The sequence below is a fragment of the Urocitellus parryii genome, chromosome 9 (assembly GCF_045843805.1).
Source record: "Urocitellus parryii isolate mUroPar1 chromosome 9, mUroPar1.hap1, whole genome shotgun sequence".
NCBI lineage: Eukaryota > Metazoa > Chordata > Mammalia > Rodentia > Sciuridae > Urocitellus > Urocitellus parryii.
The window spans coordinates 53,706,288-54,859,720 of NC_135539.1; the positions used below are offsets into that span (position 1 = coordinate 53,706,288).

General features: G+C 37.3%; 3 protein-coding genes, 1 non-coding gene and 5 pseudogenes across 45 annotated transcripts; 4 read left to right on the forward strand and 5 right to left on the reverse strand.

The window, feature by feature from the left end:
• Positions 1-60,491: 60,491 nt before the first annotated feature.
• Pard3 (par-3 family cell polarity regulator) lies at positions 60,492-717,185 on the reverse strand. 16 transcript variants are annotated; one of them, XM_077803010.1, is made up of 25 exons: positions 716,798-717,185; positions 604,572-604,673; positions 458,058-458,238; positions 412,969-413,147; positions 389,638-389,769; positions 338,521-338,612; positions 336,815-336,898; positions 324,664-324,789; positions 323,162-323,544; positions 318,584-318,723; positions 316,276-316,404; positions 313,882-313,920; positions 302,724-302,912; positions 301,816-301,986; positions 292,594-292,744; positions 285,955-286,144; positions 281,116-281,177; positions 279,941-279,985; positions 275,113-275,340; positions 259,763-259,994; positions 229,541-229,651; positions 215,205-215,447; positions 79,018-79,138; positions 69,272-69,399; positions 60,492-62,483 (listed from the first exon to the last, which is right to left on the reverse strand). In XM_077803010.1, exons 1-25 carry the CDS (start codon positions 716,915-716,917, stop codon positions 62,090-62,092), a joined length of 3,972 nt encoding a protein of 1,323 aa, XP_077659136.1. In that variant the 5' UTR covers positions 716,918-717,185; the 3' UTR covers positions 60,492-62,089. The 16 variants fall into 16 exon arrangements, with proteins under 16 accessions (XP_077659136.1, XP_077659129.1, XP_077659134.1 ...); XM_077803003.1 differs by having other exon boundaries at positions 281,026-281,177; XM_077803008.1 differs by having other exon boundaries at positions 292,585-292,744.
• Positions 717,186-772,431: 55,246 nt separating this feature from the next.
• LOC113177136 (mitochondrial calcium uniporter regulator 1 pseudogene) lies at positions 772,432-830,004 on the reverse strand (annotated as a pseudogene).
• A 34,018-nt stretch (positions 830,005-864,022) lies between these two features.
• On the reverse strand, positions 864,023-864,847 carry LOC144257042 (MAD2L1-binding protein pseudogene; annotated as a pseudogene).
• A 43,891-nt stretch (positions 864,848-908,738) lies between these two features.
• Positions 908,739-988,071, reverse strand: Cul2 (cullin 2). Of its 4 annotated transcripts, none has more exons than XM_026409118.2 (21): positions 987,918-988,071; positions 965,449-965,589; positions 961,974-962,076; positions 958,508-958,602; positions 950,940-951,045; positions 945,543-945,625; positions 938,471-938,567; positions 938,265-938,375; positions 934,348-934,510; positions 930,720-930,844; positions 929,122-929,229; positions 928,224-928,283; positions 927,203-927,331; positions 927,010-927,096; positions 926,086-926,238; positions 925,762-925,839; positions 919,930-919,996; positions 915,832-916,034; positions 915,073-915,174; positions 913,148-913,264; positions 908,740-911,596 (listed from the first exon to the last, which is right to left on the reverse strand). In XM_026409118.2, the coding sequence occupies exons 2-21, from the start codon at positions 965,565-965,567 to the stop codon at positions 911,465-911,467; spliced, it is 2,238 nt and encodes a 745-aa protein (XP_026264903.1). In that variant the 5' UTR covers positions 965,568-965,589; positions 987,918-988,071; the 3' UTR covers positions 908,740-911,464. The 4 variants fall into 4 exon arrangements, with proteins under 4 accessions (XP_026264905.1, XP_026264903.1, XP_026264902.1 ...); XM_026409117.2 differs by lacking the exon at positions 987,918-988,071 and adding an exon at positions 987,671-987,836; XM_026409119.2 differs by lacking the exon at positions 987,918-988,071 and adding an exon at positions 987,389-987,473.
• Positions 988,072-998,578: 10,507 nt separating this feature from the next.
• On the forward strand, positions 998,579-999,604 carry LOC113178783 (small ribosomal subunit protein uS2 pseudogene; annotated as a pseudogene).
• Positions 999,605-1,009,273: 9,669 nt separating this feature from the next.
• LOC144257043 (MAD2L1-binding protein pseudogene) lies at positions 1,009,274-1,010,098 on the forward strand (annotated as a pseudogene).
• A 19,909-nt stretch (positions 1,010,099-1,030,007) lies between these two features.
• On the reverse strand, positions 1,030,008-1,030,115 carry LOC113196987 (U6 spliceosomal RNA). Its single transcript, XR_003302638.1, has one exon. It is a non-coding gene; the product is annotated as a U6 spliceosomal RNA (small nuclear RNA).
• A 2,416-nt stretch (positions 1,030,116-1,032,531) lies between these two features.
• LOC113196984 (non-selective voltage-gated ion channel VDAC1-like) lies at positions 1,032,532-1,033,977 on the forward strand (annotated as a pseudogene).
• A 14,864-nt stretch (positions 1,033,978-1,048,841) lies between these two features.
• On the forward strand, positions 1,048,842-1,128,540 carry Crem (cAMP responsive element modulator). 24 transcript variants are annotated; one of them, XM_026409092.2, is made up of 11 exons: positions 1,048,853-1,049,059; positions 1,057,881-1,057,981; positions 1,068,837-1,068,960; positions 1,089,597-1,089,743; positions 1,092,587-1,092,684; positions 1,093,043-1,093,185; positions 1,102,673-1,102,861; positions 1,114,604-1,114,639; positions 1,118,898-1,119,054; positions 1,120,151-1,120,215; positions 1,123,731-1,123,818. In XM_026409092.2, the coding sequence occupies exons 2-10, from the start codon at positions 1,057,938-1,057,940 to the stop codon at positions 1,120,164-1,120,166; spliced, it is 954 nt and encodes a 317-aa protein (XP_026264877.2). In that variant the 5' UTR covers positions 1,048,853-1,049,059; positions 1,057,881-1,057,937; the 3' UTR covers positions 1,120,167-1,120,215; positions 1,123,731-1,123,818. The 24 variants fall into 24 exon arrangements, with proteins under 24 accessions (XP_026264883.2, XP_026264877.2, XP_026264878.2 ...); XM_026409093.2 differs by lacking the exon at positions 1,120,151-1,120,215 and adding an exon at positions 1,122,405-1,122,436 and having other exon boundaries at positions 1,048,854-1,049,059; XM_026409090.2 differs by lacking the exons at positions 1,120,151-1,120,215; positions 1,123,731-1,123,818 and adding an exon at positions 1,124,146-1,128,540 and having other exon boundaries at positions 1,048,854-1,049,059.
• The last annotated feature ends 24,893 nt before the right edge of the window (positions 1,128,541-1,153,433 follow it).

A 1,153,433-nucleotide genomic window follows, 5' to 3' on the forward strand; every position in this document is an offset into this window, starting at 1 on the left:
GGCCAAAGTGATACAATGGGCCTGATGATGGCCTAGCATGCTTGGCAGGTACCCTGGAGGCAGGTAGGAACCCTCAAAAGATTTTGCTATGGCAATGATGTGATTGCATCTGTGCTTTAGAAAAGCTAATCCTAACAGTTTATTATCTTACTGTTAATAAACTATAAGAAGCTGAATATCTGCTCCATCACCGTCAGTGCCAATCACACAAAAATGGCACCATAGCAGGGAAAGTTAAGGTGCCATAGAGGCACGTATTAAAAGGGCCTTATGATTTCACAACTAAGGCTGGCAGGGCGTGGGTCCTTCAGCTTGCTACTGAGCCCTGTAAGTACAGGTATGAGGAGTGTCATTTTCCCTCTCACTGCCTACCTATTGGCCCACAGCCCTGCCTTGTTCCTGTAGGCATTTTCAGGGATATTTTAAGGGAAGTTCTCTAGCTGGGGTTAATCAGACTAAAAGGAATTGATGGGGACACAGTAGCCCCCATCAGCTGAGCATCCTTGAGGGGGATGCTGGCCACAACCCACATCAGGGAAGCTGGACTGCATCCCTGCCTGCCGGGTCTCTTCTTCTCATAGAGCCACAGCCTCTTACCCCATCCCCTCCTCTCTCTCTGGGCCTTTGTGAGAGGCTGACTCCGGTGGGGAGCCCTCTTACTCCTGAGCTTCTCTCACTAGCCCTGCTCAGGTTGAGCTGTTGCCTTCTCCCATTAACTTTTTAAAAAATATCCAGAAAGTGGTTTTCTATTTCTCTGCTTTCTACTCCCCTTTCCCCTTCAAGAATAGTTCAACAGCTTTAATGAGGGAAAGGACAAAATGGAAAAAAGAAAGAAAAGAGAAAATGTGTATCATATTTCAAAAATATTATGCTATGGTAAAAAGATTTTTGAATGCTGTTGGGTTTTATTAATATATTTATTACATGCAGGAAATGCAGAATTCTTGAAATTCACCAAATATTTTCCTATGGGCTTTTAAACTTATCCAAGTCACCAAAGCCCCAGTATTAATAAACCAGTATATGTTAGTAAATCCATCTGAATCTTAATTAATACAGTTATATTGCCACACAGTTAAAACTTCATAGTCTTTATTACTATCATTCAACCAGCTGGCTGGTTCCTCCCCAACGACATCACTACTCTGAGTAATTGTGCATAGCAAATATTTTAGTAAATCATCTTTTTTTTCGTTTTTTGAAAAATAACTCAAGATACAGAGATAATTCAATTCATCTTTCATCTCTAAATCTTAATCCATTCTAAATATATTCATATCTCTTTTAAATAGTCTCTTCAGGCTCCTTAAGCTTTCTAATCATTTCTTACAAAAAAAAAATTGCTCGGTTCTAAATAACACCTCTCCTGGCAAGAATACCTGTTCCCATGAATTCTGTTCTGGACTCCTACCAACTCTGGAGGTCCCATCATTAGAAATGATGGACTGAGGCACCCCTGCAAGGATATAGACCCTTTCCACATCCCGAGGTACTAGATCTGTTGGTAAGGTCTCTTGGATGCTATAATATTCTCACACAACATATTTAGCCCCATGAGAAGATGCTAGAAGATTTTATTTCTGTCCTACTAGATGACATGACACACAATGTTGGAACAGGAGAACGATCCACCCACCAACAACACAAAAACTGTTTTATTTCAAAATATACTTAAAGCATAGCAGGGGAATTTTTTCATTTTTAGGTAGACCTTAACCACGGAGCCTCACTAAGTCTGGTAAGAACTTTACCAGGAGTAAAGAGAAGACAGTAAAGTGCTCTATTGGAGTTTCTTGTCTACACTAGTTTTTCTAAGTCTACTACATATGTTTTTGAAAAATTATCATTCTGATTGGTCATCTAATTTAAAAAAAAAATTTTCTGGTGATCAGAATTGAGTGGGAAGGATGCTTTTGACTCTGGTTCTATTTAATTCCCTTGGCTGGAATAAAGAAGAGTACCATATCTCTTAATATCATTTAGTACACTTGATTTTCACCTTATAGTATTATTTCCAAAATTATATATGAGTAGAGTAGTTGGTCATGAGGTATGGTAACAGGTAGGAAAGCCTTTAGTCACTTTGAAGCATTTTGTATGCACAAATGAGTGGGTGCTTCTGTGTGTGTGTGTGTGTGTGTGTGTGTGTGTCTGCATTCACATGAAGACCCTTTTGTTGCCTAATAGCTCATTATTAGTGACTCACTCACTTGAAATTAAAGCTAAGCTATGTATATATTGATTTTTGAAGAGTTTTTTTTATAAAGTAAACTTCTAACAATCCTAACTAATTAAATCATTCTTTCTTCAAGTACCAGAATTCTTTGGAATAGTATTTAAAAGTACAGCTTTCTGGATTCTATCCCAGACCTACAAAATCAGAATGTCTGATGGCAGAAGCTAAGGATCTGTGTTTTTAATGAATTAATCCTCAAGAAGTCTAAAGTCTGAGAGCCACTGGATTAAATATTAAATATTACCTATCCTAGCATGTATGATTTCTATGCATATGCATGCATGCGCGCGCACACACACACACACACACACACACTCACAAACTGTAGTCTCTCAAGGTTGTCTTCATGAAGATTTGCATTCAAAGCAACAGTCTGATGCCACAAGCCACAAAGAAACTCTTTTAGGACAGGTACCATAATAATGAAAGTGCCCAACTCTTACAGAATAATTTACCCCAAATAGATTCCTAATAATTTTCTTCAATCATCTCTCCTGCTCCTCAAATTTCCCTACTCTCAAGGAAAAGATAAAGATTATTAAAAATCCTTTCTCTTATGTATTAAAAAACAAAAGCAACAAAAGACATCTTTGGATAGTTGAAGATAAGTGAATATAGACTGTATATTAAGTGTTATTATAGTTAGGTATGATAGTGGTGTGGTTATATATGTAAACATCCTTAGTCTTGAGAGTTGGGTGATCTGAAGACAGAAAGTGTAATGATGTCTCCAAATTACTTTCAAATGTGTCAGAATAAAAGCATATATAGTGTATATGTATTCATATAAACATACATATATAAACAAGTTAATTTCAAATGGCTCAGAATAAAAGCATGCATATATAGTGTATATGTGTTCCTATATGCACATATAAACATACATATGTTTGTGTAGGAGAGAGAGAACAATTGTGACGAAATGCTAAAAATTGGTGAATCAAAAGTGTTTATTACATTTATCTTCTAGATTTTCTGTATACTTAAATTTTTAATAAAAAGTTGGGAAAATACATTTCTTTCTGTTTCTTTTCCTGTTCTCTCTTCACCTCTCATATCCTTTCCCACACCTCCCACCTCCCAGCTGGCAGTAACCATCACTTGTCTAACCACACTAGACACTTGTCACCACTAGCAGATTTGAGGGCATCACACTGCCCAGGGGTCCCTTGTAACCCGCAGGAGCTGGCAATGGGTTGCCAGATTCTACCCCCACCCCACTCCCAGGAGGATGACTTTCTGTTCTCTTCTTTCAAGAAATTCCAGCACACAATATTCTATACCTTGCAATAAATGAATATATTTACCAGTTAGTGTCCAACTAGCTGTTAACTAAAAAACTTTAAAGCATATAGTAATTCCAAAGACTGGAGAAATATAATCCAGTAGATAGTCCAGAGCACTCCCAGGTCCTATGCCAACATTAGCTAGATACATTAGTATATCTGACTTTTTTTTTATTCCTTGATGGGGAAGAAATTAGAAATAAGTATCAGAAACTAACAATGGCAGGAGAAATAAATGCCACTCAAAGATGTTCAAGTTCTAATACTTAGAATCTATGAATTTACCATTTATGGCAAAAGGAACTTTGAAGATGTGATTAAAGACCTTGGGATGGGATGTTCATCATGGATTATCTCAGTGAACAATACACGTAATCACAAGAAAGGAGGCAAGAAGATCAAAAGAGTAAGAAAAACATATGATGAGGAGAAGCAGAATTAGAGTGAGACTGTCACAAACCAAGGAGATGACAAATAACTGATTCTTCCCTGAGGTCTCCGGAAGGAACCAACTCTGACAACATCTTGATTTTAGATTTCTGATTCCAGAACTGTAAGAGAATAAGTTTGAATTTTTTAAGTCGCTAAGTTTGTGAAAATTTAATGGAATATTACTCAGCCTTAAATAAGAATGAAATTATGGCATTTGCTAGTAAATGGATGGAACTGGAGAATGTTATGCTAAGCAAAATAAGCCAATCCAAAAGAACCAGAGGCCAGATGTTTTCTCTGATATGCAGATGCTAATTCACAATAAGAGGGGAATAGTGGTATTTTGGACCAGGGAAGGGAGAGGAGGGGCCATGTGGATAGGAATGATAGTTGAATGATTTGGACATTATTACCCTATGTGCATATGATTACATAACCTACATCATGTACAACCAGAAGAATGAGAAGTTATTTTTCACTTATATATGGTGTGTCCAAATGCATTCTACTGTCATGTATAACTACTTATAACTAATAAAAAATTGTGAAAATTTGTTAAAAGGCAACAAGCAACTAATATGCCAACCTTGTAAATGTTAATTGTTTGGTTATACATCTGATACCAAACTGTAGCTCTTGTTTCACAGTGTAGTTTCCATATTCCTCACTCACTTCCATTTTTTGTATTTTTCTAAAACTTTGCATTAACAAATTCTATCAAGAACTGGTACAGGCTATAGAGGTGAATCTGAATACCCTAAACCCTACCTCTACAGAAGTCCAGACAGACTATCTGAGAGGGAAGAACTTCCTCAGCTCTCTCTTATATCAGGGCCACAAACTTGACTCAGTGTCTTGCTGTCTTTTCTGGCTTCCATCTGAAATCACCCCAGGCATCATGGAATGACAGAACCAGGGAAAACAGAGATTATTTTTCCACTGGGGCCCAAAGAGGTCAGTGGGAGGCAGTTTGATATAGTAAAGTCACATTTGAAATTAAATCCCAACTTTTCTATTGCCAGCTATAAATTCTAAGCTGTTATTTCACCTGAAAGTTAGAAATAGTAAAGTTTACTTACTAACTAGTCTTCTTGTGCGAATGAACTCAGACTATGAAACTTGGTAGCTATTAAAAGTATAGCTATTATGATTACAAGTGACTTTTCTATAGTCCATAAGGGTATGATATTATTGTTTAGAAAAAAAAAAAAAAAAAAACTTTGTCTCCCCTATTCCTCCACAATGGCATTCCAGTGTGCCAGACTACCTTGGAAATAGGGATCCTCATTGCCTTCTGTTCATCTGACTGCCCAAGACTGCCCTCAGTTCATTGAGTCAAACATTTGGTGGACACCAGCTGCATGATGCATGGTGGATAATTCCGACTGGGTGGGAGGAAGGACTTGGATGAGCAAAATAATGTCCCTTCCTCAAGAAAAGTCTATTTTAATGTGTCTAGACAAGAACAGAGTTGACATTTATGGTGCAAAATAAGTAGAAACCATTAAAGGGACAAAACAAGGTGCCATGGCCAGTTCACGGACAGATGAAAGGCTTCATATGGCTTCCCAAAGAAAGCGGGGATTTAAGTAGGCCCTGGAGATGGCAGGATGGTGACAGATGGTGGAGGGATGAGGAGTGTGTTATAGGAGGAAGGAGCATGAACATCTGGGGCCTACTCAGACACGGACAAGCAGTCTGTCACGGCTGGAATTTAGGGACACACTGGACAAGCTCATATCCACTTCAAATGTAAATGCCATTTCTCATCAGAATAGTTCTGCTTTGTTCTTTATGAGCAAAACAGGGCAAAGTGTTTAAATTAACATTCAGCCTCTTCTCAGGTATGGCCAACAAGTAAAAAATAACCCTGATTTTTTACTCTTATAAAAGGAATAGCTCAGGGGCTGGGGTTGTAGCTCAGGGGTAGAGTGCTTGCTTGCCTAGCACGTGTGAGGCACTGGGTTCGATCCTCAGTACCACATATAAATAAATAAATTAAATTAAGCTTTAAAAAAAGAATACTTTTTAAAAAAAAGGAATAGCTCAAACTGCTTCTCTTAGTAAACAATTTTAGAGCCAATGGGTTTCAATTAGCATGAGGAAAATCCAAAACAGATACTTTTGTGGCCAGAGGAAGTCTTCCCAAGGACCCCTTGGTGCAAAAGTTCTGGAGATCGAGTATACCAGTTTCTACAGGCAGCCTAGTTCCTGGCTTCTCAGTGCAGAAAATCAGAGAAACCAATTAGCATGAGTTAGGTGACTCTTGACTATGACAATCTGTGGCCAAAAAAAGATACCACGGACCCCATCAGGAAGTTTACGTGAAAGGGAGGGGTTGGTTCTGCACTGATGACCAGAACTCAGTCCAGAGCCTGAGGTTTATGTGAGAGATCTGATCCCATAAAAGCAGGGACATAATGCTCAAGGTTTCACTAGACCCAGCATGGCTAGACCAGCACAGCATTTTGCAATGAATTTCTGGGAATATGAGTGTGAACCAAATAGATAGTAATCTTGGTTCTCAGTTAATATGGGATACCTACTAAGGAATAATCAGGAGAGTCAGGCTGGGTGTTGCTTTCCCCTCCACAGAGGAGAAGCATCCAGTAGACAGTCAGGACTTTTGTTCCCAGTGTACTAAGCAATTGACCAGGTTCTCCAATTCTTTCTCTGCCTGTTATTTGGAAGTAGAGCTGAACTTTTAGGACTTACTAAATCCTCAAGATTCCTAGATAGAGAGGATGATGGGAATTTCTCAAGAGGAAAAGACTAGATAAAACATACTGGCAGGAAATGCCTAAACTTGGAGAAGTTACACGATGTTTATCACATTAGTCCCAACAGTCAAAAAACCCCTGCCATTTCCACAGAAATTCATATTTGAAAAGAAAATTTCAGTATGCCACGTTTATATGCATACCTGGGTCCCATGTGGCACATACCTTGGAAGGACTCTGGCTGGGTTGTGTGAGTGCTGAGCACCCTGGTTTTGGAATGCTGGTTGCAGAGGATATTGATAAGAAGAACTTGTTAAACATCTTTAAAATTTTTCCTGTAACAGGATCTATGTAGAACATATTAAATTCATAAGTGGAACCCTTGTCAATTTGTCTCATTTATATTCAATTCTAGATAAAGGTCCCTCTCCTCCACAGCTACTTGTCACATATTATTTTTTAATCAGATAATTTAACATCAAACTGGCATGCAAGAAAGCAGATGAATGTAACAGAGACCGGGCTAATTTCAGTGTTCTGAAGTTCAAGTCAGGGTGTTGGACTCGACATCTGGCTACGTCTTGGGACGCTCAAATTCTTGGAGATCAATAACCATCCTTTTTCACCAGACCTCTTCATCTCCAATCTGTCTCCCCAACTGTGCCACTTACCATGAACAGGAATGGGCTGGAGTTGTAGCTCAGTGGTAGAGGACTTACCAAACATGCAAAAGGTCCCGGATTCAATCCCCAGCACAGGGGGAAATAAGAAACGGTGAAAGGTAGCTTCTTAGACTCTTAGAGCAAAGTTTGAACATGGAGAAAGTCAAACCTTGTGATAACTCTACCTTGAAGGTCGATGCCAGAAGGAACGGTAGGAAAGCTGAGACAACGGCCCGGGGCTGCTGACCTAGGGGGTCATGTCTCCCATTTTGCCGGAGAGACACAGGCAGACAGCTGCTCCAGGCATGTTTGTGTATATGTAAATATTCATATACATACACTGAACTCTGAGCGCAGTCTGGCCATCTGCCACAAATGCAGGGCCTATCTCAACTATGCAGTCAGCGTCACAGATGGAGACAGGGCCAAGGCTGTGCAGCTCTGCCCCAGCTTAGACTCAGGCATGCAGACAATCCAGTACCAAATTTCTGAGCCTTGGAGGTTTTACCACCACACTATTACAATAAACAGAAAACACAATTCAAATTAAATCTAGTCTTATGGTTCCATTGTTCTAAGTGGGGAGGAGAAGCTCCAAAGCAGTTATTAACAAGACAAGGTTGAAGATGCCCAGACAATAGTTCATCCAGACCCCCTTTCTCTCTCTTGCCCAAAGCTGTTCTGTAAACTCAACCAATAACTCTCCCTCTTAGATCCAAATCAACAGCTCATTGAAAAAGTTCCTACTTCAAATCCCAGAGACAAAAGCGAATAGCCAAGCACAGTCCCAGATAAATCCTATTGTTCCTTCTCTTGCCCAGCCCCACCTTCCAGCCTCAAAGCATCGCTGTCTTAGCTTTTCTTTCATTGGATTCTCACCACTGCTGCCTTGTTTCCATAGAATCACAGAAGCCAAAGCTAAAAAAGACTTTGCATGATATTTCCCTTCACACAAACCCCCAAGGGCAAAATGTTACCAAACTCCTACTCTTACATGCACAACAGAGTTTTCTGCTGGGAGCTAGGCAGAGAGTCATCCACGATTCTCACATATGCATCAGAGAGAGCACTGGGTTGGCAAGTATACGATGGCTGCTGTAACATTTACTCCATCCAAAAGAACCTTCATCACTCTGTTTAGCTTTCATTTCCTGCTCAAGATTAGACACCTCAAGTTCATGTCTATTTCTAAGCACTCTCATGACATACTCTATCACTAATAAGGCTATGCACACCCAAACCAAGGAGCATTCAAAGAAATGGATAGGGCAAAAGACAGGCAAACTTCACAACTTAGTCTTGTCTGTGCCACAATGTGACCTTGGGAGAGGATTCAAGCTGTAGTGCCCCAGACCATCATATGCAAGCAAGAACATAATTGTTCAGAAGATGACTGGAATCCAGAGCATCTACTTTGGAAAGATGGCCTCTGATCTATCTCTCTCTCTCTCTCTCTCTCTCTCTCTCTCTCTCTCTCTCTCTCTCTCTTTGTTGGTACCAGGGATTGAACTCAGGGGCACTTAACCACTGAGACATATCTCTAGCCCTTTTTTTTTTTGAATTTTATTTAGAGACAGGGTCTTTTTTTTTCTTTCTTTTTTTTATTGTTGGTTGTTCAAAACATTACATAGTTCTTGATATATCATATTTCACATTTTGATTCAAGTGGGCAGCAGAATACAACAGACATGAGTATATCAATATGTAAATCAATGGAAGTGTAACTGATGTGATTCTGCAAGCTGTATACGGGGTAAAATAGAGACAGGGTCTTACTGAGTTGCTTAGCACCTCACCATTGCTGAAGCTGACTTTGAACTCACAATCGTCCTATCTCAGCCTCCTGAGCCGCTGGGATTACAGGCATGTGCCACCACTCCTGACTCACCTTCTCTGATTTCTATAGGTCCTCCCCCAAGACCAAAGAGTACCTACATTCTGTATTAATCTTTTGAGGTCTGCCTTGGCTGGTTAATGGGATCAATTGAATCATAAAGCAGTAATACAAGAATGTCAAGATTTAGTTACATGATCAAAGTTGCATAACACCTTCAATACCCTAACTTGAAAAATGTTATCTAATGAGAGAAAATTTAGGGCAGAGAGCGAACCGGGGAGAGAAATATTTAAGAACCAAAATGCAATGACAGTAAATAATCATAAACTATTTGGTGCATTCTCATAGTTAATCTTAAACAATAGAACTGGCGATATTTAATTGATTTTCCATAAGTCTTCATTTTATATCATTTTACTATCACAGTTGAGAATGGTAAGGCTCTAGGAAGTGGCACCCAATAAGCAGACAATAAGGACAAAAAATGTTCCTAGACCTTTCAATCTATCAGCCTAGAGATAGAGGTAAGTCATATGGCCAAGGACTAGTCCTTCTTGATGGACCAGTTCACAAGGCCAGCTTGGCCTCTGACCCTGTCCACCAACAGGGAGAATGTTTATACAAAAAAAAAAAAAAAACAAAAAAAAAACAGATCTTTAATCATTGGTTGTCTAATTTTGAGATAGTAGTAGTTTTCTTTCCACACTGTTCTGAAAATCAGCCCTGTTAAGAATCATGATCAGACTGTATTGATTACTTCTCCAAGCATCTCTTCAAGGGATTCTCTAGACACAGTTGACTGAGCTGACTTTAATTTAAGCACTTTGCTATCTACAGATTTATCAGTTTAGCTTTGTGAAAATTATGACATTAAGGACCTTGCTTCCCTAAGGAACTCTGAGCATCGATGTTCTTGATGTCCTATATTTCCCCAGCTTAAAGGAGGGCTCTGGGTAAGTCTGCCCCTCCTCTCCAGTTGAACACTGCATTGCCAGCACTTTTTCAATCATCATCCATACTGTCTTGCTGCCCAGGTTTCTTTCCCTGACAATCAATAACAGCACACAGTGACAGCTAAGATTATATACCCAACCCAACACCCTGCAACTCTATGGAGCAAATTTCCTGTCGACACAGAGGAGTGAAACATTTGAAGGAACCATATCCCCTTCCCACCTGATTTTTTAAATTTTTTTTAAATTTTTTTGGTTGACACATAGGTTTGAACATATTTATGGTGGACACTGTGATGCTTTGATTTATGTATATATTGGGCAATCATCAACTCAGTAAAATTAGCATATCTATCATTAATCTTTTATCATTCATTCCCTTATGGTGAGTGCATTCAAAATGCTATCTTTTAACTATTTTGAGATACACAGTGCTGTGGGGTTTTATTTTGTTTTGTTTTTCATGACTCCTATGACACTTCCAGAAAGGTCATCCCCGGGTGATGTACTCTGGACTGATTCTTTGATTCATTGACAGTGGGACAGTGGGAATTACAGGTACACAGAGGAAGTAGATTTTCAACCTCTTTATTTTGTTGAAACTATTTCCTCTCAGAGCATGAATGGAATTTTAAAAATGATATCTAAAGCACAGCAGGAAAATAATGTAAATCTAGTGGCAGGAAATTTTTCCCTCCAGGCACCATTCAAAAGCCAAACTCATTTAAGTGAAGTTCCAGGAGTTCAGAACAGTCGAGAGGGCTCTTGCTCTGCTTTGCCAGACTGCATCAGGGCCAGAGGCCGGAGTGCGTGGGGAAGATGAGCACCATGGAGCTGTGAGTCAGCCCTGGAGACACCCACTGAAAACAAGCACTCAGACTTCTCGAGATGAAATCTGGAGGCGTATGGAGGTGGATCTCGTGTTTCAGATGCTTTCAGAGTATTTTGTCATGTCATTTGTTCCATTAAGGTTTGTTTAAAAGAAAAAAATATAGAATCCAGGAAGCTAACGTCAACAACAGGAGGATTTTGTAAATACCATTCCTCCCACTTTGAGCTGCCTCGCCTACATCAACACTTACCCACACAGTCGGTAACGCTCTGAAGACATTATGTGAAAACGACAGTGCAAAGTTCTTATTATTTCAGGAAGCTTTTACCAAACATCTACTTTGATTTCACACTTATGAACGCAAGGAGCCATGACCAGGCTTTGAAGCGTGAGCCTTGTTCCAAAAAGAATGGAATGCATTGCCAAGAACCAGGGGTATGGGCAGCAAAGGAGAAAGGTAACCTGGGACAGTGACTTCTGTAAGACGCTGTCCCCCACTGATGGAGAAGTGGTCCTGCACCATGTGGGGCAGCTGGGCATGCTTAAATAACTCACCCAAGCAGAGTGGGGAATTTTTAATTTACAATAGAGGCAGATAGCCCTTTTAGAGACGGACGGTTGGGTTGTATTAAGACATCGGTAAACAGCCAGAGAGATGGAAAAGAGGTTGTTCTTTTTTTTTCTTCTTCTTCTTTTTTTAAACTGGAGATTGAACCCCGGGGGCACCTTGCAATTGGACTACATCCTCAACCCTTTTTTTAAAAAAATTGTTTTATTTTGAGAAAGGGTGCCATTAAGATGTGAGACAAATAGTAATCTTTAAGGTTTTGGTGTGTGTGTGTGTGTGTGTGTGTGTGTGTGTGTGAGAGAGAGAGAGAGAGATGCTGGAGATGGAATCTAGGGTCTCACATACACACTAAGCAAATGCTTTACCACTGAGCTACATCCCAAGCCCTGGGAATCTTTTAGGTGACCTCTAGATTGAAAAGGGGCTATGTTTTATTTTGTTTATTGTTTCTGTCCTGAAACCAAAAGGTTATAACCCTTTCCCACTGTGTCAGCTGGAGGCATTGAAGGTGGTGAACGTTTTGTAGACTTATTGGATGTTGGGTTTGGGAAGCAGAAGTGAAAAAGGAAGTAACAGAAGCAGGTTACTAATGCGATCCATGATGAACCCCTTGGCTGAGGAAGGAAACTCTGCCCCTGGGGCTCAGCTCAGAGGAGTCACAGAAAGGATGTTCCACCAGGACGCCAGCAGGAGCCTCCCTTTGTTGTGCTGGGACTTGTCCATCTTAGGCATGAAGTTGACGCCAGCTCAAGGTTGGGGCTGAGACAATCTTTTAAACTAAAGAAGAGACATATAATCCCAAACTTCCTAACTTGGTATGGCCCTTCAACTTTCTTTCCTTGCATAAACTGTTCAGTCCTAGAGCTGCTAGGTGGTAGCACAAAGGATAGAAAGAGGGAGCGTCTGTGCCCCCAGTGTGAAGAAGACAAAAAGGAGAAAGAGGACATCTGCTCAGAAGGTCACCTTCTAGGGATGTCAGAGCTCAGGCAAGGCAAGGTGGGTGTCCTCACAGAGGTGGCAGCAGCATGGTCCAACCCAGGGTGTTGGAGCCTGAGTGAGGGGAGGGGGTGTTTCTGTGGGCGTAGCTTTAATAGGCAATGGGTCGAATAAGCAAATATGCTGAGCACAATGGGATTCGTGTTTTCCACTGTTCAAAGAAGAGAGGTTACAAACTAGGAGAGGAGAGGAAACTAGAACTTCATGGTATTATATTCTGAAGATATTGCTATGATCCTTTGGGATTTTCAAAGCAAATAGATTAAAAGGTTTTAAAGCCAGATACAGATATAGAAATAAGTACAGAGGTAAACATGTGTGTATATGTGTCTATGTATTTGTGTCTGCATGTACATACCTCCTGCACACATCCCTGTTCACTGAGAAAGCTGCATTCCAAAAGCAATGAGGACGCCTAGCACCCAGGTATTAGCATCTAAAACTCTTCTTCTGAAAGGAACAGGGCTCCTTGAGGAAATGGATGATTCCATGATTCCAGGACAAGAAAAGTAATCATGAATTGAGAACATCTCATTATTCCAGAAAAGAATGAAGTCTTCAAATAATGACTTAGGACATATCAAGAGTCACAAATGACAGCTTGAAGGCTGCTGCTGGCCAAATCTAGGGCAATCAGGGAATCAAAATAATGTTAGAAATGAATCATATCAAGATTAAAAAAAACAATAAACATGAATCCATATGGATAAAATATGAATAGAAGTTCATATAGTAGCAAGATATTTACATAGTTTCTAACTATTCTGCTCAAAATGCTTATCAATTAAGAGTAAAAGAATAAACTCAGTGTAGAGGAGCCTGGCAGATGGGATCATCAGCTATCAAAGTAAACCTCACCATTGGTGGGACAAATGGAAGCTGTCCACTTCCTGGTAGGATGCACTGAGAGGAATACAATATCACCTCTGTAATACTCTGGACAAAAATATATAACAAAATCCTAATTGTGGGAATGCATAGAAAAAGCCAAGTTGAAGGATATCCTACACTTAACTGGCCTATAATCTTCAAAAATATCAAAGTCCTGAAATTCAAGCAAAGAATAAGAAACTCCTCCAGACTGAGACGAATGTGGTGTGACGACTAAATGTAGTGAGTGCTTCTGGATGAGATCCTTTTGCTATCCATGCTATTCTTGGGACAAGTGGAGGAAGTGGAATGAGGCCAGAGGTCTAGATTTCATAAATGTATTGTTTTGATATCATAACTTGGAGGAGTATATTATGGCTACATATAGGGGACATATGGAATATAATACAAACGACATGTTTTCTATGTAGGAAATACAAAGCAAAATATTCAGAAATCATGGGGCATGAGGTTGACAACTTGATCTCAAATGGTTCCACAAATAAAAAGAAGTACTTATTTGTGTAATGTTTCTGTGATTTTGAGATTGTTTCATATTTTCTCTAAAAGAAACTTGTAGGGAAGGTTCTTTTAGAGAAATTGGGATTTGGGCAAATTAATACAACAGTGAAACTTCTTGGATTATGATTCTAAACCCACAGGCATAACAAATTTCTAGGGTATTTTTTACAATCACACACTCATATATATGAAGAATCACCCCAATGTGGCTGCTGTCACTAGTTGAGCGGGCTCTAACAAGGAGATGTTGTGAGGTCACATGGGCCTATTGTTAAAACACAAGCAAAAGTTCTAAAGAAAATTGGGTGAGGCATTTGCTGTCTCTCACCATATTGATATGTGGCCTGAATAATACATAGGATGATAAGTCCCTTCGTAATCTATATGGTCAATTCAAAAAGTTATGTCAGCAGACTAGCAAGAGCTTAGTAAATCGCATCAATTATCACTACCATACACCAGAGGCTGTGCTCAGTGCTCCAAGTATGTTGTCCCAAATTTTCACAGCAACAATTGCGCTTCACCACCTATCAAGGGAGTTAGTGGTACCCCATCAGGGATAATAACCTGTCAACCTGAGGCTCACGAAAAATATGCAGTGATTTTCAGTGTCCCAAGGGTCAGAAAGAAATCCATTCTCCCATCAGAGCGCCTCTGCACTGAGCAAACTCATTGCAATATCAAGACACATTGCCACTATCCCACCTTGGAAAGGAAACAGGGTGTATTCTTCCTTTCCCTGCTAATGGCCTCTCCTATTTTTCTGCCAAGGATGTGGCTAGAAAAGAACAGCATTACGGTGACTACCATAGCACTGTGGGATCCTGAGTCATCCTGCCCGCCCAGGCTGAGAGCACTGGAAAGAGATGCATGCACTTTCCCTACCTGCCTAGGCAAGATGCCCTCTGCCTCCTTGACACCTTCTCCCTAACTCTTGGTATTAGTGAAGCCATTGCCTCAGATTCAGAGCCAGTGAGATTGGGTAGAAATTCAGTATCTCATCCTCACGTGGCTATTTTATCCTAATAACTAATGCTTGGGCATATAGAATATTCCTATAACATCTGAGCAGTGCTAGAAAACTAGATTAAATTGTTTTTCATTTTTTGAGTTGCACTATATTTTCATTAGGCCTTAGCAAATTTCCAAATGAAAATCCTTATAGACGCTGATCATTAGAAGTATGTAAACTGGTTAAAACTGGATTTCATCCCTTGTCCTTATGGTCTTATATGACAGACAAACAATCGCCCTTAACACAAGCAACAGTGCTTAGATAAGCTCAGGTATTGGAAGATACCATCAAGTAAGTAGGGGTAAGTAGTATAAGGGACTTTGTAGGCAGAGGAAAATAGCCAGAAATGCAAAGTTAATGAACTCAGGTGTGACAGACACTTCCTAGAGATGAATGCTTTGACCTATGCATGCAGTCCACAAATATTTATCAAGAATCTGCTCCGTATCAGGCACTGGTCTAGCCTCTGAGTATACAGAGATAAATATAACCAACAGGGGACAGGTGGAGTCCCTACCTCAAAGAAGATCAGCTCCAATGGGAAGTCAGGCAAGTCAACCAGTTTGCACCAATGGAGAATCAATTTCTCATTCACTCAACAAATGGTGATTTGTTCACGCAACAGTCAAAAGTCTGAGTGGATGCAGATTGAGAACATCTGGTTCTCCCAGCCCCAGCTTCATCCAGCTACTCAGCTTTTTAGCTGGATTACCAACCATGCCCACCTCCTCTGGTGTATGCAACAGAGAAAAGTGTGAAACTCTTCTTTTTTATCTCTAGATCAATACAGAAGTCAGGAGCTAACAATCATGAATTCTGTCTCAAAGAGGATCACAGAGATGCCAGACACCAGTCATGTAAAGCTCTGGAGTTGTTTGGGGTTACTAATTGAAAATCGGGCAGTCTCATTTACTTTGTATGAATACTAGCATCACCTAAATGGAAAGTTTGAACACCCTAGAAAGCAAAGCTAAGACTGGCCTTCCTTTTGCTATTTGAATAGAGTGAAACTCACCACCAGCTGGTTCCCAGGACCAATTAGCTGGCCAGCCTGTATTCTGTCTGAGAGTAGTGAAGCAGCTCTCAATGAATTCCACTATTTTTATGGCAAGGACAAACTTCTAGAGTTGTCTGGGATTTATTTCAGGCCCTCTTTATGATGGGAAAGTAAAGCCTCCCTATTTGTACAAGCCACTGCGTGTTTACAGAGGGATTCTAAACAGACTGCCAACTGGATAGCATGGCGCTGGCCTAGTTTTGAAGAGAATCTTAATTAGTAACACCAGCAAAAATCCCATTTGGACCAAAATTTCATGTTCCAAAAGTTGTCATCTCAACTCCCCTAAGGCTTATAGATGACTCTTTATTTCTGGAACAGTCTAGTGAAGAGGGAGTAAAAGAATCCAAAATCATATATTTATCTCATTATATCAGAGTAAAAAATTGCAAGAACTCCAAACTCACAAATTGGAGCATGAGAATGAGTCCATTATAAATACTGTTAATCCAGAGCCTTGGATTTCCTTGAGTGATCCTTCTTTGTTAGGAAAAAGTTGTATCAAGAGCCCTCATCTGGTTTTATCCAGAGCCTTCCGGCCACACAAGGTCAGGTCTCCAAAAGTGCCTATTCACCAGGAAATCTTGTTAAAATTCAGATTTGGATTCAGGAGGTCTAGGGTAGATCCTGAGAAGATGTATTTCTAAGAAGCTCCCTAGGGGTGCTGATGCTACTACTTCATGGACCACACTTTAAGAAGCAAGGGGATGATGGTGACCCTGGAAATTAGGCACCACCTCACTCAGAAGTTACTCTAAAACAAGTTAGGAAGAGGGTGTAATGCTGGAGAACAGTGATTAGATTGAGCAGCATGGAGGAGAACGCACTTTGCTTCATAGAGAACTTAGTGTATGCCTGGCCACTTCTAGCCGCTTATGAAAGATAGCAACAATTCCAAAGTTTTTTTCCCTTGTCCAGCTAAAATTGCTCAAGTCTTATGCAGCTGGATGATAGAGAATCCCATCTATGGCTTTATTCTATCCCATGTATAAATTTATTCGTGGTAATCTTACTTTTGGAATTTTTCTGGTATAGACTATCTGCTCAGGTTACTCTCCATCCAAGCTGGTCTTTAAGGAAGAGACCCTACCTATTCCTATTTAGCACTGCTTGTTATAAAACATCTAACTGACCTGCATATTGCTGCTTTCTCAGTCCTGAAAATGATAGAGATCTGGCTTTACAGGCTTTACACAGAAAGGGACACAACCCTCGTCCTCCTCCCCACATCTATTTATCTAACTAAAGGATGACACTGTTCGAGAAAATGTGTTTTCTTAGAGGAAGCAAGGAGTAAGAGAGGATTAATTAAAAACTAAATTATTAATCTTAAATTAAAAATAAATGTAGAAAAATAAAAATAATGAAACAATCATTTATTAGTATTTTTGATGGAAGAGTACAACATGAAATTAGTTTGGGGTTCTATTCCCATAGAGGACCATGAGGCATCTGCTTATTATCCCAATAATCCTAGCTGTGAGTAGATAGGCTTGTTGTGCAGTTAAAATAGAACTGCACTGCCAGTTGAGATGCCTCCTCCCTTGACATTTCAGTTCTTATTAAATCCATAAAATTCTTCCATGTGTGGGGAAGCTTGATGAGAATAGAAAACAGATCTAGACTCAAGATGAAATGTTCTGAATGCCATAAAACCTTGCTTCTCAAAGTGTAGTTTGGGGACCAGCAGCATTGGGATCACCTGGGAGCTTACTCCAAAGCAGAATCTCTGGCTCCACTCTGGACCTACTGAATCATAAACTGCATTTTAACAGATCTCCTGGCAATCTGTAAGTGCATTAATCTTTGAGAAACACTGCTGCAGGGTTCTAGCCCTTATGTAGTATGACTTTTTGGTACCTCTCGTTTGAGACAAATTTGTCTATTTGAGGATCCAGACCTAAAACTAAAATGAACTGACCACATAACTTGCAATTTCATCCTATAGTCCCTGAGAAGTAAGATTCAAGTATCCACTTTTCAGATAGGTGCTTCTTAAGAAAATCAGGGGTTTGAGCTGGGCATGGTGGCAAATGCCTGTAATCCCAGCATCTAGGGAGGCTAAGGCAGGAGGATCTCGAGTTCAAAGCCAGTCTCACCAACAGCAAGGTGCTAAGTTACTCAATGAGACCCGGTCTGTCAATAGAATACAAAATAGGGCTGGGGATGTCCCACACACATCCCACAGGGGTGGTGAGAATGGGGTTCCCCTCAGTGAAAAGGGATGACTGAGAAATAAAAGCTAAGAGAAATAAAATGGCGAAAAAACCCATAGAACACAGAAAGTAGTTTCAAAGCAGGGGCAGGACGGGCAAGCTGATCAGAAACATCCAGCTTCTGGCAAAATGGAGCCAATGCCTGCTTTATCAGGAAATATCAAAGAGATTCTACAGAATGTTCTTCTCCAAAAAAGGTTAAAGTTGGGCTGTTTAGTTTCACATGGGTTCCTCCCATTATGAGGAACCTTCTTAGTAGAGTGGAGGGAAAGGTCACATGCATTGGGCAGTCTATTGCCATGGGAGAGCCAATGTGTGAGGATGGCCTTAGGCCTGAGCCTAAACAACTCCATTTTAAAAAACTCCAGTTTGAAACCTTCAATCTCCCCAGGCACAACTAATGGAGCCCTCCAGTATGGCCCTCAGACAAGTCACTTTCCTCCACCCTGATAAACTCAAGAGTGAAGCCTCTGGCAGGCTGTCCTCCATGGATAAGAGGGAAAGGCAAAAAGATCAGGATGGGAACCACCAGACCAGATGTTTTAACCCCAGGGTAAATGATGTCAAATCTGGTGGCAGCTGATAACGATTTAAAGAGGGGTCAAAAGCCTCAAAATTTAGAATAATAATAGAGAAAATTAACACATTCAGCCAGTTGATACTGATGCACACAATTTGGAGAGTCTGATGAGGACCTGGACTGACATCTCATCACTTGTTATCGTTTGCCTGATCCTCTGCGTGGTCCTCACCACTCTCAAACTCTACAGCAGCATCTTGACCCTGGTGAGAGCTGCAACTTCTCCCTAATGACCTTCTCCTTGACCGGCTGTCAGCTGCACCCCAGGAGAAGCCTGCCTTGGTTCGGGACCTGAGCACCGCAGTCGGAGTGAGTGTGCATCTGCTGGACTTAAAGCCTAAGCTTGAGACTTTTGATCTGACACTTGAACTTAGTATGCAGAGGGAATGTCTGTCATTAACCTGTCATGATTAGGTGTGTTTGCAGTGCTTAGAGTTAATTAATCTAGAATTGTTTGCTGTGAATTAATTAATCTAGAATTGTTTGCAATGAATTGATTTTGTCTATTTGCAGTGCCTAGCATTAAGGATTGTCGTTTTTCTTGATTAAGAACCTATAGAATGAAATTGTATTGAGTGATTTGAGAGAATAAAGCATTGAAAATGGCAGAAGCATGTGGACATTCTTTATTTCTTCCCCTCAACTAAGTCACATCTTTTGCTCATTGTGACACATGGAAAGTTCCCAATGGCAGGCCTATCTCTCCCTGGCTTCCATGCCAAGAGAAGATCCTCCTGTGTTTCACAGATGGCTTCCCACAAGGATTGGCTCAGTGGTGAAGTGCCCCTGAGTTCAATTCCCAGTACCCTCCCCCTGAAAAAAAGAAAAAAAAATGAAGGGTTTGTTTTAATGTACATGGACATTTTCAATTGGCTTTAAAAACATTTCCTAGGATAGACTAAAATGTAGTCACAAATTCTATTACCTGAGCCATAGCCAAGGGGTATTTTTATTCCTTCATATTACATTTGTAGCATTGTGCACAAGATTTAGAGTATGGATTTTGTTCTGTGTCATGGAGCATTTTAGACAGCTTTCCATCTCTATGATCAAAATGCCTGACAAGAACAGTTCAGAGAAGAAAGAGTTTATTGGAGGTCTATGGTTTCAGAGGACTCAGTCCATAGATAACTGAATCCATTGCTCTGGGCTCAAGGTAAGGCAGCACATTATGGCAGAAGGGCCCAGTGGGAGAAAGCTGCTCATCTCATGGTGGGGTCAGGAGTCAGAGAAAAAGAGGGAGGGGGGTGGAGCCACAGAGAAAGTTAGCCCTTGCAGGGAACCCCGTGTCTCACCTCCTACAGTCACATCCCACCTGCCTACAGTTACCAGTGTCAGTCCATTCAAACTAGGAAGACTGACTAGGGTACAGCTCTCATAATCCAGTCATTTTACCTCCAAACATTCCTTCATTGACACCTGAGCTTTGAAGGGATACCTCATATCAAACCATAACATTCTACCCCTGGGTCCCCAAAGTTGATATCCATCTCACAATGCAAAATGCATTTAGTCTACCATCTCTAAGAGTCTCCAAAGTCCTTGCCCAAAAGTCCACACCTAAATTCTCATTTGAAACTCCAGACAAACCCTTGACTGTGAGTATGTAAAACTAAAAACAGGTTACATATATCCAATATACAATAGCACAGACTAAATATTTCCATTCCAAAAGGAAGAAACAGGGACATATATATATATATATTAAAAAAAAAAAGGATGAGACCCAAAGCAAGATCTAAACTCAGCTGGGCAAACATTTTTTGTAGCTCTACCTCCAGCATTGGGGAAAACAGTGTCAAAATATGATTTCCAAAGAACTTGGGCAGCTCCACCCTTTTGGTCTTAAAGATTGTTGTACACATGAACTCTCTTTTAGTCTTAGTCTTACTCTCTTCATAGTCAGCAGCTTTTCTCATCAGATGGTCCACATTTCTGGCATTTCTTAATTCTTGGGGTCTCTATTCAAGCTTCAGATTGACCTTCACAATTTTATATATCACTCTCTCAGAGGCAGTCCATAAGAAATATGATCCTACTACACTTCACCTGGCCTCCTAAGCCTTCCTTTGAAACCTTAGTGGGCACCTCCTGGACCCCTTTACTATAGCATCCTTCATTCCTGCAGAAACAGGAATATATGGATGATGCTAAAGTCTGCTATCAGATGTTACAGTTCTTGGGGCCCCTGGAATTATGGCTGCAGTGGCTTCTAGGTATCTGCATAGCTCAGCATAGCAAAATACTTTCCTAGAGCCTCATATAAGCAGGTTCCCCGTGATCTTTTCTCAAAGGAATATTTCCTTTTCTACACTGGAGACTGTGATGGTGTGGTCTTGCAAATTCCTGAGATGCCTTAAAGCCATCTTCCCAATTGTCTCTGTGTAAAGTGCTTAGCATCTCTTTAGGAGCTGTAATCTCTTTAAAAGGGAAGACTTTCTTGGCCCCAGTTTTATCTCTCTTTTTTTTTTTTTAATCTTTCAGGATTGTTTTCTGCTCCTGTTTCTCATGGCAAACCTGGCCAAAAGCTTCCATCAATATTCATGTGACCAGCTAAATACTGTGCTGCCTTGTAATTTCATCTACTAGTTTGATTAGTCCATCATCTTTAAATTCAGCCTCACTCAAAGTCTCAGGACATGAGCAAAATGTAGCCAAATTCTTTGCCAACATGTAACATGAATAGCCTCTAGCCCAATTCCCAATAGAAACCTTATTTTCCTCTGAAACTTCATAAGCTCAATTGATATACTGTCCTTCTGAGTTCCCACCAGACTCACTCTTAAGCTCCACTAAAATATTCCAAAGCTCTTCCAAATTTCTTCTACAAACCAGCTCCAAAGGTTTCTGAAACACAAAGTCGGATTAGTCACAGCAACAACTCCACTTCTGCTACCAATTTCTATGTTAGCCAATTTTGCATTACTGTGACCAAAATGCCTGACAAGAACAACTTAGAGGAGGAAAAGTTTATTTGGGGCTCACAGTTACAGATATGAGTCCATATATAGCCAACTCCATTGCTTTGGGCCCAAGTTGAGGCAAAACATCATGGCCAAAGGGCAAGGTGAAGGAAAGAGGCTCACTTCAAAGTGGCCAAGAAGTGGCAGTGGGTCTGTGAAGGAGCCACAAGGAATAGGAACAATTCAAGGTCATAATCCCAGTTACCCAACTTCTCTATCCATGCCAACTGCCTACCGTAACCACTCATTCCATCCATTCATACAAAGACAGACTGATTAGTTTGCAGCTCTCATAACCTAATCATTTCACCTCTAAACATTTCTGCATTAACACAGAAGCTTTTTTGTGGCACCTTTTATCCAAACGAGGGTAAAAAAAAATCCCTTTTCCACATGACTGTCTCTTGTTCCAATCATATTTCCTTCATGTTAACTATGACTAAAGCTCTTCTCATATTAGTAATTCTGCTACTCTGAACGGTGAATGCTAGTGAATTTATTTTGAGGAATGGTAAAGGGGAGTTACAGTCATAGGTTGCTGACATTTCAGTCAACAACAGACCACATGTATGTTGTTGTCCCTGTGAGGTTATAATGGGGGGAGGTATTAGGGAGTGAAATTGATCAAATTTTATTATTTTTTGCATGTACAAATATGCCACAATGAAACCCACTTTTCTGTATAATTAATATGCACCAATACAAATAAATCATAGGAGCTGAAAAATTTTTGTTATACAGTGACATCAAGGCTGTCTTAATGTTGCAGCACATGCATTACTCATGTGTTTTTGGTGACACAGGTGTAAAGATACTGTGCTGCTATTTGCATAAAAGTTTAGCACACACAATTATGTACTGTATGTACTTGTTAGTGACAATAAATGACTATTGTTTTATGTATTTCTTGTAATATACTTTTATCATTATTTTAAAGTTTATTCCTGCTTATGAAAAAGGTTAACTGGGAAATAGTATGCTGTGTTTTACTAGAATCAGCTATATATATCTTGTATTTACTGTAGCTCTTGATTGTATCATTTTCTCCTGTGCTTAATTTAATCTCCTATAGTTTGTTCATCATGACCCTAGAAGCAATAAGCACCAAGTGTGTGTGTGTGTGTGTGTGTGTGTGTGTATTTGTATATTTAGAAATAGGGCCAGCAAACACACACACACACACACACACACACACACACACACATCAGATAGTCTAAGTGTGTAATAGGCTATACCACCTATATTTGTGTAAGTATACTATGTGATGGTCAGGCAATGATGAAATCAATCACCTAATAACACATTTCTCAGAGTATATTCTTATTGTTAAGCAACACATAATCACATTTGAGTCAATCAATATGATAAAAGCAACTAAATTTTAAAATTAAGATTTGTGGGTTAAAATAAACTACTTTCTTGAAGATCTAATAAGACTGAAAGGAATCTGTAGCCCAGATAGGTAAGCAAACACAGAAACAATTTTGTCTTGAAAGCATTTGCCAATCTGGGAAAACGAGAATTTTCTTTATGATCAGTTTGTCATGGTGGAGGACACAATTTGTAATTCAATGTTTATAAAAGATGTGGTGACCCCAAAATAAACTGGCACCAAAAAGAGGTACAATCTAAAGATACAGTGAATGAAAATTAACCAAGCCTTTTTAAAGACTTTCACCCTGTTTTAGTCAGCTTTTCATTGTTGTGACTAAAAGATCTGACAAAAACAATTTTAAGAAAGAGAAGCTTATTTGAGGGGCTCACTGTTTTAGAGCAATCCACAGACAGCCAGGTTTATTCTTCATGTCTCCAGATGAGACAGAACAACATGGCGGAAGAGCATGACGTAGGGAAGCCCCTCATATGATGAGAAAGCAGAGAGAGAGACTCCACTTGCCAGATAAATAAATAAATATATTTATTAATTTATCCCAAAGCCATGCTCCCAATTCCACCTCCTCCAGCAGTACCCTACTACTTCAGTTTCCACCCTATTAGGGGATTAATTCACTGATTGAATTGAGACTCCCACAATCCAATCATCTCTCCTCTGAACCTTCTTGTATTGTCTCACATGTGAGCTTTGGGCAGACACCTCACATCCAAACCATAACACACACCTATTCATATTAATTACCTCAAGCCTTTCCTTTGGTTTAAGTGTCTGAGGCTAAAATCATTGAGAGAATAAAAAGGGTACAGACAAAAATTGTACAGTTAGACAGCTGACTTCTCAAAAGTAACACCAAAAGCTGAAATCCAATAGAAAATACCTTTCAGGTACTGAAAAAAAATATCATCAAAATTCAATGATGTGGCCTATACAATAATATTCAAAAAATGCAGGTAAAATAAAAATAAAGAGCTCATCTCTAGCTTAACCTCCACAAAAGGGAATTCTAAAGCAGCACCTATCAATCTTTCTGTAACAAAGTACCAAGATTTGGGTTTTATTTCATTTTGTTTTATTCTATTTCAATCTGTCAGACTTGGGCTTTTGGTTTACACGTTCTTCAACAAGTCAAGTACAATGATCAGCAACGTCCAATTGCTACCCAAGGTTGAGATTCTCATTCTCTGTACCTGTCTTGTTGAAGACTGGTAATGGTTTGCAGACTGAAAACTCCAGGTACCACACTCTCAGTGAAAATTTTAGAGGATGTACTTTAGACAAGGAGAAAATGATCCCATGAGGGTGGGCTCTGATAAGATAAATAGAATCAAGAAAGTGATCTTGTGAGGACCTGCTAGGAAGGCATATGAGAGTCAAGATGTACACAGGAATGGTTCACGTCTCCCTTTAAATCAAGTGAAACCAAGTTAGCTGAGGTGGTTCATTAAAGCAGTTTTGCAACCCAGCTTTATCTACGTGGCAAGAAGACTGAATCCCACTGCAAGAGAGAGAGAGAGAGAGAAAGGACTTTCCTTCTCTTTTTAAAATCAAATACATTGTGTAATGATGCACACATAGTCTTTTAGGGATTATTACATTTCCATGATGATATAGGTAATTGTGAAAATCCACTTGAGAAAATTGCCTCGGAAAAAAACTACCAAAACAAATTTAAAAATCAACTATATTTTCATCTCCAATACTAACATGAATAGCCAGCTAAAACAAACCAGGACTATAAGAATATAAGTTATAGAGTTCTTATGCAGAGAGCCAATAGGACATGACAGTATCAGGAGCAATGCTTCTATTTTGATTACTATCATAAATAATATTGTTACAATATAAAAGAAATAATTGCAACCCAGGTCTAGTATTCTTCAAAGTAATGAGGGCTTAAAAAGAAGAATCCCACTGCTAACTATTGAAAACTCTAGTCTACCAAAGAAATGAGAAAATGGCATTCAACTATTTCATGCCCTTTATATAAGAGTACCAATTAAAAAAATAGTATTTATATCCCATCTTTCTCTTCCCCCATCTGAACTCATTAATTTATTTATTTTCTTTTATTTTCATAAAGCACTGCTAGTGTTTAATTGTATATAGTTTTACAAAATGAATATTGTTTGTGCACAGATCTTTTTTTTACATAGAAATGGCATTGCATTGTATGTTTTGCAAATCTGAATGGATCTATATTTCATTGACTCAGAATTTCATGGAAATTAAATTGACTTTGGAAGCTAAATTTATATTTCCTCCCAGAATGGCTTTCCCTTGAATGACCCATGGCATACAGGCTAGATGTCCAGACTGATTTAAACACTCTGTGTAACAGAAATCTTAGCATCAGAAGGGACCCATTTCCTTGGCAGTGAAGTCAAAGCCATGAGAGATCTTTTTGTCCTTCAGAGCTAACATGCCCCCCTACGTGCTCCCCATTGCATTAACTCTGCACCCAGACCCACCACAGCATTGTGACAGAGTGGATGTCTTACCAGATGTCATGCTGTTATCTAATTCCCCAGGCTGAGATTTGGGAAGTGCATTTTTTAATACCTCCTTCCTGACCTCATCTTTATTAGCTTTACTTCCTTCGGGTCATGCCCCTATTCAGAAATCTTCCTTAGCAACTCAATTTTACCTTCTCTGCCTGGCTTCCGGTGCCACTTTTATCCTGGCCCGTACACCTCCCCCTCTTTTCTTTCCCTGCCCCCTTCTGCATACCTGTTGCTAAAACCAAGTGTTCTTTTCATTCTCTCACCTACGCACCTGGCCAGCTCCTGCCTTGGTGGCTCTGCTCACTTGCTATGTCTCCTCCAAGACCCAGGGCAATTTCCACTTCCTCAGTGAAAGGTTAAATACACACAGTGGGGAAGGAAAGTAGTCCATGGTGAAAAATAGCTGAGGAAAAGCAGTCCCAATATAGGAAGCTGAGTGTAATATATGTCCATGACGTTTCTCATTGGGAGGAAGAGCTTCCAACTTTAGTTCATTTAAGCTATAGAGGAATTTAATATAAGGCTAACATGTAGCTCATAGACTCTACAATGAAAACTAAAATGCAAACTTTGGAAATGGGCTGGAAGATAGAGAGCAGGGGACATGCCTCAGTACCCTAAGAATCTTCTCACTGGATGCACCAGGTTGACCAGCTGTAGAAGAAGATACTCAGTACAACGGCTGGATTCCAAGCCACAGAGGCATAGATGCTTTTAACTCTGATTCTTTCTTGGAGTCATTACCTCGGAGTTGATTCCCAGGAAGACCATGTGATTTATAGGCCTAGGCCTTCTATCTTTTTGCCAGGAAACAAGAAAAGGGAACAAGTGGTCCCTGAAACTTACTTTCCCAGAAGTGAGGTGCTGTGTCCCCTCAAGGCTCATTCAGCTGGAAGTTTGTGACTCTAAATAACCAGAAAACCAACATTGACTACAGGTAGCCAAAAAAATTAACTCATCTTTTTTTGCAATAGATCCACATTTTCCAGTCCAAATATTGGAAAACAATCTCAGTTCTCTTTAAAAATAACTTAAAATATTGCAAGAAGTTTCAGCAGCTTTGTGAGAATAGGAACTGTAGCCCATGCTTCTCTTGTGACTGTTGATGCTAGATCTGGGTGGGATGCATGGACATATCAATAAGCACAGGAAGCCTCCTTTGCCAAGATGGTTTAATGCATCAATTTTAATTTCCCAATTTGACCAAGGGAAGGCCTTCTGTCATTTCAGACTTCTTGCTTGATTCTTTCCAGGAAGCTAAACAATCAATTTTTTATTTTTATTTATTTTTTATGATATGGATTGAACCCAGGGCCCTATTCATGTTAAATACATGCTCTACAACTGAATTAAACAAACCTACCCAGCTAAACAATTAAGATTCATTTGCTGTTTCTATGAGGTCAAGTCTCAAGGCCATGCTGTGCACAGTTAAATGTCACTCTCAAGAGCACACCCAGCAATACCTCCTGCTGCCATTCATACAGAATTGGGATCCATTAAGGCCAAAGATGCATTGAGCTCTGAATTAGTCAATTCAAGTAGCTGTTATTCAAGAGCTAGTTTAGAAGAGGACTGGACCCTGGAACTAGGTATTCTCATGCAGCAAGGCAGCTTTAGGGAGCCAACTACGCAGCTGGAAGGTGGAGAGGAATGAAAGAAGGATAACATAGGGTATAGAGTCTATAACAAGAAAGTACAGGTAGGTCTCCAGCCAGTAGTCAGCTTTAGTCTCAACAGGTGAGAAGAGAGCCACTTGCTCAGCTCCCCTGAAAAGCACATTAACCCTATTCAGTATGACCATGTGCACAGGGAAAAGTCCATACTTTCCTACCAGTGTTGCGGCTAGGAGCAGGCAAATGAGATTTAGGTAGAAATCATTGGATGGGATTTGGGAGAAAGCCCCTCTATAGCTGCTGGCTATTTCCATTTTTCTTGTGTAGACTGTGGAATTAAGAGCTACGGTTCCCATAGCCATCTTATAATGTGAAAATCATCCTAAAGTAAGCCAAAGAGAAAGACAGGAGCACAGGTCCTCAATGACTGTGAAGCCATCATAGCAGTCTGGACAGCTTACCTCCAAGACTTTGGTATATGAGAGAATGAGCATGCATTTGGAATCTGTTAATCCACTAATCCTCGTTCATTCTATAGTCATAAATGAACATAGGGACAAGAGAGATTCAGAGGCCCAAGCTGGGGAGAAGTTGCAAATTCCAGGGAAGAAGGACAGTAGCAAGCTTTCACCTCCAGCCTGCCTGCAATGCCATCTCTCCCTCCAAGCTCCTGGGGGAACTGACCTGCCTGCCATGTTGCCCAGATGAAACTTTGTCCAGGAAGTGGATGACATCTGTTTCCAGAACTTGTATACAAAACCAGAACTGAGTTTCAGGAACAAATAAGATCATAGTTATCAGGACTAGATGTGGGCGTGTAGCTTTGGCATCAAGAAGTGACTTCAGATCACTCAAAAGACTTATAAGTCACTCAAAAACCTTCCATCAGTCTCCTCATTCCCTACTCCACAAAATCACCTTTCATTCTGACCAAATTATCCCCTGTAAGTCCCTCCTGCCAAGAAATCCTGGGATTGACTCTTAGAGCAATTGAATAGATCACTTTTTCCTGATATTCAAACCTCAAATCAAAGTGATAAAAATGCAGGAAATGGTTGAAGCTGTAGTACTCAGGCTTCTATATTATTTTGGTACCCTAGCACATGCTCTCCTGGTCCTTCTTATTCAGGCATTTTTTTCCAGACATGTGAAGCAACTACTAGTATCCTTTTCAGATGAAGATCAGCAGAGTTGCTGTGCTTGCCATCAAAGAACCCTGGCTATATAGACAAAATACTGCCTATGACTTCTGCTCAAAGGCGAGAAGAAAGGGGCTGGCTACAACTTTCATTTTTTTAAAAAACACAATTTTAATTCTGTTGCTAAAAGATTGTTTAAAGTCAATTCCTGAGCTACTTTCATGTTACTTATGGTGCATTTTTAACACTAAAATCAGCCTATCAAGGTGAGAAACAAAACATTAGCTGAGGTCTTGTACTAATCAACACCCTCAACTCAACCTGTGCCTGTATCTGATTTCTGAGTAAACAGATATGAACCCAGTCTTACAGCCCACCATGTGTGCATGCTACAAGATTGCCTGGCATACAATGCATGAACCTCGTGTCTCTAAAGTAAAAGAACACATTAATTTTATCAGAGCATTCAGAACTGGAATTATTTGCCAGCTTCACTCACCTCCCCCTAGAGATTTAGCCAAACAGTGTCGCTCGCTTGTGAAAAACAAAATAGAAAGCAATTACTATTAGGAATATTAAACTTTAATCTTAGCTTTTTAAATGACACTAAAGTCCTTTCTCCAAAGAGAACTTCAATCAGGTATTCACTCTTCACTACAAAAGAAACCAAGGGTACCTCTGTTGAGCAGGGATTATGAGATAAGGTCTATAATAGACAGCCAGCCCTATTGAGGTAACAATATTTCATTACTCTGCATCAAGCTAATGCACCATTATAATGATCTGATTATTAGGATAGTGGTTCATTCAGACTAATAGCCCACAAGAAATAAGCCTATAAAACAAAGCCGACTTTGGTTGTAGAAAGAGATAGCAGGCTACTGGGCCATGTCACAGACCTGGGGAGAGAATCTGGAATTCAGGATCACAAATCAAAGCTCCAGCACCCCATGAGGAAAATACGGGAAGACACTTCTATATTATGACACGCCTGTTGTGAGAAATGGCCTGATTGTCACTTGGGCACTGTGCTTCCTTCTCTTGACATCTGCATGGAATATTATCTCTAACGTTGCTCTACCCAACGTTCAATTAAAAAAGGGTTTCTTAGCAACCAAAACAATATTATCATGCAGCCCGGAGGAAAAGCACCAGATTCACAGAAAATCCAGCTTCCAAGTTCTGAATCAGGACTTCCAGCCAAACACATGCTCTGCCCTTGACTCAATGAGGTCTCCGCGGCCAGGGGCTTTCCTTGTTGGCCACTACATGGCTGGCACCACACTGTGGGTGGGTGGGTGTTGGGTGAGGTGCCGGAACTAGCACTGCAGAAGAGCTCCAGGCCCAGAAGTAACCAGGTGGGGGTGTAGGAGGTCCCCAGAAGGAGCCATCCCAGAAGGACCCACAGTACACTCACTGCCACAACACAATCTGCAGGGCCCAGATTGTCCCAGAAGAGACCCAGGCCTCCCTATGCTTCTTCTGTTTTTGAGAGCCCCTCCCTCTTAGTGCTGCTGCTACTGATTTAGTGGGTGTAACATGATGTCTTCGGAGCTTTGCTCTTCAGACAGCTTGAATTCCTCCTCCCTGTGAGCTGGCAGCCTCCATATCCCTGGGGAAAAACTTGCTGGGAATTTGGGAATGATGGTCTAGGAGGAGACACAAGGCCAGCTGAGGTTCTTCTGCACAAGGACTGGGGAGGCTCAGGCTGGTCTTTGCTGGTATAGAAAGAACTGAAATGCATCCCCATTTCGCTCCCTCCATCTGTCCCTCTACGCTTGAGCAGGGGCAGAATAGGACAAATGTGCTAGCTCTGGGACTCTTCTCTGAACCCCACATTTGGCAAGATATCCCTTTCATACACTTTCAAAACAACCTCTGCTTATTTTTATTTTCAATGTAACAGTACTGGCCATATGATTTAATATTAATATGACCAGAATTCCTGCTTGGGGGGATCTGCTCTTGCCTTATTCACAATTAACCCACAGAAAAGTCAATCTCTTGATCCATCAATGATATCTATCTTGAAAAAAATATGGAATTTGCTAATTAGATTTTTTTTTGAGAAATCCAAACTTTCAAAGGAAATCAAGATATTACCAACAACAATATTCAAAAGAATGCAAAGAGAATGCTCCCAGAACAGGGAGAGCATGATATATCGATTAAAAGGATGAAAGGAACTATGAGGTAGAGTCACAGCAACATCAAGTTCTAAAGAAGCATGAACTAAAAGGTATAAATCAGAAGGGTAACATGATGGTCCCATCCCAAAAGTCAGCTCAGAGTGCCAGACTCTTACTTGAATGATATCGCCATTACTCAGACTATTTGAGGAGATCTTCAGGGTCTGTCCTTCTCTTAGGTGTCTCCAAGCGTGGCACATTCTCCTTCGACAGTGGGTTGCTTTCACCCCAGTTATTTATTATTTTATTATTTATTATTTTCATCCCAGTTCTTATGCACATAGTTCGTGATTCAACCAGCTAAAGAAAATGACTAACTCAATCACTGGGCTTTGCTGAGGGCCATTACCAAGTAGGTATGACGCATTGTAATCCTTGCCAGTGTACCCCATGTTAAATGGACTTGCCTTGAAAATTTGCTGCGACCTTGCTTGTGTGTTTGAGAAAGGTGACCCTGCTCAATCACCAGGGTGGATCCAGGATTAGGGTGTATTCCTGCAGGAAGTATCTCCATCCTTGGGTTTAGGGCGTGACAATAGCAGTTTTAGGGAAATTGAGGTTGAAGATTATTGCTGCTGGGATTAGGGTGTTCCTGCTGCTTGTTCCCGTTGAGTTCTCGTGAGATTAAAACGGGATTTGGAAAAAGCCTCGTGGAGTAGGATTTGGGATCGGACATATTGGAATTGCCCCTGAACGTGTGTGGAGGTGGTGTGAGATGGGGAATAAAGAATTGCTGTTTGAACCTACAAAGCTGTGGTGCCTCCTGATTCTGGTGCCCCCCAAGACATCGGCAGGGCTTCAGTTTCCAGATCTGTGGGTCAAGGGTTTGAACAAGGACCTCATTGTGCTCTTCTCAAGTGCTCATATTGTGACACCATGATGTTCACCCATGCCTTTTTTCCTCTCTGTATCCAGACATGAAGAAATACAGGAACACATTGCATGATGATGAGATTCCCCCCCACACACATACCATGAGGCAAATCCTGGGAAAATTGATGAAAAAAAAACATAATCTTTAAGTCTTTAGATCATCTTTAGGGAAAAACATAATCTTTAAAAAACAATATCTTTAGAATGACAGTTATCCTGGCAATTTCTAAAGGATGATTTTGCTCCTTTTCTAAGTCCCTCCACCAACTCAACTTCTGGTCTTGATCCCTTCTGTCATATTCTTGTCATCTTCCAGCCAAGAGATGGTTGAGCTCCTTTCCCAAAGATCTCCCACTTGAGCTGTGGTATCCAAAGATACCTCACCATGGGACTTCGTGATTTCAAACATCAACTTTTGATTTTCTGATTTCCATTGTTAGATTATTTCCCAGAAGCCTAATCCCTGGAGACACATAGGTACAAATACAAGAACAAATTGAACTAAAAGTCTACAGAAAGAGCCAGGGGTCTGCAGGAAGAAGACCAACAAAAGTGATACAAATTGTTCTGAATAATTATGACAAGAGAAAGCAGAATAGCATCCCTGGTCCCACGCTTGGAAAACTTGGGTCCTATAAATGGACACCACCATGTTTTCTGGACAGACCCATCCAACATTCAGTGGGTTCTTAATCTTCTCTGGTGTTTGTAGCTCTACTGTTCAGGGCTGAAAATAAGGATGGGGATAAGATATAATATAACCTCCCCTGATTCAGAGGCATGATGTGGAGCACACCTTGGTTCTCTCAATTACCATGTTTTTCAATACAAAGTGTCAGAAAAAATTAGGTTAGAAATGTGGAGGGTTTTTTTTTTTTTATTTGTTTTTTGTTGATTTTTGAGACAGAACCTCACTATGTTGCCCAGGCTGACCTTGATCTCCCTTGATGTCCTGGCCTCAGGTGATCTTGCTGCCTCAGCCTCCCAAGTAGCTGGGACTACAAGGCTCACATCCAGCATGGTTAAAAAGGTTTCTGAGGAAAAGCTGGTCAAAGGGAAATGGCAGGAGTGCTTTATTTGCCTGTCTGGTCTGGTGGCTGCTGGAGCTTAATTATGCAGTTGAATCCAGGACAAAGCTAGGTGGGTGGCTGGCCAGCCTGAAGGGGGAAAATGCATAACGCAGGCTGTGGACATCACATGAACTGTTTGCAAAGAGCTTCTTTCTGAGAGATGCACACTTTGGAGGAGGATTTGGGCCCTGAAATGCGGATGGAATCAGCACCTCTCACAAGGAAAAATGATAAAGGAGAAGAGTGTGTAGTTAGCCGGCATCCCTAGGAAGCATTGTTAACAAAGGCAGCAGCCTGGGTTCTGACCTGAATAGCAGCATTGCCACCAGTCGGTCTCAGAGTGGCTTCACTGCCCCAGCTGCCATCCAGGTTGCTCTTGTTCTGAACACATCCAAGTTGAACTGAGAGGAAAGCCAAGTGACCTGGTGGTCTGAGCAGTGGAAGAGACTTGAAGATTTCTGGGACCCACTGACCAAGTCACTGAGCTCTTGGAACCTCCATTCCCTTCATTCTCTGTGGCAGACAAAAGATAAGGCTTTTATGAGGTTGTAGAGGAACTGGAACTTCCAGACATTGCTGGTGGGGATGGAAGATGGTGTGAGTACTTTGGAAAGAGCTTGGCAGTTGCTTACCATAAGATCCAGCCATTCCACTCCTGGGTATTTACCCAAGAGAAAAGGAAGCTGCTTTCATGCAACTTACGCTGAATGTTTATGACAGTTTTATTTGTAAGAGCTAACACCTGAAAATGTCCCCAAAGTCCATCATCAGATGAAAAAACAAATTATGGCATATCCACACTGTGGAACGGTACTCAGCCAAAAAGGAACAAACCACTAATACACAGTGATATGAATGAATTTCAAAACAAATATGCTGAGTGACAGAAGCCAAACTCCCCCCCGCAACCCCCCAAAATTGTACATACTATGTAATTTTCCTTATGCAAAGTTCTAGGAAATGAAGACTAATATGATTTGACAGAAAGTCTACCATTGGATAACTACAGATGGCACAGAAAGTAAAGAAGGATTATAAAGGCGTGTGAAGAAACTTGGGGGTGATGATTTCACAGATCTATACACATGTCAAACTTAACAATGATTAAGTGCAGTTTATCATATGCCAATTTGTTCTCGATAAGGCTGTTTTTCAAGTGTATGTATCTTTTACACTCTTCCTGGAATTGCCTCCTACTTATTAAGACTCAACTTAGGTTTCCATCACTTTCCCCATCACGCCCTTCCCTCCCCCCCACACACACCCTCTTCAGACCTCTCTGTTGTTCACCTGTCCCTCTCTAATGAGACCCATGAGCTTCTGTAGTACCTAAGGGTGCATGTGTTGGAAACAAGTATTTTTCCTCTCATCTCACACACCAATGAACTCAGAAGACTTCAGTGGCTTCAAAAGGTGTGGGCACCTCTTCTCTACCACCAAGCAAACCATTCTAGATCATGGTGAACACCAGCTGGGTGTCCTCTAACCCAATTCAGTTCTGATACTTTCTACCTAGTGACAGCATCAGATCCCAAAGGTTGAAGCCTCCGTTCCCTACAGACACTCCTAGATTCCAGTTACAAGCCCCAACTTGCCTTACCTGTACTTCTGCCCAATGAGGTGTAAATCATGGTTCCCACACACACCAGCCCAGTTTCAATTAATTTGTTCAAGTGCCTCATAAAACTCAGGCAAACACTTATTTTTACCTGCTTATTGTGAAAACTATTACAAAGGATGTGGATGAAGAGATGCTTAGGGTGAAGTGTGAGGGAAGGGCTTGGAGCTTCCATGCATCCTCTGGAACCCTCCAGGAACCTCCACGTGTTCAGCAATCTGGCAGCTCTTGCACCATGTCCTTTGGGGGTTTTGTTTTGTTTAAGATGAGGACTCTCTAGGTTGCCCAGGCTAGCCCTGAATTCCTGGGCTCAATTCATCTTTCTGCCTCAGCCTCTGACTAGCTGGGACTATAGATGCATGCTACCATACCATGTTAGGTTTTTGTGGAGGCTTCCTCCCATAGGCATGATTACTAATAGACTGAGACACAGCAAGACCTGTCTATTCAGTTTTCTATTGGTCTCTCTGTGAAGTCTTTTCTCCTCCAATGTACCAGTCAGAACCAGAACTCCTCGGAAATAGGAAGGGCCTTACGACCTACTATAGGACAAGGTAGTTCAGAACATTTCTTTTTTGCCAGCTCCAAGACAAAATGGCAGAGAAAAATTAGAGTTTCTGGTGTGTGTGTGTGTGTGTGTGTGTGTGTGTGCATGTGTGTTTGTGTGTATAATTTCATAGCAGGACACAATCTTTTAGTTGTGTCCTTGACACCTACCATGGTGTTGGGTACATAGATACTCAGAGTGTTTGTTGAATGAATGAATAAAAGAAAGAATTTGTAAATGTTTATTTTGCATCTTTTAAAACACTAGATTCTTAATAGGGCCATATATAAGTTTAACAGTGAATGAAGGAAGGTTGAATGGATGGAAGGATGGATGGATGAATGGATGGACATAGATGGATGGGAATCTATTGCCTGACCACACTTGAGCTTTCAATACCTAAGGCTACATTTCCCTTTTACCTAGAATGAGTTTCTGAAAACTGCCCTCAAACTCTTATCAACAGCCACAGTGCCCCAGGCCAGAAGCCCAGATTCTTTGCTTCCTCCATTCCAGTCATCCCCAGGTCCAGTCCACCCCAGAGTCCCAGCTCAATCTCTGTTGTGATATTGTTGAGTATGTTTTCCAGGCCTCCCCAGATGAACACTTCACCTGGAGAATGTTCTACTTTGTCATGGTGCTGCGTGGGGAAAAAAATGGAATAAATTATTCCAGTCTGATGCATTCTTTTCTAATAAACCCCAATTTCCCAAATTATAATTAAAAGGGAAATATTAGAGCACAAACAGCATTATATCATTGAATTGCTGTATTTGGTGGACTTTCCTCTCTAAATCCACATCAATAGGCAATTTAACAATAGAGGAAATCTCAATGGGAGTTCAACAGATGAAATTAACACAGCACACAGCTCTGGACTAAAATATTTCTTTACCCATGTAATTGCTTGCAGCCACCCTTGTGTAAAAGCCCCCATCAGATTACAGGATTTGTTGTATGTAAATTGAAGACTAAATGGTTGGTAGCACCTTTCAGCTCTGCAATGCTGGAAATGAGTTTTTTAATAGGAAATTAGATTAGTAATATTTTAGTCAACAAAAAATGTGGAAAAATTTTGCATAAAGATGAGAAAATTATTCACGCAAGATGACTTTTAGAATCAAGGGTGAACAAATGTTGAAATTTGTGAATGGTTATCCACAAAAGAATTTCTCTATACTTGTCCTGGCCAACATCCAGGGCAAGAAAAAAAAAAATGAATTTCCTCTTTTATCATAAGATTCTACGACAGTTAATGTTGTAGATAATGACAATACAGTCCTCTTCTCCACAATTGCCAACAGTTTATGTGTAACCTGGAAGGTTAAACTGGTTGCAAGGTAATAACTATGTCTCCTGCATCCTTATGTGGGCAGGGATGCTTCCTAAGAATTTTAGCACATGGCCCTTGGAAGGTGGGGAGTGGGAAGGACGGGATCTGAACTTCTAGCTCCAGTCAATGGCCCTGTATAAGTTCTAGAACCAGGACTAGGCAGGCCTCATCCACTCTTGTAGGCCAAAAGTAAAAGGGAATTTGATTCATATTCTCTCTCTCTCTCTCTCTCTCTCTCTCTCTCTCTCTCCCTTCCTCCCTCCCTCTTCCCACCCCTTTTCCCACCCAGTGTAAGTGGGCTATGTCTTAGTCCTTTTTGTTCTACTATAACAGAGTACCACAGATTTGTCAATAAGCAAACAGGCATTTCTGTTTATAAGCAACAGACATTTCTCATAGTTTTTGAGGCAGTTATAGTTCAAGATCAAGTTTCTAGCATCTACTTAGGGCCTCCTTACTGCATCATCTCATAGTGGAATTAGGAAGGTGGAAGGACAAAGATTGTGAGACCGCAAGAAGGGGCCAAAGTCCCTTTCCTTTTTTTTTTTTAATACATATATTTTTTTAGTTGTAGCTGGACACAATACCTTTATAATACATAATACCACTTGTATGTAGTGCTGAAGATCAAACCCAGAGCCTCACACATGCTAGCTAAGCGTATACTGCTGTGCCATGACTCCAGCCACCCCACCCCCCGCCAAAGTCCCTTTCATAACAAACCCACTCTGTAGATGCATAGCTCATTTCCATAATAGCAATGTTAATCTACTGATAAAGGAAGGACTCTCATGACCTAATCACCTCTTAAAGATCTAGCATCTCAACACTATTATATCGTGGATTTGGAATCAAACACATAAACTCTGGGGAACACTTAAACGATAGCAGCATGGGAATCCAGTAGAGGGTGCACATTCCCAGTGAGGCGAGACATAGAGCCAGATCCCAGAGACCCCAACTGCTGGACTAAGAAAGAAGAGGACCGAGGGATTCAATTTTAGAGAAAAAAGGATCCCATTGGCAAGGGCAAATCTAGTTGTTGTAATTTGTGGAACTCACATAATTAGGGGAGCTTAGTCACTTAGTGAAAGGAATAGAAAATTATGACTAACCCATTAACCACAAGGACTTGGAAGGGGCCTTCCAAGGGAAGGGCCCTGGAACTGAAGTTTCATGAACCACCCTTTGAATATGCCTGCGAAGAGGGAACAAACTGTCTATGAGCCTGCAGCCTATGGTCAGGAAGAAAACTATCCCAAGTGATACATTCTTTACTTCACCAAGGTTAAGGGATAAGAGTCGACAGCACTGGCATCATGGGTTGGTCCCCAAAAGAAACATAAAGCCAGCTGGAGGTGGCAGATAAAGTGTATGCTGCAGTCCTGCAGGAACTGAGCTGCACCCTCAAAAATGGTTCACAGAGCTGCACTGAGGGGCAGGAGAACATAGGCTCAAGCAGAATCAAGTGCCCAATGAGCCAGAGAAAGGATTGCAACTCTTTATGGATCTTTCTGCCTATGAACAAGGTTGAGATGACTGAAAAAGAGGGAGAAGTACCTGTTGGGGAAGCTCAAAGGAGAGGGAAATTTAGCAGAGAAAACCATGGATTTTACCACGCCACCATTGCATGCAGCTGGTTTCCTTCTGTCTTGGTTCAGTGTCTTATCTTGACATAGTTGAGAGCATTCACTCTATAAAGAGGCACACTGCCTCCACTTGAGGCACTGGCTCTACCACTAGCTTTTTCCCTTGGATAAATCTATAAAATATGTACAATAATGCCTTCATAAATATCAACTATTATTCTTATCCGTTCTTTTTAAGTGAAGATTTTGCAGATTGGTAGATATCAAATGAGTTGTATTTTAGCATCAACTGGGAGCACTCTTCTTTAAAAAAAAAAAAGTTTTATTGAAATATAACGTACAGAGAGGGAGGCAGCATTCTGTGTTGCTCAGTGACTTGGGACTCAAGTAGTGAGAATACTGCTTCTCTGCGAGCGATATTCCTGCTCCTGTGCAGGAATCATGGCCACTGTGATTCCACCCATCCAGGGCGTCAGAGTAGGTCTCCCAACTACTCACCTACGCAGGGCTACCAGGTATCCGAGAGGGACCATTAGTTCCCGTGCAGAATTTTCGGCCACCCACCTGAGCAGAAAGCACTGATGCCACTCCCACACAGGACGCCCAGCAGCTTCCCACGTGCAGGAACTCCAGCTGCCACACCTGTGGGGACCCCCATCTAACAATGTGGGGCTCCCCCAGTCACTGCCATCTTGGGACTCTGCAGCAGCAGAGGTAGTCCCCTATGCACAGTAGCCTGCCTGCACCCAAGAACTTCACACAGGCTCTGAATACAGACAACACAGCCACACACTGCACACCACAGAACTCCTCTCTGAACTCATTGTCCAACGCCCCAACCTGACCTGACACCCCATTGCTGAAAGCAGGCAACTCCATCTTGAGTGACCTTCATCACCATCCTCACTGGGGGGCAAATCCCAGTTTGGAACTCCAGCTGACCAGATACCCAGTTTTTAACTCCCCCCTCTCCCCAGCAGCCACTACCCTGGCACAGTGACACCCTGGTTACCTTTATCATCCTGAGGGTGGACATACAAGGTAACAACAGACTACCCCATCTATTGGATGAGAAGGGAAGCAGGAAAGATACTGATCTGCAACCAAAATAATCCCTGTGTCTTCCTTCAAGATTTTTTTCCCCTCTCCCTCTCCATTCTCCTGCCCTCAAATCCCCAAAATATATGAAACCAAGTACTTTGCATGAATTAGGATTTTGAGGACTGGGACATCTGAAAGTATATTACCATTGTGTTGTATATTCTCTTTTTTACCCCCACCAATTTCTACTATCTTAACATTTTTTATTTTTCTATCTGTGTTTGTTTTATGTACTCTATTATCTTCCCACTTACTTGTCTACCCAAAGTTACTTCCTCTCCTATCTCCTGCTACTAGTCTTCCTCTTTGGGTTTTTCTTTCACACTTCCTAAGATATAATAACTATATATCCTCAACTCCTACCTCCTCAGTATATTATCCTACTCCTCACCCCTGGTTCTTTGACCATCATCAGAAACTGTAAGCCCTTTTACAAATCTACTGAATATATTGTAGATAATAATTGAATTCACTATTTCTGTACACTGTGACCAAACACATCTTAATAACAAACATTTGTTTTTAAGGTGTACATTGTTTATATTGGGATTTTTAACATTGTCCTTCACCTCAAAGGAGAAGTATTGGATCCCTACATGGTCCCTATAAGCCTATAGGGTAAAAATGATAATGCCTCAGATCCACAGTGCTAGAAGGGAAGACACACAAGCAATATAAAAAGACAAGGGAAGAAAGTGCCCCAAACATCAAGATGCCACATTATTAGAATCCATGGCCAGCACAGCAGAAGAAATTACAGTGAAGGAATTCAGAATGTACATAATTAAATTGTTCTGCAAATTAAAGAATGATATAAGAGAGCAAATACATGTAGCCAAAGATCATATTGACAAAAAGCTATAAAAATAAATATAGAAAGCAAAAGATTACTTCAATAAGGAGATAGAGGTCTAAAAAAAAAAAAACCAGAAATCCTTGAAATGAAAGAAACAATAAACCTAATTAAAAATTCAATTGAAAGCATCACCAACAGATTAGACCACTTGGAAGACAAAATCTCAGACAATAAAGACAAAATATATATTTTGAAAAGAATGTAGACCACACAGTGAAAATGGTTAAAAAAAAAAACCCACAAAAACCCCACCAAAAAAACATGAGCAGAATGTTCAAACAATATGGGCTAGCATAAAAAGACCAAATTTAAGAGTTATTGGAATAGAGGAAGGCATATAATTCCAAACCAAAGGAATGAATAATCTATTTAATAAAATAATATCAGAAAAATTTTCCAAACATGAAGAATGAATTGGAAAATCAAATTCAAGAGGCTTACAGGATGCCAAATGTACAAAATCACAACAGATTCACACCAAGGCATATTATAATGAAAATGCCTTACAGAATAAAGAGAAAATTTTAAAAGCCATGAGAGAAAGGAATCAGATTACATATAGAAGGAATCAATTAAATTATGTGCAGATTTTTCAACCCAGACCCTGAAAGCTAGAAGATCATGGAACAACCTATATCAAGCTCTGAAAGAAAATGGATGCCAACCAAGAATCTTATATCCGGCAAAATTAAGCTTTATATTTGATGATGAAATAAAAACCTTCCATGATAAACAAAAGTCAAAAGAATTTACAACTCGAAAGTCTTCATTACAGAACATCCTGGGTGAAATATTCCATAAAGAAGAATTGACAAACAACAATGAGAATCAGCAAAGGAAGGTATTACTCTAAGAGAGAAACTAATCAAAGGAGAAACCAAGTCAAGTTAAATATCAAAACTAAACAAAAATGGCTGGGAATACAAATCATGTCTCAATAATAACTCTGAATATTAATGACCTAAACTCACCAATCAAAATACACAGACTGGCAGATAGGATTTTAAAAAAAGACTCAACAATATGCTTCCTCCAAGAGACTCATCTCATAGGAAAAGACAACCACAGACTGAAGGTGAAATGTTGGAAAAAATCATACCACTCAATTGGATTGCAGAAACAAGCAGGTGTTTCCATCCTCATGGAAAATAAAGTAGACTTTAAGCCAAAATTAATCAAAATAGATAAGGAACAATATTTTTCCTACTGCTTAAGGGAATCATTCATCAACAAGACATAACAATAATAAATTTATATGCCCCAAACAATGGAGCATCTAACAAACTCTTCAAACAAACTCTTCTCAAGTTCAAGAGTCAAACAGACCACAACACAATAATTATGGGTAATTTTAACGCACCTCTTTCACAACTGGAAAATTCTTCCAAACAAAAGATGAATAAAGAGACTATAGAACTCAATAAAACAATGAATATCTTAGACTTAACTGACATATATAGAATATTTTATCCATCAACAAGCAAATACACTTTCCTCTCAGCAGCATATGGGTCCTTTTCTAAAATAGACCATATATTATGCCACAAAGCAACTCTTGGCAAATATTAAAAAAAGTAGAGATACCTTGCATTCTATCAGACCATAAAGGAATAAAATTAGAAATCAATGATATAATAAAAAATAAAATACATTCCACACCTGGAGACTAAATAATATGCTACTGAATAAACAATGGGTTGCAAAAGACATCAAGGAGGAGATTAAATAATTCTTAGAGGTGAATGAGAACACAGATACAACATATCGAAATCTCTGGGACACTATGAAGGCAGTACTAAGAGGAAAGTTTATTGCATGGAATTCATTCCTTAAAAGAAAAAAAAGTCAACAAATAAATGACCTAATATTACATCTTAAAGTCCTAGAAAAAGAAGAACAAATCAACACCAACAGCAGTAGAAGACAGGATATAATTAAAATCAGAGCTAAAATCAGTAAAATTGAAACAAAAGAAACAATTGAAAAATTTGACAAAACCAAAAGTTGGTTCTTTGAAAAAGTAAATAAAATTGACAAACCCTTAGCCATGCCAATGAAGAGAAGGAGAGGGAAAACTCAAATTACTAACATATGTGATGAAAAAGGAAATATCACAACAGACACTGTAGAAATACAGAAGATAATTAGAAATCATTTTGAAAACTTCAATAGAAAATAATGAAGGCATTGACAAATTTCTAGAGTCATATGATTTGCCCAAATTGAATCAGGATGGTATATACATTTAAACAGAATACAAACAACAATAAGTGTTGGCAAGGATGTGGGGGAAAAGGCACACTCATACACTGCTGGTGGGACTGCAAAATGGTACAGCCAATATGGAAAGTAGTATAGAGATTTATTGGGAAACTTGGAATGGAATCACCATTTGACCCAGCTATCCCACTCCTTAGTCTATACCCAAAGGACTTAAAAATAGCATACTGCAGGGACACAGCCACATCAATATTTATTGCAGCACAATTCACAATAGTTCAACTGTGGAACCAAAGTAGATGCCCTTCAGTAGATGAATGGATTAAAAATGTGATATACACAATGGAAAATTATTCAGCAATAAAAGAGAATAAAATCATGGCATTTGCAGGTAAATGGATGGAGTTAGAGAATATAATGCTAAGTGAAGTTAGCCAATCCCCAAAATCCAAATGCCGAATATTTTCTCTGGTATAAGGAAGCTGATTCATAGTGGGTTGGGAGGGGGAGCATGGGAGGAATAGACAAACTCTAGATAGGGCAAAGGGGAGGGAAGGGAAGGGAGAGGGCAAGGGGATAAAAAGATGAATGAAATGAGATGGACATCATTACCCTAAGTACACTATGAAGACACAAATGATGTGATATACTTTGTATACAACCAGAGATATGAAAAATTGTGCTCTATGTGTGTAATATGAATTATATTGCATTCTGCTGTCATATATAACAAATTAGAATAAAAAATTTTAAAAAGAAATATAATGTACATATGGAAATCACACAGATCTCAGCTCTGCTGTTCACTGCACTAGTCTCCACTTACCTATTGTTAAGATTCTGACATTTCAGTTACTTTTACTCAACCATGATCCAAATATGTTAATATTTGTCTTGAGTCTTTCAACGGAAAGAGATCACATTCAATGTAACCTTTATTACAATATATTGTTATAATTGTTCTGCTATATTATTGGTTATTATTGTTGATCTCTTACTGTGCCTAATTTATAAGTGAAACTTTATCATGGGTGTGTATATACAGGGATAAGATCTGAGATGTGGCTCCTCAGACAATTTCATTATCATGCAACCATCATACAGTGGATTTCACAAACTAAGGAGGCTGCCATTGCCCTGTGTGGTATAATTTTTTGTGACCACTATAGTATAGTTGATTCAAGCTTGTTATGTTGGGCATGACTTAATGTAGGAAAAATACATAGTATATTCCAGATTTAGTACTCTCTGCAGTTTCAGGCATCTGCTGAGGTGTTAGAAAATATCCCTTGAGGATAAGAGAAGACCACTGGGACTACTATCCAGACCAAAACTAAAAATGTCGCCTCATGTGCAGAGCTAGAATCCTTCCAGAATTTCTGATAATAGACAATGTACTAGAATTCCCAGTACCAGGAGGCAGGGATGATGGGAAGCCATTTAGAAGTAGCCAATAACAAATCTTTCTTCAGTTGCCCATTTCTCACCTTCTAGGTCATATCTTAGGTGAAGGGAAGAGAAGTTCTGGATACCTGGGAGCTGCCCCAGCATAGCTTCTCCCTCATGGTTCAGCTGTCATACCTGGCACACCTTCTGGCCTGGTGACAGAAGGTACATGCGCTGAGCTGGGAATTTTGCATTCTGGCACTGCCTGTGTAGTGGGCAAGTTATTTCACCTCTCCCACTAGAGTCCTCCTCTGCAGCGTGAAGATAAGGCATGTCCTGAAGGGCTATGAGAAAAAAAATGAGTTGACATCTACATAATGTTTAATCAATAATGAGCATGCAATAATTTCATTTCCATCACCTCAGGCTTTGAGATATTTGTTTTCCCTCTGCCAAAAAGCATTGCCCTTCCTGTCCTCGTTTCTAAAATTTTTGGCTCTCCCAGTCCCCTAAAAATCTTCAAGACCTCTTCAAGACACCTCTCTCTCTCTCTCTCTCTCTCTCTCTCTCTCTCTCTCTCTCTCTCTCTCTCTCTCTCTTCTTTGTCTCACCTCGAAACTCACACTGCTTACCACCTTTCCCACACATCTCAACTCTAGAGTTACAGCCTTTTATTTTGGACTAATTGTTTCCTAATTCTTTCATGTTGGAGACGAATATCCTCCTAAACATTGGCTGTTTGAAAGAAGAAGCTGGGTCCAAGATATCTTTTGTATTTTTAAACATTTGGCACTGTGTTTGTCCCATAGTACTAGCCCTACACTTGCTGAGTTGATTTGAACAAATTCTCCTTCTTCAATCAGAATGAAATTGATTTGATCTTGTTGCCTTTCTGCACTGCTGTTAGGCAGGGAATCACGGGACTGACAAACTGACAGATTCCTAAAGAGTGTGGACTTGCTTTAAATTAATCAACAAGTCCAGAACACTGCAGAGAAGCCACCCAAGAGGTAAGCACAGAAAAAAAGTGCTCCATCAAAGAGCTCTGTGTGGTGAGCCGTCACCAGGCTAGCGAGGCCAGGGAGGGTTTTGTAGGAAGGAAATAGAAATTAAGGAATGAATAGGATTCAGGCAAGAAAAATGGCTGAGAGTGGGCACTAGGGAGGACTTTCAGTTCAGAATAATGTTGAAGAATCAGACAGGATTGCAGGATGCTTTGATAGGAGGGGACATAGGGATAGGACACAATGTGAGAAAAGGTGGAAAGATAAATTTGGTCATAGAAAGCTTCAAAGCAAAGCTAAGGAAGTTGTCATAAGCCATGAGAACCTTGAGCTACAGAATGATTTGACCATGTCAAGTCTGAGAAGGTTGGTCTGACTTCAGTGTTCAGCCCAAATAGGAAAATCCAGCTGTGACTGGCACTAAATGATTGAATGGTTGAAAAAGTCTCTCGGTCATAGGACAGCTATGTTCCTCGTCACCAGGAGCTCTCCAAGGTCAGCCCCGCTATGTTCCTCAGTCCCAGTGTACCAATCTGCTCATGGCCATCTCGTAGCTAGGCTTCACTTTCCATTCTTATTACAAAAGAAGCAAAACAAAAACAAAAGCAAGAAGGAGTCATTGGAGAGTTCTTACAACATCTGTGCAAGCTTTGTAACAGACAAATATTCTCTTACCTGGGACCGTATCCTCGCTGAGCTGCAGAATTAGGAAAATTAAAGAACGAATAGACTTAATAGGTTTTTTTTAGTGTGTCCCCCTAGACATTCCCCAACTGTTCCCCAGAGTATAGAATTAAATTACTCTAAAACACAATGGCTTCCTAAGAAACCAAAAAAAGAAAATCCTAATAATTTAAGGAACTTAGAGAAAATAAGCTTAAAAACAAATTATGACTTTGAAGTTATTTATGCAACAACCGCAGAAACATGTTGGGAAATTCCCTCAGAAGCTTAACAAATCTAAAAAGGAATCAAAGTAAATATTCTGATTATGTTCAACGAATCCTCAAGATGCAGCAGTATTATTGGTCATCAATGGATCTGGAGAGGTGGGTAGGCTCTCTTGGGAACAGGAAGTAAGGGCTCTGCTAGTGGAGTGAAAAGTCAAATCCATAATTCTGGAACCATTACTTGGTTTGGAGTCCCAGGCTGGACGAGGCTCTGAGCAAGTGATAAACTGGTAACCAAAGGATCCTACAGTTAGTCTATACACAAGGCTTCAGGCAGAAGAGAAGAGGGACAAGGAAGAGAAACAAGTAGACAGAGGATCGATGACATAGTGACTGTCTATCTAGGTTAGAGTTTCTGAGCATCCCTGTAAACAGCCTTCTAAGCTCTGTGGACAAAATGGAAATGTGATGAGATAATTTTTATAAAGGGATCTTTGGCAAATAACAACCAACATTTTGGACACACTTTATCAGTTAACCCACTTAACTCCCCATGAGGTAAATTTTAATACTGTTCTCATTGCACAGCTGGGGCTACTGAGGCTTGGAGGGGCTAAGGAACTCATTTAAGATCTCCCCGTAAATGGCAAAGCTGGGATTTAAACCCATAGCAGATGACTGCAGACTCCATGTCCTTAGATGCTGCACTAAACAATGTCACAAGCAAAGCTGAGAGCCATGTATCCAACTGAAGGGGTATAGGAGGGAAATTGAATCTCAGAGGGGCAATGAGGACATCAGGTTGTCATAGTCCTGGCATAGGCATTGGTGAATTCACAAAGGACACCAGCAACAGAGTCTGTAGACAGGAACAATGTGGGCCAGTGTGAAAAACCAGGAGGGAACTGAGAGGTCCCAGAGACATTGGGGGTTGGGAGTCTCCAACATGCATATGGCCTGGAAGAGACCATGAAAGAAGAGGACAGAACAAGAGAAGAAAAGAAGGCCCAGGAAAGATCCCATAGGAACAACAACATTTCAGGGATAAGGGAAAAGATCTCAAAATCAAAACCAAGATGGCAGGGATCAAAACTCCATCAACCTAAATTTTACTAATTTTGGGATAACTCCCCAATACAGTCAATCAATCAACAGCCTAATAGTAGCTGTCTTCTTAAGTTTTTCTACTTCAAATTCATCTCGATATCTCTTATAATTTGCTTTCTCTTTATTATTTTTTTTACAGGGGACGTCTTCAACTATTTTAAAAAGAAACAATACATGTTTGCTTTAAGCACAAAAAAATTAGAAAAACACTCTGGAGGAATAAAAAAATTTATTTTAAGTTTCTCTAACATTTCTTGCAAAGCATTCATTCAATAAACATTTATTGAGTGAGTACTTATTATGAGAAAAATCCAGGAGAAGCCAGATTAATTTCATGGTCAATTAATTTTGCAAAGTCAACCTATCTGAAGTGATGGATGTAGTGCCCTAGGTGCCATCTGGGGACAGCAAAGTGTGATTCCAGCAAGTCTAGAGTGCATCTGGAGAGATGCAGCTGAGGTATGTGATGAAACCAAAGGACGATGGAACACGGGTGACCTAAGAAAGACTTACATAGAACAGAGAGAAGACCAAAGCAAGAAATAAGCCTAAAACATAAGGCTAGGATTAGACAAATCCTTGAGTTTAACTGGGTGAGAAGATCAATATGGAGTATCTAAGCATCCTAATCCTGCCTCCAAGCTAACCTGAGAGGAAGGACATAGTCTGCATTAATGGGGTATTGGAAGGCTCCAACTATTTTTAAAAACTATTTTTAAACAATGGTCCAAATTTTCATCCAGATTTAAATGGCTCTGAGTTTTGTGGTATGTGGGTGAATCACTTTGTAATGTGTTCCACTACCTTTTTTGGGAATCTGACCTTCAGACTCACTGAAATGAGATTTAACAGTCCCTAAAAATCCTATTTTCCATGGTTTCACCTCCCCCATCACCGCCCACAGCTGATGATTCTATTATCACAGAAAGACCACAGTCATAGCAATATGAAGCAAATGGACTCAGAACAGATGCATGATGATTAAGTCAGAGAAAAAGAGGGCCAGGATTGTGGCTCATTGGTGGAGCTCTTGCACCAGGCCTTGGGTTCCATCCCCAGCACCACAAAAAGGAAAAAAAAATGGAGCTAGCATCTAAAAGGAAAATAGAAGAGTAAAGGATCCGTCAAAGTTATACAGTGGCAGCCATGAGAATGTACATTCTGGCAAGAGCTACTCCTTAACATAGAGATTTCTTTAATGTAGGCTATTAACCATGCCAGTCACCTTCGGCCCTTGTTCTCCTTCATAAGAAACTTTTAATCAGAGAGGGAATAGCATTTCCTACCCTTAAAGGGTGATCAATACTCACACTTGTGCCAAGAGGCCATCTGCCAAAACCAGCATTTTTGCCAGATCTCTCTGAGACTCAAAAGGAAAGTTGGCTCTCCTGAGCGGAACGTGAATCTCTGGTGGTGTCCTAATGGACAACAAGATTAAATAGTAATCATGTGGTTCTAGACTCCTCTTGTCATCTCAGGGTTCAGAGGTCAAAGAAAGTCCCGCCTCCCATTTCTCGTCCCATCTTACACGTCCAAAAAGGAACTGGGAAACTTATGTCCTAAAATTACCAGTAAGTTCTATGAGTTTGCTGTGTCTTGGGATCACCCTCAACTTGAATTCTAGTGAAAAATAGTCATCCTATGAACACCATCTGGAAAAATAGTGATGTGGGCTCAATACAAGGAGAGAGCTCTCAGGGCATCTCCACCCCGGAGAACATCTGTATTCTGGAGGAAGCTCTGATACTCCTCGCCCACTAGAGTCCCAATCTCCATCCTGGACATCAATCAGCAGCTACTGTAAGAGCCCTTATTTCTAGAATTTATAAAAGTTCAGCTTTTAAGCAATTCTTCTTTTCCTGATTAAACTTTAAAATCTTTCGATAAAGGCCAGTCAGAAAAGATCAGACCAAGAGTTCATCATCATTAGAGAAATTTTACTTGTTCTAGCTACTGAATTGATGATAAGGAAGGGCATGAGCAGAAATGTAAGTCTTTTGTTTCTGAACAAATCTAAAAGTTTAGAAAACTCCTTGGCCTCCTTTTTATTGGACCTGGATTTGTTGCAAAGGAAAAGAAAAAATGGAATTCTCTCAACCCTCTCTCAGAAATGCTCAATGATAAGTAGTTTTTTACCTTTCCTACACCTGTCTGGGTGGCAGTCTCGTTGACCTCAGTCTCACAGAAGAGGCTGAAATGAGCCTGAAACTCAGTTCCAGACCCTCTCAACCATCCATGGTCTCACAGCAGTTCTGTTACCTGGGGTTTAGTAGTTTGAGTGCAGATACACCTGTTGGTGCCCCTGCAGGCAAATCTGTTGATCCACTGTAAATCATCATATGGTGCTGGAACTCAGTTCCATCCTTATTCAACTATAATCTGAGAGCAATCTTACTTGCTCAGGAACCTGCCAAGCAATATACTTGTCCAGAACCTCCTACAGACTGAGGTCTCAGCTGTAGAATCTGTGACGAAGTATCAGCCCTCTTTTTAGCCATGGTATAAGTCCAGTACTACCTGCTGAGAGATGGACCCAATTATATAATGAGAACTTTCCCTGGGACTCAGAGGAAGTAACACCTATCTACACACATGATAATGGAACTGGTTTCTTTCAGTCAACAGAAACTGAAGAAGATCCTCACCCCATTACCAGGCCTAATGATGAAGGACTTGGAAGCAGTCCATTCACCCCACCCCAGGAACAGACAGGATTCATATTACTAAGCCCCTGGTAACAGGCCCACTAAACATGGACCCCATGCAGATCTAGCAGCAGCCACGTGACTGGGCTCCAGCCTCACTTGACCACAACCTTGGAAGCACGCCTCTATCTTTGATACTCCTTGCCCTCTAGAGTCCCAATCTCCATCCTGAACATCCACTTCTATGGAAGTGGGCCATGTGTGATGGTGCATGCCTGTAATCCCAACTACTCAGGAAGTTGAGGTAGGAGGATTTCACATTCAAGGACATCCTGAGCAACTTAAAGAGACCTCAAAACAAAAAGTTAAAAGGCAGGGATGTAGCTCAATGACAGAGCACTTGCCTAACATGGATGAGGCTTTGAGTTTTATTCTCAGTAACACACACACACATACACACACACACACACACACACACACACACACACACTCACACACATACACGGGGTGGGGAGGAAACTGGGAGTAGTATTGACTAATTTAAATGCACAGACACAAATGTGGCGACATAAGGAAAAGAAAGAATCAGGCAAACATGATAACCATCAAAGGAAACAAATGATGCTCCAGTAACTGATCTTCAAATAAGTGGAATTCTAGAAATGGTTTGAAAAGAATTCAAAATAATCATGTTAAGAAGCTCAGTGAGATAAAACACACACATACACACACATAAACAAATGAAATTAGGAAAACAATTCATGCATAAACTAAATTTAATAAGAAAGTTAATGCCATTTAAAAAAAAACAAAAGAAGAACCAAACAGAAATCCTGGAGCTGAAGAATACAATGACATACCTGAGAAATTCAATACAGAGTTTCTAGAGCAGACTCAATTATGCAGAAGGGATTAGTGACAATATCCCTGAAACTCAGTTCCAGACCCTCTCAACTGTGATCTGAGAGCAATCCTGCTCGCCTAGGTACCCACAGAGTCACTCCTGACTATACCCGGTAAGCAGGGTGGGGATGCATTAACTAATTTGGTTATTTAACCAGTCCACGACATATGCATATATCAAATCAAGATAAATAAATCACTAACCAACACTAACAACTTTCTGCTGAGCAAGTAGATTTGGAGGCTAATCAAAATAATTTTGATCAGTTATTTTGAACCCATTGACTCATAACTCAGAAAGACAAAGTTATTCTTCATAGAAGCCAGTGTAAACATTCAAGGACTTTGTCAATAACTTGGAGGCGGAGGAAACAGTGGGGGAAGCTGTTTCAGGTACAGAGTAGGCAGCTGAAATCACTGGGTTAGACAGTACTTACCTATGTTATGTCCTGCCACCCACCCCAATTATGTTCTAAATATCTAGACCAGGTGGGAAGGTGGTCCAGTCAAGAGGAAGTGATTAGGTCAGCATAAAATTGGTCTCAATTTCTCCTTTTCCCCCAGATTCTCAAACCCTCCTGGGGGCTTAGGAATTCAGTGTCCAGATTTACAACCACAAAGTCTCCACCTTCTCAGCCTCATCCTAGTTTGCTGAGTCATCATGAATGGTACCTCTTGGGCTTTCTTACCCATATTGGGCCTCTAGTGAGGGGAGACATCTTCCTTTACCCTCACTACAGCTTCTGACCATTGTGCCCTTGTCAAAACTCTCCTCCTCTGTGAATCTCACATCATCAGAAGATATCACTCACCACCTTCATCTTGTTATTGATACCATCAGATCACCCCTCCTGTTCTTCAGGGATTTTTGCACTGATTTAAGGGGTTCAACATCACTTTCACCAGTGCTACTCCTATCAATCATTTAGGATGATCCCACTGTTCATGTATCTTCAATACTCCTCAAATCTTTGCTTCTCTGTTCTTCAAGTGTCTGTATTCCTGTTACTTGTTCTTCCATGTACCTTAACCATTTGCTCCTAAGGTTACACTCTAGAACTTATTGTTACCAATACCTGTATCCCTTCCACAGCTCAGTTTCCACACTGCTGACTAGCTTCACTGCCCAGCCTTTGCAGGAGTGAGCCCTCAGGGAGGCCTGCTGTGTCACCCTGTAGAACAGACCATTGGCCCCAGCATCCATGTGCACTCACGTGCTTCCTCATTTCTGCTCTGCTCTGAGCAATGACACACAACTTGCTAGTGCACTATATTTTCCATTGACCTTGTTGTTTATTGCTTATCTCCTCCCAAGCCCCATTTCCCTGCAAAACACTCAAATATAAACTTTGTGCGACTTCTGCACTAATGTGCCCCAAGCTCCTCAAACATGCCTGTCCAAAAAAAAGAGCCTGACACACTTAAATACAGTGAACGGATGAATGAATAAATAACTGCTCCAGAGCCTGCAGCTCCCCACCTGCTGTCTCAATGTCTCTGCAGCTGGCTCCACCCCACTGGCCAAGCATTTCCCTTCCTGGTTCAGCCCAAGTCCCCCATAGCTGTCTCCACATGGTTGCTTCCATGGTTGGCTGAACTCCACTTCTGCACATTTCACCCTGTGGTTTTCTTCACGGTTGTGGCTGCTCCCTTCTCACCCCTCCCAAACACCAGCCACCCTGTCATGAAGGCACGAACTGAAGTCCCCCGTCCTCCACCAACTCATCCTGAATCACTCCAACTCAGGTGGCCTCCTTTTCCTGTTCTGATGTTAGACATTCTCCCACTGCACACAAAAGTCCTGAATGCCCAAGCAATGATTAAATGGTGTCATCATGTATGACGCAGCTCATGCCTAGCAGCAAGGGAAAGAACTAAAGGTACTAAAGTTTGTTTTTTTTTTTCTTTAAAAGCAAAATTTTAAAAGTATATTGACTTTGTTTACTTTAATGGAGATACAGCTAAACAAGTATCTACATATCCTAATCCAAACACTCAGTGATAACTTGTTAAAATTGGGGCTATTTCCTCCCTTTATTCATATGTGTGTATATGGATATATAATATATATTACATATATTATATAATATATGCACATAAATAATATATGCACATGCACATAAATACAACCACAATGTGGGTACAACTTTGTGTTGGTATCTTTTATTAAACATGTATTATGATTATTATATTTCTATGATAGTGGATTTATTCAAAAACATTAATTTTAATAACTATGATACACTACTACATTTCATATCATAATTTACTTAGCCATTTCCCAATTTTAGGATGTTTAATTTTAATTTCTCTCTTATAAACAATATCGTTTAATGCCTTTGGGCGTTAGTCTGTCCACCTTTTCGGTTTGATTCGCTAAAATCTTCTAAATGAAACCTCAGTTTTATAGGGCATACAGTTTCTGGGGTCTTGATATATTTCCAAATTCTTCTTAAGTTTTCAGAATCCTTCAAGAATCAGCTTACATGCCACTCCCCACCAACCTTCATGGTCCTCTGTGTTAATTATGTCCTCTCCCCCTATTATTCTCTCATAGCAACTTTGTTTTTAGAGTCCTGATCACAATTTACCACCTTGCATCTATTAGTGTGTTTATTTGGTGTATTAGTATGTTTATTCTTTGCCTTTGTTCTGTCATGTTCATGGGAACCTCAAGGTCTCTTTAGGTCACCACTGGATACCCAGTGACAAACATAGCATCTGTTATGTAATAGGCCCTTGATTAATTAATGAATGAACATGCGTATCATCAAGACACAAGGCAGGAAGCAGGTTTGGGAATTTGGGCTGCAGTGATAGATGACGTTACAGCACCTTGCTCCTGGGCTGAGGTGCCTGTGTTGCAAGATTCCTACTTCTTAGCACCTGAGAGGCAGGGAATGGTGAGAACTGAACCTCCTCTCAGAGACCACAGAACAGTACCTTGCCCTGAAACCCTGTTTCCTTTGGATATCAGAAGAAGCCCAAGGAATTCCCCTCATTAGGTCACTCTCAGAAAGTGGTCTCCCCTCCCTCAAGGCTTGGTATATCCCCCACCCTCTTCTTGCTCTAATAACATGCACAGCTTTTCCCAGGGTGGCTGTTTTTCACTCACACAATGCATATTTTGGGATTGGAAATAGGATAGGTGTCTTATTTCTTATTGACACTTCTGGGATATTATTTTTGCCTTCTCAATAAGCCCGCCCACACTCCTCCTTTGAAGCTTGTTAATTAGACTGTGTTATTTCACTCCTTGCTGCAATCCTCTATAGATTTCCACTCTGAAGATTCTAGCACCTGGATCACTGTCTTACACCTGTATTTGTTGTTGATGTTGATTTCAGTACGGTCATGGTTTGGATACGGGCCGTCCCCTCACAGCTCCTGTGTTCATGTCGAGAATATTCAGAGGTGAAGTGGTCAGATCATGAGAGCAGTAACATCATCAGTTTGAATGGACTAACTGGGTGGTGACTGGAGGAAGGTGGAGCCCTGTTGGAGAAGGTGGGTCACTGGGGGTGTGTCCTGGAAGGGATCCCTCCTTCCTCCATCATGCCCTTCCTTCGTGACGTTCTGCCTCCCTTGGGCCCAGAGCAATAGACTTGGCCCATCGTCTGAAACTGTGAGCCAAAATAAACCTTTCCTCCTTCCTCTAAGTTGTTCTTGTAGTTATTTTGGTCACAGCAGTGAAAACCTCGCTAACTCAGATCCTCATGAGGAAGATCCTCCTGACATATTAGCCTCGGTTCTTGGAGGGCTTCACCTCCATGGAGCTTGTCTTCCACTTCACGTCGACCACCATGAGCCAGGTCATGCCTGACAGTATCCTTCTCACCAATATTCCCTCCAGAATCTCTTCTTAGAGCACCCCACTAACTGCACCTCTAATCCCCCAACTCCAAGCATTCCTTGATGAACATTGTTTGGGGTCCTCACGTGACTCCTTTTCTCCTTTTCCCTTGACTTTTCATCATTATCGTAATAAACTCTCTGTTCCTCTCTTCCTCAGCCATACTCACCTGACAAAATAAATGCTAGGCGTGAGCCCATTTTTATTCTCTGAAAGTGGCAGGCATACAGTTACTCGGGCACCTGAGCTGTTCCTTCCTTCAGGCATGCTCTTGTTTCACATAGCCACGTGGATGCGTCCCCTCCTTCAGATTTCTGCTCAGTTGTGTCCCCGTCCACTCCACTTAGAGTGGCAGCTCCCTTGCTCCTTCTCATTGCCTATCCCTGAATCCTGCTCTGTTTTCTCCAGGCTGAGTGCCACCCTTTGGATGTTATACAGCGATGACCCATAGAATAAGGCCATGCTAGTCTCTAGCCTGTTCCCAGCACTTCACCCAGCACCAGACAGAGCGGGAGCGACAAATGAATGAATAAAGAAGAGATAACGATTTTTCCTGAAGCGACTCTGAATTCTACATTTTAAGTTTCAGTTCCTATAAAGAGGCTTCTTCTTGAAAAAAAAAAAAAATCAATATAGGCCCTTTCACAGCCTTACAATTAGCCTGAGTAGATCACACAAACAGGATATCCATGATTTCCAATTAATCCAGAGGGAACACCTAAAAGGATCTAAGATACACAGCTGAAGACACTAACATAGCATATGAAGTCACCAATCAGAGATTAGAAGTCCCTCATGAGCCATCCCCCTAATGCAGGGAGAGCACATTTCCTGGCTTACGGGAAGGAGAGCTGGAGTGAGGGGGAAGTGCCTCATTCAGCCAGATTAGTTATTGGAAACTAGTTTCCTGGGGTCAGCCAGTTCTCCCAGACGGTGAGAGTCTGTGGCTGTCTGGGATCTTCTCTAGGGGTGTGGGATCAGAGGAGATGGGCCCATAGCATCAGCTCTTGGCTTCTGCCTTCAACCCCTGCACTTCAAGGAGCAATGGAGGAGAAATCGCCTTGGCCAGCAGAGGATGGATACAACCCTCACCGCCAGCTGAAACAGAAGGTGAAGGAACCCCAGAGAACTTCCCCGGGAGGATCTTGGGTCTCTGAGCCATTCCAACTCTGCCCCATGCACGCTCAGAGTGACTCACTAGGCAACTGCCAGCATTTCTCTCTGATATCACAACTGTGTTTGATTAGGATCTTGAGTGAAATAAGCCACTCGCTTCATTGGGAATGTCTCAGAGCTAAAAGTTTCTTTCTATGCATAATTAATATTCTACCTCTTTGAAGATAAATTCTATCTATCCTACTTTGTAAATGGATCATTTCCCCTTGGCTATTCCTATGTCATGTCTTTACCAAAAGTAAAATAAAATACAAGGAAAAAAAGGAAAATGTAAAGAACAAATCTGCGCTAAAAATGATTTACATTTTTATTCCCAGTGTGAAAAGCTCAAGAATGTTTTTAATGCGTGTCCAGCTTGAAACCCGCTGCAAATGTCTTACAACATTTTGTAACAGGCTTTTCCCATCTGTGCTGAAAGCAGCTGATGATTTAATGCAAATTGTTATTGTTTCACAATCTCCCAACGATCTTTTCTATTTTGGATTAGCATTTGGGGTCTCGTTTGCATCTGCTTCAGAAATTCAACTGCTGGGATTGGCTTTTTGCTGTGGCCATTCTGTGTTCTACAGTATCCTACATCCTTCGTGTTTCAAGTTCTACTCATTTTTAAAAACATGTTTGCTATCTTCAATCTCATAAGACTCTTCATTTTCTCAACATTAAAACCTGGCTTTACTGCTCTCGGAGCCTTAAACAGTGAAGCAAAGGAGGTATGACATGAAGCACTGGTCACCAAGAGACTGTGGTGGTGTCTGCAAATCCCTATGAAAGCCTGGCATTGTCTATTTCAATAGACACTTTAAATATATGACACACTGTGCCTATGTGTGAATAAGTCATCATATGTGTATGTGTGTGTGTATATACACACACATATAATTTTTCAAGAGTATATAAATAGTATTGTGATGAATAGAATTTATTTTCATGGCATTACTAATTTCATAACTCTTTATACATTATGTTGTGCTTCTTGTCGCCATCAACAAAAAGCACGATTACCAACAAAAAAAGGAAATTAAAATTGTTACAACACAGTCTTTGATTTTGATAAAACCTTTGCATCTTGCATCGATCTCAGTGGTAGGTGACAGGAGAAAGGGTTTTGTGTTTTGACTGAGTAGCTCACAAAGTCCTGGAATCTCAGTTTTTTTAGGTGTAAAATTAGACTATGATTTCAACCTTCTTCCAAGTGTCTGGGGACTCAAAAAGGAAAGATGAGCATGTTTTGCAAATTATAAAAGGCTACATAAATAAAGAGACCACATAAAGGGAGAAAATAGAGGTGGCTTGTAGACTCCGTTTGTGGGTTCAGATTTTGTGGGAATGCTTTGGTTGTGTGGACCATAATGGGAGCTCCATGGGCTCCAGTGGAATGACAAGTCAAGCAAATAAAATTCAGAAAAGTCTGGATATGAAGTTCAAAGTCAGGACACGTGCAGGACAAATTGATTTTGAGGCTTCACAAGATGAGTTCAAAGGGTTGTTTTATTCCAAAATACCACACATTCATTGGCCAGCCCTAATCTGATCCATCTCTGGTTGTCCCCGATGTTTTTGCCCATTTCGTCTCAACATAAACAACCGTAATAAGTACGTTGCTGCTGACAACTAGAACTGAATAAAAGCAAGTCAGATATGAGCTGAACCCTGAAACCAGATCATTAGCCAAGGTCACGATTGGTTTAGAAATTTGTGTTGTTTTCCTTCCTGTCACTTGCCAGCAATATATGGCACTTTTCCCCCCTTGTAGTTTGCAGTCGGCTGGGCCCTGAGCCATGTGAGACTGTTTTTAATGGCAAAACCTTCAAAGTTCTACTTAAAATATTTGCATCATAAAATCCCTCCTGGAAGCCAAACTTCAGTTTCAGAAGGAGCCTTCTAGCAAGCAGCAGAACTTGCCTTCAGAGACAGAAGAAGAGTTCCTGCTAACAGCACCATCTTCCCGCAGCTGATCCCATCCAGGTTTGTGATACCCAGGGAGAATCAGATCATGTGATGCATCCACAGGGTCCAGGAGCACACTCCAAATGGCTTTTCTAAGCCAACTGCTGAGATGACTCAGCAGTTCATTGAGCAATTCAGAGAGAGTGTTTTTTTCACACATTTAATTGATCCTGAGAGCAAATAAGTGCTAAGAAAGAAAATGAGTAATTGTTCTACCTCACTGTGGGAAGACAAGTACTTTGTTTCTTACATTTTTCTCATGTCCAGTATTTGATAGATCCATATGGAGAGGGGCAGGCTAAAGCACATAAAGTTTGCTTTCAAAAACATTAAAATCAGAAAATAATCTCAGCAGCTCAGGAGGATCGAAAGTTCAAAGCCAGCCTCAGCAACCTAGCAAGGCCCTAAGCAACTCAGTGAGACCCTATCTCAAAAAAAATACAAAAAGGCTGGAATGTGGCTCAGTGGTTAAGTGCCGCTGGGTTCAATCCCTGGTACTGGGAAAAAAAAAAAATCAGAAAATCAAAACTGTTCATTTAAATCTTAACATGGGAAAGGAAAAAAAATGTTCTTAAGCAAAGGATGCCTAATCTTAAGGAATTCACAATGGACTCCTTTAAAAGTGAACTTCCTTACTATAGAATTTAGCCTAAAGAAATTAAATCTACTGACAAAGGCTACCCATAGATTTTTTTACTTTGTGGAATGGGATATGAATGCTGAGAAAGAAGGAGAGGAGGCGGCATAAATGCTGGCTGGGAAGATAATTGGAGATAAGAACTCATCTAATGGGAAAATAAGTTCTTTCTATGTGGAAGGCAACAGCAATCTTCCCTTTTACCCATGAGCTCTGAAGCAGAATATCAGTTTCTTGTTTTTAAAAAGGGAAAAAGAAAACTTACATTCAGAATTACAATCTTCATCCCCCACACATTTTTTTTTAAAAAAAGTCAATTTAATTCAACCAGCTTTTGTGATCTAATCATTACTCAGAGCTAAAGGTGGATTTCCATTAAAGCATCTCCGTCACTCTCACTTTCTGACCTGTGAACGCTCTTATTAGCTGCCTTATTAAGATGATATCCTGTCTCTGAAGTAAGAAAAGAAGATTATCTCCTTACCTGACATGTCATCACTGGAGTAATCTTTGTTCAAAATAAAGAAGAAAAAGAAAAGAAAAAAAAACAGAGCAATTAAATAGACATTTAAATTTATGGCACACTATGCTATCCAAAGGAGGATATTTATTGCTTATAGGTAGTTAGTATAACCTTACTAACTTATCCTTCCGTGATTAGTAACCAAAACCAGAGACATGTATGCTCTGTTTAATCTTAGTTTGTTTTTGACTTGGGGGTAACATCTGAGCCTAAAGGACTCAAGAGTTAAAACAGGAACATATTAAAATAGACAAATATGGAATTATAGATGTTCTTTACATATGACACCTACTGTATGGACAAATATGTGTACCTTCAAATAAAAACACTGGAGGAGGGGGACCAGTCTTGAGAGTGACCACCATATTTGGGTGGAGCAATAACATGGGCAGAGAATCCACTGTGACGCCTGGTCTCTCACTTGTGGCCACCTCCTTCTCAGACTCATTCTGGTGGACAATTACAAAGAACATTCTGAGAGAGTGGTCCGTCTGTTTAAAATTTCCACCTATTATCAAAAGGAATTTGGAATAATTGCCCCTACTTGACAAAAAAGACACACATTTATTTGGTTTGCTCTTTATGATTTGATATATTTGACTTTCTTGGTAGCAAATTGAGAAGCCCACATGCTAGTTTCCTCCAGTGGGACCGCTCTGCTAATTGGGGGATGCTTTGATCTCTGGGCTGCCTTTGTGCTTTTATTTTGGTACTGGGGGATTGAACCAATCACTGAGCCATATCCCCAGCCCTTTATATAGTTTATGTAGAGATAAGATCTTGCTGAGTTTGCTAAATTGCTGAGGCTGGCTTTAAATTCCTGTTCCTCCTGCCTCAGCCTCCCTAGCTGCTGGGATTACAACTCTGAGTTGCTTTTTGTTCTAACTAACTACAAAGAAAGAAATGAGGGGAAGTTTAAATATGATACCTATATTATTGTTATGGATTAGATGAGTAACTCCCATAGGTTCATGTGTTGAAGGCTTGGTCCCCAGGGCGGTGCTATTGGGAAGTTGTGGAATCTTTGAGAGGCAGAACCTAAGTGGTATGCCCTTGAAGTGGATCCCTTTCTTTGCTTTCTGGCTCTTGATGTGAACACCAGCTTCAACACATGCTCACACTCTGATGTCCTAATCAATGGGGTCACTCAATCTTTGACTTAAATCTCCAGTACTGTGAGCCAAAATAAACCTCTCTTTACTTCCTAAGGAGCCTGGGTTCAGTATTTCATTATGTGGTTGTGATGCTAGTACAGTTAGGCAATGCTGACTTTATAATTTATGCTTTTAATATAAATATTTATGGTCTTAATAGGCTACGAGTGCTAATAATGTCATAAAGGAACTATCTTTCCCAAGGAATATCTGAGTTACTCCACTTCCATCTCTAGCCAAGTGTGGCCCACCCACCTGCCTGCTTTTGTGGAATCAGGGCTTCTCTCTGAGGGTGCTGGGCAGAGGCCAGTGCACATCTGGCTTGTCCTCCTCAGGGACATGCTTTCCTAGGTGATCCCCTCAAGTCCTTGTGAAAGAAGGGTTCTGGACCCAGGAATCAGTTCATTTAGACAAGACTGATTGATTGATAGGGTATATTTTCACTCCTACACTGACTCATCTCTATTCCTACTTCTCTTCCCAGTGCGGCTCAAATTGTCAGTTTTAATTCACAAATCCCTTTGTGATTTGAGTCCCCACCACATTCTCTATTACCTCTCCTGCTCTGCTTCTCACTGTCAGTTGAGATAAATAGTCTGTGAGTTTTGGCATTTGCAATGGGCCTCCTGGTCAGTGAGAAAATTAACAAATCTGTCCATCTTCCCTTTTCCACTTTCCCACACCTGCCATGCACATCAGAGCCCAAAAGGTGACATTTTCTTGGCTTGCCACGCACCTCTTCTTACTAAAGGTGACAGGACTTTGATTTAGTGACAAGATGAGGGCTGCCATGAAAACTAACTGATGCTGGGGCACCCCCACAGACAGGGCATTTTGGATGAGTCCTTGCAAAGCGTGTCCTTAGGCTGGAAACCACATCTATGTTTGTGCAGAGACACACCTAGGGATGTACTGCCCTTTATGCTTTTGACACCCTGTACAAAGTATTAATGAACATCCATCTAAAAGAAGTAGTAAAACATTGTTTTGTGATCTGGAAAATAAGAACCACGTCAGTATAGGAAGGAGAGTAGAATTTGGACCTTTTTCTGGGCTTGCTATATGTGAGGCCAGAACTCACTGAAAATACCTGCCTTGCCAAAACAACCCCAAAAGGGCAAAGGGCAGCAATGGAAATATTACATAGCTTACTGCATAATTATTATTTTATTCTGTCCTCGCATCTTGGCTCCTTCAGTTCAGAATTCTTCAGGCTTCTTTATGTTGCCTGGGTCTTCCCAGTTGTCTATTAAGAAAGAACTTCTGTCTTTTCCATCTCTCTCTCTTTTCAGGTGTTCAAATAAGTAATCCATCATTCATTTCCATGTGTGCACACAAAAGACATAAGAAATTTTCTACTTTCGCTAAATATGAAAAAAATCACATCTGTTAATATACTTAAAAAAACAGCTGGGAGAGGTTCTACAGGAAAACTATAGACACCACAAACAACAGGAAGAAATATGCCTTTTATTAGAAGTCTCATATGTACAGGGAAAGCTGTTTCTCACAGCTCAGGGAAGGCTGTGAGAAAGAGCCACTGTCATCCAAGGTCACCGTGCTTACATTGGTAACACCATTTAAACATCGCTGCACATTATTAACAAATAGAACCATTACACAGAAATGCAAAAGAGACACAGGGACGTGTGGACACTTCACGTATTTTCTAAAAACAAGTCGACGCAAAAATACAATGTGCCAGTAAAAAAAAAGAATAGGCATATCAATACATGTCTTTTTTTCTTCTTCTTCTTTTTTGTTAATACACGTTATGCTGAGCTTTCATCTCAAGCTTTTTTCACATCGGGATTCGCAGGCACTTTAGCAACCCAGCCATGGTTTACAATACAGAACGTTCAGACCGACAGATGAAAACAGGGAGCAACCGAGGGCCTTGTGACCTGCACGTGCAATAAAGTATTGACATGAGAGCAATCTTTTGTTACTGTTTTGGGACACCATAATGTTCTCTGTGTAATGTGGAATGGCTTTTCCCTTATTTGTCTTTTATGTTTCATGGCAGAATTATTTAGAGACATGGTATCACCAGGCAGGGATACAGTATGTGGATATGCTAGACAAATATCAGTTCCAACCGACCTTAAGAACTACAGAGAGATCCATTTTTAGAATTCAAAAATGACCAACTGATTTATCTCTGTCCCACTCTATGCCCTTCCTTCCACACTGTCACAACAAAAACTAACTAAAATAATAATTGGGATGTACTGGCCCATACACCTCCTGGGAGAATTCTTTCTTCAGCTCCCCCTCCTCCCTCCACATGGTTCAGGGCAGGCCCAGTCCTTCCTCCACCCAGGTTACTCCCATGCCCCTCGTTCCCTTAGCAGAGCTGTGCCGACTCAACACGTGTCAGGGACATGACTGAACAAGTGTATTTATAAACACAAGACTAGAATCATCACTTTACTGGTAATGTTGAGTTATAAGGCAGTTACACAAGGACCCCCCTGATAACCAAATGGTGCTGGAATATGGCTTAGCTTCTTTAGTATATGATGACGGAACTTTCCTGATACAAGTTGCTGAGAAAGAGAAGGGAAACCCACACTGATTACAAAGCTCTATAAATGACTGTGCTGTGAAGTACTGGAAAGTCCCAGTTTCTGGTGTATGTCATCCACTGTCATCCACTAGAAACTGAGATATCCCCTCATAGCTAAGAGAATGTAGAGGGGAAAAAGAAGAATCAACACCTTCTTCAGCTTCATCTGTCACCCAAGTTGTATGGGACCGTAACAACAAAGCCATGGATATCTTATGCATTGGGCCAAAATTCCGGGTACTCCAGAGAGATGCAGAGGGTGTGGATGCCTCGAACAGATGATTGTCAGATGGTGGGAAATCCTTCCATGAAAGAACACTTGAGACATAGCGGCAAAGACATTAAGGCCTTCCATTTCTTTGCCCACACTGCTTAAAGGCACTGATACCAACAACAGAAATATTCCATAGTACCATCAAGGTTTTAAAAAACTCCCAAAATACAAGTCTTTGTATGAAAATGTCCTTTATTGCATGACATGAAGCATGTGTTCTCCTCGTGCTCAGGAATAGAAGGGCCGCCCCTTCTCAGGAGTTTGGAGTCTGTTCAGTCTGGCGACCTGAGAAGGCGACGGGGGCACATCTTGCCGGAAGGGCCCCTTAGGAGGGGCATAGTTGGGGTCCTGGACTTTCTTATACGAGTCATAGTTGCTGGGTCCCTCAGAAGGAGGCTGCTTCTTCATCTGCTGTTCTTTCCGCCGCTGCTCCTGGCGGAGGAGCTCCTGGGTCTCCAGCATGACCCTGGCGTTGAAACCGTGCCCTCCCAGGTAGCCGTTTCTGGAGCCTTGGTAGCTAGAGTACCTGGGGTTCTCCTTGGCACTCTGGAAACCTTCACCAGGTGGGTAGTTCTGTTCCCAGGAATCCTGGGAAACAGAACTGGCATTCTTCCTGCTTTGCCTAGAAAGCAAAGACCACAGGTTAGTGTGCAGGTTGAGAGAAGCGAGGAGAGGAAAGAAAGAGGAAGGAATGGGTGGAATCGATTATTTCCATGTTTCGACAAATTTTACCCTGTATGAATTGTGCACTAGACACCATGATAGGAGCTGGAGAATTCCAAGACCACTGTCCTCACTCAGCAAGCTCAGAGTCTCCAAAGAGTCAACAAACACAGGACAAGAGAGAGAAAAACAGATTTGGCAGCTATTTGGAAATAAGGGCTCTCCTCCTGCGTCTGGCGAGGTACTATCTGCTCTGCTTAGGGTAACAATATCTCCTGCAATTTAGACACATTGGCAAGGATGGGAGTATTAGAGATTTGGCAGCATCAACCATAGCAATAATTGCTGCTTGCTTTAGAACGTTACAATTCAATTCTAAACAAGCAAAACAAATATTTTACACAGCTGCCACCATAGTGCCAGAAATGCTAGCTAATATGAAGTGCATGTAATGGATTACCATATGAGTTCAGTTATGTAATATTTAAGTCTAAATTCCTTTGTGATTAAAAATGCAACAGGCAGCCCTTAAAGGCCCACTTTCAAGTTCTATATGTCAGCAACTGGCACTCTTCAGAGCATAAGCCCAGGGAGAGCCTGAAGCCTGAAGGGTAAGCACTATTTTCTTGCACACTTTGCCTTCACCAAGGGCCAGGGCAACCGACTTAACTCACTTTGTCACCCCAGGATTGAGAAATAAATCAGTCATCCAGAAATTTCAAATTTGAATCACTTCTACAATAAAGTTGCACATGATTTTCAGGAAACATTATTGTTTCGAAACATCTTTAATTTACTATCAAGTCCCAAGATGCTTTTATGAATTTACAATAAGATTGGCTATGATAAAGTGAAACAATTTTGCGCCAGGAAGGAAGACATGCCCTAATTTTTTGTCTTGAAAATGGAAGATGGGGGAAGAGACGATTGAGTACTAAACCAAAATATATTGCTCCATTTATCAATAAGAAAATCATTTGGCGACAGTATGCATGGCTCAGCCTTCTGCATCAACACACACAACATGGCTGAATGTTCAAAAAGACTCCTGCCTGTGGAAGGAAAATAAGGTCTGGGAAGCCACCGGGTTTCCCACAGGAATGGAGCAATTTGCATTTTTGAACATTTCAAACTGCCAGCAATATGGTTTGGGATGGAATCTGCCCATTTTCCATATGGCCTAAAATGTAGCTGGGGATGTTTTCAAAATGGAAAATGAACTTAATGTCCAGTACCACCTCTGGATCTAACTATGATTAATTAGACAGTCTACAGGAGAACTATCTGGCCCTCTTTTTGTGGGAGTCAGGCCATTTGTACAATCAGCCCAGGCAAGAATCCTTAGATTTGATGGAAGAGTTTACTTGCCTGAAGCACTGATTATCTTCACTTAAAAAGTCATAAATTAATCTGCCTAGAGACATGAATGATGGAAAGTGTCAGCAAGAAACCAGGGATTTGACATTAATCATGAAACTTTAATTAAAACAACGAACTTGTTACTGATATCTGAGCAACAAGGGGGGATTCCTTTATGAGTTGGTTATCAATTTAGAGATAATCAGAAATAGACTGTAGAAATTTCACCTCTTTTTCATTCCTGTCCTACTGAGACTCACGAATGCCCTTCCTTCCCAACTCCTGAGGCCTGGGGCGTCACTTTAGGGTGGCTGTGCACCACTGAGTTCAATTTTGGATCATCCCAGAAACATACAGTCTTGCTATATTTAAATGCATTGAGAATTCACTAAGGTTTGTTAGGGGTAGAAATTATGATGATGTGGGAGAATGAATTTCTCATAGCTAAAATTTTTCTTCAAATTAATCGGTATAGAGAAGGAAGCAAACTGCCCTGAGGTTTGAAAGAAAGTATACGGGGGAAATGCATAGACCCACATGTGTGCACATGTGCACGCACAACACCCACACAAACATACACCCAAACTCTCTCAGTAGGGAAGCTACTGTTATCAATAAGTTCTTGATTATGGAAAGGATGAACAATGAGTTGATTGAAGAGATCAAGAAAAGAAAGCAGGGCCTGGGGCTGGGGCTCAGCAGTAGCACACTTGCCTGGCATGTGTGAGGCACTGGGTTCTATTCTCAGCACCTCATATAAATAAATAAAAATAAATAAAGGTCTATCAACAACTAAAAAATATTTTTTTAAAAAAGGAAGCAGACACTAGGAGTTCCAACATTAGAAAACTAGACATTCAGGCACCAGGGCACAGGGGGAGAGTGGCTGAGGAACAGACAAAATGGGTTCAGATCCTAAAACTGCCATGTGTCAGCCACGTGATGCAGGGGAAGTTATGCTCTCTGGATCCAAGTTAGCTTGCCTGGTAAATGGGCATATCTGACCTTATAAAGTCATGGAGGGAAATAAATAAAATATCACCCATGTAAAGTGCTTAGAAAAGTGAATAATGTGCCTTTAGTACTGGAGAAGCAATTTGAACCCAAAGTTACTTTTCCTTTCAAGAGGTGGCTCTCAGTTTTAGGGGGCATCTTTTGGACCACAGTAAAAAGCTAAAAAACACTATTAATTTTCCCTTCTTTGGTCAGAAGTGTTGGGTAAAGATCATGGAGCAGAGAAAGTTACTGGAGAATAAGTAATGAGCCTGTAGTAAGGAAGGACAACTCCACACCACTTCCAGAGAGATCAGAAGAAGTCCTTGCTTGGAGACTGAGGTTATCCCTGCTGCCCCAGGATCCCTCAGCCAAAGGGGTCACGAGTGCCAACAGCAAAAAGCATCCATCTCCTTTCATCAGATTTCTTTACAACCAACACCTGGGTTTCTTGGGTCCCACAAAGAGCTCACTGGAGATTTTGGAATCCACTTCACACACATATCCTGGTTTGGCAATAATTACCTCCGCATGTTTACAATGACCTCCCATAAGGCCTGAAGCCCATTGTCATGGAGAGGACAGAAACCAAAGATCTAGAGACCTTAGGAAAGGACTTAGGAGGACAAGAAGGATGAAGAGAGAAAAAGAACAAAGCTGAAAAGCTTAACAAGCAGGCTGTAGATGTAACAAATGGGCCGGGGGTAGGGGGGACCTGTGAGGGCTCAGAGAGGCAGCTGGTGGGGAGGCATGCACAGCAGAGGCGTTCGGCAGACATGCAGCCGAGGCAAGGGAGAAAGAAAAGGAAACGGTGAGCAGGAAAAGAAAACAGGAGAAGTACTGAATCAAGGATCATAAGTGCCCTTCTATCATCGACCTTGCCTGCATGCACCTCTGCTCACTGTGACAGCTGCCTTCTGGGTACTAAGGTAAGGAACTAATTTAGGAATCAAAAAAAGGAAAACATCCTAGCCTGATTGAGAATTAAGTGTGGGGCCACTCAGGTCCCCTTTCCTCCCAAACTAGTGTTACCACCTGGCTAGTGTTTCTCATTGACATTTCAAAATGTGACTTGAATTCTGCCCATGGATTTCCTTAATTACAGTTAGAATTTACAAACTAGTCAGGCCCATATACATTCCTCTAATTCAAACCACCTTATCTAATGCAACTGATACCAAGACTTGACCATTTGTTTTACTTTATGTTCCACTTTGTAACTGTGTGTGTGTGTGTGTGTGTGTGTGTGTGTGTGTGTGTGAAATCTTTTTGGTTTCAAATGCCATACCAACTTGTTTAGACAAAACTCTGCTAATTGTCAACATCCGAAAGGCAGAGGTCAAGTGTCTCTGAAGAATAGCACATGTCAGAAACTTGGACTTGACCCAAGCTCATGTAGGTTGTTCCAAGTCCCCCTCTGACCTGCTGGTTGAGTCCTTCGCCTTCCTTCAGATGGCTGCGCCACACACAGCCTGCTTTAAGGGGTACTGCTCTGCAAGGAATGAAGCTGGGGTAGGGGGCTGCCCATTTCTTACCTTCCTCACAAATACCAGGATTCACACTGAGAAGTTATTCTCTAAAAGAAGAGAATTGAGAGAACATGATGCAGAAGGGCTCCCAGCCCCTTTTGCCAAAACTCACGTAACTATTTTGGGGATGTCTGCTTTTCTTCTATCTAAATAGAACACAATGACTAAAAATAGGGAGCTACAATTAGCCCAGAGGGAAAGTTTCTTTTTTATTGTGTGAAACTCTAAAAAGCAGTAGTACTAGTAATCACAGAAGCACCTCACATGTACATGTGTTTGGACATGTGAGCACTCCTACTAGTGCTGGGAGTGTGTGTGTGGCGGGGGGTGGTGAGGGACAAGGCAAGAAGGAAGAGGTGTGTGGAAGAGTGGGGTACATGGGTAGTAAAGGAGGGGTGAAGAGGGGTACAGCAGTGTAACTATGGTTGACAATCATTAACTGAATATTTCAGAGTAGCTAATAGGATTGTGAATGTTTCAAACATAAAGGATGTATGTACATCTGAGATGATACACAGGCCAGTTACCCTGCTCTGATCGTTGCACGTTACATACATGCATCAAGTGTCACCTTGTACACCATAAATATGTACAATTACTATGTGGTAATTAAAATGTTAATTAATTGAAAAAAAAACAGTGACGGGGGAAGAAGAAGACTTGAGTAACAGGCTCAGTTTTAGATTATAAGAGCTACTTTGGAATGGGGTCACTGACATTCTTCCTCTTCCCAGTCCTTAGATCCTAGTATCTCTCTTCTCTCCTACAGGGCCTGCTTTCCAGACCCTCCCCACCAGCATTCTCTCCTATCTCCTTTCCTTAGTTCTTTACATTTTTCTAGTTCTCCTTCCTTCTCATGAATACTCCTAAACACACCTGAACTATACGAAGCCAACATTTTACCCATCCAAACAAGAGCAAGGGCCCTGCAACTCCATTCACACAAGCCATGTGCCATGGCTCACTTATGTGGCTATAGAGTCAGGGCCACACCAAGTATGTCAGTTCATCCACAATATCGTGCCCACCTTTTCTCTTGAATACAAGCCAAACAAGTTGGGAGAAGGGAAACATTGTGCATGGTGTTTAGCATTTGATACAGTGGCCCCTTCCTCCATATTCTAAGCTCAGCAAAATACCCAGGGGAACTTTATACCTAATAACACCCTGTACTTGGGAACAAAAGCTCTTGGTAGCAAGGTGGGCCTTATAAAATAATGATTTAGGGCATGAGCAAGTTTGGGTTTATGGCAAAAGAACTTAGTTAGCTGTGTGAACTTGGGGGAAGTTACTACATTTCTCTGAGCTTTTTCCTTACAAAATAAGATGATTTCCAAAGACCTCTACAGAACTGAACTTCAATAACTCTTACCTAGAGTAGCCTAAGTGACTGCTGGTTGGTAATCTTCCTACTTAAAAAACAATTTATTGCTCAAAGGAGATAGAGCCTTACGGATTGAAAAAGAACAACTAAACAAGTCAGTTCTTGGTGGATGACACTTGTCCTGGTGGACACTTCCATTCATACCCATGCTCCCTTGGCTGACCCCTATCAATGTGAAGTCCCCCATGGTTGTTATGGTGATTGTTTAATATTTAAGGAGACTCATCATAGTAGAAATTGGAAAATGACTTTTACATGGTCAGTCAAGTACACACAGATAAACATCTGCCTCCTTTCAAAATTGTTTTCTTTAAATTCATAAAAGGCTACTTGACATCAATATGGCAACCGGATCTTTTGATACTCAAAATGTATTCGTCTCCTGGTTTTGAAACAGGACACCAAATGTGTATAACCATTGTGACTACACTAATGACTTGTTTGGGGAAGTTTGAGAAGTTGAATGTTTTTCCACACTTTTATTATTAACTATGTATTGCCTGGAAGAAATACTTCCATAGCTCTTAGTAGAAGTAATCAGTGGAAGTCAGTCTTGGGGACAAGTCACCTGAGAGCTTTCCAGTTATTTCACCGAGAACAGCTAGAGCATGGGTGTCTTTCCTGGGGAGCTCAGTACACAACCTTTCTTGGTTGTCATAGGCTAAGGAGTGGAACACCCCCACACAGGACTCTGTGTTTCCACACTGAGCAAAAGCAGGAATAGCAGGACCATAAGGGGTCTGGGACATGAGGGAATCTTCTGCTGCACTGTAAATGTTACATTTCTCCCCCTGGCTGATGGTTACATGAATGTGTAGAGAGGCAATGCTCATTTGCTGTACATTTAAGATCGATGCACTGAAAATATGTACTTCACTGAAAGCACATTACTCTTCAATTAAAAAGCTAACAAAATGCCTTTATATTCTTTTTTAATCATATTTTTGAATTTCAAAAACTAAAGGCATGTTTCAAGGAGCTAAAAAACAGAATATTAAACAAAAAACCTTCTATGAGTCTACTGATCACACAAAAGTTAAGTGAACAGAGCATTCATCCCCTTCTCTCTTTTTACCAAGCTCTAGCTGTATAATCCATTATTCATTCGAGTTACCTATGAGCCAAGCAAAAGAAGAGTTATCTTAACATTTTTCAGATGTTGGACATTTTTTTCTGCAGCCACAGGGAAAATGGCAGAGTCAACACTAGAACCCAGGTCAGGCCCCCCGAGCCCAGTGTTCCATGTATCATGCTGCTTCCCTTTTGGTTATGGAGTTGTTGGGTAAAAATGTAGGCATCTTCTGAAATGTGTTTCTTTCTAGTCTTGTCATATGCTAAGATATGCTCTCCCTGAGCTAAGCAACCATCCATTTACAATTTTTCTGTGACTGCAGAGGCAAGTTGGAGAAGCCAGTGCAATTTGGAAAGGAGTGTTTTTTACAAGGCCTGGTCAGACCTGAAGACCTAGCCACCAGTGCTTACCGAGGCAGGGAACTGTACTGGCGCTGGGCCTGCTGGAAGCTCTCACGTTCCTCTTGCCGCTGCCGCTGTGCCTGCACTTCTACGGACACAGAGTGCCTGCCACTCTGTGCTGCTGGCCGGGAGCTGGGCTGCAGGAGAAAAGCACAGTTCCTTACCAAGACCGGAACTACAACACACATCAAGTGACTGTTTACTCAATTGCACTTTTTTTTTTCTTTTTTGGCATTGGTGGGTATGAAAACCCAGACCATGCCTATGCCAGCAAGCATTCTATCACTGAACCGCACGCCAGCCCCCAATTTCAATTCTTATAAATTGTGTTAAGAAATATTTTGTAAATTCTGGGAATATTCTTCCCCCTCAAATGAAGTTTCTTTGAGAAAAGGGGCATGTAATTTCCCTTCAGAGCCCCCAGTACTTCATCTTAAATTGTGATTTTGGCTTCAGTACAGGTTTAAACTGGAGGAATCAATCCTGCTAATCTTCTCAATAAGGTTTGTGAAATACGGACATGAGATACTAGTTTACATCCCTTGTGGATACAGCAAGTACAGAAAAGTAAGTTGCTCAGAAGACTAGAAGATGATAATGCCAAAAAATAATAATTTGCTGCAGTAATTCACAAAAGTGGGAAAGTCCACATTTGAAAGTTGGCTGTTGTTAGGGTTTAGATATGGGCTGTGCCCCAAAAGCTTGTGTGTGAGACAATGCAAGAATGTTCAGAGGTGAAATGGTTGGACTCTAAGAGCCAATATCTAATCAGTGGATTAGTGCGTTGATGGATTAACCTGGTGGTAACTATAGGCAGATGGGGCATGGCTGGAGGAAGTAGGTCACTTGGAGTGTGCCTTTAGGGTTTATATTTTATGCCTAGGGAGCAGAGTGATCTTGCATACACATTCGCTTGCTCATCTCCCCCTGCCTTTCCTGGTTGCCATGTTCTAAGCTGCTTCCCTCTTCCATACCCTTCTTCCATGATGCTCTGCCTCACCTCAAACCCAAATCTATGGAGTCAGCTGCCTAACTGTGGACTGAACCTTTGAAACTGTGAGCCAAAATAAATTTTTCCTTTTCTAAATTGTTTCTGCCCTGGTCTTTTGGTCACAGCAACACAAAGGCTAACTAGAACAATTGTGCTGGTGAATTTGGGGGGTATTTATGTATATTCAGTCTTAGCAGTAGACAGCCATATAAATCATTCTCTCTTCACTACTAGAGGCTAGGACCTAAAGAGAGATTTTCAATTCTCCTGGTTTGGTTAGTTTGGTCATCAGGTCATCTTTTGATTGGTACTTCTCACCAAAATTGGATTATTCAATTGGCACTGTATTGTATAAATGGAGGCCCTGAGAATGTTTCCAGTTCTCACTGACACTTGTTAGCTTACCCTCCAGATCTGGCCTTTGGAAATGAAAGTAGCTCTGCTCCAAATCAAAGGTGATACCTCTAAGATAACAAAACACCCAGCAACGGTTTATCATTGCATCCAGGGCCACTGCCCTTAAGTCCTCCTTCCCGGCACTTGCTAACCTCTGTTCCCCCTTGTGTTGAGCAACATCATGCAACAGGCATATCTACATGAAGAACGTCTGCTAAGAACATGTTATTGATTTTCTTCTGGAGTTGAAAGCCAGTGGCAGACTTTGACTCAATAATAATTTTCTAAAATAACAAAATCTTAGTATTCATTTGGACAGTGGTTAAGATAACATGTCTCCTCTGGTTGGCTTTTGTCTGAAGAGAAATCAAACAGCATCTATTGTTCTCTTCCTGCCAGGCCAGCATTATCTTATTTGTTGATAAGCAATAATGAGGCAATATCCAGGACAAAAATTTCCAAGCATATGGGTATAGTCAGTGAGCATATTAAAAATATCCTGATACAAAAATAATGTGTGTAAAGATTAGGCTTTATAATACCCTGGTCTCTACTAGTCGATGTTTATAACCACACTCATTGGGACAAATGTGTGTTCAGAGACTCACTCCACAACTCTGTTCAAATAACACATTAGTGGTGCCTTCAGCAAGAAAAAACACTTCTCTGAGTGAGATTCTGCTTATGCAAACAAAGCATCAACCAGTTGTTCATCAACTCCATTAAAGGAGACAGACATTTACTTCCATTACTCTTGCTGAGACTCACCAAATAGGCTACCGAACTGCTTTGCTGTTCGTGGGGAGCCAAGGGAAGCTTGAGGGAAGCCACTGGACAGAGGGAAAGCAAAGCAAGAAAGCACTACACAGTTCCCATTACAACACAAAGAACCACATTTTCCTTTCCTTTTCACTCAGCGTAAGCCATCTACATGTGTCAAGCAGACTTGAAGGATATGGCATTCTGCAGCAGGATTTAGTAACCAGCTTTTTAAGCTCATGCTGTTCTGTGACACACTGCTTGCCGAGATGTGAAAAGAAAATGCAAGGTCTTGTAGAAATTTCAGGTGTATTTTTAAGCTGTTTCTCCAAGTAGTCTGAAATTTCTGTTCTGAGACAGAAAAAAAAAAAAATAACTTGAAGGGTTTTTGTTTCCTCAACTGTGTGTTTTCTGACACTGTTCAGCTCAAAGCCAGCTGCAAGCATCTTCTTGGATCCTGACGAATTCTAGTAATGAAATTATCAGCATTTGGGGCCCATAAACTTTAATTGAGTGAATGAATCTGGTATTAGCAAAATGACATATTTCATGCTACCATGCTTGATATCATGAAATATGAATATTAGTTTCATCATTAGTAATCTTATTCCATTTTTCTTTCCAGAGCATGCAAAGGGTAGGTTAGTTAAGATAATTACTGTTATCTTTATGAAACTCTAATAGGCCACACATTTCAAGGAAGATTGCATTCACAACCATCCCATAGCAGCAACTCAATAAAATCATTCTGGCAAGTTTTGTACTTGGCCTGAATTAAAAAAAAAAAAAAAGAGAGAGAGAGAGACCTCTCTATTCACAATTTCAATGAAGACCTCATAAGCATGTGAATTACGGGAAGTTTTACAATTGATAATCCTACTTTAAATACAGTGACTTCAGTTCCTATGGCAGAGACAAATTCATACATCTGAGTGCAAAAATCACAAAATTAAAGAAATAAACCTTACAAACTGCATATTTTCGAAGAAAGCACTATTGATGACTATAACACTAACGTAATAACTGCACACAGAAATGCATGTGTAGACACAATTGTGATAGTCCTGGGGATTCTTCAGACAATGAGGTGAGGCTCTGTTTTAGAAGTACAAATTACAAATAACCCAGGCCTTGTTTGTGATTGGATGGGTTATAAAAAATAATCTTATAAATAAGAAAAAAAATGTTAAGAATGCCAATTCCAGAATAACAGTGGAAGGTTTAAAACAGAAATAAATATGATTATTATATAGTACTCTGGAATCTCTTCATGCCTTATTTTTAAACCACAAGTAAAAAAATATTCATGTTGCCTTTGAAATAAGGGAGCTACAGAGTTTTTCACTATGATTATAAAGAGACAATATTTGAAATTTGAGAAGACTAGACAATTTTGGTATAACTTTGTGTAATAAATATCTTCCATGTAGTGTTTCATCGAGTTAAGTCACTAACTAAGCATCTCTCAACGAATTAAAATCATTCTTATTTTTCCAAAATAAAAATGGAAAATATAAAAATAAAAATACAAAACAAAATAGTTAATACACTAACGAATAAAAATAAATATAACAGTGCAAAGTTTCAGTACTAATTATATGTAGGTAACATTGTAAAACTCTTTTTTACAGCTTGCTATAGAAGTACATGTTCATAATAAAATCATTACTTGTTTACTAACATTTACATAAAATATTCAATAATCTTTAAAATAGCCAATTTTCTTCATCAAGAAAAATAGTGTATACATATGTGTATCTGTCTATATAGATACACAAATATAAATGATCACTTGGAGTTGATTTTCTATAAAATTATGAATAATAACAAATGTCCAAATTCACACATATGACTCAGGGCATATATACAAAACAAAATTATAGGCCGGCACAGTGGTGCACACCTGTAATCCCAGCGGCTTGGGAGGTGGAGGCAGGAGGATCGCAAGTTCAAAGCCAGCCTCAGCAATTTAGAGAGGCACTAAGCAACTCAGTGAGAACCTGTCTCTAATAAAATACAAAATAGGGCTGGGGATGTGGCTCAGTGGTGGAGTGCCCCTGAGTTCAATCCCTAGTACCCATCCAATAAATAAATAAATAAACAAATGATAAAATACAAAAAAGTTACTGTGCTTTGGATGTAAACCTATCATGAATGATTATGATGAGAATAGTTGATGATGAAAATAATAATAAATCATCAATGATATCCCTTTAAGATTGAGAATCCTTATTTTAGCAATCCCAATGTTTTGTGACTCTACTATGAATTTCATAATCTGATAAAATGTCAATTTAAAGATTTGGTACAGGGTAGAAATAATATTTATGCACCAAATCATGTAAAGGGTATAAACTATTTCCTTAAAAGTGATCATTAATAATAGTGGCAATTATTTTCTATGGTAGACTTCTTACAACGTTTAATCAAAACAATGTCCACTTCTGTCTATCTGCCCTGGTGTCTTAGCCCTCTGCCTCATCACAGCAATTAAATTGTTGTGGGTTCTGAATGTTGAAAATCTTAATTGCTATGGAGAACCTTAGCCATGGCTTAAAAATCTGCAGAGCATACCTATTTCCCTCATAGAGATTTTATATTTGCTCATTTGGGTTTTTGACACCATATTTGTCTTTTTCTCATCTTTCTCATTAGTGCTTGGGTCTATTTGATTTCCTCACCTTAATCAACAAGTATGTTGAAAATCAAAGAAAAACTCTACAGAACAAGCCAGGCACTCTAGGTCAGGTGCTAATGGCAGCCAAAGGCTCCTTCATGAGCTCCTGCCACCCTAACCTTCTGTGGTGGAATGACCTATGGGTCATGGGAGGTTTGGCTGGGGAAAGAGGTCATGGTGCTAAAAATAAAGGGGTCTACTTTGTAGAAGCATAGAGGCTCTCTCTATGGGCAAAGGGTACTCCTTTGCTAAAAGAATGGTTTCCTCCAGGTCTGTTTCTAAGGCAGGTGATTGCCACCCAGTTTGAGCTGGGGTCATGAAAGCAGAATTTTTTTGAGTCACAGTATGGAAGCCACTATGAAGAAATGACAGCAGATACCTTTCAAGTCTTAAAAAGGAGGAAAACAAAAGGAAGACCACAATTTTCTCAAATCCCTAGGCATAGAAAGGCAATCTAGGAGCATAGAGTGGCTGTTCACTGTAATTGGCTTGCCAATTAAAAGAGGCAAAACCCTAAAAGCGGTAAGAAGAGCTATTAAGGTCCAGGAAAATGGAGGAAAGTGCAGATTTTGTTATTTGTTTAAAACAAGGAAGAAAGCAAGCTTGGGGGAGAAGAGGATATTCATAGTGCAGAGTGTCAATTTTCTACCTGAAGGACTAAACTACTTTCACTACCAACCTGGGATGGAAAGGATTTAGCAATATAGCTATTAAAGGATCCATTATCCCATCTATCAATCGTCTCAGCCAGCAAGTTTTCTTGTGGGCAACACTCATATCTGCAAAGTTTTAACAGCATACTGTACTTATGTGTGTAGCCTGCAATTTAATTCTTTTAAAAGCAATGCTAAGTCCTGTCCATATCTGAACTATGTAATAATAGCCCTAACCTCAGCTATTGTTCCATTATCTTAAGACAGATTGAAAGCGACTTGCTGCTTTATTTAGATTGCACCTGGCACTATGTGAGGTAGAAGTTGCTTTTCCTTCTTCTTACTCAACTTGGGGGAGAATTGACTTCAATTATGGAGCTGAGGAAATTTTCTGGGCCCATGCTCATCTAAAGACTTTTTGTGCCACGGATCAGCTCCCTCAGGCCCAAACATTATTTTGAACAAAGGCCCATGAGCAGGTGCATTCCATACTGCTAGAGTTTGTACAGCCCTTTTTCAAAATAGATGAATTGAAAAGGGCTACTTGGATAAATTTTCTGCAGCATCCTACCCTGTATGTAAAGTAATTGGCTTGGATGTTTTTCTGTGTGACACATCTGGTTGCACTTTGTGTGTGGGCATTTCTAACAAGCATGACAATTTCGACTAATATGGTCTAAGTTGTACACACAGCTTGAAGATGAGTTTGTGGCTCCATAAGGCTAAAATGATTACAAACCATTCCAATGGGTGAGATCATGATCTCATCCTTTCCAAACACAGTGACCTTGCAAGGTCAGAAGACATACGGGAAGAGGAGAAAGGAGTCCAAGATACTCAAAGCTCATTTTGTAAAATGGCTAATAAAAACCATATACCAAATTACATTTGGAACTGAGCAGCTCTTACTAAGGTAACAATGAGAATTGGTATGAAAATTAATACACTAAGCAGAATTATAGTCACTTTAAGCTCATTTACATGATCAGTAGAATGGAAAGTCCACAGCAAGATCCCAATTGTTTAGATATGAAAAAAAGAAAAGAAAAAGAAAAGGTCAACTTCCGACCCACAATTTAGGAAATTATTCCTTTCCTAAGGTAATAAGCCTGTCATCCAAGTAATAATTCCCTGCTCACTCATTACAGGAAACAATAATATAAGCCAAGTTGTCTGTCTAAAAGTTCCAATGGTATTTTGATATACAAAAATTTGGCCTATGACCTTCAGTAGTTGAGTTTCCAAATGTACAAGATTATCTCAAATGTTTTCCCTAGAACAACTGCTCATATTAAATAGATAACATAAAATACAAGTGTCAATATATTCACTGCTCTTATTGAAAAGAATCTTATTTAAAAACTTCCAAAACACAGATTTTGAATGATTTTGACTTCTCCTAATGAAAAGCATTTCAGCAATGCTAAGAAGTAGGAAACCCTCATTTAGCCTGGAACTTGGAGGTTTTGTATGTGATACAATGTCACCAATCAGATACAAATTCATGAACCTTGGTTTCCAAAGATATGTCATTCTACTTCTCAAACTTAGGTATTCAAGATATATTCCAAGAAGGTTTCTTTCAAACTTTTCCTGTCTACCTAAAACTGGTTTGGGCCTCTCTCCTGTGTGTCTGTCCCATGCTTATGCAACATGCTCCTTCGATACTGTACAGTGTCCTTCTTTGTATCAGCTCTACTGTGGTGTTCTAAGGACAATCTTTCTTTCCTGTTCTTGTTCTTCTTATTAAGCATAATACTGAACCATGGTAAACCCTAATAAACTCGATGAATTAAATAATTTGTTTAAAAAAACAAATGTTGTAAAGATGCTGGTTGGAAATCCACACTCTCCAGTAGAATAAAATGGCCTAATGCTGCTCCCCTTGGTAGAGTATGGGAATGATAAGCCATTGTGTGTGTGTGTGTGACATCTGTTTCCACCTGCAGTTGCTGTTTTCTTCAGGTTGACAATATGCTCTTCATTCTTCTCAGTTCCTTTGTGCAAATATACATCATTAAGAACATATTTACCATATATCATTAAAAAAAATCCTGCTTTAAAAAAACTAGTGGGAGTAGTTGGAGTGGATTATATCAAATGACAGGAGGAGATGAAAACAATTCTGTCCTGTTGCTACCATGGAAATGACTTGATTTACTTAATCATCTAGAAAAATAAACTAAATGCCTTAGGAAAAAAAATACCACAAATAGCACTATTGTCAAAGAAGACAATTCGATATTTTCATTGATATTAGGCTTGCTAAACTTGTTTTATAACCTCCCCAAATAAGGCAAAGGATTGATTTCATGAGTTATTTTTACTCCAGGATGCTGTTTCCATATTGCCAGTGGCCTATTTTAAAGTCCCTTTTTCCTTACCTAAACTAAAGTGAATTCTTTCAACGTAGAACTACTTTCCTTCTTCTCCTTTCACCTCGAAATTAATCTTCCTCAACTCCACTATAATTATTAAATCCCTTAATCAGGAAACTTTATGGGTTTCTTGCTTTATGTAATTTATTGGTGATTTCAGGTTAGGACCAAAAGGATCTCAAGGACCATCCAGACTCTAGAACACTGTGCTTCTTAATGTTGGAGGCTTGCTAACATGCAGTTAGCAAGGCCCCACCCACAGAGGTTCTCATCTAATGGGTCTGAACCAGGGTTCGAGAGTGTGTGTTTCCAATGGGTTTCCAGGTAACAACTGAAGATCTGACCTATGGAGCACACTTCAAGAAGATCTGATCCTGACAGCAATTAACTAGCTCTGCAGCAGCCTCTGCATTCAACTAGCGGAGCTCTGCCTGTATCTGCTTTGCACACCCAGTTGCCTTTTTTCATATGATCACAGGGTCTAGTAACTATCCCTGCTCTAATCTTCCTGACTTAACAAATAAGAAAACTGAAGCCTGGAGGACTAGTGGATCAGTGTTCTGCTCTGGTACCATCCCTTTTCCAACTTTTAATCTAGCATCAAAGCCTCCTCCTACTTTTCTACCTTTAATCTCTACTTCCCTTCAAAATACCTAACCTTCAATTCTGCTTCAGCTGGATGGTTTATCCTTCTACAAATAAAATAGGATCATTTGTTTTTACTTCAAATCTTTTGCCCCTAGCTTCTCAAAAACTTAGTGTAATTAATTCTACTCCTGACACTTTATCCAAACTGGACTCATCAAATTTATTGGCACTAACCTCTGTTTCTGTAACATTCATGCACAAAAGACATGTCTTAGATCTCAACATTATCCAGAACTTTGGCACCTTCAAGATCTTGGAATCCAAAAATACACAGTGTTTTGACTATAACCTCCTAGATTTGAAAATCCCTAAATTTCCGATCACTCTTTCATACTCCCAAGCTCTCAGACAATCCTTCCTTGTCACCCTGCCTAGATTAGGTGATGCTGCACCAGTATCTCACCAGGACTCCAGAATGCCTTCCTTAACTTTCTGCCATGCCTATCTTACCACTCTCTATCAGAGAATTAATCTATAAATTTATTTTTCTTTATTCCCATTCCTCTAAGCATTTTTAGTCATGGTTATCTTACTAGGTTGATTGGACTGTAGAATATCCAGACCTGAATTTTTCTACCTGAATCAGCTTACTTATTTGTCTCTAACTGACTCACTCTCAAAAATCCTCATTATCTCAAACTCAAGTCTGCTCCAACACATCTATTCACAAAGATGCCATCATTTCTAGAATAAAACACAAGAAAAGGACACAGGTCTGGTATTGAGAAAAACATTTGAAATTTTGTTCTAGAAAGATCTCTCTGAAGGCTGTGCAGAGGATAGACTGGAATAGAGATGTAGACGGATAAATGAGAGTGATTTGACAATACTCAAGGGGGATGAGGGAGAATAAAGACTCAAGAATCATTATTAAACACTGTACTTTGTGCCTCACAGACACAAATAGAGATAAATGTGTTTAACTTAGTTTGGCTCTAATTCTGATGTTTCTATAGAAAAATATTTACTAAAGTTAATAAAAATACACAGTTGAGGGCATGAATATTTTTTCTATGTCTTGTCATAAGGCTAATTAAACCTATTATGCAATGGACAGATGGTGGAACAAGATATAAAATGAAATTAGCAATGATGAAACCCAGATGGAAATGAGGAAAACGTCAATATGTTAAAGGTCAAAGGAATTTGGCTCCATCTTGTCTCATTTCTTAAAGGACTGAGGTCATAGCTTTGGGTCCTTTACTGCAGGGAAGCTGTAGGACTTTCATTGTGCTGAAGAGCCACATACTAACCCATGGTTGTTCAAAGCTATAGGTGCGTCGCCGATCTTCCACATCTTCATCTTGCTTTGCCTGCTGAAATTCTTGCCGCAGACGCTGTATCCGATCATGGTTGCTTGGAGTTGATCGGTTGCTGGAAGAGACAAGGGGCAACAATGAACACCCATCAGAAATATGATCTGTGAACTGCAGTTGCTAGGGAAAATGGCAACTTGCTGTGAAAGGATGTTGTTTAAGAGGAAGTGAGTTTTTAAAACAGTATCTGGACATTTAAAATATGTTTTCATCTTGTTCTTAGGATTGGTGCTTATTGCACAGTTATTTCAGACAGATATCAAAGAGGATATATGGTATTTTTAGATATTCCCCCCCCCCCCCCCCCGCCCATTGATCTTTAAAAGCCTCATCTCCTTTCTGTAATCTGGTAAGGTGCTGGCAGTGAAGTGTTTTGGGAAAGGACATGGCATTAGGCAGCAGAGATACCAGGGTCCTGCTCTAGCTCCTCCCTTCTGATAAGAGTTTCTTGATGTGAAATGGAGATAATTTTGTTCTAGATATTATAGTTATCATAATAATCAAGTGAAATGACACCATAAAAGGTTTCCTCACAAATGTGCAGCACTCTTTTTTCATAATGCCATTATATAAAGTTCTTATTTATGAGTCATCAGAGGTCTATGAAAAAACACTACTCTCACAGCATAAATTAAAAAAAAACATTTAAAAGATGAGTTCAAGTGGTAGTTTAATTTAACCATTTAGTTAACAATTACACTTTCTGTTAGTACAGCATTGAATTTTGTTTTATACCTACAAAGAGTTTAGCTTGTAAGAGTAATATGGAAGGTAGTATTACACATACACACACGCACACACCCACACACATTTGCAAATGTGGAAACTGATAGCAGGTGGCTTGCTTGACTGAGGTCTCTCATTTGGCCAATAGAGAAAGTGGGACTACAATCCAGATTTTCTGGCTCCTAGTGTAGTTCCCACATCACTATGCCACATGTATTACTTAGTAAAACAAATGTCAGATTCCAAAGACCCCCTTTGCAAAATTATATGTCTTTAAAACAGTATTTTTGTATTAAAAAAAAACACAGCTCAATGACCAAAATTAAGTCAATCTTAAATCTCACAATACTTCTTGCCTATTCCATTCACTGAGACACTAGTCACACTCTGTCATGAATGCTATGAAAGCACACCAGGTATATTCTGGTATATTTCATACTTCATACTATGAAGTATGAAAACTTCATACTCCTTGAGGTCAAGAAAAAAGTTATATTTCTTCCAAACTGCTGGCAGAATTGGAAACTGCAAGCTATTGGGATGATCAGGGGGCTCTTCACTAAAAATATATTTCCCACAACTTTCTCAAAAGGACCCCTAAAGTTCAGAAAATAATGCCAAGAGTTAATAAATGGGATGGCATCAAATTAAAATATTTTGCACAGCAAAAGAAACATTTAAGAATGTGAAGAAAAAAACCTACAAAATGAAAGAAAATTTATGGCAGCCATACTTCTGAGAGAGGATTAATATCTAGAATATATAAAGAATGCAAAAAACTTCAGCGCCCCCTCGACAAACCCAATTAATAAATGGGCAAATGAATTAAACAGATGCTTCACAAAATAAAAAATACAATGGTGGAATGTGATAGACATCATTATCCAAAGTACATGTATGAAGACACGAATTGGGTGTCAAAATACTTTATATACAAACAGAGATATGAAAAATTGTGGTATATATGTGTAATAAGAATTGTAATGCATTCTGCTGTCACTTTTTTAAATTAATAAAAAAGAGAAAATACAAATGGCTTACAAATATTATAAAAAATGCTCAACATCTCTAGTAATTAGGAAAATGCAAATCAAAACTACACTGAGATTTTCTCACACAGAATGTCAGTCATCAAAAAAACAAAAAAGAAACGGTGGTATAAATAAATGGCAGAATATTACTCAGTATTAAGAGAGAAAAATGTCATGGCATTTGAAGATAAATGGATGGAGTTGGAGAATATCACGTTAAGTGAAATAAGCCAACCCCCGCAAAAAAGGCTGAATGTTTTCTCTGATAAGTAGACGCTAATCCATAATGTGGGGGGTGAGGGCATGGAATGAGTGGAGGAACTTTGGATCAGGCAAAGGGGAGAGAAAATAGGGGAGGGGGCATGGGGATAGGAAAGACAGTGGAATGAGATGGAAATCATTACCCTAGGTACATGTATGAAGACATGAATGGTGTAATTCTACTTTGTGTACAACCAGAGAAATGAAAAATTGTGCTCCATTTGTGTACTATGAACTGAAATGCATTCTTCTGTCATGTATAACAAATTAGAACAAATAAATAAATAATTAAAAAAAATAATACAAACAAAAATAAATGCCAGAGCCCAGTGTGGTAGTGCATGCCTGTATGTAATCCCAGTACATCGAAAGGTTGAGCCAGGAAGATCCAAAGTTCAAAGCCAGCCTCAGCAACTTAGGGAGGTTCTGTCTCAAAATAAAACAGGCTGGGATGTGGCTCACATTAGTGATTAAGCACCTCTGAGTTTAATCCCTGGTTAAAAAAAAAAAAAAAAGCCAGAAAGGATATAAAGAAAAAGGAACACTCATACACTGTTAGTGTGTTAGTGGGATTGTAAATTAGTACAATCACTGTAGAAGTCAGAATGGAGAGTCCTCAAAAACATGATGACATGGAGCCACCATGTGATCCAGCTATATTACGCCTCGGTATTTATCCTAGAGAATTAAAATCATGTTACTACAGTGATACATGCATACTCAGGTTTACAGCAGCACAATTCACAATAGTCAAACTATGGGACCAGTGTAGGTGTCCATCAATGGATGAATGGATAAAGAAAATGTGGTATATATACACAATGAAGTTTTATTCAGCCATAAAGAAAAATGAAATTATGTCATTTAGGGGAAAGTGAATAGCACTTGAGAACATTATGTTACATGAAATAAGCCAAACTCAGAAGGTTAAGAGTCATAAAAGGAAAAGAAAATTGGAGGAATCTCACAAAAATTGAAGGAAGATCAGTGGAGTACGGAAAAGAAAATACATTGCCCTGGTTACTTAGTGTTAAATATCTATGAGCTGCATACCCGCCTTGGTGATGTCAACATGTGAGAGGTAGCTTAGAAAGACAAAGTCTGTCATGGTACAGTTTATAAAATTCTCAGAGAGACTTATACCTACATATAACTCCACATATTTTGAAGGTTTAAAAATCTCAAATAGAAGGCTGGGGTTGGTGGCTGGCTCAGTGGTAGAGCACTGGTCTAGCATGTGTGAGGCACTAGGTTCAATCATCAGCACCACATAAAAATAAATAAATAAAATAAAGGTATTGTGTCCATCTAAAACTAAAAAAAAATTAAAAAAAATATATCAAATAGAAAATACGCACATGTAGGACTAGAATGTTAACATTATTCAAGACTATGAGATGGTCTTTGATCACTGAATCACTGAAGGTCCCAGTCTCCTTCATGATTTGCAGCGATTTCATTAGTACTTCTGGAATATCCTTTCAATTTATTCAATTTGATTATTTTCTCAGTCAATAAAAGCTTGTCCTCATCGGCAAATAGCTTGAGCTGATCTGCCTGAAAATGTTAAACGTTGAAATAGGTCTGAAAATGTGTGGTTTGACTGTGGAAGGCTTCGGCCCACACTGGGTATAGCTTCAAACTGTCCTCCACAATTTGGAGGCAGGCAGGTGGCAGGCGCTGGCTTTTTAAAAATGTGTGCAACATCTTATGCTGTTCCACATAATTTTTCAGTAATGGCTACCCAAGATAATGTCCAATCTATAGAGCTCCTTGCTCTCTATATGAAACTGTGGGGGGGGGGGGCATAAAGATGGTTAAATTCATAAGACAAAGAGAGGAGAAAGTGAGCATCCATTAATGCCACTGTCACCTTCCCAGCTGTGTCTTTTTTTGTTCCTAGCATACATCATAGCTCTTAATGGGAGGATGGCAGGAGGCTTAACTGACAAAGTATTTTACAATTCTAACCAGAAATATTTCTCTATTATTATCACCATGCAGCAAAGTCTTAATTCTACAATTTATTAGGTTCATGAAGTCTAAGCCATTGATGAAAACTGACCTCCTACTATTTGTAATTAGTGAAAATTCAATCTCCCAACAAAGGAAGTTGACCCAGTGTCCTCAATTTTAAATTATGGTGGCCTCAGTGGTTTTTAGAGTAAAAGACAAGCTCTCGAAGTCACTTTTGCCCTGATTTCCAAATCTGGGAAGCTAATGAGGCTTGTCCCCTCCTTTGCCTTTGCTCTCTTTCTTCCTATGCTTTAGAGAAAGCTGAGTGGCTGGCCTCAGACTAGCAAAGCCACTTTCAGGGTTGAAGTTGGAAAACAGGCTGCAATCGTTCATGATTGATGATGATTTCCAAAGACTGGAAGACTGTCAAGCATCCTTGGGGATCAGCAGTTGGCAGTCTGAAGGTGAAATCCTGGCTTCAAGAGATGAAACCTTTGCAATGGTTCAGTTCTGTTTCTCAGGCCAGTCTATAAAGGGCCAATAATTCAAATGTGGCCTTCTAAATCTCCTGGCGAGCTTTTCTGCCAAGAAAGCCAAAGGAAATTTTAAATATTCATTAGCAACAGGGACTGATCCCCCACATCCCAATCAACTTAGATTTAGGTTCAATGCCAATTTAAAATGCTATTTTTTTTGTATGAGCAATATAATAAAAAATACCACCTAAGTTGATCAGATGGATGAGTAAGACAATAAAACTCTTAATGAGGAGTCACTAAATCATTATTTCCAGATAGCATGCATGATCAGGATCTGAACAGAAATGATGAGGGGGCCTATACAGATGCTTTTGGGGCAAAGAGATACAAGAGACAGTATTAGTCCAATACAAAGCACTTAGCCACCTCTTACACATTGGTTTTTGTAGTTGAACTGGAACTGTGTGTGTGTGTGTGTGTGTGTGTGTGTGTGTGTGTGTGTGTTTTGGGGGGGCAGTGGAGAGAGAGAGAGAGAAAGAAGCATGCAAGCTTAAGAAGAAGTTAAGAAGACTGGTTTTGGTTCAGTAATGATCTGGGTTTTTTTTTTTTTTTCCTGATGAGGTTAATCAAGGGTCCCACACTACAGAGATTTCTAACCAAGCATGCACAGCACAATATGACCTTGAACAATATGGAGCTCAGATCTTTCCCATCCATAATTGCCACAGGGATTACACCTTGCCCTCTCAGAGACAGACCACAGTGTATGAGGCTTCATCACCTTCAGATGTGATGTAATGTTCTTCCTAAAGGCAGCTGAAAATACTCATTCATGCTAAATGTAGCAATGAACTATTTGCAGGTAAGCACTCGATCAGTCCTACACCTTGTTCCACAGGCATACTAATTCAAAACCCCCCAGGTATGGTGAGAACTGAAAATACACAACAGGGGTTCTCATGCATACACACTGTGTGTCTGAGGATCATTCAGGGAGCTTGTAAAAAAACCATAACTGATAGCTGAGGCTCACCTTTAGATATTCTGTTTTAGTCAGTTTAATACAGAGCTCAGGGTCCTGCATATATTCAGAAAATACTGCAGGTATATGGACACTACTGTGAAAAATGATGCCTGGAGACTTCGTAGTTAACAAAAATTCCAGTATCTTCATGGTAACTAGTTAACTAAAGAATGAAGGAGAATCTATAGCACTGGAAACACCCATGTATATTCTATGACAAATGGGGGTGATATGCCTGGTTTAGAGAGGGAGGTCCTTCGCTCCCATAGAGAGAAACTGGAGGGATGTGGGCTTGGTGTTGCTTTCCAATTTTTTAAAAAGAGAAGTGAGAAATATAGGTTTTCCCCAAATTTAAAATTGGATTTATTTTATTTTTTAATGCTAGGTAAGGCAAACAAAATTGTTCTCTTGGCAGCTAGCCTGCAACCTCTGCTTTATATTAGGCAGATTCTGTCTGTTTCATATATTGCTTTTCCAGGCTATTTACTTCCATTGCATCAAGATAAGGCCTGTGGTCCCCTAGTAACAATCCCCCAAATGAAATAGATTGGCCCTCAACATCCACGGGTTCTGCATCCTTGGATTCAACCACCCTAGGAAGGAAAAAATATTTGAAAACACATTGTGTTGTGTGCTGAATGTGTACAGCCATTTTTGGTATAATTATTCCCTAAGTAATATAATGTAACAACTATTTACACAGTATTTTCATTCTGTTAGGTATTAGAAGTACTATACAGATGATTTAAAGTACATGGGAAAGTATGTTGAAGTTATATACAAACACCACACCATTTTATGTAAGGAATTTCATCATCCAAAGACTTTGATATTTGAGGGAGTCCTGGAACCTGTGGATACTGAAGAACAAGTATATAAAAAAAACCTGACAACTGAGCATTGCCTTATAGACTTACAGCTCCTAAACTGTCCTTTCCCTCCAATTTGTCTAAAATGAACTTGGATATACTTTCTTGTGGGCTTGAGTTCTGGCCTATTTTTCAGAGGAGCATAAGCTAAGAGAGAGGAGTTTGTGATGTGACTGATTAATTCATTATGGATTAAAAATACTTCAACATTTGCATTTTTAATTATGCAAAAGAAATCTGGAAACCTGGAATCGAGGGCAGAGCTTTAAGACCCAGAAATCAAAGGAAGGGAGAATCAACCACTCATTTTATAAATAAGGAGGTACCATCTTGGTACGCTTTCCTTCCCATGGGGGGAAAAAATGAAAGAAAGTGAGATGGTAAACAGAAGGGAGGAAATGAATTGAGGCTGGTTTTCCATGCTGCTCAGAAGAGGGAGATGATTATAATGTCTGGTACAAAAGAAGAAAAGCTGCCAAAGGAGAGAGGAAGATAAATCTGCTCATATTTTGCCTTCTTTCATACCCTCTCTTTTTTTCCCCATTCTTCCAAATTCTATTAGTGAGTAAAAGAAATCAAATTCCACTTCCTGGCAGACTTTCTTGATCACTCCAGCCCACATTCAGATTTTCCTAACCATTCTTCTGCAATTGTTCTCTGGCCCAAATAGTGTCTCACAGTGTATATGACACTTTGCATGTGGGAGTAGTTTCCTCAAGTTTGTGCCATCATCCTAACCACTAACACGTATAAAATTTATCTCTCCCTTGCTTACAGCAGAGTAAATTGTTCAGCAATTATCTGGGATGGGTAGACTTTAAGGTGGTACCCAGGTGTTTGTTTTCTGGTGTTCCAACTTTCCGTAATCCCCTACCTTTCAGTGTGGACAGAACTCACATTTCCTTCTAAACAATGACAAGGGGCAATAATTATGGACTGGATGAGATTACATTTATGAAATCACAGAAGAACACGGCATCCACCTTGCACGTCTCTGTCCCCTTGTTGCTTCTGAGGACAGCTGCAAGGAATAGAATCCTGCCAACATCCACAGGAGCAAGAAGACTGGCACTTCCTTAGTATAGTATCCACTTGAGAACCCAACCTGGCTGACCACAGCCTGTTGACCAGGTTCTTTGGTAAAACTGAACTCATTGGCCCTGATGAGACCAATCAGCTCTCAGGAGGCTCAGGTAAGAATATGGGTATTTTCCTGCAGTGTGATGAAAATATACCTGATGACTAGGTTGTTTTTTTTTTTTTTTTTTTTTTGTAAAACAGACCTCAATAGCTCACTCCTACTTTCTCTTTCTGAAGGAGATTGAAGACCTGTTGGGATCTGCATCAAATACATAACCTAAAAGAAATTAGTCTAAGTTAAAAATTTGTTTTCCTTAGTCTGGAAGGGTCTAGGACTTAACAGACGCCCTTCAAATTACAGTTTTGCTATATACTTCCCAGGCCTAACAATTTACTCTTTGGACTACATACAAAATTTTTTTCTAAATGCTAGTGAATTTCACACCTGCACTTGGCATTCAATTACTGAAGATGTCGAAGAGGCACTATTCTTTTTTCAATTAAAAAATGCAAAAGTCAATCTCTACATTTTATGTAAGATCCTGAAAAAAATGATACCACATTCAAAAAGCATTTTTCTATTGATAGATTTCTATCACTCTGACAGGTATTCCATGCACACACTTGAGGGACAAATCATGCTAGAGCCATGTTAACTGTTAACCTCATTACATAAGAGATTTTTTTCCTCCTTCAAACGCCAGAGCTTCAAAGTCCTATGACTTGTGAAACATCATTATGGTCCATGTCATGGCACAATGAGAAAGAATATTGTAGGTCAAAGCTCCCAAAACTTGATTCATTTACCCACTATGATTCTATTTTCTTGAACCTTGACATTTTCAGGACTTGAAATCATCCTTAGATGATGATTCTATTGTTATATGAGGGTGCTGTGTTTTAGTCTACTTGTTTAATGGAAACATATTTCTTCATTGGCTTCTTTTGTAGTTACATAAATGGAAGGAATAAAGACCCTGACTATTATGTTAAAAACTAAATAAATAAATAGAAATAGAAAACACCATTACAAGAGTACCATTTTTGAAACATGTTCATTGGAGAAACTTTAGAGCAAATTTTCCTTCCTTGCCTAATTCACTAGTTCTTCTTGGGTCAAACTGTTCCATTCTTTGTCTCAATAGTACGACTAAAATTCAGCTATTTCATGGGCATTGAAAGCCAACATGGGAACTGGAGTCGGCAAAAAAGCGACACTGGGAGAAACAGATGTAGGGCAGACCTGTCAAGCAGCCTCAGTAACAGGCAGCCAGCAATGACCACCAGCGTCTCACATCATTAAGCAATGTCTTACTGTGATGTCATGCACGCATGTACAGAGTTGTAAGCCTTTCAAAACAGACAGATTGTCAGCATGATAAAGTGGATACAAACAAGTTCTTGAACAGGGATGACTAAAGTGTTGGGGGGAGAAATGTCACTGAACTAAAAAGGGATCCAAGCAGAACCACCAGGAATTGACACCATTCTGAGAGCAGAGGTAAACAACCTTCTTGCCATTAGATATTTTTCTATGCTGATTAGCAATTCCATAAAATATTCCTGATCTTGTAATCGCCAGATAAATAGTTCTCATCTACAGATGTCAGAACTAAGTTCTTAATTGCTGTAAATTAGTGAGCAAACACAGGTTTCTCATTAAACCCATTACACCCCGTATGTTAAAATGGAACACTGTCATTTGTTTTCCCTCCTGGCACTTGAATCAGGAGCATTCTTCCTACTCTCTACATATAAATGGTGAGGCAGAGAGAGATGGCAAGGGTTATGTGCGGCAGGTTCCTGTGCCTTGATGGTGTGCTTATTCTGGAGGAGACAGCAGTGAATTCATTGCCTAAATTTTAATGATGATCTGTATTGTGTCTCCACATCTTTGCTTCCTTAAGAAACTGTAAAGTGATGTCACCCCTCTCTGAAAACTTTTGCTTCTTTTGGAAGGAAGAATCACTTCCTTCCAGGTGCCTGCTCAAAGCATATGGGTTTGCCTCCTGTCACCTGTATAGTGAAGAAGCCTAAATTACTAAATTAAAAGGGAAGGGAAGGAACAGACTAAAACGATGCGGAAAAGCAAACTCTGAACTTTTCAAATTAGGTGAAGGTTAGACCAAGCTGGCCAGGAAGACCAGGGTCTCCACTATGGTTCCTTCTATCAGGCTTGGAAGATTTATGAGGAATGGAAGAAAATGTGGGAGGGTTAAATGAAGAAATGGATCAATTACCAAACTACAAATAAAAATAGCTCCTCTACACAAGGTTCATTAAATTTTATCAGCAAGTATCTTGGGGTTTTACACTCAAACCACAGGTCATAAATTCACAGTAAATCCCCCATATGTTCACCAAACACCTGAATTCAATTTCTCTTCTGTTTGTGAACTAGGAATGTGATGCTCAAATTAATTATGCATGCAAAGTTAGTTTCTAACAAGGGCAGCTTTTTTGTGATGCTGAAAGGGTATTTATAACATCTGATATTTTGGGATAGATCTTCTTCCATCTTCGCACTTTTACACTGGTATGTGAGTCTAAATTCCCTTTTCCAAATTTGAGCATTAAAACAGAATTCATAATTGGTAAATATCTTGTTATAATGTTTGTAATTTCTGTAAATAATCCAAGACATTTATGATATGGAACAAATTCTCTTAATGTTGACTTAAAGGTTTTAAGACAAATGTATCTCTAGATATGTACAAATCACCTTGAATTATAGAGAAAGCCTAAACTGAGGCTAAGTGGCTAAATTTATATGTGTCTATGTGTAGATGTGAAATTAGCTACTTAGGAAATATCATGTCATTTTCAGTTTATTTTCACAGTTTTACTCATCATGTGTAATATGAAAAGAATTATGAGAAACTTATGCAAATCCCAAAGGCACTCACTTTGCTCAGCTGATAAAATTCATTTCCAGATTCTGACACCCATGATTTGTTGTCCATTTCACACCAATTTCAGTGTAATAAATCATAACAAATTAAAAACATACAGCTATGTTCTCTGGGTTAAAAAGGTGGTTGCCAAAGCTGTTAATCCTGCATTTGCTTCTGATGTGATAGCTCCAGCTCTTGGGATGCTTTATGGATCACAGGGAGGTCACCTCTCCATCAGAAGGCCTCAGGACTAGATCTTGCTCCAAGTCCCTCTGTGGTCATTTGGTAACAGGCCTATCACTTTATAAGCAACAAAATCTCAGGAATGTACCCCTCACCCTATTTTATTACTATCATCACTCTTCCTTATTAGCTTGCAGTGGTCTCAGGCAGAAGTGAGAAAAATTTAGCTTTACTTTTCGAGGAGAATTCCTCTAGCTACGGAGCACATACATGCACAGACACACATAACTTCAGAATCCACAATAAATACATGGAGAAGGGCTTTCTATTGTGAACCGAGGCAGCTTTTCCTGGCTGGTTTCATAGAACTAATCCAAGCTAGTTCCTACCTACAAGGATTGCTAAATCTACATGCAGTCACACCTCCAATAAGGCTTTGCTTAAAACTTAGCATACAAGTTACATTTCTCAGACAGGATGTTTTGTTGGTTTTGTTTGTTTGTCTGTTTTAATAGATCTCACTATGTTTCCTGGGCTGGCCTTAAACTCACTCCCAAGGCTCAAGGGATCCTTCTGCCTCAGCCTCTCCAGTAAGCCAGGACTTGCAAACTGACAATATTTTAGAAAATTATCAATGCAAAACTAATTGTCCTAGTGTTTGTTGAAGAAACGATACTCTAATCAAACATTTTAGACAAATGTTCTTTGAAAGTCATGACAGTGCATGCGAAAGCCTAAAATCCCAGAGATTGTAGAAGGAGCTAGACTGAACTTCCTTGTCAGGTCCCTCTGAGGGAAATAGGCACAAGATAATAGCCAGAAGCAGAGTTCTGAGTCTCTGGTGTCTTCCTGACTCCCTAGCAGGCAACCCTGCATAGCTTTAAGCAAGTACATGATGAGAAAGAAAATGTTTTTTAGGTATACCATTGAATTTAAATGTATTTTAGAAAATACCTGTAAAATGTTGTTGCCTACCAGAAATCATGGATGCCATTTTTCTCTGTACAATGAAAAGTACACTTTTCATACATGTGTGATTTTCTTAAATTCTCTAATAAATGGCAAGGACATGTAAGGTATTCCAATGGGTTAGAGAACTGAAGAAAGTTTGGAGATTATTCCTTGAATAAAACCACTGGGATTACAAAGGTTACCGGTTGTGAACCACAGTGAAAAGCCTGTGCTTCAAACTAAAATATACATTTAGGTGTCTGAACAAAGCAAATGATATTCAAAATTATAAGTAAAAAACATGATGAACTAAAAAAGAGAGTAAAAAAATCAGGAATACATTATAAAACTTTGAACTAAAAAAAGCAATGGAAATTAAAGTGCAAAACCTGATGGATTTTGATGACAAAATGATTATCACATTATTTTTCATATTATAGAGGTTTTATCATACAAGCATAGAAACTAATTATAGAACCATTATTTTAATTCTTTAATCATGAAATGATTACATAGAATTCAAGGCTAACATTTTCTTTGTTTTTGCATTCTCTGTCTTTAATGACAGCATAATTGCAAAATGCTATACAATCCTAAACAATTTTTTTTGGCATAAGATAAAATTCCAATGCAATGCAGGGCTTAGTTCTAAATCGTGGCTAAATTGTATGCAGTTTTTCTGAAATGACTCAAAATGAAAAATAATGTAACAGGCGATAATCTGCCTATGTGTTTCATAATAGGCTAACACTTTGAGAACAAAAATAAAAGTAATGAAACATCTATTCATTAACTAGTTTTCTAAAATAACCAAAATGGATGTACCTAAATGACAAATTTGTATGTATTATGGTATTTAAACATTTTGAGGTTCATTAGAATACTTTCTTTGATTTAACTTCTATTTACCTTATGCTCTTGATTAACTTCATTATTATCAGTTAATAACTTTCTATATTTTATTTCTATTTCCAATTTGGCCATGTCCCAACTTACAAGGTATTTATCTGGATAGAAAGGATAAATGAAATAGAAATCTTTATCAGTTCAATCTCTCATTTCAGGCTTAGTTAAATTATTAGATGAAAAAACACAAACCACGTGACCAGAATGGTTTAAAATTATTGATATATTCTGAAAACTATAAAAGGTCTTACGTTTTTTCAAAATACTATAGGTATATATTCTGTGTTTTTAAATGATAAGAGGTTTAAAATAAAAGAATCTCTTGCTTTGTTTTATCTTGTCTCTATTACTGCCCAAACCCATAAAAAATGTTTAAGACTTTCAGCTTTTTTTCTGTGGTATTTCTTTTTACCTCAACCTGAGATGCTCAGAATGGATCAATCATAATTCCTGGTTTGTGATACACTCTCATCAATGATTCTTCCACAGCATCAATATGAATCTTTTACACAAAGAAATGCTAGGGAATTCAAAATAATCTGCATCTAACTGAATTCCTCTGTATTTAACTAAATATTTCTGAAAAATGTTCATACCATTATCTGCCTTATTCAAACGCATCTGTTGACTTCCTATTAAGGTAGATGAAGCATTAGCAATCCCAATCCCCACCTCCCACATCCTCTCATGTAATTACAGCATAACTTATCTGAATATGATTTTGCAGTGTTTATATTATTTATATAAATATTCTTCACTATTAATTCAAGTGGAGTACTATGATTACATTACTTTTCTTCTATAATGTTCTTGATTTTTTTTTGTTTAGTTTTCTTAAACTCTCTCTCTCATTTTTTTCCACACTCTGTAGCCTTGTAATACAAATTCCAGCAAGATAGAACCTATCTATTACAATTAGTTGATCATTTCTCAGTTTTTTCATGGAGGCCTCTGGCCTCAAGCACTCTTCATACACGGTCCAACATGGACTGGTTGCTCCCTGGTTCTCTATAGAACAGAAGTCCTGGCAACTCCCTTCATTATAATCCTGGAGATTATTAGAGGAAACATTTTGTAGCTTCCTAACATAGACCAATTCAAAGTAACACATTTAATGTGCTTATTATCCTTAAGATACATTTATTTTACCATCAATATTCATTGATAATTTGGATGCAGGTGAAAGGTATTGCTCCACCGTCTTCTTGCTTCCAATATTACTATGGAGAAACTTGATAATATTTTGATTCCCAACTTTTTATTACATACTTTTTATAAGATTGCCTCTTTTTTGCTATTTTGAAAATTTACAATGCCTTTCCTTTTTAATACACTGATTTTGCTGGGTGCAATGTAGGTCATCAATCTGGAATCTTATGTTATCCAGTTCTGGAAATTTTTCTTGTGCTATTTTTTTTAATACATCATAATCTCTGATCTCCTTTCTTAGAAAGCATATTAATGATATGCTGGACTTCCTAGAATTAACTTTTGATTTTCTTTTCTTTTCCTGCCTAATATAATGTGCTTTGTTCTATGTCTCATGTATTACTTTTGGGAAAATTTTCAACCTTATCTTTCAAGATTTCTATTGTTTTTTTTAAATCCTGTTATTGTATTTAATATTTTTGAGAGTTCATTCACATTTTTTAATAATCTTTTCATATAACTACCTGTTCATATTTGGTAACTGCAATACCATTTCTTATTTCACACTGGATATTGTTTTTTTAGTTCTTTAATTGTTTTCTTTTCCCCATGTTTTATATTTCTTTCAAGTTCCTTTTATTTTTTAAAAGTTCATTGTTTTAGATTCTGTCTTCCATATTATTAAGACTTGCCTCAAATGTTTAATTTGCTTGCCTGCCCTTATATATTTAAAAGTAAAGCACAAAAAAACAGATTAGTCATTGTGCATGAATGGGCCTCATGGAATGGTATTCATTGCTGCAGGAAGGTGGCTGAAGAAACACTTTTTTTTTTTTAGTTTGTTCTAATTAGTTGTACATGACAATAGAATGCACTTTGACACATCATACCTAAATGGAGTATAATTTCTCATTATTCTGGTTGTACATAATATAGAACCACACCAGTCTTATAGTCGTTTACGTACATAGGGTAATAATATCTGACTCATTCTCCTATCTTTTCTACCCCCATACCCCCTCCTCCTCTCCCTTCACTCTTCTCTACCTAAAGTGATTCTATTCTTCCCTAGCCCTACCCCCTAATTGTGAATTAGCATCCGCATATAAGAGAAAACATTCAGCCTTTGGTTTTGGGGGGAATTGGCTTATTTTGCTTAGCATAATATTCTCCAGCTCCATCATTTACCAGCAAATGCTATAATTTCATTCTTCTTTAAGGCTGAGTAATATTCAATTGTGTATATATACCACATTTTCTTTATTCATACACCTATTGAAGGATATCTACCTAGATTGGTTCCATGGTTTAGCTATTGTGAGTTGAGCTGCTATAAACATTGGTGTGGCTTTGTCACTGTAGTATGATGATTTTAAGTCCTTTGTGTATAAACTGAGTGGGATAGCTGGATCAAATGGGTGATTCCATTCCAAGTTTTCTGAGGAATCTCCATACTGCTTTCCATGATGGTTGCACCAATTTGTAGTCCCACCAGCAATGTATGAGTGTGCCTTTTTCCTGACCCCCCTTGCCAACATTATTATTGCTTGGATACTTGATAATTGCCATTCTGACTGGAGTGAGGTGAAATTTTAGAGTAGTTTTGATTTGCATTTCCCTAATTGCTAGAGATGTTGAATAATTTTTCATATATTTGTTGATAGATTGTATTTCTTCTTCTGTGAAGTATCTGTTCAGTTCATGTCAGAGTATGAGGTTCCTTCTTAGGAGCTCTTCAGTTTCTTCCCACAATCTGTGGTCTTGGGTATATACACTTGGTTCTTGACATTGTTGGGATCATTCCGACATCACATATTGAGTAAAGAAATATACCCATTTTTGTAAAAAAAAAATAATACTATATTTCTGTTTCTCATTCTCTTTGTTGCTTTGGCTTGAATTTCAAGAAAAAAAGAGAACAAAATATTTTTGGCCTACATTATCACTGGACTTTTTAGTTTGTGTTATTCTTAATTTTCAATTTTTTAGAATAAATCAGACATCATCTCAAGAATAAACTTAGAACATGGGTACTTTCAAAATTTTTAAGTATATGAAATATATAGATGTAAACAAAATGATGATAATTGTTGGTTATAATAACAGGATAATGTAAAAAAAAAACCCACAGTAACAGGATAATGTCCCAACTACCCAAAACACTTAGGGATGACTTTTATATTACTTTCATAGAACATATTTAGTTAACTTGAGGATTAAACTTTTAAAATATTGAATTTGTAATTTTCAAAGTTCCAAATATAAATATTATTTTTAAGATTTAGCCAAGTTCTTTAAACTTTTTCTCCTAAGCACATGTTCTGGCACTATACTCAAAATAGTTTTCCCTTCTTTGACATGTGATGAAACTTACAGTTTGTCCTTCAATGTTCACTATATAAGTTTACTCCAATTTTTAATCCTCTGTTTCAGAGTTTGCTGGCCTTCACTCTTAATTCTCCTGCCAAACAATGACCAGCTCCTATTGCGATGTCTTAAATTATCCCACTGATGATAGTGGTGAGAATGTTTCGCTGTTCTTCCCACAATGCAGTCCCTCCACAGCCACAGACGCAGGCTTTGAGGTTACAATCCAGATTCCAGCACATCCCACAAAACATAAAACTGATGCCATTTTCCCAGCAGATGCCAGCTTTCATGGCTAATACATGAGAACTGACATAAGCAAATTGAACCCCATAGAAAATCCTGAATAACCATGGTCTTCCAACAACCAGTTGATAATCTAAAAATTTACAAACAATCTTTTTTGTTTGAGTTTGAAAATATCTCTAGAAAGCAATAAATGTCTCTTCAATCTTGAAAAGGGGAATAATGAACATTATTGCATTTTAGAAAAACATTTTGAGGTTCTCATGACCTTTTGTTGTTATTGAGTACTCTGAGTGGAAAACAAGAACTGAGCTGAACCTCACTCTACTGCAGTCACAGGATGATGTCCAGAATCTCTTTTGCTTTCTCATTATTTTTCAGACAAACTCCCAGGAGCAACATTTTTACATGCATCTACTTCTCTCTTCTGAAACTATAATTTGCAAACGTAATGCTTATTGAGGGTTTGCTTGGTTCCTGGTTCCATGAGATTTTATTGAATTGTTGCTTAATATGTGATTTTAAAATTATATTGCAGCTAATTAAAATAAAGAAAATAAATCTTTGCTTCTTTTGTAGGCATGGAATTGGTGAATAATTTTTTGATTTCCCCCTTTAATTTGACTTTTTCCTCTCCCAAGTTCAGGGATTTTTTTTTCAAATTTCTAAAACAATAATAAATTGATATTGAATTCTAGACACAAATTATGTAAAATACGGATAAGATTCCTTTGACCTTTATAATTTACTTTATTCAGCTAATAATAGACATTTCTCTTTGTCTAAAATGTTGTTCAAAGTCTTTGATGATTTCCTTTTTAAAGAATAATTCTCAATTTAACATCATTACAGTTTTTAATAAAGATTTGTTTTTCTATTTACACATAGAATTTTGGATCTTTCTATTAGTAGGAAAGGGCTGGGGAAACAGGTAAAATAACTACCCAGCCAAAGTGCTTATGGAATCATGGGCAGGAAAGTCAAAGGTCACTGGAATTCAGGTTCACATTTCAAAAGGAGCCATTGTGCCTGAAGGCTCAGTAATGCTGGGGCAGTGCCAGCTTCCACCTGAGGACAGAGGAGAAAAGGCAAGGCATCTGCTAAAACTCAGTATGATCCTTCATCAGCAGATTATAATTCTGCCTCTCCTATATTTTATACCTTCAACTGATGTCCAAGTACTGGTGAGCGGGGAAGTTATGCCAAGACCAAATGGAACTAATTATGTGTTCAGTAGCATCAGAAGCCTAGAATGAACATGGAAGACACTGACATAAATATAGTCATAGCAGAGATTTAGATGTAAATATCACCAGTTTTCTACGCTAGGTACTGACACTAAAGAATGACTTTGGGACGTTGTGAGTTGCAAAAAGAAGACTTGGAAAATATAATGAAGTAGAATCTATGTTTGCCACAAGCCAGCCACCTGACACAAAGCTACACTGAGACTCAGAAGTCACAGGTCTCTGCAGAGACCGTTTTGTTTTGTCTTTTCTCATACTGTAATGTCTCTACAGACTGGCACTGATATTGTTTCATTTTGATATCATAATAGTGTCTCCCTGGATTTTGGCTGACATTTTGTTTTGACATTATGTTACAATAGACCTCCACTGACATTTCATTTTGTCACTGTAACACAGTTTCTATAGGTTTCTGCTACATTATTTTGTTTTGACATTAAAATGCCATCACCATGGTCTTGCCTCGACATTGTGTAGGAAGCTTTATGTGGAGGTTATGTGGCCCATGGAATAGATGGGCAAAATGGCATCATGCAGAGCATTTAATAAATTTGAAAATGTGTTTGATAAGCACAAATTTAAATGAAACATAAGGTTGGATTGGCAAAATTGTTTCCATCAAGTCCATTTTACCCCAATGTGGATTGAGTTAAGGTGTTAATTCTCCATCTCTCCAGTAAGCACTCAAGAACTTCAGAGAAGTAATCCTCCACCCCTCTCTGTTGTCAGAATTAAGTTATTTTAAAAATTAACGTGATATTATTTTTTGTGTGTGTTGTAAAACTGCAAGAAGTAGTTTTGAAGTTAATAATTACAACTTTCTACAATTATTATTGAAGAAACCATTGCTTATGACACATTTTGTGTATCTGTAAGAAGGAAAGAAAACGTCACTAATTCAAATGATGTTGATTATTAGAAGCCCCTCAAAACCAGAGATTTCAAATTATGAAAAAAGTGAATCTTATAAAAATATGAATCCCAAACTGAATTTTGCAGTTTTAGGTACAAATTACTTGGTAAATACCTTGAGAAGGATTCAAAACAGAATTCTTCCTTTCCTGGTAGACACCTTTCTCTTTTGTGTTTACAAAATTCTCTATGAACATTTTCTATTCATAATAAGGTCAAGAATACTGACTCTTGAGGCTGCATACTTCTATTTTGTATTAGTTTAAATCCTCAGAAAAATATTTTTACAATACAATGGTATATATTTAACTTTGACAAGGAAAAAACCCCAATATTATCATCATAATGTGAACCATTCTGTTTTGGTTTATAACCCTATATTTTAAAATGTTATTCCATTTGTTATATAATTTTTCTTCTAGAAATCTATATGTAAACAATTCTCCTAAAATTTAATGCCAGGGAAAATATTTCCATTTATCACACAAAGAATTGATGCTAAGAAGATTCATGAATCTTGCACAACCCTTCATTTGAAAATGGTTATAAAATCTCTCTGTTCAGGTATAAGTGCTAAAAATACTCCTACAATTTCCTGGCAGTAAAAGCATTACTATATGAGCTCATATATTTTCTTTTATCACAGATTAAGGATTTTATCGTGTCCTTTTTGACTTGGCTACTAGGAAACTCTGAATAAGTTTAATGCCCAATAATATAGTTTTTTTTCCCTACAATTTTTGTATCCTTTTAATATCATTTTAACAGGGCTTTGTTTGTTTGTTTGTTTTTTGTACCAGGGATTGAACTCAGGGCTACTCAATCACTGAGCCACATCTCCAGCCCTATTTTTTATTTTATTTAGAGACAGGGTCTCACTGAGTTGCTTAGCGCCAGAGTTTGCTGAGGCTGGCTCTCACTGCTTGAGGGTCACAATGCCATTCTGTTGAGTATGGAATATAAAGTCTATAGAATTGCTTTTCCTGCTTTGAGTTGTTTATTGTGATTCTTCTAGTAGAAATAAGAGCTGGCATCAGTGCAGTCCACAGGTCCATGGTGGCAGTTGGCATGTGGTTGGACAAGGCATACATAGGGCAGGGATCATGCTAGGACCAAAAAACTGTCCATGCCCTGCCTAATAGAAAACACGGACTTGGGGACACTTCCTCCAACTTTGCCCTCTCTCAGTAGGAAGCAGCTTGGAAATGTCATTGCCCATTTTCCATAGAAATAGAAAGTAGAAATTGACAGTAGAGAAGTGTAACAGTGGTTCACTTATGCTTTGAATATAGTCCTTATGGCTCTGCCACTGTGACTTATTTTTAAAAGGACATGTTTGTTTCTCTCTCTACAAGCACCTCCCTAATCTCTTTTCCTTCGTAATCTCAGGGAAAACAGGATTACCTTTCTTCTGCATCCTAGGCAGAGTTATCTGTCCTTGAGCACATACCGACCACAGGAATGAAGTAATTCAGACTTGGGGAAAGTACCAGAAGATCTCAGAAATCATCTCCCAAATTAACTAGTGAATTACAACTCAGGACAGAGAACAAGTGAAATGCAGCCTTTGAGTCACCTCCTTCAAAGCTCCCTGCTACTCATAATGGGTACAATCAGAGCCTCTGGGACAGGAGCAAAGCAATAAACCACCTTTTTCTTTTTTCTAAAAAAAAAAAAAAAAATAGTTGGCTTCATGTGTATGTGAACAATATTAGATGAGGTATTATGTAATCCAGTGCTGAGCACAGAGCAGGCCTTCATGAACACTGAATACCATGAAGATAATGACATCTAGGTAGAAGCAAAGAGGGGGTTGTTATAGACCCAGGACATAATTGACTCTGAAGTATAGTTCAGAGTATGTGTTTGTGTGTGCGAGCATGTGTGCCTGTGTGCGTAATTTAAGCCATAGAAATGGGTGAGCTCACAGAGAGGGAAAAAGTAGATATGAGAGGGGCTATACCATAAATCCAACCAACATTCTTCTACAGAAAGATCTGTTTTATTCTTTCAATAGTGGTTGTTCCAGTAATAGAGACAGAAAAAGGAAGACTAAATTGCTCATGAAGTGAGGATGCCATGGGTTGCAAGATGCACTGGGGTTGAGAGGAGTGTATAAGGTGACTGTGGGGCTCTGCCATGAGAAGTTCATGTCAGGGTATAACTGGAAGGTCTGGGCACAAACCTCCCTATCCCCTGCAGGCTGGGTGGCAGGGCTGTGACACCTTGGATGCTGGCAGGTGGTACCTACCTTGCTGTAGCAAGAAGAATCTACTCAGGATCTGTGAATCTAATTCCTTTCATGAGCACTAGGACTTCATTAGTTAAAATAAACTTTAAAGTAAAATTAAAAATTTGTTTAAACTAAATATGACAGCTGTGGTGTTTCATTGTCATGATTATCCTTTCCAAGTCCAAGTCTATGATTAATTTCTTATTTCTTTGTTAGATTTAGACCTGTTATCAACTATGCTCTTCATTGGCTCTATGGCTTGGCTAATTTTTCTCCTGAAAACAATAAATGGAATAATACAGGTAGCACCCCTCTTTTGACAAGGATTACAGTTCACTATATTCTCAGTATCTGTGTAAATGAAATTTATGTAGTTTCTAAGGGTCACTGACATTATTATAAAAATATCATTTTAAAAAAACCTAATTGCAGATCTTCAATTTATTTAACTACTTTGCAAAAAACAAATAAAGTAGCATCTTGATAATCTCCTTTTCCCCTACTTTACAATTTAATCTATGTTTGGAAGATCAAGATATTTGGCATTACAAAGATCAATCTTTTATCACACTCTTTATAAAACCTTATTCAAAAGCTTACACATGTGTGTATACCTCCAAATTTTCCACTTAAAACTTGAATTTAAGATATACATTTTTCTATGCATTTAGGAGCATTTATATTCATTTAGGAGATAGTCTTGTGACCACACTCAAATGCAATCCATAAATGGCCTTTGATGTAAGACATATTGTTCACATCTTGCCAAGTCACAGCTGATGTTATAAAAGGTTGAAATGCTTAAATTTAGAAAAATACAGGCATTTTCTACTTTTCACCACAATATATTCCTAGAAACCACATCATAAAGTGCATATTAAATTTTCCCATAGGAGCAAGATTATAATTGGAGGTTGTATTTCTCACCAAGGAATTGGCTCTCTGATATAGCAGCCATGGATCACATAGCAAAGATCTGTTAACTCTACATTTTTATAGTAATTTTAATAGTAAAAGTTAACTTCAAGTACCATAAAGTGGGCTTAAATATGTTCTCTTTATTACTTAAACAGGAGAATTCAAGGTTTTACAGTATATAAGGAATATACTTATATGTATCTATTTACATATGTATATACAGTATTAAGAACTTTTTAGAAATTTGGCATGAAATGAACATGCTAATAACCAAATATAATACTTTAAAACTTTTGGAACTTTTTTTAACCTAATGTGGCTTTGCAGAGAACTTAGATCAGATTTCTTTAAAAAGGAGGATATTTTCTAGGTACAATTTTACCCTGGAGACCCAAAGTACTTTTTTGTGTAATTTTTCATAGGATTTTAATTTTACTTTGGAAAACTTTTCTTATAGATAGTAGAGATTTTCAAAATATCATCCCATCAACTTTAGAACTAATCCAAAGTGATAGAGCCAGGAAATCACAGATTGTTCAACCAAGTGCCTGAGTGTGTGTTGATCTCTATTATGGCATTTCAGTCCTTTATTAAAATCTCATTTTTTTTGTAATTCAGCTTTTAAAAAAAGAATATTCAACTATGTCTCAGATAATTAAAAAAAAAAAAAAAAAAAGCTGGTACAACCTGTACTTGCACTGTTATGGTTTGGATATACGGTGTTTCCCCAAAGCTCCTGTATAAATGTCGGGAAATTCAGAGGTTAAGTGATTGAATTGTGAGAGCTATAACCTAATCAGCCCATCCTAGTTTGAATGGACTCTCTGGGTGGTAACAGAAGGCAGGTGAGCTATGGATGCAAGGAAGTGGGTCACTCAGGGAATGCCCTGGAAGGGTTCATTGACCCAGCAGCCTTTCCCCTTTCTCTCTCTCTGTTTCCTGTCTTCCATGAACAACAGAGCTGTGCTCCTCCATTATGCTCTTCCATCATGATGATCTGCCTCATCTTGGATGCTGAGCAATGGAGTCAGCCCACCATGGACTAAAACCTCTGAAATGGTGAACCAAAATAAACTGTTCTTCCTCTAAGTTGTTCTTTTCAGGTATTTTGGACACAGTGAGGAGAACCTAACACCTATTTGCTTTTCTGTCTTCTAGTTCAGTCAGTGGCTGTGAATAGTACTGCTCAGAGGTTTAAAGGGAGGAAAATGTAAGACGGAGGTGTTAATTACATGGTGTGAAATAGTTGACTGATGACTCAAACAGAAGTTGAGTCTAAAAAGTATACTCCATGATCATAGGACCACTGCTTTTAGAATTAAAGAACATCCATTCCAAGTATAAGGCAGCTCTGTGATCATCAGGACCAATACCCTTTACTTTGATGGTGAGGAAACTGAGGCCCAGAAAGAGCAAGTGACATTACACAGTTAACTAACTGGGCAATGGCAGAGGTGACACAATGCAGGTCCCTGCCCAGAGCTACTCCAGCTTGTTTCACACTAACACTCTATGCTAATGTCTGTCTTCCTGATGCATAGAACTTGGGGAGGTAAATTTCTCATCAGTGTCATACTTGGATTAGGGGAAATCTCCCTAACACACACACACACACACACACACACACACACACGTAAGAAGAAAAACTGACTTTGGCCATTTTAATTAAAATCCCTAAAACCAAGTTAAATTTATGTAATTTCATTGTTCAAACATATCTTTTATCAGTAGTTAGTTTAATTTTTTCAGGAAAGAGAAATTAAATATTCATCTAAGTCTAAAGAATTTATAACATCTATTCCATTCTCTTGCATGTGACTCCAGAAAAACCACCAAAGCAAATTTCTTTTTCCCCCTCACCCATCAACATAAATAAGACTTTTGCATGTTAAGGTATAACACTTATGGTATACCAAATGATGACACTATTTACAGTATCTGCTTTAAAAGGGCATAGCTCCTATTCCTATTTCAATTAAAGTCATTGTGCAATTATGCTTTCAAGAAACAATTAACAGAGGAAAAACCATTTCTCTTGTTCCAGCCCTCTTAAAATTGGGTAGTGAGTACCCTTTCATACCACCAGTGACATTGAAGTAATTATTTAATGTTAAGGTTCACTTCCTCGGGTGTAAATTTTGGTTTTAGTTGACACTAAAAAGAAACATCAATTTATTAGGAGATAAAACTTGTTCTCCAGTAATGGAGCAGCTTTATTCATAAATTTATTGCAGTTTAATGTTCTCACACATAAAGCAATTAGAATTTTCTGATGAACAGACTTGCCGCTGAAATGATGGTGTGTCTCGTGATGGAGATGACCTAGAAGATGTGAAAGTATAATGTGATATTTCCATGAAAAACTGGGCAGTAATGTAAAATAATAACAACGTGTGTTGGGGAAATGTAAGCAAACCTATCTCCTCAAAGAATTCAAGTGAAAAGAAAAACTGAAAAATTTTATCATCATGGTAATTTCTCTTAGCACCCATGTTATAAGTGTTCCTGGCAATGCCCTAACACTGGACGGAGCCTGCTTGGACTCCGAGCAAAGGGTGCTACAATCTCAGGTAGGCATCACCTGTTGTTCCCCATATACAAAGGACAGAGCTAAATGGGTGAGGGATTACAAGTATCCAATTGCTCATCACACTTGCCTGGTAGGAAACACAAGATTTTGTTTCATTCCAGACAGTGGCCTCATCTTCCACACGTCGCCTGTCATTTTTAATGGGAGGAAGAATGGATTATTTCTTTACACCCGCCCCCATCTTCTGCCCACAAGCAATATGCTTGCCATTGTAGTAACAACCTCCAGGTGTTGATACTTGTGGGATTTGGCTGAGAATGTTTTTTTCCTAGTTAATTTTGGGAGACTGAGACTAAAAAATGCTACAACATATTTCTGTAATTTGCAGCAACAATTTGGTAATTGTGATGTATTATGTACCTATTAAATGCCAAGCACTATGCAAATCTCTACAGAGATGAGAAAATGTTTCCTGTATTCAATGGTCAGAAAACATAATATGAGATAAAGTCTTAAAAGATAATGGATACGTGTGTGTGTGTGTGTGTGTGTGTGAGAGAGAGAGAGAGAGAGAGAGAGACAGAGAGAAAAGAAGAAGGAGGAGGAGGAGGAGGAGGAGGAGGAGGAGGAGGAGGAGGAGGAGGAGGAGGAGGAGGAGGAGGAGGAGGGTGGTGGGGACCATTTCTTAGGGGAATGGTGGAGACCAGACCAGATGCATTTTCATAGATTCTTTAAATTTGGGCTGGGCTTGAAGAGCAGAATTGGAATTTTTCAGGCCATGGAGGTCAGTCCATGTGAAGTAGGGCAGGACTGAGAGGCAGCATGTGGTCAGGGGACACTGGGCTGAGGTGTCTGACTCTAGATGACAGATGGAGCATATGTACATAGCCTCAACTCTCTTCTACAACCCAGCTAAAATGACCACAAAGAATAAAAGGTCTTAAAAATCACAAGAACAAAGTGAATAATAACAGAGGAGACCATAGCAAGTGAAAGATAAGATTTTAGAAGCCAGAGGGCTAATGGATGAGACAGCATGTTGGAAACTGGGGAAAGCCTAGCTTACATGTGGAATACACTAAAAGGCAAACTGCTGCTTCTGCAATACCCCAGAATGACTTGGGAGCGGAAGGCTCCAGGTCACTGAAGATGGTGGTAGCTCTCAGCAAAAATCTATCTTTGGCAATTTTGCTTTTCACAGTCCCACCCCCCCCCCACCACACACACCTTTTCATCTTCAAAAGCCTCAAATCCTTTAAAGATGCATGTATATATTTGTATATTATATATATTTTTTTCTTTTTTTTAGTTCCCCATGGCAGCAGCAACAGAGCCAATGAGAGCAGCTGAGTGAAGAAGTGGTGGCCACTGGTGGGTAAACAGAGACTCTGTGACATGTCAGCATTCTGGACATTATACTCAGGAGGAGGCATTGCCCATTCAAAATGTACAACCTGTGTCTTCAGTTGATTCCTAAAGCAGCATGATCTACATAGCTATTAAGCATACACCAAAGCTTCACCCAGACCTGGCAGTTGCTCCCTGCTCTTGTAATTTTGAGGCAGTAGTTTCAGTGGGAGAAGGGCAGGGCTCTGAAACACACATGACCTAGAGGCTATAGGTAAGTATTAAATTGAATGAATAAATTTCATAATTTTCTAAAGCAGGTATGTGTCCTGGTTTTTGCAGAACACCCTTAATTTCAAATCATCTCTGTTCATGAGCAGACTGCTCATGGGAAAAGCAAATGAGTAATTTTTAGTTCTTTAGTTGGTACAAAATGATCTTCACTTGGGTAAGGAGTTCAGAAGGAAGGGCTTTGTTGTAAATGTTCTCACAAGAAAACTCAGAGGTGATGCATGAGAGCTTCTGTTCAAGGTTCTGCATGAGAAGGTTTTTACTACTGGCCCCCACTCAGGTCATGGTGAGGAGCGCAGCTGCTAGCTGGCCCTGGCCGACTCCACATGGAGAAGTGGCCTCCCATAGCAATGGCAGAGCTCAACAGAGCCCCTGTTGTCTCCATGCTCTTCTGGTTAGACCAAACCACCACCCAGACACTTATTAAACTTCGTATATCTTTGCTTTACATGAATGGGAAGAATAGCTTCTGCATATTTAATCTCCTTACTATAAATACCTATGTGAAGAAAAAAGGTGACAATGAAGGCGCATCCCACTCAATTTATTCTTGTTGGCATTCTTTCAGAGGAAAAAAAAGGAGGGAAGAAAAAAAATACCAGCCCTTGAGTCTGAATGCAACATGAAAAACCCTGTGCTGAATCATGAACATGATTATTATATGAAAAGATTCAAACTGAATTTTAAAATCTCATATTACAGCTACTTATAAATCCTGTGAATAGTTGTGCCTGAATCTCAGCAAATTTACACAAGAACGTGCAGAGATTTTCAAACTTAGTGGGGAAGATAAGGGTAGTATGGAGTAGAAGATTCTAGTTTGGATAAGAGAAGGTCAGATCACCCACAGCCTCACCCTGGCTGAGTCAGAGGCACCTACTACCTGCACCAGCCCTGGAGCTCAACTGTCCTCAACTGTCCTCCCTGCATGGTGCCTTATGGCTATTTGTCTGCTGCTCTTTCTCTCTCTCTCTCTCTCTCTCTCTCTCTCTCTCTCTCTCTCTCTCATCAGGAAGTCAGCTTTTTGAGGGAAGGGAGCCTGTTGATAGTTATCTGATGCCAATGCCAGATAAATAGTTGATGAACTTGTTGAATGAATGAGAACCCAGGATCCATGCTGTCCAGTGATGTCTTTTCTCCTGTTTTCTTTTACTTTCTTGTATGAGTATTTATGGTCTGTGTCCACACTCCCAACACAGAACATCAAGAGGACATGTACAATATGTTCCCCATAACACCAGCCAGAAAGGATTCGCTATACTCGAATCTGCACATTTCACAACAAAACTGTTTTGTAATTATTCTAAGTTCATAATTCACATTTAAAATCCTATAGAGGATTCCCCACTATAATCACACACACTCAAATGAAGCACTTGCACATACATATAAATAAAACTGAAGCATATTATGAAATCAAAACTATATATCCAACTTAATATTTTCTAGTCTATTCTTCTACTATATTCTCCCCTCTTTTCTCTTTCTTGGGTGCTGGGTATTGAAGCTAGGGCCTCACACATATTAAGCACATGTTCTACCACTGAGTTATACCCTCAGTCTCCACATCCCTTTAAAAATTGCTGATGCCAATTTAAGATCATTTCAAAACCTGACAATGGGCAATAACCCCTGACTTAAAATTTGCTGCCACCTAAAAGTTGCCTCTCTCTCACTTAATTTCAACAAAGAACTAACATGATGCAAAAGCAAAAGAGACTATGGAAACCAATAATGTAGAAAACAACTTTTATGGAAGAAGTTAAAGAACACAAAATATTCTGGAAAAAAATCTCTCTTGGATTTCTTCTTTCTTTAGCATCTCCACTCTGTGGTTTTCTAGGGTACCTTCTGTGGTTTGATTCTCTACTCTCTCCCATTTCCCACCTTGTTAAGACAGGGGGGAAGCCCAACCATGAGGCAGACAGATCCCAGAGAAACAGTAAACTAGCCCGGGCTTAGGTCGTACCTTGGTCAGTTCAGGCTTCATTCTAAAAGGGCAGAGGAGGCCTCAGTGTTCGCTGAGACACTGTTCTGTGTACCACATTGTTATCAACTAGGAGAACAGGTCCCACGCTGACCAAGAGGTAAAGAGTGTGTATGTGCCAATTGGACCATCTTTCAAAAACACTATTCAACATGACTTTCTGCCACTACTGAAGTGTTCCATACTAGAATAATTCATTCTGGTTGCTCTAAGTGGCTACTGAGATCTTGACATGTGGCTATTTCAATTGAGGAACTGAATTTTTAATTTAATATTTAATGAATTGAAAGTTGAAGAGCTATGTGTAGCTAGTGGCTTCCATATTGGATGCCATGGCCCTTATATCTATACAAGATGGGTAGGAAAGTTGAGGTCAAAGACTTTGGGGCAGGTAGAAATGTGGAGATACAGATGCTGGCTATATCTTTTCATGAGATATCTCCAAGAATAAGTATTGAATTGTGACATTTTTATTCCATCCAAGAACAATGGAATTTCAAGCAAAACTGTTAAGTTTTTGTTTTTTTAATTGGTAGTAAGCAATACGTTTCAACCTGTGGTCAACAGTATTGTAAAGAGCTGTGTATTCTTTCTGGGGGAGAGGAGGCAAGAATATAGTTCATGGTAAGGTTTTGGAAAGTCCTATGTTCTTATTCTACTATATCACTTATTGGCTGTAAGAACTAGAGCAAGTTACAGATATTCTTTTGAGCTTCCACAGTGATTCAAAAGTTATTCTGAATAATAAATGAATTGGCATAAGGAAGAGAAGCACTTGGTGCTGTGGTTGAAGGTAGGTGCACATGGTAGTTATTCACACCACTCAGTTGTGTATGCATCCAGGCAGATGTGCAAATAACTCTCTCACTCTAGCTTAGGATAACTACCAACTAAATAACATAGGTCTATACAGGGCTGGCTTTATTCCTTTACATCTGTGTAATTCCTAGAAAAGAATGAGGTAATAAAAAATTGTGGGAAACAGAATAATTGGAACAGTAAATTTCCCAATTTCTTAAACCTAGGCAACTAGTAAATCTCAAAAGCCAGACTATGGTTGAACAAAATCAAAAGGTTTCTGAGCTATAAGACAGTTTCAACAAGATCCTTATTCATCTGTGTATTTACAACAAAAAGAGCTAACATAGCAATTTAGCTCCTATTTCTTATAACAGTTTTGAAAGGTGAGTCTTATTATGTCCATTTTATAGGTAGAGTGAGAGAAATGGAAAGGCTAAGTAACTTGTCCAAGATTATCAGATAGAAAGCAGAGCTAAAATTGTGTCAGGAGAGTACCCACTTTTAATCATTACACAATAACGCCTCTGTATGAGAAGTGGATTTATACAGAGTAGTTATCCTAACATGTTCACTGAGGAATCTGTGCTTAACATGATATAGCATATTCAATATCATCACGGGTACATTAGTAGAAATGAAAAATCATAGATGCCCAGGGAGAAAGTAGATAGAATCTTGAAAAAACAGATCAAGATATTTTAACAATCTGGAGTTATTTAATATAGGGGCAATCAATTCTTCATATCTTATTATGCCAAAGAAATACTCAGTGCAAATAAATGGCCTAGAACCACAAAGTATGGTTCAACTATCATTTGAATATGCTGCTGAAGAGGGCAGGGGCTCATTAAGTACTTAATTTCATACAGGGAAAGACTTTGGTTGCTAAAGGGAGTAAGCTTTGGTTTCTTGGAGATTTGCTCTATTGAACACATTCGCATTGTCATGCAGAGACTTTCATGAGTAATTGGGAGGTTGATCACAGTGTCTTCTGAGGGTTTATCCTCAAAACACAGTACACAACCTAGTGCAATCAGTAGGCACCAGCACAACAGAATTCAAAAGAATTGCAGTTTCAACACTGCTTTTGGATACATTTTTTTTAAGTGCTAAAATAATGGGCAATTGAGGCATTCTGAAATTAGATCTAACAAGGTGAATAATTGCTGAGCAAGTAGCACTACATTTTTACAGGCTGTTCTCAGACTAAGTAAGATGCAAAGATTGCCTTTAAGAGGTATAATCTTCTGTGATTGGTTTTGTTTGTATGTTCAAAACAGTTGCTTTCCAATGGGAAAAGCAAGAGAACAATGGTGCATACATCAGACTTCTTGCCAACAGGTAAACTTTGACCATTCACAGCATGCAGTTATTGACCAGCTAGAATAGAGGAAAGTGTGGCCATTAACTTACTGCCACACTCATCTGAAAAGGAGTGAATCGCCGTGAGACTTATTTCTAGTACACAAGCTCAACTGAGCAAGGACCTGGGAGGAAACTTAATCATCATGCGGCAGGTTGATTTTTAGGCCAGTGCGAACTAAGGAGAAGCATCACAGCTATGAGAGAGAATTCAGTTGGCATGAATTAGGGAGCCGTGTCAACTGAAATTCAGTGCCAAGTGGGTAAGGCATGGATGCCTTCAAACATGTCAACAATGTATGGCTCCAGGGAATGAGAAGATGCATGAGACATCTTACAGGAGTAGGAAACCCATGAGATTTTAAACATGTGTATGTGTGCCTGTGTACGTATACACATACAGTGCTATTTGCACTGCTTTTGGCAGTGTCTATTCTTCCACATGCAGGGCATAAAGTGATCACTACAATAGAAGCTCGCATTCCTGCCCTTACAGAGCAATTGTGCCAATACGAAATTAATTAAAATTGTGTTATGTGAAAGAAAAACAGGGTGTGACCTGAGGAGTTCAGCTTGAAGTCCTTTCTTGAATTGTGAGTGACTTCATGAAACAACTCCATTAAAAGTTGACTCCACGGGCTAAAGAAGCCCCATAAGCAAGGACAGTGCCACATACTTGACAAGAATATGAAAAGTCAGATTCATTATCCCAACTCTGGGGAAGCTGCTAAGATAAAAGCCACCAAGACAGGGGAATCTGAAATCCCACACTTTCAGAGCTAGAAATACTTCCCCTAAACAGCAAGTGGGTTCTGGGTGAAATCTCAACACATGTAAGCCCAGAACTAGCTTATATGGCTCAGGAATGATTTCATATCCCTCCTGATAACAAGTAAGGGGTGTGCTTTTCTCATTTCCATGAATTAATTTAAATGCTTTTGTGACTATCAGATAATTCAATTGGCTGTTTTTAAATTCGGAAAGGAAAAAAAAAAACTGACTTGTCACCCACTAGGCTAAAGACAGGGGATTAGGTCTGCTAAACAAAAATTATGGAAGTCCATGCTTCTGGACCAAACTCCTGTGGAAAGCCCCAGCAGACCAGACCAAGTCACTCATGCTAAATGCCATAATATCAAACAGCAACTTTTTTTTTCCTTTTTACTTTTTGTTAATTTGTTCTAATTCTAAATGAGAGTAGAATGCATTTGACACAACATATAAATGGAGCATAACTTCTCATTCTTCTAGTTGTATATGATGTAGATTGATGCAAGTCGTGTAATCACTTATGCACAGAGGGAATTAATGTCCGATTCATTCTACTATCATTCCTACCCCCAGATCCCCTTCTCTCCCTTCACTCCTCACTATCTAATCCAAAGTAACTCTATTCTTCCCTAGCCCCAACCCCTTATTGTGTGTTAGCATTCACATATCAGAAAGAATATTTGGCTTTGATTCTTCAGGATTGGCTTATTTCACTTAGCATGATATTTGCCAGTTCCATCCATTTACCAGCAAACGCCATAATTTCATTCTTCTTTAAGGCTGTGTAATATTTCATTGTGTATATGTACCACAACTATTTTATCCATGTTGAAGGGCTCCTAGGTTGGTTCCATAGTTTAGCTATTGTTGTGTTGAGTTGCTACAAACATTGATGTGGTATGTCACTGTAGTATGCTGATTTTAAGACCTTTGGGTACAAACCTAGGAGTGGAATGACTGGGTCAAATGGTGGTTCTAGTCCAAGTTTTCTGAGCAATCTCCACACTGTTTTCCATAATGGTTGTACCAATTTGCAGTCCCACCAACAATGTATACCTTTTTCCCCCACATCCTTGTCAACTTTATTATTGCTTGTATTCTCAGTAACGGCCATTCTGAGTGGAGTGAGATGGAATCTCAATGTAGTTTTGATTTGCATTTCTCTACTTGCAAGAGTTGAACATTTTTTTCATATGTTTGTCAAACTGCAACTTCAAGAAAGCAAATAGATCTCTGGGCCTGGGACTGTGGCTCAGTGGCAGAGTGCCTGCCTAGCATGTGTGAGGCACTGGGTTCGATCCTTAGCACCACATAAAAATAAACAGTTAAAATAAAGGTATGCTCTCCATACACAACTACCAAAAAAAAAAAAAAAAAAAAAGGAAAGGAAAGAAAAGAAAAAGAAAGCAAATAGATCTCAAAATAGACCAGTTATTTTTTTCTGAAAATAAGAGATTCTAGTCCACCTGAGTCAGTATAATAAGGCAATCCCTTCTGCCTCAGCCTTACAAAAAGGTAACCTAAAGTAACCTGATGTTAACCAATTAATTGTTTTTTCCTATTACTGTTTCCTTGTTCCCCTTTCACCAAGCCCATTGTTCTGCTATCGCCCCATGGGGAGCTCTCATTCTATTGTGGAGAATGGAGACTGGGATTCATAAATCACAAATCCAAGCCAATTAGATCTACAACTAAATTTGCTGTTACTTTATCTTTTGCAAGACCAACACCCTTGTTGGGATTTACAGTGCTCATAGCCCTGAGAGAGGGTGCATCTTCAGCTAGGGTGGTAAGTCTGGGGGAGAGGCCTGTACCCCTACCCCCTTTACAGACTAGATAAGGAACCAGATTAAGACTTCTTGGGTGAGGTAGTATACATATTGAAAGTAGAATTCAAAAAATATGAAGAAGGGGCATAATATTTAAAAAAAAAAAAAAAAAAGCACAGGCAAGAAGTGGTTAGATAAAAAAAGGAATGTCAGTTTGGCTAGGACTGAGCATGCCCAACTAGTCAACTAGTGAAGAAGAATTAGAAAAGTGGCAGAGGGGGTTATATTAGAAAGACACAGGGATAAAATAATTTACAATGGAATTAGGAACTGCTTGCAAATTTTTTTTTTTTTTTTTTTTTTAGTTTCAACTTTGTGAGCCTGTCTATTTTTCAACTATTCAACCCTACCTTTCACAGTGCAAAAGCAGCCACAGGCAAAGTAGGAATAAACAGACACTGTGGGGTCCATGGCCATAGCTTGTAAACCCCCTTATTAGAGGATTTCAGTAAGATCTGATCTGCTTCAGCACCACTGTGGGTGGGTGACTGGAATGGCAGAAGGAGAATCACGGATGCTTGGCAGCAGAGATTGTGGAGAAAGGAACCCAATGAGAATCATCAATACTCTGAAGTCATGGATTCTTATTACTCGTATCAAAGGGCTTGAAGAGAGTAAACACCTGTGGGAAACTGGTAACCAGGAACAATGTAACCAAACTGGTTAATATCCCATTTTTTTTTTTTAGTTTAAGAAATGGTTATTATTAGTTCACCAAGAATAACCATGGACAAAATGATGATGAATTAAAATACCACACATGTAGGTCACTTTGGGATACAATGAACAGCAAATCAGTACTATATCTTTTGCCAAAAGCAGAAAAACAAATAGTTGTTATGTAGAGGACTGGAAATTGAAAACGAAGAGACACCAAAAAAAGAAGAAAAGGAAGGGTCCATGGTTTTGGATCTACTTTGAAATATTAATGAGAAAACTTTTGTTCATCTCAAATGCTGGCTCTCTTCATTGAGCTGCTAACATTATTAAATACACTGAAGCCCGTCACCAGGTACTTCAGCAATGAGCAATTGCACGTAACTTCTGAATGCAACCTCCCTCACCATTCTTGTAATCTCTAGGAATTAACCCAAAATGGGCAATTTCAAGATATTTAGTATCATAAGAATACATTTATAACAAATACATGGTATACTATTTCTAAATATTCTAGAAAAGAATATTCTAAAGCTGTCAATAAAGAACAGCACTTGTTGAATTATTCTCTGCAATATCTGAGAATGCCAGACAGCAAGAAGCAAGGTCATCAGAAGAGGTCTGTGTGAACCCGACCAGCAATTTCTTTTTCTACTCTGGAAATACTGAAGCAAATTCCAATGACAACATTCATAGACAAACTTTAGAGCTATGGTAAAAAAGCGATTTGTAGTTCTATTCTGCATAAAGAATCCAAAACTATATTGTATATGAAGTGGGTCTGTTTTCAGTTTTCTTGGATGATTGTGTACTCACACATTTTTGTGAGTGCACAGTGTTCTGTATATTCATAGAACTTCTTTTAAAATTAAAAAGTCAAGCAGTAGCATTTCTGAATTCATTCATAGTAGTTATAAAGTTATTTACTGGAAAGGGTCTCAAGAATTCAACCGGCCTTGACCCTTGACCTCAGTCAACTGAATGAAAGATATTTAAAATAGATAATAGACTTTTTCCCCCTAAAGATTCTCTATGGCCTATTAGAAGTCCATCTTAAATATTTCACTAAGTTCCTTCTAAGATATAGGCTGGGCATATGTACATTATATATATTATATATATTACAGATATATATATATAATGTATCTCATTACAGATATATTATTATATATTACAGATATGTTATTATGTATTATATATACAGATATATATTATATACAATTTTATGTATATATATGAATATATATATGTATATGTATCCCTTTTTAAAAATTTAAACACATTTCTCCTAATTTGAGCCTTTAAAGTAATGAGGAAAATTTTTTCATACTCATTCTCCTAAGACTCTGTTTCTGAGAATATGAACTATCCAGTCCAGGACTCTATATCCAGTCTTCTCTCCCATAAGCTCACTAAATTTCAGTTCTTTTTTAACCTTCACAGGGAGCCTCTCATTCATCCCTTTAGTACTGTCCAACTTTCCATCTTTTCCACTTCCTTTTGTAATGCAGATGACACATTTTACTGTGGTCTTCTGTCATATATTCAGCAAGCCAGAATATTCTTATGTTAAAACCGAGGCAGTTAGAAATGTTAACTAAAATTTACTGAATATCTAGCATTTTGCAAGGTACTGTGGGGAGACAAGCTTTAAAGTACCCACAAAGGAAAACTGCTATTGTTCTTTCACAAGGATAACATCATTTTTTTGTGTGTGTCTATTATCACAACCTCCACTACTACCTGCCAGCATTCCCTCCTCTCCACTCCTACCCATTTTGGATGTTCAATGAAGACTTTGCTTCCTGAGTTATTCTCCTCTTGGATTACCAATGCCCCCCTCCATTGCCGTTGATTTATCTCAGCTTAATAACCTTTTCTGGGCCTTCCTAGTCAATCAAGTTATAAATACCAAATTCCATCTCCACTCTTCTATACCAGCATGCAGAGTCAATTACGCTGCCTCCCTCACCTCATGCTACCTTCTCAATACCCAGCAAATTGCCTTCCGAAGCTCTCTTGCATTCTCAGATGATTTCCTAACAGCTTAAGACAGTGAGTGACTTCTTGGTCTTCCTATATTTCTGAACAACAACAGCAAAAAAGACTCTGCTGGTTCTTTCCAACTAAAATATTATTTGTCCATGTTTATAAGCTGTTCCCAAAATTATTGCTCATCTTTTCTTTCTCTGATTGCTCTACCCATAGGCTAGTCCAGCCTATCAAGCCAATGACCATTTTTATAGAGAGTAATCATCATCCCCAGGTCTCCTAAAAACACAACTCCATTACTCAAATTGCCTTCTGGACATTTTCAACTGAATATGCTGACAATTTATTTTGGACATACACATATACAAAAATGAAGAGTCTTTTTTTTTTTTTTTTTTTTCCAAACCTTCCTCTACTTTCATTATCTCCTTAGTGGTTAATGATATTGTCATCCTGCCTTTTTAATTCTTTACCTAATCCCTCCCTCAAATTTGATGAATTTCAAAGTATGAAGTAGGAATAAGAGATCTCACTCTATTGATGATAAAATAGTAAGTTTTGAAAAAGTGGTTATATTGAGGGAAAATTAATTGGGAAAAAAAAAAAGAATTTCAGCAGTAAACCTTGTGTTCCAAAGTATGGACTTAAGTGTTGATGGATGTTGATTCTTCCCTGAGTATTGAAGCAAAATTACATCTGACTCCGACAGATGGAAACACTAGAATTCTTGCTTGCATTAAAAAGAGCTTAGAAAGCCTCAAGGACTCTAAGCCTTGGCTGGGACAGCCTGAGGCCCGTCCTTCCTCTAGGGAGAAAGTCCAATCGAAAAACACTATGCAAACACCCCACACAACACACACAGTACCCAATCTATAATCTTCCTTAAATATTTATTTTTTAAGAATATAAACTAAAACTCAACCTTAAAGATATTTCTAAGCAGGGTTTCCACTTCATTTCTAGTTAAGGAAGGATGGCTGGTATAATTCAATATTAACATTCTGAATATTCCATCTGAAACCATACACTCTGTTGGAGCCTCTGTTTGCAAAACAAAACTATCACACTAATTAAGAGAGTGATTTGTGAGTACAAATAAAATAAGCATGACCAATTTGTCCGGGCAGTAATGATGTAAACCTGGCATATCACTAAAGATTTACACCTGCTCTGGTGTCAGGCTCAGTTTTTCTGTTGTCTTTAAATCTGCTGCTTAAAGGCCTGTGTCTGTATGTCTGTCTGAAGCTATACCTGCCAAGAAAATCTCTCACTTACCCACAATGGCCAATTTTATATTGTTCACTAAAAATTCTTTATGTAGGACTTACCTCCTATATCTGGACTTACCTCCAAAAGGTTTAACTATAATAAAACATGTTCAGTCCAAAATCATGCTGACCACCCCAGGGACACTGCTGAGCATCAACCATCATCACCTGATTCTGCCAGCAGAATGTGATGGGCTAAGACTGGTGTGGGATGGGTGTGGGATGAGCCAATGCATGCTGTACCATGCACAGTGAGGCTCCCAGAGATGCCCTCTCATAAGTAACAGTCTACACTAGGAACAGTGCTGAGTGCTGCTCATGAAAAGGTGCTCCACAAATGACAAGACTTTTGCATTCTCTAAAGAAATTGGATACATTAAGACAAAAATATCTAGAGTCAGGAAACTATTCCGCCATGGTTAGTAGCACAAAATGCAAAACCAGCAATGTTCATGTAAATATAAAGAACATCAAAAATTAAAAGATACAGGTACGAAGTGTCTTTTAAGGGTAACTTTTCTTTCATGTATTGTAAACTAGTCTACCACCTTCATGCCGAATAACTTATTTATGCTTCATTGTGTCTCCAATATTGAAAGGTAGTTTTATAAGACTTATTTATTTCTAATTTGTTCATAATTTAATTATTTTTATAGCTACTTATTTATGTCCTTTGGTAAAATGACTGACTCTTGGTACTAATTGAAATGTCCACTGACCTTGTGTCCCCAAATCATGTACTACCATTAATAGAAAGGGTTGCCCTCTGGCCTCTGCTGCTCCCAGGGGTGCAGGAGTGTTATGTTGAAACATGGATCTTTCTGAGCAAAGGTCATGTCACTAGTCATGGATTGATGTGGGGGGGGGGGCGGGCGCTCGGAGTGTTTCTTCTCTTCTTTTTCTTAATGAAAAGCCTGAATGTTTGATAGAAGTGTAACATGTGAGCTAACTTTGTTTTATAGCTTTGGTGTTGGTAGCCAAAAGAGTTCTGAGATTTGTAGCTTAAATATTTTATTTAAAAATGCCTCCTCCAACAGAAATGTTAATAATTTAAAATCTGATAAACTTGACACTAAGTCTCGGGAATGGTTATTTGGTAATATTTTTGTATCTGATATGAAAGCTTAATAGATAAGCACCTTGATGCATACTTAGTTTAAAGGGTGCTTTTTCCCTGCAAAATTATATTAACATAAAATATGTCATAGTAAATACTAATTATAAAATAACTAAATTTTTAAATTTTTTTTCCTCTCATCTAGAGAACTGAGAACATGTTTGTGGGCAAAATCAACACATCTTAGCAAAGCTTGGTTTTGACGTTAAACCTTCAAGCCGACACGTTGCTAAGTGGTTCCATTTGGCCATATCCTTCCTAAGACATTGGGGAAGCTCCAGGACAGCCACGCACTTGGTAAGTCATTCTGAGGATGATGAGCCTGGCTCTGATTTGTCCTGACAGGCTCTCCCTGCGCAGGGTTCACTGGCTCTGAGGTAGTTACTGAAAAGAGCATCTATAATCAACAGCTGTGTCCTGATGTTTTGCCAATCTGTGCTCATAAAACATCATGTTTGGTAACACATTTCAAACAGTTTGCTTTTGTCTTTTCAACACCAAAATTCCCACTTCTGTATTTTCTTTCATCCAAGAATATCTAAATAGTTTGAGGACATTAATTATGCCATACAAAATCCTTTCACAGTAATTACTGATGTAACTGTTATCCTAATTATCTGTAATACCAACAAATCCACTTCCTATATTGGATTGCACCACGGAAATGGGCTTAATGGAACATGCTTTACCGCTGCTACCCAGGAATATCCACTGCCTTCTTGGTACACAGAGAGTTCTCAAAGGCACACTACAGAGTCCTCTCTGGCCCACATTAGGCTTTTGTATTTTGGTGCTGACCTTTTTTCTTCTAAAATGTTTCTTCTCTCTGCATACAGATGTTGCCTTCAGTAGGAATTAAGTTTACTGGTTACCTTTCTTGATCAGTTAAAAACTTGGGCTAGGTATGTACAGGGAAGACCGGCTGCTGGGCAATTTTATGGGCAGGCAATATAAAGGGGAATCCTACAGTCTTTACTTTCAGGAAGCTGGCAATTGCAGAGGTAGACCAAATATATAGGAATAAGTTCAGTTTCCCATCATGGTGACAAAAAAAGAAACAGAAAATAGCTTGGGAGGGTGGGGAGCAGGAGAGCAGGGGTGACAACGGAAGCTGGACAGTCTGGTGACAAACTTGGGTTGAAAGTTCAAGTCTTAGTTTTACTCACAAATATAATGAGAAACTTCTGAAAACCCCGAGGAGATGATACATGATCCAAGGGGTGGATAGAGGGGGGGGAAAAAAAAAAAAAAACCTCTGAGGTGGCCAGCTGTTCCTTTTCTCAACTGGGGACCAAATGCAAAAAAATGAGCATTTGGGGATTTAGATTAAAGAAAAAGAATACATTTGACAGCAAGACTTATTAAACAAATAATGAAACAGGTTACAGAAGGAAGCAATGAGAACATCATCTGTGAAACTCTTTAAACCCGGGATGTATTTTCAACAGCTTGAAGAATGGAGTGAGGGATGGAGCACGCTGGCCTCATAGAAACCACACCACATTAAGTTCCAGCAACTGCAGAAGGCTTCTTTGGATCCATCTGCTGGGGATTCACAGCGAGCTACCACACTCTCTCACACACAGCTTTCCATGGCCAGCGAAGAGGAAGGAGCCCAGGCTACGCATCAGAAAAGCAAGGTTAGGCTATTATAGGATGTGAACCTACCACATGGGATTCGTTTGCAAAAATCCCTAATAAACTGAATCCACAAGCTCAAGTTTGGCATTGGGAGATGTTTAGCTTTTCAGAGCTGTTTGGGGATACTTTAAAAGTCATGGGTTTATTCATTCAACGACTTTATTGAGTGGCTAATCTGAGTTATGTGGTAGGGATAAAGCGGCACAAAACAGAGTGGCTACCCTGGGGGAGGCAGGCATGCAAACAGTTCATTATATGCCAGAGTGATGAGTGTTAGGATAGAGGTGAGCCTGGAATGTGTGGGAAGCACAGATGGTGGACACTGATCTTGGACCAAGGGGCTCAGGGAAGGCTCCGGGAAGAGGCAGCTGATGATGGAGGAGGAGAAAAACTTTCCTTCCAGATAAAGGGTATGGCATGTTAAGGGCACTGCATGGCACAACACAAAAGAAGCATGAGAAAGCCTGATAGCAAGGGGGAAAACTGGCAAAATCACAATCTAGGCTGGAGTTGTATTTGCCTTCTAGTGCCAAGGTTGCTTTTTAAAATATTTAAGTAAGACCTTCAGCCTTGATTAGTGCATCTGTCATATGAATATGTATTTGCTGGCTTCCTGGAATAATGTGTTAGACATGGAATTCAAATGCCCTTTCATTTACCAATGGCTACTAAAAGCTGCAATCAAGCCACGTCGTCTTATTTAAACAAACTCACTATATTTAGGGATTGATGTCTAAACAGAAAACAGGATTAATTTGATCATTGTTTTCTTCCACCATAAACACTCACTCTTTATCCATGACATATATTCTCATATGTATAAACATACATTTATACATACTATCCATCAATCAAGAAAAGTTGTCAGGTTGAATGTCTTGATTGGACAAACAAGAATTCAAGCTTTACCAAAAAGCAAAAAGAAGCTTAATGATTTTTTTTAAAAAAAATTCTCTAGTTATGTATCAGCTCAAACTGAAACACTCAAAGTAAAAATAATCAAGGTTATTTTAATTCATCACCCATTCAGGCTTTCCCAGGATCCTGAGCAGCAGATAAGCCTCTCACCCTTTGTCAACAGTGCTCAGAGGCTAGCTAACACTAAATCTGGACAAGGTCTCACAAGGGCCAAAACCCAAAAATTTCAAAGTGATATGAGTACAATTTGTACAAGAAAGGGAGAGAGAAATGGTAACACTATGGCTATTGACAATGCTACATGATCTACAAATGCCCCTGTTTCTTTTCAATACAGGAATCTATATCATCATCCCACCTCACCTCTGCCAGAAATGTTTAAAAAAGAAGTGGATTGCACATAGCATCTGCCCAGACCTGACTCCAGATTCAGGGTCCTAAACTCAGACCACCCCAGCTTTCTACAGTCTGTCCATCCATCCACTTCCCTCCACTCTCTCTTCCCCAACTCTCTGCCCTTACGAAGGATTTACTAAAAGACTAAGATATTTTTGGACAGGCAATTGCTGTTGTAACACAACCTTCTCAAGGGTTAAGTGTAAATGAATCAGAAACATGTGGCTTAAATTTCCCACAAAATTGAATTCATATGGGCTTTGATATAAAAGAGAAAATAGCGTTTTTCCAAAATATGGCTTGAGTTTTGAAAACCTCCAAGTGCTGGGAAAATGGCTTAGGTATTCACGTAATTTTTAACTATGGGCAGAATCACTCATCTGTGATATGATAAAACTTCACCCTATGAAATCATGTGTCATGCTCAGAGAAAACTGCACATACAGAGATTAAACACCCACCTTCACAATTTTGTGAAAAGTTCCAACAGAACAAGATGAGAACAGTACACTGATACTTAGTGTGCCTAACAGAGACAAGTGATTCCTATAGTGGAATGAGCACATGTGTTATTTAGGGATCTTATGAAAAAGCAGATTCTGATTCTACAGGCCTGGATAGGATCTCAGATCCTGTATTTATAAAAAGCTCCCAAGTGGTACTGATACTGCTGGTTCATGGACCACACTTTCAGTAGCAAGGACTTAGGTCACCCATGTCACATGTCACAGCTTACTGCACAAGTCCCTCTATACTATGCTATATAGCTTCAAGTTTCCTGAGATTCCTATTTGTTTGGTGACCAAAAAATTCCAAGTAAAATTACACAAAAAGGAATTAAAATTTCCTGCTAAAAAGGTATAGATAATTGCTGTGAAATTTACATAACAATATCCACTGATTAGAAGTAATGAGTAATGCATTCATTATTACATATGAACAATGAGAAAACAAATAAGAAACAGTAAATATTCATCACTACCAGCTCTGCTACTACTTTATATTTTACTCCAACTGGGAATCCTTTCACGAAATCTTCCAAATCACTTCAGACATCAGAGTTATTGCCTGTTTTGAATTCAAGCACTTCTTTGTTTACCACATGACTAATTAGTTATGAATCGTCTAGTCCTGTTGCATGCATTAATTCTGCACATATGGATGCCTGGCTTTCACAAATAGATCTTAATCTCTGTGAGAGTGTGGATGGAGTCTTCTTCCTTTCCAATACCCCAAAGTCCCTCACCATGCTCTGAAATAAAGTGCATACCCCATATAATCATAGAGACTACTTACAAACCTCAGCTTCTAATATTTTAAGGCCCTACAAACAGCCAAACCCATTTCTACAGTGTTAGGACTCCTGCTGTTCAGGTTGTGATAAATCTAGTTATATTTGTGAACTGGGGTTACGGGGTGAAGGACAGGGACAGATGTCGGAACTGAGTAAGGAAACATCTAACATTCTGAGAAAATATTCACTACTTATCCACAAGGTCTGATAAAAAGCTTATAACTCCTTTCCTCCCCCACAGGGATTGAATGGGTCCATTTTTCATATATGCAACTTTACAGAAATCTTATTACAATGAAGAATGCTATTACTTTCTTCTTCGATAAACTACAAAAGCAACTTACTTTTATGAGTCACCCCCCCCACACACACACACACATACACCATGATGGTAAAACAAGAGCAAGTGTTTATCAAATTCTCCAACTTCCAAACCATCACTCTCACTTTTTTAACAGGGAGACATGTTTGATTGCCTTTCTAAGGGCAGGTCACTTCCAGCTTCTGGGAAACCAATTCACACACTCTGCCACTGAAGAGGCCACCCTGTCACTGCTGTTATGTTCCACATCAGAGCACCTGGCCAAACCTAACATAAAGGTCCTCTTTTTCACAGGCAAAGAGAGAAGGTCCACATGATGATGTGGCTGCAAGAATCCATGCTATCATCTCCTATCCCTGCTTTGAGTTTTCCCCCAGCTGAAGCGCCAAGACCATAGCCCAAGGGAGCGGCTCCCCTCACTAAAGGATAGGAAACATTTCCTCACATCAGTGAGGTATCCAATTGGTCACATAAGCAATTTCTGCTTCAAGTATTGAAGCCAGATTTAAAGTTAGGTAGTCAGTGTAGTTAGGTAAATCGGGTCTAATATCGAGTGAAATCTAAAATGGAGGCCATGCTGGGAATGACTCAGGGAAAACAGGACAACTCATGGAGTGTTAATAAAGTTCCGAAAAGGCCCTAGGCCAAAGTCCACCTGGAAGAAATGTTAATGAACATCCCCCAACAGATTCGAAGACAGCCCATCCCAAAGAAATGTTAATGAAGGGGCTGGAGATGTGGCTCAGTGGTAGCGCGCTGGCGTGCGTGCGGCCCGGGTTCGATCCTCAGCACCACATACCAACAAAGATGTTGTGTCCGCCGAGAACTAAAAAATAAATATTAAAAAATTCTCTCTCTCTCTCTCTCTCCTCTCTCTTTAAAAAAAAAAAAAAAAGAAAAAAAAAAAAAGAAATGTTAATGAAGCCCAGGATACAGCCCCCAACAGATTTGGAGATAGCTCATCCCAAAGAAGTGCTAATGAACAGCAAACTTGACTCGGAAATGACCAGATTACTCCTTTGTCCCAAACCCTTCCCACCTACATTACATCACCAAACCTATAAAAAGGAGAACACATTGTCCGCTAACTGGATTCCACCTTTTGGGTCCCCTTCTTCCTCCGGGAGAAGTCTTTTCTTCTGTCCTTTAATAAATTTCTAATTTCTACTCTGACCTTGCCTCGGCGTGCTTCTTTGGTGTTATTCTTCTGAAAAGACCCCCGTTTCCCTGTCCAAGGAGAATCACACAAAACACTGGCTGCAAAAAGCAAGAGGGATTTATTGGGGGACACAGGCGCCTGCGGGTGCCCAGCAGAACCTCAGCCGGAGCTTTGGTGAGCTGGCACACCGGGCTTGGGGATACAGAGATTTTTATAGGGTAAAGGGGCAGTTTTCATGCACGATAAACAATAGGTTTCTTATTGGTTAATTTTAAACCCAGCATATAGATTACCTAAAGGACAAAGTTGTTTTTCACTGTATGTTACTAAAAAAGAACCACATAAAAGCTACATATTTGCACTCTGGTCCTCCTGTTCCTGCTCATTCAGGCATGCCTAGGGACCTGGTCCTTTGTCCTTTCCCAACCGGTTACACCTAACTAATTATCTGAAAAATACCTCTGGTGCCTGCGTAGGTTTGTGACATGCCTTGGTGGTTTTGCAACTAGGCCTGATGTTGTTGGGCTGGGGTCTTTCACTTCAACATCGGGGAGCAAGAACTCGTCACCGGTCAACAGCGGTAACAGTATGCCATCAAACCTAAAGATTCTTCCCTAGCAAAATGTGCTCCAGCTCACATAGGGCCAATTGGAAACAAACTTAAATGCCATTTTTTTTTTCTACTGGGGCAGCTCAAAGCAGATTTTTAAAAGATGTTATTCTCACAAATCTGTTTCGGAAGAATTATTAACTATATGGATTAGTCCTGTGCTAGGCTGAGTTTCAGGATGGTGAAAATGTTTTTCCTTAATTTGACAAAAGAAATTTGCATTCTAGACACGAAAAAAGATGCATGCGTATAAGCCGTTAAGTAGTTTGCAGAGCCAAGGATGTTAACATGAGAAAAGTTACGAAGTAGGGTTGGGGGGTGTAGCTTAGTGATAGAGTTCTTGCCTAGCATGCACAAGGTCCATAGGGTTCAATCCCCAACACCAAAATGAGAGAGAGAGAGAGAGAGAGAGAGAGAGAGAGAGAGAGAGAGAGAGAGAAGAGAAATGTTATGAAATGGTACCTACTAAAAGAAAGAGATGCTTGGGTGACATGGTAAATTAATTAAATGTATAAAGAAAGAGAAGGGGGATGAATTTCTGGATCAAGGATGTGAAGTCAAGAAATCCTGATGTTTAGGGTACGGCAAGTCAACCTGGTTGCTGGTGTAAAAAAGAACAATTTCAGATAAAAACTTAGGTTTGTGGATAAGTGAGGAAATCATATCAGAGACCCCGGATGCTAAGCAGCAAGTGGGGATTTATCAAATAACGCTTTGCATAATCCTAAGACTCCACAGACATGCCTCAATATCTCAACAATTGATATTAAGAATAAATAAATGTAGTCACTTTGACCTTAAAATTAATACACACTAGTGAAAGAAAATTGTTTTGATTGGTGTAATATGTTTCACTTGATTTTAGCCAAAAAGCTGAGAAATGATGCATACTAAGTTTCTATATAGGATTTAATTAGGGAAAAAGAATGACATTGAAAATGTGAACTACTTTTTAAATTATTATAGGAAGGACAGCATCAAAGAATTTTATTTATAATAAATTTTCACTTTAAAATTAATTTAAAATTCATTGTATTTTTAAAACAATACAAATGCTTAATTTGACACTTGGAGTTCCTGGTATGTATAATGTGGAAGTTATTACTAGCATCATCATTATTAATTATATCAATCTGGCTGCATCTTGTAATATGATGAGAACTAATTAAATCGGAACATGTACCATTATGGGATTTAACTGCACATGGTAAAAAAGAATTGCTTAGTTTCCCCTAATCATGCATCCTTATATACACAAAATCCACATTAACTCAGTGGATAGTTAAGCATCAAGCAGGGACAGCAGATAATGTGCGTTTGTCCTTGATGACTCTAAAGAAAGATATTAATTTCAGTTTTACAGCTCATTCAGAAAATTGCCTTGATAACTTGGGAAAGCCCTGTGTATACTTTCTGCTTGTGTGTGTGCTTATACTTATATCTAAATCAAAAGAAACCACAACAGCCATAAAGGAAATTAAAAATAAACTTAAATATGCTTCCATAAGCCAATGCAGGGGCTCCAGAGACTTGATCGTAAACTTGCACACTTAAATTGTCTACATGAATTTTTGATTCAAAAAATGTAGTAAGCAATTTCATCATCACAATCACATAAAATAAAATATATTTTCACCTGGGGGAAATACTCCTTAAGCAAACGTAGGATATTTTATTTAGACATTCAAGGATCAAACAATTTATAATTCTGATCTCTAAGAAGCCTAATAAAGCCATTAATTTACTTGTATTAAAAGGAATATAGAGTGAATAATATGAGAGATAAAGAAAAAGGAGTTTAAAACAATCTATTTTATGGGATGATTGGGAATCTTGAAGTAAAATTGTATTAACAATTTAACTGTTAGGTCCCCAAATGTGATGTGCTCAACCCTCATATTGCTAAACAAAGCAGGTGTTTAAGTTCTTATATCATTTCATCATACTCCAACCACATTGTTCCTGTTACTGTATTAAGACAGTTTCCAAAAGGTCATTTTTGTCACTGAGCATTCTTCATATACTGGTTGAGAACTGTCCACAAATACATAGAAATAGAAGATCATTAAAATATTTAAAGGGGAATAAAGGGAAGAGAGGGAGAATGGGAAAGAGAGTAGAATAAATCAGACATAACTTTCCTATGTTCATATATGAATACACAACCAGTGTAAGTCCACATCATGTACAACCACAAGAATGGGAAATTATACTCTATGTATGTATGTCAAAATGCATTCTCTGTCATGTATATCTAAATAAAATAAAATATTTAGCTAGTGTTACTCTAAAATTTAATTTAATATTTTTGGACTGACTATAGTTATCATTGTAATTTGACTTAATTTTAAAATAAGGTGCTATTATTTCTAAAAAGGAGGCTATTATTGTGCTACTAAAATCTTATATGCTTATGGGCTGCTGTGACTGTTGCATCCTTTATTTGATTTATGAGAACCAAGAAAATAAAGAGTTGAACCCAATCTAATTTTAATTCTAATTAAAAATACCTGTGCTGCAATCAAATGACACTCATAGACTTCTAAGCCAAAAGGATACAAAAATGGGACTTTAAGTACACTGTTATTAAGAAAAATTGAAGACAGCATAAATGAAATGGAGAGAGAGCAGAGGAGATTAGATTGATGGAAATGCTTGTTAGTGAAAAATCCACTTGTTTATTGAGAGACAGTGGCAATTAGCCGATGGTAGAAGTGGATAATTTGTTTGTTTATTGTTTCCACTTTGAGCAAAGATTTTCTTACGTATTTCCAACCAAAATAATGGCCCCATTGGTATCACTGTTGTCTCTGGGGCAGCTCCTGCCACCTGTACCGTCAACCACATCCCCACTCCCTGATCCCAGGCTTGCCAATCATCCTTTTTAGCACCATTGGAGACTTTAGAAGAAGCCACAACTTCTAGGGTAAGGGACCTAGGTGTGACAAAGGCTGGTGCAATCAGATCAGAAAATGACTGCAATTAGAAAAAGACAAAGAAAAGCTAGCTTGCCAAGGGTAAACTGTGCTATGGGGAAGGGGCCAGTTTATCATAAAAATCCTAGATGGCCAAGCAACCGAATTCACAAGGCTTTCCCTGGTTACAGGATTGTCCCTGGGAGGTGAGTGATTTGCAATCGTGCATTTTTTTCCCCCTCTTTTAAATCCTTCCTTAATGTGCGAGTGTGCATGTGTGAAAGTGTGTTTGGGTGTTTGAACTGCATGATTTACCCTCTCATTGAAGGAACCTATGCTACTGTTTTGCTTTTATTATAAATATTAAAATCTAAGGGCTAGGGGTATAGATTGGTGGTAGAAGACTTGTCTGGCATGCAGAAGGCCCTGTGTTCTATCTCTAGCACAGCAAAAATAAAAATAAAAAGTAAGGCTGGTGTATGTGTGTGCACGCACACAAGCACCGAAGGCAAGAACCTAGCAAAATGATATATATTTAAAATACATTTCAAATAGCACCATAGCCCAGCTGACACTGAAGGTAGCAGAAAATAGCACAAGCCCTGCATGCATGCTGCCCTGACCCATCCCTCCTCACCTCCCGACACTGCTCCTGTGCTATTATTCTCTGCCTTGGTAATACACTTGGTCTAAACCTCTTTTGGAGATGAGATTTTCATTCATTATCGGAGGAAATAACATAAAAGATTAGAGAAATACTTCCCAAATCAATTTGACAAGTATGCCTCAATTAGATTTCAAAATGTTTAAGAAAGTATTTCTCTACCTTAGACAAAGTAATTTAAAAAAGAAAAAAGAAGGAAAAAAAAAAGTCATCCTTCATTCTCTCTGATTTGGTCTGCTCAGTGGGTTGCCTTCTTTTAAGCCTGACCTTTCCTTGATATCTACTTATTGTCCCCAAACCTCAACCCACTGGGCAATTAGAACGTAAGACCCACTTTCCGACCACCTCGTTTTAGCAGAATACAAGATCAAGGCCTTCCCTTGAAAGGGCAAGAAGCCCTGCCAGTCAGGGCACATCAGAGTCACTTTATACACTGATGTCTGCACCACACACATCCGCCCCTCCAGTTACCAGAGCAACACCAGCAAGTGAGGGTCTTTGCTTTCCTTGGCCCTCTCCAAGGATTCTGCTGCACACAGTCTTTCCTTCTCTGCTGGGGACTTGTATCCCTCAGCCACTCTAATTTCTTCAAATGTTTCTGACTTTACAAAGTTATTTGCACCAAGTCCTGAGACCTACTCTTAGAATAGAGCGTAAAGCATACACAGCAATGTCTGCAGATATATTTTCTACTGACTTACCATTAAAAAAATAAAACACATGTGAAAAGTTTTACATTTGACAAAAGGGAACAACACATTTGTGGCTGCAAATCTCTGAAAACCGTGCATTTATGGAGACAAAGGAGATAAAAGATGCACCATGAATAAGCTGAGCCTTCTCCAATAAAATGAACACTGACACCAATAAACTTTCCTCTAATATAATTACCTACAGCCAAGTTGGTTTCTTTTATTCATAAATCTAAGCTCAGCAAGTGGAAATCCTCAAATTTCAGCAGCAAAGGGGTGATTAAAATAAGTCAAGACGTTCTGGGACTAAGTCAGCTCAGCCCACAACCCGCTTTGCACTAGACCACAAAGATATGGGTGCCAATGTTTTCTTTTTCTTTCTTTCCTTTTTCTTTTTGGTATTGGGGATTGAACTCAGGGGTGCTCTACCACTGAACTACATGTCTGGACCTTTTTTATTTTTTATTTGTAGACACGGTGTCACTAAGTTGCTTAGGGCCTTCGCTAAGTTGCTGAGGCTGGCTTTGAACTTACCATCCTCCTGCCTCAGCCTCCCAAGCTGCTAAGATTACAGGTGTGCATCACCGTGCCTGGACTCTTTTTTTTTCTTCTTCTTCTTCTTTTTAAAGACATGATGGTAACTTTTAATGCCTTTGAATAAAAGAGAAACTCATGGGGATGGCATCTCTACCACTGATCTATGTCATTAAAAACTTCTCCTAAGGAAAAAGTGGGATAAGAAAGAAAACCTCACAGATGCTGCTCATGAAATGGCTTATACTGTCTTGACTTGCAATCCCGGTACAAAATAGACGGGTTCTGCCTCCACCTACACTTGTCATGAAAACACTGAACCTGTAGGCACAGAGGTTGGGATCTAAAGGGATGAGCATTTGCCAACTCTAAAATGAAAGCCTTGAGTGGAATGGGTGGGTGGGGGTGCGGAAATGCGTCGCTTAAAAAATATAATAATTTAAACTTCTCATAAGTTGCAGAATGCTTTCATAATTTTAACAAGAACCCAGTACATTACTGATGATGGAATTGTGATTCAAAGATATAAATAAATGGACATGGTTAGGATATGAGAAAAAAACAAGCATTAGCATCAGAATTGAAGGGCAGCTTCCTGAAGCTGGGCAGTGGCTAAAGGTATCTGCAATCTCATCCTGAAGTTCAGGCAAACACACTGTCTCTGCTGAAAAGGCCTCAGTCCCCCCCCCCCCCCCCCAGGAACTGAGGAAGGGAGAGAGAAATGCAAGGGGAAAACACCAAGGCAGGGAGAGGCGATGTCCACGTTGCTGCCGGCCCTTCCAGAACAGAACAGAAACAATACGTAGGGAATCATTGACAGCAAGCACCGACACACAGCAGAAAGTTTAGAGACTGCTTTAAAATTTATTGTAGGTCACAGGAGCCCAAAGTGGAAGTATCTATAAATAGCTCGGGGGGTCTGGCAAGATAGCCCTCTGGTGGAACATTTCGGCTGTGTGATTGCTGCCCCTTCTCCAAAGACATGTGGTGCATTGCCATTCCTCAGCTGGAGAAAACCTCTGCATGAGCAGAGCTCAGAGCGCAGAAAATGGTTTCCATCACCATGTGACAGGAGATACCTGAGCATTTCAGTGGAGGAAAAGCAAAGCTTCATATAAATCAACTCAACATGTAAACATACCACTTAAGTATTAATCAAAGTAATTATAGAAAAACAGTCCGGAAAATCTCTGTAACAATCCAAGATAAATAAATGTCCCTTCCTAAAAAGAAGCTCAGCACTCATTTGTTCATAACCTAACTTGACTTTGCTCACATAATTCATGCCCAATACCATGTGTTTGGCTGTATCTGTCTGCAATAAAGTTATCTAAGCTTCCAGCACGTCTACACAAAACACAAATTCAGGCTTAGAAGAGGAGAAGAGTTAAGTCCAAGGTAAAAAGCAATTAAAATAATCACAACATACATCAAACTGAAACACACATTACACTTTCAATAGAGTCTGGTTTTCAACACATAAAAGAGGAGGAAGGGCCCTCAGGCAGGGTAGCAGGTAGGCTGCAGACCAGACTTTGGTTACAACTCTCTATTAATACAGGGCAGCAGGAACTCATGCAGCTAGAAACATGTGAGGGGTTGGTCCCCAGTACCTGTGGGGGTGGAGATGTACCTTTGCTGAGGTAGAATGGGAAGAAGGGCTCTCTAAAGAGAAGGGAGCTGAGTCCCAAGTGACACAAGACCCACTATGAGAAAACACAACCCAGCAAGAAGAAACAGCCAATGCAAAGGCCCTGAGGCAACTACGAAGGTGCCTGTAGAACAGAAGGAAAGCCTCCGTGGCTAAAGCATTGTTAGCAATGGGAAGAATATCTAGCTCCCTGCTTGGTATTCTACACTGGCTACTTAAAAGTCACTTCCTTCCCATCTTCTGAGTTCTTTAGAATTGAAGGAAGGGCTAGGCTAAGTAACTCATGAGTATCACCTAGGTTCCTACATAGATTTTTTTTTTTTTCCCAATCAGGAAAGCAACTAACAAAGGTACTTATTAGCTGTGTGACCAGAGGTGAGTGACTTCACCTTTCTGAACCTAAGTGTAAAATAAGGATAATTACTAACATGTTGACTACTGTGCTGATGCCCACACACACACACACACACACAAAAAAAAAAAAAACCAACCAAACAAACAAACAAACAGGTGTGTAACATTATTCTACATATTATAAACACCCCTGGCTTCTACCAGTTTCTTTTAAAGGGCACTTTCTTGAGTAGATTTTGTTTTAACAGGTCATTCATTAACTTCTTGAGGTACTTCAAGCTCAAGTGCTAAAACCAATGACAACATCAGACCAATTATAAACACTGATCAGCCAGCTCTGAGCTCTTAACTCAGTGGGAAGCTATGATCCAATTAGCAAAAGTTTGGTTTGTATGTTGCCGTTCAAAAATACTTATCTGTATAATGTCCACTTTGCAAGTTAAAAAAACATTCATATGTTAAAATTCAGAGGGACATTTTCATTTCAAAATTTCTCCAAGCCTTGTCAAGTGCTGTAGAGAAAAATGAGCTATAAAATCTTAAATACTGCTTTCAAAACAAAAGGCAAACCCAACCAAGAGTCACATCACTATAATTTCTAATGGCTTATCAAAATGTGTTTAGAAATTACAATTTTCTAATGTTTGCAAAATTTGTTCCATCAAAAATCAGTTAATATAGCAGTCTACTATTACTCATACAACAACAGGTAACCCACCCTTCTTTTTGGAACCCGCTGACATCTGGTTACATGGCATTGTTCTGAAACTTCCTAATTCAGGAAGTTCCTGCAGGAAACATTGTGTTTGACCTCTATGCAAATGACTCTCCTCTCAGAATTTGCTACCAACGGTGCCTTTGAAAGCTCCCCAATGAAGGCATACCTCCACTTTTTAACATCAATACCTAGAGAAGTGAAAAGCTGCACAGTTGGAAACAAGATTAGTCCTCAGAGATGCCCCCAATTTGTGGCATTAGGGGTCAACTAAATGTGTCAGATAAGAATTTGGTGAATTTACTTCAGCTAGCACTGCTCTCCTTCTGAGGACACAGGGCTGATGAAAAGCCAGATGTTTTCAATCTGTAAAGCTTAACACTAGTGCACAGCAAAACCAGCTGGCAACAGCCTGAAAGAAAGTGTGTGTCTCTCTGGGAGGAGTCTGCAGCCCTGGCTTGTTTGATCTGTCACACACACCAGAGCTCTGCCCTTCCCGAGGCCATGCCTGTCCCTGTCCACACAGCCAGTTCAAGCAAAAACTTTTATCGGCAACAGGATCATCTCATTTTTTTCCTACAGTTCAAAACTGAAATGCACATTTTTTCCCCAAATAGATCTCTTCCTCTATATTAGTAAACATAAAAGTAACACGAAAATCATTTAACAAAAAAATATGTAACCATTGCATCTGACTTTGCAGTAAAGACATATATGCGTATGAATATAAAATACATCTCAGGAGTTCACATGCCATAAATTCCTATGACTTGGAAAGGGCCAGACTGAAGTTAGCTTTTGAACCAACTTAGAAAGGGTTGTCCAAATTACTCGAATTTTTGGAAAACTAGAAGTAATGGGAATCTATTTAGGGAAACAACTGGCTATAACCAACTTTCGATTGCTGCAAAAGTAACTCATCTGCCCCAGTTTGATACTGGCTAGAAGATCATGAGCAAATCTTGTCTATTCAGTAAAAGCTAACTCCCTCGATACCAATAACAAGTAGCACTTTGTTGGTCTAGCTTTAAATTACATTTCAGAGAGAGAGAGAGAGAGAGAGAGAGAGAGAGAGAGAGAGAGAGAGAGAGAGGGGGAGGGGGAGGGGGAGGGGAAGGAGAAAAAGAATCATGAATTCCTATAGTCCATTGATTAACAGGTCAGAATTAGTTTGACTTAACTTTGTGTAAATGGTTCTTCTATGCTGGGTCATTATTATTCTCTATGTATAGTGCATCTTTCTCATCATAAGAAATACAAATGCATAACATTTACTGGTAAATTACATCAACTTTGCAATAACAATCAGTAACCATAACACTTATGTCACATAAGCAGATGAGAGAAATGAAAATACTCATATGACATAGAAAGAAGAAAGAAAACAGACCTGAGCCACTAGACCATAAGCAGGGAATTGCTTTTCTCATGTATAGGTCTTTGAGGACAACCCTAAAGTCTGACAGGAAACAGGAATTCAAAACCCTGTACTTATCAATAGAATAGTGATTGATTAATAAATCAGTGAATGAATGAATCTTCGAATTAACTATTAAAACAGCAAAAGAAATACTGATTTCCAGTGTGGTTTGGCTGCTGCATGTCCTCATGAGAACAAGTGAATTGCGCTCAAATCTTTACTCTGGGGTTTCAGACCAATTTCAAGCAGAGCTTTGGAAATAAAAAAAGCAAACAATAGGCAAACAAATATCTCATAACAAATGCCTGGAATCACCAAAAAGAAACGAAATTGTTAGCTGATAGGCCTCCATCCACAGCCATAATATCCAGGTTTATTTCCCACACAGGCTGATCAACATTCTACCTTTGTTGTTCTTTCTCATAAAAATTCCACTCCACCCGCTCAGCTCCCAGGCCTGCAGTGTTCTCTAACTTGCATATCCACTCTGGCAAGAATCACTGGCCCTCCTTCACGATTAGTTACCAATGGCACCCCCTGGCTCATGGGGGTTCAGAGAATTAATTAATGTTTGCAAAGTGCTTGTAGATCCACAAGCCAAGGGGTATTATATAAATGCAAATTATTAGCATTATTCTGTTTGCAGAGGGGCAGACTGCCCAGAGCACTTATTCACGCCTTATAAGAAAAACCAAAGTCTCTTTAACTAGGTCTTCCTCTGTTAGAGGGATAGCCGATTTACAATCCCAGGTCACCAATGCCTGCACATCAGCCTATGTTTGGGGCCTCTGGAGCTTTCTTTTTCTTTTTCTTCTTCTTTTTTTTTTTTTTTTTTTTTCTTTTCTGAGCCACTAGACTTTTCCCTTAAGAAGCTATTTCGGTATTCTTTCTTCTTAAGTTCAAGGCCTGCAAAAGAGATCAGACCCAGACCCTACCAGTAAAAACAAATCTCATGTCCAGAAAGGAGCTTCACATCTCACTTTCTCAACTTTTGGAGGAGGCAAGACAGAAGTCTTGAATTTTTTTTTAGAAAGTTCACCTTGTACCTTGGTGGGACCCAGGAGGCTGCGAATTCCACTGAATTCCACTCTGAGTGATCACACTCAGCTCACCTCCAGGTCTCCTGCTGCTTCACTGCATGGAGTATTTACTGCCACTTCCTGCACTTGAAGGTTCTGCAGTCTTTCCTTTTCTGTTTAAACAAATGCTGTTTCACCTGCCATAGACCCTTTCTTGGGAAGGGAATAAAGGAGGAGTAGAGACAGGGACTATTACTTTTAGGACCTGGACCCTGGTTTATGTTGTTATGTAGATTGGATGAGCTATTAATATATCATGTTTACACAGGTCTTTTCTGCCTTTATCTGTTATTTTTCACTTTAAACCCAGGAAAGCAGCTAGGAGCTTATGTAAGCATTATTTTAGGTCTGGATCTGAAAATATTTGGGGGTAACTGCAGCCTTTGAGAACTCCATTCCTTCGTACTAAAGAACACTGTCTTTCGTATGTCATTAGTATTATACGATACTAGAAGCAAACTTATTTGTCATACAGATCTTCAAACATACCTAAATGGGTTAAATTTGTCTTCGTGTATATTAAAAACAGAGATAAGAATAAAAGATGGAAAGAGAAGAAAAGAAGAAATATTTTAAGGACTTCCTTTAATTACTGGAAGCTGAATGAATTGCTATACGCAACACAAACTTGGCATTTATCTTTAAGATATTTTACCTCTCCTATTTCAGTTCATGGACACTTAGTAACTTTGGTAGAAAGAGAACAGGACAGACAGTAACTAAAACTCTTAACCAGAGCTTCATCTCTCAATCAGTATAGTTACGAGCAACAATGACCAACCCCAGAGTACACAGCGAGATAAGGAGGAATCTCAAAATCAGAAAAGTAAAATAACATTTTATATTGTATATGACATGTATTAAACATCATATTGTGGAGTTTTACAGTTTAAGGCATGCTTTAAGTTTTGCCTCATTTAATACTCATGACCACCCCCAAGAATACATACAAATTATGTTTATTAATAGATAGGAAAACTTTTCTTCAAATGAGTGACATGTTCAAATCACCCAGCCACCCAAGAGGCACAGCCCAAACCTGGGCCCACGTAGCAGGCAGAACTTGGAGGAGGGTTCTCTCTCATCAACTCAAATGATGAGCAAGATGTGGGGCCATGAAAGGAGGGAAGAAATACAGAAGCAGTAGGAAGGAGGGGATGTTCAAGAAACTATGATACAACTTTCTCCAAATCTAACCAGAGTCTAGAATGTTCCATCAGAAAGATCTGCCTACACTATGATTCACATACAAAGGTTAGAATAGGAGTTGTTGGGCTGGGGTTGTGGCTCACGGGTAGAGCACTTGCTTCACACATGTGAGACACTGGGTTTGATTCTCAGCATTGCATATAAATAAATGAATAAAATAAAGGTCCATCAACAACTAAAAAAAAAAAAAAAAAAAAAAAAAAAAAAGAATAGGAGTTGTCCCCTAACTGTCTGACATTCAGACTTACTTCACTATGGTAAGATCCCCTAGACCACATTACTTTCTCTCTCCAAAAGCACCATTTTGGAAGAACGGTGGCCAGTCTTGGATTTTATGTCTTCTAGGTTCCCAATGAGCCCAGAGTGAGCCACTGCTCCCAGATGGCAGGTGACAGAACAGATGAAGGCAGAACAGACGAAGAGGGAGAATATAAGCAATGGCAAACTCAAAGGCCCACTTGAGATACCAATTGTGACTTGACTACCTCTCCTCCTTCCCTGGACACCAAGGGCCTACCAATCTGCATCCCCCCCCCCCCACTCCGTTTCAGACTCTCTCCTGACTTCTTCTTAATGGCTGTGATCCTACTTCCCCACCCTAACCCTCCCTGCAGAGCTGTGACTTCCTCTGCACAGCAGCAGGGCTTCATTTTTCTTGGTCTTCCGTGTAGAGCCAGACCTTCCAAAAATGCCTACTGAAATTAGCTCCTGCAGAATCCTGAGTTAGAATCCACCTTTCCTCTCTCCCACTGTTTAATGGATAGTATGAAGCTACTCAATGCTTAAGAATATCACCTTCTGGAAACATAACCCTGGGCCAGCTGTTAACAATGAGTTAAGAGTTTCAGTTTATGGCTATGTGAAGTTTTGGGTCCAAGCTTTGGGTGTCCCAGCAGTGCATGGTAGGAGTGGAGAGAGTTAAAAAACTGATCTTGAGGGGCTGTAGTTGTAGCTTAGCTGTAGAGCACTCGCCGTGTACACGTGAGGCACTGTGTTCAATTCCCAGCACCACATATAAATGAGCAAAATGAAATAAAGGACCATCAACAACTAAGAAAATATTTAAAAAAAAAAGAACTGATCCTGAAAGTCACTTAACATTTTACTATTTAGATATGCTTTGATAGCAGCACAAGGAGCAATACTAGGTGAGAAGGGTAACAAAACATCTCAATGCTAGCTGAAGGAGCTTCTACAATGACAATTCAGGGAACAGTCATTTGAAAATTCCATCTGTTATAATCACATCTAAAGCCCCAGCCCAAGACCCACACATTCCTGTCCCCTCCACAAGTACAACAAAAACAGATGCTTGGAAGCCCTGCTTTGGAACAAAGACAGGCTCATTCTTGGTAGGGATTATTTTCTTCAGTATCTTCTCTTATAGGAGAAAAGACAAAGTCAAACCACAATATTCATTGAGATATTGCCTAAGAGGACATAATAACAAAACTCATGCTGGAAAACCTTAGCACAAGGAAGTCTCAGAGCATGTACTACAACAGCAATCATTTGGGGAGCATACAAACTCAGCCCCTAAAATGCTTCACACTTTCATCTCCTTTCCTTGATTCTGGTCTACCCATGCTTTAAGGGTAAATTGACTGAGAAACATTCACTACACATTAGCAAACTGTTTTCCAACTGAATGGAAATTAATAAGTATTCCTTCTTTTTTGCAGGGCAAGGTTAATTATACTCTCCAAAGGAAAGGCACCATGCTTTGTTTTTAAGGCATTTAACTAAGTCACTTTAAATCAACTTAGTCAATCAAAGGTGCACAATACATTTTCTCTCTACTATGGCAATGAAAAACTTCCTGTCGCCCTTGCCAGAATGAGACAACAAGTTGGCTGGGTAAATATGGCTGAGAAAGGAATATGGAGCTGCAGATAATTAAAGTGCTTTAGACCACTCGCCAATTGATTTTGGTTGCTCAATTGAAATGTTCAGAATAAATCATGTGTTAGAATTATCTTCTGAAGTAAGAGCTGAGAGCATATTGATTAATAATTATTTGCACTAACAGACTCAACTAAGGCAATATCATCAATTACCTTAAAATTGGCTCAGATCAATCACAATAGAATCAGCTGAGTTTGAAGATTCATTGTCTTTTGCTTAGTATTTTTAGAGAGAGATCAACAAAGAAGCAAGACTCCTGAGTGGCAGTGCTGGCCTAGTTAGGATGACATGCAATGACTTCAGGATATTGTATTGACCTAGACCTTTTAACTGAGTAATGAGTCTCCCATGTTTCCGCACAGTGGGAGGTCTTCATGGTAAACAAATGCTTTCCACATATGATACAAGATAATGTGTACAGTCCAAGAAATGTACTGCTGTTGACAAAATACAAACCAGACCCTAAGGGCCAAAGAGCCAATGATGCCTGTGTGCACACACACATTTTACAGACACAGTGACATGTGTACATGTGCCCAAGATGTACTTGCAGAAGAGAAATAAGAGTACCCAGAAAATACAGCACCTGGTTTGTTTATTCAATTGAATGTTATTTTGAATAAAAAACACCAAACCAAAAGAGTTCAAGAGTTTGGGACTCCATCTTATACATGCATTTGGTACCAACTACCAAACAGTGATGACTAGTTAAAGTTAAAATTCCTCAATGCCCCAGAACATGCTTTACTCTCCAGCCACCAGGGTCACTCTAAGATACAAAACTGACCATGCGAATTTGCAGGGAAATGGATGGCATTAGAGCAGATTATGCTAAGTGAAGCTAGCCAATCCGTAAAAAACAAATGCCAAATGTCTTCTTTGATATAAGGGGAGTAACTAAGAACAGAGCAGGGAGGAAGAGCATGAGGAAAAGACTAACATTAAACAGAGACGAGTGGGGGGAGAGAAAGGGAGAGAGAAGGGAAACTGTATGGAAATGGAAGGAGACCCTCATTGTTACACAGAATTACATATAAGAGATGGTGAGGGGACAGGGGGAAAAAAAGGGAGAGAATTGAACAACAGCTGATGGGGTAGAGAGGGAAGATGGGAGGGAAGGGGGGGATAGTAGGTGATAGGAAAGGCAGCAGAATACAACAGTCACTAATATGGCATTATGGAAAAATGTGGATGTGTAACCGATGTGATTCTGCAACTTGTATTTGGGGTAAAAATGGGAGTTCATAACCCACTTGAATCAAATGTGTGAAAGATGATATGTCATGAGTTATGTAATGTTTTGAACAACCAATAAAAATATTCTCACATTTAAAAAAAAAAAAAACTGACCATGCCCCTCCTCCCCTGACACACTTCTTGGCAGATTCTGCAACCTGGTATGAGGGGCTTCTGCATGTCTCTCCAGTCCATCCTAAAGCACTTGGAGTGTGTGATCTATGGACTCCTAGGGATCTCCAATATCTGTTCTGAGGGTCCATGAGATCCAAAGTATTTTATAATAGTTCTAAGGCATCACTTGCCTTCTTCACTGGATTGACACTTGCACTGAGGTGCAAAGGCACGGAGGAAGAGTGGTGCAGCTGGCAATGTGGCACTAATCAGGGCAGTGAGAGGCACCAGACAATACTGGTGGCCAGTCCATTCATCCCCTCGGAATACTAGAGGAAAATAAATGCCAGTTTCATATAGGCACGTCTTGGATGAAGCAGTCAACATTAATTTTTATAAATTTGGCCCTGTTTACTAAGGACAATAATGTGCAAGAATATATTTCTTGTTTCTCAGGTGTGATGCTTGTCTCAGTTGGAAAAGCACTGGTATAATCAGGTTAAAAGCTGAAGTAGCTACTTTATTCTCAGAATACATTTTTTACTGAAAAAAAGAATTGTTAAAAAAAAAACCCTGTTATTCAGACATGGATATTCAAAAGGTATTGTTTTGAAAATGGACAAAGTGAGCCTTTCCCCTTGAGGAAAACTACTGGTTATATTTGTGTTACCAATGACAAAATTTAAGCTTCCGAGTGAAAATTAGAACTGTGAAAAACTTGTATCTACCACTGTGAGTCTGATTGCTTCCTAACAAAGAATTCTACTGTTGTTTCTTATTGTATAACAGAATGTATCATTGTCTGGAAGATTTGCGTAACTCATTGAAAACATGTTTTCCAAGTGACTGATACATGGCATAACTAAATCCTGAAGGGGTAAAATAACTGTGCAAGGTGCAAAAAGAGGTCATTCAATGGTTTTAAGGTAATAGCACGTCTATGATTTGAGAGGTCTTTGAATCCATAGGCCCATGGGTTAAAGGTTTGGTCTGAAGGGTGTTCCTATTGGGGGAATGTCCCCAAAAGGGGACCATGCAACTCCTGTCCCCTCCTCTTCCTCTTTGCTTGTGAGGTAAGTGGTTTGGCTTACCATGTGTTCTCTCCATAATGTGTTGCCTCAGCACTGGCCCAAAGCAAGGGGGCCATCGATTAAGGACTGGAACCTCCAAAAATGTGAACCGAAATGCCCTTCTTCTTTATAAATAGTTTCCTCAGGTATTTTATCATAGTGACAAGAAGCTGACTAACAGAACTATAAAAAGTTCATCCCTACGATGTCAGGTTTCACCTCATAACAGGATGTCAGCAACTACAATTTTTCAAGTTTTAGTGTTTAAAAAAAATCCACCATTTGTGTACATTGTCTTTGTATTCTTTAAACAAAATCATGCAATGAGCCAGATCGACTGCTGAAGCTGATATGAGAATCTGGCTGTCTTCGGTTAATAAGCCAGACATCAATAAGATCTCTAAAAGCATAAAGCAGTGTTCCTCTTCCCACTGTAATGTTTTAAAATTCAGAATTTATACAAAACCATATCACTGATAGTACTACATGAGTTTAGTATTGCTGATTTTGAAAGAATAAATAATTTTTTAAAAATTTCTCAGTTCAATTTCAAATATGGTAAATATTCATAGGTATCTCCCCAAATAATAAACAAAAAGCTCTTTGAGGCCCTGGGTAATTCTTAAGAGTATAAAGGGATCCTGAGAACAAAATGTCTTGAGAACCTTGTGTCGCTCTCTCTGGTCACTTGCTCACCTAACACCATCCTGCCTGAAGGGGCTCATGGCTTACTGGGGGACTTAGCAGGAAAGAACACTTTAGAGAACCCTGTGAGGAATGCTACAAACAGAGGCCTCCAGCGCAACAAAAGAGAACATGACAAATTCAGCCCAGGAGGGTGAGAGAAGGAGAAACTCTCCCAGGAGTAAGATAAGCAGGAATTTTCTAGGCAGAGGTAGAAGATAAGGGTGGGGAAGGAGTTCTTCAGGAAGAGAAAACTGTGTGCACAGGGATAAAAACAGAAATGGACCAGCATCTTACAGGTCCTATTGCTCAGGATATTGCATAGGATGTAGGGAGGAAAAGAGAGAGAGAGAGAGAGAGAGAGAGAGAGAGAGAGAGAGAGAGAGAGAGAGAATGTGTGTGTGTGTGTGTGTGTGTGTGTGTGTGTGTGTGTGTGTGTCCAGGTCATTTAATATTTTAAAAACATTTTAACGATGTGGCATCAGAAAGTCTTTGATCAGGAATGGGATGGAGATTGTGTTTTAAGAACTATTGCAATACATTTAGTTGAGAAAAGAGGTCTACACTATGATGTTGGATATTTGGAAGGAGAAGAGGGAAGACTGGGAATGGTCCAGTTTCTTGCAGTTCAGATGAAAGTGAATAATGGGATAATGTTGACTGCAGGACTTCCAGAAAAAAGACGGTCAGGTGGGCGGTGAGATGGACTTTGTTCTGTGAATACAGCAATCACTGAACCAACCAATCATGGGTCGAAAGCTGGCCCCTGAAGGTATCATGGAATCAGAGTGGGGAAAGGGCTCTAACAGACAGGAAAGTACTCAGGTTCCAAATGACAAGACTCTCCTGGACCAAGGAAACACCAGATGTGACCCTCCAGATCTCCAACCAGAACACACTTTTCGATTCATGATGCTACTTGGCTCATGTGCACTTCAGCCTCAGGCCTGGGGGAGCAGAGAACTGGGGCAGAAAGGGAGAAAAGAATGAAAGAAGACTGGCATGGATTCAAAAGGATTGCTGGTCCTGTTGAAGAGAAAGTGGGTCCAACCCTCCCACAGAAGAATGACACATTCAGCTTCACTTTCTTTCTTTCTTTCTTTTTAAATCAGCTTCACTTTCTAATTTCCTAAGCCAGACATGGGAATTTCAGATGAGGGGACTCAAATCTAAAAGGGAGTTGTGTGTGTTACATATGATCAAAGCGGTTTTATAATAATGAACTACTTTTAATCTCCAAAGACGTGAAATAAAAACTATGGCCTAAAGGAATACTATTCAGCCATAAAGAAAAATGACATTCTGTCATTTTCAGCAAAATAGATAGAACTAGAGATCCTTTGTTAAGCAAAATAAGCCAGACTCAGAAAGATAAGCGCCTAATGTTTTCTCTCTTAAAGTAAAAGCTAATTAAAGTCAACCTGAAAGTAGAATAATGATAACTAGAGACTGAGAAGGATACTGGGGGAAGAGGGGTATAAAAAGGGAGGGTAGATTTGATCAGTGCATGCATGTTGTGTAAGTGTGAGGGAATATACACTAAACTCCATTTATATGTAACAATTAAAATATGTAATTAAAAAATTATACCCCCACCTCTCCTGGAGCAAGTATTTTTGAAAACTAGAATAAGTGATTTTCCTGCTTGTTTTTCTGTCTATTCTTGAGGTTGCTGTGTTCCAAGGCAGAACAGCACCAATTTTATAAGATAGTTTATATCTTTTGAACACAGAAGTTATATTTTTTCACTAATTTGCCTGTTGCTCTATGATTTGCAACAGTCCTTCTATCTATTTAAACTGAAGTCTTCTAAGATCAAATTCTTTTCCTCTTCTGTCCCTGGCAGACCTGGAAGATGACAAATATTGCCCATTGGAATAAAGAAAGTGTCCAGTGTGACAGTAAGCCATAGGTTGGTGTTCTTTCTGTAGTGCCACAACATCTTCTTAGAGTCCAGGGAAAACAAGTTGGCTATGATCTGTGTATCTCCAGGTGTTGCAAAACTCATGAAAGGAGAGTACCACTTGGAGTTTGTATGAATGGGATAGAAATTGTGATCCCTATACCCAACTCCCCCTCACTCTCAAATGATCATGTCTGTCTCTCAAGTCTGTGTTGGAGGTAAAGCCATTGAAACAAGAATGCATTTTTATGGCAGCTAATTCTTAGGTTGAACCCAATTTTAAAGTTTAACTGAGCCAGTGCAAAGCTCCTAAAACTGATTTTTGAAGGAAATGGGAACATCGCTAAGGACAAGTCTTCCCTGAATTATACAAAACACCTTTTGAATTAAACAAGTAATTCTTTCCACTGAAGTATCTAATTTGAATTTAAATATTTCTTTACATGCTACCTTAATTAGATGCATGTTTCTCTCAGCATCTTAATTTTATGCATTTTACACTTCTAAGCAGCTTGCTAGTGAGGATTGCTTATTTGCATTCATTTACATACAATTTGCAAGAAATGTTGAAAAACCTAGAAAGGGAGAGATTGTAAATTCATGGATTTTTCCCTAAATAAAAATGTCAATTCTATGCGGAAATAAACAGTGGATTTTTTTCCCCCTTGCTTACCTATAGTACTTTCAAGACTACTTTTAATATTTGTATACACAAAGAGATCCATTTAATGAATGCTGGAATAGGAAGATTTTCCCCTGCAAGTTAATAACGAGGATGAAAAAGGTTCCAAACTTCTAACTGCTTTCTTAATAAGAAGATGAAACATCCTCAAGCAGATGATGCCTCCTGAAAAATATTATTTGAAAAGTGCATCTTCTCATACAATAAGGACATATTTGATCAATTCTGCTCTAAAGATTTATTCAATTTAAAACCTATTTCTTTTAGTGATGGGTAGTTTATTCTGTATGACTTTCACTCCAGTTAATTGGATTTTCTCCACATCCTTCTCTTCTCTTCTCTTGAGCTTGAATTTATATTCAGAGTAATTCTGGCCCATCTTTACAAGAGCTCAAAAGTAAAGTTGGAAGACCAGTTTGGGCTACTCTTTATGTGCGAAAATTCAGTTGGCTATTTTTCAAAGATAGAAGTAGTTGATACTTCCCTGGTTTTTAATGCTTTTATTTCTACTAATATCACAAAATCCAGGGTGTTCCTCTTCCTGTGACCTTGGTCTGAGCTCACAGAAAGATCTGGAAATAGATTTCTTGCTGCAGCTGTGGATGCAGGGATTGCAGGGAGGGAGCAAAATAGTGGAAAACTCTTAAACTATAAGTGCCTTCAATGTTAAAGTTTTATCTCCCTGATTTCATTGGGACATGGCAGGGAGCTCCACCACCCAGGCTTCATAAATAACCCCTGTACTTCCAGAAGGCTCTTCCCTCTGCATATTGAAAGTAATTTTCAGTTACGGCTCTCTGAGCTTTGTAGAAGAAAGCTGATTGTCCAAAATAAGACATACTAAGCAAAATTTGAGTTTTGACATTCTCCTAGCTACAGAGGAATGTTATCTGGCAGATGGAGTTTATCCCTGAAAAATAGATGAAAAGCCAGACGTGGAAGGTACCCATCCAGAGCAGCAAGGGGAGGTACAGGCACCACTGGTGAAGGGAGTCCTGACCCAGCAGGTTCCTGGAGCTGCCTGTGTGGTCCACTCCAGTCACCTGCCTTCCCCCCTTGCCTCAGTCCCTTGATGGAAAAACCAAGATCTCACAGAGAAAGCAAAAACAGATGCTGCACTGGAGATGATCTTCCAAAGTAAACAAATTAGGGAATTCATAGGTTAACTCTGGTCTCTGGACATCAGTTAGAACTGAGTTACCTAAAATAATTCAAGGAATTGCTACGAATATCCTGCAATATCCCTGAGATTTTTTTTTTCTACTTTTTTTTCAAGTCAACTCCTTTTCTTCCATTGTCAGGGAAGAATAATGTTAGGTGAATAATGAGGAGAAGGACTATGGATTGAAAATGAAATACATCTAAATTATTATCTGTGATCCCTGAAGGGGACCAATAGGATTGTAGGGGGAATACCATTTTTATTTAAATGCTTAAATGGATGGGTTGGGGATGTAGCTCCGTGGTAGAACACTTGCCCAGCACTCGGAAGGCTCTGGATTCAATCCCCAGCACCACAAAATATAAAAATAAAATAAATGCTTAAGAGTTTTTACAGTTTATTAGACACAGATTATTAAATAATAATGTGTTTATTAAGACACTATTTTACTGTCATTGTGAATTTATTTTTATAACAGATGACTGCATATATTAGGGAAAGTAAACACTAACAAACTTACCTTTTACTTAAAATTTCATCATATGCTTACATATCAATCAGATTTGCTAAATTTGGTCAAGCAAAATAATCCTCAACCCTGATTTTGTACCATCCTAAATTGTTTTTAAAAATCTCAAGATATCCTGAAGAAATTTCTCCATGTGAAGTTAACAGGAAAATAAATTGCTGTATTTCACAAATAGGCCAAACTATATTTCTTAAGGAAAAACAATATATATATATATATATATATATATATATATATAACACTTATCACTTAGAATAAGGAGCAAAACAGCTGGATACAATTAATTCTATATTTATGCTCTCTTACTTAAAATTTTATCTTATCTAATTGTAACCTTAAACTTTATTTTTGTGTGTGACCATTTTTGGACTTGGACAGATAATAGGATCCTCAGCACTGACAATGGGTTCACTTCACCACCCTGAGCCATGGGCTTGCTCTTTTATTCATTGTTCAAGCAGTGACTGACACTTATAACTAGAATTTCTCTGAATATAATGTATAATATGCACATTTATAGAATACCTGCTAAGAAAATGCAAACAAAAGTGCTAAAGTATTTACTGAAAGCATACAGCAACATGTTAGTTGTTTCTCAGGAAAAAAATCCTTCAAGACAGACATAAAGAATACATATCAAAAACATTTACAAGAATATCTCTGATGAACATTGATACAAAAATTCTTAATAAAATTCTGAAAAATCACATACAGAAACATATTAAAAAAAATAGTGCACCATGATCAAGTGGGATTCATTGTAGGCTTGCAAGGTTGGTTCAAATACAGAAATCAATAAATATAATTAATCACATCAGTAGCTTAAAGAACTATATGATTATATCCATTGATGTAGAAAAAGCATTTGACAAAATACAAAACTCTTTCATATTCAAAACACTAGAAAAACTAGGGATAGTAGGAACATACCTCAACATTGTAAAAGCGATCTATGCTAAACCCAAGACCAATATCATTCTAAATGGTGAAAAATTGGAAGCAGTGCCTCTAAAACTGCCAACAAGACAAGGATGCCCTCTTTTACCACTTTTATTCAACACAGTCCTTGAAACTCTAGCCAGAGCAATTAGACAGATAAAAAAAAATTAAAGGAATACAAATAGGAAAAGGAGATTTCAAACTATCATTATCTGCTGATGATATGATTCTATACTTAGAAGATCAAAAAAAATCCACCAGAAAACATCTAAAATTAATTAACGAATTCAGCAAAGTAGCAGGATATAAAATCAATACCCATAAATCAAATGCATTTCTATACATCAGTGAGAAATCCTCTGAAAGAGAAATTAGAAAAACTACTTCATTCACAAGAGCCTCAAGAAAAACAAAAACAAAAAACAGCATGGTATTGGCACCAAAATAGACATGTAGATCAATGGTACAGAATAGAGGAGACAAACCCACATAAATACAGTTATCTCATATTAGACAAAGGTGCCAGAAACATACATTGGAGATACAAATGGTGCTGGGAGAACTGGAAATTCATTTGCAGCAAAATGAAAATAAACTCCTATCTTTCACCATGCAAAAAACTCCACTCAAAGTGGATCAGGGACCTAGAAATTAGTTCAGAGACCCTGCACCTGATAGAAGAAAAAGTAGGCCCAATCTTCACCTTGTTGGATTAGGCCCTGACTTCCTTAACAAGACTCCTGAAGCACAGAAAATAAAATTAAGAATTAAAAAATGGAATGGATTCAAACTAAAAAGCTTCTTCTCAGCAAAAGAAATAATCAATGAGGTAAACAGAGAGCCTACATTTTGGGAGCAAATTTTTGCCACATGCATGTCAGATACAGCACTAATCTCCAGAATATATAAAAAACTAAAAAAAACTTAACACCAAAAAAACAAACAACCCAATCAATAAACTGGCTAAGGAGCTGAACAGATACTTCTCAGAAGAAGATATACATTTGATCAACAAATAGATAAAAAAATGTTCAACGTCTCTAGTAATTAGAGAAATGCAAATCAAAACTACTCTAAGATTTCATTTCACTCCAGTCAGAATGGCAGTTATCAAGAATACAGATGACAAAAAATGTTGGTGAGGATGTGGGGGAAAAGGCACACTCAGACATTGCTGGAGGGACTGAAAAGTGGTTCAACCCATCTGGAAAGCAGTATGGAGATTCCTTAGAAAACTTGGAATGGAACCATCATTTAACCCAACTATCCCACTTCTCAGTCTATATCTAAAGGACTTAAAATCAGCATACTATAGTAACACAGCCAAATCAATGTAAAGAGCAGCTCAATTCACAATAGCTAAACTGTGGAAGCAACCTAGATGCTCTTCAGTAGAGGAATGGATAAAGAAACTGTGATATATATGTGTGTGTGTGTGTACATATACACACACACACACACATATACACACACACATACACACACACACACAGTGGAATATTACTCAGCATTAAAAGAGAATAAAATTATGGCATTTGCAGGTAAATGGAAGGAGTTGGAGAATATCATGCTAAATCAAGTAAGCCAATCCCCCAAATCCAAAGGTCAAAAGGTCTCTCTTAAGTGGATGCTGATCCATAAATGGGGGTGGAGGGGAGAGAATGGGAAAAACGGAGGAACTTTGATTGGGTAAAGAGGAGGAAGGGATGGGGAAGGTGCACTGAGAGCAGGAAAGATGGTGGAATGAGATGGACATCATTATCCTAGGTACACGTATGACTGCACATATGGTGAGATGCTACATTATGTACAGAGAAATGAAAAGTTGTGCTGAAATTGTGTACAATGAATCAAAATGCATATCACTGTCATATACACCTAATTAAAATAAATTAATTAATTAAAGACATTTATAAGGTTTATTATATTGGACTGTATCAACAGGAGACACATTCACTATCCTTAATAAGAAAGGAACTATAGATTAGGAGACAAGATATATTTATGTAACTAAGAGTATATGGCATCATGCATTTCATGAGAAATGAGAAGGGACAGAATATGAGAGGAGACATTTAAAAATGCATGGAGTTGAGCCGGGTGTGGCGGCACACACCTGCCTGCAATCCCAGCGACTTGGGAGGCTGAGGCAGGATGATCACAAGTTCAAAGCCAGCCTCAGCAATTTAGCCAGGCCCTAAGCAACTACTGAGACCCTGTCTCAAAATAAAAAGTAAAAAGAGCTGGGAATGTGGGTCTGTAGTAAAGTGCCCCTGGGTTCAATCCCAGTTCCAAGAAGGAAAGGGAAAGGAGGAAAAGAGGAAAGGCAAGCTTGGAGTCATGTGAATGGGTACAAATATCCCAAACCAAATTTTCATAAGAGGTATATGATATCATCACATAGAATGGGACAGGTTCCATGTATACACACAAACATACATTTACATCACCCCATGCCATAAAACCCAGCCTCTAGGTAGGTATGAAAACTTGGGCAAGCTCATTAACCACCTGTTCACACCTTAGCTTCCTGATGTATCCAATGTGGACAACATTAGTAACCACAGAGCTGTTGAGGGAAATGTGAAACTGAAGCCAGTTAAAGGGCTTACACAGTGTCCGGAACATGGAATATGTGTATGATAAATATTAGTTATTATTCCCTCTCTTTTAGCCCAATGATTCACTTGTGTCATTTAATGTTCTCATAATGACTTTTTCTATCCCCTGAATCAGGTTCTTTGTTTTTGTTTTTGCTGGCCTGTGACCCTCCTTGTCTACAGTTTTCTAGAAGTGACCCAGACAGAGTTCAAAGTGTTTCCATGCTCTACAGGGTTATGCAATATGCAATGACTAACTACATCTCAGCTTTGTGACATAATACCTTTAAATAGAGTGCATTAAGTTGTACTTACTTAATACCATAACAAATCTAATTAAAGGGCACTATCATTGGAGAGTTAATTTTTAAAATCAACTTTATTAATATCTTGAAAGCTCCTCATATAATGCTGTGGTTCTTGTGGTGATGATAACTTTTAATACAACGCAGGGACGGCCCTACCTCTAATCGTAAAATAAACTAGTTTTCCAAGGAAGTTTAGAAATCTTTCTTTTACATTGATTCGCATGATAGCAGCATTTCTTTTACTTGCTTTTGACTTTTGTAGCAACTTTGAGTTACAAATATTTTTTTTTTCTTTTTGTTCTGACTATTAATGCACTTAAGAGGAAAGCCAGACCTAAAACCCATATCTGAGTCATTTCCCAAGGTGTGGCCCAAAACAAATTCTTGTTATCGATGTTACTGTGCAGCCTGAGCGTTGCTTGTCCATCTTATAGAATGATGGGGTGTGTCTTGAGGTAGGACCACATAATACTTTATTACTTTTTCCAACTAAACTCAGGAGATGAGGAAACATTCAGCCCCAAATCAAATTAATTTGAAGAGTGCAGTATCTTGAAACACTGTGTTCTATTCCTAATTAAAGTGTGTGTGCACATTCACAATAGCCAAGAAATGGGAACAACCTAAGTGTCTAGAAATTATGAATGAATAAAGAAAATGTGGTACCTACACCATGGAATGTTATTCTTGTTAGCCTTGAAAAAGAAGGAAATCCTGCCATTTTTGACAACATGAATAGAACTGGAGATCACTGTGTTAAGTGTAAGTCAAACACAGAGAGAATACAAAAATGTGAAATCTAAAAAAGTTGTTCTCAGAATCTGAAGCAGAATGGTGGCTTTCAGAGGCTGGAAAGAGCAGTGGGTAGTGTGGAATGTAGAAAGGTTGAACAATGGGTACTAAGTCACCGGAACAAGAAGTTCTGACATGCTATTGCACAGTGGGGGTGACTAGGGATAGCAATAATGCTCTGAACATTTCAAAGAGCTAGAAGAAAACATTTAAAATATTTTCACCATAAAGAAACCATAAATGCTTGAGGAGATAAATTTGTCTAACCTGATTTAAAAATTACACAATGTACATATGCATCAAAATATAAAATGGTTCCCCAATAATATGTATAAAAATTTTATTTTTGAGAAAGTATCACTTAAAAATTATTTTTTTCAGTCAGGCTCAGTGGCGCATGAATGTAATCCCAGTGGCTTGGGAGGCTGAGGCAGGAAGATCACAAGTTCAAAACTAGCCTTTGCAACTTTGCAAGGCCTAAGCAACATAGCAACACCCTGTCTCAAAAAAAGAAAAGAAGGGTGGGGGTGTGCTGAGGATGTGGCCCCTAGGCTATAATAATGACAATAATAATTTTTAAACAATGCGTACATGTGTGGTTCTGCAGGCATGTGCACACACACACACACACACACACATACATTGAACTCATCATTTAAAATAGTTTATTACAGTGACCAAATATCATCTATTCTTGTTTTTCAAGATTCAGTTGGCTTCTGAGTATAAACAGATGGTCATAATGTTTTAATTACTCAGTCTGAGGAACTGATTGGACCAGACCTGGAATTCAACCTTCAACCTTCTGGTTTTTGTCCCATCAGTTCTCAGTTCAGACTGAACACTCGGGACTGTATGTTGTTTTCCTCTCAGACCACCTGCCCACTCCCCCAAACAAACCTCCCATGAAAAACAACCTCCAAGTTTTTAGCACATGTTTGGAGCATGTCGGTCCTTCAACAATCTACATCATCAGTTTACATTTAATTACTCTGGGACATGCAAATGGCTCTAGCTCTTCTCCTGTGCTTAGACTAGGTGCATACTGAGTAACCTAGCAACTTCAGCCCTCCAGGTCACTTGAAAGTAGTAGTTTTAATGAGTTAACAAGATATGTGCTTGGATTCTCCATTCTATTTCACCGGGCTACTTTAGATCCTACTAGGATGTGAATCTGCTGTTGTTGAATAAAAAGAATAGAAGTGAGAAGTACTTTTGGACCTTGGCATTTATGACTCAGCTCCCAAGAGAACTCTGATAGCAGCAGAATTCTAGAAGATGGTGCAGAAATTAAAACTATTTTTTAAAAAAAAATTCTACAAGCCAGACAAATGCATTATTTCTAGTCAATTTTAAAATCACTTCAATTTTTGAGTCTTAAGGAATTACATTAAATTCAGATAATGTAACTAATAAAGAAGAAAAGGAAAATCAAACATAATCCTGGCAATTATGACTTTCACATTTTTTTTTCTTTTTTTCCTCTGCAAATAGTCAACATTTAATTAGTGACTCAGTAAAAGATTAGCTATATTTCAATAAGTTCCACTTGGGTAACACTTTAACTCAAATTAATGAAGAATCCAGAAAAAAATGCCCATTCAAAATTGCTGGCATATGAATATATGCATAAGGAGATATTGGAAGGACAGGCCTTGAAGGCTGTCAGTGGAATGTGGGGTCATTTTTCTTTTGTCCCTTATGCTTTTCTGCACTTTTAAATTTCTATAATGAACACTGTTCTTTTAATCACTTAAAAGTTAAAATTATTCTATTCTGACAGAAAATTTTCACTATCATTCAACTGAACCACAAATGCACCTTTCTATCCCTTTATACGTGATAAAATCGTGCAAGATAATCCCTTCAAAGGTGCCATAAAATAGGCAAATACAGAGGGACACGTAGTCAATTTAACCCCAGGCCTCACGTTTAATCAGGACAGGGATGAGAAGGCTGATGGCTGACGTGCAGGTCCCTGTTCCACAGTGGATGGGAATGTTCAAAGAAAGGACTGTCTTAAGCCTGAAGAAGTCATAGACATATTGCACAGGGAACTGAAGAAAGGTCCTTGCCAGAAACAGTGGCCTGAGAACCAAGAGGTAGGAATGAGTGCTCTAAGCTGATCCCAGTAGCTGGCTAATCCAGGCAGAGCCCAGAGTCAACAAGGCTAAGGTCATGGTTTCATTCAGGTGACCAGGAGCTTTGTACTACCCTGTAGCCATTGACAACACCTCAACCCTAGTTACCTGTTAGCAAGGACCAGCCTACTGTGTTAAGGCAACCTGAATAAAAACATAAATAGAATAGAGAAATTGATGTTTTAAACATTCACTTCCTACTAGGTGGGTAGCAAAAGAACAGCCCTCCTATTTTCAAGCATAGAAGTTTTCCCTTCTGGTTAATCAGGAGTAACTGGATCAAAAAGAAAGGGGAAATTTCCTAATTAGAGTAATTCCTTTTATTTTGCAGTGCTGGGGATAGAACCCAGGGCCTTGTGGATAATAGGCAAGTGTCCCACTGAGCTGCACGTCCAACCTTAGTGAGCTAAGGCTTTCTCCTAGGTTTTTGACAACAAAGACTATTGTTCAAATGTGAGCAGCAACTACCAGCCCAATAGCATGATAGCATGTTCATAAAAACTGGTCTAATGATTTCCGAAAATTGTGTTAATATTCTGGATTTGGTAGAGTCAAGAAAATCATCTAGACAGCCATGAATGAGACTGGTGAGTGAAGGCCATCATCAAAGGTGGATTTTTATAAATGAATTATCTTTGAGAGCTATGATCATGTGGATCTTTGTTACAAATCATGATCATAATGATAACTGGTCACATTAAGCAGCTTTGCATTCACTATCTCAGTTAATCCTGAAAACGACCCCATAAGATAGGAAATGATAGGATGAGCTTAGAGAGGAAAAGTATCTGATCTAATGTCACCCAGCTAATTAGAGGCAGGAAGAGAAAACCCCCAAGAGTGCTGACTCCCAGTGTCTCAATCAACCACACAAAAAAATGGGCATCTTGAACTTCCCACAGATGGTTAACTTATTTTAGAGATAGGCAATATTTGTGGCTGTTGCCACAAAGACTTAAGAGTTAAGAAATCCTCAGAGAGGCAAGAAATTCAAGTCAGAAACTGAACTGGTGGCAGCAGATGAGGTCTATCTGCCTGTTTGCCTGATCTCTACTTAAGGGGTCTTCATCCAAATCAGAAAAAAAATACACTGTTATGAGTATGCTGCACTTCCAACTCATGGCTTAGTACTTACTGAACCCTGAGAAGGCATCAACAGCACCTTGGTGTGAGTCCAACCACTCAGCTAGACATACAACGATGAATAAGGACGAGCTGGGAACCCAGAGTAGTGACAAGGGAAAGAAGAGACAAAGTATGAGTTACTAGGCCACTGGATCCTTCCCCACTAAGGATGCTGCTGCATTATGAAACAAAACTCACACACAGACGCTGAGGCGGAAAAATATAGCAGATGGTTTTTCACCTGGCTGTGATGGCCAACACAGGCATCTGTATGAATGTGGCTATTCCTACATCAGCCTCTGCCATTTCAGAAATAGGGTAGCTGCTGAACAAATTCTTTGGCAGTTCCTTGGCAGGCTCCCTGTCCCCTATTCTCTTTTCTCCCTCTGATGTGTTATGTGTGTGTGTGTGTGTGTGTGTGTGTGTGTGTGTGTATGTGTGCACATAATGTGTGTGCCTGTAGGTGCACCCAGGTGCACACACCTGCCAGATCACCTTCATAAATGGTATTGACTACCAGGAACATTTTGCTTGGAACTGAAAAGGTATGAGACTTAGAGAGACAACTGAGTTCCAATTCCTCTGTGTCCGTGTTGAGTCTTTTAACTTCTCATCTATCAAAAAAGAATGTGGACTCCTACTTTGGGGAGTTCTGAGGATGAAGGACAATGGAGCCTGCATGGAAAGCTGCACTAGATGAGTGCTATTCACTAATACAACTGTTAGCTGCTCCACATAAAATACTGAGCTATGGTTCAGTTTCCACAGTAAGAACCTTCTTGAAAGAAAACAAGTATTCTCCCATTATTTTTTAAAATATTTTTTAAATTGTTGATTTATTTTATTTGCTTATTTGCATGTGGTGCTGGGAATCGAACCCAGTGCCTCATACATGCTAGGCAAGCGCTCTACTGCTGAGCTACAACTCCAGCCCCTTCTCCCATTATTTAAAAATAAGATTTTGTAATGAGGTAGATCCTTAGCATAAATAAGAGTTTACTTAAATGTTCAAAAACCAAGAAGGAACACACTTACAAATTTCAAACAAATGAAAAGGCACTCCTAGGAAAGGAGCCTAGAATGATTTGGAGAAAGAAGTTCATCTTTTCAGAGTGCCGACAGTGACATCTTTTATAAGAGGGGACATGTTTTGAAATTTTAGTTTTAAATTAACATACATTGAAATCGACTTATTGTGGTTCAGAGTTCTGTGGGCTAAAATTCACAGAGCCATCCACCAAAGAGGGCCACCTTACTGTAGTTAAAAAAAAAATGAATTTTCACCTCTCAAGACATTTCTGTAACAACTACAGCAACAGACACACATCTTCCATCACAAGCACCCTGAGTAACCAAAGGGCAGAGCAAGGTTCTGTTTCACAAGCACTCACTGAGCACTTATTTCTGCTAATCACTGAGCTGGGTCCCAGGGAGACAGTGCTGAATGGCAAAATCCCCACTCTAGAGCACCATGGCTCTTGGAGAAAATTGTCAGAAAAACTTCCAAAATATTTGAAAGGCGCTTCGACCATATGCTTTACACATATCTTCAACTTCTTCCACATGAGAAATGAGAAAGAGCCTACTGTGATTGAAAGACACTCATTGGAAGGAAAAAGCAGCACTTCTAGTCCAAATATCACATTGCTTAAATAAAGAAGAAAAAAGAGATAGAGCTAAGTAACTTTACCACATTACACACAGGATCCAAAGCCATAGCAGGTGATCAAAACTATTTCCTCAACATCTCTGAAAACTCAGTAAGACAAACTTTCTTCTATTCCAAATGAAGTTTTTTCATCTATAGCACCACTTATTTGCATGGATGTGACAAATTACGTGGAAGAACCCATTCTTTATGAGTTTATCTCCAATTAAAAAAAAAAAAACAGAAGAAAATGGGACTAACTATGTGTTTCACATTATGTGTCTGTAGGTGCACCCAGGTGCACACAAATATTCTCATGGCAATATTTGAGGTATGATCCATGATCTATTCCCTCTACTGTGATTCACTTGAAAGACAAGTGGTTTAGATTCAGAAAAAAGTAAAATGTTAACCTCATTCGGTGACAATGGTCATGCCTGAGCTGGTTGTGACTGAGAGGTAAACATAATGCCTGGCATTCTGAAGGGCCACAGCTTGGATCCACTAAGCCCTGCATGTGAATACAAGTGGGCACAGCTAACTTTTGCTAACAACAAGTGTCCCTCTGCCCAGGCCCAATGCCAGCTGCAGCCTCAGTTATTCCCCCTGCCTATGCCAAGAAACATGACAGTTCAATTTCCAAGGTCATTTTATAGCACTCTGGAGTGTGAGTATACTACAAGAGAGCTCTGTGTCTACTTACTTCCACCAACACATGGAAAAGCAAAACACTTCAATCTGAACACCAACAACTGAAGAATAGAGGCAAAAATGGATTAATCACCAGCAGCTCATACTGAGAAATTCTCCCTCTAGACACAGACCAAATGAATGTCTGTTCTGAGGTCCGTAAAGCTACCAGCAACTCTTAGCCCTCTGCATTGTTCTACAAAGCTTCTGATGCAAACAGATCCAAATACTGAAGCAAGAGATGAGAACTTCTTGGAATCTACATGTTTGGGTTCTGCTGATGTACCAACGACCAGCTTTGCTACTGAAGAAACTACACTCCAGTTATGAAATAGGAATAACATAAAAACATTTTGTTCATATGCTAGAAAAGTTTGGAAAATATCTGGTCTCTCTTGAAGAAGGTTCTAAATGCCTCAAAGATGCTTTTTATCTTATGATTAAAGACCAAAAGCAGCTAGAGTATAGTTAATATTTGTAAATGAGAGGCCTAGTCTATCACTTGCTTCAAGGTTTCTGAATAGTAAATGTGTTGACTAAGTCTAGATCTTATTTAGAATATTGAAGGTATATGGAAAGTTAATCATAGCAACATTTATTGATAGTATTGATTTTAATGACAATAAACCCCTTTAAAAGTAAAACATATTACATTCCCAAAGAAATTTAAAAGAAGATATGAATTAATTTTCAAACTAATGTGGACATGAACCAGCCCAAGATTTTGAGCTCATGTCATATGGCCTCATATGCAAAAAATGTGTAACTTCAGAAGTAGAACAATTGTTATTTGACAAACTTTGGATTTGCTTCTCTTGTATCTAATTACAAGCCCATTAATTTTTATAATCATATTAAAGAACTCCAATAAAACTTTCAGTGACTCAAGGGAAAGGTAGTTTTAGATAGTCAACCATAATTAAGCAAAACGATTATACGTGCATCATTATGGCAAATGTAAGCTGTAATTTGAGTCTGGGGACAATCATCTTCAAAAAATTGGAAAACAACACTCTGCAAACCTTTGCATCATAAGCACATTTCATCAACAGCAGCCTCAGGGCTCTAGTGAAATCAATTATACTAAACAATGGAAAAAAAATCTTTGATTTTGTATTTCTTAACTAAGAGACATCTGATGCTGAAGTCATTGGAATTTTTAGGTGTGAATTAGCAGGAACTGAGTGAGATCTTTAACACCTGCTTGTTGAACTTGTCTATTCTGACTATATTTAGTCTGTTGCACTGATATCTGATCTCAGTTAAAAAGTATTCCTACACGGGCCTAATTCTCATAAAATGCAACACGGACCAGGTGTAATGAGGAAAACATTTTAACATACTAGAAAACAAATTTGTAAAGTATTCAAATCCTTCTGTACTATTTTTTTTTTTGAAGAAGAAGAAGAATACTCCCCCAACTGTATTCATATTACCGTGTTCAGTGTTCAGAAGTAAAGATGTGCCAGGTCAAAGCTGGGGTATGAAGAAGGACAAGAAAAGGAGGGCAGCAGAGACGGGCCTGTAGGAAGTGCAAGGACTCACCTCACCTCCTGATGCTGGTCCTGACAGCTCCTCACTTTTCTAACCACCTCTGGAGTCTAATTAAAGCAACAGACAGGGATTGTCCGACCTGTTTCCACCACAGCTACCTCAGGTGGTGGTAGGCAACACACCACGGCTAAGGTGTGTGCTCTAGATAGAGTCACCCTTTCCCCTGGAATTGGGCATCTGAGAACTGCTGCCATCAAAGTCCAGCAGCTAGGGGATGAAGACTAAATCTGAGGCGGGGGAGAGAGGCAGCCACAATGTGGCAGTAGGGTCAGACTGAAGAATTGATGATTTTAAAAGCCTTTCCACATGTTTGAAACTTGAATCAATCACATATATGATTGCAATGAACCCAACCTCTCCTGGGAGAGGAGGAAAAGGAGGAGAAGGGGAGGGTCTAGAAGCAGGTACCAAAGGTAGCTGTAGGCAAGGAGGGGCAAGAACCATGCTGAGTCCCTGCACTCAGACTGGGAGTGAAAAAGAACAGTGCTGCTTGAGGGCCCCTGTCAATTCATTTCATATCTTTATCATCTTGGGGTAGGAAGCTAAGATACAAGTCCCAGATGTCACTGGTTATTGGGAGAGTTTCAGCCAATGCAGCACTACCAGGAAACAAGTGGCATTTGCCTTATTTGCCCCCCCCCCCCTTTTTAATGTATCTCCTGCTGCTCCTGAGATTTGTTAGGCTCCTACTAGACATGGGTCTTGTCTCAGATGGTCAAAGAAAAACAGTATCCCTCACAATTCAAAAGAATCAGCACTGGACTCTGGATTACCTAGTTTCATCAAACAGTAGGCACCTGACTATTACCCTGTGCCCAGCTTTCAGTCCCTGACTGCTGGGGAAGGGGGTGCGAGTTTGTGTATGTGGTGAGTTGGGGTGTGGTCTCCCGGTCTACAATTTTACTAAGCTCCTAAAACACATTTCCCCCTTTTCTTTGTGCAGGGGCTCGTGGTTAGTTAAGACTCACTTTCCTGATTCTTTCCCATTCAAATAGTTTGTTTTGCAACTCTTGGGTGGGGAATGGAGGAAAAGTATAAAATAAACTTTAAAAATGAGGACAGTGTCAAGTGCTTTCAATAAGCAACCCTTATGCTGCATGCTGAGAGGGTGAATCTCCGAGTAAGTTAATTTAGTGTACATAAGCCAGGACAGAGAAAGTAAAACTCAAGTGGGGGTAGGGTGTTCCTGGTGAAAGCATTTGCAAGGGTGAGGTAGAACAACTGCCCTGTCCTCCTGAGGTCACTGCAGGCTGGGACACTATGGATCAAGTTTCACTGACTTCAGGACAAAGGAAGTCACATAAATAAGGCATAGAGTCAGTGAAGGGTTAAATACACACACTACACACACAACCCTTTTCTTTCACTGAGACATCCCCCTCCCTTTATAAATTCCTAAAACACACACCAATAAAGAGACATAGTAAACTTTATGGAAAGTCCCAACTGATATGCACCCAAAGAGTTTATTTTAAATTCCTTTATTCTAACTTTAAAGATAGCCAGTATGAATTTAGTTTTTAAGGTGATACAAATTCCCTTTAAGAATAGACATTGATGTTTTATAGAAAACTTAAAATCGCTGATTTTTTAAAGTGCCTCCTGTCCTTTTTCAGAAAGCAGAAATTTTTATATCAAAAGAGACTGTTATCTAACTTTTTGTAAGAGAAAAAAGTAATGAACTGTCTCTGGACAAAATATGCCTGAGAGTCTCATACAAAGAACACACCTTTCTAAATCTTCAAAGGTTGAATATTCTCTATGGTGTAAAACAATTGAAAGTACTTTTGCTAAAAAATGAGCAGCTTTAAGCCATAAATCAGCAGGATTGCCTTTTTTTTTTTTTGAGATATAACCATGAACACATGATTTACTTTTTTTTCTTCTATGTCTCTTATTTTTTAAAAAATTAGTTTCTGTCATGGGTACAAGTCAAATCAGGAATAATGAGCCATTCTCTAAAGTGCAAATAATAGCATTCATTAAAGAAGAAGTATTTTAGCAAAGAAAAGTAATTGACAATAAAGATGACGCATAAGTGAAGATTGTCTGCAGGTGGCCTGGATGTGGGAAGCAGAACCAAATTACAGAGGTTTTGCATGACTATTTATTCAGTTGTTCAATAAGAGAACAGCCATATGAGTGGCTTCTCAGCTAACATTACTAATGATATTCTTCTGTCTTCCACCTTCAAAAGGCTTGCCAGCACCACCAGGGGAATGTGAGGCTTTCAGTGCATTTTTAACAAGACTGTTTACTAATAAATCACACCTTACCGCAAAGGCACATCTATAGCCCAATTCATGCGAGTTTCATTTTCCACAGGGTTAAAAACCATAGGTGACCCAGGGAAGTGAGGAGCAAAGACGCCTGTGGGACAGTGGATACATGAAGGCACTTCTCTGGAATGGGAGCTGTGTGGCCAGCCATTGGTTCTCTGTGACACCAGGATGCTTCAACAGTGACTTTTTAACTTTAGAGCTTCATATACAAACCTCAAGGAGCCAATAGGCTGCTCTGTAGCAATCAGGGTGGAGACAAGCTCTCTGAGGACCTTTCAGACATTTGCAGTCATAGCTTTTGATATATTCAAAAATAATAACAATAAAAGGAGTCCCCAATATGAGATGTTTGAAATCTCCATAAAAACACATATTAGAAAATTGGCATAGTGATTCAGCCATGTCAATGTTTATAGCAGCTCAATTCACAATAGATAATAAACTATGGAACCAACCTGGGTGTCCTTCAATACACAAAGGGATAAAGAAAATGTGGTATATATATAAATGGATGGAGTTGGAGAATTTCATGCTAAGCGAAATAAGCCAATCCCAATAAAACCAAAGTCCAAATGTTTTCTCTAATTTGTGGATAACAGTGTGAATTCACAATAAGGAGGGGCACTAGGGCAGAATAGAGCCACCTTAGATTAGGTAGAGGGGAGTGAAGGGAGGGGAGGGGATATGGGGATAGGAAAGATAATAGAATGAGACAGACATTATTACTTTATGTATGTAAATGACTGCATGACCAGTGTGATTCTATGACACGTACAATCAGAAAAATGAGAAATTATACCCCCCTTTATGTATGACATATCAAAGTGTATAAATGTCTACTGTCATGTGTAACTAATTAAAATAAATTAAATTTTTTAAAAAAAACACATATCACCAAGAATTTACACACCAATTCTTTAAAGGTTAAGGAATAAACTTGTGTGTATTCACACACATGCACAAAATTATGGTTCATATGAAGAGTAATGTTATTTGAGAGTGAACTACATTTTTACATATGGTATTTTGGACAGAAAAAAAAAGTAAAACAAAACAAATTTAATCCTGTCACTTAAAATTAGCTGGGGTTGGGGAGGGGGAGACTTCAGATTTTCTTTCTTTCTATTTCAGTAACCTCAAAATCATATCCCTTTAAAACCCATTTCTTGGGTCAAAAGGTAAATGACATAGGAATGCACTAGCTGTTCTAATGAGAAATAAACTTCATTTCACAGGAAATATTTCATCCTCAAAAGTCTAACAGAATATTTAGTTGGAGGATTATTTGCTTATCAGGAGTCCAGAGGACTCCATATTATTTAACTTGCATTAATATCATGTTCTTAAGTATTCTAGAATGATAGAGGCAAGGTTGACATGGAGATGTCATCAGTGACAGTACTGGAGTTTGAGCGAGGTAGACCATTGCTCTGAGAAGCAAAGCACTATTCTGTTCTCCGTGAGATAACTGATATCAATTTTAACGTGTTGTGGGGAAAGTAGAAAATTAACAGCATTTATAAAAAGGGAAAATATTCCTCAGCTGAGATTTCCTAAACAAGAGTGAAAAAACTAGAGTCAGAAAGACACAGACTCAAATCCTGGTTCCAACATATAGTAGTAAGGGGATTTGCTCAATTGCTTCTCTATATGTTCTGAGTACTTCAAGTGGTATTTAAAAAAAAAAAAAAGTGTGCACCTCACAGGGATGCTGTGAAAACTGAGAAAATGCATGCAAATTCTTGCAAGAAAAGTATTTAATAAATATTATCTATTATTAGTTATCATTAACATTATTACTTTTATCACAAAATTGTAGGGATGATAAAACTGTATAAGATATTTATGGATCGAAATCTAAAATAGGCACTCAGTTTGATTATCATTCATATATAGACTTCACTTCAGTTACCAAAAATCCTCTCTAGCAGAGATTAGATTCACTGAATTTCCAACACATATTTTTCTAAAATTAGCTCCATATTGCAAGGGAACAAAGGTGTTCCAGAATTCTCGAATATCTAAATGACATTGTCTTTGTGCAATGTGTGTTCACTGTGAGACCAGGACTAAGAATTTCCCAACATATACAAACATACTTCAGTTACCATAAAAAATGTAAAAATGGGTCATGCATGCACCCAGGCTAGATGTTCTTATGTGTTTTAGGTGGTGAAAAGAAGTGGAATTAGAAAAGATGAGAAATAGTTGGGTTTCATTTCTTTCCTCTAATCATTAAGGCTATGATTTAATTCCTTTGTGACATGTTAACACAAATCAAGAACTGCTCTTGCATGGGTAAATTGCCCCTTGTAGTTTTCTCATGAATCCTGGACAAGGCATTGGATGGGACCCATGGATGGGAAGTCTATCTAGTAGGATTCTGTCCTCTGCCCTGGAGCCTGATCCCTCCTGTAGATCCAGAGCAGCTCCATTGTTTCTACCCTTGTACACACAAGAAGGAGAAGGATACACAGCAAAACAAAGTGAAAAAAAAAACATATTACTTTCTCTTGACTAACTTTATAGATATTAATTGCCACAAACTTGCTACCTGCAAAGATGCCTTTTGAAACAGGAGTGACTGCACCTCTTTGCTCCATCTGGAGGATATGCACCACATCATTGTGGTCACAGCCACAGCCTAGACCCATTTCTCAGGAAATGCAGTGGTCTGGGATGACCCCAAGCACTCGACTTCTGAGACAGCTAGACTTCAGGGAACCATGGCCATTTGAGAACAGGGACAAGTTTTTCCTGACTTCAGGTTTCAGCAGTGTGATGGTAAGAGGTTTGGTAGTCATCTGGTATGGTTCTCATTCCCCCCCCAATATGAGGAGAAGGTGACAGTACATTCTTTCCTGTCAGTCCAGGTGACAACTCCAAAGTAAAGGAAGAGAAGTTACATTTCTATGGGCTCAATGTGTGTGAGGCACATCTAGGTATTTCTGAGCATTATCTCAGTTAATCATACCTACTTCACTGAATTATCAGAAGAATTGAGAACAGATTAATACACAACCATCAGCCTGTGCTGGCACATTATTGGCACAGATAAATGTTCATTCTCCTCCCTTGACCCTTAAGTCTTAAATTTCTGTGAGGTCAGAGTCATCACCCTCAACCAAGAGATGGGGAAATGTGTCTCAGGTCATAGACATGGACTGAGAATGGCTCAGGCCTGGTTCTAGTCTATGTGGTCCCAAGGCCCAAGTGGGCCCTTTCCTCTCTGCTGAGTCACCTTTTTCAAAGTGTGTGCCTCCTCTTTAGGATCACAGTCACAACCCAGGAAAAAGATGTATACTTAAAATGCTCAGAATCTGGGAAAGTGTGTGTTCTGAGCAGAGGGCGACAAAGGCAAAACAGAAGACAGGTAAAAATGGGACAAAAGAACAGGATCCAAAGTTCTAGTTAGAAAATGGAGTACAGCTGTCTGTTTCTCCAAGGGTTTCCTTGTCCGTTAGTCCATTAGCATTTCTCCTTGATCACCCCAATGCTCTCTATGGGGATGCTGCACTGCTGCTTGTGGGCATATCTGCAAAATGTTACTTTAGAAGCTGGGCATGGCTCAGGGGTAGAGCACTTGCCTGGCATGCATGAGGGCCTTGGGTGTGATCCCCAGCACAACAAAGAGGGGGGCGGGGAAACACAAGAAACTGACATTGTTCAAGACTCTCTTGACTCTTCTCTCTTCCTGTAAGTCTTAGTTCTATATTTCACTCCCGTGGGTATTTCTGCCCACTCCTCCAGTCTTCATTCTTATATCTTTTATCTAAAACATGATCAAATCAGTATTATTCTAAATTTATTATCAGATGAGTCATGTTGAGGAAATCAACACTTATTATTACTCCTTTACCTACCCCCTGGCCTTCATTTCCTTATTTTCTCACAACTTATATATTCCCATATATATATTTAAAAATACCTCTAATAAAAACATTTGCTAAATTGAGGTCTTGTTATAACAGGTTCATTCTTCTGGACCTTGTGGTACCGACACCTCCCTAGACAGGCTTCTGTCCTTCACAGTTCTCTAACCTGATCCCTGCTGGTAATCTCTTCTAGCCCAAATGAGCATTATTATTTTGGTTTTTTGCTCCTTTTATCCCCACCAGTTTTGTTTCAATTATTCAAAAATCTGAAAACTCTGCCAGGTTTTGATGCTGTAGAGATCACTAGAAAAGGGATTCACTTAGTGAAAGTAACTCCCATATATGTTAAAAGGCAGACAAGACCAACACCTTGTCTGTTGTGTCCTTAGTTCCCCGCTGGGGCAAGAAGCAATGAGACAGTTGGTAGGAGAGTTCAGAGGAAGTGCTGGGTGGAGACTACTAGAAATAAGGCCGAGCTGCGGGATGAGAAAGCTCTGGACTGGCCTCATACTGTAAGATTATGAAATGCCTGGATATGACCCTGCATCCAATGACAGCAGTGTGGGGAGGTAAGGTCAATAGGAAATGTGATTAATGAATCTAGAGTGACCTGGTCAGAGATTCTCATATTGAAGATATTCGTGATTAAAGATCAGGAAAGGATGTTGGCCCTTCACCAACACTTGGCTAATCCTCAAGCTTGGAGGCAACAGTGTGGGAAAGGGCTTGGAAGCCCCTTCCTTTCAACACTTCTCTATGGCTCTCTTCAAATCATCTCAAGTAAATCTAAAACTTCCCTGGCATCTCTCTTCCTCCCACTATCATGGGCCTTTACAAAACCCTCCCAGGTCTTGTAGCAGATGAAGTCAACCTGACAACCATTCTCACTCCTTACATTCCACTTGTGCCTGGAAGACCTATTGGTCTAACCTGATTCAAGTTAGTGATTAAATCAACGTTTACTGAGGATTCTAGGTCTATAGCGCATCCTTTGCTTGTGTAGAGGAGGCAAAGATAAAAGAGAGGCTCTCAAAGAGTTCAAATCCTGTTGTAGAGATATGATGGATACATAAATAACAGGAATAAAGGGAAGTATAAATGACTGTGCAGGCCACTCAGAGGACAAGTCATAATCACTGTCATCCTTACAATAACATCCACAGAGATGAGCCAGGTGAAGCAAGATCATTTATGGGCAAAGACACAAGAGTCAGGTCTGCTAAGTGGGGCACCGAGGATCACATATCAGACCAGGGGTGGGACAGGTATGGGACCATACTATTGTAAACTCAGACGAGGCAGTGCCTGAACAAAAGCTTTGCAACCACAAAGCCCTATACAATGAGAGTTTGGAGTCTGGCACACATGAGAGTGGTCTGAGGGCAAGACACTTGGATCTTTTTTTTTTTTTATTGGTTGTTCAAAACATTACAAAGCTCTTGACATATCATATTTCATACATTTGATTCAAGTGGGTTATGAACTCCCATTTTTACCCCATATACAGATTGCAGAATCACTTCAGTTACACATCCACGTTTTTACATAATGCCATACTAGCTTGGATCTTTTGATTGTGGGATATTCATGTCATGTTCATTGGGTTCCTACTTTAGGTCAGGCTTTGTTCTAGGTACAAGGAATGCTGACAATGTATTCCATCTTTCGTGACTTTTCATCCAATGAGGACAAACCATTAACTTTTTCAATTTATTTCAATTTTTTTTAACAAGGCGACTTTTTATATTTTAATTCCTGTAGGTGGACTCCTTTGATAAGTAGAGTGCCTAAATGTATAGCTCTTCAGGGTCCACAAGCTCAGAGTGGGGGCATGTGTGTGATTTCAGAGAGCCATAGGAAGTTACTGCCATTATTAATCTGGCTATATGTGCCATTCTTATCAAAGAATGCATTCTTTCCTCACCATTGATGACAAGTTAAACTGACTACAAAGGCCTGTATGGTTTTAAGTTACGTGGCAAAGCCTGTTTTCTGAGTAGACAGGAGAGAAAAAATAGTTTTTAACTTTTCCATTTGGTCTTCCTTCCAGATGCTACCACTACTAGATAAAGTGGGAAAGAAAGTGTGGCTGTTCATATTGAGTTCTTCATTTTATAACAATTGCCTTAAAGTTTCAAAGGGAGGGGGCTTTAACAACTCAGAAAAGTATAACATCAGAAAGTAACATTTGAAGGTAATTAAAATTTTACAGAGTCAGGACTTTTCAGTAAAAGAAGACTATGGGAAGAATTTTTTTCAGCACCTCAAAAAGTCTAGGCCAACTGAAAAATCTCAAATGAACAGGTCTGGTTTCCTTTAAGGGTTAGACCCAGTGGGGAACTTCCTGTGCTAGTTTTGCTGAGGGGATGTCATGCTAGCATTAACTGTAATGGTCCGTTTTACTTATTAGGTCCTCCTCCTCTATTGGCATTCCAGGCACCTTGCATAAATCCTACAATAAAACCAATTAAAATCTCATTAAAAGATAAAACCTAAAACTATGCCAGTAAATGCTAAACACACTTTAAATACATCCATTTTGCATCACATTTGGAAGGTATGAAGTGGAAAAGAATGCTGTGACTATTGCAAAGCCAGATTGAGGGAGGTACCAATCTCAGGAGGTTAACTTGCAAAATACAATTAAATTAGTAAAATGTGCCCAGACTTGTCAAATTTCCAGATCTGGTTTCCATCACTACTGTATTTAAGGGATTTCCTAAGTTTTACGTGAAACTCTGTTTCTATCTATAATAAAGTAAGGGAGATATTTCTGAGATAAATGCGTATTGAAAAATACATAAAATGTCATGACAGGCAAGCTGAAATGTCACTTTCAAAAATCTATCCTTTTATCCAATTCTTAGCACATATGTTTCACCCGAAAGCATGGAATTTGCTCTGTGAACATCTTATGGGAATAAGGAGCTGCATTTTAAGCATGAAACTTAAGAACAACTTGTATGAACAGACCCAAAGAGCTGACCCATCAAGAATTTTGAAACATCGAACTCTATGGATTATAAAAATGCCTCTTGGTTACCCCCTTCAGAAGTGTATAAACATAGGCTCAACTTCGATCTTTTCTAAAATGTTTGAAGTTAAGAGGTAAGACTCTTCAAAGGGAAACTATATTTCCTTTACCTAAGAAAGTAACTAAAAAAAAAAAAAAGAAAAAAGAAAGAAAAAAATTACTTATAAAATTAAATGGATGTCTAGTAAAGAAGTGGGTGAGTAGGCATAGAAGGGAAATATATTTTGAAAAATACTGAAATACTTGTATCCAAAAATTCAAAATAATTGTCCCAGGTGGTGATATTTGTGTTTTTCATTTGTTTTTCTGTATTTGCCATTCTTTTTGCATTAAAGATATATTTAGTATTCTTAAAGATAATTGCCTTCTACAAACAAATCTTAGAGTATTAGATAGACAAGAAAAGGTAGTTGACTTAATTTACTTGATTGGTCCCACCTAAAAAAGAATACAAATATCCAAGTCAAATATTTGACTTTTTTCTTACATCAACTTCATTCCCTGGTTTGGGCGCAGCTGATAGTCTGAGATGGCTCCACACATTCTTGATATCCTGCCACCCGACTCAATATTTGTATGCAAATATTTAAGAAACATGCATGAAATTGAGCAAGTGGGATACACTACTTTAACAATAAGCATTCATAATGCTATTTGTATGACTACCTGCAGAGAATAACACTGAATTGATCTCTTTGGAAATTTTATAAATGGAACACTGTCAAATTTATAAGCAACATTTTAGACAGCAAATATGTTGCCTGGATTTTAGTGGTCTTAAACACTGCAAGCAGCTTACCCTTATCTCCGAGTGCCACTGCCTTCCTGGAGTAATTGATGCTTGGAGTCCCCAATTTCACATAAACCAGGCCACTGTGTTATTGTATACAGCCATCTGACTGCTGGCAGAGACAGGAAACTGCACGGAACCCAGATCAATAGACATGTCAACAGTAAGCTGCTTAATCTAATTCAGCCTATCTCATCTCAGGGCACAGAGTTTGCAATTTTGCTGTTGGGTCCCTCTGGCAGGAAATGGTTTGGAAAGTTTAGTCTTAAGAAGTTTAAGTGATATGCTTATCCTTCAACCTCTTGAATGTTTATTCAGCAGAATAGCTGCTTTAAATGCTTTATAAATGGCAGTAATGTAAACAAAGCACGTCTGATTTCCCCCACATGTGAAAACTATAATGGTGATTTCCTTGACTAAGGACATAGAGATTAACACAGCAGCCAATTACACTTTAGAGAACTCTGCTTTGGTCCACATGTCCTGAGCTAAAGGTATCTTTAAACTCTATTCTCACCCAATGGTGTCCATCTAAGAAAAAGGAACTCTTTTTCTTAAAATAAATATTTTTCTCTTCTTTAACTACATATTGGACAAATGACTTCTATAGTTATGAAACCTAAAATGATTACCCTTAAAAGCATCATTCTTCCTTAGATATTGTGGGAAATAAGAAATAGTGGGTTGGCATGGAAGATTACAGGCTGAGATCCGTAATGCTGCCCTTCCTAAGATATCACCATCTTGGGTGGGGATGAGCCAACCTCACTGTGCTCTCATGATCGCTCGCTCTCTCCCTCTCTTTTGCAGCAGAACTTGATACTACTCATCATCACTTGGAAGACAGTGAGTGTTAAGTACCTGATATTGCTCCCAGTATCAGTGCAAGTTGTCCTTCAGTTATTGAAAAAGGAAGGGGATCATATCACTTTCCACACTTGTAAAAACACTCCATTTCTACAAGTCTCCACACTTCCACAGCCTTTGCAAAGGACAAGTCATAATCACGGTCATCCTTACAATGACTTCCACAGACATGTGCCAGGTGAAGCAAGATCTTTTATGGGCAAAGACACAAGGGCCAGGTCTGCTAAGTGGGGCACTGAGGATCACATATCGGACCAGGGGTGGGACAGGTATGGGACCATACTATTGTTGTGGACCATACTGAAGGCAGTGCCTGAACAAAAGCTTTGCAACCACAAAGCCCTATACAATGAGGGTTTGGAGTCTGGCACACATGAGAGTGGTCTGAGGGCAAGACACTTGGATCTTTTGATTGTGGGATATTGATGTCATGTTCATTGGGTTCCTACTTTAGGTCAGGCTTGGTTCTATGTTAAGGTCTGTAAATAAGTCAAAAATAACACCTGGTATTTTGCCAGAGAAATGTTAGAGTTCGTAAACAAGTCTGGATGGTGCCTGGCAAAATGTCAGAGGGAGTGGTTTGAGAAGTAACAAAATCGAGCCATTAAGTGTGGAGATTCCTTATTGGTTGATTGATGTATCTAATTTATGCTAATTAAGATAAGCTGTGCAAAATGTATAAATAGCTCTGTTGCCCTACAATAAACGGCTCCTATTCCTGCTGCATCAATCTACAGAAGTTATTCGTCACCCCCTGGCTATTCTGCTGCAGCCGCCGCCCGGCAGTTCTAGGCACAAGGAATGCAACCATTACTGTTCTTCCATCTAGAACCCACAATTGTATAAAGAGAGAGGTCGAAAACAAACAGGTAAATAAATAATATCCCATTAGAATCTAATCTGGAAAATTCTATGGAACAGAAATGACTTGTTTGTCTTTTGATTCTTGGTCCAGGAGTTAGCATTAAGTATACACAGGTGTTCCATCATTGTTTCTTTTTTTCTTTTGGAACCAGGGATTGAACCCAGGAGCACTTAACCACTGAGCCACATCCCAGCCCTTTTAAAATATTTTTTTTTTTTCTAGAGACGGGGTCTTGCTGAGTTACCCAGTGCCTTGCTGAGTTGATGACACTGGCTTTGAACTTGGGGTCCTCCTGCCTCAGTCTCCTGAGCTGCTGGGATTACAGGTGTGTGCCACTGAGCCTGGCCATCACTGTTTGTTGAGTGGATAAATTACGGAATAGAACTGAAAATATCATGGGAAACTTTGGAGAAGGTACAAAGGGAGAAGAGCTAAGTTGAGAGAGAGGCTCAAGTGGGGTAGACATGGAGTGAAGATGAGGATGAGCAGAGGACACAAAGGATAGGAGATGCAGAACAGAGGGAGGGTGAAACACCGACTCTTTCTATAATCAGGGGCACCGGACGATGATAGACCGTAAGGATATTTTAAGACAATATCTGCTTTTGGAAATGAAATGAGGGCTCCTCTGTTGACTCTAAACTATATGAACATTTTTTTAAGGCAGGACCGTGAAGAAGTCACAGCCTATAGGGTCAGAAAGGAGAGTTCACAGAAGAGGAGAAGCATCCAGGGAATTGTCAAGCTGAAGACTGGACAGTGCAACTGGAGGAAACCAAGTTGGTGCTCAGTACTTGGAGAAGAGAGAAATAATAATTAGTGTTGTTCATGGGGTTTAAGAACAGTGCACTGAGGTCCACAGTGTGAACTGCAAAGGGAAAACGGGGGTGAAGAAAGGGACGTCAATTTCCCAATCTACTTCTAATCTTTGATTAGAAACTGACCAGTTAGTTCCCTAATCCTAGGCTTCAGGACCTTGTCCTATAGCTTATACTGATACAGGAGACAGCCGGCTGGGGAAAAAACAACTCATTAAATGATGAAACTCCTCCCGAGTTTTGTTTAATTTAATTGATGGGAGTCTGGATTTCACTATTCTAAAGAGATCCTTAACAAAAATCTCATGTTTAATCTCACTTTTTTTTTTATCTAACCAATATGGTGGCGAGAATTAACAATGACACGTTTTTCTACCTAACAGTAAGCACTCACAATAACATGGGATATAAGACACTAGAGATAACAAAAACTAAAGCATGAAAAAGAAATGGTCATTTTGAGTGGATGATCACAACCTCAAGTGATTCTTCTTTCGGCTCAAGAGTACATTAGTAGGAAGATTCATGAAGTAAGACTAGGAAACACAGGCCAGGAACCTGACAATAGAAACTGCATGAGCACAACGGGTCCTTGTACCCTCTAGCAACAGGCTCAGAAGTTGGTAATTAGCTCAAAGTCACAAGACTAGCAAGTGACAGAGACAAGATTCTGATTCTTATTCTGAAGGCTTTCCTACAGCAGCTTTAGGTTTTTCTGATACAGTTGCCTAAGTTACACACTGTATAATGTCATGACTAAGTGTTGGAATCACAGTGTCAATCTGTAATCACAGTAACAATTTTGTGGCAAACAGCATAAGTATCCTTTTCTAATACAATGCAGCAGAGAGGAATTGACATTTTCTGGAAAAGGTGGTTCCTTTTCTAACTAGTACAATAGTGCCATATTGACCAGTGGAGGCCCTGACTACAGTCTATCTAATTCTGAAGATTCAAAACAAACCCAGGGATAGATGGGGGAGCTAGGGTTCTTTAGATGGGGAAGCTAGGGTTCTTTCCCAGATTCTCATTGTACCTTGAATCTCAGGGAGTACACACTAAGGTCCATCATCAGCCAATACTGAATGAGCAGTTCAAATCATCACAGGATTGTAGGGATGGGCCAAAAGTAGTGACGGCATTTGCAGGTTCAGGGAAAAAAGGAGACCCCAGTTTAAATGATCCCATTAAAAAAAAAATCAAAGTCCACTGAAAGTTTACAAAGTTATAGTTCCCTTTTCAGTTGGGTCTGTCCATATAAAACATGAAAATCAAAAATGAAAGTCTAGTTGCCTTTCTTCTGGATTTCTAAAAACTTCATCCTCCCTTGTTCTTCAAGGTCAATCACAGGAGGTGATCCTAGGAGACCCAGGGCCCAGATGAGGTGGAGGGCACAGCAGGAGGAAATCTTCAAGGATACTTCCCCAGAAACAAAAATACCAGCCAACTCCATTAACAGAAATAAAATACAAATTCTAGGGGGAAAATGATTCCATTTATTGTGACATATATTCTTAATTAAAGACAAGGAAGGACCCCCAAAGAAATATGCCCCTGGCTCCCTCCCTTTATCTGGAAGAGGCACCCCTCCTAATTATGAAACAAAGCACACCTTCATTGCACCTGGTGATTTCCTATGCAATGGCACAGAATAGTGTTCAACAGGGATTGTTTTAATCGGGCTGGTAATGGGATCTGGGTGGAAAAAAAAATCTCCCTGTTAATTTAGCAGGCCTCCTGAGATGTTAAAATTCTAGTCTGCAGGTGTTTTAAAGTTCCTCACCAAGCATGACCCCAGCCTGCCCCCTAGTTTTGACAGTTGGTTTTAAATATCACCTCTAAGTCTCTTAGTCAATTTGTCCCCATCAAAAAATCACTTTGAGTTTCTTCATGCCTCTATGCCACTTTAAGTCTCTTCTGATTTGCTCAGTACTAACTAAAACATTATTAAATTAATAATTTGGCACTATAATGATCTATAAAATTTGAAAGCAAGCCTCTACAGAGTTTCAACCCTAAGATCTTTCCAATCAAAGGCAAGGCGACCTCCAATGGCCAGAATCGAGTGGAACAGCAGCTGTTGCATCTTGACCTTTTTGTTTAACGAATGCATCAGTCCCTGTAAGCGTAGTTAGATAAATGACTTGCAAATTAAAAGAAACATTTTTATGATTCACTGCAGTAGCTTGCTTTTTGGGATACAAGGTTAAAAGTGAACAGTAAACCTTTTAAGGTTATTGAAACTAAATTATTAACGCTGTGTTTCACCTTCTTTTTGTCCTCTCTATGGCATTCTTCCTGATTACTCACTGCAACTCCACTCCTACAAGTTGTAAATCAAATGAAAAATCTTTAAAGCACAAAAACAGCTGATTAAAATGTTCAACCACAGGGAACTACAGAGACTACAGGAGTGAAATCCTGTATTTAAATTCATATATATATATATATATATATATAAAGCTTCTGGTATCTTTTTTTTTAAAAAAAAAAAAAGATGTTGTGAAAATTATGCACTTTCATCTCCAGAAGTAACCAGAAGGAACAATCCCACTTTTGAAATCCATTTGCAACCTTCAAAATAATGAGTGTTTTCTCCACTGGGATCACACCTGGTGCTCAGCACCCAGAGTGCTTCTTACCTGGAGGGTTTTATGCAAAAGTGAACTGCTTCAAAGGGGGCTGGTGACTCTTAGAGAATGAAGTTTTCTTTCAGTCCTCTGATTAGAGGTTGAATAACAAAGGTCTGAAATTAGAATAGAGACCTATAATGTAATGGGGGGAAGGAATGCCAAATTCCACCTTCCCCATTTGGGCCTCCATCTCCTCAGCTGCAGAATGGACTGATGATACCTTCTTCGGTCATAACTGAATGCAGTTGGTTGAATGAAATATTCATTGGGTGACTCATACTTTATAAGATTTACAAAATGGTTCATAAAATTATGGTACTCTGATTCACAAAAGAGTTTAAATTACTTAAATATATCTGATGAACATTGCCTATTCAATCCTACCTCCGAGACTGTCACACTGACCCCTGGAGGGGAGCTACTTAAAGTGAGGAAAGGGATGGGAGCAGAAGCAGAGCCTTTGAGAGACAAGCTGGATGGTTCCAAAGGATCTGGTGGAAGGGCTGCCAAAGCAGTGCTATCTCAAGTATCTTCTCTTCCTGCAGTGATATTGGAAATATTACCCTGAGCAGGGCCAGTTCACACAGGGTCCCATGTTCAGAAGGATTCTGCAGCTTCTGTCTTGACAGGCTCACTAATTTATCCTGGAACTTGTGTAAGTGAAGTTTGATGGATCTTTGGAGCAATATCTAAATAGAGGGTATCCAGGTGAAGAACTAGTCCACGACGATCCTCTAGTACCCCATCTGTATTTTACCATCCTTGAAACCCCACCAGCACAAGATTCTGGCAGACCCAGGAAGCACAGGGGTTCAGTGGGAAGTGCCAAGAGATCAGAGAAGCCCCTCTTTCCATTCAAACCAGAACTTGTTTTGCTTTTTAACTGACAAGTAAAATTTACATGTATTTATAGTATACAACTAGATGCTCTGATATGTTTCACTATGAAATGACTAAATCAGGTTTTCAACACGTGCATTACCTTACATACTTTTGTCATTTCGTCATGGTGAGAATCCTGAAAATCTATACTCTTAGAAATCCACATGCTTTGAATGCAGAAAGCAGGCAATGGTATCTTAAGAAGCTTGAGTGGCCAAGGAGCCCAGAAACCTATCATATCCTTTCTTCCTTAAATTACATCCTTAAATTCACCAATCACTTATGTTAAATACAATGGCACAGAGAGAAAGAAAGAAAGAAGAAAGAAAGAAAGAAAGAAAGAAAGAAAGAAAGAAAGAAAGAAAGAGATAGATATATCAGGCTACCTCTAGTTCTTTTTCTTTTAATTCTTCATGACTCATCAGTAAGCCCAAAGTAGAGAGTATGGATAGGATGCACACATGAGAGACAAAAACAGCTGAGTTAGTTGTGTGTAGAGTTTCACCGTCCTGTTGACAATGGAAAAAAATATGCATGTGTGAACTATGAAATACAAATTATATTTCAGTGAGTCCACATGAGTTCAGTGTTCTTACTCTTGCTTTTAAAGCTGGCATCAGCATGGGTCACAACAATGCAAACGCACTTAACACCACTAAATTGTACACTTAAAGATGGATAAGATGGTAAATTTTGTTAAGTGTTTTTTACTACAAAAACAAACAAATTTGGCCTTGCACTATATAAAGATCAATGGTAAAATGTATGCTAACAGTTTACATTTTTAATGTTTTTTTCCCATAGAATAACATTTGATTGCAAATTGAAGACATCATGACAATTCAGAAAAAAAAAAACATAGAAGAAAGGAATAAGGTTTTGATTTTGGTATATTTAATGGCACTTTTCTTCTTGTGCTTTAAACAAGAGCCCAGCACTTTCAGTTTTCACTAAGCCTCCAAATACTTATAGCTGGCACTGACCATAGGCCAGTTATCTGAATGGAAGTCTTTGTCTCTGGTATGATCTTAGGAAAACTGAGGCATTCCCCAGAAGAATTAGGATTTGTGTCCTTTAGAGTCCTCTTACTAAGAACTGAAAGCTTAGGCCTCAAATGGAATACACTTTCAAGATTCAGGGGCCCTCAGTGTATGTGCCCTGCTGCTGTTGTAATAAATGAGAAAATACAGCAACAGCAGCAGCCTCCAGGCATCAACAGGCTGATAACACATTGAGAGAGGGAGAGATCCATCTGGTGGTGGTGAAGGGAGACTGTGGTTCCCACCTACCTAAAGGCTGCCCTAAGGCTGCAAGTATGCCCAGGTGCAGAAAGGGCTTGCCAGGGCCTCAGGACTGAACTAGAATGTAATTAAATTTCTACCTTTCAGAGGAGCATTTCTGCTCCAGCAGCCCTTCTGTGTCAGCTGCATCAGCCTCTAGAATCGCACTGCTCCTTCTGTATTCTGAATCACAGCACAATAAATTCAAGAAAGGAAGATGAACTAAAGCAAGCTTCCTAACCCCTGCTGCCTTTAGCCACCTGTAGCTGGGATGCTCTCCACTCCATCCTGTTCGGTTCTGCCCAGCTATCCTCAAACCTCTTTGAATGCTCTTGGTTTCTAGCACATGCCTGGAGTCTGCTGGGGCCTTTAAATAAATCATCTCAGGAGGAATCAAAATTGTCTTCTGTGCTTCAGAGGAGAAGCAAGTTCTGAGAGAACAAGTAGGATCATGGGAAGTTAGAGAGCAGGACCAGCCAGAAGCACATGGGGACTGCAGCCCATGCTTTCCCACCCACTCAGTATCGTGGGCCAGGGGAAACAACCAAGTGGATCTGGAACACAGTGTGTTCAGATGACATTGTCAAGACATATAAAAGGGGGACAGGTGGGAGAAAGAACGTTCTAGATAAGAAGAAACTGAAAAAGACAACACCAAATGCAATGCATAAATTCAAGTGGATCCTGGGTCAAAAACAAACTACACAATTAGGGGAACTTGAATATGGATTATAAGTTAGATGCTGATGAGTTGATATCAATCTATGGTTGGGTGAATTTTTTCTAAAACAAGAGGACACAGATGGGTTTCAAGAGACTACTGACCTCTTGAAGAGAAGAGGTGAGTGGAACTTGAGATAAAACTCAACTGTAGCCATAATATGTGATTGAATGAGAAATTTAAAGTATATAAAGTCATAGCAAATGACACCATATGAGGTCCAGGGAGAAATCATATGGATACAACATAATCAGTAAAATCATGTCAGCACAGAAATAGTTACAAAGACAGTAGTAATGACAGCCATCTATCACCAACTTCTGCACTAGGTAAGTCCATACAGCTTCCTTATATTTCTTGTTCAAACTTTATAACTGCTCTCTCTGTGAGACAGGTGTGAAGCACCATTGCTATGGGGTTCAGAGAAACTGTGCAATATATACAAGGACACACAGCTGGTGTATTAGGTACAGGATTCCTAACCAGGTCTGGGACCCAAATCCCAGCCTAATCATTTTTCTAAAGTGTATATTTTAAACTACATGAAAGGTGAGGTGATAAAGGTGGATATTAAAAAGCTTGTTCTTAAACCTTAAGCAGGTGCTTGATCCCTACTTTTGATATAATTCAAACTTCTGAGCAGGTCAGTCTCTGAGGGGACAAGTCTCATTCTGAAAGCCCCTGCCAAATCCTATAATCATCACTGCCCTTATCTTTCTGTCTCAAAACAACTAACATTAAGAGATTGACTTAAGAGCTTTTCATGAGACATAGTTAAGAAGATCAATAATCAAATACATTGCCCACTGAATCCTGCTCAAGGTGACAATATGGAAAGATTATTTCTCAGCTGGATTTAGGAAAATCTCACAAGATTTTTTGCACAGATACATGGGGTAATTGGGGCAATATTTCTTCTTCTTTCATCAATGTTTTAAACGTATTGAAATTCCCCCCCCCCCCCCCGGGAAGGGTCAGGTGTTGAATGGGGGAAAGAGAGAGGAAAATAAGTGTGTGTGTGTGCGTGTGTGTGTGTGTCTTCCACAGGGTACAGGGCACAGAGCTTTATACATATAAAATCCTCAATAAATATCTGCAGAAAATAGACCAGCCCTCTCCCACCTAAATATGTAAAGAAAGAAGCAAACTCCGGTGCAAAAAAACTTAAAATAAATCCCTAACGCACTGGTTGTTGTTGCACCTGTGGGGTCAAAAAACTTGTGACTCAGGTGCCACAACAGGAAGTGCATAGGGCAAAAGATGAAAAAAGGCACATCTCTGTGATCAATTGGGAACAATGAGACCTGTGGCAGGACAAAGTACAGAATGACTGGGAGTGAATAATGGAGATAGAGCAGGTTGCATGTCTGCTGTTGTCTGAGGGTTTGCAGGTTTTCTTAGATATGCTATTTCATTAGGACTGGAGCAGCTATCCATCACTGTGCTCATGTCCCATCAAATCACTGTCTCTTTTTGTGTCTATCTCAGAAAGCTACACAGCAGTTCTGCAGAAATCTGGGTACTGTCAGCTAGAATGATTTATTCCTTTGCATGAACAAGCTGGTTCCCTGGACTATTTTCATCATTTATTGTTACTGCAAATGTTAGTGTGTTTTAAATACTGAGGAAGAAAAACCAAAAAAAAAAAAAAAAAAAAAAAGGAGAGCAAGGAAGAGCGATCTTTAACGTTCACAGAGGTTGATATTTAATTACATGCAACCAGAATTATTTTAGGTCCTACTATATTTCAGCTGCTGAGAATTCAGGGATTAATAAGCTCATATTCCAAGAAGGGACACAGAAAAATGCATATCACTACATACAGGATTTCACACGCTAGGATAGACAAATGTACAAAGAAAGTGCAGGAGCAATGTCTGCACAGAGGATCTGAGAACCTCACAGAGACCTTATGGGTTTAAATACCCAAGACCAGTTTTGAGGGGCAAATGTATTCCCAGGAGTGTTGCCCATTTTGATTTAATTATGGGTTAAGACATCAACTTATGGGTTAAGATATGTAGAGGGGATAACTTTAGACCCTGACCTCAAACCTCACACAAAAATGATCTCAAAGTGGGCCACAGGATTGCATGGAAGAGTGAAAACTGTGAAACATCTGGAAAAAAATATAAGAGAAAAATTCTCAAGGCCTTAGGTAAGGGATAGAATTCTTAGATATGACACCAAAACCATAATCAAGAAAAAATAATTGCTAAACTGGATTTATGAAGAAAAATGTTTACAGTTCAAACAACTTCATTTTAAAAATTAACAAACAAGCTGGGCATGTTGGTGCACACCTGTAATCCTGGCCACTTAAATGGCCAAGTCAGGAGAATTACAAGTTCAAGGCCTGTCTGAGAAACCTAGTGAGATACCCACCCCCCCCAAAAAAAAATTAAAGGAAGGGATATAGCTCTGAACTAGAATACTTGCCTAGCATGTGTGAGGCAGTAGGTTAAATTCCCAGTTCTGGAAAAAAAAAGAAAAGAAAAAAAAGGGGAAGGGAAGTGAAGGGAAGAAATCAGGGAGGGAGGGAGGAAGGAAATGAAGCAAGCCACAGACTGGGAAAATATTGGAAAATCACATGTGTGTTAAAGGACTTGTATCCCTAATATGTAAAGGACTCTTACAATTCAATAATAAGAACATCAGTAACCTTATAAAAATACAGGCAACAGATAGTTTACCAAGAAACAAAAACTAAAAAGATATGCAAGTGGCCACTAAGCAAATGAAAATGTCATTAGTCACTGGGGGAATGTAAATCATGAGACACCACTTTATACCCACTCAGATACCTAAAATCGAAAAGACAGACAACAAACTGGGCATATGGTCCACACCTGTAGTCCTAGCTACTCAGAAGGTTGAGGCAGGAGGCTTGCTTGAGCCCAGGAGTTCAAGACCAGGCTGGCCAACATAGCAGATTCCCATCTCAAAAAACAAAAAGCAAACAAACAAATGACAATAACTAGTACTGGTAAGCATGTGAATAAATCGGAGCTCTCACATACTCCTGGTGGGATTGTAAAGTTGTGCAGCCACTTTGGGAAAAGGTAGGGCAGTTTCTGAAAAAGTTGAATATGAATTAAACATATAATCTGGCAACCCACTACTGGACAATGAAATGTGTGTTCACACAAAAACTTGTAGGCACAAGTTCATAACAGCATTAGTCATAAGAGCTCCAAACTGGAAAAAAAATCCAAATATCCATCATGAATAAATATAGAAAATACAGCATATCCCATAATAGAATACAATGAAGCAGTATAAAGGAAGGTTCTATTGTTAGATCTACAACATGAATGAATCATAAAAATCTTAGGCTAAGTTAAAGAATTCAAATGCAAAAAAAAAAAAAAATCATACATTCTGATGTTTCCATTTCTAAAAAAGGTCCATCCAGAAAAGGTAAATCCACAGAAGCAGGTAAGTGGTGGGGCTAGGGTAAGGTCTGGGACTGACTGCCAACACGTAGCACACACAGGGACCTCCTGGGGATGATAGAAATCTTGTGAAACTGACTAAAACTAAGAAATGACGTGTATGCTACCTAAGTTATACTTCAATAAATCTAATTTTAAAAATATTGGTTGGGGGGCTGGGGCTAGGGCTCACCGGTAGAATGCTTGCCTAGCATGCGCAAGGTGCTGGGTTCGATCCTCAGCACCACATATAAATAAATAGATAAATGAATAAATAAATGGCACCATGTCCAACTACAACTAAAAACATATTTAAAATAAAATACTGGTTGGGATGTAAACAGGGAGGAAAGAAGGATTTTTAGGCAGCACAATATTAAATAGCCTGGTACTCAAAAAAATTGTTTAAGCGAATGAATCAATAACTGAAAGAATGAACAGACCCATGCCCCCTAAACATGCTGATAACTGTCCTCAAGCATTTCAACTCTTTTCCTTGCTCTTTGCCATTCATATCTGTTTTTGTGGCAGGAGAGAACTCTAGGATGACTCTGAATTCTCTTCCTTTCTGCTTTTTATTTCTACAGCCACCTTAATTTGCCTGTGATTGTACTTATATCTAAATTACCCAAGTCCCCTGGTCTCTGTTTCTTATGACTGGGTGACTGACGCGGTCTACTAGCACTGTGCCCTTAACATTTTCCTCAAAACCTCCCGTAATTAGCTCCCTGTATCTTTTGCCTCAATCTCCAAGGCAGTGACTCCATTTCCACAAACACCCATGGTGAGTGGGCTCCCCAGCCACGGCTTCTCTGCATCAGCTCCATGACTGTTCTACACATAGGCGGCTGCTTAGTTCTGTGTAGCAGTTTATGTCTTTTCCTAATATGGCTGAAAGCTCTTCTTTTTAAAAATACCCCAGAACTAGGAAGCCCAAATGTGCCTCTTTCATGACATCGTTTTTGCTCCTATTTGTGTATCCCTTTGTGATTCTTCTATATTTGTGGGAGACAGTGTGTTTTAGCTCGACTAGATTAGAAACCTGAGTGCACAAACTATGCTCTGCCCTACATCTCTTATGCTTTCCATGTACCTTATCAATCTTTGCTGCTATTTTTATTGGGCAATGAATAAACAAATAAATGACCAAAGGAAAGAATGAATGAAGTGCTGGTGCAATAAAGGAATATTCCCTTTGTTTTATTCATCCAATCTGCACATTTTAATAAACTATCAAACATAAAAGTTTAAGTAGGACCTACTGATCCGCTAGCCCTTATTTGTCATTGGCAATCATCTGAACTCCTATTTGCATATGGGACACCATGGCTTTAGTTCATAATTATGCACTTGGTCAGATAGGAGGTGACACCCAACACTGAAATACATCAGTGTCAAATACAAACAACCTTTCCTTGCCCAGCTCTGGGTAGGACCTGAGCTAAGGAAACCATGTGGCCTTTTGGCTCTATTAAATACATAGAGCAACCACAAATCAAAGACTGTAACCAACAAGTGAACACATACAATAAAAGGAACATAAACCAACCCAGCCACAGAAACCAGGAAAGCCTCAGCATGTCGATTCCCTGAACGGAGAGAAATACACCAGGGCGCAGGCCAGACCTCAGCACCAGCTGGCACCAGACGCGCTCCGCTCCCTGTCTGTTTCTCCCTTCTCTTCTGTCCCCACCCTGGACTGCCACACAAAGCCAGTTTCTTTCTAAATTCACATTGGTAAGTCCAAGCATTTTGTTTACATTTGTCAAAAAGCAAAAGTAAAAAGACTTTTCAACGTAGCCAGTATGGAGGGTGTTTGCTTAAAGAGGTTGGTTTTCTATGCCTGGCAACCTCAGCTAGACACAGAATACAACCCTACACCAGCTCGGTTGTCTCCAAGTTATTTTTCCTCTAGTTGACCTAACACTGAAGATGTTCTCTTTGGGATTTTTACTACTCAATGCACACCAGTCACCTGGAAAGCAGGAACCCTTTTCTCTTCTCTCTAAAACAACAAGATTAGAAAGTGAAGAGGAAAAATGTATAAGCATAACTTTAACAAATAAAAACATGAGCTAGGGTGTGATTAGTGGTACAGCACTTGCCTAGCACGTGTGTGGCCCTGGATCCAATCTCCAATGCTGCAAAAGTGAAGGAACAAATGAATGAGTGAGTGAATAAATGAGTAAAATAAAATATCCTCCAAGGCTGCCTTCTATTCTTTGGTTATTTCGGCCGCATTCAAAAGGGGAAGCTCATATGCTGAAGTTTCTCAAATTAGATTCAGATATGTACACAAATACCTGACAAAATATCTTGAAATAAATGAAACCATATACTTTGCACTTATAGGATACACACACACACACACACACACACACACACATCTGTATATATACACGCACACAGACATGTGTGTTCCATGAATTGTGTTCCTTTTGCTTGATACACACTTCAGCATTATATCCTAAAAGACAACCAAAGAACTTATTCGTGAACTATACGAAGGGCCAACTTTGGGTTCCTGAACTATATTATTTCCAGAATTCACCCAAGCTGGAAATCTATTTGTTACTTTAGAAGGTCATAAAATTTCAATCAATTTTAGAATGTCAGGGCCGTCTGTGGCATATTCCAAAACTCAACATTCAAAGTGGCAGTTTGGCTTAACGAGGATCATCTTTCAGGCCATTCACTGACTCACACAGTTCTCACAGGGCAGAGATGCACAGAAAACTGGTCAGAGGCAAAAGCCTCCTCTTGAAAGTCTCCACCATCCACACTGAACAGCCACCCATTGTTTCCTGACATGGACAGACTTTGCTTTAAATCTTCATCATTTTCCTGAAGCTCTTTGGCTTGTTAATGCCCTGACCCTGCATCTGTGTGCAGAAGACAGCTAATGTGATCTGCTCCAACAATGCCGACTATTGGCAAGGAATATGAGCACACTCGGTGATGTCATTGAACTCATTAGGGATATATTTGACATTTTGGCCCAAGAGAACATACTTATTAAACACAACCTTAGTCAACAGCAGTGTGGTCTGTTGATAAGTAAAGTAAAACAATACATGCTTTGTCCTGCTATTAAAAAGAGTACTTTCACCAAGAAATAGGACTTCTGCTCTTATCTCTCTAATTATGGTAGCAAAGCAAACTGAAAGATAACTTATATACCAAGAGATAATAGTCCAAAATGTTCAGTGCTATGTTAGGCATTTTACAGAACTTTTCTAAAGGTCCAAATACTAACTGATAATTTAGCAAACAGTCCCATTCCCATGCCTGGCCCAAGAAGAGACAGGTGTAACTTCAACAGAGATATCACTAGAGAAAATGTCTTGGGGGTATACAGTAATATCTGAATTATGCTTTAGTCAAGATGAGATACAAGAAGACTGGCAAAGGCTTCTCAGGACTCCAATCACTTGCAATTTTATCACCCTCGTCAGTCAAGATGTCTGCCCTGAATATGACAGACAGAAAAGACAGCTTTAAAAGGTCATAGAAACACTTCTGAACTTTGGCATCACAGAGCAGACCTGCAAAGTCTAGGAAATCTACTAAAATGCTGCCCTGTGGGCTTCACTTCGGTACCTAAAAAAGGCAAACTACTTATCAGGACTCAACAGAAATAATGGTTGTTATCATCCAAGATTTTTCACACAAAATGACTTTTAGACTTGAGTGGAGTTTTCCTCATTTATAAAGCAGTGTGACTGAAGAAAGATGGATGAAAAAAAGCTGTCAAATAATGAATACTGTGAAATGTAAACAAAAACCTGATAAAGAAAATGACTTAGAAGAGTAGATGGGAACACTGATTTGTGGCAGGAATGTTGGACAGTTTTTCATTACTGTGACAAAATAGCTGGGATAATCAAAATAAAAGGAAGAAAGGTTTATTCTGGTATATTATTTTAGAGGTTTCAGCCCATGATTGCTTGGCCCTATTGCTCTGGGCCTGTGGCAGCGCAAACATCATGCAGGAGCATATAGAGGAGGAGACTTTCACTTCCTAGTGGCCAGGAGGCAAAAAGAGACAGATAGGAAGGGGCTGGCGTTCCTAAATCACCTTCTAGGTGACCTAACTGCCTCCCACAGGCCCAACCTCCTAAAAGTTCTACCACATCCCAATAGCACCACAGCTGGTGGCCAAGCCTATAGCATATGGGCCTCTGGGGGACACTTAACCAAACTGTCCTAGCAGGTACAGAGTGAACACTGAAAAAAAAAAAAAAAACTATCAGAACTCAAATAGATTTGTGTCAAATATTTATTCTCCACACACAAACACATACTTTTGTCCCTGAGCTCTAGGTAAGGCCCTGGCTAAGGAAACAATTTTGCCCTTATGTCTCCTTTGGACTCTTTGTGTCAGAATGTAAAGCCCTTGCCTCTTATGAACTCTTCAGCCTTCTACCCCAAGACAGGTAGCCAAATATCTTCAGGTGCCTAAACCCTTGAACATCACCTGCCTACATCTTACTGAAGAGTCTCTTGGTCTCTTGGCAACACTGGATACACAGACCATTCGCCTCCTTCCTGCCTTGCTTCCCACAGTACCACTCTGACTCCCCCTCCTCCATTCCTGCTCTCTCATCTCAGTTTCCTTGGCTCTTCCTCACTCTTGCACTGATATCTCAAGATCCCCAACACTGGGGACAATCCCATCTCTCTTTTTCATTCTCCCCATAGACAATATCCTCCCTTTCCACAAATTTTTGTTATTGTTTGTTTGGGGTGCCGGGGATTGAACTCAGGGGCACTCGACCACTGAGCCCCATCCCCAGCCTATTTTGTATTTTATTTAGAGACAGGGTCTCACTGAGCTGCTTAACATCTCACTGTTGCTGAGGCTACCTTTGAACTCAGGACCCTCCTGCCTCAGCTTCCCAAGTTGCTGGGATTATAGGCATGCACCACCACACCCAGGCCTTTCCACAGTTTTAACTGCCATCTGAATGCGGATGATTTCCACATTGATACCTCCTGTCTGCACTTCTCCCGTGTCTATCAGACTCACTCACCTGACCATTTGCTTGACATCTCAGACTCAACATGATTGAAGTTCAACACTTAGATTTTTTCCAACCCCATTCCTCTTAACTTCCCATTCTTAATAAACTATGCCACTATTCTGTTGTTCAAGCCAGAAGCTCTGAGCTAATTTTTTAAAAATTTCCTACTCAATACAATCAATCCATCAGCAGGCCCTTTTGGCTCTAGGTTCTAAATCTCTCCTAAATCTATGCATGTCTGTTTCTATCTCTAATCCACCCCCTGGTCCCAACTTCCATTATCTCATTTCTGAACTGCTGTCACAGCTCTTTCACAGGTTTTTCTGCATTTACTATTTCCCACAATGTGGGGGGTTTTATCTACTATCTCTCAACTCCAAAGCTGCCCTTTTATGCCTTGTGTTGCGGGAGCTGCTTTCTGAAGTTTTTATCTCTAAGTTACTTCTGTGGTATCTTTTTATTATACCAACACTTGGTAACAGAGCCCCTATATAAAATCCCACCTGTTTGAAATACCTAGGGTGGTTTCTGTTTTCCTGGCTGACATACCTACCTTATAATCTATTTCTATGCAGCAGCAATTGGGATGTTTCAGAATGATAAATCAAACTATGCTCACTATCTTAAAAGAACACTGTTATGCCTCCCCATGACACCTTGAATAAAATTTCATCTTGTTAGCTTTGCCTAGGTAGGTTTTACTTTCACATATGTCTCTGATTTCATTCCACACCACTAAACACATTGTAGCCAGACTGGCCTCCTAGTTTCTGGAACATGATAAACTTTCCCCTGCCTTTTCTTACTTCATATAGCTTTTTCTGCCTGGATGGCTCTTTCTTTCATTCCTTGCATGACTGAGTTCTTTGCATCTTTAGTACTCAGCCCAACTGTCATTTTTCAAAAACTCTTTTTCCCTAAATTATTTCAATACCCTAATTATGCTCTTATCATAATTTAAAAGTAAATATTTATTGATTTGATTTTTTAGTTAACTCCCATCCCCTGTTCTATAAAGGCAAAGAGTTTGTTAAACTCATTACTCTCAAGCTGCTGTAGTCACAACACTTGAGAAGCTGAGGTGGGAGAATAACTTGGTCTTGTGAGTTCACCAGACCAGAAAGAAAGAAAAAAGAAAGAAAGAAAGAAGAAAGGAGTATGTATGTATGTATGTGGTATGTATATGTACATACACTGCTCGGAGAAAAATTTAAAATACTCGCCCATTGTGAATTCTTTGGAAACACTATTTTATTTACTAACCTTTGTACTATTTGTGAAAGGTTTTTTTGGTTGTTATCTATTCAACCCAGTAATTTCTCTAAGGAACTCCATGAATCCGAAGGTAATTAAATTACTATTAATTTTTCATAGATTGTATAATTCAGACCACTAATTGAGTTAGGTTTTTCTCCTACTTAATATGAATATATTAAGTTTTACCACATTTTCTCCATCTTTCCCCCTAAAAGGTAAGATTACTAATCTATAGAACTATAAAAATTCCTTTAATTCCTAGGTTGGATTTCAAAATGAATTTTCCTGAAAATATAAAAGCTACTGTGTGCTGAGCCTGGGAAGGAGCAGTTGAGAGATGTGCAGCGAGCTCAGTGCTGCTGAGCATGAAGAACTGGCTGAAGGGCGGCAAGACACCACCATTCTCCCACAGTCCATTGCTTGACTTTTTGTATAACTTCATTCAAATCATTTGCCCTTTTCATATTCTCTCCTAGGCACAGATATTTTTGCAATGGATATGACATTATTTACAACTGGTCACTATCCAGGATAGTTCCCCCTCCCCAATTCTTCTATAAAGCTCCATATTAACTACCACTGCTGTTTAGTTACTGAAGTCTAATGACTGACATAAACAAACAAATGTGTCTATGTGGGTGTGACTGGCATGAAATCAGATCTTGCAGAGTTCTCACTTATGATATCCGCTTGTGGTCTTATTGGTCTGAATAGGAGTCAGTGATGCGTATTTACAGGAATGAAGGTTGCAATAATTGCTTTTACATGTCTTTGCATTTTCTATAGTATTAAATGATTTGATTTGTTTTAAAAATAAAAGTCTGACAATATCCAGTTCAATAAATTTTCCAGGTGAATTGCTTCCAAACATAATACCTCCCTTTGAAAGTATCCAAACATACAGCTGAGGGCGTAACTCAGTGATAGAGTATGTGCTTGGGATATGCAAGGCCCTGGGTTTGATTCAAAAAACTAAAAATAACAAACAAACAAATAAATAGGAAAAGTACTCATCTATGTAAGAACACACACAAACTCGTAAGTATCAATGAAGAGAGAGGATACCAAGAAAACCCTGCACAACTGAAGGGTATCACCAAGGCGCTTGCATCACTTCTGCCGCTGGTGAACACCAAATGCTGGAAGCAGAGTCAGAAAAGATGTGGGAGATGACACCCAATTTACCCACCTATTGAAGTATAAGGCCAGTGTGGGTCTGTGATGACTATTATTTGAGCAATCCAAGGAAACAGAGAGCACTTATTGAAAGGTTGATGACTAATTCCACAATCTACAGAGCCTGCTGTCCAGTGCCACTATATCAATCACAGAAAACCACATCTCTAATAATAGATATTGCTGGAGTTTGGATATGGAGTGTCCTCCAATGGCCAGTGTGTTAAGGGCTTGATCCTGAGCTTGGCGCTACAGGGAAGTAGTAGAAACTTCAAAGTGGTAGGAGGTCTTAAATCACTGAGGGCATGTCCTTGAAGAGGATAGTGAGTCCTCAGCCCCCTTTTCTTCTTCTTTTTTTTTTTATCATGTCCCTGCTATAAGGTAAGCTGCTTTGCTCCTCCACATGTTCCCTGTCACCTTAGGTTGTCTCACCACAGGCCCCAAAACAATGGGGCCAAATCTGCAAAACTGTGAGCCAAAAAATACCTGTTTTCATTATAAGTTGATTATCTCAGGTATTTGTTATAGTAATAGAAAACAAATTATCACAGATCATACACACACACACACACACACACACACACTCTTATGTGTGTGTATATATTTACGTTTCATATAAATATAAATATAAATATATATACAGAGTGAACACCAAAATATGAAAATTTATATATGTTTCCTATAAGTTGCATACAAGCCCATTAAGTGTCAACTTGTTTTGATTCTCCATTTCCTCCCCATTTCAATTTCCAGGGTTGCCTGATCAGGACCACTTTAACATCACTTTTAATAAAAGGTTTTCCACTATTATGATAAAGAATAGGTAATTTATTCAACTCTATCAGATAGAAGATTACACATAACAGTATATTTTTCTATAATGAGTGTATAATAAGTAACAACATGTTTTAATTATGAAAAAGATTCTTTCACTTTAAGAGAATTAGATCACATAGAATTTGATACTATTAGAATTAGAATTTGATACTATTGTTTTTTTCTGTTTGGTATTGTGAAAAATGGACCCTGACTGTCTCACAACCATAGTTCCCTGGAGGGGATGGACATAAACCCCTGCCAGCACTCCAAGACTGTAAATGTTAACAGTTGTCCAAGAATTTTAAAGCAATGCAAATTTAAAAAATGTTTTAGTGGGATTCAATAAGCAATAACATAGGGCTAATGACCTTCACTATTCTCTTATCACTAGTCAAATCTGCTCTCCAGTAGTGACTTCCACAATGCAAAATATTACTAGCATGTGTCTGATTCCTTTCATCAAGATGATGTCAGGTCAGGGCAAGAATTAAGGTTCTTAAAAGCATTTGATAACCAAGAATAATTAAGCTCCTGGAAAATACTATTCCCGATATTTATTAAGGTTGATATAAAAATAACATGGAATTAAATCCTGTGCAAAAAGAATTTTTAAATTCCTACTAAGAACAGAGAAGCTGTAACCGACAGATGCTGAGGTCAAGTCATCTACCCTCTTACAGCTAATACAAAACCTATTACAGCTCTCTGTGCACATTGCTGGGTTGTGAGAATGAGCATGTGTCTTTAAACTCTTAACCACAGATTAGAGGCTTGCTTCCTGAGGGTTTTTAGTTTCTTTTAAACAGATGGTCCAAAGTGAGGATGAAGGAAGTTGTTTTGATCCATTGTGTAGGTACAGAATGTTATCTTTGTTTTGTTTAAGCATTACACTGCCTAGAGTTAAATAATTGGGTGAAAATTTTCAGCTTCAACTTTGAAGCCAGAGCACACTGAGACAAAGTGTTTGATAATTTTTCTTACTGTATTTGCATAAATGTTTACTCTCTTGCAAATATGAATATAAATACAACTATTCTTAGTATTAAATAGTTATTTATGGGTTGGCATACTTCTATGAACATAATAAACATAAATAATCATGATAATCTTTTGTAGAAATGTTGCTGCTTAACAAAGTTTAACTCAAGATGGGGAGAAGTTGCCATGTGTAAGTTTCCATACAATATCTAAAACAGCTTTCAAAAGGCAGAAAGTAAATCTTCCTGACACATCTTTCAACTCTACAAACGATGAACACGTACAAGTGAATTTAACTCTGAAATTCTGATATACTCAAGCCATCAAGTTATGACATTATTCTGATATATGTTATAATCCCAAAATTACATTGTTAAAATAATAAGGCTCAAAGTAGTACTTCTCCATGCATATAGGATCGGAAATACAGAATGCTGTCTTTTTAAACTTAGCATTTGAATGCATTATTTTATATGCTTCTCCTGGCTTGGCTTCACACTGGTAAATGGTGTTTCATCAGCCCAAATGATTGGAAGGATGGCTCATGAATTTAGTTTATGAATACTGACACATTTCAACCCACAAATAGGGATGTAACACTGCATCAAAATGGAACTAAACGAGGAGAAAGCAGGCAGCAGCCAATAGGCAAATCTAGATGAACTGAACAAAGGCACTTAATTTAATAATGAAAACCACTCCAACTTACAGGGTACTGTGCTATACCTCTAGCCATTGAATTATTAAAATAAATGCATATTCAGATGTTTCCCAAAGATGCTTTCCTTCTCTTTCAGATTCAAAAGAATGCCTCTCTAATCCAATACAATTCTTTTCACTCTGCATTTCAGCAGCTGTCTTTCCTGATTTCTAATCAAAGCTGATGATAACTGGCTTTGGCAACAGACTGTAAAATCCCAAATGAGTAATTAAAGCCATAAATGTGCTCACTTCTTCCTCAAAACCCAGGGTGCATTTCATAGCCTAACACATTCAGGCTCAACAAGGCTCTCCTGGTTTTTTAATTTGGTCAGGATCTTTCATACATTTAGAAAGAAATGGCTGATGGTTTTGTGTTCACATTTCTCAATAACCAGTTCTACTTGAACAATACAAAGGTCAGAAGGGCTAACAAACTCCTGTCCCAAACCTCTCCCACACACATGTGACCAGGACAAAAAAACTGAAGGCCAACAATTGGTTTAGACTAAGAAAGAAATATATGGGGGAAAATGATATGTCATTTTAAGGTAAAAAAAAGTGAGAAAATAGTTTCAAAATAATTTTTTAAATGATTTTTTTTCCTCGGGCTGGGGATGTGGCTCAAGTGGTAACATGCTTGCCTGGCATGCGTGCTCCGGGGCACTGGGTTCTATCCTCAGCACCACATAAAAATAAAAATTAAAGATGTTGTGTCCACCAAAAACTGAAAAATCAATATTAAAAATTTTTTCTCTCTCTCTTTAAAAAAAAATGATTTTTTTCCATGAAAAAAAAAAAAAGGTTGTTCATACAGTTCTGAACACCTTAAAATATTCTCTGAGAAACAGTGGTAACTGAAGACATGGCCACTGTGAAGCTGCATTCACTTTGAAAATAAATGTTCTCTTCTAACCCACTCACCTCCTTCTGTACAAAAAGTTTGGGGCAATTCCTAAAATGGAGGGAAAATATAATAGATACACTCTGTCAACTTGACTAAAGCCTCAAAAGCATGTTGTCTAGAGCTCTTCAATGTACTGCGCAACCATGAATATAGATGCCTTTTAATATATATAACTTCAGAACAGAAACTTAACCTTGACACATTTTAAAAGAAGAATAAACTTTCATTGGAAATATAAGTATTAAAAAAAAAACAAAGCTTGGAAAAAAAAGTTCAACATTCTCTTAATATAATGAGACAAAGAGTCAAAATAACATCTATTTTAAATTAAATCAATGTGTTTTATTTAAGGTCATGTGTATTCTTAAAGAATATTGTTGAATTATCAACTCAACAACTTCTTTGGTCTACCATCATTCAGCATGTCTAGCAGTGACGAAGGTACTTCTGAAACAGCCTGGTGGAGATCAACACCAAAAACGGACAATTAACTGTTCCTGGAGAATTAAGGGGAAGGAGTAGCAAAAGTAAGACTGAGGGGTGAACTTCTATGAGACCCTCAGAGATCTCTTTTAAAACTAAAAAGGCAAAAACCTGAAGGTTTTTAAGGAGGGGTTCCTCTTAGGTAGAAATACTCTACCATTTTCAATAAAGTTATGCAAAAATGAAAAAAAAGTAATAAGTTATAATTTTATGGATAAGATAAAATTAAATATTTGAATTTGTAGGAAATAGGACAGGTCATAGACATTGTTCATAGTACATTTGAAGTTAACAAATGGAAGGAAATTAAAAAATATCAATAACAGCTGCTAGTCACTGAGCATATCTCTGTGACAGGCCAACTCCTATACTTTGTCATGCAATCCCATATAATTCCAGTAGACTGCATAGACAGCATAATTGTTCCCTTTTACAGACCAGAAAATTGAGAAAATAAATCCATAAAATGAAACATCAGGCAGCCATTTCTAAAAAATGATGCTTTTAGAAGAGAATACTGAAGAGCATGGAAAGATGTTACTGTCAGATTAAGTAAAAGGACATGGTTACTAAAGACTGATGTATATTCTGTTTTTGCTTTTCCATAAGTACAGACACATGAAGATTTGTGTGTGTTTGACTAATAATTATATCCCCAAAATGTTAATAATTATTATTTTGGAGTCGGATGATCCTTTCCTTTTCTGTTTTATAATTCTTGTACAAAAAAGTATAACTTTCCTGTAAAGACAATTTTAATGTTTAGTCAAAAGGTCATACTACTGATGGATCTTAATTCAGGGCTCATGGTTTCTAGAAGTATCTCCTTTACATATTAAGAAAGAGGAATTTTCCTGAATGTATGCAAAAAAAAGGTTAATAGCAAAATCTGAGAGTCTTTTCAATATAACTGCCTTGAGGCAAGGTGCAATTTTTGGATTTGGAGAAAGGAGGAGCTTTAACAAAAACCAGAGAGCACCAGCACAGTGAAGACAGAGCTCATTTTTGGTTCCGGATAGGGACATCTTCATGGTGGCAGACCCACAAGTCAATCCTCTGTGCCTGGCCCCCAGAGCAGGGCTTTCTGAGGAAAGGTAAATAGTCCCTCCAATCAGTCAGAGTTCAAAACTACACACAGAAGGAACCAGAGCAGGCAGCGGGAGCAAGCACATCCTTGAGTGTACAGCACTGATGGGATGAGGAGAAACAGAGCCCGTGTCCCACAAGCATCCACACATGCTAGAGTATCTGTGAAGCCTCTGCTGCTTGTAGGAATATTCAGGAGCTTCATCAGGACCCCTGGGGTCCCTGCTCTCACAGACATTAGAGGGAAAAGTGAAAAATAAAACATGAATGAAAAAGGCAATTGGAGGCAGGCATACTCATATGCAAAGAATTAAGGAAGGGTGATTATGGTAGAGAAGGTGTGGTGAAGGGGGATGGACATTCTGCTTCAGGCTGGATCTCAGGAAAGGCCACACTGAGGAAGCAACTTCAAGGGAGTCTGGATGATGGAAGGAAGCCACCCAAGTCAAGACCCAGGGCAGGGCCTCAGGCAGACCAATGACAAGAGCAAAGGCACCATGATGGGAAGACTCCTTTGGCCTGGCCCAGGAGCTTTGGGGAGGTGTGCATATGGCTGGCTGGGATAAACACCTGGAAGCATGATTGAGTCCAGAGCACATCAGGGAGACAGGCCTCACAAGAGGAGTAGCACAGGGGGCCTCCCGAGTGCAGGGAAGGGAAAAGGCAAGGGTAGGCCAATGACAAGAGAAAGAAAAAAAAAAGAACCAAAGAGAACAGAAAGCAGCTCTGAAATAGGGGAAGAAGGGAGCAAGCAAAGAGTGCGTACTCAGCACCAGGGAGCAAGGTCAGCGTGTCTAAGTCATAACTGCAAAGAACATCAAGATGTTTATCAAGAATCTGAAACAAACTACAAAAGAGCCAAGGGCAGCAGTTGGCCAGTGAGAGTAATAAGGGCATGGAATTCAGAAGGAGGAGAGGTCTCAACCTCAAGGCCACTGGAAATGGGCCTAGGCGCCTAGACATCCCAGGCCTGAGCACCCTTACCACGTTTCTCAATTAGAAGGGATTGGCAGTTGAACATTCAAATCATACTTGCATTGCTTAATCACAAGTAGCTGGACCTGTTTAACTTTCAGGTATATCTGGTTACAACGATCTATATGATACCTACTGAGTGTTTTCAGGAAAAAAACAAATCTAATTTTTAAGCCCACATAAGACCCTTAACTAGATGCCATTTGTAATACAGATTCCTAAATCCAGGAGTACTCGAATAACCAGCTGGCATGGCAAGGTGTCCCTGGTTTTTCAAAATGACTGTCATATACATCTTCTCACTTGAATTAGCTCACTTAATGTAATTCTAGAGGCCAAGGAAAAGGTCAACATGCAGGCATAATTATAAGTGGGATCTAAGACAATACGCTTTCACATATACGCTTTATTTGATCTGTGTATTTTCCTTCTGTAATTGGCAAACCCAGTTTGATGATCCCTGTTTACAAATTTGTAAAAAGGTTTCTGATAAAGTCAAGGGTACTGGACCCACAGACCCACAGTCTCCAGCTCCATGTCAGATACCACCATGACATCCTTCAAAAGAAAAAAAGATAAGGACACATAGCAGCTGCTCCCTCCCACCCAGGTGCTACTTCCATAACTTGAGGGACTACAAAATCAGGTTCCTTCCAGCTCTACCACATAGTGGAAAACTATAATTCTAAGTAAATTTTTATTAACCAAATTTAATGAAAATAAATATTTCATAGATAACAAAAAGCAACACTGCACCTGTCAAACCATCACTACTCCTCGATGCTGGAAACTGAGAAATGATTACCACTTTCAGGACCTTGTTAAAAAGTATGCACATTAAAAATAATTTACAGAATCAATTCTCCATTTGCAGCCACAGTTTAAGAAACAGAAAAATCCATTTGCATTTCTATCTTGTTAATTCCTGTGTTATGCTGGTGTTATTAATAACATAAAATATTTAAAATTTGTGTTACACATGGAGCCAATTATAATTATCTAGTGAGAAAACAATTTTATATTAAGAATCTAAAAATAATCTATTTTACCACTGCAACAGATCACACACATTATGAAATAAATTCTATCGCCAATTAATGTAACAGTGGTTCATCTACTGACAGTCCAACTTTGAAATGTTCTCACCAGCTGATACCCACATTCACAATATAATACCCAGAAGATACCAGATAGACACAAATCATTATTAAGCTTGTGCAATACATATTAAGTATATTGTCTAATATGTCACATTCAGGAATTACCTCCTTTTGTGTAGTCCATAATTTCATTACATTACATTCAAAATGAACTCCAGAGCTAGGGGTGTAGCTCAGTGTAATAAGTAAGAGCACTTACTTGGCATATGCAAGACCCTAAGTTCCATCCCTAGCACCAAAATAACAATAATTAGCAACTCTGAGAGGTCATCCAAAATTTTATGTGTTAAAACTGAATGCTTCTTCAAAGAAGAAACTACCCACTAAGTTCTGGATTTACTTATTAGGAATTTAGCTGCAATGCAATTAAATATATTTCTAAAACTGCCAGCAGTTACTATGACAAATGTTTTACTTATATTATCTCATTCATTCCAAACGATAACCCTAAAGAGATAGTGATTCTAATTATTAATTTTCATACAATTATCTAATTTACAAATGTAGGAAGAGAGATACTTATTATCACATTCACATAGTATTTCAGTTTAAGAGAGAAGAAATTTCTTATGCCAGTGTATTTCGAATTGTATGTGGTTGATTGGTTAAGACCAATAAATTGATAGACATGCTAATAAGCTTAATATTTGTTTCTACTACACCTCAACTTCAATATTATAGTACAGTAACAGGATGCTCCTTCAGACAATGTTTAATTACCAGTGCTTTTGCTTAGAATTTCAAACTAATTGGAATAGGACTTTGTTTAGTATAAACAGACATCTCAAAAGAAGCTGATTAAGGGATAACATGTTTCTTACTCAGGAAACATTTAAAGGAAATCAGCAAAATGTTGTGTCTAGTTAAACATAATGCCCAGTAGTGCCTGAATATCTACACAGGAAGAAAATATAGACAAGGGGAGAGAGCACTGAAGGGTTGCAAAATAATCTACATTCTTTGTTTCCTTTTGATACCTGTTCTTGAACACAGAAGTATCAGCAGAATAATACATCATGGTTACTGGCTCAAGAAATTTACCCAAAAAACCAAAATAAAACAACAATAACAATAGGCAAAAAACCAAAATAAAACAACAATAACAAAAAAGTTCCCCACAACCAACACCCCCACAACTTTATCAATTCTGGATCACAGTTATTTTTAAGGCAAGAAGTCCTACCAAACAATTACAGTGTATTAATAAATTTGTAAAGTGACTCTTCTGTTCCATGTCATTGAGATATTACTGCAAAGTTCTATATGCCAAATTTTTAATTGAATCATCTTTACATGCTGAGGTTATCTGCTATGGAAAGGGATCTTCTTAAATAAATATGTCTAAACACTATAAACTATTTTTTTAATTCATTAATCTTACATACCTACCTTTAAATGCTCCAAAATGTACAAAAGCATTTGGAGGATATAGGGCATGGTCATTAGGCTTACCTCCTTTAGTCCTTATCTCCTCTTAGGAGAACTCATCTGTTCATAGAGTGAGCCCTATGCATAAGGCTACATTCTAGCAGCAGTGTAGGTCCTAAAAACAACTCTCAAAGAATGCCTGGATGATTTTCCAACATTACTGAAGATGTCCAGAAGAATATGGGGTGAAAGTCCAAATTGTACAAAATGTGGAGGGGACACAGATATACAGATAGTATGTAACTATCACATGTAGACACTTAAGGGAGTCCTAGTAACATACAAAATGTTTTTGTATCCAAGGAAGAAGAAACTTTCATTGCAACTTGGTACAGAAGAGATATCATTTGGAGAATTAGCATTTTAACAATAGGATCAAGAGAGCTGCTGCAGGGCATTCCACACCAGTGAGAAGGCAGGAAAACACTTGACAGATTCTAGGATAGGAAGCAGCCTGCAGTGACTAGAGTTTTTTTTTTTTTTTCTTATTGGTTGTTCAAAACATTACAAAGCTCTTGACATATCATATTTCATACATTTTATTCAAGTGGGTTATGAACTCCCATTTTTACCCCGTATACAGATTGCAGAATCACATCGGTTACACATCCATGTTTTTACATAATGCCATACTAGTGACTCTACCTACCTTTCTTATCCTCTACTATCCCCCCACCCCTTCCCTCTCATCTTCTCTATGATGAGAAGAGATACAGAGCATTAAGACCATGGTAGTTCACTAGGATGAGTGTGCCACACTAGAGGTTTTGGACTTGATTTTGCACCTTGACAAGATACAGTAGCAGCACTCACCCCTTGCCAGATATAATACAGTAGCAGCACTCACATTTCCACACTCCTCCCAACCACCTGTGACCCATCTCACACAGCCCTGTCAGCAGCACCTTAGGTTGGGAGGAGTGTGGAAATGTGAGTGCTGCTACTGTATTATATCTGGCAAGGGGTGATACATTTCTGAATCAGAAAATGTAAAATAGATGGAGAAGAACTGATTGGAGAAACAGCATAGAAACAGAATCCATAAAACCTTACAATCAGATCTAGGGATTAAGGAAGGATGAGAAAAAAAAAAAAACACAAAAAACAAAAAACTAGGGAGGATGCTGGTAGGAACAGCAGAGAGGGCACATAGTGACAGTCATGGCCTTAATAATAAGGTCACTCCAGATCTGTTCCTGCTGAATTTGTCAGGATTCTCAGAGAGATACACAGGAAGTTGGGCTGGGAACTCAGGACTTCAGCTTGACAACAATGACCCTGGAAATCAGTTTGCATATAATTGATAATTGAAGACATGATAGGAAGAAAACTAAACAAGAGAGTAAGCACTTGAGATCCTGCAACCTGTAAGGGACAAAAGAACCCACACAAAAGTTGGTAGTCTGCAATGAAGACAGAGAGCATAAGGGACCAAGGAAGAAGGGGAACTTGTACTTCAAACGTGGACACAATCAGCTCGACTGACAAAAGGCTTTTAACAGAGATGGACGGAAACCAATTGTAAGGGGATTAAGGGTAAGAATCAGGTAATTGATGGAAGAAGTCTTTAGTACAACAATTATTCATAAGTATTTTGAACAATTTCTACTTCTGGCAATGAGGACAAGGGGGTCTTGAATTAACTTCCCACTGTAGGCAACTAGAAAACCAGACAAAATATAGGAAACAAATATTTTCAGACACTAGGGTCCAGGAAGACTAAAACCATAACCTCTGAAAAGGCAAACAAATGAGGTGACAGTTACCATCACCTGGGCTGTCTAGCACCTCAATACAAGAAGGGGAAGAGCAAACCTCACCACTGTCACAATGAGCTGAGGAGACCAAATTTTGAATTTGGGGGTGCTAAGGTGGTTAGAATTTTCAGACAAATAATTTGAGAGGAAGCATCTACAAGGAGAAAGAGCTCTGTAACTCTACACGGGTCCTCTTCAGTCCTTAAAAACTAATTTAGGCATGAATAAGGAAAAATCCCACAGGCCCAGGGAAGAGTGATTCTCGTGGAAAGAATAATTAGGAGCCAGCAGTAAGATGAACAATTGTGGGCATGCTTACAGTACCCAACTGGAGTAAGAGACTTCATTAAATATACCAGCTGAATACACTGGTATTCAGTAAAGAAAGGCCTCATCTTGGAAATGGGACTAATTAGGCCTTAGAATGAAGTCTATTCTGGGTCTGACCTGAAAGAAATTAAAACACAGTCTAAAAATAAGAAACACTCAACAATTAACTAACCTGCCTTCAACAACAGAAAATTCGTTGTTGATATCCAATAAAAAATTATTTGACATAAGAAGAAGGAGGAAAATGAGACTCCCATACAGGAGAAAAACCAGTCACTAGGAATAGATTCAGAAAGTATAGTGAGAGCTAGGAATGCAGCTCAGTGGTAGAGGAATAGCTTAATATGCACAAGGCAGAAAGGAAGAAAGGAGGGAGAGGAGGAGGTGGGAGGGACATAGGGAAGGGAAAGTACAGTGATGATGCAAACAGAGGAAAAGGCTCTAAAAAATATTCTTCAAGATAGGGATGGTGGTGCACACCTGTAATCCCAGCAGTTTGGGGGTGCTGAGGCAGGAGGATCGTGAATTCAAAGTCAGCCTCAGCAATTTAGCAAGGCCCCAAGCAACTCAGTAAGAACCAGTCACTAAATAAAATACAATAAAAAAAAAGGGTTTGGGTGTGGCTCAGTGGGTAAGTGTCCTTGTGTTGAATCCCCTGTGGGAAAAAAAAAAAAAAACAACTTCAAATACACAGTATATGCTAATGAATATGCTATGGTATGAATGTGGTTTGCTCCCTCCAAAATTCATATTTTAGTTTAATCACTGTTGTAAGGTATTAAGACAGTGAAATCTCAATCCAATTGAGATTTTCAGAGGAGGGCCTTTATGAGATGATTAGAATTAAGTAAGGTCATCAGATAAGCTCCCATGATTGAACCCTGGTGGCTTTGTAAGAAAAGAAAGACCAGTGAATGTTTTCACCAGTATGTGGAACCTAAAAAACAATAACAGTGGGGAAGGGAAAAAAAAAGAGAAGTTGGGTAGATTAGACAAAGGAGAACAAAAGGAAGCAGGGAGGACAGAAATAGGAAAGACAGTAGAATGAATCTAACATAATTTTCCTAGGTACATATATGAAAATACCTAAGTGAGACCTATCAGGATGCCCATCTGCAAGAATGAGGTCCTAATTAGAATAAGATACATACCTGTGCTTGTATGATTTTATAAAAATGAATTCTACTGTCATGTATAACTAAGAAGAACCAATAAAATAAAACTTAAACAACAACAACAACAACAAACGGATAAAGACCAGAAGAGAGAGACACACACACATACACAGACACCCATGGGTGTGCTCCCTGTCTCTTGCCATGTGATGCCCTGTACTACCTCAGGCCTCTGCCAGCAGGATGCCATCACCAGATGTATCCCCTCAACCTTGGACCTCTACAACAGTGAGCTGAAATAAACCTCTGTGATATTCCAGTAATAGAAAACTAAAATAGGATATAAAAGAAAAATGAATGGAAAGAGGAAAGGAAGATACAAATATCATGGTAATAAGGAGGCTTGGGATGGAATTAATACCTAAAAATCCATAGAAGATTTTGAAAGTTCTTTCATTCAAAGAAATGATCAGTGTTTGAGGTAACAGATATGCTAATTACTTAGAATTGATCATTACACATTGTATATATGTACCAAAGCACTACACTGTACCACATAAATAGGTATCATTATATACTGATTAAAAAATAAACAAAAAAAACCCAAAAGGAATTGATTAAATCAAAAGATGGGGACTGGGGTTGTAGCTCAGTGGTAGAGCATTTGCCTAGCACGTGTGAGGCACTGGGTTCGATTCTTAGTACCACATAATATATATATATATATATATATATATATATACACACACACACACACACACACACACACACATTGTGTCCATCCACAATAAAAAGAATATTTAAAAAAAAAAACAGTTAAGACCATTACACTATTTCATTACAATACACAGGCATTGGTGATATTTCAGCTCACAATAGTTTGTACTTTGGGTCCTGCATAAAAATGGGAAAATTTTTATCCTTTAAATCTTAACTGTTTTTTTTTAATGTTACTAATAAATATTACTAAGTTCCCATATTTTTTTACATTCTTCAAGAATTACAACTTAGTATAATGTAACCTACACTGTGTTCCCACAATTAACTGATTTGGGTAGTTTATAACATTTCAGGCATCCCCAACTACACCATGTATATTCCTTTCTAGATCATTTCACAAACTGGTTGCCTACAGTTCTTTGATGCTACAAATTTCCAATGACTGATGAAAGATAATCTGCACTTTATCCCTTAAGATGGGTGTTTATATTACCAAGAGCTTGGAAAATGGATCAATTCAAGATAAAACATTTTGCTAACAACTTTCATGGTTCACTGGCAGAGAAAAGAAGGCTTATTAGCTTGGCACTCTAGATATGGCCTTGTCCATATGGTAAAAAACATACCAGATTTTTAAAAAGTCAATCAAACCATTCTGGCCTAGCTATTAAAATAAACAGCATGGTCAATAAAACTGGTTGTGTTATTTAAGTCCGTCTGTTATTCTCCCAAAAGACTGGAAGAACATTGCCATCAGAGATCGTATCTGTACTTCTCTTTCAGCCCCACTAGCTTCTAGCACAGATCATGATGCATGGTTATAAAGAACATATTTTCTAAATAAAAAATCAGGACTTAGCGGACATATGGTCTAACAATGGGCCAAGAAAAAAATGGAAAATACAGATGACTATAACAAGGCTTACAGAGGTTAATCAACTTGCCAAACATCCAAGTTGAGTGGCAGTGCCAGGATCTGAATCCAAAGCCACAATGGCTGCACTAGTTCCTACTACTTACACACACATAGAACAAAGTCTAGAAGGAAAGTAAAGGCAGTTGGGAAGGTCACAAAGGTGAAGGACAAGTCCAATAAAGAAACATTTTTTATACTGTATCTTAAAATTTCTTTCAGAAACCCTACGGATTATCATAAACAAAATAAATAAATAAAATTTGTAAAACAAACAAACCCACACAAAGCAAGATAATTTTAATATGTAAGGATGAAGTGTTTATTTTACAGAAAGCACTAACAATAAATAAAGCATCCTTTTAATTCTCCATAGGTAGATATTTATATTTCTATTGATGGCTCCTTAATTTTTAAGACATGCTTCTGAAACAGAAATCTAGGACACGAGGGAGATTAGTATCAAGTTTTCTAGGAAATATTAAAAAGGGTCCAGACTGATGAATATATTTAGTCTTCTGAATATATATACTAAATTTTTAAGCTCACAGATTCTTATTTAGCATGCAGCAATTTCTATGTAGCATCAAAACAAGTATAACTAGTGATAGTTACTAATTCATACTTTATGCAAACTGCTCAACATGGCTGTAAAAGACAGGCTTATAGCATTTCCTAGTTAATCTGGAGAAAGTAAAAAAATATCTGTTTATTCATCCATTTTCTTTTTTCCCAGTGTCAGCATTAGCTAATCAGAATTTCAACCTATGCTGATGTGTTTCTAGGTTTAAGATTAGTTATTCCCAACAACTAAGATATATCTATGCTTTCAAAGAGAAGTAGTTGGAACTTTGTGTTCTAAGCAGTCCCAGCCAGATTTTCCCATCTGTATGGCTGTCACTGGTTCTGATTTGATCACTCATAAATAATCAATGGAGAGCTGAAGGAGAAGGGCTATTTTCTGCACAAGTGTCTTCATACTCTGAGGCCCACCTCCTAGCTTTTCTGTATCAGCATAAAGCTCCCTAGGTGGCAGCACCGCAGCCTGGGAAGACAGCCACTACCTGAGCTCAGGCAGGCAGGCTGCCTCTCAAGCAACAATAGGAGCATTCTGAAAATAAGGTATATGCACAGAGAGTGAGCTCAGCTCAGCTGCTGAGTATGCCACACACAAGATGCTTTGTTCTTCCCTGTTGATGGCATCGTCTAAGAATGTCTCCCAACTATTTACTTCCTGACTTGTATAAGGAGCAATCAGCCTTGACTCTCAGAACTTACGAAACCGAATATTTACATATTATTATTGACTGCTCACATGATGAAAGGAAACTTCCAAAACACAGATGTACACACATGCGCATATACACATGAGTTTTCTATAGCCTAAAATACTTAGCTTTAAGTACAGTTAAAAAAAAAAAAAGTTGGATCAATTAGCAGCCCTGTGAATGTTGGAAACATCTTAACAGTGTCTCAGCGATGAAAGAGGGTAACACAGAATGAGAAAAAGAAGAAAAGTTAAATTATGTCTGCAGTTGTAATGAATCAAAGCCCAGAAGGAGGTCTGCAAATCAGCAGGTTCTAATGAAATATTAAGGTAAGTGATTATTGATGAAAAATGAATAAGCCTTTTTGATTTCAGCAACCTTTAAATCACACCTAGCTAATTAAAACAACTCAAACGCATTCATTTATTCCTTAACGGGCATTTAGCTATCCTTGAGTATAATGAGATTTCACCTATGAAGCATGTAGGTAGTCCAATCCAGGCAAGTGGACAGAATGTGCTGAAAAAAGACACACACATAAAAGAGAAAATCTAGCCTATCTTCATATTTTATGCATCATTTCCAAACTGGGAATTTTTTTTAAAAAAATTAGAATGTTTCCTATTTAGCTACAAAAAGCATCAATAATCATGTACTAAATATTTATTAACATTCAGCTTTATTTTAATTGATTATCATATAATGGATGTATGGCATTTAAAATACTAATATTATGTAATTATATGGTAGTTTTAATTTAAATATCTCATAGAGCTATTTAAAAATGGCCTATCATCCCCACCCTACACTTCTAGGAAGGAAGCAATATATAGTTTCTCAAAAGATGGGAATTATCCACAGGTAGCATCACAGGCCATGGGAGAATCCAACCCCAGCATTTAGACTTGCAGCATTTCCACACACATTCTCTAATATCATAACCCTCATTCACCTTAGTCTCCTGTTTTGGGAATTGATATTAGGCTATTAAAGTTAAATCCTATACCAAATTACAAGGATTAAGTTGCTTCCTAATTACAGAAATTAATCAAATATCCACAGCAATGCACATTCGAGGACCAATAACTAATACAAAGAGCTGCATGCATTAACTGCAGCATCAAAATAAAATGAGCACCAAAATAAGCTGAGAAATCTAAAAGCAATTTTTACCTGTGAAAGACACTAAAAATAAGATATAGAATCAATACATATCATATACATAGAAAACAACACAGAAAACTCTTTAGCTTCTAAATGTCTTGAGAACCCCAGATATAGATGACGGTGGTGGTGGTAGTGGTGGTGGCGCAATAATGACAACAACTTATATTAGCCAACTTTCTGTCACTATGACAAAATACCTGAGATTACCGATGTGAAGGGAATGGTTTGGGCTCATGGTTTCGGAGGTTTCTATCCATAGTAACTTTTTCCTTTTGTTCTGGGCCTGTGGTGCCTCAACACGTCATGGTGAGAGTGTGTAGTAAAGAAGGAGGCCTACTTACCTCATGGCTTCCAGGTGGCAAGGAGAGAGACAGGAAGAGACTAGGGTTCCCATAGCACCTTCAAGGGCACTATCTTCCTTCTAAGGTTCCACTACCTCCTAGTGGCAGAACAGGCTGGTGACCAGGCCTTCAACACATGGGCCTTTGAGGAACATTCTAGATCAAAACTATAAAACAATTAAAACTTACTGACCTTCTCCTGTGTGTCAATAATATTTAAAGTGCCTTATATATAATCATTCATTTAATTCTTACAAAAACATCCCACTGGGGTAGGTACTATTATTATCCCCACTTTACAGACAACAATGAGTGAATGTTATGGTTTGGATGTGAGGTGGTGTCCCCCAAGAGCTCACATGTGAGACAATGCAAGAACATCCTGAGGTGAAATGATTGGGTTATGAGAACCTTAACATAATCAGTGAATCAATTCCCTGATAGAGATTAACTGAGTGGTAACTAAAGGTAGGTAGGATGTGTCTGGAAGAGACGGGTCACTAGGGGTGTGCCTTTGGGGTATACATTTGGTAAGCTGAGCTTAGTCTCTCCTCTGCTTCCTGATCATTATATGAGCTTCCTTCCTCAGCCACACTCTTCTGCCATGATGTTCTGCCTCACCTCAAGCCCCAAGAAATAGAACCAGCTCTCTATGGACTGATATTTCTGAAACCCATGAGACCCAAAATAAATTTTTCCACCTGAAAATTGTTCTTGTCAGGTCTTTTAGTCACAGCAGCAAAAACGCTGACTAAAATACAGTGGGATGTGAGCTCAGGCTGGCTGCAGAGCCTGTGCTTTTAACAATACCTATAGCATATCTCAGCATATGGTATGACATTATATCAAATCTCCCCTCAATTACGTGAGGTTTATGAACCTATAAAAATTATGAATTTTACTTAAAATAAGCAAAAGGGACTCTTTATTTATCTTTTTTAGGTCGCCCAGGTTGGCCTAAAACTTCTGTGGTCCAGTGATCTTCCTGCCTCAGCCTCCAAGCAGCTGGGATCACAGGCTTGTGCTATCACATCCATAAAAGAGACTTTACCAATTTAATGTTTATATTTTGCTAATAGAGATACCATATTCTTTTTCTAAAACAGGACTTCTCTACTTATAAACAGCTTGTAGTCTTCTTATCACACACTCTACCCCTAAACTATCCATGCTATGCTGAAAAGGAATTTGATTTTTTCATTTCTTAATTTATTTACACATACAAATATAAAGAGATGGAATGTAGCAGTGCACAAAATAGACAAAAATCCCCTTTAAAATGCAATTTCATTGTAATTGGAATGAAAAAAAATGTTCAAATGTGTTGTTATATACCATCTCATAATGTCAAACACTAGCGGGAAAAAGAAAGCAGGGAAGGTAGATACGGAGGCCCAGGAGGAGGCAGTTGCAATTTCAAATTATTTGCATCTTCTAATTTCAGCTAATGTCATTCACTACAAGGTGGCAGTGCCTGCCTGCGCCTGATGTTCTTCGGGGACAGAAGCAGCCCCCCCACCACCCCGAGGCAGCCAAGCTTGATTCAGGTGAGTGCCCCTGAGAAAGATACAGTTTCATGTCGAAGCAACTGTGACTTACTCTTTCCCAAGGGCTGAGCTCCTGTGACTCCCGGATGTGCAATGCCAACCAACTTGTCACCTGCCCCTACCTTATTCTCCCTGAAAAAAAAAAAAAAAAAAAAACCTTCCCAGCTGCCCCCCTTCCCACTATGGGCAGTGAAGGATTTCAAGCAGGGAGCCACACAGGAAAAGTCACCCTCATGGCCATGTGCAAGCACTGGCAGAGTCCAGAAAGGGTCAAGAGGGACATCAGGCCCTGAGAAAGGGTGCTGCCTGGTTCCATATGCTTCTCCTTACTGTGATGAGGAGATGGCAGGGCCCTTGCTTGCATCTGCCTCAGCCCTGGATCTTCCAACACAGCAGGGTTGATCACCAGTGCCTGCAGGAAGTATCCTCATTAATTTTACCATTATATCCACTCTCTGGGAACAGAGTCTCATCCAACCATGTGTACACATATGTGTGTCGCATTGGCATAGTCCCTTGACTTTCAAATATTTCCAAGAATGTACTAAATATCAAAGTTGGGAAATGGTGCTCTTATGCAATTGCTGTAAAGGAAGTTGCAGTAAACAAGCAGAGAACAATCTGCTCTTTTAAAAAATCAACTGAAATACTGTTTCAGTTATAAAGAAGATGGGATGCTGGATGCTATGGCTATTCATCAGGAAGGGTCACAGTATGCGTACATCCGGTTCTCCTTGATCTCATATAAAAGCTGGAGATCATGTAGGGGGTGGGGGGAAAAGACAATCCAAAGATGTGCTATTGTTTAAGAGAAACTGGGGTTGAATGTTTTAGATTGGTCCATTCAAGAGGGATTCATGGGAATCTCCCAGATGCAAATAAAATTCCTTAGAAATAATATTAGAAGGAAGATGCTGATGAAAGCACAGCTTTGACAGCTAAAATGGTCTAGTGAGGTAGTCTGTGTATTGTTGATGCTCAACAGATTCTGTAACTGACTCATGCAGTTAGCTCCATCTCTCCTGATGCTCCAGCAAAGCCTTCAGCAAATGGCATGTCATTCATAATCATGAAGGGCAAAAATAAGAATGTTAAATTCCTTATATCCCTTAAATGAAGCCGCATTAAACACAATATTCTGGCAGATTGACTTTGGAACTCTTGCACAAGGTTGTAATCACCACCCTCAGCTATGACTCATGGCACCTGAGGCCTAGGAGCAGGTTGCTACCTTACTGGGTCTGCAGCATCCTTCCATGGCCTGACTCTATCTCATCATCCTGTAGGCTTCAAAGCTCCACTCACCTAAAGGTTCAAGATAGCATGAGTATTTTTGGCTGGGTAGCCTTTAGTGGATGAAATCCCACAATTGTTTTCAAAGAATCATACTACTCAGAGAAAAGCCACAGAAGTTCCATAGTGACTTGCAGGGGTAGAAAGCATCTAGAAATTTTCACAGTTAAGAGTTTGCCATATTTAATATTCAGGTGCTATGGTTTGGATCAATGTCCCCCAAAGGCCTATGTGTTAAAGGCTCAGTACCCAGACCATGGAGCTATTAAGAGGTGGTGGAGATCTTCCAGACACTGGGGAATGTCCATTAAGGAGATATTAGGAACCCAGTACCTTTCTCTTCCTCTCCTATCTAACCATGAGGTGAATAGTTCTGCTATGCCATCAACTTCTACCATGAGGTTCTACTCCCACTCAGAGGTCTAAAAGCAATAAGTTCACCCAATCATGGACTAAAACCTCTAGAACTGTGAGCCAAAATAAACCTTTTTCTTCATAAATTGATTACTTCAGGTATTGGTTACAGTTACCAAAAGCTGACACTAAGAGTACATAAATCCAGCCTACTGCATGACCTATCAGTCAAAACTACGTACTGTGGTCCCTCACTGTCCCCTGCATATATCATATAGCTCTTACCCATTTAGGATGCAACTCAAGCATACCAGCTCTTAGAAATCCACCTGTCACCAACCTGAGTCAACCTTCTTAGTATCCTATTTGATTCATATTACTATATATGCAATATATTGCATGTAACCTAACACGTGACACAGAGTGGGAGAAACTTGGAAGGTGAGCAAGTCTTATTCATTTCTAACCCTAGCACCTATCACAATTCTTGGTACATGGATACCAACTGAAAAACTGCCAGTGAGGTGACCACAGAGGCTGCCGAACACACTAACAGATGTAAACTTTGGACTTGTTCAAAGAGTTTATGACCCTGAATATTCCACAGAGCTTAAACATACAAAGAGAGAGGACAAGGAGGAGGAAGAGGAGAATGGAGGAAAAGAATAATTAGAAATGATCTTTATTTATCTTCAATAAGCTTTAGTTTCTATTACAAAGTAGGTAATTTTTTAAAGCTATGCTAATAGGTTGCAAAAAAACTAAAATAAGATCCCCAACCCCCCATCTTCTTCTGCATCAGAATTACATAATTCTCTGGGATTTAAATAACAAAGTTTTGGTCTGAATTCATGCACATCCAGGAAACCCTTTGAACTGCTAAACTTCCTAAATTTAGCATTCATCATTACATCAAGGGAGTCTAAGGGGTGTGTAACTAATAATAATGTAAGACACAAGCTAATACAGAATTGATTTTAAAAATATTTATTTTATAGAAATGTACATTTCTACATAATATACCTTCATTTATTCTAACATTTGAGTCCATTTTATGTAATTTTAAATGCATCTTCAAATAATTACTATCTATATATAGAATACATGAATCATTTAGTTATTTTCTGCTCTGTAGCATGAAAGTTCATAATTTTTTCCCATTTCCATATACTTACTTGAGTCGGGGGAAAAAAAAAACCTAAGGATATCATAACCACTCCCTTGACTGGAAAAGAAAACAAATATCTTTTTAAATCAACTACTGTCTTTCCTTCACTTACACAAAATCAACCTATGGGATAAAGATGGAAGAAGAGATGAAGGGGAAAAAACAGAGAATAAACAAATAGTTATCCACACCAAGGACTTAGGGTGCCCAAGGAAAAGCTCTAGAACATCTGGGAAGTTAATTTAAAAATGGATTGTGGACTCAGGGCTTGATAAATTTTCCCAAGATGTCGAAAATGCATCTCACAACAGGGCTCTGTATAAATCCTCATGAATTTATATTAATAGTTGACTGATATTCCATCCTTATGTGGGAGCAAAAAAGAAAATAACACCAACATAAGATCACTAAATACCAGTAAGATTGGCACTTGGAGCCATGGGTTTGAACTGCCAAAGGGACAGGAAAACAAGACGGTTAGGACAAAATAAAAAAGATGAGACATTGTGCCAAACTGCAAATCAAGCAGGATCTCGGAGCTTCTGTTAGAGGTCAAAATCAAATGAAATATCAAGCAGCTCAATAAGATTTGGGCCACAGTGTGGCCAGCTCATTGTGAAAGACCTAAAAGTTCAGTGCCCCGTGAAGGCAAAGACATTAAAACAAAAATGAACATACTCTGCTGGGGGACTGTTTATCTGATAACCACCAAAGTCTAAAATAGTTTTGTTGTTTTTTTTTGTTTGTTTGTTTAGACCCATATTTCTGCAGAATATTTAAACTTTCCCTAAGGCTAAAATAAATATATAAATAAACAATCCCCATTACACATTACTTCTACAAACAAATTGTGGTTTCAGGCAATGTTAATCAACAAAAAGAATTAAACAAGAAGTCTTTAAAATTAGCCATGACCTTATTTATAGCTTCATTACTTTCACGATTTCATTTGTTGGGTTGTTATGTCACCTCGGCCTTTAATTTAATTGCTGCATCTCTAACTATATTAGAATAGCTTAATGAATGGTGGTTGCTTGTTTTTCCTCACCAAAATCTAACATTTGCAGAACTTATAACACCAGAAAGCTATTTAACTCACCCATGTATTTGGTGAAATTGGGTTTATATTTTTAAACTGATTCTCTGTTAGCAAAGCAGCATGTGAATCAATATGGCATAGTCTGATATAACTGAAGATAAGCCTGAAGAATAAAGTCTTAGGGGTCTAGACACCCTACACTGAAGGTTTAGATTGCATCTTGGAGACAATAAGCCACAAAATAATTTTTAAACAAGGGACTGTCGTGATCATATCTTATCTTACAAAACTCCAGGTCTTGGGTGAAGTAGGGATTTGTAGAAAACAAGAATGGAGACAGGAAAGAAGTTAGGAGACTCCTATTAGGATCCATGAGCAGTGCTATAGAAGGAAAGAAAAGATTTGGAAATTATTTAAAATGAAATACTTTTATCTTAGGCCATCATAGGTAGGGGTAGACTTCTGAAGAAGGGTTCTGGCCTGAGTGGAAGTATGAGTGATGAAAGCATTCACTGAGATTAGGCTGATGAAATGAGAGGGAGTTTAGGATAAAAAATAAGAAATGTAGGTCTAGATAGGTTGAGTTTGAATACCTGCAAGGCACAGGAAGATGTATTCCCAGCTGATGGTGCTAAGGAAATCTGGAAAGAAAGCACTGGGCTAAGTGCAGATCAGGCATGGCCAGAGCTTCCTGCTGGGGAGAACCTTAACCAAGAACAACATGAACAAAGTAGCAGAGATCTATAGCTATTTCCTTAGGAAAGCCAAAATTTAAGGGAACAGGTAGACTAGAGCCTCTACAGAGACTGTTAAAGAACACTCAGAACAAGAATGCAATTTTCATAGACAGTGATCCATGGATCAGAAATTGGGTCTTTAACAGACAACTAATCTGCCAGCATATTAACCTTAAACTTGCCAGCTTCCACAACTGTGAGAAATAAATTTCTGTTGATTATAAGCTTGATTTAAAAAAAAAAAAAGGTCAGAAAGGAAGATGGAAGCAAAAGAAACTAGCAGTGGAAACTGAGACGACAGTTTCAGGAATGACTTCCAGGAATGCCAGACTAATCCAGAATGGAAAGGACTCAAGTATTCACTGCATCAGGAATTTAGGAGGCCATGAGAAGCTGATATGCTGTGGGTGCTGTGACAAATTACAAACTTACTGCTTGAGGATGACACAAATAGATTATCTTATAGTTCTGAAGGCCAGAAGTCTGAAATGGGTTTCACTTGGCTAAAATCGAGGTGGTGGTTGGGGTGGAGGTGTGTGTTCTTTCTGGAGCCCCCAAGCCAATGCTTCCTTTATTCCAGCTTCTGGAAGCCATCTGAATCCCTTGTCTTGGAATCTTTACTTCAAAGCCAGCAGTGTAGCATCATGAAATCCTCTCTGGTTTGGACTCTCCTATCTCTCTCTTACTTATCACATCTGTTATGATTACATTGGGCAAATACGGAAATACATATGGGAAATGTCCCCATTTTAAGATCCTGAACTTAGCCAGCCATAGTGGCGGCACTCCAATAATCATAGAGGCTTGGGAGACTGAGACAGGGACTGCAGGTTCAAAGTGAGCCTCAGCAACTTAGCGAGGCCATAAGCAATTAAGCAAGACCCTGTCTCAAAATAAAAAATAAAAAGGACTGAGGATGTAACTCAATGGTTAAGCATCCCTGGGTTCAATCCTGATACCAAAAAAAAAAAAAAAAAATCCTGAACTTAACCTAATCTGCAACATCATTTTTGCCCTATGAAATAGCATATAGCATATTCACAGGTTCAGGAGATTAGGGTGTGGGCAGCTTTGGGGAGCAGTAGTATGCCTACCACACAGAATAAATGAGATATGGGAAAGAAGATAATAGCAGTCTGTATCAAACTAGATTTATTCTTTCAAAGAAGTTTGCCTTAGAAGTAAAGAGGGAAACTTGGGTAGAAAACAACTTGATAGTAAAAAGTGATTTAAAAAAATAAATTATGATTGACGTTAGCATATTTATTAGCTTCATGAAAACTTCACTGGAGAGACCAAAGCTAAATACAGCAGCTGATGAGAGGTACTGATGCAATACCCTCTTTGGAAGGGTAGGACTGGCATCCAGGAGATTGCTCACAGACCTGGCCTGGAAGGAGGGCCACTGATCTTCAGCAATGAGGAATGAGAAATATCAGGTGCAAATGTAGTTGGGTTATAGCTCTAGAGCATGTTGAAGAAAGTGACAAAGTTGGGAACATTTGCTGAGTTAGCCAAGGTCAGAAACATACAGATGGCAAAGGGCACTGAGATGGGCCCCAGCTGGATGGAGCACATGAATTAACAATGGCGCTAACCTGTAAAATGTACATTACAATGACATTTACTACCTTTGAAAATTACTTTCTCACATTTCAAGAAAAGCAGAGATAAATAATATTAAGTAAATGGAAGTAAAGTGGCATTTGACTTTTTGAATAGCAAATGCAACTTTGTTATATGACCCACCATTTTTAAAAGAGCAGATGTTTAATAATTGCCTGTACCTAAGAAAATTAGTTTTATTCTGTATTTTCCAGACTTACTTTTTGACACAACTGGATTCCAGTTTTAATAGGGGGAAAAACAAGTTCACAAAGGTCTTTTCTTTTAAAATTGGCATTTTCTCTGTAGTGGTAAAATGCATGCAAAAAGCATATGATTATGGTATTTATGTTTCCATTAAGGTGTCCTCAGCAAGCTAGGGGAGTATAGCCTACTATTTTCCTGCTATTTAGATTTATAGCAGCACAGTTCTTATTTTATTTCAATTATATTTGAGGACAATGCACTCCTGTAGGCAAATGATTGCATGGTGACAGTCAGCAAATGTCCATTAGAGCTGTCTTTTTGTGCAGTTTTAAACTACAGATTCTGGTATCTGGATATAAAAATACAAATTGCATGGTGTCCTCAAGTAAATAAAAAACATATTGACCAGAATTTCATCATGCCTTTGTTAGAATTCAAAGCATCCTAAACTTTCTAAATTGGAACTGTGATAACTTGTATGAAAAGAAATTCTTTGGTATTGAGACACACTGAAAAAAGTTTAGTGATAATATCACAGTTGCAAGATAATCCTTTAAATAAAACGATGACTGAATCACAGGTGAACAATTGACATCATGAATGCCAGGATAAAGTTTTGTCTATGAGGGTTATCACTGATTTCACAGCTTCACTGTTAACGGACTAAGGTCCGTTATTAAGATAAACTAACTCATATTGGAGCTCCAGATTTTTTTTTATCTCCCATTACCCCAAGAATCATGCTTTTCCAAGTTGGATGGATCAGCAGCAGCAGTGTCAACTGGGGTGCTTGTTTAAATGTGAGCTCACAGTTCTTAACCACATCAACTGAATCAAAATATCTAACATCTGTGAGAAGCATTTTGAGTAATTTGGTAGAATAACTCTAGGTTCTTTTATACACACTAAAATTTGAAAATGTACTGTTTGAGAATGCAGCCTAAGCTTTCTATTATTATAACAAATACCTGAGATAATATGCTTATAAAGAAAAAAAGTTTGTTTTGGTTCACTTTGGGAAGTTTAATTCACAGACAATTGGTGGAACAAAGCTGTTCACCTCATGGTAGCCAGGAATCAAAAAGAGAGAAGAGACCAGAGTCCCTCAATCCCTTGGACAGCATGTCCCCAAAGATTTAAGACCTTCTACTAGGCCCCAACTCTAAAGGTTCCACCACTTCCCAACAATGCCACAGGTTGGGACCAGGCCTTCAATATATTCAAACTATAGCACAGTCTTACAATTCTTAAGATCACAATTCCTGCTTGCCAGTCCCACCAGGAGCTAACCTGACATATAAGAAATGCCAAAAGTTTATATGAGGTTTGCAGTGATTCAAGTCTCCCTTTTTCTGGGTGCCCACAAGCTTAGAATCAGTAAGAATTCTGGGGTGGGGATAGAGTTCAAAGGTAGAGTGTTTGCCTAGCTTGCATGAAGTTCCAATTTCAATCTCCAACATTGAGGGGAAAAAAGAAAAGAAAAGAAAACGAACCATCCTAGAATCAGTAAGAATTAGTAAGAATTCCATGAAAGTAAAACATGAAGAACTTCAAAATTCTGTGAAAATACAAAATGAAGACCTTTACATTGTTAAAGGACAGACTGAAACGGACTGAGAGGCCCTGCTCTCAACACCACCATCCCTTACGCTCAGATAAGGCATTCTATAATACCCAGCATAAATACCCAGCATTCAATTTTAATATCCATACTAAAGCTGTAGAAGTAATCTGTCATGCCTCATGCTATATGCAGTAAGTCCTAAAAGAAAGGGAAATTTTTATGATATGATGAGATTCTGGGATAATATGTAGAGACCAAGCTATTTAATAAATGAAGTAATATCTAGAATTGTGTCCCCATACTTTTATGTTAAGTAATAAAGAATCAAACCTCACTTGATTAATTTCAATTTCATGCTTTACTTGTTTTCTGCATCTATCGATACTGTGCTTTCCTGAGAGTAAAAGACCATTTGCTAAGTAACAAGTGCAACAGCAGACCCTGGAATAGTGCTTATTATGAACAAGGCACAGTGCTGAGTGCTTTATATGCTATTAACAGGGTTAATCCTGCCCAAGCCTAACAAGGCAAGGACCATTATCCCCATCTTACAGATGAGGCAAGGGAAGCACAGTTTATACAACCAATGGCTCAAAACTCAGGCAAGTTGGCTCTATAGTTCATGCTAGTATATAACAGGTAACTGCCTCTGACTTTATAGCAGAATTGTCCATGGAGGTAGGAGCTGGCAGGGGATAAAGGTCTTCAAAAGTTAAGGAGGATATTTTCTAGAAGACCTTTTGTTAAGCCTCTACTTAAAATATCTTTAAGTAGAGGCTTAACAAAATAAAGGGCAGAATAGCTAACTGAGCAACATTGAAGAATTCTGCCCATTATTTAATTTCACAAAATATTAAAATCATTTGTCCAGGGGATAATTTTCCAATCTGCAAACAATCTTGATCAAAATATAATGATTCCTTTTGGGGGGCTCTTCTGTGCACAACTTATTATTATTCAGAATGGCATTTGGCTTCATGAAACAGAAACCTGATGGCAGGTTAACATACACAAGGAACAGGTGACAAGTCCAGAGTGACCATGCCAGGAATGCATGCTCAAGGGACCAGGCTGCCCCATTCTTCTTCCATGCAGCCTTCACCTTCAGGGTTGTAAACCCTCACTTGCAGCACCCACCCAGGATCCAAACAGAGAAGCGAAATGTTAAAGAGTAAGAACCGACTCAACACCTTTACGCTTTAAAAAAAAAAATTTTTTTTTAAGAGAGAGAGAGAGAGAGAGAGAGAGAATTTTTTTTAATATTTATTTTTTAGTTTTCGGCGGACACAAAATCTTTGTTTGTATGTGGTGCTGAGGATCAAACCTGGGCCGCACACAGGCCAGGTGAGCGTGCTACTGCTTGAGCCACATCCCCAGCCCTACGCTTTTTTTTTTTTTTTTGCAGTGCTAGGGAATGTACCATGGGCCTTGGATGTGCTAGCGAAGCACTCTACTGCTGCACTAAACCCCCAAGCTCAGCCCCATTCTAGTCAGGGAAAAAACTAGCTTTGTTGGAAGTTCCACCTCTATCTTTTGCTATCTTGAACAAAATTGGAATTTATTAAGCAAGGAAGAAGGGGATAAGAAGATAGCAGGCACGCAACCGGCAGTTCCTTCCTCAATGCATAGAGAGTATGGAAACAGCAGTGCATCCGCTGAGATGCAGTAACAAATAGGAAAGGCACTCATGTCTAAGAAATACAGGATTATGAATTATTTCCAATGATAAAATTTTGAGGTCTCTGATTAATAATCAGGATAAAGAAAAATACATCAGCTTTTTTGTGTGTGTGAGTGTAAGTCTAGTATTCATACAAAACACAGGAGAGGGTCTGCTTCTCTTTAGCTTCTCTTTATCCATCATGAAAAACCAAAATGTTGCCAAGGACACCAATAAAAAGTAACCAGGGCATCATGATTAAAGCATATGGTTATATACTAGTTGACATGTCAATAAACAGCACAAAAATATTTCTAGACATAATCTAATGCTATCCTATAAAAAGCTTCATAAATAATACATGGAAATTGAAAAAGATACCCCCATTTTGACATCAAATTCATAGCATTTAATTAATTATCTTTGGTTGCTTCCATGTAGAGCTACCAAATTCACATTTCTGACTATGAGATCCAAGAAAATGATTAAGAAAGAAAAATTATGAATTCTGCTTTCTTACTGAACAAAGAAAATCCAAGAAGAGATGCAGGCTACACTTCACGACTGTCAACTCTTTACACTGCCTACACTCCCACAAAACCCAAAAATCTGAATAGTAAAGTTGATCAGATACTGATTACAAATTTTGGTGACATTTAGTGATGATAGGAACTTGTACATTGTTCATACCAGAAATAATCTCTGAGAAGTTTCAAGTTTTGTATTTCCATTAGGATGATAAGTTAATGTAAGTGTCTTCTAGATATTTACGGGCATGTTATTTTATTGTCTGAATTTTAAGTTTACAAATATGAAGGCACCAAGAATTATACTACTTTCACTATCTCAACTTAATGATAATAGAGGCAAGCTAACTTCACATATAAACGATTCATCTCTGTGATGTGCAGACCAAAGATATTTGGACATGAACACTCAAAAGAACCCAGAATTTTGCAGTTCTTTTGATGATATGATGAACGCTTAGTTAGTACTTAGTTCATAGTGGTACATAAACACACTCAAATGAACTAACCATGTAGCAACCACTACCTTATTTATGATTTGTGCAAGAATTTAGATTATTTTTTAAAAATAGTATGGTCCCATTAATGCTGTTCATTTGAACATAATGGCTCTGCCATTTTGTTTGTATTTAATTTTGTAAAGACGTTTGGTTTTATAGTTGTATAATGGTTATAAACAGAAGGAATTTGGTCTTATCATATTTTTATACATATTTAAATAACATTATAATGAAAACATTCTAAACCAATGCTGCAGTATAAAGAGCTTGTCTTTCCTTTAAAAAGGAGTTTCTATACTACTCAAAATTGAGAAGCACTTTTCTACAGCTGGCTCTCTGACAGAAAAAGATGATGGGGATGATACCATTTTTTCCATACCAAGTTCATACTCAGGAATAGGTCAGTGAAGAAGTATTTCACAGGTAGCGTAGTTATCAACCTTGTGAATTAGTGATGTCACTCATTATCTAATGGGTATCTTATTCTCTGAAAAAAAAAATCAGAAAACCAAACCTAGGTTTCTGTAATTCTTTTTTGAAAAAATAATCTCTCTGAGTAAAGCTGGTGAGGATTGGATTATAGCGATGTCTAAGGTGTGATTTTGAATTATTCACAGGTGTAACTAATCCTTTTTTTCTGAGATGTTTTCCTGAGTAGACTTTTGATAGCAATTAGTTAGGAGGCTGCTTCAGTTTGGGGTTAGTGTGGTGCACAGCAGAAGTCATGGGAAGGGATGTTGTAGCCCAGAGTACAGGGGTTCTGAACATGGAAGCCCTTTAGAAAATGTGCAGAAATCTTCTGGCAGGATTCAGAGTCTTGCAGAACACTGGGGTTTAAAGCAATCACTTCTGATTATGAGTTGTTGGGAGATCCTTTCTGATTCTGGCTCTGGTCATGTGGGACTTCTGAGCTATGTAACTGCTCAAGCACATCCACTCTTTTTAACTAGATGTGGAAATGATGAATGCTTCTTCAATGACCAATAATACATCGATTAATGATTTTGAAGTTCCTCCCAAAGTTACAAACTGGCAATGTTACTGTTACTAGTGTCCTTTCTCCCAGGAAAACACTTTCAATGGGACATTAAAACCACCTTCAAATGCTGTTTGACCTTCTATAAGCAGCTTTCACAAATATGGCAGAAACAAGTAAAAAGCTTTTAAAGGAAATGTCACTGTTACTGATAATAACTTCATTCTTTGAGTCCTGGCACATCTGTGTTAGTTAATAAGCAGGTGAACCTTCTAGGTCATCCCAGTAGAGGGGTTTAAATAAACTAGAAGCCTCCTTATTCACTCATTATCTTCTACATAAAATAGATTTTCTAAGAAAAAATAAATATTGAAATTACAACATAAAAAGGAAACATCAGAACAATAATCTGATCAAAATTTCACATTAATATCTGCTTCTTCATTTACTGTTGCTTGTTTTGTTTTGTTTTTCCATTTGCTATTTTTTTTAAATGCTTCCTTCTGGGTTTGCCCAAGGTTTATATGTTGCATTTGCAAACCTCTATTAAAAAAAAAAAAGCTGGAAACAAATAACTGAAATAGACTTCTTACAAAACTGTATCAAACAAATTACACACATGCCACAGATAAAATAATTCTAGTGCCATCTTTTGTCTTGCAAGGGATCTTAAAGTATATCCCCAGGACCAGTGGTGCTAACATCAAACTTAGAATTTATAAGAAATGTCAATCCCTGGGCTCCACTCCAGACAAAATGCTAGCACTCAACCAATCAGTGCTTTAAGAAACCTTCAGGTGACCCTAAAGCTCATGAAGGTTTGGGAATCACTGATTTTTAAGTGAAACCATGTATAATGTACAGAGCCCAGCTCCCACACACAGCAACAATAATAACAAGGTGAGTGAAGTGTTTATGATAATACTATGCATATGTTTGACATAAAAGAAATGAGTATTATTTTCTTCATGAGCTAAAATCCATCTGGTGCTTGATTATACAAATGGAAGAATGGAAAAAGATCTGTTTAAAATTATGTCAGTTAAAACTTGAAATACACATGTATCCATTTGAAATAAACATACAGCCAACAGTACATAGACATTACTAAGGATATAACCAATAAATAACTGCCCAAAACATACAGATATTTGTAATTACATAACCAATACACACACACACACACACACAGACACACACACACACACACACACATATCTCCATAGAGTCAGTTAAATTTTTAAATAACTATAGGCATCAAATACAGTCAACATTGTACTCCTGTATGTTTTATTGGTAAATATAAATCAGACCTGTGCTATGTGACTGTTAATTACCAATTTCAAAACTGGCTCTGCTGTATTTCTCATTTACTAATTCTTTCATAATATAAAATTATGTTACCCAAAAAGGTGGCCCTTCTAAATCATAACTGGAACAAATCATGTCATTCTTCACCTAGTTAATTACCCTAACTGGAGCCTCTCCTAGCAATAAAAGCAAATATTGCTTAAGTAGAAGGGCCATAATTTCAAGTTTGCTTTTTATTTGAGTTATAAACTAAAGGTTGGTTCTTAGGCCTAAAACTGTTTGAAGAACAGGATGAAATATGTTGGAATCATTAGAAAAGCTATCAAAACCTCTTGCTGCTCTCTCCATTAGGCTTCGATTTGTGTAAATTCAATACTTTAGACACAACAGCTTTTAAAAAGCCATTAATAACAGGCAGTTCAGGTTTGAGGATTGATGAACAATCTACTCCCTTGTCAAAAACTATATAATAGCTGATTTGAAAGCAATACCAGGATCGCCCCTGGAGCCTACCTGTCTACAGGTGAAGGTTTGGAATTCCGCGGCTTCTTCACTTGAGCATACAAAGCATCCATCATGTGCCCTTCTCTTGGGCTCTGGGGCCTGGTGTTGAGAGCCAGAGAACCTTCATAAGAAGACATTCCCCCGTACATCAACTCGTCGTCACAGCCAAATGTGCGATGAAAATCTTGGATTTCAGCATAGTCACGTTCTCGAGCTTGTCGCTCCCTAAATTCTCGAGTTTTGGCTTGAATCCTGTAAAATTATAACAAAGATGAAATAAGAGAAACTATTCCGTCTCGAAAACCTACATACAGAAGCATTCACCAAAACATGTTGTAAAATACATTTTATCCTGTGCAGCTACCGGAAGAGCAGAGGTATTAAATGCTAAGTTATATATATTTTATATTGTCAAGTAATGTCATGTATGCTAAAAAATAATTTCAGATACTTTTTATTCACGTCAGTAAGAAACACTCATAATTTAAATCTTAGGTTTCCATTTTCATGTATTAACTAGCATTAAAAAATCATCGTGAACAAAGGGCCTCTGGCATCTACCTGCATAGTGTGAGGCATGACATGATTAAGGCAAGAATTGATTTTTTTTAAAAGTTACACATATACGCTATGTGAGTGTGTGTGTATTTTAAATAAGCATAAACATTAAACATACTACAGTTTAAACATGAATTCACACTGTTCATGTCACTAATAGCAAAAAGTGACTCCAGTTTAATGACAGCGGTATTGATTTCATGTGATATATACAGAACTAGAGAATTCTGAGTTTAAGGACAAGAAATACACATCCAGTCAAATTCTGAAATGAATTTGACTGCATTAAAATTAAAAAGCAGCCAGATGCAGTGGGACATGCCTGTAATGCTAGTGGCTCAGGAGGCTGAGGCAGGAGGATTGCAAGTTGAAAGCCAGCCTCAGCAACTTGGCAAGGCCCAAAACAACTTAGTTCTCACTGTCTCAAAATAAACAGGGCTTGGGATGTGGCTCAGTGGTCTGGCACCCTTGGGTTCAATCCCTGGTACCTAAATAAATAAATAAAAGTAGGCCTTATCTGACCACTTTTACTGAACATATATTCAATTTACTAAGATTTTATTAAATTATTTATTAAAGTATTTACAATACATTGATATAATTTATGCCATAAATGAATGTTAGTTACCTAAAAATAATTAGCTATCAGTAGAATTTTGATGATTTTTGATGGAAAAATATTTTTGTTGCACACTTACAAATTGAAATAATTATTTCAAAAACAGTAAAGTCTTGGAAAAGATGTGGGGAAAAGGGAACCTTTACATGCTATTGCTGGGAATGTAAATTTATCCAATTATCATGAAAAATATTATGAATGGTCTTCAGAACTCTAAAATTAGAACTATCTTATAGTTCAGCAATCCCACTGCTAGGTATATATCCAAAGGAAATGAAATCAGTATATCATAAAGACATCCGTACTTAAATGTTTATTGCAGTTCTATTCACAAGGGCCATAATAAGGAATTGACCTAAGTATTCAACAGTGGATGAACTGATAAATAAAATAGTGCATATATTCCCAGTGGAATACTATTCAACCACAAAAATGAATGAAATTCTGTCATTTGCAGCACCATGGATGAACCTGGAGAACATTATGTTAAATGATAGAAAAATACTGCATCATCTCACTCATATGTGGAAATGAGAAGTTAATCTCAAAGAAGTAATGAATAAAATAGTGGTTACCAGAAACTAGGAAGGAAAAGGAGGGATAGAGGTCAGTCAATAATTTGAAGTTATAATTAGAAAGGCAAAAAAACGTTTTAGTATTCTGTTGACTACTAGAGTGACTACAGTTAACAATGACATATTGTATATCTCAAAATAGATGTTCCCACCATAAAGAAATGACAATTGTTTGAGGAAATGGAAATCATAGTTAATCCTTCTTTAAGCTTTACACAATATTTACTTGTATCAAAACATTACATTGTATCCCATTACTATATAATGTGCTGCTGAAGGAAATCAAAGAATTTCTTAAAACAACAACAACAAAAAAGACTTGTAACTTTGTTCATGGATGGAAAGATTCTATGTGTAAGTCAATGTGCCTGAAACTGATAAAGGTTTAATGAAGATCCTATAAAAATCCAAGCAATATTTTTGTAGATATTGACAATATTATTTTAAAATCTATACTGGGTTGTGGTGTTGCTCAGTGATAGTGTGTGTGCTTAGTGTACACGAGAACCTGGTTTTGAGTCTCAGCACCACACAAAAAAAAAAAAAACAATAAAAATGAGATAAAATTAATATGGAAGGACAAAAGATAGAATAGTAAAACAATTGTGAAAAAGAACAAAGAAATGGAAGAAATCACGCTTCTAGAATGCAAGAGATAAAATACAGCTACTCTAATATAGACTGTATAATACTTTTAGAAGGACAGATGCATAGATCAGTGGAACAGAATAAAGAACCCAGAAGTTGACAACTATGGCCAACTAATTTCTCACCACCATGCAAAAACAATTCATTAGAATAAATGGATTTTTCAACAAATAGTAATGAAGCAATTGGATACCAATAGGGAGGGGGGAAATCCTGAAATTAAGTTTCACACTTTATGCAAAAATTAATTCAAAATAGATCATAGATTTACAGAGATCCTGCATCTAATAGAAGAAAAAGTAGGCCTTAATCACCATCATGTGGGATTAGGCTCCAATTTCCTAAATAAGACTCCTGTGGCACAAGAATTTAAATCAAGAATCAATAAATGGGATGGATTCAAACTAAAAAGTTTCTTCTCAGCAAAAGAAACAATCTGTGAGGTGAATAGAGAGCCTACATCTTGGGAGCAAATCTTTACCCCTCACACATCAGATAGAGCACTAATCTCTAGGGTATATAAAGAATTCAAAAAGCTAAGCACCAAAACAACAAGTAACCCAATCAATAAATGGGCCAAGAACCTGAAGAGACACTTCTCAGAAGATGATGTACAATCAATCAACAAATACATGAAAAATGTTCATCATCTCTAGCAATTAGAGAAATGCAAATCAAAACCACTCTAAGATTTCATCTCACTCCAGTCAGAATGGCAGCTATTATGAAGACAAACAACAAGTGTTGGCGAAGATGTGGGGAAAAAGGTGCACTTTTACACTGCTGGTGAAACTACAAATTGGTGCAGGCAATATGGAAAGCAGTAAGGAGATTTCATGGAAAATTGGGAATGGAACCACCATTTGACCCAGCTATCCCTCTCCTCCGTCTATACCCAAAGGACTTAAAAACAGCATACTACAGGGACCCAACCACTTCAATGTTTATAGCAACACAATTCACAATAGCTAAACTGGGGAACCAACCTAGGTGCCCTTCTGTAGATGAATGGATAAAAAAAAAATGTAGCATACATACACAATGGAATATTACTCAGCAATAAAAGAGAATAAAATCATGGCATTTGCAAGTAAATGGATGGAGTTAGATAAGATAATGCTAAGTGAAGTTAGCCAATCCCAAAAAACCAAATGCTGAATGTTTTCTTTGATATAAGGAGGCTGATTCATAATGGGATAGGGAGAGGGAGCATGGGAGAAATAGACGAACTCTAGATAGGGCAGAGGGGTGGGAGGGGAAAGGAGGGGGCATGGAGTTATTAATGATGGTGGAATGTGATGATCATTATTATCCAAAGTACAGGTATGAAGACACGAATTGGTGTGAATATACTGTGTATACAACCAGAGATATGAAAAATTGTGCTCTGTATGTGTAATAAGAATTGTAATGCATTCCACTGTCATATATAAATAAAAAAGAATTTAAAAAATTAATTACTTATGAATAATGACTTTATATTAGTTTGGTAAAACAATAAATAAAATAAAAATAGATCATAGGTTTAAATGTAAAACTACAAAAATTAATCAGGAAACATAGAATAATATCTTTAGGATCTAGTGTTTGGTGAAGAGTTCTTAGAAATGATACCAAAACTGCTATCCATAAAATAAGAAAATATATAAATTCAACATCACAAAAATTACAAACTCTTCTTCTGTGAAAAGTTCTATTTAGAAGATAGAGAGGTGCAAATGGGGAGAAGATATCCACAAATCACTTATCTCACAAAGTCTAAAAAATATTCATAATGCAACAATAGGAAAACAATCCATAGGCCAAAAATACAAAGGAAGATTTCACTGAAGAGGATATATAGCTGACAAATAAAGACACAGAAGAATGTTCACCATCACCTGCCATTAGGGAAATGCAAATTAAGACTACCATGAGCTACATTAGATACCTAGTAGATCAGTTAAACTAAAAAATAGTAAGCTGGGAATGGAACCACCATTTGACCCAACTATTCCCCTTCTCGGACTATACCCAAAAGACCTTAAAAGAGCATACAACAGGGACACAGCTACATCAATCTTCATAGCAGCACAATTCACAATAGCTAGACTGTGGAACCAACCCAGATGCCCTTCAATAGATGAATGGATAACAAAAAATGTGGCATTTATACACAATGGAATATTACTCAGCACTAAAAAATAACAAAATCATGGCATTTGCAGGGAAATGGATGGCATTAGAGCACATTATGCTAAGTGAAGCTAGCCAAACCCTAAAACACAAATGCAGAATGTCTTCTTTGATATAAGGGGGGGGGCGAGTCAAAACAGAGCAGGGAGAAAGAGCATGAGACAAATATTGCCATTAAATGTGGACGAGAGGTGCGTGGGAATGGGAGAGAGAAGGGGAATTGCATGGAAGATGGTAGGAGACCCTCATTGTTATGCAAAATTACATATAAGATGGTGTGAGGGGGAAGAAAAAAGCTAGAGAGAGAAATGTGTCACAGTAGATTGGGTAGAAAGAGGTGATGGGAGGGGAGGGGAGGGGAGGAGGGGGGGATAGGAAGGGTAGCACAATACAATAGACACTAGTATGGCTCTCTATATAAACGTGGCTATATAACCAATGTGATCCTGCAATCTGTACACGTGGAAAAATAAGATTATGTACCCCATTTGAATCAAATGTATGATATGTCAAGATCATTGTAATGTTTTGAGCAAATAATAAAAAAATAAAAAATAAATAAAAATTTAAAAAAATAATAAATAGTGACAATATCAAAGGTGGGCAAGGATAAAAGGAAACTAGGTCTCTCACACACTGCCATTAAATATTAAATAGTACAGCCACCCTGGAAAGCAGTTTGGTAGCTTCTTAAAAATTAAACACACTTAACATACTACCCAGCAATTGAACTTCTGGGTATTTATCCCAAAGAAAGAAAATTTATGTCCAAGAAAAAATCTGTACACAATTGTTCATAGCCATTTACTTCAAAATCAGAAATAACGGAGATATTGCACAACAGGCAAGAAAAAAAAAAAGAAAACTGGGGTTCATCTGTATCACAGAATATCACTCAATGTCAATTTCCTGGCTCTGACATATCCTTCAGTTAAATCAGTTGTAACGACTGGAGTTACTAGATGAAAGTACATAACACCTCACTGTACTATCTTTGCAACTTCCTATGAATCTAAAATAATTTTAAAATAGTTTTTTAATTCTAGAAAAGTGTCACATACTACTTATCTCCTTACACCTAGCTATCACCATTACTTCAGTCTTGATTTTCAAAATGTTGGACTCCGAGGGTCAAATTTCCCTAGTTTTTCTTATTTTGCAGCTATAAAATGAAAATACTTAAATTCACCTAGCCCAGTTTTGCTCAGCAGGCATCTAGTGACATTTAAGAAGGAGCTATTTGTGGTTGTACAGGATACCTAGCACAAAAGGGATTCCAGGCACACGTAATTAAGCAGTGTCCCTGAGCAATGGGGACAATCAAAAGTGTTTTTCATATTCCCAAAACTTTGGAGAAGAACCTTATTTCCTGAGTTGAGAACTAATGACTTCCTTAGATCAAGAGAATACTGGAAAATGAGAAATTTTTATCAGGAGATCCCAGATGCAAATAAACATAAGTCCCACGGACAGAATACACAAGAGAAATAGCAATTCAAAGTCTAATGTCAAATTTAGCTAAAATTATCAGAGCTTTTTTATTATACACTACTTACCTATTTAAGAGCAATTTTGATACAAATGCTATTATAAAAGTTATGTTATTATAAAAGCCAGTTATCACTAAATTCTAAACATCCATGATGGAAAGTCTACATTAAGTTGAGAGAGAGTTTTATTGTTTGCAACACACTGTCTTTTTGACTGGATTCAGTCAGGGGAGAAAAAAAAATAGCTAGCAGAAAGAAGGAAATTAGTTCTTTCTTTAACACAACAGGATATTAACTTGAAGCTCAATTCTCACTTATCCAACAACCCACTTTACGACTGTATTTGGTCATTATCAGAGAATCAGATAATCATAGGAAATATCCAGTGGTCCTCTTGAAGTTTGAGAACGTGATGAATTTTGATGGAAAAAAATTGATATAAACATCATTATATAAATATAAAGCCCAAATTTTTAAATTTGGAGAACCTTCCAAACCAAAGGAACGGGCTGGGACTGTGGCTCAGTGGTAGAGCACTTGCCTAGCATGTGTGAGGCACTGGGTTCTATTCTCAGCACCACATACAAACAAACAAACAAACAAAGGTATATCAACAACTAAAAAAATACTAAATAAAAAAAAAGGAGCTGGTTTAAGACTGATTTCTAAAGGACTAACCCTATTCAAATTTGTTAAAAGTGGAAATAATCCATTTGGAAGTACAGTACTCCTAGGAAGTTACCATAAAAAGAGAATGGGAACATAGTCTTCTCAAAGTAAGCACATTCCCAAATAATCTCCCCAAACGTCTTGTACCCCAGTTTAATTATATTACTGATGGTCCTGGATTTGAATGCTCTTCTTTTTCCAAACTACACACACATACACACACACACACACACATTCACTGGGGGTCAATTTCTAAGAAGTCATTATCTCCAAAGAAACACTCATCAGCCTGAGATATTATTCACAAAGCACAGCTCTTAATTGCTTTCTTTTACCCAAATTGAATCCAATGAACATCACAGTCCCACCTATACTACCTCCTAAAAACACTGATTTTTTTTTGTCTCTTTAAGCTTCAATAATACAAGAAATCATATTTTTATTGCTTACCTTGTCATCAACAATGTATTTTATCCCCAAGTTTTGAAGGCTGATCACAACATTCCTTTTAACTAACCCTGACAGTTTATGCTGGTCATGAAAACCTTAGCATAAAACTGTAGCATCCCTGTGATCCACCAAGGGAGGATTGCTACTGCAAAGGCTAATCCACCCAGTTACCAGCCTGAACTACAGTGCACTTCACAGTTCATTCTAAAAATGAATGCTAAAAAAAATTTGCTAAGCAAATGACAGAGAAAATCCAATTTTAAAAACTAGAAGTGTACTGTAGGTTTTGGGAGCAAAGTTAATAAAAGTCACTGATTTTCTTTATTATACTCTTCGATAGTTGAATGTCTTATTTATTACAAAGTAGACTTTGTAACACTACTAGCACTTCTTCTCATAGTGATTTGTTAGAAGTTGACCCCCCCACACAAATATTTTTCTGTGTAATTTGAAAAAAAAAGAGAACATTCAAATCTATATTATATATTTCATTCTTTGTGGAGAAACTTAGTTCAAAAAAAATAATATTTGGCTCAGGGGAAAAAATATTTTCAGTGTCCTAATAAAAATAGCATAGTATCTTAAGGAAACTTTAAAAAGAGATAGTATCTTGCAGTTGAGCTCCTAATGGTTCCAGATGGTCAATGCTATAAAAGGACACCCCCTCCATTCTTTTATTGTGACCCCAAGGTCACAAATTATCTCTAAGATGTAGGAGTCATTAGTTTTTCTCAACAGTCAGGTTGTTGTTCAGCATTATCCATTCCATTTATCTCAGACCAACCCTCCGCAATGACAGAAGAAACTGATTAGTCCAAAACTTAGCCAAAGAAATAAATGTCTATTGCTTTATGCATCCCAGTGAGTCCTTCCCAATTATAAACAAAAGAACTATTCTGAGGTTTAAATTAGTGCAAGCAGCTGTAAGAACTGACATTGATGGACAATAGCATATACTATTTCCCTATCCTTGAAATCTGAAGAAAAAAATTGAAACAACAATTAAAACGTTTTATCAAGACTTAAAAAATAGTGAAGAACTTATTATTTCAGTTTGTTATGTTGAAACATAAATATTCACACCTTTCCTTTTTGTAAAAAAAAAGTCTTTTCCATTATGATAATGAAATTGCCTTGAACCTGCATAGAAAATAATACACAAAATAATGTAATATACTAAATAAAGTAATAAGGTTAATTTCTTTCCTGCTGTCACTAAATTCATGCTAACAGTCTCTCTTCAGCTTGACATCAATTAATGATTTTAATTCCAGTCTCTTGTCACAGTGCTCACCACCCTTTTCTCTAATTAAAATGGATGATGCATGATGAAGATAAAACACACAAGACTTCTGTTCTTGTAACATTTCTATTCATTAGTATTTTTGCTTTTTACAATAAATGGCTTTTAGCACTAATTGCAGTAGACCAAAATGAAAAGAACTTTTTTATGACTACGAAGTATAGTCTTTACATATCCAGAAAAGGTAGGATGCATGGGAATCACAACTGCCTGATCAACTCTTCAGGATAGAAAAATCACTGTTGTACTAAAATTACTCAGTTAGATCACAAAATGCCTCTACCTCCAAAGATAGGAAGCTTCTTCAATAAAAGGTACATTTAAAAAAGAAATAAAGACTAGAACATATAGAAATTGGCCTTTAATTTATTTTATTTATATTTTTGGGGTGATGTAGACTGAACATCTTCCCATATTCAATCCCTGTACCATGGGGTCTGGGCAGTCTTTTTTCATTGTTGTTTTGGTACCAGGGATTGAACCCAGGGGAGCTTAACCACTGAGCCACATTCCCAGTCCTTTTTTATTTTGAGACAGGCTGTAACTAAATTGCTTGGGGCCTTGCCAAGTTGCTGAGGCTGGCTTTGATCTTGTGATCATTCTTCCTCAGCCACGAAAGCCACTGAGATTATAGGTGTCCACCACCATACCCAGAAAGGGATGGATAGTCTTTTAAGTGCTTGAATTCTTTAAAAATTATGATTGTGTTACTAGTAAGTAACACTGTGAATACCTTCTTTTATCTGTTTTTCAACTTTCACCATTGTATATTTTAAAACTGATATCATCTCATTAGTATTAATGATGCAATTTAACTTGTCCCCCCACCTACGATAATTTTGCTAAATCGGACATATTGTTGGAAACTAGACCTAGCCCCCAAACTGTAATCTTTAGGGAACATAACTGTTAACTCTGGGCCCACTGGTCTGCCGTTTGCAAAGCTCTGCAGTCATAGATTCACAACTCATTGTCTTACATATTTTCTTTTGGCACTGCTGGGCTAGAAGTGAGGGCCTTGTGCATGCAAGGCAGCGCTGTGCCACGAGCTACAACCCCAGCCTTTTGGTCAATTTTTAAAATGTTAACACATTAAATGTTTTCTCTTAATGAAGGTAAGGAAACAATGTCAAAATGAAATAAATGTTGGTAAAACTAGGAAGAGAGAATTCTAATGAATGGGAGCTGTATGCAGAATGCCAGAAAAACTTGCAAAATGACAAACCAAGAACTAGAAGTGTATCAGTTAAGGACACAGATAGCTCAACAGTCTAAGGCTAAAAACCCAAGGCTTCAAATGATGATTATAACATTGAATAATGGAGTTGAAAATACTTCTCATGACTGGGAGGATTTTATAAGAAATTCATTAACTTTTTCATATCTCCACTACAAGCATCAGAATCCTTGGAAATATTTCCAAGCACAACTTACTATATAGATATAGATATTAATATTGTAACAACTATAACTTTGCCAAATAAATATAAAATGTGAGCCAACTACCATTATAATACTCACTTAATAGAATGAATAACATATGACATAAATATTATATGAGAGTTCAGGAATTTGGCCAGAAATATAAGCTATAATTTCATCTTTCAGACTGTCTTTAATTCTTTCTGTCCTTATCTATCTATTCACATACACATTACCCTGTTCCAGAAAACATTCAACATGATTGTCTAAAAATACATAAAAACACAAAATAAATCAAACAGTAAATAGATGCCAACTTTTTAAAGTATATGTATATGGACATATGTATTTTATAAGAAGAAATCAGAGGAGCATACACAAATATTTAACTAGTGGTATGAATACAGATAAATTTTTTGTTTTCCTATTTTAAATTTATAAGTTTTCCCCCACAGTTTTTGTAGTTTTAGAATTATATTATCTTAGAACCAAGAGCTTTAAGCAGGGGAGAAGTACTTGGAAAAGAGAAAACTGAAAAAGAAAGATGAACAGTAATAAGATTCATGAATGCACAAAATAAAATCCATAAAGTAGAGGGGTGTCCCAACCCTAGCTTTAAACTATATCATAGCTCTATAAAAAAATCACCTCCAGTTTCTAGAGCCAGTTAGTGGAGTTGAGCTGGATAGGTTGAACCAGGAGCCACATCTGTACTTCACATCAGTATTTCCCCAGGAATCTAGGAATTCTGAATGATGTTAGTGTCCAAGAAGAGCAAAAAGGGGTGGAATGGGTGGATATCTTCTCTATTGGGTTGATGTCTTCTCTAAGTTGGGAGAATGATTCTCTATAACTGGTTTGGGGCTTTACAATACATATCAACTTAATGAGGATTTGAGAAATAATGAAATAAAGAAACATGAATAAATTGGTTTAACTGAGTATTTCTGAAACATATCTGTACACACTAAACACTACTGCTTAACCCTTTTTTTCTCCTGCTAAATACTGTTGGGGATGCCCTGTGTCACAATGTATATATCTAATGGTATTTATACTACCATTTACACATCAGTGGAGATATCATTGTAGCAAAACAGAAGGCCAAAGCATTACTACTGATACTTGGTCAACAGAGGAATCTATCATTGTGTTTCATAAAGGAAGCTAGGTAGACTTGAAGTTACAGAGATCATTTAATTGAACGTGTTCTATTATTTGGTTTTGAAGCTCAAACCGGGATGCTGCTGTCTCTAGGCATGCCTGAAAGATCAACCAGAAAAAGACTGAGCACTGCATTCGGGCCTTGCTTCCCATGTGCTAGCCTATGCTCAGTGGGCCCAATAGCATCTCTGAAAGGCTAGGTACCCAGGTTCAGGGCTCTCAACAGTAAATCAAAATAGCAAAACTCAAGACTATTTAACTTCACCCTTGGCATCACCCCAGATTCTCTCTTCTAAAGAAGAGAACTGGGTTGTGGGAGCTCAAGCTTGTGGCAGGCAGCCCTAGCAGAGCCAGCAAACAGACCCACTTGGGGATGTTTCTCATCCATGGCTTCCATTTGGACAGCATTTACTCAAAAACCAGGGTTGGCAGCAAGTGGAAGGAAGAGGAAGAAGTTAGTAAGAATGAAACCAAATTTAATCTTAGATCCAGGCTGAGAAGAATCTAGTTTACTTGCACCATCAGAATAAATCTTAACATTGTAGGAAAAACATTTTAAATCACACTCACCATCCTTTCAATTTTTCAATATTTATATCTTAAGTAATATTCAGGCTGCACAGATGTATGTGGGTGAAAAAAATATTTGTTTGTGGACATGTCATAACTCATAACTAAGGAATGTCAGGTTTTCTATTTTTATATGGAATCAGCCAAAATGATTTTTGGAACTCCAATAGTTACAGTGGAAAATAATGTTATAGGAAATATTTCACTGCCAGTAAGCAGAGGGAAAAGCTGTGATGAGAACTTAAGCAGAGGTTGATTTATTTTCATCTATTCCTCTAATCAAATGTTTCCTAAAGAAGCTGCAGTTTCCATTCTCAAATGGAGCATTCCATTGCCAATGTCAATAGAAGGAACAGAAGAGATGGCATACAAAGAAGAGACACCATACCAAAATGACAAACACACTCTATTTAGTGTACCCCGACAAGTCTCATGCATTCACTTGCTCTATTTCAAAATCCATGAGTTTAAACAAAACACACTTGTAAAAATTGTTGTTAAAGTACAAAGTCAAAGTGCAATAATTCTCTTAAATTATGATCCTAATTGATTTTTTTAATGGACTAGTCACTTGTTCCTTGACCCTAAAAGATTTTTACTCTAAGCCCCCTGTACACTGTAAATTCATTATGACCAACCTAGTTCCCAGAAGTATTGCATCATTAGAGGTACAGAGATGGAGATTAAAAGCAAAACTGAGAAGTGAATGGTGCCTTAGGCAAATTAATAATACAAGTGAAACCATTATGTAAAAATCATTGTTTGGCTGGAAAGATCTGACGATGCATTATGAAAGCATTTTGGGAAATGTTGATAGAACCGTGCATTGAAACCATAAGTCACCTTAAACTGCAAAGCAGGAATATTTAGATATGAAAAATGGTACAGGATTAATGAACCTATCCCCTTTGGCGGGTTTTAAGAGATGGAAAAAGTAGAATGGTTCTTTCTATTGCTCTGATTGCTCTAACTAAATATCATGCTTGCCTGTGGCTGAATCTGAGCATATACGTTTACCTGGTATGTTCTCTTTTTAGGCACAGGAATCTCTTTAGGAGAAAAGTTTATCTTCTGAGCAATTAAATGCCATACTGTGCATGCAAAGCAATACTATCCACTGTCCTAAAAATTTTGAGCTTATTAATAACTTTGGAAATCTCAAAATTCATGAGAACTAATGGAAGTCCTGATGAACAAGGCAACATGATTTTAAAAACTTGGGCTTGGGTTGTAGCTCAGTGGTAGAGTGCTCGCCTAGCATGCGTGAGGCACTGGGTTTGATCCTCAGCAACACATAAAAAATAAAATAAAGATATTATGTCCACCTAAAAATCTAAAAAATACATATTTAAAATAAAAAAACCCTAAAATTGGGGACTGAGATGTATAACTCAACAAGAATACTTGTATAGCGCACAGGAGTCCCTGCATTTCATTCTCAGCACTGCCAAAACCAAAAATAACTAAAAATAAAATTGTGGAATGAATCAGCAGAACAAACCCAGACTTACATCATAAAACTCCATGTTTTTCCTGTGTATATATTTTGAAAAGTTACACAGAATCAGAGTCATCATTCCACTCAGACAAAAATGAAACAAAAACACACATGCACAAAAAATGAGAACCAAAAAGCCTTAAGTGTATTGAAAAGATGGATAAAAATATCCAAACACTAATCTCCCTTTAAAGAAAACCATCCTGGGATAACATTTTGAGTTTGTTTCATTCATTGCTATAAGACTAAAAGCATCCTACCTCTAGAATTGTCAGAAAACATTGAATTTGACCTCAAGGTTGTGGGTTTAAAATCCTAGTTCTGGACAAGATTTAGCTTTATAAACTTGATAAAGGTACCAGAAACTCACTTAAACCCCAGATTATTCAAAGTAAAATAGACATAGTGTCCCTTGCTTTGGCCACTATGAACAGCAATCAAATACAATAGTACAAAGAGGAGTTCACTATGAACCTTGTAAACTCCAATAACAAAAGTGTAACATTGCTTTCTCATTCCCTGGAATTTTAATAAGGAAATCCTCATCAGTTTATAAAAGTAGTTTTCAAGTGGCTGTTTAAAGTAACTCTTAATTCACTTTACTGGTCTTTGGGTTCTCAACATGGAATGATCTAACAATAAACAACCATCTTTCTGGAAGATGGAAGAAAACATAAGTGGAAAATCAGCAAAAAATATGAAGATAGTGAAATAGAAGAATTAGGAAACAAATGTCTCATTGGAAAGAAAAAAATGTGAAAAACTAACAGCTCTGAATTCTTATTATGAATTAAGAGATTCAAAAGGAGATATAAAAATTCAAATTATTTTCAAATGAGTATTTCTTAAGTATTACTTTCATATAATGCATTCTCACAGTTCGTTGGGGCAGGATTTTCAACATTTTTTTTTGTATATTTAAAGCAATGATAAATTCAGTATTAATGTAGTCTCCTACCTCATAGGTAAAAGTTCTGAACTAAAACCACTGACATCCACTTTGGCTCAAATAAGGTTTTCTTTCTCTCTCTTTAAAAAACAACAACAAAACTTTCATTACAATACAGTCACCTCGTAACCATCAGTATTTAGATTGACACAGAAAATAAAATTAAATGCAAAATATTAACATTATAAAAAGAAAGCAGAAAGAAAGAAACAGAACCTCTTTCTAATGATGTTAAACAAAATAACTGAAGTCTACCTCTCCTGTTCCTGCTTCATTCGTATTCTCTCCTCTTCTGACGTAAAGGAGTCCTGTATTTTTATTTTACCCGTTTTCTCAATCTTGTCATCTTTCCGATGTTTGCCAAACCTGTTGGTAACAAAAAATTCTAACTTGTCAATATATACAAAATGAGTTTTCTTTCCTTTGTAAATAAAGACACATATTTAGAGAAATAACCCCTTCTTCAAAATGATGGCCCAAAATGTCTCTTGCCATCAGTATTAATAATTTTCAATCAGAATATCTTATTCTTTTTCAGTTAGAACATTCCAGAGAAAGCTCTTTTGGAAAATGGCCTCAGTATCCTTATTGTTTTTGGCAAAACAAAACCAAAAATGAGCAATAAGACATGCAGTTTTGCCTCACACAACAAACAATAACCCTAGAGGACCGAGTGCTTAAGTACCTCAGAGGGCAGAAGAGAAAAAAGATCTGCACTGGAATTCTATCTTCTGTCCTAAAAATTGTGAGCTTATTAATTTCTCTCAGGAATAAAGAATGATAATCCACAATCATCTATTTAATAATCTTTCCATAAACAACTATTCCTCTTTATTTTCTCAGCCTGGTTTATTGGAAACATTCATCACAGTTTAAAAACTGACAAACAAGGCCATGTTTGCAAGGTTTAAAGCAGAAAGGATAATTTACACTGCTATAATACTTTGAGCTTATTAAATTGAAAGCTTTCAGGCTTTCTCATCAAATGCTCTCCTAAGTCTGATGAAAAGCGATTGCTGAATGTGGCATCTTTGACTTAGAAATCTAGATCTGATCAAAAACAAATATAAAGAACAAACACATGATTGAAAAATGGCTCACAAGCTGCTATGGATGGATGCTCACCTCAAGACTCCTTAAGCAAACACTAACATTATTCTATTCTGGCATGCAAAGTTCCCAGAAACCTGAAGCTTGATATCAATTCTTTTTCTTGTTGTCATTTTTCCCTATAAGAGACCATGCAGCCTGTGATGCACGTTCTCTATGTCCTAAAAGTCCTAGTCATATGTAGAGAGCTACAGGCCACCTGATATTTCAAACCAGAAATCTTTTAGAATTATGCAACTAAGCATTTATAAATAAAATATATTGCATATTTCTATCTAAAGAGGAACCAGAAATCTATCTTATGGGGACAATAAAATATCATAAAAGAGAAGAAGAAAGGGATGTACCAAAAGTTAAGATAAAGAAGAAAAAAAAATATTTCAATTAACAACTTGGTTAATGGTATAGATCATTTTCTTATCAATATCAATCTGAGTTTAAATACTTCATTACACATGAAGTATCCATGAGAGTAACTTACATGGTAATTAAGGCTCCACTATGTTTGCAAAGAGGTTTATAAACAAGGAAGGAAACACTCTTAAAATGCTAAAATTAAAAAAAAAGTTAAAATACATCCACTACTATTCCTTTTAAGTCGAACACTATACTATTAAAAAAAAAAGAAACAGGCATCCAATTAACTTTATAAAGCAAACCTATCCTTAACATTTAATTTTGTTTGGAAACTAGAAAATCATTAATTACAAAAAAGAAAAGAAGAAAGAAAAAAAATCCCCAAGAACTTAAATCTAGAACGTAACCACTACTCACAAGGGATAAAATATATGCTGTGCTTTTAAAGCTAATAAATACACAGCATTAAAAAATAAAAGGCTTTGGCTTTTTTATCCATATATCAATAATGTCTCAGATTTAAGCAAAATGATGGACTTTATGAAATGAATGAGTAACATTCATTCATTCATTCATGAATAATTGAGGAATAATGAGCAAACAAACATTAAAAAACCTACACATCTCAGTAGGAGCCAATAACTAAAACACAATTTTCATTCATTTCACAAAAATTTATTGAGCATCTACTATGTTGTAAGGACTAATATTTAAGGCACTTATGCTATAAGCAGTAACAAAATACATTAAGTCCTAGCAACTGTGATAAAGCTTACATTGCAGTGTGTAGGCTAATTCATTTCAGATAGAGTGTTCAAAAATGACCTTTCTGACAAGATAATATTTCAGCAAAGATCTGAGTGAAGTAAGGGAACCAGCCATATTAGGAGAGAGAAGAGAGCAAGAGACCAAATGCAAAGGCTTCAAATCACATGAGTTTCTTTGAGGAACTACAAATAAAGAACATATAACAAATGGGATAGAGTCAAACTAAAAAGTTTTTTCTCAGCAAAAGAAATAATCTATGAGGTGAACAGGGAGCCTACATCCTGGGAGCAAATTTTTATCCCTCATACATCAGTTAGAGCACTAATCTGTAGGGTATATAAAGGACTCAACAAGCTAAGCACCAAAAAAAAAAAAAAAAAAAAAAAACAAAACCCTACAAATAATTCAATCAATAAATGGGCCAAGGACCTGAACAGACACTTCTCAGAAGAGGATACACAATCAATCAACAAATATATGAAAAAATGCTCAACATCTCTAAATCAGAGAAATGCAAATCAAAACTACTCTAAGATACCATCTCACTCCAGTAAGAATGGCAGCTGTTATGCATATAAACAACAAGTGCTGAAGAGGATGTGGGGGAAAAGGCACACTCATACACTGCTGGTGGGACTGCAAATCGGTGCAGCCAATATGGAAAGCAGTATGGAGATTCCTTGGAAATCTGGGAATGGAACCACCATTTGACCCAGCTATTCCTCTTCTTGGACTATACCTAAAGGATCTAAAAACAGGATACTACAGGGACACAACCACATCAAAGTTTATAGAAGCACAATTCATAATAGCTAAACTGTGGTGGCAACCTAGATGTCCTTCAGTAGATGAATGGATAAAAAAATGTGGCATTTATACACAATGGAATATTACTCAGCACTAAAAAATGAACAAAATCATGGCATTTGTAGGTAAATGGATGGTGTTAGAGAAGATTATGCTAAGTAAAGTTAGCCAATTCCAAAAAAACAAATGCTGAATGTTTTCTCTGATATAAGGGGAGAGATTCAAAGTGGGGTAGGGAGGGAGAGCATGGGAGGAAGATTACTTCTAGATAGGGAAGAGGGGTGGGAGGAAAGGGAGGGGGAAAGGGAATAGCAAGAATAGGGGAATGTGATAGTCATCATTATACAAAATATATGTAAGAAGATTTGAAGTTAATGTCAACATACCTTATATACAAACACAGATATGAAAAATTGTGGTATATATGTGTATTAAGAATTGTAATGCAAAAAAAGAGTAGATATATAATGGCATAATTTGGCATGAACAAACTTTATATACAGAGTTAAGAAAACTTGTGCTGTAAATGGGTAATAATGAGTGTAATACATTCCACTATTGTCATGTATGAAAAAAAAAAGAACATAGTAAAAGCTAAAGAGAAAAAGAGATGAGAGGAAATGAAGCAGGGCCCAGAGCACACAGGACTTTGAAGACCACATAGGAGGTGAGACCAAAAGGCACGGAAGATTTCCAAATACTGGAGTGACATGGGTGACATATTAGTGATACTGGAGCAGTGGGAAAAACACATTGTAAGTAAAAAAGAATAGTTAGGAAGGAAAAAGAGTTAGGAGGCTAAGGTTGTCAGTCGGGTGACAGTGGAGGAGACTTGCAGAAGTGTTTAGCTTCTGGATATATTTCAACAATAGCACTAACAGAATTTGCTGGTGGGGAGGCCAATGGTGTGAGGGAGAGGGAAGTCAGTAATGAAGCCTGGTTTATCTGAGGAACTGGAAGAAGGGAGTTAATATTCAGTGAGATATATGGGGCCTGAGAAAGAGAAGATTTGGTGGCCCAGAGGCACAGGTAATGTCATAGCAAAGATTCAAAGGACAGTGCCGAACTGGACCAATTGCTTTGAGTGACATCAGTCTGTACATGGCATGAAAAGCCATGGGATTCGGTTTTTATCCTTTCAATTCTGCAATGCTGAAGCGCCTGGATGTATAAAGTAGATTAATTTCTAACTTCTAGAAAAGTATAAGTTTAAATTTTAATATATTTACTTATGATTATATACTTCCAAAGGTTAATCATTTTAACCATTTAATTTTCCCATTCATGAATGTCCTTCAAATGATACATTGTGTCTACATTAACTCATTTTTTTTATAACATTGTGTTGGTTCACACTGTAAATTATATAAATTCAACCCTGCATCATATTTGAGAAATACTACGCAATAACACATAATGATACAGTATTCACTCTGTGCCAAAAGGCACAGTTTTATAAGAAGATAATGCATATCTGTTGAGCTAGTAATGCTGGGGGGAAATTGAGACAGACTGATTTTTGCATTTTTAAAATAGTACTTATTTATTTATTTTTGCAGTGCTTGTGGGTTGAATCCAGGGCCTCATGCATTGGTATATAAGTGCTCTTCCACTGAAATATACCCACAGCACATTTTCACATGTTTTAAAATGGCTTAGATATTTTCAGTCCAAACATTGAGTTCAATTAACCGTATCAAAATACTTTTTAAAAATGTTTTTGGTCCTGTTTTATGAAAGAAGTTTCAGTTTGTTCACCAAATCTCATGTATATAAATTCACTCTCTTAACTTTCAGCTTTTTATTTTATATACAAACAAACAAAAGGACAAAAAAAGAGGGAAATCCTGATTTACATTTAAGAATGCACTTTTTTTCTTATTTGTGTTTGGTAGCAAAATATTAATTTCCTATATCACCTCCTCATAATGAGAATAACTACTAGGTTATTTGTAAATTTGTAATCAAACTACTATAGAATAATTTCCTGTTTTTTTTAAATATTAGATTCAACATTAGTATATGAAAAAGTAAAAAAAAAAGTGTCGATAAAATGTTTATAGATTAACATTTGGACATTTCCCTTAATACCTGCTTTAGTTAATAAATTATGAGATTTCTTTAAGGCATACCATAAAATCATACCATTTATGATTGGGACAAAAATGGATCCCTCAGTTCTAATTTTCTTGATGGGATGAAATAAAGACTATAAGTAAAAAAAATACCTACTAATCATTCTAGAGCGCAAAAAAACAAAAATTAAAGTATCTGTACTTGCCAGCATATTCTACAGGTTTTTGTTTTGTTTTGTTGTTTTGGTTCTGCGGATTAACCCAGGGGTGCTTTACCCCTGAGCTACATCACTAGCCCTTTTTACTTTATTTTACAAAAGGGTCTCCCTCAGTTACTCAGGCTGGCTTCAAACTTGCAATCCTGAGTTGTTGGGATTGGAGGTGTGCACCAGGGCGCCCAGTTTACTGTTCCTTTGTAATCAGTGGTCGTTTAATTCTTCCTGAAAAGGCAGAGAGTGGTCACTGAAAAAAATGTCAGCCGCACAGATGCTTGCCAAGTTGGCTCCCCAGCTGAAATCAGTCATCAACCTCCCAAGATCAGCATTCAACAACAAGACGCTTAACAGCTTGGAAAGTATCAATTACTTGGATACTAATATCTTTTTAAAAGCCATGATGAATGAAAGTCAGCTGTTTTGTTTTTTAATAGAAAAGCAGATCTGGAAATAGACTGAGCTCATGGTAGGTCCAGGAAACAAACCCATTCTGAACAGAGAATGGGTGTTTTACTAACTGCCCCCGATGGACCCACTCAGATATCCCCAGGAAAAAATGCTACCACCCAACAGATGTGAGGTTAAGAGGTAGAGTGGCCACTGTCTCCAGTGCCTCAGGGAATCTGCTAGTCATGTTAACATGGGAAAATGCCTTTAAAAAAAAAAAAAGAGAGAGAGAGAGAAAAATGAAAGAGAAATATAGAGCTTGGAAAAACAAAAAAAGTTGATAGGAGAAAATTTGCTTTAGAGTTGACACCCTGGGGAAAATACATAGAAAAACACAAGCCAAAGTAACATTGAAGTCTCCTTCACAGGAAGATAGTGGGTGAGCCCCATTCAGAGCAGGACTTTAACAATTCTTAAACATTGGACTTTCCTCATAAAGGATTCAGCAACATTTACACTCCGCTAAAGTAATCTCAAAGTAATCTGCTAAATGGGTTTTACTATGACAGATTATAGATGAACTCAAGCCCACTTCTGACCAGTAGGAACATCAAACAAACAAAACCACCATGGGAGGTTGTGTCATGAAAACTTAACTACTGTTAAGAGTTTCATGGCTACTAAACCATTATTTTGGTTTTTAGTGAAGTAACATAATTCTCTCTGCAGTATAAACACTGCTGACAGATTTTACCATTTAAATTGTAATATTTTTACTGCCGATAAAATTAGAGGTCTTTAGAAAAAAATTGCAGTGAATGATGACACTTAGCATCCTGCTATGAATGGAATTAAAAAACCATAATTGTTTTTGTAATGAAGGGGCTTTTTCCAAATACAACATTCGAAAATATAATGTGGTAAAAAGAAAGTCTTAAAAATTTTTGGCCATGCTTAAAAATGGATAGACAAGATATCTAGAACAAAATCTTGTAGGATTTGAAGAATAATTTTAAAAACAAGATTTTCTTAAAAAAAAATCCCCACTGAGATGTCACTGAAATCTGGTAAAATGGATAGACAAGATATCTAGAACCAAATCTTGTAGGATTTGAAGAATAATTTTAAAAACAAGATTTTCTTAAAAAAAAAATCCCCACTGAGATGTCACTGAAATCTGGTATTCCCCACTGCTAATTATCACAGTCTTCAAGTCCAAGGTGGACTTTACTACATTGGTTGTCTGACTATTTACCCTAAGAAATCTGTAAGTTAAGTGACACTACTTCTCTGGGAAAGAGAACTTAAAATGGATGGAATATGAATTCAGTGTCAGCTATCAAAAGCCACTTGTACTCCTCGAGGCCAGACTCCCAAACTGGAGGAGTTAATGGAGGCATGGAATTCAATATTGTGTCCTGTATTTTGCCTGTCTTTTAAAAAAATGTATATTTATTTTTTAGTTGTAGTTGGACGCAATACCTTTTTTTATTTATTTTTATGTGGTGCTGAGGTTCGAAACCAGGGCCTCACACATGCTAGGCGAGTGTTCTACTGCTGAGCCACAACCCCAGCCCCTATGCCTGTCTTTTCTAAGTATTTGCATTACCACATGATTTATTCTATCACTTTTTCTCTCCAAGAATTCATTTTCTCTTTCTGGAATCTTCCAGTTATTTCTGGTGGATGCATGTGTTGTATAGCCATTGAATAACCTGTCTCTGAACACTGCCTTCAGTGATAATTCTTCCATTTGCCCTAAAGGTCCTCAAGAGATAATAGCTGCCCCATGAACCAGTCTCAAGATCCACTACAGCCAAATTATATACCCTGCACTATGCCTTTCTTGAATCCCAATCCAAGTCAAAGTAAAACCATGAGGGCTGGGGATGCAGCTCAGTGGTAGAGCATTTGTCTAGCCCTGGGTTCCATCCCCAGCACCAGAAAAAGAAAAACAAGAGCATGAGCGTTAAACCATTCCTCTGTTGTCCTTTAAGCCATACTTTTCAAAATCAAACAGCTTGTGACGCAAGTTTCTCTAGAAACCTTTCTTCAATTGATTCCAGTAATATCTTTCCCCACATTCTTGGTGTTTTAACTTCCCTCAACTTATCACTCTAGTCTAACACAATCGTGAACTGCTCAAGATTTTTCTCTCAAGAAAAAAAATCTTGCCATATATCTTTATAAATTCTCTTGTATTCTTGTCTATATGCACTGAATGGTTCTGGAAATAAAAAAATTAGAAATTAGTCTTCTAGAACAATGCATTATTTGACAGAAGAAACTGAGGCCACAGAGGTACTAGGAGCTTCCCAGTCATAATACAAGCTCAGACTAGAGTTTAGGTCTCCTCACAGGTGAATCTAAGCTTGAATACTCCTACAAGAAATCGAAATTCCAAGATCTATGAAGCTTACTTTGTGCAATTCCTACATAAGACATATAAGTGAGTAACTAATGAATGCTCTTTTGATTGCTCAATTACATTGAACTAAAATTTATTGAATTCCTATTATGTTCTTTATATCATTAATTACCAATCAGAATACGAGGGGGGTGTTGTAATCCTCCTGTCGAGCAGGGGAAGCCTGGGTCAAGAAGCACATGAGAATCTATTGATCTGTTAGATCACAGAACAAGTAAGTAATAAAGCCAGAATTCAGACTTAAGATTTTTACCCTACCTACTCACTTCAGAAGCTTATGAACCAAAGACACACTATGTTTTATGCTCAGAGCAGCTGTTTAATAAAATCTTTGTTTAAATAAATGTGGTAAGTTTCACGTTGCCTGTAGCATTTCAGTCAAGAGGACACTGCTCCTGAATGGAATTTGTCTATAAATACCAGGCATTTGAAGGCCAGGTCAAGAACTGCTCCTAATCCTTAGAAAGGACCATAATACTGCCCACACACCCATTCACAAGACATTGTCAACATTTCTAAATGCAAGGACCCTCCAAATGTTCAAATCACTTGTCCTGGTATATGCAAATGCTGTCAGGCAGTGGTAGAAGCATATCAAACTGCTCACATCCAGAGAGTAAAACGGCAAGGAGTGCACTTCAGCCATTTGTCTTTTGTAATGCTGTGCTCCTGGTTTCTGGCCATAGTTTTTAATACTTCAGTCTCCATTTTACAAATGAAATAAAGGGAAAAAATAAGTCACTTCTAATATGTCCTCCTGTGCAAGATCTTACATATTTTAGTGACATTTTAAGAAATCGCTGCCATGAAAGCGCACTGATTTGCTCAGCAGTAGATTGTGGCAACGCTGGATGAATCAGGGAAGAGGAGGCTGATTATGAAAAGCAGAAAGCTCCTATTTAGGCAAAAAAAAAAAAAAAGTCTTGGTAATCAACAATGATGAGAAGGGAGCCAGAGGAAAAAGGGGACATGACAACTTGATAGTGCTTTTTGTAAGATGGGGTGCAGTTTTGAGCTGGTAGAGTTTAGCAGGGGTTCCCTTTAAAAGGGAATTCACAAACTTGAGGATCATTATTTGTGTAATTTTCATCACTGCTAGTCTGATTAGATTTAATAAACCAAATTTGTGTTGCTTGGCATGGAGGGAAAAAGAAATGATTTTTTCTTTTTTTATCCAAGCCTTAGATGTGCAATGTACCCTTAATGGATAACATATCCTTTTCAGGAGTTCCATTAAATGTCCCTTTAAGCGTGCTCTTACCCTGGCATAGCCTTTGTTACCCCAATCAACCATGTGCTGATATACTTCGTAACCTGACACTTCGGAAATCCCAGAAGTATATGGAACAAGGAATATTAAAACAATAATTGAGAAATTGAAAATAGAGAGGGCAAAGGAAATTCAGCACAGAATCAACTTTGACTTTCTAAGAATCATTGTAAATTCCAAATATCCAAAAGAAGGAAAGAAACAAGAAGTCAGAGAATCAGAAAAACTTAAAAGGGGGAGATCACGCACAGTAATCCTTCCAAACACAAAGACAAATACACAAATGACTGAAATAATATTTGCAATCTATACTTGGAAGCATCCTAGTAAAATGAGTAGAAGCGTACTTTAATTATGATGTTGAAGCTTTTCAGGTATCCGTTTACAGATCACATGACATGATTTCTGGGGCAAATAAATTCCCTCTTTGTGAAAAGAGGTCAATTACTAATTACTGTTCTATACCAGGTTTTTATAAGGCTTGCCATACCTTACCATTTTTTCCAAATTATATCCACACAGGTAATCAAACCACACTAACCCCATAACCCCTAACATCCGAATGAGAATAACATGCAAATTATATTTTCTTTCTTCCCTAACTACACTGACTTTATTACAATATATACATACAAACAGATACACACACACATATACATTCATGTGTACTTACACACAGCAAAAACAACACATGATTCTGATTTTTTTTAAATGCTTAATTTGGAAATGAAATCAGCCATGTCCACTTAAAATGATTTGGAGAGTGCCTTTCATGCGACTCCTTCTCTGGATGCTTTACTTTACCACCATACTCCTAATTCTTGCTCTGTTCATTTTAATGCATTATTGTTTCATAATACAATACTACAAATTGCAAATTACATTTGGCTCAAGGAGTGATTATGAAAAATACTATCGCTGCTGCCTTTGCTCGAATAACTCTGATAATAATGAGAGATTGATTGAGCTCGAAGCAGCACAAGTGATGAGAAGGGTCAATTTGAGCATTTCTATTAAGCTTCTTTTGTTAAACCCAACACTTTGCCAGGTCAGAGGCAAATAATCATACCCTACATCTGGTTTCCATGGTTTTCCTTCTCCTAAGACATCAGAACAATTTAGTAAGTGGTCCTGCCCTGAAGGCAGTCCCCACAAGAAATGCTAATGAGACCCAAGTCACAAAAACACATCCATTTAAAAGGGCACTTGAAAGCAAAAAAAAAATTAATAATAATAATAAAAAAGGTAGAGTGATATTTTACTCCACACCTTTTTCTGTACGACAAAGAATAAGGAGTATTTAGTAACAAAGATAATCCTAATAATTCCCATTGCCATCTGCCTATCTGATACTCAAACCGGTATCCAGGTTCAAAAGGCTCATGACACTTCACAAATATATGCAAAAGGTAAGAGTATCTTTTTAAAATTTTCTAGTTAGGAATATTCACCCTCAGTTAAATAGGCACTGTGAATCAAATTACGTGTTTGAACTGCTGATACAAAAAGATATGTTAGTTGAAGCTGAAACACTTTCAAATGGCTTCTTACTCTTATATGTTTATAGAGCAGGCGAAAGTCACAAAGAAAGATAATATGGCCATTGAAGTTTCAACAGAAAAAAAAAGTCTCAGACTTTTCATATAGCTCCTGGAAACTTCGAAAGATGAAAACTTCCCCAAAGATCTCATTATCTATAAAGTTAAGATGTCAGTCAGCACTTTTTTTCTGTCTATTATAGGAAACAATTTCTGTTGATTCACATTTCTTAGAGAAGGCTCTCTACAGAGTAAATTAAGAGGTGAAGATTTTTGTTTTTTATAGTTAACTTGATTTGCATACTCAGATTCTACTTTTAGGAGCTGATATGCTTTCCAAGGCCCCAAAGGCCAATGCTGTGGCAAATTGGCAAGAACAGGTCCCCAAACCCAGGTGCAGATGCCCACTGTCTACTCAAATCACACCACCCTCTTAAAGAGCAAGGGAATATTTGGCTGAGAAACCTATGTCCTTGCAGCATGTCCTGGTCTTGGGACACCTGATGAGAGCAGCAGTTCTTCCCCAAGCCAGTTTCTACACTGTCCTGGTCTGTGCTTTCTCCTTACCAGGATGCATAATACTGGTTGTTACCAATGACTCAGCTGGGGTTAAGAACCCAGCTGGGAACTAAGATCCAGAATCCTGGCATGGTTCCAGGGATGGAGCAACAAGGGGTAAGAACAAGGAGATGTGTTTACTGCCTCATCTCCCACTAACATGCCCCTCACGTGAAAGGGAATGTGATATTCGACAAAATGTCAAACTACCACCTTCTTCCTTATTTGACTAAATTGCTTAACAAGTGTTCAAATATAGAACTTGTTGATCTGTGCACTGGCCTGGAATTCCAATCTCTGCCAAAGAAATTAAGTGATCTACAACAAACTAGACTGTAAATAACTTTGAAAGTGGGAAATAAAATTCTGACCTCCAAACATCCATCAAAATGCTTGGTATGCTATTCCTCAACACAGAATAACAGTTCACACTGCTAATAAATATGTGTGAAATGATCAGACATAAAAATACCAAAGCATTGGGGTAACATCTGAAGATCCACAACTCAGTTCCAAGTTATCCATATCAGCTGAGATTGGGCAGCAGTAGTTTGTCAACATTTGCACTACTGTAATTTGGGGCAAGATAATCCCATGCAAAGGCAGACTCTCTTATATATCAAAGAAATTTAGCAGCATCCATAGCTACTAGATTCCAATAGCACCCCTTCCATATTTATGGCAACCAAAGAAGTCACTAGACATTGACAAACACCCATAGGAGGCAAAATTCTGGAAACTGAGAAAGACTTGACTAGGATTTAAGACAATACGTTCATTATTTACAAAGAATAAGCTAAAGGGAGTGAAGAGACAGTAGTAGACATATAGATTTTACCCCTAAAAGATGCATATATTTCATGATTACTGCTAAATACTAAGGACGAAAGTCTCTTTGTATTGAAATTGTTAGAGTTGAATGCAGATGACCATCTAAATCTGAGGAGACAAGATTTGGCACTGAAACACAAAACATGATCTAGCATGCTGGAATATGAAATATTATGAGACGTATCCATAAGGTACCAAAGTCAGTCAGAACAATCAAAATACCATGATTAAGACCCAGCCACCCCAAATCAGAAAAACATGGGTTATAAATAGCACTACTAAATAAAAATAAAAATACTATCTATTTTTTAAAAAGTACTAACAATGATTAAAAGCTATTATGTTTGAAACCATACATAATGGACAGTATTCTCTAACAATAGTATTTATATATCCATCCTGTCTCCATTTCCAGGTAGCTACTCCAGGCTCCCTACATTTGGTAGATCATGACCATTTATGTGATAGATATAATGTTTGCCACCATGTGTGGTCTTTTCCCTGTCCTTTGTTTAAACCAAAATGATCTGTCCAGCAGTGGTTAGTTTTGCCTAACACAATGGAGTAAGGGTGGATGGCAAACTGGAGCTATGAGGTAGCTGTGGCTTCAGAGGCCTGAAGCCATGTTATAGGAACCATGAAGTAAAAAGAAGAATTCTTAGCAGTAGGTGATCCACAGCAGATTCTCTTAGTGCTAGCCAATATTTAATTTCCTCTTCCTCCTTCCATCAGAATCTTGATTTGGTTGGGCAAGAAGATACATCTCATTGAGATAAAATGACATTTTCCAGGCTCCACTGGAAACAGGAGCAAAAGATGGAAGACATTTGTCAAGAGCATAGACTTTATTTAGCCAGAATCCTGGGTTCACATCTTTTTTTTTTTTTTTATTTTTTAGTTCTCGGCGGACACAACATCTTTGTTGGTATGTGGTGCTGAGGATCGAACCCGGGTCGCACGCATACCAGGCGAGCGCGCTACAGCTTGAGCCACATCCCCAGCCCCTGGGTTCACATCTTTACCTCACCTCTTGGCAGCTCCATGACAAAACAGCTTTGTGACTCACTGGTTTAATCTCTTTCAGCCTCAGTTTACTCTTTGGTCAAATGCAACTATCCTTACAGGTGTATTGTGAGGATTAAATTAATTATACATCACTGTATGCTGGCACATACAAGCACTTAATAAATAGTATCAATTTTATTATGACTGTTACTCTTAAATTTCTTGTTCACAGAAATCGATAAGAAGGATTTACAGAATGAGGCTGACTTTTTTTCCCCATTCCTCCTCCTTCCTGCTGAGAATACTGACAAGATGGCTAGAGTTATAACCATGAAGTGACACTGAAGACAGAAATGTGTTAAGACAGTCATAGTTAAAGCAGCATTATTTGTAATAACCTAGTGTCCAAAGATGGATGAACTGAGAAACAAAATGTAGTGTATACATACCACAGATTATTCTTCAACCTTAAAAGGACATTCTAATGTGCTAAACATAAGATAGCATACTAAATGAAATCAACCAGTGACAAAAAGATAAATACTGTTTGATTTCCCTTTCATGAGGCAGCTAGAGTAGTCAAATTCATAGAGACAGAAAGTAAAATGGTGGTCTCCAGGGGTGGGAGAAGAGGGAAAAGGGGGGTCAGTTTTATGGGTACAGAGTATCACTTTTGCTAGATGAAAGAGTACAACAATGTGAACATACACATTTTAAAATGATTAAGATGACAAATATTATGCCAAGTGTATTTTACTACAATAACAAATATTGAAATATATATTAATGATGGTTGAATAAAAAGGAGGTAGCGACACTGATAACAATCCAAAATAAGAGAAATCCTAGTCTGCTTAAGTTGCAGTTTTGCCTGTTGGTGCTACAACTGAAATGCTCACAGATACAGTCATGGAGATAAGGAGACAAGGAGGAGTGTCTCTTTTCACATATTCGGCCTCCCAGTAAAAGAGAGCGTTTCTTTATAGCATCTCTGTAAATGATCCTATTTTCAGGTCACTACCTCACTGGCTCAGTCCCATAGTTCCTGGCAACTAATTTTCTCCTCAAGATGTTGCCCTAAAAGTCAACCTAGGGTGGCAAACAGAGGGCAGGGAAGAGCCAATAGCCTTCCAAGGGTGTAAGAGTGGAATTAATTGAAACAACTGAAAATAACCACCACTGTGAAACCCCATCTATTCAGCCCAGAGCTGCCCTTCCAGCTGACGAGCACTCTCAGTATTGAAGACAACAGGCCATGAGTCAGAAGCGATTTTCATTTTCTCCTCATTGTTGCTGATGCTATTTGGGTACTCACCATTTGATGAGTACAGACCACTGCCCACCCTTCTATTATCTTGGTTGTTAATAAGTGTTTTCTCTCTAATTAGGCACCCCATCAGCTGCATGGATACATAATGGTGGAATATAGTTCTAAAAGAAAACGTCCTTTTCCAATGCTGACTATACTAAATGGAAATGATATGAAAATTCTGCATTAGTGACTTACAGGACTTACATCTCACAAGAAAAATAATGTTCAAAGGAGTTCAAGCTGTCATTCTTAAGTAGACAGCTTGGTGAGTAAAAGAACTTTGAGAATATAAGACAGTAACATCTGAATAGATAAAATTATATTAGAAGGTAGAAACTTTTCAGAAGAGTTGCATAGGAAAAAACATAGTATGTTTCCTACTTGTTTATTAAAATTGAGAAGAAAGATCTAAAACCTTAGTAGAAACCCATTTAAAGACTACAATGTTATCTATTACCAAACAAGATAGTTACATTTTATAACTTTTCAAAAATAATGCAGTAGTTCATAATATTTTACTACTGGAAAATCAAAAGAAATCAAAATTGTGTCACAAAAAGAAATACATAAGAACTCTATTACTTGTATGCAAAACACATTTCCAGACAGAAAACTATTAAGATTTCCAATGTATCAAACAATAAAGTACATATACAGAGGATGATTTGTGAAATTAAAAATGCAAGTAGAAAATAATTAAAGGTGTTTAAAAAGTTTCATGTAGGAAGAACACACCCATGGAGCCCTTTAGAAAAAGCCAACAAGCTAAAATCATGAACATGTTCAATATACCAATTTGAACAGTATATAAAGCATCAATATTTTGAATATAGCAAGAACTCTACTATTCCCTTGGGCAGGATACAAAACATAAACACTGTGGCCATGAAAAAGAAAAATATCTGCAAATCATAGTTTATTATGACTTTTTGAGGTCCAATGAAAAGAAGCATTCATGAATCCTGAGAAAATAGTCTAAGAATGTAAGTACTGATTTGTATTTTTATTTATTACAGCACCAAGGATCAAACTCAGGGCCTTGTGCATGCTAGGTAAGTGCTCTACCACTGCGCCACACTCCCAGTCCCAGAACTCTGATTACATAGTGCTTAACTATCACGATTTTCCTTTTTTTTTTTTTTTTTTTTTTTTAGTACTAGGAATTGAACTCAGGGGAGCTCTACCACTTAGCTACATCTCCAAATCCCCAACCCTTTTTATTTTTCATTTTGAGATAGGGTCTCATTAAGTTTCTAAGAGTCTCACTAAGTTGCTGAGGCTGGCCTGGAATTTGCAATTCTCCTGCCTCAGCCTTCCAAGTTGCCAGGATCACAGGCTTATGCCACCATCATGGCACACTTTTTCAGAAATGGCTTTCAAAAAATATAAATCTAATATTGACACTTTGATGAAGCAAGGTATTTATCTGACCTAAATATTTTTGTTGTATAAACATGAGGGAAGTTCAGAACAATGCAGCTGACTTAGAGTCTAATGACATCAGGGCCCTTAACTTACACCTGCCACTGGGGAAGGGAAGGTCACATGCTGGACAATAGCACAATTGCTGACATAAAAGAGAAAAGAAAACAAAGAAAAAGGATAAATTACCTCACCCCTGAAAGTAAGACATGATCCACAGTCAACAAAACAAGTCATTACATTTATTTTTGCTACCAAGGTGTATTTTGGTAATAGTTCACTTGAAATATATTCTTTATAACCTAAGTTCTACAATCCTTCATCAAAATCTGCATTGGAATTAATATGCCATTTAAAATCTCATTTCTATTGCTCAAACAGTAATAGAAATTTGGCCCTGATTTTGTGTCTGTTTGTGTAGGAAATGTTGGGGGAAAAAAACTTTACTTCTTAAATTAATTAACTAGTATAAGATGTTCTTAACTTGGAACAAACATAGGCCTAAGAGACTGTCTACACTGGCACTGCAGAGAAACACTGACACTATTACTCAGCAGTGGGCAACCACTCAAAGCAGGCTCAGTGGCACCACTGACTAATCACTCCCACACAGCCAAGGCCAGGAGCAGGATTTGCGCTCTCAGCAGGAGTACTATTGACTACATCATCCTAGTAAAAAAAAAAACCCAAAACCAAAACCAGCACCCTTGTTCTAATGGCTGTTATAACCACACTCCTGGTTTTCCTCCTCTCTCTGCAACATCCACTCCTGTCACCATTGCCTCCCTCCACAGTCCCAATACCTGACCTGTACTGGCCCCCATATTTGTAGGGGCCTCATATTCATGGGCTTCACCTGCTATTCCTCCCTACTTCCCAGGCAGGTCCCTTCCATGCATACTGCTATGATTTCAAGAATCGCTTTATCTGTCTGGAGTCTCTCATCGACTCATCAGGCAACTCCATTTAGACCTATCACAGCCACAAGACTCACCCCGTCACCTTTGTTTCACACTGATCAGCCTCCAGTGTCTTCCAGTCAGTGTGTGACTATCCACCCAGTTGGTCAGGCCAAAACTGTGAGATTTCTTACTGTTCTTCTCCCTTGTTTCTCTTCCTACATTTAATTAAACAACCAAGTCTCCTGAATATCACTCTGTCCCTATGGCCACCATGTGTGGCCACAACTTGCAATAGCTACCTAACAGAATTCCCAGCCTTACCAGATTCCTGCCCTTTAGTTCACGCAGTGTGGTGAGGGGCATCTCTGAATTTTCGAAAAATTTATTATTTTATCAAGCTGTTCTCTTGAATGTTTAACCATGGTCCTTAGGATATATTCCTGGGTTATTTATGAAAAGCCATTCTGCCTCTCCAAGGTCACTAGATAATTTCCACCATCAAACTATTTTTGTTTTTTCAAATTGTCTGGTGGAACATGCTAAGACATAAAAATTGATTTGTTGGTACTCGCCTAGCATTTTTAAATCAATAAAGAATAACAGCAGCAAAAGTAGGTCGTATCTACCTAATGATTGCTCAGTACCAGCAGCAGTCCTAAAATGATTTTCTATGCTAATTCTAGGTTCAAAACAACTCTCAGAGGTAGTTGGTATGCATATTCTACTGAGATGAGTAAAGCACAAAGAGGTTAATCAATGTGTCCAAGATTCAAGGGTGACCATATAGCTGGGATTTTAACTCAAGCAATCTAACTTCAGAGTGCAAGCTCTTAACCACTATGCTACACTGCCTGTTAACAAAATACAACATAGTGCCTTACGTACAGAAGAGCAAGTATTCTGTGAAATTTTTATTTTAGTTACTGGTGTGTGTTGCACATTCACTAGGTTGCAAGGTAAGAACATTTTTCTTACTCTGCATAATATTTTTTTAAAAAAAGATTGAATCTCACTGATGTAAAATGCTCCTTTCTTTCAATATTTCCTTCAGAGAGAGAATTCAAAACATCTTTGGGAATCTCAGTTTTTAAGTCATTTTCTGGAAAGGAACAGTCTCTCTAGCCTGATCTAGGTCCACTTGCTGTAAGTTCTCAGAAGAATTTCCACATCCACCTTTCTCAAGTCTCCCTGGAGCAGGGCATGCTTATCAATAGACCAGTGCCTGTCACCTCTAACTAAATCCCTGACCCATGCCACAGTGCCCAGGATGCAGTGGGTCTACTTGTAGATATCTGTTGAATGTAAGAAGTGGTTTTACTTCCCACTTATTAAAAACATCACACACACTCTAAATCTAGGCTTAAAGAAAACAACAATAAATCCACCTGGCTCATCATTAAAAACAGTTTTTGCCAGGTGAGTGGTAAAATGCTCAGAATATATTTTACTGGCCAGGTGATTTTTTTTTTTTTTTTTTTTTTTTTTTTTTTTTTTTTTTTTTTGTGCAAGGCAGGCAAAATGTTCTGTGGATGCATCTATCTGCTGTACTTATTTCAGAGTCACATAGCACTACAGCTGACAGGGTGGGACAGAGAAGCAGGGAGTAGATGTACAATGAAGCTGATCTCTTAAGAAGCAATCAGAGCTGAAAGCCCAAACTTAGCCCTGCAACAGGTAGCTGGGCCTTTCCTGCCAGAAGCACGTATCTGGGTTATGCACTGAATCAGACAACACTTCACAAGCTAAAGGCTGCCTCAACTTCCCATCTGCAGCTTGTCTCTGCCAACTTGCAAAGGAGCAGTAAAAGTTAGTCTTTAATAAGACACTAATCAAGGGCTGAAATTTGATCGTTCATCAGTAGATTTACTGCTCATTTGCAAACATATATAACCTGAATGGGGAGGCACTTCAAGTCAACTTTATTAAAGGGCAATCACCTTACCCCTGCTGTGGCTAGGACAGCTCAGGTGGCAGCAGAGTATTCTGCATAAATGATCATCAATGCTTTGCCACTGCTTCAAGCAACAACAGGCAGCTGGTGCTGCTGTGCTCTTGAGAGAGTATCAAAGGAAAATCATCAGGCCCTCAAAGAACCGGTTCACACTTGGTCTAAAGTTTAATGTCTTAAAACTAACTCTTCCAGAATCAGCCTATGAGCTAAATTAGACATCATCATTTTCGTTTTCTCAAAGAAATGTTTTTTTAGCACTACATACAAAACTAAAATAAAAACTTTAAAGAAAGAAAGAAAACAAACTTGAAATGGTAGGGAATCTAAAGTTCAACTTGGGATGCTTTCCTAATGGTGAACATCAATGAGGAAAAGCAGGAATTCGCTTAAAAGTTTATTTTCCCTGCACAAAGCAGTTAGTGAAAACTTGAAAAAGCTAGTTTGAGGATGCCAGACAGATCTGAGGCAAGAGCCTTTCATCCCAACAGCTGAGGGGCAAAGCTGTGACTTGTGGGTGGTCAAGGATCAGGCAGTGTTGGGGTCTGGGCAGCACTGCCAGGACATGTTAAAGGTGGAGGGGAAGACGCTGGAAACCTCCAAGGCAATTGTCAAGCAGGTCATGACTAGAAACATTCTGAGGAAGTGACCTCACACTTATTTAATAGGGAAAAATAAAAGAGAGGGCTGTGGTGGTGCAAAATCTAGATTCAAGAAGTCACAGAATAAGAAAAGGATAAGTGAGATATGAAAACAGGAGAAGAGCAGTTATAGGACTGAATAAGGCCACCTTGAAAGAGTGGGAAGAGAGGCTTTTTTTTTTTTTTTTAATCATCATCATTAGTATTCCGGAGTAGGACCTCTGCTATCATATATAGTACGGTAAGTTAAGGGGAGGAGGGATATGGCAATTGGTAATTTCTGAACTAGTAATAAAATCCTTAAGAATAGTTTCCAGCCAGGCTCCATGGCACACAGCTGTAATGCCAACAGCTTGGGAAGCAGAGACAGGAAGGTGGCAAGTTCAAAGCCAGCCTCAGCAATTTAGCAAGGTCTAAGCAACTCAGTGAAACCCTGTCTCTAAAATACAGAAAAGGGCTGGAGATGTAAATCAGTGGTTAAATGTCCCTGAGTTCAATCCCCGATACCAAAAAACAATAATCTGGAAGAAGGGCTAGAGTGTAGTTCAGTGGTAGAGCACTTGTGTAGAATGCATGATGCTCTGGGTTCCACCCCAGCTCTGCAAAAATAAATAAATAAATAAATAAACAAACAAACAAACAAATAAATAAATAAATAAAAATAATTTGGGGGCGAGAAAGAACCACAGAAAGAGAAGGCTTCAGAATCAAAGTAGGAACAAAAAATAACTAACTTCACATATCTAAGATAACAATAAGAATCTGTTTCATCACAGCTTGCACAACAGCAGTGCCACATCCCCTGGAGACTTTCATAACAATCTTGGCTCCTGTAGATTTGGGGGAAGGGACCAAGAAGGCTCAGCGGGTTCTGCATAGTGCTCAGGAACCCAGCCCCAGAGTTTGACCAGTATTCAAATCCAATGTAGCTCTACCCTTCAGTTATGGTGTGACCTTGGTAAGTTAGTTCACTCTTTTTTAGATTCTTTATCCATAAAATAAGGCTAAAAATAGGACTTTGGAGGATTAAATGGATTATGAAAAATAATATTCTTAGCAGAGTGTCTACCGGTATTAACATGCAATGAATGCTTACTGTCAGATGTCGTAAGCTACATGAGGAATGCTTTTTCTTCTTAGGAGTCATTATGATCGCCACGTCACCCAACAAAATCAGAAGCGTGGGCTACAGAGTGATAATGGACAGAGCTATAAAATTAACTGGAAGGCTGGAATATAGTCAGTAGTTGAATCAGATTATTTCAAAATCTGTTACTGTGTACGAATAGAGAATGTAAAGTTTCTCTTTTCTAAAGACTAATACTGTTATGAGAGAAAGAGAATGTATGTTACAATATAAATATCATAAATGTTATGGAAGGAGAAACTAAGGAGGTGAGGTTGTCATCACCCTGTCAATCCACACTTCATTTAGGAGTGCGTCAGAAGATTCCAAGCCGCAGGAGGGGGCTGGCCCCACATGCCTCAGCAGACTGTGGATCCCAGGCCAGCAGGAGAAAGAGAAAGCTGTCGAGTGCCCCCTGTTGGTAAGGCAGAGGTGGCAGGTGAGCTGCCCATGCCTATGGCTTCAGAGCAGAGGAGGCCTTATACCAACTCACACTTTTACCAATGTTACTTAGAACTGAATCGGCAAGTCTGGGGTAGGGCCTGGATTCTTTCATTTATTTGGTTGTCAATGGACTTTTATTTTATTGATTTACTTATACGCAGTGCTGAGAATCAAACCTAGGGCCTCACACGTGCTAGGCAAGCGCTTTACCACTGAGCTACAACCCCAGCCCTGATTCTGCTTTTTGCCAGGCTCCCGGGTTCTGTCATGCTCCTGGTCTGCGGATGACCCTTTTCTAGGCTAAGGATGTATGAATTCATGGCCTGGCACTTTAAGGGCCATGAGGACTGGGATACATTTACACTGGCTTTCATGTCAACCATTGGCTGACAGATACTCTGAGGTGGGGTTATTTGCAGGCATTTCCAAGAAGCCCAGTCAGAGGAGCAGAGCTGCTTTCTAAGACTCCAGAGAGGCCCATGAATAAGTTCAAACCACCAGCATCTGCTGCACTTACTGGGTACTGATTATGCACCAGTCTGCGAGGGATAGAGCTGGGAAAAAGAAAAGGGATACCACTTGCTGCAGTTGTCAATTTAGTAGTAAACCAAGTAAGTGGACACATCATCTCTTACTAAGGGTAAATGAGAAAAATAATGTCCCAAAGTGTGAACACAATGGTGGCAGGGAGTGCAATTTGCAATTCTGGATTGATCCCCCTGATAAGCTGATACTTGAATAAAGATGTTAAAAATGACAGTGAACCCAGGGATATCTTAGAAAAGAATACTCCAGGTAGAGGTGTGAGCAAGGGCAAAGGCTCTAGTGGACTGGGCAGGTTCAGGGAAGAGGAGGCCAGTGTTGCCAGAGAAAGGCAGCAAATTAGAGGGTAGTGGGAATGGGGTCCGAAAGGGTGTGGTAGGGGGATCCTGTGGCTTGCAGCAGATGACTTAAGGTTTTCACTTTTAATCTGGGTGACTTGGAAGGCTTTGGGGAGTGGGGGTTGGAGAGAGGAGGGACACAGTGTGACTTTGGGCTATAGTGTTAAGAAATAGCTGGGGCCGGGGGAAGTGGGCAGTGGCAGCAGGGAGCACAGTTGAAGGGCTACTGACCAAACTGGGAAGAGAACAGGCTGGGGGCTTGGACTAAAATATTCCTACTTGCTGTATTAGGGGTTCTCCATTCCCCCTCTTCCAGTTAATATAGAGGGTTGTCCATTGTCATTTCCTGGCCCACATTTCTGATCTTTGTTGGATAATGTTGGTCATTAGCAGTCACTATGTCAGCAAGGTGGAGAGTAAAACATCCTAGGATTATAGACAGTGGTTGAAAACAGACCAAATGAGTTTTGCTTTTGTACATTGACAAAGCAAATATATGGTATAAGGAAAAAACAACAGTCAAGAATTATTCTAAGGTTTAACCAACTGAATAAGCAAGTCTGCTATTATCTGAGGCAGGAAAGATGAAAGAGAAAAATCTCAGGGACTATCCAGGACTGAGGTGGGTGTGCATAATGTTTCAGCTATCCGGTCAACATTCATGAGAATGTCAAGAAGATGACTAGTTTCAGAGATCCAGAGCTTGAAGAAGATACACAGGCAGGAGATGAGAACGTGGGAGTCATCTGCCTATAGACTGTATTTAGAGCCCTAAGGTTCTGTTTCTGAGCATATCAAAATTGTGCTATTGAGCAAAGAAGAGGAGGAGGGAACCAAAGATTGAGCAGAACATGAAACAGGATTACTCAGGAAGACCCAAATGGAGTGGGCAGGGAAGGAAAGGAATCCCCAGCAGAGGTATCCCAGGGAAGAAGAATGATCAACATAAGGAGCACATCTGTCAATGAAAGGAGGGGGAAGGACAGACACAGATTTGCCAATGCAGAGGCCATCAGAGACCTGGACAGGAGCAGGCTTTGTGGAGCAGAGACAGGATGAAGGACTCACTGAAGGGAGTTCAAGAGTGAATAAGAAAATAGAGCAAACAGAAAGGCACCCAAGGGTGTGCTGCGAAATGGAGGAGAGAAAATGAGATCATAATTGGAAGGGGAATTTTTTTTTCTCTACAAGGGGGAAAATAATGGTGGGGTGTAGGATGCTGTGGTTGATCCAGTGGCAAAGAGCAATCACTGATGATGAAGGAGAGTGAAGAAGGGATTGCTGAGGTAGAAACAAGGAAGAGGATCAGCAGGGCTTTCCGGGGCCTAGCGTTAGCTCAGAACATGGATTAAAAATAAAACAAAATACAAGAGGAAAGGTCAACAGCAGACACGGTTATGTCACTGTGATCTGAAATTTAATCTGATTTTACTCTCTTGTTTCTAAATTGGCTATTATTAAACATAGGTCAGAAGAAAACCACCCAACATTCAATTATGTCAGAGGTCACTCCCCCAGGGAATTCTGAAAAAGACTGAAAGGGTAAAATGATTACCTTTATATAATAATTTGTGGCTTGCTAAAAATATATTTTGGAATAATGTGTATTTGATCCATCATATTTAATGTAAAAAAGAGAGGGCCTCTAATGGTAACAAATAAAAACATTTAGAAAGAGTATCTCCATTATATGTCATGGTGAATGTCACTAGCTAAGCCTGTCTTCTAGTACATTTTTCAACGGTGTGATAGTATTTATTTACCCTATGTTATTAGAAACTGAATAGTCACTAGCCTTCAATTTTCACATCAATTGCAGGGAAATAAAAAAAGATTCCATTTCTACACAATCTGGAATTGAAATTGACTTAGCATCTCGGAACTGTCAAAAATTTCTTTTACGAAAAGGTTTGCTTTACAGAGACTATAAAGCAAGTGTCATCCTTGACACTTGCCTTCTATATTCACGCCACAGGCCTGAGGAAAAGAAACGTTAAAGAACGTCAGGAAAGGTCTTAGAAAGGCGCAGCCGTCATGCTCTGTGCATCCTCTGGCGTCCTTTGCAGTCAGTTTCCGTGCTCTAGATGTCAGGGGGTCTCTATTTAAAAGTGCTAACAAGGAAGAGCATACTTGAAAATATGATATCAGCTATCCCAGAACTTGTCTTTGCTATCAGGTCAGTCTGACACTTATTTTCCAGTGTTAGAAAAAAGGGTGTGTGTGTGTGTGGTGGGGGGGGACCTCCGTTTCGATTCAAATCAAAAGATGCATACATTAAGCCCTTGGGATTTACAAATTCAAAACATAGTCCAAGGAAACCTCCCAGGATGGGCATTTATCAAACAGAGCTATGCTTTGTCCAGGTAACAAATAAGAAGACAAATGAAATTATGCAAAATTTACTTAGAGTTCTTTCTTCATTACAAAGTACTGCCCTTTGGTTTCATTTAGAGAGGCAGAGTCTTCTATATGCTTATTTTAACTGCATTCCTGATATCCCCAGCAGATTGCATAGGATGCCATTCAATCTTACCAATGTGAAACTGGCCACATTAACCTACATGGAAATTAAATCCAAGTCATAAAGAACTCCAGGTCCTGATATTTCTGACATGAGCAAATGAGCAGATTCATGTGTATCTCCTTTGAATACAGGTGAGGTGAGGATTTTCCCCACCATGGAGTGGGATGAGGGTGGGACTGCAAACCACGGCCCAGTCTGAACCGAGTTAAATCCTTCTCACACACACTCAGCCCAATTCCATAAGACCCCTTATTAAATGGTTTTCTTTTTCACATTTATTTTTAATTAGGATGCTAACATTCTCAGGAAACAGAGCTAACTAGAAAGTCTTTGAAATCCCAAGGGGCCACGAATAATGGAGGGATTGTGAGTTACGGCTTCTTCCAAGGCAGGGAACTTTCTCCCACAGTAAGGGTAGTCTAAACTCCACCTACAGTAACTAGCCTTTGGATGTGAAATTGAAACACTTGGTCAGGCAGACTCTTTCCAGAAATATCCATAAAAGAGGGTGCACTTCATGACTTACAGTCTCAGCAGACCTTGGGATTACTATTTGCCAAAGTAGCTCTACTTTTATGCACTGGCAGAAGTTGCTGGTTCAGCCATCCCAGAACAAAGAGATTTATTTTCTCAACCCCTTGTTTTTTGTCTAAACTTTATAATGCATAGAGGGAATAAATTTGGTCAAAAAAGATGCCTTTAGACTGGACCATTTGGTCACTGATCTGTGTTCTCTTGCCTTTCAACCTGGATGGGTGACCTCTGCAACCCACATATCTCATTGCCTCTATTCTCTGCCTGTCTGTGTTCCCAAGCCACCATGTTACACAGGAAACCAAACCAGTGGTGATACTTTGAATAATCTTGAAAGCACTGGTTCTGACATCCAAATGGTGTATGCTGATGATTTCTGAATACGCCAGCAGCCAGGACTATGGTTTTCCACTAAGATATGATTTTAAGGGGCTGACTTAAAATACATAGGAAAAAAACTTGTCTCTGCCTTTTGAAGCAGTCATTTAAACCCCCAAGCTTGAAATCATGATAAAAAAGTTCCAAATTGATTAATATGGAAATTACCAAACCATCAAAACTGCTGATGTCGTAAACAAAATTCGTCAACAAAATTCATTGAAAGTAAATTTATTGTTTGTTTAAAAAAAAAACAACTGTGTAACACGTGCTGCTCATGACATTTTTGAATCTGGTTTGTTGTTCATCTCTTCTCAGGCTTCAGTTTGGCAAGGCTAAACGAGAAACACGGTACAGACACAGTTAGTAAGCACGAGTAAGGAAGCAAAAATAACACGTGTTTGCTATTCTCTCAAACCTGAGATGTGCCACCCAAATAGTAGTGAAGTTATAATACCTGAGCATGTTCCTTATATTCTGAAAATGATTACATCTTTAAAAGAGGTATATCTGATTTCAACCAAATGAGGTTTCAGACCAAGTTATCTATTTCCTCTTACAGAACTTAATAAAACAATGTGGCAGGGGCCAGGGGAATTATTTTGAATGTGTAACTGGAAGATTCTGTTTTAATGGTAATATTGCAACATTACTCTTGCTTTAGCTTCCCCCAGAAATCAGTTCTTAACTACTACATACAGACTACAGCAAGGAATAAAGCTGTAACATAGACAGGTTACTTCTAAGAACCTTCAGTTTCAGGGTACATGCAATTCTCTGACATTCAAATGATAATAGTTCCAATTTTATACCAAAGCAGTTTCAAATTGCACTTACTCCAAAGCTTTAAAAAAAAAAGCTCATAATTTTTAAAAAGTCTTAATATCTGAGAAGGCAGGATTTTATGATCATGTTGATCATTTCTATTTGGCGATGGAAACTAAGACCAAAACATGTGCTTAAAAATGCTCTAGCTTTCCTTTAAAAATGTACATTTAAATCATTATACCTATCTCCCTCATCTAAAATAAATATTGAGTTACCTCTTCACAGACAACCTCATACAATAGCAGAATTCTCAGAAATATTTTATAGTATGAAATTTGAATAGCCACACATCTGAGCCTCAAATATGTACAAAGACTCAAAATTCCAGACCTTCCCCTGCTCTACGGTTCACATGCAGACTGGTTGCATTCACAAGTTATGTTTACCCGTTTGTAAGCACACTCAGGTTTCTTAGATACAAAGCCAGTTTAATTAAGGCAATGGGAGTTCCTTGTGTGCCAAAGAAGATGCAATATGTACAAGGATAAATTAATACAAACATGCGTCCCTTTGCATTTGTTATTTGATTCCTTATATATTTAAATTTGTGATTTAAAACTTGCATTAAGGCAGCTTTTGCCCTTCATATACTCCATAATTTATACACAGAAGAAGGATTCATAGGAGTCACAACATTCTTTCCTAGAGCTATTTATCAATAATTAAGTTATTTTTGTGACTACCATTCAGTGTGTGAAATAGAAAACCATGCCATCTGTATATGCCAATGACTAAAAATACCTCCTCAATGGACCATTAACTTCCTTTAGTAAGTTTTTTAAAATATTGTCTTTCTGTTTGGCCCTCATTGTATTTAACAAAAAATGTCAGATAACCTGCAGAAGTAGGAACAGGGTGAGTGTGTGTGTGTGTGTGTGTGTGTGTACATGTGCATGCATGCATCTGTGTGTACATGCACATGATGAGAGAAACAGGATGGACAGTGGAGGAGTGAGCCTGGTTTTGAAGGAAAACATGACTTTGTCAAGCCGACTAAAAAGAAAAGGCTTATACACTGACACATTTATCTAGAAAGCTAGACTCCCAAAATCTAAAGCACCTAACACTTTTCTTTTTGTTATGTGAGCCACAAAAGAAAAACAATAATCACAGACACACCACTGCCTAGTCCCTGCCCAGCCCATCATAGCAGCACCTCTTATGAACTATAGAAAGAAACGTTCATGCATATACACATTTTGATTGAGCTATTTCAAAGCACCACTGTAAGAAAATCACATCCTATTCTCCTCAAAAGAACAAAGAGAAAGGAAGAAACTAATTTTAAAATTTTACTATCTTCGACTATGTTGTTTTAAAAAGAACAAAACATAAAAAGAATCAACTAGAGGGGTGGTCTCAAATAATCAGATCCAGGTATGAAAGACTGTTTAAAAATGTTTTTAACAATCTAACAACACTTAAATAGTAATGACATATAATAATGCTAGGAAGCCAGAACTGCAAGCCAACAAAAAAAGAAAGAAAAAAACTTCTTTTATGTTTAATAGATAATGCTCAATTCATTTTCAAGGAGCATAGTTTGGCAAACTTTAGTCCTACAGGGCTGAGGCTTGTGATCAGATAGAATGCAGTCACAAGCAAGGGTTCTAGACAAGACACTGGGACTCTGCTCAGTTCTTCCATTCCCCACCATGTGGCAGCATGCTGTTCTCCTGAGAGATCTAAGTTCTGTTTCCTAGAATTCATAGACTTCCCTGGTGTAAATCCTTTCTCCATGCTGATTTTAAGCTACCAGTATGTCATCACTGGACACAGTGCTGGGAAGAGCAGGACAGTAATCACCAGTGTGCAGTATTAACATATGCCCATACAGCAGGTGTAGATCATCTCAGAAGCTGGGATCATAGTATGGTAAAAGTAATTAGGAAATGATGAATTTTGAATATTAATTATTTCTGATTTTTATACGATCTACTTAATTTTAAATAAGGGTTAGGCTTAACAATGATTTGCAAAATTTATAAAAACTGCTCCCATAAATAAATGTGGGCTGACTTTAGCAAACCACTGATTCCAAGTATCCAGAGAAGTTTAGATATCTATGATTTTCTTACCAGCCATTGTTAAATACTGGAAAAATATTAGCCTCATGCATACTAGGCAAGCACTCTACCTCTGAGCCACAACCCCAGCCCAAGAGTAAACAGGTTTTTGAAGTTATAAATGGGTCAATTTTTTTTTTTTTTACTACAAGGCTGGCTTTCTTTACAGATTATAGGTAAAGTTTATGGATTTAGACCTAGAGAAAATATCATATAATGTTCTGCTGGCCATTTAAGAAAAAGAGGGTCAGGAAGTGTTCACCGTCCCTTTAAAACAATATACATTTTGCCCACAGCCTACTCCTCTGGCCCCAAATTGTAAGTCTACCATTGAAGTTGCAAATTGCAGACAAAGATGATTTATAATTAATGTAATCCCAAAAGACTGGAAGTTTGTTTACCCATTACATTATATCAAGTCCAGATAAATGTTGGTTGATGAATGAAAACTAACAAGCCATTAGTTTTCAATATGCCTTCAAGAGAGCCCTGGAAATGTGACTATGCTGCATTCTTACAGGAGGTTCCCTTCCATCTATTATTCTCTAATTTAAAGAAGACAGTAGCACAAATTCCTTAAATTTTAATTAATGGACAGCAGCCTTATGTCTGTGCATTGTATAGGTGCTAGTTTCTGAGCTGTCAGATTGCATATGTGGAAAGAAAAGCCCCCTGGCTAACACAGGAGCTGAAACAAAGTGGCAGTAAGAGCTATTTCATTCTGTAAATATTTTTGGACATGGAATATAATGAAGAAAGATGATTTGACTGAAAATGGATTTGGAAGGAGCAGTATATAAACAAGAAAAAGTCTAATGAAGAACGATGAAGATACCACTGCTCTGAATCTTCGGGGAGAGAAATGAATCCTATTTTAAACTAAAGATAATACTGTGAACAGGCTAGATTTTTGTTTAATGTGAATCTATAGTTTCCTTCTTCCATGCACTTGACTTAAATACATCTACAGAACACAACTGCTGTGTTGCCTAACCTTCCAGCTGAGCCCTGATTCCTCAACTTTCCAGACCTGACCTATCTATAACACCCTGAGTTATTGAGGTCAACCTAAGGATCGTAAATCAGAGAATTCCATGAAAATAAAAACTCTTGTTCACATTTTGCAATTAAAAACAAGTTAAAAGAATGTAGGATATCTACTTTTTGAAAAGTCAAGAGGCTGTGTTGTATGTTTTCAATTTTAAACCATCATCTTGATATGTTTAGGGCTTCAATTTATGGAACAATCGAGCAATCTTTATATTTAACATTAAATGCCTGAATATTATAAATCACCTTAGATGAACATTTATGGGGGAGTTTCAGTGAAACTTCTGAACAACTTGTCACTTTTATTGTATAGCAATGATTTGTAAAAAATGATATGCTAAGTAATCCTAGAGTATAATTTAGGGACACAAAAACAACTGTCAAGAAACAGGCAGAAACTACATTTAATGAAATCTTTACAGACTAAAGTAATAAGTATTAAATTAATCAACACAGCTTAATTGAAGCTCTATCTGTAACGTTTTTTTATTACACTTGTTATTAATGAACCTTTAAATGCTACCACTAACTTGAGCTCTGTGTTAAATTTAAATAATGAACCATTGTTCCCACACACAAAAAAAGAACAAACACTGCTTTAATAGCCCTTTGTTTCAATGGGCCTCTTCCTCTTGTACAGAGTGAAGACATAGAGGACTCCCTCTTTCTTCTCCAGGGTTATTTACATGGTTGGCAAGATATCAATGTTGAAGGCTGCTGAAATAACTAAAGCAAAATCCTTAAAAAAAATAGAAATGCAGCAGCTAAGACTGGAAATGATAAAAGAATTTCGGTTGACTTCAAAGATACTGTTTTCAAATCTGTGCTTCTTGTGTTTTTTATTTAAACCTGACAGTCATATACAGTCATGTGACACCTAACATTTTGGTAAACCACGGACCACACATAACAGCATATACCACATAGCCGAGCATGCGGTAGGCTATACCACATAAGTTCCAAGATGTTTGCACAATGATGAAACCACCACTTCTCAGAAGGTATCCTTACTGTTAAGTGGCACATGACTGTATATCTAAGGGTGCTCTGGTTGATGGTGGCAAAGACTTACCTGAACATGTCTCCCAAACCCTTCAGCATTCCCTTCTTGGCTTTCATTTTATCCTTTTCCTTTTCTCTATCTTTTTTCTTCTCTTTTCCAGTTTTATCCTTTTTCCTATCAGTCTTGTCCCCTTTTTCTTGGTTCCCATTCATTTGTCTCTCCAGAGAGTGCGAAGGCTGATCACTGGCTGTGGAAACTGATTCTCTCCCTGATCGTGAACTTTCTTCTGTGTCTTCTTCCACTGGACAGAAAAATAAAATAAAGATAAGGAATATGGTGAATACAGCCACAAAAATAAGTAGGCAAAAATGTTTGAGAACTTTACTTTCCCACATTTTCTACAGCAAAATGGTTTCGGCCCTCAGCTTAGATTGCAACACTATTTAATGTTGAGTAGAATTAGAAGGAAATATGGATTAGTCCCATGCACACATGTCTGTTACATATAGAGGACGCACCAATAGCAAGACAGAAACAGCTTCCTGGCTAGATAGCTAGATGGTTCTATATGCACAGTAACACCCTGGTTGCTACACAGCATGTAGCAGGGGAGGATTTCAACCCTCCTTATACAGCACAGACCTCTCAGGGTCTTTGCACTAATAGTGGAAAGAAAGAAAGAAAGAGAGAAAGAGAGAAAGAGAGAAAGAAAGAGAGAAAGAAAGAAAGAAAGAAAGGAAGGAAGGAAGGAAGGAAGGAAGGAAGGAAGGAAGGAAGGAAGGAAGAGAGAGAGAGAGAGAGAGAGAGAGAGAGAGAGAGAGAGAGAAAGAGAGAGAGAAAGAGAGAAAGAGAGAGAGAAAGAAAGAGAGAGAGAGAGAAAGAGAGAGAGAAAGAGAAAGAGAGAAAGAGAGAGAGAGAAAGAAAGAAAGAAAGAAAGAAAGAAAGAAAGAAAGAAAGAAAGAAAGAAAGAAAGGAAAGAAAGGAAAGAAAGGAAAGAAAGGAAAGAAAGTTTCCTTCCCCAAGTGCTTCCTTTCTTCTCAATTAAAGCAGTGTAGACACATCCTGGTCCTTCATTAATTTGGAAAAGCACACTATTGTTAGCACTGGATTTCTTTCCTCAGGCTTCCAAACAGTTCCATTTATGATTTCTGGACACCAAGGAGTGAATTTTTTGGTTCATAACAACCACAGATCCTCAAGGCCTCTGTAACATTTCTTTATATTGTTATTGCTAACATCATTAGTAAATGCTACTATATGTACTACAGGTTCTAATTCTCAATAATTTTGCATGGTTATCTGCATAAGGGCAGCTAAAAAGAAGGGGATGAAGCCATGAAAATCAATAAATCAATATCCCTCACTTCTTCATATTTTGCAGATAAAAGCTATAGTGATAACAATGTTCTTCTCTTTAGCCCATATTTTAAACATTTGAAACAAGGGCAGTTCAAACTTTTTACATTTGAAAAAAGTGGCAAATAACTGAAGTAGGTTCCTACCTACTGAAAGAACTTTAAGAATTTCTCTACCAATATGATTTGGGAAATGATATTGCCCAAATCATATTGTTATATTGTGTATATGTATGAGTATGTATGAATGAATATCACCATTATATATATATATATATATATATATATATATATATATATAATTATAATGCACCCATACAAGTATAAAATATGTGAAAAGCATAGATGCATATAGTAACAGTCATTCTCAGCAATCTTTTCTGAGATTGGCTGCCTAAGATTATTTTCTAAATACATTCAGAACTATGGCATCTTCATTACTTCTTGAATTCCAAGGTCATTTTTTTGCAGCATCAACAAATAAAGCACAACTCACTTTGAGTTTCTAATAACACAGAATTAAATAGGACAGTGAGGACTTTATCTCAAACTTTTGCAAGGACCTAACCTTAATATCTCATCAAGTGAAATTTGGTCTTGCCTTTCAACCAACCAAGGAGCACTTGAATTACCAAAACAAAGTATTAAGGGAATTGAACTAGCTAACATAGATCCAATATTTTTGTTTTCTGTTATTAAATCCTCACAAATCTAAGATTATCAGCTGATAGCACAGTCATGGCCAAGCAGTATAGTTTTGTTTTTTTTAAAAAGATGTGAGCTACTTTAGAATAACATAAAAAACAAAGGTGTACTATTCTTTTGCTTGACACATTTGGTTAAAAACATGAGCCAACATATTTTCTATCCCAGCAGGTCATGCCCTGTGTACAGCCAAAGAGTAAAAACATCACTGTGTCTAAATCTGGAAGGTTCTTTGGAGGTCATTTAAACCAACCTCTTTCATTTGGCAGCAGCACCTTCACAGTCTGGGACTACTGTATCTACTATGATATCACTGTACATTTGTACAGTGCAAGACCTTCATGCATTTCTTAGATCAACTCTGTGTGTGCCTGCTCAATTCCATGCTTCATACAGCATGTATTTGGGTGATCTATCATCCAGTCACTACACAGTCTGCCCAAAAGATAACTCCAGGAGTCAGCACTGCATTTCAAAAACCTGTTGCCAATCCCATGTGGACATTTAATGCTGTGACTTGTGGCTCTATTGACGAACTTATTCAGGAAGCTAGATCTAATGAGCACAGGACTATAGGCCAGCTATCTAACCCATATTGATGACTTTGGTCTTCCCTTATACTGGGGGATCTAATATGAGTCACCCTCCTCCAAAGGGCATGATGGCTGTTGGAAAATTTGCTTCTTTTCCTTTCTATCAATTACTATATAAAAAGTAATTGTGCAAGTTTGGCAGAGGAAGGCAGTTACTACTTTCAGATGGACCCAGTGAAAATACATACACTGAATTAAGGTAGTAATTATTTCTGGTATACACAGAGTAGGCAAAGAAAATCTTGGCCAATTGATCCAAGGGCTTGCCAATTATGTATAGTCTTTTCAAAGGGGAGTTCCCCCAAGAAAATTCAAATATACTTTAAGCAGGGTTGCAGCATCCTGCCTAATACCCTCAAGCTTGGCTGTGTTCTATTTGCCTACTGTCCACTACTTCAATCCTATTTGGGTATGACCCCCAAATTCAAAATAATTGACCAAATCACTATAAAGCTGAAAAACTGAGGCCTATTACTATACTCAAGTGAGCTAAATGTATGTCAGTCAATGTTCTATAACTCCTACAGAAAAGCCACCTTTTGCTTATATTCCTAGAGCTCTTTGTACAATTTTTTTATTATTGCACTTCTCATCTATGTCTGTTTCCCATTCTCCAGACTCTAGAAATGAGATCTAATAGGCAGACAGCAGCTGCAAATAAATGCCCATGGAAATAAAAAATGACTAGTAAAATCTGGACAGTGCCCTTTCCCAATGAAAGTTTTGTCAGATTTCTGAATATCATCATTTCTCTATCTTCAGGAAAATGCCCCCTCTCCCATAATCAAGCCTAACAAGGCTACCTCAACCCAACTACAGCAACACCAGGAACATCCATTGTAGGCAGTGAAATTCCAATTGGTTTCTGGTATATTTTTATGCTATTATTGTTAGTACTATACATATCCTCTAAAGGATTTTACAATCCTCTACAATGTCTGAAACTATAAACAAAAAAACGAGCTCAATAAATGTAAATGACTTAGTCTTCCACAGCAACCATTATCATAAATCATGAATGGAAGTATCAGTAGCGATTCTGTTAGTTTTCTGCCTAATAGTTTTGGCAGGAGTTCAAGGGGCATATGTCTGCTCTTGGCTCCCTAACAGAATAAATGCAGTGCCTTCACAACTCACTATATGCTGAAGTCATGTTTGTTGCCAATTCTTTTCATATTCACAATAATTTTCTGGTATATGTAATGCAACTTATTTCCTAAATTGGGTGAAATAGAAAAAGTATTAAATCATTTATTAACTTTGTGTTTTGTAACCACATTTTAAATGAAAACTCCTACCTCACTTTACTGCCTGAAGCAAGTGGACTGTTTAAAATGATACTTGCACATTTGAGGATTCTTTATGCTTGTTCTAATTTAGATAATACATTATCACAGAAACTCTACTGGGGGGGGGCATGTACTGATCTAACTAATTCCTATGAATGCCAACTAATTAAAAATATTTAGCAATATGGAGTTTCATATGTACAAACATAAGATGTTCTTTTATACTATCACATTATATATACTTCAAACTCAGATATTATTTGATAGAGAAAAATAAGAATCATTTACGTAAAACTACTCTGGCTTTTTAAAAGCTCAAATAAATTGGTTACATGCGTTTAATAAATATATATATATATATATATATATATATATTTAAAGTCACTAATAAGCTAGTCAGATTCTAAGTTTCAAAACCAATCTTTGTACATTTAATACTATCTTTATAATGAGGGCGATAAAATATTCTTATTCCCTTAAGTAGAAAAAAATATTCATGTAAACAATTTTTCAACTAAGAAAAGTACCAGTAATATATCCGCAGTAAATGACTTGATCTATTGTGTTCATACATTAAATTACAATGCAAGAACTAATCATAAACTTACATTTGGATAATTTACTATTTTAAATGCTATATATAAATTTTGATGTTTTCCACTTTAATTTTGTTCATCTTTACAGATTATTTGCTTTCCTTTTGCAGACACCATGAACAAAGAAAGATGATTATCTCCTTCCAAACAAATAGAAATGTCTATTTTTGACAACATTTCTGCCTGTTTTAACCTGCTCTGTGCACTGAACTCTCAGCTACTTTCCCATGTGATTACCTATAAAGACAGATATTTTCAAGTTTCTTTTTTTAAAGAAGGTAAAGTGTGAAGCTGCTTATTTCTCTTTCATGCAGTGCAGTCATTCTGCAATTAAGACATACCTAATTATCATGTTTTCAACAGATGCAAATCTAGCTCAATTAAAATTCTAGTCCATGTTACAAATTAAGCTACTCAATTCTGAAAGGTATCATGTTAGGACTGGGCCTCCAAGAAATTTGGAAAAGATTGGGCACTTAGGTATTAATGATTATGCAAAAAATGGTATTGGGTTTCAAGTGAAGTTCGACAGTTTCTTCCATCAATAGAATACATTTATCTAGTCATTCCAAATATTTTACTGTCAAAAAGTTGACTCCAAGCCATAGGGACATTAGAGAGTTCCCCCCATTGAGAAGTGATGCTATCGTTGATACTGTAATGATCTCTGTTGCTTATCCAAATGCATTTCTCCCTTTCTTCTTCCCAGTGGAACTCTGATTGAGTTCAGGACTGTGACATAGCTCCAGGAGTAAATTCATTAAATTTAAACTAACCAATGGATGTCATCCTCCTATGAACTTGTTAGTGCAAGGGTATTAGAACAAGATTGATCCCAGCAAACTAAATGAACATATTCTATGCTAGGAGCCACAACTTACTTCCTCAATTGGACAAGAAAGTAAAAAGTTCTTGACTGCTGAAATTACCAGGCCCATAGGTTAAATTAGGAATAGCAGAACAGAAGGGGCACAAAAATATTGGGTCTTTGATGACACTGCTGGAATATAAACCCTGATATGCCCAACTCTAAAACTCAGAAGACAATGCATTTCCTTACAGTTTAAGTTCACCTGAGTTAGCTGTGCTACTCAGTGCAGCTGGAAGCATCCTAATACGTACGCTGTCTAAATCAAACTTTAAAGCAATTGTGCAGTATCGACAGTTATTTATCATGAGTGTAAGATTTAGAAATTAATGTCATTTTAGGCAGTTCTGATAACTTTTCTAGATGGAAGTGAAATGTTCAATAGGCATAAACAAAAGAAATACAAAATTAAAATGATAATCTAACGTTATTTTTTACATACTACTCAACAGGTACTTTCCTCCGAGGACAAGGCATAAGGAAGCATCAGTAAATATTTGTTGAGTAAATGACCATATGAACAAAGAGCTGAAAATATGAAAAGCTATCTTTTTTTGCTCTCTATAAAGAAGTACCCTACGAATTTTAAAACTGTAATGGTAGAAACAGATTCTTTAGTAATTAACAATTTACATTGGAACACTAAAAACCAAGTGTGAAGACTCTGCACAGGATTACTCATAGTCCTCACAGGGTACCATTTTAAAATAAAATTCAAAGTGGATTAAATTAATAAGACATCAACAATGAAGATTTCAGTGAACTCAGAAAACCTCCTGAGCATCACCAACTTCTATCCATTAATGATAGGTAAATAACAATGTAATAAAAATCAATAAGAGTACACTGCAAAAGTCCTACATAGTAACTGAGCATGTTGGGTACATAAATATTATTTCTGCTTCTTATTTTAGTTGATTATTTTGACTTTGGAAAAGGAAGAAAGAAGTAGGAAATGAACAGCTAGTGATACAGATGGTGTCGAATAACAGGATCTGCTGTTCTGGACTCTGACTTTTAACACAGAATGTTGAGCTCTTGGCAAGGGAAACAGGTTTTTCTGAACGCCAAATGTAATAATGATAATAATGATAATAATAATAATAATAATAATAAGAAGAAGAAGAAGAAGAAGCAGCAGCAGCAGCAGCATGAAACATGAAAACTTGAGAACCTTTTATACTAATATTATGGGGTGGGAATAATAATTAATATGATGAAGAACCAAGTGTATAACCATGAAAGGAGATAGAGAAGGAAAAAATCAGTTGATATTTAGTAGGGCACTACAGAAGGAGTTTCAAAATAGGAGAAAAATTCAAATTCATGACCCCTAAGATGGTCTACTCTAATTTAGACTTGTTACATTTTATTTTTAACTTTTTTTTAGTTATACATGGGCACAATATCTTTATTTTTTTATTTATTTTTATGTGGTGCTGAGGATTGAACCCAGTGCCTCACATTTGCGAGGCAAGTGCTCCATCACTGAGCCACAATCCCAGCTCTGGACTTGAATTTTAAAATAATCTCTCATATATGTAATTTTGTATAACCCTGAGGGTCTCCTTCCATTTCCATGCAATTTCCCTTCTCTCTCCCTTTCCCTCCCATCTCTCCTCCTTGTTTAATGTTGGTCTTCTTCTCCTGCTCTTCTTCCCTAGTCTGTTCTTAGTTACTCTCCTTATATCAAAGAAGACATTTGGCATTTGTTTTTTAGGGCTTGGCTAGCTTCGCTTAGCATAATCTGCTCTAATGCCATCCATTTCCCACCAAATTCTATGATTTTGTCATTTTTTAATGCAGAGTAATACTCCCAATGGAAGTGTAACTGATGTGATTCTGCAAGCTGTATACGGGGTAAAATGGGAGTTCATAACCCACTTGAATCAAAATGTGAAATATGATATATCAAGAACTATGTAATGTTTTGAACAACCAACAATAAAAAAAATTAAAAAAAAATAATTTCTCAATACATATGGGTAGAGGGACAAAAACACTAGGATTGTTCTTCCAAAGGGTTTAAGACTTATTACTAAGCCACTTTTGTTCACTTTCACTCGGCATTGTAAACTTCTCTCTATTCCAGTCTCCCATATCAATTAGGTAGAAAGCTCCTAAAGGTAATGGTAGGATGTAACCTGTATCATTCCCCCCTTCCAACACAATGCTGCAGAACAGGAACAAGGAGGTCACACCCTTAGTTTTATGAATGCTTGCATATTTGCTTTTGGTTCCCAAATGATTTTTACATTTAAATGATGGTACACTGAGGATGTTTTCTGCCCAGTGGGACAATGTATAGTGGTATTTGAAAGCTTTCCTTTCAACAGTTGAGACCAAATGGAATGTTCATAATAATGAAAATGATGACACCCATAACTCTACTGCAATTGTCATTTAAAATTTTATTCTATGCAAGGAGTGGGTTTAAAGTCAACAAGACACAAAACATTATTTATTGTGTTAAAGAGATTCAGGTCCACTGATTAGAAACAAACAATATAAACACATACAGATATAATACAAAAGTGAACAGCTATCAATAATCCTACTTTGTTTTTTCCTTTTTGAGAAATCAGAATTCCTGTCTCCCTAAATCCCCAGTATTTTTTAATTACCATGAAATATAATTCATATTGGAGGATCTCCAGTCATTTCTTTATGTTAAAATACTTTAGCTGGGGCATAGCTCAGTGGAAGAGAACTGGCTGTGCATGAAAAAGGCCCTGGGTTTGATCCCAACCCCCCAAAACAAACAAAATCTCTATTTAAATAGTCTCAGATGCCACTTTATATAATCCAGGGTTTTAGAAAGTCAAGGGGAAACTAGATTGTTCAGGAAAAAGTGTAAAATGCACAGCGTTAAGGGATAGTGTAAACAGTGTAAAATGCACACAGAGGTGCTGAGGCCATGTACATGGGACTGTGAGAAGATCTACTTAGGAAGCGTGTGTGATGTGAGCAAGAAGGAGCCACCCTGCTGGAGGGATGGTGAGAATAAGTGTGCAATTACAGAGCTTCCTGAGCAAATACACAGGCAGGAGGACCAGTCAGGAAATCCTAACAATAACTTCAGATATTAAATAATGAGGGTTAAGGCTAGATTGAAAAGAAGGAGTAAAAATAGATTTCATGAGAAAAAATTAAGAATGCTTGGTAATGGAGTAGTTACACAGTGAGATAATAATTTCGACTTTCTGAGCCTGGAAGTGCTAATGAAAGAAATCACATCAGCATCATCCATCTTTATGGGTACGATGCTAAGTGTTTAAATGCAGTTTCTTCTTTTTCTCTTCCACTGCCAAGTATCATTACTTACCTAGATTATTCCATTACTATTATATAAGTGATCTTCTTGCCACCAACATTGCCACTTGCTTTCCCTTCCCCCAATAATCCATCCTCAAATCAATGGTCACCAAGTCATATTCTTTTACTTTAAATTCTTCAAAAGCTTTTAAAGGTTTTCAGGATAAAATGTAAACAATTTATATTAGGCTATGATCCGCTGTATACATACATCTTAAATCTCATTCCTCACTATGATCTCACAGGTACCATATACACCATCCTAAGAGAGCTTGGAACTACAGAAATCTAGAGATGGTCTCCATTCCACATGTTCTATATAGCCTCTCTTTACCCAGTTGAAGACTCTCAAACAGTAGTGCTGTACTGAAGCAATATCTCTCTGGGAAACCTTCTCCACATCTGCATCTACTTCCTTCTCCACCTGATGTCCACAAAGGCTGGGTGGGTGGCCCACCCTTTGATGCCATAACAACCATTACATTCAACCACACAGCTTACCAAGAGTTGGTTACCACTGGGTTGGATTGCTCCTGGACCCTCAGGAACTTACAGCCAAAATATCAGACTCTAGGTGCCCTGTCTCATTAATACATCCTTAAATACTTAAGTAGTTTTAGCATAATGGGATATCCCATTTGGAAGATTGCTCACATATTCTAGAAAACCACAGGAATGTAAACCAAAAAAGATGCATTCTAACTGTGATTTTGGTCAAATATTTAAATATTTTCCTCTAAATAAAAAAGGCTATAAATGAAGATTCTATAATTCACACACCTTAGATATAATTTTTCACTGCATTTCAGCTTAAGTTACTTTTAATCTGGAAAAAATATTAAGGAAGAGCTTTCACTACTTCATACACACACACGCAGGATGCATTCAGAAACTTCCTAAAAACAAAATCAAAGCTCCTTTTCTTAAATGGAAGGTAATGTTTAAAAATACAAGTTAGCATAAAATGATAGTATATATTATTCTTTTTTTTTTTTTTTTTTTTTTTTTGGTACTGGAGATTCAACGCAGGGGTAGTGGACCACTGAGACACATCCCAGCCCTATTTTGTATTTTATTTAAAGACAGATTCTCACTGAGTTGCTTAGTGCCTCCCTGTTGCTAAGGCTGGCTTTGAACTTGTGATTCTCCTGTCACAGCCTCCCGAGCCGCTGGGATTACAGGCATGTGCCACTGTACCCGGCCCTATATTACTTTTTCTTTCTTTTCTCTCTCTTTTTTTTTTTTTTTTTTTTTTTTTTTTTTAGCATTTCAGAACATTCAACTAACTGCTAAATGGATTAACTGAAGGGAGTAATTAATAAAGTGCTTTGACTTTGGAATGTATATCCTGAATTCTTTCATAGTAATTTTAATCTAAATGGATTCTGCTTTTGATAAAATTAGACTTAGTTTGTATTTTTTTTTCAAATATTTGATGACAAAAGGGGCAGCATACTGAGAAGTAAAAAAAAAAATCTTAAGTTATCAAATGCAATGTGCTATTATGTAGCTAATAAAACAACAAAATTCCCCTAGTAGTTCTCATATTACCTGATTTAATAATGTAAATTTAGTTTCTTCCAATCTCATATTGTAAGAATAAATTATGCATGTTTTAGAGAAATGCTTTTCTACCTCCTAAGAGAACTATATAAAAACAAGGCAAACTACTCGAAAGCAGTATGTCCATCTTTGCAAGACAAAGTTTTTCATATTTAAAGTTCTGAATATGACATATCTTAAAATCACTAGTTGCAATTAATAGGAGATATTTGGTTCTGTTTAATCAACTCAAATCCAAAAAGCTGTTACTAAGTTAATAACAGGGCTTATAGTTTCTGGCAATTTTTAATTATGAATAAAGAGATTTATTTTTTTAAAAAAAAGGAAACAAAGCAATGTTACTGCATGCATTTTCTTGGTAGCAACAGAACTGATTTATTGTGGGGGATACAGAAGCTGCTTGCTGAGAGCCAGGCTGGGCGTATAATTTGCATAGAAGAAGGAGTAGATTGTAGATGCCCTGACCTGTCAAACACAGGTAGGGCCTCAGAGATAATGGGTCCCAGAATACAAAGCTCCATCTCCATCCAGACAGACACACACAACATGGAGAGGCCAGATGGATTAAATGAGAGACACAAACGCTGGCTTCTGCCATCTCTGCAGGAAGAACGTAAGTGCTACAGAAGATGACAGATACCAGATACCACATGGATCCCGCCCCAGTCTCTTGGCCCCCAGTGTAGTGCCTCTGCCATGATTTCAACACTGTGGAAAAGAGGCAAGCCTGTTCAGAGCCATGAAATGCAGTCACTGGGGATGTGCTCGACCCAGTTGACAAGAACAATCAACCATGCCTCTGTGTGCATCTCTCTAGTAAAGACGAAACATACCAGTAGAAAACAAGAGACTGGATCAGTCTGGGACTTTCTGCTCCTCACCAACTGTCCTCCACTACCTGTTCGTAGCTTTTCGACAAGAGCCCACTCTCCAGGACAGATTTTGCAGGGTGCACTGCGTCCTTGAAGACGTCTGTCTAACCAAAAGACTCCTCAGACAATGGTCCTCTTTTCAGAACAGTGGTGATTTGGTGTTTTAATTTCAACAGGTGACCAGAACTGAATCACAGCACAGAACAAGAACCTTCTGGCCCAGTATCTCACAGAGGGCAAAAAGTGGAGGGCCCGTTGCTGAGGCATAGGACTGAAAAAGTGAGACTGCAAGAGCAGGGTCCAGTGATGGAAAGGGTACAGAGCAGGTGGCAAAAGCCTGAACAGACATGAAAATGATGGCACTTGGGAAAACAGAGGAGGAGCTAATGGAGCCAGCTGGCCTTGCTCACAACCCTGAGGCATAAAAGGCATTTTTGTCTCTCATCATCGTGACCACCAGCACTGAGGGCACACTTGATTATTTGTTTGCTTGTCTGTTTTTTTTTTTTTAACCTTTATTTATTTTTATGTGGTTTTGAGGATGGAACCCAGTACCTCACACGTGCGAGGCAAGTGCTCCACCACTGAGCCACAACTGCAGTCTCAGCTTGTCTGTTTTTAAGAAAGTTTGTTAAGATGGTGAAGGTCTTGTACATACAAGGCCCAGTGTAGGATACAACAGGTATAGTGAAATGTCACTGATGACCTATTACAACATATTGAAAGTCTTTTTCTGTCCCCCACATTTCTTGCACACCAGCAGCAGTTAGCCCAGAGCTTGCTCACTGATTTGACAGACATTCATGAAACCCTCTGATTTGACCAGCCCTGGGCCAGAGATTGCAGGATTATAACAGATCTCACAGAAGGTATGAGGGGTTATCAGGTAAGATATATGTAGACAAGAAAATGGGTATAGATAATCAGGGAACGTTAAATCTAGAAGCAACCTCAAAAACAATCTAAACTGCCTAAGTAAGAACTGGTTAAATTTTCTCCTAAAAACTGCAAACCACAGATTTTAAAATCTAAAATTTACAAAGAACTCTAATGCATAAAAGCAAACCAAAAGCAACTGTTAGGGCTGGGGTTGTGGCTCAGCAGTAGAGCACTCGCCTAGCATGTGAGAGGTGCTAGGTTAGATCCTCAGCACCACATAAAAGTAAGTAAAAAAAAAAAAAAAAAAAGCAACTGTTAAGGCAGAGGAGAGGTAATGGTAGGTAGTGGGATAAAGCTCAGGGCCTCCTCCACGCCCCCAAATTAGGAAGTACCTCTCCTGACCAGAGATCACATCACACAGTTTGAAAATCAGTGACCTTGTTGTCCAAATCTTCGGTTTTACAAATGAGGAAATTAAAGCTCAAGGGTTTAAGTAGTTTGACCCAAATCTCAACCTTGTTAGGACACTGTAGACTAGCATAGGATTCCTCTTTGAAATTCCTCATTCCACCTATTAATATATCAACATTATTAGCTGTAAATGAAATTTATAATAGTTGCTTTTTTGCTTGCCATATCTAAACAGCAGCAGACTGATCTGAGAATTAATATTAACAACAGGACTTGTGAAAAATACAGTATTTTGTGGCATGTTTTAGAGCATCTGCTACAGGTGTTTTTCTAGTTCTTATCCAGAAGTGCATGTTTGTCTATTTCCTCTTTTGTTTTTCATTTGGAGATAAGTAAATGAATGTTATTTCCATTAAGAATATGTTATTTAATCAAGGTGTGGTGGAGCACACCTGTAATTCTGGCAACTCAGAAGCCAGAGGCAGGAGAATCACAAGTTTAAGGCTAACCTCAGCAACCTAGTAGGCTCTAAGCAACTACCGAGGCCCTGTCTTAGAACAAAAAAAATTGAAAATGGATGTACATTCAGCTTGGTAGTTAAATAACCCTGAATTCAATCCCCATGATAAAAAAACAAAACAAATGCTATTTAACATTTTAAAAGAAAAGTATATATGCTGATAAAAGCAGTTGTCCATCCTAGTGGAAAACTCTGGAAGCTGTCCCTGTAGAATGAAGAACTGCTATGCATGAATGTCCTCCAAAGGTTCATTTATTAATGGCATGGTCCCCAAGGTGGTGCTATTGGGAGGTAGTAGAACCTTTGAGATATGGGACTGTATGAGGGTGTGCCATCAAGGGCAATTGTGAACTAATCTCTTGGTATCTTTCACCTTCAACAATCGTGATGTGAGCAGTTTGCTCCACTACACACTCCCCACCATTGACATGCAGCATCCTCACCAGAGGCTCACAGCACTAGGGCTACCTAATCTCAGACTGAAACCTCCAAAAATGAGAATTACATGACCCTTTTCTTTGTATGAGTTAAATGCATCAGGTGTTTCATCACAGTAATATGAAGCTGGCTAACACCAAAATGTAGCATGTATTCAATCTCCTATTTAAAATGAGTGACTTATGAGAAAACTGAACTTTATCAGGGATCTTAAATAACACTTTAGTCAGAACAAGAAAAAAGTTCAAAACCACATAAACTATACATGCTAAAATATAGCCAAAGTACTATATTTTTTATTAAGTTTAAACCCAGAAAAGACAAGTAAAATCTTTAAGTGTCAAGTAATACAGATTAATATGGCAAGAAATCATTAGAAAAAGAGAAAACTCAACAGGGTCAAAAGCTCTTATGACTCAGGATCTTGGAGACCAGAATTGGCAGCTAAAATAGGAAATATGTTCTTCATTTGGCAAGAATAGGCAGCATATATATGAAACTATTGGCTGATTATATTGAAAAAAAAATGTCCAGATTTAGATGAAGAATTAGGCAGAGGTGGGGAAAAATGCAGCAATCCTTTTCCTAAGTTTTATTTGCATGTAACAGTATGGCAGAAATATTCATCTTCCCAAACACTTTGTATGTTACAGGCAAAATTATATAATTTTGCTTTCAATCTCCTAAGAATGTGTTCTTTTTAATTTAAAATTATTTTTCCCCACTACAGTCTTACTTAGACATGTGTGATAAGAAATGGTTTACACAAATGTTAAAAAGAAAGTGATTTACAATCCATAAAAATTATCTCTACTCTCTGGAATAATTTTGGGCTTCAGGGCCTCCAACTTTTCTCTAAGAAAGAGTTAGATGGATAAAATCACATTTAACTTTAAGAAAAGTGAAATGTAAATTATTAGTATGAACAATATCAATTAATCAATAACTTTTACCGTTAAAAATGTCTAAGACCTTTCCCTTCTAAGTAAATACATTAGTAGAGTTAACCCATCATAAATGAAATGGTTATTTTTTTAAAATAAACGTTGAAAGATAAGTATAACTTGCATGAAGCATTTTTTTTTAAAAAATAAGCATTTTTTTTCCTCAGTAAAAAACCATCTCAATCAACTTGGCTTAAACTATCTTGTCATTTGGAAATACAAACACATATACAAATAAATTTTGCTAGTTTAGTTCAAGTAAAGCAATAGTAACAAAAATGTGCTTTCATTTTCATTTTCACTGGTACTATTACCTTATAGACACTATACAGCAGTTATTGTCAAACATTTGGGTCTGGAGATAACTTCAGACCCCTAAAAATCATTAAGAACTCCAAACAATTTTTTCTGTACGTGATTTATACCTACCAATATGTATTGGTGTAAAAATGAGACAGCTTTAGAATATAAATTTTTAAAAAGTTGGGTACAGTGGGGAAAACCTGTAATTCCAGCTTCTTGGGAAGCTAACGCAGGAGGATCATAAAGTTTTAGGCCAGACTTGGCAACTTAGGAAAATCCTGCCTCAAAATTAAGACATAAAACGGACTGGGGATATAGCTTAATGGTAAAGGGCTCTGGTTCAATCCCGAAAGCCAAAAAATAAAAATATTAAAAAACAAGAAATCAATTCATAGTAATCAAAATTACATTTTCACAAAAATAACTATGTTATTTAAAAGGAACCTGAGAACAATGCTGTTCTATATTTTTCTTCAAAATTTTCATTTTATCACCAACTGAAGAGAAATGATCCTATCTGACACTACATTCAGTCTAATGCAATATCACATGACATATGTCCCTAGAAAACCCCACTCCATACTTGAGAAAGAATGAGGGTAAAAGGGGAAATAATCATTTTTTTTTTTTATTATGAAAATAGTTTAGATCAGGGAGGTCACCTTGAAGAATGTTAGGAACCCCCAAGAGTTGCCTGAAGCACACTTTAAGATCCAGAGCTCTAAGGAGCCAATTGTAACTGGTATTCTTTAGCCATTATAAACTTACATGTCTCCATGCCTTCATCATCATCATCGATGGCAGGTTTATCATAAGACTTGTCAATAGCAGCTCTGAAGCTCTCATTGCATCCCCTTCCTCGGATTATGCGCGGCCGTGGGCGATGGAAAGGAATATCCCCATTCAAAGTCACCTCAGCTACTGCTGTCTGCAGACTCTCCAGTGAGCTTGACTTCTTCAGACCCAGGGAAGGTCCCACATCCCTGTTGGGGGAGCCTTGAAGATTCAAAAAAAACAAAATGTTAGTTAGAGGTAGGGGAATATTACATACCCAAATACCTATGCATTCTAGAAAACTTCTGGGATATAGGTCATTTTCAATGGTGAGCACTAGAATGTGAATGATAAAATAGTTAAATAAAGTAATCATTACTAATTTTCATTTTTCCCAAGTTTATATATTCAATTGTGGTTTTTTTTTCTGTATTTCCACTAGGGAACAGTCTAAGTTTCAAGTTTCCATTTTTATCTGAACAGATGAAATTTTTGTCAAATCATTTTGCTCCGGATAATATAAATAATCTAAACGAACCAGAATAACCAAGCATCTCATTTTAAAATTCAGAGGTTATAAAAAGGTCAAGAAACTGAGAGTAAGCTTTTAAACTCAACTGAAATCATTTTCTGGAAATATAAAGTCATTTACAGCAGAAGTTAAGACATTTATACCAATGAGCTTCGCTGAGACCCCTTCCCATGGATAAATGCAGATATACAACCCATCACCAATACAATTAGAACAATCTAGCACCAGGTAGAATTTATTAGAATTTTCCTAATACTAGAAAACAAGAATGTTCTAGTGAAAGCGCAGCCCACGATTGTAAAAGAAACAAATGGTGTGAGGGCTCTCTCTCAGAAATAGGGAAAAGAAGTGAGATCAGAGGGTTGGAAGTGAGTGCTTACATCTCCAGGCCTGGGAATACTACCTGTTTGAAAAACACGTGAGGGTCAGAAGGAAGATGACTTAGCAATTACCAAGAAAATTTCAGCAGGATGGCAGAGGAGAATTCAGGGAATTAACAATTTGGCTCTATTTCTTGAAGATCCAGGGCAGAAAGGCCTGAGATAATATCAATAGTACTCAGGCTTAGAAGGCAATCAGAACTGATTTCTTTAACCAGGTAAGACAGCCTCATCCATCACTGCCTGACCTGGCACTCAAAGGTAGACTAATTTAGCCTCTACATGGCTGAAACACCAGCTCTGCACCACCACCTGGGCAATCCAGGTTACAGAACTGGTTCTTCACTTATCCTGTTAAAAAGACAGATGAAAAAAAAGGGGAGGGGAGGAGAAATAAATAGTTTATCTCTACATGGGGTCATCAGACCATATGTTGATCAATAATTAAGGAGTAGCCTTGTCATGTTATTACCTCGAAGACAAATAGTTGTGACATGTGCTTTTCATAGCTCAGAGTATAATACAAAATGAAAATTAAATTGAGAGAATCAAATTGAGAATTCTCTTTTTTATCTTCATTTGTTTTATCTTTTACTTCATTTTCACAATGGTGTTAGTTGTTTCAAGTAAGAACAGATTGTTGAAAATGTAATAATATACAGAAAGGCAGACATGACTCTAATGATGAAATGATATTCTATATGTTATCATGCTTGGGAGAAAATGACGATATGTTTAGCTTTCCCAATACATCTTTGTATGTTTCACATGAATATTTCAAGGAGATCAATCTTACTTTTTATCTTCATAGCATTATAATTTTTGGCAAATACATTTTCTAAATTAATCATAAAAGTTATATCACAGCAAAGAAAATGAATTTTCTTCCAAAGAACTAAACAAAAGGTAAGAAATCAAGAAATATAATAAAGGGGTGAATCATATCTGCCAGAAATATTTACCTTTATATTTCCTAGAATTAGTATTTGGAAAATTTTTTTAAATAAATTATGCCTTTAAATTTTCATAATTTTCTGTCTGTATTTGGGTTCTATAAAACATGTATTAGGCAAATATTTGATGTTTTCTTGGATTCATCAAAGATGTGTACATATGAATGCATATGTGTGTATTTAGAGCTCTAAGATTTCATGTTATAGGCAAGGATTATCACAAAAATATCATTTACTAAAATATATTAAGTTTATGAGGTTGCAGTGAATGTACTCAAAGCAACAAAACTATAATAATGAACATAATAACTGGTATGAATATGTATTAAAATTGAGTGTCCCTCAGCATAAACACAGGAAAATCTGCAAAGAAAAATAATGGTGAAAGTAAAATTAAAAAAGCAATAAAAATTTTTAAGTGGGATTAGGAGTAGAGATCCATGGTATAGCATGTGCTTAGGATGCATGAGGCCCTGGGTTTAGTCCCTAGTACCCCCTCCCCCCAAAAATTTATCAGTGTGACTCAGAGTTTTACCTATTTAATTTTTTCCTTAAACTCATAACACTATGATACAAAATTTTAGCAAAGTGTTGATAATAGTAGATGGTTGATACTGAGTTTGTGGAAGGGAGGTCAATCAACTACCCTCTCTGCATTTATATATGATTGATATTCTTTCAAATAAACAGTTACATAAAAGATCAACTCTATAACGTGTCATTCTATGACAGAGACTGGCAAATCAAGGGACAACCCTGAAAAATTTCACTGGAATGCATGCGCACACCCATTTATTATTTCACTGTCTACAACTACTTTCATACCCTTGATCTGGGAATAAAGATCACAAGCATATTTTCTTCTCTAGATCTGTTTTGTTTTGTTTTGTTTGCATTCCTGTGGATCTAACTCAGGGCCTTGCACATGCTAGGCAAACACTATACCACGAGTTATATCCCAGCCTTAGATCTGTTTCTCTATTTCTACTTATTACTACCCCTCTTGCCAAAAATCAATGAAACAAAAACTCAAAAACAGTGACTAATGTCTTTTGCAAGGGTCAAAGGAAAATTGAATTCAGTTTTCATTAGGAAAGGCTTAGAACAAGACAGATGATCTATGCTAAAATGCAATTACAACTCTCCCCAAAACCCTTGGACAAGAATAAAAATCATGATAATCTTGAAAATTCAAATGAAATAAAGAAAGAAAAATAACTGAAAACATGTTACTAAAATTGGGTGGAAAGAATCCAGGTTAAAAGTTTTATTAATGTAGATCTAAAACCAATAGCCCAAAAGGCACTTTAATATCTATATAATAATTTTTTTGTCAAGATTTTCCAATTTACTTTGGTAGAAAAGATTGCAGATAGTAAAGAAAAATGTTCTTTTCATCTAGTATATAACATCTTAAAAGACAAGAAAAATATGCTTTGATCAGATTATAAAATTTGCCTATTCACTGGGAAAGTTACATAATGCTTTCAGTTAAAGTCTGGATATCATTATTTTAAAAATAACAATAAATTGTTCTTTTCCTTGTAGTAGCTTTGACCTGGTTACACTAAATATTTTCCCTATTTTACTTAATTGGCATAGTTTGCAAAATCATGTCCTTTAGCTGGAGCAGTTCAAAAGGGTCTCTTAGTAACATTAACGTAGACAAGGGCTACTTCTTTAAAAAACTAACAACTTTAAAAACTAATTTCCCATTTTACATATGTAAGCTATCAAATAATATTTTTCTTTAGTCCTGCTTTAAAATTTCAGTAAATTTTATACTTGATAAGAAAAATAACTAGTTAGTAAGGGCTGAGTTTATAATTAATTGCCTTGTAATACAGTTAATCTTATGATTTATTGAATGTAATTTTTATAATCTATCTTTTACTCTACAGAACATGATAACTCCAACTACGTCCACAATAATCTTTACATATGTATGTGGGATACACATTTTTTCAAGCAGGCTAAAACTAATTACTACTGCAGGTTAAAAGGTGAATTAAAGCTAATTAGTGCTAAGCGATGTAACTCAATTATCCTGGATCTAGAATAATTAAAACATGATTCCAACTTATAATAATGAAACACAAGTGCTCAATTGAACAAAGCACATTCCTTAAACTATATTTAAAGACTTTTCTCCACTTTTTTTTTTCATATAACAACATAAAATGTACAACATAAAACCCAGGTCAGTATAATCCACTATTTCTATGAAATGGTCTAGCAGTGTTTTTTATAAGCAATGAATTTAGAACAAGTTCACAAAGATATGGAGCCAATATGCATTATATTGTCTACTCCAATGCAAGTTAACTGTAAGTTAATCCAAACACCCAAAAAAGAACCAAGGTTTTCTTAGTGATCAAAGACAGCAACCATGTACAGTTTCCTGTAGTAAAAAATGTTTATATTGTAATGTTATCTTTCAAATAAAAATCAACACTTTGAAACTTGGATGTAACCTAGACATCACGTAAATTACTTAAAAACTTAACAGAGTCTACCATAGAGAACAAGTTTTCAGGATTTTGCTTTTTCTTAAATGAGGATAAAACATTCCTACACAATAATTAGAAAAATCTAGGAACTGGGTGTGGCGGCATATGAATATAAACCCCAGCTACTGAAGAAGTTAAGGATGAAGTTTGATTGAGCCCAGGAGTTCAACAGACTGTGGACCCCATCTCAAAAAATGAAGAAAATCTAGATTGTTTCTAACATTGTAAATGCACTACGTTGCATTTCCATTTAGTATGTATACCACTGATGAATCTATCCTAAGAGAAAATTTTTCCTTTATTATACAATTTGATTTCCCACAATGAAAACATCTGTGCAAGACTGGAATACTTATGTTTACATGCAATATGATTGGCAGCTCTATAATTGTGATAAGCTCCTTGGACCACTGTTTCTATGGCAACAGCCTAACTGTCCATTCTTACCTGCTTTCTGGTCATCCACTGTATTGAGTTTAGTCTCGTCAGCTACTGTTAAAAGGTAAATGTATAATGGTTAGCCCAGTTAGTCCCCACAGCCCAACATGCTTCAACCATTCCCAGATCTTTACAGTTAGGTGACAATTCTTAGGTAATATTTCATGCAAATAATATAAAACATCAAGCAAACATTCATAATCAAAAATTAAAGGAGAAAAAAAGCAGTGTCTCCATGCAATATGCCAGTCATTTCATTTCACAGACGTGTGTTATTTATATGTTAGCATATCATAATTAGCCAAGGCAATGCATCGCCAAATTTTTCTTATATGCATCTGATAAATTAATGCTTTTAGTCCTGAAGTGCAAACAGCCAGAGAATGGTATAAGGCACATTTGATTAACAATTTTTTTTAATCATTCACTTTACAAATTTAATTATTATTATTATTTTTGTGGATTTGGATTTAAAAAGAGACACTACCTGATTGGTGTCTGATTGAACAATTATTGTTATTTTCCTCCTCTCATTTGCTCCCATTACTTTTTACAATAAATATCCTCTCAAATTATTTTTATTAATTTGATTAAATGTCTTAATTCTCAAAACACAAAGAGGTTCTATTAAATAAACCTTAAAGGATAGCAATGAAAGGAAGATATCGTAAAGTACCAAATTCCAGACATGGATTGAGATAATGGTTTCTCTCCAAAATTTTTGTCTTCTGGTTAAAAATCCCACAACAAACCAAATATAATTTTAATGAAATTGTTTTTTAAATAGCCAAAAGTGTTAAAAACATTTCAGATTTAAAAATAAAGATATATGAATATAGCATGATATGCACATGTGCTTGTTTCCTTTCTCATAAGAAAACATATTAACATATTGCATATTATGAAAACATGCCACTTATGAGTAATACAGTTATCTCAAACTCAGAGGGAAACTAATTTTTGCCAAATTGCCACATTTCACATTTATTTTCTCTATTGCTCAAAAGTAAACAGACATGTGTTTGGGACTACCAATTTTATCCTGAAAGCATCTAAACCTTATTTAGATAAAGATTCATGGAGATTGTACTCACTACCTAAATCCATGCTTTTTGATTTTCGCGTTTTAACGAAATCCAATTGACTGGCATCTGAAAATTGCTTTGTGCGTTTTTCTGACATACTCTGGCGTCCAAATCCTTCCCGTTGAAAAGCAAGTACTGGATCAACATCTGGACTCAAAGAGCTGGTATGAAAAGAAAGATAAACATAAAAGTATTTACTAAAAATAGAAGACATCCAATTGAAGAAAAATTTATACATACTTTATGTGTGTACATGCAGGTATATGCATGTGATTTTGTGTGTTTGTGTGTGTGTGTGTGTGTGCGTGTATATATATATATATATATATATATATATATATATATATAATTTATCAAAACAATTTAAGATGAATGACACAAATGAAGTTTATTAATAAAACTGTGGCTGAATAGGTGGTGATGGAAATATACAAAATTAATTTAACATCCAGAGTCTATCTGTGAATTTTCTCCTTTACCTCTCTGTTTCTTCACTCTGTTTGACAAATCATTATTTCTAAGTGATTATTAACAAAGAAGGGATAAGTGCAGGCATGGTGGTACACACCTATAATCTTACAGGCTGGGCAGGAGGATTGCCAGTACGAAAACAACATGGCAATTTAGTAAAAGACTGTCTCAAAATAAAATTGAAAGGGCCGGAGTTGTAGCTCAGTGGTAAAGCAACCCTGGGTCTGATACCCAGAACCAAAAAAATTTTTAAAAAGACTAAGGGGTAGGTCAGTGGTAGAGCACTTGCCTAAGAAGCAAGATGCCTTTGGTTCAATTCCCCAGGACTGAAAAAATAAATAAAAGTAAAAATGAGCCCGATATTGGAAGGATTCAATATTTGAGAAAACCTGCCATATACTACATACATAGACTGACACACAAAAAAGTGGCCATATAAACTGTAACTGGATAAAAGTTCCAAAAAAGATGTGTCCTCATACTCTTTTCTGTCTTTATCATGTATTTCAGGAAAGGGGGATAAAAGAAAGGGAAAAAACCCCCACCTTTATGGGTGGTTTTATGAGGCTACTGTTCATCTGAAATAGTTAATCAACTAAAAATTCAACAGACCTCTATCAAAACATATCCTGATTAAAGTGTTGGATTGGGTAGACAAGGGTCAAAATAAGAAGCTAAGTTCATAAGTTCTACAAGTTCATAAGAAAAATACTGTGTAAACTTAAAGCATGAAACAGATGCTGTGGATGCACAGATGAGAGAATTAACAGTATATGAAGGAGTCAGGAAAAGCATAACTAAGTTTAGATGACATTTGATTTGGGTGGCACCAACTCAGTGGCTCAAATGGAGATGATAGGAAAGCATATGGCAAATCACTGGTAACAGGATATATTCCAAAGTGTTCTTCCAGCGGAAGTGGCTGGAGATGACATAGAATCACTCTCATGTGTAAAAATCTGTGAACATTTTAAAAAGCATCACCAGGTGTTCTGAGCACAGTTCATACCATGGGAATGTTTTTCCCCTTGTATGGACATGCTCAGTAAATAAATATACCAACTCTCCTTTATCAGGGTAGAGCCACCTTACCTATCTGGCCAGAGACCACTGCAATAGAACATACTGAGGATGGGAGGGGACCATTTCCATTAAGTCAGCTGAATTTATGATAGACTTCTATATGTTTCTGATGGAAGCAAGCTTCTCTAAGCCTTTATAGCTTTACAAGAATTGTCATTCATACTGGTGAAAGGGCAGTGTGATCTGGTTTGGCTGGAATCAAAAACATATTTGCTGTGCATAAAATGAGTTAGCTTTTAAAGGATAGCTAAACTGAAAGATGTGAAAAGTAGTGTACCAGAGAAAAATCTCTACCACTAGGTGAGGGACCATGAAGTTTTGAACCAATATGCCTTAATATGCTCAACAGGAGAACAGCTTCCTAACCATCTAATGAGATAATTGGGACTTAAGATGAAAGCCCTTTGTATACTACTGAGCACTGAAGAAAATAAGTTACTATTACCCAATGATGACTATCAATCTCAAATTATAAAGTAATGCAAATGATGGTGTTCAAAAAACCCACATAAAAGAATTGGACAATCTTTTCCACCAAACACAGAGAGGACCCAAGGGTGAAATACCGGGTATATGGGGCCCAGAATTTAAGGAAGTATTCACTTTTAAGGTCATAGAAGTATAGCATTAACATCTGACAGTGAGCCTTCCTTAAATTTTGCCTCCAGAGCACCTTTTTGCCTCATCCTACCTCGGGTGAAGGTATACAGAAAAGAGAAAATAAATCCCAGAGAGACTAGGAGTTTAGTCGAAGGCAAAAACAGTTTTGTTTCATAGTTTTGCAAAATACCATACTCAAGAAATGTCATTTTGTTGTCATTCTCCTCTAAAAAATTCCATTTTAAACACAATATCACATCCCCCCCCCCAAAAAAAAAACCTCTCAATAAATTTGATGCTCCAAGAAGAAGTAGGGTCGTTTATTTTGAAGTCCCGAGTGCCCCTTTACATCTATATACTCTGCTCTGGGATAGATGGCTCATAATTTCCAGAGTACAAAGAATTTACTCAAGAAACACAGTTTTAGAAATGTAAAATTAAAACTCACTATCCCTCAATTTTGTAGCATCAAATTGGAAATAATGTATTTCCAATAATAGTAGCTCTTTTATACTCTTTTATATACTGAAAGTAGATCTCTTCAATCATCCTGTACATGTTTAGCAAATCATTGAGTGGGGAAGGGTAATATTCAGAACACTTCAAAACCTGAACACCAAGAAGGCATCAAGCTTGTGGACGGAATGAATTTGAAATAGATTTTTAAAAGAAATTATTGGCAAAGATGTTTCAAAGAATTACAAATTATAGCTGCCCATGTTGCCTAATGTCCCCATAAAGTATATTTTCAACTAATTTTATATCCTCAAAGTTTATGTTGTAATTAAAAATAGAACTGCTGCTATGCCTTTTCCCCCCTTAAAAAACTATTACTGTTCCCTGAATTAATTGATGGATTGGGAAAAGCATATTTTATTAGGTTACAAATCAGAAGTTTAGCCATTTGACATATTTAGCCTTCTACAATTGTGAAATGAACTGTAAATATACACAATTCAAAATGTCAAATGAGTTTGTGAGTTAATAAGAGTCTTAAAATAACTAAATATTCTCAAACCATAACATAATTAATTGTTCCCTATCAATATATCCATTAAACTAATTTCAGACAAATAAACAGTATACTGCAATATTTAAATAGTTAGACTGCAGGACTGACAGATGATTCTTTGAAGAATGTAACCATATCCTGACCCCCAGTGTTATTAAAATTCCAGTTATTAATCCTGTCTTATTGCCCTTTTGTTTTCCTAACATTTTCATCAAAGATTAGGGAGATATTGTCAGACTGGAGAAGCTTACATTTTCTGCTGTGATGCAGAACAGCTGCCATTCTTGTTTGGATAACCCTTCATTCATATTCTTTCCTTTGCCCCACATTCCCCACAGCAAAATCACACCAGTCCTTACCATTTTTGCAAATCCCCCTTAGGGAAATCAATAACACAATCTATCCCTACACGTTATTTATTTCTGTTCATCAATGCAGTCCTTTATAAAGCCCCAAATAGATCTATTCCTATGACCACCCCCACAATTTCTCATCATGGTGGAGATTCAAAGGCTTTTGTCCCCAAGATGAATACCGCACAGATCTAAACCTTAACTCTCTCTGCTACTGCTCTCGCTTTCAGAAAGTGACATAAACTGCAGCAATGTAACAGCATCTGCACAGTTCAAATGGGTTTTTACTGTATATTGTAGTCACCCTCGCTATATTCAACCAAAAAAAACTCATTCAAAGCTAAGCTATTATGTAGGCTTAGCAGAGATCTATTTTTATATACTGTATTTTCAAAAAGAGAATTAAAAAAGAAAAAAAAAGCCAGAGATGAACTTTTCAAGGGCCCAACTAACAGGTGAAGTTATTCCAAGAGAACATCTGCAGAACTGACAGATGAATGAACTAGGTTTTTATGATTTCATCTGGTGAGTGGGAGAAGATGACTAGGGGAGTGGTTTGCCTTGTTAAAATCATTGCTAAAATGTAAACACAAATAATCAGTCCTCTGAATACCTTGAATCTGACATTTAATGTTGACTCAAGTCAGGGAAAGAGTAGGAAGTAGAAACTGCTAAGTAGTGAGGGAACAATGACACAACATTTAAATACAGTTTTACTTATGTGCTTATGAAAGATCCTAGAGAAATGGAAATAGGAAAATTCTGGTTTAATACTTCACAGGTTCATGCTAATGGTCTCTCCATCTTATGAGTTATCTCTAAGAGGGACTTTCCTTTTGCTTATTGATGTACTTAATTAACTACTAGGGATGTGGATTAAGGTACCCATCCACATTTGTGAGCCACACACTGGCTCAAAAATATCAAGTGCTTTCTTCTACTCTTAAAGATATGACAGAAAAAAATGGAATGAGAATTTCTCAAAAATTCCTGCTAAAAACAAAGGCAAAAGATTTTAAACAGTTTTGTAACTCTCTCCCCCTCATCTCTGGCATACATTAACTATTAGTTTTGCATCTAATTTCAGCAAATAAATTGGGGATTTGAATACAATTTATTTATTGTATAAGAATACAATGCCAACGTAACAGAAATCTAAAATATATAACAAAACATTGAAAGCAGATGAGTAGGGTTAGTTCTGCTGTTGTTTTAGCTAAATTACTAACTATAGTATTTGAAGGCTAAAATACCTGAGCAAGTTTACAGGTTAGCAGTATATAATCATTAAGAACATGAAAATTGAAAAAAAAGCTATAAAAAATAAATGAATTGGGCTCATTGATAAGCCATAGAAAATATAAAATAAAATGCAACCACAATTAACTAATGTTTTTCAACCCTGTACTACAAACTTACCAGTCAGCTGAATCACTGATTGCAGCCTTAACCCAGGTGCCAGCATCTGTCATGGTGAATCCCACTTCATCATGGGAGCTGGAAGAGGACTGGTCAGAAAGATGTGGAGGAAGCATGGGCAACCTGTCATCTTCTATAATGATAGTGTCATCTTGGGGCATATTCACAGTAGGGGACAACTGGTATTTACCTGTCCAATGGAAAAAGAAAAAGAAAAATTCTAACTGCTATGCCTATTCATTTTAATACTTTGCTAAATTAGAAAATGCCTAAACTTCCACATATCTGTTAAACCTGGTAGAACAAAATAGAATTTAGCACATTTATTCCTCATCAATGATTGTCAAACAGAAGCCTCAAATCTGTTATTACTTCAAACACCTCAGCTATGTAGCTCTGGGCACAGTATACAATTTATCTGGTTTTAAGTTACCTACAGCCAAAGATAATCATCAAAATGTCTTCTAATATGAAACTGCTATGCCTATACTAAGCTATGAAAAGTTCTTTGAAAATTTTTACCAGGAAATTTAGAGGAAAGCCCTATTAATGTACATCAATCATTCATCCATTCATTCATTGGACAACTACCCTGGGGAGGTACTATAAGACATAATCTCTTTCCAAAGAGTTCACAGGCAAATGAGGAGGAAGGCACTCAGCAGAAACTGGTGTGCGTGCCATGTCAAAGGTTCTGTGGCATTCACATGGCGTTGGTAATTGCCTTGGTAGCTGGGCATAGGGAGTGCTGGTGACCTCAACAAAAGTAAGCATCAGAGTTGGGTTTTTAATAATGAATATTATCTTTTCTGCCAGAAGAAATGATGGCATTTGTCTTTAAGCTCATAGTACATTCAGGTGATGCTTCAAAGGGAGTAAGCATAGAATCAAGGCTTGTGAGAAGGGAGGTGACAGACTGATGTTAAAGTTGGAATAAAAAAAAAAAAGGATCTGAAGACTCTGATTGCCTTTGAGGTTTTAAGGCCTTGACTATAGAACTGGTAAATTTTTATTTATTCAGTTAGGATACAATGTTCTTGGTAAGGAAAGACCTATAATTTTCTATACTGTCTAGTTTCTCATAGTACAATTTGCTCAGGTTCATGGATAAGCATTAACAGTCATTTACACGTCACAATCTTTATAAGGACAGAATTATGTTACAAGGGTCTGACTCTGGAATGATAAAGCTGGGGTCCAAATGATGTCATCTTTTTCCCCCAAAATCACCTACAGTTCTTGTAGGTTCTTCCTAAAATCTTACACCATGCTTCTTCTCAACAAGAACATATTGCCAAGGCTTTTGATCCACGTGGATACCATGGGAGAGGCTATATTCACAGTAATATCCTCGTGGCATGAAGTTCACAACCTGAGTTCTCAACAAAGGAAACAGCTCTGACAGTTTCTCTGTCCAACTCATAGCATAGAAAAGCTCTCATTTTAAGTTCAATTTCCAAATCAGCTATATTTGGGTTCCTATCCAAGTAAAATCCACCACCATTTTACACTGGGAGAACTTTCCTTTCATTAAAAATTATTGTTTTTACATAACACTACAGCAATGTATAGAGAGTTCAGTAACTTTAAAAGAAAACATCTAGGGCTGGGGCTGGGGCTCAGCACTAGCACACTTGCCAGGCATGTATGAGTCACTGGGTACTGCATATAAATAAATAAAATACAAAGAAAGAAAACATCCACAGAAATGTTGGGTGTGTTCTAGATAGGCTTAAAGGATTTTTTTTTTTTTTTGAGTACAAAATATATTTTTCGGGACACTTCTGCAAAGAAACAAACAAACAAAAAATTAAGCTGTATTTTTCCAGGACAACCCACAAAAGAAAACTTGCTAGAAATTTCAAATGCATTCATTATTTAGCATTGACTACTCTAGTATAGAAACACTACATGTTCATTGAAACCTCTACTTGGGCATCTTATCAAGAAAAACTTTCTACTTTGATTTCAAATGCACCAGTTTGTATTACTATAAAAACTGGCAGCTTTATATGAATGCTCATGATAAAAACATACATCAAATATAACATGTAATCATTTCCCTTTTTTGATTTCAAATAATTTATTTCTTCCTACACAAGATTTGGAATATAAGTATAGAAACCTGTTCACCAAAATACCATTTGTATGTATGTTAGGTAGGGCATTCTAGCACTATTAGTAAATTAGCAAAAGACTGTATCCTCCTCAAGATCTGTTTTTCTCTCTCAAAAGTATACAGAATTATAAAATGAGGTTTAACCTTGACCTACAATTAACACCAATGAGGCATTATCCACAACATTAAATACCATGTCTTCACTCAAGCATATTTTACTGAAGAAAATATGACAGAGTAATAATAATGCACATAGTTTTAAACACAAAAACTAAAATTCTTGCAAAGACACAGTATATCCTGAGTGATATCTAATAATTGATATGAAACATTGATTGGTTCATGTGATAATCCTATTTTCTAATGTTGTTTGGAATAGGAATATTGTACCTTAAATGATCCAAGATTTTTGACATACATAAATGCCAAGAACTATATAAAAAAATTGAAGTTTTTCTCTCACCCATGATTGTGGCGATTGATACTTAACAAGATTTGATTACTCATATTTTCCATTAATTTTTCACTTCTCAGCATGTTGGCTGGAAATAGATTTGGGATTTGGCTCCAAGAATCAATTGGAGTAGTGAACAACTAAGCCACTTAACTATACTTTCCACCAAGCTCCACCAAGATAACACCAAAATCTCTTAATTATGTTTACTAGTACTTGGCACATCCTGAGATTGAAATCTTATAAGAGTGACTTGAGAAGAATTCTATCTGTTTTTTGATGGAAAAAAGAAAACAAACATCCTTTGTCCTCAGCTAGTTAATCACCATGGACAAAAAAAGAAGTAAACCAGTCAATATCTTATAGAAGAGTGAAACAATGAGATACAAAATTATTGTTTACTAAACATTTATTCATTGGTAAATTTTACATGGAATGTAATATCATGAATGAGACTAGAAACAAATGAGATGAGGAAAATTATGCCAGTGATATGACAGATAACATCAATATCCCATTTTTCTATGTCAAATTTCTAACAAGGTGAAAATGTTTGAACAAAATTTCAACTCACCACAAATGTATGAATACAGACACAACTGAGATAACTTCTAAAAGAGATATAACAAATTTCTGCTTTGCTTTAAACAAAATTTGTTCAGATAAAAATGTTGAGGGAAAATTTAAGTTTTGATGCCCTCAAATATCAACTTGTACTGTATTTTATGGAGTAAACGTATTGGTTAAATTAACTATTCCTATTATTTCATTACTGTTATTAATTAAGAGGGTCCAAAAATTAGAAAACATTTTCAAGCCTCTTCAAAGGAAGAAATCCTATGTGGGCTCACTACAGGTTACTTCTTTTGATAGATATGCAAGTTTTGCTTTTAAAATCCATGACAGCAGGAATTCAGTAAAAACAGATGATATTTGGAGAAATCTAGCCTTTGGTCACAATTCATTTGTGACAAATATGGTACCCATGATCCAGAAAAGTATAAATCCAAATTTTGATTCAGAAACACAGAAACTGTACAGTTTTAGTTAAAAGTCAATTTCTTTGGTCCATAACTTCCTTGAGTTAGAGGATATGAAGGATGGATTACATAGTTTCTAAGGTTATTTCAAACATGAACTTCTTTAACTTTTAGATCACAATGGATGTGGGATGAAATAGATTCTAAAAACTAATGCTTTTACTTAAGGACTGGACACTTTTTAATTGATGTGAATAAGGAGTGAATGACATGAGTGTCACTCACAGTTACTGTGTGATCTCAGCATTCCCCCTGAGAGGGCTATTTTTAGAAAGCAGAAATAGCCAAAAACCAAATAAAACAAAAATCATCCTGGGATGTTGGGACTTAGTTCCTTTATCTGGCAAGTGAGAAAGTGTGTGACTGATGACATCCGACATCCCTCCAAGTGGAAAGTCTGCTCCATTTTTTTTTTTTTGGGGGGGGGGTGTTATTTTGTAGAAGCTTCTCTTCTGGGATGTGTTATCAAAGAAATAGATCACAAGGCCTCAAAACACTGGTCCAGTCTTACTTAGGGAATATTGTGTGTGAAAATTTGCCCTGTTCACATAAAATAATCAGTTCGTAATGTAATCCTCTGGAATTTCCATATAGCATTCTCTTCCTAGCATACCAGAAAATGCAGTAAATGGCATCATGTCCACAATGATCACAGAGGAGTGATTCTAAATGTACAGAAAACAACGATTAATTAAACAGGATCTGTGTGAGAAATTTCTATGCTCCTCGACACTGTGCAAACCAATAAATACCACTGTTATTAATGTAGGCTAATGGAAGGTCAGTGCTCTCATATTTATATATGGTGTCCTGTATTTTGGTATTTGGTTCCAAAGTAACATCTTTTACAAGATTTCTAACTTTGTGTGTTAAGCAACTTTAGGAATAGCATCTGAATCTTAGGGCCGATGACACTAGAACAAGAACAGGTAAAAGTCTGCCTAAGTCTCGAATACATAAAATGTAAGATAAATCAAATTAAGCATATACATGCTTCAGGGTAAAACTGCACAGGATCCCCACTTTCTAGTATAACATGTAAACAAATTGTCTTAAGGAAACATGTATATCACACATCAATTTGGCCTACCATCAAACAATAATAAATCTGTCACTCCCCAGCCAAAGGACATGTACAATATATCACCAGATACAGAACTAGGCTGTTAATTCTTGCCATAGGAAGGCATCTAGAATATAAGAACTCATTACATATCTAGCTGAGGGAAGGGGAAACAATGTCAACTAGAATGCAGGATGAAGAGGACTAACACAGTCACAGCTAAAAAAAAAAAAAAAAATCAGGGTGACAGACTACGGAGAAAACAAAAAATCCTCAACCCATATATACAGCATTTCCACAAGTCACTAGGTTAAAAATTTTGGGATATTTGTTTGATTTTTAAAAAGTTTTAGTTTTTCGCCTTCCTCTGAAGCATCAGGGATTGGAGGCAGGATGCAGGTTACAGGAACTGGTGGACCAATGGTCTGATTCAGTATGGCAAGTCCTATGTTCCTATAACAAAGGGGAAATTACAGCATATCACTTTGTATGCACACAGATCCAGGGATACATGCACACACACTCTTTCTCAAGGGATCTAAAATTTCATCAATAGAAAAGAATTCAACACGGATAAAGTTTTACACCAAAGCCAAGAAAGTATGGAAAAATCCAACTGCAGTGAAGAGAGTGATAATTAATAAGCAAAGAATACGTGTGATAAACTATGCACAAGGCCTTTCACCCAACTTTTGTTGGTGAAAAAAAAAGCATCCTGCCCTAAATTTCTCTTTTGACAAGCAGATAAACAGAAAATGCCAACAGAGTAAAACCAGAGACCTGGCATGTGTTAGCTCTACATGTACCAAGATAAGAAATCCAGAGTTTATTAGCAATTTTTCCAAATGAGAAAGCTAGAAGATTAGAGAAAGAACAACAGAAAATTCTACTAGTCATATATCAATAATCTTTTCTATTATGCCCAGTAGAAAGTTCTCCAAAGTTAGAGATTGTTTCTTACTCATCTTTGTATCTACAGCAAAAAGCAAATTCACAAAGTCTTGCCAATAGCAGGCTTTCCATAAACACCCACTGATGAACTCCACAAATTCTTATTTCAATGAAGTCTCATAATGGAAACTTAAAGTGTATTCAATCTGCATTAAATGTACTCAAAATGGTGTTAAATTTAGGTTTTAATTTTAAATGAGAGCCTTGCAAAATATACCAGTAAAACCAGTGTTTTCTGTCAGCTGTTGTTTTAATCAAACCATCACTTATGTTTTAAATTTGAAAAATCTTAGAAAACCAATCCCAAGATGAGCAATTCTGCAAATCCAACCACTCCTGTGGCAGAGAAAGTCTTTATTAACTGGATCTGTTAGTAGAAAGCTGAACTGCTGCAGAGCAAGTGCTAATAACCTCATTACCCACTGGGGGCCATGCAGACAGTATGGTGTTGAATTCAAACAAAGGATGCAGAAGACTAGTTATAGAATTTTGAGAATGAAGCTTTGAAAATGTAGAAATACAATTAAAAGATATGACTATCCTAATTAGTATAAACAAAATAAATATGAATATTTAATAAAGGTGCATAACCATATGTATACATATTTTTTCCTCTTCCTCTAAGCAGTGAATGACATATAACTTTTAAATCCTGTTGCCATACACCACTAAATTTTGACATTTTTAAAAATAGAGCTTCACTGGTTATCTCCAGCAAGCTAAGAATATCTTGATCCCTGAAGAACAACAACAACAACAAAAAAAAACATTTCTTTATGAACCTTTTCTTTTTCTTCTTTCCACATATTATGGGCTCTGAAACTCACTTAACAAATCGATGTATTGATTTACTCTTTTCACATTAATGCTTCCTGAATGATTATAATGAACCTGTTCTCTTTCCTCTTGGAAACATGGGTCTCCTTTACATTAATATTACATTAATAACCTCTCAGTGAACCAATGAAAGCATAAACATAAGATGAGATAAACAGAGTTTTACCTGACTCACCCATTATCCTACTGAGTGCAGCATTTCTTGTGGGTGATTCATCAAGTCCCTCGATCCCACTGTAGAGGGAATGGGAAATTCTTCGTTCTCTATCATCCAACACTGTTTCAATGGGCAGCTCAGATCCAGGGGGGCTCCCAGGTGACTTTAGCTATACAGAAAGCGGGGGCAAGGGAGAATCAGTCCTGGAGGCCCATTAGCAGCATGGGGGAATTATAACAACTTGCCCAAGGCCTGTATCCAACTGGGTACCAAATGAACTAGAACTTTTCACCCTGTACCAAAATAATTTGTGATGACAGCTCTGCCTAATGACCAACTTTCTGTGCCACTTTAGACAATGCCTCCCATGAAGTTCTGTCAGATTGTAACCACCAGAGAAAAAATATGTATATTAAAAGCTTTTTTTAAAAAATCTTATCTGGTTGCTTATTTTTTTCAATTTCACTGTTAGTATCTGTTGAAGTCAATTTAAGTTATAGTTTAATTCATAATTCCTTACTAAATGTTGTTCTGTAAAAGACATGCTTTATCAGAATAGAAGCTGGAGTTGGGATATAGTTTTATTACATACAGTATGTAAATATTTCTAACAATTAGCACACCTCTTTGCCTGTGTGCTGGTAGAATTATGAGCTCCTCCATTTTTCAGCGTAAGTGTTTTCAATAATATAATGAATCTAAATTTCTTCTAGTAGAAACTCAGAATAACCATTGTATCATCTTAGAATAATATTTAAATATGAAGTAGTAATAATTGAAATAAGCACTTTAACAGCATACAGAATAATATGGAAATAAAGACCAAATATTCTGGTAAAATACACAGATAAGAGTGTTTAACAAATATGCAATCTACTAAATGAGCAAAAAAATGCAGGTCAATTTCTATGATTACACATTAAAATAGTATGTGGCATTCCTTAAAACTGCTGTGTCTCTCAAGTCCAAATCTCCACATAAATAAGACATTTAGGTTAATAAGACCTTGAAACAACTCTGCTTCAAGGAAAAGCAAAGTACACTTAAATACAACTGTCACTAGTCATGCTCTGAGGTTAACTTCATGGACTAACTTCTTATGAGGCTTTGGTGCCAGTCAGACCAAGGAGGGTAGATGCAAGGCACAGGCAGGAACAGGGCACCAAGGCCAAGTGTGAGAAGCCCATACATTCGAAATGGATGAAACTGAAACTGTCTTGCTTTGTCTGAACAAATTATTATTTCTGTTAGAAGCTACGGTGTGTTTAATATAAATGAGATATTTAATGAAGTTCCAAATTGTAGATCTATCTCTCCCAGTTTGATAAGCACTGGGGAGATTTAACGCATTGAAGGGTCAACACAATTACAATTGGAGGCACGTCAACCTGCAGGAGAATAATAAACTTGCAGTGCTAGTGAATTAAATTCAATAAGGTTTAAATTGTGAAATGAGGATTTGTTCTATTAGGTTCTTTTTTTTTTAAAATTGCAGATTACAACTGACAGCTTTACTGAAGAGTAAATTAAATATTCAAGTTCTCTGATGTAAAGAAATAAAAGAACATTTTATGCAAAAAAAAAAAAAAAAAAAAAAAAACCAATGCCTAAATTCCAAGATACTCTAGAGAGGTAAAAACAAACAACAAATAAAACTAATATTCTATATATTTAAGGACAAGTGTGTTTTTTTTGAAAGTGTGAGGTTTTAAATGAGCACATACATTAAAGACATAGTTTAACATGACATAAATATATCCTCAATTTACTTAAAAAATAAATTTAATATAAATAAATATTAAACATAATACTAACTTTCTAAAAGATAAAATCTTTTAAAACCTCCTTCATTTAAGAAATATCAAAATATTCCAAGAAGGTATTAAAAAATTTTATAAAGCAAAATAATAATCTATTAAAAATAGTGAATCCAGGATTTCTAGACAAAAACAATCAGATGGCTGTTCCAAAGAATCATGCACTTGAACATTTTCATGGGAAAGATCTTACACCTCCCTACCTCAACCCATGTCTAATTTGCATCTGAAAAGACAGATTTAAATGAAGACATCAATAGTCTACTACATAAATATTTAACAGAACATACAATGCCTTTTAATTTCTGCAGTTAAAAAAAAAACTGATTGGGGTACACAGTGTTGTTTTAAATCTTCTGATGATTTTTTTTCCCTGCAAAAAAAATGACGTTCAGAAATAGAAATGTGTCAGGTGGCATAGCAGCAGCACAGAGGAGGTAAGGGCAGAATAACCACTCTCCAAGCTTGGTCTCCCATGCCCTAAAATCCTCATATTAAATTTAAGCTTAATGAGAAGAACCCATAGTAACCAGAACAGCACTTTTCATGACATTATCTCTTTGCTGCTTAAACTGTACACTTTTTCTCCACTCTAATTCAGTCCCAAGTAATAGCAGTAGTTGTTTTAACCTTCACCTCCATCCTTAGCAAGATTCTGTTAAAGAATATCTCTTAGCTCTAGGTTGCAACAAGATAACCCATATTGGTAGGAGGGTAGAGTGATAATGTTTTGCTAAAGTAATTTGGAAATTAAAAAGGTAGGTCAAAAAGTATCATATTTTTTTGGCTGTTTGACTAGGCATTTATTTCACTTTGTAGTCACTATCCCAATGGGGGAAAAATCAATATTTATCATAATATTATTTACAAAGGTATAAAAATTGAGAATAACCTTGAAATTTAAAAATAATGTAACTATGGTATGCTTTTGAAAATATATTAAAATCATATTACTTTTATAATCAGAAAATAATAAATGCTTTTTAATAACAAAAAAACTGGATATTGTCCAGTGACTATGCTTTTCATTATATACTTGACATATTCTCCTTTTCTTAAAAAAAGGAGAAATCTTGGTTTATTCTAAAGAAACTAATACAATTTCTGTAGGGTTTAGTAAAATCTCATTTTGATCTAATTATACATTAGTGGGTAAATGTCATTTTTCACATAAAGAAAATGTATCCTACCATCTCCACTATAAACACTGAAAAGCTGGCATAGGTATAGCCCTAATCCCCTTCAGCCAACCTAAAACTGGATCCTAGTTTGCAATGGGCAGGATCTTATTATTTGATATTCAGACTTTATGAGCATATTCTTTTCCATTTTATCCCCAATGCCTGGTAGAGATCAGGCACTGGCTGAATAATTTACTTAATAAATTCATTCCTCAGAAAAGTGTATAACTCAGATTTTCCTTAAAATGATATACTAGGTTACATGAAAGAAGACCTTTAAAACTGAGGACATAGCACAATGTTGAAATCAAATGACATTTAACCTAGATTACAATTATATGTGCTAGAAAATGCCAGCAACCAAAGGACAGGTAAACAAAAAGCAAAAAGTAAAAAGATAGGTTTTACTTTTGGGGAGTAGAGGGAGTTTTAAGACACAGTTTCAGGTTCTGCTTTCATGTAGGACAACATTTAACTTCCTCCACATTCCTATTGGCAACAGCAAGAAAGGTGAAACTCCCCAAGTCATTGTGCCTGTATGTTGTCGAACAAAAATTTAACTGATTCTGTCTGACACTAAAGCCCATGCTTTCCTTGTATGCTACTTCCCAATACAACTGGGATATAGATTGCCTGAACAACATGATGGATTAGATCTGCTCACCTATGTAAGAGGCATGGCTAACTTGCTTCTAAATTACTGTCAGTGTGTTGGCCTCGCAACCATTAAGCAAATCATTTGACCTCTCAGCATCTATTCCTAATTCATACAAAGAAGAGAACCATAAATGATACCTTAGGCCTTTTTCTATTCTAATACAGATTTCTAATTCTAAAAGGATCAAATCTAGAGAAAGAATTCCTTCTAATTCATTCTTATTCCTTGATGACTAAATCCCTCAATATGGGGTCTAACTCAAAAACTCACATGGTAATATTCCCTACCAGAACGTAGAGAAGGTTTACATAAAATCACTTCTAACAGAAACAATAAAATAACTGGAAGCTATGTTAAATTACAGTAATTTCTATAAATATTAATATCCTTAAGCTATTTAAAATCTGCATAATTTAATTCTCATACACGTTATTTTCAATATTAAAGGAATGATGTAAGGCATTTATTCCCAGCCTCCCCTATTTTATTTCATTCTTCAACAAATTTTTCCTTTGGGGTAAGCTATACAATTTTTCTTTTTTTGCTTTGTACATTCCAAAGCTGAAACAATGGAAAAGAATGTCAAGATTTAAAAATTCATTTCTAAAAAATTACAGCATCCTCCAGGAGCATACAACACAGGGAAGTCATTTCTATTTCTTTGAAAATAAACAATGATTGCTTTATGATTTTTTTTTTCAGTACAAGGAATTGAACCTAGGGCCTTGCACATGCTAAGAAAGTGGTTTTATCACTGAGCTACATCTACAGCCCTTTTTAATTGTATTTTGAGACAGGGTCTCCCTAAGTTGTCCAAGCTAACCTTGATTCAGCCTTCACAATTGCTGGAATTACAGGCATAAGCCACCACACTGGTATAAAATGTGTTTAAAGGTAGTTAAGGAAGAGCATGAGATCTAAGAAAGAAAACAAAGGAAATGTAGAATCTGCCAAAAATTCATTTTCTTACCTTGTTCAATGGTTATTTTAGAACTTTAGTCTCTAATACTAATTATGTTGTCTGTCTGTCTGTCTCTCTCTCTCTCTCTCTCTCTCTCTCTCTCTCTCTCTCTTTTGAAAAATGCAACCTTCCTGGGCTGTTACCATCATCATTCATTGACATGTTGGGCCCTAGACTGATATCCATGACAGATAGATCTGAACACAGTAGATGGACAACTTCCTGGCAGTCTCAGTATTAACAGTTCCAGTGAAAGAAACCATGATACGTGATAGGGTTGCTGGGCGAAGGTGAGTACACAGGGCTATGGAAATATTTGGGGAGAGAAAGCCAAAATCGAAAGGCTACATGAGTTTGAGAAAGGAGCGCAGAGGAGCTGCAGCAGACTGCACACAGGGAATGGAAGGGTACGGATTCTAGATCACTCACATCCTATGGGCGTGTGATGGGCTCACATCTCTCCTGCAGATGCAGGAGTTCCTGAAGGGATTTCAGTAGGGACTGGCAAGAGTATCTTGCTTTCTAGAAACATGTCCCTTACTGCAGTGCAAAGCATGAACTGAGGGAGACAGCCTGACTGTACAGAAACTTTCAGGGAAATACATGAGTGAGCTTGGGAAGATGATGGGCTCTGAATCCAAACAATGGCAGTGCAAATGGAGAAGAGTGGGCTGGGTAGAGAAAGATTCCCAAGGCCAAAGTGAGAGACACAGTGAAGGCACCTGAGAGCACGAGAGAGACCCCAGCTCTCTGGCTTCTATTCCTGAAGCAATGGCCATGCCTTTGGAATAAGGAACCTGAGAGACATACCAGTGAATATATCTGTGGGCAACTGAATGGAGGAATCTGGTGCTCCAAGAGAGTTTTAGGGGATTCATCACCAATCACCACTCGTCATAATCCCTTGATACCCACAGGGATACATGACCCTTGCACACACCAAACTCCAAGAAGGCTCAAGTCCTTTTGCATAAAGTGGCATAATATTTGTCTAGAACATTCTCCCATACACTTTAAATCCTTTCTATTTATAATAATGCATTATTTATGATAATGAAAACAATATAAATGTTATATAAAGAGTTGTTATACTGTATTGTTAGGGAATAATGACCAAAAAAAAAAGTCTGTACATGACCACTGCAGAGACAGTTGGTTGAATCCCTAGATGTGAAACCTATGAAGAGGGAGGGCCAACTGTGTAGGCAGTAACAGATGATCACGGAGTGGAGATTAGCAAGAGAGCAGGTAAAGCTGTGAGAAACAAAAAAACAAGAAGCAGGATAAAAGAACCCTTAAAGGAAAGAGAACAGACAGACTCCAGTAGTAGAACAATAGAGAGTGCAGGTAAGGAAACATTCTGAGAATAAAGTGATATTCCTGAAAGGTCAACAAAACAGATTGAGAAGTAGCATCTAGCATGATAGAAGTGCCGCATTGGGACTAATGTTAGTGGAATGCAGGTTTTTAAAATGAAACCTAGAGAGGAAAGTCAACAAATAAATTTAAAGAAAACATTAACATAATGTGCAACACTTTCATGTCTAAGGGAAAGAAAGATGCCCAAAGTACATAAGGTTTTCTTTTGCAAATTCTCATCTTATGTACCTGAAAGTATATAAACCCTTAAGGAAGAAACAATAAAATATCTTTCTGTGATATTCTTGTAGACTGGACTACATGGGTGACAAATATACCCGGAAGGGGAGAACTCAAACACGCTATTTTGGCTCAAGGTTTATTCGTGACATCAAGATGTCCTATGCTTATATCAATATTTATAGTAACATAATTTACACATACTCCTCCAGTGGTTCAGGGAGAAGGTTTTCCTAATGTAATATAAGCACAACAGCAGCAAAATCATGTCTTACGCCTTATGGGAAGCTGAATTGAGCTCTTCTGTCTTCATATAATTCTTTAGTTAAACCCTTTCAGTACAAAAGGCTTCTTGCTAGTATTACAAAGAAAGCACAGCACTCATGATAAGATTTTTTTGATATAATTGCTTTATAAGCTTACACTGTCCTAAGAAATAGTAATAACCAGCAATGTACGAAAATGATACCATAAGGAATATTGAATATTAAACTCTATTACTGTCTATTGCAGCTGTTCCCTTACTTAAATCATTTTCATTCACATAAATTCACACGCAGAAGTAAATGCAACACACAGATATTTCAATGGGATTCCAATTTCATGTGTTTTACAGGGCAACAGGGAATAAAATCAGTGCTTTTATCAAAATATTTTCAGGCTGGTGCAGGTTTGCTTCACTACTGTTTGGGGAACAATAGGGAATAATCTAAATGAGATTAAAGTAGAATGCTGATCTCCGGTTCATTTCTGACTTAAGTCCCCCCATAACATTCAATGTTGTCTGTCAAAGAAAATTTTGATGTGTCACCCATTTCAATATGTTTTTAAAGAGCCTAAAAAATTGATACACTGGCCAGAAAATACATGTTCGAGAGGTTATGAGGGGCAAGGGGGAGGGAAAAAAAGGGGAGAGAATTGAACAACAGCAGAGGAGGTAGAGAGGGAAGATGGGAGGGGAGGGGAGGGGAGGGGAGGGGGGATAGTAGGGGAGAGGAAAGGTAGCAGAATACAACAGTCACTAATATGCCATTAAGTAAAAATGTGAGTATGTAACAGATGTGATTCTGCAATCTGTATTTGGGATAAAAATGGGAGTTCAAAACCCAATTGAGTCAAACACATGAAAGATGATATATCATGAGCTCTGTAATGTTTTGAACAATCAATAAAAATTAAAAAAATTAAAAAATTAAAAAAAGAAATAACCACAACATTAAAAAAAAAGAAAATACATGTTAGATAAGAAAAGACACCGTCTATTTTATTTACGGCTGTTGTTTCTAGGATCTATTACATTTTCTGAACTATACTAGATGCTCAATAAACAGCTGTTGAATGAATGCTATTCTCTGGAATGTGAAAGGAAAAAGATCTAATAAGCCAAATTGTGTCTTATAAACATACTATTGACAATTTTTCATGTAGCACTTTGTTAATGATTTGGGAAACATTAAAAACTGTTATTCAAGAATAACAGTTCAAAGGGGCTAGGGTTGTAGCTCAGTGGTAAAATGTTTGCCTAGCATGTGTGAGGCCCTGGGTTCGATTCTCAGCACCACATATAAATAAATAAAATAAAGGTCCATTTACAACTAAAAGAAATATATGTCTTTTTTAAAAAAAAAATAACATTTCAGGAGGCTGGGATGTTGTTCAGTGGTAAAGTGCTTATCTATCATGTGTGAGATCCTAGGTTCAAACAGCAGCACTGAAAAATAAATATATATTTATATATTAAAATAACACCTATAGTACATGTTGGCTTATTTGGGGAAGCAGATGGTCAGGCCCTTCCAGAGAAGTGCCTATGTCTTTGTACTCACTCCTAATTCTATACTGCAGCACTTTTTTTCTCCCATTGGTGGAGATCAAACCCAGGATGCCAGGCATACTTGCAGCAAACACTGAACAGACTAAATCTGGGGGTTCCTTTTCTGAATTGGGAACAAATTCTTCCTGCTGAGAATGAAGAATGAAGAGCTACAACCCCCACTTCCTCAAACCTGTGTAGCCACAGACAACTAAATATCCACATGTGCATTTCCAATTTCTGGTCTCACTTCACTGTCTCTTCTTTAACAGTTCTGCTCACCTTCAGGGATTGCGAAGAGGGAACTTTTGGAGCCATAGATTTCTCCTATTTTCCTTCAAAACTGACTTTCAATTAAACCTAATTATCTACCATTTCGACTCCAATATTTCTGGAGCTCAGAGCACACTGTAGCCAAGCCTCTTTCACTCAGGGTAGTATTGATATCATCAGGTAACATATTTAGAACAAAAATTGGTATTAAGAAGCAAAAATCTTGGGCCGGGGATGTGGCTCAAGCGGTAGCGCGCTCGCCTGGCAGGTGCGGGGTGCTGGGTTCGATCCTCAGCACCACATACAAATAAAATAAAGGTGTTGTGTCCACCGAAAACTAAAAAATAAATATCAAAAAATTCTCTCTCTCTCTTTCTCTCAAAAAAATAAAACAAAACAAAACAAAACCCACAAATCTCTGAAAAAGCAGTCACTCAGGTGAAAAGGGGAAGCCGGGATAGGGCAGGGGCTCCCTCCACTGACAGAGGAACAACATGGGAGAAAACCAGACTATCTTATTTCATAAGAGGCATCCCATGTAAGATAAACAAGTGAATAAGCAGTTGTTTCCCTTCAGAGAAAGCAGTTGTATCACCACCTGGTAGAACTCAGCTTCAGAGAGCAGAAACTGTGGGCTTGGAGGAGTAAGGTGTGGCCCTGTTTTCCAGAAGAGAACTCTGCTGTCTCTAGGTGCCTCAGAGATAGTGTCATCGGGTGAGATAGAAACGGGAACATTACACTTAGAAATATTTTGATCACAATTAAGAAAACTAATCCCATTCTAATAACAAAACAATACAACTATAGCAAGCCAAGATAATGTACGGTCTTTTGAGGTAAGGTCCTGGAACCTGCCATTCTTTGTCCAATGTTAGGAAAGAAATGAGCCTTATTGTAGTTTCAGATACTAGCGCCTTTGGTGTTTTATATTTTTTTACCTCATTGCACTTGCTTATTCGCCTCGCCACAATAAGCTGGATCATTCCTCGTTTATTTCCTTCAGTGGACATCGACCTTCTTAGGGTTTCCATGGCATCTTGGTTTGTCTTGCCCAACAGGGATTCTCCATTTACTGCTATCAGTTGGTCATTCACCCGCAGCCTTCCATCCTGGGAAGAAAACAGGTAAAATAAGTGTGGTTAAATAGTCTGCTATAAAAGAAATTGCTTTCCCTTTAGTTAAAAAAAAAAAATTAAAATTAAACTAAAAATAGTGGGGGGTGGGGGCTTTAATCCTAGTGGATTATGCCCAATTGAACACTAGCATAATGAAGTCTAAGCAGCCATTGTAGCCTGGGTCTATTTCAATCATTTATACATTTGTAAATCAAGTCATTATCATAATCTGTTTACCAAAATAGCATACTAATTCAAAAGACACAAAGTGATTACTTTCTTGCTTCCAGAAACACCCATAGAGATTATTTACAACCCAAGACATGTAAAAGCTCCAGGCGATTAGACAATTGCAGAGAAGTGCCCCCTTACCAAACAGCCAGGAAATTTTCTCTGCGCTGAGAAATAGAACAAGTGACCCACAAGCAGGAGAGGGAAGGGGAAAAGATTAACCTTTACTATATGCCAGGACCTATGGTAAGTCTTTGCATAGATTATCATCACTTAAGCAGCATGATTATGGGTTGTAGATTCTGTGAGATTAAAAATGCAGAGTTGATATAGCATTAAGATTTCTCTTATTAGTTATTTGATCAGGAATGGGTTATTGTTAAAAAAAAATTTAAAAATCATTCAAAAACATCTGTTAACTGAATATACTTCCCACACAGGATAGGAATGAAACATTTTTGTTAGTGAGCATATACTTGATAAAGTTAACATATGCTTACTTTAGATGCTGCTCCACCATTAATAATGGACTTGACGAAGATTCCCAAATCTGCATGGTTCTCTTTGGACCGGTTACCTTTGACACTGACACCAAGACCAGCAGATCCTGAATCATTAAGTGGAACTTCAAATGTAAGAAATTCCCTGGTGCCATCAGGTGTGAGAACAATATCTTCATCTTCTGCTTTCTAATAGGAGACAAAATTGCATAGCATTATATTCAAGTGTCTCTTTCTCACCATTACTGTTTTAAAGATTGCTAATGAGCAGTTCTTTAACTGCAGACCCAATATTTCCACTAAAGCTCCATGACAAGATTCATGATAGCAGTGCATCTGCACCCCCTCCAGATGATTCCTGAAACCAGCTGCTAATATTTTCAGAAATACTTATTACAATATTAAAACAAACCTAAAGCAGATTCTGAGAAAAGGAAGTCGGGGGGCTGTGGAAAGACTGGAGGCATGGAGTTTCCTAGTGTTTTAAATTTATTTTATTAGCCTGTTTATATACTCTAAACCTCAAGAGAAAAACAGCAACAACAGAAGTAAAAATAAATAAATATAGTTCATTTGCTCCTTTTCTCTTTTTTGGCGGGGAAGGGGGACCAGTATCAGGGATTGAATTCGGGTGCACTCAACCATAGAGCCACATCCCTCTTTTCGTATTTTATTTAGAGACAGGGTCTCACTGAGTTGCTTGGCACCTGGCTTTTGCTGAAGCTGGCTTTGAACTCATGATCCTCCTGCCTCAGCCTTCAGAGCTGCTGGGATTACAGGCATGCGATATTGTGCCCAGCCACTTTTATCTTCATAATAGTAATTTGCAGTGTTATTAATAGCTCCATGTCCACAATGGTGTATCTTTTTTATTCACAACTATAATAAATCCTGATGACACAAAGTCAGCAGAAGAAAGAATTCAGGTTTAGAGACACTACAGAGTTTTAACCTTTGACACTCATGAGACAAAGTTTGCACCATGGGAAAAAGTTTGCACAATACTATATTATGAATACAGATGATGAATATTATCAGGAAATATTGTTTAATCGATTATTGTTTAATTAGTAATATATCAAGTATTAATTTCACAATCATAGTCACCAAGTACAAAAGACTTGAACCAAGTTCTTTCTTCATATAACTCCTCCTCCTCTATTCCCAATTTTGAAACATTTATTTAGTATCCAATTAGTCAATCAAACCAGATTTGCCAAATTGTAATAGAAAAATAGTAGGCCTATGATGGTACTTAGTATCATTTAGAAAGACTGATCTTTTAAACAGTTTTCAACTATACAATAAAAGTTATTAGAGAGAATGGAAAATGAATTGATATCACTCTTCTTTACATCTTACCAGATTTTTTAAATTTTCTAAGAATTAGGATCAATCTAATAATGACAAAATTATTTTTAATGGGAATTTGGAGATTTCACATGTAACTTCAGATTTGTTGATTAGATTAAATAATTTTTGGATGTACAGTACTTATCTGTAAGGATGTTTATATTATAATAAGCAATATTCTATTTTTAAATCTTCAAATCCTTAATAATGTCATTTGAAAAGTAATGTTTCTAATTTATTAATGTTTGATGTTAATATTTTATAGTAGGCCTTTTTCTTTTCTTTTCTGGTACTGGGGAATCAAACCACACACAACAGACAAGTGATCTATCACTGAGCCACATGCCCAGACTCCAGTAGTACAGTCCTTGTGCCATCTCAAAGGATTGCCTGACAGTAAGGGGAAGAGAGTTTTCAATAAAATAAGCACTATTGTTTTGAAAACATGAGTACTATGTAATTAAGAATGAAGAACAAGTTGAAAAGATACAGGACAATAGCAATACTACCTATGCAGAAGAACCACATTTCAGCATCAAAATCCAAAGCAAGCATAACCTGCTCATTAGAAAAGCTTTTGTAACTTTAAAATATTCCCTGAGAACAACTGTAACTCAAATAAAATCAATGTATTAGAAACAAAGATCAAATACTCACATGAAAATATCGATAACCTAGCAAACGTTTATTATACAGAAGTAGCTTTATATACATGTTTTGCTCTATAATCACAAAGGCACAATTTACTTTTTATTTCTAACCATACAGTTCAAAACCATGAAACAGTACTAAATAATGAATTTGTGTGAATGAATAGTGATACTTCAACTTAAAATCTACTATAAAAACACACCAAATGGGACTGGTGGTGAAGCTCAGTGGTAGACAGCTTGACAAAGGAAGGAAGGTGGGAAGGGAGGGACAGAGAAGGAGGAAGGAAACAAGTCATGTGCAAGCATGGGTTCCATCCCCTGACACACACGCAAAATACATAAATACATAAAAATGTTTAAGAGTAAAATATACCACAAAGGTAAATTTTGTACTTGAAACACAAAATAGCATTAATAGCTTCAAACACAACACTGTCCCCTTCTACTTGAAATTCAGAAGTAACTGGAACATAAATTTACTTTGTAAATCAGTATTTTTGTTTCTGAAAAAAAGCTGAAATTGAAAAGACAGAGAGTCCTTAGATGAACACACTCAAGGCTCATCATTTATGTTTACTTGCCTCAAATCTAAAAGGTTTTTAATTATCACTTACATATGTGGATCTTTTGTTCTTTTTTTCCCACATTTACTGATTTTGACATTTCCTTAACATTTTACAGAGGCTTAAAATTCTTATTTTCTTGTACTTTAAAAATAAAGACAAGGAGCTGACTAAATATATGAAGGAAAATTTTAATCAAGTTGGAATTATTTCCCAACTGCCTTACTCTGAACCCTTTTAAAAGATGACCACATAATGCATGGAGTAGTTTCATTTATTATGAAAACTGCAATATGAGAATAATCTTCTTTTTCAGCCCTCTTTATCAAGTCTTAAGTCATTATTATCATTAAAAATGTTAAAGTGAGACACTGTATGTTTCATTTGATATTTCATTATTAATCCATTTGGCTACCGGCATAAGACTGAAATTAATGCCAGCTTTTAGAACTTAATTCTCTGGCAGCAAAACACTAAAAATCTCCTCTGCAAAAGCCATCTGAAATGCTACGCTACTGAGAACTTTCACAATGTCATACTACTATAGGAATCTTTACCTTCCAAAATAAAGTAGAACCTAATTTTCTAGCACTTTGTTATTTCCATCCACATTACGTACTTTACCAACAGTTTCTTAAGCCAAGTTCTTTCTACAGACATGCAATATATGTGTTTTCCCTAATTTGCCCTTCAGTTTTTGTGTGTGGTCATATAAATCAAGCACATGTGCCATGGGTATCTCTCATGTACATACATGTAAGTATATCTTGAAAATTTGTGGGTTTTTTTGTTTGTTTGTTTTAGTTCTGTCAGTTCTTCTCTTGCCCACTTATTCACTGACATTTTTGCCTTTTAATTACCAGCAAACAAAGGGAATTTTTGCTAAGCATGTAAGAAACAGGGACTCTCCTGGGTGGACATTATGAATGCTATTTACTTTCCCACTATAGTCAGATAAGAAGAAAAATGTACATTCATGCCCACAGTGAGACTGAAAAATAATCACAACTGGCCTCCACCATGGCCCAGTGTTCCTTCTTTCACCAACAACAGACCTAATATCAGTAGGGACATAGCTGCCCAGAAGTGGCTCAGAGTGTATACTCAACCCACAGCACAAGCCCATCTGAAGAAAATGAAATGATAGTTGATTATGTAAAGAGACAGAAAAATAATCACATGAAATAATAACAATCACAAAAATAATCAATCACATGATCTTGCTTGATATACAAGGATTTTGATTACCATGATAGGAGGCAAAGAAATATGTTCCAAATACCATAAGACCATAAAAATACAGAAGTGACCACAGAATTTGATTTGAGGCTTTGCAAAGAAATAAATGACTCAGCAAATAATTTATCTCTCTTCTATAACTCCTTGATTTCTCTCTCAACATTAGCCCTTCTCCATTGTGGAAGTTTATCTGTAAAATATGGTATCCAACAATGTAGAAAGTGTGCTGAAGTGGGCACGTAACGTGATGTGCTGGTGAATGTGTAAAAGGTACACTGTGGAAGCCAATTTGATAATAAAAGCCTCTCTAGTTTATATGTTACCTAACCCCCAAAAAGGTTACTATTAATAATATAGCCTAAAAAACTGATCATCTACAAAGATTTATCAATGAGGATGATGAAATTATCATAGCTAAAAACTAAATAGACAACTTACATATATGGCACTAAGCAAATTCAGATATAACTACACAGTAGAATATCAATCAGCCATTAAACTATCTTACAAAAATATTTAGGGAAATTAAATGATATTTATGGCTAAGAAATTTTGTTTTACACTTTGAGTATTCATAATATCCAAGACATCACTATACTGATGGGGAAAATATATTCAGTTATTAATCAAAATGTTTACCCAATAAAGTATTTATCTAAAGAAATATCAGATAAACAAGCTGAGAGGCTTTCTTAAGGTAATTTTCTCTTTAAAATTTAAATTTTACTTAAAGTAATTTGCTCTTAAAAATAAAACACAAAGACAAACTGAACAAATTTTTTGTATTAGAGACTTAAGTGACATGAAAACTGAATGCATATATAATATAGTTATATAAAAAAAGTCCTTTGGGGCTAGAGCTGGGGCTCAGTGGTAGTGCACTTGCCTGGCATGTGTGAGGCACTGGGGTTGTTTCTCAACATCTCATATAAATAAATAAAGGTTCTATCAACAACTTAAAAAAAGTATATATATATTTTTTTGAAAAGTCCTTTTTCTTAAGACATACACTACACATAATCATTATGATTTCCTTAAAATCATGAAAATATCATTCTACTTTATTTTTTTTATTAGTTGCACATGACAATACAATGATCTTGACATATCACACATTTGAATCAAATGGGGTATAATTTCTCATTTTTCTGAGTGTACAGGTTGCAGAATCACATTGGTTATACAGACACGTATGTACATACAGTGTACATACTAGTGTCTATTTTATTCTGCTGTCCTTCGTAGCTATCCCCTCTTCTTCTCCCCTCTCCTCCCATCACTTCTCTCTACCCAATCTAATGTGACACATTTCTTTTTTTTTTCCCCTCACATCATCATACTGTATTTTCTATAAGATGAGGGTCTCTAATTTTGAAATAAGATTGTTTTAAAATAAGGTTGCAGCAAGATTTTAAGGACTTGAGATAGCACACATTTTATAAGCAACAACACTGATGCACAAAACCAAATCATTAAGGTCAACATGATTTGTGTATGTTAGTTTCTTCAACAGAATTAAGGGGCTAGGGTTCTGGCTCAGTGGTAGAACGCTTGCAGCGCACATGTAGGTACTCGGTTCAATCCTCAGCACCATATAAAAATAAATAAACAAAATTAAGGTATTGTGGCCATCTACAACTAAAAAAAAAGTTAAAAAGAATAAAATTAGAGTTTTTAATATTTCCATATACATTAACTATTATTAAAACTAATTCATATTATAAGCCTAAAAAATTGTTTAGTTTATAAACCTGAAGAGTTTTGGATGAAGAGGAATTGACTAACAAATTGATTCCCTAATGAGCATTCCTTTTGTCTGGCTCAACTGTTAACTTATGGTAGGATAAAACATGGTGGCCTATACTTGATCTACTGTAACTATTGTTAAATGAACCTATTAATGACCATGCTTACTGACTCCAAGCTCATTAGATTTCAAAATTGAGGCTATAAACTTTCTGATGTTACCCTATGAAGGTGTCCTCTGATCTTCAAAGAAGATCCCAAGGAATCCCTAATGTATTCCTGAGGTTTTTGTAGAAAAAGCCCAATAACTCATTTTAGAATGCATTTTGAATTCTTGAAATTCAAGTGTGTCATGCCTTATTTTTATGGTCTAGTATGGTCTCTAAACTGTATTATGTTTTAAAGTTCTACTTTTACCCAACATCACTCAATCTACTTAGCATACAACTGTAAGATTTTAGGGTCATCATTAAGAGTTCATGGGGTCAAACATTTTATAAACAGCAACACTGATGCACAAAACCAAATCATTGAAGTCAATATAATTTGTGTATGTTAGTTTCTTCAAAGGGGTCAAAGGAAGTATGTATTAATCTATTTGAAGCATGGGAAAGAATCTGATATTTTGGTAAGTTAAGGCCTCATAGCCAATAAATTCACATTATTGCGATGGTTAATTTTAGGTGACAATGTAAATGGTGTTTTGGATGAGAGTAACATTTAAAGCAATGAAATCTGAGTAGACTGCCCTCCATAATGGGATTGGGCATCATCGAGTCAGCTGAAGGCCTGAAAGGAACAGAAACACCAGCTTCTCTGGGCAAGAATTCTTCAGCAGACTGTCTTTTTCTTCATCTTACCATTGGCTCCCTTGCCTGCCTTAAGAGTGGAATCATATCATCTCCTCTCAAGTTTTCAGCCACTCAGCCCACTCTGCAAATGTGAACTTGCCAGCCTCCATAATGGCATGAGCCAATTTCATATAATCACTCACACACACACACACTCACACACACACACACACACACACACACACTCTCTCTCTCTCTCTCTCTCTCTCTCTCTCTCTCTCTCTCTCTCTCTCTCTCCCTGACCCTAAAACTCCCAAATAATAATATCAAGTCCAACCCAGATATCCATATGAATTCCATACCAAGTGAAAAATATATTCCCTACCAAGTGAATAAATTTCATAGACTTTCAAAAGCAAAGGAACTCATCCAAGACATGGAGCACGAGGCTTTGGGCCTTTGCTAAAGAATTCAGCTTTCTATCCAATTTGAATGGGTAACCTTAACAAGATTCTAATCTCCTACCCTCAGTAACTTGTCCATTGCTAGGAAGATATTCAGGAAATTTTTATCTTGGAAATTCAAAGGTCTACCAGACATTGACCCTATTCATCAAATCTTAATAATGTTTTACTTCTCAAACTAAATCAGTTGCAGGTAACTAACATAACTGATAAATTCACTGAACTTTTACTTGGCATAAATGCTGGAGCTAGGTATTATAGGGCATCTATTCTTGAGGTGCTTGAAATCACAAGGAAGTATAAAGGTTAAAGCAAGACAAAATCATTCTACAAATAAAAATAATAGAAACAAATATGATAAAGAATCAAAAAGGCAGATAACTCTACATCTGGTCTGGAAAAGCCATATGAAACAATAGGACTTTCAAGTTCCCATGGTCCATATGGACAGGCAAAGGAGAGAGGAGCACAAGTAAGGAGAGGGTATCTGCAAGGTCAGTCAACAAAGTGGGAAAGGACAAAAGTGACTGTGGATCAGTGAACAGAAATCACCAATATGGAGCCAATGTCTCAATAGAGTCTACATATAACCCATTCCTAATATAAAAAAAATTAAAAGAGATCTCTTCTCAACATAATGACTAATAAGATGTCACATAAACATGGAATTATTTTAACAAAATTCAATTGCATTTGTTGACATAACATGTGAAACTTATTACCTTAGACATAAGTATTTACTTATTTTTTTTTAATTCCACATACCAAATTGTTTCACAATAACCAATACTGAGGAGAAGTAAATTTTGCCTTGCAGATTCTAGAATAAGACAATATGAGTTTATTCCTGCTCCAAGATTTAGAGCATCCTAAATTTAATTCTTTTTTCTCCTGTTTTACAGAGGATAATAATACTAAGCCACAGACATAATAAAGATAAAATAACATAATGTACATAAAGAGCTTAGCACAAAAGGGAAAATCACAACAGATAAATGAATGTCAGTCATTAACGGCACTGTAATGTTACAAGCAATGTTCAAAACATGCAAGGGGTAACTAACTTCTTTTCTATGAGCCTGAATAAATCATATGTTACTCTAGACAACAATAATATACCTCATTCAAGAGAAAGACAGAGAGAAAAAAAAAAGATAACAAATCCACCACAGGTAACTTTCCTGTGGTTTAAAGAGGATAAACCATGTTTTCTTCCAAAATCAACCCCAAGGAATGAGAATTGGGAATTAAGACACAGATTTATTGTAAAATCATTGATATATTTGCCCCTCTCGCTAGGTTGGAGGGGTATAATTTAGGATTTCACTAACCTAGCCTCCAAAATAAAAGAAAACCAATAAAAAGAGTAAAGTTTTAACTTGGAGTTTTTCTTGAGTTCCACTATGTGTCAAGCATTGGCAATATTTTAAGTTCATGAAAAAGACTTTTGCCAGAAAAAGGTACAAAGAAAGGCAAAGATTCAGCCTCCACCAACATTAAATATTTTATAATTCAAAATGTTTTTGTATAGCCAGAGTTTAAAGAGAGACACAAATATAAAAGGACATATAAATTAAGAAGCAAAACTCTTTGTTGTAATTTAAAACTATGCTTTTGATTTAGTTTGGAAAACTTCTATTAGGAAAAAAGAGGTTTCCATTTACAATCAGAAGCCAGATACACACACATGTGCACCCTACTTATTTCTTTATCACAACTCCCTGTTACTCCGACATGCTATTAAGAACACAAAGGCTGGTAGATTGAACTGGCCCTTGAATCTCTTTTTCTTTTTGGTACCAGAGATTGAACCCGTAAGCACCTTACCATTGAACTACATTCCCAGCCCTTTGCATTTTGTTATTTTCAGGCAGGGTCTAAATTGCTGAGTGTCTCCCTAAATTACTAAGGCTGGCCTTAAACTTGTGATCCTCCTGCCTCAGACTCCTGATTCATTGGGATTACAGGATTCTTTGCAACCATACCTGGTGGTCCTCATATTTTAAGGAAGGATCACAGGGAGGATCTTTGTAAGATTCCAAATATTCAGATACTCAGAAAAACTGAGTCTGCCAAATTTTCAATATCATATGGCAAATCATCAGTTTCCTCAACAGGACTGACTACATGTTTTACACCATTATTTCCTATCTTAGAATGTTAGAGATGTTAAAATATGTTGATTATGTGGGAAGTCATTCTATTTCCCAAAAAGTTCTATGCTGCTAAGATAGAACCACAAAGGAATGGCACTTCACACAAGGATCACAATGGAAATACTTACGTCTTTAGCTTGCAACTGTTTTAGGATGTAGTTATTGATATACTGAAAAAAAGTGCATATATCTATCTATATACATATCTATATACATAGATAGATAGATCATTTTCTCTTGACACACGTGTAATCACATCCTGATAAACTCATTCTAATTTAAAATATCATCAGTCAAAAAATGCAATTAATACACCTAATCTACTACACATCATAACTTATTCTAGCCTACTTTAAATGTGTTCAAAATATTTACAATACCCTATATTTGGGCAAAGTCATCTTTAACACAAGACCTATTACATAAAATGTGCTGAATACTCCTGTAACTTATTGAATAATATGCTGAAAGTTAAAAAATGAATCGTTGGCACAGGTATGTTTTTTGCACAATTGTTAAATTGAAAAATACTAAGAACTCTCATAGGTGGTGTGTGTGTGTGTGTGTGTGTGTGTGTGTGTGTAATTTGTCAATTCATCATCCTTAGACAGGCATTCATTACACAAAGAAATTTTCATATACTTTCTTTCAAAAAAATGTCTAATACTTTTTTAGGTTAAAATTTATATGGAAGTGGGATTTACTTTCATGTACACCAAGAGGAAGAAATCTAACTTTTCAAAGTGAAAGGCAAGCTGGAGGTGTAGCTAAGTGGTAGAGCACGTGCTTAGCAGATACAAGGCTCTGGGTTCAATTTCCAGCACCAAAAAAGAAAATATTTAATTTTACAAAGTGACTGGCCAACTGTTATAAACACTAAGTAACACATATTTTACCACTAAAAGATGAAATGCCATCTTTAAGATACATGCACATCATATACATACCATGTTTGTTTTCATAATTGCCAATCTGTTTGAAATGATCTACTTGTATATTCCTATAGTGATACAAAGCTGATTTAAATCCTTGGCTTTATATTATACTCTGCCACAATTCTGTCTTTTCAAATAATATAAATTAATCTCATACTCCATTTTAGTCTTTATAAGCAATCTGTTCAATTTCCTCTCATCCCTAGCCTACATTCCCAATAGGCAATTACCACTATGGTTTTGACCTATTTGTTTCACAAACAAAAATGTAAGTCTATTACTTTTACAACCCAAATTTATCAATGTGTAATATTCTCAATGTGCTTTAGTGATTTAACTCTGAAGGTTGATTGTCATCCATTTTTAGAATAATTAAATATTCAAAAATAACATTCCATTTGTTTATTAATTCAAAGTTCCCTGCTTATAAATTTATACAAAATGTCAAACCTATTAATTACATTACTCAAATTCTTTAAAGTCTCACTTTTTTGCCTTATTTAACATGACAACTTTTGGAAAGATACGTTACCCTCTATTGATATGGTTTTGTTCAATTTTATATATATAACAGTTTGACAAAGATATATGGTTATGCTATGTTGTTTGATATAAAAAAGATCCTGATTGTTAGAATTTCTACACAATAATATTATATCTCAATATAATACTTCCTCTCTATTTGCCCCATGTACGTTATGGCAGAGACTTTACAGGACAATCCCAGCATTTCTGTGCTAGTGCTTCCTGCCAGCCTGAATCAGAATCCATCTTCTAAACATGACACAACTACATTTTCATTTTAATCTGAGTTGTCAGTACTTGAATTTTATTAAGAGAAATTTCCCCCTTTATAGTTATTATGACAACTGTGTTTAGCCCAATTGCTGACATATCATTTCAAATTTTATTCCTTAAATACATTTTTATTTTATTCACTTAGTTTTGCTTTACTCTAGCTTATTTTTTCAAGTTTTTTACCTTTTTTCCCATTTGATGGCAATACTTTGCATATCTATCCAACTACTAACCTCACCAAGTTGTAATGAGTAATAGGAAAGTAATCTCTCTTTTTTATTCCTATCTGACCAAAAATAATCTAAAGTATCCTCTATATAGGGTAGTAACCATGAATCATTTAAAAATAAGACCACTTTGGGAAAAAGGCAGGACAAGTTACTTCATGTTTAATTAGTAAGAAGTTAGTTCCATTTATCTTTCCAACATCTCTGCATCCTGCAAAAGACAAAGCTCTTACCGTTTCTTTTGGAATCTGCATCTGGCTTGGCTCTGCATTCTAGAAGAATCGAAGAAAAATATAAATACAGACTGACCAAAGCCATCTTCAACACACAGGGACACAAAGTTTTATTTTAATGGAAATTTTGCTGGTTCTTAAAATCTACCAACTAGATGAAGGGTGATTATATTATGGTTGATGGATTTCTCTGTCTCCCAAACTTTCATTGATATGTGTGGTGTTTGTGTGGGGGTTTTCAGAAACTTTTCTAAATATAACTTTTACTTGGTCATTCATAGAACATCATAAATGTATTACTTGCAGGAAAACAAATCTCACCAAAGTTCTTTCCTAATCATGGCACCGTTTCTAATTTTGGTTTTTAATTTTTTTCAACCAAATCTAGGTTTTAAGGTATTGGATCATTTCATAACTAGATAGATAAATCAGTCTGAACCACAGTCTGAACCACAACTTCATACTTTAAAATATTACACAGGGAATAAACACACTATTCTTTTCATCTAATATAGAGTACTTACAAGGTTGGTTCTTGGGGTAATATTTTCATTTATTTATTTTTTAAGGGCACAAACTAATACAAGTATTCAGACTAAGACCCGTAGAAGTGAAACACAGAAATCCTCAACAGAGGAAAAGAGTTGCACTAATTGGATTCAAAGATCAGCATTAAATGCACCCACCCACCCTTTAACTTAAGTTTTCAGAATTTTATTCTTTTAAATTGTGAAAGGCAGCTGCAACATACATAATGGACTGACTGAGGGCCTACTGGCTCGTTCCTTAATGAAAAGCTCACAAGCAATAAATTAAATAACCAAGGGGGGAAAAAAAAAACAACAAGAGGCAGCAGACGGGAAAAACAGAAGCCTGAAAGATCAAAATTGGACCAGAAGAACCTAAATAACCTTGGGCTGTCTATACGTTGGCACTCACTCTGAGAAGGCTGCTGAAGAGCAGTGTGGAAGCTTTGGCAATCTAATGATGCTAACTATCATGGCTTGGATACACCCAGGAAGAATTAAAGCTTCATCAAATCACATGGAAAGCTTAGTTGTTGTTTTGGTAAGTGCTCATTTACAATTTAATAGAGACATCTCCAGATTTAGGATCAGGTGGCATTTTAAGCACAAAATTGGATAACAGTGGGGGGAAAATGGAAAACTGAATTTAAATTGAGGAATAATGCATTAAACATTTTTAAATATAAAGAAGCTTTCATAATTTATTCAAAATCAACCTAAAACACAAGTGTTCACTTTTCAACCCCTATCACCATATGAAATTTCCACAAAAATCACAGAGAGTGTTAGGATCAAGGGATGCTAAATTAATGACTGAAAAGAAACTCTATTTTAAATAACTATTTATATGAATATATGTAATTCATATGGAAAACAAAAATATTTATTGATAATCAAAGAAAAATTTTGTCAACAATGATGCAACCACACATGAGTTATTATCTAAGAGAATTAGGTCTATATGATCAATTTGGAAACTGTACCTTAAAACCTTGCCAAATTTATACATAGTAATCTACCTTTAGATGAAATAACAAGCTAGCTGAAAAAGATGTCAAATATTCTTACCAGGTACAAACTGTTTTGAAACATTTAAAATACCACTTATGTTTGAAATAAAGCAATTTTCTCACCACATAAAAAGAAAAGGCAATTTCTCCAATTATATCATTTTATATATAACTGAAACATTGTACTTTTTGAAGAAGAAACATTCAGAACAATGTATATTTAATATATGGATTTCATTCATACCAATGCCATGTAAGTGTTTCTAATAGTTGAACTTCTTGATGTAAGCAGTGAAAAGTAAAGTAGATTTGTTCCAAACAAATGACTTTTTATTTCATTTATGTCATTACAAACAATGTGATCTTTTTGGTCAATAATAGCCCTGGAACTTATTGACAGCTAGGTCTTCTTATTTTCAGTAATTTTTTTCAAGAAACTCCTTTTCATATGTGACCATCTACATTTGGCTAAGCTACTAAGAAAATATGAAATTTTGTCATGTGCCGGGGAGAAGATGGCAAGCTTTTGATGACAGCCTTTGGAGTGACAGTTATGAGATCACTGATGTCTTTATTCAACTGGTTCATCTGAAAGTGAATAATGATAAATATTTGATGTCCTAGAAAATACCCCTACAATCTGTTTTTAAATATCCTAATGTTCACTATTGTGGATATCCATTTCCAAGTCAGAGTAGGGAAGGCAACAAAATGCTTATATTAAGTTAGGATAGAAAGAAATATAAAATAAAGAAATTCCTTGAAACTGTCTCCATAAACATTCACCATCAGGTAGCTAACCCAGATCCCTGGCTCATGTACATCAGAAATCTTTCATGTGTTCTAAATTTACACACCAGTTCCCTTGGGTGAAAGGCGTCTTCCTGGCGAAAGACCAGAAGGCTCACAGTCCCTTCCATCTTGGTGCTTCTTAACAGGGAAACAACTTCCTCTTGGGATTTGCCTGCTAAATCTACTCCATTTACCTAAAAACAAATAAAAAATTTTCAGTTGCAATTCTGTACAGATTGTTAACAGAAGACACATGTTCTAGAATTGACCATATTTGGTATAAAATATAACTCATTTCATGCTAAATTCTGCCATGACCTGGTTACCACTAAGCTTCTATGATTGAAAAAAAAAAAAAAAAAAAAAACCTAGGCCAGATATCTAGAAGAATGCTAGGAAGTAATGAATCTTTTAGTGCACATCAATAAAACAAAAGCTGCAAGCACTAGGAATTAACAAGTAACAAGTAATAAACGAAAACATCTAAAATGCCAAGTCAATACAAATCTTGACTTTGAACTGATTTTTTTTAAAGAATAGAAGTGGTTGGTTTTTTTATTTTTTATTTATTTATTTTTCGGTAGACACATATTTTTGTTTGTATGTGGTTCTGAGGATCGAACCCGGGTCGCTCGCATGCCAGGCGAGCACGATACCGCTTGAGCCACATCCTCAGCCCCTGAACTGATATTTTAATGATCTTGTGTATCACTGGTTTTCTCGTATTAAAATAAAACAGTATTACTCTGATAAGAAGTAGAAAAAATAAAAAATAGAAAATAATTTGGCATAAATATTTTAAGTTTCAAGAAAAAACATTATGCTTAAAATGTAAAACATCAAACATTACAGAAGAATCACTATAAGATAATGATAATTTTGAAATGGAAGTAATATTTCATCTCAATTGTTTCCCATGTTATAAGAAAATTCAAGTAGGAAAAAGTGAATTGGAATAACCCATTCTCCTAGAATTTCATTGATTTATCTCACATCAGTATTAGAAAGCACTTTATACTTGACAAAATAAGAACATGTTTCTTTTAAAATACTTTCATATTATTCATTTTGCCCCAAAATAATATTATTTATGGCAAATAAATATATTACTTAAATTTTAATATCAAATTTTTCCTGTTGTTAAAATATGTTTTGAAACTTGGCCCTTCCTACTAAAACCATTGTCTACAGCTCAATAGGACTAATTTTAAGGAATTGCTGGAAACAGATGATAATAAGTTCTAAGAAAACTGAAAATAAATCTAGATAAAAGAGAAAAAAATGAATCCATTAATATTTTTTCTTTGAAAGATTCCAAATATTCAGATACTCAGAAAAAACTGAGTCTGCCAAATTTTCACCATTACATGAATGCAACTATTAGATATCAGATTTCATACCAGTCTGGTGTGAAACATGCAAATATGAAGTTTCAGATTTAAGGCAAAGCTGACAGCTACAGAAAATCAAGTCTAACTCAGAATATATACAGCTTCCAGGCCATTCCAATTGCTCAAAAAGATAAGCAAAAGCTTTTGTAATGTTGTAAAGGTGAAGAAATTGTGAAAAAGAGAGACTTAAAAATAAAGTGATTATCAAGAAAGATAAGAAGCAAGATTGCAAGAGGGAAGAGGAGGAAGAAGGAAAAGCACAGAAGCTGGGGTGCAGCTCAGTGGAAGTGCTCTTGCCTAGCATGCAGCAGGCCCCAGATTCCATCTCCAGCAACACACACACACACACACACACGAAAGAACATTAGAATATGTTTTCTACAGAAAACACTAGGAAAAAACAGCCAATAAAGTATCCTGTTTCTTCATTTGTCCCTTCTTTTTTTTCCTACATGAACAAATATTTCCACAGACAGAAATTATATACATGTATATATTTCTAGGATGGCTTCAAAAACCAATGCACCAAAAAAACATGAAGTACAGGAAGAAAATTCTCAGAAACTGTTTTATTATTGGACTTTTGCATCTCACTTCATTCTCCACACTGCATTTCAAACTTGTTCCTTTCTTCAAGACACACTGATTTTATTTATGTATCTCTGCTCTGATTAAAAAGTAGATTACCAAAAAAAAAGCACAGCCATGCCAGACAGAACTATAAAGCCCTCCAGAAATACAAACTTATAGATATGGTACTTATACATAATAAAATATCACTTTATTTCCTAAACAAACTGTATGTATAACTCTATTAGATAAACTGAGAAAACCTGAGGTAGAAGAGAAATAAGTGGTTTGGGGATGCATACTTCTGCACAAATACATAATATCCATTTTATGAAAATACTTTACAAGTTGACTCTTGAAAACATAACTTTTCAGAAATGATGGAACACAGTACCTAGAAAATATCACTCACCTCTATGAGTCTATCTCCTGCCTTCAGTCTACCATCCTGAATGGCAGCCCCTCGGGGGAGGATGTTTTTCACATAAATTGGAGCCGAGCCACCTATTGTGACGTCTCGTGAAGTGATGCTGAATCCCAAACCTTCTGTACCTACACATGAAAGAAAATTTTAAAACTGAAATGAAGTATCTTGAATGTTACACATGTACACACTCATGTATACATATTTACATAAGGAGTTTTATTGTTCTCTACCTCATCTTAAAGATTTGTAATTTTCACAATGCCCAACATTTTTTCTAATACTTAAAAAGGTGTAATAATTTTTTTGAGGTAGACTACTATTATATTTTGTCACGTTAAATGACATTAAGGTTTAAATGCTTTACCTATCAAAAGTCACTCATCTAAAAAGAAATGGCAATCTTCTCAAAAACAGAGGAAGGTTTTAGCGTACAAATATGCTTGCTGAAAGCTTTCAAGTCCATCTTAAGTCTTTAAGTATCAAATAAATTAAATTGCTTTACAAGAACAAAAAAAAAAAAACTTCTGTGAAAACCCATGGTAGTTAAATAATCAAATATTATTGTGCAAGAATGATATTAAGAATTGAAAAGTAAAAGGTAGAAGCAAAGGAGAAAAAGAAAATGTTCAGTGAGATGAGAATAATGAAATGAGAAATATTTCTAGATACATGTAACAGATTCTCCTCAAATTCCAAGAACAACCACAAGAACAGCTATTTACTAAGAGAATGAACTGTATTACTTTTGTCAATTGGAAGAGAACTTAACAAAAGATTATATAGTTACCACGTATATTCCCTGCTCGCCCACTCCCGGCCACCAAAGGCAAATTATTCACTGAATAATTCACCTCAGACCATGGCCACCAAATCTAAAGTTCACCCTATAATGCTGAAAGGTACTAAAATTAATGAGGCATTTATAATTTAGTTTCTTGATTTCTATAATTCTCACTTCTTTAGCAGACTTTTTTTAATTTTTTGGTTTTAATTAGTTACACATGACAGTACAATGATTTTGACATATCAGACATTTGAATCAAATGGGGTATAATTTCTCATTATTCTGAGTGTACAGGTTGCAGAATCACATTGGTCATACAGTCATGTATATACATACAGCAATACTAGTGTCTTGACAAACAATCTTATATAAGTTCCATACAGGGTCTAAAAACGCTGTATGTCACGAGAATGACCATGCAATAAGCCAAAATGTGGCAAGAAAAAAAATCCTTGAACATAATGACAAACTTCTAATCAATCAGAATTTATTATAATAAAATTTTTTATAAAATAAAAATGAGTAATATCTAAGTATTTTTAAAACCTTAATTTGTAGGATATTAGTTTCATTTTCATAATATTAGAGAAAAATACTTGCTCATTATGAGAGTACAGTGCTCTGTAAACTTAAAAAATCTAGAGTACATTAATTTAATGCAACATTCAGTACAAAATTATAATAAAACGTATAACATTAACTGTTATAATGATGAGCAAATAGAAATGTGAGTTAAAGAAGAACCAAAGCATCAATAAATACTTGATTATACCAGTAACAATACCCATCATAAGTATTCTATAGTTAAAACAAAATATTCATTTACTTCTAGTCTGAAACCACATTAATGTGCCTAGACTGTTAATGTTTTAAGTCTTCAGTGCAGAAGATTTGAATGGCATATTGTCTATAAGAAATTTTCCTAATTATTCTGTTGGGACGTTTCCATATGTCCCTGTGCTTTCATAGAACTCTTAATGACATGCAGTAACATTTATTAAGAAAGAATTCTAAATTATTCTCCTTTTGCAATATTAATTTGTATGAACTATAAAGACTGACTGTTATATGAACCTCAATACTATTAAAATATCAGCAATAACCCCTAAATCTGTAAGCTAAAAGTTCACACAATGACCTTTAAAAGAAAGATAAATAGATATCAATTTTCATTTAGCAAAGCCAACAAAACATTTTGAACTGACTGAAACAGATTACTGACCTTCTCCTTTGACTTTATTAAAAAGCTAATTTCTCCAAAAGAGCAGGGTATTTGAGAATGCCAAATGGCAATAAATATTAAGAAATCATAATTATGGAAGCAAGTACATTGGGGCTATTATATTTTGTCATGTTAAATGACATAGTTCCAAAATTATGCCAAAGAGGCATCATCCTGAAGGCTCCTCTTTGTAGAACTAAGAATACCAGTTTTTAAATAATCGCTGTCACATGAAGCATACTAATTCACAATTGAACTGATATTAAAGTTTCAAACTAATGCATACAATGTATATATTAATATACTTTCTTACAAATGTTTAAAATGTTAACGGTAACAATAACTGATAAAAACATTAATTACAATAAAATCTTGTTAAATTCTCATAAAATCACTATAATTAAATTGTCTTTATTTAGTCCTAATCAAAGGCAATCAGTATCCTTCTTCCTATTTATGTATGGTAAACATAACTTATGTTTATGTAGAATATTTTAAGAATTGGCAGTTGCATAGGCAGTATGCACTTTTTGTTATACGTTCTCACAGTAAATTAAAATCAGGAGAAATCTATGAGGCTCTATATCATTTAGATTACTCAAGGTCAGAAAAATATTTAAAAGCAAACCACCATTTCCATTTTTCTTATATTGATTAAGCATACCATTTCTAAATTAGCTGTGTAGATGCAATCATATCTTTCTAAATGCTATTAAAATAAAACTACTAATTCCAGCCAAATAGTTCTCTTACTAGCAAATAGAATTTCACTTCATTAATAAAGTGCATATTATAACCACAATTTGTTAAGCCTACTGATTGTGGGAAAACTATAATTAACTAAATGAATATTCCTCCATCAATCTAAAAGAAAAACCATATTTATTAAACTAATACCTTTATGGCAATGGCCAACTAAGATACTCTACCTTTGTGGAGAGATTTCAGGTAGACTTTTATTTTTATACAACTCTATTTGTAGTTCTTGATAAGTTCTTGGTTAAAAACTAGTGCCTGTGATTTAAGTAGAGAAAAAATGAGGAAAGAGGATCTGATATTTCTTTCATTTGGGAATTAACAGTTAGAGAGGGTTTCTGCTGATAGGCTCTGTATTTGCAAGTGGTGCAGGCAAGCTGTCAACTCCTGATCTTGTCAACCAAGTATTTGGAGCTTGAAAATCAGTAACCAGAAATAAGGAACTTGTGGTTCACAAAAAGTTCAAAGAAAGAATATGACTTAGAAAGGAAATAGCAGTTGCAGAGCTTAAAACCTTGTAAATGCTACCCCAAATAGAAAGAAGATTGTCTGAATGTCAGGATATGGAAAACATTCGAGTAGGAATCTTCTGCCAACAGCCATATGACATGAGGAAATTACTCTATGGATTAATTTCCATCAAAGTTCAGGAGTTGGGTGAGCCCATAAAAATATTTTTTATAATGACACTATTTCAAAAGACATGCTTTTAAAATATATCAAAATCCTCTAATATAATGTTACATGAACAGCCAAAGTATCTCAGTGCTCTGTTTACCAGTTGAAAACCAGAAAGTGGAGTCCAGCAGTCTGCTCTGAGCTGTAGAGGCAGCAAACTGGAACAGCACATTCCCTATATACATGGATCCACCATCTATGGGAAAGGGAGACTTAAATGACAGTGTACAAACACAATTAGCAATACCTTTCACCTTAGGAAAGGGAAGCAATGAGTGGGCTTTGTGGCACAGGACTGCAAGCTCCAAACCAGTTGGGCACCTAAGAGAGATCCTGACTCAAAAAAAGGGTTGGGGATATAGTTCAGTGGTTGATCACTTACCTAGCATGCAAGAGCCTGAGTTTAATTCCCAAGAAGGAAGGAAGGAAGGAAGGAAGGAAGGAAGGAAGGAAGGAAGGAAGGAAGGAAGGAAGGAAGGAAGGAAGGAAGGAAGGAAGGAAGGGAGGAGAAGAGAGGGAAAGCAATGTAGTATTCTGGAAAAGCAAGAGACAAGAGACAAGACCTGACTTCTTGACAACCTACCACAAACAACTAACAGCCACAAACCAGTCACTCCCCATCTGGAACTGAAGTAGACAATCTCTAGAGGCTTCTTTGAGGGCCATATTTGCCAAAACAATCAAATTCTCACTTTGGTTTTGTTTGGGGGGTCATGCCCTGAAACATTTTCCACTCATTATCAAAAATTTTACTGCAATAGTACCTGATACCTTCTTCTCATAAACTTATATCATGAAGTCTTAATTTTTAAAATTTTACTTTTAATTTCTATATAGCATACGAATATGAAAAGCATAAAAATACAGCTTTTAATCCATTTAAAAAAATAAGGTTTTTGTTTTGTTTTTAATCTTTGTATATCAGTTCTTTCACATAGTACTAGGTTCAGATTCAAGGTGCTAGGCTGGGGATGTAGCTCCTTGTTATAACATTTTCTCAGCATATACAAGGCCTTGAGTTCTACCCGCAGCATTGGACAAAAATAACCAATCAACTCAAGATATTTGGATTAGTCAGTTGACTTTTAAAAGCAATTTCATAGAAAAATAAGATAGCTCATACCTTTCTTCAGCTGGATATTGAGCCTCTTGCCTACTTTTTTGGTGTTATAACCACTGCTTGCACTTGAGCTAAATACATTCTGTGGGGCCGGAGCTGGGGCTGAAGGTGGTTTTGCGGAGGGGTGTGCACTATGAGGTAGTCGTGGGTGAGCTTCTATCTGCTCAGGTGGGTGGCTCAGTCTGGGTGCTCTCTGCAGTGCATGAGGTCCAGCACTGTTCACACTCCTGTTATCAATATACTGGCTGTCGGGACTGAAGCGGCTTGAATAGTAATTGTTCTTCTCACTTTGGGAAAGTTGTTCATACTGCTCTTTATTTGCTGCAGGAACCACATGGAACCAAATGATGGGTGTACGCATGGCTTGGCGAAACATATGTTGTGCTCTGGGTTTGAGAAAGAATGGAAGATTAGCAAATTAAGACCAGCAGACTAGAAGATATTATGAGCTTAATTAAGTATACTAATTAAGCAATAAGAACTGACAGAGTGTTAAAACTGAAAAGCAAAATTCTGATAACCCATTTATTAACCAAGTTTGCAAGCTCTGATATAAGCAGAGCTATGTCTCCAAATATAAATTTGTCATTCTCTAAATAAAAATGGCAAAATTATCTATGATCATGGATAAAATACAATAGAATGCTCTCAACTGTAAATTATTAAACAAGTTTTAAGAACAACAGGGACATTCTAATTTTAATATTAATAGAAATCAAATGCAGCCTTCTCCCTAGGAGACAATCTATACAAATTGTAAAATTTATTAAATATTTCCCTAACAAAGAAGCCCTTTGAGTTTTCAGAGAAATAAATTTATAAATAAACTTGGGAAACCATAGAAAGCAACTACCTATTCATCAGTTATCAGCAAAATTAATTCAAGATTGTCTATGCAAGAAAATCTCAAGAACAAGAATTACCACCACCACCACCCCTGAAAAAGTGGGGGGGATGTATAGCTCAGTGATAGACTCCTCGTCTAAAATGTTCAAAGCCATGGTTCTTCTTCACTATTCTTCTGCTCACACATGCCCCTTTAACAGGAACTGGCCAACTTTTTGTTTTTAATTGAATAAGGTCCTCAGTCAGGAAAAAGGAAATGAAGACACAATATTGTGGTTCAAGGAAGCTTTTGTTTTATTTATATATATATAATTAAGGCATATTATGTGCAACCATTGAAAATGTAAATTAAAGGATAATACAGATGAGCACATTGCTGAGTTTCTCAAAAGGTGAAGAAGCAACAGAACTGTATCACTGTATAACCTAAACTGGGCTCAGATTATTCCAAGACCAGCTCTATCCGTCAGAGGTCATTCTGAAATATAGTCTAATAGTGTTAATTACCTCGAGTTTGGTTAAATTGTTAAAAGTTAGATGGTGGCAGAAAACAGGTGCAGTACACAGAGAATCTCAGACATGTTTGGAGCTTTTCAACTGACTATACTCCATCATGCCTAAAGCAGAAAAGGACCACAGTGCAGCCACCACACACTTACTGTTCAAATCTTCTATTCCGCAGATCACCATCATTAATCCTGACAATGCAATCATTCTCATGAAAAAGGTTTTCTTGTTCAGCTTTACCACCTTTCTCCAATCGTTTTACTAATAAACCCAGGGTTCTGGAACATTAAAGATGCAAATTATTACACATGTAATATTTCCACCATGCACAATGTCATATTACTTTAATGCTGATATCGTGTTTGAAAAACTCCCTTATAAAGGGTTGCACTAAGACATGATTAATACAAAGACAAAAATCAAAACAGTCAAAATGATGTGTAGAAATGCACCATTTCAATAAATACAAGAAATCGTTTTCTGGCTTATATTTCTGAAACAAGCTTCATACAATATAATCTTTATATTGTATGTTGAAAACTGCTTCAAACACAGCTTGCCTAATGGGTCGGAGGGTACCACAATGTGGAGCTAGATGAGCCCACATTTGTGCATGGCTTTCGTAGTTTTCTGTTTTAAGTCAGCTGATACACTGCTGATGGCAACCTCTGCCTTTCTGTTAAAAAAAAGATAACCAGGAACAGCTAACCTCATGGCACTAAAGGTTTCAGAAGGTAATAGGAAAGACTTTAGAAATAATAGATTCTCCATGCATGTCACTTGAATTTAATAGAATCTAATATTGTGAGTATCAGACCTGGTTAGGATTACCCAGTAAAGGAAGTAATTTGTTGCTAGTATTTCCACTTAAAGAGAAACAGAAAAAAGTCAGTAAGAGTTTCAAATAATGTCAGTCACTATTCGATGCTCTCAAATGTGCACTAAAACTTCAGATTAAAAGAAAAGTTTGAATGAACTTTCCAAGATGCAGATGGAGAAAAAAATAAAAATTATTAATATGCTTGCTCTAGGACAACTAACTTCTTAAATTACAGGACACTCAATATATCTCAGAATAAACAATAAACGCCTAAGATACAGAAGCAACAAGAATTTTAAACTAGTATGACTGCTATTTTTTATTTGGTAATTGGCATAAATTCTGTATCATGATTAAATACAGATTTTTAGGTGAACTTATTTTTGAGACTTTCTAAGTTTGCATTTTCTTTCATAATCCTCATTGAGGAGCAAAAAAAAAATGATATTAGAATTCAGAATCCATATATTTTAAAGTTAAGACGTCATAATTTCCAGTAACTTCTATATATTTATCAACAGAATAACAATTTGCAGGATTACGTATAGGCTTCCCACTAGAAATATACCCAAATAGTTACCTCCTTCTTCTATACTTAAGCAACAGGGATATCTTTCCTATGGCCCTTTATCTCATTCTCCTGTTATATATACAACTTATCTCTACTATTGCATTGCAAGCTACTAGAAGATCAAGAGATGGGATTCAGTAATATGCACTCAAGCACTTAGCTGGTAGTAAGGTCTGATAAATGACAACTGAATGAATGGATGATTGAGTTTAGCAGAGGCAAACAAGTCACATATTTCTAACAAGCGTTTTGTAAAATAGAATGTTAGTGATCAGAATTCAGATTCAGTGCTGTTTTCACTTATACTACAGATGCCACAGAATGGAAAGCAATTGAAGCAAAAGTCTCATTTCACTTGTTATTCTGTAGTTTAACCTTGTTTTTTTCATGAGTATTTATAAAATCATCAAGTTCATTCTAGTGCTTATCATTAAAGATAATAAAAGCCATTATACTAAGATCAATTCTACCAATTTACAAGAATATTCAAAAGAGGTAATCCTCAAATTCTCTTTTGTAATTCACCAGTGAAGTATTAGCATTTATTTGTGTTAGAATCTAAAAATATTAATGACTAGTAAAAATAAATAAATAAATCATGTAGGTGATTTTAGTTACCTTCTACTACATTGGATTTAAAATTGTAAAAATTATCACAACTCAAAGGTAAGAATAAAGTACAATGATTTACCTGCATGAGCAACTTAACTGTCTCAGTCCATATAAGGAAAAGTGAGATTCCATACCATAGGACACCAAAAATTAAGATATTAAAATATCATCATACCACAATCTAGTCATCCCTATTTTTTAACTTGTTTCTATCTTCAATTGCAGTGTTCTCACAGAGGAATCAAAGAAATTAATAACATATATCTATAATTTTGATGAATGGAAAAGATCTATGTAAGAAATCAAATTAAATCAGATACTGATACCACTGGAACATGAAAAACTCACTTGGCCTCTTGACTTTCAAAGCAGACATGAAAAGAACATCTTAAAGGTAAAGAGGCCTCAACTCTCTATAGGTAATCATAACATAGCCACACATGTGATGCAGCACACCTGTTGCTAAAAGCCACCTCTACAGACTTAGAACACCTTTTAAAGTGCAGGAATACAGTCCCTGAAATAAAAATGTACCGCACCAAGATTGACTCCAGTTGATTAGTTTTAATTGAGAAAAATCATAAGTAATTTTCTTATATGTTTCCATTTCTATAATCAAAAGTGACTACTAATAAATATGTTTTTAAGTACTCCAAAATATTTTGAGTAACCCAAAATAACTTACATAAAATTTCTAGGGAAATATATTTTGACTATAATTAATGACACTTGTTTAGTATTTAACTACTAATTTCCTAAAATTTGTGAATTTATATTCAATAGATCCTTTCAGTATTTATAACACTTTAAAACAGTGTGAATGCCTGGTGCACTGGTGCATGTCCTCAGTCCCAGGTACATTGGAGGTTTAAGTAGGAGACTTACTTGCACCTAGGCATCCGAGACCAGCATGGAAAATATGGCAAGATAAAAATCCCTAAATAACATCCGAGACCAGCATGGAAAATATGGCAAGATAAAAATCCCTAAATAACAAACTGAATAAATAAAACCAGGAAACTTAGAAATCTGCATTTTATTTCTACAAGTGACATCAATGTTCTTTTCAAATAAATAGGTCAATGGTTTGTGTTTATCTAGATATTGTTTTCCTATTAGTCACTCTAGAATAATAATCCTAAAGTAAAAAAGCATGCCATGTTTTGTGTATATAATAACTCTTTTCTTATATGGCCAAATGCATCACTAATCCAAATATAGAAAAGTGTTAAAAATCATAAATAAATACACTAGCACATTTCCAGGAAATATAATGGAAATTTATTAACCAAGACTTTAGAATCCAACATTATTATAATAGTTGCAAATAACTCAGAATCCTTTTACTCATCACTGGGGTTCATAGACATGATGGAGTGGGGAGGTGGCACAGGACAAAGAACTTCACCCTGAGTGACAGCAAATGATCAGGGAATCAAGGAACAGACTGAATTAAGGTGAAGTTAGTAGCCTGCTGATTTCTAAGTACTTGACCACACTATTAGAATCATTCTCTCAAAAAGAATGAATTAATTTAAAAAGTAAAGTGGTACAATCTGCAAAATTATCTCATTTGCTCCAATAGGTGAAAATGATTACAAAAGGAATAGAAATGAATGATGATTAAAAAAAAAAAACTCACGAGAAAATTGAACAGATAACAGCTAGACTGAGAAGGAAAAGAACTTCTAAGGGGGAAATCAAATGGAAATAGCAATAACACACATTCAGCTTCCCATAAAATGTGTGGGGGCAAGCATATAATATTTCTACTTCTATACCTATCACTTTAAACTTAAAGCTATATCAAAGGCACATTAAAAGCAAATTTTAGATATGTATTCTGCAAAATCAACCCAGCAACTGGTGTGTGTTCTAAAGCAGAGAATATTTACCATCTATGGTACAGCAGCTCCCACAACACTTTTATCATAGAGAGTCCCTGAAGTCAGCCAGGTTCTAAACCTTTGGGCATGTCTGCCCACTGGTAGAGAGAATTATTTTTGCTCTTGGTAGGTAGTGCCAGAGTTCCTTGTGGGGGCAACCATGTTCCATCAAAAGAAGAGACTACTGTATAAAAAGTAAAAAGGACTAGGCATGAGGCGTATGCCTATATAGCTCAGAAGGCTGAGGCAGGAGGATTGAAAGTTCAAAGCCAGTTTCAGTGACTTAGGGAGACCTTGTCTCAAAACAAAAAAATAAAAAGAGCTGGGATGTGGCTCAGTGGTTAAGTGCCCCAGGGTGCATTCCCTGGCGGATGGATGGATGGAAGGAAGGAAGGAAGGAAGGAAGGAAGGAAGGAAGGAAGGAAGGAAGGAAATTAATTGTGTATTTATTAATGCAGCTGGTCACTTTCATAAAGAAATAACTATAGAGATTAGGGATAGTTTAAAAAAAAATCCTACCACAATTCCCCTATAAGTCCAATGTAAACCCTACTCAGTTTATATGCTTTTCAAGCAAATGGATTTTTTTTTTTTCTGGTTACTCTCAAACATTCCTCATATTCTACTGTTTCCTACATCTTTTTCCATTCCAAATACTTTTCCTAAGCAAACAAACAAAAATAAGCAATTGTATAGGCATTTCTTTCAAGTCTTTCCTCACAGTTCTTGAACAATTCTCTTTAAAAAGTCAAAGTAAAACTATAGTCACAGAAAGCAAGCATTGAAAGGCTGCCTCTTTGTACATGATTTTGGATGCATAATTAGAAATTTAACTGCTTAGATTATATTAAGGATTGCACCACTACATTTTTACAAGGTTCATTAGCCTAATTATACACTTAATTAAAATAAACTCAGTCACACATGGTAACATTTTCAAATCTAAGTATAAATTACAACCAATGATAAAACTGAAAATAAGTAACAAATGTTTTATTGACATCTAAATTGGCTGAGTAAGTCTGAGTTTTGCTTTGATAATGTAAACTCCCACAACTGCCACCCAGCTGTATGGAAATGATCATAATTCATCTTAATAAAAGCTGACACAGTGTAAACACCACAACTGTAGTGAAGGCAGAGTATGAATGGGCAGAACAGGATCCCATCAAAAGAAATCTGTCACCTCCCAGAGTGCTGGGGTGGGCGGAGGGAGGGCAGCATTACCTACATGATCCCTGAAACCACAGCCAATGACAGAGCCCACTGCAACTCAAAAAAGTTTAAAGACAACTAAAATTAAACAAACAAATAAAAAATCTTTGGACTGAGGGTGTAACTTCGTGGTTACACAGAGTATTTGTCTAGCACCCATGAGGACGCCCTGGGAGAGGAGAAGAGAGGAAGGGAGAAAGGAAAGAGGAGGAGGAGGGGAGAAAGGAAGGAAATTAATTGTGTATTTATTAACGCAGCTGAGGGGAGGTTGGCAGAGGGGAGGAGGGAGGAGAAGAGAGATAAGCTTAATGGATGAGAAAAGGTAGTACCAAAAAAAAAAAAAAAAGGTAAATAAAAATGTAGAATTTCTAGCTGTACATGGTGGCACATAAATCTGTAAATTTATGTAAGTTCTGTAAATAGCCTGTAAATCTCAGCAACTCCAAAGGCAAGAGATTACAAGTTCCAGACAAGGCTGGGCAACATAGTGAGACCCTGTCTTAAAAAGGGCGGGAGATATAGCTCAGTTACCACTAAGGTTTTCTGTGTTCAATCCCCAAGTACCAATACAAACAACAGGAAGGGGGAGGGGGGAGATGGAGAATTCTACAGATTCAGGCAGAAATGATAGATACTATCACACTACATTCAAAAAAACGTAATTTATCTGAATGTAAACTTTTCTTTCTGAACCAACAGATTATTGTCCGTTATTATGCACAAACATTCTGACAAAAGACTATTGACCAATTGAATAAATTTAAATTGTATTTTTTCAAAAGCAATGAAATTAAGTACTCAAAGTTCAAGAGCATATTTATTCTGTGCTAATTCCATAAGGTTCACATTGACTCTAAGTCTTATTAACATATGTACCCAATTAACTAAACAAATGTGTATTCAGATTCTCAAATTTAAAATGGAACAATAAATTTTCTCTTAGGTTAATGATATGGGGAAAAAAATCATTTTCCACAATTGTGTAGACAAATCACTACCTCCCCAGACAACCAGAATACCAAGCAACATTGGAAAGAATTCTAAGGCATATAATGGAATGTTAAGTTGAAGATAAAATATATTCTCACGACTTAATCATTTTTATTAGCTGCCAATGCCACATACCTTTGTAAAATGAATTACATTTATTGTCTTATTTAAACCATACAGAAGTCATGATTCCCATCACTTCACATAGAGACTGAGGCTAAGTGAAGTTAACCTGATCATAGTATAAAGAAAGAGCTAGGTTACATCCAGGTATTCCAGCTGTTCCTAACAACCTCTCTGCAAATAACAATTGAATAACAATCAGGTAAATTATAATCTAGAGAGCCAAACTCATATTTTGCTGAAATAATTAAATAAATGAATCTCAAGATCTTTCAAAAAATTGTTTGTCCTACTCTTACAGAAAGAAGAACATTTGGGCTGGGGATATAGCTCAGTGGTAGGTCACTTGCAGAGCATTCATACAAAGCCCTAGCAACACAGGTTTGAAAAAAAGAACAGTAGCTTGAGGGAAACTTAATCATTTCATATGCCCAATATACCCTAAACAAACATATTTCAGTAACTTACTAGATAATTAATGTGCACTTACATTAATATAGAATACATTTTATATAGAACAAACATAGTAATACATACAGAATGCACATTTTCCAACAGGGTCATTTTTATTTCAACACAAAGCCCCCAAACATTACAAATATTCTCTTAGGTATATGAATTTAGGGGGGCTTAAGAGATAGGAGAATTTACAGACAATAATGTAAGTAGGCAATACGTAGGTGTAAGAGGGAGAAGTCATAAAAGAAACCTTAGCACATCAGTTAAAGAAGCTTTTCCTAAGGATGTGAATGCTTCATCTGATACTCTGAATATTAAGTTGAAAAAAAAACTTACTTGGAGAAAAAAAGTCAAAACCAGACAAATCTAAAGAGTACATAGGTTAAAAAATAATCATCATAAGAAGAGAAGTAATGAGAAATTAGACCAGTTGCCAACACAGGCCAATTGCAGAAAGTCAGAAACATACCCAGACCTACCCAGGCATATTTATACCCACAAGGATGCACCATCTCACCAGGCCCTGATGTTCTCCCTACATGAGAATTGGATCCTAGAAAGAATTATGTGAGCACATTTTACTAACTGGGAGATGGTGGATGGGTTTGTTTGTTTCTTTTTTCCTTTTTTTCTTGTGAATTCCTGAGAATAGGCAGGGGAAGGGAAAAATGTGCAAAATAACACCCCATTGCCACAAAAGGCTTTCTTGTCAACCAGTAAGTGAAACTGAAAAGAATTATGGATGGTTGCTTCCCCCAAATATAAATAGAAAACAGATAAGGGAGTTTTAAACATGACAAATAGTAGACTATAAACTCCAGGCCATCAGGCATTTTTGTTTATTTGATTCCCTCGGGCAAAGGCTGGCAAACTACAGTCCATGAGTCAAACCAGGCAGCACATGATTTTGTAAGAGAAGCTTTCCTGAAACACAGCCACACTCCTTTGTTAGTTTGTTTTGCTTGTTTTTGCAATACACGGGAATAAAAATCAGGAACTCGCAAATGCTATGCAAGTTCACTGTCACTTAATTATATTCCCAGCCCTTTTTATTTTTATTATCTTTTATTTTGAGTCAGGCCTGAGTTGCCCAGGCTGCCCTCAAACCTGATGAACCTCCTGCCTCAGCCTCCCCAGGAGTGGAATTACAGGTGTATGTGATTACTCCTGGTCATTTGTTTATATTTTGTCAATGATAGTGTTTAAACTACAATGAGTATGAGTAGTTGCAACAGAACCTCAGGGACTCGTGCCCCTGAGGGTCTCTTTATAGAAAATTTGTGAATTCCTGATCTGGGATATCCTCTGCACCAGAAATTATAATTGGTAGATACTAGATTTTTTTTAAAAAAAATCTGCTAAAATAAAATTAATAAACACAAACACATAATTACTATTTCCATAAGGAAAAAGTAATACCAAAAAGATTCTAAGTGCCACAGATTTAAATATCAAGATGAATGTATACAAATATCCACTACAGAAGAGATTCAGAGAATTAGTCTATACTGTATCTAAATATGTTGTAAACCTATTTGTTTCCATATGGGAAAAGATTTAGAATATGTACTATTAGTTAGATTGGAGTCCAAGTAAGACGAATAAAAGTCTCTGCAGGGTTATCTTCTAATACATTATGATTCAAATAATTTACTCTTTCCCACCCAATCATGCATACTTGTATACAGCATCTTCCTCATAGCGTATTTTTGGAATGACTTTTTCCAGAACAATGTCCCTGGAATAGGTCAAGTTCAATTGCTTCTCGGGGGGCTTGCACAGTGTGCTATATTCAATAGTTCTACTTTCTCTAAATCCCAATGACACTTAGCATGTATCTTTTTATATACATATCTCTCAATTAAGTCCCTTGAAACCAACTACAAAATTTTATAATTTTAATAGGTCAACTTCTATTTCAGCAAGCAATTTTCTCTTACTTTTTATAGACTTAATGATATATCATAATCATATTTCAATATCATTAGAAAGTCTCAAGAAAACTCACTAAATATTATTGAGGCCAGGATATGTCACTGTGGCTTTATTTTAAATCTAGTAATGTCAAAGCTAAAATGGATTCATTCATTCATGGGTTCATTCATTTCTTTGCCAAGTAAAAGTACTACTGAAAATCCTATGGTCCAATATCTATGAATAGGTCCTAGAAACAGAAAAGTATATAAAATAAAGCATGGTCTTCTACTAAAGGAAGTCACACTCATGTGTTTTAAATTTTCTGAATATAGAAGTATTTGTTATTTAAATGAGGTTACCTTTGCCACTTAAATCAGGGTGAAATGAAATGTTTGGTATGGAAGGAAACTTGATTTCAAGGATGTGAAACTGTGACTAAGGAGTTCTGGAGGGAGATGAGTTAATTGTTTTTAATAACGTGAAGGAAGATAACTAAAGAAAAACATCATCAAGCGGAATATGGTACTGTCACCATCTATAAGTATCAAGAGGCGGTCATCCAAGGAAGGATTGGAAGGTGACCTGATTGTCATTAATGTCCCAGATCAAATAGGCCTGGCAAGATCCTTCTTTAGAAAAACTTGATTATACATTTTCCAAAATAATAGCTAAGTGTCTTAAAAATTTTCTCTAATCTTGAGTTCACAATTTTAAATTACTATTTTCCTTAATTAGATGTGACATTCGAGGTAGTCTGGAGGGTGTTCCATTTTGCTTAAGACACATAATTCCAATTCTGAATTGTACCTTAGACTCCTTGACTTTGAAAGTCTAAATGGGAAAGCAATACTGATGTGTATTTATCACATGTATAAAAATAAGTATTCAGTAAGAGTTATTCAATTAGTTATGTCTCCAAAATTGAGAAGGCCCAAGAACGATTAGAATATTGCACCATGGAAGGTATTCATGGAAATTTCCACTTACGTACCATGAATATGTATCCTTGTATTCCCACTAGAGGTATATGCAATTTCTTCATGAGTTCCACTTAATTTCTTCCTTTCTGCTAGTCCGTACTGCTTAATTTGCCCTTGTAGCCACCATGGAGTTGATGCAGCTCCCTTTATAAGCTGTCATCACATTTAAAATTGTCATCCTCAACAAGCCAGCTTCAGTTACCAAATACAGACAATTCTTCCTCTCTCAGCTCACAGATCACTATTATATAACAGTATCAACATTTATCACATAATTATAATTGTGTGATTTCTCAGCTATCACTCCATCTAGACTGCAAATTTCCAGAGGAAAACTTTTTCCTATCCATCTTTGTCTCCTAGCACCTAATACAGGAATTATCACAATTTGAATGCTTGGAAACGATTCCAACTGAACTTGAGGAACCCACTTTGAAGCATTTCTGGGTGTATTTGGGATCAAGAAGATCAGTGTCTAGTAGTATGAGCAGCCTACCTGCTTCTCCTTCCCCATTGTCTACCCACCTCTGAAGAACCATGACTATCATGGTGGAAGTTTAAAGATGCAACACAAGACTTGAAAAAAAAAATTCTTCTCTGTTTCCATATAAAAATTGGTGATGCCTAAAAAGGGCATATAAAGAATGTGTTTTTCTTAAATAAGTTTTTGTCTATATATATAGAGAATCTGCACAAGATTTTCTTCATTAAGTGCCAAATTAATAGTAATTTTAAAAGGACTCAGCTATAGAAAAAAAATTTAGTTCTGCAAAGAGATATTCTACCACTTGAATATGTTCATTGAACCAAAACTGAACACCATGGTAACCAGCAACTAAAGGCCATCTTGGGTTCTGTTAAAGTCTTCCTATGAATTAATCTAATAGATGTATTTTCCTATCTTATTCCCCTTTTGCTTTAAGTTTTTCATATATTTATTTCATCCTAATATCATTTAATGTTGATGTAGTAAATATGTTTAAAATGATTTAAAAAATGACATGTTTGTAAAGGAAACACTGGTTTGAAGGTGGTATATGAACACTTTTAATTTCATTTGTTATGAGTTAAGTTTCACAGGCAGTTTAAGGCACATTACTATTGGGAAGCCATAATCCATTTTACCTGCTTACCTTTTTGTTTCCTATTCATGAAATATTTTTCAAGAAATTCTTGAGTTTTTAAAACATATTTTTTTAAAGGAAATAAAGACAAGGTCTACTTTGAAAACTAATGCTGTTTAACTGAAAGTTCTTTGAAGACATTTTATGCTCCTTTAGAGTTCAAAAATAAAAATAAAAGGAGGAAAAAAAATGAAAGCAATCACAACTCTGAATGTAATACAACTCAAAAATTCAAGGTGAATTTCAGGTACTAGTATAAAGCAGTAACATTCAAGATTCATTGTACTTCAGCATAGTTCTAAGAAAAACAGAGTTTCAGCTTTGAGGTATTCCATAAATCAGGTGCTTTACCAAAGGACTGAAATATGGACTTGCCAAAATTAATAACTTAAAAGAAAGGTGGTACGATTGCTCAGCTACTTACATTAAAAACATAAAGTACATATTTAATCATACTTCGTCTGTCTTTTAAAAGACACTAGATATGTATAATTCCTCGATCATGGAGTTGATTGTATCTAAGGCTCGGGGTTGGCAGTCTAAGCTCTTGGTCACTCAGCCACTTGTCTAGGTTCTCAGACACTGGTCTCAATATTCAGTTACTGGTCTCAGGCTACTTTCCAACTTCCCCTTTTCTCTCCCCATGAAAAGAAAGGGTAGATGAAAAACAAAAAAATAAGGTTAAAAGAATAAAAGAAATAAGGAATTAAAAATTAAGATGCCAAAAATTAACAAGGTAATCAATAGATAGGCAAATAAGAGAGACTGCAATAAAACTGCTAAGTTACACATGCATGGGATTAAGTTCCTGGGGAAGAATGCCATGCATTTCACTTGTCCAGAATGGATGCCCACCAAGCATTATTGCCAAAATCAATTCACACATTTGAATATATTAAAACCAAGATTATACAGGGTTTAATCAGGGGAAAAGAAAAAGGATCAGAATTAAGGAATCTCATGGGACACATGCAGCCTTTAAGGATGTGTCTTCTGTACCATAATGAAGTCTAGATTAACAAACACTGAACCATTTTGATATTCTGAATATTTGGAGATTAAAGTCAATAAAGGAGTTAGAAACCACAAGAAAGGGATAAATCTCCAGCATGCTTCATTTTCTAAAATTTCAAACTCACAGGGTATTTTAAAATTATCAAAGTCAGTAAAACTGTAGAACTAAATAATCATAAAGGCAAATTTAAAATTTATCATCACTCAATTGATCCAGATAATTTTTACTGCATGAATTTTTCCAGGTAAATGCTTTAAGATCTCCCACACTTTGCAACTCCAGGTGGAATTCTAACTAATGCCATCAATTCACAGCAAAGTCAAATGTTAGCTTAGATACGATGAACAATAAACTTATTATGATAATTTAAATGCACAATTTCTTCTTGTGCCTGTAAAACCTCTCTTCATTAGGCTAAGAGCTTTCTGTGATTAGGATACATAGGTATGAATGGAGCAGCAGTTGCCCCCAAGTGAAAATGTATTCTATTAAGCATATGTGAAGTCAACACCACTCCATATCTGAGCATAAATGAAGAAAAAAACAACACTTCACATTATGATTCAATTAAAAACCTCCAAGATACATTACCTGCCTCCTCGAGCACTGAAAGGCACTACATGGATTCCCAGAGGCCCTCCATCGTTGGGGACTTGTACGAGCTTTACCATATCACTGTGAGACAATGATGAATGAGGGAGCATGAACGTGTACTGTAAACAAACCAAACAAAACAAAACAAAAAAACCGCCACAACACAGACACACATAAACAACAACAGAAAACAAAACAAAAATCCCGCCAAGTACACAGGCATATACACACAAAATTGAGGATATAAGCATGGTGATGAAGGCCACGTCAAACAGCACATACCTGAACACTAGTCTGATGGCATGGAGGGAGAGCAATCATCAGAGATAACTACATTAAAAACAATACAGAACCATTTCTCTTGGACCATGCTCTTCCATATAATATAAACTCATGCTTTGCAAATCAAATCTTGAGACTTCCACTGAAAATTTTCCATCTGCATATCTATGTCATAGACTCTGAGGATTAGCTGAATAAACCTGCTGTATCCATACAGCACATGATAATTTACCAAGTACTCTGACATTTGTCTCATCTTTGATCCAGTGAGGTCAAGGATTTTGCCCCTGTGGGTGATCATCCAGAGGACAGTCCAATTGTCCTTCCTGCCCACTATTCTCTGAAATTTCAGTCACCATTTCTTAAATTTGTTATGAGAGAGCTTTCAAGTGTGGGTTTTATCTACTGATACTCTCTCTCTCTCAGAGACTGCTAACAATTTCCACACCTGTTTAATAAATGGCTAAGCAAATAAAAATGGTACAACTTAAATAAATTTCATTTATTTCAATTTATTATTTGTTCTAAAAAGAACTATGGCACAGAAAGTATGTCTCCAACGCAAATACTCTAAGTGCCAATTGTTGTACACTTAATCATAACCTGATCCTAGGGACTGCTTAATATCACTATTATCTTAGAATTCTACCTTGGAAAACCAAGAGAAAACAGAATTAAGATATAATATTAATGTCTACATCACCAACTTCACCCACATTGAAAGAAAGAAACCTACATGACTATCTTACCTGCTCTAAGATATTAAGGTTCTGAGAATATCTTCCATTTTTAACATGTCAATAATTACAATGATTACAATGTTATAATACTACTGGAAAATATTTTGTTCTTTTGTATTTAAAATCATGTTTAAAGTCCCTGATCTATGATCTTTAATCAAATGTCTTGAGACATTCTATTTCTTCAAATTAAAAATACATATATATGTGTATATATGCATATGTACATATATACATATATATACATACATACACAATAGTGACTAATGCTGATGTGATCCAACTAGTTTTTCATGTAAAGTATAGCCAATTTTTTTTAAGTTAACAAAGTTGAAGAACGAGTAACCAAAACACTGACAAAGCAATCTGAAAACAGAGCGTTTACAGTGCTGTTAACATGATGAACATTTTCAATCAAATACTATTTTAATGTTCTAACTTAATAGTATTTGCCACGGCATGAAACTCAGGACAGGTACATAAGAACTTCCATGCTACACTGCTTACATTACGTAATTAACTCAACAGATGAAAGATGTTCTTGGGAAAAACAAATCAAAGCAGGGTATGTTTCTTAACTAAGCACAAACATTCCGCATGCCATATGCTTTTGGAATACTTGCTGCAATTAATGATGCTACATGTATATAACAAATATAGTTAAAACCATCAGTAACTTACTCCAGAGAAAAGCTGGGTATATTCTCCAAACCAGTGTCAGCATGTCCAACTGGTTCCACACGGCTACTGTCTTCTTCCGTCCCATCCTCGTCCTGGAGGCAGCAAGGCACAAGAAAAGCACACTGTTAGGTTTATTTCCACAATGTGAAAGGAAGCAGGATAAAACCCTAGTCTCATAGTCAGTATGATCAAGTTAACTAGGTCTTTCCTCTAGGGAGAATGACCTTCAGTAAGATGGGTGTGAGTATGAGTTGAATTTTAAAGCAACAGCATCTGAAGTTAGCATGTCCCAGAAGATAAAAACTATACTTGAACTGGGATTGTGGCTCAGCGGTAGAGCACTTGCCTAGCCCTGGCGGAAACTGGGTTCGATCCTTAGCACCACATAAAAATAAAAGGCATTGTGTTGTGTCCATCTACACCTAAAAAATATATATATATATATATATATATATATATATATATATATATATATATATATAAACTATACTGCTAGGATAAGGAAATAAAACTGAACTTTAATGCCACTTATCTCATTATTTTAACTTCTCTTCTTTTGACATATGTTTGAGGAAATAATTATATATTACTACAATGTTATGGTATAAATAAATAAATGTGAGTGACACTGGGGATGCATGTTTAAAATTGTTTACAGATCAAAACATTTGAGACACCATAATCCACAAAGGTTAACAGCATCTTGAACCTGCCTAGGAACAGCATTTTGAATGTCAACACAAACTCCCAAAATGATGCTTTTCCATTGGGAGTGGGGGTGGGGAAGAGAGCTAACACAATTGTTTATAAACCAGACGTAAGACATAAAAATCTTTGAAGTCACTATTTGAGAGTCCCTCCTCTCCTAACTCAGCATGTCAACTGGAACATGTCGTAAGCAGAATCCCAGACATAAAATACTTCATCCTGAGAAATTTCACAAGAAGTTACCTTAGCCAATGGACTATCCTAGAGGTGTTCATAAAGACATTAACTTCTTAGCCATGAAGGATCATGTTTGTTTACATCTACATATCAAGCAAAAACCAATAGTAAAAAACAATCAGCATCCACCCCCACCATTTTTATTCCTCCTTCAAAAACGTTTTGTAAAAATAGGTTCCAGTGTGTTGCAGACATTGGATAAGGTATGCTGAAACTGAAAAAGGTGCATGTGGAATAAATGTGGTAGTTCACAAAAATGAATGAAATACCACCTAAAAATATTCCTTAATTTATAATGTTAGCCTTTGCCTCTTCATTAGAGAGTTTCACAAATACTTAAGTTGGTTTTTTCAAGTTGATAACATGCCTGATATCATGGTCTTGTTTACCAAATTATAATATTTGATATCATGGTCTTGTTTACCAAATTATAATAGTTTAAAAATATTCAGATCTCCAAACACAATGGTTAAAAGGCCCATGTGTATTTTACTTAGAATCCGCACTGTCTGGCACCTGTTAGACACTCTGTAAATATTTTCCTAATTAAGGCAAAAGCATCCCCAGGAATCTCTAGGGATGCCCCAAGGTAAGTACATAAAATTTATTTATTTATTTCTTGGATGTTTACAATTAAAATTGATGTTACAATTTGTTAGGGTTTCCTTTTCCTACTGTACAAATTCGGCAACAATGATTTTACTATAAACTTAGGAAATCACTTATATTATAAAAGAGTCTACCATTGAGAAAAATGTTAAATTTACCCAGGTATTTGAGAGATTCCTAGTAGAAATGCATATGCCATCAAGAGAGAGATCCATCAATAAAATGATAAGCGCTAGGGGTCAAGACACAATGCAGAAAATATACTAAATTTGGGCAGAATAATTCATAATATCCTATCGCCAATTCTACTGAGAATATACCAAAATAAGCAGCAGAATGTACTGAGCTTGTCGGTGAGCTGTAGAAGTGCTCCACGCATCCTGGATGGTGGTGTGCTGCATGGAGCCAGGCTACTTGAAGATTGATGATCTTGCGTTTTGAGAGGCTCTAATATGTACTTCTTAGTCATCTATCTCTCTTAAGCACCAGCACATACTACATCTCAAAGGTTAACAACATCTTGAACCTGCCTAGGAACAGCACTTTGAATGTAAACACAAACTCCCAAAATGATGCTTTTCCACTGGGAGTGGGGGTGGGGAAGAGAGCTAACATGATTGTTTATAAACCAGATGTAAGACATAAAATAATCTTACAAGACATTTTGTTTCGGGATTCATTAATAATTTAAGCCGCACTGAAATGCCACCAAGATGTATCACCAACTGAAACACCTATGTTGAAATGAAATGACCACATAAATGAAAAGCTCCCAACTACAGTGATAAACCAGTAACTGATAATTTACGCATTCATTGTTCCCACAGTGGCCATTACCAGACCCCCCAGAGCATGTAGAATATTATATCATCTGGCTGCATATGGTGTTCAGTTTGGATTGCAACATTGACTGCCCTGAGGCTGAGCTGCAGTTGCTGTGGGAACCACAGCTTAGAATTTCTCAACTTTTAGATGTGTAAATATCAGCTCCTATATGGTTTTATTTTGTTGTCTGGTACTTTCTTAAAGCTGTAACTGAACATAGTAACTTTTTGCAAGATTTATGCATTGAATTCCATTGTAAGCACAGCAAATGAAGCTCAGTTATTACATACCTTAAATCAATATTTAAGCACCACACTATTAATTTAGACAGTGTTAAAGAACTTCCATATGAAATAGTATACAATTTTTTGAGCCTAGAGTTCAGAGTCAGGCTCAATGGAGCACACCTGTGCTACTTAGGAGATTGAGACAGGAGGATCACAAGTTCCAGCCCAGCCTGGGCAACTTAGGGAGTCCGTTGTTTCAAAATTTAAAAAATAATAATTTTAGGAAAGAATTGGCAATATGGCCCACTCAGTGGTAGAGCACTTATCTAGCATGTGCAAGGCCTTAAGTTTGATCATCAACACTGGGGTAGTATTTCCCAATTTTATAGCCTTGGGCAAGTTATATGCCTTTTCTTTGTCTATCTCTTTTTCTGAAAAATGGGAACAATAAAAACTTATTCCTCTTGGGACTACTAAAAGAACTAGGTAAATCCAAGTCAAAAGTATGACATGGTGTCTGAGACACAGTAACTACTCAAATGAATGGCAATTTATAAATGCCACTGAAAACAGAAATGATTTAATACATGAAATATACCTTGATAAATATCTTAGGGTAATTATACACAAACAAAAGATGATCTCCCTCTTTTAAGGCAAAACATCTGTCTATAAGTGTTACCATTAATATATTATGTTATAATGTATACAGTACAATTAAACATATAATGTGTTACATTTAATATGCATATCCACCCCTATATACTGTGCCTTGCAAAAGAATTTAATAGAAATATACGGCATAATCAATTCAATTAGAAGTTTTTTCTAAAGTTGAAATTTGCATAACAAACTAATACATTTTGAGCTTTGCTATATATGAAATATTTACATTGTAAAATGTCTTTGGAATAGGAAAATAAGAAAAAGATAAATAAATGCTTATATAATCAAGTGAATGGCAAGAGGAGGAAAAAACTACAGGTTAGTGGTTAAGGAAATTTTTTAAGAGAAATTAAGATTTAAGAACTGTAAAACACCTCCAAAATATGTACAATTACTGTGCACCGTTTAAAAATATGAATAGAAAAAGAACTATGAAGATACAAAATTTTAGCCTCTTTGCAAGCTCATAAGTTAGCCTGATATATCTTCATGAATGCTGACAGGAGATACAAGACTCTTAGAACACAGACAAAAAGCTGATTGCTATTATTCCATTGGCCCAGGGTACCATCCTTACAGGCAGCATTTCTTCAAGCAAAATTTTTCAAAAGGCAAGGGGAAGTGGGCCTCAGGACTCTGCCACACACATCCCAGTGCCAGTGAAGACAAAGATAAAACTAATCTACAGTTTCTGCAATAGCCATCACTGAACTGCTTGCAGAACTTGCCAAAACTATGTGTCACTTGTATGCATTGTGAACTCACTTGTATGCATTGTGAACTATCTGCTGGTGTAGCGACTTGTGGTAGTGTTGGGGTATTTTTGCTGATGATGTCATCGGTGGTACAATTTTTCCAACAAGAGCCGTCAATTGGCTTGGTGTATCTTCCTCCCTTCTGCTTGTCATGACAAAGACCTCTCCACAGGTGTGGCTATATACTGGACCGGTAGTCAATGACAGGTAAGATCCAATTACAATGGTACCAACCTAAGACAGGAGGCTGATGCCCTGAGGTCAGCTCATCCGAAGACGGGTAAGGACCATATGTAGTATTGGACAACCTAAGGCAGGCACGGTCCCTAAGCCACATGCTTGTTGTTTAAACAGAGAGGGGGAGATGTTGAGAGCCACATCCAAAGGGGCCCCAGCAAACTTCCAGCTGCCAGCAAACTTCCAGCTGCCGGCTGATGATTGGCTCACAGCGGCTCCAGCAACATCAAGCTGATTGGCTCCTCTGCGGTGATGTTCATTGGGCTGTTTCCCCGCCCTTTAGACTACAAAGCTGATGATTGGCTTACAGCGGCCCCAGCAACATCTAGCTGATTGGCTCCTCTGCGGTGATGTTCATTGGGCTGTTTCCTTGCCCTTTCAGACCACGGAGCTGCTCATTGGGGGACTTCTTTGGCTCCGCCCACACGACCCAGCCAATCGACCTCAAGAGCAGGAGGATTGTGGGAGGTGGTGAGGCTTGTGTGGGTGAGAGGCATGTGGAAGCCGGTGGTGGCAGTTGGGCTCTGAGGGTTTTTTCCTGAGGAGCTGTTTTGTTTGGCATTTGTAGTTCTAAAAATAAAGTTAGTTTCTTTTGACAAGTGGCTCCTGAATTGTGCCCAGCCAGACTGCGGCAAACCTAGAGCTTATAAATCTCCAATCTTTTAAACAAACACTAAAGATGCTTGCTCACTGTGAAAGAGATGTTATGCCTGTGTTTCAAGGTTGGGTGCTATACAAAAATCAATGAAACAAGACGTGTGTTACCAAGTTAAGAAAACTATGGAGAATTATTTCCCAACAACATGTAATCTAAACACTGACAAATGATAACACTCAGATGACTAGTAAGTTTTATAAAACAAGGAATATCACTAATGAATGCTCTAGGATAACAATACCTTATTAATAGGAAGGAACAAATTCTACTAGATGAAAGAGCATACCTTCTATACTAAGGAGAAATGATTATTCAGTGTAGAACTAAATTTCTCAAACAGAACATAGTAATGTGAAAGTTGAAAAAGTAAAGTTTCAGAAATGTAATCTCTATTTACCATACGGATGAAGGGACAGCCCAAAGAAGCAGCAACTAGTTCAGATTAAAGCAGAAGATGGAGATATTAGGGAGGTCCATCTCCATCAGAAAAAAGAAATTAATAATTGAATAATATTCTTGAATATTTTGGAAATAATAGAAAACTTACAGTAGCCATAGAAAACTGTAAGGAAAAAAATTAAAAATTCTTATCAAGAAAACAAAACAAAATTTAAAAGTCAAATAAATTAACTTGAAGCACCACAAAAGAAAATGTGGAAAACAATAAGTTTAATCAAACTACTAGGTTATGTAGCGAGCAATTCTTACACTGCCATGGCAACATGACGCTGGCTAGTGAAGGAACTGTGTGTGTGTGTGTGTGTGTGTGTTGGTGATTGAACCCCAGGCCTTGCACAACATATATAAAGCATGTGCTTCACCACTGAGCTATACACCCAACCCTAAACTTAGACTTTTGCTTCAGCAATATTGAGAGAATGGAACCAGAAAAGTGAAAGTGGCATTAAAGGACCAATCTTCATCTCCAACAGGGCAAGGCAACAAATGTCAGTAAATCAGAAAAAGAATGACATACATATATTATTTTGTTTATTACATGGAAGGAGGGATCAGAAGAGGTCTGGGGAGAAGTCTACAAGATTGTGGAACAGTGTAGAGGAGTTGCTAGTTTTTATACTAAGCTTTTTAGTATGATTTCTCTATTTTTATTCTGAGGGCACATTTGAAATGCCTGCCAAGGAGTGGAGGGACTTTTTGGTTCCAACTAAACATCCAAGCTCTGGAGACTCTCACAGGCACCTGACATCAGATTTACTTTGAAGGATATAAGGTATGAAACAACTTGCCATCAAGGCAGCACCCTGCTCCTGTCCTAGGGACGTAAGTGCTCCCAGAATCTCTCAGAGCTGTTCAGCAATCATGCTGGTATAGATCCCCCAGTTGACAGAGCTCAAGTGCAGGGAAAGGAACTCACTCTATGTATTTCCAAGAGTTATCCTGGCTTAAACATCACATACTGTAGAAAAACCTGTATCTCTTGTAACACCATCACAATCAGAGCTGCTCAGATACAGACTCAATTTACTAATCAGAAATCACTTGTAGCATAAAAACAGCTATTAAACCTTTATTAGATTTCCAGAAAAAGGGAACCCGAAATAGCCAAATTTAAATTCTCATGCATAATACAATAAAGAAGGAGGAGTCCAAGTAGCCAAAGAAGAGAAAAGTATGAAATGTTAATAAGTTTGACCTAAGTCTGTTCCTATACTTAGGTGATAACATATGGCCAAAGGGGCCTCCAAATGTACTGAACAGCAGCCTAGCTTGCTGTGAAAAGCATGCTGCAACTAAACCTAGAAAGTATACCCTGATAACTAAGCAACTGAGCCTCAGCCAATCACTGAACACTGCCAAATTATGCCTAAAGACTGCAAAGAGAACTACACTAATCAGATAACCTCTATAGGTCTATACTTTGTTTTTCTATTTCTTATTATAAAAATAGCTCACTGGTAGGGCATTCTGAATATTCTATCTGGAAACTTATGCAGCCACAGGTGGTTCTAGGACTTTTTTGAGGGGATTGTATCACCTAGTCTATTTTTCTTTTAACAGAGAGAAAATGAACACTTGATGAGCCTAGATCAGAAGGGTAAGTTTTAGATCAGGTTAGATATGCCTGGTAGACAAGGGGAGATAAAAGTGTTATGTGACACTATTTTTTATAGGCTTCTAGTAAAACTTAACATTTCTTCCTTTATGCTAATAAAATAAAGGCTAAACCTCAACTGAAAAACATTTATAGTGCCAATAGATAATACATTTTTGAAATTACAAGTAAATAAAATTAATTTTCTGGTTCTATCAGTTCTCCCCTGTTTGAGTTCTAGATATTTGCCCACCTCATATTAAAAAAAAAAAAACAAACTAAGTAGATGCCATCCAAAGTTGTCCAAGTTAAAATTAGAACAGTTAAGATGTAAATTCCTCCTTCATCATTCACCATATAAAAATTACAAATGTTTACAAAACAAAGAAAACAAAACCACACTGTCTACCTCCCAGAAACATAAGGAAACCTAATCCAGAAAGTAATCATCTGCATATCCACATTCAAATTCATAGTTTCAGGGAACTAAATATTTTGAATAATTCTGCTGAAAGAAAAGCCTGTTATTTTAAGAAATAACATCATTTTAAAAGTGTTTTATAAAAAATAAAGTTATAAACCTTAGTTTTCTATTTATCTTTGATTTTTTTTGGGGGGGGAGGTGGGGCACCAGGGATTGAACTCAGGAGCACTCAAACACTGAGCCATATCATCAGCCCTATTTTGTATTTTATTAGAGACAGAGTCTCACTGAGTTGCTGAGCATCCTCTTTTGCTGAGGCAGGATTTGAATGTGCGATCCTCCCTTGTCGGTCTCATGAGCCACTGGGATTAGAGGCGTGTGCCACTGCGCCAGGCTTTTATCTTTCATTTTTATGCTTAGGTAGTACAAAAGGAAATGAAAGCTCTTGTGGTACTCTCATCAACAAATTTACAAATTTATTTTTCCTCAAGTGGTTTTATTACTATTAAGACAATAAAATATTTTAATTGTTTCCATTATATTGCTCCAAAAATGATTTACTAACTGGTCTTTTTCACACTTTGAGAGTACCTTGAAGATTTTCCTAACTGAATGAGAGACATGTTAACTATTCATAAGCCATAGTATCCTAGAGAAAATATTTATTTGGAGTTGACACATGAATTAAACCATTTTTCCTTTTGATTATATTGGGTAGAAAATAATTCCAGAGGGAATCTCTTTCCAAGTCTCTCAAGTATCACAAATAGAATTCCAGAAGGTGTTTGTGTTAATGTTGGAACTACTTGATTAATTGGCCAAATCACCAGGGAAAGTAATTTCCCATCATTCTTAGGAAACAATTGAAAACATATGGGGTGCGTGATCCTTCACAATTGAAAATGAAAAATCCAGAGCAACCTTCCAAAGGTATACAATGAGGAAATGTGTAATACAATTTTATTTCATGATCACTACATTCCATGAGTAGAGATATTCATTAAAAAAACCCTAATTTAAATACTTTTTAAGAATAGACAATACTAGATAATACAATGTTTTAAAATAAATATATCTTCTAGCAGAAGGAAATTAATAGTTGTTACGCTTTTAGACACAGTCCAGTTGGTGTAATATAAACTGTGCTCTACTGAACACAGCCTGGCACCAAATCATTTAGGATTATGTGAAGAATTATTCAGCACCTATGATGTTAATGTTGTGAGCTTCATCCTTGCATCTAGATTCCTAACATTCTCAAGCTAATATTGATCAAATGTAGTGTTTAACACAGTCCATGAAATTTTCATTTCCCAGAAAAATGAAATGTTTCCTGTCTTGAAACATAAACAACATGACTCCACACAACCAAAGGCAAGTGAAGTCTTTTAAAAGAACTGATGGTGCTGGTTTTTTAAAGCTATCTAACCACAGAGAACAACAAAAACCATGTATATTTTCACCAATTATATGCAGAATGGAATCTCAAAATTAAGTTCCAAAATGAAAGCCTGCTACTGGTTGATTATTAGGACTCAAGGGCCTGGAAGAATCGTATAGAATGATATCTAATGGATATTTACTTGGGTACTATAATCAATTTATTCACATTCTTCTTCCATTTTTGCCTGTGCCCAATAATACATGAAGGAAGATTTGCTTATGCACCCTTCAGGATTCCTCCACCACATACTAATGGTCCAGTGGTTATTGTTTAGGTAAAGTGGTTTAAATCAGACTAATCTGCTTAATTTCAGCTGTGGTTTGCTTATCAGAATAACACTTATTGGTTTTCCTTGAACATTAATGAAAAAATACTCTGATTCAAATTGTTGAAATGTATGGATGTTGTAATATGACCAGACTTGCCTTTCAGATAATAACATTCTGATCCTTATTGATGTGAAGTTTATTTTAGGGGTGAGATAATTAATAGAAGGATAAGTAAACTATACTTACCCTATTCAGAGGTCTATAAAGAGAATATATATAACTATTTTCATGCAAAATATCAATTTGTGCTTGGTTTGAATTTTTAATTAAATTTTACTTACTAAGGCTGAAACTAAAATAAAAGTTCCTTTTAAATCAATAATAAAATATCTGAGTTTTTTTTTTCCTACTACTAAGAACAAATCACTTCTTAAAAGGGCAAAATCTTATATAATCAATCCCAGCACCAAATATAAATACACACATATTAAACAAAAAATAAAAACAACTGCTGAATTGTATTGAGGATTTACCAGGTGCCAATTAGTTCTTTGGTCCTCAATTTAACCTCAATTTAATTCTCAACACAACTCTTAAAAATATTTCAATAGCCAAGTGCCGTGTCGCATGCCTGTAATCCCAGAGGCTGAGACAGGAGAATTGTGAGTTCAAAGCCAGCCTCAGCACAAATCGAGACACTAAGCAACTCAGTGAGACCCTGTCTCTAAATAAAATACAAAATAGGGCTGGGGATGTTGCTCAGTGGTTGAGTAGCCCTGAGTTCAATCCCTGGCACCAAAAAAAAAAAAAAAAATCAATAAACAGAACATATAGAACTTTTAAAGAGTTAGGTATGTCCAAATATGACTGACCCATGCAGCCATATGACAAGCTTTTGATGACTGTAGTATATTACAGTTTGGATAATAGAGCAGTGTTTTTGATCATTTACAATATTCCTTAACAACAACTACTGAACACTCTACATGAAATTGTGTTCATAAATGTACCAGACTCATGAGCCTGTGTACCCATGGACAACAGGCCCTATTCATATCTGCTATTCCCTATTCCTATCACTGAGCGCTAATTCCTTACTCTGAATACAGGTGAAAAGAACCTTATCTCTTAAGCTTGTTGTGATGGACACATGAATTTCACTATGTAAAAGCACCTTACATAAAAATTAAAATTTTTAAGGAAAAGAAGAAGATCTCTCTTTCTAACTATCCATCACAAACTGGATACACTACCTTGTTCCTCCACAATTCTCACAACAGGCGAGGAATTCTTTCAGGGAGAAAAATTAGACTTGGAATAATGTCCCTATTTCTCTGCAGTGACAAAGCTGAGATTTTGAAAACTGAATTAAGTTTTTTTTACCTTATTTACCCATGGAAGAGTAACCAAGAATTATTAAATATTAAATGTGATCCAAGCCGACTAGGTGGTATCAGGGCAATGATCTGTGATAAAATAAAATTTATATTGTAAAAGAAAAATTTAAATTCTAAATATACAGTAAATGTACTGACACATAACATGAGAATTCCTATTAAATGTCTGGGAATTTTCATTTTTAAAAAATGGTAAATAATAAGCACCAAGAGGAATTTCTTTTTTTTTTTTCTTTCTTTCTTTTTTGGTACCAGGAAGGGCTACTTGACCACTGAGCCACATTCCCAGGCCTATTTTGTATTTTATTTAGAGACAGGGTCTCACTGAGTTGCTTAGTGTCTCGATTTATGCTGAGGCTGGCTTTGAACTCAAATCCTCCTGTCTCAGCCTCCCAAGCCTCTGAGATTACAGGTGTGTGGCACCACACCTGGCAAGAGGTATTTCAAGGGACATGGCAGGACTACAAGTGACATTTACTATATCTTTGTAACTTAAAGCATTTTTACATTCAACATAAAATCTTTTAGAAATAGGGTGCCTTTTTATTGTTCCTTTATGGTATTTCTTTATTTTGTTTATAGTATTACAGATTGAACGCAGGGTGCTCTACCACTGACCACATCTCTGGCCCATTTTATTTTTTTATTTTGTGACAAGGTCATGCTAAATTGCTCAGGCTGGCTTCGAAATTACAATTCTCCTATCTCAGTATCCTAAGTAGCTAGGATGTGGCTATGCCCACCAATTTTTATTGTTCTTTTTTTTTTAATTAAAAAGCCTGCTGTATTCTTACAAAGTACTTCACACATATGTATCGCTGTTATAATTTCTCTGAAGTGACTTTGCTAACAATTGAGAACCTAGAAAGAAAAAGAGGACATTACAGGGAAGTACAACTTTGGGATTATTAGTGCTACCTGTGTGTTATATTTAGTTGAAACTAAAAATTCAGCACAGAGATTTTTAAATGATTAATTGTTTCAGTCTAGTATTCTGAATAGGAGAAAAGTTTACAAAGAGAAAAGACAGGCAGACTGGTAAGATGCCTTGTCAATTAATTAGATGACTAGAAGAAATTTCAATTAAACAGAATCGAAGAAAGAATGGAAGTGAGAGAAGAGTCACTACAAGGCAAGTTTACCACAGAACCTAACAAGGTGTCCAACAGAAACCAAGGTACTTGTTTTTATGCTATTTTCCTTGACAATAAATATGTATATTGTCATTACTAATTATGAAGGGCTCATTAAGAAAACAAGGGGAATTTTCTTTGTCCCAGAAGCCCTACATTTCATTATTTTGAACTGTTAATAACCAAATAAAGAGCAACACATGGGTCCTGTATCAAAATGTATTAATGTAAACATATATTAGAATTTACATTGGCTTATTATTTTCCAATGCAGTATTTTAATTTCACAAAGGCTGTATAGTCATTAACTTACTTGAAATCAATAAATGTCTTGGGTGAAGTAACCAGATTAAAAGAAACAAAAATTAAAAACCTTGCTTTACCTCTTTGTTGTAGTTGAATTCAATGATGCAAAAGCTAGTTGGTAGATTTCCAAGGGATTATATAATCTCTAATAAAATACAACCATTGTCTGTAGGATGCAAGATATATAGCAATGAGGATTTCTTTCAATTTTCATTTTTAAATTATGGTTTCAACAGTTTATCATAATATTAGTGATTAACATCACTAAAACTAATTAGTTATATATTATTGCCTTGTTCATAATTCCCAGAATTTGATATCATTGCGAAACAAAAATTAAAATATTGAATAAAAACAATAATTTAAAGTTTTAACCACATAATATATTTGTTGTGGCAGCTTCACATGGTGGATGTAAATAAGGACTTTGCATGTAGGATTTTGAAAAGTTAACTTGTTTGTGCCTCCCTTTACTCATTTATAAATGGTAAAGAATAAAAGTATTACACAATAAGGGGGGAAGGAAGAATAGAAGTTCAATGGATTTAGACAAAGAGGAGTGAAAGGAAGGGAAGGAGGATGGGAATAGAAAAGACAGTAGAGTGAATCGGACATAAATTTCCTAAGCTCACATATAAATAAATGACCAGTGGTCCATTTATGCTTTGAATATATTTCGGCTCTGCCCCTGCAACTTATTTTAAATGGACATGTTTTTTTTTTTCTCTTCCTCTCTCCCTTCTTCTTCCTAATCTCTCCCCTTCTCTAATATCAGGGAAAACAGGATTTCCTTTCTTCTCCATCCTAGGCAGAGTTATCTGGAATTGGGCACAAGCCCACCACAGGAACTAAGTAATTCAGACTTTGAGAACAGTACCAGAAAAATCTAAGAAATGACTATCTTCCAAATTGACAAGTGAATTACAACTCTGGACAGAGAACAGTTGGTATATAGTCTTTGATTCACCTTTTTAAAAACCCCTGTTCCCTGTAAGGGGCAGAATCACAGGCTCTCAAACTGGTGTCCCTGTGTTTCTCCCTTTGCTAGCAAAGCAATAAAAAATGACCCTCCCCCCACCTTCCTCAAAACCTTGTCCTCACTGTTGGATTGGCACCAGGGAGACAGACAGCGCTTTCAATAACAGTACCTCCTGCCACCTTCACCCCACACATTCCCCCTACAGCCTTCAACTATCTACTTTAAAGTGCAGAGATCTTTCTAAAGAAACATAGCCAAACAAAAACCAGTCTAGGGAAAAGACTATCCAGCAGAAGGAGTAACAGCTAGAATGTCCACCCCTTCCCACTCATCCTTGGTTGGTCTGTTCGCTTAGTTGTTTGAGTTTATGGTTTCTATTTGTTATTGTTGTTTGCTTGCCTGTATGTTTTTTAGTTTCAGGAACTGAACTCAGAGACACATAACCACTGAGTTTCATCCCCATCCCTTTCATTTTTTATTTTGAGACAGGGTCTCAATAAATTGCTTAAGGCCTTGCTAAGTAAACCAGGGCTGGCCTACAACTTGTGATCGATCCTCCTGCCTCAGCCTCTGGAAGGGCTGGATTTAAACATGTTCCACCATACCTGCCTTATGTATTCCTAGAATTCTTGAATCAGAAAAAATGAATTAAATGTTGGGAAATCATTTCATTAATTTTAATAACCATATCATTTGCTTTTGATTAAACAATTTGGCCTAATTATGTTGGTACTTTAGGTTTCCTCGGGTTTTTCCCTAGGGATATAATTAAATCTAGAATTTATAATTTGCAAACAGACCAAAAAAACTACAGCTCCTTTTATATAAAAGGTTTTCTTATCAATATGAACCAGAAAGAGATGCCTTCAGAGAAGGAGACTCATTATAATTTTTAGTAGCAAATGATTAAATAAATGGATATGGGACAAATTATATATAGAAAATAAAACAGACATCAGCTACTTTCATTTATAAAAGTAAAAGTTGTGAAATATTTATTTAGGTTACACTTAGGGATCAGATGTTTAATTCTTGAAATATTTACTCTTAAAATATTCAAATAAAGGAGGATTCAGATGTCTGCTTACTTGTTTTCCAAATGAGAGATCAGGTTGAACTGGACTAGTTACTAGTAACAGGAATATAACCTTACATAGTCAGGTTAAAAAAAAAAAAAAAAGAAGACGACTCTGTAACTGATAACCATTGAAAATGAATTTTATCGTATGAGAGAATATTTTTTAAACCCTTAACATCTATCCCAACTCCAGAGCATGGACATGTGTAATTGTGTATGAACAATGCGGGGTATCTTCATGTGAAGACAAAGGAAAGGAAAGTACATTCAGAAGCCTTTCACACTTTTCCTGTAAAGTCAGCCTGGTCTTTGTTATTCAGATTAGCTTTTCAAGGGCCAGAACTACCTTTTTTCCCCCTTATTTGAGAAACCTTTTGAATACTAAATACTAAATACTACTTCCTATTCAAAACCCTGAATTTGTCATTAGGCAATTTCTAAAATAAGTCTCATAGCTCTTTCATCCTGATTCTCCTTTATCTCTAATAGCCCCCAGTTGCCTGCTTCACAGATCTCTATCAGATTGTTGGGTTTCTTGGGCTTTGGCAGGTCCCTTGGACATTAAATGTAAAACAGAGACCTTCTATGGCCATAGCATTTGGGCTCTGTCCTCCCTCATGTTGAATATCCATTCTACAAATAGATTCTTTACAGAAATGTTATTGCAAAAGGAGGAAAAGTTTCTGACTATACATATTCTTTAGGATAGAAAGTCAGGTATTAAGAAAATTCCAACTTAAAAGAATCATTAAACCATATGAAAATGTGTGAGACTAGTAATTATATTGCCAAGGTCAAAGTAGTGAAGGCAAACATTTGACTAGGTTGAAGAAGACTTGAAGCTTCAGATCTCATTTTCTTCTGACAACTCAAAAGCAGTACCATTAAGGTACTAAACACATTTAGAATATAAGTACTTTATTGCGTCCAGGAAGAGTTAGTGCTAAAGTGGCAGATTTCTTCTCAACTCACTTAAAACTCCAAGATACTACTAGCAATAAAAAAGTCTCCAAATGACTCAGCCCTGCCTTCCTGATAGCACAAGGCAGAAAAGCTGATAGAAAAGTTAGAAAAGACCAATTTTAAACCATATCTTCAGGTTAAAATCCTAATGTCTCTAGAAAAGCAAAAACTAAGAAAGCATTAGGGAAAGTCACCTTTAAAGACTTTTACCCAATCACCAATCCACATCCCAACTCTTCCAGGTCTCATGCTGAGAGGTTTGAATGCAATTAACCAAGGTAGGCAGACATGAACATGCACATGCATTTGTAGTAATTCAAATGTATGATCCATCAGACAGGTGAAAGACAAAAATCTATTGTCAAAGTGGTGACCTAGGGGAATAACCACCACCTTCTGGAACACAAAGCAACAGCTTCTAGTAATTGGTGAGAAGATGTGATAAAATAGGAATATACTAATAAGTATCTAACAGACTCACCGAAAAAAAGTGAAAAGCCCTATTTATAGTGTTTGCTAATACCATGGCACAACTATTCCCATCCTGGTGGAGTTCACGCTACCTGTACGATGTCTTCCAAGCTGGAAGACATGCACAATCAGCTCTCATAAATGATGACTAAAGTGGTACTTGAGTACCGTTAGAAAAAAAACCATTCTGAGAAGACCAATAAATAAATGAAATCAACAATATAAGTGTGTATGCACTGTTGGCCAGATTATGGCTTAGTTGTGCTTTATATCACAAGTTATTCACATCTGAGATGTTTAAATGTTCTTTGAACTGAAAAATGGTACATATTACTCTTAAACTAAAAATAAACTATAATTGTATAAAGCCCAGGTAGAAAGACATTAGTGCCTCTGCTCACTGCTGGGGCACATTGGCAGGATCAAAGAAAGGTGCGCCTTATAGGACATAGCATTGGGTACAGAGCATGGCCTGTATTTCATCCCAACACAGTTAATCAGTAAGGTAGCTGAGAGCACAGAATTGCTTTTTGGTGTATGATTATACCTGGTAAATGCATACATTCTGGAGAAAGCATTTTATATTATCTTACAAATATTTAGGTTAAATACTTACAAGAAATAAATATGGATCAATTACCTCAGAGAGTAAAGATGGAGAGAAGACAGAAAACATTTATTAAGAGTAATAATGTATTAAAAGTCTTCTTGAAAGAACCAGGTACTATATATGTGCTATTCCTGCGCCAAGAAATAAAAAACAGAGAGATACAGCTTAGAATATTAAGTAACCCAATCTTTGTCAAACACCTATATATAGGTATACTAAACCCAATGCCCACACTGATTTGAGAATACAGTATGTAAAGAGAGAGGGCAAACATACACACTCTCACACCATGAGGTATAAACAGAAAACAGAGCTTACTAGGGATGATCTCTGAGAAAAGAAAGGAATGGAACACCCTATAATAGCCCAAACCTTATTAAGTCCCACAGGTCACCTTTGAATAGACTCAGCTAGACTAGATGCACCATGGAAAGCAGTCCAGAAGAGAGACCCACTTCCATGACATTTAACAAATTAATAAGGAGCACAAAGGGAGAAGTTGTAAAGAATATCACTTAAACAAGCTTTCTGGACAAAATATAGCCATGTTAGGAGGCAGCCTGCAGAAGAGAGAGGCTCTTCCAGTGAACAAACTTAGCTCTTTATGAAGCATTTACCTGGGGCTGGACTTTCCTTTGGGCATCTTTGAACCTACAACATCTAACTTAGATTCTGACTCCAGTGCTATAGTCAGAAGTATAATTCTCCAGAATGTGCTGAATAATTAAGGTAATAAGCTAATGTAAGATGAAAATGAAAACCTGAGCAGACAATGACAAATATTAGCACCAACATCCATTTTTTTGAGTACAGAATATAGAAGGTGGAACTATAAACAAATGAAATTGACTACACATAAATAACATTTGAGTTTTGTGATAATAGGTTCCTTAAATAAAGATGATAAATTGGAATTATGAATGTTTTAAATCAAGAGCTGAAATAGCCCCATTCACATAAGAATGAATCATTTTTGCAGTTTTAAAAGAAAACTGAAAAGAACGTGGATTACATAGAATTGCTTTTTATCAAAATCATTGGCATCATCATCATCGTCATCAGCGTATTATCATGGTAGGAACTGAACCCATGGTCTTGCACATGATAAACTACTCTACAACAGAGCTATGCCACAGTATATTCTTAAAATCTTTATTTTAAAAACCTTGAAACCAAATGAAAGTTGAACCAGCATACTCAAAACCATACACACTTCACCTATGATTATTGCTAAATTGCTGACATTTTGTCTCTTCTTTCCTGCATATTCCAGTTTGGAACCATTGAGATTAAATTGCCATGGAAATTCCTAAAGGTAAAGGGAAAGAATTATTTTCAAAAATGGAAAACAGAAGCTAAATTGTTTGAGTTTATTTTTATTCTGGGAAATCTGTTCTAAGAAAATGGTGGGTAGAGTTGTCTTAATGGCTTTAAATTACTGACTTCATGTATTCATGTTCAGTTTTTTTTTCTGATTTTTCAGCAATAGAGAAAAGAAATAGGGTGAAATAGCAAGAATTTAGAAATTTAGACCCAGAAATTCCACAGGTACTTTTCAATACTGAAGAAATGAAAATCAGTCTGGCTGAATAGATTACATTGTGATTTCATATAAATTTCTACCCAGGGAAATGACCAATGACCAGTCCAGAAGAGAAAACGTCTAGTGCCATATCAAGACAATTTCAAAGTAAAATTTTAGCAAATCTATAACTGTTTTCTACTAAAAGCATATTTTAAAAAGTGTTTTTACATTTATAAAAATAAATATATTCCACAGTTATTACTTTTCAAAGATTTGAATTTGGTAATACTGAAAAAAGCCATAATTCTACATGCTACAGGCATGAGTGGTGAAACTCAAGTAAAATTTTAAATCTCTACCATGAAACTCAAGACAATTAAGTGACATGGATGATATTTAATATACATTTTTAAAATTTTACACTTTATCCATGTTCCTGATGGAAATATGAAAAAACTTTTAAAGTGCTAGATTTGATCTTTCATCTCATAAATATGAGCAAATAAATTTAAAGTCTATTTATTTTCGATGATTATTGATCTTCAGAAAATTATTGTTATTTAAAAGTTTAGTACAATAGTTTTTATGAGTGACTACCTTCAAAACCACTGCACTTGACACAGATACCTCTGTCTAGTTATGTTCCACTGTCAGAGGACAACAACTCCTACCTTGACCCTTAAAGGTATACTGGAATTTGTAGGGGAAAAAAAAAACCCACTATATTCTATAAAATTAAAGGCATATTAAGATTTTAAAATTGGTCATCCGGTACACCATAAAATCTAGGGGTTCTAAAGGGAATGGGAAAAGTAAAAGAAAAAGAAAAACTTATTTAACTTTACCAAAGGCAAAAGAAACCAATCCACCTCAGTTCTAGAAGGCATGCAAGTCCATTTAAGAATTAAAAAAATTATAGGGAGTATTTCCCCATCATAAAGTTGTTTCTAAAAGATTTAACTAGAGCTAAAGTATATAGAATAAAATATTTTACACCTATAATTGTATTTTAAGTCCCCTCTTTGAAATTAATCATGATGACAATTTGGAAAACATCCCTCCAATTTCCTTTCATATACTCACGTGTAAGTTTTACAAGAATTTAAGCATATTATACCAATTATGTAAAACTTGTTCTTTTCACTTAATAACATGTCTTACAAATTTCTCAATATCTACTGGGCTATGTCCTTGGAAACACTTTATATTAAAGGTATTTTTAATTATTGTTAAACTATAGAAAAAAGTTTAATGTACATTCTCATTAGTCCTGATAAGGGTGAACATATATTTATAAGAAAATGATACCTCTTTCATTTTCTTTGAAACAAATTAAAGAACTTTTTTTGGTTTAAAAAACAGGGTGTCATTAAACCAATATAGTGAAGACAAACTTTTATTCCTACTTTGTTTTATTGATGATTGACTCTAATCAATAGAATTCAAACTTACAAACAGTTCATGGATGGGAAATGGCTGATGGAAACACAAAGATATCTAACATTTAACGGGATGAAATAATGACCAGATAGCTCAGACACCATGAGACCAGAGCTCAGTGAGCCTAACTGGATGTCTACATCCATGTGCATGATCCTCTTTCTTTTTGGCTTTACTTATTATGTAGCATTGTGGGCAATTACATAACTGAGCACAGCAATTCTTTATTTTGGACACAAGATGGTCATTGGCTGTCCCCAGTTTGGTAGATATTGGATATATACAACAATTCCTGTGTAACTGAATGGAGATATATGTGTGCATAAAAAGACACAGAACACAATGGTAATTTAGGTGTATTTATAACAAGTAGCATAAGTCCCATAACTTGGTCTGCTGTCTTAAACAATAATGTTCAAAAATATATACCTGATAGCATTTTTAATGTGAATGTTGATAATTATTAATCTATAATTTTAAGTAGTATAACACAATCTTTCCAAAATGATCCCAAGAAAAAGTTTAAACTGAACTAGATCTTGATCTCACAAATGTCTATGACAGTTGAAAAACAGACATTTATGGTTTTCTTGATTCAATTTAAAGGCATATGAATCACAACCCCTTAGGGTAAACATTGGGTCCAGTCTGATAAAGTGAAAAATATGATCAAAGTCATGAACCTTTTTCCTAGCAGCAAACTCATAAAACAATAAATCTTACATACAAATTTAGGGAGTTCTCATCTATCTATTCACTTCTTTATTCAATTACTGAATGCCTGCAATGTGCCAAGCACATCCCAGGTGCTTGGGATGTTGAATGAACAAAACAGAAAAGACTTATGCCCTCCTGAACTTTCCTTTTAATAGACAGGAAGAGAAAATATACAATAAATGCAATAATAAGTAAGAAAATTAAATAAAACTAAGAACTATTAAAATGAGAAAAGAAAAACAGGAATACTGAAGGTGGCAAAATCAGAGCTATAGCTGAGGTAGGAAGATAGTTATGAATAGAGGTTAAGGAAGGTCTCATCTCAGTGAGGAGCAACGATCTCACATGCTCAAGAAACTTCAGCAAGGGGTTGCCTCATAGAAAGCACACCCCTGGCAGAGGACCAGAGCAGACATCCTAAGGAACAAGTGAGCATGTTACTTATATTCAAAGAAAAGACCTCATATTAAAAGAACAGGTTTCCCAAAGGATTTCAGGTTATGAATAATCCGTCTTCGCCTACACAGAGTACAGTGGATAACACCATGGGTTGTAGAGGTAGAAACTCTTAGATCTGAAGCCAAGTTGAACTTACTGTGTAACCTTTAGACAGTTATATCACTTTTGGAAGCCTGAAGTTTCTCATCTAGAAAATGAGTGAAGTAATGCTAAGATATACTAATAGATTCTTTTTAAAGATAACAGGAGGAGTATAATAGAGTAAAATGTAAAAAATGATAATTTTGTTGGATATGAACTCAAAAGCATAGAGAACAAAAGCAAAATTAGATAAGATTGTAAACAATTAAAGCTTTTGCACAAAAAATAAGAGTGAAGAGACAAACTGAGGAAAGGGCAAATACTAGCAAACCATACATCTGATAAGGAGGTAATATCCAAAACATAGTTTAAAAAAAAAACTCAGATAACTTAATAGAAAGAAAAGGAATAATTCAGTTTTCAAAAGCAAGGGCCTGATAGGCATCTCCCAAAAGAAGATATAATAAATGGCCAACAGGTGCCTGTGTGTGTGTGTGTGTGTGTAAATAATTTAAATCAATATTCCTAATCATCTGAGAAATACAAATTAAAACCACAGTGAAATGTCACCTCCCACCAGTTAGAATGGCTATTTTCAAAAAGACAAAAGATAACTAATATTGGAAAGGATGTGGAATAACAATAACCTTACACAGTTGGTGAAAATGTAAATTAGCATAGCCATTACAGAAAACCATAAAGAGGTTCCTCAAAAAAATTAAAAATAGAACTCCCATATGCTCTTGCAATCCCATTACTGGATATATTTCTGAAAGAAATGAAATCAGTATGTCAAAGAGATATCTGCACTCCCATGTTCACTGAAACATTATTTGCAATAACCAAGCTACGCAGGCAACCTAAATGTCTATAAACAGATGAATGAAAAACAAAAATGTGGTGTATACAAATATAAGTACACTACTGATCAGCCCCAATAGTGAAGGAAATTTTTCATTTGCAACAACATAGATAAACCTGGAAGACACTGAATTAAGTGAAATAAGCCAGGCATAAAAAGACAAATATGCCAGGATCTCACTGTGGAATATAAAATAGACCCAAAAAAGTAGAGAAGACACTGAAGGAGGGGATAGTTTAGAAGGTATTAGACAAAGGATACAAATTTTAGTCAGGAGGAACATCTCAAAAGCTATTATACAATATAAAGATTATAGTTAACAACAATGTTATACTATTAAAACTGTTAAGAAAATAAACTACCAATATGAAAAACTGACATGATGTAATACTATGTTAATTAACTCAATTTACCCATTTAATACTATAAACATATTTCAAAATTACATGTATTTGTGACAAATTTAAACAAATTTTATTTATCCATTAAATAAAAATACGAAAAAAGTCCAAAAGTAATAGTAGTTGATCAATCAGTCAACAAATATATGAAAAAATGTTCAACATCCCTAGGAATTAGAGAAATGCAAATTAAAACTACACTGAGATTCCATATCACTCCAGTCAGAACAGCAATTATAAAGAATACAAGTACCGGGCTGGAGTTGTGGCTCAGCAGTAGCACATTTGCCTGGCATTCTCAGCAACACATATAAATCAATAAAATAAAAGTCTATCAACAACAACAACAAATCTTTTTAAAAAAAAAGGCGGGGGGGAGAATACAAGTACCAAGATCCAGGATGGTAGGCTAGAGGGAGGCTGCATTTCTTGTGGTTCAGCGACCTGGGATTGAAGCAGTGGGAATACTGTTTCTCATGAGTTATTAAGAAGATCCCTGAAAGCTGCTCCTGTGCAAGAATCCTGACCACTGTGCCTACCCAGGTCCCCTGGTCTTAGCATCTGCGCAGGACCCCCAGCCACCCATACACACAGTATACCCAGGCTCTGCTCCTGTGAGGGACCCCATCTACCAGCTCCTGTGGGCTCCCCCAGTTGCCTCCACCTTGGGACACTGCAACTGCTGCCATAGTCCCCTCCACATGGTACCCTGAACCTGGAGACACCAGGGTCTGGATGCAGCTGGCTGCCACAGCACTGAAAACCACTGAGCTGGATCTCTGAGCATGTTACCCAGTCACTACCCGCCTGCCCCAACACCCCAACCCTGCAAGTGGCCACCTCAATCTTGGGACACCTTTCTCGCCACCTTGGGTTGATCTCACTACCACCATCACCATCTTCAGTTGAGGAAACTCCCAGCCTAGGATACTGGCTGGGACCTAGAAGCAACATCAAGGTATCTGAGGTCCCCCAACTCCCCATCTCTCCCCCATCACCACTAACCCAGCACAGGGTTTGCAGCTAAGTGGCCCATCTGTAGCTAACAAAGCCTGGTCCTGATCTGCCTAAAACAAAACAGCTCTCCACGATAGGTGCACAGGCCCCAGAGTGCAGCCCACTCGACCTCTGGAAACACAGGTTCCTGATTGGGAAGTAGAAAGGGAGGGGGTGAGTGAGATACAGTTTAGAGACTAAATTAGAGACCAGGAACTTGTAAGGTCTACAGGCGAAATAAGAAGATAAGACCTGGTGCCCACATCACACAAGCAGGACCCAAAAGAGATTCTTAGGGTGCAGAGTTCCAATGGGACATGCAAGTACTATCCCTCTAAGAGTTTCACCTCCATGACCAAACTTCCCACCCTAATAGCCTTCACCATCCTGAGGGTGGATATACCAGCAAACAACAGATAACCTTTAGACAATGAAGACAAAATATATAATCTTGAAAATAAAGTTGACCACACAGTGAAGATGGTAAAAAACCATGAGCAGAACATCCAAGAAAGATGGGATAACATGAAAAGATGAAATTTAAGAATTATTGTAATAAAGGAATGAACAATTTATTCAATTTATTCAATGAAATAATCACATAAAATTTTCTGAACCTAAAGAATGAATTGGAAAATCAAATGTAAGAGGCTTACAAGACACCAAATGTACAAAATCACAACAAAACTACACCAAGGTACATTATAATGAAAATGCCTACCATACAGAATAAGAAAAGAATTTTAAAAGTCAGTAAAGAAAGGAATCAAATTACATATAGGGGGAAACCAATAGGATCTCCACATATTTCTCAATTCAGACCCTCAAAGCTAGAAAACCATGGAATAACATATACCAAGCTCTGAAAGAAAATGGATGCCAACCAAGAATCTTATATCCAGCAAAATTAAGCTTTAGATTTGATGGTAAAAATAAAAACCTTCCACAATAAACAAAAGTTAAAAGAATTTACAAATAGGAAGCCTGTACTACAAAACATCCTTAGCAAAATATTCCATGAGGAGGACATGAAAAACAATGAAAATCAGCAAAGGGAATTATTACACTGAAGGAAAAACCAGGAGAAACCAAACAAAGTGAAAAACCAAAAATAAAAAAAAAATTGACCTGGAATCCCATTCATGGCCTAAACTCATCAATCAAAAGATATAGACTGGTAGACTAGATTTTCAAAAAAAGACCCAACAATATTGCTGTCTTTAAGAGATTCATTTCATAGGAAAAGATATCCATAGACTGAAGGTGAATGATTGGGAAAAAAACATTCTACTCACATGTACTGCATAAACAAGCAGGGGTTTCCATCTTCATACCAAATAAAGTACACTTCAAGCCAAAGTTAATCAAAAGGGATAAAGAAGGACATTTTATACCACTTAATAGAACCAAACATCAACAAGACATAACAATCATTAAGTATATACACCCCAAACACTGGAGTATCTACATTCATCAAACAAACTCTTCTAATTTCAAGAGTCAAATAGACAAAAACACAATAATACTGGATGAATGTAACACACCTGTTTCACCACTGGATAGATCTTGCAAACAAAACTAAACAAATAAATTACAGAACTCAATAATATGATCAATAACTTAACAGACATATGTAGAATATTTTATCCATGCAGCACATGGATCCTTTTCTAAAATAGACCACATATCATGCCAAAAAACAACTCTCAGCAAATACAAAAACGTAGAGAACTACCCTGCATTCTATCTGATCATAATGTGATGAAATTTGAAATCAATGTTAAAATTCAAAATAGAAGCTACTCCAACACCTGGAGACTAAATATTATGCTATTGTAAGAACAATATTGCAGAAGACATCAGAGAGGAGATTAAAATATTCTTAGAGGTAAAGGAGAAGAATGATACAACATATCAAAACCCCTGGAACACTCTGAAGGCAGTACTAAGTAAGAGGAAAGTTCATCCCATGGAGTTCATTCCTTAAAAGAAGAAAAAGTCAACAAAGAAACAACCTAACATTACATCTCAAAACCCTAGAAAAAAAAAAAAAGAACAAATCAACACCAAAAGTAGTAGAAAATAGGGTACAATTAGAGCTGAAATCATTGAAATTGAAACAAAAGAAAGAATTTTAAAAATTGACAAAAAGAAAAGATGGTTCTTTGAATGAATGAATGAATAAATAAAACTTTAGCCACAGTAACGAAGAAAAGGAGAAAGAAAACTCAAATTACTTAAATCCATAATGAAAAAGGAAAAATCATGACGAACAATACAGAAATACAACAGACAATTAGAAACTATTTTGAAAATTTGGACTCCAGTAAAATAGAAAATCTTGAAGACAATGACAAATTTCTAGAGACATATGATTTACCCAAACTGAATCAGGATGACATACACAATTTAATCAGATAAATTTCAAAAAAAGAATTAGAAGATGCTATCAAAAGCCTACCAACCAAGAAAAGCCCAGGACCAGACGGATTCACAGCTGAGTTCTACAAGACCCTCAAAGAAGAACTAATACCAATACTCCTCAATTATTCCATGATGTAGAAAAAGGGGGAACATTTCCTAACTCATTCTATGAGGCCAATATCACCCTGATTCCAAAACCAGACAAAGACACATCAAGGAAAAAAACTTCAGACAAATAACTCTAATGAACATTGATTCAAAAATTCTCAAAAAATTCTGGAAAACTGAATACAAAAACATATTTAAAAGATAGTACACCACGATCAAGTGGGGTTCATCCCAGGGATGCCAGGTTAGTTCAACGTATGGAAATCAATAAATTAATCTATCAATAGACTTAAAGAATCATATGATCATCTCAATAGATGCAGAAAAAGCATTCAACAAAACACAGCACCCCTTCATTTTCAAAACACTAACAAACTAGGGATAATAGGAACATATCTCAACATGGTAAAAGCTACTTATGCTAAGCCCAAGGCCAACATCATTCATTCTAAATGGAGAAAACTTGAAACCATTCTGCCTAAAAACTGCAATAAGACAAGTATGCCCTCTTTCATCACTTCTATTTAATATAGTCCTTGAAACTTTTTAGTTAGAGTAATGAGACAGATGAAAGAAATTAAAGGGATATGAATAGGAAAGGAAGAACTCAAACTATTACTATTTTCCAATGACTTGATTCTATACATGGAGGATCTAAAAATTCCACCGGAAAACTTCTAGAACTAATAATCGAATTCAGTAAAGTAGCAAGATATAAAACTAATACCCATAAATCAAAGGCATTTCTGTACCTCAGTGATGAATCTTTTGAAAGATAAATTAGATAAATTAGGCCATTTACAATAGCCTAAAAAAAAAATACTTGGGAATCAACTTAACAAAAGAGGCGAAAATCCTCTACAATGAAAACTATACAGAACGCTAAAGAATTAAAGAAGACCTTAGAAGATGGAAAGATCTCCCCTGTTCTTGGATAGGCAGGATTAATATTGTCAAATTGAGCATGCTACTAAAAGCACTATATAGATTTAATGCAATTCCAATCAAAAATACCAATGACATTCCTCATAGAAATAGAAAAAGCAAACATGAAATTCACTTGGAAAAAATGGAGACCCAGAATAGCTAAAGCAATCCTTAGCAAGAAGAGTTAAGTAGGTGGCATCACTATACCCAACCTTAAACTATTCTACAGACGAACAGTAATAAAAACAGCATGGTTTTGGCACCAAATAGACATGTAGACCAATGGTACAGAATAGGGGACACAGAGACAAATTCTCATAAACACATTTATCTCATACTAGACAAAGGCGCCAAAAACACACATTGGAGAAAAGACAGCCTCTTCTACAAACCATGCTGGAAAAATTGAAAATCCGTATGCAGCAAAATGAAATTAAGCCCCTACCTCACCATGCACAAAACTCAACTCAAAGGGGATCAAAGACCTAGGAATTACACCAGATACCCTGTACCTAAAGAAACAGTTGGCCCAAATCTCTATCATGTCGATTAGGCCCCTACTTCCTTAAGAAGACTCTAAAGCGCAAGAAATAAAATCAAGAATCAATAAATGGGATGGACTCTAACTAAAAAGCTTCTTCTCAGCAAAAGAAACAATCAGTGATATGAATAAAGAGCCTACAGAATGAGAGAAAAAAAATTTTACCTTTATTTTATTTATTTATTTTTATGTGGTGCTGAGGATTGAAAACCCAGAGCCTTGCATGTGCTAGGCAAGCACTCTACCTCTGAGCCACAACCCAGCCCCCCCCCCCCCCCGGAGCAAATTTTTGTCACACAGACACATCAGATAGAGCACTAATCTCCAGGATTTATAAAGAAACTTAAAAAAAATTAAACCAAATAAACCAATCATTAAATGGGATATGGAACTGAACAGACACTTCACAGAAGAAAGTATACAATTGAGCAACAAATATGTGAAAAAATGTTCAACATTTCTAGCAATTAGAGAGAGTAAATCAAAATTACTCAAAGATTTCATCTCACTCCAGTCAGAATGGCAGTTATTAAGAATACAGTAATAGGGCTGGGGATGTGGCTCAAGCGGTAGCACGCTCGCCTGGTATGCATGCGGCCCGGGTTCAATCCTCAGCACCACATACCAACAAAGATGTTGTGTCCGCCGAGAACTAAAAAATAAATATTAAAAATTCTCTCTCTCTCTCTCTCCTCTCTCACTCTCTCTTTAAAAAAAAAATGAATACAGTAATAATAAGTGTTGGCAAGGATGTGGGGGGGAAGTTGCACTCTTACATTGCTGGTGGAACTGCAAATTGTTGCAACCAATCTGGAAAGCAGTAATGATATTCCTTAGAAAACATGGAATGGAACCACCATTTGACCCAGCTACCCCACCCCTTGGTTCATACCCAAAGGACTTAAAAACAGCATACTACAGGGATGCAGCCACATCATTGTTTATAGCAGTACAATTCACAATAGCTAAAGTGTAGAGCCAACCTAGATGCCCTTCAATAGATGAATGGATAAAGAAACTGTGGTTTATATACACAATGGAATATTACTCAGTATTAAAAGAGAATAAAATCATGGCATTTGCAGGTAAATGGATGGAGTTGGAGAAATTCATCTTAAGTGAAGTAAGTCAATCCCAAAAAATCAAAGGCTTTATGTTTTCCCTGATAAGTGGATGCCGGGGAAATGGGGGGGGGGCATGGAGTGAAGGAATTTTGGATAGGGCAAAGGGGAGGGAGAAGGAAGGGACATGGGGGTAGGAAAGATGGTGAAATGAGATGGAAATAATTACCCTAGGTACCTGTATGAAGACATAAATGGTGTGACCTTATTTTGTATACAACAAGAGAAATGAAAAATTGTGCTCCATTTTTCTATAAATACTATGAATTGAAATGCATTCCACTGTTTTATAAAACAAGTTCAAACAAACTAACTAATTAATTAATTAATTAGAAAAAGAATACAGTGCCAATAAGTGTTGGCCAGGATGTGGAGAAGAAGTACACTTCTACATTGCTTGTAGGACTGCAAATTGGTGCAACCACTCTAGAAAGCAGTATGGAGATTCCTCAGAAAACTTAGAAAGGAACCACCATTTGACCCAGTTATCCCAGTCCTAGGCATATACCCAAAGGACTTGAAATCAGCATACTGTAGTGATGCAGCCACAACCATGTTTACAGCAGCTCAATTCATAATAGCTAAGCTATGGAACCAATCTAGGTATCCTTCAACAGATGAATGGATAAAGAAAATGCGGTTTACATATACAGTGAAATATTATTCAGACTTAAAGAAGAATGAAATAATGGCATTTGCCATCAAATGGATGGAACTGGAGACTACCATGTTGTGTGAAATAATCCAATCCCCAAAAAAACAAAGGCCATATGATCTCTCTGATATGTGGATGCTATGGAAAGGAAGGTATGGAAAGGAAGAATAGAAATTCACTGGATTAGATAAAGGGGAGTGAAGGGAAGAGAGATGAGATGGGTATAGAAAATGCAGTGGAATGAATCAGACATAACTTTCCTGTGTTAATATACAAACACACAACCAGTGTAACTCCCCATCATGTATTATCACAAGAATGGGAGGTTATTCTCTACGTATGTATAATATGTCAAACTATACTCTACTCTCAGGTATACTTTAAAAAAATGAATAAATAAATTAAAAAGAAAACATAAAAAAGAACTAGTTGTTCTTAATGGGCAAAAATTACACATATAGTTCCAAAATTCACATATATATAAACACATACACAACTGAATGTTGGGGTTAATAAAAAAAAAAGCCAGGCATGCTTTTACTATAATCAAAATTGCTTTTATGAGAATTGGAGTTTCAAGAAGTTAAGTTGAATTATGTAATAATTACCCAGGTTTTCTAGACCACCTTAAAAATCACAGTGGCGTTTTTCAACTCACACAACCATTATTAAAGTTCAAATATTAACAACCTGTTAAATTTATAATCACATAGGGAATTGAAAAGAAACCAGTGAACTCTGTTCAATTTTTATCTCCTTATTCATAGCAAGTCCCTAGGCAATATTATTCCAGCAAAAAGCAACTCACCACAGATTGAAGATTAACCCTTAAATTCCCTGCTCTTTTGAAGGTCATATGTATTTCTATATTTGCAAGTGTCATATACCATAAAGTACGATCATTTATACATTAACATTTTACCTGACAGCACCAATAAACTAGGAAAATAATAAGAGAAACTAAACACGGATGATGTAGAGTTCCGCCATCTCATTACACAGAGCCATGCATGTAAAGGATAAGAAATAAAATTACCAGCCATTTCATATATTCTATGAAACAAAAATAAAATGTTTCTTACCAGAAATTTTAATGTCTTGGGATAAAAATCAAGACCAATGTTATTTTATATATTCATAATAAACTGTGGAAAGAAATAGACAATAAAATGTATTCCAGTAACACAAAACTATTTAGGTCACTACAAACCAGAAGGGTCTTTGAAAGACTCCAGAAGGAACTAATCAAATATGAAGCATGATGAGGTTTGACTTATTATTGTAAGTAATTAAGGTTCTAACTTTAAATGAGCAAACAACCCTATCAAGTGAGCAATGGCTTCTTACCAAGAGTGGGCAACTGGGCAACAAATGCCCTGACATTTTAAAAAAACGAAACACACACATTGGTCTATTTATCTTAGCATTCCATGCTTTTTGCCTCAACCTTCTCCTCAACCCTTTAGAAACATGGTGCATATCCTTCCATTCTACTGAAATTGCCATAAGCCTTTTCAGTGTCTTATTCACAGAAAACCACATCTCAATTATGTTCAAGACCAGTCAAGTCTACCTCCTAATTTCTACCAAATTTCTTCTTCAATCTCCAATGCAGCAGCCTGAGTTAAGGACATTATTTCTAATCCTATTAATTTGACTTTCTCCCTTTTCAACCTACTCTTCTCAAACTAATTTTCACATGCTTTAATAGTAATGAAATCATTAATTCCTTCAGTACCCATGAGACAGATTTGACCCTTTTTATTCGTTCACCAACATTGTCTCTTAATGTTATAAATATACTCTTACAATCTGAACCCAGTTATAAAATCTACAGTCTTTATTGTTCACTCATGCATACTACACTCTCAACATCTGATTACCCACAAAGAAAAATCCATCTATTTTCATGGCTCTTTCTCCAGGATCCTACTAGTGCTTCAAGTCTCAAAGTGAACACCATCAACTTATCCAAGGAAGCCCTGAAGTTTATGGCAGAGTCCTCAAATGTCTGTCTGTGACATCCACTGGAATATTCACAAATGCCCTACATCCAATTCCACCACTTCATTGTAGGCACAAAGGATTCCAGTCCTCTGCTAGCCAAAAAGACTGTCACGTGTTTTAGAAAAGAGATAGCATTACTTTACCAAACAAAAATACCTGCAGTCAATACTAAAAAACGAATAAACAAGGCTTGGAACCAGACTCAATTGGTTTTAAATGATGAATTACTTGGAAGATACCATTATACAAGCAGTTCAGTAGAAGATGAGTTCCCCCATCCTCAAATGAGACTAAAAATGCTTACATCACTTACTTCAGATAATAAATATTGGTGTGTAGCACAAACCCCAGCACAAAGTAAACAATCAGCATATTAGGTTTCTTCTTTATTTATAACATTTTACATATACAGTTTTTAAAAATTAAATGAGCTCCATGCTTTGCATGTGTTTATTTGCTTACTTTCAATGCAATATCCTTGTGGAGAAAGTTGTTCTTATGTAGAAAGAGATAAGGAAACAAGAACAAAAGTATTACAGTGCTACCAAATCTACTTCTTCAAATTGAAAAGACAACTTAGAAACCAAAACTCTCTGATTGTTTTTAAAAGTCTAATTTAAAATCATTTCTCAATAACAATACACGTTAAGTTGAAACCTAAAATTATTCATAATGCTGGAAGCTGAAGCCCTAAAATTTAATGGTAAAATATTCACACTATTCAAAAGAATGTTCTTCTTTGTAAATTTTCCCCACTCTCAGTGTTGAGAATATAGCTGACTCTCAAAGAATTCGAGTTAAAATTCCTTATTGTGAAGAAGAGTAAAATGAGAGCTAGTCAAGATGTGTAGAGTTATGGAAAGGGGTTCAGATGAAATGGGAATTCTGTGGCAAAGTAAGAAGACACAAATCCCCCAGTCATCATGTTGAAACAAAGGAGAGGAGTGGAGATATGTTATGTCAACCAGAAAATGCTACAAAACGGGGAAAGCAGGTAGATTGGGGCTCCTGTGAGGTAGGCAGCTCCCCAAAAAATGGTTTCAAGTAAAAAACCACCCCCTAGTTTCTTTCTACCATTGTCACAACCTTTAAGATAGGAAGCCAAATTGGAGAAGACACTTTGCTGGCAACCCTGACCACAATTACTATACAATACCAAGAGATGAATACAAAACCTCATCTTCTGATTGCTTTACTGTTAAAAATACTTAAAAGTCTACAAATTGTTTATATTTGGATTATTAAAGTTTAGAACTGAAGGATTAAAAACTCACATTACAGTACAAATTAATTATTCAAAATACAGATGAAATTGACATTGCCTTTCACTATTTGGATGAAAGAAGACTGCAATATTTTCTTCTGCAGTCTTCTAGGAAAAGAGGTCAGAGCCAGCCATTGTGGAAAAAAAGGACCAGGAGAGGATTTTACAGCCAGTGATTTTGCAAATTCAAACTACTGATAGGGTTAAAGAAGGCAAGAACTAGTTGTAGTCTATATTATAAACTAAAGGAAGCCACACAAAAATACTGAAACTAAATGATTTTATGTAATTTGGCACAAACACACACAAACCAAAAAATATTAAATTAACTATGCAAAATATCAATGAAAATTTGCAAGCAATGCAAAATGGTGCACCCAAGAAAGGCCTCTAGCCTAGGCTGAAAGTAGAAAGGTAAAGAGTAACATTAGACAATATATATTTTTTTAATTTTATAATTTTTTAGACACTGAGTTTTATAAATTCTAGTGTTAATTTTCAAATCACAATAAAACATATATTTTAACATCCAAAGGAGTTTTAGCATAGAACTTGAAAAGGACTGTTACTCTGAATCAAAGAGAAAAAAAAAAAAAAACAGTGAAATCTCAGAAATTGGGAGTAAACATTTAAGTCTCGAGAATGCTAACTGAAACATTTACGACCTGAGATAGCAAATACAGTCATAGAATTGAGATGCCAGTTTTAAGTTTACTTCAATATAGATAACACTGGGAATTTAAATAAAAGATCAGCCTAGATGAGAAGCTTAGCGCCACAAGTTTAAAACGGGGAAAAAAAAAACAAAAACTGTTTCAGTTACACAAAGAAACTCAACCATAATGTTAGTACTTCTTGGTAAGCTAAAAGGAGACATTTAAGTTTTTACATTTCCAGAAGAGTAAGAGAATATGCTGTGTGGCATATTCTTGGCTAAATTTTTTCATCAATGGATTTTAGCCTTGTATATGACTATATGAAAAGCTTAATCATCTGCAACATGGAAATTAAAAAGATAATGCTGATCATATACTAAAACTTTCTTTTAGATATAGCAAATCATAACCTAGAATCTTTAATGAAAGAATAGAGTCTTATATACAATTTGCTTATCATACAATCCAACAAGGTCTTACATTCAAAGATAAGAAGCAAGTTTTCTATGTAATGATTGAAAACATGGAGCAACCACTACGAACAAGTAAATGACTGAGAACAATAAATTTTACATTAAGCTTAAATTAGTACATTATGGTAATTAAACTACTAACATTTATTAACAATTGAGCTATGTTATTTACCTAATCCTTCCCAAATTTATGAGACAGATTCTATCACCTATCATTTATAAAGAAGAAAATGGTAACAGGAAAAGACTCCATCACCATTGCCAAGGTCACACAGCTAAGGAATGCAAAAATCCTTTTTTGGAGTCAACAGCATAAGCTGTTACCACTATGGTAGGATTATTAAAGCTTGTAAAAAGTGTATTAGGAAGAAAGAGGGAATTTTCCCAATTACCCAAGTGAAGAAAAGGTGGCTAAAGAGGTCAAGATAATAAATGCCTCAGGCAGGAAATCAAACCAAAGCCTTTAGGTCATGAGCACATTACATCACTTGCTCCTAGGATGCTACACTTACAGGAAGCACCAGAACATCCTTGACTCCACAACAACCACACACATACACACACACACACATAAAAAAAAAAAAAAAACTATCTAGCAACTGTTCTTAGGATTATAAGGAATTGATATTTTTGAAAAGATTATTAATAGAAATGAGCTGCTTGGGTTTCCTTAAATTTTTACGATACTATTTTGGTTGTTGTTAAGGCACATTTTTGGAATGTTTGTCTCCTTAAGTGACCATTTCAACTCAGGTTCCAGTTCCTGCAGAATCTAGAGGTTAATAGCTTACTCAGAATTCCTGTTCATAAGTAGCATGCCAAGATCCAACTTTGTTCTGCATGACAAACAACCTTGATCCTTCCGCTCCTTCCACTTTTCAAGCTGAGTGCTGTTTCAGAACAAGTTCTAATACAGTATGATAAAAGACGAATTTAAACAACAAATGACACAAGGCCAATTCAAATGGTGGGGGGAGTCTATCATTCCAGGTATATCTGAGGAAGAGGAACAGCCTTTAACCGAAGGTACAGTGGTCCACTTACAGCATGGAATACATGAGATCAATGTAGAAGATGATGTCTAAAAAAGTAAAGTTGGAATGTAGATCACGGAGAACACAGAATATCAAGCTAATGAATCAGGGTACAGTGGTGAATTCCTTCATGCTTTTAAACTTGGTTAAGGTAACCAAATGGTGGTTTGTAAGATCAAGTGAATAAGAATATGTAGAATTGATTTTTAAAAGGAACATACGGTACAGAGAGACAATTACATCAGTTCAGTCATAAGGAATATGGCTAAAATGAGAACAGGTGCTATGAAAGTTGAAAGATGTGTACATATGCAAGAATGAAGGCAAAATATATGGCAACTGGCAATAGAAGAAATATGAAGAAGAAGAAAATGTATATTTGAAACTGAGGAGACACATGGTGGAATTGAAAGAAATAAGAAAATCATGGACCATCGTGGAATTTTCTAGGTCTGGAAAACATTTGAAAATAACTTATAATTTCACAAATGATGAGATATTTCTGCATACCAAGGCTGATATATATTGCACAACTTCATGGAAAACATTCACTCATGCTGAAACTGAGCTAGTACTCTGAGATAAGACTAGCCAGTACTTGAGGGTACACACAAGACTAAAGGGATGGGAAGAGAAACCAGCAGAAAAGAAATTCACCAATGAAATGCATAAGGCATCACATCTAAAGAAAGGACTCATATTTGGGCAAATAGAACAAAAAGACTTTTTGGCAATAATACAAGTGAGCTTAGAAAGAAAATGTCAGAGAAACCACAGAAGGATGTCACAGAGTCAAAGAGAGGTTTCAGCTACTTACTAATAGCAAAGGTAAACTGTTGATATATCTTAAAAGAAAACCATTAAAATAAAACTGTTTAAAAGAAAATAATTTTATCTTCAACATTTGTTCTGCATATTTCGCCGTTACAAAGGTATTTAAGAAATAAAACATAGGATTCATCCATTAATAAAAAAAATAAACAAAAGAAATAAAAGTTAATAGTTAAGTAATAACATATAATCCACCATAACTTACTGGCAGGTCAAAAGCCAAAACTTTTAAATTCAAAGTCATTATACTGAGCAACAGAAAATACATCAACTCCCTGCCTGTGTCATGTCCAACACTAGACAACTAATTTAGCAAAAAAAGTTTAACACACTGCTCACTGGAAAAATCTCTTTAAAATAATAAGTACATTATTCTTATTTGAATTGAGATCTATTTTTCTTGGCAAATCCACAAAAATATGTTTCTCTTTTTAAAAGTTCAGGACATTAATACCAAAGTCTCAGCCAAAGGTTTATGAAAGTATTATTGCATTGGGTCTGTTTATGATTAAAATACAAAGTTCTCAGGAAAATTAGTTCCCTCCAAGGACTTAAAACAGGAATAAGTCCAAAAGCCTAGATTTCTGCTGATATAATCAAACTAACATTCCTTGCTCTCCCCTCAAACTTTCTCTAGCTTAAGCTAGAGGGGAGTCTTAAACATTTAATGTAGAAAAATATATACTGTCTATGGAATAAGATATTTTCTTATCAAAATGTTTACTATTCAAATGTTTTAAGAAAAAAAATATTTTCCGATATACAAATTACAAGCAGATAGTCATTTACGATAATAAATGTATTCAATAAAACTATGGTTAGGCTGAGAAGCTCAAGTATAGGAAGGAGATCCAATGCCACCAGAAGTCTAGTCGTTCATTCATCCCTCAAAAAGGAAAGAAACAAATGAAGGCATCCTGGGGAATACAAATGGGTCCTGCCCTCAAAGAGAAAGACATGTAATTCAAATGAAATCTGGTAAGGGCCATGTTGGGAAAAATACTAAGACTCTACTGTGTGTTTTGGTTTTAGCAAAGACAGCATGTGGCTAAGCCTTAGGAGCTTAAGGAGACTGGTGTCAGAAATAATGGATGGCTGGAGGAGAGAAGAAAAGAAGGAGGTCCTCACAATCCTCTGAAATATGTTGCAGAAAGCCAGGAAGCTTGCTCTAAAGGCTTAGGAATTTCAGGAACTTTCTTAACATAACATGCTATTTCAATCCAAGTCACTGTGACTTCAAGCAGAAATTAAGCACATTAGTTCTTGGTGCTCCTAAAAATGGACAAAGCCCTGGAGTATAAAGTAGTGTTCTTTATCACACATCAAGGACTGCCATGGACAGTCAGATGACAGGGACGGTAGGCTATTACATGAAAGCTGATGGCAGTCTGAATATGGAAAGGAGAAATGGGGATGGAGAGGGATGAATGGACGAGGAAAAGAATCACCAGGGACAGAAGTACAGAGAAAAGGAATGAGAAAAGTAAAGATTAACAATCAGTGCTGCAAAAAGATGGAAGTGTTAGAATCCCAAGTGATGTTGTCTTTTTTTTTCTTTTTTTTTTATTGGTTGTTCACAACATTACAAAGCTCTTGACATATTTCATACTTTAGAATCAAGTGGGTTATGAACTCCCATTTTTACCCCAAATACAGATTGCAGAATCACATTGGTTACACATCCACATTTTTACATACTGCCATATTAGTGACTGTTGTAAGTGGTCTTTAGTAAAGAAAAATAAATTTTAAAAGCCTCAAGATAAAATAACAAGTTCACATGTGAGTGCTTACTCATGTTCACAGGGGCTTTACCCTAAGCTATTCAAATTATTTTTCTGTTTTTATGAGGTACAGCATTTAATAAATTACAGATAAAGATGTCTGAAAACATGGGTTATGGAATGGTAAAAGGTCTTTAAAAGGGAACACAGATTGCATTATCCTAGATACTTAAATGCATCTTTAGAAATTCCACATGTTATTCATATTTTACATAACACTCTCATTACGCATCTATATTTCAATGTTATAAATAACAGGGGAAAAATCTAAGGAGAAAAAGCACTGTCCTTATGGCCATTTCTGATATTTTCTTTTTTTTTTAACCACAAATGCCAACATCTTACCATATACATCAAAAAGGGAAAAAAAATTTAAATATCAAGAAAAATCTAAAATAAGGGGTTTCCCAAGTAAACCAATCAGTACATCTAGAGACAGGATTCTTATCATCCAGGACACTTCAATTAAGCTAATAAGTGATAGAACAATGGAAAAAAGAACAGAACACCTGGTCCTAATAGGTCATAAACTATAACAGAAAATAAACTGTCAGCAATCCTTCATTGATTGAAGGTGGCCAGAAATTAAACACTACTAATATCTATTTATCAAAAATTTCAAGCCCCCAATAGCACATTCCATCAATACCCATCTCATTTTCAAGATAAATTTTCTTCAACGAATCCCAACAATCAAGAACATTATAGCATATTTAAGATGACAAGAAGACTGCATTAGTTCCCACAATTTGAAATCGTTCATATGGTGGTTTCTATATTATTGTGTAACATACAATCCAAGGCATAATGGAAAAAGGTGTTAACCTAGAAATAAATTACAATAGTATGTCATCTTTGTGTATACCAAGGTACAAGAAAATTATTGGTTTTGTTCCTGTCGAATTCATGTATCCAAGTTATTGTAAGAATTATAAGCAGCAAATAGAAACCTAGCATATGAAGTGTAGTTCAGTGGTACAATATGAGCTTAGCATGCAAGAGGCCTAGGGTTCAAGACCCAATACCCCTTCCTTTAAAAAAAAAAATTGTTTTTAAAAAGAAGTATTTAATGAGCTAATGAGTCAGCTAAATGAGCAATGAAAACTCAAAAGCCTGTCCCAAACTCTTGATTTTCTTTAAGTGTTGTTTATTTAATGCGGAGAAGGGAATAGACTTGAACGGCCTGGGCTCATCACCGTAGATGTTATGATTTGGATATTAGCTTTCTCCCAAAACCTTACCTGTGAGGCAACACAAGGTTTAGAGGTTGAAATGATTGGGTTATGAGAGCCTTAATCAGTTAGTTAATCAATCAGTTAATTAATTCCCCATAGGGATTGACTGAGTGGTAACTATAGGCTGCTAGTGTGTACCTGGAAGAGGTGGGTCTCTGGTTTTGGGGAGGGGTGCCTTTGGGTATATATTTTGTTCTTGATGAGTTGCTCTCTCTGTTTCATAGTGTGATGTCTTAAGCTGCTGTCTTCTACCACACTCTTCCACCATGATGTTCAGCTTCCCCTTGAGCCCTGAGCAATGAAGCCACATGTCTATGTATGAGACCTATGAAACTGTGAGTCCCCAAATAAACTTTTCCTTCTAAAATTGTTCTTGTCAGGTCTTTTAGTCACAGCAGAAAAAAAAAAAAAAAGACTGACTAAAACAATAGAGAAAGCCCATTTACAGCCTATAAGTTGTCAATAGCCTCCTATATTAGGGAAATACTTTAGAAGCCTATCTGATTTGGTCAGTTGAGTGATAGTGATCAATACTGCATAGATAATCCTGTGGTAAGGTGATTTGATAGAGAGGATGGGATCTCTTGGGCATTACTAGGGAATGTAACTTGGTCCAGTGTCTATGAGGTCAGTCTGGAAACATCTATCAGTTATAAATGTATACATTCTTATACAATGCATTCTTTGTACATTTTTATACATTTATCTCAGATATAATACAAAAGGATACAAAAAAGGATTATCTATTGCAGTATTCTTTGAAACAGCAAATGACAGTAAACAACCTACATCTCCATCTGTAGATAACAGCCTATCTACACAAAGGAAAATTATAAAACTGTTTCAAAAATGGACACTTTTTATGTGTTCATTACAAAATATTACCAAGCTATATTAAACAAATAATAGCAACAGCACAGAAAATTATAAATGTTATCTATATCAGAATATAAAAAGAGAATATATTTTGTATTTCTTCTAAAAATTATGGTACCATTTCGAAAGGATTCACATATGGGAAAAAGAGTGGCTGAAAGAGCTGTGGGAGAGAAACTATTATTTTGTATATATATGTATAACGTTTGCTTTGGGAACTGTGTATTTATTTCCTATGCAAAAATCAAACACAATCTTAAAAATAAGAAATAATGTGATGAATTAATCACCATACAGTTCAATGTAACTCAGTATTCCATAGTCATAGGAAAGTCCTCTGATTCTAATTACTCATATCTCATAGGTGCCTAATTACCACTCAGAACAATAATGAACAAATACATACATGTCACCACTTAAAAAATAAAATGCTGTTGGTGGTGCATGCCTATAATCCCATCAACTGAGGCAGGAAGATCACAAGTTCAAGGCCAGCCTCAGCAAATGAGCAAGGCCCTATGCAACTTAGTGAAACTCTGTCACACAGTATAAAAAACAAGGCTGTAGGTGGGGCTCAGTGGGTTCAATCCACAGTAAAATAAATGAATAAATAAATAGATAAATAAATAAACACTCTTCATAGCCTGTATGAGATCATCTTCATAACAGAATCAATTCCATTAACTAAGAAACTTTTTGTACAATACCATAATAAATAATGAATAGTTTCTCTCTGAAAGCAATTTATAAAACTCAACATAATTTCCATATCAAAATATCATATGTAAAAAAAGCATACATAAAAAGAAGCTATACTCAAGGAATTCGATAAGAAAAAACAAACTAAAAAAACATATACACTATATACAACATTAAAGGTATATTAGAATTTATATTTATATTTTATAAATTGAACATTCAAGGGCCAGTAATCTGTTGTTTCCATAAAAAGAGAAAAAAATCATATCTAAAAGGAAATTTTTGCCATTTTGGAGTCCTAAACTGATAGTATAATTCATTTCCATCCTATTATATGAAAAGGCCTCCAAATTCTGAAAAAAAAAAAAAACTCACAGTAAAACGATATGGCATTTTCAGGAGACTATTAACTATATTACATTCAATTCAATTGTTTTTATATTATTTATCATAATCAAACAGTTTGCTCAAATATGTTTTCTAGTTACATAGAAACTTTATTTTCTGACAATTAAACATTTAAATATTTAATTAAATGTTTTAGAGCTTATAAAACTGACAACAATCTTGGGTTTATAATAATATGTTTTGGCCTTTTATTCTTTCTTGTGTCCCATAAAAACCTAATTTAAGTAGAAGCAACTCTTGCCCTTACAGACAGGTTTCCCAGAGCCATTGTGATCAACTATAATGCAGCAGAACTCATTGTGAGGCAGGGAGAAGACTGACTGTGCTCAGTCATTTTTTAACACTTAATCCATGCTCACTTTTGTAAGACATTCTCAAAGAGAATTCACAAGTGATCATCCTATGGATATGAAAGGCTGTGCTCTCTATCACATCAGGCTTTGTTTTTTTATGGCAGTGCTGGGAATCAAACCTAGGGCACAAACAGACTGGCAAATGTTCTACCACTAAGGAACCTCCCCTGCCAATGCCATCTAGTTTTTCAAAGTAGGAACATTGCTTTCCCTTGAAAGAACTTACATTTACCCATCATTTGTTGGTCCTTTAATCTGTAATAATTTCTCAATCTTCTTTTTCATCATATATAGATGCTGAGAAACAGCAATTTTGTGATCAAGTACCAACAATGCAATAATACTACTGAGTTAATAGATCTGCCAATGTCCATGTCTTAACATTTAGCAAGTTTTTGTTAATTTACCTATAATCTGAACTCTTTAGCTCATAATTAATGAAAGTCACACTATCGTACAGTATTTTGAAATAGTCAATTTAGCTAACTCCATAAAGAATCAACCAATAATACACAGTATCAGAAAAAGTGATGTCAGCCAGGCAGTACACACCCGCAATCCCACGTTTAAGGTCAGCCAGGGTAACTTAAAGAGATTGTATCTCAAAATAAAAGGAGGTCTAGGGGTATATGTCAGTGGTAGAAAACTTGCCTAGCATATATGAGGACCTATGTTCAGTCTCTAGAACTGCAAATAAACAAACAACAACAACAAAAATAATAATTAAAAAAAGGAAAGAAAGAAAAAGTGGAATCATTATAGGGACTTTTTCTTTTCAATTTATTCAAACATTTATGAAAGAAAGGAAGAAAGAGAGGCGGGGGAAGGGAGGAGAATAGAAAAGAAGGGCTTAGTATTTACAAACATCAAACAACAAACACTATTTTAGATCAACAAATGGATAGAAACAAAGACACATTGGAATTCATAAATGTTATAAAGAAAAGGATAGTGAGCAAAGACACAATAATGGAAGGCAGCAGGGATGTCATCCTCTTTCAAATGTGAGGATTAAGGAAGGTTCTTTCATGTGATCCTTTATATGAAAGATAAGAAGGAACCAAATCTGAGAATTATGAGGACAGCAAGCCAGGCTGAGGCAACAGTAGGAGAAAGGCTAGGAGAGGGAAAGGGGCGGAGTTAGTTGAATACATATTTTGCTGATTGGAAAGATCTAGCAGAGAGAGACAAAGATACTCATGACTAGGTAGTTGTCTATGAGTTTAATATAAGAACAGAGTCCAAAGTCTGAGAAGGATGGGAGACAGCACAGAAGTGAGGACACTAGCAGGTGAGAGATGAAGGAAGCCTCCTCCTGGAATGATTAAGTACAGTCCCAGCACCAAGAGGTGGACTTGATGGTGGGAATACAGGGATGTTTATACCCTCTTCTCAGTGGATTAGGAAGCTAAGTCATAGAGGCCCAGGTAATGAATGATTTTTAACAATTCAAGGGATTACCAATGCTTCTCCAAGAGTTTAACTTAATTCCAATAAATATCAACAATGCAATCCCATCTCACAATATGGAAATTATACTTCTTGAAGAAAAAGAGAAAAAAATGCTCATGCTCACAATCTTGTATAGTTTGATGTACTAAAAATAAAAATAAATAAATAAAAAATAAAGATTTCAAAAGTAACACGTACTGTAAAGGAGTAGAACCAATATTCGCTTGTGAAATGAAACCCAAAGGCCCATTCTAATTTTTCCCCAATACCAGCACGTGTGTGTTGTAGAAACAACATTTATTCCCAGTACTTTAACCTCTTTATAGTCTGTTCAGGTATTTCAAAAAACCCATCTAGGGCTGGGTGTATAGCTCAGTTGTAGAGAGTTTAACTAATATGCACAGCCTTTGGTCCCATCCCTAACATAGGGGCAAGGGAACAAAAAAAAAAAAAAAAAAGGAAAAGTGATCTACATTCTCAGCCATAACATTTGAGAAAAACATGAAAAACAGAAGAAAAAACAAAAAGACTTGTTGATATACAGAACCAATGAAAAATATTACAGGACATACTCACATAGATCACAGTGGAGATAAAGACATAAAACCAATGAACAAAATGTTTTATCCCTTAAAATAGGAACATTTTAGGACTACTTCATGTCCATGTTCAAGGTAGGTGGGAAAAGTCTGTGTAGCACTGAAGAAAAGTATATATACCTCGATCATAAAATCTGCAAATTAAAAATGGCTTATGAATGATTCAATTTCTACAAGCAGGCTGTAGGAAATAGGTAGTGAAAACAACATATTGTAGGCTAAAAATGTTAATGCAAGTTCTTTACCAGCATTTTTTAAAGAACAGCAGTTCTACTGTTCATGAAAGATAGAAATAAAACCCAAAATTTCAAAAGCAAATGACATACAGATGGGTGGGAATATAATATAAAGCAAGTATTCTTTCTACCATCATATTTAATCACACAACTCACAACAAAAATCTTTAAGACTGCCTGCAGTGAAAATATGAAAAGGCACCTGAAGGTCAGAGCTAAAAATGAAAATGCATCTTAATCCATAGAACAGGCTCTCAAATGTCTGATTCTAGCAGCAGTACTCACAGGCAAGGGAATCATCAGCTACTAACAGATTCCCCATGAAGGTTAATCCACGCACCACCCAAGATTTTTTTTTCACTCAGTAGAATTTCTGCCTCACTTCATTGCTGCTTGCAGGCTTCTAGAACCATAGGCCAACAAAGCAATAAATATGGTCAGCAATCAAGGGAAAGGAAAAAATAGATATGCAACCCTTCAACTGCATAATCCGTTCCAAAAGAAAATGAGTGACACTGGACCTCCTAACTCCTCTCCTCACTTATACTGCAAAGGAATCCATATGCATAACCAGTGGCCAAGTGGAAGCCTTCATAAGACACTTAGAATTCTTGAATAGTATCCTTACATTTAATCCTATTAAAACTACACATGGTTGCCAAAAACAAAAGGAAATATTTTAAAATGGATGCAGACTCAGAGATTAACACTAATGTCATTTTGGTGTCAGATTATGTTCTTCAGAAATGAACCAGAGATGATTTAAAAAGATTAAATTTTATTCTAATTCTGATAAGATGCCACAGAATCAAGAATCCAATTCTGAAAGGATGATGAGGGCATTAGAAATACGCCAGGGATGAAAATGAACCAGCACAGCATACCAAATGGTCCTTCCAATATGCAAGGAGAAAATAACATTTAAGAGAATCAAATCAGTCAGGGATGGGGATGGAACTCAGTGGTAGAGCTCTTGTCTAGCATGTGTGAGGCTGTAAGGAGTTCAATCCCCAGCAAAACGCGCACGCGCAGACACACACACACACACACACACACAAAATTAGTCAACACAAAACAGAGTTGCTGAGGTAAAACCATTAAACAGATTTTTACCTAAAATGAAAGACAGGAAGAAAAACAGCTTCTTAGAAGTCTCTACAGAAACTTGGTCTGCATTTCAACCTGTAATAAATCCATATCTGCCAAATTTATTTTTTCCATTTTGTACACAATGAAAATGAAGGTTGGGGAGTTTATTTTCCTTGGATACAGCCATACAGCCATTGATGTGAGGGCCAGAAAGCAAGACCCACTCATCGGAGGGGCAAGTTTCTAATACTGACACATGCTTCCCAGACTCCAGTGTCTTTTTGTCTGTAAATATGTGTAAGGGCAGAATGTTTCTTGTCTTTCTCAGGAGAAAATGCCAACTAAAGTGGCCCTCCCTGTGACCTGCAAGACTTCCCTAGGAAGTCAAGGGATCATTTCTAAAAAGATTGTCAACAGGGGACCCTACACTCCAGACCTGTTCTCCATTGATACTGTGGAGTCCATAATACTTGATAATAAAAGTAGGATATATATAAGGCTCATGGAAAATACATGCTACATCCTTTAGTCTTTATATATATTGTAACAGTAGTCACCCTATCATGGAAGCACAATAAAATAATCTGCTTTTGCATTAATATATCCAGGTAAGAAGACAATTCTTTCAAAAGGATGGTTTTGGTTTTATTTTTGGTGTTATTGTAAGAACAACTTTCTGTTATAAAACCTCTAGCTTTAATCATTAAAATTAAGTTTAATTTTAATATAATCTTGGAGATTTTTAGTTTCTACATTTGGTGCTTCTAGAGAAAAACACAATTATGTTTGCTTCTAAACAAATTTTGCAAAGGTTTTCAAATAATATTAAGAAATCTCCTTCCTATAAATATACAACTGTATGAATTTAGAATGAGAGGGCTTAGGTTATTTTAAACCAAATAATCAGAAGAGTCATTGCTTACTCAGTGCCCATGGATTAAAGAATAATCATAAAATGAACTACAATAATACACATTTCGATTACCCTTTGGCATAACCAGAACCTGACCTTGTTTCCCACAAATGACAGTAGACACTATGAAGTTCTGTTTCTACATCTGCATTTTGATTGCTCTCTGTTTAATGCTGTGACCATTGAGTTATTTTACTGGCCAGTCTGCAGCTATTGTAATCAGATTTCTAAATAAGCCATCTCCTGGTTCTATAATTAATAAAGTATGATCACTTTATAATACAGAAATCATCTTCTTTATATCATCTACATAGTTCTAGATCTGAGAAAGGGAGATTTCCCACCCCACCCCCTTATTCCAGAAACTCTAGTAAGTACTAGGGAAAGAAACAGGATGTTCCTATATAGGGAAAAAAAATTCAAGTGTGATGAATCACATGAAAACAGGAGCCACAGTCTGTCTGTCACCAACACTCACAAGTTCATAAGACAAAGTGAAAATAGGTAAAACCAAGGGCCAAAATTACTTATTGACTGGGCATGGAAGGAAATACATTTTTTAAATGCTTCCATAAAACCTGAATACACTAAAAAATGCTTTTTCACTATGTTTTAAATTTACTTTTGCCCTAAATATTTAAAAATTTGGTGTAAATAAAAATATAATAAAAAGCAAAAATAAAACAAATTTAGAGTAGCATGATTATAGGAATATAGCCATTATGTATCATGTCAATATTAATGACAACATCAAAATATTTGTGAAGGTTTAAGAAGTATCAGAATAAACATCTGTAAGTAGGTTATTCTGACAATAAAAAAGATAAGTATTCTCTAGCATTCTTCTCCATATACAAATATCTTGTATTTAAGATTTGGTTGTGGGCTGGGGATGTGGCTCAAGCAGTAGTATGCTCACCTAGCATGCGTGGGGCGCTGGGTTCAATCCTAAGCACCATATAAAAATAAAATAAAGATGTTGTGTCCACCGAAAACCAAAAAACAAATATTAAAAAATTGTCTCTCTCTCCCTCTCTCTCTCTCTCTTAAAAAAATTGCTTGTATTCTTTTTGTAATATCTAGGACTCTACAAGTTCAGGCTAACATAAAAACAGACACTATTCCCATCTGAGTCATTATCATTTCAAAAGGACTATATGATTAAAGGTCAGACATGTAAATACTCTGCATGAAAAATATAAAGTCAATGTGTCATAACTTGAACAAGTAACAAAGGTATATAAAATAACAAGGGGAAAAAAAAGGCATCGTGGGGACTGGGCCTGTAGCTCAGTGGTAGAGCATGCTTAGCATGCACAGTTCCTGGGTGGCAATCCCTGCACCCTCTTGTCATGGCTCTCAACTCCTGGCTTTGAGACCTTAAGATACAACCCTGGATGGTGGAATTTCTATTTGGCTGGCAAGGGGACAAATGTGAAAGTATTGAACATCTAAGTTTCCAGTGGAACAGTGTCCTCATCAAATATTCAAGATATTTTTCCACCTTCTGAATAATCTGCCAGTTAGATGAGGTTTTTCTTGATGGAAAGAACCCTAGAACATATTTTTCACTAAAGGTCAGGGCAGTCATTCTTCTCACTAAGTTTAAGTGGCAGTTAGAGGACCCCTTATACTTCCTTGCTATTTCTGCTAATTGGGTTCAGGACTGTTCACCAAGAGAAAGTAGTGAAATGGCAGGCTCCCAATTAGCCTATATTTTCCTTAAGATCATTCAATTTCAGGTCCTAAATACTTCCAATCATGTATTATAACGTTCCTGCCTCCTCTTTTGTAGAATTCATTAGTTTCAATAAAGTGTGAGGATACAAAACAAAATCAGCTTATGATCCATATCTGCCAATATTAAACTACAGTCCATGCAGAGTCAGGGAAATGGTAATGGTTAAAAGAATTCAAACTTCTTAAAACCTACTACCACATCAAAACTAAGAGTTCTATAGCTTTTTTTCTTTGTTTCCTCTGAGTCTCAGAATCAAAATTTCAGAAGCATGAAAAACTTTTTCAACAATCCATTTAGTTTTTCAGATCCTCAGTGTTTCCTCTGAGATCTTTCAGAGAAAGGAAGTCACAGACTGACAAACCAAAAGGATGTCCTTTGAAAGATAAACAGCCCTCTGCCTCTTGAGATGAATCTGATGTAGGACTGAGCTACAGGTGATTCTGAGCAAGGTGAGTTTGTCTCTGAAAAGCAGTACTGTTTCTGGAAACCATGCCATCTCGACCCCAAGTGCTTCCCAATACAGAGTTCTACTAAGACACACCATCTCCTTTTTGTTATAGAAGTGAAACCACCAATACCCTGACAGAAGGAAAGAAGCTTCAATATCCCCTTATGTAGGATCAGGTCCATGCCCCCAAAACAAGACACTCTGGGTTTCTGGAAGTGCCTTTGGCTCAGCATTCCAAAGCACCCATTGTCCTTTTCTCTCAGCTGTTTATTCCCATTGGCAAAGCTGATGTGATAACAACTGCCTTCAACAACAGAGATAATGAGAGACAAGCACTCTGGTAGGAAACAGAGCAAAACCAAAAGCACTGAAGGCATACAAAATCTAGAACTCTCTTGACCTCTCCAGTGTAGAGGCATAACTGAAAGGAGGGCAGCCATCAGTTCTGCCCTGGCAATCCCAAATTGTAAAGTCTGAGGGTTGATCATCATTCTTTTTTTTTTTTTTTTTAATTTTTAAGAATACAAAACATTATTTCTTCTGTGGGATGCAAACTTTTTTACTTGGGATGGCAAGAACTATGGAGGAAAAAAAGCCTCAAAATAGACATGGGGCCATTAAAGTCAGATGACTCATAGGGAATAGTTAACAAAATAAGCAAATTGCACTGACAGTATATAAAGTGGAACCAATAACTCTTCTTCTGTCCAAACAATAGTGCTTACTTCTGACAAAGAAATTTACTCTGAGCTTTGTTTTATTTTGTGTGTGTCTGTGTGTCTGTGTGTGTGTGTGGGGGGGGGGGGATTCTTGTCCTGTAAATAAATTTCACTCTAATTCTGCTGAAGAGAAATCACCAACTGCTTCTACTTTTCTAGGTATACAGTCTCATTCATACCGCATTTAATGAATGCATCATCTTTTTCTAAACTTAAGTCAAAGGAGATGGTTTAGGCCTAGGAATCAACCAGCTGATGTCATCTACATAGAATGAGGAGTACCCATTTTTCCAAAACCTACCTATCGTGAAACAAATATATCAAATAATGTCAACAGAAACAAATCAAGACTAAGTCTTGGGGGGGCGTTTTCTCAAAACAATCTTTTATGCTCCCCCCCCAAAAAAAAAACCATTTTATACTATAATTACAAAAAGAAACTGTACCACTTCCTTACAACAAATCTACAATTGTAACAGTAGATAGAAGTTATATCCTTATGGGGCTGGGGATGTGGCTCAAGCGGTAGCATGCTTGCCTAGCATGCATGGGGGCCCTGGGTTCGATCCTCAGCATCACACAAAAAAAATAAAAATAAAGATGTTATGTCCACCGGAAACTAAAAAATAAATATTTAAAAACTTTTCTCTCAAAAAAAAATTAGTTATATCCTTATAATTAAATGTAGTATCATTTTTAGAAAACCCTGAACTGTCAATCTTTGTATCCAAATATTTCAATTAAAATGTCATATTTAGCATATTTAGTTAATGCAGGTTGTCATTCAGTGTGCCTATACTGCCCTCCCTTCTTGATTTAACAGCCCCTTGATAATATTCAGTGATGACAAAGCCCCTTCCCTTAACTCCAGGGGGTTAAGCTCCAATAGTCTAAACCAACACTGGTATTTTACTCCTTTTGATTTAGAAGTGGGCAGAGAAGTAATGCAATTTTGGCTAACAAAACACTAAGGGGCATCTGTTGGGAGGCTGTGGGAAAGGCTTTCTTGCATTCAAAAAGAGCCACAAAGAGGACAAAGGCCTTGTTCCCCATCCTTTTTGAAAGATGTGATAGTTAGGGCTCTAGTAATAAAAGACAGTCAAGGTGGACTGGGGAGGGGCACCCTGGAAGGAGAATTCAGACCTTCCCTGAGGTTGCTGAGTTTTAAATATAGTCTTAGGAGGGCTTTCCCTCCCTCCAGACTTACTGTTGAACAAATAACAGTATCAGGAACTAGCAAATTCAACTATCCAAATCTTAAAAACATTTATTTTAAAGAAATACTGTAATAACAATTCATTTAAAAATCTGAAATTTTAAGAAATCAGTGTTTCCTAAGAAGAATCTCCATTTTTTAAAAAAAAATTGTTTAAAATTATTTCCATCTCAATATTGATATGCTAATACTTACTATATGATAGAAATGAGTACCTTTGCAATACCAAAAAGTGGTGTACAAGGAAAATTATCCTTTTTTGCTGGTTCATATTTGAATATTCCACAAAATTATTTTAGGTGGTTTGCACTATATGAAACACAAACTGAGAAAAAATATGTAAAATGCTTAGGATTTCTTTCAACTGATGTCATTAATCTAAACTGAAAACTGCTATTCTAATATTTAGGCAACACCAATTATTAATCATATAAAATTATTGAAATATTTAAACAATAAAACATTCTCCCACTGAGTGCTCACACAGTTTTACACCTATATGAACATTTTTAAAGAAAATAACTAATTAATCAAGGAACCACAAATGTTTGTATTTAGTGTAAAAACTATTAAAACATGTTCAACATCACTGAATATCATGGAATTGTCAATCAAAACCATGAGTTGTCACCTCCTACCTGGTTAGGACTACTGTTATCAAACAGTCAAAAGATACAAAGTGTTAATGAAGATATGAAGAAAAGGCAACCCTTGCACTCTGCCGTTAGGAATGTAAATTAGTACAGACACTGGGGCAAACAGCATGGATGCTCAAAGGTAAAAGCTGAACCACAATCTAATCCAACAATTCCACTTTATGGATATGTTCTAAAAGAAATAAAATTACCTCATTAAAAGCATATTTGTCCTTCCATTTCATAAAAGAATTATTCATAATAGCCAGGATATAGAAACAATTTAAGGATTCATCAGCAGAAAAATGGATAAAGAAAATCAGAGGTACACACAGGAATATTATTCAACCTTAATAAAGAAGAAATCCTGTAATTTGTGACAAGGATGAACATAGAGAACATTATACTCAGTGAAATAAGCTATACACAGAAAGACAAATACCACATAGTCTAACTGATATTTAAAAGTGAAATAGAACTCATATTACCAGGAGCTGGGCATGGAGGAAAATGTGAAATACTGGTCAAAGGGTACAAACTTTTAGTTATAAGACCAATGTAAAGCATCGTGAGTACAGTAAATAATAAGGCATTACAGAGTTGAAATTCTTTAAAAGAATACATTAAATGAAATGTTCTCATTTCACACATACACAACGCTATCCATGTGAGGTAACAGATTTATTAATCATCTTGATTGTGGTAATGACTTCACATTGTATGCATATATCAAAACATCACTTTGTACACCTTAAATATATACAGTTTTGTCAATTATGCCTCAATAATGGCTGGCAGAGACTTTTTTAAAAAACTATTACAATGACAAGGAAAACACTGGGATTCCCCACTATGAAGGAGAGAGGAAAGGAGGGGGCGGGAAGACAAAAGAAAAGGGCAAGAGAAAGGGGAAAGGAAGAAAAATATTATGACTCAATAAGAATCCAAGACATTAAAAACAATTAATTGGAAGAATTAGCTTACCAGGTAAATTCTTAGTCTTTCTAGGCAGCAGCACTTCTCAAATAGTGATATAACACTGTCTTGGTCAAGCTATTTCTCCCCCCACCTTTGGTGCTGGGATGAAACCCAGGACCTTGCAGGTGGTAAATATGCACTTTACCACCAAGCAGAATTTGTAGCCCTTTTTTTTAGCAAATGGTAAACAATTCAGACTTTGTGAATCATTAGGTGGTTGTTTCACAAAGTAAACTAGCCAAACTCTAAAAATCTGAATACTTAAAATAAGTCATTGACATTTATGAAGGGTGTGTTGGCTTGGATATGAGATGTTCCCCAAAAGCTCACTTGTGAGACAATGCAAGAAAGTTCAGAGAAGTGACTGCATTGTGAGTGTCTTAACCCAATCAGTGCATTAATCCCTTGATGAGATTAACTGGGTGGGAAGTAAAGGCAGGCGGGGTGTGGCTGGAGGGGAGATATATATATATATATATTTGGGGTATATATTTGTATCTGGCAAGTGGATACTCTGCTTCCTAACCATCATGTGAGCTGATACCCTTTGCCACACTCTTCTGCCATGATGTTCAGCTTCAGCTTGAACCATGAAGAATGGAGCCTGCTATCTATGGATTAAGACCTCTGAAATCATGAGCTCTCAAATAAACTTTTGCTCCTCTACAGTTGTTCTGGTTGGGTCCTTTTAGTCACAGCAGGAAAAAAAAAAAAAAAAAAAAAAAAAGCTGACTAAACCAAAGGTATAAGTGCCTAAACCTGCCTGACAAAAATAAACTAGATAACTAGATTCTAAAACAACACCATGGCATATATTCCTCTCATAAAGTGAAGTCAGGAATAATGAAAAGTTTTAATTTGCCTTTCAGATTCCTTGACTTACCGTCTAATGAAAAAGAGAAGAGCCTTGAAATTGTCCTCACTAACTGCATTATTCAATGCCAAATATCTGGGCTGCTGCAACATTACCAGCTGCAGTATTTCAGAAAATCTCCTGCAAATATTCACAGCTACTCAGAAGAAATCTTTGAGTAGCACAAGAATATTGTGCATTTAGTTTTAGATGGACTCAGACATAGAACCTACTACTTGAAACTTTGTTTTAAGTATGTATGAAATAGGATGTTGCACCAAGGATGCATGTAGAAGGAGGCTTTTATGTTACCTGTTCTTGCTTCTCCAACCACTTGTCCACCATTGGGTGACTGGCACTGAGAGATGAGCGAGCATTGTCTCTCTGGAATTGATTAGACCAGTTACTAGTATCCCGTGGGAGGCTTCTGTAGTTTTCATCTTTCTATTCAAAATGAAAAACAAAAAGGCATCTTGTGAAACACCAGACCAGAAGTAGTAGGAGAATGATTCCACATATTTAAAATATTTTTCCAAGTCTATACAAAGTAGCTGATTGAGAACATTACACCCACATTAGACCTCAAAAATGATGTAATGTGCTTAGGTCAGGGAAGTCTAATCTCTCTCTCTCTCTTTCTCTTTCTCTCTCTCTCTCTCTCTCTCTCTCTCTCTCTCTCACACACACACACACACACACACACACACACACACACACACCACACACAAAACACTTGTATATTTCATACTCCCACCTTACTCAATTTCCCCAGGCTGAGCAAGTCTATTTAAAAAGTTAAAAAGGAAAAAAATCTGTAAGCGAGACATTGATTATTTGTTAATAGTGCCATCTTCTCTTTTTACTCTTCTTTCTAACATCATAATTATATCGTGGGGTGTCTTCTACAATTTACCCAAAATGTTGACAATAAGGAAGGCTAATAGATTTGCTACTTTTGGGATCCTTGTAGTTTTGTAACTTTGGGTAAGAGATTTTAGATTCTCAGGGCTATTGTGTTATCTATTTCAGAAACTGTCAGGATTAACTAAAATATCAAGATAAGGTGAAAGCTATCACAAACCTGTCATTTTTAACAGACACATAATCACTCACTCTGACATGGTTATGATAAGCTATATCTTAACATAAATAAATATTTATTAACTAAGTTTTTAATATTCCTCAGAATAATCAAGTGCTACGGGATGACTCAAAGAGTAAATTATAAGAATTTATTTTGACTTTTGGGATTTAAAACTTAATTTTAATGTTCAGAAAAGAAATGACAAATCTAAGTAGAGAAACTGAATTTTGAGTTCACTAACTAAATCTAAATTATCTTCTATAAGAACAAATTTAAAATGTTACCTTTTGCTTAGCCCCTCTAGTCAAAGTAAGAGAAATATAATATTCTTCTTAATTTTGCTAAGAGCAGTCTGGCTATAAATATTATATATGCAATTGATTCTTATTCCTCATTCCTTAAACTATATAAGCACCACATACTATCAATTTTTTTAAGTGCAATAATACGATCTCATTGTATAACTCTTAGCTGTAGACCAGGTTACTCTTTTCTCTTTATGAGTTCTACTAGAGAATAAAACAAGTACAAATGAGTAGTCTTGGACCTATGTCAATACTATAACACATGAAAATAAAGAAACAAAAAATATACATTTACCAATATAAACTTTGATGTGAAACTTTTGGATTTTTTTTTTGAAGAATTAAACTGAAAAAACTAAAATCATTTTTAGATTGTGATAGTCCAACATTTGCAGCAAGTAGTTTTTATTAGAAAAAAAAATCTATAAAAAAGTTTACTAGTAAAATCAATAAATTTCTGGTCAGTGCAGCTTGTAATGGGACTGTAATGGGACATAAACACAAGCACAAGAAAATGCTGATAAGATTAAGGATGCTGGTCCAAGCTCAGGGATTAGAGCTGACCTTGCTTACAGGCATGGAAATGATAAGGAGCAAACATGCCCAAGTCTAAGGAAAGGAATGGAGCAAACAAAGAAACTGAGACTCACCACATGTCAAAATACTAAGAGCCTTTCCTGAAAATGCATGCTTCAGAATGAAGCAAAGGAAAAATTATTTTGCAGCATATTCCATAAATACACTGACAAGAACTTCAAATAAGCCACAAAGGATAGATAATCAGTGATAGAAACTTAAATGTCTACAAAGAGAAGAACAATTAGAAATAGGGTGAAATGCAATTTTTATGTAAGGGATATTAGAGTTTCCATTCACTAGGAACCTTCTTTTATTCATTTCCCATTTAAGATGATTATAACACCAACTCCTTGCTTAGAAATTAAATCATTAACAGAAGGTCTGAAAAACCTATCCTGTCTTTTCAGTAGGAAAGGTTTCAGAGAAACCAACAGTGCCAGGTGACAAGGGAAAGTTTTTTCTTTTCAGAAATGTGCCAAGTAATGGAGTAGAATAAATAATAGAATTAGAAAAATCAACTGTTTTTAATTCCTAATGGAATAATTAATTCAATTAATTATTGTTAAATGTTAGGTGAAAAGTTGATAGGGGATAGTAGGGGATAGGAAAGGTAGCAGAATACAACAGTTACTAATAGGGCATTATGTAAAATTGTGGATGTGTAACCGACGTGATTCTGCAATCTGCATTTGGGGTAAAAATTGGGAGTTCATAACCCACTTCAATCTAATGTATGAAATATGATATGTCAAGAGCTTTGTAATGTTGTGAACAACCAATAAAAAAAAGTTGATAGGGAATTGGATGTTTGCATAGTGATAAAATATCACTTGAAAAGGGAGAATACATACATCTTTAAAATAATAGATCTGGTTCTACTACCATCTCAATTTTTTCCCCTTTTGGAATTCTGTCTGCAGCTGGTACTCCTTTGCTCCTTCTGAGTCCCCATCCCTGTTCTTATTCCTAAAACGGGTCCTCAAGGTCTCTTTCTATGGACTGATCACTACTGTCTCCCTGGACAAGCTCAAAAAAAAAATGCATAATTTCAAAACCATCTATCCTGATAACACGGCACTGGTCACAAATACTAAATATTTTCCTAAATTCTCAGTATAAATTTACAATTGGAAGCCTCAAAGAAACATCAAACACAACAGATCCAAAATGAAACTCACCTCCTAGGTCAACTCATGCACCCTTTCCAAACATATTCGGAATCAAACTCAACTCCTTCCTTTATAATCACCATAGTTCATAAATCTTGTGGTTTCAATATTATTTTTTTAGATTTTATTTCTTGACCATAACTGCACTTCAGGATCAATGTATCATTCATGTGAAATGACAACAGTGGCCTTCCGACAGGACGTGGTCTCTAGCCCTAAAAAATAATGTTCTAGGCTGCTTCCTGGCTGAGAATTTTTCTCAAATATATGTTGGAACACGTGGCCTTTGTGGCAAACACTGTATAGAGACAGAGGAATTTTCAGGTGACTGTGCTTACACTGCCGCACTCTCCTCTTCACCTTCACTCACCCTGTTTATGAGCCAAGACGTCCAACAGCATTTCTTCTACCCAAATAGTTCACATTCTTCAAACCCCAGGTTCAAATGCTACTTTCACTAAAGAGCATTCCCCGATTCTCAACAGAACTAATCATGTCATGCTTTTTGTTACCTCTATATTCTAATTTTACTTTAATTATAGTTCTAACTTATAATTTAGCTAATTTTAAAAATTGCTATTTCCACTATTGCAGTGAAGGCTGGACAGAGATCACCATTCACCTTTAAACCCAAGCATTTAACACAGTGGCCTACACCAATGAGACAGCTTCTTTATTATTTTTAAGGTTTCCTATTTTACATGTTTTCAGAAAATTGGAATTTTAAAAGAACACTCTCATAAATTATTTCAAAAATTATTAAGGGAGCACTTTAAAGAGGTATCAATATAAACATGGATGAAAAGTACTTCCACTGAAATGTAATGATTGTATTTTGAGATTTATACTAAAAAATGTGTACCATTAATGTATGCATATTTCAATTTAATGTCACACCTACAGTATACAATGTCTTTGGAAAATGTGATTATTCCTAATTGCATATGAAAATAGTGTTATTTCTCCATTTAAGTCCATTATGCCATGTAGTTCATACAGTAAGGTACCATAGAATAATCAAAGTATGGAGATTATGGCTAAAGATTAAGGACCTATTTTTTGAGGCTTTTTTTTTTCAGTTGTTGATGGACCTTTCTTTTACTTATTTATATGTGACACCGAGAAAAGAACCCAGGGTCTCACACATGCTAGGCAAGTGCTCTACCATGAGCCACAACCCCAGCCAGGACCTGTCTTTTTTCACTACACTTGAAAAATTATTTAATTTTATAATTATATATCAACTTTGAAGAGTTAATGGATAAGAAAAGTAAAGCTGACATTAACTCCTCATAATAAAAGTTTTTATAATTTTTATAATGGGAAGTCATTAATGAATCCATATATTAATTCATGTGTACTAAAAATTCAGCAAATTATAGTAGAATAAATAATAGAATTAGAAAAATCAACTGTTTTTAATTCCTAATGGAATAATTAATTCAATTATTGTTAAATGTTAGGTGAAAAGTTGATAGGGAATTGGATGATAATAAATCATTATCAATTAAGTAAAAAATTTTGAATCTATATTTTTAGCAACTAAGCAACATATATATTATATTGTTGATAGCATCATTCAGGTCCTACTAGCATTTTAGCCATGTTCTCCCACACAGTCTCGATTAAAGTTTGAGTCAAGTGCTAACAAAAAATGTAGATCTGAAAAGCTATTATTCTGTATTTATGATCGGAATGGATAAACAAACATCATTTAATGCAATTTCTTTCTTGGGGGGCGGGGGTGAGGAGATGTGTAACCAGGGACTGAACTCAGGGGCACTCATTCACTGAGCCACATCCCCAGCCCTATTTTGCATTTCATTTAGAGACAAAGTTTCCCTGAGTTGCTCAGCACCTCACTTTTGCTGAGAATGGCTTTGAACTAGGAATCCTCCTGCTTCAGCCTCCCAAGCCCAGGGGATTACAGACATGTGCCACCATGCCTGGCTTTTTAATGCAATTCATCACAATATATACATAGATGTTTACTATTTTGCCATTAAAATGTATATAGTAGACTATTTTCAATTTGAAATTATTGCAGAGAAAATTTTAAAAATGGGTAGTATTAGTTATATCTATGCAAGACTACATGCAAACTCATTTATAAATCAGATTATAAAAATGTCAAAAATGTAAAATCAACCAATGTCAGTCCTCTATTTCATACCTTAAAAGAAGACCAAGCCATCAAATTGTATTATTCCTGTTCAGATTTTACAACATGATACAGCAATACTTATAATAAATTGGAGAATGCATTTTAAATCAATTTCATAACTTGAATAAATTAATGTCTCATTTCTGTATAGTAGTAAACATCAAAGCAAAAACAGCAATCTTTAGGCTTAAAATAAACTCTTATCAGTAATATCAATGTGAAAAATACTAATGATTAAAATTGCTAATGACAAGACATAATTTATTCCACTAAAGCCTGTACTTTAAAGATTTTATAAGAAAAATAACTATAAGGAATTACTCTCCTTGTTTATTTTTATGTTTTAAATTATTTTAATCTTCCATTTAAGAGGCTGCCCCAAGCATCCATTCAGTTGTGTGCTGGATGGGGGAAGACTTTCCCTCTTGCCAGAAAAAAACAGATGTTCCTGCTGTGATCAGGGATTTTCCTTATCATCTAAAATGTACTGCCACATCATCAGGTGTCAAAAAGCCAGCAAGCTGGGAAATGCATATTAATGTGTTGCTCCCTGGTAGCAGTTTCCTGGTTATAGAGTAAATCTGGACCAGGGTATTGAAAGTAAGTGTGCTTTCTCCCCCACACTTCTCCCCAAGCCAATTATAATTCAATAAAAAGAAATCACATAGAATCCAACCAATGCCTTGAGATAGAAGCTTATTCCTGGCATGCTCAGCTGAGACTTCAAGGCTTTATCTCCCAGAAACAGCTATTTAGCTGATGGTCAGATTTCTTGGCAAGTCTACATGCCAATGTTGCAAAATCAGAACTATTTCATGATTTTTGAAGAAGTAATGGACATTTCTATCTTACTATGCAGGAAACCCAACTACATTTCCACTTTGCTTCAGTGCAAAAATTCCAGACACCTTTCTAAAAATCATGAGGAATCACACCATATTTTCAAACACAAAACATTCAATGCATATAAATTTCACTTTTGCACCCTCTGTGCATCATATGGTTTCAAATATTCCCATGTGATGTTAAGATTTTAAATTTAAAACATGTTTTCAATGCTGCAATTGTGGTAAAAGAGAATTCAATTTTCCACTTTATCATTTCTTCAGGAAATGATACACAAAGAACAAAGGAAACTATTTTCAGGATATGTAACCTGAAATTATGAGACTACAGTAAAATTAGTAATTATGGCTTTGGATAATTTTTTTCTAAAAAAATTACATAAAGCTTGCTAAAATCATCAGTAATCACACTGTTGATTCAATGTAGCAGACTCTTTCCTCTCTTCATGGACAGAGTTTATCTATTGTGCCTCCTGATAGGTACAACTTAGTAAACAACACTAGGGATAAAGCATATAAGAAGACACCTATACAATGTTCTGTAAATAAAATTGTTTCTGACTTTCAAGTCATCCTCAAAAACAATGAGAGAAAGATGGGGTAGTAGAGAGAAGGGATGGAAGAGAGAGAGGGAAAGACGAATAAATTGATTTACACACCAAAAAAACAGGTTCAATTACCAACTTGTAAATGAATGCAGAAAGTTCTGTAGCCAATAACATATCTATTAAGACTTTATTTTTACTTTTTTTTTTTGGGGGGGGGGGTTACTGGGCACTGAAACCACATGGCTTTATCACTATGTCCCCACTCCTTTGAATTTTTATTTTGTGACAGGGTCTCACTAGGTTGCTTAAGCTGGCCTTGAATTTGTGGTCCTCATGCCTTGGCCTCCTGATTCATTGTGATTAAAAGTGTGCACCAGTACAAACCACAGACATTTTTTTTTAAGATTTTTTTTTAAGATGAACAAAATACCTTTACTTTATTTTTTTTATATATTTATGGTTTCATGTGGTGCTGAGAATCAAACCCAGTGCCTCACATGTTCGAGGCAAGCACTCTACCACTGAGCTATAATCCCAGCTCCCCCCACAAGACATTTTCTAAAACATAGAAACTAAGAATTTTCTCCCAAACACAGCATAGGTTTAGATTATATCCACAATGCTTTGGGACAAGAATTGTTTTCAAATTTCAGATTGTTTTTCAGATTTGGAAATATTTGCATATACAGAAGGAGATATATCTTGGGTATCAGACACACATCTAAAACCAAAATTCATTAATATACAACATTTACATGTAGTATGAAGGTAATTTTATAGAATATTTAAGCGTGCACAAAGAAAAACAGTTTTATGGTGTGGGATTTATCAACTGTTACATTGGGTTGATGCTCAAAAAAGTTTAGATTTTGAAGTATTTCAGATTGTGAATTTTCAGATTAGGGATTCTTGACCTGTATTCATCATCGCTTATGATAGATACATGGCTATATTGAAGCATACTAGTACCCCCCATCTGTGGCTTGGCTTTCTGAGGTTTTAGCTACCAGTCACCATGGTTCAAAATTGTGAAATGGAAAATTACAGGAAAAATTCATAAGTTCTGAACTGTACAACATTCACAAGAATGTGATGAAACTGTGCCCTCCCTACTCTCTTGCTCTTTCTAACCAGAAGTGGATCAAACATTTGTCCAGAGTATCCAGGCCCATTACTCAGTAGTCATCATGATTATCAAATCAACAGCAGCAGTATCACAGTGCTTATATTCAGGTATTAATTCTTATTTTACTTAATATTGTCCCCAAAATGCCAAAGTAGTAGCAATATGCAAAGAAAAGCTTTGAAGTGCCCATCATATAATCATATACATATATATATATTTTTTTAAAAGTATAAGTTCTCAACATACTAAGAAAGAAAATTGTATGCTGAGGTTGTTTTGTTCTTGCACTTGAAACTACAAAAGTTATATGCTAAGTGCTTAGTTAAGATAGAAAAAAAAACATTAAATTTAAAGGTTCACTACTACATAAAATTTTAGGCATCCACTGGGAGTCTTGAAGTATGCTCCTATGGATAAAGGGAATCTATAATAAACCCCCACAAAAAAGCATTATTTGACATCCCTGGTTGCTAATATACTATGTGAAATGCCTAATGTTGTTGACCTGAGGTCAGTTTTTTTCTCCGTTATCTGTAATCCCTTAAACAATATCCAGCACATAAATGAGAATAAACATTAGTACAAAAGTACATCCTACTTTCCTTTTTGATAACAGGTTGCCCTCCTATTCTTAATAACTACTAATGATAGTCAGGGAAGAAAGAAAGGAAATAATAGTGTTTATAAAACTGTGCCAACAAAACCATGATGAGACAAACAGGAAGTCCAGACACCCACACATTTTTGTCAAAATGACAACATTGTGAGGAATAGATACTTTGATAAACTTCAGTAGAGTGTGCAACAAGAGACAACAATGGCTTTAACTTTTCAAAAATTTAAAACACGAAATGGTCAAAATTCAGAAATTCTGAAGGTAAACCTTTGTCAAATGCTCAAATTTTAAGTAATAAATATTTTATTTTTAAATGTCTGTTAACTTTTTAACTGAGCTTACATTTTAAATAGGAATTAGTAACAAAAACTGAAAATAATTTATCCAAGTAAACTATTTACCTAACCAAATTAAAATGTAAAAAAATAAAACCTCTCAGCTTATACACATCAAATTTTATAATTTTTCCTTTAAAATTTTAAAGATATCATCCATAGTTGTTAAAACTCATTCTGGCCAGAAAATTCTGACCTACTGGCTCCCTACATGTGATGTGACACATGCTCAATAACTTACAGATTACACTGTTAATCTGAGTGAGAAACTCACAAATGACAAAGGTACACAAACAGAAATTTATGTACAAAAATGGAAGTACATGTCTGAGAATTACATTGAAGTTTGCAAACAAGTTTCCAGACACAGAGGAAACTCTTCAGGTTAATACTCTAACAAAACCAGACACATTTTTTGGCTTTAACTTACAATGTACAATTGGCCAGCAGCTTGTTAACAACTGCCAGATCACTCAAGAAAAATAACACCAAAAAGATGAATCTGCATCAGGCTATCCGTATAAAGAGATCCAGTGTGCTAAAAGGTTGGTCAAAATCTTTAGTGGAGATTCAAGTCAAATAAACATAAAAAGGAGACAACTCTCTCTAAAGTTTCTAGGTCTGTTCATAGAGCAGAAAAATGTGAAAGAAGAGAAAGAACAGCAAAAGAGGCTACTTTATCTAGGGTGCTGTATTTTGTCAAATGTTTTCTCTGCATTAATTGATATAATCATATGATTCTTCTCTTTAAGTCTATTAATGTGATGAATTACGTTTATTGATTTTTATGTTGAACTAACCTTGCATCCCTAGGGTGAACCCCACTTGATCATGGTGCATATATTTAAATATGTTTTTGTATGCAATTCGCCAAAATTTTGTTGAGAATTTTTGCATCTATGTTCATCAGGGATATTGGTCTGAAACTTTCTTTCTTTGATGTGTCTCTGGTTTTGGTATCAGGATGACACCAGACTCATAGCATGAGTTTGGAAGGGGTATCTCCATTTCTATTTCATGGAATAATTTGAGGAGTATTGTTATTAATTCTTCTTTGTATGTCTTGTAGAACTCAGCTGAGAATCCATAATGGTCCTGGGCTTTTCTTGATTGGTAGGTTTTGATGGCTTCTTCTATTTCTTTGACTGAAATTGATCTGCTTAAATTGTGTATGTACTCCTGGTTCAGTTTGGGTACATCATGTGCCTCTAGAAATTTGTTGGTGTTCTTTTTTCAAAGAACCATCTTTTTGTTTTGTCAATTTTTTAATTGTTTCCTTTGTTCCAATTTCAATGGTTTCAGCCCTGATTTTAATTATTTCCCATCTTCTACTACTTTTGGTGTTGATTTGTTCTTCTTTTTCTAGGGCTTTGAGATTAATATCAGCTCATTTATTTGTTAACTTATTCTTCTTTTAATGTATGAGCTTAATGGCAATGAACTTTACTCTTGGCACTGCCTTCATAGTATCCCAGAGATTTTGATATGTTATATTGGAGTTCTCATTTAACTTTAAGAATTTATCTCCTCCCTGATGTTTTCTGTTATCCATGCATCATTCAATAACATATTATGTAGTCTCCAGGTATTGGAGTAGCTTCTATTTTTTTTTATTTTATCATTGATTTCTAATTTCATTCCATTATGGTCAGATAGAATGAAAGGTAGTGTCTCTATTTTTGTTGTATTTGCTAAGACTTGCTTTGTGGCATAACATATGGTCTATTTTGAAGAAGGATCCATGTGTTGCTGAGAAAAAAAGTGTATTCGCTTGTTGATGGACAGAATATTCAGGCTACTTGTTTGAACAAATTTTCCTAATCCACTTCAAGAACTCAGAATACAATGAAAAATTTTACATGCAGAATTTTTTCCCCCTAGTACAGGGAATTAAGTCTGGCCCTTGTACATAATAGGCACATCCTCGACCTCTGAGCTATGCACCCAAGCCCTAGATGAAGTATCCTGAATCTGGAATAAAGAAGGCAAAGAATATCTAACTTAACCTGTTGCTGTCTCAAAGGGGAAATAGGAATCCAAAGAAGACCAGATGCTCTGCACAAATCAGCATGGATGTGCCTATCCATCTCCATGCCCAATTGCTAGTCAATTCCTGAGTAATGAGATATGCCATCTCTTCCCTCTCAAGGGTAATGATAGTAATTTCTGGTATCCATCCATTTGTAGAGATTGAACCCTCCCACAGAAAGTATCTCCTGAATTCTCTTATATAAAGTAAGGCACAGCAACTGAATAATCTTCAATCACATATTATATTTTTAGTACAGATGTTGGCTCACTGAGAAACACTACATAATCTTAAGAAAAAAATCATTAAAAGTAAAGGGGCTGGGGTTGTGACTCAATGGTAGAGCACTTGCCTTGCCTGTGTGAGATACTGGGTTTGATCCTCAACACCATATAAAAATAAATAAATAAAGATATTGTATCCATCTATATATATTTTTTTAAAAGTAAAGGGTCTGCTTTAAAAGTCTGGTAAATTACAATGATATTTTTCCAGGTATAACTGGAAAACTGCATGTTTTCTTTTATGAAAACATGCAGAAGTAGGTGAGGAGGAGAGAAGTTTAATTCTTTTCCAAACTCTACAAAAAATGTTTTCTCCCCATTGATGCTGAGGAACCAAAGAACATGACCAACAAGGAAACCGGGACAATGGAAGCTTTCATTTTATTTCTTGCATAGTCCTTCATAAAAACCAACATGGCTATTCAATTTTCCTAGAGCCAAAAGCATCCCATAATCAGCCAATGTCAGGAATAGAGAAAAAGAAGTCCTCCATTTTGACCTATACTCCTTTAGCTACATTTAGGAGATAAACTCACACACATACACACAAAACATTATTTCAGGTAGGATTAAATTTTGGGAAGCCTGATCTCTCATTTCTCTTTCTTATTCCTCCATTTTTAATTTAAATTTTTCTTTTCTTTTTTTTTTCTTTTTTTGAGATAAGATCTCACTATGTTACCCAGGCCAGTCTCAAACTCATGGGCTCAAGGCATTCACTGGCTTAAGCCTCCCAAGCATCTGACTACAGGCAGAAGTCACCTCACCTGGCATCATTTTTATTGCCCTGTGGTGCTAGAAATTGAACCCAGGACCTTAAGAGGCGAGGCAAGGGCTCTACTACTGAGTTCATTTCCAGTACCTGACTCAATTTCTTAAAGTACAAATAACATGAAGAGTACCATTTGACTAATATTGCTTGACTCTGAAAAAAAAAATGAAATCTGAAACAATTTAAAATCATTTTAGAAATAGTTTCTGACCTTGAAATATAAACACATTTCATTTTCTTTCAAAAACACATAGCCCTGTTGATCTCAAAACTAAAATTATAAGTAACAACAGATTTGCACCAAGACTGCCTTGCACAACACCAAGAGAAGAAGAGATTCTAGGGAATGAGGGACAGAAAGTAAAATAGCCATCTTCTTATCATTGTTATGTTTTGGATCTGGAAGGTCCCTCCCCGAAAGCACATTAATGTGCTGAAAGTTTAGTTCCCAATGCAACAAGGATCAGAGGTAGAACTTTTAGGAGTAATAAGGGCTATGAATTCATCCATTGATAGCTGAATGGACTACGAGAGCAGGTGGAAACTGCAGGAAGTTAGGGCACGTTTGGAGGAAGGAGGTCACTGGTGGTGTGCGCTTGTACACAACATCTTGTCTCTGGCCCATTCATAATTTTGTCTCTACCTCTTTCTCTGCCTCTCCCTGCTTTCCCACTGCCATGGTGTCCTGCTTCACTTTAGGCCCAGAGCAAGGGGGCTGGCTGACCAGGAACTGAGACCTCCAAAACTACATGCCAGAACAAATCTTTCCTCCTCTTGTTCTTAGCAGGTATTTTGGTTCATAATGATGAAAAGCTGACTAACACAATCATAAGTCTTTTATATTTATCTACCTATTTTTCAACTAAATCTGAAAAAGAATGTATCTCTATATGCATATGTAGGTAAGTGTGTATGTATAAATATTTTTCAAGAAGTTACTAAAATTTCTAAGTCAAAATATCTGTGTCATATGTAACTAGTCAGATAATATAAAATATTCGCACTTTCTTCTTAATATTTTCAAGCTTACCACGCCAAGACTTCAGTGAATCAGATGGATTCACAGAACTATTGGGAATTTCTATGGAAATTCCTAAACTCAATGTAAGGTACAAAGATAAGATACTTTTCCCCATAATTGCAAAACTGCCTCCTCAGGTAAACCATCTCTGTAGATGTATTTTGGACATTGCCTGTGGAACAAGAATAATGACTTTTCTAGAGAATTACAACTCTCCTTAGGAAGTATCTAGTGTTAAGAAACAGAAAGCACAAACTTCTAAAAAATTATGACGCTTGGGGGTGCAGGGTATATGTCAGTTGTAAAATGTTTACCTGACATACACAGGGTCCTGGACTCAAGGGCTATGGACTCTCAGCAAAAAAAAAAAAAAAAAAAAACAACCTAAAACAAAACAAAACAAAAAACCTCTCCCCCCTCCAATTCCATCAGAAGACAAAGCAACAAAGCATATTTTCTGAGCAGGATATTCAAGGAAATTATTTTTGCCCTAAATTATAACTAAAAATTAGAATTTTAGAAAATGTGATTCAGAGAATTTTTTAGTAGATCCTGTTGAAACCCGGCCCTCTCTGGAAAGCTTAATCTGATTAAAGCAGAAACATAACAGCTGCAGCATCAGGATGACCCACGAAAAATTGAAAGCCAGGAGAATGCAGCATGTTTAAAACCAGTGGGCAAGGGCTCGGCATGGAGTTCAGTGGTAGAGCACTTGTTTAGCATGCACAAGGTGCTGAGTTCCAGGACCAACATAGCTAATTACATAGAAAACAAACCAAGTGACCATTTCTTAGATTCAGTCTTATAACAGGAAAGGTACTAACCACAAATCAATAATTAATAAATCAGCTGAAAAACATATCTCATTTCCAAAGAAGGAAATACACATATAAGGGAATGATGAGGTGTGTTAGAAGGCTTGCAGAGACCAGCAGCTGAATCCTGGTTCCAGACATTCCAATTACCTGTGTATTAGAATCTCTGATTATTAGCACAAAATGGAAGTGATACAAACTAGTGTATAATGTTAGAGTCTTAAACAACTTAATTTAGAAGACAAAGTTTATATTTACAGAAAAATTTACAAAGATTGTACAGAGAGCTCCTGTAAACTCTTTACCCAACTTCCTTTCATAACCTATGGGTTATTTCTAAATACCAAGAAATTAACATTGGTATAATACATTTTTCCTCATTTCATTCACCAATGCTCTTGTTTTATACCAGAAACCAATCCTGGATTCCAAACTGCATTTAGTCACCAAGTTCTCCTAGCCCTTCTCTGGCCCTAATCAGCTTCTCAGTCTTCCCTTGTTTTTCTATGACCATGACACTCTCAGAGAAAACTAGTCAGGTATTAGGATGCCCCTCCATTTTGATCTGTCTGATAATTCCTCAAGATTAAACTATGTTGTGGGGTTTTGAGAGAGGGGGACATTGAGGTGAAGTGCCCATCTCATCACTTCCTACCAGGGGTACCTGATACCAACACAACTCCTCCCTGGTGATCTTGTGTTGTTCATCTGGTCATGGTGATCCTACTGTTCTTCTCCAGGACCAGGTCAGTATTTTTCACTTTGCATTTTCTATTCTTTGGAAATGAATCAGTAAGCAAAGCCAATCCTAAAGCCGAGAACAAAGCTCCAGCTTCTGGAGGCTAAAGTGGTGCACATATTACCTGAAATTCTTCTATAAAGAAATGTGTCCCTTCACTCCATTGATTTTCTAATCAATCATCAGCTCACATTAGTCCTTGGGTTATAATTCAATGGTATCACTATTTTGTTATTTCTAAGTTGTTGCTAGCATCATGCATAGGTTATCAAGAAGTCGGCTGAACATGTCATTTCTCAATAATGATAAAATTACAATAATAATTATTAGTATTGATATTAATGAGATTCAAATATTTCTATTTAAGAATAAGATTTCAAAATATAATACAGACTTGCAAAGGTTTTCAAAACATGTCAGATTTAAAAATAAATAAATGTTCTTTACTGTTCTACTCATATTTTTAATTTTCTTAACAGAAAGTTTTAGGGGTTTTAAAGCTTGACAAGGTATTTTATGTATTTTTTATTTTAAAATATTCAACCAAATAGACATTTGGCCATATGCAAACTCTGTAAATATATTGAGAGGTAACATAATTTATCTATTTATTTTAGTGTTATGAATCATACCCAGGGACTCACACATACTCGGCAAGTGCTTTACTACTAACATAAACCCCCAGCTCCAAGAACACAAAATGTAAAATTGGACAATCTGGGTTCATATTATAACAACTGGACTATTAGGTGAGTTATTTAAATTCCCTAAGGTTCTAATCATCAATAAACAATATAACAGGAATATCAACAGTACCTATGCTTTTGGAGAGTGGCTAAATGAAATGTAATATATAACACATCAACATAGCAAGCTGGAAATGGCAAGTACTCAAGACCATGTGGCTAACATTCCATGAAAATATCAAAGCCTCAAAAGGAGATGTAGTTTGGAGAGATGCTGCTATGACTTGAATTTGGCCCTATATCTCAGCTGAGGTCCATGTACTTCTAAAAGATTTGTCACCAAGGTAACACTGTTTGGAGGTTCTGTGTACCTCAAAGAGATGGGACCTAATGGGAAGTCCTGAGGTCTTTGGGACCCTGGACTCTTCTTGTCTCCCCACTTCCAAGCACATGGTTATGTGGTTTGCTCCACCACATCCTCCTCCACAATACACTATCCTCACTAGACACTAACAGCAATGGGGCCAGCTGAACTTGTACTGTCAACTTCAGAACCACAGCGCACGTAAATCTTAGTTCTTTCTTTTTGTGGTACTGGGGATTGAATCCAGGGCCTTGAGCAAGCAAGGCAAGTGTGCCACTACTGAGCTACATCCTGATCCCAATATTAGCACTTTAATAACTGCCTAAAGTATTTCATTTGAGTAATATAATACTAACTGGTATAAATGGAAAACATTTGCAACCTCTAACTTGCAAAAAACATTGATTGGAATGTATTCCTCCAAAGGAAGTCCAGGCACTGGGAATACATGCAAATTAAAATGAAGGACGCTCAAAACTAGAACAGCTATGATAGAAACACCAGGTGCTTCAGTATCAAGCAATACCATCTGATACTTTTCTTGTTCATGGCAGGAACTTAAGTGTCTAGATCTCACTTCATGATTCAGAAGGGAACTGATTATAAGCTAAATTATCAAAAATTAGAAAGAGAAATAAATTCTTAAAGGTGAAATAAGGCCAAAGTATTTTTTAAGTGTATAAAACCATGTGAATTTTTGATCAAAATAGTCAATGCTATGTCCTTGTCCTCACCTTTAAGAAAAACAGGTACAGCATAATCAATTTCCTTTTGTACTATATGTAACTTTGAGGAGGCTCAATAAAGATTCTGACTTTATTTTGGATTTATATTCCTGGGATGACGTGTGAACTCTAAAGATATCACATCCAGGTTTCAAATAAAATGTTTCTCAATAGAATGTTAGGATTTTAAAATTTTGAACACAAATTATAATATTTAAAGCACAGGAAGGCAAGTTATATTCCTAAATGTGGCCCAAAAATAGATAAGACTAGGTTATTAACAAATCAGGCTAGGTGAGCCTAGCACTTGAAGTAGGCCTATTGTTATAATGATTATAACCACCACTGACTGAAAGTCCAAAAACTCACTGTGTTCAATTTAAAGTCTTTTAATATGCAAAACAGAAGGATAAAATTTATAGTTTTAGAGACCTCTAACAGGAAATACAAATGTTACAGCAGAGTAGTCTAAGATCTAGGTCTCAGCTGGATCTCCCTTGAAGCTAATGCCGCAGAAAATTAAACACAGCTATAGGTCTGTCACAGAGGGAACATGTGGTTTTAAAGAACTATCTCAGCTCATCCTTTGGGATTTTGGATGGTTACTGTAACACTGGCAGCAATGCTCGGCTCACAAATAACCAAAAGATAGAGAATATTTTTCTCAATAGACAAGGGGTCAAGGGTATGAGTTTAAAACCAAAATTGTATTCTCAAACTTACCAACATGACAACTGGTATTATACACTAGACAAATAAATACTATGCAGAGACCAGGAAGCCAAGGAATTTTCAAAGGGGAAAGGGAGAAAAAAGGTAAAATGAAGAATTATTTTTTACTAAATAAGCAAACAAGTAAGAAGCTATTTACAAGCAACATGCAATTGGATTCCCTGTTATTTGTTAGTCTATTGTGTGCATATCAACAGCAAACTTTTTCTCACCCTCAGTAAAACAGAGTAGGCATTTTCTGGAGATGTTATGTGTATGAATTATCACTGGTGACCTCAGACGTGATACTGAGAATGGAGCATCTTGACCTTTTGTATTCAAGCGCACATGGAACTAAGTCAGGAAGTGGGCTGGTGGGATAGGAAGTGCAAAGTAACAGCATACAAAAGCACTGTTTATATCACACCTTCTACCTCAAAAATAATGTCCAATTCTAGTTTTGCATGGATGGGAATATTCGCTATTTTAAAGAGCTATCTTTTAACAAAAATTAAGAATAACTTAATTTTATTTGATTTTCACGTGAAAATGATAAATTTGTGCAATCCAAGTACAAGAAAAAGAGCAATGTCACAAAACCAAATAAATGCTCTAGATTCTGTTCTCCTATGATTGAAAAAAAAAATGCCCTGAAAATGAATCAAAATACTCATTTTACTCCTATTTGCAAGCACACTTCCATTTTAGCTATACCTGAGGTTATCACAAAAATGAGCTGTGGAATCAACAAAGAAGCTTCAAGGAAATATGGACACATTTCCTAAACTGGGTAATGAAATCTGTTCGTGTGTGTGTGTGTGTGTGTTTCCCTCTCATAAAAATCCATAGATAATTCTAATGCATATTCAAATACAGCCATCAAGCTATTTAGTAAGAAAGAAGGTTCTGGAACAGGAGTGGTACTGGTTTCTGCTTTGTTTTCTTCACACACATCTCTGAAGCCCCACCTCCAAAATGTCAGGACTTCTAATAATGCTTTATACCTCATAACTAGTTTATATTTTATTATTCATGAATTTATATGAAATAATTACCAATGGCTTTTATAAAATGTTCATCTCCTTGATCAAATAAGTCTACTCCAAGAATCTAGTCTAAGAAAATAGTCAGAGATGTCAACAGAAATTGATATATAAGGATATCCTCTGAAGGGCACTTCTAAAGGTTACTTATAAGAGCAAACAAAATTGGCAAAAATATAAATGTCAAACAAAAGAAAACCCACCAAATAAAGTTAATAAACAGCAACTATAAAAAGCTCAGTACATGATAGAATACTATTCCAGCTACCAATTTTTATGAGACATAGGAAAATTCTCTCAAAAAAAAATTAGGAAAATAAGCTGAAAGTCTAACCATACTGCTGGGTAATTCCTCATTGGCAGTTAAGGACTGCCAATATCTGTGTGGACTTACAGGGCTGGGTACCACAGAAGTGCTGAAGTTAGGACATCATAATGCCAACACCAGTCTTCTTCAAGATTTTGAATGAATTATTTGCTTCTCTTTACCTTTCATTATTTGGTAAACAAGAAGTGCAAGTTTTATTATTACCAGAAAGAAAATTTACTGGGGAACCTTAAAATGTACTGTAAGAAATGTTTATAAAAATAATTTTCTAGTCCAGAGCACTTGTCTAACATGTGTGAGGCTACTGTGTTCAAATCCCCAGCTGCACCAATTGTTTTTTCTAAACGTAGAGCCCACTTTTCTAAGAGAGAGGAAAGAAAAGATGACAGAGATGTAATTAAGAAAGCATCTCTTCCAAGAGGGTGCAGGTATCAGGAGATATTGGAAACACACCAAATACACCAAGCAACTAAAGCAAACAAAAATAATAAACCTGGGGAAACAAAAATATTCCAAGTTCTCTCATTGAGAAATTGGACAAAGGAAAAAAAAGAAAAGAAGCTAGTAATGCCAATGCAATATGTTTTCTTTCTTCCTCTTAATCAGGTAAGAATCTCTCTTGGAAAGTTGTCAACACAGTTTTTAAGTAGAATCTAAATCTACTTAGGTTTATTTTGTTTTTTTAAGGAAAGAGGATATATAATTTAGAAAAGCAACATCTGTCATTATTTAGGGGAAAGAAACAATGGCTTGTGACAAATGATCAGTAAAAATAATACAGAGTCTTTATCCTTGGAACTTCCCGGTGAGCTGGTTCTGCTAAGTGCCTCATTATGTCTTTTTTGATGAGACAAATCAAAGACTCCTCCACACACGATTTGGCCTCTTCAGTCACTGTGACACTGACTAAGGAAGACCAAAGAGGTGACAAAATGATTTAAGTATTCACAGTGACTAAAATAATAAATCTTGGGCTGGGGTTGCAGCTCAGTGATAGAGTGCTTACATAGCATGTGTGAGGCACTGGGTTCAATTCTCAGCACCGTATATAAATAAATTAATAAATAAAATAAAAGGTCCATCTACAATTAAAAAAAATACTAAACTTTGTTTCCAAAGACGAAATATTAAGCACACATAAAATCTCAAATGAAAATACAGCTTTCTAGCAAGATATTTTCCACAAAATGAAAGGAAACAGCAATGAGCAATAGAAAAGGTAGTCCACTCCAAAATGCTGGAAACAGGAATGAGCAAATATCCCAAAGAACTATAAGGAAAGCAAACTACCTGGACTCTATATCTTGCCCCCAAATAAAAGCATGAAAAAGTTTATCAAATCCACAAGCCCAGAGAACAACCCTTAGCCTCTCCAAGCTTGAGGCAGGCTTAGCACCATCCATCATCAAAGTCTGTTTATATCGCCTTTCAATTTTTTAGTGAAGTAAAATATTGTCACTATTTCAACTAGAAAGATTCTACTTCTCATTTTGTGGGGTAGAATCATAGGAGGGGGTTAGACACAATAGTTGTTCAAACATATCAGAATGGAACTTTCCTGCTCATGAATAAGAAATTTTATGAGATGGGTGCATTGTTCTGGAATTATTTGTTGTGCTTACACAATGTGGAAGAATATAAACCACATAACAATGTAGACAAGTTCTACACTGAACATTCGAGAATTTTCACTGATTTTAACCATTAAGGATCAACAAATCACAAGACTAAAAACATTTAACTAATTTATATGTATGAAAACCTAAACCACTACCAATTGACGAGAATTTATAACATCTTCAAATTACCCAGCGTAAGTAAGCTCTCGTGGACTCTACAGAAATAAATATACTTAATGCTTTGTGCCTAATCAGCAAGTATGCTTTCCTCCAACCTCCTTTCTGAATATTAAGAAGATGGAAAGTCTTTTTATAACTGAAAATAAGTGTTATGGTTTGGATACAAAGTGTTCCCTAAAGACGCCTGTGTTGAAGGCTTAGTCCCCAGTGCAACAGTGTTCAGAGGCAGGGCTCTTGGGAGGTGATTAGAAGATGAGGACTCTGACCTCATCAGTGGATTAATCCAGTAATAGAATAATAATTTGGCAGCATTATTTTGAGGTGGTGGAAACTGCAGGAGTTAAAGCCTAGTTGGAGAAAATAGGCCTCGGAGGACATTCCTTGGAAGAATATATCTTTTTGCTATGCCCATTCCCTTCTCCTCTTTCTCAATCTCCCTCTCTCCTTTCTTCCTTCCCTTTCTCCCTGTCTCTCACAAACAGACACACAAAATTCACTAACATTTAATACTGCTTGTTGCTGGGGTTTATAGTCATCGATAATTTCATTTGGTTCATCTTGACTACTTTCCAGTGTTTTACAATGACAGACTCACATTACTTAAAGCACAACCAGTGAGGTGGATGTGGATGATTGAAAGTGAGCATCTAAACCCTCCTCTCACTTTCCTCTGCTCAGAAGCTGGAAGGCAAAGCTCTATCTTTAGACTTTCCTGCAAGTGAGGGTCTGGACACAAACTGCACTCTACCTCCTCAGATTCAGAAGTATGAGATTTAATGGCAGTCATAAAAAGAAAGTTTCTTAGATGACAGCTTTTCTAGGTTCAGTCTCCAGTTTGCCAGGTAAGGAAAGGCAATGTTAGCACACCTGGAGACAGCATGTAGACCAGAGGAGGGCTGAAGCCCTGCCTCTTCATAGAGGCAGGCCAAATGTGCATTGCTCCAGTTTTCATTGTCTGTGATCTCTCCAGTGTTTTGTTAATAATAATAATAATAATAATAATAATAATAATAATAATAATAATAAAGTATTAATTCCATGCATGATCAAAATGTTTTATGTTAAAAATTGGTCTACACTTATACAGTGTTGGTGGTATTGTAAATTAGCACAACCACTAAATAAGTCAATATGGAGATTTCTCAAACGACTAGATATGGAACCATCATATAACACAGCTGTATCACCCATCAGTATTTACACTGTGTACGTATGTATATATCAGCACAATTCACAATAGTCAAACTATGCAACCAGCCTAGGGGTTCATAAACAGATGAATGGGTAAAGAAAATGCCATACACACAATGAAGTTTTATTCAGCCACAAAGAAAAAAGAAATTGTGTCATTTACAGGAAAATGAATGAACTATACACCATTATGTTAAGCAAAATGAGCCAGACTCAGAAGGTCAAAGGTTCTAAGTTTTTCTCTTATGTGGAAGCTAGAGAGGAAAAAGGAAAAGAAAGGTGGGGACAGGGATCTCATGAAAATCAAAGGGAGATCAGTAGAGGAGAGGGACAAGAGACGAGCACCTGGGGAGCAATACTGGCCAAATTATGCTGTCATATTGTGTGCATGTACAAATATGAAGCAACAAATCCCATTATTATGTTCAACTATCATGCATAAATTTTAAAAAATGTGGGAAGTTGAAAAAATTGGTCTGTTTGCTATAACTGAAATTGCTCATATACCAAAGATGTTGAATGAAAAAATAAATAAAACCATATTTACTATAATGTCATCCTTCAACTCATGAAAACAATATTGAAATTATTTTTTTAAATTGCAAACTTGAATTTTTTGTACATTTGTGAATCACATGTAAATTGGATCTATTCTAAACAAAAATTAGTATTATGAAACCAATTCAGAAATTGGATTCCCCTTCTTTGGATAGTCAACTGCATGACAGAGTCAGCTAAAATTTCTAGCTGATCTTAAAAAGAAAACAATTCAAAGTGGATCCTCATAGAATCTGTAAGAACAAAATATTTTGGGAGATTGACATTAACAGTAAAATCCTTAGTACAAAAAAATCAGAAACTAAAGTACACATTATTTTTCCTAGAACATTCTTCTCAGTTTCAACTTATATATTCCAGGTGTTTTCTCTTTTCTTTTTTTTTTTTTTTACTTGAACTAATAGAAAAGAATCTGTTGAAACACAAAACAAAATTAAATATTTAATAGGTATTTTTACACAGATGTAAAGGATAAATGAAGCAAATCTCAAACTATATCCATTTTGATATTAATGTGATTAATACGATTTCCATATTTCTCACAACTATGTTAAGTTACTGACAACATTGAAAAATATTTATTAAATCATTCAACAGATATTCATGGAGCATCCATTCAAGAGATTCAGCAGTGAAAACAATAAACATAACTTAAACCTCACTGGGTAAAGAAAAAGGCTACAGACATGCTTCTGTAGGAATAAAAAATAAACTTTTAATAGTAGACCACAGGTCTGGGGTTGTAGCTCACTGGTAGAGTGCTTTCCTTGCATGCATGAGGCACTAAGTTCAATCTTCAGCACCTCATAAAAAATAAGTAACTAAAATAAAGATATTGTGTCCATCTACAACCAAAAAAATATTTTAAAAAAGTAAATCACATGGACTAAAGTATATTTATTTGGACTAAATAAATTAGGTCAAAGACTCAAATAAATTAGGTCAAGGAAGCAAATTACATTGCCTGGACAGCTCACTTCCATCTAAAAGGGATATGGGGAAAAATGATCGATTCAGAATAAAGTACCACGAAGTCCACTTTCATCCTTAAAGTCCATAATGCTAAAACTGTTTCAATGTACCTTATAAGCCAATGTGAATATTTCCTTATATGAGGGTAAAATGTCCTTGTAAGGACAAACTTATAAAAAAACAAATAAAGGAGCTACCTATGTAGAGAAACGTGACCAAAGGCAAAAAGAGGAAAAGGATTTTACATGGTACACATTTCATGCTGAAATTTTTCCTTTTTCTATTCTTTAATTTTTTATTTATTTTATATTATTTGGTGCTGGGGATTGAACTCAAAGACACTTAACCAATGAGCTATATCCCTAACGCCCCATCCCATCCCACCTCACCCACTGCCTTTCCCCCCCCTTTTTCAGACAGGAACTTGCTAAGTTGTTGAGTCTGGCCTTGAACTTGCCATTCCTCCTGCCTCCGTCTCCCCAGAAGCTGGGATTACAGGTATGCACCAAAGCACCTGGTCAAAACTTTTCCTTTTTAACCATAAGAACACAATATCAAGGCAAAATATGGATACAAGGCTGGGGATGTAGCTCACTGGGAGAGCACTATCCTAAATAAAACATATATACTATACCCATCACTGAATTTTATCAGAAAATTCAAGCATGATACAAAATAGGTTGTCTGAACTTTGATGTGAAAGTCAATAATATAACCACAAATGGCCAGAGCAAGCAAGCCCTAGGAGCAAAAAGTCTACCCAACAAGACACTTATCATGGACACCAAGAAGACAAGAGATGCAAAGGTGGCAGCAAAAAAGGAGAGGTGGTTACCTTTCTGTCACAGGCTTTGGGACTACCAGCAGGGTTTTGCTTGAGGAAGCCAGCTGTTGTTGACCAGCGTGTAGGGTTTTTCCTTGAGGGCTCTTCGGAAGAAAAATTATTATCACTGACAGAAGTGGAGAGGCCAATTAAAGCTGGGTCACTGCTTCGTCGGACATGAAGAGGCATATCTAAAAACACAAATAAAAAAAAGCATTATGTTTAAAATGTGGATGCTGATGTCTAAAACTGTATGTTAAGATAAAGGTAATTAAATCTCAAAGATTGAAGAATAGAAGGTGGCTTCTTAAATAGCTCAGAATGGCAAATACAAATTCCACTCGTTCCTTTATTTTATTGATTTTTTTTATTTATTTATTTATTTATTTATTTATTTATTTATTTAGGGGCCAGGGATTAAACCACTGAGCCAAAGTGGTTTAGGAGTCTTGCTAAATTCTTAGGGTCTCACTAAATTGCTCAGGCTGGCTTTGAACTTGCAGTCTTCCTGCCTCAGCCTTCTGAGTCACTGGGATTACAGAAATGTGCCACCACACTCGGCTCCCTTGTTCCTATAAAACAGTTTATGGTGAAGAAGATGTGATACAGGGTCAGTTCTGAGATCTGCCAGAACGTGTATGTGGGCTTCTCCATCATTATCTGTGTGACTGTTGGTAGGATACCCCGTTCTCCTCTGCTTCTCATCTCTCTTTACTGTACTAACAATGAAATAATATACTTTATCCTAAAGGTACTTCAAGGACTAAATGAGCTAACAGTGCATGCATACCCAACAGAGAGGGCCAACAATGATTACTGTTTCTATATATTTCTAAATAACATATTATATAAATTATTAAAAGATCAAATCTAAGCAACTAAACAAATTGCATATAACCTACTTGTATCTCCTAAATAAAAAATACAAAATCTAGATAATATTTAGCTATTCTATTGAAGAATTTTATTAAATAAAATGCTTCCTTTTTTTAATAGCATAGTATCAGACAGTGTACAACACAAACATACTTGTTTACATTAAGATAAACAAAGTCCTGAAAGTACTATGTTAATATGCAGGAAGTGTTTTCTACTACTAGCATACACAGTTACATGAAAGATAGTATGTGAGCAACTGTATTCACATACAAGAGTTCACTTGCAACTGCTATAACAAAATCAATAACAAATTCAGGCAAACATGTATTAGTAGTCCTGAGAACATCTTGGCAGATAGGATCACTGATAGAGCAGAGCAGGAACAGAACTACAAACAGGAGAGAGAAGAATAAAGCAAATGAGTCTCATGCAGGTAGAATCAGAGCCAAAAGTCCTATTTGTCATCTGAGTGAGATCACTCAAAAACATAATAAACATAAGACACAAAATTCACATTAAATTATATTTCATCTATATCCAAAAAATAAAATACAAGTCTAATATTTATTTTTTTTAAATGAACTAACAAAATAGTTTTAATGACAAAGAAGTAAGCTCATCATTTACTCTATGAGAAAACATTTTGGAAACATTGGTGTGGATACAAACAATGGTGTGGACAAAAAGATCCTTGAAGATCAGACTATATATATACTTATAGGTTACATTTCAGTCATTGTAAATCCAAGAATCTCCAAATTAGAAATGATCAGAAAAAAAAACATAAGGATATCATACTCATACTGCATTTAACATTTGCTTATACATCAGGAGGATTTGCTAAAAATAATATAGCCTAAGCAACATTACCAGAAGAAAAAAATGAATATCACTGAATTAAAAATTGCCAGTGGTTATCTTAATGTACTAGGAGAAATACACACATGAAAATTATAGAGGAAAGTTTTGGGGTTTTAAGTATGTCTGACCTATGACAGCCACCACTGCTTATAATTTGCACCAAATTACATGCATACATTTATACATACATACACCAATAAGAACTATATTATTATAATAACTCTCAAAACAAATTAACAATCAAATGCATCTAAGAATCTGGGTGTGTTAATATTATAATACTCTTACAAGGAAAGTTCTCTGCTAGGAGGAAACAAAAATTATTCCCAGGATCACCAAATGAATTGTATAAGCTAAAAAGTAATCAAACAGGGCAGAGGACTAAAATACTCTCAACAATCACAATAGTTATCTAGATATGTGCTCTGTTGTTTTCCAGTTATATGGTTGCTATTTAGTTATTAAGCAACTCAGTACACTACTCTCCCTCCCCTTTCCCCTTCTTTCTTATTTCTGGTGTTTATGCCTAAAAGATGCACTATCAGTTCACAAGAAAAGGCCTTGAAAAATGATAAAGAGAAAAATGCAAATCAAAACCACTCTAAGATTTCATCTCACTTCAGTCAGAATGGCAGCTATTATGCATACAAACAACAATAAGTATTGGCGAGGATGTGGGGAAAAAGGTGCACTCATATATTGCTGGTGGGACTGCAAATTAGTGCAGCCAATATGGAAAGTAGTATGGAGATTTCTTGGAAAACTGGGAATGAAACCACCATTTGACCCAGCTGTCCGTCTCCTCGGTCTATACCCCAAGGATTTAAAAACAGCATACTACAGGGACACAGCCACATCAATGTTTATAGTAGTACAATTCACAATAGCTAATCTCTAGAACCAAAGTAGATGCCCTTCAATAGATGATTGGATAAAAAATGTAGCATATATACACAATGGAATATTACTCAGAATAAAAGAGAATAAAATCATGGCATTTGCAGGTAAATGGATGGAGTTAGAAAAGATAATGCTAAGTGAAGTTAGCCAATCCCACAAAACCAAATGTTGAATGTTTTCTTTGATATAAGGAGGCTGATTCACAGTGGGATAGGGAGAAGGAGCATGGGAGGAATAGACAAACACTAGATAGGGCAAAGGGTTGGAGGGGAACCGTAGGGGCAAGGGGTAATTAATGATGGTGGAATGTGATGACCATTACTATCCAAAGTACATGTATGAAGACACGAATTGGTGTGAATACACTATGTATACAACCAGAGATATGAAAAATTGTGCTGTATATATGTAATGAGAATTGTAATGCATTCTGCTGTCATATATAAATTTAAAAATTACATAAAAATGATACAGAGAACACTGATTGCACTAGTGCATACCTATTATCCCAGTGGCTAGGATGCTGAGGCAGGAGGATCTCAAGTTGAAAGCCAGCCTCAGCAACTTAGGAAGTCCCTGCCTCAAAAAAAAAAAAAAATAGATTTTTTTTTAAAGGGACTGGGGATGTGGCTCAGTGGTTAAGCACCCCTGGGTTCCATCCCTAGTACCAAAAGAGAAGTTTAAAAACAAAAATAGGTACAGACATAAGGACCACACAAAAATACATTCCAACCCCAAAATAAATTGAGGGGCTATACAATTTCATTGAACTTGGCCACAATAAAACAGCTTATTCCACTTGTGTTTATAAATGTCTTCAGGAGAATACATTGCATACATGATTTCAATTAGATGAATAATGAGGACCATCTCATCCTCTGAACAGGCAGAATTCTGTGTTAATCTGTTAATCTGAAATAGGTAAAAATAATTCTTATGTCTTCCCCTCTCTATATTTGTAACTTTCAAAAAAATTTGAAAATTTGGGGAAAGAGGGGGTCTCAGAAAGGAGGGAAGTTAGAACAGAGGCAGCAGACCCTATGGGCTATTTCTGCCAGGTGGATGATGGGGCACAGTGCCAGGACAGCATTTACATAAACTGCAATGGGAAGGATGCCCCAGGAGATATTCAATTATGCAGTCCTTTCTTTGAGTGCTTCATGCCTTAAACCATGTTTTCATTTCAGTGAAATTGTATAAAAAAATTAATAAGAATATAGTCTGGGTCTTTTCTTTGCACTAACTGAAATTCCTGTGCAATTTCAGGACCCACTCTTAGGTTTGCTTCCACTGTCAAATTCAGGAAGGTGTCTTAGATTGATTGCCAAGCTGACGAGAAAAGGACAGGACTCAATGAAAGAAGTAAACAATGTGTTCTTTCCAGAGGAATGCCAAGAAACATCATAATGACACTGGTACCCGGGGCTGCAAGAACTGAGTCATAAGCAGCCTAAGCCACTTCACACAGAAAGACTCCAATATTATGTTAAGTGAAAGAAACCAGGAACAGAAAGAGAAATGGCATAGGATCTCGCTGATAGGTGGATACTAAGTAAGCCAATCTCACTGGGGCAGAAAATAGAATAATGGGTACCAGAGTCTGGGCCTGCAAAGAGCCTTGGGGATGTGGAGAGGCAGTGGCCCATGGCAGTGAGACACACTAGGGAAAGGTTGGTGAATGGGAGGGGAAAGGAAGGGGAAAAGGGAGTAAAAAAGATGGTGGAATGAGATGGACATCATTACCGTAACTACATATATGATATTTATTATGAAGACACAAATGGTGTGAATATACTTTATATACAACCAGAGATATGAAAAATTGTGCTCTATATGTGTAATATGAATTATAATGCATTCTGCTGTCATATATAACAAATTGCAAAAAATAAAAATAAAAAAAGAATACTGTTACAGTAAGGAATAAGTTCTACTATTTGATAATATAGTAAGGTAGCTAATATCACACTGTACCCTCTAAATATGTACAACTACTGTGTTTCAATTAAATATAATTTTTAAAAAGCAACAGGTCCCAGCATGGATTTATGTTCATGCTGCCAAAGATTTCAACTCAGCAAGACATCATTGTCTCCTGTGATAGTACCCATTTGGAATCATATTGGTTTATAATTTCTTCTTGGTTTTATGATCCCATGAACGTTATATAAGGCATTTTTATCCAGTTTATTTATACATACACACACATACACACATTTAGCAACACTGTATTAGAACCAATTACCTGGAGGGATTTCAACTTTTTTAAAATAATTTATTTATGAACTCCCAATTCTACCCCAAATGCAGACTGCAGAATCATCATAACTCACTTCAATCTAATGTATGAAATATGATATGTCAAGAGCTTTGTAATGTTGTGAACAACCAATTAAAAATAATAATAATTTATTTAAATTAGTCTCTGCATTAGTCACAATGGAAAAAATATGTGATTAGCTTCACAGATAAGAAAGCTGGGTCTCAAAAAAAAAAAAATGATCTGAGTGGCCCAGGGTCACAGAACAATTTTCTTAGCCAATATTCCAGGCACCTGAGTCACTGCTCAGTCACAATACCAATCATGAAGTCATTTCTATTATTCTGCAATGCATTAGAAAACAAAATTTGTAACCATCTATGGAATAAATGCAAGTCTCGGTTTTACAGTTGGAAAGAATTTTATCGTCTTCAAAGCAGAATTTCATGCACTGCAAAATCATACACTGATTCAACTCAGTACCATTTCATCCTGAGGAATTGAAGAAATAGTACATTAACTACATACATAGATTGTCAGATAATGTAAAATAATAAAACATGCCCAAAAAAGAACAGACCTAGATTAATGATTCTCAAACTTTTATCTCAGGATCTTAACACACTGTAAACATTGAAGACCTCAAAAAGGTTTTGACTATGTAAGTTATAGCTAGTGGTATTGATCATTTTGTAAATAAAAATTAGGAAAAAATGAGTATTTATTTATTCACTCATTTTAAAGTAACAATTATAAACCCATTACATGTTAACATAAACAACATGAGTTTGTGAAAACTATTTTACAAAACAAAGCATATTTAATAAGGAGTATGCCACTGTTCTGCATTTTGGTTAATAGAAGACATCTGGAATCTTGTATCTGCTTTCACATTCAATCTGCTGCAGTATGGTAAAGTACATCAGTAAAAATATACTTCACAAATATGTACAAGAAGGAATAGTAATTTTAATATCTTTAGATAATCATAGATATTCTTTGATATCAAAATGATGAAGAATAGTTTCTCAGAGGTCAGTTGCAATATGTATATGACCTTTTTGTTATATTAAAATCTACTTATCTGTCTCACACACTAATGGGATCATATACTCATGAAAAATTCTGCAACATTATACATTTGGAAAATATTACGTATTGAGTTATGCCACTCTTCTAAATATTGATATATTTCTTTATACCAGAAAATCACAAATGCTAATATCTCTATCCCAATCTCATCAGAAGAGTGTTAAGTATTGGGAAACTGTCACGCTCACAATGAAATACAGGTTTCCAAAATCTGCTTTTCAGTAGAAAGTTCTAATTTTATCTTTGGAAACAAAGAATGTTAGTTGTTTGCCTTGTTTGACAGGCTCATGTCATTCATTTTCGAGAAATCTTCTGCCAGACCCTCTGTGCCTGAATAACCAGTTTTTCTGACTTCCTTTCAAACAAAGCCCAGTACCAAAATAAATAAATAAATAAATAAAAGTATTCATGAGAAAAAAGCTACCTCAAAATGCAACACAAACCAGCACAATAAATTCTTCAGGACAACTCCTGATCTTGAACAAGCAGCAGAAGTACTGGATGCCTACTCCCCACTTCGTAACATAAAAGGCTAAAAACCTGTGTACTCCAGACTCATGTGGAGAACCATTTCTGTTGTTTCATCAAGAACAGTGAATGGACATTTTTTCTTTTGTTAAACTGTGAGTGTGGGAGCGTGAATAATACATTTACTGCCACTGCCTTTATTGGTACCACGCAGTCTACAATTTACCACTCAGAGTCTAGGCAACACTGGTATAGATATGAACCCAATCAATAACACAGAGAGGTTCTCTCCCCCTCCATCCCCCACCACCCATCCCCACCCCCATCCCACCCCACCCCCACTAAGGATTAAATCAAAGGCCTTGTGCATGTTAGGCAAGTGCTCTAACACTGAGTTATACTATACTCCTGGACCCCAGAACATGTTTTAATGATACTCTGAAAAACAGTTTTGCCCTCAAAGCCTCACCGAAGTGATTTCCGTGATCCCTAATGGCCCACAGGACACACTAAGAATCGCTGTCCTAGACTTGTGATCCAGGCACATCAGTTCACCTCTCCAGGCCTTAGTCCTAATTTATAAAATCAAGAGGCTTCACTAACAGGTTTAGTAGATGCCTTTAATATTAAAAATGTGCATTTCCATGTATGTTTATACACTCCTCACCAGGACCACCCACCAAGCATCACCTTAACAGAACTAACTATTTGTGAACAATATATTTGAAAAAAATTTTAAAAGCATTTTGAAGCAGTACCAGCAGCCATTATCAAATATCCTTAAAGGTTAAAATATCATTAGCAATGGAGGAGAATAAAAATACACAAGGAGGGGGTATGGGTGTAGGGAAGACAGTGGAATGAGATGGACATCATTAGTACATGTATGAAGACATGAATTGTGTCTATCTCCTTTGCGTACAACCAGAGACTTAAAAACTTGTGCTCTATATGTGTATATGAACTGAATTGCATCTTTCTGTCATATATAACTAATTAGAATAAGTAAATAATTTTTTAAAAAGTCTTTTTGAATGACCGTTTTAAAGGAGGAGCACGTTATGATTTTTGAAACTTGCATGTACAATCAGATGTAGAAGAAGCCAATATAAAATGTCCATCTCTGCATCTAACATGGGCCTTTTTAACATCCAGAGGAGAATAAAAGCCAATTCACACAGCATGTGGATTAGGCATGGGGGATACCTGAGAAGTTTTAATTACTGTTTAATACTTAGTATGACCCTAAATAATTATCATGAGTAGATGCATAAGACCATGAATGATTCATTTAAGTAGAACTATATATCAGAGATAATTATAAGGGATATCTGGTCTACACTTCAGATTACAATGAAGCTGTATTTTACCTATGATGGATGAAAATCAACACTCAGCCTTTAATTTTTTAAGTGGTTCTGTTCATTTTACTAAACTTTAAGCATAAAACACCTTTTATTACAAAAAAAAAATACATAAGGTTTGTAGGAAGGGCACAGAAGCAGCCACAAACAGCATGTGGTCTTTGGACAAGCTGAATCTGATTTTAAGGAAAGAGATCACAATGAACATCTTATCAACAAATTAAATTAAAAAAACACAACTGTCTGTTCATGTGAAAGGGTTTCCATCTCTCACCATCCTGAAAAAATACAATATTGCATAAAGAATGAAATTTTACTGTGGCCTCAGAGGAATAAAATACAAATACAATATTCTCCCCTGTGATTTGCTAGATGATTCTGGGCCCTGTGGACTGTTTTAACACTACTAATAATCTGATGTCATTTGTGTCCGTTACAGTAATTAGAAATAATAGGAGCTTCTCACTTAAGGCAATTTGGTCATTATTATTGAAATTCTTCAACCACAATTTTAGGAAAATTAATTCATTTAAAAATATGATAATAAAACTTTCTAACTTTGCAATCTTCTGATTTATTTAATATATAGATGTTCAAAGTATATCTTCTGAAATATTAAAAAGAAAATTCAAAGATGACGATCTTCAATAATTAAGCTGCTGGATGAAGCTCAGAGGGACCGGTGCGATGTCACTGGGCCTGGGACAACAGTGGATGCTGTTTGATGTCTACACAGCTTTGAAGAGTGGATAAAACAGCAATAAACCCTCATCACACGATTTGAAATTCTCTGTGGCACTAATGCACTGTAAATATTGATTTGTCTCTCTAGATAACATGCTTTTTAAATAAGTGGAAGAAAGGGTAAATCTAATAATGAATTAGAGCAAATACTAAAAAGCAGACATATACATTTTTAAGTGTTAAATATCCTACCTCTACTTACCACCGTCTGGCCCAATGCTTCTCTTCTCTCATACTTCAGGTGATTTTTAAATTATTTAAGCACTCAAGGCAATGAACAAACCTTTTCCAAGAAGACAGGCATAAGCCGTCAAGGTGTTTAATCAAATCTAAAAATAATATGCAGTTACACGTGTTCGATTAGAACTTATGGTGCAAACAGCATAATTACTCTTCATGCAAATTTAAGACTGTCTACCCCATCTTCAGGGCAATTATACATTTCCTGAAGACACATCTCACCATGGGAAGAATCAAGTTATTAAAACACGCCATGGGGATTAAAACCTGTCATCAGGATTATAAAACTGGCCTTCCAATATATGTTGTCCCTTAAAAGTATTTGACTGATTCGAGTACATTCCTTGGAAGAAATCTGTGGCAGCCATGGTAGAAAATATTCTTTGAAAAGCAATGAATGAGGGCTGGAAATGAAGCTCAATGGTAAAAAGCTTGCTCAGCATGTCTGAGACCCTAAGTTCCATCCCACCATTTGGGGATGGGGGAGGATAAAAGTAAGGAAAAAAAGAGAAAAGCAACAAGGGAGAATATGAGTTTTATCACCCTATCATTGATTTTTCTTATGAGCAAGCAATAAATACAGAACACTATGGTCAGAAGGTGCCTTGGAGATAAATTGATAAGTCACCTTTACAGATGAGTACACCAAGGCCTAGATAAATAGCTTAGGGGCTGGGTCAAAGGTGACTCTGTTTTAGGATGTCCTAGTTGCATCTGGCACCTTTGTTAATTGATTCCTTATCCAGTACAATTTGGATTAGATCACAGTGCTCTCCAGGAAGAACAGATGTTACCAATTGACAAGATGCTGACCCTCCACTTGAGATAACAGGTGGTAGCTCATGAAGCTTAAAGAACATTTTTATACATAAGAGGATAGTTTCAGTGGTTCCGCTAAGCCTGGACACATATAAGGAGGTGAAAGTAAGTGAAGAAGAAAAAATAGAAACAAGTGTTCTAATGTCATATTGATGCTTCTGGTAGGGGGGCGGGGGACGGATTTTTTGAGACATACTAAACTTGTAGCATTAAGATTCTAATTTTGAAATTAACAATATATCCACCTTGACAAACCTTTTAAATGTTCATTGATTACGAATAAAAATGGGGAAACCTAAATAAGATCAGTGGCTTCTATCAATATTAATATTGGGACTGTGATTAAATACTACCATTTCTCAAAATCCTAACATTAAATGAAACATAAAAAATAAATTCTCTGTGTAATTTCTTACAACAGCTTGTAAACATGTGAAATTTATTTTAAATTTAAAAAAAAAAACCAAAGAGATAAAGAGAAAATCCCAAGTGAGATCTTCATCGTGAAGAGCTGCAGCAGTCCAAACCTCAGGTTGCTTTCTAACACTGTTTTCTGTACTGTTTTTCTCATAGACCAATGCTCAGCCCCTACACATAGTGGTGCCTGGCAGCCTCCCCACAATGATAGCTCCTTCACCAGGTTTCAGCATGGGAGGACCCAGGACTTCCCAACACAGAACACTCCTGTTGTCAAGAACCTAAGTGCCCTTCACAGCCACTTCAGGGAACAGTGTGACCTGTGCCCTACAGATGAGATCTAGTGTTACCATGCCAGCAGCCACAAGCTGGCCAACTGGGAAAGGAATGAGTAAAGAAAGTTTAAAGGAAGGATTGTTTATAAATATATGGCAGGACTAAGGACAGACATCAGGGATGACTCTCCTCTGCTCACAGAAGGCCAGGGGAGCTGTGGCTGTCCCTGGAGGTTCACAACTGCCCACAAACCACAGCCAGGGTTGTAGCCCAGCAATGAGAACCGCCTTTCTCCCTGGGCTCTCCCTCAGTGCCCTCTGCTGGTGCATTCCCTGGCCTGATGCAGGCAGTACAAGGGCAGCTTCTGGGGTACATGGGTCAGAGAAGAGTGGTTTTGGAAGAATCAAAAATGAACCATCCGCCTCAAAGATGCTAGTGCAATTCCTCTACATCTTTCTCCCACTGCACTTTGTTTCTACTTTTTTAATAGCATCAGCCAGTCATTCTGCTAGAAGGCTAGAAATTATGCTTTAAAATGGCCCAGTTTTCCCCACCTCAACACACACATACCCTGACAAAGCAGGAACATTTTTTGAAGTGACTAAAACACATTCATCAGTAACAAGAAACTTCACCATTGTTAAAGAGTGGTGTTGGGTGCAGAGCAGGCTGAACTGTGTTGTCTGCAGGGCAGGCTGAACAGATGTTGGCTGCAAGATAGCCCACGCACTCAAACCCCCCTCTATCTGGTCCTTTATCACCTGTTTGTGTCAAGTCCTGCTCAAGGCTGAGCACTCAACCCCCCTTGATCCAACAAGGCAGCTTGCAGACCCAGAGGCCCCATTAGATTTGGGCTATAAAAACTCCCTCCTGCCAGGCTCCTCTCTCTCTTGCTCTCTTTCTCTTGCTCTCTCTCTCTTGCTCTCTCTCTCTTGCTCTCTCTCTCTTGCTCTCTTTATCTTTCTTGTACGCGCTCTCTGTCTCTCTCTTGCTTTTGCTCTCTCACTGTTCATCTCTTCTTTCTCTCTCTCCCTCTCTTTCCTTCCTTCTTTTCTCTTTGTTGCACTGCTGCAATAAAGATCTTTTGGTTGCTCCGAGTGTTGTGGTCACTTTCCTTTCAAGTGGGGTGCAGTGGCACACACCTGTAATCTCAGCTACTCAGGAGGCTGAGGGAGAAGAATCACATCCCTGTCTTAAAAAAAAAAAAAAAATCAAGCGAAGAAAACAGTGGATAAGGTGTAAGGAAGAGGCATCTGGGATGAAAAGTCTTATTTCTTTTCCTGCTTCCTGGGTAAATGTGTATATGCAAATATCCAGTTGCTTTAAAAAATGTATACACTAATGAGTTATGTACATAAGAAACTAGTGTTCCCAAATCTTTTGCAAAGTTAGCCAAAGCTCAGAAGAAACAATTATGTCAGAATCCTGAGCACCTGCCTGGTTCATCAGGGAACACTCTGGCAGCCAGAAGAACACAAAGAAAGCAAGGGTTCACAAAGATGAGCTTCTCTCTTTTATCTAGTTACATCAAAGAAGTCTTATTAAGGAATTTGGTGCCTAACCCCACATGATGGAGATTAGGGCCTACTTTTTCTTCTATTAGACGCAGGGTCTCTGGTTTTATTCCTAAATCCTTGATCCATTTTGTGCATGGTGAGAGATAAGGGTTTAATTTAATTTTGTTGTACATGGATTTCCAGTTTTCCCAGCACCATTTGTTGAAGAGGCTATCTTTTCTCAAATGCATGTTTTTGGAACCTTTGTCTAATAAAAGATCATTGTTTGTTTGTAACAAGAGTACTACAAACCTACCCCTCTTTATCAATCCATGTTTTTGGGCACCATGTCCCCACATTTCTTAGAAGATACAATACAGACCTGGTCTCTGTGCTCATGGGGTTTTCAGTGCCCTGGAGCAGGCAGACAGATGATGCAGCCCTTCACAATGTGAGGATGGTGCTCTAGAAGTACAGTGGGTAAGGTGCAAGAGCACCCAAGAGCCAAGAGTGGCACCTCCTTGAAGATCATTAGCAAAGATTCAAGACAGAGGTGACAGCTACAATTTACCTATTATCCTTCACACTCTCCACTGTGTCCCCTATGTGAGCTTCTGATTACTTCCACATGAGCTCTTCCCCCCAGGCTGCCTATTCCTATCATGACAATTGCCACATACATCAAAGAATTTAGCATGCAACTCCTAGAGAACATTTTGCTTTCCATTGTCCTTAACTGTGCCCTTAACCAACACATGCTGCACCAGGGAAAAAGTGAGTCAAGAAAGTGAAATGTTCAAGTTTATGTAATTTTGGTTTTGTTATGGGTGCTGATGATAGTTTCTAGGCCAGTAAGATTGGGAAAAAGGGTGAGAACATGCAGTTAGAAGAAAGTGGAAGGGTAACGGAAAGATAAATCTAAGAGAATTAAGGGACACACAGGAAATTCAGTATGGTTAGAGTGTGGAGTTAAAACGTGATGGGAGAATGATTTTTTTAAAAAAAATGGAAATAGCCCTGAGTAATGCAACTCAGGGTCCTGTGAATTTAAGATTCTCAAATTCTAATGTGTATATGAACCACCAAATGATCAGTTTCCAGTGTTTCACTTGGTCTTGGGCAAAGAAGACCTGAAATTCAGAGTTTCAACATCCCAGTAATGTCAAGGGTGGTCTGAGCAGGGCTCATCGTGTTGAAAAATGTTTCTTGCTGAAATAAAGGAGCAGGACCTCATACTGCAGGTCATGAGCTCTTATCATTTTTCAGCTTGATTGACTCCAACCCTCCAGCCTTGGATCTCTCCAACTCATCCTCCAGGAAGTACACACAATACCTTTTTAAACCACAGATTGAAAATGTTCTAACTAAGAATTTTTGGTCTGGATGGGTCACAGTGCCATTAGATTAAGCCCTGAAGAACACCTCTACCCCATAGGCTCAGATCCAAATGGAATGCTTTAAAGCAAACAGGAGACAAAGGACTCCCAGGCATTCCTACACATTGGCCTTGTCACCCTGCTTCATCTCTCTAAGGACAGCTTGGTGGACCCCGCCCTAAGTCCAAGAGGTTCCAGCAGCAGCAGTGAAGTCATGTGTGTGCTAATTTCACTGGTTGGGACTGGTTCTTTCTTTCTGTCTCCCTTATTAAAATCTATCTCCAGCCCAAGAAATAGCAGTTTGAAATGTTTGTCAAAGTGTTGTTCTATAAATAGAGAAGAATGTGACTTTAATCTATCTCCATCCTTTTCACATTGATTATCTCACTAATACTATAAGAGCAATCTTTTAGCAAAGAAGAAACAATTACAAATATTGGATGGCTCAGGGGAAAGGAAGGAAGGAAGGAAGGAAGGAAGGAAGGAAGGAAGGAAGGAAGGAAGGAAGGAAGGAAGGAAGGAAGGAAGAGGGAGGGAGAGAAAGAGGGAAGATCTTCTGAGAAAGGACAAAGAATTGCTGCCTCAAATGCTGCTGAACTCTCTAGCCAGAAATCCTAACAAAGTCTTCTTTCTTTTTTTTTCTTAACCATTACTTTTTCACTATTGTCTTTCATGAAATAATGACCCCCCCTATGAGAATACTTGAGTAAAAGTCACTCTAAACTAATTTTCCATGTACAGCTTATATATATATATATATATATATATATATATATATATATACACATCTGTACAAATCCCTCAAATCACTTCCACTTTACCAGTTCAGTAAACAATCATATAATTAAATTTTTAAATTATCAATTTCATCTGACAAGCCATTTGTCTTTCAAAAACTGATATTAACTATTGATTTCACTGAAGATATTCTCTAAATGCTCAGTGCCCTCTCCTTTGACATTTGCCTTCTATTATGTTATTAAGGATTCAAGTACTTCACTAACTGCCAAGTTAATTTTCAATAAGCATTATTTTCAGATTCCTTTATTATTACAACCTTTTTTCCATACTACTATATAAGTGTAATATTATTCCCTTTCCTAAGTAGCAATTCACTTATTTCATTAGCTGGTTTTCTTTTATTTAACAATGTTCATTCTATTACCTCTAGATAGGGAAGAGAGGTGGGAGAGAAAGGGAGGGAGAAGGGGAATTGCATGGAAGATGGAAGGAGACCCTCATCATTATACAAAATATATGTATGATGATGTGAGGAAAAAAAAAAGGATTGTGTCACCTTAGATTGGGTAGAGAGAAGAGATGGGAGGGGAGGGGAGGGGAGGGGAGGGGAGGAGGGAAAGGAAGGACAGCAGAATAAAATAGACATTATTATTGCTCTGGGTATATACGTGACTGCATGACCAATGTGATTCTGCAACTTGTACATTCAGAAAAATGAGAAATTATATCCCATCTGATTCAAACGTATGATATGTCAAGGTCATTGTACTGTCATGTGTAACTAATTAAAACAAATAAAAAAAATTTAAGAAAAAACAATGCTCATTCCAAACTCCACTACTTGATTTTATAATTACTCCAAGAGAAAGTTGCTCTTTTCTTTTTGACTTTTGTTTATTTTTTCCAGTGCTTGCACATGTTGGACAAGTGCTCTACCACTGAGCTATACCCAAGCCCAAGTCTCTATTTTGTTTTGGTCATGCATGGACATCTGTTTCTCGAACATGAATCTTCATATACTACAAACGTTATGAGAAAGCATGAAGTCATCTGTTCAAGACAATTATCTACTGAGATTTGAGTATGTGCTAGGCACTCTTCTGTTGCTAGCATTCAAGAATCCCGCAAGGACTTTAGATTCTGAGAAGAGAGAAAGACAAAGGATAAACAAATAAGCACAGTCTGTCAGAAGCAATGAGTACTATAAAGAAAAGTGAAATAGATTTAAAGAATCAAGGGCTGCTGGTGACAAACTTATGTGACTCCATTTTTTGAGAAACCAGCCTCTACCTCAGAGCAAAGCCTGTCCAAGGAAGGGGGCATGACCCTTGTCTTTGGAAAAACCCACTGAGCACTCCTAGGCACATACCCACCCTGCTGAGTTGTTTATCTACAAATAACAGGAGAGGTGTGCTGTGCCAGGTGTCCCTGACTCAGACAGGCTAGGTGAGACCCCATAGCAACCCCCTAGCAACCACCAATCAGCATGAGACAGGGAAAATACCTGGGATGCCACCTCCCAGTTGTTTATGGTGGTTGACAACATGTTGGGAAACCTTGTAGTTCAGCAGGTACTCCTCTCATGGCTTAAACCAATCAGTCCAAACAACTGTACTAGCCAATCACCCCTACCCAACTTGTTCCTGCCAGTGAATGTGCTAATCATGTTTTAGAGTTGTTTTATGATTTTCCCGGCATGTGTGATGACTTTCTAAGAGATGCTATGATGTATGGGAAGTCCCTGCCTTCCCCAAAGAGTGTAAAAAACTGCTGCAAACCCTGGGCTCGGGGCCTCTCAGCATCACCAGTTGCTGTGTGTGCACGGAGGATGGAGCTAGCTCGCAATAAACACCTCTTTGCTGCTTACATCGATCTTGGTCTCTGGTGGTCTTTTAGGGGTCTCGAACTCGAGTATATCACTGGAAGTTGAAGAAATGCTATTTTATATATTTATTTTGTGACAGAAGCACTTTGAAAGCATTCAAATAGCTCATTATCAATTTTTCTGTCTTGAGTGTTCTGGTTACAGATTAATTCCTTATTATTGGGCCACGTACATACTGGCTATTAATAATACCATTTGGCACCAACTGGTTGCTCCAAGGCAGCAATAAGAATTCATGCTTCTGAAACATATGGCTACATGTCTGTTTATGTTACCTTTAAAGTGCAGAGATCTTTCATAGCTAATTTAATCCATTCATTCTCCTTAAGGGAAGAGTAATGGGCAAGTAAAAATATTAGGTCATTTATAATAAACCAATTAAGTCTGTAATCACTAACATTTATTGAGCATTTACTATGGTCATATATGCGCTAAGAACTTTAATGCACTGATAAATCCTCAGAACAAGGCTACAAAGTAGGTCATATTACTATTCCCATTTTATAGGTAGGGAAACAGTGTTACAGGAATAAGACAGTCTGGCTAAAGTTAACCTATTAGTAGCTGATAAAGACAAAAATCTAAGCCTCAGTAGGTGGGTCATAGAGAAGAAATCCTGGAATTCCAAGAACTTACAGAGAAGAACTCTAACTGGTTCACTCCTTTCTCACCAGTATCTGCCTTCATGGTCAGTGTACCCCAGCAATGCCATAAATGCACATGAGTTGAACTCACTCTGAAATTCAGAGGAGAAAAGAAATTCACTGCCCCTGAGCCAGTGACTTACCTGTGCTTGAACCTCTGTGATCATTCCGCATGTTTAAAGAAACCCAAGAAAAAAATTAAGAATCAGACAACTTCCCTCTAGATAAGACTGGCACACAAATGAGGTTTCTACTTTCATCATAATTTATCACATTATTAAGGGACTTTTATAAGGGAGAGGGGAGTGACACATTGAAGCAAGGAGACCTCATTGTATGTATGTGTAAAACTAAAAGCTTCATACTTCATAACTATGGCAAGAACACTGACTTGGATTAGCAGAAATGTGATAGATACCCATAATCTATACTTTTCACTATAATCCTGTAGAGTAGGCTTGTTTTCACCCAAAGAATCTTTTCTATCAAATGATTAGCCAGTTCAGGGTAAGAATGCCATCATACACTAAGCCTCAGGAAAGGTTCTCTCTGACCTACACCCCTCCTATTTGATCTTAACCAAAGGTGAGAAACTCAGGTCAGCATTACAGATCTCCCCTTCTCAGCTATACGCTTGTGTGTTCACACTTTGATCAACACCAATGGTTCTAAATAGTCACTAGTCATTAAAGTGATCTGGGAATATTTCATAAAAGACTAACCCTAAGGCTCTCACCAAGAAATACTAAAGATTTGGCCTCAGCTGAGGCCCGGGCATTATTTTTACAAGCTCCCTAGGTGGTTCCAATATGCAGCTAAGACTAGGAATCATGCTCTGGAGAAGAGCACTGCAAGTCACTTCACAGGGGATCTTGACAAGAACACAGATTCTGATTCAGTAGGTCCAGAGTGGAGCCTCAGATTCTGCTTTTCTAACTAGCCACCAAGACTACCCTATAGTAGCAAGACTCCAAGCAGTACTGTCCCATACCGTAGCCACTATCCATGCTGGCTATTAAAATTCAGGCTCTAGCTGGGTGCAGTGGCACAAGCCTGTAATCCATGTGACTCATGAGGCTGAAGCCAGAGTATCACAGGTTCAAAGACAGCCTCAGCAACTTAGCCAGAACCTAAGGGACTTAACCAGAACCTATCCCAAAATAAAAAATAAAATAGGTGGGGAGGAGTCAGTGGTAAAGCACCACTAGGTTCAATCCCCAGCACCTCCCCACCAAATTCAGGTTCTCACTCTCCTTCACCACATTTTAAGTCTTGACAGATACATAGGTTTAGCAATTAATGTATTATACAAATACACATCTCTTAAATGTTTTAAAGAATTTTGTAGAACACTGAACTCTGCTACATTGTAGTGAGATTAAACAAACATAATTTTTTACTCTCAATTTCATTCACTTTTACTCAAAAAGGAAAAGATCTAAGGCACTTTTATTACCTAAAACTTCAACTTGAAAAAAGTTTTCTAAAGGGAATAGTGTCTCTATTTATCAAATATAGGGTAAAACATCCTGCATTTCCTAACATCTCACTTAGTATTTTGTGAAATATTTTATGTTTATATTTGTATGTTTGGGAAATCATAATACATGTCCAGAATCCCCTAAGGAATTAAACAAATATCTATGTAAGGATTTTTTTTATTAAAGTACTATATTTGGAACTAATCCACTGTGACAACACAAATCCAATTGCAAATTTGTACACAAAACAAAATCCCAATAATAATAAAGAAAAATAATAACCCCACTATTCAGTATTTAAGGAAACCAAACAAATGCTTGGCTGCTTTTCAATTGAGGAGATAAAGCACTTTAATATTGATAAAACATTTCTAATATTTAAGTAGCACTTTTACAATTCTAAAGCCAAGAACTTTTCCCATAACTCTGCCAGTCTGACAACCAAGCAAACAAAATTCAACCCAATAACGGTTTCCTAGGCAACAAGCACAGACAGGGCCACTGGAAAAAATGAAATCAAGAAAAAGCATTTCAGCATTTCCAGTAGGCTTAAGAAACACATTCTAATTGTCCAAATGTCACAAAGACAACAATATTGAAAATCATTTCATTGGAAATGATTCAAAGCAGAATGCCATTTTCATTATAGCAAACAAGGTATGGAAAAATAGAAAAATTAGATTCCTTTCCTTTGCTCTGAATTAAGTAGGGGCAGTCATCAATCTTATTTGATTTTTAAAAAAGTATCTGTTAATGCAGATTTCTAATATGCCTCTTTTTTCCTTCTGCAAATGTGACCACACATTAACTCAACATAAAAAGAAGCGTCATCCAGGATACAGGACAGCACAAGATAATGTGGCTGGCAGTCATAGGGTGCAATGACAAGTTCAAGCACATTTAGGTCTTAATTCACATGGTAAACGACACATTTCAAAAAAAAAAAAAAAAACAGATTTAAAACAGGGCTTTGCTGTCCATATTCTTGCTTGGCTCCAGTTTCTTCATCTATAACAAGAAAGGCTTGGATTTAATCTTAAAAATTCTTTCAACATTTGATTTTTAGCAATAAAGTATGAAAGTGCTGTTTTTTTAAATTTGTTCTTTTTAAATGTACATGACATTAGAGTATATTTTGACATATTATAGAGTATAATTTATTCTAATTAGAATCCCATTCTTGCAGTTGTACTTGATATGGAATTTCACTGGTCATGTATTCATATATGAACATAGGAAAGTTATGTCTAATTCATTCTACCATCTTTAGTTTATAAATATTGCTAATAAAATAAATGCTATATTCTGTGGGAGAACAACCTTACATATGACTAAGTCACACTCCTGGCTGGGTGCTGAGGCGCTCAGTCACAGAAATGTGGCAGAGCTTTCCCCACCCTTCTTGGGTTCTAGGGTCGGTGTCTCATGCATGAGTGTGTCTTGCTACAGCCCCATGAGTGAAGCTATGCTCACCTGTTCCTTTGTAATATAATCCCTTGCCCTGTTTAGGATAGAATCTTCCATGGAAGTGCCTTGTGTGTGTCCCCTTCTCTTATTGTGCCCTTGGGTATGGCCTACCCAGGTGTCAGTCAACCTGCTGATGGTGGACATCATGAAGACAGATTCAGCCCCCTGAAACCTGACCCCTTGCCTCATTTGAATAGTTTCTCCTCAATAAAACGGGTCAGCGCATGCTCTCGAGCTCTCTCTCTTTCTGCGGACCCTTAAGGTCAGAGGAGCCCTCACATCGACCCCAAAGAAAAAGGTATTTGTGTCTCTTGTGTGGTTATTTCGTGCAGCCCAGTTAGCCCAGTTTAACTAGAGTGACCCCTGAGCCTTTTAGTCGTGATAACAGAAACCTGGAAATATTTCAAGTAATTCATAAACTTTTTCAATATAGGACCTAATTTTGATAGTTAACCTTTCTAAAGTAACACTGGAAATGTCCTACTATATGGCTAATAAAATTTCTAAATTTTATACCAACTTTTGTAACCACGATGGCATTTGTTCTTATAGCTATGTGAGGACATATTACTTGGATCAACACAAATGTGCTGGGTGCCTTTAATCTGTACTTTCACACAATATGCTACCAGAAACCTGTGAAATAGTCTATATTTTCACTCAAAGAACCTTTTCAGCCAAACACTTAGTCAATTTAGGAACTTAAGTCGAATTGATCGAGTAATTCAGTCAAAACTACAGGCAAATATTGCAAAAGCGTTCTTCTGATAATTCACCTCTCAATAATTGACAAATTAAGGGAATGAACTGCAAAATAGAGAGTCCAAGAAATAAACTGTTTACTGTTTTTTTCTACTATGTATATCCAACAGAGCAACATTAATATATTAAAATTCATTTCCCAGGCAATCACCTGCCTCGGAACGTCAGAGATCAATGTTAATGCCTGAGTGAATCAACAGCATGACTGGAGTGGCCTAGGGTATGTTGGCTGCATTTTTATATACTTCCGTTTGGATACAACTTCTTCTCATATAAAAGCTTGTGCAATTCAAAACATGCAATATTCCAGAAGAGGCTGATAATTCACAACAAAGTGAATTCCAATAATTAATAGCATATATGTTTGTAAATGCATTCTTGAAAATTAATTTCAATTCAATTGTATTCTCATTTTGTTTTTATCTTACTCTGTATTATCCTATCTCTGTATTTATCTTACTCTCTATATTTATCTTGCTCCTTATATTTGCATTAGTAGTTATTACTCAGAACAGAGTACATTAATGCAATTTGATAGGATAAGAAAACTTGTACATAATGCAAAATCAGCCCAAAGAAAATATAAACAATATGGACATTAAAATGAGGATTAAATCCTAAGAATCTCACTTGACTGATAAGATGAAATAAAATTACACGTGTATCTGCCAGGATTCTGACAAGGCATGTGTTTGGTCAGGAAGGCAGAGAATAGGAGAAATGTTAGAAGACTGATCTTTTTGCCCCCATTTCCTATTATGTGCCAGGAAGCAAATGCAAAGCTTTGGGAATCTAAATAATATGCAATAGATGGTTTGCAGATAGGTTAGATACAAATAAGAGTTTCTTCTCACTTGTCTTAGTTTTCCACTCCAGTTTATGTTTTCCTATTTCATTATTTCCTACTAATTGTTTTGACTTTTATTTCACCAAATGAAAGCACACACATTATTGGTTCTATACAGCATTAACTGTATATTTAACAAAGGATTGTAAGCTTTGATGTGTCAAAATCAGTGGGATACACACAACTGATTTACTTTAGCATATCAAGAATTTAGTGCTCAAAAAAGTACATGTTAATTAGAATTAATTTATTCCAAACCATAATCTTCCAGTTATACTTTGTACAGTTCACAACAGGCCAGGAACTAAATACTGCTCTTCTTTTATAAGGAAAAAAATATCTCAAAAAATTTTAAACCTTTGAAATCTCAGATTTCAAAAATATCTCATACACTCTAAAGCAAATGATGGGTAAAAATTATCATGACCCAAAGGGAGTATTTTTACAAAAGATTAAACAATGTTTTGACAAACCACACTCTTTTTGTGCTTGCATTTCTAAAAGGAGAAAACTGAAATTCCTACTGGGAAGTAGTAGTATTCAATATCTGTATAAATTAATCATAAGAATCATTAAGAACAAACTGGCTATTCGAAGGATTGGCTTCATGTCAAAACATATCTACTGAATTAAAATACTAAAAAAAACACATTAAATATTTTGATATGACAGCTAAATCACTAGAAAAGAGCAAACACCAAGAAAGAACACTTCTTTCACTTCCCATCACTGTGAAACTCACAGAGGCGAGTATACCACTTGGAGAGCAAGAGTACATGCCCTATCAGTTATTCTACAGCAGATTCCTGAAGGGGAAACCATCAAAAAGGGTTGGGAAGATAGAATGCCTCAATCCATGCCTATCTTTGAAATCCTAAATGTCTACAGGTATACCATGTCAAGAATAAGGTGAAATTTTAAAAAGCTTGATGGAATGGTAGAATCTACAAACTTTAATAAAGTCATAGTCAAATCTATTAGAATATTCTCTTTTCTTTTCTTCTTTACCCATTCCAGCCAATGTTTCAACAGATCTACCTTAAAAATTTCCCATTTCCTCCTTCACTGAATCATCCAAAAATTGTTTCAGGAACCACACCATTGGATTATCTGTGGTAACCAACTATTCAGTGTTTTCAATTAACTCAAAAGTACAATCCATCTGTTTAACACAAGGGATTTCTAGACTGAGCTGTACCACTACATGCAAGCAGATTATTAAATCTGCAGGAATTTTTGAAAAATGATGATTAAACAAACTCCTTTTTAAAAATTAAACTGCAGGTGGCACAGGCCTGCAATCTGGCTACTGGGAGACAGAGAATTGCAAGTTTGAGGCCAGCCTCGGCAATTTAGCAAAACCCTGTCTCAAAATTAAAAAATAATTAAACAGGAGAGGGGAGTAGCTCACTGATACAGCACTTATCTAGCATGCACAAGAACCTGGCTTCAATTCCCATTACCACAAAATATAATAAGATTTTTTAAAACTATATAAACTTCTAGCTAAGTAAATTATATTAAAATGATACTTGAAATCCTCACTTTCTAATTATTTTACTGTATTTTATTATATTGATACAGTTTGGATATGAGGTGTCCCCAAAAAACTAATGCAAGAATAATCAAAGGTGAAATAAATAGATTATGAGAGGATAATCTAACTGGTCCATCCTACTTTGGACATACTGAGTGGTAACTGTAATCAGATGGGGTGTTCCTGGAGGAGGTAGGTCACTGTAGGTGTGCCCTGACAGGGTGTATCTTCCCTATGGCTCCTCCACAACACCCTCTTTCCTGCTGCCATCAGGGGAGCTACATCCCTCTGTCATACCTTTCTCCAATGATATTATGCCTCACCTTGGGCCAAAAGCAATGGAGTAGGCCATCTATGGACTGAGACCTCTGATGTGCCCAAACACTCTTTTTCTCCTCTAAATTGTTCTTGTCATGTATTTTAGTTACAGTGGCACAAAAGCTAATTAAAACAATAACCTACGTTCATGATGCATCTACAGCATCTTTATGGTTGAAATACCATGTAATGGTGTGCTACCATTCCGCATTTAGTAACATTACCTTGGTAGCTTGAAACTGGACATGATAAGAATGTTTACACTGTAGAAAGGCCAAATGCTATCAAGCAGGTCATTGTGAACTTCAGAGAGATAGTTGTTAAACATTTACCAGCACACCAATGGATCTACAAAACCCAAATTCTATATGCACCTGAAGTCATAATATTAGACACCATGGAACTACTACATAGCAAACTTCTAGAACCAGGAAACATCTACTAGAGAAACTATTACCTGAGAAGTGGCCTAATTGATAAGAAAGGTCAGCCAGGTAGGCAATTAAGACAGAGAAGTTTAATAGGCAAAGGGAAACTAGGCAATTACAGCTAAGTAGGAACAATGCTCAGCCAAGAAACTCAAAAAAAAAAAAAAAAAAAAAGCCTCAGGTGCCAGTTGGGAGTAGAAATAGATAATGCTCAAAAGACAGACCCAAGATAATTCTCCCAAACTTTAACATATCATGCTAATATCAACTCTACTAAAAACACTGGAAGTCTACTAAGGGTTTGCAACCACTAAGATACAAGGAAGCAATGTGAATTATTAATCTCTCTTGACTAAGATAGAAAATGAGATGAAGCTTCATTTATAACAGGATGCAGAAAGACTGACCAAGGAGGCAGGCCAGGGACTCCAAATTTTCCTGAAAAATTTGAAGTTATTATTTTTTAAAGTGCTAGGAACTGAACCAAGATTGTGCACATACTTGTCAAATCCAGCACAAATTTACGTGAGTATGTAACACAAAGCATTCATATTTATTTAAATGCATGTTCAACTCTACTAATATAAATGTTATTAAACATATACAAGGAATGGGAAATTTTAAAATAGGAGATAATAAAGACATGTGAATTTCTAATTTTTTTCCCCACATTTCAATTGTTCTCCAGCCCACCTCACATACCCCTGGTGAGAACAGCTTTGAGAGATGAAATATAGAACCTAAATTCAACAGGAATTGATGAGGATTACATGGACTTGAAGCCAAACTCTAAGGGAAAAGGAAATCAGGAAAAAGTTCTTCAAAACGTGGCAATCCTGACTATGCCCCATATTCACTCACAGTTTGCCCACTGATGATATCACAATGGTCTGGAAAATTTTTCTGGCACTCAATTTCACCAGTGGCAAATATAGAATGTTAAGCAAAAAAAAAAAAAAAAAAAATGAGATGCCATTTCTTCTTCATTGTATGAGTTTAAAAAAAAAAATCACCGTGGCAACTCTTGTGTTCTGGCATTTTACTTGAGCCCAACAGAACTGCCCAACAATGCTTCTTATCAAATGCAAATATAGTGCACACAGAAGCACTGGTCTTTAATTTACTTAAAATGTCCATCAGAGTCCAAATAAAGGAAAAATGTAATTGTTATGAACAACACATGTTTATCAGTACCCTTGGAAAAATTCATCTCCAAATTACCAAAGGTATATTTGCTATACTGACAGATATCAGTTTAAAAACTGAAATTAAGAATCCAGAATGCTCGTAATTATAAGTTATATTTAGGCTTGAGCAAAATAAGAATAATGTATCCAAACAGTGGTCTGAATATTCTCTAAGAATTGAAGCCAAGGGTGTTGCTTAACCACTGAGCCACATCTCCAGCTTTTTGTTGTATTTTATTTAGAGACAGGGTCTCACTGATTTGCTAAGTGCCTTACTAAGTTTCTGAGGCTGGCTTTGAGCTCGAAATCCTCCTGCCTTAGCCTCCCAAGCCGATGGGATTACAGGTGTGCACCACTATACCTGGCTACTCTACCCTCTTAATGACACAAGACTATTTGAAAAAATAATTCTGGATACAGGGCATCAAATATGCAAGATGAGCACAGACTACACTATCATGACAAAAAGCAAAGATACTATTACCAACAGCCCTCAGGAGCCAACCTGGAGAGATCTCAGTACTCCAACTTGAGTGTGAAAATGACAACCTGAGCGTCAAGAAGAATAACACAAAACTTTGAAACAATAACTATATTAATATTTATGAAAACTTAATGAGAACTTTTTTTATTTAATGAAAAAAAAAAAGTGAAAAACTCAGGGGAGAAATATAGGCCTAGGAAAATCAACTTCTTATTCTGAATAAGGAACTGCAATTATGCATTTGACCTTTTTCTGTACAAACTGTACTTCTAAGTAACAAAATAGTTAATAATGAAAGTTTCTCTTTGTAAAAAATACTCCAATTAGTAAATAAAATATAAAATATCATGATGTTAAAATCATATAAAAGATCCACATAATAATGACCAATGGATGCTCATAAAATAATAAGAAACCACACTTTGTGCACCTCCTGAACAAACCCTACCTAGAGACACTATGATAGAAAAAATTAAAATCAAAATTGTACCAAGCCAAGGACGGGTTTTTAAGAAACACAGCGGATATAAGAAAGTGGCAGGGCTGAAGATGCAGCTCAGTCAGTAGTAGAGGGTGTACTTAGCACGCATGAAACTCTGGCTTCAATGCCTAACACTAAGGGGGAGGAGGGGATCATGGTAGGCTCTACAGGGTGGGTTCAACAAAATCCAATTGGGGTAAAACAATACAGTGGGAGCCGGGGATGGAGGGACAATTTCAATGAAGGAACTTCAAAAAGCAACAGAATTTCTCTCTTCTCATATATACACACACAGACACACACCAACATGTGGGCCTGTGTGAGGGAGATTTAAAGAAGGAAGAAATTTTAGAATAAAAGAAACTTAAGAGACATATCAACAAACACAAAGCCAAATACAAAACCACAATAAAAAAGACATCAGAAATGGTTTAATAATAACATTACATAGCATTAAGTATTGCATTTTGTTAAGCAGCATTGGACGATATAAAGTTTGATCTTTCAAAAACGTATATTAAAACATTCCAAGTCTGGCACATATGCCTGTATTCTGAGAAACTCAAGGAAACTGAGGCAAGAGGATTACAAGTTTGATTACAAGTTTCAGCAACTAAGAGACACCCAGTCATAAAACAAAATAAAACGGGCCAGGGACATAGCTAAGTGTTAGAATTCCCCTGGGTTAAACCATCAGTAATACAGTATGAAATTTGCTTCAAAAAATCAATTTGAAGAAGTTTATGAGATTACTGATGAAGTAAAAATAGACAAAAAATTGACAGTAGTTCGAACTGACAATTGGATAGAGGGTTTTATTATAGTACTTTTTTCAGCTTCGTATATATTTACATTTTTTCTATAATTAATAAAAATTGGCCTAGAGATGTAGCTCAGTGGTAGAGCACTTGCCTAGCACACATGCAGTTCTAGATTCCATTCCAGCAACAAAACAAACAAAACCTACAATGACCCAGCAATGTAGAAAATTATAAAGAAGAGTAGAAAATATGTAATGATATCAAATAATAAATAGTCTTTTCCCCTGTTAGTCTTGAATTTTTCAAACAGAAAGCTGTCAAAAGTCACATATTGGACTCTGGTTGTGGCTGAGTGGCAGAGTGCTCACCCAGCAAGTATCACGCACTGAGTTTGATCCTTGGCACTACATAAAAATAAATAAATAAGCCAGGTGTGATGGCTCACACCTGTAATCCCAGAGGCTCAGGAGACTAAGACAGGAGGATCTCAAGTTCAAAACCAGCTTCAGCTAAACAACTCAGTGAGTTGTTTAAATAAAAATAGAAATAGGGCTATTGGTCTCTAAATAAAAATAGAAAATAGGGCTGTGGGTGTGTCACAGTGCCCGAGTTCAATCCTCAGTATAAACAAACAAATAAACAAACAAAGGTACTGTGTACATCTACAACTAAAAATAATTTTTTTAAAGCCACATATTCACCATAATGATATATTCAATATTTTCTGTTTCACTGTGCCAAATTTATACACTACTCATGCCAGTGAGGTTTGGTGCTACTGAAAAGACGTATTAAATCAAGCTTCCTAAAATACTAAAAATGAGTAAAATGACTTAGATGCAACATTAAATTGAACAACATGATTAACATGTGCAGATGAAATTTGAACTTTGTTTACTTACGATTTTTTCTATATTTTTGTGATATATTTATACATTAATGGCTGGATTTATTGTCATATGTTAAAATATGTACATTACTTAGATGCACCTTGACGATTTTAAGAAAGATTAAGAACATTTGATGATAATCAACTTATGAATAAAAAGCAGTTGCATTTTGGTAGAACTTTCTGAAAAGTAATTTAAAGGGCAATGAAGCAATGAATTACTTACACTAAGTAAACTGTAAAGAAATGTGAAAAAAAATTTTTATAGTATAAACACATGTTTAAAAAGATAATGCTTATCAGTGAGATTAACAGATATGTAGACAGAAAAAAACAAAAATTTTCCAATGTGAGCATAAAAAATAGAAAGAAGCTCAAAACCATAGGAATTGACAGAAAATTATAAAAAGCAGTCAGATATAGATAAACTTCAGTATTTATTAGCTTCATGTGATTAATAACCTCCTTAAAAGTTGGTCTGGGACAAAAGGTGTATGTGTAATATGTATTTCAAGAACAGAATTCATAAAAGTATATCAAGAAAAAAAAATCCTGAGAATATTGCATATACTTAGAGATATACATTAATCCCATTGAGGGAACAAGAAAACAACCACCACCACGAGTCCCATGGGTTTTATAAACATTTTTCCTTCATATATGCCATTCATGTATTCATGTTTTGAAAATGTGAAGTTGAAAAGCCTACATGGATAATCAATTTTCAGTCAATACATAAGGATAATTATTTAGGCAGGAATATACAAAACTAACGCATGCATGAGCATGAGCATACACATACACACACACACACACACACACACACACACACATACCACTTTTGCAGACTCTGTTAGAACACCACTGTCCTACACTTGTATGAGACACATATCACCAATTTTGTTACCAATGAGGACAAAACATCATCTACTGCAGGTGAGTGAAAAAGAATAAAGGTCTGTAACAGCTTAAATTTCGGAAAATAAAATCAGTCCCTAGAAACTATTCAACTTGTTTTAAAAAAAAAAAACAAAGCATACCTTTACTTTTCTAAGTACATATTCTTTCTTTAAAGTCGTTGAAGAATATCCCCCAACTTTAAAACCAGATAAACCAAACTTCATTTCTGAAGCAATAATACCTATATTGAGATCTTCACAAAAGTGCAGCGACTTACTACACCTTGATAAGAAAAGAAGAACATGAAGAGCAATTATATGAAATGTGCTTTCCACAGATACATATAACCTTGGAGAATGTATAAAAAATAAAATTTATAAAAGTGTGTCCAGTGAAAAATATTGTGAAACATTTTTCTACTGTAAAAGAAAAAAAATTCTTCCATTTATTAAAGGAATTTGGTAAACTAAATTAAAAGATCAAGTCTACCTTTGAACCTGGATCTGTTGTTATTTTATTCAATATAGATAAATAGTCTTTGATCATGCTGCATTACCTAGAACCTGAATTTAATAGAATACACTGTCTACCCACCTAATCAACTCTGACCAGGCCATTCTTTATGCCATTACTCTTGATGCCGTTGCCAGCCAATGGGACTGGAAGGGAAGGGAACTGTAGTCTCAGAGGGAAAGCATTGAGCCAGTTGGCACAGAGATGATGAAGAAACAATTCTCTCCTTTCTTTCTTTGTGTTTAAATAGAGTCTCACTATTGCCCAGGCCTATCTGAAACTCCTGGTCTTAAGCAATCCTCCCACCTCACCTTCCCAAATAACTGGGACTACAGGCTTGTGCCACCAAACCCAGCTTGATTATACAAAAACTTACATAAATAAGTAGCTATAAAATAAAGGAAAATATAGGAATATAACAAACTAGAAAAGGGTGCTATGTGTAAGACAACTTTAACCCTTTAAAAGATCAGGATATGTCCAAGAAAACACTTTTTCCCAATCAAAAGAACAAAACAGAGTAATACATAAAGACCTTGAAGCGACTGTGTTCACAAGGCCCACCAGAACTACTCTTCAGTCATTTCTAAAGCCCGTTCAAAGCAGAATTATTAGAAACTTCTAAAATAGCATGAGAATAGCAATTGTTGCAGAGATTCATGAATGAAAATTACATCCAATACACAACTTAGTTAAGTTACAATAATATAAGTTACATCACCACAAAATAAGTTAAATTATTATATTAATGCTTACAAGTAAAACGAATCACAAGGAAAGATAGAAAGTGTAAATAAGAAAGAACTTGGCCCTGCTTAAGGATGTCCACATCCTAATCCATAGAGCTTGTCAACTTACATATCAAGATGGAATCCAGGGCCTCAAACATGCAAATCCAAATTACCAGAATCACTACTCTGGTATTTGGGGGCCATTATTAAGTAAAATAAGGTTTATCAAGTAAAATAAGGTTGATTGCAATAACAGAAGTCAACCAGGTAACTGAGATGACTACAAACTGACTAATGAGTGAATATCATATACAAAGTGGATACAGTGGAGATAAACTAAGGCAAAAACCTAAACATGAGATTATTCTTATGCTATAGAGAGAAATTTTACATCCCCTAAAAATCTTTTGTTGAAATCATAATTCCCATGATGATGGTATTGGGAGCTGGCCTTTCGGGAGGCACTACCTTCATGATTTAAACCAGAGATCTTATTTACACCTTCCACCAGGTAAAGAGGCAACAAAAAGAATATATCAATGAAAAACAGGATTTTATCAGACTCCAAAATTGCCAGCACTTTGTTCTTATGCTTCCAAGACTCCAAAACTGTGAGAAATAAATTTCTGCTACTAATGAGCTACCAAGTCTAAGCAGCCTGAACAGACCTAGACAATCAGATTATCTAATTGGACACAAAGTAACCATAAGAGTCCTGAAAATTAGAAGAGCAGAAGAAAAGAACTGGAGAGAGAGAAATGACCACAGAAGAGTCTAAGAGATGCAAGGTAGCTGATGTTGGAGATGGAAGGATCATGAGTGAAGAAATGTAAGTGGAAGCTTCTAGAATCCAGAAAAGGAAAGATATGGATTTTCTCAAAGCAATGAATGAATTAATACATGAATAAGGCAACCCTGAAGGAACCTAGATTTTAGCCCAGTGAGATTCATACCAGACACTGACTTATAGAGCTATAATAAATTCATGCAGTTTTAAGCCATTACATTTGTGGTAATTTGTTAGAGCATCAATAGGCTAATGCTTATATATAAACAGATACATACCTTCAGAATTTATGCACTCTGCTAGTCAAAATTGGGGCAGATAAATTAAGTTACAATAAGTTGGTTAAGAATATTCAAGAAATGCTAGGGTTGAACCAGCACCTTTTCTTGTTGGAGCACAGATAGCAAGCCCATGACATTTCTGCCCACCTGCTTGCTCTCCCTGACCGCCTGCCCACCTGCTCTCCCTGACCGCCTTATAAAGATTCATGATCCTCTCAAGCCTCATCCAAGGATCAGAGATCCATATTCAGAATTCAATGCTGACCTGTCCCAAGATTTTTAATTAATTGAGGATCTTGTTTCTGCTTCCCATTCCCAACCCTCTCATTCTGGTTAAAAAAGAATGAGTATTATCAAAACATTATTAGGGTAGATTTTCATATACAACTTAGGCAAACTAATCACCAGCTGGTTTTCTTATTCTAAGTCATAAATCTTCAGGCTGCAATGTCTCTGCCAAGCAAGAGGATATTCTTTTCCAATTCATTAACACAAATTCTATATTTAAAATAAATACTTCTTAAGCTGATTTAAATAACAAATTAACCCATGGATCAGCCATGGCCCCAACTGACATTTTAATTAAATGTGAGGATAAATTGCATAACCTAGCGCTACTCTAAAATGCCCTTTAGTTACTGTTTTCTCCCATATTATGGTTGTTCTGAGGCTTCTGTGACTGACCTGAATGTAGTTTTCCATCTTTAAACATGAGAATAATCTTTTAAAAATTATTTATTTTCCTAAAGTTATATGCTGCTTTCATAATCCTTCCACACATAACCTCACTAAATACCAGCTTCATGGGTGCATCCATACAAAAACACACTGTATGTATGTATGTATCTATGTACATACATGTATGCCTAACAATTACAGGAAACGACTGTAAAGACAAAAAGACATCTTGTGAAGAGCAGAGTGCATATAATGTTGTATGTCTATGTATGTGTTTAAATATATATTAGTGTATCGATGCTGTAACAAATAAATCACAAACTTAGAGGCTTCAACACACTCTTGTGATTACTGTATTTGTCCTTCACTCTGTAAGATAAAGTGGAAAAATAAAGAATGGCAGCAGCTGAATCCCTGGAACAGAGAGAAGATGTAGGGTGCAGAAAACATTCTATAACTGTGAAGAGAAATTAAAAAGAAAGGAAGTTTATGAAGTACATATATGGTATGATAGTACTTTTGTAAGACCCGTGGCTTATATTTATGAGATAAAGAGAACGAAATAGCAGATGAGGTAATCAAGTCATAGTCCTTTTTTTACAGTTTTATGAAAATTCTAGATTTTCATTAAGTTTAGATGCTTTCATATGTCAATATGGGGTAAATGTTGAAAGGAAGCATCAAATCTAAAACCACACACACACACACACACACACACACACACACACACACGGACCTATGTTTCTGAGAAGGTATTTTCATGAACTGTGATGAAGCATGTTCCTCGAGCACACATGCACATCTGCATTCACAAGGCAAAGAGTGTGAGCACACAACAGAGTCTTTAAGACACCTTCCTAAAAATAATAACCTTCTGATATGTAGGTGCTCAGTTCTTATGTGGAATATCCCACAAATGCCCATGTATTAAAGATTTGGTTGCCTGAATGTGGTGCCATTAGAAGGTGCTATTAGAACCTTGAGGAGGTAGGCCAGAAGAGGAAACTGAGATCATGAATACTCTTAATATTTGGGCCCTTTCTGATTCCTCTCTTTGCTTTCCAGTGGTCAGGAGGAGAGCAACTCTGCAGCCACAATGTACCAAGCTAACAAACACCCAAAGCAACAAAGCCAAATGACCGAACTAAAATCTCTGAAATCATGAGTCAAAATAAAACTTTCCTCTTATAAGATGACTATCTCAGGTAGTTGGCACAGTGATGGAAAACTGACTAACATACCTTGCAACAAACTGATAAATAATAATTGATTAATTGCTAATTTACAAATCAATATAAATGATTTGAGTAAATACAAAATAATACAGTGATTGAAAAAGTTGTTGTCCCCCCCCCCCTTTAAAATACAGCCCTTACAGGCTGGGTTGTAGCTCAGTGGTAAAATATAGCCCTTACAGAGATGGCTACTTGTATATTCCATAGAAAAGCCAGAGGAGGTTAAAACATCAAAGGCAGATTGACCAACACCTTGTTGTCTTTTGTGTAGTTTTCAGTCCTTCATCACTGGGACTGACAGAATGATTCTGAGATACAAAGCACATCTCCAGCCAGTCCAGCTGCCAAACAGAACTGAGAGTGCAAAGCCACTGCTGACATTAAAACCAATGAAGAAATAAATAAGCAAACATAGTCTCAAGAAGTAAACAAGAGATCTATATCAAGTGCAGCAAGACAAGAAGAAAGGATTTTATCTGTCAGGTTTTCATGCTGACACAATAATCCGCCATATGAGTCTCTCTGTGACATGCACTGACAGAAAAAAGGACCTAAGTACTTGGATGGAATAGAAGTGGAAAACAAAAAGAAACCTTGTTTGTTGACCATCATATAAACTCTATTGAAACAAATATTTTCAAAAACTTATTTTCTCTATATAACAAGATACTTCTTTTCACCATTTGGAAATGAGCTTCCTGGCTTTGATTTAAATTGTACTTTTTTAACGCAGTCACAGCTATACAGCCATTACAATTTTCTTCATTTGGTAGACAAGATAAAGTACCTGGGCATATCAGGCAGATAACCACACAAAGGCAAGGGTACAAGGCAAGATCTCGGAGTCAAGTAAACTGTGTAATCATCAAGGATAAAAAGTGAGGAAGGAAACTTTGATCAGGCAGTGGGGAAATCACTGGACAGAAAGAGTAAATCTATGAAACTGTTCCTAAGAAACCTAAGATTTTGTCAGGTTTTAAAAGATGTAGAGAGCTTTTTGCACAATTATCCAGTTCGACATGGTTTGGGTCCCATGCAAAAGCCACTTCTAGTGAAGTCTATAGCTCCATTTGTCCTTGTGTCACAAATCAAGGGTGTGGAGATAGACTACTGTTAGCACTAAACACCCACCAGGAAAACCATTCTAGAAGAGTGCCAGGGTGCTGTCCAGGGATCCCTTGTTACCTCGAGGCCATGTCTATGCCTGATTATATGGTGCAGAAATTCTCTAAAACATCATTTCCTCAGGCAAACGAATTGTCAGTCCCTATTAAGTATAAAATATCTTTTACATATGTGTTTAGATTTCTTTTAAAAATGTAAGTGCTTTGAGGTTGAGGTTGGGGATGTAGCTCAGTAGAAGAGTGTCCTGGGCCAAATGTTTACTATATTTAAAGAAATCAGGAAATACTGATGCCAGACAGAAAACAAAGGTATTTAGACCATGAGTTTTGGAAATGCCACAAATAAGTCAATAAAGGGGTTCTGATGTATATACATTGAGCGTTCATACATTTTTTGTATTACTTGCTCAACTTGACTGAAGATTGGAGCTGTGGCTATGCCTTAAGCATATCATTATTTTACATCATTGAGCCTCAAGTTTCAAATGATACAAACAGAGAAGGTGAACTGGGAAGTTTCCTAAGGGATCATGAACATTAACCAACGTAATGAAAATCTTTTACAAATGTCCTTTAAACCAGAGAATATACTGATGGCCTCAACGAGGAAAAGGCATGCACATGTCTAAATTTTCATGTGTTCAATGGGAAGAAAGGACTCCTGGGTAAAGTGAGCATATTTGACACAGTACATTGAAAAGACAATAATGTTACTTTGGAGTGTTCGAATGTAAAGACCACAGATGAAACGTTGCAGTCCACTGAAGCAAGTGATCACTTATATTTTATTAGTGTGTGTTAAAGCCCAATATCATTTATGTTCTGATGTGGAGAAAATATGTCCTATTCATTTTTTATTGATGAAACACTTGAAAAGGCAAGTTTAAAAATAATTTTACAATCTAAACCACCATATATTGACTGCTGCTTATTTAAATGGAAATCTGAAGAATAAAATATACATACTTGTGATATCAAACATCAGTGAAAAAAGGTTTAATTTGTGGTATTTAAATGTAGTGCTCTGGAACAAACAACTATGTTCACAGGCAGCGCTTCCTCGGCTAAACTGCCGTCACCTGACAGGCTGTCTTATCTGCCAAATTGCTCATTAGGTTTAGCAATTTTCACCTGCGCCTCCAGTTTATATTTCAGCAGGGAATAAACATCAGTCTGCTTTTACCATCTTCTGCAGTAAGCCTCCAACACCCTCACATCAGCACGGCACCCCTGCACCGCAATCCTCCAACCGCACTCACCTTGTGTTCATGCCATTATTTTTAAAATGTCAATTCAGCTTCCAGCTTTAGAAGCTAGCTTAAATAAAGCAGAAATGCAAGACAGAATATGCAAAGGAAGATCTATATTACAGTACTAAATTGGCTGACCAAGGATTTACTTAATTTTTTACTCAAAAAAAAGGAACATGTAAATCATATGAATTAATTTTTTTTAAGTGCTCATTTCAGAGACTATTGTAAATAGAACACAGGTGACAAGAGAGCAGAGAGAATTCCTCTTCCAACTGGATCTGACCCATCCAACCTTTGTTACAGGTCTGAAAGGAGAGTACTCCAATTTATAAATAAACAATAGAAGTAGCATGGCAACCAGAACAAAGAGGAAGCTGAGAGTACTACTCAGCTGCCTGCCCCCTCTACATTCCCAGATCCCTGCCAATGAGCACTGTGACATTCAGAGGCAGATCAATACAAAAAAGAGATACTTGGTGGGCAAAAAGCACCAAAGATATAAAACAAAATGTCTGCAACCCCATAAAACAACTTCTGATAGAATACTGTTTTTCATTTTGCAGAAGTAAAATATTCACCACCAACCCTGCAATTAGCTAGAAAATTACAATAATTACAGCAATTTTGTATCCCATCTCCAATCCAATTAATAGATATATGACCTTGTCAACATGTAATAATCAGATTGCATCTACAACAAAACTGGATGGGTTTTATATGCTGAATAGAACTTGCACAGTAAGAAGGTAATTATTTGAAATACTGAGAATACCATTTGTATGCCATGCTCTACTTCACAACTTAAAAGGAAATACAATAGGAATATTATTTCTTTTTTTCAATATATATTTAAATGAGAACTAAAAATTAATATTCTAATACCAGTTAATGTTGAAGGAACAGAACTACAAACCAAAGGTCTCAGATCTTCTTGAAAGATGAAATCAATCCATATGTTCTTGAGCAGAAAAAAAAAAAGAAATTATAAGACCAAAAAGTAAAAGAGATGTGAATTTATGATACAATACTTTTATAACAATCATTGGGATAGCTTTAAATTCTAATAGATAGGAAGTCAGAAAAATTACAAATTAGAAATGTATTGCAAGTGATGGATAAAAATTATTTTTAAAATTAATAAAGCTTATAAATGACTAAAATGTTAAAACACTTAAATGGTAACAAAATGAAATATAATAATCAAATACATAGCCCAAAAAATTTTAGCTATACTATTTCCAGAAATTTTGCCATCAATAGGGCATATGACACTTCCAAACAAACTTGAATCTTCCACTTGATCTTCTGGAGCTGATATTAAAAGACCAGAATTCTAAGATGAAAAAGAATCCTTCCAGAAGACTAAAATTAGGCCACCTATCCCCCCCAAATCTGACCTTTTGGTAAAGTCATGGAGAATTAAAAAAAGAAAAATAAAAAGAGGAAGGAAGGAAAGGAGGGAGGGAGAGAGGGAGGAGGGAGGAGGGGGGGAGGGAAGGGGAGGCAGGAAGGGAGGGGGAGGGAAGGGGGGAGGGAAGGGAGGGGGAGGGGGGAGGGAAGGGAGGGGGAGGGGGGAAGGGAGGGGGGAGGAAAGGGGGGGGAGGGGTGAGGGAAGGCGAGGGGTGGGGGGAGGGAAGGGAAGGGGAGGGGGAGGAGTGGGAAGGGAAGGGGAGGGGGGAGGGGGGAGGGAGGGGGGAGGGAAGAGAAGGGGAGGAGGGAGGGAAGGGGAGGGAAGAGGAGGGGAGGAGGGAGGGAAGGGGAGGGAAGAGGAGGGAAGGGAAGGGGGGAGGGGGGGAAGGGGAGAAAAGGGAAAGGGGAAGGGGGGAGGGAAGGGAAGGGGGGAGGGAAGGAGGGAATCTTAAAGTGAAAAAAATTACTTGAGTTAGACTCATAGATTTACACACAAACTCTGTACTCCTGATACATTAGGTTTCCCCAGCTCAAATGGTTTAATATTGAAAATACAAACATACCACAAGTGGCTAAAAATTGCACCATTCCCAATCAAGTGTCTACTGACCTAAAGAAAAGGCGATGAGGTATAAGCCTATTTTTTTCCTATAAATTCATGTTTCCCAGGGCAACATGTCCACTCTGCATGTGCCCAAAGCCCACAATATTTTTTAAGTGCACACAGCAAAGTTTTAATTCCTTTTAAAATCAGAAGAAAACAAAAGGAACTTTTAAAATTAAAAACAAAGTTTTCATTTTTTTCTCACCTCAGAAGAAAATAATTTGAGAGCCTACGATAATTTGTTAAATTAAATAACGAAATAAAGTCATACTGAATAGAATTTTATTACTGGTATTATTATGGCGGGAGACATCCATGAGAGCCAAAGTGCCCAGACTAGACCAAGAAAGTCATATGATGTCCTGGACAGGCTTTACCCTACTTTATAAAATGGGTGGGAGGGAATCTTATAATTATAAAACAACAAAGTAGGCATCACCTCTCCCAAATGGTGCAACTAATGAAGAGTAAAACCATAACAACTAACAGAATGATGAACAAAGCATATTTTGATATAATTGCCTTGAAGCAGAAAGGTGAGTATAATAGCAAACCTTCTGACACTTAACTTGAATCATTCATTCTTTTCAATAAAAATAAAGGACATCATAAGCCAAGTCGTTTGCCCATTAATACATCAACAATAATAACTTTCTGATGAAGGATTCCCAGTTGTTATTTAACATTTAACTTGGAGAGAATTAAAAGAATTGGGTAAAACTGCTAATAACACTCCATTTAATACCTAATTTTTTACCTGCTCCCAGCTTAAGAAGCATAAGGGAAAGCCAGATACAGCTAACCACCGTGCCCCTCTTCTGGTTTGCTCACCTAACTAACTCACACCAACAGTTTCCAATTGTGGAACCCTTTGCTTTTTTTCCCCATCCCTGGGATCTGGCCTCCTTACCTTAACAAGCTCTCAGTACAAAGCCTTTACATGGCCTCATTTGGAAGGTCTTCATTTATGTACACATCAAAAAAGCAAAACTTATTGCATATTTGTATGCTGATATTTGATCATATACTAATAATTATGCTCACATATTAAATTCAATTTTATATAAAATTTGAGCTAAATTTTAATTATTTTTTTAAAAGGAATATGAAGAGATCATCAATAAAAGATATTCAAGCCTGAGATATACTGGGTTAAAGTTTGGGATTATAGAAAAAGGAAGAAAAAAACTTTGAAGAGGAAAAGTAATAACTAAACTTTCAAAATATTAAAGAAGTGCCATATATAAGTGTGCATTCTTTAAAAATAACTATATAAAGATGATTTTAAACACATTCAAAAGTAGACAGAATGGTATACTAATTCAATGGAACTCATTCCATACCTAGGCTATTATGAAGAAAATTCCAGATACATTGTTTCAACCATAAAGAGCTCAATATATTTGCTAAAAGATAGTTCTTTTAAAATATAATTCCAGGGGCTGGGGATGTGGCTCAAGCGGTAGCGCACTCGCCTGGCATGCGTGGGGCACTGGGTTCAATCCTTGGCACCACATAAAAATAAATTAAAGATGTTGTATCCACCGAAAACTAAAAAATAAATATTAAAAATTCTCTTTCTCTCTCAAATATATATATACATTTATAAATTTATATATATATAAATTCCATCAACATTATTATACTCAAAGAAATAATAAGTCCTTAATAACAAATGCCAAATTAGCATTCAACTAATTAGCACATAAGTGCCATTTTTTTTTGTTTCATTTTAATCAGAATTTAAATAAGACCCACACATTATGATTATATGTGATGTCTCTTTAAGGTCCCTATAAATTTATAAGTTCCCTCTCTATGTCCTTCCCCTTCACCACTGATTTATTCAAGAACCTGGGTCATTTGTCTCAAATGGTTTCCCACAGTCTGGATGTGGCTGGTTAACATGTTTTCAGGACTCTGTATTTCCCATAAATTGGCAGTTGTATCTGGCTGTTTGATCAGATTCATGATTAATTTCTTTGTCAGGACTACTATATAGGAGGCATTGTGTTCTTCCATCAGGAGGCATGCAAGGATTAGTTGTCTTTCCATCTAGGTTGTTTTGTTTTGTTTTGTTTTAATGGTAGCAGCAATTGATGGGTCTTAGTCCACTTTATGCTACCACAGAATTCTACCTGAGAATTGTTAGTTTAATAAAGGACAGAAATTTTCCTCTTGGGTCTGGAGGCTGGAAAGTCCAAGATCTAGATGACAGCTTCTGATGTGGGTCTTCTTACCATATCCTCACATGGTAGAAGGCAGAAGAGCAAGAGAGGACAGAGGTCATATCTTCACTTGGCAGAGTGAAAAAGACAGATCTTACCTCTGAGTCCTTTTTATACTGACAATAAGCCATCATGAATTCAGATTCCTTATGATTTAAAGACTTCCCTTTAGATCCCACATGCTAACACTGTTGCATTGGTGATAAGTTTCTAATATTGGAAAGGCACGTTCAAACCCCATTAACAATCAATACCTAGAGTCATGATTTCATGAAGCAGTTGCAAAATAGTAATATTCAAATTTTACCATTACTTCTTCATTTATTACCTGGAACACTCATATAAAAATAAATTCCTTCTTAGATACTATTTTGTTATTCAGTGATATCATTAATATTGGAAATGCAGAATAGATAACTGATTCCTTTATCTGTTTTCTTAAAAATTTGATTCACTAGCATGCTTTACCTGGCTTGCTTGCATATTTATCAACATTATAAATGGGTGAATTTATTTCTATTACTATCCTTACTGATGTTCTAATTGTCCCATCTTTGGCCAGCAGACACTTAAAGTAGGCTCCTAGGTCCTCTGAGACAATCCCAGTAATATTCCATAACTTCATTATTTTCTGATATGATGGGATTATCTCATATCATCTTATACCTTTTCTGTCCAGAACTAAATTCAGCTATTTCTCCACCAAAGAGCTCTGATCTCTGCAAATGGCAAATGCTATTTCCAGAGCACTGAAAGAAAATGAAAAAGGCTTAGGTACTGGGCTGATCTTCAATTCTAGAATGTTTTAGTGAACACATGCCAAAATGGTCCTTCCTTCCACCTTCCTTGTTTTTAGAAATAAAACACAGCATGAATTCATTACAATATGCCCTATCGAAACTGAGGACTACTGGATTTTTGTTCATTCTCCTCTTTCATCTATACTAAGGATCCTGTGTCCACATTATTATCAGAAATGACAGAATTAGAATAGAAGTTAAGAATCCCTAACCTGAAAATCCCAAATTCTCCAAACTTTGAAAATTTTTCAATGCCAACATGATGCCAGAAGGGTAAAATTTCATACTTGACATCATGTGATGGGCCCCAGTCAAAATAAAGGTGCACTCAATTCACAATGCTAAATTGTGGATCTAACCTAGATACCCTTCAGTAGATGAATGGATAAAGAAAATGTGCTATATGTACACAATGGAATACTGCTCACCATTAAAAGAGAATAAAATCGGTATTTACAGGTTAAGTGGGTGGAGTTGGAGAATATAATGGTAAGTGAAGTAAACCAATCCCAAAAAACGAAATGCAGAATGTCTTCTCTGATATAAGGATGCTGACTCATAATGGTGATGAGGGTTGGGAAGATGGGGAGCATGGGATAGGGCAAAGGGGAGGGAAGGGAAGGTTAAGGATGGGAGTAGGAAAGATGGTGGAATGAGACAGACATCATTACCCTAAGTACATATATGAAAACACAAAGGGTGTGACTCTACATTGTGTTCAACCAGAGACATGTGCTCTATTTGTGTAATATGAATTGAATTCCATTCTGCTGTCATATATAACTAATTAGAATAAATTAAATAATAAAGGTGCACTAAAAATACTGTATAAAATTTCCTTCAGGCTATGTACAAAAGGTGTATATGCAACATTAAAAAAGTCATGTTTGGAATTGAGTCACATCATAAAGATATCTCATTATGTACATGCAAATATTCCAAAATACAAAAAAAAAAATCCTATGCAAAACACTTGTGATCGCAAGCATTTCAGATAAGGAATACTCAATTTATACTAAACCCCTTATTTACTTTATCCCATAATGTCCACCCATCAATCAAATTAACAATGCCTACATAATCAACAACAACCAGTTTTAGGGTTCCTGTTTGTTCAGTAGTTCTTCACCACCACCCCTTGATATACATCTTTCTTTAGTTATACAAATTACTGTATTATAAAGTGATTAAAAATAGTTACTCCTGTATGTTTGGGTCGCCAATTGGAAACATATTTATGTTGGGATGTTTCACATTTGATTCTCATATTAAGAATGATTCCTTATTAAAATATTATTATGAATAATCACTAATATTAATTATTAACTTGTTGTAAAACTTAAAATGTGATCAATTCATAGCTGTGTAAGATATAATGTGGTTTCAAAATCAGAAGTAAAAAACAAGGTAGTATAACTCTAGGTTGAATTTCATCTCTTCCATCCTATTCTCTCCTTTGCCCAAAGGTATGTTTTTTTTACTCAACTTTATTGTATCCTAAGTACCCTTAGGGATTAAACCCAGGGGTGCTTAACCACTGATTTACATCTCCATCCCCTTTTGATTTTATGGTGAGACAGATCTTGAATAGCTGCAGAAGCTCCTCTTGAACTCAGGATCCTCCTGCATCAGCCTCCAGAGTAGCTTGACTTTCAGGGTGCACAACTGTTCCTGGCCATGTATCGTTTTTATATCAACAGACTTTTCTATATGGCTTGTTTTATTTACTCTCTCATTTGCTAAAATACAATTTTTTTGCATTTAGGAAATTTATATTTTTGTTATGATAATCACATGTATACTAATATTTTTGTATGACACTACCATAGGCTATTTTTTTAAATTGTCCATTAGTTATTCGCTAACAGTAGTACTGGTATTGGCTAAAAAATATCACATCATTGTCCTACACTTATACAGTACTTTACAGAATAGTAAAGCACATTCAATATACTGGATTTCAATATACTGGATTCAATAGTTTTTCAATAAAATTTCAGGTAACTGCAATTTCGGTTATTAAGATGATTCATTTAATTCGAGGTTTCTAAGCTGTAATCTATACTGACATTTGGGTTGGGCAGTTTTTTGCATGATGACTGTTCTGTGTTTGTAAGATGTTTAGCAGCACTCTTGTCCTTTACTAGCTGTCAGTAGCATCCCCTCCTCAACCAACTGTGAAGATGAAAAAATATCTCTGAATACTGTCCAATATTCCTTGGAGTTTCAAAAGCTGCTACCAGTTGAGAACCACTGATTTAACTAAACCAGAATTCTTGTTTAAAAAAAAACTCAAGGGCAAATTAATAGCAACTTCAAAGAAAACAGAGATAATAATCCTATTTATTAAACCCAAACTTAATATTCACTATTTTATGGAGGAAGAATTACACCCTACATACCCTCTGCAGCATCCAGTGATTCTTTGTGAAACAAAGGGATGACTGAATTCGCTCACTGGATGATACAGAATAGTTATCACTCTTTCTTTAAGGCAAAAAAAAAAAAAAAAAAAAAAAGCTTTTATTAATCATGCCCCCAATTGATTTTTCCTCAAACAGATTTTTACTATTGTTGGCTTCTTTATTTTCAAATCTGTAAATAAGAAAGCCAACATATTTCCTTGATGGAAAGCCCTACGCTTCATTAACTCAACTCTGGCCACTTTCAGCATAACACAATGCCTGGCAAGCATACAGACAAAATCATGCTTCCTGTTTGAATCTCAATATATTTTATGAGAAATCATCTTAATAAATAGATGACATGTGTCACGGGTAACTTTTACATAGTCATGAGCCTTGTATATGGTACATGCTTAACATATACATACCCGGTGCCAGCCAAGGCCATAAAATCTAAACAACCTTAGCATAAAAAAATAAAAAATAAAAATCAGAGCCAGAAAATGAGATCTGCATATTATCCCACTGATGGCTGGAAGACAACACATATGTTTGAAACATAACTTCTTTTTCCCAATAAAAACAAGATAAAAGAGATATTTCAGTCAAAAATAGTGTTTAAATTTTAACTCACAGGGCCAGCCAAATGCAGGTGTTTGTGAGAAATGTTGAGGAGTCCAGAGAAGACAAAAGATAAAAGTTGATAGAAAGTACACCATTCACATTTTTAACATGAATATAAATTTACCATTCTGCCAACATTTTCTTTACAATGCAGCTAAATAAAAGGTGCATGTTGCTTTAGAAAACACATACATACAAAACTATAAACATAATCCAACAAAAAGCCCTATATTTAATTATATATATTAAGGTACAATTGCTCAAATTAGGACACTGTTTTCCAAAATTTAGGTACCTCAATACTGGTAGTATTATTTAATGAGAAAAAAAATATTTTTAATCACATCTAGAAAATCTACTTTTTATACAAAAGTTAATTCCAAGCAGATATCCACTTAATACTGAGCTAGTTTCTAATTTGAAAAAACTTGAAGAGCCTGGGAACCACCTCACATCACTTTGGATACTATGCATGACATTTTCCTTGCCTATAACAATGCCTGAAGTAAATCCAACATGATTTTTTTTTAAGTGTATATCCTTAGAGTAATCAAATGTCATTGCCACAAAATTAGTTTAAAACATACTCGCTTATACATGTGCACAAACAAACCAAAATCTTCTGCATATAAAAAAAAATATTCAAGATGGGTGTGGTGGTATATATCTATAATCCCAGCTACTCAGGAGGATGAGGAAGGAGGATAGCTTGAACTCCTGAGTTTGAGACCAGCCTAGGCAATGGAAGAGGAGGAGGGGGAAGAGGGGGAGAGGGGGAGGGAGAGGGGGAGGGAGAGGGGGAAGGAGAGGGAGAGGGGGAGGGAGAGGGGAAGGGAGAGGAGAAGGGGGAGGGGAAGGGGGAGGGGAAGGGGGAGGGGAAGGGGGAGGGGAAGGGGGAGGGGGAGGGGGAGGGAGAGGGGGAGGGAGAAGGGGAGGGAGAGGGGGAGGGGGAAGAGAAGACTGGGAAGGAACTTGGGAAGGGAAGGAAAGAAAATTTAACTAAACCAACTTAACTAACAACAGCTGTTCTACTTCAAGGTCTCTTACAAACACTAATTATGCCAGGGTCTCATCTGTTACAGAAAATATGAAGAAATTGTAGGAAGTGGTTAACATGAATCTGCATCCAGACAGAACCCTATAGTGCATCAATTAGATTCATCATCTTGCAATATACTTCTGGATCCCTACATATCTTTATGGTAATCACAGCATATTTTTTCATAATTTCTGATGGACTATCAGAAATTGATAGTCCTATTATCCCAATATACATTATTTTTTCAGTCCTAAGTATTGAACCCCAGAGCCCAGTTCCATGTTAGGCACACACTCTACTCCTGAGTTACACTCCAAATCCTCATGTATAGCCTCAAGGATCAATGGAAGCAAAAGTAGTTTATAAACATCTAGAAGTAATTGCTAAAATGGTATAACCCGACATCAATGCAAAAGTGAGAATAAGGTTGAAATTCAGGAGATTAAATCAAGTATCCTAAGTATTATTTACTTATATTCTCTATGCAAGCAACATAGTGTATATGTATGTATGTGTGTATGTGTGTGTGTGTGTGTGCGTGTATTCATTCCACCTAAATGAAGATTCACTGAAGACTATCAGTAAACACATGCAAGACCAAAATGTTCCACTTAAAAAAACTGAAGTGTTTACACACAGAGGTATCTAAAAGATAAATGAGCTTCAAAATTATAAATGTCTTGAAATGGGCCTTCCTATACTTTATAACTCCTCAACTATAAGATTTTACAATAAGAAACATGAAATGCTATTTCTAGAAAAAGCCTCCTGAGTATACCTTCTAGAAATGGTTAACAGAATTTTCCAAACAAATGTCTGGAAGTGGAATACTCTAGGTCACAGGATTCATAGCACAAGTTCTCTGTTCCTAACCTTCCTTTCCTTGAGGTGTGCTCCAATTGCAGAACCCTGCAAATTCTAAATTCCAGACTTCTAAAGATAACTTTGGTCTCTTCTTCCCTAGTTCATCACGTAAAGTTCAAGTATCATAAGTAAGAGTTGTAACCAAGCTGATTGTGAATCAATGGTGCTGTGTTTTATTTCAGTGAGAAACCCTTCAATGACTTCTATCCATACTAGTTAATTCAGATGACATATATATAGAAAGAAAAATCCAGGTAATTTTACTTCTTCCATTATCCTTATTTAGCTTTTGTGAGCAATAAAAAGTTTACTAGTCTAAAGTAAAGTAATCCCAGTCTATTAAAATATAAAGAGTTGCTTGCTGATCTTGCAAAAGACATTGGCCCAGGTTCTAAACTTAATCAACTGCTGATAAAAACAGATAATGAATTCCATTCACGGGAGCATGGATGGATAACAAAAGTTGGCATCCCTGTAAATTAAGATGAAATGTGTAGAGAGAACGAAGAACTTTCACTTACTTGCTCGGAGGACTGAAGGTGTAACCTCAATTTCACTTGTTGCTTGATAAGGCTGAAAGGCTGAAACACTGTTGGTACCAAGCTCACTACCAAACACCTCTGGACTCTGGGTACCTGTGGAACTAGCACTGGTGCCATCACCTCCATGATGTGGATCTTGTTCATCAAACACAGCTACCAGCTAGAAAAGAAAGGCAAATTTGCATGTATAAATAAAGGCATTTAAATTACTGCCAAAATGTTATCTTATTTTAACATAAATTCACAGTGGAAAAATACTGACATTAATGCACCCGGGGAAGTTATGTTTTAGAAAGCAAAACCCCTCAAAAATAGTGTTTTCCTTAAGCTTACAGCTTTACTTCTACAGTTCTAATTTGTACATTTCATATCCAAATTTCTATGGATCAAATATATGAAAACAGGTTGGTATCAGAGAATCCTAACTCAAGGATGGATTTAGTAATTTGTTTGTTTGTTTGTTTGTTTTAACACAGCTTACACTGTTACATGGAAAGGAAAAATGTGTATATGAGAGTGTGTGTGTGTATAAATGTGTACACACAGCAAGAAGGGAACTTAAAAACTATGCATGACTGCTCATTTCTATGCTAAAAAAAATGTAGGATAAAAGAGAAATAATAAAATGAGTTACCTACAAGCAGTAAGTAGGGATATGGTAGAAAGAAAGGAAACATGGGAATAGGCGATGGCAACAATGAGGAATTGATATTTTTATTTTTCTGGGTCTTTTTTCTGTAGACCACTGAAGCTCGGAACCATGATAATGATTCAATTACTTACAACAGAAGTGAAAATTTTAAACAAACCAGGATGCCAATGTGAGGTGAGGAGAACAGGGAGAATTGAAAATGTCTCACAAACAAATGAAACCAACCACGTACAAATGATCATACATTAAGTGGGACAGGAAAGAAAAGAACAACTAGCTAAATGTAGGAAAACCATTTGCATTGTTTAATGTAAAGCTAAGACGAAATGAACTGTCACACAAATACTATATTCTTGCTAGTAAATTTGCTTCTGACAAGGATATGATTTAGAGATTTTGCTACTGTACACAAACACACCTACCACGAATGAATGAGTATATTTCGGGAAACAAAAACCAACATTTTGATGATCAGAAACCAAAGTTACAAACAAGCAAAAGTTAACTCCGTGGTATTATCTGGAAGCAGAAGCCCATGGAGGTAGTGGTGGTTGGGGACAGGGGGTGTTTTTTTTTTTTTTTTTCTTTTTCCTGGTTTTATGGGGATTGAACCCAAAACTTTGTGCATGCTAGGCTACAGCCCCAGTCCTTTTTTTTTTTTTAATTTTGAGATATTGTTTCATATAAGTTACCTAGAGGGGCCTCAAATTTGTAATCCTCATGCTTCAGTCTTCTGAGTAGCTGGAATTATAGGTGTGCACTACAATATTTAGCTCAAACTCATGGTTTTTACAAATAGGCGCAGTCATTTGTCACTTACAAAGGGGCACATTCCAAGCAATGCATCACTGGATGACTGTCATTGTGCAAACATCCTGGAATGTACATACATAAGGCCTAGCATGGTATAGACCAATGTATCCAAATGGCTTCTGATGCTATCAAGAGAGATGGTAAACTCTAGAAGTAAAGGCTGATGCTACAGGGCATACTGCTTTACAAGAACCTTTATTTTTAATAAGGAGCATACTCTAAAATAAAGATAAAAATCACACATGTCCAAACTTATAAGTTGCTTACTATCAAGTATCACATGCTATAAATAATTGTATGTATACTTTTACACAACAGGCAGCACAGGAGGGTTGTTTACATAAGCATCATCACAAACATGTGAATAATGTCTTGTGCTACAACATCACCAGGCAATCAGATATTTTCAGCTCCAGTGTCATCTAATGGAACCACCATCATCTATGTACTCCCTTGTTGACTGAGATGTCATAATGAGAAGCAGGACTATAGTTAGGTAGAGACATGCATAGATAAGTATAGGCAAATATTGAATGCATGTTTGAGTATGCAAATACATATTTCCTGACTGTTCACTCAAAGGTCCTGAAAGCAATGACTTCACAGTACCAACAAATATATTTAATACCCAGATCTTTGTATCTGATATCATTCTCCAATAAATTAACCAGGGCTTCTTGGAAAAATGGCTGATTTTATGACTGAAGGCAAGGATAATACATGATGAGCTGGAACACCCTGTGATATTGAGAGTAAAGAAGTATTCAAAGTGATGGAGGCACAAAAAAGAAAAGAGGTGACAACCTAAAGGTGATCAAAGCTGACACAACTTATTATAAATACCTATGTTCACACTGATTAAAAAATCCAAAGAAGTAAACTAAACATGCATGATTCCATAATGACTTACGAAACAAATGGCAGAGAATGAACATATGATCTCTATATAATATTCCAAATAGTAAAGATAATGGAATAATGGAATGAGAAGTCATCATTAGGCAATTTCCATAGGAATAATTGTTTTATGTAAGATCTACAAATGGATGCTAAAGTTAATGGGTAAGAAAATGATGAGAAATAAGATATTTGCATATCTCAGAATGTCTCCCCATCAGATATATATTAACTAAAAGGGGGGAAATCTTTTCAGTGGAGAAACTTTGCAATAGCACTTGAAGATATAAGAGATGTCAGTATCATGTTCTATCGGATAACATGCACTAGGAAGGATAATGACTTTTGAAGTTCCTATTTCTGCCAAAAATGTTTACCTTCAATTTAATTATGAAACATTAGACAAAACCAAGTTAAAGGACATTCCACAAAATAAATAAAATGCTTTCAGATTGTAAGTCATAACAGTCAAAGAATGATAAAATTATTTAATTTGGAGACAGGAAAAATGAGAACTACATGCAGTATGATCCTATCCTTGAATGGATCCAGAAGTAGAAAAAGGATGTCAATTCTAAAAAAAATGGCAAAATTATTTAAATTAACTCCACAGGTTAGGTGACAGTATTGATGCAAAGTTATTTTACTGTTTTGATTATCATATAAGATGAAAATTTTAGAGGTAAATGAAGCAACTTGTATGGAAATACTCTATTTTTCCTACTTTTCTGAAATTTAAAATGATTTCAAAATAAAATTTTTAAATGTAACTCTGTACGTTGATCTCAAAATAAAAGTTTTGGTGGCCAAAAAAATTATGAAAATAAAATATATTCTTTTTCATCTTATGACAAATACAGTTCTCAAAAGAATAATGAATTTCTTAAAATGAACAACAATAGCCATCACATTGGTCATTCACCTACAATCCTGGTTCTAGTAATGGAGAAGCTTAACATTCCAAAGAAAAGTAAACCAATGACAGCCAAAATGAACCACCCATTTCTGTCTTGAATTCAAGCTTTTTTTTTTTTAATGCCAATAGCCCTGACTATTTTTCTCTCTAAAGCATAGTAAATTTATAAAATATGAACAGTAATTATAATTACAAACCTCATTACATAGTTTTGTCACTTTGAACAAATCCTATTTCCATGAATGCTTACATATTATTAATCAATTCATGAAACAAAGAAAGCCATTATAACGTCATAGAGACACGTAGACAAATAGGAAGTTCAGAACCCTTCTGCAGTACAGTATATAATTAGCTGATTAAACAATTCAGCAGGAGGTTAAGTGGTAAGGAAAAAGCACAGCAGAATGACTACTTGGCTACTCAACCTTATAATGAGCAACGTAAGTGGGAAAAGAAATCCATAAGTTATTTAAAAAAAAAAAAATGGAAAGATGTTTGTATGCATATACCAGTTTCCTTATACACTAATAAAACCAATGTGACATTGACTGACAGTTGTCTTTCTGTAGTAGAAGCCCAGACTTTCCATTAGATCTGGGATCAGCAATTTCTTCCTGAAAAAGGTCAGAGAGCAAATATTTTCAGACATGTGGTCTCTATCATCTCTGTCAGAGCTATTCTAGTTTTCCATGATAGCATGAAAGCAGTCAGAAACAACAAATGAGTGTGGATATGTTTAAATAAAATTTTATTTATAAAGTTAGACAGCAAAACAAGATTGTAGGACACAAGGTGCTGGGGTTGTGGCTCACTGGTAGAGTGCTTGCCTGGCATGTGTGAGGCACTGGGTTCAATACTCAGTACCATGCATAAATAAATAAATAAAATAAAGGTCCATTGACAAATTTAAAAAAAAATTAAAAAGATTGCAGACTACAACTTGTTGACCCTCCACTAGATTGTCTATTTTTCTAGGAACACTCAACTTTAAACCAAGTACCTTTGCAATCCAGATAAGCTAACAGTATCTACTTCAGACTCTTCAACAGGTTTTACGATTTCTATGCATGATTTTAATATTATTATATTCTTCACAAGGTGTTTGGCTTAATATGCATTTTGAAGATATTAAGTTTTGACATTTTGGTGCATAATAGGAAGCAAATGAAATTCAAGTTTGTTATTAACTTTCCACAATGATATCTTCTCTCAAGAATCAAGTCCTTTTTGCAAACTGAAAATGGAAAAGGAAAATTACAAAGAACAAGTCTTTAAATGCCAAACATGATGGAAGAGCTTATACATGTATATTAATTTCAATAATTATCTCCAGCATTTTTAGAAAACACAAGGATTATGAAATCTGGACTGTGTCATGAACAAATGCTGCTTGAATTTCAGTGGCAGAATCACAGTTGGTGATTTGCAATATGCCAATAACAGACAATTTTACAGTTTTCTTTTAAACCAAAATTTAAGTGCCAGGTGCAGATATGAAGTAATTTTGTGTTAAATTAGGAAGGATGTATAATTTTAGAAAATCTACTCTATAAGAATACATATAGTAATGCAGCAAAAGAAAACGGGACCTTCACAAAAACATCACATATTAAAAGTATCTATTATGTCCTTCAAAAAGTAAAGGAAATGTCTTTTAAATTTCTGAAACACAACCCAACTCCACTTTTAACAGATGGAATCTTCACTGCTGTCCATGAAATAGATCATTTTTGAAAGTTCATTTTTAAATTTTCAATAGTTATTACTTAAGTCTCCCTTCTCTTCTATTCATCCATTAAGTCTCCATGAGAAAAAGACAAGATGAATTTGGATAATACCTGCAATAACTTCAACATTAAAAAAAAAAACTGATCATTGACACACATATCCTCCTTACTTCAGGACAAGTCATTTTAACTCTGAAACATCAAAACTTTCCAACAGAAAACCTGACCTGTTATATAAGTATCACACATAAATGCTTACAAACAATTTGGCTATAATGTGGCCCCTTTAATGTATAAAATTATAACCTGAAAGCCCACAATTGGATATATCAAAGTGGATAAAAGTAGAGAATTTGGAGTCAGCTGTGTTTTTACCAGCTCTGACCTTGTTTATTAAATGGCTGTTCATGAATTCACTGGTCTCTGTAATATCTCCAAGCCTTTCCTTATCTGGAAAAAGGGTGGCAGTTGTCCTAGGGCAGAACAATGGTTTTCCACCAAAGGTAGCCATGTCCAAATTGCTAGAATCAGTTAATATTACCTTCCATGTTGTAATGGGCATTATGGATGGGATTCAGATTAAGGACCTTAAAATGGAGAGATAGTTTATCCTGGATAAATTGGTGAGCCCCATCTAATCACATAAGTGTGAAATTGGTGAGCCTTCCCTGGCTGTGGCCAAGGAGAGATGTGATGGTAGTCAGGGAAATACTGCGTTGCTGGCTTTCAAGATCAATGAAGGGACCCAGGAGTCAAGGCATGTAAACAATATAGCTTCTCCTCCAGAAAGTTACATGGCTCTGCTAATATGATTTTCCCCCAGTGAGACCCATGTCAGACTTCTGCCATCTAGTTAGTAAGTTAGTAAACTTACATTGTCTTAAGATATTTGTTTGTGATAATTCCGTGTAGCAAAAAAAAGAAAACTAATAGTGGCCATGCCTACCGTGACAAAGAGACAAGGCATATCAACTGTCTGAACACAACGTCACCAATAATTAGTTTTCCTTTTTTAAGGCATCACACTAATAAATTCGAAAAGTGAAGGATAAGTGCCAGAAAATGCTTTATGCAACATCTAACCATGGAACAGAATTCTTTTGCACATGCCCCCTCCTAAGTGCCTTCAATTTCACTTTACAGAAAAACTAAGAGTCAGAAAGACTAATTTAAACAGAGTTTAAGTAAGTACAGATTGGAAATCAAGTCTCTTGACTTCAAACATCCTATTTACACCAATGTACCTTCCTGTGGATTATCTACTACATGAATAGCACTGGGAAGCTGCCAAGTATGATCACCTGTAAGTCTACGAATAGGATTCTATTCATTCTTGACTAACCAAAAGTAATAACCTATCTTGCAAATCAATGTCATTTTGATGTCACTATCTAAAATGCTTCTTAATATATTTGAATTGGGATAATTGTGAACAATTTCACAATGGTGGTATCATCACTCAGTCTTAATCAGAAAGCTCAAAAGAATGTTCAATTTCTGTCTTCCTACAGGAAAATGTCAAGCAATTTAGGTCAAATGGTTATCTTGAAGACTTTTAGAGGCAGAGACACCTTTTCATTGCCATACCTCGTGAGCATACTTTCTGTGTTCCCACCATTTTCTTCATGTACAGGTTGAACATATCCAGAGGAAAGTTAATTATGATGGATCACAAAACTGTTTGTCAGATCTTCAATATTAATACACAGAACTTTTTGACTATGAAGTAAAAGACATAGTTCTTTAGAAAGACATTACATTATTCACCCCATGGAAGGACCAAATTATGTGGAACAATATTAAAACTCAGAAGGAGCTTGAAGATGCCCTAAAGCCTTCTCTTCATCTGAGGAAGACCGTGCAACCTCAATATGTAAAGCAAATTATTTTTATCATAACAAAGTCAAAAAGGAACATAAAACAGAAAGTGCCCCTCTGGGTAGTGGCAGGCAGATTTCATGGGCAGATCTCACAATGAGATAACAACACAAAGAAAATCCAACAGGAATGGGAAAGCTATAGCACATTGCAACAAGTTGTTAAAACTTAAGAATAGAAATCATGGAGGTACATGTATTTTAAATTTGAAGTGAAACTGTTCCATAATGAATAATTCTGAAATATCAATATTCCAGAAGTTGCTTTTCCTTCCCACAGGATAATCTATGGATTACTATAATTAGAATCACACATATCAGTAACTTTAAGATTTTCTGCCTTTGCACTGAGGGATTTTTTTAAATGAAAAATTAGATCAATATTTGGGCTCCCCTTTACCAATATTTTAGTTTTAAACTTTTTTCATTTATAGCTATCTCCCATAAAGCATGCTTGATAACCTGTGGCTCTAAAGGAAAACTCAGCAGGCATTAAAATGCTTACATTAGTTAGCACTGCGTTATCCAATGCAAGGAAGGAATGTAATGAGAAATAAATCTTTAACTGTGCCATTTTAAACAATACATATCATGTAGGAAAGGGCAAGACATTTCCATTTCTTCCTGATAAACTCAGGAGACTGCCATGAAAACTAACTGTAAATGATCAAAAGTCACCATCCACAGAGCTAAGAGCATCCTTTAAGAAGGTAGTATATTTCTTCATCACAGATGCCTGAAAAGATATTCTTCTCCATCTTCAAATTACAGTGAAAGATATTCACCTATGATACTTCCCAGCCCTGATGCTTATACATTTCAGAGTTGAGATTTAATTTTGCTATCCCTCAGGGTGACTCACACTATCACCCACTGAGCCTTCAGACTAATTAGATTCCCAATTTAAGAGTTATGTTCAACTAATAGCCTTGAGTATGTCAACCACAAACCACAATGAAAATATGCAAATGAATACAGCCATAAGCTAGCTGACCCAATTGCCACATATAATGTAAACCCATCTTACAAGGGCCACTATTCCATTTGTACCTATGCATGAGGTTATAACTAGATTATACTACTGTTTAAGTGATAATAAAAAGCAGGATAATATAGAAAGATAGAGAAAATTTATTCTGAAATTGACTAATAATATATAGAAAGGTAGACTCCAAATTGGAGAAGATGATAATGATTGTAATTTTTTATCAGGAACACATGCATATTTCCCTCAGGGACCACAAGAATAGGAAATAAGCACATGAACCTCAAAAGTAAATGTAATGATATAATAACTAATTATTTTATAGACATGAAAAAAGGAACTATAAAATCAATTTGTAAGCTTTCTGATGACTGAGCCTACTTTAATGACATAGAGACAATGCTAAATCCTTAATCATTCTCTGAGCCTTACTTGCTATCATGGTTCATTAAAAACTCATTTAAAGAGAATTAGCGTTTTAGTGGACGAGTAAGCAAAACAATAGTAAAAGAATATACTTGAGCCAATGATGTTCTGTAATAGTAGGAATACAAGTTATGCCAATAAAATCTAACTCACAAAAGGAGAGTCTCAAGCTTGCCATTGAAAAACTTCAATGCTACACATGCAAGATTAACTCTGTGCTTCATCAGCATGTTAAGAATTAAGTACATTTTAGCTGATTTTAAAAAAATGGAACATAGAAGAGAACTAAAAAAAAAAATAGCAAAAGCACACTAAAATAGCACTTTTCCTACTAGCTAAGATATAGCAGAGTAGCAACGAGTTAGGAATCTTTTCCCTGAACTGCATCATGAGACCTCACCCTTTCCTGCCTCCATCTCAGTTCCACGCTTTCAGATTTTGGAGGCAGCAGCTCCTCTGCTCCTGGACACCCAAGAAACCTTCCAACATATATCCCATCTAACAGCAAGTAGCACCTGGAACTACAAGCCAACAACATGGTGTTTAAAACCTATAGACAATTTTGCCTGACAATTAATAATGTGTTACGTGTATTGGGGAATAGCCGCAATAATAAATGGTAGATAAGAAAATTCCTGAAGACTAACTCCTTTGGTTAAAAGAAAAAAAAAATCTATTAAAGTCAAACAATCCAAAACCACAGATATATGTACACACACACACACACACACATGCCTGTCACCCCACCTGCCTTCTCAATGTCTTATTCTAAACTGCAACCAAAAGACACAATACCAATGCTAGAGATACAGCGCAGTGGTAGTGCAGTTGTCTTCCATGTGTTTGGCTCTGAGTTCAATTCCCAGTATGGAAAACACACAAACACACAACCAAAATCTTCAGCACCAATCATGATGTTACCTGAACTTCAAGAAACAAGTATAGGTGAAGTAATACTTGCACCTTGTTGCTAAATTGAATGAGTCACCTGCTCACTTTATCACAGGTCCCTGTCAACATCCTAAATTCTTTCCCATCCCTGACCAGCAGACCCAAGGGATGAGAAGCTGTTGGTGGGATTACTCTATCCAGAAACAGTCCTACAGTTACCACCATGCAGGAACACAACCCAATAGCTTTCTTGCTTATGAGATTTCTGCCAACATCTGTTGAGTTCACCAAATGAAATTTGAACTCCTTAGTAAGGAAGGCCTTTTTTAGTCTCTTTATATTTTAAGCAAAGCTGAAAATCTGAAGTCATGACCTGTTTCACTGTCCTAGAAACCTTTGAGATGAAACTTTAGAAATGTAGAGAGAAAACTGAGTCTCCAAAGGAAAAAATCTCCATGTTGGAACAGGGAATGTGCACCTTGTAGTCAGCCTGTGAGTCACACAGAGGAGCCAAAAGGGGTAAGAGCAAAAAAGTATTCAAATACCCATAAATTACTTTGTAACTTTCTGTTTCCTGTAAGTTTTCTGAAATGTAGCAAGGCACGAACACAACGTCAATAGAGAGCATTTAAAACCTACTACATCCTTAAATACTTTTCTGCAACATAGTCAAAAGCCTATAAGAGTACAGATCTTCCTCAGACACCTTATGGTGATACTTTGTCTTGATACCCTCATGTCACCCTCAAATACTTCTATGAAACCAGCAATGGTAGGTAGCAGACAGACATGATCAGTAGGGACATGAAGTTCAAGGGATAGTTCTATAAAGTGGGCCTGCATGCTGGTTTTTAAGTAATTTTTTAAAAAGTAATTTACCCAAGGTCATGTTTTGGCTTAAGTTAATAGGTATGCAACATTTCTTAACAACCTGTTTTACACAGGGCTATTCTTTCTAGGTCAAAAATTTAAGACTCTTCCCTGTTGTCTCTGTCCAGTTTTTATCAGGTATCTTTAGAAACACAAGTAAAATTAGCCTAAAAGATTCATGACATAACACCATCTCTGAGGAGTTAGACACTTTCATACTGTCCTTAATATTTCCATCACCAACTTCACTGTTGATCATGTTTCTAAAAAGAAAAAAGAAAGAAAGAAAAAGGCATCTCTAAAGTTTATTATCAGTTAAATTTGGTGAACTAAAATACTTTATTTTTTGGCAATCAGTAGTAAAAAAAAAAAAAAAAAAAAAAAAAAAAAAAAAAAAACTTTCCTTCCTAAAATAGAAATTCGAAATTTGAAGGATCATTTCCTTAGTTCTAAATTTTGCAAATTATGTTTAAAATTAAGAAAACTTGGCTATGGCTTCAATCAATCAAGAAAGTTGCTAAGCAATTTGCACCCAGCCACAAAAAAACAACTCCACACAATGTTAGTACTACAGAGGATGCAACAGAAGTAAGCAAACCATTATCTCTGGCATTTAAAGACAAGATAATATTTCCAATCCAAAGAACTAGGCTTGTTTCCAAGGCAACCTGCCATGTGTATAGGGGACTCACTTGAGAGTCATTAATCCCTTTAACTGCTGACTTCACAATTTGAACAAGAACCCCACTGGTAACTAGTTTCCATCTAAAAGCATCAACAGAAAAAATGAGTTTAACTGATTTAACAGAAAAAAAGAATTCAAAGGACTCTGTTAAGACATGGGGGTGGGGGATGCTGGGGGTTAAAAGAAAAAAGTAACATAAGATGAAAAAAGTAGAGCTGAGTGTTGCTACTTAAACAGTAATTTATTTTCAAATTAAGATGCATCAAAGCCACTAGTTTTGTTCACTTAAAGTTCTGACTGGCAGTTCAGTTTTAAATGATGCATAATAAAGTCAGTATTCATTCTGACAACCACAAGCCAATACTAGCAAAAGATCAAAGTTCAATCAATTTGTTTTGTAAAATATAAACCCAACATTACAAAATGACTTTCAGTGTAATTTGCATGCAAAAAGAGTGTGATTTTTAAATATCCACCAGGGGCACAGATAAAAAACTTCAAACATATTCTGGCTCCTTTTTTACTATACTCATTATTCCAATACCTTCTACAAAGGAGAAACAACAGTGTCCTTGACATTAGCCTAAATTATCTTCAGCATGCAATACAATACTGATTAAATTAAGCTCATTTTAATCAGCTGGCAGGTTTATTCAAAAACTAAATAAATAATAAAACTCTTTTATCAACTCTTCATTAGTATAACCTGTTTAGCAATGTTTCTAAAAGTAAACACAGAACAAATACTAATTGTGTTATCAATCCCCTCCCTGACCACATTTGATAGGTTTAAAAGAAAAGAGAGAAACCCTCAAAAGTTAAACATTTCCCCCAATCCAAAGAACACTTTAAATACTGAAATTAAATGCAAATTTTTTGAAAGGTAAATATCAGTGCTATCTAATGCACATAGCTAAACACAAGAATTTGGAAACTTTGAAATTTAAAGGAAATATATTCTGAGGAAAGTCAAAGTCTCTATTCAAAGTTTCTCACACAAAATATCCAGACAGGTGACCTGAACAGGAAGTGAAGTCATTTCATCCTGTGATTACCAGTACATTCTACCCAAAAAAATCACCATAAGGCTGAGAGTTGACTCACCAGCTGTGTGACCCTAGACAGTTTCTTCAACTCTCTGGGGTCAGTTCTGTAGAAATGCTGCCTATGTTGTATCATTTAAGGATAACAAGTTTTTCCAAATATTTCTTTCAAGTACTTAATAAATGATAGCTATTATTATTTAACATATATTATTTAACACCCTAGGGTGCAGCCTTAATTCAAGGCAAATACACATAACTGCCCGATGTCTGTAGTTAGGTGTGGTTGACAGTATAGATTTAATTAATCTGAGGTGGAGCATGTATAGAAATTAGGACCAAAGTTTGAATAAAGCTAAGATTTCAGGTTTCTCTTCCTTCAATTCCACTATCAAAGAAATCTGAAAACCAGCAAAAGAATATAAGTTAAGGAAATATGATTTCACAGAGACTAGAAAAAGGAAAGTATCATGGGTATAGTTATGAGTAAATAATTAAATACCCAAGAAGGTACATTAGCACTTTCTCATAAGAGATTGTGTGTGTGTGTGTGTGTGTGTGTGTGTGTCTCCATATATATAATTATTTTAGCACTGTCTCTACTTCAGATTTCACAGCAGTGCTAAAATAATTTTAATCACAGCAGATGAATATAAAAGCAACAAAAATAAAAAATTTTGTCCAACAATGTATAAAAAATAAACATTCAAATATTTGTTCAAGTAACACTGAGGAGACAAATTCATCTTTACAATATTCTTGTCTTAATGGATGAAAATTCTGTAAACAGTTCTTGATTTTCTTGTGAAAGACTTTATTTCATCTTGGTATTCTGACCTGCATTCCTGTCCCACAGAAGCCCCAATAAATAAATACTTGATTAAGATCATTTATCATACCTACTTTGCAATCCCTTTGAAAGGTGAAAGCAAGTAAATATAAGCAAATAATGTACAACAAATCCTCTGGACATCACTCCCTCACCTCACCCCTCCAAAGGGAGACTCAGGAAATCAAGCTCTTTTCAAAGCTGCAGGAAAAGAGAATTGTAGAATGCACCATAGTCCAAGGAATGATAACAACCAAACACAACATAATCCTCTATTTTTCAACACTCTAAGTAAAAATTCAGCTCTTATTACTCTCTGTCAACAAAGTAGGTATGAAAGAGGCTAAGCCTACACTCTCAGGAAACCATAGACAAATGCAAAACAGACAGCTCATGTTCTTGCAACTCCCCCCTCTCTTTCCTGTGATTCCACCTTTCCTCTAGTTCTCATTTCTGATTACCAAACTTTGCACAAGCTTATAAGACAATGATTCATTACCTATTCCATTTATTCCTTTATTCATGCCTTGTGCCAGGAACTATGAAAATGCTGGAATAGACCACATTGATAGTTTTTAAAAGATATAAATGTACAGAGGTATTTAAATCTAGATATACTGCCAGCAGATTCAAGATCCCATCTCTTAAGAATAAAAACTATATTTTCTAACATTCAGTAAATACCAATAAACTTTTATTATTTTATCATATCATTATAACATCACAATATTACATATTAGAGCGTAAATCTCTCCAAAATAAACTATAAATCTATTTTCTCACTGAAGTGTCTCTTCTAGATTTTCTACTCCATCTTCTCATTTTACTAAGTAAACGTCCAAAGGCAAATCTCATAATTAAGCAATATTCAAGCAGTCTACAACATTTAGAAGAGACTCATCAATATTAGATATCTGAATACTTTAAATGTGATTAAAATAAGAAGAGCAATAGTAGCAATACTAACAATCATAACGATATTAATTGCTGTAGCTAACACTTCTTCCAACTGCTATGGTTAGGCCTTTTATATATTGTTTTATTCTCAAAATAAAGATGGCTACCATCTTACCTATTTTATACCAAAGAAAACTGAAAACTTGAAAGTGTAAGTTAGTTCACCATGGTCTACCACCCCAAGGTCAGAAGTGCCCTAGTGCACCTCTGCCAAAAGTTCTGCACATAACCGCCATGTAACACTGTCAACAATGTCCAGCACAGAACCACAACAAGGTCAATAGGATGACTGTTAAGGATGGGTGTGTCCCAGAAAAGTCAAGTTTTCATACAAAGCAAGATCTAAAAAGAACAAGGAATGAGATAGGGAGATAATCTCCCCAAAATACACTGTCACTCCTCTGATTAACTCGGTATGCCCCAAACACCTATATCCACCAGAAATGGTCAAATAGCCATGAAAGTCACAAAGCACCTCTTTTTGGATGAGCGCTTCTCTTTCAAAGTTGAGGTGGAGAGGGAGAGAACTATAGTGAGGGGGTGTCCTGGGAATGTTCCTCATCTGAGCAGAGGTCTAATATTCCAGGTGCTACCTTAGAGGCAGGCCCGCAGAGACTAAGGTATCCCTTGTGTTGTGGTTTGAACAATGAATGTTCCCCAAAGGCCATGTGAACAGGCTGGGTCCCCAGGTGGTGCTGTTGGGAGGTAACGGAACCATTAAGGAAAGGAGCCCTGTGGGAAGCTTTAAGTCATTGGGAATATGCCCCAGAAATGGCTTGTGGGACCCTGGTTTCCTCCACGCCCCCATCCTCACATGTCCTGGCCAAGAGGTTGAGAGATTTTACTCTGTCACTCTCTACCACCATGATATACTGCCATGCCACAGGCCCCAAAGCAACAGAACCATGGAATGTAACCTCCAAAACTATTAGCCTTTTGTCTTTATTAGCCAATTGTCACAGAAATATAGTGTCATGATGGAAAGCTGACTAACCCAGAATCTGAGCAAAAAAGGGTCTAAGTCAGAACTAAAAACAAAAGGAACTACTTTTTCATTCCTCCTATTACTTCAAAACCTAGTCGATCCTGAATTGAGTTACGTAATATATAAACTAAATAAGGCAAAAATGCAAAAAAAAAAAAAAAAAAAGATTCAAAAGACAAGGAAGACAATGATGAGAAGTGAGTAACCATGGTGGTAGAAGATCAGAAACAAAGAGCCCCTTCCCAAAGCCAAGGAGGAGACACAGGGTGTTCACAGAACCAAAGTCAACTAACCCAGTCTATGCCTGGATCAGGATCCCCACTTCTCATCAATAATACTATCTTTGAAACCTTAGAAAATGCAGATAATGACCCAGAATCTGGGAACTACTGAGACAATAAAATTGCTCTTCCACACAAGTAAAGAGGAATGATAACAAATGTAAACAAAAGTCAATGCTGAGACATTTTAAAATTTTTATGTGTTTAAATACTAACATAAAAATAAAGGAAATAGAAACACAAAAATTGTCTGATTAGACAATTAACATCAATTGTCCCGTAAACAATCTCATGTAAACAAACCATTAATAAGCAGCTGCCTTTCCTTGTGTGAAAAGAACATTATTTATAAATTGCTGCCACCTAAAAACTGACCTGATTCAATTCTGTCAGGCAGTGAAGTACACTTAGGTAAGTGGCAAACGAGAAGGGGAAAAACTCATCACAAACTGTGACACCTCATTCTAAGTGTAACAAATGCACAAAACAGAATCCTGCACAATGAGTGTGTGAAACCTTTATATGTAATACTTTTCACCAAGAAATGCCTAAGGCTGAATTAGACTTCGATGTAATGTGGTTAAAATATTTGGTAATTAGTTTCCTTTTATAAAAACAAAATATCAATGAAAACCCCAAAAAACTATTAAGTGAGAATTTGTGAAATATTCCCTTTGGAGCCTAAAAAAACACACAAGAGAATAAAGAAATCACCTAGCACAGATGCGCACACCTTGGGAAGAACCGGTTCAATTGCTACCACCCCCTAACATTTCGCTTCCTTTCTGGACGCCACAAGCAGCTAAAGTCCTTCAGAGATGACAAACAAGAGAGGAGTATAAAGATGAGGGTAATGACTGGTGAGAACCTATCAGAAGCTCTCTCAATCACAGTAACTGAAAGAAGCTTTTAAAGACATAGACGCCAATATGCCAAGTAGTTGAAGAAATGTATTTCTACCGCTGGGTTTATTATTCAGAGGTAGTGCTAAGCTTCATGCCACTCTCTCCTGTGAGCTCAGGAGCTCAACCTGTGATTTCATGGCCTCTTTATGGTCAGGGGTTGGCAGCATACATCAAACACAGAAGCTATAGAAAGGCTGTAGTGAGAAAGGAAGAACTGAATAAACTGGAGTGGAGCACTGGAGGGGCACCAGGCAGACTTGGCAGAAAGAAAGCAACTTGGATTGAGTTTTGAAGGTGAAGGAAGTCAAAGGAGTGGGAGTTTTCCAAGAGGAAGAACCTGTACAAATTCAGGGGTGAGCACTTTTCCTGCAGGGATCTCCTACCTTTGCTACAGGTAGGAGGGCATGCCAAGTTTCTATTCCTCTCCATAATGAAAAAGCAAACACAGAGATTCTCTAGACATAGAATATAAACTTGATTTGTAAACAGTGATAAAGGACAGTAACAATTCCAAAGTCAAATATCTGTAAAAACCAGGGTTTCCCCCCACCCCCAGAAGTTTATAAAATAAACATTTGGAGGCAGAACCAAGCCTGCACTGATGCTAGATTATTTATATGTACTTACTCAGTGAATAATCACATGTGTTGCTGCAGAAATATCAATGTTTTGATTAAAGAGATCTGCCTCAGATGTCCATCACAAGAGGTGTTATATTTTATGACACATATTCCATTTTATCTTTCTGAAATCTGAACAGTTTGGACTCTGACATCTGACCATAGTGATTTTAGGTAAGGTGTTACAGTGCTCTTGATTGTATACTTCAGCTAGTGAGGTGTAGCTTGCAAGGACTCAGAGTTAAACTTTCAGAAATTCTGACACTAGTTTTTAATAGACTAATTATTATAGGTTAAATTATATAAACTTACAATTAAATGAATTAAAATCAAAGGTGACAAATATATAAAAGTCAACACTTCCTTATTACTTTATTTCATTTTACTATGATATATGGTCTTGAATTTATGTGTGCCTATTGTATCTGTATGGAAGAAATATTATATATTTACATATTATATATACTATATATATAGTACATGATGATGTGTTGCCCAACTCCAACTCACACTAGAGTACAAACCCATTCCTAAATTGGAAACATTAAGCTTAAACATAGAGTCACCATAGCTACTTTTTCTAGCTAAGATCACATAGCCTTAAATTAAAATATAAGTACGATTTTAGCTGGGCTGGGTGGTGCGCATCTGTAATCCCAAAAGCTCAGGAGGTTGAGGCAGGAGGATTTCAAGTTCAAAGTCAGCCTCAGCAACTTGGTGATGCCTTAGGCAACTTAGCAAGTCACTATCTCTAAAATAAAATATTTTAAAAGGAATGCAGACGTGTTGCTATGGTTAAGCACCCCTGGGTTGAATACCTGGTGTCAATTGTAAAATTTTGAAACACAATTTTAAAATTAAAAATTTCATTAAAAAAATTAAATAATCCAAACATCCCATGCCAATGTAAAAAGTGGACATGATTTTAAGAAAATAAAATTAATGTTTATTTTTCCAACACATTATTTAATAAGGCATGTGGAGGATTTCTTATCTACTGGCTAAGGAAACCCCTTTATCCTGTACATAACTATGGTATAATGGACATTTCACACATGGTATTTATATAAGAAACACAAATGCAAAGAGAAAGCCAGGGCTTCCAGCACTTAAGCTTCTAACACTATAAATGCTTCCTTTATAAAAATGAAAATTTAAATCTCCCTAATCTGCAATATAGGATTCCAAAACCATCTGCACCAACATCCAATCTATATTCCTAAAGGACAACAAAATTCTCTCACTCTATGAGCGCTCTAGAGATAGATTCAGAATTCACAGAAAACTTCAACCTGAATCTTGAACAAATCCCTGAAGCCAGAGAGGCCACACCTCTTCATGCTGACAGCATAACCTCCAGCTCCTAAACAAAGGCAGCCACATGTTTCTGCCACACCAGTGACAATGTGTCTTGTGTGTTACACCTCGGATCACAGGGAAAAGGGCACCAAGCAGTTCTGGGCCTCCAGCCAGCTGTGTTTCAGAATCATCACTTACTTGTGTGAGGCATCCCTGGTAAGCACAGAAGTCATATCCTGCCATTCTGGCATGCCTCACTTTAACAAAATCCAGAGAGATTGAACCAGTGATCTCTACCCCACAGCAACCTTAAAAAAATACTAAGTGCCATGGGGGCCACCCTGTCCAGAAATATATTCTTGGGATGATTTTTAAATAAAATGACACAGGATAGACAAAATGGAACAAAATAAAATAGAAAATATCAATGTACGTTTTTAAGTAGGGTGGCTACTCGTTGGAGGGAGGACTGTACAAGCACAGGCATTTAGTCTAGGGCAGTGGCTCTCAGTCAGGAGGTATCTACCCAAGGAGACATTAACAATGACCAAGACACATTTATTTTTTTTATTGGTTGTTCACAACATTACAGAGTTCTTGACATATCATAATGCATACATTAGATTCAAGTGGGTTATGAACTCCCATTTTTACCCCAAATACTGATTGCAGAATCACATTGGTTACACATCCACGTTTTTACATAATGCCCTATTAGTAACTGTTGTATTCTGCTACCTTTCCTATCCTCTACTATCCCCCCTCCCCTCCCCTCCCATCTTCTCTCTCTACCCCATCTACTGTAATTCATTTCTCTCCCTTGTTTATTTTCCCTTTCCCCTCACAACCTCTTATGTGTAGTTTTGTATAACAATGAGGGTCTCCTTCCATTTCCATGCAATTTCCCTTTTCTCTCCCTTTCCCTCCCACCTCATGTCTCTGTTTAATGTTAATCTTTTCTTCCTGCTCTTCCTCCCTGCTCTGTTCTTAGTTACTCTCATTATATCAAAGAAGACATTTGGTATTTGTTTTTTAGGGATTGGCTAGCTTCACTAAGCATAATCTGCTCTAGTGCCATCCATTTCCCTGCAAATTCCATGATTTTGTCATTTTTTAGTGCTGTGTAATACTCCATGGTGTATAAATGCCACATTTTGTGTATCCATTCATCTATTGAAGGGCATCTGGGTTGGTTCCACAGTCTAGCAATTGTGAAGTGTGCTGCTATGAACATCGATGTGGCAGTATCCCTGTAGTACACTCTTTTAAGGTCTTCAGGGAATAGTCTGAGAAGGGCAATAGCTGGGTCAAATGGTGGTTCCATTCCCAGCTTTCCCAGGAATCTCCATACTGCTTTCCAAATTGGCCGCACCAGTTTGCAGTCCCACCAGAAATGTACAAGAGTACCCTTTTCCCCACATCCTCACCAGCACGTGTTGTGGTTTGACTTCATAGTGGCTGTCAATCTTACTGGAGTGAGATGGTATCTTAGGGTGGTTTTGATTTGCATTTCTCTGACTGCTAGAGATGCTGAGCATTTTTTCATGTACTTGTTGATTGATTGTATGTCCTCCTCTGAGAAGTGTCTGTTCAGGTCTTTGGACCATTTGTTGATAGTTCTTTGTATACTCTGGATATTAGGGCTCTATCTGAAGTGTGAGGAGTAAAAATTTGTTCCCAGGATGTAGGCTCCCTATTTACCTCTCTTATTGTTTCTCTTGCTGAGAAAAAACTTTTTAGTTTAAGTAAGTCCCATTTGTTGATTCTTGTTGTTAACTCTTGTGCTATGGGTGTCCTATTAAGGAATTTGGAGCCTGACCCCACAATATGTAGATCGGAGCCAACTTTTTCTTCTATCAGACGCAGAGTCTCTGATTTGATATCAAGCTCCTTGATCCACTTTGAGTTAACTTTTGTGCATAGCGAGAGGAGGGGATTCAGTTTCATTTTTGTTGCATATGGATTTCCAGTTTTCCCAGCACCATTTGTTGAAGATGCTATCCTTCCTCCATTGCATGCTTTTAGCTCCGTTATCAAATATAAGATAGTTGTAGCTTTGTGGATTAGTCTCTGTGTCCTCTATTCTGTACCATTGGTCCACCCGCCTGTTTTGGTACCAGTACCATGCTGGTTTTGTCACTATTGCTCTGTAATATAGTTTGAAATCTGGTATCGCTATACCGCCTGATTCACACTTCCTGCTTAGAATTGCTTTTGCGATTCTGGGTCTTTTATTTTTCCATATGAATTTCATGATTGCTTTATCTATTTCTATAAGAAATGCCGTTGGGATTTTGATTGGCATTGCATTAAACCTATAAAGAGCTTTTGGTAATATCGCCATTTTTGATGATGTTAGTTCTGCCTATCCATGAACAGGTTATATTTTTCCATCTTCTAAGATCTTCTTCTACTTCTCTTTTTAGAGTTCTGTAGTTTTCATTGTATAAATATTTCACCTCTTTTGTTAGGTTGATTCCCAAGTATTTTATTTTTTTGAGGATATTGTGAATGGAGTGTTTTTTCCTCATTTCTGTTTCAGAAGTTTTGTCGCTGATATACAGAAATGCCTTTGATTTATGCGTGTTGATTTTATATCCTGCCACTTTGCTGAATTCATTTATTAGTTCTAGTAGTTTTTTTTGTAGACCCTTTTGGGTCTTCTAGGTATAAAATCATATCATCTGCAAATAGTGATAATTTAAGTTCTTCTTTTCCTATTTTTATGCCTTTAATTTCTTTCGTCTGTCTAATTGCTCTGGCCGGTGTTTCGAGAACTATATTGAATAGAAGTGGTGATAGAGGGCATCCCTGTCTTGTTCCAGATTTTAGAGGGAATGCCTTCAATTTTTCTCCATTCAGAATGATGCTAGCCTGAGGCTTAGCATAGATAGCTTTTACAATGGACCAAGACACATTTAGCTGTCAGAATTGGAGGAGGACTGACATCTCATTGGTACATGTCAGGCAAGCTGCAAAACATTCTACATTGTACATGATGGTCTCAGACAACAAACAATCACCCAGCCCAAATCTCCTTACTGCAGAAACTGACCCCATACTTCTGCCTACTTGTCATTCCTGTAGAACATATATGAATTTGAAGTAGATTATCTTAAGTGGAGTATACTAATATTTAAAAAGTAAATAACAGGTTCTCTATGGGAAATGCCAAAACTATTGTAAAGTATTTTTTCCTAATTATAAAAATAATGGATGCTGATGTCAGAGAATTGTGAAATCAAAAAATAAAGAAATAAAGCATTTTATTATATAGGAAGGAGAATGGTACAATCATTTGTAAATCTTTTGCCAGAAAGTGATAAATTCCTGGGATATACATTCCGATTTTCAAAGTTCTTTAGACTTCACAACTTTTGAATAACATGAATAATAGGACTCTCACTTTTCTCATCAAAGCATAACAAAGAGTTAGATGTTAGAATTAATTCAAGAACATCCTAAAATTTAAGCTGATAAATTAAAAAGAGAAGACCAGAAAGAAGAAACCACCAAACAAGGAAAAGACACAAACCTACTTATGATTCATCACAAATGTATATTCAAACCACAATGTAACAAAGATCTGAGTCAGCTAAACCAGTGTGCACCCTGTTTAAGGCAAGGCCACTCTGATAGAAAACCACAAAGTGGTGAAGGCTTAACCATCAATAAGCTTCTCTTTGTTTTCCAAACTGTTAAAAAAAAAAATACCCAATAGTAGAACAAAATATGAAGTTGTAAGTTAAGAGTGTTTTCAAAAATATTTTTAATCACAGTCTGATAAATTTTAGTCATTATATTTAAAAGAAGTCTAATTGCTTGCCAAAGAAAAGTGGAGATGCACATTGTCACTAATGAGATTTCAGAGGCATGTGAATTATTTCAGAAGCAGCAGCTAGTATCCTAGGATACATTTTTTTTGCTCATCATTTGCATTAAATAGAAGTTTTATCAGAAGGCCAATTAATAGTCAATTTAATAGCTTTGTGGAAAGAGTACTAAATTAAGTGTGTCAACACCATATATTCACTATCTGCCCCTGTCTTGCACTCATCAAGAAAATTACATGAAGCTCAATTCTCACAGATAGCAGATCCCTAGCATTTCACAACAATACTTGGATGTTTTAAACATCTGGTAGAAATGGTGCCATTAAAAATAGCATAGTCCCTGCAAGTCTTTCACAGGGAACTAAAAAATAATTAACTAAAGTTCATAGTCTAATATTTTTTTTAATTCTGAGGGAAAAAATGAATTGAAGTGAACTAGGTGCACTAGAAACATACAGAATATCCATGTCCGAGGAAAACAACTTTCATTTAACAACTGTCATTAGAATTAATCCAAAAGTCGATGTATGTGCAACAAATTCTATGTATGTATAGTCAAATTTTTCAAAAATATAGATCATTCTAGCCATAAAATAACTAAGTAATTCTAGTTCTACATCTCTTTTACTCAAAACATTCAGCCTTGACTGCTAGAGGAAAATGGCACTACAGGATATCAAGTTTATCTACCACCTGGTATCAAGTTTGACCATCTTAAATTTTCCAGAATTGAAAGAAAAGGGTTATGTAACTTCCTGATTCAAAATAGGCCAGTAACACTAGTATTACCTGGATATTTGTTAGAAATGCAAATATTCATATCCCATTCAAGACCTTGCTGCATCAGACAAAAATATGGAACTGGGTCTAGAAATCTGTAATGCAAACTCAAGTTTGGAGAACAGTGCCCTTAACTTTTTTGGATAACAACATGAAGATGAAAAGGATCAGAACAAAGAATAACAAGAATTCTTTTAAAGACTTACTGTATTGAACAACAATCTACACTTTATCTAATTTAGTTATTATAATATTGCTATGATGTAGGATCTACTTTTCTCATTTGCAGTGCAGCAATTCTGGCTCAGTGATATTAAGTACCTAAGCCCAAACACACTAAGAGGCAGGGTAAAGCCCAAGTTCGCAAGTAACCACAATTCCATGCGCACAGGCAAGAAGCATTCCCCCATACACTGTGTTCTCATAATACTGAGTCCATGCATGCATTATATCACCAAAGATTTTAGGAAATGATGGGTTTTGTTAGGACATAGCTTCCGACCTCTATTACATGTGCATCAGCAACCCACAAGCACTGATGCTATCCCCCTTTCAGAAATGGGCAGGGTGCTAATGGTCATTTGATCCCTCTTTCACTAGGTCTTTATTTAAATAATTACCTCACTAAAAATAACTTACATATAGCTCACCTTGCCATCCTTGCAATCTGACCACCTGGTGCAAAATAAAGGAAAATTTTCCACAATTGATTCATCCCAAACCTAAAACTCAATACCCACAACCCAAGGGTCCAGACAGGAGAAGGAGAACTTCAGCTTTCTGGGTTTAGGGTTTTTAAAGTGGCATCTCTTAAAATTCATGGAAATCAGAGGTGTTAGGGCCAAACACCACCAGTGCCCAACTCATTTAACAAAAGAGATAAATATATATATATGAACAAGATGTCAGTAAAAACCTATTAACAGGGCTAAGAGTATACTCCAGTGGTAAGCTCATGCTTAGCATGCACAAGGCTCTACTTCTGTACCCAGCACAAGTAGGGGGAAAGAATCTGTCAACATTCATGCTGAAAGGAAAAATATTTATAATTGTTTTGTTTAAAAATTGTTTTAAATACATAAACTTAAATCAGTTTACTGTCACATTGTTTAAAAGCTATCTAGGCACTACAAGTATATATATATCCATAGGCAAGCAAAGAAGAGCAAAAAGATAGTGTTATGGTTTAGATGGAAGATGTCCACAAAAGCTCATATGAGAGACAATACAAGAAAGTTAAGAGGAAAAATGAGTGGGTTATGAAAGTTAACCAAATAAGTGCATTAATTCCCTGATAGGGATGAACTGAGCAGTGACTACAGGCAGGAAGTGTGTGTGGCTGGAGGAGGCGGGTTAATGGGGTTGTACCCTTGAAGTTTATATTTGTCTGTGGGGGGAACACTGTCTCTGCTTCCGGATGTGATATCCTAGGCTGCTTTCCTAGGCCACCCTCTCCCACCATGATGGCTTGCCTCACCTCGTGCCCCAGGGAATGGAGTTGGCCATCTATATGGACTGAGGCCTCTCAAATCATGAGCCCCCAAAAGAAATGTTTCCTCTTCTAATTGTTCTTCTCAGGTCTTTTGGTCATGGCAGTAAAAAAAGCTGACTAAATCAGATAAGCAGGAAAATATTAGCATATGAAATATTTTGATTTCAGGGGGTACAGTTTCTCCTTTGCATTTTTTTCTGGTTTTCAGTTCTTCACATTATAACATGTTTTGTTTTGTTTTTGTATAAAGGTATATTTATAATGAAATCAGAAAAATACAATAAAACATTGTTTGAAGACCTAGCAAATTATCAACATATAATAAATGTTGATACTAAAGTAATGATGAAAAGTTGTTTTAAAGTTTGACACATCCTGATGGAACTACTGAAAAACACCGACTATACTAGTTGAATATATTTATGTACACAGAAAAATAAGCACTATGTAGGTCACAGTAATTACCAATATCCACCTCCTCAACAGGTTTCAAGGCTCCTCTGGGAGTAAATACACAGTTTTTCTTTTCATTGGAATTAACTGGGCTGTCTTTAGTCTTCTTTCACGTTGCTGTAGATATTTAATGTGTTCTTTGGGCTCAATACAATGAACAAGCAAATTAGCTGTTCAGATCAACCTAAAGGGACCCTTGACAGCCAGATAAACATCCCTATTACTGTCAGAACACAAATGAAATAATCGAAAAAAACAAGGAATTGTTAGTCCATTGTCCAGCTTTCAACATACAAGAGCAAGAACTATTTAAATGTTTAGCTTACGCTAACAAGTTATTTTCATAAAATTCAGTTTTTCAATATTTGATAATAACAACAAAAATTTTCGAGCCCACAATGGCTAATGAAACTTTTAAATCATCATGGATATTAATGGAATGTGTGATATTATTGAACAATTCAGAAAAAAACTCAAGGGGAGGCTCCATTGTCAGCCTATTCCCATTATCAAGTCAACCAAATGAACAGTAATTTAGAAGAGGAAATATTTAAAAACATGATTTAACTCTGTTTATTTTATTTATTAAAACACCACCATTTAAAAAGAGAATAGTACAAATTTAAAGTCCAAATCACAGAATTTTTTACAATACATTTTAAACATGATATAAATAAACTTCCACAATCATGCCACATCATTTTCCCCTTTGGGAAGACTGTAAATGTTACATGTACCATTTATATTAAATAATTATCGCAGTGCATGTATAAAACATAGGGATTACCAAAAAAATCATCCAGAGATTTATTACATTGAGAAATACAGCTTTTAAGCTCTATAAGGAAATCACATGTTTAGCTCTTAACATTACATAGAAATAATAACCAAAGATTGAGAGAAAGAACAGAAGAGATTGGGTGTGTTCCCATTACTGAGAGCTTCCCTCTTCTTTAAATACCAAGTAGCAACTCAAAAATTAAAATATTGATCAATGATAATAGAAGAAATACACTGTGCAGACTGGAAAAACCTATTTGGCGTACTGATTATGCTTAAAAATAGCTAATTAACCAGAACATTTTGATCATCAGTTCTAGTAACCACTGAAAAATATATTTTTTTAGCCCACATAAGTTCTCAACATTAAAAAAAAAATCTGCCATGATTTCATAAATGTTGTTGTGCTTCTCTGAGCTTTAAAAGATAACCAGATGGTGACAAACAAGATACACAATGGTGCTGGCATCCTTAAGCAACTAAATTTCTACTGATCAAGCACACAGTCCTTCCATTTCATTTTTTAGGTTATGACAGTTGTTGGGATTGTACTTTTAAAAATTTACATAGAGCCAAGAATATTTACTAACCCTAGAAACTAAGTTTTCTATATGCCATAAGTAGTCTTTTTCCTCATTTGTCCATCTTATTTCCTATAGAAATTTCTCCACTATTGAAAACAGAATGAAATCCACTATCCAAATAGCATTAAAATTGTACCTGAAGAAGTAGTCACTTCACGAGTGTGGTTGATGAACTCCTTCCTCAATACTTTTAACACAGAGAATGCCATTCTCCAGACTCCAAGAGACCAATGGCAAGAACTAGAGTAAGCCACTAATGAGGCAGCCTTTGACTGATATTACTTAGGTGAATATTTTGAACAAAACTGTCAGTCACCTCCTACAAGTTTTCCTTTGGTCTCTGTCACATCCCAAACCCAAACCCTGCTCATCACTCTCAAAACGAGGAAACTTTCTATTACTAGAAGAGAAATGATCCAGGTACACTTGTTCTTAGACCTTGTTTCAGCTAGTTCAAATAATCAAACAGTGACTGCCAAGCATCTCCAAAGAGGATGAGCAGGAGCAAGAAAGCTCAACTGCAACCATCAAGTAAATCTCAGCAGGGTTACATTTTTTTGTGTGTTTTAGCTGATATTCTCCAACAACAGAAAACTTGATCCAATGTATGTGTGTGTGTGTGTGTTTCCTCCACAGACTACCTGTGATATCTTTTAAATACAGATACTTTGGAAATTGCTTGAAAAGGTGCTTTTCCCCACATGGGAGATACTCCAAATTAGAAATCCTGTTGGGATGTTGATAATTGTTTTAATAGAACCTAGGTGGCTATCTAACTTGAGGGACCTGATCTTATATAATCTTATTAAAGAACAGACAACAATCTATATTTTAAATAATATTGTTTCACTGAAGATGTTAAATTTCATGATAACCCTCAGAGTCTAAAGTCAATAATTAATAAAATATTATCTTAAACACATAGCTTTTATCTTCACTTTGCAGAGGTGAGAATCTCTTATCTTCTGAAGCCTACAAAATAGCTCACAATATAAGTTAAGAAAGATATATGATAAAATTAGTTTCCAAATATTGTCAAAAGCAAGTCAATCCTTCACCCTACCCATACAACTTTGTTCTTTCATCACAGTGGTTAATAATATCAACAAGATATTTATAACATCTTATTATAAATGATGAGGAACCCAGGGTCCTCATCACTAAACTTACACATTGGTTGCAGTTGTATTTAAGGAACTTTGTTATTGTTTTTTAAAAGATTCTACCGTCCTCAAAGAAATATAAAGTTCATTGAAATTTAATTTCAAAAAGTAAAATCACTGTGTATCTTTCTTTTGATCAGGCATGCTCCTCTACTTTCTCTCTCTGTAGATAAGGTGGGCTAAGGTTCTCTGACCTCTCCTCTGTTAAAAATTCTATTTTTTGTTTGTTTGTTTTGCAGTGCTGAAGCTTGAACCCAGGGTCTTCATGCACACTAGGCAAGCACTCTCTCACTAACTCCAGGCCTATAAAAGATTCTCATGCAGAGACTGGATAGAACAGAACTAAGTCCCAAGCCAGTCCATAGTTAGGCTTCTTGTCTCTGACCATATCCAGAAAGCTCCACAAGCTAGCTGGGCCTCAACCATCCATGATTACATAAGCATACCCCAATCAATAAGAATTACATTATCAATAATTCATGTTGCCATTAACCTAATAATAAGGTGAGAGCTCTCCTGGACTCTCTTACATGTAGGCCAACGTGGTTAAAAGAAAATCCCACAGGTTCTGTGAAACAACTCATGGTTCATTTCTTGATAACTTAAACAAACAGCTGCAGCAGCTGCACGTTCTGAGTATAGTTGGATGCATACGAGCACTCTGAAAAAACCAGTCCTTGCCCATCACCCAGCAAGCATATCATTGCCAATACTCACCACCTTTGATGTACATGGACCAAATCCACCTACAAAAACTGAAGCCTACCTTTCAAAAAAAAAAAACCTATATTACAGTGCAATATACATTTCAAGGAAATCATGTTCACAGAAGCTTAAGAAAAACAAATCTCCCTCCTGGGGGTTTATGATATTTTACAGGCACTCCATATTTGGAGATAATTAGGATTTGTTTTTTACCCAAGACAAAAAAGAAACTTTGTTATGCTCTTTGAACTATTAGTTTAAAAATAAAACAGCAGGAGTATGATATTAAAAGTTTTCACTTCAAAAACAGGATGTTTTTCATTATTTAAACAATCTACTCACTCTTCACTTATTTATTATTCTTAAAGACAACATGTCTGCACAATCCCAGTCTAAAACATCTCATGGACAATGTCCTGCATTACACATGCCCTTCACTTTAGAATGCCAATAAGGATTCCACTGCTGCATGTCAATTTAATGTCATAAATACTAGGGAAATTGTATCATGTTTACCTAACTCTCCTGAGCCCCAGCTATAGAAATATGTTAGAATTATCTTCTTCAAAATGCATGCAAAAAAAGATTGAAACTGAATAAGATAGAATTGTAAATGAAAACCCATATAAATCATGACATATGGCTTCATGATTAATAATTGGATGTGAAATTTCAAAGTCACAAAACTTTGCACATAGACATATCAAAGAGGGCAAGAAGAAATGTTCATGTGCTACACACAGCTAACGAGTTTGGTTCTTCCAGAGAGCATGATGGGATGACAGGAGAAACAGACACCAATATCAACAGAACCACCACCACCCCCACCGGGTCCATCCCATGGAACTTGTTGATGCTCAGAAAATGAAAACTTCAAACTCAGGCACTTCAGCAGGGTGAGTGCTACGAACTGATGGATACTAGGTAAACCTCAGAAGAAGTATCTCTCTCTGACCTTTTCCTGCCTTTCTTTCTCCTGCTCTACTTTTTTTCCCAAGGGCAGACATAGAAACCAGAATTTCTTTTTCTCCAAGGTGGGTTATAGAAATTTGAAGCCCCCCCCCACCAGCAAGTCCAGCCATAATCCAAGAAATATTCCTCTTTCCTCACCCTTTCTGTGTAAGAGCTGGCCACGAAGAAATTCTCTCACCTCCCTAGTCAGATAGCAGATCATACGAACCTCATTCCACAAGGGGCCTGCCCTATCCCAGGAAGAAAGAATGATAAAAAGAGACCAAGAAGAACATGGGCAGATGACACTTGCTGAGTTTCCACATTCAGTTCTAATACCATTTCTTTTTTGTCCTGTAAGATTTCTATATGACTGTCCATTCTTCTTTGCACATAAATATGAAAATGGACACTCTTCCCCCAAGTCTTTGAGTCTTCATTTCAAAAGGTTCCCAAATCACATAAAAATTTGATTAAATAAATCTGTTACACTCTTCTCTGGTTAACTTCTTTGTTACATGAGTGTCAGCCATGACCCTAATGATGGGAAAGAAAGGTATCTAACTTTTCTTCCCCTAAAAGCTCAATAATTTTGTAAACAACACGATGGCATAACCAATCAAAATACCTTGAAAGTTGCACATAATATGTATAAAAATAGTCACTTAACCCACTGAGCATATTCATTCACTCAAAGGGACACAAACAACAGTATTTAGTAGGCTCTTTCAGTGCTAAAGAGACTAGAAGTTCATCGCCCCACCTTCATTTTCTATTGCTCCAACCCTAAACTTGAGGCATATCAAAAGATCTGAGCAACTGTGCTACTACATTTGCACACATATTTTTAAAACAAAATATTATAGAGAGGGAATTTCTGGGAGCAATGTTCTGTTGGTGTGGGAGGCCTCCTCCTCCTTCTCCTCTACTCCTGACAATGACCAAACACAAACATCAAGGCAAAATTATCCATGTAGGAGGAACAATAGCAGTTAAGGTGGGTGAGAGCCTCCCGCAGCAAGTACCTGAAAGATAGTGGATGAGCCTGAGAGCAATGGCAAAGAGGGTAAGAAATGCCTGCGTTCTGAGGCAGAAGTAAGCAAATGTTCTATCTGAGGCTTTGGTCATGCAAGGATATGTGAACATAGAACCTCTGGTAGCTAACTGGGCCTAAAATTGAGACTGGAGCCCAGTACCCATGTGCTGTAGGATCACACACTTCCTTGGTGTTTCTATAAGACCCACAAACTGACCCATATGGCACTTGCAAGGGCATATTCCTGTTTCAGCAGCCAAGAGAAACAGCCCCAGTAAGTCTCACTTTACTGCCTGGACCTAACCAATAAACTTTCAACCTACAACCCTATGTAAAATGTCAACCAATCAGGAATGGGCATAGTGGTATCCCTCATTTACATAAAACTGACCACACTTTTAACCCTCATCTCCTTAAGCAGCCTGGAATGGGAATCTGGAGGGACTGTAAAACAACCTCTTTTTCCTTCCCGAGTGCACTTTTGATTTTTACCCACTTTTGTACCAAAGGCTACCTCTCTTTCTAATTTACAAGCTTTTTTAAAAAAACTAAAACCTCCCCTCATCTTGAATTCTTTTCTAGAGAATTTCGTTGACAGATGAAATGTCAGCACAAGATGTACCCTTGGGTATAGCCATGTGTAAAGAGAGGTCAATCCAGTTTGCTTTGCAAAGACTCCACCAAGCTGAGCCACCAATACCACAGGCACAAGGAACTATGGCCTCACAGCAAAAGCTGCCAGGATCAGCCAAAATGTTTTGAAGAGGCAAGAGTCAACTATGTAACAGTAAGCTTTTACTGTCACGCTTAGTTTATATGTTTTGACCCTGCCACACACAAAAAAATAATTGATCCAGGCTTTAGGGGGAAAAATACCGTATAATAATATATATTCAAACTGAGTTTTGGGCAGCACTGTTTCTAAAACATCAATAACCACATTCCAGACTCAAGTGTTTCAAAAGCTATATCAAATTTCAAAGAAAATAATTACATAAATATAACTTTAATTCCAAAGAATCAAATATTTTAACAATTACCAGGGACTGATTTTTAGTAGTAAATGAACTAAAAAATAAAAGTCATTTAAAGGGTTGGGTTGTGGCTCAGCAGTAGAGCACTTGCCTGGCATGTGCGAGGCCCTGGGTTCGATCCTCAGCACCACATTAAAAAAATAAAGGTATTGTTTACAACAACTAAAAAATAAATATTAAAGAAAGCATTTAAAATATTATTTTAACTAGCATTAAAATATAAAGGTAAAATCTATCGAAGGTCAATGTCAATGCTGACTTGAAGCCACTATGCCATTAGATAAAGCAGCCCACTTCACTCAAACACTCCATAAAACAATAAACATGATACAGGCCAACAATTGTACTACATAATTGTATTGTACAGTGGATTCAAATGCATTCTGTGTGACATCCTGGTAAGGATTCAGGAAAATGGCAGCAAATCAGTGTCAACCTAAAGAACCTGGGAAATAGTCTTCTCGACTTCAATTCTCAGGAGCCAGATTCACAGCCATTAAAATGCCCAGGCTGGGGCTACAGTGATTTCCAAAGATGACTCCTGGATAAGAACCACTGAAGGGACTTGTTAAAAAGACTTTTTCCACCATTTACTGAACTTGAGTGCTCAGAGAGGGAACCCAAGAAGACATACAAGAAAATGTCCTGTGAATTGTCTTACATAGAGAGAATATAAGGCATTTCAAAGTCTTTCAATCACAATGGAATTAGTGCAACCAAGTGGAGGAATAACTATAAAAATGGTGTACTGGACAAATGACAAATCTCAGGAAAACCACAAAGAGGAAGGGAGGCTAGATAAACAGATGAATATAAAGGGAAGCTTGGTTAGTGGAGCATGCTCAATGTGTTGACATGCAGTTTTGATGGAACATGCTAAGAATAACATAGTATAAGGAAAGAAAAACCAGAACGAAGATAAAGGCATGAAGAAAATAAAAGCAAGATACAAAAGCTGACGTTAATCAAATATTGGGGTCTTAGAAGAAAAGGTTTTATTTTGTTGTTTAACCTCACAGACCAAATGAGCTGCAAAACATAAGTAAGCCAAATTTTCTTCAAAAGAACAATAAGACTCTATCAAATCTGCTGTGGCTAACTGAGTGGTTCACATCCTAAGATTCTGGTAAGGTAAATACTAAAAGTGTGTACTGCTGTTTTATGTATTTTACTACTTGACTGGTGATGCATTTTATACACAAATGCCAGCAATTCCAGGCCAGGATACAAAAATTTATTGTGGATGTGCTTTAAGTTAATGTTGATTCCAACAGTTTACCATCCATCAACTATTCTAGGGCCAATTAGCACCTTAAAAAAATTGTGTGTAAATATTTGAAAAACATGTTAGCAATTAAAGGGAGGAAATATTCCACATTAAAATCAGGAAGAGACTTTAGGTTAAATGCTAAAAGGTAGCTGCATTCTCAAAACCCTGAGTTTTCACAGCATAACACAGAACGGCATATGCATTCTAAAATAAAAATACAACATGTAAAATCCTATTTAAAATTCAGTAAAAGCCAATTATTATTTACTGCTTTCAGAGCTAATAGGTCCTCTAATTGAATATAAGAGGTTTTAAACTTGGTGCATCATTAACTTATACTCCAAGTTACTAATGAAGTGTTGACAAACGTTTTCAGTGTACTAAGAACTTGAAAGATTGAATTCTTTGTACTAACTTTTAATGACTGCCTTTTTGAAGCAATAGGAAAGTTAGAGTGTCCAACATATGGCTTTAAAGCAAGTTTTATTCTTAATCTAAAGGGGAGAGTATAACATAAAGGCTGGATTTCCTTAACCCTAATGGCTAAAATGGAACTAATACAAACTGAAAGAAATTGGACACAAGTTACAATTAAGGCAATGGAAACACAATAGCCTTTCATTGGGAATCGGAATCTCACATTGGGGTATAGTTTTTTAAATACTGACCTTTAAAATTGGAACAAAAATTATTAATAAGAGGAATTAATGAGAAAAGTAGCTAATAGCATTCAATCATGGAAAGAAACCTATGAAACTGACGGTAAGATATTTAGATGACATTCAGTCCAATGTTTAAGAATGTGTTAACTGGTTGAAAGTAAAGAGATTTCCTTTTTTAATAGTAGTGATTCCAGGGCTGGGAAGAGAGCAGTCAGAACAGAGAGGATTGTAGAAGCCACAGAACTCTACTGTATGATATTATGATTGTGTCCTTTTAAATATGTCCAAATCCACTGAATGCACAACACCAAAACTGAACCCTAACATAAACTATGGGCTGGGTGAAAATGATGAGTCAATGTAGGTGTATCCACTGTATCCAATGGGATATGGATGATAGGGAAGGCTGTGCACAGGTGGCTGCAAAGAATATATGAGAAATCTGTAGTTTCTGCTCAGTTTTGCTATGCACCTAAAATTAGTCCAAAAAAAATCTATTCAAAAGAACAACAAATAGAACAATAATTCAAATGTTAGCTTTAAGACATGAACTATGTGTTCCCATTCTATTTCAGACAGAACAATGCTGCTACTTTTCTACTTGAAGAAAATGAGTAAAAGTTTTTCTTTCATTTTAAAATTTTGTTAGAAGAAAAAAATCTTTGATACTGCATGCATGGGAAAATGATCCGCTCAAAGAATGTAAATCAGAAATAATTGAGGAAAAAAAGGAGAAAATTTATAGGACATAGAATCATGAATATTTTCATCTTTGCTTTAATGGTTAGAAAGCATGGAATCAAGTGGATTGTGTAACTTCCCTATATGGATGCTTATCTTATGTTGTTATTTTATTCTCCTTACTGTTTCTTGTCCCTTTAATATTTTAGTCTTATAATTTTCTCAAAGGTCACTCAGTTCATTCAGGTTTTGCCACTCTCTCCCATTTTCTGGCAAATACCCCCCCACACACACACACACACACACCCCTACAGACCTAGAACCAATCCAAGGAGTGGGCCCCTGGATAGACAGGTTTTCTATATAGCTCTAGCCCCTTCGTCTATGAGCCACAGTCATCATCACTGTCACCACCCCTCCTAGCCACCACTGATGATATTAGGGTCACTTGTTTTAAGCTAGACCAACTGTTAGTCTCTCCCCCGATAACTTGGAAGTGGAACTGAATGACAGATTGCTATTTGTAGAATATTTGTAGTCTCAGAGTTTCTAATGTCTTCAAGAGGATTCTGTTAATTTCCTAGACTGATTGAGAAAAAAAAAAAACCTACAGTACCATTATAACATTTTTTTTTCCTTTTTGTTCTGAAGCTAAGTTGATTTGGCTTTGTAATGTGGAACACATAAAAATTAACCAAATAGTCTCTAACATCCTGTGTGTGGCAAGGATTTAATGTAAACAACTGTGTTGCTTCTCTTCGATCCCTTTAAGAGAAGCAAGATGAATAAAGTGGGAAAAGTCATTTTTTCTGCCTGTGCCTGACCCAATCATGAAACTCAAGGTTAACTAGTCCTCCCTTACAATCCCTTTCCTTCCCCTAGTCCATGGTCCCTCACTGTGCTAAATCCAACACCGTAATTATCTATAAAAAGGTGTTCCTGGTTCACAGACTGTGTACATTCTCACACCGAAACTTCCTGGACACATGGATCCACCTAACCCTATCAAACTAGGTGGCACTTCTTCCTTTAAATGCCCCTGTGTGGTAAAGGAAAGTAAAACTGGCAATTACACATGGGGCTTCTTGCCAGACAATATCAACTCTAGGGTCCACTTTTCTACACCCTTGCCAAAGAAGTTCTCTGTTACTATGTGTGTTTCCTCTCTGAGTGTACTGGTTGCAGGAGAGAAAAACACATTATAACCAACTAAACTACTTATAAAGGACTGTGCTTTATTTATTTTAAGTTCAGTGCTTAACACATCATATAGAATATGGTATATACCCCCCAAATAATTATTAAATAGTAACTTGAAAATATAGAACATGTGATAGTATTAATTTTACTTTTATTATGATTACTATAAATATTTTGACAGATAAAAGATGCTTTTGATGTTACTGGTTGCATATGCAATAACTACAAACACACTCCTCTGTAGAAGATGCCAAACACCTCTCAGCTCCTTTGATTAAAATACTGTCGTGATATCTCCCCTTGCTAAATCCCAATGACTCTACTAGCATTGCTATTTTAGAGGCTTATTTATGATTTACCTTATTCCAAAACTAATTTGAATAGATGCTTTAAGAAAGTTTCTGGTAGCTACAGTCTTTAGTAGAAATTCTGCTCTGTTGGATTACCCAATGTATTAACAATAGAATGACAAGAAAGAATTACAGTCAACTAACATAATTGCTTTACTCTTTAGAATAACTTTCAAGTAATATCATTTCAACTAAAATCCTCAAGTCATTCATAACATGGGAATGAATTTCATCTCCTTTCTGACTACCCCTTTGCCTCCTACATGCTAAATTTGCAAGAGGTTGAATGTACTCTATTCCTCAGAGAATCTCAGTGTCTTAGCTTCCATTTCATAATGACCCCCTTCTCAAAATATATAATGCTTGCTTGTGTGTGCATGTACACTACAGAAGAAATCCAGCACCTTTTGCATACACTTTAGGCCCCCTAAAACTTAGCTACATCCCTAACCCATATAATTCTTTCAAACCAATATATTTGCCATTTTTTCTACCTGGGATACACACTCTTAGAATTGAAAGCTATATTCTTCCCTCGTTCCCCCCCCCAAAAAAAATTAGCTTTAAATCCACCTTCTTTTTAATATTTTTAAGCCCCTTTAAGAAAATTCCCTCTTTTTAATTCCACTGTACTTCTGCATGTCTTTTTAACATTGGTATCACATTCTGCAATATATTTTAGCTAATTGTACACACATCTTACAAGAGCTCAATTTCACTGAATTGATCTTATTGGCAAAGTAGTAGTTTTCATTGATCTAAGGTTTTTAAAAAGACTTGTCAGATAATTGTTATAAAATTGTTATAGTTTCTAAAACTCATGCCTTTGGTGGAATGTCTTGGCTTCTTACTTGTAACTATTAAGGACCTGGAATTACTCATGCATGTTTAGGTAAAGGTCATTAATAAACACTGCAAAAGTGGCCAGTGATGTTTTGTTTTTAAAAGTCCAATTTAATTTTAAACAGTAAGCATCTAGCTCTTTCACGATATCTTTGAAAGCAATGATGTAATATTGAGACAAGAATTCCACCCGAGTTGCCTTAGTTAAGTTAGCAGACAGAAGAACAGAAACACCAACAAAAGAGAAACCAAGATTGCTACCTTTTAAAATTCCAGCAAACAGAGCTATCTTATGTGAATGCCCACTCAACAATGCCACAGCTTCTTCCTCTGTAAATCATTATTTCAAACTTTAATAAATAGAGTTACTCACTCAACAGAAAGACACACAATAAATAATAAAAAGAATGACTCCCTGGACAGTGCTATAACTTGACCTTACCAACTGAATGAGAATAGAAGTGGCCATAGCAACAAAAAGGCACTTCAGAGGCTTACTCTGCAATCACTTGTCAAGTGAAGATGACAATGGGCAATATTTAAGACGATCCTAGCACCTGAACTGAGATTGCTCCTTTTACACAGGGCCAGGCACTAAAAATGAGTCAGTGGGTGCAGAATGATTTTGTTGTTGTTACTGTTTGATTATTTTTTAACACTAAATCTAAAAGTACCATCTTTCTAACCCTAAATATATTTATAAACCAAAACTTATATATCCATAGGTTTTCATATGTATATTTTCACATATACATATATATATTCATATGTATATTTAAGCATGTGATATATAACTTTCAACATTAATCCTAATCCTAACCATAAATCTACTGCTAAAATGAATCCTGACCCTAATGGTAGCCATACCCCTAACCCTAAATATATTTATATATTTATGTATCAAAAAATTTATATCAATATAGCTTTTCATATGTATATTAATGTGCGTTGATATTTGTCTTATAACACTAAACCCTGATTTTAACCCTAATTCTAAACCTAACTCTTTAAAAAACCACTAAATCTAAATGTAAAATAATCCAAATTTTAAATATAACTAATACCTAAATTGGTAAATCCATATAGGTTTTAATATATATTTTCACATATATATATATATATATATTAATGTGCATTGATACTTATCTTTTAACCTTCAGACTAACCCTAAAATTACCCCTAACCCTAATTGTAACTGCACTCCTAACTATACACAATTCAAAATACAAAACTATATATATTGGGGATGGGGTTGTGGCTCATGGTAGAGTGCTCACCTACCAGCATGAGGCACTGGGTTCAATCCTTAGCACGACATAAAAATAAAATATATATATAGAGAGAGAGTGTCCACCTAAAACTAAAAAAATAAAGATTTTTTTTAAAAACTATATATATGTATATAGGTTTGATTTTATGTAGATCTTACAAGTTTAAGTACAGTCTGCCATAGATCAAGTACCTTAATTATTATCATCATGATAATCATTATATCTTACTCCACATACAATTAAGAGAATCTTTCAAAAAATTATAAATCATAGGCTTCTCAGGAAACCACTTAAATTTAAAGACTTGAATTTAAAAAAAAAAAACATAGCCAACTATGATTGGTGAAGAAAGAATGAAAGCCAAAGAGTTTTATGATAGTATTTTCCTTGACTTTACAATCCTGACTTTATCATACTCTGAACATTTCAATAGGTTATCTGCACATATCAATAATATTTCTTAAACCCAGTTGTCTGTTGTTCAAGACTTGGCTATATAGAAAAAGTTAATGATATTCCAGATACCAATATCATTACAAGGCTCAAAGCGATACAATCATGGAATGGAACCACTGAAATCATGAGCCAGAATATACCTTTTTCCTTATTAAGTTGGTAATCTCAGGTAATCTCAGGTAGGTGACAGAAAGCTGACTAACAACATATGGAAGTCATGTTAAAAGGTCATTTCCTCACTAGAAAGTCAATATGTCAATCATTGGAAGGGTAACTGATGTGATACAGCAATCTGTATACGGGGTAAAAGCGGGAGTTCATAACCCACTTGAATCAAACCGTGTAATATGATGTATTAAGAACTATGTAATGTTATGAACGACCAATAAAAAAAAAAAAAGTAGGGGGCTGGGTATGTGGCTCAGAGGTAGAGCGCTCGCCTAGCATGCTTGAGGCACTGGGTTCAATCTCCAACACCACATAAAAATAAAATAAAGATATTGTGTCCACCTAAAACTAAAATATAAATATTTTTTTAAAAAACAAAAAAAGATTAAAAAAAATAATAAAAGGTCATTTCCTACATCAGATTTTCACTTGTGAAGCACAACTGGAATGATGAACTTGAGTCCTGCATTTTCTCCCTTAAGACAGGCAAAGTAGATATTTTAATATATGTTAATACCCTTCCTAACTTTTAAAGAGTTTCAAGGGATGGCATCCTCAAGGGCATGATAATGAAAAGCGGACATGCGCCTCATATGATGTCAAAAGAAATAAAAACTATCCACTAAGTAAAAATACTTTCAGTTTTTGGTTCCTCCATACTCTGCGTATTTGCAATTAAATGTTCATAAATGGTTCTACTATTAACAATAGTCCCTGTATCTGAAAGACAGTATCAACAGACACAAGAATTATATTTTAAAAACTCCATTGGAGACAAAGTCTTTTCAAGAATGGGAGCTTGTATCCTATAACTTAAGAAGAGAAAGTGGTCAGAGAAAAAGCAGAAAGCAAATCATGTCCACTAAGTTCATTTTAAATCTCTCTCTTTTGATACAATGATGTTAAATAAATTATGATCAAGTTTTCATGACCTACAAAGGATGGCTAGTAGAGTGTCAGTACCTCATTTTGATCTGCTGATGTATTTGGAAGTAAGTCATCATTTTCATGCAAAGATAATAGAATTTTAATTCATATTATTCTCAATAGTTTCCCTCAGGGCATATATTCAGAAGAGAACTTCCTCAAACCACTATTTGGGATATGGTTTTTTTTACTTTTTAATTTATATTTTTGTGCTAGCAAGTGAACCCAGGGCCTCATATAGGCAAAGCACACCTTCTTGCACTGAGCTACACCCTAGTCCCTGGGGTAAGAATTTACAGAATGAATGAACGAATGATTGATTGATTCTGGTTCTAAGGGCAGTTGCCACTGCTGTTTAACACTCAGTGTACAAAAGCTAAGTTCTAATTTGAGAAAGCAGGAGGGGACCAAAAAGATTGATTATTTTGTTTAGTGCAAATAGTTTGGTTAGTTGGTTCAGTGCTACAATCAAACCCAGGGCCTCACACATGGTAGGAAAGTGTTCTTCCACTGAGCTATACCCTCAGTCCTAACTCCTAATATTTGAGGTGTATTACGCCCTGTCGCCAATTTTAGCCAGATGAGGTGTAAGGAAGAATAGCAAGAAAATCAGAAGTTCTTTGCAATCCCTTTACTATCATAATCCCAAACTTTTTTATTCTGTAGAAATTAACTTACTCCAATCTTATAATACAGTCTTCATGGTGGCAATAACAATCTTATTTTGCTAGAGGTTTATCAATTGCACTGCATTTTTCTTCTCAATCCCAATATTTGATTTGTCAGTTTCAGTTTCCTTACATAAAACTATTGAGTAAAACCAAATAAGAAGTGTGCTATAATTTGCATTTGGAGTATCCCTCAAAGGCCCAGGTGTTAAAGGCTTGGTCATCAGCTAGGTGCTACTGTAAGGTGGTAGAACTTTTAAGAGGTGGGGTCTAGGAGGAGGTCTTCAGGTCATTATTGGGAGTGTACTCTTAAAGATAATTATGAGACAGGTTTCCTGCTTTTTCTCTTTTACACACCTCACCCATGAAGTGAGCAGCTAACTCCACCTTGCATTCCTGCCATAATGTACTGCCTGGTGAAATGCTCAAAGCAATAGAGCCTATCAATCATGGAATGGAACCACTGAAATCATGAGCCAGAATATATCTTTTTCCTTATTAAGTTGGTAATCTCAGGTATTTGTGATAGGTAACAGAAAGCTAACAACATATGGAAGTCATGTTAAGTCATTTCCTACATCAGATTTTTACTAGTGAAGCACAACTAGAATGATGAACTTAAGTCCTGCATTTTCTCCCTTAGGACAGGCATCCGTGGTCTCACCCCTTGCATGGCATTGGCAGCAGCAAGCCCATGCAAACTTTTATTTTATAAATTCATTAAAGTTATCTGTCTTCTGTTTCATGTCAGAATTGTATGGAAGAATTCCTATGTTTATGTTTTTAAAGTTGCTATCATTTCTAGAAGAATTAAAACTAATTTTTTAACTAATTTTTTATGCAAAAGATAAATATTTTCAAAAGTGTCAACTCAAAAAAAATCTCTTTTTCTAAATCTATGAAAAACAGTTAACTCATTTCAATATATATCAATCATTCTTCTTTTAAAGACAACCATATTTTATGTCATCATTCTTCAAGTCACCTAAATTATAAAGGCAATAATATTTTAAATATAGATAAAACTAGAGAACTTTTCTGGTATCTAGTTTAATATCTTGAAATTATTATTTCAAATGTGTTTTAGAATGAGTTGATGGAAGCACAGGGCTAAATTGAAGTTCTTCCATATTAATGCAAAAGATCTAATGAAGCATTTCACAAATCCTACATCCCATTTATATTTAGTAAACAAGTTAATTCATTAGGAAAAATGTTGATAATGACAATATGGAACACTGTATCTTGGATATAGAATCTATTCACACATAAAAATTCTAATCCACAAAAATAACTAAGGTATGTATCAGTGCTTCAATAACATAAGATTAAGAGTATCATCTAATATCCTGGTGCTTAATGGGAATAAGAAATTGTGTGCTATAATGAGAAAAGCAGGACATTGGAGGATGACATATCTGTCAACGGTTACTTATTCTATCACTTTGTGCTAATGACTCTCTCTACCCATGAAATGAAGTTTATGATTTCTGCCCCTGAAGGGTTTTTATGAATAGAAATTATACATACCTAATTTTTGTTTCAAAAAAAATATCAACTATTACCTGGAACGAAGGTTATATGTACACAAAGGTTGAGATATATATAAAACTAATCTCCAAAAATATAAATGTAAATGATACAACAGATAATTTTAGTTATCTCAGTATCCGTTCCACCTTCCTTCCTCACTAATATACTGTAACTTTTTTCAGGTGTCTATTTTGCCCTGCCTGACCATGTGACACATTTTATTCCATTTTCAGGATTCTCTAAGAAAAAAACAAGAGACTCCAATGTAGCCCACAATTCTTTAAGCCAAGGAGAATGGTTTCTAGAGTGGCTGGGGAATACATGATGAGTTGCTACAACTTTCATGATTCTGAGAAACGCCAGCCTAGATGCTGAGGATGATAGAGAGGAAAGAGAAACAGAGTCTAGCCATTGATAACACTGTTGACTTACACAATTAACACACAGCCCCAGATTCACCCTATTTTCTGATTATGAAAACTGCATAGCCTGTTATTTGAATGTCTTTTAGATGAGGTTTCTGATACTTGCATGTAGGTTGACATAGTAGACAAATAAGATGTTCTTTTTCTGTAAGAATACATAAACATTTTTATTTTCTCAGTCTATATTTGCAAGTCAATGTCATTTTACTGTATTTAAAGAATAAAATAACCATTGCTTTTCTAAAATTCACTGTAACTCAATTCTTAGAACTTTGTTAGATACCTCTCTTACCCTCAATTTAGAGATGGGTAAAGTGAGGCTCAGAAAAGCCAAGGAACTTGCCCAAGTGCAAAGAACTATTCAGTTACAGAGCCAAGATTGAGCTCAGGCAGCTGTCTTAAAGCCCACACATGATGTTAAGCAATATTGTCTAACCAGTGTGGTTTCGATGATCAGTGATATTAATTGCTGTCCAAAATTCCAAGATAATTTATTGTCCAATTATACCCAATTATGAAAGCTAGTTTAATTATATTAAGACAGTTCTTCATCTGGTCACTACTAAAGACCATATGGACAGATAAAATGCATAATATTAAAAGAATAAAGCAAACCTAATAAACAACTTGCTCTTTAACAACTATATGCTTTAGGTCACTTATTTCCAATTCTTAAAATCAAATTTTAAAAAAGTGATTTTAATTTGCAGGATGACTAGAAACAATTTCTTCATATAATAGGCTGTTACTTTGTAGCATTCACTTTTCAAACCAGAAAGAATGGTGGCCTCTCCTTTTAGATTCTGTGGAAACTTACAACTTCAATCAGATCACCAAGCTTTTTATTTGGGGTGGTGGGGAGTTCCCAAAAAAATGAAGAGTTCCAATTAGTCCTAATTTGTCACAGTTTCAAAATTCAAGAAACAAACAAACAAAAGTCATAATTCAACTGTTTTTCTATCTTATCAAAAGGAAAAATATGCCCTTTTTTTCAATAAGTAAATATAGTCTAATGAACTGATCTATGGCAATCCGACTCAATATATTCCAAAGTTACAATATATTCTCAAGTTACCTCTATGATATTGCAGAGAGAGGTTCTTCTTACCATGTAGGGACTGGGGATAAGTTAACTATGCTTTGTGATGGGGCTGAAGAATGAGAGGCCCCATTACCATTACAATGCATAATGAAATCTATTTTGCAAAATACCTTCAACTAGTCTTTTTCCCAGAGGTTGAAAGACATAGCATATGCATTCTTGTAAGTGATGAGAAAACATGAAGCACCTCTGTGAGACATTTCCATATGGGTCACTAAAAGCATCTGTAAAGACAGGCATGCATCCCTTTAGAGGCTTAATCTTCCAGTGAAACACAGGTTTTGACTAATTCCAAAAACAGATTAAAATACTTAAGGACTAGATCACAATCGTGACTTGGTCCTTTCTGACCTGTAAGTGCAAAGATATCCTGAGGGGAAGGAAGCCAGGTGGACACTCAGAGGAGCAATGATCAAGTGTATGGTAAATACATTATCCAAGAAATGAAAGAACATCTGACCAACAGTGGTAAAGAAAGTGGTGCAAAACGGATTGAGACATTTCATCTGTTTTGTACCCCACAAAAGCAGATTTTGAATCTAAGTTGTAACAATACACTTGACAAACATATTTATTTGCTTTTACAATAGAAAATATAAATAAAAGTCCCATGATAGCATTTTAAAGTATTCTATCTAGATATTAATTAAACAATTAATCACAGTATTTTTACAATTGGCACCATTCCTTTCTGCAGCAAGCCAAATCCATCACAGGATGATGATCTGATTGCTTTTAAAGCCAATGTTACTTTAAGATAAGAATAGATAGTTAAATTTCCTTTTATTAAAACTTTTTTGAATGTACTATTTTGAGGGGCAAAAGTTTTTTTAAAAAAAATCTAAAACTGTTAAAATACTTACAGGATTTTGTAATTATATATCTTAAGAAACAATTTAACTTTTCTAAATAGTCACTTTCTCCATCAAATCTCAGGCATAAAGAGTAGTATTGACTAGTTAAGAAAGATTGCTACACAGGAAACTAATAACAGGAAATGTAATTTATAGCTGTTAGTAGAGTGCACTACAAAAAAAAAAAAAAGAAAGAAAAAAGAAAAACACGAGGTTAATGAGATCTTATTGAGAGCCAACCTTTCCTGACAGAATTGCTAGGTAATTTGCATTAGAGGAAAAGATTTTCAATGAAGTGTTGATATCAACACGTATACTTCTACTATATTGTACAATAGTAAATGTTCTAAAAATTAAATACTAATCCATGACAGAATTTTTTAAATGTCAGCACATTCATTTCAAAAATAATGCTAAAGAACTGAGACCATTTCAAATAAAAATGTTATCTACATATATACATGAAGGTTTGCTAGAGTATAAATAATGTTTTATCAATATTATAAAAAATTTCAATCACCAAGTCATTTCTTAGATACAGAGCTTAGAAAAAAATCTGTTCTTGGCCAACATTTTCTTTTTACATTGGTTTGATTTAACATTAAATGAGCCGGTCTATTCAGAATTTCCACCCAGAGTTTTACAAATCATTAGTTAACAAGAACAAAGAGATACAAACATCAGTTATGCACTTTGACAATTTAATCTAATTTTAAAATTTTCAGTGGCTTTTAAAGTAGTAATGGTATTATTCATTTAAACAATAAGATAAAAATAGGAAGATCAGAAACCAGCAGCTACAGCTGGACATTAAGCTATCACTATTTTACCAAAAAGCCTTGTACAATAGATTTGACATTAACATTTTCAAATTTATGCCCCAGCCATCTGTCCTCTAAATCACGTGATACGTGTAATTATTGTAGGCTCTAGCTACCAAACACAATCAGTTTACCATAAGGCACATGTTACAGAGTTCTTATCCAACAAAAATATAATCAAGTTTATCTACTTAGGAACTACTGACAGGTGGATTATGAAGGAAGAAAACCACTGTCTTCTTGTCATTCTGGACTGCTCTTCCTATGGGGTCATCAAAATATACTGCTGTCTCATCTCTCCCTGCCAATAACCAGCGATAACCATCATATTTGTAGTGAACAGTAAAGGAGTTTTAGTAACCGCTTCAAAAAAATGCAATTTTTATGCTGCTGAGAATATCATAGATCTTTTTAAAAGTTTTATCACAATTCAGCCAAATGAAGTGATTATTACAAATGTGAATGATGTTCTCCAACCCATGGATCCAGCACTCAACCAGCCTTGTAGGAATGTATCCTTTTGTTTTGCATTACTATAACAAAGTATCTGAGAGAATCAATTTAAAAAGAAGAAATGTTTATTTTCTGATCAGTCTCAGAGATTTCAGTGGAAAGCCAGGGGAACCCATTGCTTTTCAACCCATGGGAGGATACTCTCAAATATCACTAGATGGAGCAATTGGTGGAGCAAGCTGCTCATGCTCAAGCAGCTGGGAAACAAAAAGAGACAGGATGGGCTAGTGACCCAATATCACTATTGAGGATACACCCCCAATAACCTAACTTCTTCTCATTACTTCCCACCTCTTAAAGGTTCCACAACCTTCCAATGCTGCCAAGCTGGGCACCAATCCTTTAACACATGCACCTTTTTGGAACATTTCGATCCAAAGTATAGCGTCACTATTGGCAAATGAGACCTTTACCCTTTAAAACTCCTTAATTCATTATGATCTTAAATATGTTTGTTATAAATCAAACCTTGGTCATTTTGTAAAGAGAAAAGAAAGAAAAGTTGTCTGTCTGATAATCATATCCTACACCCAACAAATCATATTTTAAAAGAATAGACGAACTTAGATAGGGCAGAGAGGTTGGAGGGGAAGGGAAGGGGCATGGGGTTAGAAATGATAGTGGAATGTGATGATCATTATTAGCGGAAGTACAGGTATGAAGACATGAATGGGTGTGAATATACTTTGTATACAACCAGAGATATGAAAAATTGTGCTCTGTATGTGTAATAAGAATTGTAATGCATTCCGCTGTCATATACAAATAAATAAAAAGAATTCATAAAAATAAAATCATGTGGATTTTATTTTTTAAAAAAAGATACTTTTCATTTCCAAAAATAACAAAATTGAATTCTAAGTATAATGATTTACATAGAGCCGTGCAGCTAAGAGTGGCAGAGCTAGCGAGGTGACCCATTCTGTTCTCAGAAGCAGCAATTTTTAAGTTCAAGAACACAGGAGTCAAACTGCCAACAACTAAAATTCTGGTCTAGGAGCTTGTTCACTGTTTGATAAATTAACCTCTTTGCACTTCAATTCCCTCAACTGTAAAAGGATACCCTCAAATGTCAATTGCCCAATTCCTTTTCCTAAAGTTTTTCTGTAAAAGTATTGAATAAAAACTATTACAACCAATACAGACTAAATTACATTTACAATATACATTATTATGCCCAAACAAAAATGTTAAGGAAAGCATTCAAAAACAAAAAGTGACTGAGGGTATTAATATTCAAATATACTCCTCACATTTTCCATTTTCAACTTTCTACTTTAAAAAGTGTGGGTATGCATGTTTTGTTTTGTTTTTGGTGCAGGGGATTGAACCCAGTTCCTTGTGCATGTTAAACACCTGCTCTACCATCAAGCTATGCCTTCAGCCTCTAAAATAATTTTAATGTCAGATAAACAGTATTTTATAAAGAATTATCTAAAGAATAGCTATAGTTTACCTCATAAGAAAATCACTATAAAGCTCTTCAGAGTAAGCAAAGATAGTAACACAAAATCAGCCAATTACAAAATAACAACAACAACAAAAAAGGTACTGGGCTAATATTTAAACATAAACATACAGAAGCTGCAGAGAAAGGAAAAAATTATTCTGTAGAATAATGGCAGCTCAGAGAGGAACTAATCTTATTACAACAAGAAAATTTACACAGGATATTTAATTTGAATGCAATTTTTAAATATTTTTAAATTATAAGATAAATTTTCACAAAATAAAGTTGAAATGTGTTTTGATGTTAAGTCACAGTATTTAAAAAAAAAAAAAAAGTCCACAACGAGGCATGGTGACGTACACCTATATTCTGGCTTATGTCAGGAGACTGAGACAGGAGGATCACTAAGACCATTCTGAGCACCTTAGCAAGACCCTGTCTCAAAATAAAAGATGAAAAGGACTGGGGATATAGTTCACCAGTAGAGCACCTTCCTCGCATGCATAAGGCCATGGGGTCCCTCAACATAAGTCACAATGACTAAATGGAACCAAACCTTTTTGAAAAATTTCACCTCATCAGAAAAAAATGATAAAACTAAGGTACCCATAGTTGTCTGAGGATTAAGTGACCATTAGTTAAGCAAGTCTTTCCCTCTCACTCAGGCAACTAGAAACAATAGATTAGATTATAAATATTTCCCAGTTGATCACTAAAGGCTTTATATATTGCTAAATAAAAATAGGAGTAGGTGCCTGGCATGGTGGTGCATGCCTGTGATCCTAGGAGCTCAGGAGGTTGAGGCAGAAGGATCATAAGTTCAAAGACAGCCTCAACAACTTAGGGAGGTGCTTAGCAACTCAGTGAGATCCTGTCTCTAAATACAATAATTTTTTTAAAAAAGGGCTGGGATGTGGCTCAGTGGTTAAGCACCCCTGTGTTCAATCATCAGTAACAGAAAAAAAAAAAAAAAAGAGTAGGAAATTCCAATGATACCAACAGATTTTTCTTATTCCCTCGAAGCAAACACAAATAATAAGCTTAGATGAATTTTTCTGTTTTAAATAGAAAGCACATGTATCTAGTCCTATAGTAAAAATTTTAAGTTGTGAATTCCAAAATTTGTTTATTCTCCTAGTTACTGCCAAAATACTAAAAAGCATATTCAATTTTGTACCTGTTATTTTGTAAACACAATAAATGTATTGTTTTAAACACTTCTTGGCAATGTCTCTCTTCTTAGTAATGAAGATGGTATACAAAGGACAAACCAGTAAAAATGAAGATGTCATGTTATTTTTTTCAACATTTAAATAATTATTGCATTTCTGTTTGTGAGAAGGCATACTAATGTGTTCTTACACCAGGGAAATGTGAATTCAAATTGGCACTTTTCTTTTGATATCAAAATGCTCATCTCTGGGATTCAGTGAAAGTTAGCAACACAGGGGAGGTTTTTAATGTTTCATCCTAATGCCTCAATGAGCAAAGAGCATTGCTGAGCTCAGCCTGCCACCTGGGAACCAAGAGTTGGGGTTATTCTTTCCAGTTTAGACTGAAATTTTGATCATCTGGGAACCCTGACACTGAGAACTCCACAGTGTTTATGTGGGTTGTACCCATCAATATTACCGACATATTAGAAATTAAACTGGGGAAAATTTAAAGCATGAAAATAGAGAAACACGCATTGTCATAAGCACAATGTTAGACAGATACCACCATACAACAGGTAAATTCTAGAAAAATTCACTGTGAGCTGAGCTCTAGAGAGAACAAAAGGGAAAAGACCAATAATATCTTGGCAATATTATGAAAATAGCTGTCACCTCGAGAACACCTAAAAGGGTACTGAGAACCCCCAGATGACCCCAGACCTCACCAAGAAAACCACAGTGCAGTGACCATTAGCTATTAAAAAAAAAAGACTTTCCTACATCAATCAGCAGCAGAAGTACCTATAGTCCTATTTATAACAGGGTTAAAATAAAATATTCTAATTTTGGCAAAGACTTATAATTAGAATAATAAACTTCCTCTGTGTATGCGTGTGTGTGATGCTGGGGACTAAACCTAGAGCCATGAACTACACTATGCAAGCATTCTACCACTGAGTGACATTGGCAGCACAAATTTCCCCTTCTTGAGTGACTAGCATAACACTCATTTAATGATACAAATAGGATGATGGTACTAATAAGATGATGGTGACAATGACAAACAGCAACTAACTTTTCATTTCACACTCATTATAGGTCAAGCATTGTTCTAAACCTTTTACATATATAATTCATTTCTTCTTCATAACACTGTGAGGTAGGATTAAGCATTATAAATCAGCTACTATAACATAAACAGTCACAAAGCTTCCTATTCAGCACAAGGGAGAAAAGTAGCAATAATTCTAATGAGCAAAAGCAAAAATCTTATATAAGTGGGAAATAAAGCAAGTGACACACCCAAAACAATAAGCCAAACAGATGAAATGTAAATTTCTGATGAAGAAAGCAATGACTGATTCAATTAAGAATGCTGATGGCCCTCGTAGGGTTCAACCAACAATTCAAGTTTTTAGTACACTAGGTAGTGAAATTACTCACTCACTTAAATGCAGGAATTCATATATATACCAATTTGACGTGTTTCACTTGCATGAAGTTAACTAGTTAGGTAAGCAAAAATATTTGTTTAAAAAAAAAAGTTACCTAACAGGAAAAAAAAAATAATGTTAGGAGTCCAGATTTAGTGAGAGAATGCAAACAATGTTATTATACTCTATCCAGTGAGAAATTATTTGCTAGAGTTGCCCAAGCAACTATAATTTCTGCAAAGAAAAAAAACAATTCTCAAATTATGATAAATATGAACATTTGGAATTCTGAATTACTAGAGCAAACAACTGCTAACTTTAAATGCTTCCTGCAATTTTTTTGATATCTAAAAAATATTACTCACTGCTGTACATAAGAAACAGGTAGATTACTAACAAGACTAATAATTCCAGGAATTATTCCAGGAACGTGACTTAAAAACAGCACAATGAGTTAAGATAATTCATTTGGCAGTGACGGAGTTAGTTTTTCACTCTCTGCTTTTACACAAGACTTCATGAACTGATTTTTTCCCTCTTTTAAAAGAGTGAGAAAGAGATAAATAAAATCTAACTACTAGTTGCAGTATTAAAAGTAAAAGATGATAAAGCCAAGTGAAGTAAAATACCAGCTCCCAGGGAGGCTAAGGCAGGAAAATTGGAAGTTTAACACCAGGTCAGCCTGGACAACATAAAGAAATCCTATTTCAAAAAAAAAGGAAATGATTGGTGCACACCTGTAATCCCAGCAGCTTGGGAGGCTGAGGCAGGAAGATCATGAATTTTTAAAAAGCCTCAGCAAAAAGCAATGCACTAAGCAACTCAGTGAGAGACACCTTATCTCTAAATAAAATACAAAAAAGGGCTGGTGATGTGACTCAGTGGTCTAGTACCTCTAAGAGTTCAATCCCTAATACCATCCTCCCAAAAAAGGAAATAATAATGGAAGTTTTCTAATTTATAAAATGAGGCAATATAATATTAAGTGTCCTCTGGTGACAGAATTTAAGTGTGCGTGTGTGTGTGTGTGTGTGTGTGTGTAAAGAAGTCATTTAACATCATCTATATTAAATAACATATTGAGACAAGGGGGGAACATTATATAATACCCTGGTATTTCAAATTTGGGAGATTTAAATTATTCTCTGTACTTAATATCAAGAATTTCAAGGATATATCATAAGTGGCTCAGAAGGAAGTCACAAAGTCAAATTCAACTCCTTTTTTTTTTTTTTTTTTTTGCCTATAGGCAGTATTTTGGCATGGTCAGGGTATTTATTTTCTAGCTTAGTCATATCTGAGCATTTGGGTATTTGGGTATAATCTAATACATCCTATAATGTTAATGTTATATACTAATATATTCTATAAGAATCCAGACAGTTTCATTTTCTGTTTACATAACAATTTATTATATTTATAGGCAGATTATATGTTGTATGAATTTTATTTCACAACACCTGAAAGAAGGGTTATGAGATATTTATTGCCAAAAGGGATTATTGGAACTAAGTGTTAAAATTTGCTACTTAAAAAAGGCAAAAGTTCTTAATTATCTTAATTGTATGAGAGCTTCCTACATTTCTGCCCCAAATTCACAGTTTTATTCATAGAGATGCACAGTCTTCCAAGACCCTGAACTGACTATCACCAGATGGAGACCATCCTCCACAATTCCTTGTAAGTCCTCTGGGCCTTTGGCCTCACAATGCAGCCCGACCTGCTCATCAGTGGTCCTACTACAAGAAGGCTGGAAATCCTCATCGCCTAGGAATCAAAGACAAATTCAAATTTCAAACTCATGTGACTCCAACATAGGAACACACTCTGGTGAAAAAGGAATGTAATAGAACCAAAAGCTCATCAAAAACAGTATTCAGGCATCATTCAAGACATTTTGTTTCCTAGAGAGAAAAATGAAACAGTTGAGCCCAAATAGCCCCAAGACTTTCTTGGGCTTTATTAAATGGTGGCCCCATGAATGAAGTGTTTATGTCAGTCCTATCTTTAGGCAGGGAATCACAGAATAAAGTCTTAACAACTCCTTCTCCCACCTCAGAACAAATACTCTTAGGAAAGAACAGTGATACCCCTGGAGGACCTCTACACAATTTGGAATAAGAAACATTTTCAAACATTGTCAGCAACAAATGCCATAATAGCCAAGTTCCTAGAAAGCCTTTCAGAGCCACCTGCCTGCTGTTAATATCCAAAACAGTCTCTAGAATATACTTCTTTACACACAAACATTCATAAAATGGAAAAGACTGTCTAAATGCATGTTAAGAGAAATTAAATAAAACACAATTCTGAGGATGCACAAATTCTTACTAAATCAGATTTCATATTCTGTAATATTTAAGACATAGTATAAGGCTTCTTATACTATGTCTTAAATATTATAGAATGGGGAATGAGAACCAGGAGTCTACAGAAAACTCTCTTTACTTCATATATAGTCTGTGTCAAGGTATTTGCTATAGTGACCCAAGGCTTACTAACTCACTATCTTTGTCTTCTACTCAATAGAAATATGAAAAGAGCAAGCCAGGGAATGTGCATTGCTTTTTCAGTCTCTGCAGATTATTTTTATGCATAGTACTGAATAAATAAAAACAAGTATTACAAGTGTTTGACATAGGAGCTAAAGGTAAGAAGGATTCTTTGGACTCTCAACCCATCGATTTCAATGGGGGCATTTATAAAATATGACTAAAGCCAGTGTGCTTAGGGGTCTGCAGAAGACCAAATTAAGATGCAAAACAAAATAATATAGTTTTAATATAGTTTGCTTGTCTCTGGCCTCTCTTCCTCACCCCCAATTCTACTTATCACTACCTCCAAGAAGTATTGTGTGTAATTTTATCTCATCAACAGTGTTCTCTATTTCTTTCAGCCTTTAAGAGCTACTGACAGCCAAATCAAATCTTTAAAAATGAATTCAAGTCCAGTTAAGTCATCCTTAGAAACACATTATATTCATTTCTTTACATTTTAGAAAAAGAAACTTTTAAAGAGGACAATTTGACAAGAATGGGGGGGGGCACTTTTTTGACAATATAAAATTATAGATAACCAGATGGCAGCTGGTTTTCATGTCACCCCTCTCCTGGCCCCTAATTTAGTGTGTCACCCCCCTGACTGCACTAATCAGAACTCTACTAAAGGAGATAGCTGTGTGAATTTACCAGAAACCAAACAAATCTCTACAGCAATAGTCTCCAAAACCCAAAGATAATCCTGTAGGCTGACCAGTGTCAAGATCTGAATACTAAAACACACCATTCCAAATTTAGATACTGCTATGATATTTTTAGTTACAGTGGAATATGTCACTGTACAGTTCTTCTGCATCTAATGCATAAAAATGAAAGGAAATCTAGTTCTCAACCTCATACTTCCACTAAAACAACTTGCAATCAATTAATGTTGTCAGCAGCAAAACTCAATTTTCTCCCCTGCGTGTGGAGGTAAACGTACAGAACAGATTGATAATTCCCGTTGAGAATGTGGCTAAGTGTTTCTAAGCAACCTTGCTCCATCATCTTCCCTGACAAAAACAAGGGAAAGAGTTTGAACTGCAGGCTGATGGAGCTTTGAATACTAATGATGAGGCAAAGAGGAATGGTTCATTACTGACTTCGAGGAGAGGAACCAAGAGCAGCTTCTAGCTGTAAATAAATTCTAATTAAAACTTGGTATGCAGTTCATACATCTGGACCTAATCCTACATATGGAATTCCTTTAGTACTGTCCATTCGTGTGAGATGAGCTCATTAATACACCTGTGTATAGTTAGTTTAGCAAAAGATTCATGTGTGTTTTCTGGAAATTACCTGGGAGGGGGGGAAAAATCTTCCAAACATGTCCATTGATTTGCTGTGGAATTTGTTAAATCCTCTTAAGCACATTTAGACTGACAACATTCTTAAATTAGCATCTCTGCCCAAGAGACCTTGCACTGAACTACTCAACAACCCCAATCAAATTGAACCTTTCAAAGGGCTGGGCACACCTCTGAAGGCAACACAGCACAGTCCAGTGAATCCAATTTGAATGAGAATCAAGAATGCTTCTCTCTTCACATCCCTGTCCTTCTGACGAAAATACATCATTCTAGTAAGAGGTGTATCAGGACTCCTTTGTAAAATGAAAATGAAAAATGTTTTTTCCAATAAAAACTCCACAGGACTACTAAAAAAATAATATTTTTCTTTAAATTTTAACTCAGATCTTTATGTTATTTATAGAAAGAAAACATTTATTTATCTAATGTATGGATTGATAGCTGAATAAACTTATGCTAAGCAAAATAAGCCAACCCCCACACCCCACACCCCCCCCTCCCAGCAAAAAAACAAAGGCTGAATGTTTTATCTGATATGCAAATACTAATTCATAATAAGGGGCAGGGGCACTAGGGAAAAACAGAGATGCTTTACGCAGAGGGGAGTGAAGGGGGCATGGAGGTAGGAAGAGTAGTAGAATGAATCAGATATTATTACCCTGTGTGCATATATGATTACACAATTGGGATGATTCTACATCATGTACAACCAGAAGAATGAGAATTTATACACCATTTATGTATGATGTGTCAAAATGCATTCTACTGTCACCTATAACTAACTAAAACAAATTAAAAAAAAATACAACATCATCTCAGACAACTTCAACTACTGTTCAATAAAATGCTACAAGAATAAGAAGATTTCCAAAATCTTATTCTGGGAAACTTCCTTAACTGAATCATATCCTGAGTCCACTGAAAATTGTGGGTTTTTGTTTTTTGTTTTTTTAAACAAGCTTCAAAAATACCCCAAGCATTACCTGGGTAAATCTTCATTTCTTATTATAAGAATTCTTAAAACATGCCAGTTTTCTTAAAACAAATGATAAGGTGTCCCCATGTTAAGGAATAATGAAATTACTGAAGAATAATTTTTAAAATAGCAGGAGCAATTGAAGTTCATCAAGAACACACAATGTTCATAATATACATACTATGCTTATTGTTTACACACATTATCTCATTTAAACTGATATTTCCAAGGTAAATTCTATAAGCTCATTTAACATGAGGAAACTAGGGCTCAAGGCAGCCACACAGAACACTTTGTGGAGCCAGGATTCAAACTCAGATTATCTAGACAGCCTGTGCCCTTACCAACCCACACTCAAGGTTTCTAACTTCTCAAAAAAATGATGGATCTCAGAGATAACTCATACAGCCTACATTTCTAAGACAAACTGTATTACAAGTTCCCTGATCACACACACTAACCAGATGTTTATGTGGATAAAATTATAAAAATTTCCCCTAAATCAGTTTAGGTTGAACTTACATATTTGTATAGAGAGAAAGGTAAGGGATAAGACAGGCTCAGCAGATAAAATGTTAGGAGATCTGCTTGTTCAACAACTACAGCAACATCCTTCTCAGTGAACTCTAGTAACTTTAGTCATCCTCTCTCAAAAGGGTGGGTACTCCAGTTCTGACATCAGGTGAGTCCATCTGCAATTTTGTCTCCCCCTACCACCTGTACCACACACCCTACATGACCTTGGTTTCCACCTCTGTGAAATGGGTGATCTGCACAGGAGATTTTTCAAAGATAACATGGAAACATATACATAAGGAATTCTTTGGCAAACAGCACTAAATAATATCTACCATTTACTCTACAGAAAATACATTTTAATGCTGTAATTAAAACATTCTTACTAGAATCTCACAAAGCACTTTAATCTGTGGAAAACCATAAAATGAGATTTCTTTTATTATTAAAGATTGTGCATGTTCCCCCAACTTTTAACTAACCTTGGTCATCATCTCTAAAACATATTCCCATCACTTGGTTATCTCCCATATTGTCATGGTTTGGATGGATATAAGGTTATCCCCTAAAAGCTCATGTGCAAGACAATGCAATTTTTTTCCAGAGGCAAAATGATTAGATTATGAGAGGTATAATCTGAAGGATAGATTAACCCACTTGAATGGATTAAATGGGTGTGGCTGTGGACAGGTAGGGAGTGGCTGGATGAAGTAGGTCCCTGGAGGTGTGTCTTTGGGGTTTATATTTTCTCTAGTGGGCAGAGCTCTCCCTCTCTCTCTTCTTTCTGGCTGTCATGTTCTGAGCTGTCTCCTCTGCCAAGCCCTTCTTCCGTCATGATGTTCTGCCTCACCCTGGATCCAGAGGTCAGGAGTCTGCTAAACATTAACTGGACCTCTGAAACTGTGAGCCAAAATAAACTTTGCACCCTCTAAGTTGTTGTTCTCAGGTATTATGATCAGAGGGTGGAAAAGCTCACTAAAGCATTATGTTCATCAACTTGAAATTGTGATCAACACAGGGTCTATAATGATGCACACCAGAATTCAAAGAGCACACAAAGACTGCACAACATGCTCAGGACAGGTCCCACTGCTTCAGAATAGTGAAGGCTACCAGTGAAATGAAACGTGCCCTATTTGAATACAAATAAAATTTAATGTTACCCAGAAGGTTGATAGAATTATTTGCTGAACTCACAAACTATCTCCTTCAACCCTCCTTGTCTGACTTCAGTGACCTAACACATTTATCATTTGATTTCTAACAGAAAATGTATAACATGGTTAGGGTATGGAGTAATATTTTTTTTGTTTCCGCTTCTTTTTCCCTCAGAAAATATAGGTATCATAACAGAAATTAGCTTACACATGCCTGAACTCATAATAAACATCCAATGCCAAACATTTCTGATTTAAGTTCTTTTTAAAGCTAATTGGGGTGGGGATGTAGCTCAGTGGCACAGGTCTTATACAGGAAGCACCAGGCCCTGGATTCCATCCCCAGCATAATAATAATAATGATGATGATAATAATGATGGTCATGTAGCATTCTTTTAATAAAATACAACATTTTAAACATAAATTAATAATTATTTGAGATTCTGAGGAAAGTAGGTCTTAGAATTTTTTTTTTAGATTATTAGAAAAAGAAGCCATTATACAGAATTATAGAATTTTGGAAGTAAACGCTGGTATGGTGGCATACTACTATAATCCCAGTGACTTGGGTGGCTGATGCAGGAGGATCACAAGTTCAAGGTCAGTCTGAGCAAGTTAAGGAGACTCTGTCTCAAAGTAAAAAGACCTGGTGACATAGCTTAGTGGTCCAGCACCCTTTGGTTTAATCCCCAGGGTTAGGGGTGGGTGGATTTGGGAAATAGAAGAAAACAGAATTTTAATTCAACCCTTTGTTTTAAATGTCAAGATGCTGAGAAAGACACAGCAGGGCTGGGGGTGGCTCAGCAGTACAGTGCTTGTCTGGCATGTGGGAAGCCATGGGTTCCATCCCCAGCACTGAAAAAAAAAAAAAAAAAAAAAAAAAGACAGCAAGAAATTACTTCAAAGACACAGCAATTCGTCCAATTTCAAACATCACAAATCTCAAATTAAGCCTGGGTTCTGTGAGAAATCAGAACTCGTTATCACCTGGAATAGACTTGAACCACCACCCTTGCTGGAGGAACTGTGTGAGAGGCAGTGGTATAAGGGAGGAATTCTGCCAGATATGGATAAGAAACAAAATCTCACAATAACAATCTTACTGGCAATCCCTACCGTGCCTGGAAACTACTATTTAGCATGCCTGACAACTGAGACATGCATGAGTTGATTCAGCGGCTAACTAAAGGCATTCTTTATATCACAGCAAGCTGTTTTCACATTAGCTCTGCAACTAAAAGAATATAAAGAATAGAAAGCTGGTATCAACTATTTAAAAATTTACACCAAGAACCAAGGAATTCCCCGGTAGAAATATAAAGACTTGATGGAAGTTTCATTATGTGAATTTATTGCCAATTCAGTCGTCTTAACAAGTTGTGCTATAAAACATATTGTCCTCTGCTGTTCCCAATAACATTTGAAAGAAACAATAACTTTCTTAAGACGGTTGCTGGAATGTTCTTGCACTTTCTAAAGCCAAATCTGAGTCCCTTAAAGAAATGGTGAATTGGAAGCCTGCCCATTGTTCTCCAAGCAAGTTTCTTTTTCTTTGGAGGGGGTGGGTACTGGAGATGTAACCAGAGTGCTTTACCACTGAGCTACATTGCCAGCCCCAGCCATGCCCCCCCCCTTTTTGGATACAGGCTTTCTAATTTGATGTGGCTGGCCTTAAACTTGCAGTCCTCCTATCTAAGCCTCCTGAGTCACTAGGATTGCAGGTATGCACCACTCCACCCAGCTCTAAGCAACTATTAATTCCACTGAAGAATGGGGCAAGGGGTCCACATTAAAAAAAAAAAAAAGTTCTAGCTGCAAAATTACATGTATTTCCTCCTGAAGACTTGAAGGTAATATTGGAAATTAGAAACAGAACAGAAACCTGGTGTGAGGATTACTGGTCAGAAAATGATTTTTTTTTTTTTTTTGAGAACCATCATGCTCTCCAATACCTTATCTAAATGAATGGGGGGTATATATACATGCATACATACACACATGTGTAGAGTCATATAAACATGCACACACACAAATACAAAAAAAAGAAAGAGAAGGTTGTAAATTTACAGAGAAAGGGGGATAATAGGTCACAAGATCCTAACCATTGTAACTGATTGGTAGTAGAGCACAAAAAGATATAAAGCATAGTCACTGCTGATCTGTTGTGAAATGCACTATGTGTGACAGATGGAGAAGTGCCTACAGCAACATCTATTCTGCTCTTCTGTTTTGGTAAGGACCTGATTTTTACATGAACAATCACATGTTTACCTTGAAGCAAGCAGTCTTCTCATTAGTCCTAAAACTAAAATAAGATAAAAGCTGGAGTGCTGTGTAGTACTTCATAAAAGCATCTTAAAAGGGAAAACACATGACCTTCACCCTTCTTTTCTGCTGCCTGGAATGTGAACATGATGGCAGAAGCTGAGGTGCCACCTTGGACCATGAGATAATGTGCTAAGGCTGACACTGCAGTGAGACAGGTATTGAGTTCTCTAACACTGGGGCTATGACACATAATAGCCCTGGACTGCCAACTACTTGACTTCTTTTATAACAGAGAAAAATTAACTTCTAACATGTTTAAGCTACTGCTCTGATGATGAGTTGGGGACTGTGGGGTTGTACACCATCATATTTAATCTTAATGAATAAAGTGAAAAATGTACCAAAATTCCCATATAAATGATAAATATAACTATGACAAGAAAGATATGCACATCTTAGTTTCTAATGCTAAGAAACTTAAATACAGTTTTAGCATAACCCAGGAAAACAATGAATCACTGAGAAGAAAAAATAAATTTGTCCTTACAAAGCGGATATCCAGGTGTTCTGTGGGAAAAAAAAAATAGACATTCATGAAAGCAGCTACTCTAAGTAACAGAATCAGATAAACACATGCTCCCTGCTTTCATTGTTATCTTTAGGGTTCTTTGTTTGTTTGTTTGTTTTTTGGGTTTTTGTTTTGTTTTGTTTTGCTTTTCGAAACCTTTGGAGAAATGAGGGAGGGAGATTACTACTCTCATCACTTCAGGTGTGATTTTTATTATTTAGAATTCTTGCCTCTTCTTTTCCCACCTTCTCAAATATTCCACCAAACAGTTAATTAGCTCAACCTTCAAAATTGAGGAAGTGGAACTCAATCAATCTGCTTTTAGAGTTAAGAAATAGATATTAAAAAACATAATTAGGAAAGCTTATCTTCCAGAGGTCATCACACAGATGAAATATGAAAATATATGTGGATCCACTTTGTAAATACGAAAGTGCAATACAAATGATATTAGTATTGATTCTATATTAAAATAATCAAGATAGGAAAACAGTCCATTTTCCCTCCCAGAAGCAGGATATGCTTTCTAATTTTCTGTCTCTTTAATGTTCCAAAATCTTCTACAAAACTGATGTCTACTAGAAAAAAAAAAATCAAAGTAAATTAGGTACTAAGTTTCATTTCTTCATCTCCACCTATTTGATTCATATCAATAATGCTATAATTGCCAGATATTACTCATTTGGAATCTTTGGTATACAGAAATCACAGTATCAAAAGTTCTTAGTAGCACTCATTATAAAACCCTGGCATGTTCTACTGGTTTTTTGAAGCTATTTTTTCTTCTTGGTCTAAACCCAAGCAAAACGATGTATACATGTGTAACTCTTGAGTCAAAAGGGCATTCCATCATTACTGCTTTGGAGACTGAAACCTTATTTTCTTCTTTGTTCACACAGACGATACGTATCCCTTATAGATATCTAAAATGAAGAATGAACACTGATTCATTGATTGTGATATTGTCTTATAATACCTCAATGCAAAGATCTTTCTAATATATTAAGGAAGAAAGAGCTCTGGCATGGAGCAAAGACCCATGGGTTTGATTCCATTTCATCTGCTTACAATCTAGAACATTTGTTAGAACACTGCACAAGTCAACAGGGACAATAACTCTGATGAAGTGCATCCAGATGCTAGTTCCATGGCACCACTTCATCTCTACTCAAGCAGCTATGGTCAGTCCCTTGAGGAAAAGAGATAAGTGGCATTCAATTAATCAAAAGGCTGAGTCTCCTAATAATTCACATGAAAATAAATATCACCTGACTCAACTAATTTTTCACGCGTCCCTACAACATGCCTATTTTTTCTTTATTTTTGTCAATTGAAAGACATGTATCTTTCAAAGAGTTCCATTACTGCAGCAGAAGTTCTTGTTTGCTCAATCCTAATTCCATCTAATAATGGCTGGTAATTGAAATAATTGAATGGACAAGATGTATAATAGTATCCCAAAATGACTTCTTGATATTCTTTCATTATATGAACTGAAAATCTTTAGGCTAATTGTACTTCCAAGTTCATATCTAATTCATGAAATAACCAAATGTCATTTTACTACCATCTCCCAAAACAGTTACCTGCTCATTAGATTCCCCCCTCATCCCATTGATTTGATTTCTCCCTGGATACATTAGTAATCTTTTTGCAAAGACATCTTTTCCTTTTTTATTTTTTTATTATAGTAAACTCGCACGTATGACCCCATTGCTTCCTTCTAACACTCATGAAAAACAAAAGATTACCATTATCTGTAATCTCATTAATATACAGCTTAGCTAATTCTTGCAGATCATTAAAGAAAATATACACATTATCCTGTGGTTTTCTTCAATTTGATATGCTTTCAATAATCACTATCTCTTGGACAGTTTATTACACATTTACCATTTTTTAATCCAATTCAGTTAATTTGGCACGTAAGATTTCAAAAATACTGCTGTCTCAAAATCATGATATCTAACCACTATTGCGTTTTTTAATCAAGTAATTCTATAAAGCTATCAAGAAAAGCAATCAGGTTTTTGTATGATGATTAGTACTTTAAAGTCTTTAGTCCTGCTTCCATTATCTTATAGATGTTTACACATTCTTGTTAATGTTTATTTCATCAGTCTATTAGGAATTAAACTAATAGACTGGATGCTAATTTTATCTTTGAAAAAAACAACCTACTAACTTTCGCCTGTCGATTCTTTACTATTTCTATACTAAGGGCCACCAATTTTTATCATTTTTCTTTTTTTGGCAAAACTCTGGAAGTCAACAGACAGTACCAACTCTGTGAGAAGACAGAAGATGAGCATGGTAGGTGGGTATGATTTCAGAAGTACTGGGCACACATTCTGCCTATGAAATGGTTCTACCCTCAGTTCTGAAGGCTTTTGCCTTTTATAAATTCCATGTTTCAATTTGTATGAATTTGTAAAAGGTACGAAACAGCTAAGTTTGCAGCTTGTATAAAATGGCAGAGAGGTGCTTATATTTGCATAAACCAACTTTAGACAGACACACACACACATACAAAAACTTACAATATTGATTGCTTCCAAGAAAAGAAACCAAATGACAATAAAATACTGTTGTCACTTATACCACTTAAATTTTGAACCATGTGAACAGTACTTATTCAAAATGCAGGTTGGAATTCCAGACCTAGAGTTTCAAAATATTTTCATTGATTTTTTTTCAAAACTATCTCCCTAAGATCCCGTATTTGAATGTCTATGAGAGGAAAATAGATTAGTCACAAAGTACTGCAAATTACTTCATAGCCTCAACAGAAGGCTATAGAAATAGGACACCTGGAAAACAAGAATATGGGAAATAATGTAAAAAGTACCAACGTTAGGGAACAGACAGATGTGAAAGGTGGAAATACAAGGTTAAGAGAATAATTCTATAAAATGGGCCCACTGTGCTGATCCCCACATACTTTCTTTTCCAAGAAGCAATTTACCTGCAGCCCTGCCTGACCTAAGTAGACAAGATATGTCACATTCCTCAGCAAACTTCCAATTAACTGCAGGAGAAATGCAGGCCCAAAATAATATTGATGAGAGAAACCCAAGTTACCCTGAAGGAGGAGACTTTTGTGACGAGATTCTGGGACTCTGAGAGATAAGAATAGTTCCTCCTAATCATAAAATCTGTAATAATGTATGGTTATGAGTCCAGTTAGAACTAGTCAGCATGGGTCAAAGTGACCTATAGTTGCCATGATAGTGGGGACTTGAAAGTCTGATGTCACTCGAGAGTCAAGAGGTGGACCTGGGTGGACTCTCTGGAAACTTCTCTGGTATCCTCAATAAAACTGGAGTGCAGGAGAGGCAAGTTGTCCCTCTCCTCTCTGAGAGGACCCACTCTCTCCCTTGAGAGTTTCTCATTTCCCTTCTCCCGATCCCTTCAATAAACTCATTCCTATTCCTCTGAGTGAGATGCTTGAATCTTTCTGACTTGATGGCAAGAATCAGGGTTTGTAGTTTGTGGGAAGGCCCCAGCTCTATAACACCAAGAATCTAAAAGAAGTAATGACCCTATGGAAAGCTGATCATTTTCTTTGAATGATTACTTGATTAAAGGAACTTAGTATCAAGGATTTGGAAAAGGACCAAGAGGCAATCTGGTAGGATAAGTAGGAATAGACCTCAGGCCACTTTCATCGTACCTCAGTTCTGGAGCTAACCTTATATGAAAAATCATTTTCTTGGCTCGCAGAATTACATATCTGCATAGTTCCCTTAATGTAAAGGGGGCTGCAGTGGAGTCAAGTAGCAGAAAGTAGAGGAATGAAAGGCAACTCTGAAGATGTACACTCAGTACATCAGGGAATTGGAAGCTGCTTTTGCTAAAAGCACTGACTCTGCACTTGGGCTGCAGGTACCCCATGGGTAACTAAAAGCAGGTTAAAAGCTTGGTATATCTGCCTTTATTTTATATCTGTGTCCTCTACTACCTCAAATTCTGAGTCAGACTCCTGTTGGGCTCTACATGTAGACATGTTAATGACTTGAGGAATGTCTGCCTAAATTCTGGTAATATAAGGTTGATTAACCCTAAATTTACCTTCCCCTTCTCATTCCCCTTCAAGGCTGAAGGCACCAGATAAGAGCAACTGAAGTATTTTCAAGATCTGCAGGGACATAAAATAAACAGACAAGTCAACTGCTTTTACAGGACCCTGTACCAGACACCCTCAGTGACACCCAGACATCACCAATCATTTCCCTTAACCTTCTAAGTCCAGAAAGCCCAGTAGGCAGATCACCTGAATGCCTACCCCCTAAGCATGAAAATTACCATGATGGAAACTGACCACTTCCTGTCAGCAGGGGAAATGAGAACCAAATTACCCCTCAAGTGATAATGACTTCTCCAGAACCCAATAGAACCAGACCTAAGATAACAATTAACCAGATCATCGTTTGACCAACACTGCTCAATTATGCTTGTCCATGCCCTCAGTTCTTCCCCCTCTTTAAACCCAGAGCTCATGTTAGTACCCCTGAAGACAAGGTTGAGGATGCTTGGTTCCCACCTGTCTTCCCAGTATGGCTGTAGTAAATTTGAAATTCCTTTCCTGCTTCACTATTATGGTTTCCTATGTGTCATTTAGGGCAAGTGGCCATACATGGTTTGTGTTGGGACTCCCAAGGTCAGACCTGTGGCCTAGGATTCTGCCAAGAAGAGTGTGGTTTTTGTATGGATCAGTTAATCAATTCACATGTATGTATAACTCAAGCATTTACAATCAAATGATGATGATGATGATGATGATTTAGAATGAATGTTGCTAAAAAATAGAATGAACATTGTTCCCAGGGTTAAACAGTATTTAAAAGTATGCAGACAGTGTTGCACTCCTGTAATCCCAGCAGCTCTGGAGAGTAAGGAAAGAGGATCACAAGCTCAAAGTCAGCCTCAGCAACTTAGCAAGACCCTGACTCAAAAAAACATAAAAAGGGATTGGGTTGTGGCTCAGTGGTTAAACATCACTGGGTTCAATTCCCGGCACCAAAAAGTAAAAAAAATTTAAAAAGTAGGCAAGGCATAATGTTATATCAAGGACAAAAGAAAATAATCATCACTGGGCAGAAGAATTTATGTGTCAGGGCCTAAACTCCTTTGAACCTTTCCAAAGGAAAGACAAGTAACATAATCACTGGTGTTGCTGGTAATATTCTGTGTTTTATACACAACGATACTTAGAATCCTATCAGAGAGAACTTGCTTTAGCAACACTTCCTGCATCCCCACATTCTAAGAGTTTTGTAGATGATCTAACACAATGCAAGACCATGGCTCCTTAGAAGTAAAAGGATGTTATCATTGGCAATAAAAGTAATCTTCAGTGTGAGTAAGTCCCTGAGATCATTTCCATTAGCACTCTGACACTTAGCTCAGGGTTGGCTCTATGAGCAACATCACCAGTGTGCTTCATTTAGAGCTCTGCTATTGCTGCCTCAAAGTTCTTAATCATTCCAAGCTAGAAACCCACATTTTCATTCTGCACTGGGACTTACAAATTGTCCCTGCTTCTCAAGGTGCGGTCTAAGGACCAGCAATATCAGTATCAACTGGGAATATGTTAGAAATACAGGTTCTCAGGCTCCACCCAAGACTTACAGAATTGAAATCTTAATAAGATCCCTAGGATACTACCATACATTATAAATTCAGAGAAACATTGTTTTACTGGAAATAATTCTACATTAAATTATAAAATTCCTTTAAAAAACATGCTGTGGAGATACATGACAAATGGTGCAAAAATCAAGCAAGTGAAATTAAAAATAACTAACATAAGTGAAGAATTCCACTTTATAGAAATCAGCATGAGAACTTTGGTTAAACAGGGCTGCTACCCTTCCCTTAAACTCATGCTTCAAGAGCTTCATAATCACTTTAAAAGATGAGTAGCACTGTCATGAGCTGAACTATGCAACCCATATTTATATGTTGAAGGGCTTGCTAACCACCAGTACCTCAGAATGTGATATATTTGGAAATAGAACCTTCAAAAAGATAATTAAGTTAAAATTAAGTCAGTCATGATCCAATACGACTAGTCTCCTTTTTAAGAAGGCATTTGACCTGCACAGTGGTGCACGCCTGTAATCCCAGCCACTCCAAAGGCTAAGGCAGGTGGATCTCAAGTTTGGTGCTAGCCTCAGCAACTGAGCAAGGCCCAAAGCAACTTAGAAAGACCCTGTCTCAAAAGAAAAAGAAAAAGGACTGGGGATATAGCTCAGTGATAGAGCATCCTGAGTTCATCACAGTACCAAAAACAAATAAACAAAAAAAATAAAGAAAACAAGAAATTTGGACAGAGACAGGTACAAAGAGAAGACCATGTGAGAACACAGGAAGAAGGTAGCCAATTCCAAGACAAAGAGACAGGCCTCAGAAGAAACCAATCCTGCCAACACCATGATCTTGAACTTCCAGCCTCCCGAATTGTGAGAAAATACATTTCTTTTGTTTAAGTCGTCTAGTCTATGGTATTTTGTCACAGAAGTCCTAACCTGAAGAAGGTTAAAAAAAAAAAAAAAAAAGAATGTTCTGACCTAACTAATACAGATACATTTCCAAAACAAGCTACGTACATCAAAAACACAGCTTCTTCCTCTTTCTGACAGCATTCAATTCACAATTCTATTAGTGGTGGGAAAAGGAAATAATTAAATGTTCCTTTTAGAAAATTCTCCAATTGGCCTTACATCCAAATACTCAAGTGATTCTATGAATAGGATACATGTAGAATAATATACAGCACTTATTCATAATTCCCATGGCTACACACAATAGAATTTGCAAGTTAAAAGGATGAAGGAGAATAACAAGGTAATCATCTTGTCATGACCCAAGACTGACCTGACTCCTATTTTTACTACTTGTACAAAGATGGTAAATATCAGTGAACCAGAATCATTTCATAAATGCCAAATCCCATTCTTACTCTGGGTGTTTCACTAACACGGATACAATTAGACCTGTATGAAAAGCGATCTCAACAGAGTTCATTCTCAAGTCTCTTCTCTGTCACTACACTGGTCAGTGTGCCACATGAGCCAGGGGCACATCTGTGAGTGGTAACTGAGGACTATTCACCAATCACTCTGTAAATCTAATTTAAAATCAGTGCTAAAGGAAGAGCAAGACTCAGAATGTCAACTCAATAAATCCTAGAAATTATGACAAATGTGACTTTGCATTTATTTGCTTTTCAGAATATATGTGGTGTTCTGACTGACTGATTCTTCTTTTGTTTTCTCCTTTTTTCCGATTGTTCCCCTTGGAGAGAAAGGAGAGGGAAAAAACACACCAACGTTTACTTGAAAATTCCAGTAGTGAACAAAAATATTTGATTGCATATTCACTGCTTCAGAGTGCAGTTCTGCTACTTATTATTTTTAAATTGGGAGTAGGAGGAGGAATTGGAAACCCTTTTAAGGAAGAGCAAGGAAAACACTAGCTCTTATTTTTTGTGTGCAAAGGAGAAGCTGCATTCATGACTGCCTTTTTCTCTTGCCATCAGCTATCCAGTAAGGGTCAAGTTTAGAACACCCTTACTGGTTTGCAAAGAGACTCACAACCAAAATGGTTCCTGAAAGCAGACACTATCGATGGACATATCCAAAAAGTCTAGCTGTGTTCCTTACAACATTTCCTATGAAAATCCTGATTCCTTAAAATGTATGAAAGTAGCCAAGTGTGGTCGTGCACACCTGTCATACTAGCAATTCAGGAAACTGAGGCAAAGAGGATCACAAGTTCCACACCAGTCTCAGCAACTTAGTGAGACTGTGCCTCAAAATAAAAATAAAAAGAGATGGGGGATATAGCTCATTGGTAGAGCACCACTGGGTTAACACTCCAGTACCACAAATAAAAGAGAATATTTCAAAAACTCAGCCTCTAGAAATTGTGGTCATTCATTAAATCCCCCATCTTCCACCATCTGCCCCAACAAACCTAATCAACACCTGGAAACTATTGCCTCTGGTCCAGAGATGGGTCTGTGTAGGCAGGGCCAGGAAGGAACAAGAGAAAATAATTCCCCCCACACAATTCTGTCCCTACCCAGAGCCCCCATCCCTAGTCACAAGGACCAGTTTGTTCCCAAATCCCTACTGCTCCCTCCTCACCACACTCCACAGCTATCAACCACCTCCTGTGGTAGAATAGACATTTTTTGAGCCTGCACTTTCTTCTGAACAATAAATCATCTTACTTTATGTGTGTTGGATCAAAGGCTCTCCATATCCAGCACTCAGCCAGTGTTTGTAATTACCAAATGTGGTCCTTCTGTTTTTCTATTAAACAGGGGGGTGGGGTAGTGAAAGGAGATGAGGAAATGGAGCAGAGTTACCTTTTCATTCATTGGTTTGTTCTCTCTCTGGACCAACATTTGATTGTCCACCGTATGTCAAACATCATTCTACATACAGGGCACACACCAGTGAGCAGAAAAACACCCTATTCTCCTGAGCTCATGCTATATAATAAAGTATCACAGACAGTAAAATAAGAATTAAAAGATAACAACATGACGGGGAGTGTCTCCTTGATCAAGGAACACTTCTCTGGGAGTCAAAGACTGAAGACAAGCTCAAGACCAGGACAGCTCACCATTTTAAATTTGGGAGAAGAACAGTCCCAGCAGGGACACAAAATAAGGGAAAGGCCCTAACCTGGAAATAAAGTTAGTGGGCTCAAAGAACAAAAAGATACTCCAAGTGGCTAAAGTGTTGGTGGGTACGGTATTATTGGTGCAAGATAAGCTGGTGGGAGAGGACAGAGCAGGAGTTTCTGTAGTATTTATTTTTTAGTCGTAGTTGGACACAATACCTTTATTTCATTAATTTATTTTTATGTGGTGCTGAGGATCAAACCCAGGGCCTCGTACACACTAGGCCAGCGCTCTACCGCTGAGCCACAACCCCAGCCCGAGTTTCTGTATTCTTTGTTACCAAGCTTAAAACCTTAATGTATCTGCTTCAGGGATAAGATAATATTGTCATGAGAACCAAATACTGTCCTACACACAACAGCAGATCCAAGTAAGCTACGATGAATGGTAAGAGCCAGCAGAGAAGCCCCTGCATCACTGTACCAGGGGAGAGATTTGTGAAGACTCAGGACACAGAACGGTTGGGCTTGACAATGTATTCCAGAGAACACCATCATTCGAAAGTTCTTCACTCCCAGATTCCAAAACTTCCCTTCCCAGCCTGTAGTCCTACCTCAGACTCAAACTTCAAACCATCCATTGAATTAAGAAGAAATTATTTATGGTAAATTCAAAAAGCTCTTCACAATACTGGCCCAACTTTCATTTCCAGACTCATCGGTGCATTCCAATGTATGATACACTCATTATTTGTTAACAGTACCCAAAACTTACCTGGGAAACTCTTATTGATATAATAAATTCTACTACAATAGGAGATGAAACTTCCCTACTCTGAGTCATCCGGAAGTTTGATGTTATAAGTTAGGACATGGGTAAAGAATAATGCTAGAACGCGTTCTATTTCACTAGCATCCCATCACACTGCTCCACACACACTGTCTTGACAAGGAGGAGCCAATGCTCTGAAAGCCCACTCTCTTCTAGGCTTAGAATTTCACTGGTTTAATCTAACTCTCACGATTCAATCACTCTCTCCCCTGTGCCTGGCACTGCTCAGACCCTACTGATGCAAATGTAAACAAAGTGAAAGACAAAGGGAAGTTTCACAGTATTGTAACTTAAAAAAAAAAAAAAACAGTGAAAACAGCACAGGTTATGTTATCAATGTGAGTTACAGGCAGAAATGCTATGGGGTAGACATTTGGAGATAATAAGAGACTTACAAAGGAGGAGATTAATATTTGCATGAGACAAGTTCATGGTACAAGTACTCCAAAGCACAATTCTGAAAATGCTTGACAATAAAACAAGGGGTGAGGGATGATGGGGTTGAACCTAGGGCCTCAAAGATGCTAAGCAGAAACTTTAACAGTGACCTAAACCCCCAGCTACTATCTAAAGGTTTTTAAAATTTCAAAAAATATTTCTTAAGTACTACTTTAAACGAGGTACATAAAACAATGAATGAGCTAAAATGACAGATACAAATAAACCATACTAATATTCACCATCCATAGAGTTAATATATATTTTATAATGGGGAATGTGTATCATTTCTAATCACCTATTTAGATTAACTAGCGTGTGGGTGGGGAGTGGGGTGGGGGTTTGTGTGCACACACACACCTGCCAGTACTACAACCCATAAATCACTGAGTATCTCAGAGCTATTAGAAAACATTAATTCAATTCCTCAAGCTAAATTACATTTCACAATTTCCATCAATGGACTTGAATAGAACCTTGAGATGATTAATGTTTTATCAGAGATTACCCAGACAAGGGAACAGAGAGCCTGCCATTTCGAATTTAGAATGTTAGTTCAGTACCACTGAGTAAGTGAAGACCTGAGCTACCATTCCTCCGAGCGTTATTATTTAAATGTAGTAGTAAAAACTTGAAAAAGTTTAACTTATTTACGAATTCATTTCTGACAGTTTCGACTTGATATTGTTCTCTTGCTAGAAACCAAGAAACCAGAGAGTTTTGAGAAGCCTCAGAAATCTCACGGTTAAAAAGATGGATAATGCTTGTATGATCTGGACTCCAGAGAGGAACATTATTGGCACATGGTTTTACAAGCCCCTGCTACTCAGCTATTTAAAGCTAAACCATTCTTCATGGATTTACATGTATTAGAGCCTACAATTATGACTTATGCCTTTTCCAAATGCTCAAATGATAGCTTCCTTTTGCACCTCAGAGAGCAAAGAAAAGGTTTATTACTTTAACAGTCAATTGCATGCCCTAAGGACAATACAGAGCACAGAGGACATGTTATGCTAGTAGAAACTTTCTACTCAATCAAACCATGCCACTGGAAGGACCCAGCATGCATGTCATCAATTTATAAAAACAGTATTTTGAAGCAACTCACAATTTACACTTAATTTAATGAAAATTACTTTCAAGCTTGTGTCTCCATCTACTAGAAAACCTAAGTAAAAATGTATACAGTCATTTCTGTGATAAAGAAGTGAACTAACTGGGCTTCTCCAGGGTTTTTCCTTAGCTCTATGATCCATTTACACAAATATCCACATCACCAATTCCTGTAGAAAAAGCTCTTCCTCTTTCTCCCTGGACTTTGCAGGAGACCAGAAAAACTCAAGAATGAGTGAGTGAGTGAGTGATCCCAGGAGTTATAAAGACAGGATTATCCTCCCATGAAGTCCTTTTGAAAGCAGATGGGATAATGAAGAGAAAGGGGGCTTTAAAATAAGCAGGTCTCTAAAAGTTGGGAATATGATAAAGGAAAGAGGAAGGTAAGGGCTTCTGGATTTCTTATGAAGTAATCGCAGAGAGCAGCAGGGTTGCACTAGCAATTTTTAATATATTATCTAAATCTTAACTAAATCTGGAGAGAGATTGCTGAAGAGACTAGGGGTCTAACCAGCTTTAGACTCATAAATAGGAAATTGCTCCCAGCTGTAGAGTTTAAATAAAGGGAGGGGAAATTTTACAGACCCAGAGCCAAAGACATTCCAAGGATCTGTTCTATCAAAGACAGTGAAAACCCCCAGAAAGCTCTAGGATCATAACAGGAGGGTAAAGGAACAGGTCCTGGGGTGTTAAGGTGGAGCAAGGAACACGTCAGTAGCTGTTGGGTATTATCAGGCGAACATGAGAACAAGAACAGCTAGGAAAGATCTGGTGTTCTCCACAGCCTGGATTTGTGGTGACAGGTGGACAAGGGTGACAAAAGCTGATTAGAACCCAATATCCTAAAAGGCACAACTTCCCCTATCTACTGTGTACCTACACTACTACTGATTTTTTGTAATTTTTTTTTCTTTTGGCCTGTGTGGGGTGTGTGCGTTTTCTACAGTGGGGGCTGGTAGCAATGGGAATGGAATCCAGGGCCTCCCACATGCTAAACAAGCACTGTACCACTCAACGATACCCCCAGCCCTTCTGTTTATATTTAAATGATGCATCATACTGCAACATATAACGTGTTCATATATTTATACTTAGCATTTTTTGTTTATAATTGTCCCCAGTAAGTTTTATGGAGACAAATCTTTTTTAGAAAAACAAAGTTCACATTTCCATCAGTTAAAACATTGTTTCTGAGGGAAAACAAGTCTTAGAATTATCCTAATTCTCTATGAGTGGGAAGATGAAGTGGGAGTGATCTGTGTGCACATAGAGAAGAGAAGACAAAGCGTGTGGGAGTGGGGAACAGGAAGTACCTGTCTCTCCAAAGTCCCACTACCCCTTATTTTTTCTTTGGTGAGCTGGGCTGGGCACTGCTTTCTCCAGAAACATGAGACCTGACTGTACTTCAACTAAATGATTAAATCTTAAATATCTGCTCTTGGGGGAAAAAAACACCTATCTAATTTCTGGGTATCACTGGGTACCAACTATTATTTGCTCGCTAATGACTCCAAAGTAGTATGTCCATCTCCTCAAACAACTATCAAACCACAACCCAAGAGAATGGAGATCACTTTTCCCCTGAAAATTCAGACATTCTTCTGAAGTTCGTAAGTAATAACTATTACTCATAAATGTCTATCCCTACAAATTGAAGAAAAATCCTTAGCTAGGAAATGCAGAATGCATTTATTTTTGCAAACATTCATATTATCAACTTAATTTAGTGAAAACCAGAAGAAATTCTAATAGGTTCTGAAGAGCTACAAGGATTTCTGAAGTTAACACTGAATGAAAGTGACACTTGATAAATAACACCTAACAAAAAGAAGAACACAAAGATACAATTACAAAAAATACATTACAAATATGGGGAAAGAGTACTTTTAAATATGAATAAAATACTGGAATTTAGAATCAGCCAGATGTCAGTTTCAAATTTCAGCTTCATCACAAGGAATTGTCCACCCTAAAATAATATAGTCTCATATTCAAAGCTAAAAATAGAATATTCATTTATGTGACATTGTAAGTTTTCAGAGCACTTTGAGAATTAAACATATTTACTTTGCTTTTTAAACATTTTTTATTAATATTTAATCTGATACTATAAAAGGATTAATGGAGTACTTACTATGGGATGTTTTGATGCATGTTTAAATCAAATGGAACATATCTATTTCTGTAAACATTTATCATTTCTTTATGATTAAAACATTTAAAATCCTTTTTCTAGCTTTTTGAAATGTACCATACATCATTGTTATATACAGTCTCTCTACTGTAGCACACCAGAGCTTCTTACTTCTATCTTACTGTAACTTAGAGCCCACTGATGAACCGTTACCCATCCTCCTCTCCCTACCTTATTTTTTTTTTTAAGTAAGGAAGGAGAAAATGTTTATAAATAAGGTTTTCCCAAGACATTTGTTAAACTGAAGTATTATCAGACATGTTTCAATTTATACATGGACTTGTCCTCAGGAGTAACCTGTGTCTGCCCATCACCAAATATACTTGAAAACTGTGAAACTAACTTGCAGAGACAGTAGAGGCCATCAATAAGTACTGCAGGTATCAACAGCAAAGAGTTATGAACAGCATCTAATTTAGGCAACAACTGATGACATAATTTTCCCCCTTGGGGAATTGAATCCAGAGGCACTTTACCAATGAGTTATATCCCCAATCCTTTTTTTAATATTTTATTTTGAGATAGGGTCTCACTAAGTTGCTTAGAGCCTTGCAAAATTGCTGAGACTGGCCTCGAACTTGCAATCCTCCTGGCTCGGCCTCCAGAAGTCTCTGGGATTACAGGTGTACACTGCCACACGCTACTGGATAAGGATTTTAAATTACAAATGTGAACACTTCCCAGGGCACAACGCACTGGAAGCCAAAGCTCCTTCACATGGCATTAAAGAAAGACCTTCTAGGATCCAGCTTGATTCCGCCCCCTATCCACCTTCACTTTTGTAATCCAGAGCTGCTTACTAACTTGACACTCACTGACCCAGAAGTATGGCATAGCCTCTGCAAAGCAGGTAGCACTTCCTCTACCAGGACTATCTCAGTCCTCCTCTGGCAGCTACACTGACTCCATGAATAAAAAAGTCAAGGCTGAAAGCTTCCCCAACTCACCACCATCATGAGCATCCCTCCCTCCCACACTCTTCCAGACAAAACAAAACCCACACACAAAAACACAGAAGATGTGTTTCTGCCATCAACATTACATCCTAGGGACAACTCCATCATAACTCTTAGAGTGAGTATGACTTGGAATTATCATCAAGGTACCCTAATCCCCTCCCAGATGCTAAAACACATTAGGATTTAACAGATAACTAACCTTCACTTGAGCCAGATCTGATGCCATTGGTCATTCTGGGATCCAAAATGATTAAATCATTCAGCATAAAAATATTGACATAAAGCTAAAAGATACAACTCAGTGGAAGACCACATGCTTACATGCTGGAGGCCCTGGGTTCAATCCCTACCCCCACCCCCAAAATTCATGTTTGAAGCCCTGGGTTTGATTCTTTTTAAAAAATTTTAACTGAAATAAGTCAGTTATACATATTTGGAGGCTGGACATGGTGGTGCCTGCCTGTAATCCCAGCAGATGGAAAGCTGAGGCAGGCAGATCCCAAGTTCAAAGCCAGCTTCAGCACTTATCAAGGCTCTAAGCAACTAATCAAGACCCTCTCTGAAAATAAAATATAACAAGGGCTGGGGATGTAGGTTGGTAGTTAAGCCTCTCTAGGTTAAATCCCCAGTACCATCCCCCCTCAATGTGTGTGTGTGTGTGTGTGTGTGTGTGTGTGTGTGTGTGTTTGGACAGTAAGTACCCAACCAATTGTTGGAAGGTTACGCCTGAACAGGCATTAATGACTAGAATCTAGATTTTCAGCACGAAACTAAAAAACCTAACCCCTCCTAAGTCTCAAGAGACATGTCAAACTGGGAATATTAATTGTTATCCTTAAGTCTCTGCATGAACCAAGTCTACATAAAACTAAACTTTGAAACTTATCCTATGGCCTCTGTAAATTAATATTAGAAAAAAAGAGCCAGCAATTGAAAGACAGAAAATATTTACTGCAATATTGAGGGCATGTACATGTACACATGCTAAGCATATGCATCAAGCCCAATACTAGGCACTTTGCACAGATTATCTCATTTTACTTTAATAATCTTAATCACCTTATGTGGTATTACTTTTCTAATGTAGGTCCAGAACTTAAAATCACAGATAGTAAGGCCAAAATTCAGCTGAGGTCTACAAACCTTCAAAATTCATTCTTTTCATTATAACATATTTATGAAAACACAATTAAAATCATGCTTTGACTTTACTATAGCATAACTTAATTTTTCTTTTAAAATAAAGCCCTTCTTGGAACTTTAAAATCTGGTAGACAGTATCTACAAAGACATCTGTGTGTTTTTTGTTTTTAATGGACACTGAGGATCAAATCCAGGGTTTCATAGATGCCAGACAAGCAGTCTACCACTGAGCTATACACCCAGCCCAAAAAAGCCTTGATTCTTTTAATGGTGGGAAACTGAATGCTCTCTCCTAGGTTCCTGAATAAGACAAAGACACAAATGCTATCATCACAGTGTATAACATTACACTAAGCTCCTAACCAGTGGGATATGGTATAAAGAAGAAATAAAATTGATAAAGATTAAAAAGGAAGAAGGAAACATGGAGAAGGTCTAAAATGGGAAGGGAGGGTGGAATCAGTAATATCCAGTGTTAGGCATGCTGTGAAAAAAGGAATACCCATGTATCAATCAGAATACTGGAGCAGAATATATAGAGGAGATATATTCAGGAGAGGAGATGAAACTAAAGACTAGGAAAAAGGGAGAGGCTGCCCCAGATACAGGCAAAAGTGACATACTGAAGAAGATTTTAGAACAATTTGAAAAGACAGGAAAATTATTCTTTTATTATCACCATGCACTAACAATTACAAACAATGTCAATGATTTAAGGTGAGGGGAGGGGGACTCCTCCCAGAAAGAATGTTTTCATTGGTCTAAATTCAAAATTATTATTATGGCTCTCCTGTTAAGTTTTAATTTCAGTTGTGTTTAAAATACAACTCAGCAGGCCAGGGTTGTGGCTCATTGGTAGAGCACTTGCCTAGCATGCATGAGGCACTGGGACCCCAGCACCACATAAAAAAAAAATTAAATAAAATAAAGGTACTGTGTCCATCTACAACTTTAAAAAAAAACATTAAAAAAAATAAAATACAACCCAGCATGTTTTATTGGCTTGCACTTTATTGAACACTCTTTTTCACATGGATTTTCAGAAAAATCCAACTACAGAGTTATGCTACCCCACCATGGGCCACTACTACAGCTACATAGATTTATTTGGAGAAAGTTCCTAACCATTCGTAATCATTCAAAATTTCCCTGCACAGTTTCCTTCTCCCATTCCTGTGGTATACCTAGTCCTTCAGTCTTATAGTAGACTTGAATTTTAAAATAAGATGATTATAAGAATAAAGAAATAACTTATTTCCATTATGTCACTCTATGTGGACCATTTGTTCACTTAGACTTACAATTTTTCTACTATGAAGACATCATTTAAAACTCACTAAAATTATCCCCCCTCCAAAAAAAAAAAGAAATTATTTAGAATTTGTTCCTTTATGTGAAAGAAAACTTTTGAAATTCTTTGATATATTTTTTTTTAATTTTTTTATTAGCAACACAAGACATTACATTACAATGATCTTGGCAATTTATACATTTGAATCACTGGGGTATAATTTCTCATTTTTCTAATTGTACAGATTGCAGAATCACACTGGTCATAGAGTAACCTATATACATACAGCAATCATAATGTTTTTTTTTAACTTCTGAAAGTGATAGGAAAAAAAAAGCATTGTTCCTACTGTCAGTATAACTAATTAGAACAAATTTTAAAATTAGAGGGGAAAAAAGCAGTGCTCTTTGTTAATTTTAAACAAATTGACAAATCTGGCTTCAATGTCCACTGGATATGAATGTATAGCAAAGTCAATGATAAATTTGGAGAAGGCTCAGAAACAGAAAGCAAAATGTAATTGTTCATTTCTGTGACAGAATAATATACAGGTTTACATTTTTCACTTTAGAAAAAAGAGAAAATAAATGTAATTAAAAAATAGCATTCCACTTCTTTTTTCCTTCTTTGTACTATAAAATTTATTTTATTTTTTAATTTTTTGACAAGATTAAATATTGAGATTCATTCAAGGAAAACTTTCATTGAATCCATTTTCTGGTAATTGCAAATATGTAATTTCTGGTAATTACAAATATGTGCTTCCTGTCATCATTATTAATAAAAATAATTTTGTTATATAGTAGAGTGGTATAAAAATAATCTACACTGAGTGTCAAATACATCAAGTAAGCCTCTGATGTGAAATAACCCCCAGATTCAAAGCAATGTACATCCATTAGCACTAAAATGGATTAGTTAAATTGTGGCATAATAATATAACAGAATACTAAACAAAAAGAATTACTGCTACACCCAGCAACACAGATGAATCTTCCAGACATAATGATGAGTAAAAAAATTCAATAATAATAGTACATAATGTATGGTTCTACTTATATGAAGTTCAAGAAAAAAAAAAAAAGACTTAATCCACAGCAATGAATTGAAAGATGGGAGGCACACAAGTAAGCCTTCCCAGACACAGGAAATGTTCTATATCTTAAAATCTGAGTGGCAGCTATACGGGTTTATAGATATATACAAATTTTCCCAAGTCTTCACTTGGAATTATTACCAAGTCTTAGATGTGAATTATTTAAAAGACCTTCTCAACTAATTACATATGCTCATTATTAACAGAAAGCAGCAATGAGGTTCAAAAAATGTAAAATACGTCTCCAAGATCATTAGAACTTTAAAAAAAAAGTTAGATATACTTAAGAGTAGCTGACAAATAGTGCTGGAGATTTTAAATTTCAAAATGTGATTATATTCTCCTTTAAGGTGATGGCTTGTTTGAGAGAGATGAGTGGAAAGAAGTACAGTCAAGTATTAAGAGTAGTGAGTGGCTATTAAAATTAAGTACAGTATATGGAACCTGAGGGAGTACATCAGAAAAATAAATGCTGTGCTTTGAAAATCATTCATTGCTGGCAGGGTCTCAAGATTGATCCCAGAACGAAGCAATAGTGCCTTGGTGGGCTGCAAGTTTAAATTAGAAAGGACCACCTGCCTAGTGCTCTGCAGCTCTGGTGTTAATAAAGTTACATCCTTGTTTCCCCTAAAGAGCTCTTCTTTGTCCTCGATGGCATGGTGCCCTTGGCAGAGAAGACTCAACACATTCCAAGAGCCCCAGTCTTTGCCCCATGACAATATTAACTTGCCTGGGTTTAATCTGCAGAGATGGTCTCTTCTGCCCAATTTCCTCCAAAATAATACAAAAGGAAGGCAAATGGTAAATGAACACACTGAATAGCAGCTACTCCATTCAGAATGAAGGGTTTCACCCTAGGTTTGGGAAAAGAGGCTCCCAAGTCAATCAGAGTTCAAAACACAGAATGGAACCTTAATTAGCAAAGCAATTAGCAAAGAGGGGGACTGAAACAACTCACTTCTTTGCCACCACCTTTGTAACCAGAAGCATGTAACACCATGAGAGGTTGCATTATTCATTATAGCATATCAAATATTTAGTTAGAAGGAGCAGAGGATATAGGAAAATAGACAAAACATACCAGACAACATAATGCATATGTAGGGCAGTCACGGGGAAAAGAGAAAAAAAGGTGGGCAGATGGTAGGTTAGTTTGGGCCACTGCCCTAAATATAATGAAAGAAGGGGGTGGGGAGCATGGAGGAGCCCCAAAAGTCATCATCACAAGTATTTCTGGCCATTAACCTGGGGGGAGGTGGGGAGAGTGCAGACACTAAAAAGGAGGAAGATGACCCCCCAATCTAAATAGAAACCATAATGAAGAGTATGCACAGTATAGCAAAAGTGACCATCACCCCCAATTTGGTGGAAACTAGAATAAGGAGCATGCACAACACAGTAAAAAGCAGCCCCCAGCTGGGCGTGGTGGCAAGTGCCTATAATCCCAGCAGCTTGGGAAGCTGAGGCAGGAGGATCAAGAGTTCAAAGCCAGCCTCAGCAACTTAGTGAGGCACTTAGCAACTCAGGGAGCCCTTGTCTCCAAATAAAATATTTTTAAAAGGCTGGGCATGTGGCTCAGTGGTTAAGCGTCCCTGGGTTCAATCCGTGGTATCAAAAAAAAAAAAAAAAAGCAGTCCTCAGTACAACACAGGGCACATGATCCAGAAAAAACATGCCATAAGTTCTACCCCAAAGTTCGCTCCTGCTCCTTTTCTCAGGTTTCCCATATCCTAAATAATCCAACACCCCAAACAAGCCAACAACTCTTCATCCTTGGGGAACCTGGGAATTTTCATCAGGAGCCCACAAAACGTCCTGACTTGTGTGACTCAATAAAGTTCCTTTCTGCTAGACTCGAAACCTCTCTGGAAGTTTCTACTGCTTTACATGGGAGACAAGGACTCTCTAACCCTAGGGCTCACCCAACCAAGGGGGATGTTACACAAGGAACTATCCAACTTCTAGGCCAGTCCCTCTATAACCAAATCCTAGGAAATAGTGTTGATGGTCAAAGGTGACTTTAGTCCCAAATGCCTTCAAGAAAAAGAAATTCAAAAACCATTGTAAACTCAAGTTCTGTTAAGAAGCCACATCTATATTTAAGATCCTGAAGACTGACCTTGGCTGAGTAGAACATCTTGACTGTGGAGAGTAGAAATGAATGTTGGAGCTCAAGGGTAAAAGTTACCTTGAACTGTCTGAGGTTCTTTCATGGCCATTTACTTTAAACCTGTGTATCTGACCTAATATTCTCTAATTAGGCAAGTCTCAGAATGTTATGGCTAAGTTAGCACACCTCTAGACTTCACCAACCCTACAGCTAAGGATGCAATAAAATAACATCTGAAACCAATGAGCAAGATTTCCCCATTTTGCCATCAATACCTACCTAATGACTCTACTAATGTAATTATTTAATGCACTGATTTATGATTTTCTCTGTTTGATAGGTTACAGTTCATATAACCTCTTCCAGGACAAAACATGTCATTTGGTGTAACTTGAATCTGTGTTCCCAAGCCACTGTCACTAACATCTGGCTCAACTATTTTCATATTGCCATTAATGCAGAGTCATTATTTTAGGTCATGCTCCTTAGAATCTTTCCAGAAACGTACAACCTTAAAAATTCTAATAATTGGATCCTCTTTATTTCACTAAAGGGATTCCAAGCAAAGAACAAATGTCCAAATTAAATATATTTGGGAAAGGGATTATCAAACTGTAATACTCAAGTAATTTCTTGTTCCCAGTTTCCATAGGAGAAAGAAATCTACATCTGCATGTAGGTATGTAAAGGTATGTGATCACGGTACAGGGAGGAGGTAGGCCAAGAACTTAAACTTAGGCAGTGGAGCAGAAAAAGGAGGAGGAGAACAATGAGTCTGGAAGCCAGGAAAAATCACACCTGATTCAATTCAATGTCCCAGGATTTCTTGATGTTGGTTAATTTCTCATGGGTCTTAGGAGACATAGAAGCATAGAAGTGTAAGCCCTGGCCAAGACCTAACACAACTCTGGCATGTAAGGGCTTGTTTGGATTTGTAGTTAGCTGCACTGTGTTTGTGGTGAGAGGTGAAGCTAAGAATTGTAGTTCAGCCTCAATCCTAACCTTTGGAGGCCCATCTCAGTTCCTAGAAAAGTAGTATCCAGTTTCCTTCATTTTACAGATTTCAAAACTGGCAGAGCTTTACCCAGTCCCACCCAGAAAGTCATTACATTTAAACCATTAAAACTTACACTATTTTATAGATAAATGCACAACACATGCAAGCTGTATTTGCAAACAACCCTCCAGGGTACGCACAAATGTGCTAAAAACAGCAACATTTCATAGTCATATCAAAATAAAAAGATGACAGCATTTCCAAGATGAGGCTGAAGCGATGGGTTTCATGCCAACAATAGGAATTCTTAATATGTAACAGCTAGAAGAACAGTTGAATAATTAAGAAACTTCTTGGGAGAGTGGGAGGGGAAATAATGTGAGTGGAGAATTAATAGACTAATGAAAGGGATATTCTGTGTTTTGTACAAATTTTGAACACAAATTCCAGATGACAGTTACCCTTGGCAATATCTGTTTTTAATGATCCAAACGTATGGGGAAAAGTAGAAGGTTAAGTCCATTTTTTGGCAACTGCCAGACATTTCTATGTGTCATGTGACACTCCTCAGAGCTCATTCTGCTGTCTGAGGAGGGCCATGGAATAAACACCAAGGAAAGTTATGACTCAAAGACCTAGAACAATTAGAATCAAAGTCAGTCTCTCTAAAGTCTGTTCTCTAGCATCAGAATTAAGAACCACAGCTCTGTGGGGAACATTTAGGTATTTTTCTTTCATTTATTTGACATTAAGAGCACAGGGTTTGGGGAGGTTAGATACCCAGGCCCTCGCTAGCACAGAGCCCCAGGTATGCTTTTTAAAGCTCTGCTGCCAATGTCTTGACATTCCTCAGTTTTGAACCAAGTGCCCTGCACATTCATTGGGTATCATGCCCACAAATCATGCAGCTGGGCCTGAGTAAGAGCCTCATTTGTTCGTATCACTCACTCGTCTCCTTGGGCACTAATCAGGATCTACCATAAACTGAGGTGTGGAGCCTCTCTACAGTACACAGCCAGCACCAGCTCCTATAGAAATCAGAGCAGGAGATTTCAGGTTGCTCTTATTTCCATGCTAATAAAACATAGTAGAATTTTAAATACACAGTTTCCCACATTCATTGTTCTACTATTCCCCCTGATTTGCCCCAATACCCAGACCTCCCTCCAAAAATTTTTGTATTAATAAAAGATAACATAAAAACTTGGGGAAATTGAAATCATTGTCTTTTCCACCATTAAAAATAAATAAATAAACATGAACACTATTCTCCTTCAGCCGATCTCTGTTGTACATGGAAGAAAATTGAATCAACTCTGATGTCTGTTGATTCTCTTTGAATATACTTGACAACCCTGATCAATTACTGCACCAAAAGCACCTTCAAATGTAAAAATAAAAAAAATAAATAAATAAAATCTGTGCCACTCAACCTGTAAAAACCCCAGAGATGCCAGGTGAATAAATGACTCATAAGGAAACTAAGTTTGGACTCAAGGTAGTATTTTAAAATGATAGAGAAAATATTTCCAAAACTAACCATTTTGGTTTAAATTTGGAATGCTGGGCACATTTTCAACTCTATGGTTAATATATAATATAAAAATCCAGCATTGATTCTATTGAATTCTAATGAATCAATAGAATCACACAATATTGAAACAAGATTCCACTGAGCATGGTAGAGCACTCTTGTAATCCCAGTTACTCAGAAGTGTAAGTTTGAGGATGGCAAGTTGAGGCCAGCCTGAGCAACTTAGCAAGACTGTCTCAAAATAAAAAATAAGAAGGGCTGGGGATGCAGCTCAGTGGTAAAGAGCCACTGTTTTCAATCCCAGTACTATCAAATTTTAAAAAATAAAAATAAAAGCTTCATATACTAATAGCAGTAGCCAATACATAAAGATAAGCTTTATGGATTGAACACGACAAACTTTGAAGGGCCCCAAGAACAAATGAGCACAGCAGTTTGCATGGTGATCTTCAACAAACGGAAAATTCAAGCAATGCAAGGCAAATGACAGATTTCTGAATACTGTCAGGACCTTATAAACACTAAAACACGCTCCTAAGATCATACAAGAGTCCTAAAAAAAAAAAAAAAAAAAAAGAACCAGTTAGTGAAGGAGCATGAGAAGAGATCAAGGACTTGAACACTATTTTCTCTCTCTCTCCACAGTGTTTCTAAAAGTATGAGTATTATCAGAAAGTTATGAAGTGCTAGGCAATGGACTATGAGAGTAGAAAATTCATTTGACATTCCCTTTCAAAAAGCCAGACAACCTTCTTCAGAATTATTATTATTTTTATTAAGAGTAGTGAAGTTTCTATGTAGTGGAAGTACACCAAACTCGTAGAATCCTGAAAATGCAGAGGCTGCCAATTAATGGTTTTATAAAACAGAACCTTATCCAAAGGGTCCTCTGATTGACACTGATTACATATGACCAATTCACCAAAATCTTTCCAGTCTCTAATAGTACATTCCTATACTTTCCAAAGTGCATTCTCTTGGCAACTGGAAATAGTATTAAATATATCAATGAGGGCATATGGCAAGAAGCATGAGGTATTAAACTACCCTAAATCTCAAAAAAATAATCCAGGCATCTGCCAAACTATCAGGGAATGTGAAAATTACTGTCTCTCCTCAATTAGGAAGCCATGGTTGTGACTATTACAACTCTTTCCTTATCCTAACAAGTGCTCTGATAATACTTACTAACAGAAATTGTCGTTCAACTATGCTACTACTAATTATGCTCAAAAGAAGTGACAGAAATAGGCAGCCTCATCAAAAATTGGTCAGGCAATATGGAAACAGAACACTCTTCAAACAGCTAAATCATTATGCAGAAAATATTAACAGAAATCTAGCCTTAGAGGACACTAAGAGGATGATCAAATAAGCCAGAAATTATTACATGTGGAAGTGTATTAATTATCAAGGAAAGAAAAAAACAACCATGCTGGTGCAAAGAACAAGTACAAATAAAATTCTTAGGAACCAATATGATCATGGGTAAACTCTATTCATACTAGAATATATTAGGCATGTTAGCAGTGGGTTGTTGTTTTTTTAAGTAATGTCACTAGTGGTGCTTCATTTTATTTTGATTCATAATCTTTATTAGTTATGAGCAAAATTAAACTGCTGAATACTATATATGACTGATTGACTAGCAGACACACTGTAAATTTTATAAAGCATGCCCCCCTCAACAAAAAAGAAAAACTATCCATAGCTTTTGATTATGGAAAATATACAATGCAAACTGAATTGGCCAGGGGTGTGTGCACATGAAGATGTATGTGCTTGTATTGATGACAAAGTTGCGAATTTTATGTGCAGAATTGTATAAGCAAAGTAACACCAAGAAAAATACATTCAGTGTCAATGAAAATTGGAGGCATTCATTTATTTTTTAAAAAGATCTCATTGCTGAAAATATTCTAGTCCAGTCAATTTAAGAGAGCTAAAATCTGTCCATTTTCATGATGCTTGCCAACTCAATCCCCAAAACCGAAAAAAAAAAAAAAAAGAAAAAAAATCACATTCCTAAAATTAGGCAGAATAAGAGCTGGTTTACCCTGACATTCATTAATGTCTCAATGCTTGCATAAAGCAAAACCTTGTGGTGGCTATATTAATTATAGCTATCAGAGGTATTTTACACTAGGTAGTTATTTATAAACACACATGAATAAATGGTTTCCATTACAATTTTGTACCTGTAGTAAGACATTACATAACCTTCCCTAACAACTAAATTCATTTACTTTTAAAACATTGGTAACCCTCAATCTAAAAATAGAGAGGAAATAAGTCAGCCAAAGGTGAAGTTTTTCTAGAAATACAAAACATTTTACAGGAAAACATAACCTTATAAGGCATTACCTACTCACACATTACCTGAACAAAACCAGAAGACAGAACAGATGAAATAACAAACATTAAAAGGAATACAGTCTACTCATGTACGGAGAAAAGCAAGAAAAAAGAAACTTGAGGAAGTAATTTCAGGGTTTCCTAACACCTTTTCAAATTTAATTTCAAATATAGCCATAAAAGCTAACTCAGCAACTAATTTTAGAATTCCTTCCTTCTAATAAGGCAAATCAGAATATAATTAAAGAAAAAAATCTGAATTTTTGAGTAAGCACATGAATTCCACCACTCTAAGTACCCATACACAATTTTTCACAATGAAATAGGTTTTCTTTTATAAATATTTTTTAGTTGTAGATTGGTATAATACCTTTTATTTATTTATTCATTGTATGCGATGCTAAGGACTGAACCCAGTGCCTCACACTTGCTAGGCAAGCACTCTATCACTCTACAAACCCAGCTCCTGAAGCAGGTTTTTTAAAAAACTAGAAACTGATACATTTATTTTAATTTCTATACATGGAGACAGAAAAACAAACCTAATATGTTTAGAATCAAATAGTTCAAATATAGTATGAATCTTTAAACATAGTATATAATCCATAGACAAATATAACTATAGGCTAGAAATATGTGAAGATAACTGTATTTATATGCCCAAGTGGTCTAAATCTGGGTTTAAGATGTATATATATAAAATGTATATAAATATATATTTAATAAGTACATCATTAACAAATACATCATTTTCCATGTATATCCAAAATTCTTAAATACGCATGATTCTCCATTAAACATAAATTTATCCCATAAAAGAATACACTCATAATTTTTTAAAAATTAAAAAGCCTACCACAATGAAGGGCAAACCTCTTGTTTCTGGCTCCCTTTTAAAAATGATCATCATGGATCTCTAAAATGGTGATTATGGATCTATGACAATGACAATAAATGAGAACCTCTAGGATGAAAGTTGTCCATGTACTGTCATCTTAGGTGTTTTATACAATCCTTAGGTGTTTTATACAATCTTGGAGAAGGCAGGTGAAACTTTGATGATTAATTTCCTTCATTGGAAATGTGAAGCAACAACTTCTCCCCCAGAGGGCAGCAGTGAGGTTTCATGCAATAAGGAAGGGAGAAGGCTTCTTAATGCTGTGTGAGTGGTACTAGACAATGAACCAAACTGTTATTGCTAGACATCATAGCAATAAAGCCAAGTGGGTTACTATTCTCATTCTGGGGAAAATGAGAATATGAGAACTTGAAGGGATGTGTCTGTGAAATGACTCAGCAAATGTGGACTGCAAAACAGATGAAACAGATGATAAAGTACTTGAATAGCCTATCAAGTATAAGAGTTAATACTTACTAAAAGCTAAGTTTAAGTAATTTTTTTTTGGTAAAAGGACGTAATTCTCCAAGCTGCTACATAAAATCTAAACCAACACACATGAACATGAATTAAGCAAAGCTACTAACTGCACAAATATTAATAAATTATCATTTCTACTTAAAAAGTCCAACATACAAAATAAGATTTTCCTCTAAATTTAAAGGCAAGCTCAGAACCAGCCTACAATTGCTCAATCATTTCAAGTTATTTTAAAGTATTAACATAAGTGTATTTTTACACTTTTATAAAGACATAATGAAGTGAACAATAAATCAAGAAAGCAACCTCTGGCCTCCTGATTAATGTGTGTGTGCACAGGCTATTGACTACCTGCTTTCTTTTAGGTTCCGCTCTCAGTTTCACCTTTTTTAGGTGTAATTTGTAAAACGCATGGATATATAAATCTTATTTTCATTAGAAAGCAGCCCCAAACATTTCTATGACTTGAAATTTGAGCTCAACAACATCTATGCAATTACAAAATATATCTTCTAGAAATAATAGAGCTATGTATCATAAATACATACCAGCAGCACAATGTTAAAATCATTAAGTTTTATCTAATTACCATCCACTCTCTGAAATGCACATGGTCCGACTTACAATGAATCATAATTATCCAATCACACAGCATAGCACCACACAGCATCAAGAGGATTAGCAAATGTGTGGCCTCCCTATTCTTTCTACCTATTGTAAGAGCAGAAAGAAAATTCAGACAATATGGCACCACAGGAAAAGGGCAAACAAATTCATTTCCTGTTGAATTAAAAAAGGGTTTAAAAGATAAAGTTTCTGTCCAATATTCTCTGAAGGTCACCTTCCAAGCTTCTGAGTGTATGAAGGAAACCATTTAGGGACAACGTGCAAAAACCACTTTGCATCTTTTTCGGACCACGTTGTTAATTAGTATTTTAAATTTGATTTTTAAAGTGATACAGTATTACAAGCTGTGAATTTATAATGCCAACCTCTACTAGTCACTAGATCCTTTCATGAACTAACTTATTCAAGTTACTAAAACTATAGCAATCACTAAAACTATAATGCTCAGCTGTCCTTATAGGTGAAGCTTATAAACACAAAAATACAAGGACATGTATACCCATGCACATGTGTTTCTCTGCCTGATGTAGTTTTCAAGGGAAAATAGCAAAGTTCAAGGAAAGGAAAAAAGAAATATTTTCCTGTTTAAAAAAAAAAATCCTCCTTGAAAAAACGGATCATGATATTTTAAGTCAACCAGCATAGAGAAGTCATTTGCACCTGTGACCTCTCTCCTTTCATCCCACTACGTGGAACAGAAGAATAATTCTCTCAGAGGCAGGAATGAGAACCTCTAGGAAATTATTTCAAAGCTGGTTCTGAAGAACAGCTGAGGATCTGGAGTCCCCAAATTTGGGAATGCCAAGAAGCTCTCTAATAATGAACAGTCAGAAGGCAGAAGAAAAAGGGAATAAAAATACGAATTTAAAACAAAATCATGGTAAGACAAAAAAAAAAGTATCCTATTTAAGAGTAACAAAACTGATTAGGAATAATAGAGTTTATTAACAAGTTATATAGGGCATTTCTTTCTTTAAATCATACTCTACATTTCTAACATATATTTAAAATACTTTTAACACTGGTTGATGTTTTCCTTAACTTCCTAAATAAAAAAATGCCTTTTAAAGTATATGTCAATGTGTCTATAAGTAACTTATCAATTTGTTCCACAAGATCATTTAGCTTCTCAAACAGAAAGCAAAGCACATTGCGCTGGGGAGGGGAGTGGCCAGCTTTCACAGAAGAGGTTTTGTAAATCCAATTCACAAAAGGGACAGCCACCTTCAAAAAATAAAGGACCAAACTCCAGGGACTCAGAGAAAATCAAGGTTATAGATTTTAACTGTTTTGTTAAGAAGTTTTTAATCTTTTTAGGTTAGTAAGTCTATAAGTTTCTTAGTAAAACTGAGAGAGAAAATAAGAAATGAAAATTGGTCTAAAAATTTTTAAAGGAAAACATTTTAAAGTATTAGCCATATCCCCTATACTATATTCGCTGGCGGAAAAATGTACATTATTACAACCAAAGACCCTACAAAACTCTACCTTCTAGACTAAAACTCAGAGCTAAATAAATACATAAATGAGCCCAAATTCTCTGCTATGTCCTCTAAAACTTAAGTTTCCTAATCTTTATTTAAAATATTTCAGAAGTTAACACAAACTTTTATTAAGCATCCAATGATGTTCAACTAACAATGCCTATCAATAAAGAATCAGAATGTATGTTTACCTAAGACCTTCCCACATCAGAAGATACACAGGTTTCCAATTCCTTAGAAATTTGTTACCTTTACTTGAAATTATCTCCTGTAAAACCAGAAATATATCCCTTTCATGCCACTTAAAATAGCTTTTCTCAACTTTCAGTCACATTTTGCACCAGTGAAGCCAGCATGTTAGGAAACTTCCATAACAGTGACAAAGCAAAGTCACAATTAGTGTTAAAATGAGAAAGTGTCAAAAGCATTCTGGTAAATGTCTATGGATCATTGTAAAAGAAAATAGATCCATCCCCCACAACCACCCCCCCCCAAAAAAAGAGTAGATCTAAAATGAACCAAATGTGTTTTTAAATCAGCAAATAAATAGATGAAACACTTACAAAACCTCCCATGTCTTTTTAACAATGACATCCTTCCTAATTTACTGTTTTCAACTGGATCTCCACAATATCAAACTCAACACATCTAAGATTACATCCATTTTCACCTACTCCATGTCTGTGTTTGGTAGAAGCATCTGTTTCTCTCACCCACTGGAACCTACGCACCTCCAGAATCAGTGACACCATTCGAACCTCAATGCTAGGGTCATGGTTAAGGTCAACTACAGTGTGATCCCAGCCTCCTTTATGGTTTCACTGCTACCATTTCCCTAAGGCTTCCTCATTGTTACCAAGCACACTTCATCATTCCTATAACTTTGCATTCACTCTCACCCCCACCACAGCCCCTCACTGAATGTTCTAGTCCGCCAATACATTCCTAGAATGTATTCAACTCAACTCCACCACCTCCTGGAAAGCTATGCTGTTCTCTCCAACTACAAACATGACCCTGGCACCTATAATGTTTATTGACACTTGAATATTGAATGAATGAATGAATGAATAATTTAAGTACCTGAATTTTATTGTATAGGTTTATAACATATTTGCCAACTTTTTTTTTTTAATTTTTCTTTAACCACCACCACAACATTGAGAATACCCGAGAGCAAGCAGGCATCTCCTCTTACACACTGCTGAATTCCTCCCCTGTGACTCACACATTGTTAGGAAAACTGAAGATGCTCAAGTCATGGAGTCTCAAAACATAAAGAGCATTTGAGAATCTTCTGGTTTAACTACCCATTAAAAACTTTGAAAAACTTCCTGACACTGGACCCCCAGTACTGTGAAGGACAGATCTACTTCTGTTTCTGGACAATATCAGAATGAACTCTTAGGTTCACCTCTCTCCCTTCAGGTATGTTTAACAAAAACTTTCTGAACACCCACTGTGAACCACTACCCCTACAGCAGGCACTAGGAATATAAAGAACACACACCCCACAAGCCCTTCCCCCTTAGCTGGCCCCATTCTCATGGAATTAAAAATAAGTAGAAAATACATTCAGATACCCACCCATGCTATACATCCCAGTTCACACAGCAATAATGTAAGATATAACCTTGCCTCCCCGCGGTCATCTGGCTTTCTGCTCCCAAATGCCTCCAATTTATTCAAGAAAACATCACCTGCCTCCCTAACAACCCAGATCTGAATCTCATTCCATTCAAAGCCAAAGCAGTTGAACTCATGGCCATCTGTGATACCAGATTCCACTCATATTTTCATGCTTTTTTCCCAGTAGGCCCAAACTCACTGTCAATGGAAAGCAAGTTTTCATGATGTAGAAATTATCTCTTCCTACACTCCTCATGTGAACCAGAAGGAGAACAAATTGTGCAAACAAAATATTTCATAGAACTATAATCTGTTTTTTTTTTTTTTTTAATCCTTATCCTTTAATTTGGAATGTCTGCCTTTGGGGTGGGCAGAGGCATGGGACCAGGGATTGAACCCATGTGTGCTTAACCACTGACCCACATTCCCAGCCCATTTTATTTTTTTATTTTAAAACAGGGGCTCCCTAAATTGCTTAAGGCCTCGCTAAGTTGCTGAGGCTGGCTTTGAACTTGGCGATTCCCCTGCCTCAGCCTCCCAAGTCACTGGAATTACAGACATGCACCACTGCGCCTGGCAACATATGGCATTTCTTATTAAAAAAGAATTGAAGAAAATAATGAGGGAGTTTAGTGAATAAAACAATAACCCAAACTGGGACCAAGTATCACATCAACCTTAAATCCAATTAGGTTCTGTACTTCTGATCTGCTTACACACAATCCGTTTAAACCCTCCTACAGAAAAGTTCACCTTGCAATAACTATACTGATTCCAAGGTAGGGAATTCTGGATTCAAAGTTGAATTACTAACAACGAGCCAGTTTTAACTCCTTATGAAAACTGCCTATGACAAGAACCCATCCCTTAAAGGAGGGGTGGGGGGTGAGTTGGAGGACAAAAATCAAAACAAAATAAACAAACAAAAAACATAAACACCCATCAACATCAACATCTTGCCACACAACTGGAGCACCTGAAACTTTGATCACAGATACCTGAGCTTATTGTACAGAACGGTAAATATTTACCACACTGGGCCAGGATAGAGCCTCAGCCCCCTTCAGCACTGATCAATCAAAAAGAAACCCTTGAACAGAGATGGCAGGAGAAGCCTGTGCTATTCTAAGGTTCACACAGAAATAGATTTAATCTGACAGGACATATGAATGAATAAGTATTTCCCAACATTTAACATGAGAAGATGACACATTTGTATAATCCTAGCATTTCAAGAACATTCTTGAAAAATCCTAAGACATGAATAGAATTGAATAGGACCTTCCCCTTCACATCTCTTATAACAATCAATACATTCATTATCTAAACACTACACTTTTCTAAAGAAGCATGTACATTATTCTCTAGTAGTTTTCATGAAAAACTATCCTAATGAACACAAAGGCCATCATATTACAGAGAGATTTTAAAATATTTTTAAACATCAATTTTCTCTTAATTTTGACCACAATATTATAACTGAAAAGAAATTGTGTATCTGAACATATTTTCATTTACAATGCATGCTGATAAAATAAGTACTCAAAACAGCTCAAGGAATATCACATTCTATGCAGGTTGAAGAAAAAGACTTAAACAATACATGAATATCAGGTATTTATTTAATAAGTATTTAATTTTCCCACATTTCTTAAAATTTGGTAGAAGAACCAGGTATTCCTAAAGAAGGCCATTCTGAAACTTGCTTTCCAACAGAGAATTTTATAGAAACCAAATCAAGAATACATTACATCTGACCACATTCCTTGCTTAAACAGAAAATAGAACATTTTTTCATTTTGTTTTGTTTGGGGCAGTCATGGGGACTGAGCCCAGAGAAGCTCTGCCACTGAACTACCTTCTCAGCCCATTTTATTTTTTAATTTTGAGACAGGGTATTGCTACGTGGCCCAGGTTTGCCTGGAACTTGCAGGCCTCCTGCTTAGCCTCCCAAGTTGCTGAGATTATAGGCATGCACCACACACGTACCTGGATAGAAAACAGAACTCTTCTAAACAAGGCAATATTCCATGTCTATTAGACACATATAGAAAGAAAGGAACAGTTACAGAACTTAATTTGGAAAATATTCTAGGAAACGATCATCAGTCTAAGACATAAGGTTACTTTAGCCAATTTCTACATTTCACATAAATTTTACATAAATATTAATTTTGAATTACAGACTGTTGCTGGTTTAAATTAAAACCCAAAGCCTAAAGATGTCATGGTTAGATTGCTGGGCACAGTGGTGCCCCCCTCAATCCCACCGGCTCAAGAGGCTAGGGCAGGAGGATCATTGAGTTCAAAGCCATCCAACAACAGTGAGGCACTAAACAACTCAGTGAGACCCTGTCTCTAAATAAATTACAAAATAGGGCTGGGGATGTGGCTTAGTGGTTGGGTACCCCTGAGTTCAATCCCTGATACAAAAAAAAGATATCATGAATTAAGAAAGAAAAGAATATCAAATAAGCAAATTACACATCTGAAATTAAGTGTTTCCTTCTTTTAAAGTTTCTGAAAATACTTAGAATTTTGCCTTAAAATATAGCCATTTCCATTGTAGTAAGAGAATAAATTAGGTAATGCTTGTCATAAGATAACCTTTTCTTCCCTTTATGCTAGGGTAAGGAAAAAAAGTTACTTCAGAGCTCAAAATGAGTTTTTATTTGTAAGCAAGGTATCAATTACAAGTAGGCTGATCAGGGTACACAAACATGCTGAATACAGTAGGGTTGAATGAATTTACTGGACAAACTTCAGTCAGTTGCTTTCAGTTTCTTTCACAAAAACCAGAAGGTTTGGGGACAACCAATCTATTTCTAGGACAAAATGTAGAGAGAACAGTATGGGAGGTGTCTAAAGTAATCAAGCAGTTTGACAAACATGTTTTGGGCTTTCTTTTTTAGTGCATAGACACAACCCATGTTAATATTATTGCTTATAATCCCCCTGAAATGTGGTGAGTGTGAACAGGGCCTTTTCAGGCATTTCTCAGGCATTTCTGTTCTTCCTGACAAATGGACTGTGGTATTTTCCTCTCTTCTGGGCTCTGCAGCCATGCATGAGAGGTTTAAGTTTGCAGGTCACACATGAAACTTCAGTGCTTCTGGCCCCTGAAGGCACAGTAACAAAAGTGATGAAATAGCAAAAATCCATCCTGAGAGTGTGCTACAAAGACACACAAAAGCATATGGAAATATAAATTGGGCTTCAACAGCCTGAAAGTGAAAATTGATACTTTTCACGCGGCTGTGTCGTTAACACATAGAGTAGAAGCCCACGAACACAACCAAAGGCTGTTCCCATGTGTGAAGGAAATGCACACGGTTCACCGTCTGACAACATCTATTGATAGCAGACCTGTCTTCTCCAGGCGCGGTTATTTATGCACATTAGATGTGCATTACTTAGCACACTGCTCAATCGAAATGGGAATCTTCTACACATCTTTTAATAGGCCAAACTCTTTCCCCACAAAATGCCCATGTTCAGTTGTATATAATTTAATCTTCAATGTTAATTGAAAATAAGGCTTCTGAATTTCTTCAAAACCAGAGCGTTTTCTCGTCTTAACGAAATAAGTGGTTAAAAGGAAGACTATGAGGCACTTTCCAGAGTTAATCAAAATTAGGTTTTGTTTTTGTTTTTTTAAATCCACCACACCCCACTATCCCACCCAGGCCCAGGGCCAAGGACCCAAGTCAGGGCTTTGCACATGCTAGGCAAGCACTCTGCCACTGAGCTAAATCACCAACCCTTAAATAAAATTTTTTTTAGCTCAGTTCATCTTAACAAAAGTAATAATCCAATCCACTCATCAACTCCCAAAATCCACACTTTACCTTTAGACAGGTCTGTTTAACAATCTTAGCCCAAACTCATCTGTCCTGTTGCACTGGGCCCTCCAATGTATGCTATCTGAACCACTGAACTTGCAAATGGATGATGATGATGATGATGATGATGATGATGATGATGATGATGATGATAGCAGTGCGCACAGAACAACACTTTTGTCAGCTTTTCTTTCATCTCCCAAAGAGACTATGCAGTCCTGTGGCAAATAACTGTTCCGTGAGTATTTATATCTCCAACAGCAATGTTTTTTCCTTCTAGTTCTGAGGAAATGTGTGTGAAGAGTTTAAAGGCCCTTTTTGTTAGGAAAGTGGAAGTTGGAATATAAGCTGCAGCTTGTACATATTAAGCATGATACTCTGAATCTCGTCCCACAGCTGTGAAGGAAGAACTTTTTGAAAGGAAACTGGGTAGAAACCACAAAGAAAAGGAACTGTTGTGGCTAGGAACAGAGTCTTCTCAGGCAGATTTATTTCTGTTCAAAGCCACTAAATCAGATAGTTACTGTCATGGGTCCAAAGCAGTGACAGAGGGAGCTATGTCAGCACAGTATCAGGTGAGGCATCTGAGATGTCGCAGATCCTTGGTGCACCAGTGTAGCCACCAAGGTCCCATGACAGGCACTGAGCCCAGAAGGTCCCACCTCAGACAGGCAGACTTAGCAGACTTAGGCAGACTTCTCACACTCCCTCCTCCAGCCTCCCTGCAGGCCAGATGTTAGCAAGGGCTGGAGGGCTGACAGCCTGCTCTCTGAGAAGTAGGTACATGAAGAGACCCAGCTCTGGGTCTTAGCTGGCTGTCTGTCACCCAGGTGAAGGCTAAGCAGTGCTGCTGTCCACAGCACCATGACCCAGGGAAGCCAGGCAATGCTCCAAGGCACATGCAGATAGAGATCCCTCTTGGGAGGCAGTTTCCCAGAAACAACCTGGGCTGTACTTCTAAAGAAAGGCTTCCCAGGGCTCAGGCCTGTGGCATGGTCAACAAGCACATGCCCAGAATTCTGAGCTGAAAACACAAGAGACCTATGAAAGGTAACTTTCTCGCAGAATCATCCTCAGCCCTGGGCATGCTCAACCATTAAGATTCCAGGGTGCCTTATTGCCTATTATGGAATTTGGTCCATGGTCCCTGATGTTCTCAGAGTCCAGAACATATAAAGAGAAAAAAATCTCTGAGTATGCCTTGTGGATTCTCGGACCACAGCCTAGTCTCATACATGTTCTGACTATAGAAGAAAGAGCTTTGAAAAACACCACCCTTAGGCAAGTGATAGTGTACAGTGAGTCCTCTTGGAGGCACACACAGATCTTATGAGCAAGGCAGGCAGGAATTACTTTCATCAGACAATAAGCCCAGATAACGGAGATCAGAAAGGAGCTTATACCAAACATGTACTGAGCATCAACTACGTACCCCGCACACTTCTTGATGGGCATGTGTTGCTGGTAAGTTTCCCCCAACTCAGCATGAGTCTTCCACTGTGACCCCTACTGGGTACAGACCCCTCATAGATACCTGTGCTGGTGTCCTAGAGAGTCATACACAGATGGTCTTAGTCTAAGCACCCAAGTTGACACAACAGAGGTGGGAAAATACAAGTTTAGCTATTTCCCATTAATGAAATCTGAGTGGAGGATTTAACTTGATACTGATATTCAATATTCATTCTTAGGTACATTAATTAATTGAGTGAAATGGTGGGTGTACTGGTAATCCTTTGGAAATAACTTGCTATCTTTATATGTGTATACCTTCCCATGTCTGTGTGTGTGTGTGTGTGTAAAGATCCTTTGTCTGTCTGTAGCCCATTCTTCTTTCTGATTCTTTTCTCCCTCTCTCTCAGAATAAAGTTTGCTCTCTCAAATCTCTCTTTTTGGGGAGGATGAGGAACAGGTACAGAAACAACAACAATGAAAATGTAATTAGATCTGGTTCTGAGATTAACTCCACAATTAATTTTGGCAGTACACAGTGTAAAAGCACTCACCGGGCACGTAGTTAATCTGTTATGACTAACATGCAAAATTAAGAGTGAAATTCAGACTGGTTTGAGGGCCCTCCCTTGTATTTGGATACAAACATCTGGCAATTAGTCAAGTAAATGACAAAACACACAAGCAGAACATGGATGTGATCTTCAGGTCTAACGCATGTGCATAACTTCAAGGTAACCTTTCAAAAGCCGTCCCTTCTTTCTGACCACATCCAAAAAATGAAACTGTGTACATCCAAAGTGCGGGGTTATAACCACTGAAATCCACACCTTTGCCCTTTTCTAAAGCCCAAGCAATCAAGTTCCAGAATTTCTAGGCTCAGAGAACAACAGGTTGCCTTCTCTTGGCCATATTTTTATAAGAAAAGACTCCACTTTTGAAGCCAAGCATCCTTCTGAATTATACTGAGATATCCATCTACTGTGGAGTGAAATGTGCCCCCTCCCCCAAAACAAAAGAGACAGAGAAATCCTAATCCCCAGTATGTCAGAATACAATCTTATTTGCAGACAGAACCTTAACATGGGTAATTAAATTAAAATGAAGTCATTAGAGTGAACCTGAATGCAATATGCCTGATGTCCGTATGAGAAAGGAAAAATTGAACACAAAGACAGGCAGGAAATGATGTGAAGACACACGGGGAGAATGTTAAAGTGAACCTGGAACCTGGCTAAGTATCTACAAGGCTGGGCTACCAGAAGCTAGGGAGGGGAATGGGACAGATCTGCCCTTGTCTCCTGGGATTTGCATGGTTAATTCGGAGGAGGTGATGCACAACAAAAGCAGGACATTCATCCACACTTCTCAGGAACATTGTCCAAGGTCCAGCAACTTTTGTTCCCAACTCTCTCATTTTCCTGTTGAAAGTTCTGCCCAGAAGACACACAGAGTTTTCATTTACTGGTGATGAGATGGGATGACACATTGATGTGTGCGACATTCAAGTACATAGTCTATTGTCTCTATATTCTAGAGTGTACAAGTCACCAAACACCAGGGACTGGGAAATTTGTTTCCATATTAAACAAAACTAGACTGGGAAAACTCCATGTAAATATGTTCTTTTATGCAACATTTATTAAATATCTGTTAGGTTTGAACTAGATCAAGGGTTGGTAAAAAAAAAAAAAAAAATTCTAAAGAGCCAGATAGTAGGTCTTTTGGACTGTGAGAGCCATGTAGCCTCCCCTCTAACTAGTGAACAATGCCCAGTGTTGTGCTAGCGAGAAGCAGCCACTAACAACCCACAAATGAATAAGTGAGGCTCTGCTCCAATACCAGGGCTGTTTCTGCCCCCAATTTAGAAGATGGGGAGATGAGGCAGCCCTACCCATCCACAGTTTCATATAGTCTTCACCTAGGAGACACAGGAATCAGAAAGCAAAGGGCTTTGACAGAACCAATGGGTGTCACCAAGGAGAGAGAAATGAGTGCACCTGTGTTCTAAGCCAACACAATTTGGGGAAGTGAAACAATGAAAAGCTGGAGAACAATTTCCACCAAGGAAGGAAGGAAGGAAGGAATGGAGGAATGGAGGGAGGGAGGGAGGGAGGGAGCAAGGAGAAAGTAAAGCACAAGAAAGAAAAAATGAATCCCAGACAGGAGTGGTTCACAAGACATCTGTCAATGTTACAGATGACACGAATGTTACAGGTGACACAAATATAAAACTTGACTACATCCTTCAAATATGATTTAAAAAAAAAAATCCCCATGAAAAGCCAAATAGCATACATGTAGGTAAAAGAATAGGTCTTTAAACCATCCCCCAAAAGGGAGAGGGGAGAGTGCTAAATCCCACCTTCACCACGAGCTCTACCAGTCATCTAATATTGCAGAGTTATGAGGTGAGAATAATGTGCCCGACTGGTGCAGGAATGAAAAGTCCCTGGGCAGAAACACACGCTCCATCCACCAGTACACTGCGGACATCTATTTAACAAGCCCGAGTGTGATTTACTGCCCCTGACTCTCATATTAAACATTTTCAATATCTTTTAGCAGTTTGATAAAACCTGTTAAAATTAAATTCCAACCACAATTCACTCATCCACACCTTAGGAGGCAAAGGTTACACTAATGTGATCTCTCTTTATAGCCCCTGCCAAAGGACAGGGGAGTTCCCTCAGTCTGTGTGTATAAAAGTAGTAATCCAAAGGCACAAGGGGCATTTCCCCCCTTAATTTATAAATGTGTATACACACATACATACACACCACACACACACACACACATTAAGATCAACAAACAGATTGGGAAACGGGTTCTGTTGGTCAGAGTATCACCTACAACAAAGCCAAAAAGATCTCTTCCAATTTGATGAATGGAAAACTCACAGAGGGAACTTCAGCCACACATTCCGTATGTATGTACACAGATTGTCTGAAATTAATATTCACTGCATTATTTGGGACCCACTAAAAAGAGACCACCCAGGCAGTTCAAATGCTTGTGATGAAACACTTTATCCCATTGTCATAACCCTCTGTTTAGTGTCTTGTTTAAAACAATAAGCACCAAAATATTCAAGAACCTGAACTTTATTAGATGTTGAAATAATTTTTTGAATAATTTGTCATCTTCATGAGGTCAGTGGTTCATAGTGCTTCTTTATTCACCAAGCAGATGCTATAGCTAGAGTATATTTAGATATGGAATATACTTAGCATATATGGATATTTAGACAAACACTAATGTTTAACATAACAAAATAAAACCTGAGAATGCGTGCAGCTATCCCTCAATGTGGTCAGTTGAACTTGTCCTATACTACTCACATCAATGACCGGCTCTTACATAAGTTAGCTAAACTTGAAGTGGGAGAGGAGTTCTTAAAGTTGGATAAGCACTGATACTCCAGGATTGTACAAATGTTTCAACTGCATGTAGACCTTGGTTTCTTCAACATGGAACTGGTCCCTTGCTCACCAAAACTGGAGAAATAGATTACCTCTGCCTACATCACCAGCCATATCTGATTTCATGGAAGTCTGAACTACAGTCAAAACCCCCTGCCCACATGTGGCGAATGTCCTATTATAAGAAGACACCTAATTCACCTCCAGGTTTCCAACCTACAAATGATCATGACCAACCATGGCCACAAGAATAGGCCTGGATATCCCACTCCACATTCATCCTCTGCCCTTGGATGTGCACTCGCACACACACAGCATGAATCTGTGAATGGAGACGTTTATTTTCCAACATTACAAATCCACAAGTCATCATAGCTGCTCAAGTGATCACTGAGGCAAAATGCTCATGTGATCAACTTTCCAATTCTACCCTCTCAGCCACTTCTTTCCCGTCCTACAACCATAAATCCAACATTTTCCCTCTAAATTTGGTACAAAAACATAATCACACATGGCCTGAAAAGGTATCTGATGTCAAGGTCATGTATCAATTGGGTTAAGTTGAGAGGCAAGGGGCAAGTGTAGAAAAACCATTCTCAAACTTTGCTCTTGGGAGAAGGGAACAGTGATTGGAGGTGAGGGGGGAGAGCCTCATTTTTCATCATTGTGGTTGTGAAGGTCTTGACCTCACTTTCTCACTCACTGCTTATGCTACGCCTAGAGCATCACGGGAACTACCAAAATGCAGAGAACAATCCTATTGTTCTGATTTCATATAATGAGGCTGGTATTTGCCTTAAAATAATCAGACAATTATATTAACATCAACATGAGAGACCTAAAAATCCACAGTACTCAAAAGAAAGAAGGAAGGGAGGGAGGAAGAGAGGGAAGAAAGGAAGGAAAGAAGGAATGAATGAACAAACTAATTCCTCTATTAAGACCAGGTATCCTCGTGCCCCCTTCTGTGGACCATCCCCAGATTCCATCCGCCATGCTAACAGGGTTCTCACCACCGTCACATCACATCAAAACACGGAATAAGGGGGCTGTCTTTCTCCAAAATGCTTTAGGCCCATTTAGAACAAAGGAATTAGCCTTGATTTTTAAGGGGTTGGCAGCAAACAAAAGTAAATAAAGCGGGGGTATGAATAGTTTAACATAGATGATCACAGATCCAGCTGCCAACGCGCACTTCTGTGCCTTTTACACCAGGTAGATGAAATTCAGAAATGCTGCTTTTAGACAAATTTAGAAAGCGGTTCACTGAAAGAAAATGTATATTTTGAAAATGAAAAGCTTACGCAGTCGAAAGCTAATTAAACTGATTATATACAAATTGCTGTCAGCATAAAGTATTAGGAAACAGACCTAGTAAGTTATAATTTTATAACAGCATTTATAATACTCCTATTGATTCAAATATAAAGAATCAACTATAATTTTCATAGAGATACTTCTAATGCATTGCTTGTTTTTACTTCCATTAAGTCAAAATGGTAAGGTGAAAACACCATTGGCCACTGATGGGGGAGACCAGGTGGAGGTTTAGGGCACAGGCCAGGTTGCTTGCCCTATAAAAGAGTACTTTCACTCCCTGAAGTTCTCCTGATTTGAAGCTCAGGTTTGACATTTTTGAAGAGCAGGCGTCACTGCCTATCTTAACTTTTAACTCCATCTTCAGCTGCTTCTGCCTCTCTAGTCTCAGCTCGGACCCTCTGACCAGACCCCTTCTTATTAAAAAGGCAGTGGGTGACAAGCTCAGACACTCAAAAGCTATAAAATATGAGGAACAGGTGATGTTAGAAGATGAAACTCTTTCCCTAAAGGATGTAGAACTGCACCAAGCACCGAAAATAGGAAGTGGAATGGGGAGTCCCTGGGAATATCTCCAAAGCAGCTTGTTTTGGAACCAAAAAAAAAAAAAAAAAAAATAGGGGAGTTGTGAGAAATTATCCCCTAATTACTAAGGAGCTGTTAACAGATGAAGTCAATCTATATTTGCTGATGCGGAAACATATCCAAGATATATTGGCAGAACAGTATGTATAGCAGGAAGCCATTTGTGTGTGGGTGTGCTTAAAATGCTCATATATGTGCAGAAAATTTCTGGAAGGATGGAGGGGGGGAAAAAAGATAATTGTGTTTTGCTTTTAGGGGAGGGAATGGGAGTAGTATTCAGGACAATTTTATTTATTTTCCACTTAACAAAGTTTTTCTAGTTTCTTTTTCCATAAGCATATACCACTGTTACAATTAAAGAAGAAATACACAGACTGTAAAGGAACAGAAGAATTGAGAGTGGGGGCATCTGCAAGGTTTTTACGAGTTGTTCTGTTTAATAAGGAGGAAAGAAAGAAACAAAAATAGGGCCAAAAGTGCTCGCACATGCACAATGCATAATTGAGGGCAAAAACACCTCCAAACAAAACATGAAGACAGACTTTTGCTTTGCAGGCACCCTAAAAAATTGGTCTTTCAAATATACCATGGATTGAATGGAAGCCACCCAGTACCATTTCCTGAATTGGGAGCCTTTTCAATTTATTGGGTGAGTTCTAGTTAAGACTAAAGCCGTACTGCCGCAAACAGAAGCCATCAAAAAGCAAAGAGGTGACATCCTGAATAAGAATGAGGTGAGGGAAAGCTAGGATGGTATTACTAAAGGCAAAGACTGAGGCCTGGAAAACAATGGTACTTTAATGTCTAATGTCCATTTGAAGAAGGTGTTTCTCCACCAGATCCCCAAACAGTAACTGCAGTCTCAGGGCAAGCCTGGACGCTTTCACAATGTAACCACTGAAAACACTGCTTAGGGGGAGTTGGGGTTGTAGCACTCACCTAGCACATGCAAAGCACTGGGTTTTAGGATCACATAAGAAAAAAATTAATAAAATAAAGGTATTGTATCCATCTACAACTAAAAAAAATTAAAAAAAAAAAGAAAGAAATGAAACACTGCTCAAAACAGAAGAACTGAGGCCCAAGGAAGAGACGTGATCGCTCAAGCTTAGGCACTGTGGACTAATTAAAGCCTTCTCCCTTATAGCTGCTTTCACAAGACCATATAGCCTGTACTGGGGTTATATTTACACAGAAAACCTACAGAGTACTGCAAATTGTGGCAGCCAGAAAGTATTAGTAAGTCCACTTCTGCTAAGATGAACTTCTGGCCCCCTTTCGGAGGGAAAGGTGCCAGATATGACCCACAGTTGAGGGTCAGGCATTTTTGTATTTTAATTCCTCTTTTTCCCAGCATGAGAAATTTGTTTAACCTTTCTACATGTCCTGAGTCACCTCAAAGGTAAAACAACAGTCGCAGTGGTAGACAGTCCCTATTTGATATGGTGAAGAGAACTGAGTGAGATAATGGAGAATAACAACTGGTAAACTCAAAAGTTATGTCACCTATAATTCTGAACACTTCAATCTCCTTTATGTCAGTCAACTAACATGTGGAAATTTTTAAAATTCTTATTCTTTCTATCAATTCAATCCTACAGGATGATGTATCGGATATTATGCTGATCTTTGATACATACAACAGCACCAAATTTGCACATTCACTGAGTTGACAGTACACAGATTAGCAGGCAGAGTCTGAGAAGATTCTGGCACCATCCAAAAACACATAGCTGAAGTATACAGACAATGAACCTATGCACACCTAACCACACCACATCCCCTGGGGGGAATTTGGTTCTAATAGTGATCAGAATCACTCTTCCTAATTTTATTTTCCTTCTTAAAAGGAAAAAAGGAAAGAAAGAAAAACCTCCAGTTGTTTTCCTTCCTCTACCTGAGTAATAAATGCATGCCTTTGCTTTTCTTGAAAGCCTGCATCGGTTTCAGTCAAACCCACAATCAGCCCCAGCTCCCTGAACATCTATATACAAACCCTGTACTCCACTCCAACAAGACTTGGCAACTCCATTTTTTTAAAACACTCTTCTGCCTTAACCTCTACATCACCACAAGTTATCCAAACCCACGCTGGCCCAGACAAGACTCCACGTGTGCCCCACTTCTCCATCAAGGCTGGTGGCCAACACCTCTCCTCCTACTGGCCACCACATTGCCAGTCTCTGGCATTCATTCACTGGTAGCATCAGCTGATGAGAGGCTATGAAAGTATAAGACAAGTTAACTGTGACAGTCACTATATAAGAGTCTGTGTCACACAGGAGCCTGAAAAGTAAGTATCAAAAATACCCCAAGTCAAAGTCATAGTGATGTTGAAGATAATAATGTGCCAGTTCCCATCAAGTCTAATGTTGTCAGCCAATTAGTAAAATGAATCAATTTACTTCCTAATGGGTTTTGTCTCTGTGTTAATTTGCCTGTTTTCTAGAGATGAGGATCTGTACATAAAAAGGTGGAGCAGGGTGATGTGGCTGATATGAAAGATCTGACTGCTGTGAGGGACAAGGCAGGAGGGGCGCAATGCAGCAGGAGCATCAGTGCATGTTTGGTGGAAACTAAGCTAAACAAGAAAACGTAGAAGGGCAAGGAATTTTGCAGTTGTTCATAATATAAAAACCTAGTAGACAAATGTCTACTTTGCCTTATCCATGCAAAACTCCATACTAAGCAGTAAGAAAGTTGAAAATAAGGCATGGAGCATAAAAGAAAGGAACTTAAAATCTAGAAGATTATCTGAGACACCAGCCACACAACTGATACAAAAATAAGTCTAAGAATATAGTTACATACTGTAGTACGGATTTGCAACATCAATAATTAAATGGTCCAGTTTTGTGCCTGCTTTATTTCCAGAAATCAATAGGTAAAATAAACCTGTTAGCCAGGACTCAATCAGCTGCTATGAATACAGGTTCTTGCAGGATGGATAAAATAATCCATATGTCTTTATTTGCAATTATTTTTCATTCTTTTCAAAAACAAAGATGAAGCCAGAACGTAAGGTCTCTCCCAACTAACTCTTCAAATTTCTACGCCTTCAAGGGATATAAAATTTTTTTAAAAGCTCCCCTGTATCAAAGGCCTGCCACACATATTTTGAAAGTTCTACAATGAGAAACGTCCATTTACATTATAGCTCAACCCATCCACAAGTGTTAGTTTTAATTACAAGTGATCCGCGTATCAGGCCTTGCCTTGGAGACCAGTCACGGGGGCGCTGAGAATTTCCCAGATTGTATATTTGAATTCACTACAATGCTTTGTCACTGGGGGTTTAGGCGTTCAGTAATAATGTGCTTTGTTCTCAAAAGTGGCCCCCACACCTGCCAACTAAAAGGAAAGCCAAGGGCAGTCTTGTGGGATGATATGCAATCATGCTGCCCCCTAGTGGCAGCTTCTGAGAGTATCTCTAAAGAAGAACGCAGTGGGTGGGTACAAAACAGGAAGGAGACAAGATATCTGACAAGAGTGTAAGAAGAGGAGGAAGAAAAAAAAATACTTAAACAGAAGTTAACCTGAGGAAGAAAAAACAAAGCGATCTCCTCTAAAAATTCAATGGTATTCTGGTATTTCGTGGACATTAAATAATCAAATCTGCAGGCATGAAATACAGGCAAACATCACGTATGTATAAAAACATCTGCACTCTGCTTATAATTTTTACATAAAGAAAAGCTGAGGCAAAACTGCATCTGTATCTATAAATGTACATATATGCATATACAAGCTAATTGCACCCCACCACACTTTCACTCAAGAAAACAGTGACAATTCAAAGTCCACAGAATACAGCAGCTGTGTTAGTCTGGTAGACAAAGAACACAGAAAGATAATTTGGACATTGTGGGGAGGATAAAAAGGGAGAGTGGACCTAATTAGGTTGTGTGAGTCTCCATTTAAAATACAACCATTTTCCAGGTTTCAGAGAAGGTAAAGAAATATCTGGAATTTCAGAAAAAAAAAATTCAACATGAAGATACCAATAAGGAACTACCTGCCTTTCCTTTAAGTTACACATTAACCTCATTTCTAAAATTTAAGTCTCCCCCCCACACACACACACACAAAACACAGTCATAAATAGTTAAGATTTCCTTTAGAAAACTCAAACCAAATCCATGGAAAGGAGCACAGCAGGGAATCAAGCCATGCTCTAATAATAGTCCCCACATTAGGATAAACTACACTAAGGAGCTATTCAGTACATCTAGGCAGCAAGAAAGGGTGGTAACTTTTAAGATACCTGACAAATGCTATTTTGACACCTGTAATAACTTTAATGGCAACATTCTAAACTAAAATCCATTTTCACATCACACAGACTAATTTTCTCTGGAAAGTATGCAGGCAGGGACTTACTCATTAGCCAGCAGCAGCACTTAATCACAAACTCGCAGTGACCTCTGCTGGACAGTCCACAAATCACCCCCTTACAACAAGAAGACTGTTGCTGTCCATTCTGGGTAAAAGAAAACAGCTCAACTATTAATCCTTACTATAGTCTCCTCCACGTGTTAGAAAAACCACATGAATGCGGATGCTCTTGGGTGGTTTGCTTTGATTTGGAAATCAGTTATGAATTGTGTTCAATCATCCACAAACATCTTTTGTCTCCGTTACTACTTATAAGATATATAGTTCTCCCTCAAGGGAAAATAAAATTAAGTTCTTTAACAATTCTGAGAAATATAAAACATAAAGTATGGTTAGATGAGGTTATTTCAAAGGTTATTTCTAATTAGGCCCGGGATCCTCATGACATTAGCATAATATCTCAAATGTTCTCTTCTCTCAAATTCACCCTATTCTATAAAGCAAGGAATGCAGGTGGATAAAAATGATAGCATGAGAAATATGGTATGTATTTTGGCCACCACACTGTGTAAAAGAAGAAGCAGGGAGCAGTAGCACATGTCTGTAATCCCAGCAACTCAGGAGTTTCTAAGCAACTTAGTAAGACCCTGTCTCAAAATAAAACATAAAATGGGCCAGGGATATAGCTTAATGGTAAAGTGCCTCTGGGTTCAATCCCAAGTACCAAAAAAGAAAAACCAAACAAAACATAAGAAAAAAATATACATAACACTTGTTTTCAAACAAAAAGGAATAGAGTATTTCATGCACTTGGAGCATATCCCCAATAGGTTGAGTGCTGAGGTAAGAATCAGCTCTCAGTTTTACCCTTGGTAGTAGTCTTAGGCCTCAACTTACTTACCTATGAAACAGGGATAAGTAGAGTTAGCATGTACTTAAGTAGAGTTGCTATGTACTTATGTAATGCATCCAGCTCATAGTTTATGCTCAATAAACACGTTTTGGGGGGCTGAGGTTGTAGCTCAGTGGTAGAGCACTTGCCTAGCATGAGGCACTGGGTTCGATCCTCAGCACCATATAAAAACAAATCAAATAAAGGTATTATGTCCATATATAAATAAATAATGTTTTATGCATACATTCACATACATTGAATGGACATTGCCTCTATAAAACCTTCCAAGTTTCTATACTAAGAGCAGACGTAAATCCCAACCTCTTGGACGGGCAGCCTCAGCATTCCTCAGTACAATTTAAGAAAGAACAAGCAGGCTATAGCAACTAAGATAGACGGCTTCTTGAGACAATGAGGGTCCCACAGAACCTGAGCAGCACTTCTGCCTCACCCCAGGACTGGGAGGTTGCAGAGATCATCCCTATAAGAGGAAAGAGCCTAAGTGCCCACAGATGTCCTCGGTGGAAGATTTCAGCGTTCCATGAAACTTGGAACTCAGCATCATAGACACCTTTAAAAAGGTATTTTTAGGAAGGACAATTTGACAACATCTGTCCAAATTTAAAATGCATACTCCTTTGGACTCATCAATTTCACGACCAGTTAGGAATTTGTGGCATATATTCAAAAAAGCTTAAGTGCAGTACTACTTTTTATGGAAAGAGAGGGAAGGAATGTGGAATATCAATGAACATGGAAGGTGGACCCAGTGTGCATGCCTGCAAGCCTGTGGCTTGGGAGGCTGAGGCAGGAGGATCAAGAGTTTAAAGCCAGCCACATCAACTTAGTGAGGCTCTACTACGCAACTTGGCGAGACCTGTCTCTAAATAAAATATTTAAAAAGGTCTGGGGATATGGCTCAGTGGTTAAGCGCCCCCTGGGGTTCAATCCCAGGAACCAATAAATAAATGAACATGGAATACTTTTTGATCATTAAAAAGAATGGAATGGGTCTAACAAAAGCTCATTGAGAGAGACCCAAATTATATGCTACATTTAAGAAGGAAAAATGATCTAAAACTAAACATACAGCTTCTCTATACCATTAAAATTTCTGGAAAAATACACACTAAAAAATAGTATTTGTGATTAATTCCGAGGAGTGAAATGGTGGGAGATAGTAGAGCACCTCTAATTTATTCCTTACATTCTTCTGTAATCTATGACTTATTTACCATGAACATGCTTTATTATTAAAAAATAACTCCAATCATAAAATCTAACAGTGTTAAACACACATCCAACGAGGTCAATGAGCAACTGAAATTTAGCCAGGTCTTTTTCCAGGCACATGGCACTGAGATCCAGGAGAAACCTTGCAGAGGCTGATGGGGGTTTATTTGTGGCCTTTCTTTGGTTCTTCAGCAGAAAGGCACAATTCTTCCTGCACTACCTTCTGCAAGGATGGAACCTAAAACTATTTTGAGCTCTGCATTCCACTTTAATCTTTCCCTTAACAACTGCCTTTACTGGAATATTAGAATAACACTCTCTATATGGAAACCTCTGGGCCTCTGGCTCTCCTTAGGGTGTGCTTAGGAATCAGGAGCACACCTAGTCAGAGACGCCTGATGGTCACTAAGCACAAGATTCCTGCCTCCCAAGACCTCTCGCCAATCTTCTCCAACACACTACACTTCAAAGACCCACAGCCTGGCATAGTCAGGTCCCGCGGGTATCCACATCCTTCCCCACACAGGTCGAGAGGCCACACACAGGGCTAGATAAGCATGGATGTAGTCCCTTGCCTGGAAGCCTGTCCCTTGGTCTACAAAGGAAGGTGACACACCACTTACTGGGAGGCATGTGCCTCACAGCACAGCTCAATGGCCAACTGAACACCAACCCTGTGTACTAGTAAATAAATGTGTGTGAGGGGTTGAGAGGGGAGTGAGGAGAAGCAGGATTGGTGGAATGCTTCGATGAAACGGGATAGAGGAGGTCTCGCCTACCAGGAGCAGTGATTTCCTTGGCTGTCAAGGACACACAACACCTCTCTCACAGGGCTGTGGGATTACGTGGGCTCCTCACTTTCATAGCCAAATTCTACTCTTGTGAATTCAAGATATTGAATTCCTCACCTCCCACTTGCTCAGCACCCCTCGGCATATCCCGCCCCCCCCTCCAGCTTAACGATCTGGTTCTCCATGAAGCTCTCATTCACCCACAAGTTGAGGACTTCCAGGTTCTCTTCCCCTTCCCACCTCCGGCAATGAGCACCAAATCTGATGACCTATGCAACATTGTAGGTCAAATGCCACACAGCACCCCCACCTAGTATGCCCCAAATTTGGCCTGTGATTGCCTCCTCCTGCACAAACCTCTTCTCCTTCTCTGCTGTCCCAGCTAGAAACCTGGAAAACGGCTTTGACACCCTTCTCTCCCACATCTCCTGTAGTGAGCTCTCTGTAGGACGCCAAATCCATCTCCTGAACATCATCTCTCAAATCCGCCTGCTCTTCCCTCTTCCCACTGCCAGTCACAGTGACCTTCATGTCCCTCCCACATTCTGCAAAAGTGTCTTCATTGACTCCAGGACCCCAGAGAGCCACATTATCTAATCAGAACACAAATCTGATCATTCTCCAGTAAGTCCCTCAATGGCTTCCCATTGCTCTTATGACTGATTATGAACCCTTCAAAGGCCTAGAAGGGCCTCTGCTGAAATGTTACCTCATCAGAAAACAGACTCCCTCTGCCTCTCTAAGGCCATACTCCACATCTCCAGTCACTCTGTCCTGCCCTGTCATACATATGGTCACACATTCCTGCCTGACAAACTATGCATCTACCTCTGTGGACCATCCACCACAAAATCCAAAAGCACAAACGTGCTCAGTTGGATAGGTCTGGCAGTCACTCAAATGTCAGATGCTGTACCTTGAGCCCTCTCTTCTTTCTCCAATACTTCTGGCCTTCTCCTCTGCTGCAGGACTGGCCCCCACTTCCCCTCGGCTAGGTACCCCTCACAGGCTTCCTTTATTGTCCTTTACTTGGCAAACTCCTTCCATTTCTTTGGCTTAAAAGTTACCACTGGGTCCAGGCACAGTGGCCACACAGCACCCCCATTACATGTCTATAATCCCAGCAGCTCAGGAGGCTGAGGCAGGAGGTCATGAGTTCAAAGCCAGACTCAGCAACTTCACAAGGCCCCTAAGTAACTTAATTGTCTCCTAATTTAAAAATTGAAAAAGGGGCTGAAGATGTGGCTCAGTGGTTAAGCAACCCTGGGTTCAATCCCCAGTACCAAATAAATAAATGTCAGCACTGGGAAGTCTTACCTGACCATCCCCCACTACCCACAAGATAAAATCAAGTGTCCTTGTATGTGCCCTGATAGTTTGACTTCAGCTCCAAATTCTAAGATTTAGTGATGTTCACCATGTGAATGCCATCAGGGGTCCTGAGTGCTGGTGTTTACTCCCACCCACATCTCATGCAGAAAAGGAGCTCTAGAAACACATGTCCAGTAAAAGTGTGTGTATAGCACAGTGCCTATAGGGTCTAAATACACCAAAGCATCCATTACTAAAAGAAATTCAAAATAAATGAATAAAATAGGCACAAAGGCCTTCTCTAATACTGTTAATATTTTTGACATTTACAGATAGAGTACCACTGGAATTCCTTTAATTCATGGCACCACATTTTATAATAGCATAATTTCTTGAGTAAATCTAAAAGAGAATTATGAAACACACAAAAGTAAAAGGCTCCATAGAGGGTCATGTGTGTGCGCATGTATGTACAGAAACACATACTTTTTGGATTTCTATTGCATTTACTGCCTGAATAATTTTTTTAGACTGCAAAACTTACTGCAAAACCATGCATGGTTGAGTGGCTACTGAACGCTGAAAACAAAATAACAAAGAAAAGACAATAAACAGAATTCAAAACCATTTCTCCTTGTCTTTTGGGTCTTCGAGAGTCAAAGCTGCCAGATAGCCACATCCTTGTGCCTAAGACTTAAGCCCAGGGGAGACATCTGCCCTGCAGCCGGAAACTGATATAACCGAGAGGGACCCAAAGGACATAAAGTCTTTACCCAGCTCAGTGGGATTTTTCCAAGCTTAATATTTTAAAACTGCTTCACACAAGCAGCAGCTAAATCCCAAGGGCCAGCTCTGCACTTCAGCAATTCTCTCACTGCTATGACAAGTGTGCAGGCCTCGTCTAGGGTGCCCCAGTGTAGCTGGCGCTGGCTGACGTGGCCCACGTGGGGCAAGGCAGCAGAAGAGGGGAGTCAGTCGCAAGGTTCCAGGCATGTAAAGTACGTCAGGCACCACCAGTACACATGGAATCCTGGAATTCTTTCTGGCAGCCTATTTAAGAACAAATCTACAGAATAAGGGCAAAAGCTCTGCCCCTTGACAATTGGACTTCAGCTTCTCAAGGCTGTCGTTTAGGGGTATGACAACAACTATGCAGAGTCCTTACATTTGGTCACATTAAATCTTCTCTGAGTGATGGGGGCTTAGACATTCATTCAGCATACAAATTCTCAGTGATGGGGACATTAGAATTCAATTCTTTATGCAGTTTGTGAATTTATTTGCTGACTAAACTGAGGGTAAAACTGCATTTTAAATGAGCAAACGAAAGCTTGCACATCACACTGTTTCTTATGGTACCAGGATACTCACCTAATTTCCAAAAGGGGAACCTATTATGATCAGACCAACAGACAAAAAGGGTTTATAAATAAATGACATGAAATGAGGAACGAGATCTTGGGATTCTAGACTCAACACTACTGCTAAAAGCAAGTAAGTAATCTTCCATGGGCATATGCTTTTTCTGGGGCATTAAAAAACTAAGTTTAAGGAAAGTAAAAAAGATAGGGGAGGTTACCAGCTAATAAACAAAAATCATTATTATTATTATTGATGTGTTCTAATTGTTCCCTGTTTTATATTTTGATACTACTTTATTAATAAGAATAAAACTTTAGGTTTAAAACATCAAAACAAAAAAGAAAACCTCTTTAAATTGATTGCTCTCTGGAGAAGTACTAGAACCATACTGAACTTTGATAAAAGTTTACGGTAGGGTAACTAGAACTTACCCACCACCCCGCAACAGGGCCAAAACATAATTTTTCATGAAAGAGGCAAGTTAGAAATACTAAGTATGTGGTTATAATATCTAGATGCTTACAGGCAAAAACTAAATATATTTTTTCCTAAATAAAAATCATCAATAATTTGTTTTTAGGTTAGTACAGATGAGTGACTACAATTAGCTAAACATTTTTCTTTTTTTTTTTTTGTAACCATAATTAAGTCCAAGTACATGAAAAACAGACTCTTCTCCCTCATGAATAGTTTAGAAAATAATATACTACTGAAATTTTGCCCTAAAGCCTTCTCTGCTGTCCAAATAATTTCCCAACTGCATTTCAAATTAAACTCTTAAGTTTTCATCTTGTCCCCTAGGGTGTTCCTCTGCATTACAACATATTTTAATATGTTTAAATGATAGTGATGCTATAAAGTGTTGTTTCTCATTGAAAATGGTCATTAATATCACTTCATACCTCAGAGAGCAGAACAGTAATTTGGCAATAAAACAAAGTACGATCATCATCCACTAATAACCTGAGAGAGATGTCCTGCTAAGACTTCATTTCTGTGATGGTATATTCTTCACATGAGCATACTCTGGTCATTATTTAGATTGGAACACTTCCCCCTATCACATCTCTAATTCAATAATTTCATAATTTTATATAATTACTTTCCCCAAAATTTCCATACACCTCTCGAGATCCTCTTCAACATGAGAGCCATACAACTCATACTTGGGTATTCATTTTTCAGAAATGTGAAGGTATTTGCTCTCAACTCAGCAGCAAGCTTTACTAATTAATTACTCTTTCATCTTTTACAGGGAACCAGGGGAGGGAGAAACACTGAGGATAAAACCCAGGAGATCACTATTGCCAAGCATGTACTCTACCATGGAGCTACATGTCCAGCCCTAGTTACTTGATGGCTAGTGCTAAGAAGAAGGAAGGGACACTAAATTGTTTACAATATGACAAGAAGGCTTCTGACACCTAAAACTTCATTTTGTTTGTACCTAAACACCGCATCCTGACATTCTGAAGAACAATTCATCATTCCTCCCTCCTGTGAATAACCTCATACGGTCATTTACTCTAACAAATAGGAAGCTGGGATGTGCATCTCATGAGGCACTGGCTTGTCATTCACTGTTGTACCTCACATCTGGAAGAGCATGGCTGCAGGCATTCAATATGCATTAACTAAAAGAAGAATGGGTGAGGCCTGGCACAGTGATACACACCTGAAATTCCAGAGGATCAAAGCCAGCCTCAGCAAAAGCAAGGCATTAAGCAACTCAGAGAGACTCTGTCTCTAAATAAAATACAAAATAGGGTTGGGGATGTGGCTCAGTGGTTGAGTGTCCCCTGAGTTCAATCCCTGGTACCAAAAAATAAAATAAAAAAGAATGGGTGAATTTTGTAAGGAAATGCCTGCCAGGTGAAGCTTTTGCCAACTCAGCCATCCTACAAATAGTCACCAAAACCCTAAATTATTTTTTGCATTTTAACACATAAATAGTATCAGGGAAGTAAAAATGCAAACTTTAAAGACTTTTTTCATCAAGCTCACAAAAGCAGATCTATACTGACAAAAACATTAAAAATTCTGATAGGGAATATATTCTAAAAGGTCGTTTTTTTCTTGATGCAGTCAACAAACCAGACTGGACTGGTAGCCCTAATTACCTTATTTTCCCATTAAAATGAAGAGTCTTCCTTTCTATCTTCTAATCAATGTCAACTATTGCTAAGACCTAAGATAAATCCTAGGATGAGTCAGTTTTTGTAAATATTTGGTCAAGAAATGATAAACACATTTGGAAATCTGCTTTGTAGTATTTGGAGGGGGAGTATGGGGTGAGGTGGGTTGCATGTAAGCACTGGTTCATGGACCTAAAATAAAACCTGAAAGACCAATGTCAAACAGTCCGCTTCAGTGGGATTCCTGATCTTTCACTATTATTCTCTGTACATGCAGATATGTGCCAGTTCCAGATAGAAACCCAATATGCAAATTATGTCTAAAATACTCATGAATACATCTGTTTATAAACAGAAATACTTTCTTCAGCCTAATGTTGCCATGTGGCAGACACATGGATCTGAGGACTGCATTTGATTTATATAAACAGACCAAAACTTCATGTAATGCTATATCATCTTAAAACGCATATGTGAACCCAAGATTAAAACCTATAAAGTCAAGTTGAACTGCAGAGTGACTGTAATAAATGCAACAACATTAAGTCAGCTTCAAAGAAATTCTTGAAAGAAACTCCAAAAACTTTCATGAATGTTTTATAGTTTATTTTTAATATTGATGTATTTCATCTTAAAACCAATGCCAAGAGCTGTTGTGAATGGTTCCTCTTTTCATGTTGGTGATGCTGTCAGGAGTCTTTGATAAGACCAAAAAATACCTTGTGACACTGTGAGATCTAAACAATATCAAACAAATGTGGAAATAAATGTCCCCACAAGTGATACTTTTGAAGACACCCAACTATCCCAGATGGCCTATCATTTAGCATTTCCTAGATGGACCAAGATTTCCTGCTGCTCTTTAGGGAATGGCCAGGGCATACTTATTATTGTCACTTACAAAAAAATCCTCCAAAAGTAAGAAACCATCAACATCAGTTTTAAATATGGATGCAGAGCTATGTATGCTAATCATTAAATGGACCAAGTTCAGAAGACTTTTAAACTTCAAGTGATTTACAGTCCCCAACAAGTCACATCCAATAGAAACAATACAAGTACTAATGAAAAGCCAGGCACTGCATGAACATATATTTGTATTTGCACATGAATTGCAAGATTGAAAATACCAAGTGTGTCTTGTGAGATGATGAATGGGAGTGTGCAGCAGGAGCTCCATGCCTGAGCAGGAGAGAACTGTAAAGATGGCCTTTGTTTTTCAAGTTGCCACAATGGTTAGAGAAAGAAAGCTGAGTCTTTAGGTTTTACTCTTAGAAATCATCCATAGAGTCAATTCATTATGGTGTATGTTACTAGTTATTATGGAATGTGTTAGTCAGTAGGCAAAAAAGAAAACTAAAACAGAAAAGTGTAGATGATAAGCCCGCTTGATTACACCTTGGATGTACTTGACCTTGTGGTGGCTAAGTAGCTCCAACTGCACACCCACCGAGCCTGTGAGGAATTATGTGTGTATAGGAATGCAAGAGATCATGGAATGAATATATATATATGGATAACATGTTTCTGACCTCACTTTCACAAAAATCAGACTTTTGCTGCATATAGAAAAAAAATAATGTAGGCAAATACTTCCCATGTGTTCTTTCTTGTTGATCTAAGATCATGTGCCATTAAAACCAGGGTCTTTCCCTTACTCCTGAGCACTAATATCCCCTGATACTCCTCCCCAAAAAAAAGGGCCCATAACCAGCTCTGCCCAGAGGAATTCTCCTCACAAACAGTTCTACCACCCACACTTTGGGGAACTACTGAGAGAAAAGTAGCCCGCATGCACAGAAAGAAATTGGAAAGAGACTAAGAGTAGTGATTGGTAAAGACAGAAGTAGTGGTGGTCCACCAACCTCAGGCAGGGCACTGCCCAACTGGAGGCTGACACAGCCACACCCAGCATGATGAGTCTTCAAGGTACCATTGAAAACCATCTGGGTGCAACTAATTCTTAATTCTTCCTCAGCATCTACCTGCTCTACAAAGCTGAGGTATCACATGGGACTCCTCACCCTGGGCATCTGACTCTCCAGATTCTGGGGCTGGCACTTAATTGAGATCACCATTCTGGATAGGGACATGTGACATAACAAAGCCAAAGAACATGTTGTCTAGAGCCATCACACTCCCCTGAAGACTGACCTTCAACAACTAGTACCCTAACACTGATGGGAGATTACTGAAGGCACAGCCAACAGGTTGACTTCTGTGAACAATATTAATGGTGTGCTGATAGGAGACCTGGGTTTTAGAAAAACTGTGCACGGTTAGTTACTTGAGGCTCTTTTTGTTCTGGATAATCAGGATTTAGGGAAGAGGGCAAAACAAAGTGCACAGACTGGGCTCTTGCTTCCTGTTGGCCTTTTAGATTTCTGCGTAACTTTTTTTCTTCCTCAGAAAGGTCTAAGTGAAATCCTCTCATTTTTATTGCACCATGCAGTCACCCTCCTTGAAAATTTCAGAATGCAATCACATCACTGATTAATGGCCATCCCTAACTACTAAGGAAGGACTTCCACAGAGCAGACACAGTATCAGTTCTTGCTACCAATCAATCATGTCTACAACAGTGCCCAACATGCAGGACTGGCATTTTTCCCCCAGTTCTCATTAGGTCCCCACACAAGCTGGCTGTGACTTGTGCAAACACTCATCTCCCTCATGCATGATTTTGAGACAGTCTATTTTGCTGGTCCCTTACTGGCCACCAAGGAACATGCCAACAGAGTGAATGGCTTCAGACTGATAGCTGAGAAGAATAAAGTAACGCCCCAAAAGCTTAATGCCTTTCTGTGTTCAGCATCCTGTTTCCCTAAGGGGTTGGTTTTCACATTCTTCCAAAGGTGAGCACTAGATCCTGGAAAACCAAGAACACACAACACTGATAAGTTTTGCTGAACGACCACATGGATGTTGAAGCCATTGCAAGAGACACGATAGAAATATTGTGTCGCAAAAATGGTCAGTGTTCTAGTAACAGAAGTTTCAAAACAGATGAATCAAGCCTCACATAACTATACACATACTAAAATGCATGTCTAAGGACTAGTTTGTGCCTCACTCACATGGAGCAAGGAGACGTTGGATCCAAGTGCACCAAGAGTCTCCCTAAAAGAACCCAAATTGAAAGATGGCAGACAAACTCCAGAGAATGCAAATATGTCAATGAAATCTTACTATAACCATAATCCAACAACCATGCAAATCTTCAGTTACTAGGAGGAGCATATATATAAAAGTAACAAATAGCATTAGTGAGTTAGACACAGAAATTTGCATTTCAAATAAAAGTTGGTAGCTAAAGCAAATGAAAAAGATGAGGTGAGGAAGCATTGAAACAGAAATGTTCATTTAAGTGGCCAACCTCAGAGCTGTAAAGGAAGTAACAATTGTGCCCTTCTCTCCCCACCCAAAAAAATCACACAGTTAAGAGAAAATATACTGTGTTAACTCATATCATTTTAAAGGAAGAGAAAGATTTGGAAGGGTTTGTATAAATATTAGTCATCAATAAAAAATGGCATTTGTTGCTATTATAAGTAAGGATTTCTTTCTTTAAGGGGGAACAAATTGTGCTCAAATACGGAAATGGAGACAATATTGGTAGTAGTACTAAACAAAAACATCTTGGTTTCAGATGTTTTGATGTGAAATAGTTAATGTCCTTCTGAGGTCATTTATTCCACTTGATGACCTTTTACTCAACAAAGATGAACCTCCGAGGCTTCTTCCTCCACATCCAATAATACGCCTTCCTCAGTCCCAAGCAGAGATGTGATCACCATATTTAAGAAATGGAAAAATCAGCTGAGAATGGTGGAACAATCCTGTAATCCCAAATATTCAGGAAGCTGAGGCAGGAGAATCACAAGTTGAGGGCCAGCCTCAGCAACTTAGCAAGGCTCTGTCTCAAAATAAAAAGGGTTGGGATATAGTTTGGTGGTAAACCACCCCTGGGTTAAATCCCCAGTACAAAAAACAAAAAGAAAGAAAAAAAAAACTGGGAAATCTTTTTTTTTTCCTTGTTTAAACAAAATTTTCCCTCCTTTGAAAATGCTCCCACAAAGAAATATGAAAATTTTCCTTGTGCCTGAGACATTACCTAATCCTGATGAATAGAAGTTTTGGGAAAGTAAGAAGGAAGGGACTCAGATCAACATGACTTTAAGAAAAATACATTTGAACACTGGGTTTCTGACCTGGGCCATTCCAGAGGACCATGAGACAGCCTTGTGTCCATAAGATGCCTAGTCCATAAAGAAGATTCTGTTGCTCTGGCTTACATTACCTGGAGATGCAATTATATATAGGAAGCAAAAAGAAGTGAAATCTAGAAGAGAAACGTCGCCCATGTGCACAGACACATAAGCCCAATTACAGCATAGTGATTAGAAATTTCTTCACATTAACACAGAGGCACGAGTTAACAGAACAATTCACACCTTGTCTTTATTAATTGCTTTAATATTAAACTGACAACTTTTATAAAAATATGGATGTGAATGCATGGCTCTAATGGGGATTAGGTGAGGATAAACACATTTGGTGCCTGTATACTTGTGAAAAATAGTTCAAAGAAATAACATAAAGATAACTTCATTGCTGGCTTCTGGGAAAGTATCTTGCAAATACAAAAATCGATGATTCAAATTCCTAACATGTATGGAGTAATATCGTATTCCAAACAATGATTTCACCCTACCCCAGCCCCATGCTACATGCATTATTATCACCATTTTACAAATGCGCTGAGAAGCTGAATAACTTTTCCACCACACAATCAATAAACAGCAAGGCTAGATATTGAACTCAAACAAATGAATTCAAACTCTGTGCTCCAGGGTCCATAATGCACTATCTGCCTTTCTATGGAAAAAATATCCATGACTTTCTCCAGTAAAGCACAAGATCAACCAATGAACACAAAAACAGCAGCCGGGTCCCAGAACAACTCCTTTATTGCTGAGTCATATCAAAGTCCATACCAAATCCAATCACAAAATCTACTTCTCTCTTATTTCTCTGTTTCCCTTACCCCACTGGCCCTATCAGCACATGGTACTCTAAAACTCAAGTCTAATGCCTGGCTTTCAAGAGTTTCCATTTTTATGGCTCTTCCCAACCCATTTTCTAATAAAGATACTCTGTTGTATATGAGTATTGCCCTATAATAAGAACCATTAAATCCAGCACTTAAAAATTACCTCCTGGGCCAGGGTTGTAGCTCAGTGTAGAGTGCTTGCCTAGCATGTACGAGGCACTGGGTTCAAGCCTCGGCACCACATAAAAATAAATAAAATAAAGGTATTATATCTGTCTACTTTGAAAAAAAATTATCCTGTATTCTTTCCTATTACAAAAACAGAAGAGCACAGTATAAATTCTTTTTCTAGAGACTGAAACTCTCCCCAACATTGATGAGCATATTAACAACTTTTACCATCCCTCAGAATCTCTGGGAGACTAATTCCAGGACCCCTTATACTATCAAAATTGACCAGTGCTTAAGTCCCATATATAAAATAGCATAGTATTTGCATAGAACCTACACACATTCTCCCGTATACTTTAACTTATTTTATGTAGTACTGGGGATCGTGCATGCTATGCAAGCATTCTACCAGTAAGTGATAATGCCCAACTCCCTCCCCTATACTTCAAATCGTACTACATTACCTGGAATACCTTATAAGACAATGTAAATGTTAGATAAATAGTTGTTGTACCGTATAGCTTAAATGACAATAACAAGAAAGGAAAGTTCCTGTATGTTCAGACAGATGCAATTTTTTTTCCAGAATACTTTTGATCCTTGGTTGACTCTGTGAACATAGAATCCATGGATACAGAGGATCAACAATATTTGAGATCCAAACCCATTAAGAAAACAGCCATTTCCCTTACACAACTAAGGAATTTTTATGTGCTTTAACATGCTCACTCTGCAGTCTCACCTGTATTACAATGGTGATTTGAAGATGGGGGTGTTCAAAAGACAAGTAAACTTAGCCCCATATTCAACCCTTATAAATTTCTAAAACATGAAGTTGGAATTGTACATAAGAAATACATACATGCATGTGCGCGCGCACGCACACACACACACACACACACACATCTTTTATAGGGCTAAATCATAGACTTTTTTACAATGCACAGTGTTTATCCATATATATTTGTAGCTTATGAGTTCACATTGATTTCTTCGTGCGTCATATTTGTAAAAGACATTAGGAATTGCTCTAGTTTGTGTTTCTCAAGATCACATGGGAGGTGGGGATGGAGCACGTACACAACGTCACCACCAGTCGGCAGAAACAAACAGAATGCAGAATGAGAGTAAACAAAAGTAGAACTCTGAAAAAAAGTGGCCCTTTTCACTTTTTTGAGGGTTAAACTATAAGCTGTTTAACCAAGAGCCTATGAATGACAATACAGAGAGCAGACACAAGGAGGAGCCACTGGGACCATCTTAAATGGTCCAGATTAGTTCTAAAGACTAGAAATTTGGGTTTTAGAACTTAAAATTCCATAAAGACAATCCACAAGAACAGGAATGAACCACGGTTTGGAACAACAAGAGATACAGTGAGAAGATCATAAAAGAGGAAGAGAAATAGAAATTCCTTATGCTCCTCAGAACTGATTTTTAAAAACAGATTTTTTAATTATAGCCTTCAATGTGAACTCAGAATCTAATACTTGAGAAGGATGGCTTGGAAACAGAACTCTCACATATCAGCAGAATGTCAAAAAAAATTTTTTCTGGTATACAAATTGGAGGTTGAAGAAAAAAGTATAATACAAGCATAAATTTTAAAAATTCCCTTCCTTTATCAAATTTATTTACCACCACTGCCTTTCAGAAGCTACAAGAATCACAACATTAACACAGTGACGATTAATCCATTCTCTGTTCTCTACATGGGATTCTTCTCAGACTCTCCTACTTTGTATTTTATTTTCAACCTTCAAGATGAGAGAACCATCTGGAACACATTCCATTCCAATATTTTCTTGAGACTCCAATAACTGACCTTAATTCCAGGAAATGTTATATGATAAATATATTGTCAGTAAAGATTTTAAATATTGCTAGTAAAGATGTAATTATAGATGCTCAAGTTTTCATACTATTGAAGCACATTAATTAAAACTTGGCACAGGGGAAGGAAATCAGGGGACAAATGAAAAGGAGGATGACGTGTATTTCATATTGAGTGTAGCATAATTATTACCTCTTTTTGATAAAGATGTCGGGAAGAAGGCACGAGCGCTGTGCATGTAATCACTTTAATCATCCTTCAATACAAAAGAACCAATCCATCAAAATCCAAAGGGATTTGCTTATTGTTATGCTTTTAGAGAGCTCACCAGGTATTTCCAAATGCTTCCTAATGACAATAATTAAACATCTGGTAATAGTGACCTACTTGTGGCTGCCTAACTTCCTTGGATAGTCTTTTCCATTAATTATGTACATGCTGGGAATTGAGAGAGAATTTACATTATGAATAATAACTCAAGACCACAGGAGAAGTCAGAAACCGACAGGAGCCACTCCCTGCTGTCCCCACAGCTATCTGTATTAGGGCCTTGTTAGCACACTTGGATCTGGGAACAGATGCTATATAAAAATTGCAAAAGCACTAAGCTAAGGCATGCATGCAAGCTCAATGTAAATATGTTGGAAAGAAGAAGCCTTTTATTAAACATTCAAAACTGTTTGGCGGGGGTGGCAAGCTGTCACATTTTCTACATTTCTGTACAGAATTATTTGTATGCAAACTTTGACCCAAAACTTTCGTAGTAATGGCCAGATCTAGTACAGACTTGGCAAGAGCACAAATAAGAAAAGGCCAGATTAAGTACACATATACTTTCAGGGACATAGCTGTACATACCTATAATCCCAGGGACTCAGGAGGCTGAGGCAGGAGAATTTCAAGTTCCAGACCAGCCTGGGCAACTTAGCAAAAACCTCTCTCAAGAAAAAATTAAAATGGCAGAGAAGGTAGGTCAAAAGCAGAGCACACCTGGGTTCAATTCCCAGCACCAAAGGAAAACAACACACACACACACACACAATCTACAAACACCATTTCAGTACCTTAAATTAGGGTGAAAAAAAAAGATGACAGAAAAATAGGAACTGAGACAAAGATGTCTATGGGAGTCTGAAAATCATTTGGTTATGAATCTTTGTCAAAAAAAAAAAAACCAGTCCACTTGGATCTCATTAAAATCAAATGATAGCCATTTATTCTAATTGGATCTGCATCTGCCCCCAAAGCCACAAGATTTTACTAATTAACACATCGCTGCTCCTACTTGCTTTTCAGACTGCATTTTAACTTTTCTGGAGCTCAAAACAAGTAGAGGCATTATCAAAAATTTTAAAGACTTTTTAGGTTTTATACCATTTGGTATAAAAACATGAAAATAAGTACTAGTACTCAACACTTACGAAGTATTTTTAAATTACAATATTACTTAGAATATATTTATCAAAATTTTTTTATAATCTAATTTTCTCAAACCTGAGTATCATTTAATATACACCAGAAGTTCTAGTATAGGGAAAATTGAAAACACAACTGAGAAATTAATCTAAGGAACAGGGTAAACAGGTGAATTGTGGAGGAGCTACACCCCTAGACCCAAGTAAAAGCTGAGTTACCAGAACCTAGAAGCCTGGTCAGGTCCTTGGAGATGGTGCTGCATGCTGAGCTGTGTGGGGAGCCTAGCAGAATTTGATGGAGCTGGGGTATCACTCAGGGAGGGTAGGTGTCAACTCCTCCAAAGGGGACCTGAGGAGGCTGCCAGAAAAAAACGATTGACAACTAGAATCAGCTGACACTTCCCAGTCATTGCTGGGTAGTGCTGAAATGAATAGCAAGCAAATAAAAAGTGCCATGCCCTCTTTCCTGCCTTCTAGACTCCCTCTAGTGCCCCCTGATGGGGATAACTGACAACACAGATGTCCTTGGGAAGCACAGCACAGAAGGCTGGCTGTGCCTAGAAGTAACAACTTCATCCTGCTGCATTATCACTGGGTCTCAATGTCCTCATCCAAGCAACACGAGAAACAACAGAACATATCCCAGAGTGGTGAACCTCAAGTGCATTAAATTGTGTAATTTTAAAATCCACATAATTTGATAATTGTGCCTGCCACAAAACATAAGCAATGTAAAATCTAGAATAACATTTTGGAACAAAGTATTTTCAAAGAAGCTTAAAAAGATGTATATAACCATGCACAGGGCTGCTGAACCCACAGAGGTTTAAGGGAGTGGCACCTCTGGAATTTTATAATATAGATATTTTTCCAAGTATTTCTTACTTAATTCCTACAATTTTGTTGGTTAGAATTTACCTACAAAGTCCATCTTACTGGTAAAATTAATTCACTAAAAGAGCACACACACACACCAGCTGGCGTGGTGTTCACACTAAGGAACCTGATTCTAAAAGCAAAGGACCCAGACCTGCACCCCCTGCCAGGCTCAACCTCCAACAAGCTTTGGGAGACAGAGCATATCACACAAGTCATCTGGCCCTGAGCTTCTTCTACTAAAAAGTGAGGCCAGATGAAATTATTCCTGAAGTTTCTGCTACTCTTTAAAATAATAATTATGATTATGAAAAATCTTTTTAGTTTTTTATGCTGTAATTTTCTAAGCTTGCACAAAAGTAGAGATTGTTTAATGAATTCCTATGCATCTCTCATCCAGCTGCAATAATTATCAATATTTTGCCAATATTATTTCAATCCTTTACTTTTGGGTGGGAAAATTGGTATATTTTAAAGTACCACTTACTATGCTATAGCACTCAGAGGCCCATTCATGGTGGGGGTGAGGGGGAGGGTTACTAGGGATAGAATACAAGGGCACTTAACCACGAAGCTATTTTCATGGTCCTTTTTTTTTTTTTTGAAACAGGTCTCACTAAATTGCTGAGAGTCTCACTAAGTTCCTGGGCTGACCTTGAACTTGTGATCCTCCTGCCTTAGCCTCCCTTATCTCCAGAATGATAGGCTTGAGACACCTCGCCCCTCAAAAAGCCTTTTCTTAACTACTCACACATTAAGCTAGATGATACATAGTAACATTTCAATCAACATATAATAGTTTAAGAGTAAAGGCACATTACTAATACTTTTGTTTAAAGGGTAAGTCTGAATCACTTTTGAGTCCCCCTATGAGTCAATCTACAATTTTAACTTAAAAGTATGGTAAAAATGACTCTCATCTCCACTCAGAATAACACTGTTAAATTTTTAATTCATATGTCACTGCATGACTCAGTAAAGCTTTAACTTACTTTTCTTCTCCATGTAGTCTCTAAAATATGTGTCTAGTTAGAATCTTAATAACAGAGTCATGCCACCTACAGGCTATAAAATGCAAACTCAAGGGCTTTAGGTAGATATTATATTAAAATCAGCACAACCATATTGCTTCAACACAGGCATGTTTTTCCCTGGAAAGTGTCCATTCAAAGATTATTTACGCTAGCCACAAACAAGTAACATTCAAAGATTATTTACATTAACCACAAACAGGAGGAATGTAAAACCTAGAATAACATTTTTTAGAACATAAAATATTTTCCAAGAAGCTTAAATAGATGTACATAACCATGCACAGGGCTGCTGAACCCACAGAGATTTAAGGGAGTGGCACCTCTGAACCTGGTGAGGGCACAACCTGCTGGTCATATATACAGCAGACCCGAATACGCCGCTGTTGAACACATTACAAAACTGAGCTAAATGAAGATGCATTTAAGAATAAAATGTGTTTGTCATGTGCTCACTGACTCAAACACACACCAATCCACACCATGGACAGACAATCCTCAGGGATATAAAGTGTGGGTTCAGCAACCATTCGGCATTTCTTGACTGAAATTGCCAACACCAAACCCAATCAGAGCCAAATATGATAGCAATTCCTATAAAGCAAGGCATTTGGTAGGAAAGTAACTCAAGAGAAGCTGGGCTCAGCTGTTTCCATGCTAGAAAATAAGTATATGACAAATAAAAAGTGTGCTTTATTACAAATTTTTAAACATTTTTTTGGTCATGTACCACCAATTTGTCCCTCATATCTGACGCTTGCATTAAGGGGTGGGATCTATTGAGCTAATAAACTAACTTTAAAAAACTGAACTGATGACAGACATCCTTTCTCACATTAAATTTGCCATTTACATGCAACAAAAAAAGCTAAGATCATGATTAATTGGACTGGTTGAGATAATATGAGCACGTTCTGTAACAGAGAGGCTTTTCAGCTTTTTACATAACATAGCCCTTCGGGACATAGTGGGAATCTCAAGTAAAAAGCTTTCTTTTTAATTGAAACTATAATTACTCCACCTGAGAAACAAGATGTATTTCATGTACCAAACATGCTGACAAAACTAATCTGTAACTAATAAAGAACAGTTGAGTATGCAAAAAGACCTACTTTCAAATATCCTGCAACAAAGTTAGGGACCCGAGATTTTCATAGATTGCAAATGCCAAACTCTTTAACTGAACAGGTCCTCTACTCCCACTCAAATGCGCTTTTTATGGTAGGAAACTGGGTTGGCTAACCACCACTTTTGTGGCCTCAAGAAGTTAGTCAATATAAAGAAAAATGCTAGCACAGAAATAGGAGTGAGTGCGTCTGTATGCGTGTGTGTATCATCACTCTACTGCTGAGCTACATCCCAACCAGCAAATACAATTTTTTTTTGCACTTCATAATCAAGCAGCACGCTATTACAATATCATGATCTTCTTTGCATCAAGGGGGAAAGAAGAAACAATGAATATGATCTATTTATTCATCTACAGGCAGAATCCGGCCCAGATTATGATTGATAAACCTTCATCCCTATTCAATGATCTAGAATGAAACATAACAACAGAGACCAAAGTCGTGTATCACACAGCTTAAGAAAACAACCTTTCTGGGAGGGTCTCCAGGACAGTGAAGTGAGATAACACAGAAAAGCAGCTTCAACTTCAGATAAACCCTTCAGAGTGGAAGGTGGGGCATTTTGTCCAATTAGCATTGTATCAGGTTGATTTGAAGGCCTCTGAGGGGCAGAGAGCTGTTTCCACACTTTACTGGAGTTGTGTTTGTCAGGGGAATAGAAACTTTGTCTAGGCTCACTTTCTTTAAAAGGGGGACTCAAAAAGTGCCTCAGCTGGCATCTCACAGTGGCAGAAACAAACTGTTGTCCCTTGAATCAGTTTTCCTCACTCTCAAATGGTTCCCTTTCTCTATTTCCAAGCATCTGATATGAGGACAGATTGATGACACAGAAGCACACTGAATGCAGCAGGTGACTCTCTACTGATGCCCTCCCATGCCTGAGAGTTCCAGAAGTTCTTCATTCTTCCACACAATCATAAACTTCCCAATTTCCACATGCCTTCCAAAAAGAGCTCTTCCTTCTAATACATTTGGGATTCTCAATGTCTGTATCAATACAAAATGCAATTGAAAGCTTTTACTTAACCAAATTAGTGGTGGCTGCTGTCATTTCAGACCCAAGCAAACAAGTTCCTCTAAGTTCAACACCTTCCTCTAATTCCCTTCTGAGTTCCTCAACACTCCAACCTACTCCTCTGCAATAACTTACACAGAATTTGTAGACATACAGAACTGCTTCATGAATTATATAAGTGTATATATGTGTATGTGTGCAATACATGTATATGTGCATATATATATACACACTCACTAAGGGAGAAAATATGAATGCCCAAAATTTTAAATGAGCACATTTTTAGGAAAGAAGTCCTACTAAGGGTAATAGTTTTAAGGAAAATGGCTTTTTTCCTAAATTATTAAAAAAAAAAAAACTTTCTTGTACCTAAAATATTCTGTAAGACTTATTGATGACTGAGATTTCCAGAATCTGCTTATCAAAAGAGGTATAGCAATTCAAATAAGCTAAGAGATAATTATACTGCAAAAGAGATTCTCATGAACCACATAAATTTCAATTGCTAAATAAAAGTCAATCCTTCAAAAAAAATCTCACTTTAACTATAGAAGGAACAATGGGCATTAATGATGTAGTAAAATTCTAGAATGGATAGTATACATAGTATACAATACAGACTTAACTATGTGGTTAATCAAGTAGCAAGAAAAGGCTTATTCCTGCTAGTATACATTCACTTCATGATACAATACCAAAATATCTAAGAATCTCAGTTTTTCTAAATATAAACTCAAAACTCAGTATTTCCATTAGACTCTAGGTGGCACTATAGGAATTACTCAGCAAAAATCTCCAAAAGCTGAAGACTTAAAGTTTTAAACATGGCCATTTGGACCTAATTTGGAACCAGACCTTGATTTGTACTCTGAACTCTCTATTTCCCCTCTGTCCACCCCCAGCTATTCCAGATTTTTTGAAACCATTCTAAACCTAATCTGTAGGTTAGCCCATAAAATGACCATTGTCACATAGGTAGAAAATTTGATTTGGAAATTAAAACACCAAAATGAACAAATCGTCATGGAGAAATCTAGGGAGCTGATAGAAGCAATATTAAAATTAAAATAATGCTGAGAGGTCAAAAATAAGAATTCTACTTCTAAACTCGAAGTGACATTCCACAGTGCTTCATAAAACACATTTATCAAAACTGAAAGCAACTCAGAGGCTGGTGGTGATAAGATCAACAAATGGATCCCTGCAATGATATTCACTATGGCTAGACCAAGAGTCAGACAGTCATTTGAGGCTACAATGCTGTCACTTTATTCATCACTGAGCCAGGAGAACACTTTGCAAACAAAAGATATTTTTATTCATTTTCATTTCAGTGCTTTTGGCAGTGAAAATGCATACTGATTTAAGACAATTTTTGTTTCTGACCATATTTGAGAACTATTTGCAGCAGATGATTCTAAGCATTCAAGTATTCATCTAGGGTAGCACAGGATAAACTTATCCTTCCAATCCAGTCCAATGGAACAACTCCAGATTGACACTCAAATGCCAGCTCAAATAGGCATGTAAAGACCAGCTACTATAGCTAACATTTGCTCATTTTAAAATTCCTCAGGAAATACTAATGACACTGATTAATTTTGTTAAAATTAACACATAATCATAAGCACTATAATCATTTATGAGGGCTAAGGGAGAAAATACTCGATGTTTTAATATTCTAACATCATATAAAACAGAGTGAGGAGGAGGGAATTTTCTGAAAACCAAACAAGGAAGGAGCTTCAATATACACTAATAGTACCAAGTCTCTTCCTCATCCCTTAATTTCCGGGAGGGTCTGAAGAGAGAGATGGATTTTTCAGGTGGCTTGCAATGCCTAAAATGGAAAGATGAGCAAAAGAGTAACCAACAGCTACTTGTTGCAGATAAAATGTAGTAAAACAGCTCAGCCACAGTATTTGATTCCTCACCTACAAGAACTACAAATGAAACAATGTAGATTTGAGAACAGTATCTCAACAAACCTCATCAGAAAAACTCATTTTCTACCAGTATAAAAATACCTTTCCCTATAAAAGCTTTCTCTTTCCATTACAGTACTGTCTCTAAGGGGATTTTGTAGGTGCTCACTACCTGATGTGATGTAGCCTGCTTCACATAAGTAACTCCATCACTGTTAGGAGGAAGATTTGAACTAGGCCAGTGTCTATCACAGCTCATATCCATTTGAGTAGGTTAAAGAGAGTTCAAATGCCAGGAAGAGCTGAGAGAGAGGGAGATGAAAAACAGACAATTCTCTTCCTCCAAACCTGGCTTTATAGGATTTCATTATTCTGACTTCCATGATCTAAAAACCTTCAAGATAACTAGAAGAGAGCACTCTAAAACCTTCTTAGTAAACTTATAATTAATTTTCATGAATATGCCAAGGAAAAACAAATTAGGACCTTTCTTCAAGCAAATACTGACTCATTTCCACACATTTCATCCACTCATTCCCCTAATACCTGAGTGCTTCCTCTGTGCCAGGCATTGTTGGAGGTGGTGGGAATAGAGCAGGGACTACAGCAGATGAAAACAGAAGACAGAAAATACAGTGAAATCTGTAACTGCTAAAAAAAAAAATTACACATTGCAACAGAGGAGGAGATGATAAGTAGCTTGCAACTAATAAAAAAGAACTTCACACACACCCATTTTCCTACATTTAGGTGGTTTGGGAGTTCCAAGTATCGAGATCAAAATGTGATTTCTAAACAAAATTTTATCTAAGGTATCTGACACCTCAGGTGGTCTTCCAACTTAGATACAAAACATACCCCAAAACCATTTATGAAAAGTCGGTTTTTAATCTGATGACAAAAGTAAAATCTCACAATCAAGAATTAAAAAATAGATGCTATATGACAAAGTGACACATATATCCACCTTGAAGAAATATACTGAAGAGTCATCCAAAGTCATATAACCAGAGACTGACTACCATTAACAAAACCATGCTTTATGTCAGAGGGGCTAAGAGATTCCTAATTAGTCACCAGGTTACAGACTTCAACAATGACTTTTTAATTTCAACCCAAAGGAAAGTAGCTTGCCTGTGCTAATAATAATAATGACGGTCGATAAAGTCCATTTTTGGCATGGACCCTAAAGAGCAAGGAGTGAATGGCTAGTCTCCCATCTCCCCTACCCCCTGTAGATGCTTCTTCACTTGCCTCAAAGCACAAAGACGCCTTAATAACAGCTAACACAGAAACACCGGGCAACTCACAAAGGGCTCACCAAACACCACTGGCTTCCAGGAGGTGATATTCACAGGTCTTAGCTCCATATGCTCCTTATTCCCAGGAGTGAACATAGAAAATATGCTTAATTGCCACTGTGGGTTTTTGGGGGGTTTTGTTGTTGTTGTTGTTTGTTTCTTTCATGAATCAATCACTAAATAGTTCTATTATCTTCAACAAGCCAAGTATCAGCATCAAGTATCACCTGACTTCTCCAGGCTGTTTTTTACCTGGCAATGTTCAGTGGTTTAGGCCAGACTCACTTAGGGGTCTTTGACTACACCGCCCTTTCCATCAATAGAAAAGAATCTGATTCAGCAAGCCCTGAGTCTTCTTTGGGAATCTGGGTGGTAGGGCATCTGTGTGCACAGCTGAGTGTCTGTAAGCCTGTGGCTCAGCTAATAGTTAAGAATCCCTAGATCAGAGCTGAGGGTACGTGTAGCTCAATGGTAGAGTACATGCTTAGCATGCACAAGGTCCTGGGGTTGATTCCCATTACCAACATAATGGAAAAGAAACCTTTAAGAAAATTCCCTAGATTAAATGACATCAAAAACCAAAATTAAGCTACAAAAAAAATCTGATCCAACACCACGTGAACAAGCTCAATCCCTACCCTTGATCAAAGAACTTTGTTCAGTGTTTGTTGGGTTTATACTTTTTAACTTTATTTTTAACAGAGAAAAACAGTGAGAAAACAGAGAACATTAACAACCTAAAGTTCTGAGTATCTCAACCTCACAAAAAAGACAAGAATGTGACCAGGAGTGATGGTGTATGCCTATAATCCCGGTTACTATAGAGATTGAGGCAGGAGGGTCTTGAGTTTAAGGCCAGCCTAGATAACTTAGCAAGACCCTGTCTCATATAAAAAATAAAAAGAGCTGGAGTGTAGCTCCCTTGGGTTCAATCCTTAGTAACAAAAACAAACAAAAAAATTAGTAGTTTTAGACAGGCATGGTGGCAGGTGTCTGTGGTCCTAACACTCAAGTTCCCTTGAGTTCAGGAGCTGGAGACCAGATTGGACAATATAGCAAGACCTCATCTCCATAAAGGAAAAAGTAATAAAAATAAAAATAGTTTTACAGGCCTAGTGACACATACCTATAATCCACCTATGCTGAGGATAAGGCAGAAGGATCTTGAGTTCAAGGTCAGCAAGACTCTATCTTTAAAAGAAGGGAAAAAAATCAGCAGGTGCAGGGGTACATGCAGCTGAGGCAGGAGGATCGGGAGTTCAAAGCCAGCCTCAGCAGAAGTGAGGCGCTAAGCAACTCAGTGAGACCCTGTCTCTAAATAAAATACAAAAATAAGGCTGAGGATGTGGCTTAGTGACCAAGTATTCCTGAATTCAATCCCTGGTACCCCCTCCCCCCCAAAAAAAAAGAAGAAAAAAGAAAAACCCCCAATTAATAATATTGTTTTTGTTTCATTTGTTTTTGTGGTACTAGGGACTTATCTCATAGGCACTTAACAATAAATCACATCTCCAGCCCTTTTTATTTTAAGACAGGGGTCTCACTAAGTTGCTTGGGTCCTTGTTAAATTGCTGAGGCTGGCCTTGAACTTGCGCTCCTCCTATAGGCATGTGCTACTGTGCACATACCCCAAGGAATAGTTTTGAGTCAGAGAACTCAAAAGCATATACAGATATTCAAACTATCTAAAATGCCAATTTGGGTAGGGAAAATAAAAGCATACATGTGAGTAAAACTTTAAAGAGGATAAACTTAAAGCTTCCTTCCTTAAGTAATATATTAATCTCTTCTACAATGTTCAAAGCTTATTTAAAAAAAAATAATAGTTTTAAGGTTGTTTGACTTCAAATCTGGGTGTGGTGTGGTACTCCTGTAGTTCCAGTACTTGGAAGGTTGAGGTAGGGTGATCACTTAAGCTCAGGAATTCAAGAGCAGCCTGGGAAACAGTGAGATTCCATCTCAAAGACTAAATAAAATATAGCAGAATAAAAATCTTTACCATATGAATCCCAGTAAGGCATATTTCAAACTCTAGAAGAAAATTAAAATCAAGAAAAATGCTATGGATCTATTGTTACCATATAATGTTATAAAATCAACTTAAACATTGGGGTTAAGTAGAAACTAAAACAAGCTGAAAGAGCTTGATTAAACTGTGTTCAACACTCATTTTATGTTTAAATGCTTCCCAGAATAAGATTATATATATTTTCAAAACCCAGAGAACTGACTCTTCTAAGAGTTAATGTCACTGTCCCGTCTATTACAAAGATTGGCATTTACTGCATAGTCTGCACTTCTGTAAGAATTCAGAAGTGGTATTCTTAAGGTGAAAAAGAACATCAAGAATTTAAAAAACATTTTTCACAACTCCTAAACATACAAGTCTAAAATCTACATATCAGGGATAAATCCTGAATTTGGTTACATATTATCTATGCATAGTTTTCTCTCTTACCTGCCCTTACAATCAAGTACCAAACTGAAAACTCTAAAGCACAAATTAACATAAATTGCAGTGCAGTTAGTTCACAACCAAAAAAAGGTAAACAAAAAATTTACCACCAGCTGAGCACTCATTCATGCTAACCAAGCACTACATGTAACCGTGTGGCATGCTCAAACATTTTTTAATTTTATAAAAACAGTTCCTCGTTGCAATCATGGTTTGCCAGCTCTTCATCACATACATCGTATTCCCTATTCAATCAACTGCATTAAGTCCACTTTGTTTTAAAACCGGGTATGGTGGCACACACCTGTTATCCCAGTGACATGGGAGAAATACAAATTGGAGGTCAGCCTCAAAAACTAAAGGAGATCCTCAGCAACTCAGTGAGAACCTGCCACAAAATACCAAATAAAAAAGGCTAGGATGTAGCTCAGTAGCTTTAGGGAAAAAGGGGGAAAAAAACAACTTTTTTAAATTTATAGATGACAGCAGAATGTATTATAATTCTTATATACATATAGAGCACAATTTTTCATATCTCTGGTTGTATACAAATCATATTCACACCAATTCGTGTCTTCATACATGTACTTTGGATAATACTGATCATCACATTTCACCATCATTTGTAACCTTATGCCCCCTCCCTTCCCCTCTAACCCCTCTGCCCTATCTAGCCAATACCAAAAAACCAAATGCCGAAAACTTTTGTTTTAATAAGCACTTTCCTTGTAGCTTGCAGAAGAACCACAGCCTTTCAAAAAATTATACTGATCCTCAAAACTACAAGACCTAAGATAATTTTGTTTTGTTTTTCTTAATTAAAAACATCAAAGATTCCATATTGGTCCTCCTAAACTTTGGAAACCAGGAAGCCTGCTTTAGTTAGTATTAGGATGTGGCAAAATTTCTATCTGGAGTAACAGATATGGAATAAGAGTAGAGCTGGAAGACTTTCTTGCTTGATTAAACTGTGCTCAACACTCATAGTTTTGTTTAATTTTATCCTCTCTCTCACCTATACATATTTTCATTTTCCATTAATATCTACATCTTCAATGCTCTGGAATATTCTATTCTTAAACCTCAAGTTATCTCAGCCTTTAACATGGTTTTCATTTCAGACCAAACCATCTTAAATAAAGAAATGTCAGTGGAGAACTGGAAGCTCAATTAATGCCCGACACACTACACAATATTTCCCTAAAAATAACAAGTGAGCCTACTTCACTCCAAACTGAAAACCTACAGTATGTTTCTAGTTTGTGCTTTAAACTAATATTTTAAGTACTGTGATATATACATTTTCATCTGATTACATAAGGTCTAGCTAAATATTTAACAAATCAGAAGCTATCCTTGAAAATATGAACTGCATTTAAATTTAGGAACTTCTCGCTAATTGGTAAAAAAAAAACTCAAAACTTGAGTACTCTTGTTAACAAGAGTAACAAGAAATTAAGGTCTATATTTTAGTATTAAACTTATAGAGAACACATTTCACCATGAGCGCCAGCTGGTCCCCAGGCTGGCCAGGCAATTTCATGCCCTTATGCATTTACCTACACCATCTCTTCCACACCTCCCAAAGGATTGTTCATGAAATACCAGCCCCCAGATGGCCTGTGAAGTCAGTGGCCACTGGTCAAATAAGTTTTAGAAAAACTGCACCTCTTTTTTTCTCATGGAGCCCCCTTAAGCTCTAACATGTACTCTAATCAGGAAGTCTAACCTTGTTCAATCCTTTATTAAGATATTTGTGAAACACATCTTGGATACTCCATCCTATTAGGTGAGTGGTGATGTGTGTGATATCAGTTAGTCCTTCATCTTGTTGGCTTCTAAACTGATAAATATTTAATACTATTCTCTCCAAGATACAATATAAATCTTTTTCTAATTTTATTAATTCCTCTTGTCACAAAGTTAGATGACTTTGCAAAACTTAACCAAGAGCATTTTGGGTATGAGGGGATAAAACCATGTTTCTCCTTTAGGTCTGTGTGGCATTAGTAGCCAACACTGCCTTTTCTATTATGATTAGGAAACAACTCTGATAATGAAGGGGGGGGTAGGAATCACTTTTGCTGGTTACCTACACTTACACGTTCTACTTTTTATTTAGGAATCTAATATATTCTCTCTTTTTATGGGGGCAGGGGGTGAACCTAGATTACAACCACTTTATGAAACAGAAGGTGTATATTCCTAACTCATTAGATATTCTTAACAAGTAATTTTCTAACACAGCGCTTAAACAGAACATATGTGTTTTAGTATTTATGATAAAATTGCACTTCAAATTATCCTAGACATATCAGCATTTGCTCATTAACAAGAGTGGCATTGTCAACTGTGGAGAAAATGACTGGTATAAAAATATAACTCTGTGTATACAAAACTAAATCCCAATTAACTATAATTTTTGCATGCCATTTTTCATTATACATGGACGATTATAAAATAGAACACCTAACTGTTATCTTCACATGTAACAGAAATGACGAACCTCTAGATTATTTAAATATTACTTAAATGTAAAATCCATCCAATTTCCTTTACTTCTTACCTTTTGTCTCAGTGGGGTTTAAAAACTATTACCTTAAGGCCCTGCAAGATAAAGGTAGTATTATTTTGAGATCTGTGAGTTCTATGTACACTTCCTTTAAAAGCAAGATTTTAACAGAAAAACTATACTTCTAACTTACAGTGTTTAAAATCTTTTTTTTTTTTAAGCATCAAACTTTCTGAGTTAACACTGTTATTCCACTGTTATTTTATTTTGTTTTGGTACTAAGGATGAAATCCAACAGGGATCTACTACTGAACTACATTCCAGCCCTTTATATTTTTTTATTTTGAGACAAGGTCTTGCTAAGTTGATGAGGGTCTCACTAAATTTCTGAGGCTGGCCTCAAATTTGCAATCCTCCTGCCTCAACCTACCATGTATCTGGGATTACAAGTGTGTGTCACTGCACTATTGTTCCACTGTGAAGAAACCTTGTCAGCATATATGACTATGCAGGCTTCTTCTACATCTAGACTGTGATTTCCTGTATAATGGAGATGTAGAAGTCAGCACACATACAGATCTGTGTATCTATACACAGATAAGGAATTGCAATCTAAGTATCAAATGCCTTGAGTTCTGGCTCATGCATATATCCTGATGTATGAATATAAACCATTTATTTCAGAAGAGTCATGTTCTGGTTTTGCCGAGGTAGGAATTTCAATCCTACTCACTATAACTGAATTCCCTACTTAATGAGTCCAACAAACTGCAAAATAGATGATATTTCAGTTTCCTTAGTTTCCCTTTCCCCTCCCCCTGCTCCATTTAATACATGATCTCATTTCTCTTGACAAGTCTCTGAGGGATGATTATACACTGGTTCTAACTACATCTCCTTCCCCCAGGGAAAGTATACAAAACAATGATTTTGAACTTATGGTTTCTATGGAAATTTTTCCTCAAAGTGATGCACAAAACTGAAATTATATGTTGCTTAAATGTCACATGTGCTGGCTTGTAGGAGAGAACAATGATCTAAAAAGGGGGTGATTCCTACTTGAGGAAAAAAAATGACGTTTATCTTTTTCATCAGCATTACATACTGCCATAAAGTCAGTGACCTAGGAACTTTGCACAGGACAAGCTCTTCACCTATACCACCAATATCCCCATGCATCCTCCCAAAAGCCACATCTCATTTTAAGGTGAAGAACTGATAACACTTTAAAGAAGAGCTTGGAACTCGAAAATTTAAAAGCATGTTTACAAGAGCTGAACACCATCATTATTATTACCACCAATAGAATTAAAAGCAATTAAAAGCAGTTTAGGGTAGGAAGTTAGAAATGCTTCACAGAATTTAATTAAACAAATTGGATTCTGGCACAGAACTGCAGTTCAACAACCTCTTTTCAAAACGATGCCACAGACTCCTTAAGGACAAACAAGGCACTCACATTTAAACTCTCGTGTGTCAAATACCAACACACAAAAGGCTTCTACCTTCAGCTTCAAGTATAGTTTTGAACTTGTTGCTTTTTCAAAAGGGAAAAGATTTTGCCAACTGAATCAACAACAATGCATTCAGGCATTATCTTAATTTCCTTATTCATCTCTGATATTACTTTCTAGAACTCTACATAGAAGTTTGGATTTCATAAAAGCAGGTTTTACTACATGCTTTTGCTCAAGTTACATTAATCTGAACACAACATTTTCACACTGAAATAAATCAGAATTGCTGGCAGGTATGGTGGCACATGCCTACAATCCTAACAGCTCCAGAGGTTAAGACAGAAGAGAGCAACTTAGTGAGGCCCTGTCTCAAAAAAAAAAAAAAAAAAAATAGAAAGGATTAGGGATATAGTTCAATGGTGAATTGTTTCTGGGTTAAATTCCTAGTACCAAAAATAAAAATAAATAAATAAATAAATAAATAAATAAATAAATAAAATCAGGATTGTTGGAGAATTTTTAAGCAGCAAGCATCTATTATGGTTGTGATTTTTCCTAGAGGAAATACATCATTTATAAAGTGATCAGATATTTGGTCTATCTCAGACTTTATTTCCAATAAACATGTCAAGGTTCTCTGTGATAATAAGGAAAATGAGGGGGAAAAGACTAAAACTACTGAAGATGTAGCCGACATGCAAGAACCAAAATAAATGTAGCATTGATACGTAGTCATGTTGTGGCTACTTCTCTATAACATTAAGAGAGAGAGATTCCCAAAACAAATATCATTCATAAACTAGCTAAAATCTGTATCACTTGTTTGAGCTGAATTTTAATTACTAGAAGAAGACGGTTCAGAATCATTTATCTATAATATTGAAAACACAATTCTATTCTATCAAAAGACCACTGGGAGGCATACATAAACCATGGCACTTACCCAAAAATAAACTAAGGGGGGCGGGGGAATCACATTTGTGTGTGAGATTATTTTTATTATAACCTACTATTTGTGCTTAATAACTACAAAGTATCTCCAAAGTAACATTAAGAAAAGAAATATAATTTTTTAAAGATAAACTTTAGATTGTCTTAGCAGCCTAAAATTTCTATATTCTGCACATAAATAAAGCAAATAGCAAGAAAGCATAGCCACACTCACTTTCTACCATTTTCATTCAATAGCTTCAAAGAATTCTTTAGGAAATATAAACTCCAATCCTAGGGAACAATATTCTTGTTAAATGTATATAAACACTAATTTGCTTTTATTCTAACACTTTATTTCTGCCTAAAAGTCAAGCTTAACCTTTTAGTCTGGATAACAAAGTTCTTCATTAAAACCGTGTTTTATTAGAACACTGTATACTAGTAATCAAAATCTTCTAACATGACAGATGCTAATATTGAGAAATGTGTAACATCCTTGTGATAATGATTAAATATATTTACACAAATGAATACTGAATTTCTACAGATTAGTAGCACAGAAAATATGATTTTAAAGCTATAACATGTTCAAATTTCAAGAAACTTTTTCAAAAGAGTATTATATAATAAATATGAAGAACAGTATTACATTCAACTTTAAAGCGGTCAGAAATTTCTGTACCAACCTGCCTTTTGCTGATTTCTGATGTGGCTTTTTTGAGATTCAAGGACCTTGAAAACCTCAGTGCCTTCACGGAGTCCTTCCTAGAGACACCAGAGAAAGAGTAATACCTTCCTGCAGGCTTCCTCTTCACCCTGTCTGCCATCTTGACCCATCAGAAAGGTGACATCCACAATGTCCCAGATTTCAAAACTAACTACAAAGTAAAATAATCCCCTCCTCAAACTATACAGCCTATGTTTTGCCCCGTCCTCAGATAAGGATAACAACTTAAGAATAGGCAGGAAATAGAAGACAGAGCCCATTCCACAGAAGTAATTCTAAATGGACAACATAGCCTTTGCATATGGCAACATCAGCTCCAGGCTCTCTACAGAGACCAGGTTCAGGCTCTTCGGCACCAAATTAAAACAACCTTCACCAGTTAAACAGGCCTGGAGTAGTTTGTCAAGAGTAAAACAGGGTGTAGCAACACGCCTTCTAGTCAGTGGGGTGTGAATAAATACATCAGGTTCAAAGAGGTTTCTTTAACTCATTCCTTGTCAAAACAGAGAGCAGGCCAGTAGGTTCCAAGATAGATCCAATCGCAACTACTTGAAAACAGTAGTCCTTTTAGCATGGCTATGAAAACAGTAGTCCTCTTAGCATGGCTATTAAGTTAAGCTCTGTGTACAATTTTGAGGGGGGGGTGCGGGGGAGCGGGTGCTAGGGATCCCAGGAGCCCTCTACCACTAAGTTATTTTCCCAGTTCTTCTTTGTTTGTTTGTTTGTTTGTTATTTTGAGACAGGGTCTTGCTAAGTTGCTGAGGCTGGCTTTGAACTTGCAATCCTCCTAGCTGTGTGTACGCTATCTTCCTCCAGCAAATGAGAAATTGGATGATCAGATACTCAAACACACAGGTTTTACTCAGAAAAAAATGAAGTACTAAGCATTATTCATTAGGAATCTAGGATACCCTTCATCTGTATCAGAAATGGGAGGAAGGGTGTTGTTACACCCTTTCCAAAAGCAACAAGAATACCTTATCTCAGATCTAGATGAACTGATGCTGAGTAAGTGAAGAATATTTAACAAATAAGACTTGAAGGCTGGGAGTACAGCACAGTGGTAGAGTGCTTGCCTCCCACATGTGAGGGCTGAGTGCCATCCCAGCACCATCAAAAAAATAAAAAATAATTTTTTTTTTGCTTTGTTTTGGTTTTATTTGTTTAAAAGTCATGAGAAAGCCAAGAGCTGTGGGCCATGCCAGTCATCCCAGTGACTCACAAGGAAGATCACAAGTTCCAGACTAATCTCAGCAGCTTAGCAAGACCTTGTCCAAAGGTGGCAGGGCGGGGGGGGGGGGGAGAAAATGTAGAAATATATCACAACAAAATATTGGATTTTATGAATATTTACAATACAATTAATTCTATTCATAATACAGCCACATAAAACTCAATACTTTAGGAAACATTCAAGTCTAACCCAAAGATTGAAAGGAAATACATTCAAGGTAACATTTTCTTAATTTAGCTATTAATCCTGAATATTCAGTCGTCAACAAGAGATATACAATTATTTTAAAAACACATATCAATCATTAAAGAAACTATATAACTGAAAAAACTACATAACCAAACATCAGCTTGTACCAGAAATACAAAACTGATGGATAATACAAACATAGAATATTTAAAGATGACAGTGTTTAACAAAGAGGCATATACTGCAGCACTGCTCCAAGTGTGGTCCCTGTCTACAAGGAAGTACAGAAACAGTAATCTTTTGGAAACACAGCAATTTGACAGAGTAATATTATATCTGTTGATTCTAATAATAGATGCAATAAAAGTATGCGAAACACAAGCCAACTTTTCCGAGCAATTCTTTTGCGTTGTATTTAAGAACAGTATTGCTATGCCACAGATTGGAAAAAGGAAACAAAGCTAAACTTTCACAAAGGTGGTGAAAGATGTAGTTATCAGTTGTTTTCTCTGAAGGCAGAACATTTAAGACTGCCTTTCTGGGAGGAAGGGATCGCAGACCTAGTTGTGGTGAATAGAAAGAATTTTTCTTCTGAAAGCTAACCAGAGCATACCTCCTAATATTTCCAGTCTGAATATTCCCAACTAAATATGGAACATTTCTTGCTTTAAAAGCACTTGGAATTAAATTATGCTATGAAAAAATAGAAGCAAGACATAGCCTCATCATTAAGGGACAAAACTGTTGTAGCTGAAAATATTTTGTCAGTAACGTCATCTTCCTGTTTTACAATGAATCCCTAAAGGTAAATGTTCTCTAGTGACATCCATATTGCAAGGCCTGCTTGGAATGGAATATATGCTCAATAAACAGGCACCAGCTAAGTTAAAGAAAATGATGCTGCTATGGAAATGCAAATTCAGCTTCAATTCCATAGCAGCATCATTTTCTTTATATCTCATGTTCCTGGCAACTGAGATATCGCTGACACCACACATTAGTGCTAAATAACAAATACCTGAGAATACATGTTCATCATCTGACTGGTCATTTGGAAGGAAGTATCTCATAAATGTTTTGCAAGAAAATAAGTCAAGCTGTAAGCAACACACTGAGATACAAAGAACTTCAGGATTCTGAAATACAGGGTTATGGACTCTATGATTCCCCCACTCTAGGTCAATTTCCACATTTAAACTATGTGCTTTTAACTTAGCAAGGGCCTACGCCCTATGATGTGGCTCAGTGGTGAAGCACCCTTGAATTCAATCCCCAGTACCCTCCTCCCCACAAAAAAAGGATGTATGTATGTGTACACACACACAGTGTGCTTTTAATATACTAAATGAACTCTTCCTGACTGTTGGTCAAGTGCTTGCCACTCTAACATTAACTGGTTGTTAAGTCATAAATTTCTAGTGGCTTTACTGAATGTGATTTTCAGAACATAGTTTAAAAATACCATTGCTACTGTCAAGTTTGAGGTATAGCCTCTCTTATTTCTTCACAGTATTTCAAATTCAGGTCTTTTTTATTTTGTTTCCCAAAAATCTAGATTCATCTTACTCTCATTCATATATTTTGAGATAGGAGAATATTTTATCTATATTTCCTAATTAAATGTATTCATTCATATTTCCTTCACAGTCAAGGGCTAATCAAGGGTGTGGACCATCAGAAGAACCAAAAAAGATTATTAAATTGGAATGACTGCAATTTTTTGCCACATGGAAATGCTATTTGTCACATGCCTATAAATACCATGTATTTTATATGGTTGTGATTTCCAAACTCTTGTCTCCAACTCTAATCTCTCCCTTGGTCATCAGATTCATATGTCCAATTACCTACTTGACATCTCTATCAGGTGTCTCACCAGTATTTCAAAACCAGCTAAATGTACCAATAGAAGGCTTGACCTGACTTTGAATCCTTTCTCTCCTCCTTCAATTTTCTTCATTCAAGTCAATGGAACCTCTAAATTCCCTTCTCCATTTCTTCTGCTTCAGACTCAAAAAAGTCATCTTTAATCCCTTGACTTCTCTCATTCCTCACAGTCTGAAATTCTGGAAATTTCAATTCAAAACATATCTCAACTCCACACATTCTTCCCCAAACTCTACTCTGGTCTCAGCCACCATCATGTCTTTACAAGTCTTGTTCCCCTCTCTTGCCCATCATCTCACAACAAGCTTCTGAAAATGTCATTGATGATATCACCCCACAGTTTGATGGCTCGGTGGCTTTTTATTGAATTTACTATAAAAATCATCAAAATCCTCAAAATAGTCTCTGATGTCTTCCCTACTGTAAATTCTGCCTACTCTCCACCCCGACTCCTTCCTCTCTCCCATTGCTCACTGCATCCAGTCACACTGATTTCCTTGTGACCCATAAACACTTCAACCCTTCTTCCACTTCAGGGTTTCATACCTGCTGTTCCCTCTGCCCATAGAGCTCTGCCCCAGCTGTTACCAGAACTGGCTCCTTCCATTCCAAACTCCAGCCCACCTGTCTACTCCTGTGACGGGTCCTTTCCAACTACGGCAAAGTGTCACCTGCCCCTCTATCATCTATCACATCCCACTCTCACTTCATTCCTAGTACAAAAATCTCTGTGAATCAGAAAATACCCTGATGCTGCTCACTAGCTCATCCTCAGCACCTCTCACTATTTCTCAAATATATTAAGGACTGAGTAAGTTTTTATTAAGTGAATGTTGGAAGAATAGAAGGAAAGACCAAATTTGAAAGCCCTGCTTAATCTTTGCTCAAACTCTGTAATAAAAAAGGCTGGGGATGTGGCTCAGTGGTGAAGCATAATGTAACTTGTCCTACAATTATACATGACATTAAGCTCTTGACATTTTAACAAATGTCATATAAAAAGACATAGAAATATATAGCTAAAAATACACTTTTTTACTAGCCAAGCTAGCTTCTTTCTCCAACCTTACTCAATAATTAGAATGTTTATTATTTAGGGCCAGGAAAAACCCCAAAGAAGTGGAAATAGACCTGAAAACCTGGGAAACACATTTTTTTAAATGGGGTCACTACAATCTGTGTTACCTTAATATAAGGTATGAGCATAACCTACTACATTTGACACTGGTGGTGGCAGTGACAGTGACAGTGACTGCCAATGACAACAGCAATTAACCTTTCCTAGGCCCTTAATTTTGCAGAGATGATGCTAAAACATTAACAGGATTAATCTTCAATTTAAAACAACCTCACAAGGTAGGTACAATCATTTCCCATTGACATATGGGAAAATTAAGGCTAGAGAGGTTCAGTCATCTTCCCAGGCTCATTAAGAAGTCATAGAACCAGAATTCAAATGCAGACAGTGAGGCTCCAGATTCCACAGCACAAGAAGCTCATGGCTTATGAAGCTACACCAAAGCCAAGTGCAGCAAACCAAGTTACCACACCTATGATTAATATAACTGAAAATGCAAGAGAGACTCTGTCCCTTACTTTACCTGACTGACTGGGCATCCTAGACAAGCAATGCTTACCACTTTCCTAGGTAGGCTGAGGGCCAGTCAATACTGCACAGGCTGTGCCCAACTGCAGAGCCCGTACTGCTTATGAGGGATCTTTACCCTTCTTGCCACTTGGCCGCCTACCAGATTCTCTATCACTACCACCTGCACAAAACGAAGAACCGTGGGCAAACCAGTACCCATAAATGTTTACTTTTTCTTTTTTTTTTTTTAGAGAGAGAGTGAGAGAGTGAGAGAGTGAGAGAGTGAGAGAGTGAGAGAGAGAGAGAGAGAGAGAGAGAGAGAGAGAATTTTTAATATTTATTTTTTAGTTCTCGGCAGACACAACATCTTTGTTGGTATGTGGTGCTGAGGATCGAACCCGGGCCGCACGCATGCCAGGTGAGCGCGCTACCGCCTGAGCCACATCCCCAGCCCCCGCATAAATGTTTAAATGTTGGGAAATAATATTTTTAAGTTAATTAGCTATTCAATATTCCACTTGACAGTTAATTTAAACATTCTCTTCTTTAGAGTCTCACTAAAATAATAAATTCACTCAGAAGGAAATTAATTAAGTCATCTAGTTACTGAACTCTATTTATACAAATTATTTCAATTCCAAGTTATCAAACTTTTAAAATCATTCCTTCCCTATGCCAATTTCAAACTAAAGTTAAAATTTTTAAAGTTTCTATTATAAGCTATATTTAGAATTGTCTAATGCTTTCTTCATATTGAGATTAGACAGAAGCAAAATTATTTAAATGTTTTTAAATTAGAAGTAAAAAAAAAAATCCTCAGTTAGTCATATACCCTACCCTCAGAGAAGACGACTACTGATATTTTTTGTTCTGTCCCTTCAAACTTTTTGATACATAATTATTTCTACTAAAATTAGTCTGTGTCTTTATGCTGTTTTAATAGATTTGCATCTGATTCTCTAAATTATCTATGCTTCAGTCCCCACCTGACACTTCCAAGGCATTCAAACTCATGAAAGTTAACACTTAACCCTGACCCACCACCCCAACACGGTCAACTTAACCCCACAATCCAACCTCCATGGCCTCTTGCCTCCCCATCCACTGTAACTCATTCTTCACAGGGCTGCTAGGAACATGTTTCTCAAATGATAATCTGAGGGCTAGGGTTTATAGCTCAGTTGGTAGAATCTTGCCTCGAATGCACACAGCCCTAGGTTCGATCCCTAGCACCACCATCACCACCCCCAAAAAAAGTTAATCTGATCACATGACACTACATACATCTCCACTCATCTATCCTTAACATGACCACTTTCGACTTGATCATTCCTCCATCCCACCCCAAAGGCCAACCTTGCTTTAACCTGTGTTTGGTCAGGGTACTTTGCTATATCTTTTATAGGACCATTCCTTTTGTTCAAAATCTGATTATAATTATGCATTTAATTTTTGTAACTGTTCAATTCTTCCTTTCCCAATAGATAACTATGCCCAAGAAAACAGGAACCACATGTACTTTTATTTGACTTTGTATAGCAGCATTTCACACAATGCATGGTATGTAACAGATGATTATTAAACTGGCTGAATTAACTAAAAATTAACTAGTGTTATATAACAATGTCTTAATAACATTATTATGTCTTAATTGTTATTGTTGAAGCACTCTGGTTTTAAAAAATTCTCAATCTTTTTCAAGAAAGAGTTGATACTTAGTTTTTCGTTTTATTTTGTATTGTTTTGTTTTTGTTTGGTACCAGGAATTGAACCCAGGGATACTTAACCACTGAGCCACATCACCATCCCTTCTTATATTTTATTTGAAGACAGGGTCTTGCTAAGTTGCTTAGGGCCTCACTAAATTGCTGAGGCTGGCTTTGAACTTGCAATCCTTCTACCTCAGCCTCCCAAACTGCTGGGATTACAGGATTATACCACCAAGCCCAGCCAACACTTAGCTTTGATTCAACAATGAAGCTAGGTTTTATTTTATCTTATCTTATCTTAGTGGGGTGTTGGGGATGGAACTCAGGGACACTTTACCACTGAGCTACACGCCAGCTGTTTTTCATTCTCATTTTGAGACAGGGTCTTACTAAGTTGCTGAGGCTACCCTTTGATTTTTGATCCTCCTGCCTCAGCCTTCCAAGCATCTGGGATTGACAGGCATGCCTCATAACACCTGGCTGAAACTAGGTTTTTGTCTATTTAATCTCAAATATTCATCAGGCGGCAAGAGACTGTATATGTATGCATAAATAAATTACTCCTTTTGTTTAAGGAAACAAAAAATACATGTGTAAGTATTTCCCTATAGTGTTTTCTGTAAATAGGGAAGGTTCATGATGAGACATGCCTGCAGAAAACACTGTTGCTTTAAAATGTACATTTTCCCAAAACCAAAAGATAAAGATGTCTGCATTTACTTCATTTAAGGGAAAACAAGGCATAGGCATTCCTTGATATTAGACCATGCCTGATCTACCTAAACAGCAAAAGATAATGTGCTGGTCTTAAGTAATATCCTAGGCAGACATCATAATTCATAGAAATTTATAGAAATGAGGCCAGAACTTGCGTAAAGAAAAAGCACTTGATGTAAATTATTTATACTAAAACATTCTAAGGCAGATCACAACCTGATGCATGTGATTTCTATCATCATCTTATATTTCAAAACAACAAGCATCTGATGCCACATCCTAACAGAAATTATACATTTCTCTGGGAGCCCCGTTTAGCAGTACAACCATGCCTTTTTCACATGCAAATTAATTTCACATGTTTAGTAACAACTAAAATAATCCATTTAACTAAAATGAGGACACCTTAGTTATTTGGGTTATGACTGCTTTACATTAAACACATAATTTACTTGCATTACATAAATGTGAACACAATTATTATACATTTGTAACCAGAAGTTCTCCCTCATTCAAGCATGTGCTTTGCTTTATTTTACAGCTTGGCAGTTCTGAGGAAGGTATTAAAAAGTAGAAAAGGAGAGCCTTCAAAGAAATTAACAGTAGTGTCACTATAAACAGTTAAATCTCACTATCATTTATGCAGCAATCCATTCCATAACAAAGTCATTTATTAAGATTCTTAGATCTCATTTCATCATCCCCAAATAAGTTCATTTTAATAGTCCTTAATAGAGATACAAAAAATATGTTCTGGCCGGGCACATTTGCACATGCCTGTGATACTAGTGACTTGAGAGGTTGAGGGAGGAGAACTGCAAGTTCAAGGCCAGCCTCAGCAACTTGGTGAAAAAAAGGCTAGAGATATGGCTCAGTGGTAAAGCCCCAGGGTTAAATTTCCAGTAACTTAAAAAAAAAAAAAAAAAAAGTTCTGCATTCTCTTCTACAAATTGTACAGATACTGTCCTCAGCATACAAACAACAGAGGGCTTCCATCCATCCACATTAGCAATATCAATAATTAGGGACAGAATCTATTAAGCTTTTTAGAGTATGCATATAGAGATGTTTTCCACCTATAATAAGGGTACCTCCTACCATCACCTTGTTGAACACTTTTTTTAATGAATTATGACAAAACAAGCAAAATTATGATTTATATATGGAATAAAAAATAGCATTTACAAATTCTTCAAATTAAAACATGTTCCTTACCTGAAAGTTCTGCCATTTGTCTACTTCAAAAGCAAAATTTATCATAATACATTTTGGAAATTTCAATATATATGTCTGGAGCGTTAATTTTTTTTCCTTTTTGTTTTATTTTTAACACTGAGGTAATTTTATTAATACATAACGCACCAAAACTACATCAGTTTATAGGTCAAAAAGCTATGGCAGGGGCGGGGTTAAAACACCTCTGCTTGAGCTTTTCCCCAACCCTTGGAAACCATTGCTCACCCACATACCTCTTAACAGTCTTCTAAAGAAACAGCCAGACTTCCGGGAAGAGCCTGGACTCTGACAAACACCCACAAGGAATAGACAATGATCTCCATCACAACTTTTTGCCCTGTCTGGACTCCAATACAAATGCACATACTCTTCAAAGTGGGTTTAATTGCCACTCAATTCAATCCTTCTTTCACCAAGCACAAAAAACAGGCAGTGGAAGACATTGCACAAGGTCACCATCAAACCAGAACACACCTGACATCATCCTTGGTCACAACAGAATTACATCCAAGTATGACGAAAGGAATGCTTGATCAAACATCTTAAATCACCTTTAGCACCAAAGATACAAAAGAGGAGACAATAATATGTACAAGAGAAAGACTTTCTTCTTGCCCACACAAAAGTACACTTCCCTCAAATCTAAGCACATGGCCAATTACTCCTGAAGTCTTTGATTACGCCCCTTACAATCGGTCTCAAGCAATTGTCATGCAGAAAGAACTGATTCTCAAATGTGTATTTGATGATGTATTTAGAAATTCCTGAATTTACTGTCACAGAGGGAACAAAAGGAGTGGCCTGGACCCATTCATGACAATATAAGACAGGTTCTGAAATAATAGTGAAGACCAAACCAGAAAGACAATCAGACAAAAACAATTCAAAAAGTAGCTCTTTCTCTCATAACAAAAGCATCACAGTTGGCCTAAATGGTGCTGAGGACAGCACAAAACTCTTTTTAGTTTTTCATAATCTGGCAAAATGTTAATTGAGAAAAAAGAGAATTGGACATTAGAGGTGAAAAAGACACCATGAAAGCCCGAATACTCTCCTGCTCTGAGGTCCCCGTGGGAAAGTAGCATTGTGGAGAAGGGACAAACAAAACAAGGTACTCAGCTATGGCCAAAGTAGATGAAGAAAATTCTCTGCCTTAGAAAATCAAACCTATTCCAAGAACCCAAGACAACCCATGTTCAACTAATACCATGTTCAACAAATCTAAATACAACCTAGAAAATGAAATTGTATGGGCACAAAAAGCACTTTCTCAAGGCTCTCTGTACTGACCTCTAATAATGAAAGGATAATGCAGAAAATTATGACTAAATTCTTCAATTTTCCTTTGCTATCATTTGAAATGTCATTTCTTGATCCTAATGTGTCCCCTGTAAAAAAAGAACTTTTCATATTACAAATTCATGGTGATCAGACATGAAATTGGCACCATTAGGAGAATTTTCCCCACAAAAGACATGATTTCAGAGTTCAGTGACCCTATATATGAGAAGGGAAGAATTGCAAAATGCAGCTGCCAGAGATCCTACCTCCCCAGGCTGGGTATCTTCATTTTAAACATACATCCAGAGGGCTCAAAATATGGTGCATTTTTTGAGGAACTGTATTATGTAGATGAAGTATAATGTTTTTGTTTTGATGAAAAGCAAAACAGGTGTCAAGATTTTTACTCACAGTAGCTGCCAAAAATAATTGAAAACACTCCAGGATGATTAAACAGAATCAAATTTCAGAGCCATATAAAACAAGCATATAGCATACCACATCACACAATCTCTGGGTTTGAATAATGCATCCAACAATACTGTCAATCTTGGCACTCTGATTTTGAACTGTTAATTTTATTTACATATGTATTTTACAGTTACAATTTAAAATGAATCCTTAACCTAGGAAATCATTGAAAAAATTGAAATTACTTTCACATAAGTATTTCAGAATAAAACACCAATTTAAAAGCTACTTCAGCCTTTTGTACATTGTACTCTGGCATTTTTTATATAGAAACTGATTTCCATCAGCATGATATAAAATTGTCCAAAAAAGTATATCACTTATTAATGGTTAAAACCATTTTTTCCCTCCGGTTAAAGCGCTTTGTTGTTGTTCTTCATTTTGTTTTTCTTTGTTTATTTTTGTAGTACTAGAGATGGAACACAAGGGCACTCCACCACTGAGGTACATCCCTGACCCATTTTTTTACTTTGAGACAGTCTCAGGCTGGCCTGAAAATTGCAATCCACCTGCCTCAGCCTCCTAAGCAGCTGGGATTACAGATGTGCACTGCTGCTGAACTATTTTTATATAAGAAATAACAAAAGGGAAAGGAGAAGGCAAAAAGGAGGGAAGAAGCGGGAAAGAAGAGGAGAGGGAGAGGAAAGAAAAGAGAAGTCAGAGGGAGAAGAGGAGGATAATGAAGGAAAGAGCAATACGACATCAGTTCACCTCTTTCAAACATGATGGTTGGGAAAGGGCAACTGTATAAATTTATCAAAAATCCCTGTAATCACTGTAAGCTTTAGAACAGAACCACAACAAAGTTGACTATAATTTAAGTCTCTAGATGGTACTCTTCATGTGGCTCACAGAAACATTGGAGAGTTACCCTATCACTGACTAAATGAAAAGCCTCAAAAGGAGAAAAGGCACCGAAAAAAGAAAAACAGTATCCATCATACATATGCAAACAGTTCTGCAGTTTTTGACACAGTGTCCGGGCCCACAATAGCTGTAATGGGACAAATTCCTCTATGGCAGGTGCTAGTGAATCAAATATTCCTGAATTTATGTAATATCTCTATCTGAAATCTTTTGTTTTCTTTGAGATTTCAGGAAAGCATGTAAGATTTCTGCAGACTCTGAGCAGGCATGTTGCTAATTGTTAGAAACACAGGAGTGAGCAAGATCCAATAGCTGGGCTCACCTACTCACAGACCAGTGAACAAATGGATGAAGAGAGGATGAAAATAGAGGGATGGTGATTAGAAAGTGTCCTGGAAGGAATCAGAATGAGCATCCTGAGGATTTTGCCATCTTTCCACCTCCTTACATAACCTAGCTGGTGTAACATCCCATGCTATGACAGTGATGTTTCATGAGGAAGCACATCTATCAGGCAGCAACCTCAATACAGCTGTCATAATACAACTGTTTATGTGGCCGTGAGCCCTTCTGCAATCTCAGTTCAAGTCAAACATGAAAGATGATATGGCTAAAGAACCCTACAAGCCTGCCCAAGTCTCATCACCTCATTACAAAAAAAAAGAATTTGCTGACTTCTATATGCAGAGCCAGACATCCTGAACAAATTATTAAAACCTTGAGAGTTGTCATTCCTCCTTCTCACTCCTTCCAAGAGTACAGGAAGGGGGAAAAAAGTGAGGGAGGAGGCATGCGAGTTAGTGCTAAGGAGCAATGGGCATCTAAATTCATGATACCAAAATAGAATACATGAAGATAGTGTTCTAGTACAGAGAAAAACCTGAGCAATGATGGAAAAAGGGGCAGCTTTCTGAGAGCCATCACACCACAAGGGAGGGTGCCCAAGATGTGCTTGCTCAGGCTAGCTATTGGGATGGACCATCTCTGGGCCAACACTGGGACAGAAGTCTAAGGTTTTGTATATCCTGCACTGAAACACAGTCATAATGATAAGCACAAGTTGACAAGGAAGGGGTACTGAGGTTAATGTCTGATAGATGTACTAGCACAGCAACCTTTTTGATAATATTTCAATTTTAAAAGTTGTATTTTATAAATTCCAAACTGAAGTCCTGGATATTGAGAAAATCATTACATCCTGGCATTCACGGTAGTGAAGATTGTGGAAGATAATTACATAGCAAAATATACTAGAGTGGATGAGACAAATGATATTTAAACCAAAAAAAAAATGTATTTAAAACAGAAAGGAAAGTGCTCTCAACTACCCACACTCTCCCCAGTCCCCAAACAATACATTCTGAGCAGATTTCCCTGGACTTGAACTCACTCTGTCTTTATCATCTGCTACATCACAGAGGATGTCATCCAGGTCTAGAATTCCTCCATCTCCATGTTCCAAGCGATGCACCTGTATCCAGTAGCTTGGATCCTAGACAAAAGAACATAAATATTGAAGTAACAAGTTAGCAAAACCAAAAGGGAATTCAACAATTTAAACTGTGATAACTGCCTGCCCACTAAAGGAAGCCAACTATATCAACAAAACTGTAACTGAATAAAAATTAAGGTAGCTCCCTATGTTTCATATTGAGTTAATTTTTCTTTTATTTTATTATAGTCACTCATGCATTCTTTTCCTCTTGGCTCAGATGTTGATTTACTACATAAATGGCAAAAAAAAATAAAAATAAAAAAACAGCAAAATTTGCTGCATAGGAAATATTGCTTCTCTAAAGTAGATTAGGTTTCCCATTTTCCAGTATATGCATTACTTATTAATCTACTCAATGCAACCTACAAAACTATATAATAACCAGCAGCATATATTATTTGTCTGAAAAACTCTCATATTTGCTAATCTGCATAAAATAGTTCACACATCCTGGTGCCTCAAAGTTCCCCTTACAAACTGGTCTGAAGATACTGAGGAGAGGAGCTGTGAACAAAGCAGTCTCAGAACAATGCATGGTTGGAGACTATGTTGATAAAGGTAAAATTATACACACATGTATATGTGCAGGTTAAAATACTTAACACACCCACCCCAAAATGTGCAGTGGTTATCACTAAGAAGTAGGATTTGGCAAAAAGGAACATTTTAAATTTTATAAACTCCTACATGGTAAATATTTTTAAAACCATAACGCTCTTCTTTTCAAATTATTTGAGGAAGAAACATAGTTGGCTTTAAACTTCCACAACCATTCTTATTTATGTACTCAACTGGAAATACACTAACTTGTGTTCTGCCACTAGCTACTGCTTTCCTGGCAACATAGGATTGCTATCAAAAAGTTCTATCAACACTGTTTTGTTTTGTTTTTCCAAATCTAAGAAGGCAAATTTGTTACAGCTCTTTCTTGAAGAAAAAGTGGGAAAAAGATAAAACATTAATGATAGTCAAAATATAGATTCCTCCCAGATCTATGGATTAAGACCCTCCAGGGGTAATGCCACTAAATTCAGATTCTTAAGATCCTCTTCTAGTGAACCTCTCATGAAGGTGTGCCTAAGAACCACTAAAATGGAACACTTCTTACTTTTAAAATGCAGAATTACCAATCCTTGTCACTTTTTAACCAGCACAGCAAACAGCTCAAATGTAATACCATAAAAAGTACTATGCAAATAACCTTCAGTTACTACACCCTCACTTATCTGGACCCCTATAAAAGGAATCAATCATCCACAACACCAAGAGTAACACACACACACACACACACACACACACACACACACAGAGTCATCCTCTTCATCTGTGGGGCTTCTTTAATCGCACGTGTATTCCCTGATTTCAATATCACACAGAAAGTCCTTAGGAACCCACTACTATTCTTGCTCCAGAATTCATCATTTCTGTATTTGTTGAACTGGGGGAGGGGGAGGAGGAGAGAGGGGAGTAGAGGAGAGGAAGGAGGAGGAGGAGGAGAAGAAGCCCCAAAACAAACTATATTCCTAGTTCCTAGTTTTCCACACCAAATGGTATTAACTTTCCAAAGGGAAAACTGGAAGTAACTAATATCCTGGGAGTGAACAAGGAAATGGTGTCTCTTAGCCATCATTCCCTGGCCATTCTGAACAGGTCTCCCTACATCCCACCAAGCAAGCTTTTTTGGGCACTAACTAACTTGAATATCAATTTTCATTTCTATAAGTAAGAAAACTGTTTTTTTAGCTTCCTAAACCACCTTACTCTCCATCTGAAATTATTACCTGCAGGCTTTCTATAATGTTTGTAGCTACCCCTTCAATATAAATTCCCACCTAAAGAGTTTCTCAGTCCCACAACTTCATCCTTCAGAACCTGCTGCACTCCAGCATCTCCCCTTTCACAGGCTGCATTAAGCCCTTCGGGTCTGTGATCTCTACACAGTGCCCAGGACCTCCAATGTCTGGGTCCTACCTGATCCTCCAGGCTGGCCCACAAGTCTCAACCACCCAGTCTCCTCAGGCATCCTATTCTCCAAGAGCTGTTCCTGACTATCCCACTCCTTAGACAGACTAGAAGTTTAGCTCCAGCCCACTATTAATGTTTCCAAAAATCTTAACAGTCTGCAAAACAGTTGTCAGATGTCAACTTTAAACCTTTAAAAGCTCTTTAATGCTTTATTTTTATGCATGCTAAAATAACAGCAGAAAATTTCTGCTGAAACTCTTGTTACTATACCAGTTCTCTGATTCTCTTGACTGCAACATGTGTTAAAGAACTGTCTATCCTTGTCTCAGATTTATCCGCTCCCCAAATCCCATTTAATCAGGCTTCCTGCCCACCACACTCACACAACTATCCAAGTCACCAATAGTCTCCACATTGCTAAATTGCAATGAACCTTTCTCAATCCTGATTATACTTTATAAGCAGAATTTAATATCAGAGATTATCTCCTACTCTTTGAAATGCCCTATAAATTTGGTTTATAATGCTCCCACTAGCTGATCAAGGCTTTTTAATTTTGAGATTTAACTGTTGACTCCTGCCCCTGGAGGGGTCCTGATTCAACAGCCAGCTAGGCCAGATGACACTGACAGCATCACACCAAGCTCTCTCAGGCTGATGCTAACTAAATGCCACTCCATAAATACACACTCAAGGAAAGTGACTTTTTGCTGAGAGGGAATGAGGAGAGCATCAGTAATCCTAACAAATCATACTACATTAAGAAAAGCAGATGTGAGCGGGCTATACAAAAATGATTTCCTCCTACCAGAGTATAAAAACCAGGAAGGATATTTTTGCCACTGAAAAATAACTCCCTGGAAAGTTTTAATCTCTTGGGAGATTTTAAGTGGCAGCTTTCATCAACACATTTCTCTTCAATAAACAGAGGACTTGCAGCATATTCAAGGAAACAGTCAAGCACCCACGTGGAGAAAAACTGAATTTTATCTATTTATTCTACTTTGCTGCAGTTTACATTAAAAAGTTTGAAGAGTAATAATAAAAATCAGGCCAGACGTGGTGGTGTGTGCTTGTAATTCCAGCAGCTGGAGAGGCTGAGACAGAAGAATCACAGGTTCAAAACCAGCCTCAGCAGAAGCAAAGTGCTAAACAACTCAGTGAGACCCTGTCTCTAAATAAAATAAAAAATAAGATTGGAGATGTGGCTCAGTGGTTGAGTGTCCCTGAGTTCAATGCCTGATACCAATTTAAAAAAAAAAAAAAAGTAAAAACTCATTGGTGTCCTGTCTACAGAAAATTAGAAATGTGATTGAACAAAAAATGATACAGCACTTTATATACTACTAAAAACACTAACTATACAGGTCACTTGATTAAAAAAAATAAAGAAATGTGACATAACTGTGGATTTAAAAAAATTAAAAACAACCCAGTATCTTGGTTATGATATGTTCATTTAAATAATGAAAGATTTAGACTCTCACAATAAAGCAGGGAGAGGTAGCACAGGAAGCAGTCCCAGCGACTCAAGAGGCTCTGGCAGGATTGCTTGAGCCCAGAACTCCAGGGGTGATCCTGGATACACAGAAAGACCCAATCTCAGTGAGGCACATTTGACCCAAAGATGGGTGGAAGCCTGGAGAAGTCTGGAGATCAAGCCATATGAAGAATTACTGCTTCTTATCCGGATAAAGAACATAGCCAAGATCTGGCCTAGTCCTTGAGAAACAGGGGTGTGAGGGAATACCTCTAAGTCTCAGCTAGAATATAAGCAGAGGTAACTTTTAAAAAATGCAAGCTCCAAGAAATATAGATGCTTATTCTATTCTGGTACATGGTAAGAGAAGACAACACAGGCAAAACCCTAACGAAAGACTGATTCCTATTCGGCCTTCCAGAAATCTCTCAAATTCTATTAAGAGCATCATCAGGGGTGGGGTTATAGCTCAGTGGTAAAGCACTTGCCTGGCATGTGTGAGGCACTGGATTCTATTATGGATTTTATTTATCCATAAAAATGGATAAATAAAAATAAAGGTATTGTGTCCATCTACAAGTAAAAAAAAAAAATTTTAAAGAGCATCATCCTGTTATACAGCAAGTTAATGAGCTTTGTGAGCTATGACTGGTAAAAGAAATAGCTCCTTCGCATCTAATGCTTGAAAACATTTCAAGAGAAATATTCTCCTCACTTTACTGCCTCTTCTCCTTCAAAAGCTTTGCTCTCCATCATAGATTTTGAAGATGGGACTTTTGAAACAGTAAGTTTCTTCTATCTTCCTTCAAAGTTGGCCTTGAATAAAACATATTCTCCTATCAATTTTATTTCAAATATTTCTGGAGCAACAAGTATTGTAGACTATCATGCACCTCCCCACCTCCCAAACAGTACTGGTGCCAGCCAGTAAAAGTTGTCAGAAATAAACAGTTATCAGATAAAACATAAACAAGTAGATCATGATCTGTCACAAGAAAAACAGACCCACAGATGCTTCATAACCTCCAAGGGGGAAAGGGTTAGAAAAGACTTGTGAGGGGTGTTTCTGCAGCAGAACTGAATTCTGACAGACGAGGAGGTTGAAGGAAGGCGAACCTAAGACATTCTGAGGAGGATGAAGAGCAAAACCAGGCCTGGAGGAGAGGCAGAGTTTATCAGAAAACTGAGGACACAGAAACCAGCTAAGAGACAAAAATGAAGGGTGAAAACATCACATCATATAGTGCACAGTTATTCTGATTTCCTCCCAATCACCCACTGAAACTACAAGGGGAGGAGGTTGTTGCGGGTTATTTTTCAAGCCATAATCCTACGAAGACAAAGAGAACAAAAGAAAACAAGCACAACAGTTTTTGGAAGCCAGGAAGCAAGCAGGTAGCCCAGTGGTAACATCCTTAGCAGAAGTGACAAAGTGAATCTGAACATGGTTCTGGGAAAAACAAGGAGGTAATATGACCTCCTCCCCCGCCGATTTTCTATGAACTGAAATTGGGAGAACCAAATGCACCAGAACACAGCAAAGAAGACAGGAGGAGAAACAGAACTGGCTAAAATTGTGTTTGAGCTGCAATTTAAGCCCCAGTTACCCTGAGACTCCACTCAGCACAGTAGCTGTCCCCCCCCTCCCCTTCTCCTGGCAGATCACTGAAGGCTAATTTTCTGGAGGTTAAAACAGTTGGTGGGGACTGGGAAATTCAAGGCAGAGCGATTGTAGAGGTTCCATAATGAAGATGGGAGGAGATAACTAAAGGCTTATGTACCAAAGGCTGAAAACCTAGCCTTCTGCTTCCACTTGTCCCCAGAATGCAGGCAGCTGAGTTGATGCTACCCAAGCAAGAGGTTGGTAGAGCCTTCCTGGACTTCTAACCATCCAAAGAAGAAAAGTCAGAGGATGTGGCCTAGCCCAGTGACTCTGCTATGAAACTCCCAGTGTGAGCCCTTGACTGAACTCAGTGTTCCCAAGTTACACTAGTGTCCCTTATATCAGAGCCAACACCCAAGACACAGACTTCTGAGTGAAGGCCCATGGATGGAAGAGAGGCCAAAACAAACAGGAAAGAGAACTTGGCAACCAGAGACTACATAAGCAGAAGATGATACTGAGAAGATGCTCCTCTGATGGTCCCCTGAGTTCAGACAGGAGTGCATTTAGGTTGCAGAGTGGGAGGAGGAGAGAGGGAGGGAGGGAGGGAGGGAAGGGAGGGAAGGAAAGAAGGAAGGAGAAAGTATTCTGAAAACTAAAAACAAAAAAAGAAAAGCATTTGAAAACTCAATACTAAAAATGAAAAACTAAACAGGAGAGCTGAGGACTTGAAAATATTTCCCACAGAATGAATTCAAAAAGAAAACAAAGGATAATAACCCAGAATATCTATCAAGTAAATCAAACAGCTCAATAAGTTGTAGAAAAAGAAAACTGGGAAAACAGAAAAATAACAACAGCAACAAAAAAAAAATCATCATTACCCAGAATGATGTGTTTCCTCATTGAAAAGTTCCACAGAAAACCTCATACAACTTATGAAAACATACATATACCAACGTACATCAGAACACAGTAGACAAAGAGGAAAACAGTTACATTGAAGGGATAAAGAATCAAATGGGTTGGAATTTCTCAAGAACAACACTGGAATCCAGATGATAAGGTTCCACTGACTTTGAAATTCCTAAAAGAAATCGTTCTTATCCTAGAATCCAATACCTTGACCAACTATCAGTAAAGTATGAAGATAGAGGGGTATTTTTAGAAATGCAATGTCTAAGAAAATTTTACCTTCTTTGTAAATTTCTCTGGAAAGTACTAGAAAACGTGTTCCAACAAAACAAGAAATAAACCACAAATAGAATGGCCTGGCCTATGAAACAGAAGGCATAAGACAGAAGAGAACTCCCAGTACAGTGGTGCCAGCTGGTGAAGCTGACCCAAAATGTCAGCTGTGAACCAGGAGTAGAAAAAGTGACCAGTCTAGACCAGAGCAGGCCAGAAGCTCCAGGTGTGAAGACTCCAACATTGCGTGGAAAGAGACCCTAAAGTAACTAAGCATACCAACTGCTACACAACAGCTTGTAGCACTGGGGTTGGGTTTGTTGTACATTTATAGAAGACTAACCAAAGGAATAAACATCATTCTTTTCATGAAAAAAAAAAATTTGTGACGAAAAAGTAATCAAGGAATAGTAATTATGGCATAGCTCGGCCATAAGCAGCTTCAAAAAATGAAAAAAATCATGTGAATACTGAATATTTTATCTCATCGAGATCATAACTACATTTGGAAGAAAGTGGAATAATAAGTGTGTATGACAGAATAGAGAAGTATCCAAGAAGTAGCTTTTTGTGAGAGAGTGGAGACAAAGCACACACATGGGGCAGTATAACAGGGTTAAGACTTCTAATCAACAGATGCAGACAAAAACAAAAACAAAGAAACAAAACAAGCCATTTATATAGAAATGTGGCAGTGGTTATCAAAAGAACCCGCTGGAAAAGCAACCTCTGTTGGCAAAGGCACAGTTCTTTCTCATGACAATCCTAGCAGCACCAAGGTACTACATACCTACATGATGCTGAGAACCAAAAAGTCTACAGGAAAGAGTTTGGAAAATTCCATTAAATTATAAATAACGATGGCACACAGCTAAGGGGTTAGCATCCATCAATCCTTTTACATTACATAATTATGTTGAAGTTTCTGTTAATAATAGAACAGACAACATTTCATTATTAAAAAGACAATGGAAGAGCACAATCAAAAGGAATTGTATTCATTCTAGATTCTCCCAGTAACTCACACTTCAATTTATGATGTAAACCAAAAATAAAACAGTTCAAACATGTTCTAAAGTTGTTTTTTAAACGGATGAAACATTGGCATTACAAGGCAGACAGGATCCACGTGACTTTGCCTGATTTAATCAGCTCCGTTAAAAAAAGAAAAAGAAAAGTCTTTTAATACAAACTCAGACATACGACTCATTTCCAACTTTGTTGCAATAACACTGTTCAACAGTGAACACACTTTTGTTGTCTTCTCCATAAAGGTAGAAAACACAGGTGATCGGATGTCATATCTGATATCCAAGTATAACAAAACAACCTGGATCAGCACCAGGGAGTGACTAATATAGAATACATGCATGCCTGGCCCCCACTTCTCTACCCCAAGCCACACCCAACGCCGACACCTCACCACCACAACACAGCACACAGCTAACCACAAACCTGCTGCCTCCACTGAAGGGTGGATGCCTTCATTTAGTATGCCAATCAAAAAGAGAAAAAGGCAACAGGAAACCAAAGGTGAAGTCCAAGTTCAAGGAAATAACTTTCTGGTGTTTTATTCCATTAAAACTAGCTCACAATCTCTCACAGAGTCACACAGGATCCTAGGAGTAAGTGATATCAAGCCATTGTCGACTTCTGGTGCTCACATAACTTCCACAACAACACAGAAAATTCACAAATGCCCTCAAATCCCTTCTTTATATATAAATGGAGGGAACAGCCCAGATCACAGGGTTAGTTTGGAATGGAGCCAAAGCAGGAAAGAGACACAGTAACCACCAGTAAGACTATCTGCATGTGTTGTACAATTTTTAAAATACACTCATGTTCACTCTCCAAATCAGGGGAGGGTTTATAATCCCTATTTTCAGATAAGAAACTGAAGACTTGGAGAATATGATACTGACAAGAGGTCACAACCAATAAGTGCTCCAATCTACACGGGTTGATTTATTTCTCAGCACTTTCTCACACTGACAATGAGGATTTTCAATCCATAGCATCAGAGTTAATTGAATTCTCTCCACCAACTTCTTTACATTTTAATAGAGTACACAAAGAGGAGCACTATAAAATATTTATTTTAATAAAAAGGTTTGTGCTATTTTTTTAAAAAATCAAGTTTGAAAAACCACACACCTAAATATTCTGTTACATGTTCTAATCTCATCCATGATTTAAAGCAGTGGTGCTCAAAGTAGGAGTCCAGTTCTGTGCATCAGCATTACCTGAGACCCTCAGAAATCCCAAAGCTGGGGCTCCAACCTGGTTCCAACAGAGTCAAAATTTCTTGAGGCAGGACCCAGAGATCTGCATTTAAACAAGACTTCCCAGTGATTCTGATGCATGCTAAAAGTTTGAAGTCCAGTTATATAGAACTGGGAAGGGAGCAGCACTTTGTGTTTCTTCTACATATTATGTTTTAGTCCATAGATACATGTTATTACCCAGACTTTTAAAATCAAACAGATGTTAGCTATTACGTCTTAAAAATGGTTACCATGAACACACAAATATATATTTGTCTCCTGTAATAAACACAGAAATTTCAGTATCCATGCCAAATAGTCTTTTTCATAGTTGTTTCAATCCTAAACCCCAGACAAAGGATTGTAAAAATCCACATTTTTAGACCAGGGCCCTCCCAACATTCTACCTCAAATATCTACTCACTTCCCATGGCGCCTCACTTTGGGAGCTGCCTAAGACCTCAGTAGCTTCTTTTAAAAGCCTGCCAGGAAATTTTTCTACAATGAAGGAAAGGACGCCCATTTAGAAATAACTTACAACTGGACAATATTTTTATCAAATCCAATTTTACTCCAAAATTATTAAGCTAGATCCTAGTCTTCCTTATTTTCCCTCTAAAACCAGCTTCCAATGTCTTCATTTTCTTTTTCCTCCTTCCAATGTCATCTTTATTCCTCCTGGCAGCCACAGGAATCCTCCTCTAATCTAAACTAATCAGGCAAAAACTACTGACAATATATAGACACACAAAGGAATAGGAAACCAAGGTAAATGACACCCCAGGGAAACGGTCAGACAAAATCAAGAACGAAAGGTTTTTGGGTTTTGTTTTTACGATAAAAGTAACGTGGTCTTTTTAAAACAACAGAGTCTACTTCATCTGATAGCTAAATAAAATAAAGGATCCTAGAACAGATCCTGCATCTAGAGAGAACAAAAGTTGTGAAAAAGGATAACTTAAGACATTTGTCCTATTAAGTAACAGAATCATAACTGGAAAATTCCTGAATGTGATCATTATGCTCAGGTTATATAAAAAGAATACTCTTAAATGGAGAAAATATACACTGAAGTATTTAGGTGGTGAGAAATGTCCTGATATCTAGATTGGTCTCAAATGGTCCATCACATACAAAAAAAAGCAAGTAGTATCACTATTAATAATGCATGTTTATGTGTTTATATAGATAGGAAGGAAGTTGATGTCCTAAGATGTTAAAAGTTAGTTCATTTTCTAGTTTCTAGACTTGAAAATTCTCAAAAAGAAAAGTCTACTATTTAAAAATAACTGGAAGGGCAAATGTAGTCATGCATGCTTATAATCTCAGCGGCTCAGGAGCATCACAAGTTCAAAGCCAGCCTCAGTAAGTAAACGAGGCTCTTAGTGACTTAGTGAGACCCTATCTCAAAATAAAAAATAAAAAGGGCTGGGGATGTGACTCAGTAGTTAAGTGCCCTGGGTTCAATCCCTGGTACTGATATTAATGTTAATAATATGGGGCTGGGATTGTGGCTCAGTGACTGAGCGCTTGCCTTGTACATGTGAGGCCCTGGGTTTGATCCTCAGCACCACATAAAAAAAATAAATAAAAATTAAAAAGAATTTTAAATGTCCTCATTTGCTATTTAAAAATATGATGATAATAATAATAATAATAATAAACTAAAATAACTGGAGAACTGTTATGGATCAAAGAGGTGAAAGAGGCATGACAAAAGTCAAGGTATGAGTCTTGACTGGATCCTTATTGGGGTCATATAAAAAAAAGGCAATATAAAAGACATCTTGGGGATAGTGTGGATATTTTTAATATGGACTCAATATTAGGTGATTCTAGGAAATCATTCTTAATTTTCCCAGTTGTGATAATAGTTTTGTGGATACTTAAGGAATACATTCTATTCTACTCTTACGAGATAAATTCTATTGATGAAGTATGATGGTATCTCTACTTATTTTAAAATAACTCACAGTCTCTCTTTCTATATGCACCCACACATACACATACATATACACATAAAAACATATGAATAAATATCATATGAAGTACAACCAGGAAAATGCAAAGAATTCCAAGTGTTTTAAACAGAGGGAAGCAAATATAAGGAATTAGTGACTAAGATGGAAGAAAACAGGAGACTCCAAACAGATAAGCAGTAGCAGGAAGCCACTACCACCCCGACCCTGCAGGGCTAAAGGGAGGTGGCAGTAGAGTCCAGGGCCAGGGTGCCACAACAGAAGCTGACCCAGAGGGCACACAGCTGAACCTTGTACGATTCTCTCAGCTACTACTGAGTTTTCATAAGAAATTGGAAAGCAGATTAATTTTAAACAAACTAAATAACCAACATCCATGAGAACACAGGAAGACAGCATTCCCACATACTGCTCTTGGGCACTAATTATCACACACATTGGGGTGAGGATGGTGGGGAGAATGATTTTTTTTTCTTTTTGCAGTGCTGTGGATTGAACCCAGGGCTTTGTGCACAACAGACAAGCACTCTATGCACTGAGCTACACTTCCAGCCCATCGCCAGGGAGGGGAGATCTGGTATCATGCAATTTTTTTTAAAAAGCCTAAAATTATACATATCCATTAACCTAGTAATTTAAAATGTGGAGAAAGGTAAAAGATCAGTAAATCAGATCTTTTGATATATAATACATAATAGGAAAACAGCTATACATGTAAAAATGAGAAATGGGTTGAGCACATTCAATCAATGAAATACTAAATAGCAATTCAAAAAATGGTATTCATGGGATACTATATAAGGCATCATCTCATTTTTAGTTCAAAGAAAGTGTACTATGGATTGGAAGTGCTTGTCTGTATTTTCTGACTTTCCATATTAAATTTATATGATTTTTGCTCACCTTAAATAACTCATTCCTTCATCTTTTGTTCTCAATAATATAATTACTCTCCAACTCATCTTCCCACTTCAAGAATCCTATCCTTTAATCCTGGCCTGCATCTAGTTACCATATAAATTGTCACAAAATACCCTTTTATCATGTCACTGTCCTGTAATATGGGTCATTTCCAGTGACTCACTACATTCTAAAGGTCAAAGTCCAATGTCCATACCCAAGCACTCAAAAAACGCTTTCCAAGCCTGCCTTTCAGGGTTCCCAAAATCAGTCTCTCCATCCTCCCAGTCAGGCCTCAGTTGCTACCCTGTCATATATGAATCTTTGTTCTGTTACTGATAAACCCCAAGCACCCAGAATAGTGTTTAAGACAAAGTAGATGCTTAATAAATATCAGCTAAGTGATTAACTATTTTTTAAAAAAGAGAGAGGGAGTGAGTGAGAGAGAGAGAGAATTTTTAATATTTATTTTTTAGTTTTCAGCTGACACAATATCTTTGTTTGTATGTGGTGCTGAGGATCGAACCCGGGCCACACACATTCCAGGCGAGCGTGCTACTGCTTGAGCCACATCCCCAGCCCCAAAGTGATTAATTCTTATGTTTCTTATTCATTCTCTTCCACACATCTACAATGATTTCATTCTCACAACTTAAAGCTATCCCAATTATATGCATTTTTTCTAAGTTTAGTTCAAAAAAAAAACCTACTCCCTCAGTAAAATGTGCCCTAGTGCTAACCTGCTTATCTAGACCACAGATCTGTCACTGAATAGTCTATTTCCTTGTATATGTGTGGTGGTTTTTTCTCATTTCCCAACACACACACACACACAGAGATAAAAATCCCCAAAGTCAGGGGCCATCTTTAGTTTGTTCTTTTTTTAAAAAAAAAATAGCACAGAACAAAGAACAAAACACTGTGTTGTATAAATTGTGTGTGCTACAAAAAAATATATAAAAATAATCACCCTATTGGGCAAAGGAAAGAATTTACTACACAAGCTCTTCTCAGAGAACTTAATCAACAAACACAGGCTTGTACTCTCCTAACTGCCAAAAGAAACGACATGGACATGCTGTGCTGTGTCAAAATCAATGCCTCCCCATTCCCCCTTCATACTCTGCCTCTTCAAGCTGGCTCAGGAAATGTTGTGTGATTGTTCTAGCTGACATTCCAGAAAACAGTTAAGATGAAGGGAAAGAAAACATCCAGATATCTTCCCGTTGCAATCAGGAGTGGACACTGCAGTGGGAACACCTTCATTCTCATCCACAGAGGTGAGTCCCAGCCTGAGTGGCCGGGAGCTCCAAGCAGATGTGAGTTGACACCTGAATTGTGCCCATATCCCTGGAGAAGAACAAGAAAAACCATCCCACCTTAGCCAAGCAAGCTCCCCTCCTCTAGTCCTGGCAAATGGAATAAGATGCAAGGATGTAGGAGGCAGCCTGAGTGAATCAAAGCCTTCACTGAAGGAAGGAAATACCTGAGGTACTAGATATGCAATATACCAAGCATAGTCCTGTTTAAAAAAAAAAAAAAAAAAAGTGAACCTAAAGGTTGGCCTACTCCAGAGCTCAAAATTTCTCTCTGTAAGCTTTGCAACCATCAGTACCTTGAAAGAAGACAGCTGCCAATGTGCTCCCTCCCACCCCAAAGCATTGCTTCATATGTACTCTGTGAAGTCCAGCAGTGGGGCTACCAAGTATCAAACACTTCTGTGCCACTCCTTTCACAAGTGACCTTTTTTTTTTTCCCCAACAATCCTGTAAGGTAAATGCCTTTAGCTCCATTTTCTACATGGAGGAAACTTGAATTCTCTGAGATGTAACTAAAGCTGAAGAGCAAAACAAGGGGTGCTTAGGCTCCGATGTTACTGCAATGTATCTTTACTGCCAATATCTTTAAAATGTGCTACGGCCTCTTCCAGGACCATCTAAGCAGTTTGCCATGTGGAAGGGAGAAACTGAAGCATCAACCAAGATAAAAGACTTAAAAATGAGAATAGAACAAAAGGAGAATGAAAATAGTCCCACCCAGCAGGTAATATACTTGACTAACTTCAATATGGGAAAGGAATGCTTTACACCTGTCAAAGATAAATAGATTGAAGAAACATTAATTCCGGTCACGTTCCAGGCAGCAATGGATTCACAGTTGTAGAAAAAAACAATCATAAACATAAAAAAGGGGCAGGGAAACCTCAAAGTAGAAACTCATCTGTACCTTTGGAACCAACAGTATCCATGCAGTCAAGATAATAACTCCTATACTGCATGACACATTTTAAAGCTAACGAAAATGTTAACTGTTTCATATGTATACATGTGTGTGTATGTGTGTATATATAACCATATCTGTACATATATACATGAAATAATACAAGGAGATCCTTAAAGTTACTCATTCAATGTAACATAAGAAAAACCTACCCTCACATATTTACTCTCCAACTAGCAAATAAGAAAGAGAAGCTGACACCAAAAGGAATTCTTCTGACCTGGAAAGAAAACCTCACTGAAATATGATAAATTCTAAATGGCTTTGAATTCTAAAACAAAAATTTGACTTCAAAGCAGCTCCCATCACCCACTGACATTACTTAATCCAAAAACCACCGCTTGATTTTTTCCTATTTAAAAAAAAAAAAATTCTCTCAAATTACTTAACCATACAGGAATAATTCCTTATACTTGGCTATACTAAACATGACTGAATCAGAAGAAATATTTCTAAGCCAATTAAGAAGAAAATTTGGACAGAGATCTTTTCACCTACCTCTGACTTCCTCTTTGTAAGTCTGGGCAAACAGTCATCCAGTTGTACCTTGTGACCCCTGAACTGAAACCCAGTGCAGCCCACGCTGCAAGGGTTCCGGGATAGAGTCCCACAGCACCACATCATCAGGACACCAGACAGCAGTGCTCCAAGAGTGGCTTAGACCACAGCCACTTAGAAGGGTGGAGGGGGCCTAGGCCCAATGTCTCCTCTGACTGCTTTTGCCAGAGGTGGGGCTCCCTTCTCCTCCCAGGATACTCCTACCTGGATTCAAGGGAGGAATCCATGATGGTATCTTCAAAAGATTTGCCTAAGACCAGAGGGAGCTCTGGAATCTGATTACCTTGGATATCTTACAGGCAAGGACCATGCATCAGCTTTGGGGACAGATTTTCAGCAGGGGCAGAGTGATAAAGTTTCAATGGGTGTGTATATCCCTATATATACACCAAGACATGAGCTACTCACTCGGGCCATGGGCTTTTCCTGTTACACAAATCCACTTGCTGGTTATAGCCAGCCTCACCTCTTCACTTGCAGGACTCTCCCACATTCCAATTCCAGCACACCTCTCTCTCTCTCTTCTGACATCAGTCTTCAATCGCACTTTATCTCATGCCTAATCTCTCCACAGCATTTCAAATAATGTCTTGAAAATGTGCACATTTTATAATTTGTCACCATGACAAGTCTGTAGATAACAATATTCACTCATTCAGCAAATATTTATGGAACATCCATGGTACAGCAGTTGCTGGACTGGATGAGGGTTCACAGCAGCTATGATCCCCAGCCTCTGGAGTCTCCAGTCTAGCATATGGAACAGCAGGAACTCTTATCTTAAACAAGGCCCACGGCACCCCACAGCATTCACTGGTAGATGTTACTGGTTATCTCAAGCCAAAGATCAATTAGAATTCCTTTACTAATTATTTGTTTCCAGATTTGTTGGTGCTTAGATACTCTTGAAAGACTTAATGTGACTCAAACTTTTTCTGGTCCCACCTGGTCAGATTCCAACAGGACATTCATTTGAAATGAGAATTTTTTTAAGTAGGGACTCTAAGATACTTTACAAAATCTACATAAAGTTTATATATGTTAAATTCCTAATTCCTTAATGACATGACTAGTTCTGTTCCTATAAAATTTCCCCTCATAAGCTAGTTGAAATTTAGTTACCAACACCTTCAATTTATTCCTTCAAAGAAATTATGCTATGTAGTATCTCAGAAAAAAAGACATGAAGCAACACAATCTAAGCAAACAGAAAACACAGCACAAACACAACTTGCTGCACTATTAAAATTCCATAGGATACTAAAAAATAAAGTTTCTGATAAAATCCTTGCATGGAAGCAAAGAAGAAACAAATTAGCTATATGGAAACTCAAGAAAAATATAATTACACAACTAGTAATTAGGGAAATGGACTATCTCAAACAACAATAAAACTTGTAACTATAAAATTATCAGATGGGGAGGGGACAAAAGAGGAGCAAAACTAGTTTGTGAAGCTTCACAAACACAAGGAGTGGATGCAACAAGAAACTCAGGCTCTGATGACAAGAACATCTTGTGGGCGGCTGTCCTATCAGTAGCCACCAAAAAAAAAAAAAAAAAAAAAGCAATAAAATGATTCTACATGATTAATGACATTGCACAAGTCATTTCCTCTCTGGGCATTCAAAGCCTTTTGTGTAAAAATGAAGAGATTGGATTAGCTCTGATATCCTTATATTGTTCTACCACTCTATGATGATACAGTGTGAAAATTAAACACACTCCAGGCAGTTTTTCCCCTAAGGATAAATAAGATAAGAATTCCAGCCAGGTGCAATGGCACACACCTGTAATTAAGAAGAAGAAAATTTGGACAGAGAACTTTGCATGTACTTCTGATTTCCTGGCTCAGAAGGCTGAGGCAGGAGGATTACAGGTTTGAGGCTACCCTCAAAACTTAGCGAGACACTAAGCAACTTAGCAAGACTCTATCTAAAATTAAAAAAAAATAAAAGGGACTAGGGATATGTCTCAGTGGTTAAGCACCACTGGATTCAATCCCCAATACAAAAAAAAAAAGACAAAATTCCTACCAACACATAATTTGATCCTGAAAACAACTCATAAAACAAAATTAAAACTACCCTAACTTTCCCTTTAACATTCTATTAAACATCCATGTCCTTGCAGCAGCAGAATTCCAAACTGTGTACAGACCACCTGCCTGGAACAGCTCTCCAAACCTGAGAGTTGGGTGCTGCCAAAATGGAATACCACACTAGGGAGCAGGGCTGAGGCCCATTCACATGACTGGAAAAGATGCCTCCTAGCAAGAATAGACAAACATACAGAAGAGCCACACAAAGGCTACTAATGACAGAACACATTTCTATAGCACTTACTATGCCCTGAACAACAACTGGGAATAACAGGATGGCATGTACACAGCACTGGTCAATCAAGAACTCAATACTCATGGGGAAGGGGGTATAGCTCAGTGGTAGAGCACCTCTTTAGCATGCACAAGGCCCTGGGTGACAGCTCCAGCACTCTCACACACACACACACACACACTCACACTCTCTCTCTCTCTCTCTCTCTCTCTCTCTCTCTCTCTCTCTGTCTCTCTCTCACACACACACACACACACACACACACACACACACACACCCCAGTCTAAAAGTAACTGCATTGTAAATACAGGGAGATATGGAGAATATAATCAAGTCAATAATGATGCTCCTGTTCTCTAAGATTTTAAAATCAATTTTGGGAAGCAAGCCATAGGTATGTGAAAGTTCACTAACAATACCCCATTATAAAATTTAAATACCAGTCGAGTGGTACAAGAATTAGAAAAATGTGGAAAACACTGAAGACAAAGAACATTTCATAAAGGAATTATCATTTCATTTTAATCCAGGGGAATCTCAAAACAAAGGTGAGGAGGTTAAATATATTTATGGCATGCATGAACGACCAGGAATTGAACCTAAAAGCTATACACAATGCACATCTTCAGCACATGAACTTTATTCTCAGCACATGAATCTCCTTCCTTCCCTCTCCCCACCCTATCCCTGCTCCCTGCCCCAAGGTGACATGTTGCACTGAGCTGGCAGAGGACAGGATTCCTGCCAGAGGTAGACTAGGGTGAAGCCCTTCTCAGGCCTGTGTAACCATGGCTGATGCTCAAGGTCTAACCTTGATACCATCACTAAGTGCCACATCTGTCCTAAACAAGTACTACACAAGGTAATTTGCCAGCAACAAAAGCAGCTAATGTGAACCCAAAATCTGTGGTCTGAAAAGAGACCCAAAATCAAACCTTTCTGTAATTCTAAAAATTTAAAGATTGCTTGATTGCCTTAGGTTTGCATTCTCCCCACTCCTTTTTTTTTTTTTAAGTTAAATCTTTCAGGTTAAAATTCTCATCCCTCAAATTCGCTAATAGTTCCTTAAAACATTCCCTTAGTGTAATGCAGAAGCTCTTCCTGTTTATCAAAAGACTAAAATAAATGGCAGGTCAACAAGACTAGACAAGGAAAACATAAAACTTGTTTGACAACTGCGGCCACAAGTATGTTCCTATGAGTGCAAGAGAAATTACCACCCACCTTTTTGTTAGACCTGATCAGGTCCATGCAGGGCTTCCGATGCAACCCTGCATCCCCGCCCCACAGCCTTTCCCGACAAAGCAAAGATATTTGAAACCAACTTGGAATTTGAACCATGAATTCATTAAGTTCAAGACTTTCAGCTTTCACATCACAGCTGAGTAATGTATATTATGCGTATGATTTAATTACCATGAAATCAGCATGAGATACAATACTAGAGCCCATTCCTACTGAAAATCTATGATGCCAAACCACTGACAGCACAAATCCATTGGAGCTGAGATGAGTATTTGTTTTGATGCAAAGCTTCCAGCCTGTTCTGGTGGGGACCTGCCCCACAGTCACCTGACATTCCTGCAAAAACTTGTCTCTCTTTTTTTTGACTGGGAACACAAGGAATGGGATTGGCACCAATATTTCAGCTCATGGCATGTTAGGAAACAACTTCTCCCTCAAGTAAATAAGCCTAATGCATATTCCTGACACTCCTTTACTGTTGTTATGTTTTGCTTTTTCTTACTTTAAAAAACTCTGCCTTGGAAATAATGCCATCTTGCTTTGCGCATCAAGACTTTCTAGACTCATCTAAAATAAAATTATGATAAAGATATATGTCAGGGCATATACCACTGAAATCAGGAAAACATTCCCAAATTATTTAATAAATCTAAGTCCACCATAATTAAAATAAAACAGTTGCCTTTAAGAACTATTCTTCCCGGGCTGGGGTTCTGGCTCAAGTGATAGAGTATTCGCCTAGCACGTGTGAGACACTGAGTTCAATCCTCAGCACCACATAAAAATAAAATAAAAATATTGTAACCACCTAAAACTAAAAAATAAATATTAAAAAAAGAACTATTCTTCCCAATAAAAAGCCACAATGCTATGACAAAATTGAAGAAAACACTTTTCAGGCTAATGAGAGGGCACCCGGAAGAAGTTTATGCTGTATTATACCAGAGAAGCAATAGATATACCTTGAGAATGCTGATTAGTTTATTAAAAATGCTGATTAGTTTATTCTAAATCTGTACCACATATTCAAAGTGCCCTTGAGGGAATGGAAGTGTAGCTCAGTGGTAGAGCACTTGCCCAGCATGCAGGGGGCTACAGATCAGATCCCCAGCACCAAAAAAAAAAAAAAAAAAAAAGAAAAAGAAAAAGAAAAAAGCAGAAATGAAACAAAACAAAAACAATATACCCTTGAAAAAGCTTACTTAAAGGAATATGATATTAGGCAATACCACACTCTGCAGAGACCCATGGCAACCAAAATAAATCAATTTCAGAGTTGAGGAGAGTGCATTCTAAAAATAGCAGAATTCTACTCTTCAAATTAAGTTGTTCCTTCCCTACAACCCCATCCTGTGTTAGAAAAGAATTCAACAATTCCAGAAAGAACAGGGTATAAGGGAAACCATGTGAAAAGAAGAGAAACAATGGAGCCTTACCCCTCAGGAATGTTTAAACTTCACAAGGGGCCTACTTGGGCAGCCTGTGAGGACTGTGAAGGAAAATGACCCTTCTCCAATGCCCCAGCAGCAGATGGGCACCCTCCCTCCCCACTCCCAAGAGAATGCTTTGAGCTGGACCAGGTCTGTGGGGAGGGCATCAAGATACTCCTTCAAGGTACCTGCCATCCATGAGTGATGAGCTAAGTGACCAGCAACATCAAGGTCCCCACAGGATACTCAGGGATAGCCCTACAATCCCACATCTCAAATCACAAGCCGATAGCTGTTGGATTCCAAGCTTTCAGCAATTATGATAAGACTAGAGAAGAAAGCCAGACTTCTAATAAGTGAGTAGTTTAGATGTCTGGTAAAAGATACAAATCAAGCAGTAAGTATCACTATAAATCTGAGTCCTATGAAAAGAATATATTTGGGGATTATACCAATATCTTCAATCAAGTATATAATAAATTCTAAATATGTCAATTCCAACACTAGAAGAAGAGTGGCTTTAATGGTTTTTGAATAGTAGTAAGCAGGAATTCACCCACAGCTATTCAGTCATTCACCCTTACAGTTTCTGCCAGACATCATCAATACAGAAAACCAAGTACCATTTACCTACTGCAAGGTTTAGTAGTAAACTGGCTCAAAGCTTCTGCACAAGGTCACTGTAAACACAGTCACAGAAAATTAAAAGAATGTGAAAGTTGTCAAAATCAAAATGGAGTCACTCAAGTCAAGCCTAGCTAAAAAAATAAAAAAATAAAATAAAGTAAAATAGCCAAGAGGTTATAAAGGAAGAATTCATATGCATGATTGCTTGATGGTAAAACTGAAAAAAGCCGGATGTGGTGACACTTGCCTGTAATCCCAGTGGCTCAGGAGGCTAAGGCAGGAGGGTCGCAAGCTCAAAGCTCACCTCAGTAACTAGGCAAGGCCATAAGCAACTTAGCGAGACCCTGTCTCAAAATAAAAAGGACTGGAGGTGTGGCTCAGTGGTATAGCATCCTGGGTTTAGACTCTGGTATTTAAAAAAAAAAAAAAAAAACAAGACTGAAATAATACAGTCTTATGCAAGGTTACTGTAATCTTTTACAAAAAGTACTACAAGAAAATCTGCCCAGAAACTGCTGTTCAGCTGAGACTGACGCTACCCTTAATATTAATCACTGTGGACAAATACTATTATTTCAAATTAATTGATACAGTCTTCATTGTTTTTGTCTTTAAAAATTTCCCCCTGCCCCAACCTCTTTGAATACACCTGCAGGTAACTATGCCATGTGTAATCCCTTGCCATGCTCTGCTTTGCCCAAATAAATATCAGTATCCTTCAGAAAATGTTGACTTTTGTTTGCACCCCGGCCAGACTGACAATAAATATCCATGAAGATGTTAGGGCAGTGAGGACTGAAGGCCAGGCCTAGCCAATCACATCAAGTGAGAGTGGGTTAATGAGAGATTTGATATTCAACAGGGTGTTCCCTCTGCTCAGCTCATCTAAAGCTTTAGGGTGGAACTCATCAGCCTCTCACTTCCTGTGCAAAGGAGCCCCACAGGTCTTCTATGCTTTAAAAGCTACTTGAGGCCTCAAACTCAAAAACTTTTAACTTCATATCCTTTGCCTCCTGCAGATGGAAAATCACAAAGCATTTTTAAACCACTTTCCAAGACAATCTTCTGTACAAAGTGTGGCTGAGAGCAGGATATTCTCACCTGCCAAATGCATATACTGACTTGGCGGGGTAGAGGGCACCTTTGGTTTAAATATATCCAATAAAACTTTAAAAGGAGGGAGTGGAGGTTCACTGAATTGGACAGGACTGAGTTGGGGGGAAAGGAGGAGAATGGGAATGGGAAAGAAAGTAGAATGAATTGAATATTACTTTCCTATTTCATCTATGAGTATATGACCAGTATAACTCCACATCATGTAGAACCACAAAAATGAGAAGTTATACTCCATGTACGTATGATATGTCCAAATACATTATACTGTCCTGTATAACTTAAAATAATTCAAAAATTAAAAATTAAAAACCTTTTAAAAGAAAAAAATCATCACTGAAAATTGAACACATGAGTACACACACACCAGTGAAATCATTATGCTTATTGTGCTTTATGGTTGCTTTTTTGCCTGTAAAGGAACATGGAACCTTTGGCTTCTATTACTGACTCTCCAAGTTTTAAAGTCTGTGCCAGTCTCAGGTAAGTTCATAAACTTCCTTCTGCTCAGATTACTCATTATTTCAAACAATGTTTTACAAATCAAAATGTATTAGATACCAATTATATCATAGTAATTAATCTTAGCTTTATTATGTCAGAAAAGTTTAAAAACTTTCTATATCCCACATCTTGGGCGAAAAAATAAAACCCAACCACCTCATAAATTTTGCATCATCCTAGTACATCGTGTTTAAAATAAGCTCAAATATCGATCTGAGTGATGCAGCGGAGGCCTGCAGGTCTGCAGGCTTGACCACCCTGCAGGGACACAAGACAAGGACGGGCAGCTTCCTCAGGGACTATCTACAGATCTCAGGCAGGCTCCTCCCACACTGGGCCAGGCAGAAGAAAGCCCCTGGACTGGAGTTAGGAGACAGAGCTCCCTCTAAGTTCACTCCCACTTAAGTACTTTGGTGACAGGTCTCTCTCTGCTGTTAAAACACAGAGCTGCCAGCAGAGTGCACTCTGCCAGCACAAGCACACAGCTCCCAATTCTGCAGTGGGAAATGGGAGTTCCTCACTGCATCAAGGCAAAAACAGCACTCTTAATGGAAACTCCACGTCCAGCGCTGGAAGAGTGTAGTTAGAAATAAGAATAAACACAAGAAAACAAACAGGCTCTGAGGATGATACAAAATGAATCTGATATGGTTTTAAATATTTTCCTAGTTAATATTTTTTAAAATTTTATACATACACATATATTAGTTGTCAATGGATTATTTATTTATTTATTTATTTACTTACTTACTTACTTACTTTATTTATTTATTGTGCTGAGAATAGAACCCACTGTCTCACATGCCAGGCAAGCCCTCGACCACGGAGCACAACTCCAGCCTGTACAAAAGTGTGGCTGAGAGCAGGATGTTTAATATTACCATTTGCCAAATGCATATACTGACTTTTTAAAGGGTGGGAAAAAACTCAACTCAGTACAATACAAACTGTATCATGATCTATGACCTTCTCTCTGAAATTAAAACAGCCTTTCTAATCATGCTTATTTTTAAAAGTGTAAAGCATCCACTGTCTTGTAACAATGGAGACAGCACTGTTGCTTATTTGCCTTCAGTTCTCTTACATGATCAAAGTTCTGTTTGTTTGAGTGGGGAAAAGGATTGTTTTGCAGTGCCAGGGACTAAACACGGGGCCTCCTGCATATGGAGCAAGTGTTCTGCCACTGAGCTACACTCCCCCTGCTCTGTTTTTTTAAGGCTCATAAACTTCTAAGTTTGCTAGTAAAAACAAAGTCATAAATTTGCTAGTAAATTTCTAAAATTGCCAGAAAAAAATAAATTATATATATAATGGGCTGCCATATTCCTAATCCCCGTAAAAAATATTTGAAATAATTTGATTATCATCACTATAAACAGTATATAGAACCACAGAAAATACTATAGTCAGAGTATATATTTATTAGTTAAATAGCCAGTTTATTCTAAACCCAGGAATCAAAAAACTGGCCATCAGGGGCTAGGGGTGTGGCTCAGTGGTAGAGCGCTTGCCTAGCATGTGTGAGGCACTGGGTTCGAATCTCAGCACCACATATAAATAAATAAAATAGAAGTCCGTTGAAAACCAAAAAATAAGAAAAATATTTTTTTAAAAAACTGGCTTATCACCCTGTAAATTTGTATAAGTATTATTTGCCAGTTAAAACTAAAATAAGAGAACTGACCTTGAGATACTTTCCATAACAACTCCCTCACATCACAGAGCCTACTGGATGATATAATCCAAGAGACAAAGACAGGCTGTGGAAAAAATATCCAAAGCAGTAGAAATGCCAGAGCTTCTATAATCAGCTTCATGAGCTACGTGGCTTCCGTTAACCATGAGTATAAAGGAAGTATTAGCTCATTCAACACAAGCAATAAATCCAAAAGAAGAGTGCAAGCTCTGAACCAGCTGGAACAAATTACTTGACCCCTTTTCTGCCTTAGTTTCCATATCTGAGAAATACAGGAGTACTTAACTCACAGTTGTTAAAAGTATTAGATGAACCAAAAATCTTTAAAAGTATTTCAAATAATTCATGGCATTTAGTCACTGCTCAAAAAGTACTGGGTGCTATTATATGAGCCAGGATTTAAAAAGAAAGAAGTCTCTACCCCTCACCTGGGTGGACTAGTGTAACAGATTGCAAAATTCTCTCTTTGGGGGAGGTATCGGGGGACATAGGAGCACATGAATACCAAGTTCCAATCTCTTTCAAAGGCACTGAGGGTATGCACTGATAGATCTCAATCCTGGCTGCATTGGAAACACCTAGGAAGCTTATTAACTAGCTACCAACCACACCACCCAGACTCACTTAATTAGAAATTCAGGTAAGGCTAATGGGCAACCAGCCTTGGGAGTTCCACTGCCTAACCCAGGATTATAACTGAATAACAAGTTTCTGTGCATGTAGGCAAATTCTTTAGTAAGCTAAGCAGTATTTGCTTGATATGGACGAATTCTACTATCTTGTGAGTGCACTTGTGGTTAAAAAAAATTTAAAAAAAAAACCTATATGCTCAGGTAGCAAATAAATGTAGTACTAAGCATAAAATTCTCTAGATTGGAATTTGGTTGCAATTGCTTCTAGCCTTAAGACTCTGTATAGATAATCAATTAGCACCTCATGGATTTCTGCCTAAAATATCTTAATCACCAACACATACCATTTGACTTCCTCAAGCTTTCAACTATGACTATTTTTACTCTTAGATGAGAGCAGAGTTAATGATTTCCAAAAACAATAACTCTTCTCTCCCCTTTGTTCAGCGAAGGCCAGTATCACCTCTTTATATTCTCCTCCCTGAACACGGACCTGCCAGGGACTTCTCAAGCCACACTGTCTCACAGTCCCCTGTTGCCAGAACTTCCCCACTTTTCTGCGGACTGGGAATCAACTCTAGCTTCCACCCTGCCACTAATAAGTTGGGTGAGCTTGAGCAATGAATTGTCCCTGGTCCCTTCCGCTGTGAAGTAAAGGGGAGCCCTGTACTCTTAATATTATACTGGCCTTTGAGAGCACAAAAATCACACCACTTATTCCACTTCACAAAGTGTGCAGGGTGGGTTATTCCATCATTCTAAGAAGCATAAGTAAATACCTTGGCACCAGAGTCACAAGCTCATAATCCTATAGGAGCCAAAGGAGAAAATGAAAGGGGCAGGATGGATGGGTGGGTTCCTGCAAACTGGAGAGCACAAACCACATCTAAGGAGAGCAGCTGCTATGGGCATGCTCTTGCCTGAGCTCCCCAGACCTTGGGAAGGGCTGTCTGTATGTTCTAATGTCTTCTGCAGCATCTTGTCAGTTCTTCAGGCTGGCCATGACAGACGACATAAAGACAATGCTGTGCAACCCACCTCTGGGAAGGCATGGCAATCCTTACAAGACCCCAGGTCAATCAGTCCTTCCAGACTGCTTAAACACAAAAAAGAACTATCACCTCATATTTTGGAAAGGGATCGAAGTTCATTTAAATTAGGCAAGTCTGAACACAACAACAAGAGAGATTGCTGTGCATTTTTTAATTAATAAAAATCAAAATTTCTATACATGATGATTTATGAGTACTTTGAAGCCTTTAAGATTTTCTTTCTGCCCCTGCCTTTCCTCTCTGTATGCCCAATCCTACATATACTGTTACCAGAATACAATGCTTCCAACCCTGTTGTGAAACCCTCTCCTGTTTGAGTATTTGACTTGTGACAAAAGTTTTCAACCCAACACACACACACACACACACACACACACACACACACACACACCCCTTCTAATCTCTCCAGCCATGTGCACTATCATTTTTACTGGGCACAGGCCCTTGTGGCACCTAAAATCTGAAATGGGAAGTTCAACAATGTTAGCCATGAAACAACACAAGACCCTTGCAATGCTTTCTGGATCAAAGACCAAGTATAATATGTCTGCTCCATTAGATCCCAAGCATTTCAACACTGAATAGTATGTAGAATGGATCTATAGGTAAGAAAAGTGCAAAGTAAAAGCCCTTCCTTCTCCATTTTTCTCAGTGAAGAACTTATAATAAAACAATTTTTAGAAAACACTCTCAAGTTTAGGCTCTTGAAAATTTAATGAAATTACATAGTGCTTCAAATACATATAAACATGCCTCAGAAAACCTGACCATTTAACAGCAAATAAAATGTCTAAAGATTCCGACACTTAATAAATATCATTTCTGAATATTTTCATAGACTAGAAAAATAGTCATATTATCAGCCACTCATTACCCACATCCTAAATCTTTCCACAGACTGCAATGACATAGTACTACTTTAGAAAAAGCAGCAAACTTCTCTTTAATCCTGAAATGTGTCCTAACAGATGAGCAATGAAAGCACAGAAATTTGGACCAAGTACCTATCCACCTTAAAATGACATGCTTCCATTTGTCCTAATGCTACTGATCAGCTTACAGTAAGTATGGCTCATTGTTACCTATTCCTAAGTATTCTCCTTTAAGGTGATATCAATTGCAAACTCAAGTAAACAGTTTTTATTGCCCAGCAGAATAAACCATTTCTATGCTTGTCTTTTCTTTTTTATTACCTGGAGGTAACAATTTCAAAATCCAAAATTTCATGAGTACATTAATTTCAGAAATAGCTTGCCATATTTAATGCAACATCCTGGTTTCTCACATCAGGCAAAATTCTTGAATTATCCTCATACACAATCCTTAAAATGCTGACAACAGTCTACTTTTTTAACATATAAAGCAATTTTTAAATCATTATGAGAATCTCATGTATTCAACATGGAAAATGGAAGCTAAACATCTCTAAATATTATAACTTATCATAGATTAGTTTATTGTGGCAAACCCTTCTAACAACTAAGTGCCCAAAAAGTTTCCACTTAATTAAAAATACACTAAGGAAGTTACACACAACAAATTAACTTTATTATGTAGTGGACAACTCCTAGAGAAGCCGGAAAGTAATCTGACAGCAGTCCAAGTAGCTCATTGTGCTTCACTCCTGGCTGCTATGTACTCCCTGAGATCCATCCCCAGGGACAGATTAAATGTAAAAGGATGGGGGAAAGAAGGAAAAATCCTTCCAATAAAAACCACATCCAAAAATCCCCCTAACCCCTTCTCCTACCAGAACTAGAGGCTGTCCAATATATGTTTTGGAGAATATTAATATGTTTTATAGCCTGAATAAGAACTAAAGAGTAATTCATAAAGAATTTTAGTGTGTTCCTTAAAATGATCAATAAAGTAATTTCTTAGGGCTATATCCTGACCTAAGATAAGTTATCACTGATAGAATATCTCAGAACAAAACTATAGTTATATTACAAATACTTTTAAAATCCTTCTGACAGCTGTACCAGCTTGAATCTTTTAGAAATCATGCCCTTCTAGATAAATAAATATGCAGATGTAGAAATCCTAGACTGTTCAAACTGAGAACTTCTGAACCTGGAAAATATATGCAACTATATCAAAAGCCAAAGAAAATTTTAGGTGACCAAATTTTCCCCAAAATATAGGAAATATTTTAAGACTTTCAACTATGCAGTTAAATAATTCAAAGACTAATTGAAATTCAATTTTTAAAAAATGTTTGTAGTTGTAGATGGATAGAATGCCTGTGTGTGTGTGTGTGTGTGTGTGTGTGTGTGTGTGCGCGCGCGCGCAGTGCCTCACACAGGCTAGGCAAGTGTTGTGCCACTGAGCTATAGCCCCAGCCCTGAAATTCAGTTTTCACAGAAGTGCTTCTTTTTTGTCTTTTTTTCATCCTAATGTGTGCTAAATAAGATTTGATTAATTGTTAATTGTTAATTTTGGTTATAGTATGATCTGACATGATCTTAAATCTATCACAATCTGCTACGAGGAAAGTGTTTTGTGTCTGTTGTTTTAAATCCAACATCTAGAGATGAGTGAAATGTGGTTAGTCAATAGTCTCATAAAACAAAACTTAATTCATGTTGCCAAGTAGTTGTATTGATTTGGTAGAGTCCCTGGCTGGTCTAAATTCTGTAAGAGAACACGATGATAACTTGGGTCCTAACTATGCCAGGGTGTTTCAAACCACAAGCCTCCCTCCAGCTATAAAATGTTAAGACAGAACAGGCTCAAGGCATCAAATTTTAGTATTTGTTTTCATAGGAAAATGTGCTGTGGATAAATCGTCATTTCACAAAACTGTCTGAGTTCATCAGACAGTGAAATTATCATCTCCAGAAGCTGTATATGTTACACAAAAAAAACTAATGCTGGAAATTTAAATTTTAGTAAGAAATCATATTCCCATCATTTTTGGAGCCGCCCAAAGCATGCTAGTGAGTTGACAATTTGAGAAAGGAACCAATTAGTAACCTTCCTTTCAGAAACTACAGACACCTCCCTGTTGCACTATTCAGACTTTGCAATCAATTACACCTGGGAGGGGGCACCACAGAACCCCTTCCACATAAAAAGCACAAGCAAAGCCTATATCACTCCCATAACTCAGCCTGGCAAGAGATGCCATCTTGTTCTCAATCGAACACTCACCAAAATAAATCATACACTAGGCCATAAAGCAAGTATCAAAAAATTTTGAAAGGTAGGAAAAAAACAGTGTAAGTTCCTGGACCACAGAATCAAATTATACTTTGATAATAAAAAGGCTGGGTAAATATCCAAGTGTTTGGATATTTGAAAAATAAAGAATTTACTTCTAAATAACCCATCAGTAAAATAACTCACAAGGGATTAGAAACATTTTGAACTGACAATAAAATCTCTATATATCATAATTTATGGATTGCAGCTAAAGTCAGATGGGAAATTTGTAGCTCTATATTAGAAAAGGGGGACAAAACAATTATCTATCACCCCCCCCCAAAAAAAAAGGCAAGCAAAATAAACCAAAGTAAGTAGAAACAGGAAAACAATAAGCTTAAATGGGAAATAAATCAAACAAAATGAATAAATGAAGGATATTAAACAAGCTGGGTACAGTGGCTCAGGCCTATAAGCCCAGTGAATCAGGAGGCTGAGGCAGGAGGATCACAAGTTCAAGGATAGCTTCAGCAAGCTAGTGAGACCCTGTTTTATTTTATAACAAAATTAAAAAGATTGGGGATGTAGTTTAGTGGTAAAACGCCCTGGGTTCAATTCCCAGTACCAAAAAAAAACAAAAAAAAAAAAAACCATAAACAAGCCAAAAGCTGGGTCCTTGAAAATTGATAAGCCTCTTTGCTAAACTAATTAAGAAAGAAGAAAACTCACAAACTGTAACATTAAGAATGCAATAGGGACATCAGTACAAATTAGATATTAAAAGGATAATAATGGGACACTACATGCAAGTTTATGCTGAAAAAAATCTGACAACTTAAATGAAATGAACCAATTCCTTGGAAGGCAGAAATTACTAAAATCAATAGGTAGGTGATGATATAGAAAATCTGAATGACCCCCGTCTATGTTTACATATACACTTGTAACTTAAAACTTTTTCACCAAGAAAACTCCAGGTAAGATGGCTTTGTTATTACAAAGAACTAATACCAATTTTACATGAACTCTTTTGAGAACTAGGAGGGAATCCTTAACTTATTTTAAATGGACAGCACAAACCTGATGGTTAGTTGGTCCCTTGTGAACACAAGCACAAAATCCTTAACAATATATTATAAAATTAAATCCAGCAATATATAAAAAGAAGCAGTGGGCATTAAAAAGCATCCTGTCTACAACCAAAACTCTCCCTCTCAAAATCCAAAAGAATAAATTAAGCCAGGTGCAGTGGTGCATGCCTATAATCCCGGCAGGAGACTGGGTAAGGAGGATCCCAGGTTGCTTGGAAACTGGCCTCAGCAACTTAGTGAGGCTCTAAGCAATCTAGAGAGACCCTGTCTCAAAAAAAAAAAAAAAAAGGTAAAAATAAAAAGGGCTAGGGATGTGACTCAGTGGTTAAGTGCTCTTGGGTTTAATCCCTGGAAGAAAGGGAGGAAAGGGAGGAGGGAGGAGAGAGGGAGGGTGGGAGGGAGAGAGGGAATGTGGGAGGGAAGAAGGGAGGGAGAGGGCTAGAGAGAGGGAAGAGAGGAAGAATAAATTAACTATCTGCAAATTACAAGAACTGAGTTTGTAGACTGAAAAGTTTTCATTACTTTATACTACTGTACTATACAACTGCAAATTTTCATAACGCAGGATTATTTTTTAATAATAATCTAGGTCAGGAGTGCAAAAATTAATTTTAAAAATAAGATGAAGCCAAAGGCAGTATTCTAAATACACAAGAAGACACCATGAGGTCTTTCACTGTGGGCAGATGTAAATCACAGATGCTGTGAAAATTCTGGCAACCTCAAGGAGGAGGGGATTCCTTTTAATGAGCATACACAAATAACAAGAAAGCCACAACTATTTCTATTACCAAAAAGAAATTTCTCCTGTGCATTCTCAAGGAGAGTGCTGGGTGAGACACAGTACACCTTCTCCTCAAAGCTGTTCTTTTTTAAAAAAATTTTAATTTAGTTATTATTTATATTTTATATATATATTTTTTGTGGGGTAGGGAATTGAACCCAGGGGTGTTCTACCAGTCCTTTTTATTTTCTTTTGAGACAGGGTCTCATTATGTTGTCCAGACTGACCTGGAACTCATGATCCTCTTGCCTCAGCCTCCCAAGTAGCTGGGATTACAGGAGGGTGCCCATTGTGCCTGGCCTCAAAGCTGTTCTTTAATAAATCCAGCTTTGAGTTTAAAAGGTATGCTTATTTTAAGGTCTCTCAATTAAAAAGAAGTGGCTTACTGCCAATAGCAGTGGAGGCAGGAGAAGCAGCCCAAGATCTGGTCTGGTTATACACCTTTATTAGTGTAAATTACATAACTTTGTTCCCCAAAGTTAAGAATTTTGCAACTGTAAGTTTTCAAAAATAGGCAGTCTCCACATGTTAAAGATATTTGTATCACCATGGATGTATACATGATTATTAAGTCATCATTACAAGCATCTACAGAATACACTTTAGGCTATTTATGTTTTGTCTCTGCTTAACATGGTCTTTTGACTCAGAAAAAAATGTCAAACTATGAAATTATGACTGATCATCTCTTCAGAATCCTCCTACAAAGCAGATCTGTATTTTAAATTGCAATGTGAAAAATGTATGTGAAGAAAACATATTCTGGTATGAGATCCTCAGTTGCCCTATGAACTTCAGTCAACTCTTGTTTGCAGAGCTATTCTTTGACAGTCTTTTATATTAGTCTTTCATACTAATCATTGACATGACAGCTGCCAAAAGTACACTTACTGCTCTAGTGACAACTGAAGGAGGTGCTGAGCAGATGTCACGTTTGCCTGAACTACTGTTCCCTGTCTGTTTGTAAGCAACAAAAACCTGTATGTTCTACAAAATTAAGGTTCTTCACAAGATCACACCACCTTTTAGAACATGAAAGAATATAACATAATAATCTGCCATCAAAATCACTTAAAAGAGACTGCAAAGATACTGGAGATCATCACTAACAGCTGAAAAAAATTAAGGCTCAAAAATCAAATAGTAATTCTTTTCAAAATCAAATTGCAGTTAGATATCAAGACCCAAAGTTTCCATCTCCTATCTCCAAGTTCAAATATTTTTTTCCTTAGCATTCCATGCACATCTTGTCCAAATCTTTTCTTAAGTTAAACTACAAGAAAAGTAAACACTGTAATGAATTTGCAAATATTTGCAAGAAGGGAGCAAAGAAGTAAGCCTATTAAATTCATTGAGACAGGATAATGGAAAACGACCAGAAGGCTCAGTTTTTTCAGCATCTTAGAATTGACTAGTCAAGAGTAAAAAGAAGAAGAAAAATAACTTTGCATGAACAACAACAACAAAAAATAGTTATTCACAAAATTGATCATACTAATCTTTCCTTGAAAAATATAAGACAGCAGGGTATTTTTCCTGTCTCTAATTTTAAAAGACCTCCTGCAGAAGAGCTATTATAGGAAACATTACATACCATTGTTAAGATATGCAATCTTTGAAAATGTTACAACTACAGAACTGTCACAATAACATTAACAAAATTATAGTCCAGCCTGCAATATAGTCCATGCTTATCTTCTCAAACAAATGCACAAGTAGTAAAATAGAGTGCATTCTAGGTTGCACAACCCTCTTTACCTCCCCCAGGACAAAATGTCTTTGAAGTCTCTTGGAGTATCTTGATTCTGTTTTTTATTTTAGTTGTAGATGGACACAATAACTTGTGTTATAACCCTGGAGTAAACCCAGTGCCTCACACATGCTGGGCAAGCGCTAGCATGAGCTGAGCCACAACCCCAGCCCTTGATTCTGTTTTTTAAATGCATATAAAAATCTACATTTTAATCCATAATATTTGCCTTATTAAATCAAACCTGAGCTCTACCACCAAGCCACAACCCCAGCCCTTGATTCTGTTTTTATAATGCATATAAAAATCCACATTTTAATCCATAATATTTGTCTTATTAAACCAAACCTGAGCTGGGCACAGTGACATATGTTTGTAACTCATTGACACTGGAGGTTGAGGCAGGAGAATGGCAAGTTGGAGGCCAACCTCGGCAACTCAGCAAGACCCTCAGCAACTTAGTGAATCTCAGTCTCAAAATAAAAAGAGTTATTATTATCATTATAATCATCATCAAAAGGGCTGGGGATATGGCCCAGTGATAAAGGGCCCAGGTCCAAATCCCACATACAACAACAACAATGAAGCTAAGCCTTCAGATCAATGGACAACCATCCTTGACAATCCCACAGCTCCCCCTGCAGTCCTCATACCCAGTGGGAGGCACATCATTAATGGCTACTACAGATATAGACAATGTGCCTGAGAAAACCAGCAACTTTCAGCACCAGGCAGAGAAGGAGCAGTTTCTCCATGAAAACCCTGATCCAGTGGCTCCTCCCACCTCTACCTATCTCCTGCTCTCTAGAGGAAAGGAGGTGACACTACAAGAATGGAGTCTGGGCCAAGGTCAGGCAACCAAACATGAAATGTCTCAAGAAAAACACAGAGGCTGGGTAATATACCTCCATCAACTGCAAACACAGAAGTTTCACTGTTAAAACGAAACATTTGCTTCTCTCAGACTTTATACCAAAGTTCAAAGATAACACCATTAATCACCATGCACAAAAGAATGACTAACTAGGTCATGACTAACCGGTCATTTCCTCAATGGATACAGGGAGCTGAATTTTTCCAATACCACTGACAGGGACTATTAATACTGAAAATCCCATTACAATCACTTTTTAAAGGACTCTTTCTTATTAAGATAAAATTTAGGGTAGAAATATAATATTTTCTTTACGACTCATTATCTAAGTTTTTTGTTTGTTTATTTTGTGGGAGGCAGTTACTGGGAATTGAACCTAGGGGTACTTAACCACCAAATCCCATCCCCAGTCCTTTTTATTTTTTATTTTGAGACAGGGTCTCTCTAAGTTGCTTAGGGCTTCACTAATTTGCTGAGACTCTCAATTTGCCATCCTCCTGTCACAGCCTCCCAATCCACCAGGCTTACAGGTGTGTGTACCAGAGGGCCCAGCCACAAAAATCCTAAGATTAATGCAAACATATTTCCATGCTCTCATTAATAAGAAAAATAACTCAGGTCCAAAACAAAATAGTGACAAGCATGATCAGAGATTTTTATCAGGACTTTGTCCCTATAAACAAACTCAAACATAATATAAACCACCTTTCTCAAAATTCCTACTATAAAGCTAACAAAAAGAATAAATGATGGCTCTGTAAATTAAAGCTGTTTTCTTATTCCCCACTAATATAATGAGCCCCATAAATAACAAAATAATCATGTATTCATTCAAAATGTGTAAAGTGAAAGTAAATCACATATTTTTCTTTAAAAGAAATGGAGCATGCTGTATGGAAACATAACACAGCACCCCATTAATATGTACCATTTTTATTTGTTATGTACTGGTTAAAAATAAATTAAGAAATGCGAAAATAGATGAAATAAAAATAGATTTTCTAGAACAATTTTTTAAATAAAATAAAGTCACAGAAAATGAACTATACAACAAAATGTTTTCTAATCTCTATGTTTTAGAAAGTTACAATTTTTTAGGGTACAAAGAAAATCCTTTCAAAAACTTTTTTTCATAACAAAAAACATCTTATTTTCAAATTCCCCCAAAGTAAACACAGTATATTAATCAAGGTACTTTATGAAGTCACCCTGCAGGATAATGCACTTCTGCACTTAAAGATCTGTCAAACTCCCACCAGTGAAGAGTTGCCCATGTAAGAAATTTATGGGGCACCTCCATTACAAAAACAGACACAAAACAAAAGCTTCAAATGCTCTGTTAAAAGTAATTGGCTCTCCATTTGAGAGACAGAAGGGAAGTGGGGGGAAAAAATCAGATTCCTACCTTACCAAATACAAAACCAATTACAGATGAATTTGGGGGGTGGGGGGCGGGAGAGAGAATGTGTGTGTGTGTGTGTGTGTGTGTGTGTGTGTGTGTGTGTGTGTGTATTTTGTTACTGGGAATTGAACCCAGGGACACTTTGCCATTGAGCTACATCTTCTGCTCTTTTTATTTTTAATTTTGAGATAGGGTCTTACTAAGTTGTTTAAGTCCTAAGTTGCTGAGGCAGGCCTCAAACTTGTGATCCTCCTGCCTCAACCTCCTGAGACACTGGGATTACAGGCATGAGCCACCATGCCTGGCAAAAATAGATTCTTAATGTTCATTTCCATTTAAGTGTTAGATTTAAAATCAGAGAATATTTTTGCAATCTGAGGGAAGACTTTATTAGTTAAAACCCAAAAGCCAGAAAGTTCAAAATGTCTAAATGGAATATGGCATATATGACTAATCAACATGTATTACAAAGTTATTATTATAAAAAGCTTAAAAGAAAAACAAACCAAAAGAAAATGTGAATAGAAATTTTTATAAAACAGATATGAGAAAATGGCAAAGCTCACCAGTATGCTAAGGGAAATTAAACTAATGATGAAATTTTTTTATCTTATGCAATTGACCAAAATAATAATAATAATAATAATAATAATAATAATAACCTAGTATTCACAGAAAGCAAAGAGATAACTTCTCTTTTTCAGTGCAATTTGTATCTAATAAAATACAAGATGTACATTTCCTTTGCCCTAAGCTACTCATCTATACCCTATAAATTTCCAAGTACATGAATAGATCTGTAAAGATGCTGTAGCATCAGTTATTTTTAGTAGAATATTAGAAAAAATATTAACCACTATCATTAGAGCAGTTGTTATATAAGTTAAGATACTTATACCATGAGACATAGTGGTCTCCCCTTAACTACAGTTTTGCTTTCTATAATTTCAGTGACTAAGGTCAATCACAGCCCAATAATATTAATATTTGTCTTGAGTCTTTCAAGAGACAAACCACATTCACAAAATGTTTATTACAATATATTGTTATAATCATTTTATTCCATTATTTTTTTACTGTGCCTAATTTATAAGTTAAATATCATCATAGGTATGTATGTATAAGAAAAAAACATAGCATAGTCATTCCTCAGTATCCTCGGGGATATGTTCCAGGACTCCCTACGGATACCCAAATCTGTAGGTGCTCCAGTCCTTATATGAATTGGCATGGTATTTGCTTATCACCTCCATGCATATGCAATGTATTTTTCAAATATTTTTTTCATCCATGACTGGCTGAATTCACAGACACGGAGGCCCTGGATACAGAGGGACAACTGTACATACAGGGCTCAGTGTTATCTGTTGTTTCAGGCATCCACCAGGGTCTCAGAATGATTCCCCTGGGGATGGGGAAGTGATGTATTATGGGATATAGAGTGATGATGACAAGACTTCTCACGAGATGCAAACTGAAATCCAGACTCAGTCTGTCATTGAATTCCAGCATAACTAACCACAATCTAAATTCTCTGCCTCATCTCTCATTCTTCCTCCTCAAGTGATCTGTTGCAACACAATAAATCTGTTTGCCAGCCCGGTAAATTGGCTTATGCTTTAAGCATTCCAAATCCCTGACTTCATCAAAAATGCCCATCAAAGTGCTATATAGTCTTAAGAGAAGTTTCAAAGATTCTCATAAGAAAATAAACATATGGAATTATGTATTCAGAAAATTTTTGATCGCACCTTTTATAATAGAAAAATTAAAGCAATTAATCCCTTTTAAAAATTGCTATGTTGAAGAGCACTTTTGCCCACAATTTTTTTCCTTTCCTTCTTTTGTGGTGCTGTGGATCAAAATCATAGTCATGCTCATAAAAGACAAGTACTCTACCACTGAGCTACATCCTCAGCCTTCCTATAAGCATCTAGCAAGGCAATTGCTAGATTAACATCAAATTTTAAAAGAAATACTTTATGAATGGCATACAATCCAACTGTGTAATAAGCACTTTTTCTGGAGTGATAAAAATTTCACTGATAAAGTCTATGTGTGTTTTTCCAAGTACTTGAAAGAGCAATTAAGACTTTAAAAAAATCATACCCCAAATTGAGTCCTTTTGAGAAGAAAGGCCTAGAAAATGAGGAATCCAGGAAAATCACTTTTATCTTTTCCTTCCTTCTCTTAAAAAAAAAATACAATTTTCAAAGGGGAAAAATTCTATCCAACAGTTCTACTACATGTACACTCAAATATTTTCAATTCTTTTCCCTAATATCCGCTTTCTTCACTAAGGAAATATTCCATTGACTTGAAACATTTTTCTCCCAATGCTTTGTTTTAAAACTATTTGAATTATACAGAAAAGGCCTATACTATTAACACCCATGTATCCACTATCTAGATTCTACACTACAGTTTGCCACATGCTTTATCATAAGGTCTATTCGTCAATCTCTCTCCACTCACTATTCCATTTTTTTTTAATATTTAGTTTTTAGTTGTAGTTGGACACAAATACCTATTTTTTTATACATTTCAAAGTGAGTTGCACTTTACCCCTAAATCCCTTCAGCACACACAACATTAATGAGAGATCAATATTTGAAACACTTGTGTTTTTGTTCAGGCATGTTTTCTTCCTTTTAACCATAACCAGAGTTAAAACACTCTCCATGGGAAAAACCAAAACAAGCTGCTGTCCTTGGATACCCTGGGTCAACAACTTCTCACACAGAGGAGCTGCTCCCCAGAGGCCATCTCAGCCCCCCAACCTCTCATCCAGCCACATGGACCTGCTAGCAAACAATCAGTGCAAGGGCCCCCACCAGGGCATGGCACACCAAGATGTTAGATGGACCACATCTTGCCCATCATTAGCTTTCATCATTCCCGTGACACTTACATAATTTAATATTATAATTTTCGGTGTGTATGTCTTATCTTCTCAAGAAGGTTGCTACCTTCTAAACTGTAGGGACCATTCTCTACAGTACTAAAGCATAAAGAATTGTTTTAATTCAATAATAAGCCTTAAAATTAAGGCCCAATGTTGTGTGTTGCCCTGATACCTGGGAAATGACCTAAAATGCAAGTTTCCCCTACCCATTCTGATAAGGTCCCCAAACCAGAAAGCCCTCCTTGTTACTGTAACCAGCACAGCTCCTGTTTGTCCTCCAGTAGCACCCTTTAGTTCCCTGATATCCCACAGAATTATTTAAACAAGCTAATCACACCCTCTTGAAGGAACTAGGGGTCACTCCAACCTTGTCACACTGCAAAAACTGCTTCTCACATCCTGCTTGCTCACTCTGTTTCTGGGTGCATGGTAGCCCCACGAGACATGCATTTGTCTCCTCCCAGGCTGTGAATACACCTGACAGACAGATAAACTGTCAAGTTCTTCTCTCTGGTATCAGGTGTCATGTGTTCAGCCATCCCCATAATACCAACAGGGTAAAAAGGAAATGATCAAAATAAGACATTCGTTTTAATTAACACATATATGATGATTGAAGAAAAAAAAGATGACTATTAATAACTGCAACAAAAGACAATTTTTTAAAAACTTACCAAACAGAGAAATAGGAAGCTATGATGATTTTTCTTTAGTCACTAGATAATGAATATAGAATTCCAGCCTTTTGGGAGCTGGGGATGTGGCTCAAGGGGTACTGCGCTTGCCTGGCATGCACGGGGCACTGGGTTCGATCCTCAGTACCACATAAAAATAGAATAGAGATGTTGTGTCCACCAAAAACTAATAGGTGTTAAAATTTCCTCTCTCAAAAAAAAAAAAAAAAAAAAAGAATTCCAGCCTTTACAAAAAATATCCTGCTGGTGTTTCAGACTCAACATAACCAAGTAGAAGCCTCCTTGAACATTCCTGTCCTGCTGAGATACCACACCACATCCACATCCATGCAGCCAGACTTAGGCCAACTCTTGAGATGAAAGACCTGGGTTTTCCTATTCAACACAGTAGCCCAGCACACATAACTGGGGCTAGCACAAACTGTATGTCTGTGAAATAAATAGAGAAATAGTGTCCTTTGAAAGATAGCTTCAATTTTCTGAACCTCCAAATACTCATAAAATATATTTGGTTAAATTCCGTTTAGAAGTTTGTTTGGTTTTTGTTTGGGGTTTTTTGTTTTGTTGGTCATTAACAGAGCAAGTTATAACAGAAAGGAGAAACAGACTGCTTAGATAAGTAATTCTGCCCAGTTTTCTATATTTACAAAATAGTGACAAAGTACTCAGAAGAAAGATTTACTTTAGAAGTTCCAAAAGGTGGGAAGAAACAAATCTCACTGGTCTCTCCCTGTTTAGACTATCCATAATTCCAGGTAAATCATCATGAAGATCTAGCCACAAAAATATGAATGGTGGGAAAGGGGAAAGAGAGAGAGAAGGGGTAGATGGCATTGACCTGGTCTCAAGAATTCATTACACTGTGTGTTTATTTTTGTGGTTAAGCTAACAATTATGAGGTCAAAGGTATCTCACTCATACAATTTGCCTTTCATATTTTAACAGAAGCCAAAGTTTATTCTGTGATTATGTGGTCAGGCAAGGAGGATTGCCCACTTCTGCACTAACATCCGTCCAAAGCTAAAAACTCTTTTGAAGGTTCCTGGACACATACTGCATCAAAGGTTGCCCCCCCCCCCCCCGCAATGGGAAAGATGACTGCCATACATTACTAAGGAGCACTTGTCCTAGGACCACAGAGGTGAAAATCACATCACTCTCTCAAAAAGTGTATATTTGGAGGAGGCCCAACCAGGATACTATAGTTTGAATGTTTGCATCCTCTTCAAGGTTTAGGTTAAAATGTCATCCCCAATGCAATAGTATTAAGGGCCTTCAGGAAGGGATCTATGCCTTATAAAAGTTGCCACCAAAACTAAACCCTTTTGCTCTTCTACCTTTCACCATGTGAGGAGGCAGCAATTATCCACCAAAGCCCTCACCTTGGACTTCTAGCTTCCAGAACTATGAGAAGTTTCTATTGTTTATAAATTATGTAGTCTCCAATATTTTGTTATAGCTGCATAAATGGCCTGAGACACACAGTAAAGCAGCATGATACACATCTGGGAAGAGAAGGACATGATGGGCCACAGCAGGGCCTGGGACAAAGGGAGGTTCACAGAACAGCAACTAAGATGGACTGCCTAGAGCTGGGGATGTATTAGGCAAAGGCTCAGAAAGAAGGTGAGACAGGACATAGATGTCTTGATGGATAGGCCAGGACTCTGAACTTTATCCTAAAAGCCATGGATCTTACTACAGCCAATGAATTCAAGTATTTCCTATTCTATGACCTGTAAAATGTTTTACATAAAAACTGCACCCAAAAAATTGCACCATGATGTCTCAATATATATATATATTTTTTTTTTTTTAGTTTGTTTTAGTTTTTTGGCGGACACAACATCTTTGTATGTGGTGCTGAGGATCGAACCCGGGCCGCATGCATGCCAGGCAAGTGCGCTACCACTTGAGCCACATCCCCAGCCCTTTTAGTGCCAGTTTTAACCCAGTAAGGAACACAACCTCTTCTTTCCCTGCTCTTGCCTCACTGCCCACCCCCAACACACACACACACACACACACACACACACACACACACACATATACACCTAACTACCCTAAGTGATACATAAATCTAAATTTTAAGGAAAATACTTTTAATTGTTAGCTGGAGGGAATGACCAGGCTATTATAAGTACCACTGATCCTGAGAAAGCTAGTATTAGACCCATCTGACCAAATTGAATAAATAATCCCATTTTTAACAAGCTCTTGAAACTGCTATGTATTCAATATCTCATTAAAACGGAAGAAAGCCTATTGCCACTTTATACAAAGTATTGCTAACTTTATTTGTGAAGTGTTTAAACTACACAGTAGTATAAAACATGAAATCAAAGAAGAACAAGTAGGGATACTCAGTGAATTAACCGTTAATTCATATGCTTGAATAAATATTTACAAATGGAAATGAAGAAACACTACAGCTAGGAGAAGATAACTGACCTCCCCTGTCACTCCCTTAAACAAAATTACCAAACATGGGAATGTATGTAAAAATTTCATTAAAATTGACAACTAAATGTAATATCGTACCTTTGACTGAAATATGCAATACAAAGAGAATATTAATGGGAAAAGTGGTAAAAAACAAATACAGTCTGTAGTTTAAAGTAACTCACCAAGACTGGTTCCTTCTTTGACAAATATACCATAATAATGTGAGATATGAACATGGAGAACTGAGCAAGAGGATACTCTCTCCCTGATACCTTTACAACTTTTCCATGAATCTAAAATTATTCCAAAGTAAAGTTTATTTTTTAAATGCAGTTAATAAATACTACATCAAAGGTTATTCAAAGAAGGAGAAATGGATCAATAATTTCAAGTACTACTGAGCATGCACCTATAGTCCTAGTCCCAGTTACTTGGATGCTGAGGCAGGAAGATCACTTGAGACAAGGAGTTCAGGGGTAGCTTAGACAACAACCAGAGCCTGCCTCAGGAAAAAAAAAAAAAAACACATATACAGGCAAAGGATCTAGTACAATACATATCCACTGGACTTCCACTAATTCATATGCTGAAATCCCATGAGTATTGGGAGAGAGAGGAGGGGAGTAATTCACCAGAACTTGTGCTGTAGAGCTGCACAAGGCTTCTGAAGCTCTCTTTGATCTCAGAAGCTCAGGATGCCCTTGATAAACACTACTCTGTACCACAGCCACCAGAGACTGCCTTACAGGCATCTTCTTCCACTGCCACCAATCACCACATCCAACCTCAGTGATGCTCCTGAGAGGTTCTAAATCAGAAAATCCTGGCAGCTTTCCCTGAAGTTAGGAATGCATCTTAAACCACTGATTTAACACAATGTTTAATGCAGTGGGGGAAGGGAACAGAAAGTCTATATAAGATTCTACACCTACAGCATCTCTGTACACACAGTACAGGATACTTCCTGAAGGACAGTGGGAAATACTCTACCTTTTTTCAGAGAAACAGAAAATGATAAGTCACAAAGAAAGAGGGACAGGAGTTGGGAGACAATGAGAACCACAGGGTTTGGCCTCTTATACTTGCCCAGGAAGTAACTCTGGTAAGTTCCCAGAGAAGCAACTTAGAAAGGATGAAAGATATCAGATGACTTTAGAGAAAGAAAACACAACTCAGCTGGTAAGAGCTGCCTCCAAAACCAGACCCACCCCTAAGGGGAGAAGAAAGAAAACATGAAACCCTTCAAGAGGGAAGAGACAGGTTCCCACCTCCCTGCCTCTTCCCAGGCTACTACCAGTGCAAGTCAGGGCTAGGAGTCAGAGAAGGAGACAGCTACCAGCTGAGATGGTTCTAAGAGCACTCCTAGATTCTGAGATAGGAGTTCATTCAAGGACACAAAGATACTCTGAAAGCAAAAGTTTAAAAAAAAAAAAATGCAGCAGTGGATCTGGTCTCCCAGTAAAACATTCATCCTTAGGATCAGCCCCTTTCATGACTTCAGTACTCAGAGCTACCAACCTTTTGAATCACTGAAAGTAGCCAAAGACAACTTTCTTTGTCAATTTGCCAGTTACAGCAAAATGATTTCTGTCATTTATCACTGACAGGACTGCAAAAAGCATGTTCAGAACTGAGTTGTTCTTTTAGATCCTGCCCACCTCCCAATCTCACACCTCCCCACTGCTTCTTCTACCTGCCAGGTCTCCTCCATTTTCATCCCAGTATGTTTCAAAATGCACACACACACCCACAGCCTCTTTATACTGTAGGAACAACTAATTATGTTTCCTCCCCTCTTCTTGTGATTCAAAGATTCAATCTTTATTTGAAACAAAAAAAAAAGAAAATTTCAGAGCCAGACTTCACAGAATAAAAAAAAAATCAATTAAGTCTACTAATTAATTATAGCAAGTAGGATAAACAGTGATCTAAAATATTTTTTAATGTGAAACTTGACTTTCAAATATCTTTGCATCAACAATATGTTGGGCACATGACATTGTTTCTCAAAATCATTAACTGAAGCTCAACTTTCCATTTTTTTAATATTTTTTAACTTATAGATGTACACAATAACATTTATTTATTTATTTATTTATTTATTTACTTATTTACTTACTTATTTATGCAGTGCTGAGAATCAAACCCAGGCCTCACATGTGCTAGGCAAGCACTCTACCACTGAGCTACAACCCCAGCCCAAGTTCAACTTTCTTAACATACCTGGAATTTATTTACCCCCAATTATTATTATTGTTTTTAAAGCCTCTTAAAAGAATATAATGGCTTAACTGAACTGGTCTATTTCCATATAAGCAGATCAACAGGTCAATACTACATTTCCCACATACAATACAATGTTAAACTTAGAAATAAGTTATTATTGCCTATGGAAAGGCCATAGGTTTTTATAGGACAAAACAACAACAACAACAACAAAAGCTAGGTTTTTATAGGGCAAATATTTATTTTTATTTTTTAAATTTTAAAAGAAAACCTTTAATTAAGGGAATGGTTAATTCCTGTTGGAGTTTATGGACACCAACAATTCTAAAAGTTTCAGAGAGTACCAAATATGCCTGAAAACCTACCAAAAAAAAAGTGGCAGCAACTTGTAAAAATGGGCACAAGCACCTGCAATAAAAAAAAAAAAAAACACCCAAATGTCAGCATAGAATCCCTTTCCATGCTGGTCAGTGCCTCTTGGATACCCATTTCCTTGGGTCAGGAGATTCTGGAATCATAATTACTCCTTATCATGAATGTATTCAATAGGCTCTCCATTTAACTGAGAAATTTCTCATATTCTAGCAGAAGCCAATGAAGCACATACAATACAGAGAAGTTAGCATAAGTTGGCCAAAACACTTCAATTCCCAAAAAAAAAAAAAAAAAAAGATACTGCTTTTTGTTTGTGAACTAACAGGATGACTCATAAGTTTTTGAAAGCACTAGAATGTACAATATAACAGTGAGGCAAAGTCATAACAAGCAGGTTCAATAACAAGAGTAGCAATTAAATATTTCCATCATATCTTCCCTAACAAACCTTGGAGGATAAAAACTCATGTGTTATCTGCATTTTATTGATGGACAGGGAGAGAATCCAAGAGACTAACTGGATCTACTACTACAGCAGATATTCTCCTGATCCCCAATTTTTAGGTGTGATTAACTCTAAACAACATTACTCCCACGAGTGGTCTCCATCTCATAGATCCTACGGTTCAATTTCTTTACTTCTTTTCAGTTACCATGTTCATAAAATTTCTTGGTAGTAATGCTATATCATAAGATCAAAGATTATCACTTTGACCTAAAAAAAAAAAAAACAGAGATTTCATAGATGATGTAATAATGAGCTGCCTTTCCTCTATCTAATGCAGAGTGGTCCAACCACATCACTCCATCACTGAGTATACAGAGGAGATCACAGGACATGTACAGAGTTTCAACACTGCTTACTACTAGAAGGGCAACTGGCAAGAAGAGACTGCATTTCTGCCTTTCCTACTACTTACAAATTTACTATTACTTTTTAAAATCAATTTTTCGGAGGAAGAAAGGAAACGATACAAGCTGGCCCCTCTGTGTCTTCAGTGAAGACCCTAAACCAGCAATAAGGAACAGCAAACTACAATCATCAGAAAAAGTATCCTTCACTGAAAGCAGGAGCTTTAGAGTCCTGTAGTCTTGGGTGCCAAGTCTCCCTCAATTATTTAATAATATCACATGTTTCAATTTCTTTTTGCAAGTAATGAAGATAAGATCTAATTCACTGGGTTATAAAGTTGTATGATGAAGGACTAGGATTATGTGTGAGACCAATTAGATATTTGATTAAATGTTATCATCATCTTCTCATTACTAACTTTTCCATTATATCTTCCCCCAATCAAAAAATCCCTGTGAATGTCTAGGTCCCATGACAACATGTGCATAGAAAGCACCAAAGTCCCGGCAGAATTCCTTACTAGGCCACAGTGCTTGGCTGCTGCTGTCTTCACTTCCACATGAGCAGTTTTCTAAGGAACCAGGTACACAGAATGAGCCCACACCACTACTCTTCTTGTCTGCTTTAGACCAGCTTCCTGGATACATATGAAGAATACACAACTGAATATAAAATAAATCTATCCTAATAGGACCCCAACTTAAATCAGCGCCCGACACAGAGGCCCATACTTCACACTCATCTGTCAAAATGAATTGAAACCTACATGAAATTTCAGGCCCTACAATCTCCTGCCAATTAATGTAGAGCAAAGAACCACAAAAATCAAGTAGTCAAACTCTCCCTGTATCAAAAATTCACTTTCTCTGAGCCACATAGACAACCTAATGAGCTTTGACAGATTTTTACATACAGCACTGACTGTTATTGGGCATCAGAAGTTGAAGTGATTGCTCCATTTACATGAAGAGTCAAACTGCATATCAGCTGTCTAGAATCAGTGCCAAAGTATCAGGAGGAAAAAGGGAAACTGGGAGGCTGTGCAAGCCACGTGAATGCCCCAGGACTGCTCTCGGCCATTGTGCCCAGGTAGAGCATGGCAGCCCCTCCCACTGCTGCCCTTTCCCTGCCATATATAGCAGTGCTGGAGCGCTGGCATAGATTCCCTTGGCGTGCATGGCTGCCTGTAAAATTGTTCAGAGTAACAGCATGTCTCTGCTAGTTGAAGGGATCCCCAGACACTCTGAACCCATCCAAGAAGCAACAAACAGCCGAGCCTGGCCAATCCAGATGACTGACAGAACAGCAGAAACCGCAGCTGTTCAGACTGCTCAATGCAAACCTCATTCCTGCATCTCACTCGGGTCTAATTACTCTCCATGATATCACTTAGAAATAACAATAATAAATAGCATAACAACTTAATTTTATAGTTAAAAGTCAATAAGCCAGTCAGCTTTGTCTCCTAACATTACCTATAGTAGGGGAAGATTTGCAAATCTTGGCATATTTACTCTGACATATTCCAATTTTAAAACACATTCACCAATAGAGAACAGAATGGTGGGTAGCAGAGGTTGGGGTGGTTAAGCAGGAGGGGCAGGAAGAGAAATGCTGGTCAGAAGATAACTACAGTTAGATAGAAGAAATATACTTGAAGAGAGCTATTGTACAGCAATTTGATACAGCAAATGACGACATACTGTATCCTTGAAAAACATAAAGAGAAAGGATAGTATATGCTAAAGCCACAAAAATTACATGGGAAAACACATTTGTTAATAAGCTAGATTTAACATTCCAAAATGTACAATGCTGTTGGTTTTTAAATAAAATATTAAAATAAATAAAACACAGTCACCATTAAGAGTAATTCAAGGGCTGGAGTTGTGGCTCAGCGGTAGAGTGCTCGCCTCGAACATGCGAGACCCTGGGTTCGATTCTCAGCACCACATAAAAATAAATGAATAAAATAAAGGTATTGTGTCCAATTACAACTAAAAGACAAATATTTAAAAAGGAATTCAATAGCTAGGATATTAATTTACTATCTCAAAAGTAATAAGATTTTTTTAAAGTTAATTCAATACTTGGCTATTTATGATCTAACATTCAGGACTAAAAAAAAACTAAAAGAAATCTTTTTACCCCAAGGGAAGAGACTCTGCTCATTTTCTTGGTCAGTCTTAAAGTTCTATTCTGTTCTTTCTTTCTTTTTTTTTTTTTGTGGGGGTGGGGTGGGCGGGAGGTGTGTGTGTGTTGGGGGGGGGGGGGTTCTAAAGTGGATACTTTGGAACCCAGGGTCTTGCACAGCTAGGCAAGCACTCAGGCACTGAACTACATCCCCAGCCCTAACAGCTCTGTTTTTATGTTAGGTTTTTACAACTGCCATCACACAGCCACCAATAAAATGAGCATAAATAGGCATCCACTTACCAGCATTGTCACTGAAATCTCTCATTTAAACATCCAGATTTCTTGGCTTTGATTAACTACTTTATAATGGCAAATTGCAAACAATGTTAGCATGTACAAGGCAGCAACTGCAGGGCCCAAAATTTAATGAGGTGCCAAATTTTTGAGTAATCATGAGAGTTTAATAATTGGAAAAAAATTAATGAAAAAATTCCTAGATAAAGAAATTGTCATATTTTTAAATAAAAACCAGATGATTTGAGTGCTCTAATAAGAGGAGTAATGAGAAAACTTCTTTCTCAATATTCATCATAATCACAAGCCACAAAGCTCCCCAGAGACCTAAAGGGCTTCTATGGACTTTAGACTAGTGTTCACTTCGTGCTCAGGAGCCTCAGACTAGAGACTCAGCTACCCCTGACCCTGCCTCTTGATCTTCACCTTTTGAATAGGGTCTCATCCAATCTCCCAAGGGAGCACTACCCTCACTTCTGTCTTTCACCTCCAGATGCAGAAAGAGCTAGAGAAACTTCCAGGCACCCAGTTTGTGGCCTAACCCTAGAAAATTAACAATCTCACTGTTTTACAATATCATTGTTTTACAATATCATTGTTTTACAATGAGAAATTCTCATTGTTTTACAAATGAGAAAAACAAGACTAAAAAGGTAAATTTAGGAAATGAATACAAACACTTTGGGCCCACCAATTATTTGTGTAAAGGCCAGGACAATATCTCAGATATCCTACCCTAGAGTTGCAAACATGGACAGCAATCCTCTGGTGAACAGTCACACAAGGGGACATGTGATATGGACTTGCCTTCTATTTCTACTTTTAAAAATTTTTAGTTATGCAATTGTGTGATAGTTACTAACCATTAACAATTTCTTTGTAATATGTTCGTCTCATTTGTCCCCTCAGGATTTTAATTCTTTAGAAATCAAAACAAGAGCAACAACAAAAGTAATACTCTTCAATGTAAAGGATTTCTAACAGTATTATTTGTCCTCCTCTAGAAAAAATAGCCTTGAAACTTCATGCATGCATTTAAAAAATAATAATAAAGTATTTTAACACGCCATAAATCATGGTAAATGACCATGTCACAATACAATTTTAAAAACTAGATAACTAGAACTGGGGTATAGTCTGTGGTGTGGTATAAAGCCCTTGCTTAGCATGTGCAGGATCTCGGATCAATTCCCACCTCCACCAAAAGGGGAAAAAAAATAATGATAGATAACTAAATAATCTTCCTTCTTCTTCTCCTTCTTTTCCTTCCATACCTAACACTTGCAATTTGGGGTACTTATTACCAATGGTACAAATACTCTTCTTGTGCCAATATGGCCTTAAAGTGACCAATACATTTCTTCAAATTCCAAAATTTTTCCTTTTTTACAATTTCCCATTATAAAAAATAAATGGAAATGCAGTACTTTTTTAAAAAATTGATATGATGCAATTGATAGTCCCATTTTATAAAGATTTACAATTGCCAATCCAAGGCCTTTGCTAAAGTCTTTTCTTAGCTTGAGTGATCTTGTGTGACCTATTATTCCTCTAATAAGCTTACCTTTAGCATACAACATCTCTCATAGAGGGACAGGTAATAGAACCTGAATTCTCAGAATTAAGAGAAATCACAGGTCCTCTCTCCCTAAAAAATATAATCTCCAATAGGTGGTCCCCTTACCTCACAGCCAGAAACCACATCCTTCCCTCCCAGGCAGCAACCCTGCCTCTCTTACTTACATGCTCTAAGCAACTGTGCAAACTACTTAACCTCAGCAGCCTTCTAGCAAAATGCATTCGATATCACCCACTTTATAGGGGCAATGTGAAATCAAATCAAGCATACAAAACCTATACACTGTGATACAGTTGGACAATAAAGGGTGTCAATCCTGTAACAGCCTGTCAAAAACGTGCTTATACAACGCACTTCTCCAAGTATCTCTGTGCTAAACATTCACAAGAAATGAGACAAATCACAGGTGCATAAACTTTGTATAATACTGTAAAATTAAGGAGTCATAAAACACTCTGTACTTACATTAATAAACTTCATGGAAAAAAATCATAATATTCCTTTCACAGACTAGAGGAAGGCTTTTATCTTCCCCACACAGACAAAATGATCTAACTAATATGGGTAAACTTACTGAGCTCATATTAAGCAAAAGAAGCTGTGTAATAGTTCTTAGAAAACAACCAAGAAACAAGGGCACCTCTAAGAATAACTCTACTGCCTAATTTCTTAAAAGTATCCAAAGTATTGAGGGCATATTTTTATTTTTTTTAAATCATGGAAGTCAAATATCCCAAGTTTAGTTTCCTAAGTACTTGTGCAAATATGCCCATAAATAGCCCCAAAGTTTAGCAAGCTTCATTTAGTGTAGAAAAAAGCAATTAAAAGCATTTATAATAAAAACTGTCAACTTCATTGATTTAATCTTTTCATTTGTTGGGGGGGGAGTGTCCCAAACATTGAACTCGGGGCCCTTTACCCTTGAACCACATCCCCAGGTAGCTGGGATTACAGGCATGCACCAATACTCCAGTTAATTTAACCATTTTTAGTTGCAAAAATAATAGTAATAAATAAAAGGAACTGAAATGAATTTTCTATGTTAAGTTTCTAGGAATCTTCTCTAAGAAACAGGAATTAGTCTCTAACATGTCAACATTGAAATTAATTTCTAAAAGACTAATCAATTTCTATGACACTTATACTAAAAGGGAGCCATGTCTTCTAAATAGATGAATAATCTTTTAGAGGTATCCAGGCAGGACACTTCAACTTCTACTTGGATGCCTAGGGTATGTGCCTCAGGGACACTGTTTTGATCTGTGGGCCCTTTTTTTTTTTTTTTTATTGTTGGTAGTTCAAAACATTACACAGTTCTTAATATATCATATTTCACAGTTTGATTCAAGTGGGTTATGAACTCCCATTTTTACCCAGTATACAGATTGCTGTATCACATCAGTTACACTTCCATTGATTTACATATTGCCATTCTAGTGTCTGATGTATTCTGCTGTCTATCCTATTCTCTACTATCCCCCCTCCCCTCCCCTCCCCTCCCCTCCCCTCCCCTCTTCTCTCTCTACCCCCTCTACTGTAAATCATTTCTTGTGGGCCCTTTGTGCAGGGATTGAAGGTAGAAAAAGTAACCCTGGTTTCTGCTCTGTGTTAGCTCTCTGCCACTGTTGTAAAATACCTAAGATAATCAACTATGGAGGAAAAATTTATTTTGGCTCATGGTTCAGGAGTTTCAGTCAGTTCATGATGGCTTGGCCCTGTTGTTTCGGGTTTGTGGCAATCCAGTACACCATGCTAGGAAAAGTGTCATAGAGGAGACAATGACTGTGAAGCAAAGAGAGAGACAGGAAGGGCATGCCCCAAATTACCTCAATTACTCCCACTAGGCCCCCCTTCTAAAGTTTCTTCCCCCTTTCAATAACACCCAGGCTGTGACCAAGCCTGCAATACAGGCCTTTGGAGGACCTCCAGGATCCAAACTACAGCATACGCCTATATGCCACTTTGTTGAAACTTTGCTTATCACAGAAACCACATATCTTCAACAGAAGAGAATTTGGGGCTTCTTCTATTGTTAAGATTATAAAGGATAGAAATTTCTTACTGGAAATGTTTCTATTTAGGCAGTTTACTGGGGTTTTTAGTTTTGTTTTTCCTTAACTTAAAAAAAAATCAGGAAAGATAACTAGGAATATCATCTAAAAACTGATTCTAAAGCAGCTAGGGTGACCATGGCTACAGAAAGCCAAGAGAAGATCCTAGAGAAAGGAAGTATCTCTGGTGAAGATTAATGTGATAATCCCTTTTCCACTTGGAAATTCTTCTTTAGACTCTACCAGCCGAAAAGGTACAGGGCTTTGTATTTTAATATGGAAGGCCACTTTTTACTGACACATAATAATTATATATTTTATGGGTACAATGTAATGGTTTGATACATATATACGATGTGTAATGATGTGTAATAATCAAGTCAGTGTAAATAGCATATCCATCTCTCCAAACATTTACCATTTATTTATTAAATGTTCAAGGCACTCTCTGAAGAAGAGGAGGAGGAGGAGGAGGGGAGGAGGAGGGGGAGGAGGAGGGGGGAGGAGAAAATTTGGAGCTGAGAATGCAAAGTTGAATCCTCATTATAGTAATTTTTAGTGCCACCTTATGAATATCTCAACTAAAAATGAAATTTTTCATTTTGAAATACACACTGAGCTTCAAGGGATTTCCACAATGCCAAGCCCATTTGCCTCAGTTTGACACCCGGAGAGGCAGCATTATGGTTTGTTCATCATACTGACCTCCTTTTCAAGCGTTCAATTAGTCAAAGGTTCCATGACTAACAATGATTTAAAAACCACTTGTGAAAGGTGTTGAAACATGTTCACAATATAGTGAGTGAGAGAACACAAGTTACAAAAACAGATTTTACAGGATGGCTGTATGGCAGACACTGCAACTAACTAACTCAATATCCTTTCCCAACTCTCTCTGTCCCTGGGTGTCCTTGCCTAACGTGGCTGGAAAAGCAAAAATCTCCTACTCTCTGTTCCAGACTCCCTTTGTGGCTGGGCATGGCCACATGACAGTTTCCTGACCAATGAGACCTACAGCAAAGTCAGCTATAGAGCAGGGATGGAGCACAGGAATTAATAAAGGGTGCCACAAACATCCTCTCTCCTGTACTGTACATCATGGAAAATGATATCATAGAAAATATGGGACACAGGACCAGTGGGTCAGCTACATGAAGGCTAGAATCCACACCTCTCAGCCACCAGCACCCCTCCGTGTTGCAATACTTAGAAAGCCCTGCCCTCAGCCATATCCGCACCCTTTCCTTCCATCTCTCTCTTCTATGCAATACTCCACACCTCAAATAGTACAGATTTGCCCTAAACCCTGTGTGTGATAGTTCACCTGTATCAAATTCTTCAGGCAATAATATTTTCCCCTCTTCCCACTCTCTCTACCATCAAAACTCTAGCTCACCTCCTTCACAACTCTAGCTGAAAAATCACAATGAGCAGAAATTCCATTCATTATTATTAATATAGACCTGAGCACCTACTCTGTGCCTGACCCTGTTTTAGGTGCAGGGACCAGAGCAATGAAGGCAGATGATGTTGCAATAACAATATTAGTGATTCACAGCACAAGATAACATTCAGGCTTCTACTACAGTAATCACTAAGAATTTTCCCTTTATTTATATACATAAACCTCCTATGTTACAGGCATTTCACAAAAGGATGTTATATTCCTTATCTTCATAGAACACATTAGATAACTAATTATACATCAGGCTGAACTTATTAAATACTAACTGACTCAACAGATAACACCATGGCATTAAGTGTAACCTATCCATCAGGACTCACTTTAATTTGCTTTATTAGATTTTTATATACTCTTCAAAATAAAATAAACTATTCTCTTACCTACTCCCTTGTACTTTTAATTTATATTCTCTTTATTTCCAAAATCATACATATAATAGTTCTGTGTTCTTATGGTATACCCCATCTTACACCAAATACATTATAATATAACATGGCATACAGTCAATTGGATGCTTACTAACACTACTATTTTATATCATTATTCTGAAATGGCTAGCCAATGCAATTCAACAGAGAAGAAACTGTTTAAATACAGAGAGGAGACAAAGTTGTTATTATTTTTACATAATAAAATTACATACCTGGAAAACCCAAGATGTTAACTTGAATTTTTATATAACTAAGGAATTATTAGTTTTAAATTTTACAAAATGAAAGTTATAAAAGTAGTTGTTTTCTATAAGCTATAACTAATTTTAAAATATAATGAGAGGGGCTGGAGTTGTGGCTAAGTGGTAGAGTGCTCGCCTAGCATGCATGAGGCACTGGGTTCCATCCTCAGCACCACATAAATGTAAAATAAATATATTGTGTCCACCTAAAACTTAAAAAATAAATATAAAAATATATATACATAATGAGAAAAACTTGACAATAATGATCAAAAGGTTAGATGCCCAGGGGGAAAAAATGTACAGAACTTACATGATGAATAACACTTTAAAATTCCAAAGAGTAACACTCCTCAAAAAAAAAAGAAAGAAAAAAAAAGGCTAAGTAAAAGAAAAGTTAACATATATGGGTTGATTATTCCTAATCCAAAATGCTTGAGATGATAAATATTTTATTTTCTAATATTTGCATATACATAATGAAGTTTCTCAGGGATGAGACCAAAGGTCACACAGGAAATTCATTTATGTTCCTTATATACCTTCCACACTTAACCAGAAGGTAATCTTACATAAACCTGTCTTTTTTTTATATTTTTTTTAGCTGTAAATAAACACAATATTTTCATTTTATTTATTTATTTACTTATGTGTCTGAGGTGCTGAGAATCGAATCCGGGGCCTCACATGTACAAGGAAAACATTCTTACCACTGAGCTACAATGCCAGCCCCAGTGCACTTGTTTTTTGACTGGGATCTATCACATGAGTTTAGATGCAGAACCTTCCACCATGGTATCATAATCAGCACTCAAAAGACCTCAGGCTCTAGATAATTTTGGAGTAGGAAGACTCAATCTGTATTCTTGGATATGTGAATTTTTTTCTTGGACAGTCAGAATTAACAATTTAATAGTCAATTGTCTCCTAAAATAATGCATAAATACAATGCAGCCCCAATTAATTGTGCAGGATCTCTATTTTATTTTCATAGCAAAATGGGTCTAAGAGTTATAATTCTAAAAATTAAAAACAGAAAATTTGAAAACAATATGGAAACAAAAAGCAGTACAGAGAAGCTTTATCTGAACTAAAAATCATTCAGAATTGAGAGGAGAAAAAGTGGAACACAGAAGTACTATAGTGGCAAACATACTTTAATTTATGGAAAATATGGAATTTCAAGCAAAATAAGAAAGGAGTAATTACTCTTTTTAAATTTTTTTTTAGTTATAGATGGACACAATCTTTATTTATATTTATTTATTTTTAAAAATTTGTTTTGTTTTAGTTCTAGTTGGACATAATGCCTTTATTTTATTTTTATGTGGTGCCAAGGATCGAACCCAGGGCCTCACCCATGCAAGGCAAGTGCTCTACCACTGAGCTACAACCCTAGCCCAGGAGTGATTACTTTAAAATAAAATGGCCCAGAAATTTTGTTTCTAGAAAGCTACAGACATACTTATAGTGGCATGAACATTAAGATTATATCTTCTTTCTATCAGTATCTGCCTCTGCCCCTCCCCCTCTCTTTTTCTCTCTTCATATGCGCCCCTAAAAGCATAGAAAACTGGGAAGCTATAGAAGTCCCAATTAACATGGCATATATTCAGGAAAAAATTAGGGCAAGGAATCTTATTTTTTCTCTGAATTGAGTAAGGTTTCTGTTTATACACTTATAAAGTCAATTTGAATTATTCTTGATAGTGACATAGTAATCATTTTACTTTTTCTATTTCTTTTTTTTTTTTTTTTTTTTTTTTTTTGCAGGGGTGGGGTAGAATAAGGGGTGCTAGGGATTGAACCTAGGAGTATTTTACCACTGAACCACCTCCCTAGCCCTTTTATTTATATATTTTTTTTTATTTTGAGACAAGGTCTCGCTAAGATGCTTAAGGCCTCACTAAATTGCTGAGGCTGGCTTTGAAATTGCGATCCTCCTGCCTCAGCAGTCTCCCAAGCTTCTGAGATTATAGGCATTTATATTCTTTTACACTGTAAATGGGTCTGGAGGGCATGCAGAGAAGCACATATTTTGCCCTCATACAAAATCAAGTTCAAAACCCAACGCTTATATGCACCATTTGTCTGATATCAGGGAAACTGCTATCTTGACTCAATCTACCCCTTCACTTCCAAAATGAGAATTATACCCTCTCACTGAGTTGTTATAAGTGTCAAATACAGTAAAAATAGTCCAAAACCAAGCCTAGAATTACCTAATAAATGGAAGTAGTTGCTGTACTGATGCCAACTATGATCAAAATCACAGTAATATCCCACATTTGCAAGGTACTGTGTACTTACAACAAGACAGGAAGGTAACACTAGTTATACATCTGAGACATGTAGTTTTTCTAATTTGTTAATCTAATGCTTTTCCCAGTAAATGTCATTTCATTCATATTTTCTTGCAGAATAACAGCTTATTTTTATAGGAGATTTTTATGTGGGATGAGAAAAACCCAGTGCTTAATTTGCTTATAAAAAACATCATGTACTAGTGAATCAAGCCGAGCAAGGAGAACAACTCACCTTGTAGTCTCACTAAAAGAAGTGGGTGATCAAGAAACTTTTTTCTAGGTAGCAGAATACAACAATTACTAATAGGGCATTACGTAAAATTGTGGATGTGTAACCGACGTGATTCTGCAATCTGCATTTGGGGTAAAATTGGGAGTTCATAACCCATTTCAATCTAATGTATGAAATATGATATGTCAAGAGCTTTGTAATGTTGTGAACAACCAATAAAAAAAGAAAACAAAAAAGAAACTTTTTTCTATTCCCAGGTCAAACCTTAGCAAGAAAACTTGAAAATAACTTATTCAAGTCCACATGCTATGCAGACACCATCATCAATTTGGCAGTAAACAGACCCTGCTATATCACTAACAGAAGTCAGTCCTATGTGTTATTTATGGGGTTTTTTAAAAACGTCATTTAGCCATAGCAAAACCTAATGTTCTTGTTAAAAAATAAAAAGGTGAAGCTAAGTCAGAGCTGACTGATAATAACAGTAATATGACATTTTTTAAAATTTTTTTTAGTTGTAGATCTTTATTTTATTTATTCATTTGTATGTGGTGCTGAGGAACAAACCCAGTGCCTCATGCGTGCTAGGCAAGTGCTCTACCACTGAGCCACAACCCCAGCCCCAACAGTCATGACATTTTAAGAGTTTGATGTGGTCAAATAAAATTGCCCACCTGAAACACTATCTCAATTCAGTGAGAATCTCTTTATGAAATGTTGGAACATAATGCAAGTGCCAGACTCTACACATTACGACTTAGAATGGACTTACACTTGACCTTAAGAAATGGGATGCTGTTGTCTGCCATACCACCAAACTGAAAACACTGGAATCCGATGATCTCCAGAGGCTGTGGCAGGCTTTGTGGTTATTATCTCCATTTGCAGAGCCAGGGATTGCCTGAGAACACCTCTGTCAAAAGCTTTTGTTTCCAAAAATAAAAAATTAAAATATTAAAAATAAAAGCCTCTTTATACTAGACCAAACATTTCATAGATTGGTCTCAAATCAGAGTGAAAATTCTTTTCTTTTTCCACAACTACCTAATTTTCCATCATGAGATGTTTTATAATGGAAAAAAAAAAAGCAAGAGCATCAGGTAAAGACTTCAATGCACTTCAGGATCCTCTCTGCCTGTGGCTGTTTCCAGCCCCAAAGGATCAGAATCAGTCCTCACAGATCCTCACAGTATCCACAAAGCACTATGGTTCTCTAACTCGGGCTGCGTTTGTACAGTCTCCCCCCTTCACAAAGGACCTAATGAGGAACGGAACTAGATAGCACCCTATTCACAACCCAAGGAAAAATAAGCCAAGAGCCCAAGATACCCTTGGAGAAGCTGGCAGAAGCTTCTAGGCAACCTCTAAGAACAGGCAAACTGGTGCCAACCATGACCCCATCAAGTGACACACACATCTGACTGACTGAACACACCAGTTAACTTTACCTTTAAAGTCCAAAGTGAGATCAGATCGCCACAAAAGCAGTCTTGGAATGTAGCCATTTAAAGTCAAAGGCACAAATATTTCTGAAGACCTTACCACATGGTTAACAATTACAAAAAGTAACTGGTGCCCTAGTGAGTAAAGCAATTTTATAATTTATTGCTACCTCTCAAATCACCTGCTAGGATAAAAATAAATATTTAGCTATTTATCAGTTAGAATATCCTCCCAGCAACCCATCTCTGTAGGATATGGCAGAGGGTTGTGTGTATTCTGGGCATTCAGAAGTTTGGCAATAAAATCCAAGAGGATAGGAAAGGCAGCAGAATACAACAGACACTAGTATGGCAATATGTAAAACAGTGGATGTGGAACCGATATAATTCTGCAATCTGTATACGGGGTAAAAATGGGAGTTCATAACCCACTTGAATCAAAGTGTGAAATATGATATGTCAAGAACTATGTAATGTTTTGAACAACCAACAATAAAAATTTTAAAAAAAAATCCAAGAGGACATTTGCATCAAATCCTCTTCTGTCTCTAGACCAGTAAATCCATCCCACAAAGAAAAGCAGAGACTCATTACAGGAAGAGAGCCAGTCATGGAAAAGCAGGACCAAGAAAGCCATCTCAAAGTGCCTAGGGCAGAGAAAAAACAGCAGAAAGAGTACAAGGCAGAAGAAATAAACTAAAATAGAAGCAAATGGTTCTGGTCTAATATACTGTAAAATTTACCTGACAACAGGAGTACTTGTGAGGCCAAGAGCATGCTAACAAAATGAAAACAGTCACACATACAAAGAAAATTTTGAACAGTGGCTTCCCCTGAATAACATTTATATATGGAAAAAGCCGAAAAAAGTCATCACAGGTCTGTCAGCATATGGAATTTATTATGCTACTAGATCATTGATTTATTGAAAAATATAAAAGCATATGTTTATAGTAACAGTAAAAACTCTTCCAAGTATTAAGTGGCTTTTTTCTACAACTCCTACTTCAGGTAACAGCTTTTACCTATCTTGTCCCTTACTTTCTAAAATAGCAAGTTCCTTGAAAACAAGGACCATAATTTATATTTATCTATTATGTATATAGCTATGTGTCCACACATGACTGACTCAAATGCTTTATTAGTAAAGAATATTCTGTTGCAATAAGGCTGTCCTTTTCATATTACACATCCACTTGTTCAAAGTCAATGATTCTCTATCTTCTAACATCTATAAATTCTAGGCTTCTCTAAACAAAATGGACAGGCTGAGCTCAAATCATACTAACTCCCAAAAACTACTTGAGACTGTATTAGATTATAGTTCCCAGACACAAACAACCCATCAAAAATAATTCTTATAGAGGCCGGGGTGATAGCTCAATGGTAGAGTGCTTGTCCAGCATGTGTGAGGCACTGGGTTCTATTCTCAGTATCACATATAAATAAATAAAATAAAGATCCATTGACAACTAAAAAATTATTTTTTAAACAATAAATAATAATAATTCTTATATCAAAGGTGGCAGAAATAAGACTAAGAGTTAAACTTAACAGCAAAGACCTATACTTTTGACTTCAAAGACAAGGACAATATACCAGAAACCCTTAGAGTAGTTTTGATTTGCATTTATCTAATTGCTATTTTTTCATGTATTTGTTGATTGATTGTATATCATATTCTGAGAAGTGTTTATTCAGTTCCTTGGCCCATTTATTGATTAGGTTATTTGTTGTTTTGTTTTTTTTTTTTTTGGTGCTTAGCTTTTTGAGTACTTTATATACCCTAGAGATTAGTGCTCTATCTGCTGTGTGAGGGGTAAAAATTTTCTCCCAAGGTATAGGCTCTCTATTCACCTCTCAGATTGTTTCTTTTGCCAAGAAGAAACTTTTTGGTTTGAATCCATCACATTTATTGATTCTTGATTTTAATTTTTGTGCTATAGGAATCTTATTAAGGTAGTTGAAGTCTCAGGTAGTTGGCTCACCTGGTAACATGTGAGGTCATCACTGAGGAGTTGGTCTGTGCATGGTGCTACTGAGATGTGGACCTATGTCTTTGGAGATAACAACCTAAAATGGACTCTGAAGTCAGCATCTGTTTCTTGGTGGTTTCTTTTTTTAATGAAATGATTTCCAAAAACAGTTTATGGTTGAGGATTTGGGCAAGCAAAGAACTGACATTAACACTAGAATTGAGATGAGGGATGGGTAAAAGAAAATATCACATCCTAAAAATATACAACACACTCTTTTATATTTTCCTGATCAACTAATGACAGAACTAAAATAATGTTACAAACAAGCCAACAGGAGGGGCTGGGGTTGTGGCTCAGTGGTAGAGCACTCACCTAACACATGCAAGGCACTAGGTTCAATCCTCAGCACCACATAAAAATAAATAAATAAATAAAGGTATTGTGTTCAACCACAACTAAAAAAAAAAAAAATTAAAGACTACAGGAGAATTACTAATCTCAAAGCTCACCACAGCTGTGCTGTCCAACCTCAAACATGACAGTAACTGGGAAATGTATTCACAGGCCCTCTTGTTCTCTTCTGGGAAACTGAGGTTTCCCTACAATCTTGGAGATAATCAAGGTTCCTTATTCTGATTCAAGTGGAAGCACCTAACTCACAAGATGTTAATAAGCAAAACCAGCATAGGAACTGGGGTACTCACCTGGATTAGTATCACTATATAGGTAAGCAGTTCTCCTTGCTTAACCTTTCCTCTCTCAAAAAAAAAAAAAATGTTTTTTAAAACACTTTGTGTCCACTGGAATAGAAAATGTGTACAGTGCAAAAACTTCTAACTTCTGGTAAAGTCAGTCTAAAAATATAAATGGAAACACTGTTAACAGATCCTCATATATTGCTTTCTGCTCCTAACATTTTATTCTTCTTGTCTTTCTTAGTTATGTTTGGTTTTTGTACTGGGGATTGAACCCAGGGGCACTTTACCACTGAGCTACACCCCTAGTCCTTTTTATCCTCGAAATTACAATCCTCCTGTCTCAGCTTCCCTAGTTGCTGGGATTACAGGCAAGCACCTCTGCATCTGGTTATAAATTTATAAATTTCAGTTTAAATTTTAGACTTCTATTATAAAAGGTACTGTTATTCCCCTAAAACGAGGGTTCTAAAAAAGACAAATGACATAATGTTGTGAATATCTGTGGAAGAAAAATTATTTAATTCATTTTGCATGTACAATGGTTTTTTATCCAAAGTTGATTTTGAAGCCTGTGTTGCCATTTTGAATCCTTTATTATCAGCTTTCACCTATCTAAAATAAATGTTTCCAGGATATCTGCATGACAGATTCAAATACAGTGATCAGGACTAAACTTCAAGCTGGGCATGGTAGCTCACTGTACCTAATAATGATCCTGTTAACTTTTAAGCAACACATTTTTTCTGACAACTGTTCTAAAATACAGGGTAAATGATGCCTCATTTTGTTCTTGCATTGGAAAATTTTTGCTGATGGAACTTCACTCTTCTATTCTAAAATTGTCCCCTCTTCTAAAACAAATCTGGTTTTTAGACATGAAACTTTTAGGTATAAAATTTAATTTCCAAAACCAACTTCCTTACTACCAACCTTTGATCTTTACTCTAAAAGTACAGTCCTGACACCTTTGTAAGCACTCCATGTTTTTATTGTGTTCTCCAATATCTGCCTAAACCATGAAATGCTAGAAAATGCTACAATTATCTATATGAGCCACTCCAACAGAACCTTACACAATCAGGGATCAATGTTGACATTTCCAGGCTAGCAAGTATCAGCTGAGAAAGAGAGAGTTTTAAAATCACACCAAATTTTTGGAGAACCTATCCATTTCCACACACCATGTTAGAGGTTCTTTCCTATATTCTTATTAACCTTCAACAACTTCAAGAAAAGTAGTACTCTTCCCGATTCACAGATTGGGAAACCCAGGTTTGCAGAGATTTAAACAATTTCTCCACAGTTCAGCAAGTTCCCGCTTCACCATGCTGCACCCCATGACAAACTGCAGGAGGGTAGCTTTGAAATGCAGGATATTCACAGACAAGCAAGTGAATTGTGATTCGAGGAGTCACAGTTTCACCTTCTATTTCCTTCTTCCTCTATCATGTCATGCTTTCTTAGAACTGCACCTAATAATGAGTCATTCTCTAGTTCAAGCACTCCAATACTGCAGACCTTTAACTCACAGTGTGATAAGTAAATGCGTCCAAATCCTGAAGCATTAGTTTGGATTAACTTCACTGTGGCTCATATACAGGAGAAAAGAAAATTCCCAAGAACAGCTCCTACCTACAACACAAGAATTAGAGGAATCCCAGCCCTTCCCCTTAAAGGGCACACCTTGAAGCTCCTAAAATTTAAGCTGATAATGGGTGACAAGGAAGGCTTAACTACACTGGAAATTTCCCACTGTACAAATTCTTAAGGGTGTGACGGAAACAGCTAAGAGGAGTCATGATAGAAGGTTGTGTCAGAATAGGTTATGAAAACAAAAGCTAACCAGAGACTGATTTTTGATACCTAATGCTGCTCAAGAAAAATAAGGGGGGAGGAGTATACAATCATAATCACTGAAGATAAATGAAAACTAACATGCATGAAAAAGAGGCAATAATTATGACTGTGTCCATTAATCAAAACCCAAGGCTGAGACTAGATATAACTGAGCATTGACTATCAAAGACAACTATTCATTTTAAATAGGGATCCAAAGAAATATACAACATCATAGAAAACTAGCACAGAACAGGTTTGGCAGATTTTAGTTAGACTTTTAAATCTCTAAACTGGGACTTAAATAGTCCTATCACCTTTTGGGGGATGGGGGTGATAAATTGAAACAACAAATGCTAAGTGTCTACTAGATACAATGTACTCTTCAAAACTGTTTCACAGGTGGCCCCACTACAGTAGACTATCACATCTTGATTATACATCAACCACAATATTTATGCCAGCAAGTGTCATCTAGTCTCAGCAAAGGGGAAAAAAAACTTCTAGAACTTCCACTCTGAACATCTCATGTAGCAATCAAACCTTCCAATTTAAAATAAGTGGAAGAGGACAAACAAAAATTAATAATCTAAGAAAGAGAACTGAGAGTTTATTTAGGGCAGCCAATTCAACAGTGCCTCACCCAAGACCAAGGCAAAAAAAAAAAAAAAAAAAAATTAGCAAAACAACATGTTAAGCTTAAAGATTTCAGCCAGTATAATGTTTTAAGGTGAAAACTAATATTAAAGATTAATGATTAAGTGAACCCTAATAGCAATTCACAAGTCACTTTATTTCACACATGAAATAAAAGAGAAAACTAAATCTTAGAGTTCAATTTTGAATATAGTAAAAAGCTCTAAATTATACAGCTGAACTTCTGTTTTCCCTCTACTTTAAAGATCAGGTTAGACAATTCACAATAGCCAAACTATGGAGCCAACCTAGATGTCCATCAATGGATGAAAGGATAAAGAAAATGTGGTGTATATAAACAATGGAGTTTTATAAAGAAAAATAAAATTATGTCATTTGCAGGAAAATGGATGGAACTAGAGACCATTATGTTAAAGGAAATAAGCCAAACTCAGAAGTTCAAGGATTATATGTTTCCTCTCATATGCAAAAGCTATAGAGGAAAAAGTAACAGAAAGGTAGGAACAGATGTCATGGAAATCAAAGAGAAATCAGTAGAGGAAAGGGACCAGGCAGTGGGAGATGGGTAGGGAGAGGGAAGTGCTGGGAAGTGATATTGGTCAACTATATTGTTATATTGTGTGCATGTATGAATATATAACAACAAATCCCATCACTGTGTATAACTATAATGCACCAATTTTTAAAAATGTAGAAAAACCTGCAAAAAAATCCAATTCAAATCAGAAAAAAATTAAAAGGCAAAAAAAATAAAGATCAGATTAGAACATTTATAAATTTTTAAAAAAAACTATTTTCCTTCAGGTGGAATTTCTTTATTCATTTTTGTAAACATAACTGCACTCATCAAAATCTTCACATTGCTATTAGAATTGTGGTTTTCAATAAATTAATTCCAATTTTTAAATACTCTGCTATATAACAACGAAAGTGATGAGATGTTGCTCCCAAATTAGGTTATAAAATGCATGTAGATTCGTTTTAGGTGCTCACTGGCTCTCTCTCAAATACCAGCTTCATATGGTTAGGGGCTGAGGCCTCCTGCCAACTGTCACTGAGTGAGCTTGGAAGCAAATTCCCCAAGTTCACTGAAGCCTGGAACAACTACAACCTCTCAAGATGTACTGAGCCAGGGAGATTCCACTCAGCCACACCTGAAGTCCTGGACCACAGAAACTATGAGTCAATAAAAGTCCGGGGTTTGTATTATTAAACCACCAAGTTTGGGGTTGTTATACCACAACTGATAAATTATATGAATTAGAAAAAGAGATAAACAATTTGCTGCTGATTTTTATATATGAGCCTGTCATAGAAGACATAAGATTATTTGGGCAGAAGTTTCAACAACAACAAAACAAAAAAATGATAAAGCACAGATGTATTCAAGTATCTATACTCATTAAAAACAAAAAGAACCCCAGAAATATTACACATATTCTGATACCTAGTTTAGTTTTCTAAAAGAATAAAATGGATTTGTTAGCTTTACAAATCTAAGAAATTATCAGTGAAACACCAAAGAAATATAGCCAAATTATAAAATTCCTGAGAGACTTCCAATGGCAAATAATGGCATGTTTCTTCTACTAATACAATGAAATATTTCAGCATCCATCCCTTGACACCTGAAATGAGAACATCACCCTGGAGAATCATGTTAAGTGAAGACAAATGCCTTCCTTCACTTATCTCTTTGTAATATTTTATGTTCTTCTCCCAAGAAAGGTCGATGACTTTCTATTTAAAAAACACAATGACACCCGAAGGAACAAAGGGCTGCCATCAGAATTACACACAACATGATAACAAACTAGCAAGGAAGATGTCTCCAGGATGAGTCCTGAAGTACTTCCACACTCAGCAGCTTCATATACACTGTATAAGAACCAATGACTTGTATTCCTATTAACATATACATGACATGTACACACCCACAAAAGAGCATTCAATTTCACTTAAGGCTATTCTGACTTACCAATTTACACCCATACTTCTACTAATATTGAAACAAGTATGTCCTTGAAAAAAAAATAAGACTGGAAATTTCTAATGTTTCAAAACTGAAAGTTACCCTGTTCACCCCTATAACAGGTTCCATTCCCAAAATTCCTGAACACTTATCACCCTATTTTACTGAACTTTTTACTTTTTAAGGGATTCTTTTCATCTACATAATCTGCCATAGTTGATAGAAACTCTTATATTCCACAAAACAGCTCCTGAAATATTAGAGACTGGGGGCAGAGAAAAAATGCTTTTGTTGTTGATGATAAACCCTAGTTGTTCATGCTGAAGCTGGCAAGAATTTGCACTTTGCAGCAGAGACAAGCAATAAAGATGACTTCTAGAGTTTTCACATGCAGAAAAAACAGCCAACCAATCAGCTACTCCTACTACCTGTTACTTTGCAAATACAATCTATACATGAGGCATATTACATTTTTAAGAATAAGAAATCATGTACATTAGAATATCAATGTTATCACATGGTTTTAAAAAAAAAAAAAAACCTCCAACATGAGCACTAAGGAACAGATTTCATCAGGATATATATTTATCCCCCCTATACCAATCAGTTCTCAAAGAGGATGGTATCAGTCTCTCAAAAGCATTTTGGAAACTTTGCATCACAATGGTTAGAGGACACTTCTCCATTTAGAGGCAGAGATGAGGAAATGCTAGACATTCTGCAATGGAAGAAATTGTCTTCAACTTCTGAGAGTCAGAGAGTTCCAAACCCTCAGTAAGTAATTTGTTTATCATTTTCTGATCTGTGAATACATAAACACAAAGTATATTTGCACAGTCTTAATCACACTAAATATTTCAAGAATGCAGTCTCTGTGTAAATTGACAGAAGACTGCCTGGAACCTCCTAAGAGATGGCAGCTGTTTTGGAGGGACCCATGACTACAGCAGTGCCACTGGTGGTACTGAGCAGCCAATGCCACATGCCATCAGTGAAGCATCCTATTCCTACGACCACTGGGGGAAGCCACCAGAAGGTTTTGCACTCTCACAATTATTGCAACTTCCTGTGAAATTATATCTCAAATTTAAAAGTAAAAAGTTAAAAGAGACATTTGTGTCTGACCCTGACCTTTTATCAGCCTTAAAATGTCTAACACTGCTGGCCCCTATTCATTCCAATTCAACAAGATCAAAGTAATCTTATAACCAATAGCCCATCCCTAATCCAATCCACACAAAACAGAGCTGTGTCTAGCCAAAGGCCACCTACATATTCAGGAGATGAGCTATTTCTATATGAGAACACCCATCTCCTGACTCCCAAGTCAACACTTTCACCAGAATACAGACTGAATGCTCCTCTGCCTCCCTGTTTACTGTGAACTATTCCTAGACTACAGTTTTCAGAGAGAACATTCTTTTCAAAATTTAAATAAATTCCTCTGACTTCATCTACTCCTAACCACATATTTATAAGATCTACATATGTCAAAAGAATAACCTCACTGAATTTTGACTTTCAATTCACATGGCCATCAGCAATAACTAGACTTTGGTTCCTACCCACTTTTCATTCTATGGTACATAAAGAAAATGAAATATATACAGCACAGCACCCTGGGGCTATTCAGACCTGGCCTCACTGAGGACTAAGGAGGATTATCATCCTGCATGCTTTTGAGGAAGCTATGAGCTACCCTAACATTAGCCATATAGCATCCCAGGTTCTAAAGTCTCAAGAAACCTACCAGAAATGCCTTTATCAATAAAAGTCTATCAGCAAGACCTTCAGGAAACAAGCAACCTAGAATTCCTCTGAAATGTGTGAAATCCATCTAAACCCAGGTTGCTCATTAAATACAAAATTTCCTAATACATAATCATGGTATATGTTACAGCCAACCTATCTACTTCAGCCAGCAAATGCAATCTCCTTCAGTGAAAAATAGTGGTTGAAAAATATAAAGTAAAAGCTTTATAAGCATCCTTATCTTTGACTGATACAGAAGAATTTGTAGGAGGAAAATATGATAGCTTTTCTGGGACTTACTTTAAAATAATACAGCAGGGGCAAAGGGTAGAGAGGGACAGATTTAAAAAAAAAAAAAACTAGCCATGTATTTCTGGTGATATTGCTAAAGCTAAAGCTAAGTGATAAGTACCAGAGGGCTCATTGTATTCTCTAGTTATCCCTGTTTAAATATTTCCATAATGAAAAGTTACCCCTCCCCCCCCCAAAAAAAAATAGCTCAGTGTGTGTGAAAGGCAGCAGGTTAAGAGCTAAATGGTGCTGCTGATGGAAAGAAAATGAGGCAAAACAGGTTGGGAGTGGGAGCAGAATTCCCTCCTGAGTGCTGGCTCTGAACCACACTTTTCTGAAACAGGGCACTTCTAGATGAGTACCTTGCTGTCTTGTGCTTCTCGTTAGCCTAGCACACAGTACTCAAAGTGCTATGTGATGAAAACTCATTTATCTTCATAAATAGCCTTCATTGTCAATAACGGTGTACATGTCACCTTCCAATAAATTGCTGAGTTTAGAAGAGCTGGGTTAGGTCTCACAGTTCTTAGTACCACCACAGCAGGAAAACTACACATTCGCCAGTTGTTAGGCTTTAACATCCTCTATACCTTTGGTACGATAAGGCTAAAAGTAAACCATGTGTATGGAGGGCTTAGGATATAGCTCAGTGGTAGAGCACTTGCTTAGCATACAGAAGGTCCTGGGTTAATCCGCAGGACAACACACACAAAATTAATATATATTATCAAAGGAAAAAAAAAACACATCTGCCCGGAGCGGGGGCTCAAATTCAAGGGACTGGTTTTCCAATACCTTTTAAGAGTGAAATCTCAAATCTAAACAATATGTCCCACGTCAGTGTTAGCTACATCCCAGGTAGCAGCAAGTCCAAGAGAAAGCAAGCCAAACCAGTCAACAACACATGGGTTTGAGCAGAGCACTTCTTAAGATCTGGATTTTTTCCAGTAGTGAGAGCCTTATTCCTCAAAGGACCAGCCCTTATTCCTCAAAAGAAGATATCTTAACAATATTAATAAAAGCAGCTAACATTTTTATAGTGATTACGAAACAGGAAGCATTATCAGAACTCTTCATCTACTAACTCGTATAACCCTCACTCAACCTTAAAAGTACCATTTTATATAACTACACACACACACACACACACACACACACACACACACACACAATTTAGGAAATGTGCTTGAAGGTTACACAGGGTCCAAGTGGCACAGCTGAATTTCAGACCCAGGCAGCCTGTGTGCTCTGAATCACTCTACCAATGACACCAATCAACAGACAATCTGAAGAATCAAATTATCTTTCATCAAAATCACCCTTTTCTTATAATAATTTATGTTAATAATTTATGTCAATATATTATGTTAATGCTGTATCAATAATGAATCACCAGTTACCTAGTCAACTGAGATATTGTATTTGAATCAGCATAAAGCATTATGGATTAACCAATACAGAATTGTGTTTTATTAGTCATATTTTATCAGATTTCTTTGTAAGAGTCTTTGTAGTTACATATTCGGGAGGGGGGAATCACCCAAAGCTAAAACAAGCAGGTCAGGAGTGGGTATTTGCCAAGGGAAACACTTCAAGGTACAAGAGCAGATTTAAAATGCTCTGATCCAACAAGGACATCTGTTCTGCCATAAGCAACCATCTGCTTCATATCCCAGACAGCAAAACATTTCAATAGGAAGTGTCAAATCTGACTCCTAAACAGGAAACAATTACCTACATTTGCTACCAGCCCCAAAGCTGATTAGAAACTCCTGGGGCAAAAGTTAATGGAAAAATCACAGTACAGGTACTCATTCTAATGAGACTGGTTATTGGCCAAGATTCCTACCAGTTGTGATATCTTATATATTTATTTTTTTAAAAAATTGAGATGTAAGGGCTGGGGATGTGGCTCAAGCGGTAGCACGCTCGCCTGGCATGCGTGCGGCCCAGGTTCGATCCTTAGCACCACATAGAAACAAAGATGTTGTGTCCGCAGAAAACTAAAAAATAAATATTAAAAAAATTCTCTCTCTCTCTCTCTCTCTCTCTCTCTCTCTTTAAAAAAAAAATTGAGATGTAAGATGAGAGATGTCAAAAAGATTTTCAGAAGGGAAAAAATAGAAGTGTGGGAAACAAAGACCTTTGAGTAAAAGATTCAGTGGCTTTTCAGGTGCCTAAGCATCAACACTGGGCCAGGGACTGTGGTGAGTGAAAACAGTGGGATCCAAAGTGGCCTACAGTAAAAGACAACTACACACAAGGCTAAAATGCAAGAATATATAACATTCTTTAAAATGACTTCCACAGATTCAAAAGATCATGCACTAGAGCCAGGAAAGGTTTTGTGAAGGACACTAGCAATTGAGTTGGGTCTTAAAGACCTACATTTCCTCAGGTGTGAAAGGAGGCCCTGCAGCAAATCCCTAACCAAGAAGCAGTAAGACCTGGGGTGTGCTTACAGTATAACTCAGAGATGCTCGGAGAAAGCAGCATAGGGCACAATGAAGACAGGGTCAAACAAATGTCTGCAGTTGTGTCCCATGGAGCTAACCCAAGGAACATATATAGTCAGAACTTAGTATGAGCCGGATCTTTGGGGATTGGGGATAAACTAGAAAAACCAACAGAGTGCTTATCATCAAGCTTGAATTCTAGCAGAAAGAAAGAATCAAACTTGTGAGATAATTTTCAGTTAGTGAGAAGCACAACAAAGAAAACAAGATAAAGAGCCAGAGAGGGACAGGTGGATCACTACCTTAGCTAGCACAGCAGATGGTTAATGCTGCTCCTTCATTAACTAATCTTTTTTCTTTTGAAAGGTGTGTTCAGGACAGGGTCAGGGAGAGGAACATAGCTATGGAGGCATAAGTAATTAAACAGGCCCTCGAAGAGAGCTCCAGAACACCAAGCAACACAGACGACTCTGATCTCAGTGTTTTTTTGTTGTTGTTGTTTTTGTTTTTTAATTCAGGCCCATTGACTGTGCTAAAAAGAGTCTACTTACAAAATGATCCCTTGTTAACACAAGGAGCAGAAAGATCTTGCAGTTCTCCTTGGGTTTGGGGTGACAAACAGGTCCCCATTCTGTTTTTGTTGCAACGCAAAATGCTGCTGAATGCCAATACAGCAATATATCCCAGAATCCCACCCCCAGCAAAGCTCCAGGAAGCAGAAGGCAACAGGAGGCTTCTTTTACTTACATTTTTTTCTCTATCCACATTATTTTATAGGTGCATCATAGTTGCACATAATGATGGGATTTGTTGTTACAGATTTCTATATGCACACAATATAACAATGTAATTTGGCCAATATTATTTCCCGCCTCCCTCTCCTCCTCCTGTTCCAAGGTCCCTTTCCTCCACTTATCTCCCTTTCATTATTCCCACGCCCCCTCCACCTTTATTTCCCCTTTTCCTCCTTAGCTTCAACACATCAGAAAAAAAATATGGCCCTTGACCACCTGAGGTTGGCTTATTTCACTTAACATAATAGTCTCTAGTTCTATCCATTTTCTTGAAAAAGACATATTCATTACAATTTATAAGCAAAAACTTTAAAATATTAAGTAGATAAAGGTAGAATGAATCCTGTACTTTTTATGCAATGTTGATATGCCATTTAGACTATAATATCACAGCCTTTCTAAAAAGCAATATGGTAACATTGTTTCTTCTGACACAATAATTCCTCTTTTGGAATCTAAAGATACAATTAGATACTCAGATAGGTACTTAAATATAAATAAGTTACCTATAGTGTTGTTTTAAGAACAAATGAAATAAACTTTACATAAATATATCCACTATATCTTTACAAAGAAATATGTAGCCATTAAGAATGTCAAAGATAATATTAACCAGGTGCCAAGGGTGTGGCTCAGTGGTATAGATAGCACTTGCCTAACATGCCGAAAGCCCATCCCCACCATCACCAAAAAATATCTATCTATATATAAAATATAAGGAAACATTTATGTTTTTAAAAAGCAGAAATTATTGTACTTAATGTGATCTCCAAATTCATAAGAATAGATTTTTAATAGATGAAAATATAATGTCAAAAGATAAGACCAATCTCTATAAAATGCATTAATTCATCTTTAAAAACATGCACTTTTAAAATTTTTTCTTCTCTGAAACTATCAATCTAGTCTCCTTATGTAGTTTTATCACTTAACTGAATTTAAGTACTCTAAGGCTAATCTAAGGTCCAAGTTTTCCATACCTAAGCCCTAGAACAGTGACTCAACAGTCAGCGTTTCAGGCAGAGTGAAAAGGGGAAAGGAAACCTGACTTGCCCTGGCTCACTTTTATTCTCTCAACGCTGGATAGTGGAGCCAGGCACATGGCTGGGTCCCTGGCTCCCAGCCCTGGTGTAAGCCCTACACACATGCCACCACCTGCTGAACATAATCAGGGTGTGGCTCCACCCTGGGCATGGTGACAGCAGTCTGATAGGGTGTGATTCCCTAAGTACAAACAGGTAAATATCTAGTTCCCAGCGCTGAACTCCGATTCATTGTCATGCTCCTGAATGTGCCCACTTTACTGTTCCACACACCTGAGAACACTCTAATCATCGCCTCCCCTTTCCATAAATTCTTCTGACTGCTGCCTCCTGCCAAAACTAAATTCCATTAACCACCCCATTTCAACCTCAAACTGAGATGACCCTCAGCAAATCTTCATTTTCCACATGATCAAGCTGGTCCACATCACGTTTTGCAGCTTTGTGTACAGAAGTTGAGGGCACTGATGAATCTCAGTAGTTCTGGAAGCTGGATGCTGGTGGACTTCAATGACATTGAATGCCACCAAAACAGACCCTTCCTAGGTCCATCTGCCATCATGGCCTCAGCTTGCTCACCAAATTTGTTATAACTCAGTTACCCACCAAGTTCTCACCATGATACTGCCTTCAAGGGGCTTAACTGAAAGCCTTAGAAGACTGCATGCCAAATTTAGCATCACCTAACAATGCAGCGAAGCCAGCATTCATTCTGCTCCCTTCCCATCATACTCAAATTCATAGCTTCAGTTCTATACAAGCCTGTCTTCTTTAAACGGGAGACCAACATGGTCCACCTCTTCCTACCCTCCAAAACATCAACTACTTTTCAATCAGATCTCACCTCAACAGTCACCTTCATAATTACTATGGGTTCTGCATTCATGTATTCTGCTGCTGTTTCAAGGACAGCCTGAGTCCATCGCATGACTAATCTTTACTGAGCACCTGAATGCTCTTCACAACACTGTATAAGTGCTCTGGAATAATCACCTAAGGCTTTCTACAAGTATTAAGGGATGGAAGTCAGCAGGTCATCAATGTCCTTTCTCTTGTTCTCCACCAGTTACTTCACCTTTCATTCTCAAATATAACATAGTGGGGGGAGGACAGGGATGCACAACAGTTATCTACCTCTCTCAAAGAGTAGTTTGTTTGCAATTAATTACAGCAATGACAAGAGTTTTCATTTTAATCCACAAAAACCCACTCCCAACCACTTTTTAAAAAGTGATGGGGGGGGGTATGTGGGTGTGTATGTAAGAGGAAGAGAGGGGGAGATGGGGGGAGAGAGAGAGAATCCATTTTTTAATAGATACTGAACATATACCACTGGGGTACAAGATGAATAGAAGCCTTGCTCTATGGAGTTCATGGTCTGACAACAATACAAATTATTAAAAGTATTTATAATAACACATTACAGTGTAAGTACATGGGAAAGGCTAGGGGACCACTAAAGAATAATAGAGCCAGCTAAGTGAGAAAAAGAACAGGCATGTACATAAAGAAAGGGAAGGAGAAAAGGAGGGATTGGGGGAGAGCGGGTTAAGTAGAAAAGGCTTCTTAACCAGTAATTAGGGAAATCAACTGGAAAAAAAAAAACAGCAATACAGAATATAAAATTGGTCGCTTCTCCATTAAATTATCTCAACTCTAAGAAAATTATACAAATGAACTGGCCTCAATTTTTTTGTCAGTTGTCTCGTATTAAAAATAGAACAATACTTTTAGCACTTGCATACCATGAAAAATCAACTCAAAGATCGCTTTAAAAAAAAATAGGTTATGCATTCAGAGTCATTAACTCTGGCAGACTGATTATTGAAAATTCTAAAGAAGTACATCACACAAAAAATCTTTAGTATATTTTTTGTGTGTAAAACCACAGTGTTATTCACTTCTACATTGTAATCAAATTCAAACACACACATGCACACACAATTATACCCATTCCACACTTGAGAGAATGCTAATTTTCTTTCACTTGTCTTCTAATTAACCTGTAGATGCTTGCTTTAACAGTCACAATTGCTACCATTTATTTTCAAAAACACTAGTATGTCCCACTTGCCCTAGTACATCCACTTCCTAGATTGACAACATCATTTACATTTGAAATTGATTGTGAGCCCTAAGTGCCTTTTTATCGCATCTTCCAGCTGCTCAGTTTCTGAGGCTCTCAGGAATTCCTAAGTGATATTAATTCAAAATGTCAGGAGGGGTATCCCCAACTCTATTCCACCCTTACCACCAAACCAGCTTTATCTTGTTAAAATACAACCCCAATCACTTAATCCTCCTGCTCAAAAATTTTCAATGGCTCCAATTAATTTATAAATTAAGTCTTTGCTAATGGCCCTATATTCAAGAATCTCTATTACATGATGACTGTCATTTTCCAGCCTTATCTTCCACCTGCCACCTATATCATCCAATCAAATACTTCCTGCTCCTCAAACACAAGTCTTCTCCTCTCTACATCTCCCTATACTATTGCAGTCAACATGCCCACACATCTGTTATTCTCTGAAGATCTACTCTGTGCCATCTCCCAAAGTCTTTCCTGGTTATGGCCAATCTGTGAGCATTTCCCATACCTTTGAAATGCAAAAACATTTTCTATCTCTGATGAAAATTATCCCTTTCTGCTGACATTCTTAGCATCCCTACACCATTATTATACCTCTAGCCCTTAGCTGTCCTGATAACCCCTTGAAAACAGAACTTTGAGACCTGACTCTTCTCAGCATCCTCCACTAACCTTCCTGCACATAAAGAACTACCTGGATGGGATTAAGTAAATTTCACTATGATTTTTTCCTTGAGTTTTCCAAGGAAGAGGCAATAGGAAAAAGGGAGCCATGGACAGTTTTGAGCAGGCAAATCATGTGACTGGCGCTACACTGTAAGAGAATCGAGTGACCTGGCAGAGTAGAAAGCAGAAGGCTTGTTGTCAAGATTTGCCTGTGACTTTCCAGAAGAGCTTGCAAAGAGGAAGGGATGACTTGTAAGTCTGAGGTGCAGGGGGCACTTGGCTGAATGATGTAGGCAGCAGGTGGGAAATAAGGGACCCGGGAATCTAATATACAATTGTTGCTTTGAAGAGTAAATTAGTAATGGCAAATAAATTGCTTCTCAAGTTCCAGTTCCAATCTCCTAGTGGTGATCATAAGCCATGGCAGAGCGACTGCAGGAAGAGAACTTGTGACATGTTTTCTCAGTATACACTGTGTGACTCCTGAGGCCCCACACATGCCATATCTGGACCCTGTGTTCTTTAAAGTATAACATCATTGTATGTGATGAGGTTCTAGTGATGCTCCTCTGGGAAATAAAGCCCTAGAAACCTATGAGATTGTTCTGCAGTGGAGCTGGAGGGCACCTCTAGGAGGAAAAAAGAGGAGGAAGAGGGAGGCATTGACCAAATATTAAAAGTCATCATTTTAAAAACATGTAAGCACTCATGATTTCCACTAGGAAACTACACCAAAATTAAACTAGTCATGTTTTTTAAAAACGTACACTCCTTTGATTAAAATGTTCCGGCCTTTGAAAGCAAACATGGAAGAGTGCCCATCCCAAGTCTGCTTGACACAGTGGTTACAGCATGAAAGTAGCTGACACAGCCTAGAACATGGCTCTGCCCATCCCAGCTTTTGGACTCCACATTGATCAGCCTCCCCATTGCATCTTCTGAGAACAATAATAATCAGACCTACCAGACAGGACTGCTATGAGATTAAAGGAGTCGTATGACTAACACAGTGCCTGGCACATGGGATGTGCACAATTAAATTACCACTATTATTATCACCATTATCAAGATTACCATGTAATTAGCAGAGTATTTCTGTTGGCATGTTGTTAGTACAAAAAAAAAAAAAACAATGTTTTTAAAACAGAAAATACACAAAACTGAGAAAGAAAAATAGCATCAGTCGGTCCTGACCATGTAAGTCCTGCAATCAATCACTTGCAGGCTTTTTTTCAGTGTCTGCTTTTGAGGCCAGACAAGAAACCATTTTTTCCTCTTTTTTAATTTTCGGAGTGCATCTCATTAAGAAATAGATGCTTAGGCAAAGGCACACACATGTTCAGGCCAGTGCATCTGAAAAGAACCCATCTGGTAGAAATGAACAACCTGTCCTTTTAGGTAGAAACAAAGGAGTTTTTAACAGAGTGAGCTCAGATCTTGTTTTATGGAACGTCCCAGGAAGACAGCAAATTAAAATATTATTTCCTAACAGCCCACCAGGATAAGCCAATGAGGGTTGGACACACGTGGAAATAACTTCAAATAAGTCCTCTGCAATGGTCAGAAGTCATGGTTCCCTTTAAGAAAGGGAAATGCCATGGAAGTTCTTCCAAGTGGAAGGCAGGACTGACCATATTCAACCCAATTGACTAACAAAATACAAGGATACATAATCAAAGGAATGTACATTTTTAAATGTAACAACTCCATAATGCTTGGTTTGTTCTGCAAAAAAATATACTAAAAACCCATGCTCAACTCACATTGCAAATTATAATGCCTTGGCACAAAACAGTCCCATCTAAGCTGAGTAAGTACAGTTGGATGTAACCACCAACAGATCTTGCACAAGTGCACAAGACCACGTTTGAAGCCCACATTCCCAAGGTATCTAATCTCTGTGAAACCCTACAGTGTTGTGGTAAATTTTTCACATTTGCAATTGAAGCATTTGGTAAAGTAGTCATGGGCAAAGGCTGGGCCATCTGTGTCAATCTGCAGCTATTGATGCTGATAGAACTGGGGTGCAGGGAATATTTTCACTACACTGAACAATGGATACGCATATGTTATATATATGGTTTTGTTGTTGTTAAGGGTAGACACACATGACTTGAGCAAGTATCTATGCAAAACAGCCAAGACTAACATAACTACACTAGATCCTTTTTCTTTTTAAATTTTTTTTTGTAGTTGTAGATGGACAGAATGTCTTTATTTAATTTGTTCATTTTTATGTGGTGCTAAGGATCCAACCCAGTGTCTCACACTTGCATGGCAAGTGTTCTGCCAGTAAGCTATAGTCCCAGCCCACTACTCTAGATCTTTAAGCAAAGGAAATCACATGAAAGTTGGCAACAATAAAAGCCATTTCCTGAGAGACTGTGATGTTAAAAAAGGAACAGGAAATAATTTTAGAACTTAAAACATTTGTTTTGATGTTCATAAATGGACCTAACAACTCCTCATATCAGAGACATAGCTCATTTCAAAATATATATATATCCATAAGAATGTTCAATATAGTAAAAAGCAGAAATGAATTGAGTTAATAAGACTAGCCTTTTTTAAGGCAGACTACCAATACTTTAAGTGTAAATTGCCTTAAAAAATAGCAATAAACACAGCGAGACTTTTCAAAAAGCACAGGCAACACAAAAATAGATCGTGGAAAGGAGACTAATTTAATGCTTAGTTGACCTGTTTTCTGAAATCAATTTTCTATTTCTCCCTTTATTTAAAATTCCTATTTATAAACATTTCTCAAAAACAGAAAGGTGCCAGGCTCAGTGACACATGCCTGTAATCCCAGTGGCTCAGGAGGCTGAGACAAGAGAATCCTGAGTTCAAAGCCAGTCTCAGCAAAAGCAAGGTGCTTAGCAACTCAGTGAGACCCTATCTCTAAATAAAATATAAAATAGGGCTGGGGATGTGGCTCAGTGATTGAGTGCCCCTGAGTTCAATCCCCCATATCAAAAAAAAAAAAAAAAAAAAAAAAAAGTGTGGTGGTACACACCATAATCCGAGCTATTAGGGAGGTTGAGGCAAGAGGATCACAAGTTCTAAGCAAACAAGCCTGGGGCCACTTAGTGAGGTCCTGCCTCATAATAAAATTTTAAAAGGACTGGGATTAAAGCTCAGTGGTAAAGCACTTGCCTAGCATATGGGAAGCCCTGGGTTCAATTACTAGCATCTCAAAAAAAATAAAATAAAAGTAAATTTAAAACTTAAAAAAATTAATCTTAACAAGATATAATCAGGAGCCAACCTCTAAAAGAGAGAAAATTTCATTCTTTACCCATGTCTACCCTCTTAAGAAGCTATAATGACTTTTGTTTCAAGTCATTTGGCACCAAAAAATGATACATATTTATGATTAAAATTTCACTAAACTAATCCCAATATTTCTCACAGGATATTGTATTCCACTGTGCTATTATGATTCAAACTAAAAGGAGGCCACTTTTTTTTTTTAAACTCTTAAAATAAAGCCTGCTAATTTTATAGGGGCTACTCTGAATCTTGGTTTGCTGAAAGTCACTTGGAAACACACTGTATTTTACAGCCAATATTAAGTAGCATGTGTTCCTGAATGTTAGAAAGTATCAGTATGCAAATGGAGCAAAGATTCTTATTTTTTTTAATATTTGTTTAGCTGTCAGCGTACCTTTATTTATTTATATGTGGTGCTGAGAATTGAAGCCAGTGCTTCACAAATGATAGGCAAGTGCTCTGCTTCTGAACCACAACCCCAGCCCCAAGATTCTTATTTTGATAAGTAAAACTTGCAAAAAATAATAATAATATTTCTGCAGTGCAAACTGGAGTTTGGGAGAGGTCTTACTTTTGATATTTCAGCAATATGGAAAACACAGAGCAAACACAATCTGCTGTCACAGCAGAATGAAAATCACACTGAAAACCAAGAACACGAATTTCAAAGTATGTAACGCAAGTAGAGAAATACCTCCTCCAGAGCCTTGCTGCTCTAAGGTGTTTAACAGTACAAGGGCAGAGCAATCACCTGGGAACCTACTTGAAATCTGTACCGTCAGGACCCCATCCAAGGCCTGCTGAATCAGAATCTACATTTTTTGCAGTATCCCCAGGGTACTTTAAGAAGCACTGCTCTAGGACAGTATAGCATAAACAAAACATACAAAAAATTCCAATGAAATAGTAACAGAAAAACAGTTAATAACCATGCCTGCCCAATGTGGCAGTGATAAAACACCAACATCTTTACTACAATATTCAAATGACCAAGTTTGCACACCAAAAACTGAATTTGCTTTATGATTTCAAATTAGGGCTGTCTTTAGAAAATTAAGACATGGGATAACCATAAAAAGTATGATAACATAATATAACACTTTTAAGTTTCAGGGAATTTGCAGGTTAAGTCCACAATTACAGATAAGGAAATAGATGTGCAAAGTTACATGGATGATTGCTGAACTGGAATTTTGTGTTACGACTAATTCTTTGTAACAAAAATGAAGCTCAGATTCTTACTAGATCACAGATCTATCCATCACTGTATGGTGATTTTTCAAAGGAACATTGATCATGATTGAACATGATTCAAAGGAACTTTGAATGGCTTAAAATCTTTAGGGTTGGGTTGGAGGTGGAGCACAGTGGCAGGGCAGTTATTGCCCAGCTTGCACAAGATTCTGGGTTCTGAGCCCAGCACCACAAACAATAATAATAATACATTTAAAAAAAAAAAATCTTAAGGGATTTTGTGCCCTTTTCTCAGGAAGGGGAAAATGGGGTTGGGGAGGGTCTGAGGGTATAATTCGGTGGCACAGAGCTTGCCTAACAGGAGGAAGGCAACAAGTTCCATCCCTTGCACAAAAAAGAATGGGAAATGCTAGAGACAAAAACACAGCTAAGGTCTCAGGTTAGCTGAAGACAGTCCCTACAATGAGGAAAGATCCCAGCACAAGAGCTATATTTTGAATCCTTTTATAATGACAGTTCCAGTAAGAGATCAATAAAAACATTGGGAGTAAACAGTGAGAGGCTGAGCCTGCAAGAAAAAGAATTTCTTCTGAATTAGTACCAAAACCCACCCAAATCAACTAAAGATTGCTTAACTATTTCTTTTCTTGATGAAGGGGGGAAAAGAAAAGATCCCTCACTGGCAATCTTTTTTCTATCAAGTGGCATATTTACAAGGTGAGTGTGCCCCTCACTAATTTTAAAACTTTGGTCTTATGACAATTATTGCAGTCTATAAGCAACCTTTGTTAATGTGATTTTCTAAAATTCCTCTGAAATACACAAATGCTAGGGTCATTGCATATCTCTAAGTACTCCACAAAGTGCCTGGTACCTAGTAAATGATCAACAAATATTTGCTGAATGTAAGAATGAGTTTCCATTCTTTCATTTGCCATACAGAAGGACTACAGTAAGAATCCATGCCCCCCCGCCAAAAAATGGAAAGAATCAACTCTAAGCAGAACTTAGCTCTTCCTCCATTTCTTTTCCAATTCCTCAAAAAGCACATTTCATTCACTAATGAGAATCTTTAGTAGAATTAAACTTAAATGAAAAAAGTGTCACTACACTAGGAATGACCAGCATGCCTGCCCACTCCAGTAACACACCTCAAACACAAAGGAAAATGCACTACTGACTGATGTTTCATACTGTGGTTCTTCAATCAAAGAGAAAAGGGGAGGGAAGCTATCAATAGTCTCCAAATATTTTTTTAATCAAAAGAATTTTCTCTATAAAGTACATTGAAATTTCCTCTAAGGAGGAAAATATGTACAGATTTTTTAAAATGATTAAAATATTTATTCCAAAGCTCTTAAGGAAAAAAAATCTATTTCTACATGGTTCTACAGCTTGTGTTTCTCAATAGAGCAAGCAAGGCTGCAAATCAATACCTTTGTAAACACAGACACACTCAGCAGATGGAATCTGAGCTTTAAAATATGGCTTTAACATGTTACTTTACCAAGATTAGTTCTCATTTATTCCAAGGCATCTAGGAAAGCTATATCCATTTACACAGCAAACGGACGGTTAGCAGAACCAGCGGCACAACAAAAGCTGACACATCCCCTTGGATTAAAAACAGTCATCCCAGCATCTCATTTTCATCCTTCCATAGCCGTATCTAATTCTTTAATGTTCTCTTTACCTTGATGGAGATTTTAATTATGGATAATAAGAAACAGAAAATACATCTATAAGCTTTCTTCCCCTCTATGAATAACATTTTGGGTATTAGTTATAACATGTTTTAACACTGTTCTGATCATAGTGCTCATTTAATTTTGTACCTTTTTTCACTCAGCTATAGCCTTTACATCCATTTAATGGCTGTATGTTATTTCTTCTAATGGATAAACTATGACTTGATTAACCATGTTCTGGTTTTTGGATCTTAAAGTTCTTCTGATTGTTTCAGAAATTAGATAATGCTGAAGTGAATATCCTTACCCATAATTTCAATTTCCTAGGGATAAAGACTATCCCAAAGAACATCATGACGAAGGACTGAAACAAAGGGCATGAACATTTCTGTAGTTTAATAATCTTGCCAAATTGCTTTTCAAAGGAGATGTACAAGTCTACACAATGTTGCCAGCAATGTCCAAATGCACCAGGTCACTGTGACTTTGCAGCGTTGGGGTATGTGAATCATTTTTGCTTTTGCCAATTTAATAAAGGATAATATTTTCATTTTTAGATATACTAGGTTTATTTCACATTTTTTCTGTGGTTTTCTCTAGTTAATGTTCTTTGTAAATTGCCTATTTGAATCCTTTGGGCAAGCATCCATTGGGCTCTTAATGTTCTTCTCATAAATTTGATTGAGACCAAGTACTCTGCATTTTCAATTAGAAGTTTTCATATTAGAATAATAACACAGACTTAATTTTAACACTAACCAGCTGAATAAATGTTCAGAAGTAAACCAACTGCTACTCCCATCTCTGGAAATATCCTTCACTTTAAACCTGTGGTTCTCCAAATTATTTAACACAGATCATACTTCTTACCCATTACTACTTTCCAATGGAGAAACCCCAGGAATAAAAATGGATGGTCATCATATAAATAGGAGAAATACATATGTGTTTAAAAGCAGGATCACAGACAGCTCATATGTGAACAGCAAAGGGAAGCTGGCTTCAATTCCTGTTATTAGAAGTATAACCCTGGGGGCTGGATTGTGGCTCAGAGGTACAGCGCTTGCCTAGCACATGCGAGGCCGTGGGTTCGATCCTCAGCACCACATTAAAATAAATAAATAAATAAAACAAAGGTATTGTGTCCAACTACAACTAAAAAATAAATATTAAAAAAAGTATAACCCCAAAACCCTATTGATAATAATATGTCCTTTACCAAGGAGCTACAAACTGCAGAGTCACCTCTTACACAGGCTTCACTTCTAAAATGAAGGCAAAGATTGAGACAAAATTATCCTTGAAAATTAACTAAGTGGCCCAGACAGTAAGTACATGTGGTTTTTCAAGTACTATACTCTTTCACAGAACCCAATACTACCAGTTTCCCTGCAGTGCTGGACGAGATTACTGTGAAGAAGTGTGATCTGGGTTAAATAATTTGGGGGTTGAGGGGGGTGGATACAAGAAATGGGCCTGGCCTGTGTTCCGGGATTGTTGGGGGAGGGGATGGATACACACACACACACACACACACACACACACAGTGCTAATTATTTTAAGAAAACATTTATAGTTGAATTAGCATGAGTTAAATCATTTATAGGTGAATCAGCATGAGTTAAATGCATAAGACACAGTGTAACTGCAAACTGATAAAGTCAAAAGAATTTATAATTTAAAAGCAAAACAACGGCAGCAATCAAAAACCACAACCAACTCAAGACCACACTGTGCCCTGACAAAACATCCTTCTCACAATTTATCTGAATTAAAACCACCTGCAAGTATGTATCTGCCATTGCTTTGCAACCTTGCCAAGTACTAAGTAGCATTTTACTTCAGAACACTGAATCCAAATCATCAATATAATGTAACAACACACTCATTTTTTCCTTTACAGGCACCAAATTTCAGTAACTCGGTATTTTACTTAGTTTTTTGTTTCTTTGTTCAATGAAGTGTGTATGAAAGAGAAGAAACCTAGAGGCAATTTGCCGCAGCACTTCAGGATTCTCAGTAATTGTGCTTTGAAGACAAGTGTCAATTGGATAAAGAAATCTTAAAAATCTTCATGGAAAAGTGGGAATCTTAGCAAAATCCCAAATACATTTGATTCGGAGATTTGTACAACATGAAAAGGAGCATCTGTCAATGATCTATGACAGAGAAATTGCTCAATACACAACATGCTCTAAATTTATATACCACTAAACCAAGATTCACTGCTAAAAAGAACAAAACTCTTTACAGGACCAAGACTGGGCAGGCAAGAAGAAGGTAAGGTACCCTTTGTTCAAAAAAAGAGAAGTTGTACATGCATATGAGAGCAGGAAGAAATCTGGGTGCAAATAAGAGGGAAGTGATATAGAAGCAGCTATGCCATAAAAGTCTGCTACTTACTGTCCAGAGAAACCAAAATATGGAGGGAATTTTACACAAAACCAAAATGTGAGGATGCATTATTCTAAAATTTAAACAGCATGTCATGAGAACTCTTGATCTGCCTCTAAAGTAGCAATAGGATTCTCTACCATCCTCAACTGCATTCTTTTTTAATTAATCATTTTGTTCTTTCGCAAAAGCAAGATAGGCTCACTGTAGACATTTTGGAGAAGCATGAAGCAAATAAATCTCATCCATGATGCTGACCAAAAAAAGCATTGATCTGTCAGGTAACTGAAAACCCTGAAAGAAGGTGAGAATATAATTTCAGAACTAGTACTAACAAGACAAGGGAATAATAAAGCCAACAAGACACCATCTCTGAACTCCAAAGAACTTATTTTGAGAAGTTTAAGGGGGAAAAAAATACTATGTACCTACAAGAGGTTACTGCTTCTGTGGCTCTGGAGACACTGAAATACAACTATCTGAGAAAGAAAAAGAAAGCATCATTCAAGGCAATTAATCTGACTGGGGAACTCGGTTTTTAAACCAATAGATCTGAGAACATGAGAGGCAGGCACATGGCCAAGGAGGAAACAAAATGGGTAGATCCACAAGAACTTTGTCAGGAAGATAAACCCTAGAATTAGCCAAAGCTCACCAACATTTTTTTGTTATTGTTGTTTTTAGTAAGTAGAGGAGTAAAAGAAAGTTTTGAGCTATATTTGGAGTAAGGAAGACATAAGCTGCAGTGTGGAGAATGTTGCTACTATTATATCAGTTTTTCTTGCTCTCTTACAGTAGAAGAATCTTTCAGCTAGAGAAGGAACAATTATGTGAGCAGAAAATTAAAAGCCTCCACCCCCACAAAAAAAAAAAATCAAGAAAAAGTTTTCCAAATGCTCTCAGTAATCTTGTGTCATCCCCCCACTTTCAAACCTCTGAAGACTCCCTATTGTCCAAGGAAACAGGAATTCCTCTCTGTGCATCAATAAGCCCCCACACAGTCAGTCCCTTAACCCTCTTCACTCCACCATCTCATCCCTCTTTTCCTGCAGGACTCTTCCAAATCTACCCCAAAAGAAAAAATTCTCTGGATGGTCTGCCAACTGCCATCAACCTTGGAAGAGTTAAGAAGGCCTTCCCTGTGTCCCCAAGTCACATCATGCATGCATCTTCTAGCCCAATTTCCACTTGTGCTAACATTATCTACATGGATCTCTCTCAAACTGGGGCTAGGTAGGGCACCCTTCATCCCTGCCACCAGGAATACAACAGGAGATGCTCATTAAGCACTGGTTAATTAATCAACTAGTGACTGAGTCCCTAAGGAATGATCCTAAAAATAGGAAGCTAGAAAATTAAGACTGTACTCTCTTGCCCAAAGATGTGGGTTGGAAAGAGACTGTGCTGAGTTATCACAACATACATGGCTCTGAGTTAGAGTTCTATACACCAACACACCTTTAATGTGAGAGAGAGAAAAAAAAAAAAAAACATGCACAACTCAGCTCCTGTGTAATTTGAGGCCCCAGGGGTAAGAAATGGTTGCACACCCCATGTTTACAAGTCTGCAAAGCTTACTCCTTCTCCATCTTACCAAGCTGGAGGAAGGAAAATCAGGCAGGGAGAAAAGGAAGAAAAGAAAGAGATCCCAGTGAAATCTGTGATGAACAGCAACAGAGAGAGCCCCTGTTACCTGCCTTGGGATCACTAGGACCAGGTTCATGAATCTAGCCTTCATGAACTTTTAATATGACTTTTAATATGTCTTTTATTCATGTCTTTTAATATGACTACCAAATGTCAACCAAGTATTTTCAACAGTTTCTCAAAATGCAATATTAGGTGGTAGAACAGAGAACTAGATGGCAAATATCCTTGTGTGTTCTACTAATCAAAGCCAAACTCAAAAACTTTTTAAAAAAATTAATAAAGCAACTTTTCAACTTGAAGATGAAAGTACCTTCATTATAAACCCCTACCTGAAATAAAGCTCACTCAACTCAAAGTCTATGTGTATGGCTTTGAGCAACATATTTAAGCTTGTGCTGTCTCAAGGTATTCATCGGTAAATAGGGGAATTAGGAAGAAACAAGAAAAAAAGACCAGTGATTTCTAAAACTGATTCTCAATCTGTTGACTAAGCCAAGGACAGATATAAAGCTCAAATCCACTTAAGTGGTAAATGTTATAAATAATTTGGAGCAAGGAAAAAAGAAGCTGCAATATAAAGCTCAACCTCATCTTTGGTGCTTAGCTTCAATAGTTGGATATCATGAATGAAGGGGAACAGACTTGGTCTGTGTTGCTAAATGGCAAACAACCTGAATTAGCCCAGGTAAAAATGCAGCAAAAGTCAGACCAAGAGAGCATTTTCTAATAATAACTGTTAATCCTTAGAGCTAGCTACTTTGAGAAGTGCAGAGTATGTGTCCATAGATATTGCCCTCAGCAAAGATAGGGCAGTGAAAATACTTTCACACTGTTCAGAAAGTCTACACGTTTAAAAGGTAACTCGAATTGTTTTCAACTCTAAATTCTATTTTATCGATTATATGGGCTATGAGACTGTAAGCTGAACTGATGTAAACAACAAGTCATGTTTTAAATGACAGAGCTTATTGTTTAAAAGAATTGGTGTGACTGGGTTTTCTCTTAGTATGTATGTGTTTTAAATACATGTCATTTCATCTATTTTGTTTCCTTAAAATAAGGTAGCATTTTTGTTCACAAAGGAATGATAAATAGCAGCTAACTGAAAAGTTGTCCATCTCCAACTTAGAAAAATCTGGTATGCTACAGCATGCATAGTATATTTAATTCACTTTAATATGTATAAAGTTATAGTTACCATTCATATGAAATTAAGCAATTATACACCAAGATATCTCCAGCTTCTGAATTTTCTACAGGAACTAAATTTCCAGCTTTTATGAAATGAGATGTATTATGAACTAACCTGGATGGAACAGGTAGGAGAAGACATGCTCTATAATATTTCAATACCATGTGATGGAAAACTCCAAGTGCACAGAGAAAATCAACATGGCTCTCTTGCTGTGTATTTCAGGGAGATGTGTTCACTTCAGAGAAAGTTCTACACACAGGCATGGAGATGCTCAGAAATGAACAAAGGATGACATCAATGCCTCCGAGTTGGATCTAAAATCAACTGTGACACTCTCCCATTACCACCATACTCTCCCACTTCCTTCTTCCATCATCTTCTATCCCCAGAAGATGCCTTACACCTGTTGGTAATACCCATGGAAACTATTATGAAGCTCACTGTAATTCTTCATCTTTTGTACAAATAGTTTCAAAGTTACTGAGACTTATTTTATGAAATATATTATTTTGCCCTTGATGAAACTAACCTTGAAAATCAATCACCAAATACTTTCCTGATTTTTCATATCTTCCCCCAAACCTGAATGCTTTTAATAATGGAGTTGGGGCTACAATTTGTGAGGTACTTTGAGAGTATTTGGCATAAGTCCAAATACAGCAGATCTTTTGGGAATTTAGTTCAACAGTCTTCTCAAAACATTTTTGGAATGATGAGGAATATAAAATAACAATTTACATAATAAGGTGCATAAACACTTCTCTTGAACTATTAATAAACTTTTTGGCAATATTTTCTGAGGATAAACATCTAATTATTACAAGTCTATAATCAAAAAGATGTCATATGAGTACTCCACTAAGGAATTATTTCTTGGAGGTCATCAGGACTCACAATAGGAGGAAATCCTTCTCTGCTGTTAAAACTCTACTGGGATTCATTAATAAAATCATTGTGAAGTAGAAACTTAAGTCTTTGGTCTCATGCCTATTTTATCCCCAGGGACAACAGCACACCCCTTCTTTTCTCCTGCCAGAGATTTTACAGAAATTGTACTTTTAAGAAAATAAAAGGAGGGAGAGCTATCATCCCAAATTGCTGTTATTTTCCTGTTCTGCTTCTCTTGGTAAAACAAGACTTCTAAACTAACAAAGAACAATAATCAGTGCAGATGTAAGATACAATACACTGTAATAAGGAAATACTGAAAAGTACCACTCACAGGATCACACATAAAAAAAAAAGAGCTGAAACTCAATGTTAAGACTAAATTGCAAGATATTATTTCACATAGCTATAACAGGAAACAGAAAAGCAACTTGGGATTTCCTATATTTGAAGGGATGTATTTCCATTAACTTTGTACTTTTCTTGAACTTGGGGTAGGAGATCACACTCCCACCCCACACTTCTCAGTTTAGGCTTAGTATCCAAATAGAGCTCTGCATCTTTGGGGACTTGGGACATCCCTCCCCCAAGCCTTCTGGAGTACCCACATGTGTAGATGCTCATGTGAACATAAATCAAGGAATCTGGATGACGTGCAGCATTTCCCTGAGCCTCTGAGGCTGCAGATGTTGCTCTCGGGGTAAAAGACATGTCCCTATGTGGAAGGCAGCTGTGGTATTTCACTTGCCCCTCTGACCCGGACCCATGCAGTCCTCCGATGAGCTATAGTGCTTGCTAGGGGAACTGGTATTTCCTGTCTACTCCTCAGTTACTTCCCATTCTTTTTTATTAGTTTCTGGTGGTTCTGCATATGGGAAAATAAAGCAGAATAAAGACATCTACTAGATTTCAGCTTTTTAAACAGCCAATGCTTGATTTAAAATCACAATTAAACTTGAAAAAAAACTTATAAAACCAACAGTTTCCTAGGCTTTTAGGAAAAGGTTAGTATAACTGTATAACAGTGTTAAAAGAGAGTTGGATCTGATTCTCCAAATACACAGTGCTTTTTCCCATAAGACATTTAACTTCAATTATCTGTTCTTGAATTCAGGTGAGGATTCTGAAAGAGAAATAAGTTAACAATTTCAACTGTATAGCTCTCAGCACTAAATGTACTATACATAAAATGTAAAAGATATGAAACATCACCCCTGACCTAAAATTCACAGTTCTGTGGGGTAAAGGAAAAAAAAAAAAAAGCCAAACATCCAAACCAATGAAAGAACCCTGTGCTTTATTAGATAATCCAGAACTGAGCTTCATGGACCAGGCAATCTCAAACATGGAGACAGCCATGGAGATGTTTTTGAACTTTTTAGACAAAACTGTAAATATAATTAATGAAAATTTCCCTTCAGACTGAAAGTAGTGTTCTGAAAAGCTAGTACCTAAATCTGGTAACCACTAAGAAATTGTGATACAATTGATTGCTATGCTTTTTAGATATTTGTGTATCTATAAATAGAACAGAGTGGGGGAAATGCTCCTTAATTCAGTTAACCGTAAGTATTTTTTTCCCCTTTAAATATCATGCTAACTGGCTTCTGGATCCAACTGCTGATATCAGGACAAGAGAAGTCACCAACCAATCTGGAAAGCAGTATGGAACCACCATTTGACCCAGTTATCCCACTCCTTGGTTTATACCCAAAGGACTTAAAAACAGCATACTACAGTGACACAGCCACATCAATATAGTAGCACAATTCACAACACCTAACTTGTGACAACCAACCTAGATGCCCTTCAATAGATAAATGGATAAAGAAACTGTGGTATATATACACAATGGAATATTACTCAGCATTAAAACAGAATAAAAATATAGCATTTGCAGGTGAATGGACAATATTATGCCAAGTGAAGTAAGCCAGTCCCAAAAAACCAAAGGCTGAATGTCTTCTCTGATATGTGGATGCTATTCCATAACGGGAGAGCATGGGAGGAATGGAGGAACTTTAGATAGGCAAAGGGGAGGGAGGGGAAAGGAGGAGGCATGGAGTAGGAAAGATGGTGGAATGAGATGGACATCATTACCCTAAGTACATGTATGAAGACACAAATGGTATTACTCTACTTTGTGTACAACCAGAAAAATGAAAATTTGTGCTCTAATGTGTACTATGAATTGAAATGCATTCTACTGTCATGTATAACAAATTAATTTTTTTAATTTAAAAAGAGAATTACCAACGAATTATAGGCATACTTAAGGAGAACATGTAACATAAGCACATTTTGATCATGCAATGTGAGAAGAGCTGCACTTGTGCTCAAGAATTCTAAAATTTTAACTTTTAAAAGAGCAGCAGGAGAACTCAGTCTCCTCCATTGGCTGTCAGAATACAGTTTAAGAAAGGTTACCTATAGAATCTGGATGAAGAACTAAAACACCCTTGGAGGGAGCCAGATGTGCTCAACCAAACTTGGGGCATACAAAAATCTTCATTGAAGGACTCTCCATCTTTCATAATCTCAAAATATTGAAATCAACTCTGCATCCATTCTTTTTAAATAACTTACATTCTCACAATGCCATTTAAACATTTTAAGAGCTATCCTTTTAGGCAGACAAGAAGACTTGCAATGCTAGGAATTATTTCCTCTACACATAAAACCTTACTGCCTTTACCCAGCAATTTACAAAGGTTAATTTCCCCCCTCTAAACACCAGCTTTACTTAAAGTAAGCATACACAATCAAATACTAGGAAAAGTTTTTTGTTGTTGTTTCTGTTGTTTTTATGGTATTGGGGATTAAACCCAGAGCTACACTGAGCTACAACCCCAGCCTCTTTTATTTTATTTTGACACATGGTATAGCTAAGTACCTCAGGCTGGCCTTGAACTTACAATCCTCCTGCCTTAGCCCCTGGAGTTGCTGGAACTGGAAGCATAAGCCATAATGCCTGACTAGCTAGGAAAGGTTCTAAACCTTTTGCAATTTAAAACACTTTAAGACACCTTTGTGTCATTTGTTGAATGAAGTTGAATTTATTTTCATTTATTTTAATCCAGGGTATAATAGATAAAAAGCATTCATTTGGGAGTATAACATACTGAATGATGCAAATTCCATCTAGAAATTTGGTGTCTAAATAATCTCTCTGAAGCACATGTAATTTTTAAATATTTCTGATTGACTTTTATTATTTGGAATATTTTTGCCTCACAATATATTTTATTATTTAAGCATAACTCTTCTAGCATATTTAAAATAAAAATGAATGATTATATAATTTTAATTCATCACAAAAATATTACCAATCACATTATAAAAATTTTAGAGAGAAAAAAAAAGGGGAGAACCACCCATAATTCCATCACTATCGGTTTAGCATGTTTTCAAATCATTTAATTCATTCCTTTAATTATTTGGAAACATGCTGCATATAACACATACATCTTACAACTAATTTTGGAAACTGCTACATTTTTACAACTACGATTCTATTCCTCCAAAAAAACTCAATAGTACTTTAAGCTATACAATATAAATGGCAATATTTTATAAGAAAGGTAACTGAAGCCCACTCTCTGTGTAATGGCAGGAGAAAAAGGCCCTGAGTATTTTAGGATTTTCCTTTTACCCAGTGAAAATGGAATACTAACAAAAGAGTACAGCTCATGAAGATGAGCTTTCTCCTGGTACTTTCAAACATACTTTTTAAAAAATTTTCTCCTCTGTTCTTTTCCCATCTCTTTATTTCTTCTAATCTTGTGAAATTTTAGGAAAGCAAATTAAATTTTCCTAGGCTATCAAGTGAGAACATAACTGTCATTTGGCACAAAGTCTTTTTTAGAAGCTTTACTAAAGTAATATTTCTAGCATTCATTTCTATTTTCACCCCTTAATATACTTTTTGAAAAGTGAGTACCAGAAATCCAATCACCACCTAAGTTTCATCTTGCCTTAGAACTATTGGAAATGGTTAAAGTGGACATTGGAATTTGTTTAAACTAATTTATAGGAACAAATATGAAACTGACTGCCTGACTCCAGATGCTACAGAAAAAAATTATATACACTGAATACTACACAGGGGAAATAATGGCTAGTGCTTCCTTTAGGAATGCCTGTTAATCTTTCAGTGCACATAGCAAAGCTATCTGGGATGTTAGACTATATCTTTATCTAAACATACAAATGAATGATTTTATCCTTTTGAAAATGCATGGTTTTTCAAGTCTCAAATGAACTCCATCTCTAAAAACCTGCATGTTTCACATAGTTAGGTTTTATGCAACCCCAGATATATAAATTCATGATTTTCTCTTTATCTCCTTAATTTTCTTAATATGTATATTTTCAGTTATAGATAGGCACAATATCTTTATTTTATTTATTTATTTTACGTGGTACTGAGGATCAAACCCAGTGTCTCACAAGTGTGAAGCAAGCGCTTTACCACTGAGCTACAACCCCAGCCCCATCTCCTTAATTTTGCACTTGGAAATTCATAGTCTTACAGAAGGATAATCTTCAAGTATTTTATACATCATACATGTTTTTAAAAGGAAAAAAAAAGTGTCTTTCCTGCATTTTCTCCTCCCTGAACATTCTCCTCCTCTTTATTATCATTTGCATTGGTATTCAGTATTGTATGTAGTATGCAGTGAAGTGATTTCATTAGACAGAGGTAGATGTAGCAGTAAAACCACATTTGAAATACAGAACCCTGAGGATATTCTAAGCAAAAGGAAAAGTTCACCTGGCCAATTCATCTCTCCAAGCTTTGCCTGGGATTTTGTGAAAGTTTATATTGCAAACATTCTCAACTAAAGAGCCTACTGCCAATGTATGCTCCTAGAATATCCACAAGTTATTTTACTCTAAAGATGACTTTGTCAATCATTCTGTGTTCTGACCAAAGCTCTGACCCATAACCATTCTATAAGTGACCAAGTGATGATATTATGCTAGTCCAAATAAATGAAGAAAGATATTCCACTGGTTTGTGAAAATAAGATTTACAGCAGCATAGATCCTACAAGGGAAATGACAAGCAGGTTACTAGGGAAGGAGAAAAGTCTCCTAACATCCTGAAAGGTGTTATAAACATCACTGCCACCAAGGAGGACTGGCCAAGAATTTTATGAATGGCAGATGTAACTAACTATAGTCAGAAACATCTCATTATACCTGGGTATTACAAAGGAATGGAGCATGTCTGCCACTCTATGACAGAGAACAGATTTCCATGAGATCCACACTGATCCAATCACTAAACAACCACTTAATATCTATCCATTCCTGATACTGCTTGGTACAGGCCTTTTAGAAACTCAAAATTTCATTTTAGGATCCTGCATATTTCTTATTCAATATGTACATATAGATTAGTTTTTAGAACTCTAGAAATAGTATGTGGAACTCAACGAAAAAGCAACTAATACATCATGATTTTAGATAGATCAAACACCAAAAACTATTACATACTGTTGTAATGCTTTAAGAAAAAAAAACTCTGGGGTTGTGGCTCAGTGGTAGGTAGAGCATTCACCTGCATGCATAAGGTCCTGGGTTCGATCCTCAGCACCACATAAAAATAAATAAGTAAAATAAAGGTACTGTGTCCAACTAAAAAATAAATATTACAAAAAAGAAAAAAAATACTCTCTAAACCAAGTAGTCAAAAGATTAACACCACATCTAGCTCACAGTCACATACATAGAAAAGTACTAGGTCTTTCCCTCCTTTTTCAATCCCTGAAGATTTATCAAAAATCCCTGCAAATCTGTGGTGCATCTCAAGAATTCAAAGATAAAATCCAGTTCATATGAACAATATTGAACAAAGACAGACTAATGCAAACAATAGTTTCCAGATACATTCTTCACATATAACAGGATTTCAAAACACCCAAAAGAAAAGGGTGAGAAAATTTTATTCCAAAATGCAGATTATTAAGGAAAGATAAAAAACTGATCAGATAACCTGCTGGTGCTACTTACCTCAGCAAAAAGATGAGTAGCCAAATAAGATTTGCCAAAGAAAGTGCTAATAGCAAATGTTTTTTTACCCTGGTCTTAATGACAGTTAAGAACATTTAAAGAGCAATGTTGGAGAGCAAAACCTAGCATTTTTATATCTCATTAAAAATGGAAGAAATCAAGCTGGGGATACAGCTCAGTTGGTAGAGTGCTTGCCTTGCTTGCCCAAGGCCCTGGGTTCAATCCCCAGCAACACAAAAAAACAAACAAAAAAAAAAAGGAAAAAATTCTTTAAGACCTAAGAGTTATATGAAATACATATTTTTGTAGGTAAAGAAAATATATTTTATAGCCATCAATCAGTTTCGAAAAATGCCACCTAACACCCAAGGCACAGACACCAAAAATACTCATTTACAAGCACAATTGGGGCAGACAGAACTAAAGATTTCAGAAGACATGGGCAGCCATGAAGACAGATAGGAACTTATCTCAATGTCAGGAAACCCTTGAATTCCAAGTAACATTCTCAGGGAAGAAATTTGTCTTTAATATTAAACACTGATTTCAAAAAATTTTACATACAAACCAAGTGCAAAGCAGCACTTTGTGTGTCACCCTGAAATTGTAGGATAAGTTGATATAGTCACCTGTACCTACTAATCCATCACTCTGCTCCATGAACATGGTAGAATCTAAACATCACACATAAGATCAGCCAGCACACATCCAGCAGGTATGAACTGCCAACCCTGAACCAAACTCTAGTTGAGGTCCTTTAAATACACTGCAGTAACCTCTTACCCACCAGTGGATGGGTAAAACTGAGCATGGTACCAAACCCCACAAATTCTATGTTTTTTCCTATATGTTCTGCAGTATTGCCACAGAGTTCCAGAGTTAATCTGCCCTTCCATGTTTTATGCCCTGATGCCTCCTTTGTATCACTACTCTTGTGTTTTGGCACCATTAATATGTAAAATAAGGGTTACAAACTCTATGAAAACATAACAGTTGATCTGATAACCCTGATGGGTACTAAGTGACAGACAGGTAAGCAGCATATACAATAGTGTGCAGATGCTGGACAAAGGAATGATTTACACCCTTGATTAGGACACAGCAGAATTGCATAAGAGCTCATCACACTTTTCAGAACAGTATGCAATTTAAAACTTATACATTGCTTATTACTGGAATTTTTCCATGTAATATTTTGTATCACATTTGACCCCAGGTAACAGAAAATGTGGAAAGTAAAACCTTGGATGAGGAAGAACAACTGTACATCCTCATTCAATCTTTAAATACAAGTAGCCTCACTAACAGAGGATCAAAACAAGGCTGGGGACCTCACATCCCAAGCCCAGGAACTCACACCTTCAAAGCAGCAACAGCACTGTTACCATAAATGCAGGAAAATTTCCTGCAAAGGCAGAGTGCAACTCCCCGGGGTACAATCTCCCCAAGTGCAGACTCAGTATACACTGGTGCAGCCCTGCTACAAGCAAACAACATGGATGTGTAAACAGAGAATCTTAAAACGTTCATGACTTCCCAAATATTTTATGTCAGAAAACCTAATTTAAAGTAAGCAATCAAAATTGTGGACCAAATTTTATATAAAAGGGCTGGGGATGTGGCTCAAGCGGTAGCACGCTCGCCTGGCATGCGTGCGGCCAGGGTTCAATCCTCAGCACCACATACAAACAAAGATGTTGTGTCCGCCGAAAACTAAAAAAAATAAATATTAAAAATTCTCTCTCTTTCTCTCGAAAAAAAAATTTATATAAAAATCATGATAACATTTTTAAATGATGAAAAATGAGAAAATAAACTGAATTTCATGTAACAGCCCAATAGGTAAATATTTATATGTCCATTTAATGCAATGTAACACACTGCCTTTTAAAATCATTACAAAAAGTTTTTGAGGAGATAGGAAAATGCTAATTATTAAGTAATAAGGAGGAAAGAAATGTATATTCATTCACCCTGGTTTTAACTATCTGAAAATGCATTTGTGGCTTGAGGGTATAGTTCAGGGGTACAGTGTGTGCTTAGCATGTGCAAGACTAAGAAATGCATCTACACAAAAACCTAAGCTTAAAAAGAAACAGGCTGGGTGTGGGGGCACTTGGCTGTGATCCCAGTGGCTGAAAAGGCTGAAGCAGGAAGATCCCAAGTTCAACACCAGCCTCAGCAACTTAGTGAGACCCTGTCTCAAAATAACAAAAAATAAAAAGTAGTGGTGGAGGCTGAGGCTGTAGCTCATTTGAGGTCCTGGGTTCGATCCTCAGCACCTCATAAAGATAAATAAATAAAATGAAGGTATTGTGTCCATTTATAACTACAAAAAATATTTTTTAAAAAAATACTAGGCATGTGGCTCAATGGTTAAGCATCCTTGGATTCAATCACTGGTATCAAAAAAAAAAAAAAAAGAAAAGACACAGTACTCTTAAATCTTATATTTTTATGAGTTTTAAGATTATCAGTCATTTATCAGCTTCTTAAAATAATATATATTTCCAAAATTTCCTACAAAATGTATTTCCTATTACATATAATTAATATTTAACACTTTTCCCCATAACATCCAGTATACTCACTTGAACCAGTGTCTTTGTAGCACAATCCTGAGCTCCAGGGCACTGAATCGGAAACTATAAAGACATTCCATCTGCAGGAGCACACTGTCTGAAACACTGTGCAGCTTTGAGTTGGCAGAAAACTTGTCATATTCCTGCTTAATTATTGATAAACCTGGAAATTGCCTCCTTTATTAAAGACTATGTGTTTTCATAGGCAACAACAACACACAGCCTGTACCCTGTGTGTGCACTTTCTATACTGCAATGGAATTACTTGTGGTACTCTCATTCAAAAGACAAAATACAATAAACTAAATTGTAGAGTGTATTTGTTTAAATAAAACATGTTCACACATTGTCTTCCACTTCTCCACCAGCACTAATTTACCAGTCAGATCCCTACAGAGGCATGCACAGTAATGATGCTGATGCACAAACAAGGTGGAGTAAAGATGCTGAAATTATTTCACTGGCAATAGCACAGAGTACCAACTAAAAGTGACATATAATGGAAACTTAGTAGCTTTGTCTTCCCTCTTGATAAGGCTAGCAAGCCTGACATTGTCCTGATTTAATATCTCACCCTTGGTATACTGACCACTGACCTTGGTACACTGACCATCACAGCCAAACCTGCAGAAGAACCAGCATTCATGCAATGAATGCAATGATGCTGGCAAATGAGTTGGAGACCAAGAAAAGAAAAAGAGTACATAGCCGCTAAAAAATGAAGCAAGAAAAATCAAGTTACAACTGAGTTACTCAAAGAGAGTGAAAAACTGGAAAATTTCTAACAATTTTTTTAAAATACTGCAGTAAATAAATCCCAATATGAATTATTGTTTAAATATTTTTAGTTGTAGTTAGACACAATACCTTTATTTTATTTATTTATTTTCATGTGGTGCTGAGAATTGAACACAGAGCCTCGCACATGCCAGGCGAGCACTCTACTGCTGAGCCACAATCTCAGCCCCACCAATATGAATTTTTTAAAGATTTACTGACCCATACAAAAACTGACTGCATTTCTTTAATCCATGGCATTACAGAAAAGTACCTGAAAGACAACCTGTAACCACAAAATAAATTCCAAGCCTTTCATCAAAACCTGGCATCAGTTTGGTAATAATTATCCCTTCTATCCCAAACTCCCACAAGCACAAACATACATGGATGTACATACATGGACAGATGCACAGATGTACATACACATGGACACACAGATAAGGACATGCACACACTCGGATACACACATAGACAGACAGACAGACTTTGATTGATAACCTGAAAGCATCACAAAATTCTTATAACTTCACTTGGAGAAAACAATGCAAGCCAAAGCTAACCCTTTTCTAAAATGCTTATTTCTCTGTTTAGTTAGGCAATGCAAAATACATTTTTTCCCTATTACAACCACTCCTAAATCTAGCCAGACAGACGTAAGCATTGTGTAATGTCCTATGCCACCTGAGTGAGAAGCACAGAAATTGCTACCTGTCACCACAGAGCAGCAGCTACAGAGGAAGTCATCAGCCTACTCAAACCACCCACTAAATCAAGGCAACCCCAAGAGTCACAGGCAGAACCAGCTGGCCTGAATACCCCTGCAGGCTCCACTGCATTGCGGGCAATTGGCAATCCTAGGTTTACACAGCTCCCAAGACTCTAAGCCTGCTGCCAGTGACAGCATTAAGCCCACAGGACAGCAGCACCACAAAGGATCCATCCAAGCCCACTACAGGCGAAGCATCACCACACAGTCTGGGTCAGGCACTCTTCCTCAGGAAGCTGTGGTCTAAGCCAATGCTGCAATGCTGAGCTCTGATTTAAACAGCAAGTCTTAAAAAAAAAAAGTGCTTCAGCCTTCTTGGGAAGAGATAATAATGAGGGAAACATGTGGAGGTAGGAAAGTCAGCACACGACTAATGCCCATCCCTAAACCCTGCACCTTCTCAAGGAACCAGAAGGGTTAGGTTATATGGTCTAATCAAGAACCTGTAAGCTCTAAAATGCTGTCCCCGGGCTACATATGGACTTCTTTCTATGATGCCTGCTATTAGAACTTCACTCTAATTTTTCTTGAACTTCTCTTAAGATGTTCCCCCAAGATGAAGTTACAGGAAGTTATAAATATGCTCAACTATTGGGCACAAATTTCTTGCTCCACCTGATACTTGGAGTGATAAAGCCAGTGATGACAGAATTGACTCCATGGTGTCTTCCCAGTTTTTACAAGAAAGTGGCACGAAGATCAATACTTCAAGCATCCAGCTCAATTCAAATATTCTTTTCATGAATATAGCAGCACCTGTCCTTCCATAATCAACACATCACAGGGTCCACTCTGCAGAGTATATCTACCCCAGCAGCACAACCTCAAACCTTAACATTCATTCAGGTTTAACTACAAAAGACAAAAAAAAAAAAAAAAAAAAATATATATATATATATATATATATATATATATATATATATATATAAAAAATATAAAATATTATCAAATCAAAGTCCATATATATATAAAAGTAGGCCCAAATCTCCATCATGTTGGATTAGGCCCCAACTTTCTTATTAAGACTCCTATAGTGCAAGAATTAAAATCAAGAATCAATAAATGGGATGAATTCAAACTAAAAACTCCTTCTCGGCAAAAGAAACAATGAGGTGAATTGAGAGCCTACATCTTGGGAGCAAATTTTTACCACTCACACTCTATCTATCACATAGAGCACTATCTATCAGATATCTATCTATCAGATATCTATTAGATAGAGATTATACTAATCTCTAGGGTATATAAAGAGCTCAAAAAGTTAAACACCCCCCCCCAAAAAAAAAGCCCAATCAATAAATAGGCCAAGGACCTGAACAGACACTTCTCAGAAGATGATATACAATCAATTAACAAATATATGAAAAATGTTCATCATCTCTAGCAGTTAGAGAAATGCAAATCAAAACTACTCTAAGGGGCTGAGGTTGCGGCTCAGAGGTAAAACACTCGCCTAGCATATGTGGGGCACTGGGTTCAATCCTCAGCACCACATAAATATAAAATAAAGATATTGTGTCCAGGGCTGGGGATGTGGCTCAAGCGGTAGCACGCTCGCCTGGCATGCGTGCGGCCTGGGTTCGATCCTCAGCACCACATACAAACAAAGATATTGTGTTCACCTATAACTATAAAATAAACATTTTTAAAAAAAACACTCTAAGATTTCATCTCACACCAGTCAGAATTGCAGCTAGTATGAATACAAACAACAGTAAGTGTTGTCGAGGATGTGGGGGAAAAGGCACACTCACATACTGGTGAGTGGGACTGCAAATTGGTACAGCCAATATGGAAAGCAGTATGGGGATTCCTTGGAAAGCTGGGAATGGAACCACCATTTGACCCAGCTATCCCACTTCTTGGTCTATACCCAAAGGACTTAAAAACAGCAGACTACAGGGACACAGCCACATTAATGTTTATAGTAGCACAATTCACAATAGCTTAAAATAGCTTAACTGTGGAACCAATCTATATGCCCTTCAGTAAATGAATGGGTAGAAAATGTGGTATATATACACAATGGAATATTACACAGCAATAAAAGAGAATAAAATCAAGGCATTTGCAGATAAATAGATGGAGTTGGAGAATATAATGCTAAGTGAAGTTAGCCAATCCCAAAAAACCAATGCTGAATGTTTTCTCTGATATAAGGAGGCTGACTCATAATGGGGCTGAGGGGGAACATGGGAGGATTAGATAAACTCTAGAAAGGGCAAAGGGGTGGGAGGGGAAGGGAGAGGGCATGGGGGTAAAAAAGATGGTGAAATGAGATGGATATCATTACCCTAAGTACATGTATGAAGACACAAATGGTGTGAATATACTTTATGTATAACCAGAGATATGAAAAATAGTGCTCTATATGTGTAATATGAATTGTAATGCATTCTGCTGTCATATATAACAAATTAGAATAAAAAATTTAAAATAAATAAAAGACAAAATATATAAAAAATTATGTAAAATATTATCAAAGTTCATATATATATATACATATATATATATATATATATATACATATATATATATAGAGAGAGAGAGAGAGAGAGAGAGAGAGAGAGAGAGACACACACACACACACACACACACACACACACAGAATGTGCGTTTGTTTGGGTTTTGGCTCCACAAAGTCAGAGGAATATTTATTAATAAATTAACTACAGCAGTAGTCATAAACTCTGCAATTTTTAAATACCCTGTTTTTCCACAAAGGATACAATTCATCTGCTTTTATCTATTTATGGACAAGTCATCAGCACCTGTAACTTGCATATTCACCCATAATTTTTATGGTGACATGTGAGCCCTGTAAATCCAGAAAGTCAAGCCATGGTTGTCAGCAGTACGATCTGGAGTACTCTTTGGATTTTTTTAATGAAGATGGGCTGCTAGGATGAGCACCCCCACCAAAAGAGAAACATTTAGGAAATCCTTCTTGATAGTATCAGCTTATTCTCCCTTAAAAGTTCATCCAGTGTTCATTATTTACAACTAATGTAACATGTAATAACACAGTTCAAACTACTGAGGCAACTTCCTTTCAAAAAGTACATGTTTGCTGAGTGATTCTTTATATCCCTTTAATTCATATCTATTTTTGAATCTCTCTAGGCTGTGGGTGGAGAGTCAGGGAAGGCTCCATCTGGGCTCTGCCTGGAGCCATAGCAAGGATAGGCTGGTGTGGGCTCCAGCAACAGCACTTGGTGCAGTTGCTTAGAGAAGCCTGGGGTCAGAACAGACTGGCTGTAATCCACTTCTGTCAGGGGCAGAGAAGGGGCACCTGTCCTGGAGGCAACCAGGAGTCTCTGAAGCTTTCTGATCAAAAAGCACAGCTCAGACAGCAGCACAGATGAACAAATGTAAGAACCAAAATGAGAGGGAAAACAAAGAATACACCAAGCCTTCGAACAAGTACAAAGGCAAGGGGACCAAGGGACATGACACAACTTTGGGTAAATGGTAAATAATGTAAAATATTATCAGATCAAAGTCAATGTTCACTATTTTCCAGAATCATATCTGAGAAAGGCAGATTCATACCCTAATTCTAATCAGTTTGACAGTGTTGCAAGAGCTGCCTTCTAAATACCGCTCATTAGTGGACTGGTGGAATCACTGCACCCCCTCCTGTGTGTGTGAACTCAGGGATACTATGGCTTACTTACCTCGCAGGACATTCCCATAAAGGAACCACGAGTGGCTCAACCACTTTGAACCTCTTGGAAGAAGATGCCACATAAACCTAAGGTGTTATTATCATTATCTCTCTCCACCATATAGCCTGGGAAAGTTGTCAGATCCTTGGGCTCATGAAATAGGAGCACAAATTACTTCTTTGGTTTGTCAACTTCAAAAGTTCAGGATATATATTTTATTTCCCCTCCTTGGATCAAAAAAAGTAAAATTTTATAACATGATACATAACGATGTCCAATGTTACATGCAGTATATGCACATGGACAAATGTATGCATACACACACACCCTATCAAAATAAGGGCCACAAGTTCTTTAACAATCCTGACATTGAAAAGTACAGTCCATGCCCCATCTCCTTGAATATGGGCACACCTGATGACTGAAAAGGTAAACGGGCTGAGACTATAGTTCAGTGGTAGAGTGCTTGCCTAGCATGTGTGAAGACCCAGGGTTCTATTCCCCAGCACTTTAAAAAATAAAAAATAAAAGCTAATTTGGTAAACAGAATACTAGGACAATAATGCTTCCAGATCTAAGTCCTATGAGAGCAGCAATTTTCACAGCCTGACTCTGAGGATGTAAGAAATCCTAAACATGAAGACATTCGACTACCCTGAGACCTGCATGTTGTAGCCACCACATGCAGATGCTCCAGTCAACAGTCCCCAGCTGAGCCCCAACTCTGGTCACCCCACCAACATCAGATATGTGAATCTGGTCATCTTGGACCCTCCAGACCAAGTCATCTGTCAGCATAGTACCAAGTAACTCCAAGTTCAGCAAAAGAAAAACCAAGCTGAGCCATGCCCAAATGCCTAACCCACAAAACCAGGAGATCATATTAAACAGGTGTTGATTTAAGCCATTAACTTGTGGATTTATTATTCAACAATATCTAAATACACATTAATTTTAAACAACATTTTTACTAATCAATTTACAGTTAAGTTCTGTTTGAAACTGAAAGAGAAGAAAAAAAATTTTATGTGGGCATTACTGACACATTATCCATTTAACTAAAGTAGTTTCCACCAGTTCTTTAAAATTCCATACTAGCATATTCTTATAGCTACAGCATATTTGAAGATAATATTTTTAAACTGCACTTTGCAGCTCTGAAAGTACTCTTAAGGAAATTATGTCCTGTTTTAATCACCTCTCAGCAGTCATGCCACAAATACCTTGAGCTCCGTGCTAGGTTCTCCACTTGCTAAGTACACACAGCACTGCGGAAGCACCCAGGGAAGGAGAACTAGATGACACAAGAGATTTCCAGAGTGGTAGCCACCAGCTGCTCTGGTAACATTTACAGATCTAACTAAAAATACAGATTCTGATACATAGGATCTAGGATGGGGTCCAAAATTTAGATCCCAAATTTCTAACAAGTTTTACAGAAAGGCCAATTCTGCTGCTCCACAGACTGCATCTAAATAACAAGGTGTTCTGACAGCTGGCTGAGTCTCCTCAACCCCCACCGACTTAAAGGTCATCCCAAAGAACACTTCTTCCCTAAACCCATAAGCCATTCAAGTAAACCCAAGTCAGAAAAAAACCTGTTCTTCTTCTATGGGTACTATGCACTCTTTCTTGTGGAACTGCAAGGACCACATCAGTGTGTCACAATATCATAATTCACAGTGCAGGCTCTGTAGTCCCAGGAGTCTTCATGTGAAGGTCAAGCCGTACATCAGATGCCCAAGATTCCTCATCTGTGAACTCAGAACTGCATTATTACCAACACTCCATCAGATGAACACACACACACATAAAGTACTGAACCACAACATGTAGCTTTTTTGGTTATTATGGTTATTTTTTTGGTTATTATGATAACCAAACCACTGCCTTAATAGTGATGGTATTACAATTTCCTAACACCACTGTCTTCATGTTCTCCTCCTACCTCTCTGAAACTCCTTTTCAAAAACTGGGGCTGAGAAAATACGATAGGTATCACTGTTAAGTGCACTTTCTCAATAGCACCCCAAGTTGATTGGCTGATAAATAATGTCCCTGATACAGCATCTTTGGTGCAAGAGTTTTTGATTATCCATTATCAATCCTGACCTAAAAACCTTTCCAAAACCAAGAACAAAGACTGAGTTGGTAATACAAAGACCCTGAATCCATAAAGACAGCAGTTTCCCTTCCCATGGGTGAAAAGGACCACCCAGAACCAAAATCCCACCTATCAGAACAGATTAAGATCTGTCTAATATCCCCTCACCCCAGTTATTTCTCCACAGTTTTGTTACAAAATGCTTCAGTATTCTGAAAGTTTTTGAAAGCACCATTCATCACTTTCATTAGCAAAGCACAAAAACAAAGAGGAAGTTGTAAAGGGATGGAATATACATAAATTCCAATCTCCTGTGCTATGCTCTCTCTCCCTCTCTTTCATGTCCTGTATGAAACTGAAGCTTAGAGTTTCAAATGCACTCCTATGAATCAATGTTTACAAACACACACTAGACAGGATCAGAGTCAAAATATGAACATTGCACAACTGGATAAACTTCATTATTTTAATCACTACTTAGCAACTTTCCAAAATACATCTGGGGAGAGAGAGGAAGTATTATGTTAATTAATAAAATGTTTAAGGTCCTTGGAGAGAGAAAAACAACTTTCCATATTGTGGTATGAAAAAGATGAATGAAAAGAGGTGGTCCTCTTGAATATGAAGCCAGAATGTTGATAATTTCGCAAGCATAACATAACAACACTGCCTGCCAGCCCAGAACCTGAACAGGCCTTCAAGATACCACTCCCTATTTAGTATGATAAATAGGTCAACTTTTGGGTGAAGTATTCAGGTGACTGGCAACGGGTGCATTTAGCTGGACTAAAGTATTAAAAGTGGCATCAATCTGTCAGCCCTTACAACTAAGTACCTTGGCAAAAGACATTCTGTGTTCCTATACTACTGATTTAGCTGCCTAAAATCACCAGCTTAGGATGTAGAGAAAAAGTAAAGAAGGGTTATGGGCACATAAATTATAGAGGACTATATAATAAAGGATTACAGAAGTCACAAAAGTGTCTGCTTCCCCATTTTATAACTCAGATGGTCTCCTTAAGCTCCACAGTAATCTCAGAACTACTACCAGTAAATAAATGCTAAAGGTCTTTAAAACCCTGTGCATATTATAAATACATTGTATTTGCAGTTCCTAGTTTTATTTTTTCCTCATTTTAAAGGATTTTTTAATGGAAAATGTGAAATCAATGCTTTTAAAAATACTTCAAATACAACAAATATTAATTCTCTTGCATCTGTATTATTTTAATTAATAAGATGTTTAAGGTTCTTGGAGTGTAGCAGCTGCAGTTATTTTAGAAAGTAATAGAACTAAACAGAAAACCCCACATAAGGTATGACAGCTCAGTGGTATAGTGCTTGCCTAGCATGTACAGGCCACTAGGTTCCATCCCTGGCCCCACAAAAACAAGGAAAACCTAAACAGCCAAAATGGAAGGGCAAATATAATTCTTAATCTGTGAAAGCAGCAGGCTTAAATATTAAGTGATCTGAACATTCTTGGACCTAGAATTTTCTTTTTTCCAAATGATCTATTAATACCACTGGAATTCCTACAGTACTTAAACAAGAAAAAAATGATCCTTCAGCTGGGTGCAGTTGCACATGTCTGTAATCACAGCAGCTCAGAAGGCTGAGACAGAAGGATCACAAGTTCAAAGCCAGCCTTGCTTGGCAACCTACCGAAACCCTATCTCAAAACAAAAATTTAAAAGGGCTGGGAATGAAGATCAGTGGTTAAGCAGACCTGGGTTCAATCCCTGCTTAAAAAAAAAAAAAAGTGACCCTTTAACAGATCATCTAGAAAAATACCATTTGATATCATAAATCAAGTAAGAACTAGGTTAACTTATAAATTAGCCTTAATTGTGCTTAATTTGTATTTAAAACTTAAAGAGAAAGAGACACTGACTGAGAATATGTTTTATAACATGGGCACTGCACTGTCTACATTATATCTCTTAACCTGGACCTGTGTGTGTGGCTCAATGATCGAGCACTTGTCTAACACACATAAGGCCCTAGGATCCCATCCTTAGCACTGCAAAAAAGAAAAAAAAAGTCACAATCTTCATGGAAAGGAAAAATAACAGCAAAGGAAAAATAACCTCCCCAATTATATCAGGGAAAACTATGGCTCACAGGCTTGTGAGATCTTCCGAAACTCAAAACACCAGAGGTCAAAACCAAAAATGGAAAAAGCTCTTCCTTTATGAACATCTTTGAAGCATCTAAGTCAATGTCACCAGGATTTTATAAAGTTGTAGAAGGAAGTCTGAGTGATTTTCTAAGGAAGACAGTTTTTGCCAGACAACTTCCCACAGCTTCTGCCATTCTAAGGTGGATGAGAGGAAACAATTTAGGAAAGCTTGTTCAAGTGATCCTCACTCTCTGGTAACCATGCTTGACAAAAAGAAAAAAACACAGTACAGCTAACATCTACTCCATCTGATTTCCTACAAAGCCTCCTCTTGTTCTCTCTGAACCCTGACAGTATGCCTATGGGGTAGGTGGCATCAGAGGCCAAGGCTCCTTCTGAATCCTGGTCTATTGTGCACTCAGGTGTACCTGCCCCCTAGACGAAAAACACCCACCACTGAACTTTCCACTTTCAGTTTGTTTGTTTGTTTGTTTTTTAAACAAACATTTGTGTTTTGAGCAGTGGGTCATAAAAAACAACAAAAAAAGAAAACATAAAACTGACCCCATCACTGAAAGTTTATTAGCATTTCAGGTTTCCTTGGGGAAAAAAAAATCATAATAGGATGTGCCTTTATAACTTAATATAAACTCTTTTTGCATTCTTCAGTGGTAAAAATGTTGAAGTGCCACCATCTTCCAGACATGACCGTTCAAATAGTTATCAATCCAAATGATGTACTTGCACTCATGGATCCTCTTGATGAGTCAAAAAGATTTTTTGTTTTTTGGTTTTTTTCTGAGCTCCAATCAAGGTACCAAATCCTATATTTAACTTTAATGGATTTAGTGATTAGTCATATCCTGTGTGATAGTACACAATGAACCAATATCCTGTACATTTTACCTTCTCCTTCTTACTCTAATAACAGAAATCTCAGTTTAGAGTATAACCCTGAAGGGCAGGAACCTGGCCAACCATCATTCACACATGACTTTGCATATTAGGTTTCAGAATTATTATAAATTACACATTTTAAAGACTTTTGTGGTATGAAAAAAAAAATTTCCTGGAAGGCTCTATTTTTAAAATTTTGGATTCTAATACTGGTTTTAAAAATGAAAATTAAAGCACAAACATGAAAAGACTTTTCCATTTTTTTATTTATACATAAAAGGAATAGACCAAAAAAAAACATTCTTACATCAACCACCAACACAAAAATAACACTTTGTTTCTAATACGTTAATACAACAAATTTTTTAATACAACAAATTTTAATTAGCCATTTTCATTGGGTGGGGGGAAATACAGTGATTTTCTTAGTGTTGGAAAAGGGAACATTGATTTTTTAGTTTAAGCTATCTCAGAGGCCTTTGCAAAAATATAATCCCTATGATATGGTTTTCTTTTTTCTTTTTCTTTTTTTTTTTTTAGAGAGAGAGAGAGAGAGAGAGAGAGAATTTTTTAATATTTATTTTTTTAGTTTTTGGCGGACACAACATCTTTGTATGTGGTGCTGAGAATAGAACCCGGGCCGCATGCATGCCAGGCGAGCGCGCTACCGCTTGAGCCACATCCCCAGCCCCTGTGATATGGTTTTCTAATCTAAAGAGATACAGTGCAATAACAAACATAGAAAATCCACATACACAGAAAATCTATCTGAGTTCAAAAAATATAATAGCAGTGTATGAATTATTAAAGAACACCAAGAGTGAGAAAGATAATATTGATTTGTCTCTAAAACCACTTCAAGATATACACCATAAAAATCCCAATGTCACAAATGTGTATGTATATGTACACATGTATCATACATAGAATATCATGCAGTACCAAACATTAGTCATAATTCACAAATAGTCTATCATTTCTGAGCATGTGATCTATCTTAAAAGAAACTACCTTGAAACATTAAGGAATTCCGAAGGACACCCTAGGCAAAATTTACCCTCTCAACAGCATGCAATTGATGGGAAGCAAATCCCCTCATTTCATACTAAGAGAAGCAAAATATTCTCACAGTATGGGTAAGCAGAGTAAGAGATTCAGTGCCCTGCTTTTACTCCTTTGAAAAACCATTGCTCGTCATGCATGCCTCGTGATCTCAGAGCACCTTAACCAACAATGAAGATCAAAAATGCTGGTATAGCTCAGGAGATTGACAGTGGAAGCACAGCCCAGCAGCTCTGAACATAAGATGAAGATGGGGGAAATGGAGGTTCACAGAGCTTTACCAATGCTCAAATCTACTGAAGGCCAAAAGGAAACACCAGAAAAGCTCTTCCATTATATACATCTTTGTGGCATTTTAATCAACATTCTATAATCAGCAATGGCAGCAATGGGTCTGAGTAGGAAGGGGAACAGGTGACCGACTGGTGAAGTCTTTCCATGGCGGGGGTGGGAGGCAGGGAGACACAGAGGCTGAGACAGCAACAGGATGGACTAACTATGCAGGCATAAGAAAGCAGGGTTTATACATTGTATGGAAAATTCCTAAAAATAGCTAGTTTTATTGGGGGTGTTTAAGTATCTCTGACACACAAACACATGTTGTTTTATGGGATTCTCAGAACAATAAAATATCTAAAAATGGACTTTAATTCACAGTGGCTTATGTAATCTATATTTATTGTGATATAATCATATACTAAAATTCACCCTTTTAAAGTATGAATGATTTTTTATTATATTCACTGACCTATGCAACTATGACTACTATCTAAATTTAGAACATTTTCTTCACCCTTAAAAGAAACATTAGCAGTCACTTTCTATCACCCAAGCCACTATTAGCAAATACTACTCTACTGTCTCTATAGATTTGCCCACTCTGGTCATTTATTAATGGACCCCTACAACATGTAGGTTCTTGGGACTGGCCTTGTTAACACAGCATAATGTTTTCAAAGTTCACCCATGTGGCAGCACGTATTAGTACTTCATTCTTTTTTAAGGCTGAGTGGTATATCACATTTTGTCGATACATCCGTCACTTGATGAACACTTAGACAGTTTTGTGCCATTGTGAACGATGCTATGAACATAGTACATGTACAAGTTTGTGCATAAACATATTTTCACTTCTCTTGTGTTTATGTTAAAGTTATGGTTTAAGAAGAAAAAAATAACTTACATTTTAAGTCACTTAGATATGAAGCTTAAATTTTAATTTGTAAATCCCAAAAGCAATTGATGGAGAAAGGGAAATAAGTGAGAGTCCTATTTCTTTAATGGCATAAACCACCTTAAGTTGGCACTCCAAACCCAAGACAGATTCATAAAAGGAAGTCATTTTTAAATAATATTTCCAAATGCAGAATTTTTTAAATAATAATTAAAAGACAAAATTAGTTTTCCACTTTTTTCCACTGAACTTTGCATTTCTTTTCATATAGGTTTGCTTTCCTATTTTCCATATAAGCCAGAAGAGGTACCAAAAATAGGTAAAAATCATATAAATTTCCTCTTGTTCCACTGCCACTGACCCTGGTTTCAGCTAGGAATGTTGAGTAAGTGGTGGAACACGAGGAAAGAATGCTGTGTGGGCCTAATAGGCCACTTCCACCTGATGGAAAAAGATCTATGGAAAGTACCTTCTGGCCCAATTTTACCTTTTTATTTCCATCTTTGGGGAAAGAGAGAGAGAGAGAGAGAGAGAGAGAGAGAGAGAGAGAGAGAGAGCGCGAGCGCGCGCGAGCGAGCCATTACCAACCTGGATCCAAATCTACAGGAGATAGAAACTTCCCAGGACACATGGAGGATCTGTCTGTGGGTTAGTGACCCATATGGGACTTTAAACATTACCTCCAACAACCAATTCCTCCACTGTGAGCCAAAATGTGCCTCACATCAGCCAGTTTCTCTCTGTGACTCTCAGATCCTAAACATTTCTATTTACTTTTGGTCCTAACCCAAGGTTCCCAACTGACAGAATTTGAGGCGCCACATCAAGTATAGGTATGTTGCAGGGCCAGATTCCCATACTGCCCTGGCCATTTGCCTTGAATCTAGCCCAGTGCAAACCCCAGGACTATGTTCTGCTTGGTCTGAAAAACAAACTGAACTCCTTCAAAATAACTTGACACAAAAGAGTACCTTCCAGGTATTCCAAATCTCACTAAATCTTAGTTCCAATTACAAGTTGTGCCAGTATGCCAAAAATACCAAATACTGAAGTCCTTAAAATGAGCAGGTGCAGATGACAGTTTCCTTAGTAGAAGTGTACTTTCTGTATGGGAGCATGTGTGATGTGTTTATTTTGAACTTCATATTTACTTACAGTTTATGATTACTAAGTGACAGACATTGGCTAGACTGAAGTGGAACCATCACATCAACCATTTCACCTGGAAGGAGTACAAGCCATAAAGCATGGTCATCTGAGCCAGCACAGGAGCTCTGGGATGTCCCCAGGAGATGCACAGAAGAGGGAGAGCCTCAAACAGCTTGAGATGCAGAAACAGCCTCCAGAGACGGCTGGTCTGCACTAAGCCTCAATGGATGCATGTAAAGAGAGAGCAAGCATCCCAAGAAGAACAGAAAATGCTAGAGTAGAGGCAGGAAAAGTTCATGCAAGTCCCAGTGGGTGGAGTGTGGAGTACATGGATTCTGGTGAAGAAGAGAATGGAAAGCAAGAGGGGCCCACTACAAGAGACAGGCTGTGCTAAGGCACAGGACCTAGCCAATGGCAGGAGGCAACACAAGGCACTAAAACATAAGAAAACAAGGTTTAAATTTTTGAAAGATCAGTCCTTTGACCATGTTCAGTTTCTCATTCCTTTTTGAGAGGACAGAAACTGTTAATAATAAAATTTCTTTCAATTTGCTATTTTTATGATTGCCTCTATTTCCCCTCAATCTCTACTGCAGTGGAACTATTTTCCTAAAGGTTTCAAGAACCTTGTAAATGTTAACAACATATGGTTATACATTTATTCATAGAAAAATTCCATACCAACCACCAGATTTTTCATAAAAATCAACTTATGTGACTGCAGTAATTAATAATCCCCCAAAAGAGAAGGCTCATTTTCAAAAGTTTCTTTCCATAAGCAGAGTTATTTTTTAAAATAACAACAAACTGCTCTAAAATAATTTTATAGAGACATGTTTGAGGGACAGAAGCAGTGGCGCAGAAATCAGAGGCACATATAATCAACAGGTAATAAAGCCATTAATGGCAACTTTCACATTCTCTTCCCTGTGGTCACAATCTATTCTTTTGATTGAGGTATTGTGTAGGCAAATAATATTGTACCTGTTCTTCAATTAAATTACACACCGTCTTTTTAAGCAAAGAGGAAAACTCAAGCAGGAATAGTAGGACACTTGGGAATGTTTTGCAGGAGTAAAGCCATTTAGTAGATGAAACATATTAGTGATTCAATTAGCCTTTACTAAATAGCTACTAGGGGCCAGAACACAGTATTGAAGAATTTCACATTCTTCATCCTGCTCAATATTCACATTAATCCTGCAAGGGAGCATCCCACTTTTGAGATGAGGAAAATGAGGCTCTACAGGGCAAGCTTGCCCAAGGTTAAATGGCTAATAAATGTGGATATACAACATACTTTATATACAAACAGAGATATGAAAATTTGTGGTATATATGTGCAATAAGAATTGTAATACCAAAAAAACACAATTTCTCATATCTTTGTATATAAAGTATGTCCACACCAATTCATGCCTGTATAAAGGCATCCATTGGCGTGGACATACTTTATATACAAAGATAAGATATGAAAAACTGTGCTGTATATGTGTAATAAGAATTGTAATGCATTCTGCTGTCGTGTATTTAAAAAAACTAAAATCAATTTAAAAGAAAAAAATGTAGATATCCAACACCTTTTCCTTAAGAAAGATGAGGGGAGAAGGGGAAAACAGTGAACAAGCAGGTCCCAGAAACTCCCTTCTCTCACTTTTGCCCCTCACTCACATGAAATATCCATGTAACATAGTCTCTTGTTCCCCTTTCTCAGTAACTCAGCAGCCAGTTAGCACCATGTCTTTGTACTCTCAACCCAACAGTTGCTCAAGTTGTCCTGGAAACTACTTGCTACCCTGCCCAAATACCTCAGTTATTCCAAATACCAGAGTCATTTCCGTACTAACAATTGTATAAAGTCCTAGTCTTGCCCTGGGATTGATTCACAGTCCTCTGATCATGACCAACTGTCTAACAAAAACTCTCCAAGGAGCCAAACTGCCCTCCATGCCCTTGGTTCACACTGTTCCCCTTCCTAGAATGCCTTCCCTTCTATTCTCAGAATGGCAGCAGGCACTCCAGATTCATACACCCAGCCCCTCTGCAGACCTACAAAACCAAAACCCACTAAGCAGGTGCTCTCTGAGGTTGCTCCACTGCTCAATTAGAAAACACTTCCCTAAATCAAGGACAACCTTCCTGCCCACCAAACCCAAAGCAAACCAAACCCTAGTGATTGAATGACACACCCTCTCACTCCAGAAAGGTGACTCCAACTTCCAAAATCCAGAAGCAAAACAACTATCCCATTCCACCCTGGGCCAATCGATCCTGCAACTCTGTTATTTATGATTTTATACATTCTTCTTATCTCTTCCTTTTGAGTGCAAAAGTTTAGTATTAAAATTCATATAGCATGATGTTTTATACATAGCAGCACTTCAGCAAATTCCACACTTTAGAGTTGGAACTCTTGCACCCTGTGTACACCAAGAATCATAAATGTGAGACCATATGCACAAGAACAGATATGTAAATAGTCAGTACCCTGACCCAAAGCACTCACATGAAATATCCATGCCTAGACAGCACCCTGCACAGAAGGTCTGAATGAAGGTTGGTGAATGAGGACAGAGAAACATTTTCACCCATCAGTTATCATGACCACAAAAATATATTTCTTTTTACCAGAGGCGGGGAAAATGTTACTTATGACTAAGTGTAAGGCTTCAAAAAACTGCTTATTGAGGACAACTCTTGGACTAAGTCATACCACTTTACTGCCCAGAAAAAAAAAAAATTGATTTGTTTAACTTGAAGAGAAACAGCTCATATGTACGTATATAATGCCAAAAAAAAAAAATTAGCTGAAGCATAACACAAAATGCTTACTTCAGAGAAAGGCTTGGTGAATTGGGATCTTTGGGGGAGGGAGGTTATACACAATAAACATGATCTGCCCACAATCCCCCCCCCCAACCCCAGAGAGAAGTTAATCTCACTACCACATGCCACCTAGCAATCTAAACACTACTTTACAACAACCCCGTTACTCACTTCTTCACAAAGGATTTGTCTTGTTCTATTAAACAGAATAGATAGAGAATAAAAGCTAAAACACAGTTAATGTGCTTTTGCTTCATTATTGCCTTATAAAGGATGGGGAAAGTGAGAAGATTAAGATCTTTAGTCTAACAATCCAAGAGGAAAAAATACAAATGAACTTAGAAGATACTCAGACCCTTGTAACATTTAAGAGTCAATACGCTCATGATCCAATGACTGAACCTTGTATAGTAAAGCCCATCTTAAAATTTACCTCCTGAGTTATATTTAAAGAGTTTTTTAAATTATTTTTATTAGTTATTGATGGACCTTTATTTATTTGTTTTTATGTGGTGCTGAGAATCAAACCCAGTGCCTCACACATGATAGGCAAGCACATTACCACTGAGCTACAACCCCAGCCCCACATTTAAAGAGTTTTAAAATAATTTTGGAAACCCCTGAATAATCTCTGACTCTCCCTCTCTTTTGTCTCCAACTGCAATGTCACAATCACCTTCCTTCCTTCTCTTCTCTACCAGGTCATCTCAGACTTACCCTTTACTTGTACCCCTTTTCTCTTAGTGCCCCTTCCACAGACTCCCTATGAAACAACCTCTTCTAATATTTAAGAGCAAGAACCAGATCTAACATCAAGGCCTCTCAACATCCCAAAGGCATCCTCTTCTTCTGTGATACCACAGCATGACAATCCACACCACTGTCTCTCTTCTCCTGGAGGACCATGGAGTCTCTTGTCCTAACCTTTAATAGTTCATTTTCCACACAGCAGCCAGTGGACTAAATGTCCACCACCCAAAACAGGATTTTAGACATGGTAAATGCTTAATTTATGTGGGCAGAACAAACTAATGATTCAATCAATCAACTACATTTGTATCCCCCAAACAAGCAATTCAACCAATGTACACTATGTACATGATGAAATATGACTAACTTTAAGCATGTAAAATTATCAAAGCAAAAGGAAATGCCTGTCACTTTCTCTCTGTTCAGGACCAGACACAGGCAGAGCATGTTATTGCATTTCTCTTTTCTTTCATAACTTAAAGTGTTGCTTTCCTTATTCATTTAGAACATTTAGATTTTAGATTATAAACTATCACAAACAATCCTTAAAAATGCCAAAGGTAAGGTTGGCAAGGGATTTGCCCCCTTATCTGCTTTACAAGATAAACAAGTGCCCAATTTCCATTAATTTTGTTTGATTGTCAAAAAGAGCTCAACCAACTGTAAGAAATATTTTACAACTGTTTTTTTTTTAAATCAACATCTTCCAACTTGTGTCAGGTTCCTAAACATCCCTTAAAGTTCTCTTTAAAATGCAAAAGTCATGCTGTTTTCCCAACAGATTACAAAAACGATAGTGTAATTTTTTTTTTCCTTAAGAGAAATTTGGAGGATGCCACCCTGAGCATCTTGCATACACTCGATTAGGCAGACAGGGCCATATTTCCCTGACCCGATGCCCCAAATCCCATAGGAACCAGGCCACTCCACTATAATAGACATGAAATAGCAAAATGAAAATGCTTTCTACTAAATATCACTATCACAAAGGAAATATCCTCAGGTGCTTGAGAGAAACTTCAGCGTGGGCTGTTGTCAAACACAGACAGTCGATAAAACAATTTAACAAAATGCCTTTTCACTTCTGACACATTGTACAAGAATGCAGTTAAGTGGAGACAATGTTATCACCCCACCAAGAAAAATGGAAATCTACTCGGCTCCGAAATCAGGCCCTGGCTCCGCAGCCCCGGCACCATATGGAAGTAGTTCTAGATAGGTAAAAAGCCGAGTTCCTGGCAGGAAAACTTTTAATTCAGTGACTGATTCCAGGCTTGAGCTTTTCTACGGAGCCCTGCACGGGGGTCTGTTCATCACCAAGACTCTGCTAACAATCGCCCTATGAGCTTGTGCGTCCGAGTGTCCCTCTCGGGGCCGCATCCCCACCCGGAACGGGCGACTTTCTCTTACCCCTGCAGCCCCCAAATCGCACCCGGCCACCCCAGAGCGGGATCGGCTAGAAGGAAAAGAAAGGTTCACTACAGTTCTCTACTCCGCCCGGAGGAAAGGAGGGTAAAGAAGGCACGAAGCCACGCACCGCCGTGTGTGGAATAATTAAACTCCTCTCACACCCAAAAAAGTTCCCTTTCCCCAGCCTTTGCCTCTGGGGCCTGGGAGCGGGAGAGGCCTGGGGCTGGATTTCAAGGGACCGCGGCAGAGCCGGGGCGGAGGCTTCTGGCCAGGCTCTCCCCGCGACCCCCGCGCACGGGGTTCGGGCTTCACTCCCTGCAGGCTCCAGGGCGCCTGTGGCCCGCCTGCACGGCACTGCCCTCCTCGCCCCGCGGTCCCACGGCCGGAGCTCCGAGGGGACCGGGGACTTCGTTCGGTGGGGACAGCGGGTCGCGACGCCGGGTCTGGCGTGGTCACTCAGCCGACCCAGCAGGCACGGAGAACTTTACCGCCCGCAGCCCGGGGCGGGGGGCGCCAGCGAGGCCCGGCCCGGCCGCCGCACTTTCCCTTTCCCCGCCTCCCTTCTGTCTCCCTCCTCCCGTTTCCAGGAAGCGCCATATTGATCCCGGCGCCTTCCCCCTCCTCCTCCTCCTCCTCCTCCTCCTCCTCCTGCCCCCAGCTGCCCTCCTCCTCCCGGCTTCCCCCGCCCCCCCGCGCCCGTGCGCCCCCGGCCCCTCACCTTGGCGATGGCCTTCCGGTAGCGGGTCACCGCTTGCTGGATGAGGCTGAAAACTTTCATGTGGCCGTCTCCGCACGGCACGACCACCCGGGTCCTCCCGAAGCACACGGTCACTTTCATGCCGCCGCCGCCGCGGGCTGGCCCGCGCCCCTCGCTGACCGCGGCGGGAGCGGCCCTGAGCCGGAGCGCCTGGACACTGGGCGCGGTGGGGCCGCTACACCGGCGCGCGGGCTGCTAGGGGCGCGGGCAGGCGGCTGCGCCGGGGGGCCGCTCGGCTACCATGCCCGGCCCGGCCCGACCGCCCTCGCCTAGCCGGAGGCTCCCCTCGCCTCTGCCCGCCCGGGCGCCCTCAGTCTCCGGCCACCTGTTCGGCGTCTCGGCGCGCTCGGCGGCGGCGGCGGCGGCGGCCCGGGGCTGTGTGGCGCTCGCGCTCACTCGGGCCGAGGGGGGAGGGGACGGCGGCGAGGGGAGGGGAGGGGAGGAGGAGGAGCAGGGCTGGGCACACAACACCGCGCACATGCGGCAGGGGGAGGCGCGGCCCGCTCCCGGCGCGGGGCGGGGCGCAAGGCCGCCCACTGCCCCCACCCGCCACCTCCCTTCCCGCAGCCGACGGCAGATAGACCCCTTAACCCTGCAGTCACTCCTGCTGGCGGCCTTTCGCCTCTACCGTCCCTTTTCCGGGGCGCCGCCGCAGAGGTGCGAGGCTGGGGCGCCTCCTTCCTCAACCCCGACCCCTGAGTTCTGGCACTGCGGTCTCCCCAGCCCCCCTCACTCTGCCCAGCACGCTGAGGGGCTGTGCTTGTCCCACTGAGCTCCGCCTTGGGGATGCCCTCTCAAAGTCCCTGAGGTCTCTACTGAGCTCCCGCCCCCAGCCTTTCTTTGTCACTTTTAATCCCCGTCCTCGGACTGGGGGGTTTCGAGTACAATCGCATCTGGAGAAAGCAGTTTGTACTCGGCGTAGCAGACCGAAAGAGCCAACACCTTTAAAGGTGTGGGCTTTAAAGCTCAGCAGTCACCAAGTCGCCCCCGGGAGGATAGGGATGGGGCTGGGTAGGGACGTTCCCCCTGAGATCTCTCTCCACCGGCCTGCCTGCCTCTTCCCAGCCCGCAGCTTGGCAGGGTTTTTGCACTGGCTTGCTTACTTGGCTGCAAGGCCAGGCAGCGGTTGTTCTGCGTTAAAAGCAAAAATTAATCGTTTCTTCTGGGGAGAGGTTGGTGAGGCTTCGACGATCCCGGCCTTTCTCCTGAGGCCATCATTTACCTTGAAGTTTCCTGTTGACCCCTGGGGTGAAACATCGTTTAAATATGTAGAACTTTTCCATCAGCAATTCATATAAATTTTTTTAAAGTCTGAGACATAGGCAACCCTAACGCAAATCTGAAAATAAATAAATAAATATATATATATATATATATATATATATATATAAAATGTGCTGGGGGATCGCTGTACAAGGGAATCCCCACGATGTGCAGGCGCTTAACACAAGCACTTAAACCCGCAACTCCGTATAGAGTTGGTTGCTTGCAGAATATGAGAAAAGAATATAGACCAAGTTAAGAAAAGAAGTTCATTGCTGTCTTAATTATGAGCTGTTGATTCCTAAATAACCATATGTCACTGTGTTTAAGAATGACAATTGAGGGGCTGGGGTTGTAGCCCAGTGGCAGTGTGCTTCCCTCAGCACCACATTTCAAAAACAAATAAAATGAAGGTATGGTGTCCATGTTTTTAAAAAAATGACAATTGACAATTATCAGTAAAGATTTATTGCCGACTCAAGTTTGTAATTTTTTAAAATAAATTCATTTGTGCTAGTTGTTTCTGGGATGTGTGATCACAACAAATCTCCCCATGAGCTCGAGAACTTCATCACTTACAGCTGGTGATCATTCATTCCTCCCACTCCACCTCCCACTTTAAAGTAAGGAAACAAGACAAAGAGGTTCGTCTGCTTTCCAGAATTCCTGCATTTTCCACTATCCCACACTGCCCTAGATAGAGCACACACTGTCATATAAAACATTGTACTTCCTCTCTCATCTCACTCTTATCAAGTATCCTAGCAAATCAGTGCAATGAATAGGTGCTGTAAACCATCATCCCCATCTTCCTCCAGGATACTAACCAAGAAATCACTTTTCCGGAGGCCACTGAGAAAGCTTGAGGCAGTCCAAGACAATCCAGGTTTCTCTTCCACACTGTCCTGGGAAATATTCATCATTCTCTTATTTGACTGCAACATTCAATATTTCTTTTTGTGTGTGTGTTTATGTTATGTTATTTTTTTAATTTTTATTTATTTTTTTAGTCATACATGACAGTAGAATGCATTTTGATATATAATACATACATGGAATGTACATACATCAATCATATTGTCTATTATATTCTGCTGCCCTTCCTATCCTCCCTACTCCTTATTTCTACTCAAGTTTGTAACAACTATGACAGCGATTCCTGCTGAGATCGTTTTAAATTAATAATTGGGTCAGCAACAATTATGGGGGCTGTTTCTGTTTTCATGCATGGGAGGGGATATACTAGCTTACAGTGGGCCTTCTCAAAAAAAAATTCTAATAGAAAAGTCAAGTTTCAGTAATAGCCATAGTACATCAGCACATAGCTAAATTCAGCTCTTACTCCATCCATTTACTTGTGCTTTAGACATGGTGTTCATTCTCATTCCAGTCTCAGTTTTACCAATTAAGTGAACCTGATGAGCTCCATCTCATAAATTATAAGGATTAGATAACATTAAAATACAGTCCATCACATGGGAGGGTATAGTATAACAGAGTCTAGTTATCATAAAGTAGGTAAAGGGTAACAAAGTCCAGGACAGAATAGCAGATGATGCTGGGACTAGGGATAGACAGGGGAAACTAGGGATAGACAGGGGAATGAGAAGCCCAAGGCTTGGAGAAATTCCTGGACAGATAAAGACCAGAGCTCATGACTCTCAGCTCTGTACTTATTCACACTAATTCAGTTTCACCTATAGTTAGTGAAGTACTTCCATATGGAAAACATGGAAAATATTACATAAAGATGAGTCAAAAAAGACAGCTTACACCAGGTGCAGTGGCACATGTCTATAATCCCAGCCTCTTGAGAGCCTGAGGCAGGAGAATCATGAGTTCAAAGCCAACCTCACCAACCATGAGGTGCTAAACAACTTAGTGAGACCCTGTCTCTAAATAAAATACAAAACAGGGCTGGGGATGTGGCTCATGGTCGAGTGCCCCTGAGTTCAATCCCTAAAAATTGACCCCCCCCCCCAAAAAAAAAAGACAGACTAGAGGTCAAAATAAGATAATTACTCCAATAACTGTATTTCAAGACATTAAATAGTAAGTGGCAGCAAAGTGTCTATGACACTTCTGGGAAGGGAGGCATGCCTGAATAAATGAGGTGAAAGTATATCATTTATTTACATCAATTCCTCTCACTATTCATTAATAAGGATTTGGACAGTTTTCCAAACATATGATCCCTAAGATTGATAATAATAGCATGTATTCAGTAAACCAGATAAAGCCTTATGGCTTTATTTAAATCTACCTAGTTAAGCTAGTGAAAGCATCCCCCTTGCTATTAATAATTGATGAAGAACTGCTGTTCTGTAATTTAAGATGCCAGACCCTTTTGTGTCTTGAGTCAGTTTCATAAAACTTCATGACAAATAATGAATCCACTTTTACCAATACATCCCTCAACTAATATCTGCCCATAAAGTTGGATTAGGGCCAGGCCACCTTTATGTCTATGAAATGTTCAGCTTGACCGAATTGCCTCTGGCCTGAGCTAAGTATAAAAGCAAGCCCAGTCCCAATGAGAAACAAAATTATCAAAGTCAAGGATCAAATGTTATGTAAATATTTTATAATGTGTTTACTTTCCTAAATTCTGCATATTTCTGGAAAGAAAAAAAATTATTACCCTTCTCTTCCTTATACTTCTGTTTTACAATTGATTGGTTCAGTTGGTTTTCAAGACCTCAGAGAGTTATGAGAATTAATTAGGGTTTAGCTGGGCTTTGGGTCTGTCTGCAAATGGACAGGTATGATCACATAGACTATAATTTAAACTATATCCAGCCACACTCATGGGCACCTTCAAATAAATACACACTCAATGTGTGTTAGGGACAGGATTGCATTACCAGAATTTCACCCTTAGAAAGTTAATACTAAATACAAAGAATACATGCAGACAAATATTTGAAATTCAGTCATACATTGAAGATTATATTTATCTCTGGGGCATTTCACACACCTATCAATGCCTACTCTTAGATTAAAGATCATGTTAAAGATCTCATATGCCTAGCCTCACACATAGTCTAATAGGAGAAGTGGGTAACTCATTTAATAAATACTTACATCCACTTATTTTATGTCAAATCCTGTACCACACATTGGGTTGGCTAAGTCCCTCCCTGAAGAGGTCCCCAATCTGGAAAAGATTTCAGAAGTGAACAGGCAGCAACTGAGAGTACAGTGTTACATATTAGAGATCCTGGTGATACCCAGGGAAAGTATTTACTTCTTCTGGTAAAGAGGAAAGGAAGAGGAGGAAATCTAACATTGTCCAAGAGAAATATAATGTGAACCACATTTATGATTTAATATTCTCATAGCCACAGGTGAAATTAATTTCAATAATATAGTTGATTTAACTCAATAGATACCACAAATTATTATCTCAGTATGTAATCAATTTTTTAAAAATATTAATGGGTCTTTTATATTCATTATTTTTTTTCACGTAAGTCCTCATGATCCTGTGTGGTTGATATCGCAGCACATCTCAATTTGGACCAGACCCATTTCCAAAGCTCAATAGCTACATGTGGCATCTGGCTAACATATTGGACCGCATAGCTCTGAAGAATGGGATTGCTGGTGACTTGAAGCCACACACACTGTCAAGGAACTGACTCACAAGTGGATTGAGCTCTTTGAGGACAGAGACTGTGTTAGTCACAGCCCTTCAGCAGAAGTTACCACAACATTGGACTCATTAAGCATTTGGTGAATGGATGAAGGAGTGAGTGCATGAGTGAATGAATGCAGAGGGTGCAAAGAAAGGTGGCTTCTTGACATAGATGTGCATGGTACACTACTACAGCTGTGTTTGGCATAAAATGCAAAAATTGAGGGACAAAAGAACTGCATTTAGGCTCAGTGCAGCTTCCCTGTTGTTGAGTAACATTAAACACAAATCAGGCATGAGCTCATGTGAATTGCATGTTGAGAGTAATGATCAACAAAGGAAAAGGAAACAAACAAGAAAGGAAGAGAATAAAAGAGAGGAGGACCCTTAATAATCCCCAACCTGCTGAAAGCAGTCAATAGACTGAAAAGTACAGGGAATGGTTTGATTAAAAACAGAAGTAAGGGGCTGGGAATGTGGTTCAAGCGGTAGCGCGTTTGCCTGGCATGTGCGGGGTGCTGGGTTCGATCCTCAACACCACATGAAAATAAAGATGTTGTGTCCACCAAAAAACTAAAAAATAAATATCAAAAAAATTCTCTCTCTCTCTCTCTCTCTCTCTCTCTCTCTCTCTCTCTCTCTCTCTTAAAAAAAAAAAAAAAACACAGAACTAAGGCTTGAGCTTGGTGGTAGAGCGCTTGCCTAGCATGCGTGAGGCACTGGGTTTGATCCTCAGCACCACATAAAAATAAACAAATAAAATAAAGGTATTCTGTTCATCTACAAAAATAAAAAATAAAATAAAAACAGAAGTAAATCGTCCAGGACCACAAATGCCCTGCCAGACTCCCTCAGCCCATCTCCTTTTCTCCTTATAGTCAATGCTTCTGATTTCAGTTCTTATCAGATGCAGTAGCACTCAGCAACTCCAGAGGCTGAGGCAGGAAGATAGCAAGTCTGAGGCCAGCCTTAGCAACTAAGTAAGGTTCTCAGCAGGGAGACCTTATCTCAAAACTTTAAAATAAATTAAAAGGGCTGGAGATGTAGATCAATGATAAAGCATCACTGGTTTCAATCCCCACTATCAAAAAAACTAAATTTTAGTTCTTTCAGGCTAATCTTTAAAGTAAATTTTAGTTCTTTCAGGCTAATCTTTGAGCACAAAGTTCAGAGTCAAGTTCTCTGACAAGGCCTACAGCACTGGCCTTTTATATTTCAGGTGAAACAGAGGTGTATGTAGATAGTGAGATTGCTGTGATTTAGGGAATTTCAGAGTTTGAACCAACATGCTCTGCTGGGGAGAAAGGCATTTTTCCTTCTCTCAAAAGTGGGCATGATTTTCCCAGGAATATAAATAACTGAAAGTCTAGAAAGATAGAAAGAAAACAAAAAGGGTGAAAATGAGGTGGAAATGGGAACAGGTGAAGGAAATAATTTTAAGTATTTCTAAATGCATAAAGAAATTAACTTCTCACCCAGGGACTCTTATTGCATGATTAAAAGAAAAAGGATGAAATGAATTCACATAAAGCTTCATACTAATGCTTAGATGAATCTCAGCTCTAAAGGTCTCTGATAAGGAGAGAGATATGAATAATCTTTGAAAGACCATTTAACGAATGTAGCCAAGCAGTTTCATTCAGTAATGAGAAAAAGAAAAAAAAGGTATTGAGGTTGATAATCACAAAAACATACTTTTGTGTTTGACCCTGTTGAGATTAAATGGAGGAAAATTTTAAACCCTGAAAAATCAGGATGAGCAAAGGGAAGGCTTTAATTAGAGTCAGAGTGGTAGAATTAAACAAAGTCCAAGCCATGGAGCCACAGGAGTTACCAGCCTGCAAGACCTCCCCATTACAACATGCCCTACCCTACCTCCAGCCCACCTGATACAGAAATGTCCTTTTGCCTATAGCTTAGAGTTCTCCAGAGCCAGGTCTGCTGATGTCAGAGGAAGCACATGGCTGTGAGTCTGCTTTCTAATAAAGTCCAGGCCGATGACCTTCTATGTAATAATTCTGATATGCTGAACCAGTGCACATCCAACCCTGCTGATCCCCCATACCTGATTTTAAATGACTGACACATCCTTCCTTCCTCCGTCAAGTTAATCTGTTAAGCTAGGAGTCCAAGCTCAAAATCTCTCTCTGGTACTTTGGAATTTCAGTGCCTAAGCAGAGGCAATGAATTGTTTGGGCTGTGGAGGTTTACTCGGGTGGAGCATGATGAAGTGGAGCTCCAGTCCTGGATACAGAACTCACAGAAGCAAGAAGTCATGTAACCACAAAACAATAACAACACGTCTCCCTTCCCTGGCCCAGACCTCCTCTCCCATGGGTTATTTTGTGGTCCAGACCATGTCATTTCTCTGCTCAAGAGTCCCGAGATGCTCCTCGCCCCATTCAGAGAAAAAAACCAAGTCGTAATCATTTACAAGGACCCATGTGATCCACCCTTCACTTCCAAAACTCTTCTACTCTTCTCTCTTATTCACTCCATCTCAGCAGCCCTAGTCTTTCTGCTGACCCTTAAATAGGCTGCATGGAATTTCACCTCAGGGCTTTTGCACTTGCTGCTCTTTATCCTAGAATGCTCTTCTTTCTGTCTCTGCTTGGCTTTTCCCCTCACTTCTTTCAGGCCCTGCCAAATGTCACTTTTGCATTTCCTAACCGCCCAACATAGAATAATAATAATTTCTCCCTGTTCCTCACTGTGCCCTTTGCTTTATTATTCTCCATGACACTTATCACTATTTGTTGAGGGCCACAGGCCGAGTTGGAATGACACCTGGCATTTTGCCAGAGGGAATGGTTGAAAGATGACACCAGCGAGCCATTGAGATGACGTATTCAGTTGTGTATTAGACCTTTGCTGCTCGGCAATAGGGCGGCTCTTGCTGCCTCCAGCAGGCGCCCGCTACTTTGGAGTTCCCATTGAGTTCTCTGGGGTTCCAAGAGAGTGGGCGCGGAGCCCGGGGGAGAGCTGGGAGAGTTCCTGGGGAGTGTGCGTGGAGTGCTGGTGGAGTTCGGGCAATAAAGTTTCCTGTTTGAACATACAAGTGCTTTGTGGCGGCTGGGTGACACTTGTGCCCAGCCAGACTGCGGCAACTATTGATATACTATATACTTATTGATCAATAGTTGCCTCTATCCCCAAAGAATGTAAACCTCCTGACAGCAGAGACTTTTATTTCATCTATCACTATTACTTCAGTGTCTATGATAGTGCTTAGTCCATAATAGGTGATCAGTACGTATTTGTTAAATAAATTTTGATCATTAATAACCTATAAAATACTTGTCACTTGGAGTAGTAGCCTTTGAGGTAGAAATTTCTGAAGTTATTTTTCCTTGTTGAATAGTTTTGAATGCCAACTGTGTGGTGTGTGTGTGTGTGTGTGTGTGTGTGTGTGTGCGCGCGCGCGAGCGTGCATAGCAATTGTCCATTTATTTCTCTTTTTTTTTTAAGAGAGAGAGAGACAGAATTTTTCTAATATTTATTCTTCAGTTTTCGGTGGACACAACATCTTTATTTTATGTGGTGCTGAGGATCGAACCCAGAGCCCCACGCATGCCAGGTGAGTGGGCTACTGCTTGAGCCACATCCCCAGCCCCAGCAATTGTCCATTTCATGCAGAGGTTGGACTAGCCAAATATGGACTACAGGTCAATCATGTCTACTGCTTGGTTTATTTTATTGTTTTTGTTTTAGTTTGGTTTGGTTCTGGGGATTGAACCCATTCTACCACTGAGCTACATCCACAGCTCTCTTTTAGATTTTTTTTTTTTTAAATTTTGAGGTGAGGTCTTATTAAGTTGCCAAGGATAGCTTCAAACTTGAGATCCTCCTATCTCAGTCTCCCAAATGGTTGGGGTTGCAGGTGTTTGCCACCACCCTGGGCTCCTACCACTTGTTTTTATATGGCCTGTGAACTTTGAAATTTTTCTCAACATTTTTGAATTCTTATAAAAAATGCAGCCAGAATAATATTTTGTGATGTAGAAGTTACATGAAATTCACATTTCGGTGTCCATAAATAAAGATTTATTGGAACACAGGCATGCTCATTCACTGCAAATTGTCTGCAGCTGCTTTTGTGCTTTATCAGCAGATATGCAGTTGCTACATAGACCACAAAATCTAAAATATTTACAATCTGACTATTTACAGCAGAAGTTCTCTGGCTTTTGCTTTAGAGAAATGCATGATGGTTAAAAGGTGATAAGCAGTGTAGAAAAGGAATATTTCTTTCTATTCTTGAAAATAAAAAGTATGTCTTGTCCTTGCACATTTGCCTCTCATTCTCCTGGGATCTTAACAGGCTAATGGCTCAGAGCTCCCATTTCTTGATCTATTGTAGTTGATATATCGAAAAGCAATTCCCAGTGAATTTCAGTCTTGTGTTACCCCCTCACCTCGTGTGCAGGCAGAACCTGTGCTGGCTCCTCATCAATAGAACATAGCATATGTGTGACAGGATGTCACTCTCTTGTATTTCATTCCACAAGACTCTGCCCCAGTAAACTAGAGAGAGACTCTGCAACTGGCCTTGAAGAATCAAAGTGCAAAGTTGAAAACTGTCTATGGAGAGAGGCATGTGACAGGGAACTGTGGGTGCCTATGGGACCTGAGGGCAGCTTTCCTGGATTGCAAGTGAAAAACCAGGACCCTCTGCCATACGGCCCTTGCGAAATGAATTTTGCCCACAACAAATCAGCTTGGCAAGAACTTCTTCCCTAATTGAGCCTCCAGATAATAGCACAGCCCTACAAATACCTTGAAGGCAGCCTGTGATACCCTAAGCATAGGACCCAGCTAAGCAGTGCTCAGGCTCCTGACCCACAGAAACTGAACTATTAAGTGGGTGTTGTTTTAAGCCACTAAACTCGTGGTCATGTGTTATATAACAGTAGAAAAAGAATCCGTATGTACAACAAAGTACTTGAACTAAATTTTTAAATACATTGAAATTCTAAGATTCCTCTTTAAACAATATGGACTGATGATTAAAGTCACCTAGGATGCTTATTACCAATACAGATTCCCTTCGAACTTCTGATTCAGCAGGTGTAGAGTGGGACCTAAAATTTGAGGGTGTTTGTTGGTTTTGCATTTTTGTTTGTTTGTTTGTTTGAAATCTGAATTTTAAACCGGCATCCAGCATGATTCTTATTATCACCAGGCAAATTGACTTCGTTGTCAAAAAATGGGAGGAGAGAAAGTCACCGTGGTCAGAAGCGAAGTGACCAAACCAGGTACAGTGGTGCACACCTGTAATCTCAGCTACTCAGGAGGCTGAGTCAGGAGGATTATAAGTTTGAGGCCAACCTGAACAACTGAGCAAGACTCTGTCTCAAAATAAAATGAAAAGATTTGGAGGTGTACCTCAGCAGGAGAGCACTCACCCAGCATGTGGTTAGACTCCCAAACAACCTTGGAGTAACTAGAAAGTGGACAGTGAGGGAAGATACTTTTTTTTTTTTAAAGAGAGAGAGAGAGAATTTTTTAATATTTATTTTTTAGTTTTTGGTGGACACAACATCTTTATTTTACTTTTATATGGTGCTGAGGATCGAACCCAGGGCCATGCGCGCCAGGCCAGGCGAGTGCGCTACCACTTGAGCCACATGCCTAGCCAGAGGGAAGATACTTTTGTATCAAACATATCATCCTGCTCTCAGGCCTCCATGCCAGGACTCAAGCTGTGTTGTCTGGTTAGAATACTCTTCCTTAATTACAAATATCTATTAATTCTCTGACATTACTTCCTCTGTGAAACTGTCATCAACATTGTACAGATACTTCTCCCACTGTTGTATTTGTTCATGCAATTCTATCATTTCTTCAACAAATATTTATTGAGTACCTATTATGTGCCAGGTGTGTTCTAAGCCCTCAGGATAAAGCCATGAACAAAATGAATAAGCAATCCCTTCCTTTACTTAGCTTATGTTGTAGTGTCTTGAACCAGGTTCTTATAATGAGTGTTGGTTTATAGTAATGGCCCCCTGCACCACCAGCACTGACATCAGCCAGGAACTTGTTGAAAATGCAAATTTTTCAGGGCACTCCATATGTACTGGATCAGAAACTCTGCAGCTCAGACCCAGCCCTCAGAAGTCTTCCTGGTGATTCTAACACACCCTAAAGAATGAGAAACACTACTTAACAGACATGCTCCTAATGGGACCCAAGATATTTTTAACTCAACACTCACCCCTAAAAAACAGTATTTTAAAAGTTTTTAATCCATATGTTGAATAAATTCTGTAATGGAAGGTTGAACTTGGGGTCATTCTTAGTGTAATGTGGGGCCCGGAGTACTGGAAAGCAAACCCAAAATAAATTACATGGTTCCTCTAGTTCTATGTAATTGAAATCAGGTTAAAATGAATGTCTAGAGAACACTTGACACTGAATAAAGTGTCTCCAAGGCCTCAAAGTGAGCATTGACTAAAACCTGAGAAGTGGCTGTGGGAGATGGGGAGTGCCCACCTCCTGGCTTAGGATTTACCAATGACCCTGACAGTCCACGCGTGTGTGCATATGCTCAGCTCTGCTTGCATCCTGTGTCCCTCCCATGTGGAACCAAGAACAGCTGTCTTTCTTCCCTATATCTAAGGGGGATTTTGAGGGAATTTGGGCAAAATACATTTCACCCAGTGAGAGCTGGCAACAGGAACACAATAACCTAGTCTTTTTGCAAAGCAGTGACAACCAGACAGGCCTTGTAGAAGTGGAGCATCCTTGGAAGTCAGTTGTGGAGATAAAAAGTGAAATGTATTTTGTGGAACCTGATGATGGTAGACATTTCCAGGCAAAAAAAATTCCCTTTTTATTAAGTAGTCAGTGAGGAGTCTTTGAAGTACAAATGCTCCTTGACTTACAATGGGGTTATGTCCCAATAAACCTCTCCTAAGTTGAAAATATCACAAGTTAGAATTGCATCTTAATACACCTACCCTACTTAAAATCATAGCTTGGTCTTGCCTACCTTAAACTTGCTCAGACAGCATACATTATCCTCCAGCAAATCATCTAACACAAAGCCTGTTTTAGGACTGGGGATATAGCTCAGCAGTAGAGTATTTGCCTAACAAGTGAGAAGATCTAGGTTCAAGCTCCAGCACTGGAAGAAGAAGGAGGAGGAAGAGGAGGAAGAGGAGGAGAAAAACCCCACATTCTAATAAAGGATTGATTATCTCCTGTAATTTGCTAAATACTGTAAAACATACTGCAGGGTATCATTTGTTTCCCCTTGTGATTGCATGATTGATTGGGAGCCAGGGCTTGCTGCTGCTGATGTCCAACATCTGAGAGAGGATTGCACCACATATTACTAGCCTGGGGAAAGATCCAAATTCAAAATTGGACTTTCGGTTTCCACTGACTGCATATCACTTTCACACCATGGTAAATCCAAAACATCTTATGCTGAACAAGTATGAAAGCCACAAAACTGGGATGGTGAAATGTCTAGTGTCTGCCTCCCTCCTCACCATCCTGGCAAATGGGAACTAGCAGAGATGGAAGGGGTCATACCCTGCATCTGGAGCTTGAAATATCAGGGCTCTAGCCTGAGTGGAGAGCTGCTTCCTACCCGTCCACCCCTCTGAGGAACTGTACCACCTGGGCCTCAGATTCATGCTCCTGCCCCTCCCTGCCCTGGCTACTGCCATAGCATTTCTACTGCACTGCTGCCGCTTGCCCCTCTAGGATCTGCCTGGGATATCCTGCTCCCCAAGCCCTAGGGAGAGTCCAGGACAGGCTCACTAACTCCCTTGCCATAGCCAAAGATCTGCGTGGCCATGCAATCTCCCAAGTCACTCAGAAGATTTCCAATGGGCCTAAAGCTGCCCAGTGTCAGCAGTGAGTGGATATGTGTAGGCTGCAGCACTGAAGCCAGCAGGGGTTTGTTTGTTGGCTGCCCCTTGCCCCTTGTCCTCCTCCTTTCTCTGCACTCTCTTCAGATACCTGGATCATAACCCTATATCCTGGTGCCTCAGCCATCTCTAAGCACCCCTTTTCCACTTCTGTGCAACCAGATTTCACATGCTTTGAAGAATTGCTTGTAGATCTTTGAATCTTTGGGGGCTGGGGGAAACATCCATCCATTCATTCAACTTTTATTGGACAATTAGTATTTTGCTAAGCACTATGTTAAACTATAGTGATAAAAAGATAAGATATAGTCTCTTCCCTCCAAACTATTTTCTTTTTAATAATAAGAAGGGAAGGGAAAAGGGTAAGAGATTGATGTCAAAGGCCATTATATTTGCCTTGGGAACACAAAGGCTAGAAAACTCTGAGGTCAGAGGTGGTCGGAGAAAGCTTCCAGATAAGGGTAATTTTTAAAATGGATGATTGGCAGCCAGCCACTTAGGAAATTATATGCCTAAACTAAGGTGGGTGAAGAGGGTGCAATGGAAATGGATTATGGACAGATCTGTGAATTTCTCTAAGAATCAAAAAGACTTTAAAATGACCAGCTATGGAGTAATACAAGAAAAAGAATTCAAAGGTAACTACAGCTCATGATTATAATATTGGAAAAATGAAGGGATCTTTGGTGTGAAAGTGATATGCATTCAGTAGAAACCGAACGTCAGTTTTACAAATATGTAACAACAAATCCCATCAGTATATACAACTATCATGCACCAATAAAAACAAATAATTTAAAAAATATATTAGTTTGAAGGTGAGACAAAGGTGTTAAACACATAAACATTCCTAAGTTTGAAGAGTAAGGTGGAGTACAGTTCAGAAGGGTAATTTTTGGGGGGATACCAGGGGTTGAACTCAGGGGCACTCAACCACTGAGCCACATCCCCAGCCCTATTTTGTACTTTACTTAGAGACAGGGTCTCACTGAGTTGCTTTGCACCTCACTTTTCCTGAAGTTGACTTTCGACTCACAATTCTCCTGTCTCAACCTCCAGAGCTGCTGGGATTACAGGCGTGCACCACTGCACCGGGCCAGAAGAGTACTTTTAATGTAGACTGTTCATATGGCTTTCTTATGTCTTGTTCACTAGAGTACCATGTGTAGTCTTTGACAGCTAAATATCCTTACAGTACAGTACTTTGTGTTGTGAAATGGAAATGAATGAGATTTAAAGCCAGAAGACCTGAATTTGAGCCTTCTCTCTGCTGGAAGGGTTGTTAGCCAAGTTAAGTAACCAACAATTATGATGTTCTATTTCTACATCTGCACAGTGTGAACAGTTCAAATGCATAACTCTCAGATTGCTGTAACAATCAAATGAGATAGTTAAAATGAAAATGTTTTATGCAGCGTAATGCACTCTACAAATATTAGCTATGATAATTGCTAATTTGTTTTTCAGCTTGCTCTCTTTATAAGATTTTACTTCTACTTTTGAACCATCAAAGATGATGGCTTTTTTCCCCCAATATTTTAGATGGGCACATTTATCAGCCTGGTTTTTCTGATTACAAAAGTAGCCATGTTCTGTTTACATAATTCAAACATAATGGAAATAGATAAGAGAAAAAGTGAACAACACCCATGTCCCCTCCCTTTAGAGAGATCCACTGTTTGGTGCCTCCTCTTTCTGCATATTGTACTTTGTTTATAAATTGAGTCTTTCCACAAAGCATAACAAAAGATGTACTAGAAACTTTATTTTTGTTTCCCTCCACCCCTTTAAACTATATTCAGTGGAGGAATTTTCCTCTGCTGAAAAACATGACAGTCCTCTTGATATTTTTGCTCTGGAGACTGTCCTGCATTCACAAAATACAGTGTCAAAACAGAAATTAGGCCCAAGATTTTATTTCATCAATCCAGTTTCGTTCAAAGCAAAGATGTTTTCCTTCCTTGATGGTGGCTATAGGCCTGGGCTAGAGAGCTGTGTGTTCATTAGGAGTGGTCTAGGAGAATATTCCCCAACAACTAAATATCCTTGTAGTACTGCACTGTTTGTCTCTTTAATCCTCTTTCCCACTTGCTCATTTGGCAAAGTCAAGGGGAATGGAGAAGAGAAGTGAGGGCAGAGAGGGTGACTTCCTTACTTGGCTACTGACTGTCAACTTCTGGAATAACAAATGCTTACAGTCAACACATCCTCTCCAAAATGTTTCTGAGGCATCTTGGAGGGTCCCTGCTAGACCCCAAGTCCTGGCTTATGCCTCTTTTTCACCCAGAGACAGCTCACTTCAGGCCTTGGGTCTCCAAGGATCCACTCCTAAGACTCTCACCGAAGAAGGCCCCAGGTACTCCCTAGGAATCCTTTTGGACTTAAAAGGGACTTGCAGTGACTAAAGACTGACTGTCCCTCCCTCTTGGCCCAGGATCTTTGAGAAACAGTCATGCACTCCTTATCCATGAATGTGGTCATCAATGAGAGCATAGCTCTCAAATGCAACCCTCCACTTTGCCCTTCCAGAGTCTTTTTAGCTCTCTCAGGTGTGAACCAGGTACCAGTCCATGGACCTACTAGCAAAGCTCTGTAAGTATGTGTCGATGCTCACCCTGTCTCAGACTCATGACTTCTTGGCCCCTCCTTCTCGTCAGCATAACTCTTTGTGTAAATTTCCTCAAAAAGCCCTCTGTCTCCAGTATGAGACAGAGTAAGAAGATTACAAGGTCCAGGGCCAATTTTTAGTATTTACTGTGAGGATCACTCTACCATTGCTTGTGTTACCCTCCATTTGGTATCTGATATCTCTCATATCTTGTTACAGTTGAAACTTAAGTTTTGATGGCCAACTCCATGTATTAAGATATGTGAATTCTGGGGTTGGAGACTTGGCTTAATGGTAGAGTGCTTGCCTAGCATGCATGAAGCCCAACCTAAGTTTGATACCCAGTACTGAAAGAAAAAGGAAAAAAAAAGAGAGAGAGAGAGAGAGAGAGAGATGTGCATTATAAGAGCCATGTAACTTTAAACTTTTTTAAAAATCTTTTTTTGTTGTAGATGGACATAATACCTTTATTTTTATTTATTTATTTTTATGTGGTGCTGAGGACCAAATTCAGTGCCTCACATGTGCTAAGCAAGTGTTCTACCACTGCACTACAACCCCAGCCCAACTTTAAACTTTTAATCATAGTTAGTGCATTTGAAAGAATTTCTGACCAAAAATATACCTACATTAAAAAAAAAACTACATGTGTAAATAGGACTTTCAAACAAAATGCTATATTATGGGTATGTAGCTTTAAAATTCTTTTTTTAAAACTTAATGTGTATTGGACATCTTATCAGTACAAATAGATTTATATAATAAATACAAATTGTGATAATCCACCTAGATAACACATAACCTATGAAGGTAAAGGAATTCTGTTGTATTTTAAGACTGCTCCTAGAACAGAACATTTTTCTAACCTAGTTTTTGGGCTTAATAGTAGCAATGAAGATGGTGGCTACAGGCTTGGGCTAGGGAGCTGTGTGTTCATTAGGAGTGGTCTAGGAGAATATTTCCTAACAACTAAATATCTTTGTGGCACTGCACTGTTTTTCAGAATGGAAAATATGGGATTTAAAGACAGAAGGGGCTGGAGTTGTGGCTCAGTGGCACAGTGCTTGCCTAGCATGGGTGAGGCACTGGGTTCAATTCTCAGCACCACATATAAATAAATAAATTAAAGGTCTATCAACAACTATTAAAACAACAACAACAACAAAAAGCCAGAAGACATGATTCAGTGGGGGAGCAGTGGTGGAAAGGGAGATTGGAGGTAGCATGACAGCATTCTCTTAAGGGCTATGATTACAAGAGCTGCCCCACACAGCTACGCCTTCATCCTTGAGGTGTACTCTGAACTTAATTATGGGATGGAGACTAAAGATGTAATCCTCTTACCTTTCCTCGGGTCCTAAATCCTTCTCATTATTATTTAATGGAACCAATACATCTTGGAAAAGCCCTTTTCTTCTTTAGGCCCTTTCAGTTTCCTTTCTTCCCATTTCAATGCTTGGGGTTGAGAAAGAGGATGGGGTGGAAATGACAATAATGGGGGTTAGTGCTGGAAGAGAAGGGAGGGTAGTATTCAAGAGAAATATGAAACATCAAGAGACCTAAATGGGGTGAAATGGGAAAGGAAGCAAGAAGAAATACTTTCTTTCAAAATTATTCTAGGGCTGGGGCTGGGGCTCAATGACAGGGCGCTTGCCTAGCATGCATGAGATATTGGGTTTGATCCTCAGCACCACATAAAAATAAAGAAATAAAATAAAGGTATTTTGTCCATCTACACCTACAAAAAAATTTTTTTAATCATTTTAATTGGGGGGGTTGTGACTCAGTGGTAGAGCACTTGCCTCTCACATGTGAGGTACTGGGTTTGATCCTTAGTATCACATGAAAATAAATAAATGAAATAAATGAAGATAGTGTGTCCATCTACAACTAAAATTTTTTTTAAATTAATCTTTCCTCCTCTATCTCTACTCCATTATTTCCAGTTAGGGTAAACAAAAATTACTATCAAGTTCAAAATTATATTGCTTGGGAAAGTTATATATATAATTTAAAGGTCACTGATGAAGTACCATTCATGATCATTATAGCATAATTTCTTGCATTGTGTTCATTCTCTATCCTGTGCAGCTCATTGATGTGCTAATAATTCATTAACAATCTCATTGTCAGGGGTTACAAAATCTACTGCAAATATGCACAAAATTCAATTGGTATCTCACAAAATAGGTTGGTTTTCATGGGGCCAATGTTGGGGATCTGATCTTGTTGCAGAGACATTGGACAGGCAAAACCTGTCAGCATTAGACTATTTAAACTAGAACAGAATTGGGTAGGGGTACTGGATTTGCATGCACAAGGCCCTGAGTTTGATCCCCAGCAATACATACATACATTAATACATACATAATACATACTTTAAAATAAAGAAGATGAGAAAACATAAAAGTGAGATATGAGATAGGTGCTTCAATGATTTGAACATCAAAAGATTAAGAAAGCCCCTGGGAAAACTGTTCAAGTTAGGGGATACTTCAAAAACACAATTCCTTTTATGATTACACTGTCAAGTCAACCATAAAGCAAAATCGATCATAAAACAAAAACTATGTGGTATAGTTTTGTCAGTAAAGTTCACTACCTTCCCAAATAAATAATTTGTGTATTTTTGGCTTATTCTAAGACTTTGTCCGTATTTATAGTGTAATATAACCTAATTCTTCTTAAACATAAATTAAAAATTTTTAAGTTTTTTTATATTTTTTAGTTTCATTTTTCCAGATAAAGTCCAAATATTTAATAATAATTAATTAACACAAAATTTTATTTCCTATTGGAGGTCAATTCCAGTAAAATCACTTTTTATTTTCAGGCCATGAGGGTCTCTTATATGGCATACAGGTAAAAAAGAGAAAACCACGTGGGCTGAGGATATAACTCAGTTGGTAAAGTTTTTGCCTCTCATGCACAAGGGCCTGGGTTCAATCCCCAGTACAACAACAAAAAAAAAAAAAAAAAGAAAGAAAGAAAGAAAGAAAGAAAAGCATATTTTTTAAGTTGAGCAAGGCTGAGGCAGGAGGATCATGAGTTTAAAGCCAGCCTCAGCAAAAGTGAGGTGTTAAACAACTCAGTGAGACCCTGTCTCTAAATAAAATACAAAATAGGGCTGGGGATGTGGATCAGTGGTAAGGTGCCTCTGAGTTCAATCCCTGGAACACACACATCCCTCCAAAAAAAAAAAAAAAAAGAAGGAAGAAAGCCTTTTTTAACCAAGTGTGCAGGCCACTTATGTTCTCACTCCTTGGAATTCTTCATTACCCAGATCAGAAGAAGCTCCACAGATCTTTGCTTTCACCACGATCAAGTGGGATTCATTCCAGGGATGCAAGGTTGGTTCAACATATAGAAATCAATAAATGCAATTCATCACATCAATAGACTTAAAGATAAGAATCATATGATCATCTCAATAGACGTAGAAAAAGCATTTGACAAAATACAGCACCCCTTTATGTTTAAAACACTAGAAAAATTAAGGATAACAGGAACATACTTCAACATCATAAAGGCTACAATTATCTTATATTAGACAAAGGTGCCAAAAACATGCATTGGAGAAAGGATAGCCTCTTCCACAAATGGTGCTGGGAAAACTGGAAATCCATATGCAAAACAATGAAACTAAACCCCTATCTCTCACCATGCACAAAACTCAACTCAGAATGGATCAAGGGCCTAGGAATAAAACCAGAGACCCTGCAACTAATAGAATAAAAAGTAGGCTTTAATCTCCATCATGTGGGATTAGGCCCCAATTTCCTTAATAAGACTCCTATAGTACAAGAATTAAAATCAAGAATCAATAAATGGGATGGATTTAAATTCAAAAGTCTCTTCTCAGCAAAAGAAACAATCTGTGAGGTGAATAGAGAGCCTACATCTTGGGAGAAAATCTTTACACTTTACACATAGCAGATAGAGCACTAATCTCTAGGGTATATAAAGAGCTCAAAAACCTAAGCACACACACACACACAAAAACAAATAACCCAATCAATAAATGGGCCAACAGACACTTCTCAGAAGAGGATATACAATCAATCAACAAATATATGAAAAAATGTTCATCATCTCTAGTAATTAGAGAAATGCAAATCAAAACTACTCTAAGATTTCATCTCACTCTTGTCAGAATGGCAGCTATTATGCATATAAATAACAATAAATATTGGTGAAGATGTGGGGAAAAAGGTACACTCATACACTGCTGGTGGGACTGGAAATTGGTGCAGCCAATATGGAAAGCAGTATGGAGATTTCTTGGAAAATTGGGAATGGAACCACCATTTGATCCAGCTATCCCTCTCCTCACTCTATACTCAAAGGACTTAAAAACAACATACTACAGGGACACAGCCACATCAATGTTTATAGCAGCACAATTCACAATTACTAAACTGTGGAACCACCTAGATGCCTTTCAATAGATTAATGAATGAAAAATGTGGCATATATACATGATGGAATATTACTCAGCAATAAAAGAGAGTAAAATCATGGTGTGGTAAATGGATGGAGTTGGAGGAGATAAAGCTAAGTGAAGTCAGCCAATCCTTAAAAACAAATGCCAAATGTTTTCTCTGATATAAGGAGGCTAATTCGTAGTGGGGTTGGGACAGGGAGTATGAGAGGAATAGATGAACTCTAGATAGGACATAGGGATGGGAGGGATGGGGGCATGGGGTTAGAAATGATGGTGGAATGTGGTAGATATTATTATCCAAAGTACATGCATGAACACATGAATTGGTGTGAATATACTTTGTATAAAACCAAAGATATGAAAAATTGTGCTCTATATGTGTAATAAGAATTGTAATGCATTCTGCTGTCATATATAAATTTAAAAAAAATTAATTTAAAAATATATGTAACATTTTTTTTTTAAAAAAGAATCTTTGCTGTCCTCAAACCCTTTTCATCACCCATGCAGCAGTACTATTATTGAGCATCTTTTCTGCACACCGGTCTTAGAGAATTATAAAGCAAATATAAAATAGTAAAAAACAAAAATAAAAATAAAAATAAATCCATGTTCCCAAGCAGATCATAATACAAACACATCCAGTTATTTGTGAACTCCAAAAAGAGAGTCTTGAGAAAATATAAATAACCTTAAACACAGCTTGCTAGAACTTGTCCTGAACAGATCAGATTTATTCTCAAAGGACTTTTTGTTTTCAGGCAAAGGCTGATATATAAAAATAGCACTTACATTAGCAATGGTAACTATTCCAGTCATGGAATAAAAAAATTAAATAATTCCAAACAGGAAATAAGTAAAGCAACTTCTAAATAGGACAGTATGACAGGTCCCAAATATCTTATCAACCATTAATATATAATTAAGCCAAAGTATTCTCTGGTAAGAGCCCAGGGTGGAGAGGCATTGGAATAAGGGCTTGTCAAACCCCAAGTCTGATCATCACTGGGCAAATGAAGCAATTTATCATTGACCAGTCTGGATTTGGATTCTACAACTGTCACTTAGCAATTCTGACAGTTAAAAATCTTTGAGTTTTGATAATTAAACTCAAAATTGCACTCTCAAAACCTCAACTTCTTTATTTTTAAAAATAAATTTGTACCTGCATGTTATCTCAGTGATAAATATATGAATACCTAAATTATACAAAGTACTTAATAAAATGTGGCTATTTCATCATTGTCATTATCTCTATTCATTGTGTTTATTTTATAAAATGACCTTGATTTTTTTCAAATTCAAAATTTTAATAATGATTTGTTGACAATAAATCAAATTCTATCTTTCTTATCTCCTGTTCTTTACTCGACAAAGTTGACTGCCAAATTTTTGTCAGTAGCTTCCTCTCTGTTGTTAGCATACAAACAAGTTCCAGAATCTTATATCTTGAACCAAAAACAAGAACAAAATACCTTCCCTTATTCCTACATCTCCTTCCATTTCTCCACTGCTTTTTTTTTTTTTTTTTTTAATCTTCTCCCTATCTCTCTGGCAACTCATCACCTTGGCTGAGTGTCTGTAATCTAAAATCAGCACATTTTGGAGAGTATCACAAGGATCTGCCCCATTTTCTGCTTTATCTTTCCTGGTTGCCTAGATCACCCCAACCAGCTACCTGGCCTTAAACATCATACATGTCTCCATCACTATGAGAGAGCCGGATAGGTGATAGGCTGAAGGGCATAGTGGCACAGCCTCTATCTTTCCTCTGAATCTCAGATTCCCATTTCTACTTGCCCACAAGACCCAGTCTCCTGGATGCAGGAAAGGTATTTGAAATCTCACACACCTAACAGAACCCAGATATGTTACCCTAACTTTCATTCCAGATTCATTCCTCTCAGAGGCTTCTGAATGTCAGTAAATGGAACCACTGTCTACCCAATTTCTCTGAGTCCTTCAGTCCCCTCACCCTTGGATTATACACTCCATTTGTAAAACTTACCCTATATCTGCTCAGTTCTCCCCATTTTTGTCTTCAGTAGATTGTGTTGCTCCTCTGTTTAAGACCCTTAGATGACTGCCCACAATCCTTAGAATAAAAACTTGCTTGGATCCTATGAGACCCTGTATGCTCTGGTCCTGCCTTCCACATTGACCCCGAATGCTCTTCTCCCCATCCTTCACTCCCTGCCACAATGGCCTCTTTTATCTTCCCCTGGCCTTCTTTGGGCCCCTGCACTTTCTATTCCATCCATCTGGAATGTTCTTTTTTTTTTTTTTTAAAGAGAGAGAGAGAATTTTTTAATATTTATTTTTTAGTTTTCGGTGGACACAATATCTTTATTTTATTTTTATGTGGTGCTGAGGATCGAACCCAGCGCCCTGCGCATGCCAGGTGAGCGTGCTACCGCTTGAGCCACATCCCCAGCCCTGGAATGTTCTTACTAATGATTTTCATGTGTCTGTTTACCATCAGCAGGTCTCAGCTCAGATGTCACAACTCAGACATGACTCCCCTGATCATTCAGTCTAAAGGAGCCCTCACTACTCTGTGTGATAACCTGTGTGAATTATATACTTTGTACATACATATTAATATTTGACATATTCTTGTTCATTGTCTCCTCTTAACAAGAATAAGGGGCCCACTGGAAATGTTTTGTTCACCATCTCCCATGCCCAGCACCAAGTAGACATTCAATATCATGTTTGTTCAATAGAAGAGTCCTGTAACAGTAAGTTGTTAAGAATCTGTGTCAGGTTAAATCCTTTAGAGATGATCAGCTCTCACATTTGAAATCTGTATTTCTTTTGGGATAGGAAGAAAGAAGTGTTGGTAATAATATTTCCTTTCATTTTAAGGGAGGACTCACTACAAATGCAGAGTAATTTTTGTATTATTTTTCTATCTTCCTTCCTTCTCCAAGATTTGAAGACTATTTAACTACAAAATCAAATAAATATAAATACAATGGAGAGCACAGGGGTTATTTTTTTTTTATAATCCTTATTGGTTTTTTTCCCCAAAACTGTCTTCTTTTGTCCTCTTGGGGATTGAACTCAGGGGCACCCAACCATTGAGCCACATCCCCAGCCCTATTTTGTATTTTATTTAGATACAGGGTCTCACTGAGTTTCTTAGTGCCTCACCATTGCTGAGGCTTGCTTTCAGCTGGTGAGTCTCCTGTCTCAGCCTCCCAAGCCACTGGGATTACGAGTGTGCACCACCATGCCTGGCTCAAACTGTCTACTCTGGAAAAGACAGAGAACTGTTCTATTGCATGCACCCACAAGCAACCATTGTGTATCTACTGTATACCAGGCATTGACCTACTGAAAAAGTAAAGACAAAGGTAAAACTGCTTGCCCTCAAAGAGCTCATTCTTTAATAAATAAAACAATGCAAAAACAGAGAGACTAGTTTTACTCCACAGTAGTCCTTGTAGTACTAGAAAGAGGACAGGATAACTCTGAAGTGCCAGGTAAGGGATGGAGTATCCAACTCAGCCTGAGAGGTTTCAGAAAGCCTCCCTGGAGGGATTAAAAGGTTGCCTCTGCAGGCATGAACCAGGCAAGGTGAACAGAGGATGTCCCGAGGAGGCTGGGAAGGGGGGGCACGCCATGCGGGGGACAGCAGGAGCTGTTCCAGTGCAAACAGTGTAGATTAAAGTCCATAGGAGGTGGATAAATAGAACTCTACAAGTAACAGAAAACAACCTGAACTGTTTGCATGCATTTGCTAGAGTTGCCATAAGAAAACACCACAGTCTAGGTGGATTCAACAACAGAAATTTGTTGTCTCATAGTTCCGAGGATGAAAGTCCAAGATTCCTTGTGAGGCCTCTTACTTTGGCTGATAAGTGGCCTTCTCCCTGTGTCTCCACATGGTCTTTCCTCCTAATCACCTTTCTTTATAAGGGCACTGGTCATATTACACCAGGACCCACACCTTAATTACGTTTTAAAGACACCATCTCCAAATAGTCATATTCTGGGTTATTGAGGCTTAGGATTTCAACATATGAACTTTGTGGGGGATCCAGTTCAGTTTATAACATTAGTAAACATAAAAGTGAAATTTAATATAAAGATACCAGGATGCTACATAGCAAGAATGCAGCTGAGCATGTGAAAAGTGACTATCTCATTGACTCTGCTTGTCTGACTGTCTCCATCTCTAAACCAGTGGTAGAAAACTTACCTAGTATGTATAAGGCCCTGGTTAATTCTCAGCACTGGACGAAAGAAAGATCTGCTTCTTTCTTTTATGTGATATATATATATAAATGTAAAGAATCATAACAGTGAAAGCTGGGCATAGTGGCTCATGCTTATAGTCCATGGGACCTTGGGAGGCTGCAATGCAGATTGCTTGAGCCCAGGAGTCAGGGCCGGCCCAGGCAACATAGGGAGAACTTGCCTTAAAAAAAAAAAAAGCAACAAACAAAAAAATAATCATAATTATAGCCATTTGTGTAACCCCTCTCTAAGAAACAGATACTTTTAGTGGCTTAGATACACTGTTTCTTTAAAATACTAAGTAAACTAAGAAACACTGTATCTCTAAGTAAGCCTTTTCTTTCAAGGGCTTCCACTCCTCCTCTTTCCTGAATTTCATGGCAATAGTCTTTTTTTTTTTTTTTAATTTTGATACTGAGGATTGAACCTGGGGCACTCTACCACTGAGTTACATTCCCAGGCAGGCCTTATTATTTTTATTTTGAGACAGGATTTTACTTTGCTGAGGCTGACCTCAAACTTGCAATTCTCCTGTTTCAGTCTCCCAAGTCACTGGGATTACAGGCATGCACCTCTACAGCCAGCCCTTCTTTTTCTTTTATTTTACCAGGTAAGAGCATAACCCAAGCAACATAGTTTTGCTTCTTTTATTTCATAGAAATTAAACTGTATAGTATATAGCACATGATTTGACTCTTTATTTATTCTAATTAGGTATATATGACAGCAGAATGCATTTTGATTCATTGTATGCAATTGTAGCACAACTTTTCATTTCTCTGGTTGTACACAATGTAGCATTGCACCATATGTGCAATCATACATATACTTAGGGTAATGATGTTCATCTCATTCTACCATCTTTCCTGCTCCTGTGCCTCCTTCCTTCCCTCCCCATCCCCTTTTCCCAATCACATTTCCTCCATTTTTCCCATGTCATGATTAAACTCTTCACCAAACATTGTACTATTGAGATTCAAGCATGCAGATGCATTTTCCTGTTCATTTTCCTGATGGGTAATATGCATGATCACTGTAGGACTATCTTGCCACCTATCTGTTCCACCATTTATGATCATTTGGGTTGTTTCCAGTACTCCACTGTTATGAACAAAGCTGTAATAAACCTCTTGTTCATGTCTCTGGGGGGACAAGTACTAGAATTACTCTAGAATACATTTCTTAGGAATTGAGATTCTTGACCATACATCACTCCATTAGTCACTGACAAATTATCTTTTAAACTGAAAACTTCCATTTCTCTACATTCTCTCCAACACATAATCTTATTAGACTTTAAAGTTTCTGGTTAGTGTGGGATAATATCTCATGAGTGGCTTTAAAGTTTATTGCTTAGATTACTGAATGAGATTGTACAACTTTTTATGTATTCATAGGCCACTTGTTTTTCCTTTTCTGTGAAGTATCATTTCAGGCTTTTTCTCATTTTTCTATTGTGTTGCTTTCTAATTGATGTGTTTCGTTAATAAAAGTATTTTGTATATTAATCAATCATTAATGATATATATTGCAAATGTCTTCTCCCAGTTTATGGTATTTGTTTGTTAGTATTTTCTCTCTCTCTCTCTCTCTCTCTCTCTCTCTCTCTCTCTCTCTCTCTCTCTCTCTTTTAATACTTTATTTTTTGGGTTGTAGTTGCACACAATACCCTTATTTTATTTATTTTTATGTGGTGCTGAGGATGAAACCCAGGGTCTCACATGTGCTAGGCAAGCACTCAACTGCTGAACCACATCCCCAGCACTATTTTTTTCTCTTTTAAGTCATCTTCTAACTAGCAGATTTTTTTTTAATTTTCAATGTAGCTGAATTTATTATCATTATTTTTTAAATTTAGTGCTTTCTATTTCTTGTTTAAAAAGTCTATACCTACCCCAAGGTCATAAGTACATTCTCCTAGTTGTCTTCTATTTTTTTTCATTGTTTCCCTCTTTAATTTAAGCCTTTAATTCATTTAGAACAGATTTTTTAAAAAATATTTTGGGCTGGGGATGTGGCTCAAGCGGTAGCATGCTTGCCTGGCATGCAAGGGGCACTGGGTTGGATCCTCAGCACCACATAAAAATAAAGATGTTGTGTCTACTGAAAAACTAAAAAATAAATATTAAAAAATTCTCTCTCTCTCTCTCTCTCTCTCTCTCTCTTTAAAAATAAAAAATAAAAATATTTTTAGTTGTAGATGGACACAATATCTTTATTTTATTTATTTATTTTTATGTGGTGTTGAGTATCAAACCAGTGCCTCACATGTGCGAGACAAGTGCTCTACCACTGAGACACAGCCACAGCCACAGCCATAGCCCCATTTAGAATAGATTTTTTAAATGTGAAGGAGCAATCCAATTCATTTTTTTTCCTTATGGGTGGGAAATTTGTTAAATAGCATTTATCAAATTTTCCATTACTTTTTCACTGACATGCAACACCTGCTAAGCCATGAATACATGTTTCATCTTTTCATTGATATGCTGTTGGGTTTTCTGTTCTATCCCATTGATGGGTCTAATCTTGTGCCAATACCAGCTAGCTGTCTTTATTACAATACCTTTGGACTACATTTTGATATAACAAATAATCTTCAGTAACTGTTAAAATAGTCTGCACATTTTGTTCTTCTTCATACATTTTAGGATAAATTTGTTTATTTCCAGACAGGAAAGGGTAGGAAATACTTTTTTGGATTTCAATTAAAAACAAATTGATCAGCCTAGAAACAATTATATTGAGTCTTTTCATCCATGAACAATATGCATCTCTCCATTTATCTAGTCCTTTCTTTTTGTCAATCTGCAATGTTTTAAAATGTTTTCATAACAAGCTTGCTCATTATGGAAGATTTTCCCCTGGTTAGTCTGCATTTTTGCTGCTACTACAAATGGTATCTTTTTCAAAATTACTTTTTCTAACTACTTCTGCTGATGCATAAAAGTGAAATTGGTATTTGTATATTGATTTTGTATGCAGCAACCTTGCCAATCTCTGATTGATTTTCATAACTTTTATAGATTCTTTTGAATTTTACATGTGCACAATCATAACATCAATAAGTAATATGTTTATTTCTTCCTTTCTAATCCATGTGGCTTTTATTTCTTTTCCTCTCTCGCTAGCAACGTCAGGCAAATATGGAATAGAAGGAGTGATGATGGACTTGTTTGTTTTGACCCTGATCTTGGAGAAAATGTTTTAAACCTTTCAAAATTAGGAATTTTTTCTAGAAGCAAGTTCCTTGCTACTCCTGGTTTACCAAGTATTTTTTATCATGAATGTATTTTGAATTTTAAAAATGCATTTTCTGCATCTATGCAGATGACCTTATGCTTTTTACCCTTTAATCTGTTAATGTGGTGAATACATTAATAAACTTTCTAGTATTAAAACACCCTTAGGGAAAAATCAACTTGCTCATATTTCATTTAGGAGTCTTGCATCCAGTTAGAGTAATATGAGCAATTTTCCTGTTTCATATTTTTTCTTTCTAGTTTTGATATCCACAAATTAATCAGAGAGAGTTCCTATTTTCTCTTTTCTCTAGAAAAGAACACTGTAAAATTAAAGTTATCTCTTCCTTAGCTTGGTATAGTAACACATTCTTGTAATCCTAGCAGTGTGGGAGACAGGGAGATCACAAGTTTGAAGCCAGCCTCCGCAACTTAGTGAGACCCTCTATCAAAATACAAAATAGGGGCTGGGGTTGTGGGTCAGCAGTAGAGCGCTTGCCTAGCACATGCAAGGCCCTGGGTTTGATCTTCAGCACCCACATAAAAATGAATAAATAAAATAAAGTTATTGTGTCCAACTACAACTAAAAAAATAAATATTAAAAATAAAAATAAAAAAATAAAAAGGACTGAGGATGTAGCTCAGTAATAAAACACCTTGGGTTCAATGGCCAGTACCAAAAAATAAGTAAATAAAAGATTTATGTTTTCCTTAAATGCTGGAAAGAAGGTGTCTCCTCTCTCTTCATTTGTCTTTCTTTGCTAACACTTCCCACTTCGGTACATGGTCTCCGCACAGTTGAAGTTAGCTCAGGAGCAAACGTGGGCAAAATGGGCCCACTTTCTCTTGAACTAATAATGCATTCCTGGCTGAGAGAGTACTATTAGAAATCTATCAAACAGATTATGGCCAGGTGAGATAAGGTGCACAACACAAATGAAGTACATGCCTCTAAGTACCTATCTCTATAGGTGTTGTGAGAGGTGAAACTGAAATCGCAGCAACCATACCCCAACTCCTATGCCACGTGAAGTAGCTTGGACTTCCTCTCATGGTGACATGGAGTTAGTGAAAGCTTTTCAGCAGTGACATAATGAGTCAAGTTGAGATTTTAAGAAATCAGAAAGAAGACAACAGTGGAAGTATGAAGAGCACTTCAGAGGTTGTTCCATATGCCAGGAAAGAGCCCATAAAAGTCTAGTAACATAAGATTATAGGGCAGATATGTGGGGGAACATAGAAGAAAAGTACTTGGCAATTGTAATAAGGAAGGCTTAAGATTTATTGGGTTTGGGCTGGAGTTGTGGCTCAGCGGTAAAGCGCTGGTCTAGTATGTGCGAGGCCCTGGATTCGATCCTCAGCTCCACACAAAAATAAAATAAAGGGGGAAGGTAGGGAGGATGGGGTAATGGTGGGATGTGATGTTCATTATTATCCAAAATACAGGTATGAAGACATGAATTGGCGTGAATATACTATGTATACAATCAAAGATAAGAAAAATTGTGTTCTATATATGTAATAATTGTAATGCATTTTGTTGTCATATATAAATAATAAATAAATAAAATAAAATAAAGGTATTGTGTCCAACTACAACTAAATAATAAAATATTTTTAAAAATTTTTTAAAAAGATTTATTGGGTTAAAAAAAGTGTGGGGGCTGGGTTGTGGCTCGGTGGTAGAGCACTTGCCTGGCACATGTGAGGCACTGGGTTTAATCCTCAGCACCACATAAAAATAAATTATAAAATAAAAAATAAAGGTATTGTGTCCATTTACAACTAAATTTTTTTAAGAGTGTGATGTGACATAATAAGAAATATACAATGAGTTTCTACTCCTGATTTCTTGTTTTTTAATTTTTTTTTTAGTTGTAGATGAACACTCAGTACCTTTATTTATTTTTATATGGTGCTGAGGATTGAACCCAGCGCCTCAACATATGAGGCAAGCACTTTACCACTGAGCTAAGCGTCAGACCCAATATTCCTGATTCTTAACACAGAGCCCCTAAAATCCTTGTAATTTCCCTGGTGAAGGGGTGACAGAAACATCCTCTGTTGTAATATTTGGTCTTAGTTCCCAGTGCTTGATACAAGGGCTTCTAAGACCTTTGGAATCTCCAGAGTGATGATTATCTTTTTGTATGTTAATGAGGTAAATGCTGGCTGGGGTCCCCTCAAAACTTCAAGATGGAGCTGGTTGCTGGAGCAACCTAACACTATGATTAGAGGATTATGACACTCAGCTCCTCTCCAGAGAGGGGAGATGAGCTGGAGATTGAGTTCAAGCACCAATGGCCAATGATTTAATCGAGCACGCCTATGTAATGGAGCCACCATAGAAATTCTAAATAATAGAATTCAGAGAGCTTCCAGTTTGGTAAATCCACCCAGGTGCCAAAGGGGTGGCACAGCCTAACTTCTCAGGGATGGAAGCTTCTACACTTATAACCCTCTGGACCTCTCTCTATGTACCTATTCATATGGCTATTCTTTTGGGTTCTTCATAACATCCTTTATAATAAACTAGTAATGTTGGGTAGAATGTTTCCCTGAGTTCTGTGAGCCATTTTAGCAAATTATCAAACACGAAGAGACAGCGTGATTATACCTGATTTGCATCAAGTGGATCAGAAGTATCTGACATCCTGAACTTGAAGTTTGAAATGGGGGCAATCTTATGGAACTGAACCCTTCACCCGTGGGTTCTGTTGACTGCTTCAGGTAGACAGTGTCAGAATTTAATTGAAACAAATTCTAGGTCACCAAGTTATAGTCTAGAGAGTTGGAGAATTTGTTGTTGATTTTTTTTAAAAATGGACACATTTATCAGAAGTATTGATAACGTACAAACAGTGTTTTCTTTTAGTGAGATGTGGAAGAGTCAAAGACATTCCCTCTGATTCTACATATGATGGCAGACAGTGTCCACACCTGAAAACTACTAAGGCAGAAACACCTTAAATTAAATAAAAACAAATAATATACACAATAAGTTAAATTTGTTTTCATCTATATAGAAGTAACCATTTGTACAGAATGGAAGGCCTTCCTTAACTTTTATCATCATGTTTTCTTTTGAGTAATCTTAATGGTGTCAATACTTCATATTTTAAGTTTGTAAAATATAATATCTATTCAACATAACCATATAGATTCATTTTCCCAGGAGTTTTTGAAAATAAATGAGAAGTACTGTGATCATATTACCATGGATCCCTTTTAAGAACTTTACTAAATTATTTCAGTCAGCTTAAAACTTGTGAATTATGGTATTAAAAATATATACTACTGCTGGGTGCTGTGGCAAACATCTATAATCTCAGTGACTTGGGAGGCTGAGGCAGGAAAGTTACAAGTTCAAGGCTAGCCTCAGGAATTAAGTGAAAAAAAGGGCTGGGGATATAGTTCAGTTGTCAGTGTCCTTGAGTTCAATGCCCAGTACAAATATATATAATTAAGGTTATATATATTTTGAGGTATTTATTTATTTGTTTCTTTGTTTGTTTGTTTGCTTTATGGACATGATACCTTTATTTTGTTTATTTATTCTTATGTGGTGCTGAGGATGGAACCCAGCGCCTCGTAGCACTAGGCGAGTGCTCTACAGCTAAGCCACAACCCTAGCCCATGGAGATATTTAATTTTTAATGATCAAAAATGAGCCCCTCAAAAAGGAGAAGCTGAAGCAGGCATGGTGGTGCACACCTGTAATCCCAGTACCTCTGGAGGCTGAGACAGGAGGATGGTGAGTTCAAAGACAGCCTCAGCAAAAGTGAGGCACTAAGCAATTTAGTGAGACCCTGTCTCTAAATAAAATACAAAACAGTGCTGGGGATGTGGCTCAGTGTTCAAGTGCTCCTGAGTTCTATCCTGGTACCAATAATAATAATAATAATAATAATAATAATAATAATAAATTAAAGATTAAACTGTAATAGTTTAACAAGAAAATTTAATGTAACTAAAACTTATGGATGTTGATAAGAATATATAAAAATATCTCCTTCCCCTAAGATATCTTGGGCCTTAGGCATATTTTTAGGAGTATACTTCAGAGGTACAGTGCTTGCCTAGCATATGCAAAACCCTGAGTCCCATCCCTAGCACTATGACAAGCAAAAAGAAAGATATCTGTATTTACAACATTTACAAAAAGAGAACTTTCTACAGTTGCACATAGAAACTGCTGAAGAAATTCCCCCTAAAGTTAGATATAAATATGCAACCAGGCATCGTGATTATTGTTGAAAAAGTTGAGCAGAAGATGAATTGCTTTCTCCTGGGAGAGATCCTTCTAAATTAGTATGAGTATGTAGGGTAACACTGGGTTTGGGGAGATGACAATTTCATGGTGTATTTTTTAAAAATATTTTCTTAGTTTAGATGGACATGTCTCTATTTTTATTTATTTGTTTTTATGTGGTGCTGAGGATCGAATCCAGGGCCCCATGCACGCAAGGCAATTGCTCTACCACTGAGCTACAACTGCAGCCCTCATGGTGTATTTTTCCACATATTCAAATCAGATTCAGATTTCACATTTTCATTGTGTGAGAAGCCTAGTCAAATGGAGAGATCATTCAAAAGAAAAGAGGCTTCGTCTAATTCCATGAGGATTGTTTCTAAACAATAGAGAATAAGGCAAATTATAATGCTGCATTTTCCATGCTAATCATGGAAAACATTTTTCAAAAGAAAAAACATTTAAAAAAGAGCTTAACAATGCAATTGTAACAGAAATGGTTTAACAAAGACACAATCTCTGAATTACACAGGGGAACTCTATGACTCTAAAATTATCGGGTTTTTTTCTTTTCTTTTTTCTTTTTTGGTACTGGGTATTTGATCCAGGGCTTTACCACTGACATATATCCCCAGCCCTTTTTATTTTATTTATTTATTTATTTTATTTCAAGACAAGGTTTTGCTAAGTTGCCCAGTCTGAATTTGAACTTGGCATCCTTCTGCCTCAGCCTCCCAAGACTGGAATTATAGGCATGCTCCACTGTGCCTGACTTTATAAGTTTTTGTTTGTTTGTTTTGTATGTGTGAGAAATTAGTGTAACTTACAAAAATTACTGCTATCTATGTTTGCTTTAATGTTATGTCTTCCCTCACTTCCAAGTGCCACTGGTTTGTAGGTAGAAGACCCTGAATATATAAAGATGGTCATATTCTCAGCAAAGTTTTACTGCCTCCTGCTGCCATCCTCTACAAAAGGAATAGCCAATTTTGGAGACTGGTGACAGCAGAAGTATGATTTTAATTAACTGGGGTAGGCATTAGGGTTAGGAGATGAGAGGACGGGAGCAGATGATGGAGGAGATAGCACACAGGAGGCCTCAATATGTAAAGTAATCCTGTGCTCACATTTAACTGAAAAACATTCATAACCCAATTCAACAGAAAGCAGGGCAAAACAAGATGTCTCTGATCTTCCTTGGCCTTAGAAGCAAACTTCAATGCATTCAATTTATCAGCAGTATCTTGAAATAAACAACAGCACAGCATAGGTTGCAATTTGCACCAAAACAATATGTTCTTATCCATGTCTGTACTGTTAAGCCTGTATTCCTGGAAACACAGCATTATTTACAAATGTCTAATTGTTCTAAAGAGATAAAATGGCCCTGAAGAATCATTAAGCCTACATAAAATTAAGGGTTAAGACTTATATTTATAATTTTTTGGCCTAGGAAATTTTGCTTCATAAAAGCTATTACTTAAAAATTGATACTTTGTATTATAGAATGATGAAAACTTGAGCATAAATATGTTATCAGTGAAAAATATCATAATTGCTTATATGGCCTTGTAAAAGAAAATGTAAATTTAATGAACTCCTGAAGGTAATATGTCCATTCTCTAGTTTTAACTTTTTAAAAATTTTTAATTAATTAGCTAATTAATTACAATTAGGTATATATGACAACAGAATGCATTTTGATTCATTGCAGCAAACTTTTCATTTCTCTGGATGTACATGATGCAGCATCTCACTATATGTGAAGTCATACATGCACCCAGGGTAATGATGTCCATCTCATTCCGCCATTTTTCCTGCCCCATGCCCCCTCTACAACCCTCCTTTAATCTTAAATTTTGTCCACATCAAAACTAATTCAAGGTCCTTTGGCACAAAACAATAGGGTTATTAAATAATGTGTTTTAAAAAGAGAAAATAATGGTTTTCTTTTGCTTCAATATGAAATAGTTTACCTGTTGAAAGAGTATTATGGGAAATTAAAAGTAGAGTGATCAAAAAGTGAACATGTGAAGTCTGAAGTCTAATTATGAAGAACTTGAGTATTGAGAAGTGGATTCTGAAGCCAGACTTCTACTCACAACCATGTGACCTTGGACAAGCTAATTAACTTTGCTGGGACTCGGTTTGCTCATCTGTAAAACAGGAACAATAATAAGTGCCTACCTCACAGGATTGTGATGAAGAGTAAATGGATCAACAAAACACGGAGAAAATTTCCTGGCAAAGTGCCAGCACGTGATTGTCCATACTTCATCCACTCCCCAGGCATTTAATGAGCATCTATATGTGTTCAGCACTGTTTTAGGTACTATCAATAACATCAGTGAACAGAATAGATTTGAGAAAAAAAAAAATCCTTACCCAGTGAAATTTACACTCAGTGAAGGGATTCTGGATGCATTTTGAAGGTAGAAACTCAGAAGGGGCCAGTTGCTATTATTATTATAAATGAGAAAAGAGCATGAAATACATGAAAGTAATCATGCACTGATATTTGTACTGATGTGGTGAAAATCACAAAGCATCTGAATTGAACTGGAGATGCATTCAGTTCCCATTTCTGCAACAAACTGAACACACTGGGAGCTGATGAGGACAGTTTGCTGAAATGCAAGAAATCCCACCACCATAAGCCCTCCTGGAGTGTCCTCAAGGCTCAGATCAAGGCTCAGATCACCTGGGTGCTTCATCTTTTTTTTTAATATTTATTTTTTAGTTGTAGTTGGATACACAACATCTTTATTTTATGTATTTATTTTTATGTGGGGTGCCGAAGATAGAACCCAGGGCCGCCTGCACACAACTGGAGCGCTCTACTGCTGAGCCACAACCCCAGCCCTGGGTTTCTCATCTTAAGTCTGCCTCTTTGAATCTCTGCCCTTGATATCATTTGCCTCATCCTGGGACTCATTCCGTGTTACTTCAGGTTACATCCAGCCACTTGACTATGTTTTTGTGTTTGGTTGTTTTTCTGCTGTTTCCTGGATTTCTGTCAGCAATCCAGCTTTACAAATTGCTTGGCTGAGATTTGTATTTGTCGTCTTCCTTTGAAACTGTGATTCACAGTATACACCCTTTAAACAGAATCCTCTCAGCCTGCAAGACTGAAAAGCTTGTTTTAAAAACAAATTGCAGAACAGGCTGTCTACCCAGGGCTTTCACGCAGCATGCTCAGATGGTCAGATATAATGAAGAGGGCACTTTCAAAATGCCTATTTTTTTTTTAATTAGCCAAAATGTTTTTAGATGCTGATCAGATGGTGATGTCACTTCACACCTCCAGGGTGCTCGAGACAAATCCAGTCAGCTGAGAAAACAAACTTCAAAATTAGGACTTAGTAAAGAAGAAAAGAATATGTTGATCATCTTCAAAGTAGTCTCAGGATTCAGTGAGTTATCTTTAACCTGAGCTTTCTGACTTATAAGAAAAGGTGATGAACACAGTAAATATAAGGATCATTGGTTCATATATATATATATTTTGGAGGTGGGGGATACTGGGGATTGAACTCAGAGGCACTCGACCACTGAGCCACATCCCCAGCTCTATTTTGTATTTTATTTAGAGACAGGGCCTCACTGAGTTGCTTAGTGCCTCACCAGCTGAGGCTTGGCTTTGAATTCTCGATCACCCTGCCTCAGCCTCCTGAGCTGCTGGGATTACGGGCGTGTGCCACCACACCTGGCTTATATATTTTTATCTCTAGACGGAAGTTATCTTTTCCTGTCCCACTCTCTCATATGCAAGAAGGGACAGTAATAGCATTTGTCTCTTGGTAATATTTTGGATTTAAATAAGATAATGTGGGTTAGGGGTGCAGCTCATTGCTAGAGCACTTGCCCAGCATGCATGCGGCCCTGGGTATGATCCCCAGGAGTGCCAAATTAAACAAACAAACAAATAATAAATAAAATGTATGTGGATATTAAATACTACACTCAGAACAGAGTCAACTTTCAAGAGATGCTAGCTATTATTTATTGTGTAGCCTAGGGTACTCACTGAAAGGGAAAATAGTATTATGTCTATGATCTGCCCACTATATTGTTACAAAAATCTTTAGCCTCTTGTCAGTGATTCCCAATCGTTCACAGAACCCTCCAGGGATGTCACAGGTCTGTTGGAGAAGAGAGTCCTCTTGCCTGCTACAAGGGAGCCATCATTTCCTTTTTCTGGTCCCTGAAACCATCTCAGATGACTCCCACTGACACTCCAACAGTGGACGTACATGACCCTCCTTCTCCAATCTGGGGCAAAGCTGCTCAGCTTGCTTCTCTGGCCTTCAGGTCCTCCTGAGGCCACCGGTATGTTCTTTCCTCCATCTGCCTGCCATGTGGTGTCTTAAGCAGACACAGGTAGATCGGGCCTTTCACTTTCAACATCTGTTCTATTCAGGGATCCAGCACAAGACTCTGGGAAAGGACATGGGCTAGACATTATAAGCTCACCTCTCCTCCTCTCTGAGGACCTTTTCTTTTGTCTTCCCTCTAATGACTTATTTACCTGGGGTTTCTCAGTCCTTAATGCAAATAGCTCCTGATGGATCTACCCAACCGGCCCTCCAAAGCCCTGGGTGGTTCAGATTTCCAAGCTGGGATCATACCTCAGTATTGGGGGAAGGTAGCAAAGATCCACAGTGGTGAAGAGTGAGGTGGACAAGTGGGCCCAGATCTAGCTTGCCTTTGTGGGGTTGTGTCAATTTGAACAGCTACTTCATCTTTCTGTGCCTCATCCCCCCCACCCCGCCCCACCCCACTTTAAGTGGGGCTAATTATACTCCCTTACAGGGTTGTAGGAAGGATTGAGTGAAATAAAGTGGGCAGCACACTCTTACCACTGTTGTTTTATTTATTGTTGCTTTCTCACCAAGATTCCCACAACCAAGGGAGCAACTTAAAATAGATGTCCCTCCAGTACCATTCTCTGCAAAATTGTCCTTCTTTTCTTGTCTTTATCACTATCACCATATCCTGCCACTTCTTGCCATATCCTGCCACTTCTTGCCCTCTTTTCCATATCTTCCATTGTTGTCTTCCTTCAGACCTTAACAGGGTCCCTGAAAACATTATAGCAGCATCCCAACTAGCATTCTTCCACACTGCAGAGGTGTAAAGACAGTCTACCAGTCACTCTTGCCTGCAGGAAAAGGCAAAAACACAACACCTTGGAAAGACATGAAAGACACTTCATAATCCCCAAACTTGAACCTCCAGACTCACCTTGCACCTCTCTGCCGCAGGGCTCCTTGCTTCTGTGTTCTGCACTGCCTTTAAATAAACCACCTCTCCTGCAGAAACCTTCCTCTGGCTCACCAATACCCCAGCTATGCAGTTTGTGAGTGATTTCATAAGCTTTGGGGGCTGACCCTTGGTGGTTTCACTTGGAAATTAATAGTCTCTTTCTAAGTTGAATACCAGTGCTGTGAGAAATCAACCTTCTATTCAGCTCTTAGAGACCTGGTTTGGGGGCTGGCACTACCCAGCAGAGAGATGGAAGATATCATGCTCTGGTCACCCCAAACTTCTCAACAATTGGCTCAGTAATCCAGAATCTTTGTTGACTATTAATTCTTTGTACATGTTCCCCACCCCACCATCAATCCTATTCCTAGACATTTTTATTTTTTATTTTGGAACAGGATCCCACTAAGTTGGTCCAGATAGCCTGGAACTTGCGATCCTTTTGTCTCAGCCTCCTAAATAGTTGGGATTACAGGTGCATACTACCACACCCAACTGTACACATTATACTGTCTTTCTAGAACATCACTGATATTTGTACAATTTCTCCCCTAACTTAGGGTCTCTAAATTAATAATCTTGTTTATCATTTTATGCCCAGTTCATAGTGAATGCTAAAGTGAGTTCTCAACAAATATTTGATGACTAAATGAAATGATAAAAGCTAGATGTTTTTGTTTTTCTTCTCCTTATGGATAAGTCACAGAGCCAAGATGTAGCATTCTGAGGAAGTAGAAAAGAGTACTTTTCCAAAGTACAAATTCCCAGAGATATAAAACAATTTCCCAGGCAAATCTAACTCTGGTAAACTGAATGATTACAAACTTTCTGTAGTTCTCTATCAGAATTTGTGTTAGGGGACCAGCTACTTTGGAGTCTTGGCAGGTCATTCTATAACATGATTCTACACTGCCTGGCCAACTCACTGGTTTACAACTGTAATGAACCTAACTAAGGCCTTAAAACAAACCTCTGGGAGAAGTGTGCAGAATACTTTTTAACTGTGGCCTTTCTTCAACAAAGTAAGAAAATCCAGAGAAAGAGGTTTTGAACTTCCAACACCAATGAAGAATATTAATGACAATATAATAATATCAAACATATTTAATCCTTAGAGTGAGGCAAGCATTGTGCTAAGTGCTTTATATGCATTAATTCATGAATCCCTAACAATGATGATGACATAAGATATAAATTCTATTATATTATTTTGGATGAACTGAGTCACTGGCACAGGATTTGATCCCATTCAGTCCCAGCTTCTAACCTAAAAAATCCAAATAGCATGAAGTCTTCAGAAATACAGTCTGAGAGCCTAAATTTTGACAAGACTGACTTCCCACAAAAACGCACAGGGAGATGGGCATCTGTGAGAATAGACAAATCATTCCAAGACCTCTGTGGTGTCTTTAGTAACCAGAAAAATGCAGGTCCATTTTTCAATAAAGCAGGTGGGAAGGTAAAGGCCAGTCTCTAGTACTTCCAGATTTGTCTGAGGGCCAGTCTGGGAAGACCACTGCAAGGATGGATCTCCCTAAATTGCCTTTTTTGGGCTGGGGTTGTAGCTCGGTGGCAGAGCGCTTGCCTTGAACATGTAAGGCACTATGTTTGATCCTCAGCACCACATAAAAATAAATAAACAATAAACTGTGCAAACTTGTGTAAATTTCAATTTAAATAAATAAATTGCCTGTTCCATGCCAGAGGGTCTGCTCAGAGAGCACCAGAATGCCCACTGTCCAAGTCGTACAACATACGTACATTGCATCTTTACATTCTTTCCTTTGGGGAAAAAAACCTTACTACCTGATTCTTCAATTCACACCTCCACTGACCTTTGCAAAAAGAAAGAAAAGAAAAAAGAAACATTCCCTACAATGATTCAGATTAGTAGAATCAGGTTTGGACTTAAGAGTCCTCATAAGGGACTAAGAATTCACACAAGCAAAGATGAAGACAAAACCTGAGTTTTGTGCAAGAAGGGGCAAAGGATGCTAATGGATTTAGGAGCTGAAATAATAAGAGCACCAACAGCTCCATCCTCTCAATTTTAATGCAATCTAAAGAGTTTTGGGGGTTCCACCCAGATCCAATTTTTCCCTTTGGATAAAGCCCAAAGAGGATTTAAATGCATGAAAAGCACAGATCCTTAATCACATTTTTCTCCTTTTTTTTTTTTTTTTCAGTGCTGGGGATGGAACTCAGGGACTTAGACAAGCTGGGCAAGCACTCTGCCACTGAGCTACATCCCCAGCCCTGCGCCCCACCACCACCCCTTGCACTGTCAGAGCTAAAAGAGCCACACTTAACTTGGTTTGGAGCTGCCTCTGGAACTGGCTTCCTTCTCACGGGTGTGGCAGGCTTTGCCTTCTGCACTTACATGTCCCAAGAGGCTTCGGCCTGCTCACTGAAATCCAAAGCCACACAATGTCAACACAGTAGTCCTGTGCAAATATTTGCTCCTGAGAAAATGTCTTCAATGCCTGCACAACCAATTTTCTAGCAGGCGGTGAGATGAATTGGAGAATTAATGCTTGCATTAAAAGAATTTCTTATGAGAGCCCAACAATTGCTGTGTTGCCTTGATCACAAAACAGACTTAATGGCCCTTTTCCTCCGCTCTTCCTCTCCACCCGGCTCTTTTAATAAAAAGCATTCTGAGTCTTTAGCTCTCTGTTGGCAAGGAGAATTAAATTGCTATTTGCCACCTGGTGTGGTCTTACTTAACATTTTTCCAAATTGCTCTTAAACTTCCCTTTGGAACTCTAAGTTTAAATAGAAGGAAGAAGAAAAAGGAATATGAGAGAAAAAAGATGCAAAGAAAAGTGAGGGAACTTGCACCCCAAATACTTTATTTTAATAGGCTGTAATCTGTTCCCTTTTCTTCTTCCTTATCTCATTCATCTCTTGAAGTTTTTTTTTTTTTTTACCCTCCAGAACTCAATCAAAGAAATACTTTTCTTCCCCTTGACAAAAATCATACTCAGACTCAAAATGGAGGGGTCTGGATGTTTTTTAATTGAATTTGATCCTAGAAGTTCTGGAATCCTGCCCATCATAACCCTGTTTTTTAAGTTTTCAGGGTTCTATTTTTCCTCTTACTTACTGAGCAAACATTTGATGAAAATCTATTCTCTCTTGGCACTGTATGCTGTATTCTTTTTTCAGTTTTCTGACTTATTTTCTTTGTAACTCAATTTTTAGCTACCAGGAGTGAGTAAAATCCTAAACTCCAATAATTTCCTCAGTTGAACAAAAGTCCATTCTTTTCATCCGTGAGATACTCTTCCTTCTGCAGCTTTTTGTAATATGAGGAATTTATAGTTAGCAAGAAGTTCTATGACTTTATCAAATAGCAAGTACTTCACTTCTGTTAAAATGAATTGTTTCAGAGAGTAGAACTCAGTCATCCTCAACAACCATGGAAAACGATGTTTCCATTTTAAATGGGGCTTGAAGACACTTTGGAAATGCTACTTCATGTGTTACAATAGAAGCTTGATGAAGCCTTAAACAAGAAACAAGGGGGAAAAAATCAGCTGACAAATCGTTAACAATTGCAGAGTCAATTTTAGGAATCCCTTGGGGGAATTCAAAACCTGAGAAAAAAAAGGTAAAAGGACACATAAATGAAAATAAATGACAATGAAGCACTGTACCGATAAAAGCTTCACTGATAGATTTCTAGTGAGAAGAAAGTATCTAGCCTTGAATATCATGGAGATAAAGTGCGGTTTCCAAAGGAAGAACAGGACAGGGCTTGGGGTGGGAAGGAACCTCTCTGCTGACATGTTTAAACCCATCCTGCTAAAGAGATGGTGAGAATTCAGATTGTTGAATTCAACTCAGAAGGAGCAGGTCTGTCTTAGTTGGGAATTAAGTGTCGACAGATGAAGCATCATTTCTGTCCTAACTGGGCAGATCAGTGTCCCTCTTACCAAAGACTGTTGAGACAGTAGGTGCTTGAGTGTCACGGAAAACTAGAGAAAAAGTATGAATGCTGTGAATCTAAGAGCTGCTTGGGGGCATTTGAGGCTGTAAGCAAGGAGCAGGAAATGTTAAAAAGGTAATTAACATCCGTATTCTGAATAGCAGCAGAGTACAGGTCAGAACAGATGGATTCAAACCATAAAAATAACCTGGGATAGTCTGTAGGTGGAAGAAAGAGCTCAACATATGTGAGCTATAAGGTACTGTAGTAAATGGTTCATTAGTGTTTCCTTTTCCATCAACATTTACTTTAACAGGGTAGGTTAAGCATTACTAAGAAGATGGCTCACATATTGTCATATAAATAAATAGTTTCTTTGAAAAAACTGTACTTGTAAATATAATGAATGGTGTATCCTGGCATATCTTCTCTCTACATCTGGAAATAAATCTAATCTCTGTCAGGAACTATCAATAAAATAGTGACAGCTGCCCACCAAAAAGCCACACAATAGGAATCTATGCGAAGTGTCACACTGTGAAAATCTCACCTTGTCTAAGTGGCACTTGGTAAAAGGTAGAGGACAAGCATCTGTCATTCTGGAAGCCAATCCAAAACGGGTTAGTGAAAATACAACAACAAAAACTCATGAGTTAAATCCACAGTTACATAAAGCCCAGTAGAAGCATTCATTTTCAAGACTAATTTCTGTACTGCCAAGAATTCACTGATGTGGTGGACATTCTTAATAACTAAATGCTGCATGATCTAGAAGCATTCTTAATAACTAAATGCTGCATGATCTTGAGTATTGAAGAAATGTGGAACAGAGAACAGGTAGGGTATTGAGAAGGGAGCATTAATTCAGTATCTTTTAGTCTTTTTTTTTGGGGGGGGGCAGGGGGGATACTAGGGATTGAACTCAGGACCACTCAACCACTGAACCACATCCACAGCCCTATTTTTGTTTTTTTGTTTGTTTGTTTGTTTGTTTGTTTTTAGAGACAGGGTCTTACTGAGTTGCTTAGCACCTTGCTTTTGCTGGGGCTGGCTTTGAATTTGGGATCCTCCTGCCTCAGCCTCCTGAACCGCTGGGATTACAGGTGTGTGCCGCCACACCCAGCTCTCATTTAGATTTTTTGCTGAAAGAAGTACTCCACAGGAGAATTTCGAGTCTCCCATAGGATAGCATGTTAAAAATAATAATAATTAGAAAAAAAATTTAGCTAGGTGTGGTTTCGCACTCTTGTAATCCCAGCTACTTGGGAGGCTAAGGCAGGAGGATAGTGAGCTCAAAGCCAGCCCTAGCAATGACAAGGTGATAAGCAATTCAGTGAGAACCTGTCTCTAAATAAAGTACAAAATAGGGCTGAGTATGTGGCTCAGTGGTTGAGTGCCCTTGAGTTCAATCCCTGGTGCCAAAAAAAAAACAAAAAACAAACTTTATTATAATGTAAGATAGTTATCTAACTGTGTTTGATCCTCCCTTCAAGTTAAACACTTAAAAGGATTTTTGAAATATAAGCATATGGGGGCCTGGGTATGTAGCTCAAAAGTAGAGCACTTGCCTACCACGCATGATGCTCTGGATTCCATCCCTGACATGGAGTGGGGAGAATGATATATGTATGTCTTGTCCTAAATGCTCTCCTTCACCATTGTTCCTAATTTCAGTGAAATTAATAAGATAATTAATGATTGTCAAGATACAAATTGAGAAATATGAAAACTAGGAGATTTTTATCTAGAAAAAGTTCCAAGGATTACAATAATTATATTAGCAATTAAGACTAGAGAAAGAATAAAAAAATAACGTTCATTAATTCTGACACTATTTCACTTTGTGGTTTGCACAGAGTTTCTCAAGGAGGTAATATTTCCTAAATTATGAAAAGGAGTTTGGTGACCAGAAGCAGAATGGGAAGATACTGTAGCAGGGAGCAGTATATGTAGAGGCACGGCCATGAGGAAAGTCCCTGGCACTCAGAGAGGGATTCCAGTCCTTGCTCTGTCTGCTGGGGACTCTGGCTCTTAAAGTGTGTGAGAGAGAAACAATAGATATTGTGGAAGAAGAAACTGAGGCTCAGAGAGTTCCTGTGATTTGGTCAAGGTCAAAAGTTGGTGACAGAGTAGAGCAGAGGGGCCACTGTATTCCCTCCTCCTCCCCACCTCACCCACACTCAAGGTCAACCAGAAGGGCATTGTGGGTGGTCACCTCTTCTATTTTTGTTACTATCATTATAATTTTTTCGAACCACACACAAAAACAAAATAGAACAAAACAAAACAAAACAAAAACCCAATAGAAGTTTATAAAGAGTGTGAGACAAGACTGAAAAGGATAAAAATGTGTTGAGTTTTTTTCCCCTGGCTTCAAACTTTTAAATTCATACCGACTCCATGGCAGTGAGACTGTATTATTTTGTATTTTCTGGGCAAAAGGAAAAGTAGACTCAGTTTGGTTTGGGTCAGAAAATGAATGTTGTTTAATTAGATTTTTACAATCCCTGGGTTCTACCCAAGGAACAGGCTGGGGTGAAAATCATAAAATCAGAAAATGGAGCTGGGGTTGTGGCTCAGTGGTAGAGCGCTGACCTAGCATGTGTGGGGCACTGGGTCTGATCCTCAGTACCACATAAAAGTAAATAAACAATAACAACAAAAAAAAAGTCACGGTGTCCACCTAAAATGAAAGAAAAATATTTTTAAAAACCAGAAAATGAGAATCAGGAAGTGGACAACAGTCAGTGACATATAATCAATTACATAATTTGTAGAATTATTGTTATCCACCCTCAGGATAAGAAAGGGGTAGTTTTATAGCCATGTTTGTACAATCTGTTGGCCTCTTTATTATTTTTTTAAAGTGTTTATAAAAGACGAAACACGACAATATATAATATATACCATCTCATAAACAGAGAGGCAAGATAAGAGTATGCATTTGTTGTTAGGAGGAAAAAAAAGCACTCCTCTTATTAAGAATTACAAAAGAAAGCAGCAAATGCTATTCCTATGGGGATAGAACAGACCAATCCCCAAGGATCTTTAGAGCTACTGAGAACAAAATGCCAGGTGGTGTCCTCGGGCTGCAGTCCTGGGGAGACAGCATCTCGGATGCTAACATTAAATCCCACTTAATGTAACAGATGGCATGATTTAGGTTACCTACTTAGGTCTGTGACTTTTTTTAAAATGCCATTTTTCAAACTTTAACAAGATGAACTTTTGGAGAAAAAAAGAAAAGTATTTTTCATTTCATTTTCAAGTCGAAGCATATGCACTTATAATGCAAATGAAGTCCAGAAGGTGGGAGAGCCCTAGACTGAACAGAACCCAAACTGTGGAAAGAGAATCCATTGGAGAAGCAGGATCCCTGCCCAGGTTTTTGACAAAGGAAAGGTATCTCAGAGAAGCTGGGTAGGACAACCAATGAAAATAAGCATAGAGAAAGGAATTTAGATAAACTAGTCAAGTGGAATTTGGGTTGAGACACCAAGGGAGAAGAGGATCCACAGGGAATACTAACCTCCTTCAGTATGAAAGGGTTTATTTAAACCCAGTTGATGTCATAATAATGCAATCACATCTTCAGCATAATTAATTGACAATCACAATCCAGAATCCACTTCTCATCACGACTGCTGCCACCTCCCTGATCCAAGCCACCTGCATTTCTCACCTAGATTGTTGTTCTAGCCCCCTGACTGACTTCCCTGTGTTTCCTTCAGACCAAGGTGTTCTAAAAATTTGTAAGAACACATGCCAGGTTCTAGCACCTCCTGGCTGAAGAACTACTCCCCTTTAGACTATTGCCAATAGAGCTTCCAGTATGACCCCATTACAGTGCATATCTGATTATGTGGCTCTTCTTACTCAGAGAAAAAGTCGGTCTTGACCGTGACCCCAAGGCCCTGCACATATTCTCCCATGACACTTCAACTCCTCATTCTGCTCCCTTTCTTGTTTCTCATCCAGCTCATTCCTAAGGCCTTTGCACATGCGATTTCCACTTCCTGAAGCATTCCTCTGTAAAATACAAGAACTATCCTGTAACTCCCTCAAGTCTTTTAAAAAATGTCACCTTCTCAGTTAGCCTTGCCAGGCCATTCTTAGTTAATGTTGAGACTACCTATGCTTAATTTCCTTACCCCTGTCCCCTGCTTTATTTTCCTCCATAGTTCTTGTTTTTAAATCCATTTGATTTATCCCCTTTACAACAGCACTTTCCACATAGTGGGTACTGTGTAGAGAGTTGTCAGGCTAATACATGATTGAATGAATGCATGCATGATGATGCTTCAAGGAAACATATTCCTAAAACTTCTTTCATGATCATGCTGTAGCGGTTAGGAAAGAGAGAGGATTACAGGAGCAGAAATGAGCCAGACTAATATAGACAGAATAAATTACACAAGAGTAAAGATCAGGATAATGTTTCTATTGGGAAAAAAAAAACTAGACATTCTTCAAAAGTAAATATTTTCTAAAGGAATGATAATATTTTAGAAGAATATTAAAAAGTATATTTTTTTTCTGCTAAGAGCTCATATAGAATAGGCTAAGGGGCTAGAGATATAGCTCACTGGGAGAGCGCTTCCCTAGCAAGCATAAGCTCTGGCTTACCATCCCCTGCACTGCAAATACATAAAATAAAACAGACTAAAATAATACAAAATAAACTTGGGAGAAACCAGGTCTTTTGAGCAGAGGCAGATGCAGATAGTCAGCAACGTTCCTACTTGCCCAGCCCCTGAGGACAGCAGCTTCTGGAGAATAAGGACAGACAGACATGTATTTATATAGCCAGCCGTGGGCAACATTGGGAAATCATAATAGAAGGCTTTATGCAGCCCTTCATGGTTTAAAGAGAACTTCTTTATATGCAATATTTCTTTTGATCCTCAAAGAAACACTATGAGGTGGGGAGGTACGAAAAACTGATTTTCAGAGAAAAATTTGACCTGGGTCAACACCCATCATCCACCACAGCCTGAGTCCAGCAGGGACCCCCTGCCTCCCTGCTCTACACTGTGCTCAGGACACCCCTTGCCCTCTGGCACGACTGTCTTTCCCAGAGCATATGGGGTTCTGGGCATCGGCTCCTTCCCCTGCCCATGGATCACTATACCTCATCATCATAAGTACTATTTACTGAGTGCTTTCTCCCACTCCCAGGAACTCTGCTAAGCTGTTTAGACAGGACTCCATTGAATCCTCCCAACAACTTTTCATAGCCCACAGATACTATTGTTCTCCCTCCTGGAGCAGGACACTGAGGTTGGGAGAAGTTCAACAGCTTGTTCAGGGTCACTCAGGCAGTAAGTGGCAGATCTAAGAGGCCCTCCAGGGACCTGCTCTATCTATTCTATCTCATCAACCCCAGGCCTTTCCTCTCCTATTAAAATTTACCTGTTTTCTTTATTCCACAGATATTTATTGAGCATCTTCTATTTTCCTGGGCACTACAGATATAGCATAGAATAAAATAGATAAAACAGATAATGTTCATGTCCTCATAGAGTTTACATTTTAATGAGGGGAAACTAAACAAACAAATACTATGTGTGTATATGTGTAAATATATAAGACAGGTGATTGATGATAAATACAGAGAAGAAAAACATAGAGCAGAATTAGGGTTAGGAGAACAAGAATGATGATTGGTGTTTTTCTATTTTTGGAGATGGGGAATCTCCCTACGTTGCTCCTGATCCCAAATTCCCAGGCTCAAGCGATCCTCCAGCCTCAGGCTCCTGGGTAGCTGGGACTACAAGTACTTGTCAGCACACCAACATGAAGAAGTTTGTTTGTTTGTTTGTTTTGGTGTTGAGGATTGAACCAAGGCTCTCTACACGCTAAGCATGAACTTTACTACACCTCCACCCTAAAATACTATTTTAGGTGGGAGTGGTCAAGGAATATACCCATTATGCATGTATTTATTTGTAGTGCTAGGAATTAAACTCGGGGCCTTGCTATATTCCCCATTCCTTGGTGGTGGTATTTAAGTAGAGATCTGCATAATGTTGCAAATCAATCAACTACCTAGGGTGGGCAGTGGAGTGGGAAGGGCAATCCAAGCAGAGGTCTCTAAATGCAAAAACCCTGAAGGTGTTCTGGAATCAGCAAGGTTTTTAAGGCCAAGAAGTGATGGGGGATGGGTGGCAAAGGATGAGTTCAAAAAGGTAACCAGAAATCTGTCCCTAGGCCCTAAAGCTTGATTAAAAACTTTATTTTATTATTTTTTTTTTCTTGAGAAGATAAGCAGGAGAGTTTTGATCAGACAGCAGTGCCTAGCCTGTGCTTCATTGAGATCTCTCTGGTGGATGAGCTGAAAAGAAACTATCGTGGACAGAGGTGGATACAGTTAGGGGGTGTTGAAATAGGCCAGGGTGGGAGAGCAGGACACTGAGTTTGAGGGGTGTTGCTGGAGAGAGGGAGAGCGGATGGGACAAGTGTTGATTTGGAAGGTAAAGCCAACCGGACTTATACTGGATTGAAGGTGGGGTGTGAGAGAAAAGGGAGTCCAGGAAGTCTTGGCAGAGTATCCATGCTGCTGGGAACATCAGTGCAACCTTAATAGCACAGTGGAACCACCTGGGAGAGAGACTCAGCTCTCTGACGCCCTCATCACACAGCTGTGAATTAGGAATCCAGAGGTGGCAGAATTAGTGAAGCTTTCCAGGTGTTTCCAATGTGCAGCCACTGCTGAATTCCACCGATGATGGAAGTGCTGTGGATTAAGATGGGGAAGACGGGGCGGGGAGCAGGTTGTGCCTCACTTCCTTGGGGTTTGTGTGGAGGTCCCCCTTAGAAATCTGATGAGAGCATCTGGCATGATGATGGATATGTCAATATGTGTGGTCTGCAGGTTTGTTTCCAGGATGGCAATTTAGCAGTTGTTCTTCTCTTCCTTCCTTCCTTCCTAGAATCCATGAGCACTTAACCACTGAGCCACATCTGCAGCCTTTTATTTAGAGACAGGGTCTCACTGAGTTGCTTAGGGCCTTGCTAAGTTACTGAGGCTGACCTTCGAATTCATGATCCTCCTGCCTCAGCCTCCGGAATTCCTGGGATGATAGGCGCAAACCACTGTGCCTGGCCCTAGCAGTTTACTGGAAGGACTTTAGACTAAGGTAAATCCTGATTCCCACAGCTGCCTGTGATCATTCTTTCAATCCTATTTCTTTCTTTCTTTTTAAATATTTTGTTTTAGTTGTAGTTGGACACAATACCTTTATTTTATTTTTATGTGGCGCTGAGGATAGAACCCAGTATCCTGCACGTGCTAGGTGAGCGCTCTACCGCTGAGCCACAACCCCAGCCCCTCGATCCTATTTCTCTAATAGAATTTGGCATCGACATTGCATTATATTTATTGGAGTTTATATCAATGGCCTCTTTGGGATCACTTGGCCAGAGAAAAAGGCTCTCAAAAGTTCCTCCCAAGCAAGAAACTTTTTTTGTTTGTTTGTTTTTTGTTCTGTTTGGTAAGAAATTATTATAGGTACAACTCCTGGGTATTGTTGGAGCCTGGAAATAGCCCAATTTGTATCTGCTCTGGGGGGGGGGCGATGATAGGTCAATTCTGGCCTAAATCATAGAACACAATCAGAAACAAATTTTAAATTCATTATTTAATTACTTATTTTCAGTATTGGGGGATTGAACACAAGACTTCTCTACCACTGAGCTACATTTCAAGCCCTTTTTAATTTTGAGACAGGATCTCACTAAGTTGCCCAGACTGGCCTTGTACTTGTAATCCTTGTACCTTGGCCTCCAGAGTAGCTAGGATTTCAGGCCTGTGCCACTGCACCTGGCTAGAAACAAATTTTAAATACTGCAAAAATGTAGAACAGCTAGAAACAAGATATGCTAGTAGAAACTATATGAAGACAGAATTAAACTCAGCATAAAGAACTCACTAGCAGTTAAAGCTTGGCCAAATGCTTGTGCAATATCAACAGCTAGAGAATCAATAAGGGACTTTGTAGTAGAGTTCAATTTTGATTAGAAGTAGGATGACCAAGGGTCCTGGTTTACCTGGATGTGGGACTTGCAGTGCTAAAGCTGGGAAAGCCCCAGAAAACTAAGCCAAATGAGTCATCCTCGTTGGAAGCTTGGTCCAAAGACTTTAGCAAAGACTAGTATATAGTAGGTGCTCAATAAACATCTTTTGAATGACTGAATGAGTCAAATTCTATGATTCTAGGAACTTTACCCACTTTTACTTTGTGAATAAAGTTTTTTGTTGTTGTTGTTTTGTTTTTGTGGAAGGTGGAGATTTAACCTTAAGGATAATTAGTTAAAATTAATAGAACCCATTTAAACTAGTTCAAGTTGAGACCATGCAAAGGTTACAAAGAATTCTCACAAATCAAAAATAGTAGCCAAAGTGGCACTCAACTGTTATCCCAGTGAACTCGAGTGGCTGACGCATGAGGACACCAAGTTCAACACCAACCCCAACAATTCAGCAAGACCCACAGAAACCCAGGGATATCCTGTCTCAAAATTTAAAAAATAATAATAAAAAATTAAAAATAAATAGGACTGAGAATGTAGTTCAGTGGTAAATTGGCCCTGGGTTTAATCTCTAGTACAAAGAGAGAGAGAGGGAAAAAAAGGCAAAGAGAGAGAGAGAAATAGGCAAGTCTTAGAGGACTAGAGCAGGTTTTATGAATCAGATATAACTTTCCTATGTTCATATATGAATACAAAAACAGTGAAACTCCTCATCATGTACAACCACAAGAATGGGACCCTAATTAGAATGTTATACTCCCTGTATGTATAATATGTCAAAACGAACTCCAATGTCATGTATATCTAAAAAGAACAAATGAAAGAATTTTTAAAATAATAAATTAAAAACATAAAAAGCTTCTCTCCCAGTTAGGAACGGCAGCCCATGCCTGTAATCCCAGCTGAGGCTGAGACAGAAGGACCACAAATTTAAAGCCAGCCTCAGCAATTTAGTGAGGTCCTAAAGGACTGGGGGTGTGGCTCAGTGGCTAAGCTCCCCTGGGTTTAATCTGCTCCCCCACAATCACCCCCCCCCCCCGCCAAAAAAAATCTTCCTACCTCCTCTTCTCTTCCTCCCTCTCTCTACCCCTCCCCTTTGCTTTGCCTTTCTCTTTACATCTGCTCTATTTGTCCCTTTAATCTCTATACAACTTCCCTTGCATTGGGCTCATAATGGCCAAACTCCAATATGTCTAAGCCCTAAAATTGGCATGACCTGTCCATTCATCACAGCGAATTAGCTCAAGTTAGTGATTTTTGTTTTTCTTTCTTATTCCCTCTCCTGCTACCTTCCTGGGGAGTGAATCCAGGTGTTCTACCTCCCTGGCCCTTTTTATTTTTTAATTTGAGATAGGATCTCCCTAAATTGCCCAGGTTGGCCTTGACTACCTGGTAATCCTCCTGCTTCAGTCTACCTACCCACTGGGATTACAAGCAATTATCAGGCTTTCAATTCCAAATTCCTGGGAAGAAGAAATCGGTGCTGGCGACTAGGGCGTCCACCTTTGTTAATCACCTGTGAGGGGAGGGAAAGGGTGAGGCAGGATCCTGCAGGTGTGGGCTTCCCTCTTGGACTGCAGGGGTTTCTTTACATTCAGGACAATGGTTACCTCTGGTGGGAAGGAAAGGGGAAAGGAACAAACAGGTGGCGTCCACTGCTTTTGTTTTTATTTCTTAAACTTTATGGAGATTTTCCTGGTGTTATATTTCTTTTTGTGCCGTTTTGAATGTCTTAGGCCTTCCTTAATTTTTTTTTCTAAAATAAAAAGAAGGTGCTCTTTTTTCAATTAAAAGAAAGAAAATTCCTATGCAATTACATGGATATAAACATGCACACATCCACCAACAATTGGCTTCTAATAGGATTGTTAGATATTAGGATTATTCTATGGTAATCCTTTGGTTCTTGAATTCTTGCCCTGGTTTACTGATCAACAGTTTCGTACAGGAATTGATGACTCATTCGTGTATTCAATAGATACTTATTGAATACCCACCATCTGCCAGGAGTGGTGAGAAGTCCTGGGTTTACAGGAAAAAGCAGAGAAACTGAAGTTTTAAAGCAGGCAGACAGCGATGCAGTTGGTAAATGCTTCATAGATGGAATTCTTTTTTTCTTCCCCTTTTTCAAATTCAAAAGGAGCTTCTATTTAAAAAGCTTTCTCACAGCTTCTATCCAGAAAAATCCTCAATTATTTGGGAGCAAATTGCCTTCAATCATTAAATTATCATTATTATCTTTTACAGTGCTGGGGATCAAAACCCAGGGCTTGGTACATGCTAGGCAAGCACTCTACCACTGAGCCATATCACCAGCCCCCCACATCCCCATTGTTGTTGTTGTTTTAATTTTTTTTTAGTTGTAGATGGACATAATCTTTTTTTTACATAATCTTTATTTTATTTATTTTTAGGTAGTGCTAAGGATCGAACCCAGTGCCTCACACATGCAAGGCAAGCGCTCTACCACTGAGCTACTACCCCAGCCCCACCCTCATTGTCTTTTGCTGGGAAGAATTATTTGGGTGGCCCTTTTGGTAATGGGAAGGTGAGTGGGGTGTTATTTTAGGGCAAGGAAATAAAGAGGCATTTGTATAGTGTGGCTCACTATTGGATTCTCTTCCTAATTTTCTCTTGATAATCAGAGGTAGGGAGAAGAGATAGGCTAATTGGGTAAGAGCCAACGACATTTCTGGGAAGAAATGGAAGGAGATCTTTAGTCTTTAAAATTGAAATGGCTTTAAGGAATCTGCTGATACAGTGCCAAGGTTCTTGAAGGGGAACCCATAATGAATGAAGGTGTCTCAGGCCTACCTCAGAAGCCAACCCTAAGAAGAGCAAGCATTCATCAGCAAGTGGCTTGTTAATCTAGTTCAAGGAGAGTCAGCTAAAGGAGTAGGGAAGCCAAGCAAGGATTTATTTTCAGGAAAGTTCCCAGAGAGTACCTTCAGCCCGATTTGACGGGGGGGAACTCTGACCTGTGTGTCACACCCCGGATTTGTCAGCACTTTGAAGTCAGAGAGAAAAGGACCACAAAACTGGTATAAGGGAATCCTAATGGATCTCAGCAGAACCCCATTATCAAATGCAACAACAACAACAAAAAAATGCAGGATGGTGAGTCAGTGGAGAGCTCCTTAGGGTCATGACCTGGGGTAGGTATAGGAAGTGGGCCTGGGAGTGTCTCAGACCAACCTGGAGCCAAGTCACCGTGACCTACCATCTTGGCGTGGTGAGTCCTCTTTGGAAACCACCATTGTTTAGGTCCTCATTTTGCCTAATAGAACTGGAAGCTCCAAATGGTGAGTTCTGGACTAACCAAGGTGATCTGGGACAGTGGACAAAGACCTATCACGGTATAAAGGGCTAGTTTTAACCACATGGGAAGAAATAACTGTTTAAAAATAGAATCAATACTTGATTCTGATCAGAGGCTCTGACTCTTATCAAAAATTTGGAATCAATACTGGCTTCTTAGAGATAAATAAATGCCTGAAGTGTTTGGGCAGTTTGATAGAAGGAGAAAACCCAAGACAAGAGCATCCTGGAAATCTGGCAGATGAACACTAGAGCCAGTTCTAACTTGAAGAATAAAGTGTTCTCCACTCATTTTCACCCCAAGCTGGTGTAGCAGGTCATTCCAGTTACAAGCAGAAATAGGAAGATTATTTCAAATTGTGATAAGTGCTATGACTAGAAAGCCCAGGTTATAGTGAGAGAGTATCAGAGCAAGCTGTGTGGAATTGGGAAAAGAAGGGGTCAGGGAAGCTGGTCTAAAACTACGGTACTTTTGCAGAAACTGAGGAACCCACTTGATGGGGGTGCAAAGAAATAATATGGGCAAAGGCCCAGAGGCAGGAAAACATTTCAAATACTCAAAATAGAACCTTGCTAGTCAGTATGCCTATGGTTCCAGCTGCTTTGGAGGATGAGGCAGGAGGATCATTTGAGCCTTTAAGTTGGAGACCAGTCTGGGCAACACAGCATGACTCTGTATCAAAACAAATGAACAAGCAAACAAATAAAAATAAATAAATAAATTCAGGATGATCCCAGAATAGTATGTGAGAAGGAAAAATGGTTCTGATGAGACTGGGGAGGACCTTGTGGGCAGTATCAAGGGTCTGGAATTTTGTTTTTTCACTCCTGGTTATGGGGATACATTGAAGGAATTATTGAGGAGAACTGGCCTGATAAAATCTACCTCTACCCTTTAGCTACTTCCCCTCCACCCCAGTACCGGTGATTGAAGCCAGGGCCTTGTGCATGCTAGGTAAGTGCTCTACACTGAGCTACATCCCCAGCCTCAAAACTACCCTTTAAAGGTAGATTGAAAAAAAAAAAAGATTTCACCTGAGCTCTTGTGAAGAAAATGAACTGGAGCCAGACAGACCTGAAGAGGAAAGGGAGAGGAAAGAACAGGGAGACGGTGGTCAAAAGGTACGAAGTTACCAGGAAATCAGCAGAGTTCTAATTGCACAGCAAGGTGACGAGTTAGCAATTTGGAGAATAGTTCATCAGTTTCTGGCATGAAATGTATTATATATTCCAAAATAACTAAAAGAAAGCTTTTTGAAGGCTCTTACCACCAAGAAATGACAAACGTATGAAGCAATGAATATTGTTAATTACCCTCATTTGTTCATGACATAACTTACACATGGGTAGAATCTTCCAATTGTATTCCATGAATATATATAATCATTATGTGTCAATAAAAACAATTTTTAAAAATTGGAAGCAATAATGAGTAAGGCCATCATATTGTGATCCAGTTACTTGGATTCAAGATCCAGTTCTGCCACCTAATAACTGTGTAATCATGGGCAAGTCACTTATACTCTCTATGCATTGGTTTGGTTTCACCATTTCCAAAGTAGAAACAGTAGTAGTACTCATTTGGTTCAGTTTTTATGAGACTTGAAAGATATGATTTAAATGCATTTTTATTCACGGTGTAAACCTGACACCTAGTAAATACCCCATAAATGTTGGCTGATTCATGGTTTATTGTTATGCTGTTGTTATCATTATTGTCTGTAAGAGGAGGTAGCTGTGGGTATTTTAGAAAGCAAATAAGAACCTCATCTTTCCCTTATGAGTTTGGAACCAAATGAGGAATAAGACACAGATGATAACAGATGATCATCTATTATATTTTATTGATACCTACTGTGTGCTATGAACAAAAGCAGATGAAAAACCTTGCATAGCTTATATTTTAACATGAGTAAAGAGGGAAAGGGATAAACATTTAAACAGAAATAAATGCTTCTGTTTAAATGTTTAGATAAATGTCACTCTAGTCCATTTTCCTCACAAGAGCCTGGGCAGATTTCTTTTCCTTTTTTTTTTTTTTTTTGTAATCTGCCTTTACAAAGTAGATTTTATCAGGTCAGTTCTCTGTGGTAATCCCTTTGATGTATCCCCCATGAGCCTAAGGGGGAAACAACATTTAAACAAAAATAAATGTTTAAATTAGTAAGTTATGTGGTACTTTAGAACACGGCTTTCATCTGCAGGCAAGACAATTTTCCTATTTCCCCCAATGAAATCAGTCACAGCCCATTATAAACCCCCACAATCCCTATTGCTTTAGGGGTAGATGTTCCTATAATTAACCCTATAGCAGAAGGAAAACCAGACCTGGTTGTCTTTTACTAAATCAACTTTCAACAAAATTAACCCTTTTAAAGTGTACAGATAGATTTATTTATTTATTTATTTATTTTAGTTGTAGTTGGACACAATACCTTTATTTTGTTTATTTGTATGTGGTGCTGAGGATGGAACCCAGTGCCTCATGCATGCAAGGCAAGTGTTCTACCACTGAGCCCCAGCCCCAGCCCCAGCCCCAGACAGATGAGTTTTGACAAGCTAATGCATCTGTGTGTCCACTACCACAATCAACACATGTAGAATATTTCTATTACTTCAGAAAGTTTCCTCATAATCTTTTTTGCTAAAAATCTCACTCCCCCACATACATAGGCAGCAGTGACAGATTAGTTTTGCCTCTTCTAGAATTTCTCATAACTGTAATTGTACAGTGTATACCCTTTCCTGTCTCATTACTATTACCATATTTTTAGGATAGATCCATGCTGTTTGTGCATTGGTTTTTCACATGGTATTACTGAGTAGTATTTCATTGTATGCGTACGATAGTACCCATTCACAGGAGTAAATTTCAGTTGTTTCCCATTTGGAGTTATTATGAATAAAGTTGCCAGTGTGAAAGTCTCTGTGGACATGTTATTATTCTTGGGTGAATTACTAGGAGTGGAATTACTAGGTCATAGTATAAGCACATTCTTTACTTTATCAGAAACTGATGAACTATTATCCAAATTGCTCATATCATATTTTGTGTCCCCATCAGCATTTCAAGGAGACACTCCCCACACTTGTTAACTTTTTTGGGAGGGTAGGGTACTAGGGATTGAACTCAAATGCACTTGGCCACAAACCACATTCCCAGCCCTACTTTTGTGTTTTATTTAAAGACAGTGTCTCACTGAGTTTCTTAGCACCTCGCTTTTGATGAGGCTATCTTTGGACTGGTGATCCTCCTGTCTCAGCCTCCCCAGCTGAAGATTACAGTTATGCCGCCCCCATGCCCAGCAGTTGTCAACTTTTGATTCTGTTTGTCTTTTTAATTTTAGCCATTATAGTGGGTATATAGTTTTCATTGTGCTTTAATTTGCATTTCTGGTGACTAATGATATTGAGCATCTTTTTGTGTACTTTTTACCATTACCATGTCAGTTGAAATATTTTAATAGATACTTTATCAGATCCACGGGAAATACAGTCCCAGAGTTACTACAAGGCAGGTAAATACAGACTGTTAAATATTTAATAGTATCATTTGTGCATTTATAGCTTGGTTTTGAAACTAGCAGCCTCACTTTCTATCTTCCTATCTGTCTGGGTGAGGTGTGTAATTCCACTATTTTTGTCCTTAATTTCATCGGCTTCCTTTTATTCAATGAATGCAATTCTTTCATTCTGCTCCTTTCTAGATTGAAGGCCAATTTGGTTTTTGTTCAGAATTTGATCATTCCATCCATTACTTGTTGATTTAATGATGTAATTCAAGTTTATTTTCTCATTTTCTGCTGAGAGGGTTGAAGTTCACTCTTCTCCAAAACGATGATATCTGACTTATCAGCTTATTTGCTTCTGTGGCCAAAAGACCTGACAAGAACAATTAGAGGAGGAAAAATTTATTTTGGGGCTTGTAGTTTCAGAGGTGTCCTTAGACAGCAAACTCCTTTCTTTGGGGTCTGAGGTAAGGCAGAATATCATGGCAGAAGCGTTTGGTGGAGGAAAGTGGACCAGGACATGGCATCAGGAAGCAGAGACCTCTCTTCACCACAGACAAAATATAAAACCCCAAAGCCCCAATGACCCACTTCCTTTAGCCATACCCTAACCTATCTACAGTTACCACCCAGTTAATCCCTACCAGGGGATTAATGCACTGTTTATAATGGGTAAAACTCTCATAACCCAATCATTTTACCTCTAAGATTTCTTGCATTGTCTCACACATGGGCTTTTGGGGGACACCTCAGAGCTAAACCATAACAATATCCTTCTTCACATTAGCAGTCTTAGACATTATTTGCTGAGGAGTGATCTGTCACAATTTGGTGACCGTGTCTTTTCAGACAATATTCATATTGGCTTCCATGATCCTGCCCAATGCAGACACCATGATTTTTTTCCTGCTGAGAAGTAAACCCATTTTCTTTGAGAAAGCACTCTATGGCATGAGTATCAAAGAAGAGATTCCTTTTCCCAAGAAGAGATGAGATCTCTCCTTTTGTGCCCCAGCTGCAGGAAACCAGCAGACAGGCTTACTCCTAACAAGTAGGGAAGGGATAGGAGCAGTCGGACTCAGGGTAGCAGCCTGTGCAGACTTTCTTGTCAGTATTCCCTAAAGACTACAGTAGAAGAGCTATTACATAGCATTTACATTGTACCAGGCATTATACATAATCTAGAGATAATTTAAAGTATATGGAAGGATGTGCATGGATTATATGCAAATATGATGCCATTTTGTATAGGGCACTTAAGCATCTACAAGTTTTGGTAGCCACAAGAGGTTCTAAAATCCAATCTCTTGCTGAGCATGGTGGCATATGCCTATAATCTCAGAGGCTCCAGAGGCTGAGACTGGAGGATTGCAAGTTCAAAAGCAGCCTCGGCAACTTAGGAGGCCCTAAGCAATTTAGCAAGACCCTGTCTCAAAATAAAACATAAAAATGCCTGGAATTGTGGCTCAGTGGTAAAGCAGCCCTGTGTTTAATTCCCTTTACCAAAAACAAGCAAACAAACAAACAAAAAAATCTCTCATGAATACTGAGGGATGATTAAACCTATAGGGTTTTGATATTCTACAAATTCAGGCATCTTGAGCATGAAGTTTCTGTATTTCCTGGTGTCTGGGAGCCAATCTCCCACAGATGCTGGGTTAGTACTTCAGTGCTATCTCTGGTTTCAGGCATCCACTGGGTCTTGGAACACATCCTCTATGGATAAGGGGGGACTACCAGACTGGAATGTATGAACAGAGCTTTCTGATAGGAGAGTAGTGACATTTGGTAGAGGAGCACAGTGAGCCCAAGTAGCCTTGCCTGCACTCTCCCTCACTTATCTCCTAGAAGAACTCCCATTGATTCAGCTCAGTAGGAAGCTGCAAGACAAGGGAGCCCTCCCAAGGCACAGAGCAATACGGGGCAAGAGCGTATCTATAGAAGCAGACAGAAGATAGACAGCACAGAAGGCATTTCCACTCTCAGGATCTATTAATCAGAGTCCCTGCCCATCCCTGTGGTCAGAATGTAAAGGGCACTTGTGACTAACCAGATCCAAAAGAAATGGGAGAGAGGCGATTCCCCAAGAAAGTGGTACTTGCAGACAAATACAATATATTCACTCAGAACCAAACCAAAATTCAACAAAAGAAAATCTAGAGTCAGGCACACCCTTGTCATCCCAGCAGCTTGGGAGGCAGAGGCGGGAGGATCACAGGTTCAAAGTGAGCCTGGGGATTTGGCTCAGTGATTAAGCACCCCTGGGTTCAATCTCCAGCACCACACACACACACACACACACACACACACACACACACACACACAAATGTCTAATCTTGCCAGGTGTGGTGGTGAATGCCTATAATCTCAGAGATTCAGGAGGCTGAGGCATTAGGATTGCAAGTTCAAGGCCTGCCTTAGCAACTTAGTGAGACTCTTAGCAATTTAATAAGACCCCTTAGCAATTTTATTTTTTGTTCTCAAAATATCTAAAAAGGACTGGCGATATGGCTCAGTGGTAAAGCACCCCAGTATCAAAAGAAAAGTCTAATCTTGTCCATTTTGATATCAAAACTTCAATCTAGATTTTGCTTCTCAGTATGATGGACTTGGATGCAAACAGATAAGCCCTCCTGCAAAAGACATCTATAAAACCTGAACATAATCCAAAAAGCAACTACCTGGATATACAAGAGAAGAAACAGAATTTGACAGACCTAGTGAGAGGTACAGATAAACTCCCATTTCTGTGGCTTTTTGCCTGGGGTTATGTGCGGTCCATGTAGCATGAAGAGCATTATTAATGGCATGTGTGGAAAAACCCACAAGTTTTCTAGCCTGGGGAATAAAAATAAAATAAAATAAAACCAGTGAGGAAGAAAAGTGAAGCCAGGATATCATGAATGCTGGGGAGAGTGGGAAGTTTCCAGAAAGGAGAAATGCAGAAATGGCTATTCAAGCAGTCTACTCATATCTCTGACAGACCCCTGGGCACAGGTATATGAGAAAGGTTTAAAGCAGCTCATCTAAAAAATATATATAAAATATAATCTGAAACCAAAGCTACCATTCATGAAAAAGTTTTCATACTGTTCCTTCTTGCTTTCAAAGGTGGGGGAAACCTCATTGGAGAAAAATAACAGAATCCAGAATCTCTACAATTTAACATGCTAATGTTGGTGACCAATCCAAACTTTCCTGTCAGATGAAGAATCAAGACAGTGGAACTCATTCTCAAGAAAAAAGAAAATCAGTTAAGGATATTAGGAACCCAAGTTAGAACTCACAGGCAGGATTTCAAACTGGATAGTACAATTATTGTCAATTTCAAAACAAGAAACCTGTTTTCAACAATAAAAACCTCAGCAGACAAACAGGGAATCTCATCAAAAACATAGAAAAAATTTTTTAACAAACTAAATGGGAATTTTGGAATAAAAATACAATTTCTGAAATAAAAATTTCACATGATAGACCACAAATGAACACAACAGAGGAAGATTAAATTAAATGCAAGTTAAGTCAATAAAAATTTTCAATGATGGATAATACAAAAAAAATTAAGCTTTGAGCAGAAACTTCAGAACTTATTACAGGATTTCAAATGAGCCAACATTTATGCAATTTATGGAATTCAGAAGAAGAAGAAGACAATGAGTAGAAGAAAAGTTAAAATAAAGGCCAAATTTTTCCAAACTTTGGTTGAAGATAGAACTTTGCAGATACAAAATGATAAGCAAACACTAACACAAAAAGATATATCAGATGCATATTGTTGAAAAAAGTATTTATTTATTTATTTGGACTGGATATTGAACCCAGGGTTTCTTTACTGCTGAGCCATATTCCCAATAATTTTTACTTAATATTTTGAGACATGGTCTCACTAAGTTGCTAAGGGCCTTGCTAAGTTACTGAGGCTGGCTTTGAGCTTTTGATCCACTTGCCTCAGCCTCACAAGATCCTGGGATTATAGGTGTGCAACACCACACCTGGCTGAAAAAAAAATTTTTTTAAAGAGTATTTTGAAAGCACCAAGGAGGAAATTAACTGCTGACTTCTCATTAGAAACTATGGAGATCAGGGGAAAATGGATGAACCTCTTTAAAGGGTTGAAAGACAAAATTTTCAACACTGAATCCAATGTGACAGCAGTAGTTGCTGATGTCCAGAGATGAGCAGAAAGGAACAACTACAAATGGACAGGAGGAAACATTTTTAGAATGAATCATTCTATATCTTAATTGTGATTAAGATTTTAAGTTTGTATATAATTAATGAAATTCATTAGACCAAGTTCCTTTTTAAATTTTTTTCAGTTGTATATGGACACAATTCCTTTATTTTTAAAATTTATTTTTATATGCCTCACATGTGCTAGGAGAGTGCTCTACCACTGAGCCACAACCCCAGCCCCCAAGTTCTTAAAATGGATGTTTTATATGTAAATAATTTTTTATGTTACAATCTACAGAAGAATGGAAAACAAAATAAACCTGCAACAGATCATTCAGTTAAAAGCTTTCTCTCCTCCCTCAGCATTTTGATTCAGTCTATGAAACCTGCATTGAAGATAGGAAAATAGTCTCTCTCTCTCTCTCTCTCTCTCTCTCTCTCTCTCTCTCTCTCTCTCTCTCTCTCCACACACACACACACACACACACACACACACACACTCACCTCCCTCCCTCTACTGGAGATCAAACTAAGAACCTTGTACATGCTAGGCAAATATGCTCTACCTCTAAACTGCCTCCCCAGCTGCCCCCTGCCCTTTTTTTTTTCCCCAATACTGGGGATTAAACTCAGGGGCACTCAACCACTGAGTCACATCCCCAGCCCTATTTTGTATTTTATTTAGAGACAGGGTCTCACTGAGTTGCTTAGCACCTCACTTTTGCTGAGGCTGGCTTTGAACTCATGATCCTCTTGTCTCAGCGTCCCGAGACACTGGGATTACAGGAATGTACCAATGCACCCGACCCTCAGCTCTTTCTTAAATTTTATTTTGAGACAGGATCTCACTAAGTTGCCCTGGCTCATCTCAAACTTGTGATTTTCCTGCCTTGGTCTCCCCAGCATCTGGGATGATCAGTGTGTGCCACCATGCCTGGTCAATGGTTTCTTTATTATATCTGGCAGCCATGTACAACAGAGCCATGAGCCTCTACCATGCCCTACTGCCATGATGTTCTGCCTTATCTTGGGCCTTGAACAATGTAGTTGTCCCACAGTGGACTAAAAACTCTGAAACTGTGGTTCAAAATATTTTTTTTCCTCTAAGCTATTCTTATCAAGTATTTTGGTCACAGGGATGAAAACCTTATTAACACAATCATACTTTAAATCACAAAGAAAACCTCGGTAAATTGCAAAATAGTAGATATAGCATAGGCAACATTCTCTGATCCCTCTGCAATAAGATGATAAATTAACTTTTAAAATCAGATAAAAATTCTCTTCCACCTGAAAGTTTAAAAAATTATATTAAGTGATTTTTTAAAACTTTTTCCTTTCTTTTTTTTTTTTTTCAGTACTGGGGATCAAACATAGAGCCTTGGGCATGCTAGACAAGTAATTTACCACTAAGCTACATTCCTGGTCCTTGAATTTTAATTTTTTAGAAGTCCCTTAACACCTAGATCGAAAATTAATATTAACTGGGCATGGTGGCACATGCCTGTAACCCCACCTTGGGAGGCTGAGGCAGGAGGATTGTGAGTTCAAAAGCCAGCCTCAGCAGTTTAGTGAGGAACTGAGCAATTCAATGAGACCCTGTCTCTAAATAAAATATTACAAAAGGCTGGGGATGTGCTTCAGTGGTTAATTGCCCCTGGGTTCAAACCCTGGTACCAAACAAACAAACAAACAAAACCCCCCCTAAATCATAGCATTTCTAAAAATGACAATAACAAAAACAGTAAACATCCTGCAAAATCATAATCTATGAGACAGTACTAAAATAACACTCAGTGGAAAGTTCATAGGTTTAAATATTTAAATAAGAAAAAATCAATCAAGCAAGCATCTACCGTAAAAAAGGAACAAGAAAACAAACTGAAGGAGAGTAGAAAGACTAAGTTAATGAAAACAAAAACAGAAATTTCTAGCTTGAGTTAGAAAAAAAAATAAGGAAGTAAGTAAGCTGGATATTTGAGTACAAAACAAGGAAATAGAAAAGTACTAGCTAACCTAATGATAAAGTAAAAAAAGTAGAAAATGCAAATATATAAAATAAAAAAAACAGAATAAAATAACCACAAGTTATATTAGATTAAAATAATCATGGGCTGGGGATATAGTTCAGTTGGTAGAGTACTTCCTCACATGCTTAAGGGCCTGGATTCAATCCCCAACACCACACACAAAAAAAATCATAATAAATGTTTTGCTTAACTTCATTAAAGTAAATTTGAGAACTTGGATGAAACAGATAATTTTCTTAGAAAATATAACATCAAAATTCACCTCCAGAAAAGAAAGAAAAACAAAACAGACTTATTTTCATACATAAAAAGAGAAAAAGTTGTCTGAGTCCCCTGAGATATGTCCATCTGGTTTCACAGGGAAATTCTAAGAAATCTTTAAAAGGCAGGTAGTATGCAATTCTGTTTAAATTGTTCCAAAGCTTAGAAAAGAGGGCTAGCTCTGGAATTATTTTCTGAAATATAACATTGATTTCCAAACCTGAGATGGTATACTTTAACAAAGAAAATTACAAATCAATCTTATTTATTAATGCAAAAATCATTTTTAAAAAACTCAAAAAATTAAATGTGAACTATTTGTGGATGCTTTTGTGGTCGATGTTTATAAAATGCAGCCTGATATAAAATTTTGATTCTGGACCAGTTACCTTAAGTGAACCTTGGGCCCTGGGTCCAGACATAATTCATGGTCACATTTCTCTACCAAGTGAGTGACCTACCACCAAGCCCTTAATGAAACTGCTCAGGGAGTGCATTCCCTTATAGATTGGTTCTTCACCAGGCATCACAAAGCCCCTCGCTCCTCCCATTGCCTCTTCTCCGCAGGTATCAGATAACTCAAGATAGTTCTGGCATCTTCTCACAAAACTAGGTGACTTCTAGTCCTCATTCATCGGTTTTCTTCTCTGACAGCCTATTTCGACAAACTAAATTTCCAATTTTCTATCATAGGTGATTTTTGCTTTCTGTTACTATACCATCATGCCTGAGATAATCACTTGGGGTTTATTTTGGCTTACAGTTTGGGAGGTTTCAGACCAAGATTGATTGGCCCCATTGTTTGGGGACCTGTGTTAAAGAAGCACATCACAGCTGGAATAAAACCATTCACTTCATCATGAACTAGGGAGCAAAAAGAGAAAGAGGAGGTGGGCTGGAGACTGACAATTTCCTTCAAGGGCACAGATCCACACTATAACAAACATCCTGTGAAACCATTCCAAGGTAACATATTTGTATTTTAATTGAGAGTTCCCTTAGTTTTTTTGGGGGGGCGGGGGAGGATTACCAGGGATTGAACTCAGGGGCACTCAACCACTAAACCACATCCCCAACCCTATTTTTGTATTTTATAAGAGACAGGATCTCACTGAATTGCTTAGCACTCGCTTTTGCTAAGGCCGGCTTTGAACTCGGGATCATCTTGCCTCAGCCTCCAGAGCTGCTGGTATTACAGGCGTAGGCCACTGTTCCTGGCGTAGTTTGGCTTTCAACTCTATTAAATGATTCAGATGTTTGGGGTATTATGACCTAATAAAAGGGAGGACATTTAAGGGGTTAGTAAGCATTTGATGTCTCTTGAATTACACAAGCATAAGTGACTTCTCCAACTTTAACAGGCAATCTAGCCTGTCAACACTGGGACTCAGATCCATTCAGTCTCTGGCCTTTCTGCCACTAGTTAGTTGTGCTATTTGTAAGATCAGCATATTCTTAGAAGCACCTCATCTGAATCGTGACTACCAGGTTCCCAGATCATACTTGCCCATCCAGTATTTCAAGGATTTCTCCCCCTTTCAGCTATACCTGATTGAGCAAGCACTTGTGATCCTTAGTCTCAGTGCTAGGAATTACTGTGTACCCCCCAGCCCTCTCACTGCCCTACACCTCTGTATAAGGTGTCCCATGGGTGATAAATGGAACCCAGAAGGTACAGCAGACAATCACTGCTTTGGAGAAACTTCCTCAAGCAGTTCTGTTTCAGGCTACTTTTGTTCTCGGGCTGGGTCTTAGCTTCATGAAAGTCCTGTCATTCCTGACCTCTGAGTACCTGACCACTGAATTCTCAGGCACCTGGTCAGCTCCTCCAGATAGTCTCAGAGTTCTGTCTTCCAGGGACAAGTATGGAAAGTGTTTGGATGCTCACCACCAGAGGATATTTGGATTTTTCACTGGTTGATTACAAATTATCTTATTCATCTTCCCTCTCACCAGGTCTGTGGCCTGTTATAATATAGCTCAGAGGCAAAGGGTAACTTGCATTAAAAGCAGGAAGGGGTAATTGGAAGGGCATAATTTCCTGGGGAAATTTCAGAGGAAAAAAATTGCTTTAAAGATAGAAACAAAGTAGGAAGCAAGGAATTGGGAGATTTTGTTATACAGCTGACTCTGACCTCTCCCTAGAAGCCAGCTTCACCAGGATTAAAGGAGAGAGGGTGTGATCTCAATCACTTCAGATGGCTCACAGAGGGCATGCTCAGACCTGCATGGCTTCCCTTGCCTGGGCTTGGCAGGTCACAGCAGTTACTGCTACTTGGACAGAAGGAGAGAGGCATACAAAATTTAAAGAAACAGGAGATGATCCTAGAAGTTCAATTTTTCAAAATATGAGCTAGGCATAAACTAGAGTTATAATATGATAGAAATATCTAGGGCTATGCTGGAGGCATATTTCATTTTTAAAACAACAGGAGACTTGCTTTGTTTCTGAGTTCTATATAGTCAAGGCTCAAATCACTTTTGTAACGAAATCCAAAGATACCTTAAGGTTGGACCTTAAGGTATATGCTCTACTTGTCCACATCTCATCAATACATTGATTGTTTATCAGAATTTAAGTCATAAGAACAAATATGACTAAAATGGATTTCATGCCATTGGAACATTGCAGGTCTGATTCACAAACATAAGGGTTTTCTGAGGGATAAAACTTATCTCCATAGAAATGTTTATGAAGAGTTGGCATCCTTGGCCTGATTTGTGAATGATTCTTCATCTTAACAAAACGCTGATGTTGAGGCTCCCGACTCTGATGGGCATGAGAGCCTGCCCTCTGGAGTCGGGCAGAAGCAGAGGTTCCAAACCATGACAAAGTCAGTTGCAGAGGTCAAGGCATGTCAGATGATACAGCCTGTGGGGGTGAGGGAGCCCTCAAAGGCAGATCTCATGCCCCTAAGATAGAATCAGAAGCCTCAGCAGGCTCCTAGGAGACTGGTGAAATTAAAGGGACTGAGATGTGGAATCAAAGGGACTGAGGGCCAAGTACAGTGACAAACACTGTAATCCCAGGAACTAAATAAGCTAAGGCAGGTCACAGTTCAAGGGACAGGTAAGTTCAAGGACAGCCCCCAGCAGCTTAGTGAGACCCTTTCTCAAAATAAAAAATAAAATGGGCTGGGGATGTAGCTCAGTGTTTGAGTGCCCCTGAGTTCAATCCACTGTACCATAGGATCCAGGGACTTTGTGTGGAAGTGGAACAGGTAAAGTCCACTGAGAGTATAAGGTAGACAGTAAGGCCACCAAAGCCAACTGCAGAAGTGTTAGTCTCTGCATGGCTACCTACTTCTCATTCTTCTGAACCAGGAGGGCACTGATTTTGCCACAGTGTCTACACATTTCCTCTAGGACCCATGAGAAAATCTCATTTTTTAAAGCCAATACTGATGTTTCATTCCCCTGGGCAGTGATTTATCTAGGGGTATCCCTATGGCCAAGTCTGTCCATGGGGAAGGAAAGTGAACTCTAAGAAACATTTTCTTATTCGTAAAAAGTGAAGGAATAATTTTTTTTTCCTTTTTTTTCCCTACCAGTGTTGCCATATCTGGATGTGAAGTTTGGACCTACAACAAACACTATCTTGTATAGATGAGGAAAAATTCATTTGCCATGAGGCTGAAAGAGAAGAAAGACGGAAAGTATAGGGCCCCTGATGGTCATGCAGAGCTACTGAATAGACAAACCCAAGGCTATCCTCTTCTTGGTAGGTGGGGAGCAGACTCCCTAATTGTTTTAGACGGTTAGATTGAGGATTTCTCTTACTTAAATCCAAAACCATCATAAACTGATGCATAAAGATAGGAAAGGGAAAGGAAGGAAGGGAGGAAGGAGGGAGGAAGGGAGAAAGGGAGGAGGCATCTTTGCAGAAACATTTGTAATACAGGTAATAGTCCAAACTTCTTTTTTTAAAATATTTTTTAGTTGTAGTTGGACATAATATCTTTATTTATTTTTATGTGGTTCTGAGGATCGAACCCAGTGCCTAGCAGATACTAGGCGAGCACTCTACCGCTGAGCCACAACCCCAGCCCCGCAACTTCTTACATAGATGTTTTAGTCCATTATCATGGGAAATGTAAGCCTGATATTCACTGAACTTTTTTTTACCTCTTTCAGCGATGTCTCCTATAGAATCAAGCATAAATAAGCATGAATAGGATAAATACCTTCTCAGAAGATTTTTCCTTGTCAATCAATCAATAGCTCTCTATTGGTCAAATAGTCAACATACAGGCTGCAAGGCAACAGCAAAACAAGAATTATTCCCTCTGAAAAGATGTTTTTCCCGTTGTTTTCAGCACCAATACACAGAAAGAATCAAGGAACTTCAAGGTTCACAGGGCTCTCATAGTTTATTTAAAGGTTTTCTGTCTATTTCTCACATCCTGAAACCCAAGCAGGGAAATTGTTTTAGCATCTTACAAGTCCTAGAGGGTGGGAGTGTAGCCCAGTGCTAAAGCACATGCTTAGAGTGAATAAGGCCCCAACTTCAATTCCCAGCACCACAAACATATCAGTAAACAAATAAATTAATAAAGTAACAAATAAAACCTTACAGTCCAGAAAAATAGAAGGCATCTTGAAATTACCATTCCAACTGTCCACTTATGTGGATCAATTCCACAAGATCATCTAACTTAGAACCAGAACCTAGGTCTTTTTTTTTTAATTTGTTCTTTTTAGTTACACATGACAGTAAAATGTATTTTGACATATTAGACACATATAGAGTATAACTTCTTATGGTTTTACATGATGTAGAATATACTGTTCATGTATTCATATATGAAAACTGGAAACTTATGTCTGATTCATTCTACTGTCTTTCCTATTCCATCCCCCTCCCTTCCCTTCATTTCCCTTTGTCTAAACCAAGGAACTTCTGTTCTACCCCCTCCCCTACCTTATTGTATTTTAGCATTCCACATTTCAGAGAGAACATTTGGCCTTTGTTTGGGGGGATTGGCTTATTTCACTTAGCATGATAGTCTCCAGTTCCATCAATTTACCTGCAAATGCCATAATTTCATTCTTCTTTAAGGCTGAGTAATATTACATTGTGTATATATATCACCTTTTTTATCCATTAATCCGTTGAAGGGCATTTAGGTTAATTCCATAGGTTAGCTATTGTAAATTGAGCTGCTATAAACATTGATGTAGCTGTATCACTATAGTGTGCTGATTTCAAGTCCTTTGGGTATGTGCTGAGGAGTGGGATAACTGGGTCAAATAGTGGTTCCATTCCAAGGTTTCTGAGGAATCTCTACACTGCTTTCCAGAGTGGTTGCACCAATATGCAGTCCCGTCAACAAAGGATGAGTATACCTTTCCCCCGTACATCCTCACCAACATTTATTGTTACATATATTCTTCTTTTCCTATTTTTATGCCTTTAATTTCTTTTGTCTGTCTAATTGCTCTGGCCAGTGTTTCGCGGACTATGTTGAACAGAAGTGGTGAGAGAGGGCATCCCTGTCTTGTACCAGATCTTAGAGGGAATGCCTTCAATTTTTCTCCATTCAGAATGATGCTGGCCTGTGGCTTATCATAGATAGCTTTTACAATGTTGAGGTATGATCCTGTTATCCCTAATTTTTCTAGCGTTTTGAACATAAAGGGATGCTGTACTTTGTAGAATGCTTTTTCTGCATCTATTGAGATGATCATATGGTTCTTATTTTTAAGTCTATTGATGTGGTGAATAACATTTATTGATTTCCATATATTAAACCAGCCTTGCATCCCAGGGATGAATCCTACTTGATCATGATGTATAATTTTTTTGATATGTATTTGAATCCGATTCGCCAGAATTTTATTGAGGATTTTTGCGTCAAGGTTCATTAGAGATATTGGTCTGTAGTTTTCCTTCTTTGAAGTGTCTTTGTCTGGTTTCGGAATCAGGGTGATGTTGGCCTCGTAGAATGAATTTGGAAGTTCTCCCTCTTTTTCTATTTCCTGAAATAGCTTGAAAAGTATTGGTGTTAGTTCCTCTTTAAAGGTTTTGTAAAACTCTGCTGTATACCCATCCGGTCCTGGGCTTTTCTTAGTTGGTAGTCTTTTGATGGTTTCTTCTATTTCCTCTATTGTTATTGGTCTGTTTAGGTTGTCTATATCCTCCTGGCTCAATCTGGGCAGATCATAGGACTCAAGGAATTTATCTATGCCTTCACTATCTTCTATTTTATTGGAGTATAAGGATTCAAAATAATTTCTGATTATCTTCTGTATTTCTGAAGTGTCTGTTGTGATATTGCCTTTTTCATCCCGTATGCTAGTAATTTGGGTTCTCTCTCTTCTTCTCTTTGTTAGCATGGCCAAGGGTCTGTCAATTTTATTTATTTTTTCAAAGAACCAACTTTTAGTTTTGTCAATTTTTTCAATTGTTTCTTTTGTTTCAATTTCATTAATTTCAGCTCTGATTTTAATAATTTCTTGCCTTCTACTTCTTTTGCTGTTGTTTTGCTCTTCTTTTTCTAGGATTTTGAGATGAAGTATGAGATCATTTATTTGTTGGTTTTTTCTTTTTTTGAGGAATGAACTCCAAGCAATGAATTTTCCTCTTAGAACTGCTTTCAATGTGTCCCATAGGTTCCGATATGTTGTGTCTGTGTTTTCATTTAACTCTAGGAAGTTTTTAATTTCCTCCTTGATGTCTTCTAAAACCCATTGATCACTCAGCAACCTATTGTTCATTCTCCAGGTGATGCTTGATTTTTCCTTTCTTCTTTTATCATTGATTTTCAGTTTCATTCCATTATGATCAGATAAGATGCATGGTATTATCTCTACCCCTTTGTATTGTCTAAGAGTTGCCCTGTGACATAGTATATGGTCTATTTTTGAGAAGGTTCCATGTGCTGCTGAGAAAAAAGTGTAGCTACTTGATGTTGGGTGGTATAGTCTATATATGTCAATTAAGTCTAGGTTGTTAATTGTGTTATTGAGTTCTATAGTTTCCTTATTTAACTTTTGTTTGGAAGATCTGTCCAGTGGTGAGAGAGGTGTGTTGAAGTCTCCCATGATTATTGTATGGTGGTCTATTAGACTCTTGAACTTGAGAAGAGTTTGCTTGATGAACACAGCTGCACCATTATTTGGGGCATATATATTTATGATTGTTATGTCTTGTTGGTGTATGGTTCCCTTGAGCAGTATGAAGTGTCCTTCTATATCCCTTTTGATTAGCTTTGGCTTGAAATCTATTTTATTAGATATGAGTATGGACACTCCTGCTTGTTTCCGCGGTCCATATGAGTGATATGATTTATCCCAACCTTTCACCTTCAGTCTATGTATATCTTTTCCTATCAGATGCGTCTCCTGTAGACAGCATATTGTTGGGTCTTGTTTTTTGATCCATTCTACTAGCCTGTGGCTCTTAATTGGTGAGTTTAAGCCATTAACATTTAGGGTTATTATTGAGATATGGTTTGTTCTTCTATCCATATTTGTTTATTGATGTTACTAAACCTGATTTGTTATCCTCTTTGACTACTTTCCCCCCTTTACTGTCCTACCTCCCATTGTTGGTTTTCAATGTTATTTTCCATTTCCTCTTCCTGTAATATTTTGCCAAGGATTTTTTGAAGAGATGGTTTTCTAGCTGCGAATTCTTTTAACTTTTGTTTATCGTGGAAGGTTTTAATTTCATCTTCTAACCTGAAGCTTAATTTCGCCGGATACAAGATTCTTGGTTGGAGCCCATTGTCTTTCAGTGTTTGAAATATGTTATTCCAGGATCTTCTAGCTTTCAGAGTCTGTGTTGAGAGATCAGCTGTTATCCTGATTGGTTTACCCCTAAATGTAATCTGCTTTCTTTCTCTTGCAGCTTTTAAAATTCTCTCCTTATTCTGTATGTTGGACATCTTCATTATAATGTGTCTAGGTGTGGATCTCTTATGATTTTGCACATTCGGCGTCCTGTAGGCTTCTAGGATTTGGGATTCTGTCTCATTCTTCAATTCTGGGAAGTTTTCTCGTATTATTTCACTGAATAGACTGTTTATTCCTTTGGAATGGAGCTCTGTGCCTTCCTGTATCCCAATGACTCTTAAATTTGGTCTTTTGATATTGTCCCATAATTCTTGGATGTTCTGCTCATGGTTTCTTAGCAGACTTGCTGAGCTGTCTATGTTCTTTTCCAGTTGAAATACTTTGTCTTCATTGTCTGATGTTCTCTCTTCTAAGTGATCTACTCTGCTGGTAGTATTCTCAATTGAGTTTTTAAGTTGGTTTATTGTTTCCTGCATTTCTAGAATTTCTATTTGTTTGTTTTTTATTACCTCTATCTCCCTGTGAAATTGATCTTTTACTTCCTGGATTTGTTTGTCAATGTGATCTTTCATTGTCTGATTTTGCTGTCTCATGTCTTCCTTGAGACTCCAGATCATCTGAAGCATATATATCCTGAACTCTTTATCTGATATTCCATCTGTTGCAGCTATTACCTCTTCTAAAGTTGAGTTGACCTGCATTGCTTGTGGTCCTTTCTTTCCTTGTCTTTTCATACTGCTCGCGTTTCTTTCTGCTTGGTGCAACTGTTGTGTTTTTGAAATTTACCCCCTATTTATTTATGTTGCTCTTGTATAGTTGAAAAGTCTCCCTTGCAGGTGCGGGTGGCGGCTGTGCCCCTACTCCAATTGGGGTGACGTGTCTACCACGCTGGCGTCTCTCTGGGCCTGTTCCGGGAGTGGAAGGCGGCTCTGCTCTGTCCCTATTCCAATTGGGGTGTCGTGACTACCATGCTGGCAGGTCGCTGGGCCTGTTCCGGGCGTGGGCGGTGGGCTTGGCTGGCGGGATTCCACCTAATGGCAGTCCCTAACCTCCCTGCTTGCTAATTAATGGCTTCTCTGAGGCGCCACGCCTTCTGTAGCTGCGGGGCAGGCCACGCGAATCAGTTGGCCTGGATCTCCGGGGTCCTGCTGCTGGCTGTTTTGATGTTGCAAGCTGTTGGAGAGTGGTGGTGTATCCTTCAGCTTTCCCGGATGGTGGCCGCTGACTGCCTGGATGGAGTGTCCGCTGTGGGGGATGGGATGGGACTGTACCGCTTCCTTCCCCTTCTGAGATCCCGTGCTCGGCCCAAGGGTCCGTGTGGGCTTGGCTGGCGGGATTCCACCTAATGGCAGTCCCTAACCTCCCTGCTTGCTAATTAATGGCTTCACTGAGGCGCCACGCCTTCTGTAGCTGCAGGGCAGGCCGTGCGAATCAGTTGGCCTGGATCTCCCGGGTCCTGCTGCAGGCTGTTGGGATCCCTGGCACTCTATCACTTTGATTTTTTCTGCTTGCCCCTCCCCCAGTGCTGGCTAGCCAGGTTTCGTTTTGGCCGCTTCTGGGAGGAGGGGTTGGAGGTCAGGTGTCTCTAGTTTCCCCCTAGTCTTTATGGAGGCTCAGCTTGATACTCCCTCTCCCAGCAAGCCTAGGAGAGATTTTATGCGAATTCCCGCTGTCTGGGGGGTGAGCTGAATGACACCAACCTGTTTTGATGGTGCACTCTGAAGGAGAGTGGCGGTGTATCCTTCAGCTTTACCGGATGGTGGCCGCTGACTGCCTCGGTGGAGTGTCTGCTGTGGGGGATGGGACTGTACCACTTCCTTCCCCTTCTGAGATCCCAGCTCGGCCCAAGGGTCCGTGTGGGCTTGGCTGGCGGGATTCCACCTAATGGTACATATATTCTTGATAATTGCCATTCTGACTGGAGTGAGATGGAATTTCAGTGTAGTTTTAATTTTCATTTCTCTAATTTCTAGAGATGTTGAATATTTTTTCATATATTTGTTGACCATTCATATTTCTTCTTCTATGAAGTGTCTGTTCAGTTCCTTTGCCCATTTATGATTGGGTTATTTGGTTTTATTTGGTGTTATGTTTTTTGAGTTTTTCATATATCCTAGAGATTAATGCAAAGATTTTCCTCCCATTCTATAGGTTCTCTCTTCACATTATTGTTTCCTTTGCTGTGAGGAAACGTTTTAGTCTGATACCATCCCATTTATGGATTCTTGATTTTACTTCTTGCGCTGTAAGAGTCTTGTTAAGGAATTCAGTTCCTAAACTGATATGATGGAGATTTGGGCCTACTTTTTCTTCTAGTAGGCGCAAGGTCTCTGATCTAATGCCTAGGTCCTTGATCCACTCAAAGTTGAGTTTTGTACAGGGTGAGAGATAGGGGTCTAATTTCATTTTATTACATATAGATTTCCAGTTTTCCCAGAACCATTGTTGAAGAGGCTATTTTTTTCTCCAGTGTATGTTTATGACAACTTTGTCTAGTATGAGATAATTGTATTTATGTGGGATTGTCTCTGTGTCTTCTATTCTATATCATTGGTCTTCATTTCTGTTTTTTGTGTCACTACCATGCCGTTTTTTGTTACTATGGTTCTGTAGTATAACTAAAAGTCTGGTATTGTGATGCTTCCTGCTTCACTTTTCTCACTGAGTATTACTTTGGCTATTCTGGGCCTCCTATTTTTCCAATTGAATTTTATGACTGCTTTTTCTATTTCAATGAAGAACATCACTGGAATTTTAATATGAGTTACATTAAATCTATGTAGAACTTTTATTAGTGGGGCCATTTTGACAATATTAATTCTGCCTATCCAAGACCATGGGAGATCTTTCCAAATTCTAAAGTCTTTCTTTAGTGTTCTATAATTTTCATTGTAGAGGTCTTTTGCCTCTTTTGTTAGGTTGACTCCCCAATTTTTTTTTGAGGCTATTGTGAATTGGATAGTTTTTCTAATTTCTTTTTCAGTTGATTCATCACTGATGCATAGGAACCCAATTGGTTTATGGGTGTTAATTTTATATCCTGCTACTTTGCTGAATTTATTTATGAGCTCTACAAGTTTTCTGGTGGAGTTTTTTTTGGGGGGGTCTTCTAAATATAGAATCATGTCATTGGCAAATAAGGATAGTTTGAATTCTTCTTTTTCTATTTGTATACGTTTAATTTCTTTCTTTGGTCTAATTGCTCTGGCTAGAATTTCAAAGTCTACGGTTTTGTTGTTGTTGTTGTTAGATAAAGCTTTCTTTTTATTTATTTATTTATCTTTATTTGTTCTAATTAGTTCTACATGACAGTAGAAAGCATTTTGGTACATCATACATAAATGGAATATAATTATTCATTCGTCCGGTTGTACGTGATGTTGAGTTACACTTCCTTGATCATTACCCTTCAGTGACAACTCATGATATTAATGTATTTATCTAATTAGTTTTTTTCTTTTACATTGCTTACATATTTTAATATGATCAAGAATAGTTTTCTGAAATTAATAGACATCACTGTATTTATTAATGAAATACTGAAGAAATGTTCACTATTACCCTTATTCAACATTATTTTGGGTGTCCCAGACAAGGGCTTATGTTAAATAGAAGTGGTGAAAGAGGGCATCCTTGTCTTGGCCCAGTATTTATTTATTTGTTTAGTGGTGCTAGGGATTGAACCCAGGGCCTTGTGCATGTGAGGCAAGCACTCTACCAACTGAGCTATATCCCCAGCCCTTGGTCTAGTTTTTAGAGACAGAACCTAGGTCTTCTGGTGTCAATCTGGTATTCTTGTTCATTTCATTTGCTGAAAATTTCTTTAAAAGAGTCAAAATAAAGCAAATCCTTCAAAAGGAAAAAAAAAAAAACCTCTACTTTTGTTGGTCCCCCATCTATATTTTGGATGTATTAAGCCTGTTATTGTTGTTGTTGTTTTGTTTTGTTTTTTTAAGCTTGTGTAGTTTTAACAATAAGTGTTGGCGAGGATGTGGGGAAAAAGGCACACTCACATTGCTGGTGGGACTGCAAATTGGTGCAGCCAATATGGAAAGCAGTATGGAGATTCCTTGGAAATCTGGGAATGGAACCACCATTTGACCCAGCTGTTCCTCTTCTCGGACTATACTCAAAGGATTTGAAAACAGCATATTATAGGGACACAGCCACATCAGTGTTTGGAGCAGGACAATTCACAATAGCTAAACTGTGGAACCAACCTAGATGCCCTTCAGTAGATGAATGAATTCTTAAAATGTGGTACACATTACATAATGAAATATTACTCAGCAATAAAAGAGAATAAAATCATGGCATTTGCAGGTAAATGAATGGAGTTGGAGAAGATAATGCTAAGTGAAGTTAGCCAATCCTCCAAAACCAAATGCCAAATGTTTTCTCTGATATAAGGAGGCTGATTCATAGTGGTGTTGGGAGGGGGGAGCATGGGAGGGATAGATGAACTCTAGATAGGGCTGAGGGGTGGGACGAGATGGGAGGGGGCATGGGGTTAGAAATGATGGTGGAATGTGGTGGACATCATATTCCAAAGTACATGTATGAGAACATGAATTGGTGTGAACATACTATTTTTTTAAGAATTTGCTTCTTTATTTAAATATTTTATTAGGTGTTGATAGACCTTTATTTATTTATATGTGGTGGTGAGAATCAAACCCAGTGCCTCACACATGCTAGGCAAGCACTCTGCCACTGAGCCACAACCCCAGTCTTGGTGTGAACATACTTTATATAATAACAGAGATATGAAAAATTGTGCTCTATATGTGTAATAAGAATTGTAATTCATTCCACTATCATGTATTTAAAAAATAAAATCAATTTTTAAAAAAAGCTTGTGTAGTTTTAACCAACATTGTTAATCATATTGCCATTGGAGTGCACCACCACAACAACTAACATGTCTTATTTCTATAATCAAATAGTTTCTGACCGACACCCTCATTCCTCTTATACCTTTAACTCATCTCTGTGCTCTTAGTTGCTTCAGGATCCAGGCTCCTGCAGCTGCAAGTGCTAAGCCTTTGAAGCTTGGAAGCAGGGTTCCTATGCATTTTGGAAGTCTAGTGAAGCCTATGGACTCCTTTCTCAGTGTTTTCAAGTGTAAAAACAAAAAGAATTGGATTACAAGCCTGGTGTGTAGCACTCGTCTGTAGTCCCAACTACTTGGGTGGCTGAAGTGGGAGGATCACTTGAGACCAGAAGTTAAGGTTGGGCAGCTTAAAATAAAAGTATAGTGTTACAAAATAAGCCCAATATGTGGAAATACATTTATGAAACTATTTGAGTTGTTATAAATAATAAGATCTAACCATAGGCTTAATGACTAACATAATTTCCAATGAGTGTAAATGGCAATTAGGTATATCTGCAAAAACTGCCATTTGCTATGAAAACACTTGTGATTTCTTTTGGTAATAAGGTCACAGATATTGCCATTACCACTGTGGTTTGCTGTCCGTATTCATAATTGAAGCAAAAGTTAAATTTTAGTTGGAAGCTATTGAAAATAAAATTAGGAGATTTTTCCATCCAACTTTATGGCCTCCTTAATTTCTATCCATAGACCTTCTTAGTCCATTCTTGCTGCTATAACAAAGTGCCTTAGACTGGGCTATTTATAAACAGTATATATTTACTGATCAACAGTTATGGAGGTTGGCAAGTTCAAACTCTGTATTTTGGTTGTAATTAAGGCTGCGTTCAAGGTGGCACTTCAAACACAGCTTCCTCCAGAGGGGAAGAATGCTGTGTTCTTATGTGACAAAAGTGACAAAAGGGGCTACTTGCCTCATATCCTTTTATAAGGTCACTAATCAGCTCACTTAATACTACCACATTGATCATTAAATGAATTTGTAGTAGAGAAATATGGACCACAGCACTTCCCAAGCATGCCACAGACCCTTAGGTGAAGAAGCTCTGTGAATCTAAAGACTTTTTTTCTGCCTTCCTGTCTTGCCCTTCCATTCTAGCAAGATAGCATTAATCCACGCATGAGGGTAGAGCCCCCATGACCCTATTGGAAAATAATACTGATATGTTTATAATATCACCTTTGCCCCAGGTTGTGAATGCAGCTGATCAAATTAGGGAAGACCTCCACAATAAAAGGGGGTTTCAGTAACAAAATTTTGTTCTGCATCATTGGGAGAATAAATCATTCATTTCCCTAGAGAGCCAAAGCAGAACCATCACTGCCCCTTCCCTCCTGTTGCCAGTGCTAGCAGAACTTCTGACAGGTTAAACACTTCTGGTTATATATGACAGATCCTTCCATTTTCCTTTAGAATAAAAAATATATATGAAGGGGCTGGGGCTGGGGCTCAGCAGTAGCGCACTTGCCTGGCATGTGTGAGGCACTGGGTTCAATTCTCAGCACCACATAAAAATAAATCAAATAAAGGTCTATCAACAACTAAAAAAAATATATTTTAAAAAATATACATGAAGTCACAAGGTTTTGGAGGAGACAGGAGTAGATAAAAGATTTGAACACCTATTTGAGAGCTAGGCAAAAGCTGATGCAGGACTGATAGCTAATATGGCTGCGAAAGAAGTTATGTCTGGTTAACAGTTTGGTTTGCAGGAGGACACTGAAGAGAGTACCAGTTCTTCTCATGGGACCTCTGAAGAGCTCAAGACCTGAAGACCATGAGATGGGAGGAGGAATCAGATTCTAACCCATGTGATTCTCACCCACTCACCATCCTCATCTCCCTAAGTGTCAAGGGAATGGAACGCTATTTGTTGGAGAAGATAATTAGAGAAAAAGCAAAGGTGGACCTTGGATTTGAACACAGGAATGTTAAGTGAAATTCTTTTAAGTTGACTCCTTTATTTCTTAATCTGCTTTCAGAATACCAGCAACATATACCGGGGTGGCAAGGGACTAAAGTATTCTCCTGATAAACTGAACAAACTCTAGGTGCTGAATTGGGGAGTGTCTCCAATGAAGAAACCACCTGTTCATCAGTTGACAAGCTTCACCGCCATACAAAGAGCTTCTAAAGAACTTTTGAGTCCCTCACTCGTTAGTGTAAATGGATGGATAGGCAAGGAGCACGAGAACATCTAAATCTCCCCCATGTGAGTTTTTTAAGGATTTAAATTTACCTACTATGTGCAGTATTTCTTAAGAATTAAGGATTGTCTTCCCAAATCAATAGAATAAATGAAAAAGAAAAATGACATGTGACCCGGGGAATAGGATCCAACATAAGAAGGCTGTAAGAAGTCAATTTAATTTCTATGAGGTCAGCTTTGTCCAGGCCAGTACAGTCTGAAATAGGAGGTTGAAAGGTTCTGGGAGGGAGATTTCCTACTGTGTTTGGGATGAAAAGCGTGGAAGGAATGGAATAAACAGATTAACGATTTACCTGACCATGTGGAAAATAATACTGAAATGTTTATAACATCTTAGATGAAATGTCATGGGCCAGGGCTGGGGTTGTGGCTCAGCAGTAGAGCACTCACCTAGCACGTGTGAGGCCCTGGGTTCGATCCTCAGCACCACATAAAAAAATAAATAAATAAAATAAAGATATTGTGTCAACTACAACTAAAAAAATATTTTAAAAAGGAAATGTCATGGGCCTTTTTATATTTCTATAACAAAATGCCTGACTGGATACTTTTGTAGAAAAGAGGGTTTTGTTTGGCATATGGTTGTAGGAGTTGAACCCAGCAAGCACTCTTCTACAGAGCTATAGCCCCAGCTCTTTTATTTATTTGTTTGTTTATTCATTTATTTATTTAGAAGCAGCTAGGTTTCCCAAGCTAGTCTCAAAGTTGTGCTCCTCCTGCCTCAGCCACTGAGTAGCTGGGATTTTGGCACACACTATCATATCTGGCCAGAAAAGAAGTTTATTTGGTGTATGGTTTTGGAAGCTGAAAGTCCAAGTGCCATCTGTTCAGTCTCTGGTGAGTGTAATTTGGTTCCATCTCCAAATAGTGGAGAAGCAGGAAGAAAAATTGGCTTTAGGCAGAAGGTGCACATGTGTGAACCAGGAGGCAAAAGACTGTGGAGGGACCAGGTTCATTCTTTTTCTAACAACCCACCCAGGGGAGCTAATCTGCTCCTGGGATTAATCCAGATCTGACCCACTCCAGGGAGACAACTTTAATCCATTCGTGAAGGTGGAGCTCTCATGACCTAATTACCTCCTGCTAGGCCGCACTTTCAAAGTTACACCACCTCCCCACCGCCCACACTGGGGAGGAGCAAGCTTCCAACATGTGAAGCTTTCAGGGGTGAGCCACATCCAAGCCATAGCAAAGCTTGTGGATCAAATTAAAATTAAGTTTATTTTTTAAAACATAGCAGAAAAGAGACAAAAAAAAAGTGATTTTTCTTTCCAGGGGAAAAAAATGGAAAATCTATAAGCCTAGTTATAGCACATTACATGACTCAGCATCAAACCATATTTTTAAGTCCTAATGATGCTAACCCTATTACTATAACTCTCTCTTAAGATAAAACTACATGGGTGCTATAGTTTGGATGTAGATAGTCTCCCAAAGGCCTCTGTGTTAAAAGCTTAGAACCTTACAGGTGGGTCCTAATAGGAGATCTTTAGGTTATTGGAGGTGTGCCCTGGACAAGCATAGAGGGACCCTAAACAATTCTTCTTGCTCTTTTGTTTCCTGGCCATAAAGTGAGTGGATTTGCTCCCCCAGAGGATTCTGCGTGATGAGCTGCTTCACCAAAGGCTTAAAAGTAACAGTGCCAGGAATCATGGGCCCAAACTTCCAAAACTGTAAGCCAAAATAAATCTTGCCTCTTTATAAATTGATTGCTTAGGTATTTGTTGGAGTAATAAAAAGCTAGTTAACACAATGGGAAGAAGAAAGAGGAGTGTGTTTTATAGTTAAATGCTCAGCTATCAGAATCAGAAGGCCACAGAAAATGTCCAAACTTGATTAGACTTAACAATAGGATAAATACACCATTTAGAGACATGAAGCTATGAACTAGAAGAGAGGATGGTAAAACCATAGTCAACAAATTTCCATAACCTAAAAGAAAGATATGGCCTTTGTTAATTAATGCAATGATCTGCTCATTGAACTGTGTTTGTATTTTTTGAGAAGACAGCTGATTCTGGATGAGGGATATGGACCTGAATTTAAATTTCCTATCCACCCAAAGAATAGATTTGTTTTGTTTTGGTATTGGAATTAAACCCAGGGGGTATTTCACACTGAATTTTATCCCCACTCCTTTTATGGGGGCAGGGGTCCTGGGGATTGAACTCAGGATCACTCAAGCACTGAACCATATTCCCAGCCCTATTTTGTATTTTATTTAGAGACAGGGTTTCACGGAGTTGCTTAATACTTCCCTTTTTCTGAAGCTGGCTTTGAACTCGAGATCCTTCTGTCTCGGCCTCCTGAGCCGCTGGGGTTTACAGGTGTGCGCCATCGCACCCAGCCCCACTCCTTTTTTAACACTTCTTTTTTTTTTAATCTGCTGTTGTTTATTTATTTATTAGTTTTTGTGGTGCTGAGGATCAAATCTAGGGCTTCATACACGCCAGGCATGTGCTCTACTACTAAGCCACATTCCCAGCCCCCCTACTCCTTTTTATTTTGAGACAGGGTTTTACTAAGTTTGTGAGAGTTCTTGCTAATCGTTGAGGCTGAGCCTGAATTTGTGATTCTCTTGCCTCCAGCTACAGAGTTGCTGAGATTAAAGGCATGTGCCACTGTGTTCAGCAAAATTGTATTTTTTTTAATATTTATTTTTTAGTTGTAGTTGAACACAATACCTTTATTTTATTTACTTATTTTTAGGTGGTGCTAAGGATTGAGCCCACAGCCTTGCATATGCTAGATGAGCGCTCTGCTGCTGAGCCATCTCTTTTCCCCCAGAGGACATCCACTAAGGCATTATTGATTGCTATTGGAAATATTAAGCAATATGAGGGTAAAAAGTAGCAACTGCTTTTGTTACCTATGTTATTTAATATGTTTAAATGATCCTGTAAGTCTGATGTCAGTCTCTATGGTTTATATATGAACAAACTCAAGTTCAAAAATATTAATCAGCTCTCAAGTTCACCCAGTCAGTAACCAGTCTAGGCCTGACTGTCTAGTTCTCCTATAAACACTGTGAAGATATTTTGAATAGAGAAAACTGGGAAAGTAATAAAATTAAAACAGGCTTATCATTTTTGTTTTTGCTTTCTTTTCCCCCTGGCAACATGAAAAAGAAATAGCTAGTAATCTCAGGCCTAATTCCCAAATCTGTCCCCCGAATGGGTTTGCGCAAACAGCAGGACCTAAAATAAATCTGATAAATAACAGCATGATGGGACAGGGTGGGAAGTACCCTGGCCTTATAAAATAATACTCTCCTCTGTTCCAGGAACATTACACATATCATGTCATCTCTATCAAGGGCAGGCTTTATTATATTCAGTTCATAAATAAGGAAATGAGAAAGTTCATTTCCCTAAAGTCATAGTGTACCTGAACTTGAATTTGAAGTCACCTTGTCTGTGGATCTAAGGCTTGGGCTTTCCACTTAATTTTAGTGTGCACATGTGCATGCTTAAGGGCCCATATTTACACTTGCATGAGTGCGTGCACTTGTGTGCCCACATATGTGTGTTTTCCAATTTCATGACTTTGGAAACATTCTTGTGTCAAGTCAGAATATGGAGTATAAGAAAATAGTTTTTTGTTTAAAAAAAAATAGGATGACAAAGTAGAGACCAAATTCTCATCGCCAAATCTTTGGCCCAACATGAACAGCTCTACCACCTACCACCACCCACTCTCCATCATCCCAGAAACCCTGAGCTCATTACCACAGATGCGTGAGGCAGAGGACAGAACCCTAACCCAGGCCAGGAGAAGAAACCGCTCCTGCACAGATCCCCAGCCGGGAGACGGCTGCCTCCATCCAACTAACTTTTTAAAAAATGAATCAGAGTTTCAGATGAAGCTTCTATAAAACTGTGGGCCACTCAGAGACTGCAAATTGCTAACAGATGTCTTTTTGGTCATAGTACAGTTACATTCCTGCCAAGGATAAAAATGAGAGGTTAGGAAACATAGATCGTGTTATTATCATGGAAGAAAAACCAGCCAATTAAACATTTATTTTTTTTCAGGTATATGAGACATGGATTTTGAAATCTCTAGCAAAAGAACCATATTTTTTTATAGCTGAAGAAGGACTTAGCTATTAGAGGTAAAGTCCTATGCATCTGAATTTTAAAATGGATTATAAATATACATTTATAACCTATCAGGGCAGGAGCATTTTAAACTTGATTTAAATATGCTATAGTCCATTCAAATGTATTTTACTGCTAAAATCTCATCAGAGTCTAAACCATTTACTTACTTGTTCTTATTTTATAATCATATACCATGAATTATAGGATTTCAGCTAAAAGGAAATTTGTATGTGTATGCACGTGCATGTAGTCTATAATTTTTGCTTTTGTGGATAATGAGTGGGGCTTTACATTGCATATTTTTACTAATCAGACTTAGAGTGTTGTTATCATACAGTTTCTATATCAAGTGTACTTACTATCATGGTTAAACACACCTAAAAATGACAATGGTCAATAATCTTTAAAATTGTTCAAGTGAGGTTGATTTGGGACAATCTTAATTTAACAATTAGTCTAACCAAATTGTCTTTCGTTTTATAATAAAAATTTATAATAAAGAACAGTTCATTATACAAGTTTTTTTTTTTTGGCCAGGCACAATAAATACAAAAAATCAAAAACATACATTTGCCAAATCAGATTCAAATATAGGGACAATAGCTAAAAATGTCTGTGACCTATAATGAAATTCATGTCCTCAATGTTCAACATTAAACTTAAACATTGTAATTTCAGAAATATCAATGAAGTTGTATTTTCTCTTTGTTGTTCAAATGTATATATTTTCTAGTGTCTTTATAATAGGAAACTATGAGGCTCATAAGGTCAGGGGAAACTGGCCATCTTCTTGAATAGTTAATGCAGCCAGAAGCCAGCACGCTCATAACACTTGTTTTTGTTTGGTTGCCTGTGGCCCCAAGCCATGGAAAATTGCAGAGTGGCCTGGGAACTTCTACAAATGAACTTTCTCTCCCCCCATGACTTTTTAATCCTGAGGTTTGGAGCTATTTGATGCCCCTCTCCATTCAATAATGCAACTGTCAGTCTCTGGGAACTAGATCTCTTGGAGAAAGTGGTTTTCTAGACCTTTAAGCCGTCTCAGCATAGTCCATTCCTCAAATTCACATTACACACCATCCCCTCTTTAGATGGATTTATTTATTCTTAGGTCGACTGTAGTAACTTAAAAAAAGAGCAGGGAGACTACAACCAATCAAGCAATCAGTCAATTAATCAGTGTTCACTGAGCATCTATCAAGTGTCCAACACTTGCTCTCTAAATATCATCTCTGGAAATGTAGATAGTTGAGCAGAAGAGAGGATCTACCACACCACCTTGAACAGAAATCAGTATTTGCTGGTTTCATGCCAACAGCTCAGGGATCTGGGGACAGAGCTCAGTGGTTTAGTGTGTGCTTAACACACACAGGCACTGACTTCAATCCCTAGCACCAAAACAAACAAATGATCACCCAAAAATAATGTGAAATATTGCCATGTGAAGAAGATATTCTGGGAGAGTGGAATGTTTAGAGAATGAGAATGAGTAGAGACAGCATGTCAAGAACAGCCACACCTAGCTGAATAAGGCATCCAGAGCCCACAGAGGGAGCTCTCCCTCTGCCCAGCCCAAACAGGGAGGCCCTCCTGCCCTTTCCATCCCTGCCAGCTGCCTGACCTCTCTGCTGTCCGCTCACCACTAGATCCCCAGGCCCACACTCCAGGCCTGTTCTAGCCAGAAAGGACTCTGGAAGCGCTGCCCTGTGCTACAAAGTGCTAGATCCACACGATGTCTGGATATGGGCCCTAGCAGAGGGACATCACACTTACCACCTTCTAGTAAAAGGGACAGATGAGAACACTGTTCTGATCCCTCAGTTCCCAAACTGTATTCCACCTACCGACTGAGGCTGTTTGGCTGACATTTAACTAACTCCTCAGATGGAATTCACGGGGACAGTGTTCAGGTGCTGTCTTCATTAACCACAGCCTGGAGATCTGGAAGTTCGGCTTCTCATTAGTACAGCCTCATCTCTGATGGCTGACCACCTGTCCTCTGTGAAGGGTTGGCTCCAAGAATAATTTGGAAGAGTGAAAAAGAAAATACATTTCCCTTGTTCATTAAAGGTGATCATCTCATAGTTTCTACTTTAATGTATTTTCAAATTAACCTCCATATGTCCAAATTATTCTAGCATGATAAAGAAATGCACAGGGAAAACATTACCTGGATTCTTAAAAAATCAATTTTGTTTACTATATTTCCCTGAGCATCTCTTCATAAATTAATGTACTATGTACAAAGAGTACCAACATTTTCAGAAAAGTCACCTACTAATGATGTCTTTTTTAAAAAATTTTTTAGATGTTGATGAACCTTTATTTTATTCATTTATTTATATATGGTGCTGAGACTCAAACCCAGGGCCTCACACATGCTAGGCAAGTGCTCTACCACTGAGCCACAACTCCAGCCCCTAATGATGTCTTAATGCCAGGATGAAAACTTGTTTTACTTTTCTTGATGAAAACATGTGGGAAAAATCTTCCTTATTTCTTAAGAGATTTTTTTTTTCTGCCCAGCTTCCCATGATGCAAACAACTTCCTGTTCCAGAGGCAAATTTCACACAATCAGTGCTTTTTCCATTACATTCTTTTACTTTTTCTTTTTTCTTCTTCTTCTCCTCCTCCTCCTCCTCCAGCCTCCCCTTCCTCCTCCTCCTCCTCCTCCTCCTCCTCCTCCTCCTCTTCTTCCTCCTCTCTTTCTTGGCACTGGGAATTGATCTCACGGATGCTGTACTGTGCTACATTCCCAGTCCTTTTATTTATTTATTTTTTTATTTTGAGACAGGTCTCACTAAACTGCTGAGGCTGGCCTCAAACCTGCAATTCTCCAGCCTCATTCTCCCCAGTTGCTGAGATTATTGGCATGCACCACCACACCTAGCTACATTGTTTTTTATAAATTGAAAAATAGGAATTGTATATATTTATGGTACATAACATGATGTTTTAGTAGCCATATATATTGTAGAATGATTAAATCAAGCTAATTAACATCCATTGCCTTACATCATTACCATTTTTTTCAATGTGGTGAGACATTCAAAATCTACTCTCAGCAATTTTCAAGTGTACAATATATTGTTATTAACTATAATAATTAATGCTTTCTGAAGAATACAAAAGAATATGAGCTGTCTCTACACATTCTTTTTCCATTCCCAAAACTAATTATTCATGGAAACAGGATATAACTGGTCCTTAGGGAACATTAAACATACAGCATGGAAAACTGTGCAGTAAAAGGTGAATGATAATAGAAGCAAAAGCTGAACTTCACATGATTTACATCTAGATTAATTGTCAAAACCATGAAAAAGACCTCAGAATTTTGGGGGTGCTCTATTTGTCTTGCTCCTGGAAAAGTGGGTCCTTGGGTGGTGAATTCATTTCTATATCAACATCTGACCACCTTACAAGGAGAGAAGAATTTGGAAGAAATAGCCTTTAAAGAAAATTGAAACTCAGAGGATAATAAAACAAGTTATCCCCTGTCACAAATGAATAGCAGGATTCCTGCACAGACAACAAAGACCTTTTACTCAGCAAATTTACCTACCAGGCAATAGTTCCAGATTCTTTTTTTTTTTTTGGCAGCAGGGGTAGGTGTTACAGGATTCTTTTTCTTTTTTATTGGCACATTATAATTATACATAGCAGTGGGATTTGTTATAATATATTCATATATGCACAGTATAATTTGATCAATTTCATTCCCCAATACCTCCCCTTTCACTTTCCTCCCTCCCCTTGGTCCTATTCTTCTATTCTACTGGTCTCTCTTCTATTTCTTTTTTTTTTTTTTTTAAAGATTATGAGACTCATATCATTCTTTTATTTTTTTATTTATTTTTTAGTTCTTGGCGGACACAACATCTTTGTTGGTATGTGGTGCTGAGGATCGAACCCGGGCCGCACGCATGCCAGGCGAGCGCGCTACCGCTGAGCCACATCCCCAGCCCCTCTTCTATTTCTTTTTAAATTTGTTCTAATTAGTTACACATGGCAGTGAAATGCATTTTGACAAATTGTACACAAATGAAGACAAGTAGGATTTTTTGATTTTCACTTAAATCTCAGAGTTTTTTAAAATAATGTTTTATCATTACTCTATGAGTTAGTGGATTTTTTTTTGTAGTTGTAGATGGATAGCATGCCTTTATTTTATTTGTTTATTTTTATGTGGAGCTAAGGATGGAGCCCAGTGCCTCGCACATGCTAGGCAAGCGCTCTGCCACTGAGCTGCAGCCCCAGCCCAATCTGAGATTTTTTAAGCTTGGCCTTGTTTTCTTTGTACCCTACAACTATGAGTCAAAATCTACTTACAGAGCAGATTGACATATTCTGAGTTTGGATACTGTAATATAAGAAAGAAAACAAGGACAGAATGACTTTTAAGTAATGAGCATCTGAGTTTATTAGTTCCATGTCAGATATGTCTAAAGATTGCCTCTGATGGCACAGTGTTGGTGTTTCTGAATGTTGAATTTCTTGATTTCAGTAACAGCTTGGATTGTTTCAAGTGCTTCTGACTCATTCCACGTGGTTGCCTGACATAAGCCCACACACCATTTGCTCAGAAATATGTCAAAGACCTAATCAACTGAGCCCTGACCTGAAAACCTGGGACTAGATTACCAAGAAACTCTTTGACTATTCTAGAAAAGAGAGTCTTTCTCTTTACCTTAGTTCCACCATCGTATGTTAATATGGAATTCTCTCTTAGTGGTTTGCAAATAGCTCTGGCAAGGTGTTATGTTTGTATGGTGCGCTCTGAGTTAATGTTGGGGATCTTTTATATTCTGAATGTTTAAATTTAATCCTAAAGGGTCTTAAAGGTAGGGTTAGTCCAAAGGTTTCTTTATCTCTCGTAACAGTCCTTTAAAGTCCAGTTCTTATCCCAGTAGATTCTTGGTGTCAAAGAGAAGCAAGGTGCAGGGAAGATATGTGTATGGATTGTGGAAGCAAACATCCTCAACGTTTTTCCCCTTGGGGATTGAACCCAGGGCCTTGTACGTGCTAGGTAAGCACTCTATCACTGAACTCAATCCCAAGCCCAGATGTCCACAATTCAAATCCCAGCACCATCCCTTTCCATCTATGTGTCCTTGGACAAGTTACCTTGTTCCTCTGTGTTTCCATTTCCTCATCCATACACACACTGATAAATGTCAGTGACAATCATGCATTATTTAAAGATTGAGAATATATTATTAGGCAAATACTTTGCTGTGTGAACATTCTACAGCATCCTTGCACAAACCTAGATGGTCTTGGTGTGGCCTCTTGCTGCAATGGAGAAACACAGTGCATACCAGGTTACATGAGGTCCATGTCACACAACATGCTGTTTTACAGTAAAGTTTTATTTTTATTAAGCCAAGAAAGCACACTTTAAAATAATGATCAAGTATAGTATAGTGGATACATAAGGCAATAACAGTCACTTATTGTCATTATAAAATATTATGTCTATATATAATTGAATGTGCTATATACTTCTCCAGGATGGGCAGGACAGGAGATTTGTTTACACCACCATCGCCACAAATGTGAGAATGTACTTCACTGTGACATTATTATGGCTACAATGCAGCTAGATGGAAGGAATTTTTCAGCTCCATGATAATCCCACAGGACCACTGTCACATATGCAGTCCATTATTAGTCAAAAAGTCATCCTGTGGTACAAGACAGAACTAAGGACAGTGCAGGGCACATTTTGAAAACATTCAGCATGTTTTCCAAACTAAGGAAGACACACAGCATAATCTCTGCTCCAGCACATCACCAAGACCTATAAAGAATAAATGTCCCCCATCAGTCATTGCAACTGTCTTTCTCTGTCATGAATGTTAATCCTCACACAACTTTTGTTTGATAGATAAGGAGTGGCAGCATGAGAATTGGAACTCAGGCTCATCTAACTCCTGATTCTGGACTCTCAATTACTTCTAAGCTCCCTTAAGTTATTCACTAAAATAAGTATATCTAGTTCTTTTAATCTGCATCTATTAGGCAAACTGTATGAGATTCTTGATATTTGACTATTTTTTTGCCCTTTTTGGGGAGTATGATTCATCCTAGTGGTTAAACCTTGCACCATTTAGAATCTAACCCACCAAGGGGTCTTAGAGGAAAAGGGTTTGTTCAGGACCTAGTTGTCACTAACCCCAAGACAGGAGGCTGTCTGACAGCCAGATCAGAGATGATGATGACCAGTATTGTTAGGTCTTGCTTTGCAAAGGCACCCTTTGAGTTGTGCTCAGCTGGACTCTGCAGCAGAGTTGGGGCTCAGTCTGAATAACTTAGGAGAAAAATTTTTTTTACTCTCTAAAAAACTGTGATTATTGTACTTAAACAGACTTGAGATCAAGCACCATCTTATTTGATATCCTATAAATAGTAATTGGCTCATTGTGGAAGCTTAATAAATATTTTAGAATTAGAAGAAAAGTCATAATAAGTCTCTTGTTTCTGGAAAACAAAAGAGCTCTCTGCCTTTTGCTGTCCTCCCTCCCAACCTTTGATCAGCTCTGCAAACGCCCAGATCCAAACAGCTCTGGCCAGGGCTGGCAGAGCCATGGGAAGGAGCTGTTACATCCCCATCCCCACCCCCCACCCCTGAAGACAGCCTGCACCCAGCCAGCCATTTTTCTCAAGGCAATGACCCTCCCACCACTCTTAACAAAGGAAGTAAATTTAATACCACCTTGGATAAGAATGACAGAAATACATTGTAAATCGATTACATAATTACAATGCTATTTCAGTCTTGTGATCAGATATTTGTTGAGCCTCCCATTTGAATACCAAGGTACAACAAATACAGCATGGCTTCTACCCTTGGGGACTTTGGGATCCACTCAGGGGCAGGTAGACGAGGGTGCATGCCACTCCTGAATATGAACTTGTGTGCACAATGATTCTGAGAGGGAGATCAGCGAGGCTGCTTCCGGTAGAACAGTATTTGGTTGAAGCATAAGGAGAGAACGATCTGGAAGGTGGTCAGAAAAGTGTGATGGAGGAACATGAGGCAGGGCGTGGAAGCAGGAAAGAGATGAGATGGGAGAGAAACATCTGTGTTGGGGAGCAGTGGGGTTGAGTACAGGGACATGTCAACATGAGCCTTTGCCAGGGAGAGCCTTGAGGTCCTTCCTGCAGGACAAGATGGATGTCTGCATTTGTATTGTGCATCTCTCAGAGCACCTTCCCCTATCTAAAAAAAAAAAAAAAAAAACAACTCTGACCTCACCTGAGGGCCTTTGCTGTCCCCATGGACAGGCAAGGACACTTAGCTGTAGACTTGTCCATAATCACACAGCTTTTAAGAGGCAGAGCCTGTGTAGGCTCAGACCCAGGTCTGACTCCAAATCCCACACTCTCTGTGTAAGACCCACTGCTTAGAGACCTGATAGTCCTTGTCTGACAGCTCGCTTGCCCATTCATAGTCTGGAAATAACACCAGCATATCTTAGGGCTGGGGCTATAGCTCAGGGGCAGAGCGCTTGCCTTGCATGGGTGAGGCACTGGGTTCCATCTTCAGTACCACATAAAAATAAATAAATAAAATAAAGAAGCATGCTGTCCATCTCCAACTACAAAAAAAAAAAAAACCACCATATCCTATATTTATTGACTTTCATCTAACTGTATGTTCTCCAGCATTGATCAAATTTCTCTGACTCAAGTTCAGGGATTTTATCTTTCCATGGAGCTAATTATGGAGCTTAATTATGGGTGACTGATATGAAAACCTTGAGGTTCTAACAGAGAGCCACTTCTGGGGAAAACTGTCTGGTACATGGTGGCCTCCCTGGAAAGGCAGTAGGGCCAGGGTGGGGGGCCACCCTCAGAAAGGAGTAGGTAAATGAAATGTCCACAATAGTACAGCAACTCTTGGAGGAAGGAAGCTTCCTACATTCCTGGACTTGAACCTTGCCTCAATTAGCAAGAGTTTTTACAGGCGCCATAGAAGCGTATTAACCTTGTGACCCCATGACCAGCTCAGAAGTGTGTTCCCTCCCCCACACTCCCTGCTTCTGTGGGCGACTGGCTTCATCCCTTAATACCCAACGTGACATGAAATATGTAAAACAGTAACCAAATCACTGACACCAGATGTGATGCCAAATGCTCAGCTCTACCCAAACAGCTGAATCGGGGCTGCCGGCCACACTCCAGCTTCCGGCCCTGGGAAACAAACAGCTCTGTAGGGGTCTGCTGGGGCTGAGGCTGCAGCTGTCACCTGGCAGCTCCACTCAGGGAGCCCTGCCTTTCTGGGCCTGCCAGGTTGTGGCTGTGAGGGACGGTGACCCCCAAGAGGTTCCCATTTCAGCTGCTGTCCTTTTGTGTTCTCAGTTGTTCTCCAGGGTTTGTAGCCTTCTGAGAGAACTCCACAGCTGCTCCAGAAAGGACCCCACACACGCTTTCTCCACGTTCCGTTTTGCTGAGAAGTCAGATCCACTCTCCAATCATCGCATCATCCATCTTATCAAGATACTAATGTATTTAAGAGGCTTCTTTGTCCCCTTAGATGTCACTAAATGCCCAGTGCACAGCAGTTACAGCTGTGTCATCTGGGCATCCTCCGCATTGTCCATCAGCCCCCAGAACGTGATGGAGTAGAGGCTTTGTTCACTCTGCACAGCTGCCTTTCCGTGACACATAGAAGGAGGTGCGTTGTCACCCGCGTCCCCCCCCCAGATGCACTGTAAGTGGCATTTGAGGGAGTTTGATGGAACAGTCGGAGTAAGTACTTGAATTTAATGAGATTCATTCTTCATTTGTTCCCACTCACTGCAAGATGGTTTTACATTTAACAGAATTATAACGCCATAACACTCCATTTTAATCACAGCCAATGGCAGCTGGCACCCCAATGCACAGCACCAACTTTTTGTTAATGATAAGCAATTCGCATATATTTAATCCCTATTGAAAGATAGGAGTACAGTAGTCATTTGGCTTGTCTGATTTAAACATTAGCAAGGCAATAGCAAGGGCCCAGTTGTCACCATCTACTATCCTTTGCTACTTCCCAGGTCCTAAGAGCCCTACAGACTTATAAAGCCCCATGGAACCTCAGGGAGCCTAAGCTTCTGAGAAGAGTCCAGAACTTTACTACTAATACTTTCACAAACAGACTTCTTACACTTGCATGTCCTTTGGAATCAAACCATGAATCAAACTATGGCAAGATACTTACAGGTAGAATATGAAGAGATTTCATTCATTCACTATCCATTCAATAAAAATTCAGATAATAGGTCTAGGGATGGAACTCAGTGGTAAAGCACTTACCTAGCATGTGCAAGGCTCTGGGTTTAATCCCCAGCAACCTCACCCCCACCCCCAGGGAAAAAAAAAAAGAAAGAAAGGAAGGAAATAATTCAGGTAATAATAAAGAAACAAAGTTGAGGAATATCTTAAGGCGATAAGAATCATGAAGAGACACCCATAAAGAAGAATGAGCCAGGGACATGGTAGTGCGTGCTTATAATCCCAGTGACCAGAAGACTGAGGCAAGAGGATCATATGTTTGAGGCCAGACTCAGCAATGTAGAGAGACCCTGTCTCAAAATAAAAAATAGGGGAAAAAAAGAGAGAGAGAAACGTCTAGAGATGTAACTCAGTGGCATCCTGGTTTAATCCACAATACCCCCCCCCCAAAAAAAAAAAAAAACTAAAAGGAATGAAATCATGTTATTTGTAGGTAAATGGGTGGAACCAGAAATTATCAAGCCAGACTCAGACAAAGATTGCATGCTTTCTCTCGTCTCTAGAATCTAGCAGGGTGAAAAAAAATGACATGAATGTAAAAGGGAAATTACTAGTGAAGAGAGAGGAGGAGATCAGGGGCAAAGGGAAAAGGAGGTGATAGATGAGTAATGAAGAGTAGAAATGATCCAAATATGTAATATTCATGTATGAATGTGACACAACGAAACCTTCTATTCTGTACAATTAATATGCACTGATTAAAAAAAAAAGAATTATGAAGGGGGCTGGAGTTATGGCTCAGTGGTAAAACACTTGCCTTCCACGTGTAGGGCACTGGTTTTGATCCTCAGCACCACATAAATAAATAAAATAAAGATATTGTGTCCATCTAAAAATTTAGAAAAAAAAAGAATCATGAAGAGAAATTAATTTTGGTCAAAGGAATATTGGAGACTAGAGATGTGGATCAATGGTCAGTATATGTGTAAGGGACAGGGACAGGGTTCAATCACAGCACAAAAAATTTTTAAAAATTAAAAAAAAAAGACTGTTGAAGCATGTTGCTTGCATGTTGTCTGGCTGATAGGAGGACACTGAGGAGAAGGTGGGATGCAGAACTAGCCACATTGATACTTGGAGGAAGTGTTCCATCAAAAAAGACAATCCCAGGGGTCCAAAGACAGGAACATGCTTGGAATGTTTGAGAAACAGCAAAGATGCTGGTAGTTGGAGTCGCAAGGAAGGGAAGATTATAAGAGAAAAGTTCAGAGAAAGATCAGGAGCCAAACGACATGGGTCTTGTAGCCAACACTAGGGTGTGGGCTATTGCTGCGCTGAATGAGAAGCCAATCGTGTTTTAAGCAGAAGAGAGACATTTCCTGATTAGGTTTTAATGGGCTTGCTCAGCTTCTGTGCTGTGAATAGACTATTGGGAGAAAGGGCAAAAATGGGAAGAGCTGTCAGGAGGTATATACGTCTGCTCAGGTGCCACAATAAGATACCAAGACTGGTAACTTAAACAACAGAAATGTATTTCCTTGGAGTTCTGAAGACTGAAAGTCCAATATCAAGGTCTTAGCGAGTTTGGTCTCCCCAAGGCCATTCTCCTTGGCATGTAGAGGGCCACCTTCTTTCTGTGTCCTCATGTGGCCTTTCCTCTGTGTGTTCTCACTCTTTGTGTCTCTTCCTCTTTTTATAAGGACAACAGTCCTACTGGATTGTGGCTCCATCCTTATAACCTTTAAAGGCCTCCTTATAGACCCCCATTTCCAAACAATCATTATGGATTAGGGGCATAACAGTTGAATTTTGGAAGGATACAATTCAGTCCATAACAGAAAAATCCCAGGAAGAGATGACCATGACATACCAAAGGAGATAGTGAGGAGCTGAATTTTGGCACTTTTTCTGAAGACCCAATGAGATGGAATTAAGTTTGTTTCAGATTTCATGACATCAAGAATGAATGGAGGGCTGGGCTTGTAGCTCAGTGGTAAACACTTGCCTAGCATGGGTGAGGCACAGGGTTCGATCCTCAGCACCACATAAAAACAAATAAATAAAATAAAGGTTAAATTCATTAAAAAATAGCTTGTATCTTTAAAAAAAAAGCATGAATGGAAAAAACACACAAAATTTTGAACACTGGAAAAAAGAAGAGAAGTTGGATGTATAGATGGTTTTTTGTTTAATATTCTGGTTTTTAGCTCCTTGAAACATGCCTGTAGTTTTTGAAATTCAAAAGTATAATTTAAAAAGAATATAAAGGCATTTTGTTAGCTTTTTTATTAAGAATATATAGTTCTTAAAGAACCATTTATTTTTTATCAATTTAATTATTTTTTATTTATATATGACAGCAGAATGCATTACAATCCTTATTACATATATAGAGCACGATTTTTCATATCTCTGGTAGTATACAAAGTATATTCACACCAATTCATGTCTTCATACATGTACTTTGGATAATGATGTCCATCACATTCCACCATCATTTCTAGCCCCATGCCCCTTCCCTTCACTTCCCATCCCTCTGCCCTATCTAGAATTCATCTATTCCTCCTATGCTCCCCCTCCCTACCCCACTATGAATCAGCTTCCTTATATCAGAGAAAACATTCGGCACTTGTTTTTTGGGGATTGGCTAACTTCACTTAGCATTATCTTCTTTGTTAGCTTTTTCGTTGAAGTATAATGTGCTTTCAGTGAAGTACATATTTTCAGTTCACAAATCTTAAATGTACAGCAAATGAGTTTTGCCTCTGTACACATTCATGTAACCACCAGCCAAGTGGAGAAATGTAACATTTACATTACACCAGAAGATTCTCTCATGCCCCAGCCCAAACAACAGCTCCCCAAAGGTAACCACTATTGACTCCAGCACCACAGATTACTTTTATTTATTCTTGAACTTCATGTAAATGGAATTAAGTGGTATGTTACTTTTGGTGTATATTTCACTTTTTTCACTCAACCATTATGTGTATGAGAATCATCCATGTTGCTGCATGCAGATGAAGTTCCTCCATTTTCATGGCTGAGTTATTATTTCATTATGTAAGTAGATCAAAATCTATTTTCCACATGGAGATTTGTGTTGGCTTTCATATTAAACTATTATGAATGTACTGATGTCCTTTCACTTATAATGGAGTTACACCCTGATAAGCCCATGATAAGATGAACATATACTAAGTCAAAAATGCATCCTATATACATAACCTACTGACCACCATAGCTTGGCAACACTGTCCACTGTATCAGTTGTTTACCCTTGCCTGGGAGCTGCAGATCATTGCTGCTGTCCAGCACCATGAGAGAGAACTGTACTACATATCACTAACAAGGAAAAAGATCAAATTTTAAAACTTAAAGTATGGTTTCTACTGAATGAGTATCTCTTTTGCACCATCCTAGGGTCAAAAAGTCATAAGTCAAATATCATTATAAGTCAGGGGGCATTTATAAGGATAATTGCAATAAACATTCCTATGTATGTCTTTGTTGGGCTCATTAGGAAAAATATTTCTTCCCAGCCAATATCAGAGAGTTCTCCCTGAAAAAAGTAGATGCTTTTCCTTTTTCCATTCAGGCTCCTGGTCAAAACAGACAAATAATTCAGGCATGATCACTTCCAGAGTTGTGCTGAATGAAGTCCATTCATACTGGTTCAGGAAAGACCATTGTTAAGCTTGAAGGAATTTGTCAATTGATTGAAAAGCACACAGATCATGTGAAAAGTTGATTTAGGAAAATTTTAGTTAAATCCAAAAAATAAATAAAAGAGGAGAGATGACTTCCAAACTCATTTGATGAGGCAACCAAAACTCTTGTTATGAAAGCCAAAGACATTACAAAAATACTACTGCCAATACACCTGATGACTATTTATACAAAAATCCTTAACAAAACTCCAGCAGACTGAATTCAACAGCACATTTAAAGAATTGTACAAAATAGCCAGGTGGGATATTTTCCTGGAATGCAAGTATGGTTCAACATATGAAAATCCATATACATATTTTTACATACGCACATGCACATACAAGCCAAATGAAGGGAAAAGAACTTATGATAAATTCCAATGATGCCTAAAAAACACTTGGGGAAAAAAATCCAACATCGTTTCATGATAACAACACTCAACAAACTAGGAATCAAAGAAAACCACTTCCAGTAGTCAACTACAGAAACAGAAGTAAAATGGGCATAGCAAGGGGATGGAAGAAAGGAAAACCAGAAGTTGTTAATGGCTGTAGAGTTTTAGTTTTGCAAGCTGAAAAGTTCTGGAGATTACTTGCACAAAAATGGGAATGTACTTAACCCCACTGAACTGTAAACTTAAAAATTACTTGTGTTATATTTTATGTTATATGTATTTTACCACAAATTTAAAATTTTTAATTATATGAATTATATTTAAAACAAAGGTAATAATCAAAGCTCATCACTTCCTAATTATTCTATTTTCTATGCTTTGATGTTGTTATATTTTCTTATATCCATATTATGGAAATACATGTAATAGTATGTGAGTGCACTTTGTAGGTTGAAATCACCATAGTAGTGGCAGCATTTATACCATGAAAATTGGCCAATACTGCAAATCAGAGTTTTATTTGATTTATTGTCAATGTTTAAGAAAGTGATAGGAGGGCTGGGGATGTGCTCAAGCATTAATGTGCTCAAGCATTAACGTGCTAGCTTGGCATGCGTGGGGCTCTGGGTTCGATCCTCAGCACCACATAAAAATAAAATAAAGATGTTGTGTCCACCAAAAACTGAAAAATAAATATTAAAAAAATTCTCTCTCTCTCTCTCTCTCTCTCTCTCTCTCTCTCTCTCTCTCTCTCTTAAAAAAAAAGAAAAGAAAGTGATAGGAATAAAAAGCAATGTCAATATCAAAAAAAATTTTTTTTTCAGTTTTCAAAAGCCATTATCCATTTCAGCAAATAGGTTGCTCAAGTTGTTGAATGAATGACTGAAGTTCTGGCATGTGTCTCCATTGTTTCACTTTCATCTGGCTTTTAAAGGAAAAGTAGCACTTCTGATGGTCCCACACCTATTTATCAGTTATAACCTATCAACACGGTGGTTTGACAGAAATCAAATGAAAGGCTTCTGCCAGAATTAGTGATTTGGAATTTATAGTAAAAATGGTAAATATTGAAAAAATTTGTCTATTTCACTATTAATAGTAAATTGTGTGCTACATACCCTTCTTTTCAGTAAGGTTTATAATAAACCACATACACAAAAACGGTTTTTCCCCAGAGAGTTTGTAACCAGTCCTTGACCAGCACACCCTGCTTACCCCTGTGCTGTGGTGTGGGAGTGGGATGAGGGCTAAGGCTGACCTATTTTGCTCTTCAGTGTCCTCTCTCAGGGACAGTGGTAAAGTCAGTGATAAAGTCTTGGTCTAGCATGCTCCAGGTCCTGAGTTCCATCCCCAGCACTGAAAAAAGGAAAATAAAATAAATAAAACAATGGCGTCTCCTTCTGAGACTCAGACTGCTCGTCTATAGAAAATAATGCATAATTATGGCTATGGTCACAAATGTTGCTTTCTCTCTTTGAGACACAAAGGACTTCCCCACTACTGCATCGAGCAGCTGGGATTACAGGCCTGCGCCACCGCGCCTGGGGGCCTGAACACATTCTTTGGGCAAACTTTCCAAGTTTAATAGATTTGCAACCTGCCCTCTTTTGAATACATGCATTGTAGGCACAAAGTTGTGGCAACCCCACTTTTCATAATTCTTGATCAGGAATAAGCTGAATAATGGAGCAATTCTGCTGGCCTATTTGTGGCCATGTGTGTGGCATGAAGCAGATTTGAATTCAACTAACTGTGGCTATTTTTTGGTTGCATGTGCATAAAGGAAACAAAGTGCCAATGTTACCATTTTCCTGACTTGGCCCATGTGGTGGTTGTCTAAGTTCTGAGTAACCTAGAGCAGCAAGGGTAATTCCAATGTTCAGGAATATTCAAGGCCAGCTTTGCCCCTCTACTTGTCCTGCCATTGAATCCTGCTACAGTTTTAGTACCAGGATCACCTCATTTGAAGATATATCAAAAGCAGTGTTATGGCTCATGTGTCTTAGGAATAGGCAACCAAGGAATGAAGTAGATCTACTATCTTCATTTTACCATGAAGGGACCTGAGGTAGATGGTGGTGATGACAATGATGACTAACAATTAAGCCCTCTTAATGGCTCCCAGAGAGGGGACCACCAGCCATCGGTGTCCAAGGTAAACAGGCTCTATCCTCATCTCCAGGGCCTTCTGTGGTCTCTGTTCCCAACCACCTCTCTGATCACATTGGCTCCATTTGTTAATTGATTAACTTCTAATAGGAAATAAATTTTTTGCCAAATGAATAAATAAGCAAAGCCTACGGAGTGATGAGGAAAACAGATATTAAACAATCACATAAATGAATATGATTACAACACGTGATAAAGGCTATCTCAATAAGGTAAAGCCTGTCTGGGGATTGGATGAGAGTGGGTAGGGACAAATTTCTGACATTTAAACTGAGACCTGAAGGATGAGAAACAGCTGGCCAGGCAAAGAATGTGGGGAAAGAGAGTCCTAGGCATGGGGGAACAGGATGTGCAAAGACCCTGAGGTAGGGAGGGCATGGTAAGTTGAGGAACCAGGAGGAGACTGCAGTGGCTCTAGTATGATTAATAGAGAGAGAGTGGCTCAAGAGGACACTGCATTTGTAGGAAGACAAGACATTAGGGCCTTGGTAATTGGTAAAGGGTTTGGGATTGCATTTTACACAAGGGGAATCTGTTGTTTTGAGGAGATTTTCATGATTAGATTTATTCTTGAATAGTTTTGAAAACCACTTATAGAGTAGATGGGGTGGAGTGGAGGGGAGAGGCCAAATGGCAGCCCAGTTAGCATGCTAATGGGATACTGCAGGCAAGAGATGATTTCTTGGACTCAAATTTTGGCTGTGGCTGGGGAACTGTAGTACAGCAAGCAGACGGGTATGACATGGATTTGGGAAATGGGACCAGTAGGACTGGTTAATGAACTGGAAAAGAGGGAGAGGAAAATGTTCAGAACAACTCCTACCATGACACCATGAGAACAATAGGATGACACAGAGGGCAAGTTGGGGAGGAGAGATAAGGAGCAGAATGTTACGACAGAATGTGCAGGAGACATGCAAGTCCAGGAGGCAGTTGTGTGAGCCTCGAGTTCAAGAAGGGACCTGGGAGCATATATTTGACTCTTGACATTATGCCAATGGCATCTGAAAATGATGAAGTAGACCTGGGAATGAGGGAGCTAGGAGAAGAGAAGTCAGCCTTGGAGGAAGCTGCCAACTCACAGACCAGGAGGAGCAGCCAAGAGGTAGAAGGCTGTCTCCATGGAAACAGAGGGAGGGAGGCTGAAGGGAAGGAGGGGTGAACAAGGAGGGAACACCTCTGCCGATGGACATCTAAGAGAAGGACATTTAAGAGGAGAGTGGAGAAGAGTCCATCCAATTTGGGGCAGTGTCTGTGACGTGGCTGGTGTGGAAATCCTATACAGAAGGGGGAAATGGTGGCAGTAGCCTCCATTTGTTTGTGAAGGGGAGGGCTGAAGCTGGAAGGAGAGTCTTTTAAAGATGGAAGATAATACTGGGCATTTGGAATGCTGAGGGAAGTTGTCAAGGATGCACTTAAGCCCAGGATGAGGGCCTGACTTATCTGTGAGAGCCTGCTCTAATCCCAGCCCTGTCACTAACGGATGTGATATCCTGGCCAAGGAGATGGAATCTGATTAAAGTGCCGCAGTACTGGGGCTTAGTGCTGTGGCAGGTGCACTGGTCACCAAGGCCTTAACCTCACATTTGACTTGTACTTCCCCCTCATCCCCTGCCCTCTCAGCTGCCAATTCCCATTTCCCATTTTCATTCTTTTCTTTTTTCTTTTTTTTTTTTTTTTGGAGAGTGGGGTGGGTACCCAGGATTGAACTCAGGGGCATTCAACCACTGAGCCACATCTCCAGCCCTAATTTGTATTCTATTTAGAGACAGAGTCTCACTGAGTGGCTTAGGACCTTGCTTCTGCTGAGGCTGGCTTTGAACTCATGATCCTCCTGCCTCCGCCTCACAAGCCACTGGGATTACAGGCATGTGCCACTGTGCCTGGCACAATTCCCATTTTCAATGTGTCTCATCAAAAGTACATTCCCTATCCCCCGGTTCCCTGCTGTCATCTTAAGCCTGGGTAATGTAAAAGCCTCCACAGGTCTCTAGGAGGCCTCTAATTTCTCTCCAAGCAGGCATGCTTCCTGCATCTAAAGCTCAGCTCCAATCACCTCACCAGTATAGCAATGAGAGGCACATCCTTTTGACTAAATTTCCCCATTTGTAAAAGTGGTAAGACACTAATATAGAAATCCTGAATTCAGCTGAAATATATGCATTATCTACTGCCAACAGGAAAAAAAAAACTAGCGTGTTAGTCAGCATTCTGTTGCTGGGTCAGAATCCCTAAGAAATCAACTTAAAAGAAGAAAAGATTTATTTTGGCTCACAGTTTCAGAGGTTTCATTCAAACCATGGCTGGTTGACTCTCTTGCTTTGGAGCCTGTTGTGAAGCAGAACATCATGGTGAGGAATCTGTGGTGGTAAAAAGCTGCTGACCTCATGGTGACTGGGAAACAAAGTAAGAGGGGAAAAAAAGAGGTTTGGGTCCCAATATTCCCTTGAAGGTACACCCCGAGTGACTTAACTTTTTCCCACCAGGTCCCACCTCCTGAGAATTCCATCTCGAGCTGATGACCAGACTTTTAGCACATGGGTCTTTGCATTACATTTAAGATCCAAATAACAGCTGGTAAATCTTTATGGTTGAAAGCAAACAACAGCAATAAAAACTAACTTAGCTCATTAGGAAAAGTATATCCCACAAGAATCTTGGCTTTTTATAAGATTTCAAGGAGAGGGCTGGGGATGTGGCTCAAGCGGTAGCGCGCTCGCCTGGCATGCGTGCGGCCCGGGTTCGATCCTCAGCACCACATACAAACAAAAGATGTTGTGTCCGCCAAGAACTAAAAAATAAATATTAAAAATTCTCTCTCTCTATCTCTCTCTCACCTCTCTCTCTCTCTTTAAAAAAAAAAAAAGAAAAAAAAAAAAAAGATTTCAAGGAGAAAGTGGGACCCTGACTGTTGGAATATCTGTTGAGAAAGAGTGAGAGAGGGAGAGAGAGAGGTTGAGACATAGATTATTGAAACTTTCAGAGGAAAATCTGCATCTCTTCCCATTTTTCCAGATCCTCCCTCTTGTTTATATACCCATGTCCTGTTTTGTTTTTCTTTCACACCAAATATTAAAAATGAACAGAGAGAGAAGAGAGATGATTCCATTCCCGAGGCTTCTGACATCTGTTTGTCACTTTGTTCTTCATGAGAACTGACCGGCTGACTCTAGATAGTTAGTTGTCAAGAAAAAGAGCCTAAGTTCCCCCACAGTTTCACCCAGCATGCAGTGAAGTAAAAGAGTTACCCAGGCCAAAGATGACAGTCCACTTCACCTAGGGGGATTGGCTGCAAATTAAACATTGTGGTGAATAGAGGATCCTTCTCTTAACAAAATATGTTGAATGGAAACCAATATTTAAATAACAGATCCATTTCTATGACAAAGTAATTAGTCTTTAAATTTTCAAAATGTTCTGCTCTTTTTATTTCTTTCCAGGGCTAGGGATGCAACTCAAGGCTTGGCATGTGCCAGAAAAGAGCTCTACCACTGAGTTACATTCCCAGCTTCAGGGGCTGCTCATGGAGTGCTGATGTCCTGTGCTCCAGAAGCAGGCCTGCCTGTGAACTGCCCATAGAGGGATGCGGGCAGCACGGTAAAGACCTGGGCTCAGTAGCACTGTGATCTAGAGAGCCCCTTTTGAAAACTTGAGCTGTGTGCTGTTTTCCATTTTCAGGACTTTGAAAATGTGCTCAGCATTTTTTACAGAAAACAGACAAGATGACTCCAGGCTATGAGTGATACCACTCGGGATAATTATTCCTAATGGCCTCTCAGATGCTTTGGGGCTTGTCCCAGACAATGCATTTAGTATGACTTATTACATCGTCAGCCACACACCAGAGTCTTCTTTAAAATGTAATTCTAGAGATAATTTTTCATCTAATTTAAATCATTTAAAGTGTTTAAGTAATAAACACTTTATTAAGAGGTAGGTAGCAATAACAATGTCCTGAAGAAATATGATAAGACCTTTTCAGTAGCTCAGCTGACATATGTTTATTTAGGGACATGAGTGATGGCAGCCATGTGCATGAAGAGTATTGGCATAACTGGTAACAGTAGTTGTAATAATAAGGCTACAATTTAATAATTTATCTTTTCATTAAAAAGATTTAAATAAAATAATTTAAAATTTAGATTAGATATATTTATATGTTTGTGCATATTTATATGAGGAGAAAAAGATGAATGTAAACCTAATTTTTAAAAAGTTGTCTGTCACTGGGTTAATATAGCAGATTGAGGACATGTTTCTTTGAGTGAAAAATGTAAATTCTGAATATCCAAGTTAAGGAATATAAAACTTTGTCCATCACAGACAAGATTTACACACACATACATATACTCTCCCTCTCTCTCTCTCTCTCTCTCTCTCTCTCTCTCTCTCTCTCTTCTGGTAAGGAGTATTAAAATGAGGCTCCATGTTTTTCTTTATATACTTCTAAAGTTTTATTATTTTTATCCTAGCCCTTATTTTTAAAAGGTGCTGTATATTTTGAAATAATGATTTTTTGTGTGTGTACTTGGGAGGCAACCCAGAGGCACCTAACAACTGTGCCACATTCCCAGCCCTTTTTTTATATTTTATTTAAAGATGAGGTCTTGCTAAATTGCTTTAGGGAGGGCCTCACTAAATTGGTGAGTCTGACTTTGAACTCTCAATCCTCCTGCCTCAGCCTCCAGAGCCTCTGGGATTACAGGCATGCACCAACCACTATGCCCAGCAATCATGAGATTTCAAAAGTGGCATTTTATATTTATCTTTTAAATTGAGATCATTTGATAAAGGAGTGGAAGACAAAAGAAATAAAGAAAAAGTGAGGAAAAAAGAATCTAAAGCAAAAATAAGGTTGATTGTGGAGTCTTTGAGCAACTTTGGAGAACATTTAGAAGAATTCTACAGCAATTTGAAAATTCAGTTATAAAATGTCCTTAACAATCAATGATTTAGAACCAACTTCTACAGAATCACATACAGGCCACTTTAGTTTTAGTCATTCTGGCAAATGTTTAAAGAAATATGTAACTCATATTTTGAGACTTAATTGGACTGAAAAGTAACACTGGTGTGTGTGGAATTCTGTGCTCATTGAATCAGAGTCTAAAACTGCTCAGGAGCGTGTGGCACTAGCGCTGCTGGCAGCCATCTTGCCGCCATCTGGAGTTTACAAATGAAGCCAACAGAGCTTCATCGTTTGCTCAAGTCATTTGAGACTATGAATCAAGTCAGACTGGATATTTCCATTATTTAAGTCAATTACCACTCCCCCCTTTTTGTGTGTGTTTAAATAAGTAAATAGTTCAGTTGTCCCATTGCCAAAAAGAAAGTGCCTTGACTTGTTGGCTTTAAGATGAATAGTCATATGCTATTCTGTGTTACATTTATGGTGTTCTTGTAAAGGTAAAGTGTACAGGCATCTCCCAAACACCACCACTTTTCTCCCCTCGGGAGTGACCTCGTGTTGCCCTCTTTCTCTCTCGACTCTGAGTCATCTCTAAGTACCTCTATCTCCCAGTGCATTGGACCACCCCATTCTCTTTATTCTTCAACACAGGCAAGGAACTTGAGGAGAACTGTATTCCTGTTACTGGTGTCCGGAGGCTATCATGAAAAAGGTGATAAATATTCAAGTCAGCCTGACTTGTCCCTATGGTGGATATTACTAATAAATCTTTCTCCTCCAGTGAACCTAGAAAGTTTTTTCATTTAGTGTTCCAGGGAAGCCATTATAAATTAATTATCAGGAACATGAAAATGAAAATTTATTGTCCACCCTTCATTTGGTTTAGATACCCACTGCATGGTGTCACAGACAGTCCTTATTAAGTGCCTTTCCCTTTGTGATTGGGACTCAGACCTTGATGACAACTCAATTCATCTACCAGCTCCAACCAGATAATTTATCAAGAGGTATCATCTGGGCTTGAGTCTAGAACCTCATTTCTCTCCTCTCTCTGGTCCTAGGAAGTATTGTTTTCTTGTTGCCCTATCCATTAGAGGAGCAATATTGTTGAGTCTGTGTGGCATGCCAGACAGTGGCGGTTTGCTCATTTTCTTTATATTTCAGCCCTATTCTAATGTACCTCCCTTTCTGAAGCTAGAATAGGAGAGGACATTTCACAAACTCCCAAGTAGCTAAGGTTCTGCATGAGAGTTAGATTCTGCTAATTAGATGAACATGCAAGACTTGGATTTAGAAAGGAGTTCAGTGGGAGGAAAGGCGGGGCGTGAGGGCTCCAACTTGTGGGGGTGCACTGTGGTTGAGTCAGGGTGCTTCTGCACCAGCAGTTCTGCCAGTTCAGCAGATGGCTTGCTGATGCTCCCCTGGCACCCACTGCTTGATTGTGGCCTTAGGGGCTGGAAGCTTAGCATAGAGTCTGCTTCTTCCATCCTCAAACCCTTCCTTCATCCATCCAATATCCTGTCATAAACCACTTTCAGCTTATACCACAATTAAAAGTGGTGGATGCAGGTTGCAGTCCTGGGACACTTCCCAACAACCTGTCCATTGGCCATTGATTCTTCCATCTGATATCGCCCCACTCTTACTAATCTGTTGACCTGCAAAGACTAAAAATGCTGATCCACACCAGATAATCTAGTTTTCAATAAATAAAAAACAAAATATGGGGATGGCTCAGTGATAGAGCACTTGCCTAGAAGGTACACTGCAATATATATATATACATATATATATATATATATATATATGTATATATATATATTCTTCTATATTAAATTTATCTCTAGCTACTGAAGACTTACCATATGTATATCTGAATATAGAAGAATACAGAGGGCTATTTAAGTGACTTATTTTGATTACTTCAGATAATTGTTTCTTTTAAAAATTGGAAAACTGCTAGATGCAGTAGCACATGCTTGTAATCCCAGTGGCTCTGGAGGCTGAGGCAGGAGGATTGCGAGTTAAAGCCAGCCTCAGCAAAAGCGAGGTGCCAAGCAACTCAGTGAGACCCTGTTTCTAAATAAAATATTAAATAGGTTTCTGGATATGGCTCAGTGGTTGAGTGCCCCTGAGTTCAATCCTGGGTACCAAAAAAAAAAGCAGGAAAATTAATTTGGAGCATAGGAAGAAAATTAAAATCATAAATATAATTTTAAATATCCATTAAAATGGCTCCTATGCATTCTAAATATTTCTGTTGAGAAATTTTTTTCTCACTGCATTTCTAACCGATATATGACCACTATCTCCCCTCAAACCATTCAGGAGATGCTAGTAGACATGATATCAGGATTTAGGAAGCATTATTTTCAGAGACAATGTTCTTAATTCATAAGACAACTTCAACATAATAAACACTCATTGATAGAAAGCCAGTGCTCTGAATGAGTTTAGTGAGAAGAGATGTTTTCTTCTGATAAACATTTTAAAAGGAGGATGAAGAGGAAGTGGGGAAAGTAGCTTTACCTAATAAACACCTTCCAAAGCCAAAGGGTCAAAGTCAGCATCAGCAGTGATAATGCCTGTGGATAGTTTGTACACTTGATGTGATGTGATGAGAACAGCACTTGACCTTCCTCCGCAAACCCATAACCCTAGCTTAATCATGAGAAAAACACACAAATCGCAGTAGAAGGGCATTCTACAGACACCTGGCTGTAGAAACCTTCCAGATCATTTAAAAAAAAAAAAAGGAAAGTCTGAACAACTGTCACAGTCAAGAGGAGTCTAAAGAGACACGAGGCGATATGTGGTGGTATCCTGATGGGATTCTGGGATAGAAAAAGGACTCTAGTTCAAAAATAAAAGACTCAGGAGCTGGAGGTGTAGCTCAGTGGCTGAGAACATGCTTAGTGTGCATGAAGCCCTGGGTTCAATTCCTCTCACCACAAACAAACAAATAAGAGGAAATCTGAGTATGGACTTTAGTTGATAATAATATGTCAATATTGGTTCATCATTTCTGACAAGTATCCCATCCTGAAATAAGATGGAATATTAGAGGAAATTGGGTATGAATTATATGGAACTTTCTGTACTGTCACCATAGTAATTTTGTAAATCTAAATTTCATCTAAATAAAAAGTACATTGAGAGGGAGAAAAGAGGCTTATAGCTGTTGCCATAAAAGAAAACTTAGCCAGAAGGTCAGGATAATCCAGTGCTTGAATGTCCAAACTTGGAGCAACTGGCTGTTTTCTTTCATTTCATTTTTGTAACTAAGACAAGCCTGAAGAAGATTGACGATGCCTTGAAAGTTTCCAAGGAGTATTTCAGTGATTTTGTAAAATGTAGCCATGGAATTCAGTTGCATTGCTCATTAATTCTGATGCACGGGTTGCTTGATGATAATGGTATATCCCAGTGTACTTTCCATCAATGTTTATGCCTATCAATCATGTTCTTTTATTTCTTTTATAATTATTGTCAGTAGGCTTTAAATGGAAATGTGCACACACAAAATTTTAATGGATAAAATAGCACATTGCCTCTCATAACATTTCTATGCACACTCAATGGAAACTGGAGGGATTGTATGAAGGTTTTCTCACTATGGTACCTTTTCAAAATTTGGCCAAGGAAAGTAACACTAACAGTATAATGAGGTACATATGCGTATTGTGCCTCATTGTGTGAAACCAGGACACAAGGACTCATAGATTTTGGGATTTTAATTCATTCAATAATCACAAAACACTAGAATCTTTATCATCTTAGTCTCTCCCCAACTCTCTAGACTTACAATGATGAAGACTGACCATATCTCTAAAGGCTTGTAGTAATGCACATAAAGAAATAAAAAAGGAAAATACTACTTTTATTCTACCTTGAAAAGGTACAATATTTCAAAACTTAAAAATTCTAGCCAGCAGTTGGGCACAGTAGCACATGCCTATAATCTGAGCGACTTGGAAGGCTGAGGCAGGAGGACTGCAAGTTCAAGATCAGCCTCAGCAACTCAGCTAGGCCCTAAACAACTTAGCAAGATCCTGTCTCAAAATAAAAAAAAAAAAGGACTGGGGATGTCAATGGTTAAGGACCACTGGGTTCAATCCCTAGCACTGTAAATAAATAAATAGTTAGATAGATAGTATGCCAGCACAAGACCCTGAGTTCAATCTCCAACACCACCACCAAAAAAAAAAAAAAAAAAAAAAAAAATTCCAGCCAGCAGAAACAGGATTGGGGAGACAGCTGGAATTTTTTTCCAGAAACTGTAGTTGGGGGAAAAAAAAAAAAACGCACTTGAAGACAAGGTCAGTCTGCAGCTGTTAGACCAGCCTTGCCGGAAATAGGATCAGCTAGAGTGCAGAGCATGAAAATCCATTAGGAATAGGGTCAGAAAAGAGGGAAGGAGCCAAGAAGGGACAGCCATCTATTTGATCTGTACTATTTGACAGAGCATGCTGGGCATGTTAGGTTCATTATCCCACAAGATCTATAAAATAGGTATCCTTTATGTCTTAGGAAACAAATGTATAGAGGTTAAGTTGAAAAGAATCAATTGCTCATAAGGGACAAAGCCAAGAATCCAACCTTGGTGCATTTGAGTCCAGTCTAAAACTAAAAGCTATATAATCCTTACCTTATTGGTGTGTACTGTGCTATGACCTGAATGTGGGTCCTCAGAAATCACAATAATAATTTGCTGTAAAGGATTTCTGTAACTTTTTTCAAGTACTTTTTCTATCTACAATTTTTATTTTTGTGCAGTTTGTACAGGGTGATGTCAATAGGCACTAACTACTAAACTGAATCCTACGTTTCCATCTCTGCCAACTCTCTTGTCCTAAAGCCTGAAGTCTCTAACGGGTCTTCTGGAGGCCTGAACATGGGTGAACTGATTTTTAAAGCAAGGCATTGAGCAAGATTCAGACAGTAATTACCTCCCAGGTAATTGCTCAACTCTTGTGTGGTGCCTCGCAAGCCCAGTCTCCAGATATATAGGTACGTGCAGAGTGAAGAGTCTTGACATGATGGGATCTGCCACTGCCTGTATAGACTCCTGCCACCCCAAAGGGGATGATTGGAAGATAACTGGATGGGCCATGCCAGAGTTTTGTGATCGCACATGGACACAGCCCTAGAGAGTTAGAACCAAAAGATCTTAACAGGCGCTGACATTTACACAAGATTGTTTTGAAAGTTTGGAATAAATCTATAGATAGAGCACTGAGAAACATGAATGTTAACTATGACTATGTAAAGTTGAACGTACCCTGCGAGGGAAAGGAGACGTAGAGAGAGATGGAACAAGGTCCTGTTTTGTTTCACAGAGGCCTTCTGAGCTGTTTGATATTTTAACCAGGTTGTATGCAACAAGATTAGGTACATACTAAAAGACATTTACAAATCATTTCTGACCCCCAGAGTTCAGTGGCAAAGGACAGAAAGCAACACTGGCTTTTAGCATATAAGGGATTGTATTTGAAGGTGCCGTATAAGCATTGATTATATGTTTTTCTTAATCCTTTCCTGCTATTTAAAGTTTAAATAATCAGCTGTTTACCAACCTGTCTCAGAAAGTTCTAAGGCAAGGTATAGTTATCAAGAGAAGCACTTCTGAAGGGTAAACTGGAATTACTCAGAATCAGACCTTGTAGTCAAGGGCTGGCAGGAGCCAAGTTCAGTGACCAGGCTCTCCATAACGAGTTCTCCACCAAATAGGGATATGGGGGTAGTGTAGATTTGTCACAACCTGCACTTATTTTTTGGCCTCACAGGATGAAGAAACCAGGAATAATTCCTATGTGGAAGCAAGCAGGTTCAGGGCAGACTCAGTTCAGCTGGACTGGTCAAGGTGCCTCTTGTGGACAGTTGGGTAGTCACCCCCCTCTTTGTTAGAATACTTTTTTTTTTTTAGAATACTTTTTATGACCTTAGATCATTTTAGATTTGTTTTGTAGAAGGCTTTTCCTGGAGAGGGAATTCTAAAGCAAAGATGTCAGAAGTGTCTGCAGGAGACGTTAGGACACAGTGTTCTAATAACAATTTTTGGCTGCAGCCTGTGAGCTGTCAGGCATCCTCCTGGGACTCAGGGTGAAGTTCCTGAACAGAGGAAGAAGCCCTGAAAGGACATTGCTAGCTGCAGGTATCCAGGGAAAGTGCTCGCCGCACACCCAAGAGGAGCACTGGGAAGACATCATACCTGCAGCTATAATTTTCCTTTTTCTTCAGGTGAATCCATGGGAGACTACTGAGACTGTTAGAAACCCATATGTTGTTTCTTTCTTTCTTTTTTGATAATTTTTTAAATATTTATTTTTTAGTTATAGTTGGACACAATATCTTTATTTTATTTATTTATTTTTATGTGGTGCTGAGGGCCTAGCACATGCTAGACGAGCACTCTACCGGTGAGCCACAACCCCAGCCCCCATACATTGTTTCTTCAAGGGCTATTCCAACAGCAGAAGAATGGATACTTCTCATGCTCCTTTGGAAGCCTTTTCAGTCATCAAATGGAAGGTAAAGGTTGAGTTTTTGTTTTCCAAAAGGAACTCAAGTATCTCAACTAATTTGTCTTTTTTATTTTTTGGATACTGAGAATTGAACTCAGGAGTACTCAACCACTGAGCCACATCCTCAGCCTATTTTGTATTTTATTTAGAGACAGGGTCTCACTGAGTTGCTTGGCGCCTCGCCTTTGCTGAGGCTGGCTTTGAAATCACCATCTTCCTGCCTCAGCCTCCTAAGCTGCTGGGATTACAGGTGTGCACCACCACGCCCAGCCTAATTTGTCTTTAAAAGCATCCTTTACTATGCCAACCTTTACTATTTAAAAATACTATTATAATGTTACTTTTTCCTTTAGGTTTATAAATGCAGAATTCAAAATGGTTTTTTCTTGATAGATTTTTTTTCCTACAATGAGGACTATGCAGTTCAGGGTGACCCTATGATTTAAGCTGTCTGGATTTAGTGAGCTGGGGGGCTACTTAAAAGAGAGATTATTCTTTTAAGAGCAAAAGTATTCACTTAAAGACACAGTTATGCCAACCAATATCAAAGAACACTTTAGTTCAAAAGATCATGCTTTCTCAAAAATGTAAAGAAAGAGTCATCCATTCAACAAATACTTATAGGGCACCACTCTGTGGCAGATGCTGTTTGCAGCCTGGGAATACAGTACAGAACCTATGCTTGCTTTCTTTTCTTTTTTCTTTTTCTTTTTTTTTTCAGTGCTGGGGGTGCAACCCAGAGCAACCCAGAGTCTCCCACTTTCTAGGCAAGCACTCTACCACTGAGCTACACCCCCAGCCTGTTCTCATATTCCAGTGGCAGAAGATAGTTAACAAACATTCAAGAAAACTATACACAATTACACAATGTTAAATGATAACAGAGCTGTGGAAGAAAGCAAAGCAGGGAAAGAGGTTATGTGTGTTGGTGAGTGGGGAGGTTGCAATTCCAAATAGGGTAGTCACGAAGGCTTCGCTGAGAGCATGACATTTGAGCCAAGACCTGAAACTGGGAGGAACACGGGCATGTGCAAATCTATACAAGGAACTACCTGAAGGCCAACGTGATAAGAATAGAACACGGGAAGACAGAGCCGTCAAGGTGGTGGCAACAGGTGGTAATGTGGGGACAGGGGAGCATAGACAGGGTGTACAGGACCCTGAAGTGCATTTCATAAGGACGGTGACTTTTCTCTGAGCAAAACGGGAAGCCAGTTCAAAGTGTTCTAGCACAGAAATGACACACAATCTGTTTTAGCATGGAAAACACTGCTCTGGCTGCTGTTTTGAGAATAAACTGGTGTTGGGAGTGGTATAATCCAAAGCAGGGAGAGCAGCCTGAAGGTTATTTCAACAAGCTAAGAAAGATCACAGCAGCTTGAATCATGTTGGTGATAAGTAATAGATAAAATCTGGGTGTATTTTGAAGACAGAGTCAACAGGATTTGCTGAGATTGAATGTAAGATGTGAAAGAAAACGGAGTCAAAGATGATGCTAAATGTTGGGTGGACTGTATTAGCTTGCACTGCCATAACAAAAGACCATTGACTCCATGATTTAAACAACAAAAATTTATTTTGCACTGTTCTGGATGCTGGGAAGTCCAGCAGGGTCTATTTCTGGTGAGATTTCTCTTTCTGATGTGCAGAGAATTATCCTCTTGTATCCTCATGTGATAAGAGAGAGCTCTAATGTCTCTTCCTACTTTATAAAGGATACCAGTACCACTTTTATCAGATCAAGTCTCCACTGTGATGACTTTTTTTTTTTTTTTAACTTAATCACCTCTTTAAAGGCCTTATCTCTAAATAAGGTCACTTGGGGGAGGTTAGGACTTCAACATATGCATCTCTGTGTGTTGAAGGAACACATACTTCAGTCTATAACAGCAACAAAATGAGAAGTTATGTGAGAAGTGAGTTTAGGGAGAAAGAGCAGGAGTTCCATGCTGGACACGTGAAATTTAAAATACTTGTTCAACAAGACAGTTGACCATAAAATTTGGAACGAAAGCAACAGTTTTACTTTTCTTGCCTCGAAATGTAAAACTGAGAGACATCAGCTCATTGGTGGCAAGGAGACTAAATGAGATCACCTAGTGAAGAGAAGAGGCCAATGGCTAGCCCTGAAGCACACCACAGGCAGTTTTGGAGTGAGGAGGAACAACACAGTGGACTTGAAAGGAGCAACCAGGGATGTAGAAAGACAACTAGGGGTGTGCAGCCTCCTAGAAGCCAATTTCTTTTTTTAGGGGGGGAGAGCATTACCAGGGATTGAACTCAGAGGCACTCAACCACTGAGCCACATCCCCAGCCCTATTTTGTATTTTGTTTAGAGTCAGGGTCTCACTGAGTTGCTTAGCGCCTTACCATTGCTGAGGCTGCCTTTGAACTCACAGTTCTCCTGCCTTAGCCTCCTGAGCCCCTGGGATTACAGGCATGTGCCACCATGCCTGACCCAGAAGCCAATTTCTGATAATTGTGTAAGGAAGAGGGGCTGATTGATTGTGCCAAGGGGTATAGATGGGTCAAGAAAGAGGACTGAGAAGTGAATCTCAAACTATCATCACGGTGGCAAAATACCTGAGAGAGTCAACTTATAAGACAGATGGTTTTATTTTGGCTCATAGTTTCAGAGGTTTCAGTCCATGGCCATGTGGCCCTTGTTGCCTCTGGGCCTATAGCAAGGAAGAACATCATGGTAGGAGCATGTAACAGAGGAAGATGTTCGCCTCATGGCAGCCAGGAAGCAAAGAGAGACCGGAAAGGTTCGGTGTCCCAGGACCCTCTTTAAAGGCACACCCCCAATAACCTAACCTCCTTCCACTAGGCCCACCTCTTATAGGTTTCACTATGTCCCGATAGCACCACAGAACCTTTGGGGGACACTCAAAATCCAAACTATGGTGTGTATATACTGCTCCTAAAGGTCATTGGGCAACTTGAAAATGGTAATTTCATCAGGGGCAAAGCCTGACTGGAGAAGGCTCTGGAGAGAATGGTATGAGGTACGTTGGAAATGGAGTCTATGTCAACATTTTCAGAGTTGTGCTACAAATGAAGGAGAGGAACGATGCAGTCACTGAATGAGCTTATGTGTTGTCTCATTACTGTGACTAAAATATCTGACAAGAACAACTTAAAGAAGGAAAAGTTTATTTTGGGCTCACGGCTTCAGAGGTTCAGTGCATGGTTGGTTAATTCCATTGCTCTGGGCCTGATGATGGAAGAGGATGGTGAAGGAAAGTTTCTCAGCTTATGTCAGCTTATTCTCAGCCAGGAAGAAGAGAGGAGGCAGGGTGGGGGAGAGAAAGGAACCAGGGACAAGACATAATCTCCAGGGGCACATCCCCTGTGACCTACCTCCTCTAGCCATGCCCCACTTGCCTAAGGTTACCACACAGTAGTCCATTCAAATTATTAATTCAAACGGATTAATCCACTGATGAGGTTGCAGCTCTCATAATCTAATCACTTCACCTCCAAACATTCCTGCATTACCTAACACATCACATGAGCTTTTCTGGGGACACATTGTATCCACATCATAACAACTCATGTGCCAAGGAGGAATTTTTTTGGTGAAGAAAAAAACACAACATGTTTACATGGGGGTAAATAAAAAGAGGGAAGAATGATATTGATAATTTACAATTTATTTTCTTTCTAGCTCATTAACTCATGTGTGTATGTGTGTGTGTGTGTGTATGTGTGTGTGTGTGTGTATGTGTGTGTGTATCTTGCTGGTGATTAAACCCTGGACCTCATGCTTGCTAGCTAAGTGCTATATCACTGAACTACACCCACAGCCTAAAAGTTTCACTTAAAATACTGAAACTTGTTTAAAACAGAACTTGGCAACTAACATCTTCATCCTAAGTATAACTTCCCTTCCACTCCTTTTGAATGATGGTTAACTTTCATGGAGTATTATCTGCCAGGGACCCTTCTGAATGCTCTACATCTATTAATTGACTTAATCCTCAAAACAACCCAGAAAAATATATCATATTATTGTCTTTATGTTATGGGTGCAGAAGCTGAGAGCAGTTTAGGTAATTGTCTAAGTTCATACAGAAAGACCTAAAACAGCTCAAGTAAGTTAGTTTCTGAAATTCATGGTCTTAATCATCATTGACTCAGGGAAGAAATGGCTTTTATTTTTCAGGTATTCATGTCCCAAATTGCTATTTGCTGTCTTTCAAGCCCCTCCATCCTTGTCACAGGATCAGCCTATGTTAGTGTCTCCCAGTAGTACTTCGATATCAGGGCCACATACTGATATGACTGATATACTACATAGTGATATACTACATACTGATATGACTGATATACTACATAGTGATATACTACACACTGATATGACTGATATACTACATAGTGATATACTACATACTGTTATGACTGATATACTACATAGTGATATACTACACACTGATATGACTGATATACTACATAGTGATATACTACACACTGATATGACTGATATACTACATAGTGATATACTACACACTGATATGACTGATATACTACATAGTGATATACTATATACTGATATGACTGATATACTACATAGTGATATACTACATACTGATATGACTGATATACTACATAGTGATATACTACATACTGATATGACTGATATACTACATAGTGATATACTACATACTGATATGACTGCTCTTTATTCAGAAATGTCCTTGTTGCCTACTCTTTTTTAACCAGAAGATCCAAATCGTTCTGAGCCTTTCTCACTGCAGTCTCTTCCCTATGTGATCTATGAATGAGGAAAACTAAATTTAGCCTTTCCCTTATGATCCCATACTATTCATATCTTGCTTCTGATACAAAACTTCAGTTATAAAAATTTCACCAAATACCAGGAAATATTTTCCCTGAAAGGCCTATCTTTCCTTCAGGATAAAGCATTTTAAAACACCCCAGCAGAACTTGAAAAGATGCCCCCTATTTGAGTGACTTCAGAGGCACAGGCAGCCAGGCACACACCTGCCCCGATCACAGGCCCACCACACAGCCTTGAAGAGGCTTTTCCCTCTCCCACCAAGGGCACTCGCTCTGAAGCCACCACCAAAGGCTGGCACACGGGTGCCGATGTTGTCAGTCCGCATCCGGGCCAACAGGGTTCCAGGAGAAGATAGGTCATATTGTGAAAGTAGCCATCATTTTAGTGCCTTGGACGTGATACTTCTTCCTCTGCTATTACTTCTGTATTCTGTTCATGGTGGTTTGTGATGCTGACCTCTCTCTCTCTCTCCCAGGATTCCAGTTGACAAAATCATGATACATTTGTTGGCCTTGATTCGGACGCCATCCAGCCCTCTGCAGCGAGCAGAGTTTCATTCCTCCTCGGTGAGCAGGGCCTCTTTTTTCCTGCCCTCTTAGGCACCAGAATCAGGACAGGATCAGCAGAAAGAACCGTGGGAGGAAACAAATATCCAGGGCCAGGTGGTCATAGATCGACCTCAGAATGGCTCAGGCTGACTCCCAAGGCCTAGTCCTGGCCCCCAGCCCGCGATGACAGAATCAGAATGGAAGGGGCAAGGACTAGCATCTCAATTCTCACCCTGGGTGATTCTAATACCAAGAAAGCTTTCTTCAAAGAAAACGGAAACCAGTGGTCTAGACTGTGCCTGAGGAGAAGTAAAAAGTAGGCTAGCCCACCCGCGGCCATTCCATCTCCAGAAGCAGCGAATGGGGTTCTTCTAAGCCATGCTCCTGGTTCTTGTAAGCCATGCTCCTCTTTCCCAAATCTGTGCTGGGTGTCTTGTATAGATATATGAAGTGCGCACATTTGAACACTTTTGCCATGTGATCTTAAAGCATAAAATGTTTCAAAATCATCTGGTTCAATCAGCTCTCTCAAGTCTTTCATGGAATGTGGTACCGTCTAAGTAAACACTAAAATTCAATCTGGCCCAATTCTCTATCATTTAACAGATGAGAGCTCTTGAGGCCAAGAAAATTATGTCACTTGCTTAGTCACTAAACCAACTAGTGGTGGAACCAGACCTAGGTTCCTAAAGATTTCTGCCTTCAGAGCTTTTTCTGATGTTCCAAACCAAAACAAACTTGACTGGTCAGGTTGTTGCCTATAGCTGGACTCACTCCAGGTGTGGCTTGCTCCTGCGGCTCGCTGAAAGAACTCTGGTATCACCATGGATGGCACCATTTATCAGATGTCCACCACATTACTTTATCTTGAGTGTTTTGCCTAGATGTTTCTTGATTTTCATCCCAGCTCTGCAAAGTTGGGTTATCTCTGTCTTACACGGGAAAGAAGGGAGGCTCAGAGGCAAAGTAAAAAGGTTAAGATCATATATGAGTGAATAGGGGAACTGAGAATGAGGCTAAGATTTCACTCACTCCAAGCCTGTGTTGATTCCACCACACGACGAAGCCCACAGATTAGCCAGTTTTCCATCAGTGTGACAAAATACCTGGGAAATACAACTTGAGGAAGAATTTATTTTGGCTCACAGTTTCAGAGGTTTCAGTCCATGGGCATCGGCTCCTTAGCTAGGTGCATGAGGTGAGCCAGAATTCAGGGTGGACAGGCATAGCAGAAAAAAGCTCATGGCACCCAGGAAACAGGGATCGGGTGGTGGGAGCATTGAGAACAAGAAATAGGGCCCCAAGAGCACACTTCACAAGAACCCACCTAGGTCCCACCTTCTCTAGTTTTCACCACTTACCAAAAAGCTCACTCAGCTTTGAATCCATCAATGAATTAATTCATTGAAGAGGTCAGAGCCCTGATGACCCAATTGAAGACAGAATTAGACAGGCAGTCCCTATAGATGGGTAAATCAAGTTAGGCCAATTTTGAGTGAATCCCAGGGAGTTGGAGACTGTCCCCTGAGGGATTGGAATGTTAATTCTTTCAGAACCCTTCCTCCACCCTCATAAAGAACCTGCAGTGCTCCAAACTGTTGCTCAGGTGAGCTGTCCCAGGAATTGTCCCTCCCTACAGGGAGCTATAAGGTTGTGAATTAATGTGTCCTGGGCTGCGCCATCCTGCCTTTCCCCCTTCAGCCCACCTGTTTCCCACATTTTGGCCATCCCAGGAGCATTCCTGGGCCTAGTCCTGGGCCTAGTCACATATACAGAAAGGACACCCATAGCCCAAGAGTTAATAACTAGAATCAACAAGTGGGACTCACTCAAACTAAGAAGTTTTTTCTCAGCAAGAGAAACAATAAGAGAGGTAAATAGGGAGCCTACATCCTGGGAACAAATTTTTACTCCTCACACTTCAGATAGAGCCCTAATATCCAGAGTATACAAAGAACTCAAAAAATTAGACAATAAGATAACAAATAACCCAATCAACAAATGGGCCAAGGACCTGAACAGACACTTCTCAGAGGAGGATATACAATCAATCAACAAGTACATGAAAAAATGCTCACCATCTCTAGCAGTCAGGGAAATGCAAATCAAAACCACCCTAAGATACCATCTCACTCCAGTAAGATTGGCAGCCATTATGAAGTCAAACAACAACAAGTGCTGGCGAGGATGTGGGGAAAAGGGTACTCTTGTACATTGCTGGTGGGACTGCAAATTGGTGCGGCCAATTTGGAAAGCAGTAATGGAGATTCCTGGGAAAGCTGAGAATGGAACCACCATTTGACCCAGCTATTGCCCTTCTCAGACTATTCCCTGAAGACCTTAAAAGAGCGTACTACAGGGATACTGCCACATCAATGTTCATAGCAGCACAATTCATAATAGCTAGACTGTGGAACCAACCCAGATGCCCTTCAATAGATGAATGGATTTAAAAAATGTGGCATTTATACACAATGGAGTATTATGCAGCACTAAAAAATGACAAAATCATGGAATTTTCAGGGAAATGGATGGCACTAGAGCAGATTATGCTAAGTGAAGCTAGCCAATCCCTAAAAAACAAATGCCAAATGTCTTATTTGATATAAAGAGAGCAACTAAGAACAGAGCAGGGAGGAAGAGCAGGAGGAAGAGACTAACATTAAACAGAGACATGAGGTGGGAGGGAAAGGGAGAGAAAAGGGAAATTGCATGGAAATGGAAGGAGACCCTCATTGTTATACAAAATTACATATAAGAGGTTGTGAGGGGAATGGGGAAAAAAACAAGGAGAGAAATGAATTGTAGTAGATGGGGTAGAGAGAGAAGATGGGAGGGGAGGGGAGGGGGGATAGTAGAGGATAGGAAAGGTAGCAGAATACCGCAGTCACTAATATGGCATCATGCAAAAATGTGGATGTGTAACCGATGTGATTCTGCAATCTGTATTTGGGGTAAAAATGGGAGTTCATAACCCACTTGAAACTAATGTATGAAATACGATATGTCAAGAGCTTTGTAATGTTTTGAACAACCAATAAAAAAAAATATATACGAAAGGAGAAAGATATGGGGGAAAGGCAGGAGAACAAAGGAAGCCTAGGACATATAAAAAGGGTTCACACCTCACTTCTTAGGATACCGCTATGGCCCCCTTCTCCCTCCCTGGAGAAGTCTATGTTACTCCTTTTTAAAATAAACCCTGCTTCATATGCTTGCCTCAGCGTGCTTCTCTAAGGTTCAAACTTCAACATGTGGGGAAGCAGGACTCGGCCGTATCACAATCATTTTCCCCAAAGCCCCACCCCTGAATATTGCTGCATTGGAGGCTAAGCTTTCAACCCACGAATCTTTAGGGGGCTTTTCAGATCCAAACTATAGCAACTTTCTAAGTCCAAGCTCAAGACTGAAGATGGGCATGGCCAAGTGCTAATGCCTTCATTTCCATGGAAGTCATGCCTAATGACAGTGCTTGTTTTAACCAGTTATCACAGTTTCTTTCCAGTGGGAAAACTTCACTTGGAAATGCAAATGAAGATGAGAAAGTTACTTAGTGAATATAAAAACAGAACAAAGGAAATCTGATATGCATAAAGAATACTCTTATCAAGTAGATAGCCTGTGAAACAGCAGCCTCCCCTGCCAAGCCTGCCCGAGGACTTGTGTCAGCCTGCTGGGCTAACTGTTCCAACACATTGCTGGAGTCACCTGGCAAACTCTTACCCTGATGCCTTCTCCTCTGTGACCACATTTCACAGCTGTGATTCAGTTTTCCTTCCCTAGTTGCATTCTAAACATGTCACAACACATGGCCTATTTTGCATTGGGTACACTTTTTAACAGAATCTGCACATCTCCAGACAACGGCTTGGAAACATTATCTCTGGGAAAGGACTAGCTTTTTAAATCCCAAAATGTAAATTATGCAAGTAAATCTCTGAGACTTCTCCGGGCCCTAGCCAAGGCCTGCAGGCCATCGCGTCTCATGGGCTCCATCTCTCACTGGATAAGTTCAACATGTAAAAATGGAGAGAATTGGTTCCATCAGGCAGCAAGGTGTCATTTATACAGTTATTGGTCAACACAGGATCCGACACTTCTGAGGATTTTCAGCCCACAGCATCACCTGTATGTCAGGTGAGATCTCAGATCTGATAACAAATGATACCTGTTTCACACTCAGCCTCACTGGCCCAGCACTTGTAGTTCACTCAACCTTTGGCTTCTTGGGCAAAGGGTTTTCTGCCCTCCTGAAAGTGAGCAGCTGCAGGTCCATGGCTAGAGTTTCTTCCCAGCACCAGAGAGAGAGAGAGAGAGAGAGAGAGAGAGAGAGAGAGAGAGAAAAGGCTTCTGAGATAAGGGAGCCTGGCACTGTTGGAGGGAGAGGGTTTGTGCACAGGGTGATTTGCTGCCTTTAATAGGAGAGTTCAGAATAGGTCTTACTGAGAAGTGAGATTTGAGCAAAGACCCAAAGGAGTTGAAATGAATGAACACAACAAATATCCTGAAGAGGAACATTTTAGGCTAAGGGAATGGCTGGAGAAAGATCCTGAGAGAGAAGCATGCCCAGAATGTTTGAGGACAGAGAAGGTTATATTGGCAGAGCAGAGTGATAATAGAACACACAGAGGGAGTGGTGGGAGGCTGAGTGTGGGCATGGCAACACTTCCTCGGCACCTTGGCTTCTGCTTAGAGTGAGAAGGGCTCTGAATGGGGACAGGGACCTGATCTGACTCAGATTCTGAAAGGAAGTGAGATTGAAAAAGGACCAAGGCAGATTGAGGGAATAGACCAATGCACAAACCCAGTGCCTCACTCACCCCAGGGTGGCACTTCTGGATATATTCCAAAGGCTGAGCCAAAAGCACTTCCCATAGAACATTACAAAATTCCAGAACTTTTGGCCTGAGCAATTGGAAGAATGGTGGTTGCCCTCAGTTAGACTAACAATAGTGTCAGAAAGTACTAATGTAGCATTATCTATACTCTTCCATAACAAAAGGAGGCAAGCCTGCTAAAGACACTTAGCTATATGAATCATTCTAAAGTGATATATTCTATATGAGCCAATATCACATTCATAGAGCAAACCATGAGGGCTTAAGCAGAAAAATTGGATCTAGAGGGTTTTTTGTTTGTTTGTTTGTGATACTGGAGATTGAACATAGAAGTATTTTTACCATTGAACTACATCTTTTTTTTTTTTTTTGAGACAGACTGCCCTCAAATTTGCAATTCTCCTATCTCACGCCTCCTGTGGAGTTGGAATTACAAATGTGTACCACCACACCCAGCCAAAATAAACCTTTTTTACATATATTTCATAATGCATACATGTGAATTATCATTATATATATAACCACTATATCACATATAATTATCTATATCTATACTTATATTTATCTCTTATTTATATGAAAGACGAAATATAGGATTCTTTTTTGTTTGTTTGTTTGTTTGTTTTTCTTTACCACTGAGCCACATCCCCAGCCTTTTGTGTAAATTTTATTTAGAGATAGGGTCTCACTGAGTTGCTTAGCACCTTGCTAAATAGTTGAAGCTGGCTTTGAACTCCTTATCCTCCTGTCTCAGCTTCCAGAGCCACTGGGATTACAAGTGTATGCCACCATACCCAGCAAGGATTCTTAAAGAAGTAATTTCTGGCTAGGCATAGCAGCACATGCCTGTAATCTGAGCCACTGGGGAGACTGAGACAGGAGGATTGCAAGGCCAGCCTCAGCAGTTTAGTGAGGCCCTAAGCAACTTAGTAAGACCCTGTCTCAAAATAAAAAATGAAAAGGGCTGGGGATGTAGCTCAGTGGTAAAATGTCCCTGTATTAAATCCCTAGCAACAACAAATTTTTTTTTTTAAAAAAAGAAGTAATTTTCAAAAACCTCCCTTCCCTTCTACCCAAGCCTGTTAATGAAAGTTATTAATAAATGAGTAAGAGTAAAATATCACATTAAGAACATTCTCTGGACTCAGTGTTACAGCATGTTCTTAGCATGTGTGAGGTCCATACCACCAAAAAAACAAACAAAAAAAGAATTTTCACTGTTTGAAGCTACGTATGAACAGTGACAACTATCCATATCTTTTAATCTAATTTTTAATAAAATATATTCCATTTCCCAAATGAAAATAGACATTTGCTTTTTATAATTGCAGAAAATGAAGTAGAATCAAGATCTCAGATTTTCCCTTTTGTAATTGTCTGTGTAAATGCAGAATGACGACAGTGATTTTCTGTAATGAATATCATACCCTAGAGGATGACAATTTTTTAAATTCAATCTAACTTCACACAGCAAAAGTATTGAACAAATTAAAAGCATACAATCAGATGTGGCTGATTAAAAGAGGAAATAATAAAGATTTTTCTGAGATATGTTTTTCTATTCTCAAGACTAAGAATTTTACTTTTCTAAAAACTTTTATTTGTTTTAATTAGTTATACATGACAGTAGAATGCATTTATTCGCTTTAGTATATCATACATAGATGGGAAATAATTTCTCATTTTTCTGAGTGTACATGTTGTAAAATCCCATTGGTCATGCAGTCACATATATACATATAATAATAATGTCTGTTTCATTCTACTATCCTTCAATCCCCACATCGCCTCCCCTCCCCTTCCTTCATTTCCCTCTACCTAGAGTAACTCTATTCTCTAGTGCACTGCCCCCCTTATTGTGAATTAGCATCCGCATATTAGAGAAAACATTCAGCCTTTATTTTGGGGGGATTGGCTTATTTCGCTTAGCATGAGTAGTAGAGCTCATATCTAGCATGCATGAGAACCTGAGTTCTACTCCCACACCCAACTAACTAACCTGACTTCTACTCCTACACCCAGCTCATATCTTTATTTTGGGGGGACTGGCTTATTTCGCTTAGCTCAGTAGTAGAGCTCATATCTAGCATGCATGAGAACCTGAGTTCTACTCCCACATCCAAAAGCAATCATTATACATACTACATATGAATATCAAACATGAGTTATGTGAATTATTGATACAATTTTATAGTTTACCTTTTATGTTTCAAACTTTAATTTGCTCATTAGATTCTCAATATACCCTTTGAACTAGATTTCGGGAGACACATACCCAAAACCTCATTAATTTTACTCTTTGCTAACTTTTTCTAGCTGGTCTTATTGGTCATTTGAGCAGCTTCTCCACCATTGGTTATTCACTCAGTCAGGCATTTATCTCCTCTGAGCCATCCTGTTCACTGCAATATCAAAAACACCAGTAGAAATCCCAATTCTGCCCTGCAGATGGGAGTCAACCAGGTGGGTGGGTGCTAAGCAGGGTGAAGCCAGAGGCAAGAGGAGGGAAAGAACTTTGCTTGATCAAGAAGAAATCCTTCCTGAACCCGCTCCACATTTTGTTCCCACCAGAAGTGGGCTTATTTTTGTTTTTGTTTTTCCCCTTTGTGTCTTGTGTTTATTTTTCTTAAAACAAGTTTGTGGGTTGGGATGCAGCTCAGTGATAGAGCATTTGACTAACCCATGCGAGACCCTGGATTTTATCCCCAGCACTAACACTGCAAAAAATAAAGAAGTGAATAAATATCACCTCTTATGGATTCAGAAACCTCCATGGGAGCAAACCCTCGAAGCTCTGAACAAAACCCTGTTCTAATCATAAATTAGTTAGGAACATAGATTAGTTAGGAACGTGAGCTTTGAGATTAAAAACAGATCTGGATCTCACTCCATGACTTACTTGACCTCACATTTCTTCATCTTCAAAATAGAAAACCAAAACTTCTAGAGGAATAACCAAGGAAATGAACTGTTTGCCAACCCCTATTGCCTCCCAGGGTGGTCTGAAGGACTGGCTATAAACTTTAAAGTACAGTAAGAACTTTGTATTAGCAACTTGTTTAGGTTGCTGGGAAGGCCAAGCAATAGAAGAAGCTAGAAAAGGTAAATTGAGCATCCAAAGTCCACAAGTGCCTTGTTTTCTTCCAGGAAATCCCTGCCAACCTTAGAATGGTAACTGCTGCTGTCCAGGAGGGGAGCAGCCTGGGAACAGCAGGTGGAAGAACAGGTCCCTTTGCCTTCCCAACTGAGAGCCTGGGGCTGTATCTTGATCTGCAAAACTGGCAGATGTCATCATAGTTGTGAGTTCAAGGAATATAGAGGGCCCTGCACACATCGAAGGGAAGACTCAGAGCGGCATTTTAAGAAAAGCAGGTCAGCGAGGAGTCCACACTCCTTGTTCCTGTCTGAGCATTGTGGCCTTGGCTCTCCCAGCTCAGCAAGCTCTGGGGTGCCATCCCTATAGGCTGGTTCAAGTCCCTCCTTGGGGTACCCAAGAAGATCCTCACCCCCAGACCTCCCTAGCACCCTAGGAACATTGTAAAGGGGAGACACACTTGGACAAACAACCATGGAGAAAGTAGTTTGGCAGTCACAGAGTGCTTGCCAAAGACATGAATTCAATGGGATTGGATGACTTCCTTTTCCCATTGAAAAACAAAGAATGCTGTTCATCCAAATTGATGTTGACAGCCAGGGAAAAGGCTGGAGTGCTGCAACCTTGGGCTTCAACTACCCCACTAGCTCTGTCTCTGAGGAAAAGTCAGCCCAGAGCTGCCTCCCCTTCTGTCTCTGTGACAGTGACCCGAAATCCTCAACAACCAGTCCCCTTGTACAAACAAGCAACTGAGACCCGGGCCTGAGTCTCTTCACAAATACAGCTATTGAGAAGCTGAACTGTTACATGGGAGCTTCTACCTATGAGAGCTGTATACCAAGAGAATATTTCTACCTCTAGTGCAATGTTGAGGCTTAGATCAGGCATCTTTTGTATTAATTTACATATTTCATCACTAACCCAATAATCAGAAAGTGCTCTCGAAACCACAAAGCATTACCCAAATATAAAGTGGTATTTTGATTGCTGCGGCCAATCCGTTGGAATTGAACTGCGTTTCATAATCTTTCTCCTCTCAGTGTGTGATTTTTCCAGAGTACAAGGTGTGTTCTTATTTTATTTTATTTTTTTTTTTAAAGAGAGAGTGAGAGAGGAGAGAGAGAGAGAGAGAGAGAGAGAGAGAGAGAGAGAGAGAGAGAATTTTTAGTTCTCGGTGGACACAACATCTTTGTTGGTATGTGGTGCTGAGGATCGAACCCGGGCCGCATGCATGCCAGGGGAGCGCACTACCGCTGAGCCACATCTCCAGCCCCAATGTGTTCTTATTTTAAAGTGCAGAAAATTAAGATGATTTTATTTTTAGGATTTCATAATCTTCCTTGGAATAATTAAAGAGACCTGAAGGTATCCTAAAACCAGAACTTGGGAATCATTGGTTTAACCACTTGGGAAGTAGCTAAACAATGCTGGGTATCCAGGGGGACTTGAAAATCAAGTTTGAATTTTTTTTCATAGCTCTGTATCTCTAAGATAGCCACTGTTGCCACTCACAAAGTGAGCCTGTAACAAGACCCCAGAAAGAATTTTGCTTTAGGGTCGTGGGCAAGGTTGGGGTGGGATAGGAAGAAAGGGGAAAAGGACACGATTCTACCTCTAGTCATGAAGTCTGATCATGATTTTTTCTAGTCCGTTGTCCACTCGAGGAGGGGAATCTTCTTACAGCTTTCCCTTTATCCACCTAAAGCTACCCATGGTTACAATTCTTCTTCTTTTTTTGTGGGGGGAGGTGTACTGGAGATTGAACTCAGGGGCACTCGACCACTGAGCCACATCCCCAGCCCTATTCTGTATTTTATTTAGAGACAGAGTCTTACTGATTTGCTTAGCGCCTCACCTTTGCTGAGGCTGGCTTTGAACCCTTGAGCCTCCTGTCTCAGCCTCCTGAGCCTCTGGGATTACAAGAGTGCACCACCACCCCTGGCTACAATTCTTCATGATTGTGTTTTGTTTTGTTTTGAGTTGCAGGGATTGAACTCAGGACTTTAGGCACGCTAAGCACATGTTCTGCCACTGAGCTGTGCCCCCAGCGCTCTCTTCCCATTTTTTGAACCCTCAGAGCAGTGCTTGCCCAATTCCCCAGGGCAAAGCCTGAAGCCACAACCTGGATATAGGAGCGCTCAATGTGAGGAAGTGCATAGAGTTTAGGGGAAGAGTCGCATGTCCACTCACACCCAGATCTTCTGTTATGGCCATCACGGAGGTCCTCATACCAAACACAGAATTTTAGAATTAGATTGGTTGTTTTTGTTTTTGTTTTTGTTTGTTGTGGGCTGGGGACCAAACGTAGGGCCTCCAACAGGCTAGGCAAGCATTCTACCCCAGGCTACACTCCCAGCCCAGTATTCCTTAAGTCGCCAACTGCTATAACTATTCCACTTAGCATATACAACTTCTTCCTTTTTCACAGACATCTCTCTCTGGGGGGATCCTCCATCTGCTGTCTGACCAAAGACATGATAGGATTTCAGGAGCCTGCTTTTAAGATAATCAAGTTTCAAACATTAATACAGATCTGGATCTTAAGGGGATCAAGGAAGGGGGAAGGTCAGAGTGTGAGCCTGTAACAAGACCCTGGCAAGAAGGCCTTGGCTCTCTCAATGCCCGTCTGTCCTAATTAAAGACATAGCTCATTATTTACCTCCTATTTAACTGTAGCCAGCAAGTTTCCTCAAATGAAGGTATAAGAAAAGACCAAATCATCAAATAACTTTCTATCCACCCACCTGAAAATGCCAACTCATCCTATAAAACAAAAGTGCTACAAATTGGTTCTATTTGAAGATCATAATGGTCTTTTTTTAAAAAAAAAATTCTTTTTATCAATATGTGTGCACGGTTTTAAAAAACAAAATTCTCTTGTTCCATGTAAGATAAACCCACCTTTCCAACACAGCATTTTATTTATTTATTTATTTTGGTGCTGGTGGTAGAACCCAGAATGCTAAGCATGCTTTTGACCACAGAGCTACACCTCTAGCCCCAACCAGTAAGGTAATTGAAATCATCATCATCCCCAGCATGTGTCAATAACATACAGGTGGGTTCTGTCCATCACAGAGACCTTTGTACACCATGATTTGACACTGAGTGAGTGGGGAAAGAGGTGAGGTGTGAGGTTTGCATTTTGCAGGGGTGGTGGGAAGGCCTGTCGTACTGTTGACAGCTGGAGTAGTGGGCATCTGACATGGTGGCCCCTAGTCAAGGTAGAGACCATCACTCCCGTGGGGGTCATTTCTGCAGTACTTTGGGGAACCACTATCGAAAGTTTTTCTCTTCAGATCTCCCCAGTATTCTTGGAGTTTATTCTTTAATAAACTCTTCATAAGAAAAAAGCTGGAGTGGGTTCTGTTGTCTCACGAAGAATGCTGATAATAAAGAATTATGGATTTGTAATGAAAGACAGTAGTCTCATGCTTTTCCTAAGCCCTATTTTCAGAAGCAACACGGAGCCATTTTAGCTATACTTCTGATATGTATTAACTATACATACAAAGTTTCAACAGGATTTTGTGAACTTGATATGATTCCTGATGGGGTTCAAATACACTACTGTGGCATAAAATATCATCTTGAGCAGAAATTGTTTGAGTTTGCCTGAAATTCCTTTTCTACTTAAAAGGGGATCCTCCCAAATGATTCAATTATCGTAAATCCCCTCCCAAGGAACAACCAGGGAAAATTAACTCTCATCCTTGGAGACAATGAGAAGTCCTCGCTACACCTAAACAGACATTGTCTGGAAACTACCAAATATCCCATCCATTCTAAGTTCCATTTATCTTTCCTAGAAATTGATTGTCTTCCTATACACAGAGCTTTCTCTACCTTATCTTCCCTTATTAAAATATTAAGATATTAAGATGGTATAAAACCCCTACTTCTTTTTTTCTTTTCTCTCAGTGCTGGGCATCTAACTCAGGGTCTCCTACAGGCTAAGCAACTACTCCATCTCTGAACTACTCCCTTAACCCCCCTCAAAGAGGCCAACTTCAATCAGCATGATAATGAAGTTCCCTCTGCCTAATCTGTTTACAGAACAGATAAACTAGAGTAACCCAGTGTTAAAGAGTTAGTTATTTTTCTATTGTTCAGTCTCCCTGTCCCTGACTTACAAGGAAAGTGACTTTGAAATGACCAATATGCCTTTTTTTTTCTGCTTCCTTCAGTCCTTTCTTCTCTATGTAGCCCTCTTCTGCTATCACATAAGAAAAAAAAATTGTTTTACTAATTTATTTGCTGCTGATTCTAAAAAAAAATAAAGCCAATTAAGATTGTTAAGCTAAATTGTTACAATTTTGTCTTTTGACGTTGTTCATTTACTGAGTTTTTCAAATTAAAAAACAAAAACAAAATATTTCTTGCTCTTATTTCCATACGTTCCAACTGATCGAGCAAAACCTACCAGAATCAGAATCTTTACTCAATTTGCTCAAGATACCACTAAGAGTGGATGGCACAAGGTGCAATGAGAAGTGAGTTTCAGTGTCCCGCAGGGCTTGCTACAACATCATGCACACACATACACAACACACGCACACATACACACACACACACAGTGACATAAATAAGATGTGTCATAAAGTAAGCTATAATACAAGCTGAGGCAAAGTCTAGAAATGAATTTTGTTCAAAATGATGCAGGTAAAGTAACTTCACAAACTTTCAACATCCACTGACTTACAATGGCAGCTATAAAAGTCAACAACATACAATAAGGCAGTTTTGTCGATCTTTCCATTTCAAATATTTATTTATTCTTTTAATTAATTTTAATATTGTATTGTTTCTTTAAAATTACCAAGTAATAAATTAGCAATGTATCAGAGTCAAATAACATATGAGCAAATAAAATGAAAAGTATGTGTGTATATGTCTCTCTGTCTTTTTTGTGTGTGGTGCTGGGGATTGAACCCAGGGCCTTGCACATGCTAAGCACATGCTCTACCACTGAGCTATGACCTGGCCAAAAATGTGTCTTACCTCACCACTACTGCCTTTCCTCCTTCCCACAAAAGGGTGTGTTTCCTTCCAGGATTTCCCGGGTAGTGGGCAGAAAATCACCTTGACAGATGGAAGGAGAGTAAAGTTGTTAAGAATTGAGCCCTGCTATGAGAGAAACCAGAGTTCACACTCTTACTGTGTCATTTGGTAGCTTAGTGACATTGGGCAAGTTCTTTAGATTCAGAGACGGGCAATCCTATTGGTAGCACATGGATGATTATGAGGTCTACCGCATACAGTCATTAGGTAAAGCCCCTTGCCAACAAGGGAACTCCCAGTAACCTGGCCTCAATGACCACCCAGCAGTTGAAACTCATCCTACTCTCACCATTCTGGGTCCTCCCATACGCACCAACTCTTACAGAGAGATTGAAATCTTACAAATTGAGTGTGTATTAGCTTGGGATATAGCTCAGTAGTATATTATATATTATATTTTAAATCCTTTTTTCTTTCTTTCTCCTTCCTTCATTCATTTCTTTCTTCCTTCCTTCCTTCCTTCCTTTCTATCTTTCTTTCTTTCCTCATTTATTTTCTGGTGCTAAGGATTGAACCCAGGACTTCATGCATGGTAGGCTAGTGTTCCACCACTGAGCCACATTCCCAGTCCTAATTAAAGAGTTTTTTAAAGGGTTAGTAGCTTTGTAGGAAATAGCCCTAAAAAGCCAAATGCTTTTTACAGATGGAAGAAGAAAGGAAAAAAAAAAAAAAAAAGACACAGTTCTTACCCAGGAAAATGGAAGCTTCGGGTAAACTAAGCAGTGGAAGTGGTGTTGCCTTGGAGCAAGGGTGTGAACAAATGACTGCACACTCTGATTTATAAACAGAAAAGTAAACAAAGATGGCAATTTGTGGGACTCTTCTCAGCAAAAGCTTTAAGTAGCACAAAAATTACTCATGTAAGAAATATTACTGAAAATTACAACTCTAATTAGCTTGTGGGGTGAGGACAGTCCTAGGAACCATATGAAGCCAGATGGAAATATGCACAGCCAGGAACCACAACAAACGCTTCCTTAGCCAAAACTCGTATGGATTTTAAACACCTCCAAAGTATCCCTGGAAAATCCTTTTCTGGTGATTGAGGAACTTATCAGACAAGTAGGAAATCTTTGAGAGTTTGTGTTGGTGCTTCTGCAGAGAACCAGGGACATGAGGACAGTTGATTTGAACATTAGGATTGCTGCATAGTGGCAAGGCTATGTCAGGATGGGTTTCAGACGTCCAGCTCTGCCCCCAATTCCTGCCCCCAATTCCAAAAAGTAAAAGGTACTGGTCAAACAAACCTCACCCCTCTCCTGCTAGTGGAAAACATCACCGCTAGCTTTGCTGGTGTTAGAGGCACACTTTGCAGGGCTCTGCCTTTCACTTCTCCTGGCCCTGCCCTAGCCCTGGTTCCACAGAGAGTATAGCGCTCCCAGTTCTCACCTCCCTACTCAGACCTGGTTCCCTCACCATTTTTCTGTACTTATTCTTGGAAAACAACATGATCTCTGTGTGGTAAGACCATCACTTGCTTTCTAGCAGATGTCACAATTACAAAGGTGGTCATCATTACAAAAGCCTAAGGAATCTAGATTTCTGTGTGAACTTTTCTGATTTTTATCTTTATCTTTTTTTGTTGAAATGCATAGCCACAGAGAATATTTGGCCCACAGGCAATATTTGTCCTGTGAAGATGGAGGATAAGCGTGATATGTCTATGCAAGCCAAGGAATGCCAAAGATGACCAGCAAACCACCAGAAGTTAGGAAGAAAGAAGGAAGGAATTTTCCTCTTCAGGTTTCAGAAGGAACCAACATCTTGATTTTCAACTCTTAGTCTCTAGAACCACAAAAAAAAAAAAAAAAAAAAAAAAAAAAATTCTGTTGTTTTAAAGCCACTCTGTTCAGGGTACTTAGTTATGGCAGTCCTAGCAAATGAACACAGATTTGGGCATTTTATACCCTTTGGCCTAAACCAAATATGTGAATACTAAACATCACTGAGGCATAGGGGTCATCTTTGCACACCATGTTGGTGGCCACCTGCTGATAAGATCTTCCCTACTCACACAGCCTGTGATTGACAGGAAGTTCCCAGGACAGAAAAGCATTGAGCCAGTGGGCACACCACAGGCTAGAAGGACACCAGGCACTATGAAGTGACTTGGAAGTGAGTCTGAATTCTGTTTTCTCAGGAGACACAGCTCTTTCTGAGGACACTGGCCCAGATTCTATTGGGGATTTACCTACCGAGCTAGACTGAGACTGTACCTCCACCTCCCCCCAACAGATTGAGCTCACCAGAGAGGGTGGAATAAATTCAGTATGGTTGCACTGTTACTCTTGCTTTCAAAATCATTCCCGGTTTCAGATAATAGGGTTTCTATGGGCTGTACTCAGGCTGAATTATTCCTTTGAGTGGATGCAGAAGAAACTCAAGAGGAATCTGTGGGTCTTTGCTGGAGAGGGAGGAAGGCAGCCCCAGAGAGCCCAGTGGGGTGGTCATTAGGAACTTACAGGTGAATGTGGATGGAGGGCAGGAACCAGGAATGCAGATGCTGTTTTGGAAGTGGGAGGCCAGCTACTCGGGGAAGGCACAGTGTTCTGGAGTAAATGTGTAACCAAGCAAGTGTGCTGAAACCTTGCCCCTTCAGGTTTCAGATCTTGTGGTCCAGACGTGGAAGGTTGGTTGAAAGAAGTCACATCAGGCCAAACAGCAAGAGAAATGGACCTCTTGTCTGCTCTGTAGAGCTAAAGAGGCCTGTATTAGATTCCCTCACGGGTTGGGCAGCCAGATCAGTACTCCTGGGTGTCCTCAGGCGGTTAAATCTGAATTTCAGATAAACAATGAAAAATTTACAATATAAGTATGCACAAATACTGCATGGGACATACTTAAACTTAAAAGTGATGAATTAATTGGATTTTTTTTTTTTTTTTTTGCTGGGTGGAGGGTACTAGAGATTGAACCCAGAAGTGCTTTATCATGAGGCTGCATCTCCAGCCCTTTTTAAATTTTAATTTGTTTTTGGTCCCAGGGATTGAACCCAGGGGCACTTAAGCCCTGGAGCCACATCCCCAGCTCTTTTTAATTTTTATTTTGAGACAGGGTCTTGCTAAGTTGCCTAGGGCCTCGATAAGTTGCTGACGCTGTCTTTGAACTTGCAATACTCCTGCCTCAGCTTCCTGAGCCACAGGTATGTATACTACTACTGTGCCTGGAATTTTCATCTAACTTAGTGTCCTGTATTTTTTTTTTTTTTTCCAAATCTGGCAACTCTCTCCCAGGCAGCAAAAGAAGTGCCTGTACCTACTTCAACTTCATCCTTTTTGTCAACACTCAAAAAATATGCACATCAAGGCCTTAAAAAAAAAAAACACAGGTCTGCAGAGAAAAGCAGGGTTATCAGAACAGGAAGAAACACGGTAAATTAAGCTTCTCTTCCTGCCTCACACAGTTTGAAGGTCATGGTGATGACAGCCATTAGAGACTCCACCCCAACAGCTCCTCATCTCCAGACCGAACCCTTGTAAGTTGAGGATACTTCAACGTCTTTCATAATCACTACCCAAAGACACCGTAGTGAATGCAGCTGCAGTGCCAGAATATGGTTTGGGACAAGGCCCGAAGCAGTTTTTCCCAGAGCTATTCTAAGGAAGTCATCATGAAACAAAATGAATCCACTATGGTTGGAAACCGTAGTGCTGACCCCAAATATTTTTAATGTGTGGAACTAGCTGGCAAGCCGAGAGCCTGAGAAAACAGAAAGAGCTGTTTGGCTTCTTTGAAATGCCCAGATCTCCGAAGTGTGGCTTTTCCTACACACTGTTAGCTGTGTTCCAACAGGCACAGGGCCAGCTTAGGCGAGTCCAGTGGGGGAGACGTTGGCAGAAGTGCAGTTTGGCCTTGACAGCTTCATTTGGAGGACAGGAAGGGGTGAGAAGGAGGGAGGGCAGGGGGGATTAGGAGGCCAGGGGACAAGTCCCTACCTCTGTGTGGTACCTCCGAGTTTTATCAGCTGCATTTATATGCCACCCGCTCTTTGCCACAACTCTATGAACAGCTGATTTCTCCTTTTTACAGATGGCAAAACAGCGTTTCTAAAGTTATCTTGTGGATAAGAATTCAAGCTCAGCTTTTTTTTTTTTTTTAATAATTTTTTAGTTGTCAATAAACATTTATTTATTTATTTATTTGCAGTGCTGAGAAACGAACCCAGTGCCTCACACATTCCAGGCAAGTGCACTATCACTGAGCCCCAGCCCCAGCCCTCTTTTTATTTACACTTTATTTATTTAGGTACTGAGGATTGAACCCAGGGGTGTTCTATCATTAAGCTACACCCCCCCACACACACACACACACACTTTATTTTTCTAGTTTTTTAATTTTGAGACAAGGTCTTGCTAAATTGCCTAGGCTGGCCTTGAACTTGTGATCCTCCTCCCTCAGCCTCCCAAATCACTGGGATTATAGGACACAGTGTGCACCACTGTGTCCAACCAAACTTTATTTTTTGTATAGATAATACACTCATACGGTTCAAAATTCAAAATGCATGCAGGAATATAGTGAGAATGTGGTCTCCTCAGGCCTGAGCCTCCTAGCTCACTTTCACACAAGCAATTAATGTTCTTTATTTCTTATATGTCCTTCCACAGAGATTTTATAAACACTTTTTTTCTGATTTCCTACTTTGGGACAGAGCTTAGTTTACCATGCACAACTATTTTGTTACTCTGACTTAAGCCAAGCTCTTTACATCTGTGTCTAATGCTTTTTCTTAGAATTAAATAAATAAATGAGCTGCTGGGGGAGTAGCTCTGTGGTACAGCATTTGCCTAGCATTCACAAGGCCCTGGGTTTGTTTCTCAGCACCACAACATAAATAAATAAATAAATCTCCATGATAAAATATAGTAAATATGGCAAATACTAAAAATGTGGGAAAAAAATCAAAATATCGTCTTTTGGCCTGTTCTTCCAAAGTGTTAACAGTTTCATGGGTTTTCCTTCAGGCTTTGTGAAATATTTTGTGTGGGTCCTTTCTAGTATACTTTCTAGTACACTGCAATCTTGTCTTTGGGCAGAATTAGGGGCAGAAAGATAATATGAAGAAGAGAAGAAATCGAAGCAAATAATTTGTTCTGGGGAGGCAGGAACAATACGGGCCAGGAGAAGTCAACTAATCTGGAGAGAAAGTGCATATATATTTATCCTTTTGAAGACCCTTTTTGCTGAACCCTGTTTTGTGGAAAGTACCTGTTTTGTGGAAACACACATGCTAAAATAAAGCCAAGAGCAAGGAGAAAATCAATAGGCAGGCCATTTCAACACCGCGGACAGCAGGAAGCCTGGGGGAGCTGACGAAGCAGGAGGAGGGGGTCTGAGAAGGTCCCCTGGAAGAGTGCCCTGAACTGGACCTTGGCCAACCTGCAGGGTTAAGCCAGGTGATAGGCAGAAGAGGCATTCCCACAAAAGGGATTGCAAAATCAAAGATAGTTGAGTATGGTGGCAGGAAGCAGGTGTGTAATATGAAAGGAATTTTGGCTTTATCCCCAGGGTGGCCTGAAGCTCTTGAAAGATTCCAAGCAGGAAATCAACACCATTGGAGTTATACTTTGACAAAGACCAAGTCTGGCAGCGAGAGAAAAATAAATTAGGAGTGGATATGGTGGAGGGGAGGCAGTCTAGAAAACTGTGATTCATAAATCTAGGTGAGAGAAGATGGTGGTGTGAAGCAAGACTGGGGGTGTCCATCAGGATGGAGACATTCGACAGAGTGGATTCTAAAAAGGTTGTGTATGTGAATTTGGTAACTGACTAGTAGATTTGGTGACTGACAGGTAAATTTGGTGAGGATAAGAATGGCTCCCAGATGGAGGCTTGGGTATTACTGGACTCAAAATTACTTCACTGGCTCCCCTTTGTCCACAAAGGTTTTAGTTTCTAAATTTAGCATGAAGACTCTCAATGGCATCATTGAAAACTTCCCTCATAATGTTACTGAGTCTCTCTCTTTCCAAGCTTGTACTTGAGCCATACTGGAATGCAGACAGTTCCCCAAGCAAGCTGTCTCTTTGTCCCTGAACTTCTCCACCCATCTCAGCTTCCTGAAACACTTTCCACCCACCAAGCCCATCTCAATGCCACCCCCTCCCTAAGCCTTCCCAGGCCTGTGACTGCTTCCTCCCTTTTCTTGTTTGGAACTACTCTCCCCCTCTAGGCTCCGGGGGCACTTTGCTCCTCTATTTGCTGAACCACCACATTTTACATTTTTCTTTTGGTAGAAGTGTCTTATTTTTACTAGAAAGTTAAAGGCTCCTTGAAGGCAGAGACCACAACTTCCTCGGAGGTTCAAGGAATGCTTGTTGAATTGAAATGAGCACAAATTGGAAAGAAAAAAAAAAAAAAACAATTTCAGAGCCAGGAAGGTTTTTCAATAAAAGAGAATCAGGTGGCACAGGGGATTTAGTTGGGTCAATAGCATCAAATCTGTGAGCAGATCCTGAAGGACTGGGAGTACAGTAAGTGGTAAGGCCATGATCTTGGGCCCAGTCCTGGGCCTGATCTGAGCGTCCGTGCTGCAGGTTGCAGGCCTCAGGACTGTGAAGACCTCCCCTCAGAAGCAGAGGTTCACAGATGTTGGTGGATCCTGACCAGCTCAGGACCAGGGAACAAGGTACTTTTATGGGGAAGTGCCTGAAGTCAGACCCTAACCCAAGGGGTTAGAGAATCCGAGGGCTTCTTGAAACACTCTGAAATCTTAAAAACACAAACAACAACAACAACAACAACAACAAAAACCCTGCCAGTCCCTCACCAACATGGGAATCATTCCTTCTTTTCTTACCCTCCCTCAGCCATTTCTGTCAATTTCCACACCACGAAGGACCCTGCAGTGACCACAGGCCAGGCTGTAGCCCTAAAGCAATTTGTTCCAGTTGAGCACTTCTCTTTCAAAGTTGAGGTGGATGATGGGGGAGAGGGAGAGAACGGTGGGGGGGAGGTGTCCCGTGGATGTTCTGAGTGCCCCCTTATGTGTAGGCCTCCAAAGACCAAGGTAAACTTTGTACTGTACTCAGACATTAAATATCCCCCAAGGGTCTCTCTGTTAAATCTTGGTCCCCTGGGTGGCACTATTGGTTGGTGCTATGGACCTCAAGGAGGTAGGACCTTCCAAGAGGTCCTTAAGTCATGGAGGATGTGCCCTAGAAGGAAAGTGACGGGTCACTGTCTCCTCTTCTTCTTCTCTGGCCTTACTTCCTGGCTCATGAGGTGAGAGGTTTTTCTCTGCCACACGCTCTTGACATAATGTGCTGCCTGGTCAAAGAAATGGGCACACTCAGTCACAGACTGGAACCTCAGGATCATAAGTCAAAACAAACCTTTTATCTTTACAAGTTAATTATCTCAGGTATTTAGTTATAGTAACTAATACAAGCCCGGATTCTATCTTCCAATCAAAGGAAGAAAGAATCAACTAGGAGAAAAATAGAAGTTCCAAGAATCTTCTTCAAAATACAAAAGGGAAGGGCAGGCTTGGGAGTCTCATTCCTAGGAATAAATACATTCTAAAATTCATTCTAAACTTTTTTTTTTTGAGACACTCAGAATTAAACCCAGGTGTGCTTTACCACTGAGCTACATTCCCAGCCCTTTTCTTTTTTTTATTTTCAGACAGGGTCTTACTAAGTTGCTTAGTGCCTTACTAAGTTGCTGACACTGACTTTGAACTGTAACACTTCTGTCTCAGCCTTCCGAGCTTCTGGAATTACAGGTGTGTGCCACCATGCCCAGCTAATACATTCTACATAAGAAGTCCAAAAGTTTCCACCTTTGGAGGTACAAGGATCTATAGACCAAGTGGAGAACTTTCGAATTGCTTATAAATGGTACTATATTTCTCCATGACATCAAAATCTAGAGCTTCTACTCTGCATGTGGTATATTGGGTTATGAAAAGGATGAGGAGGAGGAGAGCAACTGGAAGAAAAATTGAAGGAAAGGAGCAAAGGCAACAAGAGATGTCTCAATGTAGTTTATAGCTACTCACCAATGGGGAAGAAGCAGTAAGATTACTAAAAGAAGCATCAATGCTTTACTATTATGTTATGTGTTGTATGTATTGTATTATGTGTGCACACTTGTATTTTGTGTTGTATGTCTGTATGTGTGTATGTCCATATATGAGGAATGCTCATGAAAAAATGGATCCAAATATTTTTTTATTATTCACATGATTTAAATGGTTTAATTTAAATTGGGTATTGTTTTAAAAAGTGAACAAAAAAGGAGGTTAACAGATATGTTTGTTTACGTTCACCTTTCCTTTTCATTATACTTAATAATTCTGTTCAAGATAATGTACATTGTTCAGAAAATTGTTTTCTTAGTGCCTGCTGGAATGCTACATAATTTTTTTTTTAGCCATCATTACCAGAATTCCTATCCTCATCCCAGTGCCAGTGAAGACAAAGATAAAACCAAACCACAGCTTCTGTGATAGCTATCACAACAAACTGTATAAACTGATGCATCAATGAATAATGTAACTCAACAAGTGATGCTCAATCAAGAAGTCGATTTGCTTTGGGAGGAAATGGACATATTGATAGATTCCTCTGCTTTGAACTGCTTGCAGAATTTGCCTGGACTATGTACCAATTATATGCATTGTGAACTATCTGTTGGTGCAGCAACTTGTGGTAGTGCCGGGTATTTTTGCTGATGGTGTCATCGGTGGTACAATTTTTCCAAAAGGAGCCGTCAATTGGCTTGGTGTCCTGGCATTTTGTATCCTCCTCCCTTCTTCTTGTGATGGTCGTTCAGCTAAAATTTGGGGGCCAACAGAGGTGAGGTAAAGAACCTCACCCCCCCCCACTGGTGCAAAGGCCTATCCACAAGTATGGCTGTCTGCTGGGCCAATAGTCAATGATGGGTAAGATCCAATTGCAATGGTACCAACCTAAGACAGGAGGCTGACACCTTGAGGTCAGCTCATCTGATGACATGTAAGGACTATATGTAGTATTGGACAACCTAAGACAGGCACGGTCCCTCAGCCACATGCTTGTTGTTTAATTAAACAGAAGGTGGGAGATGTAGAGAGCCACAGCCAAGTCGGGATGGCACCTAGCATTTTGCCAGAAGGAGTGGTTGAGAGGTGACGTCAGTGAGCCATTAAGATGATGATAATTAAGTTAAGCTGTGTATAATTGCTGTGACTGGATGATGCTGGATTGAAACAGGCTGTGTATTATTCAGTTGTATATAGACCCCTGTTGTCCAGCAATAAGGCGGCTTCTGCTGCCTCAGGTGCCCACTACTTTTGAGTTCTCGCGGAGTTCCCATTGAGTTCTCTCGGAGCCTGGTGGAGGGTGAGGGAGTTCCCGGGAAGTGCTCGTGGAGTGCGGGTGAGAGTTCGGGCAATAAAGTAGTTCCTGTTTGAACCTACAAGTGCCTTGTGGCAGCTCGGTTATTTTGTTCCCAGCCAGACTGCAGCAGCCCAGGAATAGCTGTGTTTTGGTTTTAACTGTCTTTGCTAAGTGTTTAAGATGAAGTAGTCAAATTGACTTTTGTTTCTATCTATTGTTAACAGTCAGCTGAGTTTCCCTGGGAGTCTTGAGGGAACTTTACGGCAGCTTCTCAGTTCATCTAGTGCCATTTGCGTTAGGATGGGTCCAGGCCTTGCTTGACCATGTGGCTTCCCTTAGAAGCATCAGGGATGTCTCCCTTCTCTGATGACCCTCCTCTTCATAGCAAATGCACTGATTGGCTTTCTGTTCTCAGTGGTCTCATTAATCTCCCTGATCAGGAGGTTATGTGGCCCAGAGTTGCAAAGCTCTTTAGAGATGTCCCCTGTTCCCTGAATTCAGACTGACTCAGAGGGCAAGAGCCAAATATTGGTTTTCTTGGCCCTTTTAATTTAACTTTAATTTTAAAACTTAATCTTAAACATCCAGCAAATAAATTTTAACAGCCTTATATTAAGAGTACTAGGCTTTAATGTCTATCTCTCTATCCTGTAGGTGATAACGCATTATCTTAATCAACCCAGGTTGTGTGTTCTTAAATCAGTACCTCTGCAAAACATTAACAAGCAATCTTTAGACCATTTATAAGAAAACTACAAAATAAAATTAACAAGAGTTAAAAACATATTTAGTTCATGTAACAGCTACCTTGAATTTTGGCAGAGTTATACATTATAATCCCTTGTTTGAGATCCTAGAAATCTTGACAAAAACCAACTTTTGGACACAACTTTAAAAGTACTGAAATCTGGCCTACTTCTTTCGTAGTCATTTTTACATGTTGTGAGATGGGACACAGAGCCTTATCTCAGGTAAGGTGGGCCTCTTCATAAATCTTAAGTACTGTAGTTTTGAAGCTGATCTTTGCTTCTTAAACATCATTTTACAAAGCCTACATAAATTGTTGCTCAAGTTCACATGAATATTAGCTAACACAATATAATATCATATCTAAAACATGAATTAAAGAAAGGCTGAAAGCTTTTAACCTTTTGTAGAAAAGTAGCAAAGTACTTTTTTTTTTACAATATCAACCTTTACACAGATTAGGTTCTCATTAACTTAAAAATACATTTAAATTGTATCTCATTGTAAAAAGTAACATAGAACTTTACATATCTTATTTATAACAAGTCCAGTTATAGAACACAAATGATATAAATAAATCTCCAACATGTTTTTCTTTTAAGCCTAAAATTACCATACAACTTTAGAACACCAGTTTGATATAATGCTCTTTTTTTTTTAAAGAGAGAGTGAGAGAGGAGAGTGAGAGAGGAGAGAGAGAGAGAGAGAGAGAGAGAGAGAGAGAGAGAGAATTTTTAATATTTATTTTCTAGTTCTCGGCGGACACATTGTTGGTATGTGGTGCTGAGGATCGAACCCGGGCCGCACGCATGCCAGGCGAGCGCGCTACCGCTTGAGCCACATCCTCAGCCCCGATATAATGCTCTTTTAAAGCTTCTACCTTACAGACTTTCATACCTGGAAGATATGAACACATTAATAGCAACACGATTACATTGATATTTTTATATTAGCCAAGTTTAGCTTTTAAAGAAATAACATAGCACAATTCTCCAAAACAACAGTTCTTGTTTAACCAGCTGTTTAATTTCTTTAAGATTACTTGCTCAAAAAACTTACACATATAACCAACTTACACAGACCTTCTTTATCACTTACTAAAACCCTCTTATTTTCTTAATCACATAAACTCTCTTATCCAGAAACACATTTTCCCTCTATTAAATCCATACCTAGAACCTTCTAACTTCTCTTTTTCATCTGTTAACCTCCTTTTCGTTCACATTTTGAAACAATCCTTGTAAATTTCTGAATTTAGGCAGATTATTTCATAGACATCAACATTTTATTAGGGTTTTTTTTTTTGAACACCCAGAAATCTTATAAGCTTAATTTTAAAGACATCTTTACTTTCATCCATTTACCCAATTTAAATTGAACCATTTAAATCACGCGAGTCAAAGATATTTGGATCCATTTTTTTAAATTTCATGAGTCTCCTCATATATCTGCCAATTGTCATATTATTGTATGATATATGGATATACACACATACAGACATACAACACATAACACAAGTGTGCACACATAATACAATAGTAAAGGCCTTGTAGCTTTTCTCAGGTGAAATCTTTATTGCAATGTTCAAAAAAACCTCCACAGTTGATCAAAAATCAGAAGAACATTAACTTAGGTCTGTAGGATCAAAACTATGAGCTCAAAAAAATACAGAATTAAGAAAAAGAAAGAGTCCTAGAAAAAATGACTGGCCAATAATTAGTAATACCATACAATTTACTTTTTGGTTTAATCTAGTTTGAGTTCAGGTAAAAGACACCTTTACTTTTTTTTTTTTTGGCCTCAGATCCGTCTCCTACTGAGCTCGCAGGCTTCTTCTATTGCATTTCAACATAAGTCCTGGCTGAGGTCTGGAAAGAGCAAGAAAAACTGGAATTCTAAGGAGAAGGCTCATGCCTAAGGCATTTTAACCATAAGTCACAATTTTCAGGTTTGGATGTTGAAAATTATGATACAAGTTTAAGATACAATTCACAAAATTTCATATCTTTACATCTTCCTACACTAGAAAAACTTGCTCACACAAAACTGAAAGTAGGATCTTACTTGATAATATAAAAGCTACCGTCAGAAGAAGTTCCTTCAGGATCATTAAGCCACTTCCTTTGTAAAGTAGTATTGAGTTACATTAAAACACCTGAAAAAAAAATTCCCAAAGAGAACCACACACTATCATGTATATCCAAAATTAAGCTTTAAAAATTCCCAAGACTGTTGCTATTCAATGTCATTTTAATAAGCCAGACCAACCACCCAATCCAACACTTTCCTTTCCTAAATCCTACACACTGAGGGGAACAGATACCATATCATAATTTACTATCCTTGCCCAAATTAATGCACTGGTACACCTAGTGAAATCTTCCCAGGCTACCCAGTTCAAAAATTGATGAAAAAATAATAAATGATTGGGAGTTACTTGCCAACTTAGAAGCAGAGTTCTTTAATTTTCCATTCTAAATATTTAAGTTCTCTGGCATGAATTATCTGAAATCATGAACTAAACAATTACCTAAACCCAACTTTTAACTGCAAGATTGTGCAATGCTTCAAAAACCCATTCAGATACCAGATTGTTACAATAAAAAAATCATCTTTTAGATACACATGCAGCCAAGATCATCCCCAAGAATCAATCTATAATATCAACATATTACTGCATTCATTGTCCCTTTTTTTTAAGTAGACAGAGGTGGAGTAATCCTTACAGTGCAGGTAAGGAAGAGGGAGTTCCCCAAAGCAAAATGCCTTTGGCAGCTGCTGGGAGTCCCTCAGTCCCTCCTTTTACTTACAGGATTAGTTTCTCTGGTTTGGTCTGACCCCAGGTACCAGGCACTCTCCATATCTCCTAACTTTTCAGTAGTCAGCTCCCCAAAAGTTCATCTTACATCCTCGGCATGCAGTTATTCAGAGTGCTAGGCTCCCCAAGAAAGCAGAGGGGAGGCTGACACCTCCCTGGGGTGTCAAAATTTGTAATTGAAAATTTGGTTCCCATCCCCGAAGCCAATTAATGCTAATTTAATAATGAGGACAGAGTTTTGAGAAAAAGTAAAAGCGAGATATCAAAGTTCTTAGACCCCCAGCAGGCATTTCCCTCTGCAGTGGGTGCACTCAAGCCAACTACGGGAAGAAAAGAAAACGTTGCTTCCCTAATCCCATTTAACAAAGGGGAGTAAAGTTTATCAAAGTTCTTTAAAACACGACTAAAAGGGGTGTAAAAGGTGAGAACAGAAAAGCTGGCGGTTCTATTGACGTTTGGTCCCTTACAGGAGAGGCATGCTAGGGACATTCTTTGGCTAAAATTTAGCTAAAGTTACCTCCACACATCTAAGGCAGATTGGAACTTGGGACTCTGCATCTGTCCAAAGTAAAACAATGCCATCACACTTAACAGAGACACAGAAAAAAGACACAAAAAGATACACAAAGACACAGATTCCCTTTTCAGATTGTCAAAAAAATGAAAGTGGGTGCTGGCCCCAAGCCAACTGGGCCTTCCCTTCAGACAAACGAATTGGGGGAGCATCCCCCTCAGATTGGGTCTGACAACCCCAGATTGGGAGATTAGTTCTCTTGCCAGCATGTTGGGGTGGAGACAGACAGGACAATAGAAACAAACACACATAACACAAAATTCACAGCGCTGCCACAGAATTCGCAGCTAGTCGTGGATTGCTACCCAGAAACTAAAGGCTCAGGCAGGCCTCAGATCCGTCAGCTACAAAATACTTTACCAAATACTTCACAAAATACTTTATTACAGGCAATCCACTCAGAACCCAGAAAGGGGCTGGGGACGTCTCCCACAAACTCCGTCGGCTGCCCTTCGGTGTGTCCACCTGGACCTTTTGCCGACCACACAGCACAGAACCAGAACCTGCAGGCAACAGAGTACAGAAACTTACACGTTGGCAATGCCTTCACTTACCAGCCGGGTTTTCATTACCTCTTGATCGGGGTGTCTGGGTAGGCTTATTAGGGGGATCCCGGATGATCCCCCATATGTTATGCTCGAATTCAGGACCCCCAAAAGACCACCAGAGACCCAAGATCAATGTAAGCAGCAAAGAGGTGTTTATTGCGAGCTAGCTCGGTCCTCCGAGTGCACACAGCAACTGGTGACGCTGAGAGGCCCCGAGCCCAGGATTTGCAACAGTTTTATACACTCTTTGGGGAAGGCAGGGACTTCTCATACATCATAGCATGTCTTAGCAAATCATCACACACTGCGGGGAAAATCAAAACAACTCTAAAACATGATTAGCACATTCACTGGCAGGAACAAGTTGGGTAGGGGTGATTAGTTAGCACAAGAGGGGGATTCATTTGAACTGATTGGTTTAAGCCAAGAGGGGTGTTTGTGCTGAACTATATGGTTTCCCAACACATTATCAACCACCATAAACTACTGGGAGGGTCGTCTTGCATCCCAGGTATTTCCCTGTCTCATGCTGATTGGTGGCTGCTAGGGGGTTGCTATGGGTTCTCACTTAGCCTGACTGAGTCAGGGACACCTGACACTGCAGATCTCTCCTGTAATTTGTAGATAAACAACTTAGCAAGGTGGGAATGTGCTTAGGAGTGCTCTGTGGGTTTTTCCAAGGACAAGGGTCATGCCTCCTTCCTTGGACAGGCTTTGCTCTGAGGTAGAGGCTGGTTTTTCAGTAGAGTACTTGTCTAGAATGTGCAAGGATCTGGGTTCAATCCCTACTGCCACAAAAATAAAAATATAAATTTGAAAAGGACTGGAAATATAGCTCAGTGGTAGAGTACCCCGGATAATAAATAAACAAGTAAATATTTATTTTTATTCATTTATTTTTATAGTTCTAGAGATTGACTATAGGGCCTTATACATGCTAGATAGGCAAGCACTCTTCCACTGAGCTACATTCCTAGACCTTTTTGTAAATTTTGAGAGATCTAGATAAATTTCTAGGTCCGGCTTCTACCTTGCCATTTTCTTGCCTGATAGTTCTGAGCACTTGAGATTAGAAGCAAGTGCCTCCATGCTCAGCATAAATATATTTTTTTTAATTTTTATTTTTTCTTAGTTTTCGGCGGACACAACATCTTTGTTGGTATGTGGTGTTGAGGATCGAACCCGGGCCGCACGCATGCCAGGCGAGCGTGCTACAGCTTGAGACACATCCCCAACCCTCAGCATAAATATTTATCCCACTAGGTTTTGGGGTAATTTGTTGGATAGTAATAGATAGCTAATACATTCTAAAGTCGGCAAACTAGGATTTATCCTTGGTAATTTCTTTGCCCTTCAATTCTAATGTCAAAGCCATCATGTATCTCTCAAGTCTTCCATTTCTCCGTCTCTCCTACCACATTTTTATCCAAACTACTGTCAATTCTTAAAAATGTGTATTTCTGAAAATTCTTTATGCATCTGATAGCTATGGGACATACTTGAAGTAATCTACCCTTGTTTATAAAATCTTGGCCTTCTGTCTACTTTGGAACACATTACCTGCAATTCCTTTTCAGAGCAGAACCACTCCATTCTCCAAACAGCTAAAAGCAATGCAAGTATATTTTTTCTTTTTCTTTATTGCTTAAAGAAGTTATAATAACATCAGACTCATTATATTAAGCCATTCTGGCTGGTGGCTTATAAACAACACATATAATTTCTCAAAGTTCTGGAATCTGATGTGTTCAAGATCAAGCCACCATTAGATTTTGTGCCTGGTGAGGGCACACTTCCTGGTTCATACAAGGCTGTCCATTTTTCTCTACTTTCATAGCTACAATGAATGAAGGAATGTTAATGTGTCCCCTACATGGCAGAAGGGGTAAAGGAGCTCTCCAGCATCTCTTTATTTATCTACTTTTTGGTGTGGTTCTTGGGGATGATCCCAGGTCTTCACACATGCTAGACAAGTGCTCTACCACTGAGTTACATCCCCTGCCCTTTTTATTTTTATTTTGAGACCGGGGCTCACTAAGTTGCTTAGGGCCTTGATAAATTGCTGAGGCTGGCCTTGAATTTATGATCCTCCTCACTCAGCCTCCCAAATCTCTGGGATTATAGGTGTGCACCACCACACCCAGCTAGAATCTCTTTTAAAAAGGCACAAATTCCATTTGTGGGGGCTGGATCCACCTTTAGGACCTAATCACCTCTCAAAGCCCCACCCCAAAATGACATCACACTGTGGATTAGATTTCAGAGTATAAATTCATGGGGTGGGGTGGGCTGGGGGTGGGGGGAGGAACATGGATTTTCAGTTTATAGCATTTATATGTTCTTATTTATCCTCCAAGCTTATCCCCCTTTATTTCAGAAACTATTGTATTTTTCTCGACTTTCATAGCTACCTATGTGTAAATACATTGTCCCATTACAGCATTTCTGCAAGTAATATTTATTTTTTAATTTTTGGTGGACACAACATCTTTGTTTGTATATGGTGCTGAGAATTGAACCTGGGCCACAAGCATGCCAGGCGAGCGTGCTATCACTTGAGCCACATCCCCAGCCCCCACCAGCATGTCACTTTTGTAACTTTTTTTCTATATAGCATTTGTTGATGAGATTACAGGTGTGCACCACCACACCCAGCTAAATTCATGATTTTTAATAACTACTGCCTTTGTTGTATGTAATTATTTAATTTTTTTGGAAACGAAATCCAAGTTGTCCCATTTAATTCTTGTTAAATGTCATACTGTTTGTTTCAACTGTTTCTGGAGTCTGAATGTATCTTTAAGTATTTTGATTCTGAGTTTACATAAATTGAATTAGTTTTTCATTGATTTATTGGGGGCCTAGTATTTGCACATTACTATAGTTTCCTAATGTTTTACTTATTTTTAGTACCATTAAAACTGGAAAAGAAGCCCCTAAATTCTGCCACTAAAGTCTTTGCTTAGCATCTGGATACCCATCTTAAGTGACAGCCACTATTTTAAGAAAAATTTTGCTTTCCCTTCCAAGGGCTTTTCTGAGAAAGGCTCATTACTCCCTCATACCAACCCCACCCTTCACTGCCTGCATTAGGACCCACCTGGCTCTAATTCCTGAGCCTCCCTCATAAAAGTCTCCAACCTCAAGCCTGTGTTGCCTCTCTCTGTCTATGAGAGATGGCCTTTGTTTGTCACCTCTGACAAACTCTCCTGTGTATCTCTACCTGATCTCAGTCTTTCATTTCTCATTTGCCCGTCTCCAGGTTCCTCTCTTTCCTTTCAACTCCCACTACATCAAGGTCCCTCTGGGCAAAGTAGATGAGGAATAGAAAAGGCTGAAAGGAGCTGGGCATGGTGGTGCATGCCTGTAATCCCAGCAACTCAGGAGCTGAGGCAGGAGGACTGCAAATTCAAGGCCAGCCTGGGCAACTTAGGGAGGCCCTATCTCAAAATAAAATGTAAAAGGGCTGGGGGTATAGCTCAATGGTCAAGCACCCCTAGTTTCAATCCCCAAAACAAATAAACAGAAAAAGGTGTGAAAAACCAGCCTCTACCTCAGAACAAAGCCTGTTCAAGGAAGGGGGCATGACCCTTGTCCTTGGAAAGACCCACAGAGCACTCCTAGGCACATACGTACCCTGCTGAGTGGTTTATCTACAAATAGCAGGAGAGATATGCTGTGTCAGGTGTCCCTGATTCAGTCAGGCTAGGTGAGGACGCATAGCAACCCCCTAGCAACCACTGATCAGCATGAGACAGGGAAAATACAGGGGATGTCAGATGACCCTCCCAGTAGTTTATGGTGGTTGATAACATGTTGGGAAACCATGTAGTTCAGCACGTTCTCCTCTCTTGGCTTAAACCAATCAGTTCAAATGAATCCCCCTCTGGTACTAACCAATCACCCCTAATCATGTTTTAGAGTTGTTTTATGATTTTCCCGCCGTGTGTGATGATTTTCTAAGAGATGCTAGGATGTATGTGAAGTCCCTGCCTTCCCCAAAGAGTGTATAAAACTGCTGCAAACCCTGGGCTCAGGGCTTCTCAGTGTCACCAGTTGCTGTGTGTGTGCGCGCGGAAGACTGAGCTAGCTCGCAATAAACACCTCTTTGCTGCTTACATTGATCTTGGCCTCTGGTGGTCTTTTGGGGGTTCCGAATTCGAGCAGGTGAGAAGGCAAAAAGGAGAGAAAAGGGAAGCAGACAAGGGGCTAATCTCAGTGGAACAAATAATCTCTTGCACTATGTTCTGGATTCTGTGTGTGTGTGTGTGTGTGTGTTTATCTCATAGTAACATTGTTTTTGTACAGCTAATGGACTGTATGTATTTAAGCTCTTTCAGATGTTGGAGACAGGTAATTTACCATAAATGTAATGAAACTTCAATTTTCTTTCCTGGCGCTATGCCAGGCCCTAATATTTTTATTTGGAATTTCATATTATTTTCCTTAATGTGAATCTCTCAATTTCTGGACTTATTCCTTGGCAAGACAGCATTTTAATATGAACCCTTAGATTAAATACAGAGGGAGGAAGAATAAATGGGGGGCAGAGTATGAAAGCAATATTAGCTCAAACTGCCTAGAGAAAATCATGCATTGATGCAATATTTCAAGACAAGTAGAGTTGGGATGAAGCTATTTTAAATACCTACTGGTTTCTAGATTAGGTAATAATATTCAATAATAATATTAGGTAATAAATATTCAATGGATTGGACAATGAATGAAGGAATGTTAATTTAGGGAGCTTTTCACCCTGATTCACTACTAGTTCTTTTCCTCAATAGATAGACAGCATTATTCAGTTTACATTTTATGGAATCTCAACAATTTTTAGGGCTGGAACTACCTAGTTGAAGTTGCTTATTTTATTACCAAAGCATTTAAATGGTGTGTGTGATGATGTCACAGCTGCCACAAAGCTTCCTTTTCTCATGCTGTTAGTTTACTCTAATTAGAAGCCTTTCCTTTTTTTAACATTTTTTTTTAAGAGGGAGGGAGGGAGGGAGAGAGAGAGAGAGAGAAAGAGAGAGCATTTTTTTAATATTTATTTTTGGGTTTTCAGTGGACACAACATCTTTGTTTGTATGTGGTGCTGAGGTTCGAACCCGGGCCACACGAATACCAGGTGAGCATGCTACCGCTTGAGCCACATTCCCAGCCCAGCCTTCCCGTTTTGATGTGCTAGAATTAGTTCAATGAGCTGAGCACAAGCTGTACTACTACCAACGTCAAAAGCAACTGCTCTAGTTCTGGGCTATCCACATCTACCAATTATGCTTTTGTCACCAGTGTAGAATTGAATTATGCAAAAGATTGGTTTTGAACCAAGGTGTTTTGGGAATAGTAAGAGATGAGTCAGAGGAAATAGGAGTTCTTCTGTGTTCGGTGACTGAGCTGTAAGAGTATTTAGCATGCTTTCAAATATGAGGGGTCAAAATCTTGGTCACAGAGCTCTACAGCAGGAATCATTATGCATGAATCTATTGTTGTCAATACTTTAGTCACTTAAATATTCATCCTGTCTTCTGGAAAAGCAGGGAAAATATTGACTCTAAATATCAAAGCAGCTGTTTTGATGTGAGTTTATCTAATGATAATAAAAAATTCTCAGACATTAACTAGACATGGGTACAAATGAGGTCTCAGTTGGGTCTCCCTTTAGACCAGTTGTCTCCATACTGAAAACAACTCACCCTATAGTTATGAGCTGTCCCACAATTATAAGACTTTGTCCCAAAGGCAATCACGTGAGTGAATGTCTATTGATGGCTTGACACTTGTCACCTTTATTATGAAAAAAAGGCTAAATTAAATGATCTACTGCTTAGTCATCTCCAAATGCTCATCTTACTTTCGAAATAGTGACTCAGCAATAGACTTTGAAGGCTGTGGGGTAGAGAATCAAGAACTTTGGATTTGCATTCTCAAAGCAAAGGTTCTAGTTCCCTATTAAGATAGTCTTGTAGTCTTTCTGCCCTTCACTTTTCTCTTTTGTAAAATGGGACAATAATATTTGTCCTTACTACCTCACAAAGTTGCAGGAATAAAATTCGATAACATTGACTCAGTTATTCTTTACAAATCAATTCATACTTCTTTGTTCTTATAGCAGCATGTGGAATTTTAACATTGAAAAAAAATAGCTTGAGTGTTTATTTTCCTCTCCTGCTTTGGGAGTTCTTTAGACCATTTGTTTGCTTATTTGTTTTTTTGCTTGTTTTTCCTGCAGCATTTAGGATGGAAGCCAGGACCTTTCACACACCAGACAAGTGCTCTACCACTGAGCTACACTACCAGCCCTCAGCCCACATTTATGGTAGGAATGAGATAAAGTTGGAAGGGGTTATTTTTAAGGTTTCAAAATATTTCTTTTTTCTAAGTCAAAAGTTTCAGGAAAATTTAATGATTCTATTCATATTATATTTAAATTCATGAGTCACACCCACTTTATGACTCTGATAAAAACTCTTGAAAGAAAAGAGCAAAAGCAGAAAAAGGATACCTCCATAGAAAAGTCTGTCTGAGAATCTATCTTTGCTTTCCGATCCTAAATAGAAACACCTGACCCAGCACCCTCTGGGAAAAATCAACCTTTAATTCGGAATTGTTCCTTAACAATGATTATTACAGTCACTCCCACATACCATCAGCCCACCAGGAAGTCAGAGGGGAGGCAAAGAGCTAGGAGGACAGAGCCTTCTTTTCTACCAGGAAGCAATTCCAGCTCCAAGCAAGAGGTGCGTGACAAGGCTATTGTGTTTTTACAGTCAAGAAAAATCCCTCGTTGGTTCAATCGTGGAAGCCCTTAAGTGTCACTGGTGCCTGGAACCAAATGTAATCCTCTGAATCCATGGCTGGGAAAGAAGACCTGCCACAGGACAGGGTCACAGTGAGTTTGTGACCCCGGCTGGGCACTCGGTAGTTGAGCTTGGGTCGAAACCAATCTTCTCCGCAGTCACGGTGCCCCTGTGCCATGACAATGGTGCCCATGAGCGGAGGAGCCTGTAGCTCACTAAAGGCATCGGCCATGAAAATGGCTCGGAACAGATTGCGCAAACAGGCTGCTGTGCTCAGGGTCTGGTCCGTGCTGCAGGGGACCAGCCCGGACAGGTCGAGTTCATAGAACTCCTTGGGGTTTAGGGCATTGCCCCCGAGGAGGATCAGCACTCGTGGTACTAGTGTCCGGGCAAAGAGGTCCTCTAAATGGCTGAGGACACTGTCCAGTTCTGCCAGCGTGTGCTGGCCTTTCCTGCTGCTTGCCTCAGTGGTGACTCGAGGTGTCTTCCTCGCTGCGTTCTCTGCCTGGGGACAAGGTTTGGGGTAGAATTGCTTAAGCTGTTCATAGGGCAGAGGGAGTTGCTGGCGTTGGTACATGACATGCTTTAAAAGTTCACAAGTAAACCGACAGCAGCCTTCCTGGCTCACAGGCCCAGGAAACACCACTGGTACCAAGCAGTCGCTTGAGCAGAAGAGCTCAGAAGGGTAGGAAGATTCCTGGGCAGAGGGGGTCTCAAGTAGATCTCTCCGAGTGGCAGTAGTTTCTTCTGACTTCTCATACCACTCCAAATCAGGGACTGCAGCAGGGGACAGCACTTCCAGCTCCGGCATGGCCATCACGACCTACTTCTTCTTCTCCCTGCAGTGAGAATCAAAAATATTTCTTACTCATGTATTAATGTTGTTTCTGGTTTCCCAGCGAGTAGTTAGGAATATTGGTAACCAATAATTTTTTTTTCTTTTTCTTTTCTTTTGTTTTGCTTTGCTTTGCTTTTTTTGTGGTACTGGAGATTAAACCCAGGTCCTCATGCACTGAGCAACATTCTTGGCCCTTTTTAAAAATTTTATTTTAAAACAAGGTCATGGGGCTGGGGTTGTGGCTCAGCGGTAGAGCGCCCACTTAGCACGTGCTCCATCGTCAGCACCACATCAAAATAAATAAAATAAAGGTATTGTGTCCAACTATAGCTAAAAAATAATTTTAAAAAACCAAAAACAAAAACAACAACAACAAAAAAAAAAAACAAGGTCATACTAAGTTGCCAAAGGCTGGCCTTGAGTTTACCATCCTCCAGAGTAGCTGGGTTCATAGGGAGGTGCCACTGTGCCTGGCAGTAATCAGAAATTTTTATCAAAGAAATGGAAGAAAGCAGAAATTGAGAGAATAAATGAGGGAAGGGATTGTAGTTAGTAGGCATGAGAAGCTATCAAAGAATATTCAAAATTAGAAATACCTATCAAACCAGGAAAATGTGGATTGAGAAGGAATCCTAAACCCAGGAGGTGTCTGAGCCCAAAAATGATAGATTGCCATGTAAAATACTGTCAAGTAACCAGGAAATGTAGAATAAGACTGTTAGCAACTAATGCCCAGCTTAAGGGGTAGTCCTTCTGCCAATTACAGATTCTTCCACACACATACAACCCAGCAATGCCCCAAAGATGTCTGTAAACCCAAAGAATCCGTATTTATTAGCATAATGATATAATAAACCCTACCTCTATGCAGAGTATGCTTGGGTAGCCAGAGCTGAGATGGTGTTATGGTTTAGATGTGGTGACCCTGAAAGCTGAGTGACTCACCCCAGATAGAAATTCAACCAAGAGATTTTATTGGGGGGCTGCCCAAAGGGGAAGTAAAGGAGAGGAAGAGAGCAGCAGCAGCATGAGCCTGCAAGCTTCAGCGTAAGAAGGATTGCTTTGGTGATGTGGTCCTCGGGACGCCCTCCCCGATGACCACCATCACCTTCAGTAGCCCAGGGGTCACTATTATGGTGGATGGACGCCTGATTAACTTCTCCCAGTTGCCTTGTTTCGCCTTTGGGTGCTCCCCAAGAGTTCAATTCAAATATCCCCTTTTGAGGTGATTTAGGAACGCCCACCCCTACCACTTGAGGTGACCCCTTCACCCTGCATTCTTCTAGAGCATCTCAGTCATCCCCTTCTTAGATTTATCCAAACACAGATTCGGAAACATCAGGAAACTCTATTACCTGACCCCTCCAGGTCACATGTCTCTCCCCTAACCCCGGGCAACTGAGTGTGTCTCTCCTCCTTCTGGTGACATGCCTATCCTGACAGCTAAAGGGAAGGGCCCCCTAATGGTTATCATGTGCACTCCCACTGCTGCCCACCTACAGGAGTCTGACTGCATGGTTCACATTTCCAGGCTGAAACTGGCCCTGCCTCCGACTGAGGGAGCCCAGACTGACGGTCCACCGTCCTCCTCCCACAAATCCCTCTGCCCCGCCACTCCTGAGAATCCTTTAAAGCTCCACATCTCTCACCTGAGGGCACCTTCCCCCCTTCCCAAGGGGGACCTTCCTCAACCCGAGAAACCCTCACAACAACATGCCTCACGCTAGTTCCACCCTTCTCTTTGCCACCCTCCTGGCATCCACTTTCCTCACATCCACTTTGTCTGCTTTGTCAGACATCCCAGATTGTCCCAATAATTGAGATCTTCTTGTTTTACGCTTTTCTACCATGAATCATAAAACTCCTGCCAAAACAAATAGGCAAAACATCTAATCAGACCTTTAACCAGCTTCTCCTCAGGGATTTCCAGCTCCTTATTACCTCGGAGGACACCTGTCCCTTACATGAAGGCTTCACCAACTGCTAATGGAACTGCACCATCGTGGATGTGGAGTTACAAAACGGAAACACGACGTGGGAACTTCACTAGCCTGTCACTCAGGGTTCCTAGGCCCATTTGCTGTGGTGTGCCTCCTCCTGACTGCTGGTCTTTTCTCAGCCAGTCCCTCTCACTGGACCTCCGCGAGAAGCTAATGAGGTATGGTAGACCCAACCTGATCTTTTCTTAAAATTGGGAGCCATCTCGCCACAAAGCCATGAAAAGATAATTTTGACTTTACTATAAATTACTGCAAATCCTGAACCTGCTTGGAATGCCTGCCCGTGCCTTGAACTCACCCATGCCTGGCTCTCTAACCAGATAGCAGCCCTCTCTGAAACTTTAGTGACGCCTCACAAATCTTGGCCTTCCCTGACCAGATACCGGCCCTCTCTGAGGCTCTAATGACCTTCATAAATTCTGATGTCGGGGCCAGCAAAAACGTATACTACCATTAGTGTGATGCTCCTCAGAGTTCTGTTATCTGTAACCCCCTTTATGTAACTTTCTGGGCTATAAAGCTGGGCTGCAGGAAAGCTGGGGTGGCTGTCTTGTTCCTGCCCTTTTGGGAGGGAGAGGCAGCCCAGCCGGTGGAAATAATAAGCTTGATTTAACTTGATTTTAATTGGAGTCAGTGGTCTTTTCTTGCGTCCTGGTCTAACAGGTGTCCCCTCGTCCCTCTTCTTCTCCTTGCCTTTGGGTATCTTTGGTGTTTTTAGGCTCATCATGTGGCACACCTGATTCGTGGAGTTCCTGGAGGCCCTCCGACAGGACAGCTGGCTGACTCCCCCAACATTTCCAAGGACTAAGATTGGATGGAGACTATCCTTGACCTAGTGCTTCAAGGAACTTTCATCAACTTCAGCCCCAAGGAAATTTGCATCTTCAGTGCCTGGCCTTTACAGCTATGCTTCTCTTGTCCCCACACCCTGACCATTCCTCCCTTCCTTCACACAGGAAGCAGCCAGAGGATCTCCTCGCCCTGCTTGCAACTCAAAAACAAAAAGGGAGGAATGTTGGGTGTGTGGGAGACCTTGCCCTTTGGTTTTATTTCCCCCGTTGGGTTTCTCCCCGCTAAAGTTAAGTTGCTTCTCTTGAGAAGATCACAAAATCCCTTATCCCTCCCCCTCCTCTCCCAAGGGTGCCAAAGTCAAGTTTTCTCAACCAATCCCTGCAGGACAGTGTCTGCTTGCCTGTTCCTGAGTCACCCTGCCAATCAGTACCCGCCACATCACCAAAGCAACCCTTCTTAAGCTTGCAGGCTCATGCTGCTGCTGCTCCCTTCCTCTCCTTTTCTTCCCCTTTGGGCAGCCCCCCAATAAAATCTCTTGGTTGAATTTCCACCTGGGGTGAGTCACTTTCCTTTCAGAGGAGGCATTTGGTCTGGAGAGGGAGACTCACCGATTCGTAGGCTGATGGTGCAAAGGAGGCGATCAAGAAGATGGGCGCAGGTTGGTCTCTGCTCAGGTGGTGATCTATGGTGGGGTGGGGGTCCTGCTTAAAGGCAGGGGAGTCCCATCTGAGTGATGGCGCCAATGAAAGCTTAGTCCTGGTCTCTGATACCAGTCCAATAACGTCGACTCGGTTTTGAGAAAAAGGAAAATGAAGGTTTATTGCTTTGGTAGCAACAGAGAAACACTGGGTTCTCCTATCCCAAAGGCTGTGATTCTCCTCTGCAGGAACAGGGGCTTTTATAGAGGTGATTCAGAGAAAATGGGATTAGAAAGAGATCAGAAAAGACAAGATTAGGGAGGAGACTTGGAAGGAGAATATTAGGGGAAACCAATCAAGGAGACTTGTAGGGAAAAGAAGATTGATTAAAGAAAAAAATGCGTCAGCTTCAAAGCCACACGTGAACCCCTCCCTGTCTCAGTCCACAGACAACCAGCTCCATTCTTCAGGGTTCAAGGTGAAGCAGAAAATCATGGCAGAAGAGTGTGGCAGAGGGAAGCAGCTTATGTAAAATACAAAGGTCCTCACCAAATGCCAAGTATATATACCCTAAAGGCAAAACTCCACTGACCCCTCTCCAGATACCAGTCAGTTAATTCCATCAGGGGATTAACTGAAAGGATTAAGGCTCTCATAAACCAATCACTTCTCTAAAACTTCTTGCATTACATCACAGGTGAGCTTTTGGAGGACACCTCACATCCAAACCATAATGGTATGAGATTTATGTTGAGCCATGTTATTATTATTGCCTGTAGAAGTATGATTGCACCCATCCTGTTTATTAAAAAGGTCTATTGAATTTTTTTTAAATATCAAGAGTGATATTCTCACTTTATTTTGTTTATTTATTTTTTTATGTGGTGCTGAGATTCAAACCAGTGCCTCACATGTTCAAGGCAAGAGCTTTACCACTGAGCCACAACCCAACCCCCTACTGAAATTTTTAACTGAAAAATAATTTTTTAAAAACTTTTTATGTGGTGCTGGGGATAGAACACAGAGCCTCACACATGCCAGGCAAATATTTCCAAGTCAGAAAAATTATTTATAAATGCTGTACTTGAATCTCATATTAGTAGTTGTCATTAGTAATTGTCTCCCATCTGGAGTTTCAGGGTCCAGATTAGAATATTGTAATAAAGTCTTGGTCAGGTGATCTAAAAATGTTGAAGGGTTTTCATTCTTGGATGACTTCCTTGAGCTTTTCATAATTGAAAGGCTTGGGCTGGGGATGTGGCTCAATCGGTAGCGCGCTCGCCTGGCATGTGTGCGGCCCAGGTTCGATCCTCAGCACCACATACCAACAAAGATGTTGTGTCCGCCGAGAACTAAAAAATAAATATTAAAAATTCTCTCTCTCACTCTCTCTCCTCTCTCACTCTCTCTTTAAAAAAAAAAAAAAAGAAAGGCTTATGAGCAGCCGTCAAGAACACAAATAACAGGGCTGGTGTTGGGCTCAGAGGTAGAGTGCTCACCTAGCATGCATGGGGCACTAAGTTCGATCCTCAGCACCACATAAAAAATAAAAAAGGTATTATGTCCAAAAAAAAAGAAGAAAAAGAAGAAGAAGAAGAAGAATACAAATAACAGAGCTGGATGTGGTGGCACATGCCTGTAATCCAGTGACTCAGGAGGTTGAAGCAAGAGGATTGCAAATTTGAGATTAGCCTCAACAATTTAGTGAGGTGTTAAGCCAACTTAGGGAGACTCTGGCTCAAAATAAAAGACAATAAAGGCTGGAGATGTGGCTCAGTGGCTAAATTCTCCTGGGTTCAATACCTACTATCAAAAAAAAAAAAAAGAACGAGAACAAGAAAATAGAAGGGAAACCAGTATAGTACAGGAAGAGGATCAAAGAGAGGGAGAAGAGGAGAGAAAGAGAAGATACTGGGGAATGAAATTGACCAGATTATACTGTGACATTATATGAGCATACAAATATGTAACAATGAATCTCACAATGAATGTCACAATTCATCAAAAAAAAGAAAATCTAAACAGATCAATAATGAATAAAGAGATTGAATCAGTAATAAAAAATAAATGAAACTCCCATCAATGAAGTCTAAAACCTGATGGCTTCACTTCTAAATTCTACCATTTAAAAATCTAATAACAATCCTTCTCAAGTTCCTCCAAAAATTCAAGAAGAAATTTCTACCCCATCTTAAGAGGCCATAATTACTCTAATATCAAAACATAGGCTAATATCTCTGTTGAATATAGATTTAAAAGTCCTCAACGAAATACTAGCAAACTAAATTCAACAATACACGAAGAGGAAGAAAAAAAAGACATCTAAGTTGCAAAAGAGAAAGTTAAATTTTTCTGTTTGCCAAGGAAATTGCCATATATGTAGAAAAACCTTGAATAATCTGCCAAAATTGTTGGAACTAATAAATTTTGTAAAACAGCAAGATACAAAAATCAGCATTTCCATATACTAACAACAAACTATCTGGAAAAAAAAATGAACAGTGACATTCACAATGTCTATAAAAAATACTTAGGAATTAATTTAACCGAGGAGGTAGAAGACCTGTACACTGAAAACTATATAACACTGTTGAAAGAAATTGAGGAAGACACAAATAAATGGAAGGTATCCCATGTTTATTGACTGGAAAAATTAATTTACATACATATTTTTTTGTTCAAATTAGTTATACATGACAGTAGAATGCATTTTGATGCATCATATACAAACAGAGTTTAACTTTTCATTCTTTTGGTTGTACATGATATAGAGTTACACAGGTCATGTAATCATGTATGGACACAGGGTACTTGAAAGGAAAGTGACTACAACACTCGGAAAGACCAAGAGATCTTTATTGCTGCAGTGCAAAAGAGGAGAAAAAGAGAGAGAGAGAGAGAAGAAAGAGAGATCAAGAGCAAGAGAGAGAGAGAGAGCAAGAGCAAGAGAGCAAGAGCAAGAGAGAGGGGCCCAGCAGGAGGGTGTTTTTATAGCTCAAATCTAATGGGGTCTCTGGGTCTGCAAGCTGCCTTGTTGGCACAAGAGGGGTTAAGTGTTCAGCCTTGAGCAGGGTGGGGGGGGGGTGTCGAGTGTTCAGCCTTGAGTGGGTTGAGTGTTCAGACTTGATGCACACAGGTGATAAAGGACCAGACAGAGGGGGGTTGGGGTACATGGGTTATCTTGCAGCTAATATTTGTGCAGCCTGCCCTGCAGACAACTTAGTTCAGCCTGTCCTGCACCTAACAGTACTAATGTCTGATTCATTCTACTACCATTCATACTCCCATGCCTCCTCCCTTCCCTTTACTCACCTCTGTTTAGACCAAATTATCTCTATTTTCCCCTCACCTTATTGTGAATTAGCATCCGCATATCAGAGAAAACATCGAGCCTTTGATTCTTTGGGATTGGCTTATTATATATATATATAATTATTCTTCAGTTCTATCCATTTACCAGCAAATGCCATAATTTCATTCTTCTTTAAGGCTGAGTGATATTCCATTATGTATATATACCACAGTTTCTTTTTTTTTCTTTTTTTTTTTAAGAGAGAGTGAGAGAGGGGAGAGAGTGAGAGAGAGAGAGAGAGAGAGAGAGAGAGAGAATTTTTTAATATTTATTTTTTAGTTCTCGGCGAACACAGCATCTTTGTTTGTATGTGGTGCTGAGGATTGAACCCGGGTTGCATGCATGCCAGGCGAGCGTGCTACCGCTTCAGCCACATCCCCAGCCCTTACCACAGTTTCTTTATCCATTCATCTGTTGAAGGGCATCTGGGTTGATTCCATAGTTTAGCTATTGTGAATTGAACTGCTATAAACATTGATGTGGTTGTGTCACCGTAAGTATGCTGATTTTAAATCCTTTGGGTATAAACCTAGGAGTGGGGTGACTGGGTCAAATGGTAGTTCCATTGCAAGTTTTCTGAGGAATCTCCATACTGCTTTCCATAGACCAATTTGCAGTCCCACCAGCAAGGTATGAGTATACTTCCCCCTCACATCCTCATCATTCTGAATGTATTGAGATGAAATCTCAGTGTAGTTTTGATTTGCATTTCTCAAATTGCTAGAGATGTTGAACATTTTTTTCATATATTTGTTGATCAGTTGTATTTCTTCTTCTAGGAAGTGTCTGTTCAATTCCTTTGCCCATTTGTTGATTAGGTTATTGGGGTTTTTTTTTTGTTTTGTTTTGTTTTTTTGTTTTTTTGGTGTTAAGTTTTTTGAGTTCTTTGTATAGCCTGGAGATTAGTGCTGTATGTGAGGTGTGTGTGGTAAACATTTTCTCCCATTCTGTAGGCTTTCTCTTTATGTTATTGTTTCCTTTGCTATGAAGAAGATTTTTAGTTTGATTCTTGTGCATGCTAGGCTAGCAGTCTACCAACTGAGCTATATCCCAGCCCCCACTTATTGATTCTTGATTTTACTTTTTTTCGCTTTAGGAGTCTTGTTAAGGAAGTCAGTTCCTAAGCTGACATGGTGAAGATTTTGGCCTACTTTTCTTCTAATTAGGTGTAGGGTCTCTGTTCTAATGCTTAAGTCTTTGATCCACTTTGAGTTGATTTTTGTGCACATCCTGCAGTCTTGAAGAACCAGAACCATGTGGATGACACAGCAAAGTCTACTGCCAGCTCACACAACACCTGGGCCCCCTGGAATTGGGGTTGCAGTGGCCTCTGTCTATGTGGCTCAGCATGGTGAAATAATGTCCTAGCCCCCTGTCCAAGAAGAGTGCCCCATGATCTCTTCTCATTGATGTTTTCTCTTCTACACCATTAAGCTTTCAGTGGGTATGGTTTTGCACATTCTCTTCAATAAATGCACCTTCCTTAGTCTCAGCTTTACATGCACTTTTTTTTGCACATTCTCTTCAATAATTATTCTCTTCAATAAATACACCTTCCTTAGTCTCAGCTTTACATGCACTTTTCTGGCCAAACAGAAAGTCTTTAAATTCCTTTAACTTAAGCCAGGCATGGTGGCACATGCCTGTCATCTCAGCAGTGCAGGAGGCTGAGGTAGGAGGATTGTGAGTTCAAAGCCAGCCTCAGCAACTTAGCAAGGCCCTAAGCAACTCACCAAAACCCTATCTCTAAATAAAATATAAAAAGGGCTAGGGATGTGGCTCAGAGGTTAATCACCCCAGGTTCAATCCCCAGTGCAAAAATAAATAAATAACATAAAATAAAATCCTTTAATTCTGTTTTCTGCTTCCAATTCCCACAGTAAACCTGGCTAAACGTCACCAGCAATACCCATGCCGCTGACTGAATACTGTGCTGCCTTGAAATTTCCTCTGCCAGATTAAATGTTTCACCACTTTTAAATTCAGCCTCACATAAAAATCTCAGGACACAGGTAAAATGTAGCCAAGTCCTTTGCCAAAAATGGTCTCTAATCCAATTCTTAATGGAGCCCTCATTTCCCTCTGAATTCTCAGGATTTTACATACTTATTGGCATTCTGGTTTTCTGAGCTCCTACCAGAATCTCCCATTAAGGCTCCACTTACAAAATTCTACATATCTAATCTAAAAAAAAAAAAAATCCCTCCTACAAACCATTTCCAAAGACTTCTGAGCCACCTGGTCAAGTTAGTTAAAGTAATGACCCCACTTCTTGGTCAATTTCTATTCTAGTCAGCTTTTCATCATTATGACCAAAAATACTCAGCAAGAACAACTTAGGGAGGAAAACCCTATTTGTGTCTCATGGTTTCAAAGGTCTCCATCCATAACCAGCTGACTCCATTTTTCTCTGGGCCCAAGGAGAAGCAGCACATCATGGGGGAAAGGTCCAGCGGCAGAAAGATATTCAACTAATGGCAGGCTCAGCAAGCAGAGAGAGAGGAGGGGCCGCAGGAAGAACAACTCTGGAGTCCTGCCCCCAGTGACCCACATCCTCTATCCATGTCCCACCAGCCTATAGTCACTACCTAGTTAGTTCATCCAAACTAGAATGGACTGATTAGGTCACAGCTCCTGCAATTCAATCATTTCATCTCTAAATATTCCTGCATTAACAGGAGTTTTTGGGGGGCACCTCATATGCAAATCATAATACCAGTTTGTTGGTGCTCACATTGACCATCAAGGCAGAGGTGAGACCATTAACCAATCAGATGACTGTAATCACCAATCCCCCTCCATGTGACCTTGGGAACCTGGCCATGACCATGAAGGGTAGTTCAGACAGATCAGGTACCTACTCTGAAGGAACTTCCATGCCAGCAGGAACACTTAGCAAAGCAACTAACTGCTAAGATAAAGAACACTGGGAGAAAAGGGGCTCTCATCAAGACGGCAAGCTGAGGGCATAGAAACAAGAAGGGATCCTGAGGATGAACACACCTCCACATACACACTTACTGCCAGAAAGAGGAGGAAGAATGGGAGATGTAGAAACAGGTAAGACTGAAGTTTTAGGAGCTGAAAACTGCCTCCCAGGGCTTCTTTGTTTGGTGGATTTGTTTTTCTCCAACTCACGTTAGGCTCCTTGTTCCTTTGGTTGTTACTTGAGCCTATTCATACCTGCAGCCACATAAAATTGTAGATTATCTTCATTACTTTCAAAGAATACAGTGTCCCTCACACTTCTTACATGAGTGTACCACCATTTTTTTACCTCTGTTGTTGATGGGCATTTGGGTTCTTTCCACTCTTGGACTCTTGGGTTGTTAATTTTGCTATTTCAAAATTGCTGCCATGTGTATTCTTATACCTCTCTTTGCACTGATATGAGCATACGTGGAATGTTATATATCTCAGAGTAAAATTACTGGGTCTCAGGGTATGGGTATTTCCAACTTTAGAAGACAGTGCCACCCTGCTTATCAGAGGGTTTGTTCCAATTTACTTCCACCAGTGGTACATAAAATTGTCATTTGCTTCAAATCTTGTTTTCATCCAATTAAAAAATTTTAGTTTTTCTGCTGAGTGGGTAGTGGTATTTCATTGTGTTTTAAATTTTAATTTCTCTAATTAGTAATGAGGTTGAGCATCATGTCGTTTGTTTTTTGACCATCTGGATTACTGCTTTTGTAAATTTCAATCTCTTGCCAATTTTTTATTGTACTATTTGTCCTTCTCTTATTGTCCTTCTCTTGATTCATGGCAACTATTTCCATATTATAGATATTTGTCAGTGATGCATGCTGCAAATATCTTTTCCTAGCCTTTGGCTAGTTTTATTTATTCTGCTTCTACAGTCTTTTCATGAATAAAAGCTCTTTGTGTGTGTGTGTGTGTGGTACTGGGACTTAAACCCAGGGCTTCACACATGTCAGGAAATTATTCAGCCAGTGAGTTAAACACCCAATACAGAAGATTATTTATCCTAACATAGGTATCTATCCATACTTTTTTTTAAAGTTAAGTGGGGCTCCAACCCAGGACCTCATGAATGCTAAACAAGCACTCTACCACTGAACTACAATCCCAGTCCTACATTATATTCTAAAAGTTCACTTTTCCCAATTGCTTTGCAGTGATACTCTTGCAAGAATCAATGTCTATATGCTCAAGGATTTGTTTCTTGGCTCTCGATTTTATTCTACCATTGTAATACCAATACAGCACTGACTTAATGTTCCATGATTTTTTATAAGTCTTGATACTTAGAAGAGCAAGCTTTCCTACCTTGCTTTTGTTCAAAGGAGAGTCTTAATTATTGTTGACTTTCTATATTTCCATATAGACTTTACAATTGTATTGTAAAACAAAACAAAACAAAATGAACAAAAAGAATCTATCAAGATGGAATCCAACTAAATATATAGTCCAACTGAGGCAAATTGGTAGAATGTGTGCTTGGCACGTGTGAGGCCCTTGGTTTGATTCCCAGCACCAAGAGACAAAAACAAAATTGGCAGGAACACCTGATATCTTTATAATATCAAGTCTTCCAATTCATAAGTATGAAATATCTCTCCAATTTTTTTTGTTTTTAGTTTCTTGCAAAAATAGAGATTTTACTTATCTTTTGTAAGATTTATTTTTAATAGTTTGTATTTTTATGTCATTATAAGTGGTATCCTTTTCAAATTAATTTTCAAAAGTCAATAATGGGTACATTTTTGCATGTTGACTTTGTATTCAGCAACTTATTAATTCTAACATTATTAATTCTTAATAATTAATAATTAACTTATTAATTCTAATTATCTGTACATTTAAAATTTTTCCTAATTACATAATAATATTGTATTTAAACAATAACATTTCACCTTTCCTTTCCAGTTATTATGCCTCTGATTTCCAAGATGCTAAGCAATGCTGAATAAAATGGGTGACAGCAGGCATACTTGTCCTCTGTTTTTTTTCTGAAGATTTTTCTAGTTCTTGGTGTAGATTTCTTTTTCACTTATCCTGTTTGGAATTCTTTTAGTTTTCTGAAAACTGGCTTTGTTAGTTTTGGAAATTGTTCAACCAAAACCCTCAAGTATTGCTTCTACATAATTTTCTTCATTATTTATGGGACCTCAAATAAGCAAATATTTAGACCAGCATTAGCAGAACATGCACAATGACAGAAATGTTTTGTATCTGTGCTGAAGCTAATGAGCATTTAAAATGTAACTAGTATGATCAAAGAACTGAATTTTAAATTTAATTTAATTGTAAGTAATATAAATTTAAATAGCCACTTCTAGCCAGTAGCTAACCATATGGAACCATTCAGCTCTAGATCCTTCTAACTCTATCAGAAATGTCTCTTATACTCTCCTCTATATATTCTATCTTTCGGATCTATGTTTCAGTTCCTAATTCTCACTTCAGTTGTGTCTACTACTGAACTCATCCACTGAGTTCTTAATTTTAGTTATTTAATATTTTAAAATTCTAAGATGTCATCAATTTATTTATTCACTCTTAGTCTGCTTTACAAAATGTATCTTTTAATGTGTATTTAAAATGAACAAATTAAAAAAAATAAAGGTACCTTTTCCCTTTTAAGATTTTCTTTCCCACACTAGCTGGCCTGAAGCTATCTCAGTAGAGTGTGCTAGAAAGACATTGCAGAAAAAGGATTTTGTTTTTTTGGTTACAGTATATGCTCTAGGCAGCTCTCAAAGAGTATATGGCTTTTCCAGCACCAGACTTCTGTAAATAGGTATATCTTCCTCAGAACCCAACTTTAGTAATGCATCCTGCACTGCCTCCCTGGCTGTGTTGTAGCAGAGCATCTCTAGTGACACCCTTCCCTGTGAACAGTTTTTTCCCAGTACCCTAATGGGCAGATTTCCAGCAAGTTCTATCAGTACAGGACAATAGCAAATTCTTTGCCATCTAGTAAGCCACAGCTGACCACAACCTTCAACATGGTTAGAATCTCAGTCCTGTGGATAGGATAAGATTATTCCTCTTGCTCTCTCTCAGCCCTGGAGTTAGTGACTGTTCATTATATATGTTAATCCTATCATATTTAGCACTCTGTTTTCTTCTTATTAGCTAATCCCTATTGCTCTAGTTTTCTTTGTCATCATAAGAAATTGTTTATATTAAATTTTCTCCTGTTTAAATTACTGTGGGTTTTCTTTCTTGTATTTAGACTCAGACAGATAACTATTTCAAATGTGAAATGTCACTTTTAATAGTTATTTTGCTAAAAATTTTATCTTTTGTCTCCATGCACATAAAAGACAGGGATATTTTACAGTTTGTTTCTAGTAATTACACTATCTGGAGTATCTGTGAATCTGTTTCTAGAATCTTTTTCCAGCACCAATAAAATAAATTATCGTGTATTTGGCCTTACTCCCTCATATAGAAGTTTATATTTGATTTTGTATTAATCATTACAATTTTGCAATTATTTGTAGAAGTTGTGAAGACTTTTCTAGTGTTTGGTGTAGATTTCTTTTTCATTTATCCTGTTTGGAATTGTCTTGGTTTTCTGAAAACTGGCTTTATTAGTTTTGGAAATTGTTCAACCAAAATCCCTCAAGTATTGCTACTACTTTGAGATGGTTTTCTTATGTGTCTGCTAGGGTCTTAAGCATGCTAACAATCCAATATTTCCTCAACCTGGCATCCACTGAGATTTTCTGGATAATCTAGATGAGTAGAAAACAGGCTGCAGTTAATGTCATGGTAGCCTCATGTTTTCTTTTTTTTTTTTTTAATTTATTTTTTTAATGTTGGTTGTTCAAGACATTACATAGTTCTTGATATATCATATTTCACATTTTGATTCAAGCAGGTTATGAACTCCCATTTTACCCTGTATACAGCTTGCAGAATCACATCAGTTACACTTCATTGCTTTACATATTGATAAACTCATGTCTGTTGTATTCTGCTGCCTTTCCTATCCTCTACTATCCCCCCTCCCCTCCCCTCTTCTCTCTCTACCCCCACTACTGTAATTCATTCCTCCCCCTTGTACTGTTTTTCCCTTTCCCCTCACTTCCTCTTGTATGTAATTTTGTATAACCCTGAGGGTCTCCTTCCATTTCCATGCAATTTCCCTTCTCTCTCCCTTTCCCTCCCACCTCTCATCCTTGTTTAATGTTGGTCTTCTTCTCGTGCTCTTCTTCCCTAGTCTGTTCTTAGTTACTCTCCTTATATCAAAGGAGACATTAGGCATTTGTTTTCTTTTTTTGATTCCTCAGAGGTATCCCCTGAGAATCCCAGTCCTTATCAGAGGGATTTATATGAGGCCCTCACTTAGCCAATTCTAGAGTCCAGTATTTTTGCTCCTTACCCTGAGAGTGCTGCTCAGCCATCTCTTTTGGATTAGCAAACATCCCCTAGGAAAAAGCACTCTCAAGTGGCAGACTTAATTCTCTGGATTCCAGATCTTACTTTTGTAGCTCTTTACTATCATCTTTTTTTTATCTCTCTGATGCTTTTAGGAAGATTTTTTTTAAAAGTTACCTAACTTTTCTTTTGGCTTCAGCAAGAGAATTGGAAGACTAGATAGTTTGACTCAGACCTTGGAATAGAATTCATCATTTATTCTTTACTGAAAAACAAAGTCATAATTATACTCTGCAGATCATCCTAGGCTTGGTTTATTTTTTGGAGTATCATTTTCTCCCAGGAAAAGAACACCCATCTTCATCTCTCATAATGCCCTGTGCATATTTAACCTCTATTAAATCCTATTAGACTGTGATTACTTGAGGGCAAGAATTATTCTTTGCATGCTTGGTGTCTATCAGATGTCTTGCACTAAAGAGATATTCAATGAGTCTACCTGAGTGAAGTGGTTAATAAGGGCTTTATTTTGATTTCTTAAGTTTTTGACATTTCCTCCAAAATGCTGATCTTATCTTTGGGAGCAAGAGTTCAATCTGTTCTTCAAGGACAGAATCTTAAGAACTAAACCTAAGAAACCTGCTCAGGCTTGCTATGGGCTCCTGTTTTTCTTCCTCTTTCTCATGGAGCTAACCTCTGCTTCACTGAGAGCTTTTCTTTCCAGGTGTGCATGTTTCAGCAAGTTAGAAGGCAAGCAATTAGTCATTAACTCAGTGTCAAAAAGTCAGCCTGGGATCACAAAATAGATTTTTAAAGTACACACAAAGATTAATTTATTTAAAATACTGTCATTTTCTTTAAAACACTTTGGCAAGGATAATGTGGGGTGTGTTCATTTAAGATGTACTTTAAGAGAAATTAGCCTTTTGTTTTTTGTTTTTGAGACTGGTTCTCACTCTGTATGCCAGGTGAACTGGGACTCCTGGGCTCAAGCACTTCTCCCGCCTCAGCCTCACAAATTGCTAGGACCATTGGCCTGTGCCACCGTGCCTGGCAAGAAGCTCATTTCTTAAACCAGGAACTCACTCTTTAAGAATGGTCATTAGCCTCTAACCCAAATTTAAACAGCAGAGTCAGCTACTCCAAACCCTTTACCATCCACATGTTAATCAAAGGACGGGGCTTCTCCTAGCAAAGTGAGTCATACAAAGGTTTTCATTTATGGAATTAGTGGCTTGATAAACAGTATGATGAATGTCAGAAATGGGCTTTTATGGGACTGGGTTGTGGCTCAGTGGTAGAATGCTTGTCTAGCATGTGCAAGGCACTGGGTTTGATTTTCAGCACTACATATAAATAAATGAATAAAATAAAGATCTATCAACATCTAAAAAAAATTAAAAAAGAAAAGAAAAGAAATGGGCTTTTACTCCACAAACAAAATGTCAAACTCAGGTAATTCTACAGGCAGGTCTACCTTTTGAAGAATAAACTATTCTAATTTTTCTTTTGTGGTGCTAGGGATGGAACCCAGAACTTTGCACATGCTAGACCAGTGCTCTACCACTAAGCTACACACCCAGCCCTTAGATCATTCTTTTCTTTTCTTTTCTTTTTTTTTTTTTTTTTTTGAGACAACATAGTGAGCTATGTTGTTTAGGCTGGCCTCAGACTCCTGGACTCCAGCCATCCTCCTGCCTCGGCCTCCTGAGAAACCAAGACTGAAGTCAGGTGTCATGTACCCTGAATAGATATTTCAAATCTTATACATACTTCTCTAGAGAAGAGAGAAAAAACATGGTCTACATATATGATCCATATACATAGAAAAATATATAACTTCATTGAAAATCATTGAAGAAGACCTAAGTAAAGAGAATGACATCTTATGTGTATAGGCAGAAAAGCTTAACCTAAGAGTATCAATAGTTCACATAATGGTCTATAGATTTAATAAAACTGTAATCAAAATCCACAACAGAGTTTATGTGTTCATTTGCTTTTATAAAACATGACAAATGGGGACTGGAATTGTGGCTCAGTGGTAGAGCGCTTGCCTAGCACAGGCGGGACCCGGTTCAATCCTCAGCACCTCATAAAAATAAAGACATTGTTTTGTGTCCATCTACACCTAAAAAATAAATATTAACAAAAAATGACAAATGTATAAGGAAGAGTGAAGAATATCCAAGACACTCTATGTGGATTTGTTGTTGTTGTTGTTGTTGCTATTAGTTTATTTTATTCAAGATACTTCTGAAGAATATGAGTAAAGGAGAGGAAACTTGCTGTACCAGATATTGAGGCTTAAGATAAAGCTATAGTCATTAAGACAATTATGTTATTGACATATAGACCAGTGGTATAAATAGAGGGCTGAGAAACAGAACTCTGCATAAGAGGAACATTACTATATGACTGCAGTGGCATGAAAAATGCTTCATGAAAAGCAAAACTGTCAAAGACAAAAAAGATTGGTTCATATTGGAAAATAATGAACATGTATCCCTGCCATAATAATGAAACCTCAGTGGTTTAAAGAACTTGAATATCAAAAAAATTAATTTTTAAACGAAAACATAGGTGACTTCTTCTAACCTCAGAATAAGAAATGATTTTAGAGTTTGGATCTCGAGTGCTCCTCAAAGGGCCATAAGTTGAAGGCTGATTCCCCAGTCTGATGCTGTTGGTAAGGGGTAGAACTTTTAGAAGGCGGGGCCTAGCGGAAGGAAGTTAGGTCACTGGAGACGTGTCCTTGAAGGTGATATTGGAATCCCAGTCCTTCCTCATCTCTTCCTCTTTTTTTTTTTATTTGTTTGTTTTTTGCTTTCCAGTGGCCATGAGGTGAGCAGGCCTCCTCCTTGCATTCCTGTCATGATGTACTATGCCACCTCAGACCCAAAGCAATGGGACCAAGTGACCTTGAGCAGAAACCTCTGAATCTGTGAGCCAAAATAAATTTTCCCCGTTATAAATTATTTATCCCAGGTATTTTGTCACACTAACAGAAGACTGATACATAGACCATTCTACAAAATACTTGGCTCCTCAAAAACTGTCACGACCATGAAAGGCAAAGAAAGACTATAAAACTATCATAGACCAGAGAGGATACGGAGAATGACAACTAACTGTATTATGACTTCCTCGATAATATCCTGGAGCAGAAAAATAACATTGATGGAGCCTGGCACCATGGTGCATGCCTGTAATCCCAGCTGCTCAGGAGGCTGAGGCAGAAGGATCACAAGTTCAAGGCCAGCCTCATCAATGGTGAGGCACTACGAAACTCAGTGAGACCCTGTCTCTAAATAAAATACAAAATAAGACTGGGGATGTGGCTCAGTGGTTGAGTGTCCCTGAGTTAAATCTCTAGTACCAAAGAAAGAAAAAGAACATTGATGGAAAAACTGACAAAATCCAAATAAAGTGAAGAATTAACCTTGTCTTCTTGGTTTTAATAATGCACCAAGGTAATACAAGGTAACATTAGAAAAAACATAGACTCTGTACTTATTATCTTTGCAAATCTTCTGCAAATATAAAATTGACCTCAAATTAAAAGTTTATTTTCAAAATAAATAAGCTGGGAGCAGTGGCACACAACTGTAATCCCAACTATTTGGGAAAATTGCAATTCCAGCTGAGGTAGGAGGATTGCAAATTTGAGGCCAGACTTGGCAAGACTGTTTCAAGATTTTATTTTTCAATAAAAAGGACTGGAAATGGAGCTCAGTGGTAAATCCCTTGGCTTCAATCCCCAGTACAAAATAAATAAATAATAGGTAAATAAATAAGACCCAAGGGGTTTTAATGATAAAATATTTGTTTTGGCCTGGGGATGTAGCTCATTGGTAAAGTGCATGGCTAGCATAAATAAATAAGACCCTAGGTTCAATCCCAAGCACAGAAAAGTAAAATGCTAAACATGTGATCTACCACTGAGCTACTTCCTCACCCTGATCATTTTTTTAAAACAATATATATATATATATATATTTGGACACAATATCTTTAATTAATTTATTTATTTTTATATGGTGCTGAGGATTGAATTCTGTGCCTCACAGGTGCTAGGCAAGTGCTCTACCACTGAGCCACAACCCAGCCCCAAGCCTGGTCATTCTTAAATGGAGTTTGAGGATTGGATAGTAGTATGTATAAAATAATATGCTGATTTCAAGTGTCTTATTGTAGTATTCCAGGAAAAAAAAATCCTCATTTGTGGAAAACATGTAACGTATTTAAGAATAAGGGGAAGTGTGTGCATCGGGTCAGGAACATTCTCTCAAATCATTCAGAAAAGAGTTTTTGTACTGTATTTAGATTGTCTATAAGTTTTAGACTGATTCATATTTGGGAAAAATACAATGAAATTCTCCACACCACCAAGAGGTGGGAGAGGGATGAAAAGGAAAGGAAAGTCCACAAATCCTATATAACATATAGTTCTATTTACTTCACATTTTGAGCAAAGCTGTTAAGAGGTAACTAAAGGGGCTGGAGATGTGGCTCAGCGGTAGCGCGCTCGCCTGGCATGCGTGCGGCCCGGGTTCGATCCTCAGCACCACATACCAACAAAGATGTTGTGTCCGCCGAGAACTAAAAAATAAATATTAAAAAAAATTCTCTCTCTCTCTCTCTCTCTCTCTCTCTCTCTCTCTCTCTCTCCTCTCTCACTCTCTCTTTAAAAAAAAAAAAAAAAGAGGTAACTAAAGGAACCAATGAGGGTCATTTCCCTAGTTTATCCTTCTAGAAGTGCCCACAGGAATAAAACCAGTAATGAAGATTGGATCATTAAAAGATGGAGTGGAGAAAAAAAAAATGTCCCTAACTCTTGGGACCTAATCTGGGACATGTTGGGACTTAGAGATAAGTGACAACAGGTCCTTCCTGTGGTAAGGGTCACAGATCACTGTGCTTGGACTGAGACAGCCAGGAGAGAGGGGGAAGGGTCTGCTGCCATGGATGATGGCTCTGCCCACACAGAGCCATCTATTCACAAAATGCCTTTTCCCGGAATAATCTAGCAGCTCCCATCTCTCAGGAACCCTGGTTCACTAACTAGCAGAAAAAAAATTGCCAGCTGGAGATCCTCATCATCTCCCCTTGTTATGGTTTGGATAAGAGATGTCCACCCCCAAAATTCTTATTTTAATGCAGGAATATTCAGAGGTAAAATGATTGGACTGTGGGAGCTGTCCATCCTAGTTTGAATGGACTAACTGATGGTAACTGTAGGCAGGTGGGGTGTGGCTGGAGGAGATGGGTCACTAGGGGTGTGCCCTAGAAGGTGCATCACCCCTGAAGCCCCTTTCTCTTTCTTTCTCTGCTTCTTGGCCACCATGAGGTGGGCAGTGCCCCTCCACCGTGCCCTTACATAATGATGCTCTACCCCCAACTCAGGCCTAGAGTAATGGTCTTCTCGAACCTCTGAAACCATAAGACAAAATAAAATTTCTCTCCTCTAAGTTATTCTTGTTGGAAATTTTGGTCACAGCAACAAAAAAGCTGACTAACACACCATTCTTTAAGTATCAGCTTCCCTTCTAAACAAAGGTGACAGGAGCTGAGTACAAGAGTTACCTGGACCAGCCAGGAGATACATCAACTTGATGTTAGCCCCAAATTTTGCTTCAGGCTGCCTCCCACCAATATCTTACCATCATAACAGAAACTATTTGGTGGGACACCAACTAGTTCTAAGTGCCTGCCTCTCTAGGAACCTGACCTGAGATATGTTTTTCTTCCTTCTCTGCCTACTCATAGTTAAGAGAAGAAAAAGAGCAAGAAGAGCTATATTTAAACTCTTGGTGTGTTAGTTAGCTCTGTTGCTATGGCTAAATACCTGAGGAAAATCAAGCTTTAAAGGAGGAAAGGTTTCAGAGGTTTCAGTTCATGGTCACTTGGTCTTGTTGAGAGTATGTGATGCAGACCTGGTCACTATAGGTGAATAAAGAGAGAGACAGGAAGGGGCCAGGATCCCAGTATCCTCTTCAAGGGCATGCCTTTCTTTTCACTGGGCTCCACCTCCTAAAGGTTCTACCACTTCCTAATTATACCACAGGCAGGGGATTAAGCCTTCAACACATGGCCTTTGGGGGCACATTTAAGATCCAAACCACAGCACTTGGATCCCTGAAAATACAGATGACATCAAATAATATTCTTAAGGTCAGTTTCATCCTCACTGAAAACTGAGTACTTGATACTAGCAAGTCTAATATTACCGGACCACAGACTCATGTAGAAGTCAGATCTTATTTCTTTACTTAAATCTAAAGATTTAATCAATCACTGGCATTAGTGAAAGCTTAATGCTATAACAAATACATAGAGCAGAAATACTAAACATTAGGTCATAGGTTGAATTTCCACCCTGCTTTCAGCCGTTCAGGCAAGGAACAAGCCCCTGATGGCAGTTATTGGCTCTGGCTGATGCTAGAATATGTGTGCTCTGTGGGTTAATCACTTCCACACAGCCCCAACAGTGAAGGCAGCACCCAAAGATGCTGAGAGCAAGCATGGGCAGAATTAGTTTCATCCAGGCTGGCAAAATTATAGGGTCCCAAACTATTAAACCAGTCTCATTGTAAAACTTACTATCTTAACTCTGCATTCTGAAGGAGACTAGATAGTGTGGAAAAAACTTCAGACTTAAACAGGCTTGAGTTTTGATTTTGGTTTTGTGTACGTGACTTAACCAAGTAACAACTCTACTGACTCTCGATTTCTTTATGAACGTAGTAAGGTTTAAGAATGACAGCTACTTACAGGAAGATCTCATCTGGGCCAAGAGGCAATGACACCAAAGTCCCCAGTCCTTGATTTCTAAACACTGCCTTCACTAAAGGAACCAGGGCTGCTTGGAGAAATGGCTAATTCCAGAGCTGAAGGAAGCCAAATACATGTGATCCTGGGTCATCTTGCTGATTTTGGGGCATGCCAAAAGGACACAAGAGCCAGTTTGAAGGCCTTCCCAGTGGACAAATCTTGGACAATTGGAACATCAAAATAAAATAACAGACTTTAATCCATGTGGTAGAATGCTGTTATTGTTTTAATAAGTGTCACTCAAAAGTCCAAGTGATAAAAGCTGTCTTCAGGGTGGCACTATTAGAAGGTGCTAAGGAACCTTTGGGAATGGGGCTTAATGAGAGTTCTTTAGATCACTGGGAATGTGCCCTTGAAGGGGATTATGGGACCCTGGCCCCTTTCTTGTTCTTTTCACTCCCTGACCATGATGTAAGCTATTTTCCTATGCCATGCACTCCTGCCATGATGGGTTACCATGCACCAGACCCAGATCAATGACGCTAATTGATCATGAATTAAAACCTCCCAAACCGTGAGCTAAAAAGAAACCTTTTCTCCTTAGAAGTTGATTATCTGACTTATTTTGATGTAGCAGTGGAAAGCTAACCAAGTATCAATTAAAATGTAGAAGGAAGGAGAGGGTTAGAAAAGCACCATTTTGCAATCATAGTTGATTCGGGCAATAATCATCAATGTATGTTGCATACTTTCCTACTGTCATTGTAACAAATTGTCACAAAATTATTGGCTTACAACAATATAAAATGTTCCATTTTACAGTTCTATAGGTCAGAAGTCCAGAATAGGTCAGCAGGGCTATGTTCCTTTTGGGGGCTCTAGAAAAGAATCAGTTTCCTTGCCTTTCCCAGCTTCTAGAGGCTGCTATATTCCTTTCTAGAAACTTTATTATTCACATGTAAATTCATCTGGATTTAACCTTCAAGTATTTTGTTAGTTACTTCAATATTTTCATGTTTGTGATTTCATTTTGAGATTTTTCTTTCACTGAACCGTCTGGGCTACTCATTCAGATTACAGTCATCACATTCAATTCATCAATTGAAATCTGAAACATGAAAAATCATGTTTCTTATTTCCATGAAGTATTTTTCTGCTGGAATAGAGTCTCTTCGGTTTATTATGTTTGTGACTTTTTGGCTTCAATTGTTGAGTGACTCTTAATTCTTGATCTTCCTTGAATCATTTCCTTTCAATTGGGCTGTTAGTTTCTGCTCAGTCATGACTCTGTGCACCTTTCGGGTTCAGAATGAACTAAAGAAAACTTTCGTAATCTAACAAAGTCTAAGATGGCTGCTTTTGTGGTGGGTGATATGTCAACTGGCATGCTGAAAGGAAACAACTGTCCTCAGTTGCAAGAGCTGGCCCTTGGTAGACCCATGCCAGTGAACACTACCTCTCTGACTTTGCAGTCCCCTACATTGGAAACCATTAAGTGCTCTAATCTCCAGCACAGCTCCCTCCAGACAGGAACTTCTGATCACTGCCCTGGGCTCCCTACCACTGGTCTCATTCCTACTCTTCCCATGGGAATATGGTCCTGGGCAGGAACAATGTCATTTCCCTTGGCACAGCAAGGGGGCTTCCAAGTTTCACCTGCCTCCTGGCCTCAACTTCTGCTGCACTCAGGAAAGGGGGCTGGCTTTTGAAAAGGAATTAGAAGGGAAAGCTTCTCAGGGTCCCATTCGTATAATTTAGGGACAAGCAACCTGGACAACTTCCATGGAAGGAATTATTCTTTGGCTGAAGAGAGAGAAATATTTACAGCAGTATTTTTTATTGGTGCCTATCTAGCCTGAATCTATGGAAAGGCAAATGCTACTTAAAAATAGCACATCCGGCATATTGCTAGGAACTTCAAAGAGGTTATCTCATCTCGTTTTTCACAATGATGTTATCATTTGTGCATATTAAGAGATATTAAGTCATCTTCTCAGGATCAACTCAGACAAGCTGTGGATTAGAATTCAACATCTTCAAAATGTCTGCATTGCACCATTGGGCTGAGAACAAAAGCGCAGCCCCCGCCCTCCACCAAAGCCAGACTCTACAGCTGCAGCTCCTGCAGCCTGTGGGAGCACCAGTTGCCATGACAACATAATAAAATATTTCACTGTAGTTGTTGGGAGAAAACTTCATGTCCCAAGAGTGAAAACACACACCAGTATTTGAAGGTTACTAAACCCATAATGCCTGCATTTACCACCACCAGAGGGAGACATAGATACCCAACCCAGCAAAATGGAAAACATTTTGTGTTCCAAATTTGGCTTCCTCCCAGTGGCCCTGCCTTTTGTACATACTCAGGGATTCTTCTCAGTTTCCTGGGCTGACCTGACCGTCCCACTTGCAGAGCCCTTCAAACTATTTCCTTCCCACCAGAGTTCTCGGCTTGGGACCCGTCTCTTTCATGGCAACAGAAAGGTGACTTGCTGCTTCATCTGGTTAAAAAAAAAAAAGCAGAGGCACCAGAGAATCAGGAACTTTGATACTTTAACTCAAGGAGGTTTAAATAGGGAAATTTTAGACATGGAGACAAAGGGTAATATTTGGAAGATATTTTGGTCTGAGACTTTTCTAGATCCTTCCATTCTTAGTGGAATCAAGGCCTGTACCCCTCCTTCCATTCTGGAGAACGGGTTTCCAGTTACCTGAGCAATGTTAGGCTAGTGTCAGGGAAGATGCCCTCAGCCCTCAACCTTGGGAGTAGCATTTGTTGACTCACATAACAAACTTCTTTAGGAATTCTGGGGATTCTTTTGACTCACAGAGGAACCACTATACAACATTTGTACTCTCACCCAGAGAACTAAGGTATTTCTTTGACTATTTCTGCTACAAGTGAAAGAAAAATTTATTTATTTTCTTTTTCTTTCATTCCCCCCCCCACACTTTGTGGTACCAGGGACTGAGCCCAAAGGTGCTCTATCACTAAGCTACATTCCCAACCCTTTTTATGTTTTTATTTTGAGACAGGGTCTCACAATGTTGCCCTCAAACTTGAGATCCTTCTTCCTCGGCCTCCTGAGTCAATAGGATTACAGGTGTGTGCCACCAAGACAGGCAGAATATTTTGTTTCATTCCAGGCAAAAACAAATAGGGATTAGATTCAAAAGCGACTCCCCACCTCACCACAACCCGGAGTGCTGAGAAAAGTACTCTATCACTGAGCTGTACCTGTATACTCTACCCCAGCCCACATCTTCTTTTGATCCTACTCATTAAAGGTACTTCATGAGCCTCTGGATCAGGGAGCACTTAAACAATTGGTCTGGTTTTAACAAATGGCACTGCCCAGCAGGAATTTAGGGAGCAAAAGTACAGGCACTATTTCAGAAAAATATTTAGAAATCAATATAAATAAGGAATGCTGAGTTAGCAGCAAAAAAGCCGTGAGGAACTACCACAAAGTGGGGGGAATGACATATTCTCTGCTGCTCCAAAAAGCCAAACTAGAACCAGTAGTCTTGGGCATGAGACATAGGGGGAGTGAGGCTAGGGAAGAAACCTTTGGAGAAGTGGTACCAGGGAATGGACAACAATCAATGTAACTAGTCTGACTTTAGCAAGGACTTCCTGGCAGCTCAAAGCCCAACGTCAGAGGATGTAGGAAACTCAGCACCATTCAGGAAATTGTTGGAAGCGGGTACTCCAGTCATAATGGGGGTGATGGCCAGGGTCTCATTGCGGGGTTCTTCTTCCTGCCGAGGAAGGTGTTAGCCACCTAAAAACTAAGTCTAAAATAATTAGTGAAGAACAAAGTACAAAGAGCTAAAAATATATTTATAAAAGCAGAGCCCCTGATACATCCAGTCCACACAAGAGCTGGAACTACACAAAGGAAAGATGGCTCTAGTGGCTTATTTAAGGGGGTACATCAAAGGCTTCAAGGGTGGAGTCTTGCTTCCTAATGTCTTACAGTCAGCGGTTGATTGGCATCTTGGCAGGTTACACCCATCTCAGGTGCTGTGTGGGTCATGGCAGAGTGGGATAGAAATTCAGAATGTCTCTGGGCAATTCACCAGAGAAAATGTTCCCTAGTCATCCTCAGATACCAGATGTTTCCATCCACTAGGCTTTGATGTACATGCAACCCATGGATGGCTCATGACAGACACTCCAGTCCAGTAGACAGGGCACAACTGCAGGGATGCTAGGAAGGTTTCCAAAGGCCTTTCCTCAGGTTCATAACAACTGGTGGTAGGGAGGGTAGAGGGCAGGATGTAACAGGGAAAAGATACAATACCTGTGCTCCTTCACCACCTGACCACTTAAGGTATGGGCAAGGTCCCAATCTTAGGGGGAAGATGATAGCTGAACAGAAACCAAGGGAATAGGCTCTTGCTTAAAGCCCAGCCTGGTGGACTTGGCCAGTGGGATGGGAAAGGTAAGTAGGAGGGAGAGGAATAGGAATACCATGGGTTTTTGTTGTTTCATGGGGCTCTGGATGCACAAGATCTGGATGTACTGGCTGTGAGAGGGTGTGACTGTGCACATGGCCCTGAGAATGGAATGCATGTGCGGGGACCCAAAGGAGGGAAAGACTGAAGAGGCGACCTGAACTAGTGATATTAGGAGTCTGTGTGGAGACCAGCAGTCAATCTTCTGGGAAGTGAATTTTTCAGTGTGTGAAATGTTTGACCTTGAAGACCCAATCCATCTCTGATTCCTTTGGGAGCCACAAGACATGAAGCCCAGGAACTATCACACCTGCATCTTCATGATGTCCATTCCTGTCTTCCCTCCCTCTTGTTTGGGATCCCAGTGTTTCAGAAGCAGGATTCCATGGCGATTCCTGTTAGAATATTCTCAAGCCAGCTTGACTTCTACAATTTTATCTCTTAGTCTCCACAAACTAGAACTTCTTGACCTCCCTCAGAGGTGTAGCTCCACTCCAGTCTCCAGACCAACCCTCCTATTTTCCAGGACTGTTAAGTCAGGCTGGTCTGGTGTCCATTCTGATGCGTGAACTTCCTCCTACTTCTGAGACCTTTAGGCTCTCGTTGGATTAACTGGGGATTGGCCTTTTTCTCATGCTTAGATCTCTGTCATGGAAACTTGCCAGGTAGTTTGGTTTCTCCTATCTTGGGCCTAGCTTTCATTTCCCAGACTCAGTAGGTAGAACTCTGATTTCTGCTGACTTCTTTCCTGATGGCAACTGGAGTGTCCATGTGGCTGAGTGTTCCTGGCCTATAATCATCCTGATACATTTATCTGGCCACCTACTCCTAAAGGAGCTGCTCTTCTGCTGGACAATTGTCATTGTCTCCGGTGAGGTTCTGCATACGTCCTGAAAGTGGAGCTGGCAAGATTTCCTGATGAATTACATGTGGGGCTCTAAGAGAAAGAGATGAGTAAAGAAAAAGTCCAAGTTTGTTGGCTTGGGAAAATGGAAGGGAGTTGCTATTCACTGAGACGGGTAAGGCTGACAGGAGAATCTATATGGGCTTGCCAGAGGAAGATTGTCTGAGCCCATTCAGGCTACTACAACAAAATACCATAGACTAGGTAATTTATAAACATCAAAATTTTATTTTTTACATTTCTAGAAGCTGAAAGGTCCAAGATCACACAAGTTCTGTGTCTGGTGAGGACTTCTTTATTCTACTTCTTAGATATTGCCTTCTCACTGTTACATGATACAAGGGGCAAACAAACTCCCTTAGACCCTACACAAGGATGCCTATCCCATTTATGAGGGCCCCACCTTCATTTCCTAAATCAACTCCTAAAGGCCCCACCTCTTAAGAACATTGTATTAGGAATTAGATTTCAATATATGAAATTCATAAAGGGACACAAATATGTAGACCATAGCAAAGTTCAAGAGTTCAGTTTTGGATATGCTAAACTAGAGGTGTCCAGTAGCCATTCAGGTGTGGAAGTTGTGATGGCAACTGGCATATACCTCTAGGGTGGGATGCTTAGTATGGTATGTAGACAGTATTTAAGGTATTGCCCTGGATAAGATCACTAAAGGGTCTATGTGCATAGAAAAAAAGAAAATCTAAGGACTGTAAGAGAAAACCTTGTATTAAGAGACCAATGAGGAGAGGAAGAACCAAGCAAGGAAGCATGTTTTGTTTTGTTTTTTTTAAGCAGCAAACAATTAGAATTCATGAGCACAGTAGAGGCATGATAGGATCCAGGGCGGTTTTTCCTCTTTGAGAATTTCTTTAGCATGGACCTTACTTTACTCACAGACATATTATATACTCACCAACAGCAGATGTCTGAATAGTTGAATGCAGGTGATTGTTTTGCTCCAAGTCTTCCTCGTTTTCTTAGGTGTGGGAGCAAAGGTGTGCATTTATAGAAAAATGTAGCAGCAGCTTCTGTGAAGACTGTACCCAAAGAACAGTAGCATTCACAGGCTCACATTAGATTGAATGGGAGGTTTAAGGACAATCTTCTACCTCCTAATATGACAACCAACTGTACTTGTGGCTTTTTGTTATGTACATATACTTCAAATATTCCCAAATGTTAATTCTTTGGGAACTATCTTTTCTAAGATTTTTATGGGAAATTTAGAAAATTTTATGTTGACTTTTATACCAAAGTGTGATCTCCTAATTAAAATTATAAAATATCTGAAATATCAAGAACCTCAAAAAATTTAAGCAAAACCATTTAAAACACTTATAAGGGGAACTCAACTAGTTTTCCAAGACTGCCAATAACAAAGTACTACAATCACAGAGACTTAAGATAACAGAAATTTATTCTCACAGTTCTAGAGGACACAGGGCCACATGACCTCTGAAGACTCCAGGAGAAGATCCTTTATTGCCTCTTCCTAACTTCTGATAATTGCCAGAAATCAGAGTTATCTGGCTTATGGTTACATCATTCCAAACTCTTTGTCTTCAGATAGATGGTTTTCTTTGTATGTCCATCTTATGAAGTGCTTAGTCATTGTATTAGGGCCCACCTTAATCCAGTATGGTCTCCTCTAAACTTTATTATACCTGCAAAGACCCTATTTCCAAATAAGATCACATATAGAGGTTCTGAGTGGATATGATTTATTTTGGTGGGCGGGGGAGCACCAATCAACCCAGCACAGGAACTAAAAGCAAATTATGATGAGTATATAACCAAATATAGGTGTGATGTTTAATTTTACATATCAACTTGACTGGACCACAAGTTGCCCAGATATCTGGGTAAAGATTTCTTTGGTGTGTCTATGAGAATGCTCTGAAAGAGATTAGCTGCATTTCAATAGTGAATTGAGTAGAATGTCCTGCCCAATGTGGGTGGGCATAGTTCAATCTTTTGAGAGTTCAAACTGAACGAAAAGGTGGAGGGAGGTATAATTCTCTCTTCCCTTAGACCACCAGTACTCCTAGTTCTTGGGCCTTAATACTCAGACTGGAATTCAGACTATTGGATTTCCTAGGTCTCCAGACTGCAGACTTCTAAACCTTATATTTCATGAGCCACTTCCTTAGGATAAATCTCATGTTGTACTTATCTCCTATTGAATTCATTTCTTTGGAGAACTCTAATAAAACAGAGTATTTCGAGTATGTTTTTGTGCACATATAGCTGTATTTTCAGAAACCACAGCACTCTAATACTATGTTCTGTGATTTCCAAGAGATTCTTCAGTTAGTCATACCCTTGCCTTTTATGAGTCAGCCTGTCAGTCTTCATTGAAGGTCTCACAGGATTCAAAATGAATTAGTTATTTGGCATTTATCTTCCTTTGTTTCCTAAAGAATCTCAGGTTACTTTCTTCAATGACTGCAAGTGGTCTCAGAACATAAAAATCTAATCAGATTGGATTTAGAGTACTGGGTCAGCAGTGAGCCTGCTTTGACTTTTTTGGAGCTAAGGTGGACTTCCTATAAAGGTATAACTTCCCAAGAAATGCCAAGGGCTCCCTCAGTGTACACTTGAAGGCCAAATGCACTGTGACAGAGCAGTGGGTATTGGCCCGTGAATACTTCCTTCTTAACATGAGTAGCCCTCTTACCTGCTTTATGGAGCAGTGAAGATGGTGGCCCCATACAGGGTCAAGTACATAATGTACAAGTTAAGAGGGCATGCACCTTCCTGACTTCTTCCATTACATTTCCAATTTACCATATACCAGGTGACCAAAGGTTCTCTCCCTCCCTGGCTGTCAACATTTAGAGATGATTATTTTAAAATGTACAGTCTTAACAAAGTGTCTCAAATTTACTTCAGAGCATAGCACTGATTTGAATTTGTTACTTCAGCAGTACATAAACCAATAATTGAAAAGGGGGCAGTATATAAACTAATACACTTTTACTATTCAAGTTTTCCTTTAATGTCAAAATACTTGTGTCTCATCATTGACCTCCTTGGGCCAAATGTTTAGTACAACTTATGTTAAACCTGTTGTACTCACTAAAAGTAGGTATCTCTTTCTTCCCTAGAAAGGAAAAAAAAATCACTCATTTAAAGAATTCAGAGTCTGAGCATAGAAGGATTGAGTGCTTGTTAGTAGTAGTCCCTTGAGTTAGTTAATAGCTAAACAGGGCTGGCTATAAAAGTCAAAGTTTTCATTTTTTTTCCGGCAACACCAAAGTTCTTCCCAGGAAAATATCAATTTTGCCATCCAATATAAAAATAGCAACTCATTAAATTTATTCCCTCCTAAAGGTGGCAAACTTCAACACAGGCTGATTTTTCAATTGCTTGTAACTATAAATAGTTAGCTATTGTCAATGGAGAAAAAGAAATTAGTAAAAAATTAAAAACCTTCCTTTTCTCATTCTAATTCTTTCCAAGTTGGTTTCCAAAGATTCCCTGCTTTTGCTGATAAATATCTTTAAACTTTCCAGTAAGGGAACGTAAAATCCTTAAGGACAATGCATAATCCGTAGTTGGTAAATATTTGTGAATGTAAGTAACAATCAGATGGCAGATGTGCTTTTGGCTCAATGTCCCTGCTTCTGTACATGTGACCTCCTCAAAGTGAGATGATGAGGCCATTCACTGAAATACAGGGAGACAAATCCTAGAATGTACATTAAGGACTCAATAAAAATTCTCATTTCTTTTCATTTCTGCGTTTCTCATTTAAAATGTACTCATGTGATAATAAATGTTTGTATATGTCAAGAGCTTTGTAATGTTTTGAACAACTAATAAAAAAAAAAAGAGAGAGATCCAACATGGCGGCAGGCGCGGAGAGATCAAGTCTCTGACCTCTTCAGCTGTGCGGGCATAGGGAGTCGTAAACAGTCTAAATGCTGTTTGCTCAGGATCACTAGGCAATGCTGAGCTGATGTGGATCTGGGGCGAACAGTCTGGGCCTCTCAGAACACACACTGAGCCCGGATCAGCTGAATTCAAGCTCCTGTTCTCCTTCTCCTGCTTCCCGCAGATAAACAGCTGTGACTCAGCACTAATCCATCGCGCTGAAACAACTGGTCGGCCCTTTTGATCCTACGGAGGTAAATGCCTACCGAGCCTTCATAGGCAGTGGCCACAGGTTTGAAACGGGGCTTGGGAGAGACAGTCAGGACGCACCTGTTGCATTGGTCACCCGGCAAAGGGAAACAAACTGTCGCCATTTGCAAGAGATACTACCATGGCAGAGAACTGACGTCACCAGACTGCAGCGGAGGAGATAACTTCATTGAAACCTGCGGCTACAGGTGTGTAATCCCCTAGCCTTCCCTCTCCACACATCGGGGAAACCTTAAGGGCCCCTCCCAGCTCTCCCGTGAGCGCAATAGCCAGACCCAGGGATCAGAAGTGGCTCGGGACCCGCGGCGCGGAACTCCCGGCTACCGCTCCCACCAATGCTGACAACTGAGGTCACTTGCACCAGCTACCGAGGGCGTGGCTACCAGAGGGCAAGTAAAATTCACTGAGGATTCTCAGCCCCAAGCTCTACAAACTTAGGGTCTGAGGGAATGGCAAACACGGAGAGTGTGCCCAGTCGTTCATGAAAACAGGGCTCCCGGGAGCAGGAGACCTGGCGTGTAGCCAGTATTGTGGTGAGCGTCACCCGTGAGAGGGGCCTGGCTAGAGGAAAAGTGGGGAAGTGACTAGACACAAGAGGAGACCCTAGGCACTCAGGATTGGAGACTCGCCCAGTCTGGGAAGAGGAGCTGCTGCACAGTGATTGGTTCCCGTGTATTGACAGGAGAAGCTTGGCCTGGTGGGCACAGCTCCACCTACTGGAAGAGAAGTTAATCAAACTTAGTTTTGTTTTGTTTTTTTGATTTGGGTTTTTTTTTTTTCAATTTCACTTTTCTTTCTTGTTGTTTTTTAAATTTTTTTTTAATTTTTTAAATTTTTTTCTTCTAATTTTAATTTTTATTTTTTTAACTATTATTTTTTTAAAAAAATTTTTTTCTTTTTTTATTTTCTATTTTTTTCTTCTGTTGTCTTTTCATTTCTTTTCAATTTTCTTATTCCCGCTTCCTTGAATTCTAACTGCTTACTCTCATTCTCTTAGTGAATTCTTCCCTTTCCTTCTAATATCTTTCCTCCCAAGCATCAAATAAATTTATAGGAGTAAACAGTAACTCAGCAGTCAAATAGAACAAGAAGTAACATGAGCAACATGAAAAAGCAAGGAAGAAAAGGAGTACAAACAATGCAGGACAGCCTAAATATTCAGGAGGACCTAGAGTCATCAGAAAAATGGTCATATAAAGAACTCAAGGAACACCTTAGACAGATGGAATGGAACCTTAAAGAGGATATGAGACAGCAAATTCAAACAGCAAAAGAACACATTGAAAATGAATTACATAAACAGATAAAAGAAGAAGTTAAGCATCTTTATCAGGAGATAGAGATTATAAAAAAATCAAACAATAATTCTAGAAATGAAGGAAACTATAAACCAAATTAAAAACTCAAATGAGAGTACCACTAACAGAGTGGAGCAAGTAGAAGCCAGAACATCAGATAATGAAGACAAAATATACCATCTTGAAAAGAGTCTAGCCAACTCAGAAAGGCAGGTAAAAAATCATGAGAAAAACATCCAATAGATATGGGATAACATAAAAAAACCAAACTTAAGAGTCATCGGGATAGAGGAAGGTATAGAGATTCAAACCAAGGGAATGAGTAACCTACTGAATGAAATAATTACAGAAAATTTTCCAGAAATAAAAAAGGAAACGGATATACAAACTGTAGATGCATAGAGGACACCGAGCATACAAAATCACAGTAGACCAACGCCAAGACACATTGTTATGAAGATATCCAATATAAAGAACAAAGAGAAAATATTAAAAGCTACAAGAGAAAGGAGGCAGATTACATTCAGGGGTAAACCAATAAGGTTAACAACGGATTTTTAATCACAGACGCTGAAAGCAAGAAGGTCATGGAACAATGTATTTCAAACACTGAAAGACAATGGATGCAAACCAAGAATTCTGTATTCAGCAAAATTAAGCATCAGGTATGACAACGAAATAAAAATCTTTCATGATAAACAAAAGTTAAAAGAATTTGCAGCCAGAAAACCAGCATTGCAAAGCATCTTGAGCAAAACACTACACGAGGAAGAAATGAAAAACAATAACCAAAACCATCAGTGGGAAGTGCCTCGGTAAAGACAGAGGGCAGGGGGAAAGATAATCATGGAGAAACAAACTAAATTTTTAAAAAAAGGATAAATAATCAAACGTGGCTGGAAGTACAAACCATATATAAATAGTAAATCTAAATGTTAATGACTTAAACTCTCCAATAAAGCGACATAGGCTGGTATCATGGATTAAAAAAACAAATCCAACAATATGCTGCCTCCAGGAGACACATCTGATTGGAAAAGACATACACAGGCTGAAGGTGAAAGGATGAGAAAAAATATACCACACACACAGTCCTCGTAAGCAAGCAGAGGTGGCCATCCTCATATCGAATAAAATTGACTTCAAGACTAAGTTAATCAAAAGGGATAAGGAAGGACATTATATACTGTTAAAAGGAACCATTCACCAACAAGACATAACAATCATCAATATTTATGCACCAAATAATGGTGCTGTGACATTCATAAAACAAATTCTCCTCAAGTTCAAGAATCAAATAGACCACAACACAATAATTATGGGTGACTTCAACACACCTCTCTCACCATTGGACAGATCCTCCAAACAAAAGTTGAATAAAGAAACTATAGAACTCAATACCACAATCAATAACCTAGACTTAACTGACATATATAGAATATATCAACCATCATCAAATGGATATACTTTTTTCTCAGCAGCACATGGATCCTTCTCAAAAATAGACCATATATTATGCCATAGGGCAACCCTCAGTAAATATAAAGTGGTGGAGATAATACCATGCATTTTATCTGATCATAATGGAATGAAACTGGAAATCAATGATAAAAAAAGGAAGGAAAAATCCTACATCACATGGAAAATGAACAATATGTTACTGAATGATCAATGGGTTACAGAAGACATAAAGGAGGAAATCAAAAAATTCTTAGAGATAAATGAAAATACAGACACAACATATCGGAAACTATGGGACACAATGAAAGCAGGTTTAAGAGGGAAATTCATCGCCTGGAGGTCATTCCTCAAAAAAAGAAAAAAACAACAAATAAATGAGCTCACACTTCATCTCAAAGCCCTAGAAAAGGAAGAGCAAAACAACAGCAAATGTAGCAAAAGGCAAGAAATAATTAAAATCAGAGCGGAAATCAATGAAATTGAAACAAAAGAAACTATTGAAAAAATTAACAAAACTAAAAATTGGTTCTTCGAAAACATAAATAAGATCAACAGACCTTTAGCCATGCTAACAAAGAGAAGAGAGAGAACTCAAATTACTAACATACGGGATGAAAAAGGCAATATCACAACAGATCCTACAGAAATACAGAAGGCAATTAGAAATTATTTTGAAAACCTATATTCCAATAAAATAGAAGATAGTGAAGACATCGATAAATTTCTTAAGTCATATGATTTTCCCAGACTGAGTCAGGAGGATACACACAATTTGATCAGACCAATATCAATGGATAAAATTGAAGAAGCAATCAAAAGACTACCAACCAAGAAAAGCCAAGGACCGGATGGGTACACAGCGGAGTTTTACAAAACCTTTAAAGAAGAATTAATACTAATACTTTTCAAGTTATTTCAGGAAATATAAAAAGAGGGAGCTCTTCCAAATTCATTCTATGAGGCCAACATTACCCTGATTCCGAAACCAGACAAAGACACCTCAAAGAAAGAAAACTACAGACCAATATCTCTAATGAACCTAGATGCAAAAATCCTCAATAAAATTCTGGCGAATTGGATACAAAAACATATCAAAAAAATTGTGCACCATGATCAAGTAGGATTCATCCCTGGGATGCAAGGATGGTTCAATATATGGAAATCAATAAATGTTATTCACCACATCAATAGACTTAAAAATAAGAACCATATGATCATCTCAATAGACGCAGAAAAAGCATTCGACAAAGTACAGCATCCCTTTATGTTCAAAACATTAGAAAAACTAGGGATAACAGGAACTTACCTCGACATTGTAAAAGCTATCTATGCTAAGCCTCAGGCTAGCATCATTCTGAATGGAGAAAAATTGAAGGCATTCCCTCTAAAATCTGGAACAAGACAGGGATGCCCTCTATCACCACTTCTATTCAATATAGTTCTCGAAACACTGGCCAGAGCAATTAGACGAAAGAAATTAAAGGCATAAAAATAGGAAAAGAAGAACTTAAATTATCACTATTTGTGAACGACATGATTCTATACCTAGAAGACCCAAAAGGGTCTACAAAGAAACTACTAGAACTAATAAATGAATTCAGCAAAGTGGCAGGATATAAAATCAACAAGTATAAATCAAAGGCATTTCTGTATATCAGCGACAAAACTTCTGAAATGGAAATGAGGAAAAACACTCCATTCACAATGTCCTCAAAAAAAATAAAATACTTGGGAATCAACCTAACAAAAGAGGTGAAAGATTTATACAATGAAAACTACAGAACCCTAAAGAGAGAAGTAGAAGAAGATCTTAGAAGATGGAAAAATATACCCTGTTCATGGATAGGCAGAACTAACATCATCAAAATGGCGATATTACCAAAAGTCCTCTATAGGTTTAATGCAATGCCAATCAAAATCCCAACGGCATTTCTTGTAGAAATAGATAAAGCAATCATGAAATTCATATGGAAAAATAAAAGACCCAGAATAGCAAAAGCAATTCTAAGCAGGAATTGTGAATCAGGCGGTATAGTGATACCAGATTTCAAACTATATTACAGAGCAATAGTGACAAAAACAGTATGGTACTGGTACCAAAACAGGCAGGTGGACCAATGGTATAGAATAGAGGACACAGAGACTAATCCACAAAGTTACAACTATCTTATATTTGATAAAGGGACTAAAAGCATGAAATGGAGGAAGGATAGCATCTTCAACAAATGGTGTTGGGAAAACTGGAAATCCATATGCAACAAAATGAAACTGAATCCCTTTCTCTCGCCATGCACAAAAGTTAACTCAAAATGGATCAAGGAGCTTGATATCAAATTAGAGACTCTGCATCTGATAGAAGAAAAAGTTGGCTCCGATCTACATATTGTGGGGTCAGGCTCCAAATTCCTTAATAGGACACCCATAGCACAAGAGTTAATAACAAGAATCAACAAATGGGACTTACTCAAACTAAAAAGTTTTTTCTCAGCAAGAGAAACAATAAGAGAGGTAAATAGGGAGCCTACATCATGGGAACAAATTTTTACTCCTCACACTTCAGATAGAGCCCTAATATCCAGATTATACAAAGAACTCAAAAAATTAGACAATAAGATAACAAATAACCCAATCAACAAATGGGCCAAGGCCTGAACAGACACTTCTCAGAGGAGGATATACAATCAATCAATAAGTACATGAAAAAATGCTCACCATCTCTAGCAGTCAGAGGAATGCAAATCAAAACCACCCTAAGATACCATCTCACTCCAGTAAGATTGGCAGCCACTATGAAGTCAAACAACAACAAGTGCTGGAGAGGATGTGGAGAAAAGGGTACACTTGTACATTGCTGGTGGGACTGCAAATTGGTGCGGCCAATTTGGAAAGCAGTATGGAGATTCCTGGGAAAGCTGGGAATGGAACCACCATTTGACCCAGCTATTGCCCTTCTCAGACTATTCCCTGAAGACCTTAAAAGAGCGTACTACAGGGATACTGCCACATCGATGTTCATAGCAGCACAATTTACAATAGCTAGACTGTGGAACCAATCCAGATGCCCTTCAATAGATGAATGGATAAAAAAAATGTGGCATTTATACACCATGGAGTATTACGCAGCACTAAAAAATGACAAAATCATGGAATTTGCAGGGAAATGGATGGCACTAGAGCAGATTATGCTAAGTGAAGCTAGCCAATCCCTAAAAAACAAATGCTAAATGTCTTCTTTGATATAAAGAGAGCAACTAAGAACAGAGCAGGGAGGAAGAGCAGGAGGAAGAGACTAACATTAAACAGAGACATGAGATGGGAGGGAAAGGGAGAGAAAAGGGAAATTGCATGGAAATGAAGGGAGACCCTCATTGTTATACAAAATTACATATAAGAGGTTGTGAGGGGAATGGGAAAATAAACAAGGAGAGAAATGAATTACAGTAGATGGGGTAGAGAGAGAAGATGTGAGGGAAGGGGAGGGGGGATAGTAGGGGATAGGAAAGGTAGCAGAATACAACAGTTACTAACAGGGCATTATGTAAAATTGTGGATGTGTAACCGACGTGATTCTGCAATCTGCATTTGGGATAAAAATTGGGAGTTCATAACCCACTTCAATCTAATGTATAAAATATGATATGTCAAGAGCTTTGTAATGTTGTGAACAACCAATATAAATAAATAAATAAATAGATAGATAGATAGATAGATAAATAAATAAATAAATGTTTGTTACTTTTTGGTCACACTGAACCAGGACATTGTTAATTCCTATAGGTTAAAGCATCCGAGAAATAAGAATGGGTCAAAAAGCTTCTTTCAATAAGTTTCCAAGGCTCAGAAGCAGAGGATCTATGCAGTAGTTTCAGAACTTCATAACCAACTGTCTGTTTCACTTGGGTATATCAAAAGCGTCCAAAGTGCTTACAACCAAGCCTATAATCTTCCTTCTCCATCCTGGTCCACCATTCATGTTAGTTGTAAAATGGTGTTAGTTATGAAATCTGAAAGTGTAGGTGTCACCTCCCATAATCTTTGTTAAAAAAAAAATTGCAATACTAGGGGTGGAACCCAGGGCCTCACACATGCTAGGGAAGTGCTCTACCAATGAGCTATAGCCCCAGCCCTAGATGTCAGCCATGAATTACCTCTTTCCTCATTCATGTCATGTCAATTTTTACCTACTTATTCCTTTGGAAATGATCACCACCATTACTATAACTGCTTGCTTATATTTCTGATGAGGTCTAACTAATTCCACACTATTCATTCTTCATACTAGTCCAGATTATTCATTTTCCACTAAAATTGCAAATATCATGAGACAGTCACAAACATCAAAGCAAAAAATATATAGAAACTGTAAAATATAACGAAATTAATATTCTCACATTTACTACACAGGCTATGAAAATATCATCATCATTTTTTAAAAAATATTTTTTAGTTATTGATGGACTTAACTTCTTTATTTTTATGTGGTACTGAGGATCGAACCCAGTGTCTCATGCATGCTAGGCGAGCATGCTACCACTGAGCCACAACCCCAGCACCATATCATCATTTTTTAAATGCACTTATAATGGAATTACTTCCCTGATTAAAATCCCCTTAACTCAGCATACTGGTTTTCAGATTCATGAGTGCTGGCTGCTGCTTCTTACCTCAGGATCTTTGCTTTTACCTCTATGCAGAATAAATCCTCCACCTTTATCTTACATCCTCCCAGAAGTACTCCTCATAATACCCAGTATTTTCCTTCATAAGCCCTTACATCTATAATGATAGATTTATGAAAAATACAAGACTAGAAGCTCCATGTGGGCATAGATCGTATCTTTTTGGTTCTCTGTAGCCATTATACTCAACATAATATGTTGGCCCTTGTAAATGTTTGCTAGACAATGAAAGGAAGAGGAATTTCTTGAATGTGAATGAGGTGTAAGGTCAGGGTAAAAAATTCTTAGAGAGTTTCCTAGATAATTACATCCCTTGCGTATGGAAATCATTTGTCCCTATTAGTGAAGCATGGTTTTAATAAATCATATCTTATACCTTTGGCCTCTGACACACTTCATAAGCATAGCAATCTTTAACCTTATTAATAAGTCTCTCCATATTAATTTTCATTCATTTAGTTACAACTCATGTGCAATAGCCCTTAGCGTTAATAATTTTAGGGTCCACAATCTTTACTTTGACTTTGCTCAAACAAGAATTTTCCTTGGAACAAAAAATTTAGAGCTGAATAAACTGTCCTTTGTCAAATAGCTCAAAAATTTTATCAATTGTTAACAGTTTGATATTAACCTTAAGGATGTAGATATTGTGAAATGTTTTAAAGCTGTCCCTACAAATGTTAAGTACTAAACTCACAAGTATTTTTGCCATGAATCAGTTGTGAGCCAAGATATGTCCCTTAACTATTGATATTTATATCCCCTTAAATATTTAAAGAAACTAAAATATGATTTTGTATGTGTGTCAACATGTTCCTTGAAACACTACTATAATGGTCAAATAAATGGCTCTTTCATTCTCTAAATACTTATCACCATTTGAAGTCACCACTGTAAATATTTAGATTAATACGTGACATTTTCTATAGTTTTCTTATTAATAATGAATTTACAACTTGTTCATTACTTTCCTAAAAGGCTATTGTTTTATTTAATTAATAAATACTCTGATGTATAATTGTTTTCTTATTATACTAAGTGCAGAAGAGTAAAACAGGGCACAGCAATTGCAAATTAACTTATTTTTTTAAATAAAATATGTATAGTAGATGGTAAGATATTTGTGTTCTACTTTTATTTCATTATTCCCTTTTATGTTCTTCCTATGCCTTGTTTTATTATTCCATTATTCAAAGGTATTTTTCTTATTTAAAACTTATATTAAATAAAGAAATCCCTGCATAAAAAAAGAAACTAAAATATGAATTACTTATCATGTTATTTAACTAGAATTTTTTTTCTTAAAAGTCTGGGAAAATTTCTTTATGTATGAAAGTAGTTATTTCAATTTATCTTATAGGCTATTCTAATGTAGAAAGAGACAGTTATCTAAGGTCCACAGCTTTGGATGGTTTTCAACTTCAGATTCTGCTGTAGTTTATGGTAAATTTCCTTATTTTGCTCCCTATTATAAGAAAGAAACACTGCTTAACTAACAGGATTATCTGAAGATTAAAGAAAATAACATGTTGAAGCTATTGTCATAGTTTTGACTCAATAAAGGTTAAGAAAATGAACAGAAGTGTAAGAGCAGAGCTGGGATTGTGGCTCAGTGGTAAAGCACTTGCCTAGCACACATGAGGCACTAGGTTCAATCCTTAGCACCACATCAAATAAACAAATAAATAAAATAAAGGCATTGTGTCCATCTACAACTAAAAATATATTTTTTTAAAAAGTGTAAGAGCATTGTATCATATATAGATTATAAAATAATCCCCAGGCCAAATCCCCTGTTGTTTATATTAAGCCAAATTTTTATAACACTTCATACTAAACCATACAATCTGTACCTACAGTAGTAATTAAAATATTTGGCTTCAAAGGGAAATGATAGAATGGCAATAAGGGTTGTATGTGTCTGGCTATAAAATGCATTACTAATTTACACATTATCAGTGGTAATAATCTTTTTAAAAACTGGAGTGTTTTGTTCATGCTATTTTTATATAAAAACAACTCTTAGCAAATACCAAAAAAACCAGAGATACTACCTTGCATTCTATCAGATCATTGTAGTATGAAATTAAAAATCAGTAATAAAATTAAAAAATAGAAGCTACTCTAATACCTGAAGACTAAATAATCTGCTATTGAATAAGAAATCAGGGATGAAATAAAAAAAAATACTTAGGGGTAAAAGAGAACACCAAAACAACATATCAAAACCTCTGGGACACTATGAAGGCACTCCTAAGAGGAAAGTTCACTGCATTAAGCTTATTCATTAAAAGAATACAAAGTCAAAGAATAAATGACCTAACATTACATCTCAAAGCCCTAGAAAAAGAAAAATCAACACCAAAAGCAGAAGACAGGAAATAATAAAATCAGAGCTGAAATCAATGAAATGAAAACAAAAACAAAAAAAAAAAACAATTCAAAAATATCGACAAACAAAAAGTTGGTTCTTGGAAAAAAATAAGTAAAATTGATAAACACTTAAGCCACACTAATGAAGAAAAAGAGAAAACTCAGTTATTAAAATTCATGATGAAAAAGGAAATATCACAACAGGCACTACTGAAATACAGAAGACAATTAGAAACTGTTTTGAAAATTTGTTGGGGATGCAAATCAAGTCAAGATGGCGCCTGGCACGTTGCCGGGAGGAGTGGATTATGAAGCAAAGCCAGTAAGCCATTAAGATGATGATTGGGCTGGGGATGTGGCTCAAGCGGTAGCACGCTCGCCTGGGATGCATGTGGCCTGGGTTTGATCCTCAGTACCACATACAAACAAAGATGTTGTGTCTGCCAAAAAAAACCCTAAAAAATAAATATTAAAAAATTCTCTCTCTCTCTCTCTCTCTCTCTCTCTCTCTCTCTCTCTCTCTCCTCTCTCACTCTATCTTTAAAAAAAAAAAATGATGAGGATTCCTTAATGACTGACTGCTGTATCTAGATGGTGTTAATTAAGTTAACTTGTGTGTAATTAGTTGGGTATATGTACCTCTGCTGTCCCGCAGAGAAGCAGCTCCTGCTACCTTCGGTGCCCACTACTTTGAGTTCTCACTCAGTTCCCACTGAGTTCACTTGCAATAAAGTAGTTCCCACTTCAACCTTCAAGTTGCTTGTCACCTCTCGGTTATTTTGCCCAGATGGACTACGGCAAAAATTTATACTTCAATAAAATAGAAAATCTTTTAGATATGGACAAATTTCTAGAGACATATCACCTACCCAAAATGAACCAGGAGGACACACACAATTTAAACAGATCAATTTCAAGCAAGGAAATAGAAGATGCCATCAAAAGCCTACCAACTAAAAAAAGCCCAGGACCAGACAGGTTCTCAGCCAAGTTCTTCAAGACCTTCAAAGAGGAATTAACATCAATACTCCTCAAATTATTCCATAAAATAGAAAAGGAGGGAACCCTTCCAAACTCATTCTAAGAGGCTAGTATCACCCAGATACCAAAACCAGACAGACACGTATCAAGAAAATTTCAGACCAATATCCCTGATAAACGGATGTGCAAAAATTTTCAATAATGTTCTGGCAAACTGCATACTAAAACATTTTTAAAAGATAGTGTACCTTGATCAAGCGGAGTTCATCCCAGGATGCAAGGTTGGTTCAACATACAGAAATCAATAAATGTAACTCATCACATCAACAAACTTAAAGACAAGAATCATATGATCATCTATAAACATGCAGAAAAAGCATTTGACAAAATACAGCACCCCTTCATTTTCAAAACACTAGAAAACCTAAAGAAAGTAGAAACATACTTAAACATTGTAAAGGCTATCTATGTTAAACCCAAGGCCAACATCATTCTAAATAGAGAAAAATTAAAAGGATTCCCTCTAAAAACTGGAACAAGACAGGCATGCCCACATCACCACATCTATTCAACATAATCCTAGAATTAGCCAGAGCAATTAGACAAAAGAAATTAAAGGAACATGAATAGGAAAAGAAGAACTAAACTATCACTATTTGCCGACAATATGATTCTATATTTAGAAGATTCAAAAAATTCCACCAGAGTTGGACACGGTGGTGTACACCTGAAATCCTAGAGGCTTGGAAGGCTGAGGCAGGAGGATGTGAGTTCAAAGCCAGTCTCAGCAAAAGTGAGCTACTAAGTAACTCAGTGATACCCTGTCTCTAAATAAAATACAAAAAATGGCTGGGGATATGGCTCAGTGGTTGAGTGAACCTGGGTTCAATCCCCAGTACCAAAAAAAAAAAAAAAAAAAAAAAATTTCCACCAGAAAAATTCTAGAATAAATGAATTCAGCAAAGTAGCAGGATAAAAATCAACATCCATAAGTCAAACCCGTTCCTATACACCAGTAATCAATCTACTGAAAGAGAAATTAGGAAAACTACCTCATTCACAATAGCCTCAAATAAAATAAAATACTTGGGAATCAATCTAACAAAAGAGGTGAAAAGAAAGAAACAGAGAATTTAGAAGATGGAACGATCTCCCATGCTCTTGGATAGGCAGAATTAACATTGTTAAAATGGCCCTACTACCAAAAGTATTATATGGATTTAATGCAATTCCTATTAAAATCCCAATGACATTCTTCATAGAACCAGAAAAAGCAATCATGAAATTCATTTGGAAAAATGAGAGACCCAGAATAGCCAAAGTGATCCATAGCAAGAACAGTGTGGCAGGAGGCATCACAATAGTGGCATCACATAAACTATACTATAGAACACTAGTAACAAAACAGCATGGTAGTGGCACCAAAAGAGGCATGAAGACCAATGGTACACAGAAGACATAGAGACAAACCCACATAAATACATTTCTAAAACTAGACAAAGGTGCCAAAAACATTCATTGGAGAAAAGATAGCCTCTTCAACAAATGGTGCTGGGAAAACTGGAATTACATATGTAACAAGATGAAATTAAACCCCTCTCACCCAGCACAAAACCCAACTCAAAGTGGATCAAAGACTTAAGCACTAGAACAGAGAGATTCTGTGCCTAACAGAAGAAAAAGTACCATGTCGGCTTAGGAACTAACTTCCTTACCAAGACTCCTAAAGCACAGGAAGTAAAATCAGTAAATGGGGTGGTATCAAATTAAAAAGCTTCTTCACAACAAAGGAAACAATCAAGAACTTGAAGAGAGAGCCTATAGAATAGGAAAAAATCTTTACCATATAACCTTCAATACAGCATTCATCTCCAGAATATATAAAGAACTCAAAAAACTCAACACACACACACACAAAAACAAATAACCCAATCAATAAGTGGGCTAAGGAACTGAAGAGACACTTCACAGAAGAATACAATTGATGAACAAATATATGAAAAAATGTTCAATATCTCTAGCAATTAGAGAAATGCAAATCAAAATTACACTGAGATTCCATCTCACTCCAGTCAGAATGGCAATTATAGAGAAGAGAAGCAAAATAAATGTTGGCGAGGATGTGGAGGAAAATGTATACTCATACATTGCTGGTGGGGCTGCAAATCGGTGCAACCACTATGGAAAGCAGTATGGAGATTCCTCAGAAAACTTTGAAAGGAACCACTATTGGATCCAGCTATCCTACTCCTTGGTTTATACCCAAAGGACTTAAAATCAGCATACTACAGAGATATAGCCACGTCAATGTTTGTAGCAGTTCAATTCACAATAGCTAAACTTTGGAATCAACCTACATGCCCTTCAACAAATGAATGGATGAAGAAAATATGGTATATACACATAATGGAATATTACTCAGCCTGAAAGAAGAATCAAATTATGGCATTTGTCAGTAAATGGATGGAGCTGGAGAACATCATGCTAAGTGAAATAAGCCAAAGGCTGAATGTTTTCTCTGATATGCAGATGTTAATTCATAATAAGGGGGGAGGGGAATGCCGCAGTCTGGCTGGGCACAATTCAGGAGCCACTTGTCAAAAGAAATGAACTTTATTTTTTGAACACACACACCGCACCACACAGCTCTTCAGGAAAACCCTCAGAGCCCAACTGCCACCACCGGCTTCCCACAAGCCTCTCCACCTCCCCCACCCCTCCTGCTCTTGAGGTTGATTGGCTGGGTCTCGTGGGCAGAGCCAAAAAAAGTCCCCCAATGAGCAGCTCTGTGGTCTGAAAGGGCGGGGAAACAGCCCAATGAGCTTCACCGCAGAGGAGCCAATCAGTTGGCAGCTAGAAGTTTGCTGGGGCCGCTGTGAGCCAATCATCAGCTGGCAGCTGGAAGTTTGCTGGGGCCCCTTTGGCTGTGGCTCTCAACAGGGGACTAGAGAAAAACAGAGGTACTTTGGATTAGGGAGAGGAGAGGAAAGTGAGGAGAGGGGGCAAAGAGGTAGGAAGGATAACAGAATAAATCAAACATTATTACCCTATGTACACATATGATTACATGATTGGTGTGATTCCACATCATGTACAACCACAAGAATGAGAAGTTATACTCCACTTATGTATGAAGTCTCAAAATGCATTCTATTGTCATGTATAACTAACTAGAACAATTAAAAAAAAAAAGCATAACAAAACCCTCCTTTCCTACCTCCTCTTTCCTTTTCATAGCTGACCAGTTTCTCCCACAAGCACTCAGCGTTGTACAGCAGGGCCTCCCAGGTTTGCACCCTGAGCTACAGTGATATTTCAGTTGCTTGATTTAATGTGATGGATGAGACTGCAACTCTGTCTACATTCTCCTTAGGGAAAGTGTGTGCAAAAATAAATTCTAAATATTGCTCCCTTTCTGGATGGTGACTTGGTTGAATGTATTTAGCCTCTTCTTCATGTATGTGTGTAATAGGTTTCTTTTTAAGTAAAAAGGGGAGAAAATATGAAGAAAACTTTGTCTTTTATGTAGACCTTAGTACAACTATTTTGTCCACTTTTTAAATATGATATATTTTCTTGACAATTAGATATCAGGGTAAGTCTTAATTTAACCTTTATAAGTGTCTAAGAGAAAAAGAAACCAATTGGAAAACTTACCAAGTTCTCAAAACAAGCATTTTGGGTTTTGACAGTAAATGTGCAATATTATAGAGTTTGCCACTATTTCCTCTCTAGGAAGAAAGGTAAGAGAAATACACTTGATAAGTAATTTTCAGTTGATTTTTTAGGGGGATTAAACTCAGGGTCACTCAACCACTGAGCCATACCCCAAGCCCTATTTTATATTTTATTTAGAGACAGGGTCTCACTGAATTGCTTAGTACCTTGTTTTTGTGGAGGTTGGCTTTGAACTCACGATCCTCCTGTCTCAGCCTCCTGAGCAACTGGGATTACAGGACTGTGCCACCATGACCAGATGATTTTTAAAACACTTAACACAAGTCAGAAAAAGTGTAATCAAATAAACCAATTGTAAAAGTCATTTTTAAACAAGAGAAATTTAAATATGATCAAACCACATGTGAGGCGACTCTAAATAATTCCTGTTTATTTGTAATAATATAACTGGTTATTTTTTAAAAGACCTGCCTTATCTGTTAGCCATACAAATTGAAGTATTAAAAGTGAAAATAATTTGTATGGGATATTCTTTAAAATAGTCCAGCTTTAAAAAATTATATGCTGTGGGGGCCAGGGGCAGACAGAATTTAAATATGATAATATACCAAAGTATTTTAATATTCCCACTGATTTATAATAAACAATATAGAATTTCATGTCTCTATATAAGTGGTACCTGATGTACCTGGCATAATGTACCAAATAGATTTGTTTTTTAAGAAAGGTTACTTAGGTTATGCACTGCGAGGCAAAGTGTGACTTACAGGAGTGGATATAGTATACCAGGTAGAGGGAAATGGAAGGAATAGATTGTTATCAGAGGGTCTCCTACAACTCAGGGAAGGCAAAACTGAGATATTATTCTATATTAGAATTAGTGTGTTATAAAAACAGTAGTATGACAAATGTGAATGAAAGGCTCCATTTATACCAGGTTGATGTCACTACATACTACTCATACATGTGTCCATGGTATAAGCACATTACTAGAAGCTGCTGATGGAATTATGTCTTCCATATTCAAAATGTTCATATCCAATGCAGGTCTAAATCCATAAAAATAAAGCATTTTTTTTATGCTGAATGCAATAATTTTAGACATTTTTCATGGAGGAGTTAATGAAAGTAAATTAAACCACTGAGATAAAAACACAAAGCTGCTTTAGATGCTAGAATGACTCATCAATATTTTTATATAGATACATATTATTTTGTGGCCATCCTGATACTCCAACCACATGAAAAAAGGCATTCTATTTCTTTATTTTTTTTATTTGACAAGCAGCAATATCATGTTTGTCATTTTAATGTAGATACAATTATTATGTTATCTGTCATATTACAATATTTAAGTTTTTATTTTATGTCCTTTAAGATACATTTAAAAAAAAAAAAAACACATCAACTGCAAACGTGAAGGGGAGAGAAAGCATGGTACCCAACCAAATTTCCACATTTCAGCAATACTTCACTCATTCTTTTAAAAGTTTTAAGAAATGTCATAATGACATGAGCTTGAAATATCTCTAGGCATTTTCTTTTGACGCTCATGACGTGGCACTGGTGATGTTGTAAACAGCAGAAAAACAGGGGCTGCCAAATGACCAAATTATGGAGGCACAGGCCTGCTTTTTCCCACAGGAACACACCGAATGGTGATGGCAATGATCTTCTCACACCCACACTGGAGGAGAGCAACATCACGCGACGTAACTGTATTCATCTGCGGACGCTTGGCTGCGTTCAATGTATTGTTTGTCTATCAGAACTTCAATACATTTCTTAATCATGCTGATACTTGGATTAAACCTAGCTCTTGACTGGCTAATCACCTGTGTTAAGAGAGACATGGAAGTCAAACTACCACGAATGAACCAGCTATCAATAAATATTTTTAAACAATTAGAAGTAAGCTTTCTCAAGTTTACTGAGATTTTAACAAACAGACTTAAATTGGGTTATATTAACCAATATTATATTCAGCTTATATTAATTAAACTGAATAAAATCATTCAAAATAGACTTCATAGGACAAATAAGTAAGTTGCATGAACAATATTAAATTCTATTTATTTTTTTGTGGTACTATAGATTAAAACCAGGAGTGGTCTACCACTGAGCTATATACCCAGCCCTTTTAATTTTTTTTTAAATTTTGTGATGAGGCTAGCCCTGAACTTGCAATCCTGTTGCCTCAGTCTCTGGAGTAGCTAGGATTACAGGCATCTACCACCACACACATGCTCAATATTAAATTTTTTAAGCAAAGCAAGGCAGCGCACAGGGAAAGACTAATCAGATCTGTCAGTTTTGACATGCCAGTTGAAAAGAATTTTTATTCAAAGTAAGGAAAAAAATTGTAATGCTTACATTGTGAAAGAATTATGGTATAGAACAAAACAAAATTTAGTAATGTTTATGCATAATTAAATGAAACCATAAACTAAGTAATCTATCTAAACACTCATACACATCCTCACACTTCCATTTAACTCCATTTTCTGTTTTCTGCTCAAAACATCACTTTATCTAAAAAGTTTTCCCCAACATCCCCTGTATCAGGACTTCTTTTTTTTTTATTTTTTGGTACTGGGGATTGAACCAAGGGGTGCTCAAAACTACTTTTGTTTTGAGACAGGGTCTCAGTAAGTTATTTAGAGTCTTGCTAAATTGCTGGGGCTCGTCTTGAACTTATGATCCTCCTGCCACAGCTCCTGAGTTGCTGGAATTACAGGTGTGAGCCACCATGATAATTCCAGCAAATGGAATTTCATGTCTCTATATAAGTGGTACCTGGTGTACCATTTATATAGAGACAATAATATATATATATATATATATATTTTTTTTTTTTTCATGATATATATATCAGGACCTCTGTATAATTCTTCTAGTTCTGTATGTCTTCCTTTCAGTGCATAGTAATATAGTTTTCCATTTACTTGCTTATTGTTTGTTAATAATGTATTTCTACTCCATTATGAATTCCATAAGTGCTGCCACATCTTAGTTGCTTGGCACTACATCCCCATTGTCCAGCTCAGCACTCCATCACATGGTAAAACACTGTTGTTTACATGAAATGAATGATTATTTGATGTATTCAACTTCCTTTAATAACTGTAAAGAAGTCTCAATAAACTGTCAAGTCTGGATCTTCGAGTTTGAATTTCAATCTCCAAATTCAAGCCAAAGCAAATCCAAATTTAACACCAAAATTTTAAGAAAGTACTATTCTCATTAAATAGTGCAATATCTCTTTGATAATCTATGCCATTTGGAGATTGTGTTATGTCTGTATCATGTTTAAGAAGAAGCAGAGTTAATCTATACGTTGATAATATCCTCTACCTAAGAAGTCTTGAGGACTTTTCCCGTCTTACCTCTTGAATAAGCGCATTGTGCCGAAGCACTTTTCGTGCTTTCATGATACGAACTATAGCAGCTTGAAGATACATTTTCCGGTCCTCATCCACAGCACTTCTAGTCTGCTCCATTTCCTGTTTCAAAGAAGGAAAAATTAGCAAATGAGCCACTATCATTGAACTTGTCTTTAATTCATTTTATCAGTAAGTTAAAAGAATTTTCAATCAATAATGAGTAACAAATTACAGATATCCTGTGCCCAATATCACATAACCAATGCTAAAACATTTATTCTGGGTTATATATCACATTCGAAGGTTATTTTAAAAATTACATTATTATAAACTATAATGGTAATGTCAATAAGCAATAAAGTAGGACTTAACTGACAAAGAATAATAATTTTTCAAGAATGTTGTCCTAGCAACGATTACAGACTCTGTATCACAATGCAGATGGAGTTGTAGCAAATGCAATAATTAGCTCCAAGTGCACATGGATCAAGTTTCAAGGGAAAGAGTTATGTAGGGTTCTGTTTGGCTCAAGGACAGTCATGAAGGATAGGCCAGAGAGAAGCTATCTCTGTGGAGTTCACAGAAACAGAAGCAGCAAGACATGGCAGCTGGCCATAACACGGCAATAGATTCCTCATCATAGTCTTGCAAAGATAAAATACAATCCATGAATCATAGGCAATCATTCATTAGACTTCAAGAAAACAGGATCATGAACACTTTAAGGTTCAAAGTTCATGGCCGTTAATTATCATGTGTCTCCACCATGGGAATGTAAGTTCTCTGCAAAGGGACTGTTATCTTATATACCTTTATATCCTATTCTGAGTCCAAAGCTTGAAAATAAGAGGCAATCAAGAGAATAAGTGATATGAACAGTTTATGCCAGACGAAAGCAACAGTCAATGCTGAGTTTTAAAAAAAATCATGAGCTACTCACAATGGTTCACCCAGGAATCTGGACACCACTTTAGACCTACTCAATCACAATTTGCATTTTAACAAGATCCTCAGGTAGTTCCCATTGTGCATCAAAGTTTGAGCAACATTTTCTACCTGACAACGTATCTTTTTGAAAGAAATGAGTTCCTCCAACCTCAGAAACTTAGGCCCTAAGCAACTTAGTGAGACCTTATCAAAATTTTAAAAAAAGGCTGACGATGTGGCTCAGTGGTTAATAAGTGGTTAATCCCTGGAGCTTCCCATTAGTACTACGTTTTTTTTTTGTTTTTTTTTTTTTTGTACCAAGGATGCTTCACCACTAAGCAACATTCCAGCCCTTTTAATATTTTATTTAGAGACAGGGGTCTTGCTAAGTTGCTCAGGACCTCGCTAAATTGCCAAAGGTAGCTTTGAGCTCACAATCCTCCTGCCTCAGCCTCCCGAGATAACCATTACTACTTTTTAAAAATGAAAAATGCCAGCAGAGTTCTGTTAGATTGTACGTTCATAAATGCAAAGAACAAAGAATAAACCAGAAAAGATGTATCATATTATTGATTTTGAGATACAAAGTTTTGTTTGATCTCAGGGTCAACTGAACTTGTTAAATCCAAGGTTTAGAACTGGGTGTGGTGGCACCATCGTATAATCCCAGTGATTTGAGAGTTCAAAGCCAGCCTCAGCAACTTAGAAGGCACTAAGGAACTCAGTGAGACCCTGTCTCAAAACAAGCAAACAACAAAAAAAAAAGGGCTGGGGATGTGGCTCAGTGGTTAAATACTCCTGAGTCTAATCCCTGGTATCAAAAGGAAAAAAAAAAAACACAAAAACACAATGCTTTATCATTAAAAAACAATGCCATTGCGTGCGGCCCGGGTTCGATCCTCAGCACCACATACCAACAAAGATGTTGTGTCCGCCGAGAACTAAAAAATAAGAAATATAAAAAAAAAAAAATAAATAATATGCCATTAAAAATCACTTACCTGTGGTGTATCTTTCTGCATTGATGTAGTAATTTTAAATTTTGTTCTTTTACTGCTGAAGTTCATATTTAATGAAAATGAAGATTCTGCATCGATGTCTTCCTACATTTAAAGATATATTTATTAAAAAATAAGTTTATTGCAAGTAATATGAAATTAATAATGATCAAGCATGAAGAACTAAACTCAATTTATTATTGAATTCATTAAGAGAAAAATAATTGTTAAATAAGCAAAAAGCAATTCTATTCTAATTTTAACTGAGTCTTGACATTAAGATACACTAGAGCACCTGGGACAGAATCATACTAGTTAAGGCTATATATAACATACATATCAATAGGCTGTCATTTCCGATTCAAAACCATGAAATTAAATTAACTGAACACATAGGGGGGAAGGAGAACCAGAAGGAGTTATAACAGTCTACAGTTTAAAAATTTTAGACTACAGGATTCAATCAGAATCCCATAGATGGCAATTCTTTTACAATTTTTCAGTAACATTACAGTATAGAACATTATAGGACAGGACAAATAAATCAAATCAGAAAACAGACCTAGGCACCAGCTTACATAGCATTCCCTTGACTCCTAAGTTAACAACTGTATTGGGCTTGCAGGAATGTAGCTAGTTCAAGTGCATTTCAGAGAACAAAGAGGAAGGACAATTATAGTCTTACTTTAAGCAGTATCAATAGTCACACTTTTTTATGGGATCTTTGCAGTTTTTAAAGTTTTAGGGAACATTACCACATACCTTTTCTGAATCATGGTTAATCATTTTCACATCAAGTAATGATTTGATTGTTTTTGTCAGTTCCTTTTCATTCATCTGAGTACTATCTTGAAGCTCTTTATAGCTGACAGTTTCACTGTTGTTAAAGGCAAGAAGAACTGCCATTTGGTATGTTGTAACCATGGCTACATATGGTTTGCCCAAATAGTTCATTTTAACTTCACCTATAATCAAGACAAAAATTGAGACAGTAAACTAATCATTCAAAGAAACATTTCAGAATTATCTGAGTAATAATTGTTTATTTCAGATATTTTCCCCCTGCAACAGAGAACCAAGGACTTCTTAAATTATTTTAAAGCCACTCCAGCTAACAATGCAGTCGTTTTGCTTTGTTTGCAGGGAATGGAGGTATTAGTAGTTTTGTGTATGTAATATAAATCACAATTAAGATATCATTACTTTACCCATGGGTTTTAACAATGAGGCAGCAGCATATTAGCACATGGAAAATCTTGTAAAAAAGAGTATCAAAACATGTATGTGTTTTGTAACATGTAAAAAATATGGAAAGATAACATGCAAAAGAACTTCCTAAAGCATAAAGTCATGGTTTAGTGACTACACACAGAGTAATGAATTATAAAATAAACCAGCATGAACTTTGACTTTAAAGCTCTTCATTTTAAGTTAAACTATATTTTACATGAAATTACTCCAGAGGCTGCATACCCTGCTCAGAGATAATTAGTAACTCTGATCAAGACTTTGTGCTTTCTTTTATTTGTTCGATATTATAAATTATAAAATAAACCAGAATGAGCTTTGACTTTAAAGCTCTTCATTCACCAACTTACTGTTACTTCACAGATGCCTGTTTTAACTTTCACTATCAGTATTATCCTTTACACCTAGACCTATTTCAAAAAGAAGTGACACTCAGAAATACGTTTCAGAATTATTTGAACAGGAACACTTAGAGAAATCCCTACTCTGAATTTTTATGAAAGGAAGCTTAACATGTTAGAATATCTACTTCCTACAAATGGCATATATTAATAAATTATCATTAAGAGTGTATTACAGCCAGGCACAGTGGTACATGCCAGTAATCCCAGTTACTCAGGAGGCTGAAGAAGGAGGATCACAAGTTCGAGGCCAGTTTCAGCAATTTTAATTTAGCAAGGTCCTAAGTACCTGAGCAAGACTGTCTCAAATTTGAAATTCTTACTGTCTCAGCCTTCCAAGTTGTTGGTATTGCAGCAGTACGCTACCACACCTAACTGGAATAGAGTCACTACCTTTTAAAGTATGTGCAACAATATGGTATATACCTTCCTTCTTTTTTTTTTAATTTTGAAAGTTGCTTAGGGCCTTTAATTTTTAAGTTGCTTAGGGCCTTGCTAACTTGCTGAGGTTGGTCTTGAACTTGTGATCCTTCTGCCTCATACTCTGTGTTATTAGGATTACAGATGTGCAACACAGTGCCCAACTAGTGGTGTGATTTTCAATTTGGCAATTTTGCCAGATCTAATTTTGACAAATAATAGTAACTACCAATGTACATAACAATTTACAGTTCATAAATTGTACTAACTAGAAAAGTTAGATACTTTGTACTAACTAGAAAAGTTCATCATTTCTCAACTTATCTTTCAACAGAACTGGAATTCCTGCAACTCCTTGCCCTGCCATAAATAAAAAAATAGTTATATCCAGACTACGTAATGATTTTCTTTACACTGTCTGTATATATCTCTCCAACAAGTATTTGTAGCTCTTCATCAAGTTGTTCTCTCATCATAATGCTATCTGAAGTCCTAGTCATAAATCCAATGCAATTTCCAGCATCTTCTCACTCAGTATCTCTGTCATATCTGATATCCCAGATTGTTTGCTGCTTGAAATTCTTATTTCTGTTGGTATTACACTGTCTACATTCTTCTCTGCCTGTCCTGGCTAAGTCTGATTAGTTCTTGAAAATCACTTAGATCATCTACCCAGAAGCTTTACTTCCTTAGTACCCATTTGTCACCACCATTCTATATAATACTGGAATACCCTGGGCCTTGCCTCTCTATTAAAAACATTCAAAACATTGCACTACGACTATTTATCTGCCTTCCTACTAGAAATAAGTGTTTTGAGAACTGAGAATCTGTATACCTGGCATTTAGAAGTACCTGGACCACAGAATACATTTTGAGTTGATAAATGAATTACAAATATAAAGATGAGGAAATAGGTTTGGAGAAGTTAAGTAACATGCTGTAGGTTACATAGCTACTCAGTGGTGAGATACCACTTAACCTCAGGTCTTCTGACTGTAAATTCCTCCAAATACTATTTTATATCCCATTTCCAATCATTTATAAATACTCTTGGCTTTATATAATACAAAGAATTAAGCTGTTTCTTGGGTTTTCTTTTTTTTCTTTTTTTTTTTTTAATATTTATTTATTTATTTTTAGTTCTCGGTGGACACAACATCCTTGTTGGTATGTGGTGCTGAGGATCGAACACGGGCCGCACGCATGCCAGGCGAGCGTGATACGGCTTGAGCCACATCCCCAGCCCCCTCTTGGGTTTTCAATAACCGGAGGATACAGAAATAGGTTAAAAAGAAAAAGTTTGATTATACTGTGTGTTTTGTTAAGTGAAAGAGGTTCTTAACAAAAAAGAACACTTAGTGATGAGTCCAGGATCTAAATCAATATTTTAAAGAAGTCTTGGACCCTTATTGTCATATATGGGAACTCCAGAAAAAGCACTAAATATGGATGGTGTTTGATACCTTTTGTTAGATGAATAAATTCAAAATAAAAACAAAATGACCAGAAGAGCTTCAATTCTACAAGACAAATATTCAGGGGACATAAAAGCAAACTAAATTCAGTTACATTGAAATATATTAGTTTTCTTAGAAAACAAAATCTAGAATAGTAAAAGTAAAATTTTTCTTTAAATGAATTATGTTTACTAAATGAGAATTTTAAAAAATTCAAAATATGTAAAATAGTCAACTATCATGTGACCACTTATGAAGAAACATCAAGAAACAGCTTTTTATTTAAGCTGTACTAAAAAATTAGAATGTTCAATTTGTTCAATAAAATTGTGTAGATAATGCAATATGTGTCACTAACATAATGAGTCATCATATTCCAAAGTATAAATTAGTCAAACAAATGGTAAGTTACATGGTAACTTAGATGCAATCTCTCTTAGGCAAGAGGAGAAAAGTTTTCTAATGAAGATTATGGCAGATGATCAGATTTCCTTGCACCATTTCTTAAGAGATTAACACATTCCCCATTTTCATATAGAGGGAAAGTTGAGTCATTGCACTTTTCAAAGCATAGTTTGTCAAAAAGAAATTCTGAATGTTTGCTTTGGCTAAATCTTTAGGCAACTTAGCACAACTGCACAAAATACTCAGTCATACAGATATTAACCCTAGCATAAATAAGCCGGCCCTTATTGTTCCAAAAAGAAGCAAAGAAAATTATTAAATAGTGAATAAAGTTTTCTTAAACTGGAATCTATTGAAAATTAATTGAGACATTCAAAAAAGCATTTTTTTACTGCAGTCCATTACAGTTTAACAAGTAAAAAACTAGATCTCCTTATGGTGCTAGAATAGTTACTGAAATTTCTAAGGATCCTGGTATACTAACAAAATAGATTTCTTAGGAGTATCTGTATGACCCATCAAGTCTATGTTTCTAAATAAATTTCCCAATGCCTATAAAAAGTGGTTGGCTATAGAAATGTAATAAATTGTTAAGAAATTTAAAAACTTCCTTTAAAAGCAGCAACATTATAAACAGCATAGTTATGAAAAACTATTAAAAAGTGTTGTACTTCTGCAGGCACTGTAGCTCAGTGGTAGAGCACTTGTTTATGATGCTCAAGATCCTGGGTTCTATTCCCAGCACTACTAAACAGGAAAAATACTATACTGAAACTTCATTATTAGTTGCTTGAATGGTAACTAGAAAGGCAGATGGAGAATGAATGGTTAAAAACCATAATTCGGCTACAGGAAATCTCTTTCTAAATTAACACAATTATATAAGATAAATTTCATTAAACTAATTATAATTAAATGCAGTTTACCTGTACAGAGATAATGTAACCATGTGAGTTTCCTTCCACTGAAATGCTGGCTATAAAATAATTCAAACTGTAAAGAAAAGAAAATCAAATTATTTTCAGCTACTATAGCTTGTCCTACTTAGTTATCCCACATAAAAAAGTTTTAAAAGTTCACATTAGAAGACATTATAGCCCATCTGATATACCTTGTCATTTTACAGATGAGAAAACATATCTGTGCTCATACAAACATTATCTCAGAGTTTTTGTTTTGTTTTGTTTTTGAGGTATAACATTACAACAGGTTTAATAAAACCACTGATCTTTGCAAAATAATTTTATGTTAACACTTTGTGCCTGGGGTAGCAGCATCTTATACTGTGACATTCCTATACATACGTAAGTACTTCATCAAAGCATCAACATTAAAATCATAGTAGCCAAGCACAATCATGCATGTCTGTAGTCCCAGCTACTCCAGAGACTGAGGCCGAAGGACTACTTGAGCCCAGGGTTTGAGGCCACTGTAGGCAACATAGCAAGACTCTCCTTCCTTAAAAAAAAAAAAAAAAAAAAGTAGGTGGGTGGGGCAGAATAACTTAGCCAATTGCCTGCACAAAGGTAAACAGCCACACTGTAGGTTATTTTTCTTCTTGAATCATTTCTGCAGTACAGTAAATTGCTATTACTATCAGTAAAATGATACCAATCTATCCAAGCTCTTTTAATTGACAACCTTATTCAGGTTTTTCTATTAAACCACATCATTTGCAAACTTTACTTCTGGTTTAAATTCAGAAATGACAGTCAATGATTTGTTATTTTCGAACAATATTTACTTAGACTTCATAAATTATTGACCAAATGCACCATCACATACATTTCAGCATAAAAATGTCATAATTTTATTATATCATATTTGCCAAAAAATACTCTTACTGATGTGGCAGACCAATTTAAAAGATGTGTGGCTATGAAGTATTATATATGATTTAACTTCTACACTTAAACACTAATCCAAAGAAAGTTTTAGGGAACTCTTCTTTGGATATTATTTTGTTGATATTATTGTGAATGAGTAAATTTTAAATTCTGTCAATGTAGGTAAATCTTTTTTTTTAAATATTTTTTTGGTTGTTGATAGGCCTTTATTTTATTTATTTATATGTGGTGCTGAGAATTAAACCCAGTGCCTCACACATGCCAGGCAAGTGTGCTACCACTGAGCCACAGCCAAAGCCTCAATGTAGGTAAACCTTAAAACCTTCTTTCCTGAATTGAATGTGTAATTACTGGACATGAGTCCAAAAATACAGAGTTCATATCTTTTACAGGGGATGGGAGTATGGCTCAGTGGTAGGGCATGTGCTTAGTGTGCAAGAGGCCCAGGGTTCCAATCTCCAGAACCAAAAACAGAAAAGAAAAAACGATCAAGAGCTAGTACATAATATATAGTAGGAAAATAATACTGAAATATGAAAAGATAAAAAGTTGATTTCTTTATAAAGCTAAAAAATACACAACTGTAGCCAAGTCAAAGTTGAGAACTGTACATATATGGTTAGCATTAAGTGCCATATGTAACATCTAAAACTTTTAGCTACATATCAAATATATTTTGAAAATAGATTTAAAAAAAGCAATTGCAACACTTTGACTATTAGCTATACTATGATCCATCCTTACTATGAAAGTTTAAAGCTCTAACCAAAAGAATCAATAAATTCTTTTTGCAGTTTATTCCAAGTTTGCCTAGCTCTAGGAAGCTGAAATTTGTTGAACATGCTTTCTCTCCAGTGGCAAAGCATCCTCCTCCAAAAAACCTTTTACATGATAAATAGGAAATGGCTGGCACCTGGGATACTTAAGAATTTTGTCTTCCTGATTCTAATTCAGACAGCTAATCAAAGTATGTCAGAAGAGGATTCCAGAAGAAAATATGCTTGACTAATTAATAACCTCTCAGAGTGACAATAAAATTCAATTGCAATATACGACTCATAATTTATCCATAAAACACAATTTATAGACAAAAAGCAAACCAAAACATCTTTAGAAATAAGAAACTCAACCTTTGAAATGTTATTTACAAACCATTTAAGTGCTGCACTAGCTTCAAGATAATGTATATTGCAAGCTCTGAAACTATGTTTTACTTTTTTATACTCCCAGCAACTAGTACTACTCAATAGGTTATATTGATGATATATGCCAAAAGGAAATATTCCTTCATCCTTAAGATTAAAATCTGATTAAAGACTCTCACACATATAACTAGTCAAGAACAAAAAAGACTAAGCTATAAATGTAATTATTATTTCACCTGGTACTAAAAAGACAAAAGTTGCAAGACCTTGCTTAATTACATTGTTAAGTAATTGTATTATCAAAGTTTATTAGTAAGACATATATGATAACTAAATTTCTCACTTTAAAGTAAACAAGTAAGCCAGGCATGGTGGCCCACACCTGTAATCCCAACAACTCAGTAGGCTGAGACAGTAGGATCAAAAGTTCAAGGCCTCAGCAACTTAGTGAGCTCCTAAGCAACTTAGTCAGAACTTGTCTCAAAAAATAAAAAGAGCTGTGGATGTAGCTCAGTGTAAAACACCTTTGGGTTCAATCCCCAGGACCAAAATAAATAAATAAACAAGCTAGGGGCTAGGGCTGTAACTCAGTGGCAGAGTGCTCACCTAACACATGTGAGGCACTGGGTTCAATCCTCAGTACCACATAAAAATAAATAAATAAAAATAAAGATATTATGTCCATCTACAACTAAAAGAAAAACAATTTAAAAAGTAAACAAGCTAAAGGACAGCATTTTTCAAATATCATTTCAGGATTTATTAATTAAAACTAAAAAGATCTTAAAAGTTGACATTTGATACTTAATAAACTTATTCATCTCCAAAAGACAGCTGATTAATAGATTTTAATTATGTATAAAAGAGAAGTAATTTTTGGTAAATGGCTATATTTAAGATTAAGATGTAAAAAATACGAATCATTTCTAAGTCAAAATAAATTAATTTACATGTGAAAATGTATACTTTTAAGTACACACATGATTTCAATTTTATGTAGTTAAAAACTTGGATTCATTATATATATATATATATATATGGATAAGAACTGGAGGCTTAGCTTAGTAGTAGAACACTTGCCTAGCATACTCAATTCCCTAGGTTCAATCTCCAGCACTGCAAAAAATAAAAAAAAAAAAAATTTAAAAACCCCAAATATATGGATAAACTCCCTCTACTGGTACTTAGAGGAACTAAGTAGTCTTGAAATCATAATTTTAGTCAGAAAAACTCACTTCCTATTTGTAAATGAAGAAACTAAAACCTGATAATGGTTGTAAATTAATAAAGTTCAAGGGGTTAAAAACCCTTCTTGGAAAATAACTAAGAGAGAAGGAAAAAGGGCATAAAGTTAAAAGAGAACTATTTTTGGTGGCCCCCACTCTCTCCCTTAACTTCAACTGGAGAAGAAGGGTTTCAAAAATAGGTAAGTTTTAATGATGGAGAAAGAGACTGATTCATTCCAAATGACTTTTTAGTAAAATTTCAACTTTCAAGAGGTAAGTTTTATTTATTTTTTAGTTGTAGTTGGACACAATACTTTTATTTCATTTATTTATTTTTATGTGGTGCTGAGGATTGAACCCAGGGTCTCGCACATACGAGGCGAGCGCTCTATTGCTGAGCCACGATCCCAGCCCCCCCCAAAAAGAGGTAAGTTTTAAGACTGTCAAAAGAGACAGTGTCAATGTTCTTTCTCCTGCCTAGTCACAAATAGATTAAAATGCTTTATCTAGCTACCCCAGGGACCTAGTTTGCAACTTCAAAACACTTAATAACCTAACATAATGTTCTGATCATCCAAAGATAGATGCTCTTCTTCATGTTATTTCTTGTAAAATGTCCCAAATTTGACTACTAAAAGTCTACCTGTGTGTGGTATCCTCAACTCTACAGCCAGTAATACTACTCTCCTCTACTATCACCACCACTGCTACAAATAAAACTGCTATAACTATTATTTCTACTATTAGCTGCCACTGAGTATTTACTACATACCACACTAAGAGCTTTAACGGATCATCTCATTTCATTCTCCTATCAATATTCTGAGGTAATAATCAGTTTAACAAAAGATTAAAAAGTTACTTTCCCAAAGTTAGAGTATATTTAATTTTATAACAAGTATCTGAAATCAGGAATTACGATTCTAGAGTCTATACTGTATTTAAAAAAAAAAAAAGACAAAAATAAAATACTTGCCTTTTTCTTTCTCTCTTTTTTTTTTTTTTTTTTTTTGGTACTAGGGATTTTACCTAGGGGTGCTTTACCACTCAGCTACATTCCTTTATTTTGAGACAGGGTCTTACTAAATTGCTTATGGTCTTACAAAAGGCTACATCTGATATAATCCCACATACATGAGATATTCAAATAGGCAAATCCAGTGACAGGAAGTAAACTGCCTAGAGTGGAAGGAGAAGATAAGGGAAAAATGAACAGGAACCACTAATAAATAGAAGCTTTCTTTAGGGTCAATTTTTAGGTATTGAAAATGTTCTAAAATGATGGCAGCCAAAGTCTGTGGATATTCTGCAGTTTAAGTACTCTTAATCTGAAAATCTCAAATTTCAAATGATCCAAAATCTGAAACTTTTTGAGGCTAACATGATACCACAAGCAAAAAAATCCACACTTCATATGATTCATATGGTGGGTCACAGTCAAAATGCAGGTGTACTAAAAATACTCTATACAAGTATCTTCAGGCCATGCACATAAAGTGTATATTGTCATAAATGAACTGTGTTTAGACTTGGTTTCATACCCATAAGATATCGTTATTCAATATTCTCAAATCTAGTGGGGGAAAAAAATCCGAAAGATTTTAGTTCCTAAGCATTCTAGATAAAAATCACTGACACTTTAAAGTGAATGGTATATTGTATGAATTATATAAACAGTTGTTATTAAAAAAAAAAAAGATGTTCTCCATGGTTTCTTTAGAAACTTTTTGGTCAGCATTCTAGGGTTTCTACTTAGTCAAAGTTTAAAGCAATTTTTACTTAAATTTCTTTTCTAGGATTATTTCTCATTCCACATATATTTATCTAAATTACAAGGCAGAAATAAAAATATTATAAGGGGTAAATAATGTATATAAATGGTTCAAAATTCAAATGGAATTAAGATTTTTTTTTTTAAATGCTGGGTTCTAAACTTTCTTCCAATATAAAAAAGTTCTAAGTTTAAAACTGCTTAAGAATAGATACTAAGCCAGGCATGGTGGCTTACGCCTGTAATCCACATGGCTCGGGAGGCTGAGGCAGGAGTATCCTGAGTTCAAAGCCAGCCTCAGCAAAAGCAAGGTACTAAGCAATTCAGTGATACTCTGTCTCTAAATAAAATACAAAATAGGGCTGGAGATGTGGCTCAGTGGTCGAGTGCGCCTGAGTTCAATCCCCAATATCCCAGCCCAAAAAAGGGAAAAAGGGCTGAGCATATAACTCAGTGACTAAAAAAAAAGAACAGATACTAGATTTACTAAGAATAAGAGAAAAATCATGACAAGGAACTGCTTTTATACTCTCAACATTTTAGTTTTGAGACTAGTAAACATAATAATTCATTCTTTCTGAAGGACACAGACTCTAATTTGTAAACATATTTTTCTAGCACATAAGCCATTAAGACTTAGGGAAAATACTGAAAATGATATAATACAAAAACAATTACTGGGCCTGAGGGTATGGATCAGTGTATAGTATGTGCTTAGCATGCACAACTAAAATTCCTTTGATTTGTTAATGTCTTCCTGCAAACTTACCATCTGTACACTTTTTTCTAATTCCTGGGGTATTGCAAATGTAGACGAAGGAGCCTGAGTAAGAGGCCATGCACCAGCCTAGAAGGGAAAAAAACCCAAAAAACAAAATCAACATCTAACTTGAAATAAAATATTTATAAAATGTTTAAGCATTAAGTTCTTTTTTCTTCCTCAAAATTTTAATAAAAATCAAAAGTATTATCATGGCACATTTCATTCTGAATCATTGTAACTATGGAAGCCATTAGGCACTCAGTTATTAATTCTTTATATCAGCATACTGAGATGATTCATAAATGATAATAAGAAAACACATTTTCATACCTGTAGAACATATATTTGAAAACTAATTCCCAAATCTATTACTGTGTCTTGGTTTTTGATAAAATTGTTGAACTTATTGTTGAGATCAGCACTGACACTCATATCTGTATACATCCGATGTAGCTTGCTGGTAAACTCATAACCACAGGCTTGCTGTGAAAAAAAGATTCAAAAAGAAAAATAATAAATCACAATGATTAATAAGAATGTATTGCTAATGTTAGTTCTTTAAAAATCCTTGCATGTAATGCTTACACCCAAGGCCTACATTATTTAAAACCCCAAGAAGCTATTTAAAACTTTTTAAAAATTTCGTTCCTTTTCAATGTAGAAGTGAAAGAAAATACATAATTATGAAATAATTTTAAAATATTAACTTTAAACATAGAAACTATTATAACAATCCACATAGCTATTTCAACACTGCAAAATGCTTTATTACTATTAGTAAGATATCTTTTGGGCTTATACATAGCATAAATATACTTGAAAGATTATTGGCAATACTCCAGTCACAGTCAATTAAAAAAGGAGAGTATTTAAGACATATTTTTAATATCAGCTATGAAGTGATGAAAAATTTATTTTTATCAGTGTATAAGTTAAAATGATATAAAATTAACTGAAGTTCAACTGCACTCTAATACTTGTAAGGAATATTTTAGAAAACACATTTATATGTATTATGAATTCTTTTAAAGAAACTATCTTGGAGATCTTTCCATATCAATATATATGGAGACATTTTGTCCTTTTAATGCAGTATTTGTATCTCCCCGTTATATGAATACATCAGCATACATTTAACCATTCAGTCCTTGTTGATGAATTATTTCCTGTTACTATATACAATGCTGCAATAAACGTCTTTATGTACTGGTGGAATAAATTCTAGGGCATTGGTATGTCCAAAGTTTACATTACCTTTAACTTATTGATCATGGCTTCTTCAGAATCCATAGACATAGATAACCCATGAATTAAACGTTTTGCCAGCATTCTTGCGTAGAACTACATTAAAGAAAAAATTTTAAACTTACTTCCTTTCTAATGACTTTAAGTTCAAAAATACACAAAGCGGTTGATGCAAATCAAAACTTTTCTATTTATAACTTACCTTTTGAAAAACATCCTTATCATCAATATATTTGAAAACAGTAATGAAACTCGTAAGTTTGTCTTCTACTTCATTCTCAGTCATCCCTTTTGCTGACTTCTTTAGTAAGTTGTCACAGTACTTCGCAAGCTCAAATAGAAATTGATAATAAGTCTTATAAAGGGCCCTTCTAGACTTATCATGCCTCAAAGAAGGTAAAGTGGCAACAATACAAAATAAAATCAACAGATGGAAGCTTTGACATTCTAGACTAATGTTTTAAAAATCATGAACATGAACTACATAATTTAAAATATATGTGGCAAGGTAAATTTTAAAAACACAAAACACTAGAAGCAAAAAACAAAATAAACTCAAAAATCAAACACTGACAAAACAGGGATAAAAATAATATAAATTTCTAAAAGAACACATAGTTGAGTTTTGAGTAGTTCTGTAATTTCTGACAAAGAATAATGACTTTTTTAAATCTTAGAATAACCCTGGAAGCAAGTTTCCTTCAAAGGTTACCAACAACTTACCAGATTTCCTACTAACTATAAATATAACAAAATCTCCATAAAAATAATGTATATTATTTCAAAGCAGATACACTCTTCGTTTTGTTTTGTTTTGTGAGTACCAGGGATTGAACTCAGGGGCACTTACCCACTGAGCCACATCTCCAGCCCTTTTTTGTATTTTATTTAGAGACAGGGTCTAACTGAGTTGCTTAGGGCCTTGCTAAATTGCTGAAGCTGACTTTGAACTCCTGCCTCAGCCTCCTAAGCCTCTGGGATGTTAGGAGTGAGCCACAGTACTCAGCTAAAGCAGATACACTTTAAAACCCAAACTTTGTATAATAAAATGTTTTCCTCCAGTTATTCCTTAAAAAAACAGTATGTAGAAAATAATTTTTCATCTATTTTTTTTCTGAAAAATGCTACCCCCCCAAAAAAATTAATTTGAGATTGTGCTCAGCTTTCCTTTTCAAATACTAACTTATGAAATAAGATTACATTTAAGCAACCCTCAAACTTACCAATTCAGGTGCTTTGCAGACAGACTTGGGTTCTCTGTAATTTACAACTGATGTAAGGGCCTAAAGAGAAAACAGGTGTGTAATTAGCCACCAGCACTAGGGCAAAAGTTCAGGTGGTTCAATATATGCTATAATTGCTGTCCCCCCCCCCAAAAAAAAAAAACCCACCTACTATGATTTAATCTTAAATGTTTCCCAAAGGCCATGTGTTGAGGACTTGGTAGCCAGTCTATGACACTGGTGCATAGATGGTGGCAGAACTTTTAGGAGGTGGGGCCTAATAAAGGCAGGCAGGTCACCGGGACATGCCTTTGAAGGGGATATTGAGAAACTCTCTCCTCCTTCCCTAGCCCTGAGGTGAACATGTTTCCTCCACCACACACTTCCACCAAATTGTTCTGCCTTGCCAAAGGTCCAAAAACAATAGAGCTCCATTCCTATTTCTTTAAACTAAAATTTGAACATAAATAAAATAATGCTACTTTTTAAAAACTTTATAAATTTCCTACATAGAATAACAAAATCAAGTTTGTGAAATATATTTTCCATTCAAATATTTTAAATAGCCTATGTGGTATATGTGAAGAAATAATCAGTACTAAAGAATATTAAAATCATACATGCATTTTCAGAAGATACTAGTTTATAAACAATTCTGCTTACATAGCATAATAATAGGAAATTACACAGGCTTTCAGTTTAACAATTCATTTAATAAGTTAAAACTTATGTTATTCCTATTTTGACTTTCAGATTTTAGTTAGTTACTTAAGGTTAATCTCCATGTCTAGATCAAAAATCTCCTACTTAGAAGCCTAATCCTGACACTGCCTAACAAATGATAGAGAATTTTATATGCATCTAGTCTATATACATATAATATATATGTTAAAGTTACCTTGTCCAATGCACTCATAAAATGTTGATCACCATTCAAAACAGTGTTGATTAGTTGAACAAATTTACCATGTACTTCCAAAACTGACTCCACAAATAGTGTTGGCATCTAAATTTAAATATAAAATACAAAATATAAAACCACCTTTTAAAATAAATCAAGAATACAATTAGTCTTGTTAAAGATTAAGAGCAAAGTTACGGGCTGGGGATATAGTTTAGTTGGTAGAGTGCTTGCCTTGCATGCACAAGGCCCTAGGTTCTAGTCCCTAACAACAACAACAATAACAAAAGAGTAAAATTTACCCAAGCAAACTATGTTTCCTTCTTTCTCTCTGCCTTTCTTTCTCCCATTTCTTACACATATACACAAACACCTCCTACTCTCTCCAACTTTCTCAGAAAATGTCTTTAGCTATGATGATCTTAAAGATCTAAAAGTTTGCTGGTGAAATTAGTTTTTCTCATTCAACGTCATCACTGTCTAGTATATCTCCAAAATGAAACCACCAAAAGCATATTTCTCTCTTATGTTGAACACAGTATCTTAAGGGTAACAGAATAAGTCTTTGAAATACCAGATCTATCCCTTTCATAGGGAATTATATAAACAAAGACCACCCACAAAGTCACTGAAAGCTGAAAGAAAGAAAAGAATGGAAAAAGCCAGCATCTCTAAGACTAGATACCCCTGGAAATGGACAGTATAATCCTTATATCTCAGAAGGAAAAAATAAAATAGCTACTAGTGCAAAAATGAGCTTCCCTCTAAATGGAGATAACTGGAAAAGTTAGTATCTAAGGTAGCGGATTTGAATTCACTGCAAATGCATTTTGTTACATTTCCATCTTCCAGCCTTGACACAAGACTCCATTGTTCTATGCCCAATGTTAATTCAATACCCTGACTCTATAAACCTAATAATGTAAACTAAGAAGAGTAACAAATAAGACAACCAACTATTCCACAAAATTGGAAAACTTATGATTTCCCATGGGAAAACATAAAAACTAAGAATTATTACTTGCTAAAGACAAGTCTACAATACCAATAATGAGCATCTAATAAGCATTCTTAAGCAATGATGTCCATACACAGATAACTATATTAAAGATGAGTTCAACTAAGGTAGAAGTTACATTTCATGTCAAGCAAATACTAGTAATAACAAAAAGGTAGACCATCACGATGAAACATCTATGAAAGAAATGCAATTTGTAAATATTGTTATTTGGTTGGTAGAGTACTCTTGAGAAGGTATTAGGGATGTGAAGGTCACTAACATATTTGTAATTTATTTGTAATTTGCCAATTACAAATAAACATGAACAAATAGGAAACAAATTTTTGTCTGAGAAGTTAACTGCTAAATGAACATATCAGTATGGCTAAGAAAGAGTCTCATTTAATGGTTTAATAATAACTTGATAATTCCAAAATGGGTCCAACAAATTCTAGGTTTAAAATATTTGAATAAAGATGTTTTTTATTTGTTGACAAGACTTTTTCTTTCCTCTGTAACAGTCAAAAGAAGAACTCTTGATAAATATTATTAAGGAAAAAAAAAAACACTTTCTATTTCCTTATACACAACTCACATTTTCCTGAGTAAGGTTACTGGTTGCTCTAAGGCCCTCATCATGGATATGATTTTGCAGCTCCTGAATCATATGAGGTAAACCAGTAGACACAGCACGGAGTAAGACATACATATTTGCCATGTCTGAGGGGGAAAAGAAATTTCATTATTAAATTCCAAGATATTTTTAAATTAGTAGATAATGCATAGCTCAAAATGCCAAAATACAAGAGTATATAGGTTACATCCCCCTTGCCTTATCTCCCAGCCACCCGGTCTCCCTCCTTACAGGAGAGCAATGTTACAGTAGTTTATCCTTCTAAATATGTATGTACATTCAAGAAAATATACATATGCATATCCTATATACTCATATAAATATATATTCTTTACCCTGATCCTTTTTATATAAATAGTGCAGTGTATTTCTGTAGCTGCAAAACACATTTTAACTTAGAGGTATTTTACATTAGTATATAAAGCATTTCTAGATATTTTACAATTGCAGAGTACTTCACCATATAGGCAAATTACATTTACTTAAAACCTGATGGAAACTAAGGTTGTTTCAAATCTGATGATATTATATAATGTTGCGATTAATAATCTTATATATGGGCAAGAATATATGTAGCATAAATCTTGAAAAATAGGATTGCCAAGTCAATCTTATAGGCAGTTCCTTCAAAATAGAGATCCCAATAACAGGAAAGTCCCTTGCCAAGAAAGTGTCATCAAACACTTTGATCTCTGACAATGAGAGGTGAAATATGATGTCTTAGTACAGTGAGTTTTATTTTAAACTTTTTGTTCAAGAATATACAGAAACAGAAAAGTATGCCAATCATGAGTACAATTCAGTGAATTATCACAAGTGAACAAAAACACACCCATATAATCACACTTAGGGTTAAGAAACAGACTTAATCGGGGCATGGTGGTGCACACCTGTAATCCCAGCAGCTCAGGAGGCTGAGATAGGAGGATCGAAAATTCAAAGCCAGCCTCAGCAAAGGCGAGGCGTTAAGCAACTCAGTGAGAACCTGTCTTTAAATAAAATTTAAAAATAGGGCTGGGGATGTGGCTCAGTGGTCAAGTGCCCTGAGTTCAATCCCCAGTATCCAAAAAAGAAAAGAAACAAATTTAACCAATACCCAGAAGTTCCCTTCATGCATCCTCAGTCGCTATTCTTGTTCCTCTGCCAAGGTAACCACTGCTGTGACTACTAAATCAGATTAATCTTTGAGCTATCAATAAAAATGGAATCATGCAATTCTCTTATGACTAGCATCTTTTTTCAAAATAATATTTATAAGGATCATAAGGTTGTACTTAGTTTTAATCTGTTCATTTCTACTTTTCTGTAATATTCCATTGTACAAATATATTGTATTTATCCATTCCACTGTTACTGGACATTTGAGTTGCTTCCAGTTTAGAGATATCACAAATAACGTTGCTATGAACATTCTTATACATATCTTTTAGTACATACCTACATGCCTGGGGTGGGAGTTATATGCCTAGAAGATCTGCTGGATAATAAAATATGCACAGATTGTGCTTTAGTGGTCAATGTCAGTTTTTCAAAGTGTTTGTATCAATTTATTCTCTCATCCCAGCATACAACAAAATCCTGGTACTCTACACACTTCCAAATACATCTTCTTTTCAGTCTTTAAAATGGTATATCAAAATATAAGGAAGCTGGGTGTGGTGGCGCATGCCTATAATCCTAGTGGCTCGGGAGGCTGAAACAGGAGAATCACAAGTTCAAAGCCAGCCTCAGCAATAGCAAGGGGAGGCACTAAGCACTCAATGAGACCCTGTCTCTAAATAAAATACAAAATAGGGTTGAGGATGTGGCTCAGTGGTCAAGTGCCCCTGAGTTCATCCCCGGTACCCCACCCCAACCCCCAAAATATATATGAGGAAATATTCATATCTTACTGTGGTTTTGTGTGTTTAATTGGCATTCCCCTAATTTAATGAGACTGAAATACCTTTTTAAGTGTACATGTAAGGCTATTTGCATAGCTTCTATTCTGCAATGCTTACTGAAGTTTCTTGACTATTTTATATTCTGGATATAAATCTTTTCCATTCACTACAATATATTAACCTATGACTGTCTTTTGATGCTCCATTTGTCTTAAAGGACTTTTAATGTTCCAAAATTTTTCATTTTTAGTCTACTGGATCCTTCTTTCTTTGATTGTTACTGTTTTTTGTATCCCATTTGAAATTTTATTCGTTACCACAAGGTTATAAAGATAATTCGCCTATATTATCTTCAAGAAGTATTATTGTTTTACTTTTCACATGTAGTTAAAAAACTCCTGTGAGTTGATTTTGTATAAGGGATCTGAGGTAGAGATCAAATTTCTTTTTCTCAGCATTATGTATAGAAAAAGACTACCTTTCATTCACTGCTCTGTGGTACTACTTTGTAGTACCTCTTTCTCCCCCTACTTTACTGAGGATTTAACCCAGGGGCACTTTACCTCTGAACTAAGGGACTTTAACATAAGGGGCACTTTACCTCTGAACTAAGGGACTTTATCATAAGGAGCACTTTACCTCTGAACTAAGGGACTTCATATGCATAGGCTGTTTCACTTCAATGGACTATCTGCCTATCCTTATATCAATGCCTCATTGCATAACTTTGGTTTATATGTCTTGCTATCCTCTAAAAGTCTTTCTAAAATGCTCTTTTAAGATCATGTTGGCTGTTCTTAGGCCAAGAGGACAACTTTCAGTATTTAACAAAAAGTGGCAAGGCAGTGTGTGGGGGCAGGTTATATTAGATTGCCCTGGGTTTATAAATCAATGTTGCTTTCATCAATGTTTAGTTTTCTACATAGGTGTGGCATACATGTCTTATGTTTATTCACTGCTGTTTAATAATCTTATTTTTGTGGTACCAGGGATTAAACCCAAGGGTGTTCAACCACTGAGCCACATCCACAGCCCTTTTATTTCATGTATTTATTTTGAGATGGGGTCTCACTAGGTTGCTTACAGCCTCATGAAATTGTTGAGGTTGGCTTTGAACCTGAGTGCCTCCTACCTCAGCCTCCTGAGCCACAAGGATTATAGGCATGCGCCATCACGCTTGGCTTATTCAATAACACTTAGTTCTATTTTCCCTTCTTCTGAATCATTTAATTTTTTTTGGTTATAATTACAATTTATTTGGTGGTATCACAGTGTATTTTTATTTTGTATTTCCCCGATTTTGAGTTGAGTATGCACATCTTCACATTTTAAAATCTATCCATATTTCCTTTGCCTTTATTCCCACTGTCTGTTAGGAACTAACATATTAAAGAAAGTAGCTTCTTTGATATATAAATTACATAAACACATTTTTCCAGTTTTTCTTTTGACTTTAGAATATACTTTGAATATAAACTTTCCAAAAATTAAACTACATAAACACATTTTTCCAGTTTTTCTTTTTTGACTTAAGAATATACTTTGAATATAAACTTTCCAAAAGTCTTTCAAAATACAGTAATAATCTATAAAAATGTATATAAAATATTTTTAAAGATATCAAAAAATATGCTTTTAAATTTAAGGTGGGTGGAAGATGATATATACTTTAATTTCTACTCAAACTTATGTGTGTTAGCACTTACCATTTTTTTTCTCTTGTCGAATAATATTATGACATTCTGCATGTAAGAACTGTAAGTGGTCTGCTACCATTCGTTGCTGACATTCATGAATCACTTTAGTATACGAGCTTGGATGTAAATATTTTCGACATCGAATTTCTTCATCTTTTAATCTACCTAGAACCTATAAAAATATATTCTTAAAATAATAAGCTACAAAGTTTTCCTGTACAGAAAAGACTATAACATCAGTAAATAACTCAGGCAGCTAAATTTTTTTTTTTTTAAAGAGAGAGTGAGAGAGGAGAGAGAGAGAGAGAGAATTTTTAATATTTTAATTTTTTTTTTAGTTTTCGGCGGACACAACATCTTTGTTGGTATGTGGTGCTGAGGATCAAACCCGGGCCGCACGCATGCCAGGCAAGCACGCTACCGCTTGAGCCACATCCCCAGCCCAGGCAGCTAAAATTTTAATGGCTCTACTAAACAAAGAAAAGATAATGAGGTTTACATGACTAATTTAAACCCACAATCCATAAATCATTTCCAAAGTCTTATTTAAGTTACCAGTGTTCACCTATATTCCATCACAAACTTATAAACAAGAATAAAGTCTGCTTGTTATCTTTATTTATTAACCCTAATCTTCATATTATATGGAAAACTTAGCATGCAACAGGATAAGTTGGTAACAATAAATACCAGAACATGTGTTTTCTATATGAATATTTAACTACCAAACTAAAAAATTAGTTACATCAAGTAGATTACATTAATTATTTTACTTTGGCCTCTGCTCTCACAAAATGGAAACAAACACAGTATGTACATGATCATTAATTATGATAAATATTTCATTAAAATTTTAAAAGTCAAAATATACTTAATCACAGTCAAAGTCAACTAAGACGTTTTGGGATTGGAGATACTGCTCAGTGGTAGGCTGCTTATCTAGCATGCAAAAAGCCCTAGGTTCAATTCCCAGCACAAAAAAAAAAACCTTTACAAAAGCTTATATCGTATATAAAAAGCATTGAGCCAAGTTTGGTGATGCATGCCTATGATCCCAGAAGGCTGAGGCAGGAGGATCACAATTCAAAGCCAGCTTCAGCAACTTAGTGAAATCTTCTCTTAAAAAAAAAAAAAGCAGGTGGCAAGGGAAGAACAGGAGTGTGTCTCAGTAGTTAAGTGCTCCTGGGTTCGATCCCCATTCCCCATACCCCATTCCTCCAGCCCTACACAAAAAAATTGAAGAAAAAAAGAGCATCAAGGTACAAAATAACACTCTAGTCAACATTAATAAGAACCAGAGAATTTGACTAATTTTCAACACAAAACAACCAATACTGTTGTGATGAAAATTATGTTAGCATGGCACATATATATACACGAATTTGTAGACTCAGAAGACATTCTATGATGTGAAGCTATGTGACTAAAAACTCTGAATCTAACTGGTCCCATGGAATTATGTACATTTGACTGTTTGGAAGTTAGGGCTGCCTGGTAATGGTGGGAAGGAAAAATCATTCCTGGATACCTAATTAGATATCTTTCAAGGAAAATGAGGCTCAAAACTGTGGAGAGTCCCATACTCCTATCTCTTCTATTATGCTAACTCATTAAGTCAAAGTTCAGGGCAGTCATAGAAATTTAGGGTAGGCAAGAGGCTACCTAGATTAAAAAGGTATTCATCACATAATTTCATTAATTGAGAAAGTCATTTTGGTCAACAAGCTTTTGATCAAAACATAATAAAAAATGTCCCTTAAAAATTAAGCCTAATAGTGATTTATATCGTATTATATGACTTTAAACAGCTTACTAGATTACTAAATGCAACAGGAATTAGAGTGTGGTTGCAGGAGGATAAAAGAAGGGGAAAAGTAAAACAATAGTGACCTGGGGAAAGGAGGTACATATCAAAGTAAACATACATTAGGTTGGATTGCCTCAATACAGGTCTTCAAATAGCTACAATAACATTGGTAGATGGGGAAAAGCCAAAACTAGGGCAGAGAAAAAGGGCAAGGCTATCCTAAAGAGTCTGTTAATTAACATAATATATTGTGATCAAAATCTAGGACTTTGGCCCTTTAAGTAAATATGGTTTACCACCATTTCCTGTAGTAAACTACTTAACACCATTTTCTGAACATAAATTATTTTCAATTCCCTACAATTTTTTTAGCACTTTCAAATATAATTTCACAATTTAAAATACATAGTTGGTATATTAATATAATATTAATACAAAATGTTTTAAAATCATATTAAAATATATTTTCATATTTGCTACTTTAATCATTTTCATGAACATCTAATTCATGTGGCATTAATTACATTTCTGATGTTACATAGCTATCTTATTTTTTAAAAGTTTTTCCTTAACCCAAATAGAAATTCTATAACCATTAAGTAATAACATCCCACACCATCTTCCACACATAATGTCTAATCTGCATTTTTTCTCTATGAATTTGACTAATTCTTCATATAAGTGAAACTATACAATATTTATTTTTTTGTGTGTCTGGCTTACTTAAGATTTTCAAAGTTCATCCACATTGTATCAGTACTTTATTCCTTTTTAAGACCAAATAATATTCCATTGTTATGTATATACCACATCTGCTATTTGTTTTGTTTTGTGATGCTGGGCATTGACCCATGGCTTCTCAGGTACTAGGCAAGTCCTCTACCAACTGAGCTAGACCCCTAGCAACTGCTTATTCTTTCAACTCTTGATAGACATCTGAAGTATTTCCATCATTTGCCATGGCCTCTTCTTGAGAGTCAGACATAACAAGGTTTGTATGCATCATGGTTACTGTTTGTACAATTTCTTTGACTTACATCTAGAGACTTAAACAAAAGTTTAAGATGCAATAAAAGCTAAGAGCTAAGAACTACTTACCTAGACTAACCTGTACTTAATGGATGGGGGGAAAGTCTTAGATTGTTCACTCAAGATCTAGCATTATTTAGTGATAAAAGTAGTAAGAGAATTAATTAACTCAGACTTCTAGTTCTGGGCTTTGTGGACTGTGTAACATTATATCAGAAGCACTGATGATTCTTGACCTGTGTTCTATGGAGAATAGACTACAGGTATTCCACTGTAGTGGAAGATATTTTATCTTCTTGGTTAAACCAACTAACAAAAGGCATCCAATAATAAAATATTTGAATCCAATACTTCAGATAAAAACCTTGATTAAAAATTTCAATGTATCTTCTATGATGATTAAATTTATGATGTGACGTTTTACTACTCAAAAATAAGTGTGAAATTTTAAACATGATAATGTGCTGTTTTATTGATTTTTTTTATACTTTTATTTTATTTATTTATTTTTATGTAATGCTGAGGATCGAACCCAGTGTCTTGCACATGCTAGGTGAGCACTCTTAACGCTGAGCCACAACCCCAGCCCCTGGTTAATGATTAGTTAAAATTTTTCTGTAAGTTTTCTGCTTATAATCAGCCTTCCAAGAACTTAACAGACTAAAATAGTAACTTATACAACTATCTAGAATTATCTTATTTTCCTTCCATTTAAAAATAATAGTAAGAGTCCAAACACCTAATTTCTGTACTTATCCTATTTCTTAAACAAATCACTAAGCACACAAACCCATTATATACCCCAAATGGATATATGTATTAATTTAACCGATAAGCAAAATTATGCTTAATGATAAGCAGTCAGGATTTATCAAAAGCAATCAGGATTTATTAAGCATGATAAAAAGTATAACAGCTATAGTAAGAGCAATGGCTTACTAATAAATGTATGTTATCATAACTTAAAGAGATGAAATAAACAGAATCTTTTTTCACCAAAGAATATTTTAACTAAAAAATTATGTTAAATAAAACTATGCCAGATATATAATAAGTGAAGGTATGTAACATGGTGTGTGTTATTTCTTACCTTTTCCATATACTGTGAGCAATTTGATTCTTGTAATAAATTTGAAGCTTCTTGTTTGTAATACTCTCCTGTTTCAGTCAGAAAGGGAGACTCAAAGATTTCCTGATAAAACTGAATAAAATAATTAAAATCATATTAGGAAAAAACTGCAACAAATAATTCAAGAAATTAAAGATCTGATTATATTTTTAAAGGAGGTTTTTTACCTTTAAGGGAAATTTTTTCTTATACTGTTCAACATGAACAAAGGAGTTAATAACCCCATGGATTACTTTCTGGTTTGGGTCTTCTCCACCACGATCACTAAAATAGGGTATAACACAAAATATTCTTGAGAATGACAAAATATGACTGTTTATTTCATTGCCCTAATCAAATTATAAAGCACTTAAAAGTCAAAGAACATATAAAGCTTAAAAATAAAGTTTTTCATATCATAGCTAAACTTAGTATACATAGTTAATACATACAAAGTTATTTAAATAAAGTTTTGTTAATTAAATTAAACATGTCAATAATTTAATTTTAATAAAGTATACACAAATTCATCAATACTGGAGGGTTAATCCTGATGGCTTGAATTTCAGTATTTCAATGTAATAAAGGCCATTTACAATAAAAGAACAACTAACATTATACTGAATGGGGGAAAAGCTGAGTGCTTTCTAAGATCATAAACAAAACAAGAATGGACACTTTCACCACTTTTATTCAACAGAGCCCTAGAAGACCTAGCCAGAGAAATCAGGCAAGAAAAAGAAATAAAGGCCATTCAAATTAGAAAAGAAGCTGAACTGCCACTACTTGTAAATGACATGATCTTTTATACAGAAAACTCAAAAAACTAAAAATAAATAAATTCAGCAAAATTGTAGGATGCACAAAAGTCAGCAGCACTATTAAATGCCAATAGAAATTATTTTAAATAGAAATCAGGAAAACAATCCTATCTTATAATTGCTACCCCCCCACACAAAAAAAAAAAAGAAAAAGAAATAACTTTATGCAAAAAGGTGAAATATCTTTTTTTTTGGAGAGAGAGAGAGAATGAATTTATATATATATAAAATTTATATATATATTTATATATATATATATATTTAGTTTTCAGCGGACACAACATCTTTGTTTGTACGTGGTGCTGAGGATCGAACCCGGGCCGCACGCGTGCCAGGCGAGCGCACTACCACTTGAGCCACATCCCCAGTCCCAAGGTGAGATATCTTTAACCATGAAAATTATAGAACACTGATGAAAGAAACTAAAGACACAAAAAAAGTAGAAAGACATCCTATATTTCTGGACTAGAGGAACTGATATTGTTAAAATATCCATACTATCCAGAGTGTTTTACAGATTCAATGCAATTCCTTTCAAAATACCAAAGACATTCTTCAGAAACCAGGAAAAAAAAAAAGAAATCCTAAAATGTATATGAAGCCTGTAATCCCAGCAACTTGGGAGGCTGAGGCAGGAGGATTCAAAGTTCCAGGCCAGTCTCAGTAACTTAGTGAGGCCTGATCTCAAAGTAAAAGATTAAAAAAAAAAGCTAGGGATATAGCTCAGTGGTAAAGCACCTCTGGGTTAAATCCCAAATACCCTCCTCCCCCAACAAAGCGTACATGGAAATATTGAAAACCCCAAATAGCCAAAGGCATCTTGAGCAAAAAGAATAAAGCAGGAGACATTACATTGCCTAATTTCAAAACAAATTACAGAGCTACAGTAATCAAGACAATAAGGTATTGGCACAAAAACACATGTTGATCAATGGAACAAAATAGACAGCCTAGAAATAAATCCTCATATCAAATTGATTTTCAACAAATATGCTAAACACATGCATTGTTGAAAAGACAGTCTTTACCATCAATGATGCTAGGAAAATTGAACATCTACATGAAAAAAAAATGAAGTAGGCACTTCTCTTTCATCAGTTACAAAGATCAACTCAAAATAGAGTAGATTTAAATGGAAGACTATGAAACTACTAGAACTAATAGAAAAAAGAAATGCTTCAAGATAGGAATGGGCCATTTATTGATTCTTGATTTTAATTCTTGCCCTACAGGAGTCTTATTAAGGAATTTGGGGCCTAAATCCCACATGATGAAGATTAGGGTCTACTTTTCTATTAAGCAGACAGTCTCTGGTTTAATTCCTAAGTCCTTGATCCACTTTGAGTTGAGTTTTGTGCATGATGAGAGATCGGGATTTAACTTCCTTTTGTTGCATATGGATTTTCACGTTTTCCCAGCATCATTTGTTGAAGAGGCTATCTTATCTCCAATGAATGTTTTTGGCACCTTTGTCTAATATTAAGATAATTGTAATTTTGTGGGTTAGTCTCTGTGTCCTCTATTCTGTACCATTGGTCTACCAGTCTGTTTTGGTGCCAATCCCATGCTGGGTTTTGTTATTATTACTCATGGGAAAAGATAACCCTTGCACACTGTTGGTGAGAATGTAAATTAGTACAGCCTTTTTGGAAAATAGTATGAAAATCTTTTCAAAAAATGAAAAATATAATGACTACATAATCCAGCAATGGATCTACTAATGGGTACATGCTTAGTATGTACACACTACTGGGTACATACTCAAAAGAAATGAAATCAGTATGTTGATGAAACATCTGAATTCCTATGTACATTGTAGCCTAGAAATGGAAGCAAGTAAGTGTCTATCAAATGATGAATGAATAAACAAAACCTGGTACATGGATAAAAAGGAATACTATTCAGCAATAGAAGGATGAAATTCTGTCATTTGTGGCAACATGGATGGAAATGGCAATCATTATGCTGTGAAACTAACCAGGCACAGAAAGATAAGTATCATTATAACCTGACTCATGTGGAATCTAAAAAAAATTTGATCTCATAACTTGAAAGTAGAGTGGTGATTATCAAAAGGTTGGGGATGAGGTGAAATGGGGAAGGTTTATCAATGAATTCTAAGTTATAAGTCAACAGGTGTAAGAAATTCTGTTGTGCCATTGAATCGGAGATAATGGACATTACTACAGATAATGATAATGTACTGTATGTCTCAAAAATCTAGAAGAAAAAAAATTTAATGTTTTCACCACACAGAAAGGATGTTTGGTGAGATAGTTTAGCCAGATTTAAAAATTACACAATGTATACATGTATAAAAACTGTACGTGGCACCCCATTAACATTTGCTATTTTTGTTTTTATACATCAATTGAAAAAAATTACTTAAATGTTACTGGCCACTTCTTATTAGAAGGTTTGGTCTGAGAATGTCAGTCTTTGAACCATTACAAGTTGACCACAGTAATTTGAGAGTACTTATTCCCCAAAGGTACATACCATAATGTATCACTTAGTAAAATGACCAGCAGCTATTGTTCATTGCTCTAAGTGAACTGCTAGCACTGCTGAGCTGCTTTCTAGATCAAAGGAACTATCAGTTCTGAAATTCAATTAGATTTGTTGAGATTCCTATATCCCTTTATAGCTACAAAGAGATGTAAGATCATCTCAAAACATCAATAAGACATTTTACAAGTTCCTATTTAGCTTCTGGCACTACTGCAATGCAGGTCTTAATCACATTACAAATGCAGGTGAATATTAGTTCTCTAATTACAGAATAGGAAAATAGGGTACTGGGGGTGTAGTTTAATCATAGAGTGCTTGCCTAGCATTGCTAGGAGCCACAGCAAAAGTATTATGATACATGGTACCTTTGGTTTAGGTGACTGCCAGCTAGCCATTGAGATGATATGATTATGTTAAGCTTTACATTCATATGGAAATTGGACTCCTGCTGTTCACCTCGGCCTGTTACGGGACTCATGTTACTCATGTAATGGGAGAGTTCCCATTGGTTGGGGAAGGATAGTAGGAGGGAACTTCCGGGGGAGGTCAGGGCGCCCGGTTCCGGTGGCGACACGTGGGTCGACCTGCTTGCTAGCAGGGCGCACACGGGAGCTGGCGGCTTTTTTTAAATAAAGCTTTGTTTCCCGCTTGAATGGCTTGTGTTTCTGTGCCCAGCCAGGTTGAGCGGCTTGTGTTTCTGTGCCCAACCGGGTTGCGGCGGCTCGTGTTTCTGTGCCCAGCCGGGTTGCGGCATAGCATGTACAATGTACTGAATTTGATCTCCATCTCTGCCCCCAAAAAAGGAAAACGAAGTGGAAAAAAATAAAAGTTTGCCTAAAGTCACAGTAAAACAGTCTGGCCCTAAGCAGGAAGTTTCTGTCTCCAGTACTTATTAACAAATCATTATGCATTGAAAAATTTATTCTACTACAGAAAATCTTCCAACCTACTTGAAAATAATTTTTCTTATAAATTAATAATTACCTTACAAATAAAGCAACAGGAAAATATATTATCATTCTCCACTAATAGCTTTTTATTCCTTATAGAAGATATAAAAATGTTTTAGAATTTAAAAAAACAAAAAAAGCAATGAAGGTTGGAGTTCTGGCTCAGTGGTAGAATGCTTGCCTAGCATGTGTGAGGCACTGTGTTCGATTCTCAGCACCATATATAAATAAATAAAATAAAGGTCCATCAACAACTTAAAAAAAAAAAAAAAACAGCACTGAGGGCTGGGGTTGTGGCTCAGAGGTAGAGCGCTTGCCTAGCATGCGTGAGGCAATGGGTTTGATTCTCAGCACCACTTATAAATAAAGTCCACTGACAACTAAAAAAAAAAAAAAAAAAGTAAAACAAGGCTATTTACAATAAGACACAGTCAAAGCCCGGTCAATAGTAATGCAACTGTACATTGTTTTAAAAACTTGCCAAACATGGGCTGGAGATGTGGCTCAGCGGTAGCGCGCTCGCCTGGCATGCGTGCGGCCCGGGTTCAATCCTCAGCACCACATACCAACAAAGATGTTGTGTCCGCCGAGAACTAAAAAATAAATATTAAAAAAATTCTCTCTCTCTCTCTCTCTCTCTCCTCTCTCACTCTCTCTTTAAAAAAAAAAAAAAAAAAAAAAAAAAAACTTGCCAAACAGCAAAATAAAACAGACTCAGTGTTAATTTGAATTGTCAACTTGATTGGATTAACAGGTGGTAATGGATTCCTGGCTATGTGTAAAAATGTATTTGATTTATGGGTGTTGATTGTATATGCTGCTACTTAGCTGAATTCATTTATTAGTTCTGGAAGTTTTCTGGTGGAATTTTTTGGGTCTTTTAAATACAGAATCACATCTTCAGCAAACAGTGATAGCTTGAGTTCTTCCTTTCCTATTTGTAACCTTTTTATTTTATTATTTTATTATGATTGTTCTTGCTAGAGTTTCAAGGACTATGTTGAATAGAAGTGGTAAAAGAGGGCATCCCTGTCTTCTTTCAGTTTTCAGAAAGAATGCTTTTAACTTTTCTCCATTTAAAATGATGTTGGCCTTGGGCTTACCATAGATAGCATTTGCAATGTTGAGGTATGTTCCTACTATCCCTAGTTTTTCTAGCGTTTTGAACATAAAGAGGTGTTGTATTTTGTCAAATGCTTGTACTGCATGTATTGAGATGATCACATGATTCTTGTCTTTAAGCCAATTGATGTGATCAATTACGTTTACTGATTTCTGTATGTTGGACCAATCTTGCATCCCTGGGATGAGCCCCACTTGATCAAGGTACACTATCTTTTTAACATGTTTTTGTATGCAATTTGACAGAATTTTATTAAGAATTTTTGCATCTCTGTTCGTCAGGGATATTAGTCTGAAGTTTTCTTTCCTTGATGTGTTTTCATCTGGTTTTGGTATCAGAATGATATTAGCCTCATAGACTGAGTTTGGAAAGGTTCCCTTCTTTTCTATTTCATGGAATAATTTGATGAGTATTGGTATTACTTCTTCTCTGAAGGTCCATCTGGTCCCAGGCTTTCCCTGGTTGGTAGGTAAAATCAGCATACTACAGTGACTCAGCCACATCAATGTTTATAGCAACTCAATTCACAACAGCTAAACTATGGAACCAACCTAGATGCCCTTCAACAGATGAATGGATAAAGAAAATGTGGTACATATATACACACAATGGAATATTACTCACCCTTAAAGAAAAATGAAATTATGGCATTTGCAAGTAAATGAATGGAACCAGAGAACACCATGGTAAGTGAAATAAGCCTATCCCAAAAAACCAAAGGCCGAATGGTTTCTCTGATAAAAGATTACCTTATATATGTATGATCACACTACTGGTGAGACTGCACCATGTACAACCAGAGGAATGAGAAGTTGTGCTCCATTTGTGTATAATATATCAAAATGCATTCTTCTGTCATGTAAAATTAATTAGAAAAATTTAAAAAAAAATAGAAGGGAGTCCAGTGGAATAGAAGAAGATAATTGGGGCCTAGAGTTGTGGCTCAGTGGTAGAACGCTCACCTAGCACATGCGAGGCCCTGGGTTCGATCTTCAGCACCACATAAAAATAAATAAAGATATTGTGTCCGACTAAAAAGTAAGTATTAAAAACAAAAGAAGAAGAGAGAATTGGGATAGGGAAGGGAGGGAACAGGGAGGGACTGAGGAATGAAATGAATCAAATTATACGGTTTTATTGGGTGTGCATATGAATATAACAAATCCCACTATTATAATGTGTCAATTTAAAAAAAAAAAAAAGGATGCCAATGATTAAGAGGCTTCTGGGTATGTCTGGGTATGATTTGGGCCATGAGGGATAGCCAACTGAAGTGGAGACCCTCCATAAACATATGCCAATAGGATGATGGCTTGGGTGAAATAAAAGTTGGAAGAACAAGGAAGCAGCAGCAAATGCAAGCTAGATTCTTCTTGAATCGGGTTCTTGATTGCTACTGCGATCATCTAGGGGTATCAGACGCTTGCTTCTTCACTCTTCCAAAGCAGACTCTGCTAGTGATTCTCTAGGGAGTTTCCAAAAGCCTTCAGTGTTGGACTAGGGTAGCACCATTGATCCCTCTTGTTCTGGGGCTTCAGTCTCTTGGACTGAGCAGCTACTAATTCTTCGAGGTCTCAGCCCATTATGGACTATCCAGCTTTTGGTTGCATAAGCCAACCTAATAAATCCCCCCCACTTTTAAAAAAATATTCACTTTTTAGTTGTAGTTGGACACAATACCTTTATTATATTTTTATGTAGTGCTGAGGATTGAACCCAGGGCCTCGAATGCATTAGGCAAGTTCTCTATTGCTGAGCCACAGTAAAATCCCTTTTTATACTATACTTCTTCTTCATTCTGTTCCCCTAGAGAACCCTGACTAATACACTCAGGAAGTTAAATATCAGAACTCACTTTTTGATTTCTCGAAGCAGCATTCGGATAAGGATGGTCTGAAGTGGTTCAACCATCAATTTCCTCCACATATCCAATGCTAGCTGCCAGGAAAAATAAAAATCATTAAGGCTACATTACTTAGTAATTTTTTAACATTTATCCAAGATTTTTTTAAAAATTAAAACCAGCCTTCAAAAAGAAATATTAGTAACTAATCCAAAATTTAAATGAAAACTGAAGGAAATGAAAAATTTAAAGGAAAATAAGTAAATTTATGATTCAACTTGGCAATAACCATCATAGCAGACTTGTATGTGTACAAAATTAAGATTTTAAATTTAATTGAAAATTTTACAAAAATAACTGATTTTTATAAAATCTTGTTATATGCTCAGTATTACGGACAGGCTATAGAAGCCAATACCATAACGGAAATAAAGGATTTAAGTTAAATAAAATAATTTCATTTGACCCAGGCACAATTGTACACGCCTGAAATCCCGCAACTAGGGATGCTGAAGCAGAGGATCATAAGTTCAAAGCCAGCCTCAGCAACTTAGCAAGGCCCTTAGCATGTTAGAAAGACCCTGTCTCAAAGAAAATATAAATAAGAAGGGCTGGGGATTTGGCTTAGAGGTTAAGCACCCCTGGGTTCAATACCAGGTACCAAAAAAAAATAAATAAATAAATTCGTTTTGTGGTTGGCTATATTTGTTCAATTACTGAATATCTCACACCTTAAAAAAAAAAAAAAAAGTTTAAGTTGGTTTAAAGAATACAACAGCCTCTATATTCACTACTCAGCTTAAGAAATAAAACATTATTGTTGCCCCAAATTTCCTCTTCCTTTCCACTCAGAAGTTATCATTATTCTGAATTTTATGTTAAATCATTTCTTTGCTTAAAGTTCTAATAAGCATTAATAATTTAAAGTTGACCTTTTCTGATCTTTTTTTTAAAAATCATTGTATATTCTTTTTTTTTAAATTTTTTAGTTAGATGGACAAAATATCTTTATTTACTTTTTTTTTCAAATGTGGTGCTAAGGATCAATCCCAGTGTCTCACAAGTGCTAGGCAAGCACTCTACCACTAAGCTAGAACTTCAGCCATTCACTGTATATTCTTTATGATTTTTTTAAAACTATATTTTGTCATTGAAACCAATCCAAATTTAAACACATACATATACCTAGAACATTGGTGCTGCTATATAGTATCCTATTATTTGAATACACCATGATTTATTTTTTCCAGTGCATTACTGATGATCTTTGCTTGTGATTCCAGTTTTCTGCTATTGAGAACAATGTTGCTTATTTTTATATTTATGTTCTGACCCATCTAAGCAAGAGATTTCTTGATATATACCTAAAAGTAGAAATGCTGGGCTGTAGGGTTAGATACACATGCAACTTTACTAAATAAAGCCAAATGGTTTTTCCATTTATACCCACATACCAATAGATGAAAATTTCCATTAGCCAAAATTCTTTTTTTTTAAAGGATTCAAATATTTTATTATCCCATTAGCCCAAATTCTTGACAACTGCTTCTGCAGGGCTTCAGTCAAACTTTGCCAATCTATTGGACATAAAATAGCACCTCCTTACAGTTTTAACTGGCATCTGCTTGAATGAAGCTGAGATTTTTTTTTTAAGAGAGAGTGAGAGAGGAGAGAGAGAGAGAGAGAAAGAGAGAGAGAGAGAGAGAATTTTTAATATTTATTTTTTAGTTCTCGGCGGACACAACATCTTTGTTGGTATGTGGTGCTGAGGATCGAACCCGGGCCACACACATGCCAGGCGAGCGCTACCACTTGAGCCACATCCCCAGCCCAAGCTGAGATTTTTATGTTTATTATCTATCTTATTTTTCTTTCCTGAGAAATGTCCACTCATTTATTTCCTTCCATTATTCTGTTAAAGTTTGTCTTGTTTTTAATGAAACGTAGGAGTTCTTTACAAATGGAAGAAACTTATCCCTTCACAGTTTCACAAACTGCAATCTGCACACCTGTAATTTCAGTGGCTCAGGAGGCTGAGAGAGGAAAATTGTAAGTTCAAAGCCAGCCTCAGCAAAAGTGAGGTGCTAGCAACTCAGAGAAATCCTGTCTCTAAATAAAATACAAAAAGGGGCTGGGGATGTAGCTCAGTGGCCAAGTGACCCTGAGTTCAATATCTGGTACAAAAAAAAAAAAGAAAGAAATCCTTCCCTACCCTAAGGTCATAGGTATATGTGTACTCCTATTTTGTTTCTCAAAAGTTTTCCAAGTTTTCTTTTCTTGTTTAAGCCTTTAAATGTCAATACATTTTTCTCATAGAGTGTAAGTATTACATTACTAAAAAACTGACTGCTTTTTGGCTTGACTGTTCTATGTTTCTAACATATAGGCTGTTTCTGGCCTATTCTTTTTCCCTGGGGTAACATTATTCTGATCCATTGGTAATTACATTTACAGTAAGCAAAAGCACAAAAAATACTTACAAGTTTTGTCTTTGCTTTCTTTTTAAATAGCATGAATGGCAGGGGACAGCAATACATAAAATATATAAAACCTTTCTGAAAGCAAAGGTTGCAAATATATCAAAAATTCAGGATGGGGTTGGGGATGTGGCTCAAGCGGTAATGTACTCGCCTGACATGCGTGGGGCGCTGGGTTCGATCCTCAGCACCACATAAAAATAAAATAAAGATGTTGTGTCCACTGAAAAATGAAAAATAAATATTAAAAAAATTCTCTCTCTCTCCTGTCTCTCTCTCTTTAAAAAAAAAAATCAGGATGTTGTATGAAGACTTCTGTTCACATACTATAAGATTCTTCTGTTTTGTTCATTGCTATATTCTCAACATATATAACAGTATTTGACACATAGAGGGGTTAGAATATTTAATGAATAAACAAGTGAACAATGACGTTCACTGCAGTATTGTTTGTAACAACAAAAAACTGGAAACTAAGTTATGCTATATCCCTATTACTGAAGTTTAAGATCTCATAAAAAGTATATAAAAAGAACTCCCAGACATATTAACCCCCAAAAACCAAAACAGCAAAAAATACAGGTTATAGGACTCTTTTTAAAACATAACATTGAAACTGTAATTTGTGTATATAGAAATATTTGTATTCAAATGCACAAGTAAATTTTGGAAAAGCTAAAAACCAAACTGTTTATGATGATTTCCTCTGGGAAGAGGAGCAGTTTTGATAATACTCATGATAAGGGACAATTTTATATAAGATATTTACTTATAATCCTACTAAAAGCAGCTACTGTTAAGATTTTGGTATTCCCAGTGAAACTCAATATCATGTACAACTATAGGAATGGGATCCTAATTAGAAAAAGTTATACTCCATATATGTATGTCAAAATACACTCTACTCTCATGTATAGCTAAAAAGAACAAAAAAAAATGATTTTGGGGGATGGGGATGTGGCTCAGTGGTAGAGCACTCACCTAGCACTGCAAGGCTCTGGGTTTGATCCTCAGCACCACATATAAATAAATAAAATAAAGGTATTGTACCCAACTACAACTAAAAGATAAATATTTAAAAAAATAAAAGATATTGGTATTTTCTTGTGTGCATGTACAAAATTTGACAACAAATCCCATCAATATATACAAATATAATGCACCAATACAAACATGGAGGGCTGGGGCTGTAGCTCAGTGTTAGAGGGCTTGCCTAGCATGTGTGAGGCACTGGGTTCAAGTTTCAACACCACATAAAAATAAATAAATAAGGGCATTATGTCCGCCTACAATTAAAATAAATAAATAAATAATTTGGGTAAAAAAGATTTTGGTATTCTCTGCTGATCTTTTTATCTACATCCTTTTTTCCCTATATTTTATTTCTGTTAAACATACAATGTTGTGTCCAACCTTTTTCATAAACCATTTTCCCCTGTTAATGTTTCTATAAACTATTTTCTCTACTTTATTCATATGTCTACCTTTAACAAAATCATACTATATCTACTCTTCTACATACGATTTTTAATGTCGAATGTTGGAAATTTACATTGTTCACCCACTAACTGTCCTATTAAAAATGACTACAAGGATTGCTTTTAAAGATTTAAATTCTTTTCCCACTTATTATCTTCCAAGGACAAATTGTTAGAATGAGATTACTTGGAGGTATTAAATATTTTAAAACTTACTAAAAGACATTGATGAATTTTCTTCTCCAAGGAATATGCTAAACGTTTACTAACGTTGCATGTTAGCTGTTTATTTCTTTCATTCACACCACAATTTAACATTATTTTCTTATTTGGCATCTGCTTCTCACATCTAAACTTACAAGTTGCATGTGAGCAGGGACTTTCTATTTCTAATTTTGTCCTCAATGTCTAACTATTCAAATATGTATTATATAAATTTGAACAAGAGTATTTCAAAATTAGTTTATGCATTATATATAATTCTTTTACATTTAAATGTACAAAATACTCCAAGAACCTAAATAAATTACTTGAATTAAACGTTTCATTATTGTACTCTGAATTTAATTACTTTCTATGTAGTTATAATAAATTTGTTATATCCATAAACTTGTGTTTTCTCTCTTCTAGTCTCTTTTTATGTCTTTGTTTTTTGTATTTTTTGCCTACCAGATTGTCAATATTTTCTAAATAATGGTAATGAGTTTCCCCCCACACTGCAGAATCATTAATTCTTATCATTTGTCCATCATAAATATAATTACTGGGCTGGGGATGTGGCTCAAGGAGTAGCCCGCTTGCCTGGCATGCGTGCGGCCTGGGTTCAATCCTCAGCACCACATACAAATAAAGATGTGTGTTCACCAAAAACTAAAACAATAAATATTAAAATTCTCTCTTCTCTCTCTCAAAAATAAATAAATAAATATAATTACTAAAATAATGACATATCTTTTCTTTTTTTAATATTTATTTTTCAGTTGGACACAATACCTTCATTTTATTTATTTATTTTTATGTGGTGCTGAGGATTGAACCCAGGGCTTTGCATGTGCAAGGCAAGTGCTCTACCACTGAACCACAACCCTAGCCCAACTTAACATCTGTTCTGTTCTCATCTATCCAAAGATGCTTAAGAAATTATTATAGTATTTTATTTAACCTTCGAATGTTTTAAATCTTGACAGTTTTAAGTCAGTCAACTTGGTGTCCTTAAAAAAAAAAAACCTCGGGGCTGGGGATGTGGCTCAAGCGGTAGCGCGCTCTCCTGGCATGCATGCGGCCCGGGTTCGATCCTCAGCACCACAAACAAACAAAGATGTTGTGTCTGCTAAGAACTAAAAAAGAAATAAATATTAAAAAAAAATTCTCTCTCTCTCAAAAAAAAAAAAAAAACCTGGATAAAACATGTTTGCAACTTATAAAATCATGTTTGTAGTTAAAGAATTTATTACCTCTCCTATTTCCATAAGTGGTTCATTCATATCTACACCACCATAGCCATACTGAAGGTCAGCTTCAGTCAATTTATTCTTTTTAATAAACTGGGTGTTGAGATACCTGAAAAACAAATGTAGTATCACTGGATACCAATTCAAAATTAGTAAGAGAACAAACAACTTGCAATTTTATAATAATAATTTTAGGATTATAAACTAAAGAATAGTACTTGCAACTTTAGAACAATAATTTTAGTATTATAAATTAAGAAATAGTATAGTAATAAGTCCAACAGAAATTAATTATGTAGAAATTAGGAACATAATAAAAAGATGAAAATTATTAGCTCTAAGGGATAATGAATAAGACCTGGAGAGCAGAAAAAATACTATTATCACAGTCACACTTAAACTCAGGGTTTTGTTCTAAAGATTCTCAATACTCTTATGGTTCAATAGCTCTTATCTAAGGGTCAGACCATCTACAATTCAATTTGCTAATTACTAGACTCTTCTTGGCAAGTCAAGATAAGGAACAATTTACAAAAGTTAAACAAACAAATAAAATGGTCAGTCAAGTCAGTTCTCTAATTTATACTTCATCATCAGTGGTGGGGGGGTGGGGCAGAATGTAACTTTTCATTTCTAAAAAAAAAGATCACCAATAGAACAAAGGAACTAGGAAGAGGGAGGAGGCAAATGAAAAGGGAAATATTGGAAAATGTATCAGTCAAACTGTGTTATTATATTGCATGCATGTATGATTGTGTAACAACAAATCCCACCATTATGTATAACCACAATGTACCAATTTAAAAAAAATGTGTATGAAGATCACAATTTGTAGGTAAGAAATGGAGTAGATTATTCCAGATAACAAAATAAGGGCAAAAAAAAATTTTATATTTATTTTTTAGTTGTAGTTGGATACAATATCTTTAATTAACTTATTAAAATAAGGGCAAAATTGACTGATTTAAAGACTATGTCTACCAGAGGAAAGCCAAATAATTTAAAAACATGTTTCAATACATTCCAAGACATAATAACTATGATGAACTCTAGGAATAACTGAAAGGAATATAGAATTCTAAAATAAAATGTGTAGGAAATGCCTGTAATGTTCAAGTATACATTTTCGCCATCCTAGATTTCACTATAATGTCTTTAAATGCTCAAAAACTAAAATTATCCATTTGAAATGTTCTGACCATATGCGTATTTAGGCGACAACCATAAAATCTGTATATTAAAACATACCCTTTCCAAGGTTCACTACACCACAATGAAGGGTCCACTTAGCATTTATAGACAACTGAAATTAAAACAAAGACAACAAAAATTTCCACTTCATAATTCCACCAGCAACTTGGGGAGACAATGAAAAATACAATTCCTGGAATTGACTTCAAAGCAGAATATCCACAACCATTTATGCAAACTCCACTTCTACTAATGTCCAGAATGTAGACTTGAAGGCCCTACAACCATGATGTGTCATTTGACATTTTAGACTACTTGGTCCAGGGTTAGAAAATCATTTTTCCTTTCAAAGTGTCATTTATTCCTTCTCTTCCATTCTCATGGTAACTCTAATGATCTTATTCTGTTTCAAACCATGCCTATCAATCAAGAAGAGAAGAAAGAAATAAAATTGAAAGACAAAATTAAAAGGCAGAGAGAAGATGGACTCATCACCCGCAATGAATACGCTGTCACAGGTCTTCTAATGGTTGGCCCCCTGTCTTTTAGATCTCAGATCAAATATACCTTTCAGGCCTTCCCTGACCCCACTCTAAAATTAACCTTAACTTCCCACTCCCAACAAAGTAACTATTTAATTCACAGCTGTTTTACTTTCTTCACTTACTTGCTTTCTGTAAAATAACCTTTTATAATTGCTTTCCCTTTTTTGTATACCCATGTCCTCTAAAGAATGTCTTACAGTGTCAAAAACAGTAGTAGGCAAATATCAAGTCCTCAAAAAATACTTATTCAATGACTTACTGAATAAATAAATGGATAACATTTCAGACAGCAGGGATAGCAAAAACTAATATCAGAACAGAAACTTGGAAGAGTAGCCCAGAGCCAGATCATAAAACCATGATTGTCAGGAAATAAAAGTAATCAGTAACATTTATTTGCATCATAACACGTGTCAGGCATAGCCCTAAGAATTCTGCATGGCTGAACACTATGGGTAGATACATGTGGCACTATGATGATCTTCATTTTATAAATAAGAAAACAGGGACTGTGGTTGTGGCTCAAAGGTAGAGCGTTTGCCTAGCATGCGTGAGGCACTGGGTTCGATCCTCAGCACCACATAAAATAAAATAAAGATATTGTGTCCACCTATAACTAAAAATTTAAAAATAAAGAAAGAAAGAAGAAAATAGCAGATTGGAGAGGTTAGAAAGCTTGCCATAGTCAATCTGCTATTAAGTAGTTGAGCTGGCACAGAGACTTGGAAATTCTCCTACTCTCCTTCAAGTGGTATCAGTTGAGAACTATATATCAGGTACCATGCAAGGTACTGGGGACAGAAAAACAAACAGAAACGTGGTATCTGTTCACACAGAGCTTACACATCTAATAGAAAACATGAACAAATATAATATTTCAACAACGGCATGCCAAGTCAATGAAGCTTAATTGTCATATATTTACCATTTATGTGTGCATTATGTGCCTTTCTATATGGATCCTTTACTCCAAACCAGTTTTTGTTTTTGGTTTTTTTGGTCAATGGTACTATGGTCAATCCAATAATTCTACTTAAAACATTATTGTCACTTATATCACCCTTTGATTTTTGTCTCCTTTAAGGTTTTACTGTTCTTCCAAACTACTTATCATCTCCTGCCATTACTTCCTTTTAGCTCTAATGCCACTGTTTGCTCTCTTGGATGGATGATGTACAATATTCTCATGATTCATTTCTATTTCTAGTATCTCTTGTTCATCTAAAAATTCTCTTTTCAGATGTTGATTCCCTAATATGAATTCTAAAATAGCTCCCTTTTATCTACATAACAAGTAAAATTATTGACACTATGGTTTGTTAACTTTAAGATATAGCAGCTAGCTATGCAGATTTGGTCTTTATTCACTAATGCACTGCAAAGATCTTGAATTTGTATTCTTAGACTACTATACGTTTTTGGGGTAGTTTTTCGCTTTTAATCTGACAAGACAAGCCACTATTCTCTTTCTCTTTCATAGGACCTTTATTTCTTGTACTAGATTTCTTGACAGTTAATTCATAAGAGGAACTTTTAAAATAAAGTCATAATAAAAATGTGAACAGTAATTTTTCATTTTGATATAATATTTTTCTTAATTTAAGTAAGTGTAATATTTTCAATCAAATTCATTAACCACACATTTGTTTGTAAATGAATGTAAATTCAAGGAAATCATAAAACAAAATAGCTTCCAATGATTTCTTTAAAAAGCTTATTCTACCCCAAAGGCCAATACCTGATTAGTTCACTTATGTAACAATGTATAAGTACATGTTCTTTAAATTTTTTTCAATTGAGTAATTAATAAGTATGCTTTGCTTTTATATAGTTTTAACAGCAATACAATTTACAGCAATACTTGACAAAACTACTAACCTAAGGTAACTGATTTTTTCTTCTTTTTTTTTTTTTTTTTTTGAGACGGTATCTTGCTATGTTGCCAGGCTAGACTCAACCTCCTGGGCTCAAGTGATGTTCCTGGCTCAGGTCTCCCAAATAGATACACACTACTGCACCTCGCTTAAATAAATGTTTTGTTTTTTTTTCTGTCATTCTTGTTTGTTTTTTGCAGTGCTGGGGGTCAAACACATGGCCTAATGCATGCCAGCAAGCACTACCACTGAACCATACCCCAGCACAGATAATACAGAAGCCTTTCCATCCTAGAAAATTCCAGTATAAGAATTCTTCTCATGCTCATATCTATCTTTTCTCATGTAAGAGCTATTTGTTCTCAAGCTTGTATCTTAAGTACTCCATTATATGGCCTGGCAGCGTCTAAACAGGCACATAGAGCAACAGGGAAAAGTAGGGCAGGAAAAATTATTGAAATGTTAATATTTCAATGGATACTCATCAATCAATCATAGTAAAGAAGAGACTAGAAATACTTCATAAAAATAATAAAAATAGCCAGGTGCGAAGGTGCCTATATCTCAACAGCTCAGGAGGCTGAGACAGGAGGATGGCAAGTTCAAAGCCAGTCTCAGCAGAAGTGAGGCTCGAAGCAACTCAATGAGACCCTATCTCAAAATAAAATACAAAATAGGGCTGGGGATGTGGCTCAGTAGTCAAGTGCCCCTGAGTTCAATCAGGACACCCCTTTCCACCAAAAAAGGGCTGAGGATATGGCTCAGAGGTTTAAGCCCCTGAATTCAATCCTCAGCAAACACACACACACAAAAAAAAAAATTAATTAATTAATTAATTAATTAAATGCTTTTGAAATAAACCTCAAATTTTTCCTCTTTACATTTTGTTAGATGGTGACTAGCAACAGTGATAACCGAACTACCAAGCAAGCAAAACTATTAAGTAGTTTTCATCTGATTACTGCCAACCATTCTTCTGTGAAAAGGGTGTCAACACTTACTCTACCAATAAGCAAAACTATTAAGCAGTTTTCATCTGATTACTGCCAACCATTCTTCTGTGAAAAGAGTGTCAACACTTACTCTACCAATAAGCAAAACTATTAAGCAGTTTTCATCTGATTACTGCCAACCATGTCCTCTGTGAAAAGGGTCAACACTTACTCTACCAATATAATTAAATAAATAAAAAGCAATCACATGATGTCAACACCAGAGAGGCCAAGCAAAACACTGTTAACTGAATCCCACGGGCCATCAGCTCTAAGTCTTTGCTACCAACAGTGGAAAGTTACTAAATGATTTTAGAGAGTCATCAAATTTGCACTTTAGAAAAGATAATACAAAAAGCTTTCCAGATAGAATAAATGAGAAATCAATGACTTGGAAGTATGAGGTAGGAGAACTGCAAATTCAAAGCCAGTGTGAGAAACTTAGTGAGATCCTGTCAAGATAAAATTTAAAAAGAAAAAAAAAGGCGGGGGGGCCCACTGGGGATGGTGCTCAGTGGTCGAGTGCTACTGAGTTTAATCCCCAGTACTACTGGGTTAAGGAGGGAGGATAATAAGCTCAGTTTTTAATATATACAATAGTATAATGTACCTATGGGACAATCTGAAGGGATAGGCATTTTGGTTTTAAAAAAACAACAAAACAAAACAAACAACAAAAAAACACTTCTTTTAAACTTAGGCTACCTGGAATAAACATATACTTTGGTACGAATAAGTTGCAGCTAAAACCAGGAATAATTTAATTCACCCCAGAAAAAAAATGTGTAGTATAAGAAAATGATGAGAACAGAATCTACTTAAGTGACCAAAAATTGCTGTATGTGGAATAAGACCAGGGTAGAATGAAGAGGTTAAAACATGAGCTTTGAAATCAGACTGACCTGGGTTTAAATTCTGCCTCTCACTCATTAGCTGAGTGATCTTCAGCAAAGTCATTAACCTCTTCAAGCCTTCATTTCCTCCACTGTAAAAATGGAGATACTGACTACCTCATATGGTTTTACACAAACACATACACACATGGGTGTATATCTTATATATTGCAATATTTACTAAATACCCAAAACTAGCATCAGTATAACAGCAGTAATTTAAATAGCTCTAAATTAATTGATATTTAGTACACACAAGCAAATTATGTCCTACCACACTAACAAACAGAAAAACAACTTAAAGCTTTACTATAATACATCAGCTAAGAAGGGATACCACTGCATGATACAAGCTAAACACTTTCTTCTAAGGCCCACTCATCCCAACAATGACAAAAGCATGCATACACACTAACCCTTATCCTTAAAATTTGCAATACTCCTCTGATTTCGCTGGAAAATTTTTTATTTTGTAATTTGTTTTATTTTGTTTGTGGTGGTGAGGATCAAATCCAGGGCCTAACTCATGCTCAGCAAGCTAGCACTGATCTATACCCTCAGACCTTAGCTAGGGAACTCTTAACTTTTTGATTAAGGAAGAAAATCAAATGTCAAGATGTTTAATGTACAACAAACACTGTTCTATGAAAGCCGAAGCCACAGTAAATCTGTGCTTGACAGCAACTAGTTTCTCATTTTATTATATTTCACTCTTCCCCATGCCACTGAGTCACTGAAAAGCAAGTCAAGTTTCTAATACAAGCAACTCAGAGTGAATAAACTCCAGTTCTGTTATAAAAGCTTTTGGGAATACGAACTAGTTAGGCAAAAAGGAAAACAAGCCATGAGAGCTGAGCGCTGGTCTTGCAATAAGGTGCTACTACAAAGTATGGTGGGGCTAACAGATAGTATGTGGAGACCCAGCTCAACTCCTTCGTTTCTCTCCAATGAGAAACTGAAGAAGTGGCCCATCTGTGGTCCATGCCACATATGAGGCAAAATTATCACTGTAACCACTAAAAGCCATAATCATTTATTTCGAGAGAAGACATCTTAGGACCAAGGGTTAAAGAATCAGGCATTAATGCCATTATTCTTTACTTATCAACTATTCCTCAATAAATAGGCCTCTGCCTTACATGGATAAGTAATCATACACAGCATAACAATATTTTTGGTCAATGACAGATCACATATACAACAGCGGTTCCTAAGAGTATATTGCTTAGTGACATCATAGCCATCTTAATTTGAGTATATATAGGCTATGATGTTTGCACAATGAAACCACCCAAAGACATATTTCTCAGAATACATTCTTATTATTATGTAATGCAACACTGTCTTAGGGAGACCCTGTACTTAAAAACAAAACAAAAAAACAGGGAATATCAGAAGACCTTGTCATAACCTGTCATCCAAAGAAAGGAAAAAAGCAATCCAGACAGATGGAATAGTATGGGGAAACATGGGAAGATGTAAGAGACCATGGAGCAGTATAAAAATACAGGTAATTCAATATACATGAAACACAGGGTAGGAGAACTTAAGAGAAAAACTACTGAGCATTTCTGGTGCTTTAACTGAGTGTTTCCATGAAACAAAGTACTGAATGCTAAAGTCAAAAGAGAACTTATAGGGCTGGGGGTATAGCTCAGTGGTTACAGTGAATGCCTACATCCATGAGGCCCTAGGTTCCATCCTCAGCACCACAAAAAAAAAAAAAAAAAAAAAAAAAAAGGAGACGTATTCTTAAGTTCATTCCACTAAGTTTCATCCAAACTGAATTTTTACAATGATCTCTGTTAAGATTTAACAAGTGGTATAGTTTCCAAAACCAGAGTTATGTTGTTACATACAAGTTTTACTTTTCTACTGAATAACTTTCTACCTAGCTCCCAAATACCCACCGGACTTAAACTCTAGACCTTTTCCAGTAGTAAGGAAAGTCCATGTAAAAGAGGACAATTTAAATTCTGCCCATTTCAGTGAAAAATAGGTAATAAAAAATTATCCTTCAAGTATTGAATGCAGGTAGTACTGTTTGCATTAATAAGTTTTTAAAAGTATACTTACCTATATAAACAGTCCATATAATCTGCACCCTTGCTGTATTCTTCCCAGTATCTATGATACATAACAAGAACTTGTTCTTCAGACTCCAGTACTCTCTATATTAAGAGAAAAGAATTTTTTACTTAAATAGTACTAATAATTTTCACTGTAAACTATAAAACACATCAAAATATTCTAAAATAACTTACATAAATCAAGCACTATAAATTACACTTACAAATTATCTTTAAATTTAACTACCTTTAGTACAAATAAAACAACTGGGGGAAAATGCGAACCTAAGACATGAAAGGGAAGCCTTCAAAGAAACTGTTTCATTCCTCAAGATAAAAGGACAAAAAATAATGGTTTGATTTTTGTCTCTGGGATAGATGGATACAATCAGTGTAAAATAGAAAAACATAATTCTATTGTCATATCTGTTTCCTCATACCCATCACCTCTGATCAATCTATTAGTTATATAAATATGTCATCACCTCATTTTTGTGAATAAGACTATTTATAGAAATTGGTACCTTTTATATATTTCATCATTTTTGCTATTATAATAGCAAAAATGAAAGGGGGGATCCCATATAAAATATATGAAACTTGTCAGACTCTGACTTAAAAAAAACCATAAAATAATGCAAGTACACTGAATATTCAGAAGATCTTGGGTGCTCTGATCTCAATTCTTTCATTAACTGTCCACATGACCTCAAGTAAGACATGACTTCAATTTATATCTGATTAATTCTTTGATGAAGTGTCATGTTTTTAAAACTAGAACTTTAACAATTAAGGCTTAGAATAATTAAAAAAAACTACAAATAGCGCTTTCTATCTTATCAAATTAGTAAATTAAAAACAGCATCTTCTTCAAGAAGGTGGAACACACCAGTCATCCCAGTGGCTCAGGAGACTGTGTTTGATTCCATGGCTAAAAACTGAGCCTATAAAAATCATAGGGGTTAAAGGTATGGCTCAGTGGCAAAGGGCATGTTTAGCACATATAAGACCTTGGGTTCAATCTCCAGCACCCACCTCTCCCCAAAATCTCATGGTTACACAAGAATGTTCAGAGTACTTTTATAGTAACAAATTATATAAAATGGAAATCATCTACCCAGCAATGAGAATATTTCAACCATAGCATCTCTATACAATTAAAAATTTAGAAATCGTCAGAATTACAGATATATTTAATGAAAAAGGAGATCTGCAGTATTATCAAAAGCAAAAGAGATTATCAAAGTAAGTAGACTTTACTTTCTAACAAAGAAGCCTAAGGCTTGGGAGGCTGAAGCAGGAGGAACGCCAAGTTCAAGGCCAGCCTCAGCATTTTAGCAAGACATTTCCTCAAAATAAAAAATTAAAAGGGTTGGGGGAGCTTATATGAAGCAAAACTATACCAAAGACAGGCATATGTAAAATTTAAAATATTAATATGTAAAAAATATATATGTTTAAGTACAGACTTATCAAAATATTAACAGTTGTTAATTCTGAAAGTATGTCATGTGATATTTATATTCTACATTTTCTAATCTGTATAAGTCATCTGTCATGGTAATACAATATTATGGTAATGAAAAAGTTCCTTCTCCTAAACAAGTGAAATTTTCTTCTCACGGGTAAAACTGAATTTTGCTGCTGTATAATAATGCATTTCTGTCATATACACATCAACCAACTTTTCTTTTTCATAGGATCTGAGAGAATGTATAGTATATAACTACTTAAGTATTGTAAACTGTCATAAAACTGCTTTGCCCTTTTTTTTTTTTTTTTTTTTGGCAGTGCTAGATATGAAATCCAGGGACTCACATATACGCAAGCATTCTATTAATGAGCTATACCACTGGCCCAGAATATCATTTTTAAATCACAAAATTATATAAATATTTACTTCTTGGCTTTAATAACCATACTGTTGTACGAGATTTTAACCTTAAGAATCTGGGTAAAATATACAAGAACTCCCCATACTATGCTTACAACTTTTAAGTTTAAAATTATTTCAAAATCTAAAAGTTTTTTTTAAATAATCACATAACCTAATCTAAAATATAAAAATCACAAAATTTATACATGTCTTACAAAGTATTATGTTATAACCAAAGCTCACTAGCTTACAATGAAATAACTTTTTTAATAATTTAATATATTAAACATTAAGACCACTTTAGAGTACTTGCTATCAAAACCACTTTAATGACCTGATAAATGCACACATCAGAACACTAAAATGTACATGCCACAGACAATAAATACAACAACAAAAAAATATATCAATCCCTTCAAAAGTTTTAAGGATAGCACATGATCAATTGCACCTACTTTTGAGTTGTTACATTTTTAAAAGTATCTCTTCTTGGTCATATGCAGTGTTAGATGCTTTTTGAAGATTGTTTTATTGTTTTATGAAGATTGTTTTATTCTATCTCATAGATTAGTAAACTTAATTTACTACACAAGGTAGTTGTGAGTTTCCACAATTGTAGCAATAGCTAACAAAAAGTAGAATGAAGATTCTAGCATAGGCAATAAGTTATCTCCCCCCAGTTCCTGATAAGATCAGGAGTCCAAATTAATTTAGAAATGCTATCCACAGAAAAACACTGTAGCATTCATTGTTTGTGCACAGATCAAATCCATGATTTTGCTCTCACATACAGAACACTAACCAAAATAACTGGTCAAAGCCAGGTGGCACAAACCTGTAATCCCAGCACCTCAGGAGGCTGGGGCAGAAATAACCCAAGTTTAAAGCCAGTCTCAGCAACTTAATGAGGCCCTAACCAACTTAGCAAGACTCTGTCTCAAAAATAAAAAATAAAAAGGCCTAGGGATATGGCTCAGTAGTTAAGAATCTCAGGAATCAATCCCTGGTACCAAAAAAAGAAAAAAAATAACTGGTCAGAAAGACAGCTTTTTACAATGCTTTTTAACTTACTGATTCTCTTCAATTTTATGTTTTTTGAAGACTTTATATAGAATGTGAAGAAGCAGCTAAAAGGTTAAAAATAAAGAGAGATTTACCAAGAGGTTGGTATATTCAGAAGGTAAGGAGAAATTTACTTGTATAAACACCATCCAAAGAATGTAAAAAGCACTTTTAAATTTAGTTGATTTTGCTCTTTCACATACTAGTTACATGATCTTGAACAACTAAACTAATTTCCCCTATAGAACACAATAGCATCGTGTTTGACTCATGGATAAATGTAAAAATAGAAAAATGCTATTTAAGAAACAAGATACAAACTTGAATTCATAAGTTTTGCATTGGAAAGTAGTGTGCCAGGGCTGGGGTTGTGGATCAGAGGTACAGCGCTGGCCTAGCATCCGAGAGGCACTGGGTTCGATCCTCAGCACCACATTAAAATAAAAAAAAAAAAAAATTTAAAAAGGAAAATAGTGTGCCAGTCAATAGCCATGTAAGTATAAAGATATTTATATCATGTATGTATAGTCCTTACCTTGTGCAAATGCCGGACGTGATTTTCCAAAAAAATCTTAGTTTCTGTATAAAGTCTTTCCCCAAGAGGTTCAGGATAGGCCACACATAAAGCATAGATATCTCTAGTTAAATTATTAAGGTTATTTCCTTCATTAGGGTTATTTTTAACTTATGAGACTTACATGAACTTTTTTTTGTTTAGGCTCATAATATGTATAATATTGTTACAGCATACAATACTGTTTAATATTATAATACTATTCTATATCTATGTCAAAGGTAAAATACATAACCATGCTTTATAAAGCTCTATAAGATTCATTTATTTATTTGTTCAACAAGTTCTTAGTGACAATTATTTGAAGGCATTGTGAAAAAAATGGTTCTTATCAAAGCAGTTAAATCCAAAAGGGGCTTCTGTGATAACGTTAACCAGAAACCTACAAAATAAGGTTTATGTAAGAGTGGACATAAGCATAATATCAACAAAGGGCTATGGAATATCACAAGAGATGAATACTGTGATAAACCAGTTACAAAACTTAATCATCTAACACATTTTCCCACATCATATAAGCTATTCACTGTATTTCAGCATTTTTTCTACTATAAGAAATATAGTATGAATAGTAACAGTGATATCAACCAGTTAAGTCTTTGAACACCAACTAAATAACATTTCTAAGCATCTCAGTGGTAGATTTGCTGTAACAGAGCATTCTTAACAAGGAGTTAAAAGCAATGAGCTCTAATTGAGAATTTGTACTAGCCAGTGATCATGCCCACATCTTTTAGCCTGTCCAAGTTGCCATTTCCTTTTTAATATCCTTTGCTTGGAATCTTCTCCACACCACCGAGAATTAAGAAAATTATACTAAGAAGGACAAAAAAGACTCAAAACAAAGCCAAGTTATGATCTTTGAACTAGACATAGTATTAGACTAATATTCTGAAGATACTGTGTTTAATATGCTGCTACCAACAGTGAAAAAACATTTAGGAGGTAACACCTTGCTTGTCCCCATCGACAGTGACATCTAAGCAACATACAGGTCAAAACCTCCTGGTAGTTGTACTGCAAGATCATATCATGGTAAAGCTATGGCACCTGATCAGTAAAATCACCATAACTATTCTCCACGGTAAGAATAATAAACTCTCCCCCTGATATTTCTACTGAGCCCTTTAAGACTCAAATAAGCTCTTATATGTTAAATTGCTTCATAAACTATGCCTCGGTAACCAAATGTGGAAGATAAAACACACATGAGCAATCTGAGACCAGCCTAACTACAAATGCAGTTATAGTTGAAAATAAGGTTACTTAAGAAATGCTCAAATATTTATATTTAATACAAAGACAGAAAATATTACAATATTTTATTACAAAAAAAATGTCTGCTTAAAATCATGGTAGGATGCTGGTTCTTTCATCAATGTATCCCCATAACACTTCATATATTCTACAGATTCAGAATCTGTATTTTTATACAATAAAACTTTATATAATAGAGATTACTTATATACTTGCCATCCATACTACTGTGTTCTTATTTTTGTCATTTCTATATTCCCAATTCCATGCAATTCCTGATGCTTATTACATGCTTACCAAAGGAAAGGAGGTAGGGAATCAAATCTCATTAGCTCTGCCAGCTTACTGAGAATTCCTATGCTAGAAGGAGTAAGAAGTCCCCTCCTTGTGAGGTAGTCTGGTAGACTTTGGTAAGACATTCCCAACTTTCTTCTAATTATCTTTTCCATTTCTTTTTTTTTTTTTTTTTTTTTTTGGCAGTGCTGAGTATCAAACCCAGCGCTTAACACATAATAGGCAGTCTATTTCTGAAGTACATCCCCAGTCTTCTTATTTTTTATTTTAATGAGTAACTAATAAAATATATCTTTATACATCCAATAAAGGGGAAGAAGGGCCATTTCTGGGAACCTAGGAGTGTCTATTTACTGGATATTTAGGTATGTGCACTTTGTGAAAATGCTTCTATACATTCAATAGTCAGTATTTGTACTATCATTAAATGAAAAAAAAATTTAAGACTAAATTTAGCCAGGATCAAATCAACTATTCTTTTAAGAAGGGCGATATGTACTTAGTATATGAAAGTACTTCTAGATGTTTCAGCCAATATTTGTTCTATTTTATCCCTAACTCACACATATACTTCTTTAGGGAGACCAGAACACAAAAAAACCCTCTATGAATTTTCCACTCACAAATTCCCACAGTCAGAAACAAGATTTAATCCTAAGTAAAAGCTCTGTACTTGGTTACAACCAAATGATAGTGTCAACAAGCAGCAAAATTATTTTAGTTCATTTTCTCTATTAAAATATGCTTCCAGCTAGTGCATGCCTGTAATCCCAGCAGCACAGTAGGCCGAGACAAGAGGATCGAAAGTTCAAACCAGCCTCAGCCTCGGCAAGGCACTACGCAACTCAGTGAGACCTTGTCTCTAAATAAAATATGAAATAGAGCTGGGGATGTGGAACAGTGGTTGAGTTCAATCCCCAGTACCCACTTCCCAAAACAAAAATGCTTCCTACATTTAGACTCAATTCTGAGTTTTAAAAATATGAACTTTATTATACATTAGGAAAAGAACAAGGAGGGTCTTATAATGGGAATAAAAGTAATGATTATATTAAAATCTAGCTTCTTCTCCTCTCTATTTTAAGGCTGACATGAGGTAAGCAGCTTCTTCTGACACATGCTCCCATTATGAGATATTTACCTCTCACTACAGGCCCAAAGCAACAGGGCTAAGAGAACACGGACTATAATCTCTGAGGATCATGAGTCAAAATAAGCCTTTCTTCCTTATAAGTTATTTCAATTATTTTGTTAAAGTAATGGAAGGCTAATTAGTATAAACACTCTTCCCTCAGATATCTGTGTCTCTTGCTCCCTTACTTTTTTAATCTCTGCCCAAGTGTCACCATCCTTGGGGAGATCTTCCTTGACCACTCTACAGACGGAGGGCACATGCACACAATACTCTAAGCCTTTTTCACAATATTCACCACTGCATATATAATTAAATGTATCACTGCAGCCAGGGACAGTGGCACATGCCTGTAATCCCAGTGGTTCAGAGGCTGAAGCAGCCAGATCTCAAGTTCAAAGCCAGCCTTAGCAAATTGGCAAGGCCCTGAGCAACTTAGTGAGACCCTATCTCAAAATAAAAAATAAAAAAGGCTGAGGATGAGGCTCAGTAGTTAAGCACCTCTGGGTTCAAGCCCCACTATAAATCAACCTATCAATTATTATTAAATACTCATGAAGTATTTGTTAAATGAAAGGTTATAAAATACTGATTGCCACAAAAGAGGTGATAAAACTTGGAAAGGTAAACGATGATATATTTGGAAAGAGTTACAGTGGAAGTTCTCCCAGTTCAATAAATTTAAATCTATTTCCACTTTTCAGTAAGTTTATTAATTTTAGAACATTTATCAAGATGCTACTAAAAGGATACGAGAAGCGATCATTCCATGTTGCTCTTTCGACATATTCCAACATGACAACTGCTTTGATTGTAGTCAGAAGTTTGTTCCATGTTTCATCAAAATCTACTACTCTTGGTTTCAAAGACATTGTGCAAGTTTAGTGTTGAAATCTGTTGATAAAAAAATAATAATAATAATAGCATGAATTCTATCATCTCCAATAGTTATTTTTAAAGCACAACATAATTAAACTGCATGATATATGAAAGGAGTAGAAATAGAAACTGGAACATAGTAAGGACACAAAAAATGTTGGCTATCATCTTTTCATTTAGGAATTTTGTAGAATGATCAAAGGTTCCATTTCAAAGGATTCACAAATAATTCACAAATAATAATTTAATAGTGTTGAGTAAAAGTTAGGACCCCATTAACCAAAAAGCCACCTCCCATCATGGGAAATATGCAGGAGACATTTAAAAACGGTTTTGGCCACAAATCCTTGTGACTCACACTGCTTAAACTTAAGGATGTTCTGTACACAAGACACAAGAAAATGAAAGGGTTTATCTTCCTGGAACATCAGTTTAGGTATGATGAGAAAAGAAATTTACATTTATATTAAAACAAACAAATGTATGCTGGAGTAAAATGCAAAGTTTACCTGAAATTTTAAGATTAAAAGATTTTAAAGAGGGGCTGGGGTTGGGCCTCAGTGGTAGAGTGCTTGCCTAGCATGTGTGAGGCACTGGGTTCAATTTCAGCACCATAAATAAATAAATAAATAAATAGTCCATTAACAACTAAAAAAATATTTTAAAAAAAAAGATTTTAAAGAAATGTCAGGGGGCTGGGGATGTGGTTGGGGCTGGGAATGTGGCTCAAGCAGTAGCGCGCTCGCCTGGCATGCATGCAGCCCATGTTCGATCCTCAGCCCCACATACAAAGATGTTGTGTCCGCCAAAAACTAAAAAAAATAAATATTAAAAAGAAATGTCAGGTTTGCAGCAAAGTTCTTAAAGCTCCTCAGTTTCTTGGGGTATGTGGTCCCCACTCCTATAACAAAAAACACAGCTCTAGCATGGAACCCTAGGGTCAAGTACATTTGATGGGTTTATAGGGAAGGTAGAAGACTCCTGCCTGGTAGACAAGTTATATTTGGCAATTACTTGGTTTCTGGAACAAAGTTATCCCAAGGTTATAGAAACTTGGTTCAAGCCAGATTCTAAATCTTTCTCAGCACATCAGAGAAACAGAAACATACCAAAGTCTACCTCCTGGGCTTAATCTCATACCTGTACTATCAAGAATGGATCAACAGACGTCTCACTGTATATTTGGGTTAAGAGGTGGGAAAACTTAACAAATTTACTTCCCTCTAAATCTGTGAATTAATCTTTTTTTAAAAAAATATATATATATATATAAGAGAGAGAGAGAGAAAATTTTTAATATTTATTTTTTAGTTTTTTCAGTGGACACAACATCTTTGTTTTGTATGTGGTGCTGAGGATCAAACCCGGGCCGTACGCTTGCCAGGCGAGTGCGTTACCGCTTGAGCCACATCCCCAGTCCATGTGAATTAATCTTAACACCTTCTCTCCCTTATCTACCTCATCCTATCCAACTACTGTGCTCCTAAGTGTTTCCTAAATCCATCTATTCCTGTGTACACTACATATGCTCTGGCATCAAGCTCTTGGCAGAAATAGTGACAGTTGTTAGTATTTATGTAGTGCTTACTATGAGCCAAAAGCATTGTCCTCAGTGCATTGTATTAATAAACATTTTAAGTCCCCCAACAATCTGACAAGTATGTACTGCTATTCTCCCTATTTTCTGGATAAGAAATCTGAGTCACAGAAAGATTAAGAAATTTGCTGAAGGTCACAGAACTATGTAATAATGACATCACAATTCAGGAGCCTGTGCTCTCAACTCTTATACTACTGTTCATTTTTAGGAAACACTCTTTGCAAGGCACCCTTCTAGGCTCTGCAGATTACAGGGATTAAAAAACAAAGGGTTGCCCTGGCCCCCAACTTGTGATCCTCCTGCTTCAACCTCCCAAGAAGCTGGAATTAAGGCATGCATCACAATGCCCCCAAAAAACAAAAACTTTAAGGTCAAGATTAACACCTCAGGTCCTGCCCTTATCAAAGACACAAAAATAACCTACTTAAACCAGAAAGTTGACAAAGTCACTCTCCTACATAAAGCCATTTGATGTTTCCCACTATATATAGCATTTAGGTCCATTTGCATGGTGACACACCAAACTCCCATGATCTGACCTCAGTCTAAAGCACCTTTACAGCTTCCTCTCATGGGATCCCATTTGGCATCACAATTCAGTGACTTATCTTTGTTTAGCTATCACTGAACATACCAGGCTGACTCATATACTTCCTAGGTTACCTTTATTGTTTTTTTCCTGTAAAATCTCTTTTTTCTTTATCACTCCTCTCCACCCATTCACCTAACACCTACTGATATACAGACTCAATCCAAGCCCATCTGCTTTTAAGAAACTTTCTTGGATGCTAGGGTTGTGGCTCAGTGGTAGAGCGCTCACCTCGCACGTGCAAAACTCTGGGTAGGATCCTCAGCACCGCATAAAAATAAATAAGTGAAATAAAGGTATTGTGTCCAGCTACAACTAAAAAATACTAAAAAAATATTTAAAAAAAAAAGAAACTTTCTTGGTTTCTTGGACTCACTTTTGCTTAGTAAGTTGCTGTTTATATGCTATGATGTTGTCCCTATTAAGGCATAAGAATGAAAAACAAGACTCACATGCAATCATTCACCCCATAACTGTACTTCAGTCAACAATGGTCTACATATATAATGGTGATCCCCTAAAGATTTTATCACCATGAGAACGCAATGCTTACCTTCAATAGATCATTTAATAATTCCAAACAAAATTATCTGTTTCTTGAATAGGGATTGGTTGTTTTATTGTTGTTTTGGTGTGTGTGTGTGTGTGTGTGTGTGTGTGTGTGTGTGTGTGTGTATGTGTGTGTATGTACCAAAAACTGGCAATGTTTTCCTTCACATTTGTTTTCATTCCTTATAAAAATGGGATATTAGCCAGGCAAGGAAGTGCACACCTGCATCCCTGCTACTCGAGAGGATAAAGAGGAGGATTCCATATTCAAGGCCAGACTGGACAACTTAAAGAGAGACTGTCTCAAAATGAAATCTTAAAAAAGGGCTGAGGATGTAGTTTATTGGTAAAGCACCTGCTTAGCATGTGCAAAACCCTGGCCCAGTACCAAATAAAAATGGGATATTAATATACACCATGCTTGTAAATTATTTTAATGTTTGCAGAGACTGCCTTTATCTTTATTGACCCACTCTGACACTTTCCTGCTGAGACCAAGACTTATGGTAGAATGGGTACAAATGCAGTAATATCCATGCTTGGAGGGGTAGAAAAATCTGGATGCCAAAGAGAAAAGAACCAGACTATCAGCTTAGTGAAACACTAAAAACTAATAAAACAACAGCAGCAAGTATGCTGAAAGTTTATATTCTCTCCTTGCCCACTAGAAAGCTCATATAAACAATTCAGTTTCTTCATTTTCTTGCAATTGTTTAGATAATATATTCATGGAGAATTTACATAAAGATATAAAAGAGATATGGCAAATAAAGAAACAGAACCAAAACCACTGCACTATTTTCCACTTTCTAGGCTGTTAGACAACTCAGAACATACACTCACATTAGAGATATGTTCTGAGAAATATCTTTTGTTGATTCTGTTGTGTGAATATCAGAGTATACTTACACAAACTAAGATGCTATGATGTCACTAGGCAATATAATTTTTAGGGGATCACCATTTTATACATAGCCTATCATCAACTGAAACAGTAGTAGGGTGTATGACTATGAGTCTTGTTCTTCATTCTTGTGCCTTGTTAGAGACCACATCCGATTTCTCATCCCAATCAGATTGTGTCCCATTAAGTATCTGCAAAGTTCAAATATCCTTTAGCTTTCTTTTGAGTTCTACTCTTGCAATGATGGAGTTTTTAAACATTTTGCACATAAGGCTAAGGCTCATGAACATTACAGACACTAAATATGTACAAAATAAATAAATAATATATATAGGCTCCAAATTTTTTTTTAAATATTTATTTTTTTTTTTAGTTTTCGGCGGACACACATCTTTGTATGTGGCGCTGAGGAACCAACCCGGGCCGCACGCATGCTAGGCGAGCGCACTACCGCTTGAGCCACATCCCCAGCCCCAAATTTTTAAATATTAAAAAATAAAGTATATGAAAATGAATGTTTAATAAATTTTTCCCAGAAAATATTACACCAACATTAATTATAGATATGTAAAATTATTACATTTGAAAACACTAAATTAGATTCTCACAGCATCCTTTTTTTTTTGAGAATTTTTTAATATTTATTTTTTTTTAGTTTTAGGCGGACACAACATCTTTGTTTGTATGTGGTGCTAAGGATCCAACCCAGGCCGCACGCATGCCAGGTGAGCACGCTACCGCTTGAGCCACATCCCCAGCCCTCACAGCATCACTTCTAAATATTCATGATTATCAATTTAATAATTACAAAAGTGAATTACATAAGCAAGAGTTATGTAACTCTTGTTAAACTTTGAGAAGTTAAGTTTTACTAACTATTATACATTAAAGAAGTAAATTTTCAAATCCTACTAGCAATTTTAGAGCAATTTGATGGGACTGGATGGGAGAAAAGGTACATTCTTGTGTCCCTTAGTGTAAAATTTTGAAAGCTCAGTCTCCTTCCCATTCTGATAGTCTAGTCAACTTCTCCCAACATAAGAGGCAATAAATTTGAATTCCTAAAAGTGTGTGTCATTCATATATTATATATATGACACTATACTCTTTATATTACTGTGTACTCTGCTTTTTTTTTCATTTGAGTATTCTGGAGAAAGTATGCCATATTAATATATAAATAATTTCTTTAACCTTATAGCATTTCATTGTTTGGCTGTGCTCTGATATACTCTAACACATTTGACATGACATTGAGTCTTCTCAAAAGTTTAAAGGTTTGAGAACATAGGCTATGTTAGAACTGCTATGTGTTTACTGACAGTGAAATTGCAATAATATTATCTATAACTCCCATTTATTAAAGACTGTCTGAATGCCTTCTATGCTATACATATTACACATGAAAGTAGTGTTATCTTTCAACCTGCAAGCCAGTAAAACCCATAATGTATGAAAGTACTGCATAATCAGATTTCTTTAACAGGCACATTAATCAATCACAGTGACTGACATTATTTGAAACCAAATATAAACCAAATTTAAATTCTGGAACCTGGATTCAATCCTCAGCACTGCTAAATTAAAAATTAAAAATTGACCCAGGCATGGTGACGCATGCTTGTAATCCCAGCAACTTGGGAGACTGAGGTAAGAGGATCACAAGTTTGATGCCAGCCTCAGCAATTTAACAAGGCCCAAAGCAAATTATAAGACCTTATCTCAAAATAAAAAATAATAATAATAAAAGGATGAGGAATGTGGCTCAGTGGCTAAGTGCCCTGTGTTCAATCCCCATTACCAAAATAATAATAATAATAATTAAAACTAAATATAAACTGGGAGAACATTTAATGACCTTAAGAAATTAATTTTTATTTTTTATAAAAATTGAGTCTTTTTTAAAAATGAGAGTTCTTATCTGTTAGAGACACATTCTAAATGTTTACAGATATAATGATATTATCAAGTTGGCTTCAAATTAAACAGCACATAGGGCTGGGATTGTGGCTCAGCGGTAGAGCGCTCACCTAGCATGCAGGGCCCTGGGGTCGATACTCAGCACCACTTAAAATAAATAAGTAAAATAAAGATTGTGTCCAACTACAACTAAAAAATAAATATTAAAAAATATTAAATAGCACATTCATGAGTTGATAATTCAATGACAGGTATATGGCGGTTTATTATATCATTCATTTTTGTGTGTATGTTTGCAACTTTCTAGAATAAGAGGGTAAAAAAATATTTTCATCATCATCAACATTTTCATAAATATAGATAATAAAGCACATAAAAGTAACAAAGCTTAAGAAAAAAGTATACTGTAGGGTGCTATGTGAAATGACTGTAATCCCATCAATTTAGGAGGCTGAGACAGGAGAAGCCCAAGATCCAGGTCAGTCTCAGCAACTTAAAGAGACCCTGTCTCAGTATAAAACATAAAAAAGGGTTGGGGATATGAATGGATTGAAACCCAGAATCACAAAAAAGTATGTCTTGGATCCCGGGAGAGAACTTGAATTTGTCAGAGTCCCCTCACGGGTAGGCAAGCCTACTCTGTCACGCATGCTGCTTTTTTTGTAGGGAGAAGAACAACACTACAGAGAGTTTCTTTTTTTGTTGGTTGTTTTTTATTGACTGTAACAAAATTCGGTCTTTGACTCACCTTCCAATTCTTATTAGCTTTTATTATTACTACTTTTCAACTGGTTCTTTGTTGTGGACAAATTTATCTACATGCCAGCCTCTATGTAATACAATAATTCCTACTTAAGCCTAACACTGCTATAGAAGACACACATGGAAGAATAATTTTAAAAAAATGATACAGCTAAGCCAGGAATATATCAATTATTCCTCTAGAATTTTGCTGACATCTTCTGTTTAAAATACCATCCTCAGGTATGGACACAAACACTTTAAATTTCTCTCCTTTCACTCAGTGTCAATAAAGGATAAAGGTAATTCACTCAATAAAGGATATTTCACTCAATAAATTTCACTCAATAAAGGATAAAGGTAATTCAACAAAGTAAGTCATGAAAACAAATCTGACATATACTAATTCTCCCATAGGAGGGACATGAAGCAGGACATACTCTACCCATTCTTCACCATCAGCATGGCAATGTCCAGTTACAAAGTTGTTAATGGTAACAGTAATAGTAGCAACCACATATATTTTAGAAACCAAGTTAACACATTATTCAATTAATTTCTCATACTAACCCTAAGATAACTACTATTATTCTACCCATTTTAAAGGTAGAAACTAAAGACAGGGCACATTGGCACACACCTGTAATCCCTGCAGCTCAAGAGGCTGAGGGCAGAAGAATCATAAATTCAAAGCCAGCCTCAGCAACTCAGGGAGGATCTAAACAACTCAGTGAGACCCTGTATCTAAATAAAAGATAAAAAAGGGGTGTGGCTCAGTAATTAAATGCCCCTGGGTTTAATCCCTGGTACCAAAAAATAAGGAGGGGGAGGGCAGCTAAAGGATAGGAATGTAAGTAGCTCAAAGGTAAAATATATGCAAAGGAAGCACAAACCATCGGTTTGATCTCCTATACTGCCCACCCCATCAAAAAAATTTTTAAATAAAATAGACAGATGGAGATAGACAAGACAGACAGACTAGGCTGGAAGTTCAGATCACTCAGTGTTAGAGCTCTTGCCTAGCATGTGCTAGGTTCTGGGTTCAATCCTGAATGCTGCAAAAAAAAAAAAAAAATGAATAAAGAAATAGACATTTATATATAGCTATTAATTAACAAACCTGCAAATTTGTACCTAGATCTATCTAACTTTACTATAAGGCCCTTACTAAGGGACTTCTCTTGTGTTTTTTATTACTTGCCAGTTAGAAACTAGAGTTGGCTCAGAGGAAATAAATGATAATGCAGCCTTCTAGAAGAATGTGTCACAGAAGAGCTGGTTGTCTTAGGGTGGTCCAAGAAGATTCTGTTAGATGCCAACAAACCCTAAGAAAAATATGCTGTTCTCAAAAAAAAAGGTAGTGGATCTAAAAACTAATAATATAAATAGGTTGTCAGTTATGCTATAACCCTAGGCTAGTTGCTGTTGCATTTCTCCATATAAAGAATGTAAAACTGGGCTGGGGATGTGGCTCAAGCGGTAGCGCGCTCCCCTAGCATGCGTGCGACCCGGGTTCGATCCTCAGCACCACATACCAACAAAGATGTTGTGTCCGCCAAGAACTAAAAAATAAATATTAAAAATTCTCTCTCTCTCCCCTCTCACTCTCTCTTTAAAAAAAAAAAAAAAGAATGTAAAACTATTTTTACCCAGCAATGCTAAGATAAAGAACTATTATCTTCTATTCTTCTCTGCAGATTTTACTTTCCCACTCATGCTTTTCAATAATAAAGATCAAAATTGTACTGCTGCTGAAATCCTTTATATTTTAATTTTTTTCATACTGGGGAACTGAACCCAGGGGTGCTAAACCAGAGTCACATCCATTTTACTTTTTATTTGAGACAGGGTCTCATTAAGTTGCGTGGAGTCTTGCTAAGTTGCTGAGGATGGTTCTGAATTTGGGGTCCTCCTGCCTCTCAGCCTCCCAAGCAGCTGGTATTACAGGCATCTTTCACCATACCTAGATGAAATCTTTATGCTGCCACTCTTACTTTATGCTGTCACTCTTACTTTATGCTCACAGCACATTTCCTATTCAAAATTTTTTTCTGGGTTGTAGCTCTGTGGTAGAGAACTTGCCTAGCATTTGTGAGGCACTGGGTTCAATTCTCAGCACAACATATAAATAAATGGATAAAATAAAGGTTCATCAACATCTAAAAAAATTTTTTTAAAAAAAAGAAGTTTTTTTCTTCATTTCATTTCTCAAAAGCAATGACATTATGGTTATTATTCTTACTGGTACTGGGGACTGAACCCAGAGCACTTTACCTCTGATTTATAAAACTAATATTTTTTTTATTTGGAAACAGGGTCTCCATAAATTGTCCAGGCTGGCTTTGAACTTGCAATCCTCCTGACTTATCTTCCAAGTTGTTGAGATTACAGGTATGCAGCATCATTTTGATGTTTATCTGTTTAGGGTCAAAAGAAATACAAACCTTTTAATCAGAATGCTATACAAGGGTGTGGTGGTGCACACCTGTAATCCCAGAGGCTGGGGAGGCTGAGGCAAGAAGACCGAAAGTTTAAAGCCAACCTCAGCAAAAGCAAGGCGCTAAGCAACTCAGTGAAACCCTGTCTTTAAATGAAATACAAAAAATGGGGCTGAGGATGTGGCTAGGTGGTTGAGTGCCCGAGTTCAATTCCAAACCCACCCCCCCAAAAAAGAAAGAAAAAGAAAAAAAGAGTGCTACACAATTCCTTCATCGTCCTTGAATATTCTCTCCTTATGACTATCATTGTCCTAGCTTTCTAAAATTTAACATCTAAGCTAGTCAAAGTTTGAAGTATCTATTTGAAAGTGCCAACATAAAGCCATCTACTGAAAATCCATGCAAAATATACTATCCTATCTTAACTTACACTATATGTAATATTAACTTACAATTAATCAAATACATAAACCTAAGAGTTAAAACTTTTAACTCTTAGAAGGAAACGAAGAAAAAAACATTTGTGACATTGGATCTAACAATGATTCTTAACAACAAAAGCCTAGGCAAAAAGAAAGTTAAATAGATAAATTGGTCTTCGTCAGAATGCCCTGTATGGAGGTGTACTCCTGTAATCCCAGCAGCTCATGAGGCAAACACAGGAGGATTAAGAGTTCAAAACCAGGGGCTAGGGTTGTGGCTCATCGGTAGAGCACTCACCTCGCATGTGGGAGACCCTGGGTTTAATCCTCAGCATCACATACAAAAATAAACAAGTGGTATAAAGGTGTTGTGTCCAACTACAACTAAAAAATAAAAATAAATTTTAAAAAAAGAGTTCAAAACCAGCCTCAGCAATTTAGAGAGGCACTTAGCAACTCAGTGAGACCCTGTCTCTAAGTAAAATATAAAAAAGGGTTGGGGATGTGGCTCAACAGTTGAGAGCACCCCTGGGTTCAATCCTCAGTACAAAAAAAAAAAAAAAAACTAGAGAACTTTCATGCATCAAAGTTGGGCTCAGTGGTGTACATCTAAAATCTCAGCTACTCAGGAGGCTGAAACAGGAGGTTCCCTTGAGCCCAGACAAGGCCAGCCTAGGCAATATAGTGAGAATCTGCCTTTAAAAAAAAAAAAAAAAACACTATCACACTATCAAGAGAATAAAATGTCAACCCACAGAATAACAAAAAAAAATTGGCAAAACGTATCTTAGAACAGATTAATATCCAGAATCCATAGAGAAAGAACTCCTACAACTATTCCACAACAAAAACATTCAACTCAATTAAAAAAATAGATGGAGGGGCTGGGGATGTGGCTCAAGCGATAGCACGCTCGCCTGGCATGCGTGCAGCCCGGGTTCGATCCTCAGCACCACATACAAACAAAGATGTTGTGTCCGCCGAAAACTAAAAAATAAATATTAAAATTCTCTCTCTCTCTCTCTCTCTCTCAAAAAAAAATAGATGGAAAACACATTTCTCCAAATAAAATACACAAATAACTAAAAAGGAGTAAAAAGATGTTCAACAGTCCATGTCATCAGTGAAATGCAAATCAAAACCATGAGAGGCTGAAGTGCTTGTCTAGAATGTGTGAGGCACTGAGTTTGATTCTGAGCACCGCATATAAAGAAATGAATAAAATAAAGGTTCATCAACATCTAATAAAAATTTTTTTTAAATCCTAACAAGATACCTCCTCACACCCAGTAAGACAGTGATTACATAAAATAAACAAATCAGGTCTAGGAATTTAGATCAGTGATAGAGGGCTTGCCTAGCGTGCAGAAAGCCCTAGGTTCAATTCCCAACACAACAAAATAAATAAAACTAACAGAGGGCTGAGGTTGTGTCTCAGTGGTAGAGCACCTGCCTGGCACGTGTGAGGCACTGGTTTCAGTCCTTAGCACTACATAAAAATAAATAAGTGGAATAAAGGTATTGTGTCCATCTACAACTTACATATTTATTATTTTTAAAAAACTATAACAGAAAACAAATGTTCTCCAGTCAACAAATGTTTTGCAGCTTGTAGAGAAACTGGAACCCAATCCCAGTAACTTGGGAACCTAAAGCAGGAGGAATTTAAGTTGGAAGCCAACCTAGGCAACTTAGTGAGACCCTGTCTCAAAAAAATGGTACAACCCCTAGTATGAAAATAAATAAGAGAAAAATCAGAAGGCTTATGTATTGTTGGTGGGAATGCAAAATAGTATATCCACTTTGGAAAAGAGTTTGAGGTTTTCTCAAAGGGCTAAACACGGAATCACCATAAGACCCAGTAACTGCACTCCTAAGTACATACTCAAAGGAACTGAAAGAAGGGAATGGCTATGCATGCACCAATGCTCACATCAGTACTGCTTGCAATAGCTTAATGGTGAAAACAACCCAAGTGCCCATCAACAGGTGAATGGATAAGCAAAATGCAGTATATACATACAACAGAATATTATAGCCATAAAAGAATAAATTTTGATACATGTTCTAACATGGATGAACCTTGACGACACTAAGTAAAATAAAACCAGACACAAAAGAACAAATTCTTTGTGAAAGTATTTATATGAGGTACTTAGAAAAGACAAATTTATAAAGACACATGAGTAGAGTGTCATATGCCTATAATCACAGTTACTTGGGTGGCTGGAGCAGGAGGATCATAAGTTCAAGGCCAGGCTCAGCAACTTAGCAGGACTCTTTCTCAAATAGAAAAAAAAAAAAATTAAAAAGTATTGAGGTATACCTGGGTTCAATACCCTCTGTGGATGACGACAGTAGATTAGAGGTTACTAGATAATGAGGGGAGAGGAAATGGAAAGCTAATGGTTACAAAGTTTTGAAATAGTGGTGATGGTCAGGATAACACTGGGAATGTAATTAATATCACTGAGCTATATAATTAAAGATGATTAAAACCATATATTTGGGGCTGGGGCTGGGGCTCAGTGGTAGTGCTCTTGCCTGGCATGTCTGAGGCACTGGGTTCAATTCTCAGCACTGCATATAAACAAATAAAATAAAGGTCTATCAACAACTTAAAAAATACATTTTATGTTATGTGTATTTTACCAAAATTAAAAAGACTGCCCTTGGGCTGGGGATGTGGCTCAAGCGGTAGCGCGCTCGCCTGGCATGCGTGCGGCCCGGGTTCGAACCTCAGCACCACATACCAACAAAGATGTTGTGTCCGCCGAGAACTAAAAATAATAAATATTAAAAAAATAAATAAATAAAAAGACTGCCCTTATTGTACATGCTTAAAATCTAGATCAAATGTATAAAAATGCTGATGCATGAAAAGGTATCTGAATCTCAGTGCAAAGTGCTCTCTAAAAATTTTTAAATGGGGGCTAGGGTTGTGGCTCAGAGTTAGAGCGCTTGTCTACCATGAGTGAGGCACCAGGTTTGATCCTTGGCACCACATAAAAATAAAGATTGTGTCCACCTATAATTAAAAAATAAATATTTTTAAAAAATTTAAATGGATCCGTCTTTTTTGTTTTGTTTTTGTACCATGGATTAAAATCAGGAGCACTTAACCCCTGAGCCACATCCACAGCCCTATTTTTGTATTTTATTTAGAGACGGGGTCTCACTAAGTTGCTTAGCACCTTGCTGTTGCTAAATGTGGCTTTGATCTTGAGATTCTAAGCCGCTGGGATTACAGGCATGTAACACCATACCTGGGTAAATGAATTCTTACTAATCATAATAATACTTAGAGAACTATGAAGACAAAATGTCATTACTTTGGGGCTGGGGATGTGGCTCAAGCGGCAGCGCGCTCGCCTGGCATGCATGCGGCCCGGGTTCGATCCTCAGCACCACATACCAACAAAGATGTTGTGTCCGCCAAGAACTAAAAAATAAATATTAAAAAAAAAAAAACAATTAAAAAAAAAATGTCATTACTTTTAGTTCAAATAGTCCTCTACCAAATCAAAAAGAAATGTTTTGAGAAAGAGCTTAAAATTTTTTAAGGCTCAGGACTAATTGAGAACCTTTTTTGTTGCATCATATTACTCATTATTTTGGTAACTTTGTGCTACTTATATCATTACTGTGATAATCAGAGAAGTATTTTCTATTCCCACTGTTAAAAAAAAAAAGAAGCTAGGGCTAGGGTTGTAGCTCAGTGATAGAGCTCTTGAAATGTGTGAAGCACTCAGATCCTTAGCAACACATAAAAAAATAAGTAAATAAAATAAAGGTATTATGTCCATCTACAACTAAAAACATTCTTTAAAAAAAAAAAAGAAAGAAAGAAAAGCAGCTACAAATGAAGGGGGAAGCCAGCATAAATCCTGTGGTATTGGACTGGAATTAAAGGTATCAGGATGAACTCATGGGTTTTGTTTTGTGATACTGGAGATTAAACTCAGGGTCATCTACATGCTAGGTAAGCATTGAGCTATTTGTTATTTTATTTGTTTATTTATATATTCATCTATCTCTCAAGACCATTTTTATTTTATTTTGAGAAAGTTTCCTACACTAGTCTCCAATATTTGTGATTCTTCTGACTCAGCCACCCATGTAGTTGGGACTACATGAATGTGAATTCATGGTTTCTAATGTACACCTGCGTACACAGAAAAAGATATAGAAATAAACACAGATATTTGTGTATGCATGGATTAATACAGATATATTTCTAACTCTGTCCACTAGAAGGGCCTAGAGCAACGATATCGAGTAGCAATAAGCACACAAAGTCCAGATCTTCTTCTCTAAATAATATTCTCCAATTAAAGAATCAGGAAGCCAAGCACAGTGATGTACAACTGTAAGCCCAGGGACTTGGGAGGCTGAGGCTGAAGGATTTCAAGTTCAAAGCCAGCTTCAGTAAATTATACTCTTAACAATTTGGCAAGACTCCATCTTGAAACAAAAAAAAAAAAGAAAAAGAAAAAGGCCTTTAGATGAGACTGGGTTCAATCCTCAGTACTGTGGATGAATCTCGGCGGTTAAGAGCACTTGGGATCCATACTCAGTATTGCGCCAAAAACAAAAAAAAAAAAAAAAAAAAAAGAAAAAAACAGAGCACCTTGGAAAAGTGAGAAATTCCAAAAGTGGGGCAGAAAAAAAAAACACAAGTTGAACTTAAAATATCTTACAATGCCCGAAAATAAGTGGTTTGCTAGCTGCATGTGGTGGTACATGCCTGAAATCTCAGCAACTTGGGAAGCTAAGAAAGGAGGATTGTAAATTGGAGGCCAGCCTTAGAAATTTAACCAGACCCTCAGTCACTCAGCAAGACCCTCTCTCAAAATAAAAAAGGACTAAGGATATAGCTCAGTGGTAAAGCACCCCTGGGTTAAATCTTTGGTACAGAAAAAAAAAAAAAAGTGTTTTCCTAAGGAAAAGAGAATGGCGACACACTGAAAGAACAAACAGCACCAGGCACAGGGGCACAAACCTAGAATTCCAACAACTTGGGAGGCTAAGGCAAGAGGATCACAAGTTTGAGAATAGTCCCAACAACTTAGTAAGATCCTGTCTCAAAACAAAAAATTTTTAAAAGACTGTGGTATATACTCTGGTTTCTCTTCAGATCATATAAATCTTTCGCCTTCTAAAAGGCAGTGGTGTAATTCAATGATAGAGCACCCTTGGATTAAATACCTAGTACTACACAAAAAGAAAAGGACAAACAGCTAACCTAAAAGCCAAACCCGAAACAATTTCTGCAACAAAATAGTGATAGTATTAGATCATAAACCACAGAGTAAAACAAATGTCTGTAATTCAAAGCTGATTAAAAAATTACTAAATAAATAAATGTAGAAAAGGGACAGCTCTTCCTTTATCTTTTATTTTTTTATTTTTTTTTTTTTTAAGACAGGGTCTCACTACCTAGCCCAGTCTGGCCTTGAACTCCTGGGCTGAAGAGATCCCAATGTCCCAGCCTCCAAGTTATTGGGATTATAGGTGCATGACATCACTTCCAGCAGGAAAGTTCTTCCTTATAGATAAATTCCAACTAATAAACATAGAAGGCAATGAGAAAAGCAAAATTAGGCAAACATCACTTAGAGTTTAATCACTGCAAGTAATATCAACCAAAGACTGCTGAAATCAGTGGACACAAGTCAGAAAAAGACAGCAGCAGTTTCAAAAAATCTCACCCAAAGTATCTATTAATTATAAGGAGAAAAATAGTAACTTTATAAATGGTGAAATGAGGCAGAAGCTGGCACAGTGGCAAGTGCCTATAGTCCCACATACTGAAGAGGCTAAAGCAAGAGAAATACTTGAGCCCTGTGTGAGGCCACACTAAACAACACAGTAAAACTGCATCTCAAAAAATAAATAATAAAAATGATATTACCTTAACCAAACAAGAGTGAACCTCATCTCAAATAAGCTAGACTGACATCCTGTACCCTGCAATATGATGCACTGAATAGGGCTCAATATCCTTCCAGCAGTACTTTTTCCAAAATTGTTCTCTATCTAAAGAGAAAATATCAGTCAGACAAATCCTAATAGCATGAAATTCTACAAAATAATTCAAGGTATTTACCATAAGCATAAAGGTTAAGAAAGAGGAGGAAAAGCCCATCACAGATCAGAAATGATGAACAAGACACAACAATTAAGTGCAATTTCTGAACCTGAACTGAATATCAAAAGGGAACAAGGACATTAGTGGAAAATCTGCTGAAATTCAAAGATAGTCTATAGTTTAGTTACCAGCATTACACCAATTTGATTTCTTGGTTTTGATCTTTGTACTGTCTAAAAGTTGTTGACAGTAGGAAATGCCAGGTGAAAGGTACACCTGAGATTTCTATTTTTACAACTTTTCTCTGAGCCTAAAATTATTTCAAATTTTTAAAAAATCATTTAAGGGCTGGGAATGTGGCTCAAGTGGTAGCGCGCTCGCCTGGCATGTGTGCGGCCCGGGTTCGATCCTCAGCACCACATACAAAAAGCAAAGATGTTATGTCTGCCGAAAACTAAAAAATAAATATTAAAAAAATTCTCTCTCTCTCTCCCTCCCTCCCTCTCTCTCTTAAAAAAAATACCATTTAAGTGTCCTGTACTTTCTTTTTCTTCTTCAACTAAATTCAAGATAACAAACACATAATATATTTACATAGGGTAAATCCAAAGACTTAACTTACTGAATAGATATTTTAAAATATTTATTATATTCTAGACCTCAATAGGTACAAGAAGCTGATAAGAGAAACAAAATAATAAACTGTTGGGCTGGTTACGTGGCTCAAGCGGTAGCGCGCTCGCCTGGCATGCGTGCGGCCCAGGTTCGATCCTCAGCACCACATACCAACAAAGATGTTGTGTTCGGAAAAAAAACTAAAATAAATAAATAAATTTTAAATTCATTCTCTCTCTCTCTCTCTCTCTCTCTCTCTCTCTCTCTTAAAAAATAAAATAATAATAAACTGTTAACCTAACTGATGATACACAATTAGGTTGTAATTCAATGACTAAATAGAAAAAGTAACATAATATATAATGTTAACATATAAAAGAAAAATCCTTTGGATAACTCAAATCTTCAAAGAGGTCATTAACATCGTACACTTAAAAGTTTAAGTAAGCTTAATTCACTACATATACTTCATAAGATCTTTTTTTTAAATATTTTCCATTGAAGAGGGATATAATATCTTTATTTTACGTATCTATTTTTCTGTGGTGCTGAGGATCAAACCCAATCCTCATATGTGCTAGGCAAGCATTCTACCACTGAACTACAAGCCACCCTAGTTTTATAAGCTGTCATTGATGTCTAATGCTTAAAAAATCACTACTACATATTCTCTAACAGAGATTATATTTCTGTGACTTTAATTTCCTAGTAAAACAATAAAGAAAAGTAACAATAACAAAAATCAAACTGAAATAACTTCTTATATTAAGAACAATCTCAGACCCCTGAAGCTCAAGAAATAATGACAAGAGTTAATAAATGGAACAGCATCAAATTAAAAAGCTTCTGCACAGCAAAGGATACAATTAGGAATGTGAAGAGAGAACCTATAAAATGGGAGAAAATCTCTGCTAGCTACTCTTCTGGCAGAGAATCAATATATAGAATATATAAAGAGCTAAAAGAAAAAAGAAACTCTATAAAAAAATCAAATAACCCAACTAATAAATGGACAAATGAATAAAACAGAAACTTCTCAAAAGAAAAACAAATGGACAACAAATACATGAAAAAATGTTCAAGTTCATTAGCAATGCAAATCAAAACTACACTGAGATTTCATCTCTCACTAGTCAGAATAGCAGTCATAAGAATATAAATAATAATAAATGCTGGAGAGGATGTGGAGAAAAAGGAACATTTTTACATTGTTGGTGAGATAGTAAATTAGTACAACCACTATGGAAATCAGTATGGAGGTTCCTCAAAAAATGGAATACCATATGACCCAGCTATACCACTTCCCAGTATTTATCCTGAAAAATTAAAAGTCATCTTACTACAGTGATACATGCATATCCATGTTTACAACAGCACAATTCACAATAGACAAACTATGGAACCAGGCTAGGTGTCCATCAACAGATGAATAAAGAAAATGTTATATATATACACACACATATATATACACACACACATATGCATACACACATGACACGCAAAGGAGTTATTCAGTCATAAAGCAACATGCATAATAAGTCAAAACTCACAAAGTTAAGGTTCATATACTTTGTCTCATATGTGGAAGCTAGAGAGGAAAAAGGAAAACAAAGTAGGGGGGGATCTTCTAAAAATTCAAGGGAGATCAGTAGAAGAAAGGGGCCAAGGGATAGGAGGCAGGAAGGAGGGGGGAAATGCAGGCCAAATTCTATTGTTATATTTTATAGATGAACAAATAACAAATCCCATTGATACGTACAACTATAATGCAAAGATTTAAAATGTGGAAAAAAGAAAAAGAACACTCTCAGTGAGTATCTTGGTACAGGCCTTGGGAGCAACTTGGGAGACTAAGGAAAGAGGATCCCAAGTTCAAAGCCAACCTCAGCTACTTAGCAAGGCACTAACCAACTTAACCAAGACTTGTCTCCAAATAAAAAAGGGATGAGAATATGGCTCAGTGGTTAAACACCCCTGGGTTCAATCCCCAGTACCAAAAAAAATTTTTTTTCCAAAAAAAGGTAGGTCACTTTACATAGAAAGTTTCTGATGGGGGCTGGGGATGTGGCTCAAGCGGTAGCGCGCTCGCCTGGCATGCGTGCGGCCCGGGTTCGATCCTCAGCACCACATACCAACAAAGATGTTGTGTCCGCCGAGAAATAAATAAATAAATAAATATTTAAAAAAAAAGAAAGTTTCTGATGGAGAAAGCTAACTGAAAGTCAAAATATCAACCAATATAGAAAGCACTACAAATTCAGTAGAAAGCACAATGAATCTGGCTTCATTCTTCAAAATAATAAAGCTTAAAACAAAATTGAAAAAATATTCCACATTTCCTCTTCCAAATGACTCAATCAACAGAGTTCAATATGCATCAACAAAATTGGAGATCTAAAATCATAACGTCCACATTACTCCTTGTTTCAAAACTTTTCAAACTAACTACAGTATTCTAATATCTCCAATAAGACTTTCCTAATTAAAAGCTAAATACAAAGTAGTGACATAAGATGAATCCACAAATTCTTAAGGTAGTAACACAAGAATTATGCTAACATTTGCAATGTAATACATATGTTACTGTTAAGATTCAAACCTAGCCAGTCATGTTGGCATGGGCCTATAATTCCAGCCACTCAGGAGGCTGAAGCAGGAGGATTGCAAGTTAGAGGCCAGCCATAGCAACCTAGCAAGGCTTTATGCAACTCAGTGAGACCCTGTCTCAAAAATTACAAAGTGATGGGGATATGGCTCAGTGGGTAAGCACCCATGGGTTCAATCCACAGTTCCAAAAAAAAGATTCAAACCCAAGCAGACACTCTGAGCAGATATTCTGATTAATTGACTACCAAGAGAGAAGTCAGACATACATGTCAAGTATCATTAACTTATTATAAATCTAGCTAGGCGCGGTGGCGCACACCTGTAATCCCAGCAGCTTGGGATCTGAAACAGGAGGACCACAGTTCTAAGCCAGCCTCAGGAAAAAGCAAGGCGCTAAACAACTCAGTGTAGACTCAGTCTTTAAATAAAATACAAAAACTAGGGCTCAGTGGTCTAGTGGCCCTGAGATCAATCCCTGATACCGCCCCCAAAAAACTAATAACTTATTATAAATCTCATAATATTCCAAATTTGTTTGCTTTTCCAAGATTTAACATTAGTTAGTCCTAAGTCTTCAAAATATTAGGACTCAAGAGCTGATCGTGTCATTAATTTATTTACAGCATATAAATGAAAACACTGCTTTTAACCACATTTTTCCAGCATATACAGAGAAATGGCAGATGATGTAGAACAATACAAATTTTGGTACAGTCCCACATAATGAAAAGCTCTTTAAATAATCAACTACTCAGAAAGGGCAGAGAGCTAAATCAGAAAATGTTAGAGGACCCTATGGTTTTCTTCTATGTTTTCTCTTTGGGTGTTCTCACTTGTTTCATAATTTTGGGGGGATGTGGGGGTAGTTCTACCATTGAGTCACATCCTCAGCCCTTTTGTTTCTTTTGAGACAGGTTCTCACTAAATTGCCCTGACTGACCTCAAATCTGCTATCCTTCTGCCTCAGTCTTCTAAGGTGCTAGTATTATAGGCAAAGATCACCTTGGCTGACAACTTCTTTTATAAGTTTTAAGCACTATTTAATACTCTAAAAAATATAAATCAAGTAAAGTATACTAACATTTTTACAAAATGGAAAGAATGTATACACACTTGCTTACAGGTGTACAAAATATACCTTTGGAAGACATGTAAGAAACAGCTAACATTGTTTGGATCCAAAGAAAACTGGATGATAGATAAAAGAAAGTGGAGGGAGATTTTTAATTCTATACCTAACTGAACATTTTAAATTTTGAATGCTAATAAAATTTTTAACCAAACCATACAGTATAGTATACCAACAGATAAATAATGATGACTCCTCATCTTCATCTTTCCCCACTAAAATTTAAGTTCTATGAAGGCAGAGATTTTTGCCTAATTTTTCAATACTTTCTCCACATTACATGGTCCACATCTGGTGCTTGAAAAACATCTGCCAAAAAAAAAAAAAAATGAAAGGAATCCTTAACCTTTCCACTAAATTCAACTTGTATACCCAATTGCCTACTTCTCACCTCTACCTGAAGAACTAGATCCTACTCAAATATGTCTAATCCAATTCCATTTCCACATAACCTGTTTCCCTCACCTCTTCCCCATCTAGTACATGGCATCACCATTCTCCAGCTGAAGTCAAAAACCCAGGAGACACCCCATTCCAACCAACTACACACGTATCCAAACTATAACAAGTTCAATAAATATTTTTCGTCCCAAAACATATTTTCAAACCTGGTCACTCGACTCAATGCTCCATGGCCACTTTTCTTCCTACAGGTGCCCTGATTTTCTTCTCCAATCTACAGTCAGATTTTAATTCAGACCATATACTCCCAGTTCTTTATTTAAAAAAAAAAAAAAAACTTTTCAATGTACTTTAAGCGTAAAAGTCAAAACTGTTTTGAAAAATAAGACCCCATAAGACTTAGTCTCTAGCTATGATGTAAACTTCTCTCTCACCAGCATCTATCTACAATGAGCTGATTTTCAGTTTGCTGGACTCAAGTGTGATACCACCTCAGAGATCTTCCATTTATTGAACCCTCTGAAAGGAACACTCCTCCTCCAGAACTTACAAAGGCTAGAGTCTTCTCATTTTTCAAACATCAGATCAAAGGTCACCAGAGAAAGGTATTTCCTGACCACAGTATCTGAAATAATCTTCTCTTCTCCCAACCACAACTCCTTATTTTATTCCATCACAGCACTTATTCTCTGGAATTATTTGTTTCCTAGTCTCTCCCTCCCCAACTAGCACTGAAGCTGCAATTCTATATCCCTAATGCCTGTGATATTTCTTGGCATGCAGACCAGGTGCTTAATAAATATGGGAAAACTGAAAAAGGTCTACAACATTTAATTTAATGACAGGAAAAGGAAAGACATGAACAAACTATCTTCCTATCTATAAAACACTGAAAATCTCCAGAGAGGATGGAGTATTTCAGATGCTTTTGAACATCTAATATTCAAAAGGTAAGGCATACAATAAAAATGTTCCCCCAACTCAAACAGCATCTGAAAAAACAGATCTCAGAGAACACAATGTATGGGGCTGGGATTGTAGCTTACGGTAGAGCACCTGTGCGTAGCATTTGTGAGGCACTGGGTTTGATTCTCAGCACCACATGAAAACAAATAAATAAAGATTAAATTCTTTAAAAAAAAAAAAACCACTATGTACAATTATTTCATCTGTGATCCTTTTGGAAAGGTCTTCCAAATACTGCATAAGGGCAAAAGAGGCAAATTATAACTAATTAGATCAGTTGTCAGGTCTTGGAAAAGTATGTGAGATTTTAAAGTGTAGAGAATAGAACAAAACGATTATTTCTCATACTTCACTACAAATGTAAGTTTGTGACAGGTCTTATTCCAAGATTTTTCATATTCAAAGTCAAAGAGTTTAAAGAGAATGTTAATAGTTTACATCCTACTATCTTCAAATTTAAACTTCCAGGGCATTGCCATTCAACTGGTCATAGCAGTTCAAGGGAGAGAGAGAACTTAATAATAATAACAGTGTGCAATTCGGAGCTTTTATTTGCAAGCACATAATGGTAGGGAATGGTCCAGACTCCCTAGTGTGTAACCAAGTGCTGAAAGACAGTCTGAGGATCTTATTTCACCAAACCCTAAGTGTTGAGACAGGAGGTCTAGCATGCACGTAGAATACTCCTCCCCAAAGCTATCAATCTTCACTGTCTGAGAAAACAAAAGTGAAAACACTCGTGGTAAGGATGTATGAGATTGATGCCACCCCCCACCTCAACACAGAGACCTCTGTATCCGTGTCGGCACGTAAATAAGCAGGAGTACACGCACTCTCTCACCTTCCCTCCTTTGAAGGAAAATGGAACCAAGGGAGGGGCGGCCAAGACCGGGTCGGCGAGGCCCGAGATCCAGTCCAAGGGATGGCCGGGCTTAAGGGTCAGTACTCTGGGGAGCCGAGGTCACTTACAGGACACCATCTTTCTTGATCTCCCCCTTTCATCCATCCCTCTCCCGTCGTCGCCCCCAACTCCTTTCCTCCGCCCCATCCCCTCCACCCATTAGCCGGGAAGGGAAGTTTCCAGGCGCCTGCAGCCCGGCTCCCCAACCCTCAGCGGGGTTACCTTCTGCAGAAGCAGGACAAGGGGCAGGGGGCAAGGGGAGGGGAGGCAACCCGAAGGAGTGAAGGACGAAGCCCCCGGCGAGGAAGGTGGGCGGCGGCGGTGGTGGCGGCTGTCAGCTCGCGTTCCCTGCTCACAGCGCTGCCATTACTGTGCGCCGAGGCCGCCTCCCCGGCCGGCCTCCGCCACCCGCCCTAGAGACGCGGGGGGTGGGGAGCAAAGCCCGGGGAGCCCGCGCGCCGACACTCACCTGCCTCCGCGAGGAAATACCTTAAAGCCCAAGGCCGCCGTCGCTCCGGGGCGGGGCAGGGACAGTAGGGAAGGGGAAGAGGGAGAAGGACAGGCCGATTACTAGATCTGTAAATCAAACGTCCTCCTGAGCAACCGGCTTTGCCCAACACACACCCTCTGATCGCCTTCTTCCGCTGCTTCCAAATCCCCCCTCAGAAAGCAATGGTAGAGTCCGCGTTACGGCAAGCGCGAGGAGCCCAGTTTTATGCAATTGCGAAGGCCACGGAAATCAATATGCAAAGTGCTTCCTCGAGGTGCTCACTAGTGAAGCAATCACAGTTCTCTGAGCTCAAGAGACACAATACCCGACAAGTTTTGTGACTTCGAGTAACTATTTGTCAAAACGGTGTTTTTAACATAAGTATTCCACCTCGAAGAGTTTCAGATCATCGCGAATATTCCAAAACCTCTTGCCACACGCCTCCGAAGTATATTGATTAAGCTACTTTTCCCTCTGGCAAACTACTTTTTTTTTTTAGTGGGTTTTTAATCTATAGACAAAGTCTGCGACATAAGTGTATTTTCATTAACGAAACTTTCCCTCGCAGCTGCGATCGCTAACTCCGCACCTTCACCAATCCCCAACTCCATCCCCTTAAAGGGTAACGTTGACAAACGGGAAGCGCTGCCCATCACCTCCTCAAGACACACAGAACCACAAGGGAACACCTTTGTTCCATAATTACCTTTCATATCCCCAAGAAGTCAGTAGTCAAGGTTTGCTCTTCGTTTGTACATTTTGAGCAAATATTTCCCTTCCCACCCTTTCTTCCAAACTGTGCCAATCTTTCAAATCCCATTTAAAAATCCTGTCGCTCCGGGTGCAGTGGCGCCTGTGTGTAATCCTAGCGACGCGGAAGGCGGAGACAGGAGGTCCACAAGTTCAAGGCCAGCGTGGGCACAGTGGGATAGACCCTGTCTCAATATTAAAATAAAAACGGCTGGGGGTGTATGTCAGGGCTCACCTAGCATGTGCGAGGTGTCCTGGGTTCAATCCTCAGTACCGCAAAAAATAAGAAAATCCTGCCTCCTGACCTGACCAACCCCACCTATTTTTCTCCTCTTACTACTTGCTTCATAGCACTTGAAGTCTGTACTCTTCAATGCAATAAAAAGTTATGTTATACTAAATTAAGTTGTTTCCATTGTATCACCTTAATTTTATTAAATTTCAACACTTTCTCATATTTTGTGAAGAAATGGGAAGGGCAAATGAAATTCTGCTGCATGCCAAAGCTGTCTTGAAGAAAAGCAATTGTGGTTGAGTTACCCGCTGAAATAGCTGCTTTTATAGAATATCATTCTGCTTGAAAGAACGATTGACAAACCAATGTTATTCCAACTTGGGAATTCACAAATATTTTCCCCCAAATGAACTAAGTGAGTTAACACTTCAAGCAAACACTTGGCAGTATTTGTTGCCAATGATAAAATTTAGCTTTCAAGTGGAATTTGAAAATTTGGAAAATGTATGTTCACCACCATGAGCTGGACAGTTTCCCAAGACTTCAAAGACAGTGCTGAAAACAAATATGACCTTTTGATATTATATGATGAAATATGTCAACATATGGAAGATCCACATAACAGTGAACCATAATTTTCCAAATGACTTTCCAAATGACCAAGGTGGGATATTACAAAATCATGTATCAATAAAAGATTCATTCAAGCCAGGCACAGTGGCACACACCTGTAATACAGCAACTCAAAAAGCTGAGGCAAGAGGATCAAAAGTTTCAGGCAATTCAGCAAGACCTTGTGTCAAAATGAAAAATAAAAGGACAGGGGATGTGGCTCAGTGGTAAAACAACCCTGAGTTTAATCCTCAGTACTGCAAAAAGCAAAAGAAAACAAAATACAAGATAGATGAATGGATGGATATTCACAGTCTACTTGTTTGTATGATAATATGTGCATACATATAAAAAACAAAGTACAAAAAGTCTTACCCAGGACTATCCAAAAAGATAATTAATGCTCCTTCTAAGGCCTGAGTTTCATGATATAATTCAACCATATAGAATCTAGCTGTATTCTAAGTTAAATAATAAGAGATTTGCAAAAAAAAAAAAAAAAATGTAAAAACAATGCCTTTCTTTTCAGAAAACTGTATTTTGGAAAATACAGTTTCTTTTCATAAAAATATGCAATTTATGTAAAAATGTTTTGAGTATTTTAAAATTAAACCAATAAGTATATTTTAATTCTTAATATAGTAACTGTGGATATATATAACCCCTGCATACTTAAATTCTTTGAGGTCCTCAATAATTTTTAATCATTGAAGTGGGTTGCAGACTAAGTTTTAAGAACCATTGCTCTTATGAAATGCTCCCGATTCTATCGTGTTCCTCTTAAATTCTGATTAGAATGGGGACTAGTGTGAATGGTCCCAAATATGAATCACTACAACATCCTTATATTTCTAAACTCCAGAGACCTCCTACTTTATAGCTATCAACCTATATAATGAGGAAACCTCATCTCTAAAATGATTTACTAAATCCCAATTACTTAATATTATATTAGAATTACTTCTTCATTCCAATAAAAATGTCTTCTTTCTGATCAACCATTCAGACCCCATTTTTAGCTATAATTGAACTTTACCCACCCCCTCAATCTTAATTCATCTGTGAATTTTTTTTCTTGTGTTACTTCTTAAGAAACATTACATTTAAAAATGTTTTGGGGGGAGCTGGGTATGGTGACACATGCCTATAATTCCAATCTCTCAGAAGCCAAGGCAGGAGGATCCCAAGTTCAAAACAACCATCCGCAATTTGGTATAGCCCTAAGCAATTTATCAAGACTCTGTCTCAAAATAAAAAACTGAGGGACTGGGGTTGTGGCTCAGCGATAGAGCACTCACCTAGCACATTCTAGGCACCACAGAAAAATAAATAAATAAAGATATTGTGTCCAACTAAGAAATAAATAATTAAAATAAATAAATAATAGAAAAGTCTAGGGATGTGGTCCAGTGGTTAAGTGCCCCTGAGTTCAATCCCAGGCATTTAATCTCTGTTTAAAAAATTAATAGAGGTCTGGGGTTGTGGCTCAGTGGTAGAGCATTTGCCTCACATGCATGTGGCACTAGGTTTGATCCTAAGTACCACATAAATAAATAAAACAAAGGTATTGTGTCTATCTACAACTAAGGATAGCATCTTCAACAAATGGTGCTGGGAAAACTGGAAATCCATATGCAACAAAATTAAACTGAATCCCTTTCTCTCGCCATGCACAAAAGTTAACTCAAAATGGATCAAGGAGCTTGATATTAAATCAGAGACACGGCATCTGATAGAAGAAAATGTTGGCTACAACCTACAAGCTGTGGGGTCGGGCTCCAAATTCCTCAATAGGACACCCATAGCACAAGAGTTAACATCTAGAATCAACAAATGGGACTTACTCAAGCTAAAAAGTTTTTTCTCAGCAAAAGAAACAATAAGAGAGGTAAATAGGGAGCCTACATCATGGGAACAAATCTTTACTCCTCACACTTCAGATAGAGCCCTAATATCCAGAGTATATAAAGAACTCAGAAAAGTAGACAATAAGATAACAAATAACCCAATCAACAAATGGGCCAAGGACTTGAACAGACACTTCTCAGAGGAGGACATACAATCAATCAACAAGTACATGAAAAAATGCTCACCATCTCTAGCAGTCAGAGAAATGCAAATCAAAACCACCCTAAGATACCATCTCACTCCAGTAAGATTGGCAGCCATTATGAAGTCAAACAACAATAAGTGCTGGCGAGGATGTGGGGAAAAGGATACACTTGTACATTGTTGGTGGGACTGCAAATTGGTGCAGCCAATTTGGAAAGCAGTATGGAGATTTCTTGGAAAGCTGGGAATGGAACCACCATTTGACCCAGCTATTCCCCTTCTCGGTCTATTCCCTAAAGACCTAAAAAGAGCATGCTACAGAGACACTGCTACATCGATGTTCATAGCAGCTCAATTCACGATAGCAAGACTGTGGAACCAGCCTAGATGCCCTTCAATAGACGAATGGATAAAAAAAAATGTGGCACTTATACACAATGGAGTATTACTCTGCATTAAAAAATGACAAAATCATAGAATTTGGTGGGAAATGGATGGCATTAGAGCAGATTATGCTAAGCGAAGCTAGCCAAGCCCTAAAAAACAAATGCCAAATGTCTTCTTTGATATAAGGAGAGTAGCTAAGAACAGACTAGGGAAGAAGAGCACGAGAAGAAGACCAACATTAAACAAGGATGAGAGGTGGGAGGGAAGGGGAGAGAGAAGGGAAATTGCATGGAGATGGAAGGAGACCCTCAGGGTTTTACACGGTTGCATACAAGAGGAAGTGAGGGGAAAGGGAAAAATAATACAAGGGGGAGGAATGAACTACAGAAGTGGGGGTAGAGAGAGAAGAGGGGAGGGGAGGGGAGGGGGATAGTGGAGGATAGGAAAGGCAGCAGAATACAACAGACGGGAGTATATCAATATGTAAATCAATGGAAGTGTAACTGATGGGATTCTGCAAGCTGTATAAGGGGTAAAATGGGAGTTCATAACCCGCTTGAATCAAAGTGTGAAATATGATATATCAAGAACTATGTAATGTTTTGAACAACCAACAATAAAAAAAAATTAATTAAAAAAAAATAATAATAGACATGTATTTGGGGGCTTGGGACATAGTTCAATGGTAGAGTGCTTGCCTAGCATGCACAAGGCCCTGAGTTCAATCCATGGCACCACCAAAAAAAAAAAAAAAAAAAAAAAGTATTTTAGCCTTGTCTAAAGTTTATTGAGTTTTTTTTATAACTTATTCTGATTTCTGTTTTTTTTTATAAGAACTACCAATACTACAGAAATAGATAGCCATGTTCAGGCTGATGCATATTTAAGATTTTTTTCTATGAATACGATTAAACATTTTTATACAAATCAGAACACATTATACATGTGCTATTTGGGGGTTTTGTTTTGGTTTGGTTTTGTGGTATTGGACCCAACATCTTGGGCATATCAGGCAAGCATTCAACCACTGCATTATATCCCCAGTCCATATACACTGTTTTGTAGCCAAATCTCTCCTCAATATCTTTCCAATTTTGATCTTTCTGAGATCCCTTAAATAATGCTGAGTCTGCTAGGTGTGGTGGCACATACCTGTAAGTTCAGCCACTCAGGAAACTGAGGAAGGAGTTTAAGTCCAGTCTGAACAACTTAGAGAGAACTTGTCTCAAATTAAAAAAAAAAAAAAATGTGGGGAGTGGGTGGGAACTGGGGACTCAGCTCAGTAGCTCATTGGTACAGCACCCCGAACTGAATTCCAGGTACAGAAAAAGAAAATAATGTTTAGTCAGCCAAAATAATTTATAAATTAATGAAAACTATTTTAACAAGGCTGTCTTAAAATGTCATTGCACAAATCAGTGAACAAAGTATATTCATTTCCATTTGTTCTCTACTTGTCAATGTACATAATTTTCTCTTGCTAAATTTTCCAAGTTTACCTCATAATCTACTTTCTACTTACTATTCAAGGAGCCCAACCAAAATAATTTTCTGTCTTTATAAGTTTCCCTTCTAAGTGCTAGAGGTATAACTTGGTAGTAGAGCACTTGCCTAGAATGTAGCAGGTTCTGGGTTCAATTCTCAGCATTGCAAAAAAGGAAAGTTTAAAAAAATCAAGTTCTTTTTATATTTTTTTATAAACAGGAAAACTAAAGACCTCTAATTTTTCTATGACATTTATAATTTCAAATAGTTTCTCTTGTATCATTTATCAAACATTTTTCCATCTTTTGCTTCTGATAAACTCTAAAAAAATGTTAGATGTGGTAGAAATGTTTTCATATTTCGAATAACAAATTAAGAAAATACTGAGGGCTGGGATTGTGACTCAGCGGAAGAACACTCGCTTAGCCCTGGGTTCGATCCTCAGCACCACATAAAAATAAAAGAAAGATAGTGTGTCCAACTACAACTAAAAAACAAATATTAAAAGAAAATACTGAGTTTTAAAAAGCACATGGCTATAAGTAATATTCTTGTGGAGAAGCCTGACAAACATCCCCTCAGCCAGGTAATCAAGGTCAACATTAACAAAGATGGGTCATGTTGAGAGTATTAACCACTGATATTTGAGAGAATGTGACTTTACCTCTGTGGTCTTCCTCCCAAGCCGCTATCTCCATTCAATCATGGGGAAAATACCTGATAAATTACAACTGAGGGTCCTTCTACAAAATAAATGACTGAGGCAGAAGGATTGTGGTTCAAAGCCAGTCTCAGCAACTTAGTAAGGCCCTAAGCAACTCAGCAAGATCCTGTCTCTAATAAAATACCAAAAGGGGTTGGGGGCTGGGGCTGGGGCTCAATGGTAGAGCACTTGCCTGGCATTTGTGAGGCACTAGGTTCAATCCTCAGCACCACATAAAAATAAATAAATAAAATAAAGGTATTGTGTCCATCAACAACTAAACAAAAAATTTTTAAAGGGGGGGTTAAGGATGTGGCTCAGTAGTTAAGTGCCTTTGGGTTCAATACCTGGTACCAAAATAATAATAATAATAATAATAATAATAATAATACCTCTATTAACTCACAGTTTGGGAGGTCCAAGGTCAAGGGGTGATGTCCTTCCTCCTATCCTTCTTTTCAGACTCCAAAGGGGGTGCACACAATATCACGTTGCAGGAGGCAGGGAGTATGTACTTCTCTCTGGTCTCTACCGGTTCCTTATAAAGTCACCAGGATCCAATCATGGGAGCTCCACCCTAAGAACTATCTAATCTTAATAACTTTCCAAAATGGCTACCTCTAAACTCCACATTGGATTAAGTTTTCTACCTTCTTAATGTCATTAACTTGTGACTTTGAGAATCAAATCCTACCCTCCTGAGGCTAAAGGGAAAACTATATTCAAATCTTAGAAGGGAGTGTAAGAAAAACCTTCATGATTTGATGAATTTATTTTTAAATCTAAAACTGTTCTTTAAAAGTTCTACTAATTTTTAAAAACCTTTCAACTGAGAGCCACAGAGCCTGTGCTCTACACAGTGGGAGCTAAGTAGTTCTCTCCAGATAGAATTCGCAGGAGAGCATGGGCTGAGAAATGAGCCCACCTGGTAACCTGATGAAGTTTTTGTCTGCAACTTGCAAGCAATATGGCTTCAGAATGGTCTCAAACTTTTTAAACTGTGACTCAGTACAAAATATATTTTATATAGAGGCCGAGAAACACACGTTATCAGTAGATAAAACAGCAAGGTGTAGATGGACACAACACAATGCCTTCATTTCCATGTGGTGCTGAGGATGGAACCTGGGTCCCCCTTGTGCTAGGCTAGCACTCTACCGCTGAGCCACAATCCTAGCACGCCCCCGCCCCCCCAGATTGTTTCTTTTGCCCAGAAGAAGCTTTTTAGTTTGAATCCATCCCATTTATTAATTCTTGATTTTAATTCTTGTGCTATAGGAGTCTTATTAAGGAAGTAGGGGCCTAATCTGATATGATGGAAATTTGGGCCTATTTTTTCTTCTATTTTAGACACAGGATGTCTGGTTTAATTCCTAGGTCCTTGATCCACTTTGAGTTTTGTGCATAGAGATAGATAGATAAATCTGTATAATGCTTTTGGTAGTATGGTCATTTTGACAATATTAATCCTGTCTATCCAGGAACCAGGGAGATCTTTCAATCTTCTAAGTTCTTCTTAATCTCTTTCTTTGTTTTTAAATATTTTTTTGGTTGTAGATGTACACAATATCTTTATTTATTTATTTTTATGTGGTGCTGAGGATCAAACCCAGGGCCTCACACCTGAGAGGCAGACTCTCTACCACTGAGCTACGGCCCCAGCCCCATTAATTTCTTTCTTTAGTATTCTGTAGTTTTTGTTATAGAGGTCTTTCACCTCTTTTGTTAGGTTAATTCCTAAGTGGGATGCTTTTTTTTTTTTTTTTTTTTTTTTTTGGTACTGGGGATTGAACCCAGGAGAGCTTTACTGTTACTAAAAGCTGGGTCCTTGTCCCTGATGCCACTCCAATAAACACACAGTTTTGAGGAAAAAAAAAAAAATTCAAATCGGTGTGTACTTTGAAAAAATAAAAAGCAACTGGATATGGTGGCTCACTCCTATGATTTCAGCTACAAAAGGCTGAGGCCAGCCTGGTTAGCTTAGGGAGACCCTCTCTCAAAATAAAATTAAAAAGGCTGGGAATGTAGCTCAGTGGAGCACTTCCCTAGTATCTGAGGAAGATCTCTAATCAGAAAAATTAGGCACCTAGCCAGGTACAGTGGGGCACGCCTATAATCCCAGCAACTTGGGAGGCTGAAACAGGAGGATCACAAATTCAAAGCCAGTCTCAAAAATTAGGGAGGCCCTAAGCAATTAGGAGAGACCTGTCTCTAAATAAAATATTAAAAAGAGCTGGGGATGTGGCTCAGTGGTTAAACACCCCTGGTTTCAATCCCCAGTATCAAAAAAAAAAAAAAAAAAAGAAATGCTAGGCACCTCTGAAACTTTCTATTGTTGAAGAGGAAACCAGATGAACAGGTTATATCTTTGCCTCCATTAGACAATTCTAGTTGAAATCTATTAAAAATAAAAAAAAATCTTGGGCTGAGGATGTGGCTCAAGCGGTAGTGCACTCGCCTGGCATGCGTGAGGCCGGGGTAGGATACTCATCGTCTGGCACGCGTGCGGTCTGGGTTCGATCCTCAGCACCACATACAAAGAAAGAGGTTGTGTCCGCGGAGAAGTAAAATAAATAAATATCAAAAAATCTCTTTTTAAAAAATTTTAAAAATAAATTTAAATAAATTACCTATAAATCCTTTATATTTCTTTGCAGTCATATGTACACAGATAATTTTTAAAAATCAAATTAAAAGAGAGCTTATTTTAAAGAAAAACTCCATAACTGTCACAGTTTGAGATAGACAATGCTGGGCTGGGGATGTGGCTCAAGCGGTAGTGCGCTCGCCTGGCATGCTTGTGGCCCGGGGTTCGATCCTCAGCACCACATACAAACAAGGATGTTGTGTCTGCCAAAAACTGAAAAATAAATATTAAAAAAATTCTCTCTCTCTCTCTCTCTCTCTTTCTCTCTCTCTCAAAAAAAGAGAGAGACAATGTTTTCATGATTTCTCAGAATTGAGAACAGAGAGTGAATCTGAGTAATGGATCGCAAGCAATAATAATATTACGGGTAAAAGAAAGGGAGATGACATTTCCTGAAGTGTTTTGTCATATTAAAAATAAGTGTGTCACAAACAGTAAAATAAGAATCATGGTCCACCCAAATGAGGGTGATGACAGAGAAGATGGAAGGACAAGTGACTTAATAGCTATAAGTAAAGTAGTCTATCCCACTTGAGGAGAGAGGGACAAAAAGAAAACCAGCACAAATCAAATGTGGCAAGTCTGGTGAAAAACTAATTCAGAGAAAAGGTGAACGAGCTGAACAACATAATTTCTGGGCCACAGAAGGTGGTTGATTAATAATGTGAACTTGTGTTAACTGGGTCCTAAGTACTGCAATAGGCTTAATATCAGTGTTCGAAATAGGATCTAGGACCAGGGTGTATGTAGCTCAGAGGCAGAGTGTGTGCTTATTAGGCACAAGGCCCTGGATTCAATGCCCAGTACCAAAAAAAAGAAGAGAGTGGCCCACACCTGTAATCCCAGAGGTTTGGGGAAATAACAAGCTTAAAACCAACCTCAGCAACTTAGCAAGGCCCTAACCAACCTAGGGAGAACCTGTCTCAAAATAAAAAACAAAACTACTGGGGATTTCGTAATACATAAAAACAAAACAAAACAAACAAACAAACAAAAGAATGGGATCCTAATTAGAATAAATTATTACATGTATGTATAATATATCAAAATATGCTGCAGTCTGGCTGGGCACAAAATAACCGGGAGGTCACGAGCCACTTGTAGGTTCAAACAGGAACTACTTTATTTCCCGAACCCCACAGGAATTCTCCAGAAACTCCGAGAGAACTCAACGGGAACTCTAGTTAATGTTAGTCCTAATTGATCTAGGACATCTCTTCCCCATAAATTTATAGGAAGATGATCCAATACATATGGCTGTATAGTTCCTTCACATCCTTCAGGATCCTTCCAATCTAATACCATCGCACTTCTCTGGGGATTAGTTGCCACTCCTAGGCATTTGAGTGGCTTGTTGTAACCGCCAATGTTTTGGCCATTCTTGACGAGAGATAATGCTAAGGTCTGCACCTGGATCCAGTACTCTTTTGGTTTGTTTTTTACTAATTTCTGATCCCATATTTCTGCTACAAAGATAACGATCATCTTTTTTTTTTATTGGATGTTCAAAACATTACAAAGCTCTTGACATATCAATAATGATCATCTTAATGGCTCGCTGGCATTACTTCTCAACCACTCCTTCTGGCAAAATGCCAGGCACCATCCTGACTTGGTTGCGGCTCTCAACAAAGATATCCCCCACTATCATGTATATTTCAAAAGAACAAATAAAATTTTTTAAAAAAGGAAAAAATCGAATAGGAACTATAGATCTCATGAAGTTGAGATAGAATTCTGGTTACTAGAAGTTAGGCAGAGCTTTCCTCGCTACCCAGGGAGGGATCCATACGGCGTTGTTCTTGATTCCCGTCGTAACTTTAAAGGGAAACTGTCACAATGTCCGGAGCCCTTGATGTCCTGCAAATGAAGGAGGAGGATGTCCTCAAATTCCTTGCAGCAGGAACCCACTTAGGTGGCACCAACCTTGATTTCCAGATGGAACAGTATATCTACAAAAGGAAAAGCGATGGCATCTACATCATAAATCTGAAGAGGACCGGGGAGAAGCTTCTGCTGGCAGCTCGTGCCAATGTTGCCATTGAAAACGTCAGTGTCATATCCTCTAGGAATACTAGCCAGCGGGCTGTGCTGAAGTTTGCTGCTGCCACTGGAGCCACCCCTATTGCTGGCCGCTTCACTCCTGGAACCGTCACTAACCAGATCCAGGCAGCTTTCCGGGAGCCACGTCTTCTGGTGGTTACTGATCCCAGGGCTGACCACCAGCCTCTTACAGAAGCATCCTATGTCAATCTGCCTACCATTGCTTTGTGTAACACAGACTCTCCTCTGCGCTATGTGGACATTGCCATTCCATGCAACAACAAGGGAGCTCATTCTGTGGGTCTGATGTGGTGGATGCTGGCCCGAGAAGTTCTGCGCATGCGTGGCACCATTTCCCGTGAGCACCCATGGGAGGTTATGCCTGATCTATACTTCTACAGAGATCCTGAAGAGATTGAAAAGGAAGAGCAGGCTGCTGCTGAAAAGGCTGTGACCAAGGAGGAATTTCAGGGTGAATGGACTGCTCCAGCTCCTGAGTTCACTGCTACTCAACCTGAGGTTGCAGACTGGTCTGAAGGTGTGCAGGTGCCCTCTGTGCCTATCCAGCAGTTCCCTACTGAAGACTGGAGTGCCCAGCCAGCCACTGAAGACTGGTCTGCAGCTCCCACTGCTCAGGCCACTGAGTGGGTAGGAACAACCACCGAGTGGTCTTGAGTTGTTCTGCAGTCACACATTAATAAGCAAGGTGGAAATAAGGAGAATAAGCACCAATTTACGGAGAATAAACAACCAATTTCTAAAAAAAAAAAAAAAAAAAGAAGTTAGGCAGAGAAGAGGGAAGAGAGGGCTGGGGAAAAGTGGATCAATGGGCATCAAGTTATAGTTACAAGTAAGAAAGTCAGTGTGCTATTGCTCAGTAGAGTGATTTAGATAATTATATATTGTATGTATATATATATATTCATATACATACACATATATATTCATATACATGCATACACACACACACACACACTTTTTTGCAGGCTCTTTACTGATTCTTTGTTTTTATGAACATTGTGATTCTATCAGAAATATCTTGAAGCAGTATGGAGATTCCTTGGAAAGCTGGGAATGGAACCACCATTTTACCCAGCTATTCCTCTTCTTGGACTATTCCCTAAAGACCTTAAAAGAGCGTATTATCCCTGCTACATCAATGTTCATAACAGCACAATTCACAATAGCTAGACTGTGGAACCAACCTAGATACCCTTCAATAGATGAATGGATAAAAAAAAATGTGGCATTTAGACACAATGGAGTATTACTCTGCACTAAAAAATAACAAAATCATGGAATTTGCAGGGAAATGGATGGCATTAGAGCAGCTTATGCTAAGTGAAGCTACCAAATCCCTAAAAAACAAATGCCAAATGTCTTCTTTGATATAAGGACAACAACTAAGAGCAGAGCAGGGAGGAAGAGCATGAGAAGAAGATTAACATTAAACAGGGACGAGAGGTGGGAGGGAAAGGGAGAGAGAAGGGAAATTGCATGGAAATGGAAGGAGACCCTCATTGTTATACAAAATTACATATAAGAGGAAGTGAGAGGAAAGGGAAAAAAAACAAGGGAGAGAAATGAATTACAGTAGATGGGGTAGAGAGAGAAGATGGGAGGGGAGGGGAGGGGAGGGGGGATAGTAGAGGATACGATAGGCAACAGAACACAACATACACTAGTATGGCAGTATGTAAAAACGCGGATGTGTAACCGATGTGATTCTGCAATCTGTATACGGGGTAAAAATGGGAGTTCATAACCCACTTGAATCAAATGTATGAAATATGATATGTCAAGAGCTTTGTAATGTTTTGAACAACTAATAATAAAAATTTTAAAAAAAGAAAAAGAAAAGCATATCCAAAAATAAAAAAGAAATATCATTACCCTTCTCTATGAATGAAAGTCCTATTCATTATATAAGAGTCTCCTCTACCTACCATCAAGCATAACTTATATTGATATTCATACATGAACACCTTTCCTTTCAAGCTATGCCTTAACTATCTATGTATAGGTCTGCTTTGTCAAGAACTGAGAAGTCTGAGATTTTATCCTACTAGGTGTCAAGAACTGTGAAAGATCTGAGATTTTACACTACTTGCAAGCAAACAAATTGTTAGTCTCATGAATGCTGGAAGAAAACATGAGACTCCTGGGTTAGAGACAATTTTATTATAACACAACAGGGAGCATGAGCCTCTAGTATACACTGGTTTCCATTGCCATTCTCCCCAAATACCAAGTGATTGCTGCTTATGCAATGAGTTTATATTATAGCTGAGGAATGCTAAGCTCAGGGATCTCACATTTTAAAAATCAGGGGCTTTATAATGAACTATTTGCTACTCAGCATACTTGAAAACCTAGTCTGGAAAAAAAATTGCCAATGCCTCTGCCTGAAAGATGTGCAGAAATGCTAGAAATCTACAAGAATTATCCTCCTATACTAGACTGAAAAGCTGTTGAACAACTGCTATGTGCAAATCATTAGTGAATGAACAAGAGGGTTAAAACATATTCCCTTAGTTCATTTCAGCTGCTATAACAAAAAAATCATACACTGGGTGAATTATAAACAACAGACATTAATTTCTCACAGTTCTAGAGAGTTCCAAGATTAAGGTGCTAGCAAATATGGTAGCTGGTTCACAGACATTTTTCTTCTTCCCATGAATTCATATGGCAGAAAGAGCCAGGAACTCTCTGTTCTCCTTCAGAAAGGCACGCTTCCCATTCATGTAAATTTTTCCCTCATGTCCTAATCATCTTCCAAACATCTGACCTCTAAATGCCCTCACAATGTAGATTTAGGTTTCAATAGGACACATTCAATATATAGGACATGTCTAACTTACATTCAATAAATGTTAAGTACATGAATGAATGGTTCAATGAATGAGAAATTACAGGGACACACGGATATATATATACACACACACACACACACACACATATATCCCCCCATAGTAGACATTTTCATCACTCTAATCCCTCCCCCCCCCCCCACTTTTTTTTTTTTTTTTGGTACTAGTGATTGAACCCAGGGGTACTTGAGACATATCCTTATCTCTTTTTATTTTTTATTTTGAAACAGGATCCTACTAAGTTGCCAAGGTTGGCCTTGAACTTGCAATCCCCCTGCCTCAGCCTACAGGGTCACTGGGTTTAAAATGTGTACTGACACTCCTGGTTAAGATTATTTTTTCTATTTGGGGAAAATGTTACTGAACTTGAAGATCACATTGGAAAGTATTAACATTTTAACAAATTTGATTTTTCCATACAAATATATGAAAAAATGTTCAACATCTCTAGAAATTAGAGAAATGAAAATTAAAATTACACTGATATTCCATCTCATTCCAGTCAGAATGGCAAATATCAAGAATACACGTAACAATAAATGTTGGTAAGGATTTGGGAGAAAAGGTACACTCATACTTTGCTGGTGGGGCTGCAAATTGGTGCAACCACTCTGGAAACCAGTATGGAGACTCTTATAAAAACATGGAATGGAACTACCATTTGACCCAGGTATCCCACTCCTAGGTTCATACCCAAAGGACTTAAAATCAACATACTACAGGGACACAGCCACACCAATGTTTATAGCAACTCAATTCACAAAAACTAAACTATGGAACTAACCTAGATGCCCTTCAACAGATGAATAGATAAAGAAACTGTAGTATATACACACGATGGAATATTACTCAGATTTAAAGAAGAATGAAATTATGGCATTTTCTGGTAAATGGATGGAACTGGAGAATATTATATATTATATTATAATATTATATGTGTGTGTGTGTGTGTGTGTGTGAAATAAGCCAATCCCAAAGAATCAAAGGCTGAATGTTTTCTCTGATGTGGGGATGCTAATTCACAATAAGGTGAAGGGAGAATAGAGGTAATTTGGACTAGTCAGAGGTGAGTAAAGGGAGGGGAGGAGGCATGGGAGTATGAATGATAGTAGAATGAATCAGACATTATGAACCTGTGTGCATATATGATTACATGACCTGTGTAACTCTATATCATGTACAACCAAAAGAATGAGAAGTTATACTCCATTTTTATATTATGCATCAAAATGCATTCTACTGTCATGTATAACTAATTTGAACACATAAATATATATGTAAATTAATTTTTCCAGTCAATAAATATGAGATACCTTTTCATTTATTTGTGTCTTCCTCAATTTCTTTCAACAGTGTTTTATAGTTTTCAGTGTACAGGTCTTCTACCTCCTCGGTTAAATTAATTCCTAAGTATTTTTTATAGATATTGTGTCACTGTTCATTTTTTTCCAGATAGTTTGTTGTTAGTATATAGAAATGCTGATTTTCGTATGATGATTTTTTTTTAATTTTTTAATATTTATTTTTTAGTTTTCGGCGGACACAACATCTTTGTTTGTATGTGGTGCTGAGGATCCAACCCGGGAGGCACGCATGCCAGGAGAGCACACTACCGCTTGAGCCACATCCCCAGCCCATGTATGATGATTTTGTATCTTGCAGTTTTACAAAATTTATTAGTTCCAACAATTTTGGCAGATTATTCAAGGTTTTTCTACATATATGGCAATTTCCTTGGCAAACAGAAAAATTTAACTTTCTCTTTTGCAACTTAGATGTCTTTTTTTTCTTCCTCTTCGTGTATTGTTGGATTTAGTTTGCTAGTATTTCGTTGAGGACTTTTAAATCTATATTCAACAGAGATATTAGCCTATGTTTTGATATTAGAGTAATTATGGCCTCTTAAGATGAGGTAGAAATTTCTTCTTGAATTTTTGGAGGAGCTTGAGAAGGATTGTTATTAGATTTTTAAATGGTAGAATTTAGCAGTGAAGCCATCAGGTTTTAGACTTCATTGATGGGAGTTTTTTTTATTATTATTACTGATTCAATCTCTTTATTCATTATTGATCTGTTTAGATTTTCTTTTTCTTTTTTTAATGAATTATAACATTCATTGTGGGATTCTCTTTTTTTTTTTAAAGAGAGAGTGAGAGAGGGGGGAGAGAGAGAGAGAGAGAAATTTTTTAATATTTATTTCTTAGTTCTCGACGGACACAACATCTTTGTTGGTATGTGGTGCTGAGGATCAAACCCGGGCCGCACGCATGCCAGACGAGCACGCTACCGCCTGAGCCACATTCCCAGCCCCATTGTGGGATTCATTGTTACAAATTTGTACACTCAAACAATATCACAGTGTAATCTGGTCAATTTCATTCCCCAGCATCTTCTCTTTCTCTCCTCTTCCCCTTCCCTTTGGTCCTCTTCCTGTACTCTACTGGTTTCCCTTCTATTTTTTTTTCTTGTTCTTCTTTTTTTTTTTTTTGGTAGCAGGTATTGAACCCAGGAGAACTTAGCCACTGAGCCACATCCCCAGCCTTTATTATCTTTTATTTTGAGACAGAGTCTCCCTAAATTGGTTTAACAGCTCACAAAATTGTTGAGGCTAATCTCAAACTTGCAATCCTCTTGCTTCAACCTCCTGAGTCACTGGATTACAAGTGTGTGCTACCACATCCAGCTCTGTTCTTTGTATTCTTCTTCTTTTTTAGTTGTAGGTAGACACAATACCTTTATTTTATTTTTGCTGTGGTTCTGAGGATCGAACCTACTGCCCGAGGTATGCTAGGTGAGAACTCTACCTCTGAGCCCAACACCAGCCCTGTTATTTGTATTCCTGACGGCTGCCCACAAGCCTATCAATTATGAAAAGCTCAAGGAAGTCATCCAAGATAAGAATGAAAACCCTTCAACATTTTTAGATCACCTGACCAAGACTTTATTACAATATTCTAATCGGGACCCTGAGACTCCAGATGGGAGACAACTACTAATGACAACTACTAATAAGATATTCAAGTACACCATTTATAAATAATTTTTCTGACTTGGGAATATAGCTCAGTGATACAATGTTTGCCTGGCATGTGTGAGGCTCTGTGCTTTATCTCCAGTACCACATAAAGAGTTAAAAAAAAAAAATTCTTTTTCAGTTAAAAATTTCAGTAGGGGGAAGGGGTTGTGGATCAGTGGTAAAGCTCTTGCTTTGAACATGTGAGGCACTGGTTTGATTCTCAGCACCACATAAAAAAAATTAAATAAACAAAATAAAGTGAGAATACAAGTCTTCATATTTAAAAAAAAATCAATAGATCTTTTTAATAAACAGGATGGGTGCAATCATACTTCTACAGGCAATAATAATAACATGGCTCAACATAAATCTCATACTGTTATGGTTTGGATGTGAGGTGTCCTCCAAAAGCTCACCTGTGATGTAATGCAAGAAGTTTTAGAGAAGTGATTGGTTTATGAGAGCCTTAATCCTTTGAGTTAATCCCCTGATGGAATTAACTGACTGGTATCTGGATGGGGGTCAGTGGAGTTTTGCCTTTAGGGTATATATACTTGGCATTTGGTGAGGACCTTTTTATTTTACATAAACTGCTTCCCTCTGGCACACTCTTCTGCCATGATTTTCTGCCTCACCTCCAACCCTAAAGAATGGAGCCGGTTGTCTGTGGACTGAGACAGGGAGGGGTTCAAGTGTGGCTTTGAAGCTTACACATTTTTTTTTTCTTTTATCCAATCTTCTTTTCCCTACAAGTCTCCCTGATTGGTTTCCCCTAACCTATTCCTTCCAAGTCTCCTCCCTAATCTTGTCTTTTCTGATCTCTTTCTAATCTCATTTTCTCTGAATCACCTCTATAAAAGCCCCTGTTCCTGCAGAGGAGAATCACAGCCTTTGGGATAGGAGAACCCAGTGTTTCTCTGTTGCTACCAAAGCAATAAACCTTCATTTTCCTTTTTCTCAAAACCGAGTCGACGTTATTGGACTGGTATCAGAGACCAGGACCAAGCTTTCATTGGCACCATCGCTCGGATGGGACTCCCCTGCTTTTAGCAGGACCCCCACCCCACCATAGATCACCAACCTTCGCCTATCTTCTTGATCACCTCCTTTGCACCATCAGCCTACGAATCGGTGAGTCTCCCTCTCCAGACCAAATGCCTCCTCTGAAAGGCAAGTGACTCACCCCAGATGGAAATTCAACCAAGAGATTTTATTGGGGGGCTGCCCAAAGGGGAAGAAAAGGAGAGGAAGGGAGCAGCAGCAGCATGAGCCTGCAAGCTTAAGAAGGGTTGCTTTGGTGATGTGGCGGGTGCTGATTGGCAGGGTGACTCAGGAACAGGCAAGCAGACACTGTCCTGCAGGGATTGGTTGAGAAAACTTGACTTTGGCACCCTTGGGAGAGGAGGGGGAGGGGGAAGGGATTTTGTGATCTTCTCAAGAGAAGAAACTTAACTTTAGCGGGGAGAAACCCAACGGGGGGGGAAATAAAACCAAAGGGCAAGGTCTCCCACACACCCAACATTCCTCCCTTTTTGTTTTTGTGTTGCAAGCAGGGCGAGGAGATCCTCTGGCTGCTTCCTGAGTGAAGGAAGGGAGGAATGGTCAGGGTGTGGGGACAAGAGAAGCATAGCTGTAAAGGCCAGGCACTGAAGATGCAAATTTCCTTGGGGCTGAAGTTGATGAAAGTTCCTTGAAGCACTAGGTCAAGGATAGCCTTCATCCAATCTTAGTCCTTGGAAATGTTGGGGGAGTCAGCCAGCTGTCCTGTCGGAGGGCCTCCAGGAACTCCACGAATCAGGTGTGCCACATGATGAGCCTAAAAACACCAAAGATACCCAAAGGCAAGGAGAAGAAGAGGGACGAGGGGACACCTGTTAGACCAGGACGCAAGAAAAGACCACTGACTCCAATTAAAATCAAGTTAAAGCAAGCTTATTATTTCCACCGGCCAGGCTGCCTCTCCCACCCAAAAGGGCAGGAACAAGACAGCCACCCCAGCTTTCCTGCAGCCCAGCTTTATAGCCCAGAAAGTTACACAAAGGGGGGTTACAGATAACAGAACTCTGATGAGCATCACACTAATCGTAGTTTACGTTTTTGCTGGCCCCGACATCAGAATTTATGAAGGTCATTAGAGCCTCAGAGAGGGCCAGTATCTGGTCAGGGAAGGCCAAGATTTGTGAGGCGTCACTAAAGTTTCAGAGAGGGCTGCTATCTGGTCAGAGAGCCAGGCATGTCAAGGCACGGGCAGGCATTCCAAGCAGGTTCAGGATTTGCAGTAATTTATAGTAAAGTCAAAACTATCTTTTCATGGCTTTGTGGCGAGATGGCTCCCAATTTTAAGAAAAGATTAGGTTGGGTCTACCATACCTCATTAGCTTCTCTCGGAGGTCCAGTGAGAGGGACTGGCTGAGAAAAGACCAGCAGTCAGGAGGAGGCACACCACAGCAAATGGGCCTAGGAACCCTGAGTGACAGGCTAGTGAAGTTCCCACGTCGAGTTTCCGTTTTGTAACTCCACATCCACGATGGTGCAGTTCCATTAGCAGTTGGTGAAGCCTTCATGTAAGGGACAGGTGTCCTCCGAGGTAATAAGGAGCTGGAAATCCCTGAGGAGAAGCTGGTTAAAGGTCTGATTAGATATTTTGCCTATTTGTTTCGGCAGGAGTTTTATGATTCATGGTAGAAAAGCGTAAAACAAGAAGATCTCAATTATTGGGACAATCTGGGATGTCTGACAAAGCAGACGAAGTGGATGTGAGGGAAGTGGATGCCAGGAGGGTGGCAAAGAGAAGGGTGGAACTAGCGTGAGGCATGTTGTTGTGAGGGTTTCTCGGGTTGAGGAAGGTCCCCCTTGGGAAGGGGGGAAGGTGCCCTCAGGTGAGAGATGTGGAGCTTTAAAGGATTCTCAGGATGGCGGGGCAGAGGGATTTGTGGGAGGAGGACGGTGGACCGTCAGTCTGGGCTCCCTCAGTCTGAGGCAGGGCCAGTTTCAGCCTGGAAATGTGAACCATGCAGTCAGACTCCTGTAGGTGGGCAGCAGTGGGAGTGCACATGATAACCATTAGGGGGCCCTTCCCTTTAGCTGTCAGGATAGGCATGTCACCAGAAGGAGGAGAGACACACTCAGTTGCCCGGGGTTAGGGGAGAGACATGTGACCTGGAGGGGTCAGGTAATAGAGTTTCCTGATGTTTCCGAATCTGTGTTTGGATAAATCTAAGAAGGGGATGACTGAGATGTTCTAGAAGAATGCAGGGTGAAGGGGTCACCTCAAGTGGTAGGGGTGGGCGTTCCTAAATCACCTCAAAAGGGGATATTTGAATTGAACTCTTGGGGAGCACCCAAAGGCGAAACAAGGCAACTGGGAGAAGTTAATCAGGCGTCCATTCACCATAATAGTGACCCCTGGGCTCCTGAAGGTGATGGTGGAGGGCGTCCCGAGGACCACATCACCAAAGCAATCCTTCTTACGCTGAGGCTTGCAGGCTCATGCTGCTGCTGCTCTCTTCCTCTCCTTTACTTCCCCTTTGGGCAGCCCCCCAATAAAATCTCTTGGTTGAATTTCCATCTGGGGTGAGTCACTCAGCTTTCAGGGTCACCACATCTAAACCATAACACCATCTCTGCTCTGGCTACCCAAGCATACTCTGCATAGAGGTAGGGTTTATTATATCATTATGCTAATAAATACGGATTCTTTGGGTTTACAGACATCTTTGGGGCATTGCTGGGTTGTATGTGTGTGGAAGAATCTGTAATTGGCAGAAGGACTACCCCTTAAGCTGGGCATTAGTTGCTAACAGTCTTATTCTACATTTCCTGGTTACTTGACAGTATTTTACATGGCAATCTATCATTTTTGGGCTCAGACACCTCCTGGGTTTAGGACTCCTTCTCAATCCACATTTTCCTGGTTTGATAGGTATTTCTAATTTTGAATATTCTTTGATAGCTTCTCATGCCTACTAACTACAATCCCTTCCCTCATTTATTCTCTCAATTTCTGCTTTCTTCCATTTCTTTGATAAAAATTTCTGATTACTGCCAGGCACAGTGGCACCTCCCTATGAACCCAGCTACTCTGGAGGATGGTAAACTCAAGGCCAGCCTTTGGCAACTTAGTATGACCTTGTTTTTTTTTGTTGTTTGTTTGTTTTTGGTTTTTTAAAATTATTTTTTAGCTATAGTTGGACACAATACCTTTATTTTATTTATTTTGATGTGGTGCTGACGATGGATCACGTGCTAAGTGGGTGCTCTACCACTGAGCCAAAACCCCAGCCCCATGACCTTGTTTTAAAATAAAATTTTTAAAAAGGGCCAAGAATGTAGCTCAGTGCATGAGGACCTGGGTTTAATCTCCAGTACCACAAAAAAAGCAAAGCAAAGCAAAACAAAAGAAAAGAAAAAGAAAAAAAAATTATTGGTTACCAATATTCCTAACTACTCGCTGGGAAACCAGAAACAACATTAATACATGAGTAAGAAATATTTTTGATTCTCACTGCAGGGAGAAGAAGAAGTAGGTCGTGATGGCCATGCCGGAGCTGGAAGTGCTGTCCCCTGCTGCAGTCCCTGATTTGGAGTGGTATGAGAAGTCAGAAGAAACTAATGCCACTCGGAGAGATCTACTTGAGACCCCCTCTGCCCAGGAATCTTCCTACCCTTCTGAGCTCTTCTGCTCAAGCGACTGCTTGGTACCAGTGGTGTTTCCTGGGCCTGTGAGCCAGGAAGGCTGCTGTCGGTTTACTTGTGAACTTTTAAAGCATGTCATGTACCAACGCCAGCAACTCCCTCTGCCCTATGAACAGCTTAAGCAATTCTACCCCAAACCTTGTCCCCAGGCAGAGAACGCAGCGAGGAAGACACCTCGAGTCACCACTGAGGCAAGCAGCAGGAAAGGCCAGCACACGCTGGCAGAACTGGACAGTGTCCTCAGCCATTTAGAGGACCTCTTTGCCCGGACACTAGTACCACGAGTGCTGATCCTCCTCGGGGGCAATGCCCTAAACCCCAAGGAGTTCTATGAACTCGACCTGTCCGGGCTGGTCCCCTGCAGCACGGACCAGACCCTGAGCACAGCAGCCTGTTTGCGCAATCTGTTCCGAGCCATTTTCATGGCCGATGCCTTTAGTGAGCTACAGGCTCCTCCGCTCATGGGCACCATTGTCATGGCACAGGGGCACCGTGACTGCGGAGAAGATTGGTTTCGACCCAAGCTCAACTACCGAGTGCCCAGCCGGGGTCACAAACTCACTGTGACCCTGTCCTGTGGCAGGTCTTCTTTCCCAGCCATGGATTCAGAGGATTACATTTGGTTCCAGGCACCAGTGACACTTAAGGGCTTCCACGATTGAACCAACGAGGGATTTTTCTTGACTGTAAAAACACAATAGCCTTGTCACGCACCTCTTGCTTGGAGCTGGAATTGCTTCCTGGTAGAAAAGAAGGCTCTGTCCTCCTAGCTCTTTGCCTCCCCTCTGACTTCCTGGTGGGCTGATGGTATGTGGGGGTGACTGTAATAATCATTATTGAGGAACAATTCCGAATTAAAGGTTGATTTTTCCCAGAGGGTGCTGGGTCAGGTGTTTCTATTTAGGATCGGAAAGCAAAGATAGATTCTCAGACAGACTTTTCTATGGAGGTATCCCTTTTTCTGCTTTTGCTCTTTTCTTTCAAGAGTTTTTATCAGAGTCATAAAGTGGGTGTGACTCATGAATTTAAATATAATATGAATAGAATCATTAAATTTTCCTGAAACTTTTGACTTAGAAAAAAGAAATATTTTCAAACCTTAAAAATAACCCCTTCCAACTTTATCTCATTCCTACCATAAATGTGGGCTGAGGGCTGGTAGTGTAGCTCAGTGGTAGAGCACTTGTCTGGTGTGTGAAAGGTCCTGGCTTCCATCCTAAATGCTGCAGGAAAAACAAGCAAAAAAACAAATGAGCAAACAAATGGTCTAAAGAACTCCCAAAGCAGGAGAGGAAAATAAACACTCATGCTATTTTTTTTCAATGTTAAAATTCCACATGCTGCTATAAGAACAAAGAAGTATGAATTGATTTGTAAAGAATAACTGAGTCGGGGCTGGGGATGTGGCTCAAGCAGTAGCGCGCTCACCTGGCATGCGTGCCGCCCGGGTTCGAACCTTAGCACCACATACAAAGATGTTGTGTCCGCCGAAAACTAGGGAATAAATATTTAAAAATTCTCTCTCTTAAAAAAAAAAAAAAGGCATTGTGTTGTGTCCATCTACACCTGAAAAATAAATGTTAAAAAAAATCCCTGAAAATGTTCTTAAGATATAAAAACAATCAAGTGATCTTGTAAACATGTTTCAGACATCAGTTTTCCAAGCTCATTTAAAAAAAAAAAAGAATAACTGAATCAATGTTATTGAATTTTATTCCTGCAACTTTGTGAGATAGTAAGGACAAATATTATTGTCCCATTTTACAAAAGAGAAAAGTGAAGGGCAGAAAGACTACAAGACTATCTTAATAGGGAACTAGAACCTTTGCTTTGAGAATGCAAATCCAAAGTTCTTGATTCTCTACGCCAGAGCCCTCAAAGTCTATTGCTGAGTCACTATTTCAAAAGTAAAATGAGCATTTGGAGATGTCTAAGCAGTAGATCATTTAATTTAGCCTTTGTTTTTTTCATAATAAAGTTTACAAGTGTCAAGCCATCAATAGACATTCACTCACCTGGTTGCCTTTGGGACAAAGTCTTATAATTGTGGGACAACTCATAACTATAGGGTGAGTTGTTTTCAGTATGGAGACAACTGGTCTAAAGGGAGACCCAGCTGTGACTTCATTTGTACCCATGTCTAGTTAATGTCTGAGAATTTTTTATTATCATTAGATAAACTCACATCAAAACAGCTGCTTTGATATTTAGAGTCAATATTTTCCCTGCTTTTCCAGAAGACAGGATGAAGATTTAAGTGACTAAAGTATCAACAACAATAGATTCATACATAATGATTCCTGCTGTAGAGCTCTGTGACCAAGATTTTGACCCCTCACATTTGAAAGCATGCTAAATACTCTTACACCTCAGTCACCGAACACAGAAGAACTCCTATTTCCTCTGACTCATCTCTTACTATTCCCAAAACACCTTGGCTCAAAACCAATCTTTTGCATAATTCAATTCTACACTGGTGACAAAAGCATAATTGGTAGATGTGGATAGCCCAGAACTAGAGCAGTTGCTTTTGACGTTGGTAGTAGTACAGCTTGTGCTCAGCTCATTGAACTAATTCTAGCACATCAAAAAGGAAAGGCTTCTAATTAGAGTAATCTAACAGCATGAGAAAAGGAAGCTTTGTTGCAGCTGTGACATCATCACACACATCATTTAAATGCTTTGGTAATAAAATAAGCAACTTCAACTAGGTGATCATCAGTTAGTTCCAGCCCTAATAATTATTGAGATTCCATAAAATGTAAAACTGAATAATGCTGTCTATCTATTGAGGAAAAGAAATAGTAGTGAATCAAGGTGAAAAACTCCCTAATTTAACATTCCTTCATTCATTGTCCAATCTGTTGGATATTTATAAATTACCTAATCTAGAAACCAGTAAGCATTTAAAATAGCTTCATCCCAACTCTACTTGTCTTGAAATATTACATCAATGCATGTTTCTCCAGGCAGTTTGAGCTAATATTGCTTTCATACTCTGCCCCCCATTTATTCTTCCTCCCTCTGTATTTAATCTAAGGGTTCATATTAAAATGCTGTCTTGCCAAGGAATAAGTCCAGAACTTGAGAGATTCACATTAAGGAAAATAATATGAAATTCCAAATAAAAATATTAGGGCCTGGCATAGCGCCAGGAAAGAAAATTGAAGTTTCATTACATTTATGGTAAATTACCTGTCTCCAACATCTGAAAGAGCTTAAATACATACAGTCCATTAGCTGTACAAAAACAATGTTACTATGAGATAAACACACACACACACACACACACACACACACACACACAAATGCATAGAGCAAGAGATTATTTGTTCCACTGAGATTAGCCCCTTGTCTGCTTCCCTTTTCTCTCCTTTTTGCCTTCTCACCTGCTCAAATTCGGAACCCCCCAAAAGACCACTAGAGGCCAAGATCAATGTGAGCAGCAAAGAGGTGTTTATTGCTAGCTAGCTCAGTCCTCCGGGCACACACACAGCAACTGGTGACACTGAGAAGCCCTGAGCCCAGGGTTTTCCGCAGTTTTATACACTCTTAGGGGAAGGCAGGGACCCCACATACATCCTAGAATCTCTTAGAAAATCATCACACACGGCGGGAAAATCATAAAACAACTCTAAAACATGATTAGCACATTCACTGGCAGGAACAAGTTGGGTAGGGGTGATTGGTTAGTACCAGAGGGGGATTCATTTGAACTGATTGGTTTAAGCCAAGAGGGGTACAGGGTTTCCCAACATGTTATCAACCACTATAAACTACTAGGAAGGTCATCTAGCATCCCTGGTATTTTCCCGTCTCATGCAGATTAGTGGTTGCCAGGGGGTTGCTATGCGTCCTCACTTAGCCTCACTGAATCAGGGACACCTGGCACAGCACATCTCTCCTGTTATTTGTGGACAAACAACTCAGCCGGGTTCGTATGTGCCTAGGAGTGCTCTGTGGGTCTTTCCAAGGACAAGGGTCATGCCCCCTTCCTTGAACAGGCTTTGTTCTGAGGTAGAGGCTGGTTTTTCACACCTTTTTTTGTTTGTTGTTTTGGGGATTGAAACTAGGGGTACTTGACCATTGAGCTATACCCCCAGCCCTTTTACATTTTATTTTGAGAGAGGGCCTCCCTAAGTTGCCCAGGCTGGCCTTGAATTTGCAGTCCTCCTGCCTCAGCTCCTGAGTTGCTGGGATTACAGGCATGCACCACCATGCCCAGCTCCTTTCAGTCTTTTCTATTCCTCATCTACTTTGCCCAGAAGGACCTTGATGTAGTGGGAGTTGAAAGGAAAGTGAGGAACCTGAAGACTGGCAAATGAGAAATGAAAGACGGAGATCAGGTAGAGATACACAGGAGAGTTTGTCAGAGGTGACAAACAAAGGCCATCTCTCATAGACAGAGAGAGGCAACACAGGCTTGAGGTTGGAGACTTTTATGAGGGAGGCTCAGGAATTAAAGCCAGGTGGGTCCTCATGCAGGTAGTGAAGGGTGGGGTTGGTATGAGGGAGTAATGATCCTTTCTCAGAAAAGCCCTTGGAAGGCAAAGCAAAATTTTTCTTAAAATGGTGGCTGTCACTTAAGATGGCCATCCAGATGCTAAGCAAAGACTTTACAGTAGTGGTAGAATTTGGGGGCTTCTTTTCCAGTTTTAGTGGTATTAAAAATAGGTAATGTTGGGAAAAGGTATAATGGCAGCTATACCCCCCAAAAAAACCCAACATGGCGCTTGAGGAGCTTCTCTTCCTGCCTCTCCCTTTCCTGCTGGCACCAAAAACCCCTGCCGGCGCCAATTTGAAATCTCGCTGGCAGGAAACCTTAGCCCCAATAAGAACTAATTTTGTGGGCTCTGGAACTGACATCTGAAGGAACTTACCAATAAACGAGTGACCCGTCATTTACCTAAGCCCTGCCACCTCTCCTTAGATCTATATAAGCCCACAGCCTTTTGTAATAAAGTGGAATTCTCCCAGGCGACCTGTCTTGCATGGAGGAATTCTTTCAGGTAAAACATTAGGAAACTATAGTAATGTGCAAATACTAGGCACCCAATAAATCAATGAAAAACTAATTCAATTTATGTAAACCCAGAAACAAAATACTTAAAGATACATTCAGACTCCAGAAGCAGTTGAAACAAACAGTATGACATTTAATAAGAATTAAATGGGACAACTTGGATTTCGTTTCCAAAAAAATTAAATAATGACATACAACAAAGGCAATAGTTATTAAAAATTATGAATTTAGCTGGGTGTGGTGGTGCACACCTGTAATCTCATCCACAAATGCTATATAGAAAAAAATTTACAAAAGTGACATGCTGGTGGGGGCTGGGGATGTGGCTCAAGTGGTAGCGCGCTCTCCTGGCATGCGTGTGGCCCGGGTTCAGTCCTCAGCACCATATACAAAGATGTTGTGTCCCCCGAAAATTAAAAAATAAATATTACTTGCAGAAATGCGGGGCTTTAAAAAAAAAGTGAAATGCTGGGATAGGACAATGTATTTACACATAGGTAGCTATGAAAGTCGAGAAAAATACAATAGTTTCTGAAATAAAGGGGGATAAGATTGGAGGATAAATAAGAACATATAAATGCTATAAACTGAAAATCCATGTTCCTTCCCCCACCCCCAGCCCACCCCACCCCATGAATTTATACACTGAAATCTAATCCACAGTGTGATGTCATTTTGGGGTGGGGCTTTGAGAGGTGATTAGGTCCTAAAGGTGGATCCAGCCCCCACAAATGGAATTTGTGCCTTTTTAAAAGAGATTCTAGCTGGGTGTGGTGGTGCATACCTATAATCCCAGAGATTTGGGAGGCTAAGGGATTAGGATCACAAATTCAAGGCCAGCCTCAGGAATTTATCAAGGCCCTAAGCAATTTAGTGAGCCCCTGTCTCAAAATATAAATAAAAAGGGCAGGGGATGTAACTCAGTGGTAGAGCACTTGTCTAGCATGTGTGAAGACCTGGGATCATCCCCAAGAACCACACCAAAAAAATAGATAAATAAAGAGATGCTGGAGAGCTCCTTTACCCCTTCTGCTATGTAGCTATGAAAGTTGAGAAAAATGGACAGCCTTGTATGAACCAGGAAGTGTGCCCTCACCAGGCACAAAATCTAATGGTGGCTTGATCTTTTTTTTTTTTTTTTTTTTTAGAGAGAGTGAGAGAGGAGAGAGAGAGAGAGAGAGAGAGAGAGAGAGAGAGAGAGAGAATTTTTTAATATTTATTTTTTAGTTCTCGGTGGACACAACATCTTTGTTGGTATGTGGTTCTGAGGATCGAACCCGGCCGCTGGCATACCAGGCGAGTGCGCTACCGCTTGATCCACATCCCCAGCCCGTGGCTTGATCTTGAACATATCAGATTCCAGAACTTTGAGAAATTATATGTGTTGTTTATAAGCCACCAGCCTGAATGGCTTAATATAATGAGTCTGGTGTTTTTATAACTTCTTTAAGCAATAAAGAAAAAGGAGAAATATACTTGCATTGCTTTTAGCTGTTTGGAGAGTGGAGTGGTTCTTCTCTGAAAAGGAATTGCAGGTAATGAGTTCCAAAGTAGACAGAAGGCCAAGATTTTATAAACAAGGGTAGTTTACTTCAAGTTTGTCCCATAGCTATCAGATGCATAAAGAATTTTCAGAAATACACATTTTTAAGAAGTGATAGTAGTTTGGATAAAAATGTGGTAGGAGAGACGGAGAAATGGAAGACTTGAGAGATACTTGATGGCTTTGATATTAGAATTGAAGGGCAAAGAAATTACCAAGGATAAATCCTAGTTTGCCGACTTTAGAATGCATTAGCTATCTATTACGATCCAACAAATTATCCCAAAACCTAGTGGGATAAATATTTATGCTGAGCATGGAGGCACTTGCTTCTAATCTCAGCTGCTCAGAACTATGAGGCAAGAAAATGGCAAGGTTGAAGCCGGACCTAGAAATTTATCTAGATCTCTCAAAATTTACAAAAAGGTCTAGGAATGTAGCTCAGTGGAAGAGTGCTTGCCTATCTAGTATGTATAAGGCCCTGTTATGCTCGAATTCAGGACCCCCAAAAGACCACCAGAGACAAAGATCGAAGTAAGCAGCAAAGAGGTGTTTTCTGCAAGCTAGCTCGGTCCTCCGCGTGCACACACAGCAACTGGTGATGCTGAGAGGCCCCGAGCCCAGGGTTTGCAGCAGTTTTATACATTCTTTGGAGAAGGCAGGGACCCCCACATACATCATAGCATCTCTTAGCAAATCATCACACACCGCGGGAAAATCAAATAACAACTCTAAAACTTGATTAGCACATTCACTGGCGGGAACAAGTTGGGTAGGGGTGATTGGTTACCACAAGAGGGGGATTCGTTTGAACTGATTGGTTTAAGCCAAGAGGGGTGTGCATGCTGAATTACATGGTTTCCCAACACCATAAACTACTAGGAGGGTCATCTGGCATCCCAGGTATTTCCCTGTCTCATGCTGATTGGTGGCTGTTAGGGGATTGCTATGGGTCCCCACCTAGCCTGACTGAGTCAGGGACACCTGGCGCAGCAGATCTCTCCAGTTATTTGTAGATAAACCACTTGGCAGGGTGGGAATGTGCCTAGGAGTGCTCTGTGAGTCTTTCCAAGGACAAAGGTCATGTCCCTTCCTTGGACAGGCTTTGCTCTGAGGTAGAGGCTGGTTTTTCAGCCCTAGGGTCAATCTCCAAAACTATAAAAATAAATGAATAAAAATAAATATTTACTTGTTTATTTATTATCTGGGGTACTCTACCACTGAGCTATGTTTCCAGTCCTTTTCAAATTTATATTTTTATTTTTTGTGGCACTAGGGATTGAACGCAGATCCTTGCACATTCTAGACAAGTACTCTACCATTCGAGGTACCTCAGCCCTTTTTATTTTTTAATTTTTGCAGTGACCCCTCGCCAGCAAAGGAAACATGACACAGGATTCTTCCTTCAGCAGTTTATTCAGGCCTTTGTTTTGACATGTCTTTTAGCTTGTTTCTCCCCCTGCTCCCATGTGCCCCAGCCTTAATAAAGCAGATAAAGCCCCAATGCACAACTGCCACGTGGACTTTTCTTATAGGGTGCCAAGTCACAGCGTGCCAACTCATTCTGATAAGGAGTTGTTTGTCACAGACTACAGCGGAAACCAGCGCCATCTTGTAATGGCGGCCACAGTACACAGAAACAGCTCACCACAAATTTTTTTCTTTATTTTTTAAATTTTAATTTGTTATACATGACAACAGGATGCATTATGATTCGTATTACACATATAAAGCACAATTTTTCATATCTCTGGTTGTACACAAAGTAGAGTCACATCCTTAGTGTTTTCATACATGTACTTAGTGTAATGATGACGATTGCATTCAGCCATTTTTATTTTATTGTGAGATAGGATCTCACTACACTGTCCAGGTTAGCCTTGAATTTGAGATCCTCATGCCTCAGCCTCTTGAACTGCTGGGATTAGAGGCATGTACCACCTTGCCCAGCTGCACAAGATTTCTTGTGAGATTTCAGTCAGGTATCAGCTTGGGCTACCATCATCTGAAGTCTTGTTTATGCCTAGAGAATCCACTTCCAAACTCATGTGCATTGCTTTTGGCAGAAGACCTCAATTCCATGTGGTCTATCTGGACCTGTCCATAGGATGTCCTGAGTCTCCCTATAACATATTAACTGTCACACAGGTGTTTGATGTTTATTGAATTATTATTATTTTAAAACCACTGGATGTGGTGATGCATGACTGTAATCCCAGAGATGGGATGCTGAAGCAGGAGGATGGCAAGTTTGAAGCTAGCCTGTCAGTTTATGGAGACTTGTCTCAAAATAAAAAATAAAGACCTACGATACAGCTCAGTGGTAAAATGCCCCTGGATTAAACTCCCAGTACCTGGGGCTGGGGATGTGGCTCAAGCTTGCCTGGCATGCATGCGGGCCCAGGTTGGATCCTCAGCACCACATACAAACAAGGATATTGTGTCCACCGAAAACTAAAAAATAAATATTGAAATTCTCTCTCTCTTTAAAAAAAAAATTCCAGTACCTAAAGAAATAAAATTAGTTTTAAAACCTAAACATTTCAACAAGGTAGAATTGTAAGTTTATTCATTCATTCATCTTTTATTCATTAATTTATTAATCATTATTTTCTACCTATTAGGTGCCATGCAGTGTTCTAGATGCTGGGACACAGCATTCACAGGGTTCTGTTCTCAATGGACTTAAATTCTAATGAGGAAAGACTAGAAAAAATCAAGTAAGCAAAGGAAAAGATATTTCATCTAGTAATTAATATTGTAAAGAAAATTAAACATAGTGATGGATTAAAGTGATTGGGTGGATATTACATTAGGTGAAGCAGTCAGGAAAAGCTTCTCTGGAAGGGTGATATTTGAGTTTAAGTTGCAAGAAGAAGCCAGTCATACAATGATTTGCAAAATAGTACTTCTAGGTAGAGGGAACAGCAAGTGAAGAAAACCTAAAGAAGGGATGAGTTTGGTGTGTTTGTGGAACAGAAAGAAAGCAAGTGTATCCAGAGTATAGTGAGCAAAGGGAAGAGCATTATAACATGAAACTGAAAAAGAAGATCAAGACCAAATCTTAGTGCTGGGGATGTGGCTCAAGCAGTAGCACACTCACCTGGCATGCGGGCGGCCTGGGTTTGATCCTCAGCACCACATACAAACAAAGATGTTGTGTCCACCGAAAACTAAAATATAAATATAAAAAAAAAAAAAATTCTCTCTCTCTCTTCTCTCTAAGAAGAAAAAAAAAAAAGACCAAATCTTATAGGACCTTATGAACCAGTGAGAGAACTTTAGATTTAATTTTAACCACATGGGAAATCATTGGATGTTTTTAAGCTGGAGTAACTATATAATCTGGTTTACCACACTGAAAAGATTCATAGGGCTCTCAGGTGTATGAGATTACTAGGGCTGCCAGAAGGACAAAATGCCAAAGACTGGGTGGTTTAAACAAAGAAATTTATGCTCTCTTAGTTCAGTAGTCAAATCTAAGACCAAGGTGCCAGTGAGAAACTAATGTGACTCCATTTTGAAAAACTAACCTGTACCTCAGAGCAGGGTCTGTCCAAAGGGTGTGTGTGTGTGTGTGTGTGTGTGTGTGTGTGTGTATATGTGACCCTCATCCTTGGAAAACTCATTCCTAGGCACTTAAGCTACCCTGCTGAGTCCTTTGTCCATACTGGATGTTTTTTTTTTTATTTGTTTTGTTTTAAATTTTTATTTTTTAGTTTTCGGCGGACACAACATCTTTGTTTGAATGTGGTGCTGAGGATCGAACCCGGGCGAGCGCGCACTACGGCTAGAGCCACATCCCCAGCCCCATACTGGATGTTCTTGACTCAGCAAATGCAAAGTTCCTGAAAAAAAACAAAAGAATGCTTGAGATCTAATTCAAACCATAGCAACAACCAATCAGAGTGAGACAGGAAAGATACCTGAAATACCAAGCGGCCCACCCAGTAGTTTTGGTGATTGATAACTTGCTTAGGAACCCTGCAAGTTTAGCATATACACTCTTGCAACCACTCTTGGCCTAAACCAATCAGTTCAAAGGTATCCACCACTTGAGCTAACCAATCACCCTTACTTTACGGACTTGTTCCCGCCAGTGAATGTGCTAATCAATGTTAAGAGTTGTTTGATTTTCCTATGGTGTGGAAAGATTTGCAGTGTGATGTTGTGACACATAGAGTATCCCCAAAAACCTATAAAATCTCACTGAGCAAAGGACCCGGGCTCACTCCTCGGGACACTGCGTCGGAAAAGGTCGTGAGTCCAGGCTGGAGCTTGCAATAAGGACTCTATGACAGAGCCTCACCACTCTACTTCAGAAGACGATTGCCTTAATTATAGAATTAAAATAAATTAGAGACATTAAATGGAAAGTTGTATGTGTGTGTATATGTATGTGTGTGTGCGTGCGCAAATCTAAAAATAACATATATCAATTACCTTGGGAATCATCATTTCATATATAATGCCATTAATTCCCTAAAATCTACTTTTGGTCTTTGATTCAATTTCTACAGAGTTCAATCTCATAGAAAAGAGGACATCTATGTGTAAAGAAGAACCTAAAAGCCTAATTACCCTCTAGAAATTCTCAACTAATTTCTATTTTCAGTTCCCACTTTTGAAGTCCCTAGTAAATCCTTGTTCTGAAACTCTTAGAAGTTCTTCAGAGTGAATCAAATTGCTTCTCATTTGCATTCCCTTTTATAGCATGTGCTTATTATTAAATAAGGGTCTTTCATTCTTTTGGTAGTACAAAAACTTGCTGAAATCTCATCTACTAAAATCTGCTTTCTGCCAAGAAGGACTATCAGAACTGGATTTATTCTCCTGTCTAGAATAACTTAAAAAGTAGACAAATTTCATAAAACAAAAAATTTCAGACAACAGATAACAAAGCAGACAGTGTAGGACTGTGTTCCTTGAAGAAAAGGAAAATACAGATGAGCCCCACAATCAAATCAGCTTACTGCCTGCAAAGTGTCAGGGAAAGTACGACTCTATCCTTGAGTTGAACATGTAGATAACAGAGTTGAGGGAGGCCAAGGTCAACAGAATTTGCTGGAGAGAGTATTAGAGAGGATAGATGTCATAGGTAGAGGTCTAGGGACTTGGGAAAAAGTTTCCTCAAGTCTTTGTCTGAGTTTTGGAAAATATAAACTGAGTGTTAGAAATGTAGATCAGTAGAGTGGGTTTAAAACCTCGCAGGGGAAAAAAATACACACACACACACACAAAAAAAATAGGGGAATAATCTCTGGAAAGAAGTAAATAGAGCAATTCCTAGACTGGGAATAAATTATCCATGTTTCCATGAATCACAGAGGAAAGATCTTGTATTACATAGAGTATCAGGTAGAATCTTCAGAAGATCATTGCCTTAATTATGGAATTAAAATAGCTTAATATGGAATTAAAAAGCTATTTTTCATCTACACTAGCTATTCTTCACTACACTAGCAATCTTTTTTTAAAAAAAAAAATTTAAAGAGAGAGAGAGAATTTTTTTAATACTTATTTTTCAGTTTTCGGTGGACACAACATCTTTTATTTTATTTTACGTGGTGCTAAGGATCGAACCCAGCGCCCCGTGCATGCCAGGGGAGCACGGTAGCTTGAGCCACATCCCCAGCCCAAGCAATCTTTTTTAAAAACTGTTTTTAGTTATTGATAGACATTTAATATATTTATTTATTTTTATGTGGTGCTGAGGATCAAACCCAGTGCCTCACACATGCTAGGCAAGCGCTCTGCGGCCTGAGCCACAATCCTAGCCCACACTAGCAATCTGAAAAGTTTCAAAAGGACATAACTGATATCTCTCTCTCTCTCTCTCTCTCTCTCTCTCAAGAATTAAAACAGACTTAGATGAAAGGGAACAGGAAGAATGAGAGGATACTTCCAGGTGCTTCCAGGAGTACAGTTAAACTAATTTCTAGTGTTCTACAGCACAGCAGGGTAACTATAGCTTATATAATTAATTGAATGTTTGGAAGTAGCTAGTAGAAAGGATTTTGAATGTTCCCAACACAAAGAAATGATAAATATTTGAGGTGATAGATATGTCGATTTGTTATGGGCCAGGTTATATGGGCAATGACCAAACAGACTCCATTTTATCCTGAGACTTCACATCATGTAAAAATTGTTCCTCCCACGGGAAAGCTCCACCTCTGTACTCATTAATAGTTGCTTAGCATAGCATGTTTGGCAGCACAAAATGGCAATTCTTATACAATGTAAAATTGTTCTGTCTTTGGTTCCCATTTTTCTTCGACAACATACCCTGTCAGAGATTGATTTTTCTAGATGTTCATAACCATTCTTTAACTTGTACTCAACTAGGGACATTTTGACCCACTGCCCCTTCTGCTTATGATTTTATATCTCATGACGTTTGTTTATGGTTTTGAATCACAGCAATAACCACTTATGATTAATATGGTTTTGGACTATACAAGGTGTACTCAAACCCCAGGAAGAGATTGAAGGGTAGACTTGCAGCCAACCCTGTGGCCCACAGACTGGTAAATAAAGTTTCTGTCTCCTGCTTTAAGATCAACTCCTCGGTGATTTATTGCAATTGCGCCTTAACAAATTGACCTAATCTAATCATCATACTTTGTATACATGCTTTGAAATGTCACATTATAGCCTATAAATATGTATAATTATTGTGTGTTAATTTTAAATAAAAATATTAATGAAAATACAAGGAAGAAAGTAGACATTCATCAGAATCTGAGAAAGTCAGCAAAAAAATGGAGAGACATCTATAAAGTACTGAAAGAAAAAAAAACTGTCAATGTAGAATTTTTTTTTTTTTTTTTTTTTTTTTGCACTAGGGATTGAACTCAGGGGCACTCAACCACTGAGCCACATCTTCAGCCCTATTTTTTGTATATTTTATTTAGAGACAGGGTCTCACTGAGTTGCTTAGCCCCTTGCTTTTGCTGAGGCTGGCTTTGAACTCATGATTCTCCTGTCTCAGCCTCTCTAGCTGCTGGAATTACAGGCATGTACCACCATGCCCAGCATCAATGTGGAATTCTTTATTCAGCAAAAATATCTTTGAAACTTGAAGACAAATTTTTTTTTTAAGAGAGAGGCAGAGAGAGAGAGAGAGAATTTTAATATTTATTTTTTTAGTTCTCAGCGGACACAACATCTTTGTTTGTATGTGGTGCTGAGGATCAAACCCAGAGCCGCACGCATGCCAGGCGAGCATGCTACCGCTTGAGCCACATCCCCAGCCCGTTGAAGACAAAATTATAAAGGGTTTTTTTTTTTTTTTTCAAAGCCAACCTCAGCAATGGCAAGGCTTTTAGCAATTCAGTGAGACCCTGTCTCTAAATAAAATACAAAATAGGCTAGGGATGCGCCCAGTGGTTAGTGCTCCTGAGTTCAATCCCCAGTACCAAAGGGAAAAAAAAAAAAAAGGTTTTTCAGGAGCTGGGGACATAGCTCAGTGGTAGAGCACTTGTCTCACATGTGTCACGTGTGAGGCCCTGGGCTCAATACCCAGTACCAAAAAAAAAAAAAAAAAGGCTTTACATGTAACCTTTATGGTGAAGAAAACAAACAGGAAAATGAGAAAATATCTGAATGAAAATGAAAATACAGAGGCTGGGATTGTAGCTCAGTGGTAGAATGCCTGCCTAGCATGTGTGAGGCACTGGGTTGGGTTCTCAGCGCCACACATAAGTAAATAAATTCAATAAAGGTCCATCAACAACTAAAATTAATTAATTAATTAATTAATTAATTAAAAAATATAAATAAATTAAAATACAACATGTAAAAATTTGCAAGATTCAGCTGAAACAGTGCTCAGGAGGAAATTTGTAGTATAAATGCTTCCAGTAGAGAAGCAGATGTCTCAGACCCAATGTCAAAGTGTCCACCTAAAATAACTAAGAGGAGTGAATTACAACCAATGAAAATAAAATAAAGGAAATAATAAAAATAAGGGGAAAAATTAATGCAGTAGAAAACAACAGAAAAATCCAAATTCAGGTTCTGTGAAAACAGCAATACAAAAAGAGAAAAAGAAAAATATTACCAATATTGGGCTTAAAATAAGATAACACTACAGATCCTACAGACATTAAAAGGGGCATCTCTTCTCCACCTTTTGACTAAGATCAAGTGTAGCTGTGACTGGAGCAGAGGGTTGTGACATTCTTTTCTGTCTCTCTCTGCCTCACTCTCTCTCTCCCTTTCTCTCTCCCTCCCCTTCCCTTCCCTCTCCTCCTCCACCCCTCCCTCCCTTCCTTCCCTACTAGGGATTCCACCCAGAGCCACTTTAGCACAGAGCTACACCCTCAGGCTTTTTTATTTTTTGTATTGTGATACAGGGTCTCACTATGTTGCCCAGGCTGACCTGGAACTTATCCTCCTGCCCCTGCCTCCCAAATATCTGGGATTACAGGTGTGTACCATTGTATCCATTTTTTTTTTTTTTTGACAGAATTTTGCTAAATTTCCCAGGCTGTCCTGCAAGTTGCAATCTTTTTGCCTAAGCCTCTGGAATAGCTGTGTTTACAGGTGTGTATCACTGTGCCCGGTTTGTTACATGATCTTCTAATTGGGAAACACAACGGACATTTTTAACTACAAACCTCCTTCTTAGAGGAGGTAGTACTACTCATTCTCAGCGGGCTTGTTTTTATCAGCCCTGTTATTTTTGTCTTAAAAACGACTTTAACTGCTAAATAAAGTTGGAAAACAGAAGAATTCTTTTTTTTTTTTTTGATACTGAGGATTGAACCCAGGGGTGCTTAACCATTAAGCCACATCCCCAGTCTTATTTTTTATTTTGAGAGAGGAGAGAATTTTTTAATCTTTATGTTTTAGTTCTCGGCGGACACAACATCTTTGTTGGTATGTGGTGCTGAGGATCGAACCCGGGCCGCACGCATGCCAGGCGAGCGCGCTACCGCTTGAGCCACATCCCCAGCCCCCTTTTTTATTATTCTTTACATAAATAATTATGTTTTACTTTTATCTATTCAGAACATGGCAAAAAAGACTGGCCCCAGTTTTTTGTTTGTTTGTTTGTTTTTTTACAGTCCACTATTTCCTTTTCTTATCCAGAAATAATGAAAATGAAGAAGGTTTGGGCATATCTCAGTGGTAGAGTATTTCCCTAGCATATGAGAGGCCCTGGGCTTAACCCTCAGCACTGGAGGGGTGGGCAAGTTGGGAAGATGAAGAAAATTTTAAAAACAAAAACAAAAAGCAAGAAAATAAAGAAAACTAAACATCTGTTCAGACTACCCCAATCTTTTTTTTTTTTTTTTTCTTTCTCTTAGTACAAGGGGTTTTGGGGGAGCAGGGCTGGGGTTTAAATTCAAGGCTTTATACTCTTGGCAAGAGCTTTACCACTGAGTACATCCCAGGCCAGGACTGAGGATTGAACCCAGAACTTCATACATGCCATGCAAGTGCTTGATCCTTTAATTTATTTTTTTATTTTTTTAGTTTTTTTAGTCAGTGTTTTGCTGAGGCTATCCTTGAACTTTATTTTATTTTTTTTTTTTTTTAGAGAGAGAGAATTTTTAATATTTATTTTTTAGTTCTCGGCAGACACAACATCTTTGTTGGTATGTGGTGCTGAGGATCGAACCCGGGCCGCACGCATGCCAGGGGAGCGCGCTACCACTTGAGCCACATCCCCAGCCCTATCCTTGAACTTTAAATCCTCCTACTTCAGCCTCCCAAGTTGCTGGGGTTACAGGTGTGCACAAACATGCCTAGGTTTCATGTATCCCTAAATTATGGTATTCAGGCATCTTTTTTTCATTTAAATGACTTTCCAAGTTCTGCATGCTCAAAATTCAGATTGAGAAGTCCTTGAGTGAATCTTTACACTGCTAGTTTTAGAAAGCAATACTAAATTATAAGCAGTCATTCTTGGTGTGGGATGGTTGGGTTTTCCGATGATAGTCGTCCAATTTCTATTATAAAACTGTTTCATCTTGGGCTGGGGGTGTGGCTCAAGCGGTAGTGTGCTCGCCTGGCATGCGTGCAGCCCGGGTTCGATCCTCAGCACCACATACAAACAAAAGATGTTGTATCCGCCGAGAACTGAAAAATAAATATTAAAAATTCTCTCTCTCTTTCTCTCTCACACTCTCTCACTCTTTCTTTAAAAAAAAAAAAAAACTGTTTCATCTTATTTGAGAAAAACAAAATATCCACATGATGGCGCTATAACCTGCAAAATATGAGACAAATATGTGAGGATCAAGATCTTGATGAATTCTGGAGTGCTTATGAATATGCTTAAAATGAGGCATATTACATACAAAACCATATAAATGTCATTCTCTTATGCTTTACAGAGACACACGGCCTAATCCTTTGTTTTCCTTTTCAAGTACATTTTCCACAAGTCATCTCAGTCCTTATCACTTTAGAAAAAAAGTTATTAAACAGTCTAGCACTTGGCACTGAACTAGATAAGTCAAGCAAACGCAAATAGGAATTTTAAAGCCTAATGTGACCACATGATCTTGATACCAACAGTTATGGGTGAGTATGAGTTCTGTCTGCTTCTTCACATGTTTAAGTTTGAACATTAGAGAAGCACGAGGAGGCAAGCATATAAAGCAGGGTTTATTTAAAAATGGGTAACATAGACTTCTCCTGAGAGGGAGAAGGGGGCCATAGCTGGTATCCTGGTATACCCAGAAGCAGGGTTTTGTGTCCTTTAATATGTCCTCGGCTTCCTTTGTTCTCCTGCCCTCTTCCCCTTGTCTTTCTCCTTCCTGTGTAAGTGACTAGGCAGGAATACTTGAGGGCCTGGTCAGAGGTGGGAAACAGGTGGGCTGAAGGGGGAAGGGCTGAAGGGGGAAAGGCAGCCCAGGACACCTTAATTAAGAACTTTACTCTCCGGCTGGGAATGTGGTTCAAGGGGTAGCGTGCTTGTCTGGCATGCGTGTGCCCCGGGTTCGATCCTTAGCTCCACATACAAACAAAGATGTTGTGTCCACCGAAAACTAAAAAATAAATATTAAAAAATTCTCTCTCTCTCCTCTCTATTAAAAAAAAAAAAAATTTACTCTCCCTGTAGGGAGGGACAATTCCTGGGTCAAGTTACCTTAGCTACAGGAGGAAGTTCTTGATAAGGGTGGAGGAAGGGCTCTGAAGAAATTAACATTTCAATCATTTCAATGCTTCAGGGGACAGTCTCCAATTTGCCATTCAAAATTGGCACGACTCTACCTATCTATACTGACTGCATGTCTACTTCTGGCTTCAATCTCTTTGGGATTTTGTTGTTGTTGTTGTGTGGTTCTGGGAATTGAACCAGGGCCTCATGCATGCTAGGCAAGCAGTCTCCCACTGAGTCACATCCCCAGCCTCTGGGAACTTCTTACTTCCTAACACTTTTTCCATATTGTCATATATTCCTCTTTTTTTTTTTTTTTTTTTTGGTGGTGGTGGAGGCGGATAGAACCCAGGGGCGCTCTTCCATCCAGCCCTTCTCCCTTTTTGTTTTTTATTTTGAGACTGGGTCTCACAAAATTCTTGAGATTGGTCTCAAATATGCAATCCTCCTGTCTCAAGCCTCCTGAGTTGCTGGGATTACAGGCATGAACCACCACCACCGATTGTCATATGTTCCTATAGGTGATCCTAAGCCAGGATTCAAGACTTACAAAGGAAGCAAGTGTTGAATGAGATGGATGCTATCATGTAGTTTATATTCTGGCAGAAGAGATGGACTTTACATATTGACATATTACTTTTTTTTTTTTTTAAAGAGAGAGTGAGAGAGGAGAGAAAGAGAGAGATAATTTTTAATATTTATTTTTTAGTTCTTGGCGGACACAACATCTTTGTTGGTATGTGGTGCTGAGGATCGAACCCGGGCCGCACGCATGCCAGGCGAGCGCGCTACCGCTTGAGCCACATCCCCAGCCCTTGACATATTACTTAATTAAAATTATGATAGATGCTTTCTTTATTGTTGTTGTTCTTCTTCTTTTTTCCCCTGTGTTGGGGATGGAATCCAGAACCTTGCACATGATAGGTAAACACTACACTCCAGTTAAGATTTCTTAATGCATGAAATATACATTTCTGTATTATTCATAATTAATAAATAGAACAAATATAAAGTAGAAGTAACTTTAGTATTAATCTTGTATACTGAAGATGATTAGTTGAAGAAAGATTTAGGTCACCAATGAAGATTTTTATGGAAATTCTAAATAAAACTAGGCACCTTAATATTCTTTAGAGGCTGATGGCATTGACTCTTTTTTTGTTTGTTTGTTTGTTTTGGTGGTAGTGAAAAACCAGCCTCTATCTCAGAGCAAAGCCTGTCCAAGAAAGGGACATGACCTTTGTCCTTGGAAAAACCCACAGAGCACTCCTAAGCACATTCCCACCCTGCTAAGTTGTTTATCTACAAATAACAGGAGAGATCTGCTGCCCCAGGTGTCCTTGACTCAGTCAGGCTAGGTGGAGATCCATAGCAACCCCCTAGCAGCCACCAATCAGCATGAGACAAGGAAATACCTGGGATGCCAGATGACCCTCCCAGTAGTTTATGGTAGTTGATAACATATTGGGAAACCATGTAGTTCAGCACGTACACCCCTCTTGGCTCAAACCAATCAGTTCAAACCAATACCCCTTTTGTTCTGACCAATCACCCCTACCCAACTTGTTTCCGCCAGAGAATGTGCTAATCATGTTTTAGAGTTGTTATTTGATTTTCCCGCGGTGTGTGATGATTTGCTATGATGTATGTGAAGTCCCTGCCCTCTCCAAAAAATGTATAAAAATGCTGCAAACCCTGGGCTCGGGGCCTCTCAGCGTCACCAGTTGCTGTGTGTGCACGCGGAGGACCGAGCTAGCTCGCAATAAACACCTCTTTGCTGCTTACATTGATCTTGGGTCTCTGGTGGTCTTTGGGGGTCCTGAATTCAAGCATAACAGTAGTGGTGGTGGGGGGTGTTTACCAGGGATTTAACTCTGGGGCACTCAACACTGAGCCACATTCCCAGCCCTATTTTGTATTTTATTTAGAGAGAGGGTCTCACTGAGTTGCTTAGCACCTGGCCTTTGCTGAGGCTGGCTTTGAACTCCCTCTGCTGCTTCTGCCTCCTGAGCCTCTAGGATTATAGGCAGGAGACAGATGCCAGGCTCTTTTTTTTTTTAAGCCTAATTTTACTTTCTGGAGCTTTCTTTTTCCCTGGTATAGTAGTATTACTTTCTCTATTCTTATGCTTAACAAACATAGTTAGGCATGTTCTCTGGCTTCTTAAATGAAAAAGAATGAAAGAAAGTAAAAGGGAAAGTTTTTTTTTTCTTTAGCAACCAAGAAGTAGTGAAAAAAAGAATGAGGAAAATTTGAAACTATAAAATGGGGGAGGGAGAAAGGATTGCAGCAGCAGCTCAGTGGTAGAATGCTTGCCAAATGTGAATCCCTGAGGTCAGTCCCCAGCACCAAAAACTAGAACCAAAACCAAACCCCAATAAAAACCCCCAACTCTCCAGGGAGGAAAGTAACAGAAGAAAAGGGAGATAGATTTGTTCATTTTTTTGGTATGATATTTACATATTGTAAATTCAAAATGTAAGGAGCACCCTTATTATTTATGTGGTGCTGAGGATTGAACCCAGGGCCCTGAACATGCTAGGCAAGCACTCTACCACTGAGCCACAATCCCAATCCCAAAGGGATTAATCTTTAATGAATAACTTCCTAATTGGGTGGCTGGGACAGGGGATTTCAAGTTCAAGGCCACCCTGTGCTATTTAGTGAGAACCTGTCTCAAAATAAAATTTGTAAATGGATTGGGGATATAATGCAGTGATAGAGTGATATATATATATATATATATATATATATATATATATATATATATTCATAAAGCATTTCATATACATACATATATGTATCTCTCTCTCTCTCTCTCTCTCTCTCTCTCTCTCTCTCTATATATATATATATATATATATATATATATATATATGTAAAGGAGAACTCTTCTTTATTCTCTTTGTTAATTTGTCATCATCTTTGGGCAGGAGTGATGCTAATCTTCATGTATCATTTCAATTTTAGTATATGTACTGTTGAAGCCAGCACCTTTAGGAGATGTATTCTTCACAAACATTTCAGTGCTAGGATCCCCATTGTACAGCTAAAATAATTAAAGCTGTGAGAGGGGCTAAACTCATAGAGCAATAAAGATGTCACAGTGAACTTTCCCAATGCAAAATGTATATACAGGGTCCCTAAATTGCTCAGGCTGGCCTCAAATTTAGGATCCTCTGTCTCAGCCTCCTGAGCAGCTGAGATTACAGGCGTGCACAACCACACCTGACATGAAGTATATTGATAATGGCAATCTCTCTATGTTCCTCATTTCTTACCTCTCCCTTTCTTTAGGGTTTTTTTTTTGTTGTTGTTGCTGCTGTTGTGAGGGAGGTTACTAGAGATCTAACTTATGGGCACTTTGCTACTGACCCCAGCTTTTTTATTTTTTAAATTCTGAGACAGGGTCTCACTAAGTTGCTGAGGCTGTTCTCAAAATTGGATCCTTCTGTCTCAGCCTCCCAAATCACTGGGATTATAGGCATGAACTACTGGACCAGGCTCCTTTAGTTCTTAAAGACCTGAAGGGTGGCTGAATATAGCATCCAGCCCTGTGTTAATCTAGTCTTGGGGTTCTGTCTCTTTGATCTGATCAACTGCCTGTTGCTTTTTACCTAACTTTTGCTAGTTCTTGATGTATTTTCGGTTTGGCTTATCTTGAATATTTCTTTTTCTGATAATTGGGTACATGAGTTTGACGGCTACTCTTTCCTTGTTTTGGAGACTTGAGTCCCTGGCCAACCATTGTTAGAATAAGCCCTTTTTGTTATGAGAAGTGTATTCTATTTTAACAAGTAATATTCTAATCTTTTGATTGTAAAATAAGACTTTTAGGTGTATTATATGATATTCATTGGATTTAATTTGAGAACTATTTTTAAAGTTTTTAAAAATAATTACAGCCAGGCATGGTGGTAAATACCTATAATCTCAGAGACTTAAGACACCAAGGAAGGAGGATTGCAAGTTCAAGTTCAAGGAATTGCGACCTTGTCTCAAAATAAAAAAAATAAAAAGGGCTAGAGATGTGTCTCAATGACTAATTGCACTCTGGGTTCAGTCCTCGGTGCCAAAATAAATAAATAAAAAATAATAATTACAGTTAGGTGTGGTGGCACAAGACTGTAATTTCAATAGCTCCAAGAGGCTGATGTAGGAGGATTCCAAGTTTGAGGCCAGCCTATGTAACTTAATGAAACCATGTCTCAAAATAAAATTTCAGAGGGCTAGGGATGTAACTCAGGGGGATATCACCTCTAAGTTCAATTCCCAGTACCACATATATAAAAGACAGAAATAAATGAAATAAAACAAAATTAAAACAATTGCAGGGATTAATGAAGTATGTAAGATAGGCATGGTAGTGCTTGTCTGTCATCCTAGTTAATATGGAGGCTAAGGTGGATCACTTGAGCCCAGGAATTTGAGGCCAGCCTAGGCAAATAATGAGACACTCCTTATTATCAAACAACAAGAAATAAACTATTTAAGAAGCAGTAAATATACTTTATAAATTAACATTGATGTTTTTGCCATGCTGCTCTTCCTCTGGCAACCCAGATAATTACACTAAATACAAAAATAATAGAAATATTAATTATTGACATTATTATACCAAAAAATATTCACAGAACATAATCAAGTCTGTACATTAATTCTATCAAGTCTTGCAATTTCCAGGGTTGAATAGAGGTCAATTTGAAACAAGGTTCATGGTTGTCCAATCTTTATGGCTCTTTTCTTACAGTGGCTACAATGTAATTATGTCTGAAAAACACTAATCTGCCAGGTTACAGAATTTGCTGTCAACTAAAAATGTAGAAAAGTATTTGAAAGTAGATTTTCATTATATGTTTTTTTTTTGTTGTTTTTTTTTTTTTTTTTTTTTTTTTTTTTTTTAGTGAGAGAGGAGAGAGAGAGAATTTTTAATATTTATTTTTTAGTTCTTGGCGGACACAACATCTTTGTTGGTATGTGGTGCTGAGGATCGAACCTGGGCCGCACGCATGCCAGGCGAGCACGCTACCACTTGAGCCACATCCCCAGCCCCTATATGTTTGTGATCTTAAAAATTAAGGGCTGGGTGTGTAGGTCAGCAATAGAGCACTTACTTCACATGTATGAGGCCCCTCCCTGGGTTTGATCTCCAGCTCCACCAAAGAAAAGATAAATAAATATTACACATGATAGTTTAATGACTGCAAGCATTCTCATAGTTTTAAGAGTTTTGTGGCCTGTGGTTTTTATTGTTGTTGTTTAATATGTATCCTTTAATTGTGACTCTCTATATTAGTCTGCTGAGTTCAGAGTGTTACCAGATTTGGAAGTTCAAGTTTACCAAACTTAAAAACTAAAGCACTCGGCCACCGCTTCCATAGCTCCCACTGCCACTGCCTCTGAGCAGAAGATGGCTGTGCCTCCCACATATGCTGATCTTGGCAAATTTTCCAAGGGCTATGGCTTTGGATTAATCAAACTTGATTTGGAAACAAAATCTGAGAATGGATTGGAATTTATGACCTCAGGCCTAGCCAACTCAGAGACCACCAAAGTGACAGGTAACCTGGAAACCAAGTTTTGTAGGAACAGAGGAGCACGGCACCAAAGAAGGTAGCAGGAAACAGTTTTATTTGGCTGCTGTCAGGTTCAGAGGGCACAGCTTTTGCTGTAATCAATCAATAGGTAGTTTCAGAATTTTATACCCAGCATGTAAGGGGAGGGGCTCAGAAGTTCACAGTCTGAAAAAGTTCACATAAATGCAGCTTTTTCTTTCACTGTTCTGGGCAAGTTAACCCTTCAAGGACAACACCTGAGAAGGGGAGAGCTTCTTCTCCCCTTTGTTTCCTCTGCCTGCCAGCTGTTACCATGGAGCCCAATTGGTAACTTCTCTAAGAAATGTAGACATCTCTGTGAAGCCCCAGCTCAAGGCCAGAGGCCTTGTTTACACATTTTTACAAACTAATGTACTGAATACATGTTTGTGAAAAACTAGTAAGGGGGTGTCCAGCACCTGGAGTGCTAATTTCTTCCCTGCCAGTGCCAAGTAAAACAGGGCAACAGGAAAACAGGAAGTTCATCTACATTGAACTCTTTTGTAGAGACTCTTTTGTTGACAGTCATAAAATCAGCCATAGTGAAGATTTCTGGTGAAGCCCAGTTAAGACTTTTCTGTGGAGAAAGAGGGTGTCACAACACAAGTACAGGTGGATTGAATATGGCCTGACGTTTACAGAGAAGTGAACATTGACAACACACTAGGCACTGAGATCACTATGAAAGATCAGCTTGCACGTGGACTGAAGCTGACCTTCAATTCATACTTGTCACCTAACACTGGGGGGAAAAAATGCTAAAATCAAGACAGGGTACAAGCAGGAGCACATCAACCTGAGCTATGACGTACGGACTTTGACATTGCCGGGCACTCTAATGCTGGGTTATGAGGGCTGACTGGCTGGCTACCAGATGAATTTTGAGATTGCAAAGTCCCGAGTGACCCAAAGCAATTTTGCAGTTGGCTACAAGACTGACGAAATCCAGCTTCACACTCACGTGAACTATGGGACAGAGTTTGGTGGCTCCATTTATCAGAATGTGAACAAGAAACTGAAGACGCTGTCAATCTTGCCTGGACAGCAGGAAACAGTAATACTCACTTTGGAATAGCAGCAAAGTATCAGATTGACCCTGATGCCTGCTTCTAGGCCAAAATGAACAACTACAGCCTGATGGGTTTAGGATACACTCAGACCCGAAAGCCGGGTATCACACTGACACTGTCACTTTGATGGGTGGCAATAATGTCAATGCTTATGGGCACAAACTTGGTCTAGGACTGGAATTTCAAGCATAAATGTACAATTATTAATTTTAAAACATTTTGCAGCATAGCTACCTTCAGAATTTAGTGTGCTTTTAATGCTGTAGGTCTGGGATGCAAGAATTGCTAAAAATCATATTAGAACTCCAGGTGAAAGAGGATTCAGCTTTAAAGTGTTACCATTTCAGAGGTACAGAAGAAACTGAGTCCAAACGAAAGATCCTTTCAGCTGTAGTCTTGTGTGTGAGAGACTGGTGGCCCCTCTAGAGATGCCAGGTTTCCTTTAAAAAAAAAAAAAATTCTACAAATGCCTGCAAGTGGAAGCTGATAATTTATAGGCACTTTGTAAATCTGTATTGAGTAAATGAATGGAATTGTGACTTCCTGAAAATCAAACCTTGGTTTCCTAACCCTTATTGATGAGGAGCTTGTTGCTTGGTGGTGTGTACAAACTGATGTGAAAGGGACTTTTTTAGACAGACCTTCATAAACTTGTTCCACTCTAACTCATCAACACCTCTTTTACACCAAAAGTAGTCTGCAGGGTGTGGCCACTGTTTCTTTTTCGTGCCATTTTGAGGAGGAGAGGATAGACGTGATGAAGCCAATAATTCAGGACTTAATTCCTTTTTGAGTTGTGGTTTTCTTGTCCTTGTACCAGTGTCTGAAATAGCTTCCAGGAGCTCCAGCTATAGGCTGGGAAGAGTCTGCGTGATTGTCATCACACAGTGACAACACTAGGAATCGAAATTGGACTTCTGTTGTATTCTCACCACTCAATTTATTTTTTAGCAGTTTAATGGGTGCATTTTGGAGTCTTTCATTTTGTGTGGAATTAGATACTCCCCTTCAAATGCTGTAATTAACATCACTTAAAATAAAACTTGAATAAAATATTGAAACCTAAAAAAGAAAACAATAACAAAACAAACAAACAAACACAAAAGCACACAAATACACATGTAAAAGAATGTTTCCCATGTGGGAACCTAGAACTGTTAACTTTCTAGCAGAATGAAACATTTCTTGCTAAATGGTCAACTGGAGACATCGTAGATCAATACATTATACTGACTTGTTTTACCTTTCTTAGATATTTAACTTGGGCATGCAATATTTGTAAAAGTCTCAAACCCTAAAGCTTGAATAGAAGGGGCCTATGGGAGTGGCGGTACAACTCAGTGGTGGGGCACGTGCTGAGCATGCAGAGGTCCTGGCTTCAATACCCAGCACCAAAAACAATATTAAAAAGGAATGAAAAAGGAAAAAAGGGTCTGTATATATGATTTAAGGTGAATCCATTTCAAATTATTCCTTAAAATAAATTAACAAAATAAAGAGGTTAGTCATTTGAAAAATGCAGAATTCCCAGATCTTGGGATCTTGTGGAAACAGTACAGGATTAAACCACAATTTCTGGATTCTACTCCTATTGTTACCATACTAGCCAAAGCAAATCTTGGAAACTCTCAGTCTCCACTTTCTAATTTATAAAAATGGTTCATTTCAATTTCCATCTCTCTCAGATTTCACATAAATAAGAAAAGAACTTGAGCAAGCTGTAAAATATTAATATCTTACATTTATGCTTACTTTGTGCCAGAATTAATTTAATTTTGATAAAACTTTTTACTAATATTATCCTCATTTTATTTATTTTATTTATTTTTTTATATTATCCTCATTTTAAAGATGGAAAGCTGAGGCATAGAACAATTCAGAAACTTGCTCCACATTTACATTTAGTAAGTTATCAAAAATAAATTTTTAAAAAATATTTATATTTTTAGTTGTAATCGTACACAATACTTTTATTTTATTTATTTATTTTTATGTGGTGCTGAGAATTGAATCCAGGGCCTCACACATGCTTAGGCAAGCACTCTACCACTGTGCCACAACCCCAGCCCCAAAATAAATTTTGTAACCAGTTATAATGGGACATGCCTGTAATCCCACTAACTGAACAATTTATTGAGGCCCTAAACAACTTAGTGAGAACCTGTCTCAAAAGATAAAAATGACTGCGGATGTAGCTCAGGGGTAAAGTGCCTCTGGGTTCCATCCCCAGGATCCCCAGCCCCTAATTTCACCTGGGGGTTCAGCTCAAGGAGAGAACATGAGCTTAGTATGTGTGAATGTGTGAGACCCTTGGCTCAACACCCAGCACCAAAACAAACAAAAATGATGAGATTATACAGGGAGTAGTGGTTCAGGATTATAATCCCAGTCTTGAGGCAGGAGGATCACAAGTTAAATAGCCAGTCTAAGGGGCTGGGAATGTGGCTCAAGCGGTAGCATGCTCTTTAAAAAAAAAAAAAAAAAAAAAAAAAAAAGTTTTTAAAAAAATAGCCAGTCTAAGCAATTTAGTGAAGCCCTAGGCAATTTAATGACACTGTCTCAAAATAAAAATATAAAAGATGGGAGATGTGTCTCAGTGGTTAAGCACCCCTGCGTTCAATTCCTGCTACAATGATAATGATGATGATGATGATGATGATGATAATAAAATTGTAACTGAAAATTCTGGTTCTATAACCCGGATGGTACTCATTCATTAGAAGCATAGAGGAGATAGAGTATTTCTAAGGAGGACCAGTAAAGGAAGGCAATACTTAAGTTGAATCTTAAAGAATGGGTAAGATTGTAATAAGAAAACACAAAGAATTGGCAAGAAAATAGAATAAAGTCCCAAAAGATAAGAAAATGTAAAGCATTTATATGGGACAGCAAAAAGTAAGTTCTGGCTAAAGTGCTGCAGAGTAATCTGGAGAGTCTAAAAGATAGATTTATAGGCCCTTGCTCTGGAAATTCTGACTTGCAGATCCTCAGGTCTGGAAACAAGTTTTTTCAACAAGTTCTTCAGATGATTCTGATATGCAGCAAGTTATGAGAAACAGTGTAATAAAAAACAGAGAAACTAATACAGATTAGGACTATCAACTTAAGTTCAACTCAACTCATGAAATACTTATGACAAACTAAGGTATTTGGACAATTTGGCCAATAAGATCTCACTGAGGGTTTTTTTGTTTGTTTTGCTTCATTTAAAATTTTTTTTCTAAATATGTAAAGTGTTCATGAAGTACAAATGCAAAAGTCCACCAAAGGTAATTCCCAGTTCCTTTCTACCTCTATTCTCTTAGATTTAAAGTATTTCTTTTGTTTGCTTTGTTTTATTTGCAATGCTAGGGATGGACCCCTTGGCCTTGAACATGCTAGCCAAGCATTTTACCACTGAGCTACATTCCCCGCCCCTGTAGAATTTTTTTTTTTTTAAGAGAGAGAGAGAGAAAAGAGAGAGAATTTTTAATATTTTCAGTGGACACAACATTTTTATTTTATGTGGTGCTGAGGATCGAACCCAGCGCCCTGCGCATGCCAGGCGAGCGAGTTACCACTTCAGCCTTATCCCCAGCCCGCCCCTGTAGAATTTTAAGAAGAGAAATCATACCGCTAGAGTTCTATCTCAGCAAAATGTATCACACAGAAGTAATTCAGCTGAAATCTAATGAAGGCAGGGACAACCTCTGCCATACTGGTAATAGTGGGAAGTAAAAGGAAAAGATGCAAAGTTCTACAGGTAAAAACAACAGGACTTGGTACTTAGCACATAGCCTAGAAGATAACTTGTACTTCAAAGTATGTGCTCAGTGGTTCTTAAATGATGTAAGTAGAAGAATGACCAAAATGATTTGAAGGTTTAGAAGCAGAATGGCCACATGGGTTCTCTCTCATCCAGCGGAGACTGTCACAGAACAGGGTAGAGGAGAGTGTGGCTGTGGAGTCGATAATCAAGACGTCTGGAGACCAAGCTGGAAGCAGGTCTGATTTTATTGCGCAGTTACCATGTATATATACTCATACAGTAGCTAAGCAGATTACAGGCAGCCACCAATGCAATTTCTTGCCATCTGTCCTTGCAGTGACCAATTAAGGAGCAGGCCTTGGAGAAAGGGCTGGGACTCCAATGCCCAGGGCTATGCCTATGGGGTAAGTGGTTTGTAGTTCATGCCCCAGGAGAGTGGTTTGCCATTCAGGGGCCCACTTTTAAGAATGCCATGTATGCAATACTCCATGCCTTTGTCCCCACAAATGACTAGGAGCTGAAAAGTGTTGTTAACATTGTTAAAACAACAAAATTGCAAGGTTTATGGAGGAGGAAGAAGATAATGGATATGGTTTTGAAGTTAGGAGCTGAAAATGCTTATAGATCATGCAAAATGGAAACTTCTATCACATGGATAGAACAGTGATTTGGTAGCCAGAAGTAGTAGTGCATGGCTCTAATCCCAGTGACTCCGGAGACTGAGAAAGGAGAATCACAAGTTTACAGCCAACCTCAAAGGCAGGTGTGGTGGCATAGGCCTGTAATCCCAACAGCTCTGAAGGCTGAGGCAGGAATTCAAAGCCAGCCTCAGCAACCTAGTAAGGGCTTCAGCAATTTAGCAAGACGCTGTCTCTAAATAAAATACAAAAAAGGCCTGGGGATGTGGCTCAGTGGCTAAATGTTCATCCCCTGGTATTAAAAAAAAAAAAAGAAGAAGAAGAAGAAGAGAAATAGAAAAGCTAGCCTCAGCAACTTAGCGAGGCCCTAAGCAATTTAGTGAGACCCTATCTCAAAAATATTAAATAAATATGCCTAGGGATGTGATTCAGTGGTGAAGTGGTCCTGAATTAAGTACCTGGTACCTACCTACTCAATTTGGTGCCAAGGAAATAAGTTGGAAATTTTGGGCATAAATTTTAGAATGTTCTTTTTTTATATTTTATTTTATATTTATTTATATATTTATGTATACATATTTTCTTTAAAGAGAGAGTGAGAGAGGGGAAAGAGAGAGAGAGAGAGAGAGAGAGAGAGAGAGAGAGAGAGAGAGAGAATTTTTAATATTTATTTTTTAGTTCTCGGCGAACACAACATCTTTGTTGGTATATGGTGCTGAGGATCGAACCCGGGCCGCACGCATGCCAGGCGAGCGCGCTACCGCTGAGCCACATCTCCAGCCCTATGTATACATATTTTTTATTATTTAGAAACACCCTTTGGTCTGAAACTACAGTGATACTAGTGTATTTTTTTTTTTTTTGAGAGTTAGTGAGAGAGAGAGAGAGAGAGAGAGAGAGAGAGAGAGAGAAAGAGAGTTTTTTTTTTTTTAATATTTATTTTTTGGTTATTGGCAGACACAACATCTTTGTTGGTATGTGGTGCTGAGGTTCAAACCCGGGCCACACGCATGCCAGGGGAGCGCGCTACCGCTTGAGCCACATCCCCAGCCCCTAGAATGTTCTTATATGGGAATGGCTGGATAACCAAGGAAACACTGGAGAAAATGTCCAAGGGCAAAAAATTCAGAACTATTTATATAGGAAAGAAGAGAAGCCAGGAGAGCCAAGTCTCATGGAAATGCAGGAAGATGACTTTATTACAAAAGTAGCAGTAACAGGCAGTGTCCCATAGGAAAAAGAGGTCAAGGATAATAAAGAATAAGAAAAACTTGTCAGATTTAGTAATCAAAAAGGAGGGGGGTGGTAAGAGAAAAAAAAGTCAGATAAGCAGGAAATAAGAAATAAGCAGATGGTGAGAAAGTGAATGTATCAAGTGCCTTCTACTCTTGAGAAGTTGAAGTGTGAGGCTTGCAACAGATGGAAGTGCAGGTGAATGGGCAAAAACTGTAATGTTTATGTTTATCCACTGGTTGGCATCTGTGGTCTTCATTGTGAGAAGAGCAGTGTAAACAGTTTTCAAGAGGTGCAGTATTAATACATTTGCAGGGACAGGAGAAGGGGCCAAGAGGAAGAATGAGGCTGAGGACACATGACAGTTGACAATTGAATGGATCTGGGAAAGAGATGACACCTAATTTACAGTTGGATTTAGAACAGAAAAGAGGTGCTTCACCAGACCTAAAAAGAAAGAAATCCTTTGAGATTAAGATACTTTGATGTGAGGAGGGAGGATAAGGGTGTGATTGTCAGTCTGTATTCCCTTAGGAAAGTAGGGGCCCCAAGTTGTTCCTCCACAATAGAGAACTAAATATCAAACAGGTAAATATCACCCAAAAAGGTAGATACTGGACTGACATAAATATGGCAGGCCTTGTTTAGTAAAGCACTTACCTGGAACAGAGGCTTTATTAGATCTTTTTTTTTAAAAAAAATATTTTAATATTTATTTTGTAGTTTTTGGTTGACACATCTTTATTTTATTTTTATGTGGTGCTGAGGATCAAACCCTGCGCCCTGTGCATGCCAGGCGAGCGCGGTAGCGCTTGAGCCACATCCCCAGCCCCTTTATTAAATCTTTTAAATAATGTTCTTAAGAGCATTATTCTTAACTGAACGGATACGTCACAGAAGAAGAAATACAACCGATCATCAAATATATGAAAAAATGTTCAATATCTCTAGCAATTAGAGAAATGCAAATCAAAACTACTGTAAGATTCAGTTTCACTCCAGTCAGAATGGCAATTCTCAAAAATACAATCAACAATAAATGTTGGTGAGGATGTGGGGGGAAAGGCACACTCATACATTGCTGGTAGGACTGCAAATTGGTGCAACCACTCTGAAAGCAGTATGGAGATTCCTCAGAAAACTTGGAATGGAACTACCATTTGACCCAGCTATCCCACTCCTTGGTTTATATCCAAAGGACTTAAAATTAGCATACTACAGTGAAATAGTCACATCAGTGTTTATAGCAACTCGATTCAAAATAGCTAAGCTACGGAACCAACATAGATGCTCTTCAATAGATGAATGGATAAAGAAATAGTAGTATATATACACAATAGAATATTACTCAGCCTTAAATAAGAATGGAACTGTGGCTTTTGCTGGTAAATGGGTGGAACTGGAGAATATCATGCTAAGTGAAATAAAATAATCCCAAAGAACCAAAGGTTGAAAGTTTTCTCTGATATGGGAATGCTAATTCACAATGGGGGGAGACTAGAGAACAAAGGTATTTTGGATAACACAGAAGGTAGTAAAGGGAAGGGAGGAGTATGGGGGTATAATGGATAGTAGAATAAATTGACATTATTACCCTTTGTGCATATATAATTATACAACCTGTGTAACTCTACAACATGTACAACCAGAAGAATGAGAAGCTATACTCCATTTATGTATGATGTGTCAAAATGCATTCTACTGTCATGTATAACTAATTAGAACATTTTTTTTAAAAGAGCATTATTTTTTCCATTTTTAAAAGTCTATGCCTCCAAGAAGGGATCGTGGCCCACACCTGTAATTCCAGTAGCTCTGGACACTGAGGCAGGAGAATCTCATGTTCAAAGCCAGCCTCAGCAACTTAGTGAGGCCCTAAGCAACTGAGGGAGACCCGGTCTCAAAATAAAAAATAAAAGGAGCTGGGGATATGGATCAGTGATTAAACATCTCTGGGTTCAATCTCTGGTACAAAAAAAAGAAGTCTATGCCTCCCTAAATAGGATATGAAACTTGACCAGAGCTAACAAACCTACATTCAAACCCAGGTCAGACCACACAATTTTAAACTGTTAAAGCTCACCACAAGGGGATAACAGAGGCTATGATCAGGCAGGCACAGGATTATTTGATTATTTTACCTTCCAAAACAACATTTCTGGACATTACCACACAAGCAATGTGATATTCCAATATTAACATTCTTTTTTTTTTTTTTAAATTTATTTTTTAGTTAAAAGTGGACACATATCTTTATTTTATTTTCATGTGGTGCTGAGGATTGAGCCCAGTGCCTCTTGCATGCTAGGCAACTGCTTTCCCTCTGAGCCATAACCCTAGCCCTCCAATATTAACATTCTAATACAAGAAAAAAAAAAGGAAAAGACATGTGAAACTGCATTTCTCTGTACTTTCTTGTTTTTTTTCTTTAAATTTTATTATTTTTGATGAAAAATCATAATTGCATATATTCATTGAATATGAAGTGATGTTTTGTTGTATGTATATAATGTGGCATAATTAAATTAAGACAATTAACATTTTTATCACCTCACTTACCTATGTATGTTTTGTTGTTGTTGTTCTTGTTTTTACTTGTGGGGTCTGGGATCAAACCCAGGGCCTCAAGCATCCTGGCAGGCAGCATTCCCAGCCCTTATCTATCGATAATTTTTTCTGGTAAGACATTTTAAATTAATTCTCTGTTTTTTGTCTTTTGTTTGTTTTTGATCCTGGGGATTGAACCCTACTGAACTATATCTCAGTCCTATTTTTTATTTTGTGCATATATATTATTTTGTTTATATTTTGTACCGGAGGTTGAACCAAGGCACTTATCCACTGAGCCACATTCCCAGCCCATTTTTGAACTTTACTTAGAGACAGGGTCTTGCTATGGTTGCTTAGGGCCTTCCTAAATTGCTGAGGCTGGCTTTCATCTTCTGCCTCAGCCTCCTCAGCCACTGATATTATAGGCGTGCACCACTGTGCCCAGCTTATTTTTTGAGACAGGATCTCATTAAATTGCTGAGACTTGTCTTGAACTTGTGATCCTTCTGCTTCAGCCTCCTGAGTCACTGGGTTTACAGGGATGTGTCATTGCGCTGAGTCATTCTCAGTGGCTTTGGAAATATCTGATAGACTATTATTGACTATGGGGCTGTGCAATAGTTTCAAAAAATGTTCTTGTCTATCTGAAACTTTGTGTCTTTTGATCAACAACTCCCAATTCCCTACTCCCCATCCTCAGAACCTGGTAATAATTATGTTAGGTTGGTGGTGGCTGAAAAGCACCCCGTTTATGAAAGACCCCCGTTTCCATGTCCAAGGAGAATCACAGGAAACACTGGCTGCAAAAGCACGAGGTGGTTTATTGGGACACAGGCGCCTTCGGGTGCCCAGTAGAACCTCAGCCGGAGCTTTGGTGAACTGGCACACCGGGCTTGGGGGATACAGAGATTTTTATAGGGTTTGGGACAGGTTTCTTATTGGTTTGTTTAAATCTAGCATATAGGCCACCTAGGGGGTACAGGTCTGCATTCCAAAAACCACAGGTCTGCATTCTATTCTTTCTGTTCCTACTTATCGTTCCGGTTTATTCATTCATGCCTCAGGATGCGGGTGCTCTGTTCTTCAACCGGTTGTCCGGTTGTCCGGAAAGCATGCCTGGCGCCTGAACCTGTTTATGGCCTGCCTGATATCTTGGTTTCATATCTTGGCCTTAGGTAACTGGGCTAACTGGGCTAGGGTCTTTCAGTGGCGACTTAGAACAAAGCAGCCCGCATCGGAAAAGAACATCTATCAGATGCGGGGGGGGGGGGGGGGGGGGGGAATGCCTGTCAATCAGCCAGATCTCCTGACTAACACCTGTCAATCAGCAGGACCCCCTGGCCAATCCTGGAGCCAACTCCCCTGACCAACTCCAAGGGGGCAAGGGACTCTAAGAACACCTTTTCCTGTCCCAAGCTCTTCCCTTCCTGCTGTAAGCCTCATAAAAGTCCAGTCCAGTCGAGCTTCCACGCGGTTTTTCCACAGACCCTTCCCCTGTCCCCTCTGTGGGTCTAATCGAGTTCTGCCCGGGAGTGATATCTCAATAAAGCCTGTTCAGCGGCTCTTTTAAATCTGCCTCCACTGGTCGCTGCCTGCCTGCCTGATCTGACAAATTATTCAATGGTATTTCTATGAGTTCAACTTATGGGATTCCATATATAAGTGAGATCCTGAGACATTTGTCTTTCTGTTTTTGGCTTATTTAACTTAGGATATTATCCTCTAGATTCAGAGATGTTGTGGCAAATGACAGGATTTCCTTCTTTTTGCAGCTGAATAGTATTCCATTATGCATGTGTGCGCACATACTTACATACCACCTTTTCTTTTTTAAAGATAGATAGAGAGAATTTTAATATTTATTTTTTAGTTTTCGGTGGACACAACATCTTTGTTGGTATGTGGTGCTGAGGATCGAACGCGGGCCGCAAGCATGCCAGGCAAGCGCGCTACCTCTTGAGCCACCTCCCCAGCCCCCACCTTTTCTTTATCCATTTGTATCTTGATGGACCCCTAGATGGATTCTATGTCTTGGCTATTGCAAATAATGCTAAGAGGGGCAGATATTCCTTGGACACATTGATTTCAACTCCCACATATGTATATTCAGAAATGGGATTACTTAATTATATGATAATTCTACCTTTATTTGTTTTTATTTAATTATTTAGTCGTAGATGGACACAATATCTTTATTTATTTTTATGTAGTACTGAGGATAGAACCCAGTCCCTCACACATAGTAGGTAAGTACTCCACATTGACCTACATACAACTCCAGCCCAACCTTTAATTTTTGAATGAACCTCCATACTGTTTTCCATAAAAGTTGTACTAGCCAGGCATATGGCATACACATGTAATCCCAACAGCTCAGGAGGCTGAGGCAGGAGGATTGCGAGTTCAAAGCCAGCCTCAGCAACTTAGCAAGACCCTGTCTCTAAATAAAGACATAAAAAGGACTGCGGATGTGGATCAGTGACTGATCCCCCATGGGTTTAATCCCTAGTACCAGAAAAAAAAAAAAAAAACCCTTCTCTGATGATTACTTATGTTGAGCATTTTTCATATACCTACTAGACATTGGTATGTCTTTTTCTGAGAAATGTCTTGTTCAGGTCCTTTGGCCATTTTTAAATTTTTTTCTTGCTATTGAGTTGAATTCCATATATATTTTGTTATAACCTTTTATCAGAATTATGGTTTGCAAATATGTTCCCCATTCTGTGGGCTGTCTCAATTTTTCCCTTTGCTTTGCAGAAGACTTTTTTTTAAACATTTTTTTAAGAGAGAGATGAGAGAGAGAGAGAGAGAGAGAGAGAGAGAGAGAGAGAGAGAGAATTTTTTAATATTTATTTATTTTAATTCTTGGCGGACACAACATCTTTGTTTGTATGTGGTGCTGAGGATCGAACCCGGGCCGCACGCATGCCAGGGGAGCGCGCTACCGCTTGAGCCACATCCCCAGCCCTTTGCAGAAGACTTTTATTTTCATGTTAAACCATTTGTTTATTTTTGCTTTTGTTGCCTGTGGTAATCTGGGCATTCTGAGATTCATATTTAAGAATACATATGTAAACATAAGTATATATGTATGTACGTATACCGATATATGTATGAGTTGCAATACTGGCAGTAAAGAAATATAGTAAATATTTTGAAGATAAGAGATTTCCTTTGTTTTGATTTTTGTGGTCTGATGTGAACTCCTACTCAGTGACAGATAAAATTGTTCTGGATATAATTCTTCTTGAAGTGATCCAAGAAAATTACAATTTCAATAAAGGTATAGCTTGGGTTTAGACTAGATTATCCTTAGTGCCACTTATGAAAACTTTGACACTACATTGGCCATTTGCATAAAATGATACTACTCTTACAACCATCTGCTCTTCTTTATCCCTGATATTGCATTTTAAAATTTATTATAATCTTCATAGTAGGTATGAATATGACACTGAAAAATAGGTTACTGACTTTACTTTCTTAGTCATGGGCATTTCTAATCAACACTTGAATTATTTGCAAGGAATGATTCTAAGAAGCAGGGATTTGGGACTGGGGATGTGGCTCAAGCGGTAGCACGCTCGCCTGGCATACCTGCAGCCCAGGTTCGATCCTCAACACCACATACAAACAAAGATGTTGTGACTGCCGAAAACTAAAAAACAAATATTAAAATTCTCTCTCTCTCTTAAAAAAAAAAAAAAAGAAGAAGAAGAAGCAGGGATTTGTCTCAGTAGTTCAAGTTCCTTTTGGAATTCTTCACTGCTGGCAGGCAGAATAATGATCCCTGGCCCAAACCCCCAACATGTGCACACATGGCAAAAATGTCCATGTCCTAATCCGTGAGACCTGTGAGTATTTTGACTATAGTTGCAAAGAGAAATTAAGATTATAGATGGAATTAAGGTTGCAAATCAGCTGATGGGAAGATTTTCCTGGATTATCAGTGTGGGTCCAATGTCATCACAAGAGTTCTTATAAGTAAAAGGAGACAAGAAAGGGGCTGGGGATGTGGCTCAAGCGGTAGCGGGCTCCCCTGGCATGCGTGAGGCCCGGGTTCGATCCTCAGCACCACATACCAACAAAGATGTTGTGTCCACCGAGAACTAAAAAAATAAATAAATATTAAAAAACTCTCTCTCTCTCTCTCTCCTCTCACTCTCTCTTAAAAAAAAAAAAGGAGACAAGAAAGATAATCAAAGAGATGGGAGCAAGAGAAAGACATATCAGCTGGCTTTGAAGGTGAAGGAATGGGGTCTTGAGTTAAGGAATTTGGGTGGCTTCCAGAAAACAGGAAAAAAAAATCTTGTCCCTAGAGCCAATTCTTTGATTTTAATTTAGACTTTCATTAGATTCATATCCAATTTTGGACCCACAGAACCATGAAATAATTTGTGTCATTAAAGTTTTTGATAGTTCGTTATAGCAGCAATAGAAAACTACCTTATCTTTCTTGCTATCTCCTATCTTTTCCCTGAAAACCCTCAGCAATGGCTTCCGCACTATTTTATCCTGTTTTGCAGGATTCATTATGACATTTCTTTCTCTCTCCCTTTCATTCTCTCTCTCTCTCTCTTTCTTTCTTCTACTAGAGATTGAACCCAGGGACGTTTCAACACTGAGTCACATTCCCAACCCCTTTTTAAAATGTTGAGACAGTGTTTCAGTAAGTTGTTTAGGTCCCACTAAATTACTAAGGCTGACTTTAAACTTGGAATCCTTCTGCCTCACCCTCCTTAGTACATTGCTGAGTTAACCATTCTTATTTTAAATCCTTTGCCTAATGAGGTCTAACTATACAAAGAACATATCTTTTGTCAACGAAATTTAGGGAAAAACAAGTAGATACACAACATTTTTGGAAAATGTAAAAATTTCCCTAAATCTCTGGTAACTAAAACTATTCATCTAGCACATAGTCAAACTTTTCTTTTCTTTTCTTTTGGTTGTTGTTTTTGGTACTGAGGATTGAAGTAGGAGTGCTTCATCACTAAGCCACATCCGCAAGTCCTTTTTTTAAATTTTGAGATAGGGACTTGCTAAATTGCTGAGTCTCCCTAAATTGCTGAGATTGACCTCCAATTTGCAATCCTCCTGCCTCAGCCTCCAGAATTGCTGGGATTGCAGGCCACAGTGTACATGGTGAATCTTAAGCATAGTGAAGGGTGTGATTTTTCAGGGGTTGGTAATCTTGTTTTCTCTTTCCATCTTAATGAACCCCTGTTTCTCAGCTAAAATGAAATGTATTGATTACTTTTTTTTTAAAAGAGAGAAGAGAGAGAGAGAATTTTTTTTTTAATATTTATTTTTTAGTTCTCGGTGGACACAACATCTTTGTTGGTATGTGGTGCTGAGGATGGAACCCGGCCACACGCATGCCAGGTGAGCGCGCTACCGCTTGAGCAACATCCCCAGCCCTGCATTGATTACTTATGGATAAATATTCTGAGGAAGCCCTATCTAACTACACACACAAAACGGACTTTAATATTCTAACTACGTTCATCATTAAGAAATTAATCTAAAAAATGGAGACAGGCAATGTCTACTACATTGGAAGGAGAAACTTCAGAATTTTTCCTCTTTGAAAATGGGATCCTCTGACCTCTGCTAGCATGCATTACAACTGAAGAAGACTGAGTTGGGTAAAAGCAGGTGTTTAAGAGTAGAATTTTCTCACTGTATTTCACAAAACATCCCTTCTCTATTTGCCCTATCTGATTAAATACTTCTTTTCCCTCAGCAACTTTACAAGTTGTGTCCCTGCTAAAGGTTTCCAGAGTAACACATTCTTGAAGGTTGGGTTTTAGTTAACGGTTTTGACTTTTATTTTCCCCAGAATGTAAAGACACTTATGTTTAAAGACAGAGTGCTGTCTTTTTGACTCTCTACTCCACCTTAGGACGACTTAGCATGTCCAAGAATGTTTAAAGGGCTGCTAGTTTACAACAGGTGACACCTTTACATTCCAGAGAACGGTTCTCTGATCCGAAAGCCCAAGACTTCCGGTCGGATAAAAATTAAAATCTTCCTCTTATAGAGGGTTTTTGGTGTGCTTGTTATCAAAAGGCCCTCCGTCACGTGTCTACGTGGGGATTGTCGCTCTTTCTCTGCGACACTGACACAGACGTGGTTATCGGGAAGCAGCTGCTGCTGCGACAAGGGCAGCCAACCAAGACCGCCAAAGAACACGGTCCAGGGCCGTCGGGTCAATGGTTAGGTCAGGGGAGTGGCCAGAGAGGTTCACAACACGTGCTTCCCGCCGTCACGGAGCCGCCACACTCCAGGGGTCGGAGCCGCTACAGCAGGCCCACTGAGAAGGAAGCGATCTCAAAACCAAACCGCAGGGCTGGGGATGTGGCTCAGGCGGTAGCGAGCTCGCCTGGCATGCGAGCGGCCTCGGTTCGATCCTCAGCACCACATACAAACAACGATGTTGTGTCTGCCAATAACTAAAAAATAAATATTAAGAAATTCTCTCTCTCTCTCCCTCTATCACTCTCTAAAAAAAAAAAAAAAAAAAAAAAAACAAAAACCAAACCGCAGCGTCCTCCTAGTTTGCAATTAATTGGCTTTTCGGCGCACGCGCGGAGAGGGGAGCTTCCGGCCTATAGCCCCGCCCCCAGCCCCACCCAAGTTAGCTCCTCCTCCAGGCTCCACCTCCGGACCAGTTCCTCCTCTCACCCGTGAAGCCCCGCCCCCTACTCGTTGCTTCCTTCGCCCCCGTTCCATTTAATTGTTGGATTGTCAGCGCTGCACTCCCGCTGACGGCCAGCAGGGGGCAGAGTTCGAGCCTGGAGGGTTTTTTTTTACCCCCTCGGGGCGTCCCCGGGGAGGCGGTCGCAGAGTGGGGGAGGGGAGGGCGGGGCTCGTGGACGCGGTTCCGTCCGCTGCTGCGCTACTTTTGGTCCGGACTCGTCTGGGAGGCCGCGGCTGCCGCATCAGAGCTGACGTGGGGGCGACGTGGGGCCGCGGCCGGCGCCGGCGCCGGGTTGCTGGGCGGCGGCGCCGCTCTTGAGCGGCGGTCGGGCTCGGCGTCTCCACCTCCTCGCGTCCGTAATCAGTGACGAGGTCCGCTACGTAAACCCCATCGCGGCGGGTAAGTGGCGCGCCGGCAGGGCCCGGAGACCAGGAGCCGGCGACGCGGCGCGGGAGGCGGCGCAGGAGCGGGGCGGGGCCGGGCCGGGCGGCGGGACCCCGGCGGCGGGACCCCGTGTCGGCGAGACCCCGTGTAGGTGGCAGCGGCGCGCCCCGCGAAGAGGCCCTCCCGCTTCCCTGTCGGCCTCGACGGCCCCGAGTGCGGGCAGCCCGCCTCCGCACCCTCCCGACTCCTTCCGAGCTTGTTACAAGTTGGAAAAGCCTGACTCGAAAAAAAAAACCAAAAAAACCTTACGCCTCTGAGTACACTTCTGTCTTTGACAGGAAAAAGGAAGCGAGAAGGAAGGACGTTGGTTTTATTTATCACAGCCGACGATTGGTGGCACCTTTGTCCCAGTTGTGTATGCAGTTGAGATATAAATTAACGCGACCTATTTTTTTGAAATGTGGGGTAGGGGGAACTCGCTGTTGAGTCATTTTTGTCCTCCAGACACGTTATAGCTGATGAGATCAAATAAGGGCAGAGACGGAATAAGTGACAGCTGATAACAGGTTCGCGGTGTTATTCCTTTGATTTTTGCCTTTTTAGGGCCATCTAGTTCCCAGAACCTCTGACTGGGTAATAACACATTCTTACATTAGTTTTTACCCTGTTGCCGATTACACGTATACCTAGGTTTGAATTGAAATCACTTGAACGTTTTCTGCTCCTCCGCTCGCTAGAGCAGCTATTGGTGTGTAATCAGATTTTCAAAAAATGTTGTATTACACGACCAGCCTGAAAGTCTGACTAAAACTGAAAGAGCTCCTTTTAACTATGCAGCTTACTTAGGTAACTCATGAAGTTTCTTCCTTTAACTTCGGGAAGGGTAGGAGTGCAAACCATTTTCCATTGAAACAAAAACTTAGATGCATAGTGATAAGTCCAGTGTGAATATTGTATTAGATTACATCTATAATTCATGTTCTCTATTTTTTCCCTTGGGTACCACATTTTTCTTCTAGTCTTGATTCTCTTTTTGGACAACACGCTTGTTTCCCTAAGTTACTGATAGTCTTTAAAAAATCTTTGAAATACTGTTTTCCCCAAAGGATCGCAAATGTCAAAAAATGTTTTGGCAAATAAATGCTGAGTATTGAAACTGATGTTTAAAGGAACTACTTATTGATCCAAGCATTACTTTGGAAAAGGTATACATTATTTTAGTTCTGGATGAGTAAACATAATGCATTGTCATATTAAGTAATGATAATTAAACAATTTTGATGAATTTGTAAATAACCAATGTAACAAATTTTTTCCAGTGACTTGGTGGTTTGCATGAAATTATTTTGGTAGTGTCAAGTTGTAATTACAGTGATGTTTTGTGTACATATTTTTGTAAGAGTATGAATAAATTTTTATTGACTGTATAAACACAGAGGAGCTTTTTAGTCTTTTTGTTTTTGCATTGTCCCAGAAAGTTAATGAAATTTGCCTCTACTGATGAATTTTAACAAACCTCAGACATCGTGTATTCTAGTTTCCTACTGAGGCAAGTCACTGCATGATTAAAATATTAAATTTTGTTTTTCAATAAATCTTTCATGAAAATGAGGGGAGAGTTTTAGATTATTAATGTACATAAGGAATCCTGATTGAATCTTTATCAGTATAAATGTTTCTGATCCTGTTTCCCCCAATTTGATATTCTTTACAAGTATTGGGCCAGGGGTACTGTTGAAGTAGGTAGCCTACTAAAAAGCTTTTAAATATTCTGTTCCCTTTGTAATGACTTCTTAAAATAAACCTGAACAACACAAACACTTAACAGCTTAAAATTCAGACTTTATTTTATTATTTAATTTTTTTTTTTTTTTAGTTGTAGATGGACACAGTACCTTTATTTTATTTATTTATTTTTATGTGGTCCTGAGAATGGAACCCAGTGCCTCACACTTACTAGGCAAGTACTGTACCACTGATCCACAACCCTAGCCAGAGACTTTATTTTTTTAGATCAGTTTTAGAACCATTGATTCTCCCCTCTCATCATTGCTCCCCCACACTAAGGATTGAACCCAGGGCCACTCTACCATTGAGCTACATCCCAACCCTTTTTAAGTTTTTTAAATTTTAGACAGGTTCTCACTGAGTTGCCAGGCTGGCCTGGAAGTTGCAATCTTCCTGTACTTCCCCAGTTGCCACTGGACTAGTAGTTTTGTTTCTGCACTTAGAAAGAAACCAGTTTTGTTCCAGATAGGACCAATCTAGGTGAGTTGAAATGCTGAAATTCTTTTCTCTGAACTTTAGTTAATTTAAGTGTCTTATCTACTTTCCTGGATTTACTAATTAATTGTCAGCGCCTTTGCACTCATTGTGTAGATGAGTGTCTTGAAATGTACTTATCAATGTATCAAGAAGCATGCTATTGAAAAGAAAAACCTTAACAGTGACTTTGGTCAAGTAACTCTCCCTTGGAATTTTAAATTTTGGTTTTCTTTCTTGAATTGGAGGTGGTGGTCTGGGGTACTTGAAGGGTGGAGATGGGGATGGGGAGGCTGAGGATGTAGCTCAGTGGCAAAGCACTTGCCCAGTAGATGTTAGGCTGGGATAAATTCCTAGCACTGTGGGGGAGATTAAGTTGAAGGGTGGAGATGGGCCTTGATTACACTTGAACTTCATTTTTTCATTTCCTGCTCAGTAGCTGATTTTGCTATTCATTAAAATAGCCAAAAGTAGGCAGCATGTGGGTAATGAATTGGAAAAAGGGATGTTTTGGTAATTTTAATGAAAGTTAAGATTTCTCAAAAAAACAGGTATCTCAGCTGGGTGTGTGGCACACGTTTATAACTCCTGATATGTAGGAGTCTGAGGTAGGAGGATTTCAAATTTGAGGTCACCTTGGGCAATTTAACAAGACCCTGTCTTAAAAAATAAGGATGTAGGGGATGTAGGTCAGTGGTAGAGCACTTGCTTTAGTTCAGTCCTCAGTACTGCAAAAACAACAAAACAAAAACACCCCAGGTATCTATCTCAAGCAATTAGACTGGAGTAGTTTTGAGTCTATATTAGAAAGCCTCCTGATTATGCATAATTAATGTTTTAAATATTAAAGATATTATTTACAGATGTTTGGAATTTTATGAGTATTTTTCCTGGCTACTCCTATTTTGACATGTAAGTGTACAGATTATTATTTTAAAGTTACTGTAACTTACTTTCACAAAGAGTACAACACTTTAAAAGTGGCATCATTTTCTGTTAACTCCTGTTTCATTTTTCCTGTATTCATTTCACTTGTCCAAAATTCATGATAACCATAGGTTCCTCCCTGTTAATTTCAGATATATGGCTGTTTATAATATAATTACTGCTCTCTTCAATTTAGTCTCACCTTCCAACTTTTTAATTGGCTTGACAACGTGGGCTTCATGTTCTTCCCTTATCTTTCAATCCTTACTTGCTGTTGCTACTTAAATTATAGTTAACCTGTGCAGATCTACTTGAAGAACTAAAAGCTTACTTTGTCTCAGAACTAAAGAAACAGATTGTGCTTTTCTCTGTTCTCTTTTTCTTCCAACTTCTGTTAAAAGGTGCACTGCCTTTTATTCCACAGTTTCCCTTTTTCTTTTGGCTGTGCTAATTGCATTGTTTTGGATTTTTTTCCATCATTAAAAAAAAATTTTTTTTTTAACTTTCTTGAAAATAACATCTCAGTAATGCTTACTTTGCAGGTCCCATTTTTGGGATTTTTCAAAGTGGAACAAGAATTTAGATTGTTTTTACAAGTGTCTCATAAAGAAGTCTTCATTTTTGTAATACTGTAGTTATTTACAACTGTAATATCCAGTCCAAAAACTGTATTAATTTTTTTTTTGCCTTTGATACCATTTGCAAAGCTTTCACAGGAACAGTTCTCTTTTTAAATTGTTCATCTCTTTATTTATTTATTTTTTTTTCAAAGAGAGAGGAGAGAGAGAGAGAGAATTTTAATTTTTAATATTTATTTTTTAGTTTTCGGTGGACACAACATCTTTGTATGTGGTGCTGAGGATCGAACCCGGGCCGCACGCATGCCAGGCGAGCGTGCTACTGCTTGAGCCACATCCCCAGCCCTGTTCATCTCTTTAAACGATTCCAAAATTGCAACAAGTATGGCTAGTATAATCAGGTTTGGTGCTAAACACAACTTGGTAGGAACAGAAGTACTTGGCACACTACAGAAGAACTGCAGTAGGAATTAACAAGACCAAATTTTATAAAAGGAATGGAGGACCATTGGTTATACAGAGAGTTGGATGGTGAGGTGGAAACTGATTATAAGGGTTCATATTATAGTAAGATTGTCCCAGATTTTCTTATGTTTACCTTATTTTTTCAGAAAGTTTCATTATATTAATGCCATAGTACAGTATGTAGTCAAACTCTACTAAGTATAATTTTGATACTACCTTTTCTCTGGCATATTTTAAGTATAATTTGCATAGAAAGCCATATGTTAAAGGTTGATGGTTAACAATAAAATGAAACTGTTATGCCAGAAGGTGAAAAAAATCAATATCCTGGGGAAAAGTAAGGTGAATGCCAAATGTTATTTTTTGTAATCAAACCTAATACAGGTAGGAAGTTTTTATCAGTATGATAGTTGTCTTCCACCAAATGCAGCTCAAAAATCCATACCCAGACAAAATAATTTCAACTCATTTTTCTCACCTAATATATATATATATTATTTGTCTGTAATAAGCTATCTGTCTGCTCTAAAAGATAAAGCTCAAAAGTCCTTGGTAGGTAGGATTTTTGATATATTTGTGTAGAAAATTGGTAGAGGAGCTAGGGATGTAGTTTTGTGGGAGAGCTCTTGCCTAGTATGTGTGAGACCCTTGGTTCAATCCCTAGTCCCTCCAAAAAAAAAAAAAAAAAAAGAGGGCAAGGCAGGGAGAGAAAAAGAAAATTGGTATTAATAAAGGATAGTACATCAGAATGTAAACATATCTGCTTAAAAAGTAAAACTTCAGTGGCTCAGGAAGCAGGAGTTCAAAGCCACCTCAACATTTAAGTGAGGCCCTAAGCAATTTAGCCCTCCCCAGCACCTCCCAAATTAAAACCTCAGATTGGGGATTGTGGTGTGTGCCTCAGCTAATTGGAGGCTGAGGAAAGAGAATCACTAGTTGGAGCCAGCCTGGGCAATTTAGGCAACATTAAGTGGGGATCCTGTGTCAAAAAAATAATCAGACTATCCTGAAGCTGAAGCATGTTAATAAATTCAAAGGGCGTGTTTTAAGCTAACTAGAATATTTTTATATTGTATAAATCCATCATGAGAACATATTAGGATATTTTAGCTCTTAACCAGTTGTAGGGTTGGGGCATAGGATGCTGGATTCAATTCTGTCTATCCAATAAAAATGTGTTCTAATATATTAAAACCAGATTTGAAATGAGATCACTAGTATAAGAAGTAGTTTAGTTTTTCAGTGTATGCTTTTATTATAATCAAATAAACTGGGACCCCTGCTTTACAAATCCATACAAAGTGATTTTGAACTTGGGAAATAGGTGATACAAAGCAACAAGGTGCCTTAAAATCTGAATGTTTTTACAACAAACTGTATTATATAAAGTCTCTACCCAAGTGTCTCAGATGAGAATATTAAGAACTTTTTGGATATTTATTCTTAAAGGGAACTGTTGGAGAATTTTAAGTGACGAAATAACGTGTTTGGGTTTGCGTTTCAAATGGAGTATTGTGGTCAAGTGGAGTGGATTACAAGAGCTTGAGAGGAGGTTTTGAGTGAGGTGAAGTAATTGTAGGGAGAGACTGTATATATTTATATGGGAGGCTGTTATTACTTTAATCATCAAAAACATCAAGAAATCGGTCAAAACTAAAGCAGTGGCAGTGAGACTGGAGAGGATAGAGAAGAATCAAAAGATATTTAAGAGGTAGAGTTATTAGGGCTGAGTAAACGTGTTCTAAGCCTGTATTCCCACAACTAGACATTTTACATTCATTATTGTGCTTCCTCGTCACAACATAATCTGACAGGAAGGAATGCAGAAATGTTAAATAATTGTCCAAAGTTACATATCTAGTAAATGATAGAACTCAAGTTCACACCGAGACCAACCTCTTAATGCCAGTGCTCTACTACTATACTGTTACCATTAGACCACATTTCCACCCCAGGAATTGGGCACAAGGGAAATGGGTCATGAATGGAGGTTAGGACTCAGAGAGGGGGGCTGGCTAATGGTGGTGTCTGTCACTGAGATAAGAATACTGTAAGAGGACAGTTCAGGAAGAGGGAGGCTTAGTTTAGTTTTGAACATTTTGGTTTTGAAGATGTATGAGCAGACCTTTAAGAGACATCTGATAGGCAGATTCTTGTGGGGTTAGAGCTTAGGAGAAATGTAGAAGCTTGAGGTGAAATTTGAGTTACTTAAAAGAAGATAAAGTGTTCCAGGGAGAGTGCCTGGAGGAGATTTTTGTGCCTGGAAGCCTGGGGAATACCAACCTGTATTGAAAGAGTGGGCCAAAGAAGACAGAATGAAGGGTTAAGTAATTTGGAAGAAAAAATGAAAATGATGTCATAAAAAATTAGAGGAAAACTGGACATGGTAGCACACGCTTGTAATCCCAGGTGTGTTGGAAGCTGAGCCAGGAGAATGCAATCAAGTTCAAGGTCAGCCTGGGCAATTTAGAGAGACCCTATCTCAAAAAAAAAAAAAAATGACTGGGGACCTAACTAAGAATCTCAGAATGCTTTCCTAGTAGGAATAAGGCCCTGATTTAATCCTCAGAACTAAAAATGTAACAAATAAAAATAAGAAAAAAATTCAGGGATGAGGAAATGCTGTAGAGTTGTTAAAGGAAGATGGGGATTAGAAAGCATCCTTTTAGATTTGACCAGTAAGTAGTCAACCTTTAATGACTTCTTAGTAGTTAAAATGAAATATTTCTCTGGCAATCCATAGTCAGAGTCAATTTTATCTCATCGTTATTCTAATATGAGGCCAATTATTTTCCTCTTGACACTCTGTGGCTGGGGTTGCAGGAAGATGGTGCTTTCTTCAATGCTTGTTGCCTCTGGGAAGAGAAAGTGGGTAGCTGTTTCTGGGCTTCACTGAGTACCTTTCTCTGTGTTCTAAATTTTTGAACTAAAATAATGTATTTTGTATAAAACTAAAAATAATGTCAAGAGAAATGCAGAGATTAGTAGTTATTTCTCTGTTACATGGTGCTGTGATCATTATTGCTCAGGTGATATTATCTTTGTTTACAAGTCTGTTTCCCTTTTTAGATTGCAGCGTCTTGAGCAATATGTCCCACTGTTTCCCAGTGCTTAACATAAGAGCCTGGTATATAATGGATACTGGTCACTGTTTAATAAATAAATGATCCTTGCCCTCTTGGTCATACAACTTTTAAGATGTTTCCATGTAAAATGTTAGCGTAATATAATAGAGAATAAGGTTTAATAAGGTATGGCACCATCCTTGCTTTTTATTTATTGTGTTGTGGATAGCTTGGTTAAAATGCTCTTTCATCTTTTGTTGTCACTTTGCTAGGGTGGAAGGGGTGGCAACAGTAACCACTGCTTTAGTATCTTCAGTGTGGCAAACCATTGCCTGCAGTTTCAAAATTGGAAGGGTATGACACCGTTTTAGAGAGAACCACTTAGGAGCAAAGTCTGAAAGCTGCATGTGCATTGCTGAGCACTGTCGTTGCTGGCATAGGCATCTTCAAAGTACTGAGGGATGGTCATAACTGTTCTTTGCAGCTCTGAAAAAAAGCAAAGGCTCCCAGATATTCTTTTGTCTTTGGCAATCTTACTTCATTCTGCAGGTCAGATGTGTTTTGGGGCTGAGGATATACAGTTCAGTGGTAGAGTGTTTGCCTAGCACTGGGTTCAGTCCCCAGCCCAAATAAATACTTATATAAATAAATGTGTGGGGCTGGGGATGTGGCTCAAGTGGTAGCATGCTCGCCTGGCATGCGTGTGGCCCGGGTTCGATCCTCAGCACCACATACAAATAAAGATGTGTGCCGAAAACTAAAAAATAAATATTAAAAAAAATTCTCTCTCTCTCTTAATAAATAAATAAATAAATAAATGTGTGTGTGTATTTCAGAAGTATTAAGTTTTAAGAAGTATTAAGAAGTATTAAGCTTAAAAAAATGAGTGTCTCAGATAGCTTTTTAAAATAGAGTGAAGGCTATTAGAAGATTTTGAATGAACTGTTGATATTTTGTTTAGAGTTAAAAATCTTTGAGAAAACCGAAGCTTGAATTAATGAAAACATGGTTGGAAAATTTGTTGCAATTGAGTGATCATTACCTTTTAAAACAGCTTATCACCAGCACTGCAAAACAAAAACAAACAGTAAATGGAGCTGATTCTGAGCTTAATACACTTAATGTATAATAGATCTGTAGATTGCATGGCTTTCTTTTCTGAGAGGGCTAGGGCTGTGGCTCAGTGATGGAGTGCTTGCCTAGCATGCGTGAGGCCCAGGGTTCGATCCCCAGCACCACATAAAAATGAATAAAATAAAGGCATTGTGTCCAACTACAACTGAAAAATAAAAAATATTTAAAAAAAAGAAAGAAAATAATCTGAGAAATAGCACATCATTTAAATTTTGTGGACCCTACCACCAAAGATAAGAAAAATAAATAATAGAATTGAAAAAAAAATCTAAAGCTGTTTCCAGTTATTTATGCTTTTTCAGTTTTATAGAAATTTTTGAATATTACTAGCCTAGTTTTAAGAGATTTAATTTTTTGAAAATAAATGTTATAATCTCCCAATTCAACATTATAATTTTGCTGCAGGATAAATAAAGAAGAAAACGGAGAAGGAGCAAAGCATTGATTGCAAATGTCTTAATAATGAGCAAATGTGGCAGGAAAAAATATATTAAGACAAATGTAAGGTATGTGTTTTTCTTTTTTTTTTTTGAGGGTTCTACTACTTAGCTATAGTTAAAATGATGAATTAATGATAAATATGTACATACATGTATGTGTGCTTATGGTGTATATATATATATATTGTACATACATAGTGATTATAAATATATACATACAATATTCAGTATTCACATTTGGCTTTTTCTGAGTTATAGGATCCTTTTCAGTTAGAAAATAGACCATTGATAAAGATATAGATAGTTCAGTGGAACTATAGAATTAGAGGAATCTCAAGAGTTTTAGTCCTCTGTCTTACTCTTAGACTACATGTTGCTAACTGTGTAAAACAGAAGAAAATCTCCACTGAAGTTTTAAACAGTATTTTCCTTTTTTTTTTTCTGGTACTAGGAATTGAATCTGGGGGTGCTTAACCACTGAGCTACATTCCTGGCCCTTTTTTATTATTTTATTTTGACACAGGGTCTTACTAAGTTGCATAGGGCCTCACTAAATTGCTGAGTCTGGCTTTGAATTGGGATCCTCCTGCCTCAGCCTCCTGAGTTTCTGGGATTATAGACAAGCACCACTGTGCCTGGCTCTAACAATTTTTATAGCAATCTAATCAGAATTTTTCAAGTTTCTTTTGGTACTTTCTCTCTCTCTCTCTCTCTCTCTCTCTCTCTCTCTCTCTCTCTCTATATATATATATATATATATATATATATATATATATATATAAAATATAGCCAAAGGCCGGCCATCTTTTGGAACTTTCAAAACGTTCTGTTTCATCAGTTGTGTTTAGCTCTAAAGAGAAAATAAATTTTCTATGAGATTTTTGTAAAGCTATTTAAAAATAGAGAATAGAAACAGCTTTAGTAAATTTTTCCTTTACCAATTGGACTCTATTTTTAGAAGTGGAAAAGTTTTTGCAAAGGTAATATAATTGCAGTGCCATGTAATTTGTTTTTACAAATTGGAAACAACTGAGATTTTAGAATTTTATTAGTTTATTGAACACATAAATTATAATTAAGACACTGTCTTTGCCCTATTTTTCACTTAGATATTTTTGGCCTGTCTTTTCCTTTCCCTTCTTTGCTTCTAACTTCTTTTTAAACACTTTCCTGGAGGCCAGCCTCAGCAACTTAGCATGGCCTTAATCAACTTGGTGAGACCCCGTCTCAAAATTTAAAATTAAATACAGGTTGAAGATGTACCTCAGTGGTAAAGTTCTGCTGGGTTTAGTCCCCAGTATAAAGAAACACACACATTCTCAGGTACTGATAGCATTCCTTAAAATGTTTTTCCTTTTTCCTTCTTGTTTTTCCTCCTGCTTACATATTTCTTATGCACATATAGACATGCCTAAGTAGCTTTTCATGATTAATTGCTTTGGTTTCTATAATTATAAATATTTGTATGAGTGCATTCGATTCTTAAGTATGTTATATATAGGTTGTCTACCTATTTTGTATTATATTGTACAAATAGAACTTTATTGTTGTGCCTTAGTATTTGGGGAGTTATTACAGTATTATGTCGATGTTCTTTTTTTTTTTTTTAAAGAGAGAGTGAGGAGAGAGAGAGAGAGAGAGAATTTTTAATATTTATTTTTTAGTTCTCAGCAGATACAACATCTTTGTTGGTATGTGGTGCTGAGGATCGAACCTGGGCCGCATGCATGCCAGGCGAGCGCGCTACCGCTGAGCCACATCTCCAGCCCATGTAGATGTTCTTTTACAGTCCTCAAAAAATAACAGAATAAGAAGTCATAGAAGATAACAGGATAACAAATACAATTCTACATGTATTTGTTATAGAAAGTAGTTCACCATGGAAATCTTTTAAACTAGTTACAATGGAGAATCCTGTTATTTTTATTAGTTATTTTAACCTTTTATTAAATTGGATCTCAGTATATTCATAACAGGTTGAGATATTTGCTTTTCCATCAAAAGAGAAAAAGGAAATAAATATCAGAAGAAATATTTTAACTCATAAGAAAAGAATATTATTGAGGTGGGAAGATTGCAAATTCAAGTTTAAATATGCCAATTTTAGCAAATTCTTACCTATTTTTAAGAACTATGAAACCAAATATTTAGTTTTCTATTTGGTTTCTAAAGTATTCTAGTTGACGTTAGTTATAATACTTAATGTACTTTTGTGTCTTTTATAGTTACTTCTTATTTTATTTTTAAGTATTCTGTAATATATAATTGCTAATTGTTTTTTTCCCTCTCTGATAAAGATTGTTGTTTAAGATTAAAAAAAAACTGTATAATTTATTAATTTAAAGATTACTCTGCTGTTATAGAAAGTGAGATTTTGGCCTGTATATTCTGTGATGCATCTCTTCAATTTTAGTACATTTAGCTATAAAGTATACAATGAAAAATTTAAATAGATCTTTCTCTTAACTCTGAAAATAAATTCTGTATGGAACAGTTAAGGCTGATTTACAAATGTTAATGTTTTATGTTCATCTTGTATAGCTGAGTTCTGGGTCTTATATTGCCTCCTGAGATAGTGCTTAAAAATGCCTGAAAAAGCCAGGCATGGTGACATGAACCTACAATTCCAGCTACTAGGGTGGCTGAGGTGGGAGGATTGGACAATTTAGCAAGACCCCTGTCTCAAAAAGAAAAGAAAGAAAATAAAATGTTTAGTTCGATGCTTAACCCATGTTAAGCATTTAAGAAAAAAGATTTTTGAACTAGAAATTGAACCCAGGCGTGCTGTACCACTGATCTAGAACTATATCCAAGGTTCCTTTTTTATTTTTTATTTTGAGGCGGCCTTACTAAGTTATCCAGGCTGGATTTGAACTTGCAGTCCTCCTGCCTCAACCTTTGGAGTTGCTGGGATTTCAGGGGTGCACCACTATGCCCAGTGAGCACTTATATATTGTTTAATCTTGGGCCCTGAGCCTTGCCTTGGGCTTGATTTTCAGTGGGTTTAGGAGGTTGTTCTGGAGAACAGTTGGATATATATTAGCACAATAAACTTGCTTGAAAATGATAGGATATATATTTTAAATGATAGGATGTGTATTTAATTAGAGTTGAACTTACCTTCAAATAAACTGATTTTAGCATCAAATTTTTACTGAATGACATAGACTGAGCACCATACTAACTGTTCTAAAATAATACAAATGGATTGTAATTGGAGCCCAGTGTGAACAACAAAGCATATCTGAATGAAGATTATGATAACAGTTGCAGTTGTATTAGACACTGGGCATACATGGAAATCTCAGATGTGATATTCATCCCTAAATTAACATACAGGTGTTAGTACTGTGCTAACAAAAGTGTATGCTAGGCAAGTGCTGTAATGGAGGTATTGCACAAAACGTATTGGGAACTCGGAAGAGTAACTGATTCTGCTCAGGGGTATTGGAATAGGCTTTTGAAAGATAGTGTCTTGAACTAGGGCACAAGAAACTGGAAGGAATTTGCCTGTAAGACAAAGAAGGGTTGAAGGCCGTACCGGGAAGAAAGCAGAAACATGTCAATGATTAGAACTGGGGGAATAAGATGTATATTTGAAAAAAATGGCTTATTAGGAGAATAGAATGCAGAGTGTAGGAAAGAATGGAATAACTGGAGATGAACCTGTAAAAGTAAAGTGGAATCACATGTGAAAGGAGTTAAATGACAATTTGGTCTGGTAATTGAGAATATGGATTTTGGAGAAAGACTTGGGTTCAAAACCTGGCTATGCCAGTTTTTGTCCCTGTTGTGAGATCAGATTCTTAACCTCCTTAGGTCTCCTTTTCCTTATCTCTAAAAGAAGAACTAATTATATGATTTAATAGAGTGGTTGAGGACCAAAACTACATTTACCACATGGCAAATACTAAATAAATGGTAGTTATGATTAAAAGAAGTGGCAAGTGGATTTTATCTCATAGTCATTATAGGGCTTCTGAAGAGTTTAAGCAGAGAAGTGTTTTAATCAGAAATGTATGTTTTAGAAAGATAATTACTGACATGGATCGAAATCAGGAGATAGAATAGTGGCAGTGAGAAGGTACTGAAGGAGACTTAATTGTACTTTAGAGAGTAAAATCGTCATATCTGATGATAAAACTGTGGGGAAAAAAAGGAATAAAAGGAAGTTTTCTGGATGGTGGGGTCCCATTTCCTGAGAGAGGAATATCAGGAGATAGAACATGTGTGTTTAGGATTTTGAGGTACCTACAAAACATCTGTGTGTGTAAATGTTAAATAGGCTTTTGAATTTTGGAATTCAGGAAAGACTATTGGGCTAGAGATGTAGATTTAAGAGTTACAGGTTTAAAACTTGTATTAAATCCAATGAAATGAATAACATTAAGCAGGGAGAGATTTGAAAGTGAGCCAAGAAAGCTAGACAGAACCCTGAAGATTGAAGGATTAACATCAAGTAAGGGAAGGAATTGGCAAAGCAGCTTGTGGAGGAATCATCAGAGATTTGGTCAGAACAGGAAAATGCATTCTAGGGACATCAAAATAGAGTTCAGGAAGGAATATGTCTACAACTTAATGCTGCTGAGGGGTCAAACAACATAGAATTTAAGTGTGTTGGATTTAGTGACAAATGAGTTATGTTTTTTAGAGCGTTTTTAAAGAGGCTGAGGCAAGTTTGAGGTTGTCTAGTAGAAGGTGGGAGGTGAAGAAATGGAGATAGCATTGGCAGTTCTTTCAAGTAGGTCATCAGGGAGAGTTAGAAGACAGTGAATTTTTGAATGTGGGTGATGTGTGTGTGCGCACATGCTTGTGTATCTAAGGTGGGGAGAGACTTGGAGGTATTTAAGTCTTACAGGAGGAAACCACTAGTGAGGTGAAAGTATAATTTATTGTATAATTCACCTGAAAAGAGCAAAAAAGGGCATGTGATCTAAAGAACCGGTACAGAGTGTGAAAGAAGCAGGAGCCAAGGAAAAATGAAGGATGTAGATGTAACTGTTGATTTGGAGGTAGGGAAGTTGAGGGATTTCTGATTAAAATCAGGAGGCAAAATCTTAGTTTAAAGTATATTAGGTAAATTCAGGGATTTGAGAAGAGGGAGAAAATGTGAAACAGTTGGGGACAGTGGGAGATTAAGCTGATTAGAGAAGCTCAATAAGATTACTGCCCATTTGAGGTTGAAAACCACCAATTCCATAGCTTTAGTAATATTGTTTTATAATTTTATTAATTACTGTTCATCATCCTTGGTTCAGGCATACAGGTGACAGAGAGTTAATTTTACCCAGATTGGTATTTCCTAAGCATGAAGAAAAGGGACAAAAAAAATTTAGGGGATTGGGAAAAGTAGTTAAAATGAGAAATCATGGTATCTGAATATGGTGAGGGAATGAAGAAAGGAGACTGATGGAAAGGGAGAAAGTGATCTGGAACTCTTAGTGTGGTGGAATAATAGATGTGGTGGGAATAATGGATGAAAGATTTAAGCTGAAAAGTTAGGATGTTGTAGTGACAGTGGGATGTTGGAATCAAATATTTCAAGCTGGAACAGTTTTGCCCACTAACAAAGTCCAGTGTGTCATCAACCACACAGAGTGAGAGGGATGAATCCCTTCCTTTAAATGTTGAACATAAACAGAATGGTGGAAAGGAAGCCTTCTAAATTAGGGACCATAATTTTTAGTTTATATTCTGGAGGTGAATAGAAGATGATGATTATCATATGGACAGGTAAAAGATGGTGCAACTGACTACTTTGAGCCTCAGTGGAATAAAGGTGTTATGAGGAAGTAAAGGAGGAACAGCTGGGAAGCAGTAGTGAGGAACCAAGTCTACAGTGGAAACCAGGTCAGCATTCTGATCCTGAGTATGGAAGGTTGAGCAGTTCCTTCTTGAGATGACTGTAAGGGGCCTTTGGGAGTCTAGATAGTACATTACAAAAGTATGGAAGAGCAGTAGTGAGAGATTTGTTATGGGGGAGGAAGAAAGCACTAGTTATGAAAGTAAAAATGAAATATGAGAGGAGCTTTTATCTTGGGCAGTGATGGAATGTGAAATGTTAATGGATGTGATTCTAGCATAAGTGCTGGGGCAACAAAATTTAGTCATGGCTTAGGAAGAGACTTAGTGACTGATTTATGATCTTCACAGTGGATGGCAGCAATTGTAAAGAGCAGCAATTTATCTGTGCAGTTCATTGTTTGAGTAAGAGGTTGTAAAGAATTAATACAAGTCTGGTAAGGAAGATGAATGGGCATGGCTGCTGACCTTCCATTTATGCCTTTATTCACTAGGAAACTTGAAGTCTCCTTGCATCCTGATTTGGTTAATGTTTAACTTTGAGTTTTTTTTTTTTAATAGTTGACTTGGTTCTGACATGGACATGATACTAGTTTTGGAGCTTGAAAGCATGGTAAGGATTATGAGGAAAGGGATAGGTGATGTGAAAACTCCAGTTTTGAAAAACTCATCAGGAGGGAGATGTGCATAAATACAGATTTGACAATTATCTGCATTTAGGACTTAAGAAGTTATATTATGTAGGTTGAAAAAAAGGAATAGAGCATAGAGTAAAAGATTGAAGTCTGGAGAATATCCGAGATAATAATTAAGGTGATTACATGAGATAGTATCGTATATATGAAAACACTTTCATGTGTGAAACATTTATATCTAAAAAAATTGAGCCCTGAATAGTTTAGCTTTATCTTCTTAAGCATTAAAACTTATTTTTTTATGGTGATTGTCTTAGATTCTATTGTGTGTACCACTCTGTCCTTAAAGTAAACTAAGCATTATTAACGTGTGTGTGTGTGTGTGTGTGTGTGTGTGTGTGTGTGTGGTACTAGGGATTGAACCCAGGGGTACTGTACCTCCACGGAACAGCCTCAGCTCTTTTTATTTTATTTTTGAGATAGGTTCTCACCAGTTTGCAAAGGCTGGCCTAGAACTTGGGATCCTCTTGCTTCAGCCTCCCCAGTTTCTGGGATTATAAGCATGTGCTACCATGCTTGGCTAACATTTCTTGATGATTTATGATAGTTATTGCAAATATCAGTTATGACTTGGTACCTCACATCTTTCAATTTCTTGAATATAAAGAACTAGGCATCTGATTGTGGTGGCACATGCCTGTAATCCCAGCCACTAAGGATCAGAAGATTGAGGCAGGAGGATGGCAAAATTTCAGGAACTTAGTAAGGCCTTAAATTGACAAGTTAGCAAGACCTTGTCTCAAACATAAATAAATAAATAAATAAATAAAAGGATTGGGGATGTGGCCCAGTGGCTAAGCACCCGTTTTAATTCCTGTACAAAAAAAGAAAAAAGAAAAAAAAGAGCTATAGGCAATTTTATCTTACATGGACCCAAAGTGCCACAGCCACAAAATTGTAATTCTTTTTTTTTTTTTTTAATATTTATTTTTTAGTTTTCGGCGGACACAACATCTTTGTTTGTATGTGGTGCTGAGGATCGAACCTGGGCCGCATGCATACTAGGCGAGCGTGCTACTGCTTGAGCCACATTCCCAGCCCCAAGAGTTGTAATTCTTGATCCATTAATTATATGCCCTATAATTTTCCCCTTCTCACTGTCAACTCTAGTTAGGAATCAGATAAATGAGAGTCTTATTTGAAATAAGAATACATGGGTTAACATATGAACCATAGGAGGTTCTCTTTGTTCTTAAAAAGTTTTAGTATGTGGATGTTGAACCATTTATTTTGCCTGTTAATAGGCAAATTTTTCTTTTTTAAAATTTTTTTAATAGGCAACTTTTTTTGTATTATCTGGTTCTTAACTGAATTAGGTTAACACCAAATAGTTGACATTTTATACAATCTAGACTGACTGTAGATATTGAAAGACCTAGGGTAGAAGAGGCATCTGAAGTAAAAATTTTTTTCTAAATCATTGAAAAGTATTAATATCTGGTTCCCTTGACCCTTTCTAACCCTACTTCTGCCAGTCCTAGTCTGTCTCTTCCCTGATGAGTCTCATGCAAATTTTCTACTCCAGTCAGCTGACCTGTTTCCCAAAATCTAGACTTTTCTTCCTATCATACATATCTATTCTTTTCTACTTGGCTCCATCCTCAGGCAGACTCCATCATTCCTGTCTGGTTTTCTAAGCATTTTATGCATAACAGGCTTCACACAATTTAAGTATTTTAATATTTATTACTAGTCTACCAATAAGCTAAGTGAGTCTTAAATTTTAACTTGTTGGAATCACATGGATAAAAATATTTGATTTCCCCAGAAAGTTTGGTGAAGTAAGTTTGGAAATCTGCATTTTTAAAAACAAATAATTTAGTTAAACCTAATGCAGCTTATCCAAGGACTTTGAGAAATCAAGGACCATTTGGTAAATGAATTCCTTTAGGACAAGGGCCCACAACTTACCCACTTTTGTATATAGAGCCTATTATGTAGATGATGCTGAATGAATGGAGTTTATTAGGCCAGACCTTTTAGCAAGTAATTTTTGAGTTGAGACTCAGGTTTTGGCAGAATCTTAATACTTTTAACAAAGGTGTAAAAATAGCACAATATTTCTTAGATTGTTGCCAAAATACTCATGCTAGGGTATGTTTAATGGAAAATGGTGTTTTTTTTTTGGGGGGGGGGGTCAGATACTTTTGGTAAATGCTGCCTATTGGCTCTTCACTCTCCACCCTTCTCAATGCACACTAGCGTTCACACTTCTGAGATTTTTCTATAGGAAAAAAACCTCTTAGATGGGTGCCATAGTGCATACTTGTAATTCCAGTGACATGGGAAGCTGAGGCAGGAGATTTGAAAGTTGGAGGCCAGCCTTAGCAACTTAGCTAGACCTTGTCTCTCTCTCTCTCTCTCTCACACACACACACACACACACACACACACACACAAAGCCTGGGGTTGTTGCTCAGTTCTACAGAAAGAAGAAGAAGAAGAAGAAGAAGAAGAAGAAGCAGCAGCAGCAGCAGCTCTTTAAACTCTATAGGTAAAGGATTTTGAGGGCTAAGTATATAGCTCAGTGGTAGAGAGCTTGCCTAATATGTGGGAGGCCCTGAGTTTGTTCTCCAGCACCACCAAAATAAACAGAAAACAAAAACATTTAAGTAAGTGTTCACCCACTTTATTTATCTCCTTTTGTAGATTATAACTTTTTGTATCCTACAAAACTCATGCAGCATTCTCTTTGGAGCTCATATTAGCAAAAATAGAGCAGTAGGAATTAATATTTTATGCATGATGATATATACCCATTTTATGCATGTTATATGTACCCAGAACTGGAGAGCTCATGCCAGACAGTAATAAGAAAAGCGGTAAAGGCATTGGAAAGTATTAAGGGATGTACATTTTTCCATCATTGGCTATAGTTTTTTTTTTTTTTTGCACAATTCCTGCAAATTTGTAAGTATTAAAATGTCTATAGCATAGCCTATAACAAACAGGTTTGAGAATGCAAGGTTAGCTTCAGGTAGTGCTTACTGAAATGCAAATGAAAGCAGTAAATGAAAGACAATAGATGAAGGATCTGGTAATTAATTAAATCTGGTGAAAACAATTTGAACTTTTTAATTCAATGTCCTAAGTAGGCTTCATACTTTTTGATATATATTTAGACTACTAAGGTGAAAAAATGTATCATACTATTGACATTTGAAGAGATATGAATGAATTACAGTAGAGGGGGTAGAGAGAGAAGAGGGGAGGGGAGGGGAGGGGAGGGGGGATAGTAGAGGATAGGAAAGGCAGCAGAATACAACAGACTTGAGTATGTCAATATGTAAATCAATGGAAGTGTAACTGATGTGATTCTGCAATCTGTATAAGGGGTAAAAATGGGAGTTCATAACCCACTTGAATCAAAGTGTGAAATATGTTATATCAAGAACTATGTAATGTTTTGAACAACCAACAATAAAAAAAAACAATTAAAACTCAAAAAAAAGAAAAGATATGGCAGCAGAGAGTAGTTCTATAAATAAATTTAAATTTTAAATTTATTTTGTTTGCATTTTACATTTTTCCTTAATAAAATAAAATTTGTTATTATATGGTTTACCTTCTAGACTCTACATAGAAACCATTAACTTAAATTGAATTCAGAAGCAAACTAAAATCATGTCAGAAGTTTTTCCTGGAAAAATTAGATTTTTCTCTGAATAACTGGGGAGCTGGAGGAAAGTGGTTAGCCCTCACTGATTGAATTTGTTTGGGAGGCTTGTTTGTCAGAAACTACTTGCTGACAAAGCAAGACACATTATTATGACATTTAATTTAGACAGTGGGCAATTTTCCACACCATAATATAAAACAGTTATGTTAGACCTTGAGACTCATAGAATATTTATACTTTCCAGGTAAAGTAGAAAACCTAGTATTATCACTCTTTCATACTAAATAGAATGCCCAAAATAGATAGGAGACTTTAAGACTTAATTTTTAAAATAAGCTAATTCCCATAAAATACATTGCAGCATTCCCTTGGTAACATTGTTATTCATTGGGCAGAGAATGTGCCTTCAGTTTGGTGAGTGAAAATTATGCTACTAAACCAATTTCTTTTTTTTTTTTTTTTTTTAAAGAGAGAGTGAAAGAGGAGAGAGAGAGAGAGAGAGAGAGAGAGAGAATTTTTTAATGTTTATTTTTTAGTTCTTGGCGGACACAACATCTTTGTTGGTATGTGGTGCTGAGGATCGAACCCGGGCCGCACGCATGCCAGGCGAGCGCGCTACCGCTTGAGCCACATCCCCAGCCCCCTAAACCAATTTCTTGAATGAAAAAAACCAAAAAAGAAAAACCACAAGAGGATGATTGACTGCCATAAATGAATGTCAGAAAGCTAAGTAAAAACAGTACTCAGTATTTCCTGATATTTTAGATGGGTCCTTAATGCTTCTTCCTTTTTATTGTCTTTTCAGACAAATGACCATGGAAACAATTGAATCTCGGCAGGATGGAAGTATAACTGATTCTGTGGCAGAGAGAGAATCTGCTCATATGCATACTCAGACTGGCCAAAATTCAATTCCTACTTTAGCTCAGGTAGGCTATAGGCAGGCACAAACACAAGTTAAAATTTATGGAAAGGAGAATTATGTGCTGATTCTGTTTACTTGTAGTTGATGTTAAATTTCCCATTCTCCCTAATTATCAGCTATTCTTACTATAATTGATTTTGAAAGGAAGGTAAATATTTTAAATACTTTTATATTATAACAGTTCTCCACTATCACCACCATTGTGGGAAAGAAAAACAAAAACCCCTCCATAACATGTATTCTTTTTTTTTTTTTTTTTTTTTTTTAAGAGAGAGTGAGAGAGGAGAGAGAGAGAGAATTTTTTTAATATTTATTTCTTAGTTCTCGGCGGACACAACATCTTTGTTGGTATGTGGTGCTGAGGATCGAACCCGGGCTGCACGCATGCCAGGCGAGTGCGCTACCGCTTGAGCTACATCCCCAGCCCAGCATAACATGTATTCTTCAAATTATTTTTTGACTAAGTTGCTAATTCCAAATTGACATAGTTCCGATATTCTTAGTGTAAAGATAGCAGAAATCTTACTGTTTGCAAGTATATATTTGACCTGTTCTTTACTATTTTTTGTTTCTCAATTTGTTCTTAAACTTTGAATTGGTTTCATTCAGAGAGCACAAGTGTCAGGACTGCAGGTGGGTCAGTAGTAGAGCACTTACCTAGCATGTGCCAGCCTGAATACAGAGGTTGGAGGGTACTAAAATCAGTTACTGCCTGTTTTTCTGCTCCTAAAACATATTTTTGAGATATCTATAAAAACATATAGTACAAACAAATACATTATTCATTAGTTTATCAAATATTTATTGAATATCTACTGTGTCTACACACTGTTCTAGATGCACAGGGATTTGCATAGTTCCTGGCTTTAAATATCTCATAGTTTAATAAAGTAGATGTATTTTTTAAAGATATTTTTTAGTTGTCAGTGGACCTTTATTTATTTACATGCATTGCTGAGAATTGAACTCAGTGCCTCACACATGCTAGGCAAATGCTCTACCACAGAGCCACAACCCCAGCCCCTAGACGTATGTTTTAATAATAATTCCAATAAGAAGTACTGTAAAATGTTACATCCATAATGAATAAGGCATCCAGAGGATGAAGCAGCCAGTTGGTTTGGAGTGCCTTCTCAAGGATTTTTCATTTGAGCTAGACATAAAGGGTGAATAGGAATTTGCCAGGCAGATCCTAGGATGGAAGCATATTCTGGGCTATAGAAAGAGTACATACAAAGGGATGCTCAGGGGAAATACAAGTATCTCATTTACTGGAGCCTAGTGACTGGGCTGGAAAGTGGAGCTTGTAAAGGTCAACACAGGGTTGTAGAAATTTGAGAGTTTGGAGCGTCCTGCTCCAAATATTCTTGGAATATTTTCAGATGCTCATTGTTTTTAGAATACTAGTGAACTAGAAGTTAGGGAAGCAGTAAGAAAGAACATTATTAGAGTGCCTGGTGGTGCCAGGTAGTGTGGGATACACATCCGTAGTGGGATTTTAGCAGAATCTTATGGGGAAACTGAAAAGGACTCAATAGCTGACTGGAAGGCCCAGGAGAACAGCAGGTGCTTATGTTGTCGCAGGCCAGACTGGTTCCTGTGAGCTCTCTTCTTTCCCAAAATTGGGCCTCATGCACCCAGCCTGCTTTTCTTTTCCCTTTTCAAGCTGCGACACCCACCGTCTTCCCTCAGGTTTTCTCCAAGTGTTCTGTGGAGCTGCATCTCCCTAGCAACACCCTTCTTTGTTACCCTGAATGACAGGCATGTAGGCCTTTTTTTTAAAAAAAAACATTAAAACATGGCATTTTTCTTGTTAAAAAAAAAGTATGTTCATTGTGTAAGATTAACAAAATAAATATTAAAAGGAACATAAAAACTGTCCATAATCTTTACATTCAGAGATGTAATCATTGGTTAATGATTTAATTATTAACATTTTGGTATATAACCTTTAGTCTTTTTATCTGTGAAAATAGAATGAAATGTGTGTGTGTGTGTGTAATGATTTGGGATCTTCCAGAAGTTTTTTTTTTTTTTTTTTTTTAACCATATGTTAGATATTTTATTTTAACCTAAATCACATAATGTACATTCATTTCCTAATATTGTCCAGAGTTTTTATAAGTATAATTCCTGGTCTGTAATTCTGCTTTTCTTTTCTGTATCTGAAAGCAAACCTTCCTTCTGTCTCCAGTTCCTTCCCTTTGGGTACTGGCTCACTAACTTCCACACATGTCATTTTTCTCCATACTTCTGGGCCAGTACAGTCAGAACAAAGTTGAAAGAAATCCCTGTTGTTGAAAGATGATGATTTGCAATTCTGAGAACCTTCGGGCTAGCAACACCCAGCCTTGTGAGTCATAAGTTGCTGAGTGGTCCAGTAATAGGAAGCCTGAAAAGCAATCTTGGGTTTATAAGTTTTGGAATTGAATAGAAGTCCAGTAGACAGAAATTAGGTTGTAGTAGGCTAGAGAATAACCAAGAGGAAAGAAGTGGTCATTGGGAGTATAGATTTTTGAAGACATTTCTGTGAAATAATAGAGGATAGGTTTGTGAGATAAAGGGAGTTTTGAATAAAGTAGAAGAGTAGATAGAGCACTTGTGAGAAGGCCAAATCAAGGAACTAGAAAAAAAACTTTATATTTCTAATACTTCTTTTAAAATCTCAAATATATCAGATGCTGGTATTTATTAAATCTGCATGGCAAGTTTATGGATTTTTCTATTTTCTATATGTTTGAAGTATTTGATAAAAATAAAAAATAACTGGTTTTAATCTTTCACATACTTGAAATTTAAAGAAATTAAAAGGTAACCTGGCCAGGTTTGGTGGTACATGCCTGTAATCCCAGTAGCTCAGGAGGCTGAGGCAGGAGGATGGAGAGTTCAAAGCCAGCCTCAGCAAAAGTGAGGTACTAAGCAACTAAGTGAAACCCTGGTTCTAAATAAAATACAAAATATGGCTCAGTGGCCAAGTGCCCCTGAATTCAATCCTTAGTACCCCCGTTCCTCCCCCCAAAAAAGGTAATCTGTGTGTTAATTAATGGATTATTTTAGTTAACTAGGAATTATCCTCTATGCTGTGCATGAATGATGATTATTTGATGATTTAGAACTCAATTCTTAGCAGTCAAAATATTCTGAACATATTAATTTAGATGTATCTGAAGCATTTCACTGACGTATTTGTTTTTATTATACAACACTATATATCTACAGATTATTAAACCAAAATGGCATCTTTATTAACCCTATGATATATGACCAAAGTGACTGGTTTTTAAAAATAATACTCGATGGTAACATAATTTATTGGCTACTTGTCTCATTTTCTTCAAGTCAAGGGATGTAAATTCCCTGGTGTTTTAGACTTACATTCAGTTTTATATAAACAAGTCATGGAAGCAGTAAGTAAGGACTTATTTTACATAATCAAATCATTCTTGTTTACATGATCAAATCATCATTAAGCTGTGGAAACTAAAATGTTACCAAAAATTCTGTGCGTTTGATCCTTGTGACTGAAATCATTTGAAAGCTCTGTCTTTTCAGAGCTTCTGCTAATCAATTGTATGGCTAATGTACATCATCCTGTTTGTACAAAGACCTGACAGCTGTTGAGCTTCCTGTTGGTCCTCCAACCTTTGTTCTGCTGATGAATTAAAGGGAGGTGGTACACAAGGGGAAGCTGGAGTTTTAAGTTTTTGGGTTTTTTGTTTGTTTGTTTTTTATTTGATTTTTTAAAAATACATGATAGCAGAATACATTACAATTCTTATTACACTTATAGAGCACAGTTTCTCATATCTTTTTATATAAAGTATGTTCATGCCAATTCATGTCTTTTTACATGTACTTTGTTGTTTTTTGCATTACAATTCTTTTTTTTTTTTTTTTTTTTTTTAGAGAGAGAGTGAGAGGAGAGAGAGAGACAGAGAGAGAGAGAGAGAGAGAGAATTTTTAATATTTATTTTTTAGTTCTCGGCGGACACAACATCTTTGTTGGTATGTGGTGCTGAGGATCGAACCCGGGCCGCACGCATGCCAGGCAAGCGCGCTACCGCTTGAGCCACATCCCCAGCCCGCATTACAATTCTTATTACACATATATACGACAATTTTTCATATCTCTGTTTGTATATAAAGTAGGTTGACACCCAATTCGGGTCTTCATACATGTACTTTGGATAATGATGTCCATCACATTCCACTATCCTTGTTGATCCCCTGCCTCCTCCCTTTCCCTCCGACCCCACATTCATATCTAGAATTCATCTATTCCTCCCATGCTCCCCCTCCCTACCCAACTATGAGTCAGCCAATAAGTTTTTGTTTTATAATTTCCCGGTTGTGACGTTTTTTCTTGTTTATGTTCTAAAGTAAAATCACACAGGTGATAAGGTCAAAAAATTGGAAGCAGGAGTTGCCATTAACAAATCCTGAGTGACAGATATTTGGGGATTAAATATTGTGACTTGGCTTTCTTCTTGCCTGAATGACTTTATGTATGATTCATTAATAATATGCCCTATAACTTTCCCCTTCTCGTTGTCAACTCTTCTTATATCCACCCTAGTTAGAAATCAGATAAATGAGAGTCTTATTTGAAATAACAATATATAGGTCAACATATGAACTATAGGAGGTTCTCTTCATTTTTAGAAAGTTTAGTATGTAGACTTTGAACCATTTATTTTTCCTGTTAGTAGGCAAATTTTTATTTCTTTCTTTTGTTTTTGTAAACAGGCAACTTTTTTGTATTATCTGGTTCTTAACTGAATTATATGTTAGCACCAAATAGTTTTTAAAGTTTTTTTGATGTGATAGATTTCAAGCATATACAAGAATAGAATAATTATTTCTCCATACACACATGTGCATGCATGGGCGCACACTAATTATCAAGATTTTGTAGCACTTGCCTCATCTGTTTTCCTTTTTTTTTTTCTTCTTTTCATTGAAGTATTTTGAGCAGCTTTGTAGATCTCAGACATTACGGCTTTTTGCTCCTACTTACTTCTGTGTATGCAACTCAAAACAAAATGTACACTTTCTTATAAAACGAAATGTCACTGTCATATCTCATAAAATCAAGTATTATTCCTTTGGTTAGTGTGCAGTCTATATTCATATTTTCCCATTTCTCTTGTATATTTATGACTCACTCTGAAAGTAACGGTGATGCCACCTTGAACTTTCCTTGTTCCCAGTCTCTTGGGAATCCGTCATGCTGTCATGAAGATCTAGATGTATGGGGATAATCCAGATGAAACCATTGGAAGGGATGTGCTTTAAAACTGGCTTTCTGCAGTACGATTTCTTGTAGCTGCTCATGAAGTCTTTAGGCCTGAGTATGATACCTAGACTGTGAAAGCTAAATAACTTTTCTTAGTAAATGACCAATTCTCAAAGTTACAACAAAGAAGAAGGGAAAGATAAACAGAATCACAGGAGTGAGAACTGGAAGGAAACTCTGGAAATCATTAAGGTCAGCCTGTTGCTGGAATTAATTCTAATACAAAATTTAACCCATTTGAGTACCTGTATATATTTTTTGAAACAAGGAGATGCTTGGGAGGCAGAGAAAGGGATTAGGGAATGTTGTTCACTGATTATGCTTTGCTAATCTCCTTTCTTATCACCTCTGTTCTCAATGAACACAGTGTGTAAAGAAGCACCTCAGAATAAAGCAGGCCTGGCATATAGTGAGGGACTGAAGTAGGAACAACTTAACAAGGGATACTTGGAAATATTATATTTTAATGTGTAAATTGTACTTTTTCTTTTTCAATTTCATTGAAAATTGGAATGGCATTTCTCATTGTTTTGGCCAGCTGAATAAAAAGCAAATCTTCTTGGTTCTAATCAGGACCAGGAAGAATGTATACAGTTCTCAATAAACAAAACAAAGTAATAATAACAATAATAGAATTTCAAGCAACATTTGCCATTGATGATAGATCATCAGCATCATATTTGTATATGAAAGATAGTATCATTTTAGGTTGATTTATTTGCTTTCAACTAAGTAGAGCTAGCTTGAGCTCAGTGTTTAATTGAATCTTTTTTTTTAATTTCAGTGTGGTAATTCCCTTAGTTGAGGATCTCTTACTAAAGGAGAAAACTGTTCCTCTTAAGAGTTTGAAAAAAAAAAAATTGTGTTTTACTGGTTATTTTCCTACTGTTGCTTTTTCTTTTTTTTTTTCTTCTTTAGCTAGTATGCAAGGCTTGTGCATACTAGGCAAGTGCTGAACCACTGAACTACATCCCTAGTTCTATTTTAATTTTTTTTATGTTCTTTTAAAATTATATTAAACTTTTATAATTCTTTTAAAATTATATTTCTTCCCTGACTTTTTCATTATCCTTATTTTATATTTTAATATTTATATTCACTTAGAATTTTGTCTATAAAAATAAAACACAAATTGGAAGAAAACCTAAGAGTGGTTTTTTTAGTATAAGTGCTAAATCTATATTATATGTGGTTCTTCAGTCAACCTTTTGAAAAAACTATGCAGTGAAATGTAACTCATTTTTGAAGATAATTCAAGAATGATAAATCAAAAAATTAATTTCAAGGTTTGAAGATCATGAGAACAAAGTCATAAATGTTAAAATTAATGAAGATTTTTTTTTTCAACTTGAACAAGAATTTGTTAAACATCTGTATTGATGCATGATAAGTTTTTACATAATACTTAATAGAAGCTGGGCATGGTAGAGTATGCCTGTAATCCTAGCAACTCAGGAGGATCTCAAGTTCAAAGTCAGCCTCAGCAACTTAGTGAGACCTTGAAGTCTCCAAATAAAAAAATAAAAGGGTTGGGGATGTGATCAGTGGTTAAGCATCCCTGGGTTCAATCCCCTGTACCAAAAAGAAAGAAAAAAAAAAGTCTTAATAGATTTTCTTAAAGGTTAGTTTTTGGCTTTTGAATATACTCTCGTTTTCATCTCAATCACTGTATTAAAGATGACAGTACTTTGCCTTGAATAAATTTAATGTTTCAGGAGGTACAAAGCTAATCAAAGTCAAATTTCAGGAAAAGGTTATTTTTGTACTTACAATTAGGACAAAAACATGCAAGATTTTTCTGTCTTGTAATTTTTTTTTGAGACTTGGGTACTCTTTAATTTTCAAATTCCCTTTTTTTAGTTTTAATAATGGGTAGTTTGTCACTAGCAGTAATGGAAAAATAAAGTATGGAGTATAACACAGTTATTCTTTTTTATCTTTTTCACTATGATTTTCTTTGGTAAAAGAGTAGGCCAGGCAGGATAAAATGGCACACCACTGTGATCCCAGCAACTTTGGAAACTGCAGGAATATCATAAGTTCAACCCCAGACAGGGCAACTTGAGACCCTGTCTCAAAGGTCTGTGAGTGTATCTCAGTGATAGAGTGCCCTGAGTTCTTTCTTTAGTACTACCCTAAAAAGTTAAAAAAATAAATAAAAAATAGTCTGGAATGGGGGAAGAGTTGTTATTTAATGGATCTGGAGTTTCAGACATGCAAGACCAAAAAGTTCTGGAGATCTGTTTTACAATAATGTAAATATGTGACACTACTCATCTGTATGTCAAATGGTCAATTTTATTTGCATGTTTTTTGCCACAATATAAAAATAACAACAGTGGGGCTGGGGCTGTAGCTCAGTGGCAGAGCGCTTGCCTAGCATGTGTGAGGCACTGGGTTTGATCCTTAGCACCACATAAAAGTAAACAAATATATAAAGGTATGCTATTCATCTACAACTAAATAAAATAAAATAAAAAGCAACAAAAATAATAGGCTAGATGTGAAATTTGAAAAAAGAAACATTAATCTTTGTAGTGTCTTCTTTAAATAACTCAGAGTTTATTGTTTTGCCTTTTTTTATTCTTTGTTAAGTTTATAAATCCCAACCTGTTAAAGGAAAATACAGAGGCTTTGGGAAATTTTTACTTCATTGAGTAATTATGGTGACATCTTCATCTGTACTCTTCAGAAATGTGAATTTTCTTAGCCATAAGAGATTAAATTCTAGTGTCTTCCCAAACAGGCATGAAAGAGAAAACCTGATTATGGTTTGAGTGTGTTAGGTAGCAGTATTGCATGATGGTGATGCAAATAAATAGTTCAGGAAAAGCATTTGCTTTAAACAGGTATCTTCTATTTTGACCTCTATTTTGGCAGATTAAAAAAAAACAAACAAACACACACACACAAAAAAAAACCACTGGGTTTTGTTTTGTTTTGTTGTAGTGCTGGGTATAAAACCCAAGACCTCATGAATGCTGGGCAAGTGCTCTATCGCTGAGCACTCAGCTCATAAAAGACTGTTTTGAAAAATATCAGGTGTGGGCTGGGGTTGTGGCTTAGTGGTAGAATGCTAGTCTCACACGTGTGAGGCCTTGGGTTCCATCCTCAGCAGATATGCTTACACACCTTGGTAGTTCTGCCAGTTTAAGCTGGTTTCCCAGTCTTGTCTTTATCACTTTCTCACTGTATCTTTTCTAAAGGAAAAGCAGCCCTGATTTATACATCTATAATCAGCTTGAGTTCAGTTAGTTATTAAGAAGTATTGATGTGAAGTACTTTTAGAACTATAATACACAAATATAATATTCTTTTTTTATGCATAGTTTTAAGTATCAAGACTAAATTATTTGATCCTCTTTTTCTTTATGTAAAAAAATTTAGGGCTGGGGTTGTGGCTCAGTGGTAGAGTGCTTGCAAGGCACTGGGTTCGATCCTCAGCACCACACACACAGAAAATAAATAAATAAAAGTATTGTGTCCAACTATAACTAAATTTTTTTTTTTTAATTTTAAAACACTGACTTTTTAAAATGTGTTTTTCAGTACTAGGAACTGAACCCAGAGGTGCTCTACCACAAAGCTACATACTCAGCCCTTTTTATTTTTTGAGAATCTTGCAAAATTTGTTCAGATTTTGATTTTTATATGTATCTTTGATTCTCTTCCATTTTGGGTAAGTTAATCCTTCCAAATCAATGGGTTTAATATTATATTATTTAAGCTCCACTTTGTAGAAAATGAAATGTAACAGTAGTAAAAATAACAAAAATGAATGTTTATTGAAGACTCAACTTTGTGCCAAGCACTATTCTAAGTGTGTTAAACACAGCCAGTTTGGCTTTAGATTTCATTAACCTTTCTACCATTTATTACCTGCAATATTGATGTCCTTAGTTGAGCCAATTTCAGAGAGCATCACCTAGAAAAATCCATTGTTAGCAAATAGTAATAATAAATGTATACTCTTTATATATAGTTACTCTCTATGTAACATAAACTAGAATATATAGTACTGTGTAAATATATATGTATATCATATATAATAATACATGTTTGTGTACAATTACTGTATAGTATGTATAAGATATACATATAGATATTATATACTGTAAATATTTACTCCATTATTCAATGGCAGAGTAGTTATTTTCATATTTCAATCCCAATTCAGCATCAAACCTTGAGTATGCAAAAAACATAGAAAGTTAAAATTTTGTTAATTTTGATGCATTAATAATCATTTCCTTATAATTCCTGGCATCAGTAGCCATTCTGTCTGTTCTGGGACCAGGAGTAGCTTTAGAATTATACTTTTTAAGATGAGGAGAGGGTATGATATGTCAAGATCATTGTAATGTTTTGAGCAACTAATAAAAAAATAAAAAAAAAAAAGATGAGGAAAGGACTGGGAAATGTGACTCAGTGGTAGAGCATTTGCCTGAAGTGTATGAGGCCCTGGGTTTGATCCTTGGACACACACACACACATACACACAAAGATAAGGAAATCAATCTCATTGTTGTTTAACAAAATGAATTTAAGAGTTTTCCTGGCAAGAAGCTGTTATACCCACCAAATTAGAAACCATAGTTATTACTATTTTTTTAAAATTCTGGTTTTAAAAAGAGAAACATAGCAAAGTTTATAGTCTTAACCATTTTTAAGCATACTGAAGTTTTTCATCTTGTAAATGTGAAACTTTGTACCTATCACACAATTTTTTTACCTTTTTACTTTCCCCTAGTCCCTTGTAAGCCCATTCTACTTTATACTTCTATGAATTTGACTAGCTTTCTCCTATACCTATAATCATAGTATTTTTCTTTTTGTTATTGGTTTACTTAACATAATTTTCTCAAGGTTTACCCATGAAGCATGTGATGAGATTTTCTTCCTTTTATAGTGTGAATACAATATTCCACAGTATGGATACATTGTATTTTATTATCGCTGTTTTAAGGGTTTTCTTTTTTTTTTTTTTTTGCCAAATCAGTATTCTCAAGTTATACCAAGTGATAGAAGAAATGCAGTAGGATAGCACATATTAATTTCATTTTGACTGGTTACTGTACATTGCTATAAATAGTTGATTTAGGTCAGAAATAAAGACTAACATGAAATTTTGGACAAGTGGGTTTTAGGCATTTATTATGTGATTTCTGGTTTTGGGCATGCACATTTCCATACATTATTAGAGATTATCTGTTATTATTATTAAGAACAATTTTAACATTCATTGTTTGGCCTTATAAAGATGTTTTCAGTATAATAGCTGTTTTGGGCTCAGGATCACACTATAATCTACTTTTCTATGTACATTTATTATTCTGTAATACATTTGGCTAGTAAATTATGATCAGTTTCTTAATGAAATCAAATACAAGATTGGCTTTTAAAAATTCTAGGGGGCCAGGCATGGTTGATGCATACCTGTGATCCCAGCTACTCAGGAGGCTGAGGCAGAAGGATCACAATTTTCAGGGCAGCCTGAGCAATTTAGGGAGATCCTGTCTCAAAAGATAAAAGGATGTGGGAATTTAGCTCAGTGGTGAAGGGCTCTTGGGCTCAATTCCCTAGTAACTGATGAAATAAAAATTCTGAAGGGCTGGCTCAGTTGTAGAATGCTTGTCTAGCATGCCCAAGGCCCTGTATTTAATCCTTAGCACTGCCAAAAAAAAAAAAATTAATATAAATAAATTAAAAAATAAAAGTTCTAGAGTTAAAAGGTTTTTAAATTGTATCAGACCATATGCATTTTCAAAATACTTTTATAAATATGTGATGTAGCTGGGTATGGTGGTGCACGTCTATAATCCCAGTGGCTCAGGAGGCTGAGACAGAAAGATCACGAGTTCAAAGCCAACTTCAGCAGTTTAGCAAGGCACTAAAACTCAGTGAAACACTATCTCTAAATAAAATACAAAATAAGGCTGGGGATGTGGCTCAGTGGTCTAGTGCCCCTGAATTCAATTTCTGGTATCCCCCAATACATATATATGAGTGATGTACATTAAATGTCTCATAGTAGTTAGAATATAAAATGATGTTCCAAATACTGTAAATAGAAAATTCAGGATACTATAAGGGTTGGCTAGGAGGGAAACAAAAATAAAAAAAAAATATATATATATATGCTAAGAACATTATCAAAATAGAAGCTTTAAACTATGTATAACTAAGACTAACTTGATTATGATATTTGCTTTGCTTTCAAAAGGTAAATTTTTTAGAGACATAAAATTTGTCCATTTATATTTACAATACCAGAAACAGTGACCACCTTCCCAATTTTATTCAGATTATAGGTTTCAGATAATATTTATTTAAGCCTTAGGTACACATGCAAAAAAAAGTTTGAGGTGCTGGGGTTGTAGTTCAGTAGTACAGTACTTGCCTAGCATTTGTGAGGCACTGGGTTCCATCCTCAGCACCAAATAAAGGTATTGTGTCCATGTACAACTAAAAAAAATATTTTTTAAAAAATTTAAGGCAATATTTCTTTAGAATTATTACAAAAAGTAGATATAAAATATATCTTATACATGACTAGTTTATTAACAGATATTTTCAGTTGCTATACTCAAGGTAAAACTAAGTAAAATTTAATTCCATTGATTTTGCAGTTTATTAGCCACACTATCAAAAAAAAAAAAAAAACCTAAACAACCCGCCCCCCAAAAATGCTAAATGGGAAGGAAAACACTTAAAATGCTGCAATGAGGACTAACTCTATGTTTTGGATTTCCAGTTTGTTTTTGTCTTCATTTGGCCCAAGTAAATATGAGTGTTTTAGAAAGCAAAAGTGTTTTGCATCTTCATCAAGTATTCAATTAATATTAGTTTTTATTTTCCTGTTTCAACCTTAACATATTTGAGATTTTTTAAACACTGTTTTTTTTTCAAAGAAGAAAAAGATAGTTGAATTCTGTTTTAATACACAGAAATCAAGATAGCTTTCAATGTTTTGCTCAGATTGTTAATGGATTTTCATTATAGTCCTTGACATTAAAGTAGTTGATCTGGAGATTTGATTTTGCTTGCAGCAGAGTTGATAGAGTAGTCTGCTATATTGTCAATTCACATCTTTTTAGTCCTTTATTAACTGTTTTGAATGCAGGCCCAGTAGCTCTGTGACATTCACAGCTGTACTGTGACATCATAAACCCCAACGTGAGGGAACCTAGCTACAGATTGGAGCTAGTCTACTAGGTGCTAATCAAATGCTGTGTTACAACATTGTGAGGTTTTCCCAGTTTTAAGCGTCATTATTAGGATTTTTTTAATTGCAAAGCCAAGTAAGGCATCACCTTAACCTATTTCTTCAGATTAACTACTGTCTGTAGTGGGATTTTTCAGTGGATGTGGTGGCATCAGCATAATCTATGTTTCAGGCATCCTATAGAAGAAGATTATTCTTCAGGGGATCTGGAAAAAAAGGTAAATAATATCTACTCTGAATTCATTGTACATAGTTTTAAAGCCTCATAAAAAGAGGTATAAAGTTATAAAATATGTTCTTTGAATGTTTTTAAATTGTCTTAGCACTTGCCTACTTGGTTATTGGAATGTGATGAATACACTTCTAGATCTTACTGTCACTTTCTCCTTCTCTTCAGATTTCTCTTTATGCTTTTTGTGCAGATATCTACTCTTCTGAGACATTAAACTTTTCACACAAATATCCTCCTTTCACACTCCCCCTACCTTGTCACTCTCCAATCCCTTACCCTGCTTTATTTTTATTTAAAGAATTAAGCAGCACCCAAAATTATGTATTTGTTTCTTCATCCTTTTTTTTTTTCCTCCTAATCTGGAAGGGCAGGGACTTTTTTTGTTCACTGCTAAATCCCCACTGTCTAAACACACAGCAGGCTCCCAGGAAATATTGTTGAATAAATAAGAATGAGTTGATTCATAAATATGGTGTATTCCATTGATATTTTTACTTATAAAAGAGTCTTAGGATGAATGTTTGATATCATAGAAAGTTCTCCATTTATACCTGTGGTAAATAAACATGTTTTAGTGTAACTGAATTTTGTTTGGTTTTCCTATAAAAGTAGTGTTTTTAGGAAAGACTTAACTCCTTTCTGTTTCCAAAGCTTTTTGAGAATCCTGTTTGTACATTGCAAATAAATTATCGTATTCCTTATAGATTGCTGTTTGTCAGTATTATTCAGATCTTTCTTTTGTTTTTCAAATCATTTTTCTTTTCTGAGTTCTAAGTCAGTAACCATTCCCTTAATTCTCCTTGCCTAGTAAACATTTTTACATGATTGTCCTCCTTGCTTTAATCCTTACCTGCCTAACTGCCTCTGTCACCTTACCTAAAGCAAAATGATGCTTCTTTACTTACCCTTTTGTTTGGCTTTGGGGGCATCATGCATATATGTTCTTGAATCATCACTCTTATTACTTCTGTGCTATTTATGTACCATACCTTACTTTGAGGGCAGCCAAATATTCAGATGTAACCCATGCAATCAGTATAATAATATAATAATAATGCTCAGATGTTAAGGGTAGGGAGCTATATTAATTTTTTAATGATGTTTAGCCTGTAAACTCAATACAGTTATAGGCTTAATACTTATTGCTTCCTCAGTTTTGGTGAAGTCAGTGAGAATATAGAACGTCAGTTTCCTTTTTTAGAAGGATACATCTGAATTCTAAGGTTTAGGGCATATTATTTGTGCTGTTTCTCAGAATTTATTTTAAATAAATTTATTTTAAATAAAGAAAGTTGTCTTATGAGCCTCTACACTGTCCAGAATTTGAACATAACAGAAGTTTCTTTGCAGTTATGGAATCCATGTAGCTTATTTCCAGAATTCTAGTAGTACAGTCTATGTTAGGAGAACATTCTTTTCTGCAGCAGGTTTTTTTGACACTACACCGTTTTTGATAGATCTGTTGTTTAATAAAGTAATGAGAATTGTACTTGAAAGACAGCTAAACTATCTGAAAGCAAGATTTATATTTAACAAAAGCTATGAGTTGTTCTTGAATTGTTTTTTTTTTGTTTGTTTTTAGTTCTTCAAAATAATCTCATCTGTTTGAAGCTAGAGCATTTCCCCACAGAAATTTAATATGGGCACTGCATTTACCTGCCACCCTAATCCACAGGTCCACTTTGGGGCATACTCATAGTATTCTTGGATTCCCCTGCTCCTTCCATTTTAAGTTCATTGTCTTCAGATATTTTACTCTCTATATGTATTTTTCAAAGCAAAACATTGAGAGTCATTTGCTATCTGACAGAGTATCTCTGAGAACTCTTTAATTCTAGAGAAAATCTTTTGACTTGGGAAAATGTAATATCTTACAATTTTCCACCACTAGCCAGGCACTTGAAAGGTTGAGATGGGAAGATCACTTGTCAGGAAGTTCAAGATCAGCCTTAGAAAAATAGTGAGACCCCACTTAAAAAAAAAAATCCAGTAAAGGAAAAGCAAATATTCATACCTTTTCTACTTCCCTCCAGATGACCCACACACATGGTGGTCAATGGACAAGAACAGAGGAGCACCATATAATCTAGGGAGCTAGCCCACAAATCTAATTGTAAAGTTTCTCTCCCTCCTCTGAAATGATAGAAGCTGAGCAATCAAGCCTTTTTTTTGGGTTACAAAATCTTTTTGGCTTTTTTCTTTCATTTTTCATATAAGTTAGAAAGCTTAATTATATCTTGCCAGTCTCTGACATATGAGCTTCTATCAGGCTTACTGGACATGAGTGTTTTGGCTATACTGCTACATTTGAGTTGAAATCTCAGCCTGTTTTGGTACTCTATTCTTTAAGCTGAAAGTCAGGGTATAGGGGATATGTTAGAATAGAGCACCACTTTTCAACGTGTGATGCACAGAACCTTGGGTGAGATGCTGAAGATGCTTTCAGAAGGTTTGCTAGGGCACCACTTTTATTTATTTATTTTTTTTACAATACTAAGATATTTCAACATTTGCACTAATGATACAAAAACAATAGTGGGTAAACTAGTGGTCTTAGCTTCAGTCAAATCAGTGGCACTGAACTGTATGAGTATCATATTCTCTCCTCCCCCACTTCTTCTTTTTCATCTTTTTTTTTTTTTAAGTATTGGGAATCCAACCCAGGGCCTCCCACATGCTAGGCGAGCGCTTGGTGCTCTGCTATTGAGCTCTAACCCCAGCCCAGTCATTGTATTCTTAACTGCCATTTGCTTGCAGTTAAAACAAAACCAGTTTCAGTTAAGAACATCCTCAATGAAGCAGTAAAAATTGTCAGTTGCTTAAATCTTGACCCTGAGTACATATCTATGTCGTGAAGTAGAATGTTCACAGAAAGCACTTCTGTTGTATACTGAAGACATGATGTTGTTGAGGAAACGTGTTATTGTTTGAATAGCAAGGCGAATTGGCTGGGTTTTGGCTGTACATAATTTTTTTTTCCCTCAAAAAAATGACTAACAGCCAGATTAAGGCTATTTAAACTTGAAGGTATTTTCCCAAAAACCAAGTGAAGGACAACAACTATTAAGTGTTTATTGGCAATAATCAAATTCAGGGTTTTAAGCAGAAATTTTAAAATTTGGAAAACCTGCATCTGCCATTGTGACAGTATTTGCAGTTTTCTGATGAAGTTTGTGCTGTTTTAGTGAATTGATTTTTGACAGTGTATCATGAAATACGTCAGTATTTGGACAATCTAGCCAAAGTTTCCCAGATAACTAGTGCATGATGTTAACAAGATCTTGAATGGGTAAAAGATCCATCCAAAGTACATGATAGTGTTTTTTTAATTTTTAATTTTTTTTTTATGTTTTAGTTGTCGCTGGACCTTTATTTTATTTATTTATATGTGGTGCTGAGAATCAACCCCAGTGCCTCACAATGCTAAGCAAGTGCTCTTTTACTGAGCTACAACCCCAGCTCAGACTAGTGGGTTTTGATGTAACTGATAGGGTTTCAGATTGCACATTGCAACTAAACTTTGAAAAACTTCCACTTGTCCAGTTTTGATGTTTATCAAAAAAGATTATCTATGTTTTCTGGGAAAGCTATTATAAGAGTGCAGTAACACATGCCTGTAATCCTAGCAACTTGGGAGGAGGCTGAAGCAGGAAGATCACAAATTCAAGGTCAGCCTAAGAAACCTAGCAAGATTATATCTCAGTTCCTCAGAAAACTTGAAATGGATCCACCATTTGACCCAGCTGTCCCACTCCTTGGTTTATACCCAAAGGACCAAAAATCAGCATACCATAATGATGCAGCCACACCAATATTTATAGCAGCTCAATTCACAATAGCTAAACTATGGAACCAATCTATGTGTCCTTCAGTAGATGAATGGATAAAGAAAATATGATATATATTCAGTAGAATATTACTCAGCTTTAAAGAAGAAAGAAATTATTGCATTTGCCAGTAAATGGATGGAGTTGGAGAATATCATGCTAGGCGAAATAAGCCAATTCTCCCACTAAAAAAACAAAGGCCGAATGTTTGTTTCCTCTAATGTGTGGATGCTTAATTCACAATGTGTGTGGGGGGTACTAGAGAAGAATAGAGTTCCTTAGATTAGGTAGAGGGAAGTGAAAGGAGGGGAGAGGATGGGGGATATGGGGATATGAAGGAAAGTAGAATATAACAGACATTATACTCTATGTATATATGTGACTGCATGACTAATTTGATTCTACAACTTGTATGCTCTGAAAAATGAGAAATTATATCCCATCTATGTATGATATATCAAAGTGCATGAATGCATTCTACTGTCATATATAACTTAATTAAGACCTATCTCAAAATAATATTTAAAAAAGGACTGGGGGGGGAAAGGGTTGGGAATGTGGCTCAGTAGTAGAAAACTTGCAGAATGTGACTGAGGCCTTGAGCTTCTCCCCAGCACAAATAAATAAATAAATAAATAAATAAATAAATAAAGCAAGCTACCAAAAGCTATTTTAGTACTATTCCCTTTTAAAATCATGTTATCATGTTATCTATATCAGGCCCAGATTTTTTTCACATACCAACTAACACAACATGTAACAGATTCATGGCAAAAGTAGATATTAGTATCTTCCATTAACTAGATATTAAAGGAATTTGTAGGGCTGTGGTTGGGGCTCAGTGGTAGGTAGAGCACTTGCTTAGCATTTGTGAGGCACTACTATGTTTGATCTTCAGCACCACATAAAAATAAATAAATAAGGGCTGGGTTTGTGGCTCAGTGGTGGAGCGCTTGCCTAGTGTATGCAAAGTCCAGGGTTCAATCCTAAGCACCACATACAAATAAATAAAATAAAGGTATTGCATCCATCTTTTAACTAAAAAAAAAAAAATTGTTTTGATACTAGAGATTGAACCTGGGGGCGCTTACTATGAAGCCATATCCCCAGCCCTTTTTAATATTTTTTATTAGAGACAGGGTCTCTCTGAGTTGCTTAGGACTTTGCTATGTTGCTGAGACTGGGTTTGATCTCTCAGTCCTCCGGCCTCAGCCTCCCAAGTCACAGGAATCATAGGCATGAAAATTAAAAAAACAAAAAGGGGGGTATTTGTAAAAAAAAAAAAAAAAAAAGGTAAAAATAATATCATTCTTCTCATTAACTATCTTTTGTTTGCTTTGTAAAATGTAATTGTTTTTCTTAAAATGTTTTTATGTTAGCATGTAAGGGACTTATTATTTGGAAAATGAGTTACTAAGTATTTTTAAAATAGTATTTAATTTCTATTATGATATTATATTTCTATGGATAAAATCAGAAGAAGCCTGGTGTGGTGGTGCATTTCTGTAATCCCAGCTGCTAGGGAGTTACAGGCAGCAAGATTATAAATTTGAGGACAGCCTGGCAATTTAGCAAGACCCTGTCTCAAAATACAGTATATGTTAAGGGCTGAGAATGTAACTTGGAAGTAGAGTGCTTGCCCAGCATGCACAAGGCTCTGGGATCAATCACCAGTACTGCAAACAAACATACCAAAACAAAAACAAAAACAGTGGAGTGCTGAAGCAGGCTTGTAATGTCTTGCACAGGCCAGTTGTGTACATCTTTTTCCAATTTTGTGTCCAGTGATTTCATTGGTAGATTCAAATACTCCATAGTATGAGTGTTTATATCATAGAAATAAGCAAAAGCTACAAAGCAGGGTTCTCCCTTCACAAGATCTGGTTATTAATTGTGTGTGTGTGTGTGTATGTGTGTGTTTGTGTGTGTGAGTGTGTGTGTTAGGGATCAGACTCAGGGCCTCACACATACCAGGCAAGTACTTTACAACCGAGCTACATCCCTAGCCCATTTTAATTTTATTTTGAGACAGGGTCTTACTAAGTTGTCGAAGCTGGCATCAAATTTGGTGATCTTCCTGCCGCAGCCTCCTGAGTAACTGGGATCACACGTGTGCTACCCCTTGCTCAGCTGTGGTTATTAAATGTTTACCAACACTTAACCTGGATATAAGTCATATAAATAAAAGTTCCTAGCAAATTTTAAGTGTAAAAGTCATCTGATACTAAAAAGTTTGAGAACTAGTTGTTTGGAGAAAACGGAGACCTTTGGTAATTAGTCAACACAGAGATATGGGTACTTTTTTATAATTCATGCAAAGTTGCCTTTTGTGCCGAGAACACTTGTAAAATATATCCATTTTTTTCTTTTTAATTTGTAATTGTTAAATCTGCTGGTTCAATATGGGATTTTTTTTCCTCCCCCTTAAAGTCTAAGATAGACAATGAGAGGGCAAAGCAAGCTGAGACTGGCTCTTGGCCTGCATATTAATCTCCGCTGCCCCCTCATTTTTTGCTTTATGTCCAACTGTTACCTAGGCTCAGATCAAGGTCTGGCTCAAGCTCTGACTTGCACACAAAGCCTTCACTTACTGTTCACGTCCACACTGATCTTTCAATTCTGTATTCTGAAAACATTCATGGTCCATAAAGAGGAGCAATTTGTTCTATGCTTTTTGGTGTGCTACTGTTTCTTAGGTCTTTTATCAATTCTGTGCTCTACCTTAGTGAGACTAGTATAATGCTCAACGCATATTTGTATTGTATGGATAAAAGATTTAACTTTCACACTGCCAGAGAAATTTGCTTTCTAGGTGAATGACATAAATAAATCTTACTGTTGTAAACCCAATTTTTAATGTCTTTTGAAGTACTAGTAAAGCAGATTGTATTTGTATTCTTTAAAGGTGACATCACACACAGAGGCTTCCTTCAATAACTAATATCTTTTGGTTCTGCTCCCACTCGTGGTAGAAACAAGTGGCTTTCTAGGCATGGTGGCATATAACTATAATCCTGGCAGCTCAGGAGGCTGAGGTAGGAGGATCATAAGTTCAAAGGCAGCCTCAGCAACTTAGGGAGACCCTGTCTCAAAATAAAATACAAAAAGGGCTGGAGATGTGACTAAGTGGATTCAATCCCCAGTACAAAAAAACAGAAAGATACAAGTGGCTTATTTTATTTCCAAGGTCTTTGACTGTTTTGAGTAAGTCATAGTAAATAGTAAATCTTGGAGAAATGAAGCAAAATTTCTAAAAGAAAACTGGCCTATAGGACAGAATTGTTTACTACTTAGAAAACTTAGCAGGTTTCAAGTTCAAGGGAGTAGAGGTATTTTGTCTTGCTGGTAGGGATCTCTGTTGAAAACAAGAGTAACTTAATGACTACATGCTCTTCTCTGCTTAAAGCTAAGTGAAGTTTTGGTCCTCTCTTTGGATGCTCCGTCTCTGGGGAGAGGAGGAGTGCCAAGAGGCCATGCCAGCTCTGAGGCTTTCTCTCCATCAGAGATACTAGGGCTTGAAAGGACCTGAAATTTCTTTGGTCTGGACCTTTTTTATGTGATTATAGGGGCATAAAAATTACTGTGACTTATTATTAAAATAGAGACAGGGTATCAGCTTACATCTAAAATAGTATTAGAATTATTATAGATCTTATACATATGTGTGTAAAAATTCACCATATTGACATTTTATCTTCGATTTCTCTTAAGTTGGGGTACTTTATACTTTAGCCTCAAAAAGATGTCACTGTTAGTAGTCATGAGGTCGTAGTGAGGTAGTTTAACTGCTTTAGAACCTTGTGCTTGGAACATTCTTATCCATCGAAGCATGGGCACCAAAAGTGAGGAGCATGGGTTCTTTAATATCTGTCACATCAGAGAATGACAGTTCCAGGACAGTGACCAACTCCTAATGGTAAGTACCCCAGCTGATTTGTCATTTCTTAGAAGCAGGAGAAAGAAAAGAGAAGTTAGTCATAGTAGTGAGTGGTGTTTCTTAAAAATAGACAATAACAAATTAAGGTTCAGCTTTAATCCTCAATGATGATCATTTTTGCAGGTTTCTGTAGCTGGATCAGGCACTGGAAGAGGCTCCCCAGCTGTAACCCTAGTGCAATTACCTTCGGGCCAAACTGTACATGTCCAGGGAGTAATTCAGACACCACAACCATCGGTTATTCATTCACCACAAATACAGACTGTTCAGGTTAGCTTCCTTCCTAGATGATTTGTCATTAATTTCTCATTGACTTTCTTGAGACTTTGTTTTTCTTTTACTACTAATTCATTTATCATCATTTTTCTCTCTGTAGATTTTATACTCAAATTTTTTAATTAGAAGTTTGAAGGGATTTCCTTTTTTACATATGCTGTGCCGTGTACCCTGCTAAGTGCATAGATTTGACTTAAAAGTTGAAGTTTTTGTTGTCTGCTTTTAATTTGCAGAATTAGTAATTGCTAGATAAGCAGTTCATGTCTTTTTCAAGTTGTTTTGTGCTCATATTCAGATTTATTTAATAAAGCTCTCTAGTAGTACTTTAAAGTATCTTGAGTGTTCTTTGGGAAAGATGTCTGATCATGTAATATATAGATTTTAGTACTGATACTGTGTTTGTGTACATTCACATTGGTAGGTGGGTAGAAATTTAATTTTTTAAATCAGTGTATGTAATCCTTAGAAAGTGATAATGATGTTATTTATTTTGGTGCTGGGGATTGAACCCAGGGCCTAATGCATGCTAATCACACATTCTACCACTGAGCTGCACCCCAGCCTGAAAGTGACATGGTATTACTGTCACTTGAGTATTATGTTTATATGTCATGTACCTCACTCATATTAAACCTTGGCTTTTGTACATGTTAATGTGGTTGTGACCCAGAGATGTATGGTACTATTTATCAAAATTTGTTACAAATCCTTAACATTTCTTGAAGGTAAAACATTTTTATCTGTAGATGTGAATTATTAATTATGCATTTTAGAAGCATACTTTTCTTATTTACTAAACTTATATCTTTTCTTAAGTCAGTTTGTTATTATCCTTTAAATTTCAAATTATTTGAACCCAATTGATGGAAAAAAAAATCTGTGAGGAAAATTGAGATACATCTACTTAGTCTTGTCCTTTACCTGAGCATTTGAGTAGGGTCTATCACAGAATAAGAATGAGGCTTATAGCATGACAGTTGATGTGATAAATTCACATGATTTAAAAGCTTGGTTATCTTTTCAGTATAGGTATCATTTCTTTATTATTATTGTTATTATTTTTGGTATTAGGAATTGAACTCAAGGGCACTCGGCCACTGAGCCTCATCCTGAGCCCTATGTTTTGTATTTTATTTAGAGACAGGATCTCACTGAGCGACTAAGCACCTTGCTGTTGCTGAGCCTGGCTTTTAACTCATGATTTCTCCTGTCTCAGCCTCCCAAGTCACTGGGATTTCAGGAATGCGCCACTGCACCTGGCTCTTTTTAAATTTAATTTTATTTTTTTAGTTGTAGACGAACACAATACATTTATTTATTTATTTATTTATTTATTTATTTATTTATTTATTTATTTATTTAATGTGGGGCTGAGGATTAAACATAATAGGCAAGCACTCTACCATTGAGCCACAACCTCAGCCCTAGGAATCATTACTAGTTGTTCAAAAGTATAATTCTCATCATTGTCTTTTATTTTCTGAGCTGACTCTTGATTCCAAAATTTCTAATTCTTTCTGACTCTAATAATAAAAGAAGAAAGTCATTCCACACTCTTCTTTGTATTATGACTTTTATTTGGCTGCAGATATTTTAACTTAGTTTTAACTTGATTGGTATTAGAAGAAAATATTGTCTTATAAATAGGCTTTTTAAATCTTTGTTGAATTAATGGTTTTAATTGTCTTTGTAGAAATAAGTGCTGGTGGATCTTAGAATTCTATATATTGGACATTGGGAAAGACAATTTCCCTGCATGAACTTTCTAAAATGGGTAAAATACTAGCCTGCTTCACAGAAGGGAGTTGCTATGGCATTGGTTATATGACAGAAGTATTAAAGCCCAGTATAAAATGGTAAATTTTAGTAGTGATATTATGATTGTCTAGTGCAACAACATTTTTTTTTTCAATAAGCTCCCCTTATTTGTGGGGTGTCCATTACCAAAGGTTGTGTGGTCATATGTGCTTTAGCAGTGATACATTCTTGCATGCATTCTGGATATTTTAGTAACCTCTTAATTTTTCCCAAATCAAATTCTCAGGTAATTGTAGTATTAAGTAAAGTGAGTTTTGTAAACTCAGCTCCTCGAGTCCTTCACAGTTAAATGGCTAAATATATTGACAGCAGACATGTTGTAGCAATCCATTAGTTTTCCGACTTTACCAATCCAAATATTGTATTCTTACATGACTTGACAAATGAAATCATGCTGAAAATTCTGATCCTTCTTTTTAAGGAGAAATCTCTTATTTGTATTTTTAAGACTTAATTCCATTAAACCCTACCCTACTCCTTGTAATATAAATCCTAACTTTATTCTGGTTTATACTTTTGTTTATTTAAATGTTTTTTCTCCTTTGGCCCTATTTAATACCTATTTTGAAAATCCAGCTCAAGCCAGCTATGGTATAGTGAAAAAAAGAAAAAAGTGAAATTGAGGGCTTTCTTCCTGCCTCTATCACTGGCTTACTCACTCCTTGCTGGAATTATAAGGGCACTTTCAGGGTTAGGATCTTGACTCTGATGTATCATGTTTTGCTCTTCCCAGTGAAGTCTCACTTGACATTTGAACCACTCTTTCTGTTGCATTTTCATAATATTTATTATCTATACCATTTCTTTCCATACTTTTTTTTTTCAATAACTTTAATGTTTATGTTTGTTTTTCCTTTCTTGAACCAGATCATGAGCTTTTTAAATTCAGGTTCACTGTGTTTTGGGGCTTCACAGCACCTGGCTCAGTGTTGTACACAAAGACCCTTACTACCATTTTATTTTTTTAACAAGGAAGATTTTATATTTTGTGATGTATTTCAGAAAATCTTATGTTATAGGTAGCAACAATTGCAGAGACAGATGAGTCTGCAGAAACAGAAGGTGTAATTGATTCTCATAAACGTAGAGAAATCCTTTCACGAAGACCCTCTTATAGGTGAGTTAACTGTTAACTACTAGAATGATACTTTGTCCAAGAAGGTAGAAAAATTACATTTTTATTCTAATTTAGTTAGTTATTTTTTTGGTCCAGGGATTGAACCCAGTGGCACTCAACCACTAAGCTACATCCCCATCCATTTTTTTTGTATTTTATTTAAAGACAGGGTCTCACTGAGTTGCTTAGGTGCCCTCACTAAGTTCCTGAGGCTAGCTTTGAACTCCTGATTCTCTTGCCTCAACCTCAGCTGGGATTACAGGCATGTGCTACTGTGAATAAAAATTACAGATCAAAGTGATTCTTTTAAGTCTCATTCATGCATCTTAATCAGTTATGTTGTTAAATTGTATTTTAGAAAAATACTGAATGAACTTTCCTCTGATGTGCCTGGTGTTCCCAAAATTGAAGAAGAAAAATCAGAGGAAGAAGGAACGCCACCTAACATCGCTACCATGGCAGTACCGACTAGCATATATCAGACTAGCACGGGGCAATACAGTATGTATGCTGCGATTAAATATGATACAGTGCTAGCTTTAAGTCTTCTCTAGTTATAATGAAGCAATTCTGGTTTTGGTATTAAATTGTTTCATTTTAAAATGCATCATTAATACCTAAACTGTATATCTTAGAATAAAAAGTACATGTTAAAGAAGTGAGAGATTTGTATTGATAGCTGTCATATACTTTTGAAAAGTAAAAATTTTATTGCTGAATATAGAAAAATTGGGGTTAAAAATAAAAGGAGAGTTTTTTTTCCTATTTATCTTTTATTCACCTTAATAGTTTGAAAGTTATTACTTTTTTTTGGTCTTTATAATGAATGCAAATGTAAGATATAAATGTTTGTATTTTATTCTTTTGTTGGCTTTTGTTACCAACATATACTTACTAATCTAAAAGAGGTCCCTGTGTTTTCTAAATTATGTTTTAATGTAATTCTGTTTTCACTACTCTCTACTGTTAATTTGTGTTTCAGTTTTTCCTAAAAGAGAAAAAAATTATTTAATTTTAAAACTATAGCAAATGGATAGTTTATTTTATTTGAGATTTTACACACCAAAAGCTCTAAATAAACAGATACATTCACATTTAGTCTTGTGCATTTTAATGGATTGTTAATTCTATGATTTTTGCTCTCATTAAAATACTAGGTTTTCTTTCCCCTCAAAAGAAGAATGATAGATACAGAAAAATAATTTTTAAAAAGAGAGGGCAAAGAAAAAGAAAGGGGAAAGGATGGGACCGGGGTGTGGGGTAAGCAACGTCAGTATTGAAAACAATGTGATATTAAATCGTGTTTGTTCAAATAAGGTGTTAAGATTGTAGATATATTCTCTGTTTTCCCCTTTAAAAGTAACAATCTCTAGAAAAATTTTAACTCTATTAAAATAAATTATCTTCTTTCATATATAGTTGTTGATTTTTAAATTTTTTTTAGAACTTTTTTTTGTGATGGATTTGCAGTATAAAATTGTTAAACTAATTTTCCTTTGGTCATTTTGGGCAGCTTCTATCATATACCTGTCAGTATTAGGGTGTCATTTATCCATGGCCTCTATAGAATGCTGAGTGGACATGTCCAAAATGTCCAAAATCAGTGTTTTAAGAGAAGAAAACCCCCCACTGCCTGCAAGAATTAGACTTTGAGGTTTTCACTATTGTTTCTCTTTTATTACTTCTCACTTATGTGCTTTTCTCATCTGGCCCACTGGGTATATGTGGTGGTAGTTTTAGCTCTGTACATCAGAGTTGCCACCTGGTATGTCTCTGGAATTTGGCACCAGGTTTCAAAGTGCATAACTTCTATCCCTCATTTCCCAGAGGGGTGAAGCAGACCTGGGACCTGCTGGAGTAGTATCCTCACTGGGTAGCCGTGGCCTTGAGCAGCTTTATCCATTTACCCTGGAGGGCTGTACACATGTTAACATTTTTTGTTTGTGTCATGAAAAGAAAAAGATTGGAATTACTGCAGAAATAATGTTAAGACTTTTTAAAGTTTTGGGGATGATCGGAGAGGCTTTTATTTTGACATTTCTTTGGCATATCTTAATACTGCTTAGTAATTCTCAAAGAAGCAGTGATCTGTTTATAAGGTAACAGGGGAGTGAGTGTTAGAGGTTAATTTGAAATAGTGAAAACATATGGAATTGAGACAGTGCTAAAGCTGGAGATGATGTAGGAAGGCACCCTCTTTCTGCTATTTGATATCACAGTGATCAGAGCTAAAAATATTATTTTTGCATCTCAAGTTTTAGTCTGAAGTGAGAGTAATGTATATTGCTAAATTCTGGGGTCAATGTGAAGACAGAAGGTGATAAAAGGTAAATGTAGTGGGGAAAAGACATGCAACTATTGAAATATAGGTTTGCTGTGGCAGAGTCTCGTTTATGTTATGTTATGTTATGGTATGTTATGTTATATTAGGCTTTTCCCTCCAGCCAGTTCCTATACTTTGTTCCTTGTGCTTTTGGTGCTACCTTATAGCAGGGGACTCAGCATTAAAACTCACTGTGTATATACAATAGGGGGAGGTGTAGTCAGGAGCTATGGTTGAGAACTAGAAAACTGCATGTTTAGAAATTAGACATGTATCTGTTTGCCATGTAAGAGGTCGTGGAGTCTGTCAGCTGTTTTAATTTGAACCTATACAATATGATCCTGATGATTATTTCAGTGAGAAATAGTGGTGGTTCTTTATATCTGGTCTGTAGATAAAATTACCACACAAAGCAACATCACCTTTGTTTAATACACTTTTGGGGACATTTAGTGACACTTGTTTATGTATATAACTCATTTGAGAAGTAAATACATTTTATACTTTTAAAAATCATTTGTGGACTTTAGAGAATAATATATATTTATATGCACACAAGATCCATTTTAATTAATCTTATTTCTTACTAGAAAAAACAGATATTAATGCCTTAATATTATATCTAAAGATCTAGAAATAGAAACAGTTACTAACATCCTTGGGATTTTGGAATAGAGGACTTTATTTTACTAGAATTTCTGAAAATTTTTCTGTGTGTGTTTTGGAGACTCTTTCATAACCTTTTATTATTTATTTGTTTTCTGGTACCAGGGATTGAACCCAGAAGCACTTAACTTCTGAGTCACGTCCCCAGCCCCCTTTTTTAAAAATATATTTTTAGTTGTTATTGGACCTTTATTTATTTTTTATTTATATGTGGTGCTGAGAATCAAACCAGGTTCCTCATACATGCTAGGCAAGCACTCTACCACTGAGCCACAACCCTTGCCTCCCCAACCCCCCAGGCCTTTTTTGTATTTTATTTATATACAGGGTCTCAGTTGCTTAGGGCTTTGTTAAGTTGCCCAGGCTGGCTTTGAATTCATAATCCTCCTACCTTAGCCTCCCGAGCCATTGGGATTGAAGCCATGTGCCACTGCTCCCAGCTCATAACCTTTTATTATAAAAGTTTTCCTTTCCGATTAGGTTTAATTCTTTGTTCAACATTCATCCATGCATGACTTTCCCCCAAACTTTGTTCTTGTTCTTTAAGATGATTATTTTATTATTTTTAACTTTGTATAATGAGTTGACTGGTATTAAAAAACAAAAAAAAAATTAAATGTGTTTAAGTTGAAGAAATAAAAATAAAAATATATGTAATCAAGTTTTCCCATATAAAAGTAATTACATTTTTAATAGTTGAAAGATATTGACAGAAGTTAACTTTCTTTCTTAATTCCAGCTTTTTTTTCTTTTCTTTTTTTTTTTTTTTTGAGTAGCAGGGATAAGTTGCCTCAGCTTATTTTTTTATCACAAAAACTAAGACTGGAATAAGTTTAATAAGACTCGAATAAGTTGGAATAGGATACTTCCAGGGTGTAGACTTAAGGCAGAGACTTAAAATAGGTTTTAAAATTTTTAAATATAAAGCCAGGCATGTTAATACACACCTATAATCCCAGCTATGCAGGAGTTTGAGGCAGGATGAGTCCAAGTTTGAGGCCAGCCTGGGCAATTTAGTGAGATCCTGTCTCAAAATAAAATAAGAAGGGTAGAGTGATGTAGCTCAGTGGTAGAGCACTTGCCTAGCATGCATGAGGCCCTGAGTTTAACCTCAGTTACTGGAAGAATAAAAATTAAAACAGGGTGGGTTTTATTATTGTAGAACCAACAGAGCTAGGCCTTGTAAAACCTTTACTGAAAGTAAAGATCTTAGTGTATAGAGTTGCTGTCTAATAGTTAAGTGGGACTGAGGGTGTGGCTCAGTGGTAGAGGGCTTGTTTAGCATTTGGCCTTCGGTTTCATCCCTGGCACAGCCAACAAACGGTAATGTGATTCTGGTCAAAGAAAATCTGTTCTATCTCAGGAGAATATATGAAAGATGGCTACTGAGAGAGTCTTAAAATTAGCAAAGAATGTTACTTGCTGCAATAGATGTTTAATAGACGGGAAAATTCATAAAAACAAAGTAAAAGAAGAAAGGTGTGCCTGCCACCATACTACACTCAAACTCTTTCCTTACCAATTAAAGGCTATCACCTTAGACTTCAAATTGTTCTAGAAAAATGTTGTATGCCTTTACATTATTTTACTAGGAATTTTGTTAGAATAGGTCTCTGTTAACTCATCTTTACTGGAATTCTTATACATGAAAGGTAAGTAGGTCAATCCACTATCCACCATTATGAAAAGACAATGTGAACTTTGCTTAAATAATTCAGAATTCTTAGGAGACTCATAAATCAACACCATTTCTTCATGAAAGAAATCTGTACACATTCTAAAGTAAATGCAGTTGCGTTTATTATTCTTAGTAGTGACTTAGCTTATGTTCTCCCAGGGTAACTGTTGCAAAACCATTTAAAATATTGTTTCATGTAAATATGGCTCTTTAATCACTATTTGCCTCTGCCTGAGCAAAATAGTGAAGCCTTATCTCAAAATAATGATGATGATGATAATAATAATACAAAAACATTTACATGGTTTATTTGAATTAGCTCATATGTACAAGTTTAGAATTAAAAATATAGCATCAAGAAAAAATTTAATTTTCTCAGATAAAATTTTTAAAAATATTTTTAGTTGTAGATGGACACAGTATCTTATTTTATTTACTTATTTTTTTATGCTGTGCTGAGAATTGAACCTAGAGTCTCACATGTCCTAGGCAAGCACTCCACTAATGAGCCCTAACCCCAACCCCTCAGATGAAATTTTAATTTGGACAAATTCTACTTCCTCCTTTGTTCATGGACTTTTTTCTTTTTTTCCAGTTTTCTAACCTATGTATTTATTGTACTGGGGGTTGAATCCAAGGATCCTTTACCACTGAGCTATATCCCCACCCCTTTTTATTTTTGAGGACAAGGTCTCACTAAGTTGCTTAGGGCCTAAGTTACTAAGTCTGGTCTGAACTTGTGATCCTCTTGCCTCAGCCTCTTAAGAGTCACTTGGATCACAGGTGTGCACTATCTCACCTGGCTCTGCTCTTTTTAAATTCACCTTTCTTGTTATATTTATTGATTATATAGGACTTAAAATGTTACTTTTTTTTTTTTTTTTTTTTTTAGTGAGAGAGGAGAGAGAGAGAGAGAGAGAATTTTTAATATTTATTTTCTAGTTCTCGGCGGACACAACATCTTTGTTGGTATGTGGTGCTGAGGATCGAACCCAGGCTGCACGCATGCCAGGCGAGTGCGCTACCGCTGAGCCACATCCCCAGCCCTAAAATGTTACTTTTTCAGTTAAAAATTTTTACCAAGATTGTTGAATTTTCATCCCATAAGTAATATTCTCCATGCTTTTAATGATATTAATAGCTGTTAGGGAAAAGTGCTCAATGGCAGCAGAAGTAGCAGATTTCCAAGCAATTTTGTGTTCCAGAATTTTTTTTAAATGTATTGCCTTAGACTAGCTGATATATTATCTTATCTGTATATCCAGGGAATATGGCACATTGAGAGGAAGGGGAAGCATTCTTGGGTTAATACTGATTTGAAACTAAATATTATCACCATATAAGAATGTATATAAAGATGTTTGTATGATCAGCTAAAACTAACTTAGAAGGAATATACTGAGTAAATTGATGTTACCCTTCCCCTCTAAAATTTAAAAAATCTTAAAAATCTTATTAAAATATAAGGTCATCATGTCGAACATTCAACGAGTAAGTGTTGAGTGACCTGCTTGCTTATGGGGTATAACTCACATTATGGGTTAATTATGGGATATAACCCACATTAGACTTTAGCCAAAAAAAAAAAAAGTTTAGGTAGTTCCCAGAGCAATTGGCATAATAGCAACCTAACCTTTGTCTACCAGTATTGTGAGCTGATAGCATACTAGCAGGCTTGAATTAATTTGTAATGGAAATTGACATAGAATTTAATTGATTATGCACTCTAAAACTGTTCAATTTTAATTCAATTTAAATTATTTTATGAAAATGTTATTGTTTATTTTAAGTAATATTTTTAAGGATTAGTTAAAAGAGAAAAAAATAAGTGTGCATATAGACATTTACTTCTGCTTGAGTCTCTATCAATATCATGGACCACTGTGGATTCCTCATTGTTTTCAACAAAAATGTATATGGTCATAGTTATAAATCTTTTTGCCTCTGTTGCATGTGTCACTCCAGGAAAGCATTAAGAAAGCCTAGGTCCCCTGAGTAAAATGAATAGGAAATGCAAAGGTATTTTATTTTCATTGGTCACTAATAACTTTTAATAATGATTAGTCAGATATGCAGGGTTTGTTTTGAAATACTCCAAGGGAGGCGGGAAGGCAGAGGAAATGAATGACAAAAAGTTCTCTTTACTCTTAATTTGCTGGAAATTTTTCACTGAAAGTTTTTTAAAAATGCTAAAATAGAACTTGTCCAAATTCAGTTAATTTTATCTTATTTTTTTCTGCTATTTATCTTGATTTATGTTTACTGAAAACAGATTATTCTATCCTTGAATATTTTGAAACCTAAGAAGTTTTCTACTCAAATCTTTGAATACAGATAGGCACACACAAAGCCTGTTTCCAGGATCCTGAAGCATTGGTAAATCTTGTTTATTATCAAACAAGAGATAATAATTTGAATGGGAATGTCCTTTGCCATTTGATAATGCCAAAATTAAGGGTCCCTTCAGTATAAAAAATGAAACTAGGTTCAAAGCATGAGACTTATCAGTAGAAATATTTTTCCCTTGGAGCCCACATGACGGGGAAGGGAGGGAATGGTGGTATTTGTTTTCCATATCTAATTATATGTTGACTTCATCAGAAAATAACATGGCAAGAGAAACAGATCCTTGGTGTGTGTGTGTGTTCATAGTATGAAAACAAAGTAGTATGGGTTGGAACTTTAGGGGAAAAATTATTGGGAAAAGGAGGAAATAAAAAACAAGAGAAAAGGTAGATTTTTGTTATGTATTCCATGATTCTAAGTACTATTCCAAAAGCTTCATAATTGTATTGGTGTTGAAAATTAATTCTGTAATAGGAATTAGAAATCATGTCTCATTTAACTCTTTTGAAGTCACAACTTTATAATATAGTATGTTGTGAGAAAATGGTAGCCATTCATTTCATTTATTGAGCTCCTGCTCTGTATTAGGCTTTGTGCTTTTACACATTATGGTTCTAATGCCTTTGGCTCTTCCCTTTAAAGCATTATTTCTATAGCATCAAACTAATTATCAGCTGAAAACACGCATTCAAATATAAAATTTATGTCTAGCCATGAAGACCTAAGAGAGCAATATCCCTTGCTTTTTTATATTTCTCTTTTAAAAAAAGTTAGGTCTCTTCCAAACCCCTTAAATATGAAGGCCAAATCCTTGGAATCTTTGGAGAGTTATAGTTTGAAAATATTCTATTTTTATTTTTGTATTATTTTGGTACTAGGGGTTGAACCCAGAGTACTTTACGGTGAGCCACATTCCCAGCCCCTCTCACTTGTTCCCCACCTTTGCATGAACCCCCCCACCCCCGCTTTTTTTTTTTGATATTGAGAGTTGAACCAGGGTCTACTGAATTGTTTCGGACCTTGCTAAGATTCAGAGACTGGCCTTGAAATTCTGATCCTGCTGTCTTATTCTTTTTTATGTTTGTTTTGAGACAATGTTTGGCTAAGTTGCCCAGATTGGCTTAAGCTTTTGATCCTCCTGCCTCAGCTTCCCCGGTTGCTGGGATTACAGGGATATTCCACCATGTCCAGCTGAAGATATCCTATTTTTAAAATGTGTACAGAATATAATGTCCTAAAAAAGCCTGCTAAATTAATATTATCACAGGGTTTTTCAGCTTTAGTACTTCAGCATTTTGTAACTGATTCTTCAGTTTCTGTCAATCCTACTCTAATAGTAACCTGTCAGTGAATTAAAAAACAGCATGCATTTGTATTGAAAACTTTTTAAATGTGTTAACCCATTTTTCTGTAGTAGGTACTAGAATATTAGGTGAAAGAACTGAAAATTTGTTGTTGTTACTTTTACTCTTTCTGTAGTTCTAATAGGCTTATGTTATCAGATTATCACCTAAGTGGTCTTTGCTTAGATGTTATTAAAAATGTTTGAAAATGACTTGAATGTATTTGGAGTATGTTTTAAATACTATTATAATATTCCTGTAAGGCACTTACCTTTATCCATACATGTTGTTATTCTGATGATGGGCTTTTAAAATCTTCATTGTAAAGTAGTTAGCTAGTTTATGTATGATTTTTTTCCTTTTTTTAAAAAAAGGATAGCCATTGGTTCTGATTAATCTCTACTGTTTAAACTAAAACATGCAATCATAATCTTTATGTTAAAGTATAGCAGACCTCTTAGATATTTTAAATAGTACATTTTTGTCCACTAGAGAAATGTTAAAACATTTTAGCCATTTATTTATTTATTTTGGAGTGCTGAGGATGGAACACAGGGCCTCACATGCACTAGGCAAATGCCCTACCACTGAGCTACATCCCCAGCTCTAAAACAAAACATTTGATCAGTTATTCTTTTGAAACTTTTCACCAAAACCAGTAAAAGTAATTGGGGTGTAGCCCCATCCGGACCTGATTATTTTTCTCTTGAGAGTAGGCCCTTTCTATCCAAGATAGGATTGATCTTCAGTTATTAAAACAATAGATAAGGGCTGGGATTGTAGCTCAGTGGTAGAGCACTTACCTAGAGTCAGTATGTTAACTTTTAAGCATGACTAGCTAATCTCAGTATTTAGAGGAACCTTACCTCATTTTTATTGTATTCCAGACATTTAGTAGAGATAAATATTATAGCACAAATTCTTTCAATAGAGTTGACTGGTAAAGAACTTTTCAACTTAACATCTTACATTACAGGATTCTTCTGCCATAGTTAAAGTTATCGTTTACAGTTTTATAGTCGAGTTTTTTGATTCATGTTACTTTAAAAGACACTGACTTTTGACGATAAATGAGAAAAATAGCTGAATGAAGGTACGGAATCATTGTAATTGCAATGCTTAATGGAAATTCCACTGAGCATTTCTTAAGACTTAGAAGAATGTTATTTATAACTAAAAATATAGGAGAGAATGGAGAACACCAAGAAGCTGGGCATTCTCCCATCTATCTCGCCACTCTCTTAAATAATTTTAGTTGGATGGATCCCAGGGAGGATAAAAATTTTATGGGTCCCAGGAATTTCTAAAAGTTCAAAATATTAAATATACTCAGGTGTTTGTAAACTTTTAAAGTCTTGTCCCTGGCCTGGGGATGTAGCTCAGTGTTAAAACACTTGCCTAACATGTGCAAGGCCCTGGGTTCCATCTCCAACACCACAGAAATCAATCAGTCATTCAATATCATCTCCCATAATGAAGCTGATGTTCCTTATCAATTCAGCATATAAAAATAAGGGTAATTTGAGAATGAGAAGTAATGGTAATACATAGACCCAGAGTATATCTCCCAACATGGGGTTATTAAAAATTAATCCTGAAATTCTCTAATATTTCTTTTCTTTTTCTATTAAGTTGCTATAGCCCAAGGTGGAACAATCCAGATTTCTAATCCAGGATCTGATGGTGTTCAGGGACTACAGGCATTAACAATGACAAATTCAGGAGCTCCTCCACCAGGTGCTACAATTGTACAGTATGCAGCACAATCAGCTGATGGCACACAGCAGTTCTTTGTCCCAGGCAGCCAGGTTGTTGTTCAAGGTATATTTTATTAATCTAATACATTTAGAATACCTATGGATTATTGATATCACACCCTTTAGTGGTGATTTTAGAGTTTGATGAAATATACAGGAGATAGAGTTTGGGGGTGGGGTGGGAAACAAAAAAGCTTGAAGAAGAAATATTTTAATACATTAAAGAAGTGAAAGAAATTATCTGACTTTCACTCTTTAGCAGTTTTTACTGGTTCTAAAGAAAGGCTAAATTCAGAGCAACATGATAGACAAAGGGAGTTGGAAACATTAATGAATTTTTAATTAGGTTAATAGCCTTCTTTTGGAAGTCACAAATGCTGTACCTCCTATATTTCTCATACCTGTTTTATGAAGAGTTAAGTATATAGTCCACAATGCCCTGAATTTGGGTCTTTCCTCAGCTATTACATTCAAGTCTAATTTCTAAACAATTCATTTCAAAACAAATGCAGTGTGTGTGTGTGTGTGTGTGTGTGTGTGTGTGTGTGTGTATTAGTCTGTTATCATATTTGAATTTTTCTGTACCCATTCTAGCTCTTCTGAAAGCTGACAGTAGTGAAATAAAAGTTGGGGTGTAACCCTGAACTTTTAGGATTACCTAAGATTTAAATTAAATTTTAATTAAATATTATTTGAACTTCATTTGTGCTTATGATAACTGTAATATGTGTATTTAATACAGTTTTTAAAAATTCTGTGTTTTAATTTAATTATTTTCCTTGGGTTCATTTGCTTAGGTTGCATAGCAGTAATTTTAAGACAAGTGATACCAGTTCTTTTAGTTTGAAAGTCTCGCAAGTATGGGGAAAAAACAGGTTATAATTAATATAGATTGTAATAAAAGTATGTGAAGAACTGAAATAGTAAATTAAAACAACCTTATATTTTTCCCTTACTCATGAACCTTATGTATCTAAATGAATAATCTTATTATTTTTAAAAATTGTAGTTGGACACAATACCTCTATTTTATTTATTTATTTTTATGTGGTGCTGAGGATCAAACCCAGTGCCTCACACATACTAGGCAAGTACTCTACCGCTGAGCCACAACCCCAACCCCTAAATGAATAATCTTGAAGAATAGTCATTTTTCTCATCATCTTTTTACATGGAAAGATCTGAAAATTTGAACTGTAAATAGAGATTGTTTTTATAATTTTTGTTTTATATAATATACATGTAAGTCTTGTGTTTGGGGAGTTTTATGTAAGAACTTATCTATTTATTTATTTTTATGATTTGGGGTACCAGGAATTGCAGGGGTGCTCAACCATTGTGCGACATCCCTAGTCTTTTTTTTTTTTTTTTTAAAGGACAGGGTGTCACTAAGTTGCTTAGGACCTCTCTAAATTGCTAAGGCTGCAGAATCACATCGGTTACACATCCACATTTTTACATAATACCATATTAAAAGTTCATAACCCACTTGAATCAAATGTATGGAAGATGATATGTCTAGAGCTTTTTAATGTTTTGAACAACCAATAAAAAAAAAATTGCTAAGGCTGGCATTGAACTTGCCATCCTCCTGCCTCAGCTTCCCAAACCAGAATTCTTTTTCTTCTACAAGTCACAGAATTATTTTTCTACATTATCTTCCATGAACTTTTATAGTTTTATATTCTTAATCCATCTAGGTCCCACTTCTGTGTATAATTAGCTGGAAATCCGTTTTTAATGTTTTCTCCCTATACTGTATCCCGAATCATTGGTTTGTTCTTTCCTCATTAATTTATGGGGCAACCTTAATTATACAATAGTTTCTTATGTAATTTTGGATCTGTCTCACAACTCTGTTCTGTACAATTTATCTTTTTCTTTATGCTAGTACTATACTTTCTGTCTTCCAGAACAAGTTCTTCATCTTTCTTTTTTCTTTTTTTTCATGCTGATTTAGCTATTTGAAACATGACTCTTTCATATGTTTAGAATAACTGAGTTTTTAAGTAATAATAATAATAAAAAAACAGTGATAAGACAGCATTTAATTTATAGATTAAGTTGGGGAAAGATGAAGTTTTTATAATGTTGTTAAAATGATAAATCTCAAACTACAGGTTTTTTACTTAGTAAGATTTTGTTTTAAACAGTTTAAAATTTTTCTCCATGGCGGTCTTACTCAACTGGTTCCTGAATGCTTTGTGGTAGTTTTTGCTATCATGAATTGTACCTTATTTTTTGATCACATTTTCTATTTGTTGCTGGTATAAATAGATATTGATTTTTTAATAGTTGATCTTTTATCTACTAACCTAGATAAATTCTAATTACTTTAAATAACACTGATTCTTTGTGAATCCATTTGTCAAACTTTGTAAATATTTACACCATATATAAATAAGGTTTCTTCTTGTCAAATTTTTTTACTTTTTTTAATCTTTTTTTTTTCTCTTTTTCCTCTCTCCTTCTCTTCTCCCTCTTTCTCCTCCTCCTTTTTTTAATATTAGTGTCTAGGAGTTTCAGTTCTGTGTTAAACATAGTCAGTCAGTGGGCATTCTTATCCTGAAATTAAAGACAATATTCCCTATCTATCTTTTACTCTAATATCTCACTGAAAGGCAATATCAATTTCATTTTGAATTCTTAGTTTTTATCTTGATTGATTCTTCTGCAGTACTTAATACTGTTGACCTCTGCTTCCTTCACTTTCTTAAACTGCATTCTCATTCTCATTCTCTCCCTTTTCTGCCTTAATTTCAGTCTCTTTTGTTGGGCTAATCTTCCTCTGCCAGTCTCCTTAGTGTAGTGGTATGCCCTAGGATTGTATCCAGGGCCCTCTTCCCATTAGATTTGAGCATTTTTCCTGGATGATCCATTCACTGTGATGATGCCTCTTACTCCAACTGGCTAGTTAGATGTCCACACTCATCTTTGATTCCTTAAGACCAGACTTGACTTTCATTTTTCCCTACCACAAATCTCCTTTTGTTTTCTGTATTTAAGTAATACACTACTTGTCCTTTGCTTTAAGCCCAAAACCTGGCTTACTCTTCCTGCACCTCTCCTCCCAAAGCCACTTTGTGTATTCCTCCCCTTAACTAAGTCACACATGTTTTCTACTCCTCCACACCCCATCCTAGTTCAGACTGCCACACCTGTGATTGGTGTCTACATCAGTTGTCTGCCCTGAAGCTGGTAGTTTTATTGTTTTGTGTTACTTGGAATTGAACCCAGAGCCACTTTATCACTGAGCCACATTCCTAGTCCTTTTGATTTTGAGACAAGTTTTCACTGATTTGCTTAGGGCCTCACTAAACTTCTGAGGGTGGACTCAAACTTGTGAATTTCCTGCCTCAGTCTCACTAGGACTACAGGCATGTACACCATGCCTGGCTTCTGAAGCTGGTAGTTGTAAAAGAGCTTTCAGATTTTTCTCATTATACCAGAGGCAACTTCTTCCTTCTTGCCTTAGTTTTCTTTATTTTTTTGACGGGCGGAGGGTGTAGGGGTCAGGGAATTATTTCTAAAATCTCAGCTAGACTCTTTTCATTGCCTTCCAATGATTCTAGAATCTACTAGTCTCTCTCCTTTTAAAAAAATATTTTTAGTTACAAGTGGACAAAATAACTTTATTTACTTTTTATGTGATGCTGAGGATGGAATGTAGTACCTCACATGTGCTAGGCAAGTGCTATACCACTGAGACATAACCCCAGCCCAATCTCTCTTTAAAAAAAAATTATTGGGGAGGTACTAATATTTATTATAAACAAGTCTGTATCTCCAACTTTTTTTTCTTGTATATTATGCTCTCTATGCTGCAGTTTAGAGTAGTCTTCCTAAAATTTACATCTAAACACGCATCCTAATCCATTTGAGCTGTTATAACAAAATAACCAGAGACTACGTAGCTTTCACGATACATTTTTTTTTTTTTTAACATTTCTGGAGGCTGGGAAGTCCAAGATCAAAATACTAGCAGAATCAGAATCAGTGTCTGCCCAGGGCTCACTTCCAGGCTCAGAGATGGCCATCTTCTTGTGTTTCTTCAAGTAGCAAAAGAAGTGAAGGAGCTCACTGGGGTCTGTGTTGAAGGGCACTGATTCCATTCATGAGGACTCTACCCTAAAAACCTAACCACCTAAAGGTCCCAACACATTTGTACTGGGGCTTAGGATTTCAACATAGAAATTTGGGGTGGGTGACATAAACATTCACTCTATAATGTCATATCAACCTCTATTTAGAACCCTTAATTGAATCCCTATTATTTGCAAGATAGAGCTCAAAAAAATCTTTTATGTGGCCCAAATCTTGGTTTGATCTTGGCCTTGTCCCTTTACTGGCCTCTTACCTCTCTCCTTCTCCCTCTTTTGAATGCAGCTCTATTTCTTTCATTTTCTCTGATAGGCCATGCCCTTTCTCCTGTCTAGGGCTGTCATACTTACCTTTTGTTTTTTTAAGAACACTTTCCTCAATTGTATGCATTATTCAGATTTCATCTTAGATGACCCTTCCTCCAGGAAGACTTCTCCGATTCTCCATATCTGGCTTAGACAACCCCTGGGTCCCCACTGCACCTTATTAGGCATTGTATCACACTTGTTGTGACTTTCTATATCCTGCCTATATGGTAAGTCTGTTTGGACAAGGATCCTTAGTACCCAACAGAGTCCCTGGCATATGATAAATGTTAAACATTTACTGAATGAAAGCGAAATAGTCTTCCTCCTTAAAAATGTTATTAATTCCATATGCTGATTGAATGAGTTTAACTAGTATAGGGAAATATATTAAAACTTTACTAATTGCAGTGAATTAACTAAGCAACCAATTTCCCTCCTTCCTTGCCTTCCTTTCCTCTTCTTTTCCACTAATATTTCCTGAGCATTTTTGTGCCAGTTTAAAGAGACATTTGGCTAAAAATCAAATTGAACCTTTTTATTTTTTAAAATATTTTCTTGGTTGTCAGTGGACTTTATTTATTTATATGCAATGCTGAGAATTGAACCCAGTGCCTTACACATGCTAGGCAAGTGCTCTACCACTGAACCACAACTCCAGCCCCCAAATTGAACTTTTTAAGTCTGAAGTAAAAATTTACTAGTAGTATTCTTTGACCCAAACCTGAGGTATGACTGGACAGAATAGAGTTCTTGATGGAACCCCCTGATTGAGATTGATATCTAGGGTGATCCCCAGGCTTACTTTGTCCTGTCTTCTGTTAAAATCCCAAGCATCTTTGCAGAGTCTCTGGAAAATTACTAGAAACATGGATACTACCTGACATGTTATGTCCAGAGCATCTGAATGTAAAGTTCCTGCCTGCCTGGAAGATGCTTAATTGGATAAAGCAAAAAATATGGTGTAATGTTCTTTTCATTGATATAAAGTCAGGTTGAATTCTAATCGTATAAGGGAATGGCCTTTGTACAAACCATTGATAAAAATAAAAGGTCTCAGTGACACATCACTTATTTTTGTGCATTAGAACTGCAGATATTTTTTTTTCTAGGACATGATCTATTATTACTGTTGAACATTTGCCAGCTTTGTGTCCAACCATGCTATTGTTAAATTTTCTATAATAGTCTGGCTCTTCATGTGCTGAACCTTCAAATTATTCAAATAAAATTTTACATTTAAAAATTTATCAATAGTAATTGTGCTTTATTTATGAATTTTTAAAATCACAAAACCCTTTTCAAGGGGCTTTAGTCAGTAAAATAATGTATTAGGTTGAGTTACAAATTGCTGTTTATATAGGCCAAAATGTTCAAATATCAGAAAGTTCATATGTTTTAATGTAATAGTTGTGGAAGAATGTTATGCAATACTACATTGGCACAGTGAATTTTTAAAATTTCTGTATCTACTTTCTTCATGTAAAAATTAGCAAATTCTGTGTCATGTTAGGAACAGCTGGTTTTTATGGTGTTGTAGCAAATGGTTCAAAGTGAACAAAGGCAACTGGATGTTTCTTACTTGGTAAATTTAGAAGTGTCTAAGAAGGACAGAGAGAATTTCTGTGCTGATTGTCAGTGTATTTGTGGATTTTTTTAAATCCCCAGAGTTTACATGTGTAAGTACTTTTTTTCCCCCTCTGAATTATGAGAAACATATAGGCTTTATTCCTCTTATGTTCACCTAGAAACCTTGGACACAACAATAAAGAAGTAGTTCCGTAAGATATAACCATGTAACTTTTAATGCTAATGAGACTTTTTTTTTTTGCCAGAAACCATTGTAACAGATTTTTATTTAAAAATGAGAAACAAGAACATTAAGATGGTTTATTACAGGAAGAGTTTTTATAGGGCTTTGGTTTCAGTGAGCTGGTCTGTGACAAAGCAAATTGATGGCTGTGATAGGCTAGTGATGTCATTGTGATGTCAATACTCCTACTTATCTTGCACATGCTTGCTAGTTTGGAACACTTTATGTTGAACTGTGATAGGGGAAACAAGACAGTTCTGTATGCAGAAGCCCATCATGGCTGTAACTGGAGATGAAACAGGTAAGAATTTTAAAGTGGGATTTAAATTAATTCTGCAGATATTTTTGAAGTTTAGAAAAAGTATCTAAGAATATCTGAGTGTTTGAAAAAGTATTACTTTCTAGTTGCTTAAGAATAAGAAGTTTTTAGACATATATGTCTGTACATTATTAACTCACTTCTTTAAGGCATCTTGGTGTAATTGCTTCTTTGCTCCGTACTGTACTGCTTGCTTGATTAAAGTAGTAACCCTCTGTGACTCTCTTTCTCCCTTCACCATCTCTTTCCTTCCTGCACGCAGCTCTGCCCTACTAAAATAAGCTATTATTCCATCTGCAACCTGTTGCAAATTCAGTGTAGCTACAAGTTAAACATAATGTTCACCATGGTAAAAAATTAAGCTTCCGATTTCATTACTGCGTATAAAGGTAGCTCCAAACAGGATAGGAGAAACCAATGTGCTGTGAATGTTTTGCGTGCCTACTTGTTTCTTTCCTCCTGTATTTAAAATGGTGTCTGTTCCTCAGCTAATTGAGTTCAAAGGGCTGACGTCATTACATTTCCTGGAATCGTGTTTCAGCAGGGAAGTGGAAAAGTTAAACTCCAAGCGAGCTGCACATTGACGTCAGCTCCGAGTCATGTTGTGATTTAGTCAGTTCCTTTCTGCTTTGTCAAATGCTGCTGACAGATTGAGTTAACTAGCTCACTACTGCCTCTATCTCCAAGATCACCCGTAGACTGAATAGTTTTTCTTATAAGCCTTACTTTAACATTTCTCTTGAGGTAAGTATGTGCTTGAAGAGGGAAACCATTTTATGCCACCTGTACTGCTTGCCTGAGCAGAAGTTGGGGGCTGTCAGGAAAAATTAAAGGGTAAGATTGTGCCTCCTGATGAGGCTGCTGTCCCTGCACATGCTTGGTGACAAGTGGCCTATATATAGCCTGGAGGAATTCTTTGGCTTTTGCTGGATCTATAGGAACTTGGGATTCAGAGTGCTCTCTGGTGCCCAGTCAGGGAAGTGCTTGTCTTTTCATTGTTCCCCACCCCCTAGCCTCTGGTATTTAAATTTGTAATCAGTAATTCTCTTTACTGTGGTTTGATTTTCTTAGTTACATATAAGTGATTTTGAAAGATTTAGTTACTAGTGACCTTTGTGTGCTTGCAACATTGTTTATTCACTGTTCTTATTTGTAACCCAGTTCTGAATTTGTAGTTGAATTAAGAATGAATGGTGATTACACAACTTTATCACAATTTAGCTCTTTAGAGTTAGCTGGGTCTCAGCCCCCTTCCTGGATTAGAACATTCCATTGTCTTGAGCAAGTAAAACCTGCATTGAATTGTTTTTAAGTTTGTCTTAGGACTTTTTTTTTTAAAGAAGTTTTGTGAAGTTATAGAAGTGCTGTAGATTATAGAAGGTCTTAAATGATAAATTTATTATAAGATAGATGAATTTAAAATGATCTCAAATACTGCATGTCATATGATTCTTAGAAACAAAGGCATATTTGTCTATATATTTACTTTCTAGACATTATTGGTTTATCTGTCTTTTTTTTTTTTTTTTTTTTTTTGGTGGGCAGGTACTGGAAATTAAAACCAGGAGTCCTTTATCACTGAGCTATAGCCCCAGCCCTTTGTTGTTGTTGTTTTGAGACAAGGTCTCACTAAATTGCTGAGGCTGGCTTCCAACTGTTAATTCTCCTGGCTTAGTTTCCCCGGGTTGGTAGGATTATAAGCTTGTGCTACCATGCACTGCTGGTTTGTATTTCTTTTAACTAAACCTTTAATTCCTATTCCCCATTTGACTTGTCTAAGCTTGAGAATTATAGCAATACAATAAAATAAAATGATAACAAATACTGAATATATTGAAAGATGAATGTTAAGGCAATTATTTATGTAAAGAGCTTAACCATTGCTTATTAAACATAAATTAAACATTTTATACATTTATGTTTACAGAACGAACATACCATCCTTGAAATTTTTTTCCCACAGTTTAAACAGTAATGCTTAATCATAATTCCCTTTCCAATTTAAAATTTTCAAAATGTTGAAACAAAACTATCAAGTAGTATAGAGCATTCTTTCACAAATCCTGATTGTGCTTTTGGAAATAATTATTTTCCAAAATCTCCTCAGTTCTCATAGAATTAATGCTATTTGAAAACCTATTTGAAAATGAAAAATAAGTCATATTGCCTTTTTTTCCATAAGTGCGGAAAGAGCGCAGGATTTAAGGATATTTTCAGAGGTACAATAGAGCAGCTTTCAGAACCAGGCCTTTGAACTGTGGACTTGCAAACCAAGGGGATTGATCTAGTTCAATTGCTTGCAAACTCTTTGACCATGACCCATATTTTATATTATGACACAGTGGATGTGTGTATGTGTGTGTGTGTGTGTGTGTGTGTGTGTTTGTGTATACATTCTACATTTATATAAAATATATTTCAAACAGAATACTCACTTCCTTTTCTAATTTTTCATTTAATGCTCTTCTTAATTTGTTTTTTCTTTTTGTGGTGCTAGGAGTTGAACCAGGGCCTCATGCCTGCTAGGGAAGCTCTCTACCACTGAGTTATATTCATAGCTCCCTTAAAACACAGTTCTTGACTCATGAAATTAATTTTATGACCCACTAATGATCTATAACTTACAGTTTGAAAAAAAATTGATCTAGATCAAAATCAGGCTCCTAACACAAATGACTGGTCTAGCAGCATTTACTTAGAGGATCATGGAAGTGTCTGTCTGTAGTTTATTATTGATTCTGTTGGGTATCATTTAAATTTTTATAAGAAAAAAATTTGTTTTATTAATAAATTAATGTTAGGAGCATAATTCCTTCCTTTAGATTCAGAGTTTTAATAAGTTGTATTCAAATTGAGTTTCTGAATTGTTAACAACAAAACTTCCATCAATTTTGGATAATGATATCTTAATTTTCACCTTTGTGAAAGGAGATTATTGACCATGATTTTTTAAGCGCTTTAGACATAAAAGAATGAATTTGTTCAGGTTTAACAGCTTCTTGAAGTTGGTAGCAAAGCAAGATATAATTATGTTGGACATGAAAATAACAAATCATTTATCTATCTTGAGTTTAAATAAAACTTGAAAGTTCTGTGGAGGATGAAATGGAAAATGGCTTTATGCTGTTTTCCTATTATTTAAAAAAAAGGGAGAAGTGCTGTTGGGGATGGAACCTAAGGCCTCATGCATACTAGGCAAGTGCTGTAACTAAGCCTCAACTCCAAATATCTAATTAAAATAAAAGAAAAATTAATGCAATGTAATTTGGGACATTTATTTCATTTTGCCCCACCCATTTTATTTGCCTATATGAATATATTGCCTAATTAAATAATTATGATGCTACTTTGCATTTGTGTAAATAGAAAAATAAAAATCACTTAACATTGCAAATAAGTATAAATATAAATTGAAGAAAGTGCTATCAAAGTAACTATCAGGTTGTATATATGGAAAGCAGGAAATATAGGTTAAGATTAGGGTGAGCCTCATTAAGGAAACCATATTTAAATAGTAAAATAGAAAAGCACTTTACATGGGTTACAATTGAAATACACAAAACAGATACTGTTATACTCTTGTGTATAAATGAACACAGATCCTGACAGGTAAATGACCTTTCCAGCTTCTACAGGTACCAAGTAGTGAGCCAGTTTTTGTCTTCAGACTCCCTTGGTTCTGCTCATAGTATATTACAATGCTCTCAAAATTCACCTGACAAGGCCCAGAATGTAGCTCAGTGGTAGAGCACTTCCAGCCATGTCCAAAGCCCTGGATTTGATCCCCAGCACTGGGAAAAAAAAAATTCACCTGACATGGATAAATTAATACCAGTGTAACATGAGTCCTTATAGCATACTACACATTGGTTATAAAATATGCAAAGTGAATTAGCGTTCTTTTAAGTAGTCAAAATGGAGTTTTTACTAGAATTTTTATTATTACTCTCATAGGAAAATAGAGCATTTATTTGCCATTTTATGGAACATTAACTTTCAAGTATTCATACCTTTCCATTTTTTTACCCAGACTTTCAAAGATTTTTCACTTATTAAACAACCTAAGAAGGCCCCTTATGTGTAACTTCGCTTGATTGTGGTAATCATTTCATGATGTGTGTGTGTGTGTGTGTGTGTGTGTGTGTGTGTGTGTATATATATATATTTCAAAGCATCTCTTTGTACACCTTGAATATATATAATTTTACTTGTCAACTATACCTCAATAAAGCTGAAAAATTTAATGACAATTCCATGTGGTCTATGTGTTAATAGTAATTGTAATGAATTTGAAAATGTTTAGTACTTTAATAGGTATTTTTGGTAAATTTAATTTCCCCAAAGAAACCAGAGCAATGGAAAAAGGAAATATTTTGACAGTATGGGATGCAAGGCATAGATAGATAAGTCTGATTTGGGTAATAGGAGCACTGGTGTGGTGGTAGGAAGAGAGAGAACTGAAGAACAAAAGTGGAGTAGCTTACTGGAGAAAGGGAAAGCCCTCTCCCCTACACTTAATGACTTTTAAGTTACCTATGTTGCTTACTTAGGTGTATTTAAGATTACTGGCACATAGTGAAATGACATATGAAGGTAGGAACTTCCTCTATAGAGATGTTTTCCTTCAGTTAATATGCTTAGTACTTATGGATACTTCAGCAAATAAACGGTCAAATAAAATCACCGTCATATTGGGAGTTGGACAGTTGGACAGATTGTTTCACTTTGGTAACTATCAGAATAGGCATTTGGCTGGGTTTCTTATTTATTTCTTTGTTTCCTACTCTGACTTGTGGGTTTTTTTAGTTTTCTTCTTACCAATCTGACAAGAGTGTATCATTTGGTCATTTGTGATTCTCCACTTTTGAGGTTCTGTCTCAAGTGATTATATACACTAAAAGGGACATTTTATGTTATTTTTAATAGTTTGTTGTTTAAAGGGATATAACAATGTGTTATAAATGTAAAAAGTTCTTAGGCATATTTTTAAGCAAAATAAGGAGTAAGAACCATATATTTTGACTCCTCAGGTTTGTTAGAAGGGAAACTCCAGGGGAAATTTATTTAAGGATGTTATAAGCCTTTTAACTAAAATACAGTATAAGCATAATTTGGAACATTGTCTTTCAGAATTTAAGGAAGGGAAGAAGAAGGGAAATAACATTTGCTGAATGCCTACCATGTGCCAGGCACTGTGCTAGACACTTTGACATACATTACAGGGTTTATTGTGAGTATTAAATGAGATAATGTATCCCCATTTTACAGATGAGGAAACTGAACTTGCCCCAAGTCACATGGCTGGTAAGTGGCAGAGCTGGACTAGAACCCAGACTCCAAATCCCATGTTTTTTTCTGCTGTACCATGTTCAAAGCTTGCAAATAGAGGTATGAAGTTAATGATCAGAATTGAGAGTTCTAGAAATTTTCTTTTCCCATGAAATACTTGACACCAACCCCTCTAGAATTCTTTCATTTCAAGAGTTAGATGGTTGGAAATACATTATAGTTAAAACCCTCTTCTAAAAATGCCACATTAGATGTATTTAAGGGAAGATTTAGGAAATAATGTCTTTTATCAAGAAATGCCACTTTGAATAAATACATATCTTGTTGCTTTCTTTCCATATCATAATGATAAAGATTTAACTATCATAATTAAGTCTATAAGGAAGACTACTTACTTTAATCATCCCAAATACCTGTACAATACCCTAGGAAGTTCAAAATTATCTTTGTAGTATACACATAAACTAATGAAATAACCATTATATGCCAAGTACTAGGACACACCAAGGTAAAAAGATACTGCCCCTGACTTGTCTGAAAATTTTTACTTGCCTGAGAAAATTAGTGTATAAATAAATATCATATTATCTATCTTCAACTGTAATTTTTAAGCCCTACTGATGACCCCTGTATTTTTGGAAATAAAAATGAAATTCTAGAATAAAAAATATTTTGGACACTTTTTACTAGTTAGATGGGACAGTAATCAGCCTTTAGAAGAGAATAGGAATAAGAATTGGTCATCATGGAATATGATGGCTCTTTGAACTGTGATCCTTGGTTTCTAATCTGCTTTAAATGACCACTGAATTCATAACATCAGAAACTGAAGCCTACTAAGGTTAACACTGTTTCATAACTTATTTCAGAAAAAACAAGAAAGTCTCTTTGCCCATATCTTTTTAACATACTTTACTAATTAGATTACATTTGAATATATGGACTTTATCCTTTGACCTCTGGAAGTATACCATCCTATAGATTCTTTAGGCTATTATAGAAATTTATTCTAATTCCTACTAATTTATACTAATTCATATTTCTGGCTTGAACTAATAAACTATAATCTCTATTTTAACAAGAATAAAATTAACATGTAACATATCTGGAACATTATAATAAAACCCTGTTTACCTAACATCCCCGAACTAATATATATGGAAATATCATCCCTTTCTGTTATTTTAAAGTGATCTTTTTTTTTTTTTTCTGAGCTATTACTTCAAAATGTTTTAGGAATACTCCACTTGGAATTGCCACTATCCTTCATGCTGCCCAGTTTGGTTCTTCAAAGGTGGCTGTGGCTGTTCAAAACAGGCAAAAGTTGTTTGGAAACATTCCTGATGTCCATTTTCATCTGTGAAGTATTTCTATCCACCATCCCTTTTCCCAGTTTTTTAAAAAAGTTTGTTTTAGTAGATACTCTTAGCTTTTGTATTTCATGTAAACATTCTGTTCTAATTTCATATTACAGAAGGTAGCAAATGTATGCAAAACTAAAGAGTATAAGAAACCCTTAAGTACCCTTATATTAGTTTTTTTGTTTGTTTGTTTGGTTGGTTTTTTGTTTTGTTTTGTTTTGTTTTTTTCACTTCTTTGTGAGCACTGTTTGAAATAGCAAGCTTAGAACTAGGCCTGCATTGAGGCTGTCTGCGGATGTCAACACAGTAACATGTAAACTTCTGATTCCTCACTGGCTATTGTTCCAATTTTAGAAAGCCTGTAGCCTCCAGCTGTTGCATTGTTTAAGCTTTTATTATCCTATAACCTTCTTCCTTGGATGTGGGTAAAGAGAAAAGAGGGGAGGACTATATTATTTTATGTTCCACTCCATCTCCTCTGACATGATCAAGCTGTTTAAATAATAAGTGCATTATAATTTCATATATGTATACAATATATAAACTTTATTATATGAATAAATATATATATATATTTATATATATCAGGATTCACTGTGGTATATTTTTACAATGGACGTAGCATAATTTGGTAGATTTCATTCCCCAGTACTTGCCTATGCCCTCTCCTCTTCCCTTAATTTCCTTCCTCTATTGGAATCTCTTCTATTTTCCTGAATCCCTTTTAAAATTCTTTTTCTTTTTTTCCTCTCTAGCTTCCACATGAGAGGAAAGATTGACATTTGACTTTCTGGGCCTGACTTAATTCACTCAGCATGATGTTCTCCAGTTCCATCCATTTAAAAATAATAATAGGGACTCTGTAATGTTTTGAACGATCAATAAAAAAAAAATAATAATAATAGGGAGATTAGTAGGAGGATTAGTAGGAGGAAGGAGGAGAGGGAAAGGAAAGTTACTGGGGAATGAGATTGAGCAAATTATGTTATGTACATGTTTAAATATGGCATGAAGAATTCCATTATTACATATAATTATAATGCACCAGAAAAAACTAAAAATAAAAGAGATTAAAAAAAAATCTTTAGTAAGTTAGTTTACCAGGGGTTTTCTTCTTAAAAATTTCAAAGCTATAAAAATTTCAGCAACATATAATGAGGCATCTGTATATAATGTTTTGAATAGCCATCAAAACAAATATGGGACTTTTCCTAAGTTTAGTAATAGAAATTTGGCTGATGATTATTTATCACAGTTACTATTTATCGCCATTATTTTTAAATTATAAAAAGGAGAGGCAGTAAGTACTACCTTATAAATAGTATTTTTATTAATTCTGTGAAGACCTTTAGATAATCTTCCCTCAAAGCCACATTTTTCATTTGTTTTATTCTATTTCTTAATCTTCAAGCCCTAAGGGGAAAAGCTGTTATTCACCCAATAAAAGAAAGTAGTATTTAATTTTTAATTTTTAAAAACTGCTTGTCTATTTTCAAAGATAGTATTCCATTTAGGTGAAAAACTCTCTCCTGTATTGAAAAAAATTTCAGTTCTTACTCAATGGTTATAATACTTTTTTAAAACCATGAAAATACTATATTTCCTTTTGAATGGCATTTGGTTCAGATCAATTTTTACAAGATTTAATAACTTTTTAAAACTTTTTTTTGCATTTAGCTTTGAGAGAGTATGTATTTTGTAATATCAAATTGACTCTGGACCATATGTTTTCAAAGTTGAAGCATTGGTGATAGACATGTATTTCATCACTCAAATCCATCTGTCTTTTCTAGGAAGCTGTGTTTAATGCAGTTGATAGACTATTGAATATAAATAAGGAAACTTTGAGAATTTTCTTTCAGTATTCAATCTGAATTCTAAGTAAATATTATTTACTAAGAAAATAATTTTTATATGAATACTTAGGAATGTATTACTTAAAAAAGAAAAATAAAGAAAAAAAATCCCCTGAGTAGCCACTTTTAAGAAAAACTTTGTTGGTTTTCATTTGTTTTGCTTTGTTTTTGATTGTTGTTTTTAACTAAAACCTCAGTGAGCTAGATTCCTTCCCTTTTCTCAGTCATTTTCTGGTAATAGAATTTGTACCTATAGACCTTTAGTGACTGTTTCAGGCATGATATAGAAGGTACAGAGAAATCTTTCCATTGGCATGTTCAAAGGATGGAGATATTCTGCTTAACTAAAATTTTTGTAGTGCTGTGCTAGAGCTAGCACCTTCTGGCTTGCTATAGCCAATATTATGCTTTCAGCATCTTTGTGAATTGATTGTTAAAGCAACCTTTGTTGAAAGTTACATATGCACACACACTCTTATACAAATGAATTACACTAAAAAGCAACATCAGTACTCAAAACTCATCATTTCTCATAAATTTTGTCTTTGCTGTTCAGATTATTTACATATTTTTATCTGTATGGTGTGCTACTTATTTGTGTTTCTTCCCAACTCTACATTCAGTGAAGTCATATTGCTATCTTGACATTGGCCATTGTGAAAGTATTTCCATCATGGGAATCATCAAACACTACAGATTAGGACTTTCTCTCCCCAATCCCTAGAGAACTGTTTCTTAAATATTTTATCAACACACTACTGACTTTAGGCTAAATGAAATGTAGTTAAAAAGCTTTGATAAAAATTTGTCTAAAATTCATTAGGACATTGTTCTACCTTAAATGTAGTCAGAGTTGAAATATTCATATCTTAGTTCTATAAATGCTGAAGGAGATCTTTGATATTTAAGATCCCTGTAATTCTCAGAGTAATTATCTTTAACATTAAAAGATCATCTCTAGTGACATATAAAAAGTATGTTTTTCAAATTAATTTTATATAAAATATCAACTTGTGAATTGTTTATATAAGCTTGCTGTATTTTATTTCATTGCAGCTGCTACAGGTGACATGCCCACTTATCAGATCCGAGCTCCTACTACAGCTTTGCCACAGGGTGTAGTGATGGCTGCCTCACCAGGAAGTTTGCACAGTCCCCAGCAACTAGCAGAAGAAGCAACACGTAAACGAGAGCTGAGGCTAATGAAAAACAGGTAAGCTGTTTCACCAGAAATCAGGACCCTCTTATAGGACACCTAATTTTTTACTGTGGGACTTTAAAAAAATTACACTTGTCCTAAGCTCTTTCTCCCCAGTTAAGTGTTATGTGCATTGTGTGTGGGTTTGTGCTCTGCATGATATAATGATAACTAGAATGTCTTCTAGTTAAGAGTACCTAGCCATTAAACTATCTCATTAGAAGATAATCCCATTGTGTTATAATGATGATGTTCAAAAGGTACATTACTTTAAAAAAAAAAGATAGACTTCATTATAAATAAAAATTTATTTTGTATATGGCTTTTACTTTGTGAGGCAGTATTATAAGTATAATTTTTTAATTCTTTATTAGCAAAATAAATTTAAGTATTAGAAAGCATGTTTGAAATTTTTATCCTTTCAGCTATTTCTAACTTTGGTTTTCATTATTACAACAAAATATGTGTTATTTTGACAAATTCTACTCAAGTACACATACAAAATATCTAAAATAATTAGAATAATCCATGGCTTCGTCACTTAGAGATACCTGCTAACATTATAGTATGTATGTTTCCAGTCTGTTCTTTCATTTTCTCTCACATATTCTTGCTTGTTGTCTCTGTAATTATATTTTTAAAAAATCAGTATAAAATCAAATGCTGTTTTCCCCCAAAAAAGTTTTAATTTAAACAAAAATTTATTTTAACTTGAATATTATTTTTTGTTTTATTTTAGTTCTTATTTTGAAGAGTAGCGCAAATTAATTTGATTTCCAAAATGAACAGAATTGTTCTAGAGTTTTCTTGTAAATTTTCTTGTCACCTCTTCCTAAGTGTTAAATAATGTCCTTATTATAAGAAAACAAAGCATCAGATGGGATCATCTGCTTGCAACCGATCAGGATTGCAAAGGTGGTCTTAATCATCCTGAATAACCTACAAATTGTGGCCTCTGGATCCCTAAAATTCAGTTTTGAGTTTATCACTATCCTTTGTAACAGTGTGAACCAGAAGTAGCTATATTTACTTTATTTGTGGTCTTTTAAATGATATGATTTGATATATTATGGGAATCATCAAATTGGCTACTTCTTCCCAAACTTATTAGCTTCACAAATCATTAGATGGAGTTTTGTACACTGGAAAACTCAACAGAAGGATACCAGGGATAAGGTCAGTAAGGTATATGCATCTTTGTCAGTGGTTGTTCCAGGTTTACTAAGTCATGCTAGGTTCCTGCTTTTCACTGTCAGCTCTTTGCTGAGAAATCCAGGGGCTGAATGGCTGGGGCTAACACAGCATCACAGTTGTTTTATGGCAGTCCTATTATCATAGATGCTTAAGCTTGGCAGGATGGTGCATTCCTGTAGTCTTAGCATCTCAGGAATCTGAGCACATAGAGTTCAAGACCAGCCTAGGCAACATACCAAGACCCCATCTCAAATAAAACAAAAAACTCAACTTTGGGCTGGGAATATAGCTTGGTTGGTAGAATGCTTGCCTCGAGTGCATGTGGCCCTGGGTTCAATCCCCAGCTCCACAAAACAAAACAAAACAAAAAACAACTCAACTTTGATCTGATGGAGAAATATGGATATTTTTATGAATTTTCTGAGATTTCAGGAGCTATGAATATAATTGTTTCTGTGGTCATAGAATATACATTATGAAGTTCAGTTTAGAAATGTAAAGTACACTATTAATGCAAATTGTAAAATTGTTCATTGATCTTATTTACCCAAAGAAAATAAAACACAGAAATAGTCTTATTTCCCTTTTGTAATTATTTTCTATCCTTATTTTTTATTTCAGAAATTTCTCAATAGAAATACCAATGAGAAAAATAAAATACTAGGCAGTGGTTTCCTATAAATGTGCCACACAACTACCTACATATACATGAAACTGAGGGGAGAAACTGAGGGAACTGAGGGGAGAAAATTACAAAATTTGTATTAAAAAATCTAATAAATAATAACTGATTGATTTGTGTTTCGACTGCAAATAACCAAGGGAAATGGAGTCTTAAACTTGTAGGTGGTTTTTTGATCCTATATAGCAGATCAAGAGGTATGTGCAGCCAGAACTAAGGCTCAGGAATGTCCTCCCTGCCCTGTCATCCTCAGCATATATAACTTGCTTTTAGGATCACAGTATGACTGCTGCACTTTGAGGCATTGCATTAGATGGAAAGAAGGGAGAAGGGCTAGAACCAATAATTGGGGCTAGCTGAATCTGCCCCTTCTGAAAACCTCCCAGAAATTTTCACCTACATTTCATTGATTAGAAATAGGTTTCTAGTCTCTAACTGTAAGGGATTCTGAAGAGTGTTTATTTTAGCTTTCTAAATCTCAATTTCAGAGCAACACAAAAAAAAGCAGCTGACTAAGGGCTATTAGGTTGCTCAGTATCTGTTTAGTTGATTTCAAGTGCTTTATTCCTACTGTTTCTTTAACTTTCACATAATTTCTTTAAGATAAAGGGTCTGGTTATTATTTCCACTTTACTGAAGAGGAACTGAGGTTTGGAAAGTTTAAGTAATAAATTGGCAAAGGTCACATAGCCTAAGAACCAGGATATGCAATCAGTCTTTATTCCAGAGTTGTCTACTACCCTAATACTAGGGTCACCTCAAAAGGCCCTCAATGTACGCTTCATATTTGACTTCATGGAAAGTGGATAGTTTTCATAATTAACATGAAAGATCCCTTATACATTCTCTCTTTTTTATTCCTTGATGGCATCTATAGAAGATATTTAATTATATTTCTAGCAATACAGCATCAGTTTTAATTCTTTATAGCCTTATCAGCCTTTCCACTTTGCTGTGTCATTTCATCTCCATGCTGAGGATAGATCCAGTTAAATACAAGGCCTGTGAACTATTAATAGAAGAAACAGGTGTTTTCCATAGCTAAAAGTATTCAGGAATGTACCATCCACTGGTGTGATCATTTAAAGCTTTAGCTTGGAACAGTTTTACTCTAGTAACACATACACACACAGACACAAATGTAAAATATGAAATATGGATATTTATAATCAGCAGCTTGGTAAATAAAATTTTAAAAATTAAATACCTCACTATATTGTTCTTTAATTTTCATTTAATGGTAAATTGCTCTATAGAATGTTATCTTCCTTCTAGACCCAAATTTAATGATCTAATATTGAAAACCTTGGTATTCACAAATGAATTTTAGTGACTTTGTGGAAGAGAGTTGAATTATATTACCAAACTGGCAATTTGAAAGTGTGTTTGGATTTATTCTTAACTTTCCCTGTGCATCATGTATATTAAATCAATCACTATTTTATCAGGTTCAATTCACTTTTACATTTTTTATTTTCTCATTAACCAGTTGAGAAGTCCAGAACTTTGTGAGTTCACAGGGTGAGTGCATTGTTCTTGGCTAGGAAGTAAGGGTTGTTTGTTCTTTTCCTGCAGTTTATTGGGTTTTCAAGGTTTCTTTTCTGCTAACTCTTGCCCTCCCATAGAGAAAACACATATCCAGTTTATGAGAGTCAGCTATCCTAAAAATAGAACAATTGATCAAAGGCGTTGTATGCGTCATTTAGTTCAGGATTACAGCAATGCTAATTGGTATTACAGTAACTAGTATTTAGACATACAACATTACTTTTATTAAAGTATAGGATAATGATAATATATGGCAGTTTTTCTGGAATTGAATACTCTAAAATAAAGCTGTTATCAGAGAGCTTCTGTGAAGATTTAAGTGAAATAGTTGCTGTCCCCTCCCACCCTGGGGGAAAAAAAAAGTGAGAGAAAGCAAATTGTTTTTTAGTGGAATTATGCATGAAAATGACTAACTCATCTATTTATTGGTGGTTGTTGCTTTGGCTGCTGTTTTGTTCTTTCCTTTGGGCATGCTTATAGTGCTTTAAAATTCAGTGTATTGCATATTAAATGCATGTGAGTAGAGAACAGTCTCAAAATGCACTTTTGAATTATTCAGTAGCTTCCTTTTCCATAATTTCAACTGTGGTGTTTTCACATTTTTGCATTTAAATTGCCTGAATTATTGAGTGTTGCATTATGTAACTCTGTTTTTCCTTTTTTAATTTTCAGAAAGTGTCCTTTTTATTTTGGTTTATAAAAATGCACATGTCTTATTTATTGTTGTAATTTATCCATGTTGTGTTTTCTAGCCCCCCCAAAAAATTTTTTTTCAGTCATGAATGATCTTGTTTTATTGAAATTTAGTTTTGACAAACAAAGATCTTCAATATTGACATTTAAGGTTTCTGAGGAACAATTCTTCTAATCATTTTGACCAAATAAAATGTACTTATTGTGATGGAATATGTGTAGCTTTGGGCAGACAAAAAATAATTAAGAGGATCCAAAGGATCTATAAATGTTTTTGTTGAAATTCCACTTGGGAATGTGGTCCTATTGTGTAGTTTACTGAACACAGTTCTGGTCATTGTTATCATGGAAAGTGTGTCCTAAGAAAACACCAATTGGGCAAATTGATCGTGCTCTGAAGTTGTTCCTGTTGTCTTACAAAAAGGCATGTGCTTGGTTCCATTTGTTGTGTGGCTTTGTACAAACTTTTCCTAGGTTTGATTGGCTATTGATTTTGGGGGGCACAAGTCATTGAGCCACTCTGGATTGTACTGGGAGGTTGTTCCTGTAGTCATTTGCCTTGTGTTGGTTCCAGGGAAGCTGCCCGGGAGTGTCGCAGGAAGAAGAAAGAATATGTCAAATGTCTTGAAAATCGTGTGGCTGTGCTTGAAAACCAAAACAAGACCCTCATTGAGGAACTCAAGGCCCTCAAAGATCTTTATTGCCATAAAGCAGAGTAACTGTCTTTGACTTGGACCTTGTTTACTCTAAACTCTAATCAAGGCAGGCGTTGCACCAGTTCTACTAATTGCCATGTGGACTTGTGGAAGGGACATATGTGACCCTTAACTAAGAATCCAGTTTGGCTTAGTGTTGTTTGAAATTGAATTGGGAATATTGTTCCAGGATTTGGAATGCAACTCTGTTCACATTTACCAAGCTTACTTCAATCTGTTTGTCAATAGCATGCAAAAAATGTTTTGTTTGCCCTTTGCTTCTACTTTTTCCAGGGAAGCTGCAAAAGAATGTCGACGTCGAAAGAAAGAATATGTAAAGTGTCTGGAGAGTCGAGTTGCAGTGCTGGAAGTGCAGAATAAGAAGCTTATAGAGGAACTTGAAACCTTGAAAGACATTTGCTCTCCCAAAGCAGATTAGTAGAAATATTTAACTATGAACTGATTACAACATGTACAGTTGCTTTTGAAGGCAATACAATATATAGCCGGCAAGAATTATGGCTTTTTTCCTTTGTATCATTCATCTTACTTTCTAATCTCTAACATTCCTAAAATGCTTCCCTGTACGTAGTTAACTCTTAGGTATAACTTCAATTTTTTTTAAAAAGAGACAAACTGTAAAAAATGTATGTAACAAATTCTTAAAATGAAATATTTGTAAGACTTGTTCCAATGCTACATATTTGCAGTTCCCAATCTCTGTGTCATGAATAGTGTCCTATGTAATAAAACTTTTTGCAGGTCTTTAAAATCATTTTAGGAAAGGATGATCAAATGCATCCAGCAGTAAAATAAAGTTAAACCACAAAAATACCTCAGGAAAGAATTGAAAGAAAGTATATCTAATGACATGCCTATATGAGAAGAATAGCCTAGAAATGAATTTTTGGAAGATTTTTGTATTAGTCACTTTGTAAAGAAAATATTATACAGCTGTCCTTGAATGCTATAGTTGAAGACAGTTTTAATAGAACCATGTTGGTTGCACTTTGTAGTATTTGGTGCTTATTTAAATTTCTGAACATATATTACAGTTTTTTACTCTATTGTGTAATATAAATTATCTTTTAGAAGTTCTTAGTGTTGGTTTGATATTATCCAATGAAAGTGACAAGATATTTTTAATATCTAAAAGGAATTAAAAGCCTATTAGAATTGGATTGCATACATTCAAGGGTATGAGCTGATTCCTACACTGGATCATGATCCTTGCAAATGCTCCTTTTGCCATCTCATCTAAGGAGGACCCCAGGGCTGGGGATGTGGCTCAGTGGTAGATGCTTGCCTAGCATGTGTAGGGCTCTGAGATGCAATCCTAGTCCTGCTAAATAAATGATAAAAAGGATGGTCCCAGAGATTTGTACAGAAGAACAGAGCAGAACGACCAGAGGCCAGCCTTTGTGATGGACTGACCCTTCCTGTTAGATGGTCTGGAGATCTGCTGATGGCCATCATCTGCAGGCATTTTGAAATAAAACCAAAAATAATCCGAGATTTTATTTTTCATTTCAAAACAGATTAAAGTCCATATCATATCAGATATTCTTCTGTCATTATATTCAGGTGAAGTTCCTTATAATTGAGACAGCAGTGTTGCTACTGGTACCCACAGTTCATCTTACTTTTATAGTAAAAAGCTTCAAGGCCTAGGCCCAACACCCTAACCGTACAACATTCACCAGTAGTACTGAATGTGGACTATATACTACACTCTACTGTATTTTCTACTGTAACTTCAGATTTGTTGAGGACCCTCCACCTTTAGTAGCAGAACTGACAATGGATATAGGGAGGTACAAAAATAGGAGGTCGTTCCTAAAGTTCCAACTGCTGCTGCCCCCTTATCATCATCATCATTCTTTGTCTTATCTGTAACTTCCAGAAGGTAGGGAATGCTATTCTTGGCTTTCTTTTAAAATACTTATTGCAGAGCCTGAGCTTGAATTTCTTTTGGTCTTTTCTTCTATAGCGAAGTAAGATGAGGAAAGAAGATTTAGAAATAAAAAGAAAAGGAAAACCCCAAACTTTAGGTGAAAGGAAATGGTTATTTGCACTTAACTCAGTCAGTCACTATAATAATCAGTTGTGTGCTTGGAGTGGTAGACATGGAGAGGAAAGCACAGGACTCAGCAGACAAGATGTATAGAGTTAGAGGCAGTAAATGCTGTGTTAAAATTAGGGGAAGATGTAGGCAGGGATTAAATAAGAAACTTCATGTAGGAGGTCCATTTGGAACCAGGCCCTGAGATGATTGATGGTGCTGGGGAAGAAGGTATTCCAGAGTGGGAATACAGAACACGTGATGTTTGGATTTGGGGTGGGGTGGAGGGGATGAAGGGGAAACAAAGTAAAGTTAGTACTCACACAAGAGTTAATTTCATTAGAAAGAGAGAGCACACCTGTAATGTCAGTGATTAGGAGACGGAGGCAGGAAGATTACAAGTTCAAGGCCAGTCTGGGCAGATGAGTAAGACCTTTTCTCAATAAAAAATTTAAAAAAAAAAAAGGGCTGGGGATGTAACTCAATGGTAGAACACCCCAATTCAATCCTAACTACTACAAAATAAAAAGAGAGCAAGAAATGTATGTGCATGTGTGCACTCTGTTACTTCAGTAGAAGAGGAATATGCTCAATTACTTGAGGTCACGAGTAACAAAAGTCCCCCTTCCCAAAGATGCAGAAATTATAACAATTGGCTTTAATAATTGAGAAGGTGCTTAGCTCTAGCATGCCACCACAAAAAAAATTTAAGCAGAACATCTCCATCCTCTCAACTTTCCAATGGAAAGTAATTTATATCATGCCTGAAACAGTAATTAAAAGTCTATAAGTGCAAGTCCTATACTACCAAATAAGGATTGAGGCAAGAGGAATTTTATGACCTTACAAAACGAGAAATCCACAGGTAGGAGTTACCAAGGTTGCTTAGTTCTGTGACATGTCAAGACCAGATTCATCTTTCTGTGTTCACAGATTCCCTCAGTTCTCAAATTGCCACCACAGTTTTAGGCAGTAAAAGATGGAAAACATAGTCACCCCTCCCTTATTTATTTGTTTGCTTCTGGACACCTCTCCATAAGTTCCTCAGCAGCATACTCCCTCTGAATCTCCTAGGCCAGACTTTCATGGTATCTTTGTTTCTTAACCAATCACTGGCTAGAAGAATAGAATTAAAAGCACTGGGTTGTTAATGAAGATTCAATTCCTAGAGCTGAGGAAAGTTCCAGGCTTTGGGAAAGCATATGGCCATCAATGTTAAATAAAATTGGGGTTCTGGAAGAACTGTGTGTGGGCAACTGGCAATATCTGCTGTGGGGATGAGTGAGTGCTTAAACCATTCTCAGGAAGTCAGGAACAGCTTGTGAGAGGGCTTGAGGCTCAAGCCAAGCTCTGAAAGATGCAGAGGAAATTTTTATTCTTTCTCCTCCAATTTGTTCCTGTAACCGGGCTTTTGCTACCAAAATAGTTCTATTCGATAGCTCTCCATTCAGCTTTATAACAGATATCGCCTACAGTCTGTCAGGGAAGCAAGTGAACAGTAAGTTGGAATCTACACGAATATTTACATCCTGTACGTCACTGTTGCTTAGAATCCAGAGCTGTCACTGCATTTGTTGTCTTTTCTTAATCCTGAAAGTTTCAGAATCTGGACTGTGGGATACAGAAATTACTGATCCTGGGTCATGGGATTACATCACTTGTTTGTCATGTTTAACTAGGTACTTCATGATGCTAAATCTTACATGATGGGAGAATAAAGGAAATGCATGTATATTAGTATATAAATGTGTGTGACCACTATCCTTGCCCCAAATTGAGAACGTTTAGCATAAGTGGCATACTTTGAGTTGATGGCAACTGTTTTAATGTCTAATGTCTCATTCCTTGCTCAGCCATGCTTCTAAATTTTCTTTACATACTCTTCTGACATTCAGTGCATGCTGTCTCCTCTAGGCCTAAAAGTAAACCTCGGGGGGAAAAAAAAAAAAAAAAAGGCTGGTTTCACAATGACTTGAGAAACCAACACACTTTTTCAAATGTACACCAAAAATAATTAAGGAGTTTTGACATGTGTGAAGCAAACAGAGCTGTCACCAGGTAGCTAACCATGAAGATATAACTTTCATTCTGTTTTATGGTCATGAGTTTCATTCTGTTTTACTGTCCTGTATCCTGGTTTTCAGAAACTTCAATATGCTTTGCCCTTTCTAAGGTCAATTTGAAAGATATAAACATGGTTCTGAATGACTCAAGCACAGACATTTTAATCTTTATACTTCATGGGTAGCTTTTTTCTATATATAAGCCATTTTCTCATAAAGTGCATTTCATATTTGTACATTTCAGGATTTTAAATGCATTCTTCACACAAAACTTTTCTTTTGCGGTCCTGGGACTTGAACGCAGGGCCTTTCACATGGTCAGCAAATGCTCTACCACTGAGCTACCTTCCCAACCCCACAAAGCATTTTTAATACTCTACTGTTAATTCTTCAGAGATCCATTTTGCCATGGGGTACTATGTGGTAGCTTATAATGATATTTAAGATATTTCTATTCAGGGCCAGACTTGCATAATTCTGTCAGGGTTGGACAATGATGAATGAGGGAGAAAACATTGTACTAGTGCATTTTTGTACTAGATTGTACTTGCTCAAATAAAATGAACCCTGGTTACTTCTGAACCAGTCTTTCAACAGGAGACAAGAGTTTTTTCAGATTTTTTTTCTTTATTAAAAATACTTTAAGAAACAGCAATGAAAGGTTGAGCCCCATGGGTTATTTGGATGGTGCATATGCACACACACCCTCATACATGTGCGTTCATTTTCCCTCTGTTCTGGGTTATAACATAGTAGCAAGATTTGGGATTAGTATGCAACCCTCCTCCAAATGTACTATAGGAGTCCTTTAGTTCCTTTGTGAAGAAACCTGCCTAATCCTGAGTAATCCTAGGCCCCAAAGACTTTCCCTCTTTCCTTTTCTGTCCTCTCCTAACTTCCACTCATACCCTACAGTTGTGGACACCCAATTGTGAGAGTTCTCTGGTAAAACAACAGCAAAAGGCACACACAGAGATGCTCTGCAGTGTGTATGAAGTTTGCCTGACAACTCCCCAACCCTCAAAAAGGAAGGCATAATTTCTTAAAATATAGTTATTTAAAAAAATTAGGGACTAGGGTTGTGGCTCAGTGGTAGAGAACTCGCTTAGCATGTGTGAGGCACTGGGTTCAGTCCTTAGCACCACATAAAAAGTAAATGAATAAAATTAAAATATTGTGTCCATCTACAACTAAAAATATTTTTTAATTAGTTAATAATCTAATTAATTTATAGTTGCAGTACTGGAGATTGATCCTAGGGTCTTGCCCATGCTCGGCAAGGGCTCTGCTTCTGATCTACACCCCTATTCCTTTTTACTTTTAAATTTTGAGACAGGGTCTCACTATGTTGCCCAGACCAGCTTCCAAATTCCAATCCTGCCTCAACCTCCCAGGTAGCTGATATTACAGGAATATGCCACTATGCACAACCAAAAATATTTTATTTTTTAATATATGTAGAACACCTCGAGGTTCAAAATTTAGGAGATATGACAGCTATGTAGTGAAAAGCAAATCTCCTATCCCTGATTCCACATCTCCCACCTGGGAGGGGGACGCTAACCATTTGTTATGGGTTTTGTTATGATTTAGATATGAGGTGTCTCCCAAAAGCTCATGTGTATAACAATGCAAGAAAGTTCAGAGGTGCATGAGTGACAGCTTTAACCTAATCAGTGCATTAATCTGCTGATAGTGATTAACTGGAGGCATAATTAGGGTATGGCTGGAGAAGGTGGGTTGCTGGGGATGGGCCTTTGAGGTATATATTTTGTCCCTGATGATCCTAGTTTAGTTTCTCTCTGCTTCCTGATTGTCATGTCCTGAGCTGCTGTTCTCCTCTACACCCTTCCACCATGATCTGCTTCACATCTAACCCAGAGCAATGGAATTGGTTGCTGTGGACTGAGACCTCTGAAACCGTGAGTACCATATACATTTTTTCCTCCTCTAATTGTTCTTGTTGGGTCTTTGGTCATAGCAACAAAAAACCTGACTGAAATAGTTTTCTTTTCTGTGAACTAGATAAACTAAATCATTGATCATGCCATCTTTTGCCTTAAGTTGCTGCATCTTCAGAGCTTTGTGTGGAACTTCTAGAAAGGAATGTGGGAGTTAGTATGTTCATTCATTTCCTCAAGTCAGCAAGTGAGACTGCATTAGTAAGATCAAGTCCAGGAGGAAGAGGCAGCTTCTTGGAATGTGGGACTCTGGTAACATTTTGACTTTACAGGTACTTCCATGGGCTTTCTTCAGCTGTATACTAGGTTAGATGAATGCTATCATCTTGTAGTCTGGTAATAAAAAAAAAAAATCACAACTACCATTTAATGAGTGCTTACTTACCCTGTACCACATAACACCTTGCATGCTATATGGGGCTTAGCACATTTAATTCTCATAACAACCCCCTAAGTGTTGGTGCGTTTATTATTTATTGTCTGTGCTTTATAGAGAAGGCAATAGGCTTGAAAAGGTTAAGTAATTTTCCCAATACTGCTGATAGAGAACAGGACCAAGAGCAGAACTTGACTGGTAGCTTCTGTCCTGGTGGCTCTCCCCCAGCCTGGATTCAGATGTAGGCAAATGATGGGAGAGGTACCTGCTGACCATGCCTCAAGGACATGGTGGCTGCTGAGAATGAGTTCTGTGGTTCCAAGTGGTTAGACTTAGAAATGCCAAACCTTTCCTATTCAGATGTACAAAAGCATGTGTCAGTTTCTCTTGGTTTTAAAAAGTCCTGATGCTGAGCACACAAAAATGTCTATACAGCTGAAGGACTTGCTATTGAAATACCAAAGCTACTCACTGAAATAGAATCTTAAAACTAAAAGGAGTTGTATAGATAAAATTTACTCCTTTAATTTTATAAACAAGGAAACCAAATGCATCAGTCAACTTTTTGTTGCTGTGACAAAAGTACTAGAGAAAAATAATTTATTAAGAAGGAGAGAAAGAAAGAAAAAAAAGGAAAGATTTATTTTGGCTTACAGTTTCAGTTCATGACTGGCTGGCTCCAGTTATTTGCACCTGAAGTGAGGCAGAACATCATAGGTGGAAGGGCATGTAGAGGAAAGCTGCTCAGCTTATGACAGCCAGGAAGAAGAGGGAGAGAGAGAGGAAGGGATGTGGGGACAAGATATGGTCCCCAACGGCCTGTCTCCAAGGACTCACTTCCTTCAAATAGGCCCCACCTCCTGTAGTTTCCTCTACCTCCCAAGAGTGCATTTAAATTATTAATCAATCCAATGATGCCTTGGAGCTCTCTTGTTCTAATTACCTTTTGGAAGGCTCTACCTTTGAATACTGCTGCATTGGTGATCAAGCTTTGAGCATTAAGAATAATACAATATTAAAATTTTCAGATTTTAGAGTACCAATCCATGTCAATATTAATTTGCTTAAAAATACATATACCTGCATATTTCTCTTCTCAGGAGTTTTACTATCTTTTCCTCACGACCAGCCAATGTTAAAATACATGTGATGCCATGAAGGTTGCTGTTTGTAGGCAATATGATTTTTTTCCAGGCATTTATAGGTCTGTATTATTTAAATGGCTTCACTTATTCTCTCATTGCAATGTCCGAATTCATGTAAACCAGGGATTTTGCTGGAGTTGACACCTTGATAGGTGTTATACATGGGTATATAACATGCCTGACCCATTAGCCTTCCTAGTTAAGAAACATGGCTAGAAATTAAATGCTGGAATTCTGTTACTCCAGAAATACAAGATGGTGGCAGTTGGGGGAGTAGATGGGGTGTTAGCATAAGAGGGTGCTTAGAAATAGAGAGCCCCCATGCTCTAAAATCTATAGGGATACTTGGACATCTGGCATAGACTTGTTAACCAAAGCACATTAAGATTCACTGTGTAGTTTTTAGTCTTAAGGGATTTTCACTACAATTAATTACTCGAGTACTACTTCTAGAGCAGATAGTATTCAAATAATCACTGTCTCATGGTTTTGACTTTAAAGCAAGCCAATTAGTGGTGGTCTATCATCTGTTGAGATGGGGGTCTCATTATGTTGTCCAGATTGGCCTTACACCCCTGGGCTCAAGCTATCCTCTAGCCTTAGCCTCCTGAGTAGCTGGAACTACAAGGCACACATCCCTGTGTTCAGCTGGTTATCTTTTTTGTTTTTGTGGTACTGGGAGATTATCTATTTTAAAAAATCCATTCTGGTCCTGGAAGGGTGAATCATGTTGTAGTCCTAGCTTCTTGGGATACTGAGGAAGGAGAATTGAAAGTTGGAGACCACACCAGCCTAGACAACTTAGCAAGACCCCATCTCAAAAAAAGAAAAAGAAAATTCATTCTGGATAAAAAGAACTACAGAAACAAAGCAACCAAAACCAATGGTGCAGGCAGTGTAAGAGGTGCATGAATAATGCCTGCCTGTTCTAATCAAGGACTCAAGACAGAGCCAGGAGACCTGTCACTTTGGCCAGGTCATGCCACCCTGCTGAACCTGTTTTCTCTACTTTAACCATGACTTTTGGTAATGTTGTGAAGAAATGGACTGTTCAATTTCAGAAAAGAGTTAATATAAGTAACATTTCATTGATCTTTACTTTTTCTTGTCCCTGTAAGCATAGTTTCTAAAAGATTCTCAGTAATCAAGTCACTAATCCAAGAAATTATATTTCACAGTGTTCCCACATTATTTATAATCCATTCTGAGGATTATAATGTTAATCAGAATTCAGAAGAAAAAGGCTTTAGGCTGAAAGTGCCCCTGTGATGAAGGTAGGGGTACCTACTTTGATGTTGGGAAACTAGATTCAGATTTTGACAACTGAAGATTTTATGTGGGAAAATATTGTTTGACTTATTTATAAATTTGCTTAAACTTTGACTAGGAGAAAGTATCACTGGCCCAGAAAAGGGTGTGGTTTTCAATGTTTATTAGAAGGGTTATCCTCCAACAATCTGATTTATTATTTTTAATGTTCTTAAAAGAACTAAAATGAAGAAGGGAGAGATGATGCTCCTTTTAGAAGATTTTTCCATATTAACTAGTTATTTGAAAAGTTTTACTGATTCATTTTTTTTCTAATGGAAAGGGAACTAGATTAAAAAATTTTTAGAGTGAAATTTTTAAAAACCGCACTTAAAAATGTACATTTTTAAATATTTGTCAGTTCAACCTTAATAATCCTGAGGAAATAAAAGAATATAAAATGTACATTTTTAGATATGAATTAAGTCACAAAATCAAAGTTTATAAAACTAAAATGTATAAGTAGTCTATGACTAATTTTAAATACTGTTAATATTTTTGTAAGAATGAATTTCTAGTTTATTTAGAAAATTATTGTAAGTGTGAGATTTTGTTATTGCTTAATAATGGATAAAATGATTTGATAAGTTCAATCATTATAGATTTGCTTAAGTCAACATTTGAAAATATTTCCTTATTTCTGACTCCTGGATCTGGTGCTTAATAGTTTCAAGCACCAGGGACCCAGAACAAAGGAATTTCTGCAGTAAAAAAGCAGCTACATCTAGTGGTTGATGGCATTCTCTTTGGAAAAATAGATTTATGAAAAATCCTTCATAGCTGTCTTTGCTGACATTCTGTGGCCATATGAAGCATTACAACTAATTTTGTGTGTGTATGTATAACATTATGGGAAATACCATAAAATTTATCAATTTTAAGTATATAATTTGATTTTTTAGCAAATTTACAGAGTTGTGAGTACAGTCAGTATCACAAGAGAGAAAATATTTCCATCACTCCAATAAGATTATAAGTGCCCATTTCCAATTAATGAATAATTTGGTTTTGTTTTAATTATCATTCCTATATCCAAGCAGAAAAGTACCTACGTTATTTATGCCTGGCAGTAGCAGTCTAAGAAGGTAATTTTCAAACTTACCTGAAAGGCAATCATCGCTACAAACTGTGTCTCCAACAAGGTGTCATCTCCGGGCTTTGAATCTTACTGATAGATAAAAAAGTCACCATGCTCTGGTTACAACAGTGGCAGGTTCTTGTGCGTGCTGCAAGACATACCTATAGGTTGACCCTCTGTTTATTTATTTCCCTGTCCCTAAAATGAGCAGTACAGGGCTTCTTATACCAGGAAATCTTTGTAGGTGCCTGGGCTTACACATACATATGTGTACACACACACACACACACACACACACACATACACATACACACACACACACATACACACACAAATGCCCACATGCACTAATAAATTGCATAGAATTTTCTCTTAAGGAAAGAATCCCCTTAAGTTAGCTCAAGGACACTAGACTAAAAGTCTCTGACCCCCATAGATACTTGCTAATATGCCTGAGACAACTTAAAGATCACTTCTGGTGATAAAGCATATTTATATCTGATTTTTAAAGCACTGGGAAATGGGTCCAATTCAGTTTTCTGTTTTCTGTGTGTAAGTTTAAAATGGCACCCTGTCCATTTCTTGTAGAGACTTGCCACAGTTCCTCAGGTCTCTCAACATGATACCCACATGGCTGAATAATTTATGTTCATCCAGGGTACTAAATATTATTATAATATTAAAGTACATGAGAATGATATGTACTGTGAAGGAATGCTTTCTCAGACATGTTTGCAGAAAAAAAATGAAAATTATGCAAAAATACAAAAGTATGATCTCAGGAGTTCTATACATATGTATCTATGTGTATAAATTTAAGAAAATGGTATGGATTTTGCTTCTACTAGGTGCTCTGAGAGATACTCCACTGTAATTAGGCAGACCCTGGGCCTCTCTCAGAAAAACAAGGCAGTGTGGGGGAGGCCTATGGCAGCATTGCTGTTGGGACTTCTACCTGTGACCAGAGTTGGGTGGGGAAGCTGAGCTTGGGTTCTGGGTTAAGAAGGGCATTGAGGGGCTAGGGTTGTGGCTCAGTGGTAGACACTTGCCTAGCTTCCCTACCACCAAGTACAAGCAAACAAATAAAATAAAGATATTGTGTCCATCTACAACTATAAAAATATTTTAAAAAAGAAATAGAAGGGCATTGGCCAGGGCCACAGGGGAGGTTCTCTGGAGGAAAGCTTCCTTCAGACCTGGAGGGCTCCCAAGATAATTGAAACACAAGAAAGGGCAAATGACTGTGAGAGCAGGGCTGATCTGTGACGAAAGGAGACACACTTCATAAGTGGTGCTGGATCTTTAGTTATTCACAAGAGGGGAAATAAAACAACTACCTCAAAATGTATCACCAGGTCAATTTCTGATGGGTTGAGAGTTGAATGTGAGAAACAAAATCATCAGAAAATACAAATTTTTCTTAATCTTGGAGCAGGGGATGCTTTCTTAACTGAATAAACTAAACATAAACTAAAAATTTGGGGCAGCAGGTACCTCAGAGTAGGGCACTTTTCTGGCATGTGCCAGGATCTGGGTTTGATCTTCAGTGCTGCAAAACAAACAAACAAACAAACAAATGTTGATAAACTTGACCACATTGAAATGGAGAATTTCTAGTTTTAAGTGAAAATCTAAGCCACAAACAAGTCATTAGTTTTTGCAATATGGGCAATTAAAGAGTAATAATCAAAGTTTATAAGTGATACCAATAATATCAATTTTTTTTGTACTGGGAATTGAACCCACGGGCGCTTAACTACTGAGTCACATCCAGACTTTTAAAAATTTTATTTAGAGACAGGGTCTTGCTGAGTTGCTTAGGGCCTCACTAAGTTTCTCAGTCTGGCCTTGAAACTCACAGTCCTCCTGCCTCAGCCTCCCAAGCTGCTGAAATTACAGGTTTGCATCAGTGCACCTGGCTAAAGAAAAAAAAAATCTAATTTATAGAATAGGGAACATGTATAGCCAGTAAACACAGAAAAATCTGTTTTAACTCTTGAATAACTTAATTTAAGTTTTTCATTGCTGTGACCAAAATATCTGATAAGAGCAACTTAGAGATAGGAAAATTTACTGGGGGCTCATGGTTTCAGAGGTTTCAGTCAATGAAGAACGGACTTCATTGCTCTGCCCAAGGTGAGGCAAAACATGGACAAAGGATGTGGCAGAGGGAAGCTGTTCATGGCAGCAGGGAAGCAAAGTGAGAGTGAGGGGAAGAGGCCACAGAGAAGATGCACTCTTCAAGGCATGTAACTGACCCACCTCCCTCAGCCACTCCTCCATCTGCCTACAGTTATCACCAGTCTTTCAAACTAGATTGGATCGATTAGGTATAGCTCTTATGATCCAATCACTTTACCTCTGAACATTCCTGCATTAATGCAGGAGCTTTAGGGAGACACCTCATACCCAGACTATAGCAGTAATCAAGAAAATACAACTTAAGGTCATGTGATATCATTCTACAACTACTGTTGGTAAATTGAGAGAAAAAATCAAATTACATATAGGGGGAAACAATTTGGATTTCAGCTGATTTCTCAACCCAGACCCTCAACATCAGGAGGTCCTGGAATGACATATATCAAGCTCTGAAAGAAAATGAATGCCAACCGAGAATCAAGCAAAATAAGCAAGAATCAAGCTTCAGATTTGAAGATGAAGTAAAAACTTCCCATGATAAAAGAATTCACAATTAGAAACCCTGCTCCACAGAACATTCTCAGCAACATATTCCATGAGGAGGAAATGAAAACAAAACAATGAAAACCAGCAAAGGGAGGAACTACACTAAAGGAAAGGTCAATCAAGGAGAAACTAAGTCAAGTTAAAAATCAAACATAAATCAAAATGACTCGGTAAACAAATCATATCTCAATAATTACTCTGAATGTCAATGGCCTAAACTCATCAATCAAAGACATAGACTGGCAAATTGGACTCAACAATATACTATCTTCAAGAGACTTACCTCCTAGGAAAAGACATCCACAGACTGAAGGAGAAAGGTTGGGGAAAAAGCCATATCACTCACATGGACTGTATACAGAGCGGGGATTTCCCCTCAACTTCAAACCAAAGTTAGAAGGGATAAAGAAGGACATTTCATAGTGCTTAAAGGAATCATACATCAACAAGATATAACAATTGTAAATATTTATGCCCCAAACAATGGAGCATCATCTACATACATCAGACAAACCCTTCTCAATTTCAAGAATCAAATAGACCACCACACAATAATACTGGTTGACTTTAACAAATCTCTCTCACCACTGGATAGATCTTCCAAACAAAAACAAACTATAGAGCTAAATAATATAATCAAAGATTTAGACTCAATGAACATATAAAGAGTATTTCATCCATCATGGAGTGAATATACTTTATTCTCAGCAGCACATGGATCCTTCTCTAAAATAGACCATATGTTATGCCACAAAACAACTCTCAGCAAATACAAAAAAAAGAATACTGCCTTGAATTCCATCAGATCATAATGGATGAAGCTAGAAATAATGATAAAATACCAACAACTGGAGACTAAATAGCATGCTATTGAATGATGAATGGATAGCAGAAGAAATCAGGGAGGAAATATAGGTTAATGAGAACAATGAAAATTCAGTGCATTGAGCTCATACATTAAAGAAATGTAACATTACATCTCAAAGCCCTAGAAAAAGAAGAAATCAACACCAAAAACAGTAGAAGACAAGAAATAATTAAAATCAGGGCTGAAATCAATGAAAGTGAAATTTTAAAAAAACAATTTAAAAAATTGACAAAATGAAAAATTGTTTTTTTTGAAAAAGTAAATAACATTGATAAACCCTTAGCTACATTAATGAAGAGAATGAGAAAACTCAAATTACTAAAATTCCCGATGAAAAAGGAAATATCACAACGGACACTACTGAAATACAGGAGATAATTAGTAATTATTTTAAAAATGTATACTTCTATAAAATAGAAAATCTCGAAGACACTGACAAATTTCAAGAGACATATGATCTACCTGAATTGAATTAGGAGGACATACACAATTTAAGCAGATCATTTAAAGCAATGAAATAGAAGATGCCATCAAAAGCCTACCAACCAATAAAAGCCCAGGACCAGACAAATTCTCAGCCGAGTTCTACAAGACCTTCAAAGAAGAAGTAACACCAATACTTCTCAAATTATTCCATGAAATAGAAAAGGAGGGAACCCTTCCAAACTCATTTTATGAAGCTAGTATTATTACCTGATACCAAAACCAGACAGACATATCAAGGAAAGAAAACTTCAGACCAATATCCCTGATGAGCAAAGATGCAAAAATTCTTATTAAAATTCTAGCAAAACACATACAAAAACATTAAAAAGATAGTGCACCACTATCAAGTGGGGTTCCTCCCAAGGATGCAAGGTTAATTCAACACACAGAAATCAATAAGGGTAATACAACACATTGGTAGACTTAAAGACAAGAATCATATCATCTCAATACATGCAGAAAAAACATTTGACAAAATACAGCATCCCTTCATGTTCAAAACACTAGAAAAACTAGGAATAGTAGGAACATACTTCAACATTGTAAAGCTACCTATGATAAACCCAAGGCCAATATCATTCTAAATGGAGAAAAATTGGAAGCATTCTCTCTAAAAACTGGAAGAAGACAGGGATGTCCTCTTTCACCACTTCTATTCAACATAGTCTCATTTGAAACTCTAGCCAGAGCAATCAGACAGATGAAAGACATGAAAGGGATATGAATAGGGAAAGAAGAACTCAAACTATCACCATTTGCAGATGACGTGATTATATATTTCAAAGATCTAAAAAATTCCACCAGAAAACTTCTTGAATAAATGAATTCAGCAAAGTAGCAGGATATAAAATCAATACCCATAAGTCAAATACATTTCTATACATAAGTGATAAATCCACTAAAGAGAAATTAGAAAAACTACTCCATTCACAAAAGCCTCAAAACAATAAAATACTTGGGGGCTGGAAATGTGGCTCAAGTGGTAGCACGCTCGCCTAGCATGCGTGAGGCACTAGGTTTGATTCTCAGCACCACATAAAAAAAATATTTAAAAAAATACTTGGGAATCAACAAAAGAGGCGAAAGAAATGAAATGAAAACTACAGAACACTAAAAGAAATTGAAGAAGACCTTAGGAGATGGAAAGATCTCCCATGAAAAATTAATATTGTCAAAATGGCCATACTACGCAAAGTGCTATACAGATTCAGTATGATTCCAATTAAAATCCCAACACCATTCCTTATAGAATTAGAAAAAGCAGGGGCTGGGGTTGTGGCTCAGTGGTAGAGCACTTGCCTCATGTGTGAGGCACTGGGTTCAATTCTCAGCACCACATATGAATAAAATAAAAGTCCATTTAAAAAATATAAAAAAAGAAATAGAAAAAGTAATCATGAAATTCATTTGGAAAAATGACCCAGAATAGCCAAAGCAATCCTTAGCAAGAAAAGTGAAGCAGGAGCATCACAATACCAGACCTTAAACTATACTACAGAGCAATAGTAACAAAAATGGCATAGTATTGGCACCAAAATAGATATGTAGCCCAATGGTACAAAATAGAAGACAGAGACAAACCATCATACTAGACAAAAGTGCCAAAAATATACATTGGAGAAAAGATAGCCTCTTTAACAAATGGTCTGGGAAAACTGGAAATCCATATATAGCAAAATGAAATTAAACCTCTATCTCTCACCCTGCATAAAAACAACTCAAAGTGGATCAAAGACTTAGGCACTAGAACAGAGACCCTGTGCCTAACAGGAGAAAAAGTAGACCCAAATCTTCATCATGTATGATTAGGACCTGACTTCCTTAACAAGACTCCCAAAGTGCAAGAAATAAAATCAAGAATCAATCAATGGGATGGATTGAAACTATAAGCTTCTTCTCAGCAAAGAAAACAATAACATGATGAGAGAGCCTACAGAATAGGAGAAAATCTTTATCACAGGAACCTCAGATCACTAATCTCCAGGATACATAAAAAACCACACACACACACACCCCAAAACCAAAACCAAACAAAACCCAATCTATACATGGGCTAAGTTACTGAACAGATACTTCACAGAAGAAACACAATCAACAAACATATAAAAAAATCATCATCTCTAGCAATTAGAGAAATGCAAATCAAAACTACTCTTAAGATTTCATCTCTAATCAGAATGGCAGTTATTAAGAATACAAGCAATAAGATTGGTGAGGATGTGGGACAAAAGGTACACTCATACATTGCTGGTGGGACTTCAAATTGGTATAATCACTATGGAAAGCAGTATAGATATTCTTCAGAAAACTTGCAATGTAACAACTATTTGTCCCACCTATTCCACTCCTTGGTTTATAAAGGACTTAAAATCAGCATACTAATAGTGGCATAGCCACATCAATATTTATAGCAGCTAAAGTCACAATAGCTAAACTATGGAACCAACCTGGAAGCCCTTCAACAGATGAATGAATAAAGAAAATGTGGTACTTTTACACAATAGAATATTACTCAGCTTAAATAAGATTGAAATCATGGCATTTGCAGGTAAATGGATGAAACTAGAGAACATCATGCTAAGTGAAATAAGCCAGTCCCAAAAAACCAAAGGCTGAATGTCTTCTCTGAAAGCAGATGCTGATCCATAGTTGGGGTGAGGCAGGGAGGAATGAAGGAAGTTTTTTGGATTGTGTAGAGAGGATTGAAGGGAGGGGAAGGGATGTGGGTGTGGGAAGGACATTTGAATGAGGCAGATATTACTACCCTATATACATGTATGATTATACTAGTGGTGTGTCTTTGCACCATGTATAGCCAGAGGAATGAGAAGTTGTGCTCCACTTGTTTACCATGTGTCAAAATGCACTTTATTGTTATGTATAACTAATTAGAATAAAATTTAAAAATTAATTAAAGAAAAAAGAAGTGCCATCAGGGTATTCAGATTCCTTGTGCCAAGAAGCCTAGCATCAGGAAGAGGAGACACCCACCTGGTAGCATGAATTGGCCATAATCACCAGGAGGAGGAAGGACTCTGTTCTATACTGGAAAAATATGTTTGGCACCTAGGCAATCTATTTAAATGTAAATGGGCAACTGCACCAAGCCTAGCCTCAGAAGGATAGCACCATGGTAGCCATGGAATAGAGAAATCCAAGGAAATAATGGAGGAAGAAGGCAGTGAGTATTGATTGTAGCCCCTAAGGTCAGCTGCTGTCGGGGGCTACAGCTTGTGCTGCTAACCATCCTCTTCTAAATTTCCCTCCAGGAAAAGTTTCCTCCAGAATCTCAAAGGAGCTGCTCTCTTAATACCTGAGCAGCTTAAAGAGTCGAATTAACAAATACTGTGATATTCACTTATCTCCCCTTCAATGAAAGAACTGTATCCTTAGCTGCTGTTAAGAGACACCTTTCTTTCAGGCCCTTCTGGGATTGCCTCTACTGAAAGAACTGCCTCACCTGCCATTCTTAGTAACCCACATCCAGATCCTGAGCTCCTGTGGGGTCAGATGAGGCTGTCATTTGGCCCATGCAGTGGCTCATTTTCCCTCCCTGCCCAGTCTTACATTTTTCTGCTGCCTTCCATGGATTTGGTTTCAAACACATCCTTGCTAAATCTTTTGCATGCTAAGTCATCTCAGTGTTGGTTCCCATGGAGCCCCAAACTCTGGCAGCAACTGTTTGCCAGACAATGTCAAAACTTAGACAAGTTGGGACATTTATTCAGAAAATTATAAATTTCTAAGCTGACTCAAAGAGAAAACTTGAATAGTAAGAGACAGTAACAAAAATTAGTTATAAAAAATAATACCAGGGGCTGGGGCTAGGGCTCAGCGGTAAAGCACTCGCCTAGCTTGTGCAAGGTCCTGGGTTTGATCCTCAACACCACATAAATAAATAGAATAAAGCTATTGTGTTCAACTACAACTAAAAAAATAAATATTAAACTAAATAACTAAAAAAATAAATATTAAACTAAATAAATAAATATTAAAAAGATAATACCAGTTGAAGCACATTCAACTTCATAGGAAAGTGCTATCAAATTTCAAGGAAAGGAGTTCTACCTTAGAAAAACTTGTTATAAATAATAGTAATATAGGGAGCTGGGGTTATAGGTGGTAGAGCATTCATCTAGCATGTGTGAGGCACTGGGTTCGATCCTCAGCACTACATAAAAATAAAATAAAGGTATTGTATCCACCTACAACTAAAATATATATATATATATTTAAGAAAAAGAATAGTAAGGGGTTTTATGAGATTAATATAACATTTATATTACAATTAGGAAAGTCCAGTATGAAAAATAAAATATGTAGGTTAATCTAATTGATAAACTAACATAAAGATCTAAATAAAATTTTAGTAAACTAAATTGTCTATATATTGAAAATATTACAATTTGCCTAAAATTCATTTGAAAGAATAAAAGACTCAGAGTAGTCAAAGCAATTCTAAGCCAAAAAAAAGCAATGCTGGAGGCATCACGATATCTGACTTCAAATCATACTACAGAGCTATAGTAACAAAAACTGCATGGTACTGGCATAAAAACAAATAAATAGAACAATTATACAGAACAGAAGACACAGACAAACCCACACATATACAGTCATCTGATCCTTGAGAAAGATACCAAAAACATACATTGGAGAAAAGATAGCCTTTTAAACAAATGGTGCTATGAAAACTGGTTATCCATATGTAGAAGGATGAGACTTGATCCTTTCATCCTGCATGAAAGTTGACTCAAAATGGACCAACGACTTAGAAATTAGAATAGAAACTATGCAACTCCTAGAAGAAAATACAGGGTCAACACTTCAGCATATAGGCACAGGCAATGACCCCTGAAACTTAGGAAATAATGCCAAGATTTAATAAATGGGATGGCCTCAAATTCAAAAGCTTATGCATAACAAAGTAAACAATAAAAAGTGAAGAGAGAACCTAAGAGAGGGAAAAAGTCACACCACTAGTGACCCAGCTATCCCTCTCCTCAGTCTATACCCAAAGGACTTAAGCATACTAGAGGGACACAGTCACATCAATGTATAAAGTAGCACAATTCACAATAGCTAAACTGTGTAACTAACCTATATGCCCTTTAGTAGAGGAATAGATTTTTTAAATGTGGCATATATATACACAATGGAATATTACTCAGCAATAAAAGAGAATAAAGTCATGGCATTTGATGGAGTTGGAGAATATAATGCTAAGTGAAGTTAGCCAATCCCCAAAAGACAAATGCCAAATGTTTTCTCTGATATAATGTGACTGACTCATAGTGGGGTAGGGAAGGGGAGCATGGGAGGAATAATAAACTGTAGATAAGGCAGCAGAAAAATATAAGATTGGGCAGGGAGGGAAAATGAGCCACTGCATGGGCCAAATGACAGCCTCATCTGACCCTACAGGAGCTCAGGATCTGGATGTGGGTTGCTAAGAATGTCAGGTGAGGCAGCTCTTTCAGTAGAGGCAATCCCAGAAGGGCCTGAAAGAAAGGTGTCTCCTAACAGCAGCTAAGGATACAGTTCTTTCATTGAAGGGGAGATAAGAGAATATCACAGTATTTGTTACATTCGATTCCTTAAGCTGCTCAGGTATTAAGAGAACAGCTCTTTTGAGATTCTGGAGGGAACTTTTCCTGGAGGGAAATTTAGAAGAGGATGGAGAGCTAACAGAGGATTAATGTCTAGAATATATAAAGAACTCGAAAAAAATTAACCACCCCCCAAATAGCCCAATTAATAAATGGGTAAATGAACTAAACAGTTGCGTCTCAAAAGGAGAAATACAACTGATCAACAAATATATGAAAACATATTCAATTAACATCATTAACAAATAAGGAAATACAAATCTAAACTCCCCTGAGATTTCATCTTACTCCAGACAGAATGGTAGTCATCAGAAATACAAACAATAGTAAATGCTGGAGAGGATGTGGAGAAAAAGGAACACTTTTACACTATTGGTGGGATTGCAAATAAATACAACTATGGAACTCAGTATGGAGATTCCTCAAAAGACTAGGCATAGAATCCCTATATAACCCAGTTATACCACAACTTGGTATTTTCCCTAAAGAATTAAAATCATCATATTATAATTATACATTATTTCCATGTTTATAGCTACCCAATTCACAATAGCCAAACTATGGAAACAGCCTAAGTATCTCTCAATAGATGAATGGATAAAAAAAAATGTGGTATATATACACAATGAAATTTTATTTAGCCTTAAAGAAGAATGCAATTGTGTCATTTATAAGAAAATGGATGAAACTTCAGAACATTATGTTAAGTTAAATCAAACTCAGAAAGTCAAAGGTTGTATGTTTTGTTTTGCCAGATGCCATGGACTCATGCCTATAATCCCAGAAACTCAAGAGGCTGAGGCAAGAGGATCACAAGTTCAAAGCCAACCTCAGCAATTTAGCAAGGCCCTAAACAACTTAGCAAGACCCTATCTCAAAATAAAAAATTAAAAGGGCTGGGGATGTTGCTCAGGGGTTAAGCACCCCTGGGTTTAAGCCCTGTATGGTTTTTTTTTTTTTCATATGTGGAAGCTAGAGAGGAAAAATGAAAATAAAGTTTGAGGGGGAGGATCTCATGAAAATCGAAGAGAGATAAAGGAAAGAGATCAGGGACAGAAAGGAAGGGAAGGAAAAGAGAAATACTGAGGAATATTAGTCAAATTATATTGTTATATTCTGTGCTTGTACAAATATGTAACAACAAATCCCACCATTATATCTTATTATGATGCACCAATAAAAAACAGAAAAAAATATATTACAATTTGACCAAGTATGGTTTCTTGTAAGAATACACATTTAAAGATTATAATAACATAAAAAGGGAAAAACCCAATTTCACTGGGTTTTCACTAGATACAAAATTTCACTAGATACAAAAATTCTTAGATAAAATGGAACACTTTCTTGATTTAAAAACAGAAACAATAAAACAGATCTCTTGGAAAACCAAGAATAGAAGGGAATTTGCAAAACTTAACAAAGCACAAACAGCAACCTATATATTGCTTAGCAACAAGTTAGAAACATTATTCAGTATTGTAAGAAAGTACCTATCCAGTGTATTAAGACTAAATAAATAAATAAAAGATATGATAAAAAGTTGTCATGACTGGGAACACAACTCAGTGATAGAGTATTTGTTTAGCATGTAAGAGGACCAGGGTTCAATCTCCAGTATTACCAAAAGACAAAAAATAAAACCAAAAAGAAGTTGTCATTATTTACAAATAAAGTGTCTATATACGAAATGTAAGAGATAACAAAATTTTAGAAATAAAAAGAAACTTTAATAAGATTGCCCTGTAAATTAAAATTAAATAAATTAAAATTCAGTAGTATTTCCATACACCTATAAAATAAATAAAAAATATAATAATAAGAAGTCCTATTCACAACAGCCAGAGCATATACACAGAGCATAGAAATAAATATAATAAAGTATGTATCATAGTTTTGCAGAAAAAAATTTGTCTTTACTAAAGCACACAAAAGGTCTCAATAGAGAAATCATGAACAGAAAAACTCGGTATTCTAAGGATGCCAATTCTTAAATTAGTCTATAAATTCAATGCTATTGCTCTTCCAATTAACATCCTAATAGTCCTTTTTCTTTATTTTGAAAGCACATGGCAAATTTTAAAGTAGAATGTAAACTACAAAAGGCCATTAAGGTGGCTGAATAATGGCTCCTTCAAAAATGTTGATTTTTTTTTCCAGTAATGATAATTGAACCCAGGGGCCCTCTATTACTGAGCTCATCCCCAACCCTTTCTAGGATCTAGCTAAATTTCTGGAGCTGACCTTCTAATTTGCAATCCTTCTGTGTTAGCCTCTGGGGTAGCTGGGATGACAGACATGCACCACTGCACCTGGATACCTGTCCACCTCAGTGGTGGAAAACTGTGAATAAATTATTTCACAATAGTAAAAGACACTTTACTGATATGGTTAAGTTTAGGGTCTTGAGATGGAAACTACTCTGGATTAACTGCGTAGGCCCAATCACTGGGGTCCCTATAAGAGGGAGGTAGGATGGTCAGAATGGGAGAAAGGCTATATGAAACAGATTAGAAGATGATAAACCCCTTGAAGAAGGGGGAAGGAACCATGACCAAGGAACATAGGTAGTTTCTAGAAGCTTGAAAAGACAAAGAATTGGATCCTCCTCAAAAGCCTTGAGAAGGGACCTGACACCCTCATTATGCACTTCTAATCTCCAAAATAGTTGGAAAAAAATACATCTGTGTTGGTTTCAGCCACTAAGTTTGTGGCAATTTGTTATAACAGCAATACAAAATTAATATAGGGGCTGGGGTTGTGGCTCAGTGGTAGAGCACTAGCCTAGCATGTGTGAGGCACTGGGTTTGATTCTCAGCACCACATAAAAATAAATAAAGGTCCATCAAAACTAATAAAATATTTGAATAAAAAAGAAATTAAATGGTAAGAAGTAGCCTAAATAACTTTGAAGAAGAGGAATAAGGAGGAAGAGTTGCCTTCCAGGTATCAAGTCTTTATAGAATTGTCATGTATGTAAGAACTTTAAAAAAAAAAGTTGTGTTTCAAATCATGTGTAACTGATGTAGAGATAGACAGATGTATCAATGAAATACTGAGCTATGAATAATACTTGAGTGGTTGGTCTAGAGATCGTATTACAGACCTATGAGGAAAAGAATATTCTTCAGAAAACAGTGCTGGACCTATCTTAGAGTTTAGGAGCTGAATGACAGCCTTAAGTTGTGTCATTCCTTCACTGCTCACTGCCAGTGCTCCCAGTGGCCCTCTGCAGGCCAAGAAACAGCTGACTGAAAGCCACATGAGATCTTATATACTGGGTACAGAAGAAGTTAATTTTCTGTTATTTCTATTAAAAAGAAAAACTACATCCACCATCTGATTTGCCTGTGAGTAACATTTAAAAATTGTATTTAGAATAAAAAATTATATATATTTAAATCCTGGTCTTCTTTCTGCATTTTTTGACAAAGTGGAATGAAAGTTAATATGCTTGCTTTATTTTCTTTGGTAATTTTGAATTTTGTAGCTTTTAAAATTAGAAACCATTGTTCTGACAAGTCAGTCAACTCTATTAAACATAGTACACTATAGATGCTTTTCCCAATGTCTCTGGCAGTCTGTGTTCTTGTTCATACTGGGGATTAAGGGTAGCTAGGCTAGCTAATGCTAATGTAGCATTATTTAAGTGTATCTTAAAATAGTATTTAAGTAACTGATCTAATTTCCTCATACTTATTGCATTGAACTGTCTTTTTTGTTTTTTAAGTGTTTAAAAGCTCAGCCAACTTAAGATACTATAGCAACTTACACATCAGTGTGCTTGACTTTAATAGCTTATACTATTATGTATGAAGGAAAAACCATGAATATGAAGTATCTCACATTGAATGCTATTGTACTGTATTTTTAATGTAACAGTGCAGATCTTGTTAGTCTCATGAATGTATATAATCATGTTAAATGCAAATAAAATAAAACTGGTTCATAAAAAATAAAATAAATGGTGCTGGACACTGCTTATGCATTGAAAATGAGGTGCTTCCTTCCTGTTATTTTTTGGGGGTAGGGGGGAGGTACCAGGGATTGAACTCAGGGACACTAGGCCACTGAGTCACATTCCCAGCCATATTTTATATTTTATTTAAAGACAGGGTCTCACTGAGTTGCTTAGCGCCTCACTGTTGCTGAGGCTGGCTTTGAACTCTCAATATTCCTGTCTCAGCCTCCCTAGCCACTGGGATTACAGGCATGTGTCACTGCACCCAGCCCCTCCTGCTAATTAATTCTAGGGGCAGGGGCTGTAGCTCAGTGGTAGAGCCCTTGCCTAACATGTGCAAGGCCCTGGATTTGATCCTTAGCACCAAATAAAAATAAATAAAGATATTGTAAAATAAAGAAAAATAAATAAATAAATAAATTCTATCAATCAAAACTTTAAAAATTAAAAAAAAAATAGACTAATGTCTAAATTAAGATAGTCTTTGCCAGGCATAGTGTTGCACACCTCTGATTCCAGCCACTCAAGAGGCTGAGGCAGGAGAATCATAAGTTGGAGACCAACCTCAGCAACTTAGTGAAGCCCTAAGCAATTTAGCAATACTCTGTCTCAAAATAAAAAATAAAAACTGCTTGGGATTTATGGTGGTTAAGAGTGGTGAAATACCTCTGGTTTCAATCCCCAGTCCCTAGTACAAAAAAAAAAAAAAAAGATATTCTTTGTTCAAACATTTGTTAGGTGCTCAGATAAGTCAAGTAGAGATTGAATATGTTAAAAAAAAATGACAAATAATGTCAGATCAAAGGTATCAAAGGCAAAACATAGACCAGGAGAAGATATTTTCAGTATGTAAAAGTGGCAGAGGATTAGTATTTAGAGTATAACATGAGCTAATGTAAATTAATAAAGAAAAATACAATGATCTAGATATAAAATGGGCAAAAACTGTGTTTACAAAAGGGAAAACAAATGTAGCAAAACATGTTCAGTCTTACCTGTATTAGGGAAATGGAGACTAAAACAATAATTAGCCTTTCATATCCTAAGATGGGCAAAAATATTTAAGTATATTACTATCTAGCATTGGAAGGACAAGGAGGAATGGGGATTTATATACTACTGGTTGGAATGTAAATTGGTACACTTCATAATTTCTTCGTATCTACCAATGTTGAAAAGGCACAAATGCCATCTCTCAGCAATTCCTGGCTATACATTAAAGAGAGATTCTCATATGTGGGCCGAAGGAGGCAGGCATAAGGATGCTTTTTATTGCAATAATGAATATGACAGAACATTTTGGAAACAACCTAAGGATTCTTCAGTAAAAGAATGATAATTGTGAGTTTTTCAACAATGAAATGCTGTTCAGGAGTTTAAATGTGTGAATTATATCTACATATATCAAAAGGATCAGTGTTGAGATCCTGCCTCTTAAAAAGGAAAAATGGTAGCATCATTTATGTGTTGACACCATTTGTGTAAATTTCATGCACATATAATAACACTCTGTAGTTAAAAAGGCATACATTATTCAACAAGTACAACATAGGCCTGCAAGGATGGGAAGAACATGTCCTAGTGTGCAGGTAGTGAATACATGTAGTGAACATGAGGGCCTAAGGTATGTCTATAACATTTTATATCTTTTACTTTTACTTTCCTTTTTTTTCCCCCCCAGGACTGAGTCTAGAATCTAGAAGCATTTTGCCCCTAAGCTACATCTCCAGTCCTTTTTATTTATTTTAAGACAGGGTTTCACAAAATTGCGTCACCAAGCCTAGAACTTATGATCCTCCTGCCCCAGCTCCCTGAGTTGCTTGCATTACAAGCATGTGTCACTATACCTGGCATCTTTTGCTTCTAAAACAGACAAAAAATAAAAGAATAAAAATTTCTTGAATTGTAGGTACACAAGTGACATACTTTTGAAATATTTCATAACTTGAAACATTGGTTTTATAAGGCACATTAATGGGGTTTAGTTATAGAAGAAACTATCATCCATTCATCAAATATCTATTTTTTTTCTTAGTGATAGATGTCCCTTTCCTTTCTTTGGCTAGGCATATTGCATCTTTTTTTTTTTTTTAGAGAGAATTTTTTAATATTTATTTTCTAGTTTTCGGCGGACACAACATCTTTGTTTGTATGTGGTGCTGAGAATTGAACCCGGGCTGCACGCATGCCAGGCGAGCGCGCTACGGCTTGAGCCACATCCCCAGCCCCGGCATATTGCATCTTATAATGAAGATGAAATTATTTCCCAATCTTCCATATGTTTGGAGGTATGGCAAGGTGACTGAGGAAATGTAAGTGGAATCATGTCATTTTTCTTTTCTTTCCTTTCCTTTTCCTGGGGATGGAACTCAAGCAGGGCCTCATATACTAGGTAAGCACTCTATCACTGAGCTGCATCCCTGCCGATTAGTGGAAATATTTGTGGTCCCTTTATAGAAGCCAGTTCAGGTCAGAGGGACCTCATTTTTGCTTTTCTTGCTTCCTGGTTTGCAGACACAATTATTGAGAATCCAGATGGTCTTGGACCCTGTACCTTCACGAATCACAAACATATATATGCTCTGTGTGTATAAGGGCACAATCCTGATGATTACCCGAGGATGGAGAGACAGAAACATGACCATAAAGACTTCAACTTGGCTCCTTCCATGTGAAACCATTCTGGAACCATACGGGTTCCAGAAGAGTCTACCTATATCTGGCATTATATGAATAATATAGTTTTGTGGTTAAACCACTATCTTGAAATTTCTCTTACTCCTATGGGAATGTGACCCCTAACTGATATGGCAACCATATTCTGAGATCTAGCCTAATCAGATAAATCTGTACTATGGCAATTCCAGTGATTCAGTTTAACTTTGGTCCCATAAATTTGAATATCACTTGTGATGTTATTCACAAAACTGTAGATTACATACTCCATTATTATCCATGGTGTAATGGAGTATGCATTTTAGATTTTATCTATAGTTTCATATTTTTTGTTCTTAAAATTTATTTATTTATTCATTTTTATTTGTTCTAATTAGTTATACATGACAGTAGAATGCATTTCGACACTTAATACATAATGGAGCATAATTTCTCATTCTTCTGGTTGTACATGATGTAGAGTTATACAGGTCATGTAATCATATATGCACATAAGGTAATAATGTCTGATTCATTCTACTATCATTTATAGTTTTATATTGTAAAGTAAGAAGGTGATAAGACTGACTACAACTACTTCCATAGATAAAACATACATAATACAAATATCCTTCTAAATATATAATTGAAGACAATACAAATTTATTTTGAGGCCACCATTACAAGGTAGAAATTTTAAATTTTTAAAAAGCTGGCATAAGAATGCTTGTGAGAGAGAAAAAAAATAACTATTTCTTTGGGAAAGTTAATTTGTGTGCTTTAGGTAAAAGCTGACTTCTATTGGCCCTGGGTTTGAGGCAATTGAAAACTACTGTGTATTTAAGGAGACAATTCTGTAATTCTAGAGTGTAAGTTTATGAGGTATGGGGTCTCTCTGAAACCCTGTACCTTCATGAATCACAAACATATATATACTCTGTGTGTATAAGGGCACAAACTCAGGGCAAAATAGAGACAGTAATTATAGAAATCGAGGGACCTGCCTCCAGTTGATGACTTAGTTGTATTTTGGATTTCTTTTCTTTCTGAGATACTATACTACTCTAGGATATAGAAGTTCATCACCATGGCTGCTGAAACCAATGGGACCTGGTGCCAGAAGGTGAGAAAGAATTAGTGACCAACTTACTTTTTAAAGATGGAAACCAAAATCCTGAATAAAATATTCGCAAATATGATTTAAAAGTACATTTAAAGAGTAACACAGATCAACTATGCAAGGTTCATCTCAGGAATGAAAAACAGTTCAACATTAAGAAATCTATGAATGTAACTCATATAAATTACTTAAGCAGGAAAAATCATATGATTATCTCTATAGATGCCAAAAATTTGACTGCTTTCAACATCCATTTCTGATTTTTAAAAAACTGTAGTAGAAGAGTTAATTTGATTTTTTTTAAGTATGCTTTTAAATGTGTATCCTAAGGCAACACTTAACATCATGTTTGACGCCAAAAACTAAAAGTCGTGAAGAAAGACAAACCAGCAGATGAAAACGACTAGACTTGTACTTTGACTCTTTTTTTTATCCCCTCCTTCCACTTTAGTTTACTAATTTCCAAAGCCCCTGATTTTTGCTATAATCAACTCTGGTTGGTTTTGATTGCTCTGCTTCTTTCAGCTTCCCTCCCAGCCAGGAGCAAACTAAATGGCCACTGACATGCATCATGTTCTGTGTTTGAGGAAAATGCATGATTGGACTCATATCCCTATAGCCTGCTGTATTCTCAGCTTAGGGTTACTACAGTGAAATACCAAGGTGATTAATTTACAAAGAGAAAAGGCTTCTTTTGGTTCACAGTTCTGGAGGTTTCAGTTCAAGATCAAGTGGCCCCAACCTTCAGTTCTCTGGCAAGAGTGACCTGTCATGGCAGAGCAAATGGCTCACCTGGGAGCCAGAAAGCAAAGTGAGACTAGAAGGGGCTGGTGTCCAGCAATTTTCTTCAAGGTTATCCTATCCAATGCCTAAAGACCTCCCATAAGGCCACATGTCCTAAAGATTTCACCACCCTGGGGACCAGGCCTATACCACATGGGCCTTTGAGGGGGGTCTTTCAGCCCCCAAAACTATAGTAGCTGCCTCTTTCTTACTGGGTATATTATGATGATTCTTAAGAAACTTTCTCTACCCCATTTACCTCCTTTCTCTTATACCACTTCTGGGAGTGGGGACTGGGATGAATTAGGAACATCTAGAGGGTAGAGGGTAGTGGGAGTCAGGTGTAGTGTACATGCCTGCAATCCTAGCTATTCAGGAGGCTGAGGCAGGAGGATGGCAAGTTTGAGCCAGCCTGGACAACTTAGCATAAACCTGTTTAAAAAAAAAAAAATAAGGGCTGGGGATGTAGTTCAGTGGTAGAGCACTTACCCAGCATATATGAGGTCCTAGGTTCCAACCCCAGTACAGGGGGAAAAAAGATAGTGGGAATCTTTTGCCTTTCTCTTTTTCATGGTATTTGTTTGTTTGTTGTGTTTTGTTTTTGCAGTGCTGGGGTTGGAACCCAGGGACTCATGTATGCCAGGCAAGCATCGAGCTACACACCCAGCTTCTTCACGGTAATTTTTAAAGCTTGTGATATTGAAGCACCCCCCCCACACACACCCACCTCCATACACCCATACCACTGGTGTTACTACTTCATTATCTTGCTTCTTCTTCTTCTTTTTTTTTTAAGAGAGAGAGAGAATTTTAATATTTATTATCTTTTAGTTTTCGGCAGACACAACATCTTTGTTTGTATGTGGTGCTGGGAATCGAACCTGGGCCGCACGCATGCCAGGCAAGCGCGCTACCTCTTGAGCCACATCTCCAGCCCCTATCTTGCTTTTTTTTTTAACTACTTGCATTTTTTGTTGTCATTCATTTTGGTGAGAGATGATCTCTTTTGGTTTCTCTCTTTACACCGGAGGTCTAGAATAGACACATAACTTCAAAAGAGAAATGAAAAACTTTCACAGAAGGGTAAGGGAATACTTGATAGTCTTATTTGGATTGACTTCAACTCTGCTCTGCTTTATCAGTGAAATGGAAACCCTTGAAGCCTGTGGTCCTGGTATGAGCCTGGCCATCGAGGCAAGCACTGAGACTCCTGTTTGCAGTTAGAAGATACCAGAATCCAAGTATGCTACTAGGTAATGCAGGACAGAAACTGAAGAGAGTTTTTTTTTTTTTTTTTTTTTTTTTTTGTCGTTGTTGTTTATTGTAGTGCTGGGCATCAAACCAGGGCCTTGAATATGCTAGGCAAACACGTTACCACCGAGCTACATCCCGTCCCCTTTTATTTTCTATTTTGAAACA

Bases quoted from the DNA above. Each gene is read 5' to 3' on its own strand.
- Crem (XM_026409090.2), top strand. From the start codon at position 1,057,938: ATGAGCAAATGTGGCAGGAAAAAATATATTAAGACAAATGTAAG. The intron at 1,089,744-1,092,586 runs GTTAGCTTCCTT...CTTATGTTATAG, and splicing joins CACAAATACAGACTGTTCAG to GTAGCAACAATTGCAGAGAC. The intron at 1,102,862-1,114,603 runs GTATATTTTATT...CCCATTTTACAG, and splicing joins CAGCCAGGTTGTTGTTCAAG to ATGAGGAAACTGAACTTGCC.
- Pard3 (XM_077803002.1), bottom strand. From the start codon at position 716,917: ATGAAAGTGACCGTGTGCTTCGGGAGGACCCGGGTGGTCGTGCCGTGC. The intron at 302,913-313,881 runs GTAAGAGCTTTG...GTCTCCTATTAG, and splicing joins TGCAGATTCCAAAAGAAACG to AAAGCAGAAGATGAAGATAT. The intron at 79,139-215,204 runs GTAGGCTCCAGG...TGTCTCTTCCAG, and splicing joins AAACCTTCACCTGTAGACAG to CAACCGATCAACTCCAAGCA.
- Cul2 (XM_026409118.2), bottom strand. From the start codon at position 965,567: ATGTCTTTGAAACCAAGAGTAGTAGATTTTGATGAAACATGGAACAAA. The intron at 945,626-950,939 runs GTAATAAATTCT...TTTTCCTGGCAG, and splicing joins CACTTATGGAAATAGGAGAG to CTAGCATTGGATATGTGGAG. The intron at 930,845-934,347 runs GTAAGTGCTAAC...TTTCCCCCTCAG, and splicing joins TCGACAAGAGAAAAAAAATG to ACATGGCAAATATGTATGTC.